The 982,101-nt window shown below is 35.8% G+C and overlaps 2 protein-coding genes, 1 long non-coding RNA gene and 3 pseudogenes across 11 annotated transcripts; 5 read left to right on the forward strand and 1 right to left on the reverse strand.

Annotated features, from left to right (window-relative positions):
* Positions 1–127,907: 127,907 nt before the first annotated feature.
* On the forward strand, positions 127,908–129,460 carry LOC116268898 (annotated as a pseudogene). Its single transcript, XR_004176131.1, has one exon. The product of XR_004176131.1 is annotated as a transmembrane protein 14B pseudogene (transcript).
* Positions 129,461–272,904: 143,444 nt separating this feature from the next.
* Positions 272,905–274,680, forward strand: SHLD2 (shieldin complex subunit 2). The gene is given in 3 exon segments (XM_031650633.1): positions 272,905–273,451; positions 273,453–273,864; positions 273,867–274,680. Coding segments are annotated over 3 exon segments (888 nt in total). The 5' UTR covers positions 272,905–273,052; the 3' UTR covers positions 273,944–274,680.
* A 20,458-nt stretch (positions 274,681–295,138) lies between these two features.
* Positions 295,139–297,454, reverse strand: LOC101019543 (annotated as a pseudogene).
* A 79,234-nt stretch (positions 297,455–376,688) lies between these two features.
* On the forward strand, positions 376,689–964,340 carry SYT1 (synaptotagmin 1). 8 transcript variants are annotated; one of them, XM_017946030.3, is made up of 14 exons: positions 376,689–377,124; positions 488,802–488,934; positions 524,400–524,450; positions 547,020–547,139; positions 553,175–553,240; positions 564,594–564,654; positions 725,269–725,451; positions 794,280–794,464; positions 800,498–800,620; positions 804,458–804,625; positions 807,778–807,945; positions 859,643–859,760; positions 956,091–956,224; positions 961,256–964,340. In XM_017946030.3, exons 4-14 carry the CDS (start codon positions 547,035–547,037, stop codon positions 961,460–961,462), a joined length of 1,518 nt encoding a protein of 505 aa, XP_017801519.2. In that variant the 5' UTR covers positions 376,689–377,124; positions 488,802–488,934; positions 524,400–524,450; positions 547,020–547,034; the 3' UTR covers positions 961,463–964,340. The 8 variants fall into 8 exon arrangements, with proteins under 8 accessions (XP_017801519.2, XP_017801521.2, XP_017801520.2 ...); XM_017946032.3 differs by having other exon boundaries at positions 800,507–800,620; XM_017946031.3 differs by lacking the exon at positions 524,400–524,450.
* Positions 547,146–549,441, forward strand: LOC116268900. Its single transcript, XR_004176132.1, has 2 exons — positions 547,146–549,267; positions 549,381–549,441. It is a non-coding gene; the product is annotated as an uncharacterized LOC116268900 (long non-coding RNA).
* LOC116268899 lies at positions 814,300–816,682 on the forward strand (annotated as a pseudogene).
* Positions 964,341–982,101: the final 17,761 nt, after the last annotated feature.

A 982,101-nucleotide genomic window follows, 5' to 3' on the forward strand; every position in this document is an offset into this window, starting at 1 on the left:
GGTCTGTGTTATCCCAGATAAACTCTAGGTATGATTCCTAAACAATGCAATTTTAATATACAAAGGAGGTAATACAAAAGAGCCTGAGGATATTGGCAAGCATGTAAGTCTATGCAAATTATGTAAGTTCCATCTATTTTAAAGTGCTGTATTGTGTGGTATAAATGTATAACCATATGTTACAAAACCAAAATCAGGACCCATGTTCCAATAAATTATTTTTGTGCCATTATTGGATATGAGAAACTGTCTGGGAAAGGTAGTTTAAGTGCTGTAATGATGGAGTTTTTAGGATATTTTAATGGTTTATGGGGACAGCAAACAGATATTCGAAATTAGTTTTGTCTCCAAAAACCTGAGATAAAAACTTACTTGGAAACTCAGATATAAAAAAGAAAAATAAAAACCAGACTATTACTTAGATCTTTGTATTGATAGACTATTGGAAGAGATTTGTTCTTCTTCTTCTTCTCTATGTTAGTAAAAAAAAAATTACCCTGGATAAATATTTGAGAAACTGTATGTTGAAAATAATTTAACATGATTTTTTGTATATATTAAGCTTGATTTTGCTAGCAGATTAAATTTTGGTAAACAGAAAAGATAAGTTGTTTCAGGTTACAAAAGTGAAACGTTTTAATAAACAGAATCAATACAAATTTTGGCACATTTGTAGGATTATGACAGGGTGAAACTATTTGAGCAAAAAGTACATATTATAGATGAGTGGGCATGAAGAACCATCAGCAAAATAAAGCCAGGATTATGGAAGGCTTGGAAAACCAGACAGTCTAGGCATGTTGGATTATCTGGATTATTTAGATACTCCTATTGCAGTAAGGCATAGAGTCAAATATAAAGTTGTCATGACTTTATATTTCTTTAAAGATGTACTAATGATGGATAGGTATACTTAGTTATGACTATACTTTGATACTGTTCTAAAATTTGATATCTTACTTTTCTAATGATTTAACTCATAGAAACTACTACTTTTCCTTCTCCTCCTCCTCCCTCTCTGTCGCTGCATCTGTATTTCCACACACAGATGTATATACACACACATATATGGTGGTCAATTAAATTTGACTGAATATAAGAAAATGAATTAATGACCAAGTGCAGTAGCTCACTCCTGAAATCCCACCTCTTTCAGAGGCCAGGTGAGGTGATCACTTGAGGCCAGGAGTTTGAAACCAGCCTGGGCAACATAGTGAAACCTTGTCTTTACAAAGAGTTAAGAATTAGCTGGGTGTGGTGGCAATGCCTGTACTCAGGATGCTGAGGCAGGAGGATCGCTTGGGCCCAGGAGTTCAAGGCTGTAGTGAGCTGTGGTTGCCCTACTGCATTCCAGTCTGGGCGACAGAGCAGAGACTCTGTCTGAAAAAAAAAAAAAAAAAGAAAGAAAAAAATTATTGTACTATTTTTTATTTTTTCTATGATACTATAATTTTCTGCTTTGCTGTTATCATCTGAAAATGTTTTTGAGTTACTGTACAGAAACAAATCCCATCCTAAGAATTGGAAGATGGTGAAGGAAACTAGTATGTATGAAGCAAAAGCTACTTGACGATTACTGATCTGGATGACTTAAATGCACACATCAATTCAACCTTCTAACCAACTACGGGAATGAATATCCCCATTCTACAAATGAGAATATCGAAAACCAAAAGAGGTTCATCAACTTTCTCGAGAGCACACAGCAGGAAAATATCAGAGGCCAATTTGAATCCAGATCTGTCTGGCTCCAAAACCCATACTCTTCTCTCTGTATAATTCTTTACTCAAGATACTGCCACCATAGGGTCAGTGGCCTAGAAGATTAAAACTGCATTGATCTTTTCAATCCCACATCTGTTTGAAAAAATTCAACGAAGTGTCTTTTTGTTTCACCTTTCAATTATGGACTATAAAACAGTCACTTGTCAATTGATTTACTGGGGGAAAAAAAACTATTAGAATCTTTCTTTGTGCATAAAAAGCCATAAGATACATCAGAAATCTTAGATTCCATGACTACTGTTTGTAGTGAGCAGAGAATATAAACTACAGGCAGTTTTTCTGATAATAAAAGTGAAGGCAATGTTTCTGGAATTAAAAAAAATAAGAAGAGTTAGCAAAATAGAATTAGTTTTCTAATTTTTTCTGTGCTTCTCTGTCATCCACATTTAGTGCTATTTCTATCTGAATAGTGGAAAGTACAAATGAAAAGTCACAGTCTAATCACATGCTGGCCTTGTAACATGTTACCCCAGCCAATTTCCTGTACAATATATGCTTCCCTTATTCACTTTGCCCCTGTCTATGTATCAGCCACTCCTTTACCTGATCAAGGAAAAGTTAAGCTTTTCAGAGCTCTTTTGTTCTACGCAGTAATTATCCTTCTTGCCTCATTCACTTACCCCAATTGCTTCTGTTCCTTTTGTTAGAGAAATAATATCAACTAGCTTGTCCTACATGGGAGGACCTGCTTGAAGCACATTGCAAGTTCTGACTTACATATTCCTCATACTTAACCCTATGAGGCTAGTTCTCTTATCATCCCTTCTTTACCTATGTGGCTTCTGCAGCATAAAATGGTTATGGAGTAGGGATTTGAACCCATACACTGTGACTAGAGTCCACATACTTAACCCCTGCATTGTGCCATTCAATGCCAAGAAGGAATTTAAATTGTTCTGCCTCATTTTTATTAGTAAAATGTGGATATTTTCTAACTTTCAGAATCGTCAGGATTAAATTACATCATTTATTAAGGGGATAATCATAGTATCTGACACAAAGTATTTTCTCAATAGTTATTATATATTCTATATAATTCTATATATTAAGTTTACTTATATATTTAATACAAGGAAACTATAACATATATTAATATAATTATTATCTTATTCATCATTGTGATTTACCTGTCTCCTATTATGGATATCTTTTGGACAGGATCTTACTTACTTTGTACTCAAAATGCCCAGTACAGCATCTAAAACTTAACAGCTAGTTAACACATATTTGTTGAGCCAATAAGAAATGTACAAATTACCTGAGTAGTGTCATGTGTTTCAAAAGCTTGTTTTGCAATTACTTTGTACTTTCCATGTCATAAATAAACCTTTGTGGAAAGAAAGAATTTTGACTCCCATTTAACTTTCTTAAAATGGAATATGCCATGTGTTCTATAATAAGGGATGAAGAATGGTAAATTTTGATCATGAAATTGAGAATTGCTGAAAGTCAGTGAACATATAAAAATGTTCCTGTTGACATTTTCTACAATAGATCTCCCTGACAGTACAACCTTTACAGACTTTCACAAATATAAAGCCTGGATATTTATTTCACAATGACTGCAAGAAAATATATGTTTTGTCAAAATGAAATATAAACTGCAGTAATGTTTTTCCTGAGAGTATATTAATCCAAGGAAGCTACTATCACATGATTGACTATATTTTTAAAATCCTGATATACTGGTAGCTCAACATTTAGTACATATAAATACAACTTCAAATAATCATGTACTATATTATAAATGGCATATATAACTGATAATTGTCTAAAGCAAAGGCAGTCTTATTAGTTTGTAAATCTACAGTGAAATCAATGAAAAGGGGCCTGCGAAAGAGATTGTTATGGTGGCACAATATTGAAATTAGCAAATAAATTTAAAACCACCTGATTTTTTTTTCCTATTCTGATTTTTCCCCTCAGTTACAGTCTCATTCAAGTCTAGAATTTCTCTTTAATGTACTGTTTCATCCTATTACTCATCCAATTTCTTAATTATCTTGTTCTCTTCAGTGTTCTATAGTGGAAATAGCATGTATTAGTTTGTACAATAATTTAACAAATATTTGAGTGCCCACTAAGTAGCTGGACTTTGAAATAAGACATTCATGGACCACATAGCAGCAATGTTATTATAAGGGATTTTTCTTGGGTAAGACCTGTCTTTCTCTTTCTTCCCTCTCTTACCTCATTGCCCTCCCTCACTCACTCCCTCTCAAATATTCTTACATGAACAACAAACACGTACAATAAGCAATCATTTTACAGAGGATATTTGAACAATTTTAGTACTTTGAACAAAACAGCATGATGAATAATCATCTTTCTTAAAAGTGAACTTTAAAGAACCTATTGAAACCCAGGAAACACACATAAGAGACTCTATTTCACAGATAATGAACAGATATTTATAGTTAATCACATCTTTTAATGTGAATCTCTCTATTTGAATGTAAGGCATTAGAACATATCAAAAAAAAATGGGCCTACTAATAAACACTTGATGTCCTAAAATAAGTATTTTCTCCCTTTTTTTCCTAAGCAGTGTTCAGCTTGATAATGAATACATGATTGGTGCAACCTTAGCATCCTCTTCTTACCATCAGGGATATCTTTGAATATGTAGAGAAATATATACTGATTAAGAATACAACATGAAGTACATACTATTTTTAAAAAATAGGATTAGATGAACCGGGCAGGTGATTATAACTCTGCAACATGACTTGTTTTATAGCCTCTAGTACAAGGGCTGGTTTTTCTGCACAATCTAGGCCGTTCAAAGAATGGATGTATAGGAATTTCAAAAGACTGCTACAGTAAAACGACAGATCAAATGACTTAATCTAAATATTAAAACACCATTAGAGATATAAGAATAGATCTTCTTATCAAGAAAGATCTGGAACTACCAAGTAAGGGGTTGAGGAAGGAGTAGGAGGAGCAAATTGCCATAATACAAGCAGGTCTGCACAAAGTGAAAGTGATGAAATATGGGATCCAAAGAATCAGTGGAAGAACATGGCATGCATCCTGCAATATGATAACATGCAGAGAAAAAGTAAGATGTATTACTCTTCCTATATGCTTAGTCTTTACCCCTCTACTTTACCATATGCTAACTACTGTTGAGGGCTTGCCTACTCACTCCTGTGGTCAGAGTCAGCACCACATAAGATGGGCTATAATATGAGTTTGAGGGATGGCTAGGAAAGATTCTCTGATTTAAAACATCTCTGCTGAGACCCTGTCTTCAGTGATTCAATTCTTTGGGTTATTAAGCAAACTACATTAGCATACAATACAGTTGGAATGGTTAGCATGTAATAATAATGCAAACTAACATTTATACAACTTTCCAATTACAAAGTACTTTCTCATTTTTCATATTAATACAGTAGATCTAGATTATTTTTCACTTTGTAGATGAGACAAGAGTCCAGAATAGTTATGTACCTTGTCCAAATTCATGTAAATAACACATCTTAGAACCAGCAAAACAATGTAGGTAAATAGAAATTCTCAAGAATTATATTTAAAAGGAATATACATTATGTTTTACTTTTGTTCAACTAAATGAACCACTGCATTTATTTTAATAAAGACTATCACATGGCTTTATACTTGATGTTGAATCACTGAAAACATTTTTCAATATGTTCAGCAATAAGGAAGAATATACTGTCACTAATATTATTCAGTAGTATTCCAAAAGTTCCATAAAACGCATTAAAAAAGAAAATGTAGTAGAAATGAGATCACAAATTAACATTGCAGATAAAATAATTGTCTTCACTGGGAAACAAAAATAATCAACTGAAAAGCTATTCTATCGGTCTCCAAACTGGTTGATTACAAAGTATACATAGAAAAATCAATATATGTCACACTATTCAAGAGGATGATTAAAGACCTAAATATAAATAGCAAAACTGAAAAATTCGGTGAAAATATTGAAGAAAATCTAAATCTTTGACTTTCAGTAGATAAATTCCTTCTTAAATAAAACACTATGTAGACTGGTGTGTGATTAAGTCAAAATAGGCATATGTAATTAAATAGACTGATATGTGATTTAAATATATGACTAAGTTAAAACATAAATGATCTTCAAAAACAAATATACTGTGAAAAATATCTGTCATATAGAAAACAGAGAACATGCAGAATAGATTTAAAGAAACCTTTTGCATATAAGATAGTAAATGAGAGTACAGACTTTGGAGCCACCCACAGGAGTTTGAATCCCAGTTCAGCTACTTACCAGCTGTATAACCTTGAGAAAGTGTTTCAACTTCTCTAGGCTCAGTCTCTGCATTTTGCAGAATAGAAATAATAATAGTACCCACCTCATCGAGTTGTTATAAGGTTTATTAAGTTCATAATTTTCAAGCTGTTAGAACAGTACCTGGCATGTAATAACCACAGTGTGTATTTGTTAAATAAACTAAACACTAAGAAAATGATGAAAAACCCACCAGAAAAATGACAAACCACTCTTAGAAAAGGTCATATGAGTAGCTAGTAACAATATAAAGATATGTCAACCTAAGCTAGTAATAAGAAAAAATCAAGGTAAAACTCCATCAGACTGACAATAAATTTAAAATACTGATAATATTTTGATATATTAAATACTGTCTCAGGTGGAAGAAAGAATAATTTATAAGTGATTTGGCAGTTTCTATTAAAATTTAAAATAGAACAAAATTTTACTACCTTAGGGAAAAGCTGGCACATTAAAAAGTACAAAGATACAAATAGCAGTATAATTTGTACTAACAAAACAATGAAAGCAACTCAAATGTCTAAATGGCAAAATATAAAATGGTACATTCAGGATATTACATACTGTGCAATCTGGAGAGATGCTATTAACATCTATAACATTAGAATGGAACTTAATGAGGGCCCAGCACTTTGGGAGGCCAAGGCGGACTGATCACGAGGTCAGGAGTTTGAGACCAGCCTGACCAACATGATGAAACCCCGTCTCTACTAAAAATACAAAAATTAGCCAGGCATTGTGGCACATGCCTGTAATCCCAGCTACTCAGGAGACAACCAGCAGCAACCTGAAGTTGAAACCTAGCTAGGAAGGAAAAAATCTTCATTCCTGCAACTACAAAAAACAGAATTTTACCAATGACTTGAATGAACCTGGAAGCAGATTCTTTCACAGACTCAGGAGTCTGAGGCAGGAGAATCACTTGAACCCATGAGGCAGAGATTGCAGAGAGATGAGATTGCACCACTGGACTCTATCTCAAAAAAAAAAAAAAAAAAGGGAAAAAGAAAAAAGAAAAGTAAAGTAACTTGAAAATATCAAGTAAAATTAAACTATAAAACCTCACTGATTAACATGAAGGAAGACTTGATTAAATGAAAACTATTCTATGAACATTCAACAGTAAAGACAGATTTTTCTCCTCTAATGCCATCTCAATTAAAATAGTCATGTTAATATTGACTTTCTAAAATATTTATAAAGTTGATCCGTAAAAAATAGGAATAGTTTCTTTTGCTGTGCAGAGTGAACAGGCAACCTACAGAATGGGAGAAAATTTTTGCAATCTATCCATTTAACAAAGAGCTAACATCCAGAATCTACAAAGAACTTAAACAAATTTACAAGAAAAAAAAAGTGGGCAAAGGATATGAACAGATACTTCTCAAAAGAAGACATTTATGCATCCAAAACATGAAAAAAAAGCTCATCATCACTAGTCATTACTAAAGTGCAAATCAAAACCACAATGAGACACCATCTCATGCCTAACTGGCGATCATTAACAGTCATTAATGGTGATCATTAAAAAGTCAGGAAACAACAGATGCTGGAGAGGATGTGGAGAAATAGGAACACATTTACACTGTTGGTGGGAGTGTAAATTAGTTCAACCATTGTGGAACACAGTGTGGTGATTCCTCAAGAATCTAGAACCAGAAATACCATTTGACCCAGCAATCCCATTACTGGGTATATACCCAAAGGATCATAAATCATTCTACTATAAAGACACATGCACACGTATGTTTACTGTGGCACTATTCACAATAGCAAAGAGTTGGAACCAACCGAAATGTCCATCAATGACAGACTGGATAAATAAAATGTGGCATATATACACCACAGAATGCTATGCAGCCATGAAAAAGGATGAGTTCATGTCCTTTGCAGGGACATGGATGAAGCTGGAAATCCTCATTCTCAGCAAACTAACACAAGAGCAGAAAAGCAAACACCAGATGTTCTCATTCATGGGTGGGAGGTGAACAATGAGAACACAAGGACACAGGGAAGGGAACATCACACACTGGGGCCTGTCAGGGGTTGGGGGCTAGGGGAGGGATAGCATTAGGAGAAATACCTAATGTAGATGATGGGTTGATGATTGCAACAAACCACCATGGCATGTGTATACCTATGCAACAAATGTGCACGTTCTGCACATGTATCCCAGAACTTAAATTATAACTTAAAAATATAGGAATAAAAATTACTAAGATAAAACTTTTAAAGGAAAATGTTTAGAGGATGCACTCTCAGGTATTAAAATGTATAATAAACATACAACAATGGCAACAGAAGAGGTGAATGGTATTGTCAGTTAACTGAATTAGTTTCCTATTGATATTGTGACAAATTAACACACACTTAGTGACCTAAAACAACACAAATTTATTGTCTAATAGTTCTAGAGATGAGAAGTTCAAAATGGGTTTGCTGGACTAAAATCAAGTATTGGCATACTGCGTTCCTTCTGGAGGCTTTAGGAGATAATGTATTTCCTTCCTTTTTTGGCTCCTAGAGTCTCCCTACCTTCTTTGACTCTTGGATCCTTCTTACATCTTCCAAGCAAGCTTCTTCAAAGCTAGCATCTTCGAGTCTCCATGGTATCATTTTGTTGCTCTATATTTGTTCTCACAGCTTCTCCATTAAGGAACCTGGTGACTACATGGGGCCCATCTGGATAATCCAGGCTAACAGCCCATCTCAGTGTCCTCTCCTTTTCTTAATCACATCTACAAAGTCCTTTTAACCTTGTTCTGATGTTCCAGGGATTAGGGGTGAACATTTTTTTGGGTCATTATTCTAGCACCTGCCAAATTACACCCCAAAATTTGTGTTCTTAAAAACGTTTTTGTAAATAGCATATGACTGTAAATAAATTTAATGAAATATGAATATTAATTATAAATGTAATATGAAACATAAAATATGTAGTAGCCACCACCCCATCAAGATAAAGGGCATTCCTCTCATTTCAAGAGTTCTGTCATGCACCATGTGAGTCAACTTCTTCCACCATCCCTAGGCAAACACTGCTGTTCTGTCACTGTAGGTTAAATTTGTCTTAATTTGTCTTTCTAGCATTTCATAAAAATAGAATCACACAGCATGTACTCCTTTTTATGTCTTGTCTCTTTCATGGAGCAGACTGTTTTACAGTTTAAGCATTGTTATACGTATCAGTAGTCTGTTCTTTTTTATTACTGAATAGTATTTCAGCAACACAGATCTATCATTGCTTTACTCATTGTGATAGGCAGACTTCTAAGAATGGCTCCCAAAGATCCTCTCTCTTGTAAAAAATTCCCTCCTCTTTGAGTGTAAGTGGAACCTGGGCATATGAGGAGATATCACTCTTACAATTATGTTGCATTCCATGGCAAAAGGGCATTATTTCAGAGAGTCAAATGGAAGCACAGGAGTCCTTCAAATTAAGGTTTTTAATGGCTGGTTTGCAGAAGTTAGAGATTTAAAACACAAGGGGGGTGTACTTACCATTGCTATCTTTAAAGGAGTAGACATATACCATGGACTTGGGGTACCTTTTAGGAACCAACAGCAACCCAAAGTCAAAAGCTAGCTAGGAAGGAAAAACCTCATTCCTACAACTATAAAAAACAGAATTTTATCAACGACTTGAATGAGTTTGGAAGCAGATTCTTTCACAGACCCTTCAGATGAGAGTCCATTCTTGATTTTGGCCTTGTCAGACCTTAAGCAAATAATTTAGCTAAGTCTGTCTGGACTTTTGACCTATAGAACAATAACATGATATATGGATAGATACTACTTTACATCAGAGTTTGGGGTAACTTTTATGCAGCAATTGTAAACTAATATACTCATTAACCTGTTAATGAATATTTGAGTTGCTCTTAGTTTGGGCTACTGTAAATAAAGCTAACAAACTCTTGTTTAAATCTTGTTTTTGGTTTTCTTGGGTAAATGTGTAGAAATGGGATTGCTGCGTCACTCCGTAAGAGTATATTTTTCTCTATAAAAAATTGTCAATCAGTGGTTGCAATGTTTTGTATCCCCATCTGCGATGCAAGAGAGTTCCAGTTATTCCACATCCTTGATGACACTGTATTGTCAGTGTTTTTCATGTTAGACTTTTTGTGGGCATGTGGTAAGGATCATCATGACATTCTAAAGGAGGAAAATTTTACTTCCACCCTCTTAGGGTCTCCAAGTAGGGGAGAGGAATTAGTTGGCATAAAACAGATTAACAGGAAAAAAACTCTCTGAAGAAAATCTATTAAAATGTACAGAATTTTACATGTATGTGGGAGTACCCATAGGAAAATGAAGACCCAAAGAAGCAGTTAAACCTGAATGTTTACATACTAAATTGGAAAAAGAGTAGCAAATTGTGAAAACCTGACAAAACACAGGGACATGGGCTAGGATATTCAATTGCAGAGAAATGACTAGAGATATTGAGGGTTAATTTACCAAGGTTGCTTTGTGCAGATTTTCCTTGGCCTTGACTCCCCATCTTTGGTGATAAGCGTATCTTTCTTCCTCCTGATATAGGGATACTATCTTTCACATGGGATTTTCATCTCTTGCTTTCAAGAAGAAAAAGGAAGATCAGATTGCTCTTCTTGCATCTGCTATTTTCTTAAGTGCCCTTAACTCAAAATGATTCTTATGCCAAAATGGAATATTTGGAGCTGGCATATTCAGTCACCTTTCAAAATGATTACTATAAATCTTCAATTTTAGCATCTTTTCATGTACTTATTGGACATCTGTATGTTTTATGTGAGTATAATTTCACATTCTTTTATTATTGAATCATGAGTTTTTTATGTAGTTTTAATACATGGCCTTTGTCAGGTATACTATGAATATAATTTTCCAGCTTCTAGCTTGTCTTTTTATTTTTCTTAATGTCTCCCAACAAGCAGAAATTAAAAACTTTAATAATTTTAAAATCATTAAAGTCAAACGTATTTATTAAATAAAGTCAAATTTTTTATTTTTTAAATTTAAGGTTAGTATTTTAGTGTATCCTTGCCTTAGAAATCTTTGCCTCCCCGAAGATTGGGAAGATTTTCTCCTATATTTTTCCTTCAAGAAGTTTTAGAATTTCACAGTTTGTATGTTATACAGTTTGTGAGAAATTTGTATCTTTCACCAGGTATGTTAGGCAGGATTCTAAGTTCTCCCTGAAGATTTCCCATCTCCCTTGTGTACACAGCCTACATAATTCTTGGATCTGTGAACCTGATATACTTTACTCCTGTTATTAAGTTATGTATATGGTATCGTTGACTCGAAAATAAAGAAATTATCTAGTGAGTCTATCCTGATCACATGCATACTTTAAAAGCAAAGAGTTGGGGGAGAAAAAAAAAAAAAAAGCAGAGAGTTGGTTGGCGCTGGAAAGATGGCGGAAAAGGAACAGCTCTGGTCTGCAGTTCTGAGACCCATGCAGAAGGCAGGTGATTTCTGCATTTCCAACGATGGTGCCCTCTTCATCTCATTGGGAGTGGTTAGAGAGTGGGTGCAGCCCATGGAGAGCAAGCAGAAGCAGGGTGGGGCGTCCCCTCACCCTGGAAGTGCAAGGGGCTGGGGACCTTCTCTTTCCCAGCCAAGGGAAGCCCATGAGGGACTGTGCTACCCGGTCCCCCCAGTACTATGCTTTTCCCAGTTTTTGAAGTCCACAGACCCAGAGATTTCTTAATGTGCCTACACCACTGGGGTCCTAGATTTCAAGCACAAAACTGGGCAACTGTTTGGGCGGACACTGAGTTAGCTGCAGTCATTTATTTTCTCCCTGCATAGCCCAGTGGCACCTGGAACCGCATGAGACAGAACCAGTCACTCCCCTGGAAAGGAGTCTGAGGCCAAGGAGCCAAGTGGTCTCACTCAGTGGGTCCCATTCCTAAGGAGCCCAGCAGGCTAAGAAACACTGGCATGAAATTCTTGCTGCCAGCACAGCAGTCTGAAGTTGGCCGGAACACTAGAGCTTGGTGAGGGGAGGGGCGTCCACCATTACTGAGGCTTGAGTAGGCGGTTTTCCCTTGACGGTGCTGAGACTGGAAGGTTTGGACTGGGTGGAAAACAACACAGTGCGGCAAAGTGGCTGTGGCCAGACTGCCTCCCTAGATTCCTCCTCACAGGGCAGGGCATCTCTGAAAGAAAGGCAGCAGCCCCAGTCAGGGGCTTATAGATAAAACTCTCATCTCACTGGGATAAAGCATCTGGGGGAAGGGGCAGCTGTGGGTGCTGCTTCAGTGGACTTATACATTCCTGCTTGCCAGCTCTGAAGAGAGCAGCGGGTCTCCCAGCACAGCACTTGAGCTCCACACTAAGTAACAGACTGCCTCCTCAAGTGGGTACCTGACTCCTGTGCCTCCTGACTGGGAGCCACCTCCCCGCAGGGGTCGACAGACACCTCATGAAGGAAGAGCTCTGGCTGGAATCAGGCCAGTCCCCATCTGGGATGAAGCTTCCAGAGGAAGGAGCAGGCAGCCATCTTTGCGGTTCTGCAGCCTCCCTTGGTGATACCCAGGTAAATAGGGTCTGGAGTGGACCTCCAGCAAACTGCAACAGACGTGCATAAGGGAAGCCTGACTGTTAGAAGAAAAACTAACAAACAGAAATCAATAACAACAACATCAACAAAAGGAACCCCCACACAGAAACCCCACTGAAAGGTTATCAACCTCAAAGATCAAAAGTAGATAAATCCGTGAAGATGAGGGAAAACCAGCAAAAACAGGCTGAAAATTCCAAAAAAACAGAATGCCTCCTCTTCTTCAAATGATCACACTCCTCTCCAGCAAGGGCACAAAACTGGACAGAGAATGAGTCTGACAAATTGTCAGAAATAGGCTTCAGAAGATGGGTAATAAACTCCTCTGAGCTAAAGGAGCATGTTCTAACCCAATGCAAGGAAGCTAAGAACCTTGACAAAAGGTTACAGGAACTGCTAACTAGAATCACCAGTTTAGAGAAGAACATAAATGACCTGATGGAGCTGAAAAACACAGCATGAGAACTTCATGAAGCATATACAAGTATCAACAGCCAAATCAATCAAGCAGAAGAAAGGCTATCAGAGACTGAAGATCAACTTACTAAAATGAGGTGTGAAGACATTAGGAAAAAAAAAAAAAAACGAAAAGGAACCAACAAAACCTCCAAGAAATTTAGGACTATGTGAAGAGACCAAACCTACGATTGACTAGGGCCGCTGAAAGTGACAGGAAGAATGGAATCAAGTTGGAAAACACACTTCAGGATATTATCCAGAACTTCCCCAACCTAGCAAGACAGGCAACATTCAAATTCAGGAAATATAGAGAACACCACTAATATATTCCTTGAGAAGAGCAACCACAAGACACATAATTGTCAGATTCTCCAAGGTTGAAACAGAGGAAAAAATGTTAAGGACAACCAGAGAGAAAGGTCAGGTTACCTAAAAGGGAAGACCATCAGACTAACAGTGGATCTCTCTGCAGAAACCCTACAAGCCAAAAGAGAGTGGGGGTCACTATTCAACATTCTTAAAGAATTTTCAACCCTGAATTTCATATCCAGTCATCTAAGTTTCATAAGTGAAGAAGAAATAAAATTATTTACAGACAAGCAAATGCTGACAGATGCTGTCACCACAAGCATGCCTTACAAGAGCTCCTGAAGGAAGCACTAAACATGGAAAGGGAAAAACGGTACCAACCACTGCAAAAACACACCCAAATACAAAGTCCAAAGACACTACGAAGAAATGGCATCAACTAATGTGCAAAATAACCAGCTAGCGTCATAACAGGATCAGATTCACATATAGCAATATCAACCTTAAATGTAAATGGGCTAAATGCCACAATTAAAAGACAAAGACTGTCAAATTGGATAAATACTGAAGACCCATTGGTGTGCTGTATTCAGGAGACCCATCACACATGTAAAGACAGACATAGGCTCAAAATAAAGGGATGGAGGAATATTTACCAAGCAAATAGAAAAAAAAAAAAAAAAGGTTGCAATCCTAGTCTCTGCTAAAACTGACTTTATACCAACAAAGACCAAAAAAGACAAATAAGAGCATTACCTATTGATAAAGGGATCAATGCAACAAGAAGAGCTAATGATCATAAATGTATATGCACCCAATACAGGAGCACACAGATTCATAAAACAAGTTCTTAGAGACCTACAGAGAGACTTAGACTCCCACACAATAATAGTGGGATATTTTAAAACCCTACTGTCAATATTAGATCAACAAGACAGAAAATTAACAAGGTTATTCAGGACTTGAACTCAGCTCTGGACCAAGTGGACTTAACAGACATCCACAGAACTCTCCACCCCAAATCAACAGAATATATATTCTTTTCAGCAACATACAGCACTTATTCTAAAATCGACCACATAATTGGAAGTAAAACACTACTAAGCAAATGCAAAAGAACAGAAATCATAAACAGACTCTCAGACCACAGTACAATCAAATTAGAACTCAGGATTAAGAAACTCACTCAAAACCACACAACTACATGGAAACTGAACAACCTGCTCCTGAATGACTACTGGGTAAATAACAAAATTAAGGCAGATATAAATAAGTTATTTGAAACCAAAGAGAACAAAGACACAACATGCCAGAATCTCTGGGACACAGCTAAAGCAGTGTTTAGAGGGAAATTTATAGCATTAAATGCCCACATCAGAAAGTGGAAAATATTAAAATCGACACCCTAATATCACGGTTAAAAGAACTAGAGAAGCAGGAGCAAACAAATTCAAAAGCTAGCAGAAGATAAGAAATAACTAAGAGCAGAACTGAAAGTGACAGAGACATGAAAAAACCTGCAAAAAAATCAATGAATGCAGGAGCTGGTTTTTTGAAAACATTAAGAAAATAGACAGACTGCTAGCCAGACAAAGAAGAAAAGAGAAAATCAAATAGACACGTAAAAAATGATAAAGGGGATATCACCACTGATCCCACAGAAATACCAACTACCATCAGAGAATACTATAAACACCTCTACGCAAATAAACTAGAAAGCCTAGAAGAAATGGATAAATTCCTGGACACATACACCTTCCCAAGAATAAACCAGGAAGAAGTCAAATACGTGAATAGACCAATAACAAGTTCTGACATAGAGGCAGTAATAGCCTACCAACCAAAAAAAAAGGCCCAGGATCAGATGGATTCACAGCTGAATTCTACCAGAGGTACAAAGAGGGGCTGGTACTGTTCCTTCTGAAACTATTCTAATCAATAGAAAAAGAGGGAATCCTCCCTAACTCATTTTATGAGGCCAGCATCATTCTGATTCCAAAACCTGGCAGAGACACACAAAAAAGGAGAGAAAATGCCAGGCCAATATCACTGATGAACATCAATGTGAAAATTCTCAATAAAATACTGGTAAAGCAAATCCAGCAGCACATCAAAAAGCTTATCGACCACAATCAAGTCTGCTTCATACCTGGGATGCAAGCCTGGTCCAACGTACACAAATCAAAAAACGTAATCCATCACATGAACAGAACCAATGACAAAAACTACATGATTATCTCAATAGATGCAGAAAAGACCTTCGATAAAAATTCAACACCTATTCATGCTAAAAACTCCCAATAAACTAGGTATTGATGGAATGTATCTCAAAATAATAAGAGCCATTTATGACAAACCCACAGCCAATATCACACTGAATGAGCAAAAACTGGAAACATTCCCTTTGAAAATAGGCACAAGACAAGGATGCCCTCTCTCACCACTCCTATTCAACATGGTATTGGAAGTTCTGATCAGAGCAATCAGGCAAGAGAAAGAAATAAAAGGTATTCAAATAGGAAGAGAGGGAGCCAAATTGTTTCTGTTTGAAGACAACATGATTGTTTATTTAGAAAACCCCACTGTCTCAGCCCAAAAACTCCTTGAGCTGATAAACAATTTCAGCAAATTCTCATGATACAAAATGAATGTGCAAAAATCACAAACATTCCTATACAATAATAATAGACAGGCAGAGGGCCAAATCATGAGAGAATTTCCATTCACAATTGCTACATAGAAAATAAAATACCTAGAAATACAACTTACAAGGAACATGAAGGTTGTCTTCAAGGAGAACTATAAACCACTGCTCAAGGAAATAAGAGAGGACACAAACAAATGGATAAACTTTCCATATTCATGGATAGGAAGAATCAATATTGTGGAAATGACCATAGTGCCCAAAGTAATTTATAGATCCAATGCTATTCCCATCAAGCTACCATTGACTTTCTTCACAGAACTAGGAAAAAAAAAACAAAAACAAAAACAAAAACAAACAAAACCGCTAAATTTCATATGGAACTGAAAAAGAGTCCCTGTAGCCAAGACAATCCTAAGAAAAAGGAACAAAGCTGGAGGCATCACGCTACCTGACTTCAAACTATACTACAAGGCTACAGTAACAAAAACAGCATGGTACTGGTACCAAAAGAGATATATAGACCAATGGAACAGAACAGAAGCCTCAGAAATAACAGCACACATCTACAACAATCTGATCTTTGACAAACTGACAAAAACAAGCAATGGGGAAAGGATTCCGTATTTAATAAATAGTGCTGGGAAAACTGGATAGCCATATGCAGAAAACAGAAATTAGAGCCCTTCCTTACACATTATACAAAAATTAACTCAAGATGGATTAAAGACTTAAATGTAAAACTTAAAACTGTAAAAACCCTAGATAAAACCTAGGCAATTCTGTTTAGAACATACACATGGGCAAAGACTTCATGACTAAAACACCAAAAGCAATTGCAACAAAAGCCAAAATTGACAAATGGAATCTAATTAAACTAAAGAGCTTCTGCTTAGCAAAAGAAACTAGCATCAGAGTAAACAGGCAACCTATAAAATGGGAGAAATTTTTTTCAACTTATCCATCTAACAAAGGGCTAATATCCAGAACCTACAAGGAACTTGAACAGATTTACGAGAAAAAAACAAAACAAAACAAAACAAAAAATCAAAAATTGGACCAAGGATATGAACAGATATTTCCCTAAAGAAGACAATTATGCAGCCAACAAACATGAAAAAAAACTCATCACTCATCATTAGAGAAATGCAAATCAAAGCCACAATGAGACACCATCTCACACCAGTTAGAATGTCAATCATGAAAAAGTCTGGAATCAACAGATGCTGACGAGGATGTGGAGAAATAAGGATGCTTTTACGCTGTTGGTGGAAGTGTAAATTAGTTCAACCATTGTGGAACACAGTGTGGCTATTCCTCAAGGATCCAGAACCAGAAATACTATTTGACCTAGCAATCCCATTACTGGGTATATACCCAAAGGATTATAAATCATTCTACTATAAAGACACATGAACGTATATGTTTATTGCAACACTATTTACAATAGCAAAGACTTTGAGCCAACCCAAATGCCCATCAATGACAGACTGGATTAAAAAAAATGTGGCACATATATACAATGGAATACTATGCAGCCATGAAAAAGGATGAGTTCGTGTCCTTTACAGGGACATGGATGAAGCTGGAAACCCTCATCCTCAGCAAACACAGGAACAGGAAACCAAACACCACATGTTCTCACTTTTAAGTGGGAGCTGAACAATGAGAACACATGGACACAAGGAGGGGAACATCACACACTGGGGCTGTTGGGAGGTGGGGGAAAGGGGAGGGAGAGCTTAGGACAAATACCTAATGTATGTGAAGCTTAAAACCTTGACGACAGGTTGATAGGTGCAGCAAACAACCATGGCACATGTATACCTATGTAAAAAACTTGCGTGTTCTGCACATGTATCCCAGAACTTAAAGTAAAATAAATGAAAAAAAAAAGCAGATACTTTTCTCTGGAGGAGATGAGGGAGTCAAAGGGCATCATTGTGTGAGCAACTAGAGAGGGATGTGACTTGAGGAAGGTTCTTCTTTGCTGAGACATGAAGCAAGGGTTGGAGACTGGCCTTCAAGAGCTGATGCTGTTCACTTCTTCCTTCTTTTCAGAAAAAGAATCTGTGACTCCAGGAGATTAATGAGCTTATCCACTGTCACAGTGCTATTAAATAACAATGATTACAAATTCAAAATCATTTTTCACTGATTACAAATAATGTCTGTCCATTCTGCCACATTAGCTTCCACGGGTTTCATCTGTCAACTGTGATGTCTGAGATGCAATCATCAAGATCTAAACATAATTAATTTTTTATATCAGACTATCACACAGTGCAATGAGATACTAAACCAATATCTGAATACCCAAAGAGTGAATAAAAGAGTCTAGAAACTCTGTTTATTGTTTTAAGTCCCCTCATTGCCCACCATATGATGCTGTACACTCTTCCACTGGTTCTGAGTTTGCTGTCAGCAAGAGATAGTTAAAAAGTTGAAGAATGATTATATAATAATTGACTCTTTGTTCTTTAAGGTATATGTGGATCATCTGAGGATTTGGTTAAACTGTAGATTTGGGTTAATAGTTTAAAGATAGGCCTGGGTCTGCATTTCTAATGAACTCCTTGCTAATGGAGATGCTACTGCTCCACAGAACACACTGAATTAGTGCATTTGTTAAAAACAAAAAATGATAGGGAACTTGAATTTGACGTAGAGTATAGGAAGAGTCCAACAGAAGTAGAGCCATTCAGTGTTCCCAGTGATATCAATATACCCATGTATGAAGGGATCCCAAATATTCAAAAAAATTATTTATATAGATTTTTTGAAACTCATCTATAAAAATCAAGTTTCACTAGAATGAAGCTGGTGGTGGCAAAAGACCTATTTGTAGTACCCTGAGATGATTAGGGCTTAGAATAGTATGAAATATAAAGTTAACTTTGAGAGAAAGGAACATATTGTCTACTATCAGTTTAATATTTTATGTCTTTGAAAAATAAACAATATTCACTCATCTGTTTCAGGGCTAACTTTTAATGACAAAGTTAATATATTGCTAATTTGTGATATAATTAATAGCTTCTAATCCTTTGATTAGACAAAGATTACTTTACAAGGAGTTCATTAAGCTCTGATAATAAATTCAATCCCTGGATTATGCTTTTAGTATGAAATGCAATATGGGTGAGACATTTCCATCTCTCATTTAATCAAATGCAGAAAAATGCTGCCACACTTGAAAACTCTTGAACATCTTTTTCGGTTGGTTGGTTTTTAGACAATACAACCAATGTATTGAACTGATGTACAAAGCATTCTTAAAACTCACAGATTTGTACAATAGAGTGTATACTTATTTTCATGATATATTTATTGGAATATATTGGTTTTATGGAAAACATTCTATGATGTAAATGTACATTGAACATAACATCTTCAACAACATCTTAAAGTTTCAGCTGAAATGTACTATGATATTGGGTTTATTAAATACATCTGTGAATACCAATGCATACATTTTTCTCTGGAAAGTCTAATTCTGAGTGTCTCAAATTGATGCAATTTGATTAATCTCTTAGAATTTAGGGCTTAGGTTTTGCTGGGACAAGAGCTGTCTCTGGGGAGAAAATTCGTTTGACTTACATAGAAAATTTCATATAGAAGAAGCTGTTATTTGAACGAAGATTTTGTTTATAAACAGTGCCTCAAAAATCCAGGTGGAGTGTTATTTACCAAGAAATGAAAATTTTGGAGCTGGTTTATGATGTTTATAAAGAAAACAAAGACAGATAATTTATCTCATTCTATTACTCTCCTTTATGTCTTTGTCATGTTATCTGACATTCTATTTATGTTATTAAAAAATGAAGTTCAAGAATGCAAATTAGATTGCCAGGGATGAAAGTATGTTTTTTAATTAAATTTGAACTCTTGATCCACTTTATTCTCTTAGCATTTGAATAATCAATATTCCTTTTTATGACAATTCTGCTGGGCCATGGCAGCTGACATGTCTAAGACAGCAGTTTTCTCCAACTTCTTTAAGAGTTTTCAGATCTATATAGAGATCATTTTTCTCATTGTCAATAAGTGGTAAGAAAGGACTTAATGGTAATTTTCCATTAGGTTTATCTTTAGAGGGTCAGTGCAGTGCAATTCAAACAACAGTTTTAAAGTCAGATTTTGGTAAAATTCCTGTTTACTAACTGCATGGACTTAGATAATTATCAATTGCTCAGTTTTATCAATTAGTAATTAATAATACATAATGCATATATCTTACATAATAAGGATTCGGTAAAATTGTGTAACAGGACATCTACAAAACACCTAGCACAACTTCTGATCCATAGTGATGTGTGATAAATGTGTTCACAGTCTTCCTCTCTTTACTTTTGTTATGTCTCTCCCTCAAATTTATGAAGTCCTTACTAAGATAACTTCTATTGGTTGTCAATAATCTATATTTGGCAAAACACTTTGTAGGTTGATTTTCCAGTCCCTCAGAATATACTTTCCATTCTATATTGAAAGAGAAACAAAACCTAATCCAACTGTGAATCATGTTAAAATAAAACTATGTTCACGTGAGTGTAAAGACATTCAAACTTCCTCAAAATGCATTGTATTTATAAACACAATGTTGAAATATTTAATAGCTTTTCTCTTTCAATCAATTTCATTGAACAAATGTTTCTTAGTTGTTTTGATGTCAATTCTATTCAAAACTTTCCTGCCTCTTATTTTGATATAACAGTGATTGTCTCAATAATGCATTTTTTGGTATATAGCACCTACTTGATAATGCTATTTTAATGCTAAGAAAACATTTTCATATAGACCATTGGTAGGTAGGTATGAGGACCATCAGGGGCACAATTAAATAATCGCAAAGTATTTTAGTAGAAGACAAGCAGGCTAATGATATGGATTTTCATCTTGCTCTAGCATATTTCTATTTAAAACACCATTAGGAACCATTTCTCCATAGATCCCCTAGATACCCCAGGGATCCCTCATCCTCCATAGAACACCCACAAAAATGAATTGATGTATTATTTGGAAATTCATTCATTCAAAAATATTTATTGAGCCCTGACTATGTGCCAATATTGTTGGAGCACTTAGGATGCATCAGTGTCCAAAACAGACTATAATCTGTTATAAAATCTGTGGAGCTTACATTTTGCTGGATGATGGTGAGATAAGCAATAAGTAGTAAACATAATAAATAAAATATACACTTCGTTTAAAAGTGATAGGTGCTTTGAAAAAGAAAGAAGAGCAGCTAAGAGGGTACACAAACACTGTGAAAGCAGGTGGGTTGCAGTTGACCAATGGCTGATGACTTTAAGATTATATTAAACAATACACTAGGAAGTCAACAAATGATACCAGAGCTAGGAAAGGACTACATTCAAATACAATGAAAAAAACCGTTGCTTGTTATGCCAGTTAATGTTCTCAGTTGAAAACAGCTCAGAAATTTATTAAGGTACATTAGGTAGCCCAAAGTATCTTCCAGAGATCCAAAACTCAGCCAGGAAAAATGCTTTACCATGCTAGGTGATCTATTGCGGAAAAAAAGTTGCCATCACATGCAACCAGCACAAATAACACAGTTGTTGGAGTCAACACAGTTTGCGCTGATGATACGAATGACCTAACCACAAACTTCCACCACTGCTACCTTCAAAGGGTCATGCTCTTTCACCACCATGCTCATGGAAAGATGGATTCTGTACATGCCTCGTTTCTCCTACTTGTCTCATAAAGATTCCTGTTGTTTCTTCTAGCTGGCTCAAACAGTTTTGTTTAGTTGGCAGAGCCTGGGTCACTTCCCAGTGCTCTATCTGCAAGTGGAGCTGGCACAAGAAATCCTGGGATCTACCATAGTAGGATAGGACTGATAGTGTGGGAAATGCCCTAAATACCCAAGAGGCATTTAAATGATTTGGGGCAAGCCAAACATTACAAATATCCACTACGGCTAGAAATCACTGATTAACTTTTGAGTCGTATATTTTTATTTTTTACCTTACTCTTGACTATAGTTACCCTCCAACCCCACAGACTCATAATATTGTAGCTCTGTATATTTCAATAGCAAGGTTTTAGAACATTTTAGTTTTCAGGGAACATGGATTTTTCTTTCACAAAGGATAAAGGTAGAAAATCGGTTGATATTAATAACAGTTTTCATGGTTATTACATTTGAATATCTAGGAAAAGGTGAGAGAAGTTTTCTTGAGGAGTACAAACCAGTTGTAGTTTAAACAAAAATCCCTAGAGTTTGATAGGCTATAGGAAGTAGGTGCTTTAGTTAAGCAGTCTCCCTTTTCACATATTTTTTTCTTCATAAAAACAGATTAATAATATATTCTTCCCAATCACAACTTGTACTATTAAAGAATCAATGATTCTCTTAAAAATTACGTGAATTGTGAAAATCAGTTATAGAGTTATATACTATAAACCTCAAAGTACGTACATTAGTTATGATTTATGAACTATGTATATTCATTTAAGAATAGTAGTTTTCTATTCTCAAAGACCTTAGCTTTTTTCCTCCCTTTCTTAATTCTAATTATTTTCATCTATAAAATATTTATCATGAATTCTTAAATACAATATGTGTTTAAATACTTTACCTATATTTATAAAGAAGTCAAGCAGAAGGTTGTATCATAATGATTTCACCTCATTTAAGTAAAATGAAACTGAGCCAAAAACAGCAGTGAAATCTTAGCTGAAGACAGTAACAGAACAGTTTTTGTTAAATAGGTCATCATTAAAGAAAGGCAGGAAGGGAGACAAAGACTGCAAGTCTGAAACTGGAAGACTGATATATGTGAATATGTTGAAGAATATGGTAAATCACATTGGAGATAGGCAGATCCTTAAAGAATAAACCATTTAGCGCAAAATGAACATACTGAAAGATGGAACATGTTTATTGAAGACAAATTCTTCTATTTCATTTCCAAGCCGAAGCCCTTAAGGGCTGCTATTATTCCCTCAAAGAGTCACCCCTTTGCTCTCTAGGCTGTTCAGGCCACAGCACCTGACTCTGCAAGAAGGATGAATTCTAATTGTGGCCTTTGAGAGACTGCAAAGCAAATGCTACTCACTTCCATAGACTTATTACTGGATGTTTCTATGCAAGACTGGCAGAAAATTGGGCCACGCATGAGTTCCTTTAGAATTAGCCAGACTACAACTTACCACAATTGAAAAGACTTTGTCGTAGTTGCCAAGGATGTTTGGACAAGCCAGATTTCCACATCTTCTCACAGGGGAATGCTGACACATTTGTCACTTCCTAAATCAATCAGTAGCCCTGTTGTTTTGCAAACTTTACCAATGGCAGATATACTCTCCCCAGAGATACTGAGAGCCTGGCTGAGAAGGCTGGGCATTCTGCAGAGATATGTAATGCAGACAGTTTTCCCTTGAGCTAAGAAACTTCAAATACTATTATGATGCAATGTCTTTGACTGTAAGCAAAGGAATTTTCAGAATAAACCATTCTTATATGCTTGGCAGTATAATAAATGCAACATGCAGATAGATTAATCTGATCATTATCCAAAGAATGGAATGGAAGAGAGAGCCTTGCCTGTCACACCTTCAACTATGTCAAACACAGCAACGAAATAAAACAACATGAATTTATTTGGAACACAATTTATCATTCTTAGTGTTTTCTCACATGTGTCAGCTCGTTTGACTACAACAACCTCCCATGCCTTGAGACAATATAGTATGTGATTGAGCACAGGAGTAAGAACCAGAAGATATAGGTCCAAGACACAATTATATTTATCTGTGTGTCATTAGCATCTCAGTCACATTGTGTACAAGATAATGTGAGGATAAGTGAGACAATGAATGAGCAAGTGCTTTGTAAAAGGCTCTACACATAGAAAGTGATGCTATTATCATTGAAGTGGACAATACCCTCGTAAGCCAGGCTGGATACCATGTTTTATCCAGCCTCAGACTTCAGTGAAGATTGCCAGAAATATAAGAAGGAAACCCAATTTAAAAAAAAATACAGACCTCTGTGGACACCAGGGTGAGGTTTTTGAACTATTCTTATTTGGGCTTTAAACGAAAAGACGACCCTTGAAGCCTGGAGAAATCTAGGACATCTGAGTTACATAAGCTACTCTTTGAAATGCAGCAATTATTTTTGGTCAGATAACACTGAAGGAAAGTTTTTGTAATTCTGTTGTATGTGGAACAAACAGTACCTGTTCAGGTACTGGGAACTGAATGCTTCTTTATTTGTAGAAACAGAAGCTATGAGGTGGCAGTTTTGACATGTTTATAAAGCTATGAACACAAACAGAAAGAGAGATTATTATTTGACAATAATTTTATTTTCAGAGTTGAGAGCAGTTGAGTTTCAATTTCTCATACAAATATTAAATGTGTATGCATGCACATACCCATATATCACCAATGCAAAAAAAAAAAAAAATGCTTACTATAGAGCAAGGCTTAGGAATTTGGATGAAATTGTAAACACTATTGAAGCTGCTCTAATTTTAAATTCCCTCTTGCAGCTGCAGCATCCTGCCCTAATCTCTATGAATACAACACATCCATTTAAATAAAAATAGTTATCTGCACCATTCTTCCCTTTACCAGCTGCAGAACTATCATAAGCCTTTGTTTATTCTCTATTATATATATATAGAAATAAAGTCATTTAAAATTAAAATAATAATGCCCCCTTTTCCAGTCTCTAGATCCTGTCAAGTTTAACCTAATGTAAATTAATGTGACTGGTTTTATATTTAACAAACCAATAAATCTGTTGTTTCTGTGAACTGGAGAGGAAACAGTTTCTGAGCAGGGGGCTTTCTCTCTATTGTTCACAGGTTTTTTCTCTACAGTCAATTGGCTAGTTGACATCCTTTATAGTAGGTCCTGAACACCCTATAGTCTTTCTCTCCTCTTATCTTTGTAAAACTTTCTTTCTCCTATTCATCTCTGGAAAATCTGTCTTCACACTCCATTATGTAGTTACTTCTCAGAGAGAGATCACTTTCGGTGCCTCTCTTTTGTGCTCCTAAAGCACCACGAGCCTCTCTCTGCAGTAACATGCATTTCACTAGAGCTCAATTTGAGCAGAAGTCCTATCTATATTTTCCCCATCATTGTACTCTTAGCACAGATCACACAGATGCTTGATTAAAAAAGAGTTGAAAAAATGGAAGATAGGGATGAGTGTGTCACCTACTATATTGCCTGTGTACTCTAATGCCTAGTACTCTGTTAGCACAGAGACGGTGCTTAGTAAGAGGGATGTGTTGGCCAGAAGAGGAAGACAACTGTGAGGGCACAAGAAAAGACAATCCATTCATTATTCTCATTGCCATTAGAATGAAGTTAGTAGTACCTATGGCTGTTAAAGTTCATCTTGGTTCACACCTTGCTTGTCTATCCTGCTTCATCTTTTGCCTCTTACCAGACATCTGCTCTCCCTGCATACCACTGTCCACTGCATAACTGCAGGCCTCATCATTCAAGCTCTCTCTTTGCCAAAACTTTGCATGTTATTTCTTCTATTGGAAAAACACTTCATAACTTCCTTGCCTTGCTTCCTCAAAGTTCGGGTGTTACCAGAGTTATTGCTTTCTCAGAAGACCCTTTCCTGATACACCAGAATAACATTAAATGAGGTTTTTTCATGTGCTGTTTTTGCATACTGAGCTGACCCTGGTTTAATAGCCAGATTGTACTGCAAATTATGTGATTTCCAGATTTTAAACCCCTTTCTAATGTATGATTTCAAGTGCCATTTCAGTTAAGATAAAGCCCAAACTTCTTAACATGGAACAGAATGTTCTTGGGGATCAAACCACTATTTGGTATTCCAGCCTCATCGCAGCCTTAAGACCTTTGGCCATAATGTTCCTTCTATTTGAAAAATTCTTCTAGCTTTCCTGATTTTTTTTTTCTTAACTTTTTGTCCTCTCTCAGAGCACAGAGCCTCCTCTTTAACCCAGCAACCAGTTAATTCCTAGTTCAAAATATCTGTTGTACAAACGGATGAACTAGCACTATGCAGCTAACTATATTCTCCGACACAATCAAGCCACAAGCATATTAGACTTTATTAAAATCTATGTATGTTTTTACAAAATATTTAATATAAATCATATGCTTTTAAAAAGTCTGGTATCCTGCAGACGAATTATAGATTTATGTACCTGGTCTAATACTTCTCTCTTCTCCTCCATTAGTCTGTAACAGTTAAGACCCAGAGATTTGTTGTTTCTGTCTCCTTCTATCAGTTAAATCCTTCAACAAGGATATCAAGGTATTTAAAAGGGAAGATGCTGTTTAGCCCACTGGAGTTGAGAGTGCATAAATTTAATGCCCACATCAATAATTATGCAAGGTTATATTGTGGACAAATTGTATAAACTAGATGCTCATTATTTTAATTAAACTCCAGAGCTATTCCAATTAAGACAGCTGTAGAATGATATGCAGGGAGAGAAAAATGAAAGTAGGGATTTTGAGTGTCTGAAGAAAAAAAAAAGATAATGGGGAAACTGAATAATCAATTTGATATTATATAACAAAGTCAACTTGAGAAGTCAGATTGCAGGAACTGTTTTTCTCAATTTTCTATACTGCAAAAAGCATACTATATGGTTTAACGAGCTAGGTCTTCCTTGTGCCTAGGGAACAACCTATAGGAAAGACTAAGAGCTGCTTAGTAAGCCTGCTGTGCAGATACATGAAATGTTAGGAATACAAATTAAAATGTTACACAAAAGGCACTGGTGAGTCAGTGAAGGGATTTAAAAGAAGAGTTGAATAAAGTGTGATTATTTTGTTTGAGATTTCAGCTGATTGAAGTCAGGGATAATTAATAATGTATCAAAAAAGATTTAGATTATCATGGACTCTATCTTTTACAGACATAAGAAAATGACAGTATTCATATTCAGATCAACCACATATTAAACTTCTGCTGTATGTCAGTTCAACTACTGCTTTTCTATATTTTACCTCTAATCTCACAATCTTGTGAGATTCAGATGGGTATTATTATTACAATTTTAAAGATGAGGAAATTAGTAGCTGCCCCAGTGTCACACACACATTAGAGGTCAGAATTGGAATTTGAATCCAGGACACTACATTCCAAAGACCAGGTCATTTTCTAGCCACAGGTCACATTAATTTATTATTCCTGACAATAATCATATTGAGTCAGTGCCATCTTCTTCATTGTATAGATGAGAAAACAGAAGCCCAGAAGAGTTCAGTAACTAACATAACACCATATCCTTAGTCAATGGTAAACCTGGAATTTGAACCTTGGTCTTTTTCGGTCTCAGGCAGTCTTTTACCTTTTAGCTTAGCTTTAATGTGGTAACTGTCTTATACTTTGGTAACTTTGTGGGTGAAATGGTAAAGAATCATTCATTTTTATATAATTAAGAGAGTTATTTTTAAATGTGTAAATACTGCATCTGGAAATTGTGGCTACACATAAAAGAGATTTCTTAAAGTTGAGCTCACAGACAGGCTTACATTTCAGTCTGATTTTGCTCTTTGCAAGTAATATCCACTTCAGGCATTTGAAATAAGTTGGTGCTGAGGACTATTGGGTCAAGTTGTTGAAATTCTGAATTGATTTATTGATTAATCTACTACAATAGAATCTCACGTATTTTGACTAAAAAGATATGCCCTCTTTCCAGTTCTGTCACTTTCTAAGCATGTGACATTAGGCAAGTTCCTTAATCTTTCCATGCTTCATTATATATTTATGATTCTTAGACCAGTGTTGGTACAAAGTAAAGGTGGTTCTTTTTCTTAAACCCTCATCATCTCAGATACTTACAGATGAAAAAGATGAAACACTCTGTGTGGTCTAAGAAGTTAACCTGACTCTTCAAAGTGGTTTTTTCAAAGTTTCTGCTCCATTTTTGAACTTGTAAAGGGAAACCCAGACCTCAATTGACAGCAGAGGCATTGGAGAGTCAAATTTATTTGCATTAGGAAATGAGAAGGATACTTGTTAATATCCTTATGGGGTTTATGTTTGTATGTTTTTTGCTTTTAACAGGAAAGAAAAGAAAAGGGGTGAATGAGTTACACAGAATCACTAAATCTCACAGTGGTCTAAGCACAAGAAATAATAATAATGATATTCAACTGAAAGGTCTTTTTGTCCCTCTGATGTAAACAACATTCATTTTCCCCAAATTTTAGTCACACAGAAACCTTGGATAAATATAATATATATATGAGAAAAAAGTGCCATTGAGCTTCAGAGAAGAGATTGATGACATCTACGTGGGATGTGAATTACTAGTAAATATGATGGGAGGACATTTCTGGCATAGGATGAAATGAAATAGATCGATGAAAGCAATAAAGAAAAGGAAATGTATATGAAGCAATACTTTGCTGTTACTGGGAACTGGAGTGCCTAAAAGGAAGTAATCAGGATTAAAATCAGAAAAATTATGCAAGAAATATTGAATATCGGGCAAAGATGTTTGAGTTTGTCGATAGTTAGCAGAGAGCCACTGGAGAATTTTGAAGAACTGATATGGTCAGAATTAACTTTCAATATACAAGATGATCAAGTCTTAGAGGTCTACTGTATACACAGTGTCTGTAGTTAAGATATTGTATACTGAAAATTTTGGTAAGAGGGTAGATCATATATTGGGTTACTTTTACTTCTACTAATAATAAATGAAGGGGATAGGAGGAAACCTCTGGAGGTAATGCATAGGTTTATGGCATAGATTGTAGTGCTGGTTTCATGGGGGTATAAAAATCCCCAAACTCAACAATCTGTATATGTTAAATATGTTCACCTTTTCATATGTAAATCATACCTTAGTAAACTTTAAAAATAGTTAAACTTCAATAAGATTAATCTGATAATAAGGTCTTGAGTGGGTTGGAGAGAATCTGGATGAGACAAGTTAGGAAACTGGGACCACCTATCGGGGGGGAAGATAAAGAGAATATGAACAAGCATAAGATGCAAGAAGGAAATGAGAAACAGAATGAGAACCAGCAGGGCTTGGTCACCAATTAGAAATTGAAGATACAGAGAAGCAGTCAGAGATGACTTAATCCTGGTGTCAGTAAATAGAATTAAGGAAGCCAGAAAAAACAGACAGGATTGGGAAAAGGGAATTGAGTTTTGTATATACTGGATCTGAGGCTTAAGGAGGATATCAAAGCGAAGAAATCTAAGAGAAATTAGAGGTATAGTCTGGACTACCAATTTCTTCGTGGAAGGGCAAAAAAAGAATTCATTCTCCTTAGAGGAAAGATACAGTTTGATGTACTCAAAGAATACAAATGTTTAGGAAGGGGAAGGAACAAAATTATTTTTAAATGATATAATATAGCTGATCAATATTATTGCAAATACTTTAAATGCGTATGATGTACATTTTGCTATTCCTAAACCACAGACATCTCTTATTTATCTGTTGGAAGGCAATTTTAATTCATGTTTAAAATGGAATGGTCAGAAATGACCATTATGACTCTTGCAATCTAAATCTCATCTGTTATAAGACTCTTTACACTCTGCAGACACTTTCTATTGTTAAATTACATATTTTAATCAAATATTATTCATGCCTTACTATCATTTGTAGACCTGCTTCTGTATTAATCACCTTAAAATTTATATTTTACACTTAAATTCAAATTTTCTGAGATGTATTGCCAGAGTTTTACCACTATTTCTTGACATGTTTAAAGGTTTTGATTCCTTTTTGTGTCATTGTATCTATAGCTTACTTCAGCATAACATTACTTTGATGTCTGCTTGAAATTACTTGGTGGTACACAAATTTGATGAAGATATTAATGACAAAACACAGAAAATCTCTTGTCATTTTTTGTGGTCTCAGAGGTTTGAGTGTGTAAGGTAAAGATTACTTAAGAATAATTAAAGTGGTATTTGGTAATGGTTTTCTTCTTACGGAGATCTGGCTTTAGGTATACATGGTAAACCACGGAGGTGATTTAAGTCTTCAGCATATCAAGTGTCTTAGTCACTTTGAGCTGCTATTACAAAATACTGTAGACTGGGCAGCTTATAAACAACATAAATGTACTTCTTAAATTTTTGGAGGCAGGACGTCTGAGGTCACTAGGGTGCCAGCATTGCCTGGTTCTAGTGAGGGCCCTCCTTCAAGTTACAGACAGCCTTCTCCTTTTATCCTCATATGGTAGAAAGATGGGAAGACAACTCTCTGTGGTCTCTCTTACGAGGACACTCATTCCTTCCAAAAGTTTCACCTCTGAATGCCATCACATTTTGCATTAGGATTTCAACATACGGATTTTGGGGGGACACAAGCATTTAGTGCACAACACGAGGCTCCTCCTTCTCTATATGTGGTTTTATGGTATAATTTTTTATGGTAAAAAATATATTTATGGCAGTTTTATTTGGAAATTAACTGTTAAGATATATCTAACTATACAGAAAATATTTTAGTCTCTTCCAACATCCACTTATAATTTGCTTTTCCTTGGACACAAGTCTACCTGATCATGCCTGTTTTCTTTGCCACATTTGAGGCAATGCTGTCCATCTTCTTCCTTTTTTAGAAATTAGTTCTCACTTAGGCGTCAGCAACATTGAACACTGATGGTTTTCTCCTATCACTCTGAACTACCTGGTGAACACCTGGCTGACGTTACCTTTTTGATCTACATACTAGTGAAATTGATCAGCTTCCATGGCTTTATCCAGTCTTCTATAGGGATTCACCCATTTTCTTCCTTGGGGTATATATTCTACATAGCCATCCTTGACCTTTCATATTTTTTCTGAAACCATATCCTTCCCAATCTATGTCACAGTACTACTTTCTGTATACTCCTACTGACCCCATTACTGCTACTATAGACTATGCTATTATCTTTACTTTGTAGATTGTTGAAACAAACTTCTAATTGATTATCTTATCCTATCTCTCATTACCTACCTTACTATGCCAAAGATATAGTCTAAGGCACATATGTGAGTATGCACACACTCCTTCCAGTACTTTCTTAACATGCCAGCCAAGGCCCTGAACAAATTTACCATAAACTCTTTTTCAGAGTAAACCCAAATCCTCTCACCCTAGCAATATGTACTCTTTACTGATGAGCGTGCACCTTGAACCTTGTTTCTATTCCTTTGCTCATGATCTTTCATCTTCCCAGGACATATATCCACTCCCTTATATAAGTGCTACATAAGTTCCTACCCATTTTTAAAAGCTTAGCATAAATTTCACCTCCTGTAGCTTTCTTTGATTCCTCTGTCAGAATCACTTTTTATCTTTCTCTGTGTTTCCACAGCTGTGTGTATTCACCCCGATTAAAAAGAACTCATCACATTGTTTTTTTAGGAATTTGTTTTTACATCTAGCTGCTTATAGAAAACTGAGGGCTGCTCACAGGTAGATATGCCTTATTTCCCTGTGACCTCAATGTCAAATACAGTCCTTAGTAGACTCCCAATAATTGGATAATGACTGTTTCACTGTAAGAGGCACAGAAAAACCACCGCAGGAGAATGGAGAACCAGACCCAAGAGGATTAAAAGCTATTTAATGTTAATATTGTTCACATAAATATTACTATGATCACAGAAAATGTCATTAACAGGACTGGGTTGGGGGAGGGAAGCTGCAACTCTCTGGAGTACTAGTTGTTATTGAGGAGGTAGTCCTAAGGTTATGTAGTTGGGAACATGGGAGCCAGAGTAGACAGATGAAGGTAGAAGTTAAAGTAACAGATCAGTTTTAGTAATAGAAGATGGCGTTTAAATTTTAAAAGGCTACTAATAAATCTGAGATTTCCAGAAATTCAGGACAAACTGATACTAGCCACCCATTGGATGAGATTAAGCCTCTTTTCATTCATACATCTCCCTTCCCTGTAATATTTTTAGTCTTATTTCTTCTTTGTTCCTGTTTGTGTTCACATTATTTCTCTACATATAACAAAAATGCATATGAGGTGGGAAGGGAGTAAGATTAGGGATGGCAACTAGTAATTTCTTGAGACATATATGCTTTCCTCAGTTTATTCTATATCAGAGAAAGTTGTGCTGGCTAACTTGCCAAGTCAACCCCCAAATCTCAGTGGTTGAACACAATCGAGGTTTACTTCTTGCTCACATAAATTCCAGTTGGCCCTGGGGGACAGTAAAGTGTGTGGTATGTCCAGGAGAGGGGATTTCTGTTCCAGATAGTCATTCAGGAACCCAATCTGTTAGAGATTTTGCTTTCTTCAGCATAGAACTCAATCAACTGGACATTTCTAACCATAATGTAATCTAGAAATATACCCAGGAGAAAAGGGAATAGCTAATCTTTACCACAAATAATTACAAGTGATGCTACCTAGAAGTGGCAAGAAGAAAGTGTGAGCTATTATATCTGTAATCATATACAAATATACATATACATGTGTGTGTCTCTATGTCTATATACATATAAAGCAACAAAACCAATTGACAGAATATTCTTCTAAAGAATAACAGTATCTAATAACATACTTTTTGAATGTCTCCATATGATATCAATAGGCTATACTTCAGTAAATTAATTTTATAGTTTGGAATCAATGACTATATTATTATTATTATTATTATTATTTACTTATTCCTCTAAGAATAGAGTAGTGAGAACTTTAAATCACACTTGCCTAAAGATTCAAAAGTAAAGCTTTTGTGGGCGCAAGTGATTTACACGTCATATAAATTATCTTATTTGTGTTCTGAGGCACTGAAAACAGCATAAAAAAGCAATACAGACATCTTATTGAGTGAATATAAAAAATCTTATTGTAAGTACACACATTGCTGGAGCATTGAAGAGTAAATAATACAGATTTGCTTGATGTTTGCATAGCTCAGTCTGCAATTCTACAATGAGACATTTTACAGAAAAATTAATTTTTCAAAATAAAAAAATTGCTTTAAGTCTAATAAACACAATATCAGATTAACCCATTGCTTTCTATAATACATTTGTGTGTATATATACATATATGTAAATAGATATATGTGTGTGTATATATATATACACACATACATGTATATACTCATACTACCTTCAAAATTGTTGTACCTCAACCCTGGGCAATCAGTGAGCTCTAGTAGGAAGACCCAGCATTCAAGTTTGTAGTTGATGAAAATGAAACACAGGCCTCAGATTATTTTTCTTAGGGTTAAGTAGAGGGAAATAAGCCTCAGCATTTTTTTAAGTATCATCCCAGGACTTACTCTACTCTGTTGTAAGCGACTTCCCCACACATTGCACATACTTAGTCATAGAATTATGAGATTCCAGATTTATTTATTTTCCCTCTGCGACAAATCAGCAGTATGACTCAGAACTCGTATCACTGGGCCAATGTTCTGTGTGTTCCAGAACTGAAAGATACTTGCCTCCTTCAAAGTTGACTTCTTCATGCCTTTCCTGTCAGTAACTCTGTATTCAATATGTCAACTTCAAGTTAAACTGTACCCCAAGAGCATGGTAAACGCATTTGATGCCTGGGGCGGTGAATGTCAATTAGTTACAAGTGTTCAAAAGGTTCATGACTGGCAGGTTACATTATTTCTGAATGAGGATTTCCAATTGCTTTAAAGGCATTTTCAATAACGTCAACAGGTGGCAAAACTGTTGAATTATTTTGCCACTTATCTTTGCTATCATTCCATTAGAACCCTATGCTTTTCTAAGGTGTCTAACAAAGCCTGGCGCTGGCCTGGGTATAATGAAAATTTTCTTTCCTTGTTTTCCCTGTTTTTTATTCTTACAAAAGTAGTAATATAAGTACAAAGAAAACCTTTAATCACTTTCAAGGAAGGGCTTAAAAAGTCAAAATGACTTACAGCAGCTTCTCAAATTTTCATGGGCATAAAAATCAACTGAGGATTTTGTGAAAAGGCACATTATGTATGATTCAATATGTGTTGAAATCACCTTAGACTGTATATTTCTAACAAGATCCCAGATAATGCTATTGTTTCAGGTCTACAGACAAAAATTTGAGCAGTGAGGAACAATGTCAGTGGTCTACAAGACTAAGGCTTGGGCACTATCCTAAAACATATCTACATATTTAGGTCTCTAATTTGCTGATTAGAATAATAAGGTAAAATATATTCTTTCAATACATAAATGTTGTTAGGCATATTTTCATCTACTAGTAGCTACTCATAATTGAACCTTAATCCTTGGCAATTAACAAATCGTAACAGAAAGGGCCAGCAGTCCCAGGAATGTAGCCTAGGGAGACTTATTCCTAAAATCTGAAGAACAAATGGAGCAAACTAGAAATGTGGTATAATAGTTTACTTAATGGTTGTCTTATTGAAGAACCACAATGAAATGTAGATCTATCTGTGCATCCCTAGTATTTAGCATAGTTCCTGGAACTTATGTATTTCTTAGTAAATGCTGAATGAATTTTTTTAAAGTACAATGATTTTTAATTGTCAAGAGATGTTAATAACAGAAGGCCTATTTCAGTGGACTAAATGGGTTGGAATAGGTTAATCTTCCTGCTAGAGATATTTTCCCCTACATAAGTATATTAAATAAAAGATGTGCTTTCCATCTTATCTAATATGAATCAGTTTGGCAAGAGACTCTTATAATTAGAAATTATGTGTCCTCAAGAAGTAAACCAAGGAAGAAATCACCAAATGGAAGACAGAGACGATAACTTACATGTGAGGAGTTAGAAAATAGAAGAAGGTAAGGTAGAGAATAAGATAATAAATTGTGGCTAATGAAATACGTAAAAAGTATTGTGTCTGGCATCAATTACACATTAAGTACTTTAGTAAATGAATGAACAGTTGTGATTTTTCTCCATAAAAGTTGAATCCATCTTTTTAAAGAAGAAACTCACTAGTTTCATAGTAGAGAAAGCAAATAAATTTGACTCCAGGAATAATGTATATGTATATAGTATAATGTGTGTTGTTTCAGTGCTGAAAATTAGACATGTAGCTGCAGACAGTATACAAAAGAAATGTTCTTCTCATAGTAGCACTTGTCTAAGAGCTACCAAAACTGAACACTGTATTACATCATAACAAGTTCAAATCACCTAAAGCTTATAAAGGACCATGCACTTTCAGAGACTCTAGGACACCAAACTCTTAGTGGAACTAAATAACTTTCCTGAGCAGTGAACGATGGAACCTGTTTTAATTAGCTGTGTTCAGACATATAGACTCATCTGAGACATATCTGGAATGCAAGTTTTCAATCCTTAATTTGTACAACCACCATGAACTAATTCTAACACTTTAAATCCCTCGAAATTTCTCCTTTGCCCAGGAGGTTAATAAACTAGCTATTTTTAAATCTCTGGTGTTCTTTGTTATTCTTTAACAGTTGCTGAATTGGCCAATTTCCAGGAAGTTATATATTCGCTAAGGAGGAAAAAGCTTTAAAGCATCAGGCCAAGTGGCTCACGCCTGTAATCCCAACAGTCTGGGAGGCTGAGACAGGCAGATCACTTGAGGTCAGGAGTTTGAGATCAGCCTGGCCAATATGGTGAAATCTCGTGTCTACTACAAATACAAAAGTTAGCCGGGCATGGTGGTGCACATCTGTAATCCCAGATACTCAGGAGGCTGAGACAGTAGAATCGCTTGAACCTGGAAGGCAGAGGCTGCAGTGAGCCGAGATCAAACCACTGCACTCCAGCCTGGGTGACAGAGCATGACTGTCTCAAAGTAATAATAATAAAGTATCAATTTGGTTGACAGTAGTCAGAAAGCAGAGATCAACAAATTTGCTGATGTATCTAATGTGGGATTTGAAAAAATTAGAGAAATCAAGCATCACTCCAAGATGTTGGGGCTTAGCAAATAGAAGGGTGGAGTTGTCTTTAAAAGAGATAAGGAGGATTATGGAGTGAGCAAATTTGAAGGGGAAAAAGTGAGGAGTTCAGTTTTAGAAATGTTAATGTCGAGATATTTAACAGACAACTTAGCAGTGTCAAGTAGGAAGTTGTATATACGAGTTTGATGTTCACGGCAGAGGTCCAGGATGAAGTTATAACTGTGGGGGTCGTCACCCTATAGACAGCATTTAATGCCAAAAGACTAGATAATCAAGATGTAAAAGAGAAAAGACTCAAATACTAAGACACGAGATGCTTCAGTATCAAGAGGCTGGGGACATGAGTAGGAACCAGCAAAGGCACCTGCAAGGGAGCAGCTAGTAAGGCAGAAGAATAATTACAGTAATTCTCAGGGGAAAAGGACTCCCAGTAGTACACAGGAGAATCTTACAATAATTCAAAAGTGAAAGCAAGTGAGAAGATGGAAATAAAATGTGTTTACAGAACTCTGTGTATCAATGTACAGAATATAAAGAAGGATACTTGGAAACATGAGATATCGTCATGATCATTATTAACAATGAAAATGTAAAAACACGTATTAAGTTATACTTCATTAAGCTATGGACTTTAATCCAAAAAGGATAATATTATTCATATTTTATTTGAGGAAAATGAAGAGGAGGGTATCCAACATTATCAAGGTCATTCAGGTAGAGAACTGAAGAGGAGACGGAAGTAGCAACTGGAATTCAGACATCAACAGCAGAAGGATATAATTTTAAATTTAGAACATACATTTTAATATGATCTTGTTAGAATAATATACATTCAGCAGAATATATTAAATATAAGTACAGTTTAAAGAATGAGTATACTGCAAATATTAGTATATTCACCACGGGCATGAAACTGAACGTTGTCAGAACTCTAGAAACTTCTCAAGCATCCTTGCAGATCAACACTTTCATACCCATCCCAGAAGTAACTAATATCCTGACTTTTGTGATAAGAATTTGCTATTCTAAGTAATTTTTCCACTTATAGACTCTTAAACTGTGAAATTGTTTTGCTTCTTTTTGAACTTTACATAAACAAAGTCATTGCAATGAACTGAATGTGTGTGTCTCTTCACAATTCATATGTTGAAACCCTAATCCCAATGTCATAATATTTGGATGTGGAATTTTGGAGAGTTAATTGGGTCATGAGGTGTAGCACTAATCTCTCATTAATAGAGTTAGTGCTCTTTAAAAAGAGGCCACAGACCTGGCTAACTCTGTTTCCACCATGTATCTAGAGAAATCAACAGTCTCTAAACTACAAGAGGCTACTAACCTCTTGACCATGCTAGCACCCTGATCTCAAACTTTCCAGCCTCCACAACTGTGAAAAATAAACTTTGTTGTTTATAAGTCCCCTAATCTGTGGTACTTTGTTATAGCAGCCTGAACTGATGAAGACATTCCTACAATTTTCAGTATTTCAGGGTGAGAGTTACAATTGACTGCACCAAACATAGGTATAGGACTAAGAACTGAGACTGCATGTTGTCAATATTAGTTAGCTGTTTGTACGCAGGAAATCTCTGCTTAGGAAAGATAAAACTATACATTGATACATAATGCCATTGCTTGCTTCAGAAAACTTATGTTAAAAAAAATTAGACAACTGCTCAAAATTTGATTCAAGATTTTCACTTCATTATTTCTACTCATCCACAAGTATGATGTCACAGGCTTTGCATAATTCCAATGAGTTCCCTAACTCCAAAACTTCACCTTAAACCACTTATTCCAAGACCTCAAAAGACTTCTGATTTTTGCCTTCTGAATCATTGCTAAGTCCTTGCTAAGGTGGTGTTTTCCCTTACTGCGGTGACTTCCAGTAAATTTAACTTTTTGTCATTAACAGGCTATCTGGTAACCTGGAGTAGTTCAAGCTTGGAGAACTTCGGGGAAGTCTTACTGAGATCTATGCAAGATTTCATCACTATCATGGTCCAAATGCCTTGATTCAGAAATATTGTCCTCTGTGGAGGCCTTTTAAATCTCTCACTCAGAGGTCTTCTCAGACACAACTGTGAGATTACTCTTGCAGAGGGGCTCAGCACTGATTTCTGTTCTTTGAGCTCCAAATGTTAAATTTATTTTGTATCCCAAAAGGTAGGATCTCCTTATGGAAGCTTTCAGTTTTCTGATCAGATTTGAAACCTCTCATTCTTGGTGGAAATTTACCATGTGATTACAAGTATTATTGTGTGTATTGTCTGCCCTTGGCAATTTACATTGTAAATCTGTAAGAACAATCCTATAGGGACAGGATGGGCATAAGCTCAACAAATGTGTCCTCGAACCAAGTCCTGAAAATCCCTTCAGGAATTTTCAAGTCCTTATAATGGAACTCTCCTCAGTTGTATTTGTAACTGATTTGTTTAGTTCTGGATTTGAAATTTTTATCTGGCTCTTGATTAGTGATAGACCGTCTGTTGGTTAATTTCTGAAGACCTGTTTTTGCATAAGTACCACTCACTGTTAATGATTGTTGCAATTCTCCTGGGCCATTCACACTGAGGTCTTTAATCCACATGGAGCTGGTTTTTATGTAAAGTAAATATTTAATTTCATTCTTCTTCCATGTGTATACATAATTTCCCAGAAAGTTTATAGAAAAGTCTGTTTTCTCCACTAATTTAAAATGCCATTTCTGTCATATAGTGTATCCATATATATGTGCATCTATTTCTATTGTATTCTTTGTCTGTGTAGGTTAAAACTACCATCACACTGTCCCAATGATCATATTTTATAAGCATTGAAATATATTAATACAATTCTAACTACCTTGTTCTTCTTTATGAGCGTTTTGGCTATGTAAGTCCTTTTCATTATTTTGTACATTTAAAAAAATAAGCTTGTCAGGTTTGACCAAAATAGTAAAGATTTTGTTTGGGATGGCACTGAATCCATAAAATAGTCTGGGAAGAACTTACAGTCTTATGATATTGGGTATTTCTGTCATAAACATGGTATATACCTCTATTTACTTGGGTCTTCTTTAATGTCTCTCAGTTGAATTTCATAATTTTCTTTATGTAAGTATTGTATATATTTGTAGATAAAATAGGTATCTTATATTTCTGACTATATTATAAAAGATATCTTTTCCAAATTTCATTTCCCAATTAGTTGTTAACGATATTATTAAAGAGCAATAGATTTTTATATTTTGATATTTCTCTAGCCAACTCGTTAATCTGTCTTAATTTTGATAATTTACTTGTAAATTCCTTTTATAATATAGATCACAGTTACTAAATAGATACAATCTCTAAACAATGGAAGTTTTGTTTTTAATTTCCAATCTTCATTTATTGTTTTTGCCCTACGTGTAGCAAGGACCTCCCAGCTAATTGCTGAATAAAAATATTGCTGGTGGCATTTATTCTGGCCTCCTATAAAGGGATAGCTCTCAATGCTTCACTTTTAAGTATGAAATTTGCTCTTCATATAGTGAAGGTACCATTTAGGGAGTTCCTTTATACTCAAATTTGCTAAGAATATTCATTGTTAATCATGAATGTAAACTTTTATCAACAATTCCTCTGTTCATAATAGCACAAAAACTTGATTTATTCTCCATGTTTTTAAAAAAATACAACCAGCTGTCTGGTAGTCTCTAAGTATTTGATGGTCTCTATCTTCAAAGTCTCAAAAATTTAACTACTTCTACCATCACCAATGGTGATGAGGCATTCAGGTTGAAGCTATTATTATCGATCACCTGATTATTCAAAAAGTCTTCATCCTACTTGGACTCTTTGCTTTCATGCTTGTACAATCAGGGAAACATATTTAACATATAAGTAAATTAATCCACATGACCTTTCAGCTCAAAACCTTCAATTGCTATCCACCTCATTCAGGTTAAAGGCTAGAGTCCTGACAAGGACTTTCAAGGCTCTTCAGGATCTCCTCCTTCCTCTCCTGCCCCATGTGTGATCCCCTCATTTCATTCTCTTACATCCTTCCCTATCTCTCTAGACTGTAGCACAATCACTTTCTTCCTGTTTCATGAATATGCCAGGCTTGTCAAGACTTTGATATTGCCGAAAAATTATAATGTCTATAATAATTTTGAGATGATTTCAATTATACTATTGTATTAGTTTTTGATTACGGTGTCATTTCTTTGTGTGCTGGGTTAGTTTTGACTATAAGTTGTTTATCTCCTTTGGACTAGTATTCTTATGAGTTATTTGAGGTTCAGGATGAGGTGCATTTCCCTAGGGGCACTTGCATTTATTTTCTGACAAGCAACTGCAGCATTATTTCTTTAGATTTCACTAAATTAAATTTGTAACTTGAGGAGGTTTTCAGAGTACATAGATTATCTCATAGATCTCCAAAAAGAGCCATCCAAGGGACTTTTATCATTCTACTCTCTGCTTGAAGCCAAGGTAGTTTTTAATTCAGTCTCTCAGAACAGAGATGGGAGAAGGTTATTACTGGTTTATCATTTCCCTACAAGTATAGACATTTGGAGTTCCAGCTTTCTCTTCTATCCTACCCTCAGGCTTGGCCAGTCATTGTATTCGATTTTGACCCTGTTCCCCAACAGGCCTTGATAACTAAAGCTCCATTTCTCCCGTTTGGCATATGTTCTCAGAAAAATGTGGTTTCGTAGATATGCTTACTCCCCCTGGTTCCCACCTTCCTTGGATTTACTATCTTGTCATGTATTTAATAAGTTAAAAAAATATTAAAAGTACTTTAGTTGCTGTCAACACAAGGGATAGTTCAAATAACTTAGGGCATCATATCTATTGAAGTAGATTTTAAACATTGTTTTTTCAATTATGTCATAAGGAGCATAAAAATGTTATGAAAAATTTTAAAAATTAAGGAATGAAGAAAAATCACCTAACAATGTACCATACTAATACAACTCATATTAGCATTTCAATTTATACCATACAATTTCAATTCATGTTTTCAAATTGTATGCACAATGTTGCATTGTTTCTACCATGTAGCATCTTACTAGAAATAGTGAAACTTGTTGCTATATTAATAAATCATTTCTATATTGTAGTGTTGATTAAGAACTCAAGAAATTGCTTATCTCTACTTTATCACTTTTCCTGTGTGATCTAGAGTAAGCCATACAAACTGTTTCTCAGTTACCTCACCTCTAAAATTTGGGTAAACCTCCCAGAATTGCTGTAAGAAGATTTGGTAAAATGATTTATCATGTAAATCACTTAAAACAATATTTGTCACATAAGAGGGACTTAATAAATGTTCATTGTAATTGTATATTATATTTTAATAGTCATTTATTTTAAATTAATAGTCATAGTTAATCTACCAGGACTCATAACCACCAACTCATTTATAATTACTTCTACTGCTGGTTTATTTCAAATAATTCTAAATTGCTTTAACTAGTATGAGTAATACTATGATGGGCATCATTAAATACTAGCTTTCTCTTATTTCTTTAGGAAAAATTCTCAAAACAGAATTATATGAATACATTCATATATTTATTGCTTTGATATGTAATGCCAAACACAAAGATTGCATTGAACTGCATAAAGTCTCTGCCTAGTTTAAGTTTTATAATGTTTGATTATTGCTAGACTAATATTTTATTTTCATTTTGACTTGTGTCTGATTACCTGTAAAAATGAACATATTTCCACATGCTTATCATTTATAGCTCTGCTTGTGAAAAGCATGTATTAATATATTCTCATTTATCTGTTAAGATAAGTTTCTATTGATTTTTAAAACTTTTTTTATATAATAAAGAGAGTTTTCCTACTCTGTTTGGTTTTTAATCCTGTTTTGTGTTTTTGCATGAAGAAATTTATACCATTTATATCTTTATAGATACTTTCCTTAGGGATTTCTTGTTACTTTCTAGACTAAGGAAATTTTTACCTTGAAGATATTTAATAGACAGTATTTTTCTTGTTTAAAGTTTAGTGTTTACATTAGCTATTTGATTCAAATTCTATTTATTTGGTATATTATGCTATGTAAAGAACCAATCTTTTCTCAATTGCTAACTATATACTACAAATCTATTAAGTGAGTAACTGTCTCTTCATTGATCTTAAATTCCTTTTATCATTCACAGTGTCAAAATGTTAAAGGTGATTTTTCGTTTGTATTCAATGTAAACTAATACGCTTATGATTTCTATCTATAAGGTATATTGTATTTTTATATAGGGAAGGAATCCCTATTTAAAAACAGATTAACAATTAACAGATTTGGGGATTACCAATGTATTATGCGCTGAAGGTTAGGTATCCTCATTCTCTATTAGCTGCCAAGTGGGAAAGTAATCAACTCGTCTAGTTCATTTCTAATGTTACAGCCAGTTGGATTGGAACATAAAGAAGAACTGTCACAATTGGAGCTTTTCAACTGGAATTGAACATCTCAGGAAGCAATGAGTTTCCCTTCACCAATTGTAGTTGAAGAAAGTAAACAAGGGCTTGCTGCCAATTTGGGAATATCTATTGAGTGCTTGTTGTTTTATTTTAAAAGACTCCAAGGTCCATTTCAGCTTTAAGATTGCATGCTTCTTTTAATTCATCGGTGAATAAGGTTTTTTCACAGCCTAAGATTTACAGAGTAGGAGTATTGGGTTAACTTTTGAGTAGCTCTTGAACCATAAAGCAAATCATTTTTCATTTAACTTCTATCTGAATGACCAAATTTGCAAAGATTCTCATCAAGTTTAACGTCTACACTTACTGTACTCTTTAAGTATACAATGAAGTCCTAGCAAATTAAGTTCATACCTAAGAGAAACACAAGGCTTATTTATAAGTTCCCAGGTGGTTTTAGAAGCTGAGTAAAACAACCAACTAGACCTTACCCAACAGTGACTTCATGCCATTACTGAGAGTACAAAAGATATTACCTACTTGAAGGAGGATAATGGTGCTGAATCTATAAAACCATACATAAAACTGCATTGAAAGCAAAGCTATGTCTCATCCATTCAGATATTGAGGAAACAAATATATTATAGAATTATAGGCTATTTTAAATAAAGATGTATAAGACAATAAATCAAAAGTTTAACAAAATATGACCTGATAGAAGCAAGACTACATTTATTCTGTGAAAGGTATTCTTTCAAAAAATAGATAAGCATTATTGCAATTAATATAACCAATAAACTTAAGTAGATGCACTTAGGATTAAAAAATTTGGTTTCCCTCATAGTTTAAAAAATATTGATAGAACTGTAACCTATCAATATGTTTGTTGATCTCTTTTCTGTGGTAATCTACATTAGTCTTAACCTAAAATAATCAAAATGTTTAAGCAGGTGATTTCCTTGATGAAACTGCAATGCACTGATAGCATTACCTGTAGAGCAAAGAGAATGCTGTAGAAATATATCTCACAGAAGACAGAAAAACCTATGGCTTTTTGGATGACTCTTAAAGGAAGCTCAGTCCTTAAATTTCTGCATCCCTGACATAAATAAATTACTTATACAGGTCACAACTAGTTGCACATTTTGGTACTTCCCATTCTGCTGCATGGCTGCAAACACAACCTGAGCTGTTGACATGGTACAGATGGTTCACAGTTCCTGGAACAGACTCAGAGGAATTTGTAACGAATGATCATTTCAAAAATTTTGCATGTATTTTCTTCTTTGCAGGAATCATTTAGTACAATTTTCATTGTAAAACACAAATTCAGAGTAGTGTCACACATTTGAAAAATAACAATTTTTACAAATAAACGGACATCAAAATGTAGGGTAAACAATTTAAATGATAGTGTGTTTTAGCATGATTAAATATTTTATAAGAAACAATATGAATATTTTCCTGTATCTCACTTTACTCAAATATTCAATGAGAATAATACCCACCTCACTGGGTATTGAAAAGATGAATAAATTGAAAGCTTAAGAGTTATGTTAAATGTCAACACATATTTTCTTTACTGCTTAGAGTTTAATTCAATGAGATCTATTTATGTTCAATTTCACATATAATTATCAACTTGTAATAGAGTAGGGCCTCAGAAAATGATGCCAAGTACGGCTCGTTGACATGCTGAGTACTTTAAACTGAAGGGAATCGGGAGGACCTCAGAAGAGACAGTCTAGTCTCTCCGACCCTCTCCTAACCCTTTTACTCGCACACTCCTTTATCCTCCAACATGAATCAACAGAAATAAGAATTTCTCTTCCCTAAGGCAGGTCATAGAACTCCTATCCTCCAATGCAAGCCGAAACCAAGAAAGGTCACTCTTGGACCTACCTACCCTGAAAGTAGGTCATACGACCCTTGTGTGACAAGTGTCCTGTCCTATACCTTAGGGGAAGGGATGAATCTATAAAGCCATAGCCTACAAAAGAGAGGCTAAGAAGAATCTGAACAAACAAGTTTTGCTGGGTTTCCCCCAGTTTATTTCCATCATGTTCTTTTTGTCCAATCAAATTTCTCTGCAAATATCCCTCTGTGTTTTGTCAGATCCAGCATAAAAACACACAGTATTCCCTGGGTCTTTGTGTCTTCATTTCTGAAGGGTCCTATTTCATGTGAAATTCTGTTAAATAAATTTATTGTGCTTTTCTCTTATAAATCTGTTTCTTCTCTTTATTGGGAATATCAGTCGTGGACCTTGAGATGGGTGAGGAAAATATATTACTTTTTTGCTCATATACTAAGCACAGTGGTAAATGAGAGAGTATATATGTAAGAGATGGGCATGAGTTCAACCAGTTATAAGATCAACTGTGACACCAGAATAGATTGACGGTGGTAGTAACTTCCACACTGGCAGTGGAGGATGACTGAGGAAGATGATCTGGGAGACAGGTTTAAGCATATTCATGTTGCAGATTCCCTTTGACCAAAAATATTCCACATTCACATAGTCCAAACTTTTCCCCACTGTACTCTCTCATGTAGTCAGATGTTCTATCACTACAGCAACCCTTATCTGGTGCAGAAGCTTTAAAAAAAAAAAAAAAAAGTATTGTGGGTGGGTAAGAAAGTAAATGATGGGATTCATTTTTCTATTTTTTAATCATATTTATCTCCTAGCATCTTCTAAATCTTTTAGCACCCTTTCATAGCTCTAGGCCTTTGAAAGCACAATTCTGCTTGGAATGTACATTTTCTCTCCCTTCCTGCCTACTACAGCATTTATCTGACAAATGTACTCACCTTTTAAAACTCAGCATAAAACGACTTCCTCTGTGGACCTTTCCTAAATCTCCCAGAATGGGGAGTTGCCTTCCTCAGGGCTCTCACAAGGCTCTCCTTTAGTCTTTTAACACATTTATCAGACCATGTATTATAATTTGTCTATACGTGACAGTGAGCTACCTAAAAACAAACACTATGCATATTGCATTTCCTAAAATTCAGTATCCGAATTGTGTTTCTAACAGATGTTTTTACTTTGGTTGACAGATATAATTGTTTTATCATAATGTAATCTGCTAAAATTAGCATAGAGATAGAAACATAGCTGTGGAAATGAGAGGGAAGTTAGAGATAATGAAAAATTGTTAGAAATGGAAGTTCTAGGAAGGCATATGGAAACAAGACTCCAGTAACCTCCAGTTGAGGAAAAGGGTTTCCAGGTGATATAAATGGTTGTAGACTTTTAAGAGAAATCAAAAGCCAAACTGCCTACTCATCAATTCTGCTCAAGGCAGACTCTGAGAAGAGAGTCCTCAAATTTAAGTTATTGCTGCTTTAACTCTATCCTCTCCAAAAGCATATTGTAGTAGGCTTTATTGAATTTTATTTCCCTTTCTTTTACCCTCCAGTAGTTTAGTTAGTACTCTAAGCTCAGTTTTTAAATTGTCACGCTTTTTAAATTTCCCTTTCCAGGGAAATTTTATACAAATTTTAAAACAAAATGCTTACTTTTATTACTGTTAGTTTAAAAACCTGGATTTTATCAAATGGGAGCTCTGTACCAGGTTAGGACTATACTAGATCTGACTACAAAGTGAGGAGAATCATATAAAGTTGCATAAGATGTCAAAACATGGTGCCTGCTTCCAAGGAACCCTTAAGCTCATGAAACAGACACAAGGAACCCATCACACTCACCCAAGGAGAAGAAAAGAAAACTTAACATGCCAGAACCGCAGTTCATCCCTTCGGCGTCTAATTTTACATTTGGCATGTTCGATATGCATTTTATCAAAACACTGGAAGTTTGCCTGTCTCACATGTTAAACTGAGCTCTCTGGGGACAGGTTTTAACAATTTGATTATTGATAGAGAACAAGGATATTATTGTTCAAAAGATATTTGATGTATAGTCATATATCCTCTCCAGTTGGAAAGGAAGGGGCATGAAAGTTTAGAATGATAAACGTCTATGGAAATTGATTTTATGGCTGAGGTGGGGAAGAAAGCAGGATATAGGATAGTTCTCAGGTTTGTGGCTTAGAAAACCAAAATGGAAGATACTGCTATTTACTGAGACAAAAATTTGAGACATTCTAAAGATACGTGAGTTTAGACCGGCATATACTGGATGTGAGCTATCTTTGGGGTACTCAAGGAGAGGTGTATAGCAATCATTGGTTGTGGAGGAAGCAATAGAAGCTAACATTTAGGATTTCCGTCTTCAGAGTTAAAGTGAGTTGCACTTCATGCCAGCTCACCAGCTAGGTCAGCTTCATGACCTTAGGAAAATAACTTACTATCTTAAAATCTTCTGTTTATTATTAGTAAGAAGGCTTTAAAATATCTAGCTTAGTAATTGTTTCAAAGATTACGAAAATCTGAAATATAATTTTTGTATGGTCTACCTTCCCAACTGAATTTTCTGTTCTTTAAGGATAGAGACTACATCTCTTTTAATTCTTTATCTTAGTACCTAGAACTGTGCCTGGGACATAGTAAGAATTCAGTACATACTGAGTCAGTTGAATGGTCAAATGTAACCCTTGTGTAGTAGGTGCTGAGCAAACAGTGAATATAATTATCATATGACACTGGAGCTTAGCAAAGAGGGCCAGGGAAGGTAATTGTTCATATAGTTGATTCTATGTATGGGTTAGCATAGACCATTCTATAGTGTTTGTACACCAAACTCAGGATGTTCCTGAGAAATAAAAATTTTAAGGAGTAACAACTGAAAGGAGAGGTATCTGCTGTCATGACATTCAACTTTGCCCAGTTGTTCTAAGTTCATCAAATCTAAAAGTGTTAATGTCACAAATTATTCCTGGAGATACTCCTTCCTTCATCCATTAACACCAGATTCAGTGCGGTGAGTTCTCCTTTGATTCAACCAAGGGTAGGTCCCACCTGAAACTGGACATTCCTCCTTCAGGCTGCCTGCTGCTCATCTGTCTTCTGAGTTGCAGAGTTCCAACGACAGCATTCAAGAGTGCCATTGGCTTTAGTGGGGGTAACTTAGAACACAGACATGAGCAGCTGTTCTTTCCATGCATTCCTGTATATAACAAGCTGTAGGTGTTCCTTCTATTTGGATACAGCTCACAACTTACTTCTGTGCTGCTGCTGTTAAAACAGGAGACAACCTTGACATCTTTCAATGGGAAAATCTGATTTGTTTTAGGCTATTCTGGATTAAAGTTTTTAATTAGACTCAGAGAAGGTGACAGCATTGTGGGTGGGTGAAGTTGCCTTCCTGCCAGCTGAGTGTTTCTCCTTTTTGCCTGTGTGGAAGAGAAGGTTGTACTTTGCTTTTTAACACTTCATGACAGATTCTTTCTCAGGTTTTCTGTCAACAGCTGGCCATTTGGTGTATACTCATGTATTTTTTCAATCAGATGACAGAAATGTTTTAAGGGGCTTCTCCAATCACAACCAAAATAGTTTTTCTAAATATCTGATACTAGCAACAATAACAATTTTTCATCATTGTAAGTTTCTATTATATTCGGAACATGAAGAAGGAAGGGAAGGGCAGAAGGGAGGTCTGTTAAGGAGTTGCTTGTTGTGACCTAAGTAAAACACAGGGATGGCCTGCATTAAACAGGTACAGTGAGATTGGAGAGAAATGAAAGAACTTAAATATGTAAGGAGCTATAAATTATGTGACTTGGTGCTAGATTTGTGTCTTTATAAAAAGAGATCCTAGAGATCATGCTTTGTATCTCTCTCTCCACCCTGTGGAAAGATGACAGTGTGGATGTGGATGACCATGTGGAAATATAAGGAGATGACAGTCATCTCTAAACCAGGAGAAGGTCCTTCACTAGATGCCAAATCTGCTGCCAACTTGATCTTTGCACCAGAATGTGAGAAATAAATTTTCTGTTTATGACACTCAGTGTATTGTATTTTTGTGATAGTATCCCAAACTGACTAAAATACAGTCTATATTTTACTGTTAGAGGATACATGTCAGAACTCTGAAGAATACTGAGCCTTAATGAATGATAGAAGCTCATTTCTCTTTAAAGAACTAAACTGAAAAATTAAAAGTAACCTTTGGGTTTAGTACTGAAGAGCTAATTGATTGCCTTGATACGGGAAAACTGCATGGACTATTGGCAATGAATTGAGTTTCTAACAGATAACATGGCTTCTATCATAATCTATTTTGGAATGGCCATTGCCTTTTATGCCAGTTAAAAATAATTGTTTCTCTCTCCACAATTGCTCACCATTTATACTTTAAGTACAGAGCTCTTACCAAATTGATTCCTAAGGAAATATATTTTCCTCCAGGACAGATCTTCTAAAAATGCTAACTATATTTTCACCTGTGACTGTTTTTTTCCTTCTGATTTGTGCATTCATTTTCCATCAGTTCTATTTGACTCGTGGGTTTTATGTCTAATAAGTTTGGTAGAAAGAGAAGAGTCCAAGCTGATCTATAAATTATTTGTTCATTGTCATGGTTTCTGAAACTTTGAGTTGCAGTGTCACAGATAGCTTTGACTCCAGAAGCTCAGTGTTTTTCTGTCTAAATTTTCATGCTCACATAAGTGTAGGCTACATAAATATATCCCAAATATACATAAATATAACCCAAATTGTTTAACCTTAAAACAGAGAAATGGAAAGAAGGACTAGCAACACCATGCCAGTCACATCTGAACCAACCAACCAACCAAACAAAAAAAACACTTCAGTAATCCAGACCTTTAAAACTTCCATCATTTACACAACCAGGCTGAGAACAAACTCATCACCAAATGTCCTGTGAATGCAGCTGGAGAAACTGATGCAAGGAATAATGAGATCTATATCAAAGAGGTAACAAAGCATGGCAAAATCATCAAGGCAAAGATTTACTGGCAAAGATCACCAAAGAGCAATAATCTCTGTCTTGATATGCAGCAGGTGTGCATATTGGAGAGGAATTAAGTCATCTTCTGATGCCAGGAAAGGGCCTGGCCCCTACAGTGCTACAAGCGAGTGCTGACTTCCCTTAGCTCCCTGGAATATTGCTAAATTGAATTTGGACTGCCATTGTAGCAGATAGAGCCTGAATTATTTGGAAAACTTCAATTATTGTGGGCATACCATGGGGCTTGAAGAAGAGATTATTTGGCTCTTAATGTTGTAAATTTAATTTTCTTTGTGAACACCTGCTAAAGGACTAACTAAATCATTTGCCAGTGTGAAATACATCACACTGACAGTTGATTTTATATTTATCCTCATGGATCCATATTCCTTAAGAAGTCTGCCTCAGTCTACAGAGTCTGAAATGAATTTCGTAAAGGTTTTTACAATAGTTGAATCTTTCCAAGCTAAAGAGAATTACTGAGTATTTTCAGGTTAATCATACTAGTCAGAGTATTGATTAAAATGAAGAGTTTTTAGGGGTTTTTTGGTACAATTGTCTCCCTTTTTAAATGTCTTAATTATAAAAGTATAATGTGCAATCATCATACTTTCACCAAAGAAGTCCTGGTTGCATCCTCCCGACAGTCTCTACAAACGGGGCTGATAATAGGTAGGGAACCAACTGTCCTCCTACTTCAAAAAGTAGACAGAATTAGGGCAGACATAGTTTCAAGACATATAAATTGAAGATTTAATAACTTTTTGTTGCTGTTTGAAAGAAAAATACAGTTTCTACTTTGTTTTTTGACATTTTCCTAAAGTAAAAAATTAGAGAAATTATTAATATGTACATCAATTAATATGTGTATTTAAAATCTATTGGAGTAAAGGAAAAAATTGATTCATACCTCTGGTACCCTTAGTAATACAAATGAACTTCGAAAAAATATTTACATTTTAAATACACAGTGGAAAACCCCATAATCTACAAAATTATTTTACAAAATGAAGATAATGAATGTAAATCTAAGTATTGTCACTAAAGTTTAACTTACTTTAGGATACAAATGACAATAAAATATGTTTTGGGAATAAAACAAGGAAATATATTTCTAAGTTGAAAGTGATCTTTTAAGTCATCATTTTGGGAATATAGATTGTTTGGTGATACTTCTTTGGAAATGCCTCCGAATCAGCCTACATTATAAAAATTCAGATTTTATAATGTAGCATTAATGTGGAACCCTAACCTGTATTATCAAGATTTGTCATATTATTCATTGAATTTGAGAAAATTCTGTTTATTGATTTAAGCCTACTTTACTCTCCAAGTACCGTATCCAGGGTGACCTAATTGCATAATTCAGAAAATTTGCACCTCTCCTTTCCCCACGACCCTCCTTAAAAAATGTCCAGACTTCAAATTTCACAGGCCAAGTACATCAAACCTAACTCAAAGCAAATCAGGATTAGCATTTGTTTTCGAGCAGTCTAACATAAAGCAATGGGACACTGGAGCAGGACTCCCATGTGGCGGCATTTCTCAAAGTTCAGTAGAAGGGTAGCAACAATTCCAGGAGCTCTACCTACCTTGATGCCAACATGTATGCATGTCTGTCTTCACAATTAAATAGTGTTTAAGCTTAAGGGTATAGATCATGTTTCATTGAATGTGTATCTTTCATGTAATCTGGAAGAGGTTTTTTTTTATTTGGTTACATTTATTTTTAAAACCTTCAGGCATATCAGAATTCACATAGATCTAAGGACGAGGCACAGAGAGAAAGAGATAGGTGGGAAGGTTGGGTCACATCTTATAAATGTGCACGGCTGCTTTTTCTAGGCAACCCACATAAGCAACAATTGCTTTCCTGCAAGAGTTATGCTATTTGTAGTTGCTACTGTCACAGTTTAACAAGGAGAGGGAGCTCTTAGAAGATTCTCTAAATTTGTTGCAAGAAAGTCACAGAAAGCTACCTTTCAATGTCTGTTTGCTATAGCTGAAGGGAAGACTGGTGGTAAACTGACCAACAACCAAAATGAAATATGGATAAACTGAGAGCAAGTAAACAATAGGAGTTAAGAAGATGAGGATGTACGTGCCAAAGGGAGAGGGTAGAGAAACGATTGCTAGCATTCTAGGAGCTCCTGATTTCCACGATTGGACAAAATTGGGAACTACTAAGAAGGTGTGGAGCTACTCACCACCTTCATCAGGTTAGAGTTCTTTATACCATGCAAGTTGTGCTAAGATGGAAATAAAGGCATGAATCGTTTATGTTTAAGTAACTTCAAGCAGAAAGCAAAGATTTAAAATGTTCATGAAGAGAAAGAAGTGGAAATATCTACTGGAGAGTCAAGTGGCACTGACAGTGATTGAAATATGACCAGGTTTTCAGTTTTCAATTTCTGAAAGGAGAAGAGGGAGCTTCTCGAGGAAAATATTTGGAATAAAGAAAGGAAAAAAAGTGCACAACTCTCCCTTAGAAAAGCCTGGTAATGAAGTGCTTGAGTTTTATCTTTATTATTTGCCACCAAACTCCTTAATTGAATTAGAATACTTACTGGGTTTCAATACTTTTTATTTTAAATTAAATGTTACACATTATTTTAATTTTCTTATCCTTTCACCTTTCTCTTATTTTCAAAACCAATGTTTTTATTCTTTTATAGAAAAACTGGGCTCATTTTAGCTTCTGTAACTCTGTTAAAGCAGGCTGAAAATGGATTATGTTGAAGATGTTTATTCATGAACAACCAAATATCCCATTCTTTGCTGAAATTACAGCTTTAGTTAATTAATTATATTGTAGGCATTTACACATCTGTGGGAGGAGCACAATAGCACAAGTTGCTTACAGGAACAGCTTCAAGAATATCCTGCTCGTAATACTCACACATTATAAGGATGTCAACCATTTAAAATGTGTTTCTTTTTACTCATGGTAATTTGCTGACTTCTTTTGCTTATCTCTCTGGAATCTTGGCCAATGTATAGCTAAATGACCAAGAGTTCTCACCACAAATATTGAATGAAATAGTTCTTTCTGAAAACTTGTTTCCTAAGCTTTTAGTTTCCAGTGTCTCTCTGAATTCCTCATGCTCTACCTTTGAAACATTCTCTTGTTTGCAGTTTACGTCAACAACTCACCTTGCCTAATCAATCTCTCTTGTCTCTTCTGTTGCAGAAGCTGTCATAATGGAAATGGTGGATTTAAGATTCAGGATTTACCTTCCAATTCCATATGCCCTTTGACCACATCCTAAGAAAGCTGTGAGATTTCAGTATCCCACTTTTAAGCATTTGTTGTAAACAAGTCTGGCAGATGGCCACAACACCTGGGACAATTAAGCCCAAGGGATGGTTGAGTAGTTTCTAAGGCAAGCAGAATCTTCCATCTGCTCAAATGGCACTTTCGGGGTTTAAGCAAACCAGTGTTGGCTACTCAGGGTTTATTCCCCTCACAAGCCTACTCTTCTGTCTTCAAATACTTACTGGCTGCCCCTCTAAAAAGTAGAGAAAACAGGAAAGTAAATATTTACTCTATTTCACAGCTGTCTAACTGTTGTAAAATGGATAACTTAGCTCTGCTGGGTTTATCCTTAAGAAACAAGATCAAACGGTTTTCATGAAATTCCGCTCACATTTTAAATGCATGACTTATTTTGGTTTATTCTGTTCTAGAATATTCCAAAGCCAGAATTAAATGCTAAAGAATCAGTTTGGCCATTTAAAAGATATTGGTGCACTATGTAACAGATTGTGGCTACCAACATTCTGAGTCAGTCTTTCCCCTCCAAATGCCCTGCCTTCCCGTACACACATCGAGCTCACTAATTAATTTTGTATGATGAAATATTGCCAGATCGGTATGAGGAAATATATTATTTGGAATCTAGGTTGTTATTTTGAAGGTTTATTTCTTATGGTAAAAACACAAGACCATTTTCACAGAATGAGCAAGGTTTTTTTGTTTGCTCGTTTCTGTTTGAGAATGCACAGTAAGTTGGCTCGTACAAGGAAGCTCCTACATCCCTGCAAACTTCAGTCAAATTGCCATGTGAAGTCATTGCCAAGTTTTCAAAATTGAGTCTGGACTGCTATTCCAATTCACCACCGTTCCGCCTCCATAGCAGATGGTGTTCGCTTATGCAGAGGACACAGATGAAGCGGCGTGGTGGAGGTATCATTCCACTGCTAAGGTTTCGAATTTTCTTGCTCTCAAGAACTCGATGCCAAAGAGTAACAATTTCTTGATCTTCACTCTCTGTGGTCACATAGTGTCCATCTTTTTCCCCCATTTCCTCCATTCCACCCCACTCTCCAGCATCACTTCCCGGTCGCAACTCTTCCCCTTCTGAACTATTTTTTTGCAAGCACATTGATGTTTTGCTGATAATTCCTGAATATGCATTTTCAGTCCTGAACCTCAGTGCCTATCTGACTTTCATATGTGGGCAACCTTATGGTATAACTGGAAGAATCTCCCAAATACTGAGGCTTTTTGAAACCTGTCAAAAAGTTGAAGAACAAGAGTTTGGCTCTTGGACTCAGATCAGACTCAGATTTGATCTTAACTCTGCCACTTGCTATCAGTGTAGCATTGGGGCATATATTTGACCTATGCTATTTGTAAAATGGAAATAAGTATTCCTTGGAAACCTCACAGTGTTTGGAGAAATAAATGAAACTGAATTTATGTTTGGTATAGTAAGTGATACATGATTATGCTCTTCTCACTGCCAATTTCCTGAGAGTCATAAGCTTCCAACATTAGAATTACTGTCTTTGCTCCTTTACCTTCCAAATCAAATCCATCATCATATTCTATTTATTTTGATGCCCCTTCATTTTCTGCATCCATGGCTACAAGATCGGTCCAGAACATCGTCTCAAATCTATATTTTGTATTTAAATTTATTTACATTTTTCTATTCCTTTAACATAATTAAATTTTCTTTCAATTTTGCAAACATGATTTAAATTCAACTATGTGCCATAGAGATTGCTAGGCCATGTTTTCCTTAGAGTTGCTTGACTCCTTTGTAAAGCACTGCTATTTAAGGCTTGGGCTCTGGAACCAGACTTGAGTTAAAATGCCACCTCAATAACTTATTAGTTATGTAACTTTTAATAACTTAGTAATGTCTCTATCTCAGCTGCATCGTCTCTAACAAGGATATAATAACAGTATCTTATCTCGTAATGGTGGTTATAAGAAAAAAAAGGACATAATGAATATAAACCTGCTTAATACGTAGAAAGCACTTGTAATTTTGTTAATCATTATTATCCTCAAATATTTCTTTCAGCATCAGCCTCCCATTTTGAACACCCACAATGACAACCTTTTCATTTTATCAAAATGAAGCTTCTGCATTTTAGTTCTTTTTTTTTTTTTTTTTTTTTTTTTGAGACGGAGTCTCGCGCTGTGTCACCCAGGCTGGAGTGCAGTGGCGCGATCTCGGCTCACTGCAAGCTCCGCCTCCCAGGTTCACGCCATTCTCCTGCCTCAGCCTCCGAGTAGCTGGGACTACAGGCGCCCGCCACCACGCCCGGCTAGTTTTTTTTTTGTATTTTTAGTAGAGACGGGGTTTCACCATGTTAGCCAGGATGGTCTCGATCTCCTGACCTCATGATCCACCCGCCTCGGCCTCCCAAAGTGCTGGGATTACAGGCTTGAGCCACCGCGCCCGGCCTTTAGTTCTTTATTAACTTCCTTTTAACTGATTCACAATAAGTTCTTTGATACATGCCTACATCCACACATTCAGCCTGCACATCTATTCACTTATTTTCCTCTCCTTCATGTTCCTGAGGCCCCTAGTCATCTGTGTGGTCTCTCTACAATATGAATTCTCTGATTCAGTAAACCATAATATTTATCCACGTTGCTTCACTTTCATTTAATGTATCTTCAGATTCAGTGCATTTCCCCAAATCATTCCCACTTTTTCTTCTAATTTCAAGTATACTGCTTAGAACTCCTTTTCAAGAATCTTTCCCTTTCTACCTGCTTCTAAACAAATCATTCTTGTATTCCCTCCATAAACAATTATGTTCTGTTTGTGCTATACTGAATCTGTTACTCCATAAGCTGGTTTGAATCTTTCTGCTCCAGCCATACTGGTCTCCTGCTGTTCCTGAAGCATGCCAAACACCAATCCATCTTAGGGCTATTGTGCTGGGTTTTCCCTTTAAGCGAAAACAATGCTTTTCTCTGAATATCTGCATGATTTATGCTCACTTCATTCAGGTCTCTGCTCAGATATCACCACTACAAAGAATCACCATGTCAACCTTACATGATTTCATTTTTCTTTCTAGCATTCAACATATGTAACTCTTCTGTTCGTTTGGCTATTGTTTGGTTCTCCCACTAGAGGGCAGGACCATTATCCGTTTTGTTGACTGTTCAATTCCCAGCTCTTAGCACAATACCCTTTACATAGTAGACATTCAATATTTATGGAATGAATACATTGTAACCTAGCTCACCACCAAAAATAATTCTAAATACTTAAAATGTAAGGACTATGTATTGGACTTTTGTAACATTCCTTCACATATTGCCATAGAGAGAGAAACATGCTGGCTTCAGAACAAGACTGACCCAAATCCCCAAATTCTCAATTATTTGAGTAAATCCCAGTAATTTTCTCTCTGAGCCTCAACCTCCCTATATGTATAAAAAAAGCATAGTAATATCCATTATGATGGATAATCTTATATGTCAACTATGGTGCCCAGTTGTTTGTTCAAACAGCAATATAGATGCTGCTGTGAAGGTATTTAGATGTGATTAACATTTAAATTAGTAGGATTTTGAGTAAAGCAGATTACCCTCCATAAAGCAAGTAGGCCTCATGTAATCAGTTGGCCTTCAGAGAAAAGACCGAGGTTTCCAGAAAGATAAGTAATTCTGCCTCAAGACTGCAACGTAGAAACCCTGCTTGAGTTTCCAATCTGCAGATTCAGCTCTCAAGATTGCAATATCAACTCTTCTCTGAATTTCTAGCCTGTTGACCTGCTGTATAGATTCCAGACCTCCCAGCCCACATAACTGTATAAGCCAATTCCTTAAAATCTCTCTGTGTATGTGCATGTGTGCGTTTAATTACATATATACAATATCATATTATTTTCTCTGAAAAACCTTGACTAATAAAGCAACTTTACTTGAAGTTAGGATTAAATGATGTAATATGTTTAAAACTCTTATTAAATAGTAACAATTATTACATGGTCAGTAAATTCTTTTGCCAAGTTATTATGTCTGCCACATGGCAAGTACTCAACAAGTATTTGATGAATGAATGAATAAGTGAATGCCAGAAAGTGGATGTCTTCTGAACACATATTATTCCAGATGATTGTAAAAGCCCTTATGATTTGGTCAGCATTGCTCATTTCTGAATATTATTTGAACCAGAATGTACAGCACATTGCATTCCCTGTGAAGGTCTAAAAATGTTATATACATATGCAACATTATTCACTGAAAATAGATCAGAATTTCTTTTATGATAGCAAAAGTACTGTTTGAAAATGAAAGGAAGTCGAATGCCAAATCGCTCCATGAATCTTCCAGCAGCTTTGAGATAAGCACAATTTTATGTATCTGAACATCCTTCATGAGAGTGTTTTGAACACTAGTTAGCTAATTGGGGCAATGTTCTTTGGGGGAAAAACCGTATTATATAAATGTTGAGTATTTTAGTTCAGATGGAAATGGAAGGTGGTAAGGGATTACAAAAAATATTTGAGCATCTGGAAATTAAGCACACAAATTTTAATATATAAATTCAGATGGTGCTCTGGTGAGAACGTATTATGTTCTAAAGGACTAAAAAAAAATGAAACAGTCACTGCTGAATTTTAGCACATTTGTATGTATTATAAAGGTATTTTTGCAGTATATGAACTCAGAGGCCTATCAGATGCCCTCACATTTGGAGTCTCCTCAAAGAGATCAGTTAGAAGACTAACAGGTAGACCTATTTGGCAGGGAAGGCAGGGCAAACACCAGGAGAGTGGTAGCAGTCTTTAGTGCCAGCAAGTATATTCTCAAAGCTTCTCCCATATAGAGACATTTAAGGAGTGGATAAGAGGAGAAGGGAATGATTGAAAGGACAAAAACAGGATGCTGGAAACTAAATAGCTTATCCTCAGTTTTGCCTAGCTTCTCAGCCAGAGTCCTTCAAAATAAAATTATATTTTTTAATTTTACTAGAATTCTTACTGTGGTAAAAATATCCTGAAATTCAGCAGTAATGCTTGTTATCTTCCAGCCTTAATTTAGAACATGGCTCAACCCTGTTGCCCCTGTCTTTCCAATGCCCTGATTTGGTATTTGGGGATAAATGCTCTAAAGAGAAGATATTTGTTAATTGGGATCACAACCTGTCTAAATTAGGAAAACATCTCTACTAGTTTTATATCTGCTTACATCACAAATCTACTCACTGGAATAACCAGATCTTTAAGCATTTTTAAATATTTATTTAAAAATGTATTTTAACACTTTTATATTATACTGAGTTTGGCTTATTTCAACAGATGCTGAAGTCAGCCTTCCAGGTCCATGGGAACTTTAGCAATGATAGGGGAAATACCTGGATTTCAATTCCTTTCTCAGTATTTGAAGTCAAGCCAACTACAGTTATTGGCCTCTAGATATGTTCAAGCTGTCACATTTTTTTTTTTCATGAAAGTTATACCAATTAGAACATCAATGAATTGGAGACATTTGAGAAAAAGAAGAGAATTAAAGGAACCAAAACCAGTTCATGGACTTCTGCCCCCTAGAATCCTAGGTTCCCTAAGTGACATAAAATACTTTGGGGCTATGTGTGGCTGGCAAAGTAAAATGACGTTTTGGACATAAATTGAATCCCTTGTTTGAAAATAAGTGAGTTTTTTCCTAGAGCAATAGAGCTTGCAAAAATGAAGCTCTGAAAGATGAACTATACTTAAAATTCACAGTACATGTGTGTCCCATGTCTTAGCATTCGGAAGTTTTCTCCCACATTGTCTCTTGGCATAATCAATGCTCATTTGACTTTTAGTGAGCCCATGGCTGGAAGTGCACCACTCAAGAGCACACAGGGAATGGTAGAATTATTTAGGGAGAACCATTGAAAAATCTATTCTAATCCAAGTAATCTGTAATTTGAGGGATCCAATCTCTAAATGCATGCCAATTATTTCTTAATTTTTCATGAAGCAAAATGGAATTTGTCACAAATGACTGTTGTGTTGATATGCACGGGTCTAAAGTGCATTCAAGCTAGTAACACCATTAAATAAGCTGATACAGCACTCAGCATGTGATTTTTTTTTTTTTACCGTAGAAATGAAAAGTTATCACCAAAGCTTTAAACAGAAGAGAGGAACCTTCCCCCTGCCTCAGCCTCTCTAGTTTTATATCTCCAAGCTACATCAGTATGTGTAGACACCAGTATGCAGACCTTTTAGAAAGCCTTTTAGACCTTTTTAGAAAAGACTTGCTGCCAAAATTAAAAATACTCACCAAACTAGATTTTAAAAAGAAAAATGCATGCTTTTACTAATTTATAGATTATTTTCAATTTTGATAAATTTCTGGTATATCATTCTCCACACAGCTCATCACTGTGCTCTTTCAAATGTTTCTCCTCCCAGAAATATACACATTTATATTTATATATAAGTGATATATATACACATGCATACATTCATATATATCAATATATCATATATATCTATATATTATATATCTTACATATATCATATATATCTATATCTGATATATATCATATATATCTTATATATATATATCATATATATACTTGCCAAATTAGCATTCATTCCAAAACACGTGCAAAAAATTATCTTCATGAAGTATTTTGTGCTTCCAGGTGAGGTGACAGGTCTGACTTTAGAAACCTGTCACTAAAGAGCTAGATAGCTTGGCAGTGCTTCAGACTTGCCAGTTGAAAACATGTTGGCCACCGGTTTTATTGTCCAAATCTGCTCAGTGAAACCCCACAGCAACAACGGTCATTACCAATAAGGCTACTAGATATTGTCAGAGAATCTAGAGACCATAAATCGACATGCTGTATGCATAAATTTGCATATGGAATTAAAAAGGTCTTCATTCCAAGTGGGAAAATAAAGTGACTTCCTGAAAGCAGTGTTCTTATGTTTAATATCAACGGTCATGTCGGGACATCTGAAATTTACAACATGTTGTGTCATGATGCTTTAGAAGGAGTATGGTAGAAATGTCTGTGTTTGTAGTGACTGGCAGGGAATCAAGTTTCAGATCATGCATGCAGAAACAAATGGGAAGAAAATATCGCTGTTGTTCTTGTTAGCTCCTTTCGCCACAGGATAAACAAGATGAAAATTTTAATTTTATATGTTTAATCTGGTAACTACAGTTCAATATCGGTAGAGAAAGATTTGGACAAATCTGACTCGTACTGTTGTAATTTCTCTATCATACTGTTTTAAAATAATAAGCAGTAATTGGGATGAAGTAAAGAAGTCAGAGAGAAATCACATCATGTTACAAGTATTTAGTAGATCCCTTTCCGACCCCACAGAGTTGTGAGAAATGCTCACGGAAGCTGAAAATAGCCAATGACTTGTTGTTCATACTACTCCTGAGAAAAAGTACATTAGGAAAAGGCTGGCTCTGGCTTTTTCAATACATAAACCTGATTATAGTAGTTTCACATGCAAAAACAATTTAGCGAAACTTCTGAAACACTCACGTCCCATGGGCTTCCCATATCTATGTAGAATTGTCAAATTAAATATTTTTGTATATTATTTATTTTCAGTCATTTTTAACTTAACCACACCAAGTGATATTGACATTTATAAAAATCTAACTTTTAATCATTAGGATGATTAAAAGTGACACATTGTATTAGTCAGGGTTCTCCAGAGATATATAGCCAATAGGAAGGATAGATAGATAAAATGAATGATTGATAGGTTAGTGGATGAGAAGAGGTTTAATAGGGTAATTGGTTCATGTGATTCTGGAGCCTGAGAAGTCCCAGTATAGGCCTCTGCAAGCTGGAGGACCGGGAAAGCTGGTAGCATGGCTCAGTTCAAGTCCAAAGGTCTTAGAACAAGTGATTCCAATGTTCCAATGGTGTAAATCTCAGTCCAGATCTAAAGGCCTAAGAAACTTAGGGCCTACTGGTGCAAGTTCTGGAGTCGAAAATCCCCAAATCCTGCAGTCCTGATGTTCAAGGATAGGGGAAGAAGGGTATCCCAGTTCTAGAAAAGAGAAATTTCATGTTTTCTCTTCTTTTTGTTCTGTCTGGGACCTTAGCCAATTGGATAGTGCTAGCTTACATTGAACGAGGGAAGATCTTCCTTATGTAGTTCACTGATTTGAATGTTAGTATCTTCTGGAACACCCTCACAGGCATACCCCAAAATAATGCTTTACCAGTTATCAGGGTATATCTTAATTCAGTCAAATTGACACCTAAAATGTACCATCACACATATTATTCTAAACAATGCCCTATATTCTTTTTTTATATTGTAACTATAGACTTTTATTTGGTCATTTAACACATACTTATTGAAAATGAAGTATGATCAAGGCATTGTGAAAAGCTTTGGGAATACAAAGACTATTCTCCCTAAGTATTTCAAAAATCTTAGTGCTTATAACAAACTGTAAATCCAGTTTGTCACAATATTCCTGACTGCTGTTGCATATTTCATGGAAAGGCTGTGTACACGATGTCAACAGCCCCAGTAGGAAAATCAGTGGAACTGAGTTAGAATACTGGCTCTGCTTCTGCTGAGTGGCCTTGGATAAGACAGAGAAGAGTCAAACTTTTAAACTCATTTATGAAATAGAGATGTAATGATACCTATCACTTGGGGTTATTGTAAGAATGGAATGAATTGGGATTATGTCAAGTGTCTAAGAGTGGCCTGTATTGAGATGACATTATACACAGTAGCTATTTTCAAAGAATTAATGGTCAAATGAGGCAGCTCTTTCTTTTTTCAACAGTTTTAGCTGTCACATAGTTCTGAAATCTGCCTCCCTGTAAATTCCAACCTCGGAACTCATTATGCTCACTGGAGCAGATAAGCCTAATTCCTTCTTCCACATGAACACCCTTAAGATATCAGGACACAGTTTCCAGCCATCTACATTGTTTCCCAACTGAGCAACTGCAATGAACTTTTGTTGTTCCTTAACTATTTTTTTCTTAAGTGTAATGAATATATTGGAACCTTCAAAAACTATTCACACTAGAGTGGAAATCTGAATGGAATGGAACATTTTGTACCTAATTCAGACCTGTTTAGCAACAGAAACTAGAAAATAACATATCCTCCAAGTTTTACTCATAAGATAAACCCTCACAAACATTCACCAAGGCGTTCATCTCCTACCCTATCTCCAGACTGATGGCTGAGTAATGTTCTTAATACAAATGTTATTTTACTCATCACCATATATAAATCTTCTTAGCTTAGTCCAGTGATCCACAAACTTTTAGTCTCCTGACCACTTTACCCCTGTAGAGGCCAAGGGAAAACTTTCCTTTTACCCTGTGAAGTGTCACTGGAAAAAAAAAAAAAAAAAATCAACCCACAAAAGGCAGATTAATTGGATAAAATTTGGATTAACTGGATTAAAAGGAGAAATTTTATTTGATCATGTAGTTTTATGTGACATGGGAACCTTCAGAATGAAGACCTAAAGATACAGAACAAATTGTCCACTTTTGTGCATAGGTTCAACTAAACATGGACAGCCATGTAGAAATATGACTGGACAAAAAAGATTATAATGGGAGGCTAAAAGACTTCGGAGAAATCCTGCAAGTGCTCTTGGTCTAGACTCTTCTCGGTCTGTCTGCAGCACTCCTTCCCTCTGGGTATGGGGCAGGGCCCTCTCTGGAATGGGGGTCTTATGACCCACAGTCGAACAATGTAGGTCACATAATTTCTTTATGGCCAATTTTTACACAGAAAGGTGGAGGGAGGCCGGGTGCGGTGGCTCAAGCCTGTAATCCCAGCACTTTGGGAGGCCGAGGCGGGTGGATCACGAGGTCAGGAGATCGAGACCATCCTGGCTAACACGGTGAAACCCCGTCTCTACTAAAAATACACAAAATTAGCCAGGCGAGGTGGCGCCGCCTGTAGTCCCAGCTACTCAGGAGGCTGAGGCAGGAGAATGGTGTGAACCCGGGAGTCGGAGGTTGCAGTGAGCCGAGATTGCGCCACTGCACTCCAGCCTGGGCGACAGAGCGAGACTCTGCCTCAAAAAAAAAAAAAAAAAAAAAAGGTGGAGGGAAAGTTAGAGTAACGTTTTCAGGTTTTTAGACTGGCTTTGGAAAAAAAGGGGTTCTGGTTACTATACCTGCCTTCGGGAAGAAGGATTCTAGTTTCTATGGCTAACCTTGGGGGTTAGAATGATACTGAGAGACAGAAGGGCAGGAGAAAGAGACAAACTTTTGCCTCTGAGGCCTTAATTTGGGGGTATTGTTTTCTGAGTCCTAACACCACCAAAAACTTACTGATGACCCCCAAAAGCTTTGCTTATATAGGTTAAATCTATGTTTATTTACTGCATTAGAAACTAAAGTTGACGTCGGAAGTGGTGGCTCACACCTGTAATCCCAGCACTTTCGGATGCCGAGGCAGGTGGATCACTTGAGGTCAGGAGTTTGAGACCAGCCTGACCAACATGGTGAAACTCTGTCTCTACCAAAAATATAGAAAATTATCCAGGTGTGGTAGCATGTACCTGTAATCCCAGCTACTCGGAAGGCTGAGGCAGGAGAATCACTTGAACCCGGGAGGTAGAGGTTTCAGTGAGCCAAGATCATGCCACTGCACTCCAGCCTGAGCAACAGCATGAGACTCCATCTCAAAAAATAAAAAGGAACTAAAGCTGAAATATTAATTTAAAATAACAACAGCTCTATTATGTATTAATATAAATAACATATTTTAATGAAAAAAATATCTTCTCCAAAACAAAAAAACAGTGAACAGAAATTGTTTTTGTAAACCTTTTTAATATTTAACTTGATAAAAGTCAACTAAATTTTGTTTCTGCAATCAGCTGTGATATATTGTTTTAGTTGAAGTATGTGACAAAAATCACGTAGTTGCAAAGTCACTACGTATTTGCAAAAATCATATGTAATTGGTAAACAAAAAAATACTTTAGTCATCTCTTTTAGGTAATTGTGGATATTCTTTGCTACTACACCAAATCTCAACAAATGGCAATTTCTTACAGGATAGTTGGAAGATATAATCCAAAATATCAATGACATTTTTCATTCTGTTAAGTTAAAATCAATTGGTCTAACTCACACTTTAAAAGAAATTTTATTTATGTATTGCTTTATAATATTATGATTTGGTTATACGCAAAATACTGGTTCACTAAATCATACCAATATTCAAAATGTTGATCCATTTCATTATATAACATTTTAAAAATTCACATTCATTGATATTACCCCAAATCTCAGCAGAAAAGTTTTAAATAATGGAAGCTGTCAAGCTCACAGAAGCAGATATAAGTTTTCCAAAATTCTAATTTTTTTCTTGAAAGTTTGAATTTTATCATTGGTAACAATTATTGTCAGCTGTTTTTCTTGCAGTTGACAAGTTCACTGCATTTATTTTCAAGATAATGTCTGCCAAATATGCCTCAGTACTCTAAAACCAGCTTTGATATTACAGATTACCTAAAAGAGTCCTGGGACACAGGGATCCACAGACTACACTTTGAGAACTGCTGTCTTGGCCTTCAGTATAGCCCCTACGAGTTGCAGCCTGCCTTCTTCCCTTGCTGTATCTATAATCTGCTTTGGCTTTCCCACAACTGCTGTCTACAAATCCTGAACTCTCTCCACCGAATATCTGAATATTCTAGGTCCCTCTCACACTTCTCTGCCTGGAGTACACTATTAAAGACCCATTTAATTGGACAAAATTCATGAAACCTTTCCTGAATCTTTACATGTATTAAGATTTATTAACAATTCTTTCCAAGAGTCTCTGCAGTATACCCATTGTACTTACTTTTAGCATAAACCTTCCACAATTTTATAGCTTTTCCTTTTAGAGAGTTACTCAAATAAAGGGTCTGTCTTATTACTGTGTGTATATATCAAAGAAAGTTCTAGTTCTACCAATTATTAGGTGGAACAAGTTTCTTAACTACTCTTTGCTTCTGATTCTTCATCTGTAAAATAGAGCATTACTTAACTCAGAGAAATACTGTGAAGTTAAAGAAAATGCATATGTCTGCCAAAACATTTAGTAATATACAATCACTTATATAATCACAATATAAGATATTAATTATAATCATTAATATATTCTAGTAATAAAATTATACATAATTTTAAAACCATAAAACCTATTTTTCCCCAAAGCAAAATAGAAGTATTAATACTTTTTGAGAAACTACCTCATTGATGAGAGAATTCCTGTTTCAATATCAAAATAATTAGACAGATTTGAGTCTATGAAACTACAAGTTTACAAAAGTTTCTTGTCTTGCAGTTTTCTATAACCTAAATTCTAGGAAAAAAAATTGGTTAATTTTTTATCCTTCATGAACTCCTTTGGTAAGCAGACACACTAAGTCATATTTACAGAATCCACCAGTCATAAATTCTTCTAATAGAAACTTCTCCCTTAACTTCTGCAGCTTAAAGGTACATGCCTTAAACTATGTAATTCTGCTCTCCTGGCAGGTCTTCTAACCACGAATGCCCAACTTACAAGGAGGCAGCAAATCCAAAGGATATTCAGTGACCTCTGACTTTATCGCCAATGACATGTCAAATTTGAGCTAGGCTGATCAAACTCCCCTGGTAAACTGAGTTGGGAAGAACTCAGTTATAACTCTGTATTAGTCTGTTCTCATGCTGCTAATGAAGAAATGAGACTGGGCAATTTATAAAGAAAAGACGTTTCATGGCAGAAAAAGAGGTTTAATGGACTCACGGTTCCACGTGGCTGGGGAGGCCTCACAATCATGGCAGAAAATGAAGGAAGAGCAAACGTACATCTTACATGACGGCAGGCAAAACAGCGCCTTCAGCGGAACTCCCATTTATAAAACCATCAGATCTCGTGAGACCTATTTACTACCACGAGAATAGTATGAGGGAAGCTGCTCCGGTGATTGAATTATCTCCACCTGGCCCCATTCTTGACAGATGGGGATTATTACAATTCAAGGTGAGATTTGGACACAGCCAAACCATATCAAATCCTAAGGTGAAAGAATTTCTAGGAGTATTTTAATGATTCCCCACCTCCAAGTCTACTCACCTACCCATACTCTGCCTCACTTCCTTTACCACAGATGTCCTTACTAATCATTAGTACTTAAGGCTAACCCATCCACTGGTGCATTCAATCCTATCCTCTCATATTTATTCAAGAATACCAGCCTAGCAAATCTCTCCTCTTTCTTCAACATCATTTTTCCTCTCTGCTAGATCATTTTCACGAACATTTGAATATATTGTAATTTCTCCTCTATAATGATAAAACAACTCTTCTGTTGACTCCACATTTTTCCTCTAACTACTATTCTATTTCTCTTTTTCCTTCTGGGACAAAATTTCTGGGAAAAACAATCTATAATAGATGTTATAATAGAGTTCTCTAATTTTCTGACCCCTCAAGCTTTTATCCCACCACCCCAGAGGTGAATTTATAGACTTCTTCTTCCCTTATACTGGCAGTCAGGTCACTCTCTTTAAATACTTTCATTTACTTGTTCTGCAGGAGATAATACTCGCCTGAGTTTCCCTCTACTTCATGAATCTCTTTTCAAATTTCTCTACCTGTTTTCTTCTTGTTCTCATGCATTAAGGTAGCTTTTTTTTTCTTCCTCTGTGTATATTGGTTCTGTTAACATATTCATTCAATCAGGCAATGTTATATAATATCTATATGCTGATGAATCCCACATTTTAAATCTTCAGTTTACACCATTCCCCTTACCTCCAAATTTCAAAGGTCCACCTGGGATTCTCTCTACTTCTGCACTTACCCCTCCAAACAGCACTCATATTAATGCAATATTCAGAGTTATCCTTTTATAGAGTCAGTCAAAGGACTCTTCCTCTGAAGGTCTCTCATGCAGAGTAAAATCTCTTAGTGACCCAGAAGTTTCTACATGATCTGCTCCATCTCCTCCCTCTTATTTCTCTGATTTATCTGCTATTGTTCCCCTTGGTCTCATGACTCCCATCAAGCATGATTTTGATTCAGAGGTTTTACAAATATTCTTACCTCTGCTTGGAATTCTCTTCTCTCAGATATTTCTTTGACTTGCTCTTACGTCCTTCAAAACTTTGCTTGACGCTTACTTTATTAGTGAGGGTATCCATGACCCCCTTATTAAGACTGAACTCCCTACCTTCTCACCCACTGTGGTCCACACCTTCTTCCTTGCTGTGTTTTCTACCATAACACTTAACCCAATCTAATATACTTAATATCGGCTTCTAGAATATGTTTCATGAGGTCAGGGATAGTCTTAATGTTCTCCTCAGCTTCACTAAACTTTGACAGTTTTCTTCCTGACTTTAATCCCTCATCGCTCTTTTCATAGAACATTTACTTTAGAAAACTCACAATTGTAAATTGTTTCTCTGCCCCTTTTAGATGTAAAATTTCTCCTAGCCTCTTGCTGGTTTTATAACCCAGGATTGTGTTTCTCAAGGACCTGGGAGCCATTCCTTTGAAATGTAATCACCAAGAAAGATAAAGCCTGTATTTCCCATTCTCTGTGGGGGAGTGGGGGGGGCGGGGCAGGGTAGGAACTTAACTTTGATAAGTACTAATTAGCAAACACAGATGGCCTAATTACATCGACCAACCTCTCCCCTAACACCCTCTAGTACCTTCCCATTAGCTTACCTAAATCCTTAAACATTGATAGTTTTACTTTAAAAATTCTCTTGCCTTTTTGTTTTAATGATGTTCAGTGCAGTTCTACACTGAAGTCTCTCTTCCCTACTGCAGTAGCATGAATAAAATGTCTGGTCATTTTTAGTAAGTGTCCAGTGCAATTTTTCTTTAAGTTTCCCTGTGAGGGAAAGGGTACCTGCACATAGTATATGCTCAAGAAATGTTTGTTTAGTGAGTGTGTAAATGGATGCCAAGCTTTGTGGGAGCTAAAATTTTTAGAGGGTAGGAAAGAACCAGAGACGACCTGGATCCTAGTAGAGAGAGGGAGAATGTAAAGCACATGCTTGGAGAATAGAGAGAGGGAAGGAACGGGGAAGGGAAAGAGAAGCAGAGACTGTCTGTGGGCTGCCTCTATGGGTTCCTGTTCTAGTATACACATTTCTTTACAATAAATCTGGTTTTTATTAAATATGGTAGAGTGAATTTCTGAATCTCTGATCCTTGTCATTAGATAAGCCTAATTACACTTTTCTATTAGACTACAACCTCCTATATAAGACATCTTTAAATCTGGAATGCCCGGCATGGCATTGTACCTACTACAAATCAGGCATTCACTGGCAAAATTTTGAATAAAAATATCATCTTTCTGTTCCACTTCCTCATAAGTGAGTCTTCTAACAGTTTATGAGGAGATTATAGGCAAAAATATTCTATGTGGTTGATATTGGAGAGATTGTTTTTCCTTGAGATAGAAATATATTATGCCCCCTTATCTGCTAGGGATTTGTTCCGTGACTCCCAGTGAATAACTGAAACCATGGATAATACTGAATCATATATATACTATGCTTTTCCCTGTACACACATACCTATGATAAAGTTTAATTTATAAATTAGGTATGAAACCACCTTTGCAAAATTATGACTAAGTGAAAGAGATCTAACCTAACTGACTCCATCTTACTTCTAACCTGTAAGGTGTCCTTGTTCCTTCCTACACATAGGATAAACTAATTTTGGGAGGAACTTAGTTTATAGTTTAAAACAAAGATGAAAACGGCCTTTTCCCAAAACAAATCTCCTTCTTGCCCGGGTACTAGACTGCCTTTGTAGGGTTAACAAATTAGCCACAGATTAGAAATCATGGTTTAGGAGTCATGCAGCTGGAGACCTCAAGATTCTGACCCTCCATAAACGGCTCCTAAGATCAGTGCTTAAGATATTTTGCAGACCCTGTAGTTGATGGATCAGCTGGCACCACCCTGCTCGATAAACTGGCTCATCTGATCTTGTGGCCCCCACCCAGAAACTGACTCTGCGCAAGAGGACAGCTTCAATTCCCTATTATTTCATTTCCTACCTAACCAATCAGCACTCCTGATTCACTGACTTCCCCCCATCCACCAAGTTGTCCTTAAAAACTCGGATCCCCGAATGCTCAGGGAAACAGATTTGAATAATAATAAAACTCTGGTCTCCCGCACAGCTGGCTCTTCATGAATTACTCTTTCTCTATTGCAATTCCCCTGTCTTGATAAATTGGCTCTGTCTAGGCAGTGGGCCAGGTGAACTCACTGGGTGGTTACAGGCACAACAGAAGAGTAACAAAAATAATAATAGAACAGAACAATTATAACATACTGTAAATGATATGCGAATGGCGTCTCTCTCTTTGTCTCTCTCAAAATATCTTCTTGTCCTATACTGAGGGTAAGTGAAACCATAGAAAATGACACAGCAGATAAGGGGAGACTACTGTAATAACTTCAAATACCAGCAGAAACAAATCAAAGTCCTTTAGAAGCTGGTGATTATTAATTGAGTCTAACACCAATTTTCAGTTATTAGAAGTCAGACTGGAGGCAACTTAGCAAAATTCTAGACCTCCTAATTAGAGAAAAACACATTTAGACTTCGAGTTCCAATTTTATTATCACTTCTTTAAATTTTACCAACATAGGATGGCAGGGTTTGCTGGCAAATCCAATCAAAACTCTTAGAGCCAATAGTCAATATGTACATAGTATAGGGACACATTTTTGCTCTTCTTCAATGACTCTGCTACCTCTAGCTTTTCCATTTTCAACCTTCCAATCAGACACTTTCTTACAGCTGAGTGAATTGCCTTATACTATGGTTGTCATAAGGCAGCAGATCTCCTTGTTTCCTTCTCATTATATATTATATATATATATTATATATATATTATATATATATATTTTTTAAGAAAGCAGAATGTCATTCTGCATTGTTTCACAATGCCATTTTTACCCAGTTAACTTTGATGAACTCTGTGTCAATTCACCACAAAATGGGACCCATCTCCCTTCTTTAGAATATAGAAGTCTTCAATATACTTGTATTTCTCTCTTAACTTCTATAAAAAAATAAAACTTTTCTAAAGGATTCACAAGTCTTCCACGCTAATTATTTTAGCAATTTGCCTGGATAGAAGATAGATTTTATGCTTCTATTTATTGATCTATTTTAACTGAACAACTCTTTGTATAAAATAATTCCTTTTTTAAATAGTCAAGTGAGATGTGAGGAAAGTATCTGCCTTTGACTTTAACTCAGGGCTACTTTAGGACCAGGTCTAAAGGGATGTATATCGAATGATTCATGATAAGACTAAAGATATGGAATTTGCCTTTTTCTAAGGTCGGAATGTCAAAGCTCAATCGAGATTCTTAAAGCAGTCTTTAGCCATAGGGTTCTAAAAAACAATGCTCTATATCCAGTTCTCAGCAGATTAGACCTGCCCTAGCTAAATGCTAAATAAAAGCCAAGCACAGACTACATGAACAGGAGCCGGAGGGGATATGTTGTTCTGTAAAAGGGTCAAATACATGGTTCACATCAAAGTCCCAGGGCGTACTTGTTTCTTAGAAGAGAGAAGTATCTGTACTGAGCACTGTGGATTGTCCAGTGGGACTACAGCATGTTTTATCAGACCTCTATTATGTACAGGATTCACAGAAGGCTGGAAACATAATACATATAAACCACCCACATGGGTGCACGCACACACATTCACCTAATCATGTAACAATCTGCTTTCATTTGGCAAGAGCAAAACTATTCAATGGTAAAGACTGAATGACCTCTCAGGGGACAAGCTTTGGAACATCATTTATTAATATTACTGTGAGATGCTCAAACATTGCATGTCTTTTATACTCTATGGGAAATGTGATCAGACCATAGCAATAAGAAATGGGATTTTTCCCCATCATGACTGCATGCTCATATTTTTCTTGTTTAACTCTAGCTCTTAATTATATTTAACATTTATTAATACATGTTCACAACTAGGTAGGGCCTATAACCTGCTGAGATATACTACATCTGCTCTTGCCTAGCAGGATTTCTCCTGACATTTCAAGTAAACAATGTAGATGTATTTTCTACTTTTTAATTTTGGGGAAAATTATAGGAAGGCAAATGTATTGTGGTTTGATTCAAGATATGAATAAAGAAAAAGTCTCCCAGAAAATGTCTTGGTTAAAAACATTAAAATGACTTATTTGTTGCAATTATGATTAGGAAGGGTTGAACTCAGCTGTGATAAGTGCTTTTTAATAATTATTTTCATAAGCTGCACTACCCTGGAAAGTATGGTAATTGGGTTGGAATATTATTTGTAGTCCTGATTAGCATTCTGGAAATAAATAAGGAGTCGTGAGCAAGGAGTGAAGCTATGGAGACACTAAGAAGCTCTAGAACCACAGAGCTGGAGAATGAAAATGTGAGCAATAATCTACAAATTTGCATACTAGACATGACACATAAAAATATTGCTATCTTGTTCTTCTCACTGATGGAGTGTAACATTGGTTCCGAAAATGAAAAGTCTGCTAAATTCCTCATCTGAAGTCAAGTAGATAAATCACTTCTTTCACTTTCCTCCTGGCCACTTTGCTTGAATTGCAAGAGTTTCCTTCATATTTTTTGTCATTCTGGGACCTTTTTTAATTTAAGGCTACTGTCTAGACCCTCCTCTTCCTGGTCAGCTTCTGTCCTGATCGCTTCACAGTCCCCTCCATTCTTTGTTCAAGTCTGTCATGACTGTCACAGCCACATTGTGGTTTTCCTTAGCCATACCCTCTAAGCATGCTTACCCTGTCAGCTTCTGTGCCTCTCTTTATTAGATTCATTAGCAAAATTCATAATCATATGCTTATCTATTTATTTATAGGCATACTCTCTTTTCCCATTGTAAGTTGCAAGCATAATGGCAGTCATTATATTAAAAATCCCAGTATTTTGTAGGTGCTCAATACACTGAGAGAATAAATGTGGAAGAATGAAAATTATGAAAAATTTCAGAGATTACAAGATTTTTCTCATTTATCACCTTCAAGACTTTTGGTAGTTTTCAGAAATGTTGTGGGGTTTTTCTGCTCCTTGAGTGGCAACTTTACATATTCTTCCAGCCCAAGGGAATAGAGCTAAAATTCTAAAGTAGCGAAATGTAACGCTAGCATCAAAACACTAGTAAAGCTCTCAGAAATATCTGTTTGTGTATATATATATGTGTATTCATATATGTGTTTATACATATATATGTGTATGTATATGTGTGTGTTATTTATATGTTTCACACACATACACGACCCATGTCTCTCACTAAATAAACCCAAAATGGATTAAAGACTTAAATGTAAGTCCCCAAACTATAAAAGTCCTAGAAGAAAACCAGGAAAAACTCTTCTGGACATTAGATTAGGCAAATCATTTATGACTAAGTCCTCAAAAGCAAATATAACAAAACAAAAATAGACAAATGGGACTTAATTAAACTAAAAAGCTTCTGCGCAGCAAAAGAAATGATTAACAGAGTAAACAGACCACCTAAGGAATGGGAGAAAATATCTGCCAACTATGCATGTGACAAAGAGCTAATAGCCAGAATCTACAAGGAACTCAACAACTCAACAAGAAAAAAACAAAAACAATTAACCCAGTTAAAAAGTGGGCAAAGGACATGAACAGACATTTTTCAAAAGAAGACATACAAGCGTCCAACAAACATGTTGAAAAATGCCACCATCACTGGTCATCAGAGAAATGCAAATTAAAACCACCATGAAATAATCATCTTGCACCAGTCAGAATGGCTATTATTAAAAAGTCAAAAAACAACAAATATAGGTGAGGATGCAGAGAAAAGGAAATGTTTATGCACTTTTGGTGGGAATGTAAATTAGTGCAATGTCTATGGAAAACACTATGGAGATTTCCCAGAGAGCTAAAAATAGAACTATCATTATACACAGCAATTCCACTACTAGGTATGTACCCAAAGGAAAAGAAATCATCATACCAAAATGATAACTGTACCCATATGTTTATTGCAGCACTATTCACAATAGCAAAGATGGAATCAACCTGCCTATCAACAGATAATTGGATAAAGAAACGTGTTATATATTTTTACTATGGAATAGTTCTCAGCAATAAAAAGGACAAAATCATGTCTTTGTGACATGAATGAAACTAGAGACCATTATCTTAAGTGAAATAACTAAGAAACAGAAAGTCAAACACTGCATGTTCTCACTTACAAGTGTGAGCTAAATAATGTGTGCACATGGACATAGAGGGCAAAATAACATACACTGGAGACTCAGAAGTGTGGGTGGAGTGTGAGGGATAGGAAATGACATAATAGGTACAACGTACACTATTTGGATTATAGGTACACTAAAAGCCCAGACGTCATCACAATAGAATATATTCATGTAACGAAACTGCACTTCTACTCTTTAATTTATGAAAATTAAAAAGAAAAACACCTGCACACACACGTATATAATCATAAGGGTACACTAGTAAGAAGACTAACTCATAATCATGTCTTTCGAAGCACTATGGAACAGCAAACGTTTGTGAAAAAAATACCTGCCACAGCGCAGGAAAGAAAGTGTGCCAAAGGGAGAGAAAGAAAGATAGGATTTATCACTCCAGTGACTTTGAAATAAGAGGAAAGAGGAGTATACTTCTACCTGACCTGCATCTTTTACTTTTTTAAAATTCCACCCATCACAGCTGTGATCCATCACAGAGCAGGAAATACCATCAACCAGATTTAATTTCCTCTGTTTTGAAGTGGAACAAGAGAAGGAAGGAGAGGTGAAAAACAATATTATCTTTCTAGAGTATGTCTAGCAACCCTCTTGCACTTGAGGAAATGCAGATGAATAACTATTTATGCTAAATCATCCTTCTATTTGTTCATTCTATTTTCAAATCCAGTTTTCCTGCTATCGTAATATAACCATGGTATGACTGTAGAAAAGGTGGGTGGAGTCCAAATGAATACAAAATTCTCAAAGTAAAAATGATTTAGAATAATTACAGTAAAAATTTTATTAGAAAGAAGATCAGGTGGCTATTGGAAGGATGTTTTTGTATATACTGCAATAAAGGAAGGTAGAAAAATGCATTTGTTACCTTGAAATCCTTGGTGATTAACGTTTGAGAATTTGGCAAGGAAGGTCGACTCTCAGACTACTAGATCCCACAGAAGTAAACACTAGATGTGTCAAATAATATTGTTTCCTGTTTTGGAGCCCTCCATAGAACAGGAAGTCTCTACTTACAGATAGTCCATGCCTGAGGATAATTGGAAATCGCGGAGCTTGGCATTGTGCAGCAACGCTTTTGAAATACTGATTTTTAAAAAATCTAGATATTGAGGCATTATTTAACTAAATCTCTCACCTTTACAGAAATAATGTTTATAGAATGTTTTCTTGATGAAACCCATAAATTCAGAATATCTTTCTGCCATTAAAAGGGTCTGGAATCTCAGAAACTTTCAAAGTTGTAAAGGTTACACATCCCAGTTACATAGGATATGCTTTTGATTTTTTTTGTGTAAATTTAATCTGTCACTTCATTGTTCTTTATGTTTTATAATGTAAGCCTAAGTTACAATTTTCTTATGCTTCTGCCTTTTTGTCTTCTGTGGTAAATGCTTCATAATTCTTTGTAAGGACCCAGTCATTTCACTTGTCCATATAAACCATTTGCTCAGAAAAGGCTATTTGCCTGACAGCCCACATCACTGTTGAAAAATTTTGCTTGTCTCTCCCTTGTAGTTAAAGATAAACCTCTGTGGTTCTCAGAAAACAAAACTGCTGAAATCTTAGCTTGTAAGTCAAATAATAGGACACAATGGCTTTCTGACCTGAATGATAATTTCAGCACACCTTACTAGATCGAGTACATAGCATCTTGGATAATTGAAATGAAACTTCAAATGATAAAGCAGTTGAATTTCAGCAACATTTTGAAGAAAATTATGTAAATTTTTCTATAAAGAAGAAAACTAAATTCCATCTTTAAATAGTCTTCTTTTATAACAAAATAGGATGAGGGTGAGATAGTGAATGAAAAAGCAAAAATAAGTGATGGTGCTAGTTTTAAAAGTCAGCATGTTATTGGAATATACAAACAGTTGTATAATTTCTAGAAGCCACAACATAATTTTTTCTAGAAATAAAAGTGACCTGTTGGCTACTGGGCTGGACTTTCTGGAGGCAAAACTGGAAGGCTTTAGGAATCTGTTTTCTTTTGTTTGTTTAAAAACATGATGCTATTTCATAACTGAATTTAGAATTGTTCAAGGGTTAAAAATAAAAATAGATTATTTCTGTTAAAGAAACATATGCTGGATTACACAGAAATTTTCAGACCTGAAATGGAAAAAGAAAAAGTATACAACGCAGATTATCTATTGACAATGGAGAACCTGGTATCAAGGATTTTGCTAAGAGTGGTTGGTTACCATAGCAGTAAGAAGTAAATGCAGATACTAATGGGGAAGAATATACCCTGTAGTGGTATCAGATAGGCTCAAAATGGCAGGAAAGAGTTTCATTTCCCTTCTAATTTGGAAAAATAATGATGAGTGAGTTTAACTGGGACAAATCAGAATCCAAGAGAAACAAATGCAAATTAGTCAATGCATAACTTCAGGTTTATAGAGAGTGGTTACAGTCAGATCTGGATGAGAGACTCCTATCTCAAGCTACTAGAGATGTGCTACCTCACAGCCACCATCCAGGGAAGTTGGGGAGTAAGGCAAGGGCTAAACAGTTGGATCTAAGGTTTGCTATGTCCCTGGATTTAATACAAATGATGGTCTAATACATGAGTTTTCTATCTAATGGGAACAAAAAAAATACATATGTGTGTTTTAAATTTTTTTAAAGGACTTCTTTTTTAATTTTAGGATACCAGTGTATAAAAGATAAATCAATAATAACTTTTTGATTAAAAAATTATATTTTACTTTTAAGACATAATGTATACCTCTTGTTTAAGAAACAATAAAATGTGAAAAACATAAACCTTAAAAGCTACATTTATGAGACAGAGTCTCGCTCTGTCACCCAGGCTGGAGTCCAGTGGCGTGATCTCGGCTCACTGCAACCTCTGCCTCCTGGGTTCAAGTGTTCTCCTGCCTCAGCCTCCCAAGTAGCTGGGATTCCAGGTGCCCACCACCAGGCCCAGTTAATTTTTGTATTTTTAGTAGAGGCGTGGTTTCACCATGTTGGCCAGACTGGTCTCAAACTCCTGGCCTCAAGTGATCCTCCCACCTTGGCCTCCCATTGACCTCATGCTCATGATTACAGGCATGAGCCACTGTGCCCGGCCAAAAACTACGATTTATTACATGTTATGATTCATAACACCATCTAATGCAAAATATAAATTGTAATGTAGATTATATCAATAAGCGTTACACACCATATTTAGCTTTTATTTTTTTCTTCAAATTTATGAACTATGTTCAAAACAAATGTCCAATTTCTCTTCACAGACTCATTCCTTTCCATTTCCCCCCTACTCCTTCCTCTTGATTTCCACCACATGTCTGTTACTACACCCAAGAACAAGTATGAGGAATATGTGTTCCCTCAAGAATGCCTGGCCTCCTCCACTTTATGAAGACGGAGAATGTGACTCTTTCTGGGGCAGCTTGTACTTTCCAGAACACACTTCCCCATAAAGAGTTTGTCTCTCCTTTGCCAAAACCCTGTGTTCAAATGAGAAAGGGGGTGATCTTTTTGGTTCTTGCATGGGCATACAACAAACAAGACAGTGACTAATAAAAGGTTTTTCCTCTCCTTTTTGATTTTCTGGAAAAGTTTATGTAGACTTATTCCTTAAATGTTTGGTAGAAATCACTAGCGAAGCTATGTAGGCCTGAGGGTTTTCTTTGTGGGAAGATTTTTAACTATTAACCTAATTATTTAAGAGATATAGTGTAATATAGGTTATCTGTTTCTTCTTGAAAGACCATTGCTAGTTTGTGCTTTCAAAGATTGTATTCTCATGGGAGCAAAAGGCAGTTAGATAAAATGAGTAAGTTCCAGCATTCAATAATACATAGGATGACTATAGTTAATAATTTATTGTATATTTCAAAGTAGCAAGAAGATTGGAAATTTTCCCAACACAAAGACCTGACAAACATTTGAGATGATGGATATTCTAAATACCATGATTTAATCATCACTCATTTATCAAAATATCACATGTACCCACAAATATCTACAATTATTATGCATCAGTAAAAAAGAAGTAAAAGGAAACACAAACATGGTTTAACTTGGAGTGATAAGGTAATGAGCAATTTATTTTTCTTTTGTTTGGAATTCTATGGGAAGGCTTTCAAAGTTGCGCAATAAGAAATTGCTAAACCCCCCACAAAATATTGTGTGTTTTTTTCCTATGTCAAACTTATTGGCATAAAGTTGATGAAAATATTTCCCTGTTATCCTTTTAATGTATATAAGAATTGTAGGAATAGCCCTCTTACATTTCTGGTAATATAATGTGTATCTTTTCCCTTTTTTTCCTGATGGTCTGGCTAAAGGTATATCAATGTTATTTTTTAAATTTTAATTGTTTAATTTTAACTTTATTTTGTTATTTTCTGTTTTCTATTTTGTTGCTTTTTAATTTAGGCTTCATGTGTCCTACTTTTTCTAGCTTCCACATGTTGAAAGTTAGATTATTAAACTTAGAGTGTTGGAAAGTTAGATTATTAAACTTAGTGCGTCCATATTTTCTGATACAAGTATTTATTGCTGTAACTTTTTCTTAAAGTACTGTTTTAACTACATTAAACACATTTTGATATTTATGTTTTAATTTATTCAGTTCAAACTGCTTTCTGATTTACCTTGTGATTTTTAAATTTGACCCAAAGTTCATTTATAAGTCATTTGTTTAGTTTCCAAAGACTTTGGAATTTTATAGTTATTTTTTTCAGTTTTCAATTCCATGTTTAATTCCATGTGGTGAAAGGACTTAGTAGTTTTAAGTGCTTTTAAATTTATTGAGCGTATGGTTCAGAATCTAATATATATTAGTGAATATTTGTGTGCACTTGGAAAAATGTATATTCTGCTGTTTTAGATCTAATGTTCAATAAATGCCAGTTAGGCAATGTTGAAGAAGTCTTATTCAAGACTTCTATATGCTTACTGATTATTTTGCTTTCTTTCTTTAATTAATTAATGAAGCTTTTGTAATCTCTAACTATAATTGATTGTGAATTTGTCCATTTGTCCTTCCTGCATTATCAGTTTTTTCTTCTTGTATTTTGTAGCTCCATTATTTGACGTTGTATGTCCTCTTGATTAATTGACACATATATCATTATAACATGTTCCTCTTTATCACTGGTAATATTTCCAGTTCCAAAATTTACTCGGTTTGACATTAATATAGCTACTGATGCTGCTTTTTGATTGGACTAACGCTGTATATCTTTTTCTCATGTAGTCTGTGTATCCTCCTGACATCTTCCCCACATTCACAGGGGCCAGATTGCCACACCAACTTGGAGCCCTTGGGATGCTTGCAGGAAACCTGGATTTAGGGCATCCTCTAGTGCTGAAATGGCTGCAGTGGTCAGGGGCTTAGGGAACCCAAGTCAGTCTACTTAGAACTTCCTACTGAAGAAAGACAAAAGCAAACAAAGCCAGACTCTGAAGAGTAAATAAATATCTAATTCTTCAATGCACAAAAATCAACTCTCATACACAAATGTCAAGAATAAATAAATAGGGAAATATAGACATCACCAAGAAGACAAGATAAGGTGCCAATAAATAACCTTAATGGGATAAAGGCATGTGATGTGTCAAAGAATCCCATTAGTTACTTAAGGAAGCTCACCTATCTTAAAGAAAACACAAAAAAATAATTTCACAAGTTTATCAGGGAAATTTAACAGAAAGGTGAAAATGATTTAAAAAATCAAATGGAAATCCTAGAGATGAAAAATACAAATAACAAAATAAAAAATGCAATGGAAAGCATCAACAGCAAGATTGGTCAAACAGAAGAATCTATAAACTTGAAGACAGATTATCTGAAAATATACAGAGTAGCAAAGAGAAGAAATAATACAACTTTTTGACAGTTTGAGTATAATATGCCTTGAACAAGATCTTTCAGAACTGAAGAATCTATTTGGAGTTTTCTTTTTTCTTTTTTTTTTTTTTTTGAGCTTTCTGTATCCACATTCTATATCTCTTGCAAGACTTGCAAAATTCTTAGCTATTAATTGATTAAATAAAGTTTCTATGCTTTTGCCCTTCTCTTCTCCTTCTGGAACATACCAAATTCATATATTTGGTACCATTAGAGTGTTCCATATGTCATGTAGACTTTACTTTTTCTTATTCTTTTCTTTTTTTAGTCTAAGTTATTTCAAAGAACGGTCTTCAAGTTCAGAGATTATTTCTTCTGCTTCATCTAGTCTAGTTTTGATATTCTCGTTTGCACTTTTTATTTAATTCCTGGAGTTATACAGTCCCAGTGGTTCTTTCTGTTTTTTCTTTTTTTCTTTTTTTTTTTTTTTTGAGACAGTCTTTGTCACCATGCGCCCAGGCCTGGAGTCACAGTGTAGCCCAGGTCTCAGCTTACTACAAACTCCCGCCTCCCGGGTTTACTTGTTCTCTGCCTCAGCCTCCCAAGTAGCTGGGACTACAGGTGCCACCACCTTGCCTGGCTGGGTTTTGTATTTTAAAGAGTAGAGACAGGGTTTCACCGTGTTAGCCAGGATGGTCTCGATCTCCAGGCCTCGTGATCCGCTGGTCTCGGCCTCCCAAAGTGCTGGGATTACAGGCTTGAGCCACCGCGCCTGGCCCCATTGGTTCTTTCTTAAGATATTTATCTCTTTTTTGAGTTTCTCACTTAGTTTATAAACTGTTTTTCTGATTTCTTTGTATTATTTACCTGTGTTCTCTTGTATCTCACTAAGTTTCTTCAAAAAAGTCATTATTTCAGTTTCTTTTGCAGGTCTTTTATAGATTTCTTTTTCACAGGTATCTCTTACTGGAGAATTATTGTGTTTCTTTAGAGTTGTTATGTGTCCTTGCTTTTTTATGTTTCTTGTGTCCTTCCATTGATATTTGGGCATCTGGTATAATAGTCACTCCTTCCAATGTTACGCATTGGCTTTGTAGAAGACTTTTTCTATGGGTTCATTTATAGTGTAAGTTGTTTAAGATGCTTTCCCTTTGAATCTGGGTGTGCACAGTACTGTAGTCTCTGTGTACTTTCCTCAACTATAATCTGCGTCAGTAGTGTGTATGAGTTTCTCAGTGGTTTAGGCTATGCTTATTAGTGGAAGCTGCAATGGAGGCATTGCTGAAGGCAGGAATATCAGGTGGGCTTGTCTTCAGGTGTCGGTGGACCTGGCATGCCAATCCTTGGACACTCAAGTGTTATATATGGGCGCTGGTGGTAGTAGTTCTGGGCAGGCCAATCCTTGTGCCTTCAGACAGCTTGCTAAATTTCTGGCAGTGGCAGCAGTGGACTGGGCATGTGGGCAGGTCTTCAGGACCCTGGGTGGTGTGCATGGTGTCCAGAAAGACAGCAGCAGCATCACGCCAATCCTTGGGCCTCCAGGAAGCATGCGTGGACATCAGAGGTGGCAGTAGCACACTGCACACTGCAATCTCCAGGCTCCCAGGTGGTACCTCTAAGTGGGCACCAGCAGCACTAGTGGCAGAAAGTTAGGCAGGCCTGTTCATGTACCTAGAAAGTGTGCATGTGCGCTAGTTGGTGGGGTGGATTGACCCCAAGGCCTCTGTATGATGTGCATGTGGGCAAGCAGGCTGAGTGGGCCCATCCTCAGGCCCCCACAAGGTGTGCACAAGCAACAATGTCAGTGGGAGACATGGGTCTATCCATAGGATTCAGGAAAACATTCACAGGTCCTGGAAGTAGCAGTGCCAGGCTGGATGGGTCTGTCCTCAGGCCCCCCAATGGTGTACATGGGCACAGGCTACAGTGGGTGAGGTGGTCTACTCCAAGCCCCCAGATAGCCCTATCCAGGCCCCTAGAATTGCTCATCTAGGCACCAACAGTGGTGGGCCAAAATGAGCCTGTCCTCATGTCCCTGGATCTTACTCAGGCACTGATGGTGGGTTGGATGACCTTGTTTCCAGGTCCCCCTACTGTGATCATGGGCGCTAGCAAAATCAGGTGTAGTGAGTTGATCCCGCAGGCCTGGATTATGTGCATGGCCACTGGCAGTTGCAATGAGCAGGTGGGCCACTCCTTAGGTTATCCCTATAGTGTCCAAGAGCACCAGCTGTGGCTGGTGGATTGGGTTGATTCCCAGGTTCCTAGACAGCATGCTGGGGCAGCGGGGGCAGCAGTGGACAGGGCACACCTATCCTAAGGTTTCAGGATGGCAACTGTGTGGACAACCCACCTCATTCCCCCTAAAAGTGCATGCAGGTGCATAGCAGGTCTGCTACTGGAGGGGTCAGGTTTACTGTCAGTGGCAGCAGCCCCAGGCAGGTGGCTCTCAAGATCTAGGGAGCACTTTGCTCCCTTTGTCCTGAGGGTGGCTTCCCCAGTGCACTGCACATCCATTCATCAAAGTATGGGACACTTCGTGAGCTACAGTGCTGGAGGTTCAGCCACACTATTGAGTCCAGCCAGCATCACAACACTGCAACCCTCTGGGTGGATGTTGGGGAATGTCAGCTGGGCTCCAGGGATGTGGAGATCCAGAAATTGTTGGGTCTTAGGTCAAGAAGTAGTCTGGTGGGAGCTGGGCTCTCAGAATGGCACTATGTTGCAACTGCTTGGGTCTCAAAGGGTATGTGAGACCCAGCAGGAACTTCCTGTCTGGAACAATGATGTCATGTGCATTCTATATCATTTCCTACACTAGTGTCAGGGCCTGCCAGAGCTGAGGTATTCTCCCATGGCTAGGACTGCAGGAATCCACAGGAGTGTGGATCAATGGGAATCTCTCATTTACCTTTTCTCTGTACTGACTAATTTCTCCTGCTGAGCCAATCCTAGCCAGGCTGGCTGCTTTGCTTCTTTTTCCTTCAATGCCTCAGAGGTTCCCTGTATGCCCTGGTGAAGTCTAGTGTTCCCTCTTGGACTATTTGGCGTGAGATTATCTACTAGCTGTTTTGCTGTTTGTGAAGGAGGCAAGTGCCAGATACCTCTAGTCAGCCATCTTGAAGCCCTGCTCTAGTTTTTTTGTTTGTTTTTCATAAAAAGTAATTTTGATACTTTTTTGAAATAATCACTTAAAAACATTTTTTTTGCTTTTGCTTTGCTAAGGTACAAACTAAGCGACTGAAATGTCTGGTTAGTTTGCCTATTGAGCAATCCAGCACATGTCTCTCTTTATATGTTCTTCATTTTATTGCATGTTGTCCTTTACTGTCCATTAAGAATTAAAGAGATATTTAGAAAGGGTAAGTGCTAGATAGATTGATAGAGAGGTACTGCTTCATTTAATTTCATTTTGAAAATAATACTGTAAGGAAGATACTATCCGCATTTTAAGTTTGAAGAAAAAGACCCAGAACATAAGTAAATTTTCTTTTATAAGTGGAGCTTTGATTTTATTTTATCTGACTGACTACAATGCTATTTCTCTTCTATACATTGCATAAACATGGATTAAATTGGGTGTAGCCTCTTAGAGTCCTTTATAACCACAGCAGAAATACAATAACTGAGTAACATGTAGAATAAATTGAAGGTGAATTGGCAAATTGACAGGCATCATATTTAATTTTCTATGGCATTTTATATACAAACTTAAAAGAAAGGGCCTTCTTGAAGGAAGGCACTTTTCTTTATACATTATTATTTGTCTCGCTCTCTTTCTCAATCCTAGTCTCATTTGTAGTATCAATAATATTCAGAATATAATTGTTAAATGATTGAATGGTTGATGTTTTTATTTTTCTTAAATAATTGCTTAATTCTCTTCGTTATAAAGTATTTGTAGATGTAAAAACAGATGCACATGCACATACATGACCACGTTTTGCTCTCACAAATAAAAGTTTATTCAGTTTATAGGTTGAGGGCAAATGCTTTCCTTAAATCTATTCATCTAGTTATAATAAGAATAGATTATAGAGCCAGATGACTTTTTTTATCATGCTCTATACATATACTTTTACTACCGTAAACTACGGATAAATTTCTTTAAAATGTTTTAAAAACTTGGATATATAATTTACATCAAAGTTATTAACTTAGCAATTAATAAAATAACTAGAATTTTATTAACTCTTCATTTTAATGAACTCAGATATATATGTATAGTTATATATGTATATATACACGTGTGTATATGTGTATATACGTATATATGTACATACATGTATAGTTATATATGTATAGATATATACACGTGTGTATATATGTATATATACACATATATGCACACGTGTGTATACATACATACACATGTATATGTGCATACACATGTGTATATATGTATATGTACACATATGTATATACACATGTATATGCCTTGTACACATGTGTATATACACATGTATATATGTATATGAACATTTGTATATACACATATATGTACACATATGTATATATACATACACATGTATATATACATGTACATATATACAAGTTTATATAGACATAAACGTGTATATATGTATACATTCAGCAATAGCTTGAAAAATTTCAGGTTACTCTAAGTCATCTGAGTCAGCTTAAATTCATTCCTTTAAATGGCTACAGAATATGTACATATATGTATATATAATGTGTATATATACATATGCTCTATTTTATCAGCTAATATTACAATAACTTAAAAGTTAAATGCAAATAAAGACAGACTCTAAAATGGGGGAAAGCATATTTGCAAAGAGACTTTACTGACCGCTTCTTTCAAACCAATGGAGAGACTTTAAAGTCTAAATAGCTGCTGGAATTTTTTTGAAATGGATTCTAGGCTGATATTCATTTTTTTCAATTTATATTACATTTTACATTAATCTTACATTTACATTAATGTAAATTATTATATATTAATTTTATATTAATCTTATTTACATTAATCTTATTTTACATTAATCTTTTACATTAATCATTTTACATTAATCTTATTTTGACTTGGGTTATACATTTTTTGAAAGAACATTTGATTGCAGTCAACTCTATCTTATCTTTGAAAGTTTCATTTACTTTTTAAATTGCATACCATTCCTTTTGTTTCACCCCTCTCCCAGCCACCAAGTTGGGCTCCAAACTAGTGACACAGAGGTCCTATTTGGAAGATCAAGACAAGGCACAGAAGTGTGTAACATAAACATACAGGAAAAATGTATACTAAATCGTGTATCCACATTCTTAAACATTAAAAAATGCTATTATTCCATAAAATTCATTCAAATTATGAAAGTTTGGTCAAATAAATAATTGTACATTTAGAGTGTAGAATATTATGTAGCCATTTAAAGGAATGAATTTAAGCTGACTCAGATGACTTGGAGTAACTTGAAATTTTCACAAGCTATTGCTGAATATAAATGACACACAAAGAAGTGTGATAATTATTTGAGGTATACTTTTATAAATAATGTAAAATATCAATTTATATGTGTATAAGAGCATGGAAAACGCAGATTTTTACACTCAAATGATTTAGACACATTACTTTGGGCTTCTGGTTATGATCTCATGAAGTGGAACATGGAGGAGGATAGAATTGAGAGAAGAAAAAAGGAAGGAGACATTATTATATAAAAGAAAAGAGCATCAAAATTCTACATATAATCCTGTTCCTGTAAAATTGTGCCTGTGTGTGTGTGTGTGTAAGTATATATGTGGATAACAGATCATTAGAGGTACCAAAGACAGGGTTAGGTTTATGTCTACTGACTAGTAAGATAAAGGTATGACAATATCAGACAGTCATTCAATAATGGTTGTCTCATAGCTCCATGAGAATGGAAATGGGAGGCAACATTTAGCTTTGTCTTTATACCATTATTTCATGTATATTATTTTAATCCAGAGAATTTTTCTTTCATTCTTACATACATTCATGTATATACATCATCCATACTGCCAAAAGAGAAGCTGGAAATAATTTTTTTTACCAAGCATTTAGAACAAGTACATGCGCCAACTGACTGCCTTTTCATATAATGTGATTTTGTTGAATCAAAGGAAATCTTATTTATATAATAAAATATAACTACTATTACGTGAACATTTTTAATATCATCACCTATAATCTCTTTTATGGGTTTGATAATTTCTTTTCAGTTGGATGTACTTTTCAAAGAAGCTGATTGGTAACATATCCTTTATCAAGCTTTGAAATGATCATCAAATGGAAGAACACGAATATGAGTCAGTTTCTTCCATCATATATATATATATGAGTTTTACATTATTGAATGCACTCTAATTATCTCTGTGTTCCCTTCTTTGCTGGAAGCATGCTTTTCTTCTTACACAGTCATTAATTTTCACAAGTATGAATTTAACCATCTCAAAATTATTTTCCTTTTGGTATTCCACCCTCCCATGAAGAGAGTAGTCTAATTTGATGACATTGGAGGAAGAAACTGAATTAATTAATTTCTGGATAAATACAGTAAAAATGCATTCAGTTGTTTAAGGAATAAATAAAACCTCAGATATGTGTAATGAGAATGAAAAATATATTCTACCTATCATATTATTCCTCTTCCTATGTATATTCATTTAAGACCTGTAGATATTATCACACAAAATAAATATGCACTGACTAACTTTAACCAAGGAAAGCATATAGAAAATAATTTATCTTATAAGTTAGAGTATACAAAATTGTTAGACACATATAGCATTTAAATATTTGTACCTTAATAACTAAACAATTACTTTTCAATTTGTAAAAGTATATGAACTGAGTCTCCAGTATAAACCTTATAGCATGTATCCATATTCCTGAAAGGAAGATAGCTCATTAAAATAAAATGAAAGATTTAAATAAAAGGACATTAAAATAAAAACATTCAGGAGTTTATATATACCGCATCACTTCTCTTTTAGTCTTTACTAGGTATGTTATTGGAAAACCAGTTTCCCATTGGATTTGCTGATTCCATTTTTATCAAGTTGCAAGCAGCTGCTTTTATACATTAATAAAATTATTTTTTAAAATTCCAGGTCACCAACGGTAACTATCAAGAACAATAAAATATAAGCAATGCTCTCTGCATGGCGCTGTGTTAGGAAATGATATTAAGTATGGGTACACGAGTCAGTCCTAGAAGATAAACATTTTCATCAATAATAATATAAACAGATAACTGACCTCCATCACAGGGACAAAAATCCTTTCCTCTGTTTTCTCCCAGCACTTGCTCTTGGGAGGAAATGCTCCCTAATGAAGCAGAATGAGTAGGGCTCTGATATTAAAGAATCTATTGGTAAATCCTTGTTAACATTAATTCAGTGGGAGGACTCTTGGGCAAATCTCAACATCAGTATCATTTTTCTCCTTTCCTGAAAAATGGGAGCAAATATCAACCTCACAGCATTAGAATTTTTAAACAATGTAATATATCTACACACAAACACCTTATGTTTTCTGTTTTAACTAAGCCCTTTCTCTACCCCATTTATACTTCTACAAACTTTCCCGTTTCTCTGCACCCCTTTACAGAAACACTCCTTGAAAAAGATTTCTATGTTTAGTATTTTCAGTTACTCTCCATTTTCTCCTAAACTCTTTCCAAAAAGGCTTGCATCTCTTTCACAGAAACTGCTCTTGTCACATTGGCAATGATGGCCACATTGCAAAATCCAGTAGTCAATGCTCAGTCTTCATCTTGTCACGGTTGATTTTTTCCCTATCCTGGAAACACATTTATTTATGTACCTATCATGACACCAAACCCTCGTGGCTTCCTTCCTACATTACAGGCTGCTTATGCTCAGTATCTTTTGCTTATTCCTTTTTATCTTTCCAATTTCTTAATTTTGAAGTGCCTCCAAACTCAACTATTGGGCCTCTTCTCTGTTCACCCACCCTCTTGCTAATCACACCTAGTGACATGGTTTAAACATAGTTTATATGCTGACAACTCCCAATTTTTCTCTTTGTAGTCTGTGTTCCCTTCTGAGCTCTCTGGACTTGTGTGTACAATTGCTTTCTAGTATCTCTAGTTGGGTATCTAATATATATCTTAAACTTAAATGTACTCCTGATCTCCCTTCTTTATCCAGACTTCTTTCCATCTCAGTTAATAGATGCACCATCTTTCCAGCTGCTCAGGCCCAAATCTGTGAAGTAATTATTGATACATCTAATCAATTTGAAATCCTCTCAGCTCCTATGTAAAATATAGCCAGAACAGATACAGCATCACTTCTACTGCTACTACTCTAATCCAAGCCATCACTTTTCTCTACTAGAATATTTCTATATCTTCCTAAGTGGGGTCTCCATTCCTACTTTTGTCCCACTACATTTCTTCTCAATCAATAGTATAGTAATTTTTAAAAAATGACAGTCCAGATACACTGATCTGCTCTGATCTCTCCCGTGACTCCTGTATCACTCAAAATAAAAAATAAAGTCTTTAAAATAGTCTTCAAACCCTACATAATCTGGTCTGACATTAATTGTTGGACTTCCTTTCCAACCACTGTTTCCCTTTCTCACAAATTTCCAACTACAATGGCTTTCTTGTTCTTTATAGCATATCTCTAGAATATTGCTACCTTAAGATCTTTATATTCCTTTTCCATTCCATGGAATGCTTTTCCTCTAGATACTGGTATAAATTGTTCCTTTGTCTTCTTTGTATCTTGATTCTTTAATCTTACTCTTTAAAATTGCAACTCTCAGCACTCCTGCCCTGCTTGGTTTGTTTTTATTGCACTCAGCACCATTTACATTGCATCATTTATTTTTCCAACTAGAATGTAAGCTCCCTCAGGGTAAGCAGCCTGGTCTGTCTTATTCACTGTTATATTTCCAGAACAACGACTGACATTTAACAAGTGATTAATATTTATTCATGGAATAAATGAATGATAAGAAAGCACTTTGTGGAATAGAAAACACTGTAAAAGTAGAGTTTATTATGTTTATTCCTGGTATTACAAGAAATACTAATTAAAATCACTAAGCATCCATGTAACTAAAGTAGTAAGAACATAACTACTCTTGTCTACCATTTTTGCATTCAATTATTAATGGCTTACCTTGCTTTTAGAATATAAACATTTTGGGAGCAAAGACTATAAAAAGCAGGCTAGGTCAATGTCAGATGACAATATGATTAGGTATTGATCTTAGCCATTGTGCCCCATTAAGTAGGAACTTATTAACAAAAAGTGCTAAAATGTTAAGACAATGCTTAGAAGAAACAAAGCTAAAACTTAGGTTTAGAAGAAGATATGAATGATCTTCCTTAAAAGTTATAAAAACTAAACATTTTAGACAAGAAGCTGTACTGGTTATGAGAATTTATGTAGTATTAGTGCAGTCTGAGTAAAAGTGGCAAAGCCCAGCAACCATATTCATATTTTATGCACTGTTTCTTATCTATGGCGACATCACTCTAAGCTCATTTTTATCAGCTATTATGTACTGAATCTTAAATCAAGATTTAAAGGTAAAGTTTGAGGGAGAGACATCCATGATATTGTATTTTATATTTACTTTGGAAGCCCCAAACAGAAAACTTCCCTGGCAGAAGATCAGCTATAACACGATATTCTGAAATACAGTGTAATAAAATTACTATTGTGAGAATGGGGCTTGGAAGAAAAGATCCACAGTATTTTCTTCTTTCCCACTGTAACCACAGCAACCTTAATTGTGACTTTGTATTGGATGCCTTCCATAAACCACTTAAGCTTCGCTTGGAAAAAATAGAAAAGGGGAAAATTAGACATGACACCCATCTCTCTACCTCAATTCTTAGTGCCTTCGTTCTGCACTCATAGCTTTCCAAGGCTGGAAATACATTGCCACTGTCTTCTCACTATTTCTCCTGACTCAATTATCTCCATCTTCCATGGTGCTGCCAGAGCGATTTTTCTAATACATGGTCTGAGCTTGCTTTTTCTCTGCTTTAAGGTTATTTGTTTGTTTGTTTGTATGTTGTTTGTTTTTTGAGACAGAGTCTCACTCTGTCACCCAGGCTGGAGTGCAGTGGTGCAATCTTGGCTCACTGCAACCTCCGCCTCCCCATTTCTAGCTTTTCTTCTACCTCAACCTCCCGAGTAGCTGGGATTACAGGTGTGCACTGCCATGCCCAGATAATTTTTGTATTTTTAGTAGAGACAGGGTTTCACCATGTTGGTCAGGCTGGTCTCAAACTCCTGACCTCAAATGATCCACCTGCCTCGGCCTCCTAAAATACTGGAATCACAGTCATGAGCCACCATGTCCAGCCTGCTTTAAGTCTTCAAAAGTCTCCTACATATATAGTCAGTGTGGAATGCAAGGACTTACATGAGTCTACTTCTCCCATTTGAAGGTGACAATAATCATGGCGAGAATGACAATAGCTATCATTTATTGAGCATGTTCTTCAACTAGATACTATGAGACATTTTAGATTCTATTTCCTTTTAATTTTCACAGACACCCTAGAAAATAATTATTAGTCTCTCCTTTAAAATTAATAAGACTCTGATACGTTAATTAACATGTTCGAAGTCACCTAGCTACTTAGCGGTGGGTCAGAGCTTTGAGTCAGAGCTTGTCTGACTTCAAAGCCCATGTTCTTTCCCCTATGATTGTAACTTACAGCTTATCCGGATGAATCTATGTGGAGCTCCCCCGATGCTTCTCAGGGTTTCTCCTCCCTATGCCTATCTTCCATTTGTTCTGTCTGAAAATTTTCTCTCCTTGATCACTTGGAAAATCATTATTCATCCTTCAAATAACCAAACCCTCCTTTCTCTCTGAAGCTCTCCCTGCTATACTTCTTGCCTAGAGGCACTTAGGTAATCAACTCTGTCTACTGCCTACAGTGAATACTGTATGTAACTCTATTACAACACCTAAATTATCACATTAATGACTAAGGTTTGCATATCCGACTCAGTTTTTGTACTATAATTTCTCTTATGACAAGTGTCATAAATTATTCCTTTATGCATTTTATGCAGTTTCTAAAAGTAAATTTAAGTAATTCCAAAACATTATAATAAAAAATAAGAAAAATAATTTGGAAAAAGTTTCAGATTACATGTTTTGTGCACTGCACCACCTGCTACTGAAAGATACTTGTCTCTGTTTAGTCATGAAAACTCCTATTTGTTTTTCTAATAGATGCATTTGGCATCTCTTAATTGAATTCTTCAAGGCTCCCTTTCCCTGCTGGTCTATGCTAACCTAGATGTTTCTCTTGTATTGTTGTTTACCTACCTTTGCCCCAGTGGCTAATGACAGGCTAGAGATCTACTAACCTTCCTGTTACATGACTCTAATCTCATTTTTATCAGATAGTATGTACCAAATCTTAAATATCTTGGATACGTGCAAGGGTTAAAGTTTGAGGAACAGGCACCCATTACATCTTATATTTACTGTGAAAGCCCAAAGCACAATAAGACTGTTTTGCTGAGGCCAACTGGTAAGCTGGCTTCACTGCGGAAAAGAAGAGATGCTACTATTTCAGATAGCACAGAAACTTCCATATAAATGAGGGAATACGCAACCATGACTGGACATAGCATGTTGCTCATGTGAATAATATCTTTTAGATGATAAAGGCAGCAATAATGTTGAATACCTCTGCTTGGTTATGCTCGGTTGCCCGCTCCTTAGCTACCAGGTCTGTGATTTTAGTAGACACATCCTGCTTTTGTTGATCTCCTTGGCTTTACTTGGTCTAGAATACACTAAATGTGAATTTCCATGTTCTCTTTTTTGCTGAAAAGAAGCTTCAAGTTCCTAAAGTCTAGGCACAAGAAGTGAGCAAATTATCTTGCCCCTGAGATTTGAAACAGAAAGAATACTAAGAAGACCACCCAGTATGATTAGTAAACTTTAGGCTATGATCTATCTTTTTTTTGTATCTCAAGTTTAAAAACTGATGCAAAACAGCTGAGCAAAGGATAAAATATTTAATACAAAAATAAGACTCACATTCTAAATCCTGCTGTACACAAGGAAATGAAAGCTAGTATTTTATACTTAGTATTTTTTCAAACTATTTAGGGATTATCCAGACAGATATTTATAGTCTTGGATATGATGCATGCACTCAAGGTAGAATTTGTAATAGTTTATGAGTACTTACTATGATCCTGGCACAGTGCTAGCTGCTGTAATTACTGAAATAAATAAAATTAATTTCTTCCCTCAACAATCTTTGGTTATAGTTGATGAAGCAGACATGTATATAGATAATTATGACACAATGTAGAGACAACTAAAGCATGATATTTTATTACTATGACAATCAGTGCTTCCAGAATAATATTGAAAATAAAAACTAACCATGTTACCATTCAATTTCAAACCCTTGAGTATTTTTTTTCTATTGTTTCATGGATAAAGGTCAACTTCATCATGAGGTCTTCTGTGACCTGGACTCTGAATACTTTTCTAAACCTATTTCTTAAGAGAAACATTTCAATACCCCACACTTCAACCATACCAAGATATCATGTTTGCATCTTCTCTTGCTCTGAATTTAATTACATATAAAACTATTACATATATCAGCATATTGTGGCTACCTATATGTGTGTGTATGTGCATGAATGTGTGTTTATGATTTTTAACTCCCAACTAGATTTTAAACGATCATATAAACAAAATCTAGATTTTGTTTGAATGATCAGAAAAACAAAACTTGGATTTACTGTGTCCTGTTCCAATGGATAACAGTGCTAACTACACATCAAATCGCTCTATAAAATTTTTAGTGTAAAAAACGAAAGAAAGCAAGAAAGGAAAAATTAGAGATGGAAGGTGAGAGAGAATGAGAATGATATTTGACTCCAAAGACTGGGACTTTGTTGTCAGTGTTTGTTGTCCATTCCAGTTGCCACTAGGCACATGTGGCTATTTAAATTTAATTAAAGAATTAAATAAAAATTTAGCTCCTCCACCAAACTAGTCACATTCTAGGTGCTTAATGTCCATATGTGACTCATGGCTACAGTACTGAAAAATACAGAATATTTCCATCATTGGAGAAAATTATATGGGAAAGCATTGATTTATAGAATGTAATCAATGACCCTCTTAGGCGCTAATATATCTCAAAACTTTTATATGGCAAAAACCACAATAACTTTTGCACCAACCTAATGGTAACCTTCAGATATTTTAAAAGCAAATAACATTCCAGGTTAGTGTTTTAAGTAATGTCCTGAAGGAACCAAAGCTTAATGTGTCCAGAACAGAAGCTCAGTGTGTGTTGATTTAACCCTATTCTTATGGTAACTTTTCCCCGCCTCTCTATTCACTATGGAATGCAACATTTTAATAAGGCAGACATTTTGTCTAATCACATGCATACCTCGTCTCACACATGTCTGCTTTGATCTGCAAAATAAGACTGGATGGCCAAAGGAGGATTGTTAGTCAAAATGTATCACTTATAACCATCAATTCTTTAAGAACTACTTAGTTATATAAAATTTAATACATCATAAACGTATAGCTAATGTTAGGGTGAGAGATTTCCGACATACATACCAAGTTTCCTATTTCTTCTATTACAAAGATTAAAATAAGCACTCAAGGCATCAGAATAATCTGTTTGTAAACAAGTAAGAGATAGAAAATTAAAAGTGTCATTTGCATCCATGTGAAGAGACCACCAAACAGGCTTTGTGTGAGCAATAAAGCTTGTTAATCACCTGGGTGCAGGCAGGCTGAGTCCGAAAAGAGAGTCAGCGAAGGGAGATAAGGGTGGGGCCGTTTTATAGGATTTGGGTAGGTAAAGGAAAATTACAGTCAAAGGGCGGTTGTTCTCTGGTGGGCAGGAGTGGTGGGGTCACAAGGTGCTCAGTGGGGGAGCTTTTTGAGCCAGGATGAGCCAGGAAAAGGAATTTCACAAGATAATGTCATTGCTTAAGGCAAGGACCGGCCATTTTCACTTCTTTTGTGGTGGAATGTCATCAGTTAAGGCGAGGCAGGGCATCTGCACTTCTTTTGTGATTCTTCAGTTACTTCAGGCCATCTGGGCATATAGGTGCAAGTCACAGGGGATGCGATGGCATGGCTTGGCTTGGGCTCAGAGGCCTGACAAAAAGTATATTTAAAGTGCCAAGATAATTGTGATTGCCCTTAAAAGCGTAAAATATTAAGCCTTATAAGAATCTTGAAAGAAACATACCTTTAGACAGGTATTCATTAAACTAGCATTTTTATTTCATAATATATTCAAGCTAATACTACATCTGACAGTGGTCATACTTTAGAGAAATCAAAACAGTTAAAGCACTTAGCAGTTTTGATAAGAATGGGCTTAAATCTTCTATCACAGCAAGTGTCAAAACATTCCCAAAGGGTTCTCATCTCACTTGAGAAAATAAGATTTGAACATATGTTAATGAAGTGTTCACATTCAAGCCATTAGGTGTTTGAAGTACTCTTTCTTTGCAGGGAATTGTTGTAGATCAAGTTAAAGCAATATTTATCCTAAGTTATTTAGATGAATGTTATTTCAAGGATCACCTGTAGATAAGTGATGATAGAACTGACTGTTTTTAGTTGATGTGCAAGGCAAAAGGTAAATTAAAATAGAATACTTCAAAATACTGAATCTGAATTTTAAGAATCTAGTCCTACTTGTTCTGACAGTTGTGAAATTTGTAGTAATTGTTAATAAGGTCAACCTAAATCAGATACAGCTTTTAATGTTGACTGCAGCATTTGTAATTTGTACTTACTACGTATTAGACAAACTAAAAGAGTGAGTTTATGCCTTACATGTTCAGGTTGAGTAAAATTTCAAAACGACTTTTATCTTGTATTATCATTCTGTGATCCTTTTATTTTTATTTAAAAAATGCATTCCATGGTGACATTTAAAAGAATCATAACGGATATTATTTGGGCTGTTTCTACAATTTTTATTGTATTTTTAAAGTATTCACAATAATTTAATCTACTGTACTTACTCCCTGTCTCTGAGTTAGGAACAATGGTGGACTGATTTCCACCCCACCCCCTATTCTTCCTTCCTCTCTTATTTCTTATTTTCTTCTTATGAAGTGTTAGGGAATACCTACTTAGTACCACAAACTGTAATAGGTGTAGGGTTATTGACTATAAAGCAAACACCATTATTTAACTTCTTGGAACTCACAGTACAGAAGAGATAAATTAAAAGTTTATGAGGCAATGCAAATATAATTCTCATATCATGCTATATTATACAGGCAAATTAATATAATAATCAATACAAGTTGTAACTACCTAAGTAATCCACTAAATACTCTCTAAATTAGCTTATCCACTATATTATTTAGTTAACTATTATTTGAAGTCAAGAGAAACTTAAAGTCAATTTGCTTTAAAAATAAAGGGTTAAATTATCTCTAAAATAAAAAGTCCAGAGGGAGGGCGTAGTTCCACCAACGCTCTCACCACTGCTTTCTCCTTTGCTAGCATCCTTCATTCTGCTTTTGTTCCTGGCCTCAAAGCATCACATCAGACAACCAGAGATGAGAGGAACATTTTTAGAAATCCTAATCAATTTTGTAATTCTTAGTAGTCTAAGCCATATTACAAATTCATCAATAAAATGTAGAGCACAACAGCAAAGAAGGGAGGTCCTTAAAAGCTAATATAGGTAGGTACTCTTGACAGAAAAAAGGAGGCAATAGAAGTTGAAGAGGCTGTCAAGATCCATTCTTTTCAGCACACCTTGCAGTTCACTGAACATCAAATAACATCATGGTACAGTCTAGCTTTGAAGGTGGGAAAATGGAAGGCAATACTTTTATGAAATATTTGGTTTTATGGTCCTCTTATAGAAAAAAAATATATAGTTATAAAATACTATATTATGTGTTTTCCAGGAAATTTTTCACCATTTTTAAACATTCATTTTTCTCTTCACAGTTCCTTGGCAGTCATTGTAAGTAGAGAAACTCTGACACTGAATTATTAAAACACTTACCCAAATTCAAACCTGGTTGATATCAGTGCCTTTCATGATCACATATGTTTCACATGTTTGTATATGTTGCATATATTGCAACGTGTTGTCCAAAATCTCATTGCCACATCTTAATAAAAACTAGAAATGGAGAAACACACCCAGTGTTTATTCATGGTAAGTGAACAATGTATTTTTCTTTGTGACGCTGATGTTGTTGTTCTTGCTCGGTCATTAAGTGACTGCTTGACTTTTACTAATTTTCTTAATTTCTATGTGCCTCAGTTTCTTGATCTCAAAAATAGGGATATTGAGGCCCTGCTATTAAACTAAAAACATTGCAATGAGAATAAATTATATTAATTTATTAATATAATTATATTAATGTATTTATTTATTTATAAGTCACATGCACAAATAATACACAAATACGAATTGGTAATGTTCATATTTGTATAGTCACATTCAAATTCATACTCAAATAAAATAATAAGCTCTAAAACATGATTATCAAGGGCTGGGAAATGTTTCTTGCATATGTAAAACATTATATATTATAATCAAATAATTTCTAAAAGTAATTTGCAAAAAATTGACACAACTATCACTCTTATCTTTTAATTGTTAGTTCCCCTCAACCTTATTATAAAAAGATTCACTCAGCAGTTCTAAATGCGTAAGGTAGAATTAAATTCAGTATATTTTCAGTGCAAAATATTCCACTCCGGGTGCCCCAAATCTCTTCTTATTTATGCACCAGTAAGAGCAGCAGGAGGCCATTTCTCAGTGAAGGAATGGGGACAGGAAGAGTCATTCTAGTGGAGAATTTTTCCTAGGTCAGAAGCCATATGGTTCTACTGTGACATTTGAAAATGCAGCAATTTGTTTTTTATTCACTCAGCTCTTTCATTCCTTGCATTGAAGTGTTATATTCATTTCCCTAAAGAAGCAACAGGGAAATGAACTGTAACAAATAATGTTTATTTCTGGAATGAACCCCCTCAAGTCCCAGAGAATGGTCTGGGTTTAGAGTAGCCACTGATATTCTTAACATCTCTAGTCTCCACTGAACAAAGATGCAGCAAGCACAATGGTTGTTGTAAACAACAATTATGATTTTACTATTAAATTGTCTAATTGAAGTGGTTTGAGTTTTTTGCAGAGATAACACAAATTTTGACTAAATAAATCCATAGAGATAAATGCAGTTCTAAAACACATTAATGAAGAACCTACAAAAAGACTAATTTCGTGTTGCTCGGAAAACAGCCTTAGATCAGATGGTTAGTGTTTTTTAATTGATCTTTGACTAGAACCCTGGAGCATAAATCCAATTAAGATTTGCGTGGATACATGCATAGAAATCAAATAAATTTACCCTGTATATTATCACAATGAGAAACCTTTCTGGAATTTTAAAACCTGAATGTAGAGAAATGTATGTCTTTATATTTCTCAGTTATGAGCCGCTTAAAATAATTTTTAATAATAACATTGCTTGTCATATATACAAAATGTTAGTACATCTGACCATAAATAGTTCAGTTATAATTAAAACTATTCTATTAAAAATTCATTGTAAAAGTAATATTATATCCAAATTACTCTCCTTTTAAATGACTTTTTCTCATTTTTATCTTATGTTTTTCTTAACAATTGAATTATTTCCTCTTTCTCTCAGGTATAATATCGTTAGTTAATTGTTCAGGAAGTAACTTATTTAATGGAGATAAAGGAACTTTCAGCACAAAGTTGAAGTACTTGGTCTAGTTTAATCAGTTAGTAAATATCATAAACCAAGAGCAACTATTCAAACTCCCAGTTTTCTGTTCCCTTGTCTACCATGTTGCCATGCATTGAACAGGCCTAGAAATAATTTAGGTCTTCCCCAATATTCAGTTCCAAAATCGAACTAGTAATTTAAAAAACCTACTATTCAAGCCTGTAATCCCAGCACTTTGGGAGGCTGAGGCGGGCGGATCACGAGGTCAGGAGATTGAGACCATCCTAGCTAATATGGCGAAACCCCGTCTCTACTAAAAATACAAAAAAAAAAAAAAAAAAAAAAATTAGCTGGGCGTGGTGGCAGGCACCTGTAGTCCCAGCTACTCGGGAGGCTGAGGCAGGAGAATGGCGTGAATTTGGGAGGCGGAGCTTGCAGTCAGTTGAGATCGCGCCACTGCACTCCAGCCTGGGCGACAGAGAGAGACTCTGTCTTAAAAAAAAAACAAAAAAAGCAAACAAACAAAAAAACTTACTACTCAAAAAAAGGCCCCACACCAGATGGATTCACAGCCAAATTCTACCAGATACAAAGAAGAGCTAGTACCAATCCTACTGAAACTATTTCAAAAAATTGATAAAATCAACATCAAACTGATACCAAAAATCTAGCAAAGACACAACAAAAGAAGAAAGCTACAGACCAATATCCCCTTTTGCACAGATGCAAAAATCCTCAACAAAATACTGGCAAACTGAATTCAACAGAACATCCAAACCTTAATTCACCTGATCAAGTAGGCTTTATTCCTGGAATGAAAAATTGGTTTAACATAGCCAAATCAATATATTGTATTTACTATATAAGCAGAATTAAAAACAAATCCACAAGATCATTTCAATAGATGCAGAAAAACTTTTGATAAAATCCAACATCCCTTCATGATTAAAACCCTGAAGAAACTAGACATCAAAGGAACCTATGTCAAAATATTAAGAACCATCTATGACAAACCCAAAGTGAACATCATATTGAATGTGCAAAAGCTGGAATAATTCCTCTTGAGAACTGGAGCAAGACAAGGAGAGATATATATATATAAAATATATCTATTAAATATATATATTCATATATTATAATAAATATATATAAATAATAAATATATATTATATATTATAATAAATATAAATACATATTAAATTTTATATCTATTAAATATATATATTATACTTTAAGTTCTAGGGTACATGTGCACTATTTGGTGGTATATTACATATGTATACACGTGCCATGTTGGTGTGCTGTACCTACTAACTCATCACTTCCATACTTCAGGTATATCTCCTATCAAGAGTCCTCCCTTACACCTCTTCTGGACTCCTGTGATCCAGGCCCCTGTGTGTGATGTGTTCTAATTCTGTGTCCATGTGTTTCATTGTTCAATTCTACCTATGAGTGAGGAATACGTGGTGTTTGGTTTTCTGTCCTTTATGGCTAGCTCTGTCTAAATGATGGTTTCTTAGCTTCATCCATGTCCTTTCAAAGGATATGAACTCATCCTTTTTATGTATTGCATAGTACCTATGGTATATCTGCTACATTTTTCTTAATCCAGCCCATCACTGGCGGACATTCTAAATGGTCCCAAGTCCTCGCTACTGCGAATAGCCAATAAATACACGCAAGTACTTATAAGCAAGTACCCACTGCAATGATTTATAACCTTTGGGTATTATACCAGTAAATATGGGATAACAAATGGTATTTCCTCTAGTCTCTCTGATCCTGAGAAATCGCTTACACTGTCTCCACAATGGTTGAACTATTTACAGTCCTACCCAACAGTGTAAAAGTGTTCCTATTCTCTCCACATCCTCCTGAGCACCTGCTGCTCTGGTTTCAATGATCGCCATTCTAACTGGCATGAGATGGTATCTCATTGTGGTTTTGATTTGCATTTCTCTGATGGCCAGTGGTGATGAGCATTTTTTCATGTGTCTGTCGACTGCATAAATGTCTTCTTTTGAGAAGTGTCTGTTCATATCCTTTGCCCACTTTTTGATGGGGTTGTTTGATTTTTTTCTTGTAAATTTGTTTAAGTTACCTGTAGATTCTGGATAATAGCCCTTTGTTAGATGGGTAGATTGCAAAAATTTTCTCCCATTCTGTAGGTTGCCTGTTCACTCTGATGGTAGTTTCTTTTGCTGTGCAGAAGCTCTTTAGTTTAATTAGATCCTATTTGTCAATTCTGGCTTTTGTTACCATTCCTTTTGGTGTTTTAGTCATGAAGTCCTTGCCCATGCCTATGTGCAGAATAGTATTGCCTAGGTTTTCTTCTAGGTTTTTTATGGTTTTAGGTCTAACATTTAAGTCTTTAATCCATCTTGAATTAATTTTTGTATAAGTTGTAAGGAAGGGATCCAGTTTCAGCTTTCTACTTATGGCTAGCCAATTTTCCCAGCACCATTTATTAAATAGGGAATCCTTTCCCCAGTTCTTGTTTTTGTCAGGTTTGTCAAAGATCAGATGGTTGTAGATGTGTGGTATTATTTCTGAGGGCTCTGTTCTGTTCCATTGGTCTATATCTCTTTTTTGGTACCAGTACCATGCAGTTTTGGTACTGTAGCCTTGTAGTATAGTTTGAAGTCAGGCAGCATGATGCCTCCAGCTTTGTTCTTTTGGCTTAGGATTGTCTTGGCAATGTGGGCTCTTTTTTTGTTCCATATGAACTTTAAAGTAGTTGTTTCCAGTTCTGTGAAGAAAGTCATTGGTAGCTTGATGGGGATGGCATTGAATCCATAAATTACCTTGGGCAGTATGGCCATTTTCATGATATTGATTCTTCCTATCTATGAGCATGGAATGTTCTTCCATTTGTTTGAGTCCTCTTTTATTTCGATGAGGGGTGGTTTGCAGTTCTCCTTGAAGAGGTCCTTCACATCCCTTACAAGTTGGATTCCTAGGTATTTCATTCTCTTTGAAGCAACTGTGAAAGGGAGTTCACTCATGGTTTAGCTCTCTGTCTGTTATTGATGTATAGAAATGCTTGTGATTTTTGCACATTGATTTTGTATCCTGAGACTTTGCTGAAGTTGCTTATCAGCTTAAGGAGATTTTGGGCTGAGATGATGGGGTTTTCTAAATATATAATCACGTCATTGGCAAACAGGGATAATTTGACTTCCTCTTTTCCTAATTGAATACCCTCTATTTATTTTTCCTGCCTGATTGCCCTGGCCAGAACTTCCAACACTATGTTGAATAGTAATGGTGAGAGAGGGCATTCCTGTCTTATGCCAGTTTTTGAAGGGAATGCTTCCAGCTTTTACTCATTCAGTATGATATTGACTGTGGGTTTATCATAAATAGCTCTTATTATTTTGAGATATGTCCCATCAATACCTAGTTTATTGAGAGTTTTTAGCAAGAAGGCTGTTGAATTTTGTTGAAGGACTTTTCTGCATCTATTGAGATAATCATGTGGTTTTTGTCTTTGGCTCTGTTTATATGATGGATTCCATTTATTGATTTGCATATGTTGAACCAGCCTTGCATCCCAGGGATGAAGCCAACTTGATCATAGTGGATAAGTTTTTTGATGTGCTGCTGGATTTGGTTTGCCAGTGTTTTATTCAGGATTTTTGCATCAATGTTGATCAGGGATATTTGTCTAAAATTCTCTTTTTTTGTTGTGTCTCTGCCAGGCTTTGGTATCAGGATCATGCTGGCCTCATAAAATGAGTTAGGGAGGATTCCCTCTTTTTCTATTGATTGGAATAGTTTCAGAAGGAATGGTACTGGCTTCTCTTTGTACCTCTGGTAGAATTCAGCTGTGAATCCATCTATTTGGTCCTGAACTTTTTTCGGTTAGTAGGCTATTAACGATTGCCTCAATTTTAGAACCTTGTATTGGTCTATTCTGGGATTTAACTTCTTCCTGGTTTAGTCTTGGGAGGGTGTATGTGTCCAGGAATTTATCCGTTTCTTCTAGATTTTCTAGTTTATTTGCATAGAGGTGTTTACAGTATTCTCTGATGGTAGTTTGTATTTCTGTGGGATTGGTGGTGATATCCCTTTTATCATTTTTTATTTCGTCCATCTATTTGATTCTTCTTTCTTTTCTTCTTTATTAGTCTTGCTAGCTGTCGATCAATTTTGTTGATCTTTTCAAAAAACCAGCTCGTGGATTCATTGATTTTTTGAAGGGTTTTTTGTGTCTCTATCTCCTTCAGTTCTGCTCTTAGTTATTTCTTGCCTTCTGCTAGCTTTTGAATGTGTTTACTCTTGCTTCTCTATTCCTTCTAATTGTGATGTTAGGGTGTCATTTTTAGATCTTTCCTGTTTTCTCTTGTGGGCATTTAGTGCTGTAAATTTCCCTCTACACAGTGCTTTAAATGTGTCCCAGAGATCCTGGTATGTTGTGTCTTTGTTCTCATTGGTTTCAAAGAACATCTTTATTTCTGCCTTCATTTTGTTATGTACCCAGTAGCCATTCAGGAGCAGGTTGTTCAGTTTCCATGTAGTTGTGTGGTTTTGAGTGAGTTTCTTAATCCTGAGTTCTAATTTGATTGCACTGTGGTCTAAGAGACAGTTTGTTACAGTTTCTGTTCTTTTACATTTGCAGAGGAGTGCTTTACTTGTCACTATGTGGTCAGTTTTGGAATAACTACAATGTGGTGCTGAGAATGTATATTCTGTTGATTTTGGGGTGGAGAGTTCTGTAGATGTCTATTAGGTCTGCTTGGTGCAGAGGTGAGTTCAAGTCCTGGATATCCTTGTTAACTTTCTGTCTCATTGATCTCTCTAATGTTGACAGTGTGGTGTGAAAGTCTCTCATTATTGTTGTGTGGGAGTCCAAGTCTCTTTGTAAGTCTCCAAGGACTTCCTTTATGAATCTGGATGCTCCTGTATTGGGTGCATATATATTTATGATAGTTACCTCTTCTTGTTGAATTAATCCCTTTACCATTATGTAATGGCCTTCTTTGTCTCTTTTGATCTTTGTTGGTTTAAAGTCTGTTTTATCAGAGACTAGGATTGCAACCCCTGCTTTTTTTTTGTTTTCCATTTGCTTGGCAGGTCTTCCTCCATCCCTTTATTTTGAGCCTCTGTGTGTCTCTGCCTGTGAGATGGGTCTCCTGAATACAGCACACTGATGGGTCTTGACTCTTTATCCAATTTGCCAGTCTGTATCTTTTAACTGGAGCATTTAGCCCAGTTACATTTAAGGTTAATATTGTTATGTGTGAATTTGATCCTGTCATTATGATGTTAGCTGGTTATTTTGCTTGTTAGTTAATGCAGTTTCTTTCTAGCATTGATGGTCTTTACATTTTGGCATGTTTTTGTAGTAACTGGTACCGATTGTTCATTTCCATGTTTAGTGCTACCTTCAGGAGCTCTTGTAAGGCAGGCCTGGTGGTGACAAAATCTCTCAGTATTTGACTGTCTGTAAAGGATTTTATTTCTCCTGTACTTATGAAGCTTAGTTTGGCTGGATATGAAATTCTGCATTGAAAATTCTTTTCTTTAAGAATGTTGAGGCTGGGCATGGTGGCTCACGCCTGTAATCCCAGCACTTTGGGAGGCCAAGGCAGGTGGATCACCTGAAGTCAGGAGATCGAGACCATCCTGGCTAACACAGTGAAACCCCATCTCTACTAAAAAAAAATACAAAAAATTAGACATGCGTGGTAGCGGGTGCCTGTAGTCCCACCTACTTGGGAGGCTGAGGCAAGAGAATGCTGTTAACCTGGGAGGTGGAGCTTGCAGCGAGCCAAGATCACACCATTGCACTGCAGGCTGGGCAACAGGGCAAGACTCCGTCTCAAAAAAAAAAAAAAATAAGAAGTTGAATATTGGTCTCCACTCTCTTCTAGCTTCTAGAGTTTCTGTGGAAAGATCTGCTGTTAGTCCGTTGGGCTTCCCTTTGTGAATAACCCGACCTTTCTCTCTGGCTGCCCTTATTTTTTCCTTCATTTCAACTTTGGTGAATCTGACAATTATGTGTCTTGGAGTTGCTCTTCTTGAGGAGTATCTTTGTGGCATTCTCTGTATTTCTTGAATTTGAACGTTGGCCTGCCTTGCTAGTTTGGGGAGGTTCTCCTGGATAATATCCTGAAGAGTGTTTTCCAACTTGGTGCCATTCTCCCTGTCACTTTCAGGTACACCAATTGGACGTAGATTTGGTCTTTTCACATAGTCCCATATTTCTTGGAGGCTTTGTTTATTTCTTTTTACTATTTTTTTCTCTAAACTTCTCACTTCATTTCATTCATTTGATCTTCAATCACTGATACACTTTCTTCCACTTGATTGAATCTGCTACTGAAGCTTGTGCATTCGTCATGTAGTTCTCGTGCCAAGGTTTTCGGCTCCATCAGGTCATTTAAGGTCTTCTCAATGATGTTTATTCTACTTAGCCATTAGTCTAATCTTTTTTCAAGGTTTTTTGCTCTTTTGCGAGGGGTTCGAACATCCCCCTTTAGCTCAGAGAAGTTTATTACCGATCGTCTAAAGTTTTCTTCTCTCAACTCGTCAAAGTCATTCTCTGTCTAGCTTTGTTCCATTGCTGAGAAGGAGCTGCGTTCCTTTGGAGGAGAAGAGGTGCTCTGAGTTTTAGAATTTTCAACTTTTCTGCTCTGGTTTTTCCCCATCTTTGTGGTTTTATCTACCTTTGGTCTTTGATGAATGGTGAGGTACAGATGGGGTTTTGGTGTGGATGTCCTTTCTGTTTGTTAGTTTTCCTTCTAACAGTCAGGACCCTCAGTTGCAGGACTGTTGGAGTTTGCTGGAGATCCACTCCCGACCCTGTTTGCCTGGGGATCACCAGCAGAGGCTGCAGAACAGCAAATATTGCAGAACATTGCTGCCTGATCCTTCCTCTGGAAGTTTTGTCTCAGAGGGTCACCCGGCTGTATGAGGTGTCAGTCTGCCTCTACTGTGAGGTGTCTCCCAGTTAGGCTACTTGGGGGTCAGGGACCCACTTGAGGAGGGAGTCTGTCCATTCTCAGATCTCATACTCCCTGCTGGGAGAACTACTACTCTCTTCAAAACTGTCAGACAGGGATGTTTAAGTCTGCAGAAGTTTGTGCTGTCTTTTGTTCAGCTATGCCCTGCCCCCAGAGATGGAGTCTACAGAGGTAGGCAGGCCTCTGTGGTGGCCTCCACCAGTTCAAGCTTCCGGGCTGCTTTGTTTACCTACTTAAGCCTCAGCACTAGTGGATGCCCCTCCTCTAGCCTCGCTGCCGCCTTGCAGTTCGATCTCAGACTGCTGTGCTAGCAATGAGCAAGGCTCCATGGGCATGGGACCCTCTGATCCAGGCAAGGGATATAATCTCCTGGTGTGCCATTTGCTAAGGCTATTGGAAAAGTGCAGTATTAGGGTAGGAGTGTTCTGATTTTTCAGGTACTATCTGTCATGGCTTCCCTTGGCTAGGAAAGGGAATTCCCTGACCTCTTGCACTTCCCTGGTGAGGCTATGCCCCACTCTGCTTCAGCTCATGTTTCATGGGCTGCACCCACTGTCTGACAAGCCCCAGTGAGATGAACCCGTTACCTCAGTTGGAAATGCAGAAATCACCCGTCTTCTGCATTGCTCACGTTGGGAGCTATAGACTGGAGCCATTCCTATTCAGCCATCTTGGAACCTCCCCATCAAGGATACCTACTCTTACCACTCCTATTCAACATAGTGCTGAAAGTGCTAGCCAGAGCAATTAGGCAAAAGAAATAAAAGGCATCCAAAAAGGAAAAGAAGAAGTCAAACTACCTCTTCACTGATGATCTGATTCTATACTTAGAAAACTTTAAGGACTCTGCCAGAAGGCTATTAGAGCTGATGAAGGATTTTAGGAAGGTTTCAGGATACAGAATCAATGTACAAAAATCAGTAGCATTCCTATATATTAATAGTATTCAAACTAAGAACCAAATCAAGAATGCAATCTCATTTCTAAAAGCCACACAAAAAAATAAAATACTTAGGAATACATCTAACCAAGGAAGTGAAATATCTCTACAAGGAGAACTACAAAACACTACTGAAAGAAATAATAAATGATAAAAACAAATGGAAAAAAATTCCATACTCATGGATTAGAAAAATCAGTATCATTAAAATGGCCATATGCCCAAAGCAATCTACATATTCAACATATTTCTATAAAGCTATCAATGACATTTTTCACAGAATTGGAAAAAACGATGCTAAAATCCATATGGAAGGAAAAAAGATCCCAAATAGCCAAAGCAATTGTAAGCAAAAAGAGCAAAATCAGTCATCATGCTACCCAGCTTCAAACTATACAAGAAGGCTACAGTAACCAAAACAGTATGGTCCTGGTACAAAAACACATAAACCAACCAAATAGAATACAGAACCCTGAAATGAAGCCACACACCTACAGCCATGCAATCTCTAACAAAGTCAACAAAAATAAGCAATGGTGAAAGGACTCCCTATTCAATAAGTAGTGCTGAGATAACTGGTAAGCCATAGGCAGAATCACGAAACTGGATCCTTACTATTCACCATACACAAAAATTAACTCAATATGGAATAAAGATTTAAATGTAAGTCCTCAAATTATAAGAATCCTAGAAGAAAACATAGGAAACACCATTCTGGACATCAGCTTGGAAAATAATTTATGACTAAGTCCTCAAAAGCAATTACAAAAAAAATAAAAATTGACAGGTGGAACATAACTAAAGAAATTGTGCACAGCAAAATACACTATCAAGAGAGTAAACAGAGAACCTACAGAATGGAGGAAAATACTTTCAAACTATGCATCCAACAAAGGTCTAATATTCAGAATCTATAAGGAACCCAAATAACTGAGCAAGCAAAAAATGAATAATCCTATTGAAAAACGGGCAAAAACCATGAACAGACACTTCTCAAAAAAGACACACAATTGGCCAACAAACATGAATGATGCTCTAGGTCACTAATCATCAGAGAAATGCAAATCAAAACCACAATGAGATATCATCTCACACCAATCAGAATGGCTATTATTAAAAAGTCAAAAAATAAAAAATGTTGGCTACACTACAGAGAAAAGGGAACACTTATACACTGTTGGTGGGAATGTACATTATTTCAGCCACTGTAGAAAGCAGTGTGGATTTCTCAAAGAACTTAAAACAGAACTACCATTCAATCCAGCAGTACCATTACCTGGTATATATCCAAAAGAAAACAAATCATTCTACCAAAAAGACATATGTATGTGCATGTTCATCACAGCACTATTCACAATAGCAAAGACATGTAATCAACCTAAGTGCCTATAAATGGTGAATTGAATAAAGAAAATGTACATATGCATTGTGGAACACTACACAGCCATAAAAAGAAATAAATAATGTCCTTTGCAGCAACATGGGTGCAGCTGGAGACCATTATCTTAAGCAAATTAACATAAGAACAGAAAACCAAATACCACGTGTTCTAACTTATAGATGACAGCTAAATAACTTATAGATGAACCACATCTATAATAATAAATGGGGCCGGGCCTGGTGACTCACGCCTATAATCCCAGCACTTTGAGAGGCTGAGGTGGGTGGATCACGAGATCAAGAGATCGAGACCATTCTGGCCAACATGCTGAAACCCCATCTCTACTAAAAATGCAAAAATTAGCTGGGCGTGGTTGCGGGTGCCTGTAATCCCAGTTACTTGGGAGGCTGAGGCAGGAGAATCACTTGAACAAGGGAGTTGGAGGTTGCAGTGAGCCGAGATCACATCACTGCACTCCAGCCTGGCAACAGAGTGAGACCCCATCTCTAAATAAATAAATAAATAAAAATGGAATTCAGAGAATTGGCCAGATTATGTAGGGCACTGAATGTCAGATCAAAGAATAAGAGAAATAATGTAGATAATGGCAAGTCACTGAAAGTTTTAGAACCGGAAAATAATGGTAAATTTTCTTATCCAGGAAGATCTTCCTAATAATACCTGAAACAAAAAAAGAAATTCACAAAGGAAGTAAATCAAGAGAAACATTTCACTTTTCTCTTTGCTCTATTACTGACATACTGGGGCAAAAAGCATTTTAAAAAATTTCCATTTGCTAGTTTATGAAACAGGTGTGGTCATACTATTTTTCAAAAACAGTTACATAGATTTAGGTGATGTTTCAAAATAGACGTTTTAACACCTTCAAAGAAAACAAAAATTATTGGGAGAGTACCATGAACTCAAATGATTAACATCATTTTCTAAATATACACAGGTGATGGTTTCAACATTATAATTTCTCAAGTACTCTCTTAAAATTTAAAACAATTAAAATCTAATAATGTTGTCTATATTAGTGCTTTGATTCAGGTATGTGACATTTACAGGCATAACCTATTGGTTTGTTGATGGCGACTGACAGGAGAGAAGTTATAGGGTCTGTATGGGAGTATAACAGAAAATAACCAAAATAATGAAACATTGGCTGTACAGCTTTTATAACTGCCATTCAATTATTAATCAAATCAGTTTAATTTAAAGCAATACACAACATAGTCACAAAACCAATTCATGGTTACCATGGTAAATTCAAACACAGAGAAAGCCAGCTGTGGATCAATATTCAAACATTCAATTGTTAACTCAATCAGCTTTGACTAAAGGACCAACTACTGTATTACAAAGGCAATTAATAACTACCACAAAATAGCCAAATGTTTTGCACACTTTCCTATTAATATGTGTCAGTAAATATTTTGATAGTGTTATCTGCATACCATTATCCACAGTGAGGTCACCTGTACGATAGTAAAATATTCTATTAATAATAGAAATAAATGTCACAAAGCATTAACCTATTGTTTTAAATGTATTTTATAGATAGGATTACAGAAATTGACAAATGATGACTATTCTTTTAACTCTCTTAGTCACAGCGACTACCATTGTTTTTGAACAAACTAATTGCTCAAGTTGAATAACAGCAGTAACTCAAGCTTAATGCCAAGATTAGTATAAAAATAAACTTTCGCCAGGCGCGGTGGCTCACGCCTGTAATCCCAGCAGTTTGGGAGGCTGAGGTGGGCGGATCACGAGGTCAGGAGATTGAGACCATCCTGGCTAACACGGTGAAACCCCCTCTCTACTAAAAATACAAAAAAAAAAAAAAAAAATTAGCCGGGCGTGGTGGCGGGCGCCTATAGTCCCAGCTACTCAGGAAGCTGAGGCAGGAGAATGGCATGAACCCGGGAGGCAGAGCTTGCAGTGAGCCAAGATCGCACCACTGCACTCCAGCCGGGGGGCCAGAGCGAGACTCCGCCTCATAAAAAAATAAAATAAAATAAAATAAAATAAACTTTCATCAATATAGATACTGTATTGATTTGTTTTGCTTAAAAGTGACCCTGTCCACCAACATGGCACAAGTATACATATGTAACAAACCTGCACGTTATGCACATGTACCCTACAACTTAAAGTATAATAATAATAAATTAATTTAAAAAAAAAAAAAAAGTGACCCTGTCAATATGACCAAAAATTCTCTCCACACTTCAACTTGTGTGTGTGACCAAGAGCTGTCTCTACATTCGTGTGTGTGTGTGTGTGTGTGTGTGTGTTGGACTTAAGGTTCACAAAAGAGGAAGGGCTTATACTGAGTATGATTAAAATATTAGCACCTCAAACTCCAGGGGTTTTGTCCGTTTTGATCACTGTTATCCCAGCTGTTATCCCCAGTGAGACACAGAGTAGAATCATACAAGATTAATAACCAAAATATATAAGACCTCAAACAACTTAACAGCAAAAATCAAACAGTTCAATTTAAAAATGGGCCAGATATCTGAATAAACACTTCTCAAAAGAAGACATACAAATGGTCAACAGGCATATGAAAAATGCTCAACGTCACTAATAATCAGAGAAACGATCATCAAAACAACAATGAGCTATCATCTCACCCCAGTTAAAATGGCTTCCATCAAAAAGACAAATAATAAATAATGCTAGTGAGGATGAAGAGAAAGGACAACACTCGTAAACTATTGATGAGAATGTAAATTAGTAGAGCCACTACGGAAAACAGTATGGAGGTTCCTCAAAAACCTAAAAATAGAACTGCCATATTATCCAGCAAGCCCACTGCTGGGTATATATCCAAAAGAAAGGAAAGTGAAATATTAGTGAGATACCTGAAATACCTTGATTATTTCAGCACTATTCACATAGCCAAGATGTAGAACCAACCTGTGTCCATCAATAGATGAATGGATAAATAAAATGTGTTTCATATACTCAGTGGAATATTATTCAGCCACAAAAAGAATGAAATTCTATCATTTGCAGCAACATGGATGGAATTGAAGGTCATTATGTTAAGCGAAATAAGACAGGCACACAAAGACAAATTCACATGATCACATTCATATTTGGAATCTAAAAATGTTGATCTCATGGAGACAGAGAGTAGAATGATTGTTACCAGAATCTGGAAAGGTAGTAAAAAGGAGGGCTGAAGAAGGATAAAGAGAGTTTGTTAATGGGTACAAAAATACAGTTAGATAGAAGGAATAAGATCTAGGGTTCAACAGCACAGTAGAGTGACTATAGTTAACAATAATTTATTGTATGCTTCAAAATAACTAGAGGAGTAGATTTGAAATATGTCCAACCAAAAGAAATGGTAAATGTTTGAGATTATGAATATCTCAGTTGCCTTGATTTGATCGTTACACATTATAGGATTATATCAAAATATCACATGTACCCCATACAAATGTAATTTATTTACCCATAAAAATTAAAAAGAAATATATCTGCTAAATGAATTACAAGAGAGTATTTCATTTTTTAAAATGTATTTCTAAAATTAACAGTGGTATTAGTTCCTGTTGGGGTTTGCACCTCATTTCTGAATATATAATTTGAAAGGAAAATTACATGGATGTTTTAGGCAAAATAGCTTAGTTGCATATGTTGACAGAATAATATCATTTGGATATGTAGGCTCTCATAAGTGTACTTTGTAAAAGTAAATTTTCATTTATATTCACATACTTAACTAGTCTTTAGTTAAAACAAAAAGGCAATAATCTGGCAAGAAACAATAAATTACCTACTCCATGGTCCAGGTGTTTGCAACTAATCCTTCTTTTTTTTTTTTTTGAGACAGAGTCTCGCTCTGTAGCCCAGGCTGGAGTGCAGTGGCCAAATCTCAGCTCACTGCAAAGCTCTGCCTCCCGGGTTCCAGCATTCTCGACCTCCCAGCCTCCCGAGTAGCTGGGACTACGAAGCCACGCCACCTCATGGCTGTTTTGTATTTTTAGTAGAGGCGGGGTTTCACGGTAGCCAGGATGGTCTCGATCTCTCCTGACCTCGTGATCAGCTGGTCTCGGCCTCCCAAAGTGCTGGGATTACAGGCTTGAGCCACGGCGCCTGGCCGTCAAATACATTCTTGAAGATAGGTATCTGATTTGTAGTCAAGATTTTGGTGTCTTGGCCGGTGTCAAGCCTGTAATCTCAGCACTTTGGGAGGCGAGACGGGCAGATCCACGAGGTCAGGAGATCCGAGACCATCCTAACTACAGTGGCTTCCATCTCTAAACCTAAAAAAAACAACAGGCGAGGTGGTGAGCGCCTGTAGTCCCAGCTACTCAGGGCTGAGGCAGGAGAATGGCCCAGACCCGGGAGGCGGGCTTGCAGTGTTTGGAATCCGGCCACTGCACTCCAAGCAGGCGACAGAGCAGATTCCATCTCAAAAAAAAGATTTTTGGTGTCCAGAGAGAGGCAAATTGTTCTTTTTTTTCTTTAAAAAAGAAATTTAAAGATTTCTCAATTTGTTTTCATCAATGTAAACCTCAAGGGAATTTTCCTACTTATAATAGATTAGGTATGGGTTTTGCTATAATTTTCAACAATTTTGGAAGTTGTCCATTCACTCACTCGTTAATTTAATAAATAAGTACAGAACACCTATTCCAGGCCATCACTCAGCTTGATGCTGCATATTCAAGAATAAGGGCCGGGCGCGGTGGCTCAAGCCTGTAATCCCAGCTTTGGGAGGCGAGGCCAGGCGGATCCAGAGTCAGTCAGAGACCATCCTAGCTAACACAGGTGACGTCTCTACTAAAAATACAAAAAGCTTAGCGAGGCTGAGGTGGGCGAGGCCTGTAGTCCCAGCTACTTTCGGGAGGCTGAGGCAGGAGAATGGCGTAAACCGGGGAGGGGCCCGGGCTGCAGTGAGCCGAGCTGAGATCCGAGCACTGCACTCCAACCTGGGTGACAGAAGCCGGAGACTCCGTCTCAAAAAAAGAATAAGAAGTGCTGACCTAGTTGGAGGAGATAGGTGGCTCAATAGCAATTCTTGACCCTAATCAGAAAGATTTGTGGCCCAAGAAAGGAGAATGTGAAAGATGAGTAGTGAGGGCCTGTAAGAACTGAGGTTTTAAAGGTAACCAGAGAGAGATCATAAAATCCATGTAATTATTTATATAGTTTTCAATAACCAACAGGTTGCTGAAAATGGTATGACAACTAGTGTAAGAAATGAAAATATTGCTGTGGGAATGGTGTGGATGATAAGTGGAAGGGAAAAAGACTGGAGGTAATATGATAAATTAGAAGCCTATTTTGGTAGATAAGTCAAAAATGATGGAAGCTTGACTTACATAGAAGCTGTGGAAATGCAGGAAAGAAGACTACCATGATAGATGATAACCCAATATAATCAACAGTACTTGGTCACCATCGGTGGTTGGTGACAAGGAGGAATACAGAGTGACTTGGAGACTGGATAAATAGCAATAGCATTCACTAAGAAGAAGATAAGAGAAAAGACAGTAAGTTTTGGAAGAAAAAAATGATATCCACTTTTGGACAGTAGATTTGAGTTGCCAAATCACAAGTAAAGATTTCCAAGAGGCAGCCAAAAGTTATAAACAACGTATAACTTTGGGATTCCAAGAAGGGTATGGCTAGAAATAAACTCGTAAATCATCAGCATAAATGATAACCAGAGATATGGGAGTGATGAGGTAATATTGGAAGAGTGATGAAATGCCATCTATTTTTGGTTTTGTTTTTTGTGAAAATGTCAGAAACATCATGTAGGGGGCAGTTTTCAGGAAAGTTATGTGTTACAAATATCAAGAGTGCTCCAATGGCTTCGGAAAATCTGTCTGGATAGTAAATGATTAGGGGATTGCAGAGAGATTGCTAGGTATATTTGTTCATGAAGTGGCATGCAGTTGTCTTGTCCCTACCTTCAGGTTCCTTCCTTACTACAATACAACAGTCAAGGGAGACTAGCCTGAAAGTTTCAAGGGAAACTCCCTTACCCTGGCTTCGAATTGGAAATGAATTTAAAAGGTCAAAAGGTTTTAAAAGGTCGTTGAATTATTTTTATATTTGCATAAAAATGTAATTCTCCATGCCCTATGCAGAGTGTATGATTTAGAATTTGTCTAGCTGCAATGAATAGAAAACCAAAATCAAAGTAGCTTGGGTGAGCGTGGTGGTTCACACCTGTAACCCCAGCTCTTTAGGCCAAGGTAGGTGGATCACCTGAGGTCAGGAGTTCGAGACCAGCCTGGCCAACATAGTGAAACCCCATATCTACTAAAAATACAAAATTAGCTGGATGTGGTGGCTCATGTCTGTAATCCCAACAATCCCAGCTACTTGAGAGGCTGAGGCAGGAGAATAGCTTGAACCCGGGAGGCAGAGGTTGCAGTGAGTAGAGATCCTGTCATTGCACTCCAGCCTGGCAACAAGAGCAAAACTCTGTCTCAACAACAACAACAAAGTAGCTTAAACAATGAAAAATTGTATTGATTTACATTTCCAAAAGCTCCGTAGTAGAAAGTTTTATCAGCGGCTTAATGATGGCGACAAGAACAATGTGTTTTTTATCTATATGCTCTGACGTTGGCTTCCTCCCGAGTCAGGTTCTCCAAATGATTCTTCATTGTGGTAAAATGGCTGCCAGTAGCAAACAAGGTGACATGCTTCCATGATCACATCAGAGGTGTAAAAAGAGGGGCTTTCTGAACCTCTCTCTTAAGTATGAGAAATATCACTCCTACAAACCCCCAACAAACCTCCTTTTGTGTGTCATTAAGCAGCAATGGATTACTTGATGGGAGTTACTTTTAGACAAACCATACCTACTCTTAGAGTTCAGAAGTAAAGTCAGCTTTCCTCAAGCAATGTTCACTTCAATTCTGAATAATCATAACCCCAACAAATTTAGAGTGATTTATTAGCGATGGTATTTTATATGATTATCATATTTAATGGTCATAATTCCTGATTCTTTCCATTTTGCCATTTGAGCAATGGAAGTTTCTAGAGAATATTTTTGCAGTCTAACAAATGCAGAACCTGATTCCAGTTTTGACTGCCTCCCAAGCTATTAATCATGACATTTGATTTAATCTCAAGAAAAAACTCTTTATCTTTCTGCCTCATTTCCCTTTTGGTGATGAAGATATTGTTTCCTTCCAAACAATTGCTCAAGGCCTGCTTGGTGACCTCAAATCCTCAGATGTCGGAGGAGTGTCACTCAAATAAGAAATCTCTTTCATTGTGACCTGCTTCCATCTCAGAGGTTCAGGAGAATATTATGAAGTCACCTGCTGCAGCTAAACAATGTGGATTCTTGGAATCTCTTGCACCAAACAGGACACATGACAGCAGTTATGCTAAGAAGTAGGCACAAAAAAAAATTATCTGAAGCGCCTGGTATATAAAGGTGGTCAGAAAGAGACATGAGGCTGAAGTTTTCTACTGGGAATATATTTGTTTCATCAATTAGAACCAGCAAGGTGGATCAGAATTTAAACTTAGGCTGCTTTATGAAAGCAAGTCTTCTAGTTTAGAAAAACTACTTGTGGAATGCAATCTTTTCAGGTTCGTGAAATGGTAGCAAAATATTATGTTTTTTCACTGGCTGTACATTAAGCAAAGTATTAAAAAAGAAAACTTTTTATATCTGGCCTGAGAAATATGGCTGTAGAGTTTTATGAAATGTGTCTCTTCATTAAAGTTGTTTTTTTTTTTTTTTTTTGAGGCGGAGTCCTGGCTCATCACCAGGCTGGAGTGCAGTGGCCGGATCTCCAGCTCTGCAAGCTCACTCTGGGTTCGCCATTCTCCGCCTCAGCCTCCCGAGTAGCTGGGACCACACGAGTCGCCACCTCGCCCGGCTAATTTTGTATTTTTTTTTTTTTTTTTTTTTTGAGGCCAGTCTCACCGCCAGGCTGGGTTGCGTGGCGGGATCTCCAGCTCACTGCAAACTCCGCCTCCCGGTTCACGCCATTCTCCTGCCTCAGCCTCCCGAGTAGCTGGGACTACGAAGCCCGCCACGCCCGGCTAGTTTTTCTTATTTTTTAGTAGAGGCGGGGTTTCACCGTGTTAGCCAGGATGATCTCGATCACCACTGACCTTCTTGATCCGCCCATCTCGGCCTCCCAAAGTGCTGGGATTACAGGCTTGAGCCACCGCGCCCGGCCTCATTAAAGTTTTTTATACCTGATGAAAGCGACCTGAGAAAGAAAGGACCAATACTGACTATCAATGCCCTTAATTGAAGATGCTTTTTATATTCTAATTTAATCAATGGTTGTTGTCCTTATATTATCTGATCGAAAGTCCATTTATCAAACATTTGGATTAAAAACATCTTGATTTTGATTATAATTTTAATTGAGGTTATTAGGAATTTATGATACGAAAATTTCAACCAGTAAGCATATACAAAATTCCTATATGGGAAGGAAATAAAACAGAAAATAAACCAATATCAGATAGGAAGTTGATTAATTTTTTTTCTTTCAATAAATATATTTAAATCCAATTTATTTCTAATGGAAGTTATATTCATTCATTTACTTTATTTTTATTTATTTATTTATTTTGAGATGGAGTTTCACTCTCATTGCCCAGGCTGGAGTGCAGTGGCATGATCTCGGCTTACTGCAACCTCTGCCTCCTGGGTTGAAGGGATTTTTCTGCCTCAGCCTCCGGAGTAGCTGGGATTACAGGCGTGCACCACCATGCCCGGCTAATTTTGTATTTTCCAATTTTAGTATATGTGCTGCCGAAGCGAGCACTAATTTTGTATTTTCAATAGAGACGGGGTTTCACCATGTTGATTGGGCTGGTCTCGAACTCCTGACCTCAGGTGATCTGCCTGTCTCAGCCTCCCAAAGTGTTGGGATTACAGGCGTGAGCCACGTCACCTGGCCTCATTCATTTACTTCAAAAATATATAAAATGCATGCAAGAAATTGTCTGTAAAATAAGATGTGAATCATCGTAAAATGGCATGGAGTAGAATAGAGAACTAAGGTTTGTATGTAAAGAATTAAAATACTCTGTAAAAAGTTAAAAGTGTTATATAAAAGATAATACCAAAAGCGACGGTATTTTCAAGGAAAAAATATGTGAAATAGAATATTAGGGAAAATTTGATGGGAGGTAGACTTTGAGCTGAATTCAAGGTTAGAAAGAATTTAGAAATGTGTATAAGAAAGTAAGGCACCTTTTCAGAGAGTAGGAACAGTAGAATGATCAAAATAGGAAAGCAGAGAGTATGAAAAGCTAGTAGCTGGTATATGAGTTGGGCTAGGGAAGGATTTTGCAGGTTCGTGCCTGAGCCCTTGCTCCTTCTTGAAGGAGGTGTCTGACCTCGTCTAAAAAAAATTTTTTTCTCATCTAAGGCTTAAGAGGTGGTGAATGTGTCCCAACCTCAAGTGTGATCCTCCCTCAGACTCATAGACAAAACCTATGAAGACTTTTGGTCTGGAGCATGAAAGGGGTGTTCAGAGCAGCTATTAAGCTGAGCTGGAACCAGTTGCTAGGGAAACTGGGCCCAGTTTTTTGCGGGGGACAGATTACGTGGGGTAGAATTGGGGAAAGCAGGGTGGTGGGAAGCGGTCTGGCCATGGTGTTTCTGAAAATCCATTTATCTTTCCTCTGGTGGATTCTATTTGCTCTATCTACCTACAGCTTTGTTAGAAATATTGGATTGAAAAATAAAGACCATTTGTGGAAAAAAAAAGGACTGCATACCACTACAAATGAGCATATAAGTAGTATACAATTGTTCTTTCATATTTAACAATAATGATACATTGCACATTCTTGCACATATATCATTTTGCACAGGTGTCAATAATTTTGTAAGACTGATACATTTTAGCCAGAGTATAGCCATCTCAATTTTTGGTAGCTATCACCACATTGTCTTTCAAATGGTAAGTATCAACATAATGCTTTTACAAATATACAAGCAAATATATAAAGCACCCAACCACACTTCTTTGCTCATTACTACTTTGACAATAATAATTCAAGTATCTAAGCATAACTTTTATTTAAAATATTATAAATAATATTTTCTGTATGAAATCTGAAGAAATGAGCAAGTATTTTCTGCATGGAAAATATACTAGACTATCTTTTTCCTTCAGTCTCCATCCCTTGTTCTGCTAAAACAGACACATTCATTAGAAGATCTGGACTGATTGCAGTTAAATAGTGTAGTGCAGTTGTGGTGTCTCTAAGAATATGCAGACTTGGCTACCGTTGGTACAACTGGCATTCTAAGCAACAGTAGTAAATTTCATGTTACTATTCCAAATTCAATGTTATTTAAGATATATTTCTAAATTATGCACATTAAATAAAACACATCTGTGGACCAGATTCTATCAGCAACCATGCTAGTTTTGACTCAATTCCCAATGGTGGTTCTTGAAGCTCAAACTGGTTCTGACTGAATATTTCACACCCTAATCAAGTACCTCTGATCCAGAAGATCCTTGGCCACCAGACAGAAGGGAGTTTCTAGAGAACTTCTTCCATGCCTGCAAAGGGGCAAAAGGGACCTCCTTTGAAAATCCAGTAGTGCATCTACATATTTTATAATTATGTGATAGTTTTCATTTAAAAATCTAAATCTATTACTTTATTTAATTTTCATTATCTATATGTGTGTAAATTTTCTGATTATTAAAATTGTATAGATAAGAAATAAAGAGGCCTAGGAAAGTAACTTGCCCCAAGTTTACATGCAAGTAAATGGCAGAGTAAGCCTCTAATTTAATCTTAACTGCGGAACTAGTATTCTACGATACCATAGATATTGCTGTAAATGCCTGAACTGATTTCTAGAGTGAAATTCTCTGGAAAAATCCTAGATCACATCTCAAGCTTCTCTGTGTAGCATGTCTGAGTATCAGGAAATTAAAAGGCCTAAATGGTCTGGCACTGCCTCCTTAGAGTCATGTGTGACTGACAGCCTTTCATGGTAATTCATTGCCTCGATATAGGCACTGGAGTGTTATGTAATGTTAACTAGGAAAAATAAACTACAAATAGTAAGGATTCAACATTTAAAATGTGTATTCCTATGAAAAGTGAGAAATAACAAGCAAGTTAGTAGGAATACAAAAGTGACAAATGTACATTTGAAAATGTCACAGTCCTTTGAAAGAGAAGTTACAGAACTTTGTAGAAGTTATTTGAAATTAGAATTTTGGGGGAGCCATAAAAATAAAACAAATTATAGGCTGATTGATAAAGACAAACAAAATCTTTTAAAATTAGATTGTAAAAAATAAGCACTTAAATAACTTATATCTAATCTCTTGTTTATATAATCTTGCTAATTCTGCCACTTCTGTTTATCCTAGGTTTACAAGTAATTTTAAAACTACTGATCTCTAAGATCTGTAAAATGAGTTTTGTTTCTGATTGAATTTATTCAAACCACCTTTATCTTCCTGTTCACCATCCATGTCCGTTGCCCATCTTTCAACATCACTGAAGTAAGAGGAAGCAGTAAATATCTAAAATGAATTGAAAAAGTAGAATCAAAATTAACTTCATTTGTCTTAGATTACTTTATAATCCTCTTTAAAGCCAATCTCATTTGTTTTTCAACATCATCACAAACCCATTTAATATTTAATACACATAATGAAGAGGTATTTATTTAATTACCATGTGCTGACTACTATATACTCACTACCAGTGTATGATTTTCCTGTTTATCTATGTCTTAGTCCATTCTAGCTCCAAAAAATACCATAAACTGGATGGCTTATAAACAACAGAAATTTACTTCTCACAGTTCTGAAGGCTGAGAAGTCCAAGATTAAGGAACTAGCAGATTTGATATTTAGTGAGCTTCCATTTCCTAATTCATACACGGCCAACTTTTCACTGTGTACTCACACAGTGGAAGCAGGGAGAGACTTCTCCGCAGTCTCTTTTATAAGAGGGCTAATTCATTCATAAGGGCTTCACCTTCATGAGTCAATTACCTTCTTACCTTTCAAATTCCTTACCTCCAAATGTCATAACATTAGGGGTTACGTTTTAACAGTTGAATGTTGGGGGGAACACAAACATTTAGTCTACAGCAATCCACTCCACATCCTCACCAACTTTTGGTATGGTCCATCTTTTTACTTTTAACCATGGGAGTAAGTTTGCAGTGGTATCTTACTATGGTTTACATTTCTTTAAAGACTAATAATTTGAGCATATTTCTATGTTTATATTTCCCATCCAAATGTCTTCTTTAGTATTATCACTACCCAAATTTTATGTCTGTTTTTCTTTTTTTTTTTTTTTTTTTTTTTGAGACGGAGTCTGGCTCTGTCACCCAGGCTGGAGTGCAGTGGCCGGATCTCAGCTCACTGCAAGCTCCGCCTCCTGGATTTACACCATTCTCCTGCCTCAGCCTCCCGATGTAGCTGGGACTACAGGCGCCCACCACCTCGCCCGGCTAATTTTTTGTATTTTTTAGTAGAGACGGGGTTTCACCGTGTTAGCCAGGATGATCTCGATCTCCTGACCTCGTGATCCGCCCGTCTCGGCCTCCCAAAGTGCTGGGATTACAGGCTTGAGCCACGGCGCCCGGCCTTCTGTTTTTTTCAATAGAGTTTTAAGAGATGGTCCCTTCCTTTGGGTCCTGGGCAGTGCCTCCACCCACTCTAACTGAAGAGGTGGCCCAGCACCCTGTACCTGTGCCCTCTGGTCCTGTAGTATTAGTGGCAGCCCTGCTGGCCTCAAAGCTACCCTTAGAGTGACTCCTTCCTTTTCTTGAAGGACAACACATTTTATCAGCAGGGTAACTCTATTGGCCCCTGTCACACCTATATAATCCCAGAAGTTCAACAGCCTTCATTTCATCCCGTTTTAGTCTGAGCTGACAATATTTCTGCTTAGGGGGTTGATTGAATCTACGAGTCACACACTTAGCTCTCTGGCAAAAGTTCATGCCTCTACACCTTGGCCCTGTTTTCACAGCACATTATATGGATAGTGTGAGAATCTTCCAAATCATCAAGTTCTGGTTCTTTTTTGCTCAATAGTTCCTTTTTCAATGTATCTGTTTTCTCTCACATATACCATAAGCAGCAAGAAGAAAGCAGGGCACATCTTTAACAATTTTCCAGGAAATCTCTTCAGCTAGATATCCAGGTTCATTGCTTACAATCCTCTTTCTGCTCAACAGCAGAAAATAATTCAAGTAAGATTGTTGCTACTTTCTAACAAGAATATATATTTTTGTATATATTTAAATATATGAAACGTAAATGGCATTGTACTGTACATAAATTTCTCTTTTTTTTTTTTTTTTTTTGAGACTGAGTTCCCTGTTGTTGACCAGGCTGGAGTGCAATGGCATGATCTCAGATCACCACAGCCTCTGCCTCCCAGGTTCAAGCAATTCTCCTGCCTGAGCCTCCAAAGTAGCTGGGATTACAGGCATGTGCCACCACACCCAGCTAATTTTGTATTTTTACTGGAGATGGGGTTTCTCCATGTTGGTAGGCTGGTCTTGAACTCCCGACCTCAGGTGATTGGCCAACCTCAGCCTCCCAAAGTGCTGGGATTGCAGGCATGAGCCACCGCACCAAGCTAATGTCTCATTTTTTTTCTTGCCCATAAACTGCAAACATTATTCCGTTTATATATATATGTGTGTGTGTGTGTGTGTGTGTGTGTATATGTGTATACGTATACACATGCATACACACATGCATACACACACACACACCCCCACAAATGTATACAAGTCTTTGTATTGTTTACATGTTATTTTTATAATATTTGGTTTCCTGTTCTGTCTCCACCCCTTAAGACTTCTGTGATCTTACAACAAGTTTCTTAATTTCTCTGTATCTCAGTTTCCTTATTTTAAGAGACTGATGCTAATATAATACTAACCCCACAAATTGGTTGTGATCATGCAGTTATGTCCCCAGTGAAACAATTAGATTAATATCCAGTGGATGATAAGCACTAAATAATTGGTAGCTGTTATTATTACTTCCAAGATCACGTGCCAGTTTGTATAATTGTTGCCACAACCTGGGCCTGAAATATTTCTTTTGGCATTAAGAGTGAGGTATTCCTTCTATATATAGTCTCTCTGCTCTTCTTTAAGTCCTCATTTATCCACTCTTTTAGCCAGTCACTCAGATGATCATAAAATTTACCCCTGACAAAGTGGAAGAGCAATTCCATTCTAGATTACATGGTTGTCACTTTTTACTGTCCTAGCTACTTCCCTCTTTATCCTCCGTGTGCCAGGCCCCACTCCACTCGGCACCCTCTAAAACTGACAGCATCTGACACAGTGCCCAGAAACATCTTGCTGTAAAGTAGCTGTACCACTTCCATTGGCCCTGATGTTCAACCCTGTAATATGACACCCTCCAAGGTCTCCATCCTCAAAACAGCAATAATGTTTTAATTTAAATATACAATTTTTAATTCATTTTTTTGTTTGTTGGTAGAGAAGGAGAAAATGAAATTGACATGAATGTTAGACTCTCAGAAGGTAAAATCTCATAATGTAGTAAACCATTGCTTTGGAGAGCAGAGTAAGATGACATTAATAATAATACATTAAAATTGATTAGTAAAACTTTTATTCGTCATTAAATTCATCAATTTGGTTCACGCATTCTCAACCAAACAAGTTGTCAATGAAGCAAAACTATATAGGTTGATTCATAATCCGATAACCTAATCAATAATCAAGTTGTGAATTTCTTAAAACATCTACAGTTTAAATTCTCTAGTAAGAGTTGGTTGGGAAGGCATGGAATATAATCTGATATGCTTAATCTTTAGTCTCTACTTATATAATTATAATGGTGTTTAAATATGCGACATGAATTTACAGAGCAATGAATTCAAATACCAATGGATTTGGTGTTTATGAAACTGGCACATGTTTTTAAGAAAGAAGATGAGATTTTGCTCTAGTTTTGAAACCAGCTGCAAAGCAATTTGAGGTTAAAGATGCACTGTGCTCTTGGGTTTGGGGAGAATTTTTCCAGAGAAGTTTGCTTTTGAGAAGGTGGCTACATGAACGTGTTTCCCCTCATCCCACAGCAGCAGTTACAAATCCATTCAGAGGTTTTAAGCAGAGTTCACTTGATTGTAGGTCAGTACCTGGTGGATAAATCACAAAATTGCTTCAAATAATGTACGTGATTTGCTTTCTTCCTGCTGAGGAGAAGCTCTGAACTGAGAGAGCATGAAGTAAGAATTGTTTCCTCACCCCTAAGGTTAATGCCCCTGTCACAGCTGAAGTCACTGTCAAGCAAACACAGAGAAGTAGCTTAAAATGCCACTGTTCTCATCAATCTGCCACAGGCAACAGAAAACAAATGGTTGTGATTCCATCTTTGCCAGTGGCAGGGCATTCGTTAAAGTACAAGAATAAGAGAAAAGAAAGGAGCAAGAAATCCCTTGGCAAAGAGCTTGAATGAAATATGCCACAAAAAGCACAAGGCTTTTCAAAAGCAGTCTTTTGTAATCACAGAGGCCTTTTAGGGTGGCAAAATGTAATGTTTTAGTGTATGTGTTGGGTGTAAATGTTCCCCTTTATAGTATTAGACTGTTGACCCCCCTACTGCAGGAATAATCTTTCTCAAGCACCATTTTCATCAAGCCATTCCTACTCAAGGGCCCTTCGGGAGAGCACCCTGGTGTCTACCATATTAATTCCAAACTCTCGAGCCTGGCTTGCCCAGAAGTTCTCCTCCAGCTGATCTTTGCCTCGGCTGCACCAGCAAACAGGCCTTCTTAAGTCTGTTGAAATAGATTGGTTTGCTTTTCTCTGCATAATTTTTTTTATATAAACTAACTTTAAGATTCTGCTCCTTACTCTTCAGCCTTGAATGTGTTCCTTATGCCCAAAGGTATGTACTCCCACATATACCTTTATGTTATGCCCTCTGGATTATTTAAAACTAGCTTTGAAATTGTATTCCTCTATTCAATCCATACTTTGGTTGCATGATTTTTAAGTACACATTCTGCACCATGAATTTCGTTTCTATAAGTTTGTTGTCCAAAGCCAGAGTCAAAATGATGCAGAGCAGGTTCTTGACTTCACTGAAGTAGGAATTCAAAAACTAGCAAGTGGTAAAAGAAAGTAATTTTATTGAGGCAGTAGCAGGATTACAGCTACCTGACTGCTCCTGCAGAGCAGAGCTACCCCACAGATGGTGTGCTGAGAGTAGCACCCCAGGGTCAGTTTTGTCACTATATCCACTTTTAATGGTTTACTAATTAAAATGCAAGGTATTCAGACTTAGCTAGAAAAGGAGAATAACTTCTGGGAGTTGCCAGGCAATGGTAAACTGTCATGGTGCTGGTGGGCCTGTATTATGGTCAGTGCTTTTGGTGCCTCTTCCTAGCTTCTGTCAGTCTTCAATATGGTCGAGTCCCATCTGTCTCCTACCTCAAAAACATAACAATGGCAGTATTTTTTACATGTGTTTTTCCAATGACTTGATAATCATGCATCCTTTTAATTGTTCAATAAATGCTTATTACTTGACTCTGCATTGGAGTATTGCTAAATTCTGAGTACAGAAATGGGCAACAAATGATTCCAATTTGGGGGAATACTTAAATTCTATTTGATTTCCATCAAGACCAAAGTACTGTGCATCCAGAAGAGGGTCAGGTAAGGCTTTCTGAAGGAAGCAGCCTCATTTCAAAACATGTGTGATTAAACTAGGGATTATCACAAGGAATTTCCCCAAAGGAGGAAACAAGACTGAGAATCCCATTAATATAAAATAATGAAAAAATGTTATAGGAAGTTAGAATATAAATGTGGTTCTTATAAACTTCACCCTTAACTCCATGTTAGGACAATCATTTTTTTTTTTTTTGTCCTGTCACAGGCAGGTATGCTAAATGAAAGTATTTCAAAAATTTGAATCCTCTAAATAAATAGTATGATAGGCATTGCATGTTATAGAGTTATTTAGAATTTACCTGGTGGTCTCCAAAATTAAATAAACGTAATGACCCTCCCTGACCCACTCATATACCTTTTCCCATTATTCTAAACATTTTAGCAACATTCTGGACTATTAATTGCCTCATCATGAAACTCATTCTTTCTCCAAGTCACAATATGCCTGGACATCTCTTACCTTGCAGACAACGTAATGTCTTTTTTCCCTCTTATATCTTGTGAAAATGAGGAATTTCCATGTTTTAATACTTACTGCATGTTTCTCTGTGTGTTCTTACCCATTTACAGTCTGTGGAGAGGGGTGCTTTTCCTTTTCCCAGCTCATGCTCAAGAGAGGAAAAACTGTTTAATCATTGAGAATTCAAAACACTCATCGGGTCACCCCATGTGCAGCTTCCCCTTTTGCAGTGCCCACTGCCAGCCTTCATGGAGTGAAAAGTGGTAAGCAGGGCCCAGGCCTCCGTGGCAGATGTCTATTCCTGCATGTTTCCATCTCCACCTCCTCTGAGAATACAAATAGGGGGATAAATTAATCCAACATCCACTCCTCCGATTCAGCTACCTTGTTTCCCAATGCTTCTGAGACCTTTTAAATCTTATTCATGACCTGGATCCATGCTGATGCTGTAGCTGGAAGACCAGGGCTAAGTTTCTTCAATGGAAGAGGTCTTACCCTCTCTCTTTCCTCTTGTTCTGCATGGCTGACTCTCTAGGCCAGCTCAAGATCAGATTCCTACGATACAACACAACATCAGAGCTTCTACTATTATTGTGTCATTGAGAAATAAATTATTTTAAAATGAGAAAAATCTTACATGAAAAAATGCAAGTTTCAATATATAGACTTCTTTGTATGGATGAATAGACTTATTTCTATCAACACAGTTTGATTTTTTTCCTCCTGTAGTTCTTTCATCATCTGCAGGCTGTCTTCAAAAGTAGTTAAGTTTCATATTAGCATAAACATGAAAATAAATATATTTATTTATATTTATAAAGTATATTAAAATATAAATATAAAATTATTTATATTTATAGAGCATAAATATGTGACATTTTTGACTTAAATGTTAGTGCCGGGTATTTAAATGGATGGCTTCATTTTGGAAGCTGTATTAGAGTTTTCCAGAGAAACAGAACATATATATATATGTGTGTGTGTGTGCGTGTGTGTGTATGTGTATGAATATATGTATATATGTGTGTGTATGTGTGTGTGTATATATAGGTTCTGTGTGTGTGTGTGTGCTTTTGATGCCTCTTCCCAGCTTCTGCCTGTCATATATATATGTGTGTGTGTGTATATGTGTGTGTGTGTGTATATATATACACACATATACATGAGAGAGAGAGAGATTTAGATATTGGCTTATGTAATTATGGTGACTGGCAAGTCTAAAATCTGCAGGGTGGACTGGTGAGGCTGAAAACTCAGAAGAGAGCCAATGTTTTCATTCAAGTCCAAATGCAGTGGCAAAATTGCTTCTTTTTCAGGGGAGGTCAGTCTTTGTCCTATTTAGACCTTCAACTGATTGAATGAGGTCCCATATTGTGGAGGACAATCTGCTTTATTTAAAGTTTACCAATCTAAATATTAATCTCACTCAAAAACCACTCTCATAGAAACATCCAAAATGATGTTTAACCAAACATCTGAGCACTTTGCCTCTACCAAGTTGACATACACGATTAACTATAACAGAAGTTAAAAGTTTTCTACTTTTCCTTAATTTAAACCTCATTAAAATTTAAGGAGATAGCTATGTCCAGAACTCATCTTTTGAATTTATGTTACTTGAATACAGACGCATAAATTAAAGCCCCCCCCACCACTGCCACACCATTATAGTCACCATATACCCTAACACTGGTTCTACAGTATTCATTACTGTGTTCCTAATTATGGTTTATGAACAAATATCCATTGAGTGCTTAGAAGGTACCACGGACTGTCCCAAGTGCTGGCCATAAGAGCTGACTTTTCCAGAACTTATGTTCTACTGGGGACCATAGGCAATAATAAATAAATAAGTGAACATAATATAAGTCAAGTCATAATAACTAGTATAAAGAAAAATAAAGCAGCTTATTGAGGGAGAGCATAGCAGCAATAATTATACTAAATAGTGTGGTCATAGAAGCCTCTCTGTGGATGCAATGCTTCTGTTTCAGCAAGAACCTAAAGTAGTGTTGAGTCAAACTAGGTTGGTATCTGGGGCAAATGTGTTCTATTGAGAAGGACTAGCAATTGAAAAATCCTGAAGTCGTGCTGCCTTTTTGTGTCCACATAATAGCAGCGGCCAGTGTGGCCAGAGCAGAGTGAAAGATGGAGTTAAGAAATGAGGCCAAGAGGAGCCAGAAGCAGGTGGTCATTGGAGCATTTCAGGGAACCAAGCTATATATTTAAGTCCAATGCTATGGTGATTTTATTAGAGAAAAGAGAAAAGGAATTTTGAACCTTATTTTATAGAACACAATTTTCAAGTGTAAATGTCTATCTGGGTTAGCCAGATAAAGAAAATGTATGAGGCATGTTGGTAGAAATGGGTGACCTGGAGAGTTAAGACCTTCTAGAAACTGAATTTCTAGTCTATGCTATAGCTAGGTATAATTACACAGAGAATTCAGACTACAAGTTGTGAATTTGCTACTTCTGATAAAATGGATTGCTGTATAGATCATTATATGAATTAGGGAAGGGAGAGTGCATTTTTAAAATCTGTTCTCTTTACTGAGTACTACAGAAGATGTTTTCACATATGTTATCTCATTAAATCCTCAAGACAAAACTATATTATAGGTACTTTTCAAAGAAGAACATAGCCAGGTCAGAGGTACATCCTAACTAATCAGCGGCAGCCATGGGGATAAATTGGAGCTCTTGATTGACCCTTGCTTTGCCACACAGTTAAGTCAATGAAATGGTATGTTTAAATGAGACTCATCCAGTTTTGTCAGAGCCACCAAAATTTGATAGATATCAGCTACCAGACGTATTGAGATCAATTATTATGTATAACTTTTAAAAATATTTTTCAGGAACTCGTAGAATACTATTAAACTCCTCACATACACCAAGGGTATAAAGTGATTGAGGATAAGAAGGTTATTTTGGAAAGAGGATGTCTTTCTTGTACACTGTGCTGTAAGCCCTATTCCCTGAAGAAAAAAGGGTAGGGCCATTAGCCTATCACCAAAAGCCTAGGAAGAAAGAACGGCTTTCTTCTAGGAAGAAAGAATTAGCCCAAGAAACATTTGTCTCCTGAATCTCATTTGGAAAATCTCAAAAGCTAGAGATCCTTAAGTGATGGCAGAGGTGAAGCAGAAGTTGCTGCTGCCATTATGTTGTGGAAAATAATGAATAGACCAATTGTAGCCAAATGAATGAGCACAGTGGCAGGGGTTGTGTTTGATCCTGTACAAAAAGGAAGATGTGCAACTCAACGTTATAGAGATGTACTGACTACACTACAAAACACTAAAAACTGAGCTGATGGGATATCATTTGTATCAAAAGAAATGCAGATGAGATGGCCCCAGCAAAGGAGAATTTCTTGAAGAACATGAAAAAGTTTTCCATATGTGTCAGTCTAAATATTGTCCAGGCTTACAGAACTTGAAGTCAGCTTATGACATTAGAGCCAAATAACATAACTACCCCTCATAACTCCCCGCTTTTTAAGGACAAACTTCCCCCATGACAATAATGTTAATGTGTAGAACACACAATTAAATGCTTATTATCAACAATAACTTCAAAAATTATTAGTAGGCATCAAATCATTTTTTATCAAATCAGTATAATTTAACTCTTTTATAAATAACTTGTCTTTACCTAAAAGTAAAAATCTTCCCAAACTCTTGCACAGGCTTTCCCTAAGCCAGACGTTGGCAAACATTTTCTGCAAAGGACTAAATAGTAAATATTTTACACTTTGCATGCCAGGTGGTCTCTGTCACAACTATCCGATTCAGCCACTGTAGTGTGAAAGCTTCAATAGACAATACATAAATGAAAGAGAGTGGCTGTGTTTCAAAAAGCCTTTATTTACAAAAACAAGCAGTAGGCTAGATTTCTCTCATGAGCCACCATTTGGCAGTGCTTGCCCTAAGCGGTAGAAGCAATCATATTCCTCAGTTTTATGTGTGTATTCTTCTTATAATATATTTGAAATAGTGAGACACCCAATTGCTGAATCAACTAAAAGTTGCAGCTGCTTACTTTAGCATTAACTACAACTTTAACACTACTTGGCTAAACTATGATTTGTTTGTTCTATTATTTCAATGGTAATGGATAATTTTGGGGTAATTTACTTTCCCCTTTTCTTATAATATTTTAGTTGACCTGTATTGTTTCCTATGATTTCATTTGTATGACTTTTTTCTACTAACTCAACTTGATATTGTTCCCTCTACCACTAAAATAGGTGTCCATTTGAATTAACGCTATACCTCTAAATCAACATACCTTTAGATTTCTTACATGACATATACTGGTAGAATAGTTGATAGTCAAATATAATATCTCCAAGCATCTTTACAATTTGTTAAGTATGTTAAGGGCTGAAAAGGGTCACTCTGTCCATTGAAAGTTTTTCATGCCTGAAGATGGGAAGTTTTTACTTCTGGCTCTTTGTCACAAATTTGTCACATTGGCTAGACTGTCTAAAATGAAGGAAATAAACAATAGCTATACTAGTGGTCTTTAAAAAAATAAGCAAATGAAACCAATTTAATTCTTATCATTGGCAACATTGCCAATCTTAGTTTTATTAGTTTATTAGGTATTAGGTATAGAATCCAATTAGGCATTTGATTAACTGATATTGAAGATGTTACTCAAGGTAGAATTATTTACTATACACCTTGGTGGATGTAAGAGTAAAATCCTCTCAGAAGTACATCAAGCAGACAAATGCAATTAGAAAAATCAATCATTAACAGAGCACATAAGCAAATTATTGGAGAGGAAGATTATTTCCTGAGAAAGTAAATTTATAATATGCTAGTAACTTATCCTTAATTCTAGAGAGATCAAAATAGATAATAAAGAAAACCTAATGACTTAATAAGTTATCTGTTTGTTTGTTTGTTTGTTCAAAGGGAGGAACCTATCAGCTTGGAAGCATGGTGGATTTGTTATTATAGTACTGCTGTTATTAACATTTGTGTTACATAAAAATAAAAATAAATAAACAAATTATTGATAAAATTATTCAATACAAAATGAAAAGTTTTAGATACCATAAAGAGAAAAATTTGTGTTATAGTAAAAATGTTTTTATTTTATTCTCATAAATAAATGTTAGGTCTAAAGCCCACATTGTGAGAATTTTAAAAGAGAGGTGTTTTTCCACCAGTATTATGGCAGGCTACTCTTCTAAAAAATATTTTTTCCTTCATAAACTATTTAGAAATATAACAATCTTTCAGATTCACAGTTGAGTTCATAGGAAAATAAGAGAAAAATGCCCAGGGGCCAAAATCAGAGAAGAGTCAGGAAACCAGAGTGGTCATTTTGAACTGAACTTGCATCTGCCCCATGGATCATTACAAATCTCAGAAACCTAGAACCTTGGTCTCTTGTTTTTATTATTATTATTTATAGTAAACTTTATTTTCAATGATATTTCACTTAACATAATTTCAAAGTCAGTCTGTGGTCTAAGATGAGCCAAAGAACAGATACTCTATTTTTTCACACTGTTCCTCTGAGCAGGGAATGGGGTTTCAGGGTTCTCAATGTCAACACCTAACATTTTACCCTTGAAATTTACCTATAGATACAGAAAGAAGAGATAACATCAATATACAAGAATTGATCTCTATGAGGGTCTCAATAAGCTCATGTTACATCCTCATTATAACCTCTGTAGGGTTATAATGGTAACAACTGATTTTCCACCCCTCTGCCAAGTTTGGTGTCTTTTTTTTTAGGTAAAATGTCAAATGCAAAAATGCTGCACTTATTTCCCTTAATACATTGAAAATAGTGGAAGATGCAGATTTTTAAACTTTCATGAGTCCAAGCTGGAACATGACTTCTGCCAACGCGTTTCCGGCGAGACCCTGGCTGCTGTGCCCCGCGGCTTGTGCGCGCTTGTGGGCTGCGCGGGCCTTCGGGAGATAGGTGCGGATCCTTGGGGAATGCAGGCCTGGGGTAGTCTCCTTTCTGGACTGAGAAGAGAAGAATGGAGAAGGGCCCCTTCCCATTAGTGCTTTTGCACTGGTTTGGCTTTGGCTACACAGCACTGGTTGTTTCTGGTGGGATCTTTGGCTATGTTAAAACAGGCAGGGTGCCGTCCCTGGCTGCAGGGTTGCTCTTTGGCAGCCTAGCTGGCCTGGATTCTTACCAGCTGTCTCAGGATCCAAGGAACGTTTGGGTTTTCCTAGCTGCTACATCTGTTACTTTTGTTGGTGTTATGGGAATGAGATCCTACTACTATGAAAAAATCATGCCTGTAGGTTTAATTGCAGGTGCCAGTTTGCTGATGGCCGACAAAGTTGGAGTTCGTATGTTGATGACATCTGATTAGAACCTTGGTCTCTAAAGTTCACTCAGTGTCAAAATAAAAACAAAAACTAAACAACAACAACAACAACAACAAAAACACTGCACCTATGAAAGGAGAATAAATCACCGAGGTCCCTGGGGCTCTTGAAAGACCAGAGTCACAGTGCAATGGAGGATTGAGAAACAAATCTATTTATTGCCTTAAGGAGCCAACAAGGAAGAAGTCTGTGTAATCTGCAACATGAAAAAAAAATTTCTGTGAATTAAAACCCATAGTACTATTCTGCTGTAAGCTTGAAGTTTGCATTTATATTACCTATAAAGTACATAAAATTAGAAACATAAATTATAGTGGTTACAATTTAGTAGCCTCCAGAGATGTGGCAGAAGTAAAAGGAAATATTTTCTCAAGGGATATACCTACATGCCAGGTCTCAAATAATTTACACAAAGTCCCACGAAACATGGATTCACAAGCCCAAATTACAGAGAACATAAAGAAATAGTCCACTAGGAAAGAAGTCATCAGAAACATCAGTGTAATTAAACCTGCAAAAATATCATATAATTGGGAACATCAGAAAAAATTTTAAACATAAATTAAATATATACATAAAAAAGAAGACACTATAAATGTAAGCAGATGGATCTGAAAAGAACAAAATAGAATTTGTAGTAATAAAATCTATAATTTTGGAAATTAAAACGTAATGAATAAATAAAATGTGTGCGACCCAGCTGAAGATGAAATTAGTGAACTGGCAAATTAAAATGAAGAAATTACATAGAACATAACAAAGCAAAGCAAAAAAAAAAAGGAACTTTACCTAACAATTATGAACATGTATTCCTCTCAAGTACACTTGGAACAATGCAAAACACTCTCTAAGAAGAATGTAATAATTTAGAAAATAATAAAAGCAATTTAAAAGGAGCAAGTGCAAATTTAAAAATATATTCTAAAGAATAAGTCTTACGACAGGAAATATTTTGAACTATACAATTATATATAGCAAACCTCTGAAAAATAACCATAGTGAAAGAAAACACACACCTTAACCACTGGCATTGAATAAAATTGTGAGATAAACATTAAACCAAAGCACTTAGAAACAGGCCAAGTTTGGGGGCACACACCTGTAATCCCAGCACTTTGGGAAGCCAAGGTGGGAGGATCACTTGAGGTCATGAGGTGTAGACCAAACTGGGCAACATAGTGAGATCCTGTCTCTACAAAAAATTTAAAAATTTAAGAAATTAGCCGCATGGTAGTACACCTATAGTCTTAGGTATGCGGGAGGCTGATGTGGGAGGAGGCCTTGACCCTAAGATTAAAGGCTGCAGTGAGCTATGAAATAAATCCAAATAAAATGGAAGAACTGGAAAAATGAAGATAAAAGCAGATATTAGAAATAAAGCCATAACTTTATTTTTTAATAAAGACTATCATAATAAACAAATTTTGACAATGATCAAGAAAAAAAGAGACATGAGTAAATATTGCTAAAAAGGAAAAAGAAAATATAATAGACTAGCTTCTTACCTTGCACTACACACATACACACAGACACACATGTATCAAAATTACAGATTGATTAAAATATGAATAAAAACAAAATTTACAGAAAAATTGTACAATAGCTTTTGTTAGGAAAGGATTTCTTAAGATACAAGAACCAGTAACCATGAAAGAAAGATAGGTACATTTTGCTGCATTAGGATTAAAAATTTCTATTTATAAAATGTGACAATTATAAGGCAGACAGAGGCCGGGCGCGGTGGCTCACGCCTGTAATCCCAGCACTTTGGGAGTCCGAGGCGGGCGGATCACGAGGTCAGGAGATCGAGACCATGGTGAAACCCCGTCTCTAATAAAAATAGAAAAAAGTAGCCGGGCGTGGCGGCGGGCGCCTGTAGTCCCAGCTTCTAGGGAGGCTGAGGCAGGAGAATGGCGTGAACCCGGGAGGCGGGGAGCTTGCAGTGAGCGGAGATCCCACCACCGCACTCCCGCCTGGGTGACACAGCGAGACTCCGTCTCAAAAAAAAAATATATATATATATATAAGGCCGACAGAGAAAAAAAAATGTTGCAACAGATCCTACATTGAATTTTACATTCCAGGTACACTGGATAATATTCAATGTAATGGACAAAGATTCAGTTCATAGACTTTATAAACACTATCTCCAAATTAATAAGAAAAAGATAAAAATATGGTAGAATTTGAGCAAAAGGTGAAAGACATTGCCCCCAAACCCAAAAATATGAAAAGATTAATTTCACTATTAACAAAGAAAATCCAAGTTAAAACCACAATAATATATAATTTTATACTGGATTTGTTGGAAAAAAGTTTCATGATTCAAAAGGATGGATACATTAAAACTACATTGCTGACAGGAATGTATTTTTATACCCTCCTTAGAGAGAAAATTGACTATACACTGGTAAATAAAAAGTGCATATGGCCTATGAAATCACACTTTTAGGTTTGTAGTCCAGAGAGACTCTTGAACAAGGTAACATGCATAGTTGCAATCTTATAATAGTCATAATAAATTATACCATATTTGGCTGGGCATAATGGCTCACGCCTGTAATCCCAGCACTTTGGGAGGCCTAGGAGAGAGGATTGCTTGAGCTGAGGCGTTTGAGATCCGGGCAACATAGTGAGACCTTGTCTCTATGAAAAAATAAAAAAATGAGGCAGGAGGATTACTTGAGCTTGAGAAGATGAGGCTGCAATGAGCCACGATCGTACCACAGCACTCCCGCCTGGGTGACAGAGCGAGACCCTGCTTCAAAAAAAAAAAGTATATCATATTTACATAATAAAATACCATACAGAAGTGCAACCAAATGACCTATAATCGTTGATGAATTTCACAAATGATATTAAGTAAAAAATTATTGCTCAGGGATATAAATAAAGTGTCAAAGAATTACACAGACAAAATTAGGTGGGTGCTTTCTTCTGTGGAATAAAGTATAAAATAAGAGAGTTTTACACAGAGAGCTTTAACTCCATTAGCTGGCTAATGCATTCACCATATTACTTATATACTTCCCCTTGTCTGAAAATTTGTGGAGTAATAGATACAAAGGAAAGAGAAAAGATCTGCTAATTTTTTTTTTTTTTTTTTTTTTGAGGCAGAGTCTCGCTCTGTCTCCCCGGCTGGAGTGCAGTGGCGTGATCTCGGCTCACTGCAAGCTCCGCCTCCCGGGTTCACGCCATTCTCCTGCCTCAGTCTCCTGAGTAGCTGGGACTACAGGCACCCCCCACCACGCCCGGCATTTCTTTGTATTTTTAGTAGAGACGGGGTTTTACCGTGTTAGCCAGGATAGTCTCGATCTCCTAACCTCGTGATCCGCCCGCCTCGGCCTCCCAAAGTGCTGGGATTACAGGCGTGAGACACCGCGCCCGGCCTAACTATTTTAATCTTCTTTTCATTAGTATTATATGGCCTACTAGTATACCATCATCTTTTTTCAACTCCAGAAAAACCTTGGCTGAATACCTTCTGGAGTAACTACCCCACTATATGAATGTTTAATGTATATATTTCTATTTTTACGTTCTTATTCTTATATTGTTCCAGAATCACCATGCTTTTTGAGCAAATAGTGTGAAAGAGAAATGTGATGTTTGCTATGCAACAAAAACTAAAGAGCACTGTCACCATCTTTCAATTGTTTTCATAAGTTTCAAAAAGGATTTGGTATCAAGAATAGGTTTGGACTCACACAAGCAGTTTAGTTTTTTAGAGAAATTTTTAAAGGTCCAAAAGCAAAAAGTTCCAAAGTTTAAAAAAGAAAAAAAAATCGTGGAGTCCTGTTAATTCACTGTCATTAGGTGAATTACAGAATGTATGTCTAGCACATCCTGCCTCCATTTAATTAAGGGTTGTAAGTATATTCAGTGATATAAGCAAGAAACAAAACTTGGTTGCTTCAGGAACTAGGAGATGTGATATAATTTCCTTTGAAAATATGTATATAGAAAATACAAGCAACTGCAAACCATGAAAGTAAGAATAAGACGTATGTAGCCTAAACCAAGGAATTTGGCACTGAAAAGGTACTAAGTGTTGCTACATAGGTGAATGATTAATTATTACAAAAACTAGAAAGAACAAACCTTAAACAAGCATTTTTGATGAAATAGAGGTGCCACTAAAATCGTAGTAGGGAAGAGGTTATCTGTAGTGTGTGACTCTTATGAGATGATAAAACCATTTATTTGAAGCACAACATTCAAAGGAATTATGAGATGATTGTACAATAAGATTACATTTAAGTCCTGAATGAAATGAATGAGGTCAGGAAATGAGCCTAAGCAAAGAACATCTTAGACAAAGGATATAATACAAAGTCTCTGAGCCAAAAGCATTCCTGGTGCGGAGATTCACTACACACAATAGCATCTTAAAGGCTCTGATAAGTCCATCTTTCAACAATCATTTTTAAATATAATTATCTCATCATTTCTCTAATTTGTTTGATTCCAAATTGTGTTTGTTATTTTAGAGTTGATTTTCCTTAATCACCTATTGTGTTATGCTAGACATTTCAGGTAAGTGTCTCAATCATTTTGCAAGTTTTTTTTTTCTTGGCAAGATGAAACATAAACACAAGTAAAATGCCAATGCATAGAGTATTCCCTGGATCATTTCAGTAAATTCATGTAACGTAAATAAAATGCCAGATATTATGATGGTGTCATTAGAATCAGGGGCACTTTTTTTTTTTTTTTAAGTGGTATTGTCATTACACTGCTTGAATCAATCTTAACTGAGCTCGGACTCCCTGACACCAAATTGGTTTCTGCCTTCTACCGCTCTGGCTCCATCATTTAAAAGTCTCTGCTGAAGTAATTTTATAGGTTTCATCTTGTTTCATCTTTGGTCAAAAATTGCTTCTGCATTGGATATAGAATAAAGTTGAAATTTTGTTACCCAATATTCAAAGTTCTTTTTTCTAATTAGACTCCAATCTACTTTTCAAAATTATTATCTTCCACATTAGCCCCACTTGAAATTTTCTACATATTTCCCGTTCTCAGTGTTCTGTACCACCTAAAATAATATTCCCCTTCCCCAATATATATTTAATCTATGCTAATTATATTTCAAAGTCTATGCTTTATACGGGCTTTTCAGCACTACCATATCTCACAATTATCTCCCTTCCCAATTTCAGTGACATTAGTTGTCTATACCACTAATGTGAGACATTAGATAATTTGTTTATTTTAAAGTTATCCTAGTTATGGAGATGAATGCATAAAAGTCATAATTATAGAATTATGGGCTTCTGAAAGGCAAGAATGATTTATATCTTTTATCTATTAGAACCAAAGAGTTATCAGCTCATAATAAATACCTAACAAATATAAGTACAGAAATTGATAAAATGCCTATGTATAAATTATAATACACTGAAACTCACAAAGGTCTCCTTCACTGAAAATCCATATGTATTTTAAGTTTGCTTCAACTAAAATATTAAATGAATGATTTGCAAATTTGACTGTATCCAGGTTTATATCAGAAGGTGAGATTGAATAAGGCTTGACGCAGAATCTAAACTTCACGTTTATCTATATACTCTGTTTACTTCAAAGGATATAGCACAAAGGGAATATTTTTTATTTAAAGTGAATTACAGCTGTGCTGTGAAGAAAGTTCTTTATAAAGACTGTAGGTTCTTACAACTTTGGTTTAAAATGCAACATAGGAAAATGTTGGATATTTGAGGCCATGCTTAATATATTTCTATTGTAGTATCCTTTAAAAGCAAAAAAAAAAAAAAAAAAAAATGCATTTATATGACAGTTTTCCCCTGTAAAAGTCCTTATTTATATGGTACAAGCACTCTGTTTTGTGCTTAAACTCTTCAGAGGGGTAGCATCAACATTCTTGGGGAAGGATTGTATATGTGGGTCCCTTCCCTAGAAAAATGGTTGTTGATATGGCTGCTGCTTCTACATCTTGAGTTTTTTAATTTGCTTTTTTTAAGGCATTGATGCTGCATGATTCAAGTCTGGTGCTTGGCCAGGTGTGTTAATTTCAATAAATGCTTTGTGAGTTTGGTTAAAATGAGAAACAAACTTATACATACAATTAATTAATTTGCCAATATAATTGTGCTTATTCCATTGACATTCTTAGGCACTGTTTGGCTTGTTCCACAATACTTTTCCTATTTTCTCCTCTTATTCCCCACATACTTTATAAAGTGTGCTTTGTATATATTCTCTCTTTCCCGACACATGCATATGTATAGTTGATATATATGTATTTAAACATATGTACCTATGTATATACATAGATATGTATATAAATATATGCATTTGTGCATACATACCTACCACTATGCAAATTATCTCCATATATGGATATATCTGATTTTAAATACATATGACACAGTGTTAGTTTAGCAACATAAAGTCACATTTACTATTATTGCATATGTTATCACCAATTCTCATTTCTGAGAATTAAATAAACCGAGGGATAAAAAATCTGACCCACTAGCTGTATGCAGAAGTACAATTTTATTGGAACACAGCCACACTGATTAGTTTATATATTGTTCATGGCTGCTTCACTGCTGAAAGCCCAAATTGATTAATTGCATCATGGAGCAGATAGCACCACAAAACCTACAACATTTATCATGACCCTTTACAGTACAAGTTTGCTGACACCTGATTCAAAATAAGAAAAAAACATGTTATTGGTTTGCCTATATCTTGAGACCCAGGTGTCGTAGATCCATTGATATTCTTCTTCTTGGCGTCTCCCTTTATTCAGTAGTAATGGGAGTCTGACGCAATCATTCAATAGGACATTATTTGCCACCCATTCTTTTGTTGTCTGAGGCATTCAGTTTGAGATTATCTCCTCTCAGAAATGTGAAAAATGTTATAAGGAGATCTCAGAAGGTGTAGAAATTGAGCATAATTCAGAATTACTTTCTTTTAAAGTTCTTTTGATTATGCAAGGCCTAATTAGCAAGCTAAATCATAACACGAAGAATGTGTTTGCTTTGCAAAATCAAATCAATTGCACAATTTATGTTCCCTGCAGCTGCTACTTCCCATTTTTATAGAAGCAGATCCATTCCAGCTGTGGTTATGAGCAGCTCTTCCTTCTACTCTTTGACTGCTGAGATGTTTCAAACTCATCAATACAGATACCAAGATGCCAACAATCATAACTTGTAAGCAAATTTATTTTAAAGAAATCAGTGTTTTGAAATTGAAAAATAACTAAAATTTAATATATTGTGTGTTTAGCAAGCCCAAGGAAATAGAACAATTCATACTGTTAGATATTAATGTATCAATTTCAAGGTTAATTGCATTAACTTGGGGATTGAATCATATTAATATTTTTATGTATCCCAAACCTGACACATTAAATTTGTGTTTTATGATAAATTCTAAAAATTAACATTGAATAATATTTTTGTTTCTTTATAATATAACCTTAAGCAACTAAATAGACGCTATATCTCACTTTAAAGAGACAACCAGTTTTGTGTTAGCAAGAAACAAACTCAATTGCTAATTCTCAGTAAATTTTGTTGACTGTCATTTTCAAGCATTTACATCTGGGCAAAGTCTAAAGTATGGGTTTGGGCTCAATCTTATCAATATGTGTTTTGCTTGATAAATCTCTGGCAATGTATTATGTTCTAGTTTTTAAACTCTATCAACCTTTTTTTGTATTGTTATGGCATTAACACCAGAGTAGGACAAACAGCAATATTAAACAATTCTGGAATTGTAAGAATATGAATTATTTTTAACCAAAAGCATTAGATTAGAACTGCATGCAGTAAATGCAAATGGAATCACACAATTGCTTAGATAATAAGTGTAATATATCCCTGTTCACAGACCACTCACTCTCTTTAACTTTTCCTATGTGTTAGGAAGTTAGATGGAAGCTGAGCGTTTAGCCAAAATTATTTTTCATACTTTAGCATAAGCATATCATTGCTGTACATTTGCTAATTTTCACTTCATTTTTCTAAATTTCTAAGGGTAACATATAGTAGTATGCAAGATTATTTGAAAGTCTAATAGATTTGGAGCTCATACATTAGCCTAAAAGTTTTATTTGTGCAAGCAGCAATTATCTTTGAACCACTCTATTTAAAAAAAATGTAATTCAAGAAAGAATACTCATATGACCTATCTTATAATACCATCAACACCAGTTAAGGAAAAGTTCCTGAGCTCCTCCCAGTCCCTGAATCGTTCAAGAAGAGTTGTATGTATGAATAAGAGAACCGTTTGATGGGGGTACCTAGGAATAGGGAAAATTCCATGGTATTGATTCATCATTGCTGAAGTGTATTCCTCAAAATAGCAGTAGCTAGTATCCCACAATAAAAAATATTTTTAGAATAGTTTCCCTAATTTATTAATTTTTGGAAAACATTACATAGTGTTTCCCTTTGACATTAAGTGTTCATTTGTGTATTAAAAGCTCTGACAAATCCTTACACGGAAATTCTACATTTGTTTTGTTTTGTTTTGATTTGATTTGCTTTATTTTACTTTTCATTCTCCAACTTTATTTGATAATAAAACATTTCTTTAAGTAGCAAATATTAGCATCCTTTGGGAGAATTATTCCAGAAAACGCTTTGTGAAAGAGATAAATAGGTCTTTGAAAAAAGGACGAGAACCCACATGGAGATGAGGTATACAGTACTTATGGGATACTGGCCAGACTCGCACAGATGCCAATTCTAGGTTCACTTAGGTATTCTTTGCTCAGAGGTGACCTGTGCAAAAGAAAACCCTCAGAAAAGCACTGGGAGCACAACAGTGACTCTGACACTTCTTAGAGGAATGTTCTACAACCAGCAGACACGTTTCAAGGAATTCTCCATTGTTCTCTATGATACTGTCTGGGAATTTCCATCTGCTAAGAACGATAGGCTTCCTAAACGTCACATCCTTTATCAAAACATAGCCAAGGGCCAATCATACCATTTAACAGTGAACCAGAAGAGTTTATAAAACACATTTTTTCCCTAACTAGTGGTCTTTAGCCTTTTGGTAATTAAGTTAAACAAACATTTGTGGAGTCTTTACCATATATATTTATTCCTGTGTTAAGGTTGGCTATAGAAAAATTATAAAGGAAAGGCCTTAAAGAAGTAACAATTAACCACAATAAATTATGATAAATGCTTTACAATAGAATAATTAAAATGTAATAGGAAGATCAGGGTGTTGGGAAGAATGCATTCTGCTTGTGAAAGATGTAGAACATGGACAAAATTTCATAGAGTAGGTTATATTTAAGCTGGGGATCGGAAATAATATACCCCATAAAAAAGGACCTGGAGAGCTGCTACCTAGTACTGTACAGAGCCACACTGTTAAGTCGGGCCACCGATTTTCAGGAGCAACTCTATCAGGATTGGGAACAATTCTATCAGGATTGGCACTGTGTTACCTATACCACACAATGGTCTTGAATAGTAATGGCTCCTGATATGGTCATTCAACAAACATTTGAAAATTTCCTATATGCAAAGCATATATGCAAATAAATCCAAATCTTTACACATTACAAGTAAAGCTCCCTGGTTAATCCCTCTAGTTTGCTCACTATTGGAAACATATTCTCTATGTATTCTGTGGATTTTGTACATTTTCTGTTATTTCTAGATCCCTTTATTTAGACATAGGTATGGGATAGGTAAATGAAGGAAACATATATGCTATTGCCTCTTTTTTTCTTAAAAAATTTGCACATGGGTACTGAGATGGCATTTTTAATAACACATTTTATTCTCCAGTTCTTTCATAAGCAAAACCTTGATACATGGTCATAAGGAAATGCACCTCTGCAAGTGAGCTGCACATATTTAAGTAGGGTGATATTGAAAGTTGAACATTTATCTTTAAATTTAGTGATACATAATAAGTGTGTGTGAATAAATCTAGAAAAATATTTAAAATACCCATACACACACACACATATGTAAACACACACAACCATTCTTAGGATGAATACTTTATTTCTCCTCAAAGCACAGTTCAAAACAAATCTATTTAGGTTAAGGGGTTCATCTTTGTAAAATTTCAACTTGTAAACAATGTCTTGCTTATTCCTTGATCCTTAATATAATAAACTAGCCCTGCTGCACAATTAAAATGTGATATCCATGTTGTCAGATCTCTCAAAGTTGCAGAAAACCTGTGTAGTGTGGCACAGGTGCATGCTATCAGGGAACAGAAGCGTTCTGCACAGATGTTAACAAGTGTAGAAGTCATACATCATCCCACACCAAGTTCCTAGCAGTTAATGTGTGACTGCCTTCTAGACTGGCTGGTCTGCTTGTTCCACACACACACACTCACTATGGTACTCTCTCGGAATTTCTACACACGCCTCTATCCAGCCAAAAATCAGAAATGATTTCTGAACTTTTCTGACCTTTTTATATTTTTTAAAGAAAAAAATACTTCTATCTTAGTAATTGTCTACTAATTAACAAAGGGGCTAAATGTACCAGCGGCATTCAAGAACAACTACCCTACTAACAGGAGAGTACGTGCTATATCTTGATTCATTTTGCTTATACTTCACATTTTCAAAAGGCAGATGAAGCAATGAAGGTTACTGTATTCACGTGGGAAAAGTAAAGTGAAATGATAATTCATTACTAGATGGAGTCATTTAAATTATAGGAAAGAAATCTTAAAAACTTTGCGTGACACTGCATACTGACTGGAATGCATGTCTCAACACTCTATGTATTCCACACTTATTCAAAAGTTACTGTTCATTACTGGAATGAAAAGATAGTTGCACATGAGGAATTGAGGACAGCTTTTCTGGAACTAAAATCTTTATCTTTTCAAAAAGTCTGCCTCTTTATCTTTGTGTTCTTTATATAATATGCTTTTGTGAGTTAATTTATAATACAAAGTGCTGACCATCTTCTCCAGCTCCTTTTCATCAGATTCTTTCAGACAGGATTCTTACAAGATGCAAGAACTCATCCTGAACACCTGAGACATAGCTCCAGAGCAGCTGTTGTTTGTTAAATCTCCTGTTGTTTTCTGATTATTACATTTCATAATTAAAAGTAGCCTATCATATTTTCTGATCATGATTCTGGTAAGCCTTCACAAACACACACACAATTATAGGCTTCCATTCTCATGAGGCTGCTAATTTATCTATTCTAGTACCCACTGTGGTCATAACCAGGGTCATTGAGGAGTGTTCCATAACACTTACCTGTATAGTATTGGGTCCTTGGGGGAAAATGGCTACATCATTGTGAAATTCATAATAGCAAAGAAGATAGAAACATGTCTTAGACTTTATAAAATAGGTTGACAAAAATTGTCATAATCCTTCCCCCTGAAAAACCTTGAAAGGAAAAAAGCTTAAGAAGTATCAGTTGATCAAAAAATAAAACTTTGATTCTACAATTAAAAATATTCTCATTAAGGAAGAATTGGAGTTTTATCCAAACAAACTAAAATGAAATTTTAATTAACATTTTCAGATTTGCACATCCTATTTACAAACAAGTTACTATATATAGACTATAGTTAAGACCTGTGGTGGTTTAATCTTTTGACTTTGGGGTTGAAATTCTCACTTCTCCCCAAGTCTTTTACTTTGAGTAAGTTACTTAAGCACTTGAAGCATCTATGTCTTCATCTGTAAGTGGGAATAACAAAATTACCTGTCTCAAGTTTTTGATGATTAGATTGAATAGCATTATAAAGCAATTAGCTCAATGCCTACTTTGTAATAAGTATATTATACTGATATTCATAAAGAAGTAGGAGAAGGAGCACTTAAAGAAGAATAAATATAAACATAAATAAGGTAAGAAACATTGAGGCATCAAAGATGGTGAGACTTTGAAAATATTCTACAGAAGGCCGGGCGCGGTGGCTCAAGCCTGTAATCCCAGCACTTTGGGAGGCCGAGGCGGGTGGATCACGAGGTCAGGAGATCGAGACTATCCTGGCTTACATGGTGAAACCCCGTCTCTACTAAAAATACAAAAAACTAGCCGGGCGTGGTGGCGGGTGCCTGTAGTCTCAGCTACTTGGGAGGCTGAGGCGGGAGAATGGCGTGAACCCGGGAGGCGGAGCTTGCAGTGAGGAGATCTCGCCACTGCACTCCAGCCTGGGAGACACAGCGAGACTCCGTCTCAAAAAAAAAAAAAAAAAAAAAAAAAAAAGAAAATATTCTACAGAAAATACAAGGCCTACAACTTCATTCATGTTTCAGGGTCACCTTCCCAGTGAAGACTTTTCTGACCACTGATTTAAGATTGCAAGTATCCCTCTTTCACCTTTAAACTCCTATTCTACTTCCCTTCTTAAGCTCATTCATCAAGCACCTACACCAGTTCCTGCCTTACAATAGGTGCTAATATGTGTTGAATAAATGAATAAATGAATCAAATGAATGATTAAGTGGAACAAAGATGGAATAAACTCGTTGCCTAGGGGAGGTGCTATAAAGTTAACTGACAATAAAAAGCATATTTACATTTATCTTTTTCCATTACAAAGAATGTTTTCAAAATAAAAAGGAAGAGACAAATATTGAAAAGGAGAATAATCTTTGCACAAATGAGGATAGACCAATCTGTGCTGGACTAAAAATAAAGGCTTCCATTTTATAGTGCAAAGTGGGCCTCCTTGGCAGGAGACACGGCTTTACCAGCTGTATGTTGTGTTGCTGGTGTCTTAACCACAGGGTGGCCAAGTTCACTAGGAAGAGTGGAGAATTGCACAAAGATTGTATGCCTGGAATTATATATTATATTTCCCTCTCTCTCAACCTCCGCTCTCCCACCCCCCAAAACACACACACACGATGTCTCACCAATTACTGGCCTTTAAAACGTAGTCACATGGTTCACATGATGCAATCACATAACTGCAAGGGAGGCTGGGAAATGGTCCTCTAAATGTGCCCAGGAGTAGGAAACGGTTTTGTGAATGCTCCAGACGCTCTCTGACACAATGCTCAATATACAGTCATTTTAAGTGAATATGAGTTCCAATCCCAAATTAATTGTCATTATGGAAGGAATTTGCATATTTAATTGTAGAATCAGTAACAGTAATCATATTTACATTTTGATAAAATTAATGTCAAAAAAATTAAGGTGGGAAATGTTTCCTCAAATTTTGTTTTTACCAGGGTGAAAAATACAAGCTCTAAAAAACTTCAAACTGGAAAACATGTAAGTTTTCTGTACAACTCTAGAAAAGATGAAGAATCAGACAGTTTATGAACCTCCCAAAAGGAAGTGAAGAGAGCTGGAAACTAATGTGGGTTCACTAAGGAATCACCATAGTTGGCATAAGTATTAAATTAGTTCATGACCTAAGAAGGCCGAGACAGACAACAATGGAGTGAATAAAACGGTGAAGCTTTATATTCTCAGAATTTACTGAAACAGGGAGACAAAACTATTATCCAATGTGAAAAAACAGGCATTAGGACTGGGCATGGTGGCTCATGCCTGTGATCCCATCACTTTGGGAGGCTGAAGTGGGTGGATCACTTGAGGTCAAGGGTTTGGGATCGGCCTGGCCAACATGGTGAAACCCCTTCTCTACTAAAAATACAAAAATTAGTCTGGCATGGTGGCATGCACCTGTAATCCAAGCTACTCAGGGGGCTGAAGTGGGAGAATCCCTTGAACCTGGGAGGCGGAAGTTACAGTGAGCAGAGATTGCACCACTGCATCTAGCCTGGGCTACAGAGTGAAACCCTGCCAAAAAAAAAAAAAAAAAGAAAAGAAAGAAAGAAAGAAAAAAATAGGAGAAGAAAACAGAGGTGTTAGTAAACTATTACCAGTGTAAATCAACCATGTGAAAAATATGATAGGCCAGGTGCGGTGGTTCATGCCTGTAATCCCAGCACTTTGGGAGGCCGAAGCAGGCAGATCACAAGGGCAGGAGTTTGAGACCAACCTGGCCTATATGGTGAAACCCTGTCTCTACTAAAAGCACAGAAATTAACCAGGTGTAGTGGTGCATGCCTGTAATCCCAGCTACTTGGGAGGCTGAGGCAGGAGAATCACTTGAACCCGGGAGGTAGAGGTTGCAATGATCTGAGATCATCCCCACTGCACTCCAGCCTGGGCAACAGAGCAAGACTCCAACTCAAAGAAAAAAAAAGAAAGAAAGAAAAGAAAAAGAAATGAAAGCAATCTGTTCTGTTCTTCTGTTCTCAGACTATACAGTGGTAAAATAATATTGAGTTCAAGATAAATTGTTTATTAGCTCTATTAAAACATTGCAAACCCTGTCATCTCAAAATGTTATTCCATTTAATTTTTCCAACTAGCTCAATGTATTATTTTTCTGTTAAAACCTTTCCTCTGTAATCACTAGCCTGATTAATGATCTCGATATCTATCTATCCTACAGCTGGAAACATGGGAGTTGTTCTCCATTCCCATTTCACCTTTATATTTTATGGGTCACCATTTACTTTGATTACATTTCCTGTCTCCTGCCCTCCATGCTTTATTTTCTTCTGTAGTATCACAGTAGTCTCTTAAGTAGGCTTATTATTTCCAGTGCCAACTCTCTGCAATGTAATCTCCACACTGCTGGTAGTAATATTTCTAAAACATGATCTGGCTAGGTTATTCCCTCGCTTTAAGTTCTTCACTTGCTCTCTATTCTCTGTAGGATCCATTCTAAATTCCTAAAAAATACATGCAAATTATGGCATAGTACAGTATTATTCAAGCAGTAGACTATCAGTATCTACTATCAGTAAATTATCAATTAGTGGCTGCAAGCTAGATTTACTCTTTTGGGACCAACATTTAAAAAAATAGAATATACTGGAATAGAGTTATCCAAATACATTACCCATGATAAAGGTAACTATAATTTTGTGGAACTTGAGATACACACACACACATGCACACTCACCCATACATATATAATGCATATACTAATTCATGACATAAAATACATTTTTTACTGTGGATTGAGATTTTTTTTTAATTGCTTTGAGAGATGCTTGCAGAGTAGTTAAGAGGGGCTCGAAATTTAATTCTGCAACTCACTAGTTCTGTAACTTTTGGTAAATTAACATCTGTTTCAGTTTCCTAATTTTTAATGAGACTAAGAATAATATATATATTATTTTGAATATATAAGCATATATATATATATGCTTTCATATACATACATATATTAGAAAAGAATGCCTGATTTGAAGTGTGTATTCAATAAATGTTAACTATACTTTGGGAGACTTTTTCCTTTTATAACTTTTTAAATGAACCCTAATGTGGTTTGGCTCTGGGTCCCCACCCAAATTTCACCCTGAACTGTAATAATCCCTACGTGTCGTGGGAGAGACCAAGTGGGAGGTAATTGAATCATGGTGGTGGGGATTTCCTGTGCTGTTCTCAGGATAGTGAATAAATCTTATGAGATCTGATGGTTTTATAAACAGGAGTTCCCCTGCACATGCCCTCTTGCCTGCCATCATGTAAGATTTGACTTTACTCCTCATTCACCTTCCGCCATGATTGTGAGTCCTCCCCAGCCATGTGGAACTGTGAGTCCATTAAACCTCTTTGCTTTATCAATTACCCAGCCTCAGGTGTGTCTTTATTAGCAGCATGAGAAGAGACTTCTACTAGCTCTGTAGCTTTACCTGTTACACTTCTCTACATCACATGCTTCACTACAGCTTATTTGAACTTAGAAAAGACATACTAAACATTCTTTCAGTGCACCACAAGTTTAGCACCTCATATATGAGGAAACTTGGGCAGAGAGAAATTATATACTTTGCCCAAGTTCTCAGAGACAGTTATTCTTATGTGCTGAAGGTCAGTCCTACTCTTAACTACCAGGCTATACTGCCTCTATTACCTTTGCTTATAATCATCACTACAACCATCTGCACTACCACTCTTCTCACTCATCTTTCTTGTGCATATACTTATTGAAACTTCCAACTATTTCATTATATATCTGTCTTTCACAGTGGATTTTATTCCCCATGCTTGAAATGACCTTTTCTCAAAAGTTTTTTTTGGAAAAGTTCTACACATCATTCTAGATTCTGCTCACAAATTTCCTCTCTAAATGCAACTACTGTCAGACACAATTAGTTGCTATTTTTTTTTATTATAGTACAAAGTATTATAGTACTTTGGATTTCTTTCTAAGTATTTTTCAATTTGTGTTACAGAGAACAAAAGTCTTATGAGATGTTTTGAAAAACAGGTCATTGTTACCAAATTTGGGGAAATGCTGCATAATGTTACTTCTTTTACTTTGAAAAAATCACAAAATATATTAATATTTTAAGAGCTCAGAGAAGACCTGACAGAAAAAATGGTAATTTTTCTTTTCTTTAAACCACTGTCCTCAGATTTTAATAATACATTTTGAGCCATACTTTGGTGTAATACTTATTAGAGAAACTCCTTTAAAAATACTTCAGCATCAGCATTTATTTGCCTAAGTTGAAATTCTTCTTCCATGCATGTAACTTCCACTAGAGTATTATAGTGGATATTTATTGTTTTCGTTACCCAGTATTAGTATGCTCTTCCTGTTTTGGAATAACTCTTAGGTAGTTGAAAAATAAGAATTTGCTTACCACCATGAAAGCAGAAGTAACTATTTTACGTTTTGACATCTGATGCCTAATTACCTATTTTTATATAGGAATTTGACACTTGGCAGAAAATGCAAGGATATTTATTCCTACTTATAGCAACAGAAGTGGCTGTCAGTTTCCAGTACTATTGGAATCATTGTTTTCCTGTGTCATTCAGCTTTTATTGCACAACATCCAATCACAAAAATCTCAGTGGCGTACAACAGAAATATGTGCTTCTCACTCATGTGTTGCTTATTAACTGGAGTTCAGCTGATCTAGACTAGCCATGGCTAGACTTGGCTCCAGGCCATGCTTAGTGTTTAGATCTTGTCCATATGGCTAACATTTTTCTGGGGATTCAGCAGCATACCTGGGGCATGCACATTCCAGACACATTTAAGTCTTTGCTGTTTCATGCCCACTGAGATCCCATGGTTCACAGCAAGTCATATGGCCAAGCACAAAATTAAAACACTAGGAAATATCCTTTTTTCTACTATGAGACCATGATAAGGCTGTGAATGTATCCATTATCTATTACAAGAGAACAGAAAATTGAGAGTATTATCTGCCATATGTTCTTTTTTTTTTTTTTTTTTGAGGCGGAGTCTCGCTCTGTCGCCCAGGCTGGAGTGCAGTGGCTGGATCTCGCTCGCTGCAAGCTCCGCCTCACGGGTTTAGGCCATTCTCCTGCCTCAGCCTCCCAAGTAGCTGGGACTACAGGCGCCCACCACCTCGCCCGGCTAGTTTTTTTTTGTATTTTTTAGTAGAGACGGGGTTTCACTGTGTTAGCCAGGATGGTCTCGATGTCCTGACCTCGTGATCCGCCCGTCTCGGCCTCCCAATATCTGCTATATGTTCTAAGCACACATTTTCATTGCTGAATGTTGGTTGAACTTTAACTCTCTTTTTTGCTGCTGGAGAGTGTTTCTCAAGTCTTCCCGTTGATTTGGAGAGCTGCTTGATACCCTCTAGCAAACAGCTACCTTTCAGGTCATGTGCAACCATATGAGCACCTGGGAGAGGGTTGTGGGCCACAAAGATGAGGTCCTCAAATGACATCAGGAGGCAGCAGCCTAACTTATACCTGAGTATAACCAAATTCTGATTGATTAATTTCTGTGATACTCTCATCAAATTTTTTTTTTGTGGGAAACATTGATCATTGTGTAGGATAGGATATTTTTAGGAATGTAGTTTTAAAATAATGCATATAATCTTTGTTAGAACACAAGAATACTTTTCATTTTGAATCACTACCTAGTAATATATTTTAATCAAGTTTTCACCAGAATATTCACTTTTACAAATATAAAAGCTACAAGCAAAGGTATGTGTATTAGTCCATTCTCGTGCTTCCATGAAGAAATACCAGAGACTGGGTAATTTATAAAGGAAAGAGTTATAATTGACTCAAACTTCCGCAGGGCTGGGGAAGCCTCAGAAAACTTGCAATCATAGCAGAAGGGAAAGCAAACATGTCCTTCTTCACAAAGTGATAGGAAGGAGAAGAATGAGAGAAGGGCAAAGCAAAATGGGGAAAACCATCAGATCTCATTAAAACTCACTCCCTATCATGAGAACAGGATGGGGAATGGCCCCCATGATTCAATCACCTCCCATGAGGTCCCTCCCCCGATATATGGATGTTACAATTCAGATTACAATTCAAGATGAGATTTGGTGAGGACACAGCCAAATCATATTATTCTGCCCCAACATGTGGGGATTATAATGCAGATAACAATTCAAGATGAGATTTGGTTGAGGACACAGCCAAACCATATCATTATGCATGATTTTTAGTTGCTATTCTTTTCCTATTAGAAACCAAATTTGGGGAGGTAGATATCTCCAAATACTAACATTGGTAAGTAAGATATAATTGAGTGGCAAACAGCAGTGGTTTAACATTTAAAAGAATACTTCTCCACCTGAGAGTTGACAATATGTATTAGAAACAATAGAATGCTAGTTAACAATGAAATATGTAAACCAAGGGCTGGAAGGAAAGTTTCTAATATTATATGAGGAAAACAAACAAACCTGATGATCAATCAATGTGAATTATTATCAGTGTTCTTCATTATGGTTAGAAAGTCGAGCATTACAGTTAATGCACCTGCACATCTGTGACTGCTGGAGGGAATTGAGTGAAAGCGCTGCTGTCTATCCAAAAGGAAAAGAGCATTTAAAAATATTTTGTAATGCCAGATAATAAGCTGTTATGATTACAAGCTCATAGACGCCATTACAGTACACAGCACCGCTTTGGGTTCAGCCTGATACTCCTCTTCTCACACTCCAGATGCTACTCTACTACTGATTTGTCTCTCTCTTTGTATTGTTAGTGTGCAGATTGACTGTATTTTGTGTGTTTAATTTTGTTCTAAAAATTGTTTTGTGAATTATGGTTTAAGTTATTATTGGGTATCTGAAAAGTAAGTATAAAATCAATGCTTTGTAAGCTCTGGGAAAAAATATTGACTAACTCGTAAAGAGATGCATCATCGAGGGAGGCAGTCAGTGGCCTACACTCAGGTCACCATCACCACAAAACAGCACTGCTTCTCCAAACTGCATTTTCTTTTTCTGAAAGAGTAACTCCTCATAGCAAGTTATATGCTCCATGAAAACTGTATCAGTTAAGGTTTGAGCTTAACTGCATGTAACAAAAAATCTAAATATATCAATCTTCTAGGATACCTCCGAAGTTGTTGCCAAAAGTAAATTCAGAATAATTCTAGTCTTGGAAGTGGAGAAACAGACTAGAAACCCAAGGCAGAGAATAAAAGCAGCAAAAGCCAGTGGGTGCCTGAGCTGTGGATCCAGAAGTAAGAAGTGGAGGCCAGGAATTTGGATTCTGCGTAGAACTACACCATCCTAAAAGTAAACTCATAATCTAGCACCCTGAATCCAGGGTCTACTTCTAGACCTGGGACTTAGATAGCTTGCTCTCTTTAATATGTGTAAAAGATGACTTAAACAAATAATAAATCTTTCATGTTTAGAAAGACAAACATAAGCAGCCATTAGAATATAATCTAACCAGGCTTGGTGGCTCACACCTGTAATCCCAGAACTTTGGGAGGCTGAGGCATGTGGATTGCTTGAGTGCAGGATTTCAAAACCAATTGGGGCAATATGGCCAAATGCTGTCTCTACCAAAACAAAAAACAAAAAACAAACAAACAAAAAAGAAAATTAGCTGGGCATGGTGGTGTGTGTGCTTGTGATCCCAGCTCCTCAGGAGGCTGAAGTAGGAGGATCCCTTGAGCCCTGGAGGCGGAGGTTGCAGAGAGTGGAGATTGTGCCACCGCACTCCAGCCTGAGTGACAAAGGGAGACCCTATCTCTCTCTCTCTCTCTCTCTGTGTGTGTGTGTGTGTGTGTGTGTGTGTATAATCTAACTGAATGGTAGACCACAAGGTGGCTGTGAGAGTAGAAGTATTTGAATTGTCAAAGAATAATTACATCATATAGAGTTAAATAAGGAAGGAAGACTTTATTCAAGATAAATGCAATAATGGAGAGAGTTCAATCTCTCTTCCTTATTTCCACTGAAACAAAAAGTGGGAAATGACAGAGTTGTTTGTTTACTTTTTAGGTGGTTCATTATGTAGCAAAGGTAAACAAAAGATAGGTTATATGAAATATTTTTATAGTTAGAAAATGAAAATTTTGTAAAACTATATTCAGACATCTGAATCACATCTCTTCCCTCCCACACTATCCCTCCCAATCCAATGCTAACATACATATAGGTAACCATTTTTATTAATTTCTTGCTTATTCATCCAGTTTTTTAAAAACTCTCTTTCAAATATATATATGTATATATTTGAAATAGATATAGTAGGAGAGCTTTTAAGCACTGTAGTGAGCCAGTGGAAATGTACTGGAGGAGTTGGCTTGAGGATGGGGTGGAGCTTGGTCAATGTGATGAGGCCATCTGTCCCTGCTTATTGGTGCTTATCTAAGCCTTCTACCTTCCCATAAAGACTGGGAAACAAGGACCTTATCTTTCTTGACAATTATATTTCGAAGGAATGGTTTCCAGGTTATTGAAAAAGACATTCCTGGGTTGTAAAACTGGCCAGAGACTAGCAGATTTGGATTTTAAAGGAGGAATGCTGTAAGTTAGAGTGGTTACGGGCCTACAGTTAGGAAGAAACCTAAAGTTTAATCAAACTGAGGGAAACTTTAAGATCCTCTAAGTGGATTCTACTGATGTTAGAATTTCTAGGCCATGTTGATTATAAAAAGCAGATCAAATTTAAAACAGTTTTTAAAATGTTTCTTTAAAAGACAATTTAACAGTCAATACACACCCTTATTGCCTGCACCTCAGGGCAAGCTACCCTCACTGCCCTCCAGTTGCTATGCTACTGCAGGTGAGATTAATTTTATACACTTGTCAATAAGAGTTTTAAATCTATTTTATATTCTCAAAGATACATATGAAGTCATGGCATTCACTAAAATGAACAAGAAATTACAAAACAAAGTAGGTAGAAGTGAAACAAGAATAGGTTTACAGGCAGGGTATGGTGGCTCATGCCTAAAATCCCAGCACTTTGGGAAGCTGAGGCAGGCAGATCGATCACCTGAGGTCGAGAATTCGAGCCCAGCCTGGCCAACATAGCTAACCCCTGTCTTTACTAAAAATAAAAAAATAATAAATAAATAAATAAATTAGCTGGGTGTGGTGGCAAATGCCTGTAATTCTAGCTACTCGGGAGGCTGAGGCAGGAAAATCGCTTGAACCTGGAAGGCAGAGGTTGCAGTGAGCCAAGATCATGCCACTGCACTCCAGCCTAGATGACAGAGTGAGACTCCATCTCAAAAAAAACAAAACCAAAAACAAAAAAAAGGTGTATAGTATATGAAAAGAAGCAGTTAGATATATTGCAAATGAAAATGATGGTTGGGCGAGACAGCTCACGCCTGTAATCTCAGCACTTTAGGAGGTCGAGGCAGGCAGATCACGAGGTCAGGAGATGGAGACCATCCTGGCTAACACAGTGAAACCCTGTCTCTACTAAAAATACAAAAAAATTAGCTGGGCGTGGTGGCACACGCCTGTAGTCCCAGTTACTCAGGAGGCTGAGGCAGGAGAATGGTGTGAACCCGGGAGGCCAAGCTTGCAGTGAGCCAAGATCGTGCCACTGCACTCCAGCCTGGGAGACAGAGCGAGACTCTATCTCAAAAAAATAAAAAAGAAGGAATTAGATGTATTGCAAATGAAAATGGTATTTCCTGGAATAAGTATTCCATCAGGCTCAATTCTAGAGAATTAGTGAATTGAAGATAATACTATTATTGAAACTCAGGAAACAATACCCCAAAATGAAGGCATCAGAAGAAGCCTCAGAAGCAAAAGCTTTTCTTTAACCTTCTCCTGCCCTCCAGTCTCTCAGTTCCATTCTCTCCCAAGATTAGCCATAGAAACTAGAATCTCTCTTCCCCAAGGTGGGCCATAGAAACCAGACTCCCTTGTCCCCAAAGCCAGCCATAAAATCTAAAAATGTTACTCTAACTTTCCCTCCACCTTTCTGTGTAAAAACTGGCCAAGAAGAAATTATCTGACCTATATTGTTTGACTATAGGTCATAACATCCCATTCCAGAGAGGGTCCTGTCCCATACCCAGAAGAAGGAGTACTGCACAGAGAGGACAAGAGGAATCAAAATGCAGGGTTTCTTCACTCAGTCTATTACTATTACTTCATACCATTTTTTTTTTGTTCAATTATATTCCTACACAGCTGCCCATACTTCATTGAACCTAATGGACAATTTCCCCTGAAGTTCTATGTCTTCATTCTGAAAGCTCCCATGTACATGTTAATAAAATGTGTATGCCTTTTCTCAGATTAATCTGTCTTTTGTGGGTTAATTTTTAAGTGAAACTTCAAGGGTAAAAGGGAGGTTTCCCCTTGGCTTCCACACTGTGATAAAACTAGATACTCAGCACAAAGTGATAGAATAGTTAAGTTATTTGAAAGGTAGCTTGTGATACTCCAACAAATACCTAATGGGAATTCTTGAATATAAGAATAGAGGAAATAGTAGAAAAATAATCATTAAATGGCAAATAAGCAACATTTTTTTCCAACTAATGACACACATTCTCAGATTAAAAGTTTACTGTAAGTTTTTGCAGGATCAATACAGTTAAATTTACATCTCAACATGTTGTATTGAAACCTAAGAACATCAGATACACAAACAAAAATGCTTAGAAAATTACCGGAATGAATTCAAATTACCACCTTCAACAAAAACACAATTACAATCAACACATACCTCATTAAAAACAAAAAGAAATATCTGAAAGTGGTAAGGGATAATAGTTGTGAAACGAAGCTATTATAACTTGTTAAATTATAAGTTACGTGCACAGGTAAAATAAATATATTTTTAGTCACAGCATGTCTAAGAGAGTTAACTCAAAAAAAAAGTGAAACCAGGAAATAGAAAGCAATGTCGAGTACATAACTGATAAAATATTTTGAAAGTTAAATATAAAATAGTGATATTTCTATTTTTAAAGTATACCTGAGATTCAGAATACAACTGCAAAAATATTTCTGTTCTTGCCGGGTGTGGTGGCTCAAGCCTGTAATCCCAGCACTTTGGGAGGCCGAGACGGCAGATCACGAGGTCAGGAGATCGAGACCATCCTGGCTAACACGGTGAAACCCCGTCTCCACTGAAAAATAATACCAAAAATTAGCCGGGCATGGTGGCGGGCGCCTGTAGTCCCAGCTACTCGGGAGGCTGAGGCAGGAGAATGGCCTAAACCTGGAAAGCGGAGCTTGCAGTGAGCTGAGATCCGGCCACTGCACTGCAGCCTGGGCGACAGAGGGAGACTCCGTCTCAGGAAAAAAAAAATATATATATATATATATATATATTTCTGTTCTTGTACATTGTGAAAATATAAAATGATTTAAAATATACCATCAAATTTTAAAATTAAGCAGTCATATTTCAAGAGGTAACCAAAAATTAGAAATACAATCTATAGCTCCCAGAGCAGCATGGGAAAAGCAGGAGGAAGGGAGATGACAAAATTATGTCAAGCTACAAGAAGGCAAAAAAAAAGTTCATATATTATTAATTAATCACAAGATAAGTAAGAAATAAACTCACTTATTAAAAGAGTGATACAGATTATTAGATTAGCTATCCAGTTGCATTTTACTTATGTTCAAAAAAAATCTAGGATTATTTATATTGAAACTACAGCAAAGTTCAGTATGATTGCTAGTTCAAAATAAACAGTATTTTTTCCCTATACCAGTAAACATCTAACTAGGAAAGATAGTTTCAGAATACTGTTCATAGAATTTTACATTTCTTAAAAGTAAATCTAGCAAAATATGCAAGATCACATGAAAAAGTTATAAAATATTGAAGCATAACACAGCATTCAAAAAAATGGAAATTATAATGTGCTTATGAACAGAAAGACTCAATACCTTGAAGATGTTAATCTTTCTCAATTAATCTATAAATCCAATGCAATTCCAATTAAAAAAACAAAAACAAAACAAAACAAAAACACAGGAATTTTCATGAATAGAACAAGCTGACCCAAGAAAGCATTGCCATGTACAAAAGACCAAGAGCAGCTAAAGTAATTTTGAAAAACAACCAAATATAATAACTTTTTTCCTGAAAAGCATCAAAATATGCTATTAAAATGTCATCATAATTAAAACAATTTTACTTAGACAAACACACTGAAGGAACAGAATAGTGAGACTGGAAATAAACCCTCATATGCATGGCAAGTGAAGTATGAATGAGATGGCATTAGCAATCGGTGTGGAAGGAATGATTTATTCAAAACAATATTGCCAAGGTAATTGGCTAAATACTAATATACCAAATAGAAAAAAAGCATTAAAATAAATAGATTCTAATTTTGTTGTCAACCTGTGTGAAGACACACATGCGCATGCATGCACAAAATTTATAACTGATTAAAAGCTTTGAAAAACATTGAACATTTTAGAAAAAGGATAACATGTTTATGATTTTAAGAGAAAATTCTTCAATAGCAAGCATCATTTTTAAGACTTCATATCACCAAAAAAAAAAAAAAAAAGTGAATTAAGAGTTAGAAGCTAAAAATGGCGAAAAGGTTTTTAACCAACAAAGAAAGAGCATCCAGAATAAATATAGAACACTCTCCAATTATAAACATACAGACATGACCCCAAATAAGAACATTTGGAAAATGGACAACAGTAAAGCAAATTGGCAATCCATGTAAGCAAAACATAATTGACCAAGAAATGCCTAAAAAGAAGCTAAGCACAAAATAAAAACTTTTTATTTCACCCATCAAAGTGGCAATATACAAAATATGAACAAAAATAAGTACTTGTGAAAAAATGGAGAAATGCCTTCCTTGCTGATGCATATATTCATTGAAAATTTCAAAGCGCAAACAGACAAATTGGTAAATTGAAAAAACACATTATCTTCCTACCTAGCAATTCCATTTAGAGGTGTACTCCTGAAAAATGATCCAACTCACACATGCATAGACATACTGCAATGCTTATTACAGTTTTTTTATAGCAAGAAAAATTAGAAACAAGCGGGGCATGGTGGCTCTTGCCTGTAATACTAGCACTTTGGGAGGCTGAGACAGGAGGATAGGTTGAGCCAGGAGGTTAAGACCAGACTGGGGAACATAGTGAGACCCCATCACTACCAAAAAAAAAAAAAAAATTAGCCAGGTATGATGTGTGCCTGTAGTCCCAGCTACTCAGGAAACTGAGGTAGAAGGATCATTTGAGCCTGGGAGGTCAAGGCTGCAGTTAGTAGTGATCATGTCACTGCACTTCAGCCTGAGTGACAGAGCAAGTTCCCAACCCAAGAAAAAAATTTGGAAACACTCAAAATATCCATTATCAGAAGATTAGATAAGTCAATTTTTGTATGTTTACATATAAAGATACCAAACAGCATTTAATGTGAGTGAATTATAATTAGAGTTAAATATGTCAACATGAATAGATCTCAAAAGCATAATATAGAGTAAAAGAAATTAATTACAAAATGATAAGCATAATATAGTTCTTAAAAAATAGAAATTGAAAACATGCCAAATTTATATCTTGCTTATGTTTTCTTTCATATGTAAAATAGTATAAAATACTGAAAAAGATTTTTGAAATTCCAGTTGGGAAGGAATAAGTTATTCCAGGAGAATTATGCAAAAGGCTTGAAGATGATTTGTCATTGTTATGGGTTGCCTTTTGTTCCTCCTAAATTCATATGTTGAAGTCCTAAGCCCCAGTACCTCAAACTGTGATTTTATCTCAAAATAAGATCATTGTAAATGTAATTGGTTAAATTAAGATGAGGTCATAATGAATAGGGTGATCTCTTAATCCAATATAACTAGTGTCCTCATAAAAAGGAAAATTTTGGACATGGACACACACACACAAAGAATGCCATGTGAAGACTGGCATTTCACTCGAGCAAGGCAACAAACTCCTAGCAGCTAGGGGACAGACCTGGAGCAGATACTTTCCTAGCACTTTCAAACAAGGATGGTTCTGCCAACATTTTAATTTCAGACTTCTGGTTTCTAGAATTGTGAGATGGCAAATTTCTGTTGTTCAAGTCACTCAATCTATGGTACCTTTTCAGGAAACCCTAGCAAATTAATACAGTAATGTTTAAAAATTTCTTTAAAATTATCTATGGCAACTATGGTACAAATTTTTAAATTAATAAACTGTAGACTTATTCTCTATAGTTTTCTTTGAAGTTTGCATGATTTTGAAAAGTAAAAGAAAAGTGAATTCCAATCTAAAGGAAGAAATAATAAAATGGAAAAGTTGAACAAGGCTGTTCATCTGAGGAAGCCAGAATATGAGTATTAAAAAGTCAGCTTTGTGAAAGGCAAGAGAAAAGTTGCAAAAATGTGTACATACAGAAGTAGTAAACAGAAACACAATACAATAAAAATCATTATTTAATTTTAAGAAGCGAACTCTGAAAATTCAATTAATAGGAAAGATCTATAAGCAGAAAATATATAAAAATGGATTATGTCAAGGTATACAGAGATTTTTAAGGAATAATGATACAATTAGCAAAGTTGTATTCTAATATACTTAAATATCTTGAGAAAGAGGATGATTTTTTTTAACTGTAAAATAACTGATATACAATTTTTTTAAACTATAAAACATCCGATGTATATTGTCACTTACAACTCTTTGTTTCAATGAAACCTATGGAGGCATGGAAATCTTAGGTACTGTAGCTGGTTGGATCCCTACGAAGAAATGGAAGATGATAGAGGATTTTGATATTACAAAAGTAGAAACATTACTCTGAGAAAGTCCTCAGTACATTGTTTTTGTAAATACATATATCTATATACACACATACACACACACATATATACACATATGTATATATTTGTGTGTACATGCATACATATACACACATATACATGTGTGTACATATGGGTGCATATATGCATATGTGCATGTATACATATGTATATATGTGTATTTATGTGTGCACATATGTATATACATATATCTATATATGTACATATGTATATGTGTGTATATGTGTGTTTATATATGTACATATGTGTCTATATGTGTGTGGTGTATATATGTACATGTGTTTATACATATATATATACGTGTGTGTATATGTGCGTGTATATATATATACACACAAATGGATAGCGATGGCAAAGTTGTAGGTAAAATGTAAGTTCATTACACGGTTGGGCAGAAAGGACATCGAGAAACTCTTAGAAGAACAATTTTGCAAACTTATCAACAACCTTCAAAATATTCTCTTTCCTTCAATAAATCTATTTCACAGAATTCAGTCTAAGGAAATCATCAGAAATTTAAAAAATGTTTTGTCAACTATGGTCATCATCTGTAATAGTAAAAACCACAAATCAACAACTGGAAAATTACTATGTAAATTATGGTGTAGCACATTCTGTAATATTTTAAATAAACTTGATTGAGAGCTTTAATGATGTAAAAAATGCTTATGATATAGCATGATTCCATTTTTGTAATTTTATACAGAGAATGAAATAAATTATGTGAACAATAATTGGAAAAGGGAAACATCAAAATACGAAGACAGCACATCTTCAAGTGGTAGTCTAATGGTCCATTTTTATTATTTTGTTGATAATGACATATATTTTTTATATTTTCCAAGTCTTCTTGAAAACAATGTATTATGTTGCAGTCATGAAACTCACTTTTGAAAAGGTGACTTTTAATTTTTCATCAATGTTAACCTTTGTCTTGTTATGAAATACTGCGACAAATATTGTTAGGTATCTACACTGCACTAGGCAAAAAGTTGTTAGGAAAATGAATTTGACAGGAACTCTTCAGACATGTTAGCAATCTAGTTAACATAAAGGCATTAAGTGATAAAAAGTAATTTTAAGAGCTTATCATCTCTTGCCTGGAATATTATAACAGACTCTCACTGCATCTCTGTCTCCTGTATCCCACCCTTCAGTTTATTTTCTGCACCGTTGCCAGAATGCTCTGTCTAAAGCACAAATTCGATCATGCCTTTTGCTTCCTATACTTATTTGGCTCCCCTTGGTCTGAAGCACTGATTCTCAACCACTACTGCACATTAAAATCACCCTGGTGAGTTTTTTAAAAGCTCCAGTGCCCAGACCTTCCTCCCCACCATAAAGCCCTGGAGTTCCTGATTCAATTAGTCTTGGGTAGCGCCAAAGCATCTATTTTTCAAAGCTCACAGAATTAAGCATCTTAGAATAGCATATAACGTCATTCTATGGAAAGGTTTGGCTATGTTTCCAGCCATTTCTTACCACTTTTTCTAAGTGAACTCTGAATTTTAGGCTGTTCTTTGAAAATGTCATAATATTTCACAACTCTGTTTTTACCTATGATTTTTCTTTCCATTGTTACCTGGAGTTCTCCCACTTATCCTTCAAAATTCTATCCAGTCAGTCATTGAGGAAGCCTTCTCTGTCTTCTCTAAAGCAGAGGTAGGTGCCTCTACCCACAGCAGAGGAAGAAGCAGCCCATATACAGCTACACATGGAGAGATTCAGTCCTGCAGCACAGTGAGCCACTACAAAAAAAATAGGAGGCAATAGAAGATTTTGATATTTCAAAGGTAGAATCATCACTTGGTAGAGTCCTCAGTACACTGTTTGGTACATGTTCTTTTACGTTTCTTTCTCCCACACCATACTGGAAGCTCTTTGAAGGCAAAGATTTTATCACGTTGATCTTTATGTATCTTAGCACTTAGTCCAATATCAGGCAGTTTGTAGGTACTCAAGCAATGTTTTTAAAAATAAATATAACAAATAACCATTAATCCAGTATAGGATAAATGCCAAATGTATGGTACAGAATGAAATATGGTAGGAATTCGAAGGAGAGCAAGATTTCTGGACAAAGTCTCCATTGCATCACAGTACAAGGGGAAGCTTTGGGTTCACCTAGAATGGGGTGCCATTTGCTAGGTGGGTAACTATAAACAAATTACTTAATCTTTCTGAGGCTTCATTTCCCCAAGTGTTGAGAGGATAGCCATCCTGATTTCACAGGTTGTCTGGAAAGTATGTAATGAGCCTGGCAGATACAGGTGGTCAGTGAATGTTGGCTCCTGTCCCACTTATTTATTGTTTATTCCATTGTAATTAAGACCTTCTGTACAAGCTATATGCTCCTTGGAGGCAGAGACAGTATCTTACATACAAGTGCTATTTCATAGTATAGAGCAATACGTACCACAAAGCATGTGCTCAATAATTTTTGAAATAAAGAGAAATTACATAAGGTTGAAGGTTGAGTTGAATTTTATTTTACTAATTTTTTTTTTTGAGATGGGGTCTCACTCTGTTGCCTGGGCTGGAGTTCAGTGGCATGATCTCGGTTCACTGCAACCTCTGCCTCCTGGGTTCAAGCAATTCTCCTGTCTCAGCTGGGATTACAGGCACCCGGCACTATGCCCGGCTAATTTTTTGTATTTTTAGTAGAGACGGGGTTTCACCATGTTGGCCAGGCTGGTCTCGAACTCCTGACCTCGTGATTTGCCCGCCTTGGCCTCCCAAAGTATTGGGATTATAGGCGTGAGCCACTGCGACCAGCCTAGGTTGCATTTTAGTATATAAAAATGGAGGAAGATGGTGAGAGGGAGTAATACTGACAATGAAAGTGAAAAAATAAATTTAGTGTGTAGAGTAAAATGATCAAGGTGTCCCAGAGGAAAAGTCAACTCAGTGAAGGAGGTGATTCAAGTAAGAGATTTAGTGGAACAGTTCAGGAAAGAAGGGTAAGTCCTTGTTGTGAAACAAAAAATAAATAAATAAGGATTTGAGCTATTGTTTGTTACGTAACAGGGAGCCATAGAAGCATTTCAAGCAGAAATGTAACATACTCTTTAGCTCAAGGTCCAAGATAATTTCTAAGATGTGTGTAGGGTTAAAGGGAGGTAAAACACATTTTAAGCATTGAGAACACTTGCAAGAAATATCATTAGTATTAATTATTTATGTTTTATAGTCCTGAAATAAAGTGACTTCAAAAGAAATAAGCATGAAGCATTGGACAATTAATATTACATGATAGATTTATAGGCTATGATAGGGAAAGACATAAGAAGCATGCAAAATAAGAAAATTGAAAAATAAGCTTGAGAACTGAAGGAAGATAAATTCAGCATTAGACAAGTGGTGGTTGCATATCCAAATAAATGACCAGTAGGCATTTGGGGAGTTGGGACTGGATAGACTCCGTAATTACATAATTATCACCTAGTTAATAAGTTACAAGATCAGAGTAGATGAGGAGGCTGACCCAAAATGACACAGACAATGGGAGCAGGCCAGTTTGTCTCAGGAGAACAAACAAATAGATGTTAGGAACCAAAGAAAAAGCATACAACCTTTGTATGCTTTGCAGAATTCTGATCTTTGTTTTGTTTTGTTTTGTAACTAGAAACAATGCTTCAGGGAAAAGCTGAGTTCCATCTTTGGATCCATTCAAGGCAATCATTTTAGGAAGATAATTTGATAAATGATTTCCCATCATGTATATATACTGCTAGAACGTGGAATTCTGCTGTGATGACCCATGATTTACTTCCTTAAGACCACATAATGATTTTTTAATATTCATATGCGTAAAAGTTAATAATGAGTTAATAATGATATTCCTTAAGTTTATCTCCTATAACATAATTAGAAATACATAGAAATTTTACCGTATACTTTACAGATAAATCTTAGTAAATTTCCTTTTATATAAATGAAATGACAGCAGTATTATCATTTTAATCTGAAATAATTATGAATTATTCAAAAAGTACCATTTTCAGCATTCTTCCATCAGTGCCTTTGATCTGGATGAATTGATGGGCATTCTATCCTTTACAAATTAATCTCCAATTAAAAGTTCCTCTTTGGGGTGTGGGTGCTGATAATTTTAATAAGGAACCATGGAATGGATTATTTCATTACTACTTGGATGTAGTAGACTTTCATGGGCTTTTAAATGTAGGGCTTTTTAAAATAAAATTCAAAGTAGCCCAAAACAACTGGATATGTTACTTAAAAGTATGTGACTCAAATGAAAATCTCTCTTCTGTGCACACATTCATGTCAGCTTGAAAATTAAATGCCTAGATATTTCTTTCCTACTGGAATCGATAGTCTCTCATTTCTTTTTCTCTTTTCAAAAAGATTATTTCCTTTAAAAATAAAATACTACTAAAACCTCCTGTGTAATATTGGAGTGTTTTTTATAAAAACACACAGAAAAAGGCAATGGAAAATTTCAAGCTTACAAACATAGGCTACATAACACAGAATTGGTCCTGAAGTTTCTCAAATTTATAAAAAATGGTAAAGGGAGAAACAGATAAAATTTTCTCTGAATTGGACAGTGTGTGCAATCCCAGTTATGTGGAAAATTGTCTTAGACTGGAAGCTGCTTTGACAAACACAAAGACTCCTACTTAAACGCCAAGAGACTCCACCAATCTACCCACAGTACTGCAGTTAGCTGACAGATGTTAAACAAAGCTCCTTCACTTTGTGACTTCCTGTTGGTAAGTTTCATAAACACCTTTCTTCCTAAAACAATAGGCAAAGAAAACCCTGGAAGCCTTCTTGGCAATTCATACATGATAATGTTGACAGTCCTAATCCTAGCTCCTCCCTAAGGGTGTTTGTCTGTCAACTATCAAACTGTAAAATACACAGTTCACGTCATAAAATTTCTGCTTCCACACATGCAAGTCACTGGTGAATCCGTAAACAAGAAAATTTCCTAGATTTTTGAGAGAAATAGTAGAAACATGAATAAAAGCCTTAAGTAGCAAGATCCCATTTGAAAAATGTTTAGGAACTAAGGCGAAACTAATCCTCATTAATGATTTTAATTAAGTCTCTAACTATCAATTTATTTTCATTGCTGTTAAGTGAACAGATAGATGCCCAGAGGCAGAGACTGTTCTTGTAAGTACTGTGGCTATGAGATTTGTGAGAGATTCCCATAAACCCCCGCTCTGTGCTGGTACCTTCCACTTCCCTTCACCGATGATCCTCTCAGGAATGTCCAACTTACTCAGTGTTTAATGGGCCTCTACTTTGAAAGTGATGTCACAAGGGATCCAAGGAACCATCTTCCTCACATCTTACCTGGAGAAAGTAATGTTCTGTAACAGATTCTACTTTCATCCAAGCACAAAGGAAAAATGATTTTCCATACTTAAACAAGAAAGCCATCTAGATGGGGGATGGTTGGAGTAAGCAAGAAAGATGCACTCACTCCCTCCTGGCATGACATCAGGGTAGGAGCCCTCATTGTCACTTGCCTCCCATACATTCCTAAATAGATTTTTTTTATATATATGCAAAGCAGGTATCTTTCATTTTTTTCCCAAGAAATAAAGGTCAACTGTGTTGGAGAAAATATAAGCATTCTTAGGTAGCTGCTTTTTGATAAAAGAACAATAATTTTGTATATATTTCTTTTGTTTTCTTAAAATTCTTACTTCTGAATCTCAGAGATGCTTGACTTCTGAGCAAACCTAAAGCTACTAGGGGCTGAACCAGTTAAAGAGTAGAATATGTATGAGCATTTTTGTTTTCTCTATTTTACATTACTGATCTAATTCACAAATACTCTAAACTTACAATAGAGAAAAATTAGCAATAGGAGAAAGAGTTTATAGGAAATCTTTTTCAACACATTCTGTCAAATCCCGTAATTGGTAAAAGACTAGCTGGTCTTTAAAAAAATTGGGGGGGAGATCAGAATTGGGAAAATAAAATATCTAGAATTAGATATTTTAGAATCAAAGGCAACTGTCCTGTATTCCATAACTATGTAAAGCAGGATTAACAGCAGACTGGAGTTGAATTTGAAATAATTGATCCATATTCTTGAGATATCACTACTGAATATTTATCAAATGTTTTATCTCTAAAGGGTACATTGACTTTTTTCCTGAAAAAGTCAGATAGTCTTATCACCAAGCAGACTAAAATGACAAGCTAGCAAAGGCAAGATTATTCTTTCTTCTTTCATTGGCTAAGCAAAATCCTAAGTGAATGCCGACTCTCAAAGTAGTCACTTTCTCCTTAGTCTTAGAACTTTGTAACCTGAACTTTTCCTGACGCCATAAGGACTACAAGAGCACTGCTTTATACAGTTATCAATGTCTTCCTAATTTAGAATCTGCCCTTATCTAGAATCTGACCTTAAAATAACCAAACCTTTGGGGATCAGAGCAGGTTTGAGATCCCCATAAAAAGTAAAGGTGAAGTGAAGAATCAAGGAAAGTTGAGAGGGACAGCCCTTCCTACCCAATCCCTTTTACACAACCTCAAGAAAGGTTGTTAGCACTACGAACTAAGGACTTGCGATTTTATTGGCTGTTATACTTACAGGATGAGTTTTGTGTACAAAGGGGTAAAAATCCAAGGGTATATTGGGATGCTCTTTCTTCTCTGGAGCAATTTTTAAAAGGAAGTTGGGGAAATAAAATGAGGACAGAGAGAACTGTTTTCCCTTATAGAAGGCTAGTTATTTTATTGTCTATCTTCTCTCTCTCTTTGTTTCTCTTTCTCTCTCTTCTCTTTGATTCCCATACTACCTTCAAAATAGAATGGATTCTGAAGGTTTTCTCAAGGCCTTTGAGGAGGAATGCTGTGTCTTGTTTCCCCTCTGCCCCACCCCACACAGTTTTATTCTTTTATAATTTTTTTATAAGAAGACAAACAAGTTCTATTGCGGAAAACCATTTCTTATGGAACTGCCTTGAGAACTGAATACAAAGGCACAGCATGGAATAAAAACCATTCTGTGCACATAATTTTCCCCATGATTATTTTTCTATTGGGAAGCTTTTGCAGATATCTGGTTTAGAACAAGTCTAAATAGTACGACTTCATTTAAATTTCAGCTACCTCATGATGATATTTGTACCAAGAGCATAGGCCTGGACTCAGGCTTGGTGCTTTACCCCACTGTGGCCAAGCTGATACCCAAGGTGCAAGACAGAGTCCCCCTTACTATTTCTCAAGCTTTTCTAAAACAGAAAGAATCTTTCACCATGGCCACCACAGCTGTGAATGTGCTGACTCACACCTGAAGACAGCACATATCACAGACCAAGGCCCACAGTGTATTACTGGTTATCACTGTTATTCAGGGTTCAGGGGCTCTTTAGTCAGTAGGTCATGAATCCTTCCAGGTCTTTGCTGTGATGGGGCAGCACTGAGTTCAGTGTGAAGTCCCCCAGTTGCTGCACTCTCCCTCTCTCAAGTGCATATATTTCTCCATGCCACCTGGCTGCTGCAAGGGTGTGGGGGGAAGGGGTGGAAAAAGCACTCCCAACTGGTGTCTCAGTATGTCACATGCCCCCAGTCCACTGACCCTGCACCCAGCTCAGCACTAGGACTTGCCTAGGAGTTGCAGTCCTTGTGGCCTAGGCCTGCAAAAAAAATGTTCACCTACAGTCCCAGAGCACTCCTGCTTTGAAGCCAGGTATTGCCTTCTTCTCTATAGCTATAAAAATTCTAGATGGCATCTTCTTTCAATGGAAGATGATTTTGCCTCTATTAAAAATTTGTTGTTTAGTGTAGCCATCTTCATCAATTCTCCTAGCTAGATCTTCTGGTTAACTTGCTGAAGCTTCTCTATCAGCATGTTCTGCTTCACCCTGCACTTTGATGTTATGAAGATGATTTACTTCTTAAACCTCTTGAACCAATCTCTGCTAGCTTTCAACTTATTTTATGCAGCTTCCTCACCTCTCTCAGTCTTTATAGAATAGAAGACAGTTAGGGCCTTGCTCTGAATTAGGCTTTAGCTTAAAGGAATATTGTGACTAGTGATCTTCTATCCAGACCAACAAAACTTTCTCTAGATAAGTGAAAAGTCTGCTTCACTTTCTTATTATTCATGTATTCACTGGGGTGGCACTTTTAATTTCCTTGAAGGACTTTTTATTTACATTTAGAACTTAGCTGTTAGATGCAAGAGGCTTAGTTTCACCCTCTCTCAGCTGTCGACATGCCTTCCTCACTAAATGTAATCATTTCTAGTTTTTTATTTAAAGTGAGACATGTGATTCTTGCTTTCACTGGAACATTTAGAGGCCATTGCAGAGTTATTAATTGTCCTAATTTTAATATTGTTGTATCTTAGAGAATAGGAAGGCCTGAGGCAAGAGAGAGAGACGGGAACAGCTGATCGGTGGAGCAGTCAGAACACACACAACTTTTATCAATTAAGTTATTCACTCAAAACAATTATAATAGGAACATCAAATATCACTGACCAGAGATCATAACAGATATCAATAATAAATGATTTGAAATATTGCAAGAATTGCCAAAATATGATACCGAGAAATGAAATGACTGCATGCTATTAGAAAAATGGCATTGGTAGACATTCTTGACACATGGTTGCCACAAACTTTCAGTTTGCAGAAAACACAGTGTCTGTGATGTACAAGAAAATGAGGTGCAATAAGGTGAAGCATGTCTGCACTGACTTAGGCCCTGAGAAAATATAAAATACTACCATCCACAATGAAATTAAACCTATTTAAGAAGATTAAACATATACATATACATAATAAAATAGTATTAATAATAAGTGGAATGAGAGAAGTAAACAAGACTTAAAAATCTTACAGTTTACCTGAGGAAGGAGATTTTTTTTTTCTATTTAGGGTTATGGAGGAGGGTTCTAGGAAAGAGTAGACTTTGAGTAGAGACTTGATAAATCAACATGGTATCAGCGAAGTTCACATTAATAGTTATTCCTTGTCATAAGTGTGACAGAGGAAAGGTATGAAAAATTGAAACTTATGAGTATACTTTAAAAATGGAAAAGAGTCTAGTTTGAGAATACTTAATGGAATGGCAGGATTATAACTCTAAACTTGGAATGGGATTAGTTCATGAAGAACTTGAATAGTCATGTGAGCTCTCTGTATTTTAGTCTGAAGAAAATGTGGATCTGGCCATGATTTTGGAACAAAGGTTCAAACTAATGATACAGAATATTTCGTCTGATAATGTGTGCTTACTACACTTTCCAAGACTAAGACTATATCCTAGCTCTCAAGTAAGAGCCTCCTTGTTTGCCCTTAAATATGTTTTCCATACTGCTTCCAGAATGATCTCCACATAACACAAAATGGACCATGCCCAGTCCAAGCCTTCAATGGTTCCTCAATATTTATGGGATAAAGAAAATGATTTTATGTGACTTTCCAGAACTTCCATAGCTGGGAGCCTACCTCTGCTTCAGTGTAATGTTTTGTTACAGTCTAAATGAAGAGTAAATGATATATTTGGGAGAGAATCTAAAGAGCATTCTAAAATGTGAAAACTGATTTAAGTAGATGTAATACAATGAAGAGAAACTGCAGTCGACTTTATGCGGGGTGACATGAAAAATAGTGGTAATCATTTAAATAGCTAAACTAGAAGAAAGAAAGGTAATCCATTAGAAAACTGGGATAATCATTTTGTATTTCTACTTGCTCAACGAGAGAAACTAAAAATTTACCAGGCTAAAATCTTTTCATATGCAATTAATACATGGGATCCAGAACTCAACTGTCCAGAGAAGTAGCTCTAGAAATTCAACATTAATAGTTTTCAGCAAAACGATGAAAGTGGAAGCCACACACTTATTAAAGTTGACAGGGGACCAAGAATGGCGTTTCATACCTGTAACCCCAGGACTTTAGGCGGCTGAGGTGGGAGGATTGCCTGAGCCTGGGAAGTCGTAGTGACCTATGATCATACCAGAATACTCCAGCCCAGGCAGCAGAGCAAGATCCTGTCTGAAAAAATAAATACATAAAAATTTAAAAGTTGACAGGGAAATTGTGTAGAAAGTAAGAGGAGCCAAAGAATGATTGACTATAACATGTACAATTAGTAAATGGATGTAAGAGACACCTCGGGGAAAAACAAAAATTCCTCACCAGAGAAGATCTTTCTAACAAACCTCTCGAAACTAAAATGCCACACACACAGCATACACCTTCAGGTATGCACTCACTAGCACACACGTACTATCCATTTCCCATCCCCCTGCCCTGCTTTATTGCTCTTAGAACTTTTCACCATCACTTATTTATTCTGAATACGTATAATGTATGTCTCCTTTCGTGGTAACAGGGACTTTGTTTTATCTCACAGTACTCCTGCTTCCGCAACAGTGCTTAGTGCATGGAGAGATCATTGTTAAAATGGCTAAATATAAAACAAAAGCATAAACCTAGATGATACTGAGACCTCTTCTTCTCTGTTTTTAAAGACAGAGTCTCACTCTGCTGCCCAGGCTGGAGAGACGTGGCTTGATCACGCCTCACTGCAGCCACAATCTCCTGGGCTCAAGCAATCCTCCCACCTCAGCCTCTCAAGTAACTGGGACTATAGGCATGCATCATCACGCCCAACTAACTGAGACATTTTCTAGCAATACTAAGTATTTCAGCATTTGGGAATGGAGAAAATGAGTAATTCACACAGGGTCACTCAGGATTCTGTATGGAGAAATTCTTAAGAGCTATCAGAGACATTGTTGAAAAGATGAGTCATGAAACTAAACTAAGTGAAGAGGCAGATAAGACTAGAAGGGGCTGATGGGCTTGGAAAGAAACGAGATTGAAGAACCTGAGACCAAAAGAAGAATAAAGAATAGCATTTGCAAGCATGAAGACATGAGAAAGGAGACATTATGTAGATTGCAGTGAGGGACAAGACATGTTAAATTCAAGATGCTGCTTCAGCTCATTTTTCTTTCTCAAGGGATTTATTTTTTAACTATTTCTCTGTCTTCAACAGTTACCTAAATGAAATATGTTGAACGTTTGCCTCTAAAGAAGAATTCAATGAAGGTTAGCTATTATCTTTCATGTATTACTATTTGTTTATTGGCAAAGGGCTTCTACACAAGTTTTCAGACTTAGTTCTCTAGATCACTCAAGATTTATCATTTTAATGTTGACTTCAGGCATCTCAGATTTAACTTACTCAAAATAAAATTTAGCAGTTCTCTTCAAGGAAAAGTTTTGTTCTTTCCTAATGTCACAGTAAATAGCACCATACACCCAGGTATACAAGTTAAAAGATAAGAATCATTAATTATCTTTCCTTTTCAGCCATAGTCACATTCAGTCACCATATCCTGCCAATTCCCATTCAGAAATTTCTCCAAAATTGGATCCCCATTCATCCATTCTACTGCCTCTCTCATTTTGGCCCCCACCATTACTCTCCTAAACTATTAGAGCAACCTTTTGTTCCAGTCATCAGCTGTATATACATGTCACTGTCCACATGAAGAGCAAATGATGTATTTGGGAGAGAATCTGACGAGCATTTTAAAATGTGAAAACTGATTTAAGTAGATGGAATACAAAGAAGGGAAATTGCAATTGACTTTATGCTGGGTGACTCAGAACCCATTTTCCACACTGTTATCATTACTATTTTTCTAAAATTCCAATCATGTCACTAACACTCAAGATATTTGATGGCTGCTGATTGACCATGGGATAAAAACCATACTTTCATTTACTGTACATTACTCACTGTGCCAGTGCCCAAGGTACTATGATGAACAAGGCGGTTGTGATCTACCCTTCCTATCTTGACTCCCCTTTACTTCCTGCTCATCTACAGCACTTCATTGCCATGCCCTCTCTTTCCTTCACATTGTATTTATCAACATCCAAAAACATTTCAGACCTTTGCATGATTTAGTGTTTGTACATGCTGATCCCACTATCTAAGAAATAGTACCTGCCAACATTCAAATGAGACATTTCTCAAATTCAAATATACATACATACAGATATATGCATGTGTATATATATGCTTTACAGAATGAATAACATTTGGGATATTTCTCAAATGGTCAAGACATTTTTTCTTATCTATTCCCAGGACTCTGCTTATGCTATTATAATATATATCATGTTTATCTTTCTCTTTCCACTTTATTATGATCTCCTGCCAAAATTTATTATACCCAAAGCCTTATACAGTATCTGACACAAATTATACGCTGAATGAATGGGAACCAGTACTGGGAAGCATATGAGTATACTGGTGATAGTATAAAGCCAATAGAAGGTGATAAGCACAGGTTTTGGAGAGAAATATCCCTAATTTGAATTCTAAAATCACTACATTTTGGTTGTAGTACTTGAGCTAATCACTTAATATTCTTTTTCTCCTTACTTATTATGATAGAAATCTCCAGTCATACAGAGTCAACAAGAATAGTGTTATGAACCATTCCCATGCATTCATCACCCATTATCAGTAATTATAATATGTCTAATCTTATTTCATCTATACTCAATATATTGTTTTCCTCTCTCCTTCTGAATTTTTTTTTTTTTTTTCCCCCTGACAGAGTCTCACTCTGTTGCCCAGATTGGAGTGTGGTGGCACAATCTTGGCTCACTGCAACCCCTGCCTCCTGGATTCAGTCTATTCTCCTGCCTCAGCCTCCCAAGCAGCTGGGATTCCAGGTGCACATCACCATGCCTGACTAACTTTTGTATTTTTAGTAGAGACAGGGTTTCACCATGTTGGCCAGTCTGGTCTTAAAATTCCTGACCTCAGGTGATCAGCCTGTCTCGGCCTCCCAAAGTGCTGGGATTACAGGCATGACCCACCGAGCCTGGCGCATCTGAAGTATTTTGAAGCAAATCTCTACTTCATAAACTTTAACCCATAAATACTTTAGCAAGTATCACTAAAAGATAAGGACTCTCTATTTTTTATAAGACCTCATCTTGTCTCAAAGAAATTAATAATAATTTATTAATATCATCAAATATCCATTTAGTTCAGATTTTCCCAATTATCTCTAAATAAGCATATGTGTTTTCTAAACCACTAGCTTGTTTGAATCAGGATCCTAATGATTTTTACATTTATGTGTTGATATGTCTTTTAAGTACCTTTTAATTTGTAAGTTTCTTCTTTCTCTCCTTTATATCTTCCTCGCTGTTGAAGAAACTGGGCTTGTAGAGCTGTGCTTCTCAAATGTTAATGTAACTGTGAATAACCTAAGGATATTGTTAAAATGCAGATTCTGACTCAGTAGGTCTGGATTGAGGCCAGAAAGTCTGCATTTCTAACAAGCTCTCTTGTAATGTCAAAGCTGCTAGTTCATGGGCCGTACTTTGAGAAACAAGACTGCAGAATATCTCACATTCTGGATTTTGCTTATTCCATCTTCTTAATGTAATTTGCCATGTTACTCTGTACTTTGTGACACCCTGTAAAACAATAAACCTGGAGTAATGGTTCTTGACATTGGACTCACAATAGAATCCTCTGGGGTACATTAAAAAATCATCACGTCCAGGTCAAACTTTAGACAGGATATTCAGAATAAAATTCCTTTTTTTTTTTTTTTTAACCAGTTTTAAAAACAATTAGTTATTTTCTTAGCATCTTCCAAAGTATTGTACTTAAATTTACCTATTTATATCAATATGTTTGTACCTATTTATCTATAGACATATAAAATAATTACAATTTTTACTAGAAAAGAAATTATAAATCTTGCAATACATGTATTGATGAACCATTTAACTGCAAAATGTATTGCTTTCTTCCTGGTGGTGGTGCTTTTTCTTCTTCTTTGTTTTGTTTTGTTTCGTTTTTTGGAGGGGGTAGGGGCTTTTGTGTTCTCTATCTAGGAGCCCTAAGAGAACAAAAGTCTCAGTAAAGATATGCCATTATCAGCCATAAGTACATCCTGTAATTTGGTACTCATATCTCTGCGAAGGCCTGGACTTCCCCAGACCTGGGTTTTTGCCTCCCAGCTGCAGGTATGGTTTGCTCCCTGCATCCTAGAAGCCCCAGGGCAGTGCGAGAGCAGTTGTGGCTCTCTGCTGTCACTAGCAGGATGAGGGAAATTATTTTCCATGTGTCCAGATCTTCCCTCACTGCTCTCCCTTTTTAGGCCGAGTATAGATTTTTATCAGAAACAAACAAACAAAAAATCTTTGTCTTCAAGCAATGCTGCTTTCCTCTGTAGAATTCCACAAAGCAGTGAATGGTGGGCTTGGCTACTTGCTCAGAATAGAGAGAAGAGGTAAAAATATGGAGAACAAAATAAACAAAAACATACCTTGTGACATGTAATTGTCATTGGCACAAGTCACTTGTCTACTTTTTCACTTTCTTAATGTAGTTTTCAAGAAAGCATTTACGTTAAATCCAGTCTTAAATTTTACTTCATAGAAACACAACAAAAGATTTCATGGATGTGGATCATTCAACATATATATCAGCCATGAAAAATTTATACTTAATCTGAAAACCTTCAGAAAATATTTTTTGTTTATTTGTCTATTGCAGGGCTAAGAATTTTGATCTGCGTCTGCCTTCTAATCAGAGAGGTTATATTTAAACAAAGTACTCCAAATGAAAATAACCCACTTGAATATAATAATCAATTTTGAGTGGCTTTTTGTTTTTGCAATTTACAATGGGATTTTAAAAATAAAACATAAACAAGATCAGGGTACTTTAAAATATTTGTGTAAAATAGCTCTGAATTTTAAACATAGAGGCTAAAAATATGATGAAAACTCAAAATATCGTCCAAAGGTAAACTAAATGATATGGTTGGATGGAGGCTAATTTTTCTTCAACTTCTGCTGTTGATTTATATCTATTATTCTTTCACCATTATATAACAGAATACATTGAGGAGTGGGAGACTTGATGTCTATACTGGTATTATAATTATTACGATTAGCATCACACTAAATAAATTACAAAATGTGTGCCAGTGTATATGTGCTTGTGTACCTACTTAAAAACTCATTCAATCCTTACAACACCCCTGTGAGACAGCACTACTTATTATGATCATTTTATTGAGATGGAAACTGAAGTTCAAAAGGATAAAAGCTTGTAGATAAAAATCAATATTTTCCAAACTGGAACTCAGGTTTTCTGATTGCAAATTCTTTTGTATGTATGTGCTTTTGTATGCACATACCAGGTGATATGTGCTCTGAGAAGTATAACTATGTTTAAACCAACCATATCTATGATTAGGTATTCAAAAATGATTTGCCAATAATGTACAATACACAAATAATTGTGCATTTTGATATCATATTAAGAATTTAAAATACCTTTATTACTTTGATATCATTTTAGGCTACCAAGAAGTGTGTGAGCTAATACTTGAACACCAAACCAACAGGTGCAAAAGCAGAGGTCCAGTAAAGTTATAAACCAAAACTACTAATTCATATTGCTGCAAAAGCCAGAAAAAGATTCCAATCCAGGCCGAAGCAGGTGAATCACAATGTCAGGAGTTCGAGACTAGCCTGGCCACCCTGGTGAAACCCTGTCTCTATTAAAAAAAAAAAAAATACAAAAATCAGCTGGGCATGGTGGCAGGCGCATGTAGTCCCAGCTGTTCAAGAGGCTGAGGCAGGAGAATTGCTTGGACCCGGGAGGGAGGTGGAGGTTGCAGTGAGCCAAGATGGTGCCACTGTACTCCAGCCCGGTTGACAGAACCACACTCTGCCTCAAAAAAAAAAAAAAAAAAAAAAAAGATTCCAGCCCTTCTGATTCCCCAAAGTGACCCATTCCACTAGAACTACTTTACTTATAAATATTTATCTAGACTAAAATTTAGCAACAAAATCAGATTTACTCACTTATACTCATTTCAGGACTACAAAGCTGTTTAAACTACTGTGGAGGGAAAATATGCATATGAATGAGGGAGTGAATTTTCTTTTAGAAAAAGAAAACAGCTATGTTTGCAACTTGTAATTATACAAATCTGCTACACTGTTTTATATGTACTGCAGCTAACCTTTACCCTACTCATTGGTTTAATCCTTTAGCCCAATATTTAACCATAAAGCAAATTATAAAATAAACATTTGGTGCAAATGAGAACAGACATGTTTTGTTTCCAAAGGTAAGGATGTTAACCTGCTTACAAATTACTCTCTGAGATTCATCCTACATCATTAAGACTTTGACTGTTATGAACATCATACTTTCAGGATTTTCTATCTCTCAGACAAATTTTGCACAGAGAAAGTGAACATGTTGTGCAGTAGAGTCCCCAGGGCCTCGCAAACCACACAGCTGTAAAAAGCTCCTCTTTTGAAGTGAGTTGGGCTAAAGTAGGAAGGTTTATTTAGGCCCTTATATGAGATGATTCAGGAGGAAAGTCGTTTTCAGCCCAATTACCACTAGCTGAGTTGGGAAATCTGTCTTGATACCTTTATCCAAGAAATGAGTATTTGGATATCCAATGTTTAATGGAAATTGAGGGGAGGGCTCTGATACTTAAACAGCAAAATATTCAGCCAAATCTCACACTAAAATTTTAAGTATTTCTCATAGAAGAAGAAAGTAACTGCATAGCTTACAGTGACACCAAAGATTCAATGTGAATCAAATATATTTTGAAGATTCTAAAAGTCTGCTGGAAGCTTCAGACAGCCTGTCAACAAGCTAGCCATGTGACTAACCAGAGGTAACATCAGAACTACCAGTTTCCCAAGCAGGAAAGCCTTCCAAGAAGCCATATGCCACTAGAAATGTGTCTGTCAAAATTTAGCATCTGAATCTAATGCTTGATTTCAGCTCAGCTAAAAGATATCATAAAATGCTTCAACTTCCCACTGAAATTCTCTCTTGCCTTCAATTAAATTGTTATGTTATTTAGTGCCCAGAGGGTACAACAAGTAGGTATCAATTATATATATATATATGTCACTAAGAAACAAGGATCTTAAACTTCAGAAGCAAATAACCTTATTGAAATATAGTGGACAGTGTTATGATGCATAACACTGCCCCAAGCCTTCTTAGTCCCTTCAAGGTCTTAACTCCTGAATCATGAAACCCAGGTATATGAAAGGTACTGAAAACATCTTGCATACAGGTACAAAATATACATATGTCTATGCTTCCAGGGCTGTTTGCATGTTAACAGGGACCAAGAAACCTTAAGTCAAAATAATGACACTCTAGGGAATTACCTTCAGGTACAAGTGAGCTGGAGGCAGATGTATATTTCAGGGCACTGGTCCCTGTTCAGCATCCCAGAAATCATAGGACCTGAACAGATGATTGCCCAGTTATATGTAAGTTTAGTCCCTAATTAGATTATATTAGTCCCATTGCCTATAAAGCAAAGATTTCTTTTGCCTCAATAATAATAAACCAAAAATAACAACAAAAATATGATTAGTACCGTATGGTACTTACGCATCTATTAATTAATCTCAACAACCTTGAGTTATGAAAAGCACTTATTTTTATATTCTCTTTTTCTCAGAAATGAAAAGGCAGACTTGGGAGGTCTAGATTAGTTGCTTATACATGACAACTCTGATGAATTAGAATGAACTTGTGAACTGATGAAACTGCGTCCTTACCGGTGATGGTAGTGTATTCCAGAGGCAAACATGCCTAACACAGTGAACATTTTTATTCAATAAACAATGAGATTAGTAGCTATTACTACATGGGAAAGTGCTACGGGCATGAAATGTGGGAAAAAGCAAGTTCAGAGAACAGCCAGAAGATTATAATAAAAGAGATCAGTGAAATTAAAGGAAAAATGAAAGAAATAAAAATAAAATCAAAGGTAATAACAAAAATATCCACAGATACTCTAATATGTTTCTGTTATTTGAAAGAGGGAGAAAATTGATTATGAATATCATATATGAAGAATTTTCCTCACCAAGTCTCGGTGAGATATAGAATTTAAATTGTGAAAATTATGAGAATCTTCGAAAATGTCACCCACAATCTTGACCAAGACACGCTGTAAGTTGCTGCCAAACGACTGGACAGAGAGAAAGGCAAGAGACCATTTCTGACTACAAAACAATTTCTGCATGAAAACATAAAGATCAAGCCTGTGAATATGACTACATTGACTCCATTTTATAATATTCTTCAATAATGACCACCAATGAGATCCATCCATATATCCAAATAAAACTGGGGAATGAATGGAGTATTCAGAAGAGCTAGACAAAGCACTTAAAGCAAGCATTAGTGACAGAATCCTGAGCAAGGTAAATTATTTTACTTATATGTATTTTTTAATATGTTACGTTAATAAAAGGCTGGACTATTCAGGCCACTTTGTATATTTTTGATAACTCACTTCCTACCTAGTTTCTACCATCTTCCTAACAAATGTAAAATATTATTAGGATAAGTCCTATTTCTTAAGCCTTGATAATAACGTAATATCATGGAGGAGAGCTTAAGGCAATAGAGGCTCCCATTTCATTTTTCCAATGTGTTCTGAGGTGAGCTCAAATGGGCAATATCATTAGGAATTATGACAATATGTTTCATAAAAATTGAACTAAATTTACGTAAACATGATGAAAAAGACACATTAGGAAATTGTTTCACATTAGCTAAGATGTTTCACATTACCTTCACACTTACCTAACATTTGGGATAAACTTTAGGCCTTCATTAAATGATAGCCTAATTGGTTAACAAAGTTATTGATATTGCTTATTTTCTGTTCCTCATGCCAGACTCTTAAGGGAATAATAAGATTAGTTTAATACAGAGAAATAAAAGGAGTTCTGAAGGTTAATGAAACCAAGGGTAGCAGAGAAGGAAGATGTTAGTTCTGGCGCACCAGCTGCGTATTTCAAGTACAGAAGCATCTGTCTCCTGTCTGTGGGCCTATTACTATTAAATTTGTCAAAGCAACAGCACCTAATGGAGCTTTATGCACTTTTTCAGGGAAAGGGCATTTGTTTGACAAAGTCAAAAAAGGGTTCTTGAGTTCATGGAAAACTCACGTTTTGAAACCATAGTTTCCTTCATACATTTTTGAACTTAGGTCTTTCTTGCCTTCATCAAGTCTTACAGACCAGCCTGGCCAATGTAGTGAAACCCTTTCTCTACTAAAAATACAAAAAATTAGTTGGGCATGGTGGCGGGCGCCTGTAGTCCCACTACTCAGGAGGCTGAGGCCGGAGAATGGCGTGAATCTGGGAGGTGGAGCTTGCAGTGAACCGAGATTGCGCCACTGCTCTCCAGCCTGGGCGACAGAGCGAGACTCTGTCTCAAAAAAAAAAAAAAAAAAAAAAAGAATACCACCTGTAAGGAACCACACAAATAGAGGGGTACAAACTCAGCATGACTACGCTATATAATTACGGAACACACACAACATTTATTAAGTTGGCATCTTATGTGGGCACAGTTTGTGATGCCCCAAAACAATTCCAATGTAACATAAAAGATTACTGATCACAAGTCACCACAGAAGATGTAATAATAATGAAAAAGTTTGAAATATTGTGAGAATTACCAAAATGTAACACAGAAACTCAAAGTAAACACAGGCTATTGGAAAAATGGCACTGATAGACTTGCTCTAGGCAAAGTTGCCACAAAACTTCAATTTGTAAAATACACAGTGTTTGCAAAGTGCAATAAAGAGAAGCACAATAAAAAGAGGTAGATCTGTATACCTAAAATGTTCAATTAAAAAAGGCATAAACAAAATTCAATAGGTTTCCTATATACCGGTGAGAAATATGTATATTTCCTATGAGAAAATTTGCTTTCTCATAGTTTCCTGATTGGATTATAAATGAAAATATTTTGGAAGGTAACTTCTTTGACATGATAATTTATTTCTAGAAAATTCTCCTACACAAAGAAAAAAAAAGTAACTATTGAAAAAAGTAGCCTTAAGCACATGATGTTTATCTAGCTTTATCTATACAAGTGAAAGACAGGAGGCAACATAAACATTTAGTAAAGTAATACTAAATGGATAAATACCCTCTTGATGTAATCTCACACTACTATAAACAATGATAGTTATGCTTATTCTAAATAATATAAAAAGTGCTTATGTTGCTATGGAAAATTTTTTAAGTATACTAAGTTATTTATATAATATCAACATACTCTTTATTTAACATAAATCAAACCCCAAATATAATGCATAGAAAACTAGGACACACACCAAGTATTAATTATGGCTATTTTTATGTGATGAGAAAATAGTTGTTTTTGTCTTTATTTCTTTAATTGTCTAGGTATTTTTTCTCATAATTTCTTACATGGATACATTTTATAATGAAAAATATTTGATCTTTTATTTCAATGAATAAAATAGACAATTAGACTTATAAAAAGAAAGACTGATTAATGCAATTATTGTCTGCAATCAGTACTCTGGATATAACAGTTTTTAAACCTACTTAATAAATGCACAGTCATAAATGTCTTTGGTATGCTTAGTAGTTCCTTAAACCCCATTAAAGTATACATCCCCTATATATTTCATTTTAAACTAGTTCTATTACTTTTTCCTATGTCTAAAATTGAAGTTCAGAGCTTTTAAACTATTATAATAGGACATCATCATCATCATCATCATCATCATCATCCTTATCACCATCATCCTTATCATCATTACCATCATCTCACTTTAGGCAATTAACAGAGATACTCAGAAAATCTCTATGTTACTCCAGGCTAGCCCTCTAATAAATTCAAAGACTTCTCACATGCTTTTATATTTGGTGAACTATTTTAGATAACTTTTGTTTTATAGCCCAATCCAAATTTTTTTAGGCCAACTTATTCCATAGGCAGAATTTTGTTTTAGAGTAAACATATGTGCCTTGGGCCGGGCACGGTGGCTCACGCCTGTAATCGCAGCATTTTGGGAGGCTAAGGTGGGTGGATCACCTGAGGTCAGAAGTTCAAGACCAGCCTGGCCATCCTGGTGAAACCCCGTTTCCAGTAAAAATACAAATATTAGCTGGGCATGGTGGCAGGCGCCTGTAATCCTAGCTACTCAGGAGGTGGAGGCAGGAGAATCACTTGAACCTGCGAGGCGGAGTTTGCAGTGACCCAAGACTGCGCCATATAACTCCAGCCTGGGTGACAGAGCAAGACTCTATCTAACAAAAAAAAAAAAAAAAAAAAAAAAAAGGTCTAATTGAAAGACTCAAACAATCATTAGTCATTTTAAGAATCCTTAACCCAATAGCCACTATGCATTTATACCTGATTTTGTTACTTTATGATGAATAATTACCACCTGCGTCCTGGAGAAAGCCTTGATAAGGGAAGCTAATTTCAAAATATGCCATAAGGTCCATCTGGCCCTATATTTTCCATTTTCATTTTTACCATTTCTCTAAATAAATTATTATACATCAAGCTCCTGATTCACATTTTGTTTTAATCAAATCTTTTTAAAAATCCTGATATCATCAATAGAAGAACAAGCCAGATTCTATTTAATAATGGAATTACATTGTTATCAACATACCAAAAATTGAATTATGATCCTTCCTACTGTCAAATAGCATACAATGATTCAGTTCAGTCTTCCATTAAAATTTCACATTTATTTGTTTGTTTTCAAACCCAAACCTTTTTATGCTCAGTTTGATGGCAAATTATCATATGATTAAAATGAAGGTACCCAACACTTCTACCAAAACCATTATTGACCCAGACATAAGTCATACACCAAGGAAAATGGCCATTACATTAAATTCATGAAGATTCTAGAATCTAAGGTCATGTCTATCTACATGGTCCTCTGAAAAGTGTTACTGTGGCTACAAAATCAATTTGTAATGCCTGTCCTCATTGGGAAAGCAATCACTTCTGAGGCCTTTAAGCTTTAACTCTCTGATATTCAACAGCATAGTCCCATTATTTCTTCAACAAACTTGTCAAACATGACTAATCACTTGTACATATGAAGATTGCCTAGTTCTTACCTCAGGCCATATAAATTATACATGTAAGATATAAAAACTGTACAGTTATGAAACAGGAGACAACTGTAATATCTAACGTAATGAAAGAGGTTAAGATTCAAAGACAAGCTTGATTGGTCTTTTTGTTCTATGTTGAATTTAACCATCTTTAGTTTTCCAATCTAGTCTCTACCCTGTTCAAAGGAAGAGAGCTGGGAGAGGAACAGGTGCAAACTCCCTCAAATTACACTAAATTCTGGCTTCACTGTCATGAAAGAGAAGTCTTCCAGGGGATACAACAGCCAGTGAGAATAATTTGGATAAATATCATCTAACCAGACTCTTGCATTCTCTGAAAATGTTAACATGTAGTGGTCACAATCAAGTCATGCATTCTCTGGCCTTGTTTATCACAATTATTAATGAGCTAACCCTGAAAATACTCGATCTGACACAAAAGGGGTCAGGTTCCTTTAACACGAAGTATGTCAGAGAAGAGAGAGCCCAAGGTGTTATCCTGAAATTCTAGGAGACTTTCAATGTGGCCTAACACTTTCCTCTCAGGGAGCAAGCCAGAAGCGTTGCATTTTCTGTAAGAATCTCTAACCCACTTAGCACTCTATCTCCTGGGCCTGGCCTTTTGTTTGTTTGCCTTAAGCCTAGACCTGATTTAGTTAGACAAGCAGACTCAGTCAGAGTCTTGTCATTCAAAATCCCTTCCTGAGCCTTTTTTTATTTTATTAATATCATTAGTCTGTTCCCAACACCCTGTGAAGACTTTCTCAATTATCATGTTCCTCATATATTAACATTTAAATTCCAAGATAAATGTAAACAAGCTACTTTGGGTTGCAAAGTACAACAAATATATACACACATTTATCATATTTAAATGTATTTAAAAGTCACAACAAGCTTGCAATTTAAAAGAAATGTATGGAGGTCCTTTTATAAGGTAAATAAGCTTGAAATAAAGCAGTGAGGAAACGTGTATTAGAGTAAGCATGGGCTGTGAATTACAAGAGTCAGATACACGTCCCAACCCTCCCAAAGGCTTATTGTATAATCTCAGGCAAGTAAATCACTGAACCTCCCAACTACGATTTTTGTTCTTTACAACTGGAGTATTGGATGATATAATCTCCATGTTCCCAGTAGCTTTAAAATTTAACTAAATTATGTTTTAATTAACCACCTGAGTTATGAGCCCTCAGCGTCTACAGTTTATCAACATAAATGACCCTCTGCATATGCAGTGTCCACTTCTACCCGTGAGCTACATCTCATACCTCACACGCCACCCACGCAAAAGTTTTAGACCCTTGCTCTAAATAGAGACAACTACAACTTATGCCAAATGAGACATTGGCTGGGATTTTGCCATCTTCTGTATTTAGGTACACTAATTCCTTAGCTTTAAAAGGTAGGATCATTTTTTCCTTTCTCACAGAATTACTGTAAACATTCAATAAAATAATGCATATGCTGATGCTAATATATCTGGAGGAGAAAAGAGTAAGTTTGATTTTTCACATTTAGATAGAATTGCCTATAAGCCATTGGTTATTCTGGCCCCAAACTATGAGAGATATTTTACTAATGTGAACTTGCTATTAGTCAAATAATTTATTGGTCCATCTTTTCTTTTTTTCCCTTTATTCTCCTTCATCCCCAGCAAGGCTGTGAATTCATCAGTAGCAGAGCCTATGCTCATAATTAAATTCACTGTAGTGTCTACATTGTTTGGCACAGTATTTTGCACATTTTAAGACTTCATGTTTGATGAAGGTGATGGTAATTTTGGCAATACACAAGAAATGGTTTCAGAAAAATTTAGGGAGACCAATTAGAAGACAATTAAAGTAATACAATAGAAATTTGATTTCTAAGAAATAGAAATTTCTAAGTTTGTAACTTAGAAAACAGTATTAGCAGTGAGAATGCAGTTATGTGGATGGATTTGTGGTACATTTATAAGGTAGAGTCATCAGTACTAGCTGATGAAGTGGATGTGAGGGGGAGGGAGAGAGAGCAGTCAAGGACAATCACCAGCCTTCCAGCTTTAATCGGGTGAAAGGTGGTGTCATTTACAGAGAAGAGTAGAGGTTTTGTACATATTAAGTCTGAGATGACTGTGAGCTATCCAAATGTCAAACAGATGGTTGAATATGAGAATCTTGAAATCAGAAGCAGCATGACAGCTCTAGAAATACAGCATTCAGATTATAAATTGTAAGTGAAGTCATGGAAGTCCATGGAATTTCCTAGATGAAAGGATATTGAATCAGAGACCTAGAAAAGAATCCTGATAATTTCTCATCTTTAATAACCTAGTTGAGAAAAAAAAAAACCAATAATGAGACCAAGGAATAGATGACAGAGATACTGGAGCAAAATCTAGAGAGATGTTATCATGAAAGTCAAGGGCAGAAGGTATTTCTAGTAAAAGAAAGTTACCAGCTGTGTCACATTCCACTAAATCAGCTAAATCATAAAAACATTTTCAATATTTATACCATTTTTATATTACACTATTGTAAATTACAAACTACAGAAAACTAAAAAGAAAGAAAGTAAAAAACACTCATAATCCTATAACTCTGAGATAACTCCGAATAACTTGATATGTAGCCTACTGGTACTTTTTTGATATACACATCACAGATATTTTAAATACCACAATCATAGCATTTTTTAAATAAAAATAATATGTTACTATAGCTATATTTGGCATAAAATTAAATCAGTCATTGAACACCTCTTATAATCTGTTTTAGGCACAGGAGATAGCAGGACAAATCTCAATAAGGTGCAGTTTGATAAGGTATGAGTAAAAAATAAAATAATTAGAGTATAAATGAAATAATGGGAAAACAAGTAATTAACTAAGGAAAAGCACCATAAAGGGGGAAGTACTCTTCTAAGATCATAAGAATTGATTCCATTTGTCTTTGCAACAATCCTACGAAAGCAGCACAATTGTTTTCCTAAATTCATAGATAAGAAAACTGAAGCATAGATGATTAATAACTCACCTGAGATCACACAGCTAATATGTGATATAGCCAGGATTCAACCAAGACAATCCGATAGCAGAGCCTGTGCTCTTCATCACCATGTGATGCTGCTTCCTATCACCTGTAGGACTTTATCTAGCAGAAGGTATACACAAACGCAGGGAGATACAAGTGCATGATCTACTAAAGGAAGAGTCAGATGTTTTCTGTAGCAGTACAGAGTGTCAGTGTAAAATAGTGGAGGAGATTAGACTGGGAGAATAGGATGCAGATAGATTATAAAAGCATTTATGCCATATTAAGGAATTTGGACCTTACCCTTGAGGCAATAGGTCCCCACTGAATGATTTTAAGCAGGAGGAGGACATAAATTCTGTGTGGACTTCCAATTCAAAATATTGGCATCACCAATTTCAGTTCTAACGTGTCAGAAATCACTTGTTAACTTTCTCTTCACAGCATTATACTTTAACTTGTTTTTAGAAGCATAGAGGCATTAATAATAAAATTAGCAGTAATGACGGCTTAGATGGAACAAGAAGTCTGTGCCTCACTCCAAGGGGCAGTTGGGAGAATGTTAGGACATGTACTGTGTACCTTTGTTTAGATATAAATGTCTTCAGAGAGTTTATGACCAATTGGAAGGGCCATTTCTTCCTGTTTCTTGTGTTCCCCAGGTAGCAACTGAAGAAGGTGCAGGCCAATGAGACATTATCTTTAAATGTTAAGAGGATACAACTGAGTAAGTAGAAGAGCGCATATTTACTACGGGAGATAATAGTTCTGATTAGGGTATATATTTTCTAGTACTTTGCTACAAAGTCATTCCTTACTGCTTTGTGACTACATCCGATACAATGTTTTCTTTAACTTCATTTTCATGTCTTGTAGAATACACACGATTTTACTAGAAAATACAGAATTTCAAATCAAGGATATAACTTAAGATATTATTAGTTTCCAGATCCACAAAATATTTTTAATGCGCTTGGGAATCTGTCTTTCAGGTTTTCGATGTGTTTGATATCATATAGAGAAAATGTTTTGGAAACATGAATATAGTCTTACCTTTTTAAATTGATATTAAAGGTATCTATTTTCTAATTGATATAAAAGGTTTTCTATAGGAAAATCTTTTCCCAGAACCATTAAATGGTAAAAAAAAAAACAAAACAAAAACAAAAAACAAAAAACTAGGTTGAAGTTATAGACCTTGATTTTTATTTCCTCATTTTAAATGGGAGTGCCAGAGAAAACCAACGTGACTAAAAGATATGAAAAAAAGGCATAAAGTGTAGAGCTGAATCATTTTCAGAGCACTGGTAATAGGATTTGTTCATGCTCCATTTTAGCAAATGAATATGGAAGGGACAGACGATGTTTTCTTATTTGGGAAATTAGACCATTTCCTTTCTTAGTTAACTGTAAACAACCCGTCAGATTTTATGAGCTTCCTTTTATGTTGCAGCTGAAATCTGTAGAGCTATGGATTCTGTTATTCTGCTTCCTAGAGACCAAAGGTAATTAGTCATGGTTTGCCAAAATCCAGTCTCACAAGCAGAATATTAAATTAAGGTGAATAAGTATGCCCCCACATTCAGGAAATTTAAGCAGCAGAACAAATAAAAAGGAAAGGAGTTTTGCTCTGTTGGATAGATTAAAAGCTAGTAGTGAGCCTTGAATTCTAAGGCTGAGCTCTGCCACTCCCTTGTTGTTTATGAGAAACTCTGTTAAAGCTGGAAAAGTCCTAGGCAAAAATCTCACTTTATCCCTTTATGTACCCACTCCCCTCCATCTTTGTTCAACACACTATCCCCTCACACTCCCACCACCCCATCATCAGTTGCCTCTTCTTTTAATCTGATTCACATCAAGGTAAAAATGACTTGATATTGGGGGGTGATGTGTGGAATAAGCAAAGCTAATCCTCAAGGAATAAGTTTCCAATAATGAACAATAGGCAATACAACACTTCAATCAGCACACTGTTTTGAAGCTTATGAGTCTAGGTACTTTTCCCAGGTCTCACTGAATGCTAATTAGGCAGCATGATTTTGCTCTTCCTAAACTTGAATCCCGAATTCTCTATATACATACACTTGGACATAGCTATAAAAACCTTGGGTGTAATACTTTATCTCTCTGGTTTTAGTTTCCTCATCTCTACAGCTGAAATGACAATAATAATACCAGCCTTATTACCTCGCAACTACCCCATAATACCTCTTGAGTACCTGGAACTACAGGTGCATGCCACCAGGCCTGGCAAATTTTTTAATTTTTAGCGGAGACAGGGTCTTCCTGTGTTGTGAGGGCTGGTCTCGAACTCCTGAGCTCAAGTAATCCTCCCTGATTGAGAAGATTGTCCCAGGCCGGGAAAGGAGGTATTATAGGGTTGTCAGGAGGAATAAAAGAGCTACAATTGTCTTGGTCACAGCAAGCACTCAATAATTGTTAGCTGTTATTTATTTATTTATAAATTTTCTCAGGGTTCTAAAGGAGAAAGATAAATGCTTGGCATCAATTTTGTTAACAATTCCCCAAAATCATTATTATTATTAAGAATAGTCCAGCATGGTGGCACACACCTGTGATCCCAACCACTTAGGAAGTTGAGGTGGAAGGATCATTTCAGCCCAGGAGTTCGAGGGTCCAGTGAATGGTGACTGTGCTGCTGCACTCCAGCCTGCATGACAGAGCAAGACCCTCAAAAAAAAGAAAAAATAATATATGTCAAACTTACCGTTTATGATTTGTGGGTTAAAATATTTAAAATATTTGCAATTTCCTCTGCCAAACTTACAGTTTTTGTAGCATTGCCTTTTTTGGTTTTTTTTGAGACAGAGTCTTGCTCTGTCACCCAGGCCGGAGTGCAGTGGTGTGATCTTGGTTCACTGCAACCTCTGCCTCCTGAGCTCAAGCCATTCTTGGGCCTCAGCCTCCGAAGTAGCTGTGATTACAGGCATGTGCCACCCCACCCCTGGCTAATTTTTGTACTATTAGTAGAGGTGGGGTTTCACCATGCTGTCCAGGCTGATTGCAAACTGCTGGCCTCTAGTCATCTGCCCACCTTGGCCTCCCAAAGTGCTGGAATTACAGGTCTGCACCACCGCGCCCGGCCTAGCACTCCCTTCTTACAAAGAGGTTGGTAGAGGTAGGATTGACCTATCATGATGTAGTAGAAAAATGCTTGGACTTAGTCCTCCATGAACTGGAGGTGGCAATTGCCCACTTTGTTGAGTCATAGTGGTATATGGAGGACACTAGTTATCCAGATTAATCAAACAGCATATTAAAGAAAGAGGAAGAAGAAGGTTGTGGAGGTATATAAATTCAGCCGTGGTAAGATGTCTCCATTTCTACTTTCTACCAAATAGAAGTTTCTACTGAGTAAGCCATTAATTGTCTTAGTCCATTCAGGATGGAATAACAAAATACCATAAACTGGATGATTTACAAACCACAATTCTAAAAACTGGGAAAGTCCAGGGTGAAGGTACCAGCAGATTTGGTGTCTGGGGAGTGCCTGCTTCCTAGACTGCTGTCCTTTCAATACAACCTAGCATGATGGAAGGGAGGAGGGCGCTCTCTGGAGTCTCTTTTATAAGGGTATGAGAAAAAGAAAAGTAGAGGAAACAGCTCAGAGCAATCTGGGCTATGCGAGATATGCAGGGTGCAGGTTCACGTGAGTATGGGACTTCAGACTTCAGTCAACTTGCCCCTGGCCCCGCCATGGCCCCATTATCTTCATGTTGCTAGAATTTATAATACAGTGAACAATGTATAGTCAATCAATAGCTTATGTTATTTTAATATAAATGTTTGGTAAATACCTCAGGAACTGCCTCTTCTTTTCCTTTAAAAATTTACTTGTAACTGCTGCTAATCAGAGTTTATATTCAGGGCAATAGAATCTATGCTTCTGAATTGTTACTTCTCAAGCTTAGACCAAGCAAACTCTCTACTTACATTAATTTTTGACTCAGCATCTTCCTTTGGGTTGACACATCTGATGTAGCAAAAAGGATTCAGAGTGACTCCCTCTGACCACCTGGTACTCCTCTTTTTTTGGTCTTTGAAACAGAGTTTCACGCTTGTCACCGAGGCTGGAGTGCAGTGGCACAACCTTCAGCTCACTGCAACCTCCACCTCCCAGGTTCAAGCGAGTCTCCTGTCTCAGTCTCCCGAGTAGCTGGGATTACAGGCATGCTCCACCATGTCCGGCTAATTTCGTATTTTCAGTAGAGACAAGGTTTCACCATGTTGGCCAGGTTGGTCTCTAACTCCGACCACAGGTAATCTGCCTGCCTTGGCCTCCCAAAGTGCTGGTATTACAGGCGTGAGCCACCGCGCTTGGCCTGGTACTTCTCTTGAAAGTGGCACTTGGAACAGCACAAACTCTTCATCTGTAGACGTTTCATTGGGTATTTCAGGTGAATTCTCCTGAATTCAGACCTCCAAATCTTTGACTGGAGATCTAGACTTTATCTGAGCTGTTTTCAAACCCTCTCTTTTTTTAAAAAGTGAGAATTTTGGTTTCTTCTTTAGACAGGAGATTCAGGTAAAAAGCTCTGCAGAGAACCACCTTTTATTCAGCTTCTGTCTCACAGCGGACGTTTAGGTCCAAGGTTTGGCAAGTAGGCACCGGTGGTTTCATTTTACATAGCAAGCTTTTAAGATTGCAGCTGTTTTCTATTGCTTGAAACTTCAGCCTTAGCTTCTCATTTGTGACCAACTCCTCTTAGTTTCTAATTGAAAAGTGTGCCCCCATTTGCTCTTCTGCATGAGTATAATATGAGAGTCTTGTTCTCCATACCTTGAGCACTCTGCTACCATCTGGCAGTTCGAGGCAGTCCAAGATACATCACACTTTAACCCTAAATACATTCCTGGCCTCAATCACTTTAGAAAAGCTTCTGAATTATGGAAAATCAAACTTTAAAATCTAAACACTTTTTTAAAAAACATCAGATTAATTTATGGATAAATTATAGGGCATCCTTTTGTAAACATCTAGGAAAATGAAGCCACCTAACCCTGAATAATCATTAGAATCAGTAGCCAAAATATAGATTCTTTGAAATGTCTGAAATAATTTATTTGCACTCACATTTAGAAAAACTTGGTTTTTGGTTGGTTTTAGAACCAAACAAACTGAATGAAAGACCTGGTTTATGTTTGTCCTGCCTAAAATCTGATAAGAGAAAGCTGATTTTAGGCTCTACTTTTAATATCTTTCAGCTTTTCCTCTTTTGGATCCTGTTTCTGGGAATTTTTTCCTTTGACTAAAACCTCCCTTTAAATGTTTTTCTCCTCTGTTTGCTTACTATTGAAAGCGCCTTTGCAAAATTGTGACTGAGACAGTGAAAGAAATCTAACTTAACTGACTTTATGTAGCTTCTAACCTCCAAGCTGTCCTTGTTCATTCCTGGGCGTAGGCTGAACTAACTCTGGGAGAAATTTAGTTTATAGTTTAAACAAAGACTGTAACAGCCCTTTCCCAAAGCAGACCTCCTTCTTGTCTCAGGACTAGATTGCCTCTGTAGGACTGACATTAGCTGAAGGACTAACATTAGCCACAAGATTAGAAATTATGGTTTAGGAATCCTGCAGCTGGAGGCTACATGATTCTGACCCTTCCTAAACTGCTCCAAAGATTAGTGCTTGAGATATTTTGCAGACTCCGCACTTGATGGATCAGCTGGCACCACCCTGATCAATAAACTGGCTCATCGGATCTTGTGGCCCCCACCCAGGAGCTGACTCAGCACAAGAAGACAGCTTTGACTCCCTATGATTTCATCCCTGACCAATCAGCACTCCTGGCTCACTGACTTCCCCCCACCCACCACGTTATCCTTAAAAACTCTGCTCTCCGAATGCTCAGGGAGACTGATTTGAGTAATAATAAAACTCTGGTCTCCCACACAGCCGGCTCCGCTTGAATTATTCTTTCTCTATTGCAGTTTCCCTGTCTTGATGAATCGGTTCTCTCTCGGCAATGGGCAAGGGGAACCCCTTGGGCGGTTACACTATCTTGTTGTCATGATTTTTGCTGAAGAATGTAAAACTATACTGATATTTTTTGTTTGTTTGTTTTTGAGATGGCATTTTGCTCTTGTTGCCCAGGCTGGAGTGCAATGGTGCGATCGCAGCTCACTGCAACCTCCACTTCCCAGAATCAAGCAATTCTCCCGCCTCAAACTCCCTACTAGCTGGGATTACAGGCATGAGCCACCACACTCAGCTAATTTTTGTATTTTTAGTAGAGACAGGGATTCACCATGTTGGCCAGGCTGGTCTCAAACTCCTGACCTCAGGTGATCCATCCCCCCTTGGCCTCCCAAAGTGCTGGGATTACAGGCGTGAGCCACAGTGCCTGGCCTGTATTGATGTTTTAGAAAGCTTCAAATCTCCCCAGATTAGTTCCTCTAAGATTTATTCTTCTATTACCTTCCACTTCTGCTCCTCCTTCCTTTTGCCATATTGATACCACATGAAGAAATCTAGAGGAGACAACTAATGACTTTGAGATCCCTTGAAAAAACAGAAAAAAGCGGCCGGGCGCGGTGGCTCAAGCCTGTAATCCCAGCACTTTGGGAGGCCGAGATGGGCGGATCACGAGGTCAGGAGATCGAGACCATCCTGGCTAACACGGTGAAACCCCGTCTCTACTAAGAAATACAAAAAATAGCCGGGTGAGGTGGCAGCGCCTGTAGTCCCAGCTACTCGGGAGGCTGAGGCCGGAGAATGGCGTGAACCCGGGAGGCAGAGCTTGCAGTGAGCTGAGATCCGGCCACTGCACTCCAGCCTGGGCAACAGCGCGAGACTCCGTCTCAAAAAAAAGAAAAACAGAAAAAAGCACTACCCACCCTGCCCACTTTGTGGGGTTTTCTGTTTTCCTTGCAAAGTCTGAAGAGTTCTGGGCAGTTTCTTCTCAGTTTAAAAAAGCTCTGCTCTATTTTGCACTATGTTACCTGGATCTCCTTGGTTTTGGGCGGTAGCAAGGATTACTTTGTATTGTGAGCGATCACTTGACTTTTTTGTGTGCAATGGCTGACAAGTTACCTGTGAAAGTTGCACTTTTGAAAATGGCTGACAGCAGTTGCAATGAACGGATGTAACTGCAGGGGGCCTACCTACGTCTTTGTGCACTTAGATAAAAAAGGCACTGCTTAAACATTTAGCAAAATGTCTTTTTGGTAACACATACTATTGAAGCTTGTGTAGCCCAGTCTCATGGCTTTTCCCTCTTTTTGGGACCCAAGATTCAGTGTAAAAGTGGGATCCTTGATTTTTAAACATGTAGATACATTGCTTTCCAATTGTACCCTCTTTTCAAATTTAAATATTAGACCCTGGAAACTATAAATGCTTTCTTTGCTCTACTCATTAAAGCACTCCACCCTGATGTCAGTAATCTAATAAAGAAACAAAGTTGAAAAGATCACCTATCCAACTAGATTGGTCTCCAAAATATGACTTTCAGGCATTTAGCTGGTTATTTTGAAACTTTTTGTAAAGAAATTTATATCTGTAAAGGAAATCTCCATTTGTAATGGCATTTCCCTGCAACCAAGCCATTAGAAACTTTTTATTTGTTTGTTTGTTTGTTTTTTTGTTTGGAGATAGGGTCTTGCTATGTTGCCCAGCCTGGTCTTGAACTCCTGGGCTCAAGCAATCCTCCCACCTTGGCCTCCCAAAGTGCTAGGATTACAGGCATCAACCACCATGCACAGCAAGCCATTGGAAACTTACAATGGGAAAGGCATTGGCTTTACATTTACATACCAAACCTTACCTCAGTTTAAGCTACTTTTCCTCACAATCTTGTCTTGACTGGTTATTTCTGTTTCCACAAACAATGGTGTTTAGATCTAAGTTCTATGCCTGTGGAATGTTAATTTTCACTTGAGTCACATCTTTGAAAATGAAAATTTAGGGTTGCCAAGCTAATAATTTTTTACAGCAATGGCACAGGTAATAAATAAATTGATAATCTAAAGGAGGAAAGCAAATTATTTGAAAATTGACTAGTGAAGAATCTTATATAAGACTTGTTTCTGTCTTTGTTCCTATGTCTGTATGTTTATATCGGTCATGTATGTAATATTTCACTACCAAAATATATGAAAGAACTCTAATTAATTGGACTTAAGAAAAAGTGCTTGAATCAAGCATTTATCAGAAAAATAGAAACTGATTCAAATGTCTTTTAGTTCACATGACTGGTAAGTATTTGGTAAATAAAACTGGTTTTATGGTTTAAGGAAAGCAGCCAGCCATCTCTTCTACCAGCAAAAATACCCATGTATTTTAACTTGATGGTTTTACAGGCTGTAGAAATGATGAACAAAGAAATAACTTGAGTTGATAGCTAGCTTTTTAAAATAAGCTACTCAAGCATAATTGTTAAGAATGAATAAATTGGCCGGGCATGGTTGCTCACACCTGTAATCCCAGCACTTTGGGAGGCTGAGGTAGGTGGATCACGTGAGGAGAGGAGTTTGAGAACAGCCTGGCCAACATGGCAAAACCTCGTCTCTACTAAAAGTACAAATATCAGCCAGGCATGGTGGTGGAGGCCTGTAATCCCAGCTACTCAGGAGGCTGAGGCAGGAGAAACACGTTAACCTGGGAGGCAGAGGTTACAGTGAGCTGAGATTGTGCCACTGCAAACCAGCCTGGGCGACAGAGCGAGACTCTGTCTCAAAGAAAAAAAAAAAAAAAAAAAAGAGATTGAATAAATTACATTAATATAAATGGGATAAAAGCCCAGCACTTTCGGAGGCCGAGGTGGGTGGATCACCTGAGGTCAGGAGTTTGTGACCAGCCTGGCCAACATGGTGAAACCCTAACTCTACTAAAAATAAAAAAAGTAGATATCCTTGTGATTCCAGCTACTTGGGAAGCTGAGGCAGGAAAATTACTTGAACCCAGGAGGCAGAGGTTGCAGTGAGCTGAGATTGCACCACTACACTCCAGCTGGACGACAGAGCGAGACTCTGTCTCAAAAAAAAAAAAAAATCATAAAATATCTGAGTCATTTCTATAGAAAATCTAAATAAATTTAGATCTTTTAATAAACAAAAATTGTGAAAATGTCTTTCTAGAAATTATGAAATGATTTCATCTATAAATACTGATATAAAACAGTTAGAAATTACCTACTTTTGGGTTTTCCCTGGAAGATAGGATTACTAAGAGTTAAAATTGTTGTTAATATGTGTAATTAAAATTAAGTATAACAGAAACAATTTCACATAGAGAGTGTATAAAGAAAGCAATATGTAAAGAAAGCTGAAGAAAAATTAATTTTTTTCCTTTTAGGTGAGAGACAACTGTGTGTGTGAAATTATAAGAGGAAAAGAGAAGTAAATTTTATTTCTGAGATAGAATGCCAAAATAAAAAAGGAAATATAGGACAAAACTAAAGGTTTAAACAATTTTTAGAAAGTTTGTGAAAGATTTATCTTGTGAAAGATTCAGTATGTGATCCAATTGGCTAAAATTAAAAGGGAATACTTAGTTTTTGTTTGTTTGTTTTTGAGATGGAGTCTGGCTCTGTTACCTAGGTTGAAGTGCAGTGGCATGATCTTGGCTTACTGCAACCTCCGTCTCCTGGATTCAAGAGATTCTCCTGCCTTATCCTCCTGAGTAGCTGGGAATACAGGTGCCCACAACCATGCCTGGCTAATTTTTTTTGTATTTTTAGTAGAGACAGGGTTTCACCATATTGGCCTGGCTGGTCTCGAACTCCTGACCTTGTGATCTGCCCACCTTGGCCTTCCAAAGTGCTGGGATTACAGGTGTGGGCCACTGCACCTGCCCAGGGAATACTTAATTTTTCTAAATATTTATAATTAATATCAAAATCATGCTGACATAAAGAGTGTGAGAGCCTGTGTTAGAATAACAGGATTTTCTTAGAGTATTGATCTGTTCTTTAACTGAAATTGTTAGTTTTGCACGATTTGTGAAAATCTTATCTTTTGTGGTCAAAGCTATTGAGATTGGATGAATTTGTTTATAAGTTTATACTAATATGCTGATGCAAAGAGAGAATTTGGTTTTCTCTTTTGTACAGAATTTTCACATAATAGCCATAAGTGATCATAAGACTTTGTTCACCTTTTGAGTAAACTGCAAAATAAAAATAAAGCGAGAAAGACAGATTCTGTTGGGGCTCCTGCTGTCTTTATTAGATGTTTTGATTGTTTAAAAACCTGATTCTTCTTTCAAAGATAAAAGATTTTGCTTTTTGAAATCTTTGATTTATCATTTTGGTTAATTGAACTATTAGTTTAGAGTGATCTATGATCCTATTTTTATCAAGTGTTTTAAACCTTTAATATTTAACATACTATTGGGGAACTCACCCCCAATATTTCAACATAGGTTCTTTCTATCTACTCTAAGTGTTGTCCAGAGAGAAATAAAGAAAGACAGTACAGAGAGAGGAATTTTACAGCTGGGCTGCCAGGGATGACATCACATATTGGTAGGACCATGATGCCTGCCTGAGTCTCAGACCAGCAAGTTTTTATTAAGGGTTTCAAAAGGGAAGGGGTGTAAGAATACAGAGTAGGTACAAAGATCACATGCTTCAAAGAGCAAAAAGCAGAACCACTGATAAGGGTCTAACAAAGATGACATGCTTCTGAGGGGACAGGGCAAAGGGCAAAAGCAGAACCACTGATAAGGGTCCAACAAAGATCACAGGGCAAAGAGCAAAGCAGAACCACTGATAAGGGTCTATGTTCAGTGGTGCACGTATTGTCTTGATGAACATCTTAAACAACAGAAAACAGGGTTCTAGAGCAGAGAACCAGTCTGACCACAAATTTACCAGGGCTGAGTTTTCCCAACCCTAGTAAGCCTGAGAGTACTGCAGGAGACCAGGGCTTAATTTCAGTCCTTATCTCAACTGCACAAGACAGACATTTCCAGAGTGGCCATTTATAGACCTCCCCCAATGAGTGCATTTTTTCCCCAGGGTATTAATATTAGTATTCCTTGCTAGGAAAAGAATTTGGCAATATGTTTCCTACTTGCAAGTCCATTTATAGACTTTCTGCAAGAAGAAAATATAAGTCTTTTTGCCCGACCCCGCAGGCAGGCAGACGTTATGGTTGTCTTCCCTTGTTCCATAAAAATTGCTATTGTTCTGTTCTTTTTCAAGGTGCACTGATTTCATGTTGTTCAAACACACATGTTTTACAATCAATTTGTACAGTTAACACAATTATCATAGTGGTCCTGAGGTGATGTACTATCCTCAGCTTACGAAGATAACAGGACTAAGAGATTAAAGACAGGCATAAGAAATTATAAAAGTATTATTTGAGAACTGATAAATATCCATACTAAAATGAGATCTTCACAATGTATGTTCCTCTGCCACGGCTCCAGCCGGTCCCTCCATTCGGGGTCCCTGACTTCCCATAACAACATACTTCCAAAAATAAAATTTTAAATTCTAAAATTAAGTTTTTTCTTAAAGAATCCCTGGAAGCCCAAAAGGTTTATTAGGCTCTATTAGGTTCTTATTAGGCTTATGTGGTATATTAAAATCTTATTTAAAACATTGTCAAATAAGAAACTGTGTTTAACTTTGTTTAAGTTATATTTATATGAATGTTAATATGTGTTCCACACTTTTATGATAGTCCTAAAATTCTGATATATCTGTATATATGTTATTAGAGGTTAGTGTAGTTATTATTAGAAATTGTTATATGTCACATAAAAGACCAAATTTCCTTATTAATAGTGGTTTACAATTGGCTATAGACCAAAATTTGCCTGTTTTTCAAGGAAATTCATGGAAAAGGACACTGAAATGTACTCTTGAATACAAGTTTTTAAGTTTGGAGATCATATAATAAACTGATGTGTTCATGAAGATTGCTAACCCAACATCAAATAGAATGAAAATTAATTACATGAGACTAAACTAATTAGGAGTGACATGATTTTTATAGCTTTTTATTTGAAATTTTGCTGATTATTTTTATATTTTGTTTTCCAGAGCCAGGGAAACTTTTTTTCTTTGAGCTATTTATAACTTATAACCATTGCATAAAATGTAACTTTGTGAGCAAAATGGAAACATTTGCCTCTCCACCCGGTTTTTCCAAAACTTGGAAACTATTTGTGAGCATTCTGATTTTATGATAAGCCAGGTATTTGCATAAGCTCAATATGAATCTGTTTTCTGTAACAGGACATAATTGGAGACACTGGTTGTTTTATCAAGGTCTTGACTGAAGTGACATATTTTCTGACCAAACTGCTTTGAGGAATTGAGGTTGACTTTTATAGACATGATAAAAAGCACTGTGTAAAGGCAGGCCTGGTACTTTTTCTTCATGATTCTCTTTATTTAATTTAATTGAATTTTATTGGCTCTCACTTTTTTTTTTTTTTTTTTTTTTTTTGAGATGGAGTTTTGCTCTTGTTGCCCAGGCTGGGGTGCAATCTCGGCTCACTGCAACCTCTGCCTCTCAGGTTCAAGTGATTCTCCTACCTCAGCCTCCTGAGTAACTGGGATTATAGGCATGCACCATCATGCCTGGCTAATTTTGTATTTTTAGTAGAGATGGGGTTTCTCCTTGTTGGTCAAGCTGGTCTCAAACTCCTGACCTCAGGTGATCCACCTGCCTCAGCCTCCCAATGTGTTGGGATTACAGGCATGAACCACCATGCCCAGCCCTAGCAAAACCGACTTTAAAAGTGTATATGGTCAATCACTATTCTTACTGAACTTTATGCAAATAATCAGACTAAGTATAATACTGCTAGTTATTTTGCAAGTAAATTGATTCTACTAAGATTTATTTTTGGTAAAAATAGGAACTGGAGAGAGAATACAATTATGTGCACTTGTTAATAGATTATTTCAGCCCTAACCATTGTTTTTGAATTTTTATTATTTTATTAAAATTTGGACCTAATCTCCAATGGAGTAGATGTATCTCTCATTGTTTTACTTCTTCTGAGAAAACCAAAAACATGAAATTCCAAGATTAGAGGTGATTTAACAAGCAGCAGCAATTATATAAATCAGTGACTTGACTGAGGACTATCGAGGAATGAGCCTTCCCAGCACCAAGGGATGAGAACCTCTATCTCTATAACCTAAGCAGAGATTTATTATCATGCTTCCATGGGAAGATTTTTTATCAATGGAGGGGAAATGAGAAAAGAAAAATAGCGTACAGTAGTTTGAGTTACATGAGTTATGGAGACGGAGGGAGATGTGAGTGTGGGACTTCAGTCATGCCCCTCCATTTCCCTCACTCATGCCTGGAGGAAATTATTTAAGTCTTTTTATTCCTGGCTAACTGCCTCAGCTGTTATCTTCATGTTCCTAGAATTTGTGATAAAAAGAACAATATATAGTCAATCAATCATTTATTTTGTTTCACTAATTATTGATAAACAACTCAGGAACTGCCTCTTCTTTCTCTTTAAAAATCCACTTGTAACCCGTTGCTGATTATCAGAGTGTATATTCAGGCAATTTGAATCTATGTTCATGGATTGCAATTCTCAAGCTTGACCCAAATAAACTCTCTACTTATACTAATTTTGCTGCAGCTTCTTCCTTTTAGGTTGACAGGCATTAATCACATTCATGTGCCCTTGTAACTTAATCACTTCCCAAAGACCCCATTTCCTAATATCATCACCTTGGAGGTGAGGATTTCACATAGAAAATTTGGCAGGACACAAACATTCAGACAATAAAAGTGTTAATCTGGGCTGAATGGACCCTGCTTTCCTAATGTCCATTGGGAAGACGAATCAGCCAATGTGTAGCATTGACTATCTCTGCTTGTTTCTCTCTTGGCTTTTGTATCATTTCTGGTTTTCCTCCTACTTTAGTGACCATTATATCTCAGGTTGATTTTTATTGTCTTATCTTTTTTTAACTCTCTCATTTAAAAGTCCAGGTTATTTATTATTCATTAATTGCCCCACTGTTATTAATATGCAACATTCCACTTGGAAAATCTCGGTAGATTCAACTACCATTTTTAAGTGGGTTACTCCCAAAACACACCTATCTCCAGTTTAGCCTTCTCGGCTCTACTTTGGACTAACCAGCTACTTGCTGTAAACCTCCATGAGATATTACACAATCATCTGACACTTAGCCCAGTACTGAACTTAACTCAAATCCCAAGTGAAAAGAATTTTTTACACTCTATCTTGGAAAATTACACTACTAACAACCTAGTCACTCAAGCCAGAACCTAAAAGGCCTCTTGGTAAAGTGCTTTGTATGTAACCTCTGTTATCACTGCTTATGTCTATTCTCCCTTAATATTTCTCACATGTCTCCAATCCACCACCATAATTTAATTTAGCCTCTCCTGGCTTCTTGACTGATTCAATATAATAGTCATAAAGTGGCCTCCCTACGTTTGATATTCTCATTCTTACGTCTTTCCTCTCACTATGACCAGTGATCCCTCACATGGCAAACTGAACTTGTCTTTCTGCTTAAAACCTGTAATAGCCTCCCACAGCTTTCAAGATAAAATTTAAAATATATAGGCTGGTACATGGGTATTCACACTCTGGCCTTGACTCTTCATCTATCACTGGACTGTGACTGCAGTATCCGCATTTATCCCCTTGAGGCCACAGGACAGTTTCTGACACAGGCATCAAGATCAGCATTTGAATTCAGGCAATGCAATGAATTCCACTTGAGACACTCTCTCTTGCACCAAATTACTTCCAGAGACAAAGGAAGGAACTAAAACCGGCTTTCCAACATTTGAGAGTAGTTGGCCATGGATGTGGAAAATTCAGTGACATAATGTGTAAATAATGCTAGTTGGACTCCACAAGCCCATTTGAGCTAGATGGAGTAGAGAGTACCCAGGCTAATTAGTGGTGTCTTTTTCAGACTTAAGTACTATAAGTATAGAAATCATGTATTAATGGACTTTGTATATATGGTGCTTAATACAATAACTAGTCAAATTATCATTTAGGGAATAAAAGAAAAAGCAATAGGGGAGGACGTAAGAGCATTTATTTGGCACCTCACTCACTTCCTACATTTCCTTCATTATTATAGTATTCGATGTGATAGAAGATGAGAGAAAAGGAAAATATTCACCAGAATTTTAAAACATTTACTGAGGTAGGATTTGGATATGGTAGTGCCTCCTTTTCTGAGGTTTCATCTTCTTCAGTTTTTTCTACCTGTAGTCAACCTCAGTCCATAAATATTACACAGAAAATTCCAGAAATAAATAATTTCTAAGTTTTAAATTGTTTGTGGTTCTGAGTAGTGTGATGAAACATTGCATTGTCTCCTTCTGTCAGGGGATTGGTTCCAGGACCCTCTTAGGATACCAAAAGCCAAGGATGTTCAAACTCCTTATATAAAATGGGATAGTATTTACATATAACCTATTCACATCTTCCCACGTACTTTAAATCATCTCTAAATTACCAGTGATGGTGACCATCTTACATGCTCACTGTCCATTATATAATATCTTTTGTAAAGTGTCTGTTCACATCTTTTACCCATTTTTATTTTATTGTTTGTCATTTTATTATTGAGTTCTACATGACAGACTATTTATATATATAATGAATAATTATAATACATATATAATTTTTTTTCTGAATCTGTGGCTTGTGGGGTTTTTTCCTTAGCGATGTCTTTTGAATAGTAGAAATTTTTAATGTTGATGAAGTCCAATATATTATTTTATATTTTGATTAATGCCTTTTTATTCTAAGAAATGTTTTCTACCCCAAGATTATGAATACATTATTTTATTAATTTTGAATTAACTTTCGTGTATGTATATCAGTTAAAGTTAGATATGGATTAGGATTAGATATGATGTAGTGTTCATTATTTTCCATGTGGATGTCCATTTTCTCCAGATAATTCATTGAAAAATTTCCTTCCACCATTGAATGGGTTTGTCATTTTGTCATCCATTGGCTGTACAGGTGTTTGTATATTTCTAGACTCTCTATTCTGTACTACCAATCTATTTATGGATCCTTACAGCATACTACACAATTTTAATTGGTATAGGTTAATAGTAATTTGTGACATTAAGTAGTAGACGTCTGTTCAATTCATTCTTTCAAGACTATTTTGGCTATTTGGTGTACTTTGCATGTAATAATTTTATATATGTTAGAACCAGCCTGTTTCTACCAGGAGAAGAAAAAGAAAAAAAGAAAAGAAAAAGTGAGGAGAGGAGACGGGAAGGGAGGAGAGGAGAGGGGAAGGGAGGGGAGGGGAAGGAAGGGGAAAGGAGGGGAGAGCGAGGGAGCAGAGAGGAAGGGAGGGGAGGGGAAGGGGAAAGGAGGGGAAAGGAGGGGAAAGGAGAGGAGAGGAGGGGAGCAGAGAGGAGAGGAGAGGAGAGGGGAAGGGAGGAGAGGAGAGGAGAGGGGAAGGGAGGAGAGGAGAGGAGAGGAGGAGGAAGGGAGGGAGGGAGGAAAACTTGCTAAGATTTTGTTTGGGACTGATCAATTTTGGTGAAATTGACATCTTAACAGGTTGACTCATCCAATAATTTGACATATTTCTTCATTTGTTAACTATAGTTTCTCTCAACAGTGTGTTGTAGTTTTTCAGTGTAGATATCTTAAACATATGTATTAAATATATTTCTTTTTTATTTTAAAATCGGAGACGACGTCTTGCTATGTTGCCCAGACTGATCTCAAATTCCTCAACTCAAGCAATTCTGCCTTGGCCTCCCAAAATGCTAGAATTACAGACGTGAGCCACCGTGCCTGACCCATATTCCCCTTTTCATAACCTTATAAATGATAGACGTTCTAAATTGTGTTATCTAACTATTGCTAGTTTCAAAAAATTCAGTTGAGTTTTGTATATAGACCTTGTAAACCATGTAACCTAGACAATTTGCTTAGTAATTGCATTTCTTTTCTTTTCTATTTGGCAGATTTTTTAAAAATTCACTATGAACACAGCTACGTTGACTATAAAAAATGTATATTTTACTTTTTCCTTTCCAGTCTTTATTATTTTGTCTTCTTTTACTTGCTTTATTGCACTGATTGGTAACTCCAGTGCAGTATTGTTAGAAATGATGAGAACAAAGCTTAGCTAGTTCTGTCAGAAAGGAAACCATTTTAATCTTTAAGTATGATGCTAACTATAATATTTTTTATAGATGACCTTTATCAGATTGAAGTTTTTCTATTTCTATTTGATTGAGATTTTTTTAATGAATGGATACAAAATTTGATCAAATGCCATTTTTGCATATATTGAAATATCCATACAATTTCTTAAATGTTTCATAGAATTCACCAGTGAAGTCATTTGAGCCTAAAGTTTTATTTCAGGTAAAGTGTCAAATTATGAGTTCAAGTTACTTAACAGATATAAGGTTATTCAGGATCTCGATTTGTTCTCGGATTAGTTTTGGTAACTTGTGCTTTTCAAGAAGTTTGTCAATTTCACCTGAGTTGTCAAATTTACTGGCATAAGGCCGGGCGCAGTGGCTCAAGCCTGTAATCCCAGCACTTTGGGAGGCCGAGATGGGCGGATCACGAGGTCAGGAGATCGAGACCATCCTGGCGAACACAGTGAAACCCCGTCTCTACTAAGAAATACAAAGAATAGCCGGGCGAGATGGCGGGCGCCTGTAGTCCCAGCTACTCGGGAGGCTGAGGCCGGAGAATGGCGTGAACCCGGGAGGCGGAGCTTGCAGTGAGCTGAGATCTGGCCACTGCACTCCAGCCTGGGCTACAGAGCGAGACTCCGTCTCAAAAAAAAAAAAAAAAAAAAAAAAAGCAAATTTACTGGCATAAAATTATTAATAATATCCCTGTATTATTCTTTGAATGCCTGTAGAATATATAGTGATTGCTTCCCTTTATTGTTGATATTGGTGATTTGCATTTTCTCTCTGTTTTGTTGTTGTTCATTGTAGGCACAATCTTATTAACTTTGTTTCTCTTTTCCAGAAACAGGTTTAATTTCATTGATTTTCTCCATTTCCTGTTTCTATCCCATAATTTTCACTTACTTTTAAAAATTTTCTATTCTGCTTACTTCGAGTTTAATTTGTTCACCTTTTGCTAGCTTCTTAAAGTGGAAACCTGAACAAAAGATTTTAGAGCTTTCTTCTTTTCAAAATCGATACATTTTCTCTAGGAGCTGTGTAAAAAAGGTTCAGTATGCTCTGCTCAATTATGGAGGCTGGTTTCTCCCTGCAATTTAGCTTATCAAGATTTCATTGCAAATGCTGCTTTTTCTTAATTTCACTAAGTATGATTTTTATTATTTTTTATTTTTTCATTTTTCTTGTTTTCAGCATGAGAGAAATGGTCTTTCAAATCCTTTTGCATCTGGACGGGCATGGTGCCTCACACCTATAACCCCAACACTTTGAGAAGCTGAGGAGGAGTTTGAGACCAGCTTGGACAACATGGTGAAACCCCATCTCTACTAAAAATACAAAAAATTAGCTGGGATGGTGGCTTGCATCTGTAGTCACAGCTGCTTGGGAGGCTGAGGCAGGAGAATCGCTTGAACTCAAGAGGAAGAAGTTGCAGTGAGCCCAGATTGTGCCATTGCACTACAGCCTGGGTGACAGAGTGAGACTCTGTTCAAACAAAACAAAACAAAACAAAACAAAAATCTTTCTACCTCTAACCTGGCTACCTGGTAGTGAAAGTTTATTTAATGACTGTTTAAAATACATATCCTGAACATACAGAGGTTCTGCTAAAATCTAGTTTATGAAACATTCATATATTCTTAGTATCTTTCACCATTTTCCTGATTTACTTCTAAGTAAAATCCTGGCATATTAATTCTGAATAATCTCAGAAAAATTACTTTAAAACTCAAAATGATAAATATTAGAGGTGTAGTTCAAGGCATAACTTTCCAGGCAAGGAAACAACCAGTTATCATTTTAATTCATTCATCTAAATGAGTTACTAATCTGCTCAATTCCAAGATAAGTTACTCAAAGAATCTCTTTCACATCTTTTTATTTCTGCTTTAATTTTTTAAAGTAAAAAACAGTCCTGTAAAGTGATTGTTAAGTATAAAATATCTTCAAAGAAAAAAAGAATGAAGGAACATTTTATTCTATCATAAGACTCATTCAACAGATATTAAATTCTTTTATGTGAAATTTTTTTGGTCTTTTCAATAAATGATAGCTATTACTTGTATTTTAGAACATGTACACTTCAATACTCAGAGAAATTGCCAGGGATCTCTAAAGGGTCACTTTTTTTTTTTTTTTTTTTTGAGATGGAGTCTTGCTCTGTCCCCCAGGCTAGAGTGCAGTGGCTCGATCTCCGCTCAGCAACCTCCACCTACCGGGTTCAGGCAATTCTCCTGCCTCAGTCTCCCAAGTAGCTTGGACTACAAGCTCACGCCGCCACGACTGGCTAATTTTTGTATTTTAGTGGAGATAGATTTCACCGTGTTGCCCAAGCTGGTCGCGAACTACTAAGCTCAGGCAATCTGCCCACCTCATCCTCCCAAAGTGCTGGGATTACAGGCGTGAGCCACCGCGCCTCGCCAGGGTCACCTTTATCTTTGTGGATTAATCATGTCAGATAACCCTACTATGATAAGCTAAAGCCATACCCATTGGATGATTTTATTTCAATAGATTTCATTTTCTTCTTTTGACCGCCACTTTCTCTCTGGTTACATTAGAGAAAAGCAGAAAGAAGTCCCATTGTGAAGAGAAACCAGGAAAAAGCTTTGCTACAAGGCAAGAGCTAATTCACTATTCTGTAGGGACTGATATTCATCTATCTTTCAACAAAAGCTAATGGTTCAATAGGCCCAATGCACCCAGCTAATCTAGAAAGAAGTTGACGCTTGGGAACAGGGATTCAATCAAGATTCATGCATAAGTGCTATTACTACATATAAAATATACTTATAACTACTTGATATAAGATATGACTAATTTGAGAACATAACTAACTGACTTTAGCCTTGGCAACATTGCATAGACATTTGAAAATGTGATGCTACTGAATATATCAGTTTGGGTAATATAGCAAATGTTTATATCTGATTAGAAAATAAATAAATGAATTTCTGACCTGGAAATCAGCCGTGCATTCCCAAGGTCCTTTAAAAGATTGAAAATATATAAGTGATGCCGTCTAAAAATAACTCAGTGACTGCTGTTTACTATTCAGTATTCAGATATTCTAATAAAATGAAATAAGCTTCCCTATGAAAGGTATTTTTGCTGAACATTCCCAAGGGTAAGAGCAATTTCCTTTTTAGATGAGTAATGTGTTAGTTAAAGTCACGACTATGCTGCGCATATCAAGTTCTGTAAGCAGATAGGAATTCATGAGCAGAGAAAGAAAGCAAGTGAGAAATCAGGAGCATAAAATTCTGAGACAATTAAAGTTCTTAAATAGGTAAGAAACAGAGTAGTTTCTGCATGATTAACTGCATGACTTAGGGATAGCATTGGGTAATCAGTGCAAAAATTAAAAAGTCTCCTAAAATACCTTTTCTTTACTTAATTACATACTCTTTCTTTAGGTGGTTAATTTTAGTTAATACAGAGAAATGTAGATGTTAAATTGCTGCTAATTGCATGAAGATATAGACATTTAAAAGTGTGATTTTAATTTATCAAATACTCCTAATTTAAAAGTCACATGCTACTGTTTCCATCATTTAAGCCACAATAATATCAACTTTCAGTTTTATTTGGGATTTTGTTCTGCATCTAAAGGCAAAAAGTTAATTTTTAAAAGGGGTACAATGTCCTCATGATGTGTTAAATGCAACTATATTTGTCTATATTTACGTGGGGTTTTATGTAAAGCACATGCATTTAATTGATATTTATTCACTTGACATCTTACTAACAAGTGTTTGAGTATTCTCTGGTATTTGAGTACGCTGAAACTATGTTAATATTGGTCTAAGCAAGTAGAAAGTGTACCATGGTGAGTTACTCCTTCTTAATATAATAGATATTAAATTAAACCCTAAGAGTTGTATTACATATTGAACATTCATTGTGAAAGCTCTCTACTAGGACTCAAATTTGATCATCAGAAAAATGATGTGTGACTCTATGATCTCCTACACCTTTTCTTATTCCATTACTGTGTAACTATGTGATTGTACTTTTGACTTATAAAGGATAGAAATAGGCCTAGTATCTTAACCCAAGGAAGTGCTGTGCAAAAGTTTTCAGATTACCAGATTCATCTCTAGATAGCTGTGACCTTTGAGAGATTCAGAAGCATCAGCAACAATTGACAGGTTTTTTAATTATTATTATTTAAGGTTAAAATGCATTACTCATCCCTGTAAAATTTAAAGAATGAACTTTGCATTCTGTAAAAGCTTTGTTCATCTGTAAACCAGAGTGGTTTGCAAAATGGTAGCTATTTGGCTTGGAAGCATATCTTTTTATTTGTGAATCCTAGAATGAAACTAAACAACCTCACAACAACGGACTAATAATATTTAATGTTTATTGACCACTAAATATATGCCAAGAATTCTTCCAAAGGCTCTAATATGTGAACCTATGTAATCCTCACAACAATTATTTGAGACAGGTATTATATATATTGTTATACCCATTTTACAGATGATATACATGTGAACAATTAACTTGCACAAGGTATAGTAAGTAGCAGAGTGAGAATTCAACACAGACATCCTGCCTCCAAAGTCCGCACTTACAATTAATATTCTATAGTGTTTCTATGTAGTACATGTTAAATTGAACCATGTCATCTATAGTTCCACATCACTGGTTTTTGTTTTTGTTTTTTTTAAATCACCAAATTAGATAACATGGAGTATCCTAGTGGTCTGTAACAACTGAGTCTTGCTTGCAAAGGAGGCCATAGGGACCCAAGTTTTCAAGGTCTTTTCCTTCCAGACCTTTATTTATTAATTTATTCATTTAAATATTAGCCAGTGTCTTAATCTGCTTGGGCTACTATTTTTAAAAGGAGCCATAGACTAGGTGGCTTAAACAGCAGATACTTACTTTCTCACAGTTCTGAAGGCTGGGAGTCTGAAATCAAGGAACCAACATGGTCAAGTTTTGGTCCCTCTTCCTGGCTCACAGGTATTCTCTTATCACTGTGTCCTTACACGGCTGAGACAGAAAGCTGTGGTGTTTCTTCCTCTTCTTACGAGGGTGCTAATCCCATCATGCAGGTTCTATTCTTATGAGCTCATCAAAACCTAATGACCTCTCCAAAGGTCCACTTTCTAATACCATTACATTGGGGGTTAGAGATTCAAGTCATAAATTTAAACGGTCCCCAACATGGAGCTTGTAGCCACTGTTCTAGGCACTGGGGATGCAGTAGTGAACAAAGGAGACAAAAATGCCTTGCCCACATGGAACTTAGAGTCTCATAGGGAAGATAGTAAGATAAATGAGTAAAATAAATAGACTATTTGATATTAGTAAGTGCTATGGGAGAAAAAAGAGGAAAGCAATGCTAGGAAATATAATGTGCAATTGGTCGAGAAAGCCTTTCTGAGAATCTTGGTTGACTCAATCTGAATAGGCTATGATGGAGAAGGCAAAGGACTTGAGGGGAGCTTAGGGGGCCTGTTCGAGACAACGAAGCAGGGTGGCTCAACTGGTGTGAGTTAGACAGAAAGTGTAAGGGATTTGAATAGAGAAGTAAAAGAAAGGCCCAGCATGAAGGTCCTTGCAACTCATAATATGAACCTCAGATTTTATTCTGAGTAAAACAAAAGCTATTAAAGGATTTTGAGCAGAGGAGTGGCGTGTTCTGAACATTCATTTGAACAGAATAATTCTGGCTGCTTTGCTGAAAATAAACTGAAGATAGGAACAAGAGCTGAAGCAGAGAGACCAGTTAGCAGGCTAACACGTCAAATCATTAAGAGATTAGGCAAATGGGTGCTAATCATGCCTCATATGAATTGACTAAATGTTTTATTTGCTGCAGAGAGAAAATGTGAATATGATTTTAATGCTAATTTGGGAAGACTTCCAAGAAAGCTGGCATAGTGCACAATGCATTAATCTCTCTCAAACTCTTTGACTGAACAAAAACAAACTTGAATTGGATATAAACTACATATACAATGAAACTAAACTGTGGCAGTAAAGTCCATACTTAACATTCTGAAAGTAGTCTGCTAGAAAATATAAAATGAAGACATAAATGAAGTATTCTGTGATTGCAATAAATATTACTTGTAATACTAAATATGAAAAAGAGTTTAAAGGTGGATGATAACATTCTGAAGAGCACTACTAAATTCTTAATCTGCAGATCAATAGTGAGAAATGTTCGTGGACACATTTGCATTCTGTAGAACAGGATGGATAGTGAGCAAGAAACCTCTTGACCGTACAGAATAACTTTGATTCCTAATGTAAGAGAAAAGGGAGCAGATTGTAGCAATAGCCGGATCAGAGGAGAGACAAGGGAACAAAAGGTGGGAACATTAGGGGTCAACAAAGATATCCTGTGTACAAATTCAATAGCAAAATTCTGTGGGCTACAGATATTCATATTGGATGTAACTTTTCACAAAGTTGGTATTCATTTTTGGAAGCCTAGATATGGAGCTCCCATACTCGCCTCACACCTATTTGACCAGAAATGCCACTAGGAGCTGGGGTTCAATGAACCTGTAGGAAAAATCAGCAAAATGTTGACTGCATACTGCCCTTTCCCTTAGTATCCACTCCTCCAAGCAGCGGAATAAGCTTTAGCAGTTGAACACTGAGCATTCCAATTTAAGACATTGAGTGATATGATGGAAAGAAGAAAGTCAAAGAGAATTTCTGCACAGTGTTTGGAAGCAATTATTGGCCTTAGTGAAAGTGTCTACACTGAAGTCAAGATCAATTGCAGTATTTAATTGATACAAATGTTTTTCAAGATAATGAAAGAGGATAAAGTTGTATGCAAAGCATAGATAAGTCAGCTTTTTGAATTTTAGAAAAGAATTGCTTACTCTGTCCAGCAAATTAAAGATATCAAAGAGAAGATACAAAATATCAAATAAATTGTCAATTGGAAAAGGAGCTACTACAACTAATAAAATTGATAATTTCAAAAACATATTGAAAAGAGCAAAAACATACTATTAGTGTTTTTTCAATGGCATACCAGACAAATTTGAAGAGTACAAATACAACACTGAGAAAAAGGGAAAGAGATTAATGTTCTCAATGCAAAAACTTGACTGGAAAAATTTGGCTGGACAAAGTTAAACAAGTAAGGAAGACTTTATTCAAGGCTATTCAATAACGAAGAAAAACCAGAATGCAATGTGACCTTGACTCTGCTAAAAAAGGAGCAAGAGAATTTTTAAGTTCTGGAGTATGGAGATCCTAGTCTATCTGTGTGTGCTAATTGGTCTCACCCAAAGTAAAGGTAAGTTTTTTTTATATCTTCATGACAGGAGATAATTACACAACTCGGGGAAAGACAAGCTAGTCTCCTACCCTCCTACAAAGATTGAGAGATAGTTGGTGCTATCTCTTTTAACGATTACGCCTGCTCTCCCTTCACCTTCTGCCATAATTGTAAGCTTCCAGAGGCCCCCCAAAAGCTGAGCAGAAGCGAGCATCATGCTTTCCATATAGCCTGCCAAACTGTGAGCCAATTAATTCCCTTTTCTATAAATTACCCAGTCTCAGGTATTTCTTTAGAGCAATGCAAGAATGGTCTACTACAGTCCCAGACTTACAATGTTTTGACTTTGCATGTATCAGGGTAGTAGATGCAGTTTTGACTATGGGTTTATTAGGAAGTAACATCATTGTTAGTAAAAAAAATAAAAATAAAAAAAAAATCTGTGTATTTCATTCATCTCAGGTCCATGAGAAAGACAGTCCTGGGTTGTAAAACAGGCAACAAGATTTTTAAAAAATTAAATTTCAAAGAATCACAGAAGGTATTTATAATGAAAAAAGTTTAAGTAAATGTTCTAAGAAAAGGGAAAGAGGGACCTCTATGGCTAGTGACTGGGTTGAGGAGATGATCAGGAAGAAACCTGTCTAAAGTATAGACAAGTTGAGGGTAATGTTGAGGCCATGTTCATCCATATAGATGATATAGTTCATATGGAGGCCAGACAATGAAGTTTCTATGCACAGATAAGCATAGAAAATACTTTCATAGACATAAAGGAAGAATAATTCCTGAAATCAAATAATACCTGAATCAGTACATCGAAATATGACTGTTCTAGGACAATTTAACACCGAGTTTTATTTTGATGAAACAACTAAACTTTGAGCAAAAACAGTTGCCAGTTCCCACAAGTTGCCAGGGCAGCAGGAGCATGGCGAACATAATACAATTCCAAAGGAGACAAAATATTTAGCCAGGCCACCTTCAGACCTCAGACATCAAAAGGTATAGTTCAATGTCATGAGTATGCCCATTAACTAGTAGATTGCAGAGAGCAATAAACATCACACCAAATAATTTTGGTTTTATTTTATGTGAAAAGCCAGTTTTTCCCAACTGGATATTCCAAAATCAATGCATGCTATAGTCTCCCTCCACTCCATCTTTTAAGATTCAGCTCATATGTTAGCACATTAGAGTCAAGAAGTTCCACACAAGCACATGTAACTTTTGGTAACAAATATTTCCTAAATTATTTGACTGCCAAAACGTGTTTTGAGGAGCAACTTTTAATGCTGCCTAAATTATAGTAATGTTCCCTCAAAATACTGCCTTAAGTCATTTGATCAAAAGATCGACATAAACAGATGGATGTTTGGGGAGATTAACACAGTGGTTTTGAACAGAATTGATTGAAATCGAAGAGAGCTCACAAACTGGAAAGTCATTGAGATGACTACTGCAATAAGCCAGACAGGGGGAGATGACAGCCTAGAGAGTTATAAAGAAAGAACTGCTAAAATGCCTTCCTGACTTTCTTTTGCTGAAATGCCCTATTCTCTCCTCTCCAGCATGGATCTTTAAAAATTGGGTTTTTCTTTTGTTTTGTTTCGTTTTTGTTTTTAGTTTAAACAAGGATAATATGATACTAGCATTTACTACTTAACAAATTGTTATTACAAGTTTTTCCCTTATTTCTGCAATCTTCTCACCTTTATTTGAATTGACAGCCTTTTAAAAATAGATTAACTAGTTAAAATTAATATAATCACCAATCAACATTAAAAATCAGTGTTGGTAGGCTCTGTCCATATATGCCATCTCTAAAAATTGCTAATTATTTTAATAAACAAGGTCAAATCCCACTGCTTCACCTGGAATTCCCAGATCATGCAGTCACATATTAACTCTGTCATCTCTGAATTATGTTGGCATTTACTTCCTCTATTACTGTAATATATCTTGCCTTAATTAGTTTTCTTTAATGTACTTATTCTTCTTATTCATCTATATTGTAAGCTACTCTATGGAAGGAATCTTCTCATGCTTTCTTTTCAGTACCATCTATGGACCTATTGCACAAAGCACAAAATAAGTAATAATTGAGTATTTTACATATTCTATTTCACTTGATTTTCTACCATATAATAGAGAGGCTGTGAATTTTACTAAAGTACTTTCTGTATAATGAAGAGAAATGGAATAGAATAGGGCACTTTCTCACGGATGAAAAGTTTTTGCCATCCAAAAATATAAACTTAAGGCGTACTTATATTCACAGTTAAGTTAGTTGGACATTATTATAATTTTTGAACTTTCCATTAAATTTATTACAGATGGTTCCTGATGTAGTTTGAATGTGTGTCCCTGCCCAAATCTCATATTGAAATGTAATTCCCAGTGTTGGAGGTGGGGCCTTGTGGGAGGTGACTGGATCACGGGGACAGATTTCTCATGAATGACTTAGCACCATCCCCGTTGGTACTGTCCTTGTGATAATGAGTAAGTTATTGTGAGATCAGTTCATTTAAAAGTGTGTAGCATCTCCCCCAAGTTCTATTGCTCCTGTTCCCACCATGTGAGATGCCCGATCCCCCTTCACCTTCTGCCATAATTGTAAGCTTCCAGAGACCTCCCCAAAAGCTGAGCAGAAGCGAGCATCATGCTTTCCGTATAGCCTGCCAAACCGTCAGCCAATTAATTCCCTTTTCTATAAATTACCCAGTCTCAGGTATTCTTTAGAGCAATGCAAGAATGGTCTACTACAGTCCTAGACTTACAATGTTTTGACTTTGCACTTGTCAGGGTAGTAGATGCAGTGTTGACAATTTGACTATGGGTTTATTAGGAAGTAACATCATTGTTAGTAAAAAAAAAAACCCAAAATCTGTATATTTCATTGTAAAACAAGATAGCTGAGAACATATCATCAAAACCATTTGGCCTTAGAGCTTGTATGGAAACAAAAGTTCATATTCGTTTTCTTCTAGGCAGCCAGAAGTGAATACAAACCAAGCATTAAAGCTGCCTACCTATCTTTTGTAAAAAATCAATTTTTATAGTGATCCAGTATAATTTCTGGAGCCAATGAAGTCAATCAAATTCAGTTTTAATCGTAGCCTTTGTTTTACTTTCTAAGTGACCTAAAGGCTGCCATAGCAAAATACCAAAGGTTGGGTGGCTGAAACAACAGAAATTTATTTTCTCACAGTTTTGGAGGCTGGAAGTCCACGATCAACTTGTTGGCAAGTTTGGTTTCTCCTGAGACCTCTTTCCTTGTCTTGCAAATGCCTGCCTCCTTGCTATTTTCACACAATCTTTCCTCTGTGTCCATGTGAATTCATGTTATCTCTTCATGTTGAATTAAGGCCCGCCTTCATGGCCTTATTTAACCTAATTCCTCCTTAAAGGCCTTATCTTCAAATACAATTATATTCAGAATTAGGACTTCAACACATGAGTTTGAGGGAACATCATTCAGTCCCACCCTCTGCATGTCCCCGCCAATCCATGTCCTCTCTCATGCAAAATACATTCACCCCTCCCAACAGTCTCAAACATCTTAACTAATTCCAGCATCAACTCTAAGTCCAGAGTATCATCTACATATGTAAATTAGGTAGCCATGAAACTTGAAGTATGATTTATCCTGAAGTTAAATTTCTCTCTAGCTGTGAACCTGTGAAACTCGGTAAGTTATATGTTTCCAACATACAATGGTGGAACAGAGATAGGGTAGACATTCCCACTTAAAGGGAGAAATTGATAAGAAGTCAGGGGTGACAGGTCCCCAGTAAGTTCAAAACCTAGCAAGGCAAACTCCATTAGATCATAAGGCTCAGAATAATCCTCTTCATCTCAGTGCTTGTAGCAGCATCATCCCCATGGCCCTAGAAGGTAGACTCACCCTCATCATTCTGGGCAGCAAAGTTTGTTCCTGAGGCACTGGCTGGCAGTAGCATGGCCTGCTGAAACCAACAATGAACAGGCTTGACCTTTGAAATCAAGAAGAAAACAACCTTGCACCCTCTGCCTCCCCAGGCCTGAGCACTCAGGACCAATCGCGATGGAGATGTCAAAATTAAAGATCTCTGAATCGCCTTCGGAGTCATTCTTTCCTTTTCTTGAAGGATGGTGTGCACATTCTACACAAAGAGCTCTATTGCCCCATCCTATAGAATCTAGAAGTCTGCTAGCCTTCTTTTATTTTGTTCTGTTTCTGTTACCTTTTGTCCCACCTGGCAGTGTTTCCACTGGTATAAATCTGTCTCTGTTCCCAGTTTCTGCTGGTGAAAGATTAAATCCATGAGTCACAGCCATCATCTCTTTATTAAATGATTTTTCCAGCCAACCCCTTGGAGTTCTCTCCAGAATACACTTTCTCTTTTTTCACAATATACATAGGTTGGGAATTTTTAAATCTTTATGTCTGACTTCCTTTTACTTAACAATCCTTTTGGCCGGGCGCAGTGGCTCACGCCTGTAATCCCAGCACTTTGAGAGGCCGAGGCGGGCGGATCACGAGGTCACGAGATCGAGACCATCCTGGCTAACACGGTGAAACCCCGTCTCTACTGAAAATACAAAAAGTAGCCGGGCGTGGTGGCGGGCGCCTGTAGTCCCAGCTACTCGGTAGGCTGAGGCAGGAGAATGGTGTGAACCTGGGTGGCGGAGCTTGCAGTGAGCCTAGATGGCACCACTGTGCTCCAGCCTGGGTGACAGATGACAGAGCAAGATTCAGTCTCAAAAAAAAAAAAAAAAAAAACAAAAAAAAAAACTCTTCAATTTATCTCCCTCCTCTTACATTTTACTATAAGCAGTAAAGAGAACTAGACAATATCATCAACACTCCTTAGAAATCTCCTTAGCTAAATATCCAAGTTTATCATTTTTAATTTTGCTTTTCTTAAAACATTAGAAAACAATTGAGCCAAGATCTTTGCCACTTTATAACAAGGAAAGCCTTTCCTCCAGTTTCCAATGACTTATTGCTCATTTCTATCTGAGACCTCACCAGAATCACCTTTAAGGTCTATGTTCCCACCAACCAGCTCTTTAAGACAACATAAGCATTTTTCAACATGCACCTCAAAACTTTTTCAACCCATTACCAGTTTCAAAGCCACTTTTATCTGTGTAGGTATTTTTTACAGCAGTATCTCACTTCACAGTATGAAAATCTGTATTAGTCAGGGTTCTCCAGAGAAAGAGAACTAATAGAATATATAGATGATGAATTTACTATAAGGAATTGGAGGCCAAAATCTGTAGTTTAGGCCAATATACTCAATAACCAGGAGACTGGATTCTATAGTTCCAATGAGAAGACTGGCGGTAGTGTGGCGACCCAGGAGAGCCAATAGTGCAGATGTAATCCAAAGGCAGTCTGTTGAATTCCCTCTTGCATAGGGAGGCTCTTTTTGCTCTAGTCAGGCCTTCAATCTGAGGTTGGATGAGCCTCATCCATATTATGAAAGGCAATCTGCTTTACCCAAAGTCCGCTGATTCAAATGCTAATCTCATTCAAACAGCCTCCAAGTTGGCATATAAATGTAAACATCAAAGAGTTAGATTATGTTCCTTTATCTTGATTGTGCTAATGGTTTCATGGGTGTACACAAATATGAAAACTTACCAAATGATATATTTTAAATATTTACAGTTATTATATGTCAAATATACCTCAATACAGCTGTTAAAATATTATGAGAAACAAAATAAACTAGTCTTTATGTTAAAGAACTGTTAAAATATTATGAGAAACAAACTAGTTTTTATGTGCATATAAAATAATCATATAATTTACTGATGAAGACCACTATAATTTTTTTAAGGAAGATCTATAAATCACAACAGTGGTAAGAAAAATTAATCATAAACAGATGTTTAAGAAAACAATATCTCTAATGAACAGGGTCATCTAATGAGTAGGGATCTGCCACAAGAAAAGGTTAGCAAGTTTGCATTTATCTTTGTATTCATTTATTGCCATGTGATGTGTACTAAAATACATATCTGAAATCTAAGCCCCCCATTAAGAAATACTTAACAATTTTGGCTCATAAATATTTGTCTATTTTAATTAAATGTGCTTGTTCCTTTAGTTTCTTAATCCAAAGTTTTAAAAAATATGTTTTACATCTATAGTAATAAAATCATTTCTGTTTAGTTTGAACAAACTGGTGGTTTTACAAAATAACTTTCTAACAAGAGATAGCAAGATCAATATATACAGAAGCTGGCACCAAGTGTCACAAGTCAAAATGTAATGCAAAGTAGATTCAATAAGTATCCTTGAGAGGTAAGTTGTTACATTTTGTGATACTTTTAAAATTCACAGCTAGCTGTTTCTCCCAAGTTGTATGAAGCTCTGCCTGCTATTTGTTTATCACTCTGAGCAATATACCTGTCTACTGTTAGTAAGCTTCTGATTTAGTATGAAACGGCTGCTTACATAAGCGACAGGTCTAAATTACATAGCACAGTAATGAATAAATATGTACTGATGTAGTCATAAGAATCCAATTAGTAAATACAGTGAATTTAAGGGAAAAGTTATCATCATTTGGGGAGCTCTCTGTATCTGACTCCAAACAATAAAAAGATTTTTATATACATCTACTAATTTTTCCTTTGAATTGCCTATTTTTGGTTCTGAGATATTACTTGTATACTTGTTAGTATTTAAGTCACCCCCCTACTTATCAGGGGAATTCTGGAATTATATTACTCTTTATAAACAGAAGGTTTCATTCATCGAGAAGAGTAAATAATTATGTGAATGAGATATAAAGTATTTTATCAATAAATGCAGCATATGACACTTTGCTTCTTTTGTAGACACTACCTACTTTGCTTTTTTTTTTTTTTTTTTTTTGAGATGGAGTCTCGCTGTGTCTCCCAGGCTGGAGTGCAGTGGCGTGATCTCGGCTCACTGCAAGCTCCGCCTCCCGGGTTCACGCCATTCTCCCGCCTCAGCCTCCCAAGTAGCTGGGACTACAGGCGCCCGCCACCACGCCCAGCTAGTTTTTTGTATGTTTAGTACAGACGGGGTTTCACCATGTTAGCCAGGATAGTCTCGATCTCCTGACCTCGTGATCCACCCGCCTCGGCCTCCCAAAGTGCTGGGATTACAGGCTTGAGCCACCGCGCCCGGCCCCTACTTTGCTTTTTAAATGTCATCCATATTTATCAGACCACATACTTCTTGACATTTAGGATTTTTAAAAATCAAATTATAATTGAAGCTTTGACAACAGGAGCTAATTATCAAGGGACTGAAGAGTAACAATTTTTTTTCAAGAGGTAGGCTACAGTAAAAGTGTGAACTATCAGTCATTTGTGATCCTCCTCAGCTGATTATTTATGCTTATTACCATAATGCATTTAAGTCTTTCTTAAAGCACTTAATAGTTCTTGGAAAGTTCCATGGAAAGGTTTAGGAGTTGAGTTTATTAGCCAAGTTATTCTTTCTGTGTTCCCAAGTCATCTGTGTACATCATGTTAGAAAATTGTTCTGAAAATCTTCCACAAAACAAAAAGTCTTACTTGAAAATAAGTGTTTAATGAAGATAATTATTTCTTCATGAAAAGTGAATTAAAACAAATGTTAAAATGTGTTTGATTATTCAAATTTCTCTCTTAAAAGTCACATTTCAAAGTATATTAATGACTTGTCAACACTTTATAAACTTTAATATTTCCACTAGAGATGTCTGTAAATTATTTATCATCAATTAATATTATAATTACTTTCCTGCTCTCAAACCAGTTCATAATAATATCATCCAACATGTTTAGAAATCTCACGGACCACGGGCGAGGGGGAATATTTACTCGGAAACTTTTAGTAAAAATAGTGGATTTGTCAAGAACTGTGAGGGGTTTGCGACTTTACCCTATTTCAAGGTTAACAAGTTAGTAGACCACAGTTTACATTTGAAAAATATAAATGAGCAAGGAAAACATCAATTCGCTTTTTGAGCGCAGTATACCCAGATAACAAAACCATACAAAAGCATCACAAGAAAATAAATGAAGAAATAAAAATCCCTCATGAATATAGACACAGAACTCTTCAAAGAACAGTGGTTCTCAAAATACATTTCTAAATCAGGAGCAGCATCTCCTGAGAACTGACAGAAATGGAAATACTTGAGTCCTATCCCAGAGCTGAGGAATCAAAACTTTCAGAGTAGGGAGGGCTGCTATTCGTGTAAGATATAAGACTCCTGGATCAGAGATTAATAATAGTTTATTTCTCACAGCATTGGTTTTAGACAGAGTATCATTAGTTTTGCTTTGATTTTCTGAGGCTTGATTCTTACAGGGTAATAGGAAAAGAACCAGTGGACATCTGCATATGTAGTGGGTTGCGTTATAGGAGAAGAACCCTGAGGTTAGAGAACCTGAATATTTTGTAGTGGGCAGTAATTGTGCTTGGCCTGTGCTCTGGAAGGAAATACTATGTTTATCTTTTAAGTTTGTTTGCTTCTCTGGAAAATATAGTGTGGCAACATGGTAGTCAATGCCTCTGATCTCAAGACATTCTATTTCTGAACAGAAACAGGAGAGATCCATAAAGAATTATCTCTCAGTAGTAATTTTTTTCTGGATGTATCTTTATTCATTCTACATAGTAACTCCTCTAATGAGTATTTATCATGTTACTGACATGAAAATTTGTAAAAGCCTCTGTATATTGAGATCTATCAAATTATGTATTGATATAGTATCAATTCATTTACCATAACTTAGGAATGATATGTAGAAATCTTCACATTTCTACATCAAAGGAAACTTTATTGTTCTGAATAGTACACAAATCAGCCATCTTTCTTTGATATAATATTTCTTGCTTCTATTACTGATTTCTTGTTTAAGAAATCCAGTTCACTTCTTTTTCATTAAAGATATTATTAATGCAGTTTTTTATGTGTAGTAAATATAGAGAATCTAAGATTGAAAATGATCAGCAGTACTTAAAACAATAGATAGAAAAGGAACAATCCAAGATCCACAACCATCTATTCCTCTAATAATGGACTACACTTCGTAAAAGCTCTGCTAAAAATCCTTTAAGCTGATTAAGGTGTCTTAAATATGAATCTTTAGAAGGATGTTTTATTAATTTTAAGATAATGCTGAGCAGCAACTATGTACTAGAAAAAAATGTAGCTGAAAAGAAATTGTATTAAAATCAAACATAGTTTAATATAAACACAAATAATAAGGTATAAATAAATCTAAACTGGACAATGGGATAAAAATAACAGAACCTGAAAATGGCCAATATTTGATGTTTTGGAGGTAGCCACAGAAAGTAGGAATTAACATTGTGCTAGAGATGGAGTAGTTACGACTTTGTTTCAGAAAGCTTCAGAGTCCCCTGCTTCTAATGTTATGAATAGATGTGGTTCTTCTCATAAGATTTAGCCCTGAAATTCAGTATTCTCCTGCCTTAGTCCTGCCCATAAAATATGAGATACACCATAAATTAGTGGGAACCACCAGGAATACCAGCACTGAGCCATAAAACCATCACCAGAGAGTGGTGTTCATGCCAAACACACTAATGCTGGGATGCTTGTTCAAAACCTGTGCCTAATAAGTGCAGTCCTTATTGGGTGGACTTAAAATGACTCAATTGGATACTCTCTTGCGGAGATTTTAAAAATAAGATGCACAAGTTTTAAACAGATGATTCTTGATTCTAAGAAAAATGAAGCATGATGTGGTTATTGGAGTTGTCGTTTAGCTTAAATCATAGCAAAACATTTTTTTTTCTATTCTTCTTAAGTCTGGTACCCATTCAGGCCAGGGAGCTGTAAGTAGGATCCAGTAGTTATACAACTGAAGATGGCTTTCCATGATCACTCCCTTCTCCCTGCATTGATAGAATACATCTTCATTATCTAAAATAAGCTGAGTACATATCTTCCCTGAAGGGGGAAGAGTTTCCCTGATACACAAACGTAGGATTAATTATGACTGAAGCATATAGTTTAAAATATGGTTAACATAATGATAATTATGTACAAAATTGCTTATGCTACATAAGGCAATTTTCTGTGGATCTCTCATGGAGAATTCATTTGCAGAAATTAGTGAAATTATTATTTATGTGTGACTAAGGTGAATAACGTCTGTGTTGGCCAAGTGTAGTCCAGACTTATTACCCAGTTTATCTTCTCTATCTGTATCAATTTCTCTAGAAATACTTTTTAATATTAATTTGAGAGAATTCTCTCTCTGAATCTGAAGGGGCTCAAAATTTAACTTTAATCAAAGAACTCTTATAAATAGAATTTTTATAGCTCTGGGAACTCTGTTTTAAATTTTATTCTTAATTGCCTAGAAGATAAAATAGGCTTTTTCCTCTTCAATATAGTTTTCAAAATGTATTGGGTCAGCTACAAATTTGACCCCCCACAAAAGCCTTGTCGGATACTCCACAGGACACTGTATCTTTCTGTTCTTTCTCTATAATGCTCTGCCTATATTTATAAAATCACTACAGCAGCTATGTATCCTGTAAATCTGTAATCCAATTATGCTGCAATCTGTTGCAGAGGGTTGGGGGGAGCAGAATTTATCCTGTGAATATGCTTGAGAAGAGGGTTCAACTTGAAAGTACTTCCCATGTGCACAAAAGTCTGATTTCCTGTGCATCACTATTTTTTACAAATCTGGTTTCAGGTCGGGCACGGTGGCTCAAGCCTGTAATCCCAGCACTTTGGGAGGCCGAGACGGGCGGATCATGAGGTCAGGAGATCGAGACCATCCTGGCTAACACGGTGAAACCCCGTCTCTACTAAAAAATACAAAAAACTAGCCGGTCGAGGTGGCGGGCGCCTGTAGTCCCAGCTACTCAGGAGGCTGAGGCAGGAGAATGGCGTAAACCCGGGGGCGGAGCTTGCAGTGAGCTGAGATCCGGCCACTGCACTCCAGCCTGGGCAACTCGGTCTCAAAAAAAAAAAACAAAAAATCTGGTTTCAACAATGTCTCCTCACTTTCATAGCACTGGTTTTATTATTTCAAGATCTCTGATGTGTAGACTATATATATATATATATTTAAAAGTAGTACAATAGGGTAAAATTTTAGCTGTAAAACTGCTTTGTAAATATCTGGGAAAAAGAGAAACCATAAGAATAAATCTACCAATGATAGAAATTACTTTACTATGTAAAATGAAATTAAAGGTGTGGGCTGGGTGTGGTGGCTCACGCCTGTAATCCCAGCACTTTGGGAGGTCGAGGTGGGTGGATCACGAGGTCAGGAGATGGAGACCATAATGGCTAACACGGTGAAACTCCTCCTCCACTAACAATATGAAAAATTAGCCGGGGGTCGTGGCGGGCGCCTGTAGTCCCAGCTACTTGGGAGGCTGAGGCAGGAGAATGGTGTGAACCCGGGAGGCGGAGCTTGCAGTGAGCCGAGATCGCGCCACTGCACTCCAGACTGGGCGACAGAGTGAGACACTATCAAAAAAAATAAAAATAAAAATAAAAAATAAAGGTGTGATTTTCAATTTTTAAAATATATTTAGGGAGTACAAGCACAGATTTCTTACATGCATATATTACATAGTGGTAAAGTCTGAGCTTTATTGTATCCATAACCTGAATAGAGAACATTGTAGCCAATAGATAATTTTTCAACCCTCACCCCCTCCTATCTTTGTAAAAAGAAGTAATTGTGATTTTGCCATTACTTTAAATGGCAAAAATGACAATATGTTTTGCACCAACCTAATAGATGATCTTTAAGGTTTCTACTAGTTCTAGCACTTTAAATTCATAAGATTATTTTTAATGCCATCCACTAGCCAGTATATGAAAAAAAAAAAAAAAAAAAAACTTCTAATAACCACTCCAAAGCTCCATTTTATTTTAGTATTAAAGGCAAACGAAGGCTATAATGAGAGAATTGGTCATAGGAAGCATCTCTTTGCCTCTATATAGCATGGTCCTAGCCCATAGACACCTGATGGGCCTCTCTGGACAAAACATTTATACACAAAATTTTCCCAGATTTTTACTTAAATCTCTTACTATGATTGATACAATTGAAATTAATCTATCTGGTCTTCAAATGATTTGATGGGAGAAAGAGATTATGAGGAAGGAGAGGAATGAAGATTCTAAAACAAATGATGGATCCTATTGTTATCTTGGAGACAGGGTCTCCATGTTTTATTTTGTTTCTTGATGTGTAACCATTTTTCTTGCAGAAGAGCACACATACTGAGAAATGAACTGAATGTTTATCATATAACAAATGCCCAGAAGAGGAAAGCTTAATTTTATGAGTGGGTGTTAGATGTGGGGTGAGGAGTTTGGGTTGTTGGAGGTACTGAAACATGTCTCTCTGCCTATGGATAAGATGCATCGATAGCCCCTTCTCTTTTCCTGTGTATCTATGGAGAAATGTTTGTTGATCAAAATGCAGAGAAGAAACAAACAAAACAAACAAACAAAAAACAGAACAGTACAGGATAGGTAACACTGATCCCTGGGAATATGAAGCATTCATCAGAGCCATCATTTAAAACCTCTGCATGGAGAAGGTGATTAAATGAGGCTTGAGAAAGTAGGCTCCAAGAGAAGGAGAGAAATTAAGTTTTTATCTAATAAAATAGCAGCCAGCCACAAGCCTGAAAGGTTACCCTTTCCTTATCTTCAAACTTTGTAATAGAGCCACAAACATTTGAAATGCTTGTTATGATTGAAGCTCTTGTCATGGCCAATGGTAGAAATAGTTTAGTGACAAAGAGCACACATGAGTCTCCATGAAGGTAGGAACCGAGACCAAAGGGGTTTTGAGGAGTTAAGTTTGGATGCTTTCAGGAGTGGCAAGGGAGTCTAGTGTTACGAAGATGGTAAAACTCGTGATTTGAGGCATGCTTATAAATCTCAAACCTTATGAGGCCTCAGATGACCTAAATACATTTAGTCTGCCCAGTTGCTTAAACACATTTAGTATGCCCATTAATTATAACACTACACAACTTCATAAACACAGTGATATAATTTCTTTTTTTGCACTGGGAAGTATACAGAGACCATCCCATAGCTGAGGGAAGTACTGGACTCCACTCCCTCTGGATCTCAAATTATTCCTTTATTTATACTTCCTTAAATTACATTAAGATGAAAGGGAACTTAATAGTTTTGAGAAGTTTAGCTGAGTTTATGTATTCAAAGTACAGTTGGCCCTCCCTATCCATGGGTTTCATATCCATGGATTCAACCAACTGCAAAAAAAAAAACAAAAAAGATGGTTGCCAAACATGTCCAGACTTTATTGTAATTATTTCCTAGATAACACAGTATAGTAACTATTTACATAAATTTTACATTATATCAGATATTATAAGTAATCTACAAATGATTTAAAGTATACAAGAGGATGTGAGTAGGTTATGTGTGACTATTACGCTATTTTCTATAAGGGACTTCAGTATCCGTGGATTTTGGTATCCATAGGGATCTTAGAATCAATCTTCTATGAACACTGGGGAATGGCTGTTCTTAGAACTGTTTCTAGCACAAAATAAGGATTCGATGAATTTTAGGTATCGTTGATGTTATCTAATCTGTGCTTTTTTAATCTAATTTTTTATCTAATATTTTTAATCAAATAAAAAACCATACATCTTACTAAAATGCTTTTTGTTATATGAATAAATAAATGTTTTGATCAAAAAATTTTATGGATTGTCATGAAGGCGTTGTTAGGGAATATTTTATTTTATTTTTGTTAGGGTAAAGGAAGCATGAAAGCATAAACCACACTAAAAGCTAACCAATTAAAAAACTCACATACTGAAAAGTAGAGTGACCTTTCAACAAAAATCACTTAGTTTAACAATTTCATTTTTCAAATGAAGAAACTGAGGGCCGGAGAGTTTGAGACTCATTCTTAGAAATAAAGTGACAAAAAAAGACCCTAGAACTTAAGTATTTTGACCTCTAGAACCTTTGTTCACTCTGCCACATACACACTGCAGGGAGTTAAAAGGATCAAATGACATTTGATTCAGAGGGGAAAAACACACCAAAACAAGCAAACAAGAAAATGAAAGGGTATTTCCAGTGTAAGATATTAATTGGGTTGGGGGAGGAGCTTCTGGCGGTAGTTAATTAAGTAATAGCCTCTTTCTGCTTCCATAGGCCTCCATTAAATATTATCTTTGGGGCTGATTTTTGAAAATATTAAATGCAAAATCACAGGACAGTTTATGCACTTTGATTCCACATGTGCGTGTGCACGCACAAATGAGACATCTGTATAAAAGACACAGCAAATGAGAAAAGTTGCTTTCTCTGGAAAACAGCATGGTGGTTAGAGGAAGATGTGGTTATTTTAACTGTATACAATTATATACCTAATATATTTTTACAATAGTATGTCACACTTTACTATTAAAATAATATAAAGCTAACATAAAATGCTAGTTTTATCTTTCACCCTTTGACTCTGAAAAGATGAAATTTCTTAACAACATCAACTGTCTTTAAATTCATGCAGAGACAGCTACTTCCTGGCTCTGGACCATCTATATTTTCTTAAATCAGAAGACAAAAATCATGTTATTTATTATTTCATGTCTCCTTATGTCATCATTGGAATATTTATTTTAAACCCCTCTCCAGGAAGACCTTTAAAAAAAGAAAGAAAACATGATACTCAGTCTAATGTGAATACTGAAATTTATGACAGTAGTAACAAGCAGTGTACAACAATGATTTGCTGTATTTAGATTGCGTGTGATCATAAACAAAGAATTGATCTCATACAAGCCTACTTATACTTCCTATGAATGCCATGCAAGCCTACTTACACTTCCTATGAACCCAGAGAGACATTATAAAGTAGCAACTATAGTAAAAAAATTTTCAGATGCAGTGTGTCTTTAATAATGTATTATAGTTTCGTGATCTCCAAGGAGCCGTTAAAAAATACATTTTCTTTATGGCGGGCTTACCGATGCAATTCTTTTTTGATTACAGTTACCTTCCCCTTCCTTTTCAAATCTTTCAAAATTAGTAACAACTGAGTTCACAGAACAATTTCGTTGCTATTCTTTATTATGTATTTTACAAATAAGCTTTTTATTCTCATATTTTATGATTAACCTAAATATGTTAAAGTAGGACTGCTATGTAGTCCATGTGCATAACATGCAATCATGTCAGAAGTTCCAGACGTTAATATGTTTGAATATTTCAGAACTAGTAGAAAAACAGCCACCTGAGTTCCCTTAGCACCTCCCCCAGTGTTTTGGCCATCCTGTCAAGATTGCAGCAAGATCCAGAACTGATGAGCTAACATTTAAGTAGGGAGCCCCTAGGACTCTGCCTTAGCCCCTGCTGATTTGTGACATAATTCTTGTTAAATATTTTGAATATCAAGCATCAAGGGATGCTGATTTGAATTTACATGTACGTTGCATACTATTTTTGTTACAATTTTTATATTAGAAAGTAGAAGAAAAAAGTTGCATTTAAGCCCAAGAATGTGGGCTATAACCTTATGACACTGATGTATCTGGTTGGGTCTATTTCGGGGATGTTTTCTGGAATAGTTGTTGGAGGTCCCGCTTTCCAACTGATGATTCATTGGACACCACAACCCAGTTCTAGTAAAAAATGCAAGATCAGGAGTTAGACTGTCTGGATTTGAATCTTGGTTTTGTCACCCCACTAGCTGTGAAATCTTAGGTGATTTTTTGACTTATCTATGCCCTATGTAATGACGATCATAAACAGAGTAATTTTTATACATATTTGATAGCATATTTTTAAAGCATATTTTATACAATTAATGTGAAGCACTTATAAAATGTATGAAAAATATTATGTTCAATAAGAATTACTTGTCATCGTTGTGTTGAAGGTCATTGTCAGTATTACTGGGTCATATTGCCATGATTCAGCAGGCCAGAAAATTTCTAGCGATTCATAAATTTAGACCTAGCTTTCAGAAACGATGAGTAATTGTTTTATATAATTTATTCTGGCAGAAGCACCCCCAAAGTAAAAGTTATCTTTCTGTCTATCAAATAAAATCTTTCTGCAGAAAGGCACTCATTATCAAATCACCTTTAATTTAATAAAGTATACTAATGATATGGTATTACAATAATTCAGTTACAATTCTGCTCTGTACTTACCCTGCTTCTCGTCTGTTCCTTGAAAAAAGAGAATATAGTTGATGAACTTTTGCATTCTGTACAGGTTGGAGACAGTAGCAAGCAGAAGAACTACATATATTTAAGTCTATTATCTTGATTCCTCACAGCACTCTTAAATAGTAGTTATCATTATTTCCATTTTACAAACAAGGAAAAAGATGATTAAGAAAGACTAAATAAGTTTTCTACGATTACAGACCTAAGTTGAATAACTGTTTTCCAAAATTAAATATTTATGCCATTTGTAAAAGTATTTAATAAATAAATAGCCATGATAAGAGTTGGATAGAATGATCTATGGCAATCCTGCTTCAGTATATCTTCATAATCTTAGGATACATTTTTCTTTCTTTTCTTTCTTTTTTTTTTTTAGACGGAGTCTCACTCTGTCGCCAGGCTGGAGTGCAGTGGCACAATCTCAGCTCACTGCAAACTCCGCCTCCTGGGTTCAAGCGATTCTTCTGCCTCAGCCTCCCAAGTAGCTGGGATTACAGGCACCCACCACCATGCCCAGCTAATTTTTGTATTTTTAGTAGAGATGGGGTTTCATTTCACCATGTTGGCCAGGATTGTCTTGATCTCTTGACCTGGAGATTTGCCCACCACTTCCTCCCAAAGTACTGGGATTACAGGTGTGAGCCACCATGCCTAGTCCTTAGGATGCATTTTTTAAAAAATGTTTAAGAAGGTCAGGCTGCTTTTTTTCACCCCCAAATTAACTCTTATGTGAAAACTATATGCATCATAGCTAAAAAATGGTTTGTCAATATAAGCATATTTTATACTTTCAAATTTACAATATATTGCTGATAAAATCCATGAGTGAGAATAAGTGAAGCAGTTTTGAGTAAAAATGAACTTTTCATCTAAGGGGTTACGGGCATCAGCTGCATAAACCCTTGACATCGAAATCCATTTTTTTCACTTGCATTCTCAAGAAAAACCTTTGTTGTATCTTTATTAGTTTTGCCTATGGAAACAGTTTTTCAAGTAGATTTTGTAATCTCAGGTTATTCTTGCATTAAAACTGATCCAAAAGCCTGAAATTGGAATAGAATGATACTTTAATTTCCAAATGAAAAATTAGCCATACCTAACATAGATAACATTTTCTGTTTTAATAGTTTTTATTATTTATTTATTTATTTGTTTATTTTTGAGACAGAGACTCACTCTGTCCCCCAGGCTGGAGTGCAGTGGTGCGATCTTGACTCACTGCAACTTCCGCCTCCCGGGCTCGAGAGATTCTCATGCCTCAGCCTCCCAAATGGCTGAGATTACAGGCACATACCACCACGCCCAACTAATTTTTGTATTTTTAATAGAGACGAGGTTTCACCATGTTGGCCAGGCTGGTCTCGAACTCCTGACCTTAAGTGATCTGCCCACTACGGCCTCCCAAAGTGCTGGGATTACAAGCATGAGTCACGATGCCCGGCCTTTTAAAATAGTTTTTAAATAAAGGAAGAAATATTCATAAATTACGAAAGCTTTTTAAAAATAAAACCACCTAGTGGATTAAATATTTATTTCATATGTAACAACTCATATAAAATAGTGAAGATTCATCTAACTCTTATCTGGTAGGATAGTTATTTATCGCCTTTCCCTTGCTTTGCTTTATTTCCCTTACCTTCTCTTTCCTTGATCTTTCCTCTAATTCTCCTTTGCCTCCACATTTTCAAGCACCCAATTGTGCTCTTCTTTCAAGTGCTCTATTCTATCTTTGGAATAATCTTGACAACTCAACGATTTCTGATGTTGCTGAAAATAATGCATCTCTCTGTGATAAATATGAGATTTAATTAAAAGCAAGAGAATAAGTCCAAAGGAAAAAGACTTGAATGCCAATGTGAAAATGATTTATTTTCTACTTCTGAGGCTATCTTAGTTTATTGTTTAATTTTTTTTTTAGAAAAGGATCCCAGATGCAATAAAATGAGATATTCAATGTGTAACATAAATGATTCTGCTATTTCATTTGTTTTATCATTACTTCTCAAACAAAAGGGGGATTAAATCAAATAATTAAATCAAACCAAAGACAAAGTTGGAGCTAACTCATACTTACATACCCTAAAATGACCAGCGTTTTGTACCTATCTGTATAATGAGGATAAAATTAGATGACTTAGCTGGTTTAATGCGAACATTCAGCATGGAATTAATGAATGATTATTATTCATGGAAAAAGTCCACCTTGTGAAACAAAGTGGCTTCCCAAATTGGTACTGTTAGTTGTTGCTTCAGAACAACAATAACAACAAAAAAGTTAATGATTCTGCAATTGCATAATTTTTCCAATAAAATTAGCTGGTGTAACCTCTAAAATTTCTGAAATATTTTGCAGTTTGATTATAAAACATTCTCTCAACTGCCAAAGTTCAGCTTCATGCCAAGACAGTAAAGTGCTAAAATTAAATGCCATTCTCATTTTAAACAATTGAAATAAAAAGCCGGTTCATATTGAGTACATTTAACAAAAGACTTTGACATCAGAGCATCACTGAGAAAAGTCCCTAAACAAAAGCATGTTCAATGTTAGTCAGCAAATCCCTGCAAAGCCCTAACCAAAGTCAAAAACATATTATAGTATTTTAATATACTGTGAAATGTTTTCAACTTACGTAAAATGGATTAAAAGGGGTTGAACTGTAGGTGTCTTTATGCAAGAGCTTGTCTTTGAAAACACCAGTGAAAGAATGACATGTCTGTAAAACTTACCTTTTCATAGAACTTAAACATTGTACAAATCTAGGCTACTTAAATAGATTGTAATTCACCAGGATCTTTGATTTGGCTTGACTCTGTAGTACGAAGGATATACTGCTGTAGCATCGTTGTTCATCAAACAGTTCTCTTTGCCCTGGCTAACAACAGTGTGTCCATGGCGATGCAATTAGCACAGAGCCATGTGAGATCAAGGAATGAGGAATCAAGCTATAGTGTTACTTCAACATTCTTTGCACCATGCAGTCTCTCTCTGTAATCTTGTATCTGAAAATCAATGAGTAGACCTAAATTATTAAATGGATGGCCTCAAAAAATTTACAATTACTCTAGAATCACTAATCAGTCCTGACAGGAGCTTAATCTCAAACTGAGTGTTACACAGCTCCAGACAAAATGTATTGAGAGAAGCAAACTAAGGCACAAGTTATGATCTACTCCCTAGGATCTCAAGATTTGTCTTCATAAAAGAAAAGTCATCAGGCACTCATTTTTTAAAATTGTGAGCTAGGGAGGCTATAAGGGTCACCCTTATATAAGTTGTTTTTTTTTTTTTTTTTAATCTTTTGCATCCGTTGCAAATCATCTTTTTCATTTTTTTGAGAACATTGGCCATTAATTTGTTCATTGTCCTTAGAGACAGCATTGAATAGCAGAAATTTCAGTGAAATGTGTAATAAGAAAATCTACGTTCCTGTCCCAGCTCTGATACTTTCAAGTGCTGTAATCTTTTACAAGGCACTTGATCTCTTTGAGCTTCAGTTTTCTCTGAAAGATAAGCAGGTTGGACCAGGTAGTTTCAACTACCTTTTCTAGGTTCAAATCGTCATAAACTTCTGACAAGAGTCTCTCTGATATAGGGTGGCAGAGTGTGTCTGACATCTACCTAGTTTCTCAGCTCCAGACTCACCTTTCTGTGCTCTGGCTCTGTGATTCTCAGGGCTGGGACTCTACAAACCACATTTCTCCTTTGTCATCTGATTTTTCTCTTAGATTTTGTCTTCAGGAGGCACTAGAGGGAGACTGCAAGGCTGAAGGAAGGAAATGGAACTTGCTCCTTTCTGTTTGCTTTTTGTTCCATGAGCAGTGTCTATCCACCATAAGCTGTCCCAGAAATTGGTTTCTGTATCCAGCTACTTTCAATACTACTTCTTTTTCAGTCCTCTACCACCTGTTTAGCCATTCATCTATATCATATTCTGCATTGCCGTTTCCAGTTCTCTGTCTGGACCTAGACTGGTATTTAGAGCATGGTGCAATGGATAGAGCCACATGTATCAAGAGGTCATGAACCTAACTTATTTACCTTATTCACTGTTGCATTTATTGTTTTGCATTACTAAAACAAAGTAAATTCTTGATACACACTGACTGAGTGAATATGAACTTTTACACAGGTAACCTTGATTCAAGTTCTAACTTGGACACCTTAAAGTCCTGTGATCCTGGGAAAGTTGCCTGACATTTCTGATCACCCTCGATTACATAATCTATAAAATACAGAAGTAGAGACTGTGTTTAGTAATTTCTGTTTACTTAAAAACAGTTTCTTTTTCTTTTTTTTTTTTTTTTGAGAGAGATAGAGGGTCTCACACTATCGCCCAGGCTTGAGTGCAGTGGAGTGATTATGATTCACTGCAGCCTCAATCTCTTGGCCTTAACCAATCCTCCTGTCTCAGCCTCCCAAAATGTTGAGATTGCAGGTGTGAACCACCATGCTTAGCTGAAATTTTCTTTTATACCATACTGTCCTTAGCATCCAGCAGATGATCTAGCTCACAGTTGATTTTTAATAAATGTGTGTTGATAAATAAAGTGAAGTTTACATGTAACAAACAAAAACAATTTTTATAATTGCTAGAACATGGTAGGTATTTGACCCATTTTGAGTATATCATCATTATTATTGTTTTGTAAGAGTCAAGTTTCCCCAAAGAATAGAAACTGTGTGGGTAAGGACTGTATTTTACATATCTTTCTGATGTCAATGCCTAGCATAGCATCTTGGCATTATTCATATTTATGAATAGATTAATGAAGTATATTGTGAATAATGCTCAACTACACCAAGTGCCTCAACCTGCTCCCAGTTGTAATCATCTACATTTTTATTACTTTAGCTGCATTGTGTATGGACGTGGTAAACTTTTGAAATTAAGAGCTTAGGTTTCTTGGGTTCAAAACCCATCTCTACAAATTACTAGCAGTTAACATCTCTGCTCTACATCTTTCTCATATGTAACAGAGGATTATAATAGTACCTATCTCTTAGTGTTAGCTTAAGGATTAAATAAATCTTACTGCATTAAAAGCGTTTAGACAATGTCAAGCACATGGTAATCATTGATAATGCTAGCTATTTTTATAGAAGCGTTCACCCAGAGCACCTGATATCTTATTTCTGATATAAGTAAGGTAGATATCGATTATCAATAAACCAATTACTGAGCTGACCATATTCTGGAGATATAACAACTAGTTATTCAGAGTATTCAGTTGATCGTATAAAAATAGATTGACACTTTTAAAAAAAATAATATTATTATTTTATCAAAGGGTGGTGAAGGGGTAAAAGCACAACCTTAGCAATACCAGGTTCATGTAACACCCTGGAAAATGGAGCATATAACCCAAATCCAAGAAGAAAAATTATATACAATTATAATTCTCATTTTTTCTGCAGTTTAGGTAAAGATGAGACGTAAAATAAATGTTACAGTTTAAAAAAATACTATCCATGCTGTCTCTGAACTGTCCGTTTATCTACCTATTTCTCTATCTACTTATAAATATTTCTTAGTACCTACTAAGTGCTAAGTATCATTTATTTTGCCCATGAATGTCCAGAGTTGTGTCATGATCCAACAGAAATTCAAAACAGAAATCTAGTAGCCTTTTCTTCTGCTTACCCTGTACATCTACCTGCTCACTGTGTGCAATACAAAAATAAACAAAGAAGGCCTTTTTTACTTAGTTTATTTATTTTACATCCAATTTTCGAGTCTCCTTTATATACCTGGCTTTGTGCATGGTGCTGATATTAAAACAGGTAGAATAAATCCCTGACCTAAAGAAGTTTAAGAGTTTGTTGTTGTTGTTGTTGTTTTGTGTTTTGCAGGAAAAAATATATACAGTTCTATGGGTGGGTGAAAGTGACTCTACACGGTTTTGTTTATACAAGATATAGGTGACTTCAAGGCGTTGTATTCAACCTCCTTTAGGTAAGTGAAAGGAAAGACTACAAAGAAGAAATATTTGGCCTACGCCAAACAAAGAGAGAAGTTCTTAAAAGACAAAAACATTAGCTGGAAGGTCACTGCAAATTAGAGTATCCTAACACGAAACTCTAATTATTAACCTGATAGATAGTATAAATGTTATTTCAAGACAATAATTTTTCTTTCTTTCTTTTTTTTTTTTCTTTTTGAGGTGGAATTTCACTCTTGTCACCCAGGCTGAATGCAGTGGCTCAGGCTCACCTCACTACAACCTCCACCTCCTGGGTTCAAGCGATTCTCCTGCCTCAGCCTCCCAAGTAGCTGGGGTTACAGGCACCCAGCACCACATCCGGCAATTTTGTTTTTTTTTTTTTAAGTAGAGATGAGGTTTCACCATGTTGGCCAGTCTGGTCTCAAAATCCTGACCTCAGATGATTCACCTCCCTCGGCCTCTCAAAGTGTTGGGATTACAGGCGTGAGCCACCATGCTTGGTCTAATTTTTAAGTAATAACGTTTCTCTGATATAAGCTCCTGTATTTGGCTAAGTATAAGACTAGAAGTTTAAGGAGGTTTAAAAATAAGAAAAAAATCTATATCTAGTCCTTTTAACTATACATTTGTCTACAGGAAAGCATTTTTAAATTTTTTTAAAGCTATCTCAACTAGATTCGACCATTTTATTTAACCCCAAAATGGCATGTAAAATCCTCACAATTTACAGTTTAATAGAAAAATATATGTACTGTACAGATTATATATGATAGAAAAGAGATCATCGGTGCCTCAGTTTCATCTGTAAAATAGAGATGCTAAAAGCACATAGCACACAGGGTTATGGAAAGAAATATATTACCTATATAAAGGGCTTAGAAGAGAGCCTGTCACACAATAAACTATTAATAAATGGATTTATAATTATTAGCATCATTATTGTGACAATATTCTAGACAATCATACATATTGTTCAATGACTCTTTAAATGAGACAAAATAGACAGATGGTACTTTTCATGCTAGGAATTGTGTTATATTTATTGTTCTCTTGATATAAAAGTAATAGCCTCCAGGCACAGTGGCTCACACATGTAATCCTAGCACTTTGGGAAGCCAAGGTGTAAGGACTGTTTGAGCCCAGGAGTTTGAGACCAGCCTGGGCAATAGAGTGAGACCCCATCTCTATGCAAAATTTTTAAAATTAGCTGGGCATGGTGGTGTGAGCCTGTGGTCTCCAGCTACTCAGTAGGCTGAAGTGGGGGAATTGCTTGTGTCTGGGAGGTTGAGGCTGCAATGAGCCATGATTACACCATTGCACTCCAGTCTGGGTGACAGAACAAGACCCTTTCTCACAAGCAAAAAAAAAAAAAAAAAAATTGTTACTTGCTCCAGAAATTTGATACGTTACATTTATTTGTAACATATTATGTATGCATTAATTTAAGGTAGTATGAGATGATTTGTGCTCAGTCTATAATACATTGCATGAAAGGCCAAAGAGGACATCAATATATAAATGGCTTCTACACCCTCCAGCCCTGAAAGTGAGTAGAGGTGGAGGAGAAACATGGTTTGAAAGGTGCAGAGCTAGAAGCTAATCTGTGAAAAATCTTTCCAATCTTACAGCTCATCCACAAAAGAACTTGACAGTTTTCCTAAATTAGACAGTGATTGTAAAAATCTTTGTGGAATTGCCTAACATGGCTTCTCAATCTCAAGTAATTATGTATGTATGTATGTATGTATGTATGTTTTATTTATTTATTTATTTATTTATTTATTTATTTATTTATTTATGTCAGTCTTGCTCTGTCGCCCAGGCTGGAATGCAGCGGCACAATCTTGGCTGACTGTAACCTCTGCTTCCGAGGTTCATGCGATTCTCAAACCTCAGCCTCCCAAGTAGCTGGGATTACAGGCGCCCGCTACCATACCCAGCTAATTTTTGTATTTTTTGTAGAGATGGGGTTTCACCATGTTGGCCAAGCTGGTCTCGAACTCCTGACCTCAAGTTATCTACCTGCCTCGGCCTCCCAAAGTGCTAGGATTACAGACGTGAGCCACCCACGCCTAGGCTAAAGCAATTACTTCTAAACTGTCAATAAAATATTCAATCTACCATGATAGAGGAAGAAGTAAACTTTTTAAAAACTTATCTCTGTAGAAAGTGATTTAGAAAATTACTGTTCTAGGAAGAGCCAATCAAGAAGTCTGCAGCCAAAGTTTGTAGAAAACAAAAAGTATTAAAAAGGTAAGCAGTTAATAAATACAAATATTACTTTATTTTTTAAATCTTGTGAAACCATGGTCTCAACTGGCTTTTAATTAATTTTACCTTATTTTTATTTCTTTTTTGTTCTTAATAAACATATACTTTGTGCCTATTTTTAGTCCAAATTTTGTTTTTTTTATAAATTATTTTATCCTGTAACTGCAATAGGTGGTTATTTTGTGTTTTTTTTTTTTAAGCCCCTCAAGTTGTCTAAGTTCAGGGTTCCTTTCCCCGAATACTGTTGTTATCTCTGGTTTACAGGATAGAAAACTGAGTCACGGAGCCAAGTTACACAGCCAGTAAGTGGCAGAGCAAGATTACAGCTATGATGTGTTAAGTATGATGAGAAATGCGAAGGTTGCGACTATGAAAAAAAGAAATCCAGAGCAAACAGCTCAAACAGCCAATGTGATGGAGAAAAATAAAAAAATACGTTATAAGTATTTTAAGGTCAGAGAGGTGTGCGTTCGTGTCCTGAGTAGATTGAGGGGTAGAGAGGAGAGCTTCAGAAGTTTCGAGACTGAGTGAGGAGATACTCTGACAGTTTGGGAGGAGATGGGGAAGTAAAGCCAGAGAAGAGAGAAGGAAAGAGAAAGACGAGAATGAACGGAGAGAAAGAGTCAGAGAAAACAAAGGTTTTGGTTTCAACAAAGGTTTTGGAGCAATCTGTTAGGGTTCCACCTCCAAAGAATAGACACCTACCTGAAAGTTTGTTTTTGAGTAATATTGTGCAAAGAACATATGTGAAGTATCTAGAGAATATTTATTATTTAGTTATCTTAATGTTAGCTTACAGTTCAAAAATATATAAGAATAAAGAAACTTGAGCACATAAAAGATGAAATAAAAACAGTAGTTATTCCAGGTCTAAGTAAAATTATATACTATTATTCCACACATTGTAATATACAATAAAATAACATTATTACAGCTTAATGGAGGTTTTAAGTTAAAGCCCATGACTTTAGGGAAGCCTTTATTGCATGGTTTGGCTCTGTGTCCCTACCCAAATCTTATCTCCAATTGTAATCCCCATGTGTTGAGGGAAGGACCTGGTGGGAGGTGATTGCATTGTAGGGGTGGTTTCCTCATGCTGTTCTTCTGATAGTGAGGGAGTTCTCACGAGATCTGATGCTTTAAAAGTGACAGTTTCCCCTGCACTTTCTCTCTCCTGCTGCCTTGTCTCTCTCCTGCTGCCTTGTGAAGATGGTGCTTGCTTCTCCTTCACCTTCCACCATAATGTTAAGTTTCTTGAGGCCTCCCCAGCCATGTGGAACTGTGAGTCAATTAAACCTCTTCTGTTTATAAATTACCCAGTCTCAAGTAATATCTTTATAGCAGTGTGAAAATGGACTAATATACTTTATTTGCATTGAAATAATAAAAAAATAGATTTTAAAAATCAAAAGGGCCTTAATCACGTAATTACATTGCCACATGGCACCACCAAAACAAAGGTAATCTGCTGACGTGAAATATTTTATCTAGATAGTTTGTTTTCATCTTTTTGTTATATTTTTTTCACCCAAATCAGTGAATACAAAATATCTATCTTAGCCAAAGGTTGAGCCATGAACCAAAAAGCTGTTTGCAATATTGGAAATCATTCCTTCACTTATTCACTCATTTATTCAAAAAATATTCAATGCAAATTGTGTTCTGAGCACTGTGCCTTGTACCAGGCAAACAGTGGTAAGGAAAATGAGGCACAATTACTTCAGTCAAGGAATATACAAAGTAATTGGGAGACAGCCCTTAGTCAAATAACTACATAAATGAATATATGAATTCATTGTGAGATAAATACTTTTAAGAAAAGTAATGGAAAGAGAACTTTCCTGAGAATGTGTCTTTTTGAAGCAAGAGTGATGGACAGAGAATGTTCTAGTCAAGGGAATCAGTCCTTGTGTCTTAGCCTAAGAACTAAAGAAAGTAATTTAAGGGTGGGGAATGGATAGAAGAGGAGAAAAGTGTGAATGAAGAAAGAGTAAGTGTAAGTGACAACTGAAGTCGGACAGAAGAGAAACAGGGGTATCTTGGGTTAGGTGGTAGTGTTAGAGATTGCGAGAAATAAATATGTAGAAGATAAAGTATAAAAGATTTATTGATAAATTAGATATGAGAGGAGTGGTGAAAGGAAGGGCAGAATCATGAATAATTTCCAGATTTCCAATTTGTGCTTCTGGATAGATGGTTCCACTTATTAAGATGGAAAACACCAGAAATGATGGAATATATGGGGTGGGAGGATGCTGGAGATAAGAAAGTTACTGGGATTACATTAGGCTATTCCAGCAATCTGCTGCTAATACAGCATTATTCTAAGATGCCGGCTGTATGCTGAGCTACAATTACCTCTAATGATAAATGGCCATATAGGTATAAATTGCTTAGTAGTGAGGAGTATTTTATCTTCTTCACAGATAATTCTGTAATAGGACCAAGGGAAGTATTACAGCACAGATTACATTTTGTTCTTTAATTAGGTAGCTTCTTCTGGCTCATATAATTGTTAATTTGGTATCAGAATAGAAACAGCATATGTAAACAAGCACACAAGTACAAAGTTGGCCTTCAAAAAAATCTATGCTAAATGTGTTTTTCTCTACATTATTCCTCAGTAGCCTTTCTGGAACATGTAGTCAGTTTATTATAATCAATTTATTGATCTCATCTCCCAACATAATTTAAACCAGAGTGAAAATATTTCATTTAAAAATAACAAAAAAATCTGGTAAGCTTTTATACTTGGTTAAAACGTATATTTCTAAAGAGTGTCATGGAAAAGAAAACATTCTTGCATATCCCAACTGCATTTCTACACAATTTGCATTGGTTAAATTTTCTGACAATTGATGGTATGTAATACAGATAATTATTTGTTTATATTACATTTTCAATAGATTTTTGCTTCCATCAGAAGATAATAAATTTGTTATTATGTTATCCTGAATATAATCCCAATTATTACAGCCCCATAACTTTGTAAATTTATTTTCATTCTTTGTGGATTCTAGGAACAGATGTTGAATACACATCAGATCTTGATTTAATCACTGTATTCCCATGGTGTTAGAAATGCAACAGCTCATGGAACTTTAAAAATTAGAGCTAATTTCAGATGAGACAATCAAGGACCAGAGAAGTGAAGCAAGCATTGTATAGTCACATAGGAAGCTCCTGACCAGAGGAGGGCTAAAGCTTTGTCACATGCATCCAAAACATTGTTGGTTCTACATCACTATGCACTGCTTCTCCACCAACTGGCTCTTTTATTTAACATCTACCAGGTGCTATAAAGATGACTTGATAGTACATCCAATATTTATTCATCTCTTATCATCTCACTTTTATAGATGAGGAACTTGAGGCATAAGAAAATTAATAACCCCAATACAGGGTCAAACTGAATTCCAACTATGCCGTCTGACTTCTGCATTCATGCAGTTAATCAACACGCTATGCTGCCTTTTAGAAAGGCTTTCGAAAAAACAAATTTGACCATGCTTCTTTTTTAATAATGTAATAATTAATTGTGTATAAATATATAAAAATGTTTACTTTGGTTCCTTAATGTGAATAATTTATTTTAAACATTTCAAGGAAATATTCTTTTGCCAAATTCTAAGAAATCATCATGAAACTTTAGTCAATAACACCCCATAAAGTTAATTTAATATATTTACTTCTTCATAGGCTAACATTCATTATATTCTTTGGACGAATTCTCATTAATATGACTACTGAGTCAAGTGTAAAGTCAGCAGAGAATCCCCTAATAGTATTCAGAAATAGAATAATGTAATTCAATAAAGGTTCCAGTCTGGTTAGTTTCCTTCTTTTTCATAGTGAGGAAGTGGTAAAGTAGTAAAGAAAGTCCCAAATGCCTTCACTTTCTCATTATAAGCTTATCATAATGCACTTATTTGAACCAAATTCTACCCTGCTTTTTTTTTTAAAGGTTTCTATTTAAACATCCATTTTTAAACGCCAACATCTATTCCCATCAGATGTGATAGAAAAGAATACTGAATGAACTGAATTAAGCACAGTTAATGTTTTATGGGATTTTCTACCTTGACATTCTCTATAAAGAATTAGGGAGAAATGTCTTAAACAAAGAGGAAAAACATTGTTGAACTAGGTGCTAGGTATTTTCACATATGTCATCTTATTTATCTTTTATTACAGCTCTGAGATAGGCATATGTTTTATTTTACAAATAAGAAAACTAAGGCAGAAAGACCAAAAGTACTATTCAATACGCAGTCAATTATAGGCAAATTCAGGGCACAGATCAAGAAATACCTGTACTATAGCTGAAGCTTTTCTCAGTAGTATGTATTAAATAGTCTGCAAGGGTAGAGATCGCTTCTAAACCTTTCCAAAAAAAAAAAAAAAGAGAGAGAGAGAAGCAAGATGGACATTTTTATTTAACAAGACAGAAGCATTTTATAGAAAGGTAGGTAGAAGGGAGAAGTGAGGTAGAGAACAGTATGGATGTAAGATAATAGCTTGGGAAAGAGAGAGAGGAAAAAATGAAAGAGAGAAAAGCCACATACTGGGAAGACAGAGTCGGGATAGGTTGGGGTAACTGAGGGAGAGGAGCGAGGAAAATATTTTCTAGGAGTTACCCTGTAGCATAGGTGAGAGACAGAGAGAAAGAAGATTTTAAATAAGGTGTAAAAAAAAATGCCTTCAGAATTTATTGTCCTTGGAGTAGTTTTTAAAGGCTGAAGCAAAGATGTACATTTTCTTCTGATGGAATCTTGTTACTTGTTTTAATGTAATTTTGCATAAAATCTGGAATGCATGGGCCCTCAATTTTATTAGTGTTACAGATGAATGATCTATACTGATAAATTTCATTCATAACTATTCTTCCATATTACTGCCAGTGTTTTTCCCCTTTCTTTTTACTATGAGGGAAGCGTAGAGAAGAATATAAAAGACATAAAATATGTAAAGTAGTTCTTTCCACTCTAGAAATAAATACAAATATAACATGTTAGCATTTAGCATTTTAGCGAAATTGAAGAAAGTTGAGTTTTGTGATGTGAATAGTTTAATTTAGGCATTAATGACTAAAAGTGTGATTTTGTAGCTACTGCCATACATCTAGATGGACATGGAAAATATGCTTCTCTTACGCCCCAACATTATTTTTAGACATTCATCATTACCCTGTTGTGCCATTTTTCTCAACTTTCCTATGCGCATTACTTATATGTCCTTTGGGGAGTCCAAAATTTCCTGATTTTGTTCATTTACCCACTTAACAAAAATACTGAGTACCTACTTTGTTCCAAATTCCCCATGAAGAATTGTCCCTTACACCCACGATTTTTGTACTGCTGCATGAATGGGTGTGTCACAGATGACCAACGGAGTTAATATAATTACAATAGATCTTAGAGCCCCTTTCTTCTGCTAATGCATGACTACTTACCATGCCACCCTAGGGAGATGGTAAAAGAGGGTCAGCCCAGGAAGGTATGTTCTATTTTTAAGCAAAAAAAAACCATAAAATAGCTACTAAAATCTTATTCCTTTTCAAATCAAACTGCCTCCCTAGACTAAAGCTTGAAAGTGGCTTAGAAATTTGAAGAGAAATATTCAGTCTAAAAAAGAAATGTAGAAGTTTGAAAAATCCTCCTCCAATTGTGAATTATATGGGGGATAAAAATATGTGAGTTCGCCATATGCCAGCAGCCAACTTTTGGCCCCTTCTCATTCAGTGTGTCTGGGAGCAAAACACATACCCTTTCTCACGGTCATTGGAGGATATCTCAGGGTACTAACAAGCATTGACTCTGGTTTTTTGTTTTGTTTTGTTTTGTTTTGTTTTTGTTTTTGGGACGGAGTCTCACTCTGTCACCCAGGCTGAAATGCAATGGCATGATCTCGGCTCACTGCAACCTCTGCCTCCCAGGTTCAAGCGATTCTTCTGCCTCAGCCTCCCAAGTAGCTGGGACTACAGGCATGCACCATCACGCCCGGCTAATTTTTGTATTTTTAGTACAGACAGTTTCACCATATTGGCCAGGTGTGAGCCACCGCGCCCAGCACAAGCATCAACTCTTAAAAAGCCTTAAATTTGAAAAAAGTCTCAACAAGTATGACAGTATCTAGGAAAGCATAAATTATGAAAATTGACTGAATAAAGTTAAAATGTTTATATTAATCATAAACAGACACCTAAAATATAGATCAAACCATATTTTTAGAATAGATAATTATTTAGGTATTTGAAAATTTCCAGAATAGTAACAAAGATTAAATCCTCCCCCAAATTATTTTAAAACTAAAAATGGTTTGTATGTAAACTTAAAATGTTATTATACAAAGAAAGAACAGTTTAATATAACTTATAGAGGGGAAAATATAACGTTATAGAGGGTGCGGTGGCTCACGCCTCTAATCCCAGCACTTCGGGAGGCTGAGGCGAGCGGATCACCTGAGGTCAGGAGTTCAAGACCAGCCTGGTCAATATGGCGAAACCCCGTCTTTACTAAAAATACAAAAATTAGCCGGTGTGGTGGCAGGTGCCTGTAATCCCAGCTAGTCGGGAGGCTGAAGCAAGAGAATCACTTGAACCCAGGAGGCGGAGGTTGCAGTGAGCAGAGACTGCACCTTGCACTCCAGCCTGAGGGATAGAGATAATGAGACTTTGTCTCAAAATAAAAGGGAAAATCTTGAGAGAAATCCTTGAGAATTTCATGCAGCAGGATGAAATGCAACAAGTTGTGTTTATTCCAAGAAAAAAAGGATAGCTAAATGTTATAAAAATATTTTTATTAAATCCATTATACAAATACATTTATAAGACTTTGTAAAAGTTATAATCAATTCAAATCATTTGATGAAATTTAACATCTTTTCCCTAATCTCAGAAGCACTCATAAACTAGTGTTTCGAAAACATACCTCCCATAACATGATTAAAAATTTTCCATTTGGACCAACAGTAAACATCAAGTTCAATGGTGAAATTCTATAGCAATGCTATAGAATAGAATTTAAATCAATATTGACAATGTTCTCTGCACTGTTCAATATGGTGGCACTAGTCAAATAAGGCTGTTGATCCATTGATATGTTAATAAGAATTTTAAATTGTATTTAAGGCAACTTAAATATAGATGTAAATATCACATTAGCTAGTGGCTATTATATTGGAAAATGCAGGCCCAGATGAAAACATCTTAAATTCATGAATAAAACAAAGATATATACTATCACTCCAGTTTTTTACCACATTCCTTAAAACTTTCAGATAATGCAATAAAACAACAAAATATGTTGTAAAAAGTGTGAAGAAAAAGATGAGAGTTTAACAGTGTGAGGCTTGTATAAGAATAAACAAATCAACAAGATGGAATAATGAATTTAGTAAATAATATAAAGGTTATGTAATAATGGCCATAAATAATAATGAAATTTTTCATTGGTGAACATACACTAAATAGCTGAATAAATGGTATTAGCAAAACTGGTATTTGGAAAACCATTCAGTATACTTACATCATATTGTATAATGAAATATTCAGATGAGTTATAGACACAAAACTTAAAATCTATAAAAGTACTAATTCAAAATATATTTATGGCATGCCAGCTATGTTCCAACTATTCTATTTTCCAGAATAGTAACGTAGGTTAAATCCTCCCCAAATCAAGAACTATTCTATGTTCTGAGGATGCAAGAGTAGTTGAATAGATCTAACTCTTTCCTTCATTACATCAACATCCAGTTTATCTCAAAACAAGCAGCAATATTATTAAGAGTATCCACAGATCTCATTTTGGCATGCTGATTGTCTGGAAAAAAAAATGCAGAATTTAAAAGGAAAAACCTAAATAGATATTCACTTCTTTTTTATATAAATAAAATCCAACTAGAATGAAAACTCCTTGAAAAACAGACTTTATTTTGTTTACTATTGCATGTCCTTGATGAGAATAGGGTATAGCACACAGTGGATAATCAATAAATCTTGAAGGGAGAAACAGAAAGAGGAAAAGGAAGGAAGGAAGGAAGGAAGGAAAGAAGGACCACATGGTTTTTCTATTAAATCTTACAATGCTGGATTATGGCATTGATGTTAAATTATTTGATAACATTGATAATAATGTAAGAACATATTTAATGAGATTTCCTTACCCCTGAGCCATTTATAATGTAAATTATATCACTTAGGCCTACACAAGATTGCTCCAAACATTTAATAAGGTGTGTTGGAGAGGATAAAGAACTTTTTAAGATTTTTACAAAAGCAAATGTATTTCAAGAGTCCCTACTGCTATTAATTACCAGTTTCATGTTATTCTAGCCAGTGACTTGCAAATCAATGGGAATTATAATGTATTTAATATCATTATTTTAGAATTGAAAGAGTTTTGTGTTTAACAAAATTGCTAAATACTGAATGGGGGAAAAAGAGAGGGGAAAGCAAAATTAACAAGTCAGTTGAGGATTTTGGTCTCAAGATGATCTGATTCCTGGAGAAACAAAGGTCTAGCAACCATGCAAGTGACACTGAGAGCAGGATCCATGTTCCTCGAGCTATAGCATAGGGAAAAAGGGTGTGCTTTAAAGTCAGATTGATCCGAATTCCAATTTTTTCTGCTGCAAGTACTGACTCTGTGACCCTTCGATTCTCCATGTATAAGTTTTTATGATAATACTTTACTAGAATAGTGCAACTGTTTACCTTAATAGTGATAAAAAGCACTCGCACTGAGCTTGATGAATAGTGGGCACTTAATAAATGCACGATTCAACATGGAGTCCATCTATCCCTGCTCAGTATCTCGGTACACATCTTAAAAGAGTTTTATTCCATGGTCAGATAGCAATTTGCATAGCTGGACAAGAAAAGTTTTACATACACCCACAATTTCACTAGTAGTACATTAAAACAACAGTTTTTATTGTCACAGAAACCTCATATTTGCTAACATGGTTAGGCTTTTTTTAGTGCCATAGACTCTTTTGTTGAAAATTCTCCTGTTTTTGAAATTCCAGTCAATGAAAGTGGGAATATTTCTTGTTCTTCAAAGATCAGTTGTGGATAAATTGCAAGTAAGATACCATACCTAGTCTGATAGAACTTTTTCAGTCTAAACACAAGTCTTTTCATGTAACCTAGGCTCCATAAAATAAGTGAACCACATCAATTCATAAATGTTATTTCTCAGTAAATTTCGATCTGCACGAAATCCCTTTGAAGAACTTCCATATTGACCTTGGTTGACTCTTGTACTATTCCTGTCACAGTCGCTGATTGATCACAGGGAAAAGTAGGTTGGGATTGAAAAGTGAAAGATGAAGTAGGACTACGAGGACATTTTGGCCCAATTTTCACTTACAACTCATATCCCCCAGCTTGCATGAAAAATATAAAATGCCAAGTATTCCTTTTTAAAAAAAATAGATTTCAATGGAATAAAAAAATGTGATATGCTACCTATTCATCGAGATGTTAAGAAAGTAAACTTGACTATTAAAAGTGATACTGGGTGGTCCTTGACAAGCTCTTTCTCTCCTTCTCTGAAAATAGCAGGACGACAAAATTAGGAAATCTTCTATATTTGATTTTGAGAAGCACTGTTTCATTTCAATCCAGATTCAGTTTTCTTTTAAGATTGACAATATGACCTAGCTTTACAGTGCATTTCTCCCAAAAGCAGTGTACTGAAACAACATTGCAGTATTGATTCATTCTACATGGTTGATAGTGTGATTGTATAATTAGAAGAACTGTGAAAACAGCTTTCACAGCTCTGCCCTTGTTGAAGAAATAAACAGCTCCATAGGCTGAATCTTTAAAACATTAAAGGATTTAAAAAGCAAGTGCTGTGTTTGTGATTCATGCAGCCCATAATAATTAGGGTTATAATTTTCATTTAGTTACGCAGAAAGATACTTGAGTGAGCAAAATTTTCTGAGAAGACTTAGCTATTTCTTGACTTACCATAAGTAATAGCAAAAGTTAATGATGAATACTTAAAACAGTAGTTCTCAAAATTTAGCATATATATGAATCACCTTAGTATCTTATAAAATTTATATTCCCCGGCCTCCCACCATGATATTCTGTTTTAATAGGCAGAGTTTGGGTCTAGGAATCTGTATTCTGAATAAACCTCCAAGTTATTTTGTAACAAGCTGTCTTAAGACCACATTTTGAGAAACAACAGAGTAGAACAAAACCTCCCCCTTATATTGGCTAAAAATATTTGTCTTTACTTCACCAAAGACAACTTTTAAATCTACCTAAAAGACACTGCAAATAAGATATAGTAAACAAACCCCCCAAATATATATTTTATTATATGTATATATGTATATAAAATAAGATATAAGATATACAGTAAGATACAGTATAAAATAAGATATATTAAATACATATATTTAAAATTTTAAAATAATATAAGATATCTTACTATATTGTATTTTATATATGCATATAATATAAAAATATATATATGCTATATAAATATATACAATATCTTACTATATCATTTATATATATATATCTGGGTTTTTTTACTGTATCTGTGTACTGAGGAACAATCTGGTGACACAGAAGTCACTGAGGACATAAAATTATTTCATCACAGCAACCAGGAGACCTAAGGACTGAATCAGAAATCTAGGAAATACCAGTGAAAATCAGATACAGTGGTTTGGAGGGTTTTGTTCCACTTTCAGGTCTGACATATAAAGAAGAGCTTCAAAGTCATCATTCCAGTCATTATAACAAGGACACACAGAAATCAACAACTATTTGGACCCATCAGAGAAATTAGGTTTCAGGGTAAACTGACACTGAAATCTGGAGAGACAGGACAATATCGAGTCACATCAGAGATAAGTTAACTTGGAGTAGAAAACTCGAGCCATAAATTAACTAGTAGCAACACTTGAAGAGTAATTTTGATGAGTCACTAGAGGTTGAGTGTGAACTAGCATGAGAACGGGAAACTCTTTGGGCTACAGTCTTAGCGGTTCTCCATTCCATTCTGGGCTTTACTTCCAGGAACCTTGCTAGGTTTTCATATTGAAGATCAGAGAAAGACCCCTCTCCTAGCTCTGGCAAAGAGGAGAAACAATAAAAATCCAGAACAGATTATTCAGGAACTGTGGGACAATTAAAAGCGTGTAATACACATGCTATTGTAATACAAGAAGAAAGAGAGACGGGAGCAGCAGAAATGTTTGACTTAATAATGGCCAAGAACTTTCCAAAATTAATGAGAAGCCTCAAACAATAAATTCAAGAACCTCCAAGAACAGCAGAATAAATATAAAAATACTAGCAAGCAAAAAATCGCCTATGCTTTTTTGTTTGTTTGTTTTTAATTGGCAGATAATGTCGTATATTTCTATCGTGTACAACATGATGTTTTAAAATACATATACATTGTGGAATGATTAAATCTAGCTAATTAACAAATGCATTACTTCATATAACTTTTGTGGTAAGAGCACATAACATCCACCCTCTTTACATTTTCTGAGAATACAATGTAGTTGCATTAACTATAATCACCTTGCTGTACAATGAATCTCTTGAAATTTCTCGTAACTGTAATCATGTATCTCTTAACTGACATCTCCTCATTCTCCCTTCCCCATTAATCACCTCAACCTCTGGAAACCACTGATGTACTCTCTACTTCTATAGCTCAACATTTTTAGATTCCATATATGACTACAATTGTACAGTGTTTGTCTTTCTGTGCCTGCTTTATAATGTCCTCCAGGTTAATCGCTGCTGTTTTACATGGCAAGATTTCTTTCCTTTTTATAGCTGAATGCTATTCCACTGTCTGTATATACATTTTCTTTATCCATTCATACATTGATGGACACTTAAGCTGATTCCATATCTTAGATATTGAGAATAGTTCTGCATAAACATGGGAGCACAGATATCTTTTTGACATACTAATTTCATTCCTTTTGGCTATATACCCACTGGTGAGATTTCTGGATCATATGGTAGTTCTATTTTTAATTTTTTGAGGAACTTTCATACTCTTTTCCATATGGCAACACTAATTTACATGCCTCCCATAGTGTATGAAGGTCCCTTTTCTCCATAGCATCATCAGCACTTTCTTTTGTCTTTTTGGTGACAGCCATTCTAACTGGGGTGAGGTGATACATATAATATGTATATGATTTTCAAACGGCAGAAAATCAACCACAAAATGAAAGTCTGTATTGAAGCCATGGTACAAAAACACCATTCCTATAGAAGAACAAAGAGAAAAGTCACAGTGGGTTTCAGGCCAGAAAGCAAGAAAGTAATGAGTGGAGTGAAATATTTAAAGTGATTAAAAAAAAAAACCCTCAACAACCTAGAATCTTATATCCAGCAAAATTATTTTTCCAAAGTGAAAGGAAGATAACAAAACCTCTAGCAGACCTTCTCTGCAATGAATGTTAAAAACTATTCTTCAAGCAAAAGACAAATGATGTAGGTCAGAAATTTGAGTCTGTACAAAGAAAGAAAGAGCACCAGACAAGGAAATAAAGACAAAATAAAAGATTTTTATTTTTTATTATTAACTTATCTAAAATATAAGCCTTTAAATAAATCAACAATTTAACAATGTGCTAAATGATTATAGAAAATTGATATGTGACTGATAGCAATATCCCAAGTGATGGGAAAGAATTGGGGATAAAATATTCTATTGATAAGATTCCTCTTCGATAGGTGAAGAGTATAGTGTGATTTCAGCATCGAATTAAATTAGTTAAACACGGAGTAAATATGTATAGTAAATTCTAGAGCAAGCTCTAATTAGTGTGCTAAGGAAGAAAATTAAAATGGATTCATCTAAAATGTTCAATTAAAACCAGAAGAGCCAGACAAAGGGAGAAAAAAACAAACAAAACCACTACTAATAGTAAACAGTTACAAACAAGGTAGGTATTAATTAAACTAAATTAATAACTAATAATAATTACAAATTATCTAAATGTGCTAATTAAATAACATAAATTTTCCAAATGTATCAAAACAGAAGACCCAACTCTATACTTTCAGACACATGCATTGAATATAAAGACTATATAAAGTTAAAAGTAAAGGGAAAGGGAAAAATGTGTCACATTAACAATAATCCAAAGAAGGCTGTAGTAATTATTTTTATTTCACAAAGCAGATTTCAGAACAAAGAAAAATATCAAGGATAAAGCGTGGCATTACATAATGATAAAAAGGTTAAAAGGTTAATTCTCCAAGAGTGTATAGCAATCTTAACTGTATATGCACATTACAATACACAAAATTTGTGAGGCAAACCGGATACAACTTGATGGTAGTGTAAGCAATGGAATAAACATCCCTAAGTTTTTTTTTTTTTTTTTTTTTTTTTTGAGATGGAGTCCTGCTCTGTCATCAGGCTGGAGTGCAGTGGCATGATCTCAGCTCACTGCAACCTCCGACTCCCTGGTTCAAGGGATTCTCCTGCCTCAGCCTCCTGAGTAGTTGGGATTACAGGTGCCCCCTACTATGCCCAACTAATTTTTGTAATTTTTTTTAGTAGAGACATGGTTTCACCATGTTGGCCAGGATGATCTCGATCTCCTGACCTCGTGATTCACCCGCCTCAGCCTCCGAAAGTGCTGGGATTACAAGCGTGAGCCACTGCACCCAGCCCAAACACCCCTACAAATTCTTGCCTTCATAATAATAACAATAACATCCAAAAAAATAACTGGCAAACTTTTTCAAAATCAACCTTTCTAGAATGCTGGAATCTAACCAGAGTCTGGAAGAAACCCAGGGAGCATTCATTCAATAAACAAACCAAACAAACAAACAGTTAAATCTTGGAAATAACAGTGAGCTTTGTGGCATTTTAGCTTGCCCTAGTCTCGTCTCTTCTTTCCAGCTATGCAGTAATTTAAAAAATTAAACAGCCCAAATTCCTAGTGCAGCCTGGACGTTGTCTGAGGAAACACAATTTATTTACAACCCTTTCAAACTCTCATGCACAAAGAATTGTCATTATTTAACCTGTCTGGTGGTTCCCTGGAAGACCCTAGTTGCAAGGCTGTTTGTATATGACATTACAAAGCGTATCTGAGTGTTAAAAAGCCCTTTCTTTCACAGTTGTTTGTTGAAAACAATTACAGCAAGCATTTTAATTTTATAGCTGTCTGGAGTGGTGAATAACAGTGCAAACAATAGACTAACTGTAAACCTTAAGAGGAAAATCTGGTGAATAGTATGCCTAGAGTCATTTTGAAAACTGCTGACATGTTCTTTGTAATCTAAAAATTCACATGCATGCTTGTATACATACTGAGGATTGTGTGCATGCCTAGGAAAGACCTGAGAGGCCCTGAACATTCACCTCCAGCTAATACTCTGGCAGGTGGTTAAAAACAAAAAATAAAGGCTAAGATAGAGATATCAACTGCTTGCCTGAGTGTTGAAGGCATGTCCCAATATGTACAGAGAGCCTTTGGCAGAGATTGGGATATTCACTGGTTCCAAGCAACAAAGAAAATGTCCGTTCAATATTAACTGACCAGTAAGCTAATTGAGCAGAAATTTCAATGGCCATAACAATAAAAAATACATATTTTGCAGAATTCATTCAGAAACATCACTAAAACAAATGAAAACTACAGTAAACAGCAACAACAGCAAACTCTCGTGAAGGCAGAGAACCTGATTTTCAGATTTGCCACATTATATTATTTTACATGTCCAGTGTTCAACACAAAATTATGACACATACAAAGCAACAAGAAAGTGCAGCTCATAGACACATAAAAAATAAACAGTAAATACAAACTGTTCTTGTAGAAACCCAGACAGTTGACTTACTAGACAAAGACTTTAAGACAGTTATTTTAAATATGTTAAAGAGCTAAAAAATGTTTCTTTTAAACATGGTTTAAAGAAGTACAGGAAAGTATGAGAATGATGCCTTATCAAATAGAAAATATCATTAAAGATATAGAAATTATTAAGGGAAACCAAATATAAATTCTGGACTTCAATAGCACAATAACAATGACTAAAATGAAAAAAAAAATCACTAGAGGAGCTTAATAGCATATTTGAGCAGATGGAAGAAGAAATCTGGAAACTTGAAGTTAAATGGGATTGTTCAGTTTGATAAACAAAAAGAAAAAAGAATGAAGAATAATAAACAGACCCCAAGAGACCTGTAGGACACCATCAAACATATCAAGAGAGGTATAATTGGAGTTCTATGAGGACAGAAGTGAAAGAAATGGGCAGAAAGAATATTTGAATAAATAATAACCAAAAACTTCCTAAATTTGGTGGAAACATTATATGTTCAAGAAGCTCAATGAACTCCAAGTAGGAAAAACTTAAAAGATCTCCTCCTAAGCACATCATGATCAAACTGTCAAAAGCCAAAGGGTAAGAGAGACTCTTGAAATCAACCAGAGAGAAATGACTCATCACACTTATATTGAGGATATAAATTATCCTCAATAATATTAATAGTGAATTTCTCATCAGAAACCATGTAATCCAGAACACAGTTGTGTGACATATTCAAAGTGCTTTAAAAAAAAGTCAACCAAGAATTCTATATACAAGAAACTATCCTTCAAAACTAAAGGAGAAATAAGACATTACCAGGTTTAAAAAAAAACACTGAGAAAATTCATTGATGGCAGACTTGAATTAATGTTTATATCAACATTATAATAGCTGAATAGTAGAAAAACCCAATGTTCATCAATTGGTGAATGGATAAATAAAATATGAAATATTCATACAATGGATTATTATTCCACCATAAAAAGTAATGAAGTACTGATACATGTTACAAATGGATGAACCCAGAAAACATTATGCTAAGTAAAATAGCCAGATACAAAGGATGACAAATTATACAGTTTCATTCACTTAAAATATCCGAGAATGGAAAAACCCATAGAGATAAAATGTAAGTTAGTGATTGTGAGGAGCTAGGTAAGTGTGAAGTAGAGAATGGCTGCTAATGGCTATGTAGTGTTTTTTTGTTTGTTTTTGTTTTTGTTTTTCGGAGAGAGGTGATAAAAATATTTCAGAATTAAGTAGTGGCTATTATTGCACAACTTTAAACATGGATAAAAACCACTGAATTATATGCTTTAACTGGTGTATTTTATGATATATTTCAATGTAAAAGTCTTACTAGAACTAAAAAGAGAAATAAATTAATCCACTGTTACAGTTAGAGACTTCAATACCCCTCCATAAATAATTGATAGATGAAGCAGGCAGAATATCAGTAAGGATATAGATTATCTGAACAACTCAATCAACAAATTTAATCTAATTAATATTTGTAAAATACTCCAGCCAAGTGTAGCAGAATGCATGTCTAAAATGTTTACCAAGAGAACCACAAAAAGCCAAAATAGTCAAAGCTATACTAAGCAAAAAGAACAAAACTGGAGTAACCACATTATCTGACTTCAAATTATACTACAGAGTAATAGTAACCAAAATGGCATGGTACTGGCATTAAGGTAGACACATAGACCAGTGAAACAAAATAGCTAATCCAGAGATAAATTTATGCATCTACAGTAAACTCATGTTCAACAAAGGTGCCATGAACATACACTGAGGAAAGGATAGTCTCTTCAATAAATGGTGCTGGGAAAACTGGCTATCCATATGTCGAAGAATGAAAACAGACCCCATCTCTTACCACATACAAAAATTAAATCAAAATGAATTAAAGACTCAAATCCGATACCTCAAACTATGAAACTACTAAAAGAAAACAATGGGAGAAACTCTCCAGAACATCAGAGTGGGCAAAGATTTCTTGAGCAATAACCAACAAGCACAGGCAACCAAAACAAAAATGGAAATATGGGATCACATCAAGTTTAAAAGCTTCTGCACAGCAAAGGAAACAATAAACAAAGGGAAGAGATAAATAGAATGGGATAGCATATTTTCAAACTTTCCATCTGACAAGGGGTCAATAACAAGAATATATAAGTTCAAATGACTCTATAAAAAAAATCTAGTAACACAATTAAAGATAAGCAAAGACCTGAATAGACATTTCTCTAAAGAAAATATACAAATGACAAACAAGCATATGAAAAGGTACTCAACTACACTGATCATCAGAGAAATGCAAATCAAAACTACAATGAAATGTCATCTCACCCCAGTTAAAATGGCTTTTATACAAAAGTCAGATGAAAACAAATGCTTGTGAGGATGTGGAGGAAAAAGAACCCTCATACACTGTTGGTGGGAATGTAAATTGCTACAACCACCATGTAGAACTGTCTGGAGATACCTCAAAAAATTAAAAATAGAGCAACCATATGATCCAGCAATCCCACTTCTGGGTATACACCCAAAATAAAGGAAATTGGTGTATTAAAGAGATATCTGTACTCCCATGTTTATTGAAGCACTATTCCCAATAGCTAAGATTTGAAAGCAACTTAAGTGTCAATCAACAGATAAACGGATTTAAAAAGTCTGGTACATATATAAAATGAAGTATTATTCTGCCATAAAAGAGAATAATATCTGTCATTTTCAACAACATGGATGGAGCTAGAGGTCATTATGTTAAGTAAAATAAACCAGGCACAGAAAGACAAACACATGTTCTCACTTATTTTGGGGTGCTAAAAATCAAAACAATTGAACTCATGGAGATAGAGAGCAGAAGGATGGTTACCAGAGGCTAGGAAGGGTATTGAGGGGTTGGGGCTGGGGAAGTCAGGATGAATAATGAGTACACAAAGATAGAACGAATAACACCTAGTATTTAGTAGCACAACAGAGTGACTATGGTTAAAAAAAAAAAAAAAAAAAAGGACATTTAAAAATAACTAAAAGAGTATAATTGGATTGTTTGAAATACAAAGGATAAATGCTTGAGGCGCTGGATACTTGATTTACCCTGATGTGATTATTATGCATTACATGCCTGTATCAAAGTATCTCATGCAATCCATAGGTATATACACCTATTATGTGCTCACAAAAATAAAAAATTAAATAAATGTTTACCAAGACAGACCACATTTGGGTCATAAAATATAACTTAATAAATTTCAAACCATAAATTCACACAAAATATCTTCTCAGACCACACTGAAATTAAACTATAAATCAATAAAAAAAAAGCTAGAAAATTTCTAAATATTCAGAATAAAACAGCATACTTCCTAATCATCCATTAGCCAAAAAATAAGTGTTAAGAGAAATTTTAAGAATATTTTGAACTCCATGAAAATGAAAGTACGACTTGTAAAAAATTGTGAGAAGCAATGAAAAGAGTTTAGAGGGAAATTTACAGGATTAAATGTATATACTAGAAAAGAAAAAAGATCTAAATTTATTAACCTACATTTCTAGTTTAGAATCTAGAAAAAGAAGAGTAGTTTAAACCTAAACAAAGTGGAACAAAGGAACTTCTAAAAAATTAGGGCAGAAATTCATGAATTTGTAGACCCAAAATTAGAGCAAATCAATAAAACTGAAAGCTTTTTATATGAAAAGCTGAATAAAAATAAACCTTTAGCCACACTGAGACCAAAGGAGAGAATATACAAATTGCCAATAGCAGAAATGAAAGAGGGTTATTACTACTGATATCATGAACATAAAAAAATAATAAAGAGATACTTTCATGTGCACAAATTTGATATCTTAGATGAAATGGATCAATTACTTGAAAAACACAAGCTATAAAAACTCACAAAAGGAGACATAAGTAATCAGAATAGATCTATATCAATTAAAGCAATTGAATTTATAAGTAATAGCCTTCCAAAAAAAGAGCACAATGCCTAAATAATTTTACTAATTAATTCTACAAAACATTCAAGGAAGAATTGATACCAATACTCCGTAATCTCTTTCAGGAAATAGAAGCAGAAGGAACACCGTCTAAAAAGGAAGTAACAGGCCAATATCGTTAATAAACATAGATGTAATAATCCTCAACATAGCATTAGCAGATGTAATTCAAAAACGCATAAAAATAAATATACTCCATAACTAAGTGGGATTAATTCCAAGTATTCAAGGCTAGTCTAACATTCAAAAATCAATGTACCATATCAAAAGACTAAAGAGAAAAACATTCTGTCCTATTTATTGGTGCAGAAAAAGGTTTTGACCTACTGATGATCACAGTGTTCAGCAAACTTCTAATAGAAAAGAACTTCCTAAAGTTAATTATTGAAAAACTTTATTAAAAACCTACAGCTAGTATAATATTTAATGATAAGAGAAAGATATTGAGAAGGCTCTGGTATTGTTTACAACACAAAGGTATAATTTCTCAGCATTTTTATTCGGCATCATACTTGAAATTCTACCTAGTGGAATAACATATACATGAATAAACAAAATAGCACAGAGATGGAAAATAAAGGCAAAAAAAGTTTTTGTTCCCAAATTGCATGATGGTTTATGGAGAAAGTCCCAAGGAATATTACCAAAAAAAGAAGAGTACTTAGGCACTAATCTGACAAAATATATACGGGTTCTATATCTATAAAACTGCAAAATACAAATGCAAGAAATCAAAGAAGAGTTGAATAAACGAGCTATTTCCTGTTCATGGATTGAAAGACTCAATACTGTTGCCAATTCTTCCCCTATCTGATTTTTACATTTAATCAAAATCCCAGAAAACTATTTAGCAGATGTTGACAAGTTGATTCAAAAGTTTATATAGAAAGGCAATTCCTAGGCTAGTCAAACAATATGACACCAAAGTTCAAAGGCTTACACTACTTGTTTTTAAATCTTACTATAAAAACCACAGTGATCAAAACAGTGTGATAGTGGAGAAAGAACAGACACACAGATCAATGAAACACAATAGAGATCCCAAATTGACAAACTCAAATACAGTATACTGACTTTGGACAAATGTACAAGTCATTTCAATAGTGAAAGATTAATATTTCCTACAAATGATGCTGGAACAACTGGGCATTCACATGCCAGACGTAGATGCAGACCTCACACTTTTCAAAAATATGACTCAAAATGTATCAAAGACTATAAAATACCAGACTACAAAATTTCTGGAAGAAAACAGGACAATCTATATGATCTTGTGTTTGATTCTGAAGTTTTAGCTAAAATATGAATAGCCTAATCAATGAAAGAAAAAAAATTGACTGAAATGAAATTTGAAGTTATAGATAAAATATAAATAGCCTAATCAATGAAAGAAAAGGACTGAAATGAAATTTGAAGTTACAGATAAAATATGAATAGCCCAATCAATGAAAGAAAAAAGGAGTGAAATGAAATTTTCTGCTGTGTAAAATTCACTTGTAGAAAGCTTAATAATCTCTCCTCAAAAATATAAGGTCCTAATCTCTCAAACCTGTAAATATTACTTTATATTTCGAAAGGTGGGTCTTTGCAAATGTGATTAAACAAAGGATATTGAAAAGGTAGACATTAAATGTAATAACCTCTATAAAAAAAGATGTAGAAATAAATTTTACACAGACAAAAATGATCACAATATATCCACAAATGCAGAGATTGTAGTGATGTGGCTACAAGCCAAGGAATTCCAACAGCCTCTCAAAGTTGGAAGGGGACAGGAACAGGTGCTTCCTTGAGCATCTGGAGATTGTGCTGCCCAGCCAACACCTTGCTTTCAGCCCAGTGAAACTGATTTTGGAATCTGGCCTTCAGAAATGTGTGAGATTATATCTCTACAATTTTAGGCTTTTGTGGTAATTTGTTACAGCAGCCATAGAAAATGAATACAACACTGTTATGAGAATGAAGAAACAAGAAGACTGGGAAAAATATTTGAAAAGTGTGCATCTAATGATGAACTTCTATCTGGAATACACAAAACTCTTATAACTCAATAATAATAATACAAACCATCCAATTTAAAAATGGGCAAAAGATTTGACCAGTCAGCTTAAATATATATATACACATGTTTTTATATATATATTTGTGATATATTTTTATATATGTGATATATATTTACATATAAATTTGTGATATACATATATATCACATAAGTATTTGAAAAGATGCTCAATATCATATACTGTACTGTTAATAAAATGCTAACAAGGGCCAGGCACGGTTGCTTATGCCTGTAATCTCAGCACTCTGAGGTGGGCAGATGACCTGAGGTCAGGAGTTTGACACCAACCTGGCCAACATAGCAAAACTTCGTCTCTATTAAAAAAACAAATATTAGCCAGGTGTGTGGCACCAGTAGTCCTAAGTACTTGGGAGGCTGAGGCAGGAGAATTGCTTGAACCTGGGAGGCGGAGGTTGCAGTAAGCCAAGATCGTGCCACTGCACTCCAGCCTGGGTGATAGAGTGAGACTCCATCTCAAAAACAAGTAAATAAATAAAATGCAAACAAAATAACAGTGAGAAAATATTACACACTTATTAGAATGACTAAAATAAAATTTAAAAATGATAATACCAATTTTGGTAAGCAAACATGGAGCAACAAGAATTCTCGTTCATTACTGTGGGAGGAAAAGAATGGTATAACCACTTTCGAAGATAGGTTGGCAGTTTCTTACAAAGTAGAAAATAGTGTTTACACATGATTTAGCATTGCACTTCTAGGTATTCACTCAACTGATTTGAAAACATATGTATATATACATCTGCATGAGAATGTTTATAGCAGCTTTGTTTATAAACACTCAAAACTGTTATCAACCAAGATGTCCTGAAACTTACAATGGATAAACAACCTATGATACAGCCATATAATGGAATGCTTTTCTGCAATAAAAATGAATCTGCTATCAAGCCACACAAAGATATGGACGAATCTTAAATAAATATTGTTAAGTGAAAGAAGCCAGCCTAAAAAGGCAATGTATTTTATTACTGCCTTTAAATGGAATTCCTCAAAAGGCAAAACTGTAGAGACAGTAAACAAGAGGCTGGAGGGGATTGGAGGAGTGTGGGGGAATTACATAGGTGAAGCAAAGATGATTTATTTTTGGTGGTGAAACTATTATGTGTTACATTGGAATGGTGAATACATTACACTATGCTTTTGTCAAAACCCACAGAACTTTACAGCACAAAGAATCAAACTTCACGGATGCAAATCTTAAAAATATTTTAAAAGCCAGGGGATTTAAGGATAGGATGCTGAACATGACAAAAGAACCTTAACTATATTATTAAAGTATGGAGCAGCTTCACTTAATGGGGTAGGGCAATAAAAATGCTGACCTAAGTAACTTTGGAAGGGAGTGGAGTCTTTCAAAGTAAAGGCAAAAGGAACTAAACATAGCACTGTACTCTGGTTGATAAAGTTAGTTTCCAAAGGGTTATTTGTTAATGATTCTGAAATTATATATATTGTAATTGCACAGTGAAGTAAGTGGAAGAAGTCGGGAGTCAGTTTCCTCACTATATGAGTGGTACATGTAATTAGGGAGTGTAGGGTAGAATGACCCATGTGCTAATGGACTAAAATGGCAATATTGGTATCAACTCATATCTTGCTTACTGTCAGTAGGTATATTTACATGTAGAAATATTTGTAGATATGTGTATATACACAGGTTAGTATACACACATTTTCTTTGCTTTCTCAGCTGAGAGTGCTTTTAAACAAATAGTCAAAATTTATAATTTTGATTCTGAACTTCCTTTTGAAATTCAAAACATTTCTATTGTTTATCAGTGTTATATAGCCCTGACCATTGGCTTTATTCACACCTGAATTAACCAAACTTAAACAAAAGAGTCTATTCATTCAGTTCATCATTCACTCATTCAAAAAGTATTTACTGTGTGTTCATTCTGAGCCAAGAATGTTTCACTTTGGGAATATAAAATCAATAATATTATTGACCTCATGGATTAATGAGGAGGCCATTCAATAAACCTAATAATGATACATGTACTATATATTTATATCTTTGATACATTAAAATATTTCTAAAACAAGTAAAAGAAAAATGTTCTTACCCTGGAACAAAATTTCTGAGCAAGAAAATGAATTCAGTTCTTGGCGTGGTATTTGATAATTGCCTACATATTTTTTCTTTACCATCCAGCCTGATAGTGGCAGTGTCTTCATTAATCCAATTTTGCCCTTAATTCAACAAATTCTTGTTGACCTCTAACATAGGATACTCATTCCCTTGTTCAACATTTTTGGAGGATAACTATAAACCTGTCTCTATTTCAAGATTAATTGGACTATTACTTATCCTTAAATAGGTCAGTACAATGGGAGAGAAACAATTAAAACAAAACAATTTAAATGCACTGTGTGCAAAGCATCATGGAACTACAGGACTTACCACTTAACCTAGGCTGCAGGGCAGAGCAGATTCGTGTTAGATACCTTTTTTGAACTGTCAGACTAAAAGTTTGAGAAGGCACATGGACTCCAGAAGCAGACAGGAAAAATGTAAAAAATGAGAAACATACTGCATAAAGAGCATGAACACTAAGAAAAACACAAGATGGTGGCCGGGCGCAATGTCTCAGGCCTGTAATCCCAGCACTTTGGAAGGCTGAGGCGGATGGATCACGAGGTCAGGAGATCGGGACCATCCTAGCTAAAACAGTGAAACTCCGATTCTACTAAAAATACAAAAAATTAGCCAGGCATTGTGGTGGGCGCCTGTAGTCCCAGCTACTCGGGAGGCTGAGGCAGGATACTGGTGTGAACCCGGGGGCGGAGCTTGCAGTGAGCCAAGATGGCGCCACTGCACCCCAGGCTGGTGGAGGGAGCGAGACTCTGTCTCAAAAAAAAAAAAAAAAAAAAAAAGAAAAAGAAAAAGAAAGAAAGAAAAGAAAAAGAACAGAAAAGAAAAGAAAAAAATAAGGTGAACACACAGGGAATGAAAGAAATTTAGGATGTCTCTTATGTCAGGCAGGAATGACAGGAGATGAATCTGAAGAAAGAGGAAGACTAAGATTGTGGAGAGGCTTATGCTATGTTATAGAACTTGAATTTTATTCTATGGAATGAGGATAACACATAAGCTTTAAGATGGAAAATTATATGGGCAGATTAGAAGTGAAAGATGTATTCATCTCCTTGAAAATCTTATAGCCTCAGAAATCAACTTTCTCTTTATAGGAGGTCAATTGTGCTTAGTCTTTGAAGAAACTTAAGAGTTTAGGGACAACGAAACAAATTCTTTGCATTGTACCAGTGGCAAGGAGAGATACCAAGGACTCAAAGAAAAATAAACACAGTGAGAGTTCTTATTCTAGTGAATTTATTTTATTTATTTATTTTTTTTTGTATAAGAAAGTTGGGACTGTGAATTCTGAGTTCTGAGGCTGATCTTTAGAAATATCTATTTTAAGGACTGGAACATTTGAAGAGCAAGACATCTCTACAACAATTTGGCATGTGTGGGAGAACGATATTTTGTATACTTTGCATGATCTGAGTAGGATCACTCAAATGGTCACAAGCAAAGATTATCATAATTGAAATTAACCTTTTGGTTTCTTCTTGTTAAGAATGTGCCTTTTGGTTGGCATTATAAAATGCTTAACACATGAAAGCACTGTGTTTTTAAGCTGGTACAGTGATTACAGAAAAACATAACTTTCCTCTTAGTCAACCAAATGAAGCAAATTATAGTGAGGGCTGCAAAGAAGAAAATTACATGTTGTCAACACTTTGGGCAATAGAGTAATAATTTTAATAAAAACTTTACCTATTAATTTTGTCAATCACTTTCTTTCTATGTGTTATTGTTGGATGACTAACCATCCCAATGGTCTAGACAGGCTCACATTAAACGTTTTCTTCTTTAGCCAAAGTTTTTCTAGAAGCTTTCACAGCATTTCATATTTTTATTCATTTATCAAAAAGTATGATGAAAGTGACTAGTAATAAACTTGAAGTTGTTGAGAAGGGAGATAATTTGAAAAAAAAATCTGACAGTTCTCTTAATCTCAGATTTAAAGTGTCACAGAATCACTTAAAAAGACCAGCACTATTCACAATAGCAAAGACTTGGAACCAACCCAAGTGCCCATCAGTGATAGACTGGATAATGAAAATGTGGCACATACACACCATGGAATACTATGCAGCCATAAAAAGGATAAGTTCATGTCCTTTACAGGGACATAAATGAACCTGGGAACCATCATTCTCAGCAAACTAACACAGGAACAGAAAACCAAACATTGCATGTTCTCACTTATAAGTGGGAATTGAACAATGAGAACACATGGACATAGGGAGGGGAACGTCACATTCCGGGGCCTGTTGGGAAGTAGGGGGCTAGGGGAGGGATAGCATTAGGAGAAATACCTAATATAGATGACAGGTTGATGGGTGCAGCAAACCGCCATGGCACATGTATACCTATGTAACAAACCTGCACGTTCTGCACATGTATCCCAGAACTTAAAGTATAATAAAAAAAGAAAAGAAATGTATTAAAATAATAATGACAACAAGAAAAAAAAGAAGATTATTTAACGTATAATGCCACCAGCCTCATCTCTGTTGATCTCAAGAGGATAAGTAACATTTATATTTTTTAACACAGACATTTCTGATGCACCCCAAAGTTTGAGAATCAGAGTTAGAAAATAATATAACCTTCATAGATCAGTTTAGAAAACTGACTTAAAATTTCATAGCAAGAACAAGAGTGACTCTTTGCAGTATGCTTAAACATAGAAGTTTTGAAATGCTGTTAAATTCTCTGTTAAAATATACATGTCATTACAATACCTGAGTTGAAGATAAGATTTATTTGAATGACTGAGTACAATAATATTTCATAAAAAGTACTATCTATGCATTTAGCAAGTTACTTAATCTACTTATATCTTGGTTTCATCTTCTATAAAATGATCAATAATAGCATTTCTATCATAGACTTTTAAGGATTACATGAGATAATATGTAAGGTGTTTGGCATTGGGCGTGGTACAGAGTCAGCTCTCACGGAATGTTGCATATTGATTTTACCATTACTATTTCTGTGTGTATATGATGATGATAGTTCTTATTTAAGTTACAAAATAGAACATAAGTAAAAAGTTGTAATTCTCACTCATAAAATTTGTTTTAATTAGTTTCTAAAACTCTTACATCAGAATAGAAAAACCAGAAGCTTGTGTAGAGTGAAAGGATTCAGGCTTTTTGTAAATAGCTAATCTTAGTATAAACTGGCCAACTTTGCAAAGAAAAGCAACATAGTGAGAGAGAGAGGGAAAGGGTACAAATGAAATTAGTTTGCTTTCAGGACTGCTCCTTTTATCTATTGCTGCATAACAAACCACTCTAAATTTAGTTGCATTAAAATAACATTTAAAAAAGTATTATCTCTCGTAGTTCCTGCATTTACTGGGCTCAGCCAAATTTCTCTTTGTTAGGATTTATCGTGTGATTGAAGTCAGTGACTGGAACTGGAGGCATATCAAAGGCTTTTTAAAAAATATTTTTTAATGCTCAACATCACCAATTATCAGCATGCAAATTAAAATCACATTGAGATGTCATCATACAGCAGTCAGAATGGCTTTTATTTAAAAAGTTAAAAAAATTGGGAGACCAAGGCAGGAGACTTACATGAGGCCAGGAGTTCAAGACCAGCCTGGTCAACAGAATGAGAGTCTGCTTCTATGACAAGTAAAAAACAACAAAACAAAACAAAAAGCTAGTCAGGCTTGGTGGCATGTGCCTGTAGTCCCAGCTACTTAGGAGTCTGGTGCAGGAGGAGGAAGGATCACTTGAGCTCAGAAGTTCCAGGCTGCAGTGAGCTATGATCACACTACAGTACTCCAGCCTGGGCACAGAGCAAGACCTCATATCTAAAATAAGTAAATAAAAATGAAAAACAACAGATGTTGGCATGGCTGTGGAGACAAGGGAATACTTATGCACTATTGGTGGGAATGCAAATTAGTTATTTCAACCTCTATGGAAAACAGTATGGAGATATTTCAAAGAACCAAAAATAGAACTACCAATTGACCCAGCAATCCCACCACTGGGTATCTACTCAAGGGAAAATAAATTCTTATATAAAAAACAATACCTGCCCTTGAATGATTATCCCAGCACTATGCACAATAGCAAACACATGGAACCAATCTAAGTGTCAACCAATGATTGATTGGATAAAGGAAATGTACAAATATACCATGGAATACTAGGCAGTCATAACAATGAATGAAATCGTATTTTTTGCAGCAACATGTATGGCGCTGGAGGCTATTATCCTAAGTGGACTAACTAAGAGGCAGAAATCAATAGAATCTAATACCACATGTCCTCATTTATAAGTGGAAACTAAAAATAGGTACACATGGACTTCAAGATGCAAAAAAATAGAAACTGAGGACTCCAGAAGGCAAGAGAGTAGGAGGTAGTGAGGGTTGGAAAATTGCCTGCTGGGTACAATATTCAATATTTGGGTGATGGGAACACTAGAAACCCAATCCCCACAGTGATGCAATATACCTATGTGACAAACAAGCACACATACCCTCTACATCTAAAATAAATAATAAAATACATTTTTTGTTTTTTAACAAGTTTCATATTTACAAATTATTACAAAACAGTAGTTTTTTATACCTCATGCCTAGTTTTCACAATTATTAGCAATTTACATTAGTATGATATATGTGTCACAATTAATGAACTAATATTGATATATTGTTATTAACTAAAGTCCATAGTTTATTCAAATCTCTTCAGTTTTACCGTAATTTTGTGTTTTAGGATTTCATCCAAGATAATACATTACATTACATTACATTACATTACATTACATTACATTATGTTACATTACATACTACCTTAGTCTGTTTTCTGCTTCTAGAACAAGATGCTACAGACTGAATAATTTGTAAAGAAAGGAAATTTATCTTTCACTGTTCTGTAGGCTAGGAATTCCAACAGCCTGGCACTAGAACTTTGTGAGGGTCATCCCCTGGAAGAAAGGCAAAAGGCAGAAATAAGCACACTAGACAGAAAAATATGACTCAACTTATCTTTTTATCAGTAGCTCACTCCCTGATAACTGACTCGCTTTTGTGATCATGGCATTAATCCACTAATGCGGGCAGAATGCTTGTGATCTAATCAACTCTTAAAATCACCATCTCTTAGTACTGTTACAAAGGCAATTAAATTTTGACACAAGTTTGGTGGGGACATTCAAACCATAGCACATACATAGTCATTTCTCCCTAAACTCCTTAAACAGTCTTCAGACTCCCTTTGCTTTTGATGACTTTGAGAGTTTTTAGGATGAACAGTCAAGTTGCTCATATAATGTTCCTCAGTTAGGATATGCCTGTTGTATTCCTCATGATTTGACTGGAGTATGTTTTTTTGAGGGGGGGGGAAAGACCATGGAAGTAAGGGGACATTCTCATCATAAAATGTCAAGGAAACAGTCTGTCAATATGGATTCCCACTATTGATTAGCTGTATTTATTTTCTATTACTGATATAACAAGTTATCACAAATTTAGCAGTTTAAACAACAACAAAATCTTACATTTCTAGAGGTTACAAGTCCAACATGAATCTCACTAAAATCAAAACGTCAGCACAGCTGTCCTCTCTTTCACAGGTTCTAGAATATTCTCAGGTTCTATCCCAAACTGAGGTTTAAGGGGAGTCGGTGGGCTGGAAGCTGGAAAAACACTTGAGGAATCATAGGCAGTTTCAACATGGCTTTATTGTCTCTCTGGGCATGAACTATATGTACAGTGTCAGCAGGGTAATTATATCCTTTGCAGACAATAGTGACTCTGAGCCAAGCACTAGCTCACATGAGTGAACACCTAATGGGCCTCACATGGCGTGGCTGCATAACGTGCAGGGTTGTGAGCCTGCGCTCCAAATCCGCTGAGTCCTGCTGTGCAGCAAGGCTGCTTTGGCCTACTCCTGACTAAAGCACAGCCATTTCTCTTACAAATAGCATCCATTTTTTTTTCTTTTCCAGCTTCAGGATGCCGTCCTCTTCCCTTGACTCCTGGTATCTTTCACCCATCATCAAGGTCAACAGTGTTGCATCTCTCTCTGTCTTTTCCATTGTCACATCTCCTGACTTTCCTCTTGTGTTTTTTTCTTTCATTTTTAAGGATCTTTGTGATTTCACTGGTCCCACCTGAGTAATATAAGATACTATGCCTATATGAAAGTCAATCAATTAACAATCTCAGTTCTTTCTGCCACCTTAATTCTCTCTTGCCCTGTAACAAACATATTCACATGTTCCAAGGACTAGGACATGCACATTGTTGAGCCAGTATTATGCCCACTGTCATAATCTTGATTACCTGGATTGAGGTAATATTTTTCAGGTTTCTCTTCTGTAAATGTACTCTTTGTTTCCTCCCTTTCTCTACTGTACTCTCTACAAGAAAGTCACTATGAACTGTCCACAGTTAAGGAGTGGGAAAAATATATTCTACTTCCTTAAGAGCAGAATAACTACATAAATTATTTGGAAGTATTTGTCTATTTTCCCCCATTTATTTCTAATTGAATCATTTTTATAATTATAGACACATGAATATTTATTTTGTGCACTGGGTTATGATCCAGTACAACTTAGTTTACTTTGTATTTCAAGTTTTTTACCTTGGTTCTTGGGAGCTCATTCAGGTAACTTCTATATCCCTTTAACATGCCCTCATAATATATAGTTTCTTTTTATTTTTTTGAGCATGTTCTTCCTTTCTAGAATTACAAAATGCTCCAGCATCTGCATGTATATTTTGCTCTAGTCCAAGAATCAGTCATTTCTCTAAAATGCCCTTACTTCTTTTACTGAAGTCCAAAGTCTGGATGGTAGGTATATTTATTTGTTACTATTAGAGTATCATTGCTTTTAGAACCTTTCAGCTGACAAAGCAAAGAGACATGTGCGTATTAAACTATGCATACAAACATATCTATAAATATTTTATATTTAACCACTTGTATCCATATTAAGCTAATGATGAGTTAATAATGATGCCTCCAACTCTAATCAAGTATTACATGGGTCATGCTACCGTTTTTCCCTTGTGTATTTATAATCTCCTGCTCCAGTAATTAGAAATATGACTCTGTATTAGTTCATTTTCACACTGCTATAAAGAAATACTGGAGACTGGGCAATTTATGAAGAAAAGAGTTTTAATTGACTCACAGTTCCACATGGCTGGGAAGCCTCAGGAAACTTATAATTATGGCAGAAGGCAAAGGGGAAGCCGGCACAATTTTCTCATGGTGGCAGGAGAGACAGAGATGGGGAGGAAGTACCGCTTTTAAACCATTGGATCACATGAGAACTCACTCACTATCACAGAAATCCACCCCCACGATCCAATCACCTCTCACCAGGTCTCTCCCATGACACATGGGGATTACAATTCAACATGAGATTTGGGTGGGGACATAAATCCAAAACATATCAAATTCCTACCATCTTCTTCCACTTTTTTGTTCAATTTCTCTATACATATATGATGGTTTTAGAATTGTTAATGCCTATGCCATGGAAAATAATGTTATCAACCAGAGTGTAATTTTTTCTCTTTTTTTTTTTTTTTTTTTTTTGGGGACAGAGTCTTGCTCTGTTACCCAGGCTGGAGTGCAGTGGCGTGATCTTGGGTCACTGCAACCTCTGCCTCCTGGGTTCAAACAATTCTGCCTTGTCCTCCTAAGTAGCTGGGATTACAGGCAAGTGTCATCATGCCTAGCTAAATTTTGTATTTCACCATGTTGTCTAGACTGGTCTTGAACTTCTGACCTCAAGTGATACTCCTACCTTTGCCTTCCAAAGTGCTGGGATTACAGGCATGAGGCACCACACACAGCCCAGAGTGCAATTTTTATGTATACTTTATTTTGCCTCCAGTCTAATACTCTCCATTTATATCTAAAGTTATTTATATCAGTGCTTTATCTGCCACTCCATTTGGTGAGGTTGTTTTATGTATTTGTAGTATGGTCATGTTCTTTTATTACATTTAGTATTTTATCCTGAATTCCCTCAACCCCTAAATGATTTTTTAAGCATTGGCATACATAAAAGTTAACACTTTTACAGTAAAGTTCTGTAAGTTTTAACAGAAGCTTAATTTCTGTACTCACTATTAGATTGTCATATAGAACACTTTCACCACCCTAAAAATACCTTTGTGATTCACCTATTCTAACCACTGCCCCCTGAATGCCTGGCAACCAATAATAGGTTTACTCTCCCAAGTTTTGTCATTCCATAATGTTATATAAATTGGAATCATACAATATGCAGTGTTTTCAGACTGGTTTATTTCCCTAACAATATGCCTTTAAAGTTAATCTATGTCTTTATTTGACTTTATAGTGCATTTCTTTTTATTGGTGAATAATATATCATTACACAGATAACCAGAGTTGGTTTATCTATTCACCTATTATTGTGGGACAGCTTGGTTTCATCCGGTTGTTGACTCTTATGAATAAAGTTACTATAAACATTAATGGAAGGTGTTTGTGTGAACATACATTTCAAATCAATCGGGTAAATATATAAGAGCACACCTGTGAAACTGTACAGTAAGACTATGTTTAGCTTTATAAGAAACTTTCAAGCCATTTTCTATAGTCATACCATTTTTTTTATCTCTACCAGCAATAAATGAGAGTTCTTATAGTTCTGAATCCTCACAAATATTTATATTGTCAGTGTTTTTAGATTTTAGCCATTCTGATAGATATGTATTATTATCTCAATGTTGTCTTAGTTTTCAATTTTCTGATGGCAAATGATATTGAGCCTGTGGGGAAGGAAGAAGTGTAGTATTTCTATAAGTAAAGAGAACATTAAAGTCTGGGACAACAGTCTAGGACAGGGAATGCCAAACTTTTTCAGTAAAGGATCAGATAGATACTTATACTTCTGGCTTTATGGGCCAGATGATCTCTGTCATAGCTACTTGTCATTGCTTTTGTTGTTCAAAACAGTCATAGACCATACATAAATGAATGAGTTGATTAAACTGTAAAATTCATTTACAAAAATAGGCATTTTGTAAATGAAAACATTTTCATTTACAAAAATTTACAAATTTGGCCCATGGACTTCATTTACAGACTGCTGGTTTAGAACAATAATGTAAGCAAAGTTGAAGGAGAAGAAATTTACAAATGCTGTTTTTGAAATAACTAGGTAGGACATGTTGGCTAGGATAATGGTTTTGGGCAGAAGAAAATAAAGAGTAAGATTGAAGAGAAATCTGTGAACAGATAGTGTAAATTCTTGACAAAACTTGAGGGCATAGAATTTATTATGTTAACAAACAACATCCAAATATAATTAATTACATATTTATTATTAAATAATAATATAACAATGTAAAGGGCATGTTAAAAACTGACCATAATATAATTTCTTTAATGCTGTGACTCTGTGCATTTTTGCATGTTCCCTGTGTGTTCCCAGAGCTTTCTGACTTTCTCACACTGCCTTACAGTAATCTGTTTATAGGACACGTGGTCCCCTGCATGGAGACTGAGAGCTTCTAGAAGGCAGGTTTTAACTGTTTCTGTATCCCTGATACTGAACACAGCATCTAGTATTTTAAAAAATTAAAATAAAATTAATATATACATATATACAAAAATATATACATATGTAGGTAAAAATGTATATATACATATTACCTATGCTCCTTAAAATGGAGTTATCTTGATAAATCCATCGTAAGTAAAAAATATTGTATGTCAAAACACATTTAATACCCTGTCAGTCCATCAAAAGTAAAAAAATCACAAGTTGAACTATTTTAAGTGCAGATGCTTTTTGACATACAATGGGGTTACAAACCATCCCAAAAAATCTATCATAAAGTCTAAAAATGGTAAGTCAAACCATGGGGATCATCATATATATGCATGTCTATATATACATATTTATGCAAATATGTACAGTTTTTTACAGGAGCGTTGCCTACTTACGGTTAAAAACTAGCAATAAAGATATATACATAATCAAAAGTAAAAGGTCTTCATACCACAAAGACAATGTTATTAAGAATTTATATATACTCTGAAACTCTATTTTCTGTTCATCCTAACTTCATGTCCATATAATATTTAAAAATATGCTAATCAAATTTTACACAAAGTATATTTTGTGTGTTTGAGTTCAATATAGCATAGTAAGTATAATTCATGTTATCAAATAGTGAGTGTAATTGTTTTTCTCATGTCTGCATCAAAATTCATTGAACTGATAAGCCCTAATTAACTTAATGATTCTTCTATTATACAGCATTTAGTTTCCTTCCAATTTTTGCAATTATTAATAAAGCTTCAATAAGAGTCTTTAAGGCTACAGCTGTAAATAAATTGAATTAGTATTTTAAAATATATTTCAAAGAATAAGATTAGTGAATCCAAATATATATATACCAAGTTATATCATCACCAGTTATGCAAATATAACTACCTTATAGTCATATCAACATTGCATATATATGTATATGTATACACACACGCAAATGTACACAAATATATATCTAAATTGATTAATTTATTTAAGTAAAATTATACCTGATTATTGCTGCTTCTTCTTGTGCTTATTTGATTGATAATTTACGCTATTTTATAATGAATTGATTTCTTATTTGTGTTTTTTATATCATTATCTCATTTATTTATTGCTGTCTTAATGTTCATATAAATGTGAATGGACTCTTCATACACTACAGTGTTAACCCTTTTTGTATCCATGATTAAGATTTTTACCATTTGACATCCTGTAAGTGACGTTTTTATTATATTCCTTAAAGACTTTTACATTGTATTCTTATTGTATGTTTCTGAATAGTGATTTGGTGTATTCCTGACCTACTTCCTCACTAATTTGATAGTAGGGGACTATAAATTTATTTTCAATTGTTTGAGTTTTTGTTTGTTAGATTGTTGTTTATAGATATATTGTTATATTACTTTAAATATACATAGCAGTCAGGAAAAATACTCTGTGATATTTCTGATTTTATGCATTAATCTAATCTTATGTTTAGACTATTATATGACAAATTTTGACAAACACCATTTGGTCACTAAAGGTAGTGTCTATTAACTATCTTATTATATAGGAGAATGTTGTTACTTTGATTTTTGTCTGATTTTACCACTTTGATCAATCAGAATGATAAGAGAACTAAAATTGTCAAAATCTTTCACTTCAATTGTCTTTTCATATACATTTTTAATTATCCATTTATTCCTCTTTTACGCACATTTAGCATTGTTTGGTATAACTAGATGTAATGTTTCTATGTTTTAATTGGTGCTTATTTTCTACTCATGATATTACTTTAAAATATATAAACCACAAATTTTGGAATATGGAACTTGAACGTTCTAAATATATCTACCCCTAGAGAAGACCAGTGTTAACCATTTGGCATACAGTTCTTTATTTCTCTTTCTTTTAAATGTACATAGTAATGTTTGTAGAGCTACATCTTTTTTTTTACAAATAAAACTGGGTCTATATTCAACATGCTCATTTCTTTTAATTGCAGTAAAATTTATATATGTACAATGTACAAATCTTAAAAGTACAATCCTGTGCATATTGATGAATGTCTATGCAACCGTGTAACCAATATTCCTGTAAAGATTTACAGTCAACTGAGTTTTAACAAAAGTGCCATAATTTCAACAGGTTCACTTGTGGCAAGTAAATCTCTCCCCACATACTCTAATTTATACTAACATAGATAATATTGCCTATACTTAAATTTCATGTAAATAATATTATACAATATGTATACATTTGATCTGATTTCTTTCACTCCAATGTTGTTTTCAAGATGCATGTATAATGTATGTAGCCTGTGTCAGAAACTCATTTTTCCTATTGTTGGAAATGATTACACCATTGATTTAAAATATTTGTCCATTGCTCTGACAAAGGATATGTGAGTTTTTTCTAAGTTGTTTTTTTTTATTTTTTATTTTTTTTGAGACGGGCTCTCACTCTGTCATCCAGGCTGGAGTATAGTGGTGCTATCTTGGCTCACTGCAACCTCTTCCTCCCGGGTTCAAGCAATTCTCCTGCCTCAGCCTCCTAAGTAGCTGGGACTACAGGTGCCTGCTACCGTGCCTGGCTAATTTTTGTATTTTTTGTAGAGACAGGGTTTTACCATGTTGGCCAGGCAGGTCTCAAACTCCTGACCTCAAGCAATCCATCCACCTTGGCCTCCCAAAGTGCTGGGATTATAGGCTCTAAGTATGGCTATCAAAATCATTAGGAAAAAAGTAACTGCCAAAGTATTTTTCATAATGATCATAACATGTTACCCTTTCATCTCCAACATATAAGTATTCTCTTGTTCCACATCCAAGACATTTGGTATTGGCAATTATTTTATTATAATTATAGTAAGATACATATAGTGTAATATTTACCATTAGTGACATTTAGTACATTCACAATGTTGTATAACTATTGGTGCTATCTGGTGCCAGAGTATCTTCATTATTCCAAAGGAAAACCCCATACCCATTAATGAGTAACTTTGTCTCCTTCCCACTCTAGATAATAATCAATTTGTTTTCTGTTTCCGTGTAATTTTGGCAGTTTCTAATTTTAGCTCTTCTAATAATGAAGTGATAGCTTTAAATTTTCCTTTTTTTTTTTTTTTTGGTGAATAATGATGTTAAATATCCTTCCTTATGCATATTGGCCATTCATATATGTACTTGTATAAACCGTCTCAGTAGTTCAATTAGTTTGGATACAAGTTACAGGGCAGGTCAAATATATCAGGGGTCCTCAAATGCTGGGCCACAGACCAGTCCATGACCTGTTAGCAACTCGGCCACACAGCAGAAGGCGAGCCATGGAGGAGCGAAGCTTCATCTGTATTTACAACTGCTCCCTATCATTCGCATTCCTGAGTTCCACCTCCTGTTAGATCAGCAGGAGCATTAGATTCTCATAGGATCGTGAACCCTATTGTGAACTGTACATGCAAAGGATCTAGGCTGAATAGTCCTGATGAGAATCTAATGCCTGATGATCTGTCAGTCTCCCATCACCCCCAGATAGTTGCAGGAAGAAAAACTCAGGTCTTCTATGGATTCTACATCATGGTGAGTTATATAATTATTTCATTATGTATTACAACATAATAATAATAGAAATAAAGTGCACAATAAATATAATATGTTTGAATCATCCCAAAACCATTCCCCCACTGCCCAGGTCTGTGGAAAAATTATCTTCCACAAAACCGGTCCCTGGTGCCAAAAAGGTTGGGGACCACTGAAATATATGTATTGAGACTACTATCTCTAAGTTTGTAGCTTATACACATTTTTCATTTCTTATGATGAACAAAAATTTTAATTTTGATATAGTCTAATTTTTCCCTTTTTAAGATTATTGCTTTTTGTGTCTTCTCTAAGAAATGTTTGCCCATCCCAAGATCATGAAATTATTCTACATTTCCTTCTAGAATTAAGAATTATTTCATATACAAATTTTAAAATCTCACAACATTGTCAAAATATTGATAGTAGCCAAAGTGATCTATAGATTCAATGCAATTCTTATCAAAACATCTATGATATTTTCACAGAAGTAGAAAAAAATTCTAAAATTGGTATGGAATCACAAAAGACCCTGAATAGCCAATGCAAATTTGAGTACAAATAACAAAGCTAGAGGCATCACACGACCTGGCTTCAAAAAACACTACAAAGCTATATAACCAAAATAGCATAATACTGGCATGAAAATAGACACATAAACCAATGGGACACAATAAAGAACCTAAAAATAAATCCATAGATTTACAGCCAACTGACTTTTAAAAAAGGTGCAAAGAATACACAATAGAGAAAGTACAGTGGCTTCAATAAATGGTGTTGGAAAAACTGGAAATGCACCTGAAGAAGAATGAGATTAAACCCTTATCTTACACCATATATAAAAATCAACTCAAAAAGGATGTCTTGCATTTAAGAGCCAAAGCTGTAAGGCTATTAGAATAAAACATAGCTGAAAAGCTCCATGACATGTGTCTGGGCAATGATTTTTTGGATAAGACCCCAAAAGCACAGGCAACAGAAGCAAAAATAGACAAATGGGATGAACTAAAAAGATTCTGCACAGCAAAGGAAACAATCAACCGAGTGAAAAGACAGCCTATACAATGTGAGAAAATATAAGCCATACATATGATAAGTAGTTAATGTTCAAAATATAGAAAAAACTCAATTCAATAGCAAGAAAACAAATAACCTGATTTTAAAATGGGCAAAGGTCCTGAACAGACATTTTTCAAAAGAGGATACACAAATGTCCAACAGGTATTTGGAAAAAATGCTCGTCATCAGGAAAATAGAAATTAAATTCATAGTGAAATATCACCTTTCTCCAGGTAGAACAGCTATTATCTAAAAGACAAAAGATAAAAAATGTTGGAGAGGACACAGAGAAATGGGAATTCATACACACTGTCGGTGAGAATATAAATTAACACAGTCATTATGGAAAACAATAGACAAGTTCCTCAATAAACCAAAATTAGAACTAACATATAATCCAGGAATCCCAAATGGGTATTTATTCAAAGGAAATAAAATAATCATGTTGAAGATATAACTGCACTCCTATGTTTATTGCATCATTATTCACTATAGCCAACATATGGAATCAACCTAAAATGTCCATCAACAGATTAATGAAGAAAATACGGTATACATACACAATGGAATACTATTTAGCAAAGAAAAAGAAGAAAATTTTCTCATTTGGGGCAACATTGATGAACCTGGAGGACATTATGTTAAGTGAAATAAGCCAGATACAGAAAAACAAATATTGTATGATTGCACATGTACGTTGATTCTAAAAAAGTAGAACTCATAGAAGTAGAGAGTAGAATAGTGATTAACAGGGACTTGGATGGTGGTGGGAGAGGAAGTTTAGAAGATGTTAGTCAAAAGTTACAAAGTTTCAGGAAGATAGAAGAAGTAATTCAAGAGATCTATTGTACAGCATGGTAACTATAGTTAAGAACAATGTGTTATATTTTGTATTCTAATTTTTTAAATTATGTATTGTACTCTCGAAAAATTTTAAGAGAGGTCTTATGTTCTCACCACAAAAATTATAACTGTGTGAGGTAAGTATATTTTAATTAGCTTGATTTAGCCATTCCACAATGTATACTTTTTTCGAAATATAATGTTGTTCACAGAAAATATACAATCTGTCAGTTTCAAAATAAAATGAAATTTACAATAGTGTAGTTCCAATTACTCCATTCTCTTCATTGTGTTGTTGTTATATGATTTACCTCTACAAAGATTACAAACTTTACAATAATACACTTTTTATTTTTTGGTCAATTGACTTTTGAAGAAATCAAGAGAAGAAAAAAAATATTCCTTCATATTTACCCACATATTGGTGGTCTTCATTCTTTCTGCAGATCTGAAATTCTATCTGGTATCAGTAACTTTCAGTCTAAAATATTTTCTTTAGCATATTTTGAAGTGTATGTTCATTAGTAACTAATTCTCTCATCCTTTGTTTATCTGGAAATTTTAATTTTCATCCTCATTTTTGAGAGATATTTACAGTACATATGACATTTTGGGGTTTTGACTGTTTTGTTAGTATTTTATTTAATACTTTAAAGATATCATTACATAGTGGTATCACATAGACAATATCACCCCACTATCTTCTAGCCTCCATTTTTTCCCACCAATCAAAAGTCTGCTGTCATGACATTCATATTTTTCTATATTCAATGTATCTTTTCCTTTATATTTCATTTTCAAAAATTGACTAAGATAAAATATGTAGGGTTTCCTTTGGACTTATCCTTCTTAGAGTTCACCAAGCTTATTTATCTATAAGTTGAAATTTGCCCTGAATTTAGAGAAATTTCAGATATTATTTCTTCAAATATATTTTTCTTTCCCATTCTCTCTCTGTTTTCTTCCTTGGACTCCAGCATGCAATGATAAACTGGTTGACATTGCCTTATGGTTACTGAGGCTGTATTCCTTTGTTTTTCAACCTTTCTTTCCTTGGATCTTGTCATGGAATTATTTTTGTCTGTCTTTGAATTCTGACCTTTTATTTTTTAGTCTCAAGTTTGTTGTTATATTCATTTAGAACATTTTAAAATTGTCAGATATAACTTTTAGTATTAAAATTTTCATTTGGTTCTTGTTTACGTTTCCTATTTATTTAGATTTTCTATGTATTAATTCTTTATATGTTTTATGTAACTCACCGAACATATTGCTACTAGTTATACTGAAGTCTTTGTCTGCTAATTCCAACATCTAGGTCATCCTGAAGGTCTGTTTTTGTTAACTGCGGCCTTCATTTCTGGCCACATACTCTTGTTTCTTTATATTTCTAATAATAATTGTTTTAAATTATATTCTGCACATTGTGGTTGATGTGCTGTAGAGAATCTGAATGTTGTCTTCCTTAAAGAATATTACATTTTGTTTATTTGGGCAAATCAATTACTGTAACACTACTTTATCAATTACACAAATTGATAAGCCACAGATTTCTCTATGAGACTCTTAGTAAACAGAGGAAAGAAGAAAAGTGAACACAGTATCAACAATGCTAAAAGAAAATCCATATATTTAGGGGAGAGAATTATTTTTGACTTGGTAGAATGGCGTGTGTGTGTGTGTTGTTTTATTTTTCCTTCTTTGTGCATATTCTCCACCAAGTACATAAAGGTACCTCTATCAGAGTTCTGTGCCCATCTCTCTGTCCAGCTGTCTCCTCTTTGGTACCCTTTCCAGTACATACCAGCCACCTCAGCAGCATTTCCAACATCTGCCTCTTCAACTTACCAAGACTTCTGTGCTCTCCTTGGTTTCTATATCCTTGTAGCACCATCTAGAAAGAGACCACAGGTAGAAAGAAAGGGTAACTGTACAGTTCACCTCATGGGTCTCTCTTCTCTTGAGAATCAGAGTTTTTCACTTCCGATGCTTAATGCCTGTCGAGTATTTTATCCAGATTTGGAGTTGGTTGTAGAAGAAGGGGAAGTCTAGTACTAATGGGTGAGAGAAGTCTTGACTGGGGAACTTTGATCAGTTTACAATCACATTGTGTTGCAAAATGATGATAATTTATATTCATAACAATATTGCTGTCTCTATCCTTCAATATTTTTGGTCCAGAGTAACATAGTTACCTCGTTTTTTAGCCTGGTATATGTTTTCATATTTTTCTATGAAGCATATTGTTTGTTAAAAATCAATTTAGAAAGCGCTTGAAGGTCTGTTAATTATATTCTGTTGCAATAAAATGGTAAAAAATATTGAATATGAGTGGGAAGCTACAAAATTAGGATAACTTTGGAAATAGTGTTAAAGGGACTGTTATAACAAAATCCTAGTGAAGACAATATAGTGTGTAGGTTACTTCAAGGTCTCAATAAGATAATGACATGGAAATAGAAAAAATTAGATGGTGAGAGACAGGGAGGTTCTGATGACTCAGTGCATGGTATTTCAAAAATCTCTTTTTTATATAGGTTACAGAATTGTGAACACTGCCATACAATAAAATAGATTACTAAATCAAAGATTCCAAAAATATAATTGAAGTCAAAATGCTCAAATCCTAGACCACATGTTCAAGGACCACAGATTTGCCTATGACATTCCTAGTGAACAAAGAAAAGAAGAAAAGTGATCATGGTATCCATAATGCTAAAAGAAAATCTATATATTTAGGAGAGCATCATTAATTTATTAGTTAGATAGTTTATTTTTTCCCACCACTTAAGAGAAATTTCTCTGGTGGGTTCTACCGAAAGTAACATATTTCAGGATATTCTGTGGCAACACCTTTATTTTAACCACAATGATACAGTTTGTTCAAGTCACAGAATTACATATTTTGATGTGTGGGAGTAATGTTCTTTCCTTCACCTTGCTCATCCATTCCAAAAGAAGAATATTCACAAATACTGTGTTTTATTATAAAAAGATTGGGTGGTATAGTGTTCTTGATCTGCAGTCCTTTTCGTTGATATTACTCATCAGTGTTCTTTAACTATTTTTGGATTTTTAATCATAGTAATTCTTTCTTCTACATGTAATTCTACATAACATGCAGGTATATAACTGAATGAATGAATTAAATAGGAGAAAGAAAAATATACTAGTTCTAGATGATAGCTTTCTATGTTGGAAACAAAAACCTATTTGTTGCAATAACATCCACCTACCAGTGTGCCAATTGGCCAAGTGAGAGATTTAGGAGCAGTAATCTTCTAGAAAATACTGGATCAAGGCTTATAATTGACCTTTTTGATATTTGTTAGAGTTCAGTCTTCTTGCTTTCTATCTTTCTTTAGACTCCAAATGTTGGATCTATGCTAATCTCAACAGGAACTTTTCAGCCCTAGCCTTTCCAGATATAAGAGATATTTGCATAGTGTGAACTTTATACTGATTCTTAGGATTCCTCAGATAAATGTCACTGATGTATTTAAAAATGAATAAAATTCATCTCATAAAACTGACATGGAAAATTAAAGAAAAAAATGTGATTTTCCTTAATTCTAAACTTAAAAGTCACTGTCTTATAACAAGAAAAAATTTAAAACTTTCTATTTCTATATATCTTTGCTCATGATCCTTAAATAAATAATCCTTCACTGGAAAAGAGTAAGAATATTGATTTTGATTATTTTATTTGTACATGTACTTCCTTCTTTATTTTACCATCTATCACACATGAGTATGAGTTAGTGTTATTATGACAACTCAAATTAGAAACAACAAAAAGAGATCAGGTAAAAAAGGGGATGAAGGATTTTAGTTTTGGTTGAATTAAATAAATATGATTGCTGAGCCATTTATCTGACTCATTGGTAGGAAGAATTATATGAAAACATTTCCTAAAATATAAATCATTTTGACTGTATGATCAATAATCCTACTTTGTCAAGGATTTTTTTTTTTATTTTATTTTTTATTTTTTTTATTTTTTTTTTTTTTTGAGACGGAGTCTCGCTCTGTCGCCCAGGCTAGAGTGCAGTGGCCGGATCTCAGCTCACTGCAAGCTCCGCCTCCCGGGTTTACGCCATTCTCCTGCCTCAGCCTCCCAAGTAGCTGGGATTACAGGCGCCCGCCACCTCGCCCGGCTAGTTTTTTGTATTTTTTAGTAGAGACGGGGTTTCACCGGGTTAGCCAGGATGGTCTCGATCTCCTGACCTTGTGATCCGCCCGTCTCGGCCTCCCAAAGTGCTGGGATTACAGGCTTGAGCCACCGCGCCCGGCCAGGATTTTTTTTTTTTAATATACTACTGGATATTTTATTTGTCACTGGATATCTCTAAATGAGATTATTTTAGAAATTTTAATTTCTTGACTCTTTGATAGATATTTGTATTAGCAATATACATAATATTAACTAGGCAACTGTTTTTTCCTATTTCCTGGAAGATTATATAAACTTTTTTATTTAAAACCATTTAAAAAGCTATTAATCAAATGATCTGGGGATGTAGCTTGTTTTGGTTATAATTCTTTACAAATTATTTACACACTTAATTATTATTGACTCATTTTGTTTTGTTTCTTCTGTCAATTATGGTCATTTATTTCTTCCTAGAAAATTACTAATTTAATATGCATGTTTTCTTGTATCATAATAGAATGGTGTTCTAAAAACTTGGTTTCTTGAGATACTAGATTTGGAAATTGTTAATAGATATGTCAAGAAAAAGTATTCATTAGTAAAGTAGATTAAACAGGCATATAAGTCAGCAGTATGCATTCACTATCAATTTTTCTGATTAGCCCTGGAGTCAAAATACATCCCTATTTTTGTTTACCTCTGGTATTTTTCAAACAGACAATGAGATTTTTATCGCCCATACACAAACATAAATATGCTGTAAAGCAGTGTTCTCCTGCCTCCAGCTGGTTGCTCAGATGTTGTTATTCATGAGGACCAATGGACTGGCGAGACAGTACTACAATCAACATTTAGCAGTCAGTTATTAAATCTTGGGAGTTATTTATCTATTCAGCCTGAAGAATAGGCAGTATACAGTTATAGAGGACAGAAGCAGAAAAAAGTTATGTTAACAGTGGAACAGGCCCAAGATCAACATTATGTGCTTGTATTATGGGGTCCTGGAGCAGCCTGGTACCCTCAACTTCAAAGGAAAAAAGGTTATATTAGGGAATTTAAATATCTTTTTGTTCAGCGCAATTACATACTAGAAAACCTAGAATTGCATACAACGCCTTGATCATCCCATGAGTGCTTGTTTGATGATGATAAAAGGGCAATTACATTTAAAGCAAAATTACAAAAAAGTACACCCTCCTTTGTGAAGATATCAGACTTAGCAACCCACCTAGAGGATAAGTGTTCAGGAGTGATTCTACATAAAGCCCAGATTTCAGAGCTGGCATTTCCTATTACAGCAACTCAGAAGATAGCTCTAAATGCTCACAGTTCTCTGAAGAGTATTTTTCTCTTCTCTTCCCAACATCGTATATACTGGCTGTGCAAATTGTGGATTGGAACTAGAAACAGATGAGAACAGGATCTATAAACACTGTTTTAGCTGCTTGCCATTTACTATGAAGAAAATATACTATAGGCCAGCCTTAATGACTGTAGTTGATGGAAGACATGATGTTTGCATCCGTGTAGAATCAAAGCTGATAGAGAAGATTCTTCTCAACATTTCTGCAGACTGCCTCAACAGAGTGATAGTTCCTTCCTCAGAGATCACCTATGGGATGGTCGTGGCAGACCTGTTCCACTCTTTGTTGGCAGTCAGTGCAGAACCTTGTGTATTGAAGATTCAGAGCCTTTTTGTGTTAGATGAAAAGAGCTATCCATTACAAGAAGATTTCTCCCTCCTGGATTTTTACCCTGACATTGTAAAGCATGGAGCCGATACCCTTCTCTGAGGCCAGAGGAAGAAACTGCAGACATTTCAAGGAAGAAGTACTGAAATGATTTGTCTTTTGAAATAAATGAATGACAGGACTTTTGCTTTGGATTTTTTATTAAATATATTTTACAAAGAGAATTGCAGTAGATATATAAACTAAAACTTTTTTCTAAGAAAATCCTGTGAGGTTTAAAAAGATTGTTTTTGTGTTTTTGGTTTCTTCCTTTCTTCTGGAGAAATGATCTACCAGTCAAGGCAATATGTAGCCGATCCCTGGGAATTAAAGGTTTGCCCATTTGTTCACTGTGTTTAGTCCCTGCTGCATTCCAGGCATTGTACTAAGTATGGGGAACTACATGGAAGACATTCCCTCAGAAACTGCTGCAGTGCTTTTGCTTATCCCTACCTAAAAAACCGTCAATGTGAAATCATTTCCTTGGTTATAACTATACATGATAATTGATTCGTTTATATAAACCTATGTTTAGGCAAGTTCAAAACAAGCGTGTCTTTCTATAAAAAGCACTGAAAATGAAGGAAATGAGATCATGTTTCAATTTATTAAAGCGAGGAAGAGCGTTCTGTGCTTAGTTCGTGTCTAGGATTTGAGTGCCTTACTGAATGTATTTACCAGCAAACATGTAGCAATCGGTTCTCTCATTGTGATTGTAGAAGCTCATGTAAAATGGTAGTCATTAATGAGGAAGTATGGAGTGGTACTTATTCTGTAAGTTCAGAGTATGCCAAGTGTTAATATATTATCATATTGCCTGAAAATAAATTTATGATGACATAAAAAAAACACTAGCATATAGATATAAAAAGTGATCATCTATATTTGTTTATCTTTTATTATATATTGCCTTTATAATTCCAAAATAGTAAGTGGACATTGCAAAATATGTATAAACGTAAATGTGAATAAAGTTAGTAAAAGTCTTCATTTGTCTCTTTCAACTCGAACCTAATTTTATAAAATTTTGAATAGAATGATTATCTTATTCTTCTTAGTTATTAGGTAGTATATAATTTAATCATACAAATTATATGCATTTTTATAGTTTTTAAAGATTATTTTGATTTGTATTTGAAATTATAATTTAGACTGTTTCTTTTTTTTTTTTTTTTTTTTTGAGACGGAGTCTTGCTGTCGCCCAGGCTGGAGTGCAGTGGCCGGATCTCAGCTCACTGCAAGCTCCGCCTCCCGGGTTCACACCATTCTCCTGCCTCAGCCTCCCGAGTAGCTGGGACTACAGGCGCCCGCCACCTCGCCCGGCTAGTTTTTTGAATTTTTTAGTAGAGACGGGGTTTCACTGTGTTAGCCAGGATGGTCTCGATCTCCTGACCTCGTGATCCGCCCGTCTCGGCCTCCCAAAGTGCTGGGATTACAGGCTTGAGCCACCGCGCCCGGCCTAATTTAGACTGTTTCTTAACAGTGGATGATTTCTCATTTAAGTTTTTGCCGTTAATATTCAGTTTGTTTACCTGTAATTGGAAATTATACCTGGATAAACCTGACTTTTAGGTACTTATGGAAGTATTCTGTGTAGTCTGGTATGTAATCAGATTTTATAATATGTAATCTGATGTATAATCAGATTATTTGATGTTTGCAAAAATATATAGTCATGCGTTGTAAAGTAAAATAGTCAACATGAATTCTTATATTAATAACTTATTCATTACACAATATTCATTCATTTTAAAATTCACATGAAAATACCAAGGTTGAAATTTCCAGTTGATCACATTAAAGAAACAGTAGTATAAAGAAATTAAAGGTGTTTGCAAAAAAATATTATAATTGATAATAATTCCTTTATTTTAAACTTCGGTTGATCGATTTATTTTTGCCTAATTGGTCTGCATAAAATTTGAATGGTATTTTGCACAATTCAAGTACACTTATTCAATGTTTATTGAATTTATAGTGAGTTTTTGCTTTATTTATTTATGAGACTGGGTCTTGCTCTGACACCCAGGCTGGAGTGCAGTGGCATCATCACAACTCACTGCAGCCTCACCCTCCCAGGTTCAAGCAAGCTTTCCACCTCAGCCTCTTGACTAGCTAGGATGACAGGTACATGCCACCACACCTGACTAGTTTTGTGTATTTTTTATTTTAGAGATGAGGTCTCCCTGTGTTGCCCAGGCTGGTCTCAAACTCCTGGGCTCAAGTGATACTTATACATCAGCCTCCCAAAGTGCTGGGATTATAGGTGTGAGCCACCATGCCCAGCCAGTTTTTGCTTTGGGTTGAGTCATTCATTCATTCAACAAATATTTACTGAATATCTACTATATTCCAGGTATTTTGCTGGGTACTGTCAATATATTAGTTAGAAAAAAATCGAAAGAGCCTGCTCTCATGAAACTCGTTTTCTAGTACCTCAATACCATCTTTGGTGCTGTGATATTTGACACTAAAAGATAATGAAAGGTGTGTATTAATTTTGCCTTTTTTATTACTAAACCTGTTCAGTATAAATAGGCAACTTTGAATATTTGTACTTATACGCAAGTTTGTACTTGCCTGGCATAAGTTTTTCCATATTTGCAATTTTTGTTTTACTTCTTCTTCTATTTCTTTATTGATTGTTCCTTTATAGAGAATATACCATTCTGATAGCCTAGATATTATTTGCTCTATTTTTACATTTATGTCTTCTCTTCAGTAACTATGTATTGTTGCATAGCCTAGGGCAAGCAGTTTTTCAATTCCTGAAAATAAAGTCGTGTACAATATAGCCAATATTCCCACTCTCCTGAAATATGCCTTCAAGTGGGGAGAGACAGACTATATTTTAGATATTTCTAAGTGCTATGGAGATACTAAAGGCAGTTCAATAGGATAAAGGTGATATGGGACATTCTAGATAAGTGAGCAAAGAAGGATTATCTGAGTAGGTGGCATTTGCTAATTTCTGAATGAAGATCCTGTCGTGTAAAGATTTAAGATAATAAAATTCTAGGGAGTAGCAATAGAATGTACATTAGATTCAGGAATTGGAGAAAAAGCCATTGCAGCTTAAGTATGTGGAGGAGGTGGGAGTGAAGGTAGAAGGTATATAGGATTCAGATTACTTAAGGCTTTGGATTTGTAGAGTGGGCTAAGTATGTAACACAATGTTAAAAATAAGACCGTGCATGAAGTCTGGCCTCAAATCCGAGAACAACAGTGCAAAGTATTGTATTATTCTAAGCAATAGAACTTGTGTGCAGGACATGCAAAGGAGGTATCCAAAACTGTGTGTGTCAGCTATGAATGCATCTCTCACCATGATATATGAGCAAAAGCTAAGAATTCCTTAGAGAGAGTGGTTTTTATGAAAAAAATAAGAAATTCTATGAAGAGAATGCTGGTTTCTTCCTCCATCTCCAGACAGAAGTCTGGCACATCCTCCCAGTCAAGTAAGAAAGCTTCTATGAGCATATTCAGAAAGATTGGCAAGAATCCAGGGACTGGAAAGGAACTACCACTGATGTCCATGTCAAACCCAAAAATACCTGAAGGCCAGAGACTGGCTGGAGGGGCCTGGCCTGACAGAGGTGAGAAAGGTGTGTTGGAAATAGACTGAGGTTCAGAGTTCGGCAGGTAAAGATAGTGAACAATGAGAACACTTGGACACAGGAAGGGGAACATCACACACGGGGACCTGTAATGGGGTGGGGGAGTGGGGAGGGATAGCATTAGGAGATATACCTAATGTAAATGATGAGTTAATGTGTGCAGCACACCAACATGGCACATGTATACATATGTAACAAACCTGCACGTGCACATGTACCCTAGAACTTAAAGTATTTAAAAAAAAAAAAAGATAGTACAGATTTTCCTGTGGAACACAGTTGAGGAAGGTCGCTAGGGGAGAGACCAATGGGAAAGGCAACCTCTACTGACTGGGTTTAGGTGGTGAGGACTGTCTGAAGGTAGAGCAAAGGGAAAGTCAAAATTGGCTACCAGAGAAACCACTGCCCACATCAGGGTGCTGCAGGTGAGAGATTCTACTGACAAAACTGGTCTAGCTGAAGAAGTGGAGGCAAAACTTTAAACCCACCAACTTTCTACTTATCAGGTGTGTCCGGCATCAGTGAGGGAAGTACAAATGCTTTAAAAGGAAACAGGAAGTCAATTGTTGCTTCAGATCAAATCAGACTTTATAAATCAGAAAAATGAGAATTTTGGTCAGTATCTGAGAGTGACTAAAAATCTGTGAAATCTGAATGGTATTCAGGAGCAAGGGTATGAAAAAAGCCTATTTGTATGATTTCATTCCTGTAAGTTTATTTTGTTCAATAAACTGACTCACAGGACTTTAATAATTAGCTCCGTTTATTTTCATAAGTGACAGTATTGTCTTATTTTCTGCATAAATGTAGTCTCCGTTTTTGTTGATGTAATCTGAAAATTACATTGTATTAATAATATTTAAAAAATTATTTACCTTTCCATCAAGAATAATTTTTTAACCTTTATACCATATTCAACCATAGGAATTACTTCTTAGACAAATTATTTGCCTCTATTCCTCAAAATAGATCTTTATAAAATCATAGTTTCCATGTTCTTTCATTCTTCATGTTATTTATTTCTCAATCACAATTCATCTCTGAGTAATTTTTTAAAGAAAGTATGTTAGTCTGAGGATGGTTTTCTATTGTGTTTGCATGGACATGACAACTTGGTTGGGTAAATATTTTCCGGTTGTGCAATCTTTTTACCTTAAAACTCCCATTTTGTTTTTTGTTACTCAATATTGCATAGATGTCTGCCAAAAATCTGATTTTGATTCAAAAAGTATTTGTAAAGTTTAGTTTTGCTCTTCCTTTGCCCTTTTTATAATCAAACTTTGTCTATATTTAGGTCTGTTTCCCTTAGCTAAAATTTCTTTAGAAAGAAGTTCAAGAACTTCTTCCAGGCCAAAAATACTTTGTTTGTATATTTATTTGATCGCTGCTTTCAATCTACCTAGTCTGTTTCTCATTCTAAGCATTGTATTATGTGCAAAATTAAACTGCCTACTTCTTGTATGGGTTGGTCCCAAGAACAAGCATTTCCTACTTGGAATCTGCATTGGTCAGGTTGTTACAACAGTGTCCTCCCTTCCTGCTTCTCTAGCATTTGTACCTTCATCTAAAAAGCCTGTTCTGCCTGCATACTGATTTGCTAACATAAATTTGTAAGAAACAAACGACTGATGACTTGTTTTCTGTTTTCACTACTGATACAGCCTTTTCCTTGATATTTTTCTTGTTTTTAAGCCATTTCTATGGAAATTTGGGAAGAAGTTGTATTTACCTGAATTCTAGTAAAAATCTTATTCAGATAAGCATTTATTTATAAGCATTTAAAAGCATCCAAAAGCATTTATTTTAAGCAGTGTTATATGTTGTACCCTTATGAAAATATCTATATCCACATCTCTGAATGTAACGCCTAAAGTGAATTGATATAAGTAGAATTATTGGCTCAAAATCATGACCATTTATATTTTTTTATGTATATTGTCAAACTACTTTCCTGAAACGTAATGTCAAATTTTAAATCTCCTACTGTCTGGTTTTCATTTTGGTAGGCTAAATTGTATCTTAATATTTAAGTAAATGTGTATTTTATTCCAGTGAGGTTGAACATAACTTCATAAAATAATTTAGTGTTTTGGTGATTACTTTTTCAGGTCTTCAATTTGTTTTTAAAGCACATTTAGTATGTTTTATAAATTTGAAAGAGTTATTTGTATATTCAGAATACTAATATCATATATAAGGTTACGTTAGGCTTACTGCCATGATGAATAGACCCTTAAAAGAAAAGTCTTTTATTCCTATGCAGATTTTTACTTAACATGGATTGAAGTAATTTTATATATGATTTTAACAAATGCCAACACAGGACTTTTTACAAGTTTTACGAGTAAGTTGTTATGTCCACTATCTTTATAATAGATTACTTACGCTTCATGATTCGTTAGTCTTTTTCTTTCTTTCTTTCTTTTTTTTTTTTTTTTGAGACAGAGTTTCGCTCTTTTTGTCCAGGTTGGAGTGCAATGGCATGATCTCGGCTCACTGCAACCTCCATCTCCTGGATTTCAAGTGATTCTCCTGCCTCAGTCTCCCCAGTAGCTGGGATTACAGGCATGCGCCACGATGCCCAGCTAATTTTGTATTTTCAGTAGAGATGGGGTTTCTCCATGTTGGTCAGATTGGTCTTGAACTCACAAACTCAGGTGATCTGCCCGCCTCGGCCTCCCACAGTGCTGAGATTACAGGCATGAGCCACTGTTCCTGGCCTTTTCAATTTTTTTAACCTCTAAATCTAAGGAGTTAGTATATAAGTATTTTGCCAATATCTTTGTCAAAGTTTCCTTTCTTGGAGAGAAAATTTTTGTTGTTGTTGTTTTTATTTCAGCACAATTATTTTAAATGTGTGTGGGGTTTTTTTGGAAAAAGAAAATAAATTTGAAAAAACATTTATGTGTATTGTGGGATTAAGGATGTGGCTCAAAAATCACATTTTTCCCTTACCTTACTGGAAGAATAAACATTCAGGGTCAAAATTCATGGAAGGCACATAAGAAAGCTGAGTGAATCAAATTATTTCCCAAATTCAAGAACCAAACTGTATTAAAACTTAAAATGTTCTTGTACACCACAAGTTTTTTAAAAATATTTTTTAAGTTATTATTTTTTCCTGTTTATCTCTATAAATCACCATGAAGGCAGGGTCAACCTCTGTTTTGATCATCAATTTTTCCCAATGCTTGGAAGCATGCTTGACAAATATTGTCAGATTAAAGAAAATCTTTGTCAACTACAACAAAAAAACTTAAAGTTTTATGTCATTGTATTTTGGGTGTGTGTGTGTGTGTGTGTGTGTGCACGCACATATTCATCATATATTCAACAAAACTACATAGGTGGCATGTTTTCTGAGCCCTTGAATAGCTGGAAATTTCACTGTTTTCTAACATAGAAGAAACTTTTCTCTAAACTCCTTAGGTCCTAATTTCATTATTACTCCATTGCCCTTTGATCTTCTATTACATATGATATAAAATTAAAACTGTTTCCTTTTTTTTTTTTGAGACGGAGTCTCGCTCTGTCGCCCGGGCTGGAGTGCAGTGGCGCGATCTCGGCTCACTGCAAGCTCCGCCTCCCGGGTTTACGCCATTCTCCTGCCTCAGCCTCCCGAGTAGCTGGGACCACAGGCGCCCGCCACCTCGCCCGGCTAGTTTTTTGTATTTTTTAGTAGAGACGGGGTTTCACCGTGTTCGCCAGGATGGTCTCGATCTCCTGACCTCGTGATCCGCCCGTCTCGGCCTCCCAAAGTGCTGGGATTACAGGCTTGAGCCACCGCGCCCGGCCCAAAACTGTTTCCTTTTAACAAAAAGTTTATAGGCTAGGGATAGGACCTTGTCTCTTTTTGAAATTCAACACTTCTACTAGATATATCTTGATAAGGATCTTAATTGACTGAGTTGGGAAGTAGTACAGTGATTCCCTTAATTTATATAACAGATTATTTTAAAAACTTTTTTCTCACTTTTAAAACAATATTGCTTTTGTTCTTCTTTATTCTTCCAGAGAAGTCAGGGAAAGCTACAGTCCACTCATAGACCGGAGAAAGATAAATCAATGCTTACTGTAAAGGCCATTTAATTTTGGTTTTGTCGTTATGCACCGTTATTGCCAAAAAACTGATGAATATATTGAAAAACTCATACATTGAGAAAACACTAGAGACACTTCTTTAAAGTCTGAAGTGAGACAAAGATACCACTATTGTCATTACTGTTTAACATAGTACTAAGCTATCAGCCAATAAAATTAGATAGAAGAATGCAGTTAGCGGAATGATAATAAAAATTGAAATAAGTTTTACAGATGGCATGATTTTATATCTGGAAAACCCAAGAGAATCCGTGAAAAAACTGCTACAAACAATAACAGAGTATGATAACGTAACAGGAAATAATCATATAGAAATCAATACAATGAATAACCAATTAGAAGGCATAGCAGAGAAAATCCTATTTTCTATAGTAACAATAATAAAAACCAACAGAAAGCCAGAAAAATGTTTATGCACAAACTTAAAACTGCTGTGCAAAATTAAATGAGAAAAACTTAAAAATCCAATAAAAGACACATAATATATTTAAACAAGTGAAAAATAAAATGTCAATTCTTTCTCAGTTATAAATTTGCATGATTTCTATAAAAACATCAACAGACTTATTTTTCTGCATTGATTATAAAGTTCATATAGAAAAATTAACAAATAAGAATTATAGGGAAACTCCAGCAAAAGGGGAAACAAAAGAAGACTATTGGGAACACAGTCCTATCAGATATTTTAAAATATTATAAAGGCCCTATAATTAAATGTTCATTATTGGTACAGATCTACCAATATAACAGGGTCCAAAGCCCAAAAACAGATCCAAATGCACTTGGAAAAGTAGCATACAAAGAATAAGACATTTCAAATGTATGGAGAAATAAGGACTTTTTGATAAGGATTATTAAGGCTGGTCATTTGAAAGAGATAACTGAATTTATATTTCATACCATACTGCATGATAAGTTACAAATGGATCAGAAATGTAAATGTAAACACTAAAATCATCACGTACTTAAAGAAACAATAGGTAAATTACTTTAAAACTTGAGGATGGAAATAATTTTAACTATGTTTCAAATAATTAGTAGATTTGCACATTAAAAGTTGCATTACAGAAAACACCATAAACAACTAAAAATAACATACTGACTGATAAATATCTAAGACATAATATACACATAAAGTTTCCCTATAATTATTGTTTGCTCATTTTTCTATATGAACTTTATAATCAATGCAGAAAAATAATATACAAAGAGATCTTAAAATTTGAGGAAAATAAAACTATCAATAATTTTTAACTGGATAAAATATATGAACAGACTATTCAAAGCAAGAAATGAAAATGGTGTTTAAACGTGTGAAAAAAGATGTTCACCCTTACTCATAATAATACAAATGAGCATTAAAATTATACCTCGCATTTATCAAAAATCTAAAAATTTGACAACAAGCTCAGTTGTATGGAAACTGAGAATGTGGGAATATTTACACATTGCTTATGGAAATGCAACAAGCTTTAACGCTTCTGGTGAAGAACACAGCAATATCTGGAAGAACTTTAGGGAATTTATTACTCTTTCACCCAATTGGCCACTTGTAGGAGTCTATCCCAAATATATACCAGCAAACTTATAAAATTACTTAGGCACAAAATTATTATTTGTGCTTATATTTGTAGTGCCACATGATTGTAAACAAATATCTCTCAATTTGGGACTGATTGGTAATCTATAATCAACCTACGTAATGTATTATTAGGTCGGTGCAAAAGTTATTGCGGCTTTTGCCATTACTTTTAATGTCGAAAACCACAATTACTTTTGCACCCACCTAATAATATCACACAACTGTAAAATGTTAAGAATATATCCCTAAGCTGATATGTAGTGATCTCCAGGACATAATACGGGATGAAAAAAGAAAGAAAGGTGAAAAACAGTATACAAAATATGCTCTTTTGTGTAAGAAAAGGAATAAATGAATACACGTATACATGTTTTCTTACATTTCTAAAATAATCACTAGGTGGATAAATTTTAAAATAATAAAAATAGATACCTATAGAAGAACTGAGAAATAAGGTCAAGGAGCTAGTGAATAAAAGGTCAGACACTACGGTCATTATTACAATATTGTTTTTGTCACAACTCTTCCATTTCTGGACTAAGCATAGCATCACTGGAGAAAATAAGGAAAAGGCATCTATCTCTACTTTCTGTAAGGTAAAAATGTTTGCATCATGTTTTGGTCAGAGTACAATATGTTTTTAATTGAAATATTATTGACATTATGGCTATTGGAAAATTTGCAGAGAGTGCCAGTATTTTGACATCGAGTCCTACTGTTTTTAACCTGGCAATTTTATTCCTTTTTTTTTTTTCTTTCTCTTCATAGGCATCTTAAAGGAAAAGAAAATCTAGAAACTGCATTAGACTGCTCATAAAATGTACACACTAACAAAATTATGAAATTGTACTAGTGGTCTTTATGCTATATTTCTTTTTTCTTTTTTTTTTTTTTTTTTTGAGACGGAATCTTGCTCTGTCCCTCAGGCTGGAGTGCAGTGGCCGGATCTCAGCTCACTGCAAGCTCCGCCTCCCGGGTTTACGCCATTCTCCTGCCTCAGCCTCCCAAGTAGCTGGGACTACAGGCGCCCGCCACCTCGCCCGGCTAGTTTTTTTGTATTTTTTTTTTTAGTAGAGATCGGGTTTCACCTTGTTAACCAGGATGGTCTCGATCTCCTGACCTCGTGATCCGCCCGTCTCGGCCTCCCAAAGTGCTGAGATTACAGGCTTGAGCCACCGCGCCCGGCCTTTATGCTATATTTCTAAAATCTAACAAGATATGTACTATTCAGTCTTCTTAAAATGGCTTGGCTAATCTTGTTTATTTTATTCAGCTGATACTCCAATTCAATCCTGCAAAAGAATAAAACATTTCCCACTTGAAGCTTTACCCGAAATTACTTAACTCTCTATTTATTAAAGGAGAAGACTTGAAAGATTTATTTGTTCTTGCAAGACCAGATCATGGTGTACCTGTTCATTTATAAGATTTCTCTTACATTGCTCCATATTTGTAAATAACTTCCATCATATAATTTCATCATATTTATTGTTAATTTTTTCTCAATATTTTATATTTTTGTACCAGTTTTTATATAGGGCAGCTATTTATTTTGGTATATTTAGTTTTTATCCAGACACTGCTATAACATTCGTTCTCATAAATGGAAAAGCATGTTGTCTGCAAGTATTTATGATTATTATGCCAGGTTTTCAAAAGTTATAACCAACATATCTGATTTGTGGCTTATTGATCTAATAAAATATCAGGCTCATAATTCTTTTCTCACTTCAAATTATAATGAGAATGCCTTCAGAGTTGCATTTACATATGACACTGGCTGTTCTTTGAATTAAGAGAGAACTTATCTATAGTTTCTATTGGGGATTTTCTGATATTCTATTCTTTGGACCCACTTTAAAAAGTGGGAATTCCAGCAAATCTCTTAGGAACACATTCCAATAATTAATAAATCTAATTATCAGGAAATATATTTGTAACTCACTTGAATCTCTAGTGCTTCACTTCAAATCAACTACATCTAATACTATGCCTCATGAATTAAGGTAGTTCATTAAAAACATTTTCTCTATAATAACCCATCTGATACAATATTGGAAAGAATTAATTATATCTAATCTCAGCTTCTTCTCTGCTTGGATGAAAAATAAATAAAGCTTACTTCACATGGTACTTACATGTCTCTGAATCATCACTAAATTTTTCTTGGATGATTTTTCAGAACAGGATAAATAGTCATATTCTTTCCAAATGCGTTAGTGAATCTGCATGTGAAATGTTACTACTGGGAAATTTCTAAGTGAAAACAATAATGGAGAACTTGAATAATGAGACCAGATAATGAGAAAATCCATTCTATTTAAATGCGTGCATACGTAAGTTAAATGTTAATGTAGCTGAAAGAAAACCTAGAGATGCTAAATTTGAGTGGCTTTTATAATGCCAATAAAAATACCTTACTAAAGGGAGAATGCAGATCATTTTTTGGAGTATTTTCAATGCAGGTACAACTAACTAAAGAAAAAAAGAGAACTATGAAGACATGGACTTTAATAAACAATATTCATAATTATTAATAATTAAAAATAATTGCACCTCAATATTTTATAATTTATATATTTATACTCTTTGTTCTGAACTTCAAATAACTAAGGAGAGTTAAGAAATCATATATATATGTATATCTATTATATATATGGAGAAAACTGTTGTGTGTTTTAGACAAAAGTAATTTTCCTTTAACTTTTTAGGCAAGTTGCATTCTTTTAAAATGTCGGATTGGATTCCTGTAATTGACATGCATTTGAGATTAAGCAGGTAGTGAGTAGAAGATGTAGATGTCAAGAAACTCTGACATTATCAGTGAATCCCAGATTAATTTTGTTCTATCTCTCTGTGTTCATTATTCTTCATATGAAAGTTATTACTCTTTCAATTATTCTCCTATATGCTTCAAAAATATTAAGTGAAGAGTATGCTCATTTGAACAAATACATCATGGGATAGGTTACAATTACTGTTATTACTTCCAATTCCTTATATAATCATATATTTTACGCATGAAAAATGTTCAAGTGGACACTTGGTCTGATGCTGCAAATTAGTAATAATTTTTAACCTTATTATACCAGAAAAATGTTAATCAAAAGAGAATTTTCTAATTTAACTCTAAACAATCATTAAGTAAAAGAAAATTCTTGGGAAATGAGATTTCTGACTTGAAAGTAAATAAGCTTAGAAAATTAGTTTAGCTACATAAAAAATTTTAAGTATGCTGCATAGGAGGTTATATTTGTCAATCATATACAACCATGGAGTTCCGATTACTAAAAATAATGTTAGTTGATTAAAGGTAAATATATACATTGGAAAACATATATGAATTAGAATGGACTTAGTTAAATTCTATTAGTAATTAAATGCATAGCAGGGCAATAAAAATACAGATTATATACGTAAGACTATATGGTCTGAAGTTCTCACTTTAGATAATGAGGTAAAACTTTTTTTCTAATTTTCAAAGAGCATTATTTTTATACATAAAGATTGGGAAGCCCAACATTTTAAAAAAGGACTACATTGATATTATACTCTCTCTCTCTCTCTCTCTCTCTCTCTTTCTCCCTCTCTCTCTTTCTCTCTCTCTGTCTCTCTGACACACACACACACACACACACACATACACACTTAGCATATTGCTTTCAGAAGCAATTCTCAAGACTTGAGACAGATACGTACTTTGTTTTAATTCATTGTTCGTTTTCCTGCTTGGTTTGGTAGATTCTAAATAAAGCTCGTTTCGTTAATAAATAAATGTATATACTTGTTAAATTCAGCTGAATGTATTTTTGATCAGTGCAGATTTCAAAACAAACTATAATAATGAAACACTAAGGGTAATATTAATCTTATTTCTTTTTTTTTTTTTCTTTTTTTTTTCGAGACGGAGTCTCGCTCCGTCGCCCAGGCTGGAGTGCAGTGGCGCGATCTCAGCTCACTGCAAGCTCCGCCGCTTCCTGGGTTCACGCCATTCTCCTGCCTCAGCCTCCCTAGAAGCTGGAACGACAGGCGCCCGCCACCACGCCTGGTGTATTTTTAGTAGAGATGGGGTTTCACCGTGTTCGCCAGGATGGTCTTGACCTCCTGACCTCGTGATCCGCCCGCCTCGGCCTCCCAAAGTAGCTGGGATTACAGGCGTGAGCCACCGCGCCCGGTCTAATCTTATTTCTTTAAAACTTTTATTTTTATTTCAAAATTGGTTAATTTTATTTTCTCAGAAACTAAAAACACATTTCTTAATCACATTATTTAACTAAAATTTTCAATTTGATGGGAAAAAATGACTTTTTATCTTGGTAGTCTTCCAGATATGTGCGTTTTACTTCAATATTTATCTAGAGAAGCATTTTGTAAGTATCCCAGGACTGTCTTTATCAGTGGAAAGTAATAAGTTAAATATAAACTCCTATCCTTAACCAATATTGTTCACCCTGGGTCTAACTCTGATAGACAGCTATTCCTTCTTCACAGATTGTCAGTGACCTAAGCAAAGCATGTAGAAGTTCTAGCAATTAAGCAGAAGAATTAGGTTTTGAACTCCTAAACACTGAGTGTACTGTGATCACCCATCATAATTAAAATAAAAAATCTTTCAAGTGTCACTAATTTAAATAGGGCTTTTGTTATTTTATAAAATCCAATGGACCATTCAGAATAGCAGAATGGTTTTTTTTTTCCTCTTACTATAGCACCAATGGTCTAATTCAGCCTATAAAGCAATTCTTCCTATTTTCCTATGGCCCAAGCAGAGTTGAAATATGAGGGGAAAATGGATATTATTGATTACTTTTGCTTTTTGTCCTTCTAATTAATTTTGATTTTTCAGTGAAAATGGATTGGGAGAGCAGTGGTTAGTATGCTTGTTATTTAATGATATGGACAAGTGCTGATATAACTGAGGGTTGATTCTGCTTTGAAATTGAAAAACTTCTCTCACAAATATGGGACTTTTTTTGGAATAAGCAAGTGAAAGTGTAAGGGCATTTATAGGTAATTAAGGCTGATAGTAAGGATACATTTAAATGGTTTTTCTAATTTCCAAAACAATGTGTTTTCATCTCTAGCCTCAGCTGCTTCTGATAATAGAAGGAAAGAAAGAAGCGGATGGCATTTATCTGGCACATACATATTTTATGTGAACTTTGAATACTCACTCATACAACACAGATGTATTGAGTTCTTACATGACAACTGCTGTTAATAGACACTTGAGAGATAATGATGAGCAACACAGAAAACTCCTTACTCTCAAGGAGTTTATAATCTATAAGGAGAAGGTGGAAATTTAACAAACACACAAACTAGAAAAAGTTCTATATACATGGACTTTTAATTTTGCCTAAGATGTTGTAGCTTGCAACAGAAAAATGTTCCACTAAAGAACAAAAAGACAATCCTGATAAAATAATTTTTACATTATAGGCATTAGAGAACTACTGAGATAATCAGAATTGGGGTGGAAGTGGGTGTAATCCCCTGAAAAACAAGCAGTTTCAAAGTTAAGCAAACCAACATTTTGTAGCCAGTTTACTTAGGATTCTAAACACAGGCAGTAAACTGATGAACACAGTATGGACCCAGAGAGAAGGCCTCTATTACTAGATCTAGAAGTAGCATGTAGTTATTATTGCCCCATGGAGATAAAGTGACAAAAAAATAAACACTTAGATTTGTTAGTAAGAAGGGTGGGGCAAAAACCTGATTGCCAATACCATCTCAATTTTCACACAGAGTATTTGCCAAATTTTAAAACCATGTAAGACAAAAGATTGAGAAACCAAGCACAAACTCTCAAAACTTCAAGAAAAATTTTCAATAGCCTCCATGTTAAACAGGATTAGGATTCAGGGTTCATTTGTGTATACCCAAGTGTGGCTGGAGAGTTACATCCAAGATTATAGGTAAGCCAAAAGTAGACAAAACCTTAGTAATGCTGAAATCCACTTTCGAGCTCAATCTTGATTGGATTACAATAACCTATCTGCATTTTTTTATGTTTAGCGATGGAAAGATTAAACACATTTTGGAGCCTCCAAATCCTTAACAACTTTTCATACACAATATCTAATAATCAATTTTTAAAATCATGTGTTCTTAAAAAGGCAAAGCTCCAGCCAAAAGAAAGAGAAAAGGTGGATAATAAAAAAAGACCCATAGATGACATTGATTTTGGAATTAGAAGACAGGACTTAAAAACAGCTATGATTAACATGTTCAGGAAAATAGAGGAGATGTTAGAAAACAGATTTTCCTGAGAAACTTGGAATTTGTAAAGATAAAGTGAAATTCCAGAACTGAAAAGTAGAGTATGGATGGATGCTGCCAAAAAGAACATTAGTTTAATTGGCTTAAAAAAGAATGACCAGTGACCCCAGTGGAAGGAAACTGTTCAAGTTGGTCATTTTTCACATCCAGTACAGCACATAAGATATCAAAGGATCAGATTGTGTGACGTTTTAGGTCAGTTCCACACTATATGGAAATGTTAACAGAAGTTATTGGATCTGTATCCCCAGGAGTGAAAATAGAAGGAGGACAAAGCAGCAGAAAATTAGAGGAAACGAATCCTACAGAAGCCTCTGCATCCACAGAGGAAGGAATCAAGATCATCAAGTCCAGAAGGCATTAGACTCCTATCTTTTGCATCTCAGAAATATGAGGACCTTTGCAAAAATTCTTTTGGTCACTTAACAGAAATTATTTGCTTCTACTGTTTGTCCTTTATAATGTATGAAATAACTTACGTTTACATACACTGAAAATGATTATACTTATGTGTCTATGCATCTTTGAAGGTAAAATAGAGCTCTCAGCTGACCTGAAATACACGTGCAGCATGAGAGAAAACTAAACCTTTATTGCCTTATGCCTCTGAGATTATGTTACTGTGAGTTACTGACATGTACCTGGCTTTAAACTGTCTGATACACTTCCCAAAATGATCTGGCCATATGCCCATTCTCCATGCTGTGCACCACTTTAGACACACTAGCCTTCTTGCTGTTCCTGAAACAAGCCAGATGCATCTCTGCTTCAATACCTTTGTTCTTGACACCCCAAGGCTGTAATGCCCATTCCATCTGATATCTGTATGGATCAATCCCTCACTTCCTCCATGTCCTTTGTCAAAAGTCACCTTCTCAATGAAGCCTCCCCTACTGTGTCAACTAACATTTCAACTCTCTAAACAGAATCTCTCTGCCTCCACCTGGCTTAATTATTCTACATATAATTTATCATCATCTAACATACTATATTTTTTCTATTTTTTTTATTTTGCTTCTCCTCCACTGCAACATAACTTCCATGAGGGCGGGAAGTTTTTTAATAGTCTTCATTTTTCAGAACCATTTTAGATTTACAGCAAAATTGAGTTGAAGGTACTGAGATAGTCCATATACCCCTGGTCCCACACAACCACAGCCTCCCCATTATCAACGTCTCCCACTAATGTGGTACATTTGTTGCAACCGATGAACCTGCCTTGGCACATCATAATCACCCAAAGTCCATAGTTTACATTAGGGTTCACTTTGGTGTTGTACATTCTGTGGATCTGGACAACTGTATAATGAATGACTTGTATCCACCATTACAGTACCATACCAAATACTTTCGCTGTCTTAAAAATGCTCTATGCTGTCTACTAATTCTGCCTTCCTCAACCCTCAACTCAACTCTGAACAGCTACTGATCTTTTTGGTCTCCACAGTTTTGCCTTTTCCAGAATGTTATATTGTTTAAATCATACAATAGGTAACTTTTCTCAGATTGGCTTATTTCACATAGTAATAGGTGTAAAAGTTTCTTCCATATCTTTACATGGTATAATAGTTCATTTCTTTTCAGTGCTGAATAGTGTTGCATTCTCTGAATGTACCATACTTTGTTTATCCATTCACCTACTGAAGGACATATTGTTTTCAAGCATTAGCAATTATGAACAAAGCTGCTATAAATATCTACGTGTAGGGTTTTCTTTCTTTCTTTTTTTTTTTTTGTGAAAATAAGCTTCTGATTCTTTTGGGGAAGTACCAAGAATTTCTATTGGATCATATAGTAAATATTTGTTTAATTTTGTAAGAAACTGTCAATCCCTATTCCAAAGTGGTTGCACCATTTTGTATTCTCACCAGTAATGAATGAGAGATCTGGGTGCTCTGTATCTTCACCAACATTTGGTGTTGTCAGTGTTCTTCATTTTGGTCATTCTAATAGGTGTGTAGTAATAATTCATTGCTGCTTTAATTTTCATTTCCATAATGACATGACATGGAGAATATTTTAAATGTGAATTTGCCATCTGTATACCTATTAATGTCTTTGGCTCATTTTTAAATCAGCCTTTTTTGTTTTCTCTTTTTGAGTTGTGAGAGTTTCTGTGTGTGTGTGTTTTGGAAAATAGTCCTAAGGCCTGCAAATATTTTCTCCCAGTCTTTGGCTTGTCTTCTCATTCTCTTCCCATTTTCTTTCACAGAGTACTTTTTAACTTTAATGAAGCCCAGATTATCAATTATTTCTGTCATGGATTGTACTTTTGGTGTTGTATCTGAAAAGTCAACACCAAATCCAAGGTTATCTGGACTTACTTCTATGTTATCCTCTAGGAGTTTTCTGTTTTTGTGTTTTAGGCCTGTAACCTATTTTGAGTTAATTTTTGTGAAGGGTGTAATGTCTGTGTCTACATTGACTGTTTTGTATGTGGACATCCGGTTGTTCCAGCAGGGCAAGATTTTTTTGTCTACTTCTGAACTCAGTCCTCGTTGCCTAAAAAAGTGTCTGCTGCATAGCAGGCTCTCAGTAAATTTTTTAAATGAAATAATATACATTTTATTGTGTTTGTGAATGAGTCACAATAATATAAGCACAAAATAAAAATTCACTTGGATTAAGAACTACTCTCTTTTAATGTATGATTATCTATAGGAAAATTATTTTGTACCAGACATTTGTTAGTGTGAGCTCATTTTTTTTTGGGTTTTTTTTTTTTGTTTTTTTGGTTTTTTTTTGAGACGGAGTCTTTGCTCTGTCGCCCAGGCTGGAGTGCAGTGGCGCCCACTCGGCTCACTACAAGCTCTGCCTCCTGGGTTTACGCCATTCTCCTGCCTCAGCCTCCCGAGTAGCTGGGACTACAGGCGCCCGCCACCTCGCCCAGCTGGTTTTTTGTACTTTTAGTAGAGACGGGGTTTCACCATGTCAGCCAGGATGGTCTTGATCTCCTGACCTTGTGATCCGCCCGTCTCGGCCTCCCAAAGTGCTGGGATTACAGGCTTCAGCCACCGCGCCCGGCCTGTTTGTTTTTTATCTAAGAGCTGAAATCAGGAAATTTGAAAGGGTAGAAGATTTAATTAAGAGATGAGGATGGGAATAGTTGAAAGAGAGAAAGAAAGGAGAAAGAAAAGTTGCATAGCCAGGTAACCAAGGAATCAACTTTTTAAGTCCTGAAAGCCTTTATGGTCAAAATATTCTAAGGACTCAGTGCTACACCAGCTTTCTAGAAAATAAATGTCTTCAAGAATGTTACACACTATGGACAATGAGTTGGATCTTAGCATGAGAGTCAGGTGGTTTTAGACGAACAAACAGGGTAACACTCATTTCACTCAATTGTTATAGAGCAAATTAATATTCATTAGATAAACTTTGTTGAATTCTTATTAGGTTCTGGAAAAACTACCAGACATTTTCACTTTAATTATGTCATTTAATCTTCATAAAAATCTTGAAAGAGACAGAGCCAGGGGTGAAACTCAGCTCTGCTTGACTATGGAGCACAGAGAGTTTGTCAAGTACAGTATTTTGATGGATAGTGCAATGTCCCAGTAGGACATTAAGCACTGTTTTTATGTTACGTAATAAAAGAGGTGGAAGAAACCCTCTTCAATGCCAGAATGTATGCACAAAAACCTACAAACATATTATTATTTCGATTTTTTAAAAAGAAGTTTATTGGTCTTTAAATGGCTCAAATTGAAAATAAACAAATCAATTAGTGGCATCAGCCTAAGATACATGATGCATCTTTGTCAGTTGGCTTCATGGCACTTCAGTACCCAGAAGAGGAAAGGTCTCAAAGCAAAGTCACAATGTTAGTGGTTAGGAGTCCTGGTTAAATATGACTATAATGAGTACACATGGAGATTGCCGGGCCCACTGGCCAGTGTTACATTGGTTACAAATTCTGCATATGGCATAGCCTATGAGAAATATGAAAGATGTACATCTCTAATTCTTTAAGGACAAATATTTAACATGAGAAACTGGATGTCCTATCTAAAGAGCAAGTTCCTAAAAAACCTATTTTTAACTTTACATACACACCTATTACCTGAAATGCCTGAACACATCTTTGACCTGTTGAAAGTAGGATTGAGCAAAAAGAAAAAAATACTCTGTTGAATCAACTGTCCTAGCCCCACTGGAAAGAGGAAAAAAAAATCTGACAGTGGCGTATTTCCCACTGAAATTATGTCCCCAAATAACGTGATCGAATTCTTCTAGCAGGGACACCACGCAATGGTGACCCGGCCTGATGTTTGGTTAGTGTGTGCCAAACATATTTTCTACACTGTATCCCGGTTTGACTGCTTGATGTTAACTTCTGAAAATGTAGCTACAATGTTCTTCATTATGAACATAAATGGGCAAAAATTACTCCTAATAATTCCTATATAAAACTGTAACTTCATGAATACAAACTTGGAAATGAACAGATGGCAAGCATGAATATTTTCCCAAAGTGTCCCAGTGCAAGATGCATTAGCATTATTGACATTTTCTTCCTGTGCTCTGCTCCCAGGAGATTAAAAACTTAACACTTACATGTTCACCACTGGCAGAAAGTGATTTCCAGGGACCAACATCTTAGAGAAAAAGAGGGTTCATTCAAACTGATGCTGAATCCTCGCAGTCAAAAATTCTCTTACAACTACATGCTGTTCCTTCATTTTAAATTACCTTGCAGTTTATTAAAGGCGATCAAAGAGTTCTGGAATCTTATTTTCAAGAACCAGAGAATGGCACAGATTTTAAATTTGGGCAGAGTCCTAGCAGACAGTTATTTCTCAAGGATTTTCTATACAAAAACTGTACTCCATGCTGGGCATATATTTTCTCACCACGACATATGGGGCAGTCGAACCCTGGTGTCAGCAAGAACACATCCAGAGTCATATAGCCAGGTACTTTTCAGTTTTTAAATTAAGGTATATTCAAAAATTTCCATGTGCACGTTTACACCACTTTTCTAAATTAATCACCAGGTAATTAAAGCAGATTCACAGATGAATTACTCTCAGTTTAACTACATGCAACAACCACACCAATAACTTTTTCTTCTAAATTTGGCATAACGATGGTTTACAAAAAGTGGTAAAATTTATCATGTTCACAATTGTCATTTTTCAAGGTAGTAGAAGACCAAGATATTTTAAAATGATACAAACTTTAAGCTTTATATAAAAAAAAAAAAAAAAAAAACAGAGAAAGTCACCTTTCCTCCCATTCCCCACCCCCATCTCACCTCTTTATTTAATATTTCAAGAAAGACTGCCCGAGAAACACAAGCTCATATGCTACATTCAGGACCATGATAAATGTAGGCAATAATGAAATAAGTTGAACTTTGCTTCTTAGTGAAGCCACATTTATTTCTTTTTTTTTTTTTTTTTTTTTTTTTGAGACGGAGTCTCGCTCTGTCACCCAGGCTGGAGTACAGTGGCCGGATCTCAGCTCACTGCAAGCTCTGTCTCCCAGGTTTATGCCATTCTCCTGCCTCAGCCTCCCGAGTAGCTGGGACTACAGGCGCCCGCCACCTCGCCCGGCTAGTTTTTTTTTTTTGTATTTTTAATAGAGACGGGGTTTCACCGTGTTAGCCAGGATGGTCTCGATCTCCTGACCTCGTGATCCGCCCGTCTCGGCCTCCCAAAGTGCTGGGATTACAGGCTTGAGCCACCGCGCCCGGCCTATTTATTTCTTTTTTAAGTAAATTTGACTTTTATTGCAGTTCCAATTCATGCTTTTAGCAATATACAACAATTTCCAAAATGTTAAAGTAATTTCAGTCAATTAAGCCTTCAATGGCAGTGCTTATAAATTATATTTATATGTATGGTCAAGATAAGAAAGGAATTTGGGCTTTGATTATAAGTTGCAGAATCTTTCTCTGATTCTCTCGGCCGAACTTTTCCTCTCCCCCCCCCCCCCCATTCTTTTCGTTGCTGTCTTCCATCTTTCTCGCTCGAATTTCTCTCAGTAAATCAAAAAATGCCTTGTCAACATTAGCACGTGTTTTACCAGATGTTTCCACATAGTTAACATTCCAATGGTCAGCTATGTTTTGTCCCTCCTCTACAGAAACCTCCTTTTATCTTCTAAATCTGATTTGTTACCAGCCAGTAGAAATGGAACATTCTCATCTTTTATTCTTAAAATCTGCTCCCTGAAGTCAGCTGTAGCTGCAAAGGATTCCATTTCTGTAATAGAGAAGACACAGAGAAACCCCTCCCTGCTTCGGAAATGGCTGTCTCTAATTGCAGCATAGTCTTCCTGCCCAGCTGTTTCTAAGATATCGATCTGTACTCTCTCGCCATCCAGTACTATTTTCTTCTGATAGGTGCTTTCTTTGGTAAGCTCATAGTCCTCCACAAACTCATCGTACATGAATTGTAGAGTCAGAGCAGCCTTGCCTGCACTGGCACTGCCCACCGCAATGACTTTGTGTAAGGCCAAATTATTCTGATCCTTGGGTTTATTTGTGGCCATCTTGTGTCCTAGTTCTCACCAATAGGTCAGGAAGAATCTGCACAGCGAACCAGTCCGCCGCCCAGAGGGCTCCGGAAGCAGCGGGTGCGTGGCTCCGGCTGGTGGGTGCTTGGCCCTTGTCACCTGGGAGGCCCAGCGCTGGGAGCAGTGGAAGGAGGAGTCTTTATTATTTCTATTTCACCTATGATGAATATGATCCTCAGTCGACCGAGGTTTTTAAGAGGTACTACCAAAATTCCTAGCCAGATAGTTCTGTCTCCTAGTGTAGTGCTTTTCAAATATTGAAGTGTATGAGATTCACTAGGATGGATTATTAAATGCAGATGTTTACTCCATGAGTCTAACGTGTATCTGAGATTCATTGTTTCTCACAAACTCTCAGGTGATCTCGATGTTGCTGCTGATGTACCCCACTCTGAGTAGCAAGGTCCTAAAAAGTTGAATCCTGAGATATGGAAAGTACAATAAATACAAGAGTAGCCTGTTTGAGCATTTGGAATCACACAAAAACAGTAATTAGGCTCTTGTCTTCTTTTTTTCTCCTACAAGGTACAAATCTCAGTAAGCAGCAAGACCGTTTATTACACATCCTCTAACATAGAGAAATAATCAAGAGTTGAACAAAAATAATGAGATAATGGACATAAGCAACCAAACCATGTCATTCTCTTCTGGGGAAGCAGGGGTGGTGGTGGAAAGTCCTTGGGTTTCAGCAGGCTTTTGCATATGGTTTCTATATCAGTTACCTGTGGGTTTGACCACACCTTTTCCCCTATGAACCAGGATGCTATGTTGATTACTGAGAAAGGAAGTAAAATCGAAAAATATTCTTTTTTTTAATTATTTTGCAGAAACTGAGCATACCTTGCATGAGACTGCCTAAGTCATTGTGCTCAACTGTGCTTAAAAATTTTCCAACTCGGTTAGATATCACTCCTTACCTGACAGAAAACAATATATGGAAAAGGCCAAGCAATAATTCTTCAAGGGCTTCTAGTTGTTCAAGTGAAGGGAAGAGTTACTCATCTTCCTTTAAATCAGAAGCTAGAAATAATTAAACTTAATCAGGAAGGCATGTCAAAAGCCAAGATAGGCCAAAAGCTAGTCCTCTTGCACTAAACAGTTGGCCAAGTTGTAAATGCAGAGAAAAGATTATTGAAAGAAATTAAAAGTGCTACCGCAGTGAACCCATCAATAATTAAGGGGGAAAAAAAAGAAGCAGCAGCCTTACTGCTTATCTGGGAAAGTTTTATTTATTTATTTGTTTTTATTTTTAGCGGTCTGGATAAAAGAAGAAAGCAGCCACAACAGTCCCTTGCCAAAGCAGAATTCAGAGCAAGGTCCCAACTCTCTTCTATCTTATAAAGGTTGAGAGAGGTGAAGAAGTTGTAGAAAAAATGTTTGAACCTAGCAGAGGGTGGTTCATAAGGTTTAAGGAAAGAAGCCAAGTCCACAGCATCAAATACAAGGTAAAGTGGCAAGTGCTGATGGAGAAGCAGCAGCAAGTTATCCAGATCTACCTAAAACAACTGATGAAAGTGGCTGTAACTAAACAACAGATTTTTTTTTTTTTTTTTTTTTTTTTTGAGACGGAGTCTCGCGCTGTGTCACCCAGGCTGGAGTGCAGTGGCGCGTTCTCGGCTCACTGCAAGCTCCGCCTCCCAGGTTCAGGCCATTCTCCTGCCTCAGCCTCCAAGTAGCTGGGACTACAGGCGCCCGCCACCACGCCCGGCTAGTTTTTTTGTATTTTTAGTAGAGACGGGGTTTCACCATGTTAGCCAGGATGGTCTCGATCTCCTGACCTCGTGATCCGCCCGCCTCGGCCTCCCAAAGTGCTGGGATTACAGGCTTGAGCCACCGCGCCCAGCCTAACAACAGATTTTTAATGCAGATGAAATGGACTTTGGGAAAAAAATACCAGGTAGGACTTTAATAGCTAGAGAGAAGAAGTCAATACCTGCTTTCAACGTGTGAAAGAACAGGCTGACTCTCTTGTTACAGGCTAATGCAGCTGATGACTCAAAGTTAAAGCCAGCACTCAAGTACTCATTAACCATTCCAAAAATCTTAGGGCCCTTGAGAAGTATTCTAAATCTACTCTGCCTGTGCTCTATAGATGGAATGATAAAGCCTGGATGACAACGCATCTGTTTACAGCATAGCTTGCTGAATATTTTAAGCCCACTGTTGAGACCTACTGCTCAAAAAAAAGATTCCTTTCTAAATATCACTGCTCATTGAGAATGCACTTAGTCACCCAACAGCTCTGATGGAAAAGTACAATGAGGTTAATACTGCTTCCATTCCTACTAACACAATACCTATTCTGAAGTCTGTGGATCAATAAATACATTTTGTAAGGCTAGAACTGTCATAGATCACTATGGATGGATATGGACAAAATAGATTGATAAACTTCTAGAAAATATTCACCATTTAAGATGCCATGGAAAGCACTTGTGATTGATGGGAGGAAATAAAAATATTAACATTAACAGCTATTTGAAAGAAGTTGAGTCCAACCCTCAGGGATGACCATGAGGAGTTCAGACTCCAGTGAAGGAAGTAATTGTGGATGTAGTGGCTATAGCAAGACAAATGGAAGTGGAGGAGTTTGTGATGTTACTTAATTCTGAAATTGTTATGCCCAGACCCTCTGTTCCCCAAAGAAGACCACCAGAGTCCAGAGTCAAAGCCAAGCGGCAAGGATCTTTACTACAAGTTCGAACCTGGTCCCTCCATTCCACAGTATACAAGAGGGCCCCGAACAATGCGAGTGCTTGCTTTTTTATAGCCCGAAAGTTACAGGGGAACAAAGGAATTTTTTTCGGTTCCCGCACTTTCAGTAAAACCTTGAACAGCTGTCTCCTTATCGGAGACCTTCCAGGTGGTGTTTGTACTGGGCTCAGGAAGTTTGAGAGATATGTGGTGGGATGGGAGGATGGGATGTGTTTGTACTGGGCTTGTTTGTTTTGAGCCCGGGGCTGAGGAATGTGCCTGGCTCCTCTCAAAATCTCATAAAACTTGGATGAATGAAGCATTGTTTCTTATGGATGAACAAAGGAAGTAGTTTCTTGAGACGGAATGTACTTCTGGTGAAGATGTTATGAATATTGTTGAAATGACAACAAAAAGGCCAGGCGTAGTGGTTCATGTCTGTCATCCCAGCACTTTGGGAGGCCGTGGCAGTTGGATCACTTGAGGTCAGGAGTTATAGACCAGCCTGGCCAACATGGTGAAACCCTGTCTCTACTAAAAATACAAAAATTAGTAAGGCATGGTGGTGCATTCCTGTAATCCCAGCTACTCGGGAAACTGAGGTGGGATAATGACTTGAACCCAGGAGGCGGAGGCTGCAGTGACCTAAGATCATGCCACTCCACTTCAGCCTGGGCAACAGAGTGAGACTCTGTCTCAATTAAAAAAAAGAAAGAAAGAAAGAAAAGAAAAGAAAAGAAAGAAAGAAATGAAATGAAATGACAGGAAAATATTTAGAATAGTCATAAATTTAGTTGATAAAGTAGTGGCAGGGTTTGAAAGGATTGAATCCAAGTTGAAAGAAGTGCTGTGGGTAAACTGCCATCAAGCATCATTGCATGCTACAGAGAAATTTTCATGAAACGAGGAGTCTGTTGATGTGGCAAACTTCATTGTTGTCTTAAGAAACCCAACCTTTTGCAACTACCATCCTGATCTGTCAGCACCCAACAGCTTTGAGGCAAGACCCTCTACCAGGAAAAAGATTACAACTTGCTGAAGGCTTAGATAATTGTTAGCATTTCTTAGCAATAAAGTATTTTTAAATTAAGGTATGTCCATTTTATATATATAATGCTACTACACTCAGACTACAATGCAGTGTAAACATCACTTTCATATGCACTGGGAAAACAAAAAATTTGTGACTCACTTTATTGAAGTGGTCTGGAGCTGAACCTACAGTATATTTGAGGCATGCTTGTACTGTGAGTTACATTTTGCAATAATAGGCAATGAACATTTGCAAAATAACCTATTCATGACCTATTACTTGTGTTTCAAAAATTGGATTCAGTTGTATTAAAACGATTTGCATAGTTGGAATGTTATTGATTTGACAATAGCTGATGATCCATAGTAGGTTAGAGATTAATTTCAAATAACTCAAAACTGATTTTCGAGAGCTTTTACATTATATTGGCATTTCAGTGAAACTTGATTTTAAAAATTGTGTTCCGTTGCCTTGACTGGTTACTTAGCAATTAACATAAAGTTTTCAAAAAGCCTATATACATTTGAGAAGCAAAAAACAAAATTGAGACAAATAACAAACCAAACATATGGTGTTTGAATTGTTTTTTAAATTAAGGGCTGTATTTATAGTTGCTGTGTTTGAGTTACTCATATGCAACTGAGAAACTGAATTTTATCTTCCTTCATTGGTTATTATTGTCAGGCCTCTGAGTCCAAGCCAAGCCATCGCATCCCCTGTGACTTGCACACGCCCAGATGGCCTGAAATAACTGAAGAATCACAAAAGAAGTGCAAATGCCCTGCCTCGCCTTAACTGATGACACTGCACCACAAAAGAAGTGAAAATGGCCGGTCCTTGCCTTAAGTGATGACATTACCTTGTGAAAGTCCTTTTCCTGGCTCATCAAGCTCCCCCACTGAGAACCTTGTAACCCCCACTCCTGCCCACCAGAGAACAACCCCCATTTGACTGTAATTTTCCTTTACCTACCCAAATCCTATAAATGGCCCCACCCTTATCTCCCTTCGCTGACTCTCTTTTCAGACTCAGCCCGCCTGCACCCAGGTGATTAAAAAGTTTTATTGCTCACACAAAGCCTATTTGGTGGTCTCTTCACACGGAAGCACATGACAATTATAGTCAAAACTACAAAGTTATTATTTTGTTTTTAATCATTGTCTTTTCTGTTTTCTGCATTACATTTCTCTTGAAGCTTATAGAATTTACCATGTCAGTCTTCTCCCCAGGGTGACAGTCTCATTTTCTAGAATTTCTGAAAACACATGAACCATGCTTCTTCATAAGTTTTTAAAATATTATTTTCTCTTGATTTACCATGTGAAAATACTGCAAATTAGTAATAATAATCCAATTTCTATGGAAATTTTGTAGATATTATTTAATCTTGCTAGATGTTGAACAATTCATGAACTACTTGCTGAAATTCAATAAGCAATTCATGAATAATTGAATCGAGAGATTCTGTTTTTTTTGTTTGTTTTTTGTTTTGTCAGAAACTGGTAAATAACATTGGTGACAAATATTATACCATCGAATTCAAACTGGTTATGAAATATCTCAATTTTTAAATTCATCCTGAATGCACTCACAGCAGTGAGAAAGATGAGGCGTGACCACAAGGTAACGGAATTCATTTTTTATACCAGCTCTCTGAACACGATTCAACAAGAGGAATTCCAAAAATGTTTTAAGCCATGGTAGCATCATTATCATCAACATACAGTCTCCCAGGGCAATTCCAAAGAAGGTCAACTCATTGTGGTATTTGTTAATGATTGTTTTTTATTATTTTATTGTCATACTTTGTAAGTTGGTGTAAAGGCACTTTGAAACAGAAGGAATGCCTCTCAGAGGTCCTGGGAGAGCATGACGCAGGGAGCCTCATTCACATCTGAGTACTGAAAAAAGAAAATAAAGTCATTCCCCTTGTATATCAGTATACATCCATATCCTGCTATGGATACGTTTTTAATTGCTCTCCTTAAAAGCTTGATCCAAAAGCCTTTGAAGTAAGCAGCCCTCTACTTTTATCCTATTACAAGTGAACAGTCTCTCAATCCTGCCCTGATTTTTAGAGCGAGGGGAAGAAAAGCATTTGGAAATTGTTCTGAAATATAGTTTCTACTAACATTTTCCTATGGGTGATCTTACTAGCCTGTTAAACATTTGTAATCACACAGAGCTTAAAATATGGAACTGCAAACACGTTAGCACAGTGTGTAATCTCAGAGCTCAGAAGGGATCCAGCACTCACGGTGAGCTTATTTCCAGAACTCTAGCTGCACCAGCTCTCCAGGGAGCTAAAGCTGCCAGTCCACCCTCCTAACTCCCTTGCAGGAGAATAGGTGGTAGCAACAATTTGTGTGGGCGGAAACTGAAGAAATGGAAGAATACAGTACAAGAGGAGGGGAAAGTGCACATGCATGACAGTGACAGAATAAATGACACAGCTTGACTTCATCGGTGCCTCTGTCCCTGTTTTTAGACTGATGATGTGTGTAACTTCCCCCTCCCTCTTTTTAAATTAGCAAACGTAATCCTTACTAAGCACCTGACTGCCTTGCTTCTAGACCACATCAGCATCTGTCTCCTTTCATACATCATTCTAATACAAAATATGAATGCAGTTTCACTGCTTTTAGAGATTCATTGGGAGTCTACTGACATTTTCCCAAGTACAAGAACACTTAAAAATACATCTTTGTATCAGAATTTCAAGCACTGGAATAATAAAGGGATGATGACAAGAATGAGCAAATGGTTTAGGAGAAAATCATAGTCTACTTTCCAAAGTAACAGTTTTAAAAATTCTATTCCTAGCACAAAATTTCAACTAAAATGAAATAATAGATTATGTTAATTAAGTGCTACGTTTCCAGCTTTTTTCTCTCTTCCTCCAAAGAGGGTCGGAGGAATATGAAATGTAGCGTGATTTGTTTGGGATGACATGAATAGTTCAATTATACAAATATATTTTTAGTTGGTTTGGTAAATATTGAAAATTTTGCTATATCAATATATTAGTATGCCCTTTTCTTCAACAACACAGATGTTTAAATCCCCTTTGGCTGCTCATGCAAATTCCACCTAACCACCAGTTCTGTACCTTGTTGCAATTATCTTTAAAAACACAATTCCCAAGGTAGACTGTTTAAGTCTGGGTGGAAAGGTTGCTCTTCGTATTTCTTACACACAATCAGATAGATTATTGTTCATGTGAAAGCCTGTGAACCCTCCCACACAAGAGGGTGATCTATCCACAGCAGTGATAGTTTCTGACTGTAGCTACATTCTTCAGAGGATAGTCTGCTATTACCACCCATTACTTTAGCTCAGACTATACATAATGCAAGATGGGAAGGTGTGGAAATTTTAAATGCCCAGTTTCTTTTGACTCCTGAAGACATTCACAGTAATGGTAGCTTAGCCAGTTCTGTGTGTATGGCCCGTACCATGAATCAGAACCACTAGTTATTTTATGCCTCTCTTCCACTTTAGTGTATGTGAAAGCTTGCATACAAAAAGAAGGGGTAACAACTATACAGGAAGGAGGACAGGTAAATACAAACACAGAAAGGTAGCCAAGTTAAATTAACTCTTAATTCTTTTAGGACACTTTATAATAAAACAATAATCAGAGTGCAAAATTGATGTAATTAAAAAGTTATGCATGCAAGAAATTGTTGAATTACGTGTACATTTCAGAATCTCCACTGCAAGTGTAGGTGTAGATACCCTCTTATTTTACTTTTGGTAAGTGCTTTTTACAACTTTCATGTTTCAAATGTGTTCTAAACTCTGTGCTACAGAGCTAATGTGAAAATAGCTTATTCTAAAATGGTACTCCTGTTACTGTTACTGCATGTATCCACTTTTGAAAATAATTAGATTGCTTAATATCTTGAAAACTTATGTTGAAAAAAAAATCTCATGAATAAAATATTCAATAGGATTGCCGTTTGACAATGTGTGATAATGAATCCCAGTACCACAGTAATGTTATAAAATTGTATTCTCACATTTGATGAAAAATATTCCAAATGCAAACTAAAGATCTTTGGCATATCTTATCATTTAGCTTTACTGAACCACTATCAAATCATCAGAGATTCTGGTAAAGATGAATCAGTCAAAGGTCTGTCTCTTTATGTAAAGTTTCTAGTTTATTTAAAATCTTAAAGATTTAATGGATTATTTGAGATTCACAGAAAATATATTTCAGTTTTCAGAGAAGTTATCTATTTCAAAGACTAAACAGTTTTTTAGTTTTAGTCACGAAGATACTTTGTGAAATAACATATACTATTGGTTAAGATCAAGGGATATGGATTCAGGTGAACCTGAATTTCACCCTATGTTCTTCTCTCATTTAGTTGCTTTTGGGGCCTGGACAAATCATAAAGTCACAAAGTTTTGATTTTAAGACTTATAAAATGTAGATGACAAAAATTGATCCCATAGGTATTTTTCTGAGGATTTAAATAATGTAAGTAAGTTGTTAAGAACAGTGCCTGGGACATGAGGTGCCATTATTATTACAAATCAAAGGTAAAGTTTAAATTACTATAGATTAAATAGCAATCTCATTAGAGAACATCAGAATGATTGCAAATCCAGTATAAAATATCATTGTTCTGCATTTGGGAAATTATTAAATACCTCTTAATAGCCAATTCCCAAATTTTTAGGATAGCCAAGAACCAACATTATTAAACCTTGAGGAAACCGAGTATCTACCAAATATGTGGGTTGAACTAGCTGGTCTCTAGTATCAACAGTAATATTGACCTAAAATCAGGAAGTTTAAACAGTTCATGCTCAAAAGAAGATTGAAGCTGTCTAAGATGTAAGGACAATCAAGCCAGCCCCCCAAAAATCTTATTTTATTGAAATGAAAATAAAAATGTCAGAGATACTTGAGATGAGGTCTTTCCTCCAGTAGAGAAGGTAAAAAATGCAGAGAAGAGGAGAGTCTATGTATTACATGATTCAGCAATTCTTACGGAAGTTTTTCATTTTCTGGTCAGTAGTTCAAATATGATATCAGGAAATACAGAAGACTAAATATACCCATTGTTCCTGCTGCGCAAAAGACAGAGTATGATTAAGCTTTCATACCACCCAGCTCCACACCAGACTCAGCTCACCCAGGAATGAGTCACTGCTCTGATGGACTGATTGCCCTGGGCTGAGTCAAAGCAGTGATTAAATAGCTTAGAGCTTTGGAGCTGAAGGGAACCTCTGCACTAATTCTCCTTCATGCTTAAATGAAAGCTGATTCTGGAAGAAATCCAGTGATGGCTGGGATTTGGGAGGATGGTCTTCTGCAAACCAACCACAGGAACTGATGCCAACAGGCTCTTCACTGAGCAGATGAAGTGCGGGCTGGGGAGCTCTTCGGCTAATTTGTTTTCCATGTATAGTGAATGTTTTCAAACATAAATTATTAATTGTACTTTAAAAGTTGACTGTATAAAATGAATTTTCAGTTAACCTACACTCCAAATGGTCTGAAACAAATAAACAACTAAAATACCAAACATTACTTTACTCAACATATGACTAAGTTATTCCTTTAAATAAAACATTACTCTTTATTTTCCTGGACTCTGTATTATATTACTTAACATTTATTTTTCCCATGGGAAAACATTATTGTAATGATCCAGAAAGATCCTTTCTAATCTACTCAAAATAATATATTCTAAATTAATTGGCCTAGTAGTTTATGGTGGATGCTGGTTAGTTTCATAGGTTGAACTTTGTGATGCTGCTGCCAGGGTCACTGGCTTATGCTCTGTGTATCAAGGTGAGCCATAGATATCCATGCACCACACGTCCAGGTGAGCCATAGATATCCATGCACTGCATGTCCAGATTAAGCATAGATATCCATGAATGCATATCCAGGTTACCCACTGATATCCATGCACCACATGTCCAGGTTACCCATAGATATCCATGCACCCCATGTCCAGGTGAGCCATAGATATTCACGCACTGCATGTCCACGTGAGCCATAGATATCCATGCCCGCATGTCCGGGTTACCCAGAGATACCCATATATGGCATGTCCAGGTGAGCCATAGATACCCATGCACCGCATGGCCAGGTTCCCCACAGATACCCATGCACCGCATCTCCAGCTTACCCATAGATAGCCATGCACCACATGTCCAGGTTACTCATAGATATTCATACACCACATGTTCAAGTGAGCCATACATACCTATACACTGCATGTCCGGGTTATCCATAGGTATCCATGTACTGCATGTCTAGGTTATCCATCAAAAACTATGCACTGCATGTCTAGGTTATCCATCAATAACTATGCACTGCATATGCAGCTATTCATAGAGAAAAGTTTAGTTCCATCCCCTCATTTGTGCGCAATTTCACATATGATAATGAATTTTAACATGTCTATCACCACTTAGATATATTAAATATGTGAGAAGGACTTGACTCAATCCATCATCACTGTGAAACATTGCTCAAAGTGAATACATTTGGGAGAGTTATGAGGACAAAATGCATTTACCAACAAAGTGACTCAAATACATAGATGGATCCTGGACTTCTATAAGTTTATAAGCAAAAACAGATTAACTCACTGACTTTCCATGCAGACTATCTATTGTTATCACAGTGAATAAGGTCATTAAAAATGCATTAAACAAGTGGAATTTCATTTTCAGTTATAAGGTAACAGAAAATGTATTTTTTTCTTCTAGTAGAAATAGGACTATAATAAAAGAAGCAGTTCATCGTGCTTAAAATCTCCTGCTCTGATACTGTGTTCCTCTCATGAGTTCATGGTTTCTGTTTCTCCAATTTGATTCAAGGAGCCTTGAGCAGTGAGCTCAATAGTGATAAACACAGAGTTGAATTCAGAGCAGCGTTCGTACTATGGAATCCACATTCTAGCTGTCTCATTTGAAAAATGTGTAACTTTCCCAAGCCTTGACTTTCTCATTTGGTAAAGCTGTTTGTAAGCCATAAGGTGCTTTTAAAAGAAAGGAGTGGTGTTCCCTGAAGTCCCTCATCATGTCTAGCACAATCCCAAACACTTGGTAGATGAAGACGCATTGCTAAACCACCGTATTCATCCTTTCTAACTGCATATTTAAAATTTAAAATGGCCTTATGTTTATCTTTAAAAAATCAAAAGTAGATGTTATATCATTGGCTAACATGAAGAGTACAAGACAGAATAATATGAATGTTTAAAGAAAAATATATTTCAATGGCTAATGGAAATTAAATATTTATTTTATTTACTGTATTCTTATAAAGTTTTTAAAGCCTTATAAACACTATTTTACTTTTTGTGAGACAATGTTTGGACAACCCTAAAGAACTAAAAAAAAAAAAAAAAAAAACCCTTATGAAATCCATTGAAATTTTCAATAAAATTTACAAACAGGTTTTCTTCTCTTCTGGTGTCATTCAGCACCACATAGTTTCTTTTCCATCACATACAGCTGTACTGCAAATGATTTTTATCAGTGAGTTTGCATGATTTAGGTCAATTACTGTTTCTGTCTGCTTATGCTATTTAACTGAAAGGGTAATCTTAATTGGCAGAAATTTATTGGTTAAAAGGATTTATCAATATTTTTCTAACATTTTTATCCTTCCATGAGAGCTACAAAATGGGAAAGAACAGATTTTTATTCTATTCATGCCTCATCACATAGTAAAATATGAAAGTCATATTAATTTGCACATCACATCTGAAATGCCACACAAATTGCATAACCATATGGACGAGTTAACAACTGAATTAAAATATATTAACAAATTGAAATACTATAACTATGAATATGTGTTTTAAACTTAGCAAGACATTTACTTTGGGATATAGAAAGAATATAAAATATAATAGGGGCATATTAATATATTTAATTTGGGACATTTGAATTTATTTCTTTGGTGCCACCTTTAATTTCTGTTTCTATTTTTTGTATTTTAAAAATGTATTCCCTTATATTATAGGTTCAGCTATCTACCTTCCCAGAAAAAGCCATGTCTTTCTCAGTTGGTATTCTCATGTGACCCACTGTATTGTGCCTTACATAGTATAGGAGTAAAGCCATGTTTATTAAAGTAAAAAAAATTTAATAAATAATGTGATGGGTATATTATAGACTATTATGTGAACATTAAAACTCTATGGAAAAATATTTAATAATGGGAAAATATTCATAAAATAATTTGAAAAGACCTAAAGCAGGATATAAAATTTTATAATCATAACTATAATCCCAATTTTATGTAGAAATGTATACATACACTGAGAAAAATGCTGGAGGTTAATACACCACAATCATTTTTTATATACTGAGTGTGTTGGGAGCTAGAAGGTGAGATTAGAGATCTGTCTTTTCTTTCTCATATATTTCTGTATTTTTCAAAATGTCTGCAGTGAAGGTACATTAATTGTATAATTAATATGCACTTAATCACTTCTCAAAATATATTTTGAATAATAAGTTTATTTTTTAAATGAACAGAATTTAGCTTGAAATTGTTGAGGGTCACTGTCTTACTTCCCCCATTTCCAGTCTGATCTTATGCCCAGAGATACTAATGTTCCTTTTACTACTCTACCAGAATGTAAAATACACTCGAGTCCTTCAGTTACTATCACAAATTGAGGAAAGATCAATTATTCCATCTTCTTTTAATTATGTATTCAACTTAAAATTGTATATACCGAATAAAAATAATAATAATAAATCTAGTCAGTCAACAATGGAGTAATTCATTATGAAGAGCAATGTCAAGAAAATTTTATTTTAGAGTTCCTGGTGTCCTGCTCCAGTAGTGAAAAAAAATTTTTGTTGTTGTTTTTGCTTTTTTTTTTTTTTACAGGGTCGGTAATGTATGAGAGAGAATAATATTTTTTGTTTGATCTTTCAAACTTTAATTTGGGTTTTAAATAAGTTCACTGAACTCTTCAATTTTTATATATTTTTTCCTTTTGGAAAATAATAAATGTTGAAAGGTTCTGTAAAATATAAGTACCACTTGATATGTTGATAAAACAATGCTACAACGGAGCATACTGTGTGGAGAAGACCCAATTGAGCATGAGTTTTAACGGTAATCTTAGCTGACACTTACCTAATACTGTCTCTCACTTTGTCATTACACTATTACAGGTACAAGTTTGAGTGGCCCATAAATCAAAGGTTCTCTAATTCTGCCTGAAAAATCAAGGCTGATTTATTTAAATTTATCTGAAATCCTAAGGCCCTTAAAGAATGGAATATTAAATAGAGATATATGGCTCTCTAAGAGGGAACAGACATTGCATTATGGTCTATAAATGCTCTTAACCTGCTTCAGACTTTTAACTTATTAAGGTTCTTTATTTCAGAACAGGGTGTATAAGAAAATAATATGCACTTTATCGAAAAGCTTCAATATATTGTGTTTCACCCATAAAAATTTATCTTAAACTGACCTTGAGAAGCTTTCTAAGAGAGTGCTTTTTTTATTTTTATTTTTATTTTTATTTTTTTTTCTTTTAAGGTGAAATCTTCCACTCAAGAATTCTACCCAGGAAGATTAGACATGGCTTTATCTCTGTTTATCTCTGTTATGCATGTGGAGATTCTTACGGTTGGGTAAATTTTCTAGTCTGTTTTTTGCCAGATCCTTGTCTCTCAGTTTACCACTCTAATGGTATTTTCTCATTCAACATACACAGTTAAGAGGAAAATGACGTATATTTGCATATATTAAATTACTGCCATCCTTTATTAGATTTATATCTCTAAGTGTTTTCATTTTAAAAACAAAGAATTTAGGCCTTTCAAATAATATCCAAAACAAATTAAGGATTACAAAACTTGAATTGTAACATAAGCCTTGAAAAAATGTGAGGTTGAAGAGTTATCTGGTTAATACATCTTTATGGTTTCTCTGCTGCCTGATATATTCCTGTCTAAAATTTTGATCCACATTTAATATCTCTTGTTATACAAGATTTATATAAAAAGTAATTTCAATTGCTTTCAAATTCATTTGTGTTTCAGTGAAAACAGAATTTACCAATTGCAAATCTTCTGGAAAGCATAGTTTTTTCCTGCCTCTAACTGTACCTTTAAAACTACAGCCCATAATTCATTCTTTGAAAGAAAAGTACAATAGATAGTATAGTGGTTATGATTATTTGGTAAAGCAAATATGTTGGTAAAATAAGCAACTTTTTTAAAATCTGAAATTATCACCAAGATGAAATTACAGAATTTATAAAAATCACCTCTATCATGAATTACTTTTTACTGAAACAATTCCTAATAACTTATTTTCACAAAGACTTAAGAATTACGCTAGTTGTAGTAGTCCTTCATAAAAGTTACAGGGACTTAAAGTCTTCATTTTGTAAGAACACCATTTTAGTGCTGGAACATTGGCTGACTCCCTCCCACAAGATCAATGTTGTATGAAAAATGGAAAACACTCAAAATAGAGAAAACCTCACAAAGCTTATGGGGTTCTGTTTTGAACTAGTGTATGTGTTTCGTTTCAGGGGATGGGGAGGAAGGGCAGATAATAAAATTTTTAGCATAGGGCATGGCAATGTTGCAGAAAGATAAAGTAGAAAATAACTCTTGGGATTAAGTTTCAGCCATTGCCCTGGAGAGAACAAATGCATGCCCCCACACTGGCCATGATTTAGAGCACCAGTCAGGAGTTTATCAGGAATAAAATGTGGAGCCATATGCATTTGAGATTTTGAGTAAAACAGGTGAAAATAACTAAATGTAGGCAGTGTTTTCACACCCTTTTTTTCCTAAACTTACTGGACCGATAAATTACATTCTAAAGAGGCTCTCCTCCTAACGTTCTTTTGTAGGGATGGTGGTGAAGGTAAAACCTTTTCTGATTTTAGGAAGTGAAAAGGGAATTTCTGTGGTTTTCTGATGATTTCGAATCTTCATCCTAGAGCTCATTTCAGCTCTTCAGAGCTGTCCTGGTCTTTCCAAATTGTCTGCAAATAGCTGATATACGCATAAGCAAATACATTTACTGGGTAAAATAAAACAAAACAAAACTTCTCCCAACACAACTGCTTAAATAAACTGTTCTTACTGTGAGTAAGCTAATCTTGAACTAATAGACAAAATAACCCAAACACTTTTTTGTTTGTTTGTTTTGAGATGGAGTCTCGCCTTGTCGCCCAGGCTGGAGTGCAGGCTCAGATCACTGCCACCTCTACCTCCCTGGTTCAACCAATTCCCCTGCCTCAGCCTCCCAAGTAGCTGGGATTACAGGAGCATGCCACCATGCCGGGCTAATTTTTTGTGTTTTTAGTAAAGACTGGTTTCACCATGTTGGCCATACTGGTCTCAAACTCCTGACCTCAGGCAATCCGCTGGCCTCGGCCTCCCAAAGTACTGGGATTACCGGCGTGAGCCACCGTGTCCGACCACCCGAACACTTTTATCTTCCCTCTGTAGAATTATGTGTTATTGCTGGTCCAGGAAAATGTTATAAAGTTTATCAGCAACCGTAAAAGGAGCACATTATTCATAGAAAGCTGTTACGAGAATAAAAGATATAGTAAGAATCAAAACTTTTTAGCTGAAGCAACATTCCCAAAACATGCCAACCATGAATCAGAGGAAGACTGACACACAACATCAACATAAATTAAACTCAATTGAATGAATTGTTAGAGATAAGATACACCACAATGAAGTAGAAGTTCAGACTAATGAATTTTAAGTAGAAATTCTGAAAGTAGAAATGGAAAATACATTATTTACCAGATTAATTGAAGAAAAATAAAAATTCACATCTGAAGTAAATGTTAAAATAAGAAATGGCCATGGGAGAATAAACATGTTGAGTGTACAGTGATAGACAGAGACAATACATGCAAAAAACAACAACAATAACATTTCAAAATGTAGATTAAAACATGAATAAAAAATAAAGATCAAGAAGGCAGGCACGGGAGATCTAACATACCTACAATTGGAATTGGAATATGTAAAAATAAAATAAAATAGTACAGAAAAACTAAATGTTTTTAAATGTCCTGAAATTAAAAGAGACCTAATCTTTCCACTAAAATGTTTAGCTTAAAAGAAGGACAGTAATATTGTAATTGGTATGTATTAAGTATTTAAATATGTAATTGGTATGTGTGCGTGTGTGTGTGTATGTGTGTGTGTGTGAGAGAGAGAGAGAGAGAGAGAGAGAAGAATCATATTCTAACATTCCCCAGGCAGAGATCACCAAAAGCTACTAAAACCATAAGACCATTGGGTGAAATGATATCGTGAAAAGATATTCACCAGGTACAAAAGTGTCACCCAAAATATGTATTGCAAAAGAGAGAACAGTCCTTTACAATAGAGACATTTGTCAAACATGATCTTTAAGTCACTAAGCTTAGCATCACTAATAATGGAGCAAGCTGATATATGTTTCCTGTTGTGACATTTTCTGAGGTATATATGATCAACTATGAAGTATTTGTTCCAAGAATGCTTAATTTAAATCTGATCAAGTCCACAGGCATATAATATCCAATTTACAGGAAACACAGGGCAATTTATTATTATACTACATTAATTGGAACCAAGAAGTGTGACTATGATGATATGTACAACTTACATTTAAATAATACAAGTATGTATAGGCAAGACAGAAATCACAATTTTGGTTTAGTTATTGAATCTAGGTAAAGGGTAAATAGGTGTTTCTGTATTATTCTTACAACTTTAAATGTTTTTTTACACTGAAAAGTTACAGGAGGAACTCAGGTTCAAATTCCTTATAAAACATTGAAACTCAGGTTCAAACTGCTTAACCAAAAATTGTAAGGAAAACCCCACACAAAAAAATACAATACTTGGAAACATTTTGGTAAGTTTTAAGATTTCACGCACAAAGATATATTTAAGGATATAGACAAAACAATAATACACAAAGAAGAAAAATTAGTTTATCTGAATTTTTAACATTTGATGCAAAGTGGCAATAGTGTCACATTTTCTAAGAAAGATGTTACTTGGAATTTAACATGTAATACCAGTCATTGTGTAGTTCAACTACAGTGTCATGGTAAACTTTAAAAAATTATATAAACTACTTGAAAAGAAAAAATCCAAGAGATGCTGCAAGATAAAAATAAAAGCAAGTGATCAAATAACATTGCAAGTTTTGTTGTCATAAAAAATTTACGAGAGTAAGAGTGAGGTTGGAGTGGATGAGGAGATCAATAAATCAGAGTGTGCTAAAATTCTTATGACATGTAGAAGCAGTAGATATTATTTTTAAAATAAGATAAAATGAAGGAATAATACAGAAAAGGTGATACAAATGGAAATAATGAATTAGGGAAAAAATTCAAATAAATCAATGATTATAAAAAGCATCATTGCAGTAACTCAAAAATTAAAGGCAAGTAACAGCAGATTGCATTAAGAGAAGAAAAAGATCTGGATGTCTAGATGACAACAAGGAATACATTCAATTCATAAGGAATCAATCAATTGAAAGTAAAAGAAACATAGAATAAAATACCATGTAAATGCCAATCAAAGAGGGAAAGGATGAGTAGGGATGGATAGGTACACTATATAATGATGAAAATACACCAAGACATTATATAAATTATAAACATGTAAGAAATTTAAAGTTTCATATAAAATAAATATTATTGATACATCTAAAGAAATAATTTGAGTATTTTACCATCATACTTTAACATTTCAATATCGCTCTCAATTATTGATAGATTATGGGGAAAAGACAAAAACATAGAAGAGCTACCACCTAATAACACAGTTAAGTCTTGATCTCATTGAGGGAGAAGTATATATACATACTTCCATCTTTATATATAGACACATACCTATATATATGTGTGTATACAGGTGTGTGTGTATATACATATATATACAGAGAGAATAGTGTTTATTCAAACACTCATTAAATATTAAACATTAGTAAAAACGTACCAAATACTAGGCCTTAAAAAAGGCCATACGAATTCAGAAAATTTTTCAAAAAATGCAAAAATGCAAAAAATGCACAGTCAAAAAGACTGTGATTTCACCTTATTGGCAATTATGATAGAAGTTCATAGTGAAAATATAAATTAAAATTTTCACATTTTGGAGATTAAAAAGAAAATATATTGATAATTAATTCTTCAAAAAGGAACTTGTAGAAATTAAACAAGCCTGAAACTGATTAAAAATGAAAACATTATTTATAAACTTACAGGCTAGATTAAATATAATTGTTCTGCACTTTCCATTATGGTAGTCATCATCTACTCAAGTCTATTTGATTTAAATTTAAACTACTAAACTTGTAAGTGCTCGATGCCACATGTGAAAAAACAATCTACAAACTGGGGAAAAATTCTTGAAAAAGTATACGTGATACATATTTTAATATAGACTAAAGTACTCTTACAGCTCAATAACAAAAGAACCAGTCTAGTTACAATAGAAAAATTTCTGAACAGACATTTTAGAAAAGAGTATATACAAATGCCCAATTAGTACATTAAAAATATTCAATATCATTAATCATTTGGGAAATGTAAATTAAACTACAGAGAAATACTACTATAAACTAGAATGGTTTAAAGAGACTGGCAATCACAAATGTTGGAAAGAATGTAAAAAAATTGGAACTCTCCCAGAGTAAGATGGCCAAATAGGAACAGCTCCAGTCTCCAGCTCCCAGCGCGAGCAACACAGAAGATAGGTGATTTCTGCAGTTTCAACTGAGGTACTGGGTTCATCTCACTGGGGAGTGCCAGACAATCGGTGCTGGTCAGCTGGTGCAGCCTGACCAGCGAGAGCTGAAGCATGGTGAGGCATCCTGGGAAGCATAAGGGGGAAGGGAATCCGTTTTCCTAGCCAGGGGAACTGAGACACCACACAACACCTGGAAAATCAGGTAACTCCCACCCAATACTGTGCTTTAACAAGGGTCTTAGCAAACGGCACATCAGGAGATTATATCCCACACCTGGCCGGGGAGGGTCCCAGGCCCACGGAGCCTCCCTCATTGCTAACACAGCAGTCTGCAATCTAACTGCAAGGCAGCAGCGAGGCTAGGGGAGGGGCGCCTGTCATTGTTGAGGCTTAAGTAGGTAAACAAAGCCGCCAGGAAGTTCAAACTGGGTGGAGCCCACAGCAGCTCAAGGAGGCCTGCCTGTCTCTGTAGACTCTACCTCTGGTGACAGTGCACAGCTAAACAAAAAGTAGCAGAAAGCTCTGCAAATGCAAATGACCCTGTCTGACAGCTTTGAAGAGAGAAGTAGATCTCCCAACATGGAGGTTGAGATCTGAGAATGGACAGACTGCCTGCTCAAGTGGGTCCCTGACCCCTGAGTAGCCTAACTGGGAGACATCACCCACTAGGTGCAGACTGACACCCCACACCTCACACGGTGGGGTACACCCCTGAGACGAAGCTTCCAGAGCAAGAATCAGACAGGATCACTCGCTGTTTAGCAATATTCTATCTTCTGCAGCCTCTGCTGCTGATACCCAGGCAAACAGGGTGTGGAGTGGACCTCAAGTAATCTCCAACAGACCTACAGCTGAGGGTCTTGATTGTTAGAAGGAAAACTAACAAACAGAAAGGACACCCACACCAAAACCCCATCAGTACATCACCAGCATCAAAGACCAAAGGCAGAAAAAACCACAAAGATGAGGAAAAAGCAGGGTAGAAAAGCTGGAAATTCAAAAAATAAGAGTGCATCTCCCCCTCCAAAGGAATGCAGCTCATTGCCAGCAACTGATCAAAGCTGGATGGAGAATGACTTTGAGGAGTTGAGAGAAGAAGGCTTCAGTCCATCAACCTTCTCAGAGCTAAAGGAGGAATTACGTACCCAGTGCAAAGAAACTAAAAATCTTGAAAAAAGAATGGAAGAATGGATAACTAGAAAAATCAATGCAGAGAAGGCCATAAACGAACTGACAGAGATAAAAACCATGACACGAGAAATACATGACAAATGCACAAGCTTCAGTAACCGACTCGATCAACTGGAAGAAAGAGTATCAGCGATTGAGGATCGAATGAATGAAATGAAGTGAGAAGAGAAGTCTAAAGAAAAAAGAGGAAAAAGAAAAGAACAAAGCCTTCAAGAAGTATGGGATTATGTAAAAAGACCAAATCTACGTCTGATTGGGGTGCCTGAAAGTGAGGGGGAAAATGGAACCAAGTTGGAAAACACTCTGCAGGATATCATCCAGGAGAACTTCCCCAACCTAGCAAGGCAGGCCAACATTCAAATTCAGGAAATACAGACAACACCACAAAGATACTCCTCGAGAAGTGCAACGCCAAGACACATAATTGTCAGATTCACCAAAGTTGAAATGAAGGAAAAACTGTTAAGGGCAACCAGAGAGAAAGGTCGGGTTACTCACAAAGCGAAGTCCATCAGACTACCAGCAGATCTCTCGGCAGAAACTCTCCAAGTCAGAAGAGAGAGGGGGTCAATATTCAACATTCTTTTTTTTTTTTTTTTTTTTTTTTTTTTAGACGGAGTCTCGCTGTGCTCCCAGGCTGGAGTGCAGTGGCGTGATCTCGGCTCACTGCAAGCTCTGCCTCCCGGGTTCACGCCATTCTCCCGCCTCAGCCTCCCAAGTAGCTGAGACTACAGGCGCCCGCCACCACGCCCGGCTAGCTTTTTGTATTTTTAGTAGAGACGGGGTTTCACCATGTTAGCCAGGATAGTCTCGATCTCCTGACCTCGTGATCCACCCGCCTCGGCCTCCCAAAGTGCTGGGATTACAGGCTTGAGCCACCGTGCCCGGCCTCAACATTCTTAAAGAAACGAATTTTCAACCAAGAATTTCATACCCAGCCAAACTAAGTTTCATAAGTGAAGGAGAAATAAAATCCTTTACAGACAAGCAAATGCTTAGAGATTTTGTCACCACCAGGCCTGCCCTACAAGAGACCCTGAAGGAAGCACTAAACATGGAAAGGAACAACCAGTAACAGCCATTGCAAAAAAACGTGCCAAAATGTAAAGACTATCGATGCTAGGAAGAAACTGCATCAACTAACGAGTAAAATAACCAGCTAATATCACAATGACAGGATCAAATTCACACATAACAATATTAACCTTAAATGTAAATGGACTAAATGGTCCAATTAAAAGACACAGACTGGCAAATTGGAGAAAGAGTTAAGCCCATCAGTTTGCTGTATTCAGGAGACCCATCTCACATGCAGAGACACACATAGGCTCAAAATAAAGGGATGAAGATCTACCAAGCAAATGGAGAACAAAAAAAAAGCAGGGGTTGCAATCCTAGTCTCTGATAAAACAGACTTTAAACCATGAAAGATCAAAAGAGACAAAGAAGGCCATTACATACTGGTAAAGTGATCAATTCAACAGGAAGAGCTAACTATGCTAAATATATATGCACCCAATACAGGAGCACCCAGATTCATAAAACAAGCCTTAAAGACTTACAAAGAGACTTAGACTCCCATACAATAATAATGGGTGACTTCAACACTCCACTGTCAACATTAGACAGATCAACGAGACAGAAAGTTAACAAGGATATCCAGGAATTGAACTCAACTCTGCACCAAGCGGACCTAATAGACATCTACAGAACTCTCCACCCCAAATCAACAGAATATACATTCTTCTCAGCACCACATCACACTTATTCCAAAATTGACCACATAATTGGAAGTAAAGCACTCCTCAGCAAATGTACAAGAACAGAAATTATAACAAACTGTCTTTCAGACCACAGTGCAAACAAACTAGTACTCAGGACTAAGAAACTCAATCAAAACCGCTCAACTTATGGAAACTGAACAACCTGCTCCTGAATGACTACTGGGTCCATAACGAAATGAAGGCAGAAATAAAGATGTTCTTTGAAACCAATAAGAAGAAACATACAATATACCAGAATCTCTGGGACACATTTAAAGCAGTGTGTAGAGGGAAATTTATAGCACTAAATGCCCAGAAGAGAAAGCTGGAAAGATCTAAAATTGACACTCTAACATCACAATTAAAAGAACTAGAGAAGCAAGAGCAAACACATTCAAACACATTCAGAAGCTAGCAGAAGGCAAGAAATAACTAAGATCAGAGCAGAACTGAAGGAGATAGAGACGCAAAAACCCACCAAAAAATCAGTGAATCCAGGAGTTGGTTTTTTGAAAAGATCAACAAAATTGATAGACAGCTAGCAAGACTAATAAAGAAGAAAAGAGAGAAGAATCAAATAGACGCAATAAAAAATGATAAAGGGGATATCACCACCGACCCCACAGAAATACAAACTACCATCAGAGAATACTATAAACACCTCTATGCAAATAAACTAGAAAATCTAGAAGAAACGGATAATTTCCTGGACACTTACACTCTCCCAAGACTAAACCAGGAAGAAGTTGAATCCCTGAATAGACCAAGAGCAGGCTCTGAAATTGAGGCAATAATTAATAGCCTACCAACCAAAAAAAGGCCAGGACCAGATGGATTCACAGCTGAATTCTATCAGAGGTACAAGGAGGAGCTGGTACCATTCCTTCTGAAACTATTCCAATCAATAGAAAAAGAGGGAATCCTCCCTAACTCATTTTATGAGGCCAACATCATCCTGATACCAAAGCCTGACAGAGACACAACAAAAAAAGAGAATTTTAGACCAATATCCCTGATGAACATCGATGCAAAAATCCTCAATAAAATACTGGCAAACCGAATCCAGCAACACATCCAAAAGCTTATCCACCATGATCAAGTGGGCTTCATCCCTGGGATGCAAGGCTGGTTCAACATACACAAATCAACAAAAGTAATCCAGCATATAAACAGAACCAAAGACAAAAACCACATGATTATCTCAATAGATGCAGAAAAGGCCTTTGATAAAATTCAACAGCCCTTCATGCTAAAAACTCTCAATAAGTTCGGTATTGATGGAACGAATCTCAAAATAATAAGTGCTATTTATGACAAACCCACAGCCAATATCATACTGAATGGGCAAAAACTGGAAGCATTCCCTTTGAAAACTGGCACAAGACAGAGATGTCCTCTCTCACCACTCCTATTCAACGTAGTGTTGGAAGTTCTGACTAGGGCAATCAGGAAAGACAAAGAAATCAAGGGTATTCAGTTAGGAAAAGAAGAAGTCAAATTGTCCCTGTTTGCAGATGACATGATTGTATATTTAGAAAACCCCATCATCTCAGCCTAAAAGCTCCTTAAGCTGATAAGCAACTTCAGCAAAGTCTCAGGATACAAAATCAATGTGCAAAAATCACAAGCATTCTTATACACCCATAACAGACAAACAGAGAGCCAAATCATGAGTGAACTCCCATTCACAATTGCTTCAAAGTGAATAAAATACCTAGGAATCCACCTTTCAAGGGATGTGAAGGACCTCTTCAAGGGGAACTACAAACCACTGCTCAGTGAAATAAAAGACATTCGTACAGCCAACAGACACATGAAAAAATGCTCATTATCACTGGCCATCAGAGAAATGCAAATCAAAACCACAGTGAGATACCACCTCACACCAGTTAGAATGGCAATCATTAAAAAGTCAGGAAACAACAGGTGCTGGAGAGGATGTGGAGAAATAGGAGCACTTTTACACTGTTGGTGGGATTATAAACTAATTCAGCCGTTGTGGAAAACAGTATGGCGATTCCTCAAGGATCTAGAACTAGAAATACCGCTTGACCCAGCCATCCCATTACTGGGTATATACCCAAAGGATTATAAATCATGCTGCTATAAAGACACATGCACACGTATGTTTATTGCAGCACTATTCACAATAGCAAAGACTTGGAATCAACCCAAATGTCCATCAGTGATAGACTGGATTAAGAAAATGTGGCACATATACACCATGGAATACTATGCAGCCATAAAAAAGGATGAGTTCATGTCCTTCGTAGGGACATGGATACAGCTGCAAACCATCATTCTCAGCAAACTATTGCAAGAACAGAAAACCAAATACTGCATGTTCTCACTCATAGGTGGGAATTGAACAATGAGATCACTTGGACACAGGAAGGGGAACATCACACACCGGGTCCTATTGTGGAGAGGGGGGATGGGGGAGGGATAGCATTAGGAGATATACTTAATGTAAATGACAAGTTAATGGGTGCAGCACACCAACATGGCGCAAGTATACATATGTAACAAACCTGCACATTGTGCACATGTACCCTAGAACTTTAAGTATGATTAAAAAAAAAAAAAAAAAACCTACGGAAATATTAAAAAAAACAAAAAAAACAAAGAACAAAAAACAAGGTCATGAGGTCAGGAGATCAAGACCAGCCTGGCTAACACGGTGAAACCCTGTCTCTACTAAAATAAAATGCGAAAAATTAGCTGGGTGTGGTGGGGCGCACCTGTAATCCCAGCTACTCTGTAGGCTGAGGCAGGAGGATCATTTGAACCCGGGAGGTGGAGGTTGCAGTGAGCTGAGATCGCACACTGCACTCCAGCCTGGGCAACAGAGCTAGACTCCATCTAAAAAAAAAAAAACAAAGAAAGAAAAGAAAAAGAGAGAGAGAGAGAGAGAATCCAAATAAACACGAATATTTAGAAATGAGAAAGACAACATTACCACTAACACCACAGAAATATAAATAACTTTCAGAGAGTACTAGAAACATCTCTATGCACACAAACTAGAAAGCATAGAGGAGATGGATAGATTTCCCGACACATATACCCTTCAAGAAGTGAACCAAGAAGAAATTGATTCCATGAACAGACCAATAACAAGCTCCAAAATTGAATCATTATTATATAGACTACCAACCAATAAAAGCTCAGGACCAGATGGATTCAGTCAAATTATACCAGATGTACAATGAAGAGCTGGTAAGATTTCTACTAAACCTATTCCAAAAAACTGAGGACAAGGAACTCCTCCCCAACACACTCTATGAGGCTGGCATCATCTTGTTACCAAAACCTGGCAGAGACACAAGAAGGAAAGAAAACTTTGAAGTTTTTCTAAGTTTTTAATGTAGGTATTTATTTAAAACCAGCCAATATCCTTGATGAATATTGATGCAAAAATACTCAACAAAATACTACCAAATCAAATCCAGTGGCACATCGAAAAGCTTATCTGGACGGGGTGGTGGCTCATGCCTGTAATCCCAGCACTGTGGGAGGCAGAGGAGGGCAGATCACTGAGGTCAAGAGTTCGAGACCAGCCTGGCCAACATGGCAAAACCCCATCTCTACTAAATATACAAAAATTAGCCTGGCGTGGTGGTGTGCACCTGTAATCCCAGACACTTGAGAGGCTGAGGTAGGAGAATCGCTTGAACCCAGGAGGCGGAGGTCACAGTGAGCCGAGATAGCACAGCCATTGCACTCCAGCCTGGGCAACAAAAGCTTGCTCAAAAAAAAAAAAATAAAATAAAAAGCTTATCCACTACGATCAAGTAGGCTCTATTTCTGGGATGTAAGGTTGGTTTGACATACACAAATCAATAAATATGATTCATAACAGAAGCAAAACTAAAGACAAAATGACAAAACTACATGACTATCTCAATAGATGCAGAAAAGGCTTTTATAAAACTCAACTTTCTTTCATGTTAAAAATCCTCAATAAACTAGATATTGAAAGAACCAGTTTTAAAATAATAAGCACCATCTATGACAAATGACACCCAACATCATACCAAATGGACAAAAGCTGGAAGCATTCCCTTTGAAAACCTTCACAAGACAAAGATGCCCTCTCTTAACACTTCTATTCAACATAGTATCGAAAGTCCTGGCCAGAGCAATCAAGCAAGACAAAGAAATAAAGCGCATCCAAATAGGAGGAGATGAAGTCAAACTATTCCTGTTTGCAGATGACATGCTTCTATACCTAGAAAACTCCATAGTCTCAACCCAAAAGTTCCTTCAGCAGATAAACAATCTCAGAAAACTTTCAGGATACAAAATTAGTGTGCAAAAATCAGAACCATTTCTATACATCAACAGCCAAGCCAAGAGCCAAATCAAGAATGTAATCCTATTCACTATTACCACAAAAGCAATAAAATATCTAGGAATACAGCTAGCCAGGGAGGTGAAAGATCTCTACAGGAAGAAATACAAAATACTGCTCAAGAAAATAAGAGATGACACAAACAAATAGAAAAATAGTCCATGCTCATGGACAAGAAGAATTGATATCATTAAAACGGGCATACTGCCCAAAGCAATTTATAGATTTAATGCTATTTCTATTAAATTACCATTCTTCATATAATTAGAAAAAAACTATTTTAAAATTCAAATGAAACCAAAAATGCATGTGAATAGTCACAGCAATCCTAAGGAAAAAAAAAAAAAGCTGGAGGCATCACTTTACTTGACCTCAAACTATATTACAAGGCTACAGTAACCAAAACAGCATGGTACTGGTGCAAAAACAGATACATGAACCAATCGAATAGAATAGAGAGCCCAGAAATAAGGCCACACACCTATAATAATCATCTGATCTTTGACAATGCTGACAAAATAAGGCAATGGAGAAAGGACTCCCTATTTAATAAATGAAGCTGGGAAAACTACTAACCATATGCAAAAGATTGAAACCGGACCCTGTCCTTATGCCATGGTGTAAGATGGGTTTAAGACTTAAATGTCAAATCCAACACTGTTAAAACCCTGGAAGATAACATAGTCAATATCGTTCTGGACATAGGAATTAGCAAAGATTTCATGATAAAAATTCCAAAAGCAATTGCAACAAAAGCAAAAATTCACAAATGGGGTCTAATTAAATTTCGGTAAAAGAAACTATCAATAAAGTAAACAGACAATCTACAGAACAAGAGAAAATATTTGTAAACTATGCATCTGACAAAGGTCTAATATCCAGCATTTATAAGGAACCTAAACAAATTTAAAAAAACAAAAACAAACAAACAAACAAACAAAAAAAGATCCCATTAGAAAATGGGCAAAGGACATGAACAGACATTTTTTAAAAGAACACATACATGTGGCCAAAAAGCATACGAAAAAATGCTCAATGATTTCTCTGACCATTAGAGGAATGCAAATCAAAACCATGATGAGATCCCATCTCACACCAGTCAGAATGGTTATTATTAAAAGTTAAAAAAAAAAAAAAAAGTATGCTGGTGACATTGTGGAGAAAAATTTTGTCAGATAATCATTGACAGTTTTACAAGAGTTTACAACAACCAAAACCAAAACAAAACAACAAAAAAATTATAAACCTACACTGACTTTTTAAAAACATTGCTGATACATAATTGTATACATTAATGGGATACAAGTGATATTTTGATACCTGCATACAATGTATAATGATCCAAAGTATTTAGGATATACATCACCTCAAACATTTGTCATTTTTTTATGTGTTGGGAACATTGCTAATCATCTGTTCTAGCTATTTCAAAATATACAATATAGTGTTGTTAACTATAGTCACCCTACTGTGCTATCAATGCTAGAACTTATTTCTTCTATCTAACTGTGTGTCTGTACCCATTAACCAACCTCTCTTTTTTGCTCCCCCAGCCTTTCCCAGCTTCTAGTAGCCATCATTCTACTCTCAACCTCCATGGGATCAAACTTTTAGCTCCCATATATGAGTAAGAACATGTAATATTTATCTTTCTGCCTTATTTCATGTCTGCCTGACTTATTTCACCTAATATAATGACTTCCAGCTCTATTCATGCTGCTCCAAATGACAGGATTTTATTCTAATTTCATTTCCTTTGGGTAAATATCTAGTAGTGAGACTGCTGGAAAGTATGGTAGTTCTATTTGAGAAACCACCATAATGTTTTTCATAATGGCTGTACTAATTTACTTTCCTACTAACAGCAGCCTACACTGGCACTTCTTATATAGAAGTAAAGCTTTAAAATTTTTTAGTTATCAATTAGTCATGACATAGTAAATATGTGTCAGCATAGCCAAACCTATATTTAAAATTACCCTTATATCCTCAATTTTTATATGAAAACAAGAGTTTTCTCTCTCACGTAGCCTCTCTCTGTAAAAGCACCTACATGGATTTTTACTGGAATAGTCAATTTGGGTGCTTACATATTCAGATTCCAAGGAGTGAATGAGAATTCAAATGAGATATAACACAAAGCTACAGATACAAATCCATGAACAAAATTTTAATAACTCAAGTTCAGGAAGGTTTATTTATTGCTCACTTACCAGTTTAAGCAGCTAATCCTGATCTTGAAGTAATTAGGAGACCCAGGATTCTTCCATCTTTATTTCACTTTACTGGAGAGCCTTACTGTCATTTCCATCATCCAACCACTTGAACGGGAGAGAAAGGGTGGAGCAGCCCCACCTATCTTTTTAACCCTTGTCCCAGATACGGCATGTAGCACTTCCACTGCATTGCACTGGCTAAGTCTCAGAGACTGTTTACCTTTAACTGCAAGGAAGCCTGGGACTTGTAGTCAAATTGTGTACCCCGCCCAAAAAAAGAACAAATAGATTGCAATAAAGAGCAGTTCCAGATACAGAAATTCATTTCAGTTTGTATTTTAACATTTGAACTGTTAAGTGAAAAAGCTGAGTTCCTCTGGTGAAAAATGTATATGGCATAGTGTCATAAAAAGATGAACAAAGAATCATTATATTTGGGCCCTAGATATCTCCGCCTTTAACAAATGAGTAAATAGACAAAGAATTAAAGTTCTGTAAAGTTGCATTTTGAGCAATTTTCTGACTGGATTATTTCTAAAATTAGCTACAGATTTAAAATGCTATGATTATACTTCTGACAGTTTCCGAGGAGTTGAGCGAGGCTTAAATGTACAAAACTCTAGCAAACTGAAAAAGTGAAGAGCACATTCTGAAATAAATATTAAGGTTCTATGGGTGATTTTTATTACATGTCAGAGTTAACCTATTCTTTCTGTAGAAATTAAAGTGAGAGTCAATGGGTAACTATATTATACAACAACTTGTTTTCATCACTTTTTAAATTTTATACTTTTTAAATACTATATGCTGACACTACTATTTCTGGCACATAGTAGGCACTCAATAAGTATATGCGGAATTAATAATGATGAATAAATGGACAAAATGAGTTAAAATAAAATTTAGGTATTATAGCCTGTATTTGTATCAAAAATATCTCTTACCCTAGACATCATCTCCATGGTTAATTGAAAAACATATTGAAAAGGCTCCTATAAAATTTAATACTTAAAAGGTAGTACTCTCTGACATTTTCTTCAGGGCATATTTTAGATGAAATTCGGATTGGCCTAATAATTAAACTAACTGTAACAAAAATCGAAGAAATGTACTTCTACAACTGGGACTAGTAAATGTATACATATTATGTAGTTCAAATGAAAAACACTACATTTTCCCACAACATATTACATACCAGAATTGATATTTTTGGAGAAATTTCCTAAGGGAAAGAACTAAAGAAGGAAACATAATATGGAAATATTGGGCCTATTTTCATTCATTATTCAACTTAAACCTAAAAATATAGTAGCAATAGAGTGGTAGATAAATGAGAGCACTTTGATTTGAAAGCTGGCGTAAAGCTTCAAAACACTATGAAACAATTGCCACATTTCCTATTCTTGAATATAACTATCATCCTGCTCCCATACCAGCTTAAGGCAGTTTTCCTTTCTTCAGTGCTTATGGGAGAGAAAAATTTACTTATATTAATGTAAATGCAGGCAAATTCCCTCCACAAATTTATATTCTTACGTAATTAATTATCACCTTTGTTTATCTGTCCAACAAAAATTCATTCATCAAGCATTTCCTTTGGGTCAGGCACAGTTCTAGGTCTGAATACATACTGGTAAGATAAAAACACATAGTGCCTGTCTTTTTTCAATCTGTACTAAACTAACATAGTGTGGACCAGTATGTACTCTTGATCTCACCAGTATCCCCAGTTATAAATGCTGCACCACTGTATTTACTGAGTTAAAAGATTGAATAATTTGCCAGTCACTAATTATACAAAAGCAAATTGTTCAAAAACCAAAATTAATATAGAGATTAATTTCATGTAAAAAGATAAATGAAGTTAAATAAAGTAGGGTTGAAATCCAATTTCTTTTTTCTTTTATTATCCAGAAGTGTGTGGAAATGCTAGAAAAATGTCATAGAATAACTTAAATATATCTAAAAATCGAAAATAGCTATTTTGGAAAGTAGGTATTATATATTAATTCATTTATTCATTCTGCAAATATTTATTCTCACCTTGGGCCAAACATGAAAAGGTTTAAAATTTAGATCAAGGGTCTGGTTCATAGTAAATGTTCTATAGTGGTCACTAGTGTTAGACTCACTTACAGAGTCTTAAGTTCACATAAGAGTAGTCAATGATGTTTCACATAAAGAAGAATACAAATGGAAAAGCAGGACAATAGAATGATTTTATATCAGGTCCCCAAATAACATTTGAGAAACTTGTGGGAAGTAGGCTGAATTGAGAAAAATTCAGTACAAAATTACTCTGGTAAAGTAGAGTGGCAGAAGTTTGATAACTAAGAACTTGTATGACATGCTGTAGAACAATGCATAAAAGATTTATGTTATAGAAAATTATTCTAATAGCAGCTAGAAGGTAAACTGGAGATGAAACAATACTTGGGTTAGAGAGATCATTTACAAAGCATTTGAAGGCACACATCCATTCCCTCCATGTACCAGGCACAATGATAAGTGACATTGATGCATAAATGAAGAGACGTCCACTTGTAAATCCAGCAGAGAAAAGATGAGGCTTGAAATGAAGTAGAAGAGGTAATAGTGAGCCATGAATTTGGGAAAACTTTAGAAGGTATAATTGACAACAACATATGACCAAGTACATGTGGGCTTTGAGGAACAGGGAAGTGTCTAGGATGACTCTCAAGTTTCTGACTAAAGCAGCTGAGTAGGCTAGAGGCAGCACAGGGCTGGTGAAGAGTGTGATTTCTAGAGAAAAGACTGTTTGGATTCAAATCTGGACTTCATGATTTTTTAGCTGACATACCTTGGATAAGTAGCTCCTCCACTTATTAGCCATATGCCTAAGGTGGAAGAGGGAAGACTTAAAGGTCAAAAACGTAGAGAAATCCTCCCAGAACTTGGTTGCTTTTTGGAGGGAATTGACCGTGTTTGCAGTTTAGGGTTAGTTTTGTTATTGAGAATATTATTCTTAGCAATGTAGGTACAGACACAAGAATACATATGGAAACCAGACAGCCAAGGGGTAATTGCATGAATATTTGATGGTTTGAGGTACCATCAATATTAAATCCTTCCTCTTTCCATTGGTGAAAGAGGGAATAACATGGACAATATTTGTTCTATTTTCTTCTATGGAAACTGAGAGCAATTTCACCTAACAGCAGCAAAGCTGTGGCAAGTATGTAAAGCAGAGCCCTTGGTATCGAATCTGAACCTGAAGCGAATGATGTAAACACATGAAGATGGTTGGAATCTTTAAAATTAGCTGTAATTAAATCCAGAGACAGAAATGTCTTAGCTGCTTATTTATTTAGTAAGAGCACTTATAAGTCTTACCTTGCTTCAGGTCCAGCTCTAAGTGTTTTACAAATATTCACTTACTAGGAAATGTTTATTAGTCATTGGCACTCTTCATCAAATACTCTGAACTCATGGTACAGCTGTACTCCCTGACAGTCTTCTGGTTGAGTGAAACCAAATAACCAGTTTTGGCCGGTGAGTTAAGTGACAGTAGTTCCTTCTTTAACCTGGATATAGAAATGAGAATGACAAGAGCTGTCACCCGCCAACCCATAATAAACATGCACCATGAGTATAAAATATACCTTTATTTAAAAATTGTTGAGATTTTGAAAAGTTGTTACCAAAAAGTAGCCTTCCCTAACCTATCATGCCCAAGACAAACCTTTATGAGGTAAATACTGTTATTATTCCCATTGTATAGATGAGGAAGCTAAGCCACGGAAAGGTTAAGTACCTTATACAAAGTAACGTAAGAGTAAGCAGCAGACCCAGGATTCAAACCCAGTCACACTGGCTTCAGAGCTTAGTCTATTAATTGATAAGCTATGCTGTCTTTCTAGATTGTCAAACATAAATGATGATTTCTGTGCTTTCTGATTTTTATACTTCCAGACTTGCTCTATACCTGTGTGCCTTATTTATTAGCTACCCATTACTAGTGTGGGCCCTCAAATAAGTTTATCTTTTCTTACCTAACATAGAGTTGTTTTGGTGCTTAAAACCAAAAACTCCAAAAGACACATGTATAGACATGCATGGCTTTCTATCTTAAAAGCAACAGGGATTCACTGAACAAGTTAAAATGCAATGTCATAATCCAATTGTATTAAAATAAGTCAAATATCCTATAGAGTGATCTTACATTCTAATTTTATGAATTGGAAGTGTAAGCAAATTTATTTAAAATAAGGATATTAGCAAAATGTCTTCAAGGTCCCAATGAATTGAGTCATGAATCTCATAGAATTTTACATATTAGGGAAGGGTAACACAGGAATGCTGTGCTCTCGTTATGATGCTAATATCAAATAAATCCTAACTCTAAATATTCATTCCAATTTTTAGAAACTGATTTCTATAATGTTATGACTAAGAAAATATTTTCTGAAAGTCCCACGGAACTACTTTTCTACTCACTATTGATGTTGAAGTATTTCCAAAAATCCTGGTTAAACATTTGGAACTCTATTTTAAAGGTAACAAAAGAAGCATTGAAAAACTAAGACTGGATTTTACATTTGATGACTGCCAATTACTTTTCACTTTGGTTGTTAAAAATATTGAGAGAGTAAATTGAAAGTTTTTATATCTACCACTAAAAAGTAGTGTTTGTCCTCAGAATGTCTGAGATAGAAATACGTGATGATGCAAAGGCCTAAGAAAATTTTTAGTTACAGGGGCTGGAACTCAAAATATACATCTCTGAGAAGTAAAACAATACATACTGTCAACTTTGATTATTTTCATAATTGTCTGCCTCTTTAAATCAGATTTTTAAAATCTGAACTAATTGAAACAAAACAATAGTTTTACCCATTATACTTGAAAACTGCAGATAAATTTTATTATTGTTTGTATATATTAAACCTCCCCTAGAAAACATAGGACTAGATGTTATTGCACAAAATGAACCATATTTTTTTAGATTTTAGAATTCCCAAGGCAGTTAACAGAGTATAAGGATGATACTTTTGTTTTAGGCCATATAAAAGAAATTATGGTTATAAAGATTTTTCTTTTTTCCTTTTAAAGAATAGTTGCATGTATTTGTTTCTATGTGTGCCTGTTTATTGTAATTTGCTATTTTTTTTCAGTAATCTCAATTGCAATGACTTCTTTCTATGTGAAGAGAGAATATTAGTAAATTCAGGACCATTGTTTATAAGAATTGCCGGCCGGGCGCGGTGGCTCAAGCCTGTAATCCCAGCACTTTGGGGGGCCGAAACCGGCGGATCACGAGGTCAGGAGATCGAGACCATCCTGGCTAACCCAGTGAAACCCCGTCTCTACTAAAAATACAAAAAACTAGCCGGGCGTGGTGGCGGGCGCCTGTAGTCCCAGCTACTCGGAGGCTGAGGCGGGAGAATGGCGTGAACCCGGGAGGCGGAGCTTGCAGTGAGCCGAGATCGCGCCACTGCACTCCAGCCTGGGTGACAAAGCGAGACTCCGTCTCAAAAAAAAACAAAAACAAAAACAAAAACAAAAAAAAGAATTGCCAAAAGGCCAATACATTCTTTTCTGTAAAAATATAATTTCATGTTTGCATTGCAGGAGGATGAATTAACATATGCAAATCCAATGACATTTTCGTTGGAGATCTTGCTGCATAACCCTATCATCTTAATCTACTTAAAATGAAGTTTGTCCCTTTGTTTAAGTTCTAATATGATTGCTAAGCAAGGACCTTTGCTTGGGAAGTACTGTGGGGAATACAATTCAGAGATTCTGTGAATAAATTTTTGTCATTAACTTTGTCAAGTCACGCTATAATTTTTATCATAACTTCTCTCCATGATGGACTAGAATGACCTGGTAATTTCCTGCCAAGGTAAAACTGTAGGCCAGGAGCTCCCTAACTTCTTAGTTTGCCGCAGCATGAGCCAGTCTGAGAGCTTAGATGCACAGAACTACTAAGATGTTTCAGGTTTTAACTGTCAGGCAGAGGGCCGAAAGCAGTCATAGAACAGCTAAGTATGGCTTGAATATTGTTTTTAAGCAGAATACAAAAGGTGCTTGGCCTACTCAGAAAGTACTGCCTTGTCAACTTTTAAGACTCCCCCAAAACGAATTACCAGTGTCTATTTAGAATCCAGGAAAAGACACCTAAGGTGTGAGCAATTAGGATGATTTTTATATTTTTCTACTATATTTCTTCCACGGTAAATATGAAAGAAATAGACTTGTACTGCTTGTTTGGAGAATCTCACTCTTCTGTTATTAATCTCATTATTTGCCTAAGTGCTAACCATGCAATCATTAGATGAAGAAGTATACAACAATAGAAGGAAAATGTATGAATTCTAAACTAAGGTTATCTCTGAAGTCTGTCAATTATACATTTTCCTATTCCCCTAAATGAGGAGAGAATATTACTTGTAATGATATTATTTAGTTACCAGAAAGAACAGAAAGATCTAAACATAAGGTTCAAAATCATAATTAGATGGTTCCTTGCAGTGAGCTCAGTAATCCATAATAATTTGATACAAACTGACATTTGGCTAAACCTGTGACAAGGAAAAAAACAAACTTTCATTGGAAAATAAGTGAATAATCTCCTAGGATCTTGAAGTATAGGCTAAAATTAAGGGTTTCTGGCTGAAGATAAGCTGATAAGTGTTATAGCACTTTCCTCCAGACGTTTAGCAAGCCCACAATCTACAATAGTATCTAGTATTCCTTTTATTTTGCCCTATCACTTGCTTTTCTTTTTCTTTTTCTTTTTTTTTTAAACTCCCCAGTGACTGCAGACATTTTTCTTAACAGGTGATTTTTCAATGAAATGTCATTTTGGCTTTGTGAGTATCCTTAGTGGCATGTACCAAATGACTCATTTCATTTGTGAACAGAGCCAAATTCAAATTTAATTTTCCAGAGGGGACAAGTTAATGTATAACCTATTGTGCCACCTGGCATCCTAAATTAAATTTCCTGAACTGTTTTCACTGAGAACAGAATCAGATATATTGCTGTGTAAAGGCATTTTCAAGTGTCAGTTGTGACTTCGATCACTCTTATAGTCATATAACCATTTTGTTAAAACGAATAAATAATAAATACCCAAGATTCTTAATTTCAAAAATGACAATTGAGTTATTTGGCTCTATGGAATTGCAAATGCCTATATTCTGAACATTACAGAAATACTAGAAGTTTTCACTTGGACTTTCATTAAAAAATCATATATCCAATAGTTTGCTCAGAACAGAAAACCAAACACCACATGTTCTCATTCATAGGTGGGAATTAAACAATGAGAACACTTGGACACAGGATGGGCAACGTCACACACCGGGGCCTGTCGTGGGGTGAGGGGAAGGGAGGGATAGCATTAGGAGATATACTAATGTAAATGACGAGTTAGTGGGTGCAGCACACCAACATGGCACATGTATACATATGTACACATATGTAACAAACCTGCACGTTGTGCACATGTACCCTAGAATGTAAAGTATAAAAAAAAAGAATATATGTTAAAAAAGAAAAAGAAAACAAACATCAATAAATAGGAAAGCAGCTTTATAAAAAAAATCAAATATCCAAATGATATGCTTTATGAATACAAACTTAGAGTGAAACTTTAATTTGAAATTCAAACCCAAACAAATTTAATTCCAAGGATTCCAAAGCCCGTGTTCTTTCCACCACATAATATTAAAGTTGCAGGTATTTTGTTAATTTTTATGGAATGTATGTATATCATTAAGTTAAACATAAGAAAAAAGCATTTTAGACCACATCAAAATGGCATCTAGACACAAAGCGCTGGTAATATTTTATGTGTGTAGGTTTAAAAAAATGAAGTAAAACTCAATAAAGATTCTGTGTTTATGAAATTCTGATTTATTAGGGCCACTTCTTGTCTGGAGTAGCCTGACATGTCACCAGAACACAATAAACATCTCTAGCATAATATATATCCTGTAACTCACCAATTTACATTCCAGTAGCAACTTGCTCATTTTTGTACAAATACTCAATTTTTCTCTATATGTTTGACTAAGCCCAAAATGAGCCATTTCAAATAGCTAACAAATATTATACTTTTTAAATTAATTAAATGCAATTTGAATTTATGAATGAAATTATTTTTTAATTTTTATTTGAGAAGCTGTTACTCCCTTCCTTACCCTTAATTGGAAGTTAAGACTACAGATTCTGAGTTAGACCAACCTTCAAATTGCAGGTATGACATTTATTTGCTGAGTAACCGTAGAAGACAATAATAACAATTTCACTGGCTAATTATGAGAATTAGGCAATTTCATTTGACTAAAGCACTTCAAACAATACCCGCACATAGTGAATACTCAAAAAAATCAGGAAATACCTGTCTAAAATACTTGATTTCTAGTGTATTTATTTTCTCTTTTCCTTCCTTTTTATTTCATTTTTCTGACAAGTGATAAATAATAATTAAAACATTAGAATATATGAAAAATAAAAAAACTCATGGTATCTCCATCTAATCACATGTACTATAAATATTTGAGAGTGTTGCTTCTTTTTTAAATTGTATTTTAGGTTCAGAGGTTCATGTGTGGTTTGTCATATAGGTAAACTTGTGTCATGGGGGTTTGGTGCACAGATTATTGCATCACCCAGGTACAAAGCCTAGTACCCAATAGTAATTTTTTCTAAACCTATTCTTCCTTCCACTCTTGACTCTCAACTATGCCCCGGCATCTGTTATTCCCTTCTTTCTGTCCATATGTACTCAATGTCTAGCTCCCACTTGCAAGTGGGAACATGTTATATTTGGTATTCTGTTCCTGTGGTTGCTTGCTAAGGATAATGGCCTCCAGCTCCAGCCATGTTCCTGCAAAGAACATGATCTTGTTCTTTTTTTATGGTTGCACAATATTCCATCTTGCGTATGTACCACCTTTTCTTTATCCACTCTACCATTGATGGACATTCAGGTTGATTCCATGTTTTTGCTATTGTGAATAGTGCTGCAGTAAACATACACATGTAGGTGTCTCTATGGTAGAACAATTTATATTCCTTTGGGTGTATACCCAATAATTAGATTGCTAGATTGAATGTTAGTTCTGTTTTTAGTTCTTGGAGGAATCACCACACTGCTTTCCACAATAGTCAAACTAATTCTCACTTCCACCAGCAGTGTATAACTGTTCCCTTTTCTCCACAACCTCATCAGCATCTGTTATTTTTTTTTACTTTAATAATAGCCATTCTGACAGGCTGAGATTGCATCTCATTGTGGTTTTGGTTCAATTTCTCTAATGATTAGTGATATTGAGCATTTCTTACATATTTGTTGGCCGCATATAGGCCTTATTTTAAAAAGTGTCTGTTCATGTCCTTTGCCCACTTTTTAAAGGGATTTTGGTTGTTGTTTGTAAATTTGTTTACGTTCTTTGTAAATGCTGGATATTAGATCTTTGTCAGACGCATAGTTTGCAACTGTATTTTTCCCTTCTGTAGACTGTTTACTCTGTTGGTAGTTTCTTTTGCTGTACAGAAACTCTTCAGTTTAATTAGATCCCATTTGTCAATTTTTGCTTTTGTTGCAATTACTTTTGATGCATTGATCATGAAATCTTTGCCAGTTCCTATGTCAAAAATGGTATTGCCTAAGTTACCTTCCAGGGTTTTAATAGTGATGGGTTTTACATTTAATCTTTAATCCATCTTGAGTTGATTTTCATAGATGGTGTAAGGAAGGGGTCCAGTTTCAATCTTCTGCATATAGCTATCCAGTTACCCCAGTGCTATTTTTTGCATACAGGACCTTTTCCCCATTACTTGTTTTTGTAAGCTTTGTCAAAGATCAGATGGTTGTAGGTGTATGGCATTATTTCTGGGTTCTCTATTCTGTTCTGTTAGACTACATGTCTATTTTTAGACTAATACTATGCTGTTTGGATTACTGTAGCCCTGTAGTATAGTTTGAAGTTAGGTAACATAATGCCTCCAGCTTTGTTCTTTTGATTACCTAGGCTATTCAGGCTCTTTTTTGGTTCCATTTGTATTTTAAAATAGTTTTTTCTAATTCTGTGAAGAAAATGTTATTGGTAGTTTGAAAGGAATAACATTGAATCTGTAAATTGCTTTGGTCAGTATAGTCATTGTAACAATATTGAGTCTTCCTATTCATGAGCATGAAATGTTTGTCCAGTTAACTGCATTCCTAGGTATTTTATTCTTTTTGTGACAATTATTACTGGGATTGTGTTCTTGATTTGGCTCTTGGTTTTGATGTTGCTGATGTATAGGAATGCTACTAATTTCTGTATGTTGATTTTGTATCCTGAAACTTTGCTGAAGTTGTTTGTCAGCTGAAGGAGCTATTAAGCAGAGACTGGGGTTTTCTAGGTATAGAAGCATGTCACCTGTAAACAGAGATAGTTTGACTTTCTCTCATCCTGTCTGAATGCCTTTTATTTCTTCTCTTGCCTGATTGCTCTGACCAGGACTTCCAATACTATGCTGAATAGAAGTGGTGAGAGAAGACATACTTTCCTTGTGCCAGTTTTCAAGGGGAATGATTCCAGCCTCTGCCATTCAGTATGCTGTTGGTTGTGGCTCTGTCATAGACAGCTCTTATTATTTCAAAGTATGTTCATTCACTATCTAGTTTATTGAAGGTTTTTAACGTGAAAGGATGTTGAATTTTATCAAAAACTTTTTCTGTACCTATTGAAATATAATCATGTGCTTTTTTGTCTTCAGTTTTGTTTCTGTGATGAATCACATTTATTGATTTGTGTATATGAAACCAACCTTGCATCCCAGGAATAAAGCCTACTTGATCATGATAGATAAACTTTTGTGCTGCCAGATCTGGTTTGCTAGTATTTTGTTCAGTATTTTCGCATCAATGTTCATCAAGGACTGAAGTTTTATATCTTTGTTGTGTCTCTGCCAGGTTTTGGTATCAGGATGATGGTGGCCTCACAGAATGAGTCGGGAAAGAGTCCCTCCTCCTCAATTTTTTGGAATAGTATCAGTAGAAATGGTATCAACTCTTCTTTGCATATCTGGTAGTATTCGACCATGAATCTGTCTGGTCCTGGGGTTTTTTTTGGTTGGTAGATTATTTATTACTGATTCAATTTCAGAGCTCATTGTTTGTATGTTCAGGGATTAAATTGCTTCCTCTTTTTCCTAGGAGTACATACATACACTGTTATGATCACATTGCAACTACGATTCTTGGTCCTGCCTTATTCATATAATATTACAACAACAACAAAATGTTTTCTAAGAAACATGTAGACATCATTTTAAATATCCACATAATGGTTTAAATTATTAATATATACTAAGTTATCTATGTTTCTATTATAAAGCATTTAGTTTATTTTTATCTTTTTATCATTATAGCTAGTGTCAAGATTCATTCATTCACCAACTAAGAGTGTTCTCTAGCCAAGAGATACAGTAGAAAACAAAAGATGGAGAATCTCTACCTTTGTGGAGCTAATATTGTAGCTGGGGAAGTAATAATATAGATACAGATAAAAACTTCTATATACATATAAATAAGTGGCATGGGACACGAAGAATACTAAGGCAAGACATATGTATAAAAGGTGACGGGGAGTCTCTCTTTTAGACAAGGATGAATTTAGAAAGCTTCTCTGAAGGGGAGATATTTGAACAGACACCTGAATGCAATCCTGATGAGATCATAAAAATGTTAGTGCATAAAATGTCTCATTATAATTTTTTAAGTATATGTATATTTATACATATATGAAAAATCAAAGGTGCAGAAATCCTAAATATTTTCATGCCATATCCTAAAGGCACTCTCCAGCAAACATTAATATAAGAAAATCAATAACATGATAACAGCAAAATAAACACATTTGACTCACTGGTTGATAGATGACAGGTTCAAAATATGGCTCAGGGAGTTATGTGATTACTCAGGCCAATTTTCTTGTCTGGCAGGTTACAAGTCATGGATCTGAAAAGGAACTTAGGCTTTATACTTCTCAGCAAAATCTTCTTCATCTATTTATAAAAGAAAATATGGTCAACATCCATGAGTATGATTCTAACAGGCTCATCTGCTTGGGTTCAAACTATTGGCAACAACATATCTACATATTATTATACTTATAAAACAACTTAGAATCTCCTGTGGAATCTCAGTAGACAGAAACCTGTTATATTCAGCAATCTATAACCTGCAAAGAATTTCTTCTGACAGTCAGGGTGCATAATGGAGGCTGCCTTTGCTTAGAATTTTACATAATCACTGACAGTCCACCTTCCTGCAGAAGTTCCCATATTCAGCACTACAGTCCTTTGATCATAATGCAATAGGACACATGTCAGAAAATATATTTCTGTAAAGTGAAATAAATCTTGTTCTTTAACCCAGAAATGACTATAAACATTACCTTCATGCAAATTTCACTCATATGCATATATTCAGCTTCTGTAAGGAGAATACTGAATGACAATTAGGTAGTGGTATTTTCAATTGAGGACAAGATTAAACTTTACTTAGCAGATTCTTACATAGTACAAGCTCAAAACTTTCATCTATATGCTATAGTAAAAACACAACCCTTTGACCTCAAAGTAGTTGAGGTTTTTAAATTTTTCTTTGGCTGAAAGAAAAACTGAAATTAATTTGGATAAGTCCTCTTGATGAAAAAAATTCATACAATATTTATATATCTGTTTTATTCTTTAGTAGTGTGTTTATATATTTAGAGATAAAACCCAGCATTTCTTTTTTAGCTTGTTTGTTTGTTTGTTTGTTTACAATGTAGTACTGTAGGAGCTCAAAAAACCTAAACAAAGCCTTAGGTGCATATACAAGGCTCAAACTGGAGATACGATGGATTTAAGACTGGGCAATGGTAAGAAAGAAGAAAAATAACGAAATGAGAATATAACTAAAACACTAGGGAAGAATTTGTGGTAAGAATGGGCAGATAAGTGTCAGGCATGGTGGCTCACACTTGTAATCCTAGCGCTTTGGAATGCCAAGGCTGACAGATCACTTGAGACCAGGGGTTCAAGACCAGCCTAGCCAACATAGTAAAACCACAGTCTCTATTAAAAATACAAAAAATCAGCTAGGCATGGTGGTGCACATCTGTAATCCCAGCTACTTGGTAGGTTGAGGCATGAGAATTGCTTGAACCCAGGAGGTGGGGATTGCAGTGAACTGAGATCGGACCACTGCACCCCAGCCTGGGTAGCAGAGCAAGACTGTGTCTAAAAAAAAGAATGTGTAGATAATAATCAGAAGTACCATGAGAAGGAGAAAGCAGAGAAGGAGGGAGGTAGAAAAAAAGATGTAAAGAATAGATAGAAATAGAAGCAAGAAGAAAGAGAAGAGAAAAGAAATATTAATAGAGAGGATTAAATCAGCCCACAACAAAATGGAGGTAACAAGAAGGGAAAAGAGGAGAAAGTTAGAGGCAAAGGAAAGATAACTTCCAAGACTGAAAGTTACAGAATACCACTACAACTAGGGATGGATGAATGGATAGATGCATAGATGCATAGATAGACGGATAGATAGATAGATAGATAGATAGATAGATAAACTAGCTCATAAAGATACATAACTATCTCAGAGAACACAACACGTGGAAGTTCAACCAGGTCTTTCCAGGAATTAACACCAGGACTGGAAAGCTGAAAATTTCAAGATCTTATAGTCTTAATTGTATGTACTTGCTCCCTTCTTCTCTTTCTGCAGTTTGGCTTCTAGTTAGAAGTTTTGTTTTCTCACTGTTGCCAGTTTTTCGTCTACTCAGTATGACCAACATCAGACAGTGGCTAGGATTCCAAATTTTAATCCTAGAATATCAAGGGAATTTGTTTGATCCAGTTGTATCAAGGATCCACCCTTGGTACAGTGGGTTTAAACTGCCTTCACTAGGGAGTTAGAATTAAATTGAGACAAGTTAACCTCCCATCTATTAATTGTGGGACAGTTCTCAGGAAAGAAAGTCATGAAATAGAAAAGTTTAAAGATGTCAACTTCTTAAAAGTAAAGACAATTAATTTAGAAATAAATGAAAGAAGAATACCTATAAGTTGGTAATGTAAAACTCATGTTGAGAGCAAAAACAAACAGAGGAAGAGATAATAGGAGGGAAGGAATATTATGTTAAAGAGGAATCTCTTCAATTACAACCAGAGTGCTTCATATTAACATCTGTGTTGGTAAACATTTTGTAACACCACAAAAAGTTGGTAAAAATTTTTATAACACCACATTCTGTTCTCCCTAGGACAGAATGTCTACTTATGAATTCACATAATTTAACCTTCTACAACCAACACCTCTTGAGGGCAAAGATTGAGCCTTATTTGTGTTTATGTAAGCATTTCACAAATTGCCAGGCACTTAATCAATGGTTATGGAGTAAATGTACCTCATAGTCAAGGTGAAGGTAAAAAAGTTTAGTTAGAGGTGTGATCACATTATACATATCCATAAATAAACTAAGAATGTACTGTAAGGTATTTCTAGAGAACAGGAAGATTGGTGATATTAAATCATACAGTGTTAAGACTTTGGTGCTATCTACTGATTCAATAAATTACATATTCATTTAAAAAAGAAAACACTGTGTGTCTTCTTTTTACCGAACACATTTTTTCCCAAACATGAAAGGCTATCCATTAGGAAAGATGTGGATAGAATGGCCAACTTGATATACCCAATGCTCGGAATGCTCTAGGTTATGTTCCCTGAGGGAGCTTAGTAAATAATATCCTTCCCTCTCTGGATCTTGAACAAACTGGGGAGCAAGATAAAAGACCAGCATGTGGAGAAACAAAATATCTCCTTTATTATTGACAAAATTTGAGGAAGGATAAAATGGGAAAATCAAAATTGCTTTGCTAACTGGACCCACAAAAATAGACCGACTTACCCAAAGGGCAGCTCTGCATTGGGCCAGCCACCTCTGCAGAAGAGCCTGCCACCAGATAAATAAGGAGAAAATACAATATCCATGAGTATTAGAAGTAAGGGAAGAGGAATGACTTACTCCTACCTACAACATTCCAAATTAGTGAACTCATATGTTGAGTGAGGTGCATTAACTAATATTGAAGCAAAATACAAATGAATAATGAGAAAAAATGAAGTTCAAAAATTGTTACTAAATTTTGTTTTAAATAAAGATTTAAATTTACTCACTAATAATGCCATTGATTTCTGCTTGTAATAATACATTATTACTATTTTTATTTATTTCTTAGTGATAGCAATTAAAGCTTTGGTTATAATTCTCTTACATTAATTTAGTGGAAGCTGTCCAATAGTAATCTATTAAATTTTCCCTGTTAAATTAGCATGATGGACTTTTAATGGATCTCTTAATAAACATTATGATGATCGAAAATATTGTGAAATCAAAATCACTCTGAATGAGATTTCTGACTTTGTGTAGTAAAACAGTCCTCAAAGTCACGGATTCTGGTCCTCTGAGAAATAACTCAAAATCCATTATTAAAAAATTTCTGTACTTCTAGCAAGAAAAATGACAAGTGAACATAGACTAGGTCACATTTAACAAGATATTTTAAAGAAATAAGCTCTTTAATTAGCTAATTTAAAGTTTTCATTAAAATTCTCCAATTCTATGATCTTTCCCAATAAAATAGAGATAGAAGAGATGAGATTTGATTTCAAATTAAAGGAGTATAATAGATGGGTCATCTATTTGTATTTGTAAACTTCACGTCTTGGGATCATGTGTTCAGTTATTTGGATCACCCATAAAGGCAAACCTTGAGGAGTTTAACTAATTTCAAAAACAACATTTCCTGTAGGATATAGATTCTTAAGACCTTCATGTACAGCCAGCAGCTATTTCCCTTTGCTTCTGTGGAAACAGACAACAAGAATTAGCAAAAACTGGAGAACTTCAATAATTTAACTTGGTTTGTGTCATTTAAAAAAATGCTAAGCTTCATGCTTACAGTCTCCGAGGATATATTTTAAAGAAACTTCTGCAAGTGGTCGAAAGTTGTGCTCTATGCAGCTGCAGTAACGGAATGAAAACTGCTTACCTTGGAAACAATGACTATATCGTGCTTATGTCATCTGTGAACTACTTAAATAGTTTACATTGCTGAAGGGGTAGCAAGGCTCATTGTTATGTTTCCCTCTTGCCACTGTCATTTCCTATACTCACTGGGTATTTATTGCGAGAAAGCAAATAGTTTTTATTTTAAATTTTCATTAGATTTTTATTATTTGTGTAATATGTTTTCACCAAAGAAAAAGTAAATATATGCATATAATGACAAAAGATAATTTAGGAAATATTTGTCTTTTTCTTTTTTTTTATTTTGAGACAAAGTCTCGTTCTGTCACCCAGGTTGGAGTGCAGTGGCACGATCTCGGCTCACTGCAACCTCCACCTCCCAGGTTCAAGCGATTCTCCTCCCTCAGCCTCCAGAGTAGCCGGGATTATGGGAGCCTGCCACCACTCATGGCTAATTTTTGTATTTTTAGTAGGTATGGAGTTTCGCCGTGTTGGTCTGGCTGGTGTCGAACTCCTGACCTCAGGTGATTTGCCCAACTCAGCCTCCCAAAGTGCTGGAATGACAGGTATGAGCCACCGTGCCCAGCCAGGAAGTATTTGTCTTATAATCTAGCACTGAATTACAAATTCTGGTAATATTTTAATTAATAACCATTAAGACATATTTATATGAGAATATTTATTTTGCTTTGTTTTATTTTTCATCATTATTCATATAGTTCATTCACATATAAAGAATATTTCAAATACATTAAACTTATCATTTCTAATGACCTACAAATGTTATAGAAAATTTTTTTAAAAATAAAAGAAACATAATAAAGTGGAAATACTATGTATCATTGCTCTGAGACAACTACTAGAAACATTTTTTTTTTTTTTTTTTTTTTTTGAGACGGAGTCTCGCTCTGTCGCCCAGGCTGGAGTGCAGTGGCGCGATCTCGGCTCACTGCAAGCTCCACCTCCCGGGTTCACGCCATTCTCCCGCCTCAGCCTCCAAGTAGCTGGGACTACAGGCGCCCGCCACCACGCCCGGCTAGTTTTTTTGTATTTTTAGTAGAGACGGGGTTTCACCATGTTAGCCAGGATGGTCTCGATCTCCTGACCTCGTGATCCACCCGCCTCGGCCTCCCAAAGTGCTGGGATTACAGGCTTGAGCCACCGCGCCCGGCCTAGAAACATTTTAAGATAAATATTTCATTTTCCCAATTCGTATTCTGAATAATTGAAATAACTGAATAATATATTAAGAACATACCCCATGTCAGTAAATGTGGAGAGACATCAATAGCATAGTGATCCAAAACATCATTTCTAGAATCACATTTCCTGGCTTTCTGAATTAAGACTATCACTCAGTTGTGGATAACAGGACAAATTGCTGAATTTATTGAACCTCATCTCTTTAATGGGGAATAAAGCACTGCCTACCACATATGGCTATAGTAAAGTAACTAGTACATAGCATTTATGTAACTAGTATATAGTATTTTATATAATACTATGTAACTTGAAACAATATTATACCACTAGTATATACTTCATCAAATGAATAGCTATACTATGAACTATTTAACCAATTCTATTTTGATGGACTTTCATAGCATTTCTAATTTGTCACTATTAAATAGAATGCCTGCGATAAAAATCTTTAGACATAGTCCTTTTTCATTTATCAAATTATTTTGCACAAAATGGAAAGATAAGTCCAAGATTATTCATTTGAAAGAATTTCAGAAAACACAGAACTTTTTAATTTTAAATTTTAATTACATGTGAGTATAAATAAAACTATGAATAAGCACAAAAGAACTCTTCTTGCTGTCAACAAATGCCATTATTTATAACCTGCATGGAGGAACAAAAGGACTCACAATCTTTCAGAAACTTACCTGTTCATAAATAGAATAATTTCTCTCTTGCCAAATTTCTTCTAGAAAGTTTATACCATATATCTTAGATCACGTATTTTCTGTTTAAAATATTCAAACAAATATTTAAACAAAAATAAAAACCATGTAACATAAGTTTATAAGTAACTGTCAGTGTGTAAATGTTTTGTGTTCAGGGTTTTATTTTAAATTTGTTACTTGTTTTTTGTAACACATCTTTCCAACTGAAAGAGTGATAGACATAATGTGATTTTCAGGCTACCCTCCAAAAGCCTTTATAAATCATGGTGTGTCTGAAATACATAATTTTACCATTTGTTACAATCTAATATTGAAACAAAAAATGCATGGTGCAAGGAGAATAAAATTTATATTTCTCACAATACTTGATATAGCCACTAGATACTTGCGAAGGGTGTTGGCTCTCAGAGAAAGTCTATCAAGCCGGTTCTTTGGGATTTTGGAAAGGAAAACAAAAATAACAGAAAGAGATAGAATAACAGAAATGAGAGAGACATAAAGAAAGCTTAGGATTAGGAGACATTCAGCTAAAAATAATAAAAATTTTGGAAAGAGATGGAAGAAGAAAAATAAATCAGTAGCCTTAGGATGGTGATTGATTTTTCCTGATGGTCCCAGGGCAATTCCTAAAGGACTCAGAGGCAGAAATACGATTTGACCCAGCAATCCCATTACTGGGTATATACCCAAAGAAATATAAATCATTCTATTATAAAGAGACATGCACGCATATGTTTATTGCAGCACTCTTCATATAATAAAGACATGGAATCAACCTAAATGCCCATCAATGATAGACAGGATAAAGAAACTATACAGCCATAGAAAGAAATGAGGTAATGTCCTTTGCATTGACATGGATGGAGCTGGAAGCCATTATTTTCAGCAAATTAACACATGAACAGAAAACCAAATTCCGCATGTTCTCAGTTATTAGTGAGAGGTGAACGACAAGGACACATGGACACCTGGGAGCGAGCAACATACACTGGGGCCCGTCGGAGGCTGGGGGATGGGAGGAAGGAGAGCAGCAGGAAGAATAGCTAATGGGCTACTCATAACAGCTAAATGCTGGGCTTAATACCTAGGTGAGGGGATGATCCAGGCAGCAAACTACCATGGCACATGTTTACCTGTGTAACAATCCTGCGCATCCTGCACATGTACCACTGAACTTAAAATAAAAGTTGGAGAAAGAAGAACCTGAGTAACGCAAGAAAAATGAACGAAAAGGAAAAGATGTTTTTAATATATTGTAGTGGAACATGTATTTTTATATCTTTTAATTTTTTTTTCTAAATAAGTGAATAGAGAATGGCCTATAGGGAGAAAAAAGTCAAAAGACATAACAAAGAAAAAGTAGAAAATGAGAACGATTACAAATAATTTGAAATAACTACTAATTATAATTATAGATGGACTTAGTTAAAAAATAAAGCAGTTCTCAGGGGAACATGTATAGCCTCAAATGTTTATGTTTTCAAAAAAGTAATGACCATAAATTAAGAGGCCAAGTCTTTATTATTTTCTTCTTCCTTCTCCCTCCCTTTCGGACGACATCTTTGGCCACAGATGCGTGTCCTTCACGATTCCTCTCTGAAGTCTCAGCTCTCTCGGGACAGCCTTCACAGCAGGAGGAACCAGGGAGCATGGCTCCTTAGAGGTAGTAGTTGTTTCCTGATGCTGTGAAACTCTAGATTCTCTCAGCTTCCCTGTATGACCCTTCGAGTCTTTCAACCTTTGCACCCACTCGGCTCTTTGAAATGTCTGCTGTTGAACTACTTAGAACACACTCTAGTTTTGCTGACTCTATCCTTACAGATAGAGGAAGGATTTTCCACAATTGTTTCCTGCCCCCCACCTCGCAAAATAGTCCACAAATGATTGTAAAATTCACCACATTAAAATATATACATCTTTTTATCAAAAACAGTGAAAATAAAAGACAAAAATGACAAGATATATGCAACACATATAAATGATTAGTACCCAAAATATGTATAAACATCTATAATAAGCCAAATTAATAACAATATAAGAAAATGCCATAGGTAAGGGAATTTTAACAGAAGATCTGCATGACCCATAAACATATCATAAGCTTAAGTCTATTAGTAATTGTGAAAATGCAAATTAAAATAGCATCATTTTATACTCAGTAGATAGAAAAAAAAAATTAATCTCCCAATATTAACTGTTGACAAGGATGAAAAGTGACCTGAAAATTATACAGTGCTGGAGGCAGTACAAACTGGTTTAACTAATTTCAAAAACAATTTAACATTATATAGTAAACTTAAGCTTGCATGTACCCTCAGACCAGTGTTACCTGATTTTTAGAAGTACATACTCAAAAATCCTCCATGCTTGCAACAAAAAATATGTGTAAAATTGTTTCCAACAACAACACAGAAGTAGCACAATAAAGCAAATGTACATCATTTGAGAATCACACAATAAATCCGCATATATTCACATAATGGAATAATATACGGCAGAAAATAAATGACTTACAGCAACACTAAAAAGTATGAACTGATCTCAGCAACTCAAAATTGAGTAATAAAAGTAAATTATAAAATGATAGAGCAGAAATTCAATTATATAAAGTTGTACAAAATTTTTAAATGTACAATTAAATAATGTATTGTTTAATGATATGAAGATGTGGTAAACTATAAAGAAAACTATAAATATGTAGGGGAATATTAGGCAGCAACTTCTGGGCAGTGGTAATCTCTGAGAGGGGGATGCAGTGGCTTGGGTCAAGGAGGGGCATACAGAAAGCTTTAAAGGTAATACTATTTGTTTTGGTCAACTAAACAGTGTATAAAAATTGGATGATATTTTCATTGTATATTATTAAATTTAAATATGCTCATAAATATTTATCTGTATCTATGCAACGGGTCCCAAAAGACAAGTTTTTAAAATGACATAAAACTGCCAACTTCAGCTAATAATTAAATCCTAAAATACTTCATACCTTAATATGAGTTATTAAATACATAATTATTCAATAATTCACTATTATTGGACATCATATACTTGTACCAAACATCATCTCCTGTATAAATTGGGAAAGACATAGTATTCACAACCAGTGTCATTCTGTCTATTTATAGATATATGTTACATATCATGTTTGGTATTTCTAATTCAGAAAATGTCTATAGTATGTTCTAAAATCTAAAATAAGTAACTTTTCTTAAGTTAAAAAATGTATTCTATCAGCAAAAGATTTAAAATGTAGGCCCTCTTTCTCTGAGTAACATTAAAAATATAATTTTATGATAGTGGAACTTTACATACAGACAAACTTATCTTGATGTAATGAACTCACATTTTATTTAACTTCTTGCTCATTTTTAATCCCAAATAAATTTAGGGAATTCTTATTTATACACCATATTTTCTGAGTTACCTCTTTTAAAGAAATGCCAAACTTAAATATAAACGTCACAGTAAAAGATTCCAGAACTTAGTCCTCGAAATTGATTCACTTGTTTTTATTGATATGAGATGGACTAAAAACTTTATTGACATTCAGGGTTCCAAGTTTTATTTCCTTGCAGGAATGCCTTTATGACCAGAGGAATAGGTGAACTGCATATCTTAACACATAAAGAAAAAAAGTCACCATTTTATGAAAAATTTTATTTAAGATTTATCTGATCATGAAATAACTAAAATTTAGTAATTTTTTGAAATGCCTAAAGTTCTCCATGTCTTAAAAATCTAAAATTAGGTTATCATGTTTCACTGAAATGTTTCCTCTATTGCAATGCTTCCTGAAATGTTTTTTCCTACTTTCTTAACTTACATTCAGTGCTTCTTTCCCCACACAGTATGCAACTTGGTCAGTATTTCTTCTCTTATTTTAAATAGAATAAAATGGGTATCAAGGAGTTCTTAATTTTCATATTTCAGATTGTGCCAATTGATACCAATTCCTTACATTTATATTTTTAATTATAAGTGAGCAATTTTCCAAGTTCAAGTAAAAGCACTTACTCTAAACCTTGGCTTTATTATTCTATTCCTACAGTTCTTAAACAATTCACAAGTATCACTATCTTCCACTTTAGGTTATTAAGTGAAATCAAGTAATAAATGTACATAGTATAATTACTTGATGATGTTCAATATGTTGTAATAGTATTATTGCTTCCAGGTGATGAAAATAGTGGAGGTTTGTTTATTTGGAAATCTAAATAAAGAGTGCATAGTACCAGGTATCAAAATCATGCAGAATTTCATAGTCTATGGAATGAGGGGAAAATATACATTAATCATATTATTTACATCACTTTAAAACTCAGGAACATATAGAAAGACATTTATGTGAATGATATGTTCAATAAGGAAATGAAATGAATACTAATGTTTTTAACAACATAAGGTTATTTTCTAATACACGAAAAAACTTGTTAAAGAATATGCCTAAAGATCTCATAGCATAAATTTTTTTCACAATTTTAATTGGAAAACTTCCCACAATCCAATTGGAAGGAAAGCAAAAGAAGTGAACTCCTGCAGTGTCATATGTTTGAGAGCAATGAAATCCCTTCAGTCCAAGCATTAATAAGCATTTTCAGACCATAGAATAGTACACTGTTGACATACTTTAAGAATGAACTTCTGGTTACACAGGAAGATTGGCATGTGTGTGTTTCTCCATCTTTCTTTGAATCATATCAAACATAAAAATATGCCTTATCTGTATAATCCTGTAAATCAAAAACTTGTAATTCCAGAGGCATTGCAATTGTTTACGTTAAAAATAACTTCAAAATGTCTCCGAAGTAAATGATTTAAACTCTAATTTGGATTTGAGAGCTGCTTAATTGTACAGAGCTTCCACAGCTGCTGGACAATACAATTCTGAAAGCACATAAAAAAAATTAAAGGAATCAAAGATGATTAAGGGATGGAAAAGTAACACTAGTAAGAGAATATTAAAGGAAGAGGGTTAAAATGTAAAAAAAGAAAAGAAAACTAGAACTAGTAATTCCTTTTCACACATAGTTTGTCTAACTTTGTAGAGACTGAGGCAATATGCTGATACCTTATTGGGAAGGGGTATCTGTACTGTTATGTCCTGAAAAAGTATCAGACATTAACTATGGGGTCGGAGAAGACAGATTCAGTATAAAATTGTATCAGTAAATTTCCCATACAGTTCTACACTTTAAACAGCTTTCTCTGTCTTTTTTTTTTTTTTTTTTTTTTGGAGACAGAGTCTCGCTCTGTCGCCCAGACTGGAGTGCAGTGGCACGATCTCGGCTCAGGGCAAGCTCCGCCTCCCGGGTTCACGCCATTCTCCTGCCTCAGCCTCCCGAGTAGCTGGGACCACAGGCGTCCGCTACTGCACCCTGCTACTGTAAACAGAAATGGGGAAAGGATTCCCTATTTAATAAATGGTGCTGGGAAAATTGGCTAGCCATAAGTAGAAAGCTGAAACTGGATCCTTTCCTTACTCCTTATATGAAAATTAATTCAAGATGGATTAGAGACTTAAATGTTAGACCTAATACCATAAAAACCCTAGAAGAAAACCTAGGTAGTACCATTCAGGACATAGGCATGGGCAAAGACTTCATGTCTAAAACACCAAAAGCAACGGCAACAAAAGCCAAAATTGACAAATGGGATCTAATTAAACTAAAGAGCTTCTGCACAGCAAAAGAAACTACCATCAGAGTGAGCCGGCAACCTACAGAATGGGAGAAAATTTTTGCAATCTACTCATCTGACAAAGGGCTAATATCCAGAATCTACAAAGAACTCAAACAAATTTACAAGGAAAAAAAAACAACCCCATCAAAAAGTGGGCAAAGGGTATGAACAGACATTTCTCAAAAGAAGACATTCATACAGCCAACAGACACATGAAAAAATGCTCATCATCACTGGCCATCAGAGAAATGCAAATCAAAACCACAATGAGATACCATCTCACACCAGTTAGAATGGCGATCATTCAAAAGTCAGGAAACAACAGGTGCTGGAGAGGATGTGGAGAAATAGGAACACTTTTACACTGTTGGTGGGATTGTAAACTAGTTCAACCATTATGGAAAACAGTATGGCGATTCCTCAAGGATCTAGAACTAGAAGTACCATATGACCCAGCCATCCCATTACTGGGTATATACCCAAAGGATTATAAATCATGCTGCTATAAAGACACATGCACACGTATGTTTATTGCGGCACTATTCACAATAGCAAAGACTTGGAATCAACCCAAATGTCCATCAGTGACAGACTGGACTAAGAAAATGTGGCACATATACACCATGGAATACTATGCAGCCATAAAAAAGGATGAGTTTGTGTCCTTTGTAGGGACATGGATGCAGCTGGAAACCATCATTCTCAGCAAGTATCACAAGAACAGAAAACCAAACACTGCATGTTCTCACTCATAGGTGGGAACTGAACAATGAGATCACTTGGACTCAGGAAGGGGAGCATCACACACCAGGGCCTATCATGGGGATGGGGGAGGGGGGAGGGATTGCATTGGGAGTTATACCTGATGTAAATGACGAGTTGATGGGTGCTGACGAGTTGATGGGTGCAGCACACCAACATGGCACAAGTATACATATGTAACAAAAAAAAGAAAGTTCAATCCAAAACCTCATCAACATTGAAATGAAGTTCTATTTCAAGGGTCTCTTAACAACTCTCTTGATGGCTTTTAACTCATGTGATCATGGCCATCAAAAGCGATATTCTTAACACAAAAACATACAATGTTATTCTTTTTTCCCGCTATCTCCTGAGCACATGGAATAATTCGTCTTAAGTTTTTTATGATTATGAAATACATATAAAATAAGAAATTTATTGTCTTCTCCATTTTAAGGTATACAATCCAGTGGCATTTAATGTCTTAACGATGTTGTCCAATCATCCCCATGATCTAGTTCCAGGAGATCTTTATCACCTCTAAAAGAAACCCATACCCACCAGCAGCCACTGTCCTTAATGGGTTGTCTCTTTCCCCCACAACCCTTGACAACTATTAATATGCTTTGTGTCTCTATGGATTTAACTATTCTGGATATTTTATCTAAGTGGAATGATATAGTATGTGCCCTTTTGTGTCTGGCATTGTTTACTTAGCATAATGTTTTCAAGGTTCATGTATTTTATAAGCATGCACCAATACTTCATTATTTTTCGTAAAAACCGTATTTCATTGTTTGTTTATACCACATTTCATCTGTTCGTCGATTGATGGACATTTGAGTTGTTTCCACATTTTGACTATTGGGAATAGTGCTGCTATGAATATAAAATATAGAATTTTTAGTTTGAACACTTGTGCTCTATTCTTCGGAGTATGTATCTACAAGTGGAAATGCTGGGTCATGTGGTACTTGCATGTTTTAATTATTGAAGAACTGTTTTCCATAGCAGCTGCATCATTTGACATTCCCACCAGAGATATATATGAAGGTTAACATTTCTCCACATTCTCATCAACACTTATTTTCATTTATTAAATGATTATAGCCACCCTACTGTCTCTGAACTGGCATATCATTTTGCTTTTAATTCTCCCTAATGACTAATGATATTGAGCATTTTTCATGTCCTTGTTGAACATTTGTATACGTTCTTTGAAAAAATGTCTACTGACATTTGCCAGTGTTTTAATTGGGTTGTTTTTATTTTTACTGGTGATTTACAAATGTTATTTATATACAGATACCACATTTATTTCACTTTGCAGATATTGCTTTCTTTTCTTTCTTTCTTTTCTTTTCTTTTTTTTTTTACAAATGGAAAGTTTGAGGCAACTCTAAGTCAAGCAAGTCTACCAGAACCATTTTTTTTTCCAATAACGTGTGCTCACTTTTTGTCTCTATGTCACATTTTGATAATTGATACAATATTTCAAATGCTTTCATTGTTATTATACCTCATTATGGTCATCTGTGATCAGTAATATTTGATGTTACTATTGTAATCTTTTTTTTTTTTTTTTTGAGACAGAGTCTCAGTCTGTCACCCAGGCTAGAGTTCAGTGGTGCAATCTCGGTTCACCGCAACCTCTGCTGCCCGGGATTCAAGCAATTCTCCTGCCTCAGCCTCCCGAGTAGTTGGGATTACAGGCACTGCCACCACGCCTGGCTAATGTTTTTTGTATTTTTTGTAGAGACAGGGTTTCGCCATCTCAGCCAGGTTGGTCTTAAACTCCTGACCTTGTGATCCACCCACCTCGGCCTCCCAAAGTGCTGGAATTACAGGCATGAATCACTGCGCCTGGGCTTGTAACCATTTTGAGGTACCACAAACCTCAGCAAACTTCATTGACAATGTTGTGTGTGTTCTGACTGCTCCACCAACTGACTGTTCCCCTGCTTCTCTCCCTCTGCTTAAGCCTCCCTGTTCCCTGAGACAGAGCAATATTATAATTACATGAAGTCATTAATAATCCTACACTGGCTTCTAAGTGTTGAAGTGAAGAGTCATGCATCTTTCATTTTAAATCAAAAGCCATAAATGATTAAACTTTGTATGGAAAGGCATGTTGGAAGCCACGCTAGGTCAAAAGCTAGGCCTCTTATGCTGTGAATGCAAAGGAAAGGTTCCTGAAGAAAATTAAATGTGCTACTCCAGTAAACACACAAATTGATAAGGAAAGTTAAACTATTTTATTACTAATATGGAGAGAGTTTTAGTGGTCTGGAAAGAAGATCAGACCACCCAAAACATTCCTTTAAGCCAAAGCCTAATACAGAGTAAGGTCCTAACTCTTAAATTCTATGAAAGTGAGAGAGGTGTGGAGGCTGAAGAAAAAAAAGTTTGAAGCTAGCAGGGGTTGGTTCATGAGGTTTAATAAAAGAAGTTTTCTCCATAATATTAAAGTACAAGGTAAAGCAACAAGTGTTGATGGAGAAGCTAGAGAAATTTGCCAGAAGGCCTGGCTAGCATATTTGGTTGCCACACTAAAAGTGGCCACACTAAACAATATGTCTTTCTTATAAACAAAACCGCCTTATATTGGAAGAAGATGTAATCTAAGACTTTCATAACTAGAGAGAAGTTTATATCTGGCTTCAAAGTTTCAAGATACAGGCCGACTCTCTTGTTAGAGACTAATGCAGCTGGTGACTTTTAGCTGAAGCCAATGCTCATTTACCATTCCAAAAATCATAGGGCCTTTTAGAATGATGCTTTATAAATGGAACAACAAAGCCTAGATGACAGCACATCTGTTTATAGCATGGTCTATTGAATATTTTAAGCCAACTGTTCAGACCTACTGCTCAGAATAAAAGAATCTTCTCAAAATATTATTGCTCATTGACAATGTGCCTAGTCCCTCAAGAGCTCTAATGGAGATGTACAAGGAAATTAATATTGTTTTCATGCCAGTGAACACAACACCCATTCTGCAGCCCATGGATTAAGGAGTAATTTTAACTTTCAAGTCTTATTATTTAAAGCATACGTTTTGTAAGGCTATTGCTGGGATATATTGCAGTTCTTCTGATGGAACTGAGCAAAGTAAATTAAAAACTTTCTGGAAAGGATTCGCCCTTCTAGATGCCATTAAGAGCAACAGTGATTCATGGGAGGTTGTCAAGATATCAGGATTAACAGGAATTTAGAAGACATTGATTTCAACATTCATGGATGATTGAGGGACTCAAGACTTCAGTGGAGGAAGCCACTGCAGATGTGGTGAAAATAGCAAGAGAACTAGCATTAGGAATGAAGTCTAAGATTTGATTAAATTCCTACAATCTCATGATAAAACTTTAACAGATGAGGAGTTGCTTCTTATTTGTAGCACAGAAAGTGGTTTATTGAGGTGGAATGTGCTCTTCTTGAAGATGCTGTGATCATTATTGAAATAACAACAGAGGATTTAGAACCTTACATAAACCGAGTTTACAGGGCAGTGGCAAGTTTTGAAAGGACTAACTCTAATTTTGAAAGAAGTTCTATTGTGGGTAAAATGCTATTAAACACTATTGCATAGTTCAGAGAAATTTTTCTTGAAAAGTTAATCAATCTGGCAAGCTTCACTGTTGTCTTATTTTAAGAAATTACCACAGTCGCCCCAATCTTCAGCAACCACCACCCTGATTAGCCAGTAGCCAGCCATCAATGCCAAGCAAGACCCACCACCAAAAGCAAAAAGATTACAACTTGCTAAAGACTCAGATTATTGTTAGCATATTTTAGCAAAAAATTATCTCTACATTAAGGCATGTACCTTTTTTAGACATAATGTTTTTGCACATTAATGGACTACTGAATAGTGTGAACATAACTTTCATATGCACTGGGAAACCAAAAATTCATGTGACTCTGTTTACCGAAGTATTTGCTTTATTGCAGTGGTTGGGAACCAAATCCACAATATCTATGAGATAGGTCTGTATTCTGGACACCAGAACCTGACCAGATTTATGATTTGCAAGTATTTTCTACCCACATGTGGATTATCTTTTAAGACTCTTGATTGTGTCCTTTGACGGATAAACATTTTTAATTTTGATGAAGTCTAATGTATCTATTTTCTTTTGTCCCTTGTGTTTTTGGTATCATATCTAAACGATTATGAAATTCATAGTTATGAAGATTTACCTCAGTTTTCTTCTAAGAGTTTTATAGTTTTAGCTCTTATCTTTGGGTCTTTGATCCATTTTTAGTTACTTTTTACATACGATGCGAGGTAAAAAAGTACAACGCATTGTTTTGCACATTGCAATCCAATTGTCACAGCACCATTATTGAAAAGATTGCCCTTTCCCTTTTGCAAAGTCTTGTCACCCTTGTCAAAAATTAATTGGTCATAGATATTTGGTTTATTTCTGTACTTTCAAATCTATTTCATATGTCTACCCTTATGCCAGTACCACACTGGCATTGATTACTGTAGTTTTGTAGTTACTTTTGAGATCGGGAAGTGTGAATTTTCCAGTTTTTTAAAAAATACGGTTTGGCTCTTCATTGTTCCTTGCAATCTTATATAAATTTTAGGATCAGCTTTCCATTTCTACATAAAAGACCACTGACTTTTGATAGAGATTTCATTGATTCTATAAATTGCTTTGAGAAGTGTTGCTATTTAAGTAATATTAAGTCTACAAATTCATGAACATGGAATGTCTTGCCATTTATTTAAGTCTTTTTAAATTTCTCGCAACAATTTTAAGAAAATTTTAGTGTACAAGTTTTACACCTCATTTGTTACATTTATTCCTAAATATTTTCTTCTTTTGATGCTATTATGAGTAAAAGTGTTTTCTACATTTTGGAGGATTGTTCATTGATAGTATACAGAAATAAAACTGACATTTTGTTTTAATGTTGTATCCTGAAAAGTTTTCTGAATTTATTTCTCTAACAATTGCATCTTATGGATTCTTTAGAATTTCACATGTTTAAGATCATGTCATTTAACAATAAAGATAATTTTACTTTTTCTTTTCCAATTTAGGTGTCTCTTACTTCCTTTTCTTGCCTAAATGCTTGGACTATAACTTACAGTACAATATTGAATAAAAGTATAAAATGAAATTTTTGTCTTTTTCCTGATCTTAATGAGAAAAGTTTTATTGCCTTTTATCTTGTTGGGATATTTCCTTTTTATTCCTAGTGTGTTGACTGTTACTATAAAATGGTGTTACATTTTGTGAAACACTTTTTCTTCACCAATTGAGATAATCATATAAGCTGACTTTTTGTTGTTGTTTTCTTTTCTTTTTTAACCTTTGTTCATAATGTAGTATATGATACAGATTTGTCTCTGTTGAGCGATTCTTGCATTCCTGTTATAAATCCCACTTGTTCATGGTCTATTTCTCACTTGGTTATGGTGTATAATCTTTATAATATTTTGCTAGATTCACTTTGGTAGCATATTGTTCAAGATTTTTTTCATCTATGGAAGTAAGGGATATTGATCTGTGTTTTTGTGGTAGTTTTGGCTTTTTATCAGCCTAGGCACATAGAATCAATTAGAAAGCATTACCTCCTCTTCTAATTTCTGGAAGAGTTCAAGGAGAATTGAAGTTAATTTTTCCCTAAAATTTTGGTAGAATTAACCAGTAAAGTGATCTACTCTTGTACTTTTCTTTATTGGGAGGTTTTTTAGGGATATTTTACATTGTTTTAATTTGCAATTTACCAAACATAAATGATTTGAGCACTGTTAAATGTACTAAACATATTCTTTTGTGACATGTCTGTTGAAATCTGTTCCTCATTTTTAAAATTGCTTAACTATATTTTTATTATTGGATTTTAGGATTTGTTCATATCTCTTGGATACCAATGTGGCTTGCCTACTTAATTTCTTAAGTATCTTTTGAAGAGATTTTTAATATTGGTAGTCTATCAATATTTTAATAGTTGTTATTTTATGTGTTCTGCTAGTCTATCAATATTTTACTCTAATGGTTGTTATTTTATGTGTTCTGCACAGCTAAGAACTCTTTAAATGCTGTAGATTTCAGTCTTTTATTAGAAACGTGCAGCATTTATCTCAGTTTGCGATGTGCCTTTTCAATCTTTTAATAATGTTTCATGATGATCAGAAGTTCTTAATTTAACGAAGTTCATTATGTCAATTTTCCATCAATACTTAGTTATTTCCATTTAAGAAATGTTTGCCTATCTGTACCACGTGAAGATATTTTTCTGTATGTTACACCGAAGATTTACTGTTTAACTTTCACATTTAGGTCTATGTTCCAATTCCAAAGATACATACATCCAATTGGTTTAGTATTATACATTAAACATAAATCCTTTTTCCCACTGAATTGTAGATGTGCCTTTGTTATAATCAGATGACTGTACACTTATGTGGGAGTGTTTCTGGACTCTGCATTCAATTCCATTGAACTATTCACATATTCTTTTACCAGTAACACAGTTATAATTACTGAACCTCTATAATAAATCCTTACACATAGTAGTATAAGATTTTCAATTCAGTTAAACTTCTTTAAGAAATTTTATGGCTACTACAAGACCTTTAGAGCTCCATATACATTTTTAATCAGCTTGTCAACTTACATTAAAATTGGTATTTAATTGTGCTATAAATCAGTATAAATGAAATTTATTTTTACTCCTCTAATATAAAAATATATTTTTCCATCTTCTTAGGTTTTCTTAATTTTTCCTCATCAATGTTTATCATATTTAATATAGATGTCATAACTATATTTTGTTAGGTTTAATATTTAACATTCTTTGATGTTATTTTAAATGGTATTTTAAACGTTATCTGTTTCTAATATATAGAGAAGTTATTTATTTTTACATATGGATCATATATCCAAAAATTGGTTGTTTATTTATTAAATGTAAGACCATTTATCCTTTTTAAAATTTTTTTGCATACAGAAAAATGTAATTTGCAAATAACAAAATGTTGATTTCTTAATTATTTATAAACACAGAGACACACATACAAATTCCTGGGTGAATTTAATTAGATGGGAATTCTATTTTCCAGAATTTCTTTCTATGTATGATGTAAATAGAGAGTTGGTTCAGCATTACTTGTGTAACGTATGAAAGACAGAAATGAAGTTGCAGTTATTGGTCACTGAAGGTCCTCATACTCAGATGTGATATCAGACAGAAACTGACAAATGTGTAACATAAAGAACTTGGCAATTTCTATCTTTTCCTCATATCTCTCCATTCTATACCCAGTTTTTCTTCCTAATAATACCCTCAGACCCACCACCAGACCCTTGGCTGCAGACCCACAGACACACAACCACTTTCTATAAATCTCTCCATAAGTTTCATGTGTTAGCTCCTTACTAAATATTAAGCTTACAATTATAAAGGACAGATAACTTAAACCTCTAACTATTTTGTAAAAAGCAAAGAAATAACAAAATGTATTCTCAGGCATTCAGAAGAAAAACATTTTAATATGCAGAAAAAATATAAAATAGGTTTATATTTTATGATGGGTTGCTTGGAAAACATAAGGGTTGAAACTTGAGGAAGTTTATAAAGAAATAGTTGTTTGAGATAAATTTGAAGAAAAAAACACTATAATTAAATCATAAACTCTTTTATACTTAAAAATGAAATGTCCTTCAACTTCTAGAGACATTAACAATGTAGACTGTTTAATTTTAGCACTATTAAGTATGTAGTTTGCAAACATATAAATTGCTACAAAATATTTAAAGTACCATATAATAGTTAAAATCTTACACATTAAATTTGAGATTAAAATGTATCTCATTGTATTAATAATATTTAATTTCCAGTTCAATCTTTTTATGTTTTAAAAACTGTTCTGTTTAAACAAAAATATAAACACATAAATTGTTCAGCTAAGAAACCCATATGTAAGCAGAGAAATAAGGAAATTTTTAAAATAATAAAACAATTGTAAGCAATACTCATTGAATAGCTGATATGAAGTTCTTAATGGTTTCATCATGAATGTTTACATTAGACATGTCAAGACATTTGGTGTAATTTTGATAAAATGCTTAAGAAAGTTGTATCATCTCTACTAAAAATATAAAATTAGCTGGGCGTGGTGGCGCATGCCTATAATCCCAGCTACTTGGGAGGCTGAGGCATGAGAATTGCTTGAACCCGGGAGGCAGAAGGTGAGGTGAGCCAAGATTGTGCCATTGCACTCCAGCCTAGACAACAAGAGCGAAGCTCCATCTAAAAAAAAAAAAAAAAAAAAAAAAAAAAAGAAATCTGTATCTGTATCTTGCAGATACATTTTAATAAAATAAAATCATAGAAATATCAATTGTACACACCTAAATTTTTAATAAAGTAATTCTTTGACCAATAAATACCTAACCTATAGTGTTAGGAATAGGCAGCAAAACAAAGTTAATTTCCCAAATTTTAGACCAATTCAAACTCACTTGAACCACCATTTTTACTAGCTCTTTGCAATCTGTGCTCTGAATTTTCTTTCAATTCAGTCCATTTTCATTCTCATTGACCTTCTCTTAATTAACCTTTTTCTAATCAATTCCAAAATCCTCTGGTCTGTTACATATGCCCAGAATCAGCTTGCCATCTCATCACCCCAACACCAGAATGTTAAATTCTTACTATTTAAGCTAACACCACCACAGATTTTTCTTCCCTTGGGAAAAGCTTTTCTGAACATTGAATTGAAATGGCTGCCTTTGCCTAGTTACACCAATTTTTTTTTTTTTTTAATTCTTTACTGGCAAAGCCTGAAACTGTTCCTAGCTATTTCATTCTGGAGTTTGCCTGGCATCAACATTGTACTCTGACACTACCAATGTAGATGATACAGAAGTAAACTAGGTAAAGCAATAGACATAACATCAGTAGAACCAAGTTACACTCCTATACCATTAATTGTTCTGTAATGTTTATTGTGACCTTTAAACAATCTGACTGTTAATTTCATCCTCTGAAAAGTGGGACCAATGGAAATGAGATCAGAAGTCTATGAGAATAAGATGATACGGGTACAAATACTCTATAACATACAAAGTATTCCCATTATAAAATATGCCAATTTTGAAAATATTTTTGTAATATTCTGACATATTGCACTGATGTTTTTCTCCTGTGGAAGCAGTATTACATATGGTGGTTAGGAATAGGTAATATGAATTATTATTATTAAGCTTTAGGTGTATAATGGATTACATAGGCCCCTTTGAGTCCTCTAGAGGAGCACTATGACAATCCCTCTCTCTCTCTCTCTCTCTCTCCCTCTACCCCCATATATATGTGTGTGTGTGTATATATATATATATTTAGTAAGCAACCATCTTACAAATAAACTTTTCATTATAATTTATTAATTTGCTTATTATAAGTAAAGGTACCTGTTGTTTTTTTCTTTATATAAAATTATGATCTAAGAAGCTTATGCAAACAGGGTTAATGTTGAGATACAAGTATTCTACCTTATTGTTAAAAATTGTGTGCTAGAACAATAGTACAAATGGCAAGAGTCCTTTTTTCTTATTTTGTTCCATTAATTTGATCACAAATAAGCAACCTCTTCAAAGTGCTGAGACCTGTACCTAATTCTCAAGAGCTGAATATTTTTGACCTATGCAACACCATCATATCTCCTTTCCATAGGCAACCTAAACTTCACAACTCCCACATTGAAATGACATTCTTTTTAAAATGTACTTTTTCTGTATTTGCACCCTTAGTTAATAACTAATTTAAAATTTTCAATTAACTGAGTCAGAAATCTGCTATCCTCCTATATTTCTCCTTTATCAACTCTGCCCTCAGACCTGAAGAAGTCTTCATTTTATCTGTTAAATATCTCCCTAATGTGTTCCATCTTATCCATTTACTATCACTGACTTCATTCGAGACCACATACATGCTGAGGCTAAGGGCCAGCAAACTTTTCTTGAAAAAGACCAGAAAGTGAATATTTTAGGATTTCAGGTCATATAACCTCTGTACCAATTATCTACCTCTGCTGTTGCACCATGAAAGCAGCCATAGACAACATGTAAGCAAGTGGGTGCTGTTGGGTTTCACAAAAATTTTATTTACAAAAACAAGAAGTCAGCCCTCAGGCTGAGACCACTGAAGTGGCAATTCATGTCTAATCCTGTAATCTCCCTCTCAAATCCACACTCCACATTTTATTTTCTGCATTGAAAAGAAAATCTGACTATATTTATCTCTTTTGGTGGTTCTTTATTATTTGTAGATGCTCAAGATTTGTCCTTCATAATGTAAGTCCTGGCTAAAATTTCAAATTTATTTTGAGAATCCTGGTATACTCACCTAGAGTTCTAAAGTTGCTAAAGTACTTGCGGTTCTTGGCTTCTTACTCATGGATTTGGTAAACATTTATTAAGTACATATTATCTGCCAGTGTGGACTATTTTCTTTTGTGTGAATCGCTCTCTAAACTGAACACCTGGGGTGTGTCAATCTGGTAGCCCAAATTTGCCTCCTCCAGTTTCACTTAAGAGCTTCACATTTTTATTTACTTATTAAATGTTATAATCTTCCCAAGGTTTTCATTTTTAGCTCTTGATTTTCCATCACTATATATTTGATTTACTTTTATCACTACAATGCTCACTCATAGTTGCCTGAATCTAAAATACATATTTCTGGTTTCAATTTCTGCTTTAGTTTCAATTCTGTATTTACTATTGTCACATACAAACCCTTTGAAGACATCTCCAACTGAACATATTCCAAACCTGAACCATTAGCTTCCTTTATTTCTTATCTTGATTAATACAACTATTAAATCAATTACCCAAAGACTCTTAGTTGAATGTAATAAAGACTACATCTTAAGGGTGACAGGAATGTTTATCAAAATTTGAAACTCAACTTTTATTTATTTCAGCTCATTAATACATTAAGATGAACAGCCCTGTTCTATCCACCTACCAGAGGAAAAGGTAAATTCTCTGTGGATGAATATATTTTAAGGCTCTACATTTTTAATAAAAAATGTGATGCATTCTAAAGAAAAATAATATTGTTATGCTGAGAGAAAAAAAAAAGAATGACAACAATCCAAGGTTAAAAAAAAAACAGAAACATAAAGATACAAGTGATACAAATATTGTAATTAATGGTTAAGCCTTTTTGAAAATAATCATGATTGACAGTCAAAAAAGGAGATTAAAAAGGAGATTAAAAAGGAGAGTGTGAAAATATAGGAAAGGTGTGATAAAATAGAATTATAGTCTATGAAATGAACGAAATAAGGCCAGGCTTGGTTGATCATGCCCGTAATCCCAGCACTTTGGGAGGCCGAGGTGGGCAGATCATGAGGTCAGGAGTTTGAGACCAGCCTGACCAACATGGCGAAACCCTGTCTCTACTAAAAATACAAAAATTAACCGGGCGTGGTGGCACGTGCCTGTAGTCCCAGCTACTCAGGAGGCTGAGGCAGGAGAATTGTTTGAACCTGGGAGGTGGAGGTTGCAGTGAGCCGAGATCATGCCATTGCACTCCAGCCTGATGACAGAGTGAGACGCCATCAAAAAAAAAAAAAAAAAAAAAGTAAAGAAAAGAAATGGATGTTCTAGAACCGAAAAATACAATAATTAAATTAAATATTATTATATGGATTAAACAACAGGTTTAATAGAGTAGAAGACAGAAATTGTAAATAAGAATCAAGTTAAACATAATTCCAAACTGAAAATAAAGAAAGACTGCAAATAGAGAGAAAAAGAATGAAAATACACAAAGACTATAATACAGAGGTAGAGCACAGTAAAAATGGTCTGGCATATGTATAACAGGAGTCCCAGAACAAGAGAAGGTAAAAGAAACAAAACAATATATAAAGACACAGTGAGTATAAAATTTTCAAAACTGAGGAAAGATACTAAGCCATAGATTAAAGAAGCTCTGTAAACCCAAAGTAGGACAAATCAAGGGAAACCACAAATTGAAATAAGTTAATAAAATTACTGTAAAACACAGACAAAAAATTTTAGAAGTGATCAGAGTGAAAAATAAATATTATTTTTTGAGGACAACAATAAAATAGATAACTTACTTCTCAACAGAAAACAATAAAATGAAATATTTAATTGCTGAAAGAAAATAACTGACCACAGAATTCTAAATCCAGTGAAAACATTCATTAAAATGAAAGCAAATATGAAAAATTTTCACTTCTAGCCATGACAAAATAACAAGTTCCCAACTTACATTCTGTTCCTAAAAACACTAGAAAACTAGATAAAATATATGAAACAACTGCTTTCAAATATTGAACAAGAAATACATAACTACATTCCCTAAAATAGGGAAAGAAAAGAGTGTTACAACCATCCTGAAATTCTGCCTGGAGGCACTTTCTGTACTGCGGTTTAGAAAGGAGAAACTGAAGCAGTGCAAACTCAAATCACCTTTGGGTTTGTCTGACTCAAGAGAGACCAGTTTGGACAATCTGAAGCAGCTGGAATTAACAGGTAAGGGAACTGGAAAAGGCACCAAACAGAGACAGTACAGAGATCCTGAAGTCAGCATAGAGATTACTTTGACTCTTTGGGTGAATAGTAAGATCCACATGAGGGAAAAAGAGAACTTCCTTGAGTGTGTGAACTCAATAGCTCACACAGGGCAGAGAAATAACCAGTTTCTGACCTACTCGAGTGGAGGAACCTTGCTGAACACCCAGAGCATTTAGTGGAGACGTCAGAGAGGTCATGCCTGAGGAAGAAAGCTAAAATAATCCTATAGTAATGGCTACTCTAGATGCACTTGAATGAAGCTAAAAGATAAACCTTAAAATGAACAAGTTGATCTTAGAAAAATAAATCTTCATGCCAATATAAAATTCAACACATTTCAAAAGAAAACAACAATGCTCAGGTGCTTGACAACATAATATTCCCAAAGCTCTGTATTTTTCTTTCTATGATCAGGAAGAAAAGCATTAATAGAAAAATAACAGAAATAGCAGAGATGATAGAATTAGCAACAAGGACTTCAAAAGAGCTATTATAAGTTCAAGCATTTAAAGGTAAACAAACACATAACAGAGAAAGAAGTAGAAGATGGGAAACAAAACAACATTCTGAAGCTGAAGGCCCATGATCTGAAAGGAAAATTGGTAGGCTAAATAAATATAAAATAAGATACTGAGAAGAAAAGAACAGTGTATAAAGTGACATAGCAATAAAATTATCAACACCCATACTGAAATAAAGAAAAATAAAAGGTTAAATATCTCAGTTTTGGTTAACTGTGAGGATATTAAGAAGTCTAACATATGTATAAGTGAAATCTTTATTAAAAAGAAAATAGGTTTAAGGTGGGCAGAAGAAATATTTTAAAGATTAATGGCCCTAACTATAGATTGAAACTCTAAATCCATATATTAAAGGGACTTAATGAACCCAGCCAAAATAAAACAAAGAAAAGCTTTACACACAAAAATTATACTGCCATTGGTAAAAACAAATGATAAATAGTAAACTCTAAAAGCAATCAGACATTTGGAGACTGTACATGGCGGGGTTTGCAGGGGGGTAGATGATGAAAAATTACTTAAATGGATACAATGTATATTATTTGGGTGATGGATACACTAAAAGCCCAGCTGCTACCACCTTACAAAATATTCATGTAACAGAATTGCACTTGTATCCATTATATTTATACAAATAAAATAATAAATATTATAATAATTATTATAATAATCTCAGTTGGAGAAAATGAAAACATTTTATGAAGGTCAACAAAGAAAATAAATTCCACCCACTTCTATCAAAAGCAATGCAAACTAGAAAATAATAGAATAAGGCTCTAAAGGGCTGGGAAAAACCACACATATTTATCAGTCTAAAATTCTATGTTCAGCAAAAAATTATTCAAAAATTAAGAATAAATTAATGACATTTTCAAACAAACCAAAGCTCAGATAATTTGTGAACAGTTGACCTGTATTAACACAAATGTGACAAGACGTTTTTCAAGCTCCTAGAAATATGAACCCAACTGGAAACACAGAATGCAGAAAACAATAAAGTAAAACAGAAAAAAAGTTTGTGAGTAAAGATAAATGAATATTGTGCATTAATAATAATAACCTAGAGATTTAAAATATTTGCATAACTATAAATGAATTACTAAAATTCTACTAAAGGTGGCCTAAGGATAAATACAGTTAATCATTCCTATTATTGAAAATCTGGTAAATATATAAGGCATATTAGATTGTAGTAAGCAAAGAATAAATGTTCTATAAAGCAATCACTAAAAAATAGTAAGAATAATGAATAAATAACAAGTAAATAGATGGAAATAAAAAATAAACATTTTGTTTACCACAGAAAAAGAGGATAAGGAAAAAACAGGGAAAAACATTAAGATAAGTATAGATTAAAATGGTATACATAATTACATTAAATATAAATGGATTAAACCCTTAGAATTTTTTTAAAATAGGAGATAAATAAATATGTACATGTAGCAAAGCATACGTTAAATGTAACAGCATACATGAGATTAAAGTAAAAATATGGAAAAAATATACCATTAAAGTATTAACCAAAAGAAAGTTGATGATGTTACATGATGTTTTGAAATTGCATGATTATTAAGCAAAGTAGATATAACATTGCTAAACAAAAACAGTTTTATTTCATAATTTAAAAAATGAGTCAATCCATTTATTAATAGAAGATAAAACAATTTTAAATCTGATTGTTTCAAATACATAGCTTCAGAATATCTTATAAGCACAATCAACTAAATTCACAATCTACAATCCATATCCACGGTTGTAATACAAGTATTTAACATCTATATCAATTGTTGACAAGTAAACAGATCAATAAATAATGATATTGAATATTTAAATCATAAAATTTACAAAATGAGCCTAATTGACATAAGTAAAATATTGCTAACAACAGACTATACATTATTTTCAAGTGGCCATGTGCTTTTATCAAGATATATCATCTGTTGACCAATAAATCGTTTCAACATGTCTTAAAAGATTGAAAATATCCAACCATTCCATTTAAAATAAAGCTAAAAATCAATAAATAATTAAATATCCAAACTGCTTGAAAATTAAGAAATACACTACTAAATAATCAATGGGTCGAAGAAGAAATTACAATACAAATTAGAAACTATTTTGAACCATAATGTAATGAAGATATGACATAACAAAATGTATGGAAATGTAGCTGAGGCTGTGCTTAGAGGGAAACTTATTCCTTAAGTGTATATATTGGAAAGAATCAAATACTAAAGATAAAATATCTAACCCATTACTTTAAGAGTTTGGAGGAAAAAAACCAGCAAGTCAAAAACCTAATGAAATAATAAAAAAGTTATTGTACTTGCAAACAAGTGTTCAAAGGAAATCAAACAAAATAGTTACTATTTTCAAAATATAATCGAATTCCTGAGTATCTATCAAAATAATTCAAAGTATAGGAAAATAAAACCTACCAACAAGAAATGAAATTAAAGAATATTAATAAGGCTTCTACTGTTATTAAAATACAATGGGGGATATGAATAATAACTTTTTGCTAATACTTAAATTACTTTATTAATCATTAAATTATTTAAAAACACTATGTACCAAAATAGCTTTTAAAAGAAATAGAAATCAGAAAGCCCTGTAACTCCTAAATAAAATCCATTAGCAAACTTTCCTGTAAATACTCCAGTTTTAAATATAGTTATTGGTAAATTTTTTCAAACTATACAAAAGGAATAGCACAAATTACATGCAAGTATTCCAGGGGAAAAAAAGAAAAAATATTTTACAACTCATTTTATGAGACCAGATAATTATAATTTTGATACTAAAATATATAAAAATATAATGAGAAAGGAAAATTATAGAATAATTTCTCTCACAGCTATATACACAAATAATATATACATGCAAATTAATTTCAGCAATATGTAAAACTATGATCCCTAATGCCCAAGTAAAGGTTATTCTGAAAATGGGAAAAATGACTGAACACTTGAAATTAAATGAGTGTAATTCACAAAATATAAAGGAGAAAATTATATAATCATTTTAATTAATGCAGAAAAGCCATTTGGTAGAAATTTATCCCAAAGTAATTAATAAAACACTTTCAAACCACCAGAGATAGAAACATTCTTATTCTAATAAATGTTACCTATAAAAGCCCCCCCAAAACAACATGTTTAATGTTAAATTATTTAAGATTTTCTCTCAGTTTGGGAATAAGACAAGAATGTCTACTGTCACCACTTTTGAAATTTCTTGCCAACCTAATAAAATAAGAAAAAGATTAAGATTGGAAAGAAGTTTTAAAACTATCATAAGTTACAAATAATTATACACATAAAAATCATTTTAAAATTTTGAGATATTTATAATAGTATCAAAGAACATTCAATATATGGTAATAAATCTAATAAAAGTTCTGTATAACTCCACCTGAAAAATTTTTAGATATTATTGATAAAATTAGGGAAATCTAAATAAATTGGGGTATTTACCATATTGATAAATTAGGATTTTTAATCTATATTATGAAAATATAAGCTGTTCATAAAGTCAACTATAAATGCAATTCTCTTAAAAATTCACCCCACAACAAATGTATTAATTATAATGGTATGTTATAGTTGAAAAACATGATAGACACTACTTTAGCAGAATGATCAAAGTTAATAACACCAATAATGGGGCAAATCAATGGCATAGACTCTTAAAGAGGTGCACTGAGAAGAACAAAGGATGACTTCTGTGGTATTACTGCCAAAAGTATGCAACTTGAGTTGAGAGAATGCCAGAGAAGACCCAATTTAAGAGACACTCTACAAAGCAATTGTGCTGTACTCTTGAAAATATGTCAGTGTAAAATTGAACTCACTCATAAATCCTGGCATTTTCACAGAAATTTTCACAGGTATTTTTCTGGTGGTATTACCTGTGGTATTTTTCACAGGTATTTTTCCTTGAAAATTGCCAAACTAATTTTAAAAAGCATATTGAAATGCAGAGGACTAAGAATTGTCAAAGCAGTCTTGGAAAAAATCAACAAAGTATGAAAACATACTACCAAATTCAAGGCCTATGATGAAGCAGCAATGTTAAATAAGATAATGCAGTATTATCATAAGGACAAAGTAAACCACTTGAACGGGATTTACATTATATTAACAGAAGAAGACCTGTTGCATATTGATTGACGAGAGTTGCTATTGCAGTGAAATGAGCAAAGGATCAGTTTACTAAATCCTGTTGGGTCAACTAGATATTCACATTGAAAAAAAAAATCTTGACCCCAACATAATGCCATATATAAAATGTAATTCCAGATGGAGTACGTAAGTGAATGTTAAAAGCAACAAACAAAGCTTTTAGATGAAAATACAGGAAACACTCTTTATAACTTTGGAGTCAAGGAAGATTTCTTACAGTAGACACAAAACAAACCATCCATAAGGGCAAAATGTGAACGATTGCACTACATAGGAAAAAGAACACATGCCCAATATATTTTATTATGATGCTACAGTAACCTTGATATCAAAACCGGAAAGTACAGCTCAAGAGAAAAATTGTAGTACAATCTTAGAGGACAATAGGAATGTAAACACCTTAAGAGAAAATTATCAAATCAAATCTAGTAATTGATTAAAAAAATATTATATTAGAGTTCATTTATTTAAAAAATACAAATGTAATTTAATTAAAATACCCATTGTCTGGGTACAGTGGCTCATGCCTGTAATTCCAGCACTTTGGGAGGCTTAGGTGGGAGGATTCCTTGAGGCCAGGAATTTTAGACCAGCCTGAGCAACATAGCAAAACCTTCCCTCTACAAAAACTAAAAAATTAGCTAGGCATGGTGGCACACACCTACAGTCCCAGCTGCTTGCAAGCCTGAAGCAAGAGGATTTCTTGAGCGCAAGAGTTCAAGGCTGCAGTGAGTTCTGATTACACAATGATTACACTCCAGCCTGGGTAACAGAGGGAGACCTTATCTCAGAAACGACGACAACAACAACAACAAAATACACGTTGATATAAATCACGTTAACCACATTCACAAATTGATAGAAACTTGCCCTCTCAGTATGTGTAAACAAAATAACAAACAAAAACCTAGACAATGTTCCTCATCCATTCATGGTTACAACAATAAAATGTAAACCAAAAATAGAAGAGAACTTCCTTACCCTAATAAATAACTTTGTCTAAAACCCTACAGCAAACATTAGATTTATTGGTAACATATTATATCATTTTTCTTAAAGGGAAGATAATAAGAGTCCTTACTTTAAGTGGATAATCCACCCAATGCAGTAAGTAAGCATAAAAACTGAAAATGATAGATGTTGGAAAAAAAATGAAAGCTACTTTTCATCGATTTTATGTTTGTCTCTTTAGAAAATTGTTAAAATCTGCAGATGATTATTATTAATTAGAAAAGAGAATTGCTAGATATTCAATTCCTCTACAGAAGTTAATTTATTTCATTTTTAGGAGGAAACATAAGTTTTAAAAGAGTAGAATTTACAACATTAAAAATTGGTATTAAATTAGATCTAGGAAAAAACGTGCCTTGCCTTTATTAGAAAATATATTAAATTTTTATTGGAATGCTTAGAGGAAGAATCAAATAATGAAACTATAAGCCAGACTGATAGAAACAAAGTCAAAATAATGCCAATTTTCCTCAAAATTAATTTTAAAAAGTAAGAAATGATATCAATAGATCAACCAGATTTTTGTTTTGCTGGAAATTTACAAGGGGACTTTAAAATATACATGAGCATGTTAAAGATGAAGAATAATCAAAACATTTTGGGAGTAGAAGGAAGAATTTGTGGGGAAACGCTCTTTCAGATATTAAAATATATTAGAAATTTATGTTATTAAGCAGTATGTTATTAATGCAGGAATAAAGAGGTCAAACAGAATGAAGACTTTAGAAACAGATATGTGCATATATGAAAAAATAATAGAACTAGAATTGCAGGTTGATGGGGAAAGAAGAGGCTCTCAACTGCTGGGAAACTGATCATTAGGGTAGAAAAATGTAATTAGATTCTGTCTCATAGTATAAATAAAATTTATTTTTAGAAAAAGAAAGTAAATATAAAATGATTAAATTTTATTAACTTATACATATAGAGAATATAAAGAAAAAGTGATAGAATTGGACTATACTAAAATAAGTTTCTCATATAAAAAGAAAAAACCTCCCCCAAAATTTAAAATATGAGTCAAAAGCTGGGAGAAGATATCTACAGTATATATTAGCCAACAAAGTATTAATATTCAGACTATATCAAGAATTCCAGTGAATCAAAAGGAAAGATTTAAAAATAAATAGATTATGGGCAAAATATCTGTGAAGGCATTTCACAGAAAAGGAAATATGAATGGTCAATAAATATATGACATTGTTCTCAAATTTCTCAGTATAAGAAAAACACAAATTTAAATCTCAAAATATATCATTAGTATCTACCACATTGATAAAAAGTATTAAGATTTGTTGTGATTTATTTTCTTATCCCAAGTAAATATAAACATCGATGCCTAATTTCGGGCTATTTTGTTTTTACAAAATACCTTAAATTATAATTACTTCCAATCTACAAAACCTGGATCCAATTCTTACCACAGGAGAAGCTTACCCAAGAGAAGCTTGTGTATGTGTGACAATGTTCATAGCAGCATTGTATGTAATATAAAATCATCAGAATAATGCAAATATCTAAAGACAGAAGAATGGGTTTAAAATTAATGCAGCAGGGCGCAGTGGCTCACACCTGTAATCCCAGCAGTCTGGGAGGCCGAGGTGGGAGGAACACAAGGTCAAGCGATCGAAACCATCCTGGCCAACATGGTGAAACTAAAAATACAAAAAAAATTAGCTGGGTGTGGTGGCGCACGTCTGTAGTCCCAGCCACTCAGGAGGCTGAAGCAGGAGAATCACCTGAACCCGGGAGACAGAGGTTGCAGTGAGCCAAGATCACGCCCCTGCACTCCAGCCTGGTGACAGAACAAGACTCCATCTCAAGAGAGAGAGAGAAAAAAAAGAAGTTATGCAATTGAACACAATCACGCCTGTAATCTCAGCACTTTGAAAGGTCAAGGCGAGCAGATCACTTGAGGTCAGGAGTTCAAGACCAGCCTGGCCAACATGGTGAAATTCTGTCTCTACTGAAAGTACAAAAATTAGCCAGGCTTGGTGGTGGGTGCCTGTAATCCCAGCTACTTGGGAGGCTGAGGCAGGAGAATCACTTGAACCCAGGAGGTGGAGGTTGCCGTGAGCCGAGATCTCGCCACTGCATTCCAGCCTGGGTGACAGAGCAAGCTTCCATCTGAAAAACAAAACAAAACAAAACAAAAAAGTGATAAGAAACTAATTTCAGTTACATAAATAAATCTCAAATTTTATTCTTAAACTAAGAAAGCAAGTTGCAGAAATACATCTTAAAGCATGATTCTATGTATAAAGCATCAAAAACAGGTAAAACTAATACATATGGTAAAACTATAAAGAATAGCAATATAATGATAAATACAAAACACAAGATAGTAGTTACCTTGGTTGTGCAGCTAGGGAGAAATATCAGATGGGGGAGAGAAATAGGTGATGGCAAAGGTTACCTTAATACTTGATTTCTGAAGCTGAATTGTGGGTATACTGGTGGCTTTATTATTAACCTTTACAGCATGCATACGATTTCATAATGAAGTTCTAAGAGTTCTTAAGCCCATAGCTAAAACTCAGTCACCTCATTGATTAAAGAGAATGACTGGAAAAATACCCCTGCTCTAGTTTCATGGATTTCCCTTGGAGGTGATGAGACAATTATATTAATAGATGTGATTCAAGCTGTTTCCACATACATCTTTCAAGTTACTCAGTATTTCTAGAGTCTACTCAACTAGAGTGGTAGTCCTTGAAATAGTCACAGCTATTTTTAATACATCGTAAATGTCTATTAAGATTATCAAGCCGGCCGGGCGCGGTGGCTCAAGCCTGTAATCCCAGCACTTTGGGAGGCGAGGCGAGTGGGGATCACGGTCAAGAAGATGAGACCATCCTGTAGTAACCGGTGAAACCCCGTCTCTACTAAAAATACAAAAACTAGCGGTGAGGTGGTGAGGCCTGTAGTCCCAACTGCTGGGAGGCTGAGGCAGGAGGGAATGGGCGTGAACCTGGGAGGCTGAGGAGCTTGCAGTGAGCTGAGATCCGGCCACTGCACTCCAGCCTGGGCGGCAGAGCAAGACTCCGTCTCAAAAAAAAAAAAAAAAAAAAGATTATCAAGCCATGGCAGTTGAACGCATGGAAGAGGGGGAGTCACCCACCGTGTGATCTTCAACAAATTACTGAACATTTCTGTGTCTCAGGTTTTGCAAAATGTTTGTTTTTATTTATATTATTGGCCTCCTGACACTCAAATCTAGTTATTCAGTTCCACTTAGGATCGATGTGGGGACACACATCCAGGACAGCTAAGGTCCAGGAGATGTCGTTTTTGTTGCACCCATAATAGGTTCCCGCCCCCTGGAGCGGAAGCATGCCCACAGACAGAGAACAATCACTCACGTCCCTATCAACCTCTAGCAAATCTTCAATATCCCCAAAGACTTAAATAAACAAATGGAAGTATGCCCAGGTCCATGGCAGACATTTATGCTGGAGCCGGGGGTAGAAAACCTGGTGTCCTTACCCTTTTTATTAGTTCAATGTCCAGTAAATGAACCTTCCTTAACAGTCCACCAATTTATGGTGCTTTATTCAGTATTAGGTGAATTAGGAACAAGTAGTACAGACAGCATAAAATATTGAAGCAAACCCATACGGTCCGCTCTGCAAAAAGCCATCCAGAAGTGTCCCGGAAAGAATCAAATGTATTTTTCAGCCCTATCAGAACACTAAGAACCACTGCAGAATCAAATTTTGAAGTAGAGGTTTTGATTGTCTACCATTCTTCTCTCCACAATTGTATTATTAAAATAGTTTTATTTAGTTGAAAACACAGACTCTTCTCCCACCCACACCCAACCCTCTATGGCTTTGGGTAACTCGATTAGTCTCTCTGGACACACTTCAAATAAGTTGAATGAAGCAGCTGAACTATAATTCTCTATGTGTTCAATTAGATAGAAATCCTTCCTCTGATTTCAAAGGGAATTAATGCAAACTTTAATGTTGCCCTTGCTTTATTAGCAAACTAGTTTTCACCACGGTATATTCCTTTTATGATAGAGTATTTGAAACATATATCATTTGTTTCCTTTCTAAGACCTTTAGCTAACATTAGCTCAAACTATTTTATTTTGCCCCTGAGATAGATTCACCTAAATGATATTTTCCTTGCTAACCTCAACAGCCTGACACAGTATATTACTTTTTGAGTCACTGTCCTCCTTTTCATTTCCAGTATTTTCTTAGCCATATCTTTAAGAAAAGGCTTTTGTAAAGCCACATAGAAAACTACTAGCTCTTTATTTTCCTTTCTTTGGAAATTGTGAAGTTTCGTCATTCGATTATGGGGCTCTGTCTGCTCCAGAGACTTTACTCCCATCAGTATTCTTTTTTTTTTCTTCTCCCATTTCTAGATTCTCTTTATTAAATACCGTGGATTTCAGTATAAAAATCCACACGGCTAATTTCTTATCCAATTTTGATATAGGGAGTCTTCATATTTTTTCTTCACTCATTGGTTATAAAATAAAATCACTAGCAGTAATCCCAGGACAAATGATCTTGAGAAAGATGAGTGGAAGAGAAATAAAAATGATGGCTCTACTGTCTTTTTTTTTTGTTTTTTTTTTTTTTTTTTTGAGACGGAGTCTCGCTCTGTCGCCCAGGCTAGAGTGCAGTGGCCGGATCTCAGCTCACTGCAAGCTCCGCCTCCCGGGTTTACGCCATTCTCCTGCCTCAGCCTCCCAAGTAGCTGGGATTACAGGCGCCCACCACCTCGCCTGGCTAGTTTTTTGTATTTTTTAGTAGAGACGGGGTTTCACCGGGTTAGCCAGGATGGTCTCGATCTCCTGACCTTGTGATCCGCCCGTCTCGGCCTCCCAAAGTGCTGGGATTACAGGCTTGAGCCACCGCGCCCGGCCTAGCTCTACTGTCTTTAAGGGTATTTTCTAGAAAACAAAACAAAACAAAAAAGTGTTCATCATTTTTTTACCACCAGAATTGGATATTTCTTAATTTTAAAGAATAATATAAAGAAATGTTTTTATGAAAAAAAAGCTTAAGTACACATTCCCCCAAAACTAAATTATTCCTATCCTAGATTACAGTGTAAGAATACTACATGCGGCCGGGCGCGGTGGCTCAAGCCTGTAATCCCAGCACTTTGGGAGGCCGAGACGGGCGGATCACGAGGTCAGGAGATCGAGACCATCCTGGCTAACACGGTGAAAACCCGTCTCTACTAAAAAATACAAAAACTAGCCCGAGGTGGTGCCTGTAGTCCCAGCTACTGGGAGAGCTGAGCAGGAGAATGGCCTAAACCGGGAGGCGAGTTTGCAGTGAGCCAGGGTGCGCCCTGCACTCCCAGCCTAGGCTGACAGAGCCAGACTCCATCTCAAAAAAGAAGACTGCTACATGCAAGACAGATGACTGTCGTCATTTTACGTATTAAAATTTTCTCTATCCAGGCGTGTTGGCTCATACCTGTAATCTCAGCACTTTGGGAGGCCAAGGTGGGAGGATCACTTGAGCCCAGGAGTTCAAGACTAGCCTGGGCAAAATGGCCAAAAAGCAAAATTAGCCTTTGTTGTGGCACCTGTAGTCCCAGCTACTAAAGAGGCTAAGCTGGGAGAATCACCCAAGCCTAGGAATTCGAGTATGCAGTGAGCCATGATTGAGCCACTGCACTCTAGCATGGGCTGCAGGGTTAGACCCTGTCTCCTCCCACCAAAAAATAAATGAAAGTTCTTATAACATGAATTAACACGCTCTACCTTTAATGCTCATAGGTGAAGAGTCTATGGCTGACTATTCGCTTAAATGGATGAGTTGATGGGAGGAAACCCAATAACTCAGAAATCTGGAAGAAAAATAATAGTAGCAGAAGTAGCAGCAAGAATAATGATAAAATGATAATAATAGTCATTAAGTTCTCGCTATGTGCTTGGAACTAGCACTTTATGTGCACTGCTTTTTTTTAATACAAAAAAAAAAAAAACCTAATTATAAATGCTGTGTTCTTTTTTTTTTTTTTGAGGCGGAGTCACAAGCTCTGTCGCTGGGCTGGAGTGCAGTGTGGCAGGATCCAGCTCACTGCAAAGCTCCATCCAGGGTTCCATCATTCTCCTGCCTCAGCCTCCCGAGTAGCTGGGACTATGGGCGCCCGCCACCTAGCGCCTGGCTACTTCTTTTGTATTTTTCTTTAGTAGAGATGGGGTTTCACCGTGTTAGCCAGGATGGTCTCGATCTCCTGACCTCATGATCCGCTGTGTTCTTATGTACATATTTTAGATGAGAAAACTGAGGCTCGAGGGGGTTTGTACATATTTCAAGGTGACATAGCCAATCAGTGGTGAAGCTGGAATTCTACCCCAATTCTGACACCAGAAAACATTTAATTAATTATCTGTCCCACAAAGAGAGCAAAAAGTCAGTATCTTGAGAAACACAGATAAAAAGTGAAAAGAATAGTAAGATATACATCCATATAAAAAATAAACAAAAAATAGAAAAATTTAGAGAAGTCAATTATTTTTCTTTTTTAAAGAAACAATCCTGGGTAATGATATTTATAAATAGCTTTCACCAGACAACTAGTGTGGCTACTAAAGATATAAAGTTTAATGATGTGTGAGTCTTGATTAAATGTAACTCTTTTTTATTTTGAGACAGTCTCGCACTTGTCGCCCAGGCTGGAGTGCAGTGGCGTGATCTTGGCTCACTGCAAGCTCTGCCTCCCAGGTTCACGCCATTCTCCTGCCTCAGGCTCCGGAGTAGCTGGGACTATAGGCGCACGCCACCACACCCGGCTAATTTTTTGTATTTTTAGTAGAGACGGGGTTTCACCTTGTTAGCCAGGATGGTCTCGATCTCCTGACCTCGTGATTCGCCTGCCTTGGCCTCCCAAAGTGCTGGAGTTACAGGTGTGAGCCACCACGCCTGGCCCAATTAAATGTAACTCTTTAGTATTATTGATTGACCAGGGAATTCTGGCCTTTCCAACAACATGCAGAATTTTCTTGATACCTCTCTCACGTTAAGTATTCTTTCTGTGGTTTACAGAAACCTTGGCTAAGTTTCCACTTAATGAATTTCTAGTTCTAAAGTCCCTAATTCCCACTCTTGCCGTAAGACACACTTTTCTCCTCAGTGCCCCAATCCAATTTAGTTTCTATTCTGATCCTGTAGCCTAAAATAGATGGCAAAGGAAGCATGAAAGTAGTAAATAGATGAATCCAATAAAAAAGGAATAAAGAAAATATTGAAAATGAGATCTTGATCAGAGCAAAATACGAAGAAAAATTAATAACACTTTTTTAACAAAGAGGAAACAAAACATTAAAATAGATTTTTTAATCTGAAAATAATATTTTTAAAATACCATACAATCAGGAGATAAATTAATTCTCAATAGCAAAAGATATAGGAATTCTAGACATAAAAGTACTTAAGAAATGGGATAATAAGAGTGACAAAGAGAGAGACAGAACAATTGACCTGATCTTCCTTTTAATAAAAATGAGTCTGCTTCAATAGGCAAAGAGATGATACACACTCTCTGCAAAGTATGATGTTGTCAGCCCAGTAGAAGCAGGAGGACACCTTCAAAACATTTCCAAGAGCTTGGAGATAATTTAGGAATAGGAGGGAGAGTTAAAATCTTAGAATAGCTACAGCCACCGTATGAAGAGTCTTCTTAATATTCATGTACAGAAAATGCTATTAATTTTAAAGTTAAGCATAATATACATGTAAAGCCTATTTCTTATTTTAGCCTGCAGTCTCCCTCAAGGTATTGGGATACAAACCTCTGATACCATTCATGTTGCCAAGGATTCTGGCCACTGAAAGAGAAAGATTGCTAGGTAAGATGTGAAGTAAACAGGAAAAGAAATTGACTAAAATATTGATGACAAAATCAGCGTCTGGAGCAGAAATTTTAAAATCTGTATTTGTATTCTATTGCCAAATTTCTTCTAAAATAAGCATTTTTTTTTTCTATATGCAGCTATTGGTAAATAGGATAAATGTGTCAGTTTTAATCACTGGAATCTAGAAAGCATGCTAGGCATATATTTAGAATAAAGATTTATATTCAGTGGATATTATAATAATCCTCTCATACGAAGATATTTATTGGACAACAAAATTACAGGGTTACTTAATTCTTCTTTGTCTCCTCTTCCTCCTTCTTCTCTTTCTCCTCCCCTTCCTCCTCCTCCAGATTCTTCATCTCCTTTTTCTCCTGTCGTTTTTCCTCCTCCTCTCCTTTTTCTTCTCCTCCTCTCCTTTTTCTTCTCCTCCTCTCCTCAGTAAATAACTGAAATAAAATTTAGAGCAAATTCTGTTATCTTCTTTCTCCAACTATGAAATTATTTAAAAATAAGGTTTGGAGACTCTTTTGGGAAATGGAAAGTGAATATTTACATAAAGTCACAAGTCTGGGGTGCATTATTTTCACACTTCTACCTCTAAGGTTAAACTTCCTATTATTCAAGCATAGTGTAAACACAAGTATTTGTCACTTAGAAGGATATGTTTATATCACGTTGCCTTCTTTTCCCATATACTTAGAATAAGGATCTTAATCTTAAACATTACATAAGTAGAAGAGATTTAATTAAAAACTTGAAGAAATGTGTTACTGTTAATTGAATTCTTGCAACATTTACCTTTGCACACCATTGTTAATAAAACTCCAGTTCAAAGTGGATGGGTTTGGGGAATTGAGATAGCTATTTATTTCCCTACCTGAGATGCCAAGATAATCTTCTCAGTAAAATAAAGAACCCAATTAGGTGAGTTCTCATTTGTAGCTATTGATCAAGTTTACACAAAATGCTAGGATTTCTAAGTAAAACAAATAAGAGGTTCAAAGGCCTTTAAACGAGGTTGAGGGAGTGAGAAAGAGAAATAGTTCTCTGCGTTTTGAAAGCCTTTCACCTGTGGAGCAGATAATGGACGGGCCCCTCTCCCAGCTGGGTTCCGCTCCCGCCCCTCGCCTGGCGCGCGGTCCCTTCCCCCACCCGCTGAGCCTTCCTGTTTGGTATCTCGGTATTACCAAGCTATAAATTGCCTGAGAGCTTAGAGACAATCAGGTCACCACCGCCCTCACAAGGGAAAAGCTTCTTACTTCCGACAGAACGGTTCAGCTGGGAAGAGAGGAAGCAGGGAGAGATTTGTGCTTTAGTCGTCACTGCTCTGGTAAGGGGTCGAGAGAGATGGGGGAGGGAGGTGGCAAAAAATAAAAATAAAAAGCATCCCCAACAATGCCGCACTTGACCCAAGTCTACAAACTTATTGGTCGCTGCAATGGAAACTCCCAGTGCACTCTCCACGGCCTGGCAGCCGCCGCTCATGGGTGGAGTTGCGTTCCCGGCCCCACCTATGGGACGGAGCTGCTTCTCCTGCATCTCGGCAACACCACACCCTTCGCGGGAAGTCTCCAGGCTTCCAGCAAAGCTCAGCTTATCCCGCCCCCGCTTCCAACCCGGAACCCCAGAAGAATAGCATGATGAACCTCCAGCAGCCCGGCGGGCCACCTCCCCGCGGCTCAGTTTGAAGACACTTGTGCAGAACCCTTTCATGTCCCCACCCTGCCCAGCTTTCACAACTCCGCCGGGTTAAATGGCCAAAGACAAACTTCTGCCTCTTCTATCCCGGGTCCCAGCTTTTCAAAAACCCACAGCTGGCAAACCCACACACATCGAAACTCCTAGGTCGCTGTTGCAGTCTGGGCATGCTCAGTATCAGGGCAGGTTTTGATTGAAAGTAAAAAAAAAAAAAAAAAAAAAAAAAAGCTTTGTATTATGCTCGCTCTCTTTCTCCTGTGCATATGGCTTGCTGAACAGGTTTTGGGGCATTCTTGAGTCTACCCAGAGGTTTTATCAGATGCCCTTGATTGTGTCTCCTTGGCATCTGTTCCCCTCTTACTTCACTCCCTCCCCCAACCCGCCTCCACCCCGCTTCCCAGGTCCCTGTCCGCTGTGGGGATGGAGGGACACTAACAGAACTGGGATGGGAGATGTTGGCTGAGCGGATCCACCTATTATTAGTGCGCTGGGATTGGCTTCTTGGCGCAGCGTAGCCGAGGTGGAGCCAATCAGGATGCTAGGGCTGGGAGATGATGGGCGGCCGCCTCCTCACTGGAGGGATTCCTGGAGAAGCTGCAGTGTGGGGATGCTTTAGACTGAGTACTGCCCCCAGTGTCTTTCCACCTCCTCCTGCAGCAGCGGCAGCGGCAGCAGCAGTTAGCAGCGGCAACTTGAGGCTGCACCCCGGGCAAGCCCCCAGGGTGGTGCTCAGCCGAGAGGGGGGCTCGGCGCCCCGAAGGGGTGTGTGTAGGGTGGGGGCGACCAGCTGGGACCAGCTGGTGGCCCTGGAAAACCTCCCACACACCCACACCCACACACCCCTTTTGTGTTGCAGGCTGCCCCTCCAAGAGCGGAGGCAGTGAGAGCACGCGTGTGCCTCGCGCCGGTCCACGCGGGGAGAGCACTGGGGACTGAGACCCGGCACCACCTCCCGGTCCGCCCTCCAGGTAAGGAAGCGGGACTGGCGGCGCGGCCACCTCGGCGGTGCCTATCTGCTCGAATCCATCCCAAAGATTTTCTTCTCGATACACTTGGATTTTAGTGGTGGGAGTCTGAGACCTAGGGAGGGATCCCCGGGTGGCCTATTGTGAGAAATATGAGACCACATGTGCATCTCCTGGAAAAGCACTTTGCACAGCGCCCGTGATTTAGAGCTTGGAGTTGATATTGGGCATCCCCCATCTTCTTGCTTCCTCTTTCCTTCTCTTGTTCTCTCTCCTCCGTCCCCTGCCCCCAATCTCAATCTTTTTTCTCTTTCTCTCCCACACCTCCCCTCTCGCCCTCCTCCCACCCTAAGCACGCACAGGGTTTCTTTCTCCTCCTGGAGAGGATTGCCTTTCTTAGAGGAAAGAGGGGGAGTGAAGAAAGGAGAAAGATTTCTTTCTGTTGGGGAGAGGGATATGGGGGTGGGTGGGTTGGGGCGTAAACAAGATAGAATACAATCTCTGCGAAAATCAGAGCACAGAAAGCAATTAAACTGAATAAGGGGAGTAGACAAGCCGTCCAGCTTGGGCTGTCAGAGAGGGGAAGCGTCAAGTTTGACTTGATTTCCTCCTTGCAAGAGACTATGTCTCTCACTTGATTCGTTCAAATGGAACAAAAATAAACCGACAATCCAACCCACTTTCAACTGCTTAATTGCTGTTGCTTTTGAGTGCCAACCATCTGACTTTTCCTGTTTCCATCTGTCCTGTGGGACTGACAATTTGGTATTGCACATCAGTGTTAATATCTGAACTTTGAAAGGTTTCTTGAGTAAGAAAAAAAACACAATTAAAAATAGATTATTACTTTCCTGAGGTTTCTTGGTATGGTCTGTTGTTGGGGGATCAAAAAATGTAAAGTTTCAAAACATTTGGAAGGGACAACAGTTTTATAGGGAGGCTTGGATTTCTACTTTGAGAAAGCTAATCTTCTAGTTAGCTTTGTGTACATGTTGATATTCACTTTCTCCAGTATTAACCCTTTGGTGAAATAAAGCAACTGTTTAACTTTTGTGTGGAAGCTACATTTGTGTATGAATTTTCACTTTATTCTACCTTTCTACTATCTATTTGAATTTTATTGTCTGGATACCAAACTTATGCCTGGCTTTATTTTCTTTTAATAGGAGGATATTTAATGGATGTAAACATGATGTTTGTACAATTTCAGCACTCCCTTTAGAAGGCACATGGAGGCTCAACTGGACAAGAATCCTCCTGTATTGGAACAAAGTTTAGAAAGTAATGCTAGAAAGATAGCCTAAATTTAAAAAATCCTGAAGGGGAAAACATTTTTGTAACGTCTTGTTAAAAGAAAGAAAAATATATCAAAACAGCAACATGCCCCTGGCTGCCTGCATAATAGGTCAAGTAAATGGTACTTGTTGGACAGAGCCTTTACAGCAGCTTCAGCAGTCTCTAATTCCATCATTGGGGATATAAGCTTTATTTTCTTAGTATTCATCAGGGACAGCGAAGCGATAGTACTGTCAGATGGAAGGAGGTATAGAGAAGTGCCTCGTTTGATGTAATAGGAAAGTATTCCAAGTGGGTCTTACCTGAACACAGAAAAATCAGCAGATGTTAGTATACAAAACACTTATTTTTATGTATAAGGGGAAATGCAGAGTCTTACTTTTTTTTTTCTAGAAGTCCACTTGATATAAGAAAAGGGAATCTTCTATCCTAACTCTGCCTGACCTTCTACACTAATTTGTATCTCAGAGAGTATTTTTTCACTATGTATCTTTAATGCATAAGTTTACACACCAACTTAGAGAAGAACTGGATTCATTTGCCATCAGTGTAATGTGTACTATTTCCAAACCATTTTGCATTTGAGGCAATGATCCCTCCGACCTAAGCAGAATTACTAAGTCAGGAAAAAGGATTCTGTTTCTAGGGCTTTGACATTTAAATGACTTAAAAAAAATACTGTCTCTGTTGAAAGCTAACTCTGGTTTTTAGAGGTGCCACCTTTTGGTTACAAGGACAAAGGGACAATCACTTAATTACCTCATGTGTATGTACAACTGAATTAACAAGTTTAGACACGAAAAGATGTACAAAAAGGAAGCCAGCTGACTTCATGTGAGAAAAATAAGATTTTGTTGTCTCATTTCTCCACTGTCTTAGGAATATGTGAAAATTTAGGCTTGGTTTGTGACATTTATTTTCATGACTCTTTACAAATGTTAATTATAGAAATAACATCTAAAAAGATGGATATCAGTAGTTTTTCACATACTTCTAAAAAATTCAGTATCTATATATTGGAAATCAGAACTAATTCCAATATATCGTGAGTGGATTGTGGAGAGACCTTAAATGATACATTATAGGAAATTCTTATTCTGTTATCCCACAAAACAGTCTAATGTCACAATTTCATACAGTCTTTATTTTTTTCTCCCTTTGACAGGATATTTTAGTAAATCTCATTCATGTTTCAGAGTAAACATGATAATTATGCCTTAAGGTATTTTTGTCATAATTGAAGACTGCTAATACACAGGGAAAATCCTAAAATACTAATTTCACAAAAAATACCACATGATTGAGAGTTGTTGCTGAGTAGCTTTGAACTTCATTTTATAATGGAGAATATTAGTTATTTCATCTGATCAAATTATCAGATAGTTCTAATCAAGAAATATGAAAATGAATAACATTGTATTTATACAATTTGCATATTAGACTGAAAATAAAACTAAAAAATAGTATTAATTATATGCTTGTATTAATTATATGCAAGATGAGCTGGAAGATTAATAAAATAAAATGTAGAATATGTTAGAAATCTGAAAGTTAATTTGAACTTCCCATTAGCCTAATAACAACATTAACATAGTATTAGTTCATCACTTTTGATGTCAGTATATTAAATTGATTTTGAGTAAATTCCCAAAACAGAACCATCTAATCTTAAAGAACACACACTTAATGTAGACAATTATGCGAGCCTGAAATATAGTTCTTATGATTTCCAGTTTATCCAACAGCCAAGATGAACTATCACTAATTCCAAATTGAAACATAATACTTATTTTCCTAATGGTAATAATTAAGTAATTTGGGGGCAACAAGAAAGTAAAACAGTTTGATTATATAATGGAGCAAATCTTTGTCTACTGTTACCAAAAATCCATATCAAAGTTAGGCTTTCTGTCATTGTATAATGTAGGTATGGGTCTTGCATGCATTCTGCTGAAAATATAATATTAAAAAAATTAAATATCTGATGTAGTTGTGATATTTTAAAAGTTTTAAATAATTTATTTGTCATAAATATTATTTATACCAAAAGTTCAATTCATGACGTGGCTGATTTTTTGCTGAATTTTTTTCATTGAAATTGACCAAAGCCATTTAAACAGAGACAAAATATATGGCAATCTAAATAATAATTTCAGTTAGAATTTAAGGATGTGTGTGTGTGTGTGTGTGTGTATATATACACATATATATGCATATGTTTGTGTGTGTATATATATATACACATATATATGCATATGTTTGTGTGTATATATACACATATATATGCATATGTTTGTGTGTGTATATATATACACACATATATATGCATATGTTTGTGTGTATATATATATTCCACAATTATGTAACTTTTCCAAGAAGGATTAGAAACTCATGGACAGTAGAATATAATTTGCTGAAACTAGGGGGTATTCATGTACAAAGTACCATTTAAAGAAAGATGACGGAGTCTTGGGAATGCTTTTAAGTCTGGGAATACTCAGAGATAATATTAATGGGAGCCTAGATTTTTTTTCTTTAAAAATGGCATTCTATGACTTTGGGCAGAAATGATTTTTATATGTATCATGCTTGAAAAAACTCTCAGTACAAGATGATGCACTTCTTTATACAGGTAACAAATAAGTTGAAATCATATGATTTAGATATGATGGCTGATAAAACTTCTGTCTTTCTAAGGCTTTTGGCAGATATTTCTTTCAATATTTGCATTAAGGTAAACATTCTTAATTTTTTATGTAATTGAATGGCATGATTATCATTGCATTGGGTGAGAGAATGTGGGTTGATATGTTTTCATTCAATTCCTCAAGAAATGATCAACATTATTTCGTAGTCTTTTTGCAAACTTGATTACATTTCTCCACTAAGTGTGTCCATTTTCTTAAACAGAAATGTAACATTTAAAAAGAAAAAAGAAAAAAAAGAAAACCAGCATTTTTCTTTCAGCTGGTCATTTTAAGAGTGTTCTTGAGGAGCTAGTTTTATATGGACTATAAGATAAACTGTGGTAGCTGGATATATGAACATCACTCTGTTCATATGTACTAGCAATACAAAATAAACTTATTTAAAATTATAGTGCAGATGTATGCTACCTATTACAAGTAAGAGAGCATGCCATCAATTCCTGTCTGTATCAATAAAATTTACTTTTGTTTTATTAAAAAAGGAAAACTTTTCTTTAAGGTGGACAATAAATACATTGCTATGTTGTAGAAATGGTGAACACTAGAGATGCTATTTCTGCAATTTTAAATATAATATTAGAGATTCTATTGCAAAGAATCCTCCTTTTAAAATGGCATCTACATTACATTATTTTAAAAAAAAACAGTATTTAAGAGAGTTTCAAAAGAAATTAAAACCTACATTAAAGTAAAATAACACATTTATAGTAGTGTTAGAAATGCATTTTCTAGCATGTCTTTGACAAATGCAAAACAGATATTTTAAATAATTATTTCTATAATTGCTCTAATGTTTATGTTTATTTAAACCCCAATTTCTCATTGCTGATTTCCATACTTTACTAAGAAAATAAATGAAAGGTCAAAGTTTATCTTTTTTGGTTACTGCTATCGTGGAAATACAAAGAAACATACTGGTCACTCCTATAAATGTCTCACATATAGCATGTTTAGCATATTACTTATGCATATAAAAAGGCATTTTGTTAAAGAGGAGCTCTGGAAAATCATAAAGCAGACGAAGATAAAAAAACATGCCTTCTATTTCTTAGCTGTTTGTACAAAATGAGAGCTGGGGAATTTCCACGTAGAATGGGAATGGCCTATAAACTAGTGTAAGAATTTGGTGAAACTACTTGGTTAAGATATAATTTCCAAGAGTTCATAACAGCCCTGTTGAACAACATTTCATCACAGATACTAGCTTGCAACCTTGCTCCGCCAATCACAAATACTGTACACAAGATATTTAGCTAAGTGCCTCAGTTAGAAATTAATTTCTGATTGAAATATCCACTTAATTAAATCCACGTATGGTACTGAAACTTGGTAATACCTTACCTCAAAGAACCTGTTTCTGTACTTGTGAAATGTAGCTTTGTTAATAATTTTAAAGTGCTTATAGTTCCGAGATATATATATATATATACACACACACACACACACACACACACACACACATATATAATTTTTTTTTGGCCAAAGGGTATTATATAAGTAAAAGTAATTGTCTTATTTCCTGTGATAGATAAATGTTTTCTTTTTCTTTTGAAATGATTTACTAAATCAAAGATAAAGTGCACATATGTACTCAAATGCAAACGTACTTGAAGAGTTTGAAATGTAAACATTCTTATTTTGCAATTGCTTACATGAGAAGTACAGTCTCCTGTCCTCTTCTATCATGCTTCCTGACAGCAGCCATCATTTCAGTCCCTTGGGAATAGTAAGGAAAGCAGACAAACCACCTGAAAACTCTGGTGAAAGTTCTCGTGATGTGGCCTCCAGGGAACAGCCTCTTGTTTTACTTGAGGCTCATTTCCTCTGGGCCAGCCTCCTTGCATGTCACTCCATGCCTACTGTGGGTAGGAAACAGGTACTTGGATTGACTGATTGCTGCTTTGAGATTCCTTGACGTATTTTTTCCTCAACATGAAGGCAAAAGGACACGAATACTCGGTCAAAACATGCAGAGCTGTACTTACGTGAACACTTTTAAAATACGATACTGAATCTTATATAATTTTAGGATAATTTATGAAATAGCTTTTCTTTCTTGGAATTTCTTTTGTTTACTCACAAGTGATCCAAGCAAAAGATGAGGCTGTTAAACCATGAGTCAGTATGGTATTTTTTTTAGCTTAACACCTGAGGATAAAGCTGAGAGGATTGTTTAAAAAGAGTTTCAAGTCATACTTTCAAAATCCATCTGTGTCTTGTTGATGGAGGCCTTTAAATAAGCACATGCTTCATGGTCATTATCCCAGATAACTGACAATTTGTTTTTCTACAAAATCTCTAGATATTATGAAACATCACACACAAGCTTGCTTTTAGTATGGATTATTAATAATGTATTTTTCAGATACAATTGTATGTGAGAGTTTCTGCAAGTGTAAACAACAAGATAACATCACAGCAACGGGCAACAGTCACTAAAATATCAATTTAGAATTGTCTGCTCTCTCTTTGAGAAGGAGAAAGAGCTACTTGAGTGTCTTTTCTCCCTCATGATGTGCTGGTCTCCAGTATCCCATGCCATACAAACAGTGGGTATGGTCCTTGCTTCCCTCCTATGAAATATGGAAACTGCCTACCTGCTTACTTTTGAGGGGGGAAAAAAAAAACTTATCTAGAAAGGTTTTTAGACAAATGATTTAATGGCCTTTGAAGCAAGGACAAGTGCTATAACAGCTTATTAAGGGATAGTTGAGCTCTAGCAATCAGGTTTTGAGTTATCAAGATTATTAGAAAGAAAAGTTGACACAGTTTCTCAGGAGAAAGACAAGGAAGCACAGCATTGAAATCTGTTTCTGACTTGGAGTGTCTGCCAGATCCTAGTTTACAAGGCTGGCTTTCTGCCTAATCCCTAGCATTTTCATCAGATTTGAAGACTGAATAAAGTGAGCCTTTGGGCATTAGAGCATATTTCTAGAGCACTGAGACCTCTTCTATAAATAGCATAACATCACCCTTCTATTATAACCAATGTTCAGAATCCGAGGCCACACGTTTTTATATTTAAATATGTATAAACCAGATCATTCTGTTCCTGAAAGTACTAGGGTTTTATCTGTCTGTGTACAGGAAATTCTTCTGTGAAAAGCTTAGTTAACAATATGACATTACAAATAATATACCTATTTTTAGTAGTTTTATTAAATTATAATGTTAAATTTAAAAAGCCAAGCATTCACCTTGAGCTACATCTGAGCCTGAGAATTCAAAAAGTGACATTTCAGTACAAAGCCAACATACGCTTAAATTGACAAAACTGCCCTGCTTTTAAATTGTTTTGTAAAAAAGTACTTGATATACAAGTTTCCGATGACTTTTTTTTCTGGAGAGTCTTACTTTCTGAACCACTCTTAGACAACACAGAATGAATATTAATGACAGGAGAGAGCTGACTCCTTCAGGCAAAAGTGGATGAGACAAGTTCTGTTATGCCTTTGAGAATCTGTTTCATCATTTATATATTGAACACATAACAACAGTTTTATTTCTCTTGATTTCTTGACTTTTAGACCTGTATGCATTGAAGCATATTACAACTCACAGCCTGCATAGAAAAGATTTGTTCAGTTCTCTGGTTATAAGAATGATATAGGAATTCCTTTGTGTTCCCTTCCGTTCTGTGCATTTTATTCCTTTCTCGTGTATTCCCTTCCTACTCTGCCCTTCTTCCTTCTTTTCTTTATTCTTTCGTATTTCCTTTCTTTTTTCATATCTTAATGAAATATTTTCCTATAGAATCACTAAATGAAGGTTTAGTCCTTTTGACCGATAGTAATCTTCACCGGCTGGATTTATTTTGTTTCAACAACCAAGAAATGTAATTCTTAGTTTGTATAAATTTTAGGTTACCTTCACAAAATATATAGATAGATAAATAAAGAAGCAGCCTTTTAATTTGTTTATGTAATTGGCACACTTAAATGGAATGTGTCATGATTTGAATGTTTTTAAAATTTTGCATGTAAAGGCTGGCTTGCTGATAACTTCTAAACCATAACTGTTTGTAGAGAGACAGAATAATGTTTGAGAGTCCAAAAAACTGGCATGTACTATTTGGCATGTTTTTCTTTATTTTCTATTTGGCCATTGCAATGATAATAAGTTCTTGTTTTCGTGACAGGTGTGCAGCACTGTGTATTTTTTTATTTTATTTCCTTATTTGATGTTGATAACGAAGAGGTTCTCTCTCTTACAGATGCAATGAAGGAGACTCAAGTGTTGTTACTTGCTTGCAATTACACATTTAGAAAGCCTCTTATATTTTTTTTCTATTGGAACTTACTGCCTCAGCACTTAATAAAGGGGGAAAAAGCATGTTTTGTAATTCTCTTAATATGTAAAAACTAGTTTGCCTTTGCTATATCTAACATCATTGTTGAGTATAGGATATGTAGTCTTTATTTATCCCACTGAAAAAATAAGAAAGATTTGATATGCTATCATTTCTTCTGTGACTTTAATTGCAAAACAAGTTGAGTTTGTGTTGTAAAATTATTCAAGGGACATTTTTTGTAACCTACAAGAAAAGTCACTAAGCTTGAGTCACTAGGCTAAGTTGGCCTTTAGTCATTGCTATTTCACTGTGATGTTAGATAAGTCATCTTATTTGTTTTCTTATTTGTAAACTCCATAGTTCCCAGCCACCAAGTAGGGTGCAGTGAGAAGTGATTAGAATCATAAGTATTGCAGCTTTATCACTAGCTCTCCAAACTTACCTCTTATTATTCTCCTCATTGATATTCATACACATCTTCTTGCTGTTCCTTCTTATAACATTAATGGAAGTTGTAAGAATCTATTGATACTTTTTATCTTCTATTCCAAGAATGATTAAACATTCTGCTTTAAGTGAACATATCCAAACCACAATTAAGATTCAATTCAAATGTAAAGTCTATCAGTTGGCAATTCTTTCGTTAAGGAACACATTTGGGAGCAATAGCGAATAGCCATACCATTGCAATGTGGATTAATATAAATGTATTTATAGCTAATCTGATTGAAGAAAACAGGACTTATAGTTGGGAATGGCCTATAGAAAGAATACAAAATTATATGAAACATAGGATAGGTATTAATGGAGATATTTGAATGAATACAGGTAATCATATTGTTTCTTACAATATGTCAGGCACTTTTCTATGTCCTTTCCATGCTTCATCCCATTTAATATTCTCAATAACTCCTTCGGATTTGTGCTAATTTGTTCATAATTTTAAGTGAGAAAGTTGTGGAAAAAGAATAATTGAGTAACTTAAAGAATAATTGGGTAACTTCCCAGGGTCACATTATGTAGTAAGATGTAGAATTAAACCCAAGCTACCTATTTACAGAGCCAATACTCACTCATAGGTAGTCACACAATCAATAAACTCATAAATGGCAGAAGAAGAGAATAGATAGTGGCAAAGAGGTAGAGGTAGAGGTACTCAAAAAAGATTAAATAGTGATAGGCAAAGTGATCCACTTTATAGGTTAGGTTGATATGACCATGACGGCAATAGGATAAAAGTGTGAAACTTAGAGAGCTGGATTCAGATAGCCAACTCTGGAATGGTGAACTTCAATAAGGAATGAAAATGCAATAATGTTTACAAATTGTCTAGTACCCTGTTACTACCATATGGTAGATTTGACCACCTTTGCTCTTTCTCTTTTTTTATTCTCAGAAATTCTTCCACTTGTAAAAATGCCACCTGACTCAAAATGCTTAAGCCAGAAAAGGGATTTTGGTGCTCATGTGACTGTAAAGTTCAGAAATATTCTGACTTCAGTCAGAGGTGGATATGGGGACTCACACCATGTGGACAGAACCAAGCCTATTCTCCTTCCCACCACTGTACCACTAGTACTCAATAATTTAACAACTGGTATGATCATACCAGTGTGAAAAGTCTACCTATAAGAGGCTATCGACTGAGTTGAGTGTTATTTAATTCTAGTTATGTCCTTGCCTTACTCTCTTTGGCTTCCTCACTTTTTAATATAGAAGGGTAGATAGTCTTTATTCACTTAATTGCAAAGATAAGAAGAAAGTCCTTTATAGGACTTGAAGAAATTTAGCTTAGTAGAACTAAGAACAGCAAATTGCAGAGCCACTTGTGTATAAATGAGAATTTCAAACCTTTATTAGTTTTGTGAGGAAGGAGGGCTTATTTCAAGGAGTTTATAAAGTTTTAACCTATATATGCTACAGATTAAACATTATCAATTTGTACAAATATATTATACATTTTTATATTTGCTATACCTTGAATTGAAGAGGAAATATTTGGGAATAATATATTTCTTCAGTAAGCATGATGATGTGCCTATTATATGCCAGGCAACATTTGGATGCTGGGGATACAGAAATAAAAATAGTACACAGGTTTCCTGCATGTAGGAACTTACATTCTAAGGAAGAAGAGAGACCATTAAAAACAACAACAAAACATAGCTATGGTTCTTATATAATAAATACTACAAAAATCATAAAATAAGCTAATAAATAAAACAGAGCAATACTGGGGAATGTGATTAACCAAAAGTTGAGCCTGAAAAGGTAAAGGAGCCAGCCCTATGACTATCAGGGAAAAGCACTGAGGTCAAATGAAGCAACCAGTACAGAAGCTCTACAATGGGAAATAGTTTGGTCTACTTAGGTATAAAGATGCTGGTTTTATGTGTTTGCCCTGCCTTAATATTTCAATTAAAAATAATCTGCAAACATTATTAAGAAATTTTCAAAACCGTATAATCATGTATAATCTCACCATGCTTTAAATATATGCTGTCTTATTTCCGTGTAATATGTTTCCAGTCTGTGTTCATATGCTTACATTTTTTATGGCAACAATCACAGAATATACACTGTTTTTACTCTGACTTTTCAAATGTATTCTCGGGTGTCTTGTAGATATATGTTTTTATCTTCCAGTTTTATCTTCAGAAGAGCAACTGCTTTTCTTTTATTTTGTATATTCCTTAGACACTTTCTGCATGTCTTTTGTTTCTTAAATCTTAATAAGTCTTTCCCTTTCCCCTCACTTCTAAAGAAATTAAATACATGGCCTAACTCCAATTTTATTGTTCCTGTAAATTTAAGTCAACACCTTAACTTTTTATCACATTCATGACATTTTTCAATGCAATTTCCTTCTGAGTGTATTTTTGATTATATCCTACAAAACTCTAATTTAGATTTTGAAACAAAAGTAAATAAACACTGAAAACATAATGAAACAAATCATTTTGTGTCGATTATCACTTAGACAACACAGGTCTTGTAGCATTAACCGGAAATTATTTTTCCTCTATCTAGTCTCATATCCTGGTTTCAAGAACTCAATAACCTAAGTCTACTTAAGTCGCTATATGATAGTAAACCAGTTGCTTACAAAGGCATATTAACTTTTGTGAGACTGCAATACTACTCAATCTGCTACACAGTAATGAAGTAATAATTAAAGCATCAATCTTAAATGTCCCTCTTTTTTTTCTCCTAATGCTCTCTATAGACATTATATTCTGATAATAACATGTTTTGAAAATGGAGGGTTTTTTTTTTTTTTTTTTTTTTTTTGCCAAACTACTGTGCTCCATTAGGCTCCTTTGTATCCTAAATATTTTATGTTATACTATATATATATATGTGTGTGTATATATGTGTGTATATATATACACACACACATGCATATATAGTATATTTTGATTTTTTAAATGCACCTGGCTCCTCTAGTAAATGCAAGTTTTTCTGAATTTTGCAATGACATTTTTATCATCTCTGACTCTTCAGTACCTGAAAGATATTAGGGAGTGAATATTTTATAGAATATTTATCAAATGAGTATATTAGTCTGTTCTCAGGCTGCTAATAAAGACATACCTGAGACTGGGCAACTTATAACGGAAAGAGGTTTAACGGATTCACAGTTCCACATGGGTGGGGAGGCCTCACAATCATAGCAGAAGATGAAGGAAGAGCAAAGGGATGTCTTATGTGGCAGCAGGCAAAGAGACAGCATGTATAGGGGATCTCCCCTTTATAAAACCAACAGATCTCGTGAGATTTACTATCATGAGAGCAGCATGGGAAAAACCTTCCCCCATGATTCAGTTAACTCCCACTGGTTCCCTCCCACAACATGTGGAAATTATGGGAGCTACAATTCAAGATGAGATCTGGGTGGGGACACAGCTAACCCATATCAATGAGTAAATCCACTAACTCTGTATTTTCTAACATTTTTAACTGGCATCCAAATTTAGTATATACATACACACACTATTAGCAAAAGTTCTATGAAATATTACTTGTTATGCTTTCTGATACTTTTCAATTATCCTTTTCTATTTCATTTAAAAAGCACTGGTGATGATCAACTAAGTTTATATTACAATTTAACAATGTATAACAGCCTGTAGTTTTTTTGTTGTTGCTGTTGCTGTTTTTTTGTTTGTTTTTTATTTTTGCTTTTTGAGACAGATTCTGGCTCTGTCATTTAGGTTGGAGTGCAAGCACATGATCCCCTCAACTCAGCCTCCTGAGTAACTGGGACTACACGTGCATAACATCACGCCTGGCTAATTTTTATATTTTTTGTAGAGACAGGGTCTCACTATGTTACAGCCCAGGCTGGTCCTGAACTCCTGGGTTGAAGAGATCTCCCTGATTTAGCCTCTCAAGGTGCTAGGATTATAGGCATGAGCCACCACACCTGGCCTCAAAATTATAATCTTCTTGCTATATTCACATACAGGTAATTTTGTGTGAATTTATAATGCATTATTTTTAAGTCCACAATGAATCTAGCACCAATGCTGTTATTGGCCACTCTTAAGCAGATTCATGTCAGTTGGCTACCTTCTAAGAAGTTCAGCTAATAGCTCTTAAGCTTCTTTTTAGTTGTCATGGGGTTGATATATTGCACTTTTTTTTTTTTTTTAGTTGTGTATAAACTTTCTCGTAGATTAGAAGAGGATACACGAAAGGAATAAAGGATTACTTCTTTTCCTTTAAAATAGTGAGTGGAGAGCTAGTCTATGGAAAAAATAGACAATGAAGATTGAGCATAGATATTTAGAGTTTTGTATTCAAATTAAGAAACAAACAAATAACATAAAATCTGTCAATCCATCACCAAGTTCATAATGTGGAAATTTTACTAAATGATTTCCCTGACACCTTTCAGTGCTAACATGTGAAGGTCTGTAATTGAGTATGGCATTTTGCTGCAAGAAAATTAGACATATGAGTAGCCCAGCACATAAAGCCTCTGGCTTCCCTTCTAACATTCTAGTACTCTCATAGTGGTGAATAAGGTTGAAGATTGTATCTTTCCGTCATTCATTTATCTACTCAAAAATAGTTAAAGAATACAAAAAAACTCCAAGACACAATTAGCCACCCATGGAAGAACTGAGTACCGTCTAGTTAAGAGTGAAACCATAAGCAAGTAATGATTAGCTCACATGTGAGCTGTGAAATAGCATAGTGTAGGATATTCTGTGATAGCAAACAATACAAAAGCCTCAAGAACTTCAGCACAAAAGCTTTATTCCTTGCACATGCCACATAGCCATTGCGGATCAGAGTGTTTGGAGAGTACATAGGGTAGAATGTTCTCTGATTTACATACTCATTCAAAAATCTAGACTCTGAGAGCTCCAGTGCCCCAGTGTCTTAAAAGGCTGTCATCTCAATGTAAAGTTTAAGGATTCATTGCAGTAGGGCGAAGAGCATCAGAGAGTTTCTCACCAGCAATTATCTACTTTGACCCTGTAAAAGATACATAAAATTTCTGTTCACAGTCCATTAGCCAGACCCAGTCATGTGGCTCCTAATTAGAAGGATATAGGAAGTATAACACACCCATTCCCACTCCAGGCTTGGAAGAAGAGGATATTGGCAAGTACTTGAAGAGATAAGCTGCATCAGGAAAATGCAAGGCTTTCTGCAAACACTTGAGAGTGAATGACAGTTAGCTGAAACAGCAATGGCTTCATACAGGAAGTGATGCATAAGATACACTATGAGCGACTTTGAGGTTATGTTAGGTATTCAGTTCATTCCTTAATGAAAGCATCTCTTTTTAAAAATCTAAGTCTCAAACAATGATATGTGTTTGGTTTAGAAGGCCAGCACTCCTGGCAAATTTGGAAGCTGAACTAAATCATTCCCAGCTTACTAGGATTCCTGACACATAGTCCAACCACCTACAAGGCAGACCTATTTAGATAGCTGAAAGACATCTCAAACTCACCACATTCAAACTGAACGCATCTTCATCAACATATCTAGTCCTTCCCTAGTGTCTTCAATCTTAGTGAATGATTGCACCATTCATCTAATTTTGTTATCTAGAAACCTGGGAGTTATATTTGTTTCATATATCTCTCATTTTTAACCTCAAATTCAGAATAAATAAATCTTGATAAAATTTTTAACTCATAAATATCTTTTGAATATGTTTACTCTTCTCTATCTTCATTGCAGCACCATAATTCAAATCAACTTGCCTTCTGAAATCTATTATCCTTAACTTGACTTTCAAGTCCATGCATTATCTGGCCCTACCTATTCACCAGCTGCATTTATCATATTGTTCCTTTGTTATGATACTCTGGCCATATTGGCCTTCTTTCAGGTTTTTAATATTCCGGATTTTTTTTTTCTGCCTCAGTATCTTAACATATGCTGATTATGATGTTGGAGTGCTTTCTTTTCTCTTTTATCTGGTTGAATTCTATGCAGCCTTCAGATCTCAACATAGGTATCAGTTATTCCGGGAAGACATTTTTGACTCCCAGAATCACTCAGAACTTTGCATTGTACCTCCTCATAGTGACCTGTATTTTCCCTTTACAGAATTTGTCAATTTATGATTATATATTTATTTGGGTGGTTATTTGATTAGTAACTTCTTCCCCAACCAGATTTGGAGTTTCAACAAAACAGGCATGATCTGTTTTCCTCATCCGTGTGGACCAGAGCCTCACAGATAGTAATTAGTCATTATATTACATTCCTGCTTCAGATCCTTTGTTCTTCCCCTTCCTACTGGCTGGAATGCACTTCCTCTGTATTCTCTTTTGATTACTTCTTCAAACCTTTTGTGTGTTTACTCAATTTTTGTGTGGTCTTTCCTGCCCAGTATTGCTGTACACTTATATCTCCTCCCCCTTCCCCAACATCTTTCTTCTTAGCACTTATCACTCTTCGAATACAGTTTTTAAATAAATAAATTTATTTATTTATTGCCTCCCTGTGATCATTAGAATGTAAATTCTATGGTAACAGAGATTTTTGTATTTTTTACTTCCTGCTCTCCCAATGCCTAAAACAATACATATTTGTTGTTTCATAAATATTTGTTGAGTCAATGAATAAATGAACTGTAAATTGTCTCTCCATGAATTAGAACAGCTCTATACATCTCATCCAATGAAAAAATATTAATTTACCAGTCTTAACAATTTCCATAGAGATGACAAGCTTATACCTTTAAAGTGTATATAGGAAATATTTTTTTGTAGACTGTTACAATTTACAATAAGAAGGCCAAAATGACTAATTTGTCTATTATACCATACTTGGAAGCTTAAACTTTCTAGTGAAAGGGTTATATTTATTATAAAAATAATTTTTAACTTAGCTATTTTCTGACTGTCATCATCCAATCAACTTCATCCTACTGAATTTTCCTCCTAACTATTGCTCATTTTTTTCCTCTAATCTCACGTTAATTATTGTAAGAAAAAAACAAACTTTTTCCAACGGGTTTTCTACCTTACAGTCCTGCTCTCTTACAACTCATGTTCCTCACTGTCACCTAAGTCACCGAACACAAATCTGATCAGATTATTCTTCTGATTGACATACTCATGCAGCTTCCTCGAAATTAGAAAACAAAAGGAAATGCCTCTCATTCCTATATGCCCATTATAATTGACTTTGCTTGGTTTGTCACAGTATTTGTCACCCCCAAATACTTCCCTCCTGTCCCTCTCCATGAACGACTTCCATCCCTAACTACATCCATTTTATATGGCTCCCTTCATTTCTAATTTATTTTTTATGTCTATTTCTCAAAGAAATTTTTCCCAACCCATCTCTGTAGTTCAAAGCTTACGTAATACTCTTAGCATATTTCCAGCATTACATTTATCATGTTGTTGTAGGATTATTGTTCATATAGCCACCCCCTGCTAGTTTTGGACTAACTAGGTTTAAAGATTATGTCTTATTCTTTATATTCCCATTTACTGGAGGAATGTCTGGCACATAACATACATTATCAAACCTGTTGAACAAAAAGAATTAGCATATTTAGCCTTGTTGGGGAGAAACTTCTAAAATATGCACAAAACTCAGGCATTTTCTAACTGTGTTTGTAAAGATAAACTTGATTATATCACTAGCCATTTATGCTTTGGGGAGAGTAAGCTTCATGTAGTCTAGGGAAACCAAGTAACCTTAACTTGGTAATTTGCCTTTCAAAAGAAGAGAAGAGGAGAGGAGAGGAGGAAAGGACAGAGGAAGGGAAAAGATAGGAAAAAAAAAGAGGAAATAAGAGAGGAAGAGTATCAGCTCTCTTTGAGAAGCTGATTCTAGGGCTCATCTTTGACAAGAGAAATGTTAAGATGTTTTTTTTTTTTTTTTTTTTTTGCTTGCTAAACTTGACACATCCCTCAGACATCAACTTAAATCAGAGAGTATATTTCTAATCTCTCAATGACAATTTTGTTTCCCATTATATTTCCCATAGTACCCTGTATTTTTTATAGCACTTGCACAATTTGAAATTATATATTTATTTATTAGACTATTTATTAAATGCCATGACAAGCCACTAAGAACATAAACCACAAAAGGTCGGGGGCCATGTATCCTCTATGGAAGCGACCACAGTGCCAGTTACATGCAACACCTGACACATAATAGATGCTCAAAAAACGTTTGCTGAATGAATGGGGAGATGATAAGATGCATAGGAGATTGACTGAACTTTAAATAGATGCTTTCTTTATCCCCTAATCTTTAAAGAAGTATGAAGTTTTCTATATTGGGGAGGAAACAAAATAATATTGTAGCTTGGTATATTTGAGGGAGGATGAGCAGGCTTGGTTAAAATAGAAAGCTGAGCTTTCCACAGTGATTGGATCCAATCTGAATACAAATTTAATCACTCTATGAATGTATCTACTATCATTAGACCCTAAAATTGTAAATTCAGCAATGTAATATGGCTGACTCTCTAAAAATAAATTTTTATTATTTATATCTGAGAGTAAATATTCAGTTTTTTTATATTATAGTAGGATGAATAAGTTGCTTTCCAAAATTCCTCCAGAACTGCCAAGAATTGGCAAACTCTATATGGTAGAGAGATTTGAACAAATAACTGGAACAAAATGAAAATATTTTGGTAAACCCTAAGTAGGCATTAAGTTTGAAAATACTGAAAACTTAACTGATTTTAAAGAAGAAATATATTTATAAATTCACATCTTATATGTGAGGGTACTGATGAGACTAAATGTAGTTGATGGAAATCTGAAGTGGGATGTAGAGAAGTCCTTTAAATATATATTGCTAAAATTTTAACCTTGAGTTTTTATCCAATTATTTTGATAACGTGTTTTCTCCGAATCATGGCATCACAGATTTTTTTTTCTTGTTTGCTTCTTTTCTTTGTAATGGGAACAGTCTGTGATCTTACATCCTCTGGGTGTGAAAACACATTTTCAGAAACTAAAAAAGTGCAGTGAAAAATAAATTTTCTAGCTAAAGATAAAATGGAGATTGTTACCGAAATACAAGGTCATATGATTTTTTACAAAAATCTCTTATTACTTGATTACCCAGTTGAGAATAACTATGTCAAAAAATCTCTGAATTATATGTGTGTATTTCTATAATTTCTTCGAACAATAATACATTACATTATGATGTTATAACAGTGAACAATTAATGTTTATTGCCACAATGCAAAAAATAAGATTGAATTAAGAGCTCTGTGATTGCAGGAACCATTTCTATATTGTTTGCAATTTTTTCCCCAGTGCCGACCTAGCAATACATGGCACATACTAAGTAGTACTTAAAAATCTTTGGTGGATATTGTTGAAGTATCATCCTTGATTTTTTTCATTCATTTCTCACTCACTTATATATTTCTTTTGAATAAGTGTAATAATTTAATATGTGATTTTGGTAATAATTCTTCATGAACTGAAACTAGATGTAGTCAAGTCTTTTCTTCCAAGATGAAATATGACTTTCTTTCTTTTCTCAGTCTTTGCTTCCCTAGATTAAATCAACAGGTAGCTCACTGTTAAGCTTCAAATAAAATATGGTAATTTAAGTGCTCATTTTGTCATAGACAATTAAGAGTGAAGAGATGATATATAATAATGTATTCCAATTCCTCTTTAATGGGACCAACTAATGCTTTGGATTATTTGAGTCAGTGTTACCTATCTCTGAAACAGATAATCATTCTTGACTTTCTCTTTTCCCTTTCACTTTCTCTCTACCTTTTCTTCTTGCTCTATTTTTAACCATTTCTTCAATTATATTATAAATCTCTATGGCATCCAAAGTGCGGAGGGGTTCTGTCACTGAAAAAGTTATTCCTTCTGTAAAGATGTTCAATATATACTTAATAATATAAGAGAAACATTTTAAAAGAAATATTTTAGCTTGTTTTTTAAATAAAAAATTATTCCATAAAATTATTTAAAATACTCAAATAATCTAATAATATATAAGTGGAAAAATTAGTCTTTTTTCACATACTGTTTTCTTTCAGTCAGCCACTGTTACCAACCTCTTATATTCTCTAACAGAAATATTTAAAGCCCCCAACAGAAATATTGCATTTGCAAACATCACACTTAAAATCAGCATTCCATGATATATACACAATGGTCTATACATTTTCAGTTAGATTATTTCATTTATGTTGGATTAGATTTTACTTTATACAATCTACAGTGATTTTTAAATGTATAGTTATATATTTTATATATTAGGAATAGTTATATCTACTGCTTTTGGTTAATGCAGCATTAAGTAATTGTGTGAAACGTTAATTTGAAGTGATTTTTTACTTTAAGCTAATTCAGTTTGATAATTTAGCTTTTTTCTAGTAAAATTTGTGATGATAGTAACAATGCACATAAGGTGTATTAAAGGGTTTTATAGATTTGATTGCATTTAAAGATTTTTATAAATGTTCCACTTTTTTCTTTCTTTTTTTTTTTTTTTGAGACGGAGTCTCACTCTGTCACCCAGGCTGGACTGCAGTGGCCGGATCTCAGCTCACTGCAAGCTCCGCCTCCTGGGTTTACGCCATTCTCCTGCCTCAGCCTCCCGAGTAGCTGGGACTACAGGCGCTTGCCATCTCGCCATCTCGCCCGGCTAGTTTTTTGTATTTTTTAGTAGAGATGGGGTTTCACCGTGTTAGCCAGGATGGTCTCGATCTCCTGACCTCGTCATCCGCCCGTTTCGGCCTCCCAAAGTGCTGAGATTACAGGCTTGAGCCACCGCGCCCGGCCTAAATGTTCCCCTTTTTTCATACTGCAAAGTATCCTTGTGTTAACATATTTTATAACATCTTGTTTGTTGAATATTTTCATTAATAATTGATTCTCTATATCATAATCTTATAATATTTTAATGTTTGCATTTCTATATACATTCAGACATTATGAATACAATTTTATAATTACATTTAATATATCTTTGGTCTGGGGCTGCAATTGTTGAGCTTAAGAATATTACAGCTTTTCAAAATGTAAACTTGTTAAGAATGAGCTTGCATATGTTAGCTACATGTAAAATATTTTAAAACAAAAAGAAACAATATGGAATATGTCTGAAGAAATACGAAGTTTTAAAAGTGTTTATAAAATTTGGCAAATTTAATAATAATAGTTTATATGTATAGAGTTTTCATTACATACCAGGTATTATTTTAACTGTTTTTGTATATTGCTTGTTTAATACTTTCTTCAAAACCTCTCTGAAGTTTCAACTATTATCATGCTTGTTTTGGAAATAAGAAAATTGAGGCACAGAGAAATGATACTATTTGCTTTAAGGTCATAGCTGTTAAATGTTAGGGGATTTGGATTTCAATCCACTAGGATCTAGATAATTTTTTACTTCATTAATTCAAAAATCTCTGAGCATTAGTTCAAAAATTTTCAGTATCAATAAGTTATTTATTCTCAAATAACTTACCTTTCAGTGAGGGCAGAAAAATAAGTGGAGAAAGGAAGGAAGGCAGGAAGGGAAGAATGAGAAGAAAGGAGGAAGGAGGGAAGGGAAGGAGGAAGGGAGGGAAGGAAGAAGGGAGAGAGGAAGGAAGGGAGGGAGGGAGGGAGAGAGGGAGGAAGGGGACAGGTGCTATTAATAAGCTTTATCTTCATGAATGCTATCAAAAAATAAAAATAAAAAACAAGGAAAGAGAGTAGAGAGTGCCAAGTTGGGAATATTAAGGCAGAATACATTTTTAAATAAGGTTGTCATTGAAAGTCACATTTCAGCATAGATCTGGAGGAGGTGAGGAATTAGGCTAGGGTTAGAGATCAGGCCATGCCTGGTGATTTCAAAGAAAGCAAGGCATCCACGTGGGCCAGGTGGTGTGGGCTGAGGAAGCACTAGAAGCTTTTTTCTGAGAGGAAACACAGGGCCAGATGGTGTAAGGCCCTGCGGCGACTTTGGTTTTTATTTGGAATGAGAGGGGAAACCAGTAAAAGATTTTGAGCATATGTGTAGCACATCCAACTTCAATATTTTTAAGGATCATTTAGAATAAAATATTCTTGCTAGAATGGATTGAAAGGGGCCAAGGGTGGAAACAAGAAGGGAATTTGGACTTTGCTGGTTTATGATGGAAGCAAAATGCATATCTATTCTATTTATTTCCTAGATTTTGTGGTTTCTAAGTACATTAAGATAGCAGTGGATAGCTCATAAATACATTCCTATAAAATTTTTATAAGAAATGGAGTTTAACTTCCCTCATACATGGTAGAGCTTATCATAATAGCATTTAGTAACATGTTATACATACTTCCTCAGCCACTTTGCCAGCTAATTTATTATCCTGGGGCAAGTAAATAAAAGTTGGTCTAACTTCAAGGCATCTAGGAAAATAGCGGAAAAATATCTTTTTGTTTTTTTTCTATGTTTGAAAGAAATGTGAATGCACTCACAAACGTCAGAATGAGAAGCATTAAAGGTTCATGAATATAGAGCGAGTGCAATTGGTTCTAAAAGCTGGCCTCCACAAAATTCCTGGATTGGTATTACTTTTCGAGTAAGTTATTTTGAGACAAAATGAGTTTTCTTTCCAATATTTACGTTTAACTTCATTTTAAACAAAACAGATTGATACCAGCATTCACAATGATGCCTACTGTGCTGAAGGCTGATTTCGACAGTTGTAAGACAATATATGCAGTTCTTTGAAATTAATCATCACCTAAATGTTGCTTATTATAGTCAAATGCATAGCAACAAATTTAGAATTAAAAGATGTTTGTAACCATATGCCTGTGGTGATCTGTATTTTAATCAGTACATACTCCTGATGTTTTTAGTACACAGTCAGCAACTATTTACTTATTGCCTGCTCTGAGATGAGCATTCAGCCACATTTGAATATTTTTTGAAAAGTTTGGATTGTTTTCAGGGAGAATATAATATAAACAGCTGAGAAAGACCCACAAAATGCTTTTGGATAAAAGTGTATGATAGTGTGTTATTTATTGCTCAAATAAACACAATGGATACTTAAATAAAAGCCATGAGAAATAAGCTGATACAAGCTATATGGGGTTAAGTCATTCAACACATTTTCATGATCTAGATTTAGGCATGAGATTAGACTGGAAGCCCCACCAGTGGGTGTAGAATAGAGTGCCTGTTTATGTATGAAATTTTAGGAGGAATATTTTTCTTTGGGATTAAGGAAATAATGGTATCCCATGATACTTTCACTTTCTAGCTTTTACAGTAGTCCCCGTTACCCACGATTTCACTTTCTGTGGTTTCCGTTACCCATGGCCAACCATGGTCTGAAAATATTAAATGGAAAAATTCCAGAAATAAACTATTCATACGTTTTAAAATGCATGTTGCTCTGAGTAGCATGATGAAATCTCACGCCATCCTACTCCATCCTGCCCAGGACATGAATCATCTCTCAGTCCAGTATCTCGATGTTGTCTGTTATCCACCCATTAGTCACTTAGTAGTCCTGGCAGTTGTCACATTGGCTGTTGGTATCACAGTGCTTGTGTTCAAGTAAGCCTTATTTTACTTAATAACGGCCCAAATGCACACGAGTGTAGATGTTGGCAATTCGGATATGCCAAAGGGAAGCCATTAAGTACTTCTTTTAAATGACAAGGTGAAAGTTCTTGACTTAGTAAGGAAAGAAAAAAGAATCATATGCTGAGATCATTAAGAGCTATGGTAAGAATAAATGTATTCATGAAATTGCGAAGAAGGAAAAATAAATCCATGCATGGTACACATAATTATTGGTACTAGCCGTGGTTTCAGGAATACACTAGGGGAGCTGGAACCTATCCCCCACGGATAAGGGAGGATTTCTGTAATGTAATTGTTTGTTTTTGCATATTATCTTCCCTATTAGAACAAGAGCTCCTCATAAGAGGATATCTCAATCATCTTTATATCCAAAATTATTTCTCATAAAGCTAATATTCAGTAAATATTTATTGATTGAAGTAGGTCATGAAATACTAAAATATAATTTCAATATCTAGCCCTTTTGTTTAGGAGAAATTGATTATTAATACTTGTTTTAAAAACCTGATTGTATTTCTCAAATATAATATTCTTGACTTATTGAAGACAGGTTTACATTAAGATTTAAATAATTAAAACAAACTAACTGAATTTTATTCCTAAAGAGGACTGCTCAAGTTTCATACCCAAAAATCTGTGATAGACAATTTAAACTAAGTGGTTTTCATGTTATAATTAGTAGTTGAACTCATTACATGAGAAAATTAAGATATTGTGTCATTGGCAGTAGTAATAAGGAATATAAATTTGGCAATCACAGATATTAAAATTTTTTAAAATCCTTTCTTAAGAAATTGATAATATTTTTTTCAATGTCTATGATTTTGGAAGACAAAGTATTGCAGGTATTGGCTTTGTTTGTAGAAGATTACACATATAATTGTATAAAGTTAGTGTAAATAGATTGCTGATATTTCAATTCTTAGACCTCATCTTCTTTTCCTCTCCTGGAAATCCTTGTGTACAATTACCCTGGTAAATGGATGGACCCATTTCAATATTTTAGATTAATTTCATTTTAAAGAAAAATAGATTGACATCAACATCCCTAGTGATACCACTTTGCTGAAGGATGATTTTGAAAGTTGTAAGACATTTTATGCAATCATTTAAAATTAATCATCACCTAAATGTTCCTTATTGTAGTCAAATGCATAGCAACATATTTAGAATTAAAAAGATGCTTAGCACAGTGCTGGACACTTAGAAATGTCCAATAAATATTTCTATGATAGTTATTATCATCTTTTCTAATCTTGTTGGAGTTGTTCACTTTTAGGAGTGCTTCAAAGATCACTTCTTTCAGTCACCTTCTGAACTCCTCTTTACTTTTTATAGTTCAGCACACCACTACCTGCTGATTGGTTAATATCTTTGGTAGCTTCTGAGTCATGGTTCATCAGGAAACCAAGGGTGCGATTTGCATTCCAGCAAATCCTCCTCCTTCCTCCTGCTCACTGTCACTTCTATTTTTACTTTGGAGCGCAAGGTTCTTTAAGGCATCTTGTATTCTGAGGCTTCCTGCATTTACAGATTTACTACCTGCTTGATAAGAAATGTGTACTTGGCGACAAATCTTTACTAGAAAAAGACAGTTGTAATTAGACTAATACCTAAGGCCAAAGCTTTTCTTTGCTCCAAAACCCGTATTATTTCCCCTTTTTAAACTATTATCAATTTTTATACCAGTTCCTTCAGAGCTCCTTCTTAATTTTTTTAAGAAAAAATCAAAACTTATTTGAGAAACTTATAGTTAATGCATTGACAAACATGTATTGAATTCCTACTTTATCCAGAAATGTTTGTTAAGAACTAGTTCAGGATTTCTTATCCTGGCATCTGTGTTTCTTCAAGGGTTTCAGAATATTTTCCCTGAAATTATATACAAAATGTGGTGTATATATTTGCCTATACATTTTTCTGGGGAATGAGCTTATAGTTCCAATCACACTGCCAAAGGGTTGAGACTCCAAAGAAGTTAAGATTCACTCACTACACTGGCAGAAATACAAAAAGCACATTTCTTTGGTTGAGGAACTTGTAATACAAGTGAAGCTGACACCATAAATGGTAGTATAAAAATAAAGTTGAAGTGCTCTACAATAGGTAAAAGGAGAAGAATCACTTAATAATCATTTTGGAGAGGAAGAACTGAGACTTTGTCTGGATTTGGAAATGTTATTTATGAAAGTTTTATGGGACTCCTATCCTGGGTGGGAAAGAGCATGAGCAAAGCCTTGGAATTAGTATATTGATGAGAGTGCATGGGAACATAACAAAGAGCCCATGTCTTGAATAATATTGTTTTATAAAGAAAGAAAAGCTATTGCGCATGTGAGATATTAATAATTCCCATGGCTTAAAATGTTGACTAGTACAATGATACATTGTAGATGATCTTTTAGCTAATCACCCTTAGATTTAAGCACTTTTGGATTTTGAAAACCTTAAATATTCTTCAAGAATGTTTTGTAAAATGACTCAATCACAATGATCATCATGATACATAATTAAGAAAGACACTGGTCCATTTCCCAAAGGGGCCAAGCACAGTTTTCCAATAACAAATCACATTATAGCAGTTTACACTAACCCAGACTGCCCCAAACTTGTATATATTTGAATTTTATTAAGTATATTCAGTGCATTTTGCATCTGGGCTTCTGTTTTATTTGATTAAAAGAAAAAAAATGTTCAAATTTTCTGTCTAAAGAGAGCAGATATATCTACTTGAATATTCCACTGTCACCTCAAAAATAATATATCTTAAACTAGACTCTTCAGGATGCTCTCCTCCCTTCTACTTACATCATCTTTCCCCTCGTTCTTTCTTCTTCCAAGCTACACAGTTTCTATCCATTGCAACCAGTCTTTCATTCTCCAACTCCCTCATCCTTCCCAAAATTGACTCATTTTCCCCAGAAAATTACTTTCTTCATCTTCTTCTTACACTGTCTTTCTCGTTTTCACTCCTCGCTATAACCGCATTTCTGTTACCTCCAATCTACAATCCAGAGTCTATCTTTTGCTTTCACCATTTTAAATGTTGCTCTAACTTCAAAGCTTGGCTGAAGAGTAACTATCTGCTAGAATGTTTCTGAATTATAATTATGCAATACTTATGCAATAGAACTATGCTCCTAACATGCACCTCTCCAGATATTAGATATGTAGCTCACTATTTTATTTAGAATTAATCCTACTGATTCCTCATGTATATGTATAGTACCTGTCTTCTCACCCAAACTATAATCTTCTTGTGGGCAGATATAAGTCTATTTTATTATTGGTTTATTGTGTGTTTTATTTTGTTTTGTTTTCATCTATCAGATCATTAGGCACAAAATGAGCTCTTGATATGTAGTTATTAAGACACTGGCAAGATTTTAGGAGGGGAATAACACATAGTTGCTAGCCACCAACATATAATTTATGGTGTACAAAGCACTTTTACATGCCCTTTCTCATTTGCTAATCATAACAACACTATTATATGTTGTCATCCACATTTTGAAGATAAGAAAACAGTACATTTAGAGAAACTCACTGATTTGGTTAGGAATAGGAAACTAGTAAATTGCTAAACTGAGCATTAAACTCAACATTTTTACTCCATACCCAGGTTTCCATGTTACCATAGCTGTCTTCTAAGGCCGCATTTTGTACAAGAGAGTTAAAAATGAAATCGTTTCTAATATCTGTTTGATCAAAGGAAAATATCTGGAACAAATTTGTCAAGATAGCTGACAATTTCTAGGTGTTACTGAAGTTTAAACTCTCCACGGTGAAATGATGGTTAACTAACATTTATTTACATATGAAAGAAGGTATTTTTGGCAGCTTTTTAAGGTGAAAAACTTAAGACACCTCAGAACATGTAGGATAAAAGGAAACTTTGTCAGGGATGTCTTGAGAAACCTGTGACAATTTGAACTGTGCTCAGGAGGAAGGACACCAATAATGGCTGTAGTGATATCTGTTAAGTAGCCTTCCCTCTACAGTCTCTCTTTAAAAGCTAAGTAATGGGTGGCAGAATAAACCAAACTCAAACTGAGATGCATGTCATCTCATTAGTGTCTTCTTAGATCCATGATACTAATACTGATAAGCTCAAGTGCTGAGAATTGTTCAATTCAATCCTATGTACAATCAATAGAAGATCTAAGAAAACTATGAATCAGTTAATCACTATAATTTTATATATTAACAGTTTTTCATTCTCTTCCTCCTGGTATAAATTATTTTTGTCTTAATTCTTATGAATTGAAAGTCAAGTTCTGTCTGGTTTTCCTTCCATATCATGTATGGTCTACCTGAACTGTAGCTCTGGCAAGTCCTTGAACTATGCTAAGTGGTTTAAATGGGATAATACTTAACATACTTTGATAAAAACCAGGTGGCTTCGCTCATTAACCTCTTGGATTCACTAATATGGAAAACATCATCTTACCATGTTTTTAACAAGAAAACAATCTACCTACTTCCTACCACTAATTTTTAAAATAATAATCTTATCAGTCAAATTATAGTACATTTTAGCTTCTGCACATAATATTACTCAGAAATTAGCTTAGTCACATACACCCAGGGGATCAGTCACTGCTGTTATAAAAAATCAAAAAAGTTCTTCAGTAATAGAAACCATTCTTCAGTAATATAAAATAGAGAAAATATTTTAGCAATATGAAAAATGACCAGTATAGACCTAATCAATCAGTTGTTTCCCTTTCCCCACCTCTCTAAATACACACTTTAAAATAGGAGTCCCCCTGCCAAATTTTAAATTTTGACATATAAATAGAAGACTTCAGTCTTCCTTAGAAAATAACATTTGTTTTATTTTACTGGAGGTCTGATTCAGAATTCAAAAGGAAGTCAAAATTTAAAAGGAAGGCAAAAGGAAGTCAAGATTGATTTGGTAATAGTGGGACGCAAATATATATGGATATTTAATTTAGCAATACATTTATCACCCAAAATTATCTCAAGGTTTAGTAAAGTTTAACCTTGTAAAGTTTAATGACAAATAACAATAAAGAGGAAAATTATTTTTTGAGAATTACATAATATTTTTGAAACAACTAGATATGAATCCTAATTTGAATAAACTCACTTTCGCAGAGAACTTTAGAGAAACATGTCATATTCTTGAATTGAAAAATTAGGATGTATAAATAGCATTATAATGTTCTCAATGGTTTGGATTCACTCCTAACTAAATTGCCCAAATAAATTGATCTACTGCTGGCCTTTGCCATCAAAAACAGTTACCAATCTCCACTAGGATTGTGCAGATAAATGCAGTGGCTGCCATCATTACAATCAGTATGCATGTACTTACTGAGGAGGAGTCTACAAATGAAAACCAATTCCTGGGAATTTGTGGGCAATTTCAATACCAAAAGAAGCAGTGACTAATAGTAAATGACAGGCTACATTTTTCAATTTGCTAATAATGATTCTTGCTTTAATTTTTTTTAATTTCCACTGGCTGATTTATCAAAATATATGGATTGTTAACACTGACTGTGAAGTTATAATCTAGATGAATCATTATTAATTCTTAGTACTAAAATCCATATTTTTTAATTAAAGTTGTCAAAAATTCAATTTTGTCTCCAAAATTTGAATCAATGTTAAGCATAACTTTCAAAGCCAACTCACGTAGCAATATTCTTCTCCATCTGTATTAAAGACGAGGAAAGTCTTAGTGCCAATAATCACTGAATACTAAAAAAAATAAAAAGCCCACAAACTTAGATACTCATGAAGTCTGAACTGTAAGGGAATATCATGGAAAAGTTGAGGCAAAGATGTCAAGTCTTCTATCTCAATAAAATTTGTTATCCTATAATTTCTGCATACAGTAGGCCAGTAGATGACAATGTGTTATGAAAACAAACTTCTCTTAAGAGAAACTAAGGCTTTAACCAAAAAGGTAAGTTTAAGGCTAGAATTTATCTCATGTTTTATAGATAAGCAAAAAATAGAAACCATGGTGCAGTGTTAATAAATTAGAAATGAGTTTAATATGTATTTTTATACAGATTATTCTGCCATAACCAAGGCAATGATAAAAAAAAAAAATAATAGTAATAAAGCTGCCCCCTGCATTTCTCCTGAAGACGTCAACTTTTCAGAGTCTCTCATGTGCAAAGATGCTTCCAGGGGCCTGGGAGAATCAGGAGGCTAGCAATGAATATGTTTTATTTTTGGAAAATCTGCAAAAATAAGCTATTTTAACCAATATTGGTGAGAACACTGCATTCTTTCTACCTAACTTTGTATTCACACTGCTTTTATTTTTTTCATTTTTTTCCCAAAAAGGTTCTGATAATTGTACAAGTGTCAGGAAACTTAACACCTGGACCCACTCTTACATTCTTTTACTCTGCTTCAATATCTCTCCCCATCAGTCCTCCTCACTGAAATCCTTCCTAGCAGTCAAGTACTACCCTACATACCTCCTCTTCTAGACATTTGTTACAGTATGTTTATAGTACTTTGATTGTATCTATTTTCAGTTTTAATTTTACTCGGTCTTAATTTATGATTGTGTTTTTTAATCTTTTTTTTGTGTGTGTGATCAGCATAATATAGTAGCAAATGTCTACAGCCTAAAGTAAGGCTGGCAGAGACTTGTACCCAAGTCTTGTGACTTTCTAGCTGTGTAACACAGACAAAAAAGTCACTTATTCTTTTACCCTGATTGAGCCTCAGTTCCCTCACTATCAAATAGGCATCAAAATAATGGGATTCTCTTCATAAACTCCTCACGATTAAATGAAACAATGCGTATTAAGTGCTTATCAGAGATCTTGGACAAGGATGAAAAGTCATTATGAGCTAGTTCTTACAATTATGGCTATTTAAAGCCAGGCACAGAAAGCCAAATATCTGATGATATCACCTATATGTGGAATCTAAAAAAATCAAAACTCATAGAAACAGAGAGTAGAATGGTGATTATCAGACACTGGGAGGTGGAGATGGGGAGCTGTTTGTTAAAGGACACAAAATTTCAGTTAGACAAGAAGAATAAGTTTAAGAGACTTACTGTACATGATGACTGTGGTTAATAACAGTATATTGTATACTTGAAAATTGCTAAAAAGTAGATTTTAAGTGTTCTCACCTCAAAAAAAAAAAATTCAATGAGGTAATGCATATGCTTATTAGGTTCATTTAGCATTCCACAATATGTACATTTTTCAAAACATCATATTGTACAATATAAACATATGCAATTTTTATTTGTTAATTAAAAATTAGTTAAGCTAAAATTAAAAATTAAAAAAATTTGTGACCGAGCCACTATTTTTGATGTATTCTCCTTTGAGATTTTCCACACCATCCTGCAAAATATTTAGAAAATAAATATGTATTGAAATGAGTAACTCATAAGAATATTAATTTTTTGAGATATAAAATTATTTTGAATACAAAACGAACAAAGATAAAAAAGTGTTCTCTCGTAAAACTAATTTGTGACATTTAGGATTATAGGATTAAGTAATCAGCATATTAAATAAAACAACAAAAAATTCTTCAACTATAATGTTTATTCTGTCAAATGCCTAATGTAAAATAACATTTGTTTTGGCAATTACTGAAGATTTAGCATTTGTTTGCCTCCCACATAATAAACAGACTGAAAAAAAAAAAATTTGGTAGCTTGAAAAATGGCATCTTCATATGAAAAATTAAATGTTTCTATAGACACATTTTCATTTGTGATTAAGATTTAATTTTAAGTATTTTTAAAAGTATTCTATAAAAGAATTCCATTTGTTGTTGTTGATCTATATACTTACCCATATGTAAAATATTTTAAATAACAACATATTTGAAGTCACAGGGCACAGAAATGAATGATTGTGAAATGTGCAAAGTATTTGAATAGTGAGAGTTAATTCTATACTATTAAGGACAATAAAACGTGCAAGAGTAATTGTAACTGCTAAAATGCTCTTTCAAGTTTTAGTCCATATTGTGATCTGTCGCCTAAATTGAAGTTCATTGCTTCTGTAACTCACTGGAGTTCCAACCTAGAGAAATCAGTCACTGTATTATACTGGGGGCCTTATAAAAAGTATAAATGTGTAGGAGAAAGAAAAATGGATAAAAGAAACATAAGGACAGGAAGCAAGCTCAGCTATTTAGTTACCATGCAATGCAGTCATTTGTGGGCTTTTTCTCAAATGTAAAATGGGAATAATTATACCTAATTTAAAGCTAGATGATGTATAGAGCACTTGGACAATTTCTGGCATATAGTCTGTGACTGAGCTATGTCAATAAATGAATAAATTTATATCTAGAAATCCAACTCTGTATAGCACCAAATCCCTTTATTATTTTCTTTCTTCAAAGCATTTAATGTAAAATTTGAACTGTATTATTCTTTTCTACTAATTTAAATTGCTGCTTGCCCTATTTGAATAAAAAAAACTGCCTATTTTTATGGTTTTGCTAAGTAGTGAATAACTAGTGCCTTTACAGGAATTACAAGAAAAACACACTGAAAAATGTACTTGGAAGAAAGAATATATGGAAATATATGATAAAGAAATAACTAGGAAAATGCCTTAGGATAAATTATGAAAGAAAATATTTTGGCTACCCTTTTCTGTTGAACATATGAGAAAATGTGGTCAATAAGCAAGTATAAATCTGTTGGGAAAAGAAATTTATCTCCTACTACCCCAAATTTTACCTGAAACATGTTTTTAAGGAAAGAGAGAACAAACATATTCTGAAACATAGAAGAGGTGAGTTTAACTTGAAATTAAGAGCAACCACCCTCCCCAAAGGAAAAAATATCTCCAAACCCCTCTCCTCATGTAAACGGAGACTTTTCAGTATTAGCAGTCAACAATATTTTTATTAATTATTTATAATGTAGAAAGCAATGCCATTTAGTTCCATTTTCATTTAAAACACTACAAAATATGATATATCTTAAGATATAAAAATTTCGTGAAAAGAAGGTATCTGAATTATCTTCATTTCTTTTTGATGAATACAAAAAGAGAAAAAGGGAATGGTTTTTGCTTTACAATTTCTATATCTTTAGGAAGATAATAAGGAATCTTAAAATCTAACATATAAAATATCACTTTCTATAGCAAAATTACTTTACATAAACAGAAACCTATAATTAAATAATTTCACTTCCTTGAGTCTGAGAACCTCACAATCATGCTCTTCAGTTCTTTTGACTTAACAAAATATCTATATAAGTGTATGACAATGTCAATAATCAACTAAAGACAATATATTTGAAGTAAATTTTATTTTAAACTTCTATTTCTTACATATAGACTACAAAATAGCAAACCTGGCATTTAAATATATAATTCCTTCAAATTAATTAAACTAAAACATGTCATAGGTAACTTTTATACATTTTTATTAAAAATAACACTTAGAAAATATTCAGCCTAATTTATCTTTAAAAATGTCAAGTATCAGGATACTTTTAATGATTTTTGAGCATAAAAGAAAAGCAACTTTTCTTTCTCTGTGTTTCAAAGATACTGACATAGTAATATTACCTAGTAAACTATCCTTGTAGGATTAAGTGTTCAGTGACCAGAAGCTAGATTGTTTTCTTTTGTTTTGTTTAACAAACTAGCCTCAAATACTGTCCAAACCTAAAAGTGGATCTTCATCATTACATAAATTCTGCAAGCCTAAAAACTGACAGCCCAAGACTGTTATACAGAGACATGCGAGATTTTATCCTGATCCTTTAAAATGAATAGTCAGATGATGCCTTCACACTGATACAAATTAGATCTCGCATGCTGATATGCTCATAACACTAACAAGGATCTATATATAATTTATTAAGTGCTACAGGCGGAGCCTATGCTAGGGCTTTACATCTACCATTTCAAATACTCATCAAAATCACCATTAACCTATTGATAAGTTTGTACTGAAAATTTAAAATTTGGAGACGTTCTTTTTCCAGTGGTTTTGAAATATTATGTTCATTAGAGAATACAGTGCTGAGCCTCTGATGCGTTCGTTGGTTTTTATTTCATGAAGTTAGTGTACACAGCACCTCTGCCTGAGCAGAGCTGAAAGTCCGAAGTTAGGACATGAACCGAATATAAGGGCCACTCAGAGCTTGGGTTTAGGCAGCCTTCCGCACCTTTAGCTCCTAAAGGGTGAAACATCTCAGATGAAAAACTTCACTAACCAAAACTCCTAATTGCTAAATAAAACTTCTCTTAAGGCATTCATAAACGCTTTAATGTCTGAAATTGCAAGTCTATACAGTTGAAAATGCATTTTCTGGATTCAGATTTTTGCCCTTGCTGCATAATAACTATAGAATGTTGAGCAAATTACTTAAACTCGGTGTCTCATTTGTCTTATCTGTAAAATTGGAGTAAGACTAGCACTGCCTCATAGACTTGTTTTGAGGATTAGAGTGATTTAATAAATATCAATATTCATGGAAAGATGCCTGGCAAAATTATTATTGTTTTGCCTTGTTGTTATCTCAGATAGGTCGTCCCTGTACCATGCCAAAACTATTGTGTCAACTGGAGGCAGGAAAAATTAAGAGTCAAAATAGCAAGTTGGTGCCTGAACATTTACTCTCCTTTTGGTTATTTTATCATTGTGTCAAAGAATTACAAACAACACAATACCTATTTTCAAAACGTCCTCAGCCCTCTGATCTTCCCAGAGTCACAGAAAGTAGTATTAGAATGGCTTTAATCTAGTTTGTCTTAGTAATAGACCCACAGTCCATCAAGAAACAAATGCCATTCCATGGCCCTAGTTAAATAGAATTCATGATTGTTTTTTCCCTTAGGACTGCATTGCAACCTCAGACAAGAATGGCAGACAGCCAGCAGGTTCTGCCAGCTGGCTTTGTACTGCACTCTGGGTTTTAGAGAACAGTAGCACAGATATTTTTGATCCTGCAGGCCAATTCAAGCACAATTTACAGTGAAGCAGAAAATTTTTAATAGTGATTTAGCATGTAGAGAAATTATATTTTTAATATAAAAGAACATCACAATTTTTTAGCAGGCATGCTTTTGAAATGGATACTGACAAATTATCAGCTAACATGGGACGTTTCTTTAAAAAGCATGTTTTCCAACAATTGATTGCAAATCCAGTAAAGATATAAAATGACATAACTTGGTTTTGAGATATTTTATCCATTCATCTCTTCAATACATCTTTAGTGAGTGCCTACTATTTGCCCGACACTGGCATGACACTGTATTAACTTTATTATTGAAAGCTTTAATGTGGCAAATGCTGGTGTAATATTGTTGCTTATACTATACTAATAGTGGAAATTATTGCTCAGTAACTATAACTAGTTTCAAATAAAATCTGAGATTAAAATTAAGCATTTAACTCTCTTAATAATTGAGATTATTGCTGAAATCATTATGAATGCTTTTAGTGTAGGAAACTTTGCCTTGTCCCTCAGTGTACTAGAACAGTACCTGACAGTTAAGAGTGCAATGTAATAACTCATTCAGTAAATAAGTATGAAAATCTAAGAAATGCACAATGTCAATTAGAGGAATTATGCTAATGATGAAAGGCTACAAACCCTGGAAAAATATTTTCATTCCAAAAATGTACATAATATTCTCGAAATATAATTTTTATTTGTATTTAAAAAGATATGTGTAATTTGTATTAAATATGTATAAATGTATTATAAGGTAAAAGATACATGTCTGTATTTAACTGTGGGTGGAGAGAAATTACAAATCTACTCTATTTAAAAGTTTCTAAAATATATTTGTGAAATATTAATATTTTTCACCTAAAAGAGATTTTTCTTTTTTCTTATTCAAGAAGACTTTCTCTTTGAAATTTAATGTAGCATTTAAAAATATTCAGTGCTTTGTTTAATATGCAAACTTAGTATAATTGGATTTTTTGAGCCTGGCTCTTAAAATACTATGTGAAAACTTTTCCTCTAATACACTTAGTTCAATATGCTTTATACTTTTTATCAAAACTTTGTAATGAATTTGAAAATAATTTTAGAGCTAGATTATTTTGTGGGTAACACAGAATATTTTCCAAGATGAAGTTCTTTGAAGGGAAGTCATTAATTTTTGTTACATAATTGAATTTAGCTCCTACTTTTTAATCTAAGTTACTTTTAGAAATATAAATTAGAAAGTCATATGAATAGGTAGACTCCTTATCAGAAGGAAAGATAGCATTATCTTGTAATTGTACAGTAAGACCAAACACAAATGTGACAAACTAGGTTAATCAAATAAATGGTCATTGAAAATTGCTAATAAATGCATAAGTGGTGATTAAGAGAGGCTGAGGTAATGATAATTATATTTCCATAGTTTTCTGATAAAATAGATGTTTTGGATGGAAAAATACTGAGGTGATGATTATTTACTTATTAGTTTATTCTTTCATTTAACAAATATTGATTTAAATTGGACTGTTTGCCAGGCATTCTTCTATTACTAATACTAAATTTGTGAACAATCCAGATAACATAACTGCTCTCAGGGAACTTAAATCTAGGAGGAGAAGGCAGATGTTAATACATTATAACTATGGTGCAATCAGGTGGGTTTAATTGTGAGAAGAAAATAAGAAAGGCCAGAAAATGATGTGGGAAGACAGAGCCAATTTAGATTGAATAGTCAAGGAAGTCTCCTTTGAACTGAGATCCAATGATAAGAAGATGCCAGCCATTAGAAGATTGTGAGCCCTATTCTCTAGGCAAAAGAAAGAGCCAAATTTTCCAAGGGAAAGAGCTGATCTTGGTGTGTCTGAAAAATGGAGAAAAGGTACATTTGAGTGGAGCATGGAGAACTGGAGGAAGGATGTGGAGAAGAAGCTAAAGCACATGCAAAGTACACCACATAGGACCTTGCAGGCCGTGGAAATAATTGGACTGAACTCCAAGTATAATGAATTGTGAACAGCATATTGGTAGTATCTTATTTATAATTTTAGAAATTTCTTTTATGTGAAGGAATAGCTGTTCTATACCTTTTATAGTTAACATGAATTTGGATTCCTATTGGTGAACATTCTTATTTCTTAATTTGAATACTCAACACAATCAAAATGCATGTAATTTTTAATTCATTGTGGTTTGTCAGAACACTAGAGGCAATTAAAATCATTTGACATAATATTTTCTTTTTTATCCTTTTACTTGAATGCATTTTTCAATTCTTTCAAAATTCAATTGAACAAAACTAAACCATTTATTTCACTATATCCTTCATAAAACATCACATTTTTTAAAAACGTGTATGGATATGTATCTCTATCTGGTTGATTTTATATTAATGCATTGCTTCTCTAACCAGAAAGAATGGTAATGAACAGCATCTTTTCAGGTTAATGATTTCATGTATCGTGAAATTTTTCATGAAGTGTATCATGAAATGTTTCATGATGATAAAACTACTCTTTTCTAAAATCATTAACTTTGAATTGAATGTGGACCTCCTAAAACAATTTTTTCCAAAAAGAAAATCTTCTTCCATGAATGCTGAAGATTAGTGTTGGTTACTGAGTTCGAGATTTTATTTTGGTGTAGTATTTTTTCCCTTTTCTTCATTTTCCAGACATGAGTATCTGCCAAGAAAACACTATATTTAAACCCCTGAGAAGTTCAAAAGGGATTGGAGACAGCAAAGGGAGGTCTTTTATATTTCAATATCCTCTGTAATTAACACTTATGTCTTAGCATTAATAAAACTAAGCTTTTGCCTACTTTTGCTTTTGATTTTAGTGGTTGAAGCCATTATTATTTGTGCAAAAAGACAATCTAGTAACACAAGTGTAAATTGGAGGGTAATTGGAAGAGATAATTTGCTGTTGTGAAAACATGTCCAAATATTTTTTCATGTAGTTGTTGGCAAAATGGTGACCATAGACCAATCCAATTCTCCTAGGACACCAACTGGTTGTTGTTGAGTGTTTAGCCTTCACAGTAGTCATGTGATCAAACTCCATCATACATGCTTGAAACATCTTAAAAAATGGAGATTACTCTTAATGGATGAAATGTGGATGCTGCCTCCTTACCTCTACATTCCTAAAAATAATCTACATTCCTAAAAATGTACTTCAAGCTGGAAACCACCATTCTCAGCAAACCAACACAAGAATGGAAAACCAAACACTGCATATTCTCTCTCATAAGTGGGAATTGAACAATGAGAACACATGGACACAGGGAGGGGAACATCATACACTGGGGCCTGTTGCGGAGTGCGGGGTGGAGGGGAGGGATAGCATTAGGAGGGATACCTAATGTAGATGACTGGTTGAGGGGAGCAGCAAACCACCATGGCACGTGTATACATATGTAACAAACCTGCACGTTCTGCACATGTACCCCAGAACTTAAAGTATAATAATAATAATAAATATGTATATATATACATTAATGTATATGATTAATGCTGATCATGTAAAGATAATCACAATTACACACATACTGTTAATCTTATGTGTGTAACTATGCCCACTGATTCTTGAAAAAATGAAAATACATTTGTTTACTTAAATTATAAAGAATCCGATTGAAAGCAAGCTCAACATATAGAATAGTAAAAACATGAAGTGTATCTTAGGGACATCTCTGCACCTTCCACATAAGGCAATATAATGGGTCAGAATTTATAAACAGCCGTCTTCCAGAGTGTTAGTTCCTCATAGACAATGATGCAAACTACTGTAGGTAATATAAACTGAAAATATGGAAAAGAAAAAATAATTTATCAGTAATAATAGCCCTCACATTGAACTAGAGCAATACTATTGATGAATATCAGTATTATTGGATTTTTTCCAGGAGGTTTCTCATTTTTCTAGAAAGTGGTAGACCTTGAGTTTTTTAACAACCAAATAAATAAATATACAAAATCAAATTAAAGATAGACAAGAAATTTAAGTTTATTTTTTTCGTTGATGTGGATGCACACACATTAACTGTAAAGCAGAAGTAAATGGATAGTTGGCTATTTCACTGGCAACTGTGTTTTGTTTGATCTTAACATCTGATAGTCATGAAATTTGTAGCATGCTGTGAAAGACTCTGACACTATTAAAAATTTGAAGCTTTAAATAAACATACTGGATGCACCATTTTCTGAAAGTCATTTGTGGGATTATGTACCAAAGCAAGGACCTTAATTTCAAGTGTTAACTATTCAACTCTACTAACAGAAGTTCTGAAAGCTGAATTGGGGTCATAATATTAAATCAGCTGGATTTGGCCACAATTTTACAGAATCAATTCTTAACTCAGAAAATTGACAAAAGTCATTTATATTATACCTCATGTGAAAGTAGTGTGGCAGTTCAAAGTTAGAAGTAAATTTAAAAATTGTCAAATCTGAAATTTATCTTTCAAAGTCAATGTAGATACCTTTTTGTATTTTATATTAAAAAGAGTTTTGTGTTTTAAATTAAAAAAGAGAAAAATCTCAATATATTTGTATATAGACAAAATATATATACAAATATATATTATATGTATATATATATATATATTTTTTGAGATGAAGTCTCACTGTGTCGCTCAGGCTGGAGTTCAGTGGCACAATCTTGGCACACTGCAACTTCTGCCTCCCAGGTTCAAGCTATTCTGCTGCCTCAGCTTCCTGTTTAGCTGGGATGACAGGCACGCGCCACCATGCCCGGCTAATTTTTGTAATTTTAGTAGAGATGGGTTTTCGCCATGTTGGTCAGGCTGGCCTCGAACTACTGCCTTCGTGATCTGCCTGCCTCGGCCTTCCAAAGTGCTGGGATTACAGACTTGAGCCACTGCACCTGGCCAAAATATTTGTATATTTTATATGTAATACTTGTTTTATAATTATTTGTAAAATTCAATAGGCCTTTATTCTTTCTGTATTCTTTAAAAAGGTTTTCTTTATTGGTTAAAGAGATACACATATATTAATTTCAAAAATTGCTGAATGAAAATAATTTATATTATTCCGAATATTTAATAGGTATGTGTATTTAATTATAATATTGAATGACAAATTATAAGATAGTTATACATACATTAATTTACAAATGTGCCAAGAATTTTCTTATAGTTTTCGACCATATTTTATAAAAAGAAACTTTTATACCCTTTAAGCCAGAGGATAATACTCTTACCCCATTATTTTCTATTAAAAAAATCACATACTATTAAAGAATCACAGTTGAATGTATATTATAGAAAACTTGATCTGTCTTATTAATGGAACCAAATAACTGCTGTATTTAGTAAGAAATAATAATTTAAACAGCTATATATCGTAACAGTTATTAGAATCCCCAGTAACCAAAATTTAGTCATAAACCAAATTTACTAATTTTTGTTTTTATAGTAAAATGTTACAATTTAAAAAACAAACTGGAAACACTAATGTGTATTAAATTCAAATTTATATTTTTATAGACAATGTTTGCCTATAAATATTTGTGAGATTTTAAATTGGTCATGATCTGCATATGACTGAGCCTTATGATACTTTTATATTAAGTTACATGTGATTTATCCATTGAAAGCTAATGTAAAGCTTAGATACATTGAAGAGAGATGCTATTAACCTGTAAAAATATAAAATTTGAATTTTTTTAGTAAGTATTCAATGAGCACCTACTCTGGAAAAAGTAATGTACTGGATCTATGGAGAACATGGATGTATAAAACATCATAACCTCTATTCACGAGTTTTCAAGTATCCCTACTTAACTCTGCCCAAGGATGAAACTCATTAACTGTAGAATAGCTCATGATACACAAGTCAACATCAAACACAGAAAAACTATCCTTATATAGAAAACTTTTAGAAAGAAAAGTGCTGCAAAATAATGTTATTTGACATTTGAGGGGAAGAGATACATATTCCATTATTAAAAAATGATGCAAAATCAGCCTCATTACATGAGTAATATTATATGAGCCATAGTCTATACAACATAAAAATACACAAATGGACATTCTTAGTGTTTTATTAACATACATACCATTTTAACCTGAAAGATCATATTATATATATAATTGTCATAGGCAATTAGGCATAATAGAACTAAATATTTTAGAAGAGATTTTATTTTTTTGATAAAAGATTTCAAAATTTAAATAGAATCAACTTTTCTCAAATCTATTTAATAGTTTGTAATATTGTCCTATAATTTTTGAATCTCAATTATCATTGTTTTTAAGATTCCTATAATAAGAAGGCCAAATATGAATTAAACAATCTCCTAAGATATCTCATTTAACTGTAGCTTTTTTGTTGTTGTTGTTCTTACCTAAATACATCCAATAGTAGGCACTGATTACTTTGTAAGGCAGTTTATTGTTTTAGGACCACTCTAATCTTGAGAAAGGCCTTCCTATTTTCTGTGGGCCAGAAAAGTTTATCATCTTTCTTTAGTAACATGTTACCATGATTTTAAAGAGATTAATTATCTGGGGCCGGCCTGTAGTTCCTTTTTGGTAGAAGTACAGAAACCCCGCGGTGGGGCAAGAACGTACTTATCTACACACTTCCACATAACATACAATGTGTTTTGCCATTAGGATCAGCTTTAGGAGTACATATCCACTAATTTCATGAAGAATTGGCAACTCTCCCTATCCAAATTATGTAACTTGTATGTGGTGGCATGGTGTTAACTGAAGGAAAGCAGTTGTAATAGTAATAGCTAAATTGTCTTGAGCACTCACTAATATCAGCTTTACATTCAATGTTTCATTCAAAGTCATACCATTTATATTTATTAAAAGTCCTTAAGCAGGAATGGTTTGGAGAAAGATAAACCATCCATTCTTCTCCCCTAACCTTTTATTACATGGCATCTACAAGATATTGGATTTTGATTTTCTTACCGTTATTGATTTTCATTTTATTTTCAGTTTCAATAATAAAAGCATAAATACCTGAACATTGGACTATTATTCCTTTTAAGGGAAATGACTTGGAAAATTAAAGATAGAGTTTTGAGACCTATTTTTTTTTAATTACAGCACATTACAAGGCTATTAAAAGTGTTGTAAATAATGTAAAATCTATTTAAAACTCTAATATGGAGAAAAATTACTCTAATTATATGTGTTGCAGCATCAAGGAAGTTTTTTTACCCTCAAGGGCTTCTCATATTTCATAAACACAGATGAGGTTTTCCTTCACTGAGGTAACATCAAAATTATATTTGTAATTTAGAAGTACGTCTCCTTGTCAGTATATTTCAAGGAATCTGAAGAAATAAAAGCACTATTTTTAGCATACTCCAATCAAGTCAGTAAATAAAGATATGGAATATATAAATATAAAGAAATTTGTGTATTTAGAAAGTACAATTATAAGAGAGGTTCCTTTCAATAAAATATGACTGATTGAATTATTTTCAATAACATTAAGAAAGTCTTGAAATAGAAAAAAACAAAGTCAAATCAAATATTAAGTTTTGGTGATTGATTTTATTGTAGGCTTTCGTGTATATATTCAAAAAGTAGGAAGATGTTCTAAAGGAAAAATGTATTTCCTCATGACAAGTGGAAGTTCATTCAAATATTTAACAAATACTGATGAGTACTTGCCAAGTACCTGATTCTAAGGGCTGAAGATATAGCAGCGCACAGAACAGGAAAAAAATACCTACTTTCATTTAGTTTATGGGATAATAGAGAGAAGCCGATAGACATACTAAGTCGTAAAATATTTAGCATGTCAGACTCTAAAATGCTATAGAGAAAAGAAAGGGAAAAAGACCGTAACAGCTGTAAATGTATGCGTTGTCTGTGGGCCACTGACTCATGTGACAGCATTCAGGGTGTGAGGGATACACTGGAAGTCCTGGCCTCTTGTGAAAATTGCAGTAAACAGAGGATTCGTTCTGCCTGTCTTGATGCAGGTCCCGGACAGACTGGGGTGTCCTGGTGTAGTAAATGACCAGAGTTCTGCCAGGAGGAAGCAGTGTTTCGGGCTCTATCTTTACTCTGCTCGAGCACCATGGTATCCCTAGGCCATATTGATCATTTTGTCATTTTCAGGTTAACATTTCATCACCAAAACATTTATTTTAGTGCCTACTGTGTCAAACATTATGCTATATCTTGTGTATACAAAGAAAATTAAGACTTCATAACCACACGTGGAAAGCTTAAATTCTGGCACTTTAATAATACCTACTGCTATAACTTTTTGATATACATTAATTAAAGACAAGATTTTCATGTTGCATTTATCAAAGTATACATTTATGGCAAAGTGTAGTTAGACAGGGAATTTAACATTTTTTGAGGTCCTCCTCTTGTTTGGGTTTGTGGTAGGTACTTCATGTGCATTACCTTATAAAATCAATAAAACATTATCTTCAGTTGGGTGTCATGATTCCCATTTTAACAGAAGAAAAAACAAGATATGCAAGTTCTTAAAGCAAGCAAGTGGCAAAGCAGACAATTGAATCTTAAGTATTCATTTATTCTTTCTGTCAAAATAGGATGTCTGCAAAAACCACCCCATAAAATAGATTCATTCTGTAGCTTGATAATATTATCATAATTGCCTATGCGATATGGAAAAATCAATTAGTTTATATGAAAATACATTAAATCAGAATATATTATAGAATACATAAATAGATTTACATATATTAAGTTTATATATAAATAAGAATATATTACATAATATATTTTATATTAGTTCTCTGGAATATCTCTTCTCTAGTGAAGGACCAAGAGATTGAGTTTCTCTAGTAAAGTAAAGTGATCAAGTTTAGGTAATGATTCTTAGAGATTTACATCGTCAGAGCAGTTCTTCTTTCCGGAAGTTGCATACTTATTAGAGCATTCAACACTAAATTCTTCTTTTATGTACTGATGAAAGTATCCAAAGATGAGCTGCCTGAAGCCAAAATATAAAATGCCATGTGCCGTTAGGTCAAACACTGTGATCTGCCTCCTAGTTATTACTGTCATGAAGCTACTTTTTATTTTGTCAAATGAAATAAAAATGTGAGTTTGCCTATACTTTACAACCAAAAAAGCATCATCAAAACCACACGTTCTTAGGACTTAATAGAAGCAAAATGATCAAGATGACTGTTTATACAAAGCATTGATCTATTCCTCTGCTTTATACTTTGAAGGTAATGAGTAATTTTTACCTCTCAGGTATATAGAGAAAAGCTTTTCTCCAAACATTTTCTAGGGTCTGAAATATCTGAAATTGATCAGCCAGCAGCCATGTTATCACACTGAAAGTATGCAAATTTTGGTTTTGCCTAAGGGTAAAAATAATAGAAAATCACCCCAAGCTATTATAATCTTATTTTTTTTTTTTTCTGTTTTTCTCATCTTGCCAGAGTTTTCAGAAACTCAAGGAAAATAATCTGTGAAGGATTCTTCACTAGCTGATCAGCCTGAGGCAAATAACTCCATCTCCTTCTGCCACAGTTTCCTCATATCCACAATCTCCACAATTCCATGAAAATCCTACTCATTCAATTAATATTCATGGAATTTCCCGTTTCTAAGCACAGAGGGTCTTTCTTAATCTATTATTTTAGTTGAAATACTGAATTTAAAATTCGGACCAGATTTTTTGTTGTTGTTGTTGTTTTAAGTGCTGGTTATGTTATTTCTAAATATAATGTTACCTTAAGGGCACATGGTACAACTTCAAAGAAACCAGAAGCTCAGGCTACAGTCTCTGTCAGTTTTCATAAGAACATAGCTCAACCATATAAAACTGAACAGGACTCAACGGTTCACTCTTAGAGCAGAATCGGCGTCAATCATTCTGCTCTAATGATCAGTACTTAAAGCCAAGATATTTTCCCCTAATCACTAAAACATGGTTTTCCCATATTCCAATGGTTATTTGATAATATTTCCACTTTACCCTGTATTACAACTTCCTATATTTCTATAAATAAAATAGACTTAATAGAATATTGCAGTGGAAATGAATAAAAAGGACTCACGGAAAGAGTCGTCAAGAGTCCACTATTTTGGCCCTTAGTAAAGTGAAGACATGTCCAGGTTTAACCTCTTATCTGGAATATGCGGAAAATCAATTTTTTTTACTTCACTTGGGTTTAATTAGGTTCTGGGACACTGATCTCTATTATATGTTTTATAAAGGAATGATTTAACAATCAGATCATGTTTTACTAATATATAATTAAGGCATTTCAATCAACCAAAAGATTCCTAATCCCTGCAGGACAAAGAAGGCATGGAAGTTGCATTTTATGACAGACTCTTTGTTGCTCCTCCATGTGGATGTGGAATGATTTCTGTCCAGAAATGGCTATTTTATTGGCATTGCACTGAGTAAATATATTACAGTTACTGTTTTTTCTGGCCTCCATGCATTTTTTTGTGCTCCCATTCACAATTTTATTAACTTATTGTGAATATTTCCAAGGTGAATGGTTATCTAATATAAGTGTATGATTAGTTTAATGCCTTTATGAAATTAAAGTATGCTATGATTTATCATCCATTTATTTACAAAACATCTTTCAGGGTGAGTTATGTCTAAATTGCTTTGCTTCATCTGTTTCCTTGTTTCCTAAGTAGAAAAATAATTTATTTTTTTTTCTTATTACGTCTTCAAATTGTTTTTGGTATTTATAATTCCCTTTTACTCTTAAGATTCTGATTAAATTCTAACTGCAACAAAAATAACAAATATAAGCTTGTGCTTTAGCCATAGGGAAAAAATCCAGGGACACATATACTTCCTTCTATCCAGAGAGAATTGTTATAGAAACCATTCTAACCAGATTTACTTGCTGCCATATTTTTCTTACAGTTAAATTTTGGTCCTCTTACAATCTAAGCCTAGATAGACATAGATATAGATAAAGACTTTGTCCTCATTGTCCTCCATGAAGGAAAATTACAGATAATGACAAATCAATATAATACCTACTTGATTTCTTGAACATTGCCATCACCAAACTAGTACTTTAATAACTAACACCTACCTCAATATAATCCATTTCACTTTTGGTTGTTGTAATTCATTTTACTGCAATCGAATACCATGATATTCTAACTTAGTCTTCAAAGTGTCAAGTACCACCCACAACAGGTTGTTCTTTTAATTTTTTAAAAATGTGCTCTCTCTTTAAACAATATTCATAAAGTTATCAGATATTACGGATGCCCTAGTACCATCTCCAGTATTGTTTGATTGAACCCCTTCTTCCTCCTCTGTTCACATATTATCCAGCTTGGCATTATTAGCCCCCAGCCCTGCTGTTTCCTGCTTTATTCATGTGCATCCAAGAATCACTACATTTCATATCTAGAAATAAATTAGAAATTGCTTCCTCACCATTGAGTGGGCTCCAGAACTATTTACCTACTAGGTTGTAAGCTTCCTAAGGAAGGACAATCGTCATCTTACATTTGGAGCCCAAATGCCTAGCATAGTCCATGTGGCATAGTAGGTGTTTAATAGATATTTGCTAAGTAAATGGATGAGTGAATAATTGGATAAACAAAAGCATGAACCTGAACCCTGACCTCCTTGCCTAGTTCTTATTAGTTCCTTTATTGCATATCCAGTGTCTCAGTTCCTAAACATTCAATCTCTGCCTATTGCCTTGTACTAAACCTGGGTTAACTTTTTCAGACTCTAAGTGTCAAATAATAAAAAGGCTTAGGGATTTTTCTACCCTTTTAATTGATTCCTCAGCTCATCTTAAATCCCTGGATATTTGCATCCATCCAGTTCAGACTGCAAACATTTATTTGTTGATTCATTCAATTGGTGTATATTGATTTTTTAAGGTAAGCTGTCGAATTTTGCATACAATGGGGAGTAAACAAGCAACAAGCAAAGCCCTTGCCTTCATGAAAATTGCAATCTAGACAAATAGAGTAAGTAGATAATTATTGCAAAAACCATGTAAAGTTACAACTCTGAAAAATTCTACAGAAGAGGATAAAACATACGGTGTTATGAGAGCTCATAGTAAGGAAACTTGATGTTATCAAAGAATCTAGGCTTTCCCCAATAGTGTACACATGAGCTGACATCAGAAGGACAAACTGGAAAGAACCTGGATGATGTGCATGGGAAAAAGAATCCAGGCAAATTATTGAGAGGGCAGACAAGAGACTGAAAAGCCCCCTATATGTGGAAGTTCAGGCAATGCAGAAAGGCATCTGTAAGAAAAGATCAAAGTAGAGATAGTCAGGTCATGCAGGGCCTTTTAGGTTATGGTGAGATTTTGTTTAAGAGTAATGGGAGGCCACTGAAAGGTGTTGAACAAGGGAGGAAAATGATCAGATTTGATTTTTAAATTATCATCCAAGCTTCAGTGTTGTAAATAGATGAAAGTAGCACTAAGGTGAATGTAGACATATTAGTTTGTTGTCAAGATGAGTTTTCTGGCTTGTACAACTAGACGGATGTGGGTGTTATTCATTGAGATAGAAAACACACTGGGTGTGTGGGAAGGCTGTGAAATTGGTTTTGGACATGAATATGGGTTTGGAAATAAATCCTAGGAGATATGTCCTATAGAAAATTGAATATGTTGGTTGAGAGCTCAGAGAAAATAATTTGTGTTTAGGTAGTAATTCAAGCTGTGGATGTGGAAGAAAGTATACAATAAAAAGATGGAGAGCCTAAGACTGAACCTTGAGGTACTCCAACATTTCATGTCTGTGTATACGAGAATGAGCCTGCAAGCTGATAAAGGAAAGACTAAAATAAGGCAAATATGTGAGAGAAGACCTGGGAAGAACATGGTTTAGAGAGAGAGAAGACACTGTAACCGCCCCCTCAAAAAAAAATCTGCTTTGAGATCACCTAAAAACTGAAAAATGTCCATTAGATTTAGTAATAATGGAAGTCATTCGGGATTCCAGCAAGGACTGTTTCAATGGAGTCATGGGACCAGACAACACAATGGTGTGGGGTGAGGAGATAAGTAAAGACAACTCCAGCCTCTCTGAGATTTTTTGGTCATGATATTGGTGACTCCTTGGGAAAGTGAGGAGACTTAAATGCTGGGGAAACATTTGTCATTGCCTCATTTCTTTCACTTTATTCCAACCATGGTAGTGATGGAGTCCTGGAGGCTCCCCATTGGGACTACCCACTTTGTTAAATTACTAAATGTGATGAATATTTGTTGACGATAGTAGCTAATTTGTATTAATAGAATCATAATGTCTTCTACAAGGCTCAAAGTCCTACACAATTGATGACATCTGTGTCTGACTTCCAATATTCATGACTTCCCAGGTGAGTTTCCATATTTCTGCAAGTTTTCTCTGAAACACTTGGAAAATACAATTTAGAATTGGGATATATAAGAAATATAATATCAGGGATGGAAGGTTAGGTGTATCTGTCATTTGCGATATTTTACAAAGTGAAAATGAATTTATTCATTTATTTTTACCCCATCTTCTTCCTTTCTTATTCTTTTTTTCTTCTTGTTCTCTTTAAGAAATTAATACTAAATGTTTATTCTGTACTGTACAAGGCACTAGATGATAAATAGAAAAAGGAAATTATGAGATAATGATAAATACACTGAAATTGCTGAAACAGAAAGGCTATGTCAGAATGAATAAAGATAAGGTTAAAGAGAATGGAATTGAGAGGACGGATATGATAGATACTTCTGATTGCAAGGCTGAGACGTGGTGGAGAATAAAGCAGCATTGAAAAAAAATAACATTTAACAGAGATTTCCTAGCAGCTCTGTGAAGGTCTAAAAATAAAAAGTTTGGTTATTGTAATAATCTGGATATCAATTTTAGGAAGTGAATATAAATGAAAAGCATTATGTAATGGAAGTAGTCTGAAGACTCAGTAATCAACAGAGGCATGCAAAGGTAAAGGCAGTGAATTTGGAATCAACAGGAACTTTTTTTTAAAAAGATACTTTAAAAGGGAGATGTTTTAAATAAGTAAAATTATAATTATTGGCTTATTGGGCATCATGTGTTGGTAGGACAGCTAAGTGTTCATATAATAAGCAGGAGAAAATGCTCACACACTTAGGGTTGCCCTGTAATTCACCTCAAATTATCACTGGGAATACCCGCTTAGTAACCAGCATTTTCTTTTTTTTCTTTTTTTTTTTTTTTTTTGAGACGGAGTCTCGCTCTGTCCCCCAGGCTGGAGCGCAGTGGCCCGATCTCAGCTCACTGCAAGCTCCGCCTCCCGGGTTCACGCCATTCTCCTGCCTCAGCCTCCCACGCCATTCTCCTGCCTCAGCCTCCCGAGTAGCTGGGACTACAGGCGGCTGCCACCTCGCCGGGCTACTGTTTTTTTTTTTTTTTTTTAGTAGAGACGGGGTTTCACCATGTTAGCCAGGATGGTCTCGATCTCTTGACCTCGTGATCCGCCCGTCTCGGCCTCCCAAAGTGCTGGGATTACAGGCTTGAGCCACCGCGCCCAGTCAGTAACCAGCATTTTCTAAGAGATGCTCTACATTGATAAATACAAGTGAAAGTGTCCATTGATTGAAAATATGTTACACATCCATTAGATTTATTTACATAAGACTGGAAAGTTATATTTTACTTCTAATTATAAGTAAAATTATTTTATTGTATTCTCTTCTACTAGATGTTATTGAGTCTATTCTTAGATTACCTAAATAGAACATTTCAACTTTGTCATAAGAAAATGTACACAATAATCTTGATTTTCCATTTAAAATTCTTATAAAGAAGGCTTATTTTTAAGGAACTAAATTCTAAATTTTATTTCTCTGTTCTTCATAGGTATGTTTTATTTAATTATTGAATTTATTTTCAGTTCTCTTTCAAAAATAATTTTTAAGCATATTCATTTTGTATCAATTTACACTCGTAAAATCTAACATTGATCTAGAAATATTAGGTAATTTTAAATTAAGCAAAATGCACTCTCTTTGTCTTATTAATTGTGTAAGTATTTGAGAAGATCCTTAAACTTCGAAAAAATTATAATTCTTCAAGAAACAATTACTAAATTTTGATATAATGCAGTACTAAATACTTCATTATTGTTAAGGAACTTTATGTATTTTTTCTCTATATCTCATAATGATTTAAAATCCATCCATACTTGAAAAATGCTTTAGTATGCTCATTTCTCCAATTGTTTAACTGAAAAATGTCCTCTAATGATGTCAGTGATTATTTTTTATAAAATGCAGAATTCCTCATTCATTCTTTACTCTAAATGTCTTTAAGTAGCTTTTTCCAATATAAGTTGTTTTTTTATGCTTTGCTTGATTAACAGATTCTTTGCAACTTTTATGTGATCTTGTAAAATATGTGATTTATTTAACACAATGGTGGGTACATGAAATGACTAAACTAATAGTAATTACAGTCTAACCATTAACCAGTGATATAGATGGTGAACAAACCAATCTTTTGTATCACTAGTCGCATACATGAGGATATTGGAAGGGTATCTTGCTATCCAAAATATTTATTGTGTCTCTAGGAATCTCATAAAAATTGAAATATCGTGGGAAAAACAGGTATGTTGTAAAGGGCATTGAATTGGATTTGCCTTGAGAAAATCAGTTAATTTCATTAAGTTTCAGTTTCTTCATTTGTGAGATATAGATAATAATTTTTACCTATTGCACAATGTTATTCTGACCATAAATTAGATAATACCTGTAAATTTATCAAAATAAAAAGATGATATTAATGTTCAGTTAATTATTCTTTTGATCATCTATCAAATTAATCACTAATCAAAATTCTGTGGAAATATATGTAAGTAAATTTTCAAAGGGGCATTGGGAAATGATCGTGGATCTTTTACATTGGAGAAATGGGTACTGCAGTGAAAATACCCTGGAAACTATTTCTTTAAGTGGGAAAAAGATGGCTTATGGTGCTGATAATGAAGAGTGAGGTACGTAATTGGGACTAGAAACACAATGGAAAACTTCTATTTCCTGGTTTGTCCTGGAATCTATTCTGATAACAGTCTATGGCCTCTGCACAGATGTTTTCATATGACTTAGCCACCAAGCAGTTTAATGAATTAAGCCTACTGTAACAGCAACAAATTATAAAGTAATTAGTTTGTATTGATGCACATGATAGACAGATAGATGATAGATATGTGTGTATAGATAGAATGATAGATAGATGATAGATAGATAGATGATAGATATGTATGTATAGACAGAACAATAGAACGATAGATAGATGTTTCCACTTTAATGCCCTCATTTACATACATTTAAATAGACATATGAATTGCAGCTCAGGCTGATTCGAGTTCATTTATGGTTCCTATACCTTTTGATGTTTGCCTAATGATATATTCAGCTTAAATGCTATATTAGGAATATTTATTTTTCTTCTCATAAAATTTCTGAATTCAAGAATATTATTTTGTTTTCTATTTATTTTTATGTATTAATTCATATAATTAAATATGTACCCTTGCAAGATACGTACACAGAATACAGAGTTTTTACATATGCAATTATAATACAAAAGTGAAGATTACAAATGCCACGTTAGTAATACAGAATGTTTGGAGATTCCAAAGAGGGAGGGATGACTTCTCACAGGTGGTGAAAGTGGGCATCTTAGAGGAAGTGTCTTTTGAGCTGTGCCTTGAAAGATAACTAGTAATCTCTTTAAAAAGATAGATTGGAACTCAACTATGAGCTATTGAACGTTTTAAAATAGAAAGGTGATATCATCAGAGAGATGCTTTAGGAAGATTGAAGTAGTAGCTTGAACCAGGTGGATTGGAAGGCAGAGAATGACTCTGCAGGTAAAAATGCAGTCAGATCACTATTTTAATAATAGATCAAAGGTTCCCAAGCACTGAACCCCCTGCTACAGAAGCATCTGCAGAGATTTTTGAACTGCAAATTTCCAGGCCCCTCCTCAGAGCCTAATTCAGTGGGTCTAAGATATAGCCCCAGAAGTAAAATTAAAAACCTACAGAGTGATTTTGATGTGTAGCCAAGGTTAAGAACCACAGGCGGCAGTGAGAAAACTCTGACCTCGCCGATAGACTCGAAGCAGGGTGACAAGACAAGGCAATAGGGTCAAGAAAGAAAAAAAAAATGTAGAAATGACATAGAAGATATTTTCTTTCCTGTTACTTGCCCAGAATTCAAAATGATAATTTCTACTATTATTTGAATTTAATAAAATACACTTGCCAAAAAGTTTGTCTTATATATGTATTTATCTGTATTTTATCTATAGATGGATTGAATGCTGCTTTTCCTCCATTTTTCTCTTATTTAAAAAACAACAAAATTTGTCTGAATAAGCTTACAATATTTCTTTTTTTTTTCTATTTATTCTGGCTAGAATCTTGAAATTGTTTTAAGATTTTATGTCCTTTTATAATTACACTGATATTTAAAATGACTCTGCTTGCTACCATGGATATTTTTAAGAAGAAAAATATCTGGTGATGAGAAAGAAAACCACTATGCTTGAGACCATTTTCAGGGCTTTGTTATCTACTTTTCATCCCAAATTCTATATATTTTTATTAAGATTCGTAAATGCATAAGGATAGAAATTATAATACATTTTTAAATGCTAACTTAAAATATCAGTATTTAATTATGCTGTGTTAATAGTTTTATTCTAGACTTTAATCAGATGTTTTTGTGCCTAACTGAAATTTAGTCTTATTTTAATTAAATGGTAGAACATGCTAAAAATGATGGGTAAAACTAGAAGAAATGAACCCTAGCGGAAAACTCCGGTTTCAGTTATCAGTTTTGTAGCTGGAAAGTGGTTAAGCTCTGTGGTTGAACCTGCCGGACAGGCATTAACATTATGGTATAGGATTCATCTGTTGAGATAAGATTTTCTCTTATTTAACTTTATTGAAACGTCTGAATAAATTACTAAGCCAAATGTTTGGTTTCTTGTTTAAAATATATTAAAATCATGGCATAAAACAAAATTCTCATATGAAGTAAATAATAAAAATAATTGTGAATACATCATTCAAAACATTTTTCTAATAAAAAATGTTTGAGAAGAGCTCAGATTTGGTTATTGAAACCAATATTCCTTTGATAACTTATTTCTCTTTTTTCTTTCAAAATTCAGACTAGTTAAATTGACTTATTTCCCTCTTTTGTATTCTTGCAACTAAATACATTTAGTTATTACTTATTGATCTGTTCACTTGAACCATCTGACATTTTTTTCCTATTGTGTACATATAAAATAAACAAAGTATCTTTTATTTATAAAGGCATTGGTTAATTGTACCCAGTGAAATTATCAAAACCTGTTATAATTACTTCTAAAACTCTATTCTTTGTTCAAGTCTCTGAGTTTAATATTTAATATTGAAACCATAGTGTTTACTGTTTTGCTACCTGATCTCTTTTTAAAGACTTTATTTTTTAGAGCACTTTTAGGTTCACAGGCAAAATTGAGAGACAGGTACAGAGATTTCCTGTGTACCTCCATTCTCAACATTCATTTCTTTTTTAAAAATATAAACTTGAAAATTTTTCTTTTTACAATCTTAATATAAATTCTCAAAGCATTTACAATTGTCCCTGTCCTTTATTAGAAAGTTCTCACCCAGGCTGGAGTGCGGTGGCATGATGATGACTCACTGAAGCCCTGACCTCAAAAGCAATTCTCCCACTTCAGCCACCCAAGTACCTGGGACCACAGGCATGCACCATCATGCCCAGCTATATTTTTTATATTTTTTAGAAAACAAACGAAAGAAAGTTCTTTCCTGTATTGAGTTGAAATGTTTTCTTATATTTCCACCAATAGCTCAATCCCTTGTGGCTATACAGAACAAATCTTACTCTACACGGCAGCCTTTCAAGAATTTGAAGACAGTTATATTTATCCTCCTACATCGTCTCTGTTCTTGGCAATTTCTCATGAGTCATGACTTTGACTTCTTTATCATCCTGTCTTCTGAATGTATCCCAATTAGTTTCCATACCCAAAGTTGACTGTAGGACTCAGTTTTAGTCTGAACATCACAGCAAAAGGTAAAACCAATTTTGTTCTTGAGAATATATTTCCATTAACACCCTTTGCTGCCCACCCACACATCCCCACAAACTTGTTGTTTCATAATCTTGACTCACATTGAATTTAAGGTTGATGAGAATTGGGGCTTGGACAGAACTAAAGCCTACGTTGTTCGATAGACTAAAACACAAAATTTGTTAACTCTTAAGAATTAATGTTTTATATGGAACAAAATCTTTCAGGAATTCTAAAAGTCATACATCAATAAAGAGATTTTTATGTCTTTAGTGAGGCTTTTGAGTACTCTCATATTAAATCCTCTATAAAATTATTTAGCTCAGAAATGTACAAGCAATATTAACATAGATTTTTTTTTTGGCTTAAATAATTCATTAGCCTCTGTAACTTCTAGAATATACAAAATAATGCCAGGATTTTTTTAAGGTGTCTTTAAATCTGCTATCAAGTTAAAGAAAAGGTTAAACTTTTTCAGACGCTATGCTTTAATGAAAGCAACAGAAGACACATGTTTTATTGCAAATAAGTGGATAACTTTTCTATTGAGATTTGGAACAAGACTATGCACCATACATGCTCTGAGTGGGCTTGATTCCTCCAGGGAAGAGGCCAGGAAAGCATTGATATGAAAACAGCCTTTCCCTTGCCATTCTCTCCATTCCAGGCAGATTATCTGCCAAGAAGCTCATCCTTATCTGTAAAACTGCCAGCATCAGTTCATGCAGCATTCATGTGTAATTTGCTTTTTCTGGAGAGCCATACCAGGGCAGAGTTGACTGATTGAGGGAATTAAAAGCTACAGATTCTGGGACAGGAGGGCTGCCCTGTGGGTATATGAGCTGGTTACATTTTGGTCCCTTTTCAAACCAGGGATATACAACTCTTGGTATATATAGGAAAGGCAGAATTGCCAATACTGACAGCGCTCCTGAGCAGCGCAAATGATCCACATGGCAAGTGCATCATTCACAGAGAACTCATCAGAGCAGCACCCAGACGAAACCCAAACAGAGCAATACACAGAGAGACCAACTGGGGCCAAATTTTGTATATAAAACATTCCTCATATAATAACTTATACTAGGAAGAAAAAGGATAAGTTCTGAAAGGCAAAATATTATAGTATTAATTATAGTACATCCATAGAAAGAAATATCATGCATCTATGTATGATGATGGTAAAGAAAAACCTTTAAGATCTTCAGGAGAAATGTTTATGAGATACTAAATACTAAATTTCAATGCAATATGCATATTGGTATCTCATTTTTAAATTCTTAACTAATGTATTTGGAAAGATAAATGGTAATTAAGATCAAGATGTGGAGACAGGACAAATGAAAGATTACAACGAACATTTTAAAAGAGGCCAGGAAAGCATTGATGTGAAAACAACCTTTGAGATGACAGAGTTATTGATGAATTTTCGTGATTATTAATTCCTGTCTTTGTACTCCTATGTGTTATGCAAATATTCCACAGACAATAAAGTTACTACTTTTGTAAAAAAAAAGTCTATGTAATTAAACAATTTTTTAAAAATGTGACAGGTATAAAAGTTTCTAATTTGTGAACAATAAAAACTTCCTCTGGGGACCTTGAGCAAAATAATGATAGGTTAGAAGGCTACTAAAGAACTCCTAGAATCAGCTGGGTGGCTAGATCCAAGCTTCTGAAGGATGTCAAGGAAAGCTCAATACCAGGTGAGACCAGGAAGCTGAACACAAAGCTGGATCAGGTAGACCAAGAGAATAGTCTGACTACAACTCTTCCACTTGACCGTCGATCTGTGCCACAGCCATTTGACCCCTGGGCTCTTATGCCCTGAATAATCGTTAGTTCCCCTTACATTTTTGCTTTGCGTTGCCAAGATTTTGGCATCATCTGTTTGTCTATGATGCACATTTTGTCTTTTCACTTTCATTTGTTGAATGTGATCTATTAGCTCATAAGACAACTCAGTCACAGTTATTATATCTATACTTTGCCAAAATTTAAGGTGGTGTGGTATATATGTAGTATATATTACTACTCCATTTCCCATGGCATATGCTGATGTCTGAGCTTCCAGGGACTTGCATGTATATTTACTGCTTCCTTTGGCTTCTAGTGAATGCATTTCTCATATTTTGAGATTTCTATAACTCCCTGCCTCCGATAGAAAGGTGTTGGATGCTAAGTGGCAAATGTCCTGCACATGAAATGTTGGAATAGAAGGTAAAGCATTGTGTTAGCATGTCTCTGGATATTTTTAAAATCCTTAAAATAAATTTTTACCTGTACAAGAAAGTCTAATTGTGTGTGCCACAATTGCCAAGACTCTAGAACATTTCAATAATTTGTATTATATAGTTCAGGCATAATACCAATACATTGTCCCAGTGATCCATGTATGATCTGATTTATGTATGCATTGCCAGCCTCAGACACCATATATTAGTAGTCATATATTGTAGAGTATCATTGGGGTATTTTTTTTTTTTGTTCAAAGAGCTATGGAATTTAGTCTTTTTGAAATACTAAGGCAGAAAAATACTAAGCTAACTACCAAAATTTAAATAAAAAATATATATTTTTCAGTTTTGAGTGATGTATAGTAATTTGTCTTTTTATTAATGGACTTGAATGAAATGTGCAAACTAAATTAAAATCATGGAAATCCATAATTAGGTTAATAATGTAGTGACAACTTCTTACCAGAGAAACAATAGCATTCAATAGGATATGATTTTTTATTTCATAAGATGTTTTACAAGATAGGAAATAAAGTCATAGATATAATACCTGTGACTGAGTTGTCTTATGAGCTAATAGATCACATTCAACAAATGAAAGTGAAAAAGACAAAATACGCATCATAGACAAACAGATGATGCCATCATCTATGAATGTGCAATATGGGTTATTGGAATGGCTTTAACACATTGAAGTTGGTCTAATAAACATTCAAGAAGCAATTTAGTTTTTAATTCACATGTTTTAATTTCTTCTTTTACCCGTTTAGGTGCATGCATGTTTATAAACTTTTATAACCAAAAGTTCTCTAAATAAGAATTTTTTATTAAAATGCTTACATAACCACATTGAGAATAGAAAGAGTTCTTATCCTGTTACCTTGGTGTATATAAAGTAACTCTCAACTGGCAATTCACAACCTTCTATGAACTATTCAGTTGAAATTAATTCCCTTTCTTTCCCTTCATGTTTCCACTAAACTTTGCTTTTACCTTTATTATCTGATTCAAGTTTGCATAATATGATGCTGCTAATAATGATGATAATAATGAACTTTTAGTGATTTGCAAATCAAAGTTTAGACAGATTAGCAGGTTTGTTCAAGGTCATGCAGCTGATAAATAAGGTATTAATACTAAGATTCAGTCCTGAGCTGTCAGACTTGAGTCCATAATTTTCATTTCTACGCTATTGATAGATTATGTATTTTCTTCTCTGCATCATCAGTTCTTTGAAGGTGAGACATTGATTTTATTTACTATTATAACTTTTAAGATATTAGGACCACAATGACCACCAAATAAGTAAAATTAAAAGAAAATATACCAAAAATTTTAGTACAGTTGTTGTATGGTGTGATTGTAAGTACTCTATCTCATGCTGTTACCACCTTAATTTTTTAAATATTCTATAATGAACAAAAGTTAGCATAGGGAAATAATTAAGAGTAGACATTTTGGTCAAATATGACTGTTTTTAAATTATTTCTTCCTCACTTTACAACTATAACAGGTTATCTATTGCTTCATCTAATCTATGAATTGGGAGCTGTTGGTGAAACTGATACTCAAGATTGTTGTAACAACTAAATAGACACTTTATTAGAGTCTCTGGCAGAAAGCAGTCAATAGATGCTTGTTATTATTTTTAAATCAAACAAAATATTTAAGGAGAGACTTTAAGATTATTAAATATAACACTTCAAATCCTTAAACCAGATTGTTTTGTATACAAGAAAGTCTGGTTGTATATGCTACAATTCCTAAAACTGGAACATTTCAGTAATGTTATTACACAGCTCAGGTCTTGATTCTAGTGCTCAGGGTGGATAGAATAGGTAAAAAGTGCTAGTAATGAAGACATGCCCCACCAGGCTTCTTCCCATTGGTATGCTACCTTGACACGGTCATATTGAACAGTGAACTCTGTTTCGAAGCAATTTACATGCATATATAGATATGTTCACATGGTGCCGCTGAGATAATTACAATGTTATTTACTAGTTTTGTTTGGTATTTCTGCTATGTCTTTAATGACAAAATGTTGCAGAGACATGGGTGAGAGAGACAAAAGATGATGAGAATGAGTTGATTTTTTAAATAAGCAAAAAGAGGAGTATTTCTGCATACTTTTGTACTGGATGAAAACGGTAGAAGAGCAAATTTAGGTCTAAGAGAAGTTAATAAATTATATGTTTAAATCGAATACCTTTAAAGAATAAAAAAAACTCTTTGATTGTCACAGGAAAAATTTCAGTATATTTTATTTTGCATCAAAAAATTACATCTAAATATTACTTCATAAAAATTATCCTAGGGTTTACTTGACTTTTCTCCATGCAATTCCAAATAAAATAAAGTTTTATGAACTCTGAGATTCTTTGAACAGTTTGAAGAACTTGAACTGGAATATCTCTTACACTAAGCACAGGAGACTGTTTTCCATATTTAACACTATTTTCACAGTGTATACTACCATATCCAGTACATACTATGTGCTCAATAAATATACAATGAATATGTAACTAATAGAGTCATAAAGGACTTGGAACTGCAAGACCTCTCTTCAACCCTAGGCTTTGCCAGTTGTTGATTATTCTACTTTAGGCTAATAATTTATCATATAAAATGTTGTATATTATAAAATTATAAATATACAATTTCTTAAGAGAACTTATTATAAATTTAATTGGAAAATTAAAAAAATTATCAGATTTTATTAAGGAAATATATGTAAATGATCCTTGCAAATTATAAATGCTAATTGTTTTAAAGTCACTTCCAGGGCGGAATGACAATGCTCTTAATATTATGAAATCATAGAGCCTCTGTTGAAAGAGAACTTAAAAGTCATCAAGTTCAACCACACCTCTGGTTTTTAATTATCTTTCCACATTTGGACCTGGTGGACACATGGTGTATATTTAATTTTATCTTTAAGGAAATCGTTAACTCTATCCCTGGTATGCCTTGGAGTGTTCTCTTTGAATTATAAAGAAGTGTTCTTTTCAGTACTTTATTTCACTCATTTGGTTCTCACACAACCCCGTGAAGTACTATTACTATTCCCATTAAACAGATGAGAAACCTAAATAAAAAATGTGGTTACTTACCGAGTAACTCAAAACTAGTAAGTTGTATAGTCAGGACATGAACCCAGGTAATCTCCAGAGCCCATTCCCATAACCAATACTGAGTACTCTTTCCATGTGAAGTGGAATGTGAAAATCTCCTCTGCTTCTTGTACATGATTGTGGATGAATGTAAGGAGCACCCCTTTTAATTGCATTACAGTATATCATCCAAACCAGCACAGTCCAATAGAAATTTCGGATGTGAAAGAAATATTCTGTACTTATGCTGTCCAATATGTTGGTTAGTAGCCACACTTGCCTTTTGAGCACTTGGTGTGTGGCTAGTGTGATTGAGGAACCAACATTTATATTTTGATAATATTAATTTAAATAAGCACACGTGGCTGTCGCACATGCCAGCACTTATTGGGCAATGCAGTTTAAGTTCTATATCAAAGCTCTTCAGTGTTTTCTTTATTGGCATGTGTTACAGCTCCTATTTATGTGTGAGAAACTCTCCCATAGCTACAGGCTGACAAGACAGAGAAAATAGTGACTAAAAATTTAGATGCTGAAGAGACTTAAGTTTAAATCTTGGCTGTGGAGCTTAGTATTTACTCTGAGTGTAGAGTTGATTTACCCTTAAACTGGGATGATTATTGAACTACATCATAAAACTATTTTTTGAAACATTTTATTTTGACGTAATTTCAGATTTCAGACATTTGGAAAAGAGACAAGAATTGTACAAAGAATAACTGCATGAACTTCACTCAGAATCTCCAAAGATTCCTGAACTCTTTCTCTCTCCCCCCTTTCTCTCTCTCTCTCTCTCTCTCTCTCTCTCTCTCTCTCTCTCTGTGTGTGTGTGTGTGTGTGTGTGTATGTACACTTTATTATTTTCGTGAATAATGTGAGAGTAAGTTGCTGGCTTACTCCTTTTCTTTTAGGTGCATATTTTCTAAAAATAAAGGCTGATCTCATCAGGAAATTAACATTCACTAGTCTTAATACTATTACCTAATCTACAGACTTTATTCAGATTTTATAGATTTCCCAATAACGTCTTTTATAGCTAAAGAAAATATCATCTTATGTCTTGCATTCCATTTTTATGTCTTTAAACTTCTTTATTCTGAAACTGTTCCTCAATCTTAATTTGTGTTCCATGACATAGACATTTTCTAAATAATGCAAGCCAGTTATTTTGTAAATAGTCTCTCAATTTAAATTTGTCAAATGTTTCCTCACGATGAGATTTATCCTATACACTTTTGGTGGCAATACCACAGAAGTGATGATGTGTCTTTTGCAGTGCATCATATCAGAAGGCACATGCTATCCACCACCCCATTATGGTGATTTTAACTTCGGATTAAGGTGGTGTCTATCAGAATGGTGTTTGCTAGTTAAGGTGATGTCTGCCAATAATTTCAATGTAGTTATTACTTTTTCCCTCTGTAATGAAAAGTATATTGGGGAAAGTTACATTGAGAATAACTGAATATCCTGTTGCTGCCTCGGATTTTTACCCACTTGTGTTTGCACTTGTTGATGATTCTTGTGTGAATTCTTATGATGATTGCTAAACAGAGATTTTCTAATTCCATATTTTCTTTACATTTATTAGTTGAGTTTCTACCTGAAAAATAGCTTTTTTCCACCTAATTGTTTATATCCTGGTAGACTTACATTATTCAATGGGTAATAATCCTTTATTTCATTACATATATGTGAATATATATATATACACACACACACGTATATATATAGAGACAGATCTGTATTTCTTTATATCGTTGATGCTCAAATTGTCCTGGATTTGAGCTAAGGGAGCTCCTTCAAGTTGGCTTCTATGTCCTTTTGATGTGTCTCCATAATTCTTTGAATACATCCCTAATTTCTGGCATGAGACAATGTTTCGTACTGATTTTCTGCTTTCCCTCACTAGCCATGGAATCAGTAATTTCCCTAAAATTTCTTCAATTCTTTGAGTGAATAAAAGTATTTAGAAACCGAGATTATGGGGCTAGGTCTTCTTCTTGCTACTGGGTGTCATTGATTCTAGGCTTTCTCAGCAGATAGCCTGGACGTAGGACTAGAAATATTCATGAATGTATATTTATCTATATGAATAAATACACATACATGCATGTATATTTATTCATGTATATGAGTATATGTGTCACTACATATCTATTTCTATTTTTATGCCTATCTATGTATCTAGCTATCCATCTTAAAAGTCCTAAGTTCAAACTGACACCTCCAAAATCAACACCTTGGAGTTCATTCTATCTTCTCCCTTTTCCATATTTGTAATTCCCTTCTCTAATTTAGCAAAACTTAGTTGCCATTGGCCACAATTTGTTTTATTTATTTGCTCATCTTAGAATATATAGAAACTAGTTTCCAAAGTGTTAATCTAGGAATCTGAGCAAAAGCTACTCACTACAATTGAATATCTGTGCAGAGTTCTTTGTCTTCAGACTGAGAGTACGTAGTTCTAATAGTCAAGGTTCATATAGTTCAAAAGTTGACTGAGGTTCCCCCTAAGCTGTGTGGCCATGTTATTCATTTGAAATATGACTCTGTTCATGTTTTTGTTTTAGGTTTTTAGATCTAGGAGATTTTTCCTCCCATGCTTGTTGGTTTTCTATTCTTTTTAAAGTATGTATGTGAAACATTAAAATTCCCCAAAGTCAGAACCATACAAATATTATACTCAAGAAGATGTGATTCCATCCCCCCTTTCTTCACAGAGCTGTTTTGAAGAGTAAATAATATTATAAGTGTTTAGATTTTGCACTATCTGGCACATATTTTGGTCTCAAAAAATCTAATATAGCTATTCATCTAATAATAGTACTTTTTCTATGTTCAATTACACACTCACTAAGTACTTCATACCTTTTTCTCAATATATGAAACCAAATTGGAATGCACATATGTGAACAAAACTCTTCTAAAATTTTGGTATGTAACTCTTAATAGCAAAATATTATTTGCAATCTTCTCACAATTGATCACAAAACAAACTATTGTGTTTGATTTCCCAACTAAGGAATAATGGCTTATTTTATTCCTTAAAAAGTGGAACATGAATGCTGCATGTGGAATAAGCGTAATGTTATTGCAAGAGTAATATAGAAAACATATCAGGGTCAGAACTCATTTAGTGGTGCCTTAAATGTGAAGAAAATAGCTGTAATTCTGCATAAACGTTATAATTGTTAGATTGCAGAGAAACAAATAAAGAGCCCTGAGGCATGTCTGAAGAAATGAGCGGATTACATGCTTAACTAATTCTGGAAGATAAGGTTTCTAGATTAAGTCATGCTCTGCAAGGGAAACAAATAAAGCAAGCACTACATCATTAGAATCTATTTTATTTTAATGTATTTCTTTAAAGAGAAAGCTTTGATTCTAATGTCTAACACTGCTGCATTTTCCTCAAGAAGTCTTCTGTGCATACGTAACTAACGATTCTAATATGTATATTTTACTAGTGATATACAGTAAATATGTCAGAGAACAGAATTCTTCTCTTGGCTAAATGCTTGCAATAAAATTTCTGGATAAAATTTGAATTATTTTCCAACTTTGTAAATCATATATCATTAATAAAGCATCTTTTTACTTCTTTTTTGATCATGTATAAAAGTTATTGAATATAATAAGAAATTTAAAAACATTTTATTTTGATCACGTAACAGAAATGGAATAAACAAAAAAGAAGTATATTTAGAGAACTCTTAAATGACAATACAACTGTGAATCTTAAAGATTTTTGGAAAGCAAATAGAGATGACACATCAAGATCAAATTGTAAAATCCATATAAGTATCAACAGCATGACAATCTTTCTAAGAGATGGTTACTTTTAGATATACTCTCTATGTTATTTATAATATATAGAAACTTTTTTTTTTGTCCATATCTTAATAGCAGGATGAAGTTAGAAGTAAGTTACAAGTTGCATACATTTAAATGTTGATTTTAATGCACCTTTGGTACATTTTATATTTCAAGTTGAAGGGAAATTTTAATTCTGTAACATAAATATTTTAATAGATACTTATTCATATATCCAGAGACTTTAATAGATATCCAGTTTTACCAAGTATTTTCTTAAAGGAATACACAGATGCTTACTGATTGGTTAGTACCCTTCTTTCACATTTCCGAGGTCTCATCTTCCAAATGAGGTAGATTCAACAACATTCCCCAGCGGTAGCACCTCAGGACCCAAGTCCTTTCCATACTGTGGCTAGGGCTTCCAAAGTCCCTCATTTCCCCACATCACCACTCCTCTTTAAGATCTCCTTCTTTCCTGATTTCTCATACAACCTTTTTATGCCCACCTCTGTCCTTGATGTTGGAGGAGGAAGTGGAACTGCCAAACATCATCACCAGGATGTGCATGAAATCCAACCACATATGGAACCCCAGATTTCCTTAGGCTGTTTTGAACACCCAATCTTTGTGTCAGATTATTTCTATGAAAATTTGGTTTCCACTTTCTAAACAATTGAACTGTAAATTTTACTGTAAGATTACTGTGCATCATTTAAAAATTTTTACATCTTCCGTGCATATGAGATATGTCCCATTCTGTAATCTCTGACCATGGAATCAAGCTTAAATTTTCATGACCCTTTTTGAAATTACATAGGTGTCTTGAGTTTGTTTTTAAGTGATATTCACCTGCTGCGCTTGTTGGTCTAAATGAAGAGAAAATTATCCTAATGGCTTTATTTTCCTTCTTCAGATGGAATTGTTAGCATGGCAAGGAAAAAAAATATATTAGCTTTTCCACTTTTATTGTAATAAGATTTCCAATAGATATCAGGATAATTTAAGGCTTCCGTTGCTACAGTTGCTTGCCTTTCTCTCTTCTGGTTTTGAAATTATTACTAGGAATAAAGGACTCATTGCTTTCTCCTAGCTAGCCGTCTATAGCATAGTACTAAATACCCTTTCAACAAGATGCTTCTATTTGCATTTATCTTACTTCATTCTACTAATTTTCCCTATGCTTTCACTCAGAAACCTATGGATTCCTCCACACTTTGTTTTTCACTATTTCTCTCCGTGTTCATCTGCTGGGATTTGAAAGTATGCACTTGAACTGGAAATAAATAATAGTAATTGATGCAGTGTAAGAAATACTCTGTTGTTATAGGATGGGGAAAGAGATAACTTAGAAAGACATCATTTGTAACAATAAAAGTTTTGAATATTTTTCCTTCTTGGCTGATTTCATTAGTAACTATCACAGAAACATTTGACACTTCATTTTAAAGTGCAGTACTCCCCCATTATTCTCCAGGGATATATTCAAAGACCCCCAGTGGATGCCTGAAACTGCACATAGTACTGAACCCACTTGCTGTCAGTCAGTACACCTTTCTGTTCATCCTCCAACTACAAATTTAATACTTCTTCCACGTTAACTAAGCCCTTATCATACACTCTAGCCATAACTTTAATACTGAAGTATGACAGCAAAGCTTACATAATTTGTTTTCCTTCTTCTCAATTTCATGAATAGAAGACTCATTCTTACCATAAACATTAGCAACCTCAGCATACTTCCTTTTTTTTGCCTTAAATGGAGAACTTTCACTTTTTCCCTTAAAGGAAGCACTTCCCAGCTTCTGATTGGCATATCCAAATTCTTACCAACATTACTTTTGTGCTTTGGGGTTATTATAAAGTCAATTAAGGGTTCCTTGAATACATGCACTGTGATATCACAGACGGTCAATTCATCACAGAGATGGATACTAAGTGACTCACCAGCAAGTAGCGTGAACAGCATGGATAGACTGGACAAAGAAATAATTCACATCCTGGGCCTGTCAGAGCAGGATGGCATGAGATTTCATCAGCTACTCAGAATGATGTGCAACTGAAAACTTATGAATTGTTTATTTCTGAAAATTTTATTTAATATTTTCAAACTGCACAGTAACTAAAGCCATGAAAAGCAAAACCTTGAACAAGAGGGGAATGCTGTATATATGTCTGAATCATATTCCATTGGGAATAATTTACATAAGATACACAGCATAGCTATATCTGTATAAACAGCACAGGTTTGAGCTGTGCAAATCTTCTTACGGATGAAACTTAAGATTGTTAACTAAAAAAAAGGTGGTAGAAAATTAATACAGCTTTATGTCTTAAATAATAAGCAGGAAATTTCGATAAATATATAAGTTATTAGCAGCCAGGCGTGGTGACTCACTTCTGTAAGCCAAGCACTTTGGATTACTCCTGTAATCCTAGGTGATCTGAGGCGGGTGGATCACCTGAGGTCAGGAGTTCAGGACCAGCCTGGCCAACATGGTGAAACCCCGCCTCTACTAAAAACACAAAAATTAGCTGGACATGGCGGTGTGTGCCTGTAGTCCCAGCTACTCGGGAGGCTGAGGCAGGAGAATTGCTTGAACCCGGGAGGCGGAGGTTTCAATGAGCGGAGATGGTGCCAGTGCACTACGGCACTCCAGCCTGGGTAACAGAGTGAGATTCCATCTCAAAAAATTAAAAAAAAAAAAAAAGTTATTAGCAGCAATTAGTTTTATAAAGGTGGGAAGAATTTTTACTCAGTAATTTTACTTTCTAACTTCACAATTTATGTAGTGTTTGAATGATTTATAGTTAGCAGTTATTACCTGTCTGAGTAAGAAAAGATAGAGATTTTCGAAGGACAAACTTTATTTTAAAAAGCCAAGTGATGTAATGGAAAGTTGTGGAGTTTACAGTCAGAAAATGTAGCAGCCATCTAATCATATGACTTACTAGACGTAATTTATTCCTTTTGAGCCTCAGTATTCTTACCTGTAAAGTATGATAATAATTACCAGCCTAAAAGATTGTTCTGCAAGCAACATGTGAGAAATGTAAGCTGCAAATAGCAAGATACATCTTCTGGTTTTGTATGTATGATTTTATACTTACTTACAGATACTTATAATTCAGAAAGAATGTGGTGGGGGGGGGGGTGGTAGTGAGTAGGCCCATTTGTAAAATGATGAAAACAAAATTCAATAAAGGAAGCTCATGTTTCTGTGAAGTGGGCTTTTTTGGGTTACACAAACAAGTGAGATCATAAGAGGACAGAGGGGAGGAAGAGTTATGGAGAAAGAGGAGCTGTTGATCCAGGGATAACATTTCAATTAAATTGGAGGAATAAGTTTTAGTAATCGATTGCACTGCATAGTGACTACAGATAATAATAATAATGTACTATATATTTCAAATTGCTTATAATAGATTTTAATATCTTCACAAAAAATCAGTTGGTGAGGTGATGAATACATTAATTAGACTGGTTAAATCTTTCTGCAATGTATAGATGGATCAAAACATCACATTGTACCCTATAAATACACACAATTAATAATTGTCATTTTAAAATAAATTAATAGAAAAAGAAAGCTCACATTGAAAATTCAAGACAGAAAGAGAAGGAAAATACAATGCAAATATACTGTACTACATTTTCAATCAAAGTAAAATAGCTATTCAGTGCTGGAAGTAAGGAGAAGGGAAATTGAAGAAAAAGTAACATAGCAAACAAAAAAGTCAAAAGTTGGGAAAAAATAGATAGAGCTAATGCCTCAGAGACTTTTAGAAATAGCACCAAGCTGTGACGCCCAAGAATGATCATTCGATTTGGAAAGGATGATCGAGGCCTCAATCACTTTTGTATGTTGATAATGATAGGATTAAAATATTTTTAAAGACTTTCACCACTTCCCAACATCCTCCATTGGGAGGTTGGGAAGTCATGGAAGACTTAAACATAATCAAGCGATGCAAGCAAAATTTGATCTACTGAATGTAATGCAGCTCTTCATGGATTCAGGTTACAGTGAGCGACAGGTATAAGCTAAACTTTAGAGTAAGGTGGAGATTTGTAATCTTGTGCCAATTGCTTTTCTTCCTTAAGCCTCAATTTCCTCACCTGTTAAATGAGGTTAAAAATAATAGCTATTCCATCAGGCTGTCAGGAGGAAATAATGTGTTGCTATACTTAAGACTGAATAAATGGTAAATATTGTTGTAGTTGTTGGAAATTATCCAGGCATTGTGCATCAATGAATTAAGAAGTTAAATATTCAGGTCGGGCACGGTGACTCACGCCTGAAATCCTAGCTACTTGGGAGGCTAAGGCAGAAAAATCACTTGAATCCAGGAGGCAGAGGTTGCAATGAGCCGAGATCGCACCGCTGCACTCCAGCCTGGGCAGCAAGAGTGAAACTCTGTCTCTCTAAAAAAAAAAAAAAAAAAAAAAGAGAGAAAAGAAGTTAAATATTCAGAGTGCTTCCATCTGCCCATAGAAAGCAGGACTTCAATTCGTGTCTTGAGAACTGAAATTGGTTACTTAGAACTGAGTGAACAAGTGTGTAGGCATGATGTAGATTTATTTATGTTTCTCTCAGGAGTTATTTTAACAATTTTGTTTTGAGACTTCTAACAGACTTTCTGGAGCTCTCCTACCAGCTGCTATTGTTCTGTGCCCCTTGCTCGCAAGTACTGTCTTTCAATAGAGATGAGCCAATTTATTTGATGCTGCCTCTGGAGAAGAGAGAAGCCCTTTGGGTACAAAGTGTGCCTGTCATGCAGATGTCTCCTCTAATCTAATGAGGTAGAGAGCTGAGCAGTCAGGAGAGGAAGGAGTGTTGGTAAAAGCAGAGTCTGTTCTCTGCACCCACTTCTCCCATCTAGTTAGTACAAGAGCCACTTTCTACAAGAATCTTTAAAATTTGATATGACTTGACAAGGATGACTATCCTAGAGATGATCACATCTGTGCATGGCTGGTGTATCAGTGCAGTCTATTTGGACAGATAGTTTCCTCTACTGCAAGGTGTGTTTCCTTTTTATTCTTCGTGACAGTTTGGCTTATAAAGTCTTCCCTTATTGATGCAATTGTGAGAGATTAAATTTAATTCTTCCCCTGAATCTGTAACATCTTTAGAATGTAATCTGAATATCCAAATTTAGGTTTTTGGTTTGGTTTTGTTTAATTAATTCATTGAACCATAAATACTTCTGTAATGAGAAACCAATTGTAGATTATACAATAACCTGATAGTGGTGATGAGGAAGACATATGCCTGCTGCCTTAATGCTTTCTGTGCCTCAGTTTCCTCATGCATGTAAGTGGGAAATGTGTCACTTTTACTGGTTTCATAGGATTATATTCAGTGCCGCTTATATTTGTTCTAAAACCCTTGAAAAGTTATTTGTGCCTTCAAAATTATCTAATGTCATATGAAAATACAAATTTTGAAAGGATACTATTGCAATGAGCTGTCAGTTTTAAATATTTTGATTTGAATTTTATTGAAAAACCAAAATCCGCTTTAGGTTTTCTATGTGAAATGTTTAAAATTTGTGTAAATATTAACATCACATGGAAATCATATTCTATTTAATTTTTTAGCCATCATTTATTTTTTATCTGACTCTCCTTGTAATTTTCTTTTCAATTGCCTTCAGGGAACAATACGCAAACTCTTCAAGAACTCATTTAACTCTTATCAATTTGTACCAATAAAAATCAAAGCTTATATAGTATTATGCAAATATTTTATTCACTTGGATAAGAGGGAGTCCATTCAATTCCACTAAGTCAGTTCTTGTATTAAAATCATTATTCATTTTATTTCATCATTTCAATTATAGGCACATAAGTTCTTATATCTTTTCTCAAACACAAAATCTCAGAACGTCTTACTTTCATGCAAAAAAATTTAAGCTCTAAAAAAGCAAATTTATATCACCTCAAGACGTCCAAAATTATAAAGGTTATTGGACGTCACTCCTGGTATCCTTGAAAATATTTGTTTGATTTTGAAGGAAGCCTCTAAGCAGTCAAGTTGAGTAATATTTTTAACTTCCTTTCTCTACTGTGAAAGAGTGCACCTGTGAAGAAATATCTAGGGCATAGATATTTCCTCATCTCTCTTTATCATCTTGCTTTCTACCCTGGTGGTCTGCATATGGTTAGATGAATCTGTGTGACTAATATTAGGGCAATCTTGACCTCAGTGTATCAACTTCTGTGAGCCTGTCTTGTCTAAAATGAATTTGGCTGTGTTATAGAGCCTCTAAGAAACTCTTACTAGAGGAAGGAAGACAAAAGTTTGTGGCGGGAAAATGAAGAGGTCAAAAAAAATGAGCTAGAACTTACTAAATAAACATTTTAGCATATATTATCAATATTAAGAGTAACCCAGGAAAATCACTGTTATGGCTTCTATATTCTTGAATTTAGTAATAAAAATAATTTGATTTTGGCTTAAATGTAATGTTCTATTTCTTAAGGTCCCATTTCTTAAGTCCTATTTCTCAGGGTCCCATTTCTTTTCACTCTACTTGTCAAGTTCAAGACCATTTAAAAAATTAGTATTTTGCTAGTACAGTTTATTAATAACCATCTGATTTAAAAGAGTAGAGATATATGTCAGATGCACTCAATTTTATGTTTCAGATCACCTTGGATACTATCTGTTTTAGCATTAGTTTAATAATTTTTGATAATTCATCATAAACTTCCATCACAGGTATTAGCATGAAATCTACAGGCCAATTTTTTTATATATCCTTTTTTTACCTCATCAAGAGAGACATAAAGAGCGAGAGAAAAGTGAAAGAGAGAGTGAGATGGGGTAGAGTCCGATGACATTTAGATTTAAGGGAACATGCCTGCTTTGTGTGTTTGTCTGTTTGGTTCTTTCCAGAAACATAGGAATCTCAGTAGGGGAAATTGAGTATAATGTTCTGTATTTAAAGGATGCAGTTTATATGTCTTTTTGGTCAATACCATTATCTCCTTTATTCAGGGGGATATGTTCCAAGACCCCCAATGGATGCCTGAAGTCATGGATAGTAGGAAACCCTATATACACTGTTTTTACATATATATGTGTGCATATATGTGTGTGTGTGTATATATGTGTGTGTGTGTGTGTACATATATACCCACACACCCCATACCTGTTGATACGGTCTGGCTGTGTCCCCATCCAAATCTCACTTTGAATAATTCCTATGTGTCAAGGACAGGGCCAGGTGGAGATAATTGAATCACAGCTTGAATCACTTGAGTCAAGGAGTTCAAGACCAGCCTGGGCAACAGGGCAAAAAACCCATCTCTACAAAACAAAACAAACAAACAAACAAAAAACAATTGGCCAGGTGTGGTGGTGCACATCTGTAGTCTCAGCTACCCAGAAAGCTGAGATGGGAGGATCACCTGAACCTGTGGGGTTGAGGCTGCAGTGAGCCGTGATTGTGCCATTGCACTTTAGCCTGGATAACAGAGCAAGACTCTGTCTCAAAAAGAAGCAAACAAATACAACGAAATAACAACAACAACAAAAACATTTCTCTTATATCATGTCTGGAATTGAAAACATCTGTCACGCGGTCAAAAACTAGATTAATTTTCTATGTGGAATATATATAAAAAAGTTGAAGTGAAAAATCTGGAGTAAAATATTTATATTGAAATAAAATCTGAACTTTTTTTGAAAAGATACACTGAAATTTACTACACAAATAAGTCAAGGCTCTCTCTAAAGAATGTGGCATATAATCTTTGTCTTTAAAAAGTGGTAGAAGCATGGGGATGGCTGCACGACCTCCACATTCTCTGCAGGTAGATGAAATTTTGAATTTAGAAATTCTACCAGATCGTGCTCTCTGTCCTTAGAGAAAAGGTATTACATGTTAGTAACTGAGGTATAAAAAAACCAAAGCCCAGATCTTGTCTCATGCTCCACAGAAATCATGCCTTGCCCAAGTCAATAATTGGCTGAATTCATTTCCAATGAATGAAATGCAAAAACATGGAAAAGACTAAAATTGAAACTTTTTAATTTAAAAGATTTAAGCTGTGAGGATGGTGCATCCTTGACCTAGATAATTTTGAATCTGTCTTTGGACAGGTGGGCAACCATAGGAAGCAAGTAGGTGTCTGGAGATGGCTGCAGACAGGAGACACCCGTCCCCTGGGTAGCACTGATTGCATTTTCCATGAAGGTTGCTGTTAAATTCAAAGCAGACACTCTGCTGAGAAGGTTCTGAGAGGTTAGTTCTGGGTCTCATTGTTTCAGTTAATCATTTATTCAATTAATAAATTTTGAGCTCCTGCTGTGAGTCAGGCAGTATGCTAGGCCCTGTGGCTACAATATAGGCATGGTTCATATTTTCAGCAAATGACATTTTACTGCTTTGGTGAAAATAACACTTCCTCAGAAGAAAGGCTATATACTAAGTTATAGAATAGAACAGAAGTAAGACCCCTCCAAAAAGGAATGCAAATATACAAGAATGGATGTGGATAATTTTACAAAGTATAGATTCAGGTTGGGTAAAGAAAACTGTGGGATTAGTTACCCTTGCTTTATGCTGAGAGTTAAGAAAAAATAAAGTAAATAAAATAAAATCAAACCTTTTATGTTAATCCTTTCTAAGACAAACATGCTTTTATATTCTGATTTTAATTTTCCATTTGCCAGTGAAAGGCTCTTAGATAGCAGTTAAAAGAAATATATAAAAGTTAAAACATAAAAGGAAATTATTCCTAGGTTATTAAGTATTTAAGAGCTACAAACATATATAAAAACTTAAAAATTTGCTGTAAAGCCATTTGAAAGGGAGCATACTTATCTGTAGCCACCTAAACTATATCTTAGGGCAGAGTAAGCACAGCTTGATCATATAATCTGGAAACCAGAATTATGTTAGCCTCATAAAATATTTCCAAGTATGAAGAGTTCATTTTCTTTGACGTGATAAAGGAGAGATATAGTAGTCTTATAGCCAAGGCAAGCCTTTGGATATAAGATTTTTAAAAGCTTGGAGAAAGTTATTTTATTATAATAAAATCAATTATTGAGATCCACTGCATTTATGTCACTTCTTTTAGAGTTACATAGAAATTTTAAGCTTTGTCTGCAAAGAATTACACTTTAAAAGAACAATTACAGTGTAGGAAAGGTTAACCGATGAAAATATCATAGCATATTTGGGAATGTTTGCTTAGATAAGGACATAGTATTCATTGTTTCCACATTTGTAACATATAGTGGTTTAATCAGCATTATCTCTAAGTTTCCTGGTAACTTGAACACTAGGATTCTTTAAACCCTAAGGAATCAGAATTCAAATTATAACTCGTGTGCTTGCTACTATATAATTGAAAAGTTAAACCTTGGTTATTTACTGTTTTGTAAATCATTACATATGTGTTACGTCTTTTAAGCAGCTTTTAGTACAATTCTTGTAGATTGGCCTTGTAGGTATGCTTGTTTATTTTCTTTATTCTTTAAGTTGGGTATTTATAGGTAATTAGGAGATAAGATTAATTACATTTTTTCCTTAAAAAGCCTACTTTTATGTTCACTAAATAATTTAGAAAATGCATATTCTTTATTTCTTAGTGTATGTAGACTGTATTTTTCTGACTTTAACCGAGTTTGGCAATTTTGCGTGAACAAGCAAGGGACACTTTATTCAAGACTATTACAATATGAGAGAAAGGCCAGAATTCAGTCTCAGCTCAATTCCACTGAAATAAAAGGCACATACGTTCTTAAGAGCTGTGGTGGGGAATGTTAAGCCATATGTGTTTGTTAATTGTCTTTACCAAAGTGAAAGGAAAACTTTCTCGTATCTTTCAGGCAAGGGATGGCTTTACAACTTGGAGCAAGGTACCCCTGAAAGTTAGGATCCTACCCTCCAAAAGACAGGGGAATAGGAGCTCTATCTTCCTTGATGATGACATTTCAAAGGGATGGCTCCCAGGTCCTTGAGAAAGACATTTCTGGGTTGTAAAACTGACAAGAAGTTTTTTTAAAGATCTGCATTTCAAAGGAGGAAAGATTTTACAATTACAAGTTTTCTAAAGCAAATGTTCTAAGAGAGATCAAGGGCCTAGAATCAGGAAAGAGCCTGTCTAAAATTTAGTCGAGCTGGAGCTGAGGGGAATGTTTAGTCCACCTTGGCCTTTTTTTCGAGCTCCTGTGATTGTGGGCCTTCTGGGTATGACTCATTTGGAGTCTTTGAGATGGGAGGAACAGTAGGGATGATGCTTTGTATACTCTCCTTTACTCTCTGCTATCCACTATTTATTTCTTGAGAAGCCTTTATGACCTTTAAAGTCTGTAAGTTGAGTAGAAATTAAATATTTATGCTGGTAACAAACAATGAAAATGTATCTTAAATCAGTGGGATTGCACACAAGAAGATTATCACTGAAACACAATTATTAATAGTATTTTTATTACTTTTTTTTAGACCATAAACATGATGGGGAATAAAAAAGGGAGGTTGTTATATTACAAAGATAGATAAATTCAAAAGTAAGTCATGATAAGCCACTGCTTAAATAGAATAGCCATATTCTTCTATTAGCTGCTTCTTATCTTCCAACTGAAGTTAAAAGAGAAAGGGTGTTTATATGTCATTTTAATAAGAAGACTGTGCTAAGTATAAATTATTTTTTTCCTTCAGAATCTTCTCAACAAAAAGCCACAATTTCTGAAAAATTCTATAGTGTGCTATAATGCTGAAAATGATTCAGAATACATTTACCCATAAAAATGTCAGTAAGAAAAGCTAACCTAGATAATTTTTATTTATCTGAAAGCCAGAGCTCGCTAATATTTACTTTTGGGGTGCTGCTCAGGGTAATTAGGTATGATTTTCCAGTTACTTGGGGATGAGCAGATGTGACTGGTATTGCTGAGATCCTAATTTTATACTGCTAATGCGATGCTTATCATACGAAGGAATGTGAAGGTGAGACAGTTAACGGTCGACGTAAAGATCGGAAACTGGGAGTCTTTCTAATCTATTTAAAATAATTACAACTAGGGCTAAAACAATTTTATCTTTGCATTTCTCTTTTTTCTTCTTTCTTTGTTTTCATCCACCATTCCCATAGCACCTGAATTCTCGAGGTCTCTCCGCTCCCTTTCCGCCCTTTTCCTTCTATTTCAACACAGCTTTTCTCCAGGAAAATAGGACACAGAAAGAACATCTACCTTCAAAGAGCCATCAGCGAGTAAGTCCCGATCATGCCAGTACTCAGTAAGCCATGTCTGACAACTCACGCTTTCCTCTGAGTTTAATAGGATAAAGCTAGTAGTGGAATAGAAATTGAGAAATGTGGTTCTACTGATAAGGAAACCTTGTCTTAAACTATGAATTAGCAGCAGTTGAGCAGATTTACTTCAGGAGTTGTTTTATCGCTATTATATTGCCTGTTTTATCCTTTGGCTTCTATGGACATATAATCTGAGATAATGACCCTCCATCTATTTGCACAGGTGCAAGTAAAAAGGTCCTAAAATGGACACACACACTCACACACATACACACATACTCATGCCAGGCATACTAAATTACAGAAATGAATAATTCATCAATAAAGCAAACATTATAATGTCCTGTGACTCATCATTCATTATTTACTCATAACACAAATTAAAAAATAATTCTGAAATAAGTTGACAGATTAGACCAGAGGATAAATCTAGGCTATCCAGGAAGTATAACTCTGTACAGTAACACTAAAAGAACAGCTGCTGTCTTTGGGTAGCTCACACATAGTCTGCTTTTATAGACCATAATGAGGACAAAACCGATTAGCAAATTAGAAATTGACAGAAATCAGAGACACTCTGCTTAAGAATCACTAAAGATGGATAGTATTTCGACTAATGCTATTCTTTATTCATCTAAAGATTTATGGAATGAGTGTCTTATGTATAAACATCTGCTTCTTCAGGGAAGCATCTGTCATGTAGCCACCAAATAACATGACAGAGGGGTACTGTGTGAATCTGAAAAGCCTTAAGATCTGTGGTAGTGGTCAAGTTTCAACCGCAGATTAAAACTTTTAATCAGGGTAGTTTTTAAAAAGTAGAATAAACCTAGCTCATAAAATGAACTGTTGAATAGCTTAATGTAAAAGAAAGCATTTCAAAGGATATTTCATTTAAATGCAAATGTGGACTATGAGTTGTTAAAGAGAATCAAGCTTTTCATATTCTTGTTTTTCTAGACTCCTGGGATCAAAGTCACCTTTTGAACTTGCAAAGTAAGCTTCAAAACTTATATCTTACTGTTAGGATTTGAGTTTATTGTTTTCACTATTAAAAGACAAATGCTATCTGAAGCTTTATCTGCAGTATTAATTGTCCCATAAAGACAAGGGAACTGAATTAACAGGGGAAAGAGTAGGACTCTAGAACATTTAGGTCATGGCTTTGGAATCAGAGCTCTCGGCAGTTTCATGCTTTGTGGATAATTAAAATCGATACAAAATAATTACAGAACTAGAAGGATCTCCAGATACCTAATCCAGTCCCTTGTCTCCAAGAGAAGCTAGCTCTAGTCTAAACTAACTTCCACACAGACACTTCGGTTGTGTGAGAGAAACTGGGACTCTAGATTCACTCTCTGCATCATCAAACTATCTTCTACAGTTTCAGATCAGCAATGCTTAAATGCTAGTCCCCAGAGCCTAACACAATACTCTTTACTTAGTCACTACTCAAAAAATGCTGGTTGATGATATTTTTATCTAAATCTGGTTGAAATTCTCTTTATTATTCTGTTCTCAGGGAAGATGAGGACAAGAATGAGATGTACTGAGTCTCCTGATTTCAATTCTCTATTCCAACATTATATTTCTCTTTATACCATTCTTAAGGCTCCTTTTTGTTATAAGCTCAAACATCAGAGTGAAACAAATATATCCAAGTTCCATTAATGTTCCATTTCTTTAAGTAATTTTAAAGAGACAGAGTCTTGCTCTATTGCTCAGTCTACAGTGCAGTGGACCAATCATGGCTTGCTGCAGGCTCAAACTCCTGAGCTCAAGTGATCCTCCTGCCTCAGCCTCCTGAGTAGCTGGACAACAGGAGCCTGCCACCATGCACACCTATTTTTTTTTTTAAATTTTTTTTTGTAGAGATGGAGCTATGTTGCTCAGGCTGGTCTTGAACTCTAGGCCTCAAGCATCCTCCTGCCTCAACCTCCCAAAGTGCTGGGGTTACCAGCGTGAACCACTGCACCTAGCCACTTTAAGTAAAATTTAATGTGACAAAATTACTTTGCAACATAAGTTTCTGGATCACTCCTTGGAGTTTAGTTTTATTTTTAGATACATTTTCTTCCTAAAGAAAAGGGCCATGGTTATCGAAGCATTTTGTAAATCAGTAGAATTCAACATGTGTAAGGTAACGTGTCGAGTTAGATTAGTGGACTAGTACAACAATACTTTCTCTTTCAGAAAGGTCAACATTGAAAACGTATGTGTGTGTGCATTACTGAATTGAATTGGTGAAGTTGAATATTTAATTGTGTGCTCTGTGAGAATAACTGCGGTGAGATACATGTCCTTTAGAACATTTCTTAATAGAATCTACACACACACACACACACACACACACACACACGCACTATGTAACACTTTAGAAGAAAGAGATGGATCATTTTCATTGTTAGAGAAAGTCTTAGGAAAAATTTGTTTCTTACATCTACTACATGCTTTGCAAACATAGAAGAGAGCTTTTAATCAATAGTTAACATTAGGCAGCTATAGGAAATTGCGTCCTATTTCACTGAATCTTGCCATCCTTGACTGCTGGTCAAAATGAAAGACTGCTATTACACTATTACAGGAAAAGTTTCTCATTGATTGTTATTTCTACAACCAACAGTCTCCACTATCACTTTTCTACATTCTCTGACCCACATCTTACATTTCTTTACAAATGCTTCTTCTTCCTCCTTGAGCTGATAGACACCTGGTTAGTTCACCTGCCAAAAACGCAAGGCATCCCAAGGGGAGATTATTCATTTCATTACGTCAGGTGGGGTGAAAAGAGAGGGAAGGGCTGAAAATAGGGATGATATTCTCCTTAGTTTCTATTGCTATTCAAGGGCTATCACTTTCCTCTCATGTAAAACCTTTCCTCTGCACACACATCCCAGCACTGTCTTCTAATCATTGAGGGCACTGGAATCTAGCTTACTATTTTCCTTTTGGCCTCTTTTGTACAACTTCAGTGTCTTTGTGGAGAACCCTTCAATATGCCAACCTCCTCTCCTGACGTTCCATTCAGCAAACATTATCAAACCTGAGGTACAAAGAAAAGAATTAACCTTCATTTGATTCCTTATTAAAATCTCTCTCTCCATTCAAGCTTTATGTCCTTAACCCTTTATGTCCTTTAAAATTATCCATTGAATCCTCCAAAAGCAATACATTATTGCAGACAATGACTGCTTCCCATTATCACATGTTCAATCTTCTTATCCTGGCATTCAATGACCTTCAAGATTGGTTCTTAACCTTTGTCTCTAGACATTTTTAATTACTTGCATGAGTTTTTAACTAATGCAACAATTCTCCAAATATGCCTAGCTTTTCAGACTCCAAATCTTTCTCATGGCCTCTCTCCATCTTTCCAATTCTCTTCTTCCCCTACAACCCCAAATAATCATCCCCTTTAAAGCCCAAATTTCCAGGAATTCCATGACCTTTCCATATGAAAGTGTCCATGTCCTTCTCTGAACTTCTGCAGAATTATGTCCCACTGTCTGAAAGCATTTACTTTCTTGCTTTGTGGTTACCTATATATTTATCTAAGTCTCCTTAACTACTTGGAAGGTAGAACTAGCTTACTGTATAGTAAAATAGGGTATTAGTTCAGTTTATGGTTCTAATTCGTTTTCTGATTTATCTCTTCACTTGTGTGAGCAATAGTTGTAAAATATATCATGCAAGGATACTGGTTACAGTGCTTTGAGTTCAGTATGTGTTCTATGAAATCATCAGTAAAACTGACCAGGGATTTCCTATGTTTATATTTTCCACATCACTCTCTGTGTAGTAGCCTAATAATAGTAGATGTTCAATGAGTATTCATTGACTAAGAAGAAGATACTAACTACATTCTTTTGCATAGAGCACAATAATATGTAAGGGGTTTCTATTCCATTCACGTGGCTAGTTTTTGGTCATCTATTACTTCTTTTATCCCATCTGTGGTTGGAATTTCTCATGGAGTCTCATTGTGTTAGGCTGTTCTTGCATTGCTATAAAGAAGAACCTGATCGTGGGTGATTTATAAAGAAAAGAATTTAATAGGTTCATTGTCTTGCAGGCTTTATAAGAAGCATGGTCTTGGTATCTGCTCAGCTTCTGGGGAGGCCTCAGGAAGCTTACAATCATGGCAGAATGCAAAGGGGAAGCAGGCACCTCACATGACCAGAGCAGGAGCAAGAAGTGAGGGGCAAGGGAGGTGCCACATGCTTTTAAACAAATAGATTTCTTAAGAACTCATTCACTGGCTTGAGGACAATACCAAGGGCATGGTGCTAAACCATTCATAAGAAATCCACCCCCATGATCCAGTCATCTCCCACCAGCCCCCCTCTTTGATACTGGGGACTATAATTCAACATGAGATTTGGCAGGGACATATATTCAAACTATATCACCCATCTCACAGGCCACAGCTTTAGCCTATGTCAAATGCTAAAACTAATAGAAAAAGCATGGCATGTCAGATTTGTCAAAACAGATGTTTAAGTAATAGTGACAAGTCATACCATGTTACAATGCCATGATTGCTTTGAAAATACTTTGCAAAACTTCTCAACTACAATTCATCATATGGTTCTTGTACCTTGATAATATTTCCCTGATAAAATGACATAAAATTGGTATTGTTACTCACCATTGACAAGGCTGCATCACATGATCCATCTGGCTTGAACCTCATACTAAGTCAGAAGTTGTAAGTTCTTCCTGTTGAATTAATTGCCTATCATCACTAATTTTGCATAATTATATAGGTGTTTCTTTAAATGATGATATCTTATAAACATTGCAATTTATATCTTTCAGAAGCTTATAACTTTTGGTTGTATATATTGATAAATAATATTTAAAATTAGTTTATTCTTACAAAGGTTTCAGAATTTTAAAAATCTCTGGGAAGGAATATATGCTAAAAGATGCTTAATGTTTACTGTAGCTGAAATATATACTTAGAGGAAGGTTTTTCTTTTTAAACAGTTAAATAATGGTAAATTTGGCAAGTACCATACCAATTCCCCTTCTTGCCATGTGTAGTACAGGAGTGGTGATAATGTTAGCTATTAGAGATATTAATTTTATTTCTCTTTTTTCCTGGAGATAAAGGCTTAGTAAAAGATGAAAATATTTCTTATAAGTAAGTTACTACAAACCACTTAGTTTTTATTTAAAAAGTGGAAAAAGCTTCTAACTCAGCCTCAGGACATTAATTTTATTTGTTTACCATCTAATATTTGTAAGTGGACCTCATTTTATCTTGGGAGTTCAGAATGCAAATACAAAACAATTCCTGGGGGGAAATGCAATTATTGAAAACTCCCTTAGAGAATTATTCAAAAGACTGGTTAGAGTCTTTTGAATAAGAATATTGTGATCACAACGTGAAAAAATGAAATTAATCTGTATTTAATACAGAACAGAAATAAAATTAAGTTGTATTAATTCAAAACAGAAATATGCCTTATTTGCAATTACCTTATTTATGACAGTATTTAATTTTTCCTTTACATACAATTTTGGAGAAACTAAGTTTTTGACTAAATTTTGATTTTAATCAACACACACATACACACACACAGTGTAGCATTATGTCATAATAACTGAGATTAATATCCAGTATGCAAAATACTTGAGATTAATGTAGACTAATTTTGAAGCAACAATGTTTTCCTCTCAGATGTGGGACATGATTCAACATTTAATACTTAGAATTTCCTTTAAAATGTTGCAGAGACAAACTGTATTCAAACTGAAATAAGAGCAATTTCCATTATTACATACTGATCCTGGAAATGCGTGTGAGAATGACAACTTCGATCACCACCACATCAGTTTGCCCTCCTTGTCGATTTCTTAGTAAAACCAGTTTAAGAGATTGAGTAGCTACAAGTATGTATATACAAAACTGAACTTATAAATAACACAGCAATTCAGCTGTTTTAATTGTTTCAGAATAAATAAGTAAATATTTCATTTTTACAAATTATTTTCTCAACTTTAGAAATATAAATGCACCTTGACTTGATTTTTTTTCTTACCTGAGCATCTGTGGATGATTAATTGGATTTCTAGCCTAAGATATTCTTTCATGTATGTTTTGCTTTGTAGGAAGTTATAAAGCTGTGCACACATATATATAATATTACACATATGATATGCATATGTTATACATATGAATATATGTACATAATATATTCATACATATTTTACATGTATATTGTGTGTGTGTGTATCTATATATACATTTCTTTCTTTCTTTATAAAATTACACAATTTTAGGTTAACCAATGATGTAATTAGGCAAATGTTTTCAAGCCAAACCTCCCTCCTCTGTTCAGAAAATGAGATTAACAGTGCTTATATGACACACTCCTTGAATCATCAGTCTTTGGTGCTAATTTAGTCAAATTAGGTTTATGCTTCATTGCTAATGTAGATTTTGACAGTGTAATCCAAAGACATGAATCTCGTAATATTAATAGGAGGTCATTTCCATTTGTAAAGAGAGTAAAGAATGGACAGTTGTGCCCGGTCCACCCTTATTCATTCCGTGATCCTCATCCCCACAGCCAATGTGCCTCACACATATCCTACCTATAACTGAAGGCAGCCCTTCTTGGTTTTACCACTTTTTCTAAGATTCTGTAGCCTTGTAGAAGAAGGTTGAAGGGGGAAATAAAATAAGTCTAGTTCAAAATATCCAGTTTCCTCTTCAATGACACCACTCAACCTAATACTGTTCAAAGAAAAATTCAGGGCCCTTTTCCTTCAAGCAGTAACATCCAGGAGAAAATTTTAGGCTATAACAGACTAATAATGTTGAAGCTGATTAAAAACACACAAATAGTTATAGATTAACGAATTCTTAAATAAAACTCCTTTGTTTTTATTTCAATAAAATGTCCTTTTAAAAATATTTAAAATCTGAAGTAAAAATTTCCAAAAGATCATCTTTTGGATCTTGAGGGATCCAATGAGGGAGCAGGTTTATTCAGGCCTCAAGAATTTGTGGTGCATCTGGTGAATGCCAGGTGTCTTCTAACTGAAGATATAGCAGGAAACAAGAAAGACAAACGTCTTGTCTTTGAGGAGCTTACGTTCTAGTCATACTTAATGGATAAAAGCATTTATTTATGGCTGGGACATGGTGGCTCACGCCTCTAATCCCAGCACTTTGGGATGCCTACGCAGATGGATCACTTGAGGTCAGGAGTTCGAGACCAGCCTGGCCAACAAGGCGAAACTGCATCTTTACTAAAAATACAAAAATTAGCCAGGCGTGGTGGCACACACCTGCAATCCCAGCTACTCGGGAGGCTGAGGCAGGAGAATCACTTGAACCCGGGAGGCAGAGGCAGGAGAATCACTTGAAGCCGGGAGGCAAAGGTTGCTGTGAACCAAGATCGTTCCACTGCACAGCCTAAGCGACAGAGTAAGACTCTGTCTCAAAAACAAAACACAACACAACAACAACAAAGAAAAGAAAAGAAAAAACATGTATTTATAAAACCTGGAACAATTCTTAAACTCACTAAACTCTGTAATTCTATTGTGCCTATAACATTATGCTAAATAAGTAATAAATACTTTTCCGATGATACATGTACTCACCAAATGTAATGACCAGAGAACATGATTTTAGCTAAAATATCCTAGCTTTGGGATGAACAGTAAGAGCACTGGACTGGATCAGAATGCAGTATAGACATATTTATTTGTTATGAGTCTGCCTCTTAGTAAAAAGTGTATTTTATACCACTCTATTTTCAAAAACACACCAAAACCCAAGTTTTGCTTCCTCAAATGTTTAATGACATTTATCTATTTTATCTGAATGATTTATTATGATATTGTGATACAGCATCACTTAAGGTTGTTTGAATTTTCTAAAGCTATTCCCGAAAGATTTGCAACTACTTTCTTCTGCTATCTTGGTTTCCTGCTATTCTCACGGGAATGTGGATGATGTCCCTCATGTACTGCTTATTTCTTGAGCTTTTAGGTGCCACTTGGCAAATATACCAAATGATAGAGAGGAAAAATGAAGGTATTTTTACACTGAAAATTTTTCACTGGCAAAGCTCCTTTCCTGAAAGAAACATCACTCATGTTTAGACTAGATTATGTACACATCATGACCTAGAATTGGAAACCCAGTGGCTACTGAACTGGGGCTCTTCTAAAGCTAAACCAAACCATTTGAGCAAGAATTATGGACTATTCATACAGGTCATCAAATTTCACCAGATGAGCGAGACCGTGTCTGACAAAAGGTTGAATCTAGTAAAAAAGAAAAAAAAAAAAAAAAGATTCACTTAGGAGAAAATGTCTGATGGAAGATTAAAACTTTAAAATATGTACTAAATTGGTGTTCCCCAGGCTGTTAATATTCTCAGTGCCTACAGAATACAGAAAAGCTAGAAATAGCTAATGTAGCTTTGGAGGATAACAAATTTTGTTTGGTTTTGTTCCTATGTTTTCTTCAAAATGTTGTTATTCTTTATAGAACTTTTTAGGTTATTTTCATTGGTTTAAAAAAGCTCGAGTCTATTCCAGGGGGGATTTTTTTTTAAAAAAGATATAATTTAAAGGGGTTGAGTCTCTACATGGATGAGAAAAAAAGTCAATATAAGTATTTTATATAAATCAATCTCTTAAAATATTTTAATAAATATTTCATATTAATCTATTAAAATCCCTTCATAGCCCACTAACATTCTAAAATACCAGCTCTAAATTTTCAAGTTCATTTTTTAGAGCTTTCAAAGAAGAATAGATATATTGTATAAGAAAGTTGATGAACTTAATAATAGTTATGGAAAAAAGATACACATGTATCAATGAAAGGTCCTGCAGATTAATTTAACCATTTAATTAAGAAAAAGAGCACCATTACTTACGTAATTTTTTAAAGTCAATATTACTGTAACTCAGTATATTAAAGGATTTCAAAATGAAGGAATTAGTCATGGAATAGTGTTTTGTATAATTAATGACATATTTAACTTTTTTATTTAGTCATATTGCTATCTTAACTCCTAATCAAAATACAATTTACAGAATGTATTATTTCATCTAGAAATTAACAGCTGGCTTGTAAGAAATGTTTAAGTTAGGTTAATTACTGCCTTTTAAATTTGTATAATATACTGTGACAGAAAATTAATGATGCTCACAGCATTTAGCATAGTTCATAACCCATATTTTAATGAAAATATACTGTTATTAGTGATATGCATGATACAGATATAATATACTCTAATTGCTGGTCATTTTATGTCTGTTCTATATAATTCTATAAAATGAATATATTCATATTCATTCTGCTTATTAATTTAGACTTCACAGAGAAAAATTTGCATTTAATATATTCATGTTTATATTGGATTATGTGATTTTAATCAACCTAAGGCATGACAAGTGGGGTTTGACTGACAGTTTCTCAAGATTCTAATCTGGTCAAGAATTCATTTTCCTTTCATCTTATCACAGACATATGAGAATCTTAAATTAAACTGAACATGTTAGCATTTTAAGTAGTATCCATTTTCTTCCTGTGCACTGTGCCAAAAGTGAGATAACTACTTGTATAGTGTCCATGGAGAGGTGTTTCCATAACATGCCCTGATAATAAATTTGTGACAGCTCCAGTTCTGGTGTCTCAAATGTAAGTTTTTTACAGAAGCCTACATTAAAATCTCTTTCTTTTTCTGTAGCAAAAATCAAGGTCCATTATATTATATTATATTATATTATATTATACTATATTATATTATGTCAACTACCAAATTTAAGTTTCTCAAATTGGGTCACTGCTTTCTTTAGTCACACTAAATTCAGTGATTGTCTCTATGCCAGTGGCTAGTGATTGGCTATAGGACTTCTCCAAACCAAGGACTACAATTAGAGGAAAGAAATGGATATCTCTGAGCTAATATGAGAACACATAATTTTTGAACCATAGGCAAAAAATACTAGAAAAAGTGTCTTAGTAGTTGTACTGTAGAACATAATTTTAGAAATATAAGACTCCTGTGAAATACTTGCAGAAAATTTGATAAATATATTGCATGAGTAGTCAAGATGGCTATATTACTAATGAGTATGAAATAAAGCTTTAGTTACTTTTGTAAAGTAATACCAACTAACTTCTGAGCAGGGCAATGATAATGAGTAAAATATGTCTACTGGTTTCAAGATACTTCCAAGTAAGTTTAGAAGATGTGAGTTCTCACAAGATAACATAGCTCATTAAAAAAAAATTAAATAATATCCAGTTTAAGAGATTTCAAATACCATTGCATTTATAATTCACTTTGAGGTGAATCTATATTCCAGAAAATGACTGACAATGGCAAGTATTTCTGAGTCATTGCTATAGAAAATATCCAAGATGGGTTATTGCAGACATAAAACTTCCCCTAAAAGAAGATAATTCAAAGGAGCCAAGTATGGAAATTCATTTTTGAGTGAGAAAATATAGCAGATTTTCAAATCTCTCATTTTGTCTTATTCAGCATATTGAGAAAGAAGCATATCAGAAAAACAGAGAAGCCACAGAGGATAGTAGGGCAGTTCCATCCCATTAGGGTGAAAGGACAAGCAGGAAAAATGTAAAACTGGGCAACCTAAATTCTACTGGATTAACTGAACTATGAAAACCTTTAAGATATGCATTTCTAACTGAACAGGAAGAGTAAATAAATAATATAATAAATGTTTGTACATAGCAGCAAAATAACTTTTTTTCACAAGTTACAAATATTTTAGCATTTTTCTTTTAACCCACAGTTCTCCAATTATTTTTTTCAAAAACACAAGGAAAGTAAAAGCCTCCCTGGAATTATTACTATATACTCTAAAAGTAACTGCAGTCATCAGTTTGGTGTGAATCCCTTCAGACTTTTGACAGTATATGAATATGTATTTTTGCATTAATGACATTTTTCTATAGCACTCCGCTATAGACTAGATTTCCATTCAATCATGAGGCATAAACATTTTGTATCATTACATATGAACCTACCTTATAATTTTTGTCACTACAGTGTTTAATTAAATAACTGTATCATAATTCAATTAAATAATCCTTTTTGAAGTATCTTTTTAATATAATAATATAAGCCATCATGCAACATATGGAAATGAACAATCATGAAACACACACACTTCTAGTGGAATTTACATTTTTACAGTTTCTAATAAGCCTCTGTCATACGAGGGGGCCAGTTTCGGTGGAGAATACACGAAGTGCCAGGGACTCTTTCATATACAATTTCATAAAATCACAACGTTTGTTTGTAGAAATTGTGAGCCTTGTTTTACAGTAGAAGGCAATATGTTTCAAGGAAGTTGAAAAGTTTGTTGAAAGACACATAGATAATATATGGCAAAACGAATCTTCAAAGTCAGTTGTGTTTGGATGATTCCTTGCTCATTCCAGGTCAACAAACTGCAGGAAAGGCACTTTAAATGTACATGTATTTATTGGATTAGATCATGCTTCTTGAATCAGATTATTTGAGTCTCAAACTGTTTTCCTGAACCACAGATCTCTGATTTGCTTTTCTAAGCAGCACAAACATTGTGCTGTTTTGATTTTCACCTAGCATCCTTAACAGGAAACCTGGCTGCTCAGACAAAAATGGAGTCGCCATTGTGCTCTAGCCAAAAGTATCAGCTCGCAAATTGTCTCAGCAGGAATGATGGGTTTCTATATTTCTACATTTCAAATACAAATTGACATCATCCATGGACATCAAAGATAAAATTTTCCCATCCAGTGCATTTTATAGTATATTGGAACTCACTGGTTTGTTTGGACAATGAGACAATCCTCTATATAAATGAACATATTATTCTCTCCAGTGTAATAGTCAAGTCCAAACTCTCAGTATATGGACTAAATTTTTTCCCTAATTCAGTAATCCCATTGTTTACATAATGAATCCTTACTTCTAACTTTTTAAACTAATATTTTTTTTTCTTTTGAGTAAAAAGCATTCATTGCCTCCTAATATGTCAGTCTGTTATGGGACCAGGAACTCATCTATTTATTTATTAAACAAGACTTATGAAACAATTATTATTTCCTAGATATATGCTAGACTCTAGGGATATAAAAACAAATTACACATAGAATCAATGTCTTCAAGTAGTAGTTACCTATATTGTAGGTAGGAAAGTTATATATGGCAAGGAATTGTTCTAATATAGACTATAAGGTGAATTATAGTCCAAAGGTCATTTTCAGTTATAATACAGAAAACATATGAACACTAGTGTCATTTTGGTTTCCAGGACAACATTAATGTGATATTTAATAAGATAAAAATGTTAAAGTAATTGGAATATTCCAAGGTGGGAGAAACATTAGTTTAAAATGTACCATTTAATATTTGATGTCAATGTGTAATTATGCAAAGAACTACAATGCCTGGTTAACATTAATTTAAAACTCTCCTAGTCTGTATTTTGAGTCAGTACAGTGAACAGGTTAGTCAACCTACCAGTGAGCATCATGTTAAAAGCCAGATGAATGACCAGATGTTTTTGTTCACCTGAGTGAGTATTTTGCTATTGTCTAGTCGCAACCTCCGTGCAGCTCCCAGTGATTTGGCTACAAGAGTGGTTTCTGGAGCTTATGTGTCATTCAGGGCATCTCTGGCGTCTGCACTTCTGTCTGTTCTAATGACCACACTCAGCAAGCACCAGCTTTCGAAGGAGACTCCACTAATTAGCTTAGTCGGCATAGCATCTGGTAACTGGTTGGTGGGATATACAGAAAAGACTCCTGAAGTGAAGGGTGGAAAAATGAATTCTCCAGGCCATGAAGAGCACAATGAAATTATAAGCATACAACCCAAAGCCATGAAGAAGCTTCATCATTTACATTAGCCTCATCTGTAACATTGCCTGGCACGAAATCCTGGGCCAAAATGGAGATAATTGGAATTACACAATACTCAGCGCTTCAGTTTGGCATCAGTTTCATAATATAATAAAACTTATCATTTGTAAGCCTGTCTGCTTTTTCAAAAAAAGACCTAGAACAATTTGATCTGTCCTGCTACAGCAGACACTGATGCAGGTGGTTTAAAAACAAAGCATTTAATCAGGCAGGGTTTTACTTAAACTACTTGATGATTCATCATCCAGCCTCTGCTCATTGTCAATTGTGCCTCTCTGAGCTATTATTTATAGAATATTTAAAGAGCCTGGACTGCATGTGCCTCTGTCTTGGGTTCTATTGTACTATAAATTATAGGTCCAATTTGTTTCAAATTCGGCACGGACTGTCAGGATACCATGACTCATCTTCTGTTCAGATGAATACTGTATATGGCTAAAACAAAAAGTACTGTTGTTACTATTAATTTATTGGTAATTCTGGAATATTCTGAGACTACAGTTTTGTCATGTTTTAGGTCCACAGAATCACTCTATTCCTACATTCCCTTATGTTCTTCTTTCCACAGGGTAAAAATAAATGTATGGCTTTATGACCACTATGTAAACTCTGGTCTTCTAAAATGGCCACTGTTAAAGGAGGTTGTTCGGGATGACACAACCCTTTCTTCATCATGAAAACAGACCAACTTTTCCTAAGTAGAGACTGCATAGATTTATTGAATCATATTCTATATGCTGAGGGATTTTTGTTTTGTTTTGTTTTTCTTAAGCTGACTATTAAAAACAAAGTAAGTCAGAATTGGATTAAAGAAAGGAAAAGTTGACCTTTAATGAGAAAACCAAGAGGACAAAATTTTTATGCCTCATTTTTTAGCAGTTAATCATTGCAATTAAATAAACATTCAGTTTACTTCATCCTCATAGGCTCCTTGGAAGCAGAACTGTCTTAATTTTCTTCATCACGGTACTCTAGTCTTTAACACATAGTAAGGGCACAATAAAAAGAGTGGTGGTAGGAATTGATGCATGAGTGAATGAGTAAAGGACAAGTTGTATGGCTAGACTATTGCAAGTCTGGAGAAAGTGGATTTTTTTTTAACATTAAAGGATGAGAATAGGAATGAATAATATAGGGAAGAGATGAAATGGATATGTTTGTATCTGGTCTGAGAGTCCACTTCAATTCAGAGCACACATGCATTACTCATGTGCTGCTATTGCACCTATCACCTTGATATGTTATAGCTCCTAAGGGGTTACTTAGATGGATTAGTTCACCTTTTTATTTCCAGCGTAGAGTGTGGCACATTAGAAGTACTCAAAGTACATTTATGTATACACTGACTCATACTGGATGAACAGTATAATCATCGCCCAATCCTAAAGTCTTGCCCCATTTAAGGAGCTTTGAGGTATTGTCTTGAAAAGTCATGCAAATTGAAATAATGCACTGAAAGAATTTAGGCATTCAGCAAACACAAATTTTAGTAAAATTTGAAAATCCAAACCACAGCATGACATTAAGAAAACATAAATATTACTTAGCCAGAAGAAAAATGATTTCAAAATTTTTCATAAAATATTTAGAAAGAAAGAACTTGGATCTTGGAGCAGTTGAGTGAGAAATAAGGGAGGAATACGTGGGAGAGAAGAGAAAGGGAAAGGGAAGTGGATCAGATTTTTTTGTTGTTGTTAGTACTGAACTGGTTTGCTTTGGGCTCCTTTTTAAATCTATCCAAATATCCAAAAAAAAAAAAAATCCTCAATGATATTTATATATCCACTAACATTTCAGTTATTTTTATAGAGTCAGTGACATGAAGATAAATTATTCCGATTCACATGGTGAACAAAGGCACTTCATAGAATTCTTGGACTTCTCAGAGAATCAGAGAGATACTTTCTCTAGCTGCTACTTCATTTGTGGCCTTAGAGAAATAATGCATTAATCTGCAATTAGATCATGTCATCTTTCAGGATGTTTAGCTAAGGTGAAACGTGTAATTAGACATTTTAAATTGCAAGTCACCTCCACCCACAGGGTTGACACGTTTTCTCTTTGGTATAGTTTTGTGTAAGGATTCACTCAGTATATCCAGAAGTCACCTTGACCATGAAATTAAGTCTGCCGCAAATTACAGCCTCACAATTAACTCAAACATTATCTTCTATTATTTGTGTTCTCTGACTTGAGGAGCACGTGTTTGATTATTTTTTAACTTTTTACTTATTAACATAACTTTTATATTTGAATATATAATAATTTTTAAATTATCAAAATGATAGCAGGTATTAAGTGACAGTCTTCCAAATGACCTTATGTGGTGCCCTGTGTACCTTTTCTTATAATAAAAATATACATGGAATGTCAGAGAGAGAGAGAAAGAGAGAAAGAAAAATATATGTAAATATCTTTTTAATATTGAATTGATTTAAGCTTCATCAGTTTATTGTGCATATGATATTTACCCTACAGATTTTTATTTTCAATAATAGTGTATATTATGAATAACTTTAAATAGAAGTATTTTTCATTTAGAATTTTGCTGAATATCAGCATATGAGGGAAAAATAAAATATGTAACTCATCTATCTGTGTAAAATAATGAATGCTAGATCTAAAGGAACCATTTGCTAAAATGTACTTAAACAAATGCATATTGCCTGCATTATATTTCTCTACTCTTTTATTGCACTATTAATCAGAAATTTAAATTCTATTTTTGAGCTTGTGATTATCCTGAATGCTATGTGAAAGGGAAGTAATGATGGAATTTTTATTTTAATGATAACAACAGTTTTCAAGGGAGATAATCAAAATCTTTATCTGAAGCTTGAAGATGAGAAAACTGTATAAATCCATCTGCTGAGTTCATGTGCCTTTTAAGATTTGCTTTTCAATCTTTCAATTTCACATTTCTGGTGTTTAAATTATTTCTCCTATAAAATAATTTTTTGATGTCATTAATGCCGTTTCATTTAGAAGTGACGATTAAACAGGGTTTCTAATAATTCATCAGTTCTGTTTGGTTTTGTACAACATGTTATATTCAGGTGGTATCTGAATGATCAACAGGATCAAAATTCAGAAGACAAGAAAAGCGTTGCTTGATCGATTTTCGAACACACATTCAGGTTTTGTCCATAGATCTTGAGTGCCGTAACACCAGTTGTGCCTCAGGGAAAAGTATATGATTACTTGTCACATAGGTTTTTAGTTGGTATCTTAGACCATTTGGGTCATTATAACAAAACACCTTAGACTGGGTAATTTAAAAATAACAGAAATGTATTACTCACAGTTTTGGAAGCTGGAAACACCTGGATTAAGGCACTGGCAGATTCTGTCTGGTGAGGGCCCATTCCTTATGATGGTAACTTCTACATGTCTTTCCATCGCAGAAGGTGTAAGCAAGCTTCTTGGCCTCTTTTATAAGGGCACTAATTTCATTCATGAGGGCAGAGCCCTCCCAAAGGCCCCACCTCTTAATGCCATTTTTGGAGACATAACATTCAAACCACAGCAATTGGTGTTATTGGTTATTTTAGTGCCAGTGCCATTGAACTACAAGCTTTATAATGACCAGAAGGAAACTTTTTTTTTTTTTTGCCCTTAACCTAACAGTTTTCTGGGTCCATGCATTTTATTTTCTGCCAAGATATTATGTGTGTGTGTGTGTGTGTGTGTGTGTGTAGAGAGAGAGAGAGAGAGAGAGAGAGAGAGAGAAGCACTCAAATATAATGTCTGCACTATCAATTGCATCTTCTTTTGTCTTTTGAAATTTCAAGGTCAAACTCATAGTTTAAGATTAATATTTTTCTTTGGCTGAAAATAAATGAGTTGATCTGTGTGGAATGGGGTGATGTAAGAGGTCAAAATGTGTAGGTAAGGATGGAAACTTCTATAATATGAAAAAATATTGCAAAATGAATGTGCTTTACTTCTCTATTGAACACAGATACTTTTTGAATGGAAATGTGGTATGTAGTAATTTGGGAGAGAGTATGTTAGTAATAATGGAGTACCAACATTAATAGAATGACTGGCATGGGGGGGCGGAATGTGCATTTCATAAATATTTACGAAAGTGCATAACATTCTGAGAAATAGCTAGAACATTTTAACATAAGATATTAATATAAAACACACAGCCAAAGAATCTGGAGACATGCTTATTGAATTTGAATCCTAGCTCTTCTCCTTCTTTTTCTTTTATGATGGGCAATTTGTTTAACTTTCCTGAGCCTCAGTTTCCTCATGGGTAAAATTGGGAAAACAGTAACGTCTGTTTCATTAAATTGTCTTGATGATTAACTGAGTTAATATCTCTCTCCCTATCCCTGCTAGAAAGAAAACTTGAGCTTTTAACGTTTTTCAGGAATGTGACCCAAATACCTGAAACAATGATGAAAATCATTTTAAACTGAAAATAGGCATCAAAAATGAAAAAAAAGTGTTTTTTTGTCAAAATTAATGACATTTCTGCACAATTACTCTATAATTAATACAGTAACCAATATGTCTCTCTCTCTGACATTCCATGTATGTTTTTATTATAAGAAAAGGTACACGGGGTACCAATTACTCTGTAATATTTCTTGAGATTTGACTTCCTATATATAAGGAGGTTTCGCAAAGCTTATGGAAAATGTAGTTAAAAGATAAAATTAAAAATATAGACTATTTCTTGACATAAGTTTCATCAAGCTCAAGATACTTTTGTACATGAAGAACTAAGGTTCCTGGGAATTTCAATATACTCTAGAGCAGTTAAATGGAGTCTGTTTTTCAAAACCCATCTAGGCCATAAAGCCTTTCCTGACTTGAAAAAGAAATATCAAACAGGACAGGAGCCACACATCAGTGATTTCAAGGAGAATGCACAGCAGAGTGAATATGGACTGTATCCTTTGGCCATTTTATCAGAGGACCAAGGAGATAAGGTCAGAATCAGAAAAAGATTTGCTGTTGAAAGTCACGTTTATTGATTCCATTGGGTGTCCACTGTTTGAGGGAGACTGATGGACAAACATCTGCTTAGTTTTTCTATCGACTGTCAATTTACTGGAAAATATACCTGTGTGCCTTGATTATTACGAAGAATATCTAAAACTGGTCACAGTGACTCACGCCTGTAAACCCAGCACTTTGGGAGGCCCAGACAGGAGGACAACTTGAGCCCAGTGTTTCAAACTATCCTGGGCAACATGGTGACAGCCCGTCTGTATTTTTAAAAACGAAGAAGAAGAATACCTAAGAAGTAGTTACATTTATTTTTCCTACTTTCATTTTCTCCTTAAATAAAAGTGCTTTCTAAGTATTTTAAAGAAAACTCTTCTTTCGCATCCTGCCTCTTGCTGAAGCACTTACGACATTCAAGCATTAAGCATAATACTGACATTATTTCAACTAATACAAAAATTCTTTGGGATGGATTTTATTGACTTTATTTTGAAGCTTTGAAATGAACTCAGAAAGATTAAGTAATTTGCCTGTAGTCACACGCTGGTAGGTGAGTAGAGCCAGGGTTGTATCCTCTTTCTTTTTAAAGGAAAAGCTTATATTCTTTGCATTTCTTTGGGGGTCAAAATAGCATGCTGACTTTAATCACTTCATGGTTTTTGTTATTGTTGTTGTTGTTGTTATTTTGGGTTGTTAAGGTCCTGTGCACATTTTTGGTTTTAAACCTGGAGATCTTAATCTTGTAAAGTGTTTTCAAATAATACTCAAAAAATAAGTGAATAAAAAAATCCTACAAAATGTAGAAAATTGGTAACATTATACCAAATTGTTTGGTCCAGAAATTGCTTAAGACTTGAAAATCAATTGACCCAAGCTGCAATTTTGTTTGCTTTCCAGAATTCAGATAATTTTCAAACATAAGAAATAGCTAAAAAACTTTAATTTCTATTTTCCTTTAGATTCTTGTATAGTTTCATGTGAGATCATAGCCTCTTATAATTCTGTTCAAACTAATTTTTATGGAAAATAAAAACCATTTTTGAGTGTACTTTTCATCTTTCTTTGTGAAGAAAGTTATAAGATAAAGGTTTATCTCCCTTCTCCAAATGTCCTTTAATAAATGGATTATGCTTCTGAAGCCTAGGTAGTTTCAAACAACACCACAAACACTGAACACAAGAGCTGTCACTTAGAAATGAAGTAATCAATAAACATTTCAAATTTATTTTTAAAATTTATTTCACAAATCCAAACAATACAAGTTTGTCTGTAAGTTCTTTGCCATGTTTTTTCTTTTCTTTTCTTTTTTTTTTTCCTGTTTATAATTTAGTCCCTATCAGTTATGTTCAGGAACAGGCCAAAATAAGTCAAAACACAAGGCTGGGAGCAATGGCTCACATCAGGAATCCCAGCACTTTGGGAGGCTGAGGCGGGTGGATCACCCGAGGTCAAGAGTTGGAGACCAGCCTGGCCAACATGGTGAAACACCGTCTCTACTAAAACACAAAAATTGGCTGGGTGTGGTGGCACGCACCTGAAATCCCAGCTACTTGGGAGGCTGAGGCATGAGAATCACTTGAATCTGGGAGGCAGAGGTTGCAGTGAGCCAAGATTGCACCACTGCACTCCAGCCGGGGCAGCGAAAGCAAAACTCCATCTCAAGAAGAAAAAACAACAAAAACAAAACAAAACGAAAACCTATGCATTATTGTTTATGGTGATTGAGTTTTATTATTTGCAGTTGTAATTTGAAATAAAGGAAACCACACTATGCTTAATCTCATTTTGGATCATTTGTGCCAATGTGGAAAACTTTCAAGACCTGTATAGTATCTGAGAAAAATATTTAGAGGGCTTATGAGTCTAATATTTTTATGACATGTGAAATGATTTCATACGTAAATATTCTCATAATATGCTAACTCAAACTTCATTCTTTTATTTTCAGCAAATTATTAAGTCAATTCATCTAGTTACTTTTCTGCAAACTGATAGAAAGCTGTCAATGTATACAAACTAATAAAAAGCTATAAAAATACAGCATAAGAGAAGCCCATTTGCATTCAGCTGAATTTAACTTGAATGCCTAGATAACTTCTGGGAATTTGAGAAGCTACCTAAGCTGGAATGTGCAAATTTAGCTACCTGCTTACTTCATAGTTGTTGTTATGAAATAAAAGACTAAAACCTTAAAAAAAAAAAGGGCATGTATATAGATAATATATGTATGCATGCTGTATTGAGAGAAACTTGGGAGATGTTCCAAAGTGTTGAATCAGCTACAAGAAATTTTTTTAACTAAATATATATGTTTCTAAATACATTTAGAATAAAATTATAGGTAACTGCAAATATAATAGCTTAAGATGTTTGTTTAGAGTTACTGAGATTATCTTATTTTAAAATTTGTAACTTAAAAGCTACTTTACATAAAAATACTGATTTGATTTTGCTTCAAATTTGTTCTTTAATTCTTTTGTACACATCTGATATCACAAAAACATTGTTTATTAATTGGCACTGCTACCATAAAATGTAAATGAGGGTGAACTTCACCAGAGATATCCATTATTCTGTTGGACAATTCTAGCAAGAGACGCCTAAAAAGGAAGAATAAATCAAACATAGAGGTTCTAGCCCTTATTACAAACAACAGCTGTCAGGGCTTCTTAAGAATGTGTGCCTGTCAGAGAAGGCTGCTGAGTTCTTCCCTGTCTGAAATTAATAAAAACGCAGTTGCAATGCCAGCTATGTAAGCCAGGGAGGAACTCGGTGGAAAAGTGAGATAACAGGGTAAATGTTTTTATGTCTTTGGAGCTGTAAGTGCATTTGAGTGTTACGCTGTGATCAGAAAGGCCATATGAAGCAATTTGGTTTCTGGAGAATTGTGGATATAAAGAGTTTGAACTACAGGTGTCAGTAAACAAATAAACACTACTGGTGATTTTAAAATTGATACAAAGCCAAAGTTAGGAAAACCTGCATTCCAGAACTGTCTTAAAATGTCACATACATTCAAAGTTTCAAAATTTATATTTTTTTAATTTTTAAAAAATTTTAAGTCTGATAGTCAATACATTAGTGAAGAAATTTAATTAAAATGGCCACTTTACCACTCATATGTTTTTCTGGGAGTTTTGCTGGTTTTTGTTTTAACCCCGTTTGAACCCACTCTTTTAGGTAGACTTCTTTCTAACCATTAGCCTTTTCAGATTTCCTCTAAATAAGCACTTCAAGTAATGACTTGGATTTCAGGAATTTTTTGGTCACATTTTTCTGCCACATTTTAAATATATACAGCAATCTGGCAATATGGTGACTTGCACATTCAGTACTCATTTCTTGAGTGAATAACTAAATATGTTTAAAATTTGGAAAATAGAAACACTTTTCTGACTCAGACTTTCTCCCTAAGTTTCCCAAGAGTTGGAGCTAAGTGTCACAGACAACTGTTTTTGCATGCCCCCTGCTCTGGGACATCCCAGGCTCTTGAAGAGGACCAAGTACAGAGCGGCACCATCACTGTCATGTTATGAAGGGGGTTGCAGGATCTGCAGGTACCCAGGAAGGATTCTCACTTAAATCAGTAGGGTTAGAGATGACTCTGGGAGATGTCACCTGGAATATGGAACACTTTTGAAAGTTTTCAAGTGAAAAAACTTAACCTAGCTAGAAGTTTTAAAGAAGGACCTACGATATTTTTTTCCTGTAGAACTAAAATATTAGTTTATACTCGAATTGCAATAATATCTATTAGCCCAGTGGTCTGTGTTCACATGTTGGCATTCTGAAGCATACGGTAGAGGTGGAAAGCAATATAAAGCTATCAGAATTGTTTTATATAGCCCAATATGGCTCTGTCATCCATTAATTTTCTAAAGTTTTCTTCAAAAACACATATATATTCATTCTACCTTTCTGAAGTAGTTTATTTCTGTACTCAAAATGCCCATTGTATTGAAGATTGAGTATTTTTTTGGTTGCTGTTTTCTTAAGTTTGCTACTTCAAGCTTTTTTTTTTTTTTTTTTTTTTTTTAAGAAAATTTGTTTTTTAGAAGAAAGTTCTCACTTTATCATGCAGCCTGGAGTGCAGTAGTGTGATCAGAGTTCACTGCAGCCTCCAACTCTTGGGATCACTTCCTACCTCAGCCTCCAGAGTAGCTGGGACTACAGGTATGCCCCACCTACTCCCTGGCTAATTTTTTGAATTTGTATTTTGTAGAGACATGATCTTATTGTGTTGCCCAGGCTGGTCTTGAACTCCTGGCCCAACGTGATCCTCCCACCTCAGTCTCCTTAACTGCTGGGACTATAGGCACGAGCCACTGCTCCCAGCACACTTCACACTTTAAATAGTTCTTACCCTCTTAAATTCTAGTGATGCCAGATTTCTGTGACCAAGTTCATATTGAACCAATTGACTGCTTTCCTGTCTTCATGAAAATTGGTCATACCTCTTTGTCTTTGTAGAAGATTTTATCTTTGTAACTATGTCTCCTATAGTAGGTTGATATTTCTCTGTGTCTCAAGCAGTATGGCATATAAACATGAGAAGGTAGTCATAGGATACATTGCTTAATAATGAGCAATTCTTAGGCATTACTAATGGCAACTTGAAACTATTTAGGCAGAAGGGCTCTTAGTAAAGAGAAAATGACCATCCTTCTAGAAGATGTAAGCTGTATAATTGAACTGGAATAATTGTTGAACATGGTATCTTTTTCTTTTCTGCTTGATATGTCATATTTTGGCAAATGGACATGATCTTTTACTAAGTAGCTGGTATTATACTTTAGCAACTTCATAGTGACACCTTTTTGACTCATAAGTTACTAAGAACCAAACAAAGATAAAGGGTAATATTATAATATTCTTACAATTTTTTTAATGTCACATAATTCTATGTAACTAAACTGTATTGAGACGAATGTATTGGATTATGTTGTTTGTTGTTTTATAGGTTTCTTCTCTTGTTTTTGTTGTTGTTGTTGTTTTACTTTGGCTTGGTTTGAGTTAGTTTAGGTTTGCTTACTTCAGTGTTTTGGACTGTGCTGACACAGAGAGTCTACACAGAAGTTTGGGTCACTCAGCTAACTTAGGGAATTATCTCAATGAGGTTGGGTATATAATGGAGCAAACATATATAGGAACTATCTAATATGATTGTTACCAACACTAAATAACTTAATACGAGGTAAAGTATTTTGACCACTGCTTGGTACACAGTGATCACTCAATAGCATTCTTTTTTTGAGTCTTATAATTAATAATATCATCACTTCATAGGTCACGTACCTTTGCTTTTCTCTTGTGCAGACTTATCCTGAATAGCCTAATGATCAATAAATATCGGACATCAGTACCAGAAAACTCTCTCAATGTTTATGATCTAATTACATCAACCAAGTGGGTAAATTTGTAAAGAGATTGGACCAATTGAATGAGTACATGTATGTGAGGTGTATGCATTTTCATCTTGTGTGGTGGAGAGAGAGAGAGAGGTTGGCCTGTGTGTATTCTCATTCCTAAACTCTATAGGATATCCTAAACCCAAGCTGTCATTTAAATTACATTTTAATAATGTGGCTCATAGGAACAAGGAATTTGATTAATCAGAATTGGAAAGAAAAAATTGTGTAGCTTAACTTGTCCATCTTTGTTTCCCTGAAATCTACTCACCATGCCACAGTCAAAATGATGTTTCAAAAATTCAGTAGAACTGAAGTAGAACTGCTAACCTGACTTAACAATTTTTAATGACTTCCTTTTTCATTTTATTGTGGTAAGAACAGTTAACACAGTATCTCTAGAATTAATTCATCTTCATAAACTGAAACTTCATACCAGTTGAACAACTCCCCAGTTTCCCTTGCCCATAGTCTCGGGCAACCACCATTCCATTTTTTATTCTATGAGTTTGACTATTTTACCTGTCTCATAAATGAGAACCATGAAGTATTTGACCTTCTGTGACTGTCTTGTTTCACTTAGTGTAATATCCTCAAGTGTCATTCATGTTGTTGTATATTATAGGAATTCCTTCTCCTTGAAGGCTGAATAATATGTAATCACATATATATATATGACATTTTCTTATCCATTTATCTGTATTCCTAAAATAAACATAGGGAAAAACAGCATGACATTGGTCTTTGCAATGATTTCATGAGTATGAAAATAAAATTACAGGCAACAAAAGCACAAATAGCAAATGTGACTACATTTAGCTACAAAGCTTCTGCACAGTAAAGGAAACAATGGTGCGAAAAGGCTACCTACAGAATGGGAGAAAATGTTTGCAAACCATAGATAATGATGGGTAAATTTTCAAGGTAGGAACTCCTACAAATCAATAACAAAGAAACACACTGACAACACAATTTAAAAATGACCTAAATACCTGATCAGACATTTCTTTAAAGAAGACATGTATATAGCCAGCAAATATATGAAAAGATGCTCAACATCACAAATCGTCGGGAAAATGTAAATCAAAACCATGCGATATCACCTCACACCTGTTAGGACAGCCACTAACAAAACAAAAGCAAAACAAAACAAAACGAAACAGCAAACAGATGCTGGCAAGGTTGTGGAGAAATTGAAACCCTTCTATGCTCTTGGTGAAAATGGAAAAAGGGTGCAGCTGCTAAAAAAGCAAGAGGTGGCTCCTCAAAAAATTAAGAGTAGTACTATCATATGATTCAGTAATGTCACTTCTGGGATTTAGTCAAAAGAATTTAATCAGGATGCCAAAGAGACATTAACACTCCCATAGTCATAGCAGCAGTATTCACAATAGCCAAGGTGTGGAAATAACCTAAATGTCCATCGACAGATGAATTCATTTTTTAAATGTAGTGTACGCATACAGTGGACTACTGGTCCACTCTCACTTTGCTTTCTGTGCTTCAGCTGTCCCCAGCACATGCTCACTCATTTCGGAGGAACCTTTGTGCATTCTGAATCATCCTCCTAGAACACTCTCCCATCCAGGCCCCAGCCAACTAATTTTTAATCATAATTTAGATCTCAACACAAAGGCTGGCACAGAGTAAGTCCCATAAATATATGTAGGATTAATGAAAAAAAGATGAATGAATAATTAATTGAATGTGTATTTTCTCAGAGACTCTGGAATAAAGGGTAATTTGAAAAGTTTTCATTAGTAGTTTTCTGTCTATTTGAGTTAGTTTTATATTAGAATTATGTCAAAACCCAACTTAAAGCTTCCCTTTCTTGTATTTCATAATCATGTATCTGAATTTTTAAAAGATTCTTAGCAGGGTAACAGAGAAAAAAAGTCCTTTATGTGCTACTATTTTCTTTTAAAATTTAGGGTTAATGCATTAAGCAGGGGAGGATAACACATACTGTCTTTAGAATTCTGGAAGATTTGAGATAAGGCCCAAAACTTAACTCACTGAAAATGGAATGACTGCATATGTCAAAACTACAGTGAATAGTCACAATTGAAATAGTGAATATGCTGCTTATGGCATAAACTATTTTACTATTTGTGCTCTAAAGGTGTTATAAAACTATAGTCATACAAAGATAATAAAGTTAAAAAATAAAGTAAAAGAATTCCTGTACGTGTTATGACCTTAATCCCCTGCAACTGTCTCAGTCTCCTCTCACAGCAGCCTTGGTTGTTTAGCGTGAGTAACTGAGACAAAAATAATTCTTTTGAAAGAAAAAACATTTAAGCCCCAAATGCTGATAACTTTTCTTCTCCTCTTAGAAGAGCAAAAAGAAAGAAAGATACAACCTCTGAACTTTACTTTTATATATAACAAAGTTGTTGTGGTCAAATAAATGTGAAGAGTTTAGAATTCCATAAAACTGTAAAACACTGATGTAAATAATAATATTTTATTATTAACTATTAGTAATGCAAATATATTCTGATATGCCACTGAGGAAAGTGATATATTATATGCACACTACATAAAAATAGACCCAATCTGACAATGAGAAATTATTCCTAACCTTATTTCTAAGCTTTGTAAAATTTGTAAATGTAAATCATTCAAAATTTTATATTCATTTTAATCTTCCTCTATTTGTAAGTTCCTCACCATACTGAAAATCTATATTTGTTGTCTGATCTGTTTCTTAAATAATATGAATTAAATATTGTGGGATGTTTTAGGCCTTTAAGAGATGTCATTTTTCCTTTTCAGTTTATGAAGATGCTAGTTGTCATTTTATATATACAGATTGGGCAGCTGCTGTGAGCACAGAATAATAATATTAAACAAGTGATGCAAAACCTCTGCTCTCCTGGAGCATATAGTCTTTAATCCTCTGTTCCCAGCTTCCTACTGGATATTTGTGCTTGGTTTTCCTATGGGTATTTCAAATATATGATATTTAGTCCAAATCAAATACATGTGTTCCCCTCAAATCTACATCTAGTACTAATATTTACAGTCTTTGCAGTTATAACCTAGTAAATCAAATATTACTTTAACTGGTGTTCGAAGGAAGCAACTTTTTGAGGGTTTTCACAGGTGAGAAACAGTGGTTTAATGGGGCTCAGCCACTTGTCAACAATCACATAGTTAATAAGTCCCAGAGCTGACACTTGAGCCAAGATCGGTCTCCAGGCCCCATCACCATCATGTGATACTCTCCCGTCAGATATCTCATGTTGCCTGGAACCTAGTAAATCATCAAAAATATTCTTGAATAGGCCTGGTGCAGTGGCTCACACCTGTAATCCCAGCACTTTGGGAGGCTGAGGTGGGTGGATCACGAGGTCAGGAGTTCAAGACCAGCCTGAGCAAGATGGTGAAACCCCGTCTCTACTAAAAATACAAAAATTAGCCATGCACGGTGGCAGGTGCGTGTAATCTCAGCTACTCAGGAGGCTGAGGCAGGAGAATCGCTTGAACCTGGGTGGCAGAGGTTGTAGTGAGCCAAGACCACGCCACTGTATTCCAGCTTAGATGATAGAGTGAGACACTGTCTCAAAAAAAAAAAAAAGAAAAGAAAAGAAAAAAAATTGAATACACAAATATAAACGACAATTCATAATTCACATTTTTTAACTCTATTTTCTGTTTTTTTGACAAGGTAGTGGGAAGGGACCAACATTTGCTGAACATTACACATTTACATACCTGAATCATTTATTTGTCATATATCATCCCATTTTACCCTCTTAACTCTAAGATTGGTACCCTTATCATCATTTTAAAGAAGTGAAAACCCAAGAAATTGAACAATTTTCTCTAGGCCAGTGTATATTAAAGTCACAATTCAATTACAAGTCCATTTAATTCTAATGACTTACTTAAATCTACTACACCATCTTGCCGATCCATTTTGCCTGGCAAACTACAGAGAGTAGTTTCCTTCTTCACATTTTTAGCATTTCAAAAGATGTATGTCAAACATTTCTGCTATATCACTTATATCAGATAAGTCAGAATAAAAACATTGATGAGATGTCACCTATTTACTTACAGTGCCTCAACCTGAACCCAGGAGCATTATTCAAAAACTCAGGAATGTGTGTTAATTTCACACTACATCCTTTTGATATGATGTTGGAGAAAGTACTTATTCCTTCTGTATCCTACAGATACATATAAAGCATACCAAAACGTTAATATTCATAAAAGCATTTTCTTGCCAAAAATAGACAAGTTTAAGAGAAATCATTGTTGATTTCTGAGTTACATGTAAAGTCAATATATGCTTCTAAACTCTCTTTAACTTTTCCAATGTGTTACAGTTTTTAACAATCTGTTTTTCAAAAACTAAATACCAGAGATCTATAAAATATTAGATAATATTTGAGCTTAAACTGTTGAAGGCAACAGCATAATTTTATTTCCTTATGTCAGAGTAGAGGATCGCATCTCAGTCAGCCTACCACAATGATGACATATTTTCTGAATTGTTTTTACCCACACATCTTATACTCAATTTAACAAATATTTATTAAGTACATAACTGGCAAGGTAACAATATGGAGGAGATGAAAAAGACTAAGATATCATTTGTGCCCCTGAGGAATTAATAATCTGACGGCAAAAGCTGACATATATACAATCAACTGTAGTATGTGAGAGGATAAAGTAAGTCCTTTAATAGCAATATAAAGTGCTCTGCTAGTATTGAGAGAGCAAGGCTAGAGGGCAGAGCAATGTGGAGCTTGGATTGAAGTGGCAGGATATTAAAGGCAAGACATCAGTTACGAAGCTAAAGCACATATAGGCAATAACATGATAACGGCCTGAATTTGTCAGTGGACTGACAGAATAGAAGGAAAAGGAATACCAGGGGCATTTCACTGGAAGAATCAATAGTATGTGACAATCAGATGTGAGAGTGGAAATTAGGAGGAGTCAAAGATGAATTCAAGTTTTCTTATCAGATACTGGACTAGGAAACACAAAATTAGAAAGCTGTGAGAGAAGCATATGACATTTCATTTGAGGTTTGTGGGTTTAATATACCAGCAAGCCATCTATGAGCAGATAGCCATCAGTGGGAAATTTGAGTCTGCAAAGATATACAGCACAGCAGTAATTGGAGTACACAGAAGATTATAGAAATAGGAAAGTGCTGAGGATAAAAACTTGGGGGAAATTAGACACAGATATGATAAAGGAAGAGTAAGCAGAAAAATACACTGAAGTAGAACACAAAACTAGAAAAATCAAAATGTGTGTGCATTGACACGGAACCCAAATTTTGAAACAAAGAGTGAAGAGAAGCTCAACAATATTAACAATGTAGAGAAGTTCAGAATTGAGAATGAGGTACGGGATTTGACAACCAGGACTTTTATGATGACTTTAGTAGGATGAAATGGGGAACCTGGATAACTAAAGATTACATATCTATATATGGAAGTAAATGCATAAAAATTTACTATGAAAATTTAATTGTAAATAGTAAAAAGATGTGTATATGGTTAAATAGGATGCAGTATGGAATTAGTATTTTGACTCAGTATGGAGAAAATTGAACATACTTGTGAACTAGTAGGGAACAGCGATTGAGAAAAATGTAGCAAAGGATTCTTAACCCAAAATCAAGGATTATGAGTCTATTAGGTTGTTTTTGATCTGCAAGCACAAGCAATATACTGAATGTACATGTAGTTTTATTGGAAGCATCATCACATTCTTTTAAAGATTCATACACCTCTTTAGCTCCCACCACCCCCAAAAGGAAACTTTGGAATGTCTGAAATATGTAGACAAAATATTTTATGAGCAATGCCCAAGGGAACAAGACGAAATGCATTTGAGAGGATGTATATTCTACACTATTTCATTGAAAGTTCATCTGTGAATTTCAAGTGTTCCCTGTAAATTTAAAACACATTTAAAAAGAGTAACTCATACATCTCTTAATTTACTCTGAATCTTGAGAATAAAACAGAACCTAAAAGGATCTCCACTGTATCCATTAGTTCAACAAATGATTATTGAGCACGTCCCAATCTGGGGCAGGCATAGTGCAGAGTGTACTTCAGCAATCAAGCCTAATTAACCCAGACATTAGAGGGACCATGCCAAAGTAGGGTTCAGTAATATTTTAGCAGACATAATATCTATGCTCAGGCATGAAAAATCCATTCACTCAACAAATATTTATATGTTACTCATACGGGCCATATACTGTCCGAGATGCTGGTATCATGTGTGTGAATAAGACAAAGTGCCCGCCCTCATGCATTGTATGAAAGAGAGAAAATAAACAAATGAACAAGTAAACAAATTCTATAAACATGTCATGATAAGTGTTATAAAGAAAATATATATGCAGTCATCCTTCTGTATCCACAGGTGCAACATCCTTGGATTCAACCAATCATAGATCAAAAATATATTTTTTAGAATTTGAACATGTAGAGACTTTTTCATGTTCTATTTCCTGAACAATAGAGTCTAACAACTTTGTATATGGCATTTATATTGTATTAGGCATTATAAGTAATCTAGAGATAAAGTATACTGGAAGATATGTTATATTCAAATACTACAGCATTTTATATCAGGGACTTGAATAGCCAAATATTTTAGTATCTACAGGGGTCCTGGAACCAATCCCCAATGGATATACTGAGGAATGACTGACTAAGATAAAGGTACAATGACAATGAAAGACTTCTCTACAAAGGTGTCATTTGGAAAAAAGACTGGAATAAATAAAAGAATAAGCCAGGTTAACATCCAGAGGATGTGGAGGGAAGATCAAATGCAAAGCCCTGGATAAAAACACATCTTGGTTGGGCTTCAGGAATGACCAATGTGGCAAGAGCAGTTTGAGGAGGACAGAGAATGGTAAATAAGGCCAGCAGAGCCTTTATGGACCATAGTGGGGGATCAGGAGAGGAATAAGTCAAGTTGAGATCCAAAGGAGTAGCTTGGATTGGAAGGAGTAGCTTGGATTGGAAGGAGTAACATGACTTATTCCAGAAACTTGATTTGACTATGATATAATGAGTGGAATGTGGTGAGATGAAGTAGGAGAAGTCAGCAGGACCCAGGAAATAAAGGGCATTATAAACATAAGCTATCATGAGAGCAAAGGTGAGCCACTGAAGATTTTTAAATGGGGAGGTGACATGCTTTATCAGTCTTGCATTTTGAGTATTGCATTTTCACTGGGTACATTATAGAAAATGCCTTGGCAGACTATCAAGATTGTCTTCAGGGAGAAAAATTCCAAGTAATGGCCCAGGATTCAATGTCTATTGCTCTTTCTACTAGTACTTTCTTTCCTAATAATGGGAATGGTTATGTACTCAAGTATATTAGGAAAATTAATCTGAAACTGGTGTTTAGGATGAAGGGGAAGTAGAAGATATTCAGGAGTTTGTTACAGTATCTAAGTATAATGTGATAAAGATCTCAGTCAGTCCACTCAATGTATTAATGATGGAAATTGAGAAAAAAGGTGAGTTGCTGCTAGAGACATAGAAGAAAGAATTGATCGACTAGTGCCTGATTACAGAAAGAGAGGAAAAAGTCAAAGATGACCTCATGTGGCATTAATGTCATTTGTTTTTGTGGGCCTGGCCCATTGCAAACCTCCAATAAACCCTACTTAAAGTGAATTAATGAACACAGGACCAAATGAGAAAGAAAGAAAACAAGATTATGGGAATTGGTTTTAGTTTTAGGCATCTTAAGTTTGAATAGAATGGGTAAAGACAGTTGCCTAAATTGTAAAAGGTTATCAGTATATTAGTTTCATTTTACATCCTGGAGTAACTCAGTAGTATTATCAACATGAGTCAATTTAACTAGGTGCACCTGTCTTGCAACAATACACAGAAAAAAAATGACAGAGACGTATTTAAGAGTAAGGGCTTGAAGCGTGATAGCCAGGGTTCAAATCTCAGCTCAACTTCCTGTAAGTGTGACCTTGAGAAAAGTACATAATCGTGATATTCCTATTATCTTCTTCAGAGGATAGCAAAGATGTGATAAATAATCCACTACCACTAGCCTTTAGCAAATACACTATAAATCTGAGGCTTGCAGATCAAAGACATCATTGAGTAACTTAATTACCCAAGATTCTCAACCAAAAAATAAACCCAATATGACTTATTATGTGCTACACATTTTAATTGGATTAATTACCCAATCCTCATAACAGCAATGTTGGAGATTTACTATTATACCCGTTGTTTTAGTTCGTTTTCTAGATGATTAAATAAAGAATTATAGCTAGGTGGGCGGATCACCTGAGGTCAAGAGCTCGAGATCAGCCTGGCCAACATGGTGAAACTCCATCTCTACTAAAGAAAAAAAAAATACAAAAAAGGTTAGCAGGGTGTGGTGACGCACACTTATGATCCCAGCTACTCGGGAGGCTGAGGCAGGAGAATTGCTTGAACCTAGGAGGTGGAGGTTGTAGTGAGTTGAGATCACGCCACTGCACTCCATCCAGCCTGGGCAACAGAGTGAGACTATGTCTCAAAAAAAAAAAAAAAAAAAAAAAAAAAAGAAAGAAAGAAAAAGAATTATAACTAGGAGGTGCTAGAGCCTAGATTTGAACTCAAAACTGTCTGAAAAAAGAAGCCAATGACAACCAAGAACTAATGACTTTTAATAAATCAATTAATTTTTTTTGAAATTGACAATTTTTAAAAGATTAATCTACTCATTTACTGTAAATATCACTCAAAAGATTATTTTCATATAAGATTCCATTCATTGTTTCTTAAATGGACTTTGTAGTAAAATGATAATAATTATATATAATAATATAAATGTTTCAAACTATTTAAAAGTTTAAATATATTAAATAGCATAAATATTATTAATTATGCTTCATAGAAAAACTTATTAAAAGACACCTTTTGAAACAAGAAACTAAAAATATTCTAAGAACATGTCAATGTTCTTCTGGTTCTAAAGTCTCCTTTTTCTAGATTTCTAAAACTTGCCTGCAAAGTATTGCTCTTTTTAGCTCCCCTCTCCAGTCACACATGTCAGAAAGTCTGCTGTGCTTCCTTGGAGCAACTGAATCCTGTGCAGAGTAAACTTTTGATTTCTTGGCTTGTTCAATCCAAGAATTATTGTTAAATGGAGGCTTGTGACTGACAGTTACTCTGACTTTAGTTTTCTAAAGTGTGAGAGTGTGTGTGTGTGTGTGTGTGTGTGTACACGTATGTCTATAGTGAGGGAGAGAGATTTTTCGTGCTTTTTTGCTTTTCCCAAATTTATTCTCCCAAAGATTTTTCCTGCACTTCAGACCAGAGTTTGCCTAAATTCCCACAGTGGTCACCTGTTTCTATTATTGCTGCTATTCATCATCTAGTAACCAATATACATTCTTCACTGTTCAATAGATCATGTGTGTTAAAAATTTTCTGTCATGATGACTACTTTTAGCAAATCTCTAGACTAGATTCATTTCTTAACCAAATTTATCTTATAAAGGTGTCCAAACTTCTTTTGAACAATTTTGAAATCAAATTTGAAAAATAAGTTTACAAAAGATAAAAGAAATACATTCATCTTTTCTCACTAAGGACTAGAGAAAGTGAAGGCAATTCAGTTGAACAAAAACAGGTTGTTAAAATTCACAGCATAGTCTGTGTTGAGATTTTAGAAATAATAAAAAAAATGAGAGTAGATGCATTTTTCCATGGATTAAATCAGACAAGAGAGCTAAGCTTTTCAAATTCACTTTTCTGAACAATTCACAAAGAAAAATTATATAAAGTTTCTTGTGTCTTTCATTTCACATTGAATAATATGCTAAACAGTTTTTCCCAACATTTTTGATAAAAAAACAAACAAATTTTACTTTTAATAATGAAGCTGAAATGTTTTTCTAAGTATTTTGTGCTATTTTAACTTTATGATTCTAGAGGCAAATAAAGTCTTACGATGGCTTGACTTGGACTATATATTATAGCAGAGGCAATGTATAATGAAAAGGGCACTTTTCACTGACTAGACTGAGAATCAATAGATATGAATAATACTTCACCTATGCTGCTAATAAGCTGTGAGACTTTGGGCAAGTAAATTCAATTTCTGAACACTGTTTTCAAGGAAGGGAATCACTGACCCCTTTTAAGAGTCTGGTGAAAATGCGTAAACATATAATTTTAAAAAATATTTCAGGAGATATGCAGACTTCTAGGAATTAAAGTTCCCATTAATGGGTAATTAAATGAAGAAATACATAATCTTAATGTCTGTTTTTAATACAATTTGTAATTATTTAATTGTAAATTATTTCTTAAACTAAGAACAAACACTTGAATGGTGTAGGTGAAAGCCTCGCTCTTATATTTTCTCCCCCATTTGCTGCCTTTGCCCTTTTAAACCGAGATTCTTCTTATGTAAATATCATGTAAGATATCTTGCCACAAAGAACATTTCAGTGTAATTATTCCTTAAATATTCATGTCTCAGGTAATTAACTGGTATACCATCTGTGATTTGCTTATACATAAGGTCAAAAACCTAAGGTAATGCATCATAAACTAATCATTTATATTTTCTTTGCCAAGGTTCACTGAATCTTTTAACCTACACTGACTACGATAAAGTTAATTTTCCATATTAAAATAATATTCAAATTAGACTTTTAAAAATTATAGTATGGGAAAAAATGAACACACGTAAGTTAAAATTAAGGTTGCAATAAGCAAATAACTTGGCAGCTTTTCTTAGCAGAAACATATATATATGAGGCACATTTCTCTAAATTATTTAAGTTGGTATATTAAACCAATTTATATCTAATCCAGTGAAATTTATGGCACATATGTTCATTAGGAGAAAATAATTGATAAATTAAGAAACACTTCACTGTGAAAAATCTATTAATATTCCTAACTCATTCGATTTTTTTCTTTCACTTTTGAATTTTTATGAACTTATTTCTATGCCATAACAATATAATATTGGTAAGTGTAAAATACATACATTTGGCTTAAGTTATATTCCCACTAGTCTCCCTAAGAAATAAAGGGTGCCAGATAGTCCACTATCTGCATTTATCTCTAAATTGATAATAACTAAAAGATTCAGAATTTTATGTTAACATCAAGAGAATGTGCTTAAAATAACTGAATCTTACTCTACGATAATCGAACTGAAGGTCTCAGAGAAATATGTTAGTTAGGATAAATGTATTTTGCTTTCCCATTAGCCTCTTTACCTTCTATTTTTCATCAATTTGCTTTGCCCAATCAGGTTTTATTTACACCTTTTTAATAAGCTACAACAATTCTAACGACTGTTTCTTTTAACTTTATTTTTTAATTCACAGGAAAAATTGTATGTATTTACATACACAACATGATGTTTGAAGTCTGTGTACATTGTGAAATGACTAACACTAGCTAATTAACATATGCATTACCTCATGTAATTACCATTTTTGTGGTAAGAACACTTTACATCCACTCTTAGTATTTTTATGACTACCTCATATTACTAACTACAGTCACCATGTTGTACAGTAGATCTCCTGTACTTATTCCTTCTAACTGAAATTTTGTGTCCTTTGGCCAACATCTCCCCAGCCCAACCTCCAACCACCCCAGGCCCTGATAACCACCATTCTATGGAGGCTTCTCAAAAAATTAGAAATAAAACTAGCTTATGATCCAGCAATCCCATTACTGGGTATATATTCAAAGAAAATGAAAACGATATGTCGAAGGGGTATCTCCATTCCCCTACATTTGCAGTATTCATAGCCAATGTATGGAATCAACCTAAAGAATGTTTTCAATGACCAATAACCAGGAACATATTTTATTTATTTCATATGCTCCAACTTACTACGCAAGTTGACCTTGTATAAAAGTAACTTTACAAGAACATTAGCACTAAATAATTCCTAATATCTTGGAGACAATTTTCAAAACAATACATTTGTTTACTCGTTCAAGATGTATTTACTGAGCTACTACTGTTCTATGCCAAGTGATGTTCTACATCCTAGACATGCAGCAAAAACCAAACTGAAAAAAAAATTAATTCTTGTAGATTTTCAAAGCAACTATAGTAGAGAGAAAAAGCATGTGCAGTCATGTCTTACTTAATGACAGGGACTTGTTCTGAGAAATGCATCATTAGGCATTTTGTCATTGGGTGAACATCATAGAGTGTATTTACACAAACCTAGATGATATAGGCCAACTACACATGTCAGTTATATGGTATAGCCTATTGCTCCTAAGCTCCAAACCAGTACAACATGTTACTGCACTGAATACTGTAGACAATTGTAACACAATGGTGTTGGTGTATTGAAACATAGTACAGTAAAAATATGGTATGATAAGCTTATGAGACCGTCATCATTAACTGAAATTTTATTATTTGGTGCATAGCTATGTTAGATAATGATCAGTACTATGAAGAAAAATATAGCATTACTTATAAATTAAGAAAACAGATCAATCTACTAAATATCAGGTCTTCCAAAAATTATTTTTTAAACCAATCTAATAGTTACTCCTGAGAATAGGTACAAGAATTTTTTTTTAATCATGATAAATCTTATCTCCTACCCCTCTTCATTCCTGCCTCCACCTCAATCCATTCTTCAAAGAGCAACTAAAGAAATTAGATCCTCCAGAGGCTTCTCATGACCCCCCTCACATAGACCCCTCAGCACAAACTGACCCATGCCCGCCTCCAGCTTCATTATCCTCCGTGTTTCTCTAAACTCACTATATTCAAGCCATAGTAACTTTTTATTTTTTTAAATCTGTCAAACATATAAAGTTCCTTCCTGCCTTAGGTCTTCTCACACATATAGTTCCCATGTTGGGCTCAGTCCCCACATCCCTCATCCCACCCCACCCCCAAACCCAACTAACTCCTGCTCACTTTTTAATACCTAAGTGTGATTTCTGCATGGAAGCCAAGTCTCCATGAGGTTCCCCTGTTTTCACTCTTCAAGAGTCTTTACCTATCCTTTGGGAACTTATTACTATTTAAATTATGTAAACACTTACGTTATACTCTGTGTATTTATCAAATACCCCTCCTCAGATTGCAAGTTCTGTGGGATGAGGTGAGAGGAGGCAGTTGTTTCTCTCTTTGGCCAGTGTACTTTCACTGCTTTGAACCCTGCCTGGCATAGACTAGGCATTTAGAAAATTGTTCCTGAGAGAATTAAAGAATAAATTTCATCAAAAGTGTCTTCAATTTACAACATGTAGTTTTATGCAACACTTGGCAAAGTGGGATCTTGTGGGAGCTGGTAATATCCTTTAAACCATGGGACTGAGAAAATGATTCTAGTTGAATCTGTGTTATTTAATCTGTGTTTTTAAATCTATGGGGCTCTTGCCCCAGACTCTGTTGGAAGGCTGCTGTGCTTGCTTGTAAGCTCATAGTCCCAATGACAGACGGTTTTTAATCTTTGCTATTTGGCTTCTAGAATGGGTATGTATTACTAACTCATGCATTTTCTCTAACGTGGAATCTGATTCTGGTGGCCATTCCCTCTGAGGAATAAGATACTTTCTGGAACTTGTAGCCATGGGAGAAAGGTTTCAAACACTTTCAGAGAGTTGAGGGGAAGCCACTTTATGCTTGGAATCATTGTTTAAAAAAATTTAATTATGAAAAATCACAAATGGGTAAAACCATTAAATAATCCCAGATAGCAATAGCTCAGGGCATTATTGTTTAATCACCTCATGCTCGGTATTCTAAAGGACATACACATAGAAGGCAAACATACAGTGTTGGTGATGTTTTCTGTGTTTTTTAGAGTGAGAAATTAGAATTATTTTTGAGGATGGGAAGAATCTTTCCTCACTGACTAGCATATCCCAAATTTACACCATGACACTTACCAATTTATAAAAATATTTTATTTCCATATGTGTCACCCCAACTTTTTTAGAGGCAGGAACTTGTCTTTTCTCTTTTTTATCCCCACGACCTGGCCAAAAAGAAAAAAAAAAGTTTTAAATAGATGATTAATATTCATTAAACAAATCACAGGTAGTAAAGAAGTATTAAAAGCAGCCTGAGCTGGAGTCAACTATTTCTTGTCTGTATCAGCCGGGCAAAATGTTGCTCAGAAGCCACTCAGGGAATAAAACTCTCTTGTGAAGAATCTGTTCCTTTAAACTAAGGACTTAAGTTTTCCCAAACCCTGTAAATTCCCTTGTTTTTCTATATGGATTTATGCCAGAATGATTCCAATCCACTGGTTGGCAAAGAGAATGGTTTAATAACTGCAGAGGAAATATAAAATTCTATTCAGAATATAATGAAAGCTGTAGGGGATTATGTATTCATTTATCTTGTAGTAGGAAAATTCAAATCTTCATATAACAGAATGTTGCCATGTCAGCTTCCTCTGGAGAGTTGAAAACTGAACTGTAAAGACAGCAGAATGATGTGATTTGTATTGGAGTCACTGGAATCGACAAAACCTAAATGTTTTTAAAATTTATTTATTTCAATTGACAAATGACATATTTTATAAACTAGTGGTATACAATATGATTTTAATATATGTTCTACTATGCAAAGCCTCAATTCTTAATTGGTCTACAGGATTCAGCTGATAATGTGAATTCTGTCTACCTGTGTTTTTATATCTGTGAAAGAATTATGCTACTTTATAACTCAGTGTTTTTGAGATTCCATATTCTAAAATTATTACTTTCAACCATCAAATATAAGACAGTAGAAATATGGGGCAAATTTTTTTGCAGTTTTATATAAAAAAAGTAGATAAATGCAATAGGGAGTGCATTAAAGAGAACAAAAAAAAAATTTAAAAAGAAAGAATGGGGAAAAAAGAAGAGAAAAAAATGTAAAAGAAAGGAGAGAGGAAGGGAGCCCAAAAGGGCAAAGAAAGTGAGGAAGGAAGGGAATATTAAAGTATTTGATTGAGCTTCCCTACCACTCAAATGCTTTTGTATGTGCAGTATTTCAAAGTTCTTCCTAGGTAAATAGCAATGTCTTTCCTTTTTATTAGCACTGCTGCAGCTGCTGTTGCTCACAAAGAGATTCACAAATCAAAATAGACTCAGTTAGCTTTTCAATAATTCTGAAAAGGTAGGAGAACATTGCCAGAAAAGGATAGCACTCCAGTATCCTAACATGGAGTCTTGTTAGCAAAACAAAGTGTGAATTGCTTAGATAATTCCCTGCTGTTGGTAATTCCACTGGGTGCCTTCTGTGGCAGCACAGGCTATTTCTCCTCTATAGACCAATGCCATTGAGCAGGAGATGTCAGAATAATATGAAAAAGTTGCTCTTTTGAAATGTTTATTCTTCTAGTTTTTTTTAAATGTCAGCATGATTCATAACTATTGGTTCTTAGCCTGGAGCACCCAGCACAACCAGGAATTGAGGAAGCAAGAGCAGGACGTGAATAATGAATGGGCTGCATAAGCAGAAGTCTATACCCAGTCAATAAGCAGAAGTCTATACCCAGTCAATGTGCAGAGTTGCAGGCTAGCATTTTCACAGATTCTTTCTATTATTCTCTCTCTCTCAAGGGAAAACAGGACAACTAGCAAGAGCTAGCAAGAACTAGCAAGAGCTTGAACAAACGCCTGGACTCAGATTGGAAGACTGCTCATTTGTCTACTCCCTCATTCCTGGAAATTGCACTGAAACCGTCTGATTAAGGTATTTGGAAAAAACAAATTTCTGACACATTTTGTTGATGATCAACCTCTGTTATCCATCCGTATCTTTTTATATGTGGCAGTGGGGCAGGGGGGTAGTACTTGTGTCGAAGATTGAAGAACTGTATCTCTTTAAAAGTTTTTGTGATATTAAGGGGAAATTAGTATTTGTCACATCTTCTGAAATTATTACTATTATTAATGTTTTTGAAATGCTAGTTTCGCTGGTGGCACACTGGCTCCTTGGATAACATGTTTGCTTTCTCCCACTGTCATTTTTTACTCTATCAAATCCAAAGCTGTCATGGTTCATTATCTGTAGATGATCTTGAGCAGCCTTGCATTCTAAAAGAATATGCCATGGCATCTGCCTCTGTGCTTTTGTGACCTGCTGCAGAGATGATATTTTAGCACGAGTCTTGGGTGAGGGGCTAGAGGGGAGAGCAGAATTTGTCTCAGACTGATGTTTCTTTGTACCATGCTGTGTCTCATTCTTTCCTATATGACTAATTCAACAGTGAAGTACATATATCACACTGTGACTATTACATATGTTAGAGTATATAATTGGGGTTGTAAAGTATCTGTCTGAATGTCTTCACTAATGAATTCCGTCAAATTCAATTATTATTCTTAGACTCTTCATTAACCAATCAAATTATTCCTTTGGTCTAAGTCATTTCTAACGCACTTTTATTAGGCATACACATAATTCTATGAAGTAAATGTGAGGTGATTAGATTATCTCATGATCTTTATTTGGAGTCCCATGCTACTGAAGTTTGGATTTCTAAAGAATAACCTTTCACATTACTTCCACTGTATACAGGAGAAATAATGTTACAGTGTGAAGCTATAAGACTCTATTTTGCTACTTATATCTTAGACTTTTTCTTTTTCCTGAGGAAGTTTGCTACAGTGGATCACCAATACAAAAATACATAGAAACATACCGACTATATATTCCTATTAAACTAACCTACTTATTAAATAGATGTATCTATAGGCTTATACTATACTGAATCATAATGTTCTTCACCTTTTAGGAATAAATTATTTCAGTACTAGAACTTTCTCCTATCTCTTACAGTAAGATACCACAGAGTAGGATCACAGTTGTTATTGTGGAAACATTTTTTTCAAGTTATCACTATTTCTTTACATGGATTTCTTCTTAAACAAAGTGGTTCTGGAAATACATATACCCAGTATTTATAGTACTTTAGTTTTCTAGGAAATAATTGCCACAGTACTAATTTACATTGGATATTTTAATCATTTTACAATGAAGGGCAGGTGCCTAATACCCTTGCAGTATGATTCTTACCATACAGATCTGAAAATATTTCCATTTTGTTCTCTTCTACATTAATGTCTTTTAGGAACATTTTCATCTTCTGTCCTACAACTATTTTGAGAAACATCTCAAAATGTGGTCTAAAACCAACCTACAAAAATATATGTTCTGGGTCCCATGCCAGACTTAAGTCAGAATCTTTGAGAGTAGGCCCTAGGACCAGCATTTAAAATATACATATTAGGTGATTATAATGTACTCCAACGTGTAATAACCACTGCTCTACAAAATGAGGGCAAGGAAACAACTGATAGAAAAGCATTGTAAAACTAGATGTATAACTGATAACAAAAATAAAAACACCAAAATCAAGTTAAATTTGGATTTTAAATTTTTCTACATGTTTTCATTACTTGCTGCACAAAGCATTCTAGGTTGTTTATTTTGCCTTTAATATCAGTCTTAAATATTTTAAATTAAAATTTTTAATATTTAGTGTTAATTAAGGATATGGATGTCTGTTATTTAAAAGCATTTTCCAAGTTGCCAAATAATGAATAATATTTATAATGGTAAAAGGTATTACATTTATAATTTGTATAATTCATTCATACTTTCATATTTGAATCTTTAGTTTTACAAATCTTTGTAAATAACAAGTCTATATTCAATATTTTATATATATTTAAGTATATAATAAACACCACTTTTTAAAGAATTTCAACATATCTTTTTGTTGTTATATACTTTACATATTAAAGTATATAATAAACACCACTTTTTAAAGAATTTCAACCCATCTTTTTGTTATGGTTTCCATTTAAATGAATTACTTGAGTGTCTTACTTTCAGAAGATGCTTTATTAATATGACTAAATTGAATTCTTTGGGCTGAGATTTTCCCATTTTTTCATAAATGAATATTTCCATATTATCTAATCTTAATAAGAATATTTTCTCAGTACGACAAGTAAGACATGTTTGCCAATTTAATATACCAAACTCTAAAGTAAGTATACACTCAAACGAGAGTTAGGGGACAAAGAACTGTCTTCTGAACCATGAAAAGACAGAATGTCATGATTACCTCAGGCACTGAAAGACAGCAAAAATCTACATTAGTTCTAGTAGAAAGACTACAGAGAATGTTTGACCCATAAAATTAATTTTTGCTTCCTACACAGCCAACTCCATGGAGACAAGGGCTAAAAAGTGAAAATGGTCAAAAACTTAAGTTTCTAGGTTAACTTACTTTGTAAACTAAATATGTCCTGAAAAGACCGGAATAGTTTAAATTGTTTCTGCGTTCATAAGAATCATTTTATATATCAAAAATTCTTTTGTTTTCATCTAGTTTTAAAGATTGTTTTTAGATTATGGACAGGCACTACTTTAATTGGGTTGTGTTTCAAATGTTTCATTTAGAAGTTAAATATTTGGGACTCAAAACTTATTTTCAAATATAAAGAATGCTATAAATGACGTTTCATACCCAGATTCAATTTTATGAAATCCACAACATTTTAGTAAAATTACAAAAGTTATAAAACTAGGAACTGAAGGGAAGAATCATTGAAAACAATACTATATGATCCTCAAAATTAAACCCATTAAACCAAAAATATTAAATTATATATTTACTTTGAATATCAATGCTAAAGGAAAATAAATTTGCTTATAAATAAATGAGAAATTAAAAGAGGGTAGGATACTTTTCTAAAACACAGAGAAAGTGGGATGATAGCATGAGCAGTATTCCTCTGAGCAGGGGAGAGGGAGATGGAGGGGAGAGATGCTGGGTAGATTTAGAGAATGAAAGGCAAAAGGATCTCAAGTATGAGTGGCCAACAGCATTGAACTAGCTATTAAATAGAAAATTTGCTCATAAATGGTATGTTTATAATCCAGAAGAACAGGTGTATTCAATTTTTCTTTTCCTTTTGAGACAGAGTTTTGCTCATGTTGCCCAGGCTAGAGTGCAGTGGTGTGATCCTGGCTCACTGCAACCTCCACCTCCTGGGTTCAAATGATTCTCCTGCCTCAGCCTCCTGAGTAGCTGGGATTACAGGCGTGAGCCACCATGCCCAGCTAATTTTGTACTTTTAGTAGAGATGGAGTTTCTCCATGTTGGCCAGGCTGGTAAAAAACTCTTGACCTCAGGTGATCCACTGCCTCGACCTCCCAAAGTTCTGAGATTACAGGCGTGAGCCACCATGACTGGCCTTAATTCTTTTAAAATGAATAGATAACTATGCTGTTACACATCCATTTAGAAAGCAGCTGTGTAGAGGAAATGGTAAGGAGAGATAGTGAGCATGCATGCTAACTCAGTGGGTGCCAACTAATGGAGTGAAGGGACAGCTAAGGGACTCAGTGGGTGCCAACTAATGGAGTGAAGGGACAGCCTTCCACCAACAGCTTTTTCTGAGTGGATTAACTCCTTACTCAAGGTTTTATTGAGCTCCACTTTCTAAGGAATTCTACCCTTCATTTCTTTCAAAAAATTCAGCATCAAGTGAACCAAATTTACCAATTTGCTGTCTTTGTGTGCACAGCTGTTCATTTAATTTATGAATTTATTTATTGAATACCTACTATGTAGTCAACACTATGTAATTTTTGTTACTTTTAGCCCAGACATTAGGACACAAAGAATATTTTGTTATATTTGAATTTTAGTATTTTGTATTTTACCATTTCTCCTTTATTTTCTGTTTCTTAAATTTGGATAATTGAAGGGAACAGGTGGCATCCATGCCTAGGGATGGAGGGCTAGGAGTGTGGATAACCCAGAGAAGAAGGTGCAAAAAAAGGAGGTATCTGTCTTGTTCCTCTATTCTTCTGATTTTAAGGATGTCTTAGCAGTCCTAAGTAGAGCCCTTATCACTTCCATTTAACCTTAAAAACAATTTTTAGAGATGGAAAAAAAAAATAGAACTATTTGCTCATGATAAAAATTATCCATTCAAAGTGAATAAAAACTAATACATTCAAATTGAAGACCTGCAATATATAGCTCTTTTTGGGCTGATATATCTCACTACTAGGCTAATCTATGGTTTACGAAGCAAGACGTTAGAAAGACATCCTGGAAAAATTGCCCATAATTCTTCATCAACTGTAATTTTCAGTGAAATAAAAGTCTAAATCTCCATTACTAGTTAGTTTGAAGTACAGAAGGTCATCATGTAAGTTTCTAAAATCCCTTTTAACTCTAGAAATTTTACTGGAGAGATAGGTGAATAAGACTGGGAAAAAAGAATGGTTCATCTTTTATTGAAGAAAGGTGTTTAGAGGAATTTTTCAGTATCAAGCACCCCTCATTTCCATTCCATTTTCAAGAAACAAGAGCAAAGGATGAGTTTTGGCAACATTCAAAGAAGTGTCTTAGGACAGGAATGGTCAATGCCTGTGTTGAATTACCTGAATCTCTATTTGGCACCTTCTGAAAGTTACTATAAAAACCTGGGCTTAAGAAGAGGATGATGGTATAGTCTCACAGCCTTGTGTGAATTTTCCAAATGGTTTTGTTACTCCAAACCGTAGAAGTGATAGCTCAAAATTTATAACTGATGCTATGTCATCAGTTGTACTCACATATAAACTTGCTTGATAATATTTCCTACACTTAAGTTTCCAATAAATCTATTTTTGTCTCCTACACTTCCCTGATCCAACAAATCTTATCCATCATGCAGCCTGAGTCCATACCTTTGTTTATTCAACGATTTTATTAAGCATCTACAATGTCAGTTATTCTTCAGATCCTCTTGTCCAGGCCCCTGTCCTCATGGAGACTACCTTCTAGTAGAGAGGTAGACTATTAACAAGGAACAAATATATAAATAATAAGACCCACCAAAATCTTGTTTATTCACTAACTTTAATCGTATTTTTGTCTAAATTTTCTTCCTCCAAGTTTTTTTTTTCAGTCAGTAATCCTACGCTTCATTTTAGCCTCCTTGATTCTTTTTTTTTTTTTAATTTATTTATTATTATTATACTTTAAGTTGTAGGGTACATGTGCATAACATGCAGGTTTGTTACATATGTATACTTGTGCCATGTTAGTCTGCTGCACCCATCAACTCGTCATTTACATCAGGTATAACTCCCAATGCCTCCTTGATTCTTACTGTTTTCATCATTGCACTGAAATTAATATAATCCACTTATTTTAACTCTTTTAAGATTTTCCATCATCTTAAGTGGGAGGAACAAATAAATTCATAAATTAACATATTAGATAAGATGAATTGCCTAAGAAATTTAATCCACATAGCCAGACATAAGTAACACTAGAGTTGCTCCAATGTGGCCATTATGGAATCAAATACCTCACAGCCCAGGCCTCAACTGCATCTTTTGTTGTCATGAGATTTTTCTTAATTACATTTTCCAGTGATTAAGTGTCCCATTTCAACACATCGGAATGCATTTTCTGTATTGAGTTGTCAATGATCATAAACTATCTGGCAATAACTTATTCCAATTATCCAAACAACCTCCTCCAGGATCTCTAGCTTAACCATTCAACATTTACTATGTGTACTTGGCACAAAGATGGTATAAAGTTTTAGCCACTAAATTGTTTACACATTTTTCACACTATTCCAAGATATTAGAACAGGATACTCATTTACATGTGTACACATATAAATGTTTGAATATACATGTTGAAATGCAATAGGTTACATCTGATGATGGTTCGAGAACTAGAAGGATAATCTTAAGGAACATAAAAATTTCGCATTTGAAGTTATTGCTAAGAAGAATAGCAGTGTAAGAGTTTAGATAACTGCAAAAGTAAAGAATCAAGGCAGTGTAAAGTTTCTATATCTTAGGGAACTTAACTAGCTGTTGAAAGGGCACCTCTCTGGCATCATTAAAATTTTAAAAATTTGATACATAAAGATGTGCCAGTAACAAGTTTGGTCCTTAGCAACATTCCATTAATGATACTATCCTTTTCATTAAATGAATCCGAGAATGATAGTTTTCAGACCTAAATATTTACAACCATGGTTTCATCAAAATACAGACAACATATATTGTATTGAGTATGCCCTTATCTAGGGCAAATCTTAATAGCGTCTAGAGACAGACCAACTACCAAGAAAAATTATCAAGACAATTATTAAGAAATTGTATAAATCCCTTTATTATATCTTAGATTTTAAAAATTCTCAAAACAATTCCAGCCTTTACATACCTGTGATGGATTTTTATTCCCTGGACAATTTATCAAGAAATTAAAAATTCAGAGCATCCTAGCAACACAGTGGTATATTTACCATTAGAGTATGCCTATTTTATTTATTTTTTTATGGCACAAATACCCCAAAGTGTTTTATTTATTAACCTATTGGTTGAATTATAATATTCCTACAGAGAAGTGAATAAAACGTGCATTTTATATAGCATTATGAGATTTTTTTCTCTTGCTTTTTGGTCATTTGATCTTCTAAATTGTTATCTTTTAGTTGTCATGATGATGATTTAATATCCACAATATACAAAGAAATCCTACAACTCAACAACAAAAATCTAATTTGTCTATTACAAATAAAAATTACAAATTAGATAATTACAAATTAGAAATGAAGAATAGAATGTAATTGAATGGAAAATATATTAAATATTTATATTCATGGAAGAAACACACATGAAGATGAATTACAATTTGCTATCAAATACACAGAAAATTAGATGGAATTTTTGGTTCACAATAGCTGACAAGTTGACAATATGCTAATGTTAAAAATAAACATTCTTCTAAGGTATTTAAATAGAAGCATAGCAAAAATAATCTTGGATACGATTACTTCATTAGAGACTTGGGTTCAAATTTAGGTCCCACAATAGAAAAAGAATTAACAGGAAGGTGGAAAGAGCAACAAAACCACAGTAATTTGTAGTTCGTGACACAATCTTGTAAGAAAAGAAATTCAAGATGCTAAAATGAGAAAAAAGAAAGAAGCATCAAGTGTGGATTCAAAGTGAATATATACCATTACAAGACACACTGTATACCAAGAACCAAAAAGAAACTTACTGAAACTGTAGGAAAGAACACCAAATGACATAATGCAATATTTTGAGAAGAGAATGTTGACATTTCTTCTTGAATTCTTTTTAAAAGGCAGCTATTTATCTTTTGTGAAAAATCATAATACAGTTCTGTTTAAAAATGCAGAAATACTCTACTGTATTACCTCCCAGTTCTCACATATTTATGGATAAGTATTAAAACTATACTTAGTATAATAAACCTAAATTTCTGAAATATGAACACTCACAATTTTCTAGGTGATAAGTTATTATATGATTTTGTTATTTAACTGTAAGCAAGGGAGAATCTAAGAAAGAAGAATATATTCTTTCTAAAATGACTCCCCTTCAAGATGGCACCTGAATACATAGAATAATCAGATTAATCATTTGGGGTTAGTGGTTGTTTTTCTGTTATATAGAAGTAGAAATGACCACTATCTGATGGCATCCAAGAAAGTACCTCTCCGGTGACAGAACTGTCACCCTGATCACCATTGCTCATGAACCCCCTTCATGTTAATGGGCACATTCCAAGTAGAAGACATGATAACACATTCTTTATGTTCTTTTAGAATTGTTAATTCTAAAACTGTTGGGACTTCTTATATACTGCTGGTTAACTTCTGAGTATAAATGTAAGGAAATTCTATTTCATAATTTAGTGTCTTAAATAGGACTTTATAAATTGGTTTATGATCAGTATGCTTCAAGTTTATTTTGGATACCAGATGTTCCCTTTATTTAATCTACTTAAATCAACAAAAGAAGTAATTTCAAACAGTATTCATCCAATAAACTGTAGTTAGGAAAATGTACATTAATCTATTTTTATTTACCAACAACTTTGTCCTTTTCTATAGAAAAGCACTTTGAAGAAGGGAAAAATAAAAACAGAAGGAAAGAGAAATTATATATAACTATAAAAATTATATGCAGCTTTGCCTGCTTTTTGTGTAACCTAGTATTCAAAACTTATCTGGTTTTATCATATTCCATTATGTTATGGACACACAGGCCAGTATTTTCCCACCAGTTTCTCCTAACTAAGAAGAATATTCAAACTGAAAATCTAAGTTTGTGTTTTTCTACTGAAAGAAATGTCGCTGGTGAGTAAGGAAGATGATTTATGTGCATAAAGCTGACCTTATAAAAATAATCTCTGTGTTCATCATAAAGTTGAATTTTATTGCTATGTAACATTTGTTCCAATTTCTTTTTGTATATCTCTGATAAACCATTAGTTTGTTGATCTCTGATGCCTTAGAACATATGACAGTTTAAAAACATCTATTGTGTTTTCCCCAAAATTCTTTCATTAGTCGGTAGTTTTTTTTTTTTTAAATGAAACAGTGACAACAATTTCTTTCCTGGTTACAATTTTTGCAGTGTTTTAGCTAACATATTGTACTAATTGAAAATTATCTTTAATTTAATTATAAATTAAATATATTTATTAATTAACAATTATATCTCCAAAGTAAAGATTTTTTGGTTTCTAATGCTAGTAATTCTTGTTTATATTTAATGAAATTCACATTTCTCCTGACAGGGGAAAAATATTTTTCCACATTAAGAAAGCCTTTTCATTCATGTCCTGAAACTACATATTTTTGTTCTGGAATATAAATCATCTATTTGATATGTATGCTGAAATTTAGTTTGTGAAACAGGATATATATCTATTTGTATGTCTCTCTGTAATAGAATTCTGGACTGTAATGAGTTGTTCTCCATATACATGAAGGATTAGATATGTATCTTTCTCCTTTCCAAAAATACCATCAACATTGTCAGTCTCAGAAAACAGGTGAAAAATTGCCTCAATGTTTCTGATATCTCTTATTAAAGATAGTCACAGTGCAGAACTGAAAAATATTAAAGTTTTATGAAGCACGACCATGCAATAATAAAACTTTCTTTTTTATTTTATTTTATTTTATTATTATTATTATGTTTTGAGACAGAGCCTTGCTCTGTTGCCCAGGCTGGAGTGCAGTGGCGTGATCTTGGCTCACTGCAAGCTCCGCCTCCCAGGTTCACGCTGTTCTCCTGCCTCAGCCTCCCGAGTAGCTGGGACTACAGGTGCCCGCCACCACGCTCGGCTAATTTTTTCTATTTTTAGTAGAGACAGGGTTTCACCCTGTTAGCCAGGATGGTCTCGATCTGACCTCGTGATCTGCCCGCCTCGAAAAGTGCTGGGATTACAGACGTGAGTCACCGTGCCTGGCCAAAACTTTATTTTAATAAAGGGCTCATATCAAATAAAGGGCTTATATCCAAATGAGTATTGTCCTTCACTATGGTCATCTTAGATTTCAGAAATGCTTCCATCGTTCAAAACATTCAGCTATGTATTTGCAACTTTTAGAACGAGTTTATGCACCAGGAAGCAGTCTTCGACAAACTCCACTGTGAAGGCGTTGTCATTATGATCAGTACAAATGAGGAGGCAGCCTTTCTAAGCATGAGGAACATTTCTTTTAATGAGTCTGTGTCCTCTCCAAAAGAAATATGCATTCATCAAGTACACTTTAATTTGAAATGGTGTGTGTTTTTTAGACAAAAAGATACATCTCTCACAAAGGAGAAGTACTCTGAGGCTGATGGGTTCATGAGGTCACGTGTTAGCTAAATGACCTCATAGGCTATGCCCAGAACATTAGTTAGACCTTTTCCAGATGTGGGGGAAAAAAAACACATAAAGTTTCAGGCTGAATCAATGAGACTATTTTTTTACTCAACTCTTGTTATGTTTTAGAGTTATATCCTTATCCCAGGCAGGACATAAGGTCCTTTCAAGAACCCATGAGGCTATACATGACCTTCCCCTGCTACCTCTCTTTATTGGAATATAAAACCTTACTTGAGCCTACAGTACTCTGCATACATAGTTACTATTTGCTATTTACTTTACATTAGGGATATATAAAATAAACCCTAAAAAGCCAACCTATGCCAAGCTCGGATGGGCTCACTAGTGAATTTTACTCAACATTTAAAGAAGAGATTTTACTAGTTCTCTATGATCTCTTCCGGAAGATAGAAGCAGAGGGAATACATCCTAACTCCTTCTGTGATGACAGAATTACAGGAATATCAAAACCAGGCAAAGGCAATACAAGAAAAGAATACTATAGACAGTATCTCTCATGGACGTAGATGCAAAACTCCTCAACAAAAGCCAGCCCATAAGCTATCACGCCGGGTGAAAAAGTAATGGAACTGTGGAGGGATATTCTGCTTTCCATTACAAACCATTTATTTATTCAATCAATATTTATTTTTGTGAGGTTGATTCTATGTGGTCAAGAAATCGAACTTGTCATCTCTCTCATTCAGTCAGTCACTTATTCATTCACTCACTGAACAAATATTTTTTCAAAATGTACAATGCATTAGGCATTATACCTGGTGCCGGGGGATACAATAGTGAGCAAAATAGGGCAAATTCCTGCCATCATGGTTTTTACATTATATTGGAGAAGCAGACAATAAATGAGATATTAAACAAATAGATAATAAACAAGATAAATACATCTACATTATATACTATGTTATCTTTATATCAATAAATCAAGGTACATAGATATATATCTTATTATCTATTTATCCAATATAATGCAAGGTATATAGTAAGATTTATATTATATATAACAAATATTATATAAATAATAAATAAATATATATAATAATAAATATATGTAATAAATATATATAAAATGTAAAGTATACTAATGATAAATGCCAAGAAGAAAGCAAGAACTTAACTTGTACATAGGGGTGAAATTTACATAGATTGTTTAGAGATGGCCTCATTGAGAAAACGACTTTGTGTAAAACCCCAAAGGCAACGAAGAAGAGTCTTGATAATGGTTCCTGGAAGAGCATTGCAGACATAAAGAGCGAGACACAACAACAGAGGCTGGTGTAGAGTGAATGAGGAAATATATTTGGAGATATGAAGTCATAGATTTAGATGGAAATCAAATCATGCAGAGCCTTGTGAGAAATGGCACGGAGTTTTGATTTTCGGCCAAATATAATGAACAGCCATTGGAGGGTTTTCAACAGGAAAATGCTATAAAATGATCGACTATTATAAAAAATGTATTCCAGTTTCTGTACAGAAGACAATATTTAGATGTCAAGAGTACAGGCAGATAGAACAATAGGAAGTTACTGCAGTACTCCAGGTGAGGCAGCTACCAGAGTTGGTGATTTTGATTAGGCTTGTGGCTGCACACTACTGAGAAGTTATTAGACTTGAGATATATTTTAAAAGTAGAACCTACATGACTTGTTGATAGATTGAATATGGAAAATAAGAGAGAAGGAATCATGAAAATAATTACCCTAGAGTTTTTCCTTGAACACTTTGGTGAAGCCATTTACTCTGATGGGGAAGACTCCAACAGAAATGGGTAGGGGAGGAGAAAACAAATTTTGTTTTTATGTTAGGTTTGAGGTCATCTTTAGACTTCTAAGATAAGTCAGTTAGGCAGTTAAAATATAGGAGGCTGGACCTCAGGGAAAAAGACTGGGATGAAGATATCAAATTAGGATTTGTATAAAGTAAGATATTCCCAATAGCAAATTAAAAAACACCTTACTAAAATTTACTTAAATATTATTAATATTTGTTATGTCACTTTATTATATCTATTTATTAAATCCAACTCTAGAGAGTACCAATGTTTATTCAGTAGATAATTGATATAAGAACCCTGGGTCAGCCTCTCCGGGAGTCTCCAGGCCTATCCCCCATGTTTCCAGACTTTGTGCAGCATCTCAAACAACATATCCTCCCATGGCAACAGAGAAGGCAGAATCACTGCAAAGAGAACATGCAGGAGAAAGCGGTTCTTTTTAAAAGAAGCTCTCTCTTCTGACTGGGGATAAGATAGAAAATATCTTCCAGAAAACTACCGATGGATTTCCCTAATGTCTTCCTCCAGAGCTACATCAAATGCCCATCCCTATACCATCCTTTGCAAAAGGGAAGTGTGTTATCTAAATTTGAGAGGACAAGTATGAGTTATTACTTGTGACTGAAGTTCCATCATCAAAGAAAAAGCTAGGACGTGTTGGGAAGGTAACCTTCCATGTCTGCTACAGTAGACATTCTCTTATAGATTGTATTTAAAATCAGGACCAGATGATGTCTCCAAAAACATACCCACTATGCCAAGATATCTTCATCTTCTCTGTATAAAACTCTATATGGCTACTGGAAGAAACAGATTATATCAGCGTGATAAGGGGATAGACAGACTTGTTGAGTCATAAATAGAACAAGCAGAAATAATAGAAGAAGAGCTTAGAACATTCACAGGAAAGAAGAAGAAACTGAATTTCAGAAAATAAGTTTCTGTGTTTTTGTACCATAACTGAGGGATTGTGGGTGGTATTTGAACATGAGCTAGTGCACCTGAATGTCTTAGGTGCCTGTGAATGCTGCCATTCACCAGCAGCCTCTGTGAGAAGGCTTAATAGGTACTAATTGTTCATTTGTTTCTGAGACTCTGCAATATACCAGGTGCTGTGCCCGGAGCAAATAAAAGGCAGGCCTCTATCCTCAAAAAGTTCATAATCTCTGATGGTGATCTAGGTAAATAAGTAATATATTAAATATTTTTGCCATAGCTCTCCTATTATTGTAATTTTTTCTGACTTTAAAAACTATAACTCAAGCAATCTATTGACATTTAAACCACGACTATCTGGTTTACACTGTCTTTCCAGACATTTACTTTGTTCTATTATAGAAAAGACAATGCGCATGATATCTGCATGTGTTTTTAAGTACAAATTCTTATCTGTGTCTGCCATATCACACTGTATTGTGAGAAGTCCAAAATTTAGGTTCTTTCTTAAATTTAATTATCTAGTACTTTCCTACAACAACGTCTCTCCTATTGACATTTCGAATTTCATTTTGTTCACATATCTTGTGTTTGTGTCTCCTTGATATTGATAACAATGGCTGGTATAAGAGCTTATCTCCTATTGATTCTGAAAATGTAATAAAGAAAGAAAATGCAAAGTATCAGCCACATGTGCTGGTTATTCAAGCAACCATCCAGCTTCTGTATGAAACTAATATTGGGGGAAATATGGTATGCATGCTGCAGCTCAAGCTCACTTGTGTCAAAGAGAAATACAAAGGCAAGGGATGGTGCTGCTTTGACAAATACATGAAGGAATAAAGTATTGAAATAAAACAAGTGAACGTGGCCTTACGAGAATCTTTGTTTTACTTATAAGGCACAGCAGTTTCACGAATGTTATCTTGCTTATTATATTACTATATTTACTTCAAAACAACAGCATTTGTATTCTTATCGAACAATTTATGAATACAAATGACATGAAAATCAGGAGATACTTTTACTCTTCATTTTGATTTTTATTCCATTTACTCCACATGGATATATATCCTAAGTAATCATCAAAATTAAATGAATATTTGACGGAAAATATAACATTAAAAGAAACCCTGAGAAGTTATGTAGTTCTTGCCTGACTCTAGGCAAATTTATAATATATAGAGATCTTCTAAAGAAGAAATTCATATAACCTATTGTAGAAACTCTTCCTTATTTCTAACTCAAATCTTTATATTTTATATTAAGTTTGTTATATTTTATATTGTTTTTTCTTAGAAAATTTGTAATAAAGCATCATGTCTTTTGGCCTATAGCAAATGAAAAAAAACCTTACAGTTAATTAATACAGAGATTTAAAAATTGTAGATCTCTGGATAGCTCATTTTGTTTCCTTTGGATTTTACACATAAAAGTAAGCATTGATTTGTAATTAAGAGAAGGGAAGAATTCATGATTTGGAATAATTTTCTGTAAAAGAAGAATAGAATTAAAGATGTGTCACTATTTAAAATTAGATATTAGACATTTTTATCCAAGAAAATTCTAGAGAAATAATTTTGATTTTCAAATATGATTAGAAAAACTCAAACATTCAGCCTTGCCCTTTCTTTGAACTCTTCCTTAGGTTAACAAGTTCTCCTAATCTTATAGTTTTTGGTGCTGTTTATAAAATTGATAGTTGTACATTTATAGATTTTACAAAATTGTACTCTTTTTGTGGATAAGTATCTTTATGCCAAGTTTATTTGGCTTTGTGTGAATTACTGTTTGAAAAAAGACTGATCATTTTGTAATGAGTATTATTACATGAAGAGCTATTATTTCCTGGAACCTTTATTCTGCAGCCTAGAATGTAGATTGGGGCCCTAGCAAGTTAAGGGCCAGGCTCCTTATCAAGGTCATTTTCCTCTTCGAAACACTGCCCTTTCCCCAACTCAAAGTCAGCCTAATGGTCAGGAAAATTCACTTATAAAGAAAGAAAAGGAACAGTGCCTTCTTTACCTGTGCCCTGCATAGCAGGTAACAATTACCTCAAATTCATTGTGGAAGATTGGAATATCCAAGAGTTTTAGAAACAGTTATGCTCAGACAGCTGTGTGTGACCCCAGGCAAAGTGGCTAAGCTCTCCAACATATTGTCCTTTATACAGAGTAAGTAAAAAGGGTCCTCAAAACATTATCTCTACAATAAGATATGAAGGTACTTTGACTTGTACTTTGTCAGTAGCATGAGGCTATATTAAGATATAACTTAAAATAGTGCTTCATAAACAGTGGATGGCCATGGAATCGAATTAGTGGCTTGTGATTGGCATTTTGAATAAAATAGAATAGAAAAAATAAACTATATAAGTTACATCAAATGCAGCAAAGATTAGTATTGCTATGTGAAACTTTGTGTATTTGTACTGTGTATATGAAATTGTGCTGTAAAATGTATTTCTTACCATGTGTAAAAGTTTTCCAAAAATGTTTGAAAGATGTCAGCCTACAGAATTGGACCATCTAGTACAACATGAAAACCCCCTAAAAAATACCACTCCAAGATACAGAGCACAGACTGGAATTCAGGACCACTAGAAAGAAGCGGTGCAGTGATGATCTTCAGGGTCTGTGATTGCTTTGGGTAGTCTTCTTGCTGTCATATTGCATTAAGTAAGGTTTCTGAGCTTCAGTCGTCATGTGGGTGTAATGAGTAAAAACTCACAAATGCCCATTCAGTTGGGCAATTATGGGAGAAAAGCAAATATAATAGTGTATCCTTATTTAGTTTACGTTAAGAGCTGTGTTTAGGAATCTTCCTCAGAATTCATGGTACTGTGATGACTGCAGAGAATATTCCCTATATGTTTCCTCTACAAATTTTTACATTTGCTCTCTGGCATTTTTTTGTCAGCAACAAGATGGCTACTGTATGCTAATAAAATCCCTGTGCATCTACCCACAACTCATCCCTTCTGATGGCTTTATGTCTAATTACTTAAAGCCTGTATTATATTTTTCTATTTTTAAAACAGAATATGAAACTGGCAGGCCTAAATTATCCTGAACCCCAATCTGTGAAAGGACAATAATGATGGGGAAAATATATTCCTTATCAGAACAACCAGGTGTTCTCAAATATTGACTGAGCTGCATAATCATTTGGGCAAAGTATATCTTGCAAGAAAAGGCAGTGATGTTCAAATTCTTGCATTTTTATTTTCCATGAGTTTGATGTTTTCCTTTCAGAATAATCATTGTTCATGTTCTTGATAAAATCAAGTTGATGCATCAAGGCAGCCATCCTTGAAGACATAAAGCCTATGACATTAGGTCCTGTGATGTTGTTTTACATGCTGCTTACTGGCATGGATGCCCATTCAGAAATTCTGCTGTTTTACTGGGACTCCATTTTTGTTTTGCTAGAAGCAACTGCACATCCACAGAATCTATCTTCTAGAAAGAAAACCTTTCAAATAAAACATACTCTGCATTTATTTATTTTAAGCCACATTAAAATTTTAAAAGGCAAACAAAATTTTAAAAGTATACACATGAACCATATAAAATTGTTGATGTTTTAGTTTCTTTGGCCTATAAAAATGATGATTTAATATAGCCCAATCTAATATTACTTTTCAAAAAGTAAGGCAAGATTCTAAACCCAATATGCAATTGCTTTTAAGTATCCAAATTCTTTGAGTTCAGCTGGTATTAGAAGCAATCTCATGCTTTTCTTCATTCTCATACTTAACAAATATTTTCCTAAGTTTCTACTGTGTTCAGAGTACCAGGCATGTGGTAAAGAAAAAAAATAGAGCTGACACAACTTAATAATTATGAAACATTTTTTCTGATGATAGTGTGTTGTTGGCAGAACAAAAAAAGTTATAAGTTTCCTTTGCTCATAAAGTGACCCAAAACTTTATAACTCCTTCACATGCCTGGTTTTTCTTAAGCATTTCCTCTACTTGGTATTGCTTTTTGTCAAATTCCCTGTGTTTATTTCCTCCTGAGTAGATTCACTCTGAATCAACCTGTCCGTGTAGCTTAGTCTTTCCCAGACATTATTCCCCAATTTTTTGTGTAAGAATTAGCCTAGTCTCTCTGTGTCTTGAAACATTAACAAAGCACTTAAGTGAGTCTTTATCATTTCAATTGCACTAACCACAATAAATAAAACATTAGTTGTTCTCATATAGTATTTATTGTTCCTTCAGTTTTGAGGAGAGAATCACAAGTGGATGTCTATGTAGTTTGTCCCTTTGTAAGACATTCACTGAATAGTCTGCCTATTGTTCTGCTTAGCTCTTTCACGTTTACTTGAGAAGTTGCATCATATTTTATTTTCTTTTTCTTTTCCTTCTCCATCTTTTTTTTTCTTTTCACTTGGTGAGAATCCTTTCTTCTGAGGATGAAGTTTTTGAAACAAATGCTTCCCACCATCAATACCCAATGCCGCATGGTTTCTTGGTTTTTTGTTTGTTTGTTTGTTTTCGGAGCTCTCACTTTGTTTCTCCAAAATTGGTCATCCCACTGTGATTGCTGCACTGAAGCTCCCCAGTCTATATGCTGAGTACAGTAGGGCAATTCATGGAAGCCAGCAATTCTTCACCTTCACTTCACCCTGGATCACCTGGGGAGTTTTTAAAATACTGACACCTGGGTTTCACTCCCAAGATTCAGATTAAACAGGCCTGAACCAAAGCCTGGGCATTAGGATTTTTTAAATCTCCCAGGGGGAGCTTAATGCACAGTGAAGCCTGAGAACCACTGATTGAAGTTTTAACAAGAATCCCCAGGCACAGCCTTGTGTCTTTGACCTAATTGAAACCACGTCCAAACTTTGGAATAAGCTAAAAGCTAATGTCTATACCCACTTTTAGAAACCCATTGTGGTGATTCGTTGGCTACCATTTATTAAGTTTTTCCTATCTGCCCAAAATTCATCAGAGTAGAGCTCAGATCTCAACAGGGGTGAGAAACAATAACCATAATAGTCTTGAAGTCACTCTTTGGTATCCACTACCAGATGATGCTACTCACCTAACAATTTGGGCAGCTTTCTCCAGAGAATAATTAACATCTGTGTAAAGATGTAATCACCTGAAGCAGCTATATAAGCAGGAGCAATCTCAAGAGCTTTCATTTCTAGCAGCAAAGAGATTGTATTACAGTAGCATTTTGCCAGCATATCTTAGAACATCAGTGTAATCAGTATTAGAATGACGCATTGTAAGACTGAATAACAGAAAGAGATTAATTTCTATTGAATATCTACGTCTGTTGGTTCCCCAAGGTAGATTAGGCTGGGAAAATCTAATGGAGGATTTTTTTAACCCAGCCTCCTTTCACTCAGTGTCCAATTCCTGCAGTTGTTGCTGAGGTTCACCAGATGGACTAAAAAAAAAGAAGAAGTGGCCCCAAACATGTAAGCAATCCCCAATTAATTGCTGTTTGAACGAACTGTGATGTTATTTGCATTCAGTCTTAATTTACATGGAAAATGACATCCTTTTGCTTAGAAACAAAGATAGTTTTCTTTGTCTATGTAACATTACTCACTGTAGGATCAAAAACTTGCCTGAAGTTTCTGAACTGAACTTATTATTGTCCATAATGTCAGTAATAACCCAGGTCTATCTCCATCCAGGATTGTTACAATAAGGTCTACAGGTGTAATTATAGGTATAATTTGACCTCTTTTTTACTACCTTCATACCATTTATTTGGTTGAAAGATCTCTGTTAGCTTTTGCTGAACTTTATGCTTCGCTGCCTCAATGCATTAAGTAAACCATAAAAAGAGGCATTAATAGTAATTTCCAATGAATATAATATCCAGCTGCTCTCAAGAGAATCCCTTGATCACATCTATTGCCATGATTTTGGCTTAGAAAAATGTTACTAAGCACCGTCTTGTCCCTTAAGGAAGGGTTGGTTTCAGGATTTTATAGGGGAATCTTGCAAAGGCACCTTTTCCCTTTGACCAGTGTATTGAGACCAACTTAGAGAAAATAATGAGATAGGAACTCTGCTAGTTGTCTGTTCTGTTTTGTCAGAATTTTGTTAAAGCCATGGGGAAGAGCTTTAAACTTCCCTTGATTGTTATTTTAGACACTAATAGATTATTCTTTAAGGTTCTCAAAGTTCAGAAAGGCCATGTTGACACTGTTACCTATAAAGAGTTAGGTTTCTAAACACCACATCAAACAGCACATGCAGAATAAGCCCAAGAACAGTATGATTTGAGGATGCTGTAAAGTTCTATGCGACACCCTACAAATCCATGTATCTTCTTTTCCTACTCAACTCTAGTTTGCCAAAATACAGAAAATGGGTCAAACAAATCGGAGAGGTAAAGAACACGAGTAAACTAACAAAAGCAGCCTGGGAAATGCAGTGCTTTAAAGGAAACAGAGAAACAGAGTTTGGATTATTCATGGGATAAATATAGGCCTGGACACTGTATGAAGAATCTTTGAATGGTAAGTCATAGAAACCATGTGAGCTAATCTCAGTGATTTTAATCAAAAAAGACACTGGGCTATCTACAGAACCCAAGGAAGCATTAAGCTTTAGCATCTCAGAGAGAGAGGGATCAGAAGTAAATACAGGGAGCTGAGCAGCAGGAGTGTGGTCTCCAGGTTTCTGGAAGTCTCTTAGAGGCCCAACAGCATATGCCTCTACATCTTTCAGTTCTAATTCCAAACTGGCAGGAAAGTCATTTGATTTTTCTATTTGGATAAGAGACCCATCCTATATGAATTAGTGAATTAGCAGTAGCCAGGAAAGAGGTTCTTAGAACAAAAACATGGCCTGTGGGAATCATTCCTGTGGATAGTGTGAGCAGTTCTCACTTAGAAGGACCTAGATAGATAACTCTATAAGATTCTGTTATGGCTATTTTCACAGAATCCCTAAAATAAAGAGAGATCACCAAAATATAGGGAAACTTATGTATCACGTTATTCCCAATGCCTTGGGCTTTTCTATTTTGGCTAAATTATCTTATATTCTTGACAGCTAGGTATTAAATAATTATGCACTAGGAGAAGGTGGTAATACTTTGCTTTTAAAAATAGGATTAAACTAGTCTGTGAGCAACCTTGAGTTTCTCTTCTCTTGAGTTTATAAGTGATACTTGAGGAGGAGCATACACTGAGAGTATCTTCTGCCCTCCCAGAAGCCATCTCTTACCCAAATTATGTATATTTCTGCCTTGTTTCTTTCCTTCCTTCTCTTTTTTTTTTTTTTTTTTTTTTTAGAAAAGAGGAGGAAAACAGTGGAGTTGGGATGAGTAGAGTTGGGATGTGATGATGGGTAGGAAAGGCCGTGAGGAAGAAAAGACACATGGGGAAGAAAAGACAGTATCTAGCAGAGAACACTTGTTAAATGTATCCCCTCACCTAGCAGCCTCATGGAAAGAGAACCACTGCTTCAAGGAACAATTCTGGAGAAGTGAGACTGACTCCACAGTCACCCCGTCTTTCTCTTAGTGGCCCTGGTGCCTGAAATGACTTTACAAAAGCTCCGACCCTCAGTCCACATTTAACAAGGAAAGACTGGGTTCATTTAAGTTCAAAACGAGTAACAAATTGACTCCTATCAGATCTTTGCCCCAGACCAGGTTTTGGTACATCTGAGAACAAATGAAACAAAAGAATTACAATAATCTGAAAAGAAAAAGGAAAGAAAGAGCAGGATCTGAGAACCCCCAAAATGACTCTTGCTCTCTTCATAGTTTGCCTGGTGCTGTCCTTGAGTAGAAGTAATTTTATTTCATTTGCCTATGAAAAAGAAAAATATTGAAATTATGACCAAGCATGGAGATATTTTACAGACACTGACCTTTAAATTAGCTGAAGGAACAGTTGGGGCAAGAGCACAACAGTCAGGATTTCACTATGAAACAACTTTCATTCATCCTCATTGGAAGATAACCCTAAGTGTGTGAACTCATTGCAGCCTATATCTGAAGTCTCTTTGCCAAGGAACAGTGCTGCTTGCTTTGTTCGGGGATCTGGATTGTGAGCACTTGAAGGACAGAAGTCATGTCTACTGTGCCATGACATAACACCAAGCACCTAGCATAAGGCCTGCACATGGAGGTGCTGGGCTGAGTAAGATTTACTGAAAGGATATTAAATCATAAAGCAGTATCGAAACAATGATATGATGTTTGAGAAATCTTGGGAAGCAGTGTAGAATTAGTAGTGTTTAAGAGTGGGGACTCTCAAGTTAGACTAAATTGATTGAAATCATGACTGCATTCTCTAGCTTTGTGATCTCCGATTTGTTTACTCTCTCTGAATCTGGTTACTTTCTTTGCAAAATTGGAGTAATAATATGAGCTTCCTCATGGGATCATTCATTAAGTACAACAAGTTGCTGTGCAGCCATATGCAAAGTCCAGTGGAAATTTGGTCAATATCTTGAGTTTCCATATTGACAGAAATTTTCGTTCTATCACACTGATTCCTGATCAAGGGATGGGTGGAATAAAGTGTGGTGATAAAAAGGTCTCGTTTGTAGATAGTAATATTGATGTTCTAGAACATCAACACTCTGGACTATGTCACAGAACATGGCTTATTTTAGTGCTCTGCCCTATCAACTAACCAATAAATAAATTATAAAATTCAAATAGGAAGCTCTGACCCAGCAAGTAATTTTTGGAAATTCCTATCTGGTGTTTTTCATCTAAATTAGCATCATTCAAGGAGCAGTAGCATGCTCTTGGCTGTGGTTCTAAGTGTTTTTGAGCTTTCATTTGTAACATTCTCTCTAGAAAGGCAGCAAACAATTTAAAGGCAACAAGATGGTGTTATTTGTAAAAGAAGATTCTTTTGTATATCTATAGTTTCACTTTCTGAGGGTTATTTTTCAAGAGTCTAGATCTTTGACGTCTTTTTCTATTTTTTTGTCTAAAAGTGGGAGACTAATAGTGCTGATCAAACCAGGATAACCATGATGTAAACTGTTTCTAACAGCTCTTCTAATGACAAGTTCAATTCTGATTTATATCGCCCTTCCTTTTCTTTTCTAATCCCTCCAGCCTGGAATAGTCTATTTTGGATGAAATGTATGTCTGTCAGAACAAATGTGATTAATAGCAACTGGAATTAAATTAATCCCACTCTCAATATTTGAATTTGTGTGTTATAGAGAGGATAGGTGTGTGTAATGCAGCGTCCAGTGTAGCACTTTGGCCCGCTGAATTGAGGTAACTCAGGAATCAGTCATTGTCAGTAGTTAATATATTCAGTGTTAGTGAGAACAGGAGAGGAGATCATCAGAAGGTGTAGAAGCTTGCTAATATCCCTACAAAGAATTCATTAACTTCAATATGATGTGATTTGAGAGAAAATGTTCTAATCACTACACATTTTAAATAAGCACTTGTACTTAATATGTGCCAGGGTTTCAATTATACAGCTGGATATTATTTCATACTGAGAACTGCTGACTATTGGAAATGTATCAGTGAAGTTCATGGAAATATACAAAATGTTTGAAGTGTGAAATAAATGCAAACATTACCAATATTAGATCAGATTATATTAAATTGGATTGGGGTGTGTTAGAATATAGGACAGACATCATCTCTAAAGTAATTCAAAACTAATTCACCATTACTAAGCTGTGATTCAGCTGCAAACAAAATGGAAAGCAGAATGCAATTTTTTTACAGCTAAACAGTGGAAGGATTAAAAATTGTAAACTTCTTGGAAACTAAATACCTCCTTTGCTGTTTAACATAAGTGGTATTTTAAAATGAGTTTTTAGAATTGCCTTAACTGCTTTTTTAAATTTATTTTTTATTTTATTTATTTATTTATTTATTTATTTATTTATTTATTTATTGAGACGGAGTTTTGCTCTAGTTGCCCAGCCTGGAGTGCAATGGTGCAATCTCAGCTCACGGCAACATCCGCCGCCTGGGTTCAAGCGATTCTCCTGCCTCAGTCTCCCAAGTAGCTGAGATTACAGTTACAGGCATGTGCCACCACACCTAGCTAATTTTGTATGTTTAGTAGAGATGGGGTTTCACCATGTTGGTCAAACTGGTTTCAAACTCCCGACCTCAGATGATCCACCCACCTCGGCCTTCTAAAGTGCTGGGATTACAGGCATGAGCCACCGTGTCTGGCCACCTTAACTGCTTCTTAATTTGAATACATAAAGCTGTTTATACTTAAAGGGAAATTATACTTTGTCTCTATAGTTGAAGCTGTCAAGACTGAGGTTGGATTTTCTAATGGTGCCTTAGTCATACACATTATTCTGGGGCCAAAGGGTTCCAATCAGTATTTTGTTTGGGGAATACGTTTTTTTCTTAATCATGATTTAATGAATTAAATATTGTTGTTAGACCAGGTGGTTGACCTTTTACATCAACATCCATTGGTCAAATACCTATATACTCAGTTTCTCCGAGAAACGCCAATTTAAATTCCTCAAAATATCTCTACTTACAAAATATAAACAAAAACAATCTTAGCCACACTGTCAACAGAAAGTTTCAAATAAATTAAATAATTGAACAGTGCCTTTCCAAGAATTCTGAAAGTTTACGCTTCTAGTGTGTATGCCCATGGGATCCCTTATTTGTCCATACCTTAATTCACATAATATTCTAGTGTAAAAATTACAGCAAGTATAAGGGGCTCCAGGAGATTTTTAGTTTAAATTTTTAATAGCTAAAAATTGCCATTATGTAACCAGTTTACCTATTTTACATGCTACATTTAATGGACTAAAACGATGGTATTTTGCAAATCCTTTACACATTATGAAGTTCATTTCTTAAATAAAAAAGCCCCTATCCCTCTAATGAAGCCACTGTCAGTAGTATAGTCAGTAGAACATTCTGAAGTTTCATCATTCAGAGATAACATTAACTTTAGTTCCTATTACTAATTGGATTCAAATATCCATACTTCGTAGTTTTCTCTTCCTTCAGTGCAAATTGTAACTCTATTTTATAAAGAATGGAGTTCAAACAATGCATTTAAGGAGAATCTATGACGAGGGTTTAGAAGACTAGAGATGTTACACTGCTTTCTCTACAATCCATTCTAACGGTTGGAAAGATCATGTGCTATTAGTGACTATATAAAGGCTCAAGGAGTCAGCACACCACCATTATCTGACTAATTGCTTTGTGAAGTGCTTTTAGAAAAATTGGAACTGAAAGGCACTCCATACTACCAATTTATTTTCTATTCTTAGTGTCAATGATGCATGAGAGAACAGCATATTGTAAAGTGTGTTTTTCTGGTGATAATATTTTTGTCAAAGTGATGCAGATTTTAAAATACTGTCTTGCTGAAAGGTACAAACTTATCATCTGTTTTTTCCTGATGTGAAGTTTATCTTCTGGATATTGATTTCTTCAACTTTCTTCGCTCAAATAAGCTAGTTTTGTTTTGTTTTGTTTTTGTTGTTGTTTTTTGTTTTTTTGTTTTTTGTTTTGTTTTGTTTTGTTTTGGCACTTGCTTAGAATTTAAGAGAAGCTAAAAAGAGTGCATGGATTAATTTCAGTGGTTGAATTAACCGAGATGTTTTGCTTTTGGTGATTTCAGAATTTTATAATTCTATTTTAAGAGCATTCTCTGCTTTAATCATCTGCATGATAAAATAACTAAAATATTTAAGGAAAAAAACACTGCTGCAGTTGTATAGAAATGTTTATAGATCCCTTTTATAAAAAGTATAAAAATATAGTTTTTGTTTCTCATTTCTTTCAAACAATTAAATCAATTTTATTATAGACTTACTACAATCCTTTGCTGATTAAAAAATTTTGCAGAAATAACATGGATAAAGTGAGCTTAAGCAAAGATAAAGTGCATCAATGCAATGATCTCCCTCCCCAGTCGAAAGACTATGAAATAAAAGCAATCATGATATATGCTTGCTGTTCCTTTATTATAATTTTCATTTATGAATAACTTACTTGCTCTTAGCTGAAATTTCCTCAGTAGGAGGAATAACAATGCACTTGTGATTTCAACATGAAATATTCCTTGTTTGGCTTTTTGCTCATTGCCAGTTTTTTAATTTTTTTATGAAGGAAAATTTTGCTTAAAATAATGTCTCATCATTTCACATTTTTAAAAGTTTTTCCTAATTAATGAAGCTTGGCTTTTGGACCTCAATTTCAGTATCCAGGTAGGGAGCTACACAGAAAATAGTCTCATGCTGTTTTTATTGAAATGCCCTGAACTCTTGCCCTGAGCTTATTTCATTTATATTCCAAGTCGCCTCTAACTGTGAATCTAGTTTAGCATCACTAATAACTATGTATTCCTTGTCTCTCAAATTCACTGTGTCACTCCTTTGGGATCCTTCTATTGTTGTTAAGGAGATGAGGAGGTAAAATAAGGCAGAATGAGAAAAATGGGAGCCCCCACTTTGTTTGCAAATGATTTTATGAGATTTAAAGTTTTAAAAATATATCTGTTATATTAAGATCGGTATGTAGTTTCCTTTTAAAATGAGTACAAGGATCTTTTATTTATGCAGCACTTTTCTCCCTTAGGGAATGTTACAAACTAGACAAACTATACAGAGTGCAGAAATCACTTGACCCACCACTGGAGTGGAACACAGCAGTTGTTTAACAGATCACAATGATACTGCAAAATCATTTAAGAAAAGAATTCAATGAGAGAGTACAGCTCCCAAAGAAACTACAAGGAGACTTAGAAAAGAAGACTATAGTCTCTCAACTTAGAATTTGGCTAGGATATTCAGGCCAAACACTTCATTCCATTTTTTTCCCTTAAAAAATTGTAGTGCCTTTGATCCAGTGATTGGTATCTAGAAATTTAAGTGTTTCTATCACATGACATCTCCTAGACCCAGTCCCTTGAAAATTACTTGTCTAGAACTGATCCCCCCCCAAAACACACACAAAAATTCCACTTAATGACTTGCAATCTTCACTCTTCTAGTGTACCTGCCTTCTTACCTTCATGTATTCTCTCCGAACACCAACAGTCCTAGTCAACGTTAGCAACATTGCAACACATATGTTATTTAAAACCCACAGTGGCAGAGTTGTAGCTTATCAAAAGCCTCATAAATATGAACAGGCACACACTTAAGACATCACTGCAAAATTAGAAAAAAATTTAGAGATATTCAATGAAGTTAAATAAATAATGTAGTAGTAAAATAAACCTAGTATGCATCATTGATTGGTTGTTGCTGCTTTAATTCTGATTACAAAAGGGTATAATTTCATTCATATTATACTGCAGAGCTTTCTGAGCTCCTGAATATGACTTATTCATACTTTACACTTTGATGATGTAGTCTGTTTTCTCAATTTGTAAGTGTTGGACAGTCCCATTTAATTTTACATAATTCTATAGAAACTACTTCTACAAAGAAAAATGTAGGCTTTGAAGTCAGATTACAGTTATTTTTTTTTTCCATCCGGCAGGTTTGAATCATCACTCTCTCTAAAAGGATTAATTTCTTTTGTTCCAATTTAAAGCAACAGTTGCCAGGATCTTGAAAAGCATCAATTATGTGTAAAAACAGCCATAAGCAGAAAGCAGAAACCATAAGAAAATAGTTAACCTTCATCTTTAAAGTAACTCTGATGCCACTAATAATTCCATTTTCTATGTTCCCAAATATCTAATGACCCTCTTTTTTAAAATCTAATACTCTATTCAAGAAAAGGTAGTCACATGTAGTTTATATGTATAAGAAATGATAATGAAAAAACATCATATTCACTGAAATTTTATTTGATGTACAGTTATCAGTGAAAGCTACCAGTTGTCTAAAATTCTCAAAGGTAATGTATTTGGGCATTTTAAAGTATGCTACATTATTATTAAAAACAAATAAATTAAAAATATGAAAGTGATGACAATTGCAATTTCTGTCAAAATAATTGTGGCATGAAACTAATTCAGCTAATTCTCACTGACCTCTCTTATGTACCTGATCAATGCCAAGATTTGGATATGAAGCACTGAGGACAATTTTGGGAAATACTGAGCTCTACACAAATTTTGCCATTTTTATTTTACTACTGTTTTCTTTAGTTGAATAAGTAATTGTATAAATTACTTTAGTTAGCGTAAGTGATTTGAATGAAATTTCAATAAAATGTCAATAAAATAGCTATTTTGTTTTGTTGGCTTGGGGCTAAAGATAAGAAAGATTTGATGTTGCAACTGCTTTTGGATATTTTATTAGTACAGTAGCAATTGTTCATAAACACAGAATGAAAATAATAACGTAATTTTGATATAGATGTGAGAAGACTCTAGACCAATATTTTGTATCTAGTATGTCTCAGCTTCCTTTAAGTACTTTACCTCATTTCATTTCACAACAACATTATCAAGAAAATATTATTTCCATATTTAGATAAAGCAAATGGAGCAGAGAGTGGTTCGGTAACTTGCCTCAGTTCACATGATTATAAGAGATAGATCAATACAGCTAACTCTAAGATCCTTTCTATTAAACAATAGATTTTGGTGATTTGGTGAATAATATGCTCATATAATTTCAAACTTTCAAGGCAGAGTTTACACAGAAACTTGAAGTTTAACTTTAGTTGTATGAAACCCCAGGGTTTCATAGGAGGTAACTTGAAAACCATAATAGCATCTTATAAAGAGATGCTTATTGTGTGGGCACAGTAAAACTTTCCTTTAGCACTTTCAGTCCTAGCAAATAAGGCTTCTCTGTGACTATGCTAATTTTATTTGCCCTAACTATACATGAAGTCAGCGGAGAACCTTATTTCAAGGGTGCACCAAACATGTGTTATAGGGCAGCCATAGACTTTAGAAAGAGAGTATGAATGAACTCATAATATAGCTGAACCTATTTATTAATAATGTTTTTCATGATAATATTTTATTCATATCATGAAATTCAATATATAAATGTTTATTAATAGAAAGCATACCCCCCATGGATATTAAGAACGTGGAATTTAAGGTCCCACAAACCTGAATTGCAATCCCAGTTTTCCTTTTGCTAGCTCTAGATCTAGGACAAGTAATTTTAATTCGCTCGTCTACAGTTTCCTTATAGGAAAACTCAAGCTAATAATAATGTCTATCTCAGGCCTGTTTTACATTAATCATGCATTAAGTTAGATAGTATATGTAAAACACTTAATGGGATATCTGACCCATAGGAACCCCTTCAGAAATGATTTTATTAGTTTTGCATATATAATAGCATTATTAGTGATATATATCAGATACTAGACAAGGTCCTTAATAGTAAATAGACACGGCCCCTACACAGACATGTAGGTTATGGACTGAGAGGCAGTTAAATAAGCATTGGCCATGCAGTTTACTAATTACTAAACCAGAAAATAATTAAAATTGTCAGAGTTCCAAAAGCTTTCACTGAGTTCAAAAGTAATTTCAAGTTGAGAACTGGTCACATTGAAGGTATATATGTCATGAGGGCCAGAGTCTAAACTCACATTTTCAAATTATCCTTCCCACCATGGAAACACCTCAACACTCATGGGTGAGAATCAGACACCCCAAGGAGTACTGCCATTTGGACAGGTGCTTTGTTTGACTACATTTCTTTTCCCTAATTGTTTTGCATTGAAAGTTTCCGGTGCACCTTTTAAGATGCCGAAAGACCACAGGCCTCATCTCCTAACAACCAGATGTGACTGTGAATAAAAAGTTTAGAGAGGTTTCTCATTCAAGGTTTTCTTCTAGGGAGGACCAAAATCTTGAAATTGATTAAAAATACAGTTTCTATTTTAGCTTAGAGAGGAGATGATGGCATTCATTACTTTTAGGATTTCCTGTCTCTGGCAGGCCAACTTGTGACCATGTATGAAGATCGCTTATATCAGGTTTGGGAATTAAAGTATTAGATTCGATTATCAAAGGAATGCTTGGTTAAGACTAGCCAATGGATCAAGTGGGCTCCTGTATGGCTGATATTGCCAAGGCGAAAGGGTGGCTAGTGTGTAAGAAGTGGTTCCCATAATACGTTGTCATTGGAATGCTCAGTGAGGGGAAAAAGCAGAAGCAGCAGTGACTATAAAAGAGGTCTAGGCAACAGGTGCTTTTCTTGAGAAACTGGTCATGTTACTAAGAATGATGATGATGATGTATGTTTGGCTTTTCTTATCTTTTGGCAGTCAGTAGGGATGAGTATTTGGTGCCATCTTCTGAGAGCCCCTGAAATGACATCTGTCCCATCTGTTTTATTTATTTGTGTGTGTGATTTTTAAATTTTGTTTTGGGTTTTGTTATCTGAAATATACTATGTAGGATCATTAGATATTTGTGAGAAGATATTCTCGGAAAGCTTCAGAGCTTTGCGTAGTAAGTCTGATTGCAATGGGGGAAAAAGGGAGGATCCTGCAACACAGTTCCTGCTTTCTCCATGATCAGCCATGCTGACGCTTTTGGCAGAACACATTATTATCACACTTAATTCCTTTGAAACACGGTTTATTTATAAGTAATTCAGATGTCTTGCATTGATTATTGACTTTGATTGATATGTAGTTCCTGATATTTCTTGCTCTGTAAATTTTTTCAAGTCACTAGCAGAGTTGTAAAGAAAGAAGTGGTCTGTATCCTTACAAATATACTCCCAAGCTGCTCTGCCCATTAACATTTCAATTTATGAGTGTTTTCAATGTGAAATTATTCACAGTTACCTTGTTGGCCATTTTTCAGCAAAAGGGCCACTCCTACTGCTGACGGGCATGACAGCCAGCCAGGAGAAACTGGGCATAGAGGAGATGCAAATCTCCCCTCAAAATTAGGTGAGGGGAAATTATATAACTAAATATAGCACTTTCATATTTTTATTTTTACTGTTTTTTATTTTAACTTTTTAAACTGTTTACATTCATCCGTAATTCAAAGACTGTATCAAGTCCCTCCTCCTCTGCGATGCTTCTTTAATTACTCCAAGCCATGTTGACCACCCTGTCCTCTGGACCTTCATGGCTCTTAGTTTATTCAGGTATTTAAAATTAAAAGTAAGACACATTAGTCATTGAGCACATGGAAACTATTTTCCAGAGGGTGAAAACATGCATGTTTTATGTGATTATTGTATTTTTTTGTAGTCAGCTTCATTAACATTATTCGGAGATTATTGCCTGGCTCAGTCCTGACCAAAGCCTTTTAACCATCATGTAGTAGTAACAGTACTGCAGGAACTTGATGCCCTTAAGGACCTCTATGTCCAAATATCTCGAGTTTACTTTGTCTTAATCTAATAGATCATTTGAACTCAGAAGGTAATGAAAGGTTAATTTGGGAGTGGAGGACAAAAGCTAGATCATACTTATACCTTTTTTTGTTCCCATACATCAACGTTAATTTCCTGGGATGTGTCAAGAAAAGGCTTTGGGAGCAGAAGGCGAATAGATTTGAGAGCTCAATTCTCATTAGAGAGGTAACGAAATAATTTCAGTGCAAATGTTCATCAAAGACAGAAGAGCACATGGGAAGTAGATGGCTTCAGAGATAGGAAATGCATGTGGATAAAAAGTATAAGGAATGACCCCCTTCAGTCATTCAACATTCAACTAATGAATGCTTTCTAAGTGTCTGGCACTGGTTTTAGGAAGGACTTGGAGATATAGTAATAAATATGTTAGCCAGGATCGCTGCCCTCAAGGAACTTATACTCTAGTGAAATAAAAAAAGAAAATAACATATATACCTATAAATAGTGATTACTGTGGTGAGGGGAAATATGAAGATAAAAAGGGAATAACGACTAGTGACTTGGGAGTAGAAGGTTCATTTGTATAGGATGGTCAGAGAAAGGCTGTCTGAAATGCTCGCTTCTTAGTTGAAACCTAAAGAGTAACAGCCATCCTGGAATGTCTGAAGGAAGAGGGCTCCAAACAGAGGATTCAGCACGTGCAAAATTCCTAAGGCAGGAGTGACTCTGGTTTGTTCTAGGGGCAGAGAGGAGTGTATGGCTGGAGTTTAATAAAAAGAGGAAGAGAGGATTGGATGAAATAGGCAGGAGCACAGCATGTAGAATCCTATAAGCCATGACAAGTGGTTGGACTTAATTCTAATTGCAATAGTAAGCCACTGAGATGTTTTCAGCAGAGAAATACTATGACCCTAGATTATGTTCAAGAAATTTACTCTGGCTATTGGGTAGAATACTTACTATAGGGAGAAAAGATTAGAGTTAAGATACTGAAGGGAATAATGGAAGTCATTTAGACTATAATAGTGACTGTGAGAATGGTATGAAGTAGTTATATTTGGACCACTTTTTGGAGATGGAATAGATAGGTTATGATAATGTAGAGAGTGAGGGAAAGAACAGAATCACAGATGATTTCTAGGATCCTGGATTCAGCAGCATGTTGGATACGTAAGGTGCTCCAAATGCCTTCTAGGCCATCTCCCATTGCTTATTCCTGCTTTTTGCTAGCCTTGTTTTCCTGCCTAATGTCCTCCTGGACAAGTTCCCCCATGTCTTTTCTCCATACCGAGTCTAGCATAGCTTGAAGTACACAATAGGGGATCAATTACAACTCTATGAATTGATTTTCTTTACTACCTGGAAAAGAAAATATGATTCAATAACAATTTTCTTCTATAGGAAAAACATTTTGGTAAAATTTATAGAAACTTTAGCTTTGCTCTAACCATGTTTATGGTTCCAAGATTACTTGGAATGTGATTGTTCCATTTAGTGGCCTTCCTTCAAATTTAAAATATGAGTTGTTCACTTTCATTACATGTTTAACTTGCACGAGGATACGTCTTTTTGTTAGTATGTGACAACTTCTGTTGTGGCTGTTATGAAATACAAAACAATATTTTAAGGGCTCTATAAATGGTTAGTACTTTCTGTAAGAAAAAAATGTCTATGATTACTGTGTATTGTATTTTCCTACACTAATACTTTAAATCTTAGTGACTTTATCTTTACCATTTAGATAAAGAGCCCTCTGTTTTTTGTTTGCTTCTTTTGTTTTGTTTTGTTTTTGAATTCCAATTATTTATGCAAGGCCATACACTCTGTGGATTGTCAAAAGCAGTAGGCAAACCTACTTTCAGTCTTCCCTGACCTCAGAATAATCTTTGGTTGTCTGCATACTTCCTTATGGATGAGCATTAGCAAATGTAAATCATAGCTATTAATACTAAACTACAGGTATTAAGTTCTTACTGGCTCCTTGGTACCATGATAAATATGTGTATATTTTATTTCATTTAATCCATGGAAATACCCTATGAAGTAAGTAACATAATTATCCCCATTTTACTGATAAAGACTGAGTCTTAGAAAGGTTAAACAATATGCCTAATATCATCTAGCTGTTCAACCAGAACTGAAATGAATAAAAATCTACAACTCACGCTCTTAACTGTTTAGATTTTCAGCATTTTGAAATTTGATGTGCTTATGCCTGCATCTCTTTGTTTCCCCATCAATATCAATTTCATTTGTTTCATTATCCTCTTATGTTTCTTTTCTTTTATTTTTGTTTCTGAACCTAGATTTGGTGCTTTTCTCCACAGGTACTTTGAGCTTAGCACAGAGACAGCATCCTCTATATTTCATGGCACTTTCCCGTCATTGCTGTCACTGTTCTCTCTCCTGGATTCACAATACTGAGCTCTGATAATATTTCCAACATTTCTTACTTGCCTCTCAGTGTCTGTGAATGGAATGCTGCTGTGTGAGTCTGAGGTTTGTACTGGAGGTTTTATGAGTTTCTTGTTATTGCTAGATGAATACTGTAGGTTATTACTATTACTGTAGGTTAATATTTCTTTATCTTGTTCTTTCAATATCTTCCTAGCATGATGGAGAGAGAGGTTAAAAAATCAATAGAATTAGAATTGAAAAGAGACCATGACAAGATGAAAATTGGATAGAAACAAATTGAATGATTTTTTTTTTCCAAGTCGAAGTTCAAGATTAGAGTAAGGAGGTGTCTCCAGTTTCTCTCAGAAAATAAAAGGTGGGCAGTGTCTCACACGTATCTATCATGTGCCCTTTTCTCACTTTGGTTGCCTACTATGGAATCCTCCGTTTCATTCTGAACAAGCTCTCCTTTCAAAGTGTTTCCTTATGTGTTCATAGCAGGGACCAAGCTGTTTGTAGTAGTATTTCCTACTGCCTGCCTTGATGAAGGCCTCACATCTTTGTATGAAAATGGGGAGGGTAGGTATCTATATTTTAACCCCTCTCTTATTCAGTAAAGCCCACTAAACTATTCTGTATTATATTTTTTTAATTAAACCTGGATTCCTGATTTAAAACTTCAGTTCCTCATATAATGCCTCTGAAACACCCAGATCTTCTGATTTTTTGGCTCTCACTGATTATGCCTTTATTCCTTCACTATAGACTCATAAAGTCCTGTCCTGCTATCAGTTTTCAGGCCATCCGTATGGAAGTTCAAAAATTTTTCTAGAGCCCATCCTAATCATTTTATCTTTCTATCTGTATTTTCATTATTCATTTCATGAAGACAATTTTCTTCTAAAGCTAGATCCTCTAATTGTACCCCTCATTTTATATTTACCTAATTCCTGAGCAGTCTTGTTCCCATAAGAATGTTTTCATTTTCCAAACCTATTTTATTTCCCCTCAAAGGGAAGGAAGGACAGAGGTGTCTTGATCTAGAATTGTACCTGCAGAGATGGTGAGAGGTAGCCAGATTTAGGTCATTATGTCAATCATTGTTGAAAAGTTCTTCCAGAATTTGCTTTCTATTTCTTAAAAGAAATAATGACTAAAAAGTTGCATTAGAATCTAATATGAAACTTTACTCGAAATAATATAATGTCATTAGTGAAGAGGAAGTTAAGGAAGAGACCACAGTCTTCAAGTAATGGAAACATTTATTTAACATTTACTGCATAATTTTTCATGCAATAAGTATTTATTAATTGCTAGGTACTCTGCCAGATATTAAAGATTCTGTTGAACATACAATAAACAATATCTCCTTAAGTTTACATACTAGCTTAGAAGAAGGATAATTAATCAGTTTATTACAAGAAAGTGTGATGAGTGACCAGACTGGGAAATTACAGAGAAGTATGCAAATTCATAGGAGGGCATTCCATCTAGTCAAAAAGGAAATAGCATTTCATCAGAGACCCTAAGAATAAATAAGAGTTAATCCTTTCCTGGTATTAAGGAGATAAAGTTGAAAAAAAACGTGTCCCTGACCTCAAAGAACTTACACCACAGGAATCTGTATGCTTTCTGAGAGATCTTGCTAGAAATAGTTCAAATAAACTAGAAAGAATTTTTAAAACAGTAGCTGCCAATTTTGCTCTTAACATTTACCTGAGATTTATAAAAACAAAACAAAACAAAAATCTGTGACCAAAGCCTCCTAAATTAAAATTTCTGGGTGTAGATCCTAGGAATCTGCATTTTATAAGCTCCCTAGGTGCTGCATATATATATGAATAATTGGGAAACTTTGCGTAAAATATAAACATAGATTTTCTTAGGAATCATCTGTGGGTGTTTTAGGCCAGGCGTGGTGGCTCACACCTGTAATACCAGCACTTTGAGGGGCTGAGATGGGTGAATCACCTTAGGTCAGGAGTTCAAGACAAGTCTAGCCAACATGGTGAAACCCTGTCTACTCTAAAAATACAAAAATTAGCCGGACATGGTGGTGTGCACCTGTAGTCCCAGCTACTCAGGAGGCTGAGGCAGGAGAATTGCTTGAACCCAGGAGGCAGAAGCAGCAGTGAACGGAGATTTCCCCACTGCACTCCAGCCTGGGTGACAGAATGAGACTCCATCTCAAAACCAAAGTAGCTGGGACTACAAAAACAAAACAACAAAAACGGAATCACCTGTGGTATATTATGTCTGCATATTCTCAGGCTGTACCTGAGAACTTGGAATTTGTAGAAGAGGTCCAGACTCTATTTTTAGGAACCAGCACAGTGGGTGCTGATTGAGGAGTAGACAGACCACATATGGTAAACTGAGTACTGTGAAGTTCCACCACAATATTATCTATTACGGAAGACAACTGTGGACTAGATACTGATTTAAGTTTTAGAGGCAAATTGGATCCAATCACCTGGATGATATCTTACTTTTTTACCACACGTAGCACAAACCATCTCTTACTCAAGCATAATTGAGCAGATACTATTCTGATATACAAATGGCAAACACTTCTTTGTTCACAAAAATGTAAGTATATGTAGAGCTTTCAATATGTAAGGAAAGAATAACTTTTCCAATTCTATTATTTGTTATCGTGGTACTTCTGGGATCAATGTGATCATGTCACCATTATATAGCTCTTCCTTTCAAAAAGAGCTGAAGGGAAAATTTATTATAATATCTCCTCGTTCTTTGTGAAGTGTGTAGGCAAAAACAGACAGCTGTCTATAAACAAGTATTCAATGCTTCTGAAAACAGCAGAGTGCACCCTGTAGCTGCTCCCTGTGCCTCTTTCCGGACTGCCACTGCTTTGTAGTCCGAATGGCATTTTCCTTCTGTGGTTTCTCATTACGCTTTATGATGAGGTAATCTCCTTAATGTGGCCTGCTGTGCTTTCTGGGTTGTACCCCAGCCCACTTCCAGATGCATCCCCTCTCTTTCTTTGTTTCATTAACTGTGCCACACCCCTTTCCATTACAAGTCCCCTCCTCCCATGCAGTCCCTTCTACCTGGAGGTCTCTGCCACCTCTGCGTGCTTCCACACCAGCCTAACTAACACTCATCTTTCACAGGTGAGCTCAGGAGTCACTTACTAAAGAAGCCTGCCTTGATTCCCAGTCAAGGTCAGTTATTAAACACTATTTCTGTCTTGTAGAGTGCTCTTCTCAGTTTGTTATTGTATTCTCTTTCATGAGTTTATATGCTTAATATCACCTTAACTAGACTGAATACAGGGATTGTGTGTGTGTGTGTGTGTGTGTGTGTGTGTGTGTGTGTTTACCATATTGCCTAAGCATAGTAGGTGTTCAATAAGTATTTGTTGAAGAAGCGAATGAGGGTTTAAAACACTCTGAGAGCCTCAAGTCTATGGTTTCAGTTCATTGAGTGGGTTCATCAAATAATTGTTCAATATTTTATATGTGCTGAGTCCAGTAATGGGCACCAGGAACTCCAAGAAGGATTAACTGTTTGTAAACTGTAACTACAACATGCACCCTGAGTTTCAGCCAACTCTCTTATGAGTAGATGCTGTTGGAGCACCCATTTGTATGAATGGTAGCCCTTTCTCAATAACTTATCTTCCCATCTTACCTGCAAGCATCTTAACCATATTTCACCATATTTCTTCTGGTTTTTGCTCTATAATCCTAGGAGGTCTTAATAAAAAAATATCCAATCCAGTCCAATTATAGAAAACAAAGCAAAAACATCAGATGGGTTCTTCGTTTACTATATAAAGCCACTTTTATTCTAGCTAGTTACAGAATATAAAGGCTAGGAGAGAATATTAGAAGGGTAAGCTTATGAACATTATCTTCATATAAGACCAAGATTCTATCATTATATCCATTTTGTTAGAAAATAAGCCTTGGGTATTTTTGACAACTTCTAACGAAAAACCAGTTCAAATACTTTCGTCAGTAACAATTATCATAGTTAGTATAATTTATTTTTTCTGAAATTTAACCTGAAACCTATGTTCAGATATGATTCCCAGTCTTTTCAAATACTTTGTACTATTTAGAATAATGTTTAGAATTCTTCCCTTTAATCATTACATATCATGCCTATTTTAGTGAAAATATTTCTTCTCTTTGAAAAATGCATTCTAAAACTTTGATGTTAAATGTAAGTTAAAAGTTTCAAAACTAAATGTGCACTCTAATATAAGCTTATGCAGCATAGCTTATATATTTATTTAATTTAAATAAATTAAATATATTTGTATTTTAATACAAATTTAAATGTATTTGTAATATTGTCCTTTTATTTTAAGTAACAAGAAGTAGTCAACTTTTTTATTTGCTTTTCCTATTTTCTATAGCTGTGCACGTCAATTTATACCATATATTATCTCTTTGACAATTTGTTTTCTCTGATTCATATTGTTGCTGTCTCTATCACTTACTATTTTGCTAATGGTTTAAACTAGAAGAATCAGAGCCTAAATAGCCAGAAAAATAAAAGTTTATGCATTAAATATATTCATCTAAACAACATATGCAGCCAGAATATTTGGGTCTAATGGACCGAAGTAAATATAATCGTTCCTCATTCGCTTAAACGAATCCAAAATACCTAGTTGTCAAAACAGTTCTGAAGTTCAAATGAAAGCAATTTGTTTAAAGGCTTATGTGAAAGACACAGTAATATTCTTATGCCATCATGTTTATCCTTTATATCAATAATCTTCCATGTACATACCTATTTAACGTATTCTGCTAGTGTTTATTTTTGCCAGGCTAGGTAGGCCAGGATTATCTACACTTCTTATAAATGAAAAATCTGAGGTAAGGAGAGGTTAAATGACTTTGCCAAGGTCGCACAGTGAGTCCACAGCAGATCTAAGATGAAAACACAGTGTAATGAGCCATGGTGCCTCCTTTCCTGGAAAATAATTTGTCAAGCACTTATCCCAAATCAAGATTAATAGGGTCAGGTGATAACTCTTCCTTCACTGAAACACATTTAACTATTACAATGGAGACCTGATATTTTTATGTTACCATTTCTAAATTTTGTGTGTAATGAAACACAAAGACAAAGACAGTTAAAAACAGAAGTTCTTTCTCTCTAATAATATCAAAGATTTCACATCTTTTCCCTATCACAGCATCTGTGTGAGGTAGGACATGTGTAGTAAATTTACAACACCTATCTCCAGATAAAAGCTCAAAAACAAAATAGGTCTATGGCTCCTCAATGCTCTGATATCATACTTGTTTCTAGAACTAAGGCTGCATCTAGTGTGTTTCCATAAGCATTATGCTTTCCTTTGGAGTCACATGGTTCCTGTTTAAACAGCTGTCCTCAGTGCAACTGCTTTCATACTGGTCACAATTATATTTCAACTAACAAACATTGTTGCATTGTTATTTATAAATTGGGGAGGGAGAGCAACTTAAACTACATAGAGATCAGTTTTTTCAGATCTGGAATCAGTTAAATTATTTACTAAGGGCGCCAGTGTCAGAAATATTATCCTCTGGTATATTTATACTTTTAAAGGGGAAAAACTCAATTACAAAATCCTTGAGCATTAAATGGGTAGGAGTGCTTTCTGCAACTTAATTTGAAATGGATTTTTAAAATCGATGGAAGTTGTTACTAATGATGTCATGGAGAAGGCATCATGATTAAGTTAAGGTCCAGTATATGCCCAGCATTTAAATATCTGCATGTGGTCTCCCATTCAGTTTGTAACAAATAAATAACTACCAACAAGATATAAATTTGGGAAAATTGTTATTTTTTATTTGAAATGTCGAGTAGTTTGATGGATAAAGGCCACCATAAATCCACTCCACTATATACTAACTATGATGATTTAGGGCATTTTAAGAGGCAGAGCATTGGTCTGTTTAATTATCTGCTTCTAGATATGGACAAGGGGCTTATTGTGTTTACATAAATTTTCTTACATCCATCACATCTTGACCTATTAGAAATCCCTGATGGGAATGGAGAAAAATATAGTGACTCCCGAATAATCCACAAGATTTCCGAAGGTGACTTTAAAAAACAACCTCAAGTCAGCTACCTGAGAACTTGGAAGTTCTCTGCTTTATGATATTCACATTTAAGAAGAATATGACTTCAGATCAGGAGACAAGAATATCAGAAATAATTGTAGTACATTCATTTTATACTTACTTGTATTAGGCATTTATTTTATATCAAGCGTTACACCAAGTGTTAAGTATAGCAAAATAATTAATCATAGCCCTTGTCTTCAATGAGCTAGCTGTCTAATAAAATAACCAGGCGTGTAAGCAAATAACCACAATGTAGTGGTAGAGTCTCTAATTGAGACACAGATCAACAAAGAAAAATTAACTAGGATATTTCAAAAACTATAATAGAGATGTTACTGAAGAGATAATGGTTTAATGGTTTTTCAAAGTATTTTATTTACCAACAAACTGACAGATGAGGAGGGGGTTGTGAGCAATGTGTGTGATACAAAATTAGGAAATCTAAAGGGCCATGACAATTGTGGGGAGGGGACTTCAACATAGCCAGAACATGTAAGAGTTGGGAGCCAATGCTGGAGGAAGAGGTTGGAAATATAAAAAGAGGCTAGGCTGATAAAGGCCCTACATGCTCTGCTAAGGAATTTCAGGAAGCAGCTGTTGAAGACTTTTAACCAGAAAATTGACATGATTAGATTGTACTTTGATAAAATGTCTCTATCAACAAGGAAATAAATGGATAGAAGGAGTAACATGAGTCATATAAAGCTAGTAGCAAAGAGTCTAGTAGAGAAGCCATGCCAATGGTCTAGGCTGAAGGTGAAGAGGTCAGTAGGGAGGGTTTAAAAAGATTGCTTTGAAATAAAATTGTTTATTTTTGTTAGAAGAGTAGTGTAGCATGGATGGCAACAGATAATGAGGGCAAAGAAGGACACGAAGATTTCTTCCATCAATAACAGTAGATCTAAGTTTAGGGCAAAAGATTATTTTTTTAAAAAGTTTTTGCATATTTATTAAAATCTGTCCTCTTATATGACACAAATTCTAAGTGAAAACCAAGTGCTAAGAAAGGAAAGAGCTGCTAGAAGTGGATTTCCCTTGATTGGATGGGCCAAATCTAAGTCCTATAAAGGCCTAAAGAAAAACATTTGCCTTTTGGGGGTGGAAACTTTCTAGAGGTGGGCAGCAAGACATTCCTGGAAGAAAAGTTACTCCTTATGGGTATCATTATTTAGCTTCAATAAGCATAAAGACTGGGTTCTTTGAGAGTTAAAGAGTTTCCTTCTAATAATTTGGGAAAGACATATGTTAATCCCAGTTCCATGAATTAGTAGTTATAAAACATTTTATGAGTTGCTTGGATTCTCTCTGAAACTCAGTTGTATTATGCTTAAAATAGGAGAATAATATCTGCCTCATAATTATTTCTAAAATTAGATGAAATAGTATAAGTACAGTGTTTTGTATTCTGCTAAGCACAGACATAATTTGTAAACAGTAGCTATTCGTCAAATTCCTATTGAAAGTAGTACATGTGTCCATTAAATTAAGGAGTTGCCAAACCTCAATTTTATATTTCTCTGTATCTTGTTTCTCTCCTTTATTCAATCAACAAGCAGTGTTTAAAGCCTTGTCCTGTATCAAGGGGTCACAGATTTGCTGGCTATGGTCTGACAATCTAATGGAAAGAGAGAAGTACTGTCAAATAAAGACAGTACAATGTGATTTCACAGTCTATAAATATATGAAAATAATATTTCCTTCATGAGTATTCTGTTAGTGTCCTTCTTAAAATAACTTAATTTGGAGATTTGTCTTTAAAACTCTTGCAAAACTTTGAAGCCAAATTAAGTTACTCATGAGATAACTAGTTTGAATTACCATCAACATTCCAGGATTCTATTGCAAAACCTATAGATGATATAACTACATAAACCAATCTACACAGTGATAATGAATATCATAATGATAATAATCATAATGAAGTTAAAAGTTAATGCAAACACTGTAATTCAGAGTGCCTACCTAACACAGTTGCTATCTGTATAGATGTAATTATCAAGAATAATCAACATGAGAGACATTTTATCTATGATTCATCTTCCTGGTTGGTACTATGTTAGTTACTTTTAACTTTGATGGGAAAAATGACATGGGACTGGGAGGAGTTAGAAGTGAAGAAACAACCTACAGCATTTATTTATTTATTTTTTTACTAAACTCCTTTCATGTCGGAGAAACATAAAACTGCTGGCTAGAGAAACCAGAAGTAGAATTTGTAAGTGAAGCAAAACAAATTCTAATCAATTCTTGTTACAGTATTAAAATGCTTTCATTTTCATAACCCATTTAACAAGTAGATATTTCCTGTGATGCAAAAATAAATTTTTTTTCCCACACCTCTACAAATTGCTTTTGTGTGATATACTGCACCACAGGACACTTATCCAAAGAGCTAATGTAAAAACCTCATTTTGAGAAATAAAAGTAGTGTCAGTTTATATGTCAAGAGAATGAATACTGCATTCCAAGTTGATACAGGATCTGACATTTCAAATCCAAAATAAATTATTTGGAAGACCACTGTCTTTTTCCCCGATCTCTGTATTAAGAGCTTTTGTGACCTTGAATGCAAATGAAGTACAATACTAAGGATGTCCTTCATCAGTATGAATTAGAAGTTTTTTAATGTATGTTTCTGTGATCATCAGTTTATTTTCCAACACTTATTTTTTACCTACTTAAATCAGTTTAACCAGCAGCATGTTGTGAATGTGACTCATGTCATCTGTGCCTGTGGTTAACATTATGTTGCTGCAACAAGTCCACCTGACAGATTTTTTGAGCCTAGGAAGTTGTCCGTTTCAATTAACAGCATGCCCAGGACATTTCCCTGGCAGAATAATAAAAGTGCACACTGGTTCTTCTCCTCTCTGAAAAAGAAGAAAATATTATGTACTATTACCATGAAGTCAACTTTCTATTTTTTTTTTTTTGAAAGCACAGTCTTAACAGGAATATAAACAATAAAAAATAATATGTATGTGCTGGAACTTAGAGAAGTGTGATTTCTTTATTCTCTGCATTACAGTATATGCACCAGGCATTCCTTTCCTAATTCTGTCTCTCCTGTGGAAAATAGATGGATACATCCATGAGTTTATATTGCTGCTATTGCCTGCTGTTCCCTGTCCACAGCAATAGGTCTGGGTTTTCTGTGCTCTGGAAAGAAAGCACTTTGAAGAAAATGTATCATTCTAATGTTTAAATATTGTTTACTCTGTGAACTCTTTGAAGAAACCTGTGGTGTTTAATTCCTAGGCCAGTGCTAAGCAAGGCTACCTAATGTGTGGTAAAGTAAAAACACAGTGTGATGATGACTCCAAATGGTTTCATGAAGAATTGATGCAGCTTCTCAATAATACTTTAATGAGATAGGAAACTGACATTGTCTCACACTTAGTCAACATTGGTGCTAAACTTTTAACAAAATTGCATTGTAAGCCGTAAGTCTTTAGTCCAACTCAATTTCTCTCTGTTCTATTCTTGATACATATTTTTAATTTTTTTGGTAAACCTACATCAGAAAAAGAGGCCAAAAAACAGAAAACCAAACTGAAGCAAAGCTCCATTCAGCTATGAAAACATCCTTGCAAATGTATGCAGGCACTCCTTAGATATACCATTTTGTATGGTTGAGCTTCACAAACTCATCTCTGCAGCAGGCTGCACATTTGGCTAGGAGACAGCTGAGTTATAAAATTGGTTTTGGACTGTTGAGAAAAGAAATGGAGCTAAAGGATAGAGATTCTATCATGAGCCTAGTAAAACAGGAACCATTTCTTTTAGTAAGTTTCTCCTCTAATATTGGTTTATTTTCTTTTATAAGGAGCTTGTTAATTATCAAGTTGCCTCACCCTGTTTCTCCATGCACAGTGATCCTCAATTAAAATTGTGCATATATAGGTAGTGAGGAGATGAGCCTAAAATACTGAAAATATCTCCTTTCTTAAAAAATCAATTATTACTGAAAATAATATCATAGCATCATATGATTGATAAATTATAGTGTTATGAAAAAGAATTATAAGGAAAAAGAACCACAGCATCATACAATTCGGAACCTGAAAGGATGATCAGTTAACCCCTCCAAAAATTACTTTAAAGATGAAAACTGCGGTGCACAAATGTCTATTTGCACCAAATCAGAAAGCTAGCTAGTATTGGAAGAACAGAAGTTTAGAAAATGCATGGTGCCCAAACCTAGGCTTTTTAAGAAAATAATTCAGTGTAATTCTTTTTATTTGATCTTTCAAAGAATTGAATTTTGTCTAAGTAGAAAATTTAACTCACCCATTAACATTTTTATTCTGTTGCCAAAATAAATTTATTTTTTATATTGTATGCCCCTTTTATTTCAAAGCATCTTCAAATCTATTTTTGTCATCATAGCTATTCTGTAAGTTAGCTATAAAATTTCTGATTTACTTTTTTCCCACCGAGGACAGTGAAAAACAGAGATAAACTAAAACACTTCCAAGTTCACAAATCAATGTCACTACAGACATTGACCATGTAATTATGAGTGCCAATGAATTTGCAGAAGAAAAAAGAAGAGGAAACTTACTTTCCCTGAATACAAAGTTATTTGTGCTGAAAACTATTGAGAGAAGTTTTATATTTATTATGTAATTATCTGTGGACAAGCATTATCTCAATTTCCTAAACAACAGACTGAGTCTCTCAGAAAGGGTGACTAATTCAACTGAGGTTTTAAAACTACTTGGACGCAAAGGTAGGGTTCAAACCCTGGGTTGTTACTCCAAAACATGGTCTGCTACATCAGTGGTTCTCAAAGTATGATCTGGGTACCTATAGACCCCAGGACCTTTTTAAGGAAGATTCTAAGATTAAAACTATTTTCTTTATAATACCATTTAGAATCTGATTATCTAACAGTTGTACACTGGAGTTTTCTAGAGGTTACCTGAAGCTGCTTGACTAAAGAAGCAGAGTCCAACTGTTTTCTCTTAAATCAGACATTTGACAAGATTTGCAAATACATAAAACAATGTCATGCTTCTCATTATTTTTTGTTTGTTTTGGAAAATTATTTTTAATATATTAATTATGTTACATGTTAGAGGTTTATTATTTTAAAATAAATTAATTATATTTCATATTTTTTACTCTTAATATCTAGTAGGTTATATATCTGTAGATGCAGCTCACATACAAAAAACCTCTCATGCATCCTTAATTTTTAAGAGTATAAAGGAGTTCTGACACAAAAAACATTTTTAGAACAGTGCTAAATTAAGCTTCTTTACTGACTAAAATTGGAAGCCACGATATACAGCAAAATAACCCAGGATCTAGCTTTCAAAAGACAAGCAAATCTCTGTGTACCTTAGTTTTAGTGCTAGAAATGACCTTTAGATAAAATCTTGCTTCCATGCCGGTTTTTTATTTAACTTATCCTAGAAATAAATCAGTAATTATTGTTCTTTGCTTGGAGGTCATGAGTTATGAATTGTCACTGTAACCAGGTATTTAAATCTGACTCTTTTGACTTAGTTTGAGCAAAGGTCTAAAAAGCCAAAAAGGAAAAAATGGGGGATAAAACTTGCACATTGCAATGCGAGGGGCTAGAGTCTCCACAGGGCTTTCAAAGGCAACTTTAAAAATTGGTTTGACAATGCTGCTTCTGCCTGAATAATATAAAAGAGTTGAAGTAGGAAAAGCCAGGTTTTTGGAGATTAAATAATTTATTTGGTTATGGCTGTCACTGTGCTCTGAGTCTTCATGGAGGAGGGAAGAGGAAAGCTTCTGTCTCCCACAAAACCTGAGGAGTGGGGCTTTAGAGAGACCTCTGGACATCCTCGACTGTAACACATGACATTTCTGGGGCTCCACAGAGGATGTCTGACCCAGAGCAGGAAAAGTCAAAGGTGGGATATTATGACTGGCTCAGCCCTCAAATGGAGGAGCATGCATTGGAGGCTTCATTGAGAGCAATCTGTACTTACAGAGACTGAGAGCCAAGCATGATGTTTCCTCTGGGACCAGATGTTGAGAAACCAGCCTGTAGTCATTGTTTTTAGTAACCTTTTATTTTTTATTATATATTTTATAATTGATTATAATACATTCATTATTATTACATAATTATATTGCATTATTTCATGCCTACAGACATTACAAGACAAGCACAAAAATTCCCATATACTGTTTACCGAGCTTCATCAATTGTTTCTGTTATCTCATTTGCTTTATTATTCCATCTCTCTCTCTCTCTCTCTCTCTCTCTCTCCATGCACATTCATCACACATACACTTTTGTTTTCTGAACCATTCACCTATAAGTTAGAGACATCATGCCTCTTTACTCCTAAACACTTAAGTGTGTACTTCCTAAGAATAAGCACATTTTGTTATATAACCACAGTACAGTGGTCAACATCAGGACATTTCACACTGATACAATAGTATTACCCAACATACAGCTGGAGTTGTTTTAAATTCTTCGCAAGACTGCCTGGAAGAGCATCCTAACCTCACAGAGGGTTAAAACTGCTATTTTTCCAAAGGTTGAAGGAGGAAGTGTGAAGGGCAAACAGATGAAAATGCATGGGGTTCTAACTCAGTCTTGAGTGTCTAGCAACGATTCTAGGAAATTGGGGCTGGAAATAGAACAGAATCTTTACTGAAGGACAATTCAAAGACGTATTTGCTGGGTAATGGGACTGAGAGAGGTGTGTGGCCAGCAAGCAGCAAGGCAAATTCAAGGATGGGTTGGAGAGCACCTACCCCAAGCTTCTGTTTGTGCCTATTGACTAATGTCAGAATTGATGGCAGAACCCAGGGTTGTGCTGCTTCAAAAAGTAAAGCACATTTATGTTCAGCCAAGATTAGTTGCTGTATTCTTATTCAAATCCAGAATTTTGCTTGACAGTATGTTAATATAATGTGTAATGTATCTTTAACATTCTAGGGCTATAAACTCATTTATTCATTTAATAATCAAATATTAACTGAATGTCTACCTTGTAAAGATACCTGGGCAGTTTGTTCAACATTCATTCTTCAACAAACATTTACAGATAAGAATAATGTGCCAGAGTTTCTAATTGCTAGGAAAACAGTATTTGACTAAAATGGGCAAGATCCCTGCTCTCCCCTGGAAACTACTTTCTAGGGTACATTCTGTTGTCCTTGTTGAACTTAGCAGTATCATTTCTGTAGGGAGATGCTGAAATGGTGTTTTGGTATATCTGGCATACTATAGTTTGTATCCTTAGTGATTAATGAAAGACTTGGATTGGAGAATAATGCTAAATAAAATTTTGATCTAACTTTGTTCCTCTGAATGATCTACTGTCTTCGTAAGGTCCTATTTGTTGGCTACATATTTTGTTATTTTTAAATTGTTTCAGGATAGTAAGTACTTTATGCTGCATTTACTGTGACCTTTGATAGCGTAAAGCAAAGCAGAACACACTTATTTTAAATGTGCTTATAAGATGCTTCTTTAGGCAAATAAAATTTATACATTCATGAGCAAAAGCTTACAGATGTATATATTAATGAATTAATTATTGTGAATATCAAGTGTTGATTTTATATCCAAAGTTCCATGTGTAGTTTTAATATTTAGGCAGTTATGATTTGTCTACAAGTATTTTGACATAATCCATGTATTAAACACTCGAACCTGAATTCAGAGTAATTTTCCTCTGGAGGCAAAAAAAAAAAAAAAAATTATCTGAGCCATCATTAGTTTTACTTCAATGTGAATCATGAGTCTGCATCAACATGATTCCATTTTTCCTAAGGTGACTTTAAAACTCTAAACTGAAAGCCAAAACTATAATGACATTTGCTTGTTGAGCTTTATAGAAGCATTGGGAAGCCTGGAAATGATGCTTAAATTATTGAACCTTGATGTTTCTAGTAGCCATTTATTAAATCATGAGAAACTAAGTTTAGTAGCTTGCTTCGGGGATATTATTTCTAGACACACAAATCTAGTGAAAAGAAAAAGTACACTGTGTTAGATTTCTGGCTATTATACATTGTAGAATAAAAACATGATTGATATCTTAGGCATACACACACATATAACACGTATGCATATATATGATATATGTATGTATATGTGTTTTATATATATGTATATATTTCTTCTATACATATGTATATAGGCTCTGTATTTTGTTCTGCAGGACTTGTAATGTGTGTGTGTATATATCTATATACACATATATATATATGTTTATGTACGTAAGCATAATAGCTATTAAGTGGTAGCAAATTATAAAGCCTGTTTGACTCTAGAGCTTTTTTAAAAAAAAATACCAGACATTGTAACTGTATAAGTGACCTTTTCAGAACGTTGGTAATATTGACAACCTCACTGGGAAGTGTGTTTTTATTTTGCTAAATAGAAGTAGATTATGTTTACATTGGAATGTTAAACTACTTTAAAATGAATCTTTCCCTCAGTGCTAGATATAAGATACTGAAAATAGCTGTTTAAAAAGATCCTTGAAATTCAAATGCCTTTGGCATAATATTATGATAAAGCATTGTGTTTAAAGCCTGATTTGTTAATTTTATGCATCATTTATTTGAATTTTATATAATTTTTAAAGGAAATATTACTATTCAAGTGTTTTAAATCACTTCCTTTTATAATTCTAAGTTAACAGATTGCTTACAGCAGTTTATGCTTCTGTTCAAACATTTTAAAGAAAGAAGAACGTTATTAATTTGTTGGGCATAGAAATTATATCTGTTCCATAAACATGTTCCAAGTACAGCACACAGTTATTATTGTTTCTTGATCAAGGAGGAGTTCATGTTCTAGTCATAGAAATGAGGAAGCAAAGATTCAAAGAGTTAGTTGCACTCTCTGAATGTGTGATGCATTTATATATTGAACATTGGAAAAAATGTCCATTCTTATCCATTCAACATGTCTTTCTTCATAAGAAAATGCCATTCTGCAGTTAAAAAAAAAAGCAAAAAGTTTTAATAAATAAAACACTATGCTTTTATGTTATTGGAATTGCATGGTTTATTTATTTATTGGTTTTTAGCTATTAGAATATATTTAAAGCTAATTGAAAATCCACACAGAACTGAATACTGACTTGTTCCTTTTATACATATATGTGTATAATACATATATATATATATGTATTACACACATGTATATCACACTTTCATTGTCCATTCACTATCAATGGACACTTAGGTTGTTTCCATATCTTAGCTATTGTGAATAATGCTGCAAGAAATATGAAGTGGAGATATCTCTTTGAGATACTAATTTAATTTCCTTTGGATTTATCAAGACCACAATGAGACATCGCCTCACACCTATTAGGATGGCTGCTACAAAAAAGATAAGTGATAACAAGGGTTGGCAAGGGAATGCAGAAAAGGGAATCCTGTACACCGTTGGTAGAAAAGCAAATGGTACAGCCATTATAGAAAACAGTACAGAGGTTCCTCAAAAAATTGAAAATAGAACTACCATACAATCCAGTATATCCCACTTGTGGAGGTACTCTGCTTTATTACAAGAACTGAGGTTCTTGCTATTTCTTGAACATAGACAATTTTCTGCTGACTCAGGCCATTGGGCCTTCAACTCTCTCCACCTGGAAGTTTCTTACCTGGATCCTCAGCTGAATGTCTTTCTCACTTTACTCTGGTTTCTGCTGAAATATCTTTCCAGAGACCCCTTTGCTGACCACCTACTTTAAATAGGCTCTCCTCCCTGTCTCCTGCTTACTTTCATTAAGTTTTACCAGCCTATAATTTTCTTCATAGCCATTATCACTACCAAGAGTTATACTGATTCATTTTCTCAATGAGTCCATGAGAGTAAGGACTTCATCATATTCAACACTAGAAACACTGTCTATCATATTAAGGAGTCATCAAAAAAAAAATAAAGCATAAATGCATATATAAAGCATATATATAAGTATGCATTTTATTATATATAAGTATAATAAATAATACACAGATATTATATAGATATATATATACTTGTCAAACCCTCTGTGGAATAAATGCATTGGGTGGGTTGAAAACCAAAAGCTTTTAGGCAAGTAACAACCATGCATACTCGAAGTCAATTTGTGATCTTTAAAAAATTCATTTTTTTTTTCCACAGAAGAAGTCAAACTAAAACATAATATTCTATAGATATTTTAACGTGGAACAATAGAAATAATTTATTTAAAACCATAAATAAGAAGCTTTATTAAGATACATTCTATCTGCAGCAATGTAAAGGCATAGCACCACATCAATTATCTTGAGTTTGCTTTAAACAGATGGAGACCAGTGTAGCCATAGAATTCACATCAGCTACTGGCCGAGATTTCATGGTCTGATAGCCTTTCTGTGGATGGACATTTCTCCTTATACATTCCCACCTTGCATGCATTTAAACTTGTCTGTCTCTTTATGCAGTCATATTATAGATTGATAAAGATCTCCACATTTGATCAAAGGGAGAAAGAGGATATTGAATACAACCAAATCCATAAGATGAGATTATCAATTGCTTCTTCAAGTAATATTGTAAAAACACATGGTTAATTTTGTCATCTGAACAGTGTTTCTATGATTAATGTGTTCAAAAACCAGAAAAATCACATACTGTGTATTGAAAGCCTCTTCAACTTTTCTATCGAGTTATTATTTGTGTTCTACTAACCCTGTCAGACCTTATCAGATATTTCTTCACTTCAATAAAAATCTGTTTTTAAGCATAATCTTCTCTTATATTACTGTTCTTCTAAAATTTTAAGTGTAAATGCTGCAGAATAATGCATGTTGCTCACTAATCTAATACTATAGAATTCAAAACACAGAAATAAAGGAATATGGATAGAGCTGAGTGCTATTCAGTCTTTTTCTGTAGAGAAAATTAGAGCCTGCATATTCATTACAGAAACTGTAAACACCAGGAGAATAAAGTCCCTGTGTGCACTGTGGGCCTCATATCCAAGTCCCTGTGTGCACTGTGGGCCTCATATCCAAGGCACTTAGTACTATATAGGCACTCAATACATCTTTGTTGGATAAACAAAAATTTGAGGCTATGTAAATGATCCCTTCTACCCAAAAATAAAAATAATTATAACAGTATTAGCCATTTAGGTATAATTGGTAAATAGTTAATATAGTCTTACTTTGGTCTAAAATGTGCCTGTTTTTCTGAATGTGGTATGGGGAAGGAATGAATTATATTCAGTAAACAATGAAATGTATAAGTATGATAGTTGTATAATTGAGTGAAGATTTTATGCTGTTCCTTAAATGAAAACTTCACTTTACTCATGACCTTGTCTCAAGAGCAATAGAATAGTTGAAATGGGACAAGACATAGAAAATGTATATAGAGGTTCCTGGCATTCAAGGTGGAATAATAACAGTAATAAACTTTATAACAGCATTATTTCAAAAGAGTCTTTTATGTTAACAATAGTCACACAAATAATTCATTTTTCTTTATCTTGTGGTTGGGACATTAGTCTCTTATGCAGAAATATGTACAAGATATATTTTGTTTTTGAAATCCTACATGGTAGTAGGATACTTTTTTGTTCCTAGGTAATTTCTACTATTGCAGATATCAATTATGCCTTCAAACTATTCAATATCTCACCCTTGTGTGCTATGGGTAGTGCAGATTGTTTTTGTTTTATAGCCTTTGTTAATGCATTTGCAGATTGCACTGAAAAGAGCCTTAGAAAATTGCTCCATATATCAGCCTCAACAGTACAAATTGTTTTTGTTTCTTTTCTTTTTTAATCCACACACTGTGCTAGTGTGCCATATTGTACAAATCATTAAAAAAGTAAATAAATAACTGATTAAAGCTATTCTGGAAAGTTGTAGTGCTGGAGCAAATATATTTTTTCAATGTTTCTCAAAACTAAGCAACATAAAGGGTAAATAAAATAAAATGTGAAGCCAAACATACATTCTGCCCTCTTCCAACCACAAGGATTCAGAAATATTTGCAACTTCTGACTTGGTGATTAATTTAGCATCACTTATGAAATTAGTGAAATTAAAATATTTTTCATGCATGTAATGTTTTCTCTAGCTAATGAATCCTGAATGAAATTTTATTTATGTAGATATGCTAAGTGTGAACATAGGAGGTTACATGGTATAAGTTAAGTAATTAATAATAGCTGTAATAAATGTTATTTTAAGTCTTACAATAACATTTTATAATTAAGAATTATTTTATAACCAACTGTATTATCAAGATAATGATTTTCTTCTTTACTCAAATGTAGAAAGAAAAGTTAACTGATTTGTATGTTGCTAGCCACATGTATTATATAAATCCTAATACATTTCGGTGTCACTGTGTTTAGTTTTTATGTCAGACTTGCTTCACCATTCACACTTTTCCTTTTTCTCCTTGAATACAGATTATCAGTACCATAAAAACTACATGACATTTTGTGATTTTAAGTCAATCATGTTTTCTCTTCCACATGCGATGAATTTCAGTATTAAATACACTTCTATGAAAGAAACAAAATTGCTATATACTTCATAATTCACTTTTTAAATTTTGCCTAAAATATTTTATTGTATTCAAGTACTGTGACACAACATTAAATGAAATATTATCTGATCAAATAAATGCTACCATTCTCGTGCTATATAAATCTTCTCTATCACCGTTCTCGTGAGAAACCTGAATTTGCTCTTTGTTGCCCTTTGTGAACTTACTCTAAGGATGTCTACAATATGGTGCAGTCTACTTTTTCAGTCTTCTTTCTCTGTCCTTCCCATACTTACCTTATTCTCCTGCCACACTAACCTACTGTCTAGAATCCAAGCATTCCCAGTGCTTTTCTCCCTCTATAACTTTGTTCCTTCATAACTGAAACACTTTTATCTATCAAAACGCATAGAAAGAATGGTCACCCTTCAAGGACCAAATGCCATTAGGGCTTTTGCTATTCCATTGAGCTTTAATTTGTATGCATAGAAAGCTCATCATAATCTGCCTTGGGTGGAGTTATAAATGGGTTTAACTCTTCTTTTCCCACTCCGTCTTCTGAATTAAAAATTCTTGAAAGCAGAAATTTCTTGAGATTTCCCACTTTACTATTTTAAACAGCATTTGGGAAAATGCTTTGATCAAAATATTCTATCAGCAAAATATAATGGACCAATATATATTATGAGTGAATGGCATCAATTACTTTAGTGAGGCCATCTGAAAATAAAATAAAATAAAATGTTCTTTATACAGTTTTATGTTTAAATTAAGTGAAGGGGTAGGGTGATGCCATCAGCTCTACTTTGTCTTAGAAGTATACCTACATTGTCTTTAAATAATGATGACATTTAGATGAGATGGGTTGAGTTTTCCTCAGAACTATGCCATGTCTCCATTCGAGTTATAGTATTCTTCAATTCTTACCTCCAATGCATACTCATTGCCAAAAACTGCTATCTAAGCCTTTGGAGCTGCTGCTCTTTTATATATGTTACAGAAGGAATAAAATGCATAAGTTTAAATAGAGAATAAACACACAATTTAAAAAATGATTTACATAAATAGCATCTATTAAAATTATCTGTTCAATAAAATCTATACTACTTGAAATAATCATCAAAATAGTATTGATTATACTGATATTAACTATTAATGTCACAAAAACCACATGATTATCTCAATAGATGCAGAAAAGGCCTTTGACAGAATTCAACAGCGCTTCATGCTAAAAACTCTCAATAAATTAGGTGTTGATACAATGTATCTCAAAATAATAAGAGCTATTTATAACAAACCCACAGCCAATATCATACTGAGTGGGCAAAAACTGGAAGCATTCCCTTTGAAAACTGACATGAGACAGGCATGCCCTCTCTCACCATTCCTATTCAACATAGTGTTGGAAGTTCTGGCCAGGGCAATCAGGCAGGAGAAAGAAATAAAGGATATTCAATTAGGAAAACAGGAAGTCAAATGACTGTGTATTTAGAAAACCCCACCATCTCAGTCCAAAATCTCCTTAAGCTGATAAGCAACTTCAACAAAGTCTCAGGATACAAAATCAATGTGCAAAAATCACAAGCATTCTTATACACCAATAACAGACAGAGAACAAAATCATGAGTGAACTCCCATGCACAATTGCTTCAAAGAGAATAAAATACCCAGGAATCCAACTTACGAGGGATGTGAAGGACCTCTTCAAGGAGAACTACAAACCACTGCTCAACGAAATAAAAGAGGACACAAACAAATGGAAGAACATACCATGCTCATGGATAGGAAGAATCAATATTGTGAAAATGACCATACTGCCCAAGGTAATTTATAGATCCAACGCCATCCCCATCAAGCTACCAATGACTTTCTTCACAAAATTGGAAAAAAACTGCTTTAAAGTTCATATGGAACCAAAAAAGAGCCTGCATTGCCAAGACAATCCTAAGCCAAAAGAACAAAGCTGGAGGCATCACGCTACCTGACTTCAAACTTTACTACAAGGCTGCAGTAACCAAAACAGCATGGTACTGGTACCAAAACAGAGATATAGACCAATGGAACCGACCAGAGCTCTCAGAAATAATACCACACATCTATAACCATCTGATCTTTGACAAACCTGACAAAAACAAGAAATGAGGAAAGGATTCCCTACTTAATAAATGCTGCTGGGAAAACTGGCTAGCCATATGTAGAAAGCTGAAACTGCATCCCTTCCTTACACCTTATACAAAAATTAATTCAAGATGGATTAAAGACTTAAATGTTAGACTTCAAACCATAAAAACTCTAGAAGAAAACCTAGGTAATATCATTCAGGACATAGGCATGGGCAAGGACTTCATGTCTAAAACACCAAAAGCAATGGCAACAAAAGCCAAAATTGACAAATGGGATCTAATTAAACTAAAGAGCTTCTGCACAGCAAAAGAAACTACCGTCAGAGTGAACAGGCAACCTACAGAATGGTAGAAAATTTTTGCAATCTACTCATCTGACAAAGGGCTAATATCCTGAATCTACAAAGAACTGAAACAAATTTACAAGAACAGAACAAACAACTCCATCAAAAAGTGGGCAAAATATATGAACAGACACGTCTCAAAAGAAGACATTTATGCAGCCAACAGACACATGAAAAAATGCTCGTCATCACTGGCCATCAGAGAAATGCAAATCAAAACCACAATGAGATACCATCTCACAGTAGTTAGAATGGCAATAATTAAAAAGTCAGGAAACACCAGGTGCTGGAGAGGATGTGGAGAAACAGGAACACTTTTACACTGTTGGTGGGACTGTAAACTAGTTCAACCATTGTGGAAGACAGTGTGGCGATTCGTCACGGATCTAGAACTAGAAATACTATTTGACCCAGCCATCCCATTACTGGGTATATACCCAAAGGATTATAAATCATGCTGCTATAAAGACACATGCACACGTATGTTTATTGTGGCACTATTCACATTAGCAAAGACTTGGAACCAACACAAATGTCCATCAATGATAGACTGGATTAAGAAAATGTGGCACATACACACTATGTAATACTATGCAGCCATAAAAAAGGATGAGTTCATGTCCTTTGTAGGGACATGGATGAAGCTGGAAACCATCATTCTCAGCCAAGTATCGCAAGGACAAAAAACCAAACACCGCATGTTCTCACTGATAGGTGGGAATTGAACAGTGAGAATACTTGGACACAGGTAGGGGAACATCACACACTGAGGCCTGTCGTGGGGTGGGGAAGGGGAGGGATAGCATTAGGAGATATACCTAATGTAAATGATGAGTCAATGGGTGCAGCACACCAACATGGCACATGTATACATATGTAACAAACCTGCATGTTGTGCACATGTACCCTAGAACTTAAAGTATAATAAAAAAGTCACAATTATTTGACTTCTCTCATGTTAAAATTCTATTCTAGAAAGTAAATGATAAGAACATTTTCCTTAGTATATTAAATAAATGTAATTTTTATTTTATGCCTTCTGCAAATACTTTTGATTTTCCCTGTTAAGTAATATTATAAAATTTGAGGTTATAGTAGATAGTACCTAATGTATTCATCAGGGCTTCCATGTTAAGTTATTTTCTTGGCTTTGGCTTCTTTACAGTAAAGAAACATGAATGATGTACAACACAGAAGCGACTTCTCAGGATTGTGGATAATCTGTTATAGCTTGTCAGAAAATGCAGGGGAATTTTATATTTATGGTTTGAATATCCCTAAATCACCAATTCCATCCGCTCTTACTTCCTGCTAAGATGCTAATTCTTGTTAGAACCTTATTATGTAACTTTCATATTAAACACATCACAGAGTTAATCCTGGCTCTTCATTATAGAACTTAAAAGAAAAGTGAATGAGTGCATAGTTAGTGGGCAGTAGGTTAGTAAGGTTGGAGGTGTAGTAATTATCAGACTGGGAAAGAGAAAAAATGAGACATAGAATAAGATACAATAATATTCTACTTCTGGAATTCCTAATCATGGGAAATGTCTAGAATATATGCCCACATATGGCAAAGTATCTCCTGTACCCCTTTTTTCTTTCTATTAATGGTCACAAAGTATGTTTAATTATGCAAGTTGGCACGTAAGCCTTTATGAAAATATATATGTTATCAATCTAAATAAATATCATGGGAGATAATTGAAAATTTATATCCTACATAATAGCTAAATATTTTGTAGAAATCAAGTAACTTTTTTCACATTTACATAAAAGTCAGGAACATAGCTAGTATTAAGCTTAAGTATAATGGTAGCTCCATGATTCAACTGTACCACCAGATTGGCAAGTGAGAGGATGCTGTGTTGAGAAAGGGGACTGATTGTGTCCTTCGAGCTTTTAGTTCAACAAATATTTATTTAGAACCTTATATGTATATGCCGGGCAATGTGCTAGGTACTGTGAACTGAAGATTAGTTAGATAGAGTTTCTTGGGGAGCTTCTATTGCCATAAACAATAATAAAAACAAATGTCAGTGTAATGCACTAAGTGATATATGATAGAGACATGAATTTTATAGGCAGGGATCTTATCTTGTACTCTTTTTTACACCACACAACTCTTGGAATAGTACAAGTGAAAACTTTGTTGATGTTTGCTTATTTTATAGAGATGGAACTTTGGCTTCACTTGGGGTTACCTCCAGTGTATTGACAATAAGAATACAACTCACAATAATACTGTGATTTGTATTCAGCTAAAAGGGCTGAGCTTCCCATCAACCTCTGCTAACTAAGTTTGCTACTCTTAATACAGTTAGCATTTAAATGATTTCATTATGTTGACATTTTAGTTCATGTTACAATTGTTAGTAAAATTAAAAATCCATGTGATAGATGGTGTTACAAGATTCCATTAAAGTCTGTTAAAACGAATTTTTATAGGATTCTTTCCTGATTATTCCCTATTTCAAGGATATGAAGTAATTGTAATAAAGACAGTTTCTTTTCAAAAGTGATATAAACTTAGACCATAACAAAAGAGAAAATGACAATGCTAAGGGGTTCTATGGCAAATACCTCAATGATGACACTGAAAAACAAAGCAAAAAAAAGAGAATCACTTGCTATAGTATATAACTCCAAGAAATTTGAATTTCAAACTGAACTTCAGTCACTTTAGCTGAGTTTTATATCAGAAGACCAAAAACTCATATCCTTATCATCTGCCTCGAGTTGTACCTCCCAGGAAATTTGCCTGTTCTAAGGCATTAATCTGATATTTCTCTTGAATATGTTCTTTTGTCAGTAAAAATTAGTTGCTATTCACATTAGACACCTAAAAGATCAAAGATTGGAAGCTGAGAGAACAGCTCATCCATGTTATTACTTCACTTGATCTCCTGTTATTCCATTCATTGTATCAGTTCATGGGTGAAATGAGAGTCTCCTTCCAACCAAGTCAAATGGTATCAAAATTGTAAGTGAAATTGGACTGAACTCTTCCCCTAATCTCCAACCATAGTGCACCCAATTGCTTCCTCTAGTGAAAACTTTAGTATGACTTCACTATACATTCCTCATGTAATTTGTTGAATGCTGTCCATTTCTCTCAAATATAATTACATTACTTTAAAAACATCTTTGAATTCTCCTCTGAATAAATCCTTGATTTAGAATTTCATAGGATTGCATTTTTGCTCATTTTAACATTAAAGAATAATTTGATCAGAATTAGGTGGTTAGTTCTTACTTATGGTGAGTTTCTTTCCTTCATCCTCTCCTACCTTTGGTCTTTTCTGTTTATCAGTATGTTTTCATCCATTGAAGGGGGATCTAGAGTCTAGTATTCTGAAATCATAGCTTCATAAGTACTACAACTTCCGAACATCTAAATCTAAGAACTAGCTTTTAAAATGTTTTAACTAAAGTAAATTTTTAAAAATTTTACTTTGGTAAATTTTTTAGAATTAAAGAAATGCTGTCATTTAAAAGGAGTGTGACTATTTGGGTTAATGTGGTCTTTTGTGATTTCAAGTCTCCATATAACATATCTTACCCATCTCTCTAGTGCTTACCTCTTCACTTATATTTTCACTCATATTTTATAGACTATGATTAAGACAAAACATATGTCTAGACCTCGATAGCCATGTGGTTTTGTTTTATGCCTAATGTAATTCTATGTGAACTATGTAGAAATAGATGTTCTGGAGTTAAAAGTAGCATGACAAATGTTTTGTACTTCTCATAAATTTATCCTGAAGGCAAGCCCACAATATTAAATCATCACATGTAGAGGAAGCTCCACAATATTAAATCATCACATGTAGAGGAAGCTGTCCTGTTGATTTTGAATTTTTAAAATATAAATATCATGCTGTTCAGGCAAAAGTCCCAGGAAAACTGATCAATTTAAAGATGTTTTATCTTCAAAATTCTTTGGAAAGCCCTTTTGTTTTAAGGCTTTTGTTCCTCTAAGATTAGATAAATGATTTTCAGAAATCTAAGATACTCAATAAATTAGTAGATCTAGTGTCTTTCCTTTGGGTAAATGCTGCTTTCTCCCCTTTTTACAGATGAAGAAATTAAATGAAAAAAACTTATATTAATATGAAGGTAATATACCTAATAGGTAGCAATGAATGTCTAAAAAAATACATTTGCTACCCTCTCAAAGTCCATTCCAACATCACAGAGACTTTTTTGCAAGAGAAAAAGAGGATTCTGATACAGACAGAATTGAATTTAGATCCTAGCTCTACTACTTATTAACTCCAAAGAAGTTATGAACTGAGTTTGCTCATATGTAATAGAGATAATTAATGCCTACTGCACCATTTCCTTGTGAAGCTGAATGTGATAAACATATGCAATCTGCTGAATGCAGCTTATTAAATAGCCAGTTAAAATTTTTCAAACTATCTGGCTTCTCCATAAATGGGCCTATAGCCTCCTCCAGTGAATCTCTGAAGAGGGAATTTTCATGTGAATATAAAGGTCCAGGATACATGTGAACCAAGCTGTATTGTTGTTTATAATCTGACACTTTTAAAAAAAGTTTTATTCTATTTTTAATTGACATATGGCCTTTTGATATACCTGTAAGTTGGTGTCTTAGATAGGGATTTTAAAAAATGGATCTTTAGAGTAATTTTGCATGAGAAGTTGATTATTTCCTATTTTATTTCTACAGTTATTCTCCACATAGATGCCCAACAATGGAAACCAAACACCACTTCGTCTAGACTGTAATTTTTGTCCTTGCTGGTCTTGCATTTCCAGCTTGGCACTTTCCCACCATTGTCATCACAAGGTATGGTGCTGAACTAAACTCAGAATATAGCAAAGCACCTAAAGATGAGCCGCTAGTCAGCTCAGAACTATAAAAATCTCATGCTGAACCCCAACATACCACTTACTTGTTCAATGACACACTGCTAGGTTTGAATATGGAGCAAACCAAGGTTTAAATACAGAATTTTCTCTTCTTCAGCCTTAAGCATGTATAGAGAATTGCTATCCCATTCTCTCTACCTCACTTCCCCAAAAGTTGGGAAAGCTGAGTCCATTTATGTTCATTGTTTGTCATTTAACCAACATCCTCCATCCTCTTAGGAAATGTGCAGAGTTTAGGCAGCTACATTAGAGCACTTTGTAAAGATTTTTGGTTGACTTCTCCTTTCTACAAAGGCCACAATTATGTATCTGTTTTATCTCAACATTCTCCAGACTCTGTTGTAGCATCAGAATCTGTGTAGATACTAATACCTTCTGGAAATGAAACAATTCCTTCGCATTATCTTTCCCTCATGCCTTCCTACTCTTCTGTAGCCCCCTTCGTTTACCCACCACTTCCTGCCCACAAAGCCACCATTTCTGCCATCACTGCCCTGCCAGCTGTCTTATAGGAATATTGTCATGGTGGTCTTGATTTGTACATAGAATCATAAGAGACATTCTGCTCTGTTTTGATACAGCTGAGAAAATGACCCCTGCTCACCCCTGCTGATTCAACTGGCAAGGAGACTTGAGGCCATAGCTTCAGATGCTTTTAACGCTTTTTAAATAGACCTTTCTTATTAAAGAACTGTACAACTTTGAACCTCATATGATAAGTGCCCTGGCCTCTCTTTCCAAGAACACCTAGGAGTATATGCCAATGAGAAAACGAAGCAAACAAACAAAAAACAAGGTAGAGGCATCACAGAAGTCCCAGGATCACTGTCCAGTCTTCATGGCTGAGAAGTCATCTTTGGCAGCTGCCAATCAACATTCCTGTCCAGTTTTTAAGCTCAGAGTATTTTCTGCTCATTTCTATTCATTGATGAGAGTTTATCTAGCATCTACTCATTTTTAGTACCAGCTTATTACAGGGAAGCACAAATATATAGTGCATGGCCTCCTCTAGTTGTCAAGACAAAACCAGCATTGATGAAACTGGGAAAATAGAGAGATCATGTGTAAGTAAGTGCTGAATTTTGTGTCACAGAATGTAAGTACCTGAAAAGCTTGTAGGAAAGGAAATACTTAGGAAGCCACTGTTGGTATGGAAAGCTTCATGGAGGTGTCAGTAATTGCCAGATGGGTATTGAATTAGCTCTTCATGGAATTAAATATAGATGCTGAGAATTTCTTCAGCCTTCTCTTCTCTACAATGGTAGTCTCAATTCTATGACCCTGTAGTAAAAGAATGTTTACATAAACTTCTACCATTTTATAGCATCTTTTGATGCTCAAAACACTCTTCATTTTGAACACTCTTCATTTCTCTTCACTTGGGGATGCTAAACTTGGAAGCAGGAAGTGTGTAGAGTCACTCTGACTGTAATAAAAAGAAAAGATAAAGATTTCTACATCTGCATACCTGTATCAATAGTACATGTGAATGTCACTTCATGCATACAAAAACCATAAATTACCTTTTGCATTCTCTCTTTTATATTAAAGTCCCTTTCAGTAGTACTTACTTTTCATTATTTGAATCAGTGCATTGATCCTTTATTCATCTTTTCTATTTTTCTCATTTCTCTTTATATAACTCATATCAGGCTATTCTCTTTCATGAGAGTGTTCACAATGGCCCATTTTAATAAACAAACCTGTATACAGAAATATTTAGAGCTGGAAGTCACCTTGGAGAATCAACTTTTCCCACTCTCTCATTTCATAGCTAATGAAATCAAGGTCAAAATAGATGAAGTGATTTGCCTAAGGTTATGGACTGAATAGAGGCAGTCGGGAATAGGATTATAAGATACAGAATTTTACTTCTGTCATTATGTAACTTTACTCATTGAACAAACATTTATTTATGTGACACGTACCATTCTAGGGGCTGGGGGCCAACCGAAGCCCCCCCAGGCACAAGTCTGCTCCTGATATTCACATTTCTGCAGAGTTCAGTTAGATGTGCTCAATGTGACTTTTTGCTATACATTTTGGTAAATAGTTTTGATTCTTCACGCTTTGATAGTGCCCTTATCTTCATTCAGTCCCAATTAGCTTCCCCATGCTTCTCATTTAATTAATTCCCATCCTTTTTTTTTTTTTCAAGGTACATACTGGCTCTCCTGACTTAGTGCCATCCTGCCTCATTGTTATCCCCCGTTTCTAAAGTAATTATTTTGAGTATAATGAAATGTTAAACATGGTTGAACCCAGTGTGTGATTATTGTAACTTTGGCTGCCAACAGATGTTTTCATATTTGTTGACTTGTATAATAAAGTGCCACAACAGAAAGATGAGTAGTTCCTTCATCCCTGCCCCCCTCCCTTTTTAAAATCTTTGTTGGTAAACATTTGTTCTATTATAATGAGAGCAGACTTGTAGACTTATTCCTCTTAAATGGTTGTCAATGGTTAGACAACAAAACACAAAAAATAGAAAAATTCTTCTGCCTTAAATATGAGGTACAATCTTTTGACCTTCTACCTTCATTTCCAAGAAAGTTCATATTCTGTACCATTGCCTTCTATCCTGTTTCTCCCAGCAACCCCACAGGTACTTCTAGTGGTTACCTGTAATCATAGAACACTTCTTTGTCTACTCTATTACTTGATGAATTCTTTTTCTTTCACTGCCTAATACTCTTCAGTAGTTATCCAGATAAACATTATTGTCTTTTATAGCTATAGACACAATTAGATAATGTTGTGCTTAATGAACAAAAGAAAATAACCACAGTTTCATGTAATACAGTATTAATAACGAAAGTAGCATTTTATTTTTGTTTAACATTTTTAAAGGATAGTTGTATGGTCTTTTTTTGGTAATGTTTATTTCTCTGTAATTTTAAATACTCACAAAAAGCTGCAGGTATAGTACAGTTTCTCACATGCCCTCTACCTTGACTTAGTTATTATTTACCTTTTGTCATATACCATTTTTTCTCTGTCTTCTCTCTCTCTATGAATATATGAAAAATATATATATATAGTTGTCCAATAGAGGCAATTTATCTTCAATATATTACCATTATCTAAATCACAATTTACATTAAAATTTCATCTACTGTCCTAATAATGTTCTTAACGGCTAATTGTTTTATTTCCCACTGGTCTAGGATCTAATCTAGAATCATGCAGTGAATTTAGTTGCCATACAGTGCTTTACTTTTGTGTTGAAATGCTGACATTCACAGTAATGATCCGGAGAGTGTCCTTTTAAAAATAATCCCTGCTTGCTGACTGCTATTCCAATAATAAGAATTTAAGCCAAAAGATATGTAACAAAATCCCTTAGGATTAGTGATATCTGTGTTAAGGATATCTGTGCACATCAACCTTGTAACTATTTTCTAACCACAATTTTGGCATTTTAATGGGAGAGGGTCCAAGACAGAAAACTCTGAGTTTATTAATATTTTACAGTTTTGAAATTTAAACCTTAGGATCAGGATTCTGCTGCCATTCTAGTGCATCATGGGTTAAAGGGATAGTGTTTATAAGTAGCCATGGAACAAGGATTCACAGTGCCCTCTTTAAAACCAATCCTAAATAAATATTTAGCTCAGCGCTATGCTACTGAAGCCTCAACTAAAATCAATATTCTCCTCAAAAGAAATGCTTGATATATTTAAAAACAAAACCTGAATGTAAATATGAGTTATTTGTCATTCTTGAAAGTAAATTCTCTTTTAAAAAACATACAACTATGCATTTTTAAATGTCCAACATTAAAATGAATATAAATAGTTGTCTTCCTCCCCAAAAATGCCACAAAAATTATTTGTGAATTTCTAATGCCTAAAGCACGCAGTGTTTTGCTTAATTCTGTAAGTAGATTATGGTTAGGTCTGCACGGTATGAGCAGTTTGCTTTTTAGCCACTATCAAAGCAATAATAATCCCTAAATCTCAGATATTCTTTTCTCCATATCAAGCCCGATTCTAAAATTGGATTTAAAAAAACACTAAAAAGTCATCAGCTTTATCAACTATGAATGTATATAATATTTTGTGAAAAACACACAACCCTGCCTAAACAGATTAATGTTCTTTTAAAAGTATTGTACAAAAACATAAAAGTATCAAGCCTTGATACGAGAAAATTATCTGAGTCAGTTAATACCAATTACGTTACTGAAAAGTCAGATAGACGATGGAAGGTGCAAAATAATCCTGTGCTATGTTCACTTTTTCCTCTAAAATAAAGACAAGGCATTTATACATGCAAGAGACAGAAATTAGCTACCAGAAAAATGCTGTGCACATCCATATGCAGAGCATAGATTAAGAATAAAATAGTTGTTTGTCCCCTACAGTAGAACAAGTTTGCCCATTCATCCTTGTGATAGATATGCATGCAAAACCAAAGTGAAATCAAATCCCTGCAGATGGCTCATAAGTCACAAACACTGTTTAATCCTTCCCTTTGGGAAGCCTGGCCCTTGGTAAGTAATAATGCACAATGTATATAATGTCAACTCTTCTCTTATTTTTTAATAGGATGTCTTTGTCTTCTTTAGCAGGTTTTTGTCCCATATTTCTTGTAAAGAGCTCTGTGTCACTCTTACCTTCATGTGTATGTCCACTGAATCTTGCTGTACTTTTTGTTTTAACAAAAAAGAAGTGTCAGTATACTTAAACTATACAAAGCATATCTAAAATTGATTGTGGCTCTAAGTCATGGTTTTAGAGGCAGTCAGGCAAACCTAAGTGCATTTTAACATTGCTCTTCCTAATGGATTTTACAGGAAACAGTTGAGTTTCAAGCAGGAATAAAGGAAAAGCATATCTTGGAGGTTTAACTGTTGAACAGATGCAGTAAATGCGGCTTTGGAAATACAGCTGTCACTTTAGATATTTTATGCTGAGTTACCTATGTGACCCAGTAGCTAGAGCTGCTGACGTTAAAATATTTTTGTAATTCTGTTGAAAATAGATGCCATGAGAACTCTTAAAAACAGAGTAAGATACCCATTATAAGACCTATTTTATTCTTTCCTCATTTTCATGATACCTAAATTTTTTGAAGACTGAAAATAATGAGAACTTATATAAAAAGGTACTTGTCTCTAGCACGATGGAAATTTTCATTTATGAGTTGTTAACATGTCAAACAAAATCAGAAATTCCTGATATCTTTATTACATTAAAGCAATGTTGCCTCTTGAGAAGGATTTAATTTTTTTACTCTTTTAAACTGGAAGTTGATCTTTTTTATGCAATGATGTGCAATTATTTTTCTCCTAATTCCTGATGGGCTTTTAATATATACATATTTATGTGTGTTTGTGTACACACATATCTATTAACATGTATATAAACATGTATATTTAAATACATGTATGTTTATCCTATGTACTAGAATAGTTAGTAGGTTATATCAAGGCATTGATTAGCTTCTGAAAATAGGCAAATATGTGTAACATGTTGAAGTGTTTCTAACATCAGTGAAAAATATAAAATTTAAAAGTAACATGGGGCTGTAGAAGCTTGATTTATAATAATCATATTGGTACTTGAGACAGCACCAGAAATTTAATTAAGAATCATGTGATTTATTTCTTAATGAATGTAATATTCTCTAATAATGTCTGCCTAGATTAGTGTTATTCTAATTTCAAATTAAAACACTATAGAAAGCATAATTGACTTTACACAAAATCAGTATATAAACTATCCACAGACTCTTGATCTCTAGCTCATCAAACAGCTTTAAAATCTAAACTATCTATATTATACTACAGATACTAAATATGGATATATGACATTATTTTTATTGGAATATGTAGTAAAATTTTAAGTAGAACTATTAAATAATAAAATTAACGTATTTATAACAATCTGAAATGATTCTGAACTATGTGTAGTCAAGTAACCACTGTATATATTGTTTTCCTTTTAGAAAAACAAAATAATTCTGAAAGAAAGAAAACAAAGAAAAACATACTCCAGAATTCCTAATAGAACAGTAAGTACTTTAATGACACAATGATGATAATAAATCTGTAAAATTAGAGCTTACAAATGTCTTTTATAGAAACACTAACTTTTCCATTTTCTAAGATAATAAATTAGCAGAGTAAGCAAGTTGAGCCATCTCTTTCAATTTACTGGAGTAAACTGAAAATCATTTGTCCTATAATCTGCTTAGATAAGAGGGCAAAGTAATCTTTATGACACATTTATGGAGCAGAAAATGTTTATGATGACTCCATCATATCTTTTGACTAGCATAGTATCATCTTAAATTCTAAAGAAGAAAACAGTAATAAGCTAGATGTAATCAAAGTACCTCATTTTCTCCATATGTGATAAAAAGTTTTTACTTATTTTGAACAAAATGTTAAATACTATTGATGTGCTTGGTTTATTTATAATCACTAAATTGGAATTATTAAAAAATGGCAGCTATCTTCAGGCTTAAAATCTACACGATATTATCATTAGTACATTTGTTTCTAATCTCACAACTTAACTAAAAATGTATTTCCTAGAAATGTATTTCCTTGCTATTGTTTGATGATAATAATAGTTTCCCTAAATACGTTTTCACTAAGCAAAGTTAAGTACATGTTGATGTCAATCCTCATGGTAAAATTGGTGACAAAATAAAAATTTCAAGATGCAGGCAATTATAAATTTTGAATATGTGAATATGAAGAACAATAACATAAAGACAGAAAAGCAAAACCCATGTTTATGACCCATGTTGTATCACATTTAATACCATTGAGTTTGAAATGCAGTTTCAAATTCAGTGTTTCAAAAGTTTCAAACAAATATTAGAGTAAAACAGTATAATAAATTAACAAAATGAAAAATGTGTATCTTAATACATATCAAACTAGAGTCAAGTTCAATGAAAAAAATATAAGTTTGATATATAAAAAGTGAAAATTTCTAAATAATTTTTATAGGATGTATACAAATTATTCTTACATAATAAAATTTTTTAGCCCCCAAAGAACTTTGATGCATAAATTACATCTTAACTTTGAATGGTTGGATATAATTAATCATCATCATGATGTTATAGATGAAGTTTTTCTGAAATATATTTTATTTGTATTTGAGATATGAGAGAGGCAGAGAGAACACCTGTTTCTTTTACCTGTTTGTCTGAAGATTATGTATGTTACAACTTCACACAAAGCACTCTGCCACTTACTTTTTGTTGTAGTTATGAATGGCTATATATTTTAAGTCAGAAATCTATAAAATTTATAATTCAAAATTTTTACACTTTTAAAAACTGCTCTTTGATTTAAAAAATTAACTCTAAATGTATGAAAGTCTATTTTGAGTTTTCAGAGCAGGTTGTGAGCATGTTTACCTAGTTCTGGGTACAAGGATAATTTAAGAATCAGATTTTTCTGTCATATATAACAATTTTTGAAATTCTGAAAATCTGAGTGAGTTACAAGATATGAAATAAGTGAGAAAATTCTTTTTAACATAGAATTTTTTTATCATCTTAATACCCAACATAGACAATGAAATCATTCAGCCAAAACAAACATTTTTAAACACCTAAAATATTAGACTGTCTTAAAGTTTTGTTTTTATATATATAATTCTGTTTTGAAACATAATTTTGATTCTGTGCAATACTCATTGAAAAATGGTTGAATTTTTTTAAACTGAGAAGACCAGACATATTTTTTTAAGCTCTTTGTACAAGAAACAAGTGATATCTACTTCGTTCCCTCACAATTTCTCAGCCCTCTGAGTATAATTTCATGTGAAAAGCCATCAATGACTCATTTTCTGCTCTGACTTATGTACAAGTTATTTGGTCTATTGTTCAGTTGTGACCTATATAAGTTATTTGACTGGAACTGTAATTTTCATAATTGTATTGAAATAGGATTTAGCCTAGCATACCTAGGAGAGATCTCATTCAAGTAATGAGATCTCCTGTTCATTTGGAGTAATCTTAGAAAAAATAACATACATGTTTCCAAAGAAGAAATTATGCCTCTTTTTATGCATTTTTATGTGGTTTGGAGCAGTTTTCATCTCATATTTTAATTGCTTATTATTTAATAATTATATGCTAAATCACTCACAAATTACATGCAAAGGAAAATGACTCAATTCAAGCCCATGTAATAAAAAGTATAAAATGTTTAAAAATTTTATCAGATATTGTGAAGAGGAATACTCTGACTTAAATGACATTATCAAAACATGAGAGTTCTTAATATGTCTTAGCCACTAAAGAGCTCATGAGTTAGTGTTAGACAATAAATGGAATAAAACATGATATCAGATGAATATAATAGATAATATAGTGACATTTTATCTATAGACTGTGCATGTGTTGCTAGCCCATGAATGAGTTTTATGAATTGTATTTGAATCAAAACTTTATAAATGAAAGCTTTTTAGCACAGGAAAGCTCTACAAACCTCTTACAATTTTGCTTTTAAATTCATAGGTTAAGAACAAGTTGATAATTGATTAAAATATTACTATAATATTACTGAAGACATTTACAGCACATTGCATTTATTGCTCACAAAAGGTTTTTGTGCTTAAGAAAGAAATATAAGATAAAAGATAAAAATATAAGATGCATTCTTATAAGAATATAAGAATAAAAGACCATTGGAAAATGTATGCTAAAACACAGTTGACACTTGAACACCAACTCCCACGCAGTCCTAAAATTCCACGCCTAACTTTTAACTCGCCCAAAACGTAACTACTAATAGTGTACTGTTGACTGGATGTTATCAATAACATAAATAGTTGATTAACTCATATTTTTCATATTATGTGTATTATATAGTCTATTCCTAACAATAAAGTAGGAAAAGTGAAGAAAATGTTACTAAGAAAATCATAAGGAAGAGAAAACGTATTTACTATTCATTAAGCGGAAGTAGATCATCATAAAGGTCTCCATCCTCCTCTTCACATTAACTAGGCTGAGGAGAAGGAAGAGGAGGGGTTGGTTTTACTGTCTCAGCAGTGGCAGAGGCAGAAGAAAACCTGTGGATAAGTGGACCTGCGTAGTTCAAACCCTTGTTGTTCAAGTGTCAACTATAGTCATCTTTCTTTTGATTGCTGAAGCTCAGTAGTACTTTCAAGAACGTCATAGTCTGCTCCTTATAAACTCTGATCATACTGGATGCTAATAATAAAGAGGGTGTGTTTAAAAACTCATTCAGATGCTCAGACATCCTTTTAGAAACTATTCATATTATCCTAGATTTCCTAAGCCTCTTTAATACAACTGGGAGTTGAGACACTCACTCAAAATGTGACGATTATTAACAACCCTCCTTTCCTGAAAAACCAAATACAGCAAGAAGTTTTCAGTAAGAGTGATTCTAATGGAAAGCAGATTTTAACCAATAAAACATCTTGTGACTCATTAGAGAATAAATATTATTTGCAAATACCCCAAATGTTACCTACAAATGCTCCTGACAAGTTTTACTTAGTCAATATTTCCCTATTAGAAGTAATAAAGTCCTGCAATAAAAAACCATAAGCCTGTGAGTGTGTGTAATAGTGGCATAAAGCTAGGAGAAAATGTAGAGGTCACCTATTCTAATACTTTCATTTTATAGAGGTTACCTCCTCTAATATTCTCATTTATATATGGGCTGAGAGGTCAAGCCATTTGCCTAAGCTCTTATATCTAGTGATAGAACTGAAAAAAAAAATCTGTGCCAATTAACCACCCACCATTTTTTTCTATCTACCATATTAACTGAAAGTGTCGTTATTAAAAAATGTGTGTGTCAGAACTGTTAAAAAAACTTCTTCTCCAAATTTAATCTTTTTTCAACCAAAACACTAGTGAAAATTTATGTAAATTATTGTTTGTCTAATCTCTAGTAGTCTAAAATTGTATTTTGATATAGTTTATTAGAACGATGTTTATAAAGGTTATATATCTCCACTGTATAACCTTTATAAATAAATAAATATATATGTATCTCAACTATGTATGTATAAAGAGAGCTCATTTATATAGGTATTCATTTATATTTATATACATCTCTACTATATATGTATAAAGAGAGAGGTAATCTGAGTCTTGACTTAATCCAACTCCATCTAATATTTATTAATGATAAGTAGTAAAGAAAAATAGCATATGCACATTAAGTTTTCATGAGCAGAGAATCCATAGGAGAAGGTGAGGACATTCAAGATTACACAGTTAAAAAACTACTAGATAATAATAATATGTAATAATAATACATGCATGCAATCTGCCATCAGCAACACTTAAACAGTTATCTCAATGAGTCTCTCTTTTCTCATCTGGGTAATGAAAAATGTCTGCCCAACATACTTCCCAAGATTCTCTGAGATCAGATTAAATATATGAAGATCTTTACAGTGGTATTTAAGTTAAAATTCTTATATATATTATATAAATTCTTATGTGTAAAATAATGCATATTAATGTTAATTAAAATTATTTTATAATATTGACAAAATTATTAAACATATTAGATATCACTAATAAAATATATATTTTTAGTTAAAAATAATTAAAATTTATATATAATAAATAAACAACACTTATTTTTAAATAAACAATAAGTATTATTACATAAAAGATTATTATTATGAAAAGAAGTTCTTTTTGTGAACATTTGCCTTGTTTTTGGAGTACCATGTGTCATTTTATAAAGGCATGTTTCTGAAAAAACCAAAGTTGTTGGTTGATTTTTGCTTTAGGCAATAATGATCATACAGAAAAAAAATTCCCTTTTTCTTGAATTTATAATTTATCTTTAATCCTGATCCGTGTTCCCACACATAAGTCTAAGAGAGCTCATATATGGAAGGAAGGGAGTTGGGAAAGGAAAGGAAGCATTTACTGGGCTTTCGTTTTGTGTCAGGTGTTTAGTAGGCATTGAACTAAATTTCATTTAATTATTCAAAGAACCCTTCTGATGTTTTAACGGTTTTACAGATGATGAAAATGCGGATTCAAAGGTTTATAAAGTTAGCTTACTTAGTATGCAACAGAGTTGCCATAGACTCAGGTCTCTCTGATTTCTCCTTTTCAAGTTAGGACTCAACTAAACAGGGACAACCAGTGAAAGTAAGGCATATTTCACCTTCCTATATGAATGTCTATGCAAAATACTTAATGTGCACACGTTACTTTACTTTACTACTTATCATCAATAAATAAGAGATTGAATCATGCATATTTGTCCTTCAGATGCTAAAAATAACCCATGGTAGGAGAATTTAATTATTAAAGACAGCAATCTTTTGATAGGAAGAGTAGAACCAAAATCAAAATGAATTACAGCCATAAGTATAAAAATTCACCTAAAAGAGAAAAACAATATTTATTTTGTTTGTAAATAACAATACAGTGGATATTCACCATATTTACTTAGGTTTTTATGTATACTACATTATCGGGACTTATTTTCTTTAAAAACTTTGGTACCACTTTGGAAATTCATTCCTTTATTTATCCTTCATTCTTTATTCAACAGGCTGCTATTGATTACCCACGTATACATAGTTCCAGGTGTTTTAGATATAGGAATAAATAAAGCATAGTCTCTGTCATCAAGTAGTTTGTATTCGGAATAATTACAAATATAAGAAAGTTTGCTTCATAAAGAGAATAAAAGTTATATTGACTATAAGTCATAGATTTTCTTTTCAAGCTACTCATCTGATTAACCATAATCAGATTAAATTATGTTTTTATTTGTCAAATGATTCAGTGTTTTGTCACTTTCCTTGGATATTGAGTAAAATGGGTTTCCCACAATCATCATTATTCGTGATAAAGCTAAACCATGTTTGACCATTTATAGTATTTTTTGATACACTAACAAAGGAGGCTTTTATAATCTTATTGTAGCATAGTACTGGCTTTGGAAATTCTCTATATTCAAATGCCAACTCCACCACCTAGTAACTATGGGATATAGGACAATTTTTTAGACCTCTGTGTGTTTTGATTTCTCCACTGAGTAATTGTGATATTCAAATGAGTCCAATATAGGCAATGTCTTTGTTTATATAACAGTGTCTTGTTGATAGTAGTTACTGTATTCAAGTTAGCTATTATAATTAGTTGATAGAATTCAGTCCATTGTTTCTAAAACTTCTCATTAATTTTTGATTTGGAAGCTCTCATTGATATTAGTCTTTATTTTATTCTGAAAAACATTATCTTTCATCACTCAGATATGTAAGTTGTCTAGTTAAAAGAGATAAAGTGAAAATTATTTAACCAGCATTTTTCATTAAAAAAAAATCATGTAAAGTTCAAAGTTAATAAGACTTGAAACCAAATGATTTAGCTATATGAATTATTAGTTTTGATCTGCTATAACATTATGATTTATTTACTTGTCTATACCAGGGTATTGCTTTGGGTTGCATTATTCTCCTTTGTAATTAAGAATGTTTGCACTGAATAAAAAACTGTATTCAAGTGCTGTTTCTGCCATTTATTACCTGCGTGTCTGCAGGAAGACAAAATAAGCTGCCTCAATGTCCTCTTCTATAAAAATGAAAATGAATCCTATTTTATAGGTTTCATATGAGAGTAATGACATGTTTATTAACTGCTTATTACAGAAATTAATATAGTAACATGAGTTAAAATTAATGTTGTTATATTTGTTATTTAAAACATCTTAGTAATATCAAAGGGGCATTCTTTTATTTCAAATTTATTTATTATAAATTAACATCTTTTAAATTATAAAACGTAGTCGTGTACCACCTAACAACGTTTTAGTCAGTGATGGACTGCATATACAGCAGTGACCCTTAAGATTATAACATCAGATTTTTACTGTACCTTTTCTGTTTAAATACACAGATACCACTGTGTTACAGTTGTCTACAGTATTCAGTACAGTGACATGTACAGGTTTGTAGCCCAGGAACAACAGGCTAAACCATACAGCCTAGGTGTGAGGTAGACTGTACCATCTAGGTTAGTATAAGTACACACTATGGTGTTCAACAACAACAAGACTGCCTAATGATACATTTCTCAGGATATACCCCTGTCATTGAGTGATTCATAACTGTATATAGAAGTCTAGATGGAATAAAGAGTAAGGGAAAGTGTGAAGGAAGAAAGAAAAGGAGAAAAGTCTGGTTGGAAATCTTGAACACAAGATGAAATATGGATTTGATAGAGTAGGATGCAGACTTGCTTTGGGAGGAGTCCACCATGAACCCTCTCCTTGAAGGCCTCTTCCTTCTTAAAGCAAATACAGAAATTAGACAATCTCAATAGCATGACTCCCTTTCAGAAAGGTCAAGAGTAAGGCTTGAGAGTCTTCATAGCCCTAGAAGTAGGCTGAATCAGTGTGCATCATGGTGTGAAGGGTAGCAAAAATGCTTTGTATCTTACCATGAAATTATTTTCTTTGGAATAACAAAGGGACCCATTTTCTCCAGAGAAAATAGACCTAACCAAACTGTAGGCTGAGTAGATGTCCAGAAATAAATTGCATCCCACACATTGTTATTACATGCACCATTTTAAAGTTAAGGTTAGTAGGATGCCATTACTTGGCAACTCTTATTTTAAAAAATAGTAAAATTTTGTATGTGACGTCTGAAATTGAAATCGCAGCATTATTCTTTTACCAAAGAAATCTCAGTTGACAAAGATGCTTATTTTGCTGCATTTTTCCCTCATGATACAGAATACTGTTTCTCCTCATTTTAAAACCTCAATTAATTATCTTCAGATGAAAATTTTCATATTCACCATTTTAAGTGGCTTTGCTGTTTGAGTCACTCTTTTGCTGACACCATAAAAATCCCTTTACAATACTGACATGGGCTATCAGTCCTAACACCACTTCTTCTTTCCATGTAAAATCTTGTTATGCCTCTAAAGATGAGTATATCCCAGTCTTAATAATAACTATTCCTGTTTCAGCAGAAAATAATTCATAATAAATATCTTAGCATTTTCCTCCTTTCCTTGGAATTGAATCATTACAAATACTAACAATTTTAGTTCTTTTCTGTTCTGAAAGATGAAAAATCTGGTTCAGCATATGCTCCATTGTACATTTGAGCAATTTATGTCCCCTGTTCTTATGGTTAATATGAATTGCTTAATCCTGTGATTGTTTTTGTTTTCTATTTTCAAAGGGATCCTGGCAAAGCCTATGTTTATGAATTTGTACAAAATGTTTCAGACTAAGGAGAATGCCTCTAAACAAATGCTCAAAATACATTGGTTTCTAACTCATATGACCCCCCAAAGTGATATTATATGATTTTTCAATAGTCTGAAATATATTGTAAGAAATAATTCTTAGCAATAGTTTTGCAAGTTGCTCAGCATTTTTGCTTATCCGTTTTATATTTGCATGTGGCATTGGCACAATTTGCTATAACATCTCCTAGGACATTATATATTTTTATCAGGCATATACTATTTGAGCTATGAAGGTTAGTCTTAGATGTTCTTTCTCTTTTGTACTTTGAAAGATTTTTTTCTAATTTTAGACGAGGTTTTCTTAATACCCTCTATGTCTTAGACTCACCATGCAGGGATGTCCAAGGGAGAGAGTACAGTTATGGGTTCTCAGTTTCTGTTTCTGGTAGCGCCTTCCTCATCCTTCCTTTTGGCTTACCATTAGACACAGAAACCAAAAATTATGGCTTCAGGCTGCTAAAAGCCTGAAACAAAACAAAATAACAACAACAACAACAACAACAACAAAATAAGGCAGGTTGGACAAGCTCATGAGCATTACATATGTCACAATCTTTATAATAAATACCATTTTATTACAAAATGCAACAAAATAATTATTTGCATTATTCCTAGTAACATAATTCCAGAAAAAAAATGGGTTTGAATAATTGTATACTTATGGATATATCCATTGTTCCCATTTTAAGAATTGAACAATTATTAGTGTGTTTTTTTGAAAGGCAAAGCCAGATTTGTCATTGAGACGGCTAAAAGAATGGAAGCAATACAGGCAGTCCCCAACTTATGAATGAGTCATATAACAAAATTCCTTTTAAGATGTTTTCTTTCCATTTTATAAGATGGCTATTTATCCAGAGTGGCCACACAAACAAACCTGTCAAAACCCACAGCTTACGCCAAATGACAATATTTTTAGCATTGGTTACGGCGACCGTGTGAGTGAGAGGGACACAAGGAAAAACAAGTTTCTCCATTTTTCCTGATACTCAGGTGACCCTGCCCAAAATGTGAAAAATAACTAAAGCTGGCTTTTCACACAGGCTTCTCTCTCTTTCTCACCTTTGTTTTCTTCCTGAGGTAATTCTGCTTCCCATCTGATATTCTCTAGCTGCCTTTTCTTTAAAGTGGTTTTGGCTTCCAATTTTCTAACCCAACTTGTCTCTTGATCAAAATGACTCAGTACAGCTGGTATGGGGAAATGTCTAAGGAAAAAGTAACTGGGCCAAAGTGTTCACACCAGCCCTGCATCCTGCATCTCCCTTCTGCTTCCCACCCCCACCCCACAATTGTTAATTTAAATAAACATATAACTTAAGGAATTTTTGACAGTGTGGGGTCCTGGAGTGATAAATGTATAGATAGTATGAGTGAAGATATTTGGATACAGGAACTGAGATAGGTGGGACTTCAGCCTTAAATGCAGCATCCCCTGCACTGCCCTTGAAGTGGTACATTTTCTTCAATACTATACTTAGAAGCCTATAGTTTCTTTATTTTTAATACATACACATTTTCCCAATGGGTCTTGCAAAGCTTATGATAGAAGCTTTGTTAATGAGATGTGTATGTCTGTTCTCACACTGCTAATAAAGACATATGCAACACTGGGTAATTTATAAAGGAAAGAGGTTTAACTGACTCACAGTTCCATATAGCTGGGGAGGCCTCACAATCATGCCAGAAGGTGAATGGGGGGCAAAGGCATGTCTTATGTGGTGGCAGGCAAGGGAGCATGTGCAGAGGAACTCCTTTTTATAAAACCATCAGATCTCATGAGACTTATTCACTATCACGAGAATAGCACAGGAAAGGCCTGCCCCTATAATTCAGTGACCTCCCATTGGGTCTCTCCCACAACAGGTGGGAATTATGGGAGCTACAATTCAAGATGAGATTTGGGTGGGGACACAACCAAACCATATCAAAATGTAACAGGCTAGAGAGAACTGCTTTCATGTTTTCTAAAATGTAAAAGTCAGTGTAAAATACATGATTATATAATATTGTTTACCTACATTTTAATTTTCATTCTTTTCAATACCTCAAATGTAAAACCATCCATTCATAAAGTAAATTTTAAGATTTACCTCTATATGAAGGAAATTGTTATTTGTATTAGCTATACCATTCCTTACACCTGGCCACCCGAAACAAGAAAATAATCAAATTTTTAATTTTCAATTTTTTATCTTAACTCTGAATATAAATATAACTAAAACGTTTTCAGTAATAACTCCATGCACAGTGATCAAACAAATGCTGTACTTGTTGCGTGCTGGCATCAACAATTATGAAAGTGGCTTGATAAGGCCAGGCCAGATCTTTGTACCCAGTTATACCAGGCTACTGTCAGACAGCCCCAGACAGCCCATCCCTCTGACCCCAGGGCTTATGGAAACAGTGGATGCTGGTAACTGAACACTTACTCCCTGCTGCATGCTTCCCATGTCATTTCATTCCTGTGAAGTGCATATTCATATCTGTATTTCATAAATGAGAAGACAGATTCTGAAAGGCAAACCAACTTGTTCAAAACAGCATAGCTTATAGATTTTGAGCCAGATGCAAACCAAAGTCTGTGTAATGCTAAAACCTGTACTCCTAGACATTATGCAAATTGTTTCATGGACTTAAACTGAAATAATATCTGATGAATTTCTCTTTGCGTAAGAGAGTAAGCTCCACAAGTGTGGCAGGCAGAGCATCCTCATATCTCAGAACCTGACACAGTGAAGGTGCTCAATGCTGGTTGAACCAAAGTGACAACTTTTTTACCCAGCTCTATCATAGCAGTAACTTTACTAAAAGTTCTCTGTTCCCTTATTTTTTTTCATAAAAGTTATCCATGTCCCTGAAAAAAACCTACGTCCCTGTAACAAAAAGCCTTTATTTTCAAGAGCTGTATCTTTAGCCCTTTTTTAAAATTGTGGTAAAATATATATAACATCAAATTTACCATTTTAACTTACATTGGAAAGTATACAGCTCAGTGGTATTAAGTACATTCACACTGTTATTCGATCATCAGCATCATCCACCTTCAGAATTTTTTCATCTTCCCAAAGTGAAATTCCATACATATCAAACAATAACTCTCCATTCCCCTTCCTCACAGACCCTGGAAGCCACTATTTTACCTTCAGTCTTGATGAACCTGACTATTCTAACTACCTCATGTAAGTGGAATTATACAGTATTTTTCCTTTTGTAACTAAGTTATTTCACTTCATATATTGTCAAGGTTTATCCTTCTTATAGCACATGTTAAAATTTTCTTCCTTTTTAAGGCTGAATAATATTCCATTGTACATATCTATCACATTTTGTTTATCCATTTATCTGATGATTTATTGAATAATGTAGTTGTCCAAAATGGAATCTTTTTGCCAATTCTTTAATGGAAAGATAAGATGTAAATATAAAAATGCAATGAGTTCATGATTTTTAGAACATCTCTCTTTTTATATCATAAGTCCTAAAATTAATCATGGAAAACTAGTTCAGTTTAGGCAATCAGCAAAAGAAATAGATGAGTTTAAGATAATTTAGGATTTATGAGTTATAAATATGCCACATTTTAACTACTCAGGCTGGAATTAGCCTGTCTTCATTTGATTATCTGTTTTGATACATTGACTGTTCTTCAGAAGATTCGTGAAGCTAGGGGTATTTTTAAACTGCCATTTCTCTAAAATTAAATAGAATAATAGGGAGGGGAACATTGATTCTAAATAAGAATGCAAATTTATAGCTGTCAAGTTTTCTAATACTACCATGTAACTTCTAATCGGTGTGTTCTGGAATATTCTTGTTCAAGAATTGGTGTTTCAGTGTTAAGTCAATAAGAAGGAAATAATCTATAGTTTTTAGTATTTTCAACAGCTTTCCTTATGTGCTCACCAATAATTTTTTAGCTGGCATTTATCAATGCAAGAGACACACTCAGTTACACATAGGTATATATCCTCTGATACACAAACATTATTCTCTAATCCACTAATCCTTACACTGAAAAGTAGATGTCATCACCATTTTACAAATGGGGAAGCAGAGGATCAGAAAGGTTAAATGACTTTCTCAGTTAATAACTGGCAGAGTCAGCATCTGAGAACAGGACTTCTAGATACACGGCTGCTGCTCTGTCACCTCACACTTCTGGGCCACAAAAATGAATGGGACAGTCTCCACCCTGGAGTAATTTATATTATACTGGAATGGATGGGCATTTTTAACTAACTAAAACATCATAGTATGAAGATTAGAAGTGCTTTGGAAGCCAGCAGGTAGACATAGCTTAATAGTGCCTGAAAAGCTTGGCAAATGAAAGGGCATTCCATCTTGGCCTTACATGACTTCCTTCCATGCTGGTTTTCCATTTTAATTAGTAAAGAATTTAGTTAAGCACATAGGACAATTGGTTAAAGTTGAAGCTGTAATGAGATCATGAAGGTTAAATTAAAGTGTTTGAAGTTTGTCTCTTAGCAGTGGAAAACAAATGTTTTAATGTTTTCATTCTTGTTATTTTTTTCTGCTTAATCTACCATTCTGCAGAAGGCTTAGTAATAGAACAATAGTAGGAGAAGAAAAAGATTTTTTTAAAAAAGAGAATCCTTGTATGAGCCTATGCTAGTTTATTTTAATGTTCTTGCATTGTATACATGATTAAAGATTTTAAGTTTATGACTTTGCATGTTGATCAGAGTTATCATTTCCCTCAAGTACTGCTCAATAACATGATCCATAATGACATTTTGTTGTTATTTTCTGACCTGTTGGGTGAGGCACTAAAGCCAGCTTCCCTAGGTCTATGTAGCTTTAAGTTACTGCAGTGAGGAAATTTCACAGTGCTGTCATGCTTTTGGTTAATACAGTTTTGTGTTTTGCTTGGGAAAGACAATTCTGAGAGTGTCCTATTGATTCAGATGTTTTCTGACAGTAGCTGCCTACCAGGTTTGCCTTCATTGACTTTTCAATGTTCTGTTACAAATAACTTGCATGTACAATTTGATAGTGAAAAGCCTAGAAGGTTCCCCACTGTGCATGAAGTTAGAGCAGCCCTGAGCCATGGGGTGGTGAGTGCTTATTATCATTCTGAAAATCATCCACTTGTCCTGGGCTGTTGCCATAAAAGGGTTGTGTTTTCTCTGTTATTCTTTTTTCTTCTACTGCTTCTTTTATTCTTTCAGACATTCCAATGCACTTCTTATTCTTTAAAAGTTTAAACTTCATTCTTAAAAATTCCCCATGGTGACTGAAACTTGAAATATAAAGTCACAGGTGTTTTCTGATATTTTTGAACACATGGAACGCGAGATGGCCTGGATTGCAAGTACTTATTTTGTTAGTACAATTTAAAAGAATCTCTTCTGTGAGATTTTTCTAAAATGGTGAATGGTTAGAAATGTCTTTTATAATCTTAGTAAAAACAACTACCATTTATCGAATGCCTACCATCTGCCAAGTTCTGTGCTTGGCAACTATCATGTTATCTATAATATTGACAACTCTGTAAGGTAGTATCATTAAACCATTTACAGATAAAGAAACAAAGACTCTGAGAAGTTAAGTGACTTGTCCAAGACCAGAGTGATTACTTCTATCTTTCTAATTGTGGTTGACTTCTACTTACTAAAAATGAGAGTAATATCATTTGGGTTTGCAGAGCACTTCGCAGTTTCACATATGCCACCTCCTTTAACCTCACAAAACTGATAGCTATATTTTGCAGTTCGCCTTAATGTTTGTGAGACCATCTTGAGGCTTTAGATCAGAAATGGAGTATGAATTTCCTTGTGCTGAAATATGACCTTTTGTTAAGTTAGCATCATTTGCAAAATGGCTTCATTTCTACCATTACTAGTTTATTTTATCAGGGGAGAAGGCAGCTGGAGAACTTGCCTGTCGATGCCCTTGAAGAGCTTGTGGGATTATGTTTACCCAGACAACAGTTGCCTGTAGCAAAAGTATAATAATGTTTTTGAAACCCAACTGCTCTGCCCCTGAAAACTATGTAGGAAATACTTACATAGCTGCTGTTTCCTGCTGTCTCCTCCCAGGATCCCAGCCCGTGGCATCTCTGCCTTTCAAAGATATTCCACTGTGCAGTCTGTCCCTATGTCTGCTTGTAAACCAAAGCATAATGTTCATTTATACACATAAGTGGTGGAGGGGGAAGGAGAACCTTATAGAATTACAAATAAGATAATATTATAATGGGTAATAAGTACATTTCTGCCTCATCACCAGTATTTCCAAAACTCAATGGCATCAAATTCTCTGAAATAATTTAGGCCTGTGAAATGGGAATTGGGTAAAGAAAATAAGTAAAAAAGGTTGTTGAACTCAATAGGGAAAAATAATAAAACAAATACAGTAACAGGTACACTACCCTCCTCTATCCCCCATGGGAACACCAAAGCAAACCCACTCACCCTTCCAAAAAATATCATTACTTTCAGATACCAGAGTTTTGACCCAGGACTCTGACCTCACTTTTCCTGACCTAACTCCTCCCGGATGAGGTTAATTTCTCCCTCTCTTCTGTATTCTCAAAGCACCTAGGACATGCCTCTACTTCAGTATCCATCTTCTCTACTGGATATGAGCAAAAAGAGCCTCCTCCTCATCCCTACCATTCTGGAGAACAGTCCATCACTCAGAGCACAAAGCTTAGTGCACAGTAGATGAATCTATTCAGCCATGCAACAGCACCAGACCTTCTGCTAGTACTGAGTGCGACACTCAGAGAATGTTTAAAGAAATGAGGAACAAAGAAAGGGAGTGAAGAAGGCAGGGAATGTAGGAATGAGAGAGACAGGGAAGAAAAGACTAAAGGAGGAAGGAAAGAGGGAGTGAGGAAGGAAAGAAAGAAGAAAGCTTGGCCCAAGATGTGAATAAGAATGTAATGATTTCATTTATCACATAGTATTTCACATAATACCTATTGTTTACTTTCAGCAAAGAAATTTATTTTGAGAATGTGAATATTTCAGAGGGATAATTCACAGTGGAGATGGGGTAAATCGTTTGTAGAAGACTAGAAATCAGTTTTTAAATGTTTCTCTTTCCACTAATTTCGAAGTTTATTTTTCTTGTTACTAAAATATTTCCACTTTTATATACGTGAAGATAAAACTTTTGCTTACTCCTTAGCTAATGAATTTTATAAACAAACTCTTTTATGTGTTTTTATAATATAATATGTGAAATGAGAAGACTAAGGGATTTTACCCACCACCTACATATTACCATATTAAAATATTCCTGAATAAAGTAAACCCTACCATAAAAGTGTGTGTGTGTGGGGTGGGGGGTATGATTTTTCTCTTTGGTCTATGAAACAGATTATGCTAATTTATGCCAGCACTTCTAATAACAACTAACTATTCTGCACCCCAAACACACACACACACGCGCGCGCACACACACACACACACACACACACCATCTACTCTTCTCTCTCCTGCTCCAGTACTCTGTAGCATTGGTTTAGTTTTTCTCTTTTATTCCCTCAGCCCCACTCTTTAGGCCTAAAAAAAAAGGAAAGAAAGACAAGGAAACCTTTCTTTCTCATTTCTAGGGCTCTTAGGGGTTGCATGCTGCCACTCTACCATTCTTCACACAATCCAATTAGAAACTCAAGGGTGACCAGCATAGTGGCTTGTGCCTGTAATCCCACACTTTGGGAGGCTGAGGTGAGTGAATCGCTTCAGACCAGGAGTTTGAGATCAGCCTGGGTAACATGGTGAAAACCCATCCTCACAAAAAGTAAAAACAAACAACAACAAAAATGGCCGGCATTGTAACACACACCTGTAGTTCCAGATACTAGTGAGGTGGGAGGGTCGCTTGAGTCCAGGAGGTGAAGGATATAGGCTGCAGTGAGCCTTTAGTGTGCCACTGCACTCCAGCCTGGGTGATGGAGCCAGACTCTGTCCCAAAAAAGAGGAGGGGAGGGGAGAGGCACAAAGGTGCCATGCGTATCAGAGGATGCTTTCTTGTCTGCATAATCTCAAATCTGGCCATACATTTGAATATCAAGTAAAGCTGATATTCTCATTTTCTTCCTCTCTACTGAAAAACAATCTATCCCAGTGACAATAGTTAGCAGTCACTGCAGGCAAGATGATAAACAGGAAAACAAAACAGATCTTGAGCGTGAAAAAAAAAAGTCGAGGATGATTTTGAGTATTTATTATATTGTCTTGAAATCCATCATAATCACTTCTCAAATTCTTAATCAAATCTGACCAAAATGTGCTCCCACTATTTTGAGGTCTATAGGAAAGTCAAAATGATACAATTTCTCATTTTATCATTATTTTTTGTGCACTTATGTGCACAGAAGATACTGTGTGAATTGGTTTGAAGTTTTCCTTCTTTTCACTATCTTATGGCTTAATTGGTAATGAGCAGCAAATTTTAAAAGATTAAAAATTACAGGGAGAAGGGGAGAGGAAATTTAGTGCCCTAGATAGAGTGACAAAAATTACAAGAGAACAAAGTAATTATTCACAATATGGGAAAAAGATATAAATGAATTGAATTATGAGTCAGACAGAAAAGACCACACAAATATATACCTACATGCAGGATCATACACAAACACAAATACACATGTACCCACACAAAGACATGCACACACAGTCTAAATACCCACATATCATCCACCCACACAAATGCAGAGACCACACGTTTGCGCACATGCTCACAAACACTCTCACCCAAACACGGCAAAATTATGCTCCCAATTTAATTAGCAAAGAATACATTTTACCAGAAGCAAGGTAAACACCACATAGGATAGTAGCATATATCAGAGTATCTTCCCTTGATCCCCAGAGTTCTTGAGGGGACTCACAACCGCCTATGAACTGGACATGTAAGCAAACCTATAAACCTTAATTATTTCTGCAACACTGAACTTTTATATGCCAGAGGTACAGCATGATTTCAGAAAATCTTAAACTTCCAGTCTTTGTGAATCTGATTAACATTAAGTATCACATTTCTTGGTTCTCAAAAAAAAAAAAAAAAAACAAACTCAGTGACATGGAGGCCATGTCATCATCTGGGGAGAGAGAGAGCAGAGTCAGTGAGCAAAGGCTATGAGCAAAATGGCATTATCTTGCAGTAAATATTGTGAATTATACTTAATCGAATATTCAATTTATAAATAGGAATAATTAATAATTAATGCCTAATTAGAAATAAATGAAATAATATTGGTAACATAGCTAATACAATGTCTGGCACATAAAAGATGCTTAAAAAAACAGAATGTGGAAAGGTGAGACAGATTTTCACTTCTTTGTTATGATGATGATTATCCAGTTGCTTTTGGTTTGGTTGGTTTCCCTCGCATAATCCATTAGCTTAAACTAATCGCATTTTCCAACTTGATCACCATTTAGAGTCCTAAGATGTATTTATATGGCCTACTGAATCTGCACTCATATGTCTATGAAACCTGAATAAAACCTTAAAATTATCAGGGATAGGTTGGAAATACACATTACATGAGTTTTACTATACATTGCCTTGACGCAGTGTGCTTTGGGATCATAGATCAAAATGGTGGGAAAACCTTCCTGCCACAACAGGCCAGTTAGTTTGTCCCACTGTGAGATTCTCCCCCAGCTTACAAAATAGACATGCTTTTTCAAAAATGTTTCTTTTAATTTGTTGAAATGTCAAGAAGAGCCTAATGTCATAGATTTTGATGAAAGGTAGTTTTCCCTTATCAAAATCATACAGCTCATACCTATCTATTTTTTTCAAATGTCCATTGTGCAAAAATAGTCTTTATGGGTATTGAACTTCTACAGTTGACTTTAAATTCTGCTCTCTATATTGAGCAGAAAAATAGTCATGGGGAACTGTGGAATTGGAATTTGAAGGTGTGTATTTCAATGCCGTTTAAATATTAAAAGTAGCCCATCAATATAAATATAAATATATCAATATAAATACAGCCGTTTTCTAGAGTCACTTAGTTCCAAGAGGCTTTTCTTTTTTAATATTTAAGATGCTTTACTTGGAGTTCCTTAGAGAAAAATTTCTTCAAATGCTAAGATATAAAAACCATAGCTTTCCAAAAAGATTTACATTAACTTTGAAACAAATAACTAACATGGTATGAATGGAAGTGAGGCCAAGCAATTAGTTTGTAAGGAGACCTTGTAATGTAGAGGTGTAGGGGATTCTAGGCAAAACATCAATACCAACTGCACTTTTTTGCTCTGTGGTGTAGAAAGGCAGATGAGAGAAATAGGGACATGGACACAGGTCCTGAACTTTAAAGATTCACTTAAATTTTCCCACTTCTTTATCCTGGCATACATCCTCCCCTAGGATCAAACTGCCCTGGGCTAGAAATAAAGACTCAGAAGATATTTGTTGAAGACCACACAGATCAAGTAGTAATCATTGTAGAACATATATGTGCTGCCGTATTTCAGGGTTGAATATAATTATTTGGCAATATCACCTCTACGTTTTTATTTCCACAAAGACACACCCATGCGACAAGCCTTAAAGAAGGTGACAGCAATAGATATTATTTCCAGAGCTCCTGCCATGCTTTGGATTACAATCTTATCAATTTGGGTTGAAGTTGCAAAAAATTCAGGCCAAAAATGAACTTTGAGTATTTTGTGAAACCCAAACACACTTGTCAAACCTAACCATGCAAAACAGCCCAAATTAAGTCAACTTTCAATCTGGTTTTGTGCCAAACAGAATGAAGCCTCTGGTGGGCTGAACAGCTCTATTTCCTGCTTTCAATTTTGGAGAGTCCAATTAGTAAATTAAACTTTAAAAAGCTGTCTAAAATAATTAATTAGGTCATAATTATTCAGAAGCATATTTTATAGTGTACTCTAATCTAGTATCTAGTCTAAATACTTGAAAAGGGTATCAATTTCATTATTAAAGAATTAATTATAATTGGGCCTAATCCTTTGGTGATGAACGTTGAAAAAATACTCTGGGGATAAACTGTTCACATACGAAAAGTGGATAAATTCTTTCAGAGCTCAAGAATAATAGTTATGCTCTAGAAGTGTTTTCTGCTTATATTAATTCCTTTATTAAAATCCTTACAGATATCACCCAACAAATAAAAGTTTCATAGGAAAAAAAGCCCTCTGTTTAAATGAGTTTATCACACATATGGACAACTGATTTTCCTCCTACTCTATCCCAAACATTTTCCATAATCAGTACATTGGCACAGAAAAGAAACAGGGAGAACTATCCTGCCAGGCATGTTAGCTCATGCCTATAATCCCAGCACTTTAGGCGGCTGAGCCAGGAGAATCGTTTGAACTCAGGAATTCATGACCAGCCTGGGCAGCATAATGAGATCCATGTGGGAAAAATTTTGCTGTTCTTTTAACTTCCTTCTCCTTTCTTCCTAATGTTCTTTTATGACCTAGCAAATCAAATTTTAAAACTCAGCATATCATAAATAATGACACCAGAGATCAGTATAGCGTACCTGTTTCCATCTATGTCAGAGAGAAGAAATAAATACAGACCATTTCAATACCCTTCCTGCATATATAGGCCAAGGAGAATTATAAAGCCAAAGCTCTAGAGTTCAATAAAGGAAAGGCAGTTAGTGATTATAGTTTTATGAGTAAATTGTTGTAGTGAATTAATGCATTTTTCAGAAGAAAGAGAATAGGAATGGCAGGTGTTCATCTATAAATGGTGATGAACAATGTGAAACCAAGACCACAGGTAATAGTTCTGGTAAGGATTTCACAAGAGTATAAACCACAGCAGCTAAAAACAAAACTTACATCCACAAGTAGACAAGTTAATCAGAAACATATTTTATGCACTGTTTCTTCTGTATTTTCAGGCTTCACAAAATATATTATATACATAACTAAGGCCATAATGCTGACTTAAGCTCTTATTTAAATATATTTGTTGAAAATATTTCACAAACTTTTTCAGAACATATGTTCTTTGTATATTTGTCTATACACATTTCTATTTTTTTCGATTGTGTTTGGATGTTGAGACTCTAAGTGATTTCTCTATTTATGGATATTATAATATTAATTTTAATACAAATTCAAAATTTTAAAAATATAAAAAGGAATCTAAAAGTCCCTGTAATGTAGAATGATGGCTACTAACTACGACTTACATGTGACTTGATATTGATAGAAAAATATTCAAGTATGTCTACAAATGAACACATAATAAGTATGAACTAAGGATATTGTCAGATGTTAAAATCCCTTTCTGGATCTCAGTCGTCTTGGCAAACATAACTGTTGTGCTACTCTTTGTATTTTAATGAGAGTAAAGTGTTTGGGTGAAAGAATAATTTTTACTTTTATCTCTTTCCAAAAATACACACACTGCTGTTTTGAGATGCAAAATGGAAAAATTGAATTGAATAGAATTAAGTCTCATTGTCCACCAGAATCAATAAATAATAAATGAGAAAAATAAAGAGATGCCCAATATAACCTTGAACATAATGCTTTGCAGGGTTATAAGAGTTTTCAAATGCCTTTCATTTTCATCCTTTTAAATTTTTCGAAAGCTAATTAAGGTGTCATAGGTAAATAATAATGCTTCCATTAAAACCAAAGCCTATTCTTTGAAGGCTGTTTATCACCCATTTCTGCTATTTTATATAACCATAGTGGACCTACCAATACACCCAATGAGTGGCATACAAACTGATAAAGATAGACCCAGGAATCTAGATCCACATCCATCAGTGTGAGAATAGCAACATTTTTGCCTCCAAAATGCTTTATAGACCTCAAGAAATTCTAACAACACTCCTGAGAGAACGTTTGCTCTTATTAACAATTTCTAGTGATAAATTAATGGCTGATTAATTTGCCCAAGGACAAAGAAAGTTAGATTATGGTTTTCAGGCTCAATTTTTTTAGTCTAATTGATTATTAGCATTGCATTATCTCTTTTTAAACCTTGAAGGTCTTTTTGTTCTCTTAAAAATGCAGCATTCTTTGCTATTGTGAATCTACATTGTGGCTATACTTGTACTTGAGGTTACACTTCTATTGTAAGTTCCTATTTCCAACACCAAGATTTTTAGGCATTTTTCTCTTCTTTTTCTCTTTTTTTAAAGTTTTACTTTATTCTGAAAAGCTAAACTAGAAAGATGTACTAAAGATTGCTTGGCATTGGGTACACTTGAACATAAACATGGGAACAACAGACACTGGGGATTACTGAAGAGGAGAGACAGCGACAGAGGCAAGGCTGAACAACTACATATTAGGTACTATGGTCACTACCTGAGTGACAGATCATTTATTCTCGAAACCTCAATATCATGCAGTATACTTTTGTAACAAACTGTATGGGTGCCCTCTGAATCTGAAACAAAAGTTGAAAGGAAAAAAAAAAGAAATAAAATTGTTTGGTTTTGTTTCAATTCGCCAAAATTTGAAATAAATAATAGTTGCAAGTAGTAAAAAATAGTCTACGCTGTGTGTACATAAGAGTAGATAACTCAAACCTCGGTTCCCCTCTAAACACAAACTCTAAATAAAGGAAGAGAGTTCTGCCCTTCAAAAGTGAAGATATATAGACAAAAGAAACAAATATCTTAAAATGCTGAGCCTCATTCTTTTCAAAAAATATTTAAATAAATAGAAAAACAACATAAAAATAGAATTCATGGTGTGCGTTTGAGAGCAACAGACCCTTTTTCAGTATATTATTGGCTGGAAGTGTATAGAAATCTTTGTAAATTTTATTTAAAAATAATTTATTGGCTAATTCAAGATTTTATTTACTACTTTCTATGCCAGACGCTATTATGAGTTCTGAAGTTACAATAATAAATGATAATGAACTTTGTCCTTAAAAAGCTCACAGTCTAAGAGAGTGGGGGAACCCAAATATAATAAATCTGTGCTAAAAGAGTACAAGGGAAGAAGTAATTATTAATACTTCTGTGGACAATAAACATTATTATAGATCAGAAAACTGGATCCCAAAGCCTAAATTTGATTAAATGCCTACTATATTTGTTTGCTACCATAACAAACCACCAATTTGCATAGCCTCAACGAAAGAAATTTATTCTCTCACAGTTCTGAAGGCTAGAAATCCAAACTCAAGATGTCAGTCAGGCAGTGCTTCCTCTGAACCCTTCTAGGGAAGGCTCCTTCCTTGCTTGTTCCAGCTTCTGGTAGCCCCAGGCACTTCTTACCTGTGGCAACATAACTCTAATTGCTGTCTCTGTCTTCACATGGCTGTCTTCCCTCATTGTATGTGTCTCCGCTGTTCATTTAAGAACACCAGTTATATTGGACTTAAGGCCTACACTACTCAAAAATGACTTCACCTTAATTACATCTGCAAAGACCCTATTTCCAAATAAAGTCATATTCATAGATACTGGGGATTAGGACTTGAACATATCTTTTTGAGAGGTGCAATTCAACACAAAACTCTTAACTCAGGTGCTCAGTAAAACACTGGATTTTGCCATTTTGAATGTAAAAGGTAATGATTTAATTAAAACATCAGACAGTAAAATGACATATTAGTGTTTTGCAGTTTACAGTTCTATATATAGGCATATATATACACAGCTGTCATTATTTCATTATTATCTAAGAATTTCTTATTCTGTCTTTAAATATAAAAAGGATTATCTTCTCCGAACAATAAAAAAGATAAACTAAATTTAATTACCAATTAAAGACGGGGGTAGAAAAGAGCAACAACACTCTAGATCAGTTTAATCATGGATATTGTGTAATCTCTCTCTCTCGTAGTTTGTTTATACCAGGAGACTAATGAAATAGAATGATAAAATCTTGTCCAGAGATGATGAGGAGTATTAAATGACATCCTGTTCATTTAATGTGAATATAATAAACTTTAAAGTCAAAAATGTGAATATAATAAAGTTTAAGATTTTTGAAAATACAACACATAAGCATAAATACATAGATAAGATTAACACATTTTATCTATGTTATTTAAATTTATATACATATCCAACCTGAAAACTGTTCAATATTTGAGTTTTTTATAGTGTCTAAGAATGCATAAATGATACGCAAAAATATTTTCAATTTTTTGCTTACCATAGTTGAATGTTACAAACTTACTGTATTGAGCAAATTCCAAACTATCTGCTAGAACTTGCAGAGAAAACAAAATGTTTTCCATGACAGCAAGAGATAAATGATTATTTAATCATTATATTAAAAGATTTAAGCAAGATGAGAATTAAGGATGGGATGGATATTCCAGAGAAATGGAATGATTAATTCATCCAATTTATATATGTTGAGATTCTGCTTTATACCAGGCACTGGTCAAGGTATTGAGAACGCAGCAATGAACACAATGTTCCAAGTCTCTGCCCTCAAATAGGTTAACCTCAAGTAGCTTAGATTCTAGGTGAAGGAGTAAGGGGAAGGAAGGGAAAAGGGATGAATTATAGATAAACAACAAATAAATTTTTAGTACAAGTATGTTCCATGCAATATTTGGGACACTTAAATAATTAAACAATGAATAAGTTGTCAGAATTAGTAATGACAAGGACAAGTAATAATATTTTTCATATGTCTGATGCAATAGTTAGAACGTAATTTTTTTTTAAGAGACAGGGTCTCACTCTGTCATCATGCGGGGGTGCAGTGATGCCATCATAGCTCACTGCAGCCTTGAACTCCTCGACTCAAGCCATCTTCCCACCTCGGCCTCTCTAGTAGCTGGGACCATGGGTGCATGCCACCACGCCTGGATAGGATATAATTAACTAAAAAGGTTTTTGTTGTTTGTCTGAAGTTCAAATTTAACTGGATGCCTTGTGTTTTCATTTGCTCCATCGAACCATCTTAACAGGTGGAGAGAGCAAATAAAGACATTTTTACAAGTAGTATGTCATAGAGTGATAAATGCTTTGGAGAAAATAAGGCAAGGTTAGGCGAATTCAGAATGTTGTGAGGAGTGGGGGATCCCTACTCCATACATCAGAGGGATGACCTCTCCAATAACGAAGCATTTCAGCAGAGACTTGAAGGAAGTGAGAATGTGGTCCAAGCCACCAGGGTCTTCCTGGCTTGGCTAGAAGGACAGCAGGTGAAAATCCCTGAGGCAGGAGAGTGGTGGGTCTTTCCAGGACCAGAGAGTCCAGTGAACTGGAGCAGAGGGAGGAAGGAGAAAAGCACATTTTTTGCTTCCCTTGCAGTATCTGTTGTTAGCCAGAATTACTTCTTCGACATTAATCGAAACCTGACCTTCAGCTGTATGTATCTGCTCACCTCTGTCTGCCTGTCTCTCTTTTTCTGTCTCTCCCTTTATCTCTGCCTCTCAGCACAGGCACCTATCTATCTTCATATATAGCTTACGTATAGACCAAACACAAAGTAATGTCTGCTGCAAGAAAAAATAATGAGCAACTTAATTAATCCAGGCCTTATTTACACTCACGTTGTCAATTTTGATCATTTGCTTATTTAACTAAATCGTTCTGCTTTCATTCCAGTCATTAGCTTCCATCTATAAATAATAATGTGTTCACATTCCATAAGTATGTTAGAGTTTCACGCATTTTGCATTTTGCAATAGAGACCAAGACTCTGGAGTGTTTTTATTTAATGAAACCTCTAATCAGATCCTGTGGATTTACTAGTAAGTAATCTTTAAAATAACACCATATACAGGACTTTCATACCCCAATTTGTTAATCTCATCTTTGGTTTTGAAAATCGCCCTCTATTTAACATTCTATCACACTATATGCTGCCTCACTCCTGCAGCCCTCATCCCACACAGCTGTGGTCTACATGGCCCCAACATGTGGACTCAGTACTGCCCCCTCCCCCAAATGTAAATGAGAGGTTTAAAAGGCTCCAGATCCAAGTGACACATGCAGTATTTGTGTTGAGGTTCTGCCTCCATCTTTGTGCCTAAATCTCGGTGTAGTCCCTAGAAGCCTGGAACCCTACCTTTCTCCTCTTGTTAACTTCTTTAAAACTCCACTTGTTCTCTGATTTCTAGCCCAGTTGCTGATAGAATTTCACCTGCTAATAAAATTTTCTGAATAAAATGTCATAATATGAATCGTCCTTCATTCTTGAGTTTTGCTTATTCATGAACTGTGACATCCTATGCCAGCCTGTCAGACTCCTATTCTTGACTTTTCTCTAGACCTGTACCCTGCTATTATCATGCTTCTTGACACAGGCCAAGGTTTGCCTTATAGACTAAACTTTCTCTGAGCATCAGCTGATGCTCTTGGCTTGATTCAAGCCCAATTCTGAATGTGATTCCAGATTTTATTATCCCTGTCTGCTCTCATTGGATTTGGCAGGACTGAGACACTTAGGGATTAGGTAAGTTCTGCCCCTCTTCTCAGTAATAGGATTGGTTGGATATTGCTTTTTACTTCTTGTTTTCCACGCAGTGGGAATATAACCAAAAATACTGTGTACTTCACTGTAAAGTCCTCAAACAAAAATATCATTGGAAATACCCTGGATCTCAAGGATCTCTAATTACATGTACCATATACATACTATACAACACTTCCAGAACCAGGGATTAGAAGAAAAAGCCCTAGGCCAAGCGCGGTGCCTTACGCCTGTAATCCCAGCACTTTGGGAGGCCGAGAGGGGCAGATCATGAGGTCAGGAGATCGAGACCATCCTGGCTAACACGGTGAAACCCTGTGTCTACCAAAAATACAAAAAAAATTAGCCGGGCACAGTGGCGGGCGCCTGTAGTCCCAGCTACTCAGGAGGCTGAGGCAGGAAAATGGCGTGAACCCGGGAGGCGGAGCTTGCAGTGAGCTGAGATTGCGCCACTGCACTCCAGCCTGGGCGACAGAGCGAGACTCCGTCTCTAAAAAAAAAAAAGAAAAGAAGGAGAAGAAGGAGAAGGAGAAGGAGGAGAAGGAGAAGAAGAAGGAGAAGGAGAAGGAGAAGGAGAAGAAGAAGAAGAGGGAGAAGGAGGAGGGAGAAGGAGGAGGGAGAAGGAGGAGGGAGAAGGAGGAGGGAGAAGGAGGAGGGAGAAGGAGGAGGAAGAAGAAGAAGAAGAAGCCCTATATTTGCAGAAATGCAAACCTTAACTAATATATTTCTAATCTCTCTAATTTTACATACTGATTCAAAAGAGATACTAAGAGTTCCCCTATCACCAGTTCATTCAATCTCTTGCTTCTTGGCCAAAATCTTCAAGGTTCTTGAATTTCATAGTGAATTTCTCTTTTTGGTCTGTGGGCCTACTCTCCATCTTTGTTATGTCTCTTTTGAGACTTTCCCCGTATACTCACTACAACTTCTCTCTTTTTTTGTGTGTGCACGTGTGTGTGTGTGTATGTGTGTGTGTGTGTGTGTGTGTGCGCGCGCTAATCCAAACAGACTTTTTGGCCTTGTCCTAGCAGACGTTTAGATTTTTCTTCCCAGCAAGTGTCTGTCTCTAAAGCTTGATGCATACTTGCCAAAGAACACTTTCCTGATGTAAGTAAATAGAGTCATGTTTGGTTGGGATTTAAGATGAAACACAGAATTGTCCTTTTCACTGTGGTGAAGTACATCTGATGCTTTAACATTTATATTCTAGATCTAACATTTAGACTATCAGTTGTGTGACCTTAATCCCTAAGTCTTGGTTTCCTTATTTGTAAAATAAGAATATCGGCTGTTTGATCTTGAAGGTCACCTACACCTCTGCAGCTTGTGACACAACTGTTCATCACATTTAGCAGATGCCCTTCTCTTTAGAAAACTCTGAAGCCTGTAGAATTGGATAGAATTTAAATGATCCCCAGCATAATTTTGCACTCTCGGGATTTCTATCTTCATAGTCATATACAGTTTTTTTTCAAAAACCCCAGGAAGAGAAAACCATACAAATTAGAGGTAAATATATATTAGATGATTATAAATCACTAATTATATCAACCTTGTAGGGAAGAAAATATTTCTTTTCTCACCCACAGCTAGGCTCATGACTGAGGCCTTTATAACAAAAGTCATATTAACAAGAGAAAAGCATACAGATTTTTTAATAAAAATTTTATGACATGTCATAAAATTACATTACAGAACACAGGAACCTTCAGAAGTGAAGAGCAAAAGAATGGGGAAACCTATGACCTTTATGCTAAGTTTGATGAAGAAGTGGATAGTTGTGGAGAAGTATGATGTGATCTAATGGTAATAAGCTGGAGGAAACTAGGAGGGCCTATTTGTTCAGATTCTCCTCTGTGTCCCTGTTGCTTCAGAGATAAGTATGTTTCTTTTCTCTGGGTCTAGGGAGGCACCTCTAGAATGAGGGTTTTGTGACCTGCTTCAGCAGAGAAAAATCAGGGGAAGGTGACACCGACTTTCTTGCTTCTGTTATTTCCTCAAATGCCAAAATACGATATTTTGTGGTAGCGTGTCCTGAACTCCATCATATTTAAAAATAGAATGTTACTAAAATTTTCTAAAAAGAAATACTATACAATTTTATATGTTGTTACTTTCATACTTTCTATCCATTCTTTTTTTTTTTTATTGTACTTTAAGTTCTAGGGTACATGTGCACAATGTGCAGGTTTGTTACATATGTATACTTGTGCCATGTTGGTGTGTGGTACCCATCAACTCGTCAGCACCCATCAACTCGTCATTTACATCAGGTATAACTCCCAATGTAATCCCTCCCCCCTACCACCCCTCCCCATAATAAGCCTGTGTTGATGTTCCCTTCGAGGTCCAAGTGATGCATTGTTCAGTTACACCTATGGTGAACATGCAGTGTTTGGTTTTTCTGTTCTTGTGATACTTTGCTGAGAATGATGGTTTCCAGCTGCATCCATATCCTACAAAGGATTTAAACTCATCCTTTTTATGGCTGCATAGTATTCCATGGTGTATATGTACCCACATTTTCTTAATCCAGTCTGTCACTGATGGACATTTGGGTTGATTCCAAGTCTTTGCCTTTGTTGTGAATAGTGCCGCAATGAACATACATGTGCATGTCTTTATAGCAGCATGATTTATAATGGGGTATATACCTAGTAATGGGATGGCTCAGTCATATGGTACTTCTAGTTCTAGATCCTTGAAGAATCGCCATATTGTTTTCCCACAATGGGTTAAACTAGTTTACAATCCACCAACAGTGTAAAAGATGTTCCTATTCTCCACATCCTCTCCAGCACCTGTTGTTTCCTGACTTTTTAATGATTGCCTCTAACTGGTATGACATGATATCTCATTGTGGTTTTTGATTTGCATTTCTCTGATGGCCAGTGATAACAAGCCTTTTTTCATGTGTCTGTTGGCTGTATGCATGTCTTCTTTTGAAATGTCTGTTCATATCCTTTGCCCACTTTTGATGGGATTGTTTATTTTTTCTCATAAATTTGTTTTGGAAGGTTCTTTGGAGTTCTGGATATTAGCCCTTTGCCAGATGAGTAGATTGCAAAGAATTTTCTCCCATTTTGTAGGGTGTACCAAATTCACTCTGATGGTAGTTACTTTTGCTTTATGCTCTTTAGTTTAATTAAATTCCATTTGTCAATTTGCTTGGCTTTTATTGCCGTTGCTTTTTGGTGATTTAGACATGAAGTCCTTGTCCATGCCTATGTCCTGAATGGTATTACCTAGATTTTCTTCTAGGATTTTTATGGTATTAGGTCTAACATTTACGTCTCTAATCCATCTTGAATTAATTTTCATTATAAGGAGTAAAGGAAAGGATCAGTTTCAACTTTCTACTTATGGCTAGCTATTAATTTCCAAGCACCATTTATTAAATAGGAATCCTTTTCCCATGTCTTGTTTTCTGAGGTTTGTCAAAGATCGAGATGGCTGTAAAATATTGTGGTATTATTTCTGAGGGACTCTGTTCTGTTCCATTGATTACCTCTGTTTTCGTAGCGGTACCGCTGTTTTGGTTACTGTAGCCTTGTAGTATGGTTTGGGAAGTCAGGTAATGTGATGCCTCCAGCTTTGTTCTTTTGACTTAGGATTGTCTTGGCAATGTGGAGCTCTTTGGTTCCTATAGCTGAACTTCAGCAGTTTCTAATTCTGTGAAGAAGTAATTGGTAGCTTGATGGGGATGGCATTGAATCTATATAGAAATTACCTTAGGCGAGTATGGCCATTTCGATATTGATTCTTCTATCCATGAGTATGGAATGTTCTTCCATTTGTTTGTGTCCTCTTTTTATTTCACTGAGCAGTGGTTTGTGGTTCTCCTTGAGAGAGGTTAGCATCCCTTGTAAGTTGGATTCTGGGTATTTTATTCCCTTTGAAGCAATTGTGAATGGAAGTTCATTCCTTGGTTTGGCTCTCTGTTGTCTGTCACTGGTGTATAAGAATGCTTGTGATTTTGCACATTAATTTTGTATCCTGAGACTTTGCTGGGATTGCTTATCAGCTTAGGATTTGGGGCTTAAGATGATGAGCTTTTCTAAATATACAATCATGTCATCTGCAAACGGAAAATTTGACTTCTTCTTTTTCCTGACTGAATACCCTTTATTTTGCTTTCTCTTGCCTGATTGCCCTAGCCAGAACTTCCAACACTATGTTGGGGCCGGTGATGAGGTATCCCTGCTGTGCCAGTTTTTCAAAGGGAATGCTTCCAGTTTTTGCCCACACAGTATAATATTGGCTGTGGGTTTGTGATAAATAGCTCTTATTATTTTAATATACGTTCCATCAATACCTATCTCCTTCAGTTCTGCTCTGATCTTAGTTATTTCTTGCCTTTTGCTAGCTTTTGAATGTGTTTGAATGTGTTTGCTCTTGCTTCTCTAGTTCTTTTAATTGTGATGTTAGAGTGTGAATTTTTAGATCTGTCCAGCTTTCTCTTGTGGGCATTTAGTGCTATAAATTTCCCTCTACACACTGCTTTTACTCTTGTCCCAGGATTCTGATATGTTGTATCTTTGTTCTCATTGGTTTCAAAGAACATCTTTATTTCTGCCTTCATTTTGTTATGTACCCACTAGTCATTCAGGAGTAGGTTTTTCAGTTTCCATGTAGTTGAGCACTTTTGATTGAGTTTTCTTAGTCCTGAGTTCCTGGTTTGATTGCACAGTGGTCTGAGAGACAGTTTGTTATAATTTCTATTCTTGTACATTTGCTGAGGAGTGCTTTACTTCCAATTATGTGGTCAATTTTGGAATAAGTGCAATGTGGTGCTGAGAAGAATGTATATTCTGTTGATTGGGGGTGGAGAGTTCTGTAGATGTCTAGTAGGTCCTCTTCAGATTTGCAGAGTTGAGTTTGAATTCCTGAATATCCTTGTTAACTTTCTGTCGTTGATCACAGCTCTAATGTTGACAGTGGGGTGTTAGAAGTCACCCATTATTGTATGGGAGTCTAAGTCTCTTTGTAAGTCTCTAAGGACTTGCTTTATGAATCTGGGTGCTCCTGTATTGGTGCATATATATTTAGGATAGTTAAGCTCTTCCCTGTTGAATTGATCCTTACCATTATGTAATGGCCTTTGTCTCTTTTGATCTTTGGTTTTAAAGTCTGTTTATCAGGGAACTAGGATTACACCTTCTTACTTTTTGTTCTCCATTTTGCTTGGTAGATCTTCCCTCCATCCCTTTATTTTGAGCCTATGTGTGTCTCTGCATGTAAGATGGGTCTCCTGAATACAGCTTTCTTTTTTTAAAACTGATGGGCTTAACTCTTTATCCAATTTGCCAGTCCACGTGTCTTTTAATTGGAGCATTTAGTCCATTTACATTTAAAGGTTAATATTGTTATGTGTGAATTTGATCCTGTCATTGTGATATTAGCTAGTTTATTTTTCGTTAGTTGATGCGGTTTCTTCCCTAGCATCAATGAGTCTCTTTACATTTTGGCATGTTTTGCAATGGCTGGTACGGTTATTCCTTTCCATGTTTGGTGCTTCCTTCAGGGTCTCTTGTAGAGGGCAGGCCTGGTGGTGACAAAATCTCTAAGCATTTTGCTTGTTTGTAAAAGGATTTTATTTCTCTCCTTTAAGTTATGAAACCCAAAGTTGGCTGGATATATGAAGAATTCTGGGTTGAAAATTCTTTTCTTTAAGAATGTTGAATATTGACCCCCTCTCTTCGGCTTGGAGGTTTCTGCTGAGAGATGTGCTGTGCAATCTGATGGGCTTCCCTTTGGATAACCCAACCTTTCTCTCTGGCTGCCCTTAACATTTTTCCTTCATTTCACCTTTGAAGGTGAATCCCGGCAATTATGTCTTGGAGTTGCTCTTCTCGAGGAGTATCTTTCTGGCATTGTCTGTATTTCCTGAATTTGAATGTTGGCCTGCCTTGCTAGGTTGGGGAAGTTCTCCTGGATGATATCCTGAAGAATGTTTTCCAACTTGGTTCCATTTTCCCCCTCACTTTCAGGCACCCCAATCAGACGTAGATTTGGTCTTTTCACATAATCCGATACTTCTTGAAGGGTTTTTTCATTTCTTTTTCCTCTTTTTTCTTTAGACTTCTCTTCTCGCTTCATTTCATTCATTTGGTCCTCAATCGCTGATACTTTTTCTTCCAGTTGATGGAGTCGGTTACTGAAGCTTGTGCATTTGTCACGTATTTCTCGTGTCATGGTTTTTATCTCTGTCAGTTTGTTTATGGCCTTCTCTGCATTGATTATTCTAGTTATCCATTCTTCCATTCTTTTTTCAAGATTTTTAGTTTCTTTGCACTGGGTACGTAATTCCTCCTTTAGCTCTGAGAAGGTTGATGGACTGAAGCCTTCTTCTCTCAACACGTCAAAGTCATTCTCCGTCCACCTTTGATCTGTTGCTGGCGATGAGCTGTGTTCCTTTGGAGGGGGAGATGCACTCTTATTTTTTGAATTTCCAGCTTTTCTGCCCTGCTTTTCCCCCATCTTTGTGGTTTTTTCTGCCTTTGGTCTTTGATGCTGGTGATGTACTGATGGGGTTTTGGTGTAGGTATCCTTCCTGTTTGTTAGTTTTCCTTCTAACAGTCAGGACCCTCAGCTGTAGGTCTGTTGGAGATTACTTGAGGTCCACTCCAGACCCTGTTTGCCTGGGTATCAGCAGCAGAGGCTGCAGAAGATAGAATATTGCTGAACAGCGAGTGTTCCTGTCTGATTCTTGCTCTAGAAGCTTGGTCTCAGGGGTGTACCCGGCCGTGTGAGGTGTGGGGTGTCAGTCTGCACCTAGTGGGGGATGTCTCCCAGTTAGGCTACTCAGGGGTCAGGGAACCACTTGAGCAGGCAGTCTGTCCATTCTCAGATCTCAACCTCCTTGTTGGGAGATCCACTGCTCTCTTCAAAGCTGTCAGACAGGGTTGTTTGCATCTGCAGAGGTTTCTGCTGCTTTGCTTTTTGTTTAGCTGTGCCCTGTCCCCAGAGGTGGAGTCTACAGAGACAGGCAGGCCTCCTTGAGCTGCTGTGGGCTCCACCCAGTTCGAGCTTCCCAGTGGCTTTGTTTACCTACTTAAGCCTAAGCAATGGCAGGTACCCCTCCCCCGCCTTGCTGCTGCCTTGCAATTAGATCTCAGACTGTGTGTTAGCAATGAGGGAGGCTCCCTGGGCATGGGACCCTCCCCGGCCAGTTGTGGGATATAATCTCCTGGTGTGCCTTTTTCTAAGACCCTTGTTAAAGTGCAGTATTGGGGTGGGAGTTACCCGATTTTCCAGGTGTTGTGTGTCTCAATTCCCCTGGCTAGGAAAAGGGATTCCTTCCCCCTTGAGCTTCCCAGGTGAGGCGATGCCTTGCCCTGCGTCAGCTCTCGCTGGTTGGGCTGCAGCAGCTGACCAGCACCGATTGTCTGGCACTCCCTAGTGAGATGAACCCAGTACCTCAGCTGAAACTGCAGAAATCACCTGTCTTCTGTGTTGCTCGCGCTGGGAGCTGGAGACTGGAGCTGTTCCTATTCGGCCATCTTGCTCCAGGTCCCTGCATTCTTTATTATTTTATTTGGAGGTGAATACATAAAAAGTTTCAGCATTTTCAAAATTAACTAGATCAGCTGAAATGCAATTGTGATCCTTGGTCCTCTGTTTTTGTTTGTCATAGTAGATATTATAAATGTAAAACATTCAGTGTGAGCATATTGATAAGAATATAGTGTCGAAGCCTGGTGCGGTGGCTCACGCCTGTAATTCCACCACTTTGTGAGGCTGAGGAGGGCGGATCATGAGGTCAGGAGATCGAGGCCATCCTGGCCAACATGGTGAAACCCCGTGTCTACTTAAATGCAAAAATTAGCTGGGCATGGTGGCACATGCCTGTAGTCCCAGCTATGTGGTAGGCTGAGGCAGTGGGCTTGTCATTGCAGACTTCCATACTTAGATTTCACTAATATTTACAGTGATATTATTTAGCCTGTCTTCCTTCCTACCCCAACCCCAATTCTTCTCTGGATTTTCCACTTGCTGGGTCTACTGTGTCAATTACTGAGCCATTCTTGACAAAGTTCAGGCGTTTTATTGCAGGCTACAGCTCAGCATGCCTTTATTCCCTTGTCCCAGCTGTTACATTAACCACCATGAAGTTTCTACTTTGGTCTGCTGCTGACCTGAGCTCTGTTGGATAAAGCCTTATTCCTGCTTGAGCTCTCTTGGATAAAGCCTTATTCCTGCTTTGTTTCTGTCAGCCCCTCCTCTAGAGAATGAGAAGCTATTTATTCCCACAACATTGCTATGTTCCTTCCAGAAACGGACCACTTTGCCCAGATGAAAAGCACTGCCATACACCTAATTCTGATATTAAACATACTGCTTATTCTTCCATGATACAGGGCATTCACACTATTGGATTCAACACTCACAGTAACCACACAGATATCTACCATTTAACACTGGATAGGACCAAGGGCAGGTGCACTTTCCAGTTTCCAGTGTCTTGCCCATTTCCTTTCCATTGTCTCTTTTTGATGAAATGGCTCTCAGGCCCATTCTGACAGATCCAAATAGTGAGGGAAATGAGGTGGTTGTTTGGGTCAGTTATCATGTTCTTGGGCAATTAATGGGAAAGGAATTGAGGCAATTTATGAATATTCCTCTTTTCAAATAAAGTGATATTAAGCAATGTATTGAAGGGTCAACTGTGCAGTATTTGCAAGAAATAAATGAGAATGAATTAAGGACAAAAATGTTGACAAGAGCATTACATACTTTCTTCTTTTCAATGTATTGTTGCTTTTCTTACAAATTGTTAGCTGAAGGGAACTATGAAAAGCTGATTAAAAATAATGTCACATAAAAATAAGCACTAGGCCATTCAGTATTATCATGACTATCTTGCTGGCCCTATTACAAATACCATGCCCTTTTAAAAAAATTGTATGCTTTTTTTTCTGGTTTGATAAATTTTTGCATTTAAATTTTAAATCATTAAAAAGTACTATTCACATTTTTTTCTGATACGTTTTCTGAAATATGTTTGCATTAGTTTTTATGATAGTAGGTAATATTTTGCATTTTGCATTAGTCTTTATGATAGTAGGTACAGAGATAATTTTTTAAAACTACATTTAAGAAGACATTTTTGGTGTTTCAAATTTGCTTTTCATGAATTTTTTTTTCTAAAATTTCAATAAGTTTTGATAGAACTATAAAATTAAAGTTGCCTTCTTCCCTTTACTCACTGGTAATTGTCCAGTTGTAATTTATCCATCACTGGAGAGCCAAAGCAATGTTGGGGAAGAAGCAATTTGACTTTAGACTTAGAGTTGGGAGCTAAATGTGCCATCTCCCCGTGCCTTCACTCTGTTCGTGGATCTCACCCTCTTCAGCACTCAAATTTTCTCATCTCTAAATAGTAAGAATATCAGTGTCTTCTCTAGTAGAGGTCATTGTAAGGTCTTTTATAATAGCCAGTATATGTAAAGCACTTAGTTTAGTGCCTGACATACAGTAGGAGCTTAATAAAATACTTAAAACAGCACAGTAATTACCTAGTTCTGAAGAAATTACCCTTTTTATATTTTCCACTATTTTTTTCTAATACTAGCAACCTGCCTTGTTTTTCCTTCAACTTTTTAAGTTCCAGGTTTCATGTGCAGGATGTACAGGTTTGCTATATTGGTAAATCCATGTGCCACAGTGGTTTGCTGCACAGACTAAACCATCACCTAGGTATTAAGCCCAGCACCCATTAGCTATTCTTCTTGATGCTCTCCCTCCCTCAACCCGACCCCCGCAAAAGGCCCCAGTGTGTGTTGTTTCCTCCGTGTGTCCATGTGAAAAAACTGCCTTTTAAGAGAAGAATATATATACACACACACATATACACATACATATAAGTATGTATACATATATGTATATGTGTATACATATATGTATGTATATATGTATATGTGTATATATATAGCAGTTTGTGTATACAAACACACAGAAAGAGACAGGAGCACTATTTCCTGGTTTAGATTTTCAAGAATGTTTTACACATATTCTTTGCCCCTGGATGCAAATGGATACTTATGCTGTATGGTATGACTTCATGGAGAGTCCATTGTACTCAATGGTAAGTGATAAATATATTCAGCTGTATTAAGAGGAAGAATTGAAAAGGCACATGAATTTAAAAGAATGCATGAGATCCACCTAAAAATTCTCTTCTGACAGGGGACTAATTTAGGTTACAACCCTGAATCCCCAGTATTTTTAACCCTTCTGATGTTTAGAATACCCTATAACTAAAGAATGAATAGAAAATATTTAACTTGCAATCATGGTAAAAATATAGGTCTAATATAGAAACTATTGTCACAAGTTGGCAAGAACATGAGAAAGATATTTCAACTGACTTTCACCTCTCCCTACACAGAGATTAATACAGTAATAATTTTACTTTGATGTATAATCCATATTAAAATATAGAGTGATACAAATGTTTCCTATGCTATATGAAGCATTAGATATATCAAAAGTCCCTGAATCCAAGCTGTAAAAGCCTTAGAACTTTATAAGAGGATTGACATGTATTTCTGAGATTATTTTAGAATGTAAAGTAGGAAATTTTATCTAACTAAATTTGAATCCTCACTAACACAGATTATCATCTCATTTAAATTATGATATGTATGTTGTTATTTAAATTAATTACCTTGATATTTTATACATAGATATATCAAATAAAATTAATGTATCAGAGTATGATAGGAGAAATGACATTTTCAGATATTTGAATTCCTTTGTTTTTTCTTTTATTATAGCAATGTTCTCTATCAACCACAGAACCTTTGAAACATGCATGTTATGTTATGAACATATAAATAAGTAATTTTATTCTTTTGAAAGGCCACAATAATTTCAAAGAACTATTTGCAGTTGACATTGACCAAAATAAAATACACTGAAGTGATAAAACAGATTTTAGATCTTAAAGTTGTAGTGGCTGTTAATATTGAATAGATCCATAAATATGAAAAATGGGCCATCTGTCCTTTTTGCTGATTCAAGGAGAATACTTAAAAATAAGATCAGTACTTTCACATAGTTGCTGATTGTTATGGATAAGGAGAATCTTAAATTCAAAATACAATATTTTCTATTCTTCACTGACGGGTCATTGTTACCAAAGTAAAACCTTCACTTCTTCCATGGCAAACCTCTGCTCTTTCAATGAGATTAAGCATTTGACTAATTCTCATTTTATGTTCAATATTAACTTATTGGTCCTATAGGAAAACAGCCTGAGGATTTAGTATATAGGTGCTTATCCAATGATATAATATCCATGTATTTGGAAAAGAAAGAAAAAATTACGCACATTACTTATTTCTTTTTACATTATATCGGACATCTGCATATTTGGGACATCTGGATATTTGACAACCACGAACCTCAATATGATTAACTGAGCATTTCATTTTTTATCTAAATTTTTTGGCACCAAAGCAAAACAGATGTAATGATTATTAATTAACCTTCAGGTCCAAGGAGAGTTAGAGAAAGTTCTGTTATAAAATATGAGAGAAGCCATTCAGCACACTAAAATTATACTCCCTAAATCTGAATCTGAAAGGAATCACAATGGATTCTGATGGATATTCATACAAATACATTTTCTTCAATCTTTAAGACAAAAAAAATAATTCACAAAAAGATGGTAGGATTGAATATTTACGTTTTATAGGCTAAATATCATAAGCAAATATTGATGAGAATGTACTGGCTCCCATATAAGTTAGCAGCAATTACGCCAGGCAATCTTTAGACTCTATTATCTTAAAGGCATTCAGATCTTACCAAGTCCACAAGCCATCTACTTGGATATAACAGCTCCAGAGAGGCTGCCTAGCAGCTTTGTACAAGGATGCTGTAGACTAGTTAGGTTAGTACCTTCCACTTTCAATACTTCCTCAAAACAGTTTAAGATGACAGATGGGGCAGGGAATTTAGGAATCCTGGTAATGGACGTGAGATTGGAGAGTGTCTATAGCCAAGTCATGGGTTTATGATAAAAGCAGATTAAAGAGGATACTATTGTGACTATATGGGGGATTTGGGTCATGCTGTAAAACTCTTCAGATGGTATAGAGCTATATGTTAGGTCAGTGCAGAGGCTGTGGATGGTGGGAATGGGTCTTTAAAGGAACTGATAAAAGTTTGGGACTGAAAAGATTTTAAAAAGACAGAGATCTTGGAAGAGCTATATGTTATGTCAAAAGCAATTGTGTGCCTGTGCATATGCGTGTGTGCAACTTGCACACATAACCTGCTGCTTACTCCTCAGCTCCCTTGTGTCTTCTCCCCTTCCAGTGTAGGCTGTATACCTATGAACATTTTAAAGCTCGTGTATAAAATCTACAAAGAAAAGAAAAAAGCAAATTACTACATTTTTACCTCCGCAATGGAATCTGGAGCACTGTTATGTCGCACAAATTCTCTTTTTCTTTTTCTTTTCTTTTCTTTTCTTTTCTTTTCTTTTTTTTTTTTTTTTTTTTTTTTTTTTTTGAGACAGAATCTCACTCTGTTGCCCAGGTTGGAGTACAGTGGCTCACTACAACCTCTGTCTCCTGGGTTAAACTGATTCTCCTGCCTCAGCCTCCCCAGTAGCTGGGGTTAAAGGCACCTGCCACCACGCCCAGCTAACTTTTTTATTTTTTAGCAGAGACGGGTTTCACCATGTTGGCCAGGCTGGTCTCAAACTCCTGACCTCAGGCAGTCTGCCTGCCTTGGCCTCCCAAAGTGCTGGGATTATAGGTGTGAGCCACGGTGCCCAGCCCAAGTTCACTTTTTCTACAATTGACATGTGAGGCCTATTCTGTATCTAGTCATTCATCCTCAATTCTCTCTGTATTCCACAGTTTCTTCTTCCTACCAAATTTAAAATTAACAATTTGTTTCTGTGATGGAGCATATTCTCTGTCAATTCAAGTACTTCTCTGCTTTCCCCAGGAGCTTCTAAGACCACAAGTGACTGCTTTACCATTGAATTCATCTCACTGTAAAGGAGTGTTTGTCACTATAAGCCTCCTATTTTCATACATGATAGCTGACTGATCACGTGACATTAAAATCTTAGTTTTCCTGCATCTCAATTAGAAAAACAGAAGTAGTTCAATGCATATACTACTTCTATTTTGTAGAAAAATACATATTTTTAATAGAAAACTATTTTTTCTACAAAATAGAAGTGGTGCATACATTGACATTAAATTTTTTTCCTACTGAAACTACTGTGGCCAAGATTAATAATGTAGTAAGCTAGACCTCAAATGCCCCTCTGTTGAAAGGCTTGTGTGGATTCAACACAGATTTTGGAAGGAATTTTGACCCTTTTATAGATGCTGTCTTCGAGAGGAAGTTATATAGCCTTTTTTCGGACTTTTGTCATTTTAAAATGTTTTATTATTTTTAAAAATGTTTGTGGGTAGGTGTCCTTTGTCTTCTTTTCTCTGTTTCCACAAAGACGTATAGAACCATCTCCCACTCAACAGTCTTCAAGAAGTAGCTTCAATAAGCATCACAGGACAGCAACTTTCCAGGGAGAATAAGGAAATCTAATCATTCATTTATTAGTTCATTTAACACAAATTTTTGTGCACCTATTATATCCCAGGAAGTACCCTAAGTACAAGAATGTTACCTATGAACAAACATGACCCCTATCCTCAAGAAACTGGTACAACAGAGCAGAAATCAGACAATAAATGAGTAAATAATATATACATAAACATATACCTCATAATAAGTGTTACGAAGAAAGCAAGTTGAGCAGTAATAGAAAATAGCTATCAGAGAATTATGGGAAGAGGATAGTTTGAATATATCCTTGAACCCTTGCTGCTTGCTGTATCTAAGCCAAGCAGCTGCTGGGGCCTCCTGCCCTGCTGAAGTAATGAAAGAAAGAGCTAGGGCAAGAATTTTTACTTCATGAGCCAAGGAAGAGGCAGGGACCAGTTAGGGGCGATCTAGGGGGAGGCCCCGGTGCATGTGTTAGATTCTGACAAAAGCCTGGCCTGAGAGGTAGGTGAGCAAAACCTGCCTGTGAGAATGGTCCTTGCCACGTGAACACATCTTCTCAGGCTTTGAGCAGCTTCCAGGTAAAGGAAAAAATTTTTAATGAAAAAATGAAAATAAAATAAGCAATAAAAGAAATGATTGTCAGAGATAACTCCAAGAGGATTAAAAGAAAAAAAATAGATGCATATGAAAAAGAAGGTAAAAAACATGAAAGAACAAGTCAAGACTAAGAAAATATATTTAGAAAACAAATAAATAATTCAGAAGCAAAATAGGTAAAAGACAACATCAGATATTTCACTGGGGAAAAAATTAGAATGTCAATAAATAATATCAAAATATGTTAAAGCTCACTAGCAACTTCTGAAATATTAATAAATAAAGGAGGCTGATCGAAATCAATTAATTTTTAAAAAGCAAGGTACTAATGAAGATGTGAAAAGGTAAGACTTATATACATTACTGGCTGAAGTATAAATTAGTACCACTGCAAAGGAGAGTATCTTCAAAACACCTGGTGAATTTCAACAGGCTTATGAGCTATGATTCAGCAGTTTTAGTAGATGAATCCCCTAGAGTAGCTCTCGCGCATTTCCATGAGGAGTTATAGGCCAGGATGCTCAGGTCAGCTCCCTTTGTAGAAGTGAAACATAGCAACAACACAATTATATTTCAGTAGGAAAACAGATAAATAGTATTGGCTGAAAAATATTATACTAGCCATATGATTTTTAAAAAGCAAATTGCTAAAAATAAGAGTATTAAAGTATTTAAAGTTGTAAAACATGTATTAAATGTAAAAAACTGCATTTATATACAAACTTTAAATCTAGAAAATAGCATTGTATATATTATTTACATAGATATCCATATTTTATGAAATATAAAATTATGTGGAGATGTAATATACACCAACTTCAGCAAAACGATTGCATTTCAGAAGGAAGGGGGACAAAAGAATAGGAGAAGCTTTAGCTGATGTCTAATATTCGATTCTTGGAGAGAGAGAACACTGATGCAAAGATATCAACACGAACGTCTTTGTGTTCATGGAAGTGGACATCTTTTGCAATATTATTTTTGTTTTTCATAAAATCAAAATTACAGTGGAAGATTCACAAATGAGCATATCTCCTAACAAGAACAAACACAGCAGTTTGTCAAGGAGAGAGGCAGGCTGAGGGTGTCCAGTGTCACAGAAGTGCGTATGTGTAGAGTAACTGCTGGTGTGCTTTGAGATCAGGTGTGGAACAACTCAGATATAACTATTTACCAGATGTGAATTTTTAAAAGAGTTATTTCTCCTTTTAAAGATTCATTTTTTTCATTAATAAAGTGGAGACAATAATGGAATCTACTTCACAGTACTGTGAGGCAATGTACTAATATTGCCTATATAAAACAATTGTCACTGTGCCTAGAATAAATGTTCCATAAATGTTGATGGACACATAGTTTATTCATTCATCTAGATATTATTAAAATTTCAAGAATAAAAACATAATTAGCATAAAGGTATTATGAGGGTAAATGGTAATTTAATAGTGAGAATTAGTTGAACATACTCTAGTCTCCAGCCACCTTACATAATTTACCTGATACCCTCCAAATAACCATGCAGTGGTGCCTCCATCATTCTATGTAAGGAGACCAAGACTCCAAGAGGCTCAGTGCTTTGCCTAAATCTGAGGTCCAGATTAAAGTCCATATCTGACTCCTGCACTCTTTCACTTATAGTGAAAAGTCCTCCGGACTTGCAGAGGATATGACAGCTTAAAAATATTTGAGAACCATAGTTCCACCATACATGCTCTTTATGAATACTAGTAGATGTTTTCTAAGGTTCAGAGGAAGGCCTACACAATTGGTCAATCTATAACTTTGATACCAGTATAATATATCAATTACATAATACAAGTAAAATTTTAAAAAGAACAAAATTGCTTAACCTTAAGCTTATGATTTACTTTTTTGATGTGTATCATAGAATTAGATATAGATAAATTAGTTAACCAGATGTATAAAGAAAATAATCCAGGCTGAGTATCCCTCAGCCAAAATGCTTGGGACCAGAAGTGTTTCAAATTTTTTGATTTTTTTCAAACTTTGGAATATTTGATATACATAATGAGGTATCTTGGGTTTGGGACCCAAATCTAAACACAAGATTCGTTTATATTTCATATAATACTTATACACATGAACTGAAGATAATTTTATACAATATTTTTTAAAATTTTTGTATGAAGCAAAGTTTGTGTACATTGAACTATCAGAAAGCAGAACTATCAGCCACCTACGTGGACAACCTGTAATTGTTTGGCATCACCATCATTCCTGACTCTGAATTTATATGCTAATGATAAGCAATCGTTTTCATGCAGTTACTCACACATAAGTATTAGCAGTAAGAAATATGACATACCATTACTATAGTGAAAAATTAATGTGTCAGAGGTGGAATTTTCCACTTGTGGCATCATGTCTGTGCTCAAATAGTTTCAAGTTTTGGAGCATTTCAGATCTTGGATTTTTGTGTTAGTGATGCTCCACCTATACAGAAATGACTCTTATGCTTGAAAATCTTAGTCCATCTCTTCTGGTTTTTAAGTCATCCGTGAAGTTTATATGTGGTGGAAAATGCAACTTACCACGTCCCAGGGCAAAGGCCTCCTCCAGGGCTCACAGTGGAGGCCATTGAAGTGTTATCACCGTGTTCTGTCAGTCATATGTTCCTTTCTTTGGGCTCACAAAGGCATAGAAAGATGTGACCTAAGTCCGGGGAGTTGGGTCCTAATTAGAGAACTGCCAGTAACCAGGAGTAGGACCATAACACCTGGGACTCTGAGCTTCATCTCTCCACGCTTCAGTTTCCTCATCTATGTAAACGAAAACATTGAACAAGAACAGTAAAGCAGTTGTCAGATCTGTTTTGACTCCTACAGCCCTTTATTCACTTGAAATTTTAAGCAAATGTCAAATATGTAAATTTGAGCCTGAGATGGGACTTTGAATACTCTCCCCAAATCCTCAGAGACATTTCAAGAAGCACTTTGGAACAACTCAGAGAAATCTTTGAAAAAATTAGTGGACAAGATGAACTCGAAGATTAATTTCATTAAGGAGAAAATTGAGGGTGCCATAATATGATCACCAGGTTTGAATCCCAGATCTTCCAGTTACTAGTCAGTCTGATATTGACTAAATTACTTAACTACACTACAAGCAGTTTGCTAACCTTACAGGATTATTGTGAATATTAATTAAGATAATTCATGTGACGCACTTAGAAATGAATCTAGAACATAAAGAAGAAATCAATAAAGTGATCTGTGATCAATTTACCATCACCGTCATTATCATCGTCATCATCATTGTTATTATAAATCTAATCAAATGTATGAGAAAAACCTAGCAGTTGCCTGGCACAAGGGAGCTGTGTATATGTATATGTGTGTGTATGAGCCTGTGGCTAATTTTTTAGCCTCTGTCATTTTTCCTACTTTCCTGTCAAGGTATCTACTTTCTATCAGACACTAGAAATATAAAATGTTATTAGTTTAGATTAAAAGATACTGAGGAATGAAGTACCAATCTCAGAACACGGTGATGAAAAACATTTTATGCAGATTAAAATGAATATTGAACTAATAGCATCTTTGTTAGAAACTTTCTTTCATCCCCAGAAGTTTAGTATTCCCTTTTCTGGACATTTTAGTGGTTGAGTCATTCCTGGTTACGCGGGATGTCAAATGTTCATTAAAAGAAGCATCATGGTTATTGCCTCGTAAAGATGATTCTAACAGCTTAGTTCTTTATGAACTGCTTGTGTGTTGGCTTGCCGTGACTTTGCACAAGTTGGCCGCTGAAGCAGAAAAATCACCGCTGGGGTTGTCAAATATCATCGGTGCAAGGTGCCTTTCTGTGTGCCTGGCTGAGCAGCTTCCAATGACATGTGATGTGGGGTTTTCTACCAAGGCTTTGGCGTGCTGTGTGCAGCATATCTAAGCTGAAAGACTAGCGCGTGGCTGGGTATTCTCGGTAGGCCTCCAGGCATTTCACATTCATTTATAAAATGCCTTTTTTTCTACTTCAAATTGATCTTATGTTCTTTCCAATGACCAATGTAATACTCTTTTGACTTTATATTCTGACAAGCTTAAAATAACCTGATAGGATTGAACTAAAGTATAAAAAACCGGAGTTACCACAGTCAGAAACAAATGAAAAATTGAAACCAAGTCTGCAGCGTTACCTTCACAGCTGTGTTAGTACACAATTCGAGCCTTTTCTAGCTTTATGATTCTAAAGTATGTCTTTGTTTTGAATTAAGTTGCTGGCATTATGTTTGCAGAGCAGTTAATCCGTCTCCAGAATTTGTAATGCTCCTGGTTATTCTGTGACTTTCATTGCAAATGGAACTTCAGTGTCAGGTTTATGGGACAGCTATTAAAAAAAAAAAAAAAACAGAAGGAGAGTTATCACAAGTCTCTTATGGAACTCGTTAACTTATGGTAATTAATCTAAATAGGACATTTATTTGAATTCTATCTCAGCAAACCAAATAAACTTTCTCTTCCTAGATGTGCAGTTTAATGCTCATTTATGTTCAAATATTATATTTCTTTAAGTTGTTAATCACAATTTGTGCTGCTGTCTCATCCATTCATCTAACAAGCATGTATTTGGCACCTCCTGTGTGTCTGACTCTTAGAATTGAGAGATAAATAGGACTAGTTCCTGTCCTCAGAGAGAGTTCCTAGTCTGGTGGAGGAGAAGCTTTGCAGACAAAAAATGAGTAAGGTGCATCAAGCCCAGTGGTGATTAACATGTACCAGGCATAGGAATAACAGAAGAGAATGGCATTAACTCATTCTGGGAGTTCAAAGAACACTTTCTGAAGAAAGTGATGTCTCAGCTGGATGAAAAGGAGTAAAATAGTGATAATCCATGATGGAAGCTCAGGTTTGGTAATTTGTTAACCAAAAGATTACAAGTAAAAGTAATTGAAATAGGGCATCTGAACGATTTGCATGTGGCTTTATATTTAGCACTTTCCTGTTTTCACCTGTTCATTTTTTACTCCCTCTTATAGAAACTCCCTGAGATAACACAAACTGATATTCCTCTGAGTTTTCAAGTTGGAGAACTGGCTCTCACGGTACACTCAGTGACTATAAGTTGAATGAGATAACACAACCAATATTTGTTGAGTGCCTACTGCCTCTCTGTGCCTTAATTCTTTATTTGTAAAACTGACATAATAACCATGCCTCTCTCCTACGATTATGGTAAGAAAAAATGAGATTAATATGTTATTAACATAGACTAGCGTTGGGCTCAAAATCAGGGTTATATAAGCCAGTTATCGTTACTAGTAACGATTACTGGTTATTAATTAGTTATTATTATTAACTGGCTAGTTACTAGCCAGTTATTATTACTAGTAATTTTTCTAGATAACAAGAAGTTGGTTTGGGGGAGAAGGTAATCTTCCTTACCCCCTTGGGAAGGTTCAATAATTTGAGTCTGTAAAACAAACTGACAATACACAGGTTAACAGGGAACAGGCATACAAAAGGATACTAGTAATAATAACTAGTAGAGACATGCGGTGCACTGTTTTAAGCACTGAAGGTCAGCAGAACAAAGGCCGGCTTTCATGCAGTTTAAACCATGTGGCCAGAGTGGAGTGATTGAGGAGGGGAGTAAATAAAAAGAAACAAAGTTGAAAGACTTGCTGGAGGAGGGAAAGGCACAGATTGCAGAGAGATTTATAACCCATGGTGAGACTTCAAAATTTTAAGCCAAGAAGGAACCTGATCTAACTTAGGTTTTAAAAGAATTACTTACATACTCTGAATAGATTAGAGGAGCGCAAAAATGGAGAGAACAGAAGAGTCAGAAGGTTATTCAGAACATAGTGGCTTTGGGTCAGAATGTGTGTGTGTGTGTGTGTGTGTGTGTGTGTGTAGAGAGAGAGAGAGAAGTGGTCAAAATCTGGATATATTTTGAAGGTTTACTAGGCAGAATTCACTAATGGAGTAGCTATGTGGCATTCAAGTAAGAAAGGTTCCAGAAATTTGGCCTAAGCAGAAAAATAGAAGCTTCCATTTCTTGAGATGGAAGAAGATTTATGAGGAAGAAAATTGGCTTCAAGAATGAAAATTTCCATTTTAGACATGTTCATAATAAATCAGTGAATATAATATGGTATTGCAAAAGACCAAGGAATTAACCTGGGTTAGGAAAGATGGATAGAGATAAAAGAAAAAAGAATGGAAGAAAGATGTTGTTATGACTTCAAGATCCAAGGTGAGAAGTGGGAGACAATAAGGCTCATAAAAGAGAAATCTGTTTGGATCTGAATCAGAAAGATCACACAGTATGGTAACGAGAATGAAAACTGGACAGAAACAATCAGGGTTTAGAAGGCTAGAGTGGACAGTTTGAAATCATTTACTAGTAGCTTGCCAACAGTTAACATTTTCAAAACAAGTTGATTTGAGCTAAGTATCTTAGCATTCACCACATTATACTGAGTTATGTATTTCTGTGTTTTGCTCTGCCACCAAACTGTAAATTCTGCTATGTTTTATTCATCGTTTTACTGCCTCTGCCTAGCGCGTTACCTGGTACCTGCTTACCACTCAGTGACTGCTTGTGGAAGTCAATTGAAAAAAAAAAAAAAAAAAAAAAGGCTTGTGCCCAAACAAGGACCCAAATTGAAATAACAAGCTCCATTGGTTCAAATTCAAACTATTCCCACATGCAAAGGATGCAAGTTTGCTGAGACCCCAGATCCAAGGTCCCATATCTGTCTTAACATGATAACAAGGGATTACACTCACCTCACATATCCCAAAAATAATTTTTAGTATCCTACTACTACCTCATTTTGTCTCATACCAGAATTGAGAGCAACCATTCAATGTTTCTTTTTCTCTTACATTTAATTTGCTGAACTCCAAGTCAAATTGAACCCTGGTCTACTTGAAGAAAATACAGTGTTGTAGTTTCTCCTCCCCTGTGCAGTTCCATTTATCTGTACCCTAATTCACTGAAAACTCAGAGGAAAAACACATCTGTATTGAAACATTTGTGTGGCATTGATTGCTCCCCATGTGATTATTCCAAAAACAACTATGTAACAATGTGAGGGTGAAAATAATCTCTGTAGTTTGTTTTGTGTGGGCTAACACCCTAGTGAAATGGAAAAATGCCCTAAAAGTATGTCTACTTTTTCCTGAGACTTGTCTTTTCAATAAGAGCTTATTTACTATACCTCCTGCTTGCTTTTAGTCAGTAATATGTTTTGATGATAGAACAAATTATCTTTTCCATTGTTATTTTTATTGTAGCAAAACTATCCCATTAAAAAGTTTTTAAGATGTGGAGAATAGATCTCATTTTAAGTTGGTACAACCTGTTCAAATTTTGATACAATAAATCAGACTGAAGGTGATAAAGGCGTAGGATAGCAATTTTTTCTCCAGTCCCACTTAATAGCCTGAAATACATCATTCCAATATATTTGCCTCCATTTGGTTTCTTGCTCTTCCTGTCTTCCCTCAATTATTATGATATCTCAAAACACCTCTCACACTTTCCTGTTTTGCCCGTCCAGCCAATACTCCCTCATTCCTGAAGAAATAGCTCCATCAGAGACCCATAAGCAGTACTGGGGTTCATGTAAATCCTAATTTTCTAGATAATAAGAAGTTGGTTTAGGAGCGAAGGGGATTTTTCTTACCCCCTTCTGAAGGTTAGATAATTTGAGCCTATAAACCAAACTGACAATAGACAGATTCACAGGAAAAAGCATACAAGTTTATTACATGCACGTGCATAGGGAGCTACACAAAATACGGGACTCAAAGAAGGGCCTAAGGTTTTTACATGATACAGAACGAAACAGAGGCCTGGAGCTCCTGGCGGCTGTGGTGACAGGTTATGGATGGGTAAAGGGAAGAAATGCACTGTGAAAAAGGCTGTTGTTTCATTGTGCAGATAAAGTCTGTCAGGTAATAGCCCTCAAAAAGAATAGATGGTAACCTGTGGTACTACTTTCTCTGTCAGACCTTTAAAAGTGTCAAACCTGTCTTTAGTCCTCTTTTCCTGTGTGTTAATCTTTCCTAGATTCAAATAAAAGGACCTCAGAGAAACCCTCGGCCTGCATCCCTTGTTTGCTTTATTAATACATACATGTAAATTTATTTTACAAAAGAATACATTTTCAGAGCCATGCTTGCGTCTGCAGACCCTCTGAATAGCCATCTCAAAATATGCCAAAGTGGCACGCTTTGGGGTAGCATATTTTGGTTTCCCACAGCTCCCTCTTTGAAATTTATTTTCAGAAAGTTTTACATATTAAAATAGGATTGAAAAGAATAAAATAAAATAAAATAGGATTGATAACTGTGGAAAATGTGGGTTAGACATTTTGAGATAAGACATTAGCAAAGGGAAGAAAAACATAAATTGGAATAAATAGAAAAATGTCTCATTTTAGGAAGTGGTGTTGCAGGATTCCCACAATTAAGTCTCTACATGGTGTAAGCAAACAGGTTTTTAATATGAGGCTTCTCTAAAGAAACAAAAGAAAACAAAAGTTAACAATTGGAGCAGCATATAAACTACTTCTAAGTCCAGCAGCTGAAAAGATTTCTAGATTTGGCCTCAAGACATCTTCAGTTGAAGTGGGGATAAGCAGTGACAATCTGACAGATTTTAAGTTGTTATTGTGATTTCTCTGGAGTCAACCAGCTTCAGCTTTCAGAACTTCAAGAAGAAGGCACATTTAATTTCAGTGATTCCAAGTCAGAAAAAAATGGGAGAAAAAAAGTGAAAATGTTAGTTTTGAGAGTTGCAGTCAGACATGAGAGGAAACTAACAATTTCAGAATCCAGTCTAAATTATAGGTAAATAATAAAATTTCAAAAAAAATGAACAGAGCTAGAATCTAATAACAGATACACTATAGCTTTCTTTTAAATCATAATTTTTCTCTCTTGAGTTTCCCCTTTTTACCAAAGTTAATCACAGTAAAACTAACTTACTTGCAAAATAAGTTTTAGGCTTGTTATATTTTGCCTAATAATTTACATAAGTACAGCAAAATGAGGATTAATCATATAAGCTCATTTTCAATTTTGCTTTGCTGGAACTTTACACAAGGAGTCTCAGATTAAGCTTTTGAAAGGCTCTTGAGTCTGGGAAGCCAATCCAAGGAATCACCCTCAAACTGTGTCTGTAATACCTTCAAACTTGGGTGAATACTTCTTTTCTCAAGGTACTCAAAAATATCTTCAGGTTTCAGGTCATCTCAGGAAGTGACGTCTTTTTCTCATCTATAAATCAACTATGTTAATTATTTATCCAAGATATCAAGATATATTTCCCAATGGGTTTTAATTGGCTTCATAAAGTCAACTTTAATTCCTTAGAGGAATCTGGTCATATCTGAAAATACGACATGTCAGGCAAAGTCTTAGTAATATGGCTAATGTTTTCAATTGTGTCGTATTACAAAGAGAATAGATTCTTCTTGAATGTAAGCAAATAACTATATTGCTATTGAAATAAGAATACTCACAAATAATCTCCAAACTCTAGAAGTATCAGGTAGGGAGAAAAAAAAAAGTTTCAATTCTGCACACAAAAGTACACCTTCCCATATTTCTGTAAACTACAGATAGCTAAAAGAAAAAAAAATTAATGTGGAAAATGAAACATTCAAGAATAAGCCATGTTTCAAACAAAAAAGTCATAAAATCATAATCTTTCATTACTTTAGTCCCATGTAATAATTCTTATTGTGCTTGATGTTAGGTTAGTAGTTTTATGAGTCCAGTTTTTTTCATTAGAGTTCTGGAATTCTTACCCAATCAAATACTATGATCTCAAAATCATCAGAAACCTATATTCAATGGTACTTGTCAGAGGCTTTTCTATAAATTTCATTGAAGAAAAGCAATTTGGGGCTACAACTGATTGCAAGATGCTTTTAGAGAAGAAGCAAAACTACTGTCTGTCAATGACAAAAACTTACAATAGCCATTGTTAAAAACCTAATGAGAATTCATAACAAGTCATTGACAAGGAAATGTATTTGTGGCATACAACGTTTTAACATAATAACCATAATTATTACCGATAATGTACAACAGGACTATAAATTTCTAGAAATTTCATACAATTTTGGAATACATGTGGATAACATATATATGAAATTATAACTCAAAGAAGGTTAAACATACATGTGACTAACATATCTATAAAAATATAACTCAAAGAAGGTTAAACATTACTTGCTATTTGGAGTGCTTCCCATATAACTTAACATATTAAATGGGCCTGACTTGTTTAATATCTCTCTTTTGTGCTGCTGGGGTCCTTCTGGAATGCCCAAAAGTTAGTTTAAGGTCAAAAGGACTTAATTTTGATTTGGAGAAGGTTGTTAAAAATAAAGGTTCAAAGCATTCGATTAAAAATAGGAACACAGGTTACTGTGAAATAGTAGTTATTCATTTAACCAGAATGATAATTAAAAGACTTCAAAAGAAAATGCAGGAAGTGACATAATTATAGAAACAGTTTAACTCTTTAACCCAGTTTTTCTAAGTATTCAAAGACCTAATAAAGACAGTATAAAGCACAGGAAATTATTTTGATAAAATATGGAAATCTATCAATACTCTTGTTTTTAAAAGAGAAGACCAAATTTTAGTTTTGTACCAGTGTACTTTTTCTATTAAAGCTCATTTCTGAAATCTTTATAATAATTTTATTCAACTTTAGTCAGTTTAACCTTACAATATTTTCTCTCACTCTCTTTTCCCAACTCTCTTGAACTGTCATTCAGCTTTTTATGTATCATTTCTTCATTCTGAAACAAGCTTTACACTAGAATAATTATTTTTTCTTCAACAACAAAAAATCCTCATGCCTTCCTTATAACTTTCCTCACCAAAAACGCATCCTAGTTTCCTTGTACACTTACATACAGAATTTTTTCTCTTATTTCTAGTAGTTTTAATTACATATATTAATTAGAATTTCAATTCTTAGTAGTCTTATTTTCCAGTGAAAATCTAGGAAGTAAACACTCTTGAACTGTCATGTACCAACACATGTTAGCAATACAGATTTCATAATTTCTAGAAACAAAAGCTTTCTCATAAAATAATTTTACTATGTGGATGGGGGCGTATTTACCAGCCAACCCAAATATATTTAGTTTTCTTATGACAAGAAGTTAAAGTAAGTAAATAAGCTAAAATGTATGGTTAGCAATTAATGTTCCATATTATATCTTACTTGGAAATGAGCTAATTATTTAAGGAATATTCATTATCTAATTTAGTTTAGCAGTACTTTAAGGGTGTAGTTACCTGAAAGATTTGAGAAACCTTTGAAAGTATATATTATGAAACATAATTATTGTTAAAAATTAAATTTATAAACTTTTATCCCACTTACATCTATTTAATTACTTTAAAACCAACCGCATTAAATTATTCCTATTTGTGATTTACCCAAGTCACATGAACTTGAAAACCCTTTGAGTTTGTTACTATATTTCTAGCAGTCTTAAAAGTATTTAATTTATGAAAACTAATTTTACTTTAAGCCAATTTGAAACTCTTCCAAGGAATTTTATCCCATGTAGATACAACTTACACCATACATGCACACATGTATAAACATATACAAACATACAAATAGGACACAAACAAAAATATTATAGTTTTTATTTTAAAACTTCCAACAGACACAATAATATAAAATTCACCAATTTATAAAGTATTAATAGTTAATACTACCTGTTTACAATGGTCAAAACCCTTTATCAGTATTAATAGAAAAGACCTTTAAGATTTTTCGTTTGCCTTAAATTTTTAAATAGCCTTTTTTTCCCTGAGTATATAGTTCAATTTTAGCCTAGGAGAGAAGGCGAAGATATTTTTATTATGCTCTGAGTATGAGCCAGAGCCCTAAACCAAAGTTATATCTACAAGAGACTCAACAACAAAAATAATTCTCTTGACCAAAATTAATAAGCCTTTTAATGGCTTTAACCAAGTGTCTAAAGTTAGAGCAAAAGGATACAGGCTGTTGAAAATCCAAAGCCAGTCCCAATCAAAGACAGTCAAAAAGAAAGAAAAGCTTCGCTTGTCAAAAAAGGCGTACAACCCACATTTCTGTCAGCCATATTTGTGGGTCTCTCAGTCTTTTGGTAGGCCACCCATACATGAGGGCCTGATAATCTGTGTGCCCTGAATAGACAAAAAGTTTAAAAGAGACAACAGTTGGTAAGACAAACAGGAAAACAAAAGCCATTCATGAGAGGGAAAAGGATCATTATCAAATGAGTACCCCAAAAGTCAATAGTTATACAAATTCAAAACAAATAATTCAAACAAATTCTTATCAACTAATTCTTACAAATATTTATCTCCCAATCTAAAGAAATTTACTGAAAAAAATGGAGGTAGATTCAGAAAAGGGAAGTTTTAAAATCTGGAGCCCAGAGATCCAAAAAATTTTCTCATTTATAAGGATTTTAACTTTGTTCTAAAACTTATTTTTATTATTTTAATATTACCAAAGGAGTCTTTAAGGGTAACAAGTATATTTACTTGTGTCTCTCTCTTCTTTTTTTTTTAATTTGATCTTTTCATAGATAGCAATAGTTGAGAGTTTTTATACGTACAACCAATTTATTTATTACAAAAGTGATTCAAATCAATAAAAGACCTCGTTTATAGACAAGTTTTCACCAGTAAATCCAAATTTGAAGGAAAAAGAGACGAGGAGTGACTCTTGCCACCCTTACTTAACTGAGCTTTAAAGGCAGAGATCTGGGAATACTGACCTTGGTAAAAATTCTCACCTTTCTTGGCTGGCTTTTTTGTCGGTTGTCCCAGGGTCCCATTTACAGCCTCCAAACTGAGCAGAGTGATTTGGTCTCCTGGCTGGGCTCACCAAAACTGTTAGGGACAAAAGCAACTTTTCTCCCTCTTCCTTCTGAAGATTCAATAATTTGTGGCTGTAAAACAAACTGACAAGAGACAGATTAACAGGATAAAAACACATACAAATTTATTATATGCACATGAGCATGAGAGTCACACAAAATATGACACTCAAAAAAGAACCTGATGGTTGACATTTTTATGTTGTACAGGAAGAATAGAGTCTTGGAGGTCCTGGGGGCTGTGGTCGCAGGTTAAGGGAGGATGAGGGGAGGAAATGCACTGTGAATAAAGGCTGATTGTTTCATTGTATAGATAAAGTCTCTCAGGCAATAGCCCACAGAAAGAACAGATGGTAACCTGTAGTAATAATTTATCTGTCAGACCTTTAAAATTGTCAGACCTTGCTTTAATTCCCTTTTCCTGTTAAATAATCTTTCCTAGGTTTAGAAAAAAAGGACCTCAGAAAAAGCCTCTGCCTGCAACTTTTGTTTGCTTTATTAATATAGATAGATGTAAATTTCTTTTACAAAAGGATAGATTTTTCAGAGCTATGCTTGTGTCTGCAGCCCCTCTGAATACCCATTTCAAAATATGCCAAAAAGGTACACTCTGCGGTGGTGTATTTTGGTTTCCTGCATTGGTCAGGTGGAACAATATACCAGCTAGCAAGGATCTTTTGATTTCCTGAGAGACAGGTCATGTAAGCAAATTTTGCTAAATGTGATTAATGCTTTAATAGATGTAGTCCAGAGGATACGTTTCTTAACACTTCCTGGGGCAGCTGAGGAATATTACACGGCAGAGATCATGTTTAGTTGAACCTTGAAGGATGAGACAGAGTTTCCTCTTGAAAAGAGGCATTTTAGGTGAAATAAACAGTATATTAAAAGGAACAGAGGAATGCAACAATACGATCCATTTGGAGGAAAGAGACTAGGTGTGATTGGAAGGAAGAATCATGAAAGATCAGGGGTAGATACTGGTGGGGCAGCTATTAAAGGAGTTTGAGCAGAGGCATGACATCTTCACATTGGAAGCAATGTGGGAGTCAAATTAACTTTAGTACCCAGTTGAGATAAAAGTCCATTGCCATACTCACAGTGAGGTGGGACAAAGGCAGAATCAAAGAGATTACGAGGCTGAGAAAGATTCAAGTGATTTTTAGGAATCAGAATCCACATCAGTTGATGACAAGCAAAGAAGGGCAGAATAGCAAGGAAAGGAAGTAAACGGTAATTCCTAGATGCCATTAGCCACAATCAAGTACAGAAGAGACATTGACTGAGGTTGAATCAGGGCAGAGAAGATAATATACCTATTTTGGAAGTGTTGCATGTCAGGGGGCTTTGATTTGAGCTAGTTACATACTTGGGAATCTTTACAAAAGCAGGAAGGTTGAAGCCACAGATGTGGATGTAATTACTAAAAGTAGAAGAGGTAGAGTGAAAAGGGACAGATGAAGCAAAAACATTTGAGATTGTTCAAAGAATACAGGTGTATTCCCTTACTGCAGTAGTCACAGTCCAAGAGACCCTGAATAGGGCTGGTCCCTCTTAACTAGTCTGAGTGCTATCAACCATACATCCGGTAGATAAGCATATATTCCTTGGTTTTAAAAAACTAAAATAATATATTATCATCCTCTAAGATGCATAAGACTGCCAGAATGACCCGTTAGCCAGAGGTCATTGATATCATGTATCCACAAGAGATTAAACCTCAGAGGTCTTAGAAAGCAGTTTTTGGAGGGGCTATAGAAACAAATGTTTCCCTTTTCTTATGACTCCCTATAGCAGCCAGTATCACCATAAAATGCTATGTAATCTTTGAAAGTCCCTCTAGAAAAACCAACACACTCACAAAATAAAGCTAAGATTTTGTCAAATGAGGCCTTACCCAGATTTATTCAAGAAAAAAAGCAGTACTATTAACCTCTGGAAAATGACCTATTTGTCTTCTCCTCCAAGGAATAGTAGTAAAACTATAACAACTGTAAATTTATATTTGATAATGATAGAAAATTTAAACTTTCAAGTATCCTGCTTAGAGATGGAAAGGCAGGACTCCCAAAGCTACATTGCTAGTTCCTAACTAGGGAAAAGCTTACCTTCTTCACCTTCTTTAGTGTGAAACAAGAGTCCATTTTCAGGTGTGTGCATGTGAGTATGCATATTACTCACACACACATATTTACCTGAAATCTATCAGACATTGCATGGTCTTTTAAAAACTTGTTTTGTTTTCCTGAAATGTTTTCTATTTTGTTTTCTCCTAGTCTCTCTGGGCTTATGTTTTATCTCAGCCACCATTTAATGAGTTTCTCTGCTCTTCAAAACCCATAGAAGTTTCACGTTCTTTGTTTCATTTTATTTTCCAATATTTATATGAATGAGATGTTAACATCCAGTTTTATACATGAATCTCCCTCTGCAAAAGGTTCAACAACTTGCCCAATGTAAGTCTTTCTGACACTAAAGTCATCACTTCTTCCACGACACTGTCATCTCCAAATGAGCTGGGTACAAAGTGGTCCCTAATAATTCTAAGTTACCTTGAACCTCTTTATTCCAGAATTCATCATCTAATAGCAAAATTTTTGTATGTCAGTAATAAAACCAGAAATGAAGAAATCTCAAAGTATTAGCAACAAGAGCCCAATAAGTATGAAACACCCAGCAAAAGAAACTATTTATATTGGCTAGATCTAAACTTGTCTATGTCAGTTAATATTATTTATGCTACCCCATCTCAAAGGGTATACTAGAATTTCAGGTTATAAAGATGTGGTTTCAATTAAATATATTAAAGTAGTTCTCTAAACAGTTATTGTACAGTGTCCAGTTATTCACTAAGAAAAAAACATTTAATGTTTTGGTTAGTGGTGACTTACTACAATGTTTCCATCCTTGGGCTCTTGGCTGCAGTCCAATCATAAACATGTTGTACCCTGCTATGGTACAACAGGAGAAAACCACGTGTTAACAGAGGCTCCTATCAGGACCTTTGAGGAACTGAATCTCTTTGTGTATAAGCAGCTCCTAAGAAATATCTGATCTAACCATAACATGATCTCAAAATTTTTGCCTCTCCACATGCTATTTCAGAACCTGTGAAGAGCACACTACACAGATTGGTAGCAGAGCAATTTCAACTGGTCCAATGTATGAGGATCGACTTTTTATCCTTTAGAGCTTTACTGCTGCCACTCAAGGGCAAATTAGGAAGTAATTCCAAAAAATGCGGCCAATGGTAATTTTCTACATTGTGAGCACAGGAAAGGAGGAAATAAAAGAAAAGATAAATAGGTTACTTTAGTGCTATGCTTAGTAACTCTGTCCAATCTTGGCAATGACAAATTTATATAAACTTTAACCAAATAAAGGCAATGCAGCCAGAAGGTGAATTTTGCCACTTGGCTCACAGTCCTGATCCTGAGAAAATGGTTAATTCCCTGATGTCACTAAATACTCCCTACCAATTGAGAAATGTATTAATTCAAAAAATCCATTTTCCACATAAAAGAGAAGCTTTAGCACAATAATGTTCTTTTGTGTAAACATTATTTATTCATTGCCACTGAGAATTTTAAAACAATGCAATTTGGAAAAAACATATGCCTGGTTAATGTTATCCTTTAGAGAGAAATAAAAATTAATAATTTAAAACCATATAGTTCTAAGGCATCTGTTTTGATAGAAATGTACTCTTGAGGTAGAACAGTGAACAATTACTCAAAAATCAGAAATATTGGAGGAATCCCAACTTCTCAGATGGTAAAAGTAGTCTATCTGTAAATACAAAGTAGGGTTTTTAATCCATATATAGCTTGTCATTTCTAATAATGTGAAGAAATGTGTTGATAAATATCTTTAAAAGAATGAGTTGTTGTTGTTGTTGTTGTTTTTAACTTCTGTGTCTGTGTTAAAAACAAACACTGGTATACTTTGAAATAAATTGTCAGTCATGTCCTGTGTGATTTTATAAAAATAACATAGACACTAATTCCTAATTATGACAGTGACTGGCTTACTGGATTCAATTGGAGATTAATCTAGTTCACATTTTTCAAAGCACAGCACTAATACTCTGGACTCCTAATCCGGATCCTCTACATTAGAATCCCAGGGGAAGCATTTCCATTCAACATTTCAGGTAATTGTAGGCATGCTAAAGCTTTAAAATCACAGTAATTATATTTTGCCATAGAAATTTCCGAAGATTTGTCAAATTATTTAACACTTGATTAAATGATTGTACATGTTCTTTGAACTTTAAGGTAATAAAGTAATATATTATTCATATGTTGTATATAAGCATATTCAAAAACAGATTTATGTTAAATAATAAACATTTCGAGTGCTTCTTTGGAAGTATTGTTTTAAGGAGTACTTCATTAATATTGTTTTATTGAGTACTCACAGCAACTGTACAAAGTATTATGTTTATCCCCCATTTTATGATGAGGAAAAGAGGTAACTAATTTGAATAAATTGCCTGAGGTCACACACCTAGCAAGTGGCAGAGCCAACTTTGGACTCATGCAATCTAACTTCCAAACCTCTTCTTAATCACCAGGTCATACTATATCTTAAAGGTTTTTCATTGAAAACTGGTCTGCTAAGAAGTCATAATAATAGGAAAATGCTTTTAACACATTATTAGTTGAAAACAAGAGGAACAAAGGTAAGGAGGAGGGAGGAGAGGAAGGAGAAAATAGAAAGGAGGAGGAGGAGAGAAAGGATCTTACAAAACAATATAAACACAACTGTCTTGCAGTGAAAATACACATAGGAAAAAAAAGACTAAAAAGGTATAAACCAAACTACTTATTATCTGATGATGGGGTTGCAGTAATTTACTATGTTTGCTCTATTTTCCAAATTCCCTGTAATGAGGGAATGAATTATCATGGATTGCTCTTATAATCAGGAAACAATAAATGAGTCATTTTACAGGCTGATTACATATGTCTTAGTTGACCTTTTCCATAAATATATGAATTGATTTAGATTTTTAATTATACTTGTTACTTAGCTACCTGTAGAACTACATAAATATTTAACTGTTTTTTAAAAACTTTGAAGAATGGTTTAATCCTTATATGTAAATTCTATATTTTTATATTATGTTTATGTGCTCTATGAAGAAAAACATGCAAAACACATTGTGGCATTAAAATAAGTATGTTACTTCTACATCACTGCAGTGGAAAACATTCCAATCTTATTTTGTTCTCCAATACTATGTACATAATGAAATAAATAAGATCATTTATCAACACATTTTATTTTACATTTGTTTTATTATTCTGATCAGAATTCATTTTGTTAGAATCCAGAAAAACTGTACCTTAAAATGAAAGGTAAGAACAGATATTTGCACACTCGTGTTCATAGTAGCACTATTCACAAGCATTATTCACAAGCCAAATAATTCATTGCACTATTCACAAGTACCAAAGGTGGAAGCAACTTGTGTTGATTCCATCAGTAGATAAGTGAATAAACAAAATGTGGTACAACTGTACAATGGAATATTTTTCAGACTTAAAAAGGAAGGAAATTCTGACACAGGCTACAAAATGGATGAACCTTGGAGACATTATGCTAGGTGAAATAATCCAGTCACAAAGAACAAATATTATATGATTTCACTTATATGAGGTGACTAGAGTTGTCAAATTCATAGAGACAGAAAGTAGAGTGCTGAAGGAAGGGGAGAAATGGAGAGTCAGAGTTTACAACGTACAGAGTTTTAGGGAAGATGAAAAGTTCTGAAGATGGAGAGCGGTGTTGTTTGTACAGTGTGAATGTAGTTAATGGCATAGAACTGTCCACTTAAAATGGTTAAAATAGTCAAGTTTGTGTTATATATAAATTTCCTCAATAAATAAATAACCTTGGTGTGGTGGCTCATACATGTAATCCTAGCACTTTGCAAATTTGAGGTATGCAGACCACTCGAGAACAGCCTGGGCAACATGGCAAAACGCCATCTCTACGAAAAGTAAAAAAATTAGCCAGGCATGGTGGTGCATGCCTGTAGTCCCAGCTACTCGAGGACTGAGGCCACAGGATCACTTGAACCTGACAGGTTGAGGCTGCAATGAGCTATGATCACGCCACTGTATTCCAGCCTAGGTGACAGAGTGAAATACTTCCTCAAATAATAAGTAAAATTAAAATAAATTAATTAATAAAATAAAAGATGTTAAATAGTACTTTTTTCATTTGTTATTCTGTTCAAGACAGATCACATTCTCAAAATCTTAAAATTTCCTATTCATAACGGTTGCACTCCTAAAGATGCTTTAATAGACATCTTTTTTTAGAAACCTTGCATTTATCGCCTTGTAATTGGTCTTTGATCATAATATATCCCTGCTTATTGAACTCCTCCTGTGGCTATTATTCACATTATAAATAAAATCCACATTCTGCAAAAGGTGCTTTATAATATTGATCTCTGTGCATAGAAATATACCTACACATATGTCCCCTTTCTCTTTCCTTCTCTCTCTGTATCTCTCTCTTTGTCCTTCTACAGCTGCACAGGTTTCCTGCTGTTTCTGGTACATACCAACTTTTTATCATTGGCAAAGACATGACACTCAATACTTTCACCCCTAGAAAGCTTCCCCTAGACTTCTCTTTTCCTTTTCAGCAAGGTCATTCCTAAGGGCCCCATCCAACACAGTGCTGCTTCTAAGAGGCAGCCACTCTACTCTATGGTCTTCTCTCTGTGTTTCCTCCTTAGCACTTCAATAACTAAAATGCTGTACGGTTCACTGGTGTGTTTTCTTTCTTTCTGTAGTGGAATGTGAGCTCCAGGAGAACACACATCTCAACTGTCTTTTTACCACTGTATCTCCAGTGTCACAGCACTTAGCACAGTGCCTGGTACAAGTAAATACTCAGCAAATACTGCGTGTGCAACTGTTTGTATAAACATATTCAAAATACCTTATTGGCTGTTATTGATATTTGTGGTACAGATAAAATGAGATTGAGGCTTGCAGTAGTAAGGATGAACCATTTCTGAATCAACAAATAGTTAAGTAGGTGGTCATCTGTTCTCTGAGATAACATCCTGATTGTAGGTAATAGAATTTCATAAAATGGACTCAACCTTTTTCTCCACTGAGAAATACTTTGAATGTGAGCATTTGTCAGGTATTTTCTTAAATGCTTTACATTCATTGTAGCATTTCATCCTCATAACACTATAAGGTAAATATGATTATTATTACCATTTTACAGATACAGAAACTAAGGTACAAGAGTCATTTACCCCAGGTCAAGTAAGTATTCAAATTGGATTTCACTATTAGCAATGATTCCCAAGCTAATGCCTTTAAGCATTATTGCTTAAGTATTGACAGTATTGACTGTGGCTTTCCCTAAACACAGATAAGTTTTATTTATCGCGGCATTTTCTTTATTACTGATTACATTCAAATCAAATGTGTGCTCATTCAAAAAAGTGAAGATATGAATATTCAAATAAGAAAATAATATAAAAATCATCCCTAATCCTTTAATTAGACATTACCACTTTTAAAATATATTGTCCTTATCTTTGGGCTTTGCACAGACAACTTAATCAAAATGAAAGAGGAATGAAAATAGTGAACTAGTAAAATTCCAGAATAAGCAAAGTCCTAAAAGATATTTTTTTCGTTTAACTTGTTAAATATTTTTTTCAATTGTAGCCATTCAATTTTTACTTTATGATATGGAATGAGAAGTGAAAGTTTCCTTACTAAACAATTTTTTTAAAAACTGACCTAGCAGACAGTAGGTATCTTCTTTTATGTAAGTAAAAATAAAATTGTTTAAAGGGTATTCAAAAAGTTTTAATTGAATAATATAGCATAATATTTATTCCATAAAGTAAAAATATTTTAAGTAGTTATTAATGTTAGATTCATAGTGGCTTCTAATACCTTTAGGGAAATAAGAATGATGTGACCTCTTACTGTCCAACTCAACTTCCCTGGTTAAACCGTATCTGTGATAATTAATCATATTTTGAACAGATTTTCTCTGAGCAGGCATTTTTCATGCATGTGAAAATGACCCATAAGAGCTTCAACAGATAATGCCAGAGGATGGGGCTCTCTTAAGAATATGTACTTATCCACACTAGTAGTGCAATCTTACCCTTGGGTCTGTAAATTTAACTTGATAGATATTCCACATGCATACTGTAAGAACATAAGGCAGGAAATATAGAAAAATTGAATGCGCCCACAGTGACAAATAGTAAAATTATACTAAAAATAGCTGCACAGGGATTGTTTTACAGTATTATTGTAGGCTGTTGTCACTGGAAAATAGTGTTTTTCTTGCAATACATTGCAATGTTACATGGTACGTTATTATAAAAAAATTACGTTGACATTCAATGGAGTAAAAAAGAATTTTTGTAATTTGGTCTACTCTATTAGACAACAGTCATCTCAATATGTCCTTCAAAATACAAAGAATTCTTTTTTCAAATTTAATAGAGATTTAGTGAAAACTATAGAAAGTATATAAATAAGGATTTTATGGTGCTTACAAAACTGAGTAAAAGATCATACCTCTCTTTAGGGAACTTACAAATTAGGAGGGGGTGGGATTTTTAAAAACACACTATATGACATATACAATACATATATATATAGCATGTTCCCTAATCGCTACAAAATCCTGAGGCAATTTAGAGAAAAAAGTGACCATAATAAATATGATTAGGAAATAATGGGGAGATGCATAAATCCTGATGTTTCATATAATCATAATAAATATGATTAGGAAATAATGGGGAGATCCAAATGGTTTTAATTTGGATCCTGAAATATTAGTAGGTTATTAATAGGCAAGGATCTCTTTATTCCTTACACACATGTTAATTTAGCATCATACTATGAACTTGTCCAAGGGCTAGACAGATCAATTGAACAGCAGTAACTAAACCCTACTCTAAAGCCTTCTGGTAAACAAATACTAGATAAATTAGGTAAGTTCAGATACTGATAAACTCTATTACAATAATAGGATAACAGCAAGTTGCTTGAGAGTAAGTCTGAAGCAAACTTGAAAGTTGTTTGAAAGAGGGGAGAAAGGGGCCTTTTTGTGAGGTAGGGCTTTCTGGAAACACAGTATCTGAATAAATATTAAAAGCCAGTCTCAAATAGAGCATTTCAGAAAAAAAGGAAATAGATTTATTAGAGATTCCAAGATTGAAACAATATTGGTCATGAGTTCAAGAAACAATAACTGGAACAAAACGCTGGTGGTACAGAATGAGGTCAGATTAGAGGGGTAGACACAGATCGTACTGTGCAGGATCAAGGAGATATTCAAGGCAGAAAGAACAGTTAGAGCCAAAAATACAATTCAGAACACATAGAGCACAGTGGTTGAACATATGTGGCTACTGGGATCAAATGGCTTGGCTTCAAATTCTAGCTCTTCCACCTCCTGTTTGTTTAGCATTGACCACATTATCTATTTTTTTGAGCTTCAGCCTTCTCATTTTTAATGCAAAAATAATGATGATGCCCATCTTTCCATGTGTGATGAGTACTACTTGGTATAATGCATGAACATACAAGGCTTAGCAACGTGTCCAGCACTAACAAAGTAACCATTCTAGAGTATTTTGGAGAACAAAATTAAGTCCAATTTAATTGTTACATATAAGGAAGAGTAATGGAAAGTAAGCAGAATATGAAACATCAGACTGTTTCATAAGCAAGAGAAAATCCTTACACTCCTTTGAGCAGGGAAGTGATGTGTCAGCAGTGGCTTTGAGTAGATTAATATAGCAATTGTTGACAGAATATTTTGGATATTGGAGATAAGAAAATAAGCAATTTGGCCCGGCGCAGTGGCTCATGCCTGTAATCCCAGCACTTTGGGAGGCGGAGGCGGGCGGATCACGAGGTCAGGAGATCGAGACCATCCTGGCTAACACTGTGAGGTGAAACCCCATCTCTACTAAAAATACAAAAAATTAGCCAGGCGTGGTAGCAGGCGCCTTTAGACCCAGCTACTCGGGAGGCTGAGGCAGGAGAATGGTGTGAATCCGGGAGATGGAGCCGAGATCGCGCCACTGCACTTCAGCCTGGGCGACAGAGCAGACTCCGCCTCAAAAAAAAAAAAAAAAAAAAAAATAGGCAACTTAATTTGTTCTAAGGTAGAGACCAAAGAGAAGGACTGGATTGCAGACATTGTAGAGGTTAACTTGGTAGGACTTTGTGACTAAATTAATGAGTACAATCTTAGGAGCCTGAGAGATTATATAATTGAAATACAGATGGTGGGGAGGGAACCAGTTTGAGTCAGAAGAAAATTAGTCAACTGTAGACCTGCTGCTCTGAGATTCCTGCAGCTATCCAGCAAGCAGTTGGAAATGCAAGAGTAAACTAAGGGGAAAAGTACTGGTTGGAAGTGTAGGTTAACATGCAGATGTTAGCTGCAGCTTTCTGATTGTCAGTTGGATTGTCAAGAGAAAAGAATGAAGATAAAAGAGCAGAATACTAAGGATATAACCCTAACGTCCAAGTATGTTTCACTAACAAGACCAGAAGAATGAGTTTATAAATGAGATAGGGGAGTGATCCACATGGTCAAAGAAAAGACAGAAGAACAGGGATCATATTCTACATGTCAATTGCTGGATATAAATGATACCTAATTAATGAATTTAAACATTTTAACTCAGATATTCAGTTTATGGGATGGCAAACAACTGATTTAAATATTGTTTATAATGCTTTTTCTTTTTTTTTTTTGCTCATAATGAAAATGATGTAAAAATTCCTGAACTCTGTGTATTTTTCCTGTATATATCTAATTTACTTACTCTCATAGGGAACTTTTTTTTAATGTTCCAGTTTTAAAGCCTAGAATAACTTCCTAAGGAAACTGTGAAATATTCAGAACCATAATAGCTTCCTAGAAAGTAGTTCTTACTATTACGAAAAAAATTTTTCTTTGACATAATAGCAAAAGGTGATGAAATTGTTTCTTCTTTAAATGACTCTAGTCCTATGGTGGCATTTAGAAATGCATTGTAAGTGAGGGGTTATCACAAAGTCTTTTTTATCTGCTAGTTTTTTCTCTACTTTACCTTTAATCATAGTAGGAACAAAGTATAAACAAAATCAGCAAATATAAATAAACATTGTATACATTGTTCTATTTTATTTGTTATTCAACATATGTCTCACTTTGCATTGTATAGACCAGAATTCAGGTTCATAGAAGAAAATTCTTTCTTCAAATGAGCATCTTTATTTATATAAATGAAATTAGAAATGGGATTAAGAAATAGTAAAACTTATATATGATGTTGAAATCCTATGACCAAGTATATATTAATAAACTTGAAAATATCAGTGAAATAGACATGTCAAAAACTAGAAATGATCAAAATTAACTCAAGACATATAAAACATAAAGAGGTCAATAAACCAGGATTAAATTTTATTTTTTATCCAAGAACTTTAGGGCCAGAGAGTTACTAATGTTACTTTTAAATTCAGGTAATAGCTTGTGATAGTGTTTGCATAACATAGAGAAAGTGAAATGGTTATTATTGTTCCTGATGATTACAAAATTTGATCAACAGTATGAAAAAATATAGTACAATGGTGCAGCTATTAACATAAATGAATACAAAAGTATAAAATATATACCAACAAGGTATTTCCAATAATATATTAATGTATTGATGAGGTAAGATAGGTTTGTTCCAGAAGTTTAAAAAATGTTGTCAATGAATTTGATAAAATTTAATATTCACATTAGAAGTATTACCATTAAAACCAAAATATGACATACTTATTCTCTTCATTATTTTGGAATAGAAAAAATTATTCTTTGCAGAGCTCATGCTTATATGCATAGAATACCCCAGAGAGTTATTTGAAAACTGGCAGACAGTCTTAAAGACTTTAGCTACGAGAATTTAGATACAATGTAAATAGCCTAAAAACCAGCAACTTGATGTTGTATCACTGATGACTACTTACAAGATGGAAATGATTTATCATCAATTAAGAAAAAAGCTAAAACGTATCCGGAAACAATCCTAACAAATCTGTGAGAACTTTACCAAGAAAACTGTAAAGCTTCATTTAAAAAACAAAACACGAAATAAACAGAGAGATGTATTAGATGGGCTACTGGATGGAAACAAATATTGTAAAAATATGAATTCTAAATTTAGAGATTTCATGCAATCTTCAGCAAATTACTAGAATATTGTTAAGAACTTAACATAATTATAAAGTACATTTGGAACAATAAAATTAGAAAGACAGCTACAATTAAATGACATTACTTTTTTTACACAAGAAAAAAGAATGAATGATTTTTTAAAAGAGCAAAGATGAAGATATGCACCTAGCTGATAACAATATAATCTCTTGGGGGTGGAATTAAAAGAGTTTCATGGCGGGGTGAGGCTATTTCTTTTTTTTCTATATTTCTTTAGTGGGAGTGATTTTTACTTTCTTCTGACTGTATTTTTTTTTAAAAGTTGTTAAAACAATAAAAGCTGAAGATCTAGGGAAATATTTACAACCAATATAACAAATGTTTAATATCTTTAATACATAAACATATATATCACTTATAGTAATAAAAGTATTCTAATAGAAAATTTTATAAATAATATCAGGTAATTGGCACTGAAAATAAGAAATTAAAAATTCAATATAACAAAATATTTAAAAAATAGAGATGGCGTTTTTATCTTTGTAATTTTGTGATTTAAATGCTAAGACTGATAAGAATACAGTGAGAGAGACCCTCCCATGCTCTTTGGATAGGAATGTAAAAGAGGAAATGAAAATCTCCAATTGCTGAATCATAATGCATTTTTTTTCCTTCTCATACATTTGTGGATTTTAAAAAATTCTATAATACTACACATTATTTCTATATTAAGGAAAATAAAAAGTATTTCAAATTCAAGAAAGTCATGTTTTATGTAAATGCAGCAAGCTAAAACTTTTAAATATAGCACTTCCTTAAAACACTGCTTTTCTTAATTTATTTATGAGTACGGAACATAGTTATGGTCTCAAATTCTCTCCCCAGTAAGTTCATTCCTAACATTTCAGTCATTGAAATGGAAATACACAATGTCTTCTCATAAGGATAGTAGGTGGTATATATAGTAATAGCTATCATAACATTAGCAATGTTGCAGGAACTTTTCTTTAGTTCAGCTAAAGACGGGTGCCCTTATCACACAGCCACAAGAAATTAGGCTTGCAGACAATTTGAAGCGTGAGGAGGGCAGGGTTTACTGGGTGAAAAGGAAAAGAGGGAAACAGGGACTCTCCGCAAGGCCAGAGGCCCTGCTGGAGTACTTCCCGCCTGGCAGATTGAATCCCAGGTTCTACCCAGGAAGAGGAGGGCCAGGCCCCTCCCTGCTGCAAACAGCACAGACTTTTATGGCTCCAACCCAGTGCGCACCCCTCCCAATGTTCAGGCCAGTTGGAGGCTCTGCCGGGGAGCCCTTCCCACCTGTCTCAGTAATAGTCAAAATATTGAACATTATCATATGCTGGATACCATGTTAAGCTCTTCAGAGGCATTAGCACAGTGAATCATCAAACCCTATGTGATGGATATTACTGCTTTCACCATTTTATAGGTAAAAGTATTGAGGGTCAGAGAAGTTACATAAGTGTCCGGAATGTTGGGACTTGGAGGAGGAATGCCAACACCTACACCCAGCTAGATCACTTGTTTATTTGCTATCTTCCCTGAGAGGCCATTGAACTTACTTGAGCCAAAAGGTTCTCAACTCAGCTGTAAAATGGAAATAATAATACTTGGCAATATTGTGAAACCCAAATGATATACTATAGGTGAACCCTGAATAGCAAGTTCTATAAATTCAAAGCATAATAGAGATTAAGTATTTACATAGTTTCCCTCTTTAAAGTATCTTTATTATTTTACCACTTATCTTTGCCCGAAACTTTTAAAATTGTGATATTTCATAGGAGAAATTATGTTTCCTTATTGAGTCCAATATCTGAAGCTTTGTCTACCCAGTGTTGCCAGTCAGTGTTTTATTGAAGACTAACCCATTTGTGACCTCTTTAAAAGTAAATCCCAGCCGGGCGCGGTGGCTCACGCCTGTAATCCCAGCACTTTGGGAAGCCGAGACGGGCGGATCACGAGGTCAGGAGATCGAGACCATCCTGGCTAACACGGTGAAATCCCGTCTCTACTAAAAATACAAAAAAAGAAAAAAAAAAATAGCTGGGCATGGTGGCAGGCGCCTGTGGACCCAGCTACACGGGAGGCTGAGGCAGGAGAATGGCATGAACCCGGGAGGCGGAGCTTGCGGTGAGCCCAGATCGCGCCACTGCACTCCAGCCTGGGCGACACAGCAAGACTCCATCTCAAAAAAAAAAAAAAAAAAAAAAAAAAAAGTAAATCCCAACCACAGAACCTGTCTTCCTGTGTAAGACTTTAGACGCAGCAAATAATAATGTATCTACAGCAAGTTTTCCACTATATATTGCTACTGCCAAAGAATGCCAGATGAGAGATGAGAGAAAATAAATTAGTCTCATATGTTTAAAAATGTAGTCTCATATGATTGCAAAATACATTTTGCAAACAAGTATTTTTTAGCACCTTAAATAAATTTTGGTTGAATTACAACTCATTTATAACATCACATTTCATCCTAATTTCAGTTGTTTTCCATATTGTCTCCTATTGACTTCTACTCCATTTCACAAGAAGAGTAAACCTTACTTTAAATCCTCTCTGAACAGAAGATTGAAGGAAGACCCTGCCATAAGCATAGAGTACTGCACAAGGAATAGCTAGAGATGTAGGACAATCTTTATTGATTGGAAAAAAAAAAAAAAAAGTGAGCTGACCTCCAGTATTTTCTCTTAAGTTTTCTCTGTGATATTGCACAGGAAAAAATAAAAAATAATTTGAAAAAAAGAGGCAGCTTTTTCAGTTCCATAGCAATTTATGAATAGGACATAAGAAATCCTTTTTTCCTTCTAAAATAAGGACTTTATGGGGTTTTGATCTTATTTTTTATTAGTGGTTAGAGAATCTGATCATTTACGTTATAAGAAACACATGAAAATCTAGAAAACATTTTACATTTTGTTAGATTTACAAACAGCATGTTTTCACTTTCATTCTAAAGCTAATTATTGATATGAGAAATTTGTATCTTACCTAGATCATTGGTTAATGAGACAGATTTTTAATTTACAAACTTTGATTCTTCATATAGCAATCTGATTGAACCAATACATTTTTAAAAAATTTATCAGTTAATTGAGGTATAACGTGAATTAAACACACATAGACTTGAAAATAAAGCATAAATCGAAATGCATGGAAAGATGGACCTGTGATTGGTTCTTAGGAAATTAATAATAAAGGTTAACATTTGTTGAACTCTTACCAAGTACAACATGCAGTTATGATATGCATTACTTCTTTTAATATTCACAATAATTTTATAATTAAGTACCCTTGCTATTTTATACTCAAACAATTAAGTGATTTGCCCAAGGACATGCTACAAAAAAAGTGATGAAGTTGGATTGTGCAGGCACTGGTCGAACTCAACAAGCAGTGTTCCTTACTCCTCCTCTACACTGTGGGTAACATTTATTTTTCAAAATCTTAACTATATAAAGTATAGCAGTGAAAAATGAAGAATGTTCTAAATATAAATTGCCCTCACTTAAAACTGTAAAAAAAAAAATCAGCTACAGTGAAAAGAGAATCCGTATGTGTCAGTGTGATCTAGACAGTATTCGTAATAAAGCTGAGGCTGGGGGCAGTGGAATAAAGAAGGGAAAATCCCTAGCGGAATATATTAGAATTAAAAAGGAGCATTTTAATACTATGTACACACCACCTCCCAACTCTAGAATTTCCCACCAGTTTTTCTCATGCCTTACGTAGCCTTTCAAATACTCTTTCTCTTCCTGGAACACCCTTTCTACCTCTCCCTCACTTCAGGGCTAAGTTCTGCAAGTTGATCTCTTCTAAACTATCAGAACCTTTCAAGCAAGGACAATGAGTTTTTTATCCATCTTAGCGTAATAATAAGCTGTAATAATCGTAATAAATTATAATAAGTTATAACAATTTTTAAAACTGTCATAATGCTTGCCACAGACTCAACACTCAAGAAGTATTTGTGGAATAGACAAATATGATCTATTTCAAAGTATCTCAAAGTTTGCAATGCATTTTCTTATCTCATTTAATTTTCATGGTAAGCCCCTATGGTGAGTATTTAAATAAGAAACCTGAGACACAGAGAAGCTAAGAAACTTGTCTAGATTCACAAATCCTGCAAAAAAAAAGCACTGAGACCCAAACTCAAGCCTTTCAGTTCTGTGCACAGTGTTGTTTCTCTCACAGCTCAGACAAGAAATTGGTCTTCTGGTAAATTATAAGGCCTACCTCTCATGTACCTAATTTCATGTTCTAAAAAATTTTACTACACTGAAGTCGTTACATTCCACAGAATTTTTTTAACTTTTCATTTCAAGTTTACTGTTTATTGCAGAGCACAGTGGTGGTAAATAATAGATACAATCTTTGCCCTTGAGGTAACTTAAAGTTTAGTTAGGATCAGGAAAAAAAAGCACAAAGAACTGCCATTCAAAGCAAGAAAGAGATGGTATAAGAGAGTCAACAGTTATTTGGACAAATTTTATTAGCTAACTAAAATATGTGCCAGCCTTGATACAATATGCTAGCACGTGAGGAATTTAAAAGAGGGGATTGTGGACTCGAAAGAGATACTAACAGACTCATGGATATGGTAGAATCTGAGACAAAACTTGAAGAGCTGGTTTACTTTTAAAAGACAAGTATAAAGGTAGTCGTTCTGAGGTAATAATGAGACATTAAGTAAAAGCCACAATGTGGAGATGTGTGGGGCGTGTTTTGGAGAGAGCCAGTTTAGTAAGAGTGATAAAAAAAAAAAAAAAGTTCTATTTCTTAGAATATAAAAGTGAAATATTAGGACCTTAAATGCCAGACTAAGGAATTCATTCATAATTTGATAAGCAATGTGGAGCCATCGAGAGTTTTGAGCAGGGGAATGACATTATTGGAGGTGGGTTTATAAAGATTGACCTACCAGTGAATACAGGATGCTGTAAGAAGCTAAAAGCAGGGACACTAGTCAAATTTTCAAAGATAAGAATGATAAAGTAGCATCACTTAATTACACCATTGTATCACAGAAAATATTTAGGTGATCTAAAATAAATACATGCTTTTAGTTTATTCCCTCAAATAGATAAAATGATTTTAAGAGAGTCCCTGATGATGAGTTTTTATACTAAACAAAATGCTTATTTGGGTGAGAGATTGCAACTTAGTATGGTTAAATTAGATTTGTTATTTCTTAGAACTGCATTCCCTTTGGTACTTGTAGAGAACTTCTATTTCAGATTTAAAAAGAAGAATATAAGGCATATGGCAATTTTTCATAGTTATTACAGGTGACACCTAAACTGACAGAGTGCAGACAAAGGAAAGGTATATAAATTAGACAAATAAAGTTTCTTTAGACTCATCCACAAACACCAACAGAAGTGTATAAAGAGATAATGAACTTGCCTAGGGTCACTGCAACTGAATGAACAAGCCCAGATATCTATCAATTCCAAAATGTATTCGACATAAAAGTCAAGTTATTTTTATTGCTCTTTTCAAAAGCAGCCATTTTTAGGATATTTGTGTTTGTGATATGTTAACCAAAATATTTTATGTATGGTTTCCATTTTAATGGTGTCATTACTGAGTATAATGTGCTAATAATGACCACGACAACTGGCATCTCTAAACAACATAGAAGGTCAATTTCATTAATTTAACTTGATGTTTTTAGCAAATAAAATAGAAAAATATTTGCCTTGATGCTGACTATGGAATCTGGCACTTACTGGCACTGAATAAGCAGTTTTTTAATGATAACTCTTTTACACTAGAGAGATACGACTTTGAAACTGCATTGTATTCGTTGACCAAAAAAACTCTGTGAAATGATCTACAAAAGAAAAAATTCTATTGTCAATTGAATTTTGGAAATTTGTATATCTTTTTCTTTTGGAGGTACATACTGCATAGTAGCATATTAAAGTCTAACATGTGCTACCTAAAAATAAAACCTATTTAACTTTCTTTAACCCAGTGCTTTCCAAACTTATTTGACCATGTAATTGATTTATCTTCCTCGTACATATATTCAGATTCCATGCTGACTTTAGGAAATATTGCCAGAGAACAAGGAAGGCAGCATTACATACCAGAGAAATGTGAAGTTTTAATAAAAGATCTGCTCACCACTAATCCCAGCCCCCCAAAAAACTACTACAGTGTCCTGTAACTTCACCCAACACCTCAACCCAATAGGTGTTCAAATTTAACATAGGTGTTTACAGAATTTTCATAGTCCTATCTAATTCTGCCTTAAAAATAGAAAATTATCTCTGATTATCTTATCTCCCCATCTCTGCTGCCTCCATCCATTCATTCAATCAGGGCTTTCTGTGTTCTGACTCCACAACAGGAAGCATGACATATGTTTGAAATGAACTCATCAGCAGACCTCGTGGTCCTCACCTTCACGAAACAAGCAGGGTAGTAGAAGAAAAAGACAAGGAAAGAGCCTGATATATCTTTGCTACGGAAAATACCTTGTGTTGTGGGAACTGCCTTGGTGGATAAATGTAGTTCTGTGAACAAACCAAAATCTGAAGGGTGAGTAAGTAAGAAGGAAGGAAGAGTTTCAAACAAGGTCTTTGTGTGGGAGAGCAGATTTATGGGGAAAAATAAGTGCAGTAATTCATTCTGTCCATGCAGTACAGAGCCAAAGGGAAAATATTTTTTTACTGTTGTATTTCCCTTGTCAGGAAAGCTTAGACACATTAAGCAAACCCTGGTACATGTAGGGTAATCTTGAGGCAGAGTGAGGTGGCATCACACCTCTTACAAGCTTGACCTTTGGCTGTTTAATCAGGTAGCTACAGGTACTGAGAGGTAAGGGGGCTGATGCTCAATTCCTCCTACCCCTAACTCCCATGTCTTAAGTCCAGAGTTGCAAAGGGTGACCCACCTACATCACAACTCCTCCTATAGTGCTTTTTTCTCTGGGGTTTTATCCAACCTTGGAGAAATTCTTTCACGCAGACTCTGGGTCTTGATTGCAACCTTATCTTCAGACCAGAACACTTCTTTATTGGGATGGAACACAGCTCTTTGAAGTATATTCCCAAAATACAAAATATGTTAGAATACTTCTGGCCAGGCCTATATTGATGTGTTTACTTCTTGTCAAAATATTAATTTATCTTTGAGGAGAAGACCTACCAGATATTGAAATCAATGTGTAAGCCATATATAAGCAAAATTAAAGAGTTTCTACAATTGAAAATTTCAGCATTTTTCACGTAATCTCAAAAATACCAAACTGGCAACATTCCAGTAAAATGAAGATTAAAATGTTTTAAAAAATGAAAAACTGGAATATGTTAGTATATGCAATTAATCTACATTTTTAAAAAGAAACATTCACAGGAAAATGTGCTCATTTATCATCCTGACCAGACCTCTCCCACTCTTTTCTCTTTAAAGTTGAAAATGCTGCAATTATTCTGTTATGCCTCATAAAATAGTAAATTATCTCCAATTACTGTAAATTCACAGTAGCAGTAAAAAGCTTGTGTAGAACTACATACTCCCCATAGTCATATTGAAATGTATTAGAATATCATAAAATTATAACTCAGAAAGAAGTTTCAAAAACATGTCTAGTCCATTTTTATTACCTCTGGGTAGGACTGAGTTGCAATTCCAGGAAACTATCTAAAGAGAAGATTCAACAATTAGTCTTGTTAGCTAGAGGGTTCAAGCACACTTATATAGTGATAAATATTTTTCCTTTATGATACATTTCTTAAATATTTCCTCATGTTCATATGCAGCTAAATTTCAAAATTCACATCTACCACCTCAACACAAGTGAATGGCCTCTGAGCAATACATAAATAACTAATTTTACCCTTATGAACTTACGAAAAACTTTTCACTTATTTGCCTCAATATTTTTATTTTCATCTAAAAGACAGCACTACCTAGACAAATGTTTAGCCGCATTAAATGAAATATCAAAAGTAGTGTTTTAAGAGCAGGAGGGTAGCCTTGCCTGTGCCCAAAAACATCTTGTTCTTCCCACAGAAACCACAAAGTAAGCATAGCTTTTGCCACTGATATTGTAGAATATTAAGTAAATTTTAAAATTATAATTACTAATTTTTGTTGGGAATCAGGGCAATGCCAGATATCCTTTGTAAAATTTTAACACAGTCAACTGTTCCTTTATTGCTCAGCATGCCATCCAGGCTCCATTCCAGGGCATGGCCTTCCACAGTTTAGGGTTGCTTTGATTATTTCTACAGGATTTTTCAGACATTAGCCTGTCAATCAAATATGTAGTAAGTTCTCATAAAATATCTCACTTCCCCACACCCTGAAAGCTATAATGGGCAAACAGTAGATTCTAATGATGTGAACAAGATAGCATACAACCTTTGAACTTAGATCTTTGTTTGACACCTGGTTCTGTCACTAACTAGCTGGATGACCTTGGAAACATCATTTGTCTTATCTTCTCTCAATTTCAGGTGCCTTGTCATTAAAATGGAAATCATGATGGTTGCCTCATAGGTTAGAGTAGGATTAGTTGAGATAATTAATGGAAAATGAATAATAGGTGGTCAAGAAAACTGGTCCTCAGCCCATGTTTGTAGTTACTATGGCTAATATTCTTGTTGTTCTTAGTACTACTATGTCTATTGGGAGTGCTAGAGGATGGTGGCTCAAAAAGCCTAACAAAGATATTTAGGATTGGTATTAGTGTTCAGTAGGAGAAGTGCTTGGGGTTTTACACTGGCAGAGATGTACACAATATTCAATGTAGGAAAAGGTAGGTGAAAATTAAGAAGGCAAAGTATTTCCTGCACATTGTCGGTGAGGTGTTGACTTAGGATCCACACAAAATCTCTAATCAAGCAAAACACTCTCTTGTTTGTATCTTACTTCATAATTGAGGAACCCAGAGCATAGAGTATTAACATAACATGCCCAACGTGGGTGAACTAAGGATTCAGACTTAAGATTTCAAAGTCCAGAATGAATCTTTATTCACTTTTACCAGGTTTGCCCTCTGCCATTTACAAAAGCAGTCTTTCCCATATTCTTCCCTAAGCAGACATCCATTTAGCCCTTACCTATATTGAATTCTCATAGTATGCTATACTTACTTTATTATAGGATAATTATTTGCTGTATTCTATCACTTTCTACTAAATTGTGAGCTCTGGGAGGTCAAGGAGAATTTTCTATTCAGCTGCATATCTCAAAGCCTACACCAAAATCCTGAGTTTCACCTCTGACGGTCTGAGTAGGCAAGTTGCTCCTTTCCCCCTCCAGTGAAGATGGCAAGCAGGATTCTATCTGGGCTTCTCTGACATCCATGAGCAGCTCTGCAAATAGAGAAGCATTGATGTAGAGATTGTTGGGTAATAAAATTAATGAGGAAGACTTGGTACAAAATTTTAATGCCTTTCTGTTCTGAACTATAGTTAAATTCTTGAGTGTAGGCGTTCCTTCTTGAAAGTCCTGTTACTGGAGAGATTAATCTACCAGCAATATACGAAGACAGATTAGTGAGAGATGGCGGTCCCAATAAAATCATTTATAGGCTAATTTAATTCCTTCTTCACTCAGTTTTACTACAATCAAAATGTAAAAGGTCTGTTTACATGTTTGGTGCCTCAATATGTATTGAGAAATACAGTATTTTTAAGCAGGTTTTCACTTTGCATTTCTCTGCTTTAATATAATGAAGTCATTATCCGTGTGGGCCCACAATGCTCCGTGTTAAATTCACCAACTGCTGTTCTGTACATTCCCTCAGCCAATTTATTTCAATTTCAGAAGGAGCAACCAACTCCACAGTGGATGACTGCTGACTGCAGTTCCACACCATCACTCTTCAAGAGTAAACTCAAATCAAGGAAAAAGCTTCCACGTGTGAGCGTGGGTGTGATCAATCTCCTGTTAGTGGCAGCCACAGCTTCAGGCCTGATAGACCCCAGCTTCTGCCCATGGGGTGCAGAGCTACAGACAGCTCACCTGCCTCTACCACAGGACAGGGTGTGTGTATGTATATATAGAATATATATGTATATATGTATATTCTACATATATGTATATATTCTACACATATGTAATATGTATATATGTATATTCTATATATGTAGATATATGTATCTACATATATATAAAATAATATATATATAAAATAAATAGGTTGCATAGAGAAGATTTTCAAACCAATCATTAACACATGTAAGAGCTAGGTCATATTTATGGCATTGTTGCTGGTAGCCAGATATCATAAACATTGTATCATAAATGCAGTGTCATAAATACTTTTGTATGAAATTATATAACTCTTAGGGTAACACCTTAAAACTCATAATTTGCAGAGTTGCAGGGTTAGAACCTGAATGTTCAGAAATTTTCCACAAATGGCTATCATCGATTTTAAATAGCTATGTTTACCAAATAAATTTGTACTGAGCTAGACACGTGGATTAGCAAATCTACAGCACAGAGCCGAGAAAGGAACCCCCTGGTCCTTTTGAGCTCGCTGCTCTTGTCTCTTATTTTCTCTGTTTGCTGATTCCATCAAATCATTTGATGTTTTTAGAGCTGATCTAGCCTGTTGTTCGACCAGACCCTTTTTTCTTGAACTACACTTACCCCATTACCTTGTACTTGTGAATAGCATATTAGAATGAGTCATTTTGGCATTTAACATGTGTGGTTATAAATTATTGGTTATGTATTGAACTCCACTAAAACTATGATTTTAATATAAAAGCTGATGTTTCAAGAAATCAGCAGTCTCTACTGGGCTATGTTTTTCAAAGTTTGGGTTGTGCATAATCATAAGGTTAAACATTTTTCAAGTGTAACATTAAGGACAAATTTTTCATGTAATTTGGATAGACAAGTCATTTCGTTCAAGTCTGTATACAATTTTCATGTGCTAGTCTTGGTGTAAAAACTAATGGTAGACTGTCTTTTTCTGCTCTTGTTGTTTAAAATGATAGTAATCAAGTTTACCATCTCCACCATTTAATAAAGCAAAGAGCACTAGTATAGAAATTAGAAAGGAAATAAAAGGAGCATTTAGTGAATGTCAATGTTGATCTAGTCAAACATTGTACATGCGTTAGCTCCTCTACTTTCCACAAAGCCAAAATGAAGTAATCATTATCTCAGTTTTAGAGGTGTTAAGAAATTTACCAAATGTGCCCTGATAGCTCCTTAAATGCTGTGTTCCACAGGCTACCCATCCTGAGCACTCTAATTTTCTATGATACATAATTTACCTGGGTAATCTCATCTCTTTACTTGGTTTCAATTACTACTTATATACTCTGATTACTCTCAAATCCATTATTTTCCACTGTTACCTTTCTTCTCAACCTCAGATCCAGATATCTAACTGCCTACTAAACATCTCTAGATTGTCCCTAGACATTTCATCCTTCACATACCCACTTTTGAATTCCCTGTTCTCTATGTTTCTTGTATTCTTCAGTGGTTACTGGTACCATCCAGCCAAAGTAGGAAAGGGCTGATCATTTTCTTCTTCTCCATTACCCCAATATATTCCTACAAATTTTACCTCCTCAATAATGTACAAAAGCAACTAGAGAATCTGTGTCTGTCCTCTCCACTGTCACTAACTTCTTATTGTGTCTATCATCATCTCCTGCCTGAACTTTTAACAGGTCCTCCTGCCTTCAGTCTTAACCTCCTGAACTTTGTCCTCCATACTACTGCTGGAGAAGTCAATGGTAAACAATGCACATATGCCATTTTGCTTTTTAAAAACCTTTAATGGTTCTCCATTTCCTGGAGAAAACAGGCCAAGCTTCCTAACAAGGTCCTCCTTGATCTGGTTCATGCTTTCTTCTACAAAACTTCACCGCTCTTCAGTTTTTGACCCCTGACTGTTTTCTCCAGACACACAACTCCTTGTATGTTTTCTAACATAAGGTGATTTTTCTTTAGTCATAACTTTTCTTCAGCTGAGAAGATCCTTCGATCCTTCTTATCTACCCTTTCACTTTTTCTATCTGACTCCTCCTCACCCTTTAAGATTCAGTAAATGTCACTATCACCAGAAATCGTTTTCTGACCCAGTTTTACAAAAATTTGTAAGGATCTTATATTTTGGAAGTTGTTAACTAAATGTCTAGAGAGTTGACTTGACATCATTAGTGTTAGAACTTAGTGAGCAGAAAGATATTCTTGCAAATGAACTCAAGAAACCCAGGACTCACTGAAACAAAGAACATTTCAAATCATTTTGGAAGATTCCTTCCTGAATTAATTCATACTTTTTTTTTTTTCTAAGCTAAATTACTTAAATAGCTTTATTCTCCCCTTGAGTAAGTACGGAAGCTAATTAGGCATTCTCCAAGGCACAGATGGGAAAAATATCATCTCCCTTCCTCTTTTCTTAATCCCCAGTATAGCCAGATGTAGTGAAGGTCCCAGCTGCCTCCTAAAAACCTGCTGTGGAACAACAGGATCCAAGAGACTGAAGGAGCCAATCAAGCTTAACATTTGCATGCGAAGGCCTCCCAGAAGCAAGGACTTCGGCTCCCTGGCTCCCTATCCATTCTGCTGCTTATGGGCAATAGGACCACACAAAGAAATGCGCCTGTGCTTAGGAAATAAAAATATTTACCCAAGTCAGAATGTTCATATGTGGTGATGAGAACCCAATCAATTCAAGAGGACAGAGCAATTAATTCATATATTAGTTTTAAAAATACAAATTGGCATAAACATGGGAACAATAGACACTGTGGACTACTAGAAAGGGGAGAGAGAAAGGGGGGCATGGGTTGAAAAACTACCTATGGGGCACTAGGTTCGCTACCTAGGTGTAATATTCCCATGTAGCAAATCTGCACCTGTACCTACTGTATCTAAAATGAAAGTTAAAATTTTTAAAAAATACATAAAAATGCAAAATTTGAGGGGGAGAGCTGCTTAGAGCAGCTTCAAGGATTTTTATCTTTCTTGAATTTCTATTTAGCAGTCAATGTTTCACACTTGTAGTATATAAGTTACCAAAACTAACACATTTTCAGTAAAACTGGACTTGGATGATGTAACTTATGCACAGTATCCTCTAAAACACGGTTGTTCCCCCATGTAGAGCAGCTGAGTGAACTATAAGGATCAAACAAAGAAATCTACATGAAAAATGTATGCTTATCAAAAAGTTATATGATGTTTCATGTGATTAAATTCTAAGAAGATCTTCCTAAATGTTTCATTCTTACAGCTGCAAAGCACTGTTGACATCATCCAATCCAAATTCCCTGCTTTATAGCTGAAAATCCAATGCATGTAGCAGTTCAGTGACTTTAATGATGGCACAGCCAGTGTTAGCCTAGAAACCCAAGGTGCCTGACCTTGAAGGAAGTTCATATATATACACATATTTGTACATACATATATACACACATATATGCATATGTTCATACATCTACCACTAATCACATACATATATGTAACCTGAATATATATATCCAGGTTAGGAATCTGTTTGTCTTCCTTCAGATTACTCCTAACCCCTGCCTCCTGTCTTCCTTCTCCTCTGGCAAACCCATTTCCCAATCACGAGCATCCCATTGCCCACTTACACGCTGCTTACCGCCCCGAATATAGGGATTGAGTCTTACTCCCAAGAGACTAATTTCAAGCCACCTCTTTCCCAGGCATTGCTGGACTTGGCATCTGAATATGTTTTGTTCTGCAGGAGTAGATAGCCTCATATGCTAATCGAGGGTGAAAGTTTTCTTTGTCTGTTGGGTTTCCTCTAACATCTTATGAATAATCTTAAATAAAATGTAGGGAAAGCATTCAGTGACATGAAATAGATCTCCAAAGAAAGGCAGACTGCTATTCAACATTGCTAGCCTCTCACTGTTTCCAGAAGCAAAGCGTCTGTAATAAAGTATTCAATTTTACGCTTTTGTTCTATCCCCACTCAGGACTTGCTAACCACAATCACTCCCTCACCCCACAACCTGCTCGCATGCCCATTTCTTAGTGTGGATATAAGGTCAGCCAGAGACAGCTAACAAGCAGTGAGTCTGCTGCACTTGTGTACTGAGCCACCAGAGGTGCTAATAGAAAGGAAATGTTCTTATTAAATGCTTTCAAAAAATAAAATTCTGGAGCCCAAGTATTGTCTTTAATGTCCTAATGGTAGATCTTGTATAGAGAACTCAAGCCTTGTATTTGTTTAAATATCAAGAACCTGTCAATGTATTGAATAATATACAACATAGAAGATGTAATTCAAGTCGACTAGTGTTTATTAAGTTCCTAATACAATATAGCCTGATATACACAAAGAAGTGAAAAGCTCTGCTTCCATGGTAAAGGGGAACTAAGAAAAGCTGAATTTAACCACACAGATTAATGAAAATATTCTGCTCTTGTCATTGCTTTCAGCACTTTTTTGAAGTAGATGTCTTATGTTTATCATATTTCCTGGCAAGATTTATAAGAGTCTTCAAATTATAAATCGTTAGCACATCTTGAGTACACTCTCATTTCTTCAAACTCATCATCACTCATATAATTAGAAATAAAAGACTGTAGAAAAATATGAAATTCCTTTGAAATAAGTCAATAAAGATATACATATTTTAAATGTACATGAACATTTAGCTAGTTATTAAAAATTTCCAATAAATTGAGCTATTACTAAACTGGAATATACCTAATTCAGATTCCAAATGTGATGAGTAAGGCACATTTTTCTGGTCATAAGTAAGTTCCATTCATTTTACTGCCCATAAATTGAGTCTAGTAAGTTTGAGCGAGAGATATTTGAGCATTATGCTATTTAAGGTAAGGCTTTGTTTCCATCAATTTCTTAGTAAATAATAAAATCTCAGTTATTTGGAGAAAGATGGCTTTTATTTTCCCCATATTGCCTAAGCCTCCAAGTTATAATTCTAACTGTTCATCCAACTTGCTCTATTTTTTATATAAATGATGACACCTCCTAAGTAAAGTGATCATTAACATCCATCGTTTTTAAAAACAGATTCACTGAAAATGAAGAATTATAATGAGAAGAGAGCCTAGTTTTACAAGAGGGAATTTTACCTTTTCTATGGAGACAATTTCTACAGTCACCCACAGAAACTTGTATGTTTAATTCAGTTATGATGGAAAGAATAAAATATCTTTTAAAAGCTTCAAACTAATTTACCATTTTATCCGCAAGTTTCTAGTAGGCTCTAACACTAAGCAAAACAGAAGCTAGTGGATTTTAGACAGGACCTGCCTTAAGTGCCCATCTATCTAAAAATATGCTTTCAGTTGGCTGCCTCTGCATTACAATTCCTATCAATGGGCCAGTACTCAGTAACACTCTGTTATTTCTAAAAATCTCTAAAAATGCAGTGTGTGTGTGTGTGTGTGTGTGTGTGTGTGTGTGTGTGTGTGTTTAGCTATCATCTCAGAAATCAGGTAAGCAAGTCATCAAGGAAACAAAATAGGTAACTATGTTAAAAATAAACACCTGATGTTTATTTCATTTGGTCCTCTAGGTAATAACATCATCTCCATTCTAAAGATGAGGAATCTGAGGTTCATAGGGATTGAGTAACTTGTTCAAGGCTATGCTGTTAACCACAGCACTGCATTCTTGTATTGAAAGCAGTTTGTTTACTTACAATTGAGAAACACATTTACTGCATAAATGCAGTACTGTTGTGCATAGAACCTTATTATACTTTTTTCCTCTGGCTAAAATAAAATTGAAGCATTTTACATTTCCTTAATTGTCAGCAGGTGTCTAAAGGTTCTGTTTTCCATTTTCTGAAGGTGTTAAACCTGAATGAGCTCAAATTAGTGATTCCTGATAAATATGGAATAAACAGAAATGCTATTTAAAAATTAACGAATATTAGTTCTTTATTTCATTGACCAGTAAATTAGCAAAAAAGAAAAAAAAAAGTTTTCAAGAGCTTTACTGTTTCCCCTTAAGTGAAAAGGAAGCTAATTAAAGACTCTTTAATGCCAATAGGAGAAATATATTTCCCAGCCTGCTTCTGTTTTGTTATTGATCTTGTTGTGTTTTTGGCTAACATTTATCAAGCACATAGTATGTGCCAGGCACTGTGACAAAAACCTGCATCTAAATATTCAATGTTTGTCACAACCCCATGAGGTTTTCCTGAAATAAGCCACATTAAAATTATCAAAAAGAGAAACCTCTTGCAAATAGCTCATCAACATTCATCCTCTAAAAGCTATCCTCTAACTCACATATTTTGATTCTGCCCTAAACATAGCCAGAAGTATGTTGTCTTTCAAAATTATGTGGCCTGCCATAGGAAAAAAATTCTCCAGGACCAGCACGATGTAATTGGAAGAACATAGATGCCTAGTGTTTGAATATACCCTTTGCAACTTTCTTGCTGTGTGATCTTGGAGACAATATCAAACCTCTCAGAATCAGAATATCACATATTATCCTATCTGAAAAGGGATTATGATACCAAACTCATAATCTTCTGAGATTACGACTTATGACTCTTCTTTGGGTTGTCGTGAGGTAGAATATAGATAATATACGGATAACCTGGAGGAAAGAGTGCCCAATAAATAACAGGATATTACTCTCACCATCATCGTCATCATTACCATCGCCATTATCACCATCATCATCATTGCCATTATCATCATCATCATCAACATCACATGATACATTCTTCGATTCTTTGGGAGAAAAATGGTAGGACATGAGTAGAAAATAAAACCCCTCCATGTGGTAATTGTATGTATTGTACATATACAACAATATATGAAGTCATTTCATGTTTGGTAATTAGACAATTACATCTCTACTCTTTTTTTAACATTATTAGTCAGATGTCCAGTCCATAAAGGTTGTAAAAGTTAAGTATGGAGTAATTTGAGTATAATTGAAGAGCTTCATTTGTTTCAAATAAAACTAAGGGGAAAAAGGACTGGAGGAAAGCCAGGAAAGAAAGGAGGGAAATTGAGAGATGGGGAAAAAATTGGAATGGCAATTTTTTTTTTCCATTCTCTACCCTTGTGGGGTTTGTTTGGTTTGGTTTGGTAGGACTACAGAATAGCACATGCATCCTTGCGTCTTTTTATTTCTTATGATGAATAATCCATCCATTCTTTGCTTGGTGTCTTAGGGCTCAGCAGAATTTAACAGAAGGTTAAATCACAGAATCCTCAAAAGAATGGATAGAACCCATTAAAAACTGTGCAAATGCAAAATAGCATACCAAATTATTTTTATTTTTCTGTTTTCTTCTTGATACTTCGGAACTTTATTCTTCTTTGGCAAATATTGTAAAGAAAGGAAAATGTTCAGAGGCTAGGCACAGTAGCTCGCGCCTATAATCCAGCAATTTAAGAGGCCAAGGCAGGAGGATAACTTTAACTCGAGTTCAAGACCAGCGTGGGAAACATAGTGCAACTCCCCTGTCTCTACAAAAAAAAAAAAAAAAAAAATTAGCTGTGTGTAGTGGTTCATGCCTGTAATCCCAGCCACATGGGAGACGGTTGAGGTGGGAGGATCGCTTGAGCCTGGGAGGTAGAGACTGCATTGAGCTGTGATTGTACCACTGCACCCCAGCCTGGGCAACAGAACAAGCCTCTGTCTAAAAAAAAAAGAAAGAAAGGAAAAGAGAAGTGCTCAGAGTTCTCAGCATAGTTACACAAAATTTAAAATATAAAAACTATATTATTCCTTTGATTGCTCTAATATCAATATGCAGCTTGCTAATATGCATATCACATTCCTGAATAAATGATATTCACCCTTCCTGGAAAAGGTAGCCCCCAAGTGTTTTCATGTCTTTGCACAAAGGCCTCTTTATCAAAGAAGACTTTCCTAACCTCTACAGGAATTAAGTTCCCCGGTTCATCAATCACTACCTTCCTTATTTGATTTTTTCTTTATATTCTTCAGAGCACTTCTTGCAGTGTAACATCTATCTGTTTATTTAGTGTCATTCTCAGTCCGTTAGAAAGTAAGCTCCATGAGACCATGGATTTTCTTTGCTTCACTACTGTATGTCATGGTAGAAAACTTCAGTAATAATTATTTCAATGATAACGCAATGATTACTGAAAAGTGAATATTAAAGACTATTGTCTTCTGGAAGAGCAAAGTCCTAATTGATTAGAAATCAAAGACTGATAAAAATTAATATCAGCACATTTAAAATACATAGCTGATACCTTGAGTGTGTAATCCATACATATGGCCATTAATAAAAGTGGTTTTTGTTTTGTTTTGTTTTGTTTTTGTTTTTGTTTTTGTTTTAAAATGGAGTCTCATTCTGTCACCAGCCTGGAGTGCAGTGGCGTGATCTTGGTTCACTGCAACCTTCGCCTCCCGGGTTCAAGCAATTCTCCTGCCTCAGTCTCCAGAGTAGCTGGGACTGCAGGCACGTGCCACCACACCTAGCTAATTTTTGTACTTTTAGTGGAGATGGGATTTCACCATGTTGGCCAGGATGGTCTTGATCTCCCGACCTCATGATCCACCCCCCTAGGCCTCCCAAAGTGCTGAGATTATAGGCATGAGTCACTATGCCCAGCCAAAAGTGTTTAATAATATGCTAGAATTGTCCCTTAGATAACTCCAGTGAAATAGCCACTTTGGAGGATTTATATATGCAGTGTCAAATAACCTCATTTAAGGTGTCTATTTGGACACCTTGAAATGGTGTTAGTGGGAATTATTTTCAGACCCAGAATAAGACAGTGTCCTGGATGTCCTGGATTAGTAAGTGAGCAGGTTTAAGGGGTACTAGAGAGTAGGGAGTCTCTTACCATATCTTGGACTCAAGATTGTAATTAGGGTAAGAGTTTACCAGTAACATGAATTCTGTGCTTATTTGTCAACCCTATGGTGTCTATACTGAATTCAGTAAAACTCTGGCTTTCAACTTAAGAATTAGCACATCATACTTGTTTCCAATTTTATGTCATTGGCATTTGTGAGAAACTCCTATGTAGGACCATAGCCCACCAGGAAGAGACACTTGGGAGTCTCTGGCAGCATCTCTCAGCATTTAATCTATTGTCTCACACTGTTAAAATGTGGCCCCAAAGTTTCATATTTTATTCCACAAAATGAAAACTCAGGAATTATCTGGACTGATCTTCCACTGAAAGCAGACAAGTGGCATTTGTTACTTAAGCATAACTTTTTTTAGAGCTTCACTCTCTTCAAGCAGGTTGCTCATCAGAGTGTTCCTCCCAGAGGCATAAACAAACTCTAGTAGATGCAATTTTCTCCATCTTCTAACATTCCAAAAATAAATTTTAGTGCCCCTCACACATTGGCTTTCTGGCAAATGCCTGACTGGCCCACACTTAATCTGACTTTGACTTAACATAGCACTGTTTGCAAAAGATGTGAAAAACATGGGCAGTTCTCACAAAACAGACTGTGGTTCTAGAGCTTAGTCATATTTAAGAGCAAGAGTTTTGAAGCCAGTGTAGGTGGTAACAGCCATCTGAATGTGGGAAAGTTACTTAATGTTTCTAAAGCTCAGATTCCTCAGTCGTAAGATGGGAATAATGATAGTACCTAGCTCAGAGGACTGATGTGAGAATATGAGTAAGCACTGAACAACGTTGTTTTAAGGCCTGAGCAGAAGAGTGACCATGAAAATGACTATCACATAGCAGTTCAACATGTCTGTTGTTTCCACGTGCTGCCAAAATTCTGCATTTGTGTGACTGTTTCTGTTTCCAACTGTCTTTAACCAGCCACACAGAGGACAAAAAGCTCATAGGAGTCCTAGAAAACAATGGTTACTTTGCCTTTATTTCAAGCAATAGAAGGGGCCCTTCTTTAGGAATGAATGTTGGATCAAGTTGGAGAGGTTGATTAATATTGTTTAATGGTGTTTAAATTCAACTGTTTAGGATATGGAATGTCTGTGCTGATAATAAAAAAGATCATAAATAGATAGATGGGTAGATAGGTAAATAAATGCATGATGGATGAATTAGGTAGGCAGAAAAACAGAAACAGTCATAATATAGATGGGTGGATAAGTAGATGGGTGGATGGACACAGAGATAAAAACATATATGGGTACATAGATGGATAGTTAGATAGACAGATTAGATAGATAGAAAGATAGCCCGGGCAAAGTGGCTCACACCTATAATCCCAGAACTTTGGGAGGCGAAGACAGGGAGGATCTCTTGAGCCCAGTAGTTCAAGACCAGCCTGGGCAACATAAGGAGACCGTGTCTCTTAAAAATGAAAAAATTAGTCAGGTGTACTGGCTCACACTTGTAGTCCCAGCTACTCAGGAGGCTGAGGTGGGAGCACCTGTTCGAGCCAGGAGGTTGAGGCTGCAGTGAGCCACAGCACTCCAGACGGGGTGACAGAATGAGATTCAGTCTCAAACAAACAAACAAAAAAAGATAGACAAATAGATAGATGATAGATAGATAGATAGATAGATAGATAGATAGATAGATAGATAGACAGACAGACCCATAGAAAGAACAAACCTTGGAACTCCCTTCCTCTTTTGAGTTACAGCTGAACACACTTATGTTTAAAGTCTATGCTTTTCAGGCATGGTGCACTCAAGGTGCAAGGAAAACCTGGCACATTTTCCTAGAACTTCTGATTTTGTTGATACCCTATTAAAATCATCAACATGCCCCTGCAAAATTTGATAAAATCCAAATTTCTTTATAGAACATAAAAACCCATTATTGAGTTGATGGGTGCAACAAACCACCATGGCACGTGTATACCTGTTTAACAAACCTGCACTTTCTGCACATGTATCCCAGAACTTAAAGTATAATAAAAAATAAATTAATTTTTAAATCCATTATTATGATACTTACCTTACTAACTTCTGTTCCTGTCAGTACTTCCTAGTCTTTGAGCCAAGCTGGACTTACTGGTAATTGCCGGAACACATTATGGTTTCTACATGATTTATATATGCCATCCTTACTAGAATTTTGTGTTTGTGTTTCAAAAAGTATAGATATAAGACAAAACAAAAAATATATATTTATATTTTATACAACAAAACCTTAAAGGATCAGTGTCATTTTATGTTAGAGGAGCATTGCCTTGGGTTACAGTCCCCCAGACCCTCCTGATGGTATCCCTTCCCTCTCCTTTGGCTTTATGGGCACTTTGGTGAAAATTTTTAGAAATGCGTGGTTAACCAAAGGACTGCAATAGTTGGTGTGGCCTGACTCATAAGACCTTTGCAATTTTTGTTTTATTAAGCTTTTATTTTAGCAATGTATAAATTTGTTTTTGCTAATATTAAATACACATGCTATTAAGGTGATGCTGATCAGATGATATGTTCAGCAGAAAGGCTATGAGATGCAATGGAAAACAGAACACAGTTTGCTATGAGCAGAAGATAAAAGGCATAGATGCATGCTAAGTCAAAGAAAGATCAAATGCTCAATAGGCCCATAAAACTTTCCCTCATGGGTCTGTAAAAGAGCACAGTCAAGCTGATAAAAGTTCTACTGAAAGGAAGAGTCACTGTTGAAAGAAGATCAATTGAGTAGTGTATTGACCATGGATGCAATTTTCTAAAGCTTTGTAGAAATATTGATGTACTCTAGGAGGGATTACGTTGCAAAATTTGCTGCCTTGTTCACCATATTTGAGTATTTTAACCCCATTGAGTATGAGTGTCAGCAAAGATTTAGTACTTGAAACTGTGCTAAGAGTTCAAAATGTTTAAGAATCTCTGAGTTAAATTTTGCATTTTAAATCAAGAGACTTACCAACACCTTTTATCATCAAACCAGAACCAGAAATCAGGGTTGGGGAAGAGGCAGTGGCTTTTAATGTAGTAAATCTAAGTATAAATGTATAAAATTCCATTTAAGTCATAGTGCTTGCATGGAATGTAAAGTTATAACAAAGATGATTCAAATATGGGTATATTATAAACATTTACAGAGATGTATTATTTTGCAAATGGTAAAGACCTCTGCAAATGGCCAGATGGAATTACACATATACAAAAAAATTGAGTAATATTTTTAGATTAAAAGTTTGCAGATCTTTATCAGAAACCTTTATAAAATCAAGTAAACCTTTTTTCATTATACATAATAACATGGAAAATTTGCTAAGTTTCAGCAGGAATTTGGGGTATACAGTTATAGCCACCAAAGAAGAATTTTTATGCTCCTCTGAAAAGAATATTTTTTCAGGAATAAAGTGTTTTTTCACAGTGAGCTGTAACCAAGTGATTATATATGTATTCATATGAGACATTTTTGAGAGAGGAGGTGTTAAAACAAATTCAAAAGTATTAATTGATCTATAGCAGGCTTTGTCCAGGCTTTTCTATGAGGAAACTGGAACACACGGTTAATCGAGGAATAACAGCTACTGCCTCAATATCATTTGCCATCCTATGCATTATATTGTCCACAATCTCTATACTCTCTGAGTCTCACCATTGTATTGTCCAGAAACAGTTCTCCAGGAATGTCTGTTTCCATACATCTTGAGATCTTGAGAGCACAGGAATTGTTTGCTTTGATTCTAGATAATATTTTCAAGAAATTTTGTATGGCAAAGAGCTTTGGAAACTAGAGATTTGGAGCAAAGATCAGCTTCATTTGTTTGCATCTTTTATAAGAGTTGGATTTTCTAAGACTAGGATTTCTCAGTTCTGACTTAAACCTAGTATGTGAACATCATCTGCGTGGGCCATGCCATAATTACCCCCATGGTACTTGGGACTTGGGGTGTAAAGGGGAACTTGTACAAATATAAAGCTCATGCTGCTTGTCATGTCATAAATAATTTGGTCCTTTGTCTTTGAACCAGGAGTCTTATGTCTTCTGCCAGCATCCATGAATTTATAGCAGACTAACTTGTTAGCTTACAAGTAGGTCAGAACCTCAGTCCCTTCATAGTTCTTAACACACATCTAGAGGGCAAAAGCAAAACAAATAAACATTATGATAGTGATATTCAATCCAGTTGAGTGTTAGACAAGGCATTGAACAGGGATTTGGAAATAAATTGTAATCCCACTGCATTACAACCATTTTGAGTTACTCAGAGCAAATTATTTCATTTCTTTCTGCTACTCAATTTCTTTTGTTTTTAATAAAGGAACTTCTGCTAAAATGCAAATGTGTGCACATGTGTTTTCTTTTCATTTTCTTTGCCCATTGTTTTATTATACTTTAAGTTCTGGGATACATGTGCAGAACGTGCAGGTTTGTTACATAGCTATACACATGCCATGGTGGTTTGCTGCACCCACCAACCATCATCTACATTAGGTATTTCCCTTGATCTATAAAGTTTTTGAGAGAGGGTGGTGTCCCCATAAGGTCTAACTCTAAATTCTTAAAAGTTGTTATTCTTTTTTTCAGTGTTTTTCATAACTCTATCCCTTATCCCTTCCACAAGCGTTTTGTTTTGTTGTGTGTGTGTGTGTGTGTGCATGTGTGTTGTGATAACTTAAAAATCAGAGAATATTACATATGGGAAGCTCCTTAGAGATAATGTACTTCAGGGACTTCCATAATTCTGTTCTGATCAATCCTAGGGTTTCTTCAGAGAAAAGTTTTGGTCTCCGAAATGCTTGATTAAACTTTAATTTTCATATACAATGTAATTAATTTTTAAGCTAATAAAACAGCATATATAATCAGATGTGTTATAAGCCAAGTGCTAACACCTAGAAGACCATCAATGAGTCAATTTATATATTCACTGACATGAAAAATGCAAATGCCATAAAATTCAATCTCTAAAACAAATCTACACTGATAATATATTTATTTTGACTATTTTTCTATGGAAAGTTAAAAACAATAAATCACTTTGAACAGTCTATTTTATAAATCAGAAATATGAAACAGTAATAAGAATATAAGTATGATGAAAGAATGTAGTTAATTCGAGTAAGGACAAGACAGTGGAGACAGGAAGTTAGCTGTACATGTATGGAGCTACGATAATTTAGTTGAAGTTTTTTATTCCTTTTGAGTTGAGGATCACATTTTGTTTCTTTTGAGTTTCTATGGTTAAATGCTGCAATACTTTGGAGTGTGGTTAACCAGAGTGAGTTTTCTTCCTAATAGAAATTGTTATTAAAGATTTTGTTACAACTAAACAGCAAAAAAATGAATAATCCCATTAAAAAGTATGCAAAGGACTTAATAAACATTTCTTAAAAGAAGACATACAGGCCGAGCATGGTGGCTCACAGCTGTAATCCCAGCACTTTGGGAGGCCAAGGTGGGTGGATCATGAGGTCAGAAATTCGAGGCAAGCCTGACCAACATAGTGAAACCCCGTCTATACTAAACATACAAAAATTAGCCTGCTGTGGTGGCACGTGCCTATAGTCCCAGCTACTCAGAAGGCTGAGGCAGGAGAATCATTTGAACCTGGGAAATAGAGGTTGCAGTGAGCCAAGATCACACCACTGCACTCCAGTCTGAGCGACAGAGCAAGATTCTGTCTAAAAAAAAAAAAAAAAAAGAGAGAAGAGAGAAGACATACAAATGGCCAAGTACATGAAAAAATGCTAAACGTCACTAATCATCAGACAAATGCAAGTAAAAGCCATAATAAGATCATCTTACCCTGGTTAGGATGTCTATTATCAAAAAGACACAAAATAACAAGTGCTGGGGAGGATGTGGAACTCTCATACATTGTTTGTGGGAATGTAAATAAGAATAGCCAATATGGTCAACAGTACGGAGTTTTCTCAAAAAAAAAAAAAATCCCTGAAAATAGAGCTACCATGAGATCCAGCAATCTCACTACTGGGTATCTATCGAAATGAAAGGGAATCAGTATATCACAGGGATACCTGGATCCCCATATTTATTGCAGTACTATTCACAATAGCCAAGATATGGAATCAACCTAAGTGTTCATCATTGGATGAATAATGAATATGTGCTATATATACACAATGAAATACGATATAGCCATAAAAAAAATAATGAAATCCTGTCATTTGCAGCAACATTGATGGAGCTGAAGGTCATTGTCAAGTGAAATAAACCAGAAGCAGAAAGATAAATATCACATATTCTCACTCATGTGGAAGCTAAAAAGTTTCTCTCATGGAGGAAGAGAATAGAATGATAGTTACTAGAGGCATGGAATGTGGTGGTTGGGGTGGGATGAAGAGAGGGTAGTTAATGAGTTAGATAGAAGGAGTAAGTTCTTGTGTTCGATAGCACACTAAGGTAACCGTAGTTAACAACAGTACATTGTGTGTTGTATATTTCAAAATTGCTAGAAGAGGGTCAGGTGCAGTGGCTCACACCTGTAATCCCTGCACTTTGGGAGGCCAAGGTGGGAGAATCACTTAAGCCCAGGAGGTCAAGGCTGCAGTGAGCCTAGATGGTGCCACTGCACTCCAGCCTGGGTGACAGGGTGAGACCCTGTCTCAAAAACGCAAACAAACAAACAAGAGAAGATTTAAAATGCAAAGAAAAGATAAATGCTTAAAGTAATGGATATCCTAAATACCCTGTTTTGATAATTATACCTTGTATGCATGTATCAAAATATCACCTATACCCCGTAGATATTTACAAATATTATGTATCAAAAAAATTTAAAAGGCTTTTATGTACATTTCTTGCTTGGCATTGCTACCTTTAATGATGAGATGATAGACTTAAACTTGGGAGAAACCAACCAGAATGAAAAAGAGATATGTATAAAAGACAATATGGAAGAAAAACCACAGAACTTAATGGCAGGTACAAGTACAAAAAAAGTTAAACATTGCTCTTGCATCCTGGTGACTGGGAAATGATTATGTTGTTGACAGAAATCTGAAAGTTGAACAGAGTAACCAGTTTTGGAAGGAAAAATTATGAACACAATTTAAGAAAGTTAGGAGTTTGAAGAGCTAGCAGAACTCCTGCTATAATTCCCCAGTGAACAGATCAGAATTGAGGAGAAAGGCCTAGGTAGAATTATAGATTTGGCAGTCATCTGTGTCCATAGATTGCAGGCTTCCTGTATCAGATATTATCTGTTATTCTTGAATCTTGGAGTGCCGGTCATGTGGCAATTTTCTGCCACTCTTTCCAATAAAAAGTCCACCTTCTGATTTCCCTGTGACTCAGTAAATTGCATCAAATCTCATACACTGTTTTTCATGTTACTGGATGTCAAACCCAGATCTACCTTCACTTTAAGTGTAAACGTTTTAAAACTATGTTGTGTATATGCAAACTGGATAATTACATATTCCTTTTCTGAGAAATATGGAAGCATGGAAAAAATACTAATAAATCATTTTCCTCAATCAGTGTAAGGAATCTAGGTTTACAAAGGTATATTTGAATTACTTTAAAAGAGAAGGAGACCTGACAATTTCTGTTTGATTGTGGGATGTATAGCATCATCAAAATGACAAGGTAAATGCTGAGGAACATTTTTCTGAATGCTGGAAGAATTGACCAGGTATTCAACAGAAGCTGAATGAAAATGTCAGGCTAAAGATGAAGATTTTGTACTTTATCACACTCTGACTGGTACATAGCAAGATTTGATCATGGCTTCATAAAAGTAGGAAATTCAACTTTCAAAGACATTGCTAGTACTAGAATATACTAGATTGCTCCTTTAGTATGCATTCAAGTGTTTTAATAGTATGTTACTTGATTAATATTTATGTCTCTCTCATCCCTTAAGTCTACATACTTTTAAATTTTATTTCTTTGTAAGTATAAAATTATTCTAAGCTTACCTCAGACACTAACAAATAAGTAACAAGGGCTCGATGGGTATCAGTTCCATGCCTAACAGGGCTGGGCATTATGAGAAGTTTAAGACACTCTAATAGAATTGAATGGTGGTCTCCAGGGGCCAGAAGATGGAGAAAATAAGGAGATGTTGGTCTAAGGGTGCAAACTTTCCATTATAAGATGAATAAGTTCCGGGGATCTAATGTATAGCCTGGTAATTATAGATCATAATACTGTATTGTTCAAGATTTGCAAATCTTGGAAATTTGCAAAGAAAGTAGATCTTAAATATTCTCACACCACACACACACACACAAATGGTAACAATGTGTTAACTAACTTGATTGTGGTAATTATTTTGCTATATATATGTACTGAAATATGGTGTACACATTAAATGCATACACTTTTATTTGTCAATTATATCTCAATAAGGGGAGGGTGGGAAAGTGAGCCAGGACTTCTGACATCATGCTAGTGAAGGCATTTATAAAATGTTATTTAATTACCATGTTCCTATTGTAAAGATTCAGTTTCAATAGTCCATAAATTATTTATTCATTATTGGTGTCCCTGACAAGATGAATAAATATGAAACAGCCTTGCACTTAAGCAGGGAAAAGCCTATGAAAAAATTACAAGCTACTTGGGAAGCCTATTTGGATACTTATAAAGTAAGTTGCTCCAGATTTATTCTGTGATGAGGAAGAATGAGAGAGCTAGATGGTTTACAGGAGCATCTTGCATTCGATAGTAAAAGGCACTCATTGGAACATCAGCTTTTTCAACTCCATGCCTTTACTTTTAGGGCCACAGGAAACAGGGGTCAATGATGGTGAATGGATGCTCTTTCTCTTGACAGAAGTAGGAGGATTGAAAGATTCTGGTGCCCTTAAGTGTGGTTGAATTTCTGAACAAATAAGATCCTTGCAAGAATAATTAAAATAAGCTGCTAATTAAAAACTTTTGCTGTTTGAACTTGGGGAAGCAAATCAAAGTGGCAAGCTTTCACTCCAAGTCATCTCAGTGCTCTTTGACTCCCAGAAGGGCAGCTTGGGACAACATTGCCTAAAAATTTCTTGAATGCCTGAAAGGAATTGGGTTGAGTTCCGCTTAGAAGTTTAGATTGGAAAAGATGCCTATTTTAGAATAAATTGTGGATTTTTAGATTTAACATTTAGACAGAAAATTGCTTAATTTCGATTATTCTAAAAATAAATATACCATTCCAGTTAGTAGAATAGACATCCTTTCAGCTACCATCTATTGAACTCTTATTAACAGTCAGGCACCTGCTAACTGCATAAGCTTAGTTAAATCTCACAGTAATATTATGAGGTTGATATTTTAGTTATCCCATTTTTATAAAGAAGGAAAAAAAAAAAGAATGAAGATGTTAAGTAACATTCAAGACTCATTAGCTCACAAGGGTGAGGCTGGAATTGGAACCCAATGTATGACCCCAAAGCCATCTTCTTTACTATCATATTTTGCCAACCTTGACCAGCCATAAACGTCAGGAATCCTATAGGAATGTGCTGGGTAAAATAGTTTCCAATTACAAAAAGACTTCTAATCTCCATTTTTTGTACTACATATTACTATTATACTATTTTCTGTAGCTTTTAACAATATATAACACTGTAATAATGACGTAATTATTAATAAAAATGACTAATGCAACTCTATAATTTTCACTTTTAACATGTTACCTAAAGCACTTTTTGCTTAAATGTTTCTTCTTGGTCAATAATTTATTGCTCTTGCTAAACTGAAAAAGTATATATGTTTGATGAAGTTATTTCATGTAAATGGTAAATCCTTTACATTTAGAAAAAGAAATCATTTTCTTGTGTTTTTCATTAATCATAATGGCAATGATCAATTTTAAATATGGCCTTGCCTGCATATTAAAATTGATTTCCTTCCCAGGTTTAGTTCTGCAAGTGTTACTTACTTAGGAAACAAGAAAAATTATAAAATGTTTTTACTATTCCGTGTTTGCAAGGTATGGGTAGTCATTCTATAGGTCAGATATTTGTTCCAAAGTACTATTCCTTTGCTTCCACAAGCACCAATAATAGAAACAGTTAGATCTAACATTTATTATTCAATAAACTGATATGTTCCAAATACTATACTTGGAGCTTTTTTTTTTTCTCCCCGAGACAGAATTTCACTCTTATTGCCCAGCCTGGAGTGCAATTGCATGATCTCAGCTCACTGCAACCTCCACCTCCCGGGTTCAGGCAATTCTCCTGTCTCAGCCTCCTGAGTAGCTGGGATTACAGGCCTGCACCACCACGCCCAGCTAATTTTGTATTTTTAGTAGAGATGGGGTTTCACCATGTTGGTCGGGCTAGTCTCGAACTCCTGACCTCAGGTGATACATCCACCCCAGCCTTCCAAAGCGCTGGGATTACAGATGTGTGCCACCGCGCCCGGCCGGAACTTTTTTATACTTGGAACTTCATATCTGTTATCTCATTAATACCCACAACCATCCTATAAAGCAGCTATCATTATACACAATTATACAAGAGCAGTGGGGCTTAGATAAGTTAAATAACTCTCCCAAGTCATAAATTAGAAGAGACAAATGATTTTCTAAAACCAAAACTGCCTGCTTTCTAGTACTAATTTTTTACCCTATCAACTTGCTGCATCCAAGATACCTTTGAAAATATTAAAAATTAAACTATAAGTATAAAATAAGACCTTGAGTTCATTTAATATTTGATTTGTTCTTCATAAACATTTTATTGCATATTTTTAAATTTTAGATGAATAGAATTTGATTTAGCTGTAATTCTATAACGCATTTCTTTATGTAATTGGTATCATATTAACTCTTTGTTAGCCTTGCTGACCTTTCCTAGCACTGGTATTCATGTATATGAGCCTGCTTTTGTATTGACTATGGGCATTTCTTCCTTTCCTATTTCTCTGCACAAATCTCTTTGCTGTCATGTTGTTAGCAAATATTTATTCCATTTCTGCAAGCAGTCATGCATAAAAATATGATAATAGATATTCATGTCCTTTCTTAAACCCCAACACATACCTGCTTAACCATCACGTCATTCAGCAATATTTATTTCACCATGACAAGAAGGGCAACATAAATAATTAATATTGATTTCCCTGATCTTGCCTCTAACCCATACAGCTTTCTCAAGTACTGACTGATAGAAAAACACTTTACCTCTGAAGCTGTCTGACATTTAATTATTTAACTCCCATATCACAGTTCATGAAATATTACTAAAATACCCAGAAAAAAACACTAAAAAAGCAGTAATTCAAACTAAAAACTTGAGAAATCAACTGAAACCAATGAAATCATGTATTATTTTTAAAAGATACCTCTAGAAACTTACATTCAGGGCATCAAATTTATATTTTTAATCTCCATGAAAGAGGCAAGAACATTATTGCTATTTAATAAAACCTTGAATGACATTTTGCTGCATTTCCCAAATGCAGTAATAACTATTAGTAGTAGTTCACTGGTGTATAAAAAAGTACTATCTTAATTCATAAATAGATTACTCTCTCTCACTTCTATTCACCTCCTCCCTTTGACTCTTCAGCTCTGCAACTTTGGGTAAGTTACCGCTTTGAGCTTTCCTCACTTCATCTATGAAATGTAAATGTAATTCACAGGATTAAATATGAATACACATACATATTCTTTGTGTGTGTGTGTGTGTGTGTGTATGCGCGCGCATGTGCATATGTATAAACAAACGATGCCTGGCGTACGTGTAGTAGGTTCTCAAAAACTAAGAGTCCCGTCCCTTTTTCCCCTTTTTGTATATTTACATGACCTACCTATGTACACACCTCGTTAAACACTTTATATGTTTCAAGGCTTTCATATATGGTGGGGCCAGGGTGAGGCAAGTGTGCCACTTACCATATGCACAAAATTTAAGGTGGTAAGAAAAAAACTCAATAATTAAGGTCAAATAATATTTTAGGCAATATTTTTAAAAATCAGAATTTATTCAAAATTTCCTGATGAACAAAACCTCAAAATATTGAATAAAGGCAAGGTCAACAGGACTGGCATTTCCTTCACCTTAGCCTCCAGTGTGGCTTAGCCCAGCTCTGCTTTCACCAGCATTACCTACGCATGTCCCATAACTCTGGCCCACACATAGAAACAACATCCAAGATGTCTGTGTCCTTAGTCCCAGGCCTCCTACATAAGGCAGCTCACAGCCTCATTCCTTATTCTCGGTTTGAGGTTGAAAGGTTTAAATCTTGGATTTGGAGATAGGAATGAAGGCGAAACTCAAGCTGAGAATTTGAGAGAAAGCAAGAATGAGACAGTACAGAAGGTCACAAAGATCTAGCAATGAGGGAGCTTCCTTCTGAACTCACCATGGTTGAAAGGCTGTAGATGAGCACCATCTGTTCCCTCACTCTGCATCAGCCTCATCCAAGAATGAATTTTGATGATGACATTCAATAAATATCCATGTTTCTGTAATAGTTTTAGGAGACACAAAATGAACTTTTGGTTCCTCTTAGGCTTATAAATATAAAGGAGTATTCTGTAGTTATTTTTTCTTCCTATTGGCCTTGAAAAAAATACCCTATTAGTTATCTAAATCCTCATCATGTGTAGGTGTAGGGTCAGTTAATAATACCTTTTGATAAATAAAAATGATTACATCCTCCTATAATACCTGTTCCCAAATATTTAACTACGCTTCTACTAAAACCAAATCATAGACTAAGTTGGAGTGCTTGGTGTTACTTGATTTGTTCTCTCCTGAGACAGGACACCCTTTTCTCTTTGATTTGCCCCAGGAGAGAGAATGGTCACCACTGGAAGACCCAAAGAGCAGAATAACCAGGCCACTGAGCAGAATGAGGGAGTGATGGTGTTTCTAGCCCTCCATTGCCAAATTGTACACAAAATATATCTGCAGCTGGTGCTGCCATGTATGCAGCATTTTAGGTGGGTTATGGAAAAGACCATACAAACCTATAGTAAGTCCCTGATTTATTTAACAAGTATGCTGAAATTAATGGAACAGGAGCTCTCCGCAGCAGGAAAAGATGGCAGCATATGGCCTCCCCTTTGCCCCTGGGCTCCCAGAGGGGCACACAGCTGCCAGAAACTCGCTTCATCTGAGAAGACCATGCTAATGTTGAAAATATAGCCAAATTCTTGCTATGCCACAATCACTTAAAATAGGAGGCATATAATAACCATATAACACTCCAGTGGCATTTAGGCTAAAAATCTGCATGCTTCCATTACAGAAGCATTTACAAACTTCAGACTCTACAGGTTCTTCTGCACACAAGAAGCCGACATCCTCTTCTGGTAGATAAAGCAGAACCAGATTTCCCTTTAAACTGTATCTACCTTTAGAATTCTTGTGTCTATAAAAAACTATTTTCCAACAGAACACTCCTTGATGGAGATTTAGTATGCCTTTACCTAGGTGCTTTCCATATATAGTGTGATCTTAAGATAATAGTCACTTCTCTGAAATATATTGTCTTTACTGTGTGCAAACTTAAGTATTTGTTGTGGTCTTAGATCAAATGAATGTGTTTTAATCCAGGCCTAACTGACTATAAAAGACCTTGTGCTTCATTACCATGCAAGGTTCTACAGATTGCATACATCAGAATCATCTGGAATGCTTATCAGCACCTCACTGCATCTGGTACTGAATCTTTGTCTTTGGATATGGAGCCCAGGAATTTTTAGTTTTACAAGCTCCTCATACATGCTGAAGTTTGGAAATCATTGCTTTAATGTTATACTGCATCCTGGTTGCACTGATTCCTTCACAACTTGAAGTTCTGGTTGTCTTAGGAAGAGAAGCCTATAGGCTAACAGGTTGCCAGCACCCCTGTGACTGTTTGCTTCCCTCAAAAAAACCACATTGTTGATTGGCATAAGTCCTCTAGTCACTACCCCACCCTGAGCTCAGCTTGCAGACATCTGAATGAACTGGCAGTCAAAGCTATATAGTGCCAAGGGAGTAAGCTTTCTAAGAGTTGCTCATGAAAAATGGAGGCCAGGTTTTCCCCCTTGCTTTCTATCTTGAGTTTTGTTAAAACAAAAACTATTTTTATCTGTGGAAACAAGCATGTATACCATCTGTTTTCTTTGAGATATCAAAGTTCTGAATTGTTTTTAATTCAGCAACAAATATTTATTTTACCCTTCCATATGATGTTTATTCATCCTTGTCTCCTTCACCCTACCAGCTTTATCCGATTAAATTCACTCTATACATTAGTACATTAATATTGTCTTTCTGTTAATTTTTTTCCTAATTAAACCTCAGGAATTTTACATTTTAATATATTGTGACACTATAGATTCCTTATTTCCTCAAAATTATACTCCTTTGGAAATGTGCAAATAATGTGTATTTGCATCTCTGCCATTTCTTAAGTTTGTTATTTAGGCACATAATATATATAATATTAGACATGTTGGTTTAACTAAAATAAGCTATTTATTTTGTTTTCTTCCATTTATATTGTTGTGGTTATATAGGTTAATATATTTGAAAACCGTGAGAAATATATTATAATTAAACTATTTTGCATTTCATAGTCCAAACAAGTAAAACTAATGTTCTAACATTGACAATGAGAAAAAGAGGAGTCATTGGGATAAAAATTAAAAATATCTAGATTAGCAATGATTATTTAGACATGAAAAATAAGATGATATCTACTAAAATATATATAAACTGATATTCAGACATATTCCACTTGTCATAATTAATTTGAGCCTTGTGTATGATATTCATTGCTGCTTCTAATGCTCCCACAATTTTTTTATGTCTTATGGAGCCCATATTTTCTAAGAAACATCATGGGGTCGTAAGAACACATTTCCTTCAGATGCATAATTCATTAGGTTAAACAGTGTATGTCATTGGCTTGGGTTTCTTTCTTCAGGGTGCTGCCGAAGTGCATCAGAACCCAGTTTAACTGGCAGCAATTTGAGATGCAGAATTAGCATATTGTTTCTTGGGGAATGCCCTTGAATGTGCTTGAGTAGCTGGTTGTGTAAGGCATGAACAGAATTGCCAAGAGCCAGGAAAGAAATGGATTCCAAGCATCATGCAGTAATCCTGTGTGCCTATGCCTAGTTTGAAAGCTCCTCAGGAAATGTCAGATCATTGCTGAATGATTAATGCACAGACATTGCAGACCAGAGTTATACCTGGGGACTCACAGCTCACTCATATTACAGCACACCTGTGCAGAATTCCAAAGCAAGGGATCCCTGTGGTGCCAGGTAAGACTCTCACCTTCACTACTAATGCTCTAAAGTTACAGCTGAGAAATTATTAAGAAGTTAAGCTACAACTTTGCTGCAACTTGAAAACTTACATTTTTCACCTTCGTGGGGATGGAGCTTAATATATTTGTGTTCTGGAAGAGACAAAATATAGAAATAAATAGAGGGCTGGCTTGGATAAGTATACTGAAAATGTGACCATAAAAAGATGTAAAGAAAAACAAATCAACTTCCATGTGCACCAGTCATAAGAGCTTAGCAATATGACTGTGTATTAATCTCACATGCCAAGAAACCATCCCATACTAAAATAGACGGAATAGAATATTTCCCTTTGGCAAAATGCTTGCAGGTGGAGCAAAATTTAATCAATCAAATTCAAATATTAGTAAAATGAAGAGAAATAAACTCTAGGCAATTCACAATTTCATAAGAACTTTCATTTGTCTTTTGGGCAAAGAATAAAATGGCTGTCATTGCTTTTAATCACTGGAGAACCAGAATTCTTTTTAAACTTCTGTCACTTATTGTTGAATATGCTTGTGTATGAGTCCTCCAGTGTTCTGTACCAGAGAATAGTTTCTTTATGGGATTTGTGTCTGCTGCAGAATGCTTGGAGGAATATCATTTTTGCTTACAGAAAATTGAAATAGGCATGGTCTATGTCTCAAGTGTGTTTTAAAGTAGGAGGTCAAGCACAAGTCCTTGGCAAATGAGAAGCAGACATAATAATAAAACTTCAGACCCTAGATTGTCTTCATGTAACCTTGTGGGTCTATTATTCTGAGAAAATTTTACATTTAAAAAAAAAGATGGGTGATTAGGTATAGAGAGTAATATACAGTTTTCTCCAATGATACTCCAAAAATTGATTCTTAAGAACAGACCCTGTTAAGATCTTTCCATGTTGCTAGGAGCAATTGTTACCATAGGAACAATGGTACTAGCAAGCATCATTTATACACACATAACATACAACCCATAAAGTAATTTAATTAAATTACTTTTACAATTATATACTGTTGTCTTTTGCAGCATTTTCACGTGTATAGTACAACTTATTAGGCCCTCTTTTAGGCAGGCGTATGTAAATTTGCTCACTGGTAGCTTTCACTGGTTTATATCCTCACCCATTTTGTTACATTGAAGTTTAGTCTTTCTTTGGCATAGAAGAAAAGAAAGGATTCAATATTCTGAGCTCAATTGTCATTTTTGTAGGGAACTTTGAGTCACAGCAGTGATGGGTGCTCAGCCCTGATGGGGCTGCTATAATCAAATAAGAAAATCAAAGAAAACGTTGACACTGCTGCAGATTTAAATTGTGCTTCACCCACAACCCAGTCATTTTATGTTGAGTATTATTTGGAAACATAAAATCAGAACAAGTAGTCATCCTCAAATTCCTTAAGACATTCTTTTTTTAGTTTTTCGTTAAAAATCACATTCTCTGATCAAACTGAAAAGAATTCAGCTCAAGCAACGTTGGGAAATGCTCCTCTACTTCCCCCCTTAAAAGAATAGTTAATTAGACTATATTACACAGATACTGATTACAGGCCTGTGGTTTGCTGTTGAAAGAATATCCTAGCTCAGGTTACAGGTATCTCTAAAGCCAAAAGACAGAAGTCTGAATTCAGGATGTAAATTGTTAACGTATTGCCAGAAAACAAATTGGGAGATGCGGTCCTCTGCTGTGCATGTGGATTTGTGCCATGATTGTGGATTTCCTGAAATACTCTTACATAGAGAGTCTTAGGTACTGGGGACAATAAAGCACACCATACTTGACTACAACAGACTTCTGCCAATGGCACATCCATCCTCACCTCCTTGATCTGTCATTTCCTCCAAAATTAGCTCAGTTTACAATGCATCAAATTACTTTTCAGTTTCTATCAATAAAGTGTGCCATCTATTATTACAACTGTGTAATATACTGGCACGGCACCAGACTTATTTCTCCTGAATCTCGAAAGTAGACAGGAAAAGCAGAGTCAATAACACCTATTAACAAGGATTATGCATTCAGCAATGTATATAAAATACTGGGTTCTTTAAAATATAATAGAGAACAGAGATATCAGTCCCAGGGTTCAGATCCCTTCCCTGACATTTTTCAGCGAGACACTTCCTTTTTTCCCCCACCGCCCAGGATGGCATGTCTTAGCAGTTTCCTCAGCCCACAATGAGATAAGGGAAAGAGGCTTCTGATTTTCTGTGCAGGGACCCTTTCCAAGAACACCCAGACCCCAGGAATCCCTGGCCCAGGATGCACAATTCCCATTTTCAAACAACTGGGCTAGACAGTACCAGGAGGTAGGTGGCTCTTCCAACAAGACATCTGGGTCAGTCATTGCAACTATTGACCCAGCACTCTGAAGACCAGAATACCTCTCAAACCTCTTCACACCCTGGCTCATTGCGTTTAAGGGACTTATTTCCCAAGAAATTGGCATGGGATAAGCTTCTAATAAGCTTTCACTTTAAACTACCAATAATTCTGTTTTACCTTTTCAGGGGAGAAATACTCTTGAATCCATCTGCACCATCAAAATCAAAACACTGTTTCATCCTATTTAGCTGTAGCCTAAAGGCACTTTCTAAATTTTGTTATCATGTTAGTGTTCAACACATTCAGAGCTTGGTACCCTCAGTAATGAAGAGTTTCAGAGTCTAACCTTGCCTCGGACACTTATTTTTTTCCTACAAACATCATAGAAAGAGCAAGAACCTTGGTATTAGCAACTTTCTAGACTTCAGTTTACCTGTATAGAAAATAAAGAACATCACTTTACTCCATAATATTGGAATATTAATGAGGATCAAGCTAGATAACGCACATAAAAGTACACAGGACAGCATCTAAAATATAACTCTTGCTTATTTCTACTCTTCCCTCAAATGCTTTAGATGGTAACGAATTCACTTAATATTCTAGACTATGTATTATACATGCTTAATAATATATTATCTAATTTTATAAATCTCTATAGGTTTGACTCATCTTGATTAAAAACATATTTTTCTAATTTTATTTAGAATATTAACATTTTTCAAAAAGGAATTAATGAACTTTGTCATTTTGTTATATGTGAATTTTAAAGATCATAATCTTCATAACTCATCAGAAATATTTAAATTAAAATTTATTTTTTATCTGATTCTTTCCATGACTTTAATAATTTTTTATCTAATTCTTTCCATTCAGTAATTAGTAATAGCTAACATGTGTATGGTATATGTGCTTACAATGTCCAAAACACCATAACCGTTTTTAATGATTTTACATATTAAAATTTACTCCTCATGACAACAACCCAATGAGATTGACACCATTACCAACAGCCTAGTTTTACAAATGTGTAAATTGTGGCACAAATGTTTTATGTAACTTCCCCAATATAACACAGCTAATTTTTCAAACCCAAGTAGTTGGACCCCAGAACCAAAGCTTTAAACATAGTGTTTTAAATCTTGTGGAGGAGAGGGAAAAGCAAAATGCTAACAGCACAACAACAAAACAAAAACTACTTCAGACTTCAAGGAGTTTTTAATCATGAGAATGTACAGCCTATGTCCTAACCATCTTTCAGCCCTAAATGTATTCCCACAGACAGGCAGCACATTCATACACCCTCAGCCAATACACTACTCCATCCTCGCACTTTATGGTAGAATGCAAGTTACAAGAGAATGTAAATTAATGTTGTTGTAGGAAACAGTCCATTGGAAGGACTGGAACTAACTTAGATCGTCAGCTGTATGTCAGACTCTTTCCCCGTGCTGTCTCATGTAATCTTCATCACTTTAGAGAAAACTGAGGCCTAAGAAAATTCATTACCTTTCTGAAGACTACACAGATAATTATGAAAATTCTAGAATTCAAACCTCATTCTGACTTCAAAGCCCATAACACCACCACACCACAGTACAGAGGCCTTAAGCCGAACTTCCAGTTTGAGAAGACAATGCTTTGAGTAGTGTGAAATGCTAATCTTCTCCAGATATTCACCTCAGAAGCCAGGAGACATTGATAATTTTTTTGAAAAAAAGAGTGTGTTTACTTCAACAATTCTGGAAAATAACAAACTTTAAAACATGATCTTATGAAGTGATATGGTAGAAAAATGAACAGAGGCTGTAGAAGTTCATCAAAGGTTGTTTTCTGAAGGTTTTCAGATCTGACCTGGGTTTTAAAAACAAAATTGTGTGAAGTGTCTACAAAGTAAAGGAGATAAAAGACTAAACAGCAAATATCTACTTTTTTTTTTGAGATGGAGTCTCACTCTGTCGCCCAGGCTAGAGCTCAGTGACAGGATCTCGGCTCACTGCAAGCCCCGCCTCCCGGTTCAAGCGATTCTCCTGCCTCAGCCTCCCGAGTAGCTGGGACTACAGGTGCCCAGCACCACATCTGGTTAATTTTTGTATTTTTAGTAGAGACGGAATTTCACCATATTGGCCAGGCTGGTCTCGAGCTCCTCACCTTATGATCTGCCCGCCTCGGCCTCCCAAAGTGCTGGGATTACAGGTGTGAGCCACCATGTCCAGCCAGCATATATCTACTTTAAAAAATAAATAAATCTTCAGAATGTACACCTTGTTTATAAACTGAATCTTTGTAATTCTTACCAAAAATTAAACTGCCTATTCTTCATATTTGCTCCCTTCCTCCACCCCTTAGCTAATATAATATTTATTCTTAGCTATTATCTCCTTTATTTTCTAAGTACATGAAAAGGAAAGACAGGCCTTTAGAAAATGTATTCTTAGTGTTCCCCTAGTCACAGACTTTCTTGAAAATTAAAAGACAAAGAAAGGAGTTAAAGTATGTTTCAGGTGTATGGCCTGGTTTTATTCTAGACTTAAACTGATTTTTAAAATATTTTTGTGAATTTTGAAACTGGGGGAAAGAGAGTGTTATAATGTTCAGTACAATAATTATAACTTAAATTTGGACAATTTTAAGTAGGCTTTGTGAGATTAAACCATATTAACTGATCTTAAACTCAAAAGTTTGATAACTAATAACTACATTTCTTAACAACACATTATTCAGTACCAAACGCAAGTAGCTAATAATTAACTTGAACAGTCCCATCACAATGATTAAAAATATGTCAGCTGACACAAAGGAACAGTTATACCTAATGAGTTCATGAAAGTCTGAGATTATCTACAGGAAAAAATATGAAATATCAATCCTGAATATTTTAATGTTTTAGTATTTGTAAGTCAGGATGAGGATCAAACATAAAACTTTTCAAGGATGTATAAGGGCATTTGTGTTTGGTGAAATAGCAATGAATTTCTGCACTACCATATAATTGGTTTGAAATAGGAACTTTTGATGCCACATCTGGAGAACAGAATAATATAATCCACAACAGGTAGTAATTACTGAAGGTAATTGTAATGCAGCTTGAGTTGTAAACATTAATGAAAAAAAAGATTTCTAAGCAAATAAAATCTCAAGCATCAAAAAGACAAAAAGTTTGTGATAAATGGTTCATTTAGGCATGCAGTGCTGTGTGGGCAAAATTGGATTGCAATCATAGGCATTTCAAAAAATGAAAACATTAGGAGAAAAGAAAATTGGACAGAAATGGCAGGGAAATTATAGCCTTTGATCCATTCTGAAGAACCTTTTTTTTGAAGCATCATCATGAGTGGGCATCAAACTCCTTCCAATCTTCTGTTAAAACTTTTATGAAACCCTGGAGACCACAAGGTAAAAATAATCAATTTAGGCCAGACCATGGAAATATTTTTCAGCGATAATATTTTTTTTCCATAAAATTGTACAAAACTAATTCCAATGTTAAATTGCTATCTGATCTTGAAATTGACGCTTTTAATTTCAGGAGAAGGTCTTTCCTGAATCATTTTTGGCCTCTCCAACTAAAGATCAGTTATTAGACACATGCTTCATAGTAAATTACATGGAGATGGCACAATTTCAAAAAAATAAAGAGTATTGTAATGCTCTTACTGATAGATCATTGAAAACATCATGGGCCCAGGAATCATACTCTGAATAATCACACCTTGAAACATAAATGGGCACTATGCTATGGAAACAGACCTTTGGCTATTGTAAATAATGCACTATAGTTTCCAAAGGCCTGTGGTGCTATATCTGCATGTGCAGAATCTTAAATTAATCCCTACAGCTTTGAAACAATGATGATGATAGACTTGTTCAATCACTATTAAAATGTCTGTAATTTGATTGTAAACCATTAATATTTGAAATTACTGATTGGTTTTCTTTATTAAACACTGGTAATTAGTCATTTCATGAGGTTTTTTTGACCTATATTGTTAAATCTAGGTTTTTAAATTAGCTTCTCAATATCACTTAAATTAATTCTTGTATATAAGATTATTTTAAGTTATTATCTTTGGAAGAGTGTTACATCCTAAAGTTGAAAAGGAGAATTACTGGCAAATAAGTATAAGAACATTGCTTTATATTTGAGTAGATAGTAGCTTCATTCTTCTGAGAGGGCTGTTTAAATCAGATTTACAATGCCTGAAGCAAAATCTAGATTTATTTTCTTACTTTATTTGACTTGACTACATTCTGTTTTCATTAACATTTTCTATTTGACCTTTTGAATTATAGACCCCTTCCAACCTAAAAAGATGTTATTATGAAAGAAGAATGTGTTTGTTTTATATCTTTGAAAGTGAATACTGGTTTTATTGCTATTTGAAAATATTACTTAAAATACAGGGAGGTGAGATTTCAAATGAAATGACTGAAATATGTTCTTTCTGTCAAGATTTTCAATTTAACTATGGGTAGAGTAGTTTCTAGGATTTATTAATCTGCAAATTCTATAAAATGAATCATTTGCATGACACTTTTAAGGTTGTAATGATAATTTTTCCAAATTATCCCTAACAACATTTCGTATCATAAAATAGTTTCCTAAACAGCATTTTTCTTAGGTCATTGTAACATGCAACATATTTTTTTAATCCAAAAGACATGAAAATCCTTGCCCTTGCCCTTGAAGAATCCATACTTTATGGAAAAGATTGATAAGTAATAAATTTAAAAATAGTGTGATGAGTGCTGTAAGGGAAATGCTTAAACATCACTGCCTCGGGGACTGCTAGACTAGATTATATCCCCTGTGATAGACTGTCTTAGCACACTGAACTTCTCCTGTTAAAATGCTCCACATTCTACATGGCAATTACGTTTTTCAAATCTGTATTCATAACAGACCATAAACTCTGCACCGGCCCCACCCCTTCTCTCTTGCTCACTACAGTATCTTCAATGCCAAGCATCATTTCTGACACACAGTAGCGGACTTACACATACTCACTGAAGAAACAAGCAAATGAGGGTGAATGAATGAAAGGTATGAAATGGTGTTTTGTTATTTAACCCAGATTAGACTCGTTTTGAATTTTTTGTTTTTAATTTATAAATAATAATTGTATATATTGATGGGGTCCAGTGAGATGTTTTGATATTTGCATACAACATGGTATAATTAAATCAAGTAATTAACATATCCATCAGTTCATACTCTAATGTTTCATGGTGAGAGGATTTAAAATCTACTCTTAACAATTTTGAACCATATATTATTACTAATTACATTCTCCAACAGATGAATAGATTTAAAAAATGGGGTATATACGCACAATAGAATACTATTCAGCCGTTAAAAGGGAAATTCTGTCATTTGCAACAACATGGATGAACCTAGAAGACTTTATTCTAAGTAAAATAAGCAAGCACAGAGAGAGAAATACTGCATGGTCTCACTTATATATGGACTCTTAAAAAGTCAAACTCATAAGAGTAGAGTAAAATGGTGGTTACCAAAAGCTGTATTGGAGCAGAGGGGTAGTGAGACTTTGGTCAAAGGGTACAAAGTTACAATGAGACTGGAGGAATAAGTTTTTGAGATGTATTGTACTGCATGAAGACAGACCATAGTTAATAATAATGTATTGTATATTTCAGATCAGACCACTTTTAAATAAGCACTGAACTGTCATAAAAGAAAGTCCAAGTGAACATGATGAGGAGGGCACAAAAACAAGATGATAGTCATGCCAAGGTACAGAGGTGAGAAAGAGCACAGAGCAAGTTAAGTCAACTGCAAGGAATCTGGAATGATTGGGCATTCCTAGAATAGTATTGCAAAATAATTGCTTAAGATATTATATTGTATTTTGTTGTTACGCTCCTCCATTTCAAGCAAGTAACCCACTCCTTGTCTAAGGGCATTTTAGTTTCAGAGAATAATGGAGAAACAGCCAGGAGTCATTAGCAGTTCTTGTTTTTTGTGAGAGTTTAAATGCATTGAAGGGATACGTTGTGTCCAGAAAAAAAGGAGCATAAAGGGGAGCATGATTTTGAGGACAAAGAGGGAATAAGAAGAGCGATTCCTCGAGATAGGAAAGGGGAGCTAGTTTATCAGGACTGTAAGACAATGGTAATGACTGTGCCACAGACCCAGAGGCTGCTGGCTTCACCTCAGAGCCCTGTATCCCAATGACAGAACGAAGAAAAGGGAAGAGGCGGGTGATAAACCTATTGAAGAAACCATGCTGGCTGAGAAATTGGGCATCTCAGAGGTGACAAGGGTTGGCAGAGGAATTATGACCAGAGGAACTTCCATTTCTGTTTGGCATTCACTAAATTCCTGGGACTTCAGAACAACCTGGAGACTATAAAGTTCCATATTTACTAAGATTGACATTCCCACCTGCCAGGAAGAATGGGCACTTGGAGTCAGTTTTAAGACAATTTATGAAAATAAATAAATGCAGTAATTTTATCATTTGAATTTGCAACTTGAGATTCATATGTGCTACTTAACCTAGAAAGACAGGTTGGAGGCACATCATTGAAGAGCATAGTATATCAAGCTAATACATTTGAAATTGATTCTGGAGAGAGTCAGCCATTAATGGTTTTTAGTCAGGAGAATAATAAAAAACATCACTCTAATAGTGACAAAAGGTTGGACTGGACAGCAATAAGACTAGTGGGAAGTTGATCAGGTACAGGCACTATTGCAGTTGAGTTGATGAGCTGGACCTAAGATTATGAGTATAAAAAGGAGCTTATGGTTTGAGAGCTATTTAGGCTGTAGAATCACTTTGATTAGATGTCTGTGGTGAAGTAATAAACAAACCTCAGAGTGCTCCCAGGTTCCTGGTTCACAGCAGGGCAGTACGGGGGAGATGTAATATTATCATTTGTCCCAAAAAGTATGAGGGATGTGCTGATGAGAGAAGGGAGAAAATGACATGGAATTCAGGAGAGAGAAATTGGGGGCTTATCAGCAAAGCTGAATGTCGAACCACATAAAAGAGACATAGCCCAGAAATGTATAGATAGTAAAAGGACTGAGAAAAGAACTGTGTGTATTCAGGAAGTTTCAAAGAAGACTGAGGAAGAGTGAGCACAAAGCTAGAAGAACAGTGGAGAATGATGTCACAGGAGAAGCGAGAAGAAAAGTTTTCTGGAAGGAGAGATTAGTCAACTGTGATAGATACTACTAAAGGGAGAGAAATTAAAATAAACTTAGGAAATTTGAACGATAGACCTTAGATGACCTATAAGAAGAGAATGTGCAAATGTAGGGGGAGGATGTGGAAACCGGACTTCAACAGGACAAAAAGGCAGTTGTAAGTGATGATGTCGATGTTACAGAAATTGATCAGGAGGAGAGAGGGAGATGCAGGACTCTGAGTGGGTTTTAGGACATAGGAAGTTGGCAGCAGAAAGGAGTGAGATACAAACAAACACACCTCTTCTATTGGCTTGGAAGGGGGGTTGGAATCCTTATGAAGTTAGAATCGTGTTGCACTTTGTATAGGGCAGTTAGAAGTGGAACAATAGTGCCAGCTATCAAGGAGATTGTGGTTTGTTTGTTTGCCTCTATTTTCTGAAGGGAAATGTATGAGAGAGGAATTATCTGTTATATGAGGCATATTATGTGAGGAATTATCTATTCCTCATATAATCTCATATTACCTAAACATTTATCCATTATATCTATTCTATGAGAAATTGTATGGAGGTATCTCTATAAAATGAGAGAGGAATTATATGCTGAGAGTGAAGACACAGCTTGGAATATTAATGGTTTAGAAGTAAGCATAGTAAGTATTTGAAGAATAGAGTGGAAAGGGAAGCTTGACTACGGACAGGAGAAAAGGGAATTATAGAAATTTTTGCTAGGAGCAAAGCTTTCCTTTTGGGTCCAAACTATGGAAATTAATTTACTGATGATGCTTCATAAAAAGCAAGAAAAATGTAAAAAAAAAAAAAAAAAAAAAAAAAGAGAGAAATTAAGACCTAAGAGAAATCTTAGGTTTTACCCATTATTATTATCCTTCTCATTTATATAAGAAAATTATTACCCTTCTAATTATATATAAGAAAATTCAAGACCCTTTAATTTAAGGTAAACTACATTAATCTTGACAATAAGCTATAAGCACCTATTTCCCAAGTTGTCATCAATGACCCCAAAACAACCCCCAAAAAAGGCATTAAACTCAAAAGGAACCCTCACTGGGAGAGGTTGAGGGAAACGGGGCTGAGTTCTAGCCCAAGACCTAGGTATTTCCAAAATTATTTAATTTCACAGGTTTCTCAGCTTTTGTCATCTGGAAAATAAAAACTTTAAACTTAATAGTATTTATGATCTCTGTAATCAATAGGATGCCAATCAGATCAAATTCACCTGTTTTCAAATTTAACAATAAACCCATGCCTCTAGCTAACTATCTGGAAAGTTGTAGGTGGGAAGAAGAGCCATTGAACATGTTAGAAAACTCTGTTCTGTTTCACTATCTAAAAGAAAAATCCAGTTACAATTTTAATGGTTTATTGGCTATCCTAATGCAATCTATGTTATAGGATGGCTGTGATTTAAAACTCAGTTGATGAACAATAGAGACACATTAATTATGACTGGAAAAAATAAACATAAGCACAGATGATATAATGCATTTTATATGTAAATTATCCTGCCTTATGATAATCAAACTATGTAGCAGTGGTAACCCTTCTTTCACTATAATGGTTATTTTCAAATGCTTTTACTTCATTAAGTGGACTTCATAGATGATAATCTCTGGCATAAAAATCATTCAATTGTCCCTCACTATTTCTTCAGAAAATTTGAAAGTTCATAGGTCTGTACTTAAAATGAGTCATTATGATGGTACTATTTTTTTTTTTTTTTTTTTTTTTTTTTGAGACGGAGTCTCGCTCTGTCGCCCAGGCTGGAGTGCAGTGGCGCGATCTCGGCTCACTGCAAGCTCCACCTCCCGGGTTCACGCCATTCTCCCGCCTCAGCCTCCGAGTAGCTGGGACTACAGGCGCCCGCCACCACGCCCGGCTAGGTTTTTGTATTTTTAGTAGAGACGGGGTTTCACCATGTTAGCCAGGATGGTCTCGATCTCCTGACCTCGTGATCCACCCGCCTCGGCCTCCCAAAGTGCTGGGATTACAGGCTTGAGCCACCGCGCCCGGCCTCGGTACTATTTTTCTTTCTATAGTTTGTCTGCCCATGTATTCAATTAGACATTTGAAGTTCAGAAATCAAGTCAAGTTGAATGTTTATCAGTTGGATATAAAACATGTACCCACATGGAAATCACTGTTGCTAATAATATTGTCTCTATTTTACAGTCAGAGAAATTGACATTCAGAAAGATTAAAGAATTTATGAAAACCAAGCAGATTTTAGTTGACAAATCTGAGAATCAAGCCCCTGACTTTATAAACTTCAAGTTCATTGATGTCCACTCCATAGCTTAGACTTCAGCTACCTTCTGCCAATCATTAGTGTGAAGTTAGACTGAGACCTGCCAGCTCATGTTACTACTAACCTGATTCTTGGTTAAATTTCTGTGGTGTACATCAGAGTCAAATATTCACGGGTATGTTAAAGAGCCACTGAAGAGCTAAAATTTCAGAAATTACAAGAAAACTATTATTTTAGTTTAGTTAAATGTTACTTTAAAATATTGGCCAACATGTACTTACCCTATTGTTATGAGAACATTACGGGTAAGAATTTATATAATCCTGAAACATCTCTATGACATAGGTATGTTTTTTCTCCTTTTTTTAAATAAATGAGGCATCTGAGGGACAGAGAAGTTAAATACCTTCACAAAGTCATACAGCTTGTAAGTTTTGGGGGCTAGATTAGGAAACAGTCTGACCCCAGAATCTAAATTTCACACCACCGTCAGGTAGAGATAACGGGAGAAAAAAGAGCAAAACATTGAATTCAATGATTACTTACTTACTACATTTTGACGAGAAGCAGGAAAATCCTTGTAGAGTGAAGCATTTAGAAAATATTGGTGTTGGGGCATGTGATAACTAAATGAGGACCACATAGTGACAAATGGAGAGAACTTCAAACACTTCACAAAAGGGTCACTGAGGACATATTGCTTCATAGTTTCACCTGAACTGTGTGAAGATAAGTTTAGAGGAAAAAGAATATGGACTTGAGGCCTTGGAATCAACGTGAGAACCAAGGTTTTGGGGGAAAAATTGCTGTTTCCACTCTACTGAAGGCATATTGCACCACTTAGAAGTGCCTATCACTGAATACATCTACCAGGAAACATACGAAGGAGCCAGGAAATTATCTCTACTCCCACATGAAACAGCCATATGGCCATGGCACCACCATTTCTCTCTTCTAAGCTCTTAAGCTCAGGATCTGATGAGCAAGAAAATATAAAAATAAATATTTAGCTGAATTTCTGAGCCAAGTGTAGAAATTGAAAGTATATCAATATCAAGTTAATGGAAAAAACGAAAATAGATTATAAAAACAGAAAAATACATCTTGCTAAAGGACAAGCTAAAGAACTATGTTCATTGCCATGAAAGACCAAACAAATGTAAGAGACATGAAAATAAAGCAAGAGATTATAAAGAGACATAAGAAAAATCATTTTATTGAAGGAACTAATCAAATATTAGAATGGGCTGCTAAGAGGGATTATAGAGGCTCTGACTCTGAATATCAGAAGGGATGCTGTTCATCCTTATTAATTAAAAATTCAGATGTCAGAAGGCAGGGACTCCCTAGGATCCCACTGTTAATATAGAAATCCATACTCAGCTGTAATCATTGTCTCTGAGGCATTAACAATCCAAACATGCTTGAATTTCTCTGCTGACATATTCTTTTAAAATAGGGTAAAACTTTCTTCTCATCTAGGCATCAAATCAACTGTACAGATTTTGTTTAAAATCTGTGAGTAATTTAGTAGTGTCCTAGATTCACAGTGATGTCCCCAAATAACACAAAAATATGTTTTAATGTACTTTACATATCAGGAAAAACAGCCTATTACAGTTATGTTTCCATTAATGCACTCTTTATCACAATTAGAAATATCTAGTTTCACTTTTAAAATGTGCATTAAAATGGAACAAACTTCTCTGACAGACTTTTAATGATGACTCCATTTCAGAAGGAAAAAAGCCAAAGGGAATTCTTCTGTTGCCTTCTGGCCCCTCTTGTGTATTTCCTTTTCACAGAGTAGAACTTGAATACTTTCAACCAACCAACATGAGATGGGAATTTGTTAACAATTACATAACCTCGGTGGATAACTTCATTGCCTAATCAGCCATTGTTACATGTGTGGAACAAATTACTAAATCATGTACTCAGTCTCTAACCAATCTTCCCAGAGGAAAAACATATTAAAATCTACTTGGGTCTAACATCTGGTCATTATGTACCTATCAATTACTATATGCCAAGTGTGTTCCATATACGACCTCCACCTCATACTAAGAACAACCTTGGACAAGATGAGTACTATTATTATTCATTTTACAAGTGACAAAAACCAGAACTCAATATTGTTTCACAGAATGGACTAGCAGAATTGTGAAGCTAATCCAGAGATGTTTATCTGACTTAGAAAGCCCACCATCAGTGAACGAGGTCATATGACCTCATTTTAATCAGGGAAGCTCACTCGTGTTCCTTGTATACACAGATGGCTTGTACGGGTAAATTATCTGTGTATGTGTGTAACCCTTTCAGGTGGTTTGCCTTCAGAGACTATGCTTACCCCCAAACTGCCTGAAAAATGTAGGCTGTTCAGTTAATTTTTGTTGTTGTTGTTGTTGTTGTTGTTGAGACAGAGTCTCGCTGTCACCCAAGCTGGAGTGCAGTCACATGATCTCAGCTCACTGCAACCTCTGCCTCCCGCGTTCAAGCAATTCTCCTGCCTCAGCCTCCCGAGTAGCTGGGGCTACAGGCACACGCCACCATGTCTGGCTAATTTTTTTTTTATTTTTAATAGAGACAGGGTTGCACCATGTTAGCCAGGATGGTCTCGATCTCCTGATCTTGTGATCTGCCTGCCTCAGCCTCCCAAAGTACTGGTATTACAGGCATGAGCCACCGCGCCTGGCCTGTTCAGTTAATTTTTAATTCAATTTTTTAATCAAAAATCATCAAAATTTAACACAACTTAAAAGTTCTGATTAGATGTACTCAGTGACTTTATTCAGAGCAGGGTCCTACTTGGCAAGCATGACTGTCAGTTGTCACAAGCAAACACTTCCAGGTCACCTTTCCCCTCACCAACACAGGCAGGAAGTGTCCAGAGCTTCACCTCTAGAATTGGCTTCAGCAAGAGAGAGACAGACAGGTGGGGAGGAAGCGAAAGGAGGAGGAGGGAAAGGTGGTCAAAGTGAGGTGCAGAGAAGAGAAAGTTGTAGGGTTCAAGTATACTGCCTAGACTGATCCTGGGTCTGGGTCACCCATCCCTGCTTCTGCCACCTCTGCACCTGCTGCGGTTAGTACCCTGTCCTTTCCACTGTCAGGCAAGCTTGTTACGCAAGACAAAGTGAACTGCTTGCCGTTTATTGCAAGGGAACTTTTTAGCAGTGACCTTTAAAAGCACCACATCCTATAGGCATGACTATCATTCACCCTTTGCATTGATGCAGCTGGCTGAAGTATGACACCAGGTTATGCACCTTGGGCAATTAAAAATTACAAAAGACAGACTGACACTAGGTGAAAAACCAAAATAGCTACTTCAGAATCAACCTCCATCCCGCCGCTATTTTAAGACTTCCTTTTTGAAATAGAAAGTGACAAAACGTCCCCCACTTTAAATGAAACCTAAACATGTTTAACTCTCTCTGTACAAAGAACCTGACAAAAATAATTTACTCATTTGACCTTATATGATAAATATGTGCTTATATTCCATGTTGGTTTGATGGCACTGTTCATCTAATAAATACTTACGGAGTATTGGACAAATGTCAGGAACTAGATTGGGTATTAAAAATGAAAAGCAAAAACAGGATATTGTCCCTGCCAGTGAAAGATTGGCTTTTTAATTGGGAAGGCAAACAATTAATAGGACTTTGTACTAAGAGCTTTAACCTTACTATGCCCTGGAATTTTTCTAAGTGATTTAAGTATATTAACTCAATAATTCTCCCAACGACTTTTTACATTGTTGCTGCTATTATCCCCCATTTTACTAATAGAGAAAATAAGGCACAGAGAGGTTAAGTGACTTACTAATCTATTTGTTAATACCTCTGAAACTAGGACTCAAACTCAGGCCGCTGACTCCAGAGTCCACGTTTACATCCACCATGCCATAAAGCAGCGGTCCCCAATCTTTTTGGCATTGGGGACCAGTTTCATGGAAGACGATTTTTCCATGGACCAATGGGGAATGAACGGGGTGGTTTTGGGGTGATTCAAGCACATTACATTTATCATGTACTTTATTTCTACTATTATTACATTGTAAGATATGATGAAATAATTATATAACTCATCCTCATGTAGAATCAGTGGGATCCCTGAGCTTATTTTCCTACAACTAGATGGTCCCATCTGGGGGTGATGGGAGACAGTGACAGATCATCAGGCATCAAATTCTCATAGGGAGCACACAACCCAGATTGCTTACATGCACAGTTCACAATAGAGTTGGCCCTCCTAGGAGTATCTAATGTCACTACTGATCTGACAAGAAGTGGAGCTCAGGCAGTAATGTGAGCGATGAAGAGGGGCTGTAAATACAGATGAAGCTTTGCTGCTCACCCACCACTCACCTCCTGCTGTATGGCCTTGGTCCTGAGAGGCCACACACCAGTACTGGTCCATGGCCTGTAGTTTGGGGACCGCTGCTATATTCACCTAAAATAAGAGAGTGACCCTTTCAGGGGAACCAGGAAATATTTCTGAGCAATGATATTAGATGATAAAAGGCCAGGCATGGTGGCTCATACCTGTAATTGCAGCACTTTAGGAGGCTGAGTCGGGTGGATTGCTTGAGCTCAGGAGTTCAAGACCAGCCTGGGCAACATGGTGAAACCCTATCTCTACAAAAAATACAAAAAATATCTGGCTGTAGTGGAGCGCACTTGTAGTCCCAGCTATTTTGGAGGCTGATGCAGGAGAATCACTTGAGCCCAGGAGGTCGAGGCTGCAGTGAGCTGTGATCACGCCACTGCACTCCAGCCTGGGTGACAAAGTGAAACCTTGTCTCAAAAAAAAAAAAAAAAAATTGATAAAAGATAGGTTGAATTTATAGTCAAAGAAAACTATTTCAAGGAAAAACATGTAGCGTGTCCTGAGGCAACACAGTTTGTTCGAAGAACCTTGATGAAGTCTGTAAAAAATGGCATTTAAAGTAGGTGGGAGAAATGAAGAAAGGCAGGGAAATTACATTAGGACCAGATTGGAAAAGACTCTTATGCTTTGCTGAGGAGTTTGCACTTTATCCTGCAAACAATAGAGAGACAGCAAAGGTTTCCAAAGCAAGGAAGGAGAGGTGAACAGTAAGGTGGAGCATAGGCTGGTGGATTATCTCCAAATTACAGAAAATGCAAAATGTAGAAATTAGGTAGGTTTAGAGATGATGCATACATATCATATTCAGCATTTTGTTTTCTAAGACTTATTCTGAGGACTGACAAAGAGAGTACCGGGGAGTGAAGATAGAAAGAGGAAACAGAAAACAGAATGACTGGGAAGGTAGAATAGTCCCACCCTTATCTGTGGATTGGTTTCCAAGGTTTTAGTTACCTGTGGTCAACCACAGAATGAAAATATTACAGTACTTTGCGACAGAGAGATAGACCACATTCATGTAACTTTTATTACAGTATATTGTTATAATTGTTCTATCTTATTATGGTAATTGTTGTTACTCTCTCACTGTGCCTAATTTATAAGTTAAACTTTATCATAGGTATGTATATATAGGAAAAAAACATAGTATATCTAGGGTTCAGTACTATTCTATGGCTTCAGTCCTCCACTGGGGAAATTGAAACATAACCCCCAGGAGAAAGGGAGATTAGTGTACACAGAAAACCATTAGCATGTTTCATCAAATCTAAGGCACCATCAACTGTAGAGCACGTTAATTTTAAGAAATCCTAAGGAAGAAAAATACTTCCAGTTAAACACCATCTGTTATTAGATGCATTCCAATTTCTCGGAGGTTAAAATGTAGCAGTGAATGCATCTCAGAATCTATGAAATATTGTATAATAACTTAGGCAAAAGTAGACTCGATCACTGGTTCCAGTCACTGAGTAAATGAGAACATAAATTAATTGCAAAAATACATATTGAGTATTATATGGAAATATAATGGAGATGTTGAGAATAAATGGCAGTTGTGATTGAAGGGAAGAAATGCTCATGTTTTAAGATATTTAGAAAATAGAACTATTAGGCTCTGTTGTGCTACTGAATGCAGATGGTGAGGGAGAGATGCTTAAGTGATGTCTAAGATGGCTGATGAGGTAATGTCTTTAAGACCAAAAGGGAAAAAAGAAGAGCATGTTGGGCTATGACATCAAGTTTGGCTTCGGACACGCTGAGGTTGAAATATAAGTAGGACTTACCTGTGGGATACCCAGCAGGCAGTTGGAATATTGGCCCTAGCTCAGAAAAGAAGATAGAGCTAGAGGTATTGATTTAGAAAACATCTAAGTGATGTGGTCAATGAAACCATGGAAGTGGATGAAGCCACTTACAATAAAAAGTCTGACTAAGAAGTTATGTTCACGTGAACTAAGGGAAAGCATTAGAAGTAAATGAAAGGAGACAGATTCAAGACACACTGTGAAGATGTCATTTCTATGTCTTGATAACTGATGGTCTTTAGGTATTGAGAGAAAGATAGTTCCAATAAGAGATACAGGGAAGTTAAGAAATATAGTTATATAATATATAATAAATAAGAAATATAGCCTAGTTGGAGAAGAGTAAAAATTTCAGTTCTAGATGTGCTATGTTGAAAGTGCTACCAAGACATCAAGTGAAAATTACCCCAGAATAGTTGAAAATGTGGTCTGTATTTCCGGAGATGGGGCAAATCTAGAGATGTAAATTTGAAACTTATCTATTCATAGTGAGAGTTGGTGCTGTGGCATAAAAGATTGCCAAGAGAAAAAAACATAAAGAAATAGTGAGGCCGGGCGCGGTGGCTAGGCCGGGCGCGGTGGCTCAAGCCTGTAATCCCAGCACTTTGGGAGGCCGAGGCGGGTGGATCACAAGGTCAGGAGATCGAGACTATCCTGGCTAACATGGTGAAACCCCTGTCTCTACTAAAAAAAATACAAAACTAGCCGGCTGCTGTAGCGGCTCTGTAGTCCCAGCTACTTGGGAGGCTGCTGAGCGGGAGAACATGTGGAATTCGGGGGCGGAGCTTGCAGTGAGCCGAGATCTGGGCCACTGCACTCCAGCCTGGGACACAGTGAGACTCCGTCTCAAAAAAAAAAAAAAAAAAAAGAAATAGTGAAGGATTCAAGCATAGAACCTTAAAGTAACTTATACTTAGCAGAAGTCATGTGGTGCATAATGACATTTTGATCAATGACAGGCTGCATTTATGATAGTGGTCCGTAAGATTATAAGACTGGGCCAGGTGCAATGGCTCACACCTGGAGTCCCAGCATTTTGGAAGTTCCAGGCGGGTGGATCGTTTGAGCCCAGGAGTTCGAGACCATCCTGGGCAATATAGCAAAAAAAACCCATATCTATTTTTTTAAAAACACAAAAAATATTAGCCAGGCATTGTGGGTGCACCTGTAGTCCCAGCTACTGAGGAGGTTAAGGCAGAAGGATCACTTGAGCCCAGGAGGCAGAGGATGTAGTGAGCCAAGATTGTGCCACTGCAATCCAGCCTGGGCAACAGAGGGAGACCCTGTCTCAAAAAAAGGGGGGATTATAAGATTATATTTCTACTTTGCCTTTTCTACGTTTAAATACATTTAAATATGCAAATACCATTGTGTTATAGTTTTGCCTAGAGTATTCAGTACAGTTACATGCTAGGTTTGTAGTCTAGGAGAAAAAGGCTACACCATGTAACCTAGCTGTGTAAAAGGCCATACCATCTAGATTTGTATAAGTACACTCTATGATGTTTGCTCAGTGACAAAATCACCTAGCAATGCATTTTTCAGACTGTATTCCATCGTTAACTGGTGCATGCCTGTGGTTCAATCTTATGCTAAATGATACTATTTAATAAAATACTAACACTACTACTATATAGTGAATGCTGATATGTGTAAGACATTTTACATCTGATTTAAAATACTTATAACTGCATAATAGATAATCAACTGTCTATTTTGCACCTGAGGAACATCTGAGGTTTAGTAACTTTCCCAGGGTCACACAACTAGTAAATGACTGAGTAGGGATTTGAACCTGAGGCTCTTGCTTGAAAGTCCTCATGTTTCACAATGCACCCAGCCTACACAAAGCCTACCCTCCTCTAATTTTTATACATTGCTCTTACTTGTTTATAGAGTATAATATCAAACCCAAATGCTTACAGAAGACACAAGTAAGTAACATGGGAGAGACCCCAGCTGGGTCTTTCCCTGAGGATATCTGGAATTGTGTGCTTCCGATTCTGGAATGCTTCTTTTAACTATGAAGACGTATTCTTCGATTCCACACACAAAGAAAGAGTTTTCTTGATATATGTGATCTTCTTATTCTATTCTCATTTTTCCCTCTTTTGACTGAAACATGGTAACAAGTATTTCTCTACCATAAGAAAGCAACAATGAAAGATGATGGTAAGAGCACCAGATACTTGACTTCAGTTTTGTGTACAATAAGGAATGGTGAGAACTGTTGCAAAATGGAGAATAAAACTCTATCTAAAAAGGTGGCAAACCCTCAAAGTTCTGTGTTGCTCAAACTTCAGATTTTGTAAGGGAAGGTGGAAACTTAAAATATTAGGTGAAACCTCCCATTTATAATGTGACTCGTTATTTTAAATACTATGCAAGCTAAAGATAAAATGCCTGTGAGCAAAATGCACTTTAAAAGATGACACCACATTGCCTTATATTCTCCAAATTTAATATTTCCAATTCCTTCAGTGGTTTATGTTGCTTGATTTACAAAACCTTACTCTCCTTTGAACGGAGACCATTCTCTCAGTGTTCCTCTTAAAATACAACATCTAGAGCTAAACAAAGTCATGCAGCTTCTCTCTGGCCTTCTCAGAATTCAGTGAAACTGCTACTATTTTTGTGCTGTGCACTGTATGCTAATGTAACCTAGTATTGCATTAGCTTTTTCATTTTTTTAGCATTTACAACATTTTACTTGTGCCTAATGAGTTTTAGTCCATAAAAACCCTTAGTTATTTTTTCACATTAACTGCCGAGCTAAATCTTAACTCATCCAATACTTATAAAGAAGCAGCAATTTTGTTTTGAAATTAAATGCAAGACTTTACATTTTCTCTATTAAATTTTTTATAGTGTAGAGTTGATTAAACTTTATTTTATTTATTTGGGCCCATTATTCTAGATTTCAGGCAGAGTTTTCAATCATCTGTCTCTTTCCACAGCTGCAAGTATAAGGATCTACAATTCATTACATGTACTGTGCACAGGTACAATGAATGTTCCTGAGAAGTCTCATCCACCAAGGTGCACACAACTTTAAAAGGTCCAAACCAGAACTGATCCATAATTAGAATATTACATTAGCCTTTAAGAACTATCCCCACAGCACCCTACAAATAACCACAGCATTATCTGCTTTTGCCTGCATTATTTATATGCACCCAGAGATGTCACACTGAGTGGGACACCTACTGCACACAGGGTATCATTTCAGTAACTTCAGCTATTTGGTTGCTTTTGCTATCATCCAGAATGCTAGCCTAAGTCCTCTTCAGTGTTCATCTTAATTAGGAAATTTCTTTCTGGCAACTGTAAACATATGTTTGATCATAAAGAACATTCTCTTCCTGTTCCTCTGTTTAAAAGAACTAACCCATAAACATCAATTTATCTGGCTCACTGGGGCCTTGCACTCCACATACCTTCCTTTCAGGGAACTGTGTAGGCTACAGTATAAATAATGATGGCAGCTCATGCATCCTAAGGCATCACTATGTGCCAAGCACTATGCTGTGCACTTTATGTAAGTCATCTCCTATATTTCCTAATAACATGGTCTAAAGAAGGACTTCACAGCCAAGGAACTAAGACATAAAGAACTTGAGTAACCTCACAAAGTCAGTAATTGTCAGGTCAATTTTCCAATAAGCCTGTCCACACTGAAAACTCTGCTCTTGCTATTGCTGTTCTCGTTCCTACACAGGTCATCTGACCCTTCCTTTGGTATAGTCAAATAAATTACCAGTTGGACAGCAGCACCCACCATCACCAATGAATACCCTGTGTTCTGTGTTCTAAAGAGCTTGTTTGGCAGGCATGTATCAAACCCTAAAGTAGAGTTCCCTGATAGTCCACAAATAGATCTATACTTTTTAGCCTTTTTAAATCAAGGGGAGAATTTTTCAAACAGTTTTCTCATTCTTTGTTAGGTCGGTGCTTTAGAGCTCAACATACACCTTCATTTGTTCAATCAGGCTGTTGGTAAGATATTGAATGAGAAAGAATTCTGGGCTGTACCATTGTTGTATGACTTTCTATCTTTTCTCCACCATGACACAGATAATTGACATACATATCTGTATCATGTTCACAATACCCATTGCACTCCTAATTCTGAAGCTTTTTTTCCATTAAAAAAATAAGATCACAAGCACAAAATAACATAATCATGATATTATCATAGGGACAACATCAAATCTGTTTTACTTTTTAAAGGAAATAATTAAGAAATGTTGGTGCTTTACTATCAGGGATAAATTACTTGTGTCCCAAGACACTATTGCAGAGGACCACTTAGTTTGAAGCATTCACAGAGAATTTAGTGGGCATCTTTTCTTTAAAACTTCCATTGTTCCACCAACTATTAATTCATATAAACTAGACTGCCCTCTCATTCTTCACTTTTCCATTTGTTTTTACAAAACAAAATTGCAAGAAGTTGTGTAGATGCCTCACTAAATTGAAAAGTATGTGCGTACGAATAAATATTTATTACTTTTTCATCCACATCAGGCTTTGCTGTCATGAGATGAGAATAAAGAGAAAGACCTATGTCCCTTTACCTGCCTTAGAGCATGCTCAGAAAAACACAATATAGAGAGAAATCCTTAGTAATTGCTTCTCTCAGTGGCTGCAATCTCTGTTGAGCCTTTTGTTTTGTCTTTGGAAATTTAATGTTTAATTATTTTTAATATGTCAAAATATTAGTTTCTCAAGAGAGAGGCTGTGAAGTAACAGGCATTTGGAGATCATGGTTTGCTTTGCAAAGTGGATAGATTCGATTTAAATTTATTTTTTAATGGATCAAGAAATATCCAGCTTTTACATTTAATAAATAAGAAACGGTAAATGAACAAAGGGAAATGGTGATGTAGACAGAACCCTGGTGGATATCTATATTTCTGTTGAAGGTGATTTATCCCTTTAGTTTAAGACTTTGATATAAAGTAAAAGGCAAATATCTAGAGAGGTAACCTTTTGGCTATCATTGGTCTTTTGTGAAGGAGTTGGACACAAATTTTGATAAGACCGTAGAAAGAGAGGAATCTTATACTGGAATCCTTGTGGAAGTGAGAGGAAAGCAATAATAGGGTTGTTGGGTTTTCTTTTTTTTTTTTTTTCATTATCTTCAAAATTTTTGCTGACTAGTGTCCCATTAGTGTTTAGAAATGTAATTTTTCTTAGACAAATATCAGCTAAGCTTATTTAAGAGAAGCTTGCTCTGGGTGACATTTTTTCTGCATTTATCTTTAGAAACAATTTTTAACTCTGTTTTTCTATGTCATTTATGGCTGAAAATTATAATTGAACAGTTAGAAAAAAATCTCTGTTGATTAATTACATAGCTTATGTGGTATTTAAACAGCCAAATTTATTACATATTTGTAGCTTGAGAAGATTCTTCACAAACAAAAGCTTTTTTCTGGCCTGGGCACCATCCCAAATCAGATTTAGAATAATGTTGGAAAGGTTTTGTTCACTAAATTTATTCCAAAATTCTAATGTTCTTTAAGGACGGTATGGTTGCTGATTTTATTTGATGGTTTACTGTGAAGACTCTTCGATTAAAATGTGTTTCACTGAAAATTTATTCCTCAAGCAGACGCCTTAGAAATTTATCTTGATTGCAATGGAAGATGGCAATTTAGAACAATTATTTATCCTTATAATAACTCAAGAGCTTTTATCATCAAGCACTTGCTATTTGAAGACCTGACTCCCATTGCTAAATAAGTGAATATTAATCTGATTGTTTTTAGTCCTTATAACATAATCTTTTGCTAGCCTATTGCATGAACTGAGTAAATATTAAGTGGGAACTAAATTGTCCACCTTCTCCACTGTTTATAAAGATACATATCAGATATGTTACAATAGAATGAGTGCTAAAGCACATTTTCTTTTGAAGAATAATATTCTAGGAAACTTAAGTTTCATTTCTTGCTAAAGATCACCCATGGAATTCAATTTTTTCTTACTTTTGACTACCTGCCTTGTTACACAAAAACATATTACTGTTACAAGAAATCATTATCCTTTATTTTCAAATGGAAAAGGCAAACCAGAGACAATAATCAAAATTGGATGTTACATCAGATTCATCAACTTGAAGTTCTGAGATTTGATTATTCAAAACATGGAACAGTACCTATAAATTTTTTTTTTTTTTTTTTTTTTTTTTGTTGAGACAGAGTCTTGCTCTGTCACCCAGGCTGGAGTGCAGTGGTGGATCTCCGCTCACTGCGAGCTCCGCCTCCCGGGTTCACGCCATTCTCCTGCCTCAGCCTCCCGAGTAGCCGTGACTACAGGCGCCCGCCACCGCGCCCGGCTAATTTTTGTATTTTTAGTAGAGACGGGGTTTCATCGTGTTAGCCAGGGTGGTCTCGATCTCCCGACCTCGTGATCCGCCCGTCTCGGCCTCCCAAAGTGTTGGGATTACAGGCGTGAGCCCCGGCGCCCGGCTGTAAAATTTTCTTTTACCTTTGTAAGCCATCTGGAACTCAAGAGCCATTAGACCTGCTTTTGCAAAACACTGTTTATACAAATAAAACCATTTTTCAGAAGGCAATTTAGAATTTTGAAATACATAACAATTATCAGAGTCAGTCTGTCAGGTTCTGCTCATCATTAATTTTTTAAAACATCAATTTTGGTAAACTCTATCATAATTGCAATAGAATACAATTCAATAATGATAAAAACATTTAATGCAATGCATAGAATAGAATTCATAAGCTGACAACAGTGGTGGTCACTTCATATTCTATGCTGGGAAGCCCAAGCTCTAAACTGATATATACACTGCAGAGGCTGAGACAAAGGTAATATTCTGAAGAAGAATATTTTAGGGAGAAAAAATGAGAAATTGAATAGCCATCTACGTCACTTTTAAACCAAAATTTTATTTAATTGTTTTTGTATGGTGTGATGCCCTAGTAATGGTTCGACAGCATCACAAATAGTCAGAAACCCTGGGTGATAACATGTTCTCCTTCTATTTTTAGAAATGCAATTGACATCAAAATAGGTATGAAAATACCTACCTCACTGGGTCTTGTGAGCATCAAATGAGATGATGTGTATGAAAGACTCCAGATGCTATACAAATGTTGGTTGGATTTTATGGGGAGGCTTTAGAGATGCCTTTGCACAGTGGGAGGATCCTCGGCCTTGTTGGTTGAAAAATCTTAGTTTGGCTAGCCGTGTTACCTTGAGTAAATCATTTAAATTTAATTCCTCTGGGTCATACTTTTTACATGTAAAATGAGTCCCCAACACTTTTGGCACCAGAGGCTTGTTTCATGGAAGACAGTTTTCTCTGGTGGGTGCAGGGGGCTGAGAATGGGATGGTTTGGGGATGAAACTGTTGCACATCAGGTCATCAGGCATTAGATTCTCATAAGGAGCGTAACAACCTAGATCCCTCACGTGTGCAGTTCATAATAGGGTTCACTCACCATAGGCGTCACGATCCTATGAGAATCTAATGCCTCTGCTGATCTGACAGGAGGCAGAACTCAGGCCATAATGCTCATTCCCCATCTCCACTCACCTCCTGCTGTGCAGTCCAGTTCCTAACAGGCCATGGACTGGTACCCATCCCGGCAGGAGTTTGGGGACCTCTTGTCTAATACATATGTATACACTTAACTTCTTCGTCTTCTAGTGATTCCTTTAGAAATGTAAAGAGACAGGGAACTTAGGAGAGACAACTAGATCTGGTTAGAGTCTTATTTGAGTGAAAGCTGTCAGATTACCTCCCTAAGCCTCAGTTTCCTCATCTGTGAGGAGAGTCCTAACTCACTGGGTTGTTGTAAAGATTCAGCATTATAACCAACACAAGTGAACCAAAACTGTGTCAGACAAATGCTTGAGTCTCAAAAAGCGAGTGTTTATTAAGTGTCTTAGTAATCTTTCTTCTTAATAAACCCACCAAGTGGTAGTTTGATCTGGCAAAGATGGAATGGGACACCCAGCACTAAACTTAACTGTTCTCTTTCCCACAGAATATTGCTAGTTTTTACTGGTGACATTTTAATTTTAAATTTACATTTTAAATTTTTATGATATAGTCACTGAGAAGATAAAGGACAGAGTTTGTTATAGTGAGAAAATAACACAATTTTCTGAAGTCTTTTTCATGAAATGTTTTAAACTGGAGCTTTGTCTTTGGAAATTCTTGCTCTTGGGCATAGTTATCATGTTGTTTGAGGTTAGCAAGGATGTGATTTTGAGGTCACAATCAGATATTGTTTACTGAATGTGTATAAGATAAAGTGAGATGAGAGGGTAATTATCTATAGGTTTGCCTTAATTAGCAGATAACATTTTCTAATTTAACGAGGCCTCAGTGATAATAATCGACAGTCAACTTTCTAAATAGCTTTCCCATATCTTTGTGGGCCATTAATCCCCTCATCTTTAAGTTTTTGACATTCTTTTCAAAGCATCTTGAATAGTTGAGCAGCAATTTTCCCTGTTTGCAGCAATCACCAGTTGAATGCTTTTGTGAATGAGAAACTAAATGGGTTTTCAACAATGTAGATAGTTTTAAATGAGAGTCCCAATGAAATTATGGATGAATCAAGGGACAGCAGGAAGTCTGTGATTTTCTCCATTTGCAAATGTTTTTCTAAAAAATGCCATCCTAAGAACACTTTATAGATATTAACCCATTAATTCCAGTGCCTCATTTTTTTTGAAGTAATTCTTATTCTTTTTTTATGGCTCCAAAAAGTTCACAGAAGAATAGTTAGCAAAGCAGCAGTCAACTATACTCACCAAAGTTTATAAAGTGCATTAAATGTACTACTATTCACTGGAAAACTCTTACAAAATATATACATCCATGACTTACAAAAGTATAAATTATAAATGGTATGAAAATGCTTCAAAATCTAAAAAGAATGTAAGAACTTCTGCAGGGATAAAAGAAATATATAGATTCTTATTTAGCAATCAGCTTATTATCGCATGAATTTGTGAGCAGAATGATCTAGAAAAAGCCTATGTGATGTAGTGAGGCAAGCAACATTTTAAAAACTCTGGAAGAAGATGGAATCAATGAAGTTTCAAATTCACCTGCAAAAGTTACAAGCAGATTTGAACTATGTGACCAAATCTAGCAGCACCTAAATTTGAAAGGATACCATTGGGATATGCCATATGTGCTTCTGAGAAAGAGAGTGGTACGAGTAGAACTTTTTTTTAACTTTTAAGTTTAGGGGTACAAGTGCAGGTTTGTTTCATAGGTAAACTTGTGTCATGTGGGTTTGTCGTACAGATTATTTCATCATTCAGATATTAGTCCTAGTACCGATTAGTTATTTTTCCTGATCCTCTCCCTCCTCCACCTACCTGGCTCCAAAAGGCCCCAGGATGTGTTGTTCCCCTCTATGTGTCCATGTGTCCTCATCGTTTAACCCCTATTTAGAAATGATAACATGTGGTATTTGGTTTTCTGTTCCTGTATTGATTTGTTAAGGTTAATGGCCTCCAGCTCCATCCATGTCTCTGCAAAGGACATGATCTCATTCTTTTTTATGGCTACATAGTATTCCATGGTATATATGTAGCACATTTTCTTTAGCCAGTGTATCATTGATGAGCATTTAGGTTGATTCCATGTCTTTGCTATTGTGTAGAGTGCTGCAATGAACATACGCGTGCATGTGTCTTATAATAGAATGATTTCTATTCCTTTGAGTATATACCCAGTAATGGGATTGCTGGGTCAAATGGTAGTTCTGTCTTTAGGTCTTTGAGGCATTGCCACACTGTCTTCTACAATGGCTGAACTAATTTACACTCCCACCAACAATGTAAAATCATTCCTTTTTCTCCACAACCTTGCCAGCATCCTTTTTTTTTTTTTTTTTTTTTTTTTTGACTGTTTGATAATAGCCATTCTAACTGGTGTTAGGTAGTATCTCACTGTGCTTTTGATTTGCATTTCTCTAATAATCAGTGATGTTGAACTTTTTTTTAATATGATTGTTGACCACATATATGTCTTCTTTTGAAAAGGGTCTGTTCATGACATTTGCCTACTTTTTTATGCGGTTATTTGTGGGGTTTTTTGTACATTTGTTTATGGATGCTGGATATTAGACTTTTGTCAGGTGCATGGTTTGTAAAAATTGTCTCCCATTCTGCAGATTGTCTGTTTACTCTGTTGATAGTTTCTTTTGCTGTGCAGAAGCTCTTTAGTTTAATTAGGTCCTATTTGTCAATTTTTACATATGTAGAAATTGTTTTTGGTATCTTCATCATGAAATCTTTGCCCACACCTATGTCCTGAATGGTATTGCCTAGGTTGTCTTCCAGAGTTTTTATAGTTTGAGATTTTACACTTAAGACTTTAATCCCTTTTATGTTGATTTTATATATGGCAGGGTCCAGCTTCAATCTTTTGCATATGCCTAGCCAATTATCCCAGCACCATTTATTGAATAAGGAGTTCTTTCCCCATTGCTTGTTTTTGTCAGGTTCGTTGAAGATCAGATAGTTGTAGGTGTGCGGTCTTATTTCTGGATTCTCTATTCTGTACCATTGGTCTATGTGTCTCTTTTGGTACAATACCATGCTGTTTGGATTACTGTAGCCCTGCAATATAGTTTGAAGTTGGGTAGCGAGATGCTTCCAGCTTTGTTCTTTTTGCTTAGGATTGCATTGGCTGTTTGGGGTCTTTTTTTGGTTCCATATGAATTTTTAAATGGTTTTCTCTAGTTCTGTGAAGAATGGCAAGAGTAGTTTAACAGGAATAGCATTGAATCAGGGTAGTATAGCCGTTTTCATGATATTGATTCTTCCTCTCCATGAGCATGGAATGTTTTTCCATTTGTTTGTGTCATCTCAGATTTCTTTGAGCAGTGGTTTGCAGTTCTCTTTGTAGAGATCTTTCATCTCCCTAGTTAGCTGTATTCCTAGGTATTTTATTCTTTATGTGGCAAGAGTAGAACTATTTTTAAGGAAGATGATTCTTGCTACTACTAAATAACTATAGGAGAGGAAGAATCATTTGGCTTTCACATGACTCATGTATTATAAATAAAAAAGGTCTTTGAAATTAATTCCATTTACTATGTTCTATATATTCCTTCCATAATTCAATTATTCCATTCAGTAAAGGCTTAGTCTGCCAAAACCACTGCATGATTTTCCAAAGGAGGTATACAGTTAAAAAAAAAAAAAAAAAAAAAAAAAAAAAAAAAAAAGATTAGACCATAAGTTCTTGAGTTGGACCACGTGGGTTTAGATCTTGGCTATACTCCTTGCTAGCTGTGTGACATGGATGAACTAGTTAATCTCTCCAAACCTCAGTCTCCTCAGCTCTCCTATTATTAATAAAATGGGTTTAATAATAATGTATTCCTCCTTATTTTAATGAGGGAATTAAGTGATAGCATGTTGAGAAAGCACTTATATAATATCTGGCATATTATAAATGCCCAATAAGTACTAGTTATTGTTAGAATTGCTGAATTTAAAGAGATCACTTATTTTTTAAAGGTATCTTGATTGTTACTACTATATCATGCAAATATTTATCTCTTATTTATTTAATAACAGAAAAATACTGTAAAAACTGAAAATTTCAAAATTAATTTTCCAAGTGCCTGAGTCATTTCTAAGTAGAGATATAAACACTTTTAAGTTCACAATAACATTGCATTTCATTAAACTTTTACAACTACAGCTTGGTTCTAAATGCTTTAAACTTCTCATATTTTAAATTTTCTTCCAAACCTAAAATGCATACATTGAATAACTTAACTTTAGGTATACTGAGACTTCATTTTATAATGAACAGTTATATGAAGAGTGCCTGCTCCCAAAAAAAAGGAGTTAAAATGCTTCAGTTTTAAGTGGTAAGACATTTACTGAGACACAGAGTAAAATTACAGTGAAAAATGTGAAGATGCTATCTGAGTGATGATAAGATAATTTTATTGTCTATTTAAAAACAGGCCTTGGCAATTGGAAAATATTAGTTAAATCTTTTTTGAGCTTTTTGCTGTTATTGTTGTTTTTATTATGTTATTAGTTTTCCTCTCTTTCTTCTATCTTATAATATTTTCCCTAAAGAATGGGGTTAGTTATGTGGGGCAATCTAATATGATGGATTTATAATGCTCTGAATTAAATTTTTGAGCTAAGAAAATCAGTCATAACACTTAAGATTTGTCAATTTTCTAGTGAATTATAGTTCTCTGTAAACAGTTTTGATTATGAAACTTCTATAACTCTCTCATTATTTTGTAACTTCTTTCCCTTATTTATTTTACAGAGTAAGGCATTTTCTCTTAAGCAGCATCTCCCCTTGGAAATACTACGATCACCTGATAATACTGGGTTTCAAACTCTAGATGCCTTTCTCACATTGGCTTCATAGTTCAATTCCATAAGTTTGTGTCAAGATACTACTACATGTAATTCAGGTTACTAAGAGTTCCTGCTCTCAAAAAAAAAAAAAAGAAAAGAAAAAAAAGGAGTTTCGCATGTCCAGAAATAAAATAATGTGGCAGAAAAGGTATATAAAAACTCTTGAGATTTTAGGGAGCTGATTAATAGCATCTCTACCTTTTCACGTCAGAGTCCTGAACCAACTAAGAGGTAGAACAAAGTATCAAGCTGCTACAGATCAGGATAGTAGCTTTTTGCATTATAGGGTTAAATGTGTAGCCCCAATTTGGTTCCTTAAATTGAGCTTACAATTCAGATCACCAATGCTCCCCTGCAAGTTCCCTGTAAGCTCACTACACATCTGACAGGGCAGCATGCAGCCTTTTAGGAGATAGGTAGATGGATAGTAATAACCCTAAATGTCCTGGACTGAGCATGCTTAATTTCTTCTTCCAAATTTGTCAGTTAGGCCAAGCATCCTCCCCACTGCCCCATCTGGGGAATATGGATGAAGGAAATGAGCCCAAAAATGTAAGTGTTGCTCCTTTTTTCCCCTTTAGCACATGCAGTGGAAATTCCCCATCACTCGGTTGGAATATGAAGAGTAAAAATAAGTGTTCCCATCCTAAAAGAGACAACATGAGCTGCGATTCAAATAAGAAAGATTCCAGATGGTTGGAATGATCAGGAAATAATTCAGAGAGAAGATAGTATCTGAGAAAGGCTTAAAAGAGGAATACAAATTAAACAGGCAAGATGAAAGAAAAGGGCTACCATAAGGAGCCTCGTCAAAAGTCCAGAAGAAATAACTAGGAGAATTTCTAGGCTTCAAAAATGACTCAGTTAACATTGGAGTGAATTTTTAATGAATTTAGTCAGTATGATTTGAGACTTTATTAATATTTAGGAGGCAAGGATAAGGCAGACATCATAAGGTGTTTACAGTTAGCAAGTGTTGTGATGTATATTTAACTTAATGTGGCATTCTATGAAAGTAGTGTATCATTACAATAGATGTTGTGTTGTGGAGTTCAGGCTCTGTTGCTGGACAAACGAAACCAGTATCTGTGTCAGTCTAGGAGGAGTAAAGAAAGGAAAATAATGAACAGTTTTGTGGGGACAAGTAGAAGACAGACGTCTATAATGAAAGAGAAATTTTGGAAAGTGGATCAATGCCCAGAGATAAAACCCACACTATAATTATGAAAATCATTAGAATTTTAACAAAAGGAATTTTGAGGGCCAAATAGCAGAGGGTCATTAATGGATGTTGAAATCACTAAGGATGCTTCTAAAAATGTTGGCACGATATGGTGTAAGCTAGTGGAGAAAGATGGATACCCATCCCAGAAGTTGTTGGTGACACTGATGAAGAATTAAATAGCATACATACAGAAAAAATAAGGGCTTCAGTAAGTGCTGTAGGTTACTAATCTGGAAGTGGCATTGGGTGATAAATAATATGGTGATACATTCTTCTGGCCTTATAGAAAAATAGGCTAGGAGGCATCAGGGAGCAATCAGGTTTCAATTAATAAAAGGTGTAAAGAGCCTTGAAAAAGATTTGAGAATTTATTACAATGTGCAATAAAATGTAGCTAGTCAGTAACATATGATGTATGAGATACTAGTAAGGAAATGGACCAGAGTATATATGTGGCCTGGGAAACAAGAGCGATCTAGATAAGAAAAGGGAGTTGGGAACTATCAATAGCAAGGATTAAGAAAATGGGTTGAGAGAGAAGCTCCAGGAAACTGCTGACAGTACAGAAGGTGGCATAATTTAATCACTTCAGTCCTTTGGAATGGTATTGCCAAGTCACTTTGAGATGTTAAAAAATTATATTCCTTCAACACTTTATAATTAGGAACAGGAATTGGCGTCATCCTATTGGAGCTTGCTGCTAACGACGTGGGAGTTTTTAGAGACAGATACAAGGTCTTGCCAACACATTCTAATGTAGTCACAATGCCATCCAGTGGTTACTTTGGTTACTTTACAGGTACTTTCTGTTGCTCTTTAAGAATATATTTTATTTTATAGTCAATATTCATCAAAGTTTCAGAAAGCTTGTATGGAAAGTGTCTTCTTATATCTTCAAAAATCACATAGCAGGGATTTGATTTGCTATGTACTTCTAAGCTAATGGAGTTACATCCAGCTTGTTTTCTATATGTGTTATGCTCTGGGAAACATGATTTAGCCTGTCCTCTATCAAAATTAATGCAATAAGGAACCATGAAATAATGGGACTTACACTGTATTCAATTTTAGTTCTAATAGAAACACAATGGAAAATAACATCTGCGACATAGGCCTGGTTGATCAGAGGAAAGTAATGGAGATTTGTTGCTGTGATTTTATTGGTGCTATGGGCTTTATCCTTCACGGTATGCTCATCAGTATAGTGATAATGTAATAAATACTTTTGACTTGACTTGTATTTAGTCTCAGTTTGTCTATAAGGTCATAATGGGCAAACTTAAATGGGAAACTTTAATTTGGCAGCTGACAACGTAAAATAAATCTAGCTGCCATTAGCAAGGACCCTTCTTAAAATTTCTATAAAAGCACAGCTTTCAAGTTTATTGCACATCTCTTTAAAAATGTATTTCAAACTAATTTCAGAGACATCCATTTGGCACACTCAAACTTTTGGTGATGAAATTCCCTTTTGCCACAAAAATTCATTCTTTGAATCTCCATGGTAAATTAGCTTTATGAGTTAGCTATTGTAATTATTTTTCTGTGAAGCAAAGGCAGGAGTAGAGACAATTTCATCATCTTATCATCATTTGTATGTGGAATCACTAAAGAGCTTGCCCATGTGGAACCATGAAAGTCCCTGGTTTACCCCTCTATCAGTAGGCATAAACATATCTAAACCACCCAAGAAACTGTACATTAATATTGCTTCTAAGACCTGGGGGTTGGGGGTAGCATCACCACAGTCAACAATGTTAAACTGATAAAATAATTTAATGTTAAAATTATTGAAGCCATTTCTTGTTTGATTATTTTCATACTGTTGGTCCTTTTAGCTGTTTAAATTTGGTTCAGAAAATACAGAAGTGGGACGGGTGCAGAGGTTCACACCCAGCACTTTGCGAGGCCCAGGTGGGGGGATCACCTGAGGTTTAGAGTTCAAAACCAGCCTGGCCAACATGGTGAAACCTCGTCACTACTAAAAATACAAAATTAGCCGGGTATGGTGGCGCATGCCTGGAATCCCAACTACTTGGGAGGGTAAGGCAGGAGAATCACTTGAACTTGGGAGGCTGAGGTTGCAGTGAACCAAGATCACTCCATTGCACTCCAGCCTGGGCAACAACAGTGAAACTCTGTCTCAAAAAAAAATAATAATAATAAATACAGAAGTGTTTTGGAAAAGACAGTGATATTGATGTAAATGATGGCAGTGTCTGCAGATTTTCAGGGGTGTAGGAGTAAGAGATCTAATGTTACCCAGACTGAGTGGCAAAACTGAAGATGATGACCATAATAGAAACACTTTACAATTCACAAGAATTATGGCGTTTTATCTTCACTCATGTAGCTAAATACTCCACGTTGATGTTAATTTATCAATACTAAATTAAGCTGAGTAATTCTTTTAACTAAACACCAATACTCTACAACCTGCTTCATACAATACATTTACTGGGGGCTTTGTTCTTGTTGTTGAGTTCTATATTTTTTTAACTTTACATTTGAAAAAGTTTTAGACTTACAACAAAAGCTGAAATAGTATAGTGAACACACATATACCTTTGCTTACACCAAATGGTAACCTCTTTGCCACATTTGCTTTGACTATCGATTTTTTTTTTTTTTTTTTTTTTTTTTGCGTAAACTAGATCAAAATAAGTTGAAGACACTTCAACCTATAACCCTGTAAACCTTAGGGTTTACAACCCTACATACTTCAGTAATATCTCCTAAGAACAAAAATACTTTCCTGTATAACCACAATGTCAATTACACATCCAAAAATTGAACATTCATCCAATAATATTATCCAATATAATCTCTAAATTTAAAATCCCCCAATTCTCCAAAATTTCATTGATGGCTCCATTGTAAAAGCATATTTCTATTTTATCATTAATATTCTCTTCCCCAAATACCTTCTACCCAGTGTTTTTAGCATAGTTGGCCCTTGCCTGAATCACTTATTATATTGACTATTACAAAAAGGCAATTTTCTAATTCTATCATTTCCTTTATATTTTGAGACCTTTTTTTCTGTGAAGAATATCTAATTCTTCTACTATTAATAGTATCACTCAGCTGCATAGATTCCTTTTTATTTCAATTTTTTTGTAATCCATCACCACCATTATTTTTCTTTTTCTTGCTCGTAATGTCTGAAATTTAGCTGGTGAGAGACCCCTGAAAACCAGCTCCTGTGTCTTTCTGACATGTCCCCAACAGATTTCGGGCATGCCCTTACTTACAAAATAAGGTATTCTAGGCCCGCTTTGTACCTTGCCTGTTCCAGACGTTTGTTTTTTGTTTTTTTGTTTTGTTTTCTTTTTGTTTTTTTCCTATCGGCAATGATATTTGGAAACCTGCATATGCTCATTTTAACTGCAATATTGTTTTCTTAGACTCTTTTGGTGGACAAAGCTATATTGTTCTTAATAATGAGTACATAGTTACACCTCCAAGTCAAATCCAATACCATAGGATGTTTCCCTACTTTTTTCCATTTCATGTTTATATCACATCTCCCACTGTGAAACAGTAGTTTCTTTCTTTCTTTCTTTCTTTTTTTTTTTTTTTTTTTTTGGATTCCAGGTTTCTTTCCCCGGTTGGTTCTGAATGGCGTGATCTCGGCTCACTGCAGCCTCCACCTCCCAGGTTCAAGCAATTCTCCTGCCTCAGCCTCCTGAGTAGCTGGGATTACAGGCATGCACTACCATGCCCAGACTTTTTTTTTTTTTTTTTTAATAGAGATGGAGTTTCTCCAAGTTCATCAGGCCATTGTCCTTCCTAAAATACCCAAACCATTATTTCTCTTTGAAAATATGAACAATATTAATTAATTAATATTAAAAAAGAGCTTTTCTAGAACAAGCATAAGAATTCCTTACACACTGTCCTCACTTCCTGATTCCAAACTCAAATTTAGATTTTATAGGTAGACTATGCCACTGCAGAAACAGAGAAGAGTATAATTCTAGACAACCCTCAACATATATAATCGTTTAAAGCTTTAGTATTGGTATTAGTCCATTCTCACATTGTTAAAAAGAAGTATCTGAGACTGGTAATTTATTTATTTATTTATTTTATAAAAAGGGAGGTTTAATTGGCTCGGAGTTCTGCAGGCTGTATAGGAAGCATGATGCTGGCATCTACTTAGCTTCTGAGGAGGCCTCAGGAAACTTATAATCGTGGCTGAAGTGGAAGGAGGAGCAGGCATCTCACATGGCAGGAGCAGGAGCAAGAGAGTGAGGGAGAAGGTGCCACACACTTTTAAATGAGCAGATCTCAAGAAAATGAACTCACTGTCAGGAGGACAGTACCAAGAGGATGATGCTAAACCGTTCATGAGAAATCACCCCTATGATCCAATCACCTCCCAGCAGGCCCCACCTCCAACGTTGGGTGATATGGTTTGGCTGTGTCCCCCAGCCAAATCTCATCTCGAATTGTAGTTTTCATAATCCTTATATGTCGTGGGAGGGACCCAGTGGGAGATAATTGAATCATGGGGGCAGTTACCTCCATGCTGTCCTCATGATAGTGAGTGAGTTCTCATGAGAGCTAATGGTTTTATAAGGGGATTTTCCCCTCTTCACTCTGCACTTCTCCTTGCTGCTGCCACATGAAGGACATATATGCTTCCCCTCTGCCATGATTGTAAGTTTCCTGAGGCCTCTCGAGCCCTACAGACCTGTGCGTCAATTAAACCTCTTTCCTTTATAAATTACCCAGTCTTGGGTATGGCTTTACTAACACCGTGAGAATGGACTAATCCATTGGGGTTTACAATTGAACATGAGATTTGGGTGAGGACACAGGTTCAAATGATATCAGTATTTATGACTGCATTTCTCTTGAGCTAGTTAAAAATATAAAAATGTCATTCATACCATAGAAATTTGGAGTTGAAAGAAATCTCAGGGATTTACTTTTATGGATCATATTAGCAGAAGGTGAAGTACTGACAATATAAAAATGATTGAATGCATATCACATTGTTTCTTAGAGTATGGATCAATCTATATGGCATTTTTGCGGCTTTCTACTCAAAATACAATCTCCTCTCCCTTTTTTCCTTTCAGGCCCCCCATTGTTCTCCATATCAACCCTATACCTTTCTAAATGTCTAATATGTTTAAATAGTTCCTGAGATCTTATGATCTGATTTCTCAGTTTTCATTCCCAAGTCTCTAAGTGTGGCAGACCAGGTCACGTGACTGGAACTACTGTGGATTCTCCTCATGAGACACCAATGGGCTTTCACTGCCACTCAGTGCTCCTTGTGCTGCTCCAGGCTTCAAACGTCTGAAATTTCCCCAATACCCCTAATACCTTCTCTTTCAGGTGATGACCTTAGTTTTTACTTCATATGAAGACCAACAACATCCCATTGTGTTCCTATCACTTCTATCCTCCCTTTTCCTGAACATCCTTATTTTCACTCTTTTATCTCTTTCTCCTAGACAACCCCAACCCTACCTCATCCTCCATGCTCTTCCTCTGGAGCTCTATAAGTCATCTCCTTTTTAATTTATAATGCTTTAAATCTTTTTCACTTCTGGTAACTTCTCTTTGTCTACACACATGTATAGGTCTCTAACATTCTAAAGACAGCTTTTCAGCTTGTTACCTTGAGTTATTACTTTGTCTTTGTCCTTTCAACTGCAATTGTGCATTGTTTCAAAATCACAGCTTTTTACCCACTTGTCAAGCACCTGTACTCCAGCTTCCACTTCATAACGCTGTTCTCTTAAAAGTTTCTAGTGACCTCTAAACTCTAATTTCAATAGTCTTTTATTAGTCTTCATCCTCCTTAAACTCACTTTAATGTTTGGTATTACCGATTGGTCTTTTTTTTAAACTCCCTTTCTGTGATTTTTTGGGACACTTTGATATCATGGTTTTCTTCCTAAATGCTCTTATTTTCCCTTGTTCATTAGTTTGTCCCAACTCCTAAAATTAAGCATTTCCTGAAATATCTTCATAAACCCTACTTGAGTAATTCACCAGATGAACAACAAGTTGAGGACCATCCATGAGGATTTACCTCCTGGACTGTGAAAACAGCATAATGCATCCTGGGTACTCAATCAACAAAGCCTGAGACTAAAAGGAGAAAAAACTATAGATATGGGTAGGTCCAGATTATATGCGTATAGTTTAAGGACTTTCTTTTTTAGACCAATACATATTGCAGTTAATGGCATTAATAGTTTTTAACTGACTGAAAGCAGAGATCTGAACTATAATTTAAAAGCATAAATGTTTACCCTTCTTCTAGCATCTCTGCTGAAAAGATTTTCTTTCAATCTAATAACCGAAAGCAAATTGCATAATATTAATGTATCTAAACTGCCCTTAGTTAGTTACTTCTCATTAGAAATCAGTTCTGCTTCCCCATTTTTAAAGTCCTAACAATTTTAAATAGTTAAATATTGTGTACACATAATAATATTGTTAAACCTTCATTTGATGTAGGTCAAATTCTGATGCAACCTGGTCCTTGTAATAATCATTCAGAATAAGAACCAAATGTGTTATGTTCTTTTTAATTAGGAATTTAAGAAATATTCCATCATACATTCATTGCCTAAGTCAACAAATGTTTATTGTGCACTGATTATGTGGAATTCACTCTTCTGAGCATTAGAGATTCAAGCTAGACAAACCTTTGCCCCCTGGAGCATACACATTTCATCTGAATGAATTAAACTGGCTGAGATGTTATGGTATATGTAGCTTATATATGCAGCACCACTCACTTCGGGAAGAGACAAGTCTTCTGCAGTGAGTGGTGCTGCATATGATGTACCAGCTTTTAGTGAACACAGTAAGTTGTGCAGACAGCAAGATATTTGTCTTCTGTAGAGAGGAACTGGTTCATCTAGGTCAGTGGTTCTCATCCAGGGATGATATTGCCCCCCAGGGGACATGGGCAATATCTGGAGATATTTTTAATTGCCACAACTCAGGGGAAAGGGTGCTACTGGCATTTAGTAATGCTGCTAAACATCCCACAGTGCACAGGATAGCTACCCCCAACTACCAAACAAAGAATTATCTAGTCCAAAATATCAACAGTGTCAAGGCTGAGAAACCCTGCTCCAGGTTAAAGAGTCCATGTGGCTTAATTACTGGGTTCTTTCTTAGAAGAACATACACCATGCTTTTCCCACAGTCCCTCTGCTCCCTCTGACCATATAGATGGTCCTTTCAAGCTAATTTTTCTGGCTTTTTTTGTTCCATGGGTAAACAGAATGTTCAGGTTAGATCTGTACCTTCTATTTGTTTTCCAAGCTGTTCTCAAGGGTCAATCAATGCTTACTAAAGTTTTCGAGCAAGCACTAAGGTAGTAAGTTCTGTGCCTTCTGTGCCTGCTGGGCATAATTATAGGAAACAACTTTGTTTTTAAAATCTCATAAGAAGAAGCACAAGCACAATCCACAAATTACAATTCCTTTGCAGTGTGTTTGTACCCTTAGCAGCTCACAGCAGGGCCACATCACCGTCTCTGCCAGCCACCATTTTTCTAGCTACCTTCCTAAAATATCAGAAACAACAAACTTCCCAGGGTGAGGAAACAGCCTGTAGTTTTGCCCACATGGATCAGTATTTTTCCCATTCAGTCATTATGTTGCTATAAAGTAGACAATAAATTATTATGAAAACATGAATAGAAAGAGGAAGTGAGTCATGTGAATCATTATTAGTATTCTATTTCACGTGGTGGAAAACTCACAGGGATCTTGGTGTTAGTCCAGAATTCACTCGTGTTTTCCCTTTCTTTTAAATGCTGAAAAAAAATTAGGTTGTAATGTTATCATTGTACTTGTAAAACTATACGACTAGGTATGAACTAAGTTACTTGGCAACAGTTGAGCTCCAAATGGGACTTATACTTTTATTAGTTATGTAAAATTAGATACATCGTTTAACCTTTCAAGGACTGAATTTGGTAATATGTTAAATGAATAAATTGAGCTCGTATCTGGCATGAGAATCCTGGGTTTGAATTTGGCATCATCAGTTTCTGGCCATGTGACCATCAGAAAGCCACCCACTGTGCAGAGAGATTATAATGAGATAAGATTAACATGGGCATTACAAAGATTTTTGCCATTGCTGTTGTCACCAACAGATAATTATCTTGCATGTGTCTTCTATAGCACAACTGAAAATCACTGTAAACTGTTTTAAGAGACAATATCCAGCATTCAGAATATCTAAATAGGTCAGAATTAGGTAGGTTTTAAACTCTATGTTTCAGCTCTTTCCAAGTCGAATATGAATAAAGATAATGCACATCTAGGAATAGAAGTATAAGAATGGAAATCTAATTTGCACCCCGGTGGTTCTTGACATCATCTTTATTAACATGCACACTCTAAGTATTTTAGATTCACTGGGGAACTGTTGATATTTAGAAAGGGAATATTTCTCTTTAAACTGGTAAAGCTTAAGCATCTCCTCTGAAAATTCTTCTATCTCAGGATCTCTTTCCTGACATAAAACTGCATGAGCTGTGTTCTTACAGCAAGAGCATCTTCATTAGCAAACAGAAATGTCACCTAGCAAAAGGAAGTATCAAGAAACCAGTTGTCTCCACCATGAACTGCCATCTTGGTCTGTACTACTGATCCTCAGGAGCTCTAGTTATGCTCAGAAATTGACATCAGACGTTATTTACAGATTCTGTGAATTTCTAATTACCTTTGTTCACAAGAAGTCAATCACCAATGCTTATGATGAGTCAACTATTTGAATGACAAATAACTAAGTGCTGGGGATTTATTAAAATGAAGTTGAACGCTACTTAAATTATCTTTCACCTATCCACTTGCATTTCCATTTTTCCAGACTGTTTTTCTAGCAGTTCTATTGAGCATGGTAAGGTCTTCACCTCCATCAGGCACTTTAGGGTTGAATGCTCATTGGAGTGATTCTAGCGTGAGATTTTACAGAACAACTATTCCACTTTTCCAATATCCCTTCTGTGTTAGATTTCTCCAGAGTACGCAGATAATAAGTGGCCACACTATATCTTGTTATATAAGTTTGCACTGCAGAAGGAATGGTCTGAGTCTTCAAGGAACTGACATCTTTATTAAAGATAAATGACAAATATATGTAAAAAAGAGTAGCCCATTCAAACAAAAAAAATCAGTCAGTCCATTGCAGCAAATCTTCATTATATCAGCTAACTACTAGCAGTATGGACTAAAAATGTGGAACAGTAGTATGTATATAGAAGTGATTTTAAAATATCCATGATTATATACCAGTTCCACTGAACCAAGTAATATATCATGTAAACATTACTTTAGAGCAAAGTTAACTATACAAGCTTTTTCTATAAACTACGTCCTATACTTCCACTAATGTCCATTAGAAAATGAGAGATATTCTCCATTTTTTTAAATCTTCAACGTTTTTGGCCAAAAAATATTTAAATGCAATCCCACAGCATGTTAAGAATTTAACTGTTTTACTTTCTGACATTTTAATTCTCAAAAATAGTTCATTTGGTATTATAGCATTTTTTGTATCTTTTTTTGTTCAAGATATAAAACAATGTCTATCTTTGTTCAAGATATAAAACAAAGACTTCTTATGTCACCTTTTCCCCTGGCACTAAAGGATTTTCTTTATGTTCAACGATACCCTCATATTTACATCTTCTATAACTTTCCTGTCATCTTTCTTTGCGTGTGATTTTCTAGTATCTTCTGGATTTTACTTATTTCTTAAATATAAAATTTTTGTAAGTGATATGACATAAAATTCAATTACTTTATCAATTCTAAACATTCAAATTTCCTCTTATCTAGTCTACCTCACTTGCATGATACCTATGTTAGTCTGTATTTTATTTATATTTGTTGCACAAAGCCATTACCTTTGTAAAAAGTATTCTTATAGTATACTGGAAAGAGTGTAGAAAACCTGGATTCTAGTCTTACATTGCTTGATATTTTCTTTCATCAATATTAGAATGGGAAGACTGGACTTGATTGTGTTCCTTTACCCATAACTTTTTAATCATGTTTTTTTTTTCATTCATGTGCAATTCACTTTATTATCCTCCCTAGGTCTAGAAATGAAATTGAACTTTTGAAACTTTTTCTTTGAGAGAAAGGAAGTAATTTTATTCATGATGTCCATTTCAGTTAGTAAAAATGTCTTTAAGAGGCTAAGTGGCTCCCCAGAGATTAAATGTCCAATAAGCGATAAAGTCGGAAGTGGACTCCTGGCCCCCTGGTTTCCCACATCAAAGACTAGCTGCCACATACCGTTCCTCCTACCAGATTTCTCTTGAAATTGTAATTTGCCATCTTCTGAGTAGTAGACAATGAAGGCCTAAGATTTATTTTCCTTGCAAATGAATAATTAGTGAATGTCAATTTTATGTTTTTTTCAGTCTATGTGAAAGTCAAAAATAGTCGTGTTAATTATACTTAGCAGGCACTTTTCTGTGATGATACACCAAATCCTGAAGATGACAAATGTAAATATTATTGTTTTACTCCTTAAAAGATAATCTAATCTGGTATTATTTAAAAGTTCATTTCACGTTATCTTCCTTATAGATAACTTCCATAGTGTTTTGCTAATTAGATATAAGAAAGACAATCCCTCATCTAAACATTATTTTATTTACACTTGCTTTTAGGTTTTTGTTGTTTCTTTTTTTTTTCTTCTACACCCCCTTACAGCACAAGGTATCTCAAACCTCAAGCAGCTACCATCTGGCTTGTTTTATATAACTCTCTCAGCCCATTCAAGTGGCAATACACTAGTGAAGAATAAAAAGATATATATTGGATGGAGCCCAAGAACTGCACCCAAAATAGCTTTTTAAAAGTCATTGAGCATAACAGTGGGAATAATAGGAAGGTCTTAAGCGGCAGCTGCTCAGAGAGCACTGGAATAACTCTCCCATCATCATGCTGCAGGTATCGTCCAGAAAGCAATGCTCCTAGCACCTCCACTTTCTTTTTTACTTTAGTTTTTATGTCTATCTTTAGTTTTCATGTCTATCACTCAAATTGCAACAGCTGAAAAACACCTGGGATTTAATTCCTGCCGGATTTCATACATTCACAGTAATTTTGGTAATTTCCCAATTGTAACAGTGAGAACCTTCCCCAATTTGGGTGAGCAGCTTTAATATTTCATTGCATATTCATGTATCACCTCACGTTATTTTTAGTTTCTAATGGAGATAGCAGATGAGGCTTCATAAAAGATTAGTAGGAGCCCTAGAAATAGCTTTATCACTATTCCAGTATATTTCTTTTTTCTTTTCCTGAGAGAGCAGAAAAGGATTCCCTTCGAAGAAGGCATATTTGGTAGTGAACAAAAGGGCAGCTTCCCAAGACCACTAACAATCTCGCTGATACATTGGAATGTCTAATTTTGATTCTCTCAGGACAGGCTATCACAATGCCTCTGTTCAGCTACTGTAGGGCACAAGCTAATCTTTACATTCTGTTTCCTTCCTCCCAATTCTTCCCATTTGAGTTATTTAAGGAGTATGTCATGTTTCACTATTTCTACATTTCTTTCACTGAAATATCAAGACTTGGGAAAGAAATACATCTTTTTTAAACACACACACACACACCTAAAGCACAGTTTATTCCTTTTCCATTTCAAATAATTTATTCACATTATATTGGTGTCTTGTAACTTTCGTATTTGCTGTGCTGCTTTTTAAAATAATTTTCAAATGAAATTTCCTATTCCATTTCCCTTATTCATCCAGAGATTTTTATAAGATCGTATAGCATGTAATACAGTAAAAAACTCGACATACCAGAACATATTTTTAGAATAGAGACATTCTACAAATGGCAGAAGTTTTTTTCCATCTTATGCCTTATGAAAAATGGATTTGGAACTTATAAAAAATGTATCTGGAACATCTGAGTGCAAGATTTTTTATTGGATTTTAGAATTCAGATCTATGATTTAAAAGCAATTTCTTCCTTTCTGAAAAGGGCCATGTCAAATTGATTTTTAAGGAGAAAGAAAGGATGTAATTTGGATTTTGAACCCTTTTGTCAGGACTTAAGATTGTTTTCATTTATGTTGACTTCCTTTATCTTTATTGCATCCTCATGGAGTGGGAAAAGCACATGTTTTCACGACTTGTTTTTGTAAGGATTGACCACGGGCAAAGCCATAAATAAGGCTTTATTCTTCTTTGTTCCATCTCACCTTTCTAGCTACACATCTATTCAACACCAGTGTGGCTTTCTAACTAATAATCTTTTTTTCTATCTTGAGGGAAAAGTCTTAATATTTTGTGGCATAACTCCAAAAAAGAATTTGCTTCTCCCCCAACCCCCAAAGAGTAAGGAGAGGAAATAGTCAACACAAATGAATTAATCACTAATGGTTGAGTTTCAAGTAAAAATCTAATGAATGTGGAGTAGTTGTCTAGGAGATGTAACTGGAAATTTTACAGAGCCCCACTTTATCATTCTTATAAAAACCAAAGATCTGAGTATCAAATCACTAACCTATTTTTTTATCTTGATTCTCAAACTCTGAAAGTAGTTCTTTCTTAATCGGGTTTATAACTTCCATGATGGTTGCATTAACTTTAATGTTCTAATTTTTAGCACAGCTAATGGAGTAAATTGTAATTGAGTAAAAAGATGACTAGACCACTATCTAGCTTTCTGACTTTTGGAAGCAACCATCCCTTTCTGAATGTTATTTGCCTCCTCTAAAATTAGGAGGCTCAAGCATATTTTTTAAAAATAGCTCTGCAATAAGCTCCTTGGGTTTGAATTGGATTCTATCACTTTACTAGCTCTGTGGTCTTGTACAAACTATTTAGTCTGTCTACACTTTCGTTTCCTTACTGTAACATGGAGATTATTGCGGTACCTACTATGGAAGGAATTCTATCAAATGATGTTGGCTTAGTTGGCTTTCAATAACTTTTAGCTATTATTTAATTCAGAGGTATGTTCAAGTCATTATACCTGTGTAAAACAATTAAAATAACTGAAAAATGTAAACAATTCCCAAATATTTGTATAATGGCTGGCATTTAATTAAGTGTTTATTATATGTGAAACACTATATTCTTGATTTGTATATCTCAATTGTTCCTCTCAGTAACACAGTATAGAAGATAAAATTATCCCTGGTTTACCCATGAAAAAATTAACCTAGGCCAAGCATGGTGGCTTACACCTGAATCCCATAACTTTGGAAGGCCAAGGCAGGCAGATCACCTGAGGTCAAGAGTTTACTACTAGCCTGGCTAACATGGCAAAGCCTTGTCTGTACTAAAAATACAAAAATTAGCCAGGCATGGTGGTGCATTCCTGTAGACCCAGTTACTCTGGAGGCTGAGGAAGGAGAATCACTTGGACCCAGGAGGTGGAGGTTGCAGCAAGTCAAGATCATGCCACTGCACTCCAGTCTGGGAGACAGAACAAGACTCCATCTCAAAAAAATAAAAATAAATATAAATATAAATAACCTAAATAAGCACACAGTCACACAAGTGAAAAAGTGCTGGAAGTGGCATATAAAGGGAAGCATGTTTTCCCTTTTAATCATTGGATGTATTTTGCCTTCCACTATGGTGTCCTCTGCCTTCAGTCTAGATGACTAATGCATAATTAACTGCAGCACTACATCCTAATGAAATAAAAAACCTGTCTGTCTTTCTTGAATCACTTTTACAATTAATATCTGATTTATTTTAACTCTTTTCTGAACTTGCCAGAGAACTTTAGAACATGATGCATATGTATTTTTCAAGCATGCAAATCCATTAAGTCAAAGAGAGTTTTCGAACCACAGCTTGTTACTCCCCTACCTTCTTTCCTGTCAAAATCACCTGTGAAGAATCAAGTTTCTCAGAAAGCTCAGCAACTTATTGAGATCTAGCCTGGAATTCACATAAAACTAGATAAAATTAGTGCTAAAAGGCCTATAAGAGCACCATAAAAGAATTGACATCAACACACACACACACACATACATTTTCATTTCAAATGTAAGAAACCAGAGTTCTGACCCCATTGCTTTCCATAACTGGCGAAAAATATGACTTTTGAAATCAATACATTTCAATCTCCATGTTATCATCCTAGTGCAGTACTCCACGGTGCTGAGAAGAAACATCAGTGTTTCGTTCTCCAGATTGATCCTCTTCTTTCAGAGAAATGACGTTCAGCTATTTTAGACTATATGCCCTTCATTTGAGAAGCAGTTTATAGTCATTCACTTACAGTCATTATTCACTAATATCATGGATTGATGGAGTTAAAAAACTTTTCATTAATTCTGTTAGCAAGGCTAATTATTACAGTATTTGATCATTTTACTTCTAGTTGCCCCTCTTTTTTTCAGAACCTTGTGTCCCCCAATCATTCTTTTGATAGAGCAATATATTACATGTTTTTATCTACAAAGATGTCCCCAATAATGAGAGCAGCTACTGACAAAAAAGATTCCTGTTCCTTGTGCTAGTTATGCACAGAAAGTTCTACCTCTCACTTACCGATGAGATAATTAACATGTGAGTCTTGGAGCAGAGAGGATCAGAGATTTAGATGCTTGTATAATACATATATTACTGGCTAGTAGTTTATACTGAAAAAACATAAATATAAATATATATATATGTGTAAACTCTTTACTCCATTTTACAAGTATCTTATTATTTATTATTGCAGATGTTATTATTGCTAAATTCAAATTGGTCACAGGTTCATTCAAGATAAACACTATACCAATGTAACTACATACCAATTATAAAAATAAGGAATATCTTGGTGAAACATAGATATGGATATAGAATAGATATTCCTGATCTCTAAGTGTACATCAACAGTAGGGTTCTTTTCTCATTAAATTTAACTTACCAAGAACATGTGTTAAAACTCTATTTTACTGTTCAAAGACATTCACGTGAAATTGTTTTAGTGAAGTGGCAGATCCAGTACATGAAGAGCCTTGGGAATAAAGAATAGACAAAGCCTTATAATAATGATTCCTGCTAATAGAAATATTTATAATTACAGTATGACATCCTGTTTTTAGTTGCTACGCAATTAACATTTTCTCTTTTCTTCTACTTCCTCTTATACTTACACACATGAGGATATGTGGGTTTCATTATGCCAAGATGATTAGGTAGAGACATTTGTTGACATTTTAAGAATTTTAGGACATTTCTAGACTTCAAAAATGTGTGGTTAGTTGTTTCTTTTTTACTGTCAAAAACTTGTAGTGGGCATTGCTATGCTTCAGGGACTTCACACATACATAACATCTCCTTTAATCCTCATGCAACCTCTGAGGACTTGCTGGTCTAGTGTGGAGTATGGACATATACCTGAATAACCACAACTTAAGACACAAAATAGTGACAGTCATGAGCAAGGTACAGAAATAAGTAGCCGTAACCGTGCAGAAGAAAACTGTTGCTTCTACCCGAAGAAATAAAAAAGGCTCCTTTAAGTGGTGACATTAGGAGTTGACCTGAGGGGGAAAAAAATGGTACTTTTAATATCAATCCACCCCTATAACTTCCCCTTAATTTTAATGTATATCATTAGCATTATTCTTGTGTTAAACAAACAACATTAGGGGGATGCTTTGGCAAGAATCTGAAATGAAGACAAGGGTGTAAGTAAAAAGGAAAGAGATTAAAGGCCCAAGAATGTCAGGAGTACCTAGCAAGGACTAGGAGTAAGAAGGAACAGGAGTGTGTGTTTTAGTGAAAAGAGATCACATAGGATGAAAGGAACCAAAATCTATTCCTAAGGAGTTAAAAATAAAAGGATGCAGAGTAGGAAAATCATTGTTTGATTCTCCTTTGATACAATCAGCAGTTGATATCATTAAGACAGCCTAGTTTATTTGTTGCCTAAATTGACCTATTCGGATGCCAAAGCAGACCTTTTGTCTTCTAGATGGGTAGGGATAAAGTGAAAAGTGTTTAATTTCTGATCCCATGTACAGGACATTGGAGGCTCAGATGCTCATTACTTGTGGAATACTGATGAGGATGAAACAAGAAGTGTGTCATCTCCTGAGGGTCTGGAAGTTTACTATTGTTAATACCTACAATGTGGAGGGTGGGAAAAGGATGCAAAGGAGGAAGAGACACTTGTTTTGAAGGTGGCCAAGATGACCTTTATCCTATAGCTAAGCTGAATGACCTCGCTGATAGGTGAAGTATTTTGCGAAATAATTCTGGCTCACTTAGGGGCTAGCCTTGTGGATTGTCATTATTCATAGAAAGACACAGTGTCTGCTCCTAACATTGACCCCACAGTATGAGAGTTGAGTAATGTGGATGAATTAATTATTTATTACTTATTCCAATTTTAAGACTCACTGACCTCTAATAGAACCAAAGTAAGACACTTTTTTCTTCCTTCTTTTCCAATACGTTTATACCTCTATCTATGCTTCTCACAGATGGATTCTCTAGAATCCAGTGATTCCTTTCAATACTGTGGACTCTCAAGCTGGCTAATTATACCTGAATTGAGGTCAGCTCCATTCAGGTGATTCTGCATTTCATTTTACACAACGCCATAGCCAGAAGTGACCCAAAACAATTTACTAACAGCCCGATAGAGTTCCTTAACTTTCCAACAAACTTCAGGAAAGACACATAGGATAATTAAATAAATCCAGGAAACAATTTCTTAAACGTTTTCTTTATACTAGGGTTGAGCTAGACACTACCTAACTCTCGAGGAGTTTACATTATGACCTTTTGCAGCATTATTTTTTACAAATATGAAATAGATGTACAAATAATAAATACCATGCTAGGCAATAGTACATAAGAGATGTACTAGAGAAATAAATAAAGTTTTACTGGGCTGGCTCAGAGAAGAAGGAAACAGTTGACTTATAACCTAAACCATTACAAAGATTAGGATAGTAAAGAATTAAGGGGGAGTGGAATTTAGATAGAAAGTTTGCCAGGACTGAGGAAAATTGAGCTCCTATCAATACGGTGAGTTAATTAATAGAGTTAAAATTCAGGTGTGTAACCCAATAATTTACTTTCATTTCCTGGCTTATCATTACTTATTTCTGTATTTTCATTTTTTACTATTATAAAGAGTCATCAAAGCTGGGTACTGTGCCTCATACCAGTAATCCCAGCTATTAAAGAGGCTGTGGCAAAAGAATCGCTCATGCCCAGGAGTTCAAGGCTGCAGTGAGCTATGATCATGCCACTGTACTCCAGCCTGGGTAGTGAGAGCCCCATCTCTAAGACCCATCAGGTCATCATGACCAAAATACCTTTTTTTCAATACATGAAAAATGGATGAAGCTAACATTAAATATCATTCTTATATATTTCTTCCTCAAATTTTGTATTTTTTATTTTTAAAATGATTCATTTTATATTGTTTTATTTTTTCTTCTTAGGTATTTTTAAATCCCAATATGATCTGGTAAATAATTATCATAGAGCATATAATTTCTACAAGCAGAAATGTAATTGGCTTTAAAAAATACAGACTCATCATTGTAGTTATATAACTTTTGTTGAACCCCAAATTTCAAATTCCCACCAAGCACTGCAACTTAAAGCAGTGTTTTATGCAGAGTAGGCCTCTGAGGAAAAAATTATCTATAGTCTAAATAACTTTTGTAAATAGGCCTACTATAAAATTCAGTAGACTGATTTTTTTCTGTCTCTCAGTAAATCTGGTACAACATTGAAAAAGATCACCATACTTCGTTTGAAGTCTAAATGAAATAATGGGCTTGATTTAAGAGCCATATTGTATGAAAAATATAATTGTTTTTTACTATTTTTTTCCTGAATAGGTATGGTTGGTGTCACCTATGTTTAATAATGTAACTACTGCAGTGGCTCTCAAAGACAAGCCACATCAGAATCACCTGGAGGGCTTGTTAAACTCAGTTGCAAAATTCTACACTCAGAAAGTCTGAAGTGGGGCTTAATTATTTATTTATTATTATTATTATTATTATTATTATTATTATTATTATGGTAGAGACGGGTCTCACTATGTTGCCCAGGCTAGTCTTGAACTCCTGGCCTCAAGCAATCTTCCTGCCTTGACCTCCCAAAGTTAGAATTACAGACATGAAAGGATTTTTATTTTTAATGAGTAACCAGTGATGCCAATGCTGCTGGTCCAGGGGATCCACTTTGAGAACCACCGTGTATGCACACACACACTTGAAACACATAAATATATATATATATATCTTAAATTAATTTGTGATCATGAAGGGTATGTGTGTGTGTTTAAATGCCTGTGTGATTGTACATCATTCAACCAACTACATTTTTTAATCATTAGTCATTTCTTATTATGTGGCAGTGAATATAACCACTTCTAACCTATAGAACTGTTCTGATCTTCAAAACCAGTTCTCAGCTGCTGGGAATGCCTTAAACGCTAAGGTCAAATTGTCAATAGAATCCTGCCTGCGTAGATTTAATACCAGTAAGACCGATCTAAAATTGGCATTTCAGTAAGCTATTTTGCTAAACTTTAATAACACAAATTCTGTTAACCTTGAAGCCCTGATTAAAACACAAGCAAGCGAGAAAATCCCTATTGTTAACTGAGCCCGTTTTGCATATTTATTACTACACCTTTAATTTGTAAGACCATGGTAGACTGTATAATGAAATCTGTTCTCCAGTTGCTAGGTCTTTCATTTTGTCTTTTCCACATCATATTACATGTAGGTGCTGGATGTAAGTGTAGTAGCGGCTTACCTACATTTGGAGAAAATATAAAAACCTTTGAAAAAGTGTTCATTATCATTCTGTCATTCCTTTCTTAACTCTAACTTTTTCCTGTATTTGTCCATCATCTGTTTTCAGAGTCCAAAAATGTTAAGTAGTTTTTTGCTCCACCAAAATGAAAATTCTAACTGTATTTATTTAACTATTTATTTTTTAAAGAAATGCTGTATTTTGTTGGGTTGAGTAGTATATAGAGTCTACCAAGTGCTTTAATTCAAAGTTATCCTTTGCACAATCATATACTTGAAAAGAGAGAGGTAACCCTGAAAAAAAAAAAAAAGAGAGAGAGAATACAATATGAATGAGCTGGGGTTGGAGAGTTTGAGAATACCAAAGTTCAGAAACATTTGGCACCCAAGAAAATAACCACATAGTCAACATCAGGTTTTGGGACTGCTTATGGGGAGGAAAGAGGATGCCCAAAGTAGTTTAATGAAACACTGAAAGTAATGATTTAGGAACACATTAAAAGATGCCAAATTCATCATTTCATCACATGATCTGCCTTTCTTTGCAGCCTAACTTGGGAGAAACTAAGGAAGAAAGTATAACAAATTACCTGCTTTTCCTTTTTATATAAAATTATGTAAAATTATAGAAAACAAAGTGAAAACTACATGTCTCATTTCAACTACTGTATCTATGGATTTCTTACAGAGAACTGTCTCCAGTAACACAAATAATTTTAAATTGCATGCATTGTTTACATTTCAAGACTATAAATTCTATTTTTTTCTTCATTCAACAAATATTTATTATGTAACTTCTGTGTGCCAAGTGTTAGCTGAAGGAAATATAGTTGTGAACAGACATCTCTTGCCCAGCCAGGTAGTTAAGACATACTAAGAAACACTAATAGCAATAAAATGTACATGGGGTTATGTACATTTCTAATTCTGTTGTTGTTGCTGTTGTTGTTGTTGTTGAGATGAAATCTCACTCTGTCACCAGGCTGGAGTGCAGTGGCATGATCTTGGCTCACTGCAAACTCCACCTCCTGGGTTCAAGCAATTCTCCTGCCTCAGACTCCCAAATAGATGGGACTACAAGCGCCTACCACCATGCCCGGTATTTTTACTAGAGATGGGGTTTCACCATGTTGGCCAGGATGGTCTCGATTTTTTGACCTTGTGATCCACCCACCTTGTCCTCCCAAATACTGGGATTACAGGCATGAGCCACCACACCCAGCCATACTTTTCTAACTCTATAATATCTGGGTACTCCTCTCAAACCCAACCTTAACTTGGAATTTAATTTCAATTATATGGAGGAAAAGGAATTAGTCCAACCTCTATACCTTTTCTGTTAGTAACAACTACAGAGCAGAAATATGTCCCTTTAACCTTTCAGAGGCTATTTTCCCTTTCAACACAAGGGAGGAAAGCTTCAGATCAGAACTAATCGTTCTGTGATTGACTGATAGTTTCCCTCTTTTTGCTACATACAGCCCAATGACATGCATTGTACACACAACAGGAGGTAAGAAAGTCAATCAATTAGGGAAACAATTAGTTCCAGTTTCTACAATTCATTTGATGTTGTAGATGAAATTGCCTGAAAATATTAAGAACATTAAAGATCAGTGGTGAAACCTAAGTAAATACATTTATATTCAAATTTTAGAGGCACATGCTTAGTTGATGCTGCTGTTCTGCAGATAGGCAATGTTAATGCAATAACAATTACAGTTTGGCAGCAATTAATAAATGGACTGTCAAAATCAGTCAAGTTGTGTTCATGGTTTTGGAAGGCTGCTGATTTTAGCTTTGACAAGATGTAGCTGAAGTGTTGCTGAAAAACTCAAAATGATTAATTAATTTAGAAGATAACATTCTGTGACTCCCCTTTAGTAGCTGGAAATGGAGGAACTCAAACATTCAGTGCAACCTGATGCCTTCTTTGGGGTCCACATTTAATTAGTATTTCTGTCTAGTAAATGCAATGTGTAGGAATATTCTAAGATTTATGAGATTGATGAAATTGCAACCAAGTAAATATGAGTCAACTTGGAGTAATATAATTTGGTGAGATCTTCAGGTCACACAGAATTATATATTTAGAGCTTTTGTTGCAATATTAGGGTATAAAATTCAGGATGGGGAGGAAATTAGGATGGACTAAGAGTGATGGGCTAGCTCTAAGTGAACTCAAAGCTATGTCTCACGCAGAGCAATGTGAGAGACTGAGGTCCCTCTGCACCTTGGAGTAAGAAAGCGGAAAGACAATTAATAAATGTAGTCAAGAACATTTCATCCACAACAGTGGAAAAGGGAAAATGCTAAGAATTCTACTATATTTCCTCTAAAGCAAAATATACGAACGAGTTTAAAGCCATAATTCCATCAAATTTTGAGTTTATATGTTAGCCTATTCTTAATAATGATCAAAGCTGCTTAAACTCAGAAAGTAAATCCTGATCAGTTTCACATTATCTATTAGTTTGTTCAGCAAAAGAATAAAGAGAATACAGATGTTAACATATGTATTTCTGTAGTATTTAAAATCCAGCACACTCGAGAGAAATGTTCTAGAGTGACTCAAAATCGATCCCTCAAAGAATATTTATGTATTTGTAAAAGGTAACACTGTTACTTTGATGAATAAACTTTTTTCTTAAAAACTCTGGATACAACTAAGACAGCTAAGACATATGGAAAGCAAATAAAACATCACTATCATCCAGAAAAAATAAGGTAATACTAACAGAGAAAATTAATTATAAATATTAAACCCATTTCTATACCAAAACAGAAAAGAACTCACATTACCTTATTCAGGTTTTTCTAACCTTTCAATTAAAATCTTGTAGAAATTTGTTATAAAATTTCATTTTGTAATGTAATGTTAGGAATTAATTAGGAGGGAAAACAAATTGATATTCTCAGCTCCTTATCTTTGGTGTTTTAGAACTTATATTGTCTTTCGTGTTCTAATTAATTTTACTAATCCCTTTAGTTAATGAATAAGTAAATGAGGACCAGGGAAAAAATTCATCAATTGCAGGAAAAGTGTAGAAAATTATTAATTCAGAAGTAACCCATAACAACCGCAGTGAACTTGTCAGTATTGCTTTGCTCTCTTGCTAATATTCTAGTTTCTGTTTTATTGTTCTTCATACAGCAAAATGTTCCACAGTTAATCTTAACAGTACTTTTGTTTCTAAGCCTCCTTAAAGGCATTGATTTGGGAATAGCCAAATATTTGAATACAAATTGATTTTATGCAATACACAGAAAACAAGCATTTTATTGATATAAATGGTTTCTTTATTTGTAGAATTACACTTAAAATTATTTTGAAGCAGCATGAACTCTCTCTGGACGGTATTAGAATTTCATGCCTAAATCAAGTTGAACATTACTTTTATATGAGCTTTTTGTCTTCTGCAGTAGCATAAATGCCTATGGTTAGAAGTGTCAGGGGAGTAGAGATGGAGATAAACGCTTCAGGAAACAACATGTAAGTGTGAAAATGACAGAATGTTCATGTGGGAAGAAATTGCTATAGCTTTTCTTTCCTTCATTCCTCTTCCTAAAAGAAATACTTAAATTTAAGGACTTCAGTCATTTTCTTTCAATCTGGTTGATAATAGCAGGAGACTCAGGCCTACCTTACATATTAACACAGAAAATGCCCAGACACTATAGAGACAGGCATGAAGAAGGGGAAGCCTGCATGAATTTTTGGAATGACAAACTTTCTGTGCTGATATTCTGATGTCAGTTGACATTCTGATATTGATTTCCAGGCTTCCTTCACTGAGGAAGTAGTTATAATCCTTAACCGGCATGGTCAAGAAAGAAATCTCAAGGGCAGTAGAGAGTTTTGCTGTTGTCTAAGATCTTTTTATCTTCTTTAATGCCATACCATTCTTACCTCTTTGGAAGGCTGTTTCTCATTCATAACCAATTCAATTCAATTCAGTCTCTGACGATGGACTTCTACAAAGTGCATCTTAATCAGCAGATTTCCACGGAGACTTTTCCTCTCTGTAACACCCTCTGCAAAATGCTGGCTGAAATTTTTACTTGTTACCATGAATAACAGCATGATTTTGCAGCTACATGTTCCCCTCTTTCAAAATTGAATGCTCTATATCCGTTTTTCCCTACCAGCTGCCTTCCCTCTCTCCACTGTCAGCATTTTGTGATGAAAAAGATTCAGTTACAATATGTGCCCCATATTGTGTAGGCTTTATATTCACTCAGGCTTTGAGTCAGGCCTCCATTCTCACCATAGAAATGCCCTATCACCTCTCCAAATACCAATTCTCTCTAAAATTAAATTTAATCTGATATAACATGAAAAATCTAGAAATGCATCCAAAGCCTACTTCTGACACCAGAGAAAAATGAAAAACCATGAACAAATTCACCTAAGTTTACTCACATTTATGTGTTTTACTCCTTTATAAGAGAGTAATGCAATATTAGGTTTATACCAGTATAAATACATATCATAAGAACTATTAAACTTTATACTGTGGTAGGGATTGAGACATTGTACTGAGTATTGCAAATACAAATGTTAATAAAATCCTATCCCAAAACTCAGGGAGCTCAGAGCTGATTGATGAAATAGATATATAAGAAGATAATCATGGTATAATTCTAGAAATGCAATAATTCCTAAAAGTCCGGAACTTTTCCCTTTCCCAATATAATGGTAAGGAAGTGTGTTTAGGAAAATACGTTTAAGAATAGGTAGTATAACATTTTCTCATTAGAATTATAAAGAGGACTTCTCTTCCTGGTGACATCTTAAGGACAAGAGATTATTTATGCTTCCTTCCAAAAGCTACTGAAATGGTATAAGAGAAGAGAGATGAAAAGGGTGAAGACATAAAATTATTTGCAACAAGAAAGTACCTTAATAAATCAGAAATTCTGAACTGTTTCCAAGACATAGAAAACATTTTATAATAATTGCTAAAGATACCAGTTCTGAGAAAACTGCAACCCAGAAAAGGTTGGAAGAAACGTGCTGCAGACAGAGGAGCCATTTTCCCCAGCTGGCCGTTGATAGTCTAACAATTGCCAAAGGATTTCTGCCTGGAGGGTAATTACAGCAGAGTAATTTATTAAAGGAGAATTGCCTACTCACAGCTGGACAACTGGCTCCAGTTTACGTAGAGGTACTTAGAGCCACTACGAGAGGTCTCTGAGTAATGTGCACAGGGTGTAGGACCAAACAAGAAGCAAAGCACAGTCCTCTGAAGCTCAAAAGGGTAGGAAAGAGTAAGAATAGACCCTCTGCCAGACAGAAAATGCTGTCCACTCCCAGAAAATTTCCTCCTTTACCCTGAAAAATGAGGGAACTCCTAGCTTATCTCCTGCTACCTGCTCAGGCACTTAGAAGGATCTGTGTCACCATGTGTAACATTCTCTCAGTCAACACTTTCATTCAGAGAAGAAGTAACTGGGGAAAGAGATTTGCCCAATTTAGACAAAATCTATACCAGTCATAAGATTAATCAACATTAGATTCCAATATAGAGTATCTAGCTTCAGAGTCCATGCTGTTATCCAGATAATAACTGAACCAGTCTATATAATTCAGAAACATAATCTGTCCACCCTACCTGTCATATTTATCTTGATTAAAGGGGATTTTTTGTAAGCCAGATAAATATCCAATTGGTGAATCATCAACCTGTACAAATAGTGAAATGGTAAAAAAAAAAAAATAAGGAAATGTATTTTGGAATCAGAGGGTTATGACATGGGTCAGCCCATCATTTCATGGAGTCGTCCTTTGATCATTTCCCGGCTGTTTCCAATTCTCAGAGCTTTTTACTTCCTTCATTGCTGATGCTGTGGAGCCTCTAAAAGGCTTATAGTCACATTCCTAGGAGCTGTAGCGAAACAGCCCATGCTAGGCAAGCGTGATTTCCACATATGTATTTTCTGGAAGTTGGGGCTTGTAAATAGTTGACTACCTCTGAGTGTCATGCAAAGCTGGGCCAGAGCCAATGAGAGATTCTCGCCAGTTTCACACAGAATCCTGAATAATTTCTTTGGCAGCAGCTATCATTTTATTTAAAAGTTGATAAATCTGAAAATATCTTTAGACCGTATTCTGTAAAGAAAGGCAAACAGCCTTCCTCAAGAAATTGACAAAAATACTTTCAGTTCTGTATGAGTCTAATTGATGTTGCTATAAGGCCAAAGGAGGGTGAAGTAGGGACACAAAAAGTTAGTCATATTGCAGGATCTGACCTTCAAAATAATAGGCTCAAAATTTGTTTAAAGTCATCTTTTGGTATGACTCATACTACCCAATTCACAAGGGGCTAATATGTAAGCCAGAATTTTAATAATTGTTTAGTACTGAGTATCTAAAGTATCTTTAGATCTATGCATTCTCTCCTGGTAGAAAAATCTACAGGAAAACACTGTATTAACCTTTACAAACTCAGAGTAGTGGAGCTCTACTCTCTAGTAGAGCTGTAGTGTGCATATTCTTTCCACGTCTAGCGTGGAAAACCCCTGACTTTAAGTTGCCTGTGTAAAAATCTTTCTCATATAATTCAGTTTTATTTTATAATTTTACTCCAATTATTTTAGTGGTACTTTGCTAGCATTTCTGCTTTTCCTCTTTCTTTCTTTATATTTTTTAGGCACAAAATTTTGACACAGTGTTTTGGGATTCTTGATTCCCTTCCCATTGATTTTGTCTTTGATTACAAAAGCCCTTGAGTGGTTTCTAATCATAAAACTGCTGGTAAACAAGTGGACTTTTATTGTCATATATTCTATCTTACTCTGTATTTCACCTTCTATAATATAGGGTGGTTTTAGTTGATTAAAATCAACACTCATATTTTATTCATACTATCAGTATGCTTTTTAGCTTAGTAAAATGTTAGTTTATCTGTAATGTAATATTCAGTTATGAATTTGCAATCGTGTGTCCTCACTCAGATATGTCTCCTTAGCTGGTTGGATGTTAATTGAGATTTAGCTACTTATATTACCTATTTTAAGAAAAAGCAGTTGGATCTCCATGGCATGGAAGAAAAAATATCTGACTCAATACAAACATGTTTTCTTCCAACAATGCATCGTAGTTTATAATTAGACTGATGAAATGAACTTGAAGTCCTAGTCATCAACAATCTCGAGCTACACAATAGGAAAAGGTGCAGATCTTCCATATATCTGTTGCTTTACAGTAAGGTAGAAATGACTTCCACTTAAGAATACTAAAAAATTATAATAGGGCATTTTGAGAATAAAAGACATCCAACAACTTTTAAAGTGGAAGTTTGGCACACTCACTATAAGCACTTTAGATCACATTTTAGTTTTCTTTTAATGTCATAATATCAAATTATTGATCAGTAAGTATGAAAAAAGTCTAAAGAAATGAGCCAACTGCCTGTAGAATGACTTCATATCAGTGGAATTATAGTATCTATAATTACTGAATAAAACATGAAAAGGCAATTTAGCTCCATATATTGCTCTTGTCAGTAAGCCAGCGTGCCTGTTTATCATGTAAATAGGATAGTATTTACAGATCATGCTCCAAATCAGAAACGATATTCTTTCTAAACTCTTTGAAGATCTGAGATGCAAACTGTGGTATATTCATCAGTCTTATTAAGCCACTCAGATGGAAATGGAATTAAGTCCAGACATTGGCCAAAATGAAAATAAAAGTTAAAGAGCCAGAGATAATGACCTTTTATTGAAGTTACTTATTTCACAATGTTCAATGTCATGTTCCAATGTGAGATGGTGACTCAATGGTATTTTATAGGAAACCTGTTCTTAACGCCACTTTCTTAAAGTGATGTGTTCTGGGTTTGTCAAGACGAAAGAGAAGATGTGAAAATTCGTCATGGACATATCCCTAACTTTATTAAAGCATGATTGGTGAAGAAACAGAAAATAAATTGTTTCTTAGTAAGAAACAAAAGCAAAGAAGAAAGAGAAGGAGACAGGGAAGAAGCAAAGAAAAAGGAACTCACTAAGAAAAACATGGAGATTATGCAACATAAGAATCACAATAGGGCACCTGCCTTTCAAATATTCTTTCCAGTCCTCCAAGTCGTGCTGATTTATTTGTAGAGTACTCCTAGTAGATCAAGGTGTAGTTGTCCACTGCCTCCTCACTAGCAGACTTTGATCAATGATGGACACACTAAAAGGTAGAACATTCAATTGGAATGTAATATATAAAATTGAACCCTTACCTAAACCTTTCAAATCTTTTTTTTTTTTTTTTTTTTTTAGGAGGAGTCTCGCTTTTTCCCCCCGGCTGGTGTGTAGTTGCCAGATCTCAGCTCACTGCAAGCTCCGCCTCCCTGGTTTACGCCATTCTCCTGCCTCAGCCTCCCGAGTAGCTGGGACTACAGGCGCCCGCCACCTTGCTCGGCTAGTTTTTTGTATTTTTTAGTAGAGACGGGGTTTCACCGTGTTAGCCAGGTTGGTCTCGATCTCCTGACCTCGTGATCCACCCGTCTGGGCCTCCCAAAGTGCTGGGATTACAGGCTTGAGCCACCGCGCCCGGCTTCAAATCTTTTAAAGCAGCTTAAACTAATCACAAAACCAATTTTCTTGTAATTCACATCAACTCAATTCATATTTATCCAGCTCCACAGGATGCAGAGTGCTGAACTTCACCATAATTTACAGAATGTAGGGAACACACAACGCTATTTTGAATAGGAAAACAAATGTAATGAAAATCTCTTAGACCTATTGATAATCAAAAGCTGGGAGTCAGAGGCACACGCAGGTAAAGAGTATTAGCAACAAGGCAAGTTAGCTTTGCCTAGTAGATAATAAGCCTATGGAAAAAATAAAATTTTTTATTGCAAAAATAAGATTATTAAGTATTTGTGTATGCTCTTTTTTGGCAGATGTAATACAAACTGAATTAAACTGTAAGGGATATGTATTATTTTCCATTATAAGAAGTCCCAAGGTATGGTGGTCATAGGTTGATTAACACAGTGCTCAACACCATTGTGAGGTTTTGGTTACTTTCAGTTTATAGCTCGCTGTCCATAGGGTATCTATCTGCCTTACCTTTCACCAGATTCTCTCATACGACATGGCTGCAAGCAGTTCCAGGTACCACATGCAAACACACCACCACCCAGCAAAGGAGATATTGCTTCCTCTGTATGTCTTTTGAAAAGTTACAAAAACGTTTCCAGAAATCACCCAACAGAATTCCTCTTATATTACATTTCCAAATTGACTCATATGCCCTTGCCTAAACCAACTATCAGCAAAAAGAATAGGATTTCCATGATCAACATATAGACTAATAAGATTTTTTCATGAAACAGGGATAAGGTAATCTCCCCAAAGCAGTACTTGTCAGAAAAAAAGGGGGTAGGGAGTATCTTAAATTGAAAGGAAGGAATAGCTGTTAGGTAAAAAACGAACATACTGTTAGGTAAACAGCCAACAATCTTGCTTTTATTGTTTCGTAGATTGTGGATACTGTTCATTCTTGTCTCATATCCCCAAATTAATTCATTGGCACATAACAGAAGGTAGAATTTGGGGAGAAGTCTCCTATAATTATTTATACTAGAGTATATTTTGGATTTTAACCATCTGCATATATGGCTGTATCCCCAGGCATTCACGTGGTGAATGAATTACTTGAGAATTATTCAAAGCACCTAGTATAATGTTGGACACATTGTAGACACACAGTTTATTCATTCGATCAACATTTATCTACTCATTTATTAGTGAGGCAGACTTCCATGGACTCAGAGCTGGCCTGTTTCAATTTAAATCCTGGCTCCACCACTTACTAGCTGTGCAAACTTTGGCAAGTTCTCTCATCTATAATAGAAAGACACTGTAATAATATTGCCTGACTCATGGGGTTTATTTTGTGAGCATGATATGAGCTTAGATGTTTAAAACACTTATAATAATGTCTAGGTAATAGTATCAGCTTCATAAATGTTAGATATTTTTATTTATTAATATATTATTTATAACTGATAGGTTGCAACATTTTCCATCATCCTGTTTACCTCAATCTGAACTGTGTATAGATGGATTTTAAAGTTTTGCTTCACTGCGTGACAAAACAATGACTGTTTGAACACAATGTGATAAAAGAGGGCTGTGAGCTGCAAGCTCATATTTTCTGTCAAGTGCCTGCAGCTCAGAAAATCAAGAGGTCAGATTTGAGTTTCAGCAAAGCAACAGAGAACGGAAATTCCAAATTATTTATCTGTAACTTCTATTAAAAAAAAAAAAAAAACACTATGAAGGTCATTTGGCTTGCTTCAGCTAAGCTATATCACTTCGTAACTACCAAAAGCATCTAGTACCATCTTACTATACAAAAGTTAGAGACCACTTCAATTAATATTCTATTCAATGAGCACAGTCACTTAGAAAAGCTCTGTCAAATTGATCCATGGAAGATTTCATTTCCATCTCTAGGCCTTTACATCTCCCTCTTCTATCAAAAATAAATTAAAAAGAAAAAAGAGAGACTTTACTCCTGTTGTAACTTTTTTTTTCTTTTTCTTTTCTTTTTTTTTTTTTTTTTTTTTTTTTTTGAGACACAGTCTCTCTTTATCACCCAGACTGCAGTGCAGTGGTGTGATCTCGGCTCACTGCAAGCTCCGCCTCCCAGGTTCACTCCATTCTCCTGCCTCAGCCTCCCAAGTAGCTGGGACTACAGGAGCCCGCCACCATGCCCGGCTAATTTTTTGTAATTTTAGTAGAGACGGGGTTTCACCGTATTAGCCAGGATGATCTCGATCTCCTGACCTCGTAATCCAACCACCTTGGCCTCCCAATGTGCTGGGATTACAGGTGTGAGCCACCATGACCAGCCTCCTGTTGTAACATTTTTTAAAACACTGTAAAATCCACCTGAAGTTTTTATAATGCATTTGAAAAAAACTCATATATTTTCTTGGTTACGAACCTGCCATTCCTACTAAAATCTTGGGAGGCTTTTTAAAGCCAGAAATATTCTACATTATTCAGTGGCACTTTTAAAATAAATGTAGTTTTTGAAACTGCAATGATAAAATATTTTATTTATAGAGAAACGAATGCATAAGTGGATTATCAGCAAAACAATGTTAAACTTGTGAATTCATTAATGAATATGTTTTCATTACAACTCTAATGTACCATATTTTTAAGATTCACATCGCTATTGTAGGTGGAAAATGTTCAGGTTTGTATAAAACCTTCTGATTTTCTGTATATTATTATCATAATTCAGTACTTGAATTTTCTCTTGGACATATTTTGCCTATTTGTTTCCATTCTTTTATTCTCAATAATATAGGTCCAGAGGGGAAAATAACATAGCAATGAATATAGTTTTCACTTGGCTCATGGATTTATTTTTATTTTAGCTAGTTCTTCTGAAATTTATATTGACTACAGTTGCTAAATATCATTGTAATTGATCTTCTGAGAACGAGAAACACAGTTTGTTTAAATTTTTTTTAAAGTTTTCCCTTTCCAATACATTATTTATAAACAATACTCACATTTTCTCCTCATTCTTTAGGAAATATGTATTTCATGTACTCTAAGAGACTGTTAATTACAAGATGCACTGTTATTTTATATAGCACCAAGAAAGAATGTTGCAAAACAATTTCAAATATGGTTTCATGTAATTTGAATTTCTATTTTATATTAAAAGATTTAGACTTATTTAGACAGATTTCATTTTGTCACTGTTGTGCACACACAAAAAAAATAAGAGCAAAATAAATTAGTTAATGAATTTCTAAAATTTCTAAATCTGTTCTCAATGCTCAGATTTGATAACGCTCTTTTTTTCACATACCATTTCTGCAAATATTGCTTTACCGTTGCCTCCAAAAACTTCCAAATTGCTTGACTCTCATTCTGCTAGTTTTGATGGTAAAGCCAATATTAGAAGGTTTCAGATGACAACCCAGATGCAGATCCCTTATTTAAGTCACCTTTGAGTGATTTGTTGACTGGAACATCAGTAGGAATAATAACTGTGTTGAGTGTACACTGAGCAAATGACAACTGGGCCTGGCAGACAGTGATAGTGAGATACCACAGATTTTAAGAAAAATCCCCATTTCAGAGATGTAAAAAATGTGCAAAAAAAATGTTGTGAAAGAATGTATTCAGTTGAGTGTTTAAGCCATCACTCAACTATCAGTCTCCATGGCATTTTCCTTAGCTTCCATGATAGGATCCCACATCACACAGTGCTATCAGTTCTAACAGTCTTCCTTCCATGTACAGTTAGGAATGCAGAGTGAAGAGTTACTGACAAAATTCATCACTTCTGGCTATAAATTCAAATGATCCAGAAACTAACAAGACTAGTGACTCTACACAGTACTTTCTTGATTATAAGGTGCAGATACTTAGATCATCATCAAGTGTTAGTATTTGTGAGATACTACATACTGAAACCCAGATCGAGGTGAAAACCAGGCCAACGGAAGTGGAGTAACTGCAAGGATGATTACACAGTGATCACAGATGTGAGCCCTGGGATCAGATAGCCATACTGGAATCCTGGCTTCACCACTTATTAACTCTGTGACAATGAGCATGTTTATTTTTTTCTCTATGCCTTAGTTTATTCAAAGGTTTTCATAGTTTAAATTTCTAGGGAATGATTCTTATTGGCCTAACTCACCTTTTCATGCTAAACAGTGTCATTGGCCTCTGTCCAATGAGCTGCCCTTGAATCAGGTACACATTCCTCTTTAAATTTGCTGTGACTATGCTGTAGGGGGTCGTCACACAATGTGCATGAGCTCATTTCCACCTTTAGAGCCGTGAGAACAATTTTACTGAAAAGGAGCTATCGATGGGCACACACTGGATTTCATACTTTGCGTACATCTCCCACCCACCACCTTTAGGATCAAAGGTTAGATCCATCTCTCCTCAGAGAAAACAAAGTTTTTTGTTTGTTTTAATTTGTTTTGATTTTAGGTTCCAGGATACATGTGCAGAACATGCAGGTTTGTTACATAGGTAAACGTGTGCCATAGTGGTTTACTGCACCCATCAACCCATCACCTAGGTGACTTAATGCATAAGTCCCTCATGCATTAGCTGTTTGTCCTGATGCTCTCCCTGCCCCACTGACAAGCCCCGATGTGTTGTTCCCCTCCCTGTGTCCATGTGTACTCATTGTCCAGCTCCCACTTATGAGTGAGAACATGCAGTGAAAAACAAAGCTTGAAAAACGAAAAAAAAAGACATATAGAGATGTTAAACCAGTTGGGCCAGCTTGGAAATAAATCTAGAAAAATAAAATGACACTTTTTGACACAGGATGTTATTATGATTTTTAAACAATGAAAATTAGGGTTAGATGGGAAAACAGCTGAATTCTTAATATAATATAATATATAGTCTCCTTCCACTTTTAAGAAAGATGGCTCCTGAGCTTTTGCTCATCTTGAAGAGACAGGGTTGGTGGAGAACGAACACTGAAGAATCTAGCAAACTAAATTGCCTTACATAAGAAAAAGACAAGAAAGAATTCTCATTAGCAATATGAAATTTGCAAGTTGGTAAGTCAGTTTTCCAACCTCTAGAAGTAGGATTAACTAGCTACTTAAACAGTTTAACCCCTGGTTTTTTAACAGAAACATTTTCCTTTTAAGCTATTTGTTCATTTTGAGAAACTTACAGCTGCATCTCTCTGCACTTATCCTTATTGAGCCCAAATTTCCTAATTCCTCGTCCTATTTGCTACTTCTTCTTCATGCTTTCCCACCTGCTTCCTGGAAATCAGAGTCATGTTCCCAATTACCTAACTATGTCAAGAAGGTAACTATGAGTTGTAATTTACCACTATTGGTTTCAGGAGATGCCATTGTGGGGCCATATTTGAGTTTCCATAATGGGAGGAAGGGTCAGCAGGCAGAAATTCATGGGCTGCTTTAATGGTGTGAATTGATATCTTATTCTCCTGTTCTCCAACTCCACACAAAGCATAAAGCTCACTAAATTCTCATTACTTACATCAAGTCTTTAGTACGTGATAAGTGAGACCTAACTGAAAGTGACTGTTGTTCTCCCATTAGGGAAAAACAATAATCAAAGAAAGAAAAGAAAAAGTTAAGACCAAGGAGAGGTTATAAGAGAAACTGGAGACTGGAGCATTTTGATCAGAGCAAGAAGAGAGGCAGATAGGAGAGAGGGATATGAGAAGGAAAGCCAATAGGGCTTCGGAAGCTGCGGAGAAGTTCTGAAGAAGGAAGAGAGAAGACATATAGCACCTTCTATAGAGCCAGAAACCAGGGGGAACAGAGATGTTTAAAGGGAATTCTTAGAAAAGACAGCTGGTGAGCATACAATATTTCCTTCTGCTTGCATTCTTCCAAGACACCTTCAGCATAACGCCTCTACACACCTCTTCAATGTTTGTATTGTGGGATTTGTGACAACGGGTAAGAATGTTTGTTCTATTCTTAAAGTAAACCTAAGACGGCCCAGTTATATTCAATTTGCAAAAGCACTATGAGAAATACTTCCTGGAAGGCACACACTTTAAAAAATTCTCCCTACACCTCTGAGGAAACTTTTGTGACTTGTTAAATGGGTAAAATCTGGAGGCAACTAGATCCATTTTGGGAAAAAGGGAAGAAGAATCCAGGCACCTGTGTGTTTTAGGTTAGCCAGACTGCTGTGCTTCCAGTTGTTCCAAGGTCTGAAAAACTACCTTTCATCAGTAGTCCTTTCTTTGGAACTACCGCCATATAAGTCAGCTCTCCTCCATAGTGACAGGGCTGTACAATCTCTTGCTTCCCTCTTACTTCCCTCAAGAGAAATTGTGTTTGAACTAGACAGAAGATACACCTCGAGCCTGACATTCAAACATCTGCAAACTTGTGGAAGATTTTGATATGCTGCTAGACTTTACTTAACCGCCTAAGGATCTTTGGATTTGGAAAGAATTTAAATGAAAGTTTTGACAGTGGTTCATTTTTTTTCCAAAAATATTTCAGAGTAGGTGTTATAGGTCAGATTCCCTGGGAACCTGCTCTCAATCAGAGGTAGTTTACTAGGAAATGTTCTCCATGTAAGACACTGAAGGAAGCAGATGTACAGAAGGGGACATGCTTGCTGAACTGATACGCCATTACAACAGGCTTTAGATGATCCTACAGTGTCCTTCAGAGATGAACTAAATCAAGACCAGCATCCACCACTCATTGCGTGAAGGCTATTCCTGGGTAAGGGGGCTTAACCCTCAGCAAGGCAGCTGCTTTTGGTCAAGGGCAATTTCTTTGGAGTGACTCCCTGACTGTGAGCAATCAGCAGGCAGCACTTCTAGAAGCTGAGGGAAGAGGCTGAAATCCTTATTCTCGAAAGCCACAGGGCATAGGAAGAAGTGAATAGACGTGGCCCTCACTTATGGATTCTACCTACACCCACAGCAGATCAAGGGAAACTTGGATGGAATAAAATCACTACATTCTGCCCTTTGCCTCAAAATATACTCTAACACCTTCCATAATATCTCCCAGATTCTTTTTAATAATTATTCCAAGAGTTAGTTTCAATATGGGACTTTTCTGCTTTAGAAGACTTTTTTTAGTAATATTTTTTCGACCTTCTCCTGTATGTGATTTAATTTTGCACGCTATTGTTGTAAAATACAATACTTAAATAGAGATGGAAGTAATGCTTTGTCTAAAAATCATGATGCTCTTACAGCATAGTAGACTGTCTTACTATGTAATCTGAGAAATCTATATTAATTTGTAGATCTAGAGATAGGTATAATTAAAGTCCTATTAGGAAGAATAATTCTAAGGGGACAGAGGGAAGTTGTCATAGCAACCAAAGTCCTAATTTTCCTCATTTTATACCACAAAACTATAAACTATTTTTCATATCTCATATTTTTTTCATTTTTCATAACTTATTGGTGTACAGGTGGTATTTGGTTACATGAGTAAGTTCCTTAGTGGTGATTTGTGAGATTTTGATGCACCCATCACCCAAGCAGTATACATTGCACCATATTTCTAGTCTTCTATCTCTCACCCCTCTCCCACTTTTCCCAAGTCCCCAAAGTTCGTTGAATCATTCTTATGCCTTTACGTCCTCATAGCTTAGCTCCCACATATCAGTGAGAACATACAATGTTTGCTTTTCCATTCCTGAGTTACTTCAGTTAGAATCATAGTCTCCAATCTCATCCAGGTTGCTGCAAGTGCCATTAACCCATTCCTTTTCATGGCTGAGTAGTATTCCATCATATAAATATACCACGGTTTCTTTATCCACTCGTTGATTGATGGGCATTTGGGTTGGTTCCATGATTTTGCAATTGCAAATTGTGCTGCTACAAACATGCTTGTGCAACTATCTTTTTCATATAATGACTTCTTTTCCTCTGGAAAGGTACCCAGTAACGAGATTGCTGGATCAAATTCTAGTTCTAACAAAAGTATAAAGTTTAATGATACCTACATATCTTTTCTACATTGTATTTTAACTAGTGGCCATTTTACATATTTGCTAAATATGTAGCTGCATCATTCATTCTTGAGATTTAGCTTCTGAATTACATTTTAAAGTTGTTTGGGGTTTTTTTGTTTGTTTGTTTGTTTTGAAAATCTGGCATTAGGAAATTAAACCTCTTCTGCAAGATCCAGTTTTCCCCAGAATAAAAGTTTTAAACATTTTTTTTCTTTTTATAATTTAAAATAATTCAGGTCTGCAATATATTGAGAATGTAGAAATATAGGGGAAAAGTGGATATTCTTCCACAAGGCTAACACTTTTTAATGCGTCTTTCCAACCTCTTCTCTGCAAAAGATTTTTTAAAGAAAAATTGGACACTTTATATACTGTCTCATAATTTGTGTTTTTACCTAACACTCCCATGTATTTCCAGGTTTATAGATGGCTACCTTTTAGATAATTTTTATAACATCATTTTATAGATCATTATAATTAAGAGTCTCTCTGTTGGATAATTTCTGGTACTTCTAATATTGTAAATAATGTTACTATAAGCATCCTTATATTAAATTGCTTTTATATCCATTTAAGATTAATTTTTATTGAGAATTCCTAGAAGAAAAATGACCCTTTCTAAAGCTTTCGATATGTTCTGTTAGTTTGGTATCTATAAAGTATCCTACTAATCTAGTCTCCTTCCTAATTGCCCAGTTTCTTGTACACTCACTTTCACTATCTATATTTAGCCAGATTTATAAATGAATATCTTCTCACTGTTATTTTAATTTTCAGTTCTTTATTTGTGAAATTAAAGTTTTTAATTTATTTTTTGTTAGGAGGGAAAGGAGTTTGTATTTCTTTCTTTGAAAATTGTTTGTGCTGCTATTTACAATAGCAAAGACTTGGAACCAACCCAAATGCCCATCAATGATAGAGTGGATAAAGAAAATGTGGCACATATACACTATGGAATACTATGCAGCCATAAAAAAAGAATGAGTTCATGTCCTTTGCAGGGACATGGATGGAGCTGGAAACCATCATTCTCAGCAAACTAACACAGGAACAGAAACTCAAACACTGCATGTTCTCACTCGTAGGTGGGAGTTGAACAATAAGAACACATGGATATACGGAGGGGAACATCACACACTAGAGCCTGTCAGGGGTAGGAGGCAAGGGGAGGGAGAGCATTAGGACAAATACCTAATGCATGCAGTGCTTAAAACCACCATAGCGCATGTATACCTATGTAACAAGCCTGCACGTTCTGCACATGTATCCCAGAACTTAAAGTAAAATTAAAAAAAAAAAAAAAGAAAATTGCTTGTGCTGGACTTTCTTTTAGAAGATAATTTAATTTTCTATTCAATAATATTTTTCTTGATAATTTAATTTTCTATTCAATAATATTTTTCTTCATAATTTAATTTTCTATTCAATAATATTTTTCTTGGTATATTTCAGGATGCTGAATTCCACTTTAACAAACTAAATGACTGTGCCTCTAAAATTAAGCACTATGTTTCCTTTCAGTAAGATGACTTGTGTCTTCCATTTACTGGCAAATAGATTCAAAAGAAAATCATAAATACTTCTTCAGTACTGATTTAATTGTTTAATGATGCTTAAGTGTTATTAGTAGAGTAGACCAGTAGAAGGAACCTTGGATCAGACTAAATCTGTGTAGGACCAATCACTTAGTCCTGGGAAAGCCGCACTCCAGTTGCTTCTGTAAAATAAGATTGAGTTACTTTTCAGTGTTGTAATAGGAATTGAGAATTCTCTCCCTAAATATCAACAACAGTATTTTGGCACAAAGTAGGTGCCTAATAAATGGAATCATTAGTTAGTATTAGCTCCTTTTGATGTTATTTTATATTAATATGTCCTTTATTTTAGTGATTTTTCAAACTATAGGTCTCAAATCATGAGTGGATTGTAAAACTAATGTACACAACTTTGAGATACAACTAGAATTTTTTAGTGATAAAGAACAGAGTAGAATTGAATATATCCGAGTATTTCACAGAAGTGTTTTTATGTGAAATTTCTCTTCAGTATATAATATCTAGGCAGACAGAGTGTGTATACTGGATGACAATGTAAAATAACCTCCTACTATGAGTTGTATCCAAAAACTCCTTCAAAAAACAGGATTATGTTAGATACTTATCTCATAGTTTCCAAGTCTCCTGATACTACAGTGGCTAAGACACGTTGTTTCAAATCCCAACTCCATTAATTACTACTGTATGACTTTAACTGTCTGGGTTTTACTGTATAACCTCCTGTGACTTAATTTCCTCACCTATGAAATGGGTGATAATTGTTAATGGGAATAATATGAAAACTACTATATGCTTTAATATGTTTAAACTGCTTGGCGGGTGCTCAATAACTGTTAGCTTATTTTTTAAAGACTGAGTAGAATATCTTTTTTTCTGAATAAGCAAACTGTGTACATAAAAGAATATAAAGTCATCAGGCTGGGAGCCATGGCTCATGCCTGTAATCCCAGAACTTTGGGAGGCAGAAGCAGGCAGATCACTTGAGGTCAGGAGTTTGAGACCAGCCTGGCCAACATGGTGAAACTCTGTCTCTACTGAAAATACAAAAATTAGCCAGGTGTGTTGGTGGGTGACTATAATACTGACTACTCAGGAGGCTGAGGCAGAATTGCTTGAAGCCAAGAGATGGAAGTTGCAGTGAGCAGATATTGTGCCACTGCACTCCAGCCTGGTCTACAGAGCAATACCCTGTCTCAAAAAAATAAAAAATAAAAAATGAAGTCATCACATTAGCCAGGACTGAATAATCAACTAATTTTATCATCCACAAAATGATGCCTCCTGATAAGCATTTTATTTCCATAAATGTGAATTTTCAAGAACCAAGTAACTATTCTTAGGTTTGCTATTTACAAACAGTATTATCTCTCAAGATATGAAGAAATAAAAATAAAATGCTAAGCAATCCCTTAGTCTTTCTCTGTCAATATGTTAGATCCTCAATTACCCATTACATTTTTGTATTTTTATGATTTTTTTAAATTTCACAGTGGTATGCACTAAGTAAAAAGAACTTTGTCTATATTTCTTACAATTTTTTTTATTAAAAAAATAAGAAACAATAGGGATAATATCATTGGCTGGTAAGAGTTAAAAGCTTATAGCTCTTACTTTTTTGATGAACACCTTCCACAGATATTTTATGTCTATAGAGGATTGGTTTGGAAATTATAGAAACATTCTTTGCTTCCTTAAAAAAAAAAGAAGCTGGGTAACTTTAAGAACATTTTCTAAATGTTGACCCTACTTAGCAAAAGTCTTATTGTTCCTATAGTCTTTTATGTCTTTCAAACTATATGTAGAAAATTTTTATATACAAGTATAAGCTGGAGTAAAATGAAAACTAACAACTCAAGAAGTGAAGGAGGATCCAGCTATCAGTACACACAAAGCCTAGAAACAACTGTGTAGCCACTTGGAGGTAGCAGCTGAACATCAGTCTGAATGACCAGCAACAATATCCCACCTCTAGAACTAGACAAAAATTATGCAGAAACATAGTTGAGCAATATACCTTTAATGTAATGACGGAGCTATTATACTTAGTTATTTTCATTTAACTCGATCATTTCCTTTAAATTCTACAGTAAGCCATAATTCCTCAAATATCTTCAACTATCCTGTACAGAGATAAGTAATAATGTATATCACATCCGGTGTTTCTCACAGCAAAGGAACAAATTAATTTTTTGAATACGTACATAATAGTGTGTGTGTGTGTGTGTGTGTACAATTTTAGTCCGACTGACTCAATGAAATACAAAAGTTAGGACATCATTAACATCAACAGTTTCACCCAAATTGTATCAACAGAGCAAACAATACTTCAAAGTTTTCCAGGGAGATGGGCTCCTAAACTGAACAAAATCAGATAATCAGGAAAAGCTTCTGGGATGTGACTTGAGTTGGAAACAAAAAGTTTCCACATTTCTGGGAGGCCAAGTGCTATTAGAGGTGGATGGATAGATCAATTGAGCAATCAATTGATTGATCCACTGGTAGTTTGTTCCATTGATCCACTGATCTGTGGAACAAACTAATATGCCAGTGGATGAATGGAATAATGGATCAATGGAACCAACTAATATACCAGACACTATGCTAAATTTTTTGCATAAATTATTTCATACTCATAAAATCCTTACAGATTTGGTCTGGTTATCCTCATTTTACAAATGAAGAAACTGAAAAACAAGATCTGAGCCAATATCTGTCCATTTCTACCCTTTAGGATTATATTAGTAGCTAGTAATGGAAAATTAAAAACTTAAAAAAGAGAACGAGGCCAGGCGTGGTGGCTCACACCTGTAATCCAAATACTTGAGAAGGCTGAGACCAGTAGGATCACGTGAGCCCAGAAGCTCAAGGCTGCAGTGAGCTATGATCTCGCCAGTGCTCTCCAGCCTAACAACAGAGCAAGACCCTATCTCATAAATGAGAAAGAGAGAACTAGTCAATTATAAAATAAAAATTCTTATCTATCTGTATGTGTTAGCCTCAGCCATGATCTCCTGAAAGTAGATCCAAAATCTCTGAATTTTGATTAAGATTTTAATAAAACTCTTACGCATCTGAGATTATTCTATTTTCAATTGTACTTTCACTAAATATGTAAGTATGCATAACTAATTCACACATTGTTTGAATTTCTTTTCTTTCCTTTTTTTTTTTTTTTTTTTGAGAGTTTCACTCCTGTAGCCCAAGATGGAGTGCAGTGGCATAATCTTGGCTCACTGCAACCTCTGCCTCCTGGGTTCAAGCGATTCTCCTGCCTCAGCCTCCTGAATAGCTGGGATTACAGGTGCCCACCACCACACCCAGCTAATTTTTATATTTTAGTAGAGATGGGGTTTCTTCATGTTGGTCAGGCTGGTCTCGAACTCCTGACCTCAAGTAATCCGCCTGCCTCAGCTTCCCAAAGTGCTGGGATTACAGGAGTCAGCCACCACACCCAGATGAAATTTCAATTTTTAAAAAATCTTGTTTGCTGGTTATCTCCATGTCTTTGCAAATTAAAAGGTTTTTATAAGTTCATCTACTTTCCTGTTGAGAACATGAAATGAATCCTGTCCAGGCCTCTTTACTTCTCTATTTCTGCCCCAAATCATGACATTCTTTCCTCAGAAATTCTGAAATCTTAAGTCGTGCAGGAGAATTACAAAGTCCGGAATATTTTTAGATTGGAGAATATACGTTCATTTCTACTCTCTTAGAATACCTTCTTTACATTTGTACCTTCACGTGTTCTAAGAAAAATCTAGGAAGGGCAGGTTTTAGTTCTTTGTATTTCAGAAGGTGGATAAATTATGAAGTCAAATGCCTTGTTAAAGTTTAGGTAGCTAGTGAAGAGGATGAGAACTGATGTCTTCTGAATTCACAGCTAAGATGTTTTTATTGATTACTTTATTAATTATTTTGGCATATTTGGGAGGTAAACAAATACTTTGAACAATTGAATGAATTAATAAAATAAAATATTCTAATTAAATAAGCTAAATAAAGTAAAATAACCAAACTTATAAGTTGTGTTTCATTAGCAGCACCTTGATGTATATAATCAACCATGCCACATTTATAGTGACGTAAAAATATTACCCAACAAGACAAGAAAATTATTAATCAGAGTATTGTTTACAATAAATGTCAAAACAGTGACTGAGGTGAAAACTTACCATCAATAAATAAGATTCAAGAACCAATTACTGTAATACATTCATAACATCTTAGAGTATCAATATTATGAATAATATTACTTATAACCATTTTTAAAGTCACTAGCATTTGGAATGCATGTTATTTATCAACATTTCCAATACAAATATTTTATCTCTTTTTTCCTTTTAGAAAACACAAAATATTTAAAGTATAGAGCATGCATTTTGTCAAGAATTGTTTCATACACGTTTTGGTAAGATATGGTTTAAAAGTTAAATCTACACAGCAAATAATTGGCTATATAATAACTAATAGATTTGACAGTATACATAGTATTGTCGGAATAGAATACTATTGAGTAACTATGTCTGGTCTTTACCTTCTGGGGAAGAGCTCTTCACTCTCTGTGTTTCCATAAATATTTCATGAACCAACACAAAGCGATATGCTAATAATGGACTATTTACCCAGTGAGCAGGTGCCACCTCTAATGTTCTTTCATCTCTGGGATGCCTTTGATGTGGGAGCAGTTAAGCCATTTTGAATTGTTCTGTCTTTGCTTCCCTCCCCTCACAGCTTCACCTGAACCTAAAATGGTGAGCGAGAGTCACCATGAGGCCCTGGCAGCCCCACCAGTCACCACTGTCGCGACTGTTCTGCCAAGCAATGCCACAGAGCCAGCCAGTCCTGGAGAAGGAAAGGAAGATGCCTTTTCTAAGCTGAAGGAGAAGTTTATGAATGAGTTGCATAAAATTCCATGTGAGTATTCTATATTAGTACTTGGGTAAAAATAAGTGGTTGAAAAACACCCCATCCATTGGAAAGAAAGCAGAACTCCTTTTAATGTACTATAAATTTACATTTAATTTATTATTACGGGAATGATGGTATCCCAATATAAAATGAAATATTCTTGGAAATGGAATATTATTCTTGTCTTTAAATATACTTCATAAATGAAAATCCAGTTTATAAAAAATGTCTGCAGCTTGTATTTAATATAGGTAGGTTCTTTTCTTCGATGTCTGTTTCTCTCAAGAATATTAATGTTTACGGGTTCTTTTGTACTTATTTTGGATTTGCATTTATGAAATTATTTCATTGCAAAGACTGTTTCTGAACAATAGTTAAGGTTTGCTTTCCCAATATCGCAAGTTTGATTTTCTGTCACTCATTTGTCATCATTTAAAATCATTGTTATTTTTTAAAGTTTCTTTATTGTCATTTAAAAAAAAACTGGACCTAAGTTTATTTGGATAAGTATAGTACTAAGTCTAATCAGTGACATTTAATTTTTTTTTTTTTTTTTTTTTTTTTTTTGAGACGGAGTCTTGCTCTGCCACCCAGGCTGGAGTGCAGTGGCCGGATCTCGGCTCACTGCAAGCTCCGCCTCCCGGGTTTATGCCATTCTCCTGCCTCAACCTCCTGAGTAGCTGGGACTACAGGCGCCTGCCACCTCGCCCAGCTAATTTTTTGTATTTTTTAGTAGAGACAGGGTTTCACCGTGTCAGCCAGGATAGTCTCGATCTCCTGACCTCGTGATCCGCCCGTCTCGGCCTCCCAAAGTGCTGGGATTACAGGCTTGAGCCACCGCGCCCGGCCAGTGACATTTAATTTTTTTAATTTTATTTTTACATTGACAGATAAAATCATACTGTTGTACAACATGGTAGCTATCATTAATAATATATCTATTATGTATTCCAGAAAAATGTTAAGAGAATGAATATAAAGTGTTCTCACCACAAAAATAACTATGTGAGATTATGCATATTGCAATTAACAGGATTCAGTTATTCCACAAGGTATCAAAATATCATGTTGCAGATAGTAAATATCATGTTGTACAAAAGATCTCTCAAACTTATTTCTCCTCTCTAACTGAAATGTATTCTTAGACCAACGTCTCTCCCCAGTTGCCACCTCCCCTCCATCACCACAGCCACTGGTAACCACCATTCTACTCTCCACTTCTTTGAGATCAACTTTTTTAGATTTCACATATGAGTGAGATCATGTTGTATTTGTGTTTCTGTGCCTGGATTATTTCACTTAACAATGTTCACCAGGCTCATTCATGTTGTCACGAATTCCAGGATTTCATTTTTTATAGCTGAATGGTATCTCTCAAGTGGATGTACCACAATCCACTCATCCACTGATAGACACTTGGGTTGATTCTGTATCTTGGCTATTGTGAAAAAATGCTGCAGCAAACATGAGAGTGCAGATATCTGTTTGTCATATTGATTTCATTTCTTTGGATACATACTTGGTCGTAGGATTGCTGGATCATATGGTAGTTCTAGTTTTAATTTTTAAAGAAACCTCCATACTATTTTCCATAGTGGTTGTACTAATTTACATCCCCACCAACAGTATGCAGGGGTTCCCTTTTCTCCACATCCTTGCCAACACTTATATTTGATTTTTTGATACCAGCCATTCTAACAGGTTTGAGGTGATATTTCATTGTGACTTTAATTTGCATTGCCTTAATAATTAGTGGTATTGAGCGTTTTTTTCATATTTCTGTTGACCATTTAAATGTCTTCTTTTCAGAAATGTCTAGTCAGGTCGTTTGTCCTTCTTTTGATTGGGTTATTTGTTTTATTGCTGTTTGAGGTCCTTATATATTTTGGATATTAACCCCTTATCAGGTGTATAGTTTGCAAATATTTTTTCCCCTTCTGTAGATTGTCCCTTTATTTTGTTGATTGTTTCCTCTCCTGTGCAGAAGCTACTTAGTTTGATATAATCCCATTCATCTGTTTGCTTTTATTAACAGTACTTTTTGGGTCATATCCAAAAAGTTATTGCCAAGACCATATCATAAAGCTTTTATCCTGTGTTTTATACTCGATTCATAATTTTGAATCTTATATTTAAATCTTTAATTCATTTTAGTTGATTTTTGTATATGTTGTGAGATATAGTTTCATTCTTATGCATGTGGATATCCAGTTTTCCCAACACCATTTACTAAAGAGACTGCTCTTTCTCTATTGTGGGTTTTTTGCTCTTTTGTTGAAAGTGAGTTGGCAGTAAATGTGTAGATTTCTTTCTGAGTTCTCTATTCTGTTTCATTGTCTATGTGTCTTTTTTCATGCTTGTACCATGCTGTTCTGGTTACTATCGCTCTATAGTATAAAACTATAACCCTGTAGTATATTTTGAATTCAGGTAGTGTGATACCTCCAGAAATGTTATTTTTCCTCAAGATTACTTTGGCTATCTAGGGATTTGTGTGGTTCCATACAAATTTTAAGATTGTTTTTTCTATTTCTGTGAAGAATGTAATTGATATTTTGTAGTACCTTTGTCTGGCATTGCTATCAGGGCTTTGCTGGCTTTGTAAAATGAGTCTGGAAGTATTCCTTCTTCCATTTTTGGAAGAGTTGGAGAAGAAATGGTATTAGTTCTTCAAGTGTTTCATAGAGATTAGCAGTGAAGATATAAGGTCTTCACTTATGGGAGACTTTTTACTACTGATTCAATCTTTTTGCTCATTACTGATCTATTAAGATATTATATTTCTTCATAATTCAATCTTGGTAGGTTGTATGTGTCAAGGAATGTATCCATGTTTTCTTGGTTATCCAATTTGTTGGTATATAATTGTCCATAAGAGTCCCATGAGCCTTTGTATTTCTATTGTATCAGTTGCAATATCTCCTTTTTTGTTTCTTATTTATTTGAGTCTTCTCTCTTTTTTCTCTTAGTTAGTCTTTCTAAAGATTTGTCAATTTTGTTTAACTTTTCAAAAACCCGGTTTTGTTTATCTCAGTTTTGTTGATCTTTTCTGTTGTTTCTGTAGTCTCTATTTCATTTCTTTCTGCTCTGATCTTTATTGTTTCCTTCTTTTACTAAATTTGAGCTTAGTTTGTCTTTGTTTTTCTAATTTCTTGAGGTTCAATATAAGATTTTTCTTCTTTTTGTGAAATAGACATTTATTGCTGTAAAATTCCCTCTTAGAATTGCTTTTGCTGTATACCATAGGTTTTGCTATATTGGTTTTCTTTTCCATTTGTCTTAAGAAATATTTTTTGTCTCCAGAAATGTTTGTTTCCTTTTTAATTTATTCAATGACCCATTATTTATTCAAGAGTATGTTGTTTAATTTCTATTATTTGTGCGTTTTTTTCTAAAGTTCCTTCTGTTTTTGATTTCTAGTTTTATATCATTGTGGTCAGGAAAAAAAAATAACTTAATATGGTTTTAATCTTCTTAAATTTATTAAGACTTGTTTTGTGGCCTTACATATGATCTGTTCTGGGGAATGTTTCATGTGCAGTTGAGAAGAATGTGTATTCTGTAGCTGTTGGACAGAATAATATGTATATGTCTGTTGGGTTGATTAGATGCAGATTGTAGTTTAGGTGATGTTTCCCTACTGATTTCCTGTCTGGATGATCTGTCCATTGCTGAAAATGGGGTGTTAAGTCACTGTTATTGTACTACAGTTGATCTCTCCCTTCAGGTCTATTAATATTTGCTTTATACATTTAGGTGCTCCAATGTTAGGTGCATATATGTTTGCAGTTATTCTCTTGCTGAATTTTGACCATTTTATAATCATTATATATCATTATATAATCATTATATATATTTTATGACCATTTTATATCATTATATAATTACCTTTATTTCTTTTTACAAATTTTGCCTTTTATTGTATTTGATCTGATACACATACAGTTATTCATGCTCTGTTTTGGTTTTCATTTGCATTAGATATCTTTTTTCATTCCTTTATTCTGTATGTCCTTATAGGTGAAGTGTAGGCAGCATTTAGTTGAATCTTTTTAAAATCCATTCAGTCACTCTATGCCTTTTGATTGAAGAATTTAACCTACTTACATTTAAAGTAATTATCAATAGTTACTACTGCCATATTATTAATTGTTTTCTAGTTATTTTGTACATTGTTTATTCCCTCTCTTTTCTCTCATACTGTCTTCCCTTGTGGGGAAGGGAGTGATTTTTCTCTAGTGGTACGTCTGATTTTCATTTTTTGTATATCAACTAGAGGTTTCTTCTATGTGGTTACCATGAGGTTTTCAAAACACATCTATAGTTATAACACGTTATTTTAAGCTGATAACAAATTGACTTTGATTATGAAAAAACCTCTACAATTTTACTCCTCCACTGTCCACATTTTGAATTTTTGATGTCAAAATTTACATATTTTATATTGCATATTCCTTTAAAAATTATTGCAGCTATTACTATTTTTAATCGCTTTGTTTTTTTGCCTTCATACTACAGTTATAAGTAATTGACACACCAGGATTACAGTGTTATAGTATTCTGCATTTGGCTGTGTACTTACTTTTACCAGCAAGTTTTATACTTTTAAACGTTTTTGTGTTAATCATTAGCAAATTTTTTTTCAACTTGAAGAACTCCCCTTAGTATTTCTATAAGACAGGCCTGGTGGTAATGAACTCCCACAGGTTTTGTTTGTCTAGGAAAGCCTATATCTCTCCTTTATTTCTGAAAGATAGCTTTGCTGGGTACACTATTCTCTGTTGGCAGTTTTTTCTTCAGCATGTTTTATAGTATTCCACTCTCTCCTGGCCTATAAAATTTCTGTTGAAAAGTCGGCTGCTGGATGTATTGGAACTCCCTTATATATTATTTGCTTCTTTTCTCTTGCTGCTCTCAGGATCCTCTTCTTGGTCTTTGATCCTTGACAATTTGAGTATATGTCTTGGGGTAGTCTTATTTGGAATGAATTTAATTGGAGACCTTTGATTTTTCTGTATCTGTATATTTATATCTTTCTCCAGGTTTAAGAAATTTTCCGCTACCATTTATTTATTTATTTATTTATTTATTTTCTTTTTCTTTTTCTTTTTCTTTTTCTTTTTTGACAGAATTGTGCTTGTCACCTAGACTGAGGTGCAGTGGCATGATCTTGGCTCACTGCAACCTCCACCTCCCAGGTTCAAGAGATTCTCCTGCCTCAGCCTCCTGGGTAGCTAGGATTACAGGTGTCTGCCACCATGCCCAGCTGATTTTTTGTATTTTTAGTAGAGATGAGGTTTCACCATGTTGGCCCGGCTGGTCTCGAACTCCTGACCTCGAGTGATCCACCTGCCTTGGCATCCTAAAGTGCTGGGATTTCAGACGTGAGCCACTGCACCTGGCCTACTTTAAATAAGCTCCCCACTCTTTGTCTCTGTCTTCTTTTTTCTCCTATGGCTTGATTGTTTGCTTTGTTGATGCTGTCTCATAAATCCCATGAGCTTTCTTCATTTCTTCTCATTCTTTTTTCTTCTCTATTTTTAAATAGCCTGTCTTCAAAATTAAAGATTATTTCTTCTGTTTGACCAGTTCTGCTGTTAATACCCTCTATTGCATTTTTTTCTTTCATTATATTTTTCTCAACTGCTCTTTTCATTTCATTCATTGTATTTTTTAGCTTCAAGAATACTTTTTTATTATGTAAACCTCTATTGAATGTCTTATTCTGGTGTCATATTATTTTCTCATTTTTTTTTCTTGAAGTTCACTGAGCTTCCTTAGTTATTTGGAATTATTTGTCAGGCATTTTATACCTCTCCATTGATTTATGGTCAGTGACTCGCACCTTATTTTTTTCCTTTGGTGATATGTTTGCCTGACTCCTTGATCTTTATGATCGTGTATCAATGTCTGTGCATTTGAAGAAATAGGCACTTACATCAGTCTTCACAGTCTTCATAGACAGGCTTTGTCTGGGAAAGTCCTGCAGCAGGGTGTAGTGCTAGAGTGCATCAGAAGCCCAGGGCAGTTGCAGCCAGCATGGCATTGCCAGAACCTGGGGCCCACTGTGGCAGGTGAAGCACTGGAGTGGGCAAGAAGCCTGGGGCAGATGCAAATGGAAGGACACTAACGTACTCTAGCAGCCTGATGCAGCTGAAGTCAGTGCAGTGCTGCCAGAAGCCTAGGGCCCACTATAGCAGGTATGGCACTGGGGCAGACCAAAGCCTGGTACAGCTGTGGCCAGCATGGCACTTCCAGAATCTCAGGGTAATTATGACCATAAGAGTGCTGCCAGAAGCCTGAGGTCCACAACAGCAAGCACAGTACTGGGACAGCTGAAGCCAAGGACCACTAATGCTGCCTGCTGCTGAGGGCGACCTGAAGCCCAAGAACACTGATACAAACCCAGTGGTGGTACATACCAGATACCGAGTTTGCCGTACAAGCCTGAAGCCTGGGGCTATGTGGTCCCTCCTGGCACCAAGGCAAGTTTAGAGGCTCAGTCACTGGTATAGGTCTTGAATTTAAGGCCATGTGGGTCTGCCTGGTACTGAGTTTTACTGCGCAGGTGCAATGCTAGGGTCCAAGGCAAAGTCCTGTGCTCGCTTCCCTCTCTTTCCCCCAAGTCGACAGTATCTCTGCACCTGTGCTGCCTGGGGCTAGGGAAAAGGTGATGCAGGTGTTGTAGAACTGTCCTTCCTATCTCTTCAATGCATTTTTTTCTTATTATTATGCTACCACCAGCTACTGTGAGCTTTCATGTGGTTTCCTTAGCTCTTGTGAAGTTATTTTCATGCATGGATAGTTGTTCAAATTTATGATTTTGTGGGAGATGGTTATCTGGAGAGTCCTACTGCTCCATCTTGCTCTGCCTCAGTTCCAGTTGCATTTAATTTGAATCTTAAACTACAACTTAGTCTTTTTTTTTCAAGTATGAATACTTACTATGTATAGTCACTTTCCCAAATGCTGAGAACAAATATTTAGCACTCACAGAGCTTGTATTCTAGTGGGGAAAAGATGTTAGAAATTAATAAAGAAGAAAATATATAGTAATAAATGATGTAAGGAAAAATATAGGAGCGTAAATGTAATTGGGAAGGGGAAAAGCATAAAAGGTTGTTATTTTGGGGATGACCAGGGCTGGTTTCCTTCATAAGGAGACCTAAAGGAAGTGGAGGAGAGGATATCACAAAACCTGGCAAATAGGACAAAGGCCCTTAGGCAAGGATCTACCTGGAAGAGCAAGAAGCCCAGTGTGCCTTAAGTAGATTGAACGAGGTGGAGACTGGCAGAAGATGAATTTGAATGTAGCAGAAACCATGTCATGTGGGGTCTTGTCGATTGTTCTAAAGAACTTAGATTTTACACTGAGTGAAATAAAATGCCTTGTTGAGCAGAAGCGTCCCATGATCTGACTTTGGTGGGTTTTTCTGTTTTATTTTATTAATTATTATTATTATTATTTTTATTATTATTATTTGAGACAGCGTTTCACTCTTGTTGCCCAGGCTGAAATGCAATGGCACTATCTCAGCTCACTGTAATCTCCGTCTCCTGGGTTCAAGCGATTCTTCTACCTCAGCCTCCCAAGTAGCTGGGATTACAGGCATGCACCACCACGCCAGGCTAACTTTTTGTATTTTTAGTAGAGATGTGGTTTCTCCATGTTGGTCAGGCTGGTCTCGAACTCCCAACCTCAGGTGTTCTGCCTGCCTTGGCCTCCCAAAGTGCTGGGATTACAGGCGTGAACCACTGTGCCAGCCCTGACTTGAGTTTTTTTAAAAGATTATTCCTGCTACAGGGGGAAAAAAAAGCTGGGGTAGCAAGCTATAGAAAGGCAAGGGCAGAAGAGAAAGCAGGTTGTTGAAATAATCCGAATGAGAGATTTATGACATGTATAAGATAATTATTCTATAAGGACACTGAAAAACTAAATGAAGCATACAAGGAATCAACTTCTTATTCCTCATTAATTAGCAACTTGTTAATTTGTCTGTCCACTTTTAAGAAATTCGAGTTGGTCTAAGACACACACTTAGCACAGTTGTCAGTAATTACCATTCTTAGCAGGAAGACTCGTGAGCCAGTAGAGATGAAGATGGTCCAATACATCAAACACTAGAATGGGAAACACAAAATCTCAGTTCTTGTCATTGCTCTACCGCTGAGTTAATGGACTGATATACAAACTCCAGGTACTTTTGATATAACTTTGAGGTCATAACTACCAGGCATAAACCAAATACATATATTATGGGTACAAACTTTCACTTAAGGAATATTTTCTCAAAATGTTTACATAGGAGAAATGTGTTTTAGAGGAGTGGAGAAAGCAATGAACAACATAAATCAAATTCATATCTTGGCTTTTAACACCATCTTTCTCTCTGGAAGAATAAACAATATGAGACACATGGCAAGGCTGATAACTATAGGATTGAAATGCTCCCCATATACGAGCCTAACTCATTTACCCAGTTCCTTTTGGTCTTTGCCCAATGTTGGCACCTCCCCAACCACACTATTTAAAATTGCAATCCATTCATCTTACCCCACCTTTGCCAGTATTTCCTGTCCCCCATCCTTGCTTTATTTCCCACCATATTACTTAGCAATACCTGAAATATCATGTATTTTATTATTTGGTTTTAAACTGTTCTAGCTTCTTCCAAAATAATGTAAGCTCTATGAAGGCAATATGTTGGGTCTGTTTTATTCAAGGTTATATCCATGCTGATGCCCGGAACATATGAGGCACTAAATATATATTTGATGAATGGGTGAATTAATGACTACCAATTTAACTTGTATCCTGAGCCACTCCTCTTAGACTTTGAGGCCTTAATATGCTGACACATTTAAGCATCTTACTAAATCATACATTTTAAATTTCCAACACTTATGAAAGCATCATTTTAATGCTTGACTATGTCATAAACATAGAAAATGCAATTGTTTCTATCTTTGGCCACAACTCCTCTATCTTTTAGCCTTTCTCACTCAGAGCCAGCTATTACTTTATTTTTTCCTCCCTATTCATTAGTAGGAAAGCAATCAGCTGGAAAAAAATTATCTATGAAACTCTCCTTTCTTTGGTTTCTCTTGAGTAATCTCATCTCTTTCCTTCCCAAACCATTGTCTTCGTCCTCTGTCCCTTTATTGGGCACTGGAAATCAGACCAGATAAACAATCTGCTTGTCCATGGAGATTTGCCTTTGACCAGCAACCTAAAATAATAGAATATCAAAGAATCTGAGTACCACCCTTAAAAATATTACATTGCTAGCACTCTCCTTGATTTATTAGGAAGAAAAAAGTAAGATAACTAAAATCTTAAAGTGGTATGGTAAATCAATGTTAGAAAACACTGCCTCATAAATAAAAGCCATGCCATTTATTAAAAGTGTGTAATAGTATGTATTTTACACTTTCATTTTAATCCATCAAAATTTTTCCTACCTGTGTAATTGACATTTCTGATAGGATTTATATGCAGGAAGCAATAATAAGCAAAAATAAAATACATCCTTAAAATCAAATTCCTTCAGGAGCATATGTTATATAAAGATTATCACTTTTGGCTTGGCATAATATACTGTGACGCTAATGATGGGTAGCAAATTAGAATATTAATCGATTTCAGTTTCTGAACTAAATCTTGGCTACCTGGCAGATGTGTTTTTTGCAAAATTGATAGCAAACAGCTTTACTCTGTCACTTGAAATTCCCACTTGTAAGAAGAGAGGTGTCACAATGGCAAGGAGTGTGCATGTCATTAGTTGGGTAATCTGCACAGTCCAGCATGAAACATATTCAAACCAAATTGCCTGATGCTATCATCCATAATACCACAGGGCTTAAATTTTTTTTTAAAAAAAAGGAGAAGGAAATGGTAAATGCTTAGCATTTTTATCTTTCAATTCATTCTTCACACTGTTATCTAAATGAAGCAGACAAGGTTTTTCAGAATGTTTTTTTATTTTGCAACTTTGATTTTAATATGACTAGGGCCATGGTTGGTTTGTAAAGCATGAACTCATGTCATCTGAATAGCTGTGATTAAGGCTTTGATATTCATGAGCTTCTTGAAGTAGAGTGTACCTTTCTTTAAGCACAGTAGAAAGTCAAATAGCCAGAACCTGACTCTTAGTCCAGAATAAGAGCAAGTGGATTAGGAATAGTTGTATAATTTATGCAGAAATGTTATGGGATAGACAGTTTAATTCAGAAATTAAAAATACAAGCTCTAGACATAGACTACAAGAGTTCAAACCCCAGCTCCTCTGCATAATGGCTCTGTGACCTTGGGCATCTTAATTAATTTTCTGACTATCAGTTTCCTCCTATATAAAATGGGGATGAAAATAATACTCCCATCATAGGGTTGTTTGGTAAAGGTGTCAATGCATATGAAGTGGTTAGCAGAGTGTCTGGCACTGAATAAGCGCTCTATAAATGGTAGCTATTATTAAACTCAAGCTGTCACTTTAACAAGTCTATTTCTATTTTAGAAAAACCCTCTATTCAGGTCAGTCGCCCAAATTGAGAAAATTCCGGAAACTTTGCAGCCAAATACATGTGCATTGCATTCTTTAATCCCACTCCAATGATCTCTGTATTAGAGAAGGTAAATTCTCTCTTGGTGTTTCTTATTTCATCCTCTCTCTTTTTTTTTTTTTGGTCCTATCTCCTTCCTTCTTTCTCCCTCCTTCATTTCCTGTAGCCTGCCACAGGTACTCAAGATTCACATATATGAAAATGCCTAGCAAAATCCCATACATCGTAGGTTCTTAAGGAAAACCAGTTTTCTTCCTTTATGCTCTAAAAATTTCTCCCCCTACTTTACCTCTCCCATCAAGCTATCATTCTCTCTCCTTCCTTCACATTTCCACCATACTTATTTAAAAACATAATCTGGACCCTGACATTTGTTTTATCAACTCCCATTACCAACTCAATTCCTTTCACTCTAATTTCCATCCTTTGCATACTATTAAAATTGTTTTCACTAAAGTCCCCAGATACTTCCCGATGTACAATTATGAGGGTTATTATCAATATTCAGCAGATATTTCTGCATTATTATCACTTTTGGCCTTCATCTACTGAAAACTCTTGACTTCCAGGACCATTCTCCTTTCTTCCTCTTCTTTCCTTCTCTCTTTATTCTCTTCACTGACTGGTCCTCCTTTTGTTATGATCTTTTCTTCCAATAGATATTAGAGGTCCTTGTTTTCTGGGGTTTCTCTTTTAATCCTATTCCATTTTTATTCTACATGCTCTCCTTGGGCAGTTTCATTCACCTAGCCATTCAAATAAAAAAACACCCTATTATTCTTGACTCCTTGAGCTATTTCACCACATATTCTGTACCTGCATTCAAGTTATGTGAATTACCTTGAATGCCTCGCAAAACCAGCCAGCACTTCACTACACCAGTGTCTCCCCTCATGATTTTTTGTCTTTCTGAACTCCCCTTCCCCAGTAACCCTGATACACTGTTGGGTTTTTGTTTTGTTTTGTTTTGTTTTGTTTTGTTTTGCCATTCAAGAGCCAGTTCAAGTGTCACCACTTGGATGAGAAGTAAGAAATATATGAGTCTTCTCCAACCTTTCAGAGCTCTTCATTCAAATCTCTCACTGTTCTGGTTACCTGGGGTTTTCTGCCTTTCTCACTGAAATGTAAATTAGCCAAAGGCAGGACCATTTTCTTACACATCTTTCTATCCCCCACATCTTGAAAGTGTCTGACACCAAAAGCATTAATAAAATCCAGATCTTCTCTTCTCGGCACTGTGTTGGTTGAGGACCAGCAAAGCTCTCCTTCCAATATATGGGGCAGCCAAAACGGAGAGGAGGAGCTGTTTCCTTTGAGACTGGGTTAATTACTGCTACAAACAACTATTTAGATATCAAATTACAAAAATTAACATTATATCAAACAGTGTGGTCCTTATGCCGTGCTCGGAGAAACTGTGATCTAGAAAGCGGTAGTTCTCAAACCTTTTTAGCCAAGGATTGCTTTGTTCAAATGCAGTATTACATAGATATTAAATATATAAGGTCTTATTTTATTTCATCATCTTTAGTTTATAATTGTAGCTTAATTTTGGCTCAAAATATAGAAAGTGTGTGTGTGTGTGTGTGTGTGTGTATATACTACTGTGTATGTGTGTTTTAAGAGTTACCATTAAAAACAGTCCTATGGCAGAAAGTTCACCTAGAGCAGTAGTTTTTGTTTTTTGTTTTGTTTTGTCTTGTTTTTTTTGAGACAGAGTTTTGCTCTGTCACCCAGGCTGGAGTGCAGTGGCACAATCCCGGCTCACTGCAACCTCCACCTCCCGGATTCAAGCGATTCTCCGCCTTAGCCTCCCAAGTAGCTGGGATTTCAGGCGCTCACCACCATGCCCGGCTAATTTTTTGTATTTTTAGTAGAGACGGGGTTTCATCATGTTGGCCAGACTGGTCTCAAACTCCTGACCTCGGGTGATCCACCCGTCTCAGCCTCCCAAAGTGCTGGAACTACAGGCGTGAGCCACCGCGCCCAGCAGAGCAGTAGTTCTTAATAGAGATGGCACAGCTCCTACAACATAGTGTAGGCTGGGCGCGGTGGCTCAAGCCTGTAATCCCAGCACTTTGGGAGGCCGAGACAGGCGGATCACGAGGTCAGGAGATCGAGACCATCCTGGCTAACACGGTGAAACACCGTCTCTACTAAAAAATACAAAAAACTAGCCAGGCGAGGTGGCAGCGCCTGTAGTCCCAGCTACTCGGGAGGCTGAGGCAGGAGAATGGCGTAAACCCGGGAGGCGGAGCTTGCAGTGAGCTGAGATCCGGCCACTGCACTCCAGCCTGGGCGACAGAGCGAGACTCCGTCTCAAAAAAAAAAAAAAAAATAGTGTAAATATTTTGGGGTCATTTTCAGTATATTAAAAATGGGCATGCAGGAAACTCCTGGCATTTAGAGGGCATGGTCATAGGACCCTACACATCCTGCAAAGTGTGGGACAGTTTCACAAAATGAAGAATTGTTCTGAATCCCATACAAATCTCAAAAGCCCCATAGGACATACATACAGATGGAAACCCTTTCTGTAATTATCTGAACCCAAAACTATTTTCCATATAAACACAAAGTGTTTTTGCATGGCTCTCATATATGAATACATGGAATAGTCTAGTTTGTATTCTAATGTCCACCTAGCCTTTAATCTCTGATTTTCTTCTGATTTTTAAAAATTCTTCTGATTGTCTTCTTTAAATCTAAACATCCTTTTTAGTATTACATAGTTTCAAGCATTTGCTTATTTCATTGTGTCTTACTGTATAAGCTGCATCTGAAGATTTTTGTACTGAAATAGAATTGTTTAAATAAATTAGTCTTCATTTACATCAGGTATAACTCCCAATGCAATCCCAGTTGATGGGTGCTGACGAGTTGATGGATGCAGCACACCAACATGGCACAAGTATACATATGTAACAAACCTGCATGTTATGCACATGTACCCTAGAACTTAAAGTATAATAAAAAAAAATCTAAAAAAAAATAAAAATAAATAAATAAATTAGTCTTATTTCTCCATTATATTATAGTTGACACATTTTACTAATTTTAAAATTATATATGTAGGTATGTGATATTCTTATTTGCACTTAGAGACAGAAAAAAGGAATATTATCAAACATTTGTTATGAACTGGGGTAATACTGATTTTAAAAAACAATGGGCAACACGACTCTATCAACATTCTCTATTCAAGGTGGAAAACTAACAAAAGTACATTCTAGTGATGCCACATTTCAGGAAGGTTGTTTATATGTCCCCTTGGATTTTGTTTTATAAACTAGTGTTGAGGGATTTTTATAAACTTCCAAAGCATAGGTAACACAGAGTAACAGTAAGCACACAAAGCCACCAAGTAAATTAAAATCACAACTAAGTTTCTAAACTTTATTCAGCTACATTCCATTAGCATTTCAAAGATATTAAGCAAACACACCTGAGGAAAATTAGGGGCTTGAATAAGATTTTGGGCCTATATCCAGAATAATTCAGGAATTACCTTGCTGAAATACCATACAAATGTACTTTAAAATAGCTTTAACATCTATTTTGTTTTTACCACGTAGCAGATACATTGCAAACTACAGACTACATTTTCACTAAGCAAAGCCTAACTACAAAAACAAACCTACAGAGACAACAGAATGAGAGAAGCTGGGAGACTGCTGTTTTCTCCTCACTCATGACTATGTAGATCTTTTATTGCATTGCTGATCTGTCAGGTTTGTGCCAGTTTCTATTAAATTGAGGAAAGAATTTAGAAGCAGAAACCAGAGGGAATTTATGAGATGTATCATTATATTTTTAGTGCTTGGCTTTATTTTTGTTTGTTTTGATTTTCATTTATAAGAATACTGTAATAAAGGGATTTGTACTTGATGTCTTCTGAGTCCACGTGTCTCCCCAGCCTGTCTTTTAAGTGAACTTAGGTAACTTTGAAATAAAGATTAAGAAAATATTGGCCCATTGAAAGATTTCCTCACTAAGCAACACTTTCATTGACACTGCTGCCCTGGAGAAATTTCAAAACCACTTGAACCGTCTCCTTTTTTCTCTTCTTTTTCAAGCTGTTTTCACACATACAAGTTTTTTCTTAAAAAAAAAAAAAAAAAAAAAAAAAAAAGGATAGTAGTAGGCAACAAATAATAGAAACATATTTGAACTGATAAATATGCTGTTTTCTGAAAGTAGTTTATATCTGTCCATAGAAACTCAGAAAAGAGCCAGGATTGAGGGACAATAAGCTATAATTGATTGAGTCGTATTGTTCAATGCCTTGAAGGTAAAACATTATTTTAATGTTAAAATGTAAAACATTAATTATTTAACGTAAAATGTAAAAAAATTATTTTTGTTAGGATTTGGATCAGATGATTTTAAATCAATTAACTATTGCGGTGGATTTAAAACACTGCTGTTATAATCAAGCAAATATTACTACCTAAATTATTTGGTACACTTAGGTAGCCCCAAAGTGGTAGCAATTTATCCATAATGCTGTCTTAATCACTCAGAGATTCTTAGACAATATTAGCAACTAACCCAGGTTCAGGGGATTTGCTATGGTGAGAATCTATGAAATGAGGTCATTTGTAGTGTGAGCTACAAAGTTGGTCTTCCCAAGTTCAAAATTCTGACTCTGCCATTACTAGTGTATGACCTTGGACAAATCATATAATTTCTCTGTAAAATAAAGACAGTAATAGTACTTTACCTCTTGGAAGGTGTGAGTAGTAAAGTATTCATGCATATAAAGTGCTTAAAACAATGTCTGGAATATAATGGCCACATTCAAATTCCGTAAGCTTCCACTGCATATTTATAGAGTGCCTACTATGTGCAAGGCTGTATATGCCATAGTAAGGAGTTAAATCAAAGCACATAATTTTTCTGGACCTCAACAGCATTACAACTCAGAACATTTCTGCAAGAAGGACTTCTAAATTAAAACGTCTTAGCAGGACAACAATGGCTCTTTATGACATGGCTCTCGTGTACGCTCCAGCCTCCTCTGCAACTGTTCACCCTCACACAGTTTGCTCCAACACGACGGAACCTCTTAACAGTTACTGAATGTATTATCCATAGTTTTTCTTTCTTCCCGATCTTTATACAAACTGTCTCCTCTGCCTGAAATTCCTTGCTTGCCATGGCTTGTCTACCTAGACTCCTTCTAGTTAGCCTTCAGAACTCTACTTTTGTTTAAAGCTTTTCTGTTTTCTGGTACCAACTTCCTAATCCACTATTCCTCAGCAGTTCTCCCTCCATAACAAGTTTGTACTTTGCATATGCTTATAATTTTTACTTTTATTATTTTGTATTTAGTTGAGGCCAGGGACACACTGTCTTTTCATCTTTGTGTCTCCAGTTCCAGCACAAAATCTGGCTCATAGATAGGCAGAATTATTACTCTCCTTTAGCTCAAAGGCCCTCATATCAAGTTATCAAGAAAGACGTCCAAAGAGCTCTTATGGGAAAAGGGTGAGAGAGGACATAATAATCAAAGGCGACATTCACTGTGAAGCTAAATCAAAGGTGGGCAACCTTCCAGAGCCATTCTGCCTTGCCCTCGACCGCACTCTACAATCCATCTTTGTTTTTTCTCTCTCCTTTTACTTTTCTCCCTTTCCTCGACCTTTCTCTAACATTATCATCTTTTGTTCCCTTTCGTTCCTCCTTGCCCATGCTGATTTCAAATGTTCATTGTTTAATTTTTTCTCTATCTGTCTCGTGGAAGCCCCATCTAATTCAGAGTCAAGATGCAAGCAGCCACCAAACTGGTCCTCCAGCTAAACAGTGTCCTCACCCCCAAGCATGTTTATTCCAAGTGGAGATTAGGTACTCAGTGATAGCTTCAACTTTTTGTTTTAAAAATAATGAATTGTATTGACATATCCAGAAAATAAGATTGGTTCATTTCATACGATGACTGTTATCTAACACAGCCCAGTTTCCTGTGTTTTCACTGAGACAGTTCAAAAGAAAGCTGGATACACTGTTACAGTGGCGTTTCCCCCAGTGGGTACATGTGTGAGGTTTGCTTTGCTGAGTAGCTGTTTATAGGAAACTTGTGTAGATTTCTGTGTTTCGCCCTATCAGGCACACAAAGCACAGCAGTTCCTCTTTTCAGCTACATTGTCAATATCACCACAACCATCAATAACATTTGAAGTGGTGCTTCCACATGGCCTTGACAGCCATCTTCTGCTCACACTGATTGGAACTGTTCTGTCACCTCACCTTTCTACAGCTGCTGTCACTCATCCACCTTTCTTTTCCAGATCTGCTAATGTGGCTCTAATGCGATTTACCTGGCTGCCTTCCAGGCCCCCATCAGTAGTGGATCTGTTTTGCTATTTTGCATTAAGTAGCCTTAAGCACCAGTGCTATTGACGTGAAAGGCAAGGCACTTCCACTAGAGCTTGAATGTAATAATCTTTCTAACAGCTGAGCCCTGCAGAATTTTACTGGTGCTGCAATTACAGGAAAACATATAGGCAGTTTCCCAAGGTCAGCTGTGCTACTGTTATCTTCCACTGGAGATTGATGCCGCCTTGCCTCTAATCTGGATTACTTGATTTGGCCATTCCCTTAGGCAGGGATAGTTGGACCTATATGTACAAGGCACCCCATACAATGTATCTTACTGTTATTGAAAATCTCTTCTCCCTTGGCTTCTGACACTCAATTCTCTTTCCTTCTAACATTCTTTCTTTCTTTCCTTCTAACATCTTTCTTTCCTTCTAATATCTTTCTTTCCTTCTAACATCTTTCTTTCCTTCTAACATTCTTTCTTTCTCGCTGCCTCCTCCAATTGCCTAGAGGTGGGTACTCTCCAAGCCTCTGCCTCTGACATTCTTCTACCTCTATGATTTATTTATAATTTCAGGATTTCCAATACTATCTTTATGTAAATCACACTCAAAACTCAATCCTCAAACTTGATATCTCTGTTGAACGCTCCTCTTTTGTTAAATTAACTTTATCGAAGAATGGTTTACATATAATAAGATGCACCCATTGAAAATGTATAGTTCCGTGCTTTTAGTCATATAAAAGCAATGTAATTATCACCCCCAAAAATTGCTTCTAGTTCCTTTCTAGCAATTGCCGCCCTACTACCTTTAGTTATGGGCAGTAATTAATCTGCTTTTCTGTTACTACAAATTAGTAATAACTGTTCCAGCATTTAATTAAAATGGAACCATGCACGCATTCTGTATCTGATTTCTTTCACTTAGCACAATGCTTCTGCGATTTATCTTGCATGTTTCGGTAGTCCATTTCTTTTTATTGCTGAGTAACATTTCATTGAATGGATATCCATGAGTTGCTTATCCATGTATTTGTTGACAGACATTTAGGTTATTTCTAGTTTGGGGCTTTTTTTTTTTTTTTTTGAGATGGAGTCTCGCTCTGTCACCAGACTGGAGTGCAGTGGCGCAATCTCGGCTCACTGTAACCTCCACCTTCCCGGTTCAAGTGATTCTCCTGCCTCAGCCTCCTGAGTAGCTGGGACTACAGGCACATGTCACCATGCCCAGCTAATTTTTGTGTTTTTAATAGAGACGGGGTTTCACCCTGTTGGCCAGGATGGTCTCTTTCTTTTGAGCTCGTGATCCACCCGCCTTGGCCTCCCAAAGTGCTGGGATTACAGGCGTGAGCCACTGCATCCAGCCTAGTTTGGGGCTTTTAAGGAAAAAGTTGCAATAAATATTTTAGGGCAACTCTTTAAGAGGACATATATTTATTTATGTTTTCATTTCTCTTAGAAAGTACCTAGGTATAGAATTACTATGTCTGGTAGTACAGAAGTATATTTGTCTTACTTTATAAAAAAGAACTGCCAATCTGTTTTTTAAAGTGGTTTTATTATTTATATCTCCACAGGTGATGTATGAGAGTTCTAGTTGCTCTACATCCCTGATAACACTTAGATTTGTCTAGTCTTTTTCATTTTAGTTACTCTAGTAGGTGTATAGAATATATCATTGTGGTTTTAATGTGCAATTCCCTGGTAACTCACAATGGGTTGTAAACCTAAATGTAAAAGTTAAAACTGTAAAACTTCTAGAGGAAAATGTAGACAATAGTTTCATGACCTTCATATAGACAAAGATTTTCTTAAGAGGTCACCAGAATCGTTAAATATACAAGAAAAACTTGATAAGTTAGAATTTTTCAAGGAGTCAAGACTTCTGCTTTGTAAATATACCATTAAGAAAACACAAAAAACGGCTAGTCACAAAATGGGAGAGAATGTTCATTTTATATATATATAAATACATATAATGAATATATAAATATATATAATGAATATATAAAAATATATAATGAATATATAAATATGTATAATGACATAGAAGTCATTTCCATAATATATATGTTTTAAGACTTCTTACAATTCAATACAAATATGAGCAAAAGATTTTTAATAGACACTAAATGAAAGAAGATATGAATGGCTAAGTTCATGTAAACATGTTCAGCATTCTTAGTAAGAAAATATGAAATAACAATGAAATTGATTTTTTTTTCTTTTTTTGAGATGGAGTCTCGCTCTGTTGCCCAGTCTGGAGTGCAGTGGCACGATCTCGGCTCACTGAAAGCTCTGCCTCCTGGGTTCATGCCATTCTCCTGCCTCAGCCTCCCAAGTAGCTGGGACTGCAGGTGCCCGCCACCATGACCGGCTATTTTTTGTATTTTTAGTAGAGATGGGGTTTCACCGTGTTAGCCTGGATGGTCTCGATCTCCTGACCTCGTGATCCGCCTGCCTTGGCCTCCCAAAGTGCTGGGATTACAGGCATGAGCCACCGTGCCTGGCCAATGCAATGGATTTTTAAAGCTCTCTTTTAGATTTGTTCATCTATATACCCATTAGCAATTGAAATTCAGTATATCCAGAGCTAAATTCACCTTATTTTCTTTTTCCCCCAACAAAACAAACACATGCATGTTTCTTGACGCTGAAGCTCAATACCAGAGCTTATATTTAATTATACCCACTTTTGGACCCCCATTGTCCAACTAGTTAGCAAGTCATATTTCCTAATTTTCTGTCCTCTCTCTACTCTGTCTCCACTGTCATTGTTCTGGTTTGAGCCCTCATCTATATTGTAAGAGTCTCTTAGGAGGTGTTCCCACAATGATTTTCCATTTACGGCCAGCCTATTTTACATAAATCTTTCAGATGATTTTTCTTAGAGCCCAGCTCTGAACATGCAAGTCCCTTGTTCAGAAATGTTTAGTACTTCCCCCTTAGCTGGCTTTTCAACTTCTTTATTTGACATTCAAACCTCTCTATAGTTTAACCCCAACCTACCTTTCCAACCTCTCTTTTACGTACTCAATACTTCGTGAACTGAACTAATTACTGTTCTACAGATGCATGCTTCCATTTCCTGTCGTTTTACCTTAGTCCATGATGTTCTCACATCTAAAACGGCATTACACCCATCTCTGCATATTCAAAGCTCCCTGTCCTAAAAGACTAAGACTCAATTCAAATGCTAGCTCTTCTATAAAGCTTCTGCCAAATACCAGCATTACTAATTTAATATACTTTTCATCTTCCACTGAGTGGTATTATTATAAGCTCATATCTTCCTACTAGATTTTTAAGATAACTGTAGAGGTTGACCCATTCCTACATAGTGCCAACTACATGCTATCTGCCCTACAAGGATAAAACAGTGAACAAATGTTTGTGTCATGGATAAACAGCTTGATGGTGGGATATAAAACAGAATAAGTCATCATTCTTACAATCTGATAAGAGAAATAGGATATGCATGGAAACAATAACAACATAAGAATGTGATGCATAATGAAACTTGTGAGAGACGTGTAGAGGAGTCATCATAGAGTAATTTGGAATTAGGTTAGGGAGGTCCATCAATATCAAGATGAGTTTAGACTTTATTTAATAGTTAAAGAGGCGCCAGGAACCATTCAAGATATTCAAACCCGGAAGTAACATAATTACAGTTTTGTTTTGGGAGTATCAATCTGGCAGCAGTGTGTGGGTAGAATGGATTGTGACGGGGGAACCTGGAGGGAGAGACAGGCAGGACAGAGGGAATTGAAGGAACAGTAGCGTGAGATAATGAAAGACTAAACTGCTAGCAAAAGTGCAGATGTGACAGACTCTGTGGACATGCTGTTGACAGGCGCTGCGTCTGGGTCTGAAGGTGTGTAGAAAAGAGAAAATGAAATATAATTTCAGAGAAGCTGGGTAACCATTCCAGGGTTATGCCCTGTAGGGATTGGAGAATACAAGAAAGAGTTCGGTTTTAGAAATTGAGATTTCTTTGACCACATACAAGTTTAGGTTGCATTAAATAAGAGCGGATATATGTTATTAGTAAGACTACATAGAAGGGGGAAAAAAAAAGAGAGAAATCCAGTGATAAATTCCTAAAATACAAAACTCATGGAAGAGTAGAGAAGTTGATGAAGAGATAAATGAGCTGTCAAAGAGTATTAGGTAAAGTAGAACAGCAGTGTGTCATGGAAGCTAAACAGAGAGTTCCAGAGAAACAATAGTCATTTCCATGTGAAAGAATGTTTTTGAAAGTACTGCTTAAAGTTTGGAAGAAACAAAAAATAGGGAGTCTCTGAGCCCACTCCAGCTCCAGAGGCTGCCCATTAAAATTTTTAAATTAAAAAAAAGAAACAAAAATGATTAAAGCAGGCAATCTACCCTTACAGTGTTTTCAGTCTAATGAGGCAGAAGGAGCAGACTTCATCCTTATCATCAACATTCCCATCATTTTCCGAGTGCTTATTACAGGCTGTCATCTGTATATTGAATTATAATTTTGCTAACCCCATACACTTATGATCCCAATTTTATAGGGGAGTAGAAAGTCTCAAAGATGTTATGCAGAATACGTTTTAGTACAGGGTTTATTGAAGTAAATATTAAAGAGAGATACAAGTGAGCTAAACTCAAAGGAGATAGAACTGGCATGGGAATGACAGAAAAGGAGTTAATAAAAAGATAACCTCTAGACTGTGCCATGAACCAAAGAAGGATTTGCATAACCAGAGAGTTGGTAAAAAGTCATTCCACACTGAACAAGGTGAGTATCATCAGAGTTTTGTGGTTAACAGTGAGGTTGGTGTAATTGCTTGGTGTGCAATATATTGTATATGCTACAACTTACTGTAGGACACATTTAGTGGTATGGCTGGAAGAGAAAGCATGTGACCCGATTTTCTAAGAACTTTTAATGCCATCCCAAGCAGGTTTTATGCTGAAAACTCTAATCTTTTGTGGACTTTAAGAAACAAAGTGTGACCCAACTTAATTTTTTTTTCTTTTTGGATCATTAAAGAAATAACTAGACATATAAGCACCCAGGCATGGCAAATGCTTCAGATAGATCACAGAAGATTATGACTGAAAAAAAGGCCAGTAGATTTAGAGCTCTTTGTTGACCTTGGAAAGCCTTGTTTCATTAGAGAGCAGCCAACTTGCAGGGTGCAGGATGGGGAGTTAAAAAGTGAGGAAACAGAGTGAGAATGTGAAAGCAGTGAGCGTGAACTGTTCTCTCCCATAAGAGGGCAAGTAGAATTACAGCTCATGCACTTAACAAGATGCAGGGCAATTGGCTATGTGTTGCGGTAGTGAAAAGAAGGAGATGAAAATAAATAGGTTTTCATTACCAAAGACAGAGCTAACTCTCCTGCCTACTTCCAAATGCTACCACATATCCACACCCTTGATGTCATTACTAATCCCTCATATTTTTGCAACAGAAGTTGCTTGTGAACCTGGGACAGAAATGTTGATGGCAATCCAACTGATAATCTTGAATGTGAGAAATCCTTTTGAATATATTCATATGGCTAATTTGCTTTGACTATAAAGTGTTGCTGAGACCTCATTAACATATTTGTGATATTTTCCCTGCTTCTTTGATCAGAGTCTCCCTGTCCTTGGAATTCTCCATAAGCCTCATGCATACAGCCCTTGCCAATTTTATTCGTATGTTCCAGTTATTTGCCTTATTCTTTCAGATTATCCTATATTCTTTGGTGGCAGAAATTGACATTTAATATGTATTGCTCCTATAGAGCAGGTACTAAATAATTATTTTTGGTTTGAAATAATTTTAGATACTATGTTTCTCTATTATAAATATGTATAAAAAATTGACTTGTAGAGATACATTAGTTTTCTATTGCTGCATAAAAGTTTACCACAAGCTATTCCTCTGCAGAACTCATAGCCCTAATATAACCATGAGAAAAATATCAGACAAATCCCAATTTAGAGACATTTTGAAAATACTTGACCAGTACTTCTCAAAACTGTCAAGGTCATCAAGAACAAAGAAAGTCTGAGAAACTGTCACAGCCAAGAGAAGCCAAAGGACACATGACAACTAAATGTAATGTGGTGTCCTGGAACAGAAAAACTCAGAAAATCGGAATAAAGTATGGACTCTAGTTAATAATAATGTATTTATATTGGTCCATCCATTGTAATAAATGTGCCATATTAATGTAGATGTTAATAACAGGGGAAACTAGGTATGAGCTATATGAGAAATCTCTGTACTATCTTAACGTTTCTGTAAATCTAAACCTGTTCTAAAAAATAACGTTTGTTAAAAACATTTGCTACAATCTTAGTAGCTTAAAACAACACACATTTATTATCTCACAGTTTACATGGATTAGAAATCCAAGCACAGCCTAACAGGGTCCTCTGCTCAGGGTCTCGCAAGGCTGCCATCAAAATGTCAACTAGACCACAGAAGAGGGAGCCAAGGCTTTTTTCAAGCTCTTTCAGACTTCTTGGCAGAAATTCTGTTCCTTTAAGTTGTAGGTCTGAGACCCTCAGTTCCTAAAGATGACTCTTCCGTATGCAGTTTACAACGTGACTGCTTCTTCAAGGCCAGTGGAACAACTCTCTCATCTCAGGAAGGGCCTAGTCATGCTTTAAGGGCTTTCAACTGGGCTCACCCAGGACAGTCTCCCTTTTGATGAATTGAAATGCAACTTATTTGGAACTTTAATTATATCTGCAAAATTCTTTCACCTTTGCCACACAGCACAATCCATTATAGTCACAGCTCTTTCCCATACTCAAGGAGAAGGCTTATATAGGGCATGTGTGCAGGAGAGGGTAGAGTCTTGAAAACCATCTTATTAATAGAATTCTGCTTACCAAAGATTTGGAAAGAGTATGAATATATGAGAGAGAGCGAAAGAATTGTTACTTTATGAAAAGGCAATAGATTACCCTTTATCTAAATAGAGTCAATTTGCACTACTCTATTTTTTACAAACTTTGAAGGATTTGAACTGGAAAGCACCCTTCTTATTCTCACTTTCTTCTCTCCTTTTCTTTGGTGTCATTCCATTACAGCCACTAAAATAGTGTATTTTGGCAGAGTTAGCGGCAGCATCGTTATTATAGTGGTGATATCTTCCAGTGCAGATTCTTTAGAGTCTGAGCATTGTTTAAAAAGAAAATGAAAGCTTTATCAGTTTACTATTAATTATGCTCAGTCTAGTGAATCCTTCAAAGGTTATATTTTGGTGATGGTGATCAGTTCACATCAACAGTTCGGGAATGTCTATTTTCAAGACTATGAAAACAACATAGATTCCAGGTTGGAGACATGGTTCCAATTCCAAACTTTTGCTTACAATAAAAAAATGATTAGGAAGAAGTAGAGTTTCTGTGCTTAATTTGATCTCAGATGTACAACTTGAAATTATGAGCTAGTATACATGGGATTGATTATTAGAAATTGCTAGCTTGACACATTCATTTTTTAAAAAGTAATTATATATTGCAAGGTGTTGATACTGTCTTTTATAAGAAATATGCATCTAAAAAAAAAGTAGAGGAGAATATTTTATTTAAAAAAGAAAGGGCTGGGCACAATAGCTCACACCTATAATCCCAACACTTTAGGAGGCCACAGCAGGAGGATAGCTTGAGCCCAAGAGTTTGAGACCAGTCTGGGCAACATAGCAAGATCCCATCTCTATAAAAAATTTTAAAACCAGCCTATCATGGTGGCACATGCCTTTAGTCCCAGCTGCTCAGGAGATTGAGGTGGGAGGATTGCTTGAGCCCAGGAAGTCAAGGCTACAGTGAAGTGTGATAGTGCCACTGCAATTCAGCCTGGGCAATAGAGTGAGACCCTGTCTCAAAAGAAAAACAAAAACAAATGGTAAGTAAAATTCTGAGAGTCTAGAAAAAAAGCGATTCGTTTACTGAGGAATGATTTACACTGGAAACTTTTTTTTTATTTATTTTATTTTTAGAGATGAAGTCTTGCTCTGTCACCCAGGCTGGAGTGCAGTGGCACGATCTCGGCTCACTGAAACCTCTGCCTTCCGAATTCACGTGATTCTCCTGCCTCAGCCTCCTGAGTAGTTGGGACTACAGGTGGACGCCACCATGCCCAGCTAATTTTTTGTATTTTCAGTACAGATGGGGTTTTGCCGTGTTGGCCAGGCTGGTCTTGAACTCCTGGCCTCACATGATCCGCCCACCTTGGCCTCCCAAAGTGCTGGGATTACAGGTATGAGCCACCATGTCCAGCCTACACTGACAACTTTTGAATATGGTTCCCAAAACATCAAAATTCATGTTTTTATAAAGCATAGGAAAATGACTGAGTACAAAATAATTGGTGTTGGTGAAAAGAGAAAAAAATGTATCTGCATTAAGAAATTAGAAATGTATTTTTTAAACTCAAAAGTAGAGAATGTGTGCTTTGGGTCGAATCATGTGCCCCATACCATATGTCCTAACCCTTAGTACCTGTCTGCAAATGTGACTTCTTTGGAAATAGATTACTTTTTTTTTTTGGAAAATCTAATCAAGTTAAGGTGAGGTCATACTGAAGTAGTGCCTTAGAAGAGAAGAAACCAGTGTCCTTAGAAGAGAAGAGAAAGAGAGACACAGGGAGAACGCCATGTGGCAATGGAGGCAGAGATTAGAGTGATACATCTATAAGCCTAGGAACACCAAGGATCACTGGCAACACCAGAAACTAAGAGAAAGGCATGGAACAGACTCTCTCTGAGAGCATTCAGTAACAGCATGGCCCTCTAATACCTTGATTTCAGACTTGAAACCCCTAAAACTGTGAGCAAATAAATTTCTGTTGTTTTCAGTCACCCAGTTTGTGGTCATTTGTTACAGCAGCCATAGTAAACAAATATAATGGACAAGTTGCATGTGGATCACCTGGGTCCTTGTGAATGAATTCTGAGATGACTTTACCATCTCTGCCCAGTATCATTGTCACCCACTGCTCCTGAAGGAGGGAATGTCCCTTAATAAAAAGAAGGTGATAGAGCAGCTTGGGAAGCTAGACTTCATCTGCTTGTCATCTTCTCTTGGGCTACTTATGTCTGCTTTTGATTGTGTGAGGACAAGGAAAACTCTGGCCAGAGGACCTTTTGGTGAGAAGCCCCTCCCCTGTGGGCTTGAAATGCCGATTTATGCACTGGGGCTTGATTGTCCTAATAGTTACCGTTGACTGAGTATGCACCTAGTGATGCACAGACAGAAACTGAGTTTTCAAGCACCAAGCAAAGTGCTATTTTTTTTAAAGCATGGCTTCTACACAGAGGTAAAACAATTTCAGAAATTGAAGATAGAGAGATTTATTAACCAAGATTATTCAACTGCCAAGTAGCAGGGCAGGATTCAAAACTTAGCCAAAACTAAGTTCTTGAACCAACCAGGTTCTCTGCTACTACATGCTACCTCCTCCTCCCAAAATGCCAGTGGAAGACTGTGTGTTATATTTAATAGGTAACTTGTAGTTGTGTATAACTTCTAAGTAACTTTACATTGAATATTGTACCTTGCTGCTTTTTTCCTAAAATGATGTATTAGTCCATTTTTACACTGCTATGAAGAAATACCAGAGACTGGGTAATTTATAAAGAAAAGATTTAATGGACTCACAGTACCATATGGCTGGGGAAGCCTCACAATCATGGCAGAAGACGAAGGAGGAGCAGAGGCACATCTTACATGGCAGCAGGCAAGAGAGCAAGCGCAGGGGAACTGCCCTTTGTAAAACCATCAGATCTCCTGAGACTTATTCACTATCATGAGAACAACAGGGGAAAAACCCACCCCATGATTCAATTACCTCCCATCAGGTCCCTCCCACAACATGTGGGGATTATGGGAGCTACAGTGCAAGATGAGATTTGAGTGGGGACACAGTCAAACCATATCAAATGGTCTCCAGAATGTTCCCATTTTATCATTTTTTCATGTTTGTTTTCTTTATGACTTGTTAAATAGAATTTCTTAAATTGCCCTAGCACAGCCACATGCTTGCTCACATTTCAGTGTCAAGCAAAACGTCAAGTACAGGGCATATTTTTCACACTGATGCAGCTTTGCTGGTAAATTAAGATAAGAATATTTATTAGATCCCTTTTGTGTTTATGTATTAAAATAAATTCTAAAATTAACTCAGCACAGTGAGAATAAATTTGAGGACCTTCCTTGGGAGCAAGAATTGCTAACGTTGGAGACTTAGTGCAGAAAATCGAATCCCTTTTCCCTGCTTCCAAATTCAAGCATCATAAAGCATTCTTACTGGCAAGCAGGAGGTCTCTAAAACTAAAGTCACTCCAGAGTGGCAGAGTTGTCACTTTAAAGACAGGTCTTAATGTAATGTTAATTTCAAACCTCTACTCCTTAAATGTACTAAGTATTCTTATCTTAGAAATGGAAAACAAAGTTCACAGGGCCTTCCGAGCAGGAAAAAAAGGCAAGATTACAAATTTACATAGCATAAAAAGTAAGGAAGGAGGAAAGGAGGGAAGGAAAAAGAGAGGAAGAAAAAAAAGAAGAAAGGAAGGTGAAAAGGAAGGAAGGAAGGAGGGAAGGAAGGAAGGAAGGAGGGAAGGAAGGAAGGAAGGAAGGAAGGACGGACCGAAGGGAGGCAGGGAGGCAGGGAGGGAGGGAGGAAGAAAGGAAGGAAATACAGGATGGGGATGGCTAAATTATACCTAATAAAGCTGAGAATGTAGTATAAATTTTATGACATGAAAAGCATAATCCTGTATACTCTATCATAAAGTAAAAGAAAATTGTTATATATTTTACCCAGTTTCATAATGAACTCTTACACCACGTTTTCAAATGTGTTAAAACAATTGATCAATTCACCTTGATTCCATTCTGGGCACTTTAACACACTGCACTGAAAGACTTCATACTGATAATTATTAGTGTTCTCTTTTCCTGGCCAAAAATTAAGGTGCTTTAATTAATACCTTCATCACTATCATTGACTTTGCACATGCCATACTGTCATTTACTTTACAATTTGCTAAACCTTTTTTCTCTCTCTTTGGTAATCTTGATCCTCAAGAACTTTCCACTTGATTTCTTTCATAGTCCTTTTGCATTCTTTTTCTCCTTAGAAACTTTCATTTTTCTACACTGGCACAGGAAACATCAAAATCTGATCATAAAGCTAAAGCAACAGCCTGGCGCAGTGACTCACCCCTGTAATCCCAGCACTTTGGGAGGCCAAGGTGGGAGGATCACTTGAGGTCAGGAGTTCGAGACCAGCCTGGCCAACATGGCGAAACCTGTCTCTACTAAAAATACAAAAATTAACCAGTCATGGCGGTGGCTCCTGTAGTCCCAGCTACTCAGGAGGCTGAGGCAGAAGAATCGCTTGAACCCAGGAGGCAGAGGTTTCAGTGAGCCAAGATCACGCCACTGTACTCCAGCCTGGATGACAGAGAGAGACCCTATCTCAAAAAAATAAAAAAAATTTAAAAAATTTTAAAAAAAGCTAAAGTGATCCATAGTTTTAGTAACTATAGTAACCTTCCCATCTAAGTTTCCACACATCTCAGTTTAGTACATGTTGAGCTAGTGAGGCTGGGCTTCTAGTTTGGCTTTTGAATGGCTTTTTTTAAACTGAGATTTCTATCTTTAGTTTCTTTTTCTATGTGGCAAGAATGGAATGAGAACTTTAAAAGTTACTCAAAAACTTCATCTGATGAAGTAGGTAGCTGTCTTGGCAAGTAAATGCAATTCCTGAAAATTTTTTCCACTGGAATGATAGCTACTATGGCTACAAGATAAGGTATGAGCAATGAGTTTTCTAGCCAAAGGAATGACTCTGAAATTGCCATACCTCTGTGTAGAAGCCATGCTTCAAAAAGTATCACTTTGAGGCCGGGCGCGGTGGCTCAAGCCTGTAATCCCAGCACTTTGAGAGGCTGAGGCGGGCGGATCACGAGGTCAGGAGATCGAGACCATCCTGGCTACACGGTGAAACCCCGTCTCTACTAAAAATACAAAAAACTAGCCGGGCGAGGTGGCGGGCGCCTTGTAGTCCCAGCTCCTCTGGAGGCTGAGGCAGGAGAATGGCTTGAACCCGGGAGGCGGAGCTTGCAGGGAGTTGAGATCACGCCACTGCACTCCAGCCTGGGCACAGAGCGAGACTCCTTTAAAAAAAAAAAAAAACTTCATTATTTATGTATTTGTGCAGAACTTTGAGAAGTAATGTTTATAAGAAGAAAAATATAATCGCAAAGCATTGAGGCAAAGAAAAAAAAAAGAAAAATAACACAGAAAATAATTGCAATTTTGTTAATTCTGAGACCAAAGCAAGTTGTTCTGAGAAGCAACTCGGGATAAAGCCCTCAAACTAGCTTCTATCACTGTCTAATTAAATTCAACGTGATTTCTTATAGATCACATAGTAGGATAAATATCGATGAGACACCAAATGAACATAATACATGATTCCTTCAGTTCTAGAAATGTTGAACAGAGTAGTTTAAGAGGATTTCATGAAAAGTAAAAAGAATATATGACAGTAGACTAACACTTTTTTTTTTTTTTTTTCAGGAAAAGAAACCACATCAGCAAATAGATGTGGCCTGAACAGGGCATAATTGACAAATGTAGAAAGATCAGTTTGGTTGCAAAAAATCAGCCCCTGCACCATAGTATGAGATAAATGTTTAGCATCCAAACATAAAGTACTTTTAATATCAAATTAAAGCAGAGCACTTCTTTTATTTTAAAAAATAGGGAGTTATTAAAGATTTTTACTAGTATTTTAATCATAAGATTAAAGTATTTTATGGAAATTATGCAAAAGTCTTAATGGAGAACAGACTCTGAAGACCAGTAGACAGATTAGTGGTCAATTTCAAAAGACAAGGCAATTTACATAAAAGATATGATTCTCTTTTCCAAAATAGTACTTATTTTCGCCTCTGCTCTTTCATTCACATTGCCTCTCTTTCACCCATCAGCTTTGCATGTATGAATTTTGCACATTTTCATGATACCGCTTTCATAAGAACTTCATGCATCAGTATAAATTTCATTCCAGTTCTCCTCTTCTTTCTCTGAATTTCCACATTTTTTTAACTTTTGCCTCTGTCTTAGTCCATTCCTGCCACTATAACAAAATATGTGCAACTGGATAATTTATAAAGAGCATACATTTATTGCTCACAGTTTTGGAGGCTGGAAAGTCCAAGATCAAGGTACTAACAGGTTCAATGTCTGCATAGGGGCCTGGTCCTTGCTTGTAAGATAGCACCTTGAATACTGTCTCCTCACATGGTGTCAGGCGGAAGGGCAAAGGGGCAAATACTGTGTAAAGCCTCTTTTATAAGGCATTAATCCCGTTCACAAGGGAGGAGCCCTCATGATTTAATCACTTCTTAAATACCTTGACTTTTAAAACTACCACACTGGTGATGAAGTTTCAACATATGAATTTTGGGGCACACATTCAAACAATAATGGCCTCTGAGGCAATTATCATTAATTCTATCTGGAATCATAGTCATTTATCTCTTATCTCAATTATTATGATTTTCTGGAAAATTAAGGGGCTGCCTTGATTTCTTTTTATCACCCTTATCCAGCCCAGTGGCTGGAACATAAGGGTTCAGTATAAGGTTAACAGACTATTCAGTTGTTGGGGGTGTTAGAGGGATAGAGTGACAGAAGTAAAGATGTACAGTTGCTAAGAAGTCAAAGAATAAAAGCAAGAGATTCAAAGGATGAAGGTTTTTTAAATTTAGAAATTTTAAATTTGTTTCTGATTCCAAGTGTCATAAGAGGTTGGGAAAAATAAAGATAATTACATTTAATGATTAGTTTGTCGCCTATGACTTTCTAGTGTATGGTTTGTATAGAGCAGATATTAAAATTTTAGGGAGGGTATTCAAATGTCAAGTATGATGAGGCACCTTTTCTCACCTGTATAGAAAATGCATTCTCATTTCTCCCATTTACCAGTACTTTCAGTTCACCGCTTTTAAAAAGATATCTGAAGTTAAAAACCATCTAATATGTATAACTCATAAGGCAGGGATGGCTTTTCTTATAATTAGACTTTATAATATTGTTTTTAAACATTCTTGGCCTAGAACTAACATACCACTGCTGGGATATATAGAGTATAATGCAAAATAACACAAGCAAAGTCAACGATACACAATTCTTCCTCATGAGAGAAACAATTTATGGAGGAATTAATAAAAACTCCAGGATTATTAGCATCCCACCTGCAATTGAGAAAGATAAAAATATATATTCCCTTAACACATGGTAGATTGTTTAGCAACCACCTACACATTGGCCGTGGATCACTAAACATTTAATGAGTGCCTGCTGTGTACTAAACAACCTTCTAGAGTACACAACAATGGCAGTGGAAGACATTTACAATACAATAGATGCTTACAGCACACAAACATAGATACTCAAAACGCTCACAGTTATAAAAGAAAACAAAAAATATATATAAGAGTTGAAAACCGGCTTCCAGAGCAGTATTTCAAAAACTGCAGGAAGCTATAGTGAAAATCTAGGAAGATGCACAATGAAGGAACCCAAAGTATAGAAGTAATAACAGCCACTTTGGCTGCTGAAAATATTTCTCTTAAGAAAGAACATCTTGAATTATGTATTCAGAGAATGAAGGTCAATAAAGATCTTATTGGTTAGAAAAAATAGCAAAGAATAGTCCAAATGATTAAGTCAAATTTTAAAGTTAACTTACACAGAACTAAGCCCATTTGACCCAGTTGGCACAGTCCATTTAAATCTTCCTTAGGATGCCCCACATTAAAGCAGGTGAACTAATCACATAACATTGGTGCAAACCAATGATATTTCTGAAAAAAAAAATACTTTAAGTGAATCCTTCATTAATGGAGAGTTGAGAAGATTATTTTTAGATCCAAAAGACAGGATTTAATAGTAAGTGAGATGAGTGAGATGGATAAAGGGTACAGTAAGATTAGATTGATTAAAATAAAAATATATTAGAAAGAAACTAGGAATCAGTAGAGGGAGAGATTGGGTTGTGCAGGTGATGGAGAACCTCTATTGTATCTGACACTCTTTAAAGGAGGAAAATGAACATATTCAAAAAAGAAAAAATATTTTGACAATAGCATGAAAGTCAGAGACCTTTCTTGCCTCCTTGTTTAGAAATCATTATAGCAATCTAGGCATGGAAATATCAAAAGGATGGAGAAGTATGGTGTTTATGAAAATGAAAAAGTCTTAAGTTTCAAAAATGCCATGAAGAGGAATTTGGCAGTGGATAGGATGTAAATGAGTACCAAAGAAGATGCAGAAGGCTAAATTTACCAAAGACTAAAATGAGAGTCATGAGGAAATGGTATGTTTAACAAAATGCAAATAGGCAGAAAAGGCTTGATTCTGGAACATATCAGATTTCAGATCTTGCTGACACAAACACTTCTGGGCCAAAAGTTTAAGTCAACAGGAGACCCTTGACATTCTAACTGAGAGTTAGCCCTGCAAAGGAGGTGATTGATTAAATTGATTCTAACGCATAACTGATTATATAGAAAAACTGAGAATATTGACCCTTTAAAAGTTTATGAAATTAATTATCTGTTTTTAGAGGTAGGATATCCTTGACAGAATAAACCGATTTTATTTCTTTGCATGTGTTGTAGCTATTTTTGACTCCGGAGCATGTTTCATCTCCCAAGCATATGGCTATTACGGCTTAGAGTTGTTGAAGGGCAACCACTACACAAATTATTCCCTCTTTTCTTTGTCTTTTTCCAAATCATCCATCTGAAGAGTTGGACATGTGAGTGGTGAGAAATCAAATGCATCCAGAAGAGACAGACTCTAAAGGACATACACTACTCTATGGAAGGACTAGACTAGCTGCCCAATCAGGTAGTTAAAGAAAGACCAAAAGTTATTGTTTTTTTCTTTAGGGAGATGGCATCAAAACATTTTGAGCCAGAAGTTAGTGCTAAGTACCTGCAGGAAGGAGGTAGAAACAAGGGTCTGGTCATTTAGAGATAGCCAAGCAGGTAATGTGGTAGCCAATAGCAGCAGCCCAGCCTTGGGGTTGACTTTACTCCTATCAATGAACCAACAAGAGAAGGTGAGGTCCCCATTCCTGGAGAAATGGAATTTAAGACTTTTCATATTAACAGCAGTTTAGGAGAATTAAGCCTATTTTAGAAAATAGAGTAGAATGTAAAATATCAAAGTTTTGAACCCAAACATCTCCAAATCAGAATAAGGCAAATTAAGAAAGCTAGAACTCCAGGCCAGGCGAGGTGGCTCATGCCTTAACCCCAGCACTTTGGGAGGCCGAGACAGGCAAATCATCTGAGGTCAGGAATTCAAGACCAGCCTGGCCAACATGGTGAAAGCCGGTCTCTACTAAAAATATAAAAACTAGCCGGGTCTGGTGGTAGATGCCTGTAATCCCAGCTACTTGGGAAGCTGAGGCAGGAGAATTGCTTGAACCCAGGAGACAGAGGTTGCAGTGAGCCGACACAGTGCCACCACACTCCAGCCTCAGCGACAGAGTGAGACTCAGTCTCAAAAGCAAAAAAACAAAAAAAACAAAACAGACAAAGAAAGCTAGAACTCCTTAAAGTCCCCAGACCAAATAAAAAAAAAAAAGTTTGGGTCTGGAACCTGTAATATGATCATTATCATTAATATAATGTATTAAGCACTTTACTTGAATCGTCTTAATTAATCTTCATGTAATTCTAAAAGATGAATATTATTATTATTTCCATTTTAGAGAAATTAACTTACCCAAAGTTTTACCAATAATATGTATCTAGGAAGATACAAAATCTATCTAAAACTAGGTGACAAAAAATACCACTGTGTAGGTAAAAGGATTCAGGATGAGAGTTGAACATCCCTTTTATAGAAGTCCTTCCAGGAAAGAAAGACCACGGCTTGGTGTGTCTGACTTCCAGAATATGATACCTCCCAGCAAGAAAAAGCTCTTATTTCTTGTTTTTACTCACCCTTTATTAATAAATACAATTCCAGTATGTAAACATATTCCTCCATATTCCTAGTAAGGGCTTTCCTGGAATACTCACCTTGAATCACCCTCAGATATGTCAATTTCCTTGAGTCCAGCAAGAATAGACCACTTAAAATATTTCAAATTTGAGGGTAATTCTCATGCACAACTTTGGTATATCTGTGGAGCATTTTTATATCTTTGGAGATGTATTCATAATTTATACTGCAGCAATAATAAAATATCTGTGAATAAAATGGTGAGGTCAGTGATTTTAGGATGATACAATTCTGGTCATTTTGTTATAATAACCCAGAACTAGAAGAATGTTCATATGATAAAATGGATGATCTATGAATTGTATTTTAGGTGGGGGAAACTCAACTTCAACTTGTGTTAAGTGTTAAGGGGAATTTTTTTTTTTTTTTTTTTTTTTTTTTGGTTTAAGAATTAAGAAGTAGCCACCTACGCTGGCTTCCACAAAGCTGGACATCAAAGCACAAAGTATGTTATCAGCATTTCGTTTTTTCTTTTTCCATCTTTTGGCTTGGCTTTCTTCAGGTTTTAACATCTCTCTTAGGCAGGTGTCCTCTACATGGTGGTTGTCTGGCAGCTCAAGGTTTCCATTCAACTAGTGGAGCAGCTCAGCTTAAAGTGACTTTTCACTCACTCAACAAATATATTGAGTGCCTACCATGTGACAGCATTGTACTCAATGTGAAAATACATCAGTAAAGAAGACTGCAAAATTTCTACCCTTCTGTTGCCTTTTCTAGTTCCAGCATTTGTCACAGTAGTCTCAAGTCTGAGTACTACAAATACTGACCTGGGTCATATACTCATCTATAGACTAGTCAGTCATTTTGCCCTGGAGGAATGGAATCTCCTGACTCACCAGACCTGAGACTTATATCCACCCTTAAAGAAGAGAAGAATCACTAATACTCTAATTACCCTGATTAACAATGGGGAAGCATTATTTTCCAGAGAGGAATTTGAGTGCTTTTACCAAACAATGGATGTGAACCTGGAGGAAAAAAAAATCAATTAAAACTCCAAAATCCAAATTCAGGAAAATTAAATGAGGAAATCTCCCCAGAAAATAAATAGAACTTGCTCAGATACGAGAAAATGGAAATTTGAGTCAAAATAAACCTCCAGAGTCATCAAATCTAGATACACCCTCATCTAATCAACAAGCACATTTAGCAAAATAGTCTTCCCTAAAGAGTAAGTTGGTGGATGAAGTTGCACATCTATGGATAATCACTCTCTGTAGTCATTGTCTGAGGTTTATAACTTCTATTTACAGAAGTTTAGCACTCACCAAGTGAAGAGCGCTGGGCTATAGATACTTGCTTCTTTCCATGGACAGTAAAAAGTATGTTCAATCTTGACTTAACCCCAAGTGAGTAGAACTCAAGCTGTTAGTGATTGAGGCCTCAAGCTTGGTAATTTATAAAATATACTTTACTCTTCTGTTTTATGGAGGAAAACCTGCCTATCTCCATGCTTTGGAAAAACTGAATCAAAATTTGTCTAATATGCTGACTTCAACTAAATGTATAGTAACTGATAAATATCTCCTAATGGGGTTTTATCTTTTTTTTTCAATAACAGTGTTATGGTAGTTGAATATGTTTTTTTCTTAACAAGATAGATGACAGGTAGATAATATATAGACAGGTGTGTATCTATGTATCTACGGATATTTGAAGAGCAAAAATTTACAGATTTATGACATGGTAGAGCATGTTAGTTAAGAGCATAGATTTCACAGTTACATGGCCTAAGTTTAGTAAAAAATCATGACTCTATCATTAAGCTTCTAAATGTGAGCAAGAAACGACTCTGAGATTTTCACCAGAGAAATGAGAATAAAAATGGCACTGACATTAAAAGATTATTGTACATATTAAATGCCTTAACATTAAAAATTTAGAACAATGGCTAATGTATTGTTGACATTCAATAATTTTAAGGATTATTATTATTATCATCATCATCATCACCACCATATTTAGTATATCTTCACTGCAAGTAACAGGATTCTTATCTTAAGCAGAGGTAGTGGTCATTAGCATTATTCAAAAAGTATTTCTGACTGCCCCTGCTTAGGGGCACGTGGCAGAATTGCACTTCTTTTACTCTCTTGTGGGTAGAATTGTGTGATTCGTTCTGACAGGGAAGTTTTGAGTGGAAGTGATATGCATCACTTCTGGGATAAGCATTTGATTGTTGATATGAGATCATCCAGAACTCATTCTTCCTTCCAGAACAGAAACCAGCGATTTTGCAAGTGCTCCTGCTCCAGCGACCCAGGTCTCTAAGTGACTGCAATAAGCAGAAGCTCTACTGATCTACCATAGACCTGTAGCATGAGTGAGAAATAAGCCTTTGTGGTGTTATACTCCTGAGACTTCGGATTGTTTGTTACATTACTGGTGCATAGTCTAACTTATCCTGACTAATACAGCCACCTTACACAATAAAGCATTTAACTTTCTCAGATAAAGTCAAGTAATGGAGAAGAAAGTTCCAGAGCTAGTTGACTGGTTGAGCCAGTAATTCTGAGCTTCTCTGAATCATTAAAAAACAGCTGTGGCAGCTCCAAACATCATATTCTCACATAGCAACACAATCAGGAAGTGGGATGGTGGGGAGCAAAGGCAAAAAGGATCTTTTTCCCCCATGCTCTCTCTTTTATCAGGGAGGAAAATATTTTCCAGAAGTCTCCTCCAGGTTTCCATTATATCTTACTGTTTGTGCTAAATCTTATGTCCAACTCTAGACCAGTCAATGACAAAAAGAAAAAATTATAAGCATACCTCATTTTATCATGTTTCACTGTATTGCACTTTACAGATACTGCAGATTTTTTTACAAATTGAAGGTTTGCAGCAAATCTGTGTCAAGCAAATCAGTGCCATTTTTCCAAAAGCTATGTTCCCTCTATCTCTCTTATGTCACATTTTGGTAATTCTTGCAATCTTTAAATCTTTTTCATTATTATTGTATCTGTTATGGTGATCAGTGATCTTTGGTGTTACTATTGTAATTGGGGGCACCAAGAACTATACCCATATAAGGCAACAAATGTAATCCATAAATGTGGTGTATGTTCTAACTGTTCCACCAAAAGCCATTGCCCAGTCTCGCTCTCTCTCACTCTCTCTCTCTCTCTCACACCTCAAGCTTCTCAATTCTCTGAGACACAACAATATTGAAATTAGGCCAATTAATAATCCTGCAATGACCTGTAAGTGTTCAAGTGAAAGGAAGAGTCTTGTGTCTTTCACTTTAAATCTAAAGCCAGGAATGATTAGGCTTAGTGAGGAAGGCATGTTGCAAACCAAGATAGGCTGAAAGCTAGCCATCTCGCACAAGTTAGCCAAGTTTTAAATGTAAAGGAAAAGTTCTTGAAGGAAAGGTGCTACTCCATTGAACACACAAATTATAAGAAAGTGAAACAGCCTTATTGCTGATGTGGAGGAAGTTTCAGACAGAAGGTCTGAATTGCCTAATCTGACACCTAATCCAGAGCAAGGCCCTAACTCTCTTCACAGTTTTATGAAGGCTGAGAGAGGTAAGGGAGCTGCAGAAAAACAGTTTGAAGTTTGGTTCATGAGGTTTAAGGAAAGAAGTTGCCTCCAGAACATCAAAGTGCAAGGTGAAGCAGGAAGTGCTGATGGAGAAGCTGCCACAAGTTTTCCAGAAGACCTGACTAAGGTAACTGATGAAGGTGGCCACACTAAACAACGTATCTTCCATGTAGATAAAGCAGCCTTGCATTGGAAGAAGACTTTCATAGCTAGAGAGAAGTCTATGCCTGGTTTCAAAGTTTCAAAGGACAGGATGACTCTCGTATAGGGATGAATGCAGCTGGTTGAAGCCAGTGCTCATGTACCATTCCAAAAATTTTAGGGCCCTTAAGAATGATAACACAGCTACTCTTCCTATGTTCTATAAATGGAACAACAAAGCTGGATGGCAGCATATCTGTTTACAGCATGGTTTATTAAATATTTTAAGCCCATTGTTAAGACCTGCTGCTTAGCCAAAAAAAAATTATTTTCAAATATTACTGCTCATTGACAATACATGCAGTCACCCAAGAGCTCTGATGAAGATGCAGGAGGAGATTAATGTTGTTTTCATGCTTGTTAACACAATATCCTTTCTAAAGCCCAAGGATTAAGAAGTAATTTTGACCTTCAAGCCTTATTATTTAAGAAATACATTTTATAAGGCTATAACTGCTATATATAGTGATTCTTTTAATGCAGCTGAGCAAAGTAAACTGAAAATCTTCCAGAAAGTATTAATCATTCTAGATGCCACTATGAACATTCGTGATTCATAGGAGGTCAAAATATCAACATTAACAGGAGTTTGGAAGAAGTTGATTCCAATCCTTAAGGATGACTTTGAGAGGTTCAGAACTTCAGTGGAGAAGGTAAATGTAGATGTGAAAATGGCAAGAGAACTAGAATTAGAAGTGGAGCCTGAAGATGTAACTGAATTGCTGCAATCTCATGATAAAACATTAACAGATGAAGAATTGCTTCTTACGGATGAGCAAAGAAAGTGGTTCCTTGAGATGGCACTTCACTCCTGGTGAAGATACTGTGAACATTATTGAAATGACAGCAAAGGATTTAGATTACTACATAAACTTAGTGGATAAAGCAGTGGCAGGGTTTGAGCAGATTAACTTTACCTTTAAAAGAAGGTTGGCTGTGGGTAAAATGTTATCAAACAGTGTCACAGGCTGCAGAGAAATCTTTCATGAAAGGAAGAGTTGGTCGATGCAGCAAACTTCATAGTAATTTTAAGAAATTGCCACAGCCACCCCAACCTTCAGCAACCAGCACCCTAATTAGTCAGCATCCATCAGCCTTCAACACTGAAGCAAGATCCTCCACCTGCAAAAGATTATGACTTGCTGAAGGCTCAGATGATTGTCAGCATTGTTTTAGCCATAAAGTGTTTTTAAATTAATATATGTACATTGATTTTTAGACCTAATACTATTATATACTTAACAGGCTACAGTATAGTGTAAACAGAACTTTTATATGCACTGTGAAACCAAAAAATTCATGTGACTCACTTTATTACAATATTCATTTTATTGTGGTGGTTTGGAACTGAGCCTGCACTATCTGTAAGTTATGCCTGTACAAAGCTGCCTTAATTTGGTCATAATCCATCTTGCACATCTGGGAAAGTAGCCTACTATTCTTGAGGAAATGAATCCCTGCATAATACCAGAACAAAATCAGCATTCTCTTAGCAAAAATAAGGAAGAAGAATGTCTATGTAACCAGAAACATTTATCACAAGAGTAATGGCCTTCTACAAGACTCTGTGGAATTGAAAGATTTCTTAAAATGAGGTGCCCTTGTGTTTGTAGCATATGCAGTTTTGTCCCAGGAGAGAGTTTTGGGTCTACTGAGAGAAACTGAGGTATACTGATAAGTCTCAATGCTTGTGTATTATAGTGGATAGTGTGGATTTCTAAATAGATTTGCTCTGCCACATTATTAGACAGACGCCTAATAATTTAATGTACACTAAAGTATGTTAATAGGGAGAATGTGTAATCATAAATTAATTACCAAGATTATTATTATCCCAACTTTAAACAGTGCTTGAATTAAAATATATCCCTAGAATACAAAATGAATAGTGGCTTAACTGTGTTCTAAGGTGAGAGATAAGGGCTCTGCAACCCTTTGTGGCTTTGGAAAATGACACATTTTGCAGTTTGAAAGCATGGATTTCAGTTAAATGTTAAAAGCAGATGACTGCCATGACTTTCTACAACATGATCATGCAGGACAACGAGAGAAATGGCAAAACAAATTCTGCCTTGTGGCACATGTTTTCTCTACTAATATTTGCAATTCCAATTTTCAATAGCACAGGTGTATTTAATTGCCTCTGAATATTGCAGTGCAAACCCATTCAATGTTGAAAACAGGAGCCCATAAAGGAATCTCAGGCTTTGTTGGCCTGCAGAATCTTGTAGCTGCAGATTGGTTTTAATATATCCAGGGATTTTTTTTTCTTTGTCATTGTGCTTTCTTTAGAAGGGCATTTAAATTATCAAACCATTACCTTATCAAGCACAAATGTGATGCCAATTCTTGTGATTTCTGAGTTATATGTGCTAAAATTACATGAGTTCCATTGAATATTTTTATCAAGTCCGGTGATAGAAACATGTATTTTCTCATGCTGTAGTTCCAAGATCTTTAAAAGGGATTGGTCAATAACTCAAAACCATATTTTGATGAAGAGACATACACTACTAATAGTAGATATGCTTCCAAAAGTTTACAAACAATAGAAATGCTTCTAAAAATTTTAATGCCAATTGCTCTGCCTCATACAGAAGAAAAATGCCATCTATTCAAGTTAATTAATCCATGTTTCTCATTTGTTTGCCCTACACTTGAGTTTTAGCTGAGTAACAATATTACAAAATGTATTTACACGATATAAGAATATTATATTTTCCGCAGGGTATACCCATGATTCACCTTTAAATTAACTTCAGGAAATCTCAAATCAAAGCTTGCTAATGTTAACTTCAGCTCCATTTCCAGAGGAGACCATGTTACTAATAAAAATAGCTTCTAGCAACTTGATAAGAGAATCTCTGTGTATTCCTGGCCAAGATAAATGATCTTAAAGATTTAGGGCACAAAAGAAAATTTTGTTGAATTTAGCCTTAACAGATATTTAGTACCATGTATCAAAATTCAATTTTATCTGAAACTGAAGAAAACCCATCAGATATTATAAGACAATAACTCAATTTCAGACTTGTAAACAAAGGTGATATTAATCAATCGAAATGTGGAAAAATAGTCAACCTGTATCCTTCTCATACTATAAATCAGCATGTTTGATCACTGGAAGCTTCATTTTGATGATTAGCAGTCATGAATTGAGGCTAAATGATATGTTTGTCTCACAGCTAATATTAACTAAATCTATTTATCATCTTGCCAGTGAGGTCCCACTTTTGGTGTAGAACAAAAAGAAACCAGGAATCTGTCAACAGCATCCCATTGTAACATTACTGTTGAATGAACCAAGAAAGAAAGAAAAGCCTCTGCCTATTAACCTCATATACTTTTGGAAATGGATGTTTGTGTCCACATCCCCTTTGATATAGTGGGTTATGGCCTTGGCACTGAAAATCCCTTACTGTATATAAAAAGTAGGATGAATACCAACAAATGTTTTAGGATGTATCACAACAACATCTGAATTCTCCCTTCTGATGCTTAGCATTTTATTTCACAAAAGGCAAGGCTACTAAAAGAAGAAAAAAAATCAACTCTTTAGATGAAGAAGCAAAATTAATTAGTAAATGTAAAAAGCGATTATTTGGGTTTTGCTATGACAATAAACAAGATATCTCATTCTCAGAAGAAAGTCAGCTAAAGTACACCTTTATTTTACATATTTCTATGGATTACACATTTGAGAATACTAAGGAATAATCATTCTGATTTATTTTATTTCAGAATGACTGTGATGGTGTTGGAAAGCAGGATTTTGTGCTTCTTTTCTTACATTTTTCTGACTTAACATCTTGTCTGACTTTCAAACAGTTCAAAGGAAAGAGAGTACTAATTAGACAAGGGAAGAATATGAGAGACTGCCTGAACAGCATTACTTTTGTAAACTGAGAGTTCTTCCAAGGATAGAGTGTGTAAATGCTGACCTACATTAAATACAAGTGGCATGGATTTCTGGGCATGTGGGATGCCTTGGTAATTTGAGTGACAAATCACATGTGGTGGTGCATTTACTACTCTTTTGTGGCTTTAAAGTTAGGTGATTTTGACTCTAAAGCATGAAAGTTCAAAGAGCTGTTAAGATTTCTCTGTGATGTATGCAAGGGTTTTCTTAGGAATAAAAAGTCTACAAAATTCCCAAGAAGACACGTATGTGCAATAAAAGCATAAAGAAATGTCCAGGAATAAAAACACTAGATGTTGTGTAGAGGTTACCCCTTGGGAAGAGAGAAAGGGATGCAATCAAAGGTAGTTATATGTGGCCTCAGTAGTACCCATACTATTTTATTGCTTCACTGAGTGTGGGTAAATAAATATCATAATTTTTTACTTGACTTAATTTTAATAGTATTTGAAAGAATTAAAGAAGTCCATGAGGTAATGTGAAAATTTGTAATGAAAAAGGCTGAATACAAAATTGTATATGCTGTGATGACAACTCTAAATGTTTGTGTGGAGATGGGGACAAGAAGAAATAGAGTTAACTTGCTAAGGTGGCAGAAGTATGAGAAATTTGGACAGAAATTGATGAGAAAAGTGATTTGAGGTTTTGGTGATGAAGAAAGGGAGAATATAACCCAAGGAAGATTGAAGCTTCTTTCACATAAAACTAGGAAATGTTTAGCATAAATCAATTTCACCAATTTGAACCTGGTCTTCCTCTGTCCTCTCCCTTGTACTCACCAAATCATTTTGCAATCTTCCAATTAAGGAAAAATACTTCCTTTGGTATGAATGTCTAGAATTAATATTCATAGTTCTACAAAAAAATTCAGAGCTCTAAACCTAAAACAAGTGAAAGTACAATTGTTTTTAAATGTTACAAATACAATACCTGACATTAAACTGTATTTCCTCTATATTGCATATTCTGAATTTAAAATTGTCTAACACCTTTAGGCTTAAAGCTTAAATTAGGCATGTAAAACAAGGTAAAGACAAAAGAAGACCAGATGTGGTAGCTCATGCCTGTAATCCCAGCACTTCAGGAGGCAAAGACTGGAGAATGCTTGAGCCCATGAGTTCAAGACCAGCCTGGGCAACATATGGAGACCCTATCTCTACAAAAAAATAAAAATATTAGCCAGGCATGGTGTCATGGACCTGTGGTCCCAGCTACTCAGGAGGCTGAAGCAGAAGGATCTCTTGAGCCTGGGAGGTCGAGGCTACAGTGAGCTATGATTGTGTCACTGTACTCCAGCCTGGATGAAAGAGTGAGCCCCTGTCACAAACAAAAACAAAAAACTCATATTTATTTTCAGAAGGGACTCGACTTTATGGAGCCATATGGGGCAAAGTACAAACATGCCTTAGAACTACTTAAAAATACCTATTATTTTTTCTGTAAGTATCCACAGCCAGCAAGAGCAAAACTTGTGGAGTATGATTGGCAAAAAGATTTTCTTTTATTTTGATTCCACCATTCCTTATTTTTCAGGCCTTGAATAAAGTCAAATACAGAACTGTTATGAAAAAATTCAGTGTAGAACCTATAATTTAGCTACCATTGTTCTGTTGGATTTATTTGATTTTGATCAATTTCAGTCAGGTTCCCTTGATTTCTCTGAAATTGGAGAGTATTGTATTCTAAACAAATGACTTGTCTTTCTTGGTTGAAGTAAATAAGCAATTAGAGCAAAAGGCTATTTCATTGAACTTCAAAGAAAATTGTTGTTAAGATTCTGTTGTTGTTCTGTGGCCCTCAATAATGCAGACAGTCATTATACAACAGAAATCTGTCAGAGAAGAAATTTTTGTTGGTGGCTAACTTTACACACACACAAACACACACACACGACTTCAGAAGCAGAAGCACAAGGTACTTCCTCAGACAACCACAAATATCATCAAAGTCTTATTTTGACATAATGCTACTTTAACAAGAAATTCAGATTTATGGAATGAAAATTGCTGTAGTAACACATATTTTGAAACCCACCTAATACCCAGAAAGTGACAGCAAATCCCAGTGCTTCAGTAACTCTGAGTCAGTTAAACTGTGGCACAAAGTTCTGTTGTGTTCTAGTATTACTGTCTTTCTGAACTAAGACTGTTTTGCGCTTTGGATGATAGGAAGCAGTGACGGTCCTGCCTTTCCCAGGTTTGAACTTTCTCAGGTGATTGAGATCTTCCTTGCAACTCCTAAATTTCATTACATTTTTCTCCATTCCACAATCCCCATCCTGTAATAAAAATCTATTCAAAAGATGAAATTAGGAATTCTTCCATTTACATCTAAGTGTTAGATTATTTTTCTAAGGAAAAAAAAATAAGATTCTGTTTTTACAGAAAGTCTCTTTTTTTGTTTTTTTTGGTGGACTTGGGTCTCAAGCCATTCTGTTAAAAGGGGAAAGGAGTAATATCATTATATTAAAATATACAACCATATCATGAGATCAAAGAATAAAAACATCTTGAGGATCATCTGGTGAGTCCCTCTACCTGCAGAAACCATGCATGTCTGCATCACTGTGAACAGCTCAGGATGGCTCAAGGGTCACCTGCTATTGGAACTTCAGTGGTCTCACACAGTCCCTAAATCCAAACCACTCCCATCATTGTTCTTTGGGGTTGTAAAGGCCATTACAAACACATGCAGATTCCTCAAACAGAAGTAATAGCTTCAGTTAGTATCCTTTAGAACCGTAAGTTTAAAACCCAGCGGGAGACTATAAGTGATGGACAGGCAAGAAAAACAAAACTCCCTGCCAACCTTCTCTGCCTACAAAACTTAATGATCTATGCCAGATCTACTCTTTGTGAAAGTCTTTCAGAAAGTATCCATTCTTAACGTTAAGAAATGTGTACCTTCCTTCCTCCAATATTTTCAATCCCTCTGCCACACTATGTTTCTATTCTCTCAGAATTCTAGAGGATCCCATTGTCTAAGACTTAAAAGCTGTTATTTTATACTGGATTAATTTTAATCATCTGTATTTCTTCAAAGTTGTAGAGATTACATTGGGCCAATTTTCTTTTCCTTCCATTTTTAAGAGAGGCAGATCAAACCAAGTCTTTACAGGAAGCACAGCAAGTCTCATATAATTTTATTGTTGGGGTCTAATTATTTTAAATATGTTACCAAGGAACATCTTTAGGTTAAAAAAAATTAAATGTTAGAACAGAATTTGATATATATTTCTTATTATTTAAAATGGGAAAGGGCATTAGCATTTGTTAAATCTCATCTGTATGCCAGGTGTTCACATGTATCATCTCATGTAATTCTCACAATTATTATTGTGGTATTGTTATTTCAATTTTCATGTAAAGAAATAAAAGCTCAAAGAAGAAAATGACTCACTGAGTTCTGAACACATGATTCTCTGAGTCCAAACCTCTAGCACTTTCTAGAATACCATGAAGAGTGGAAGTAATATGTAACATTATAATTAATGTTTTATTATTTTACTGTTTTATTATTAAATTTCACTTACTAAAAACTACACATAAACATTTATTTTAATTTAAAATCAAATTATACTGACATAGTGCCAAAATAACTGCTCTATGAGATCAATAAATCCAATCTATTCTGATAGAAAGGCAAAACCCATGTGTGTTGCTTTATAATAGTAACCAAACAGTCATATGTTTCAGCCATTTCAGGAACTTATTTGTGATTGTTGTATATTAATTATGATTCTGGTCAGTTGTGGTTAACAAACCTTTTTTTCCTTATACTTTTTTTTTTCCCAAAGAGCCTATTTTGTTTTATAGCATGGTTGAATTTTGCCTAGAAAATTACAAATTTATTCAGTATAACTAGTATTTATCCCAACTTTCTGAAGAAGAAATTTCTCCTATTTAACTCCAATGTCATGACTCTTCTCTGATATTTTTCCAGCCGTAGGTGTTAGCATCTGCTGTTGTAAAATCTTTGGTGTTGATTGGTGAGGAATGAGGTGAGGACCAGAGCCAAGATCACTCTTTACATGAAATATTATACAATTCTGCCACATGTTCAACTCTATAAATTACTAGAAGTTTATGGAAGTGTGTGCATCTTCAAGCTCATCTTAATCATTTCCACATTTGTATTCTTGAGCTTATACCTGAGATTCTGACTCGCTTCTCACAATGTAGGAAAATGGGGGTACCAACTGCTTTCTCTGCCAACTCCTGAGTACTGTTGAAGCTGAACTAGCTCCTCAACGCTTCTTCTCTGGGAAATGTACTGCAACTCTCATGCTACTCATCACCTCCCCTCCTCATTTCAAAAATGGTGCTGATCAGAGACATTCAGAAAAAGTGCAAAAGAACAAAACAGTTCCAAATAGCTTTCCGCAGTTCTGCACTGTATTCTTCCCTCTGTTGATTTCCCTACAAAACAAATAGGCAAAAAAGCAGCTCACAAAAGAGGTAGAGTACATAGAAAAGAGAAAACAAAGGCATAAGACAGCACTGTGTGCTTCAAGAAAGACCTGGAGTAAAACTTAGAGCACAAGGTTCAGGTGAGAATTGAAGTTATATTAGCATAAACATATGGTCACTTACTGCCCCCTCTACAATGTCCACAGAATGTATTTCTAATTTTCATTCCATTTGTCTCCAATGTGTGATAGGACTTCAAAGAATCATGATTAAAGAAATTGTTCAGTGCAATCAATCACCACTTACAAGTCAGCGAGCTCCCATTCTGGGGTGAGTGCTAAGCTTTTTCAATAGGAGATAGCGTACTCCATTCACTTCTTTGTTGTTCTTTCTTAAGATCCTTCTTCTGGTGATTTTTTTTTATGTCCAGAATTCTACTGTTTTCTTTCTTTCTGCCTAATAATACTTAATTTAAAATAAATACATCTTTTTCAGAGATAATAATTTGATCCTTAGTGAAAACATTTACCCATATCAGCCCACTATATTTTGTGTTTTATATTCTTTCATTTAAAATTGTTGAGATGAACTTCAGTTATAAAATTTTACATTGCTTGAAAGGCATTTGCCTAAATACGTTACATGTCTACTGTAGTTTTTCTTTTTTTTTTTTTTCTTTTTTTTTTTTTTTTTTTTTTTGGTGGCTTGCTCTGTTTCCCAGGCGGGGGTTGCGTTGCCGGATCTCAGCTCACTGCAAGCTCCGCCTCCCAGGTTCACGCCATTCTCCTGCCTCAGCCTTCCGAGTAGCTGGGACTACAGGCGCCCGCCACCATGCCCGGCTAATTTTTTGTATTTTTAGTAGAGACGGGGTTTCACCATGTTAGCTAGGATGGTCTCGATCTCCTGACCTTGTGATCCACCCGTCTCGGCCTCCCAAAGTGCTGGGATTACAGGCTTCAGCCACCGCGCCCGGCCTGTAGTTTTTCAAAGAATTTTGATTCAAGAAGCCACAAGTATATTAAAATAATTCTATTTCTTCCAGGAAATGGCTGGAGTTAGTGATCCTGTAAGGTTATAAACATATAATATTTGTATAGTGACTAGGCTCTTGATTTAGATAGTTACATATAAGCAAAATACTGAATGATGACAAAAAATATAGCTATCCCTTTTATTAAGTTTCATAGCTTTTAATCCCCTAAGGAAATCCTCTAGCTATTTCACTATTTTACTAAATCATATTAAAATGCAAATTTCCACTAATATTACAATTCTAGTCAAAACCACCAAAAGAAAACACGGGCTCTTAAGCTTTTTTTTTTTTAAGTATGAGCACATGTGACAGCAGAAAATAAAAGTTTCTTGTAAGTGAATATGGCATCTACTTTGGAATTATGTACACAGTAAAGGACTAAAAATTGTGTCATCCTAAGTAAGTTTAAATTCTATTATCATTGATTTGAAATAGAATTATCAGAGATTGGATTAATAAAAAGAACTTGACAGTTCAAAGAACTAAGCTTGCGATTGGGCTATGATTTTTCCCAAGGATATTTTGGGCAATCATATTATTTTCTGTACCTTAAATTTACCATCTACGAATAAAGATAATATTGACTACACGCAATAATAAGCCCACCTATTTTTTAAATTATTCAGTGGAAATGTGATAAAATTGTTTCTCAATGAAAAGTGATCATTATAATGAAAACATGCGTGTAACTAGTTATTGAACTATAAAAGTTGAACTCAAGGTAGCTTTTTCAGCACTTAAAATACTTGGCCAATTTTGAAGGAAAAAAGAAAACAGCACCCAAAAGTCTATTGTTGTTGATGCACTATAGAATTGAGAGTGTGTTCAAGCAAAACCTAGCATGTTGCCAATGGAAAGATAGTAAAAATCTTGCTACTAATATCTGTACTGCTCTGCTAAAACATTTACCTCAGGTAGTGTTAGCTGGGATGGCTAGTTATTGAAAATACAAAGTAGTGCGTATTGTTTATTTCCATTAGTACAAATTTAATATTATTCTAATGCTGCTTGCATTATTTGATTAACAATTCTCAGTCACTATGACCTCAAAGGACTCTTCTTTATTCTTCCCAAAGTTTGATTTACTCATTCTATTATTATTCATGAATAGCTGCGTACTACCAAATGTCTTGCCTTTCAGTTTTTTGACAGTAATCTTTATTTTAGAATGTTACTCTCACCTTCTGATATATCATTAAGTTCCAACATGTTGAATGCTTTGGGGGTTGTATTATATACGTAAAATTGCTTGTATTTCATCTTTTATCTAGATAGCTTTTATAGTTTGAGTTTTTTCCAACCAAGTTTTCAACATTTTTAAGTTATGGAATTTAATAGGAATTGCCGACAAACCATAAAAACTGGCATTTTTAAACTCTTCTTAATATCCACTACACTAAGTACTTTATATATTATAAATCTATATATCACAAATCACTTAGAGGGTTTTTATGCTTAACTCCTCTCTCCACCTGCCTCTCATTTTATACATAGTAAAACTGAGGTTCAGAAAGTTTAACTAACTTGATCAAATTTATTTGGCAATTTAAGTGGCAAAGCTAGGAGTCAAAATCCATGAAACTTCTTATACTTGATATTGCCTTGTTGTTGCTATAATTAATAGCAATTATATTTTTCAACAAATGATTTTCACTGATTTGGAGTAAATAATTTAAAATTATTTCATTTAAATTAAGCCTGATAGTACTATACTAACTGATACATTTACAAAACTAAACTCTTCTTAGCAGTAATATCATTAGCATTTGCTCAGTTTTCATCATGCACACAAAAGAATGCCAGAATATATGGAAAGAGCTGAACCCCAAAGACCTAAGTCTGATCTCAACTCTAATAGTAATCACTTTACAGGAGCTACATTTTTAGATTCCCAATGTTATAATCTTTAAAATGAAGATAATGTTAGCCACTTTAGCTATTCTGCAATTTGGTGTTTGGAATCAAACCAGTTGAGGCCATGTGAAAGGGTCTCAGAAAGTGAAAAAACTATAAATGAAAGAATTAGTCAATACTGCAAGTGCTGCATGCAAGAAGAGTAAAACTATTAGCATTACTAATACAATGTTAAGAGAATCTTTTCAAGAGGATCTGCTATGCAAAAATTATTTAGAAAAAATAATTGACAGAAAACAATTGAGTCTCTCTGTCATTTCCATAGTCTATCTAGAATGAAGAGTAAGGACTATTCACATAGGTTTTCTAAGTAATCTGGAAAAGTTGATATAGCTCGGAAGTTTTATTAGGATTTGATCCATGATATTTTTTAAGTGTGCCATTTAGATTTAATAAGGAGTCCAGTGGAGCCATGCTTACACTTTAGGTAAATGATATTTGAAGAAAGCTTTCTCTGCCTCTGATTATATTTTTATTTATTCAATAAGCATTTTCTAAAGATTTAGCATGTACCTAACTGACATTTCATGTAAGGCAAAGGAAAGGAAGAAAGCAGTATCCCTTTTCAGGTAGCCTCCCCCATGTTAGAAAGACAAGTCACAAAGCTACTAGAGAGCAAAGATAGATATATGATAATACAAAACAAAAGGCGTGAATACATGCAGATAAGAAACAAAATAAAGGGCTCATATATGGTATTACTCAGGTAGACATTTGGAAGAAATCTTTTGGGAGCAGTGTCTTATTTTGGCAAAGAAAAAAAATAAAGGGAATTCTACATCCTTAAGGGAGATCTGTGAAAACCTACAATAGCAAGAGTCATGCAGGGCCTTGTGGTCATGCGCTTACAGTTGCAGTGCTTAGAATACAAACTCTAAACAGAAGAGGCATTTGATGGTAAAAGAAAAAAATCATGAAGAAAAAGTAACTGCATAAGAGACTGACGGGTATACGGAAGTCCCTTCAGACGCAAGAACAAACAATAAATCAAGGATCATGGGAGTTGTAGAATGAAGGTGACAGTTTAAAAGCCAGGAAATGAAAAGCAAAAATGCTGCTACAAATTGAAAATTGGACAGGTAAAATTGCCATGGAGACAAACTGATTGACAAAAACAGAGCAAACTACAGATTGGGAGGAAAATTAATAGACTTGGTCTGTAGCAGCACAAATCCATTGGAGAATCAAAGAAAAAAGGCCCATGGATACTTACACAAGTGAAGGGCTTTGTTTTCACTGTTGCCTACCTGTCACTTTGTATAGTAATGAAATTAATGAGCCTGAATCTTCCCTTTCACGACTGTAAAGATTCAAACGCCCTGTTCTTCTCCACTCAAGCACAGCAGCCATACAATTCTGCTGTCAGTGCAATCAAATCTTTCCAAGTTACAGAGAATTCTAAAAACACGCTCACTTGTTTCTAGAATCTTAAAAGAAAGGTAGTGGAGGAAAAAAATCCTTCCAAAAAACAAGTAATAAGGCATTTTTGTTTCCTTATTGCTTGTAGCTGCTGGCCTTAAATTATAAAATAGCAGGGAATGTATCTGCCCCTTTAGCTGATAATCTTTTATCATAATTGAATTTAATCTGAATAACATTAAATTGCTTAGAAAAGAAACAAGTAGATATTAAAATATTGAATTATTCAGAAGTTACCAACAGGGGCCATGTTCAATACTTGGAATGAATTTCTTCTTTCTCGGGCATCTTTGCCAAAGTTAGAAAACAGGTTAACAAAATTGTTAACCAAATTGAAAGCATCAAAATAAAGCCAAATACAAATTGGGTCAGGATCCAAGAGCTGTCTATTGTGAAGTCCTCTAACATAAAAGTTGAAAGGAAAGTTAGCTTCCCTGAGAAAGGAAAAAAAGATTAAGAGGTTATGTGTTTTTAGTTTTGAACTTAGAAATCAGAACTCAAGAAAGACATACTGAAAATTTCATAGGATAAATGGATTTCCCTTTAACCACAAAATTGTATTGTCCAAAGCATGACTGAAAACTGTTACAAACTTCCGATGATTAGCCTGTGAATTGCCTTCACCTCTGCCAACTTACCTGGCATCCTTTATGTTTACCAGCGCACTTCTCCCTGGAGCCTGCAGACAGCAAGCTCCTGGGCTGACTGTGGAGCCTTATCTAAATCCTCTGAAAGTTGTGCTGGGGTTTATCTCTGCCTGAAGACCCATCATTTTGCATGTCAATTTTCAGACATTCCAATATTGTGAAGATATGGATGGCTTTGCCTTATCATTTAAAGCAGACTAATATTATTATAGGCATTTTATAAAATTAATTATTTGACCAATACATGTGCAGGTAAAATGTCCTTCATTCAACTAACTTCCATCATTAAGACTAATCATTGCAAGCAGTGAGAAACATCAGTAACCTTAATAAGTTATTCAGTAGGGACTGTGAATTTGTTCAACAGCACAGGAAATACAGAAATCAGATCAAAGGGTAGAGGATCTGGTAAAAATTTATCAATGCATAGGTTGTGACTTTGTGTATATCAAAACAATATAATATAATTTACTAAAGTTTTGATGTATTGACAGTTGAGTTTATGGGAAAGAGAGGGAGAGTTACCACTCTAATAAACGTTAAGGATTTTTTAAAAATCATCATAAAAAGTGTATTCATTTGACTTGTAAAATAAGGTTTCCATGACTATATAGCAGAATCAGAATCCATTAACCAAGGATTAACCATTAACCCTTTAATTTGAAATTTAGCATGCTATGTGGTATTTTTCACAGTATTTCATGTCAAATCTGCCCAAGCAGACTATAAACTAATAAATTATTTCAAACTTGTTCAAATGGATGAGCAAATGAATGAATGAATGAGTCTCTCTTCTAGATTGCTATTAACCACAATTTATCTGCCCTAAAAAGTCACAGGTAACTGACCCAAGTCAATGGCTTGGAGCATTTTTACAGTATTTTTGCACAGACATATCTTCTGGTTTCCTCTTTGTCAGGAACACAAATTGAAAAGAGAAATAGAACTATGTGGGAGGAGAATGTGACATGTATTCTTAAGGAGACAATTCTGCAGGCTATTTGGAGAAGGCTACATGAATTTGCTACAAGGAAACATCATTTCATCTACTATGATAAAAAAATCTGATGCAGATTTTGATAAGTCTGTGTCATATTGAAAGCTCTGTTTAACAGAGTAATCACTGGGTGATAAATAAGATTAAAAGGAGTCTGAAAACCAAAGGAAAGAAAGGAAGGAAAGAGAAAGGATGAAAGGGAGCCAGATGGGAAAAGAACTGGAGTCTTCCAAATACTGTTTTCACTGTGGAACAAGCAGGGCTTTGGAGCGTACGTACCTCAGAACTCAGCTCCCCTGTGAAGTCTTTTTTGAATTCCAGGCCCCTTTTATCTTGCCCTTCTGTACTCAGCTACCTATAAAGCCTTTCTGCTCCACTGAATTTTGTGCTTACCTCTATATTGCCTCCTATCTCTAGTTTTATTTCCTGGGAGTTAGTCTTTCTAAGCTCCTAGGGAAAGGGAACCATCCTTTCTGTGTTCTCTGTTCTATCACTCCACCCCTGTATAGTTTAAACACACCGCAGATTGTCAACTGGAAAGAAATGAATGGTTAAATGATCTGATGAGGAAATAAGTTTTTCCTTTGGCCTTGGTGTGTCTTGCCTTGATGCTCTGAGAAATGAGTTTTTAATTGGTAGTCCAATTGTCTTCCAAACCTGGAGAACAATAATCTGCACTCGGGTACCACATATTAGCAACTGTATGAAAAAGTGCACACACACAATGCACATACACATACATGCAATTTCCCATGAAGAGTCCACAACTTTTATCATATTTTAAACTGGACATATGATTCAAAAAAGGTTTAGAACTATCATTCTAAAGAGGAAAAGATACTTCAATACCCAGGAGCCAAGAATTGGTAGTGTTTGAAGCCATTTTAGGCTATAATGAGAAATTCTTCATTTGGACTTCTGACTGGTTGATTTAATCTTAAATTATGTTCTATAAGACTTTACACACGTTTTCAAATACACATTCAATGTTCTGTCTCCAGAGGTAGCTAATGAGTATATTAATGCACATATTTCCAGAACTTTTTTCCATTTGTATTGTACAATTTAGAAAAAGCTTATTTTGATCTTTGCCAATTTTTGAAAAATGATTATCCTTGTGTGTTTTTGAAAATTATTCATAAACATTCCCAAAAGTAAGACTTTGAAATAAAGAGTTTTTTGGTGCTAGTTAATAGCAAAATAATTACTTCTATATAATGTTCTGCACCTTGCATCTACCTATAATGATCTAGAAAGATGATGGATTATTTTGGGTAAAACTAGAAATTGGCAAAAAGCATCAGTAAATATAAGAATGAAGATATATGTAGATTATTCATAAAATGAATAATGCAGACATTAGTGCAGTGGTGAAGCATTCATAAGACAAAATCGAGATATGTTGAAGGTAGAAAATGCTTGAAGTTACTGCTGAATTTTTGTAGTGATGATAGCAATGGTATTACCTGTATTGTCTTGAGGCTCCTGGCTGAAATATCTGGGACTGATGCAAATGTACAAGCTTATATTTTCCAGGGACAAAAATACAGCTCATCCTGTGAAAAAATTGTGGATTTAAGGTTGTTTCTTAATATGATGAATGCCAGTGGAACTAATAATACAAATCTGCCCTTAAAAGTGAAACCAAGGCAGAAATACAAAAAACAGTGAATTATGCCATAGATTAAACTAAGATCCCAGTGAGCAAATCTACCAAAGTTTTCCAGCCTAGGAGACAGAAATAGCTGACTATGAATGGGAATGAGGGAGAAGAGAATCAGTGCTAAGGAAAAGCCCCTTCAGATGGTGGCATACTTCAAAGACTGTCCACTCTACTTCTACTTGAGCTTAAGAACATGACTATGTGGGTTTCCTTTGGGTCATCTAATATTTATTGAGCACTGACTCAGGCATTTTAGGCACTGCAAAAAAGATCCATTCAGAAATAAATGCGTAGAATCACATACAGCCTGCCTCCCCTTAGCCATAGGGCACATTGTATAAATTAGAAAAGGAGCTCCTCCCCAATTGTTAACTCAGTAGGTCTGAGATTCAGTGAATGTCTGATGAGTAGGCCTCAGATTTGGAAGCATGAACTTGACATGCACAGCTGCCCGTCTATAACGCCAAAGATTTTCCTTTTTAAAATGTATACTCTGCAACAGCCTTGCTCTTGGTGAAAATTTCATCTTTGTTTTCACAATGCTCAATTAAAGAGAAAGATATTTGGAGCCTTTACTTTTAAAATATATACATGCCAGGACTCTTTAAGTAAATAATTTTAAAAAATTTTTCTTTAGTGCCAAAACTCCCTGGAAGAAGAAACAATGATGTTTTTCCATCTGAGAGTGATATTTTTATTGTAGAAAGAATATTTATTAGTCGGCTTCATCAATAGTTGTATCCCTGAAGCACTAAATTTGTATACAAGAGCCTATTAAGCCATGTAGATTTCATTTGAAAATGTACCGTATTATGTTCTAAGAGCTGAGTTTAGCAAATATGAGAAATTGAGTTTTTTTAGTACAATAAATAAGACTGAGATTTTAACACCTGGGAAATAAATAATAAGCTTCATGATTGCACAGACCATCCTTAGCACTGTATCCCAATCCTGAGAAAAATGCCTTGCACATAGTAGATGCTCAATAAATATTTTTCATTACATAATTTTTAACTGCTCAATTTATGCCTATTTGTCATGAAAAAATAGGCTTTCTTAATAAAGGAAGATTTTTTTTTCAACAAAAGACTTGTTAATGCTAATTTATTTCTAAATGATTCCAAGTATTTCTTTTGTGTTTGTATTAATATCAGTGCTTTGTGTCATGAATAATCTACAGAGAGCCAAGATTTAAGTCAGTAAGAAATCCATTTATTGTATAGGAAGGGAGTTTATTAAAATACATTTTATACATTTGCACACATTTATCTCTTTTTTTCTTAATGCATCTTTTTATACCAGTCTAACATAAACCACTCAATGTATTGTATCACATAGTCAATATTTCTACCTATAGGGAGCAGATTTTAACAGATGTACCTGATATTTTTATTCAAAAATCTGTCAATGCTAAGTGAGGCACATGGTAAGCCTTGAAAAGGAAGTATTATTAAAATGACTAGAGAGGAAGAAGAATAGCATTTGAAGAAAGAAAGAAAGAATGCACTTTAGAAAACACAGGAGTAGAACTGAGCAGGGAACAACAAGTTACACAGTCTGATGAGAATAGAAGTGAGTGTGGGGTAACAGTGAGAAATAAACACAAATAAATAGGATGGGCTAAATGACAGAGGACTTTGAACACTGTGCACAAAATAATTGATAATTATATATTAGAAAGTTTTATCTGATTACAATGAATGGGTAAAATGGACAGAGGAGATAATTGATGGGAAAAGAGATCAGATGGGAGATAATATCAGGGCTATACCTTATAAATAGACATAAAAGAAGAGTAAAACACATTGAAGGAGAAATGGCAAAGCTTGCCAACCAGTTGGATTTGGGAGTAAGTATTTCCTTACCATTTTTCCAGTGTGGTAGGAAACGACAGAAGCACTGACAGAGCCATAGAGCTGTTTTGGAGAACTGGTTTGGGGAGGAGATAAAGGATGCACAAAGCATTCTATAGACTTTGGGAATACACTCCTGGAGTATAGAATAGGGAGCAGAATAGAGTAACTGACCAAATAATGAGGCATGGGAAAGGATGTGCTCAAAAATGAGTGAATGGGAAAATAACCAAGGGGCTAAGAAACACCTTAAATAACAACCACATTCAAGCTTTGAGACTAGAAAGAGAGGAAGAAAATGTAGAGATGTAGCAGGACATGCTGGTAGGGAAGAGTAACATGAAAATAAAAGCAGAAGAAAATTTTAAGAAGGATTATGTGATCAGGATTTTATAATACCACAGACGGTGTTGTTTGGGTTTAGCCAAAAAAAGCTATTCGTTATCTTTTGGAGAATCCTGAGTACAATGTTAGAATCTTGAGAATGGTTGTGGAATGAATGGATAGAAAGGGTGGATAAGAAGAAAAGACAGTTTTTTACCCCCAAGATAGCAGATTGGAGCCTTTGTTAGTGTGCCTCAGTCACTTGGAGAGAGCAAACTAGTGTGTGTTACCTTTTTTTTTTTTTTTTTTTGAGAAAATATCTTGCTCTGTTCCTCAGGCTACAGTGCAGTGGTACGATCATAGCTCACGACAGCTTCAAACTGCTGGGCTTAAGTGATCCTATCACCTCAGTTCCCACATAGCTGGGACCACAGGTATGCACAACACCCAGCTAATTTTTTTTTATTATATTTTGTAGAGCTAAGGTCTCATTATGTTGCCTAGATCTTGAACTCCTGGGTTCAAGTGATCCTCCTGCCTCAGCCTCCAAAGTACTGGCATTGTAGTTAGGAGCCACCATGCCTGGTCACACATTGTGAACTTTTATCCAAGAAGGAAAAGAGAAACTTCACAGAAAAAGTGAAAGAAACTTCAGATACTTTCAAAGGAGCAGTAGGCAGCAACTTACACCATGAGTGAGGCAGAAAACTGCGAGTCTCCACAGTGCAAAACAGGGAGAGGCCATCACCATGATTCTCATTCCCACTGCGGAGCCTGGCAATCCAGGCCACAGGGGAGTGCCTTAACCCTACCCAGCACTGAAGCTGATTTTGTGAGCAGTGAGGAGGATATGAGAAGGAGCAGCATCAGGACACACTTTGCAGGCACTTCTAGACCCCGGTGATACAGAAGGAAGACATTCCTGATCCTAACTTGTAAAATTCTCACAAAAGTTGGCAAGTTAAGCTCAGCCAGTGCTTACAGGTTGCAAGAAACTCCCAAATGTGGCAGGGCGTAGTGGCTCACGCCTGTAATCTCAGCACTTTGGAAGACCGATGCCGGCGGATCACGAGGTCAAGAGATGGAGACTATCCTGGCCAACATGGTGAAACCCCGTCTCTACTAAAAATACAGAAATTAGCTGGCCGTAGTGGCGCGCACTGGTAGTCCCAGTTACTCGGGAGGCTGAGGCAGGAGAATCACTTGAACCCGGGAGGCAGAGGTTGCAGTGAGCCGAGATCGCGCCACTGCACTCCAGCCTGGCGGCAAAGCGAGACTCCGTCTGAAAATAAATAAGAAGAAAGAGGAAGGGAGGGAGGGAGGGAGAGGAGGGAGGGGAAGGGAGAAAGGGAGAGAAGGAAACTCCCAAATGAGATTCGTGATCTAATCTCAAGTGGGGATGAATCCCCAAGGCCAGAGCTGAGCACAAGTGGGAAGCGTGCTCTTGCCACAGGTACGGGAGCTGGACACATCTGCTATGCGGGTCAGTCCAGGAGGTGTGTGGCCTGAGAGCCATAGTTTGTGTCTTGAGTGGGAAGTCTTGCGTCCTGGGTCAGTTTGTATTCTGAGCATGGACTGCCTGGGATTCTGCTGGCAGTTACATCTTTCTTCCGCAGAAGTCTGCAGGTGTGAGACACACCATGTCAGGGTCATGGGAGCTGAGTGGCTCTCATTGTGGCCTGCTGCCCCTCTCTTCCTGTGCAGACTCTTTTGTGCAGCAGAAATGGTTCCACTCCTCTCTGGAACATTACCCCAGTGGCCAGGAAACTTCCTTTCAACCTCCACTGCTTTGCACCTGCACTTAGGGAGCCAGAGCACAAACTTGGCTGACCTAGCCCCCACATAGCTTTGCCTCCTTTATATGCCTTGGTAGCAGACTATGGATAGGGACTTTTGAGAGTTCAAAGGCCCCACCCATCACCTGTGACATCTGAGTACTCTTTCTGGGTAACATAGGGATGCATAAATCCCACAGCCACAGCTGGCTCCCTCCTGCAAGTGCCACCTCCAGGCAGGAGGTCAACTGGCACAGCCTGTTACAACATCTACTGACACAACATAGTGCTCAGGAAGAAGAAAACTTTTGTGCAAACTCCGCTAACACTATTGCCTGCACCACGCCTGCTACTCAGAAGGCATGGACCCTGTTCACATATGCAATAAGCATATGAACATGCTCACTACAGCTAGCGATTGAGAAAGCCACCACACTAAGGCTATTTATAACCAAGGAAATCTTACAGAGATACATCACTTGCCTGTCACCCCCATCAGAGCTGGTGCTTGCACCTGCCACTGGGAGACCAGAGGGCAGATCAGCCTTGTCCAGCTCCACCCACCACCAGCATGAATTGTGGCAGCCCCACCAGGTGACTAGATCCAGAGGAGCAGGAGCATTCACAGTTGTCTGCCCTAAGGGACTGCCACCCCTAGGGGAAAAGGGAGTGCACCACACCAAGGGAGCACCCCACAGGACAAAAGAAACCAGAGTGTGAGCTTTTCTCTATTCCAGAACTTCCTGCTTGTGGGTAGAGAACAGCTGTACCTCTTTAAGCAGAGGCACAGGCAGAGTGCTGGGCTCAGTGGAGGAAGACTATAGCTCTGCGCAGCAGTCAAGTAGCCCCTGTGCTCATGAAGAGATTTGGATAAGGGTACTTCTTGTCCCCCTTGGCCATTGCTACAGACACAGCCAAGAATTCTGCAAAAGCTCAATGAGAGTGCACCTGTACACAGCCTTTCTGGAACATTTCGGGGTGACTGCGTCCCCAAGGGAGGTGTGCCCTCCAGGTTAAGGCTTGCATGAGGGATGGAGTTTCACTCCCCCCTATATGAATATTAGTATTTCTGCAGATGGACCGAGGTGCCTATCTGATCTGAATATAAAAAATCCTGGGATGGGGGCATGATAGGAAGGTAGGTCACTTTTGTGCTGGCCTCGTAGTGGAGCTGAGGTGACTCCCTCCCTTCGCCCACGAAGATTTCAATGTATTTCGCTGGGAGCTCCTTCAGCCGCCTCTATCAGAGCTGGGACTTTTGCCCACTACTGGGTTTTGCATTTACCCACCTGCTTCAGCCACAGGCAGTTCTTACCCTTAGGTGCCTTCTACTGGCCTGAAGGCTGAACTGTTCAACCCAGTGAAAAAATACTGAGGGTGGGGGGAGGGAAGTACACATGACTGGGGAATGAGGTAAGCTTCGTGAGACCTCTGCCATCCTAGCCCCACAGGAGACAGTAAACCTGCTCACACACCTACTACAAGTAGCATGTGAGAAAGCCATTGCACAAAGATTCTCTATATCTAAGGAACTCATAGAGAGTCTTTGACATGGAAAGCACCCAGAGCCAAAGCTAGTCAATCATAAACTATATACATTATAGTCACAACCTCAAAGATCAATCAAAATAAATTTTAAAATAATAAGAAGAAATATCCCCAGATGAGAAAGAACCAGAAAAATGATTCTGGCAATATGAAAAAACAAACAAACAAACAAACAGTTTTATAACACCCCAAAAGATTACACTAACTCTCCAGCAATGGATCCAAATCAAAATGAAATCTTTGGAATACCAGGTAAAGAATTCAAAATATTGATTGCAAAGTTTCTCAGTGAGATCCAAGAGAAAGTTGTAAACCAACATAAAAAGTCAAAAAATGCAATTCAGGATATAAATGAAAAATTATCTAAAAACAGGTCTTTCTTTAAAAAACAAAACAAAAAACCAGAATTGGTGGCGCGTGGTGGCTCATGCCTGTAATTGCAGCACTTTGGGAGGCCGAGGCTGGTGGATCATGAAGTCAAGAGATTGAGACCATCCTGGCCGACATGGTGAAACCCCATCTCTACTAAAAATACAAAAAATAACTGGGTATGGTGGCACACACCTCTAATCCCAGCTACTCGGGTGGCTGAGGCAGGAGAATCACTGGAACCCAGGAGGCAGAGGTTGCAGTGAGCTGAGATCGCACCACTGCACTCCAGCCTGGTGACAGAGCAAGACTCCGTAAAAAAACAAAAACAAAAACAAAAACAAAAAAAACTTCTGGAAATAAAAGACTTGCTTAGGGAATTACACAATGCACAATGCAGTTGAAAATTTTAACCATAAACTAGACTAAGCAGATGAAAGAAATTAAGAGCTTGAAGATGAGGGTTTTAAGTTAACCCAATCAGACAAATATAAATAAAAATATTAAAAGAAACAAACAAAGTCTCCAAGAAATGTGGCATTACATAAAATGTCCAAATCTAACAATCACAGGTATTGCAGAAGAAGAAGGACAAATGATGAAGGGAGGAAGAAGAAGAAGAGGAAGAAGAGGAAGAAGAGGAAGAAGAGGAAGAAGAGGAAGGGGAAGGGGAAGGGGAAGAAGAAGAGGAGGAGAAGGAGAGGAGGGGAGAGAAAAAGAGAAGAAGAAAAAGAAGAAGGAGGAGGAGAAAAGGAAGAGGAAGAAGAAGGAGAAGGGGACACCAATAAAATGTTTAGAAACCTATTTGAGAGGACAACTGAGGAAATATTCCCTGGTCTTGCTGGAATATTAGATATCTAGACACAAAAAGCTCAAAGAACTCCTGGGAGAGACATTACAAAAAGGATATCACCACAGCGTATAATTATCAGGCTACATAAAATCATTGTGAAGGAAAGAATTCTAAGAGTAGTGAGACAAAATAACTTATAAAAAAATAGCATATAAAGGAAATCAAATTACTTATAAAGGAAAACCTATTAGACTAACAGCAGACTTCTCAGCAGAAACCTTCTAAACCAGAAAGCTTTGGGGTCCTGTCTTTAGTCTTCTAAACAAAATAACTATCAGCCAAGAATTTTGTATCCTGCAAAAGTAAATTTCATAAATAAAGGAGAAGTAAAGTCATTCCCAGACAAACAAATGCTGACAGAATTTGTCACAACTAGACCACCTCTACAAGAAATGCTCAAAGGAATGGTAAAAATCAAAGCAAAAGGTTGACATGCACCAGTATAAAAACACTCAAAATTATAAATTCATAGAGCTGATGAAATAATAACACAATGGAGAATACAAAGCAATTAATGATCCACAATGGAACAGTTACCCACATATCAATATTAACTTTGAATGTAAATGTTCTAAATTCTCCACTTAAAAGATATAGGTTGGCAGAATTGATAAAATACATAATCCAAATATCTACCTCCTTCAAGAGACCAACTTAACACATAAAGATTCTTACAGAGTCAAGGTAAAAGAGTGGGAAAATATATACTATGCAAATGGAAGCCAAAAGCAAGCAGTAGTACCTTATTCTTACATCACAGAAAACAGACTTTAAATCAACAGCAGTAATAAAGACAAAAAAGGTCATTATATAATGATAAAGAATCAATTCAACAAGAAGATATAACAATCATAAATATATATACACCTAACATCAGAGTTCTCAGATTCATGAAACGAATACTACCAGACCTAAGAAAAGAGATAGACAGCAATACAGTAACAGGGGAGAATTTAACAATCCACTGACAGAGTTGACAGATTGTCAAGGCAGAAAATCAACAAGGGAGCACTAGACTTAAGCTGGTCTCTGGAACAAATGGACCTAACAAATATTTACAAAACATTCTGCCCCAAAAGTGCAACATATATATACTTCTCATCAGCACATAGAACATTTTCCAAGATAGACCATATGGCAGGCCACAAAATAAGTCTCAACAAATTTTTAAAGATTTAAATCATACCAAGTATCTTCTCAGATCACAGCAGTATAAAACTAAAATGAATTTTAGGAGAACTCTCAAAACTATAAAAAATAGTTGGAAATCAAACAACCTGCTTCTGAATGATCTTTGGGTCAATGATGAAATTAAGATAGAAATTTAAAAACTTTTTTGAAAGGAATTATAACAGTAACACAAAGTATCAAAATCTCTGGGGTACAGCAAAAGCAGAGCTAAGAGAGAAGTTTATAATGCTACATGCCTACATAAAAAAGACAGAAAGATCACAAACTGACAAGCTAATGTCATGCCTCAAGGAACTAGAAAAACAAGAACAAACCAAACCCAAACCTAGAAGAAGAAAAGAAATAATAAAGAGCAGAACTAAATGAAATTGAAACCAACAAATACAAGGATCAATGAAACAAAAAGTTGGTTATTTGAAAAGATAAATAAAATCAATAGACCAATGGCTAGATTAACCAAAAAAAGAAGAAAGAGAATTTAAATAAGCTCAATCAGAAATGAAAATGAAGACATTACAACAGATACTACAGAAATGTAAAAGTATTATTCAAGATTACTCTGAACACCTCTAAGCACACAAACTAGAAAATCTACAGGAAATGGATAAATTCCTAAAAACATATAACCCCCTAAGCCTGAATCAGGAAGAAATAGAACTCTTGAACAGACCAATAACAAGTCTTGAAATTGAATTAATACTAAAAAAAAAACAAAAACTCACAACAAAGAAAAGGCCAGAACTATATGAATTCACAGCCAGATTCCACCAGTCAGTCATAAAACTGACATCAATCCTACTGAAACTACTCCAGTGGATCAAGAAGGAGAGAATCCTCCCTAACTCATTCTACGAAGCCAGTATCACCCAAATACCTAAACCAGGAAAGGACACAACCAAATAGGAAATGTCCCTGATGAATATAGATGCAAAAATTCTCAACAAAATACTAGCAAACCAAATCCAACAGCACATGAAAAAATTAATTCACTGCAATCAAGTGGGTTTCATTCCAGGGATGCTAGGATGGATAAATATATGCAAGTCAATAAACATGATTCACCACATAAGCAGAATTAAACATAAAAACCATATGATCATATCAATAGATGTAGAAAAATCATTCAATAAAATCTAGCATCTCTTCCTGGTAAAAATTATCTACAAACTAGGAATAGAAGGAAAATGAACGTAACTCAAAATAATAAAAGCCAGATACGTCAAACCCATAGCCAACATCATACTGAATGAGGGCAAAGTTGAAAGTGTTCACCCTAAGAACTAGAACAAGACAAGGGCGCCGAGTTTTACCACTTCCATTCAACATGGTACTGGAGGTCTTTGCCAGAACAATCAGGCAAAATAAAGAAATAAAGAGCATCCACATTGGAAAAGAGGATGTCAAACTGTCTCTGTTGGCTGTTGATATAAATGCATACATAGAAAACCCCAAAGACTCCTATATTTGATAAATGAATTCAATAAAGTCTCAGTGTACAAAATCAAGGTACATAAATCAGTACCACTGCTATATGCCAATAATAATCAAGCTGATAATCAAAACAAGAACTCAATCCCATTTATAATAGCTGCAAAAAACATAAAATACCTAAAAAATATGCTTAACTAAGGAGGTGAAACATCTCTACAAGCAGAACTACAAAACACTGATAAAAGAAATCATAGATGACACAAACAAATAGAAAAGCATCCCATGTTCATGGACTAAAAGAATCAATATTGTGACAATTACCATACTATCCAAAGCAATCTTAGGCTCAGTATAATTACTATCAAAGTATCAACATCATTTTTCACGGAATTAGAAAAAAAACACTAAAATTCATATGGAACCAAAAAAGAGCCTGAAGAGCCTAAGCAATCCTAAACAAAAATAACAAATCTGGCAATATCACATTACCTGACTTAAAATTACACTACAAGGCTATTGCAACCAAAACAGCATGGTTGTAAAATAAAAGTAATATGAAAGTAGACATAGACCAATGAAACAGAATATACCCAGAAATAAACCCAGAAATAAAGCCACATATCTACAGCCAACTGATCTTCAACAAAGCAGACAAAAACATACACTGGGGAATGGATATCCCATTCAACAAATGGTGCTGGGAAAATTAGATAGCCAAATACAGAAGAATAAAACTGGATCCCTATCTCTGACCATATACAAAAAAATTAACACAATATGGATTAAAGACTTAAATGTAAGACCTGAAACCATAAGGATTCTGAAGGAAAACCTAGGGAAAAAACTCTTCTCAACATTGGCCTCGGTAAAAAATTTATGACCAAGACCCCAAAAGCAAATGTAATAAAAACAAAAATAAATAAATAGGACTTAATTAAACTAAAATACTTCTGTACAGCTAAATAAATAATCAACAGAGTAAATAGACAACCTATAGAATGGGAGAAAATATTCACGAACTATACATCCAACAAAATCCACAGGGACCTCAAATCAACAAGGAAAAATAAATCCCATAAAAGTGGGAAAATGTGAAGAGATATTTTTCAAAAGAGCCACACAAATGGCCAAAAATCATATGAAAAAAATGCTCCACATCACTAATCACCAGAGAAATGCAAATTAAAACCAAAATGAGATGTCACCTTACAATCAGAATGGCCATTAATAAAAAGTCAAAAAACAATAGACATTGGCATGGATGCTGTGAAAAGGGAACTCTTACTCACCATTGATGTGTTAGGTAAATTAGTACAGCTTCTATGCAGAACAGTATGGAGAGTTCTCAAACAACTAAAGACAGTTCTACCATTTGATCCAGCAATCCCATTACTGGGTATCTACCCAAAGAAAAAGAAGCCATTACATCAAAAAGACACCTGCACTCACATGTTTATTATAGCACAATTCACAAACGCAGAGTTATGGAATCAACCCAAGTGTCCATCAATGGATGAGTGGATAAAGAAAATTTCAGATATAGATATAGAGATATAGATAGATATAGATAGATTATGGAATACTACTCAGTTATGATAAGAACAAAATAATGTCTTTTGCAGCAACTTGGTTAGAATTGGAGGCCATTATCCTAAGTGAAGTAACTCAGAAACAGAAAACCAAAAACTGCATGTTCCCACTTATAAGTGAAAGCTAAGCTATGGGTATGCAAGGGCATATAGAGTGGTATAATGAACTCAAAAGTGGGAAGGGAATGAGAGATTGAATATTACCTATTGGATGCAATGTACACCATCTAGGTGATGGGTTCACTGAAAGCCCAGACGTTACCACTGTACAATTCATCCATTTAACCAAACCCCTAGAGCTACTAAAATAAATAAATAAGGAAAAAAAGATAGCAGAAAACACAGGAATAGCCCACATGAATATTACTAACATATAGTTACCTATATACAGCATATATTACAAATCTCTTGAGGTCTTCTTTGTATCATTTGAATTCCTATTGTTGCTATAATGAATTATTCCAAGTTTACTGGCATAAAAGCAACACACATTTATTATTTTCCCATTCTGGAGGTCAGAAATCTGAAATTGGTTTCACTGAGCTAAAATCAAGGTATCTGCAGGGCCAGTTCTTTCTTGAAGGTGTAGGGGAGAATCCATTTTCCTGCCTTTTCCAGCTTCAACAGGCACCTGCATTCCTTGGCTCATGGTCCCTTTCTTCATCTACAAACCCAGCAACAGAGACTTTTCAAATCTCTCTCTCTCTCGGAATCTTGACAGTTCTGCCTGCCTCTTTCACTTATAAAAAACTCTGGTAATTGCATTGAGTCTACACTCAGATAATTCAGGATAATTTCCCCATCTCAAGATCCTTAATCTAATCACACTTGCAAAGTCCCTCTTACCAGGCAGGGTAACATATTCACAGCTTCCAGAAAATAAGATGTGGACATCTTGGAGGGGCCATTATCATGTCTACCACGAGGTATAAATTAAAACATCAGAAGCAGTTTTAAATTAATTTGCCTTGGACTTAATTATTACGTATCAATTTACCTTCGGGTCAAATAATATATGTGAGATTGATTCATCAACCAGAAAATGAAAATAATATTTTTAACAGAGTTTTTATACTAGTTGATTATTTTCTGCTGAAAGGCCTTTAAGTTGAATGTTAAAATTCTTATTATAAACTTCCACGTAATGATAGTTGGGTAGCAATAACAATAAACTGATAGTTTTCTGCCTGTAGCAGTATTTTGATGAGACTATTTTTTTGACTGAAACTCTTATTTTATATTTAAAAAATCACTGCATTTTATGCTGTTATTTGCTTCACTGAATTTTTTAATTGAACATGTTCTATTAAAGAGACTTTAAACCTAGATACAAATTTTTTTCTCTGTATACATTTTTAACCTAACAACCTAAAGATAAATTTGAATTTCTCAAACTATTCAACCTATAGAGTTTTTCCTCTGTAAAACTGAAGTGATACTGAACAAAACTGCTGCAAAGACTAAATAAGATAATGTATCTATAACTGTAGCCCAATTGCTGGGCCATAACAGGTAGGTAGGTCTTCCATAAACTTCTGGCCTGATCCAAAATATATTCCAGAAGATTTGCTGACCAATACTGAGACAGGTTTCTAGAAATACTGCAGATGAATAATACTGTGGGTGTTGTTTCTTAGTAAACTTGACAAATTTTAAATATTTGGTTACTCTACGCAATGAAATAAAATTTTAACATGAGCATCCCGGTACTCTATTTACTAAAAATGGCTGTTTCTTTACATGATATATGACTAATGAGTCAAGCTATCCCATAGCTATACAAAATGATAACTTTAAGCATTTTTTATTTTATCTATCTAAAGGTGCCAATACATTGTGAAGAAAATTCTGTTAATTATATTTAATATAGCATATTCCAACTTAAAGTTATTCAAACTGAAGGCAAGTCTAAAAGACAGCAGTGCTTTAAGAAATAAAAGCCATAAAATAAAAGTTGTCCAGTGGTTATAAATTCCCTTCAAGTTGCATTATTTCACATTTCTTCTTGTAATCTCATGTTCCTAGCTCTTTAACTCCCTTTGATTAAATAATGTTCCTTTGCTTTCACTGTTTTCTTTTTGTGAACTTGTCAAGTCATCTTTGTCTTGTCTTGTATAATTTAAGAGACTTTTATGTAGCTCTCTGAGTGATTATCACCACACAAGTCCAACTGGGAGAATAATTTACGAGGTTCAAAATGAAGGGTCATTATGAATGCCATCTTTCCTGCAATGGATACGTACACTCTCTTGTTCATGCATGACAGGATTTTAGCTAGATCAAGGGAGATGGATGCTTTTAAATGAAGTATTATGAATGACATCATTGGTTACATAAAATAATTTACTTTTTTAATCTTTACATTGCTTAATAAGTTTAGAAAACTGGAAGAAAACATCTTTGGGTGTGGGTTTATCTGTAACTTTCATATAAGTATTTCTTTGGTAGAAAACACAATTTCAAAAGTTGTAGTTTTATGTCCTTAGGTTAACATCTAGTATCCAGTCATAAGCTGGAATAATATGCATAGTAAGTATTCTGCACAATAATACTAAATGCAGAGGAAAAGCAAAGAGAGTAGATTTTCTCAATTTTGAAGAGAGGTTAATTTTTAAGTGTTTTTACTTTATCAAAGTACTCCTGACTGGTGTTCAGCAATCATTGGTTCTAGTAATGTTTATTTGGCTTTCTCTTATCATTTCAGTGCCCAGTATCGTTTTTTATTACAACAGACAAATAAAATTACTTCTGATTAATCTCAATAGCTGTGATTTGTTTTATGAGTACTTCCCTTTCAACCTAACCGAAATCATAAATGTTTCCACGTCACCTTATTTTTTATAAGCACATGATGTAAGGCATACCAAATAAGAAAATATACCAACTCTAAGCAGAGGGACAACTGTAATAGAAAACTAAATCTTTATTTGAGTATATTTATGTATATATGTTCTATTATTTTAAACAGCCTGTAAACCTAAGCCTCTCCTCTTATCTAAAAATCATCCTTCCTCCTCTCATTCCCTTTGCCTTTTCACTAAACTCCCCTCAGGGTACTCATCTTGCTTTTCACGTATTTGTTTATGTGAGTAGTTTATGTTTTTTCACATGTCCTGAGCTCTTTACCTTACCCACAATGCCTTGACTGTAAAGAAATGATAGCTAACTTTGGTCTGGTGCCGTGGTTCAAGCCTGTAATCCCAGCACTTTGGGAGGCCAAGTCAGGCGGATCACAAGGTCAAGAGATCGAGACCTTCCTGGTCAATATGGTGAAACCCCGTCTCTACTAAAAATATATATATAAATTAGCTGGACATGGTGGCATATGCCTGAAGTTCCAGCTACTCAGAACACTGAGGCAGGGGAATCGCCTGAACCCAGGAGGCAGAGGTTGCAGTGAGCCAAGATCACGCCACTGCACTCCAGCCTGGCAACAGAGCAAGACTCTGTCTCAAAAAAAAAAAAAAAAAAAAAAAAAATCTAAACCTGGGTCAAGAGCCACCAAACGCAGGAGCATCACCCACATCTAGAGAACCTCAGTGCATGCATTTCCCCATGATGGATTTTCAAATCACCAAGTACTTCTTAACCTTCACTATTGTTATGATTTTACATTTGTTGTTCTACATATATGACTAATATCTGTCCCCCACCATACCAGAACATGCTAGTATTTTAGAGCTGAGTAATAGCAGCTGCGATTTATTAAGCTTTTGCCATGTGCCAGGCACTGCATCTTATTATTTAATACTCAGAAAGATCTATGGGGTACCTACCAATTTACTTCCACTTTAGAGATGAGGAAAGTGAGGCAGAGAGAGGTTAGATGACTTGCCCAAGATCGCACAGCTAGTAAATAGTGGAGCCAGGATTTAAACTCAATGGCCGAACTCCAAAGCTTGGCTCTGAATGAGTGAAGAGATGCGTTTCTAGAAATCTAGCTTGGAGAGTCAAGAAAAGTAATAGGAAGGAGATGACATTCGATATATCTGGAAGGGCAAAGTGGGAAAGAAAGGAAACAATACACTTAGTGGAGACAACAACGTGGATAAAGTACTGAGGAATGGTGTACCTGCAGCATAATGGGTGCTCAAAAATGCAAATGAAAAAATGAATATCTTTATAGCCCATGAGTTAAAAGGTTTTACACATCTAAGTGTTGTATGACTAGTGCTCTCTGTGTGTTTCTTTCTTTCAGTGCCACCGTGGGCCTTAATCGCAATAGCCATAGTCGCAGTCCTTTTAGTCCTGACCTGCTGCTTTTGTATCTGTAAGAAATGTTTGTTCAAAAAGAAAAACAAGAAGAAGGGAAAGGAAAAAGGAGGAAAGAATGCCATCAACATGAAAGATGTAAAAGACTTAGGGAAGACAATGAAAGATCAGGTAATGTATTCTTTCCACATTTCTTCTTAGATTATTTTGTTTAAAAACGATAAACAAACGGTTTATTATTTTATGCCATATAATTATAGAAATAAACAACTTCTGGACCCATATTGTTTTTGAGATGCTTTGCAAACTTTTCAGTCATTGTTCAAGATCCCAAAGCATAATGGAGGCATTTGGCAGGATTTTCCAATCTCCTGAGCATATAGAACAGAAAAGGGAATCCATGATCATCAGGTCCATCTTGATGGGTTTGGCATATGAGAATGATGCCTGAATATTTTGATTACATCTGTTTAACCAGTCTTCATTGTGTTCAGAGTTAGAAAAATCAAATAAAAAGTCCTGGGTGTTTTTGCAGTTGGGCAGGGGATCTTTCTAATTTCTACTGTTCATAATTGCTGTTAAATAACTGAGTTTTACAGCTGTTCATCAAACTTGATGGAAGCTGCTTTTCCTACATGTCCATCCAGTTGAAAAATTAGTTCTCAAGAATAATGAGTTATATGGGAGAAGGGAGAGAAATATGAGCCAGTTCTAAAGAACAAGACAGGACAGAATTTTTGCCTTATAAAAAAGTTTTCTTTCTTATTTCTTAAAAGACAAAATTCTCATTTCAATTTAATAAGGACAATTACAGCCATAACACTGGTTATAAAATCCATCTGGCTGGGTTATGTTTCCAAGCCCAAAAAAGCTATTTGGCCTGTTCTTTCTGTTGCTATCTGTTTTTGGCTAAATTAATTGGACAACTTGGTTCAAGATAACGTTTACTATTATTAATAATTTTTAAATGCCCCTTCATTTTTTAAATAATGTTCATATTGAATATCTCTTAAGAATATTTAATTCATATTTTAAAATTAAAATGTATATATACAGATTTTTTATAGAAATAACATTTCAATTATGAGTGTTTTCCATGAAATACAAAAGTTTTATTTATTCCCAAATAGCAAAATACATAGGCAGTTTTATAAATTCCTCTTATACTATTAATTACTATTAATCAAACTCTTAAACTTGAATTTCCTTAAGAACAATTTAATCAAGTGTTACAACAGGCATTTTAAGCACATTTGCGTTGTTTCCTAGTTCATTACACATTCAGGACACTAACTCCCCTTCCCAGCTTGAGTTTTAAACTCTTTTTCCTCAAAGACACTACAGTATCTATTGATAATAATTTCACAAAGACTCATTTTTTACTTCCTGCATTTTTGTTTGGTTTTGGAGCTATGGAATGGATGGAATGCCTGTACTCATACTCAGAGAGTTTGGGACTGAGCCCGGAGTAGCAAGAGTTTGATTTTTCTAGTCACAAAAGCCAATGCATAAACGTCCAACTACAAGTGTCTAATAAAGATTTTTCTCTTCAGTTAAGTAGAAACTAAAATTTCAAATCATGTCTTTATTTCCACACTTTTCATAGCAAGTAGGACTTGATAAAGATTTATTTAAACAACTTATTGGGAGATTAAGTGTGGAAATAACCTCCTAGATGGACATGGACTGAATAATATGTATGTTAATTTTATCAATATTATGAAAACAATAATTTGACAATAGATTACTATCATTTTCATAATTATCATAAAATTTGAATGCGGTTTCACTGTGTTCTAGAATTAATTAAAATTACTGAATAATGTTAAGTGATAACTATAACATTTCTTCCTAGGACAATAAATCTATAATATTTGTGGGATTTGTTCTGTATGATGTAAGATTATAATTTATGGCATAGTGGTGGTGTTTATTACCCCTGTTATGACCTGGATAAATGACCAAGATCTCAAATATAGAGAATTAATGGGGGTTAATTTTTCATTGATGATCTATTTTTGGATGGGGAGAGACAGAGAAAATGATTCAAACAAAGAAATATTAAGAAGTCAGTGATAGTTTATAATGATCTGTTATTGCAAATTATTTAGAATGTCAACCACTCAAAAAGATGTTTTCAGTCATTTTAAGTAGATCACTTTGTCTACATAGGACATTAGCTAGGTCTCAATTTTACTAAGTTATGAGCAATTAAATGCACAGAATAAGATATAATTTGGACAGATGAATATACACTCCAGTGATAAACGTTTATATAACTGTAGCTTATGCTACTTTTTGAAGCAGACAAAAGTAGCTAATCATGGGTTCCATCAGTTTATGAAGAGGAAGGCTGAAAAAGCAAAACAGAATGTGCAGATTTTAAGAGAATGTTTTATCACATGATGATCGCCAGATCACCCAAAAATCAAAACAGCATGAATACAAATTAAAATTATTATTAAATAATTATATTTTCAAAATATCTTCAGCAGAATGTTGAAGTGAACATGGGAAGAAAATAAAGATGGCTTATGCCTCTCTCGTTTAAAAACAAGACAGATGTGAGAGGCATTTTAGATATAATTTCTTAATCTTAAGATATATATATATAGGCTCTAGATACAGGATATAAATGCTCTAGGACAATCAATACATTTTTACCATTTCAATTCATATCAAACTCACAGAAATTCAAATTTCAATATTCATGGCTACATGTCTCTATAGTAAGGTTTTGAAACCAAAGAAGATTTTTTAAATATTCTGCAATGATTACAAAAAGTATAGACATTTATGTTGCATAAAATACATATTTACGTGTTCTTTTGTATGCATTAAAACTAGAGAACACTAACCAGACAGAAGGAAAATATTCACTTGTAAAGCCATAGGTCTGGAAAGGTCATTTCTCCATGGTTTTCACTAATGTGTGTGGATATTTTAATTTTTATTTCTTCCTTCTATGTCCTTATCTGTGTTGTGTCTCATGACTGTTCTGGACTGTCCCTTGCGGTAGGTTTCCTCTGCTACTTAGACATCCCTAGTCAACGCTCAGATACATTTAGTGGCCTGGCACCTGGGGCTCCACAGCTGAGGGTATATCATTCTGACACACATCAAGAGGCTGAACTAAATTGATTTCTTTAAAGATAAGGTGTTCTCATTTTAAACACGCTAACGGATTAAATATAACAGTATTAGAAAGCTCAAGTTTTAAGTTGATGGACACAGAAGGAAATTCAGTCCCTTGCGCTACTTTTCCAGTGTGCCTTATTAAATCCAAATCTGAACAATGTCACTGAGAATGAACAAATGCTCCTTCTGATGGTTGCGAACACAGCACCTGTTGAATGTCAAAGCAAACCATAAGCATGTGCACTTCATCTTTGAAATTTAAAATAAGGTCTGATATTCCCAACCCAGCTTTTTCTACTGCAATTTATCAAACCTCAGAACTGCTAGGTTTACAAGCTTTTTCTTCCCAATTTTGTTCCATGGAGGGGAAAATAGTGCTCTTGAGATATTATAATAGCTACTGATTTAATAGGTCTGATTTTAATGTGATGGTACAGAAAATGTCTTGCTTAAGCTCAGCCTTTGGGACAGGAATAGACTTAATCACTTCAGTGATGAACAGTGGCACTGAGAAATTATCAAAAATTTAGCCCTATTTCATGCAGAATAATTGCAGAGATGGTCCTGCCTTCTATTCAGGTAAAAGCCACTTAGGGAGAAGGAGATTTAATATATCAGCTATTTCAAATTGCATTGGGCTGAAACATGATACATAAATTCAGTTCTGAAAGAGACTTTTGAAAAGGTATTTTAATCGATGAATTTTTTATTATAATAATAGACTGACATGCAGATTTATCAAACAGAAATAGATGTTAAATAGTTTGCTATTATTTTTACAAAACCAAAAATCTCATAGGGAGGCAAATTACCTAAGCTGCAATTTCCTGAGCACATCTACGACAGTGTTAAAGACTTATACACAGCTAGGGTTTTGAAAGGGCAAAGGGATTCCACTGCCTAAAGTTCTCTAACTAAACTCAGCAGTCTTTTTTTTTTTTTTTTTTTTGTCACTTTACTATCACATGTTACCTTTAGTGACCAAGCCTCTTGTTCACAAGTTAAACAATTAATATAAATTTTAAAATATTTTCATGTTGTTTCCTGTCTTTAGCCCTATTAGTAATTCAACATTTTAACATTCAAAGAAGCACCCAAGCATAGATTAAACTTTCCAAATTAAGTAGTTTGTAGCTAACCAAATTTGATAATGTTTCTACACAGATGTATATCATGACGGCAATTTTCAATTTTCAAAACTCACTGTCGGTTCCTAAGAAATTTCCAGCAAAAAAGCAGAGGCATCTCTGACAACAGCTCAATTCTGTTTATATGACCTTCCCACCTGAATGAGTTCTATTAACCTGTGATACAGCCGAGTCTCAGTTTTTTAGAATCAAATTGGAGTTAACTGGGTGAAGCCAAATTAGAAAATCTTATACATTCAAGGACTGACGGTGCCATTTTGAAGCATCACTGAAGGTCCCTGAGTAAGAGGGTGGATTGAACAGAGAATCTCCTTCCTGAGAATGCTGAACACAGCAAAGAAAAAAGACCATGTAGTCTTGGATGCGGGGGTAGCAGACAGGAGGAACTGCGGTCTGATGACTGATGCCTGTCTACAACCTGGTTATAATTCTTGCATTTGAGTTCTATGAGAATTCTTAGATTCAATTTGAGAGCTAACAAGAGTTAAGATTCCTTTACTTTGTCAGAGATATAAAACAATCTACCACTGGTATGTCCATTTTTATTTCTGTGAGATTCTACAGTAATACACGCATGCATACACATATACAAAGATAGCAATAAAAATGCTATAACCTAAAACTAGGAGACAATAATTGTTGTATATAACATAACAACAAAGTTGAAATCATTAAAATACAAAGAGCCTTTGCAAATCAATAAGAAAAAGGCAAACGATACATAGACAAATTAGCAAAGGCTATGTACAGGCAGTCCCCAGAAGAAAAAATACAAATGGTTCATACAGTTTTTAATCTTTTCAACCTCACACATAGTCAGGAAAATGTAATTTTGTATTATTTTAAGTTTTGAGTAATGACTGTGTATAGATTTCTAATTAATTGTTCTAATTACTTAAAGCAATAAGAATTGCACATCCCTAGAAACAAAACTAATGTACTTACAAGCTTTATAAATGTTGATATTTTTAGCAAAATGTTTGCATGTTGGAAAAACATATTATATTTTTAGATTTTTTAAAAAGAAGAGCATTTGAATGAAAATTATGAGATAATGAGCTTTCTAATATTTCCATTTATAGCACACTTAAGTTTTAGGTTATAAAGAGTATTCAATTGGTCAGACTGAGTTTTGAGAGTTCAATACAATTGCTTTTGCTCTTAAATACAAAATGAATTCTTATACCAATTTGTGTTTGACAGAATTGCAAACCTAACTCTTTTTATCTTTTGATATCAAATAGACTCTTAAATCAATTTAATTCAGCCTAGCTTTTGGTGGAGCTGTTATGAAAATAAAGTGGTAAACTGAAACTGGAAGTGGGGTGAACTTTTCTCTAAACATGGATTTGCTGGTGGCATGTTTTTTTCCTCTTTTTCATACCATAATAAATGTAGATGTGAAACACAGGGAATTTAAATTTTCTGAGGATCATTACTGAAGTATCTTTTTCATAGGAAACAAGGCAACAAAAGGCCATGCATTTGATATTAATTATTCCACTGCATGTAGCGATACTTTATATGATGCTGAGCATCTCTTTAAACTACATGAATGTGAAACCTGGCCTGGTTAGTAGCATGTTTATCTTTCCTCTGAAAGCAGCAGTTTTATCAGAGCCAAATACAACACCAAGTTGATACTTTCTTTGCAACAATGTTACATTTTTTGCTTGCAATATTCTGAGGGGCTTCTTCCATCGCTTTCATTTTGCTTGCTGATTGGGGAAAAAAATTCCGTGCACAAAAGGAATTTAAAAAAATATGTAAGCAGCAAATGTGAATGTGTGTCAAACAGATTTCCAGCATCTTAGTGCTTGCTTCGAACAGCTTGGAAGTGTAACTACAGGCCCAGTTCAATTTAAGTTTTAATGAAAATTCACTGAAATTCACATGTGATCCATTTCTCTATACATAGGCCCTCAAGGATGATGATGCTGAAACTGGATTGACTGATGGAGAAGAAAAAGAAGAACCCAAAGAAGAGGAGAAACTGGGAAAACTTCAATATTCACTGGATTATGATTTCCAAAATAACCAGGTCTGAAGTGGAGAAATGTCTTCAAATTCCATTATGTTTTCTGAAATTACCAAGTAGAAATTGCAGCAAGATACTTCTTAAAATATTTTGTTTGCTGCGAGGAGAAAATGCAATTATCAACGCTATGGATGAAATAATTTCTAAGAACAGGCAGTCCCCTACTTGCTAATTTAACTTCTGGTAATTAGAATTCACAGTATTCAACCGATTACATCTACTTGTGGCACTTTCAGCAGGCAGACAGAATACAAATTAACTTGAAGCAGTCGGTCTGCTTCTGAGAGGTTCTAGCCACAGTCTCACCTTCTCAGCTCCCTCAGCCCGAGCTGCAGCAACCTCCCTTGGACTCTACAGATTTAGAACTAGACAGGGCTAGGGGCCTTTGAGTTCGGCCACTATTCTAGCCAAAGTTTTGAAAAACGATAGAATGATTTGATAAGGGATCAAAGATGAAAAATTGACTCTGGTCCTTTCAATTTAAAAGCAGGATTGCCTTATATGGTACTAGGTGAAACTCCTAGTGCTAATGAGATAGCAATTCTAAAAGAGTGAGAAGACCAGAGACTTACTTCTAGTGCCTAGGAATATTGCCCAAAAAGTGACAAGGAATTAAGAAGGTAACAAAACAGGCATTTTTGCTTCAATTTCTCGTAAAGTCATGAAATGCCACCTAGATGAATAATAGTGGCTACCTTTTATTGACTGCCTGTCAATAAAATAGAGATTGATGAAAGATAACTGTTAAAAGTCACTTTACATTCGAAGACATTCCAGGATCCACAACATTGATGAAAATGTTCCTTACCTTCTGAATTGTTACAGAAATGTGAAAGCTGGATAAGAATTAGGGGAATAGGCTAAATTAGAGATCAGGTTTTTAAAAATCTGTAAGACAGACTGGGCGCGGTGGCTCACACCTATAATCCCAGCACTTTGGGAGGCTGAGGTGGGCAGATCACGAGGTCAGGAGATCAAGACCATCCTGGCTAACACGGTGAAACCCCGTCCCTACTAAAAATACAAAAAATTAGCTGGGCGTGGTGGCGGGGGCCTGTAGTCCCAGCTACTCCGGAGGCTGAGGCAGGAGAATGGCGTGGACCCGGGAGGCGGAGCTTGCAGTAAGCTAAGATCGCACCACTGCAGTCCAGCCTGGGGGACAGAGCGAGACTCCGTCTCAAAAAAAATTTAATTTAATGTAATTTAATTTAAAAATGTGTAAGACATAGCCGTTCTCCAAGTTGGAAAGTTTTAAACCTCTCCAGTTCATTTTGCTTCACTTACCTTTTTGGGTAAAGGAGAACTGATGAATGTAAAATAAATACAGTTACTAGTAATGCAGCATGTGTTAATGATTTCCAGTTTGATGAGGAATGAACAATAAATAAATAAAACACCAATGCTCATCTTTGATGACTAACATCCAAAGTCAGTAGTGCTGTGAGAGCTCTAAGCAGTTGCAGAAATTCTGTGTTTTATTTAGGAATTGACAGTTCAAATAATGTCTTCAGTTTCTGAAGTTTCCAGAGGGTTCCTCATGAAGAATGTGTAAATATGCTGTCATAGTAAAAATAATTTTTTGATCAGCTTCATTATAGCCCTGGCTAGTTATTACATAATATGTTCTAGAAAACTACATTATTGGTTTACAGGTTCAGGTTTATAAGTCTACCATTTTTACTTAATTACATATGACGTTTGTGATCATTTCTATCACTTCTAAAATTTGAGCGTCAGGTTAGGAGCAAAACCTCTTATTGATATATTCTAGGAAAGATCAAGGACAACTTACGTTGGTCTTAATGTATAACATATTTTCCAAAAAATTAATCCGACTTTCTATATGCATCCAATACTTTTCTCATCATTTATTGACCATTCATATTTTCCAGTGGAAATCTAGTGGTGTCTCATCCTGGTTAGTCATAATTTTGAAGCTTTTAAGTTAGCTTTAATTATTAATACTGTAAGTATCATTTTATAAAGTAGCATTTTTAAGAAAATAATAACACTGAAAATATTTTTACTAAAATATAGTAAGAGTACATTTACTGTTCCCTTTCCAGCAAACATCAAATCTAAAAAGTTATTTCATTCTGAGAAACTGATGAATTTTTAAAATATTACGCATTGATTTTTTTCCCAAATTCTCATTTGATTTCCTAAGAGGCAGGAAGATAAAGTCTGAAAAACTTCATAAAGTTTGGATCAAATATGTATGTTTGCTTACCAAAACTAAAAGATAACCCTAACATATTTTAATTAAGATACTTTCATGGTAGAGAGAAATGTGATATTTATCTCTTAGGCAGAAGTCAGAACAAGGTTGGAAAAAGTAACCTCATTCTTTATTAACAAAATATCCGAAACTCTAAATCATAAATCATCTAGCTTCTAAAGAGTTGAAGCCATCTCTCTCGTGTTATTTTCTGCTCAAAAGAAAATTGGTTATAAAAAGTGAGGATGAGGAAATAGAATCTTACTTATTCGCATTGCTGCGTAAAGGTAAATACCAAATACAAATTTAGCAAACAGACAGACAGACTGTTTGCTTTACTAATCATGTCTTTATAATCTGATGCCTATTTTAGCTATTTTTTGACCATCTGTCTGTGTTTTGTGTACCTACAATCTAGCATTCTTATTGCCACTGTCATATCATGATTCCACAAAAAAGATATTGAAGCCTTAAAATGGAAACAACATAATCATTCAGGTTATTGGTCCATGTTAAAAATTGAGCCACCTAGCCAAAATGCACTTAAGTACATGGTGAGTCACAATTAAAATGGCTATGCTTTTTTTTTAAGGAGGTGAATTGCTGTTTTACTCTACCAGTTAAAAAGGCATGAACTCAAATTCTCAGACTGTGATGTAAAAACCTGTGGTGTTACTGCATTTACCAAATAGCATACACCTTGAATAACAATAAGAGTCTACTTTGTTTCCTGTATGGATCTGAATCAGTCTGTTGATGCAAAATCTCTAATGACAGAGTATCTATGATGGTGTACACACACCTCCTTTTTCTTTGCAAAAATATTAACAATGCCATAATACTTTAATATTCATAATGAGGCTTAAGAACGCATCAGTAAGAAAACAGACTTAAAGAAATGTAGATAGTTCTGTGGTGCTTGGAAAAAATAAAAAACATAGTTACTTAACATTAGAAAACCTCACCTCCAATCTCCCTTCCTCCCTATGAAGCTGAAATTACATTTCTTTGACTCCATGTCCTATATTTAAACACAGAATCTCACAGATAATAATCATTCTACTGTAAGTTAAAATAAATGTAGCCAGCGCCCAAGTGAAGGTCAAATATAATAGAAACTAGAAGATCTTATTTTTTATCTCAAAATGCTACCCAATTTCTAAGAAATTTCTACTCAGCTGATCTGAGGCTTTGATAAAGAATAAAAGCTTCCCACTTTATAATTACAAACTTGCGATTGCTTAACAATGTATTTTCACTTACAAATCATGCTCTGGAAAGAAAAACAATGCACAAGGGTTTTTAGCACCTGGAAAGTTATTTGATTACAGCTCTTTTGCAAAAATGAACTCCATATTTAACTGCAACCAGCAACCTTTTAAAAAGCCTCCTTTGTGCTTAAAACCAGGCTTCCCAGAGCCTGCATCTGTCATAATTGGGTTTCCGAAGTCTACATAGCTCACTTCATTTGCCTTCTGTATTCAGATTCATAAGAGAATAAGAGTTTATTAAAACGAAATAGGAAGAGGGAGAAATTCCAATATGCAGCATTGTGAACAAATCGATCTTTTCCAAAACGTCCACTAATATTTATGTTTGCTGTATCCTCTCATTTATTTCAGCTGCTGGTAGGGATCATTCAGGCTGCCGAACTGCCTGCCTTGGACATGGGGGGCACATCTGATCCTTATGTGAAAGTGTTTCTGCTACCTGATAAGAAGAAGAAATTTGAGACAAAAGTCCACCGAAAAACCCTTAATCCTGTCTTCAATGAGCAATTTACTTTCAAGGTATTTTTTAATATTTATTTATAACCTTTCCTTTGTTGTTTTAGTTAAAAGACTGATCTCATCCTGTCACATACATAGACACGCACATGAATGCTTGTTCACGGACTCACAATAATTCCAGTAAGAACATGCAAAATTCGTATCTTCACTACAGTTAAGATTCAATATTGCCTTTCAGTGTGCTCAGAGTACGATTCAGTTCAGTCATTTCGGAATGGAATTGACTAGAACATGACTAGGATGTCATAGTCACATCTAAAAAGTGAGATCCCTACCTAACATAAAGCCAAAAGAATGAAATCATTATTTTTCTAAATTTCAAAGTTCGTGAAAATAGGTACATCTGTTGCAATCCCAGGATTAAGTAAGCTATGTCCCAATGCTTAAATGGTACAAATAGACATGACTCTTGTAACAAAATTCTGTGTGTAGAAGGGCAGTTTGAGCACGTTAAAGTCATTCTTCTTAACTAATCAATAAAAGGAATATGAACACACTGTTTTTTTGCATTTCTAGCCTTTTTCCTTTACTCTAGGTTCTGCCCTGATGTTCTTCATCTTGTTGAGGCACCTCAGTTGACAAACAATAACAGAGATTCCAGCCATATAACATCTCATCAGGAAAACATGCCCTGCAGGTCTCCAGGATCTTTGTGGATCTTGGCTTGAAATCGTTCATAAAAACAATTCTTTTGGTGGATATCTTTAACATGCGAAAAAAAACTTTCTAATGCATTACTCAGAACAATATGTTTGTGAAAAATGAAATGTCTGTGCATATGCCAGCAGGCTAATTCAAAATCACCGCGTCCATCAGCCAGGCTTAGCATGTGCCTTGTGTTAGCAAACATTCTGGGATGAAATAAATTGAAAATGAGGGCATGAGTCATTTTCTCAAACCTTGTTTTCAAGTATGTAAAGGGGAAGTGTCTTTCTATTCACTCTAAAATTTCTGAGTTTTCAAGACAAAGGTCCCTCATGGATTGTCAGTAATCTTATTTAAAATCTGGTTTTTCTGTACCTAGACAGTGAATTTAAAGTAGCAATAAAGACATTCTGGAAATACTCAGCTCATGAAGAGTATTTGCTCATGAAGCTTAATCACTATAGTCAACATACCACAAAACATAAAGTGGAAATAAAATTTTAAAAATATTGTAATAGTAATCACAGTTGTTTTATTCATCTATTTATTAACCTTAACTTAGGTCAGCAGTTTCTGACCAAAACTTAGTGAGGAAATTCTTAAATTATATCAGCTAATGTATTGGGGCTTTGTTTTATATTGCATTACCTACATTATTATTTCTTTTTAAAAAATGCTAATAATTTTATTAGTAATTTCTATAAAACCAAGTATAATTATTGAAATTTTTGAATTCTCTATACATTTTTATCAAGTTTCATTTTATTTCAGACAGGTTGATCAAACTGTAGATAATCCACAGTATAATATATTCTGCTATATTTAAAAATACTTCAATTTTTCTAGAGAGCTGGTTAGACATTGTAGATTACTCATCTTGAAATGCCAAGAGGCAATATGATATAGGAATGGAAGTATAAAAGACTTTAAAGAGGGCTGGCTTTACAATGGATTTAAACACTGAACAGGAACTCAACATGCCTGAAACTAAATTCTTCTTCTTTTCCTCCAAACAGTTATCTGAAGGAGCTAGTAATCATTCAAACAATAAATATTTTCAAGGGCTTCTTCTGTGCTAGGTGTTTTACATATATTCTTTCATCCCCAAAACAGCCCCATGAAGCAGCCATTATTACAGTATTATCACAATTTAATAGATGAATAAACTGATGTTTAATCATGTGCCCCAGGCCCTTTAGTTGGAAAGTCCAAATCTGGTACAAGGTCTGTCTGACCCCAAGCCCAGATTTTTGACTGTTGGCTCTTTGAGTACAATCATTAGAAAGTCTAGAGAGATTTTAGATATACAATAAAATTTTCAAGGGTTTAATCCCTACTCTAAAATATTTTGTTTCTTTCTTTGAGAGTCAGCCCTTTGGAAGGGTTTGTTTTCCATTCCTTCTAAAATGGAAAAAGTATGATGCTTACTTTTTAATCATAACATCTTAATAAAATAATCCAATTCCAAACAGATGATACATAAATGACAGAAAAGAAAAACTCTTTGGAAAACTAAAATTTCTTGTATGTAGATGGCCTAATATTCTTCCCTTTCTTCCCTCCTTAATATACAGAGTTAATTGAGAAATGTTTGCTGAAGCATAAGACAACCATTTACACTGATAAAATAATAGGAAGTGTATGAAAATTGATCAAACCTTTAAGACAAGTCTAAACAATTTCTTAATTAGGTATTTCTACCCAGTTACTGAAGTGTAGCTTACTTGGATTGCACTGCTTTCACTGAATATTAAAAATGTCACTAATAAACATCCCAACCCATAGCATCTGTCCCAGATATATTTGAACAGCTGGAGAATTCATCAGTTCTTGGCCTTTTGCCACCACTCATCCTAAAACATGTCATACCCAAGAATGAACTTCAAAACCCATATTATAATGCACCTCTGATATTCAAAACATCAATTTCCTAGTCAGTTCTTGTCAATCAACAAATTATTTTAAGGAGTATGTGAGGCACTTGTGAATATCATTTCAATCCTTTCAGACTCCTTGCATAGTCTTTAATAAATCATTGCTCCATTGAACTGTGGCATTTAAATGCCTTGAAAGAGTTAATGGAACATTTGAAAAAAGTTATTTGCCCCTCAGTAAGTTACACCCTGACAATATAACTTATAACAACAATAACAACACAATATTCCACAAGAAAAACTTATTTATAGTCAGATGCAATTGGCTTGTTTATTCTTTTATTAATCTTAAGGATTCATAGCATGACTAATAGCAGGATCCATTATTAATAATGCTAACAGCTTCTAGAACTTTGAGATAAAGCAATAAATCACTAAAAATTCCCATTTTCTCTCAAGTAATTTTAGCCTCAAGCAGTTTGTCAAAAGTCTCAATTTAAAAAATAACCAAAAACAAAATTATATCCCTGTTCTGTTTATGCAACATAAATATTAAATTAAGCACCATGAACAAGTAACATGTTTTAAGCATTTTTGTGACTGGATATTTTATCCTCATCGCTTTTTATTTAGGTGCCATACTCGGAATTGGGTGGCAAAACCCTGGTGATGGCTGTATATGATTTTGATCGTTTCTCTAAGCATGACATCATTGGAGAATTTAAAGTCCCTATGAACACAGTGGATTTTGGCCATGTAACTGAGGAATGGCGTGACCTGCAAAGTGCTGAGAAGGAAGAGGTAAGGCAATTATTAGCATTTCTAACATCACAAGCTGTACTCGCCAGTTGCTGCTCATATAATAACTTACTGAGAAATACTCTTTACAAAGGGGGGTGTAGGCCTCTAGCTGTTGAGAGCTGGTAAAATAGGGCCAAGGGCATTGCACCACTTTGTTAAAAAGTGTACAGGTCTTCTGGGTGTTATTTGAAAGGAGAGAGAGAAATTTGTATACTGGATCTAGAAACAGCAACCCTGGACACAAACAAACGCACATGCACATAGGAACTCTTTCTAAAAGCTACAAAAGGCCACACACACTCATAAACTACTGCTTTAAAAGGACAATGAAAAATTATTTTATTTCTCATATTTTTCCACAATCATTTTGTGTTTTCTGCATAGGTTACGTAGCTATTACACAGAAATAAAATGGTACTTTTTCCTTGATTGTTTCTTCATATCACAGACAGTTCATTGTTTCTCCTAAAGAGATGAGAGCATAACTGGTGAAACATCAAATATAATTCACAAAGCCTGATATTAAATCCATTTTTTAAATGACTCACATTTTATGCTAGTCCTCACATTGTTTATCCCCAGTTTTAATAGTTTAGCCCAGTATTTTTCCATGACTTAAAAAGGGAAGTTCAATATGTTTAGTGCATTTAAGCTTCATAATAATCAATTGTATCTGATTATGCAATGCCTGCCTGGCACCAGCATTTTTCTCTGCAAACATTTCAGTGGACCAATACTAGAAAAGCAAGGAACCCGTAGCTTCTCCAAATTCCTAAAACAACTCCTTTCCCAGTCACTCTTTAGTTCCTGACATACAGCTGTAATTACCCAAAGGATGGCTGACCGCTCAGTCATTTAGGATCTCCAGGTCCCTAGGATTCCCTGGCCTCTTGGGGTCCGCAGGGAGATCACGGAGAGAGTCAGACCTTCAGAGAAACTCAGTTAAGTCCATCACCTGGGAATCCTCTCAGCCTAAGGTCTGCTGTGACCAATCTGAAGCTATGAACTTTATACCCCCTATATGATGAAATGAGGTTTTAGAATAGACCTATTAATTCCCATGATGAAACTGAAGTTTTCACTCTAAAATTGCTATTTGATATTTGATTTTACAAAATGAGTCAAAAATACTTAAGTTAGGCTTTGCTTTTTTTGGGGAAAAAAAAAAGTATATATACTTATACTTTCCCAAAAGAAAGCAGAGCTTTAAGTATTTTTGTATATAATATTCATGTGTATACATATTTTATTTATATATATATATATATATGCCATCTCAATATCTAAGAATGTTGACTAACCTTTCTTAGACATTGAGACAGGTTTAGCCCTACTGTGGATATTCAAGAATACCCAAGAAAAATACTGAGTTTTAAAATCATATGATTTTATGGATAGTTCTTTCCTATAAGTGAACTAATAGTAATGTTACAGACATCTTAATGAAAAAAATTCAATCATTCAATTACAGTGTTCATAATTATTTAACAAAGTAGTGAGATACTTCATTGAATATTTTATTGAAGTGTTTGACTTTGTGTAAATTGTTTGGGGGGAAAAGTAGGACCATAACAAATGTTTATTAACTGATTGGTTTTCATTAGTTGGCTAGTGTTTGGTTGGCTTGTTTGTTAAATATGAGAACATGAACCACTGGTACTTCACAATGCCCACCTGTGCAGCGTGCATGGCTCACACTTGTTACCTTCACCTGGATAATTATCGGGTGGTAATGACATCCAAGATCACACCCAGTGGGTTTCTGAAAAATTGTGATTTTTTTTTTTTTTTTTTTCTGAATTAAGGGAACGTAGACCATTGAGCAAGTTTCTTCTTTCATAAATCTTTTGAGAACGAGCAGAAATTGAAACTTAACACCAAGTTGACAGGTTTCGCTCTAGAATCTAGGGGGTTAGGTACACTGCCCATTCAGAATTTTAACCTAGAAAGTGGCCTAACATGATTTGCCCCTTATCTTACTTACCGATGAAATAGAATAGAATGTGAAGTATCTAGCATAGAGTCTGGCATATGGTAAATGTTCACTAAGTGAGAGCTCTCTCGTACCTTTTTCTTGGTTAATTTTGTGTGTTCTCTTTCCCCATTTTGTGTGTTCATCTCCTCATTTGTTGTGTCCCTCTATTTTTATCTACTTCTCCATCCTTTTTCTCACCACTGCGCTTACTGAGTATCTGTAAGAGTTATTAATGGGAAATATTAATTTTATCATTACACTTGTAAAACTCTAGAGACTTTCCTCTTTGATTTCTACTCAGAAATAGAAATTTTTGGTTTTCAGTTGGACTATTTCTCTTTATCAAGATATAGGTTATAAAAAACTGTATAAGACAGATGTCTAGCTTACAAAGTATCTCTAGATGACTAGACCCAGTTAGAAGCTTTTTCATAATAAAGGAAGTAAGATTCCAATTACATTTTATATATGAAGAATTATATATTCTCAATGATATGTGCTCTAACTTTGCATGCCACTGTCCATTAATTGCAGAAAATTATAATTGTGTGAATAAATTGAAGTCTTAGATTGACCTTAGTTTTTTGATTTTAAAGAAATTGTTTTTCCACTTTACATGAGCAATTTTGTTCATGATTTTAGTTTTGCTTTCATCTAACAGTGTTAAGCGTTATTTTTAATGTCATAATGAGATGAAAGATATCAAAGAAAGTGAGAAAAAGGAATTCAAGGAACAGCTTTGGAATCTAGAAACAGTACTGCTAATCAGAGTAAGCTGTTCTGCCAGAGACTTGGATTTAAACAGGTTAAATCAGACCCACTGACAGCCAACTCTGTGATGTTAATTAAATGCAGTCAGGTTTTGTTGCCAGAAAGTTGACAACTATAAGTCATAAGATGATGAAGTAATTGTGTAGCTTAAAGGATTATGTCCTATTTTTTGTGACCAAATAATGTGTAAGCAATTTAGAAAGAAATGGGAATGAACATGGATAGTGTAAGAGCTCATTTGGAAGTGATTAGACCCATGTTTAAAATGAAGTAATGTGGAAGAGATAAGCTGTACCAGGAAGAGCAACAACAAAAGCACATGGTTTCCACTATTTGATTCTGTCCCCAGGTGGAAATATTACTGGTGAGGTTTCCATTTGGCTTGATCGTGTTCTGCAAATTTACACAATCAAAGCCACCTCACTGGTTCCATTCACTTGCCAGTTTGTTTTTTTAACGATGCATGGTTGACTACTTTCTTCCTCCACTTCCCCACCTTCTAACAGATGAAGGTGGAATTTGACCTTGGAGACAGGTCAACCTTTCTCTTATTTTTGTTTCTTTAAAACAGAAATATGTATCCTCTGAGTTCCTAGAGATGGTTATATATAAAACTGTTGTTTCTTAATTTTTTTCTTTCTCAGTATATGGCTTCAAAATCATCTTTGGTAATCAGTATACAATTCTTCAATGTGCAAAAGGCTACCAATATGTATAGTCCCAAGCTGTCTAAGTTGAATCTTTGAGATTTTCTTCTTTTTAATCTTTCAAAAAATAAGTATTTATGGTATACGCAAGTCAAACCTGAAACCAATCTTTATCCTTTTAGAATAATCTATTTAAAATTTTGACTTAATTATTTCAAACATTACAATCAACAGCTATGACTCCATTTTTCCCTTCTTATAAATTTCACTTATGTCCAATTTTAAAGTTGTCTCAGTTCTGTACCCCACGATCAGATAGATCATCAAACTATTTAAACCTTTTTTATTTTAACATTTCATTCCATTTTTAAAATTTATTTTTATCTCCATGCCTTCTACTATATAGAGAGATATTTGTTATCTCTAAAAACAGCATAAGGAATAGATAGCAACAGAAAAAAAAAAACTAAGCCTTTTTTTAACATTCCACCCTGACATGCTGCAAGCCCTCATGACTTGAGCAGTTACTGTTTTATTGTTTTGTTTCCATTAGAGAATAAGTCTATCACCTCTGCTTTGTGTAAAATTTGGTAAAGAGTGATTTTTAAATGAGATTCTGTAATCTAGTGCAAATGGAAAAAAAATTGATTGCAGAATTAAAACAAGTTGGAACATAATTTAATTAGTATCCAAGCAGAAGGGAAGAGAAACTACTTTAATGCCTTAATGGAAAATCAATTTTGCAAGAAAATTTCACATTTTTAAGCCTAATTAGAAAAACATTTACTTCACAGAAAAGCATGTGAAGAATACATATTCAATCAAATGGCAACAGTTTTTTAACCTCCAATGGTCAATTCCTTGGTACTTCTTCCGAGTGAGTTAAAGTCATTATTCCTTATGGCATCTTTTATGCCCAAGGATCATGAAAGAAGTGATGCTGTTTCTAAGTACATTTAGCAATCAGATGGCAACTATGCTCTCCAAGAATCTCCACCCACCAATCAATGCCCTGATTAGAAATCCTTATAAAAGGTTAATTGCTGGAATTTTAAACATGGATGCCAATAAGAACCTTCCTGGTCATTCACAACATTTAAGAAATGCAACAAAAACATTAATTTGCATCCACAGCATTTCAGGAAGTCATACTTGTTGTTCTTTACTTTGTCATTGTCTATCTTCCCCACTGGACTGAAACTCCATCCAGGCAGCAGCCATTTCTATGATTCCTCACCAAGGTTAATCACAGAGGCAAGAACACAGTAGGCGTGCAAAAATATTTTTGAATGAATGAATGGAGTTTGAATGAATGTTTATTAAACAGTAAGAAACGTTTCCAAATGCCCTTTTTAAAGTCCGTGTTAATAGTCATTGTGTTCTTATTTTACAAACGATGGTTAAAGTATTCTGAAAGCTGAGGAGCAAAATGTCCTAGCTCTGAATGCTGAAAATAGTTTAGTGCCTCTTTGGGTTTTTTGGTATGTTTCTTTAAAGACAGAGGCAGTACAGATGCTTAGCAAAATCAACCTTGTTACTGTTTTTGATTCTGGTTTTGAAAATAATAGATTTTATCTCAATAACTTTTGTTTATTAAAGGCTTATTCAGTGTCTCCCTCTCTGTAACCCTCTTTTTTCATCCTGTTTCCATAATGCACATGGAGTTCATAGATTACCTTAATTTAACTTTTGTTTAAATTTAAGACTTAAAGCTATGGTGTAAGTCTCTGCCTACATCATGGAAATTGATCCAGAGGAAAATGCGAAAGAATTAGTTCTAGGGAGAACTCAAAGAATGGGAACAAAATCTAAGTTTATCATGCCTAGAATATTTGTTGTTAATCAATTTTATAATATAGTAGATATCGTTTAGTAGTATTGAATTATTTTATAGTATATTAAAACTATAATATATATTAGTGTACCTAGTATCTATGTGTCCATATCATGGGACTTGGAACATATTGATTTCCCTTTAAACTGCTACAGAAGTATAAATGTGTTTTATTTTTTATGGTATCTTGGGCCATAGCTGTGGTTTGAGTTTGAGTCTTTGGTTAGAATTTCTGTCACCAGTTGTAATTGTATTCTTATGCATAATAAATGTTATCCACTTCATGATGTGGTTTCCAAGAACATGATAGGAAAAAGCAAATAACTTGGAATATCTCTCTAGTATGTAGGACTGTAATTTGCTTGCCTTTCTGATTAAAAAGACTTTTCAGACACAGGTAAAAGAAATCCAAATTCTCACTTCAGAGTTTCTAAACAAAAATCCAATATTTTTTATTTTAAATTCCCTAGAAAAGTAATATAAATTAGACTCTAATTTGAAGCAACAATTAAAGTGAGGAGAGACCCTGGACACTTTCAAAATGTACTTTGGCTGCCTTCCGTTGTTCTCCCTCCCATTGTCATACTTGAGCCTACTGCACCTGCCTTCCTTGTCACAGTGATAACCACCCAAAGGTCTGGGCTGACAGCCTGGCTCTCTAGCTTCCAAAGTTCATCTTCATTAAAGCTTATATCAACTTCTCTACCTATGCTATAAACACAAATAATAGCTACCATTTACTGAGAGTCTACTGCATGCTGACAAAAAAAAAAAAAAATCGTAACATTCTTCAAAATTGGCATTATCAAATCTGTTTTACAAAATAGGGAAGGAAGGGAACTGAGACCCAGGAAAGTTTAAGTAATGTGTCCAAGTTTACACAGGCAATGCCATAACTACAATTCAAACATAGGTCTAAAAGCCTACACTTTCCATTTTTTGAGATTGAGTCTCACTCTATCGCCCAGGCTAGAGTGCAGTGGTGTGATCTCAGCTCACTGCAACCCCTGCCTCCTGGGTTCAAGCGACTCTCCTGCATCAGCCTCCCAAGAAGCTGGGATTACAGGTGCCTGCCACCATGCCCAGCTATTTTTTGTGTTTTTAGTAGAAATGAGGTTTCATCATGTTGGCCAGGCTGGTCTCGAACTTATGACCTCAAGTGACCCACCTGCCTCAGCCTCCCAAAGTGCTGGGATTACACGCATGAGCCACAGCACCCAGCCCACACCACCTTCTGTAAAGAGTCTCTCTTGGTCTTTTCAGGTCTGTCTGGCTCCCAAACCCATTTTCTCTCTACACTGCCATATTGCCACTAAGAGAGGGCAATGATATTGTATGTTTTGTTTATGTACTTATGCCCAGCACATTGCACTGTGACTGCAACATCCAAGGTGCTTAAATATTTTCAAGTAGATTGGTTGAACAAATTAGAATTTAACAAACATGCCTTCTAATGTTCTATCACCTTTGAGAGAGTCATCTTTGAAAGATACAGTTATTCCAGTTGCACTGTGGTATCCCCAAATATTTTTGAATTCCAGTCCCTCTCTCCAAATATCTTTCTCAGTGTATAATACATTATCTGTTCTCAATAATGATTTGTCTTTGTCTTGAAAAGGTAAATTTCACTGAAATGGCCATAACTATGGAGGGTCAAATACAGGCTATTAGTTGATGATCGAATTGGGTAAAACAGTTGTAATTACTGTGGGAAAGTAATGAGATGGATGTTCTTATGAGGTTTATATTCTGACTCTGTCCTAAATGCTTTGAGCATTAACATCATTACACGATCTCTCAAATGATTTGCTATGGGGAAAATTCTCATTAGGAGATATAAATTCTGATACAAGTAGTACGAAGAAAATATAATTGTTTGAATAGAAATCAATGTAAGTATTAGGTTTTCTTTTTATCCAAAGAATAAAAGGACTGAGAGTTTTCAGTTGAATTTTAAATAAAGCAGAGCAAAGTGGTTTTGGGAGCCTGGATTTCGTGTATATAGGCTGGCAGAGCAGAAAGTGAGGAGTGGGTATTGAAATGGGAACAAATATAAAACAAAAGGAGAATGAGAACAATGATGTAGACAAGAGCAGTCTTGTTTACATCTGGTTTTTCATATTATTGAAATAATGAAGAGGGTTTTGAGTGGGAAGCAATGTGAGCAACGCAGGAGAATGCTTTGTTCTGTCTTCCATGGATTTAAACCTTTTAAAATGTAATCTTTTCTCTTGAGTTCATCACATGCTTGGGAGCAATTTTTTTTATCTTGTTTGTGAATCTTCAAATGAGATGTTTTTACCTTCTGTCTTACTCCTACCTACCTTTGAGCAGGCCAAATGTTTGTGCTGTAAAATCTTTAATCCATTACAATCTGTTACTCTGCAATTAGATGAAATGTCAGTGATTGAGTTGTACTAGTTGTACTACAGAATAAGGGAGGAGAATGAGGACTCGCTGAAAAACAAGAGCTTAAATAAAGATATTCGACAGAGGAAGCATACACAGACACAAACTTACTTGCTTTAAACATGATTAAATTATTGCCAATTATGAACAAGAACTTTTAAATACTGCAAATTAATTTTATTTATTCATTCTTTCATTGATTCATCATATATTAAGCCTCTTTTATAATCCAGGTATTGTGCTAATTTCAGGGTATATAGTGGTGAATAAGATAGACCCCCACATCCGGCCACCCGACCTCCCGAGCCTGCAGGGCTGAGGCTGGAGTCCTGCCAGACGCCGTGGGGGGAGTGAAGTTTGCAAACTTCCAGGGCACCTGGCCCTGGGTGTTGGGCGAGCCCGGGGGTGGTCGGAGGGACTCGGGGGCAGCTGGAGAAGCCCAAACGCAGCCTGCGTGATTCCAGTTATGGCCACCCAGGTGATGGGGGAGTCTTCTGGAGAAGGGCTGTTTACCGGCAATGGCAACATTGGAATGGCCTTGCCTAACGGCATGTATGACTTGCATGATCTCTCTAAAGCTGAACTGGCCGCACCTCAGCCTGTCATGCTGACAAATGTGGCCTTCACTGGGAAAGTAAATGGCAGCTGCTGTGATTACCCGGTCCGTGAAGAAAGACAGATGGCAAAATTGATGCCTGTTGAGGATAACAACTTTTCAGATAGTGAAGAAGGAGGGGGACTTGAAGAGTGCTGAAATAAAAGGTGAACCTCATGGGCTGAGACGTTTGGAACTCAGCGTTGCAGAACTTCAGCCTGTATTTGAGGCATCAGCTGCTCCAGAGAGTTACAGCTCAAATAAAGATCTTCCTCCTGAAACACCTGGAACAGAGGACAAAGGCAAGAACTTGAAGACCAAATCCTTTTGCTGTAAGTCATGCCAATATGGAGCAGAATCTGAAGAACGGTTTGTGCATCGCCTCAGAGTTCACAGTGCCAAGAAATGTTTTGTGGAAGAGCGGAGAGGCCGGATGCGGTGGCTCACGCCTGTAACCTGAGTGCTTTGGGAGGCCGAGGCGGGAGAATCACCTGAGTTGGGGAGTTCGAGACCAGCCTGACCTACAAAAAGAAACCCCGTCTCCACTAAAAATACAAAATTAGTCCGGTGTGGTGGCGCATGCCTGTAATCCCAGCTACTCGGGAGGCTGAAGCAGGAGAATCGCTTGAACCCGGGAGGCTGAGGTTGCGTGCAATGAACCAAGATCACGTCATTGCACTCCAGCCTACCCAAGAGCGAAACTCCGTCAAAAAAAAAAAAAGGTTCGGTGGCTCACGCCTGTAATCCCAGCACTTTGGGAGGCCGAGGTGGGTGGATCACGAGGTCAGGAGATCGAGACCATCCTGGCTAACACGGTGAAACCCCGTCTCTACTAAAAAATACAAAAAACTAGCCGGGCGAGGTGGCGGGCGCCTGTAGTCCCAGCTACTCGGGAGGCTGAGGCAGGAGAATGGCGGGAACCCGGGAGGCGGAGCTTGCAGTGAGCCGAGATCACGCCACTGCACTCCAGCCTGGGCGACAGAGCAAGACTCCGTCTCAAAAAAAAAAAAAATAAAGAAAAGAAAAAGGAAAAGAGAAAGAAGGGAAGGAGGAGCGGAGAAGCAAGCAAAAGCCAGGGAATCTGGCTCTTCCACTGCAGAAGAGGGAGATTTCTCCAAGGTCCGTATTCGCTGTGACCGCTGTGGCTACAATACCAATCGATATGATCCCTATACTGCACACCTGAAACGCCACACCAGAGCTGGGGTTAATGAGCGAGTCTACAAATGCATCATCTGCACATACACAACAGTAAGCGATGTGTTTGGAAAGTGTAAGCCTGGAATTAGGAGACATAATTATTCCTCCAAGAATATCACTTGGGAGATTCCAAAGCCATAGCTATTACATGGCAAACCTAGGATAAGAGGGGTAGTATGAGTGCTGGCAGACCAGCTACAACTTTCCTATACAGTGAAAAAGGCTGGGGAAACAAGTACAGGTCATATTTTTTTAAATCATACTTTCTCAAGGATCTCCACAAACTACTGGGTGTCCTCGCTGTCTGTGTGATAGCCTCTTTCTACAGGTGAGGCCTCAAATGAATTGCAGCTATCCTAGTGTTCCTGTGGGGGTACTTTGTGTGAAAAAAGGGTATGTACTCCAAAACATTTTTGTAGGTTCTTTGGCGAGGCACCAAAGAGTACGAAAGAATCCAATACAGGATTTTTCTTACTGATAGTAGTTATTCATTGCAGTAAAATAAAATATGATCCCGGTAGGAAACCTTGAATTCTGACCTCCCATATTCTGTTTTGAAATAATCACTTTATGTTTCTTTTTTTTATTTTTTTTATTTTTTTAATCTGATGATCTCTTTGAGGGCAGCTTCAGATTTTGGCAGTAAAACATGAAAGATTAGGAAAAGCATTAATAATCTGTGGGTGGAAAACTTGTTAAAAATCTGAGAGTAAAGTTTGAGTTAAAAGTTGTGGAAAAACTTTTAATATGGAAAAACATGGAATTGACTGGGAGGCCAAAGATTTAAAAAAGCAGAAGATTCTTCTCTTAAGACATGAGGAGTAAGTTGTGTGATAACGGTGTGTGTTTTGTGTGCATGAACGGAAATTGTAAATGTTGAATTCTAGGCTCCAACGATCACTGTCAACAGAAGATCAAGCTGCAAATATTTATGCTTTAAAACTTAAATTATAAAGCTAGTTAAATCTTTCTAACAACTAGTTTTAATGTTCATGGGTACATTTTACCTAAGTTACTGTTAACATTGTATAGAGAGAGATTCATCTTAAGCACAGATTGGCTATCAGGAATTATTTTGGGGAAGAGTTTTTTTTGTGGATTCTTTCATACTGCAAAAGAAAAACCATTTGCCTTCTGGGGAACTGAGCTAAATTCTAATCTAGTCTTTAAGACTAGAATGCTAAAAACAAAAACACGAAGGAAATTAAAACCCCTTATTATTAAATCGATTTGTAAAAGCATTGTTACTGGAAATTGATTGGACTTGAGGCCTTCTTCCAGAAAATAAGGACTTGATTGTCAGGCCTGTATTAGGTTGTGAACCTTAATGCCATGTATTCATACTTATTAGAAATTGTTTCAGTGAAAAGCACATTAGCAGTATGAACTTCTGGTCCAGTTGGAAGTTCTTCCATTTGAAAAATGTGATATTTGCATGCAACTGTTTGCATCTTTTTGTTTTCTAGTCCCACTCGCCCACACTGGATAGAATTTAAGCTAGAATTTTCCCTTTTGATAAAAGAACAAAAAATGAACATGTTATTTGTAAATTGATGTGTAGTAACTAGTGATAAACTTGAAACACTAGAATACATGACAAGCCTGATCTTAGGTAGTTATGAAAATTAATGTCTTACCTATCTTTTGAATCTATATTCACGTTGGTTTTTAAGACTTTTTAAGTTATATTTTTTCCTTTTTCCTTCAGAGTTGCTTCTTATTTTGGGGCCACTTTTTTCTTTTATTGTGTAATTCATAAGGGGCTGCTTTTTTTTTTTTTTGATAAGGCTTATAAATATGGCTGGATATTCTGCTCTAGTCTTCTAAGAAGGGTCATTTTATTTTTCAGAGTCACTTATAAAGTCATGTGTAATTAACTTTGGAGACTGTTTTGCATATGACTGCTGCTACAAATTAAAACCCAAATAGACCTCATTGCATGTCACCCTATGAATGCTTACAATGGAAGGAATACCTTGCCTGTAGTATACTGTCACTTCTGGACCGAAAAGCTGAGGAAGAAACTTAATTTTCTTTTTTGCATAAGTCAGAAAAACTTACTGCTGTTCCCAGTTTCCTGGTTGACCCCAGCAGATGAAATGAATAGATAGTGTTAATTCAGATTGAAGAAATTATCTGAATCTTGGCTTGCGTAGATTTACAATCTACATGCAATATTAACTAAATCAGATAGTTTTTACAGTTTCACATGTGTACATAGGTTCCCTCCCAGTCTCTTCCATACCTATTAGTTATTGAACTTTCTAATTCTAATTCTATTGAAACATTACAACAGTGTTTTGTTGCACCAGTTTTATAAACTTACGCAATGCAATACGGGTTATTTTTCTGAGGCAAACCCAAGGTAAATTTCTCAAGGTTCTTGCTGCCTTCTTTAGCAGCATTTGAGGGAGGATCTTTTACACATTTGTAACAGATAAAAATAAAGCAGATTGCAAATCCTTTTTTAAAATCTTAAACCATGTACCAAGTTTTTGGTCCAAGTTGTGTAGGATAAGTTAAATTGCATTCTGTTAACCAATATGAGTGTATTTCTGTAAGCATAGTTATGTTGAAATACAGTTTTAAAAAGAAAAAAAAAATCGACCCACTAAGCTCAGTCAATTAAAAATTAATGGTGAGACAGAACTACAGGGTAGATTATAACTCAGCCTATGTGGATCACCATGACTCCGCTTACTACTGATGTGTCCTTTGGCTTGTTGCTTAATCCTTTCATAAAATGAGATTAATATTTACTCACCTCCATGAGTTGTGACACACTCTAAATGAAATAATTAATGTAAAGCACTTAGAACAATACTTGGCACCAGATAAACTCTCAAAAAATATTAGTGGTTTTGTTATTGAAAACATTGGTCAGAGCTCTTATTTCCTTGCCAGCTGAAAAGCATTTCTCTGATGACTAGACTTATATCTTTCCTTTTTTGAGGACACTGGGACAGCCAAAGTGTTCAGAAGGCATTGTCATACATGGTTTTAATAAAAGAGTGGATATCTGAACCTAGATCCCATGTGCGAGAGTCTGTGGGGTGTAAAAAGATTTCACAAAGACGAACCCAGTTTAAGGCTCAGCACATGTGTGTGGAAGATAGTGCTACCATGGTGTGACCTCAGTGATTGTGCACCAATTAACTCCTCTAAGCTCTGACACCCCACAAAGGAACTCAAAGTTTCAGGCTCTGCTAAAATAAGACAGACAATAACAAGTGTTGACAAAGATGTGAAAAAATGGGGAATTCTTATACATTGCTACTGGAATGTAAAATGATGTAGCCACTTTTGAAACCAGTTTGACAGTTCCTCAAAATGTTAAATAAAGTTGCCATGTTACCCAACAATTCTACTAAGTTCTACCCAAGAAAAATGGAAACTCGTGTATACACACCAAAAAAAATGTGCAAGAACAGTAGTAGCATTTTTCGTAACAGCCAAAAAAGTAGAAACAACCAAAATGTTCATCAGCTGATGAATGGATAAACAAAATGTGGTATATCCATATAATAGAAATTACTTAGACATAAAAAGAAATGAAGTCTTGATACATGCTATAACACCAATGAACCAAAATAGGCAAATCCATAGACAGACAGAAAGTAGATTCATGCCTAAGGGTAGGGATAGGATAGGGAATGGGGAATGGGGATGATGGGTATGGGATTTTTTGGGAGTGATGAAAATCTTCTAGAATTAGATAGCAATGACAGTTACACGATCCAGTGAATATACTAAAATCCACCAAACTATACACTTTAAATGGGTGAATTTTATGGTATGTGAATAAATACCATTTTTCTCAATAAGCTATTTCTTATCTTCTATTATCCTTATTATTTTTAAATTAAATAAAATTAAAATTAATTATCTGAGACAGGGTCTCTTTTTGTCACCCAGACTGGAGTACAGTGGCACAATCATAGCTCACTGCAGCTTCAAACTCCCAAATCCAAGCAATCCTTTCACCTCGGCCTCCTGAGTAGCTGAGACTGCAGGCTGGCACCACCATACCCAGCTAATATTTTTTGTTTGTTTGTTCATAGGGATAGGATCTTACTATGTTACCCAGTTTGGCCTCAAACTCCTGGCCTCAAGCAATCCTCCCACCTCAGCCTCATAAACTGTGACTTACCACAGCCAGTCCTAAATCTGTTTTTAAAAAAGTTTCAGGGACGGAGATACCAAACATCAAAGCGTGATGTTCCAGGCTGACTGGGGTCCCATGTGAAACAGCCCTCAGGTATGCTGGGAATGTCTTTCCTGGGGCTGTTTCAAAAGTTTTGGGATATTTGCTGAAAATATTCTAGTCTCTCTTTAAACCAGAACACTTGTCTCCAAAATCACACTCCTTATTACCATTTCTATTGATATAAGGGCAGTACTAAGGTTCCCTTTTTAGAGAGGAGGAACCCAGGCCTAGGACATATGCTAGCCACTGAGAACTCAGGAATAAAATGCCAGTTTTTCTGATTCCACAGCCAGTTTCTACTAGTCTACTCTCCCTTGGGATAAGAAGTTTTATGCTTAATTCTCCTGATGTAAAAACAAAGTTTTAAACATGAAAACCAATCTTTTTGCAGCTTGTTTTCATACTGTAGCTTCTCAGAGATTCCCCAAGTTGCTCTTTTCTGGACCTTTTTTCTAGCAACATCATGGCTTTTTAAATTGAGATAAAATTGGCATGCAATAAAATGCACAGATGTTAAGTGTACAGTTCAATGAGTCTTGACAACTCTATACACAGTGTAACATCACTCCGATCAAGCTACAGAATATTTCTTACCCCAGAAAGTTCCTCATACCTCTTTCCAATGTGTCTTAGCCCTGGCTCCTAGAGCTAACTTCTGTTCTGATTTTCCTTACCACAGATCAGCTTGCCTGTTCTGAACTATATACCAAGGAATCATATTATTTTGTGTCTGGCTTCTTCAGCTCAAGATGATGTTTTTGAGATTCTTCATACAGTAATATTTCACTCCTTTTTATTGCTAAGTGGTATTCAATTATGTGAATATATCAAGATTTATCCATTTTCCAATTTGGGTTACTTCCAGTTTGAGATTGTTAGGAATAAAGCTGTTGTACTTGTACAGCTTTCTGTGAACATAAGCTTTCATTTCTCCTGAACTGCTGGTTCATAGGTAGGTATATGTATCACACTTCTTTGAAGCTAAAATGACCAGGACCACAGGTAATAGTCTATATAGGAATGTATTGTGAGACCTACCGTCTCACTAGCCTCCTTGATGATGCTCAGCACCACCTTGATTCTTGACCTGGGCACTATATTTTCTATCCTGCACCATACAACTGGCACCTCATTACACACATGCTTATTCTCTAAGTGTAGGTGCATAGCCACACAATGCTGTTACAAAAAGATGGCTTGTTTAGCTGTTTCATTGTCTCAATAGATAGAATATAAGCTTCTTATAAGTGAGGAAAGCGTCTTAGCACTTTTTCATATCATAGTGATTAGTTCTTAGGAGAAAGTATGGCATGGATCAAATGAGCATAGAACTTGGAATCCAAATCACATCAACTCTCTGAGCCTCATTTCCTCATATGCTAAATGTTATTGGAAAATGTCAAATAAATTATGTACCTATGTGTTTGAAGTTTAAAAGTTATTTTTCAAGCATAGGTCTGTCCAATGCCAAATGAATTCCTAAAATAAACAATCAGATACATCGAGTAGCTGTTCTCTTTCACTATTTTATGGTGGGGAAACAATCCATTGTTTCCAGAACCATTTAAAAAGTTTAGGAGTATTTTCACTCTCACTGCGGGGATGGTGAACATCTCAGTATCTTTATCACCACTTCCTTCTATCCTTCCCAGATTTCAAGTGTCCGAAGGCAAAGTGGAATGACCCCTAAGCTTTTTTCAAAAGCTGATGGAAGAATTCCCTGTCAGCCTACTTTACGCAAAACAACTTCTGGTACTGGCTGTCACCCTGCCAGGCTTATCTCCACTCTTCTTACTTTTTGCTCTACTTTAAATGTCTCTCAAATCATTAATCATATGCAGTTATTTTCCCCCGGGGACAGGCCACAGCAAAATTGCAAACCAGAGATGGCAGAGTACTCAATGGGGCGCCTTGCTCCTGGCCTTCAGGAGCTGGCAGACTTCTGGCTTGGAAAAGAGCAGGACATTGCACAGTGGGAGAACCCAGGGCACACAAGCCCAGCTCGAGCCAAGCTATCTACTTACAACTTTAAAATGCTTATAGGGCAGTGTTGTCAGAAGTGACTGTCGGGCGAAGTGTCAGAGCCCTGGCATCAGGAAGTGGTCAACTCACGTGTTGGTAATTTACCGACAACAGCATAGGTTGAAAAGGAAAAGTGTATTAGAAAGAAAGAACACTGCAGAAGAGTGCAGTGGTGCACCTCAGTGAGAGGACTGAGCGCACTGCTGTGGATTTTTCCATAGGGGTATTCAAGGACCTTAAGGCGGGAGCTTAAGGGTAATTTGGATTACGTTAACCACATAGATCATGATAAATGATTATGTTTGTAGATATTTTGGTGTGTTAATGTCAGCAAGGGTTGTAAAATGAGTTTTGGAATGGCATTACAAAGATATTGAGCTGTGAAGAATTGCCCCAAATTTAAAACTGTTTAAAGAAAAAGCTACCAGAAATGTATGGCTCCCTAAATGTACTGCAATGTGAACTGTGGCACTGGCTATTCTCCTAAATTTCCATTTCTATATACAGAGACATTTAGAAATTTTAATTACTTAGAAAGATTGAAAGAGGCCTGGAACCAGAGGCCAATTTTAGATATTAGGAAAGTCTAATTACTTCTAATTTTCCCAGATAAGGAGTTGTGCCGCCAGAGAGCCTGTTTGATAGTCACCAGGTGATCCTTACTCCCTTCTAAATTCCTCAAATAAGGAGTTTTGTCTCCGGGGCCTGTTCAATGGTCACCAGGTGATTTTCACTCTCCTCTGTGACCCGGTTCATCCTTGAATGGAACCCTGTTTCAGGCATCCCTTCTGAAAGCCTTCTACACCAATATTTCTCTTTTCATGTGGACTATAACTAGATTACATGCAAGAATAAATTTCTGGACCCTGGATAGCACTAGAATACAGATGGGAACATTTATGAGTGAAGCGAAAGACCCCCACATACAATTCTAGAAGAGGACAAAAAGGAAAATTTGAAACTATCTCTAGTCAACCTCTTATTCTCTAAGCTGCAAATACTCTGGAATGTGGTCAGAGGTTGTGTTTTGCTACAAGTTAACCAACTGCTCTTCACTTTAAGCTGTGATTTCTACATGAATAAATCAACATTCCGACAAGGTGCTTCCCTGAATTTTCATGTTCTGCTAGTGTTTTAAAGACAGGAGAAAAAAATGTTTTTCAGAAACCAACATAGCATCAGAAATAGTCTGCTCTTAATTGTATCTCAGTGTTAAAAAACAAAAACAGAGTGAGATTAGAATATTAAAATAGGTAGAGAGTGTGGAACTTTGTTTTTATTTTAGAACATATTTTTGGATAGCCTCTCAAGTCATAAACAGGGAATATAGAAAGCAGCCTTTGAAATGCCTGCCTGAGATTAAATCAACATTAATGTTTAACTTAGAATCTGAGGAGAGATGTATGCCTCTTTGCAAGGTCATTGACTTTCCAAGCTGTGTCACACTGATGTTTTGCTTATGTTGAAGCCTTGCTGTCATGTTTGAAGAGGACATAAAGGCAATGGAACCTATGTGTCACAGTAGGATTGCCTAATTTTGGTTTAAAAAATGCCATTTTTGTTTCTTTTTGGTAAATAGTGCTCTCTGTTTCCTGGAAAATCATGTATAGTACAAATTTACCTTTACTCATGTTTAAGCTCACACCTATTGAGTATCTGTTTAAGTCAACCACTGTGCTAAGTCTGTAACTCATTTACTCACAACACCACTGTGGGGTAGGCACCATTATTATTCCCAATTTATAGATAAAGAAGCTGAAACTCAGAGAAGTTGGAATTCCTTATGGCCAAGTAGCTAATAATGGGAGGACTGAGATTCAGAATTTTGTCTGACTGCAAAGTTCTTATCCACCATGTTAAATTTACTCTAACTTAGAAATAGGTTACAGGGCCTAGGCTAGGGATGACGTTTTGGTCTGCAACACATGCACTCTACACATATCCTACACATGTGTGTTTCCTTACTCCAGACTCCCAACAATTCTGCCAACACCACAACACCACACAGTACCAAGCAGGGGCTGCAACAGCTGGCATCCATTCAATACCATTCCCAAGTCTCTTAGCTGCTCCCAAGATTTCTGGGCCACTCTTTCCATGATACGCCTATGCGTGAAAAATCCCATATAAAATTCACGTGCTTCTGTTTTCAAGTCCCTCTATTCCCCATCCTTTGCTTTATTCCATTCCACAATATTGCAAGTTCCTGGAAAAATGCAATAATGTCTTCCATCTCTTTCATCACCTTCCCTTTTGCCAAATAGAATGAGGAACATGGAGTAGAATATCCATCCCTGTAATTATACCTAAAACACTAAAGATCAATGAAGTGTGTATTTTAATGTTCTCCAAATAGCATTTAATTAGGGGTACTTGAACATATGAGAAATGTCTTTGCAAAGTAAATGTTTTGTGTGCTTAGAGTTTTCTAAGCCCCTGTGTTTCATAATGCAATATAAGCTCTTTATTAGTACCCTCTGGCTGAGATAAGATATTGAGCTGTGAAGAATTGCCCACAATTTAAAATTTTTTAAATAATAAAAAAGCTACCAATAATGCATGGTTCCCTAAAATGTACTGCGATGTGAACTGCAGCCCTGACCATTCACCCAAATTTCTATCCCAAAACCCTACCTCTCATGAAAGAGAAAAAAATAGGGAGAAAAAAAGCACATGGTATATCTTACAAAACGAGTTAATTACTAAATGCTTGTCATTTGGTCCCCAAATTATCCTTTCTTCAAATCCAAATCTTTAATATTTTAAAGAATAAATTGCAGCATTTCTACCTGGAGGTTTTTACGTCATCTTTATAGGAATTATTTTGACCAATTTTACATACAACTTAGCTAAATTTGTAAAGATTTTTTGTTTTAGATCTGAATCTTGCAGCATAACTAGTCTGTATTAGATGAGGAATGGTTGTCATTTTCAGTTATGACTCTCCAAACTTCGTATTAGCTGGTGCTATGGCCCTGATTTCCTACATCAGCAGCGCCTCTCTCAGGTAATTTATCTTTTTTTTTTTCTTTTTTCTTTTTTTTTTGAGATGGAGGGGCGCAATCTCAGCTCACTGCAACCTCCGCCTTCTGTGGTTCAAGCAACTCTCCTACCTCAGCCTCCCAAGTAGCTTGGACTACAGTCACATGCCACCAGGCACAACTAATTTTTGTGGTTTTAGTAGAGATGGGGTTTCACCCTGTTGGCTAGGATGGTCTCGATCTCTTGACCTCATGATCTGCCTGCCTCGGCCTCCCAAAGTGCTGGGATTACAGGTGTGAGCCACCACGCCTGGCCTCTCAGGTAATTTCTGAAGACCTTGATTCTCACCTCCACTGCAAACCCCCAAACCCAACCCCTTCTACCTGCTGGCCTGTGCTCCCTCTTCAGAACTTTCCTAATTTTGTGATTCTAACTGCTGGTCAGTCCCCTTGAGAGGAAAAACAATGGACAAACTTAATTTAAATCTGAAATAACTAATTAGTTCAATGAAATCTCACAAACTGTGTTACAGAAATTATTAAGTCAAATTTGCAAATGAAGAAACTGAGACTCAGAGAGTCTAAGAAATTTATCTGGAATCATATAACTAAACGAGTAATGGCCAGAAATTTAAATCAAAAGTTTGCCATACTCCAAATTATGTTAATTAGTATTTTAAAATTCTGTTAAAGCAGGGACTTCATGTTAAATTCCTACTATTGGAAGTTCAGGAAATGCTCAAGAAAAGTATGAGGGACCCTGGTAATGAACTTATGAAAGAAATGTATCCTGTGAATATGGTGGCTTTTCCTCTTTTAACAAATGGATTGAAGGTTTTCCTGAAAAAGTGATGAGGGATAACTTTAAAAGGTGCCTATTTAAATTAGCATACAGGCAGTTTGAATTCTAGTTCTTCCTCTTCTAGTATGTTAGAGGGAAGGAAATGGTTTAGCCCAGTGACTGCTACTCCATAGACACCTGAACTGAACCTGAAGATAGAAAAGGGATGGGACATAGCTGAATTTTAACAAGGATAGTTTAGGCCAGGGCTGCTGCTCAGGGCACTGGGTTTGAGTCTGAGACTAGTATTTACCAAAACGTGTTGTATAAGTCATCAGGGAATACATTCATGGAAAAACTCAGTATGCAAGCACAAGCACCAAACCTTCTTTCAGATCCTCATGTTGAGCACATAATGAATTCAGTGACCTGAGCTAGAACTTAAGTAACTGGGAGCAGAAACCAGTTCATCATGTGTCATTTCTACAGGAAGATAATGCTTCAGATGTCATGTGATCTCCTCCAAGTGGAGCACAGCCACTTGCCCAGCCATTAGTTAGAGTGCCCAGATGAGAGAAGAGAAGCAGAGGCTGGGAACATAACAGGGGCGTGCAGTTGATTGTTCCTCTCAGGGCCAAGATGGCGTGACCCAGCATTTCCCAGCGCCCCTCCCATTCTCAGTATACAGTCTGGTCAATGTTCCCTAAGAAAATGATTCATTCAGCGTGCCTCCTTTCCAGATGAAATCACATACGCTTGACTTCAGAACTGAGAATGAAAATGGTTCTTCCTAAATGCAAGTTCTGGCATGCCTAAACAAAAATTTCATGTATAGTAAGCTAAAATCTTGCAAGGAGTTTAAGGCATAACTTATTCAAACGTATTCTGAGACTGTGAATATTGAGGACTCATCTATCCTCAAATGGAAACTGCTGCTGGCCTCATCTTCTGTGCCTTATCCTTCCTTTTAAAAAAATTCTGAGATTTACCACTTAAATGCCTGCATCCATTTGGATTAACTTTCATGTTCCATATATTTCTATTTTTATTAGTTCATCTTTGTCCTCCAAATGTAGGTCATCATACAAGTGATAAATTTAAGTAAGATTTACATTCTCTTTGTTCTTATGAGTGTATCAGTGGACATTATTAATATTGCCTCACATTTGCAGGACACGTTCATGTGCTTTAGAAACCACTGGAACCCAGCCCTGTATTTCTGAACCAAATTCTCTCCTCCCTCAAACCCTCGGGGCATTGGGCATTCCCTCAATTATGTGGCATCTATGGTAGCTTCTAATCTGATTGGGGCTCCTAAAATAGAACCAGAATCTCTTTTTTGGAGTGAGAGAATGCAGTGATGAGTATTTATTAATTAGGGGAAAAACCTCCACTTGAGGCAGCTGGGAATGACTTTCTGAAGACACTAAAATCCAAATAAAAAGAAAGACATTCAAATGTGGGAAGAAAAAGTAAACCCAGTAAGACCCTCCTGAAAGTGTTAAATGTTGAAATGGATATCTGAAACGGATATCTGAAAAAACCAACTTCTTTGGAGGATTTTTAAAAATAAGAATTGGGGCATGGATTTGTAGTCTTGCTTCAAGGCAAGGGAATAGACAAGGTGATCTCCCGTGGGATCTAACAGCCCTGTAATTCATCAAAGAAGGTATTTAAAAGCAAAGCCATGGGGGAAAGAGAACGGTAGCATCAATCTAAATCAAGCCTTACATGCATTTTCTCTTTTCTTTTTCTTTTTTTTTTTTTTTTTTACTTCTAATCTCTCCCTGCGTTTTTGTAAGACCCATCACAGCAGGACATACTCTCTACAATTACTTTGACAAACAGTAGTAACAGCACTTGGGTTTTTAGTGTCTTCCAAAGCAATCCATTTTTGACAGTGAAAAGTAGAGGAAACTGATTCCTGAAGCTATGAACTAAAATGACAGATTTGGGGATCTGATTTATCAGAGTGGGTTTTCCATATATCAGCCCTGGCTGACATTCCTGGGCAAGTACCCATAGGCACAAACTCTCAATGGAAAGTTGTATAAATGTAACACAAACAACAGTCATAAGTTGACTTTCCTATCAGGAACCTTGTAAAAAAATAGGTACAACATTTTATAAATCTTTTATTTTAATGAAGTTTATTTAACACAGAAAACTTCAGTCCAGAGATGTGAAATTTTACATTATAAAGAGTTATGGCAAATAGAAACACTAACAAACTGAGCCTCTAGCTGTCATATCTGAAATACTGTACATACCCATATTCATGGATGCCAACATGCTCTAACATAATTTTACATATTAAAATAGGCTCAATTTTCAATGATAATAAAATGGCTACTGATACTATGACTTCGTGGAATTTTAGATAGCCATTAGACATACTTATATGGAAAAATGCTTTAGTATGTTAAATAGAAAAAGCAAAATATAAAATTACATATAAATTATATAGATATGCTTTTGTAGTGGGTTTTAAAAGTATTTGCATATGTATAAAAATGATTCGGGAATCTATGAAATGAGAATAATTATCTTAGGAGGCTAAGATTATGGTATTTTTTTTCTATTTTCTTTTCTTTCTTTTTTTTTTTTTTTTGTGAGACAGAGTCTTGCTCTGTCGCCCAGGCTGGAGTGCAGTGGCGTGATCTCAGCTCACTACAAACTCCACCTCCCGTGTTCAAGCGATTCTTCTGCCTCAGCCTCCTGAGTATTTGGGATGACAGGTGCACGCCACCACTCCTGGCTAATTTTTTTGTATTTTTAGTAGAGACGGGGTTTCACCATGTTGGTCAGGATGGTCTTGAACTCTTGACCTCGTGATCTGCCCGCCTCGGCCTCCCAAAGTACTGGGATTGCAGTCGTAAGCCACCGCGCCCAGCCCATTTCCATTTTCAATACACACAAATACAAGTGCACACACACAGGGAGATATACATTTGATGTGACAAATAACCATGCTTTCAGAATTCAGTCCAGTATATTTTGGTTTAAGAACAGACTTACATTAAGTGCTCTGCCATGAGTTATCAGAAAAAGTAAATAGACCCACATGATCCCGCCTTCATTCCCTTTTCTCCTCTTAACACCTCTGCCAGCAAAAACACACACATTGAGTGGGCCATTGTAACTTAGATCCATCTGGTAAGATTCTTTTTCTTCTTCCAAATTAGTTTGTTCCAGAAAGTGTCTGGTATATTGTTCAAGAGAAGTATTTAATATTTGCCTTTAAGGAATGAGAAAATACGGAGGTCAAAATGAATTTGCATTTAAAAATAAGACCTAGATCACCCCTGCGGTGCATCTGTGGGGTTTGAGATGTGCAGCATCATACAAATATCACTAGGAAACTAAGACATTTGGAAACAGCTAAGAAAAGCCATATTGCTGGAAAAAATCATGACTGGCAAAAAAAAAAAAAAAGCTTTTTGTGAATATTCCATACCCTACAAAGAATGGGACAAAAATAAATACATGAAGACTTACACCCGGGAATAACACAGCAGAAAGTATCTTCTTAAAAGATTTTCAGTACCTTTGAGATACCGTGACATGATCATATAAATCCAAAATACTTCCTTGAAGCATGGATTTTTAAAGCTTGACTTTTTAATGCTAGTTGGGCTGTATTATAAGTAGCCATCAAATTTTTTGTTTCCTTTTCCTGGCCATCACAGAAAAATCTTTGGTAATTGGTAAGTTTGCTCCATTACAAGAAAACCTGGTAACCTTGGGATAGTCTGCTGTTAATATCTGATTCCTATTCATGTATCTTCCCAGGAAAAGCATGGGGGTTGTAGGGCGAGACCGAACCATCTGCTTATTTTAACAAAGCTTTTGGCCAGCTTCTGATGGTTAAGGAGCGCTGACTCCCTGGCTAGCCTACCAGAAGCTCAGAGAATAAGAGTTCCTGGTATTTACAGTGTTACTTTCTAAATCAGTTTCAGAATGTGACTAGTACACCTTCTTCCTAGGTAGGAAAAAGCTATGTTATGGCTGAAAAGAAAAGAAGCAAGTACTCTTATTCTTGGTGGATGTGGGAAAACAAACCATTTGGATACTGAACAAGGAATAAATACTGTCAAGCACTTAATTTCATACACAAAATATATAGAGAACTTATTTTAAGCTTTCTATTGCCTTTTAGATGCCAAATTCAGATCTATTTATAGATGCCAGCTTTGAGTAATTCAAAAATTTATATAAAATAATTTCCGTGAAACTTACAGTTTATGGAAAACAGAGAAAGGATTGCCCATTTCATGTAAGGCCTGTGATTTCCTCCTTTCACACGGATTTAGTATAGCTACAGATAAGGTTCATGGAATAAGGTTTTTGTAGTCAGACCCGGGTTCGGATTGCCTCTGCCGTTCATGAACCATGCAAACCTGAAGTCAGCTAACCTCCCTGTGCTTTAATGTTCTTATGCATAAGATAGAAAATATAAAACCTCATCACAGTGTTATTGTAGGGATTAGATGAGATGCAATATGCAAAAACACCCAAAACTAACAAGTATGCAGTGAATATTAGCTCCCTTTCTTCTTTTCGTTCCTCCAGGCTCTTGGGCTACTGTAATTTACACATTAACTAATTGTGTAACTTAAATTTCCTACTACCTCTTTAAAATGCAGACCATATCTATTGATGGGGGAAAAATATATAAAGCTTAAATCATGTGCCATAAAATAGTTCCTTAAAGGGTAGTACAGCAAAATGGAACAGATTTTCTTGCCCATTCACAGGATGACAGTGAATTTTAGCATAATTATTGAAAAAAACTCAGCTACTCTGACTTTTTACAATATCTAGTGATCAAGAAAACCTTTAGATCATATTACTTTTCCTCTCAATGTTGTAGTTAGGCTATTCACTCAGAGAGGCCTGTGACAAGCTATAGTTAATAAGTTTTCCATGGTGTCAAAAGTAATAATATTAACGCGCCGTTGTGAGTTAAATTAATTTTGTTTTGTGCACTGGCCTGCATAAACGTGAATGCCATTTCGAAATATGATCAGGCAGGAGCTGAGAAGGAGCCAAGTGGCAAGGCAGAATGAGATGCGGTCATTAGAGCAGAGCAGCCAGCTGCAAGCATTTGTCAGTGCAGGCAAAGAGGTGCAGGATATTATTACAGCAAACTTAGGGGGGTGTTCTTTCAGTTCATTTTGCCCTTTGAAAAAAAATACTGATTTTTGTCTTTAGAGAAAACTAGAGATGTTTGACATCCGGCTCTCCATGTTTGGAAATGAAAGACCATCTTCCTGCTAATCACTGATTTCAAGTGTCTTTCAACCCTCAGATTTTTTATCTCTGCCTGCAAAAGGCAGCTCATTGGTAATAGCTTTTAAACTGATGACCAAAAAGTGGCATTTTAAAGTCTTAATGGTTGTGTTTGTTTCAGACTTCTTCAGATTCCCCACCACCACCATACACAAAGGCATATACCTCCTGCCAACAGAACAGATAAATATGCGTCTGTAAACAGTTGAAAGATACAGGTTGAACCTAGGAAGGAAACACCTCAGGATGATTCAGGGATCAGATGACCAAAATGGCTTGTATAATAAGTTTTATACTTATTACAAAATGGCTGGACAAGCCCTTTTCCACTTGAGCTCTAGTATTTTAACTACTGCAATCAGAAATCAAATTATAAGAAAAATGGAGGTGTTCCTATTAAGATAGTCACTGTAAACACGAACTGGATAATTTAAAGGGCTCTGTACCTCTTCATATGTTAAACTTGACAATTTAGTCTAGGCAACATCTCGTAGTAATGAGCCTCTACATTTCTTTCATACATCTAGTATCACAATATTTTTGTCTGTTCAGAAGTATATGCACCAGGCAATTTTTAAATTTGTCTATAGAAGTTTCTCTATTTTAATAAAATGAAGAGCACTATATTCAGAGTTCTACATATTGTTTAGTATCCACAGCAATCCTACATGATATGAAAGCATTGTTATCCTCATTTCACAAAGGAAAAGTAAAGGAATTCCCCGAAAGTCATAGGACTGTTAAGTCACAGAATCTGTGTTTTAACTCAGATCAATTTCACTCCAAAGCCTGTGCTCTAGGTAACATATATCCACAAATACTCATGCCCTATTTCCTTCCAGCAACCAATCCACTGTGCCTTCTAGGATAAACAACTATGTTCTGTAGCTTCTGCATTTAACTACCTCAAATGAAAAGGCACCAGCAAAGGAAATGGCTTATTCTGGGAGATTTTGCGTTAATCTGATGATTCACTTCAACAAACGTACATCTTCAGATCATTTCATGCTGGGCACTGGTGATGTAAAGATGAATTAGACAGTGCTAGGCTCAAGGACTTCATAGGCGATGAGGAAGGGATGATGCTATCTGGAAGTGAGGAGTTCAGAAGAGATGGTCACAATGTAAATTTGAAATGGGTTCTAAAGGATGACTAGGAATTCAACAGGTTGAGAATAAGGGCTTCTAAGAAGAGGAAGCAGGGCAAGCATTGGAACATGTAAAGAACAAGATGTCCAGATCTGATTATAATCTAGTACTGTACATGTGAGAGGGGAATGGCATGAGGGGTAAGCCAGAAAAAAAAAAAAAAAGGTAATATTTTAGGGTCTTGAAGGTGGGAGTTAACATTTTAAGTCTCACGTTTGGGAGCCAGGGAGGATATTAAAGTTGTCAGTGGCCATATCAGCTCTGCGTGTAAGAAAGCCAATATTTTGGTGGTGTGAAGATGAATTGGAGGCTCTTGCGTCCATTTAGGAGTCTGTGAAACTATATGGCTGTGAAGATAGAATATGAACTAAAATTTGAAAAAGTATTTTCAAAACTAGAATTTGCAGAATTTTGTTATCGATCAGATAGAGAGGTGAGGGGCAGAGAAAGCTATTGAAAATAATTTCAATTCGTTTGACTGAGAAATGAGTAAACAGGGCGATAAATGAAATTACAGAAAGATGCACTAATTTTAAGGGAAACCATTAAGTTCTGTTTTGGACATGTTGATTAAAACAGTTTATTTCTATTTAAGATGATATTACATCTTTACCCCACCACGACTTGTTTTAATGTTTTATATGCGGTATTTAATATTCTCCTAAATAGTATCATACCCACAGTCAAGGAGCATTATTTAATTTTTCTGATTCCACTATCTCTTTACCAACCTAACACTTTTTAAAAATTACTCATGGCAGGGCGCGGTGGCTCACGCCTGTAATCCCAGCACTTTGGGAGGCCAAGGCGGGTGAATCACGAGGTCAGGAGATCGAGACCATCCTGGCCAACACAGTGAAACCCCGTCTCTACTAAAAACACAAAAAATTAGCTGGGCTTGGTGGCAGGCGCCTGTAGTCCCAGCTACTCGGGAGGCTGAGGCAGGAGAATGGCCTGAACCTGGGAGGCGGAACTTGCAATGAGCCGAGATGGTACCACTGCCCTCTAGCCTGGGCGATAGAGCGAGACTCCGTCTCAAAAAAAAAAAAAAAAAAATTACTCACAAAGAAATCCTAAAACCACATTTTTTTCTTTTAAAAGAATTCCAAAGGAAAAAATGCCCTGAAGAATAGCAAGCATGGCCTTTATCCTTGCAGCTTAGGATGGTGCATTTTCAAGTTTCCTCATGGACTTTGTGATTTCCATTTCAACACATCCCAGTTAGCAGCCAGGTGTAATAAACCGCTACAACCATCTGCTCTTTATTGTGCTGATCCAAGCTCATGGCCACAGAGGGGTTAAGTGGAAAATGAAATCCAATCTGTGTTATCCAAGCACAGGATTCAGTGGACTTCAGCCCTGTAAGACCCATTGGGTGAGGAGGTCCTAAGCAACCCTGCAGAAGGAGAGCCTTGGAAAGGGCCCAAGTGTCGTAAAATACACACCTCCACATAGATGTCTTACCGGGCCTTAGTCCCTGTACCTTTCCCTGTGTCTACGAAAAACCTGGTAAGAGGGCTGACTTAGGGAAATGTCTCTATATAAACACTTACATGACATTATCTTTCCATTAATTAATATACTGAAAATATAAGTATCTGCTATGTGCCAGGCACTAGCTGAGCAGGAACTACACAAAGTTGGATAAAACATTTTAAAATTATTCTTAATTACCTATGGATGTGAATGCTACTGTACTTGAATAATAATGAAATAACTAGCATGCATGACACTTTCCACATTCTAGGCACTGTTCTGAGCACTTTATCTCATCTCGTTTAATCCTCACAGCCAGGTGAGATCAGTACGATTATTATCCCCATTTTATGCAATAGGAAACTGAAGCTTAGAGAAACGAAACAATCTGCACAAGGTCACCTACCTAGTAAGTGGCAAGCCAGAGTTTTCAAGCTGTGTCTGTCTGACTTCAGGCTTCAGCTCCAAACCCCTACTCTGTGTAACCTAACAGGTGCTTCACTCACAAAGCCATCTCTACACTGTATCCATTGACCTTCAGCCATATGAAAACGGAGAAGAGAGCACTTATCGCTTGTTTAGAGAAGGTGGCTTGCTTTTCTTTTTCTAATTCACTCCTTAAAATAATCCCTTTCTTGCATTTATCCCTCTCTTTTGCAGAAAGCGTATCTTTCTACCTATTTTATCATATGTGACCGCATTAAATCCCTATAAGGAGAGAGGAATAAATTTTATTACCCCTCCTGAGTCAAGGCACTGTAATACATCTCCTCTTAGTCAATCTGTTTAACTCAGGCAACCTCAGGAACATAAAGGAAAGTTGGAAGCTTGTGTTTGGACATGCTTCTGCTCCTCTGAGAAACCCTTTCACCTCAACAGTCTACAGATTTCCAAGGAAGACCTTGAGATGGTCATTCAGGAATTGTAGCCTGTTGTTTCCTGTGCATTCAGAAGACATGAAAGCAATTACAAATTGCTTAACAGACGATGCATAATATTAGAGATGAAGAGTCTGGCTGCGAACACTTACACCAGGGAAATTCTGCTGTGTGATTTCTTTTCCAGATCAGCACCTTGTGCTAACAGTATCTTACTGGCATAATGTTGAGTACTCCTAAATAATGATCCAGTATAAGAAGAAAATTTAAATTTCAGAAACTTTCACTACATAGAAGAAAGAGCATGGATGTCTGTGCTTAACAGACCTGTTTTCTGAGTTCTAATAACGTTAGGAAAATTACCTTACAGGGCTGACCCTCAATTTGTTCATTCACAAAATGGAGATAGTAACTATATTTCAGGGCTGTGAAGATATGAAATAAATTACATGAAATGCCTGGCATATAGAAGCTGTTCCTTAAGTGATAGCCTGTTATTGACATTGACTAACATTTATTGAGCACTTCGTATATGCCAGGTGCTGTTGTTTGCACTTCATATGTATTAATCCATTAAATCCACACAACGGTCCTTTCACTTAGGTACTATTATCATTTGGATTTACCTGATGAGGACATGAAAGTCCGTAAAGTTTAAGAATATTACCAGATCACATAGCTAGTAAGTGGTAAGCCAGACTTTTTGAACCCAGGAGTCTAACTGTAGTCTTAATTATGGCACTCACTGTCTCTAAAATCATTCTTGGGAACCTAACATCTTTCAGGCATACAGACTTAACCTCCAGTCCATTTTCGTTTCCTGCAGTTCCTTATTCATAAACCTAGAAAATATTTCTCAGTGACCCCTGGAAAAATTGCACCAACTTCACTCTGCAGCCTGTTCAGTTTTACCCTCACATGCAATTGAGAAGTGTTGTTAATTTATAACAGCAACAGCTTCTTTCAGAAAACTTTCCTGCCTAACTCTACTAATCTCACCTATAAGCGACATCATTGGCTCATTTCTCTACCTTGAATTTCACTCTGGATAAATTTAGAAGTCACCTTTTATAATTTTACACATTTTCTTTAAATTTTTCCCACAACATAAACCTACAAGATTCTTCTTTTTTCTTAACAGCTTGCAAAATAGTCATATATACCTATGATTCATTTCCTTCAGCCAAATGGTCTCAAATATTCAAGAACTTCAACTGCCTAAAGGCTTTCTTCAGATAACACAATTGTGCATATACTCTTTTCAGCTTTAAATTCAAAATACTTTCCCTTAGATTTTTCATATTCTCCTAGTTGAAAGATTTTTTTGGACATCTAAAATTTATGTGATTTTTTAAATGTATGTCTTTTGAGTTATTTTCTTCTTTTATTTTGCCAAGAATTAATATGCATTTTAAAGCAATAGGAATAATTTGTCCCTTTGCAGCATTTTTTATCCCTTTGCAGAATTTATCAAACAATAGTTACTACTTTTATGAAGTACATTTCCATGGACATCTACAAACTTCTTTAAATTACAGTGTCAGTAGTAAACATGCTTTTATGAGATTCCACATGTGGAAAAAAAATAACTTTTTAAAAATGTTTAGTTTGATCTCCACCCAATATGATATAATAAAATTATAGGTAAAAGTCATAAATAAAAATAGTCATAAAAAATGATAAAAGTTATCTGGTGAAATTGATTAGCAATTTATGGATCATTTTTCTCATTTACATTTTTCTAGAAACTTATTAATTTTTCTTCATCAAAATGTGATGCTCAAAAGTTGAAAGCCAGAATGCCATCACAAATAAGGAGGAAAACTGTCATAGTTTAGAATGCCTGAAGTTACAATTGCATAACATATGCTGTTAAAAAATATATCCTCTATTAGTCATTTCTCATAAAAATCTGTGATGAACTTTACATAACTAAAAAATCCCTAGCATCTCAGCAGGGTCACTCCAGCTGTCAGTCTGGATACATGCAAAATGAAACAAACAACATATACCTATTTTCTTTCTTTGTCTGAAAAGGATGGCTTTCATTCCAATTCACATCATACTCATTTGCAGATAAACTATATTTTTGTACTGTGTGATTTAATGACATCACATTTTCATGCAAAGGACCATTGAATTCCCTCATGATGTTCTGATTTTCTTAACAATGAACACCAGTGAACTTTCCCCTAGGCAAACCAGATGGAAACTAAATTGTTTCTGCACAATGAACAACTTGTGAAATCTTGGCAAATGGAATTCCAAATATGCTTAGAGATGATCTTGACTTTCTCTGTAACTCTGCCACAACATGCAATGCATTTAAGGCCTTCATGGGAAATACACTAATTAATTGCATACCCTGTAAGCAGAAATGAATGAGAACAGAAGATCACTATCAAAGGAATAAAAGTCAAAAACTCTGAAAAGAAGTAATATGCAGATGGGACGTCTTCACTAAGAAAGTATGAGTTTAATGTACATATTGTGGGAGGTATTCCCTTGTCATCTTTGAAGTGGTTCTTTTTAACCTGTTTTGTGAAGGAGGTAACTTAAGCACGTTTCTTCGCATTGTTTCAAATACGTTATTTAGCTAGTTATATGAAAATCTGAATTCAAATTCTCAATCTATGTGTCTATATTTGCTACTTCACACACTCCTACCTATACACCAAAATGGAATTAAATGGACTGTGCATGAAAAAGATTTTGTTTCTATTACCCGCAATCTAATTATATTATTTTCACAGTGACATTATGAAACTATCCAGTAGATGCAACATGCTTGTCGCACAAAAGATAAATTGTGCTTTCTTCTTTATTTCAAGTAAAGAATCCTTATAATTCTCATAACATTCCTTCTACAGAGGGTTATAATTTCCCCAGATGTGAATAAAATGGTCATAGTTATCATTAGGTTTTATATCTTGTCTTAGTCCATTTAGGCTGCTGTAACAAGATACCATAAACTGGGTGGCTCATAAACAACAAAAATTTATTTCTCACAGTTCTGGAAGCTGAGAAGTCTGAGATGAAGGTGCCAGCAAATTCAGTGTCTGGTGAAGTCCGCTTACTGGTTCATGGTCTTTTCACCGTGTCCTCACATGTCAGAAGGGGCAAAGGAATTTTCTCTGGCCTCTTTTACAAGGACACTCCTCCCATTCAGGAAGACTCAGCCCTCATCACCTAATCACCTCCCACTGGCCTCAGCTCCTAATACTATCACCTTGGGAGTTAGGATTTCAATGTATGCAGAGGAGACGTGAACATTCACAGCACAGTGTACCTATTCAGAAATTCAAATATGCCACCTCAACTACTATGTCATCAAGTAATGAGGGCTTTTTTGCATTTTTACAAGGTTCACTCATATCTAAATCTAAATCTAAAGAGGGTTATTTTGCATCTTTACAAGATTCAGCCACTCAATAGCTTTAAAAAATAATGAGGCAAAGTCAGGAAAATGCTTTTTAGAAAGGGTTATTCTACTGGCATTAAACTAGCAAGAAAAAAAATATTGGCATCTTTCATTTATAGAACAGGTTTAATTTATCAACACTTTTATATTTTGACTTGTTTATTCTTACCGGCTCTTTGTTATAAAAGATAGTAACATTATTATTTGTAAATCTAATAACAAACCAGCCAAATCCCCAGTGTTATTTATGTATCATTTTCTAAACCTATTCATTTATCTCAAATTGTGATTGCGTTTTCTTTGTCTCCTTTACATTTTTTCCTGCCTAGTTAATTCTCCAGTAAACTTTATACATTGTCCATGACATTGCTCTTCTTCTGGAAAGATTGATACCCAAAATCCTACTTTATATTTTTACCTTTGCTTTTAATAAGAAACCCAAATGTATCTTAACTTTTTTTTTTTTTTTTTTTTTTTGAGGAGGGGGCGTTCCCCCTTGTTCCCGTGCGGTGGGCGGAGCTCGGCTCACTTCAAGCTCCGCCTCCCAGGTTCACGCCATTCTCCTGCCTCAGCCTCCCGAGTAGCTGGGACTACAGGCGCCCGCCACCTCGCCCGGCTAGTTTTTTGTATTTTTTAGTAGAGACGGGGTTTCACCGTGTTAGCCAGGATGGTCTCGATCTCCTGACCTCGTGATCCACCCGTCTTGGCCTTCCAAAGTGCTGGGATTACAGGCTTGAGCCACCGCGCCCGGCCTGTATCTTAACTCTTAAAAAAAAAAAAAAAAATACTGAGTATCAGCTATGTGCTAGGCAGCTTTTTCTTTTTAACATCACTATTGCCTATAGCTTAGTTTTTCATTTTTTCCTCATGGTCTTGACCAACTAACTCCAAACTTTTCTTACTGAGGTACAAACTAAGAATGACTATTTTCGCTGTCCTATGCCTTTCCCACAGTAACAACAACAAAAAAATCTCTTTTGCCTGTAACTCTATATTCACCTTTAGCCATATGATGCACACTGCTAGGCAAACCAATTAAAACCCGGGACGTGTTCAATGAAAGAGGGAGAAATGTGAGCAGATATTTACAGCACAATATTGCAAGTGCTATACTGAGGGTTTGGGAAGGTGTTATAGAAATGCAAAGAAAGAAGAAGGGCCAAATGAGAATGGTCAGGGAAAGGCTCAGTGAGGAGATCATAGTTGAGAAATGAGCCAGAGACCAGTAGGAAAACAAGGGAAAGGAAGTTATGTCAGGCAGATGAAGTAGCATGTTCAAAGGCTTGGAGGCACAAGAACATGGTGCAATCCAGAACATGCAAGCATCAGCTCTCCTTGTTCTATTTCCTGCAACCCTATATGAATTTACTTTCATGTAGTAAGATTTCTGTTGTGTAAGCTTAATCTCCTTTGATATTTCTTTGATAATACTTCCATCATTTTTCTTTTTATGTTCAAAGCCTTTATCCTCTACTCTGGCATCATCTTCATAGGTTGCCCTTTGTGTTCTCAAAAATCTTTTCAAGTGGGACCACCTTTTCCAAGAGCCTGTCAAGAGGTCAGGTTATGTTTAACCTGGACCCTCCCATATCTACCGTGTTAATCCTTCTGGCTTATAAAGATTAGGAGATCCAGGAGCATTCACAAAGCTGGTCTTTTTTATTTCTCATGACACACTGACACATCTAACTCACTTTTTCCTTCCCCACAATTCATTCTTCCACTCCAGGTGACATTCTTCCACTATTGATGAGTATCAAAACACCCCAAGCCTATCCCTTCAGGTGTGTTGACCTTCCTCTTACCATTATTGTAAAGTGCTTGTGCTTAATAGTAAATTCCATTCTGCTTCCAACGCTGCAAGCAGTGCTTTCCTACACTTGTGCGATTTTATTTAGGCCCCCAAGACCCTTTCCACTAGATCTTTCTTTCTGGAATCTAATGTCTCCTCTTGTCAGAATGTCCTTTCTTCTGGAACTTGGGTTTTATCCACAGAAAACCTGTTATGTTTGTCTGTTTTTCCAGCCTTTCCTTGTATTTCTTCTGTATTTTCTTATGCCTTTCCTTGTATGCCTTTCCTTGTGTTCTCTGATGCTTTTTTTTTTTTTAACTCCCAATCCTTTCTTTATTCCTCTGTGGACTTCAAACACAGGTCTGTGTTTGAAAAGGCAATGGTTTCCCTTTCCTCTGCAATAACCATCTTCTCCAGGCACCTTTATCTCGGCTCTTGCTCTTTCTGACTAGCTAATTTAAATTCCTGCTGTACCTTTAAATCCATTTTGAGAGAAGTATAAATAATATGTAACACTGATAACATTTTCCACCATTCAATCAGCAATAGTTTACCAACACATACACATACCCAAAATACCCAATGATAACCTCTTTTTAGGGTCCATCCATTCAAAAACACATACCCTGTGCTAAACCTCTCATGCTACCTTGTTCTTATCTGAGACTTTTTTCCAAGCACTTTCTTCTCATGTGATTTGTCGACACACATGTAAAGGACATCTCTGGCTGTTCCAGCATCAGCCAGAACTTGTTTCTGTTCTGGATTAAAAGCAGCTGGAAAGTAGAATGTCTCTGTTCACCTTGACAGCTTTCTATTCCATACTTATGTTTCCCTATCCTAATGCCAAATTTCTCTGCTGCTGTTAATGAAACTTTACTACATCATAATGGGATTTTTCAGTGAAATTGCCATATGACCTATCTCCTGTGTTACAGTCCTGAGGAGAACTAACAGCCTTTGGCTTTAAATTGCTTGGGGAAATCACCAGTGCCTCCTGCTTTTTCTCCTGATACAGCCTACAAAATATATCCATTTTCTCTATCATCTGAGATTCACATCAAACTCTTTATTTCTGTGGACTTGAATTACTGCAAATACGTCTCCTGGGTTCTTCCCAATTGAGCTAATAATTCGGGTCCTGTCACATAGTCCCTCTCCGGGCAAGAGCTCTCATCCATTATGAAGTAAGTCCACAAAAAAAGTCTTTCAAAATCCTTCCATTGCTTTCCCCACGATTCCTGAGTTGATTTTCCTTATCTTCTCTCTTCCTTCTGTCCTCTTCCTAATGGAAGATAAAACAGACAAATTAGCACTTTTTCCCCTTTATTCTCTTCCTCAAGCTTCTTTTTTTTTCTCCTCTATATCTTTCTCTATTTTCCCTACTGCTTTGTCTCCCTAACTACAATTATTTGCCTTTTTTTCTTTTTTTTCTGTCTTCTCTCCTTTTTTAAGTGTCCAATTTGCATTTGCTGTTGACAGATGCCATGGCAAGCTAGCACCAAAAGTAGAGAAGCTGGCTTTGGCCCCCTCTGACCTCCCTAACGCTGCACTCATTCATACATTCATTGAGACACGATCTCAGTCTTTTACCCAGGCTGGAGTGCAGTGGCAATCAGAGTTCACTGCAGCCTCGTTATAACTTCTGGGCTCAAGAAATCCTTCCACCTCAGCCTCTGGAATAGCTGGGATGACTGGCGCACACCACCATGCTGGGCCATTTTTTTATTTTTTATTTTATGCATTTATTTATTTACTTTATTTTGAGGGTAGAGACAGGGTCTTGTTTTGTTGTGCAGGCTGGTCTCAAACTCCTGACTTCAAGAGATCTTCTGCCTTAGCCTCCCCAAATTTGGGGAGTACAGCACGAGCCACTGTGCCCAGCCCCTAACACTCCTTTAGATAGCCCTTCTCTTCTCACCACCTTCTGTGTGACTTGCCTTAGTCTATCCCATGTCTTTTATGTCCTCCTTTTTGGTTCTCCTCCCCCCCAGTGTTGGGCCACCCTTGGCTCACAGATAGACTGTGCACCATCTTCACTGATAGGTAAATAGACATTTACAGTCAATATTGCAGTAGACAAAACAGATATTATTTATCCATTTTAATGGTGGGAGGAGCACATGCTCAGCTCAGCGTGCACCTAGGAGCTGATTAGTGGCAGAACTCAGGTCTGCTGGGCATTCCCTACAGCTCTTCTTTTACGACGGCTCCCTGACAAGAAGGAAAACCTTCCTTGGGTAATGGCATCTCCAAATGGTTGGCCATTCCTATTCCCTCCAGAGATTTCTTCTTGGTTACCATTGTCCCAGAACTAAAAAGAGAAAAATATTCTTTGGATAGAACAGCATCCTGGCTTCTGAGCTTTCTGCATCAAGACCCCATTATCCCCATGATACCCTCTCAAGTTAATTAGGATGCACTAGCAGGAGTAGCTACAGAGCGACAGAACTTCAGGATACAAAGTCTTTGCAGTCATTGAGTATGATTAGTAAAAATGTAATGCTGCTCTGTCAGGAAGCCTGTGTATAAATCATTCAGATACATATCTCTGCCACTAAAGACTATGCTTCTCAGAGTTAAAAGTACTAAACAATGACTTCCAAGGCTTATCTGCCATTGTTTTTCATGAACGCTGCAGGATCAATAGCACACTTTCTGGTATATTGCTTTAAAATGCCTTCTTTCTAACTGTGCAGGTCAAATCTGCATTGTTATTTAGAAATATATGTTGCCCATATTTCAAAATTGCTTGGTATCCACATTTACATTTACATTTTAACAGAGGATAATACTGGTTCCCATAATCCAAATCACTATGAGGCAGCTTTATCCCAGAGCCTCAAAGTCAGGTGAGGACGGGAAAGTAGAATGTTTAAAATTGAATTTGACCCAGCAAACCGAGGACATGTGGTTGATAGAGGGAGAATGTTAAAGTGGCAAAGCAAGTTGGTAAAGGCTTGTCTTTGGACACCGTCCACAAACTGCTCTCCATTAGTTTCTTTCCACTTCACATGTCCTCAGGCAATCAGGCATTTACCTGGATTCCTATTTAGCCCTCTACTGAGAGCAGCACCCAAGCTATGGGGCCGACCTACCATCTTCCTCATTTTTGACCATTTCCATTGACTTAGAGAAATCGTCCATATTCCAAGAAAATGTCAACTAAAAAATTTTCTTTTTTCTTTTTCCTTTTGTGTTTTTTGTTTTGTTTTGTTTTTTTGGACAGGATCTTGCTCTGTCACCCAGGCTGGAGTGCAGTGGTACAAATCATAGCACACTGCAGCTTCAAACTCCTACAAATCATAGCGCACTGCAGCTTCAAACTCCTGGGCTCATGCAATCCCCCTACCTCCTACCTCAGCCTCCCAAGTCAGTGGGATTACAGGCATACGCCACCACACTCAGCTAATTTTCTTTCATTTTTATTTTTAGCCACTTTGTTGCCCAGACTGGTCTTAAACTGCTGGGCTCAAGTGATCCTCCCACCTTGACCTCCCAACAAACTGAGATTACAGCTGTGAGCCACCACATTTGACCAACTAAAATTTCTTTTTTTTTTTCTCCCTCCCTCCCTGCCTCCCTACCCCCTCCCTCCCTCCCTTCCTTACTTCCTTCCATCCTCCCTCTCTCCCTCCCTCCTTTCCTCCCTTCCTTTTATATTTTTGTATTATGCTTTAAGTTCTAGGGTACATGTGCACAACCTGCAGGTTTGTTACATATGTATACACGTGTCATGTTTCTTTGCTGCACCTATTAACTCATAATTTACATTAGGTATTTCTCCTAATGCTATCCCTCCCCTCTTCCCCCACCCCATGACAGGCCCTGGTGTGTGATGTTCCCCTTCCTGTGTCCAAGTGTTCTCATTGTTCAATTCCCACCTATGAGTGAGAACATGTGGTGTTTGGCTTTCTGTCCTTGCGATAGTTTGCCCAAAATGATGGTTTCCAGCTTCAACCATGTCGCTACAAAGGACGTGAACTCATCCTTTTTTATGGCTGCATAGGATTCCATGGTGTATATGTGCCACATTTTATTAATCCAGTCTGTCATTGATGGACATTTGGGTTGGTTCCAAGTCTTTGCTATTGTGAATAGTGCCACAATAAACATACGTGTGCATATGTCCTTATAGTAGCACAATTTATAATCCCTTGGGTATATACCCAGTAATGGGATTGCTGGGTCAAATGGTATTTCTAGTTCTAGATCCTTGAGGAATCGCCACACTGTCTTCCACAATGGTTGAATTACACTCCCACCAACAGTGTAAAAGCGTTCCTATTTCTCCACATCCTCTCTAGCACGTGTTGTTTCCTGACTTTTTAATGATCACCATTCTAACTGACATGAGATGGTATCTCATTGTGGTTTTGATTTGCATTTCTCTGATGGCTAGTGATGATGAGCATTTTTTCATGTGTCTGCTGGCTGCATAAATGTCTTCTTTTGAGACATGTCTGTTCATATCCTTTGGTCACTTGTTGATGGGGTTGTCTGTTTTTTTTTTTTTTTTTGTAAATTTGTTTGAGCTCTTTGTAGATTCTGGATATTAGCCCTTTGTCAGATGGGTAGATTGCAAAAATTTTCTCCCATTCTGCAGGTTGCCTGTTCACTCTGATGGTAGTTTCTTTTGCTGTGCAGAAGCTCTTTAGTTTAATTAGATCCCATTTGTCTATTTTGGCTTTTGTTGCCATTGCTTTCGGTGTTTTAGACGTGAATCCTTGCCCATGCCTATGGCCTGAATGGTATTGCCTAGGTTTTCTTCTAGAGTTTTTATGGTTTTAGGTCTAACATTTAAGTCTTTAATCCATCTTGAATTAATTATTGTATAAGGTATAAGGAAGGGATTCAGTTTCAGCTTTCTACATATGGCTAGCCAGTTTTCCCAGCACCATTTATTAAATAGGGAATCCTTTCCCCATTTCTTGTTTTTGTCAGGTTTGTCAAAGATCAGATGGCTGTAGATGTGTGGTATTATTTCTGAGAGCTCTGTTCTGTTCCATTGGTCTATATCTCTGTTTTGGTACCAGTACCATGCTGTTTTGGTTACTGTAGCCTTGTAGTAAAGTTTGAAGTCAGGTAGCGTGATGCCTCCAGCTTTGTTCTTTTGGCTTAGGATTGTCTTGGCAATGCAGGCTCCTTTTTGGTTCCATATGAACTTTAAAGTAGTTTTTTCCAATTCTATGAAGAAAGTCATTGGTAGCTTGATGGGGATGGCATTGAATCTATAAATTACCTTGGGCAGTATGGCCATTTTCACAATATTGATTCTTCCTATCTATGAACATGGAATGTTCTTCCATTTGCTTGTGTCCTCTTTTATTTCACTGAGCAGTGGTTTGTAGTTCTCCTTGAAGAGGTCCTTTACATCCTTTGTAAGTTGGATTCCTAGGTATTTTATTCTCTTTGTAGCAATTGTGAATGGGAGCTTACTCATGATTTGGCTCTCTGTTTGTTATTGGTGTGTAAGAATGCTTGTGATTTTTGTACACTTATTTTGTATCCTGAGACTGCTGAAGTTGCTTATCAGCGTAAGGAAATTTTTGGCTGAGACGATGGAATTTTCTAAATGCACAATCATGTCATCTGCAAACAGGGACAATTTGACTTCCTCTTTTCCAAATTGAATACCCTTTATTTCTTTCTCCTGCTTGATTGCCCTCTGGCCAACTAAAATTTCATACAATGATGGATGCCATGTTACCCATTAGAGGGTGAAACAGTGTTTCATACTGTTTTAAAAGACCCATAGAGATCTAAAGCTTTAGCTAAAGGTAATAAATGATAGAATTTCAAGTGCCTCAGCACACTATAGCATAAAGAATCTTTTGACAAGGACATTTTTGGAATTCACTTTTCCCTACTCTGCACTAAAAAGTCACAGAAGTAATTATTTACAAATTCCTCTATTTTCTCTATAGTGGTCCTTTATAATACATGTTTCTATAATGACACCTACAATTTTATGTTGAATATTTGTTTACATGCCTGTCCACCCCAGCACTGAAAAAGCTTCTTAGGGCAAGGACATGTTTTAATCATCCTTTGTTTCTAGCTCCTTTTGGCATTACTGGCATATTGAAAACCCAGAATAAGGGTTTGACCTATAAGACTAATCTTTACTCATTTTCTACAAGCCACAGATTAAGTGGATCACTAATTATACTTCTGAAAACACTGTTAAGAAGTCATTTATTTATTAGTATTAATTATTTCAGGCTAGGCTACAATAACAAATAGGCCCAAACATGTAATGGGTTCCACAAAAGAGAAGTCTGCTTTTTTGCTTGCTCAATAAGATAAGGAGGTTCCAGCTTTGCAGGCAGGATTCTGCTTTATTAAATCTTCAAGGATCCTGTCTCATTGAACCTCTGCCAACTTCAGCATTTCAGCATGTAGTTTCCAAGGTCACTCTGAGGTCACTATCACAGACATAGAAGAGAAAAAAAATCATGGGTAGGAGTTCTGGGGGACTGGGTCTAGAAGTGGTACACATCACTTCTGTTCACATTCCATTAGCTAGAACCCAATCACAAGACTACATCTAACCACAAGAAACGCTGGCAAACGTAGTCTAGCCGTGTTCTCAGGAAGAAGAGAGTGGACTTTTGGTAAACTACAGAGACTCTGGCAGGCTCTGCCCGAGCGGAATACTCAATAAATATATTCATTCTTTAGCTTCATAAATATGTACTCATAATACATGTGCCAGGTCATCTGCATATAAATAAAAGGGGATCAAATTCATGGAAGTGAGATATAATCAAATAATCACACAAATCAATACATCATTACAAACTAATAGATATTTTAAAAGAAGAGTACAAGGCACTACTAACAAGTCCATTAAAAGGGTCTGATTGAGTCTTCTCTAAATAAATGAATTTTGAGGAGAGACGTGAAAGATGAGTAAAAGTTAACTAAGTAAACGGGAGGGTGGCAAGAGGGCAGAATGTCAAGCAAAAGGAACTGTTTATGTGAAGCCTCTGAAAGTGTAGGTGGCATGGCACAGTTAGTGACATAAAGAAGGCTTTCTCCTTGTGGCTGTTGCACAGAGGGAGAAAGAGGGATGTGATGAGGCAGAGGAATAAGCAGGAAATAGAACTTGAAGATTATTCTAAATGAACGTAAGAATTTGGGCCTTTTACTCAAGAGAGATAGGAGACCTACCTAAGGATTTTCAGATTTGGTTTTTTGATGTTTGGTTTTTTAGAGACAGGGTCTTGCTCTGTTGCCCAGGCTGGAGTGCAGCGGCACAATCATAGCTCACTGAAGACTCAAACTCTCGAGCTCAACTGATCCTCCTGCCTCAGCCTCCTGAGTCACTGGGACTATAAGCATGCACCACCATGCCTGGCTATTTTTTTGGTTTTTTGTAGAGACAGAGTCTGGCTTCGTTGCCCAGACTGGTCTCAAATCCTGGCTTCAAGCTATTCACCCTCCTTGGCCTCCCAAAGTGCTGGGATTATAGGAGTGAGATACCATACCTGTTATTTAAAAGGTGACTCTGTCAATTGTATTCCAGGAGTCAATTTCAGGAAACCAATTAAGAGGGTATTGAAGTAATCTATATGAGAGATTATTTGATCACATGGTGAAGACAATAAGGACAGAAGCAAGTGAACCTATTGAGAGATTTTGTAATAAATAAAATCAGAACTCAAAAGAAGTCAGTGATCAACGATCAATGATAATGACCAGTTTTCTGGCTTAAGCAACCCGTTGGATGCTAGTATCATTTGTTGAAATCGAGTGAACCAGATTTAGAAGAAAGATCATAATTCAGTTTTTGGCATTTGAGTCTAAAACGAGTGTGAGATATTCAATGACTAGTGGACAGTTGGATATAAAAGTCTGGGGCTTAGAGAAAACATCTAAACTAGAGATACAAACTGGAGAATCACTTCCATATTGTAACTAAAACCATATACTGGGATAAGATTAGTTTATGAAGAAAAGATGTTAGCTATAACTACGCCCTGCAAAAAGAGACCAAGAGTGAGTGGCCAGGGAGGCAGAGAAACTAAAATCATGAAAGCATTGTATTACAGAATCCAAGGAAGGGAAGGGAGTCAATAAATTCTGCTGAAAGTTCATGGAAATGAGACCTGCAAAATATTAATGTTTCACTAATATGGATGGCATTTGAAATCTTAGTAGCGGTCATTTTAATAAAATGGTGGAGAGAGAAATCAATATAACATGAAAAATGGGGACAGTCATTGTATCCAATTTCTTTAAGAAATTTGGCTGTGAAAAGGAGCAGAGAGACATGACACGTGTACAAAAGAGGATAATTGAAATACGAATTTTGTTATAATAATAGCGAACACTCACACAGTACATTTTGTGAGCCAGGACTCTTCTAACTCTTTTTTACATACTAACTAATATAATTCTACTGACTCCATCACTATTCTTCCATTTTAGAGATGAGAAAAGTGAGGCACAAAAGAGAAAGTACATTGTCGGAGGCTTAGTAGGTAATAAGAAGCAGACCTGGGAATTGAACCTGAGTAGCCTGACTATAGAGTCTATGTTATCACCAAGTCACTGAGCAATCGTCTAAGCATATTTTAATGTTGAAGAAAAGATCTCCAATGTTATTTTTTCTTTTGTCAGTAGTAAACTATTTGGCACATACTCCCAATATTTCTGTCTATCTTTAAATCAGATATACATTGTGCCATACCAACATATGATGTGTTTAATAAAACATATAAATGAAACACAATTTTAAAAATATGGGATAGAAGTAAATATAAATAGAAGGTCTAATGTTTTCTTCTCGTACTCCAATGGATTACGTTATGAAATCCGCAATGAAGATAACTAAATAAGAGAGGGAAAGGAGAGAGAGAACTGAGTGCATTTACTGGTTTTGATTGCATGTGACAAATTTCCACAAATTCCGTGGCTTAAAACACCCATTTATTAGTTCACAGTCCAGTAAAACAGAAAGAATAACCAGACAGGTAGCTCTAATAAAGTAAAATCATGGAAATGTATGATTTCCCAGCCAGAAGAACCTTCAGGACCATGTTATCCAAACCTGTTTTATAAAAACAAGGAAGGTGGGGCCCCGATGGTTAAGCAGTTGACCACATTTCACTCCCTTCAAATCCTTCTTACACAGACCTTCCCTGAACTTCCTGTTTCAAATTGCTATCCTTATCCCCCGCCTACTTTACATGTTTCCACAGCACATACCTCCCAAACATGTCTTTTATTTTACTCATTGTTCATTGACTTTGCATGTCTTACTGACCACTGTGCCCAAGGGACTAGAACAGTGCCTGGCACAGAGGAGGTACCCGATAAATATCAGTTAAACCAAAAAATAGTGAATGAATACCAATGGCGGTCCAGTACTCTTTCCACCACTCTCTACTGTACTTTACTGTCACTTTTTGTTTGTTTTTGTTGTTGAGACAGGGTCTCGCTCTATCTTACCAGGCTAAAGTACAGTGGCGCGATCTCTGCCCACTGCAACCTCCACTTCTTGAGCTCAAGTAATCATCCCACCTCAGCCTCCTAAGTAGCTGGGATTATAGTGTGCATCACCACACCTGGCTTTTTTTTTTTTTTTTTTTTTTTCCTGTAGAGACAGGGTTTCGCCAAGTTGCCCAGGCTGGTCTCAAACTCCTGGGCTCAAGCAGCCTGCCCGCCTCAGCCTCCCAAAGTGCTGGGATTACAGCCATGAGCCACCATGCCTGGCCTACTGTCACTTTTCAGAAGCATTTTTATTTTCTATTTTCATCCTTATTTTGATCACATCAGAATATCTACTTTTCTGTGAATTATTATTTCTAATGGGACCACAAGTGTATCAGTTAATCAAAATATAAATTATGGATATCATGAGGAAATTCTGAACTTCTAAATCATAAAGTGGAAATCCATTTTCAATTAAATTACATGAATTTTATACTTATAGAAGAGTAACTTGGTTTAAGCAGTTCAAGTGGTATAGTACTGTGGACATGCATTCCTGTGCCTAGAACACTCACGCCCTCTTGTGGACAGGGTTCATCCTGACTTCCTGCTGAACCTTCCTTATGTCAGCCCAGGTAACGGCTCCTCCAGGACACTTACATGTCCCCTGCCCTCGTCCTCCTCCCATAACCAGCTCTGGTTAAAAGGGGAAAGCTAGAAGGCATGTTTTAAAGCTACATTTGCATGGTCAGCACATTGATTTTACAAAGAACATGCATTTGGGGTGGCTTGCAGAAATTTATAATGATTATTGGGGGAATAAATCTCGAATTAAAGTTCCCCTCTCCTTAGTTCTGTTACTAGACCCTGGAAAGTTTTAATCTTCACCTCCTACAGCGTTTGTGCCACTTCTGTGGTACAGTCAATGCATTATATTGTTACTCATCTAGTATCCATAGAGCCTAGACTAGAACCTAGAAGAGTCTATGGTGGAACTCAGTAATTTTTTTTTAATAAGAAATGAACGAATATAAACCAATGAATTATAGAGAATGCCTAAAGAATAAGCATCCAAAGATACACTCTCTCTTTCACCTGAACAATTTACTGTGCATTTGTACACTAGGCCAGATTCAGTCTTTCTAGCCTGAACACATCACACGGCAACATTTCACACTGTGACCATCTGGTCCATTAGATGTAAATACCGATTTGGCAGATACTTCAGGAGTATGAGAGTAATGTGGGAATAAAATGAAGATGAAAAATACTACCACCCAAAGATATATTTAAAGCCACCCATTAACTTATTAAAATTAAAAACATGACATTGTCCTTCATATAAGTGAAGACCATCTTAGTATTTTTATTAATGGGGACTAAGCAAATGGTCTGAGTTTTCATTTGAGAGATAATTAGGTCTCCATTTGTTTGTCACCTCTAAACAAGACTCCCAACCTCAGAGAAAAATTATCTACTCATCAAAGAATATGTTACCAATTTAACACATAGAAAAATCTTCCTACAATTAACATAAATAGAATGTCCTTTTAAAATGTCACAGCATTAATTCAGGTACTTTTGAAAAACTCACTCAAGAGTACAGTGTTTCCATCAAATGTATGCGCTTAGCCCCATTTGCAAAGGTCACTGAAATGAACCCATCTTTTTCCACATAAAACGATGTATGGGGCTACAGAAGCCATTAAATAAATATTCATTTTAAATCAAGCTTTTTATTTATTCTTTGGAGATGACCTCTGTTCTAATTATCTATAATGCTTTCCAAAAAGGAAAAGTATTTTTGTCGTTGTCTAGTAAATCATTAATTTTGTGTCTATTCAGTGGCTGCATCTTTTTAAAAATAATGAAGTTATCAGGCTGCTCAGAACAAAGCTGCCTTCTGATTGTCAGCTCCATATTCTAAAAGAGCAGGTTAATTTCTCTGAATCTCACAGCTGGAACTTTTCTAACACTAACTGGCAGGTTCCACCTAGTGATCAAGGCAATTGACTAAAATAAATTACACATAAAGCTGAAATTCCTAATAGTAATAAGGCCCCTTCATGAGATAATAACAACAGGAAAAGCACTTATGTGTTGGCTGCAACCCTACAGGGTCTTGAAATTATCTTATAAAAACTGTACCTCCAGAAATGGTTTTGTTTCTAGTTTCATGACAGGGCTAATATGGCAGTGTCCATAGTACTAGGCACAAAGGAGGAGCTCCAAAAAAATTCCTTACTTGACTGGATTGAACTGGAGACACTGTTGTTAGAGCACTAACATCAGTGCTATTTGCAAAGCAGATGACTGGTGAAGTCCTCATTTCAATACAGTCAACTGACAATTATTTAGAAGCCTTTATTATGTGCCTGGAGCTAGGCATAGAAAAGTAGTATATAGTCCCTGCTCTTCTGGAGTTTAAGGTGAGTTGAGCTCACATATAAGAAATAAATAGGGAAAAAGTAATCTCTAGGCACCATTCTACTGGCTATAAAGCAATTGCTAGCAGAAATCCAAGTGGGCTAAGAATAATAAGGATAGTAAGGAGGGTTTGTTTTTTCGTTGTTTTTTTTGTTTTGTTTTGTTTTGTTTTGTTTTGTTTTGGAACATGGACTAGGGCTTAATGGTTAAGAGTAATTTGATTAGGCAGAAGGGAATAAAAGCATTGCAGATGGATTTTCAACTAAGCAAAAGTCTGGTAACTGGAAGGAATATAGCTCACAGAGAAACAGTGATTGCTGTAGCAAACTTCCCAATCTTTGTACCATCTTCATGACCAAGGCATTTATTAGCTGGGCTGAAGGGAGTGTTGATGGCTTATAGCTCACAACTGAGTTCCCCCTTCCTGGCATCACCCTCATCTGAAAAGATGCTGACCCAAGATGTAGGAGCAGCCCACATCCAATATTTGGGGGATTCAGGATGATAAAATCTCATCCTTGTTGCCCCAGTTCCAAATATCTTTGAAGAACTCTCAACGCTCCAGAGTTCCCCATAGAATTGACTGAGGCCTTTGATGTAACTGTATCACAGCCCAACTTCTCTGCCTGTGTAATCCTAATTCCCTCGCTCCCAAAGAGGACTTGATCTAAAGGACACACCCCTGTAAACCTCATGTTGAAAATCTGCCTGAGTCTGCTTGCTCAGAGAACTCAAGACAAACGAAGATGCTGCAAAGACCAACCTGACTTATTCAGTTCTAGGGAAGCTGCATGTTCTCATTCAATAGGCATAGACACTATTCTAATGCTGGGAACACAGCAGTAAGAAAAACAAGTCTCTTCTCTTATGGATCTGATATTCTGGTGAGGAAAACCTAAACAGACATAATAGAATGTCAAGTAATGACATGTACAAAGACAAAAAAGAAGCAGGGCAAGAGGAGAGGTAATGTTTGTGTTTAGGACCGCATTGGACTACGTTAGATAGAGTGGCCACGGAAAAAGTCCCTAAAGAGGTAACATACAAGCAGAAAGCTGAATAAACTAGTGAAACAATTCATGCCAGTATCTAGGAGAAGAATATTGCTGACAGAAGAAACAGCAATGCAAGACCCTCAGATAGAAGGGTGCTTGGCATGTTTTGGGACGAGGAAGTGAAATCTGGAGAATAGTGGTAGGATACAAAGGGGTCAGATCACATCAGACCTTTTAGTATAAGGAACAGATGTTATTCTAAGTAAAAAGGGAAGATATCAAAGGGCTTTGAGTAGAATTGTCCCATGATCAGATTTCCATTTTAAAAGGATCACGCTGCCTTTTAAACAAGAAGGGAACTAGAAAGGAGCAAGAAGAGGTGCAAAGAGGCTATTATGAGGCTACTACAGAGGTCTAGGTCAGAAGTGACAATGACATGGACTTAAGGTTGCCACTGGTCATGGCTTGCCTGGGACTGAGGGTTTTCCCAGGATGCAGGACTTTTAGATCTTAAACCAGGAGGATATTGAACAAATCAGGACATTTAGTCACCCAACTTGGACCAGAGTGATAACCCTATGAATGAAGGCATGTGGTCAGTTTCAAAATATATTCTAAGGGTTGAAGAAGCAGTGAAACAAGAGAAAATGGTTTAGACATTTAGGACAGAGGCAAAGTGTAAAACTTCTTGAAAGTCAGGAAGAGGGGTTCAGACCTTTCAAACATTCACTTGGCATTAGTATGTAGTATGCATTGAATTTTGGAGAGACTATCACTAAAGAGGTCTTTACTCAGACTATTTCAGAAAATATGACAGAAGTGTCACTAGGGCTCAAACACAATGGAGCTGATGGTAAAAATGGAGGTGGAAGTGATTGAAGTGGTAGTGTTGGTAGTAGCAGAGGTCATAGTGTAGGATGGTGAAGGTGGTGGTGATAGTGGCAAGTATCATGTGGAGATGGTGGTCATATTGTCATGGATGTGGAAGTGAAAGGAAAGAAAGAAAGGCAGAAAAGGAAGGAAGGAGGAAGGAAGGAGAGAGAGAGAGACAGAAAGAAAGAAATAAAGAAAGAAAGAAAAGAAAAGAGAGAAGGAAGGAGAGAGAGAGAAAGAAAGAAAAAGAAAGAAAGAGAAAGAAAGAAAGAAAGAAAGAAAGAAAGAAAGAAAGAAAGAAAGAGAGAGAAAGAAAGAAAGGAAGGAAGGAAGAAAGAAGAAAAGAGAGAAGGAAGGAGAAAGAAAGAGAGAAAGAAAGAAAAGAAGGAAAGAAGGACGGAGAAAGAAAAAGAAAAAAGAAAGAAAGAAAGAAGAAAGAAAGAAAGAAAGAGAGAGAGGGAGGGAGGGAGGGAGGGAGGAAGGAAGGAAGGAAGGAAGGAAAGAAAGAAAAGAGGGAGGGAGGGAGGGAGGAAGGAAAGAAGGAAGGAGGGAGAGAGGAAGAAATGAAGGAAGGAAGGGAGGATCCAATCTAGAGACATTTACAAAACGAGAAATATTAGGACTTGCGGGTTAAATGAATAGAGGAAAACAGAGGGAAAGGAAATTGAGATGTGTTAGTGACCCTGACAGAAAGATGCTGGAAAGAATAGTTGAGGGGAGGGATTGGTATTGAACATTAATTTAGTTACAGATATAAAGTAATAGTGGAATAACCAAGTGGATGGCCAACTGGAATATTAGTTTCTATCATTCCAGACAGCAGTGTACTAGTAAAGAAAACTCTTGATTTTGAGTCAAAAGAGTTTGCCCCAGTTCCTGAGACAGCTATGTAACCTACACCCTCTGAGTCTCAAAGTCTTTGTATATAAAATGGACATAACAGTACCTAGTTCACAGGGCTATTCTAGAAAAAAAGCAGACAAAATTGTCAAGGAGCAGCAAGGATCTGATTTGGGTATCTTCTTTTTTCTTTGCAAATTTTCCAAGAACCCTTTTAGTCTCCATCACCATAATCCCACCAAAGAAAAACTTTCTTTTTAATTTAGAAAACCTTGGTTTCTAGAACTTTGGAGTGACAAATAAAATATTTATATTAAATGTTTATAAATTACTACACAGCCATCTTTCTTCACAACTGGCATGCCAAAACTATGATATTAGAGTTTGATGTAAAACTCTTCATATAAAACTATTGGGTTCTTCTAATTCCTCTATGTTGATGGACAAGAGATATAGTAAAACCTTCACATGCTAGAACAAGAGTCTAGGGTCAGAAGTGCTTTCCTTCTCATCACAGAAGTTCAATGAAAGACTTCACTGAGGAAACAAAAATATGTGTTTCCAAAAATTCATACTGGCATGAGTCTTTAAATCTGATTCAGGGTAACAACACTGGCTTACTATATAAGCCACAAACACAAGCCTTGTTTTGACTGGGGCAGAATAGAACACACCTTGTGGGGATGACACAGAAGTCCAGATCGTCCTGCCATGAGTGTCCTTCTGGCAGGCAGTATCAGGGCCTCCCCAGGATACATATTCTAGGTCTTGTTTCACATGAACTTCAAGTCCCTCATCCTCCACAACATGTGAGAAACACATGACAATCATATCTGCAAATGTCCTAAATCAATTCATCTAGGATCAAACTATCAGGTGGTAAAAGAAAGCTGCCCTAATTTTCAAACTTTTGGTAGACAATTATTAAAGCTGATTCTTAAAGCATTAGGGGAAGCATATACTTAAACCTCCAAAAACTTCACTAACAAGACAAAGGTTAGTATAAACTAGGTATTTTCCTTGCCATTTCCTGGAAATGAGTTTTTCTCTATCTTGTTGATGCCCATAAAGGACACAAATTTCAGGAAAATCAAGGGCTAGCTTTCAAATATTTTGGAGATCCAGAAGTAATAAAGTGTTAAAACTTTTTGAAAAGTACTTCAGTTAATTAATATAAACTACACATTCAATTTGGCATATCAATTATGATAATTTTATGAGCAAATGAAATTTTACATGTTAAAGTTCTTAAACTAATGAAGCAAATGTAGATCTGTAAAGGGTGCTTTAAAAAAAGCACTTTTTCATATTTTTATTTCTCCCAAAATGCCCATATTTTTCTTCCAAACACTCATTCTTCCCCCATCCCATAACTTTAAAATTGTAAGTAACATCACAGGTTTCTCCTGCTTCCAGCATGCTTTTTCAAACTGTACAAATACTCTCTTCTGAAAATAAGTATTATGTAAAATATTTTACATTTCCTATGTGTCATAAGATTGAGGAATAAAAAGATATTGGAAGAAAGACATTTGTGACATTTCTCTGTTTAACACAGTTGCAATGCCCCTAAATTAATCATGGAATTAGATTATGGCCCATAAAGGGAGATGTTATTTAAGAGAGAGCAGTGATGTCTGAAATCCCTAATTAGAACAGTTAGAGTAACCTGAACCTGCAACACAATCAGTTCCCCAAGGAGGCTATTGTGGAAAATAGACAGAATTCTGGAAAGAAAAAAAAAAAAAAAAAGAACCCTCCTCCTAATGAGCATTTTGAACAGCAATTTTGTTCATTTACATTTCTCTTGTCCCATAAAGTTCAGATAAATTTGTCCATATTTTATATTAATTTCCATGATATTGTCTCCCATTCTTTATTTTCAGAGACTCTGAAGAGTAATTTATTCCACTAGCCTCTCCTGTTGTATAAATTAATGCCTAAGAGTGTGTAGGCACATCAGGTGAATTCAGCACATTAGAAGTAACTCTTTATTATTTATATTAATGGAAGGGGGTTATGACCTAGATAATTCAACACAGGTATTTTCTAAAGTTTCCACTTTTTAAGTTTTGAAACTGTGTGGAAAGTGATAATTTAATCATGAATCCTGTCTTCAAGGAGTTTACAGTCATGTGGGAGAATTAAGACATATACACACTAAGACAAAAACAGAGTTCTTAGTAACATAGAGATGTATGCTAAAATGCTATGGGGACTCAAGAAGTGAAAGACTTGGAGCCGTAAACATATATGGTGATGTTTCCAGCACAGACATTACTTTAGCAGAAAGAGGCGCTATTTCTCCCTCACACATTGAATGTATTACCTCTCAATTATAGATAAATTACAACCTTTCTCTTTTGAAAAATGGATATAACGAATACACCCCCCCAAAAAAAAGAGGGGGGGAATTACATTTTCTTACCTGTTAAATTACATCTAGGCGCCTATTTCCACACTGGAGACTCTGGCTGACTTAACATATATGTCAAGTTATAGATAAAGACACATATAGTCATAATAAGGGTATAACTTGAAAGTGCCTTAGTATATGGCCTTCTGTAGCTCATTCCTATGTTAAAAGTCTATCTGCAGAAGTCTGACATAACTGTTGCCTTCTATAGCATCAGAATTCACATTTCATTGTGGGAAACACTAAAATAAGTCCTGATTTGCCATCCTGCATGTCAGAAAGCACTCTAGAGCCTGCAGTATCTGAGGGGCATACAACAAACTCTCTCTCTTGCACTCTCTATCTCTATCTCATGCTTATAAATGTGAATGCAAATTCTACTTATGTTGAACAATAATATAGTTCTTAATCAATCACCCTAGAAAATAAAAAACTTAAGGTAGGATAATGAGTAGGAGTCTTTTCCGAAAAAATGTAAAATTCCCTATACCATCATCATTGTAAACATTTGATCAGTTGTTCAAAAACGCCTGAGTACAGGACTGTTGAATGGTCTTTGGGCCTAAGGTATGGTATCAGCGGAATAACATGAGAAGTTATGAGATGCATTTGCATTGTGTTAATATGAATTTCCATTTTCTAGCCTGCTACTCAGATTTTTAGGATTAGGAAAAAAAGTTAGACCTCACTTAAGATGAGTAATACTAAAAATGCAAAACCTTATACTTTGTTACATTTCAGCTATCAGGAATTCAGAATTTCTCATCAATAAACAGAATTTAATGAAACACAAATGCAAGTCTTTTTCCCAAAAACCTAAATATAGAGTATTAGAGGTAATCCTATTTGAAATGTAAAAGGACAAAAATTTAGGTAGATTGATTAGACTAAAGTGTTAGGCTTTTTTCAAAGTTATTTAATAAAAATATGAAAATTTTGCCAAGAGTTTTGTAGTGCTATTCAGAGCAGACTCTCTTTAAAAGTCATGTTGTTCTCATTTCCTGCACCATTGAATTATAGATGTATTTTGATGAACATTAAAGTATAGATGATATTTGTTAAAAACTGAAATAGATGGTCTTAAAAAAGAATAAAAGCTGTTATTACTCTTGATACCTTAGTCAATGAAAGGCCACTGTGTAAATGCCAATGGATCTAAAATTTTCAAATTCTAATCAACATAATCCTCCTCTTGAAGAATTTACAATATATATGTTAAAACTCTATTTACTTGTATTTGGAAAATTACTAATGCTTTCTTATTGGTTTTCTTAGCAAGAGAAATTGGGTGATATCTGCTTCTCCCTTCGCTACGTACCTACTGCTGGTAAGCTGACTGTTGTCATTCTGGAGGCAAAGAACCTGAAGAAGATGGATGTGGGTGGCTTATCGGGTAAGCCTGCGGTGTTTATTGATTTTTTTCAAATGCTGTTTCATCGTGGATACCAAATGCATGGCGCACATGCTGTGACTCCCCACTCCTTAATTGATCACAGTTCTCTTTCCTACGGAGCCTGGAAGCAGTCTCAGAATTCATCCCAACACAGTGCCCCAGGAAGCCACTCTCAATTTATAGGAATTGGCATAGAAGATGAAATCTATTTTCCTTCTTTGGAGCCAAAGTATCCATTGTCTTTTTGATGGCATTGAAAGCTGAAAATGTTTGCTTCTTTTCTGAAAGGGAGTACTTATGACAGATTATAATTTTGTTGAGTGTGGAGTGGGTTTTTGGTCAAAATTCACCCACGATATAAAAAATAATGTTTTCTCTGAGACTTATTTATTAGGTATTTGATAGCCTAACATAGTTCCTACAATACCATTTATTAAAGACATGGTATTTCAACATATATGCATAATGAAATCTCTGTTTGAGAGTGAACCCCTATGGTAATGCATTTAATTCCACAGCTTACGTTGAGGATGGGAGAGATGTGGGGATTTAAAGTTCTATACAACCCAATCTCAGTAAAACATGGTGAATTACATATACCCTGCCTCAAAAGCAAAGTCAGCTCAAGGACTTGTCACTTCCATGGTTGAACATAATTTTTCTTCTTCTCCGTATGATTAAATCAATTATATTTTTAATTTTCCGCTAAATCATTAAAGTGTGAGGAATTTTCTTAATATGCCACAAGGTCATCATAAATTGACTGCAGTTGTCATTGTTTGTGGCTGTGAAATTATAACCAACATTACTGCTTATTCAATGCTTTCTTTAATAAAAATATTGCAAACTTCAAAAGGTCATCCTAAGGCAGCATGGTGATTTTTTATTCTGAAGCATAACAGCTAAAAAGTGCTACAGCTGAGCTTCCCCTTACTTATCCACTAATTTGTCAGCCAAATTCTCCTGGTACCTAACTTTATTTCTCTTTATAAATAAGTCATCTGGGGAAGCTGTACTAATTCTTTCATGTCATTAAGACCCTATTTAATAACTTGCTGTTTTTATTGTACCTAGTAGTGTAACACAGCAAATGTAAAGCAAAGAGCACAGTGTTCTCTAGAAATATAGAGTATTTAATGTGACTATAAATGAAAAACATGCAGAGAAATTTTTAACGACAATAACAGTTCACTCCCAGATTATTACTTAGTATCCTAAGGTAACTTCAGACACTTTTAACATTTCTCTGTCCTTTGGTTCAACAGCCAACTATCATGACATGATTTCTTTGTATCCTCTCTCTTATGCTTTATCCCAAATGTCCATGTCAACCATCCCCTCATCACCTATGTCTAGTACTCTGCTAGTCTTCTTAAGGCATCCTATATGCTTCAGCAGAATTCCAGAGCAGTTTTACCATGAAGCCAGAAAAGCTTCAGGGCCCCTCATTTGTCCTGGCTTCTTCCAGGGTCCCAGAAATGAATTCCCATCACCATAGATAGATATTTCTTTTTTTTTTTTTGAGACGGAGTCTCGCTCTGTCGTCCAGGTTGGAGTGCAGTGGCCGGATCTCAGCTCACTGCAAGCTCTGCCTCCCAGGTTCACGCCCTTCTTCTGCCTCAGCCTCTTGAGTAGCTGGGACTACAGGCGCCCGCCACCTCCCCCAGCTAGTTTTTTGTATTTTTAGTAGAGACGGGGTTTCACCGTATTAGCCAGGATGGTCTCCATTGAGACCAGAATTGAGCCATGGGGTGTCTGGGAGAGAGAACAGCCATGGGGTGTCTGGGAGAGAAAACAGATACCTCATGGCTCACTTTTTCACTTCTTCCAGGTTGCTGAAATGCCACCCACTCATGAGGTCTTAAGATCTCATGGTTTTAAGATCCATCCCAGTAGAACAAATCTTTGCCTTTTTTTAAATGCCGCTAGCCGTTTGTTTACACCCCTCAAACATCGTGCTTCTCTCTCACTAGACTGTGTTCTGTATTTATCCCTCCCACAATGCTCTCAGTGACGGGTAGCACTAAGCATAGCTGCTGAATGAATAATGAATTATTTACAAAGGAGCTATGGCCTGAAAAAACAACTCTTGCATTTCAAATGTGTCTAACCCACTTACCATTAAAATAACTTTAAGCACTTGGACGGTCTGTCTCAAAGTAAGTTGACCTATGTATGAGGAGAACAAAATTATATAATAAGATCATTCTAGGTAATTCAAATGCCAAAGTACATTTGCTGGAAATGACTAGTTAATTGGAACCAAAGTGGGTTGTTTTGCCAGAGTTTAAACTCCATCTGCCACTAACTAGCAATTTGACATTGCACAAGTTATTTATTTAACTCTTCTAAGCCTCAGCTGCATTATCTATAAAGTGGGAATAATGAGAGGACTTTGTTGATGATGCTATGAGAATTAAATGAAAGCACAGGGCCTGGCACAACTAAGTGCTCACTAAATACTATTGTAGTCTTTTCTATTAGTAATTTTATCAAATCTTGGTCTAAATATGCAACATGGGAAAGCAACCAATGGATGATTTAACCAATTACTTGCTTCAATGGGGAAAAAAGTTTATCTGATTGTTTGATGGAATTAGCTGATTAATTCAGGCAAACGTATCAGTAGGCCCACGTTTTGCATAGACACTATAGTGAATTAAGATAATTAACAAAACATTTGAGAAAATAAAACATGGAAACATATGTAAAATAATTTTCTTATTGCTCTCCAACAAAGTTGTTTCCTTCCTACAGTATTCACTCAAAATGCATTGCACAAAGATTTTGCCTCCATTGTATATCCATATGCCAAAAGATGCAAATCCCAGCCCTTCATACTTTACAGTGACAAGCTTAATTGGACTATGCACATCTCTACAGTAGATGCTTGCACTTGCATTCTTAATATCCCAACTTTCAAGTGCTTGTGAGCAACAGTGAGGATTTCTGAATTTAACTGCAGTCGTGTTGATTAACGACAGGCACACATTTTGAGAAATGTGTCATTAGGTTATTTATCATTGCACAAACATCATAAACACAAACCTAGATTCGGCAGCCTATTGCACACCTAAGCTATGTGGTATGGCTTATTGCTCCTAGACTACCAATCTACACAACATGTTACAATAATGAATACTGTAGGCAATTGTATTTATGTATCTAAACATAGAGAAGGCACCACAAAAACACAGTATCAATCTTACGGGACCACCATTCTATAGGCAGTCCATCCTTGACTGAAATGTGGTTACACAGTGCATGATTGTATTTGTATTGAGATCTTGACTCTTGTAGGCTGCAAGACTGTTCTTCAGGAGCGAGTTGGTGCTGTAGAATACGTGTAGGATTTTTTGCCTTGTACTTGGAAAGAATCAAGCCTTCTGCCTAGTAAACATGCCTCAATAGCTTCGTTGCCTTTTACACATCTCTGTGTGGCGTAAATCTTCCTTCAAACAATAAATGTTTTCTACTTGGGAAAATTGGGGAAGAGAATAAAGAGGTCAAAGTGAAGGCACTGGAAATGTTGAGGATTCCCAAAGGTATGAGGCTGTGTGTCTCATAGTTTTGAGCTAAAGTATGTAACTTTTATTCCTAAATTTATACCTGTGTAAATTCCCAAGTCAGAGACTAATCAGATACTTTGCTTCTTGTCCCTATTTGTGTCACAGCAATTACTTTCCTCAAGTTTGGTGTTTCACTTTGTTTTTTGTCATCTCAGAAATTTGACACTTCTGAGTACAGCTTTAAAAAGGAATGTCAACACTGTAAGTTTAGTTTAGGCTTTCTATTGTAAATTAAATGAAATTCTGAAAGTTTTCTATTTAAGGACATGGCTGTTTAAAGAAGGAAACACTAAACTTTAAAATCAGCAAAAATTGAAGTGATTATAGCTTTTAAATTTTGATCTATTCAGTAGAAATTCTGTTTTTCTACTTCAATCTGAGAATTATTTTTGACTGTTAAAAAGTCACATTATCAGTTAGAGAACGGTTTCTAATTTAGAAATCTTTTTAAACTTGGTTTTCTCATGTGGTTCTCATGATAGCACTGTGAGGTAGTTTCTGAAGATGACATTCTTATTTTACCAGTGAGAAAACTGAAGCTTAGAGGCATTAGACAGTGTCCATAAACTATCTTCCTGCATGTGGCACACAGATGGGGGTGTTCATTACTTGCGATTGCTCTTATTGCTACTGACATTTGATCTCAGCTGACCTGAGGGTAGGACTGAAGTTCAGATCCCCCTGTTCTCAATGCAGAGGACTTTCCAATGTAGCATTCAGCCTTGCCCACACCCCTACCTTCAAGATGGGAGAGAACGAGGATTCCTCAGCTCTAACCTGCGTGAGGTGCCTCCCTTGCCCAAAGCCAAAACATCAAGATGAGGTCCTCACGGTAGAGAAGACTAGAAATGGAGTCTTCATGGATTGTTGGAGATGGAGGGATTCTTGGAGACTGGGGAAAATGTTCGTAAGTGTAAACCCTTATGGATTCTCCTAGTCAAATAGCTCCAGGGCAGCCCCTTTCTTGCCTTCTCAGAACCACAAATTGATTTTCTTGCTTCACTTGTGGTTTCTGGCAGATTCCTCTTCTTGCTGGGCCCAATATGAAACAGAATGTGGTCTCACAGACCTGTTACACTTCCTTCATTCCCTGAAGCTAGCATGTAGTTCTTTTGAGACTTCTTTCGGTGTTTGTACTGCTAGTAGCCATGGAAAATCAACAAGGATAAAAAGTGTATCGTCCTTTGATGTGGTTTGCATTCACCTAAATTGGAGGAGTAGGGAACATAATAAAAGTATGTCAAGCATGGGGGCAACCTGGAAACCCATACAGTAAAGGGCTGAAATCACATGTAGCTATTCCAGCAGCTTCCTGAACATCAAGGAGCTAGCGGGGTGGCTAGGAGGTGGGATCAGGTCAACAAGGGTTGCAAAGTGCTCTCCTTCATCATTTTTCTGTGCCTTTCACTCTCTGTTCTTTGCCCCATCCCTAGTCCTCTTCCTGGCCATCCCTGGTCCTGCCTTGTCACTATGAAATGAAATCTGTACTGTGAAAAGCAACATTTGGAGCTGTAGAAGAGTTCCCCCAAAACATCTAAGTCTCTAAAAGAAAAGGGAAATGAAATGTTTGAAAGTGGCAGCAACTACTTGAGGGAAATGATAGAGAGGGAACAGGGGACTCGTGGTGATGAAGGAGTCGCCATCACTGTATGTCACACTGCCAGTGTGTGGATTAGCTACTGTGACTTAGGCCAGCAAAATTTACCCTATCCCTCTCCTTCCACCCACACACACTCTGTTTTCTGGAAAATGCCATTTTTTAAATGTTATTCGTGGGTTTGTCTTTTCTCTATCTCCTTTTCTACTGTCCTAGAAATGTAATTTGGGAAATGCAGCCAGATTTAAATATTTGAGATCATTTAGGAAAGAGCAACTCACCCAACCTCAGGTAACTACTAGATTCCAAGGAGAAACCATGAACCAGCAGAGGTAGGTCATTCCCTTAGGCAGCATTTATCAACATGTGATATTTTGCATAACTCCATCAAAATCACCTCAGGTACTTATTAAAAACTAAGATTTCAAGGACTAATTCAAACCAAGCTGCAATTGAATATCTAGGGGTGGGCACCTGGAAATTGCATTTTAAACAGGTCCTCCCCATCCATACACACATACCTATGTTATTTGTATGCATCTTAAATTTGAAAACTATACTTCAGAGGCTTAAAACACTATGTCATAATTTTAACTGAGGCCTAGGTCAGCAAGTTCCAAGTTAGAATTTTTTTTTTTTTTTTTTTTTTTGTCAGTAACATAGAATACATCTTTTGCTTTATATAATGGAATTTCCTCAAATAAGAAGTTCTATTTCTTTCATCAGTCCAGTATCCTCTTCCCTGAAAAATACCTTGCCCACATGTCTAAATTATTATCTTTTTTTCTTGAGTCTCCTCCACTGAAAGAGGAAATAAAAGCAATAGATGTTTCCTTTGTACATTCTGAAGCTATTTCCTAATACCCTTGACTACCACCCTTATCTGTCCTTCCACTGGTGCTGAAAGCACAACAAAGAAAAACACTCCAAATTCAATTGATTTGAACTAAAAGCCACTAGTCTGGGAGCCAGGCCAATAAATAAAATGGCAAAAACTTATTTGAACCAATTAGATAGGGATATGCAAATTAATTGGCCATGATATCAGGGTCAAGCAATAATATGCAAATAAACTGGCATCTTATTGAGCTAATGGGACAGGAATATGCATAATAAGTTGGCTGTGATGTCAGAAGCTTCATCATAATTTTAGGCATGAATGTTACAATATAGTATCAATTCTGGGACACCTCAAAATGCTTAACTACAATATTGATAAAATAATCTAAATTCCTAAAACGTGAACAGATTGGTCTAAAAAACAAATGACAAGTCTTGAAACTGGATCATTCTAGAAAATGAGTAATTAGAAAGGATTATAGCCAAGCCCGGTACAAGTTGGGACCCAGGCACAGTTACTCGTTTCCACAGAATGGATAGAAATGCTATGCCTGAAGGACTAACAGTTTTAGAGAAATGAGCAGACGTGAAATCAAGAGAAATAAGTGATAGACTGTAATGTATTTGTTCAGAACAGTTAGCCCAAAAACTCCTAAGTAAATTCTTTAGCCAGCAAGTATATATCCAATCAGTCAACAAACATCATGTGAAAACTCCTTTGTGCCAGGCACCATGCCAATCTTTGGGAATATGAGCAAAAACAGCAGACACTTGCATAGCAGAATGTGAGCCAGACACTGTTCTAAATGCTTTACATATGGCTGATTTAATCTCCATTACAACCCTATGAGGTAGATACTATTTTTAATGTGATTTTATTGATGATGGAACTGAAGGACAGAGAGGTACATAACTTGCCCGAGGTCACAGGATTACTATTTGACAGAGCTAGGATGTCAACCCAAGCAGACTGTCTTCAGACTCCAATGAATAAAACATGATGTCTAGGTCCTTATCATTGCTCAGCAGGTTCAACCTGGAGAACAGGTGGGTAACTACATGCTGCAGTTTGAAAGATGTCCAAAAGTGACCTGATTCCAAATATCCTCTATACTCGAACTAAAATTCTATCATGGAACTCACTAACATAAATCAGTTGGTTGACTGTTTAATTAGTTCTTTGGCTACTTAGACAGCAAAGGTGAGATCAACAAGTCCATAACACCAGACATTGAATAGTCATCGATGATTTTTATTCTGGAAAGGACTGTATCAGTTTCTTCCTAATGCACAGATTGGTATGTTATTTTTAGTGACTTATTCTTCATACACAAAAGAGGATGAGACACAAAACAGTGACATTTCAGCTGTATCTGTACAGGTGCAGAAGAGAGGTTGCCGAACATGGTGGAAGAGAGTCCAAGTTTAAGGGATTTGGGTGCCTTTTGGAGATTAAAGAAAATTTTTACTGACAACTAAATTTTAGCTAGGGCTAATTCTGTAAAGGAGTACGTGATATTATTGCGAGAGGGGCAGTATGATATAGGAGTACAAAAGCTTACTACCCCTGTAGATTGTTATGGCACTCTTTGGGTCAAAATTACATATATAAATATTAAAATTAAAGAAATTTGAATTGCAATAGACAACTTACCAGGAAAATACATCTCAGCTAAATAATGTTAACCAGAGAAATCTATGGATGAAGAAGTAGAAACAGGGAGGTCTGTTCTAAGGCACTTTCACCAGTCACTTAAAACTTGTAATTCTGAAGGTAAGACAAATGTTTCCAGCCATTGAAATGCAAAGCTCAGTGGGTAAATTAAAAAAATCTAGCTAAGCTGAGTAAGCCTAAAAATGTGGTAGATGTGCTTCATTTGGGTCAAGCTAAAAAATAATACACTGAAGGGAAAACATGACCCGATTTAGAGTACAGAGAGTAATAGGATCAATTATAAATCAAGAAAAATGTCACATAGAACCATCTATTGAAGACATTCACCCAGTGAATGTGTCTTTTTTGCTACCCCAAAAAAGGCTTGATGGTGTCACAGAAGATTTTATAAATAAAAGGGAAGGAAAATCCCCTACCTTTGTCCAAGTCCAGAGCTCATTCATGTGCACAATACACAGAGTTTTGGTTGTCCACCTCAGGAAAGACAGTGGTGTTAGATAACTATCTGCTGGAGGACGGCAGCTACAATAGAGGGATGAAGGGGCTGTGTGTGAGGACAGGCTAGGAACAGTGGGACTTTGTGGTCTGGAAAAGGAAGGCTGAACAAGGATACGATGAAAGTCTGAAAATCTTGAAAGGTAGAGCTAGAGTAATACCTACCTATTTATCACATCCCACAATACTAGAATCAGGAAGTCACCTTGATGTTTGAAAGAGAATAGATAAAAGGGACAGCTATTCAGGATGATCTCAAAGGCACCTTTCTACTCAAAAATTCTTTGTCAAATTTTCTTTACTACATTACAGTTGGGTTGTAAATACGTGTTGCTCTAGGAAATGGAACAGATTGAAATATAAGACTGAGATAAATGTATGTCTGTTTTGTGTTATAGGCTTATAAGGAGACATCTCTAAACCTTTGTGTTGTCTTGTAGGAACCCCTCAAGCCTTTCCATGGGTAACCATAAATAGCCCACAGCTGCATATCTCACTAATCCAACCCAGAATGCTTACATTTGCATTCTTGAGTTGGACACTTCTATTCCCTTCTCTTCATTCAGTAAACAGAAAAAAAAAAAAAAAGGAAGGTCGGAATTTCTAGCAGGTAATTGCACTGGGAGGAATAGAGCCCCCACAAATTCCTATTTTTAAAAATTATATTTAGTGGGTTCTCCCAGGAGATATTTGGGAGTTTCTAATAAAACTATTAAAAACATGTAGCAAAAGTCAGTGCTTATTTTCCCCTTCCTTTTATAAAGGTATAAGATTCCTGATAGTAAAGCCTATAATAGGTGACAAAAGCATGCAAAGGTTTGAGTCTCAAACTCTACAATAATGCTCAGAAATGGAAACATCAAAGATAGTCTTTAAAAAAAAAAAAAAAAAAAACTGTACTGGCCAGGTGCAGTGGCTCACATCTGTAATCCCAGTACTTTGCCAGGCCAAGGTGGGAGGATCGCTTGAGCCCAGGAGTTTGAGATCAGCCTGAGCTGCATAGTGAGACCCCCATCTCTACAAAAAAATTAAAAAAAAAAAAAAACTAGCCGGGAATGGTAGCGCACACCTGTGGTCCCAGCCACTTGGGAGGCTGAGGTGAGAAGACCTCTCGAGCCCAGGAGGTCAAGGCTGAAGTGAGCTGTGATTGTGCCACTGCACTCCAGCCTGAGTGACAGAGCGAGTCCCTGTCTCAAAAAAAAAAAAAAAATTGTACTTTATTAAATCACCTCTGCTCCCAAAAGTATATACTGTTTCTACTTGGTTCCTTAATACCCTATTCTTAATCTCAGTTATGAAGATATCATTATTGTTCCCTTTTCACCATAGTCTTGCCACCTGCTGCACCATGAGCTACTTTGAGAGCAGGGATTGTGTCTACTTATGTCTCTGTTCTCAGAGCCCCTAGCATATATGCTGAAGAAACAGACTTTAATATACCCTGCCTAAACAATCAGTTATGAATTTTTAAATTCCACTAATCTAACTGATTATTTTATCTCATCTTCCAAATGATCTGACTTAGTTTCATCACTTAATGCAATTATTTTGGCATCATATAGTAGTAATCCTATTATAATAGAAATAACAGCTCATAAATAAAAACCAGATAATGGAATTCTTAAAATCAATTGGTTATTTTAGCCATCATTTTCAGAAGATTTTACTTCCTTCCTTCATTTCCCCCTTCCCCACCACCTTTAGTGGTGAAAAGAAGAAAAAAGAAGCAGACTATCTCCAAGAGATAAAAGAAGAGAGTGACACAGAAATGCACACATTACTGTAGTTATACCTCAATGACAGTCATAAAGGCATTTTCAAGGGAAAAAGTAAAGACAGAGAATGATCCCCTGGTCACCTTTTGCCCAGCATGAACAGATGAGGCAATGATTCAGCATCTTACTTGCCCACTGTTTTAAAGACTAACTCCTTATCAAAGGAAGCCAAAAGACCATAGCAGCTGACTGCCTTCTTGAATTACTAATGGCCTAAGTTTGGTGGCACATCATTTTCAGTGATGACTGGAAAACTAGGAGGCTTTCTATAATTTTTTTCTTTCAGAAATAAATGATTTTATTTAACTTAAAAAAGAAATAAGCACATTTATTTTATATCCTCAGAACCACTGAAACTGCTTTTACCCAAAACTAAAGCAACATGATTAAGAAATTAATAGATTTCAAACTACTGATTTCAGTCAACAATATGATGGTGTAATTAACTAATAAAGTGTCCTGTTAACAAAAAAAAAGAGCTGAATGCACATTTCGTGATAGTGCGCTTGCAGAATTACTACATATACTACATATACATATGAAACTGCAAGATTACTCAGTAATCTACTGATGCAGCTGTCATTTGTTGAGAATATTATGAACTTTCATATCCTTATTAAGGAAACAAATGCTTCCACAAATAGTACTGTGTTTAAATATTTCTCTAGAATTTTAGTTTTAAAATTATAGGAAAGCTCAAGAAATAAAGTTAACCCATAACCCCACCACTTCTTTTCATACATAAGTAAAAAAGTAACTCAAATCAGCCCTTCTAATCCTTTCCCATTCCTCAGAGTTAATTGATTCAAGGAAATAATTTGAAATTTTATATCATTTCAGGTATTCTTTCTGCTTATATCAATTCTGTACATATATATACAAATATATATATATGCATTTTACAAAATGGGATTTTAAACACATTATTCTGTAATTATTTTTCACCTAGCAATATATAATAGAGATTCTTTGGACCAACATATTGGTCTGCCATATCTAGTGGTTGCATAGCATCCCTTTGTTTGAATGTATCATAGTATATTTAGTAATTCTCTTATAAATATAACTATGAGAAAAACTATATAACTTCACCAAAAGACTTCAAATGAGACCTAAATAAATAGTTAAATAACATGCTCTTGGATAGGGAACAATATAGTAAAGATGTCATTCTTCCCAAATAAATGCCATAAATGAATTTGAAAGGTAAGTAACACACTAAAAGAAAGCTTTGCCTCACATAAACAGATCAAATATTAATATCCCTATAATACAAAGAGTTTCAACATATCAGTGAGAGAGTAAAGCAATAGGAGAAAGTCTCTATTTTATTAATGTTCCTAAAATGTACTTGCTGCTGCTTCTACTACTGGCTGCTGTTGCTGAGAAGTAAGACGTTACATTTATACAATGTCATTATGCATCTAAATAAGAAAGGATTTTAAAGTAAGATGCAATTACCCTAAGTTCAAAATCTAAAAATGTGTTGCTTAAAAAAACAACCTAGACTGATTGCAAAGAGTACCAGAAAAAAAAAAAAAAAAAAGCAAGTCATTAGCTTGTAGATTTTCAAATTTTCATCAACTGTATTGGCAGGAGTTTGAATCCATTAAAACACGCAATCCAGCAGCATTATTATGATAACAACTTGCAAAGATCTGTGACAGTCACTAAAAGTCAAAGTAAAAATATATACCACTATGAAAGTCATTTTTAAGGGAATTTTCCAATTTCTAGACTTTACAAAAACAAGTAAGCATTTGAAAGCTACTTTTACTAAAAGTTGCCAATTCAATTTGTGTCTCTAGAAAACACTCCTGCATTTTACGGCACTGTCTTTAATGTAGTGAAAATATTGCAAATGAAACTAGCCTAAAGGGCAATAATATATCACAGTAAATCTCCAGTTACTATCATTAGGAATCTATTCTAATCTTACTGGAAAGACGTATTAGTGTTTTATGTTTATAAGGATTTCACTGAAATTTTTAAAAAATAGCTTAGTAGAAGAGATTTTAAAAGAGGCAGTGAATGTTTATGAATTATGCAAGTCTGAACTTTCATTTTAATAACTTCATTAAAATATAAAAACCTTAAAAGCCTCCCATCAGGAATTTAACTTTATAGAAATGCTTTATATGTGCCCTGACCTTGCCAAGAGGCAGGCCTAAGGTATGATTTAACAGTTACTACAGGGCAAAGCCTAATAATAAATACCTATCTGAAAATGCCAGCATTTGTCCTTGCCTCCTTGGCCTCCAGTGGAGTTGCAACTCAGCCATAAACAGGCCCTCTCCTGAGAGACAGCAGGGCACAGCAGAAAGGGAACAGCAATTGGCCCTGGAAAGCCTGGATCGGAAGCCTTTAACCTTTCTGATCCTCAGTCTGTTCATCTATAAAACTGGGGTATTAGAGACAGCCACATTGTTGAGTAAACAAATGAGATAACATTAGGTGGAAGCTCCAAGTAGAAAGCACTATATATATAAATATTGGTTGTTTCTAAGCAAAAGACAGTTCTTGGTTAACTCTTAATTTTTCTCACACATATCCTGGCTCCAGGAGAATGTGTGTCCCTATATGGCTGATATAAATAATACTCTGTGTGTGTGTGTGTGTGTGTGTGTGTGTGTGTGTGGTGTGGTGTGGTATGTTCAAAGAATGCCTCTTCATTATTTGGATGGCAGTCACATGCTTTGGCTAACTTATGTTGGCATCCTGAAGCTAACAGCAAATCCTCCTCCTATCTCCTGTTACTATGTGGACACAAGACCCAGCATATTTTATAAGAAATCAGACCAGTAGTATATTTCTACCACCTTCAGCTTGTTAAGCTATTTATTTGAGTTAAGACACCGAGTTCCCTTCCAAGTACTTCTTTTTATGATAACAGATCCAAGACAGACACAGCTAATTGAGCCAATGAACAGGGACAAAGAGGAAGAACAGAGCCTCTGTCATCCTAATTATCAAGTTAATGCCTGGTTGCTGGACAAACTCTCCCTCTCTCTAAAATGAACCACCACAAGATGGAACCTGCCGTTGCAATGTTAATTAGACCAGAAGTGGCAGGACCTGGTCCCAGAGCAGCTCCTGGTTGTCTTTCCAAATAATTTTTCCTCAGCTAATAAATACCTAATTGGATACAATATGAGTCGGTATTTGTTGTTCATTGCTACATAATTGAGTGGTCAAGATTTCATCTTTCACCTGTCTCTACAAATTCTCAATCTCCACAAATAGTCAACATTAAAAACAAGAAAGTTACCCATGTAAATTTCTACATCCTTGCATCCAAAGACCCTTTAACTCTCTTCAGCTTGCTTTCCTCTACATGAAATTTCATTGTCTATATTAAACCTATCCCCAGGCCGTGCCCATCTTGGCATTTCAAAAAAAAATAGAAAAACCTGGTTGGATTATACATCTGCCTTCTCCTTAAATCAGATGAATTGCTCCACTTGCTGATAGGATAAGTAGCTCAGTTAAAGCATATACTAAGAATCTAGGTAAGAAATGTGAAAAAAAAAATGTTGCTTATTAGTCCTACAGCAGAGATGATACCCTTATACCACTTTGATTTGTTATTTAACTAATTGCTATATTTACCCATATCAGTCATGTTGAACTGTGCCTCCCTGAAACAACTAGCAAGACTGACCTGAGGTTGAACCAATTGCTTAGGACACATCCTGTATGAAGCTATAAACCTGAAACCTATCTATATTTCAGTCTCTGGAGATGAAAGTGTCAGAGCTGGCAGGGCATGGTGGCTCATCCCTGTAATCCCAGTACTTTAGAAGGCTGAGGCAGGAGGATTGCTCGAAACCAGGAGTTTGAGACCAGCCTGGGCAACATAGTGAAACCCTGTCTCTACAAAAATTATTAGCCAGGCGTGGTGGCATATGCCTGTAGTCCTAATTACTCAGGAGGGTGAGGCAGGAGGATTGCTTGAGCCTAGGAGGCTCAAGCCCATGATCACTCATACGGCTACATTCCAGACTGGGTGACAAAGCGAGACCCTGTCTCAAAAAAAACAAAAAACAAAAAAAGTGTCAGATAAATTTAAGAGGTATATTTCAGCCTGATCCATATTGAGATTAAGGGCTGCTTTCTTTTAAATAAAGGTATGTTTAGTATTTCTACAGTAGGATTCAATACAATAGAATTAAAAGTATGTGTGAGTTTAGCCCAAAGCTAAAGAGAAAGATACTATTCTCAAGCCAAATTACATACAGTATGTAGATATACCTGTGTCTTTATCTTTTTTTTATTTTTTTGAGACAGGCTCGGATATATCTTTTAAAATCGACTTGCCCTCGTACTTTTATAGCACATGCAGATTTTGATTCTTGTAACTGTCACTTGAAATTTTGTTTTTTAAAGTTAAATTAGTCCAACCATCTTGCATGCTGCAAGAGGAACTAGTTATTCAAGCTATGAGGATTTAGTATTTGCTTACAAGCAAGATAACAAGAATGGAATCTTTTTTATCTTGGGTGGGTCAGTGAGCAAAAAGATGTTTCTTTTTATTTCTGTGTGCTATTGGTATGGGTGGTTCTCATCATTGCCTCTCTAACTTTTCATTTAAATTTCAAAATGATTTAATCTTAAATGTAAAATAACTGTGAAATCTTATTACCAAGATTATTTATTTCAAAGATGAGTCTCCGGCAACAGAGTTCCTACACTCTATGCTGAGAGATCTGGAATATTGCATTCATTTCTGAGAACACACTTAAGAGGAGAGACATTAATTTTCTGAAGCACATCCAGCAGGAAATCAGGGTCGTACAGAGGGCAGATACAGTCTCAGTGAAGGAACAGTTCAAGGAATTGGAGATATTTAAGCTGCAAAATACAGAACTCAAAGAGGACATAACTGTCTGAAAAATGTGGGAAAAGAATTGAACCTACTCTTATTAACTATAAAGACCTGAACTGGGATCTATGAGTATAAGCCATGGAAATCCATACTTTGTTCTTCCCATTTTAGTTCCCAAGCAAAAGCTAGACGAAGGTTTAACTCAGAAATACTGAGTTAGGGATGGTACCCTATCTACCTGCCATAGGTTAGGGAATTAACCTATTAAATCCCCCCAATCTCCTAAAGTTTCATTTTAAAACTCTAAAAGATCATGCCCAGCCTAAAGATAACATCAGCCCATGGAAGAACACATCTATTAAAGACAAAGGTATCCTCACCAAAAGTGATTATTTTATTTTTTCCTTAAGATAATAAGAATGAAAGACTACTACTGCTAATAATAATTATAGTTATAATCTAGTCAGTGCTTTCTCTGCTGTGAATTTACTAATTTGGCCTTGTTTAATCCTATTCACACTCTCATGAGGTAAGTATGGTTACCCCCATATATGAATGAGAAAACTAAGGTTTGGAAAAGTGACTTGCTCAAGGTCACAAGGTAAAGAAATGGCAAAGGCCCAGCTCCTCACTCCAGCTGCATCTGTTACCTAAGCCTGCCCACTTTCTCACAGCTTCCCCCACCTAGACTGTGCACACTGTAATTTCAGTTGGCTATAATCCCCAAATCATAGAAGCCTCAATTCTAGAAGATAATGAATGCTCTTGAGCAGCAAAGTGATCATCAGTTGACTCACAATGAATACTCTCTATAGATTATTTTGACAAAGTAACGCTATCCAACTGTGCCTGCAAATGCCAACACATGCAAATCCCTGCGACTTCATAAACAGCAAATGCCCTAATGAGCTAAAGAAACAATTGCTCTTTATTCATTTTTTTCAGTATGTTTCTTACTTCTGCTGGAAAATAATGTCCAGAAGGAATTTGTGTTCTATTCAATGACTATAAAAAAGAGGAAGGTTAGTGTTTACAAGTTTACATCATACAAAAAAGAGTGGCCGTGAAACAGTGAGCTGTGGCTTCCTGGTGGGAAGACACTCATATGCAGCCTGTGACTTCCTGGGCAGTTTTAATTTACTTTTAATCATTTCAGAAGTTGTGCCTCCGAGGTTTGAGATAAAAAGGTTCATAGCATCTTGCCTTTTCTCTTTTTTCTGCCCTTCCTTAGCTTGGTAAAATGTAGTCCAGAGAAAGAGGTGGAGGGTGAAGAACCAGTTTCAGTATTTGCTCCTCCAGGAAACTTCCCCACATATCCTAAACCCATTTTTGTTCTTCTTTACCTTTATACTGTCCATGTTTTTTCACTTGATCACTGACTGTTGTGTTTCTTTGATTGTGTTCTGTACATACCTTTTCTCATTCATGAGACTGAATTATTTAATCATCAGGGTTATCGACACCCTCATTATTTCTTTTTCTGTGTTCCCATGGTCCACTGGAGTTATCTCGTCCCATGATTTATCACACACTGTAGGTATCCATGGCTCTTGCTCTGTGAACCCCTTTAAAGAGACCCAACTTAATTCACTTTTGTATAACCATCATCTAGCATTGCCTAGCACATCGTAGGCCCCCATGAGGAAATTAAATTAAATGAAAACTCCGATAGTTCTTTTAATCCCCAGTGTTTGACATATAGTATGAACTGAATTGAAGTAAAGTGAATTAAATTCAATCAGAACAAATCAAAATGAATTGAAATGACTGTATTAAGACATTGTTATGTTGGATAAAATTATCCAGTTTATATTTATAATTTGAAGAAAAATTGATTAGCATAGCCTAGCTATGTTGTTGTGTGATTCCTATGATGGACACTCAAGATTGCCCATTAAGTTACTACCATAGAAAGGTCAGCAGCCTTTAGGCCCAATATTGCAGTTACTTATTTAAGTTGAGGCCATAAGGGTAGACATAGTCTAAATCACTGTGTATTTAAAGAATGGCTGAGAAATGTAGACTGAACCCTGGAAGGCTGACAGTGTTTCTGAACAAGCAAATGATGTTTAAAGTGAACTGATGCTGTTGATTATACAGGAGGATTCCCCAAAAAGTAGATCTAAAATTTCATTTCCAGGGCTAAGTCACCTTCTTGGTCCATGGTTTGCTGTGATCCCAGAGGGAGAGGAAACCATACCGCAACACTCCCATCCCTCCCCTCTTTTCTTATTTGTAGCTTCCAAAAAGTAGTCCATCAGCACGCACTGTGCACCCATCTGGGTTCAGCCCTGAGTTAGGCACCTGAAATTCAGTCAATACAATGAACATTATCTCTCCATTTTGGGGTCCTAACATCTCAAAAAGGAGACCAACAATAAGTAAGTACCAAAAATATTAATCATAAATGATCACACATTCTATCAGCATGTGAAAGAGAGAAATGACAAGATATTCCCCTCGTCCAAAAATGTAGACTCTGACTTAGGAGTATAGGCAATTCTTTTCTCAAAATTATATCTCTTTTCATCAAAAAAAAAGTAATTACTGGTAAACAAGAAAAATAAGCATTTTGTAAAAATGAAAATGACTGGGGGAGAGGGGAATGTCCTCCCCTACCATCTGTGCTTAGCTAGCTTAGGCTTGTCTAATGAGACCAGACATCTTTTAATATCGATGATGTTCACCTATCAGTAAAACTTTGGGAGCACATTCCTCTTTATACATTTACTTGTAGGTTTGTAAGTGTATATTTACTGCGATAGTAATATAAAATGGATATTATAAACTTAAAAGTCAAAAAATGTAAAAGATAAAGCAAAAGTAAACATTTTACAATTATTTGCCTTATGAATGATAAAAATGTTACTCTCCCTTTAAAATATAATTACTAATATGTTAATAAATATGCCTCACTTTTCTTTAAGATATCTGTTTAACTTTGTCATGTAGCAATTCACAAGTATAATATTAGATTCCATTTATTTCAACACTTAGTTTTATAGACAGTCACATCTGAAGAAATGCCTCACAAATGCACAATATTCATAATATTTAATATGAGCTTAGTTTGGAATTTACAGAAAATATGTCAATGTATCACATCGACTGAAGTTTCTGATGTTTTTATAAATTTTAGCCAGCTTCTCTAACCTGAAATAGATGATCATTCTTACCTGTAGTCATGACTGACAGAGCACAGCTGAGGAAGAGGTACCAGCTCTGTCGTATTCTCATTTCTCACTCGTATTTGCATTATCAATTTTTCTTCAAGCCACAGTTGTTGTTCAGGACTCATTTTAGGCAACATGCTCATTTTTTGAGGAGTAGTTTGGTACAATTAAATAACATAATCTATAAACCAATTTAACTGGCCTCACATAAAGTGCAATACATAGAAAAACACTAACAGCAAATAAAGTGCAGGCCGCTCTGGCACCCCACCCCACGGTGGCGCTTCCACGCCACCCTCAGGAAACCTTGAGTACTGCGTGTGAATCATGCCCGAACAGGGGCACCTCTGTGATACTGTACATCAGACCTCAGTAAATTTCCAATCCTTTATTTTTACAAGGAGAAAATAAAGTAGAAACTCTGGTATTTTCTTCTGGGGTGCCAGAAGTAAATATTTTAATTTCTACTTCATTTTTTCCACACTGGAGGTCAGAGAAACTAAAGGTTTCAAGTTTATAAACCAAAAGTCAGCCAGCAAATACATTTTCCTTTCCTTTTCCTTACTAGAGAGAAAAAGATGATATCATATTGATTAAGTTTTGTCTTTATAGACCAATTACTCATTAATCAGAAGGACAGATCATTGTTATTTACTAATGTGATACCGAATTTTTATTTTAAAATGGTACACATTCTAACAAACGGTAAGTTCTTCATAATTTTCAGAAATAATGCCTGGTTTCAAAAAGAAAAACAGATGTAAAGAGGCACGAAACCAGATTAGTTGCAGGACATTCGATGTCACCAGAAGAATAGGAATGGCTGCATGTTGCGCCTGTAAAGGGAAACACTCGATGGGTAGCAGGATGGCTGCTTACAAGGATTTGAAGAACTACCCTATGAACAAAAGTATGGAATCAGACATTCAGCAAATATGTATTAAATGCTCCCTAACTAAGTACCACAGTGAGGAGCTGGAGCGCTGGCGGTAGTGAGATGGATTTTGTGATACCTGCCTACAAGGAGCTTGGAACCAGCTCAGGGAGATCCACTTTAAAATACTGTGTGATTTAGATTAGGAGTAAACAAACGTTTTTTGTAAAGGACCAGATAGTAAATATTTTAGGCTTTGCAGGCCACATGGTCTCTTACAACTAAATATTCAACTCTGCTATTGCAACACAAAAGCAGCCACAGACAGTCTGTAAGGAGTAGACATAGCTGTGTTCTAATCAAACTTTTTATTTGTGGATACTGATATGTAAATTTCATATAATTTTATATGTCATGAAACGTTAATCTTTTTTATTTTTTTCAACTCTGAAAATGTAAAAATTTTCTTAGTTTATGACCTACAGAAACATGCAGCAGCTAGACCTGGTCCACAGGTAGTAATCTGCCGAGAGCTAATTAACAGGATTTCACAAGACCTCAGAGGAAGAGTAGTTAACCTCCACTGGAGATTTCATGGACACTTCCTGGAGAAACCAAGAGCCGCGGTGAGGGATTGTGAAGGCAAGGGGATAGGCCAAAAGGACAGTGAGAGCAAAGGCATGATTGTACAAAACAGACATGGTTGTACAAAAACAGTGTAGAGGAACTGCTAAGAAATGAAGTTAGAGAGGCAGAGCACAGTCAGGAAAATTGAACTTTATGTTCCAGAGGTGGTGAGTAGCCACTGCAGGGATTTAAGCAGGGAGTTTGTGCTGGAAACTGTAACATTAATTCCAGCTCAGGCTGTGGAATCAGCCTGACATGGTTAGGATCCCAGTCTGCCACTCACCAAGCATATGGACTCAAATCATTTTCTTACCCTCTTCAAATATCAGTTCCGTCACCTGAAAACCAAAGATAATCCCTACCTTGCTGTCTGTTATTCTCTCTTCTTGTACCTGTCTGCTTCACTTATTGCTCATAGTGTCACAACTAGTAATATAAATTTCCTTGCTGACTTGTTATTTGACTGGTGCCCCCTCTAGATTGTGGGGCCATGTCATCATCCATATAGACCAAGTGCCTAGCAGGGCGCCTGACTCAAAAGTACCTGATGAATAAATGGGAAAAAAAAATCAACTAACAATGATAAAGCCAACGATCTCCCACCTTGTAGTTCTATCACTATCCATGCTTGTTTCTTGCCTTACAAGGATAAACATGTTGTATCACTTATTTAAAGCTTGGAATAAAGTCATAAAGAAAAATGATTAACCATTTCTATACAACTATTTTATTCACAATGTTTATTTTCTTGAGCAAGTTCACATTCCATTTCACTTTGCCACATGGCTTTTCCTTCTTCCACTGAGATACACTTCCTCCAAGAAATTTTCGTAATCTAAATGTTACAGGAAAGGAGTCCCAATCCAGACCCCAAGAGAGGGTTCTTGGATCTTGTGCAAGGAGGAATTCAGGGTGAGTCTGCAGTGCACAGTGAAAGCAAGTTTATTAAGAAAGTAAAGGAATAAAAGAATGGCTACTCCATAGACAGAGCAGTCCCGAAGGCTGCTGGTTGTCCATTTTTATGGTCATTTCTTGACGATATGCCAAACAAGGTGTGGATTATTCATGCCTTCCCTTTTTAGACCATATAGGGTAACTTCCTGATGTTGCCATGGCATTTGTAAACTATCATGGTACTGGTGGGAGTGTAGTAGTGAAGACAACCAGAGGTCACCCTCGTCGCCATTTTGGTTTTGGTGGGTTTGGCTGGCTCCTTTACTGCCACCTGTTTTATCAGCAAGGTCTTTATGACCTGTATTTTATGCTGACCTCCTTTCTCATCCTGTTACTTAGAATGCCTTAGCCGTCTGGGGATGCAGCCCAGTAGGTTTCAGCCTCATTGTACCCAGCTCCTATTTAAGACAGAGTTGCTCTGGTTCACACGCCTCTGACATAAATGGGCAATTTTCTAGTTTATATTGCAGTGAGCTGGAAATGAAGCAAAATCTTTCCAATGCATAATTCAGCCTAATTTTTTTAACTTAAATTCACAGGTAGGCTAAATGGCTCATTTCATTAATGATCTACAAATGTCTGCATGCCTCCTTATCTAAATTGCAAAAATACCTTTATATTTCATTGCCCAATGTCACATTATAAATTGTAAATATATGATTTATCTATTCATTAGATTTCCGGAACTCTTATTCTAGGGCAAACAAGAAAGCAATAAAATCCATGTTAAATTTTAGCTCATATTGTTCCTTATTGTTCAACTTCATTCATTCGTTCAACAAATACCTATTGAATGCTTACTGTGTGCCATGTACTGTTAAACCTTCCCTTTTAGAGATATATAGGTACCATGTTTTTTAAGGTGTTTATTTTCTAAATAGCTTAAGTCTTAATCACCAATTTATTTTTTTCTTTTATATGTGTTGGTAATTGTGGCCTAGATAAAAGCCCTAGCGATTATAGTGACAGGACAAAATGTAAAAATTCTCAGGGCTATTTAAATTATACACAGATTTTAAGAAGCACTGTGTTGTGTTTCTGTCATCCTTGTACTTTCCAAAAGAATATATCTGCATCCTAAAATGTAATCACATTTACTTAAGACAGAGTTGCTTTTGGAAATTCAGACTTTGCTTATATTGTGTTTGTTGTATCAACAACTTAGCTTCCCTTTCTCCCTTTTAGTTACAGAATTCTGTAGGACTAATTATAGATTGAGAATATCCAGGGTGCTAAACTTACGTACAATTTACTCAACATACCCAATCTGTTACCTAGGAAAGCACTGCCCTTTTTTTTTTTTTTTTTTGAGACTGAGTCTCACTCTGTTGCCTAGGCTGCAGTGCAGTGGCACAATCTCAGCTCACTGCAACCTCCACCTCCTGGGTTCAAGCAATTCTCTGCCTCAGCCTCCCTAGTAGCTGAGATTACAAGCACACACCACCATGCCCAGATAACTTTCCTATTTTTAGTAGAGACAGGGTTTCACTATCTTAGCCAGGTTTGTCCTGAACTCCTCACCTCAGGTGATCCACCGGCTTAGGCCTCCCAAAGTGCTGAGATTATAGGCGTGAGCCACTGCACCCTGCAAACCCTGCCATTTTCTAAGGAATGCTTATACTTACATTCTAACATGTATTTTGTTATCACTCCAATCTTGAGTAAAATTAATAAGGGGATCATCTGTATGAGAAAACAGATAATTTGATTATTTTTCTAGAAATTAGTTATTTCCAAGAAAACTCTTTTCAAATATGACAAGATTTCCTGGGATTTAATTTGCAATTACTAATTTGTTAAACCAAAAGAAATTGGAGATATATATTCATTCAATGCCATGTATCGATATTCTATAAATATATATATTTCACGTGTGTGTTTATATATTCTTACTTTATTTATTTTTATTATACTTCAAGTTTGAGGGTACATGTGCACAACGTGCAGGTTTGTTACATATGTATACATGGGCTATATTGGTGTGCTGCACCCATTAACTCGTCATTTACATTAGGTATATCTCCTAATGCTATCCCCCCATCCCCCCACCCCACAACAGGCCCCTGTGTGTGATGTTCCCCGTCCTGTGTCCAAGTGTTCTCAGTGTTCAATTCCCGCCTATGAGTGAGAACATGCAGTGTTTGCTTTTTTGTCCTTGTGATAGTTTACTGAGAATGATGGTTTCCAGCTTCATCCACGTCCCTACAAAGGTCACGAACTCATCCTTTTTTATGTGCATAGTATTCCATGGTGTATATGTGCCACATTTTCTTAATCCAGTCTATCATTGATGAACATTTGGGTTGGGTCCAAGTCTTTGCTATTGTGAATGGTGCCGCAATAAACCTACGTGTGCATGTCTTTATAGCAGCATGATTTATAATCCTTTGGGTATACATCTAGTAATGGGATGGCTGGGTCAAATGGTATTTCTAGTTCTAGATCCTTGAGGAATCGCCACACTGTCTTCCACAATGGTTGAACTAGTTTACAGTCCCACCAACAGTGTAAAAGTGTTCCTGTTTCTCCATATTCTCTTCAGCACCTGTTGTTTCCTGACTTTTTAATGATTGCCATTCTAACTGGTGTGAGATGGTATCTCATTGTGGTTTTGATGTGCATTTCTCTGATGGCCAGTGATGATGAGCATTTTTTCATGTGTCTGTTGGCTGCATAAATGTCTTCTTTTGAGAAGTGTCTGTTCATATGCTTTGCCTACTTTTGGATGGGGTTGTTTGTTTTTTTCTTGTAAATTTGATTGAGTTATTTATAGGTTCTGGATATTAGCCCTTTGTCAGATGAGTAGATTGCAAAAATTTTCTCCATTCTGTAGGTTGCCTGTTTACTCTGATGGTAGTTTCTTTTGCTCTGCAGAAGCTCTTCAGTTTAATTAGATCCCATTTGTCAATTTTGGCTTTTGTTGCCATTGCTTTCAGTGTTTTAAACATGAAGTCCTTGCCCATGTCTATGGCCTGAATGGTATTGCCTAGGTTTTCTTCTAGGGTTTTTGTGGTTTTAGATCTAACATTTAAGTCTTTAATCCATCTTGAATTAATTTTTGTATAAGGTGTAAGGAAGGGATCCAGTTTCAGTTTTCTACATGTGGCTAGCCAGTTTTCCCAGCACCATTTATTAAATAGCGAATCCTTTCCCCATTTCTTGTTTTTGTCAGGTTTGTCAAAGATCAGATGGTTGTAGATGTGTGGTATTATTTCTGAGGGCTCTGTTCTGTCCCATTCCTCTATATCTCTGTTTTGGTACTAGTATCATGCTGTTTTGGTTACTGTAGCCTTGTAGTAAAGTTTGAAGTCTGGTAGCGTGATGCCTCCAACTTTGTTCTTTTGGCTTAGGATTGTCTTGGCAACGCAGGCTCCTTTTTGGTTCCATATAAACTTTAAAGTAGTTTTTTCCAATTCTGTGAAGAAAGTCATTGGTAGCTTGATGGGGATGGCTTTGAATCTATAAATTACCTTGGGCAGTATGGCCATTTTCACGATATTGATTCTTCCTATCCATGAGCATGAAATGTTCTTTCGTTTGCTTGTGTCCTCTTTTATTTCACTGAGCAGTGGTTTGTAGTTCTCCTTGAAGAGGCCCTTTACATCCCTTGTAAGTTGGATTCCTAGGTATTTTCTTCTCTTTGAAGCAACTGTGAATGGGAGTTCACTCATGATTTGGCTCTCTGTTTGTCTGTTGTTGGTGTATAAGAATGCTTGTGATTTTTGCACATTGATTTTGTATCCTGAGACTTTGCTGAAGTTGTTTATCAGCTTAAGGAAATTTTGGGCTGAGACAATGGGGTTTTCTAAATATACAATCATGTCATCTGCAAACAGGGACAATTTGACTTCCTCTTTTCCTAATTGAATACCCTTTATTTCTTTCTCCTGCCTGATTGTCCTGGCCAGAACTTCCAACACTATATTGAATAGCAGTGATGAGAGAGGGCATCCCTGTCTCATGCCAGTTTTCAAAGGGAATGCTTCCAGTTTTTGCACATTCAGTATGATATTGGCTGTGGGTTTGTCATAAATAGCTCTTATTATTTTGAGATACGTCTCGTCAATACCCAATTTATTTAGAGTTTTCAGCATGAAGGGCGGTTGAATTTTGTCAAAAGCCTTTTCTGCATCTATTGAGATAATCATGTGGTTTTTGTTTTTGATTCTGTTTATATGCAGGATTACATTTATTGATTTGCGTATGTTGAACCAGCCATGCATCCCAGGGATGAAGACCACTTGACCATCGTAGATAAGCTTTTTGATCTGCTGCTGGATTTGGTTTGCCAGTATTTTATTGAGGATATTTGCATCGATGTTGATCAGGGATATTAGTCTAAAATTCTCTTTTTTTGTTGTGTCTCTGCCAGGCTTTGGTAACAGGATGATGTTGGCCTCATAAAATGAGTTAGAGGCAATTCCCTCTTTTTCTATTGATTGGAATAGTTTCAGAAGGGATGGTACCAGCTCCTCCTTGTACCTCTGGTAGAATTCGGCTGTGAATCCGTCTGGTCCTGGACTTTTTTTGGTTGGTAGACTATTAATTATTGCCTCAATTTCAGAGCCTGTTATTGGTCTATTCAGGGATTCAACTTCTTCCTGGTTTAGTCTTGGGAGGGTGTACATGTCCAGGAATTTATCCATTTCTTCTAGATTTTCTAGTTTATTTGCGTAGAGGTGTTTATAGCATTCTCTGATGGTAGTTTGTATTTCTGTGGGATTGGTGGTGATATCCCCTTTATCATTTTTTATTGCATCTATTTGACTCTTCTCTCTTTTCTTCTTTATTATTCTTGCTAGCAGTCTATCAATTTTGCTGATCTTTTCCAAAAACCAGCTCCTGGATTCACTGATTTTTTTGAAGGGTTTTTTGTGTCTCTATCTCCTTCAGTTCTAATCTGATCTTAGTTATTTCTTGCCTTCTCCTAGCTTTTGAATGTGTTTGCTGTTCCTTCTCTAGTTCTTTTCATTGTGATGTTAGGGTGTCAATTTTAGATCTTTCCTGCTTTCTCTCGTGGGCATTTAGTGCTATAAATTTCCCTCTACACACTGCTTTAAATGTGTCCCAGAGATTCTGGTATGTTGTGTCTTTGTTCTCATTGGTTTCAAAGAACATCTTTATTTCTGCCATCATTTTGTTATGTACCCAGTAGTCTTTCAGGAGCAGGTTGTTCAGTTTCCATGTAGTTGAGTGGTTTTGAGTGAGTTTCTCAATCCTGAGTTCTAGTTTGACTACACTGTGGTCAGAGAGACGGTTTGTTATAATTTCTCGTCTTTCACATTTGCTGAGCAGTGCTTTACTTCCAACTATGTGGTAAATTTTGGAATAAGTGTGATGTGGTGCTGAGAAGAATGTATATTCTGTTGATTTGGGGTGGAGAGTTCTGTAAATGTCTGTTAGGTCTGCTTGGTGCAGAGCTGAGTTCAATCCCTGGATATCCTTTTTAACTTTCTGTCTCATTGATCTGTCTAATGTTGACAGTGAGCTGTTAAAGTCTCCCATTATTATTGTGTGGGAGTCTAAGTCTCTTTTTAGGTCTCTAAGAACTTGCTTTATGAATCCGGGTGCTCCTGTATTGGGTGCATATATATTTAGGATAGTTAGCTCTTCTTGTTGAATTGATCCTTTTACCATTATGTAATGGCCTTCTTTGTCTCTTTTGATCTTTGTTGGTTTAAAGTTTGTTTTTTCAGAGTCTAGGATTGCAACCCCTGCCCTTTTCTGTTTTCCATTTGCTTGGTAGATCTTCCTCCATCCATTTATTTTGAGCCTATGTGTGTCTCTGCACATGAGATGGGTCTCCTGAATACAGCACACTGATGGGTCTTGACTCTTTATCCAATTTGCGAGTCTGTGTCTTTTCATTGGAGCATTTAGCCCATTCACATTTAGGGTTAATATTGTTACATGTGAATTTGATCCTGTCATTATGATGTTAGCTGGTTATTTTGCTCGTTAGTTGATGCAGTTTCTTCCTAGCATCAATAGTCTTTACAAATTGGCATGTTTTTGCAGTGGCTGGTACCGGTTGTTCCTTTCCATGTTTAGTGCTTCCTTCAGGAGCTCTTGTGGGGCAGGCCTGGTGGTGACAAAATCTCTCAGCATTTGCTTGTCTGTAAAGGATTTTATTTCTCCTTCACTTATGAAGCTTAGTTTGGCTGGATATGAAATTCTGGGTTGAAAATTCTTTTCTTCAAGAATGTTGAATATTGGCCCCCACTCTCTTCTGGCTTGTAGAGTTTCTGCTGAAAGATCTGCTGTTTGTCTGATGGGCTTCCCTTTGTGGGTAACCTGATCTTTCTCTCTGACTGCCTTAACATTTTTTTCCTTCATTTCAACTTTGGTAAATCTGACAATTATGTGTCTCAGAGTTGCTCTTCTTAAGGAGCATCTTTGTGGCGTTCTCTGTATTTCCTGAATTTGAATGTTGGCCTGCCTTGCTAGGTTGGGGAAGTTCTCCTGGATAATATCCTGAAGAGTGTTTTCCAACTTGGTTCCATTCTCCCCATCACTTTCGGGTACACCAATCAGATGTAGATTTGGTCTTTTCACATAGTCCCATATTTCTTGGAGGCTTTGTTCATTTGTTTTTACTCTTTTTTCTCTAAACTTCTCTTCTGTCATCATTTCATTCATTTGATCTTCAATCACTGATACCCTTTCTTCCACTTGATCAAATCAGCTACTGGAGCTTGCGCCTTCATCATGTAGTTCTTGTGCCATGGTTTTCAGCTCCATTAGGTCATTTAAGGACTTCTCTACACTGGTTATTCTAGTTAGCCATTCATCTAATCTTTTTTCAAGGTCTTTAGCTTCTTTGCAAAGGGTCTGAACTTCCTCCTTTAGCTCGGGAGAGTTCGATTGTCTGAAACTTTCTTCTCTCAACTCGTCAAAGTCATTCTCCATCCAGCTTTGTTCCATTGCTGGCAAGGAGCTGCATTCCTTTGGAGGAGGAGAGGTGCTCTGATTTTTAGAATTTTCCATTTTTCTGCTCTGTTTTTTTCCCCATCTTTGTTGTTTTATCTACCTTTGGTCTTGATGATGGTGACGTACAGATGGGGTTTTGGTGTGGATGTCCTTTCTGTTTGTTAGTTTTCCTTCTAACAGTCAGGACCCTCAGCTGCAGCTCTGTTGGACTTTGCTGGAGGTCTACTCCAGACCCTGTTTGCCTGGGTATCAGCAGCAGAGGCTGCAGAACAATAAATATTGCTGAACAGCAAATGTTGCTGCCTGATCGTTCCTCTGGAAGCTTTGTCTCAGAGGGGTACCCGGCCATATGAGGTGTCAGTCTGCCTCTACTGGGGGATGCCTCCCAGTTAGGTTACTCAGGAGTCAGGGACCCACTTGAGGAGGCAGTCTGTCCGTTCTCAGGTCTCAAACTCCATGCTGGGAGAACTGCTACTCATTCAAAGCTGTCAGACAGGGACATTTAAGTCTGCAGAGGTTTCTGCTGCCTTTTGTTCAACTATGTCCTGTCCCCAAAGGTGTAGTCTATGGAGGCAGGCACGCCTCCTTGAGCTGCGGTGGGCTCTACCCAGTTCGTGCTTCCCAGCCACTTTGTTTACCTACTCAAGCCTCAGCAATGGCAGGCGCCCCTTCCCCAGCCTCGCTACCACCTTGCAGTTCAATCTCAGACTGCTGTGCTAGCAATGAGCAAGGCTCCATGGGTGTGGGACCCTCTGAGCCAGGTGCCAGATATAATCTCCTGGTATGCCATTTGCTAAGATGGTTGGAAAAGGACAGTGTTAGGGTGGGAGTGACCTGATATTCCAGGTGCTGTCTGTCACAACTTCCCTTGGCTAGGAAAGTGAATTCCCTGACCCCTTGCCTCACCCTGCTTCAGCTCATGCTCAGTGGGCTGCACCCACTGTCCAACAAGCCCCAGTGAGATAAACTCAGTACCTCAGTTGGAAATGCAGAAATCACCCATCTTCTGCGTTGCTCACACTGGGAACTGTAGACTGGAGCTGTTCCTATTTGGACATCTTGGAACCCAATCCTATATATTCTATTATATATATTCTATAATTATTATCCAAAATTCTGAGGACAATTTAGCATTTTAATAAAATATACATAACATACACAACATTTAAAGCCTTAATATTCAATTAGGCACATAGTAAATACACAAAAATAGCTGTTGAATTAGTCCATTAAGAGTAAATTCCGTTTAGTATTTGTTTCCCTGATAGCTTTATTCACTCATTAATTCAAAAAAAAATTTATAGAACACCTGCTATGTGCTACGCATGTCTACACGTTAAAGATATAGCAGTGAATAAAACAGGCAAAAATTCTCTCTCACAAATGGCATTCTAGAGGGGGAGAAAAACACTAAACAAGATAAATTATCAAGATACAAAGTGTTTTAGATAATAAGAGCTTAGAAGAAAAATAATGCAGGGAATGTTGATGAAAAATGGTCAGATTCTGGAGATATTTTAAAGGAAGAGCCAACAGGATTTGCTTCTGACCATGAAAGAGAGTGAGGAGTCAAGGATGAGTGCACTGGTTTTGCCCTGAGCAACTGGAAGAGTGGAGTTACTAAACGCTGGGATGCAGAAATCGGCAATAGTCCAGATATAGGGAGAATCCAGGTTCAGGAAGGGTGGACAGCATGGGCTTAGTTAGGGACATATTAAGCCTACAATACCAATTAAGACAACAAATGGAGATGTCTAATATGCAGTTAGTCACCAAAATTATAACTTCTTATTTCTCACATTTTTCAAACTGCCATGGAGTAGTCCCTTTTTTCATTGTCTCAACCATGACAAATTTCTCATATTTATCACCCCCAATACATGTAAAAGGTGTTAGCTAGAGTGTCTTTCTCACTTATTCCTCATATTATCTAGTTGTTAAAGCCCTTAACTATATAAAATGCAGGCCATAAACCATGGAGTTTTACCTCATTCTTATTTTTCATTCACATCCTAGATTATCAAATTCAAATTCCCTCCCATTATAAATCTTTTCCTCACTAACTGGAAGAAGCTCAAGGCTTGATTCCTTTATGTAATCCTTCCAATCTAACCCCAGTTTACCTATGTGTGCCTTTTTCCAGGATAAATTTGGAAACCTTCAGAAACATCACAAATATGACCAACTTTTGAAGGATCTTCTACTGTGGTTATATAATCTGTGACACATAAACACAACTCTTAAAATTTCAAAGAGAACAGTCCACTGGAAGAAAACCTTTTTTATTCTTCTTACTACCAAACAGGCTGGATTACATAGCCCGTGAAGCCAGTTTACAGAAATGAATTTGTAAAAAAAAATTGCTTTTAAAGAATCAACTGAAGAGAGGTTAGTTTAGTGGCCTCACAGACTTCATTAAAAACAAGTCTGGGTCCCGATTCGGCAGTGATTTTCAAACTATTCCGATTCAAGAACCACTTACGAAGGTCAAAAGTAAAATTTACTAGCCTCAATGGCTATAAAAACAAACAAAACATGACCCCCAGTGGGGTAAAGGCTTTTGATGAGACACTAGCATTAAATCACTAACTCATGCCAAAAACAAAAGTATAAAGATTGGAATCTAGATCTGTAGTGATTAATCCAAGGAACAGGCTGGAATGAAACAACCTAAGGACCCTACTTGGGGAAGTACTAAATATCATAACTAAAAATGGCCATTAGACGAATTTACAGCCCAAATTAGGAAGGTTCTTCTATCAATTACTTGCATACAGAACTTAGGAAATTTATAGAAGACGTGACTGTGACTTCCAAAATGGATACAAGAATTAGTGCATGTTTGAAAACAGACTTTAGGTCAAAGTGTTTCTTTTCAAAATAGGGATGAGAGTTGGGGATGCGTTTCCCTCTAAAATCTTCCACAGTAATTTCCTCCTGAGAAGAGAAATTCATTTCATTTTAGTGTTCCTATCATGTTTTTGACAATTTACATCCTCATTTTCAGTTCTGAGAGCATGGTTTAGTAAATGGTCTTCAGACCCAATAAACATATCAACAGATAATTTTTAAGCAAGTTAATCAAAATATGAGGAAAACAATGGGATATGCTTGAAATAACAAATCACTTGATTACTTAATTAGGTTAGCAAGACTGCTAGAAATTGAAACCCTGTCGTTTTTTAAAACCTTGGCTGAAAATATTTCTGGGTAATGATTCAAAGAATGAAGAAAATTGGCCTTTTTGAAGGTTACCAAAATGTACCAGCTGTGTACCATTCCAAGGAGTCCTCTGAGAACCCTGAAAGTACATATGGGTTTTTGTTAATCATCTTAAAATCTCAAAGAGAAGTCTGTGCTACACAATAATACACAAAATCCACATGAAGCCTCCTGGTGTTTTACGGAAAGTCCTAGTTAGGCCAATCTTTTTGGATTTGCTTGAGATCTTTATTTCCAAGCTCAGTAACAAACCCCTGAAAGCTTTGATTTCAAATAAACACCTCCGTTTTGTCTTATGCCTCTTCATATAGTAATCATGTATATGTTTACATACTGAAGAATCAATCCAATAGAAATCTAGCTTTGATAAGTATGTTTACTAGGAGAATAGTAAAATTACCCATAACGTAATTTAAGGGAATTAATTACCCAAATAAAAGACTATGACCATAAATAACTATAGATATTGCTGAGAGTTTACTTACTGTGCTTAATACTTCACATGTACTATTATGGCTAATATATCTTGTTGAAAAGATGAGGAAAGAAGCCTAAGGAAATTAAATAATTTGCCGAAGGTTATACCCGAGAGCAAGCAACTGAACCAATCATCTAACCCGGGCCTTCTAACTCCATTTGGGTCATCTTTTCTGATTTGTGGCTCTAAAACCCTTTCCAGAGACAATTTGACATTTTTAGAAATCTTCTTTTAGAATTAACCTATTTTACTGAAAAAGATTCCATTTCTTTTGAAGATTAACCAGAGATTTTAAGGCTAATCTTGGCTTTTCTTTCAACATTTCTTCACCACTGCCACCCCCACCAAAAAAAATAAGAGAAAATACAGTTTCTGTCATTTAGATATTTGGAGAAAATATTAACAGCAGAAACAAATTAGCATGCTCTGAAAAACAAGTCCCAGAGTTTAGAGAGACTCTGACAAAGATGCAATTTGAATGTGTTCCTCAAGTACACTCATTGCCATTTATACCTTATTCACTATCAGCAAATCTGGCTGTGCCTGGGGTGAATACATTTTTGTTTATTTATTTTAGAGACAGAACCTTGCTCTGCCACCCAGGCTGGAGTGCAGTGGCATAATCATAGCTCACTGAAGCCTCAACTCCCCTCTTTCCTCAGCCTCCCCAGTAGTTGGGACTACAGGTACACGCCACCCTGCTCTGCTAATTTTTTTTTAAGACATGGGGGTCTCACTATGTTGCCCAGGCTGGTATCAAACTCCTGGCCTCAAGCGATCCTTCCACCTCAGCCTTCCAGGTATCTGGGATTGCTGGCATGAGCCATCATGCTCAGCTTAACAAGTTCTTTCCTAAAAGTGAAGAGGGCTTGTTTAGAAGGACTGGAATAAGCTTCCCTTGCAATTCCCCAAGTGGACTTTGTAAAATATCCTCTTCCCATCAACTCTTCCACCTCCTAGAAACACCTAGTCATGCCTTCTTCCTTCCTGGAACCCCTAGGAGTTTCCTGGGCTTCCTTGAGCTACGGCAACCCCATACGTATGATTCCAAATTTAGACAGAGGAGTGTAACCTGTGTCCTAAAGTGCCAGGAGCCCAGGAAAGAGATTTAGCAGCAATATGTGATATGGTGCTAAATACTTGACAATCTTTCCCTCATTTAATTCCTATGACAAATCTAGGTAATACTGTCATTATTAACAATTTCCTGATAGGGCTTAGAGACTCAGAAATCTAAAGTCCATGCCTTTGGCTACTCCACCATAATTTCTCCTAGGACTTAATAGTTTTTATTCCTTGAAACATTGGCAATGGATGGCCTACTATAATATTATGCTGAATTCCCTGATTCCTACTTTAAAACACAACAGTTTCCATTTTTGAAAGATTATACATCCATCTCTTTTGCTTGCCCGAAAGTAACCCATTCTTCCTTCAAAGGTAAAACTGTACACCTAAACTTTGTAAAACTCTGTAGTTGAGACTGTCTCAAGTTCCTGTTGAATCAGATAATTGTTATCAGATCTCCTTGAAAAAGATAAAAGGACCACCATGGTTACAAAGTGCAGAGCAACAAAAGCCAAGGTCCAGTTAACAGCACTTCATTGAAATGCAAGAGGCATCTCTGTGTACTGACTTCCCATCTTAGACACAGCAGAGCAGGGGGTTTGAAGGATTTGAATTCTGAATTTCTGTTAGAATAACATCTGCCAAGAACAAGCCCTGAATGTACTACTTGTCCCTGTAGAGAAAAATGAGGAGCTTATCACGCAGGTCTTTGTCAAGCTAATACCTACACCTGTTGTCAGGCTAAAGATTTAGATACTCCTGGATGAAATTCCAGGTCTGCTGTGTGAGGGTTAGGGAGCATGGTTGAGCTACAAATTGCCTGGAAGCAAGCTGACTTTAAGTTGCCATGGCAAAGAAAACGCAGAGAATGAGAAGCTTTTACATTAATATTTTCTACATCTTGTTATGATAGGATTGTCCAGCCGAGGGGTGCTTTTTTTGTGTTTCTACTGACATGAACAGATAAAATAATAAACACTAATTATAGAGTATTATAATGATTTCTGGGCTTGCCTCAGAGGGGCGTCTATCTAGCTAGGTAATTACTTCCCTGACAGATAGGTTTTTACGTGAGAATGGAGCATGATGAGCCTAGTTTATTGCCTGCTGATGAGACCACGGGGGAGGAAGGTCATGCGGTATGCTCATTAAGACCATTTTAGTCAACGTGTTTTTCAATCAGCCGTCAGGGTACCCACCCCTGGTTAAAGAAATGCTGCAGATGAAAATGGCACAGTGATTCTCAGTCGTGCGAGTCTGTTACTTTAGGGAAGTGACTAAATGGTAAGAGACTTCTCAGGTGGAAGTGGAAGGCATTTCTTGAAAATATGATACCTTTGCCTATAATGCTCTAAAGTTGTTCCCTAGTGTGAAAGAGAGGGCTGGTTTCTGGATGATACTTCTTTCCCTGAAAGATTATTTTCCCCAGCTAATTCAGATTCAAGTTTCTACACAATTCTGGATAATGTTTAGGAGGTATCCTGACTTCAGGGAATTTATATTCAAAAATACACAAACACATGCACTTTTCTCCTTCTCCCATACCCTAATTGAATTTGCCAGGAAAAAGGGGCAATGATTCTTTCCCCTTGTTATTTACCAGTAGATAATAAAGAATATAGAGTGGAGTACAAAAGACAGAAAATCAGAGAATCCAGAGAGGAAAGGAAGTTAAAAAAAAAAAAAGATAAGGAAAACTAAATGAAGCTTTGATGAAAATGTGATAGTGTACACATACTGCCCTTCTTGAAACGATCCATTTTCTTGAAATGATGTGGTTTCAGTGCTTACCTCTTAGTCCTGCTACACCTATGGAAATTCGGAAGAAAGCTAAGTTTATCACTTTTTAAATGATGGCAAATGTTATTTGCTCCAAAGGCTGAGTAGAGATTCTTGGATTGTGATGAAATATAAAAGTATAGTGCTGTCCCCACTTTGAATTACTAAACAAACTCAAATATTGTAAAAAAGGCAGGCTGCTTTTCTTGACTGCTCATGCAACATAAACTTTTCTCCCAAGTAGTCTGTGTCATGTATGGAACTGCAGATAATAAATCTAGGATTGTTTGCCATGTCTTCTATGAATACTCTGAAGGAAATGTAGCCATACCTAAATATAACTGTTAAAAATATTATGGGCATGATATGGTAATAGAGGCCCTTGTAGTGCTTTGTGGAACAGACATATATACAGTCACGGGGGATAAGAGTATGTTTTGAAAAATGCACAATTAGGCAATTTCATCATTGTTGTGTGAACTTCATAGAGTGTACTTACACAAACCTAGGTGATCTAACCTGCTACATGCCTAAGCTATAGGGTAAAGCCTATTGCTCCAAGGCTACAAACCTTTACAGAATATTATTGGACTGAATACTGTAAGAAGTTGAAACACAAAGGTAAGCATTTGTGTATCTAAACATAGAAAAAGTACATTTAAAACACATCATTATAATCTTACAGGACCACCATAGAACATGTGGTTCATCCTTGACCAAAACATCCTTGTATTTCCACTTCCTCCCGAACTATGAATACTTTTATCCTCTTCAATATGGGACAATGGCAAAATAAGTTTATATAGTATAGATGGCTATTCAAGATATAGTTATTTAAATAAAAAGTGGGGTTTTTTTTCCCTAAAAACAAAACAAAAGAAAATCTCCTTTTGCTTTTCTAACTACCCTTTATGTCCATTTTGTTGTTGTCCCTTGCAGAATTTACAGTATTAGATAAAACACACAGTGGAAGATCAGAATTTAATTAGGTTTATTTGTTGTTAAAACAGCTTTCAAATTCTTTCATCTTATAAGGAATGAATCCTTAGATTACTCACAGACACATGAAAACAAAAAACTACAGAGGAATGTTCACACTGCACTTCAGTTCTTAATCATGTAAAGCACCTGGGCCTTTCTAAAAGATGCAAATCCCTCTTTATTATTTTGATGAGCTAACAAGATGAATTCATCTCTAGAACACTATAAAAACTAAATTGTGAAAAATGGCCCCAACCATACAACCTGTCCTTGATCATATCTATTATTTGGTAATTCTCTGGGGAAACTAGAATCTTTTAGAAGTAATATTTGTGTTCTAACTATTTAAGTGGATGATTTACCCTCCTCTAGGAAACTTAATATTGAGAGTAGGCTGAGAGGTGATCATCTTAATCTGGGAAATTTTTCATAAATTAAGGAAATTGAGTTTAATAGTTAGAGCAAATTCTCCACATGCATCATGTTTCTGTACTGAATGCTGAACTATGCCATAACCAAGCAACTGAAGACAAGCTTTGAAAATATCCAGCAGATTCAAGTATTGCTATTTGGCCTAACAATCTCTTAAACATATGCTCATTTGCAATAGCCAATACAAAAGCTTTTGTGTAAAAGGCTTTATATTTTATACACAAAATATAAACCAAATTTTATAAGATTAGATTTGTATGCCAAAAAGAATCTTTCATACATATAATTCTCTAATTCTTAGATATCAAAAACAAGACTATTTGAACAGTTTAGTATTCAAATAAGTGGCAACTTACATTACCCATGGGGGCATGTAACCAGAGTGGCTGTATCTGAACTAGGTACAAAAATGCTTAATACTCCACTTAACACCAGCATGTAAAATGTATGTGAATTCAACAAAACATTTTAAATGGCTTTACATTCCATTACTATGTGGGTTATAGACACAAAGTTATGGCACTGAGATGAATCACTACTTTTGACAAACATTTTTGACACTCTGACCTGGGAGATCTGGAGCACCATCTACTGAGAGCCAAAATGATCTAAATTTATACTTCCATCACTTCAAGGCTTGAATAGAAGCATAGCAGAAAACAAGAATGAAAGCTGATTTTCTATTGTTGGCAGTTGTGAAAAAACATCATCACTTATTATATGATAGGTTTGGTTGGCTTTCTCCTGATCAGTTGCATAAGATGTTATGTTCCTGATCTGTTTATGTATAGGTGTTTAATACCCAAATCTTTGAATTATTGTTAGATTATTTACTGTCTTTTGCTAGTGGTTATTCCCACCAAGCAATTCATAATAAACAACTAATGGGAGGGACCACTGGATTTTTTTTTTTTTTTTTTTTTTTTTTTTGAGACAGTCTCACTCTGTCACCCAGGCTGGAGTGCAATCACGCGATCTCAGGGCATTGCAACCTCCACCTCCCAGATTCAAGTGATTCTCCTGCCTCAGCCTCCTGAGTAGTTGGGATTACAGGTGCCCACCACCACGCCCAGCTAATTCTTGTGTTTTTAGCAGAGATAGGGTTTCACCATGTTGGCCAGGCTAGTCTCCAAGTCCTGCCCTCAAGTGATCTGCCAGCCTCGGCCTCCCAAAGTGTTAGGATTACAGGCGTGAGCCACTGCTTCTGGGCAGGACCACTGGATTTCCATATGGAACAAACTACTACCAAAAAGAGAATTGATTTTCCAAACTCTACATAGATAAGGATTATATAATCAGTTATTGGAAATGCATTCTCGGGATTGTCTGCATAATTTATTGTGTATGTATTTGTGGATGCTCAATCAAGGTTTATGTATATTCATTGATTTTTTTCAAATCTGATTAGCCTTACAAAACATAACAAAATGTTATGCATGCTTATTCCCCCAAAAAATGTCAGCCACAGTTAAAATTAAAATTATGATACCAAACTTACTGGTTGCTATAATTTATAATTCAAGATGGTATCAGAGCCACATTATATACTAAACTGGTTTTGTATATGCAGGTCATCATAGGATTTAGAACAAATTGGTGTATTAGGCCATAGTTACCAACTGAAGGGAGCATCAACCAACTGTGGTTATATGTCCATTACCTGTTTTTATTTTTTTAATTCAGGAAAATGTGTCATATATGAACATACTAAGTAAAGGAAATAAAGCTACTAATAGAATGTGCCCCGGTGTCTTAGGTGAAAACATATACCAAGATTCATAACTTCCCTAAAATTGTTTACTGTCAGTTAGCTGGATAAAGTGGTCTATGATTAAGTTAAAAAGCTAGAAAAATCTTGTAGTCAAAAGGAAAACAAACTTTGTTATGTATACTCAGGCTGGCCCATAGAAGGTGGTGCATGGCAGTGCTGGTGAATATCATTGCTGCCGTCTCTAATACTGCTGTAGCACTGCCCAGCTGCTACTTTAAACCAACACTGGCTAATCTGGGGCCTTGAATTAACCCTTAAAAGTTGTATGGTGCATTACCCTGCTATTTAAAAATTACTTTAAACCATTCCTAAAGAAAGGTACCACAATCTTCTCCAGAAAATAAGTTATTAGATTCTTTACAAAAATACATATTTATTTAAATAATAAATTTCCAACAAAAAAATCACAATTATAAGATTCCTTTGAAAATTGCCAGGGTTTTCCCCAAAAAACATTTTTGGGCTTTTTTCCTTCCTTACTATTCATTAGTTTTCTTTCTTTTTTTTCTTTTTATACTTTAAGCTCTGGGGTACATGTGCACAACGTACAGGTTTGTTGCGTAGGTATACACGTGCCATGGTGGTTTGCTGCACCCATCAACCCGTCATCTACATTAGTTATTTCTCCTAATGCTATCCCTCCTCCTAGCCACCCACCCCCTGACAGGTCCCGGTGTGTGATGTTCCCATCCCTATGTCCATGTGTTCTCATTATTCAACTCCCACTTATTAGTTTTCTATTATATGGACTATCTTCCATGTTTATTTTGCTTTTATTAAAAATAAGAAATCTGTATTCCTGGTATTCCCTGGTGGTTGGATCTTTTAACACCTATTAGAACCATAATTTCTGTAACATAATAATGCTTTTCAAAATGTCTCAGTGCCCGTTCCTGAAGTTACTAGTTTCCAAGTCTCCTCAATGCCTAGCCTCGTGCATCCATAGGTCTGTAGTTGCGCCTATAGCATTCTCATTGCTGCTTCAGTTTCCCCGTGGTCTACTTCTCTATGGTTGTGTACCCTCCTTATCCTTCTTGCTTTCTCTCTCAACATCAACTTCACATACGTGAAAGACCTTCTATGGGAAGAATAACCTACTCCAGCATTTAATAGAGCCATTCTAAACATGTCTGACATAGGGATGTCCGCCTGTCACCTGCCTGTTCAGGATAAAGGAAGTGACCTTGAGATTGGACATACACATATTATTGCAAACCACAATCAAGGCTAGTATCTTAACCTGAGTTCATCCTAATTTATCTCTATTTATCTTCATTTTCAGCACTTCTGCTATTTCTACCCTCTCTACCCACCTTGTAATCTTTGAATACTGTATCTAACTGATATCCTTCATAAAGGGAATATTTTTGCACATATTATGCACTTTCACTTGAAGGGCCAGTAACCCTCCAAGACAGCAATGGCCCAGAAAAGAGACTTGAAATGTAGTGATAATTCATAAGTCAACATCTGCTTCTCTTTTTTACCTCAGTCAAGTTTAATGCAGAGGGCATTACACTTAGTTCTAGTCTCAAGTCTACCATAATTAGAACCATAATCATGGGCAAATCACTTAACTTGTCTGGGCATCAATCTCTCAATGAAAAAACTAAACTATTTGACACATATGGCCCCTTTTATGTTTAAATCAATTTTATTGTTTTTTACTAAATGAGGTTTAGAATATTGACCTATCAAATGAAGTCACTGTAAAGAATATAAAAATTATAGTTAAATAACATTTCAAATATGAAGCTATTTAAATGTCAATTGTGCAGGCGGTTTTTGAATATTTCTAGTTAATTATAATCACTGCTTTCTCCATCCTTCTATTCTTCCTATAAGCATTTGATTAAAGTTGATACACAGAAATATCTTTTAATATGCATTCTATTGGGGATACCAATTAAGATTTCTTTAACTTGTTTATTTTAGAAGTTGTTTATAATAACAAACAATAGTTGTTAAGAGGATAACATTCCCAGTAGATGGTTTTGAAAAATTCTGTAATACCTAATTATGTATAGATCCAGACTGTTTATGTTTGGCATACAAATAATTGCTGGGAATTAGACTTGTTTGATCAATACATGCAATTAAGTGCACATAGGTTAAACTTTTTCTTTAAAAGTTACTTTGTTATATGAACATTTATTTTTTAGGTATATATTTAATCCCAAATCTTTGCTATCTCATGAAGACCAGTTTGTCATAAACACTTAATAAGTGTCATTTTGTTCAATTAAAACAGAAGAGCCTGTACATCCCATGCATACATACTTTTTCTTCTACTGCATTGTACAAACATTTAAACCTGTGTGTGTATAGCTTCAGGAAACTATAGCCAGAGCTGGGCCAGAAAATGTCTACAGTAGCCTTGCAATAGTTTTCTAGTTCGTTGGTCATTACTATGCATCACTAGTGCCTTTACCTGTGTCCTTTTTGTCTTCAACCTATATACACACAGACTTTTTCCTGCTTCTTTGAGGGGGGAAATGCCTGCTAATTCAGGCGAGGGACTATGTGTTTGAAAAAGTTTCAAATAAGATACCTGGCCAGTCACAGTGGCTCACATCTGTAACCACAACACTTTGGAAGGGTGAGGTGGGTGGACCGCCTGAGTCCAGGAGTTTGAGACCAGACTGGGAAACATGGTGAAACCCCATCTCTACCAAAAATAAAAATAAAAATAAAAATAAATTTTAAATAATCCGGGTGTGGTGGCACGCACCTGTAGTTCCAGCTACTAGGGAGGCTGAGGTCAGAGGATTACTTGAGCCAGGGATGCAGAGGTTGCAGTGAGCTAGGATTATACTACTGCACTCCAGCCTGGGCAACAGAGTGAGACTCTGTCTCCAAATAAATAAATAAATAAATTTTGTAATGGTAGAAGTTTCTATGTTCTACTCATAGAAAACCTTACAGAACAAGCAGGTACTTTAAACCCCAACTTCTAGGGCTTGCTATGTCATAGAAATTATTCTATAAGGACATGATCCACATCATTACATCACACATGATTCCAGCCCTCTTTGTCTAAGCCTGTGACATATACTTAAACCCTATTGTTTAACAAATCGTCTCCAAAGCAACCCATCTTTGAATGTCATTAAGGATGTGTATCTGCAATGCAAGAAACTGTGCTGTCCCATGATGTTTAGAAAAACCTGTTTAATGAGTAGATATATTCCACTTGTTTGTTACTCTCCATAGGTACCCTCTCTCTCTTTACTTACAACAGAATTGTATGTAATCAGTTGTTCTCATTCACATATACAAACCCTGACAAGAAATAAAAATGTGGGACTATCAGTTCTTTGCATCAGGGAACATTTTTAATAAACTATAGAACATCTTACTAATCAGATCTTTTAACAACACATATGTTAGCCATAACTTCTGTACTAAGACACTGAATCTATATTACATTGTAAAAATTCGAGTATGAGCTATTTATATGTTCTCAGCATCGTATCCTACCTAAAAACCCTAAATTAAATAGTACACCCAATGAAATTAAGACCATTTTTAGTTAATTTAAGAAAATAATGTCAGATATTTCCAGTTGCTAAGCATTTAATATGAATCAGGCACTGTGCTAAGTATTTTATAGAGAGTAGCCCATCTAACCCTCACAGTAACGCTATACGGTAGGTACTGAAATTAATTTTATTTTATAGAGGAGGAAACTAAAATGTCGAAAGCTTAAATAACTTGCCCATAATTGTAAATGGAGCTGGAATTCAAATTACATTTTTCTGGCTCCTGAATTATATTTTTATACCACCTCCTACCAGTACATTTATATTCAGGTTTATTTGGCTATCTCACCATAAAATGCTGCCACTCCATCTTAATGGTTGAGGAGATTCAACTCTCAGTTCCACTATAAGTAGTAGCATGAAGTTTTAACTGTAGCTCTAGAAGTATCCAAGATTATTTAGCTCAATTTCCCAGGTCTTTAGGTTAAATTCATTGTCTTTAATGTGTTTCACTGCAGCTACCCAATGCAAATTATGTCACTAAGAACAAAGGAATAGTCACTATTTCTTTTTTTGTTTGTTTCCAATAATTATTATAGATGTGCTGTATTGAATTGCCTTGCATTCCATTATTTTGCCACATCATTTATAAGATAAATTCCTAGAAGTAACATTGCTGGGTCAAACGACATCAGTAATTTTGATAGGTACAAAGGCTTTTTGTTATTGTTGCTTGTTTTCATTTTTATTAAAGTTATACATACAAGCACATAGATTTAAGAATCAAACAATTCTACAATTGCTTTTTATAAAGGATAAGAAAAGCAGACACTACCCTCACAGTGCTTGCAGGCACCTCTTTTAGATCTTTTTTTTATTTACCCTCTTGTCTCTAGATAATATGCTGCTTGATGAATTTTGTTTCAGTGTTACCCACTGACTCCCCACCATGGAAAATGAGGGTTTAGCTCCTTTCTATGCACACATATTCCTTTCATTCCCCCATATTTCCAATATAGTTATGCCATAATTTTGTCTAGCTCAACATTCAATTCACATTATTGGGATTATGTGGAAACTGCACAATTGAGCCATGTAGTAACATTTCAACACTTTTCCTTTCTCATCTAATGTTGCTTAATTGTCCCATTGGCTTAGTTTTCATGTATTCATCACCAATTCAACCCTAGCCTCGCTGCTGATTGTCTAAATCTCTCTCAAGCTGCTCATCCTTACGAAGTAGCCTTCCCCAGAGCCTAACTTGCTAGAGTCTAGACTGGTTGCTCTCCGAGTCATCCTGGGGATTCCTGCCATCTGTGTTGGAGCTCCTAATGTCTTCCTCTTTCAGAGTTGGCTCCATCTTGGTGGCAAACATCCACTGGTAACTAACTGCCTGCAAGGTGACTTTGGGCAAGCTGCTTAACAACTCCAAACCTCAATCCTTTCATCTCACCTTAATTGTGTCACTACTTTTAAGATTAGTCATAGCCTTTAGACCCAGTGGTTAAAGCAGTTGTTTTCAATTGGTAGAATACATTAGAAGTTCTGGGGGCATTTGTTAAAAATGCAGGTGCCCAGGCCCACCCCTGTGATCCTGATTCAATAGCTCTGAAATAGGGTGTCAGGTATCTGAATACTAAAAATAGCTGGTGGTAATTCTGATGCAAAGACCTGAAGAATCACTTTTTAAGAAGCACCAGCTCAAAGATATACAACAAAAATAACAAGTCAGCAGTGATTTTCAAAGCTAACAGTAAAAGAAGCTTTCAAAAATTCCTTCCCAGTTCTAAAATGTATACATTGGGGGATGCCAGAAATGTACTGCTTAAGATTTTTGAAAAGTTCCCTGGGAATTAAAAAAAAAAAAACTAATTTAATAAAGAATAGCACAGTCCATAGGTCATTAACTTCAAATCATGTATTAGGAAGATGGCCAAGAGCTAAAATGACCCATTTTTATTATTTTCTGAAAGTGGAAAAGATGTTGCCAAGAGCGAAGAAAAGAAGATATTATCTTTTGTAATCATTGAAATAGAATTTTCAGTTGATCCCCCCAACAGTTTTGAGTAGACAGTAAGAATTACATATGATTACACCACTTAGAAAAGCCAGAGAAAGGAATAAACAGATTTATTTTTGTTCAGAATGACTGATTTGTTGTGATCAGAAACCAAAGGATTTTAAAATACTGAGTACGAACCTGTGTATAAGGTTTGCAAGACAATGGGTAGAATACTGGATGTCACAACTAAAAATGAGGCCAGTGCTGCAGTAATTTTACAAGATGTGTGGCAAATATGAATCCATTGTTGAAAGGTCTCCAATTCACATATAACCTAAACCTCAGTAAAAAATGTGCCACATCCATACCACATGAACAGCACATATCATCACAAAAATAGTGTTCTTTGAAGAATGGGTGGGTACCACTAGAGACCTATTATTAATCATTGTTTCTCCAAAGAAGGAAGAGTTTAGATATTGTTTTGTGAGAGTATCTTAATGACCACCACTTTTCAATATTTTTAAAATATATGTTTGAAATATCCTAAATAGGCACGTTTCCATGGCAATATAGTTTGGGCAATTTGAGAGCAAACGAATAACTATGAACAAGTTTCCTTAAAAAGTTTTTATTTTCTAGCATATCTACAAAAATCACATCAACTCTTTGCTATTGTGAAAAACTACATGTCATAGGAAAAGTAATGCTATCAACAGATTTCATAATTTGAAATAAACTATCAGCTGAACAAAGATTACATTAAGAACATACTCAGTAATACAGATTGTAAATACATAAGAATTTACACTGGTTTACAGCAAATGAGGACAGGAGGATGGAGGATAATTTACTCCCCATTTGATCCCACATATGGGATACAATTTACTTGGAGTATAAAAGACAAAGGGTATAGGGAGACTATCAGGAGAGGTAAACCAATTTAAGCTGATACAAAATGCAAAAAAGACAAATGTTTATGTCTAATGACCTAAAATTAAGAGATTACTAGTTCAATCAGTTTAATGAAGATTAATCTGGTCCAGTTAATAAAAAAAACTGAGTACATCTATTGTAACCATGTCTGAAGAGGCAATCCTGAAAGCATTTGTTGTTTCTGAAGCACAACTCTTTATTTTTCTTTCTTTCTTTCTTTTTTTTTTTTTTTTTTTTACTTATACTTTCAGTTCTAGGTTATATATGCACAACGTGCAGGTTTGTTACATAGGTATACATGTGCCACGTTGGTTTGCTGCACCCATCAACTCGTCATTTATATTAGGTATTTCTCCTAATGCTATCCCTCCCCCAGACTCCCACCCCCCTGCAGGCCCCAGTGTGTGATGTTCCCCTCTCTGTGTCCATGTATTCTCATTGTTCAGCCCCCACTTATGAGTGAGAACATGCAGTGTTTGGTTTTCTCTCCTCGTGATATTTTGCTGAGAATGATGATTTCCAGCTTCGTCCATGTCTGTCCCTGCAAAGGACATGAACTCATCCTTTTTTGTGGCTGCATAGTATTCCATGGTGTATATGTGCCACATTTTCCTTATCCAGTATATTATTGATGGACATTTGGTTTGGTTCCAAGTCTCTGCTATGGTGAATAGTGCCACAATAAACATATGTGTGCATAGGTCTTTATAGTAGCATGATTTATAATCCTTTGGGTATATACCCAGTAATGGGATCACTGGGTCAAATGGTATTTCTAGTTCTAGATCCTTGAGGAATCACCACACTGTCTTCCACAATGGTTGAACTAATTTACACTTCCACCAACAGTGTAAAAGCATTCCTATTTCTTCACATCCTCTCCAGCATCTGCTATTTCCTGACTTTTATGATCGCCATTCTAACTGGAATGAGATGGTATCTCATTGTGGTTTTGATTTGCATTTCTCTGATGACCAGTGATGATGAGCATTTTTTCATATGTCTGTTGGCTGCATAAATGTCTTCTTTTGAGAAGTGTCTGTTCATATGCTTTGCCCATTTTTGATGGGGTTGTTTGTTTCTTTCTTGTAAATTTGTTTAAGTTCTTTGTGGATTCTGGATATTAGCCTTTTGTCAAATGGATAGATTGCAAGATTTTTCTCCCATTCTGTAGGTTGCCTGTTCACTCTGATGATAGTTTATTTTGCTGTGCAGAAGCTCTTAGTTTAATTAGATCCCATTTGTCTATTTTGTCTTTTGTTGCCATCTGAAAGCATTTCTTTAAGCTTCTCTGTCAGCCTCACTTTTCTTTTCCCCACTCCATCTTTCTCTCTGATTTCTTCCGCCTTCTGGGGAAGAAATGAAGACTGAGCAATTTCACCAATATATACCCCTCTGCTAAGCACTAGCATCTTGTGCTTTTCCCTCCTGGGATAAAGAAGACCAGAAACAGCTTCTATGTCAATTTACACCTTGTCTCTGACTAACCTAGAAGCTACAGCAGGGGCTGCATTAAAGACATAATATATCATTTGGCTGTAATTTGCTCTAATGCTTTGGCATCTGGTCACATGTATTATTTAAAATCAGACAAACACATAAACTGTTGACATAGCCCAGATAGTTTGATGATAGCACCTGGTAAATGCTAGGGGTATATAGCCGGGTATTAACTTCAATTGTAATGGACCAGCAGATATGAAAATGATTTGGGATATTACCAAAACAGTTGTTAAATGGAAATAATATTGCTCTTACTGGGAAGAAAAAAATTGAAGACAGTAAAAATGCAGCTACAAAAAAATTACAGGCAGAAGCTCTATAGTACGTTAGATTTAACCTGTGTAGGCAACTGATAAAGACTGATAAAGATAGATTGCTATGACAGCATATAAAACAGTCTGCAGGATGATTCAGTGTCCAGATGTGAACCCATTTAAGCTAATAAAGATCAATACCAACCAGAAGTTGATGATGTATAACCTACCCTTTATTCTTATGTCTCATTTTAAAGGTTACCACATTTCAAAATTTATACATTTAAAGATGCTTAACTTTTAAGATAGGAATTGATTTGGCTTATTTTATGTTAAAGAAAACTGTTTCAGCTCACATCAATAAAATATAATACCTAACTAGAATTCATCAAAAACAGGTTTCTACTGCAACATTTCAAAAAACTAGATGATATGTTTTTATGCTTATTAATCACTCAAATGGTAAAACATCTGGACTGTAAATTTAATCTTCCAATGAAATAGCTACACAATAGAGTTTTTTCGCTATTAAATACATTAGGTTATTACCCTGTTTACCTAAAGTTACCTCCATAATTACCAATAGAATTAAGGTTAAGTAGATAAATTTCATGAGAATCCCAATGTTTGAAAACTATTTTCACACAACACACACATAATTTTAGTACCTTATATTATTTTTTAAGACCAAGATAATTTTAAAGAACTTGATACATAAGAAGCCTTAAATACATTTGTCAAAGAGATGAGAGAAAAAGAGGAAAGGAAAGAGGTAGAGAGGAAGACTGGTTATAGAAGAGACATGAATCAACCATGTCTGTGTTTAAAAATTCCTCTGAATGATTTATGAATTCATTACAGAGATCAACTTTTTTGTTTTTTGGGGTTTTTTTGAGATGGAGTCACTTCTTTTGCCCAGGCTGGTGTGCAGTGGCGCAATCTCAACTCACTGCAACCTCTGCCTCCCAGATTCAATCAATTCTTCTGCCTCTGCCTCCTGAGTAGCTGGGATTATAGGTGCCCACCACCATGCCCATCTAATTTTTGTATTTTTAGTAGAGACGAGGTTTCACCATGTTGACCAGGCTGGTCTTGAACTCCTGACCTCAAGTGATCCTCCAGCCTCGGCCTCCCAAAGTTGGGATTACAGGTGTGAGCCACCATGCCTAGCCCCAGAGCTCAACATTTATTACAGATTTTGTTTTTTGGTTTTTGTTTTTTGTGGAGACGTCATCTCACTATGTTGCCCTGGCTGGTCTCAAACACCTGGACTCAAGCAAACCTCCTGCCTTGGCCTCCCAATGTGTTGGGATTACAGGCATGAGCCACCATGCCTGACTATTACAGACTTTGATAGTAGTCTACTTGATTCATAAAGATATTTCCTCTCCTCATCCATGTGTAGTAAACACTTTATACTTAGAGTATAATAAAAGGGGAAAAGAATATAGAAATAGTATCAAAGAAGAGAGATGTCAATTTAAACTGATGCATATCATATCAAAGTAAATTTAAAATAACATACTCAGTAAGGAACTATCCAGATTTTCCTAATTTTCTAAATTAACAAATTTACGGAGACATCTTTATAGTTTATAAGATAGCCATTGACTATTTTGTTATCATACTATGGCTGCAAAATACCCAATAATACTCTGTATCCTAAATTAGTTACTACACCTAGAAATATAATTTTTAACTGCTTCATGCTTACATATGAAGTTTTCTTTAACCATTTCTAAACAGAATATTTTAATACTTTAGAAACTGAAAGAGGTATTTAGTATGCTGGCCATTTTATGAGGTCCAAAGAGTATGTTAATGGAGTTCCAGGTGACAACAAGATATTTTTATAATGACAGCCAATTTTCATCTGGGACCACCCTCAAAGCAGAAGGATTGGTTGATGTCATGTCTGCCCTAAATTGATAGTATTTCACATGAATACAAATTTAGAAAAATATGTTGATAATTCCACAGCATATTGCAAGTAAATATTAATTTAAGGATTAAATGTAGAAGTATTAAATTAAATATTAATCCAATCTTTCTCACCCTCCCAGTACATCAGAATCACCTTAGTGGATTTTTAAAATACAGGTTCCAGGACTCTATCTCAAGAGAAGCAGTTAGTTGAAGGTCATAGGAAATAATTATTTTTCGAAAGTTTTCCCAGATGATACTAATCCAGTACAAAACAGGATTAAATGAAGTAATCATAGTCCTTTTCTGTCAGAATACAGGAATAGAGCTTCTTTGTGTGGCTTGATTGAAGGATGATATTCTTCTGACAGTGTGTCAACAAATATTTATTGAGCATTTATTTAGTCCCAGGCATTATCATGTTGGTACTAGGAATAGAGAGGTTAACATGGTATTTTCCCTTCAGCAATTTATATTCTAGAAGAGATAATTAAATAATAAACATAAAATAACTTTGGGTGCTGGTAAGTGCTACAAAGAAGACAAACAGAATAATGTGAAAGGTAAATGAAGGGGTGGACTTAGCTCTGGTGAACAGACAAGTTTCTTTAAAAAAGTAACATATGAAAACCTAGAGGAAGAGTGTTTCAAGCAAAAAGAAAAGTGAATGCTAAGGTCCTGAGATGGGAAGAAACTTTATAAATATTTCAGGAATATCCAGGAAGCTGGAATGTTCAGAACTCAGCCCAGCACTGGGAGAGTAGAAGGGATAAGGTCTGAGAGGCAGGCAGGAACCAGCCGGTGTAGAGGTTTGGAGACCGCTGGAAGGGGTTTGCTTGTATTCCAGTTGCACCAGGGAGCTAGCCATCAGATATTTTGTTTTATTTTATTTGAGACAGGGTCTCCCTCTGTTGCCCAGTCTGGAGTGCAGTGGCATAATCACAGCTCACTGCAGCCTCGATCTCCTGGGCTTCAGCAATCCTCCCACCCCAGCCTTCCAAATAGCTGGGATTACAGGCCTGTGCCACCATGCCTGGATAATTTTATTTTCTGTAGAGATGGGAGTCTCCCTATGTTGCCTAGGTTGGTCTCAAACTCCTGAGCTCAAGTGATCCTCCCACTTCAGCCTCCCAAAGTGTTGAGATTACAAACTTGAGCCACCATGCGTGGCCCATCAGAGGTTTTTAAATGAAAGGAGATCTGCCTGCATTTTGGAATGTTACTCTGGTTGCTGTGTGGAAGTTGGCCTGAAGAAGGAGGTCAAATTTGGAGGCAGGATCTCTGACGCCGCAAAATGATGGTACCTGGGTACTGGCAAGATTCTAGTTGATGACCTAAGTCTTACAAATAATGATTTTTCTTTATCATTCTTTTAGGTCAAAAACTCTATGCTACAAGGCCTAAAGATGTGGGGAGGATGTGATTCATATAAAAAGGAAGCATCCTGATAGATTTTTCCAAGTATATGTGATTTCCTAATCCAAACAGCTTTTCATCCAGGAAGTTTCCATCACGCTGTCCACTATCCACCATAAATTCCATAACACTATGCAGAACTGAAGTTCCTGACATTTTTGTGTTTCTCAGAAAATGTTGGTGCACCTTTTTAGTCTTGTCACTGAATGAGGTTAGGTTATGTTCATGCTACAAACATTAGATTCCAAATTACTGCTTAAAGTTGAAAGTTAACCTTCTAATTGAATTAATTTCTACATATGTTTTTCCTGTTCCACCAATTATATTCCATTTGTCATTTGTTACATTTCAGGAAAAGTGTTCAGTATGAAAGGTCAGTCTGATCCACAGAATAAGGGTAGGAGGGCTCTTGCTACAACATAGGCTGAGCTCCTCTGAACTAACAGGGAAAATGTGCTCAAATGCTGCTGAATGAATTCCATACTTTAAGAAGAAAGAATACTAAGAACCATGCTCTGAGGTCATAGCAGTAGTTCTCTCATATTTAATAATTGACTTGGCTTTTAAATACTGTCTTAAAATATCTTCTGAATTATTATGTTTAATTTTTAATTTATACTGGCTTTATACTGTTAGCCAGCTTCACTTTAAATTCCCTGATAACAAGGAGTAGGTATGTGGTCCATGTGTGTTAAGCCTATTATGGCATAAAATATGTAATAAGAAGTCAGTAAATAGGTGCCAAATAAAGTAAACGTTAAACAGAATATGGTCCTTATATGGTCCTCATTATGGTCCTTGACTCTAGAAGTCAAGAATAAGGTCCTTACACTTTAGACTTTAAAATGGATTTAAAATATGATTAATGTTAACTTATACAAATCGACATGTATAAAATTTGTGAACAGTAGACGTGTATCAAAACAGTTGCAAATAGGATTTATTGATGAGGAAAATTTTCTGGGATAACATCTAAATTGCTATTTTAGAAGGAAAAGGACTGTAATATATAAAATGGACATGTTTTTTAAATAATGCATTTTGAGTAGGATAGGGTACAGAATCTGATATCAGGGGTCAAACAATTTTCTGTTCAACAGTGATTCCTTTTACAGTATTTTTGCCATGGCCCTTGTAGCTGATTCCTCTCCAACCCCTGCTCCAAGTCACTGTCCAGCTCAACACGACCATACGAATAACCAGTACAGTAGATGAAAATAAATCATGTAGTTTCAGAAAGTCTTCTATATTTCTGTCTGCTTAGTCAGTCAATGTTGACAACATTAATACATAGTCCAGTATTGTTGTCCCTGGTCTCCTTTGAAATGCTACAATTTTAGAATCCTATTGTTTCAGTGACATTTATTTTCTTAGGGGATTGGATTAGGGCATGAATAAGAAGGAATATTCATCTTTTCCTTGTTCTTTTCAAGTTTTAAAAGGGTTTCTGATATTGTTATTTTTTATGCAAATTGTTATATGACATTGAAGCAAGTCATCTGCAGTAATTTGAATTATTTTTCTGCCTTTCAAAATTTCAATCATTGTCTTCAGTAGGTAATCTCAAGGAATATTATGATAAAAGATAACATAAAAATTCAGATATGATATTCCTGTTATTTAGAGGCATATTTAATTTTCCTGCAAGTCAAAGTATTCAAATATGTTTCAAATATATTTCCAAAAATATATTTCCAATCAAACTTAAATTGGCTTTGTTTATACTCGGAACAGTCTATGTTAACTACATTTATCCCATCTTCTATAATATATTAGGGGAAAAAGCAGACTAAGTGTTATCAAGTACATTTGACGATTGCTGATGGATTTAGTTTTAAAGGCAACTCTTAATATACAAATAAATTAAAATTCTCATGTAGAAGATATTACAGAGTAAAGAAGTGCCTCTGAAACATTGGGGTTTCAGAATAATCTGGAGGTCTTGTTAAAATGCAGATTTCCCTTCCCACTCCCAGATGTCTGGGTGGTGCCCAAGAATTTCCATTTCTAACAAGTCCCCAGCTGATGCTGACATTGCTGGTATAGGGCCACACCCTGAGTACCACTTGTAAAAATGATGCTCATCAGTCCCCTGCTTTTCTTAAGGAATAAAATTTTTCAAGCTAATCAGTTATATCCACCAGAACAATATCACTTAAGAGAAGCTTCTAGAGATCTTTAACCATATTCATTTACAGCTCTGCTGGACAAACCAAATTGACTTGAGTTGATGCAAAGAGCTTATCTGAGCGTCTTTCTCTCTAAAGCCAAGATGACTGGAATATACCTAGTCCTACTCTTGGAACTTCACTTTTTCTCCAAGAATACACTAGTCATTCCCTCTCCATCAAGTTCAGACTTCTTACTCTGCTTTCTTACTCCTCTATGCCTAACTTATCCTTTATGTTTATGGACATAGTGTAAACCATAGAAAGAAGTAGGTACCAGGACCCATGGCAAGTCATTAAGTTGAGCCATGATTTCATCAAAATATAAAGGTAATAGTACCTACTTCTGGCTATTGTGGATAGAAAAATGAGATGATATATGCTCAGAACCAAGCACAATATCCAGCACTCAGGAGGTCTCCCCTCCTACTGCCTGCAAAAGAAGCTTTTTCCTATCTTCCTAGAACTTCTGGCCTCTACATGTTATTGATCTCCCTGTCAACTGCATTCCATGAAATTCCCTGCTAATCCTAGAGTATATTAGACAGAAACTGAAAAAATGACCATATCAGACAGTGTTTTCAGTTTTTTAGAAGGCAGAAACACACAAAGGGGATAATTTGACGGCTGCTTGCAAGAAAGTAGCAGGACGGAAATTAGAGCTATGGAAATCTGTAGCTGTCTTAATCACCTCTGGCAGAACACCTTTAGCTACAGGTAATCACAACATCTGACAGAACATAACAAATGAGACCATGCCATGTTTGATAGTAAGTTTTAGACTGAGGGCACATTGCTGAAAGGCAGGTGTTGTTCTGATCACGTTTGTACTCACTGTTGCCTGTGCCATTGCCATGTTTTCATAAGCCTCGGTAGTGCATTTGGTTTCCATGGAGTCCATCCATGAAGAAACAAACATCTAATCCCAAAGCAGAATACGGATCTCTTGTAGTTTCATTCACCCTTTTAAACAATATCACAATAATTTTTAGATTCAAGTAATCACTCCTAGCAAGTTTGAGAGACCCTATACAGTTAGGGACATGTCATCTGGACATTGACTCTATTGAACAAAGTGACCTTAAATAAACCTCTTCAGTTCCTTGAGTCTATGACCCATCTGTAAGGTGGACATAATGCTGCCTGGCTAATCTGACTTTCATTGTTATTATAGTACGTATCAAATTGCATTGTAGAATAAAAATGTTAAACAAGGGCCAATGGAATACTGGTGACAAAATTGAATAGCAGTAGTACCTAGAATCAAATCAATTATCAACTTTCAAACATACCGAATATCAAGAAAGTGCCATAAGGCCAGGCACGATGACTCACGTCTGTAATCCCAGCACTTTGGGAGGATGAGACAGGAAGATGCTTGAGCCCAGGAGTTCCAGGCTGCAGTGCACTATGATTGCACCACTGCACTCCAGCTGGGGAGACAAAGCGAGACCCTGTGTCAATTAAAAGAAAAAAAAAAGTGTGCCATAATATTCTCATAATGCTTTCACTTTGTATTCATGAAGCTAGTAACATAAGCCTCCTTGATGATACAGCCTATTACAAAATTCAAGTTTGCCCCTTCTACTTTGGAACAAATGTCTTTTATGAGTGCTTTGGCTAGCTAATGAATTTCTACAGAAAGAATTTTACTTTTCAGTTTTCTTCATTTTGATAAATGGAGATTACCATATGGAAGAATGATATTAAATATAATAATTAAAACTCATCAAAACTTAAACTTTTTTTTGGAGATAAGGTCTCACCCTGCTACCCAGGCTGGAGTGCAGCAACACAGTTATACCTCACTGTAGCCTCTAACTCTTGGGCTCAAGAGATCCTCCTGCTTCCGCTTCCCAAGTAGCTAGGACTACAGGTAGGAGCCATCATGTCTGCTAATTATTTCATTTTTGTAAAATCATGGTCTTACTATGTTGCCCAGGTTGGTCTCATACTCCTGGGCTCAAGCGATCCTCCCACCTTGACCTTCCAAAGTGCTGGGATTGGAGGCATGAGCCACCAAAACTCAAACATTTCTAGGCCAACACTCAAACTTTTTTAGGAAGAAAGAGATTAAGAAGGTGGGCTGCCCTGGGACTTACTGATTGTGTAAGCCTAGCATTGTTGGCCTAGTGAGTGTTTTAGCACTTTCAGAATCTAAGAGCCCTTCACAGATCGTCTGACAGGAGTTGACCCTTCGGCCTGAGTCAATCTACACTCCACCCATCGCAAGCTCAGATAGTAGAAATTTCTCCCATAGAAAGTGTCCATAATGCTACATGCAAACCTCTTGGGAATAGTAGCTCCTCTCTTGCCTGGAAGTGCAGGCTACTTTCTGGAGCTGCCATGTCCCGCATGGCCAGTAAGTGCTGCCATGTAAACTTGTGCAATTTCCCAGTCTCAACACAAAATCAAAGCTTCAAGCTTTGGGAGATAAAATCCAGGTTTCAAGTCTGATAAAATCTTTTTCACAGTAGTTATCTAGGATTGATTAATTCTGAAGGCTCTAATTTCTGTTCTTCAAGCTAATTTAACACAAGGCAGCCTGAACAATACCACTCTTGGATGGGCAGCCTAAGAAACAGATTTTCACAGGTGTTTCCTCTGTGCTGCAAACCTAAGTAGGCCCCTGCATTCAATCACATCGATGCCAGAGACAGGAAAAAAACTTCAACAAAAGAAGAAAAGAGAGCAAGCTCAGTAAAGCTGAGGACTCCTCAAGAGCCATTTTGATGTAGAGATCTCTGTGAAAGCTCATTAAATCCTCAGTGTGTGAGGCAGGGCTTAGGGACAAATCGAAATAAGGATAATAAGACACCATATCCACCCATACTGACGTATTTGTAAAGCATTCATTAGTTAAAATACTCCAAGGAAATTCCACATGACTCCTCAGCATATTAGGGACCTAAATCAGCTCTTCTGGTTAAACCAGAGTCAGATTAACAGTTGCATACTTGACAGATACAGTTAGTTTTTGCTTTGTTTTTTGTTTTGTTTTTCATAAAACCACAAACAAACCTATTGAAAAAGCAATTCAAAGCATGATTCCCATAATGAAGAACCAGTTGGGTCCTCTTCAGGAGGAAAGATAGCCCCATACACCATGAATATCTAATACCTCTGAATAAATGATAATAAGTCATTAGATGATAGGTGTATATGAGAAAAGCCAAACTTACTAAGTTAGGTCCCTACTGCTTTTATTTTCTGGAAAACATTCATAAGGAAAGATGTATCTTCATCCTTCAGCCAAAACCTGGATGAGAATAAGACCTTCCATTATTCAGGATTCCCCAGAGAAACAGAACCAATAGTGAGGGGGTCAGGGGAAGAGGCAGTTGGGAGAGAGGGAGAAAGAGAGAGGGGCTTTATTTTAAGGAATTGGCTCATTCAATTTTAGAGGTTGGCAAGTCCAAACTTTGCAGAGTAGCCCAGTAGGCTGGAGACCCAGGAAACACTTGATGTTCAGTCCAAGGGCACTCTGCTGGCAAAATTCCCTCTTCTTCAGGGGAGGTCTTTTTTCTCTTAAGGCCTCTAACTGATTGGATGAAGCCCACCTAATGACCTCATCGTAATGTAATTACCTCTTTAAAGACACTGTCTCAAAATATAGTCTCATTCTGGGGTGCTAAGGGTTAGGACTTCAACATATGAATTTAAGGGGACACAATTTAGCCCATAAAATACCTCAATGGGTTTGATTATGATCTAGATATTAGAAAAAGATAGAGAGAGACATAGGGAGGTTGATAAATAACAGATGTATTTCTCAAAGCAGTGATTCTCAAAGTATGGTCCCAAGCCCAGAAGCATCAGTATCATGTGAGAATTGGTTAGAAATGCCAATTTTCAGCCCCCACCCCAAATCTACTGAGTCTGTGAGTGGGGCCCAGCGATTTGTGAATAAACCTTCCTTCCTGGTGGTCCCAATGAAGGCTAAAGTTTGAAAACAACTCTCTTAGAAGTTGCTTGATTACAAGAATGATGCCACCTAACAAGTTTTCCAACAAACATGGGTGTAAATATTGTTTAATCTGTGTGTTTTCATTAAATATATCAAGCTGAGTCATATTTTATAAGTGAGCCTTGGATCTATTTTACTCTTGTAAATTGAAAACGAAGCCAGAGCTCCAAGGATAAGCATCACAACACTGCAAAGAAACTTGGCCTCTGAGTACATATTTCACAGGGTAAAAGCAAAACTGTGAGTACCCAATAAAGCTAATTTATCAAATACCAGAGCAGTCTAATTGCTGTCTGTCTGGTTAGAAGCCTCAATTACATTATGTAATTCCTATGAATGGCAACTAAATTATAACGGTGGTACTTAATAAAATTCATTCTACCCTCTTCTTAAAAACGAAAAACTATAAATAGAACTACTGAGTGGCCACTTTTGAGGAAGAATGTAATTTATATTATGTCCCAAAACACCTTCCATACCCTCACAAGGTAGCATTTGCAAATACACTGGCATTAAACAAGCCTCTCCCCCATGTTCTTTGAGAATCTACAGTACAGCAGCAGGAGCAAGAAGTTTTAATTCACCTGTGAGTTATTTCCAAGCCTTGCTGGATGGTCAGATCTGTGAACAGTCATACACACAACCAACTTATCTGAAGAAGTCAGCTTCATTTGAACATATATTCTACTTGGTGGTCAAGTACATGTAACTAAAGGTAAAGCCTACATCCAGGAAGCTTACGTGACTTGCCTAGCGTAGGTCTCAGCACATAAGATGCCAGATCACATTGCATAATGCAACGAGAGCTAACACTCATAATTGCTTATGTAAATCATATGGCAAGAATTTCCCAGGCCTTTAGGGGGAAAAAAAAATGTTTATTTGCGGAGTCTAATTTTTTATAGCAGCTATCAAGAAAAAGATTGTCAAGGAGCGTATTTGATTACTGGACTTGGATCTGGATGTACACTCTTTGTGACATTGTCACATAATGACAACCTGGAGGTTAATACATTAAGGCAACCTCTATGTGAGTGACGATTCAGAACTACTTGAAAGTTGCATTATTTAACTGTGTCCAGATGGAATAGAGAACATTCTCACGCTGAGCAATTATACCAGCAGGCCATTGATTGGGAAGTTGATGTTTGTCTTTTTCCACATGAACAAGGGCAGGCCCATTGCTGGAAGCTAGTGCTCTATCATTTTTAAATAAAGAGAATACTTATCATTAGCATTTTCTAAAGCATTGGAAATATTTGATCTGCATTTGCTTTTATTTCTTCCTGATCAAATGAAATCTGCAAAGCCTCCATATACTCTTCTGCAATCTTAGCACTTATTTAAATCATAGCAGCTCATAGAATCAAAAGTATACTTTTCATAAGAATTTTAAACCCCAAAATTCCAAACAGGCAGAAATAAATATTGCCTAGAATTCTTACAGATTTTTCAATGGATGCCTTCCTAATCAAAATATTATAATGTAAATACTGATTAATTTATCTAGAATTTTAGAAGATTTAGAATAATATCAACCCAGCTATGGGGAATACAAAAATAAATCATCAAACAAACATTTTATGACCCTTGCTATGTCTCAGGAATTATACTGGAGTTTGACAAATAAATTTCTGACCACAAGCACTCATAGACCCCTGCCCTCAAGGCTTCACAGTTGGGATATACCCTAAGCAATATCTATTTCCGTTAAGAACACACTGGGCTGCAAGTAACAGAAAACCCACTGTAAACAGTAGAGTAGGCAACTTGGGAATTACTTTTTTCACATAACAAGAAGTCAGAATGCAAGCACTGGTTTGCCTGCTCTATGATGCCATCAGGAACCTATGTTTTTTCCTTCTTTTCAGCTCCTCTATCCTTAGTATGTTGGCCTCTGTTTCCATGATTGTCTCCTCATGGTGCAATGGAAGACAATGGCCATCCCAACCAAGTTTTTCCTCTTTATCAGTAAAGCAAAGGGTTTCTCAGAAATCCTACTCAGACTTTCCTTAGATCTTATTAAATGGAGAGTCAAAGGGCCGCTTTTATCTAAAAGACTAAAAGAGAACGAAAGGGACAAGATCATCATGGCTGGCTTTTAAGTAGAAGAATGACATAGGAAAGTAATGGTTAAAAAAAAGTAATATGGAAATGAAAGAGTAGAAAGGGAGTCAGTAGGACCAAATGGAACATTGTTAATATAATTCTGTCACGAGAACAAGAAGGTCTAGGTAATGGATCCTCTTATGATGTTTTAGTTTCTAATACCCTTCATGAAAGAAAAAACATTATGGACAGGTGGTCAGATACTTTCTAAACAACAGTCACAAGTTGTGCTGCACTATGGTGACTAGTATGTCTGTAGCTGCAGGTTAGGCACTATCCCAAGCACAGAGGTGGCCCCTAGGGCAAGATAGTGCCTCTGAGCTCCTAAGGGTATACGTTATAGCTCTAAGCCCCTGAGAAAAGTCTAAAAACTACAGGTCTGACATGGGTACATCTCTGATACATTTTCCCAAGTCTACAAAGCACAAGGTCTGCTTACGTATATCTTTTTCAATGTTATCTCATGTGCCCTGATTGCCACCTTATTCTATACACTCTCTGAAACTTCCAAAGATTCTGCTACATAAATCAACCTCATGCCCACGTTAGTGGCAGCAGAAATGAAGCTTAACTTAGCCCAAAAGGGTTTGAAGAGAACCAAGAAATAAAGCTAGAACCAGATCCACCACTATCATTATTCTCATGCTACTTTACATTAGACAGTAGTAGAAAACTGATGTTAGAAACACTGAGCACCTAAGTGTCACTCACTCTGATCTCTAGTTGCTGCTTCTGATAATTTTCACCAATTAGCACAGGCTTAGAGTCAGACTATCTGGGTTTGAATACCAGTTCTGCTACTTAATAGTGGTGTAATCTTGGGGAAGTGCTTAAATTCTCTGTATTTTTCAATAAAATATTGATCACAATAGCACCTACCTCACAGAATTGTGGCGAGAAAGAGAGTTAATATTTGAAAGCCCTTGAAAAGTGTGTGGCACATGTCAGCACTCCCGGAATGTCTGCTATTTTTATTACTGCAGCCATTATTATTCTAGTGTAGAGGTGAACTACTCTGTTTTGGAGGTCATAAAGACCTTGATTCAAATCCTGACATTACCACTTACTATCCCTATGACCCTGGGCAAGTTAGTTAATGGTTCTGAGCCTCAGTTTATTTATCTGTTAAAAAGGGATAATAATGCTTGTTTCATCAGCCTGTAGTATTAAGATGGCATGTGACAGTGCTTAGCACAGGCTCTGACAAATAAGTAATTTGTATTCTTTTTTCTACTCCATGATTCACTCTTTTCTCTGGGTTTATCACTAGAACTCCCCCGGGATGATCTGTTACTTGTGACTAATTTATACTCTGTGTACTTATCCCACTAATATTATTTGAGTGAAACAAACTTAAATTCAGAATCAGGAACTACCTTGAAAGGAAAATAGACTCATAAGAGTAGTCTCTTCCAGTTTTGAGAAGAAAAGATGCCATCCTACAAATATGGTAAAGGTCTTGATGAGAGACGTAGAACCATGATTCTTTAGCATCAAGAGGTAGTACCACCACGCCTTCATCTCACTTACCCACCACAACTGAGTGGTCTAGCCACCCTCTAGAGTTGCTACCACCATTCGTTGGGAAGCCATGAGGGCAAAGAAAAGTTTGGGACCTGAGATAGGTGTCCCCATTTGTCATACCATTGGGATAGTTCTGATTGTCACATTCTGAGAAATGCAAATACTAAGCTCTGAGAAGATATAGTTTTCTTTGTGAATCACCTCCATCCCAATTTTTGACCTCACTTTTAGGTGGGATGTATCTACAGAACAGAGTCTGTGACTCTGAGACACATCAAAGCCTATTTGGTGGCCCCTTCTGAAATCAGAAGAGGATGTAATTTTCTATGGTTTTTGCAACTCTCTTACACACAGTCCAAGCAAAGAACGCTATAGTTTTAGAGTGGATGTGGCTGTCCTTACTCCGGTATATCACAGGAGAAGTACATTGACACAGTACTTCTTTCCTTCCATCTTCGACCACATCACTACTGTATTGTGACCTCTTCTTCCCAAGCCCCTCCTCCTACGAACAACAGTTGTATCCTCTTAATCTTGTTCAAACTGCCTTCTAACACTGACCACCACCAAAAGATGTTGCTTCCAGAACAGGCTGAATGGAGAACCTTAAATGCATGGGGAATATTCCTGACTCTCACCTGAAATCAGTTTAGCCTGGGCATTACAGTTGAATTTACAGCAAATGTATGCACAGGCATCCTGGGTGAGCTACTCTGAACAGGAGATGGCAGTAGCAGCCAAGGATTTGGGCAGCCCTTTCTAGCCCTAACAGAGGGGATTTCCCATCAGTTGACTGTCAATTCTGGACTGCAGTTTTGCCTCACCAAAGTCAAGGTGGCTAAATAATATGCCCAAGATCCCAGACCTTGCTGAATCTCACAACTATTAAAGAACTAGAAATTGCTCAAATTTAAGGTCGAACAACTAAGTGAACACTGTGGAGAGCTGTTACTAAGTCTCACTGCAGAGGAAAGGAGGAGCCCTCCAGGAAATAAACAGATATGCCCACTTAGATTTGCATTAGTGGGTTTATTGGAAGGAGCACGGATCAGAGATCCAGTGCACATTCTTACTGAGACTTTGAGCAAGTCATTTAGCGAGGTGATTCAGCCCATGCTCTCATGTGGATTCAGGGGATAAGGAAGTCTTCCTCACAGATTTTACAAAAGGTTAAGTCAGAAAACAGCCAGGAAAACTCATTTTGTAAACTATGACATGCTATAAAAATACAAGAAGGACATTTTGGTTGGTTTTAAGTCGTTTCTTTGAATTTGTCCTGGCACCTCCAAATTTCCTAGACCACATTTTTTTTTTCTTTCCTTTTCTTTCTTTCTTTTGTTTTCTTTCTTTTTTTTTTTTTTTTTTTGTCCAAGTAATACAGTCAGAAGCTGTTTGACTACGAGTCTATTATTTCTCTGATAATTATAATTTCCCAGAGAGTTATGGCACACAAATTACTTTGTAATAGCTCTAAATTCTTTGCTTTATCCTGAGTCTACAATTATGCACTTATCCATGCTCCTGTCATCTGTGGTACTGATTTATGGAACCTCTGTTCTCTGATCTCATTTCTTACCTCTGCCTCCTTTAAAACTCAAGAAATGTGGCAGCAAGGTCAAATTTCTCATCGGTCCAGCATTACATTCTCAGGTGTAATCATTCCGTCTTAATAAAGCAAGCAGTTAGTTCCACAATGGTCTGTTTAATCCACTAGATAATTGCTAAGCCTTCATTATATAACCCCGCATCCTGTCCCTTGCTATAATTCCAGAACCATCGTGTTGTGGTTTGAAACATCTATTAATTTGGTGCAAATATTAATTAAAAATTTATTTCTAGCCAAGAATATGATGGATTAAGTGCCATGTATTAAAAAAGGAAAATATAATTAATCTTAACCAATTTCACTTGGAGCAAAAACAATGTAACCGGAAAGTTTTCTGGTAATTGCCACACACTCACAGACTTTTTTCAAAATTTGAAAAAAATATATCTAAATTGTAAAGTATTGCAGAATCAGTTTGGTATTATGATAGAAGATTTATAAGCCATGCAACTATACAAAATTTTTGATATCATTAATAAAGCAAAGATATATTACTTTGCTTTGTTGCACTTGTGACCTAGAGTGAATTTTATTCATAGTAAAATTAGACCCTACTAGCTTCTTATACCTGAATGGCCAAGAGGTAGAGAAATTTCCAGAACAGCCTTATTAGAGAGTGGGATGCATGACAAGACCATAATCTAAAGCCAGTTCTCAGTTTTATTATTTACTTTGCTGCCTTGATCATTTTTCTGCACTCATTTGGCTTGAAGGCATAGACATTCCCTGTTGATTATCTCGGCTTGGCAGTGGGTTTCTGCTACACATTTTGATTCCTAATATGGTAGTAGGAGAGGATTTTGTATGAGTTCCAGCGAGTTTCTCTGGGCTTGTGGAATGCAGCAAGGAAAGAATCCTACAGAGATGAAAACATGAACATTTGCATTGATTAAAGAGAAAAATGAAAGAAAGAAAAAGTATCACTCTAAATTTTTTTTTCCTTTTCTTACTCTGTTCACTTCACTTCTAATAATGTATTACACTTTTGGGGGTTGGAGGAATTAATGCTGTGTGTTCTTTTAATGCTCATATCTTCATGGCCGTTTCAAAAATTATTTTGAAATGCCCGAGTGTGTTTTCAGAGGCAATGTTAACAAAATTGTTTTCATCATCATCAAGGTTGAATCCCTGAAGCACCCTATTCCTCTGTTCTACAAATTAGCCACATGAAGAAAACTGAGAGAATAAGTTTCATGTCGCTAAAAGAGAATAATAGGCGGATCATGTATATTCACAGGGTACAAATTTTGCAGCAATATGAACAATTACTAAAGAAATACCTTACTTGCCTATCCATCTATTGATTGTGTTGGAGTTCAATACAATTTTTCTCTCAGGGTCATGAAGTAATTCGCAAAATCAGGGGTGTTCAAAGGCGAGAATTCAGTCATGGGTTCTTAGTTTCTGTTTCTGGTTGGTCCAGTAAAGCCCCTTCCTCAGCCCTCTTTTCCACTTATCACTACAGATGCAGACTTAAAACCATGACTTCAGGCTGTTCAAAGTCAAAAAAAAAACCCTAGAACAATAACAACAATAAAATAAAGCAGATTGGACAAGCTCGTATGCATCCCAGATGAAGAACTTTCCTCTAGTAATAGGTTCCTTTTCCCTAAATGTATTTACTGAAGGCCTCTGTATTTTAATAAGCTATATTTGCACTGGTTTTAAAACTTCATTATTTTCACCATTATTCACATCCACTTAATGTGTTACTTTTATATAATTAAGAATTACATTTGGCAGTTATGCTCTCAAAACTGACTATATCAACATTCTGTCATGTATTTATAGGCTTATTTGGTTCTGTATCCAAAAAAAAAAGTCACTAATGAGAGATCATTTACAAATCCAAGAAATTCAGCATGCTACTGTAGATGTGAAAGTGTGGTTTTCATAATGCTCCAGATATTTTCTTTTCTGGACAACTTATTTTAAGAAGCCCTTCGATAAACAGTTCTGATTTGACAGCAATAACCAACCACAAACACAATTAGTCAGTATATTAGATAAGCCCAAGATTGGCTAAAGAATCATGCAAACCTCAGAATAACAATGATGTGAATTACATAGAAATTAATTTCTCTGGAATATGAAATAATGTAAAGATAAGCAGTCCAAAGCCGACATGGGGTCTTCATCTATCACAAGGAACCTAGGCTACTGTCTTTCTCTTCTGCCATCCTCAGCATGTGACTTTTGTGTCATGGACCTGTGTGGCACATGGGCCTCCAGAGAATGAAGAGAAAAAGGGAAAAATAAGTGTGAACCTATGTCCTTTACTGAAAGTCCCACATAGTACTTCCACTTACCTCTCGATGGTCAGAATCTAGTCTTGACCACCTGCAAGGGAAGCTGGGAAGTGTAGGCTTTTATACTAGGTGGCAATGTGTCCAACTAAAAATCAGGGCGCTAAAACTAAGGGAAGGTGGTGAAATGGGTACTGAAGGAGGCCACACCTAGTTTTGGTCCTGGTCAGGTTCCCTGGCTCCTTGACTTGCTATCATTGTCAGATCATACAGTGACTTGGCTTTCCATGCATATTCATATTTATTTATATAAATCAAAGCGTTTGTGTTTCACTAACATAAATATAAATATTTGAAACAAACATAAATATATATATTTACATAGAAATATATATGTAATTTTAGAAATTTTGAAGTGTAGATAATTAGAAAAAAATGCAAAGCAATCATAAAATTCACCACCCAGAAATAAGTGGAGTTAATTTTATGGTACATTTTTTCAGGTCTATTTTCATATACACATGTGTATCTATATACTTCTCTTAGTAAAATTGAAACATACAAAGAACATCACTTTTAACCTCTTTTTTTTTTTTTTAGCAATAATATATTGAGGCATCTTTCTGCACCAATATTCTTTTCAACATTGTTTTAAATTGCTATAGATCATTTCATGATATCATTCCACAATTTAACCAGTGTCCTATTGTTGGCAGTAGTGAGTCTGTACAGATCTGAAACGTTACAGTAGGTAGCTAGTCAGACATGAGCAGGGCAGTAGAGGGCCTCCCCACCACCACCAAGAATGTCAGGTGGTTATTAAACTGCCTGTGTAAAATCATAATTGGTTGCAGCCAGTGACAGGGAAAGGCAGTCTCCCAACAGACAGAAAAACATGAAACTGGTGACCAACTTCCTGATAAGATCTCAGGAGTTTGGCGAGTGGGCTCAAGAAAGATGGTGGAGTTTAACTGGCATATGACCTTACAGTAACACTCCACTGGTAAGGGAAGAACACATCAAGTAAGCATGTGTACAACTCCTGTAAACACACTGTGCATGCAGCTCTCCCAAACACTAGCAGGCCACTGCGCATTCAGACACCCACCCAAGGGAAGAATCAGGGGAGAAGGGACACAAGACCCTGGAAGTATGCCAACGTATAACGCCCCATGCACTTGATCTTTCAAGTCACCAGGTTGGCCCTCTTGCAAGTGTACTTTACTTCTTTTCATTCCTGCTTTAAAGTTTTGTTAATTAAACTTTCACTCCTGCTCTAAAACTTGCCCCAGTCTCTTACTGTGCTTTATGCTCCTTGGTCAAATTCTTTCTTCTGAAGATGCAAGACTTGAGGTTGCTGCAGACCTGTATGGATTCACTTCTGCTAACATACTTGCTACCTCAAAAAAAGCAACTAGGTGGGATCCTTAAAGGGCCACAGAGTGATGCCTTATGCAGGTGGTTAAACTGCTTCAAAAAACACCAAAAATTTGGTGTTGGAGCAGAATAGAGAAGAAAAGTGTACGATAAGTCATAGGAGCTGGCAGAGCCAGGGTTCCAGTTAATGTCTGTTCCGGCAATGGGCCAACAGACGGGGAAGGGTTGGAGTCATCTGAACTGGTAAGGTAAAAACAAGTATAAATCTCAGAGGATAGCTGCAAGGGAGCCCGTATCTTTGCTGCCAAGCAAATGTAGCAAGGGCTGCAGGTGCACAAATAATACACACAAATTGTGTGTTTTAAGGCAGAGAAGGAAGTCACACAACATGTGATATGAAACCAGGGAAAAATGCATAATTGCCCCTAAGATGGAGAGTCTGGTCGGTGTGCAAGGCCATTGCAGAATACACACAGAGAAAACCGACTAAGTGGTGCAGGTTCTTGGGGGAGAGCTGATTTTAGTTGAAAAAGCAGAGGAAACACCAGACGTTGCACGACATTAGGCTGTAGCCCTACTACTCTCGCACGCCTCCTATCCTGGAGGGACTTTAGTACCTCAGTCCTATTCCTACTTGGCACAGACTCCAAGGTCCTTCCTGCCCCATCAGGCTGAGCTGGGAGATCAGCCAAGGGGAGTAGGGCCACTGTGGCAGAGAGGAATCATTCTGGGAGTTGGTTAGTAAGCAGGAGAGCAAAGAGGGAGAAGGAAACCATGTACGGGGGTTGAACGCCTCTGCTGAAGAAGGTAAGATGTAGAGGTGTCTTACTACTGGGGAACATATCTGTCACACAGTACCAAAGTACGTTAGCAGCAATGAATTCATACAGGTCTGCAGCAACCTCAATTCTCGCCTCCTTAGAAGAAAGAATTCAATGGAATGGTATGAGGCAGAGTGAGAGACCGAGGCAGGTTTTAGAGCAGGAGTGAAAGTTTACTAAAAAGCTTTAGAGCAGAAAGAAGTAAAGTACACTTGGAAGAGGGCCACGCAGGTGACCTGAGAGATCAAGTGCACAGTCTGACCTTTTGACTTGGGGTTTTATACGCCGGCATGCTTCCGGGGTCTTGTGTCCCTTCTGCCCTGATTCTTCCCTTGGGGTGGGCTGTCCTCATGCACAGTGGCCCGCCAGTGCTTAGGAGGAGCCACATGCACAGTGTGTTTACTGGAGTTGTACGCATGCTTACTTGAGGCGCTCTTCCCTTACCAGTCAAGTGTTCCTATAAGGTAATGTACCAGTTAAACTCCGCCATCTTGCCTCTTAGTTTGCATGCTGCAGCCCACTCACCCAACTCCTGAGATCTTATCAGGAAGCTGATCACCAGTCTCAGGTTTTTCTGTGTACTGGGAGACTACCTTTCCCTGGGACTGCCTGCAACCAATTATTATTTTAGGGAGTCAGTTAATAATTACCTGACCATCACCTGATGGCTGCCTGACATTCCTGGGTGGGGGCCGAGGAGTGGTCTCTCCGCCTGCCCTGCTCACGTCTGACCAGCCACCTACTGTAACACTGTTGTTAATCATTTTGAGTTTTTCTGTATTATAAGCCACACAGCAATTAACATCTTTGTTACTAAATCTTTGTTCATATCCTCAATTACTTTTAGAAGATAGTTTTTCTGTTCAAATAATATGCATATCTTAAGGCTTTGATATGCCAAATTCCTCTCCAGAAAAATCAACATTTTACATTGTTACCCTTCCATCTGAGTATATGCCAATACCTTTTGCCCAGCAATGAACATCATATAATTTTTTTTTAAATTATTTGCCGATTTGATAGACCAAAACATCAGTCTCAGGTTAACTATGCCTTTGATCACTACTGAAGTGGAACATTTCCCCTGCCTTTATATTTAGCCTTTTTTATTATTGTGTAAAGATATGAGAGGAGAGAAAGAAGCTCATGGGCTCAATTTGGAAACACTAACTTCAGACTGACAGGAAAAAGCCTCTCGTTCTGAAGATAAGTCATGTATGCTAACTCAGAATGGCAACATAAAAGGAGAGGTTATCCTTCCATTTCAAGAGGCAGCCAATGAAGCTGTCACCCGACCTCTTCCAATAAGGTACCCAGATATTTTCCTCCTTTGAGGAAGGAAGCCACCGTGATCTTGGCTCACATTGTGTTGAGTTTGAAGGACGCTGCTTCATATGCAGTGTATGAGTTTTCTCCCAGCACAGTTTTTCCTTTTACTTGACTGTCAAGCTCTTGTCCCTGCAGAGTGGCAAGTGAAAATATTCCAAGGGGCTCAAATTTAATTCAAGTAGTCAATAAACCACAGGATCTGTCTGCTCAACTATTTTCATACCAAATAGGATACTTCCCATCTAAATTTGTAACTGAGCTGAAAACAACTTTGTGCCTTTAAATATCTGATGTTGTGTCATGTTTCACTACATTTAACGCCAATACAGTAAGTAGCCAGATCACAAACAGCCAAACAGCTGTTTGTATCATTTCCTGATATATGCTAAGTAAAGAATTTCAAATACCCTAGGCACACGCTATGTGTGAATGGGATTGATAGATTTTCTTGCTTCTGTATTATATAAAATACTCTGGAGTAGTTAATTCTTTGCAAGTTTTTAAAACTTTCCTCATGGCCAAAAGCTAAATCATAAATCAAGAATTAATGTAAGAGAGAGTTTGAATACTCTCTCTTAATTCCCAGTTAGATTATAAGGACAAAACTTCAGGTAATTACATACCTAAATAGCAAGGTACAAATAAAAATAGGAAGAAAAAAATAATCCTCTAACAGCAAAATCAAAAATTAAATATTGAACCATAACTCTCTTCTCCTCTATAAGCCTTACAGTTCTTTTCCATATATGTAAGGAAGGCAAATATGCATTTTTGTTTACAATTTAGGCTGGGACTGCTACAGTGACTCACTTGGAGTACACCCCAATGAAAATTTAGTGGACAATAACACAGAACACTATAAGCCCATAAAATTATAAAACATTATTGGGGTTTGCCCATCTTCCAATTGTCTTGGTGAAGTCTATTTTTCTTCCTGTATAGGAGAAGCTTTTTAGAGTCAAGCATCATTAAATCAAAATGCAAAGGAAGGAGAAAATGAATATGGGTTAATTGCATTCTGAATGCAACTGAACCGCAGTTGGTACAAATTACTGGAGTATAAAAATGCATTGTGCATACCAGGAAGACAAGTCTTTTTGGTGAAGCTGGAGTATGGGTGTGTACCAGGAAGTGGCAGCAGATGAGGATTCTGAGTGTGTTTGTGTGTGTGTGTGTGTGTGTGTGTGTTGGCAGGTGGAGACACATTAGATCCTTGTATGTTGCATTGAGAAGTTGGGACTTTGTCCTGAAGCATACGTCTCCCAGGAGAGTTGCAGCTACTGTCTAGGTGTGTCGCATTGTATACAATTTGGCACACTCTGTGTAATCTTCTCCCCTTTATTGCACAAAGAAGTCCTATACCTGCAATCTTGCTAGAGAAGTAAAACTTGTATTCCTTATCAGTAGATCTACAGGGTAATAAAAGGAACACTCTGATGGGAGCAGCTGTAATGGAATTGACGGCCTCTTTCTTCTTACCATCAACTGCCTGAAGATAAAAGGAATAGAATTAATATAAATAAAGGGCAGAAAGGTACTGACTCTAAAGCAATGAATTTTTTTGTAATAGGAGTGGAAAGAAAGCAGAGACCAATGAGGGCTACAAGAATCACAACAGGTTCCTGGGAGGAGGTGATACTTGCTGTCCCTGCCAGATGTAAAGCATAATCTTCAGGGTCCTCAAGAATTAAGTGGCAATAGGACTCAAAAAACCATTTCTCCAGTAGGGATATAGTGATGTGCAAAACAGACAAATCTCTGGTCTCATGGCTCACCGCAGAAAACACAGGTACCTGTATTTTTTTGCAGGGCCTTGTTAGATTACCTGTACCCAAAGGATTTAGGTAATTGTCCCTTTATAGATTTTCCATTTCATTTCCTTATTTATATAGAATTATTTGCTTGCTTCTTTACAATTTGTTTGTTTAAATTATAAAAGTAATATGTGTTTATGACAGAGAAGTAAAAACATACCAGAAGTATAAAGTTTCTCTCTCCCCTGCCCTACCCAATCCTTCCATTCAGAGATAACCAATGTTAAAGTGTTGCATGTGCAACCTTTCAGGAATTTTTCATATGTATGCAAGCATAGATTAATGTTATATATAAGTCTTATCATACTATTTCACTTTTTCATGTAACTGCTATAGTGATAGCACCATAATGCTGGTATAAAAGGGACTCCACCAGGGCAATCTGGTTGGAAAGAGGGTCTTGAAGCTCCATTGCAAAACACTTAAATAAAATACAGTATCAATTGTTCGTATCAAAGAAAGGAATGTGCTGAAAAGTAGGAGACAGTAAAGCCCCAGCAAGTAATTCCTTGGTTTTACCACTTAAACATTTTTGTATAATGGCACATAAATAGCTGCCTATGATTCCCTTGAGTGAATGGACCATAATTTCTTGAACATTCCCCAATAGTAAACATGAAGATTATATGTAGAGTTTTTGCCTTCATAAACAATAATATTTTGAATCCCTTTGTACAAAGCTTATACTTAGGCAGGGAACCTATAACAAATTCCTATAAGCAGAATTCCTGACTGAAAGGGAATATGCATTTTTAATGTTAATAGATGTTGCCAAAATTAAGCCAATTTTCCAGTTAACAGTTAATGGGAGAGGACATTGTTTTTTAAGGATTTCCTTGTAAAAAGAAAGTGCTGAGTAATGCAGCCACAGAACTAGTTCTGCTAGCTTAATTAAGTTTCAAAGTCTACCTACCCATTTGCAAGCCAGGCTTTACATGTTCAGCTTTCTCTGAGCTTTTGATAACAAAGCTGTTTACATTAGTAATCCAACTAAACTGTGGAGTGGCACAGTCCCATTTACATTGAGAATCATTTTTGTTTTAGCTTGTAGGAGTGTAAATTACTATTAAAGGAGTTCCATTTCAAATCCAAAGAACATTCTGCTAAGAAGAAAACTAATGAGAGAGGGAGCCACAAAAGAAAAGTCTGAGCTGCTGACAGCAAGGCAGATAGAAAGAAACAAGGCAAGGCAGAGAAACAAGTTCAGGGAATTGAATAAGAAACTCTGTCACAGTCACATGACCGTCTAGCTCTCATGAAACAAAAGGTATGGTAGATGTTTGCCTGGAAGTCCCTTGGGAAAGAATGGCAGCAAGACCAGATGGCAAAAACAAAAAGTTGAACATCTTTGCCATTTTCATTTCATGTTCAAATGCTTCTTAGAAACATACAACCTTATCGGCATTAACATTTTGACATTTTATGTATAGATTCTCTTCTAAATAGAGTTTAGGTTTATATTCATATTATTGTAATAAAATAATAGATGATCACTATTTTTTCAAAGATTAAAAAATAATGACTCATAGAAAAATGCGAGCATTAGTAATTTAGTTTCGGGCTTTGTCAAATATCTTTTAAAAAACTCAGCTAATAATACACTAAGTCTTCTCATACATAATTCATATTGTTGATTAAAACCTAAGAATGGAAGGAAAAGGCTAAGTCTAATTTTTTTGCTAAAAGAATGAGTAAAAAGTAATCAGCCATGTTAATATTTCAAACAGCAAACTATTTGAAATGCATTTCTACTTTGAAAGAAAAATTTGAGACTAATAAGTTCTATTATACACTATTGATAAAGGAAGAAGATATAAAAGATATGATATACTCTTAAAAATGATCATACTTTCAAGGAAATATAAAAGAATAGTTTCTTTTTTTGGTCAGTAAGAAAACTGTTTGAAGCCCTGTGTAGTCATAAATAGCAAAAATACGACGAAAATCCTAATATGTGTGTGTGTGTGTTTTCTCTTCTTCAAGATTCCTATGATATCTAACAATGATATCTTTTTAACTTAGTCTGAATTGTAAAGCATGTATCAATTGTCAGTTATCAAAAGTGTCTCTGACAATCTGGTAGCAAAAAGCAAAGAAACAATGAACATGTTCATTTAGTCTTCCCTGCTTTTACAATTTGTCATTGAAACCTGTGTCTTCCTCCTAATCATGTTTTCTTAAATTTTACTTTTATTTAGGATTTGGTGATTGAGAGTTTGGGTTTTCTGTTTGCTAGCTGATTGGTTAGTTGGTCAGGTGGTTGGTTTCTCTTCATCCAATTGCATACAATGCATTTCTAAAAGGACTTTTAAGGAAATGTGGAATATCATGTAGTAATATGCCCTGTTGCTCATTCCTCCTAAATCTCTCTTATATCCACCTCTGCCTGCTTTCCCGTGGCCTGCCTTGGTTTAGGCCCTCACCACTTCTCTACTGATGATAACAGCCTCCCAAAGCCCAGCCCCTTTGGCTCCTGCCTTGACGTTACTGCCAATGACCTTGTCCTAAAGCAAAAATCTCATTATGCCACTCTCCTGTTTAAAATATTTAACTGGTTTTAATTAGCTTCTCAATTCCTTTATGATGAAATCCAAATTCCTCAGAATGCTCTGCAAGCCCTTTCATGACAAGGCCCAGGCCTGCCTCTCCTAATGGAATCACTTGTAAATGGCATCATTTACCCTACGCTCCAGCAGTAATAACACTATGCATTTCACACAGGGGAGCTTTTGTGGGTGTCAGTGTTCTCCCTGAACTGTTATCATTGTATCCGCCCACTCCCACCCCCCACTTCGACCTGAAGAACCTCTGAAGTTATGCTTTTCTGTTTTTCTTTTGCATATCACGTCCTGAGAATCTTGTTAAAAAGACTTTACTTCTGTGGGTCTAAGATGGGGCCTGACGTTCTGCATTTCTAACCAGTTCCCAGGCAATGCTGGGAACACATATGCAAGACAAAGCTCAAAAACCTTACTCTGCCATCACTCCTCCTGTGAAAAACTCTCCTACAAAGCGGATCTACACTAAGTGTCCTCTTTCCAGTGTTTATGACTTGTGTATAGAACATGTACAGGTCCTCTTAGATGTCTCACACCTTATTTAATTACTTGGTTATAGGTCTGTCCCTGTAATTACTTGTCCATCATCAAGGGCTGGAACAGTGACTGCTGCTCCTTATAGTCCCAGAGCTAACATTTGGTCCAGATGTATAGGAATTTCACAGAAGTATTTTGCATGAAAATTAGTGAAAATTTTTCACGTGGTACCTGAATGATCATTTGATAAGGTGTTGTTAAAAATGTCCACTGGATGGAAGGTTACAGTAACTTTTTAGCTCTCAAATTCATGGTTTTTCTTCATGTTATTGACAATCTCTCCAGTGGGTTTTCATTAGGGGGAGGCTTAAAAGTAATTGATTTATGATTCTTTTAACCAACATGTAAGTCAAGAGGCTGGCCAAGAGTTTGAAGAGCCCAAACCTGTTAGACAGTACAACCAATTATCTTTGTGGCCTTGTGGGTGACTTCGCCACCCCCACCGCACAGCATAGCCCTGCCTGTTTCCAAAACACCTGGCCTTGCACAAAAGAATGAAGAAAGAGCCAAGGCACAGAGAATATTCTCCAGCAGAGAGTTTGGGCAATAAGTCTTAAAGATGTCTGAGTAGAGAGAAAATTAGTGGAAACAACATCTGTCCAAGGTTTCTCCCATCATGTCATGAACTTGACCAGAAAGGCAGCAGTAACTGTTCCAACTGTGTTAACCAGTGACCCTGAAATTTGGTCAATATCAGATATATCAGAGCCTGAGAGATAAGAGTGGTTTTCAATGCTGTGTGCACATTAGAATCACCTGGGAAGTGATATTTGTAAAATATGAACACCGGAGGCCCCACCCCAGAACAGCTAATTCAGAATTTCGGGGGGAATGGCCAAGGGGTCAGTAGATTATAAAACTCAGGTGATTATACTGTGAAGCCAGAATTAACAACCATTGGTAGAGGGTAGTACCTTCTTCCCCTATGGGTGCCTCAGAAGTGAACATCTACCTTCAGCTTACACATCCCACTAATTGGCCACTGCGTCTTACTTATTTTAGGCCAAATGAAACCAATAGAAAGTTTTGCCTTTTCTCCATGTAGAAGGGACTAATGATTCTATAACTAAGAATTTTTAAATTTCTACTTACATTTCCCATCACACAGTTGTTGAGAAATTGGTAAGTTGAGAAAAAAATGTGAGGTGTAGAAAGAAGGAAGCTGAATTCATTTAGAAAAGAGAATGGCAAATGAGCTTAATTTCCTTTTTTCTAAATCTTAATAATCTGCCTTGCTTTTCTTCTCCTTCCACTGCACCCTTTCTCCACGAATTCATCAGTCATAGTCAGGTCAGGTGGGATCACACTGGCTAACAAAGGATCTGAGGGTACAATGCAGAAGTTGCCAGCTAATGGGATTCAATTACATTTCTAAGCATAGACTTCTCCAGTGTTGGCTGTCACACTGCCTAATGCGGAAAAGCACTGCGTTATGTACATGGTAGGTGCTTCATACATTTTAGTTGAATCTGATTCAGAGTACCTCAATTTTTTTAATGAAATATTTGAGGTCTACAATAATAAGTACCAATAATAATATAACGAAGATGCTTGTACCTACCACACTAAAGAAATAAAACCTAACATCTATAATCAAAATATCCTGTGTCCTCTTTATCTCCTTTCTCTCATTCTCTCCTTAGAGGTAACTGTTACCTTGAATTTATGATTCCCAACCCTGTTTTTTCATTTTGTTCATCATTCCAATGTATGTTTTTATGACACACACAGTTTTGGTTTTGTATGTTTTCAGCTATATAAATGGCACTTTACTGTATGTATTTTGTGCATTTTCAAGCTTTATATAAATTGTATCGTATATCCTTCTGCATCTTGACTCCATATTTTATTCCTGGGATGTATCCGTGTTGATTAAAGTAACGTTGTTACTTTTTATTGCTGTATAACATGCCATGGTAGGTAAATACCGCAGCTGGTCAGCTAATGGATTGTTGAATTATTTCTAATCTCTTGCTGTCACAGACAATGCAACATATCTCCTTGTGCAAATGTGGATGAGTATTTCTAGACATTTACATAAGAGTGGGATTGCTGGAATGTAGGGTATGCACATTTCTAAATTTCCTAGATGTATTAAATAACACCCCAACCAGAAGTGTGTGAGCTTTCCTATTGCTCATATCCTTGCCACGTTGGCATTGTTAGACTTAAATGTTCGGCCAATTTTAACTGGTGAGTTTTTCCTTAAAAACCCTGAAGAGGGCAGCATATCCTGGTAATTGCTGCATCTTATACCTGCATTCCAGTTTATGGGTCCCTCCCTTCTTTACTGCTTGAAATCCTTTGATCTTCTCAGTTACTCTTCAACCCACCCTCTCACCTCAGTCAGCTCTGAGCAGTATCTTAGAAGGACAGACAAATATAACACTATCTCAAAGCTGAAAGTTACCTCCAGCTTTTTCTTTCCACATTCCTGACACACTTCTGTCCTCTGACAAGGAGGCAGGGAAACAGAAACAAGTCAGTCTGGAACTGAAACACTTTTTCCAGTCCAAAGTAGCACGAGAGAGGTACGATGTGAGTAGAGAGCAGTCTTCTACCATTCTAAAGCAGTGGTTTGTAATCTAAATAGAAGGGCATTGCACACTATCAAAAACTAAGCTTATATAAATGGGAGAAATACTGAGAAGTAGGAAAAAGTATTGCAAAGTGGTAGTGGCATTGTTTTTCTTCTGGAATAAAAGATACTTACTCCTTTGCCTTCTCAGTTACATTGTTCCTGGTTCCCTAAGGAAAAAAAAAACAGTGTTCGGCTTCAGAACATCTCCTAAAATTTCTCTCGTTTAATACTGAGCTAAAGTCCTGCCACTTCCAGAGTTCCACAGTGGGAATGCAGCCTTCACAAAGATGCTTTCCTTTAAACAAAGCAGATGGGGAATTGAGCCATGCTTAAAGATTTGACATGGCTGCTTTATGAGGGAATTTATTGTTAGTACTTTCAAAGTAGACCTAAAACCACCACTCTGCTTTTTTATTCCTGAAACTGAATTTTAAGATTGTATTGCTTTAAAATAAATGGATGAATAAATAATAAAATTTTATTGTTGGGGAGGAGGAAGTAGACAAATAAATATGAATTGTTTTGGAATTGATTGCTATTTTGAGTTATTAATCATTTTTCCCCTCCATTGTGGTAGATGAAACTCCTTCCAAATGAGATCTGCTGCTTTTTCATTACTGTCTTGAACTCTTTTATATGCTGGTGTGTTTTACAAATTTCTAAGGTGCGCCATTTAGAGAGTCTGTGCTTCTGAACTGTTTGACCATAGTTTCCTTGTTTAAGGAACACCTCACTGGAGTTCAAAGGTCACAGTTTGGGAAAAATGCTAGCTTAGCTATTCTAAAGGTGGCTACACCATCATTACTAACCATTCTGGCCAGACATTCACAAGACCCAATTATATGTCATCTTGACTGAAATTCTTTCATGATAGAATATCTGTCTTGACATGTTGGTTGGGATACATATTGCTTTTGCATTGAATGTTGTTATGGAGACATTCGAAGCCAGTCTAATTTGTGCTTCATCCAATGTGACACATTTTTTGTTTTTTGGGTTTTTGGCTTTTTGGGGTTTTTTTCCTCAAATTCCCAAGGGATGTCTTTATTCTTGAATTTTAAGTATTCAATCAGGGCTGTGCTAAGTATTCTGTTATCAATATTTCCTAGAACATGGTATGCTCTTTCAATCTATAAATGTGGTTATTCTTTCTCTTTAGTGAAATTTCCTTGTGTGGTATTTGTGAATACTTTTCCTGTTCCATTTATTGAAACTTCTCCTTCAGGGACATCAATTTCCTCATGTTAAGTGCTTTTGAACTCCAATCTGTCACCTTCTAATTCCTTTCCTTCCCTTGTATTTACAAGCCATTCCTCGAGGCCAGTAATTTTATTTGCAGCCATGTTTATTTTGTTCCTTGCTCTGTCACCTTTTAAAAATTCACTCTATAATATTGTTTTTGTACTCAGCCTCCTTGGTTCTGTAACCTTCCTGTGGTTCTGTCAACTCATCTTTGAGCTCTTGTTTTTCTGAGTTCATGTTCTCATTAACTTGATTCATAGTACAAAGCACTTCTAAGGAATTTTGTTTTGTTCTTTGGACGATGTTTTCTTTAAAAGTGGGAGTTTTATCTTTCTTTTGCATGCTATGTTCCTTTCTTTTAAGGTTGATTGGTTTTGTTAGTTTCTATTTGGGAGCATTGCCTTAGCATGTTTGGATGTTTGTCAATGGTTTCCCCCATCTTATTCACACCTGAACAGCTTTACCCAGATCTTCTTTGTTCTCTCTAATGTAGGTTACTTATTGACTCAATTTCTATAGACTCTAACTTGTTTTCCCCGAAGCTATGATTAAAGAACTTGATTTTGGATACCATCCACTTAACTGCAGCCTAAGGAAATGGTGCAGGGAGTGGAGAGGGAGGGGAAAGCTCTGCTGAAGCTGTGTGACATCTGAGTTAGAACTCCTGGGCTCTGCACTTTTGATTGCCCGCTCTCTCTCGCTCTCTCTCGCGCTCTCTCTCTCTCTCTGGGATTTGTCAGATGTTTTTAATTACATTTTAATCCCTCTCTTGAATCAGAATACATATCCATCCTGAAGGGGAACACTCTAGGATTTTTTTTTAAATCATTCAGCAAATTTTTATTGAGCCCCTCTCCTTTGCAAGGCACTATTCTAATCTAGGTGCTAGAAATAAGCTGTGTGAACAAATGAGACAAGATTCCCCTTTCTAATGAGTTTATATGCAATGTGGTATCTTTACTGATACATGCAGTGTCAGAAAGAAGCAGCCCACTTCTGTCCAATAGCAAATCCACCATCCTTCAGACAAAAATGAGAAAAGTAAGGATAGTCATTTAGTTTCTCTCCACATTTGAAGACCATAGTGAGGTCTTAAGATTTCAGTAATTCACCAGTAAGGTTCCAGGGGCAGGAAGGAAGTTCAAGGTTAGAAGCTACACTGTGCCACTCCAAGATCTGTTCTTTTCTGAGCCACCATTGTATATGTGTGTGTGTGTGTGTGTGCGCGCACACACACATGTGCATGAATGCTTTGTTTTGTTTTAATGTCTGTATTATTAGATTACAGTATTTTTCTTATTTCATTTCTGACTTATTACCAGAAAGGAGGGAGCTAGTGGTTTTCATTTTTGGCATCCATTGTTTTTAGTTCTGAGAGAGAGAGAGAGACTGTATAATCTGCTTTCATTCTATCATCTGAGGCTGGAGGCCTCAACTAGTTCCTTTAACTCTAATTGAACCCCAGAGTCTGCTAGTATAAGATCGCTATGAAGTAGCTCTGCCCTCAACATTTTGTAAGTACTTTAAGACACACACACACACACACACACACACACACCCCCCCCAAAACAAAACATGAAGCTGAGGTGTTTTGGTTGGGTTATTTGCCAGCTTAGCCTCTTACGCTTGGCTAAAAAACATTTCAAGGACTTAAACTGTGGAATACTTCTAAGAAATTGCTTTGTCTTATCCCTGGATACTGCAAAATGGATTGCCTCAGATCTAAGAAACCCATTTATCAGAAAAATTCTTCAATTTCATGACATGTTATGCTCGAGATATTATTGCACAATCCCACAGAAATCCAGTCCCTCTCCTAAATATGCCAAATACCTGTACAGATGGAGCAAGCAGAGAGAGGAAGTGACAGCAAACACCTGTTCCTAAACTCTCCCAAGATACCTGCTCTGGGTTAGCATTAGAAGGCCTAAGCACCTGGATCTATTAACCTAAATATAAAAAAGAAATATTTGTAGTATTTGGTTGTTTCTTTTTCTATTTAGGTTAATAGATGGAGCATTATCTACAAATGGGATGAAGCATCACCTACAAATGTCCCTCAAACAAGTCATACTTAGTTCAGATTATAAAGACAGTATTTGATAAATGCTGTACATATAAGGGAATTTGAATGGCACTAGCTTGCAGCTTCTTGTGTCACTACCATGCCTCTAATGCAATTTCCCCCATCTAGAAATGTAATCCTCAGCCAGTTGCCTTGAAAGCTGGTTACCGTGGAGATGATTATCAGTATTATGATGACCTATTTAGAAGAATTTCTGCATCGCCAGAAAACAAATAACCACAGAGAGAGCCTTTCAAATGAATCATGCTCTTTCTCTGAAAGTGCCTTTACAAACAAATGCCATGGATGCATTGTGTGTGTTTGCTGTGTGTGGATTTGTTCATTATTTAGATTTGCAAAGGTTTTAGTGAAATTCCAGTTGTCTTTAAGCATTCCAAGAGTAGAGGGGGTAGTACAAACAACAGGCATAAGCATATAGACATCTGTCCTCTTCCTACAATTTGAAATGCATGGCCATGGCTGTATTGATTTCTCAGCAATGTTAACATTTCTTTCATTTGTACAGTTTTTCTTGCTCATCCACTGCTTTTTGAGGCTTTTTTAGAAGTGCTGGAGTGTGGTTGGCTGGTGGTTGGTAAAGACTGGTTTTTACAAACTGATTGATTGACCATTAATAGCTCCTAAACATACTCTGACTGCTTGATGGCTATTTTGATTTTCTCAAAATTATGTCATGAAATCTTCTCTTAACTTCTGTTTGATCTCCCATTTTTCTGTCAAATAGTTTTGTGTGTGATTGTATGCAGATCTAGCGCCTTTTTTTTAAAGTTTTTAAGTTTGTTATCCATTAATCATTGCCCTGCTCCTTATAGGAAAGACCGATGTTTCAGCTGCTGCCCTTTTTGGTTTTGTTTTGCTTTTGGGTTTCCTTTTTCTTCTTCTTCTTCTTCTTTTTTTCTCTTTTTTTTTTTTTTTTTTTGAGACATTTAATTTGCACTTGTAAAAATTTCAGTGATAAAAATTAAACCTTTATTATGTTCACAGAAGCAGCAAATAACAACATAAGCCAAATGTTACCCCAAAGAGGTCAAACAGATCTAATATTTTCCTTCCAGTCTATGGAGGTCGTGTATTCATGGCATTTTTATATTTGTTCTTACTGTATTTTCAGGCACACTCCTTTTTCTACTCTCATCCTTCCACCCACTGTCACTTCTTCCAAGGTAATGGCAGGAATGTTCATATTTTCTGCTGTTACTTCATATCATCTAGCAAAGTGCTGGATAATGGATGTTTAGTAAACCTGACCCCTCATACAACCTCCAAAGGTTTTTTTTGTTGTTGTTTTTTGTTTTTTGTTTTTTGTTTTTTTGTCTGTTCACGTTCACAATGGCCTTCCAGTGAATTATCTAGGAATCTCCATTTTTTAAACCATGTACAGGCAGTCTGTTTTCCACAGAACATTTTGGGTTCAAGTCAATTGACTAATTTTGGCTCCATTTTCCATTTCTATACCATAGACGTGTCCTTATGCCTGAAATCACATTGCTCTGAACTGAGGACAAATATCAAATTCATATTAATTGCCTCACTAATATTCTTAGGCTGGTTTAAATGCTATGCAAATCCCAATAAAAATCTTAGTGTGAGAAAATTTTCTTCCATTCAACTAAATATAACTCTTTCTCTTTCAATACTTTTTAGAAGGAAGTACATTGACATTTTAATTAACAAGTTCTTAGTTAAATTTTAACTCCAAAGAGTCTAGCACAATATATTTAAGTAGTCAACTACACAGTCAGTGTAAAATGTTGACTTCTGTCCATCTAACACAGTTGCATAGGAACGGTTTTACCTGCAAAGCACTAATAATGCTTACTGGCATATGGCCTTCGACTCATTTATACCATTTCCTAAAAGAGGCATGAAGGACACAGAGAGCTTTTCCATGTAACTCAGAGCCCATAAATGGTAGCTCTTCTTAGAATATTATGTCTACTCTTTTATTCAATTATTCAATTATTCAATAAAGATTGTTAACTCTCCCTCTAAAATGGCCTTCAGATTAAGTAACAAGTTGTGAGTTGTTTGAAGCATATTCACATCCAGCACTGCTTGATTTAAAAAAAAAAAAAAAAAATAGCCTTTCTGAAACCAGACTTGGAGTCCGAATCACCCAGAATAGTTCCAGACAAGATTCAGAATCAGACCTCTGACTCTGCCCAACCATTCCACTAAATTAATTCACTCTGCACTCCCTTGGATGGACTTGGAAGGCAAATCATGAGCTTGCTTTAGAATATTTCCTCTTTGCCTAATCTTCACTCCTAGAAATGACAGTGCTTAACATTTAGCACTTGCAATCCTTCCCACCCTGAAACTAAACTGGGAAGAATGAGAGCAGAGTGTTCTAACCTTATTCATACCACAAGAAGTTATTCAAGGAAAAAAAAAAAAAAAACATATTTTACAGCCTTTAACTAGATAAACTTGCTTTGTGAATACAGCACAATCTTCAGAAGAATGATGTGGAATAACTTCTCTCCAGAAACATTCCATGGCTTTATTCCCTCTTCTCTAAGAAAATTCATGTCCTTAACTGCTAGCTATCCAAAGCAAATCATTAACACTCCATGTGTCTTGCAATGTTGCATGATAGCGATAATCTAATATTGATAACCTGCAGACCTGCTCACTCCAGGAAGCTATCAAAGAATGATAAGGCAAGTGAAAAAAGTACAGCCACACAACAGAATGTTAATATTTGTGTTTCTAATAACATTTTTAAAAGGTTTCTAATTAAGGTAAACATATTATGATATGGTTTGGCTGTGTCCCCACCTAAAATCTCATCTTGAATTCCAATCCCCATAATCCTCACATGTCAAGGGTGGGACCAGGTGGAGGTAATTGAATCATGGGGGGAGTTTTCCCAAGGCTGTCCTCATGATAGTGAGTGATTCTCGTGATATCTGATGGTTTTATAAGCATCTGGCATTTCCCCTGCTTGCAATTCTCCTTCCTGCCGTGTGAAGAAGGATGTATTTGCTTCCCCTTCTGCCATGATTGTAAGTTTCCTGAGGCCTCTCAAAGCCATGCTGAATTGTGAGTCAATTAAACCTCTTTCCTTTATAAATCACCCGGTCTCAGGTATGTCTTCATCGGCAGTGTGAGAACAGACTAATACATAGTAACTCACCACAGTTATTCCAGTTAATAATTTTTGTCATGTTCTATCCAATCTGGAATAGTACCTGTTAGGGTATTCCTGATGAGAAGCTCAGGGAGGGTACTGTTGGATAAATCAGCTGTTACAAGTTCCGTTCACCATTATTTTAGTGTCCAGTGAGTGAACTATGCCATCTAAGATTTCCAGGGACAGCTCTTACAGGGCTGTGCCCAAGAAGTCCCCACAAGGTTTAGAGCCCTCAATCCAACATGCTAAAAGAATAAACCAAAAATAATGTATTCATTAAAGAAGTGATCATTGAGGACCCATTGTGTGCCATCAGGGTCTCAGCTAGTGCTGAAATATGGTGGGAAGAAAAAAATAAAAACGGAAATGGTTCCTGTCTTTTAAGGCTTAGAGATTAGGAAGGAAAAAGACATTTATAAATCACACAAACAGAAAGAATGAATTGGCATTTTATAAGAATTATGAAAGAAACGCTGCTTTAGAATGAGGAGTCAAAGGAGTTTCCATGAATAAATGATGTTGGAGCTGAGCTTAATTGAAGAAGTGTGGGAAAGGGACATGAGGAGGAGGCATGCCAGGCATGAGGCATGAGAAGTGAACACATTCAAAGGGCTGAAAGGTCACTGAGGCTGGAGTGGAGGCAGGAAGCGGGAGTGTCCTGAGAGAAGAAACTCGAGAGGTAGAGTAGGAGCCAGATCATTCAGGTTCTATTAGTCTAGCTCAGACATGTCTGCATTTAACTTATGGTATAATTACTGGATTAAAAACAATATAAGGAGTTATACCATGTTTTAATCCTTCCTTACACCATGTGTATAATCTAAATTGATAATGCTTGTGAATGTTGAATTACAATGAATGTTCAAAGTCACAGGACTTCTGTGATAACTAATATTAACTGTGTGACCGTGGAGTGGTAACTTTTAGTCTTAAGAACCTCATCTGTAAAATGGAGGTCATAGTACCTACCTCTCAGGGTGGCCACTATATCTTCATAGATAAATTGGAGAGACTGGATGGTACAGTGCCTGGTCAAAGCCTTTTAAAAATTGGAAGTTATGCAGTACAGCCCTTACACCTGGGAAAGAATGAACTCTACCCTGGAACCCAGAGTTTGGAAGGTCCTATTCTGGTCCTCCCCTAGCTACACTCTCATGGGGTGGAGAGTCTTCAAGTCCAACAAAATATTCTCACCTGGAGGCCACACTGAACTCCATATTCTAGATGATGCTCTGGATACCTGAGACCCCAAAGTTTCCTGCCAAAATGATCCCATGATGATTCACGAGGCCTTTAAGTGTCTTTTCCCAAAGCATGCACCATTGAAGGCAGATGCATACCCCATGTCTGAGGGGTGGCTAGGGAGCAATGGTGAATGGAAATTGTACATGCAGGCAGAGTGTCCTCAAATGTACATGTGAAACTTCTTGCAATGCACGTTGTAGCTCAATGTGGGAAGAGGAGGGGGATGGGACAGGGCCAGTAATAAACTTTACCCACACTACTGGGTTCTATTGTGGGACCCCAATCTGAGAATTATAAATGTAAATCTAGATTCTCTGGTCATTATGAACATTTATTTGTCAAGATATGAGAACAGAAAATACATATTGCCTTAGTCCACTTGCGTTGCCATAAAGGAATACCTGAGGCTGGGTAATTCATAAAGAAAAGTGGTTTATTTGGCTCATGGTTTTATAGGCTGGACAAGAAGCCAGCATCTGCTTCTGGTGAGGACCTCAGAAAGCTTCCAATTGTAGTAGAAGAAAAGGAGCAGGAATCACATGACAAGAGAAGGTGCAAGAGAGAGGGGGGGAGGAAAGTGCCGGGCTCTTTTTAAAACTCAAATCTCTTGGGAACTGATAGAGCAAGAACTCACTCATTACCATAGGATGGCACCAAGTCATTCATGAGAGATCCACCCCCATGACCCCATGACCCAAACACCTCCCACTGGGACCCTCCTCCAGCATTGGGGGTCAGATTTCAACATGGAATTTGGAGGGGACAAATACTCAAACTATATCACATATGTTAACATTTGAATTTTTTGTTTGTTTGTTTGTTTTTGAAACGGAGTCTCGCTCTGTTGCCCAGGCTGGAGTGCAGTGGTATGATCTTGGCTCACTGCAACCTCCACCTCCCAGGTTCAAGCAATTCTTCTGCCTCAGTCTCCCGCATAGCTGGGACTACAGGCACCAACCACCACGCCTGGCAAGTTTTTATAATTTTAGTAGAGATGGGGTTTTGCCATGTTAGCCAGGCTGGTCTTGAACTTCTGGCCTCAAGTGATACGCCTGTCTCGGCCTCCCAAAGTGTGGGGATTACAGGCCATCATGCCCAGCCTGGATTTTTAATTTATAACTTTTCACTATTAGATATATGGCACATGGACTTGGATTTTTAGTGTTAATCTGGGCAAGTAAAACAGGGAGGTCTGAGCCTGTGATTTATAAAAGTCTACATATCAGAGAATTCCATTTCATTTAAACCATCTTAAGATATATGGATTTCCTATTTATGAAAATCACATTAGGTTAATCGTGAGTTTGATTATGCACAGGAAGACTAGAGAAAGCCAAGGGAAAAAGTAAGTTCAAAGGAAGACAGTCCCTCTAGCGACCTCTTTCCCTCACTACCTAAGCGTAACGCTATCCGAGTATCACTGAATGTATGTCTTATGAAACTGTATATCTCTATGTAGAGACGGAAGGAGAAAAAAACATGAAAGATGATGTTTAGAATTAACAAATGCTTAGCTCTCTAGCTGTAAAACTTGTTTGTACTCCCTGACTATAGAGCCTCAAATTCAAATTGAGCATTTCCAGCTGAGTGAAAGGTGCCCGCCCGCCTGCTCTGAATTCCTCTCACAGTTATTGCTGTACCTAAGTCATTCAGCAAGAAAACACACATGGTCTTAGGCTATCTTTCCTACTACAAAAAATATGGGCGAATTTAAATACAACTTTTTTAGGAATTGATGTCTTCTCTTCCCAATTGAACTATAAGTTCTTTAAAGAACAAATTGGAGTCTACTGTTTTCTGTGTGCCTTCATTCTCTTGCAGCCCCTAAGAGTTGCTCAGGAAAGCTGGGCATGGTGGCTCATGCCTATAATGCCAGCACTTTGGGAGGCCAAGGCAGGAGGATCACTTGAGTTCAGGAGTTCAAGACCAGCCTAGGCAACATAGCAAGATCTCGTCCTCCTAAAAATCAAAAGAATTAGCCAGGTGTTGTGGTGTGCACCTGTAGTCCCAGCTACTTGGGAGGCTGAGGTGGGAGGATCAGGATCACTTGAGCCCAGAGGTTGAGGCAGCAGTGAGCCATGATTGTGCCACTGCACTCCAGCCTGGGCAACAGAGCTAGACTCTGTCTCAAGACAAAACAAAACAACAACAAAAGAGATGTTCAGTAGATATTTATACGTAACTGGTTCATTCAGGTATCTAGCAAATATTGACTGGATCCCCACCGTGTACCAGGTTCTGTGTCAAGCATGGGGATACGGAGTTGAACAAGACACTGGCTGAAAGATAAATACCTGGCACATAACAGACACTCAGTCAGTGAGTGAATAAATGAATGAATGAATTCTGTACCACAAAGTTAAGAGAAAATATCAAGAAAACTGGAATCACCATTTAAGTTATCTTACATCCGAAGTTATCAAGGTGAAAGATGTCAGCCTGGCAGAATGCCCACGATTCTAGAAAATCTGGGGAAAACAAAACAGTCCCAGCATTTGTTCATCTGGATCATCTCCATGACTATTTAGTAGTATGTGGTGCTATAATCTTGCAAAGAATTAAAGTTTTTCATAGAAACCAAATTTTCTATATAAGGAATTTAACTAATACCCCCACTCTCACTTCTCAGGGATAGAGCGACATATGTAACGAAATTTCTTTTGTCAAAGAAATCAGTCTATACAAAACATTATTGTATTTTTTACTGAGATCTGAAATACTGATGTATGATGATTGACTTTAATCACATATTTGCTTCATAAAAGTCTGTGGAATCAGCACAGAATTATATTCCTCCATGTCATTTTCCTATATATGGTATAATATTAAAGCCATAGTTTATTTTATTTTTATGTATGTATGTATTTATTTATTTATTGAGATGGAGTTTTGCTGTTGTTGCCCAGGCTGGAGTTGGAGTGCAATGGCGCGATCTCGGCTCACTGCAACCTCTGCCTCCTGGGTTCAAGCAATTATTCTGCCTCAGCCTCCCAAGCAGCTGGGATTACAGGCATGTGCCACCATGCCTGGCTAATTTTGTATTTTTAGTATAGATGGGGTTTCACCATGTTGGTAAGGCTGGTCTCAAACTCCTGACCTCAGGTGATCCCCCCGCCTCAGCATCCTAAAGTGCTGGGGTTATAGGCATGAGCCACCATACCTGGCCCTTGAGCCACCGTGCCTGGCCCCATCATTTATTTTTATTTTCTCCTTCTAATATTGTAAGAAAACTAGATTACCAAGCTAGAAGTTGATCTCTCCTGCAAAGCTATTTATCTCCTCGATGTGCAGTATGCCAGCTGATTTTAAACAGAATTTTGCAGCTATATGAAAGAGAATCACATTTGGTCATCAATGAATTAAAATGAACTATCTCTCAGGAAGGATAAGGAAAATCAACATTGAAATATAAAAACTTAATAATAAGCCAACTAGCATGTTCAAAGCTTCTGTTTTTAAAAAAAGGGCCTACATTATTAATACTATAAAATTTCAAACCAAATATTATTGGTATTAAAAAATTATCACTTTTTCTTTTTTTTTAATTATTATACTTTGAGTTTTAGAGTACATGTGCACAACGTGCAGGTTTGTTACATAGGTATACATGTGCCGTGTTGGTTTGCTGCACCTGTTAACTCGTCATTTACATTAGGTATTTCTCCTAAAGGTATCCCTCCCCCCTCTCCCCACCCCATGACAGGCCCCAGTGTGTGATGTTCCTCGCCCTGTGTCCATGTGTTCTCATTGTTCAATTCCCACTTATGAGTGAGAACATGCGGTGTTTGGTCTTCTGTCCTTTTATCACTTTTTCTAATGGGAGAAAATAGTGCATTGTTCATCCTCTTCCAAGTCCATAGGCTCAACAGAGTCACTTAAGGATACGAAGGGGGTAGCACAGGGAAAGAAATTCCCAAAAAAAAAGTTTCTTTCCTTTTTTTTTTTTTTTTTTTTTTTTTGAGAGGGAGTCTTGCTATGTCACCCAGGCTGGAGTGCAGTGGCACAATCTCAGCTCACTGCAACCTCCGCCTCCCAGGTTTCAAGCAATTCTCCTGGCTCAGCCTCCCGAGTAGCTGGGATTACAGGCATGTACCACCAAGCCTGGCTAACTTTTGTGTTCTTAGTAGAGACAGGGTTTCACCATGTTGGCCAGGCTGGTTTCAAACTCTTGACCTCATGATCCACCCGCCTTGGCCTCCCAAAGTGCTGTGATTACAAGCGTAAGCCACCAAGCCTGGCCTGATTTTCTTTTTTAAGCAAAGAAAGAAGCACTGAAACGTTTTCAGCTAAGAAAACTTAGAAGCCATTACCCAACCCCCTAGGAAATAAACCCAAAACATTGAAAAGTACTAGAAATAGTTCAAAATGAGGAAATGAGAGTGATTTTTTCACTTTTTAGAAGCATTTCCAGGTCTCTCCCTCAGTTATCCTAAGATTATCTCAGTCCATACACCGCCTAATTCTTCAACGGCAGAATGTTTTAAAAACCTGCAGATATTTTAAAGCAAGTGCATTCAAGGAATAGAGAGTTAATGAAAGTAAAATTGATTCTGGCCAAACCAACTGTAGAACTGAGTGAGCCTGAGTAATCCCACTGAAGAGCATGAACCCCATGTAGTCATATGATGTATAAGATACCCTCTATTCTCAAATTATTTTCATTTTGTACTCATGTTAAAGTGTCTGGAGACTGTCTCTATGTGGATAAGAAGTAGCATTAATTCGTCATATTACATGTACATTTTTTAAAATCCTAGCAGCAATGTTACCAAGTAACAATGTTACTGATATTATTTCATCAATTAGAAATGCTGAATTATTTTTAAAGAAAAATCTCGCTAGTGACCTTTCATCTGATGTAAATAAGAGGCTAAGCCTGCATCTCAAAAAAAAAAAAAAATGAAGTCAAATTTACCACTTGTAATTTTGTTTGCATTACTGAATCATTTGACTTGTTTTTGTCTTTGTCTTTGTTAATCAGCTCATACAAACAGTTTATCCTCAGTCATTCCACCAAGCTCTTTGCAGTCATCTAGAAATAATCAGGCATTATTACTACTATTCCTCCTCTCATGTGTCTGCCCTTCCTGAAATATTTTCCAAATAAAAGGAGAAACAGGTTTGCCTTATACATGAAGAATTTCACCATAAAATCTGAACAGAAAGATCCAGATTATACAAACATAATGTACTTGCCCTCTACTAAAGGTGGTGCTCCAGCCCTCACACTGATATTTCACCTGCCCATAACCATGCCCCACCTGAGAACTCTTTCTTTGCCATATTCTTGTTTTCCAGCTTTTGTATATGCGTCTCTACATTTTTAGTCAAGAAGCTGGCAGTCACATGCAGTCCATTTGCCAATGTTGGAAATGACTGTTGGAATTCAATGGTTTCCCCCACCACTAAGAAAAATGCTTTCCATTTAATTCGTAATAATAACAGTTTGCATTTATGTTTTTTATCCATTTCAAAGCACTCTGCCACCATTAATGAACTAAATCAGCCTTTGCTATTTTATGATCTGTCTCATTAAAATGGAGTTGATTTTCTCTGTGGTAGTCACTTGCATAATGTTGTTTTCGTCTCGCAAACCCTGCACTTAACTAATGTAAATTCATTTTTGAATTGTGTGTTTACATAGAACATTTTCCCAGAATATATTTTTAATGCTGCATCCTTACAAAAGCATTACAGGGAGTATTTTATTCTATATAGACATTTTAAACTATAAAGACACTTAAAAATGCTTTAATGTAGTCTTCTCTAAGTACTCGTAAATTATTTATAAAGACACCCTTAAGTAAATGTGTTGAAACTGCCAGTGGTAGAAATAGAAATTGTTTGCTCCGTGAGCCTTATTACTACTTAATTATTTGTATACTATTAAATGATTGGCTTACTGATGAACTAAGGCTTACTCAATAAGTGAACAAGAAAACCTACAGTTGGCAGAGAAACTCTGAATGTTAAATTTATTATGTTTTAACTCTGTCTCTGTTACTACTGGACCACTTCATACAAGTGCCTGATGGCTCTTGCCTAGGAATTTGATCTAATGTGGGAGGAGGATGTCTCTCTGCAAATGAGTGCAGGCACACACTTAAAGTTTAGGCAGAGATGGTATTCTAGTGACTCTAGGTTGAGAAACTATAAACATTGGTTGGTTGCCGCCCACCTTCCATCCTCCCTTCTTTTGGCTAGAGCCTTCTGGCTTCTGCTTGAGGAACCACCCTGTCCTACTCTAGCCTTGTGCTTAGAATAAAATTGAGCTTACCCCCAATTCCAGAGGTAGGTCTGCCTGGCCTTCCTAATGATTTAAAGATAGACACAGAACTCAACTTAGCTCATCACATTCTTTTAGACATGGGGATTAATATAGAATAAGTATTTCATCTATGTTAGTCCAATCAGAATACACTTAGGACCTTCCCTGGAAATTCTGGATGTAGACTGTCTTTTCCCTTGGGTGGTATAGTGTGATGATATAAGACTTGTAGCTGGTGCAGTCATTTGCATCCATAAGAGGAAAGCCTAGAATGGCTGGAAGACAATGGCTGGGGCCTTGCTGATACTGTTAGATTTGTATTAGATAGGGAACAGACCAAACTGCTGTAACAAAGAGATTCTAAGTTACAGAGACTGAAAAAGATAAAATTTCCTTTTTAAATTCTTTTTTTGTCTTTTTTTTTTCTTTCGGTGGAGAATGAGATCTTGCTATATTGCCCAGGCAGGTCTCGAACTTCTGGGCTCAAGTTATCCTCCCGCCTCTGCCTCCCTAAGAGCTGGGATTACAGGTGTGAGCACCCGCGCCCTGCTAAACTTTTTATTTTCCTTATGTCTCCTTTTATCTACCTCATAACTATGTGGCTAGCCAAGACTGATAGGCAGTTTGCAGTCACGGGGTCAGTTAGGGACCCAGGATCTTCCTATCTTGTTGTTCTGCTGTTCTGCGAGGGTATTGTCTTCAGGTTGCAAAGCCGGTGATGCTTCACCACCCTCCCATCACAGCCTTGTTTCAGTTACAAGAAAAAAGAAAGGAATAGTGGAGGGCAAGAAGCTTATTCTAATGTAGGGCTTATCAATCTAAGTTCTGTTGACATTTTTGGGCCTGGTCATTATTTTCTGTTTGGGGTTGTCTTGTATATTGTATGTTTAGCAGAATCCCTGGCCTCTACTGCCTAGATGCCCGTAGCATCCCTCTCTCCAAGTAATGACAATCAAAAATGTCTCAGACATTGCCAGCTGTCTGGGCAGGAAAACAGCCCCCCACCAAGAACCCCTGCTTTAAGGATATCTATGGAGGTTACACATATCACTTCCATGTAAGAGTCAGAAGATAACAGTCTTCTGACTGTGTATCTCCCAGATAAAAGTCTGGGAGAAATATTTCTAGCTGGGTGAACTTTTGCCCAGGTCAAACTTCAGGGACTCTATTGCTAAAAAATGAGGGAAAATGAATTTCAGGGGACAATTCAAAATCTCGTCCACACAGCCGTACTTTTGAAGCTTTCTATCATATTAGTCAGTAAGTTACTTTTACAATTTAAACAATTTGGAATAGGTTTTTCGGTCACTTGAAGTTCAGAGCCCTAATTGATACCAGTGTTACCATCTTTATCCAACACTGTAAGTTGAAAATAGTGAACATTATCCAAAGAAAAAAGGATAAAAGCAATAATACCTGAAGATACTCAGAAGCTGGGTACTGGCTGAAAAGGGATTGAATAAAACAGCAGAAATGAGGCTATTTCTTATCAAGAGAACTGTGGTTGAAATGGAAAGGCCATGGTCACAGGAGCCTGCGGTCACTGTAGTAGTTAAAAAAAAAAAGGCAGTATAATTATGCAAAATTACCAAAATGAAAACTGCAGGCATCTTGCATTATTTGGCTTTGAACTGCTACTTTCTAGTTCTCATTGTAAATACAAAAAGCATTCAGTGGCTCCTTTATATCTCACACAAAAGGATCATTGCTTACAGCCAGCTGTTTGGCAATTATATTTCTAGGAAGTTAGCATAATTTGAGATTAGAACTGCCTGAGAAGAGGGGGATGGTGATAACATTCTGGGGTATTAAAGTAGGGTATGGAATAGTGATGGTGGAAGCTCTGATTTTAGAAGTGAATAGCCTTTCCAAAGTTCATCTCAAAGCCAACAGTTCTGAATTCAAAACATATTTTCCCATAAGAATCTAATATTTTTAAGTTATTAGATTAGCACAGGAGTCCTCCAATACCAGAAAAGAAAGAGATATGTACTTTACGGTAGTACAAAAGAAAATACTGCAGGGCAAAGGAAGATTTGTCTGAAGGTTCAAACTGAGGAAATCATTAGTAAAATCTTCAGGGAAGAGGTGACTTTTAAACTAAGCTTTAGATGAGGAAAGAAAGAAAGGGCATTTCAGGCTGAAAGACAGTCACTTCAAAGACACAGTATTTAAAATTCTCCTTGAGGAATAGTAAGTGTCTACCATGAGTACAGCATAGGGTTTGTAGAGATATGACAATAAGTCAGGACGGGGCTGTGAATGCATGGTGGAGTTCAGACTTTTTAGTCCACAAGCCACTAAAGAGTTTTAATGAGGAGGATAGTATGATCAAATATAGCTTTAATAATTATATGAAGAATGCTTTGAAATTGAGGGCATTACTGCAGGAGAATTGGATTTCTGATCTTGAGACGTGGTAGTGGGTTAGAAAGAGAGAAATAACCAGAGAAACAATGTGAAGGTAAATTGGCATGGGAGGTAGAGAAGAAAGAATCAAATATGGCTTCAAATTTTTAGGTTTATGAGGTTGGAATAATGGCACAAGGACAGGCTTAAAAGAAAAGGAATGAGCTCAGTAGGTCTCTGTCTGCAGGATAAGAGAAGAGTTAAGGTGGTTGTGGCCTTATAGCACATGGGCTGCATTTAGATTTCTGCAAAGCTTGCCCATTGGGGTCCCTATAATTGGAGAAAAATCACTTACTGGATTTTGTACCAAGTTCCAAAGTCTTCCTCCAAGTTTACTTTATATTACTTGTTTGGGATATAGCTCCACATGTTGAAACTGTGCCTCTAACAACAGTGTTGGTGAAGACATTGCATTCCAGTGCCAGATTCTGTGGTCAGAAATTTTGTTTCAACAGAGGTAGCAATAATCTCGGAAGCATAGGTTGCATTGTAGAGTGTCTGAGAAAAGGGGTGCAGAGAAAAATCCTATCAAACATGTGTTAAAATCATGTCAAATGTGATATACTCATAAGAACATGCTCTTGAACATCTTGGGGCAGAGGAAGGGATGGGAGAGAATAAAGGAGGATCATCTCATGCTCAAAGAGAGAAAAAGAAGGGAGCAAAGGAGAGTTTAGCAGGAAGGGTACTGTGGAAATGCCAGCAAAGGTGGGATCAGGGATTATCTGGAAAAGAGAGAATTTCTGGGGTGCCTGTTGATCCACATCCGAATTCCTTATGTCTATTCCCTCCACACTGTTGAAGTCATCAAACCAACCAAACCTTTGTATAGCATGGTGGGTGATGGAGAAGAACAGTAATTGGAACAGCCAGGAAACAGGCATACCTCATATACCATATATGTCTGTATATTATATATCATCTCCTCTTGCTCCCTGACCAAAAAAAGATGGCAGATTCATTGTATCCAGGGTATACTGATGGAGGCAAGTAGGATGGAATGCCATGCCTGAAGGACTAGGTGGAGGTGATAGTTCATGCCACTTAGAGCTAGATATTGGAGCATCAGGGCTAGATTAACCTGCTAGGTACTGGTTGCTGGAAGGAACCCTTCAGAAATGAAACTCCTACCAATTAATATGAGAGATCTATGTTTCACTCAAAGTTAATGCCAGAACATGGACTAAATGAACAAAAAAGAATGGCACCAGGCCACAGGTGTCTACCTCATGAATTGTATTCAGAAGGGGCTGCCCATTTGGCAGAGTTGTAGAATGGCTAGTTCATCTGTAGAGTTGTTCATAGACTGAAGCTGATCAGGTAATTACAAAACCAGTCAAACAAGGTCTATAGCCTCATCCCTGAAAATAGCTAGTGAGACCAAAGTAGTCATCTGGTCACCATGCTAGGATCCTCTGCTTCCCTCTCACATGGCATAGTCAGTGTTCCAGGTCTCCACTGTCTTGGAGCTGAGGAACAATTTGATTCGCTAAGTCATATCACTGTAGCTTTAACACAGTGACTTCCTATTCCTCATTCTGAGTAGGAAAAAGTTTGGGGTGGAGAGTAGTTGTACAGCTAAGCGGAAACCAGAAAGAAGAAAACAGACTATAAAATTTTCTCAGAGCAGAAAGGAGTCAAGAGAAAAAGCAAGGGAGGAGGTATGGATATTACCTCACTCCAACAACCAATACATACTACCACATCTCTAAGAACAACAAATCTGAAGCCTGAGGGATTCCTTTTCTCTAATTCCTCATTTTCAGCAGAATAAGGAAAGTAGATACTCCAGGCATAATATAGCTAAGTGTATCAACATTAGCTGGCCTCAGAATCTGGAAAGAAGCTCAGTAAATCAGTTTTGATTCACACTATCCTCCAGCCTCAGTAATAAGATTCCATTTGGAACTCTGAGTTTAACTTTTCAGCTGTGTGTGATTTGATCTATTGATGTCAGAAATGGGAGCAAACCATACGGGATGTTGAATCAGTTTCCCATCTCACACCGTGAGACCACCTCATATAGGTGGTAATGAAAGAAATGCTCCCTTTGTCTTTCATCTCATACATGATGACATTCTTCAAAACGAACCAGTTGTTTAGAGTGGGTATGCTTCTTTCCAGAAATAAACTGGGACTGGGATAGCTTGGCTTACTTGTGCAGCAAATGGGAAGACTTTTTCCCAGTAGCTAATGGTGGTTACCAATTCAGCAAAGTGAGTTGAAGGAGAGTCTGATTCACAGATGCTGACTTCGATGTTAGCCCTTTCATAAAACCATAGTAATAATTAACAATGAAATGTGCCAGCCACACTTTGAATCACTTTCCATGTGGTAACTCAATTTAATTTTAACAGCTTTATGAGCTAGGCATTATCATTTTCACTATTTTACAGTTGAAGGAGTTATGCCACAAAGAGGTGAAATAACTTCTCCAAGACCACACAGCTAGAAAAAAGCAGAGCCAAGATCCAAGTTAGACTGGCTGTAGAGTCTGTACTTGTAAACACTGCACTAAATTGTCTCTCTGACATATCACAAAGAGCAGCAGGTTTAGAGTCAGGATAGACTGGTTTGAATTCTTTAAAAAAAAAAAAAAAACAAAAAAAAAACAGCCTTTCTGGCTGGGCGCAGTGGCTCACTCCTGTAATCCCAGCATTTGGGGAGGACGAGGTGGGCAGATCACTTGAGGTCAGGAGTTCAAGACCAGCCTGGCCAACATGGTGAAACTCCATCTCTACTGAAAATACAAAAATTAGCTAGGCATGTGCCTGTAATCCCAGCTACTTGGGAGGCTGAGGAGGGAAAATCGCTTGAACCCGGGAGGTAGAAGTTGCAGTGAGCCAAGACCGTGCCACTGCACTGCAGCCTGGGTGACAAAGCGACACTCCATGTCAAAAAAAAAAGGACTCAACTACTTTTTTAAGATAAGTTAAACAAACAAAAGAAGTGAAGTGTCCCACATCCTGCATCTATTCCATTAGCAACAAGGATTATCTAAATGATCATTGAAGACGGGGTGTCAGTATTTAGATGATGAAGGTTTCCATGAGTTCTTGTTTTGGGGAACAGAATGAATCCATACAGTTGCAGAGATACAGAATGCCTAGAGACAGTAGCCCAACTTTTTGGTTGCAGGTTTCCTATGCTATTTACATGTTTCAAAAAACCTAGTGAATGTTTAGATGTTATGCATGGTGTCCAGCAGCCGTACTCAGGAAAAGCAAGAGCAATATTTGTGAGTTTCATTACATCTTATTTTATTATTTCCATAAAATTTTGTTTTGTTGTGCAATCACGAGGACTTCTAAGCCACCAACAAACTGACAAGGATTTTGCTTTGCAGAACAACCCCTAAAACAGAAAAAATTCAATTATCCAGTGGCCTATTTTGTAGGAGAGGTAATCTTTGCTTTAGAATTTTCAAAAGTGTGTTCTTAAAGCACAAATGTGACTCATAGATGGGTGTATTTCCATTTAGAGGACTCAGTCAGTAGCTGGGGATGGAGGAGTAAGGTCTAGATCTCAGAAAAAGTTATGAACAAGCTAGGCAAGAGATTAGGGATATCGCTAAAGGGACCCACGTTCAGGACAAGACTTCAGTACGATGGAAGAACTAAAAGACACTTAGCTCCTTGGCAATCAAGACTGGAGGAAATGGAGAAGCAATCTAAGACTTCAGATTGTTGGGCTAAGTAGATGCTCAAATGTGCCCATCCAGGTACATAACATATAGTCTAGACTTATCCAGGCACAAAAGCTGATAAAGAACTCTAAGTTTCTTCCAGCTTTTGTTTTGATTAAGATGGGAATTTTGCCTGCAAAGTAAGTGCTTTGGTACCTGTGCCAGGGTCAATCTGCAAAGGCAAAGACCAAGACTTCCCGTTTATAGCAGTTCCAAACCTGCTCCGCTTTCAGCCCTCTGGTTTTGTTTGTTTGTTCGTTTTTGTTGTTGTTTTGAGACTCTGGCTCTGCTGCCCAGGCTGGAATGCAGTGGCATGATCTTGGCTCACTGCAACCTCCGCCTCCTTGGTTCAAGCGATTCTCCTGCCTCAGCCTCTGGAGTAGCTGGGATCACAGGTGTGCACCACCACACCCAGCTAATTTTTGTATTTTTGGTAGAGATGAGGTTTCACCATGTTAGTCAGGCTGGTCTCAAACACCTAACCTCAGGTGATCTACCTGCGTTGGCCTCCCAAAGTGCTGGGATTACAGGTATGAGCCACTGCACCCGGCCCCCAACTCTCTGTTCTCTTTTTTATGTATCATGAAATTGTAGAATACATCTAAATCATCAGAACTGGCACCCTCTACTTACAAAAGCAACAGATCAGCAAGTCCTAAGTTAATTGACCTCACCATCTACCTCTCTTCCCCCTGCCTTCTATTGTTTCTCAAACATGCAGAAGGAGGTGCTATGTAGGGCCTTTGCAGGTACTGCTCCTTCTGGCTGGTACCAGCATCCACCATACAGCGAAATGACTGGTTCTTTCTTGTCTTTTGGTTCTCGGCGAAAACGTTGCCTTCTCAATGAGGACTTTCCTGATCAACCTTATTAAAATCACCCTATTCTCCCCAAGGCATTAATAACATCATGTCAGAGCTTTTAGCAAAATCTGAAACTATCCTGTTGGGTTTTTAATTTGCTTACTGAAATGGCTGATGTGCAAGGTTTTTTCTCATCACTTATTGTGTTAAATTAATCAGTAGATACTCAGAGTGCTTCTCTTGAGAAAATCTATGCCTCAATTAGGTTGATAAAGTTTCAACACATGAACACAGGAGGCATATACAGTATATACATGTATTGCATCAGTGCCAAAGAACAACTGGAGACATGACTATCTTTATAAAATTGCAAGGAGTTGGATGGGGGAGCTAGGGAACTTTATAAAACAAACAAGGTCTCTGAACCAAAAATCAACTGTGTGTGAACCAAAAATCAGTTGGCTGTAAACAGTAACATGAATTATCAGTGACATTTTTTGCCTCCATTTACAACTGTTTACAGTGGATTATTTTTTTTTAACTGATCATCTCTTTAGTTTATGGAGCTGGTTTCATATCTCTAGGCCTGGTTTTTAAAGATATTCTTAATTTTGATGAAAATCTTCATTATGATCCCCTGGACTGGATGTCACATTTTTAAAAATCTCCTAACAACATGTATCCTAGTAATGTAGGCTTTGGGGTAGTGGGAAAAAGACAGGAATGGGAGTCTGAAGACCCAGACTGAGGCCCTAAATAAGTTCCACTTATTCAACAAAAACTGAATATGTGCCAGGCACTGTTTTAGCAAATTCAAATAGTGAATATAACAGACAAAGTGTCTGTCCCTTAGGAATTATGTTCTACTGGGGAAGGGGGGGGGAAGATAAAAATACCCTTTTTTCATCTGCAGTTTTCTCTTCTAAAAATAGGTGGCATTAGACCAGATCATCTGGAAAGTTTCTCCCAGCTCTACATGTTCCGAGAGAGAGAAAAGAAAATTTGAAAGGCTTAGCAGTAGTTATTTTAGGGAAGTAAAATCCTAGATTTAAATTTTTTTTCTTTTTGGTCATCATTGCTTTCTGATATTTTTTCTATAATGAACATGCGTTACATATGAAATGGAAAAATGTTTAAGAAAAACAGTAGAGATTTTCCTTTCAACCGTGAGCATTGGTTTCTAGTGACCTGAAGGTACAACATTCATCCATTAGGAATGGGAGCTGTAAATGGAAATTGTCTTGCCCCTGCAGTGACTTATTAATCTTTGCCTAATGAGGCTTTAGGGAAACTGCTCAGGGGATCTTTATGCTCCTTTTCCCATTGCTTCAGTATGTACCGGTCTCTTCTCTTTTCCTCAAACACTTGAAGTTCTTCTCTACCTAGGAGTATTTAGGCTCAGTTGGCCTGATCTTACCCTTCAACCTTCACATCTCAGCTTAAATGTTACTTCCACAGATGCCTTACCAGAGCAAACTAAAACCTAAATTCCCTATCTGCTTTACTACTCACCATATCATCCTTGGTATTTCCTATATTATTTCTACTCTGCTTTTTTCTTACAGAGCACTCTTGTCAACTTGTAATTTCATGTCTTTTGTTTCTATATAAACTTAGTATATTTTTCCCCACAGTCTGAAACTTCATTGTGAAGACAGGGATAGTCCGTTGTGTTGAGGCTATATTCCTAGGGCCTAACAGTGCCTATCACATCATAGGTATTCAACTAATATTGATTGAGTAAATTAATAAATGAATGAATAAAATGGTTCTTTTGTCCTCTCTCTGTTAAGAGTTTTATTCTCATACAGGGTTGTGCTGCAGGCAAGCCCTTCGCCAGCTCACAAGAGTGAACTGTTAATTTTTCAGGGATTTTGCAAGCCAATTGTTAAGCTTAGTGGCTTGACATTGGCCTCGGTTGGAGTATATATACAAATACCATAGACATAGGAAAATGCTACATGTTAAGACTTTTTTCTTCCCCAAAGAGCTGGTTTACCAGCATACTGCTACTCTCATCTTCTAAATCAAACTATAAATAGTGAGCTGTCATGCAAAAAGCATGCCCCATAGGTTACTTAAAATATTTCAATAAAAAATTACTGAATTTAAAAAATACTAAACACATGCTATATAATTATTTACCCATGGGAAATACTTAGTTCTTTTACAAGCTAAATTATAATCTAAAATATGTGTCTCTGATCTCCTAAAGTTTCTTTCCTGTTTTTCATTCAGATCCTTATGTGAAGATTCACCTGATGCAGAATGGTAAGAGGCTGAAGAAGAAAAAGACAACAATTAAAAAGAACACACTTAACCCCTACTACAATGAGTCATTCAGCTTTGAAGTACCTTTTGAACAAATCCAGGTAATGTCAAACATAATTTTGTCTTCCCACTCAATTTCATTCCTTCAGACCACATAAATTATACACACAGACCTTGTAAGTTACCAGCGCACATGCCTTCATTAGAACTGCCATTCTTTCTCCCATGCACATTTGATGCTTGAGCTACATCAAGAAGGATAGGATAAAATATACAGTGCAGGATGTGCTGACTCATCAGCCCAAAACAGCTGGCACTGTGTTGAGTGGAAAAAGAGGAAAAGCAAGTAGGAAAAAGAAAATCAACAGAATAATTCTGCTCACTCAAAAAGTGCATCTATAAAAGTTAAAAAGCCCAGAGAAAAACACGAGCTTTCACTATTTACTCCCAGACCATAAATAAGTCCCCTCATCAGATCTTTAGAGCAAAAAATAGTGACAAGAGAAATATTTTTGGTTGATGCTAAATATGCCGCATATTGAGTCTTTATTAAAAGATGATTAACAATAGAAAAATTAGGCTAAAGTTGTATTTTCAATTATTTAAATTCAGCTTCCTGTGTCTGAGTTGGAATGGATGGCCATTTTAGTAAAAATAGAAACTTAATTTGCCAGACAATAATTATGATGGGAAATATTCTATTAAATGTCCTTGTAGTTAACATGTTCAAATTAAGTTGCTACATGTAGCCACAACGATAACATGCAACCTTATCATTTAGGGGTTTTTAAAAATATTTACATTTTCTCACCCCATCTCCATAGTTAGCCTATAAGAATCTAAAGTTCGGCCGGGCGCGGTGGCTCAAGCCTGTAATCCCAGCACTTTGGGAGGCCGAGACGGGCGGATCACGAGGTCAGGAGATCGAGACCATCCTAGCTAACACGGTGAAACCCCGTCTCTACTAAAAAATACAAAAAGCTAGCCGGGCGAGGTGGCGGGCGCCTGTAGTCCCAGCTACTCGGGAGGCTGAGGTACGAGAATGGCGTGAACCCGGGAGGCGGAGCTTGCAGTGAGCCGAGATCACGCCACTGCACTCCAGCCTGGGAGACACAGCGAGACTCCGTCTCAAAAAAAAAAAAAAAAGAATCTAAAGTTCATATCCAATAATTTTGGGCCATTTCTCGCAAATCTTTAATGGGCATCATAGAGTCAAACTGCATGAAACAACACTGTTATTACATTTTATTCAATAATTGGCACAGGTGTATATTTTCAGTGATGTAAAAGTTTGCCCATAACTTGAAGGAGAAACAAAGAGCAGACATCAAACCTACAACGAAGAACCTTCTAAAGTTCCGCAATAACAAATATTCTTTAGTATTTTATTTTATTTATTTTAGTTGCCAAATAGTAGTTGTACATATTCATGGGGCACATAGTAATGTTTTCATATATATAATGTATTGTAATCAAATCAGAGTAGTTAGCATATTTATCATCTCCAACATTTATCATTTGGTTTGGGAACATTCAATATCCTACTTGTAGCTATTTGAAATTATATCATATATTATTGTTAACTATAGCCATCCTATAGTGGTACAGAACACTAGAACTCATTCCTCCTATGTAGCTGTGATTTTGTATCCTTAAACAAATCTCTCCCTATCTTCCCGTTCCCAGTCTTTAGTATCCTTTGTTCTACCTTTTATTTCTATGATATCAACTTTTCTTTAGCTTCCACATGAGTAAGAACATACAGTGTTTAACTTTCTGTTCCTGGCTTATTTCACTTAACATAGTGTCTGCCAGTTTCATCCACTGCCACAAATGACAGGATTCATTCTTTTTTATGGCCGAATCATAGTCCATTGTGTATACGTGCCACATTTTATTTATCCATTCATCTGTTGTTGGACACCTAGGTTAATTCCATATGTTGGCTGTTGTGAATAGTGCCATACCACCCTTAATAGGCCCAGTTGTGTCTTCATTTACCTTTAATCTATTCTTAGAAGACAGTATCTTATGAATGAATCACAGCTTTATTCCATGAAGAAAACTAATATAGCTACCTTATTTTATAAAATATATATTTTATATATATAAGTATAGCTATATAATATATACATATATAAAATAAGTATAGCTATTATATTAGCTTTCTTCATAGAAACATTAATCCAAAGACATATATATATATATTAAAAAAATATGCCTAGGTCCAAGTTAACCACTTTATGTATGTAATCTTATTTCATCCTTAGAAGAACTTTGTGAGAAAAGTACTATTGTTATTATCCCAATTTTATATGTAAAAAAACTGAGGCTTAGAGTTTCTTTATCTATAAAGTAGGAATGATAAGAGTCCTTGTCAAAGTGAGATTATGCAATAAAAGCACTTGGAACAGCGCCCAATACATAGGAACACACAGTAAACGGTCCTATCATCATCATCATTATTATTCACATGCTAATGTCCTCTCTTTTTCAAGTTAGCATTTTATTAGAAAATGGATCTAACCATAAGATTAAATCAGTATACAAATCAGTGCTGTCTAATAGAATTTTATGACGATTGAAATATTCTGTCATCCATGCTGTCCAATAATATGGTAGCCACAGGTGGCAAATGAGTACCTCAGTCACTAATTTGACCAAGGAACGTTATTTAACTTCCATGTATTAAATTTAAATGGATACAGCTAGATGTGGCTGGTAGCTACTGTGTAGTATAGGGCGTCTTAAATGACCAAAAATAACCAATAACTCTACCATCTTCATATTGGTTAATAGTTTTAAATACAACATTTATCATATAAATTTTCCCATGGTGTCAAAATTATACATACTTATTTATTTTCAATATCTGTTATATAAGTAAATGCAGAGGACACCGGTTCCCTCTTCCCAATAACTTGTTCGCTAGCCTGAACCAGTGGGCCCCTTGCTTTGGACCCACTCACAAACCCTCAAAACATCAATTTCTTCCAACAGTTTATTTGCAATATTTCTTCAGTGAACTCGAAGTTCTAAGACCTTATTCCTATGGAAACTAACACCTCCTGGCATTTAATTTTTTTAATTTCACTAAATAGTATAAAGCAAGGCACTGAGATGAAAACTCCCATTGAGCTACAATTCTATGCCTTTAAAATAAATATCCTTTTCAACTACAAACTGCAGAAAATGCAAATATATCGAAAGTGAAGCACATGAGAAATAACACATAGGTTAGATTTCTGGGGCAGCATTTCAGAGGCAATAACATTTTGTCAGGACAGACAGAAACTAAGCCCAATACAGAGTACATTAGACATGGAAACAATGAGCATTCCTTTGGCTGTATCCCTCTTTCTCTACTCCTTGAGTCAGTTTGTTCCTTTTTTTTCCTTTTTTTATAGGTGGCAACTTTTCTAGTCTTTACCTTTTCCTAGAAAAAAATAATTGAGTATTTCACATGCTAAAATAGGGGTTTAAGTTTCCCTTATCCTGAGGTTATAAGACAATCTGCCTGTTCTTCTGTCTTTCTCTATCCCTATGAAATGTATTATGAAAGAAGCAAAATACGCGAATTTCCAAATGCATGTGAAAATGTCAGACTTCCTCCCCCAAATGTAGAAATAAACTACATACGCAGCTGGAAACATCAATCCAAAGGCTTCACAAGGATATTTTGTCTTGAATGCTACTAATCAATGCATTCCTAAGTGGAATAATCAAACTCTAAAAACTTCTGTTGCCTTTGTGTATCATGTGCCCCGCCCCATTCATTACAATATGATGCTTCCTGATAAGTTTGCTTAGGACAAGTTCTAAGAATCAATATAGCCCTCTTCTTGCTTCCAGAAACTACCCAGTGGATAGTTAATTCCTTTAACAATGGAATCACTCCCAGGGAAGTTTGTCTCTTTTATTGCCAATGTGTTGCATTTTACATTCTAAATTCCACTTTCAGAAGTGATTGCTTTCTCTGTTCTGAAGCTGTATATCAATGACATTTCTCATTTCATTAATATAATAAATCAGTCTTCAGCATATAAAGTCCACTAAAGGGCTCTAACTCAGCTGGCTCTTCATCTGGCCCTAGCTTTTATAATTATATTTTCTGCTACTTTTAACTCTGGCAATAAATGTTATATATTCCATTTATTTTAAACTCTTATCCTTACACTCAGCTGTTAGATTGAAACCATCACATATTCTGCTAAGTAAATTAATTACTCAGAAAGTAGAACTGAAATGTGCTTTTAAAAAGTGTATCTTTTATACCATAATAGTACAGGTTTGCTTTCATCAGTTTAATCATTCAGAAAAGGAAGTTATCAAATAAACTTTCAAAATCTGATGGAATCATTGAAGTAAATCCTATGTAGCCTAAAATGATATTTACATTTGATATCAATGCCAGATACATAGTAGTTACTCAGTAAATGTTTACTAAGAGAATGTATGGATGAGAAAAAAAATCTTTATTACTAGTTTTTAAAGACTTTCACTATAATGTCATGTTTTATGCTCACAGTCATATGATTAGTTGAAATTCTACATTAATTTTTTTGTAACATGCTGTCCCCCCTTGAAATTGGATTATTGCACATGGTTGCCTTGGGAATTGTAATCAAATAGAGTGGCCTGAACACCAATGCCAGAACTTTCACTGATGAGACAACGGAAGCAAATGAATTTAGAGGTTAGCACAAGTTGACACAGACCCCATGGCACGGAGGTTTACAGCATAGGCTCTGAAAACCAAACAACTCATTCCTTAAACAACCTCAGACAGGTTATCTAACTTCTCAGAGCTTCAAGCATCCTTATCCGTATAACGGCAATATTAATAGGATCTATTATGAGAAGTAACTGAGTTCATTCATGTAAAAGACAGTGCAACATATATAATAAAAATTAACGTTTGAGTAGTAAGATGATGATGGTGACAATTATGATATAGTAACGGAAAAAGGAAATTTGGACTCAAGTTTCTACATTCAAGTCATTTTCATCCTCATCCTAGTGCTTGGAGACTGATTCTTTTATTTCCAATTCTTTAGTGCTCAAGGAAGCTTTATAGTCGGGCCTTATCTCTAGAGCTAGATGATTCATATTCGTTTCATGTCTTCTTTCAGAAAGTGCAGGTGGTGGTAACTGTTTTGGACTATGACAAGATTGGCAAGAACGATGCCATCGGCAAAGTCTTTGTGGGCTACAACAGCACCGGCGCGGAGCTGCGACACTGGTCAGATATGCTGGCCAACCCCAGGCGACCTATTGCCCAGTGGCACACCCTGCAGGTAGAGGAGGAAGTCGATGCCATGCTGGCCGTCAAGAAGTAAAGGAAAGAAGAAGCCTTTCTGCATTTGCCCATATAGTGCTCTTTAGCCAGTATCTGTAAATACCTCAGTAATATGGGTCCTTTCATTTTTCCAGCCATGCATTCTTAACACAATTCAGTGGTACTTCGAATCCTGTTTTAATTTGCACAGATTTAAATGTAGAGAGCCCCTAAGTCCTTCATCATACCACTGCCCTCCAAATCTACTCTTCTTTTAAGCAATATGATGTGTAGATAGAGCATGACTGAAATTATTTATTGTATCACACTGTTGTATATACCAGTATGCTAAAGATTTATTTCTAGTTTGTGTATCTGTATGTTGTGTTTCCTAATCTGTGTATATCTAGATGTTTTTAATAAGATGTTCTATTTTAAACTATGTAAATTGACTGAGATATAGGAGAGCTGATAATATATTATATGGTAATATAGTATCGTCTGCATTCCAGCAAAAATATCAACTCGTAAGGCACTAGTACAGTTAAACTGACATCTTAAAGGACAACTTAAACCTGAGCTTTCTATTCAATCATTTGAGAACCAAGATAAACTTACAACACATACTTGGTGGGTGAATCCAATTTTGTAGAATTCCTACACAGGCAAAATAGCATGATCTGAGCAGCAGCATCCAGGCTGACCTCAAGGAAGCATAGCCACAAACCAGAATAGCATCTGTCTGTACATATTTACAAAGCTAAAATAATGGCTTCACTCTTACATTTGAGGAAGCAACTGAACAGGAGTCAATGATTTCATATTACTCCTTGTAGAATAACAACAAGGTGTTCCGTGCGTGTGTGTGTGTGTGTGTGTGTGTGTGGTGTGCATACATTTGTTTGGGGTTGGGGGAGAAGAAGCTAAGGGGAGAAGTTAACATTTATGAACTATTGCCTGACTATTTAAAAAGAATAAAGTAGCTCTCCGTTATCACCTTTATACAAAATGTGCATCCTGTGAATTCTGTTCCAGATTTCACACCTATCGTAATTCCAAAAGGTTTGCACATTAGAGTTTGTAACAAAATATTTTATTATATAAAACCAGATTAGAAGGAATGCAGGATATTTTTAACACAGCAATCTGTGCTTATTACACAAAATTACCTTGTGGTAAACAGACAGTATTGTAATCCCATCAAAAGATGAAAAAAAAAAAAAAAAAAAAACCAACAACAATTAGCCATAGTTCTGAATGCACTTCAATTAAGCCAAAACAGACAGCTAGTGATCTTTTTATATGCTCTTTTTACTTAAATAAGTTTTAATTTGTCCTTTAAAAAAAGGTGAAACAAACCAAGAACAAGTTCTAGAAAACTGAAGCAACCTCTTACGTATACTAGATGCTTGATTTAGGAGGAGTTTTTAAACGTTTTCAATGTTATTATGTAGTAAATGGCACTATTATGAAGCTACTAGTCATTCCATAAGAGTCTTAAAGGACTGCTCTGTGTAACACTGTGACTGCCGTGTGTGCTTAGACCCGTAGTTTCCTCAGTGGATAGCACTCAATTTATTCCGTAGTGATATTGTAACAATACTGCCATTCCCTTCTACTGCACTGCCCAAGGTGTGTGTAGCACAAACAGTTCTCATTACAAAGGACCAATCCAGAACTGAAAAGCTATGCATAGGACAAGGAAGATACATAGAATGGGGTGGAACACAGCATTTTGTCAAGCACTGTGCAATATTCCATATTTTTCCCCACTATGGTAGACAACCACTTCGTGGAAGGGCAGCCTATTATCTCACACTGCATCTAGCCTTTTCTCCCATTCACTTCTGTGACCCATTTTAATCCCCAGGCCACAGACAGTAACGATGCTGTGAAATGAAAGTTTGTCTTCACAAATACCAAAACAAAATGGAGGAAAACTAAGCATTGGCCTCATGTTCAGTCTTCAGGATATCACACCATGTCTTTTCAAAAACTAAAGAGAATTCAAAAAGGGCTGATGGTAGGCTTTGAACATGGGGTTGGCTGTTTCCCAATAAAACTGGAATTCCTGTCGTTACTGTTTCCTTATCAAAGAAGGGGCACTTTTGCCTTTTAGGCCAGACACAGCAAACGCTTTACAATTGGCACAGACATAAAGGATAAAAGGAAAATAACATCACCGTCTGCTGATGGTCCATACTTCTTTAAACACATAGGCAATAGAAAATACACACAAGTCAGAATGTGAAATTAAATAACGGTTTGAACAGAAAATTCAAACAAGACTCTTTCCAATTTAAAGGGCCAAACCCTACCAAAGAGAGGGAGTTGACTGGCTTTTAAAAAATATTTAAATACCACAAATAACATTTAATTTCACTGTATTCAGCTTTAAGTTGTACACAATGAAACCACACTTTAAAACAAGCAGGTTCAAGCTGCTGAATATACATTATTTCTTGCATTAAAGTACTACTAATGCATTCTCTTGCAACACTGCCAGAAACGGGATTGTCACCACAGAATTAGTTGGTACTATGCCATCTTTTACAAGTCAGTGATGGAACCTGCTTTATGACCAAGATTCATCCTCAGATAAGCCACATGTACCCTTCTGACAAAGCTGTGTAAAGTATTAGAATCTGATGCTCTAGAAAGATCCTAGTTGCCTTTGTGTATATTTACTGCCTGCTTGAGTGTTTCTATGTGTGGGTTTTCCCTGTATCTTGTAGAAATGTTGGGGTGTTTTCTTCTGCCATATGGCTCGTGGCCTGCGAGCCAACTACTTCAGCTGTATTTTACCTTCATTTTTGATGAGGTGATTTAAATTTTGTTTCACTTTGTGTAGTGAATTCCACAGTAGTTTTCTGATTGTTGTTAAAAATGACTTAACATATTACACAGATATTCAATAAAAATGTTTTATTTCCTGTTGATGTTGCTGCCTTCCCACTCTTTTCCTTGCCTGACTCTGGTGGTAAGCCAGTGGCCTACTGACTTTGGGGGACTCCTGGAAGCAGCAGCAGCTAAAGAAAACTGCACTGAATGCCAGCGTCTGAGTCACATCTGAATACAGAATGGCTGGAGGGAAGACAACACCCGGGAGCATTTGGCCATGACCGTGTGGTGTTCCCGGGCAGTGTCATTCTCAACATGTGTTTCTCTATGCTTGTTTGTCATCAGTTCATCTGGCAAACTCTGAGGCTTTTCACTTTGCCCAACATGTGTCCTTCAGGGTTTTCACTCCAGAACCCAAGTCACATAGCTTCTCCAGAATGGGACTGAAAACAAGACTATTTTAACCCCAGTTTCAGAGGACAGCATGATACATTAGATTCTATGCCTACTGCAATTGCTAGGGGAAACAAGTAAACATTTTTCCTCCACTAAATTTAACATTTATCAAGTGCCTACTGTACTGGATGCTGGAGCCCACAGTCTTAGGCTGATGTAAATACACCATCCCAATGCACTGTGTTTGCACTTAAAAGTAAGGGTGTTGGGTCCCTGAGGATTTTTTTTTTTTTTTTTTAACAGAGTCTCGCTCTGTTGCCAGGCTGGAGTGCCGTGGTGCGATCTTGGCTCACAGCAACCTCTGCCTCCCAGGTTCAAGTGATTCTCCTGCCTCAGTCTCCCGAGTAGCTGGGATTACAGGCGCCTGCCACCACGCCCAGCTAATTTTTGTAGTTTTAGTAGTGACAGGGTTTCACCATGTTGGCCAGGATGGTCTCCATGTCCTGACCTCGTGATCCACCCATCTCAGCCTCCCAAAGTGCTGGGATTACAGGCGTGAGCCACTGTGCCTGGCCTATCCCTGAGGACTTTTACTGGCTCAATCGTAGTGGATACCATGGTGTATCACCATGATCCCCCTTCAGCAGAGAGGTACTCTTGTTGCAGCTGCTAGAAGTAGTGCTTGCTGATAGCTGACAGCTGTGTTCCTCTGTGCTCCACAGAAGGAACCTGTCTCACCTAAGTTTATGCACCCTCCCTGGGAGCAGCCCACAATCGGCTGCTGATTCTGTATCTCTCTGAAGTGCCATCTCAGAATCGTAGCCCCAGGGGTTAGTGGAGACTGCTTTTGCCACTGCACTGCAGTTCAACTTCTTTCTCTGCCCTGTTGGTTTTCTTCACTGCTTTGCAGGTGTTGCTCCTGAGAGCACGCCCTCCAATAAAACCCCTTCCTGTACAGCTTCATCTCAGAATCTATATCCTGGGGATCCTATCCCACAACACATTCTTTGGGGAGGAGATATCAAAGAGTTTTCTAGAGAGGATAATACAGCGAGCGAAGTACTAAAGGAACTGGCAGGAGTCATCCAAGTCAGGGAGTGAGCAAGACTTCTGCAAAATGTATCTCACTTGACAAGTGTATTCATGATGGAGTCTTTGAGGGCTGGCTACATCACACTTCCTTCAATCAGTACTATCAGTCATGGCCAAATAAAAATAGGAACTAAACCTAAACTGCTAAGACAACCACGGGAAAGATCGCTTAATAACTATATACTGTGAGGAAGTTGTTGGCAAAGGGTTCAAAAATCTAAGTTTATAAAAGGAAACTTAAGGCACAACTCGGGTTAGAAATTTTAAAAAAAAATCAGCATTAAACAATCACAATCGTTTGGTTTTCAATGGTGAGGATTCTGTTTCTTAAAATGCTCTTGAAATTTGATCTAAAACTATTTAAAGAATATTTCTTAATGAATTATCAAAAAAAAAAAAACTTGCTTCATCCTTTTTCAATGTCATTTTCCCAAAAGGTTTGAACGTCTAATGCAAATATATTAAAGATATTTATTAGCCAGGAAAACAAAACCATCTCACATATTTCAGGGAGAGAATGTAACATAGGAAACTGGCTGTATAGGGAGAGCTGAGAAAGCAAAGCAGAAATAAAGTAACTCAAAGATTAGTAGATAGCACCTCTAGGGTTGGGAGAAGAAAATAGAGAATGTAGTATTCATGGAGCCCAGGACTGGAAGGGAGGGACTGGAACCTTGGAGAAGTTTGCATGGAGACTCCATGATTCTAGGACCACAAAAGTGTATTAGGTGCTGGTCCACCCTGGAGGTGAGGGAACTGCCGGAAAACCCTGATCCAGTCTGCTCATTATTGGTAGAAGGAAACTGATAGAAGCTCAAGGCAGGAAGAAAATCTCTTCTCCTCTCCTCCCTTCCACTACAGCCAGTACTTCCCATTGGCAGAACCAGCTGGTAAGGGATTCTAGGAAAAACAGTCTGCAAGGACTCTGATCCCACCCCCAAGTATACAGCAGAGTATAAAGGCGGGAATGAGAACAGCCAGCAAATGATCAGTGCGTTAGGAAACCTGTTCCCAGCTGCAAACACTTTTTAAGTGCTTTCATTTTTCCCACAGAGGAGTCAGATGTTTCTGAGTCACACAAGTCATCCCCCCAGCTGATAAAACATGCATAGAAATCACATTCTTATTCTTTTTATGCACAGAGTTGACTCTTAACAGATTTGAAAATTCCAACCATGATTGCAGTTACCTTCCACCCCCACTGCAACACATCTTTATTACATATGCACATGACTCTTTGATGTCTAGCAACTGATTTAGGCTGCACACAAATCTCTACCATAAAACAGTCACACGGTGACTTTGGAATAAGAAGGTAAAAAAGCAGGAAAATAAAAATGAGAAATAGCCTGGTACTAAATGTACAAAAAAATTTTCCAAAGCATACAGAGTCATAATTATGCACGAGGAGCCATCAACAGAGACCCAGAAACAAAAGCACCATGCACACATGCTGATGATTTGTGTAATCTAAGTTCTGGGGCTGACTGTTATACACATTTTAAAATCCGCATTTCAACTATATTGATTTCTTCACTCCTCACTGCTTCCCACCAATGAATATCCCCAAAGTTGTCACATTCATCTTTCCTTGACAGTAACTATCCTGCCAGCCAAGCCTGTCCCCTGTGCAAAATATTCTTGCCCCTACCAGGGCACACACAAGGTTAAGAGGTATTTTATACTTAGCAAGTTGGGACTCACTTCCTTTTCAGCTGTCCACTTTAACTCTGTCAACTTCCTACTCCTCTGGACTCTGCAACAAAGTGTCGACACCTTTTATAGGTAAGAATGTTTGAGTTGCAAAAGGAAGAAATCTAAATCAAGTTGTGTTAAGGAAAAAAGACAGAAAGAAAGGTAAAAGAGGAGGGAGGGAGATAAACCATCAGCTCACCTAACCAGGAAGTTCAAGATGGGTGATTACTTTTAGGAACAGCTGGATCAAAAGCCACAAACAATGTCATCCTTTTCTCTCTTTTTCTCCTCCTTCCCCATAAACTCTGCTATCCTTAGTACTGACTTCATTGCCAAGCTACTATGTCTCCATGTAGCAACAGGGATGACCCTTAGCAGCTTCACACATACTCTTCCAGCTTAGCAGGCTTGCAGGCAGTGTTTGTTTCACAATTATACCACCAAAATTCCCAAACCTGACTTGTATGCCTGGGTCACGTGTTCTTAAAGCAATCACCATAGCCAGATGATGATAAAGTATTTACTTCAGCCAAAAGTAGGCCATGTCTGTAGACCCAGAGGCAAAGAGAGAAGGGGAAAATAGCTCCTCAAAAGAAAATAAATATGATGTTAACAAAAAAGAAAAGTAGATACCGGGCAGACAAAAACAGCAAACAGCTACACTTTGGCTCCTGGCATACCACGAGCCCCAAGAGGAGGGACAAACTCAGGTGATAACAGCATCCTGGTCATTCCTCCTTTTACTAAAAAAACACTATTAGAAAGGAAATTGTAAAAGTGTATACCACCTTTCAATTATCTGAAAATTTCCACTTACTTTCCTATTTACTGACCGGAAAATCAATCACTTGCTGTACGTTTTCACGGATTTTTTTTTTTTTGAGACAGGATCTTGCCCTGTCACCGGGCAGGAGAGGGTGATAATATCCCCCCTGTGATATGGTTTGTAATATCCAGTGGGGGAGAAGGTGACATTACTCACCATATTGCGGGGGAGTGTACAATCCTTTGTAATATCTAACTTGGAATTAGGAACAACGTTTTCCTAGAATATTTTGAATAAATTCACAGTGTGTACACCTACTGTGACATTAGGTGTAACATCTCCCTACGATATTACCAATAATATCACAAGGTGTACAGCCACTGTGACATTAGGAGTAACCTCTCAGTAGGATACTATGAATAATATCACTGCATGTACACTGTGACATTAGGTGTAACATCTCAGTAGGATATTACAAATAATATAACTGGAAGTACACCCCATGTGATATTAAGAGCAACATCTCCCTTGGATATTACGAATAATATCGATTAATATTTATTATAATAATTATTAATATATTATTTGTAATACCCTAGGGTGATTTTATTTCCAATGTCACAGTGTGTGTACACCATATGTGTATATCCTGTGATATTATTTGTAGTATCCTAGGAAAATGTTACTCCTAATGTCAGTGGGTGTACACCATGTGTTTACACTCTGTAATATTATTCGTAATATCCTATGGGGATGTTACGTGGGTAGACACTATGTGATATTATCTGTAATATCCTAGGGGGATGTGACTCTTACTGTCACAGTGGATGTGCACGATGTTCTTACATCCTGTGTTATTATTCATAATAACATAGGGGGATATTACTCCTAATGTCATAGTGAGTAAACACAATGTGTGGGTACTCCTAGTGATACGAACCGTAATATCCTAGGGCGATGTTATACCTAATGTCACAGTGGGTGTACACCACGTGTGTACCCCCTGTGATATTATTCATAATATTCTAGGAAAATGTTACCCTAACACCCTGTGATACTATTTCTAATACCTAGACAAATGTTATTTTTAATGTCACAGTAAGTGTACACTATGTGTATACAGTGTGTGATATAATTCGTAATATCCTACGGGCATTTTATTCCTGATGTGTACACCCTGTGATATTACTCATAATATCCTGGGGTGATGTTACTCCTAATGTCACAAGGAGTGTACAACCTGTGATATTATTCATAATATCCTAGAGAAACGTTACTCCTAATGTGACCGGGGGTGTACGCCCTGTGATATTCTTCATAATATCCTAGGGGAATGTTACTACTAATGTCACAATGGGTCTACACCGTGTTATATTATTCACAGTATCCTACTGGGTTGTTACTCCTAATGTCACAGGGCATGTACTCCCTATGATATTATTCATAATATCTTACGGGGATGTTACTCCTAGTGTCACAGGGGTGTACACCTTGTGATATTATTTGTAATGTCCTAAAAAGATGTTAGTCCTCATGTCACATGGGATGTACACGCTGTGATATTATTCATAATGCCTTAGGGGGATGTTACTCTTAATGTCACAGAGGGTGCACACCCTGAGATATTATTCGAAATATTATAGGGCAATACTACTTCTAATGTCACGGTGGGTGTACACACGGTGATATTATTAATAATATCCTAGGGGAATGTTACTTGTAATGTCACAGGGGCTGTACACCGTGTGATATTATCCATAGTATCATAGGGAGATGTTACTGCTAATGTCACAGGGAGTGTACACCCTGTGATATTCTTCCTAATATCCTAGAGGAATGTTACTCCTGATGTCACAGAGGGTGCACACATTGTGATATTATTCGTAATATTTTAAAGGGATTTTACTCCTGAGGTCACAGAAAGTGTACACCCTGTGATATTATTCCTAATATCCTAGGGGGATGTTCTTCCTGATGTCGCAGGGGGTGCACACCCTGTGATATGGTTCATAATATCCTAGGGTAATGTTACTCCTAATGTCACAGCGGGTGTACACACATATTATTCATAACATCCTATGGGGATGTTATTCCTAATGTCATAGGGGATGTCCACCATGTGTGCACACCCTCTGTGATATTATTCATAATATCCTAAAGTGATGTTACTGCTAATGTCACAGGGGGTGTACCCCATGTGTATAAACAGCCTGTGATATTATTCATAATATCCTAGGGGAATGTTACTGCTAATGTCACAGTGAGTTAAACAATGTGTGTACACCCCGTGGTATTATTTGTAATATTTTAGGCGGATGTTACACCTAATGTCATAGTGAGTGTACACCATGTGTGTACACCCTGTGGTATTATTTGTAATATCCTAGGGGTATGTTACTCCTAATGTCACAGTGAATGTACGCCATATGTGTATACCCTATGATATTAATTGTAACATTCCAGGGGGATGTTAGTTCTAATGTGACAGTGCCATGTGTGTACATCCTGTGATATTATTCGTATTATTATAGGGAGATGTTACTTCTAATGTCACAGTGGGTGTACTAGGATATTATTCGTAATACACTAGGGGGATTCTACTCCTAATGTCACAGTGGGTATACAACATGTCTGTACATCTGTGATATTATTTGTAATATCCTAGGGAGATGTTACTCCTAATATCACAGGGGCTGTACACCATACCTTTGTGTACATTCTGTGATATTATTTGTAATATCCCAGAGAGATATAACTCCTAACATCACAGTGAATGTAGACCCTGTGATAGTATTCGTAATGTCCTCAGAAGATATTACTTTTAATATCACCGAGGGTGTATGCACTGTGATAATATTCATAGTATCCTAAGGAAATATTACTCCTAATGTCACTATGGGTGTATGCCCTGTGATATTATAAGTAATATCCTAAGGAGATGTTACTCCTAATAACACAGTGAGTGTACACTCAGTGATATTATTCGTAATTTCCTAGGGAGAAATTACTCCTAATATCCCAGTGAGTGTACATTCTGTGATATTATTCATAATATCTTAGGGGGAAGTTACTCCTAATATCACAGTGGTTGTACACTCTGTGATATAATTCATAACATCATAAGGAGATATTACTCTTAATATCTTTGGGAGATATTACTGCTTATATCACAGTGACCGTACACCCTGTGATATTATTTGTAACATCCTGGGGAGATATTACTCCTAATATCACAGTGAGTGTACATGCTGTGTGTATACCCTGAAATATTACTCGGAATATCTTAGGCAGAAATACCTCCTAATATCCCAGGGAGTGTCAATGCTAGGATATTATTTGTAATATCCTGGGGAAACAGTACTCTTAATATTACAGTGAGTGTACACCATGTGGGTACACCCTGGGATATTATTCGTAATATCTTAGAGAGATATTAGTCTCAATATCACAGTAAGTATACACCATATGCGTATACCCTGGATATTATTCATAATATCCTGAGGAGATATCACTTTCCTAATACCACAGTGGGGGCAAAACATTTGCGTACAACCTGGAATATGATTCATAATGTGCTGCAGAGATATTAATCTCCTAATACCACAGAGGGTGTACTCCATGTGTGTACACCTGGGGTATGATTCATAATATGCTGCAGAGCTATTACTCTCCTATTATCACAGAGGGTGTACACCCTTATAAAATAAGCATTCAATAAATGGCAGTTACTGTCTTTCTAAATCTAGCCCAGCAGTCAGCAGCCTTTGCTGTAAAGAGCCAGAAGTAAATATTTCAGGTCGATACATTCTCTGTCACATCTTCTCTCTGTCTGTCTGTTCGTCAGCCCACCCTTCCTTTCTTTCCAATCCTTTACAAATATAAAAACCACTCATAACTCACCAGCCACACAAATATAGGCAGCTGTAGTTTGCTGCCTAGATTCAAGTCATGTCACTCTGCTTCTAAAAAAGCTTCAGCATTTCCTATTCCTTAAAGATTAACATTGAAATTCTTTAGCATCGCAAGAATGCTGAAGGCCATCCCCAGGTACTAGCTGTTACACTCTCTCAAACCCTACTCCATTTTCTAGCAACAAAATTCTCTAAACAAGCTGCATCCTCTCACATCTCCATGGCTTTATAATGCCATCCTTCCACCTGAAATTTCCTGGCAAAGTCCTCCAGGTTGGTGAGTGAGGTGGGGAGGAAGGGAAGCTGGGGAGGCGCTCAGGCAGTTTGGGGGAGGACAGAGACGTGCCATTTATTTCCAACTGCGCTGCACTGCCACTCTCTCTGTGAAGCACAGCCCAGGTTCTCAGGTTTTGTTCATTATTGTTGTGTTCTTCTAGCCCACAAAGGGTTCCTTAACTTCCACATGCTTCTGACCCTTAGGCAAACAACAATGCTTCTTAGAGTAACAGTGCCTGAAGGACACACCACTTTCCTTGAATGCATTGCAGAATTTTTTTTTAAAATTCAGGGGAAAAGAAACACATTTCAGAATATGTAAGCAATGCTTCCTCCAGCAAATGTGAGATAGTAGGATGCCTTATCAATTATAGAAAGGAATCAGAAGACAGGTCCCTGACTACTTTTCTGTGAGTACCACAGTTGCTTCATTTTCTCACATTTCCCTAAAAATATGTGCTTCTGAGTTTCTCACAGCTAGGACTCAGACCCAGATGACTCAAATTAGGCAGGTTTGGGACAGTAATTATGGGCTACACGACTCACCTTTGTTTGCTCTGCCTCAGCCTACCATCATTGCTGGTGTCTCATGGCCAGGAGAGGAAGAGATAAAGGTATCCTCATTTGCCTCCCCAACCCCAGAAGCCACTGTGACTTGAGCTCACTCCGGCCTGCATTTTTACTCTGAAAGCTTCTCCCAGTTTGCTGACAGTTCTTTAGGAAGATGTATGCCATCTCTACCTATTTAGTCTTTGAACACTTGCTCTGAACTAAGTGCTTATTATTTGGTTGGGAGACTAAGGCAGACCTAGGTGGGGTCACTTGGGGCCTGTTATAGACTGAATTTTATGTTCCTTCCAAATCCATCCTAATGCCCAGTACCGCAACATGTGACTGTATTTGGGCATAGGGCCTTTAAGGAGGTAATTAAGTTAAAATGTGGGCACTAGGGTGGGCTCTAAGTCAACCCAACAGATGTTCTTATTACAAGAGGTGATCAGGACCCAGTGAGCCACCAGAGGCACCTGGGCATAGAGGGATGACTGTTTGGAGGCAGCAACCAGGTGGCCATCTGTAAGCCAAGGACAGAGGCCTCGGAGAAACCAAACCTGCTAGCGCAGAGGTCTCTGACTACTAGCCTCCAGAACTGCGAGAAAATTAATTTCTCTGTTTAAGTTACCCTGTCTGTGGTATTTTGTTATGGCGGCCTTGGCAGACAAATTCGGGACCCATCTATTTGACCCTTGACAGAATTAAAAATGCTTCAACCCAAGCAAAACTGGCTTTGTTAGGACGGTAGGTCAGATCTCTCTGGCCCTCTTGAAACAGAATATACTCTCTCCTTGCAAAGTCAACATAGACCCTTTCCTTCACACTTCTCATGCCCCCTTCCTCTTACCCCCTGGAAAATATAGCACCTCTCCTCCTGCCTCACTTACCCATTCCCAATGCACATACTTCTCTTTCTAGATTGATCACTATTCTGCGAAGCTCTGGACTCTAGAAATGAAGCAGGGAGGTGGAGTAGGGGGTTCTAGATATGGTGTGTGTTTTTGCTTTGTCTCATGCATGTTGTATTGGTTCTCCAGAAAAACAGAACCAACAAAGTGTGTATATGTATTGATGGAGAGAGAGGGAGAAGTGTATTTTAACACATTGGCTCAAGCCACTGGAGAGGCTTAGTAAGTCCAAAATCTTATGGGCTGAGCTGGCAGGCTGGAGACAGAGAAGAGTCGCAGTTTGAATCCAAAGGCCACCAGCTGACAGAATTCCTTATTGGGGAAATCTGTCTTAGTTTTAATCAGGCTGTCAATGAATTGAATGAGGCCCACCCACATTGTGGAAGATAACATGCTTTACTCAAAGTCCACTGATTTAAATGTTAACCTCAACCAAAACCACCCTCACAGAAACATCCAGAATAGTGTTTAACCAAATATCTGGGCATGTGGCCTAGCCAAGTTGACACATAAAATTAACCATCACAAATGTCATTCTTGTACTAAACTTCTTTGCCCCATTCTCAATGAACTAATTAGAACTATATTGTCAAATATGATCGCCACTAGCCACATGGTGCTACGGAGCATTTGAAATGGAGCTAGTTCAAGTTCAGACGTGCTATATATGCAGGAGATATACTAGGCTCCAAAGACTAAGTACAAAAAAGTAAAATATCTCATTAATAATCTTTATGCAGATTTCACCTAGAAATGATAATTTGGGGAGTATATGGAGTATATTAGCTTCCTGGAGTTGCCATGCAAATTATTAGAAACTTAGTGGCTTAAAACAGCACATTTATTATCTTACGTTTCTGTAGTCCAAAAGTCTGACTCAGGTCTCATTGGGCAAAATCAAGGTTTCGGCAGGGTTGCATTCCTTTTGGAGGCCTTAGGTGAGATCCTTTCCCTTGCCTTTTCTAGCTTCTAGAGGTTTCCCACACTCCTTGGCTAGTGGCCCCTTGCTCCATCTTCAAAGCCAACAACAATATTGTTGTTGAGGAGAAGAGGCTATCTCCTCTCTAGCCCTTCTAGAGAGGAGAAGAGCTATCTCCTCTCTAGCCCTTCTCCATCCTCGCATCTCCCTGACCATAGATTGGACACACCTGTATGATTCTTAACACTCTATTCTTCTCAAGCCCTAGCCTTAATCACATCTGCAAAGTCCGTTTGCCATGTAAGGAATATATTCACGTTTCAGGGATCTTAGACATCTTTCAGGTCGTTATTTTGCCTACCTCATTGGGTTAAATAAAATATGTTATTGAAATTAATTTCACATTTTAAAAAACTTTTCTTGTGGCCACTAAATGTGGCCACTAAAATTTTTTTTAATTACATATGTGGCAGGCATTTGTGGCTTTCAATATATTTCTATTGGACAATGCTAGATTAGAAACTGAGAAACACAGAGATTGAGGGGCTTGTCAGAAGTTATAGATCACATCAATAATGATGCTAAGAACTTTGGGGGTTTTGTTTGTTTGTTTGGTTTTTTGTTTTTTGAGATAGGGTCTCACTCTGTTGCCCAAGCTGGAGTATACTGGTACTATCTCAGCTCACTGCAACCTCCGCCCCCCAGGCGCAGGTGATCCCCCTGCCTCAGCCTCCCAGCTATATATAGGCATACAACTGGGACTATAGGCATACAACACCACTTCTGGCTAAATTTTTAATTTTTTTGTAGAGACAGGGTTTCACCTTGTTGCTCTGGCTGGTCTTGAACTCCTAGACTCGAGCAATCCAGCCACCTCGGCCTCCCAAAGTGTTGGGATTACAGGCATGAGCCACCGCACCCAGACCCTAAGAACTTTGAAGGGCCTCAGGGCTCAGACCTCCTCTCTTTCCACACTCATCTTAGGTGATCTCATCCTGTCTAATGAATGCCTTGTTGTTTGTTGTTGTTACAGGTTCTCACTCTGTAGCCCAGGCTGGAGTGCAGTGGCACCATCACAGTTCACTGCTGGCTGCCTCAATCTCCTGGGCCCAGATAATCCTCCACCTCAGCCTCCTGAGTAGCAGGGACCACAGGTGTGTGCCACGATGCCTGACTAATTTATTCTTTTTTTTTTTTTTTTTTTTTTTTTTTTGAGAGATGGGGTCTCGCTATGTTGCCTAAGTTGGTCTTGAACTCCTAGGCTCCAGAGGTCCTCCCACCTTGGCCTCCCAAATTGCTGGGATTACAGGTATGAGCCACTGCACCCAGCTGACTTGAATGCTATTTATGTGCTGATGACCCAAAATTATCTTTAGTCCAGGCCTCACCCTTGAACTCTAGCCTCACATCCAACTGCCTATTCAGTGTTTCCACTTGGATGTGTAAGAGGCTTCTGAAATGGAATGTGTCTCAAAGGGAACACTTGCTCTTCCCCAGCACCCCGCCACTCTTCATCCCCACCCACTATTCATATTATTTTCCCCATCTCACTAAGGCCAAAAACAACCTTGACTACTCTTTTTTCTTTCATGACCCATGTCCAATTTATCAGCAAGCTCTGTCAGCCTTGCCTTTGAAATATATGCAGTATCTAATTAGTCACCATCTCTACTCCTCCCACCTGATCCCAGCCACTATTGTATTTCACAACAATTAGTGCCACAGCTTTTTTTTATATTTTTTTATTTTATTTTATTTTTATTTTTATTTTATTTTTTTGAGACGGAGTCTTGCTCTGTCTCCCAGGCTGGAGTGCAGTGGCGCAATCTTGGCTCACTGCAAGCTCCGCCTCCCGGGTTCACGCCATTCTCCTGCCTCAGCCTCCCGAGTAGCTGGGACTACAGGCGCCCGCCACCACACCTGGCTAATTTTTTGTATTTTTAGTAGAGATAGGGTTTCACCGTGTTAGCCAGGATGATCTCTATCTCTTGACCTCGTGATCCGCCCGCCTTGGCCTCCCAAAGTGCTGAGATCACAGGTGTGAGCCACCGCACCCGACCAGTGCCACAGCTTCTTAACAGACCTCTGTGCTTTCGACCTTCTCCCCTTTAATATATTCAATACAGCAGCCAAAGTTATTGTGTTACAACACAGATTGTGTCATTTCTCATCTTAAAGTTTTCCAATGGGTTTCCATCATACTCAGGAGAAAAGCCACATTTTTTACCATGTTCTACAAGGCCTTACATGGTCTACCCTCTGGCCACTGCTTTGACCTCTCTACCCAGCACCCCTTCCCTAGCTTGCTCCACTCCAGTCATGCTTGCCTCCTTGTGTTCTTCAGACATGCCAACATGCTTCCACCTCAGGGCCTTTGCACCTGCTGCACCTGCTTTTCCTTCTAAGTCAACAGTCATTCTCCAGAGAGCTCCATATCTAATTCTTTCACTTTTTTAGGTCCTTGATCAAATATCAACTCATCAGCATCCTCATTCCATCATCCTCTATCCTGGAGTGCAGTGGTGCAATCTCAGCTCACTGCAACCTCTGCCTTCCTGGTTCAAGTGATTCTCCTGTTTCAGACTCCCCAGTAGCTGGGATTACAGGTGCACACCACCACACTCGGTTAATTTTTGTATTTTTAATAGAGACCGGGTTTCGCCATGTTGGCCAGGCTGGTCTCGAACTCGAACACCTGACCTCAGGTGATCCACCCACCTCGGCCTCCCAAACCCTGCTTTTTTTCCATAAAATGTCACTATCTGACATACTAAATATTTTCTTGCTTATCTGTTTATTGCCTATTTCTTTTCCTCAAACCCTGGGGACTAAGCCTTTCAACTGCTTGTTCATTCCTGTATCTCATGTATCTAGAACACTGCCTGGCGTTATAAGCCCTCAGTAAATACTGACCAATAAATATATGAACTATCTGACTCAAAAAGAATTAGTAATATTAGGCTGAATAATTAGGAATAGGCTAGATAACCATGTGTTCAATATTATTTTTTCCAGAACTGCATTATTTAGTTTGGCAGATATTTAAAGGCAATTTATCAACCATGTTAGCCAATTTTCAGATGACAGTCTTATCCACCAAAGAGCTAGTGGTTTCAAATCCTAGTTGTCCTTTTGCTATTCAAGATCAATGTTTTTTTTACATAGATAATTGTTTCAATCTAGTCTTTAGAACTGGCAGAAGAAAACTACAGATAATTGGTGTTATAATAAATGGAAAAGCAGCAAAAATTACTGATTTTTTTTCCAGTCCATTTAATCCCTAATCAACTGTCAAACAAAACGTCCTTCCCAACTGACAGCCTCAGTTAGCAAACTTAAAGGGCCTGCTTTTCTCAGACTCCTGCCACATTTCAAGTCTCAGAAAGCAAGCTAATTGCTTATCACTTATGCAGAATGGGAATGGGGCATTATATGTTCTTACTACTGTACAACTCTATGCCCTTATTGGCTAATATTTTTGGAGCTGTTGATTTCAACTTTCAAATTGCATATTTTCCCCAACCCATATCAATACCAGATGTTTACGACTTTGAAATGAAATCCTCTTTTGCTTTATTTTTCTTAAAATCACATTGCACTTGACACTATTGTCTACATGAGGTATTGTCATATTTTAAAGAAACTTCCAAACTACCAATAGCCTTTATCTTCTTTCCATAAAACCTTGAACTAATGTTTGTATTTTTTCCTAATGACTTACCAGTCCTATGGCCCTTAAAGACATTAAAAAGAAGGAGGCCGGGCGTGGTGGCTCACTCCTGTAATCCCAGCACTTTGGGAGGCCGACGCGGGTTAATCATGAGGTCAGGAGTTCGAGACCAGCCTGAACAAAATGGCGAAACTGCGTCTCTACTAAAAATACAAAAATTAGCTGGGCATGGTGGCATGTGCCTGTAATCCCAGCTACTCAGGAGGCTGAGGCAAGATAATCGCTTGAACCCAAGAGACAGAGGTTGCAGTGAGCCAAGATCGTGCCGCTGCACTTCAGCCTGTGTGACAGAGTGAGACTCCGTCTCAAAAAAAAAAAAAAAAGAAAAGTAGAAGGAGCTGTTCTACTGAATCATTTTAAAAATTACAATGAAATTGGACCTAATGGGAGGCCGAGGCGGGCGGATCACAAGGTCAGGAGATCGAGACCACGGTGAAACCCCGTCTCTACTAAAAATACAAAAAATTAGCCGGGCGCGGTTGTGGGCGCCTGTAGTCCCAGCTACTCGGGAGGCTGAGGCAGGAGAATGGCGTGAACCCGGGAGGCGGAGCTTGCAGTGAGCCGAGATCGCGCCACTGCACTCCAGCCTGGGCGACAGAGCGAGACTCTGTCTCAAAAAAAAAAAAAAAAAAATTGAAAAAAATCATAATCCATAAATTAGGTCAGTACTAATTCTTGCTGGAATATTAGTACACAGATACACCACACTACACCAGTACACCACACGACACAGATACCCCAATGGCACAGAAAAGAAAGTCCAGAGAGACCAAAAATATATATAAGAATTTAGTATATGAGAAAATAGCCATTTCAGTAGTTTTTGTTTAGTTTTGTTTTGTCTTGAAACAGGTTTCACCTTGCACCCAGGCTGGAGTGCAGTGGTGTGATCTCAGCTCACTGCAGCCTTAACCTCCTGGGCTCAAGCAATCCTCCCACCTTAGCCTCCTGAGTAGCTGGGACTACAGGTGCATGCCACCATGTCTGGCTAACTTTTGTATTTTTCATAGAGACGGGGTCTCCCTATGTCTTGAACTGCTGGGCTTAACTGATCTGCCCACCTCAGCCTCCCAAAGTGCTGGGACTACAGATGTGAACCACTGTGCCTGGCCTTCAGTGGATGTTTAAGACTAACAATCTTAACAGATTTGAGGCTCATTATTTATTTCTGAAGCTGGGATTTAGAATACCTGAATTCATCATTTTATTTCATCATTTTGTCCACTGAACTTAGGAGCAAACAACCAGCTTCATTAAGTTCCTTGGTTTTCCACATAATGGTCAAAGGTATTATGTATGAAGTCACTAAACTTCTTGCCTCTCATAAGTGATGAATCGGGAGTGTCAAATGCATTTATTTTGCATAATTCTCTAAACAGTTTATGCCAAGGACTATCAGTGTTCTCTATAGTATTAGAAGTAGAGTCCTTAGCATTTTTTAGTCTAATCATATTAAGCAGCAGCCAACTCCAGAAACCCCCAAACCAATGAAGGAACCCCATCTTTAATATTCTGTTCCTCTAGAACCACTCCTGGTGCCCAAATCTGTATTAGTCAGGGTTTTCTAGAGGGACAGAACTGATAGAATATATATATATATATTCTGTTATATATATATGTATATATATAGAGAGAGAGGAATTTATTAAGTATTAACTCACATGATCACAAGGCCCCACAATAGCTTGCTCCTGCAGGCTGAAAAGAAAGGAGAGCCAGTCCGAGTTCCAAAACTGAAGAACTTGGAGTCTGATGTTCAAGGGCAGGAAGCATCCAGCATGACAGAAAGATGGAGGCTGGAAGGCTAGGCCAGCCTCTATTTTCACATTTTTCTGCCTGCTTTATATTTTAGCTGTGCTGGCAGTTGATTAGATTGTGCCCACCCAGATTAAGAATGGGTCTGCCTTTCCCAGCCCACTGACTCAAATGTTAAATCTCCTTTGGCAACACCCTGACAGACACACCCAGGATCAATACTTTGTATCCTTCAATCCAATTAAGTTGACACTCAGTATTAACCATCACATAGTCCTCATCTCGCTGGACTTTGCCTGGCTTCTTTTTTTTTTTTTTTAACTTTGGACCTCTCATCTGTGTGATCTGTTGTACTCGGGCTCACCGAGCTTGGGGTTCCACTACCATCTCATGTCTCTTCATATTCCAGGGCTCCTTTTCTTTCTCCAGACAGTTGATTAGGTCTGGCTTAGAGGCAGCAATACTAAGGAAGATTAGGTTTCTGTAGTTCTCTAACATGACATTTCTTTTTCTTTTTTTTTGAGACGGAGTCTCGCTCTGTCCCCCAGGCTGGAGTGCAGTGGTGCGATCTCGGCTCACTGCAAGCTCTGTCTCCTGGGTTCACGCCATTCTCCTGCCTCAGCCCCCCAAGTAGCTAGGACTACAGGTGCCTGCCACCACGCCCGGCTAATTTTTTTTTTTTTTTTTTTTTTGTATTTTTTTAGTAGAGACGGGGTTTCACTGTGTTAGCCAGGATGGTCTCGATCTCCTCACCTCGTGATCTTCCCGGCTTAGCCTCCCAAAGTGCTGGGATTACAGGCATGAGCCATCGCGCCCAGCATGTAACATCACATTTCTATAAAAATTACGCTGTGCTGTATTTAGGCATTGCCACTCCTCCAGATAGAATTCTATAGCCACGTCCATAAATGTCATTGGTCCCATTTCTAGGCTGCCAGGGGGTCCTGGTGTCTTAGCTGTGGATCTCCCAACACCTGCAGGCCACAGAGGCTGTATCTCTAGAGGCAGAGGACACAGAGAAGTCTACATTATTATTATAAAAAAGAGTACATTGAATCTGAAGATTGCTTTGGGCGGTATGATCATTTTAATGATCATAATCCTTCCAATCCATGAGCAGGGGATGCCTTTCCATTTGTTTGTGTCTGCTTCAATTTCTTTCAACAGTGTGTTTGGTTTTCCTTATAGAGATCTTTCACCTCTTTGGTTAAATTTATCCTTAGGTATTTTACTTTTGTGGCTATTGTAAATGAAATTACATTCTTGATTTTTTTTCTCAAGTACTTCATTATTGGTGTATAGACATGCTACTGATTTTTGTATTCTGCAACTTTACTAAATTTAAAAAGTTAAATCGGAATTTTTTGGTGGACTCTTGCCTTTTATTTCATTTTCTTGCTTGATTGCTCTGGCTAGAACGTCCAGTAATACGTTGAATAAAAGTGGTGAAAATGGGCATTCTGTCTTGTTCCAGTTCTTACGGAAAAGACTCTCGGGATTTCCCCATTCAATATGATAATAGTCATGGGTTTGTTGTATCTGGCCTTTATAATGTTGAGGCATGTTCCTTCTATGCCTAGTTTGTTGAGAGTTTTTACCATGATGAGATGTTGGATTTTATCAAATGCTTTTTTTGTATCTACTGGGGTGATCATGTGATTTCTGTCTTTCATTCCGTTGATGTGATGCATCGTGTTTATTGTCTTGCATATGTTGAACTACCCTTGCATCCCTGTAAGAAATCCCACTTTTTTATAGTGTATTTTTTTGTTTGTTTGTTTCTTTGATGTGCTGTTGAATTTGGTCTGCTAGTATTTTATTGACAATTTTTGCATCTTTTTTTTTTTTTTTTTTTTTTT

Source organism: Papio anubis, chromosome 9 (genome assembly GCF_008728515.1).
Source record: "Papio anubis isolate 15944 chromosome 9, Panubis1.0, whole genome shotgun sequence".
Taxonomy (NCBI): Eukaryota; Metazoa; Chordata; class Mammalia; order Primates; family Cercopithecidae; genus Papio; species Papio anubis.

What these genes read in the sequence shown, in the direction of transcription:
- SYT1 (XM_017946030.3), top strand. Translation starts at nt 547,035, where the DNA reads ATGCCCAACAATGGAAACCAAACACCACTTCGTCTAGACTGTAATTTT. An exon ending in AAAGTGCTGAGAAGGAAGAG is followed by an intron (nt 807,946 to 859,642) that starts GTAAGGCAATTA and finishes TGGTTTTCTTAG; the next exon opens with CAAGAGAAATTGGGTGATAT. An exon ending in TACCTTTTGAACAAATCCAG is followed by an intron (nt 956,225 to 961,255) that starts GTAATGTCAAAC and finishes GTCTTCTTTCAG; the next exon opens with AAAGTGCAGGTGGTGGTAAC.